Raw genomic sequence first — 981,972 nt, 5'->3', positions numbered from 1 at the left:
GGTCATCCCTGTACTGTGTCCGCAGTCTCTGGTCATCCCTGTACTGTGTCTGCAGTCTCTGGTCATCCCTGTACTGTGTCTGCAGTCTCTGGTCATCCCTGTACTGTGTCTGCAGTCTCTGGTCATCCCTGTACTGTCCGCAGTCTCTGGTCATCCCTGTACTGTGTCCGCAGTCTCTGGTCATCCCTGTACTGTGTCTGCAGTCTCTGGTCATCCCTGTACTGTGTCTGCAGTCTCTGGTCATCCCTGTACTGTGTCCGCAGTCTCTGGTCATCTCTGTACTGTCCGCAGTCTCTGGTCATCCCTGTACTGTTAATTAGTTTGCACTACTGTACGAGTTGTTTTTTCTAAACCAAAAGCTCGATATTCAGGTTTCATTGCAGTGTTGGCACTTTGCAAGAAATAAGTTGGTTTTGGGTTGCAGTTTGGGCACTCGGGCTCAAAAAGGTTCGCCATCACTGGCCTAGGGTGTTTGTACTACACATTACTACAATGGAAAGATTTGAATGGACCCTAAAGGAGCTGTCCATACAATATTGGTCCTAGTATGATATACTACCGAGTGATCCCAAGATGGCCACCTTGCTTCATCTGCCTCAACACAAATTTGATAGGAATTGTGAAGAATAAGAATACATATTTACTGGAATATCAGTTTTTTGTCTTGGCCTAGCCAACTCTCTATGCATGTTTCACAAATAGTCCAGGCTTATTAAAACTGGGCACTTTTTAAAGGGCCAGTGATATTTTAGTTGGAATGTGGTGGAACTGAGTCAGCCCATGACTTATAGGTTTTGCAATGCAGAGCGGACTAAAGCATAGCTTCTAATCTGTTCCTGGCATTGTCCCCTCTCTGCATGCTCCTGAACCACCTGTCAGATAAAATAAATAATTTCAGAAGCTAGAATGCATTCCCTATAACATAAATTTAAATCCAAAATGAGCGGAAAGCTCTTATAATGTCCACAGTGGGTATGGAGACTCAGAAGCTCAAGCTCAAATTTGTCACTAATAAAGTTCATGAGAGATCCTGGAAACTGTCAGGTGGTTTAACTCTAGCACCTATACTAATTAACCTGTTAAAAAAACAATGCATATACTTACCTGTTTTCAGCCTCTGGAGAGGCCACGTGATAAGGCTCCCCTGTGTCAGCCAGCAGCAGCTGCAAGGAAGAGGAGAGACCACCAACAATGGTTGCACCATAGAAGCTTATGGATGATGTCATCACTCCTGGCTTTCCCAGACATTGTTGGGCGCACTGTCCATTCCATTTCTTCTGCCACTAGCTAACACGGGATCACGTGACGTGACCAAAGTGGCTGAAAATAGGTACATTTATATATATACAGTTGTGTTCAAAATAATAGCAGTCAGACATCACTAACCTGATCAATCACTGTTTTTGGTAGAAATGATATTTCTACATGGCAAATAATTTACTAGCAGGTGTAGTAGAGTAATAGAAATCCAACAGACCCAACAGTCATGACATGCATGCTGCTGATTCTGTGTAATTGAATCACTAATTGAAAGGGGCATGTTCAAAATAATAGCAGTGTGGAGTTCTATTAGTGAGGTCATTCATTCTTTGAAAAATAGGTGGCAATTATTGCCCTTATTTAAGGAAGGAAGGCAGCAAATGTTGTACATGCTGGTTACAGTGCATTTCTCTCTGAAATTCTGAGGAAAATGGGTCGTTCCAGACATTGTTCAGAAGAACAGCGTACCTTGATTAAAAAGTTGATTGGAGAGGGGAAAACATATGAAGAAGTGCAGAAAATGATAGGCTGCTCAGCTAAAATGATCGCAAATGCTTTAAAATGGCAACCAAAACCTGAAAGATGTGGAAGAAAGCGAAAAACTACCATTCGAATGGATAGAAGAATAGCCAAAATGGCAAGGACTCAGCCAACAATCAGCTCCAGGAAGATCAAAGAAGGTCTAAAGTTACCTGTGAGTACTGTTTCAATTAGAAGACGCCTATGTGAAGCCAAGCTATCTGCAAGAAGCCCCCGCAAAGTCCCACTGTTGAAAAAAAGACGTGCTGAAGAGGTTACAATTTGCCAAAGAGCACATTGACTGGCCTAAAGAGAAATGGCGCAACATTTTGTGGACTGATGAAAGTAAGATTGTTCTTTTTGGGTCTAGTGGCCGGAGACAGTTTGTCAGACGACCCCTAAACACTGAATTCAAGCCACAGTACACTGTGAAGACAGTGAAGCATGGTTGTGCAAGCATCATGATATGGGGATGTTTCTCATACTACGGTGTTGGGCCTATTTATCGCATACCAGGGATCATGGATCAGTTTGAATACATCAGAATACTTGAAGAGGTTATGCTGAAGAGGAAATGCCCTTGAAATGGGTGTTCCAACAAGACAACGACCCCAAACACACCAGTAAACGTGCAACATCTTGATTTCAGACCAACAAGATTGACGTTATGGAGTGGCCAGCCCAATCCCCAGATCTTAATCCAATAGAAAACTTGTGGGGTGACATCAAAAATGCAGTTTCTGAGGCAAAACGAAGAAATAGTGAAGAACTGTGGAATGTAGTCCAATCATCCTGGGCTGGAATACCTGTAAATATAAATTAAGTGATTCAAAGGAAAGCAAAATCTTCAAACATTTTTCAGTTTATATAGTGAATGTTTGAGTTTGTAAAGAAGAATACAAACACTGCTATTTTTTTGAACAGTCTAATATTAACTTTTCTTCAATTTGTTTAGAGGAACAACACAAATTTGATATATTTTTCTTCATGTTTTGATTTGGAATAGAATGTGTAGTGTTCCCAATGCATTTGTGTGTATGGAAATAAAAGCTATTAGAAGGATTTTGAGCTTTATTCACTTTTTTTCAACACACTGCTATTATTTTGAACACAACTGTATTTATTACGCAGGTTAGTTGGCATAGGTTTTAGGAGGCAGAGGAGCATTTTTAAGACTAGATCGGCTTAAGCTGGAATTCTACTTTAAGACCAATCCCTGTCTCTCATTTACCAAGCTGTCTTTTTTTATGTCTTTCATAATAAGTGCCCTGTATGGCCACACAGCAACCAATTTCATTTACAGTGTTACACATTTGGATTTTCTTAATGTCATGTTCCACCACAAATTTTAATCTGAATAGTGTCGCTCAGTGTCAAGGCCCAGCTACCGAGAGGCCGCATATTTGCATACTATCGGCGCCAAGGAGTTAAAGAAGAGCTCCAGGCTCCCCCCAAAAAATTTCAAGTCAGCAGCTACAAATCCTTTTAATTTAAGGATACTTACCTGTCCAGGGATCCAGCAATGTGCTCACCGGAACCGATTTTCAATTGGCTTCAGGTGCATGGGCTGGCATCTTAAGTAAGGGAAACCGGCAGTGAAGCCTTGCTGCTTCACATCCAGTTTTCTACTGCACATGCGCTTTGTGAATGGGCCGCAGTCTTCTTGGACCTGTGAAATATCCCAGAACACTGCAGTGGAAGAAGGGGGGGCCAAACTTTTGGCTCAGTTTGCTGCGTCACATCTAACTGGAAGTGGTACCTGTCAAAAGAAGAGTGAAGTTCCGCTTTAATTAAGACATCTTGATAAAACTATCATGGATCACTCTGAAAGGCTAGGTTCACACTTATGCGGTTGGTGCATGCCACGTTTGAATGGGCACTGCAGCTCATTTTCTTGAATGGGGTGTTGTACCTGTGGGAAATGCAGGAAAAATGTCCCTGCACCTTTTTAACATTTTTAGATGCGTGGGGGTGCCATTAATATTTAACGGCACCCCAATGCATCTGCTAAAAAAGCAGTGCATTTTGTCTGCCGGTGTGGGAATGCATGAAATTTACATGTGTTCTTGCACTCACATATACCTGTATGTGAACCTAGGCTAAATACACGTTCAGTATACAAATACCTGTACCTTCCATACTCACTACTAAATTTTTCCAAGCATAGGAATCATATTCATTCCTACAGGCAGCAATACTGATGTTTACTTGACGGTATTGAACACAAAACCAAAAATGTAATATATTGCAGGTTACCAACCATTAGATGTAGTTGCTGCATTAGTTTTCTTTCTTTTTGGCCTTTTCCCCCTCTGTTTTCACCTGGTGATTTGGGCAGTAACACATGTCCTGCATTAGAGTGCCTGTACTCTGGATGAAGGAGAACAGGGACACCTTTGGACAGCAGCATTGTCATAGTTTTATAAAATGCAGCAACATCCACATATGTAGTACACTCAACATTACAGGTGATTTATCCTTCCAAAGCAAATGCACTTTTACACACTGGTACTGACTAGTATTCCAATGTTTCTCTTCTCCCTCAGTGAGTGAATGTGACCCCAGCACTGATGGAGTTGGGCAGGGAAGGGTCAAACAAGGATGCTGTGCAGGCAGCTGACATCCTCCTTATCAACTGATGATGTCATTGATTGTCTGGATGCCAGCGGCTAAAAAGTAGTAGTGGTGCACAATGCAAACCTGTGGTTTGTGTAACTAAAAGGCAGGCTTGTTCCACCTGCTGGTTTGTATACATGTTTTGGGCAGTTTTTAGACATTTTGCCAAGCCACTACTGAAGAAGCCTTAAGGCACCCTGGTTGAGAACGGCTGCACTAACCAACTGAAGCCAACTCCAGCTAATACTTTATAAACAGTTACAGCAAACTGTTTTTTCCATTTGGGATAAAGGTTTTACAAAATAAATCAAAGCTGGTTTGTCTCATCTCTGTACCTGATACATTCTGCTGCAGAGCTTGTGCTTTTGAAAAACAACAGACTTACTGGCCAAATCACCAGATGACAATTGAAGAAAGAAAGCCTAAGGAAAACTAATACAGCCATTACATCTAACAAATGGTAAGTTGCAATAGAATAAATGTTTGGTTTTGGGTTTATTACTACTTTAAGACTTGTCAAGGAACTTGAAAATATAAACATAAGATTTGTATAAACACCTAGAGTGAATGTACAGTAAACAATACACATGTTTAATGACAAACATCACCTATAATCTTTCCCCCATATTATGAATATAGCCAGAACTGTGCAGCAAGTCTGGAGGCACAAGTCTGTTTAAGCTGGATTTTGTGTACTAAAGCATATACAGTATGATTCTACAGTCAGGACATGGGTTGCTCAGACTCTCAATAACATTTCATTTTTTGAGTCCTGCACATGTGAATCGCTATTTCTTGTTGTTGCAGATGACCTCAGCAGCTGCAACTCTCTTTCTCCTGTCACAGCCACCGAGCTCATCTGTGTAGCGGAGAGCACAATGCGCATGTGTGGGGCTCGGAAGAAGAACAGCCCTCCCTCCTGTACTGCTAGCAGGCACTTGTTTTAACGCTGGTACATCCTAGATAACAGGACGGAGCTGTGGAAACCTTCACTATCTTAACCTTTCTCTTCTTTTTTCTGCAACAGATTGTCTCTATGACAAAATCTTAGCCCTGTCCTGCCCCAACCTGGCCACTTCTGTATACAACAGTTCACTGTCATCCACCCTGGACACATTGGCCCCCTCACTACACTCAGAATTAGGCCCCGACCGCTACAGCCCCGGCAGACAATACTAGATGCCTGATAAAACATAGTCGTGCTCTTGAGCGTTTATGGGGAGACTAAGACCCAGCAAGACTTCGACCAATATAAATCTGCCCTTCAAAAATACAATTCTTGTCTCCACACTGCCAAACAGACCTATTTTATCACTTTCATTAACACCCTCTCACGCAATCCCTGTCAGCTCTTTTCTACCTTTAACTCTCTACTTCGTCCTTCTTTACCTCCGTCCACTAACTCATTCACTGCCCAGGAGATCGCTAATTACTACAAAAATAAAATTAATACAATTTGTGACGAACTCTATTTATTTGGTCTCTGTAACTGTACTCTCTGTTGGTTTGAATCTTACCTATCTCTCCGCACGTTCAGTGTCACTTACAACTCTACTTCCTCCTCTCCTACTCCTCTTACTGTCGGGGTCCCCCAAGGTTCTGTCCTTGGACCTCTCCTATTCTTGATCTACACTTCTTCCTTGGGTCAGTTGATAGCTTCCCATGGTTTCCAATACCATTTCTATGCTGATGACACACAAATCTATTACTCTACTCTTCAGCTCAACCCATCATTTTCGTCACGTATCACCGATTTGCTAACAGACATATCAGACTGGATGTCACACCATTTCCTAAAACTCAATCTATCCAAAACTGAGCTCATAATATTTCCTCCCCCACGTGCCTCTTCCCCTGATTTCTTGGTCAGGATCAATAGCACCACTTTCAACCCATCCCTGCATGTCAGGGTGCTGGAGGTAACCCTGGATTCTGAACTATCCTTTCAGGTCCACATCCAATCCTTGTCCAAATCATGCCACCTCAACCTCCGCAACATCTCCAGAATATGCCCCTTTTTAACCAATGAAACCACAAAGCTCCTAAGTCATTCACTGGTTATCTCTCGCTCCAACTACGGTAACTCCCTCCTCATTGGCTATCCCCCCTCCATTCCATCATGAATGCTGCTGCCATACTGAACGGGTACCAACCGTTCAGTGTCTGCTACCCCTCTCTGCCAATCCCTCCACTGGCTTCCACTCGCCCCAAAGAATAAAATTCAAAATACTAACAACATCTTACAAAGCCATTCACAACTCTGCTCTCTGCTACATCACCAACCTGGTTTCAAAATATCAACAAAACCACTCTCTTCAATCTTCCCAAGACCTTCTGCTCTCTAGTTCCCATGTCACCTCCTCCCATGCTTGCCTCCAGGACGTCTCCCAAGCTTCTCCCATCCTATGGAACACCCTCTCTGGCTATCTCCTAATCTATGTAACTTGCTGTAGAACACACATTTGTGTCTGGCACTTTTTTGCTGGCTGATAGCTAAAAGAGTGGGAGATTTGAGTGGAGAGTGAAAAAGTTTTACTTTTATAGCTGGTGATAGCTGGTGCTTGTAGTTGTTTTGTTTTCTTCTTTGGGTCTTGCTAAACGCTTTTACTTTTTTAAATCACTTTTTCTGTCACTTTTTAAATAGCATTTTTTTTCCTTCCTTTCCTTGCCTTCCTTCAGTCTGCTAATTAAAGGGAGAGGTTAATTGGTCACAGGTGCTTCAGGTACTATATAATTTGCTTTAGAGCTCAATCTGAGCTTGTTCATCCTTGAGCTTGCCTGTATTTTGCTTTCTGGACCTTTGACTAAGTGGACCATTGATTAAGTGGAGTTAAAAAAACAGAGTTGAAAACAGGACTCTGCTAACCTGTAAGTGACAACTGATATTTCAGGGGTGGTAGCCCTGGATGTCACTGCTATCCCTAACAGGTGGGAGGGCAGCCATCTGGGAGGGGTGGTGAAGGTAGAGCAGGAAGGCCTAGATAGTTGGTGGTAGTAGGGGATTCTATAATCAGGACTGATAGAATAATTTGTCTCCAGGATGACCGCAACCAAATGGTTTGCTGTATCCCTGGTGCCAGGGTTTGGCATGTGGTGGACTGGGTTGATAAATTACTGGGAGGGGCTGGGCATGACCCAGCTGTCTTGGAACCAATGGCAGAATACATGGAAGGTGGAGGCTCCTTAAGAATCAATTTAAAGAACTAGAAACTCCAAGGTGATATTCTCTAAAATATTACCTGTGCCATGTGCAACTCAGGAAAGACAAGGGGAGATTAGAGAACTCCATGCATGGCTAAAGACCTGGTGTAAGAGGGAAGAATTTGAGTTTTTAGAGCACAGAGCTGACTTTTTATTGGGATGCAACCTGTACGCTTCTATATATGCTTCTGTCTACTGTATGCTAGAGATGGTTTGCACCTAAATGGAAGGGGGTCTGATGTGCTGGGGGAGAGGTTTATGGGGAGGCTGGAGGAGTATTTAAACTAGGATGGAGGGGGGAGGGATAATTAGATTATAATGGTGTATACAGATCAGACAGGGGTATAGGGAATAAGGAAAGATGAGGGGAGGGCTTTAGCAGATGATAAGAAGGTTCCCATGTTCCAAACAACCATTGGAATAAGTACCATTTGTATGAAAATAGAAAATATGAAAAATGCGTGTGCACAAAGTGTCAGTGAGTTAAAGTGTTTGTTCACCAATGCCAGAAGTCTGCCAAGCAAAATAGGTGAGTTGGAAGCTTTGGTGCATGAAGAAAACTATGATTTAATTGGTATTGCTGAATCTTGCCTTCATTCTTCACATGACTGGGCCATTAATATTCCTGGCTATGTTCTCTTTCAGAGAGACAGGGTAAAAAGGAAAGGTGGTGATGTCTGTCTCTATGTGAGAAGTGATCTCAGAGTGAGTGTGACAGGGGACCTAGTTGATGGAGATTGTGATGAGGCTGAAGCATCATGGGGGTGCTTACTACAAAGGCAATCATTGGAGTTTGTTATAGGCCTCCAAGTTTTAATGAGGAGGTGGAGACTCAGCTCCTTGCACAGATCGAAAGGGCTACAAGGGCTGGGACAGTGATAATAATGGATTTTAACTACCCAGAAATTGACTGGAGTAATGGTACTGCAGGAACAGTTAAAGGGAAAAAATTTATAAAGCTACTACAGGACAATTTTATGGTACATTTCATAGAGACCCCAACAAGGAATGATGCTCTGCTGGACCTGGTAATCTCAAACCATGCAGAGCTTATTACTAATGTCCATATAAAGAAAATCTGGGTAACAGTCACCATAACATGATTTCATTTATTGTTAGCTGTAAACAGCAAGCACATACGGGGGGAAAAAAACGGTAAATATTAAGAGAGCTAATTTTCCAAGGCTGAGAGCTTCTCTCCAAGACTTAGACTGGGAGGAAATATTGACATCGATGAACACAACACAGAAATGGGAGTTCTTCAAAAAGATTGGATGTGAACGCACTGCAAAATATATTCCCATGGGCAACAAGTTTAAAAGGCTAAACATCAAACCTATGTGGCTTATGGACAAAGTTAAAAAAGCTATAGATAATAAGAAAAGAACTTTTATTAAATATAAAAATAAAGGAACGCTATCATCATTTAACCATTACAAAGAATATAACAAAATATACAAAAGGAAATGAAGGCCACAATAATTTAAAATGAACGACAGATTGAAAAATATAGCAGGACCAACCCCAAAAAATTCTTCAAATATATTAATAGTAAAAAGGTCCGGTCTGAGCATGTAGGCCCTTTACAAAATAATTTAGAGTGGGTGACTGAGGACAAAGAGAAGGCAAATGTATTAAATACCTTCTTCAGCTCTGTACAAAGGAGCATGGGGGAGCTCTTGTCCATAATGGGCATGGTATTGACACAGCTCCAGATGATCAACATTGGCTCATAATTGATATGATCCAGAAATGTTTAGATAGAATAAAGGTGAATAAAGCACCGGACCGGATGGCATACACCCATGAGTCCTTAAAGAATTGAGCTCTGTCATTTCAAAGCCATTGTTTCTCATTTTTAAGCAACAGATAGCATGGATTCATGAAAGACAAAAGTTGTCAAACAAATATAATTTCTTTTTATGAAGAGGTGAGCAAAACCTTGGACAGAGAGGTGGCGGTGGATGTGATATACTTGGATTTTGCAAAAGCGTTTGACACAGTTCCCCACACACAGCTAATGTGTAAGGTAAAGTCTACAGGCTTGGAAAAATCCATATGTAAATATAGAAAAATGGCTAAAAGATCGTATTCAGAGAGTAGTGGTTAATGATTCATACTCTGAATGGTCTAGGGTTGTCAGTGGTGTACGCCAAGGTTCAGTGCCAAGCTGTGGTTTCTAAAGCGAGCAAAATCCTCTCCTGTATTAAAAGAGGTATAGACTCCAGAGAGAGATATCATATTACCCCGGTACAAATCATTAGTAACACCTCATCTGGAATATACAGTTCAATTTTGGGCACCAATTCACAAAAAGAACATTGGGGAACTGGAGAAAGTACAAAGAAGGGCAACCAAACTGATAAGAGGCATGGAGGAGCTCAGCTATGAGGAAAGATTAGAGGAACTGAATGTATTCTTTCTTGAGAAGAGGAGATTAAGGGGGAATATGATCAACATGTATAAATACATCAGTGGTTCATACAGGGAACTTAGTGTAGAGTTATTCACCCTGAGGTCATCACAGAGGACAAGAGGCACTCATTACGTATGGAGGAAAGTAAATGTAATCTCCAAACACGGAAAGGTTTCTTCACAGTGAGAGCTGTGAAAATGTGGAATAGACTCCCTCAAGAGTTGGTTCTGGCCAGCTCAGTGGATTGCTTTAAAACAGGCCTGGATTCTTCTTTGGATACAGAGGATATATATGGTTACTAACTTTTATAGGTAACGTTGATCTAGGTTATATCCGATTGCTTCTTGGGGGATCAGGAAGGAATATTTTGCCCTGCAGGAGCAAATTGGATCATGTTTTGCTTGGTTTTTTGCCTTCCTCTGGATCAATCGTGGGTGTAGGATTATAACTTTTTTCTTTTAATGGTTGAACTGGATGGACTTTTGTCTTTTTTCAGCTGGACTAACTATGTAACTCTCCACCTTTAGATGATCATTGAAAACCTTTCTCTTTAAAGAAGCCTATCATGCTTCTAACAAATAAACTGCCATTTATTTCCTCCATCAGCTCATCCCCCCACAGCTATTACCTTTTGTATCACTCAACCCTTCCTTCTAGATTGTAAGCTCTAACGAACATGGCCCTCTGTTTCCTCTTCTACCAAATTGTATTGCAACTGTAATGTCTACCTTCATTTTGTAAAGCGCTGCGCAAACTGTTGCCGTTATATAAATCCTGTATAATAATGATGATAAAAAAAATTCAGAAGTGTTTGGGGCAGGCTTCTCTCCATGCTCGAAAGGCCTACAGGTATGGAAGGAGTATAAATAGATATTTGTAAAATTGGTTCAGTTTACAATTATAGAATAGTGTTCATTGTTAGAAAAATTAAAAGTCCACAGTTACAAATACTGTAAAACAGACATTTACCAGCCCAGAAGTCCAGCATTTTAATTACCCGGGCCTATTTTTCCAGTCTTTGGGTCCCTGGCACTGCCATCTTGACTGTGAGAAGCTGGCTGTGACTTGTTGTTTCACAGCCGGCTTCCCACTGCGCATGGGTGAGATGTGCTGCACTTTCAGATTGGTCCTCTGCGGACCTGTGATGTGTCCTAGGAGGTTGTATACAGGGAAGGGGACCAACGACCGCTATTCTCGCCTAGCAAAGTGGGAGCAGATACCTATCAGAAAAAGGTACTCGCTCCCAGAAAAAAAATCCAATAATAGTATATGAGTGGGCAGGAGGATAAGCAGAACTTTCAGTTTTAAGTGAGGTTCTGCTTTAAAACAGTGGCCTTTAAAGCTGCAATTTCCTTGCTACTAAATCTTCCACGGTCAACTGTTAGTGGTATTATAACAAAATGGAAGCAAATGGGAACAACAGTAACTCAGCTACGAAGTAGTAGGCCATGTAAAATGACAGAGTGGGGTCAGCGCATGCTGACAGTCACCAACTGTCTGAAAAGTCAATAGTTAAAGACCTCCAAACTTCATGTGGCCTTCAGATTAGCACAACAGTGCGTAGAGAGCTTCATGGAATGAGTTTCCATGGCCGAGCAGCTGCATTACATCACCAAGTGCAGTGCAAAGTGTCGGATGCAGTGGTGTAAAGCACGCTGTCACTGGACTCTAGAGCAGTGGAGACATGTTCTCTGGAGTGATGAATCATGCTCCTCTGACTGGCGATCCGATGGACATGTCTGGGTTTTGCGGTTGCCAGGAGAATGGTACTTGCCTGACTGCATTGTACCAAGTGTAAAGTTAGGTGAAGGGGGGGTTATGGTGTGGGGTTGTTTTTCAGGGATTGGGCTTGGCCCCTTAGTTCCAGTGAAGGGAGTTCTTAAGGCATCAGCATAACAAGACATTTTGGACAATTTCATGCTGCCAACTTTGTGGGAGTAGTTCTGAGATGGCCCCTTCCAGTTGCAACATGACTGCGCACCAGTGCACAAAGCAAGGTCCATAAAGGCATGGATGAGGTTAAGTGTAGGAACTTGACTGGCCTGACCTCAACCCGGTAGAACACCTTTGGGATGAATTAAAGTGGAGACTGCAAGTCAGGCCTTCTCATCCGACATCAGTGCCTGACCTCACAAATGTGCTTCTGGAAGAATAGTCAAACATTCCCATAGACACACTCCTAAACCTTGTGGACAGCCTTCCCAGAAGAGGTGTTATAGCTGCAAAGCTTGGGCCAACTCAATATTGAACCCTATGGACTAAGACTGGGATGCCATTAAAGTTCATGTGCATGTACAGGCAGGCATCCCAATACTTCTGGCAATATATATATATATATATATACATACTGTGCTCAGCATAAAAGAGTACACCCCACAACAAGAACTACTACATCTAGTATTTTGTACGACCTCCATGATTTGTAAGGACAGCACCAAGTCTTCTAGTCATGGAATGAACAAGTTGGCAACATGTTGCAACATCTGTCTTTTTCCATTCTTCAAGAATGACCTCTTATAGGGCCTGGATGCTGGATGGAGAGTGATGCTCAACTTGTCTCTTCAAAATTCCCCATAGGTGTTCGATTGGGTTCAGATCAAGAGAAATACTTGGCCACTGAATCACTTTCACTCACTTCTTCAGAAAAAAGCCTTAGATGTGTGTTTTGGAGCATTGTCATTTTGGAATAGTGCATGACAACCAAGGGCACAGAGTGATGGTAGCATCTTCTCTTTTAATATAGAGCAGTACATCTGTGAATTTATGATACCATCAATGAAATGCAGCTCCCCGAAACCAACAGCACTCATGCATCCCCACAGAATCACACTGCCACCACCATATTTCACTGTAGGCACCATGCATTTTTCTTTGTACTCCTCACCTTTGCGATGCCATATGGTTTTGAAGCCATTGATTCTAAAAACATTGATCTTGCTCTTATCACTCCAAAGTAAAGAGTCCCAGTAGTCTTCTTCTTTTTCAGCATGGGTCCTGGCAAATTTTAGGCAGACTTTTTTTGTGCATGGGCTTTAGGAGAGGCTTCCTTCGTGGACAACATCCATGCATTCCTCTGCAGTGTACGCCATATTGTGTCACAGGAAACAATCACTCCAGTTTAGCTTTCTACTTCTTTAGCTAACTGCAGTGAACTTGCATGATTATTTCTTTCAACCCTTCTCATAAAAAGACTCTCCTGTCGAGGTGTTAACTTCCATTGATGGTCTGGATGTCTCTTTGAGATGGTTGAAGTTCTTTGTTAAATTTTTGCATCACTTTTGCTATAGTATACTGACTGGTAAGTGAAGCTTTGCTGATCTTCTTGTAGCCTTCACCTTTCCTGTGTAAGAAATTATTTTGTGACATTTCTCTTCCATGTGGTGCCATCGCTGACAGCATGAAATAGGAAGGGGTTTTCTTGGTTACGTAATCCCTTTTATAATCAACTGTCTGCTGGACACCTGTTAAATGAATAATTCGACTCACCTCTAGCTGAATTCTTGTTAATTAGGATTTTGTTGTCTAAAATTTAGCTTTGCTCCTAAGACTATGTGAGAGAGAGAGAGAGACGCACACCCCTATATAGCGCGCTCTCTCTCTCTCTCTCTCTCTCTCTCTCTCTAAATATATATATTTTTTTATTTTATTTTATTTATTTATTTTTTAATTGAAGAAAGCATGTTTGTTGTGTACACCTGTTTTCAAGCTACACAGTTCACTATTACCTAACAAAAATAAATTCTGACCTACTAAAACATTACACTATTAAACTGGCTGACTATTTAATTCAGTTCTTTTGGACCTGCAAGATATATATGAGGATAGTGCAGAAAAAACTGGAGAAACTGAACCAAACCTTACTAAGGGCAAAATACTGCTCCCATTTGCATGGGCTTCAACCCACAATCCTAATACATAATGGTTGGTTTTCTTTCAAACTGGCTCTACTGGGTATGTGAATTAATGTAATTAATGATGGGAAATAGTAAAATCCTTTAAGGCAAGCAACTAATCTGAATGTGGTCTTATGTTTTATGTAAATTGCTGCAGAAAAAATAAACAAAATAGAAAATAAATGTTATGCAAAAAGTAATAGCACTAAACAGGATAAGTAACAGTGAACATATCTGTAATAGTAAGGTATATAATACCTTGCAATATTTCTCTCTCTTAACAAATGAATGGTGTCTGCAACAACTGATCAAAGTCCTTTTTAAGGTCTGTTTGTGCAAAGGTATTCTTGAATTATTGTGAAATAAGCTGTCAGCTCTAGAACATCTGTTTACCAAACATTGGATATCCTGTGTTTTGGCATCAAACTGGATTGCAATGAGTTTGTTTGTGATCAAGTTAATGTTTCATCTAACTGGCTCTGTGATCAGGTGATACAACCTCGGGACAGAATGATTACCTTGTCTTTTGTAGAAAAGTACAAATATTTTAAACCTAACCATTGCATTTTAACTTGGGAGCACAGCTTACTGGTTGGAATCGAACTTTTGATGAAAAAATACATGGGTGGAGACAGTAAAAACAGCACCTAAAAATATTCAGCAATTTCAGCTGTATAGGTAGCTGAAGGTTTATTAAAATTTCCACTTTCTTTGTGAAAATCTATCTTGCCCCCACCTCCTGAAAATCCCTATTGGCCCTTAAGCCCTGGTTCACACTGAATGCGACTTTGAAATCACGCTACTTCGTTTGAAGTAGCGTGGTTTCAAAGCTACAGGTCAGTGCGATTTCAGGTGTGACGTCCCCGACATCTGTGTGACTTCATGCAAGTCATACCTGAAAATAGTGCAGAAACCATTTTCAAAATCAGTGCAACTTCGACTTTGTTTGAACGGTTCTATTGCCGAAATTAGGGTGCGATTTGTCGTGCGATTTGGAACTATCAAATGGCATGACAAGTCGCATCAGTGTGAATAACCAATAAATATATTCAGGAGATGGGAGGTGAGGCTAAGCTCAGTTCTCACAGAAAAAGTTTTGCATCCAACTTCAAGTAAATCTAAATCATTAAAATCTCATATAGGCGGTGTTACCATGTTAACATCATTCAAACATAGTTTCCAGTCTTTTCAAACCAGCAGTTTTCATTAAATTATAACTGGTGATTCTGCTGGAATGGTTCTGTTCAGGCCCTACCTGTTATATGGTGACAGCTGTCTCAAAATTGTTCTTGCCTGTCTCACGATCACATGAGCGTCTGGGGGAGACTACAGGCAGCCATGTTGACACACGGGGAGATTTACTAAAACTGGAGCACTCAGAAACTGGTGCATTTGTGCATGGTAGCCAATCAGCTTCTAAATTAAGCTTTGGCAATAAAACCTGGAAGCTGATTGGTTTCTATGCAGAACTGCACCAGATTTTGCAGTCTCCACTTTTAGTAAATGACCCCCACATTGTCTAGACACCAGGGGCGGACTGACAACTCATGGGGCCCCCGGGCAATAGGGGATCATGGGGCCCCTGTGTCCTTGCCCAAACTCAAAAACGCCTATGAAAAAGGTACCAGGGTCATCTCCTGGGGCCCACTACTGACCCCGGGCCCTCGGGCACTGCCTGAGTTTCCAAATGGTCAGTCTGCCCCTGCCAGACATGATACACCATTGTCACTATGAGGAAGCTGGTCCACAGCACTGATGTTCAGCTGATACTAGAGTGCATGCATGTAGACAGGAAGTGCCTGACAATGTTCATATTTACTAGCACACCAAGGATCATCAATGTCATCCCTAAAAAAAATTTTTATTGATGAATGATCATATCACAAAGAGAGGTGCAACGTTTCAGAGCCACGAAGGACCCCTTTGTCACATCATGCCTGATGAAGGGGTCCTGTGCGGCTCTGAAACGTTGTACCTCTCTTTTTGTGATGTGATTGTTCATCAATAAAAACAGTTATTCAGAAGACATTGATGATCCATGGTGCGCTGGAAAATATGAACGCTGACCTGTGATGTTTCCAGTTTCCAGCTGGATTTTGCTGAAGCACCCACTACTTCTGAGCCTGATCCAGGACTGTGTGCAATGGGAATATTAACATTAGATTAGGCAGGGGTGGACAGAGGCTGGAGGATTAAAGAAAGGGTGAAAACAGTGTTTTATAGAAAGTATGGCAATCGTCTATGATATACAATGTGGAATTCAGACAGTGCCAGAAACACTCATTATAATTGTGTTATTCCTGCGCACAGATGTTGGTGTCTACGCAAAAGTAAGTACCTATCAAAAATAGGTACATGAATCACATGGTGGGCATGGTTCTGAGGTCAGAATGTCCATACTCTACATTGTATCCTCAGTGAATGTTCAGCCTCGGGTCGCACAGAATCCCTAGTTGCTATTGCTTCAGCTGAACAGCATCATTGGTTGCAAAGCTGACAGTATCCTAGCAACATATCACACATCCCTGACCTCAATCAGCTGCTAGCTGGGAAATTCTAATCAAGGACCAGATATTGTCCTCGTCATATCTGGGTAATGACATCAGCCAACATTCTCAGCCCCTTTGTTTATTCACAGCTGTTGGTCAGGGAACCTTCCAGCTGGCACCTGAATGGGACCAGGATTTCATCATTGGTAACTAGGATGCAGGCGGATGTCAGAATCCTAGCAACCCATACGGCCTGAGCAGTAAGCTATCACATTCATGACAGCTTTCCAGCATATACATGCCCCACTCTGAGCACTGGCATCTCTGTACACCCACTTAAAGTTGGTTCTAAAGTGTTACTAAACCCACAACCTCCACCTGGAGGAAAAGAAATGTAATCTCCAAACATGGAAAGGTTTCTTGAGAGCTGTGAAAATGTGGAATAGACTCCCTCAAAAGTTGGTTCTGGCCAGCTCAGTGGATTGCTTTAAAAAAGGCCTGGATTCTTTCTTAGATACACAGAATATAACTGGATACTAACATTTATAGGTAAAGTTGATCCAGGGAATATCCGATTGCCTCTCGGGAGATCAGGAAGGAATTTCTTCCTCTGCAGGAGCAAATTGGATCATGCTTTGCTGGGTTTTTTTGCCTTCCTCTGGATCAACTGTAGGTATAGGATTATAACTTTTTTTTTAATGGTTGAACTGGATGGACTTTTGTCTTTTTTCAACAAGACTAACTTTGTAACTATGTAACAACAGTATGCAGTAAAGCATGCTTGTTTCTTACTGTGGAACGTAAGGGGTTAATCCTCTGCATTGTTTAAAAATGCTGTTTGATCCTGACTCCTCTGATCCTCCCCTTCTTCCAGTGTCTCTCTCTTGTCTCCTGATAAGACATATTATGTGGAGACACTGCAATGCTCAGTTTAGTGTGTATTGCTAGAGAGTTTTTTTCCTTCTTGGGAAATTGCATGTGAACAGCACAGGGCCAATCAGCATTCTTCAGACAGAGACCAGGGGTTCTGCATCCTCCTAGAGCAGAAATAATACTCTTCCTACAAGCTGTAACCAGTGCTCTGCTGAACACTGACAGAAGTCACAAGACTGCCATAACTGCTGATGAGAAAATGTATTTAGCCGTTTATATTTACTAAAATTCCATGTTGTGTGTACTGTGGGAGACCAGATATAGTGAATGCAGGGTCCTGGGTTTAGTAACACTAATTACCGCCAGCTTTCTAATATGAAAACTATTGATAATTCTTTTCAAATTTGTTGCATGAGTCTGTCACACATGTTGCAAGGCTTTCATGCATTAAGCATAGGCCATTTTAGAGGGACCATACCACCAGAGAAGTGTTGTAAATACTTTATTGAATCACCCACCATGCTAAATGTCACTAAATTTCAATCAGTTAGGACTTACATCAAGTTTGATGTGCACCTGGGCTCAGACTATGGAGACTGAAGCATTTACACATTCCCAACAAGTAGGAAAAGCCCTCCCTGACTTCTCAAGCTGTTTGCAGTATGAAGTAATTCATTCTCAAAGGTCAAAAAAATGTTTCTAACAGCTAGGAAGCACCTACTGTGTGATATGTTTGAAGGCTGACGGGCTTCTGAAATTCTATAGCAACAGAAATCATAGGGAAAAAAATCTGAGGTTTCAGTGCCTTTGTTGTGAACTTTGAAGATTAGTTTACATAAAATGTCTATAGATACAGAGATGAGTGGGGCTTGTTTTAAAATACTTTTCTCTTTTTTGGGAATATATAAATGCTTTTCTGTACATAATTTCAGCACTTTAAACTGACTAAATTTCTGGATCTCCTGAGCATTTTGACATGCAGTTTTTACTAAAAGCTAAACTGTAGGCAAACCGACACATACACAAATGAAATTCATATCAGAGAACTGTTTTCCCTGCCAAAGAATTTATATTTCTGTCCATTCAGTCCTGAGAATTGCACAGCTCTACCATACAGCACAGGTCTGTTTGTCAGGGTAGAAGACCCATTGTTCGTTGCAGTTCAATAACACTCTTCTATCACAGACTGTGACTGGACAATGAAAGGAGAAGCAGCACACAAAGGAGCTCACCTCTGTACCTCAGCTGTCTGCTCCTATCAGCATGATCCTTGTTAGCATGTGAGCAGGTCAGCACAGCTGACTGGCTCCTTGTGCTGTTTCTCTGTCTTTTTCTCTCTCAGTCTGAGCTCTGCTTTACAGAGGATTGCAATAGACCGATTTTACCAGGTAAAATGAAAGTGATTGTAAAGGCTTATTTTTTTTTTAAGAAAAAAAATAACAAACATGTCTATACTTACCTGCAGTGTGCAGTGGTTTTGCACAGAGCAGTCCTGATCCTCCTTTTCTGGGGTTCCCCATAGGCTTTCCTGGCCCCTCCCTCCTGTCAGATGCCCCCGCAGCAAGCAGCTTGCTATGGGGGCACCCGCTGCTCCGTGAGTCCATTCACACATGGCTCAGCCCCACCCCTTCTCTCTTCTCATTGGCTCACTGGCTGTGATTGACAGATGGACTGATACTGCTTGTATCAGTGGGAGGAAAAGTGCCTCAAGAGCCGGATAAAGGCAAGAAAAGGGCCACATCCGGCCCCTGGGCCGCAGTTTGAAGACCACTGCTTTAGATTAACAATTGAATAAAGCTTGCTTTATATGCAACACTGTTCTTTCACTTACCCAAAAATATCAAGCCTGCCAGCCTCTGCAAAGCTTCAAATCATCATTTTTTCCTAAACGCCTTGCTATTGTAATTATCTCAGCCTCCCTGCTCCCTAAATCCAGCTTTCAGAGCAGTGAATGCCAGTAAAGATATCACCTTCGCTGAGCAATTTGTCATTTGTCTCTTAACAGAAAGTATTTTTAGCCCAACTGTAAATCTCAAGTGCTTTTTTTTCCATTTTAAACTCCTCTATGACTGACACATGAGCTCTTTGTTAAAGCAGCTGCCAACATGTTCAGCAAGCAATGAATGTCAGTGGCTGCAGACACAGGAACAGATACTGCACACAGCCATTCATCCAGCTGCATCATTTTTACAGCATGCAGGATTATTTTTTGATATTGCAAAGAGATAATGAAACCTCGAATGTCTGCGACTATTCTGCCTGACCTTGAGAAGCAGCATGGAATATTTATGAGCTTTTATCCTAGTCCTGAAAACTGGATTCGGCAAGGATGCAGCTAGCCGGGACTGTCACAACATCTATAATCTAACGGTAATTACATGTGATTGCCATGCCCACCTCTGACATGGTGACATGAAGATTCAGCAGCAGAGGCGTAGCTAAGCTACATACGTATGACGTATGGAACCAAAGCACACGCCACTATGAATTTCCAGGACAATCCAAGGTTCTTGAGATTTGTCCATGGAATTCTTTGTCCCTGGAGATGCCCTTGATTTTCAATGATTAAAGTGGTACTAAACCCAAAACCAAAAATGTAATATATTGCAGCTTACAGGTATTAGATGTGGTGGCTGCATCAGTTTTCTTTTATTTGGCTTTTCCCTCTGTTTTCACCTGATGATCTGGCCAGCAGCACACCTCCTGTATTAGTGAGACACCACTCCGTATGAAGTCGCACAGGAGGCACAGCAGACAGCAGCATTGTCAGTCTGCGGGGAGGAGAGTGTTAAATGTATTAGCAGATTTAAACACAGTAACTAATTGAAGCCAAACTCCAGCTCAAATGATTTATTTATAAATGACTTACAGCAACAGAGGACAAGGGGGCACTCTTTACATCTGGAGGAAAAGAAATTTAATCTCCAAACGCGGAAAGGTTTCTTCACAGTAAGAGCTGTGAAAATGTGGAATAGACTAGTTGGTTCTGGCCAGCTCAGTGGATTGCTTTAAAAAGGCCTGCATTCTTTCTTAGATACACAGAATATAACTGGATACTAACATTTATAGGTAAAGTTGATCCAGGGAATATCCGATTGCCTCTCGGGGGATCAGAAAGGAATTTTTTTGGGATCATGCTTTGCTGGTTTTTTTTGCCTTCCTCTGGATCAACTGTGGGTGTAGGATTATAACTTTTTTTTATGGTTGAACTGGATGGACTTTTGTCTTTTTTCAGCCAGACTAACTATGCAACTATGTAACAGTTTTTTGTTTTTTTTTACTTTCGGTATAAATTTTTTACATGCATAAATAAAAGCTGATCATTTTAACCATTCCCTGTCCAGCCTATAGTAAAATGACAGGCGGGCGGGAGCTCTCCCGTTCTGGGTGGGCGTCATATGACATCCTCCTCAGATCACGCCTCACATGCATCCTGAGGGCCGCACTGCGGTGCGATCTGTTACTGACTGTACCCAACAAAAAAAAACACGTTTATCTTTTTCAAAATGTTCGGTCTTATTTTGTTTATTTAGCAAATAATAAAAAAGTTCAGTGGTGATTAAATACCACCAAAAAAAGCTATATTTGTGTTGGGGAAAAAATTATAAAACTTTCATATGGGTACAATGTTGCATGACCGCGTAATTGTCATTCAAAGTGTGACAGCGCTGAAAATTGGCCTGGGAAGGAAGAGTGTGAAAGTGTCCGGTATTGAAATAGTCACCCCTGCCAGTGGTAAATGGATTGTCTCATTCATGGGGCAGCACAGTGGCTAAATGGATAGCATTTCCGCCTGGCAGTACTAGGGTCATTGGTTTGAATCCCAACCACGGCACCACCTGCCTGGAGTTTGCATGTTCTCCCTATACCTGCGTGGGTTTTCTCCAGGTACTCCGGCTTCCTCCCACACTCCAAAGACATGCTGGTAGGTGAATTGGATCCTGTCTAAAATTGGCACTAGTATGTGTATGTATGAATGTGAGTTAGGGACCTTAGATTGTACGCTCCTTGAGGGTTAGGGACTGATGTGAATGTACAATATATATGAGAAGTGCTGTGTAAATTGACAGTGCTATATAAGTACCTGGAATAAATGTAATCTGATACATTCTGGTGCTTCTGAAAAACAACAGACTTGCTGGCTGGATCACCAGGTGAAAATAGAAGAAACAAAGCCCACAAAAGAAAACTAACACAGCCATCACAACTAACAATTGGTAAGCTGCAATATACAGTAATAAATGGTTGCTTTTGGGTTTAATACAGCTTTAAGAAACTGCAATAAACCTGTTTTCAGACCATTCATACTCTTTTGGCACTAATTTCAATAGCATGCATAATTTCTTTTTCTTTACTGAGGAAAATTGATTTTTCAGTTCCCTAAGGCATTACGGCATGGAACAGCATGTTATGGTATCGATTTTTTAAGTATTTTGATAGTAGAAGTCAATTCATAATGACTATTATATGGATTCTTGCTCTTTAAAACACTGCTAACTTCAGCCTGGCTATAAATGACATATGGTGAGATTTTATGCAAGGAGAGAAAGAAGATAGCTATCGAAAAACACAATGGGGGTGATTTACTAAAGACAAATAGGCTGAGCACTTTGTAAGTGCAGTTGCTCCAGAGCTTAGTAAATGAGATACAGGTCAGCTGACTTCCATCATCCAATCATGTGCAAGCAAAAATGTAATTTTATTTGCCTTGCAAGTGACTGAGTATTCTTTGCAAAGTGAAGCTTTACCTCATTTACTAAGCTCTGGAGCAACTGCCCTTGCAAAGTGCACAGTCTATTTGCCTTTAGTAAATCAACCCCATTGCCTGTTTAAAGGGCTACCCCACCAACTACTTTATCCTCACCTTTGCAGTGCTACCTTGCTGTACCTTTTAAAGTGTAATAGGTCAAAGAGAGCCCAAAATGTTTAATTCTTCAATTGGTTACAACAAGGAGAGGAAAGGACATCCAACGTATTACGGGGGGGGACAAATTTCCCCTTCATCAGGGCAGAGTGAAATGGCAGAATGTGTCATAGGTCAATGAGCATGCAAGACAAACATCCTTGAGAGTCCAAAATCTTTATTTGTTAAAACAAGAAAATGAAAAAGCCAGTTCATCTTAGTGAAGACAAACGTCCCATTTATCAGGGGTCTGGGTGAAATGGCAGAATGTAATACAATGATCCTAAACAGACAGATCTTCAGCAGAGGATATCAGAAATCAGTCAGCTCTGGTGTTTACAGTACAAATGGTTTCTTCCTCTGTGGCTACCACCAAAATGTCAGCCTGTATCAGAGCTCAGTGGAAGCAGTCACCTCATCCCCTCCATCATGTGCCAGTGTTCCGGCCTTAAGACGGAGCAACTGATTCATGTTAGGAGGCCCCATTCCCCTCCCCCCTCTTCCTTCCTTACCTTGAACCACTGGGTATTTTACAGTGCTGGCCATAGAAGAAGTGGTGGAGGATCCTTGAAGGGGTGATTATAAACTGGTCAGTTTGCCCTAAAGTGAAGGAACTGCACTGTATCTGAGCGCCACAAACCAAAAACATTATTTAATTCATTTCTAATATTCAAAGCAAACTATCCCATCCATATCTCCATGCTTTTGCTGGGAAATCACTTTGAAAAACACCTACTTAGAATTTTTGGCTGTGGCCATCTTGGGTAAGGGCGTATGATTAATGTAATGCAATTACTTCCTGGAATCCATCTACCCTTAGCTCAGGCATGCAGGCCAGAGGGTGTGCTGAGCTGAGAAAACCCCTCCTCCCCTCCTGAAGATTCCTGGGATGCATGACATCATTTGCCTAGGCATGGAAACCCAGACGTAACTGAGGAAATGGAAAAAAAAGTTTAAAATCTATTTACCAGTTTACTAACAGCATAAGGATTAAAAATAGTCAATGTTGAGTTAGAGAGAAAAAAATATAACCTGCAGAGTTATTATTATACAGGATTTATATAGCGCCAACAGTTTTCTCAGCACTTTACAATATAAAGGGGGACAATACAGCAACAATACAGATTGGAGCTTACAATCTAAGAGGGAGGGGCTGGTGGTACAAAAGGTAGTAACTGTGGGGAATGGACTGGTAGGAGGAATAGAAGATTCCGTTATTAGCTGAAGGTGGGATAGGTTTCCCTGAAGAGGTTTTCAGAGATCGCCTAAAAGTGGGCAGAGTAGGCGATAGTCAAATAGATTGGGGTAGAGAGTTCCAGAGGATGGAGGAGGCTCTGGAGATGAGCATGGGAGGAGGAGAAAAGTGAGCTAGAGAGCAGGAGGTCATGGTAGGAGTGAAGAGGATGGTTTGGGTGATATTCAGAGACAAGGTTGGTGATGTCATTTTGAGCAGAGCTATAATAGCTTTATATGTTATTGTTACTGTTTTGAATTGTATTAATTGGGCAATGGGAAGCCAGTGGAGGGATTGGCAGAGAGGGATGACAGATATGGAATGGTTAGTAAGGTGGATGAGTCTGGCAGCAGCATTCATGATAGACTGAAGAGGAGATAGTCTGCGATTAGGTAGGCCAATGAGGAGGGAGTTACAACAGTCAAGGTGAGAGATAACAAGGGAGTGGATAAGTTGCTTAGTGGTTTCAGAGGTTAAGAACGGGTATATCTTGGAGATGTTGCAGAGATGAAGTCTACAAGATTTGGACTGTGATTGGATTTGGGGCTGAAAGGACAGATGGGAGTCTAGGATTACATCTCGTACCCTGGCATGAGGGGAGGGACTGATGGTTGAGAAGTCAGGGGAGGGGGGCATGGGCTGGAGGGAATAGTATGAGCTCCATTTAGGAAAGATTTTGTTTGAGGAGGTGGAGTGACATCCATGCCGATATGTCACTTAGTAGGTTAGTAATGTGAGAAGAGACTGAAGGGGTGAAGTGAGGGGTAGAAAGATAGATTTGTGTACCATCAGCATAGAGATGGTACGTAACCATTAGCCGCCCGGCCAATGGCCGTTTGGCGGCTTCAAAAGTGTCTCTGCACTCCGGGTGCACGCCATTTGGCGTGCTCCCGCACATGCGCAGTTTGCGCTAATGCAGAGCGGCGCAGCAGTACGATCTGTCACCGGCCGTGCACCTCGGACACGGCCGATGACAGATCCGAGTACCGGCTCTCGTTGCTGGTACCATGTGACCTGCTGTGACCAATCACAGCAGGTCACATGACAGTTGTATACAATGGATGGCTTCATTCATGATGCCATCCATTGTATACTAGTGCCTAGCTGTGAATGGTCACAGCTAATCACATGCACATGTCATGTGATTAGCTGTGACCAAATCACAGCTAAGCACAAAAAAAAAAAAAAAAAAAAAGCTGAATGAATCGATTTCATTCAGGTAAATGCTTGCTTATAGCAAAGTAATTCTTTGCTATAAGCAAATTGTGTAAAAAAAAAAAATACTGATCACTTCCCCAAAGTAGTACAATGTTACTATGGTAACATTGTACTACTTTGGTCATAGTAAAATATGAAAAAAAAATCTTAAAAAAAATTAAAAAAAATGTAATAAAAAATTTAATATAATAAAAAAATTAAAAAAAAAAAAAAAAAAAAATATATATTTTTTTTTTTTCATACGGTCACCAGTCAGTGTCCCTGTTCACCGCCATGCCAGCTATATGATGACGCTGTACTGCACTGGTGACAGTATGTAAAAAAAAAAAATAGTGAAAATAATTTTTTTAATTGTTTCATTTTCCGAAAAATTATGACAAAAAATTACAACTTCAAAAAACTCGCCATGCCTCTTATGAAGTACGTCGGACTGTCTACTCTGCAAAAAGGGGTAATTTGGGGATATCTGTACTATTTTGACATTCTTGGACCTCAAGAAATTAGATTGGCTGTCAGTACTTCAGGATTGATCAATATTCAGATCTATACCATAGTTTGTGAACTCTATAACTTTCCTACAAACTAAAAAATACATCCTAATTTGGGTTATTTTCACCAAAGACATGTAGCAGAATACATCTCAGCCTAAATTTATGAAGAACAATTATTTATTTGTAAACTTTTATAACAGAAACAAAGAAAAATGTGTTTTTTTTTCAAAATTTTTGGTCTTTTTTTGTTAATTTAGCAAAAAATAAAAACCCCAGCGGTGATTAAATACCACCAAAAGAAAGCTCTAGTTGTGTGAAGAAAATGATAAAATTTTAGTTTGGGTACAATGTTGTATGACCGCGCAATTGTCATTCAAAGTGTGAGAGCGCTGAAACCTGAAAAATAGCCTGGGCAGGAAGGTGTAAAATTGCACGGTATTGAAACGGTTAAAGCCATGGGAGTTTATCAAGTGTCCAAGAGAGTATGTGTAGATGGAGAAGAGAAGGGGTCCAAGGACAGAACCTTGAGGGACCCCTACAGAAAGTAGAAGTGGAGAGGAGGAGACAGAGTTATAGGTAATGCTGAAGGAGCATTGCGATAGGTAGGAGGAGAACCAGGAGAGAGCAGAGTCTCGGAGGCCAAGAGAGTGGAGTTTTTTGAGGAGGAGAAGATCAACAGTATCAAAAGCCACAGACAGGTCAAGTAGTAAGAGTATGGAGTAGTGGCCATTGGTTTTAGCTGTTAGTAGATCATTGAGTTTGAGTAGGGCAGTTTCAGTGGAGTGGAGTGAGCAAAAGCCAGACTGTAAAGGGTCAAAAAGGTTGTTGTCAGTGAGGTAGAAGCTCAGGCAATTGTAGACTAAGCGTTCTAGGAGTTTAGAGGTAAATGGGAGCAGGGAGATGACTCTTAAGTTGTTCAGGTTGGTGGGGTCCATCAAGGGTTTTTTAAGTATTGGAGTGATCTGTGCATGCTTTAGAGGGGAGGGGAAGGCACCGTTAGAGAGGAAAAGATTGAAGATGTGAGTGAGGGAGCATAGGACAGAAGAAGAGGGTGACCGTAGTAGTTCAAAGGGGACAGGGGGCAGGTGGTGAGACAGGCTTCTGAGAAAACTTTAGTGACCTCTTCAGTAGTAGCAAGATCAAAAGAGGAAAGTGTTGAGGGAGGTTTAGAATAAGGTATGCTAAGTGGGATGGATGTCTGTGTAGCGGAGATGCCTCTACAAATTGCATCAATCTTGTTTTTGAAATGATTTGCAATCTCGTGAGCAGTGATTGAGTTACTGGGTGGAGGTGAAGGTGTAGAAAGTAGAGAGTTAAAAGTAGAGAAGAAACGATGAGGTCTGGATGACAAGGTAATAATAAGAGTTACAAAGCAGGCTTGTTTGGCAGCATGGAGGGAGGAACTGTATGTTAAGAAAGCAGATTTATATAGGGTGAATGGTTGGTGAGATTTGGTTTTACGCCACAATCACTCCAGTGCACGACTATGTCGCTTAAGATTTCTGGTGTCATCAGTTTGCCACGATTGTAATGGTCGGGACCTGATTCTTTGTGTAGTTAGAGGAGCAAGTGAGTCTAGTGTGGATGAAAGTGAACTGTTATAGACAGGAGTGGCCAGGTCAGGGCAGGACAGGGGAGAGATCAGTTGCAGAGTGGAAAAGAGAAGAGTTTAAGTTGTGAAGGTTTCTGCGGGTAATTGGAGGGATAAGTGTTTGAAGACGAAGACACTGTAAAGGTGATGAGATTGTGATCAGAGAGAGGAAAGGGGGTGTTTGTGAGGTTGTAGGGAGTGAAAAGATGGGAGAAAACAAGGTCTAATGTATTCCCATCAGAGTGAGTGGAGGACTGTATACATTGTGTTAAGGCAAAAGATGAAGTTAGGCTGAAGAGTTAGGATGTAGCCGGGTTGTTCACATTGATGGGGATGTTAAAATCTCCAAGAATGATATTGGGTAGTTCAAAGAAGAGAAAGTAGGGTAGCCAAGCAGAGAAGTCATCAAGAAAGTGCGACACCAGTCCAGGAGGCTGGTAGATCACTGTAATCTTTAGAGAAATGGGAGAAAACAGCTGAATTCAGTGAGTCTCGAAAGAAGAGGATGGAGAGGGAGGGTTATGGAGGACTTGAAAGGTGCTCAGTGGGAATATAAGCAAACCAACTCCACCTCCTTTCTGACCACTGGGTCTAGGTGAGTGGGTCCAGAGAAGGCCTCCATAGGAAAGTGCTGTGGAAGAGTTGGTTACATAAAGCATGTTATGTGCCTTTGTGAGTTCTTAATGAGATACAGTAATTCATGACAAAATAAGGCTTTACAGGTTGGTTCACTAAAGGCTAATGGGTTGTTCACTTAGCTTAGTGAATACTGTGAAAATTCACTTTGCAATCCAATCATCTGCATGGAAAAAAAGGTATTTTTGCTTGCACATAATTGAATGATAGAAGTCAGCAGAGTTTTATCTCATTCACTAAGCTAGGAGAAAATTGAACAGCCTATGACTTTAGCAAATCAAACAGTGTTAAACCCAAAAGCAAACATTTATTATATTGCAGCTTACCAGTTCTTAGATGTAACGGCTGAATTCATTTTTTATTTTTAGGCTTTCTTTCTTCTATTTTCATTAGGAGATCCAGCTAGTAATTCTGTTGTTGTTCCAAAGAACAAGCTATCCAGCAGAATGTGTCACTTAACAGGAATGAGACAAACCATTTGCCACTGACAGGGGTGCTTACAATGGTCAGCTTCTATTTATTCACGTAAAACCTTTATCCCAATAGGAAAAAAAAAAACCTGCGCTACATGAAACAGTGGCACAATCCTTATATAACAAAAAGCAAAGTGAAAAAATAAAATAGATATAGAAAATAAAATAGTTGAAAAAATTATTAATATTGAAATACAAAAATAAACAAATATATATATATATATAAAACAAAAAAGTATGAATCACACAAAAGCCATTCAAAAGTTCAATCAATAAAGTGTTCATTCAGTGAACCCTCCTTTGGATAACGGAAAATATGTGCATCTGTCATCAATTCCCGTGCAAAGACATCCTCCACCATATATCTGCTCACCTCACGCAGTGTGACCTCACATTATACAGTGTTATGGTCTAACTGCAATTTTGCTCCCATATGGACTCAGAAGATCAGCTTCCTGAATGAAGACTCCAAAGTAAGCTCCCTTCTGATAAGTGTCTTTGTATCAGCCGTATTCCTCATTAAAAAGAACTCAACATAGTGCTTTATCCTTTTAAACTTTTATTCATCAATTAAACATATGAAATACACTCACGTTCAGGAGGTGTATTTTGTGTATTTTGTATGATGAACATCCAGTGATGTACTGATTAAACACAAGATGGCAGTATCATCTCAGCAGCAGAGTCCTGTACATGCTCAAAACAGACACCATACGTATTGTAAGGCAAGGCAAAGCACAGGCCCACTTAATGAATTCTATTGCCTGCTGTAATGTCTTTCCAATAGCTGTTTACAGAGTACTACAACCACTGTCCCAATGAATGGTAACGGCGTGTTGTCATCTGCACACTCCTCTCCGATGCGTTTCGTCACTAGTCACGTGACTTTATCGTATCTTCTTGATAAAGTCACATGACTAGTGACGAAACGCGTTGGTGAGGAGTGTGCGGATTAGTGTTACTATGTGTAACACTATCCCCCCCTTCCCCGACTGACAATACTACTCTCTGCTGTGCCTCCTGTGCTTCATCATCCAGAGTGGGGTCACTCTAATACAGGAGTTGTGTTGCTGGCCAGATCATCAGGTGAAAACAGGGGAAAAAAGACTAAAAAAAAACTAATGCAGCCACCACATAAAATATAAGTAAGCTTCAATATATTACATTTTGGTTTGGGGTTTAAAGTGATTGTAAGTTTAAATTGTTTAAATAAAAAACATGCTATACTTGCCTGCTTTGTGCAATGGTATTGCACAGAGCAGCCCCAATACGCTTTTACTGTGGTTTCCCGTCAGGGTTCTTGGCTCCCTCTCCTCTCTGTGTATTTCCATAGGTAGTCACTTTCTATGAGGGCTCATGTGTGAGCTCATTCCCAAGCCAGGCTGTGTGCATCCATTGACATACACAGCATGGCTTGGCCCCACCTCCCACTCCTTCCTCCTCAAAGGATTTGATTAACAGCGGTAGGAGCCAATAGCTTTCGCTGCTGTCTCTGTCCTATGAATGCTGGGAGAGAAAGGGGAGAATACCACTACAGATGAAGTGAGGTACTGAAATTGACACAAGTACTGGGACATTTTTTTACAGTAAAGCTGGGAATTAATGAGGGCAAAAATACCTTGCCGTTACAACTGCTTTAATGTTCATTTCATGCAAAATAATAATAATGAAAAAGAAAACTAGTGTAAATTGAAAATTTTGAGCAGGAAACTAATATGAGGTAGAATAAAAAAAACAAGTTTACTTAGCACTTGGAACTTTGTTAAGTGATGTTTTAAATTCCTGTAGTAAATCTAGCTATCGCAAATAGTCCTGGAAATCATTTTGAAATGTGAACCATGGACAGCTCCTCAGTGACTGCACTTCCTATAATGCCTGGTACACTCCAGGAGAATTTTGGATGAATAATCGTCCATTTTTTCTTCTTTTTTGCATGCTAGTCTCATATCAAAAATAAATAGGTTACTATAGTTACGAAAATTATCATAAGACAGAATACAACTTTGTAAGTGATGTAATGTATTGTATTGTTTTGTTTCCAAGCATGTGTGGTCTAGGTCACTCAATTGTTTTTGTACAAATACTATACTTATTACATGAAAATCATAATTTTTCGTTCTTGTCCTGTCGGACATTTTTGCGTGAACTGTCATGATCGGCTTTCGAAAATTGTGTACTAATGATCAGATTATTGGGCGGTCATTCCAAAATCATTTTTTCCATCCGATTTCCTCATCATGTGTACTAGGCATAAGACACAATCTTGCAGTTGCAAAGAATCAGGTAATGCTGAGTGGGTCAGATCTCGACCCATAACAGACAGTTTTGGAAACATTGCCAACCTTGGGAGTGGTAATTGATGTAGGTATGCACTTTCCCCTCCTCCACCCACCTGACTGCAAATCTTGTTGCTATTGTACAGTGGACCCATGCCAACAAATGTCAATCTCTGCAACCAATTTAAAATGTATATATATATATATATATACACATACCATGGACTGTGTATTTGTATATATACACACTATGCTATATATATATATATATACAGTATATATGCTCAGGACTAACAATAATGTTTTTCAATGTAATAAGTTGACAATATGATTACAAGTATTATTTAAAAATATTTTTATTGCTTTTGTCAGATAAATCTAAATCTAAATTATGTGGATATTTAATATCTACTTTGGAGACAGAGGGCTTTATTGAAAAAAAATTGATAGAGGGGAGTTAGAGCAGTTGATGAGTTCATTAAAATAATCTGCATGGAATATACAGTATATTTCCCTGGGAACCCCACAGGTGGACATATAAAACCAGGGCTTTTTTTTCTGGCGGAATGTGCCAAAACTGTGTTCCAGCACCTCCATCAGGCAGAAGAACTTTATTTTTTTTACAGTCAGTTTTTACATAAACCAACACAGCTCCTATAGTGCTGTCTGCAGCCTTAAGAGAGTGTAAGGCGGAGTGATTTCAGCTGCACTACACCTCTCCCTGTTGCAGACTGGATGTTCCTTTTATGGAGCCAGTGGCAGTTGTGAGGAAGAGTTACCATGCGGTATCCTATCCTGTCCTGAGACTCTTGAATGTTCACTGCCTGAAGAGACTAAGTACATTGCTTTTGGTAATTAATTGTCAGTGTTGCTGCTGGAAGGACATTGGGGCTACATGGTTGGCCAGGGGCGGACTGACTATTTGGAAGCACGGGCTCTGTCCAAGGGCCCGGGGTCAGTAGGGGGCCCCATGAGATTTCCCTGGTACCTTTTCATAGGCTTTTTTGAGTTAGGGCAAGGACACAGGCCCTATGATCCCCTATTGCCCGGGGGCCCCATGAGTTGTCAGTCCGCCCCTGTGGCTGGCTATTAATGCTGCTGCCAGGATATGGGGGTGTCAGATGTTGCCTGAATATGGGTACTGTTTTGGATATGGGAATGTTGCTTGATAGATATTGGGGACTGTCTCTTGCTGTACATGGGGGTTTTCTCTTGCTAGATATGGAAGATGTCTATTGCTGGATATGGGGGTTGTCTCTTGCTGGATATTGGGACTGTCTCCTGCTGGATATGGTGACTGTCTTCTGCTGGATATGGGGAAGTCTCTTACTAGATATGGGGGATGTCTCTTACTAGATATGGGGGATGTCTCTTAAAAGATATGGGGGATGTCTCTTGCTGGATATAGGGACTGTCTCTACTGGATATGGGGACTTTCTCTTGCTGGACATTGGGACTTTCTTTTGCTAGATATGGGAACAGTCTCCTGTCTCTTGCTGGAATTGGGGGATGTCTCTTGCTAGATATGGGGTGTGTCTCTTGCTAGATATGAGACTATCTGGAAGTGCCTCTGAGCTTACTTTGGTAAGTGCTCTATATTTCTAATGTTTTGTACATTTTACTTCATTGCTTTTCTATTCCATACAAATAACCTTGTATATCCCCCCCAAAAAATTCTACTTGGTTCCCTGTTCTCTAATGGGGGTGGTGCTAGGTGGTGTGTAGGGGTGTAGACAAAGATGGTCCTAGAGGCGGCTCTAGGGGGTGGGTAGGGGCAGAGACAGGTGTGACCTAGAGGAGGGGGTGAGTTCCTGCACCTTTTCTCTGAGAAAAAAAACCCTATATAAAACACTAATTGAGCATTCATCACTGGCAGTTAATTCCTTGATCTTTAGTTCCTACGTTTCAATGACCGATTCTATTTTTTTTTATTGTTTCTTTCCTTTCTTAGGAAAGACTCTTTAATATATACTACCACCTAAACAATAGCCAGGTTTTGCATTGTCTCAGATGTTTTTGGTTATTTGGATAGCATGATCATTGTGCTTTATTCCCCTTGGCAAGGACACTGGTTATGGACTTCTCCTGCCCGGTTGGGATTTTGGGATCATAGTTATCATGGCTCATTCGCCTAAAATGTTCTATATGACAAGATTTCTAAGTTACTTTTAACATCTGCATTGTTTTATGCAAAATTTGGAAAATCCTTGAACAAAACACGTTTACAAAAATACACCAATACTGACCAATGTTTATTCATAATCAATTTAATCTGATTATGCTGCATTCCAAACTTAGTAATAAAAGCATTATTTGTCCGTTTTCTTGTGTTAATTGTCATACATTTTTCTTTTAACAACCTCCCTTTCCATTTTCTTAAACTCCTTTTTTGTTCTTTTTTATTGTAACCCTTAGCAACAAACTAATTTCTAATACATTATATTGTTTCCTAAATTTTGGTGCAATTATTTCTTATCCTTACTTTATTATTATATTATATATTATAATATTATTCCTTCTTATCTTTATTATATTATATCCTCATTATATACAAATTCCTGCTGACTTATTTATCTTTGAGGCTCCATGCACACATATGCAGCATTTTTTTAAGATAAAAAAAAAAAAACACTCCAAAAACTCTACAAAACCTTTTTTTCTGCTCCTAGATGCTGAAGCTCAAAAAATGCTAATAGCTTAAAGTAGCGTGCATAGACACATAGGATAACACTACTTAGCTTCTAGGAGCAGAAAGAAAATGCTGATACCAGCTTCTAGTCGCTTAAAAAATGCTAGTGTGCATGGAGCCTGAGACTGGATCCATCTATGGCAAATTTCTGTTGGTGATGTATTGAGAAAACATTTTTTAGCTATCCCTGTAATGCCCTCCCACATATAAGACCCAGTGGTGACAGACCTCCATAGAGTCGAAGTATTGGAGAGAGATTTAGAGAGTCAGAATGTTTCGGGAGGAGGACCCAGTTGCTCGTACAAGAAACAACTAATAAAGTACTGACCTGCTGGTATCTAGTCCCAGTGCACATTGCTAAGTACTTACCAGATTATCCTCCCACGTGCTTCAGAGGCTGTGTAGACATGGGAATGCATAAATAAATCTGATAGACATACCTGGTGGTCACCAAATTTTGGTCTAATATTTTTGTTATCTTGTCAACTCTTTTTCAGATCACGTTGTCACCTGACCCACTGGTAGCTCTTCTTAATAAACATCTGCCTGAGCTTACTTTTTATCAATTCAAGCTTTTGTTGTAGGTCACCATAACTGCCAAAGAAACCATTGCCAAGGCCTGGAAAACACCCACAATTTGTATGCTTGAGACTACAGACAGGGTTGCCCAGGCCATGGTACATGCGAAGATTGAAGCCACACTACAGGATAGAATTTCTAAATACACAAAAATATGGCAACCATGGATTACCCATTCCCTCTCACTTAACTTTGATGCATTGTTACTTGAGCATTAATCACTGCATTATCTATTTATTTTATTTATTTATTTTAGGTACTTATACAGCGCCATCAATTTACGCAGTGCTTTACATATATATTGTACATTCATATCAGTCACTAACCATCAAGGGGCGTACAATCTAAGGTCCCTAACTCACATTCATATACAAGGGCCACTTTAGACAGGATCCAATTAACCTACCAGCATGTCTTTGGAGTGTGGGAGGAAACCGGAGTACCCGGAGGAAACCCACACAGGCAGAGGGAGAACATGCAAACTCCAGGCAGGAGGTGCCGTGGCTGGGATTCGAACCAACAACTAGTACTGCCAGGCGGAAATGCTAACCATTTAGCATCCATAACCATTGCCACCCGACTGAGTTCTATGCTAGGAGACCTCTGGAACTCTCTATACACCCTCCCCCCTTCCCATTATCCTCTCCCTTTTCTTACCTACTTTTTTTCTCTGACTTGCCTATGTTATGTGACATGCTGAACCCCATACGATCATATATTGGAATCTCACATAGAACAGGTCTTAGTTGGGTTGCCGATTTAAGTGTATATCATCCGGAATGTATGTCATTGCAGTATTATTTTCTACATTCAAAATGTCACTCACTTTCTTACTTATGTGTACGTTTGTTGTGTAAATATAAAGCATTGAATTGTTTATTATAAATATTGAACAAGAGAAATCATTTTTGACATCCAAATATTAAAAAAATCACAAGTGTATGGCCAGCATAAATGGTCTTAACCAGACTTTCTCGAACCCTGGGTTCCTCCAGAGACTACTAGGGGTTCTTTGTGCAATGAGCAGATATGTTACCACTGACACTAATGATCTTTTTAGTTATCTGTAAGAGCGAGTCTTCCTACTGATCACTAATATAAGGGACATTCTTCCCATTGACCATCACAGTAATGTACAGAAAGTTGCAAAAATAGAGATTGTTAGCAAGGGATACTCCATGTATTAAAAGGTTGTGTAGGGTTGGTCTAGTCCACATGTGCCAAACACAAGGCCCGCAGGCCGAGTCCAGCCCACCAGGCCATTTCATGTGGCCCTTGCAACTCTCCTGCAGCTGTGGCACCCCCTCATCTCTGCCCCCACCTTGTCTAAGCAGTCAGCAGCAGAGAGGGGGACAGGACTCCTCCTACAGGTTCTGTGTCTCTCTGTGCAGCCGCAGCAGCCCCTTGTCTCCACCTACCCTGGTCTCAGCATTCAGTAGCCTCCATCAGCTGACTCCAGCCCTCCTCCGGTTCTCCAACAGACCATGTACGTTCTGCTTCCCAGCAGCAGCACAAGGTAAGAGGAGTGCATTGTGATGTAAGGGAGGGCTTTTGACATCTGACATAAGGGGAGGGGGGTGATCTCAACATCTAGTCTTACAGATACAATCAGCCCTTTGCTGCCCATGATGAAATTGAGTTTGACATCCCTGATCTAATCGGTCAATCAACACCCACTGTATGAGCTTGTGGAGGATTGTTCATTGCATTAATGCATAGAAGATTTCTATTAATATTTTGTGAAAACCAAAGTAATGAGTTCACTGTTACTGTGAACTTATTACTTTATTAGACATTGGACTTTTTTGACTACAGACTTTCTCTGTTTACAAAAGTAAGAATAGCATTATCTAGTCTATTAAGAAAAAAAAAAACAAAACAGAGGTGCCAAGGATACCTGCAGGAGCGCTCTATATGGGTGTCCAGTAATTATGTACAGCCAATGACAAAAGCTGCTTGTAAACACTTGCATGTGGCCATCTGTGCATACCCGATCTGACTGAGGTACGTTCCCAAATGAACATTATGCAAACACAAATTTACATTCGGTGAACTTTAGTATCTATGAAGTTGAGGGAGGAAGTGTTTCTGTGGGATATTATTATAATAACATTACGGTACTATAAGATATAATATTGCAGTGCTGGTGGTGAGGAATGTTAAAAAGTAGCTGGTGGTGAGATCCTTCTCTGTGGTTACTAGTGATTGAGATAATATCATACTGGTGTAGCACCATCCTAGTTTAGCCAGGGGGAGCTAGATCGCAATGGTTAGCCAGGAGCTGGTTAGCAGCTCAGGTGTGATAGTCAGAGAGGTCAGATTGTGGTCAGGGCTGAGAGACTCTACAGGCCAGCCCCTCTGGAATTTTCCCCTGCTCTGAGGCTTTTAGAGGAGGGCCTTGGAGGAAGTGGATAGATCTGAGGAGTGGTTGGTTGTACTCTTGTGGGACCTCAGCCAATCCCAAACAGAAGGCTTGGCAAGGGGCTGGGACTCCCTTAAAAGTGTAGGAGCAGGAGTGGGGGGAGTAAGGTGGAAGAAGGAGCAGAAAGATGTGAGGCTGAAGGAGGAAGGCTGCCAGGAGGCCTAGTGGGACGGGGCCTGCCTGTGAGCCTGGACCTGGAGAGGCGGAAAACTCTGAGCTCACTGGCCCCCTGAGCGAGGACCACCTGTATGGTAGGGAAGGAGCAGCCCAGCTGATAGGCCTGGTAGCAGCAGCCAACCCATAAGCTGTAAAGGAGAGGATCTGAGTGAGTACACCTGCACCCCCTGAGCGAATAGGGGAAGGAGTACTTTGGTGGGAAACTAGATTAGCCCCCTACTAGTGACTGTTCGCCTATTCAAAGGGACAGGAGCCAGATATCCTGCTCAGGAAAAGTCTCCAGATTGCTTGGTGAGGAGAAGTTTATCTGGGGTGGTACAACAAGGAGATGATGGCTAGCACTCCAAAAGAGACTGTGTTGCAGAAGAAGAAGCTTGTGAATAGTTACAGGACGTTTGTCCTCAGTTATCGGTTCCCTTGGGCATCTAATACCACCCTTACCCTATCCCAATTCTAAATCCCCTTAATAGATCACAAAACAAAAGCTCAAGGACTGGTTTCTGACTCTGAAGCAAGCTTGTGTGGAAAATACTGAATGTCTTGCTGCGCAGGACTGTAGGGGGATCCAAATCAACAGCAACCCCTAAGGGGGTATTGCTACACTGGAGGATTCTATGATAGTGCTGATGGTATGATACATTATTGTGGTTACCAGCAAAGGGGATAATATTATGGTACTGGTGGATTTTATGATTGTTCTGGTGTGGGAGAGGGGAGTATTAGTAATAATATAATGTTGCTGGTAATAGGGAATAATAATTATAGTGCTGAGGCATATTATAGAGTTAGTAAAAAATTAATAGTGTGCTGGAAAACAAAAATTTCCAGGGAACTTTAATGTGGTGCAGGGGGTAGGAGATATAATGGGAATGATTTTATGCTATTGGAGAATTGTATTATGATACAAGTATGGTGCAGGTGCTTCAAAGCATTACACCTGGAGTAAAACCAGCAAAAAGTGACACAAAAACATTTTTTTGCCAATCTTAATAGATGACATAGTACAGGTGCCCATCAGTTCTTCCTAGTGGCAGATCCTACTGTGTGGCAAGAGCATACTCATGCAATAAGAAAAAAAAAAGTGTCAAAGAGGGACACAATATGTGCCTTTGCACAAGGGGTATTCTGATGTCTACATCTTCCATTGGAAATGATACATGGTATCCAGGATGCCATTATCTTTTAGGGATATTGCACACTGACTTCTGTCCCCCAAAGAGTGCTTTGAAGCAGTAAAACCGATAATAAATAAGGACACTAAATGGTCTCAGAGGACCAGTTTGGGAAACATTTATGAAATAAGAAGAAATAATTTTACTGGATGTCTATATTTCACACCTTCTGCTGTTAATGTATTCATGTGCCTTGGAAGAAGTACAGTGATATAAAAATAATCTCATGTGTGTTCCATATGTTGATCTAATTTAGGAAGTAGGATGCAAAAACATTAGATCCCAGAGCAAGTCACATGCATGCACAGATTGGTATAAATATAGCTGCAGACATATTTTTATCCAGCATTGCTTGCTGTGAAGTACTTTGCTCAGATTTACTAATTGGGTTAGTCAGGGTTCCACATGTTGTTTGGGGTCATGTTAAAGGATCTCATAATAACCAAGAACACAATTAATTGCTGCTCTATCAATTCTTATGAATATATAGGAAGGTTTAGCAAAATTATGAAATCCTCACCATTAAGCTGAGCACATATGGAAATAAACCAAGTGGAAGACATGGTCATAGCTAGCCTGTAATTGACTCATCCCTTTCAGATCATGTAATCAAAGATGAAAGCTTCAGTGGCCAGAACAATCTTTGTTATTGGACTGTTACATGGGAGGGGCAGGATGTAATTCTGAGTTGAATTGGGTCTTAGTGCCAATCTGGGCAAAAGACAGCCAGGTATGCTGCCTGGGACTGAGTTCTAGAGGCTCAGTGCAGACATAGGAAATGCTATGAAGATTATCACAGGTGCTTACATGCACCAAAAACGTCCCACTCTTCAGGCCTGTTGACAGCACAACCAGATTTTAGAACCTGCCAGAAGTCAACATAGAGTTTATACTGTAGGGTGACAGGGAGGTGTCATGATGAGGCAAAATCTTGATGTGGCCAAACTGAAGTGTTTATATAAATTCCACCAAGTCAATGTGCCAGAAGGTAAGGATCATAGAGCTGTAAGCTCCAATGTTCCAGCTGTACTTGGATCCTGCCACAACAGTCCATGTACAGTATTCAGCTGAATGCAAAATAAAATACACAAATATAAAAGCAATTCAACTAATTGATATGTAAATTGAAAGAATATTAACATGCATAAAACACAATCTTACCTTCATTAGTGTGTAATATAGAAGCAAAAAAGGTCAATTATATACCTAGGAAGGTATTAACACTCATGGGGGTTTATTTACTAAAGCTGGAGAGTCCAAAATCAGACTCCCTTCTGCATAGAAACCAATCAGCTTCTAACCTCAGCTTGTTCAATGAAGCTTTCGCAATGAAACCTGGAAGCTGATTGGTTTCTATGCAGAAGGGAGTCTGATTTTGGACTCTCCAGCTTTAGTAAATAAACCCCATGGTGACAACATGGAAAGGGCATTACCTGTAAGAGTAACTTGTGTTTCCCAAACTCATGACAGCACACCTGAAAGATTTGATGGATAAATACCTTATGGGTGGGAAACTGAAGATTAAACTTTATGTCCAAACTCCACATCTAGTTCATAGTGCCAGATGAAACTTGACCACTTTGTGATTCCAAAGAGGAAGCTTCAGTTAGTGGGAAGGTCTTAAATGTGAGGCTGGTCTGATAAACCATCTAAACCAGTGGTTCTTAACCTTTTTGGAGGTACTGAACCCCACCAGTTTCATATGCGCATTCACCGAACCCTTCTTAATTGGAAAAATAAAATATGATTTTTAAAATTCAAAACATAGGTATATATTTATACATAGGTGCACAAAATGAACAAAACCATTAAGAACAAAGAACAAAACCATTAAAACATGATTTTCACACAAAAACAAAATAATGAATATTTACCGCAAATCAGTGTGACTTCTGCTGTTGTCTTTCAGAGGCCAGTTCAGAAATGCGCGGCATTACCTTGGCAAGTGCCACTCTCATGTCATTTTCGCAACAAAGTCTGTTCCTTTTCTTCGTCTTTATGTCCAGCATCCTCGAAAAGGATTGCTCGCAAAGATATATTGTAACAAACGGTATGAAAATTCATCCCCCATAGTAATTCATCCTCCATATAGTAATTCATCCCCCATATAGTAATTCATCCCCCATAGTAATTCATCCCCCATATAGTAATTCATCCCCCATAGTAATTCATCCCCAATATAGTAATTCATCCCCAATATAGTAATTCATCCCCCATATAGTAATTCATCCCTCATAGTAATTCATCCCTAATATAGTAATTCATCCCCCATATAGTAATTCAACCCCCATAGTAATTCATCCCCCATAGTAATTCATCCCCCATATAGTAATTCATCCCCCATATAGTAATTCATCCCCCATATAGTAATTCATCCCCCATAGTAATTCATCCCCCATATTGTAATTCATCCCCCATATAGTAATACATCCCCCATATAGTAATTCATCCCCCATAGTAATTCATCCCCCATATAGTAATTCATCCCCCATATTAATTCATCCCTTATATAGTAGTAGTAAGTAAGTAGCAAGTAGTAAGCCAAGTCCCCCCTGTGTCAATTCACTTACCTTTGCTCCGCGCGTTCCTCTCGCCGTATTCCCGCGCCGTTCCGGTCTTCAGGGCGGACTGTGAGAGGAGCCTAGCTCCTCTCACGTTCGTCACGCTGCCCCGCCTACACACATCCTGACAGCCAATCACTGGCTATCAGGATGTGAGTGGCAGCGAGACTGGCCAATCATTGCATTTGAGCGCGCTGCCCTGGCTGTTTTTTTTTTTGGATCACGCTGCAGAGTCCCTGCCACCCGAGAGGAGGGAGGGGAGCGGGCGCCCAGCACACAAGAGCCGCATTAAAGCGTGTAAAGAGCCGCATGTGGCTCGCGAGCCGCGGCTTGCTGACCACTGGGCTAAGCGATGTTGCGTGGCCACCTGCAGCCAATGATGGACAAGCGGGGCATGTCATCACGAATCATATGAGTCGGGTGTGGGTCTTCACCTCCGCCGAACCCGCGAGACTGACTCACCGAACCCCTGGGGTTCGATCGAACCCAGGTTAAGAACCACTGATCTAAACCATGGATGATCAGGCACAATTAAATTGAAGGAGGAGAAAAGTGCCAAAATCTGGACTTTCAATGTGCTTGGCTTCAGACCCTTGTCCAAACCTGCTTGAAAAAATCCAAAATCATAGAAAAATGTGGGGCACTCCTGTAGGAAAAATTTGAAAAAATACTGTATTGGAGAGACCTAATCTTTTGAGGATCTCCTGCTCAATACGAGTCTCTCTACTGTTGATTGCAGAACTGGTCTCTCAAACAGAAGGTCATGTCTGCACAAGAGACAAATTAGTTCTGCCACCAACAACCACTAAATTATTGTAAACCATGTTCTCCTGGGCCACAAAGAAGCTTTGACGATGACTTGTGCCTGCTCCTCCCAGATTTTCTTTAGGATCCTTGGGAGAATGGGCAGTGGGGTAAATATATATACAGTATGAGTGCAAAGTCCCAACTCTGACTGAGGGCATCCAACCCCTCTGGAAGGTCTCTCTTTTTGCACGAAAAGAACCTTGATAGAAGGACTTTCCCTCTTTTGACAAAAAGATCAATCTGGAGAGTCTACCAGTGATTTATGAGTTGTTAGAATACTTTGTATTTCATAGACACTATTCCACTTGATTCAAGTCCCTGCAGCTAAGAAAGTTGGCATAAAGTTTTCTTTTGCTCTTAGATGTACTATGTTTATGGGAAAAACATGCCCCTCCACCCAGGAATAGATCTTTTGACTTAGTTCCCATATTAAAGGGTTTCTTGTTCCCTCCTCCTGGTTCACAAAGGCTTTGGAGGAAAATATCTTGCAACATTTGGAGCAATTCCAGTGTCAAGCTCCCAAGACCAGGTTGTCTGGAATACATACTGTTCCATTGTGGCTCCCTATTCTTTTAGATTCACATCTGTTATGACAAAGATTGAGTTGAGGAGAAAGTGCATCAAGGAATTCTAAGGTACTGTCCCAAGCTTAAAGTCTGACTCTGAAGGGGTCTACTGTGGACCTGTTCTCAGGCTACTCCAGGAATACAAACTGTCATAAAGCCAAGGATAGACATGGCCTCTCTGGAAACCTGCTGTTTCTAGCTACATACAGAATTATTAAGGATAAGAACTAACCTCTTATTCTGGGGTATAAAGACATCTCTTGCTCCATATCCAGAAGTATGCCTTGGAAATTCTTGGAAGGGAGAAAGTTTAGACTTTTATCATTTGATAATCTGCCGTAACATACTTAGTAGGTTACATGCCTGGGTGATCATTTTTTTTTCAGACATACTGTTGATGGTGCTGCCAGGAATAGATTGATTTGCTATGTTTACTTTTAGAAGGGATGCATTTCTGTCATCATCTTTGTGAAAAGTCTGGGGGCTTGTGAAACCCCAAAGGGGATGATCTTCACCACCACATTGATATTACTCTTGACATAGATGCTGCCATTTTTCTGGGGTCCTTGGGTTGAACAAATAGCCTCAGTTGAGCAAATCCCCTCTGTTCTTTGTAAGTATATAGTGATCTGGTGCACCAAGTCCTGCCTCTCCTACATGATAGATTCTAGAGTCAAGCTGTGGGCAAAAAAGGCTGGTAGAATGGATTCCCAGATATACTTTAAATCTTTTGTAACTTTCTTCAAGAATGAAAGCACCGAGCACAAATCACCCTGTCCAGAAATTCCTGACAGTGTAGCTCTTTGCAGAAAAAAAAAAGAATTTCAATACTCTTTGGGCTGAAATCACTGCTTTCAGAAACACTGTGTGTAAAGTTACAGTAGGTACCACAAGGAGCATGAGGCAGCTGAAAAGAAAGAAGGTTGTGTTTGTTTATTACTTTTCCACTCATTCTTTAATGACATCTTCAGAACTTTGGCCCATATATAGTGATAAGTGGAATACTTGGGGGCTTTTAGAAAAGTCTTCACCACTGATGAGGACAAAGGGTGGAGTTGTAACCCCTACTTTTCAATCTTTGCACCATCGAATTTAAGCAAGCAACATTTGGCTGAAGATAACTGTCTCTAAACAAAAGATTTCTCACTTGAAGCAGAGGTGCCATTGTCAGCTAATCAAGTAGTAGGAGAAACCATGGCCTTCTCGGTCAACAGGGAAGAATGGCCATGGCTAATACCCCTCCCAGTTACTTTTTATTAGGGAACAGAAAATTAACAGTGTTTTCAAATATATGTATACCATCTAGAATCCAGCTAGTAGAGCTGGAGCTCCAGCTGAAGAGAGAAAGGAGAGGGTAAAACTGGGCCACAAAACAATAGAAAGTTGTGGTCAAAATGACCCTTTTCCAGACTATCTGCAAAAGATGGCAGAAGACTACCCATGCTGCCAGAGCCAGGCTTAAGGTGGCTGCTACATGAGGAGGCCATTTTTGCTGTCCCTCTTCCCCATAGCAAAGATGATTGCCTTGGGCGGAAGCAGTGCTGTGCATATGTGCATGTGCGCATGCACACATAGGCAGCCAGCTCAGTGAAATGCAGCCTGTTAGAAGTGTAGACTCAGCATCACTGAGTTAAAGTCTCTGACTGGCCACTGGGCTTGTCAAACAGGCAGGTGCAGTGGCTGCCAAAACTGTTCTTAGTGAGCCTGCACTACTAAAAGGCTCCATGTCACTAAATAGACTTGGCTACATCACCTGCTTGTGTAACAGGCACAATGGCTGGGCAGAGAGCTCAGTAACCTATGATTTTATCAGGCTCAGTGTTAATGAGCTGCACTGAAGACAGTGTACCCAGTATGGACATTCATCCTCACTGCCACCCCGTACACTGCTTTCATGAGTACTGTCTGGGGTGGCTGCCTCAATTGGCCTCGTAGACGGCCCAGTGCTTAAAGCAGTGTTAGTATTGAGGACACAGTTAAGCAATGCTGCTTGATGGCATGCTAATGGAACTAATAATTTAGGTGTTCTTTGTATTGTGTGTTAATATATAAATATTTAAGGTAGTTATTATAAACTGTTTTTAGGCACAGCTTTGCTTCCAGGCAAAACACTGGCAATCACTAGCAATATTTTTAATTCTATTTGTAGCGTATGGAAATTGCAGTTTTAGAGATTAAGTTCATTGTAAACAATGACACCCAGAGGTTATGAAAAGGTACTACAATATACACTATATTGCCAAAAGTATTGAGACACCCCTCCAAATCATTGGATTCAGGTGTTCCAATCACCCCCATGGCCTCAGGTATATAAAATCAAGCACCTAGGCATGCAGACTGCTTCTACAAACATTTGTGAAAGAATGAGTCACTCTCAGATTAGTGAATTCAACCGTGGTACCGTGATAGGTTGCCACCTGTGCAATAAGTCCATCCGTGACATTTCCTTGCAACTAAATATTCCACAGTCAACTGTTAGTGGTATTATAACAAAGTGGAAGCAACTGGGAACAACAGCAACTCAGCCACCAAGTGGTAGGCCACGTAACATGACAGAGCGGTGTCAGTGCATGCTGAAGCGCACAGTGCGCAGAAGTCGCCAACTGTCTGCAGAGTCAATAGCTAAAGATCTCCAAACTTTGTGTGACCTTCAGATTAGCACAACAACAGTGCATAGAGAACTTCATGGAATGGATTTCCATGGCCAAGCAGCTACTTCCAAGCCTTACATCACCAAGTGCAATGCAAAGCGTCAAATGCAGTGGTGTAAAGCATAACACCACTGAACTCTGGAGCAGTGGAGATGTGTTCTCTGGAGTGACCAATCACGTTTCTCTATCTGGTAATCTGATGGACATGTCTGGGTTTGACAGCTGCTAGGAGAATGGTACTTGCCTGACTGCATTGTGCCAAGTGTAGAGTTTGGTGGAGGGGGGATTACGATGTGGGGTTGTTTTTGGCCCCTTAGTTCCAGTGAAGGGAACTCTTAAGACATCAGCATACCAAGACATTTTGGACAATTTCATGCTCCCAACTTTGTGGGAACAGTTTGGGGATGGCCCCTTCCTGTTCCAACATGACTGCACACCAGTGCACAAAGCAAGGTCCATAAAGACATGGAGGAGCAAGTTTGGGGTGGAGGAACTTGACTGGCCTGCACAGAGTCCTGACCTCAACTCGATAGAACACCTTTGGGATGAATTAGAGAGGAGACTGCAGGCCAGGCCTTCTCCTCCAACATCAGTGCCTGACCTCACAAATGCGCTTCTGGAAGAATGGTCAAATATTCCCATAGACACACTTCTAAACCTTGTGGACAGCCTTCCCAGAAGAGCTGAAACTGTTATAGCTGCAAAGGGGGGGCCAACTCAATACTGAACCCTACTGACTAAGATTGGGCTGCCATTAAAGTTCATGTGTGTGTAAAGGTAGATGTCTCAATATGTTTGTCACTATAGTGTATATACAGTGTATATATATATCTTTACAAATAAACATTAAAGCAAATGTGTACGGAAGATGAATGGAGGCTGTCATTGCTGAAAATGTTAGTCATTTGGCCATCATTATGATCCAGTAGTTTCTGTATTTACGGAGTCACCAACCTGGAAAAAGGGAATAAGTATGCAAAAAAAGAGCTCTGACTGTCCTGATCTGAATTCTTGTTCTAAGTCAGTAACTGAGAAATTACAGAGGCAGCCAGGTAACTAGCATTGTCTGAAGGAGGCCAACAGCTGGGCAAGCTCTGCTTGCTTCTGTCAGTACAGATTTCCTCAAGGCCTGCATATGAGAAAGTATTTTAGAAAGATGTAATTAAAATGATTGTAAACCTTCACCTTAAGGTTCATGTGTGTGTACAGACAGGCGCCCCAATACTTCTGACAATACAGCAATACAGTGTACATTAGTTTCACATTTGCTGAATTCTACCTTGTATTAATCAAGAAAAATCAGGCAGGTGATTGTTTACTTTAGTGCCATCTTGTGGTGAAATAGATTACAGCTTAATTTAAAATTAGAGAGAATTAATCCTGTGCGAAGAGAATTATGAAGCCTGCTACTGAGGACATCTCCATTCTGAAATGAATAGTTGCCTGGCTGTCATGCTGATCTAATAGTCATCAGTTCCTGAGTCTTTAAGCAGATCAGGTATGCAAATAGGTTATGGCTATGCTTTGTCATTACTTGCATATTCTATGTCATTGACTCAGAAAATACTGAAGTCAGAGGATGGAGCACTTCCAGGCAGTTAGCATTTTTTGAAGGAGGTAAAGAATGACGGTCTTCTTATTTCTCGAACCCTAGGTTTAGTGCCCTGTTCCTCACCTTGCCCACTTTATTTTTTTTCAATACATCATGTTTACCTAACATTAAGCTTCTCATTGTCTTCAGTGAGTCTGTTTATATATATATATACACACACACACACACACACAGGTGAAACTCGAAAAATTAGAATATCGTGCAAAAGTTCATTTATTTCAGTAATGCAACTTAAAAGGTGAAACTAATATATGAGATAGACTCATTACATGCAAAGCAAGATAGTTCAAGCCGTGATTTGTCATAATTGTGATGATTATGGCTTACAGCTCATGAAAACCCCAAATCCACAATCTCAGAAAATTAGAATAATACATGCAATCAATAAATCAAGGATTGTACATAGAACAATATCGGACCTCTGAAAAGTATAAGCATGCAGATGTACTCAGTACTTGGTTTGGGCCCCTTTTGCAGCAATTACTGCCTCAATGCGGTGTGGCGTGGAAGCTATCAGCCTGTGGCACTGCTGAGGTGTTATGAAAGACCAGGATGCTTCAATAGCGGCCTTCAGCTCTTCTGCATTGTTCGGTCCCATGTCTCTCATCTTTCTCTTGGCAATGCCCCATTGATTCTCTATGGGGTTCAGGTCAGGCGAGTTTGTTGGCCAATCAAGCACAGTAATCCCACGGTCATTGAACCAGGTTTTGGTGCTTTTGGCAGTGTGGGCAGGTGCCAAGTCCTGCTGGAAAATGAAGTCAGCATCCCCATAAAGCTTGTCTGCGGAAGGAAGCATGAAGTACTCCAAAATCTTGTGGTAGACGGCTGTGTTGACCCTGGACTTAATGAAGCACAGTGGACCAACACCAGCAGATGACATGGCTCCCCAAATCAACACAGACTGTGGAAACTTCACACTGGACTTCAAGCATCTTGCAGTGTGTGCCTCTCCATTCTTCCTCCATACTCTGGGTCCTTGGTTTCCAAATGAGATGCAAAAGTTGCTCTCATCAGAAAAGAGGACTTTGGACCACTAAGTAACAGACCAGGTCTGTTTTTCTTTAGCCCAGGTAAGACGCTTCTGACGTTGTATGTTGTTCAGGAGCGGCTTGACAAGAGGAATACAACATTTGAAGCCCATGTCCAGGATCCGTCTATGTGTGGTGGCTCTTGATGCACTAACTCCAGCCTCAGTCCACTCCTTGTGAAAGTCCCCAACACTTTTGAATGGCCTTTTCCTGACAATCCTCTCCAGCCTGCGGTCATCCCTGCTGCTTGTGCGCCTTTTTCTTCCACACTTTACCCTTCCACATAACTTTCTATTAATGTGCTTTGATACAGAACTTTGGGAACATCCAACTTCTTTTGCAATTACCTTTTGAGTCTTTCCCTCCTCATGGAGGGTGTCAATGATGATTTTCTGCACAACTATCAGGTCAGCAGTCTTTCCCATAATTGTGATTCCTACTGAACCAGACTGAGAGACCATTTAAAGGCTCAGGATCCCTTTGCAGGTGTTATGGCTTAATTAGCTGATTAGAGTGGGACACTTTGAGCCGAGAATATTGCACCTTTTCACAATATTCTAATTTTTCGGAGATTGTGGATTTGGGGTTTTCATGAGCTGTAAGCCATAATCATCACAATTATGACAAATCACAGCTTGAACTATCTTGATTTGCATGTAAGGAGTCTATCTCATATATTAGTTTCACCTTTTAAGTTGCATTACTGAAATAAATGAACTTTTGCACGATATTCTAAATGTTAGAGTTTCACCTGTATGTATGTGTATGTATATGTATATATATATATATATATATATATATATATATATATATATACACACTGGTCTCTGCACCAGCCACACAATCTGCTATTACTATTTATTCTAACAATCAGCATTTCTGCTGCAGTAGTCCTTTCATTTTATGTCTATAGATCATTCATTTACCAGGACCTCCCCATTGGTATCTTCCAGTATAGGATCCTTATTCTGTGACACAGAGAATCCCAAAATAGCATACAAGAGTATGCATCAAGTCATTAGGAAGCATGGAGGGTGATTGGGGGGTATAAGGAATCTATTTATAAAAAAAGTTCACATAGCCAACTATCTAGTGAATCTGCATGTACATTTGTTCTGTGTGAATTAAGCAAAAACTTAATGAGATACAATGTAACAATGCTCAATAATTCAAGAGGGGATTACATGTAACCAGTGATTATATACATTTACTCGTTTCTCCTAGCATTGTCTAGAATTGTAACATTGTATCTCTTGTTACAAAGACGTATGTACAGGGGTTAGACAAAATAATGGAAACACTAAGTGATTTGCAGGTGTGAAAGTGACTACATGTTTCAAGTTGAAAGCGGAAGTGATGTAACATTCTTTTGCTTCCGTTGTGTGATGAGACGCCTAGCTAAAAGGTAGGAAGCCTCACTTTTGTCATTCACTGCAATCGCTGCTTGTAATACAGAGTCATGTCAGAGCTTACTGAGCTTCAAAGAGGGCAAATTGTTGGTGCCGCTTAGCTGGTGCCTCTGTGACTGAAGTTTCCAATTTATTCGCTGTGTCACAAGGTACAGTAACAAAGGTCATGACAGCATATACAGTTTCTGATGAGCATAAGTGCATTCGCAATACCAAACTGACCGAAAGAGACAAAAAGGACATTGCGCAGGATTGTGACTCGGAAAAAGAAAACAACTGCTGTAAAAGTGACTGCAGAGCTCAATCTCAGTCCCATGAGAAGATTCGTCCAGCGACAGACAGCAAGCAAGATGTTTTGTTATCTTTTTTTTTAAACGTTTCATAAGAAAAATGTAGTCTGCTATTTCTGACCTTACCTTTGGAGAAAGTAAACTGCATGGCTGTTGTGCTGATTCTATGACGTTAACACCATGAGTAACTAGCTTGTAAAGGTTATATAGTAAATTAGGACTTATGACATTGCTCTTACTTTCATTATTGTTCCAAGTATTGAAGAAAAACACAGGCAGCTAGCATTTTCAGAAGGAAGCCAGCAATGGCAGTAATAAACCTAAAATATAAATAAAATTATTAGCAAGTATTAAAAGATAGGTTCACCTTTTGTTACATGTTACACCCATATTCAGAGTGTAACATGCTATGATCAGACCTGGCCCCCGCAGAACCCTGATCCCCGTGGTGACAGCTAGAAGGTGATCTTCCCCTGCTAGCTGTCACCATTTAAAAACAATGCTTGGTGTACTGTGTGCTGATGAGAAAAGTTGCAGTGGCAGCATCCCTTTAGAAATAAAGAACCTTTAGGGCCAGTTCACGCTACAAAAATGCACTCTGGATACGTTTTTGTTTACAGTTCACACGCAGTTCTGGTGCAGTTTGCCATGTTCCAATATGGTTCTGTGCACAAAAAATGCAGCATGTTCTACTAATTTTTCTGCACCAGAAACTGACTGGAACTGACTGCACTGGTGTGAACCAGGGCCATTGGAATGCATGGAAAACACTGTGCATGCATCTTTGATGCATAAAAAAGCACATTGAACTGCATCTAGTGTGAACTAGCCCTTAGGGCTAGTTCATGCTGCATTTGTTCTGCACAGAACCATACTGGAACATGGCAAACTGCATCAAAAGTGCGTGTGATGTGAACTGTAAGCAAAAACATATCCAAACGCATTTTTGTAGTGTGAACTGGCCCTTAAGGAGTATCTCACCACAAATTAAATTTTTTTTTTAGTGCAGACTTCTTCACACAAGCAGGATATTATAATTCTGGGGGCATTCTGTATATCAACTGTAAACACCTCCTGGTTACCATCTTGCATTGAATTTTACAGAAATTTACAATGGCTGCAGTTTGAAAAGGAAATGTAATCTTAATAACATTCAATTACAATATAGTTTATGTCGCAATTGTATATGCCAGGGCTTGAAAAAGCCACTCACCAAATGCGAGGAGAAATTCTTTAGCGGTGAGCACAGATGATTGAGGGGCTGCGCTCCAAGCCTCATTGTGAAGCCGAGTTCCGGTTTCCTCGGCACCGCCAATGAGGGGACAGGTACAGGAGAGGTCAGCTCTCCTCCGCTGAGAGGAGACACCCTCTCCACCGCCGCAGGGGACTCGAGGAGTAAGTACTGTATACACGTCATATCACTATAATAGAGTACAGGGGAGCTGGGATATACATTACTGTGTACATGTCATATCACTATAATGGAGTACAGGGGAGGGGGGATATACATTACTGTGTACATGTCATATCACTATAATGGAGTACAGGGGAGGGGGGATATACATACTGTATACATGTCATATCACTATAATGGAGTACAGGGGAGGGGGGATATACATTACTGTGTACATGTCATATCACAATAATGGAGTACAGGGGAGCTGAGATATACATTACTGTGTACATGTCATATCACTATAATGGAGTACAGGGGAGGGGGGATATACATTACTGTGTACATGTCATATCACTATAATGGAGTACAGGGGAGGGGGGATATACATTACTGTGTACATGTCATATCACTATAATGGAGTACAGGGGAGCTGGGATATACATTATAGTGATATGACGTGTACACAGTAATGTATATCCCCCCTCCCCTGTACTCCATTATAGTGATATGACATGTACACAGTAATGTATATCCCCCCTCCCCTGTACTCCATTATAGTGATATGACATGTACACAGTAATGTATATCCCCCCTCCCCTGTACTCCATTATAGTGATATGACATGTACACAGTAATGTATATCCCCCCTCCCATGTACTCCATTATAGTGATATGACGTGTATACAGTAATGTATATCCCAGCTCCCCTGTACTCCATTATAGTGATATGACGTGTACACAGTAATGTATATCCCAGCTCCCCTGTACTCCATTACAGTGATATGACATGTATACAGTAATGTATATCCCAGCTCCCCTGTACTCCATTATAGTGATATGACGTGTACACAGTAACGGAGTACAGGGGAGCTGGGATATACATTACTGTATACACGTCATATCACTATAATGGAGTACAGGGGAGGGGGGATATACATTACTGTATACATGTCATATCACTATAATGGAGTACAGGGGAGCTGGGATATACATTACTGTGTACAGTTTTATATTTTGGACTCTTTATTCTAAAGAAAAATGTAATTTCATAAGCTTTAAGGAGGCGCGATTGGGGGCAGGACTGGAAGCAGGGTTGGGGGCGGACCTGGGCAAGGTTGGGTGGGGCAACTTGTGGAGTGTAAGGTTTGTGCCTGGCTAGTAGGTCTAGACTCAAAATGTTAAGCCCTGGTATATGCTATACAATTATTTTTAAATAGCTTTTTTTTTTTGTAAAACTGGAGCTACCTTTAAGTCACAGTCCAAAAAGTAAGAGAGAGTGTGAGTGTCAGACCCTTAGATCTGCATCAGTGACACAAAGTCACTTGATGACCAGAATGACCATCATACACCTAGCTTTAAACAATCCTCCGTACAGGTTCTTTAAAGTGACTCAGTAATATTGATGACATACACTTCGCATGTAAAGGAATAAAGTGAATAATTACCTCTTCTACTGCTGGCATCACTGAACACCAATCTGTTGTAAAGAAATCCTCTGCAGAAAGGTCTTCAAAAACTGCCACTTCCGGGAGTGTGGATTTGCAGTGTCCACCCCTGCCACTCAGTGGTTCCTTCCATGCCCTGCAATGATCAGCTGGAAACAACACTTGCAGGAGCATCAGTTTTCAAAAGTGGCCAGACAGCAGGAGTGGTAAGCATTCACTTTATTATTTTACAGAATCCGCTTATTTCAGCAACTTCATTAAGGTGACAATCACTCTAAGGGCAAAATTACAATATACAACTGTGTGGGTGTGTTATCACTGGGAGCAAATTATAGTTTCCTTTTAGGCAGATGAATGTGTGAATATTACATAAATTTGCTATAAGCGAATACAGGATATTTTTATTATCACAAATTGTTAATGAACCAACATGTAGTTAAATAGAATTCGGCACGCTACATGAATTATAAGTCAAAAACACAGTAGGGAGGCTATCAGGATAATACACAAACAGAAGAGCCTAGTGGGATACAATGGCTACTCTACCACAGTCTTTATGTGAGCAAGTTGTGTCACTAGGCATTGTACAATTGTAACAACTAATTGCATGTTTCTTTTGTAGGCTGCATATTTCAGATTTAAGCACCGGACAGCTACATATATTCATCTTTTGGTATGAATGAGGAATTCTTATACATATAAAGCCTGAAACGTGAGACAGCAAGGCATTGTTTACTGCACTATGACATAGTCGTTCTCTTGTTGGAGCATTTTACATGCTAAAGACCTGCTATTCCTTGTAATATGATGTCAATTAGTATTGTGCCTCTTACAATAGGCCTGTTATCTGAGAACTGAGCTTGCAATGCACCTGCATAAACACGACCAATCTCATATTGAAATCATGCAGAATCCTGATATACAGTATAACATAAGCTGCTAAATTTAATCAAAGTAGTTTTGTAATCATAGAGAAACACAAAGCTGCACATTACTTATCATGACATTTAACATCGTATTGGGCTATATTATATTTTCTATATTTATGTACATTCAGGCTTAGGTGCCAAATACCAATTACCTTTAACCCACTGACATTAGGGCAGCTTTATTTTAATCTCCTGAAGCGAGATAAAAAAAAAACAAAAAAAAAAAAAACCCGTTACTGTGTATGATCATGTTTAGATCAGTATGAGGAACGAACAAAAAAGTGTTTGCATTTGTGCACAGGAAGGATTATGGCAAAATGTTTGACATATTAAAAGAATATTGGAAGTCCCTTATAAAGGAAGCTCTTTATCATACAAAAGTGATGAGTAAAAATGATAGCACCCCTATTGTCACGTACCCATTCCCTAGCTCCCCCTCAATCTTTCCTATTGAACTTTTGCTAGTGTTTGTCTAGCTCATGTCTAATCCTCACTTATCTTACACTTGTAATATTCAGTTATATAACCTATTTGAATTTGACTACAGTGGCTCTGGGAATCTGAGTTACAATGACACTTTGGGGTTTATTTACTAAAGCTGGAGAGTCCAAAATCAGACTCCCTTCTGCATAGAAACCAATCAGCTTCTAACCTCAGCTTGTTCAATGAAGCTTTGGCAATGAAACCTGGAAGCTGATTGGTTTCTATGCAGAAGGGAGTCTGATTTTGGACTCTCCAGCTTTAGTAAATAAACCCCTTTTAGTCTACTGAATCCAACGGTTAGGATAAATTGAGTGATTATGATATGGAGCTGTAAATAAAGCCTACATGGAACAGAACTTCAATAGCAGTTTATTTTTATGATATTGTAATGACAATTGTAAAGGCGATGTGTTAAACTGAACATACACTTAAACTTTCAATAAAAAAATGATTGAAATGAAAAAAGTGACAGCCACCATCTACAGAGGAGGAGTTCTTAAAGTGTAACTCACTTTTGTCAAGGGGAAAAAAAAAAAAACAAAACCCTGAAGGATCAGTGTAGCTTCCAAGGAATTTAAACTCGGTAGCTCAGTAGTGGCATTATAGCTTTTATTCTGTTCTGAAGGTGGTTTGTTTTACCAAGTCTTTTCCAAACTATTTCCTGAATAGGAGCATGTAGATTATAACCACCTGGCACACACATTCAGTGTTTCACTGAGGAAAGCTGCGGTGTGTGCAAAGCTTTAGAATTAGGTCAAATACATCTTTCTGCCCAGGTTTCATTTTACATTCCTATTTAAAGTGTTACCAAACATGCCCTACCCATCCCTACTTAGAGAATCCACTGTAGGGTTCTGCCGGCTTCAGCCATTTGAATGCCAGCTCTGTTCAATACTAGGCATTTTGTATTGTGGACAGAATCGCTGACAAATTGACACTACACTTGTTCAGGTGTCATTCATCTTCAATAGCACCTATACAGGTGCGATTCTGCCACAATAAATTGCACTGCAATTGCAGAAAAGCAATCACACGAAAATTACACCCCTTGATATAGTGACTTGCTCAGTGGTTGTAGATTTACTAGGCACCACCCTGCAAGGACTGCATAACATTTGGACCTACACAGTGAGGGTGGAAGTGTGCCCTTTGACAGCTCATTCTTGGTGTGGTAACTGAATTATTTTATCCATAAATTGCATCAATAATATGGTAAGACATTTGAGGACTGAACAGAAAGCCCTTCCTGGGCAAAATGCAGGGCAAATTATTCAAGGCAATGTCTGTTTTTATCAACACTCCAAGTTGAGACATCTGCAGATTTGTGTAGGAAATTAGGAATGTTGATTTAATATACTACTAAGTATTGTGCGTTTGATGTTCTGTATAGAACAGGCACTAATGTGTGTTTTGTTTTAAAATACCTATGGAAAAAAAAAAAAAAATCTACATTTTAAGTGGATTGTGATGATTTTTGTTTCTGAGAGACCACTAACCTTTAATAGTCCACCATTTTGAATATCAAATTAAAATTCCAGGTTTAAAGTGGACTTCCATTCCTTGCTCCTAGCCGAACAGAGCAGTAAGGTAGCAAATGAAAGGCACATTGGCACTACTGAAGACAGGGAAGAAAAGTCTTCGTAGGGGACGGTCTCTTGAAAAAGTGGATTTTTGCATGCACCATAAAAATTTTCTTGGAATCCAGAGAGACAGAACTCATGTTATATTGGCACCTGCACTCGATTTTATGGCAAGTACAAAAACCCAATTTTATTTGGTGATTGAGGAGAGAGCGATTCTTACATTTTTTTGGAAGTACAAAACCAGTCCAACTGAAGGGTGAATACCACAACTGCTAACATGCCCAATGTAAAAGGAACTGCTAGTAGCTCAAAAGAGCTGCCCAAAAGGACCTTACACCAAAAACTAGCAACAGAAGCAGAAACATTTACCTAGTAGAGATTGTGGGAAAAGACAAGACGGGGGTGAAATGAATAAAAGGAACAAAAAAAAAAAAAATTCTATGGTGAGGTGGGATGCAGAAACTACCTTCGACAAGGACCTCAGCACCATTATCCCTATGCAAGGCAAAAAAAGGGTTCTTTACATAAAGCCTTGCACAAATATGGTAAAAATGGGCAGCACAATGGCTAAATGGTTAGCACTTCCACCTGGCAGTACTAGGGTCGTTTATTCGAATCCCAACCACGGTACCACCTGCCTGGAGTTTGCATGTTCTCCCTGTGTCTGCGCGTGTTTCCTCCAGGTACTTCGGTTTCCTCCCACACTCCAAAGACATACTGGTAGGTTAATTGGATCCTGTCTAAATTGGCCCTAATATGTGTATGGATGTAAGTTAGGGACCTTAGATTGTACGCCCCTTGAGGGTTAGGGAGTGATGTGACTGTATAATATATATATGTAAAGCGCTGCGTAAATTGATGGCACTATATAAGTACCTAAAATAAATAATAAAAACTTCAGCCAAAAAGAGCAGAGGACTCCCAACAGGCAAGAGATTTAAGAAGCAGTGGCAGGACGACTCCAGATATCAGCAGGTGCTCTACAACACTTATTCTAGGGAGGACAATGAGCTGCAGCCACCCTGCACAGGGGGGTGTCCCCAACCATGTCTACAATCAGACGAGTTGCAGCTACAGATTAAAAAAAGCAATGTACATAGGCTCAAGAGTAGGAAGCAAGGCCTTTGAGTACTCAAAAAAACTGACAGCTGTAGCAGGTGAAGGTCAGATGATCAGAGGTGACCAGTCACTGTAGATGGGCAGCATGAACAGATTGAAGTGTCATGTGGCTCTTGCAAGGAGAAGCAGCAAAAAGCATGGAGCTAAACACTTCAACCAATGGCCATCACCACTCCATCTCCCAGTGTTAAGCCATTTCAACACTAAACCAATTGTGCCCAGGCTGACCAGCCTATTTACAGCAAGCATAGAGACAACGCCAACAGCCCTGGACTTCACTCTACAGCCAACTTAAAGCAGTATTAAACCCCAAAAACAATTTAAATATATTGCAGCTTACCAGTCCGCAAAGTGGTTCTAAAGGCTCTTTTTATTACATTCATGCATTGTATGCATGAAGGTAAAACAAAATCTTCAGTGTGTAGCAGCACCCCCAAACATTAACCGAGCCCCATCCCGATCCAGCGAAGTCCACAAGAGCCTCAGTTCTCTGGGGACTCACTCCCGATTGGCTGAGGCAGCAGCCGGAGCCATTGTCTGCCACTGCTATCAGTCAGGAGAGGGAGGGACCAAGCCACAGCTGTGTGCAAATTAACATGCAGAGCTGTGACTCGGGAGCCCCCATAGCAAGAGGCTTGCTATGGGGCACCCAACAGGAGGGAGGGGCCAGGAATGGGGGGGGGGGAGGGGGGAGAACACAAAAAGTGCCAAACTACTGCACAAGGGATGCAAGTGACCTTTTTTATATATATACATATACCGTATTTGCCGGCGTATAAGACGACTTTTTGACCCTTGAAAATCTTCTCAAAAGTCGGGGGTCGTCTTATACGCCGGTACACATGTTTAGGGGGGCTGCGGCATTAAGTACAGGGGTTTGCAGGGGCTGATGTCTCTTACCTGGATCCAGTCCCACGACGATCCGGTCCAGGAAGCGCGGCGTCTCCTTCAGTTCGGCCACTGGATGTTCGTGCGGCTGCTCGGCTCCGCCTCCTCACCGGTGATTGGCCGCCAGAACTGTAGCTCAGGAAAGGCACACAGGCGGCCAATCACCGGCGAGGGGGCGGAGCCGAGCGGCCCCGCGAAAATTGAGTGCCGGAGCAGCAGGTAAGTGTTCTGTGTAGAGGTGCTGCTGCAACCACATATGCTGGCTGCAGCAGCACCATACGAGAACAGGGTCAGCAAGTCTCAGTGGGAGGAATAGTGCCCCATCATTGGTGTCACTGATACCAATGATGGGGCACTATTCCTCCCACTGACACCAACGATGGGGCACTATTCCTCCCCCCCACTGACACCAACGATGGGGCACTATTCCCCCCCCCCACTGACACCAACGATGGGGCACTATTCCCCCCCCCACTGACACCAACGATGGGGCACTATTCCACCCCCCACTGACACCAATGATGGGGCACTATTCCACCCCTCACTGACACCAATGATGGGGCACCATTCCACCCCTCACTGACACCAATGATGGGGCACCATTCCACCCCTCACTGACACCAATGATGGGACACCATTCCTCCCACTGACATCAATGATGGGGCACTATTCCTCCCACTGACACCAATGATGGGGCACCATTCCTGCCACTGATACCAATGATGGGGCACCTATTCCCCCCACTGATACCAATGATGGGGCACTATTCCTCCCACTGATACCAATGATGGGGCACTATTCCTGCCACTGATACCAATGATGGGGCACTATTCCTGCCACTGATACCAATGATGGGGCACTATTCCTCCCACTGACACCAATGATGGGGCACTATTCCTCCCACTGACATCAATGATGGGGCACTATTCCTCCCACTGACATCAATGATGGGGCACTATTCCTCCCACTGGTGTGCATTGGAAGAGGGGTAGTCTTATATGGCGAGTATAGCCCAAACACTACATTTTAGCAGGAAAAGTAGGGGGGTCGTCTTATACGCCGGCAAATACGGTACATATACACACACATATATATATATATATATATATATATATATATATATATATATATATATATATATATATATATATATATATATACACACACACACACACACACATATACATATATACACATACATACATACATATATATATACACACATACATACATACAAGTTTTTAGTATTACTTTAAAAATGGTGACTGCATCAGTTTTCTTTTTAGGCTTTCCCCATTCCGGCCTGGGTAGGAAGGGGGTATAAGTGCCCGGTAGGCAAGTGGTTGATATACACTCAAGAGGATTTTTTATTATTTATTTTTTGCAAAGACATGTAGCAGAATACATTTTGGCCTAAACTTAAGAAATTGGATTTTTTTTTATTCTATTTTTTTTTTTTTAATTTAAAAATAAAAAAACAAAACAAAAAACAAACACTTGTCACATTTTTTCAAAATTGTTGGCATTTCGTTTATAGCGCAAAACAAAAAAAAAAAAAAAAAAAAAAAAAAAAAAAAAAAAAGCACACAGGTGATCAAATACCACTGAAAGAAAGCTCTATTTGTGGGAAAAAAATGACAAATTTAATTTATGTACAGCGTTGCATGACCGCACAATTGTCTGTTAAAGTAATGCAACGCCGTATCACAAAATAATGGAAGGGGGGGGGGGGTGTAAATCCTCTGGAGGGCAAGTGGCTAAACACAAAAAAAGGACTGGAACTCCAGTTTAAGTGGAACCCAGTGCCCAAATGTCACTTCCAGACTAGCCCTGCAACACCCAATCCACTGGGTTCCAGATGCAGTGAAATCCAAGGCTTGGTGGACAACATGCAGAATTGCTGTTACATACAAATTGTTTTTAACCACTTGCCGCCCTGCCACTGCATATATACGTGTGCAGGGCGGCACTGGGGTGCAAAAGCACGTTTTAAAACGTGCTCCCGACGTTTACGCCTGCAGGGGGCGCGCGCTCCCGCCGACCCGCGGGTGACACCATTTGATCCCGGAAGGATCAATCATTCGATTTCAGCCAGTGATGTCTGGCTGAAATCAGATAATCGGTCCCTGTCCTATGTTGACATTTACACAGGACAGGATATGTCGTCATTCTTCTCTGCCTGGACACATTCTGTTCCAGACAGAGAAGAAGACATCCAAACAGTGAGTAAGACAGCACATACCCACAGTTAGAACACACCTAGGACACATTTAACCCCCTGATCGCCCCCCCAGTTAACCCCTTCACTGCCCTGTCACCAGTGTCACTGATCAGTGAACAGATTTTTACTGATCACTGTATCAGTGTCACTGGTGATTTCCGATAGTGTTAGCGCCCCTTCCAGATAGCGCCAGTTTGCCCGCTAGTACACCAGTAATCCCATTTAACCCCTTGATCGCCCCCCCCCCAGTTAACCCCTTCACTGCCTTGTCACCAGTGTCATTGATTACAGTGAACAGATTTTTACTGCTATTAGTGTCACTGGTGACTTCCGATAGTGTTAGCGCCCCTCCCAGATAGCGCCAGTTTGCCCGCTAATGCACGGGCTTTTTTTTACCAAAATCATGTAGCAGAATATATTTTGGCTTAAATTTATGACTAACTTTGAGTTTACGATATTTTTTTTATAGCTGAAAGTAGAAAATATTGTTTTTTTTTTAAATTTGTGATTTTGTTTATAGCGCAAAAAATAAAGCGCACAGGTGATAAAATACCATCAAAAGAAAGCTCTATTTGTGTGAAAAAAAAAGGCTGTAAATTTTGTTTGGGTACAGCATTGCATGACCGCGCAATTATCATTTGAATTAGTGCAGCGCCAAACAGCAAAAAAAGGTCTGGTCATTAAGGGGGGGTAAATCCTCAGGAGCTCAAGTGGTTAAAGACAGTTGTCTAGTAAGTGCTAATATTAAAGACTAGCTTATGCTCTTAGGTTATACTGCAACATACAGGAGGATTGGGCACTAAAAGGACAAAAACCGTCTCTCATGGGGGCTGGGACAATGCATGCTTACACAGTAGTTACCTCTCTGTGGCTGTCCAGTGGCAGACATACTGGCAGATGTGCTGTGCACATACCAAAGAGAAAGGCACACAAGGTCAAGCGTGCCACAATAGACCATGCATACTTGTTTGTTTTAGCAAGAGCTTCAGGGAACTGCAGCAGATTTAAATTGCCCTTTAAATTGAATTTTCCCAATGTCTCATTTAGATTTCCCCCTCATGTAGTGCTGTTGGCATGATTTAGAGCTTTATAGGGGCCACAAAAAGGAAAGAGTGAAGTCTTATGGAGCACCTGATTGTCTTCAACACTTGATCATAAAAAGTGAGCTTATCAGAAGGATGTGAGCTGAAAAAAACAAAACAAAAAAAAAACCCACCTGCACATATGTAGAATTATTGGTGAATAAAGAGCTTTATTAAATCATTACTTTGATTTTCTCATCTGTACACAGCTCTGGTGTCAATATTTACAAGTGTTAAAGACAAGGTTTACATGTAAGTACTGTAACCAACTGCAAAGACTGCAGCTGCAGGGAGGGAAAAAAAAAAAAAAAAAACACAGAAAAGACATACAAAATACATACACTGTATAAAAAAAAAAAAAAACAACAGCAGTGGTGATCCATAGCATTTTTAGAGTCCAGAATCAGTATCGCAAGGTTAATTCCTTATCTGGTTGGCAGGAAGGCTTGACTTATCCAGGTCATCAAAATATGGATGAAGTAAGGCTTTTCTAGCAGAAATTCTTTTTGCTGGATCATAGATGAGCATTTTCTGTCAAACAAAAAAAAAAGAAAAATAATAGACTAAGAGTGGTGCATTGTATATAAGCAAAAAAAAACCCCACACACACCACAAACAAAACCACCACATCTTAAAAACACACAAAAGAGGTAAAAGCACAAGGAAAGGAAGTCATCACACCAGTCAGTCACTAACAGTTTTGATTCAGTTTTTCTGCAAGGACTCCTGTGAGAATGCAGGAGGAAGGACACACACACACACAGTGGGGCAAAAAAGTATTTAGTCAGCCACCAATTGTGCAAGTTCTCCCACCTAAAAAGATGAGAGAGGCCTGTAATTGGCGTCATAGGTAGACCTCAACTATGAGAGACAAAATGAGAAAAAAAATTCAGACAATCACATTGGCTGATTTGGAAAGAATTTATTTGCAAATTATGGTGGAAAATAAGTATTTGGTCAATATCAAAAGTTCATCTCAATACTTTGTTATATATCCTTTGTTGGCAATGACAGAGGTCAGACGTTTCCTGTAAGTCTTCACAAGGTTGGCACACACTGTTGCTGGTATGTTGGCCCATCCTCCATGCAGATCTCCTCTAGAGCAGTGATGTTTTGGGGCTGTCGCTGGGCAACACGGACTTTCAACTCCCTCCAAAGGTTTTCTATGGGGGTGAGATCTGGAGACTGGCTAGGCCACTCCAGGACCTTGAAATGCTTCTTACGAAGCCACTTCTTCGTTGCCCAGGTGGTATGTTTGGGATCATTGTCATGTTGGAAGACCCAGCCACGTTTCATCTTCAATGCCCTTGCTGATGGAATGAGGTTTGCACTCAAAATCTCACCATACATGGCCCCATTCATTCTGTCCTGTACATGGATCAGTCGTCCTGGTCCCTTTGCGCAGGAACAGCCCCAAAGCATGATGTTGCCACCCCCATGCTTCACAGTAGGTATGGTGTTCTTTGGATGCAACTCAGCATTCTCTCTCCTCCAAACATGACGAGTTGTGTTTCTACCAAACAGTTCTATTTTGGTTTCATCTGACCATATGACATTCTCCCAATCCTCTTCTGGATCATCCAAATGCTCTCTAGCAAACTTCAGACGGGCCCGGACATGTACTGGCTTAAGCAAGGGGACATGTCTGGCATTGCAGGATCTGAGTCCCTGGCAGCGTAGTGTGTTACTGATGGTAGCCTTTGTTACGTTGGTCCCAGCTCTCTGCAAGTCATTCACTAGGTCCCCCCAGTGTGGTCCTGGGATTTTTGCTCACCGTTCTTGTGGTCATTTTGACCCCACGGGGTGAGATCTTGCGTGGAGCCCCAGATCGAGGGAGATTATCAGTGGTCTTGTATGTCTTCCATTTTCTAACTATTGCTCCCACAGTTGATTTGTTCACACCAAGCTGCTTGCCTATTGCAGATTCAGTCTTTCCAGCCTGGTGCAGGTCTATAATTTTGTTTCTGGTGTCCTTCGACAGCTCTTTGGTCTTCACCATAGTGGAGTTTGGAGTGTGACTGCTTGAGGTTGTGGACAGGTGTCTTTTATACTGATAACAAGTTCAAACAGGTGCCATTGATACAGGTAATGAGTGCAGGACAGAGGAGCCTCTTGAAGGTACAGGTCTGCGAGAGCCAGAAATCTTGCTTGTTTGTAGGTGACCAAATACTTATTTTCCACCATAATTTGCAAATAAATTCTTTCCAAATCAGCCAATGTGATTGTCTGGATTTTTTTTTCTCATTTTGTCTCTCATAGTTGAGGTCTACCTATGATGCCAATTACAGGCCTCCCATCTTTAAGTGGGAGAACTTGCACAATTGGTGGCTGACTAAATACTTTTTTGCCGCACTGTATATACACACACACACACACACACACACACACACACACACTTCAAGGTGATCTACAAAGCCAGAAAGTTCTTTTTAATGTAATTGGATGCTTAGTCAGCCCTAAAACGAGATGAGTAAATGATAAGCCTGTCTCCCTAAGCACTGATCACCTATGCATGGTTTTAAGAAAAGCGTGTCAACTTCCTGGTAAGGGACACTTCCAACTATGGATTAACACAAGTTTACTTGAATGGAGTAGGGAAGGCCTCAAAAGGTCTCAAGATTAAAATCAGACTCATTTCCACACTGAAATCTGTGTGTCAAGATAAACTCATTTAAAATGATCTCCAAGAGTGATAAAGGGCATCAGTGATATAAAGTCGGTACCTTAAAGAATTCTCAATTACTACACAGTACTACTACAGTAAAACATTTACAGGATACACCTGAAATATAAAGCTTTTAAGTTCCTCAGCCATATTGGAATATATATACCTAGGTCTAGATTTTGTAAAGAACAGTGGAAATGCTCAGTGTATATGAGGGGAATCACCTGAAATACTATTCATGCCTCATAGGACATTTTTGCTAACAATGCCTGGGGATAGAGAACTTTAAGACAAACGTTTACTATTGACTTTGCATTTGTTTTTAAAGACTTGAGGTTTATAATGTCCAGCTTCTAGAAATGGATTTTCACCAACAGACATGTATGTTCTGCTGATTATTAAGTGTCCCATTGGTCCCTTTATAGAACATTAACTTGAAACTGCTATCTGGTCAGACTGCATTGTCTTCAAGACATGCTCCTGCACATGAGAATATATTACTTACAGCAAGCAAGTCCAGGCCATCTTTATCAATGTTTTTCACATTAGCAGCCAAGTTGCCTCCTTTCCATTTTGGAAATGTATTCTTGTAATCTTGTAGTGATTCCACATCTGGCCAGACTTCATTGTTGGGTGTTCCTAAAGCTCTGTGGAAAAGTTGTGTTAACCAATGTATGCATTTACCTTTTAAAGTGATTAAACAGATACCTTTTCCAAAATGTACAGCAGTGGCTAAGAGTTAGAACACCCAATGTGATATTTTAGCAGTTAGCCTCCAGCTTCCCTGTGTGCCAATACAACAGCAAGTTTCTGTCACAATGTCCTGTTCCTTCGCACATTTGTGTTCCAGCTACTTCTATTATACATTACACAAAAACCTGGATGCTCAGTACTCCCTAGGAAGCTCAATGTCTTTCAGGTGCTTCTTGACAGTCATCAGGTTTCATCACCTTAAAGTGCTGTTATACCCAAACATGTAATATATGCAATTAGATGTGGTGGCTGCATTAGTTTTCTTTTCTTTGGCTTTTTCTCCTTGGTTTTCACCTGATCTGACCAGTAACACCTCCTGTATTAGGGTGCCCCCACTGTGGGTGAATGAACACGGAAACCTTTGAACAGGAGCATTGCAGTCTGAGGAAAGGGGAATGGTTAGATGTACTAGCAGATTTAAATACAAACTGAAGCCAAACTCAACCACACACTTTATAAGCACTTAAAGCAAACAGTTTTTTTCCCCTTTTGGGATAAAAGGTTTACATAAATAAAAGCTGATCATTGTAAGCACCCCTGCCAGAATGGTTGGCCTCCACTTTTGTAACTGATACAGTCTGCTGAGAGCTCATTCTTTTGAAAAAAAACAAACAATTTGACTTACTGGCTGGACCACCAGATGAAAAAAAAAAAAAATTGAATGCAGTCATCGCATCAAATAAATGAGAAACTGCAATATAAAAAACAGGCTTGATGATTTTTTGGGGTTTATTACCCCTTTAAAAACACCTTCATGCCCTGAATGCCTTCAGGTCGATATCACCTGTTTCAAATCCTAAAATTAAAATGTGTAGTTCACCAGAAGAGAATTATGGCATAAGCAATATGAAGACCCCAAAAATCACTTCTATAGGTAGTTGGATGCCACTCCTGACAAATGCCAGTTGCCTGGTTTAAAAGTATATGTAAACCATCAACTTGTAAAAACAAACCAAACCATTCCGTTTAAACTAGAAATGAAAGGCAAAAAACATACATACATTAGGGCCACTGATAAGGGGGTACCCCCGGCCCTCCTGTAGGGGGCCCGGCCCCATCAGTTGCAGGGGGGGGGCCCGGGCAGGTGACAAGCCCATTTGCAGCTGCTAAATTCCATGGTTAGCCTCCTGTCATTCTATCACACAGCGGCTCAGTGTTGTGAATGTTAGAGGTGCTCCTGCTCTGCTCCACAGGTTTGACACTTCCAAGTTTCCTTCTGTTTATATTTGATTGCAACTTTGTTTCTCTCCTCTCCCCCAGACTGCTGATCCCTGTTAACTGCTACAAACCTCTCTTTACACAACTTGACACCCCCCCCCCCCCCCCCTCATCTCCTGCTCCCTCTGCAAATCTATACATCACTGCTCAACTCTTTATTTAACTCTTTATTTACTGATCTAGTTAATGTGTCCAATTTCCTATCACCTACAGCTCAAATCTAGCATTATAAGATTCCTAGTTGTATCTCACCACTAGTCCGATTGCATTCACAATTCCTGGTCAGTTCTGTTCCCTTGTGTATAATAACCCTGAGGGCCAGTTCACGACATGCGTTTTAGTAGCGTTTTTTCCTGCATCCAAAATGCACCGAAAGTAGGGGATATGGTTGTCAATGTCATAGTTCACATCAGCTCTTGCAGTTCCAGTGCTTTCCGATTGCAGAAAAAAAATAAAAGACCAGGCTGCATTTTTTTCTGCACAGAACTGTACTGTAACATGGTAAAACCGCATCAAAAAACGCAATGGAATGCACATTTCCCTGAATAGAGGGGGAAAATGTACTGATAAAAGCCAAAAATGCATTAAAAAAAAAAAAAAAAAAAAAAAAAAATGCACCGAAACATGTAAAAACCGCACATGCAAAAATGCATCCGGAACACATCTAGACCGCGTTCCTATATTGTGAACTGGCCATTAGGAATTTGTTCACACCATTTGTGGTACAGAAAGGCATGCAAGAGCATGCATTTTCCTGCACAGCAAAGAAACGCAATGCCCTTTGCAGATGTGCCCAGGCACCATGAATACTTAATTGCACCTCCACACATTATTATTATACAGTATTTATAAAGCGCCAGTTTGCTCAGCACTGTAAATTACAATGGGAGACCGAACATGTGACAGTACAACACCACAATGCGATACACTAGGGGTTCGAGGGCCCTGCTCCTTGGAGCTTACAATCTAGGGAGGGAGGGGATAGTGGTACGGGAGGAAAAGCTGTGGGGGATGGAGTGGTAGGAAGAGTGGAGGAGGGCCGGAATTAGCACGGGTGGGGTAGGCTTCCCTGAAGAGATGGGTTTTCAGGGTGTGCCTAAAGGAGAAGAGAATAGGTGATAGTCTGATGGATTGGGGTAGGGAGTTCCAGAGTATGGGTGATGCCCTGGAGAAGTCCTGGGAGGCGGGTATGGGAGGAGGAGACTAAGGAACTAGAGAGAAGGAGGTCTTGTGAGGAGCAGAGTGTGCGTGCTGGGTGATACTTGGATATTAGGTCGGTGATGTAGTTTGGGGTAGTATGGTGGACAGCTTTGTACGTCAGTGTTAGGATTTTGAATTTGATCCGTTGGGCAATCGGAAGCCAGTGGAAGGATTGGCGGGGGGGGTGGCAGAAGCGGAGCGGTTGGTAAGGTGGATGAGTCTGGCTGCCATATTCAGGATCGACTGAAGCGGGGATAGCCTGTGGCGAGGCAGGCCAGTGAGGAGGGAGTTGCAGTAATCGAGTCGTGATACGATGAGGGAGTGGATGAGCTGCTTAGTGGTTTCTGGGGTTAGGAACGTGCATATTTTGGTGATGTTGCGGAGGTGGAGTCTGCATGAGTTTGTTAGTGAGTGGACTTGGGGCTGCAAGGATAGATTGGAGTCAAGAATGACACCAAGTACTCTGGCCTGCAGGGCAGGCCTGATGGTGGCATTGTTGGACGTGATGGAGAAGTCAGTGGGGGGTGGTGTGCGGGCTGGGGGGGGGGGGGTAAGATTAGGAGCTCGGTTTTGGAGAGGTTCAGTTTAAGGAAGTGGAGCGACATATTATCTGATATGTTGTTCAGTAGGCTTGTGATTTGGGTGGAGACTGAAGGGGTGAGGCGTGGGGTTGAGAGATAGAATTGTGTATCGGCATAGAGGTGGTAGTTGAAGCCGTGAGAGTGTATGAGTTGGCCAGGGGAGGAGGTGTAGATGGGGAAGAGAAGGGGCCCGAGGACAGAGCCTTGAGGGACCCCAACAGAGAGGGGGAGTGAGGGGGAGGTGGTAGCGTTATAGGGAACGCTGAAGGAGCGTTGTGATAGGTAGGGCGAGAGCCAGGAGAGAGCGGAATCTGAGGCCAAGGGATTGTAGTTTTTTTGAGCAGGAAGTGGTGGTCGACTGTCGAAAGCCGCGGACAGGTCGAGGAGTAGGAGCACTGAATAGTGGCCATTAGCTTTGGCGGTTAACAGGTCGTTGGCGAGTTTGAGTAAGGTGGTTTCGGTGGAGTGTAGGGGACGGAAGCTGCACTGTAGGGGACCGAGGAGGTTGTGGTCGTTGAAGTGGGAGCTTAGGCGATTGTAGACTAAGCACTCGAGGAGTTAAGATGTGAATGGCAGCAGGGAGATGGGTCTAAGGTAGTTCGGGTCAGTGGGGTCCAGGGAGGACTTTAAGTATGGGGATGATGTGCGCATGCTTCAGGAGGGGAGGGGAATGCATTAGAAGAGAGGGAAAGATTAAATATGTGGATGAGGGAGCGTAGGATGGAGGTGGAGGGAGGTCGAAGGAGTTGTGAGGGGACAGGGTCGAGGGGTCAAGTGGTGGGACGAGCTTCAGAGAAGACCTTGGTGACCTCCTCAATGGTAGTAAGGTCGAAGGAGTGGAGTGTTAAGGGGGCTTCAGTGTGAGGAATGTTAGCTAAGGTGGAGGTCTGAACAGTGGGGAGGCTGAGGGAGAGGGGTGATGAGGGGGATGCTGTGTGAGAGGGGATGGGTGGGGAGGAAGTTTGAGCAGCGGCGATATCCTTGTGAATTGCGTCAATCTTGTTTTTGAAGTGATTGGCAATCTGAAGGGCGGTGAGTGAGGTGCTAGGTGGAGGTGGGGGTGGAGAGAGTAGAGAGTTGAAGGTGGAGAAGAGCTGGCGAGGATTGGAGGAGAGGGTCTTGATGAGGGTCAGAAAGTAGGCTTGTTTGGCAGAGTGGAGGGAGGAGGTGTAGGTGTGGAAGGCAGATTTATAGCGGGTGAATGCTAGTTGGGATCTGGTTTTGCGCCATAGTCACTCCAGCGCACGACTGCGTCGTTTGAGAGTTTTGGTGTGATCAGTCTGCCAGGGCTGGAGCGGTCGGGTCTGATGTTTCGTGTGGTTAAAAGGCGCTAGCAAGTCAAGGGCGGTTGACAGTGAGTTGTTATAGGTAGTCATGGCCAGGTCAGGGCAGGACAGGGGAAGGATGCTGTTGTAAAGTTGATCAGCTGTAGAGTGGAGGGGGGCAGGGTTCAGGTTGCGGAGGTTACGGCCGGTAGTAGTAGGACATTTGGAGGGGTAGGCGTTAGAGGAAGAGGAGAGAGAAGGTAATAAGGTTGTGGTCAGAGAGAGGGAAGGGGGTGTTTGTAAGGTTGTGGGGAGCAGAGATGGGAGAAGACAAGGTCCAGGATATTCCCGGAATGGGTGGTGGACTGTATGCACTGTGCGAGTGCAAAAGAGGTGGTTAAGTGGAGGAGTTGGGATGTGGCCGGGTTGTCAATGTTGAAATCCCCAAAGGATGATGGTGGGTAGCTTGGAGGAGAGAAAGAAGGGTAGCCAGGCGGAAAAGTCATCAAGGAAGTGGGATATGGGTCCAGGAGGCCGGTAGATTACAGCAATCCTCAGGGTGGGTTGGGGAGAATAGTCGGATGCAGTGGGCCTCGAAAGGAGGAGAAGGATAGAGAGTGGGCGCTTGTCAGATATCACGGGGCCCCGTACAACCTAACAGCAGACTTACACACACAAAAATCTTTAAAAAAAAGGAAATCATGTCAGAACTTTTTTCACCTTTAATGTGACCTATAACATTGTACAACTCAATTGTCATGGTCCGCAGAGATCTTCCAAAGCATCAGAGGGATCTGATTGTTAAAAGGTATCAGTCAAGAGAAGGGTACAAAAGAATTTCCAAGGCATTAGATATACCATGCAACACAGTGAAGACAGTCATCAAGCGGAGAAGATATGGCGCAACAGTGACATTACCAAGATCTGGATGTCCCTCCAAAATTAATAAAGAAAACGGTTCTGGGAGGCTGCTAAAAGGCCTACAGCAACATTAAAGGAGCTGCAGGAATATCTGGTAAGTACTGGCTGTGTGGTACATGTGACAACAATCTCCCGTATTTTTCATATGAATGGGCTATGGGGTAGAGTGGCAAGATGAAAGCTTGTTCTTATGAAGAAAAACATCCAAGCCCGCCTAAAAATTTTGCAAAAAACAAAAACACATCTGAAGTCTCCTGAAAGCATGTGGGAAAATGTGTTATGGTCTGATGAAACAAAAAGTTGAACGTTTTAGCCATAATTCCAAAAGATATGTTTGGCACATTAAAAAAAAAAAAAAACCCACACACTGCACATCACCAAAAGAACACCATACACACAGTGAAGCATGGTGGTGGCAGTATCGTGCTTTGGGGCTGTTTCTCTTCAGCTGGAACTGGGGCCTTAGTCAAGGTAGAGGGAATTATGAACAGTTCCAAATACCAGTCAATATTGGCACAAAACCTTCAGGCTTCTGCTAGAAAGCTGAATATGAACTTCATCTTTCAGCATGACAACGACCCAAAGCACACATCCAAATCAAAGGAAAGGGTTCACCAGAAGATTCAAGTTTTGGAATAGCCCAGCCAGAGCCCAGACCTGAATCCAATAGAAAATCTGTGGGGTGATCTGAAGAGGGCTGTGCACAGGAGATGCCCTCGCAGAAATCTGACACATTTGGAGTGTTTTTTTGCAAGGAAGAGTGGGCAAATATTGCCAAGTCCAATTTAAGAGTGTGCACACTTATGCAACCATATTTTTAGTTTTTTTAGGTTTACTTCCCTCCACCTAAAATATTTCAGTTTGTTGTTCAACTGAGTTGTACAGTTTATAGGTTACATTAAAAAAAGGTGGAAAAAAGCTCTGAAAGGATTTGTCTGTCTCATTTTTTTACAATCACAGAAACCTGACATTTTAAACAGGTGTGTACACACACTTTTGTGAATGTATATCTTTTCATGTGACAACACTGAAGAAATGACACTTTGCTACAATGTAAAAGTAGTGAGTGTACAGCTTGTATAACATGTAAATTTGCTGTCCCCTCAAAATAACACAGCCAGGGGCGGACTGACCATTTGGAAACTCGGGCACTGCCCGAGGGCCCGGGGTCAGTAGGGGGCCCCATGAGATGCCCCTGGTACCTTTTTCATAGGCTTTTTGAGTTTGGGCAAGGACACAGGGGCCCCATGATCCCCTATTGCCCGGGGGCCCCACAAGTTGTCAGTCCGCCCCTGCACACAGCCATTAATGTCTAAACTGCATGCAACAAAAGGGAGTAAACCCCTAAGTGAAAACGTCCAAATTAGCCATTTTCCTTCCCCAGGGTCATGTGACTTGTTAGTGTTACAAGGTCTCAGGTGCGAACGGGAAGCAGGTGTGTTAAATTTGGTGTTATCACTCTCTCATACTGGTCACTGGAAGTTCAACATGGCACCTCATGGCAAAGAACTCTGAGGATCTGAAAAAAAGAATTGTTGCTCTACATAAAGATGGCCTAGACCATGAAACGGAGCTGCAGCACAGTGGCAAAGACCATACAGTGGTTTAACAGGACAGGTTCCACTCAGAACAGGCCTCGCCATGGTTGACCAAAGGAGCTGAGTGCACGTGCTCAGCGTCATATCCAGAGGTTGTCTTTGGGAAATAGACATACGAGTCCTGCCAGCACTGCTGCAATGGCTGAAGGGGTGGGGGCTCAGCCTGTCAGTGCTCAGACCATACGCCACACACTGCATCAAATTGATCTGCATGGCTGTCGCCCCAGAAGGAAGCCTCTTCTAAAGATGATGCACAAGAAAGCCTGCAAACAGTTTGCTGAAGACAAGCAGCCTAAGGACATGGGATTACTGGAACCATGTCCTGTGGTCTGATGACACCAAGATAAACGGATTTGGTTCAGATGGTGTCAAGTGTGTGTGACGTACAAGACAAGCGTGTCTTCAGAAAAGTAAAAAAATGTTCATATTAAATCGACCCACGATGTTTAAGCACAGTTGAAATTAATTATGTTTAACGAGGTGGTATTTGACACAGAGTGTTGTACATAAACAACGAGTAGAAGTCTCACTGTTATGTTGGAGGGGATGTGGAATTAAGGGTTCAATGGCACATGTATGAATTGGATTACATCTTGTCAAAACCCTTGTATTTTTGGATAATCCCACCATATAAGAGATATTGGGGACAACTGTACAGAAGGATCCGTAGGTGTGCGGTTTTTTTTTTTTAGGACAAAAGAATCATTGAAGCAATATATATATATATAAAAAAACAAAATACCCACAGTATTGTACCACCTAATCAGCACAGCTAAAAGATCATTCCAAAATTTTGGTGGTCACAGGAGCCCCCCCAACAATAAGGGACTGATCAGACAGGGTGGCATATATGCATATATATATATATATATATATATATATATATATATATATATATAAATAGGATGGAGGAACTATACCATATAGACAAAGGTAATATGACCAAATTTAGAAAGGATTGGGGAAGATGGTACGACTTCTAGGCATCTGGAAAATACTGTATATTGAAGTAATGGGAGGCCCAGGGACCCGATTTGATGTAGGAGAAGGGAATGATCTGTAAGGCAATAGCATGAATAAGGAGAATGGAAAAGAAAGGCTGGAGGGAAAGGGAGAATAGTAAGAAAAAGGAAGAGTTGGAAGTGATGAAGAGAAAGATCATAGGTATAGAATGGAACGTTGGAAAGAGAAGGGAAGAGCTATATGGACCAGGGTAAATTATTAGGGGGTTTTGGATGGGGGGTGGGAATGGGAAAGCAAAAGCTCTGGGGCATGGTTGTATAGGTTATTTTGATGTGCTTTTGTGAGGAAAAAAGTTATATGGAAATAAAAAAAAAAAAAAAAAAAAAGAAGACTGCGTCTTGCCTACAGTCAAGCATGGTGGTGGGAGTGTCATGCTCTGGGGCTGCATGAGTGCTGCCGGCACTGGGGAGCTACAGTTCATTGAGGGAACCATGAATGCCACCATGTACTGTGACATACTGAAGCATACATACAAAAGTGTGAGGAGTGTACTCCTCCTCCATACTGTAACTAGATTATTATATCTTTTCATGTGACAACACAGAAGAAATGACACTTAGTTACAACGTAAAAGCAGTGAGTGTACAGCTTGTATAACAGTGTAAATTTGCTGTCCCCTCAAAACAACAACACACGTCTAAAACGCTAGCTGCCATTGGCGGCTACAGCTGTCGATCACCGGGTCCTGGACGGAGGTTCCTCGCTGGCACCTGGCAATTGCCGAGGAACATTGACAGAGGAGAGGTCTGTACGTAAACAGTACAGATCTCACCCCCGCCAGCCCCAGCAATACAAAGCAGCGTGCTTACACAGTAAAAAAACACATAAAATAGTAAAACAGCACACAGTTAATACTTGTATGTAAACAATATAGATCTCTCCCCTGTCAACTCATGCACACTGCTTTGTATGGCTCTGCATAGTAGAGCCATACAAAGCAGTGTGCTTACACAGTGTAAATAGCGCACACAGTGAAACAGCACACAGTTAATCCTTTGATCGCCCCAGATGTTATCCCCCTTCCTGCCCAGGGACATTAGTACAGTGTCAGTGATTTTTATTATTTATAGCAAAAAGTCAAAAAAATAGTGGGGTTCTTTTTTCAAAATAGTCAGTATTCTTTTGTTTATAGCGCAAAAAATAAAAAAAAACACACAGGAGATCAAATACCACTGAAAGAAAGCTCCACTTGTGAGGAGAAAAAAACAAAACAACCAACTTCATTTGGGTGCAGCGTTGCATGATCACACAATTGTCAGTTAAAGTAATGCAGTGCCGTATTGCAAAAAAATGGCCTGTCAGGAAGGGGGTAAATCCTCTGTAGGGCAAGTGGTTAAATTATGAGAAAGATTTTACTTTGTTCCCAGAAGTAGTTTAATTCACCCTGCACTGCTATATGGCAATTGTCTGCGAGCAATATCCATCTGTAATATCGCCCATGCCATGTATGAATGCTAATTCACCCTGCACTGCTATATGGTAATCTATACTGCTTTTAAAATCCACCTCTAACAGAAGGGGATTCAAAACTATCAATGTTCTTATTGGTCATTCTTACGGCTTCAAAAATCTAACTCTGGTACATGTTACTGTGGTGTTTATTTTGCTCTTATTGTCTAACCCAAAATTGATGAGCTGATCCTAATCTTCACAACTCTGCCCTCCTGCTCTCTTGTAGTCCTCCTTTGGTGTGAGAAGTTTGCCCTGCTAGCCATGCTTCTGCTAAGCTTTCCTAACTGATTAATTGGCAACTCCCCCACCCAACTCAGTATAAAATGTAGGACTTCTTTAGGGGAGGCACAGCCAGGGGCAGCATTGGAAACGATCATGGATAAAGTATTGATCTTGGATTAAGTATTACATTTTGGCTCTGCACTTCAGCAAATGTACAATGAGAAACAACAGCAGACAACTTCAAATACTAATCAGACTACAGGTGACCCATTTCCCCATCCAGCTCTTTTCCAGTCTGCTTCATCTCCACTCTGTAACATGCACTCTACTCCTCCTCACTGTTGTGTCCCCTCTCTTCAAATTCTCTCTTTCACCCCTCTTCTCCACCTCACAGCTTATATATATATCACCCTCACTCCTTTCATCACCTTGTTACTGTACTCATCAATTCATGCAAATTCTGAACCCACACACTAATAAAACCTCCAGGACACTGGAACCTGTCCTTCCATACAAGTCATACTCCCATATTACCTTCTTCACCCTTCTGCTTCTCCTAACATCTGGAGACTTTTCCCCAATTCCTGGGACACCATCTTTTTCCTTTAATCAACACACCCGGCACCCCCTATCCTCTAACAGCAGCCGCAATCCACACAATCTAGTTACTATTCCTCTTCTTAGAACCAGCCTCCCCTTTTCCTGTGCCCTCTGGAATACCCACTGTCTGTAACAAATGCACCTCTGTCCATGACCTTTTTAATCACAAACTCCTTTAACTGGCTTGCAATTACAGAAACCTGGCTTCATGAATCTGACTCTCCCATGGTGATCTCCTCTGGACTCACTCCCAGGCCTAGTGGACGGAAAGGAGGTGGAGTAGGAATCATATCCCCTCAAAGCACTTTTCAGGTCCCCCATTCACCTCCCTCTCTGTCCCTCTCCTCATTTGAAGTTAACTGTATTTGTCTGTTCACTCCAGTTTAAGAATTGCTGTGATCTATTGGCCTCCTGGACTGGTATCAAGCTTCTTTGATGACGTCTCTGCCTGGCTGCCTTACTTTCTTCTGAAATTCCCACTATCATTCTTGGTGACTTCAACATCCCTGTTAATCTTAACACTCCTGCTACCTCTAAACTTCTGAGCCTAACCACTTCGTTTGACCTAAAAATGGACATATGCTTCTACTCACTCGAATGGTAACTGCCTTCACCTTGCATTCTCCTACCTATGCACTCCTTGCAACCTCACCAGCTTTCCTCTTCCTCTCTCTCACTCCCTTATGAGCTTCACTCTCTCCTTGTCTTCCAACTACCAAACAGTTACTCGTAGAAACCTTAGTTATCTTAACCCTTCTTATTACAGCAACAGATAGTCTCTGACAAAACTGCAGCCCTGTCCTGCCCCAACCTGGCCACTTTTGTATACAAAACAGTTCATGGTCATCCACCCTGGACACATTTGCCCCCTCACCACACACAGAATTAGGCCCAAACTGCTACAGCCCTGGAAAACAGACAATACCAGATGCCTCAAAAAACGTAGCCGTGCTCTTGAGCGTTTATGGTGTAAGACTAAGACCCAGCAAGACATCGATCAATATAAACCAGCCCTTCAAAAATACAATTCTTGTCTCCACACTGCCAAAACAGACCTGTTTTATCACTCTCATTAACAACCTCTCACGCAATCCCCGATAACTCTTTTCTACCTTTAACTCTCTACTTCGTCCTTCTCTACCTCCACCCACTTACTGCCCAGGAGATCGCTAAGCACTTCAAAAATAAGATTGATACAATTTGTGACGAGATCTTCACTGTACAGATATCTCCCTCAGCCTACACTCCTTGTCCACCTGCACAATCTATACTTCCCTTGTCAAACCCAGCTACTAGAGAGGAGGTTGGTAAACGGTTTTCTAAAGCCCACCTAAAACACCTGCCCCCTTTTCCCTTGCAAATACTACGGTCACCCTCTGGCTTTATCCTTCATTCTTTAACTCATATCTTCAATCTCTCCCCTTCTACTGGCATCTCCCTTAACTCTCTAAAACATGCGCTAGTCACCCCCATAGTTAAAAAAAAGCCTCACAGGATCCTGCCAATCTTTGCAACCCAAGACACATCTCCTTACTCCCTTTTGCCTCCAAACTCCTTGAATGTCTAGTCTACAACCAGCTGAGCTGCCACCTTATTGAAAATAACCTTCTCGATCCCCTTCAGTCAAGATTTCGCCCACAACACTCCACAGAAACTGTTCTCCTAAAACTCACAAAACGACTAACCGCTAAAACCAATGGTCACTATTCCATACTCTTGCACCTCTACGCTGCCTTTGACACAGTTGACCACCCCCTCCTCCTCAAAAAACTATTTACTTGGTCTCTGTGACTATACTCTCCGTTGGTTTGAATCTTACCTATCTCTCCGCACCTTCAGTGTCACAACTCTTTCTTCTCTCCTACTCCTCTTACTGTTGGGGTCCCCCAAGGTTCTGTCCTTGGACCTCTCCTATTCTCGATCTACACTTCTTCCTTGGGTCAGCTGATAGCTTTCCATGGTTTCCAATACCATTTCTATGCTGATGATACAAATCTCTCACTCCTCAGTTCACCCCATTAATTTCCTCACGTATCACCGATTTACTAACAGATATCAGACTGGATGTCACACCACTTCCTAAAAAACTCAATCTATCCAAAACTGAGCTCATAATATTTCCTTCCCCACGTGCCTCTTTCCCCGATTTCTCAGTCAGGATCAATAGCACCACTATCAACCCATCCCTGCATGTAAGGGTGCTAGGGGTAATTCTGGATTCTGAACTATCCTTTCAGGCCCACATCCAGTCCCTGTCCAAATCATGCCGCCTCAACCTCCGCAACATCTCCAGAATACACCCCTTTTTAACCAATGATACCACAAAGCTCCTAACTCACTCCCTGGTTATCTCTTGCCTCAACTACTGCAACTCCCTCCTCATTGGCTTACCTTTACATAGGCTATCCCCCCTCCAGTCCATCATGAATACTGCTGCCAGGCTCATCCACCTTACCAACCGTTCAGTGTCTGCTACCCCTCTCTGCCAATCCTTCCACTGGCTTCCACTCGCCCAATGAATAAAATTCAAAATACTAACAACTTACAAAGCCATCCACAACTCTGTCCCCAGCTACATCACCAACCTTGTCTCAAAATATCAACCAAACCGCTCTCTTCGATCCTCCCAAGACCTTCTGCTCTCTAGTTCAAGTGTCACCTCCTCCCATGCTCGCCTCCAGGACTTCTCCTGAGCTTCTCCCATCCTATGGAACTCCCTACCCCAATCTGTCTGGCTGTCTCCTAATCTATCCACTTTTAGACAATCCCTGAAAACCTCTTTAAAGAAGTCTATCCTGCTTCTACCTAGTAAACCGCCATTTATTTCCTCCATCAGCTCATCCCCCCCACAGCTATCACCTTTTGCATCACTCAAACCTTCCTCCTAGATTGTCAGCTCTAACGAGCAGGGCCCTCGGTTTCCTCTTGTACCAAATTGTATTGTAACTGTAATGCCTGCCTTCATTTTGTAAAGTGTTGCGCAGACTGTTGGCATTATATAAATCCTGTATAATAAATCACCAAAGTCTACCATTAAACTTAAATATTCAGGTGACTGATCTTTACTACTGTTATGATCCAAATTACCAAACACTGACTCCTTGCTTTTTATCCCAGTTACATACAATGCAACCAGCAATTCTCCAGCACACTTACTTGAATAGTTTTGAATACAAGGAATACTAAAAGGCAGATTAAATTAGATACACATACCTGAATATTCGGAAAAGCTGGTCTATCTCAGAATCTCCATGGAAGAGCGGTTTCTTCGTTGCAATTTCTGCGAATATTGTACCTATGCTCCACACATCAACTGGTGTAGAATATCTCACAGATCCCAAAAGGACCTCTGGTGCTCTGTACCACAAGGTCACCACCTACAGCAATGGTATACATTACAGTCCAGTTAGTCCTGTTATGATAAATAACTGTACAACACATTTGTTTTTAGAAATTTTAGATCAAGACCCCTCAAAAATACATTAGATGATTAAGGTGGTTGTTAAGGCAGGTGGTTTTTCACCTTACTGCATTCTATCTCCAATCATTTCCATAGAAGTCCTCAGTCTGACGTCCAGCATCATTTATTCCACTTCTGAGTCCAGGTCATCCTTGACCTACAGTCTTACTGGATAGTGAAAGCAGCACAAATGATGAGTTCATCTCACTCGGCTCTCTCATCACCATGCAACTCGTAAGCAGAAACAAAAAAAACTTAATGGTTGCCTAAACTGAATCTTCTTCAATCCAGCTCAGCTGTGTAGAGACCAGGGGCGGACTGACAACTCATGGGGCCCCTGGGCAATAGGGGGCCCCTGTGTCCTTGCCCAAACTTAAAAAAGCCTATGAAAAAAAAAAAAAAAAAAAAGTACCAGGGGCATCTCATAGGGCCCCCTAATGACCCCAGACAGTGCCCGAGTTTCCAAACGGTCAGTCCGCCCCTAGTAGAGACCCCCCCCCCCCCTCTGTTAAACTGAGGTACAAACTGGACACATTTAAAAGAAGTCTGAGAAATAAAAATAAACATACTCACCTATATGGCCGCATCATTGAGGCTGCAGCTGTCCCCTACTGCCTCAAAGACTGAGATCTGAGCGATCACGAGTCCTGATCTCTCAGCCCTCTATGACCAGAATTGCAACTATCAGTCACAGACTGCTGTACCCCTCCAGCACTCACTGAAGTGACAGGCTGTGGAAGGGGTGAGAGCAGCTGGCTCAGGCTCTAAGCAGCATTCTGAGAGGCGGAGCCAAAATGTCCATCAGGCATCTGGGTGGATCTCAGCATCAAAGTTCAGATCCTTCCAGACCAGGACCAACAATGATGGTTGAATCTGGGTCACAGGAGTATAGAAATAAAGTACACACCTGTGACTCAGAAGAGAAGTAAAAGCCAAAAAAGCTTTGGCCATACTTCTTTCAATGTTATTACCAGTTACAGTGCAGCATTCATTTTTCTGCAGTCTTAAGACTGGACAGATTCATGCAATGATGGTCAAGTGCTGCACTGTCTGGGAGCACCTTGAATCCTGGCCAGTGTGAGGATGCAACCACCAGGGGTCATTTGCACATCAGCAATGGCTCAAGTGGGTTGGATGCTGAGGGGTTTGTTTACTAAACGCAAGAGTGCAAAAATTAGGCTCACTTCTGCATAGAAACCAAGCAGCTTCTAACTTCAGCTTGTTGAATTAAGGTTCAGCAATAAAACCTTAAAGCCAATTGGTTTCTATGCAGAAGTGAGCCTGATTATTTACTAAAGCTTGAGAGTTCAAAAACTACCGATTGTCATACAAATCAGAAAAGTGGTGGCCAGGACTGGTAGTAGAGACTGCTAGAGAGGAAGTTAGCGATGCAGCCAGAGACTTTTGAAACTTACTCCAAAAAAGTTGAAACTGAGCTAGGTCTTAGTTTTATATTGAGACCCAATAATTTAAACACCAAGCATTGCAGAAAACTGTATTCATAATATGTTCAACATACCTCATGTGTGTAAACTCTGACTGGGATTCCAAATGCTCGGGCCAGCCCAAAGTCAGCTAGTTTTATGACACCTTTGCTGTCTATTAAAAGATTCTGAGGCTTTAGGTCCCGATGCAAAACTCTTCTGGCATGACAAAATATAATGCCCTGTACAATCTGATACAAGTAACTCTGTAGAAGGAAAAAAAAAAAAAAAAAAAAAAAAACACCATAACAGGAGGCATATTCCTGACCTAGCACAGAATATATTTTGTAACAATTATAAACAGATACATACCTTAACAAGCATAGTGTCCAAGTACTGACCACTAGGGATGGAGTCCAAATACTTTTTTAAATCCATGGAAAGAAACTCAAATATAAGATATAGTCTTGAATCCTGCATTAGAACATCTAGAAGGCTAGGGGTAAAAGGAAGAAAAAAATATTTACAATCACACTTTAGTACACTTATAAATGGATGCACACCAGTAATGCCATCTACAACCCCTTGTATAGTAAAATATTCCTCTCAAGAAAGCACTATATAATACAAAACAAAAAGTTTATTTCCCTGTTAAAAAGCTACTTTGTGTTGCTGACCTCTGGCTGCTGCATGTATTTTCATAGGCTCCCCCACAACAAGTCATGATTCCTGCACCCAGCTTGTATACGCTACAAAAAAATATATTTTGGCTAGAGTCAAGAACCTAACCTAAATAAAATGTTTACCAAGACGAGGAAGGGAGGGAGGGAGTTTCTATTGATGCACATCGTGCATGGAGATGCAGCTCTACAAGAAAAAAGGACCACCCTGAAACAAAACTGGGGGCAGCAATCATGACACCAGATTAAACAAACATAGGCAAGGAATAAAAGATAAATAAGCTGCAGTCTCAGCAAGTGGATTGATCAGCCACCTAAAGTGCTAAAAAAAAAAATAAAAAATCTGAAGGTTTACCATAATTTGAGTAGCATAACCAAAACTAAAAATTTTTTTTTTTTTTTTTTAAATGACAGTCTGGCTGCCATGCATTTTTAGTTAGGCATCATTACTTCTTGACAAAAACAAAAGTTCACTTGTTGCATGTTCTGGTCAGTAAAAGGAGCCTATGTTCATTTGCTCTAGTCATCTCATACCCCTAAATGCTGCTCTAAAATATAAATATAAAAATGCTACAATGTGCATGGACACAGACTAATACGGATCGAAGTTTAGAAGAAAAAAATGTTAAAAACCACCTTCTAAAACCAGCATTTTTCTCTGCACATATGCATGTAGCCTTATAGCGTTTTAATACGCCTGACCTTATTGTGATACAATTTCAGCTGTAATTGGAAGCAGCCCCTTACCATACAATATTGGGGTGTTGAAGTTCCTTAAGAAGAGAGATTTCTCTGATAGCTGTGCTTGGAACTCCTTCCTCTTCATTTTCCAAACGAATTTTCTTCATTGCAACAATCTGACCAGTTGCTTTGTGTCGCCCTTTATATACAACCCCATAAGTACCTAAAAAAAAAAAATGCTAACATTTACAACACTAAATAATTTACAAAGGAAACTACATGTTAACTTGAGGAGCAGCCAAAGTTCAGCATCTCAGGATTCAAACACAATATCCTGTAGACCAGCAATGGGCAATCTACGGCCCGGGGGCCGTATATGGCCCGGCGGACCTTTTAATCCGGCCCGCGGAGAACGTGAGGGGAGCTAGGCTCCTCTCACAGTCTGCCCTGAAGACCGGTGTAGCATGAAAATCTGTCTCCTATGAGGATCTGTCCCCCTCGACGTATCCGCGCATGTGCCGGAGATCGCCGATCGGCTGCTAATGCCTGAAACTGGCACATGCGCAGATATGTCGAGGGGGACAGATCCTCATAGGAGACAGATTTTCATGCTACACCGGAGAACACGGCGAGAGGAACGCGCGGAGCAAAGGTAAGTGAATTGACACAGGGGGGACTTGGGGACATAAGATGGGGGATGAATTACTATAGGGGGGATGAATTACTATGGGGGAATATTACTATACTTACTTGGATGACACATACACATCATTCATCTACTCTTGGTCCGGCCCCCGGGTCCAATATATGAACCCATTGCAGCCCTCAAGTCAAAAAGTTTGCCCACCCCTGCTGTAGACTGAAACAGGGCATACTGAAGGTTGACAAGTGTGCAAGGTAAGGCAGTTGACAGGGAAGCAATAGTTACAGCCTGTGTCTATAGACTTTGGGCTTGTGTCAACGGCATCAGTTTGAGAATCCACGCACACTGACATGTATTATAGTCATACAGCAATTGCAGTACAAACACCATTTTAATTTACAGGCTTGCAATTACATTCCAATGAAAAAAAAAAAAAAAAAAAAAAAAAAAAAAAAAAAGCACAACACGCAGCCTGCTGTATTAGTGAAAGCACTAGGCTCAGGGAAATACTTTTTCTTTTTGGATATGCAGTCATGCTGCATATAGTGTAACCTATTCCTCAAGAGTCTGGATAAAGCTTTTTTGGCCATATGTCTCTTGTCACAGGAGTGCACTTGCTTTCATTCTGTGACCCGTGATAACTGGCTATTGCCCCCAACCACCCCCCCCCCCCCCCCAGCCTTGTGCTTCAGTAAGCTTGAGGAGCTGAGCTGAGAGCAGTGACTAACAGTCATTTTTCAGCACTCCAGGCAGACAGAGAACTGGGCAATCAGTGGTCATGTGATCACTTCATTCTTGGTCTTGGAGCTGGCGTGGGACTCCTGCAGCATAGAGGTGAGCATGGGTTTGTTATTTTTAAACACATACTTTTCCTTTAAGCAGGTTTTGCATTCCCATAGACTTGTGAGGGCGTGAAAAACCTGCTCAGCCTGTCAGGGAGTCAGAATAAGTAAAGCCAAGAGGGGAAAACGTAACCGCCTCCCACCCGCCATATAAGGAAATGACGGGCGCAAGGTGGTTCTCTCGTTCTGGGAGGACATCATATGACATCCTCCCACTCTAACCACGCGTGCGCAGCTCCAGGGGCGCACTGTGTCCCTCGGAAACAGCGGATCACCCATCAACGGAAAGAGCCGAAGACGTCGGCTTTGTTATGTGATCAGCGGTGTCCAATCACAGCGGATTGCATATAAATAAGGAAATGCCAGTTATCGCCATTTCTCCCCTCACGAGATGTCACGCTGACAGCTCCAGAGGAGAGCCGGAGGCATTACTCAGAGGGGACATTTACACTGATGATCAGTGTGCCCTGATGATCAGTGTAGCCCCATTAATGCCAGCTGTCAGTGCTCATCAATGCCACATATCAGTGCCTACCAGTGCACATCAATGCCACATAAGTGCCCATCTGAGCTGACTTTCAGTGCCACCTAACAATGCAAGTCAGTGCCGCCCATCAGTGCCACCTACACTGTTCAACAGGTAAAAAGTTTTGGGCATAAAATTAGCTAATCTTACATAATTTTGGGGTGCTGACAATGAAAATGACCCTAAAAAATGTTGATTGGCTCTAGTTTCCATGATATATTCACCCATCTAATGACGTAAGCCATTCAAAATTATGATGCAACTTCAGCTGCATATTGCGCAATTGATACTGGTGACCAATAGAAAATTGCATGTATACTGAGATTATGCAATATTAGCCTTTAATTGCATCACTTCACTGCATAAAAGCTGCAGTATCTGTAGCTGATTGTAGTTCGACAGCGTCTTTACATTTCGTTTTATGCTTATATAGGCTACTCAGTAATGCCTCGAACTTGTGTGAATAAAGCAGATAATTTCTGCTATATCTGCGGTGAAATAACTTTTATCTCACAAAAAAGGAGGATAACAGGAATGATTAAGAAAGCCTACAACTTGTATTTTGGCTGCAAGATAGGAGACCAGGACAAGAGCTGGGCACCACATATATGCTGCAATTCTTGTGGGACGGCACTGGAGCAATGGTTGAATGGAAAAAAGGCATCTATGCCTTTCGCTGTGCCAATGATTTGGAGAGAGCCAACAGATCATGTTAGTAATTGTTACTTTTGTATGGTGCCTCCAATTGTAAAAGGGCTAAATAAGAAGAAAAAGTTATCTGTGCACTATCCAAATATTCCATCGGCAATACGTCCAGTTCCTCATGGAGAGGGGCTACCAATTCCTAAAGCACCAGAATCCTTCGTGGTCGAGTCAAGTGAGGAAGAACCTGAAGCGTGTAGTCACGTGCAGTTGTAAGAGATAGCCCTTTCCTCGAATACAAGAGAAAAGCCAAGAGAAGCAAAACCGACACAAACTGAAGACAAAACTAGTGAGAATCCTAAGTATTAAAATGATTCAACTTAGCTTATGGCTATAATTTTTCTTGGTAATCCTATGCAATATATTATGCCATTTAGGCTTTGTTATGTAGTCAATATCACTTGTTTTATATTTGTGGAAAGACATCTATCTATATAATTATTGTGCATTATGTAGTCATTACGCCTATAGTAGAAAACTTTCCGTTTACAGAAAAACTAGAGCCAATTGACAAATTTCATTGTTATATTTGAACTCAGAATGTGAAATTCATTAAGAAATGGATCCTTTTGTTTCCAAAACTGGCAAAAAATAAAAATTTGTTGAACAGTGCTATCAGTGAAGGAGAAAAATCACTTATTTACAAGATTTTATAACAGAAATTAAGAAATAAAATTTTTTCCCCAAAATTTTCAGTTGTGTTTGGTTTAGCAAAAAATAAAAAATCCAGGAGGTGATTAAATACCACCAAAAGAAAGCTGTCTCAAAAAAATTATAAAAAGTTCATATGGGTACAGTGTTGCATGACCACGCAATTGTCATTCAAAGTGTGATAGCGCTGAAAGCTGAAAATTGGCCTGGGCAGGAAGTGGGTATAAGTGCCCTGTAGGCAAGTGTTTAAAAAGTGTAACCGTTATACTCACTGTGGAACCTAAGGGTTTATTCCTCTGCAGTTTGTAAAAACTGTTTGAACCAGACTTATCTGATCCTTCCCTTCTTCCAGTGTCCCCCTCTTATCTCCTCATAAGACATTGTGTGGAGTCACTCTGCACATGATCAGTTTGGTGTGTATTGGTAAGGAGGGTTTTTATTTTTTAATCTTGGGAAAGTGCAGGTGACCAGCACTGTCCAGACAGAGGTTATACAATTCCCTCCTCTTCTATTTTTGGAACGTCTTTGAGGATGGTGGGGGTTGGTTTGGGAGAGAGCACCTGGTTTTGACAGGTACCTGCTCCCACTTCTGGTTGGTTTGCTGCAGCGATCCACCAGAATTTCTCTTCCCCACAGCAATCTTTTCAGACATGTCACAGGTCATCACAGATTGCAAGACCATTCACAAGATGCAGCATGAATCGATCCAATGCTGCAAGCTGTCTCCCACCAGCTCTAAGCCCCAGAACTAAGCAATCAGGCGACTGCTGATAACTCAGTTCTTGGTCTTCACTGAGCAGAGAGCGCTGACTTTGCTCTGCCTCTGCAATACTCACTGGAGCTTCAGGCAGGAGAGAGGGTGGGAGCGGCTGGCACGGGGCTCTTGGCAGCATGCTGAGAGGCTGAGCTAACTGCCTGTAAGGCATCTGAGTGGATTTAGATATTGTTGGGATCCCTCCAGAGTCTGGAGCGGGTCTGTGACATCAGCTTTAGCCTGCTGTTGGCCGATTATGGGTCATAGGAGAGCACAAGAGCACTCTTGTGACCCACATAAAAAGTATGTCCAAATAAGCTTTTAAGAGGAAATGCACAGTATAAGGAGAGCTGTCGCAGCATTTTACCACTGTGATAGCTCTAGGTTACCGGCTGTGTTAGGGATCAGTGTGGTGGGCAATTCAACACATCACACAGCTCCTTTGTTTTGTATGAGCTTTATTTGAAGTATACAAAACATACACTTTGACCGCAATGTTGAGCAGTGTGATGAGCTGCCCGATATTGCAGTGCAATTGTTGACAGTGCAATGTGAAAATGTAGTATGTCTGCATTTTAGCACTGCATGCTGCAGCACTAGGCTGCATTGCAGTGTGTTAGGGACACAAAAGAAACCAGCGTTTCCTGTGTGTCCCATGTGGTAAAACATCTGTCACCACACATAGTGGGAATTGGCCCTACAACTTCTCTTTTAAAAGCCTGCTGTAAAACAGAAAATAGCCCAATGCAAAGGGGTGATCAAACATTCAGGCTTATACATGTAAGCAGGGCAAAGCAAAATCTTCACTTTCATGGGGCCCCTCCAGCAGCAATTACTCCCAGCACCACCATTCAGCTGCCAGGAGTGAATATAAGTACCTAGTACTTATGGGTATGGTGGACATGTGACTCCCTTCCTTCCTCTCGACATCTGGCCAACCAGGCACCCAGTGCTTTCAGGGAGTCATCAGCCCTTTGTAAGTAATAAGTTGCAAACTAGAGACAGTGGATATTCACTCTTCACTTCAGGCAAGTCCTGAAGCAGGTGGATCACATCACTAAAAGTACCCCCCCCCCCCCCCCCCCAAGCCTGATTTAAGGAAAAAAAAAACCCCACACATGTCCTGGTGCCTTTATGCATTGCTTTATAACGGTTAGGAAGCTGGTTCCAATTACCACAGCTGGTGGTCCTGTCTGATGGAACAGCTTCTTTGGCAGCAAGTACTGTATATAACATTATGCACACTCTTTCTGGAAAGCAATACCAATGAATCCACTTGAAGCTCTTAATCATAAACAAGTTGTTGATATCGCAATTTAATGTTCCTCACTACCACGAAAGCCTGGCTTTCTAAACAAATATCGGTGTCTGAGGTTAAACCCCGATTCTATTAATGAGAAATTGACGGCTACACTTCAGGGCAACCTGCCTACATTTTGTCGTGTCTGGGAACCATGGATCTTAAATACCTCCCACAAGTCTTTGTCCGCCACCTACTGGAGTTGTGATGGCTCCTGCTTTTGCATATCCAGACTTTTAAATCTTGGAACCCCCTGGCTGGCTCCACCCACCACCATCCCCTGCCCTTTACACTTTCTTCTGACTGCTTCTCTCTAACTCCCTTGTTCTGAACTCCTGTGTCTGCAATAGATCGGGTTCTTACCAACCCTACTGATAATCTCCATGCGGTACACACCAGCTGCTTTTTTTTTTCTGCTGAAGTGTGCAAAGTCTGCTTTAGATATTAATAGTTCTCCCATGTCTTCACTGTACATACAGCTGCCCTGTAAACAAATACTCTGAACAATCTTTTTCTACTAAAAAGATAAAAACACTGAACAAAAACATACAAGTTTATATAAAAAAAAAAAAAAAAAATTTACCCTCTCCAATTTTTTCTATTTTTGCATACTCATCCATGTCTGTTGATCTCTGTAAATTCCTGGAAGAAAGAAAAAAAGGTTTTAGTATCTATGAACACTGCCTAAAGGACAGAGTTGTAAAGCAAGTGTTTGGCCCCATAAAATATAGAAACAAAAAGTATTGTTTTTCCTTGTTGGGGGTCTTTTACTTCGTGGTCATGTGACTGTACAGCCTTCCATATGTCCCTTATTCTCATTATGGGCTCAAATCACTAAAGCATATCGCATGCGCTATTTAGGTGATCTGACATTTTTCCCCAAATACCACATGCGAAGCTGAAAAGGTCAATTCACTATCACTTTATGCAGCATTTACCTTAAAAAGCAAATGCACTTGGTAAACACAGCATAAAACAGCGTTAGAGCGAAGTTTCGGTTGTTTTTGTGTTTATGAAAAGTCAGCAGCTACAAAAAAAAAAAAAATTGTAGCTGGTGACTTAATAAACACACACACTCACCTGTCCCGGGGTCCAGCGATGTTCTCACCTTCACGGTGTGTGGCTTTACAGCCTGGTGCCCACTACACATGCGTGAGTTGTGCCTCCTGATTGGTCCAGCAGTCTTCTGGGCCCTGTGAAAGTTCCTAGGAGACTGCAGGAGTAAGGAGGGGACCGAACGTCCGGATCACTTCGCTGCTGCAAACTGAGCTGGAGGTGGGAGCGGGTAACTGTCAAAACCACGTACCCGCTTCCCACACCACTCCAAAAGGTGCCAAATATGGCAGCGAGGGGGGTTGGCAAATAACGGAGCTTTCGCTATTGAGTGGAACTCCGCATTAAAGTTAATTCACTAAAGGAAATCAATGCATGCAGTAAATTAAGTGGTCTGGGTATGTGATCGTTAGTGTTACTATACCCATGACCCTGCATCGACTATATCTTGTCTTCCACAGTACACAGAACATGGAAATGCAATTATTTTAGTAAATAAACTGCTAAATATCTTTTCTCAGCAGTATATAGCAGACTTGTGACTTTATCGGTGTCCAGCTGAGCAGTAGGAGGTGGTCTCATTCTCCTCTGACTGTCCTATGAGGGTGCATGACCCCTGACCCTCTGTCAGGACAGCGTTGATTGGCCCTGTGCCAATCACATGCACCCCCGGCCCCCAAAAAAAATAAATCTAGCAATACACCCCAAACAGAGCATGTGCAGACTTATCACAGTAACAGAAGGGGAATATCAGAGAAGTCAGGATCAAACCACCTTTTTACACAATGCAGGTTAGGTTCCACAGTGAGTATAACAAGCATGCTTTACTGCACATAACACTGATTTCACTGTTGTGGGTTTAGTAAAACTTGAACCACTTGCCTACCGGGCACTTTTACCCCCTTTGTGCCCAGCCAATTTTCGGCTTTCAGTACTGTTACACTTTGAATGAAAATTGCACGAATGAAAATGGTCATTGGACACAGCTGATCACATTGTAAAAGGCTGCTGTGATTGGTCCTTTACCTAGTCACGTGATCAGATGTGTCCGTAGGACACAACGATCACTGACAGCACCGGGTGAGCACCGCATTCTGGGAAGATCTCATATATGACTCCGTCCCAGAACTGGACAACTGTGCTGTAGCTGTCATTTGGCTATAGCGCAGTTTTAAAGTGGTTAAAAAAAAAAAAAAAAATATTTTAGCTGGCTGCCAAGAAGCCAGCATCTGCCACATCAATAACAATCATGACTTATCTGTTGTCAGCAGGGTTCTCCACTGAAAGTAGAAAGTAAAAAAAAAAACAAACAAAAAAAAAAAAAACCACTTAGTGTGGGGTCCCCCCAAAAATCCATACTAGACCCTTAACTGAGCATGCAGCCCAGTAGACCAGGAAAAGGGAGACAGATGAGCAAGTTCCCCCCCCCACCATAGCAGACCACAGGCCTTCAATATGGGAGGTTGCACCATGTCCTCCTTCCATACAACCCTGGGTGGTGGTTGTGAGGGCCTGTGGGCTGGGGGGTGTATCAGAATCTGGAAGCCTCCTTTAACACCCAGATCCCTCCCCATGCTGTGGGCATATGGACTGGTATGGTTTAAGAGGGGGGCGCTCGCTCCTCTGTCCCTCCCTTTGCTGGCCTGCTCAGATAAGGACCTGGTATGGATTGGGAGGGGGGGGGGCTGTTTTTGTTTTTAAATGCCAGTTAACAAAAAAAAAAAAAAAAAAAAAAAGGAAAGAAAAGAGGTATTTTACTGCAGTTCTTAAAGTGGTAGATACCCATACACCCCCCTTCCCCACTAGGACATTATATCCAGACAACAGCACCATCAACTTGATTGAGGACAAAAAAATAAAAAATCTGTCCCTTTGACAGTAAACAATTGCCCTCTAAACTTTTTCATGAAATCAGTTTACTGTGGTTTTCCTGCCCACTTGTAACTTCCTCTATGAGATCCTGAACCTCTCCTCCTCCCCCTCACTTACATTTGAAACCACCAGTGCACAATATTTCTGATCATATGCACTCCTCTGCACACTACAGATACCATAGTCCATAAAATTCATGGAGGTCCGGTAACATTTTCTTTCTGCAGAGGTCCAAAACTCATTTTTCTTCTATTACTCAGGTCTTTCTCATCACAGCCCCCTTCATATTAATGTCCCCAGCACCCCGTACATCACAATTCCCTTTCACATCAGAGCCCCACAACATTATAACCCTGCTTCAATCACAGTCCCCTTTACAATCACAACCCCCCCCCACCCCCCGCCACATCACAGCCTCCCCTCTCCTGACATCACAGACACTTCATATCACAGCTCCCTCCACTCACATCAGAGTCCCCCATATCACAGCTCCCCCATATCACTTCACAGCCCCCCCCCATAGCTCCTCCATATCACAGCCCCCTCTACCCCATAATCTTCCCCATATGTTAACACATTGTGGAGGGCTGGAGGAATGGCGGGGTGGACTTTATGTACTCATCTGCCACCGCTGCTGTTGAAGTCACAGCAAGGAAGAGGGCAGGAAGAATGGAAGGAAGGACTCCTGAATGTACCGGCCTGCCGCTGCTGAACTCAGAGCAGGTGGGAAGATGTCAGGCATAGGTATCCACTGACGGCAAAAGCTGCCCAACTCTTCCTGGTAAAAAGCGAGTGACCCGCATGAAACGTTTGCTCCCCTTCCCCACTCCCCTGTAGACCTGCAGTGTTCCCTGCCCTCCTCCCTGCTCTGAGTTCAGAGACAACAAGCCGGTACATTCAGATGAGGAGTCCTTCCTTCCATTCCTACTGCCCTCTTCCCTGCTGAAATTAAACAGCAGCAGCAATGATGGCCGCGGCAGAAGAGTACATACAGGAGTCCACCCTGCCATTCCTCCCAATTTCTAACAGCTGCAGGAGGAGAGGAGTCCACACTCGGGCTGCTCAATGGTGTGGCTGTGGTCCAGACAGGACTGTCACTCGGTCCGTATTTGGACCGCGGTCCGCCATTTAATGATGCCTGTCATAGTCCATCCCATGAACAAGCAAGAGAGGGTGACTATGTCCCTGCAGTTGGACCATGGAGAATGAACATAGCCACCCTTTAAGAGGAAGCTGGAGAGAAAAAAAAAAAAAGGGAATTTGATGATTTAGAGGAGGCCAAGATGTTAGTGCCAAGAACAGTGACATCTCAGGGCTGGAGAGCTCCATTTTAAGGCCTCATGCACACTGGCATGACATTGCTCCGAATACACTGCCAGAAATAATGCCACTAAGGCCACATTTTTACACCCATATTGCGTTCAGATGCACGAGCACAAACTCATTCTATGGACTAGAATAGAAGGCCAGATACCCTTAGCAGCAGCATTTTTTCACCTGTGCATGAGATATAAAGGGAAGTGTGCCATAATGTATTAGTGTGCAGTGCATGAAGGCCTCATTATGGCCATAAACTATAAATACGCACCTATCATTATGGCCCTATTATATGTACATGTAAAGAGGTTCTTCACCTTGTTTCAAAAAATGAATGTGGAAGTAACGACCACTTTGTAAGTTGTACCTACAGGTAAGTCTATAATAAGGTAGTGAATATTTCCTAAATGTGCACTGTGTAGGAGATATTCACACCCCATGCAGCTGGTGATGGCACTGGGGCATACGAGAAGGCACAGCGTGGTGGACCTTCAGAGCTCTGTCCTGCAACTGAGGTCACACATGCGCAAGAGAGACGTCATCGCGGCTCCGGCCATACATACTGCAGGAGCTCATGAACCTGGAAGGAAAACCGGAAGAAAAATTGTACTGGAGAGCCGTGACAGCGCAGCGCTGGAGGGTTCTGTGTACAGAGAAGTCATAATGTATGTGGTGCGGGGCATACTAGTACATTAGGACCTAGACCTGTAGGGGCCCATTGGGTTTTGTTTTTTTCATGTGATTTACTACCGCTTTAAAAGCCAGCAGCTATAAATACTGTGGCTGCTGACTTTTAAGAAAAGGACACTTATATGTACTGGGTCTTCACCAGACTTCGGGTCCCCGGCAGGTTTACTGTGGGAAACCAGCTGCGATTCCATGCGCCTTCACAGCCAGCTTCTCACCGAGCTTTGAGAATGGTCCTGCAGCCTTCAGGATCTGTGATTTGCCCCAGAAGGTTGGGGGAACAAGTGAAAAAAAAGGAGGGGGGGGGGGGGGGGGGGGACAGGCAGAAACAAAAAAAAAAAAAAAAAGGAAGGGGACAGGCAGAAAAAAAAAAAAGGAAGGGGACATCTAGAACTTCTGGTGGATTCACTGTGGTGACTCCACCAGAAGTGGGTGCAGGTACCTGTCAAAACCAGGTAACCAAAGTGTCAAAAAAAATAGAAGGGGGGCATAAAGTAGAACTCTTTTAGGGTGAAGTTCCGCTTAAAGGCCTCATATACAAACGTGTAAAAAAATGCTCCAAATATGCTGCTGGAATAAAGTGCCTCGAACGCCGGGTATTTATTCCAGCCACTATGGGTGTTAATCACAATGGAAATCTGAATTTAGGTTGGAGGAATGTTTTTTTTATCCCACTGAATCTACAACGCCACAATACCAATACACACATTAGATCATCTAGAGATGCTGTACCAGACATCCTTGGCAATGACATGGTTTTAATGCCCGTGTGAATGAGGCCTATGGCATATTACTGCAGATGGCTAAGAGAAAAAAAAAAGGGAGGGGGAAGAGGAGAGGAAATAAGAGTTACTATTGCTTTAAGCTCCCCACTCATACAATGTGATTGTACAATCTCCTTCAGATCTAAGGACCACATAATACAAGGGTCAGCCAGATCACATACACATGGACTGGAGGATATATTAGGCAGCTCCTCGTATTAGAGTCATAAAGTGGATTATACGATGTATGGGCATTCTATAGGAGATTGTACAATCAGATTGGAAGGCAGACACATGGCTGGAGCAGAACTCCAGCTCCCAGCTGTCATACTACAGACATGGGTGTCGGACAGCATGCTGGGAGTTGTAGTTCATTTTACATTACAAGCCTTAGCCTGGTGACCTGATGGCTTCCTGATGACACTGGAATTGTCAGACAGAACAATGGCAGCCGATAGAGGGACACAGCCCGTGTGAATCAGGGAGCCCAAAAGACAGCCCACCCTGTGCACCCCAATCATCGCCCCCCCCACACAGCGCCATTACCAGAGAGCAGCTTCCTCCGCACAGCCGGCCACCCCGAGACTGAAGAGATTTCAAACCAGCCGCGCAAAGCCTGCCGGTCTCGCCCAATCACGGAAGTCAGTGGACATTCAAACCAGCCAACCAGCTGAGCGCGGCGATGACGGCGCCAAACGTGCTCCGAAGGGCGGGGGAGGAAAAGGCTGCGGGAGGGACACGTCCAGCGTTTGCGTTGTGGTTGTCGGTATGATGTTCTGTCAATAATACACGCGGGCGGTATGTTTAATAACCAAGGATCCCTGTGTGTAGGACAGACAACTGAGCCTCACAACACACATTAGCCTCACCATTCCCCCAAAGCTGGGCCCTGCTGTGTTGTGAGGCTCAGTTGTCTGTCCTACACACAGGAATCCATGGGAAGACATGCAGAAGACAGCACAGTCATGTTTTAGCTGTGTAAGGACTTATTCACACCAGAAACTGTGTTTACTGTGATTTTCTGCACGCACATTGACTTGCATTTGATGCACATTGTTATACATATTTGCTGTACCGCTTTCCTAACCGTGCATTCTGCTTTAGGTCATTCTCCTTTAGGTCTTCTTCTTCTTCGAGCTTTTATGTACACGGCCCTGCGGTATGGTACGTATTAATGCGTCTACATGCCTTCGCAGTACACAAAATGCAGCTTGCCCTATAGGTGTTCACTGACACATAATGGTGTGAGCTATGCTCATAGGAGAACATGGACTATCCATGCCAGGCATCTCCAAACTTTCTGAACTAACTTTACTGTCCTTCAGGCTTTAGGAGGCCAAACTGTGGCCATTCGGAGTAGAAAATATCGGTGGGAGGAAACAATTCTATCATTGGTGTCAGTGAGAGGAATAGTGCCCCGTTGTTGTTGTTGTCATTGAGAGGCATAGTGCCACATCGTTGGTGTCAGTGAGAGGAATAGTGCCCCATATTGGTGTCAGTGGTAGAAATAGTGCCTCGTTGTTTTTGTCATTCAGAGGCATAGTGCCCCACATTGGTGTCAGTGAGAGGAATAGTGCTCCACATTGGTGTCAGTAGGAGAAATAGTGCCACATCACTGGTGTCAGTGAGAGGAATAGAGCCCCACATTGGTGTCAGTAGGAGAAATAGTGCCCCATTGTTGTCATTCAGAGGCATAGTGCCACATCACTGGTGTCAGAGAGAGGAATAGTGCCCCATTGTTGTTGTCATTGAAGGGGATAGCACCCCATCATTGATGTCAGCGAGAGGAATAGAGCCCCATTGTTGTTTTCATTGAGAGGCATAGTGCCACATCATTGGTGTCAGTGAGAAGAATAGCGCCCCACATTGTTGTCAGTGAGAGGAATAGTGCCCCATTGTTGTTGTCATTGAGGGGGATAGTGCCCCATCATTGGTGTCAGTGAGAGGAATAGTGCCCCATTGTTGTCAGTGAGAGGCATAGTGCCCCATTGTTGGTGTCAGTGAGAGGAATAGTGCCCCATTGTTGTTGTCATTGAGAGGCATAGTCCCATATCATTGGTGTCAGTGAGAGGAATAGAGCCCCACATTGGTGTCCGTGAGAGGAATAGTGCCCCACTCTTGTTGTCATTGAGGGGGATAACACCCCATCATTGGTGTCAGTGAGAGGAATAGTGCCCCATGTTGGTGTCAGTGAGAGGAATGGTACCCCAATGTTGTCATTGAGAGGCAGTGCCACATCGTTGGGGTCAGTAAGAGAAATAGAGGCCCACATTGGTGTCAGTTAGAGGAAAAGTGCCTCGTTGTTGTCATTGAGAGGATTAGTGCCACATTGTTGGTGTCAGTGAGAGGAATAGTGCCCCATTGTTGCTTTCGTTGAGAGACATAGTCCCACATCGTTAGTGTCAGTGAGATGAATAGTGCCCCACGTTGGTGTCAGTGAAAGGAATAGTTCCCCATTGTTGTTGTCATTGAGAGGGCTAGTGCCACATTGTTGGTGTCAGTGAGAGGAATATAGCCCCACATTGGTGTCAGTGAGAGGAATAGATCCCCAAATTGGTGTCAGTGAGCAGAATAATACCCCATTTTTTGTCATTGAGAGGGCTAGTGCCACATCAAGCCCCCGTGACGTAGTTTGGAGGTTGTAATGCATTCAAAAATGCATCCAAGTGAATCTGGTGTGAATGTGCCTTGTTTTCAGAAATGCAAATTTTGTTTTTTCAGTGTTACATTGCATAGTAGCTCAAGACAAAGCCTGTTTCAGCTTCAGGGTATGTACACCCAGATGTATATAGGCATAAAATACACCTAGCGTGAAAAACTCTAGGGGTCCCCTGTCATAGAAGTGAATGGCTGTATGCCCCTGTACATTCACAGAAATACCTTGTGCCCAGGGCTGCTGTTAGGCTTCATGTACACGGGCAGCTGCTCAGCCAAAGCACCTAAACTCAACTGCATAAGACTGATGTGAATGTACAATATTCTGTATATGGAAAGCACTCCGGACATTGATGGCGCTATATAAGTACCTGTAATACATAAATACAACATGGATGGGGGAGTTTGCTTTGAATATTAAAATTAGTTGAATAGTGTTTTTGGTCTGTGGTGCTCAGATACAGTGTATGGCTGTTTTTACCACGTGCCCTCCAGAGGATTTACCCCCTTCTGACCAGGCCATTTTATGCGATACGGCACTGCGTTACTTTAACTGACAATTGCGCGGTCATGCAAAGCTGTAGATAAATGAAATTTATGTCCTTTTTTACCACAAATAGGGATTTCTTTCTATGGTATTTGATCACCTGTGCGTTGTCTATACCCACCAATAGACGTATCCTTTTTTTCTGCAGGCTTTTACCCAGCCCAATGATATCACTGGTCCTTCCTCTTCTTCCTCATGGGTGGGCCTTCCTTCCCACGTAATGGTGTGTGAGCAGCACTCAGTGTGAGAATACTGTGAGCCCAGGCTGTATGCCGAGGTACCTCTAGAGAGTGGCTACACTTTATGCTCTCTAGATGATCTTATAGGACAGAAGTTGTCAAACAAATCTGATTTATTTTTATGAGGAGGTGAGCAAAACATTGTATAGAGGGGTGGCGGTGGACGTGGTACACTTGGGCAGAGGGGTGGCGGTGGTACACTTGGGCAGAGGGGTGGCGGTGGTACACTTGGGCAGAGGGGTGGCGGTGGTACACTTGGGCAGAGGGGTGGCGGTGGTACACTTGGGCAGAGGGGTGGCGGTGGACGTGGTATACTGGGATTTTGCAAAAGCATTTGACACAGTTCCCCACACATGGCTAATGTGTAAGGTAAAGTCTACAGGCTTGGAAAAATCTGCATGTAAATGGATAGAAAATGGGCTAACAGACCGAATTCAGAGAGTAGTGGTTAATGATTCATACTCTGAATGGTGTAGGGTTGTCAGTGGTGTACCCCAAGGTTCAGTGTTGGGACCCTTACTTTTTAACCTCCCTGGCGGTAATCCCGAGTGTGGCTCAGGGTTAATTTTCTGTACCAAGAGCAGTAACCCCGAGCCACACTTGGGATCAGTGGTGTATTTTGGTTTTGTGCTGCCCTAGGCAAGACTAAAATCGGGCACCCCCGCATCTAAATTTGTCCCACCCCTTCCTTTTTAAGATCCACCCCTTCATCTGTAAACCCTTCCTATTTAGGCTCCACCTCTTCCTATTTGAGCTCCACCCACTGACAACGATGGGGCGCTATTCCTCCCACTGACATCAATGATGGGGCACTATTCCTCCTACTGACACCAATGATGGGGCACTATTACTTCCACACTGACACCAATGATGGGGCACTATTACTTCCACGCTGACACCAATGATGGGGCACTATTCCTCCCACTGACACCAGTAATGGGTCACTATTCCTCCCACTGACACCAATGTTGGGGCACTATTCCTCCAAATGATACAAATAATAGAATAAAATAATATACTGCTGCGCTGCTATAAATAGATAACATTACATACAGTGTGTTGTTCATTCCAAACATCTAATAAAATATTCACATATTATCAAACCAAAATGCACAAATGAATAATTGCAGAAAAAATACAAAGATAAGTGTTTAAAGGATACATTTACCTCTTAGACAAAAAAAAAAACTGCACATTTTTTTGGCAGGTTCACAAATGTGCATTTATTATTTTTGTTTGAAAGAGCCTGGAAAGCATTGCACCAGCGATCAGCAGATCTCTGGTGCCATGCAGGTCTCCTGTAGATCTGTCAGAATATCTGCGTGGCTGGCCCGTACGGGATGTATGACCACGCAGATATATTGACAGGAAGATTTAATGAACTACCACGGCGCTTCACAGCACCATGGTAGTTCATAGAACAATACAAGCCAACAGCCGCTAAGGCTGCTGGGACTTGGAGTTCATTCATTCACAAAAGTCCGTGAATTCCTCCCACTGACACCAACGATGGGGCACTATTCCTCCCACCGACGCCAACGGTGGGGCACTATTCCTCCCACCGACGCCAACGGTGGGGCACTATTCCTCCCACCGACGCCAACGGTGGGGCACTATTCCTCCCACCGACGCCAACGGTGGGGCACTATTCCTCCCACCGACGCCAACGGTGGGGCACTATTCCTCCCACCGACGCCAACGGTGGGGCACTATTCCTCCCACCGACGCCAACGATGGGGCACTATTCCTCCCACCGACGCCAACGATGGGGCACTATTCCTCCCACCGACGCCAACGATGGGGCACTATTCCTCCCACCGACGCCAAAAGGTGGGGCACTATTCCTCCCACCGACACCAAAGGTGGGGCACTATTCCTTCCACCGACACCAACGGTGGGGCACTATTCCTCCCACTGACAATGGTGGGGCATTATTCCTTCCACTGACAACAATGATGGGGCACTATTCCTCCCACTGACAACAATGGTAGGGCACTATTCCTCCCACTGACACCAACAGTGGGGAACTATTCCTCCCACTGACACCAACGGTGCCCCATTATTGGTGTCAGTGGGGGGAGGAATAGTGCCCCATCATTGGTGTCAGCAATAGTGCCCTGTCCTTGGTGTCAGTGGGGGGAGGAATAGTGCCCCGTCCTTGGTGTCAGTGGGGGGGGGAATAGTGTCCCAACATTGGTGTCAGTGGGAGGAATAGTACTCCATCATTGGTGTCAGTGGAGGAAGGAATAGTGTTCCATCGTTGGTGTCAGTGGGGGGAGGAATAGTGCCCCATCATTGGTGTCAGTAGGAGGAATAATGCCCCATCATTACTATCAGTGACACCAATGATGGAGCACTATTCCTCCCACTGACACCAATGACACTTAACTTGCTGACCTCTGCTCCAGCCTAGGTGCTTCTGCAGCCAGCATACCTGGTTGCAGCAGCACCATCTGCACAGCACATTTACCGGGCGGTCAGATGTCCTCCTTCATTCACTCCGGCTCCTCCCTCACTCGATGTTCGCGCTGCTGCTCGGCTCCGCCTCCTCACAGGTGATTGGCCGCCTGTGTGCCTTTCCTGAGCTACAGTTCTGGCGCCCAATCACCGGTGAAGAGGCGGAGCTTGCAGAGGTGTCATCCCGCCCACACATCGCATCCAGTCACCGTACCTGTGGACCTCTCTACCCCTCCTCCAGCAGCGCTTCCTGGACTGGATCATCGTGGGACTGGGACCAGAGCCAGGTAAGAGACAGCAGCCCCCTACCCGCCCCTGTACAAAATGTCCCTTCCATTGGAAGGGGGGGGTGGCGGCACCGCCCCCTTAAAAAGTGCCGCCCTAGGCAAACGCCTTGTTTGCCTTGCGGCAAATACGCCCCTGCTTGGGATTACACTGTAGTGTAATTTACCTTGTCTTGCGATCCCCTGTTTTCCTCCCACTGTGTCCTCCAGCCAATGGCGGCATCCGTCTTCTGGGTACCCTTCCCTGCGAGCGTCACAACGCATGGGGGCGGAACCGGCAGGAGATTCAAAAAAGTAAAAACATGACATACACACAATACATTGTAATCTGTTAGGATTACATTACTGTATCACACCATTTACATATGTTTTGTCCCTAGAGCTCTGTCCAGTACCCTGCCTGCACCTTTACCATTCTGCCTGGAAACTGGAGAACATCCATGGCATCCAAAAAGCATCCCTTTAAGTCAAAGGCAGTTTAGACCAGCTAGAGAACTGCGATAGTGAATTAGAATCACTTGCAGAATTGAACAATAGTGATTTGTGGGGAAATTCATCATCAGACACTGAAAGTGACAACAGCGACGATTCTGAGACTGAGCTCAGTGATGTGCGAACTTGGTGCTCTATTTCACATTTCAGTGTTTTTGGTTTTATTACATTATTGAAATAAATGTATTATATTATTTTTTATAATTATTTATATTATAATTTATGATTTAATGTTTCAAACTTCATCATACTCGGGAAGTTTACTAGACTCTTGTTTGGACAGATTTAAGTGAGTTATTCCTTAGAATTACAGGTCTACAATATAAAACAACAAATTTCCATGCAAAACAACATACCGCTTTGACAATCAGACCGCCAGGGAGGTTAATATATTTATAAATGATATAGGGTCTGGGATTAAAAATACAGTTTCAGTCTTTGCAGATGACACCAAGCTGTGCAGTGGAATAACGTCCTTACAGGATGTCTCCAATTTACAAGCCGACCTCAATGCACTGTTTCATTGGGCAACTACGTGGCAAATGAGGTTTAATGTTGATAAATGTAAGAATCTGCACTTGGGGACTAAGAATATGCATGCATCATACATACTGGGGGGCAGGGGCGGACTGACCATTTGGAAACTCGGGCACTGCCTGAGGGCCCGGGGTCAGTAGGGGGCCCCATGAGATGCCCCTGTTACCTTTTTCATAGGCTTTTTTTAGTTTTGGCAAGGATACAGGGGCCCCATGATCCCCTATTGCCCGGGGGCCCCATGAGTTGTCAGTCCACCCCTGCTAGGGGTGTACAACTGGGGGAATCAATGGTGGAGAAGGATCTGGGAGTTCTGGTAGATCACAAGCTTAATAATGGCATGCAATGCCAATCTGCGGTTTCTAAAGCGAGCAAAATCCTCTCGTATTAAAAGAGATATAGACTCCAGAGAGAGAGAGATATCATATTATCCCTGTGTAAATCATTAGTAAGACCTCATCTGGAATATGCAGTTCAGTTTTGGGCACCAATTCACAATAAGAACATTGGGGAACTGGAGAAAGTGCAGAGAAGGGCAACTAAACAGATACGAGGCATGGAGGAGCTCAGCTATGAGGAAAGATTAGAGGAACTGAATGTATTCTCTCTTGAGAAGAGGAGATTAAGGGGAGATATGATCAACATGTATAAATACATCAGTGGTTCATATAGTGAACTCGGTGTAGAGTTATTCACCCTGAGGTCATCACAGAGGACAAGGGGGCACTCTTTACGTCTGGAGGAAAAGAAATGTAATCTCCAAACACAGAAAGGTTTCTTCACAGCAAGAGCTGTGAAAATGTGGAATAGACTCCCTAAAGAGTTGGTTCTGGCCAGCTCAGTGGATTGCTTTAAAAAAAAAAAAAAAGGCCAGGATTCTTTCTTAGATACACAGAATATAACTAGATACTAACATTTATAGGTAAAGTTGATCCAGAGAATATCCGATTGCCTCTCGAAGGGATCAGGAAGGAATTTTTTCCCCATGCAGGAGCAGGGGCGGACTGACAACTCATGGGGCCCCCGGGCAATAGGGGATCATGGGGCCCCTGTGTCCTTGCCCAGACTCAAAAAAAACCTATGAAAAAGGTACCAGGGGCATCTCATGGGGCGCCCTACTGACCCCGGGCCCTCAGGCAGTGCCCGAGTTTCCAAATGGTCAGTCCGCCCCTGTGCAGGAGTAAATTGGATCATGCTTTGCTGCGTTTTTTTTTTTTTTTTGCTTTCTTCTGGATCAACTGTGGCTGTAGGATTATAAAAAAAATTTTTATGGTTGAACTAGATGGACTTTTGTCTTTTTTTAGCCAGACTAACTATGCAATTTACCCATTTGAGGACCATAGGCTTGTACCCCTTAGAGCAGGGCTTCTCAATTGGGATTCCGCCATTGCTGTGATTTGATATCCACCAAACTGTGGCTTCACTTTTCCCCATGCAGCTACTGCTAATAGTTCCAGTATAGGAGCACATCATCCACGGCTATGGATTTCCTGAGGCCTTGTTTACTCTTCTGGTTAGGGGGTGGTAAAAACATACAGTGGAGCCATGTTTTATTACTGCTCCCAACCACTCTCCCAAAGGCAAAGTTGCAAAGGCAGTGAACAGGGGCTTACACATGTGCTGCAAAAATTATTCCTGTCAAATACCCTTTAAAGATACAGTCAATTTTCACCACTAATATTTAACCATCTCATTATTTCACACATTAACCTGAGCACTAATGCAAAGAACCAATGCCGGTACCCCTACCTCTGAGGACCAGATGGAATCAGCTCATCTCTTAGTTTTGAGAGGTATTCTAAGTTCCATTACAGGTCACTAATGCAGAGTCTTTGCTCTGAAACTGTCTCTCATTTGGAGGGACTGTCACTCTTTTGAGAACAAATCCCCCTGACCCTCATGCAGTCCCCTTTTGTCCCCCTTTTTGGTCTGATGTGTATATCTCTATACAAAAAGTCATATTTTACTAGCAAAAGTGTAATACACTAAACTTGTTATCCAACCTCTATATTCCTGCATTTTTAAAAGCCAATATAAAAAAGGTACAAATAGATGTCAAAAGATGTTTGTTAACTCTACATCTTTTTCTTATACAACTCCAGTTTAAGTCAGGGGGTCCACAAGGTCTTTAAATGTTTTCAAGGGTCTCGAGAGTAAAAACAGTGTTAAATTTTTTCAGAGATGTGATATTTCTCTTTTAGCCCGGGTTCACACCAGCAGGAAACGCTGCAAATCCTGCACATTTCCCGCACCGCATTGCAATCACATTGCGTTCATGCAATCTGCTGCGGGTGTCATTGATAAATTAATGACACCCCGAAACAGATTGCAAAATGTGATGCGATTGCCATCCCATGGGTGAGGACACCCACGCGATGTGATTCAGTTGTGGATTATAAAAGGGTCCTGCACAAAATGTATGGCTCCTCCTCAACCCTGCCCACTGGTTCTAGAATCTTCTCTAAGATTCTAGAGAAAGGGGAGGTATCAGGCAACTGACCTTCAACGCCTCTCAGTCCTGACCTAAAATAACCCTCTTCTAGGGTTTCTAGCTGAAAAAAACCTAATCTAGCTCCCCCTAGCTACTTGGGAGGGTGCTACAATTATTATCCATTACCAAGTACTGGGTGACTACAAAGTTCTTCGATTAACCTTTAAATATCTGTGACTGTTCCTTTGCAAAAAAGAAAAGTACATTTTGGTGCAGTTGCATTTTTTTGTGTTGGACACATTGCTGATGTGTATTTCATTAATACTAATTTTATATCTCTGGCTTTTTGGATCCAGCTTAGGCTAATGTAAGTAATATATATATATATATATATATATATATATATATACACACACATACATATATACACATATACATACACACACACACACACACACCGTACCTGTGGGATCCCCATGAAAGCTGGAAATCACTGCAGTAGGCACCACTACTACACTCATCTCTATTGGTTTCAAGGTTCTGTGCTGAGTGGTTGCTCTGCTGCATTGTGAACACAGGGGGTCACTTGCTTAGCACTGGCGCCATTCTGGGAACACTTTATATTCTATCAGCAAAATATTTTCTAACTGGACAAGGTGAGGGGCAGAGCAGTGATGTCACAATCTCCTCCTCATCCAATCAGATTTCAGTAAGTTCATAGTTCCTGAGTTCAGTAAACACAAGTTCAGAGACCCAGAAGCTAGCAGCAATCACTGGTAGTGGTGCCTACTACAGTGTAGCTATGTAAAATATGTCATACCTGAAATTCAGCTTAAAATAATGAGTAAGTTCAGCTTACAATTAGGGGAGAGCAGAATGTCCACTCCAGAATCTCCAGGCACTATCTCACAGCTTCCCTAAGTTTGGTAAGCAGGAGAAGGTCACTTCCAAAGTCTAAGGCTTCATGTACACTAGCCTACTCTGACCGGTGGCCACTGGGAAACTCAAATCGCAGCAAAAAACGCGGTACTGCGGTTTCCCGGGTCGGCAGTCAAAATTTTCCTACCCTGAACACCATTCTTTTGCATTCAGGAAAGGGAAGTTTCCCTCACCTATAGGCGGCAGCTCTATGTATGTGTACGTGGACACATAAGCTTTTATGGAGTTGAGTTTAGGAGCTTTGGCAAAAAAATGCCAAAAGTTCCTAAACTCGAGTTTAGCAGCTGCTTGTGTAGATGAAGCCTTACTCTTGTTTGAAAATTACTGTTTCTTCAGGAATGGTTCCTTTTCTTTTTTGGAACAGATTCTACCAGTTAATTTTTAGCAACATTGTTACACTGAGTTTTCTTTTTCCCATGGTTGTAGTACATTCCTGTTACAATGCTTTCCCCTAGTGGCAAACTCGCAGCATATTGTTTCTTTTAGTATTTTAGAACTCAGTGGTTTAGGTTTTCCAGTTTTTATTATTATTTTATACATTAGAGTAATTCATAATACAGAGGAATTTTTTTACGTTAACGCAGTAATGAAAGTGAATTACCCTACTTAAATTTGCTGAAAAGCCTAACATTATTCTTCAAAACATTCCCTCCCCCCTCCTACCTATCCTTTTACCCCATCTAAAAAAGATCCCTGTACTTTTTTATTCATAATCTGGTCATATGATCCTGCAGCTCTGGCTCCCCTATGTAAGGAAACACTCAAACCACTGTGAATTCCAGGCCCTGTGATGTCACCCATAGTCTCCCATTGACCTGCCCTTGTCGGCGCTCCCTCCTCTCCCCTGCAGCAGCCACTCATTGATGCAGGGGAGCTGGAGCTGCAGGATCAAGTCCCTGGACCAGAGTGGATCACAAATAGGCAAGGACACAGATCTTTTTTGTTTTTTTTTTTACACAGGATAGGTAGGAAGAGTGGGGAGGGTTAGCATTTTTAAAAATAATTAGTATTAAGTTTTTCTAAACACTTTAAAGTATAACTAAAAGGCAAAACTTTTTTTTTTATTCGTTTTGAATAGAATGGAGATGGATTAGAATGCTTGTCAGTTTTTATTGCTATCTGTGCCCCTGTTAAGGAGATTCACCCTATTTGTCCTGGTCACCATTATCATTGAAAGTTAAAAAATCCCAAATTTTGGGATGTTCTCAGAAAACTAATAGTTGGTAAATCTCCCAATGGTGACTTTGGGGGTCCTGGGGGGCAAGGGATTCCCCTAATTTGCAGGGATTTCCTCTCTCTTCCTGTTTAGCTATGGGACAGGAAGTAAAGGAAAATCTCCAAAATAGGACACAGAAGGCAAAAAAAAAAAATCTGACAGGGATTATAACACTCCCTTGCTTTATCCAAAAGGAAACCAAAAGTTTTGCCTACAGTTCTACTTTAACCCCTTCACGCCGGTGCCTCCCGGCCCTTTAAGGGGTTTCTGATACCGGGAGGCGGGGTTTAGGGTCATGTTATTGCTGTGATTGGCTGTCATGGCAGTCGCATGATCGGAAAGATCCCGATCGGAAGGACAGATCGGGACCTTTCCGTGAGACGACAACACGTGCTGAGAGCACGCAGGGTGCCAAGAGGCCGCATATTTGCATACTCTCGGCATGAAGAGGTTATGCTGGTTTCACATGGTCCCATTAATGTCTATTAGGCCTCTTGTTTGTGCCACATATTCTGAAAGAGCACCAAAGATGTGTCATGCAGGAATGTTAGTGTGCTTTCAGAAAACAAGGCAAAAACTCATGACCCAATAGAACTTGATGAGACCTCAGCTAAAAAAACAAAAAAAAAAAAAAACAAAAAACAAAAAAACACCGCACAGGTAAAACGTTGGAAAACTGTGCATACACCCACACTGCTGCCAAAACACAGCACACCACTGTGAACCCAGCCCAATAGTGCATGGCCTTTTTTATAAAATTAAACAGGAACTGTGCATGCGTGGCCCAGCCAGGACACTTTTCATGAAAAGGCTGCGAGGCTCCAAGCAGACCACACAGTGAAGATCCAGGAGAATCTGAGACTGGTAATTGTAGGATTTTGTGGCTTACAATTTAACCACTTCAGCTCTTGTACCTGTATTCCCTTTCAGGACCAAAGCAATTTGCACTGTGGGCTTGTTTACTTGGCCACTGTAATTACTTATGACAACAAATACATACATTGTTTTATTCTTTTGGCAGTCTTGTTTTGAAAAACGTGTTTTATTATTTATGGAATTTATGGGCAAAAACATGTAAAATGTGAAAAAAGTGTATTTTTCTTTTTGACCAGTGTTTGCTTAAAAAAAGAAAAAAAAATTGTTTTACTGTAAATAGAAAGTATACATTTTAATCTATAAGCCAATAATTGCCGCAGTGGGGAGTGGAAAAGAGAGAGATGGATGTAAGATGCATTCTAAAAACTTTGTTGAAGTGTTTTGGGATGCATCTCTTATGTTGAAAATACTCAAGGCCCCTTGCACAGTTATAGCCTTGTAGCTTTTTTTAATTATTATTTTAAAGATCTGAACACAGGTGCATTGTTGTCTATAGGACAATGTACACAGCTGCATAAAACGCCATAAAACGTTATAAAACACTGGGGTGACTGTACTAAAGGCAAATAGACTGTGCACTTTGCAGATACAATTGTTCCAGAGCTTATTAAATGTGATGAAGCTCTGCTGACTTCCATCATCCAATTGTGTGCAAGGAAAAAAATGTGTTCTTTTTATTTTCCTTGCACGTGAAACTTCATCTCATTACTAAGCTGTCATGCAAGTGCACAGTCTATTTGCCTTTATTAAATCAATCCTATTATGTAGCACTACAATGCAGGAAGCTTGTCTATGCACTAAGCAAATATACATTTTACCATGTTCATATAATTACAACCTATACATTGACACATACTCATAAGATCTACATAAATCAAATCTCTTTAATGTGTATCTAAACAAAAGTATTGAACTATACTATGGCTTTAAAAAAATTATGTAATAAATAGCCAAACATGCACTTTCAAAGAAATTTCTTTGTTCACATCCTCACTGTACTTTATTTACAGCAAATATCACACATAGGCTATATAGAGCTAAAAACTAGCGGCAAAACAATAAAAATTCTGTGAAAACAAGTAATGTTAGGATAAGTAGCTTACACTTGAAAATGCTAGATCCATGTCATCTATGTCAGTGTTGGACTTCATTACCTTTTAAGTCTCAGAACAAACATGATATAAATTAGTGCCAGTAAAGTGTCAGAAAGTCTCAGCTGTAGCTGTTCCAAGTTAGTGACTCAGTCAAAGCATCAGCATGACAGCCAGGAAATATTCTAATAAACTAAAAAGGAGAAGTCAGCAATGGCAGCCTTCAATATTCATTCATGACAGTGTCCCTATAAATGTTAACAAAAAATAGGTCAGTGCAGATCAACTGAAATGCAACAAAATAAAATGGCCTAATTATTCCGAATTACTGGTCAGTGCATTGGGATTTAAAATTAACTGGGGAGGAGAGAAAGTCCCAAGGAAAACAATTAACTGCTGATATAAAGCCATACTACTTTTTTATTTTAATGATTATTATTAACAATACTCTTATCTAATTACTACGCTGGGCACACTGATGGAACTACGAATGGTAAGACTGCTATTGGATCATTTTTTTTTTTTTAACAAATATGAGGAGGTGATAATTGCTCATCAAGCATTTACATTTTACCATTTGTTTTAATTTTTATCTAAAGTGGACTTTAGTAACTTTTCAGGTCTGCATATGAAAAAAGGTTCACTTTAAAGATGAACTCTGGAATAGCTGTCAATTTACTTCATTCAAGTAGAAGGACAAGCTACAATAAACACATTTTAACCACTTGCCTACTGGGCACTTCTACCTCCTTCCTGCCCAGGCCAATTTTCAGCGCTGTCACACTTTGAATGACAATTGCGCGGTCATACAACATTGTACCCATATGAAATTTTTTGAATTTTTTTTTTGCATAAATAGAGATTTATTTTGGTGGCATTTAATCGCCACTGGGTGTTTTATTTTTTGCACTATAAACAAAAAAAACAGCAAAAAAAATGTGAAAAAGTTTTTCTTTGTTTCTATTATAGAATTTAGCAAACAGGTAATTTTTCTCCTTTACTGATGTGCGTTGATAAGGCTGCATGGATAGGCAGCATTGCTGGGCACTGATAGGCAGCACTGATGGGCACTGATGAGGTGGCACGGATAGGCAGCATTGATAGGCGGCAAATAATTAGCTGGCTCAGATGATGCTGCACTGAGGGGCGGCACTGATCATCAGTGCCCTGATGATCAATGTCAATGCCTTCGCTGACAATTGCTGGTTCTCGGCAGTACCTTCCTCACACTGCAACACCGTGAGGAAAGTGCAGCTGATAACCGGCAATTGTATTTACCCAGTGATCTGTTGTGTCATTGGACACAGCTGATCACATGGTAAAATGCTGCCATGATTGGCTATTTACTGTATGTCGTGATCAGCTGTGTCCGTAGGACACACCTCTGCTTCTTTTTGCTCTGCCTGGATTGTTTGCCCTTAATTGTCACCTTATATAAGCATATAAGCTCCTGCTTCCTGGCTCCCTATCTGTATCTCTGCCAGTCCCTACCTTGGATTCCTCTTTCTGACCCTTACTCGGATTACCAACTACTGAACTTCTGGAGCTTTGCTGTGATACATACACACCTGCTGCTGTATTTAAAGTGGTTCTAAAGTCAAAAGTATTTATTTTTTTTAACCCTAATGCATTAAAGCGGAACTTCACTTTCAGTCAACATGGACGATTTGTAACCCTTATGCTGCTAGCATTAGTAAATAGATAGGAAAATATAATCATATTTATTGTTTTAAATAGTTTTTACATTTCTTTAGTTAGTTCCTGGTTTCCATGCCTAGGCAAATGATGTCATACATCCCAGGAGTCTTCAGGAGGGGAGGGTTCTCAGCTCAGCCAATGCCTGAGCTAAGGGCATATGGATTCCAGAAAGTAAATGCTACATGAATCATCTACCCTTTTTCAAGATGGCCACAGCCAGAAATGCCAAGGGGTGTTTTTCAAAATGATTTCTCAGCAAAATAAAGCATTGACACATCTTAGATTGTAAGCTCCAAGGAGCAGGGTCCTCCTAACCCTCCTATATTGAACTGCATAGTTCAGGGGCGGACTAACAACTCATGGGGCCCCCGGGCAATAGGGGATCATGGGGCCTCTGTGTCCTTGCCCAAACTCAAAAAAGCCTATGAAAAAGGTACCAGGGGCATCTCATGGGGCCCTCTACTGACCCCTGGCCCTTGGGCAGTGCCCGAGTTCCCAAATGGTCAGTCCACCCCTGGTATAGTTGCTGTATTGTCTCCCTTTATATTGTAAAGCACTGAGCACTGGATGGATGGGGGAGTTTGCTTTAAATATTAAAAATTTATTAAATAGCATTTTTGTTTGTGGTGCTCAAATGCAGTGCAGTTCCACTTTAAGGTAAAAAAAAAAAAAGAAACAAAACAAAAACTCTTCATATCATTCCTGCCCCCTCCTCCTAAACACTTACCTACCTCCTTTCTTTATCCATTGCTGTACCCATCTGCAGAGGCACTGGTTCCTCTTCCTGCAATCACAGGAGGCTCTGAGAGCAGCGAGAGCCGTTGGCCCTTTCTGCTGTCAGCAAATCCTGAGAAGAGGGAGGGGCGTGGTCGAGCTATGCTGTGTGTGTCTATGGATGTACACAGAATGGCTTGGGAGTGCGCCTTTACAAGTGCCTCCTCAGCACACTGGTGTGGCACTTCCAAAGAGGAGGTAGGGGGCCACTCTGTGCAATACTATTGCACAGCGCTGGTAGGTCGAACATGTTTTTTTCATTTTAAAAAAATATGCATTTACAACCACTTTACATCAAGGTAAATGTAAATTTAAAAAAAATATTTAATACACAATGAGCTGCACACATTCTCAGCGTGGTGCTGGGAACAAAGAAATCCTACACATGCACAGAAGTTACATCATCCTGTGCTGACCAACCAAGACAGCCAAATATCTGGAGTCCAGAAGAACCCAGGGAGAAGATGGTGCCGGTCAGGGATTTCATAGATGCAAGATCATTGGTGCAGAGGTGAGTATTTGGGAGCTTTAGTTGCGCTTTACAGGCATCTCTACAGCATGTAATTTAAAAGATTGGTATCTTCCCATGTCACCCTCCAAATCATTATCCTCTTCCTGCTGAACTGTATTTTTAAAAATGTTTACTTGCTTTGTTAAATATGGCCAATGCCAGAGCCCATTTTGTCTTTTTTGACAACAGCTTGCCTATTAGCCTTAAAAATATCCAAAACTTAGTATCAAGAGTCACCGCTGACAATGACATAGACCTCAGTGGTGTTTGCTGCAAAGTTGGGGTTTCACAAAATTTCAAAAAGGATTTGATGAACTTGCCACAAAATAATCTCAGGCAGATTCACTCATCCCTATTTGTAATGGATGTAGGTATCAGTGGTCACAAACATACTGTACGATTCATCTTTTCTATATCAGTGGAAGCAATGTTTTGCATTCGGGATGAACTGAACACATCGACCAAAAATAAAAAAAATATATTATTGATCTGTATTATGATCATTTCTCCAGCCCACTCAGATACATGTTCAAGCAATCTGAAGCAAATAACAACATTTGGCCAATGCAGATTTGAAATCAATCAGATCTCCTTTTTACATTTTTTTGTTTATCAGTTCATTAATTTAAAATGATAATTTGATTGGTCTTATCAATACACGTATTGTCATGCATGCAGACAGAAAAATGCCACTTTTGGATGACTTTTTTATATTTTTTATAAACAATAAAATTGTGAGCTGGTGCCTGATAATGTTGTGCCTCCATCCCCTATTTTGCAGAGAAAAAAAATTGATAGACAATCTTCTTTACATAAAGCAATTCATAAAAAGGCAAGCTGATTTATTAACACTACCATATATCAGTATACAATCTGTATGATATTCACATATTACATGTATAAATTCCATTTTTAAAAGCATTTGACAAAACATAATGGGTACATCCTTTGGCTTGACGCGTTTCGTGATAACAATTTTACTTCCTCAGGAGAAGATGCCCAATATAAAGTCTGCAAGCTTAGAAAATGTTCACACAATCCCCTAAAAACAGGGGAAGGGTAGCGATTATGTAGTATTTATACATATAAATGTCCATTTATAGAACAATACTTACAAATCAGCTATATAAGCAGTATAATAACACCTCCAAATGAAATTGCTGCCAGCTGTCTGGCCCAGGAGTTGTGAGAAGAAAAAATATGGCACCCTAAGGGGAACACTGAGGAGCAGCACCTAAAAATACATGCATCCACCAGAACCAAGTGAGAAGACCTAAATGGCAGAAACAGAAAAGCCTGTGTGCAGAGAGTGCAAACAGGAAGAGGGTGAAGGAGCTGTAGCACTCTCCTAGTTACACTAGGTGGAGCTAGATCCCTAATGGTTAGAGAGGAGCTGAATAGCAGCTCAGGTGCAATAACCAGAGGGGTCACATTTGTGCCAGGGCTTAGAGACACCACAGCCCCTCTGGAAATTCCCCCTTTTAAAAGAGGGCCTTGGAAGCAGTGGGTGGATCAGAGGTGTGATAGGCTGCACCTTTGAGGGACCTTAACCAATCCCCAACAGAGGCTTGACAATGGGCTGGGCTCCCTAAAAAGGTGTTAGAGTCTTCTCAGTAGTAGGAGTTGGAGTGCGGTATTGGTTAAGGAGTGTGACTCAGGAAGATGTGAGGCTGGAGGAGGAAAGCTGCCAGGAGGCCTGCTGGGATAGGGCCTGCCTGTGAGCCTGGAGCTGGAAAGGAGGAAATCTGAGGACCACCTGTGTGGCAAGGAGAAAGCAGCCCAGCTGATAGGCCTGATAGCAGCACCAATTCCACAAGCTGCACATGAGAGGATCTGAGTGAGTACACCTGCCCCCCTGGGCAGATAGGGGAAGAAGCCCTTTGCTAGTGACTGTGAACCATATTTAAGGGAAAAGGAGCCAGAGCCTCTGCTCAGGAAGAAAACCTTCAGATTGTTGGGTGAAGAGGAGTCATCTAGAGTCTGGGGTAGTACAACTGGAGCTGCTGGCTCGCACTCCAACAGAGACTGTGTGTCAGAGAGAAGACCCTGTGAATAGTTCAGGAAGTTGTCCTCAGATTCTAGTTCCCTTGGGCATCATATACACCCCTATACCCTATCCAAAGTTTAATCCTCTCAATAAAACAACAAAACCAATGCTCAAGGCCTGATTTCTGTATAAAAGCTGTGTGGAAAATGCTAACTGACTGGCTGTGCCAGGACTATAGAGGGACCCAAATTCAATAGCAATCCTTAAGGGGGTACTGCTACAGAGGGTATATTGTGCTAATTAGTGAGTCTAGTGTCTATGTTCATGGACAAATAAAATATCTTTGTTATATAAACACCAGGACCCAAAAGGAGAAAAAATTAAAAGAGATAAGGAAGACAGAGAAAAACAGAAATATAGTGATTATTTACTAAAACTGGAGAGTGCAAAATCAGGCCCAACTCTCCATAGAAACCAATCAGCTTCCAGGTTTTATTATCAAAGCTTAATTGAACAAGCTGAGGTTAGAAGCTGATTGGCTACCATGTACAGCTGCAGCAGATTCTGAGTCCACCAGGTTTAGTAAATCTATCACATAGTGTCTAGCACCAGTGAACTTCCCTTTTCAATATAAGATTCAATTAAAACCAAGCTCCACCCAAAAAGGGAAGTTCTGCTTTAAGTCCCCAGCTCCCCATTCAGGATTGGCACCTTTGGGGAGCAGGTACCCGAATTGTACAGATACCCGCTCCCACTGTGTTCACCTAGGCGAATGGAAGTGGAAGTTGTCCTCACCCCTTCCCTCCCCGTAGGGACACGTGACAGGTTCCAGACGACTATGGGGCCATTCACAAAGTGCAGCGCTTCTCGCGCATGCACAGTGGGCACCCGGCTGTGAAGCCACAAGCTGTCACAGCCGGGTGCCCACACTGAAGATGCCGGCGCCAGGGAGAGAAGACGGCTGGTGAAACCAGCGGTGGTGAGGACACCCCTGGACTGAGGGACAGGTAAGTGACTGTATCTTAAAAGTCAGCAGCTACAGTTTTTGTAGCTGATGACTTTTTTTTTTGTTCAGGTGGAACTCTGCTTTAAATAACACAGACAGTATGTGTGTGTGTACACACACATTTATATATATATATATATACACACGCCTCAAAATTTAAGCTACTAGCCAGGACTTAAGAGTTAGGCTGGCCATACATTATACAATTATCTTCCACTTTTCTGCCCATTTTCTTTTAGATTTACCTTCAACTGTGCAGTGCAAGGGCCTGCCTAATTGGATACAACTGAAAGTGTTGTTTAGGTTTGTCCTCCTATTATATGGTTTTTGGTAAATCTAAACCAAAAATCTCCACATAATTGTATAATGTATGGCCAGGCTTACTCACTATCAGTTGCCCCACCCTCGTTAGTGTTACAAGGTTCCATGGGGAGCAGGTGTGTTAAATTTGTCGTTCTCACTCTCTCATACTGGTCACTGGAAGTTCAACATGGCACCTCATGGCAAAGAACGCTCTGAGGATCTGAAAAAAAGAATTGTTGCTCTACATAAAGATAGCCTAGGATATAAGAAGATTGCCAAGACCCTGAAACTGAGCTGCAGCACGGTGACCAAGACCATACAATAAGAATAGAGATCAAAAGTAGGAAAATGATATAAAAGATCAATGATTACCCAGTGTTGACATGTGCGGATAAGGGATCATCCCAAACTTCTCCAGGTCCCACAGGAAGAGAAACCATTTTCTATTTTTTGCCTTTCAGGGTCATAAAAAGCCACAAACCTGCATTTGGAGAGGAGCTTACTGGTATAATTTACTCACATACACACATAAACATGTATGAACACCTACTGATTCATTCTGGAGGCTGAAAATAGATGAATATTATAGCCAATAGAGATTATGTGCATGCGCCAACTTTTGGCAGAAAGATCAGTCGTACATAGAAGAATTTTAACATAACCGTGTACAGCAAGCCGTGGACCCCATTCACACTCGTGCAGCAAGTTCTTTCACACATTGGCCGCACAACATAGGGTAGCTTATTCATTTGAACGTGCTGCCCTATATCCAACAAACACATCAAAGTAGCTCCTGTACCTTTTTTTTCAGTGTGTGCTTTACTATGCAAGCATGCTGCTTTCTATTGCTCTGCTATGCAGAGCAATAGAAAGCCACATGCTGGTGCTGACAGGGGAGAGATCTGTATTATTTACATACAGACCTCTCCCCTGTCAGTGTTCCTCAGCGATCACCGGGTGCCGGCGGGGAATCTCCACCCGGGACCAGGGGATCAAAAGCTGTAGCCACCAATAGTGGCGCAGGTAGGGCACACGCATGCCACCTACATGGAAATGCAAAATCATGTATATATACACATGATTTTGTGCAGCCCTGTAGCAGTAAGCGATTAAAGAAAAAAAACAAATTTACCTTTAGTATCACTTTAGGGTGAATTAATTCTGCTTGTGAGTTATATCGCAGAGAAGCAAAGTGATTTAGAGCTCCGGCTGCACTGTGTTGCTAGCTAGCTAATAGGCTGTGTGGTTTGTACACTGCACGCCCCCTTTTTGTGTTTTGTTCCAGCTTTATTTGAAGTGTACAAAATGTACACTATATTCACTGCGCGATATTTCAGTGTAATTTGTCGCGGTGACGAAATGCAGCATGTCTGCGTTAGTGTGAATGGGCCACACAGCGGTGTATTTAGTTCATATGCTGCCCTAGGCAAAACACTAAAATCAGGCACCCCCCCCCCCCCCAACCTCACCACAGCCCATCACCGCAATCCCCTCCATCCAGCCGCCGCCCCCACTGACCAACACACATCCCCAACCCCCGTCGTGACTACCCGATTTATGCACTGACCTTAACATCTGGAATGAAAGAAGCAGCCGGCCATCCCCGCACCCTTTAGTGGCGCGCAGCCTCCTCGGATCTCATGGCACAGCAGACCGGGTCACCATTCCTGCCACTTGCGTCCCTTCTTGGGACGTCATTGCATGTAGTGTGAATTGGCCCTAAATAATAATCGCGCGTTTTGGTGTTTCTGGGAGCACGCACAGAAACGCACATTTCTGCGCACATTCGCAGAACGCAAAAAGGTGTGAACTGAGCTTTTTAGGGAAATACTCTGACTATTTTGTTGACATATTTCATCTTCCAGCTGCCTAAACACAAACATTTAGCTGGAATATTTGCACATGTTTTCTAAACAGCAAAAAAGGCAAATGCTGTGAGAATGTCTGGCAGAATAAAGTCCTTTACCGCCGGGAGGGGGGTGAATGGAAAGGGAAAGCAGCTGGGCTGGGTGTACACAGCGAGGAGTACCTGAACGCCTGCACACGCCCTCTCTATTGCCGTGCTGGAAGGTGGGGGCGCTGTAACTGCTGCAACAAAGTATCCAAGGAGGTGCGGGCAGGCCGGGCTCGCTGGGCTCACACAGCGGAGATCTCTGTGCCCTCTCTACACTCAGGGACGTAAATCTCCGTCCCAGCAGTGACACCGGGAAAGTTTCCAGCAGCCGGGGAGCAGCATGGCCTCGTCTCCTTCTGGAGGGAGCAGAGGGTGGAAGCAGGTGAGCTCTTTTATGACATGACTGCGGCTTGGCAGACTCCTGCTCATCAGATGATGACACCTGTTATTACTGCTGACTTTCTTCTCACACTCCAGCGATCTGGATTGGACTGCACAGCCTGGGATTGGCCATGTGATTGCAGGACTACAAGTCCCAGCATGGTCTGCTGGTGTTGGCATTGTGCAGGGCTGCCAGGCAGGTTTACTATTCAGTAATCACACTTCTTTCATGTCATTATATATATTCCTGATTATTAGTGAAACTTTGCATGTCTTAAGAGAGGATTTGGCTAATCTGATTTCTTATATCTGGTATCGCTGACAGTTCTGGTTCTAGTAGTAGAGATAGTCCTGATCCACAGGGCACAGGATACAGTGAGATCTGCTGATCATCAAATGCAGTGTACCCCAAATGCAGTGTACACCCATCAGTCATACCTTCATGACAGCTGACAGTTACAGCCTGGTACACACCATGAGAATATCGGATGAATGATCGGCCTCTTTGTTTGTTTGTTTTTTTGCATGCTAGTCTCTTATCGAAAACGAATAGGTTAGTGGAGTTAAGAAAATTCAATGAAGACAGAATACAACTTCCTGCCATGATGTATGTATTGTATTGTACTGGAAAGTATTCTTTTGTTTTCCAAGCATGTGTGGTCTTGGTCACTTTTTTACGGACAAATACTGTACTGATTAACTACTTTACTACCACTCTATAGCCGAATGATGGCTACAACGCAGCCGTCCAGTTCTCGGACAGCATCATAACCACGTCCTCTCAGAAATGCCCCCAGCGGCACCCACCCTGCGCTGTCTGTGAACTCTGTGTCCTTTGGACACAGCTGATCACATGACTTGGTAAAAGGCCAATCACAGCGGCCTTTTACCATATGATCAGCTCTGTCCAATCACAGCTGACCATCATGTAAATACACTTGCCAGTCATTGGCAGTAATTTCCTCATGCTGTGCCGGTAACTGTCAACTGTCATAGAAGATATCTGCACTGATTATCAGTGCCCTCATTATCAGTGCAGTCCAAAATGTGCCCATCAGTTCCCAAACAGTGCTGCCAATCTGTGCTGGTCAGTGCCCTTCAGTGCTACCTATCAGTTCCCATCATTGCCAACTATCAGTGCCCATCACTGCCACATATCAATGCCCACCAGTGCAGCCTATCATTGCCTATCCATGCCACCTCAGTGCCCATCAGTGCTGCCTATCAGTGCCCAACAGTGCTGCCTATCAGTGCAGCCTCATCAACACACATCAGTGAAGGGGAAAAATTACCTGTTTGCAAAATATTATAATAGAAACAAAGAAAACTTTTTTTTTTCTAATTTTGGTCATTTTTCATTTATAGTACAGACAATAACCCAGTGATGATTAAATACCACCAAAAGACCGTACTATTTGATTGAAAAAAAAATGGTAAAAATATCATATGGGTACAGTGTTGCATGACCGCACAATTGTCATTTAAAGTGTGACAGCACTGAAAATTGGCCTGGCAGGAAGGGGGTAAAAGTACCCAGTAGGCAAGTGGTTAAACAAAAATAGTTTTATCTCATGAAAAAAATGTCATGCTTGTCTCCGTAGATAACTTTGCATAAACTGTCATAATCCGCTCTCAAAAGCTGTGTACTAATGAGCAAATTATTGAAAGATTGCTCTGAAACTTTTTTTTTCGTCCTAGTTTGTTGTATATGGGACTGTATAGTAGCAGACTAGTAAGGGTGCCCATGCTGATACTGTCCACAGCCAAAAGTGCCTACACTTGAGCATCAGAACTGGACCATGGAGCAATGGAAGAAGGTGGCCTGGTGTGATGAAACACATTTTCTTTTGCAACATGTGGATGGTCAGGAACATGTGCATTGCTTACTTGTGGAAAGAATAGTACCAGGATGCAGTATGGGAAGAAAGCAAGTGGAAAAAAAAACAACAGCTCCTGCGCTCTATGGCTCAGAGCAAGGGTGGATAGATGGACATGGAACTTGAAGAAATTCACTACCAACGGTTGTGCGGCTCTAAACAAGGCTGGGGAAGCCCGAAAAATACTGTAAAGCGAAACAAAAAGTGCACCAACCTTGCGCATTACCTCAGTAAAATGTGATTTTATTGAATTTAAAAAATACTCACAAACAGAAGTATAACAAGCAGTCACGATCGCGGCGTCAGACCCCAGCCCTTCTCACCAAACTCGTGACCGAAGGACTAGCCGATCTAAAACCGCAATGTCACGTGCGTAACAATGCTGCACCCTGCACAACGATTTTCCAGCTAATTGGACCACAATCGATGTACTGGCAGCCTGAGCAATTGTTACTGGGTCAGGTTAATTACGCAATTAACCCTTCACACTGCCACCACCTCCTTTTTGTACAGAGAAAGAGGAAACTTGGCGATATCAGTTATAACACTATAATGGTTGAGGTAATCGTCTGTTTAACACGGTTATATAGCGGTTTAAACAAACACAGTAGTGTTCTCTTTAGAGGCAGGAATTCATAAATTGCAATAAAGTGCTATAGAAACAGTTCAACACTTTCAGAAGGAAAGATTTATTACTAAAAGGTCAAACGGGTGCAATAAAAATATTTACAGAAAAGATGTGACTAAGATATATATATATATATATATATATATATATATATATATATATATATATATATGTGTATATATATATAAAAATACAGAGACCTACAGCACAGCAAAGAGATATCAGAGAGAGGTGAAAGGGTTAAGGTACTTGCCAAAGTCCTGGGTTAGCCGATCCAAGTTTCAGAGCGAAAGGGCACGGGTCTCCCTAGGTGGTACTGATGTTAAAATGGGAGACGTCTTCAACTTAACTCTCTTAGGCCTGACAGCCAATTTTTGTAGTTCCCAAGCAGGGGGTATCTCTGAAGTCAAGGACCAATACCCCGTGTAGGGAGGGATCGTCTGGACGTGGACCTAAACTAGAGCCAAAATCTCTTATAGTTCATACTTTGGCTTATAACTTTCCATATGCATAAGTGACACTCCACCCACGGGTAGATTATTATGCAGACACGTCTGAGGATTGATTAGATATTAATTAGGAAATTATACACTGAACGGTTCACGAGATCTATTGTTCGGCTTTCCTATGTATTCAAGACAAGGCGAGTGACCCATCAAATTGTTTGTCTTCTCTTAGCCAATCTGACAATATGTCTGTTTTTTTATATAAGTCTCTCATATTCCAAGATATGAGACATAGGGGAAAAATGGATTTTTAAAAGTGTTAGCTGGTCCCGCCTTCCTTGGAATGTCTTGAACTCTGGGGAAAGCTTGCCTTATCTTATACGAGGTGTTACATTTTACAGGTTCTTCAGACAGCTAGGCCCCAGCTCCCTTGGGGACTTTATAGCTCCTAGCCCCCTGCTGGGCCCTGGCCTCCTGTGACACTCCTAACACACATACACACTGGCCAAATGTCGCTGTGACTCTCAGAGAGGAAAAGGGGGAAAGTACAAGGGGAGAAAATGGAGATTCTCAACAAAATGGAGGATTGCGGCAGTCTCTGGTGCGCACGTTTGCGACACAAGCGTGTAACGTCCTTAGCGAGACTCTAGGAGTCTGAGACCAGCGTGAGTCTTATCACGAGGGAAGATTCTCAAAGTCAGGCTGACGCATTTCTGAGCTCCGATGAAGAAGGGACTCCCTTCGAAACGCGTCAGCCTGACTTTGAGAATCTTCCCTCGTGATAAGACTTGCACTGGTCTCAGACTCCTTGAGTCTCGCTAAGGACTTTACACGCTTGTTATACTTCTCTGTTTGTGAGTATATTTTAAATTCAATAAAATCACATGTAATGCGCAAGGTTGGTGCGCATTCTTTTTTGTTTCACTTTACAGTATGGGAAGAAAGCAAGCCGGGGGGGGAATATATGATGCTTTGAGCAATGTTCTTCTTGGAAACCTTGGGTCCTGCCATTCACATGGAAGTTACTTGACACACACCACCTACGTAAATATTGGTGGTGACCAAGTACACCCCTTCATGGAAATGGTATTCTTTGATGGCAGTGGGCTTTTTCAGCAGGATAATGTACCACACTGCAAAAATGGTTCAAGAATGGTTTGAGAAACATCACAGTGAGTTTGAGGTGTTATCTTGGCCTCCAAATTCTCCAGATCTCAATCCATCAAGCATCTGTGGGATGTGCTGAAAAACAAGTCCAATCCTTGGAGGCCCCACCTCTCAACCTACAGGACTTAAAAGATCTTCTACTGATGGTTTTATGCTAGATACCACAGCATACCTTCAGAGTTCTAGGGGCATCCTTGATGAGTCAGGGCTGTTTTGATGGCACCTACTCAACATTAGGTGGATAGTCATAAAGGTAGGTGTATGTGGAGAAACTGATGAGGCGCTAAGATTTAAAGTGGTTGTAAACCTCAGACATGAAATCTGAACAAAGCATATCCTTCTATAGAGTGTACTTCAATCCAGAGCACTAAGCATCATTTCTGTCTGCTGCCTCTTGCCTCTGCTATCATTGTGAGTCACTTCTCATGAGTTTTCTTAACACCAAGAAAAAAATGGTGATCAGGAGGGCACAGCCTGTGATTATCAACCTCAGCTCTCTTCCTGTGAGCTGTGAAAAGGGGGGGGGGGGTCCCTTCCCTCTCCTCCCCTCCAATCAGCAATCAGAGCTTTCCTCACTGAATGTAACTTCAGTTCCCCAACCCCTGCTGAGAGAGCTGAGAGATCCTGTGTAAATTGTGCACTTTGAATGGATGTAGGGGACAGATGGCAGATAAACAGGCACAACTGATGTAGGATGATTTGTTTTATCTCTATGGAGCCAGTCACTTCACTGGGTATATGTATGGTTTACAACCACTTTAACCACTTGCCCTCCAGAGGATTTACCCCCCATCCTGACCAGGCCATTTTTTGCGATATGACAGTTACTTTAACTGACAATTGCGCAGTCATGCAACGCTGCACCCAAACGAAATTTATGTCTTTTTTTCCCACAAATGGAGCTTTCTTTTGGTGGTATTTGATCACCTCTGAGGTTTTTATTTTTTGCGCTATAAACAAAAAAAGACAGACAATTGTGAGAAAAAAACAATATTTTTTACTTTTTGCTATTAAACATGTCCAGTAAAAAAAAAAAATCAAATGTTGTCAAATTTAGGCCAAACTGTATTCTGCTCCAAGTCTTTGCTAAAAAAAAAATCCCAAAACATGTAAATTAGTTTACGTGAAAGTTATAGCATCTGCAAATGGCGGTATATATATCAGAATTTTTTTTTTTCATACTAGTGGCGATCAGTGACTTATAGTGGGACTGCGGTGGACATTCTGACACTGGGGGGGAAACTGACTGTCACTGACATCCTCAGTGACACTAATATAGTGATCAGTGCTAATAAAAAAGCACTGACACTACTAATGACACTGGGCAAGAAGGGGTGAATATCTGGGATGATCAAAGGGTTAACGGTGTGCTGTGAGTGCTTTACTGTGTAAGCACACTGCTTTGTATGGCTCTGCTATGCTAAATGGTTAGCACTTCCACCTGGCAGCACTAGGGTCGTTGGTTCAAATCCCAACCATAGCACTACCTGCCTGGAGCTTGCAAGTTCTCCCTATGGGTTTTCTCTGGGTACACCAGTTTCCTCCCAAACTCCAAAGAATTGCTGGTAGGTTAATTAGATCCTGTCTAAATTGGCCCTAGTACAGTGCATCCAGGAAGTATTCACAGCACTTAACTTTTGCCACATTTTGTTATGTTACAGCCTTATTCCAAAATGGATTAAATTTATTTTTTTCCTCAACATTCTACAAACAATACCCTATAATGACAATGTGAAATAAGTTTGTTTTGAAATGTTTGCAATTTATTACAAATAAAAAAATGAAAAAAAAAAAACACATGCACTTAAGTATTCTCAGCCTTTGCTCAATACTTTGTTGAAGCTTCTTTAGCACCAATTACAGCCTCAAGTCATTTTGAGTATGATGCTACAAGCTTGGTACACCTATTTTTGGGCAATTTCTCCCATTCTTCTTTGCAGTACCTGTCAAGCTCCATCAGGTTGGATAGGAAGCGTCAGTGCACATTTATTTTCAGATCTCTCCAGAGATGTTCAATTGGGTTTAAGTCTGGGCTCTAGCTGGGCCACTCCAGGACATTCACAGAGTTGGCCCATAGCCACTGGGGCTTAGGGTCCTTGTCCTGTTGAAAGATGAACTCTCACCCCAGTCTAAGGTCCAGAGCTCTCTGGAACAGGTTTTCATCAAGGATTTCTCTGTACATTGCTGCATTCATCTTTCCTTCGATCCTGACTAGTCTCCTAGTTCCTGCCGCTGAAAAACATCCCCACAGCATGATGCTGCCACCAACATGCTTCACTATAGGGATGGTATTGGCCAGGTGGTGAGCTGTGCCTGGTTTCCTCCAGACATGACGCTTGGCATTCAGGCAAAGAGTTCAATCTTTGACTCATCAGATCAGAGCGTTTTGTTTCTCATGGTCTGAGAGTCCCTCACATACCTTTTGGCAAACTCCAGGCGGGCTGCCATTTGCCTTTGACTGAGGAGTGGCTTCCGTCTGGCCACTCTACCATACAGGCCTGATTGGTGGAGTGCTGCAGAGATGGTTGTTCTTCTGAAAAGTTCTTCTCTCTCCACAGAGAAACGCTGGAGCTCTTTCAGAGTGACCATCGGGTGCTTGGTTACCTCCCTGGCTAAGGCCCTTCTCCCTCGATTGCTCATTTTAGCCAGGCAGCCCACTCTAGGAAGATTCCTGGTGGTTCCAAACTTCTTCCATTTACAGATGATGGAGGCCACTGTGCTCATTTGGACCTTCAATGTTGCAGAATTTTTTCTATACCCTTCCCCAGATCTGTACCTTGATACAGTCCTGTCTCAGAGGTGTATAGACAATTCCTTGTACGTCATTGCTTGGTTTGTGCTCTGACATGCACTGTTAACTATGGGACCTTATATAGACAGGTTTATGCCTTTCCTAATCATGTCCAATCAACTGAATTTCCCTCAGGTTAACTGCAATCAAGTTGTGGAAACATCTCAAGGATGATCAGTGGGAACAGGATGCACCAGAGCTCAATTTTGAGTGCCATGGCAAAGGCTGTGAATACTTATGTACATGTGTTTTTTTTTTTTTGTTTTTTTTTTAATAAATTGCAAAGATTTCGCATTGTCATTATGGGGTATTGTTTGTAGAATGTTGAGGAAAAAAATGAATTGAATCCATTTTGGAATAAGGCTGTAACAAAACAAAACGTGGCAAATGTTAAGCAATGTGAATACTTTCTGGATGCACTGTATGTGTATATATGAAATAGAGACCTTAGATGGTACACTCCTTGAGGGTTAGGGACTGATGTGAATGTACAATATATATGTAAAGTGCTGCTTAAATTGACAGCGCTATATAAGTACCTGAAATAAATAATGTTCCCTGCAATCCTATTAAAAACATCTAGGCACCATATCTGATGTTCCTCAAATGTTAATATAAAAATACAAAACACAGAAAAAAAGGAATAGACCACACAGAAAAAATAAGGATGCGTGAAAGAAATAAACAACATCATTCAGCTAGTAGAATCCAGGTGAATGAATCCTTCATTGCCCCTGAGCATTCATCCTAGGCAAGGAAAACACAGGCTAGTGCTGGCTAGGGTCAAAGAACCGCACAATAAGTATCAAAAGGCCACAGGTTGGGCACCAAGGGTTGTGATGCAACAAGTAATTTATGTATTGTACAAAAGTGTTCAGGGATGAGAAACATATACAAAGTATTCTATGTATACATAGTAACTTCAAAGTATTAGATACAAAACAGTATGAGTGAATGAAGATGTTCTTGACAGAGGGGTGTTAGTACCCCAAAATCTGGGGGTTTTGGGCACTAATTTTGTCCCACTGCCTTACTGATTTACTTTTTGGACCGCCAACGTTCTGTTTTAGTACTTTACTTTGTATTTGATGCATTCTTTGCTGCTGTTTTGTATCCCATGCTTCACTGTTACTATGTAAACATATAATACTTTGTATATGTTTATTATCCCTGACTACTTTTGTGTAATACATAATGTATTTGTTGTGTCTAATCTGTAGTGGGTGTGCTTACTTCATCTGTGACATAGACAAATTAAAGATTGGTTACTATGAACTGTGTGTGTGTTTGTGTAGATATCACATCTACTATAAAAACTAAGCTTCAAAGTATAGAAGGCATATGTTTTTACTTTTTTTTTATACAAGGTTTATTTACTTAGGGAAAACATGTCAACATTGCATGAAAGACAGAGTGAGAATTGGATAAAATGTCCCAAGATGTTTAGGCAAGATGCAACTTGAACATGTGAATGAAATATAGACTTGGGACCCAAGAGGTTAACTAGTACAATTGAGAGTAAACACACTTATAATGGTGGAAGTGTGATTTCCTTCCAGGAGTTCTGTGTTGAGAGCAGAGCTGTCATTGCCCATAGGTGCTAACCTATAATAACTCCATTAATAGTGGAACTGCTCATTACATCCAATCAGAATTCTTGTTTAAAGTGAGATTGTAAGCTTGAAAGAGCAGGGCCCCTGACCCCCTTGTGTATTGTTTTGTTACTGTATTGTCTCATGTTCTGTCCCCCACTATAATGTACAGCGCTGAGCAAACCTTTTAGGGCTATATAAATACTGTATAATAATAATAAACCCGCAGTTTGTATAGCACTTTTAGCAACTGTTTCAATCATATACTGAGTATGCAGCTCTTTATGTTTTAATCCTTACCTATATTCCAGTTTAAGCTGGTGCCATAACTGCTGCCCTAAGTTTCCTGTTTTGGGGTGGCTTGTTTCTCTTGCAGTATGGCTTTATGTCTTTCCTTTGAGGGCCAGAAGTTCAGGGAAGCAGCACTGATAGAGCAGGAGCCAGCAGCATTGAAAGTTGTAAACTGCAAGGCAGGGGGCTAGAATAGTTTACGGGGAATGTTTATTTTATTGTGTTCAATATGTTAGACTAAAAAACGCTGAGGGTTTAATACTACTTTAATAGTAGTGTTAAATCCTTAGTAAGGGTTTTTTTTTTTGTCAGCGGGAATGCGGGGGAATGCAGTTCCGGTACCTCCAGCACTGAATGTATGTAATGGCAAGGGGTTCTTGGGTGTTATGGAAGGTCTATTGATGCTGGATGTGGGGGGATCTATTGTCACTGGTGGGGATCCTATTTTGCTTGGGGGTATATTGTTGCTAGTGGAGGGATCTATTGATGCTGGGGGGGGTTAAGTTACTGGGGGTCAGTTGTTACTGAGAGGGATCTACTATTGTTACTGTCTGCTGGAGGGTGTATTAATGCTGGCGGCTGGAGATCTGTTGTTGCTGCAGGGGTCTAAGTTGCTGGGGTAGTATCTTGTTTTTTGGCTGTCTTGTTGCGGGGGGGGGGGGTCTGAAAGGGGTGGTACTAGGATGTGCGTAGGGGTGAAACCAAGAAATGGTGGTCAGAGGTGCATTAGGTGACAGATACAGCGGGAGAGTTAGAAGGGGGAATTCCTGCACCTATTCTCTGAGATCTGCATCATTTTGCAGAAACGCAGTACAGTCCATTTAACATGATTTCCTATGGGACATGCTCACATCTGCGTGCTTTCACCTGGTGCATTTTTTGGAAAGGGTCAGGGACTTTTTTGAACGCAAAAAGTTGCATTTTTGGTTCTATAGACTTCAATGAAACTGCTGCAGAAAAGCATGTATTGCATTTTGTTTTGGGGGGGGGTGTTTTTTATGCATTTTTGCGTTGCTTTTGATGCATTTTGCATTTTAAATCTGCCTAGCAACAAGAAAAATAAAATAAGGTGATCGAAAAAAACGCAGGTGCAAAAACACAAAACGTAATGCAGAAACGGCTCAAGCGCAACCTGCATAGGTGTAAACTTAGCCTTAGTACATGTTTAGTTTATGGGTTAGGTTGGGGCTGAACTCCAGCCAAAATGTATTGGAGTTTTTAGCTGCACTTATAATGCTTTAAAGTGTAACTAAAGGCAAAACATTTTTCTTTTTTAGGTTTGGACAAGAGTGAAGAGGGATTAGAACGCCTTTCAAGTTGTTATTGTTGTTGGTGCCCCCATTAGGGAGATTCACCTCTGTATTTGTCCTGTTTACCATTATCATTGAAAGTGACATTAGAACAGTAATAGAGGGGACATCTTCTAATGGGGACATTTTATTCTGGTGACAACCAGGGATTTCCTCACTTTAGAGGGATTTCCTCTCACTTCCTGTCTTGGCTATGGGACAGGAAATCAAAGGAAATGTGCCCAATGGGACATAGATGGCAAAAAATAGCCGACGGGGGTTATAACCCTCCCTTACTCTGTCCAAAATTTCAATAACCTTGATGTTTACTCATTTTCTCCACTATGATTTTAAAGGGGAACTCCACTCCTGACCACTAGTTGATTGTAATTGGCATACTCCAGCTGCAATTTCGTAAAACATTCTGTAACTGTAGACTTCTCTTGCCTCTGAAAGCCATAAACATGTGGAAGGATTGTAATAAAATCTATAAAGCAGTCCTGTTCCTCAGTGTGTCAGATCATAGTAGTTAATGAACACAGGCACAAACGCGGCACACCTACCACCTGGTTCAAATGATTGTAAAACTGGGCAGGTACTTAGGGGAAATGATTTTCTTTCTTTGAAATAGCAATCTGCCCGTTTGCATGTTATCAAACCTACCAGCCTCTGCAGCAGCGGCAGCATTGATATCGGGCCTGGTTCACACCAATGCAATTTGCTTTTAATCCTTTTTTGCAATGCTTTTTGCATTTCGGTTTGCGTTTTTACACATGCATTTTTGCCGCTTTTTTTTGTGTTTTGTAGGTTTTTTTTCACCTTTTTTTTTGTTTTTTGTTAAAGGGGAAATGTTCTTGTTGCTGGGCAGAATAAAAATACAAAATGCAGCAAAAAGCACTACATGCGTTTCAGCAGCATCTCTATTGTAGAAAGAATGCTGCTTTTTGCTTGTAAAAAAGCGCCTGACCCTTTCCAAAAATGCAGCTGCTCAAAAAAGCATAGGTGTGAATGTGTCCCATAGGAAACCATGTTAACCTCCCTAACAGTATTCCCAAGTGTAGCTCGGGGTAAAATGTCTGTACCAAAATCGGTAACCCCGAGCTACACTCGGGCTTACCATGCGGCGCTGCATAGGGAGTCCCTGCAGCGCTTACCTTGTCCTTGGCTCCCGCGATGTGTCCCCTGCAGCGTCCCCGGCCATCTCCTCGGGCGGATGCCGGCATCCGCCTCCTGTGTTCCGGTACCTGTGACGTCGGGACGTACGGGTGCCGCCGGCGGCGGGAAATTTGAAAATTTAAAAAAAAATTCATTTTTTTCAAAACGATTTTACATAGTAAAACATTGCTGTTTCAACCCATTTCACATACATTTTGTCCCTAGTGCTCTGTCCTGTCCCGTCTGCATTTTGATTGTTCTTTCTGCCTGGAAACGTAGAAAAGTCCATGGCGTCCAAAAAGTGTCCCTTTAGGTCAAAAGCGGGTTTAGATCAGCTAGAGAACAGCGATAGTAAATTAGAACCACTTGCAGAATTGAGTGATAATGATTTGTGGGGAAATTCGTCATAAGACACTGAAAACAATTTTGCGACTTTGCTCAGCGATGTGCGAACTTGGCGCTATATTTCAAATTTCGGTGTTTTTGGTTTGATTATAATATTGAATTAAATGTATGATTTAGAATCTTGTTCAGACAGATTTCATTGAGTTATTCCTAAAAATTACAGCCTACAATAAAAAAACTACATATTTCCATGCAAAATAATGGTACCGCTTTCAGCACCAAAAATATGAAATAATCATACCGCCAAGGAGGTTAAATAGACTATAGTGAGGTTCTGCAAAAAGCGCTAAAAAATGCATTGGTGTGAACCAGGCCTGTGAGTTCAGTAAAGAGATTGAAAGAGCTCAGGCATTGCATAATAACAGACAGAGTTGCACCTTTACATTTAATGGAATTTTTAAGGCAACCTTGGAGTGTATACAAAGAAACCAATTATTTAAAAAATCAACATTTTATTTGGACAAATTTCTTTTCTTTGACAAATCGGCAGCTATCAGGTAAACACTGCATATTAGCCAATATAAAATACAACAATTTTAAACCACTCATTCACTTCGCAAAATTGTGGTTGTTGCAATATTTATCCAGTGTTATCCTCCAAAGCTGATTTCCATCTTGCAACCTCAAGGTTTGACTGCAGATATATTCAGCCTGGGATCCAACGCATTTCGAATACATGAACACAAATTCTTCCTCAGGGAAAGCATACCACTATAACTATCACAAATAGTCAGAAGATGTGCAAAAACACACGTGCAAAAACGCAGAACGCATTGCAGAAATGGATGAAATGCAAACTGCATAGGTGTGAACCTAGCCTTAGAGCTAGCAGGGGCAGCTACAGGATCGGAATGATGCTTCACACGGAAATATGTATTTATTTGGTTTTTGAAGTATGTGTTTGCCTTTTTTAATGTAAAATTGAGAGTTACCTTTTTAATTTAACCTAGTTTTACCCAGTAGACTGCTCGCAAAGCCCCTCAACTCACTCCATTCACCATGGCCGCAACCATTAAAATCCTAATTTGTTGACAATTAGGCACTTGACAAAGGGGACAAAAAGCCAAACTCATCAAAAACACAGCAAAAACACAACGCAAAATGCAATGCAGCAACAGGTCAAACACAAACTGCATAGGTGTGAACCTAGCCTTAAGGTGCAAGATCTGCTTTATTGTGATGACGTTTCCATTAGATTTTAGAACTAAGATGGTCTTACCGAGTAAGGCTGTCTTTATGTATTTTCAGTAGTAAAGGGCCAAATGCTGACTTTGCATTTCTTGCTCCAGAAAATGAAAGTTAGAATTTGGTTGTTATAGGCAACACCTTTGCATTTTCCTAATATTCTAATTTTTTTTTTCTTTTCATAAGAGGCCCAGTGAGCCACACTGCTGAGTATGTTTTCCCAGACATGTAGTCCTGTCAGTTGCATTCGCAGTGTCCCGCCGTCAGGTCCTCTGTGTCGCTGTCAGGCTCAGATGTTCACATGTGTCCAGACGCTGGCTTGCTTTGTCTGGCATTCCAGTGCTCTGTGCCTTTGGGAAATGATTTAGCTGCCTCATTAGAGCATGAAATCTTCAGGAACAATAATAGGGTGAAATGTGTAAACTCCAACAAGTTTTGCACACTTGCATCTGAACTGTTCTTTAGTCTTGCTGTTATCTCTATGATATGATTATACAAGTAACTGTACAAGAATATGTAATAAAATGCAGACTTTGTAAACACTAGGTTATTCATTACTTAGAGGTATTTCTATTACCTGAGACCTGAATTAATTGTTTGCAAGATCAAGGAAACAATAATACTAGGAAGGCCTCTTTTCAAAGAATGTAAATTGTTCTTGTTGCAGCTTCAACACCAAGGACAGAGAAACCTTGTGCTTCAGTAACACGAGGTGCTGCACCATGCATGCATCGCTGTGCCATTCTTTTTGAATGACACCACAAAGGCATAATGAGGCCTTAGGTCTCTGTCACACGAGCTGCTGAGGAGTGGTAAAAACACGTGGTTGAGATGTAGCTTTTCAGTCCCTCAAATCCGTTTAAAACCTACCATAAAGCTGAAGGGGGCTATACACATACTGCATTCCAGCTTGTTGAATTGATAGGTGGTCTGTCAAACGCACACATTCAAGTCAGTGGGTCCGTGCAGCAACCACAAGCCGAATACTTGGCTAATGGTAGTGGCATATTAGTTCCATTGAGCCCTCTGAAAAGTGATCCACCGTGGGGCACTTTCCAGAGAATGACTAAGGGCTCATGTACATGGGGTGTTTGGAAAACACTTCTGAACGATGGAAACTGACTGCTGGAAAACAGGTTAAAGTCAGTTTAGCCGCGTTTATGCGCACTTATGCGTTTAGAAGCGTTTTTAAAAGATAACCTCAGGAGACCCAGAATGCACTGAAAAATAGTAGATAATTAACTATTTCAGACATTTTGAGAGTAATAGAGAGAGCAGAAGCAGAGAAAGCAGTATGTGGTGAGATTATCTGTCTTTTCTTGTTGTATTCACTATGGATCCCATCATGAGCATAATGCAGCATCTTCTACCATTTTTTCCTTCACGCAAAACCTGGAACTGACTGCACTGGTATACCGGGTCCATTTGAACACATGAAAAACGCTTTGCATGATGAAGAAAGGCTCTGGACAGCATCTGGATATGGAGCAGTTAAAAAACGCTTCTAAACGCAAACACTTATAAACGCGGTTAACCATGTTTACACACGTTTACAAGCATTTGGCATTTGAAACGCCGGTAAAATCTACTCCTGAACACAAGTTTGATGCGTTAAAAAAACGACTGTAATCTCAACTGCCTGTAAATGACTGTGTACATGGACACATAGGAAAACTTTAGGGAGAGTTCAGGGGCTGCTGAAAAAAACGCTGAACAGCTCCTGAATGTCAATTTAGCAGCTGCAGTGTACATGAACCCTTAATGTGAACTTAGTGTAAGGGGCCTAAAAGTGTATGTAAACCCTAACAATAAACTTCTCTTATTTTCTCCCATTTGATCTGCTAAATATACCATTTAAATTTTATTTTTAGTCTGCTTGTGCACAAGGATTGGTTATGTAGATGAGGGTGACCGTAAAAATGAGGGAAGGTCTATGTTCTTTGTAATCCATAACCAATGAAGTAGCCAGGGTTGACAACATGTGTTCATAAATTCAGAGCTGTGTTGTCATGTCAAAGAGGAAGGTAGGAGCACATTATATTTCTGGCATATCAACATCTACTTTTCCTTACTTGCAGCATGTAACCCTCAGGCAGCTTCATGCATCCCCAAGAGAGTATTTTTCTTGATAGAGCAACTAACTGCAGGCCAGTGCACCAGATTTAGCCCCAGTTCACATATAGGTGAAACTCGAAAAAATTAGAATATCATTGAAAAGTTAATTTATTTCAGTAATGCAACTTAAAAGGTGAAACTAATATATGAGAGACTCATTACATGCAAAGCAAGATAGTTCAAGCCGTGATTTGTCACAATTGTGATGATTATGGCTTACAGCTCATGCAAACCCCAAATCCACAATCTCAGAAAATTAGAATATTACATGCAATCAATAAAACAAGGATTGTACATAGAACAATATTGGACCTCTGAAAAGTATAAGCATGCATATGTACTCAGTACTTGGTTTGGGCCCCTTTTGCAGCAATTACTGCCTTAATGCGGCGTGGCATGGAAGCTATCAGCCTGTGGCACTGCTGAGGTGTTATGGAAGACCAGGATGCTTCAATAGCGGCCTTCAGCTTTTCTGCATTGTTTGGTTTCATGTCTCTCATCTTTCTCTTGGCAATTCCCCATAGATTCTCTATGGGGTTCAGGTCAGGCGAGTTTGCTGGCCAATCAATCACAGTAATCCCACGGTCATTGAACCAGGTTTTGGTGCTTTTGGCAGTGTGGGCAGGTGCCAAGTCCTGCTGGAAAATGAAGTCAGCATCCCCATAAAGCTCGTCTGCGGAAGGAAGCATGAAGTGCTCCAAAATCTCCTGGTAGACGGCTGTGTTGACCCTGGACTTAATGAAACACAGTGGACCAACACCAGCAGATAACATGGCTCCCCAAATCAACACAGACTGTGGAAACTTCACACTGGACTTCAAGCATCTTGCAGTGTGTGCCTCTCCATTCTTCCTCCATACTCTGGGTCCTTGGTTTCCAAATGAGATGCAAAAGTTGCTCTCATCAGAAAAGAGGATTTTGGACCACTGAACAACAGACCAGGTCTGTTTTTCTTTAGCCCAGGTAAGACGCTTCTGACATTGTTGGTTGTTCAGGAGCAGCTTGACAAGAGGAATACAACATTTTGAAGCCCATGTCCAGGATCCGTCTGTGTGTGGTGGCTCTTGATGCACTGACTCCAGCCTCAGTCCACTCCTTGTGAAGGTCCCCAACACTTTTGAATGGCCTTTTCCTGACAATTCTCTCCAGGCTGCAGTCATCCCTACTGCTTGTGCACCTTTTTCTTCCACACTTTTCCCTTCCACATAACTTTCTATTAATGTGCTTTGATACAGAACTTTGGGAACATCCAACTTCTTTTGCAATTACCTTTTGAGGCATTCCCTCCTTATGGAGGGTGTCAATGATGGTTTTCTGCACAACTGTCAGGTCAGCAGTCTTTCCCATGATTGTGATTCCTACTGAACCAGACTGAGAGACCATTTAAAGGCTCAGGAACCCTTTGCAGGTGTTATGGCTTAATTAGCTGATTATAGTGGGACACTTTGAGCCTAGAATATTGCACCTTTTCACAATATTCTAATTTTCTGGGATTGTGGATTTGGGGTTTTCATGAGCTGTAAGCCATAATCATCACAATTATGACAAATCACGACATGAACTATCTTGCTTTGCATGTAATGAGTCTATCTCATATATTAGTTTCACCTTTTAAGTTGCATTACTGAAATAAATGAACTTTTGCTTGATATTCTTGTTCCAAACCTTGACAGATTTGGCTGTAGGCGGATATAAACAGATGCATATTTGTTTACATCTGCCTGCCCATAGACTTGCATGGCACTTCCAATCAGGTGGGAAACTGTGTGAAAGGACTCTTAGGGCTTGTTTACACATGCTTCAATATGTCTCTAAAGCCTCCATTGAAGTCTATGACAGCTTGCTAACAACACCTGCAGCTTTTGAGAGGTTGCAGACATCACATCTGGTCTGCAGCCTGGAGCAGCAGGTAGGGAGCAGGGTCCAGACTGGAGAGGAGCAACTAGCAGACAGCACATGTGGTGTGCAACATGGGAACGCTGTAGCAGAAAGTGAGCACAGACTGGAGAGAGAGAGGACTGAGTGCTAGAGGTTCAGCAGAGCTAGCAGACCGGAACAGGAGAAACTAGTAATGCGTAGCGTGGGGGTAGTATAATAGGAGGTGAGTGGGGACCAGAGAGATAGGAGGATCAGCAAATCAGCAGAGCTGGGGGTTACTCCTTACTGGGGGATCTGCAAAGCTGGGGGTTACTATTGAGTGGGAGATCCGCAGAGCTGGGGGTTACTACTGAACAGGAGATCAGCAGAGCTGCTGGTTACTACTGAGCGGGGGATCAGCAAAGCTGGGGGTACAACTGAGTGGGCCATCGGCAGAGCTGGGGTTACTACTGAGCAGGGGTCCTGCTGAACGTGGATACTAATGAGCTGGGGATCTGGTGAACGAGGGTACCAGTGAGCTGGAGATCTGCTGAGTAGGGGACTACTGAGCTTGGCTTTTACTGGGCCTCTTTTGGCCCTCATGCACACTTAACGTTTTTACAGCTGTTGTTTTTGGCTTTTGACGTTTTTTTCTACAGCTAGTAAACCACCAGCATGTTATCCTATGTGTCCATGCACACATAGACTATAATAAATGTTTTTTGGCTGGAAAAAAAAAACAGGACTAGTGGGTTTCTGGAGGAGTTTTTTTTAGCTGTAAAAATGCTGCAAAGCGCCGCAAACTGGTGTTTTATTGGACTTTTTTTGACCAAATAAAAATTTGTTTAAAAAAACGCTAAAAAATGCAAACGCAGAAAAATGCAGCAAAACGCCACTAAATGCGGTAAAACTACGCTAAACACTAATGCAAAAACACTAAAAAAAGGTGCAAAACTCAAGTTTTTAACATGACTTTACACAGCTAACGTTACCAATGTTCTCAAAATGTCCAGTGTGCATGAGGACTTAAGACAAATTGAAAATCAACACACACAAAGTGCATTTGCCAAGCTTCATAAAGCTTCAAAAAAGCAACATTAAAGCATCAAAAACACATCAAAAAAGCATGTTGAAGTAGTAGGCGCTTTAATTTGTGTTAAAGTTGAAACAAGTGTAAGTGAGCCCTTACTGTGTCAGAATTAGCTGATTATACTGTTTACTCAAAAATGATCTGCTAAACCTCAATACTCTGTAACCAGTTCTCTTCTCTTTCTCTGTGGGATGTCCTTCTCTACCTGCCCTTCTCAGTGTTTGGCTGGAAAAAGGCCCTCCTAATGTTTTAAGCCAACACCATCTAACCCTTAGTAAAACCATAAGTCCTGGTACTGATGTTGATTTTTCAGGGGGATTCTAAATGTGTTCCATTTTGCATAACAGATTGCTTGAAAATCTCTGAGATGCACAGTATATGAATATATTTGTATCCCGATGACATACAGTTATGGCCAGAAATATTGGTACCCTGCATTTTTGCCAGATAATGCACCACTTTGCCCAGAAAATTGCTGTCATTACAACTGTGTAGTCATTCTCATGTTTATTTCTTTTGTTTGTATCAGTATGACACAAAAAAGTGGAGAAACAAAAAGCCAAAGCTGACACATTCCACACAAAACCCCAGAAATGGACTGGACAAAATTATTGGCACCCTTATTATTTGGTAGCACACCACTTGGAAAAAACAACTGAAATCAATCGTTTCCTGTAACAATCAATTCGTTTCTTGCACCTCTCTATTGGAATTTTGGACCACTCTTCTTTCGCCAACTGCTCCAGGTCTCCCAGATTGGAAGGGTTCCTTTTCCCAACTGCTGTTCTGAGATCTCTCCACAGGTGTTCTATGGGATTGAGATCTGGACTCATCGCTGGCCAGTGCAGCCCTCTCCAAAGCTCTGTCTTAAATAATTTCTGTGTGCTTTTTGACGCATGCTTTGGGTCATTGTCCTGCTGTAAGACCCATGACCTCTAACAGAGACCCAACATTCTGACACTGGGCCCTACATTGCACCCCTGAATTCTTTGGTAGTCTTCAGATTTCATAATGCCATGCACATGGTCCAGGCATCCGGTGCCTGAAGCAGCAAAGCAACCCCAAAACATCGGTGAACCTCCACCCTGTTTGACTGTAGGGGACTGTATTCTTTTCTCTAAAGGCATCATTTCTTTTTCTGAAAACAGTAGAATGATGGGCTTTGTAATTTTTTTTCGTCTGTCCACAGCACATTCTCCCAAAAGGATTTTGGCTTCCTCGGGTAAGTTTTGGCAAACTCCAATCTGTTTTTTTTATTTTTCTGTGTCAGCAGTGGGGTCTTCCTGGGTATCCCACCACAACGTCCCTTTTCATTAAGATGGTGACGTATAGTGTGAGCTTGCACAGTTGTACCCTGTATCTGAGGGTCAGCTTGAATTTGTCTGGAAGTTGATCAAGGTTCTTTGGTATCCGTTTATGAACCAGCAGTAAATGATCGCTGCTCAGTTCTCCAGAATTCTCGGAGAACACAGTTCTCCTGTGAATGCCTTTTATGAAGCAGTGTAGATCAGTTCTCCAAACGAAGGGAGAACGATCTACAAACGCTGGAAAATGGCTGCTTTTAATATAATCTCGCGAGATTACAGTAAAGGTTCAGTTTACTAAACAGAGGTAAATTATCGCTGCTTAGTTTGCGGTTCCTCCGATTCTCTAGCTCTGGGCTGGAGAATCTGGAGGGAGAACACAGATCTCCAGTGAAGGGCTGAACATGTTCTCCGCTGATCTCCTGAGTGTCATAAACTGTGAATGACCAGAGAATAGCTGTGATCCTCTGAATCGCAGCTATTCTCTGTGTCATAAACGGACCCCTTTTTCCACCATTCAAACAATCCTTCGTTGCAATGTTTGATCAAGTTTTTCTCTTTCATCCACATCCATGGAGATTAGTTACAGTGCAATGGGCTCTAAACTTCTTGACAATGTTGTGCGCATTAGAGACAGAAACATTAAGATCTGTTAATTGATACAGGCAAATTTAATTACATATTACAGGAGAATCAGAAACTTGGAATGCAATTATTTCTTACAATTTTTTGAGCAGATGCCAATACTTTTGTCCAGTCCATTTTTGGGGTTTTATGTGGAATATGTCAGATTTGGCTGTTTGTTTCTCCACATTTTTGTGTCATACCAATACGAACAAAAGAAATAAACATAGGATTGCCTAAACATTTGTAATTGCAACAATTTTCTGGGTGAAGTGGTGCCTTATCTGACAGAAATGCAGGGGTGCCAATTTTTTTGGCCATGACTGTATACTTGAAATAAACAACACTCTTGAAAGCTATTGATAAATATTTGTTGTAATAAAGAATTACATAATATGAAGTATAGAAAAGTGTGAGTGGACAGTTTGTTTCTGAACAATTGTGGTGACAGAAAGATGTTGGTATGTTTTTTATCAGTTATCTTTGTTTTACAAATAAAAGTTTAATACATCCCAGAACACTATGGCTCAGCTAAGGAGACACCACAGCAGATGCTGTTTACTTTGTGGTTCAGCCTGCCTGCTTGAAAGCTGGCATTAAAGTGGAATTCTGATCTTAACCCTAACTACTCTTAAAACTATCCTCTACCCACTCCTAACATCTGTACTTACTAAACTGTGTAACAAAGATCTGTATACTTACCTATTTTCAGCCAGCTCTGATCCGGTCACATGATCTCCTCTGTGTCTGCCAGAGGTGCTGCAGAGGATTTAAAAAATAAATAAATATGTGTGATGGTGTGCCCCAATCTACATCACCGATCTGGTATCCAAATACCACCCAAAACGTACTCTCCACTCCTCACAAGACCTCCTACTCTCTAGTTCCCTGGTCTCCTCCTCCCATGCCCGCCTCCAGGACTTCTCCAGGGCTTCCCCCATCCTTTGGAACTCCCTACCCCAATCCATCAGACTATCACCTACTCTCCTCACCTTTAGGCACACCCTGAAAACCTATCTCTTCAGGGAAGCCTACCCCGCCCTCAGCTAATTACTGAACTCCTCCACTCTTCCTACCACTTCTTCCCCACAGTTGTTTCCTCCTGTACCACTATCCCCTCCCTCCTAGATTGTAAGCTCCAAGGAGCAGGGCCCTCGAACCCCTTGTGTACTGAATCGTATTGTTACTGTACTGTCTCGTGTATTGTCTCCCATTATATTGTAAAGCCCTGAGCAAACTATTGGCGCTATATAAATCCTGTATAATAATAATAATAATAATATATAAACTCAATTCCAGGTATGGTTTTTTTTTTTTTGTTTTTTTTTTTTTTGCATGATTTCATCGGTCCAGATTAGACCAGTATAAGCATACATATCCCATACCTGGCCAATCCCCATGGAAGTAGAGAATCATTGTAGTAGTCACCGCTACTACAGTGATCCTTGTTGCTTATAGGTCCAGTGTTGAACGGCTGCCTTGCTGCATAGTAACCACAGGAGGAGGCATGTCCTCTGATTGGACAAGGTAGGGATTGTGATGTCACTGCCCCACCTCCCAACCTCATAATATCAGAGAATTCTTTGCATTTATCAGAAAAAAGCAAGGTTATCTCTGGATGGCACCTATGTCAAGTGGGCAACACACTGTGGTCGTAATGCAGCAGTACAGCCACTTGGCATGAGATCCGGAAGACACAGAGGATTACTGTAGTAGTGGTGAATGCTACAGTGATTCTCTGACTCCACAGGGATCCCACTGGTATGGAAAATGCATACTTCCATTGGTCCAAGCTGGAGAGGTTGAGAGGTGCAGTCTGAAAGAATGAGGTCACCAATCTACTGGGGAAGATACATTTCGTCTAATTTACTTTGCGGTCTAATGTGATATTTGCCTCACTGTTCATACTGGTCACATGTTGGAGCTATAATTACTGCCTGTACAAATATTGGTGCGAATACTGTGTATGTTTTTTGCACTGTTCTCTTTAATAACCATGAGCCCTTAAAGTGTTACTAAACCCACAACAGTAAAATCAGTCTGTATATGCAGTAAAGCATGCTTGTTATACTCACTGTGGAACCTAAGGGGTTAATACTCTGCACTGTGTCAAAAGACTGTTTGATCCTTTCTTCTCTGCCCCTCCTCTTGTTGAAATGACCACCTGATACTAAATCCATAGTTCCGTGCACATGCTCAGTTTGGTGTGTATTGCTAAAGAGGTTTTTTTTTTCTCTTGGGAGAGTGCATGTGATCAGCACAGGGCCAATCAGTACTGTCCAGACAGAGGGTCACGGGTTTCACATCCTCTTAGAGCAGAAAGAAAACTCCTACAAGCTTTAACCAGTGCTCTGCTGAAGTCACAAGACTACTGATGAGAAAAGGTATTTAGCAGTTTATATTTACTAAAATAATTGCATTTCCATGTTGTGTGTACTGTGGGAGACCAGATATAGTGAATTCAGGGTCCTGGGTTTAGTGTCACTTTAAATTCCATGGCTGCATAGATAGTATAGGTAGTTTTAGAGCCAAATTCTATATAAAATGCAAAAATTAATTCAGCTCTGTAACTATTATTACATGCGAGAAGTGTATGTAGCGGAGTCTGACTTGGCATCAACCTCTTGTAGTCTCTGTACAGCAGAGCTGGAGTGAGAAAAAGAAGCAGTACAATGAGCTAGCCAGTTCATATATGACCAGAAGCATGCTAATAGAAAGAGAAAGCAGAGTGACAGAGAGATGACCTTCTCACTGGGCTGCTTCTCCTTTCGCTGTCCAGTCACAGGCTGGGGCAGGTCCAGAATATTTTAGCAAAAGCTGATTTTGTTATTTTATTTTATAATGAACTATTCAGTTTTATTTTGGTATTTTTTGGCTGGAGATCTGCCCTAAAGCTGAAGTTTAGTGATTTTTTTTTTTTTTAAATAGCACCAGGGACAGTACTTACCATGATTAAAGAGTGTCTCATGTGCTGGTGCCTGCTGTGTTAGAGTGAAACATGATGTCCTCTGCCCCTGGATACCCCTGAAGAAGTGATCTTCTGGTGTTGCGGGGGTTATTATAAGCCACTGCACCTGTGACTGGCTCTCGTCAAGTGCCAAACGTGCCTGCCCTTTCCGCCCCATGCTCCATTCATACAAGCCATACTATTGGTTCCCACATTAAACAGCACTCTATAAATGGAGGACAGGCTGATAAATTAAAGGTCTTTGATGCGCTCCTGTCACAGGTCCAGCCACTGATATTAACCCCCACAGCACTGGAAGATCACCAATGTGAGGGTATCCGGGCCAGAGACTTCAGATTTCAGCCTAACGCAGGAGCCACCAGCACACAGGACACTCTTCATTCACGGTACGTAGCGTCCCTGGTGCTACTTTTTATTTCAACTTCAGCTTTAAGTGACAGTGAACTTAAGAGTGGTAAGTAGTATAGACCCCAATGCTGATTACACTGCAGAAGAGGTTTTGTTAAAGTGGAACTTTACCCATAACAACTTGATTCAAATATAATGTTCTTCAGCAAGAAACATACATTCCACATTAATAAGTATGCTACCAAAATTAGAGTGCCCTGTAAATTGCCTCCAGTATTGTTCTGTTTCTTTTTGCTGGAGGCTGCTATTTTGTTGAAGCTCAGAGTCCCTAAGCAGAAGTAAATCTTTAAGCTGTCAGCAGACAAATTCAGCACAGTGCCTAAAAATAGAGAGTAGCTGAGCATGTGCAGAGCATGGTGAGGCAGTGTATTACTGGATTTTAAATGGTATAGTCACTTTTTAATGTTATACATAGCTATACCTGCAAAAGGGACCATCCTGAAGTGATCTATTGGGACTTAATTTTCTGACTAAAGTTCTACTATAAAGCAGAGCTGCAGTAAAAATCTAAAAAAAATAAAAGTCAGCAGCTACAAAAACTGTAGCTGCTGACTTTTTAAAAAACAGATGTTCACCTGTCCCTCAATCCAGCAGTCTACTTACCGCAGCTGTTTTCACCAGGCATCCTCTCTCCCCTGCACCAGCATCTTAAGTGTGGGCACCAACAAGCTGTCACAGCTGAGTGCCCACTGCGCATGCGCAAGTAGTGCTGTGCCTTGTGAATGGTCCCGTAGTCTTCTGGGACTTGTTACATGTCCCAGAAGACTACGGGGAAAGAGGGAGAGAGGACAACTTCCGCTGGTGATCACAGCAGAAGTGGCAGCGGGTACATGTCAAAATCAGGTACCCACTCCCCCCTTCCCAAAGGTGCCAATCCTTAATGGTGAGCGGGGGACAAGACCTAATGCCCCGTACACATGATGAGAATATCGGACAAACGATCAGCCTTTTTTTTTCGTCTGCTAGTCTCACATCAAAAATGAAGAGGTTACTAAAGATACGAAAATTCTCCTCTGAAAGAAAAGAATTTGGAAAGTGTTGTCATGTTTTGCGTTATTTGTATTGTATTTTTAGACGACTACTGTACTGATTAAACGAAAATCGTACGATCTGGTATTGTACAAGAAAATTTTTTGCTCTTGTCCCTTCGGATATTGTCATACGAATTGTTGTGATCGGCTCTCAAAAGCTGTGTACTAACGATCCAATTATTGGACGATTGGTCCTCGTACGAAAATTTTCGTACGATTTTCTTATAGTGTGTACGAGGCATTAAAGTGGAAATTCCCCTTTTTGTGTGGAGCTCCACTTTAAGTAATAAGTACATAGGGCAGCTGTACTTCAGTACTTATCAGACTGGATATTTCTATCTCAACTTGAGCGAAAGTTGAGTTTGCCTTTTTGTGCCTGAAGACCCAGAAGCAGGCTTTTTCAGAGGACTAGAATTTTTAAATAAATATGAGAACATGCTGCAATTAGACAACAATCAAGGAAAAACACGGAAAGGTTGAAAGGTGCTTTCAAGTAAAAAAGAATGAAATTTGAGGAGAAAATGGGTTCGGTGAAGATTAGCAGTAATATACCATCTTACCACTTCTAGAATGTGAGAGTTGGATCTGAGATAATGGATAGCACTAGTGAGCACACTTCATACCATGATTCCTTCAGCCTTCGTGTATTTCCTGGCTGGTGTCCAAGACTGTGTTCATTGCTCCATTAACTGTTTGGTGTGCTCATTTATACATATAGACTTAGAAGGTTGACACTGTTACCACTCTTCAGAAATGGAAAAAAAGAACAAGGGCTTTGAAAACTGTACATTATATTTCTGCCTACCTCAGGGGTGGACAAGTTAATATGGCAGGGAGAGTCAGCGTAAAAAAAGGCTGTTGATAGTTCAGTTGGTAGAGGCGCCAATGTGATTGTTCAAAGAATAGTCACCAGTTGTCTGCTTTAGTAAAACATCCAATTACTTTATTTCACCTAATAAAACGTGTTTTGTGGCTTTAAATTACCATTTCCTCAGTTCAGTACACTCTACCTAGTGGTTAATGAAGAATTATTCCAAAGTGAAGCACAATACCAGCTGATACTAAACACCAATTTTATCACCTTGAACTGAGGAAGTGGAAATTTAAAGTCACACAACGCATTTTATTCAGTGAAATAAAGTAATTGGATGTTTTATGCTAACTCTTCCTACCAATTAATTCACCTACCTGAGAACCCTACAGAGCACCCAGGGTAGGAATGCCCAAAGCATAAAGAGTAACCACACTGACCCTGCGTGGAGACAGGTTTTCTCTACCTGAGCACTAGGAAGGCCGTGTGTTCCCCCCTTGCTGGGAGACCGCAGCCTCAACAGTTGTAAGTCTATTTTGACCTTTTTTTCCTTTCAGGCCCCTTTCACACGGATCAGGCCATCCATTGTTCTTTGTGGGGAGGTGGACGTAAACGGATATTATCTGTTCACAACCACCTGCATCAGAGCCACTAAAATTAGACAGATGGGGGATCCGTTCCCCATCCATCTAGCAGATAAAATTGAATGACAGATGGAAACAGACAGGCGGTCCGTTTACATCCAACTGTCCCATAGAGAATGGAAGGCTGTGTCCATGTCCACTCTGCACAAGCGAAGCCGACACAGACCTGTCATCTGCCTGCTCATTGGTAGCTAGAGGACAGATCTCCCGCTGAGCAGTCAGATCCGTTTGGCGGAATTTGCCCCCGCCTGAAAGGGACCTTATTATGAAATCATTTTATCCTTGTTTTTGAATGATCTACTGCACTGTAAGGGCTCTCCCTCCTCTTTCTTTTCTTTTTCAGTGAAAACTCTGAGCTTTACCAGAGACCCCCTGATCAGCTCCTCAAGATCCTTTGGTCTGTGATTTACCATCACACCTCAGACCCTAAATTAATATGGTATTCAGAGGCCGGTCTGTCCAATTGAAGCGCTAGCAATTTTTGACAAGTCATCTCCATTAACAACTAGAGAAATCTTAAAATTTAGGCTCCAGCTGTACTGTTTAAGGCACATTAGCTACCTGCATCCTGGGATTTGCCCAGCCCTGGCTTCCACAAGACTTCTATTCTGCTGATGATCTCTTTTTCTGAATGGAAGTCATTAAAACCCTTTTGTTGCAATTCTCCTCCCTACCTCTATGTGAGAGTACTGGCAGTCTAAAAGACCTTTCACGGAGCACCAGCGCAGACACATGGGAGCAATGACACAGGAGTACTATGTATGTCACTTCCCTTGGTGAATGGGAGTAGTGGGAGAACAAAGGGAAAGCATGAATAAGCAGCTCGATGGGGTCTGCACTAAAGTCAATCTGCCGCTTTGCCCTGCATTTGTCACCACTTCTTGTAGGTTCAGCAGTTCATATGATCAGAAACATTTAGTTGACCTCAAGAATCTTCTTGTTGTGAATGTTTGTTTGTCTCATGAGGATACTGTGAAGCAGGGGCGGACTGACAACTCATGGGGCCCCCGGGCAATAGGAGATCATGGGGACCCTGTGTCCTCGCCCACACCCAACAAAGCCTATGAAAAAGCCAATGAAAGGTACCAGGGGCATCTCACGGGGCCCCCTACTGACCCCGGGCCCTTGGGCAGTGCCCGAGTGTTCAAATAGTCAGTCCGCCCCTGCTTTGAAGTGACGTTATAGCAGTAATTGTCTGAATGATTACAGGCCATTTCCTATATGAATGTTGTTGTGTGTCGTTCCATTGAGGAATAAACTGAAGAATTAATTTCAATTTTCAATCTGATGTTTCGTAAAAGTATTAATAAAATTACATTATTTGCAGTGGAAACAATATGTAATGCTTGTACACATGTGCAAATTTGGAAAATATTAGTTGTGCAATGTATCTGCTTCTCCTTGTCCTCAGCACAATATATGACCGCAGTTACCATAAAATAAGATCTCTGGTCCTATGAAATGGAAAGAGCTTTCCTACTTCTGCATGGAAAAAAGGATAGAATGCTGTCATCACGGACTGGGAGTGATTCCTGATTCTTGTCGTAGTGCTTTCTCGTTAGTTTGTGTTCCATCAGCCTACACTTTTGTATGTTTGGGCTCTTCTTGGTTTGTGGCTTGGTTTGTGGCTCTTCCCTCTTCTTACCTGTACTAAGTATGAGCCATCCTAGAGGCTATGGAACTCAATTTGTGACTCCAGGCTCTCCTCGCCTGTGCTGGGTTCGATCCATCCCAGGGGATAAATAAGGCAATCTCCTGCCTGCACAGATTGCTGGTAAATTAAGCACTTTTTGTGCATCCATGTCTAAGCCCTTTATTTGTGGATGTTTTTATACACTGCATTGCCAGTTTCTGCCATTTGTATTCCTGCCTGTCTTACAAACATGCATACCTGGTTTAGTGACAGGTCTGAATATGTATTATATTATGATTACCTTTGACACGGTATCCTTCCTGCCTGGCAGCGAGTTCTGCATCTACCTATCAGATCTGTAACTTGACTCTTCTTCACCTAGTTCTGATAATGTATCTGTGTACCTGTATTTGTATTTTTCAAGTGTGTTGGTCTCCACTACCACCTTCAATCAGTACCTTTCTTAGTTCCTCTACTTTTTGCTTCCTCCCTTTTTGCTTCATATTATCCTTAAATGTTCGTATATATGTCCCTATGCACATTTCTTGTGTGTTCAGTATCTTGCTCTTGGTTATAGTCTTCTGTTCCTGAGTAGTTTGTATGTTTTTCTTTCACCTTCCAGTATAGACCCCAGTGCTGACTCATCAGATGGTAGTTTGTAAGTACTTAGGGCAGCTGAGTACTGGCAAACACATGAGGGAGATTTATTAAAACTGGAGCACTCCGAATCCAGTGTAGCTGTACATGGTAGCCAATCAGCTTTTTAATTTCATTGATGTTTATTAACTTTATTTTAGAAAAGAAGGAGTTACAAGCCAGTCCAGAAAATTATACATCCATTTTTCCACAAACTGCAACCCATCTGGACTAATACAAGCAATGCACAATATACAATATTCCAGGACAATTGTCAGTCAATGATAGCCAAAAGGGTCCCATTGGGACTTATAAATGTAAGGCCTTTAACAATAGGGTAAGAGAGAAAACTAAAACTAAAGTAAAACTTTTTTTGTCAGGCCTGGCGTCAGAGGCTACCACGACCTGTATGGAGAGTTGATCACCTTCAATGTTCAGCAAGCCATAAGGGGAGACACGCCAATCAGCTTTTAACTTCATCTTGTCCAATTAAGCTTTGACAATAAAACCTGGAAGTTGATTGGTTTCTATCCAGAGCTGTACCAAATTTTGCAGTATGAAGGTTTAGTAAATAACCCCAATTGATTTCAACAGAAAGCTTCTTTCTATGACTCTGTGCTAAGTTGTTAAGTGTACCACTTGCCCTAGTGTGTCTGTCCTGTTTCCCTTTCTTAGACCCCCCCATATTGTTTTCACCTTTTGCAGGATCTACAAACAGCTACTTCATGTACACTGACAGCTTCTACACTTGAAATTAGGAGATTTTGGCTTTTTTTTTACAAAGCTCCTAAACTCAACTCCAATGTGTCCAGGCTTTTAGCAGAGTTTAGGAAAGGTTAAACACCCCACTCCTGAACACTGAAGAATCTCATTCAGCATAGAAACGTTTTGTCCACCGGCCATGGGAAACGCGAAATGTGGCAAAAACACGCAGAAACGCGGTACTGCGTTTGCACGTTTTTGCCGCGTTTCGCATTTTCCTGCAGCCACGGTCAGGGTAGGCTAGTGTACATGTAGCCATAGGTGGTGATTATGCAGACATTATTTTCTGAAAGTTAAATGTGAAGTAAAAATTATTAGGCATAATAATTGAGCATTAATGTAGATCACATAAATTTCATTCAGATGTGAAAAAATATGTTTTTATATTTGGATTCAGGTCACCACTTCTGTGTTCCTATTTTTTCCAGCTCTCTTCTGTAGCAATCTCTTAATATTCATCCATTGCCAACCAAATGCATTCACTGTGAAATGAAACAAATTCCTCTGACCAAGGGTGCACAATAGAAGCAAAGGGCGTTAGAGCTTGGCAATACAACTTCTCTGACACCAGAGGCTGTAAATATAGTGAGATATTTATTTAAAGACACAATTACTGGTATTACACTGTTCCAAGAGAGAAATGTTTAGAAAAAAGAAGGCAGTACCTTTGGTCCAATATACATTTACATAGAAAGGATAAGGGGCTCATTTTAATATGGCAATGTAGGAAGGGCAGAAATGAAGCAAAGTTAGGGTTGCACACAAATGTGATGGTTTTCAACCTTTTTTATTGCACTTGTGACAAGTTATTTTCTGGTTGTCACCACATGGTCCTTCTTGGGGTATGTCTGTGGGTGGCTTCCTTCCATCGGATATGTTGACATTTATATCTTATAGGGAAGTGGTGTGAATGGGCACTTGGGACAAAATTATACAATGCCATTTAGGAGCAAAGACAGCAAAAACAAAGCTAAAAATAAACAACTTTATTCAGGCATGTGTTGATGGCATCAGTGTGATATATTGTTTGGGACGATTCTTAGAGTTCTTTGACAGGTGTATTTTGCCTGCAGGTGGATTTCATTCTCACCTGGGGTTTGCTTTCCAATAAATTTGTACGGAAGTGTAAAACCTGTCTTACATGAACAAAAAAACCCAGTCAACACAGGCCCAAGTTCCTATCTGGGAACGGCTTGATTTTCTGCTCATGTCAGCAGTTTATGCCAGATTTTTCAACCTTTTTACCACAGAGGAACCCTTAGAATTATTTTCAGGTCTCAAGGAACCCCTGCTTAAACCAATTTAAAGTCAGTTGGAAAATGCCCCCCATATTGGTGGCCAGTAGAAAGAATGCCCCCCTTATGGTAGTGGTCAGAATGGCCCTCCCTATACAGACGACTACAAATAGCGTTGGTGTCATGCAGGTGATTCTGCCAAACGACATTGGGCCCCCGGAACTATGCAGACACCATAGAATGGGAGATCAATCAGCCACGGCTCAAGGAACCCCTGCAGTGGCATATCCCCCATCAGTGCAATGCCGGTCTAATGCTGAGGGATGGGTCCCTCTTTCAGGGGGAAGAAGACTGTGATTGACCAATGCTAAGGCCAGTCCCAGTCCTGCTAGCCCCACCTACTGGAACCGGGGAAAGGAGAAGGAGAGCCCGTGCTGTGGATAGAAAGAACTTCAAACTAGAAAGAAGTCCCGGAGGTAGGCTGTGCAGGGGAGGACTGTGTGGCTGTACTATGGGATAGAAGGTCATTTACTCCTGACCTCTGATCTCTGCACCACTTACTGCTGAACTCTGTGCCACTTTACTGACCTCTGAGCTCTGCATCGCTTACTCCTGTCCCCTAAACTCTGCATTACATACTCCTGAACTCTGCCTCACTACTGACCTGTAAACTCTGCATTGCGCTCTCCTCATCTCTGAACTCTCGCCTACTATTGAACTCTGTGCTCTGCCTCATATACTACTGCCGTCTGCATCACTACTGACCTCTGTGTCACTTCCTACTGACCTCTCAGCTCTGCATCACTTACTCCTGACCCCTGAATTCTGAATCACTTCTGTTCCCTGATTTCTGTGTCATTTACTCCTGACCCCTGAACTCTGTGTCACTCCTGACCTCTGAATTCTGTGTCACTTACTCCAGACCTCTAAATTCTGTGTGACTTACTCCTGACCCCTGAACTCTGCATAACTTACTCCTGACCCCTGAACTCTGCATAACTTACTCCTGACCCCTAAACTCTGCATAACTTACTCCTGACCCCTGAACTCTGTGTCACTCCTGACCTCTGAATTCTGTGTCACTTACTCCAGACCTTTAAATTCTGTGTCACTTACTCCTGACCCCTGAACTCTGCATCACTTCTGTTCCTTGAAATCTGTGTCACTCCTGATCCCTGAACTCTGCATCACTTGCTCCTGACCCCTGAACTCTGCATCACTTACTCCTGACCCCTGAACTCTGCCTCACTTCTGTTCCTTGAAATCTGTGTCATTTACTCCTGACCCCTGAACTCTGTGTCACTCCAGACCTCTAAATTCTATGTCACTTACTCCTGACCCCTGAACTCTGCATCACTTACTCCTGAACTCTGCCTCACTACTGACCTGTAAACTCTACATCACGTACTCCTCATCTCTGAACTCTGGCTGGCTTACTATTTAACTCTGTGCTCTGCCTCATATACTACTGCCATTTGCGTCACTACTGACCTCTGCGTCAGTTACTACTGACCTCTGAGCTGTGCATTACTTACTCCTGAATTCTAAAGGTAGAAGATTTTTTACCTTCATGCAACCCCACCCCCGTCCCCTCCTCATTGGCTACACAGCAGCGGGACCCATTGGCTTCTGCTGCTGTCAATCACAGCCAGTGAGCCAATGAGGAGAGGGCGTGGTGGGGTTGAGCCACACACTGTGTGGTAATGGACAATGTCCATTCACAGGAGCAAGGCTCGGGAGCGAGCCTGCTCGAGTGCGCCGATAACAAAAGTCTTGCTTTTGGAGTTGCTCAGCTGGGGGAGGAGCCAGAACCCCTGGTGGGGGACCCAAAAAAAAGAGGATCGGGGCTGCTCTGTGCAAAACCATTGCAAAGTTCAGGTAAGTATAACATATTTGTTGTTTTTTTTTTATTATTTAAAACCTTTAGAATCACTTTAAGCCATAGCCAATATTCAGTAAAGTAAAAACCACACTCAATTTTAGTCGTTAAGCACTGCACAAGCCGCACTCTTGTTTTATTTTGAAACCCTGCCAGTCTCTGGAGGAATCCTAAGGTTCCACGGAACCCTGGTTGAGAATGGCTGGTCTAATCCATCTGTTTTTAGTTTTACCAAGCAAGAGGAATTTACAGTGCTAACAAAACAGTAAACACAAACGGTGGAATACCAGAGAAAACAATCATCTCTGTGTTCTGTAGTGACCTAGAAGCCAGTGGGAGGAACCACGGCGCCCAGCAGGGGATACGCTAACCAATACACCTGGAAGTGTCAAATGGCAGCAATGGGCTGTGCAAAAATGCAAAGATTAGAGTTACTATTCAATGGATAGGTAAGGGTTCTATGCTTCTTTTACAAGCTGACACTATTTACATTTTTTTGTATAGTAACATCAGGGGCACATTTATAAACATCTTATGCATGCTGTGAATTCCATTCTTAGCCCATCAAAGTGTTTTTTTTTCAGTTTAAGGTAGATTTCGGAGAGCTGAATCAGCTTCTGGCTATTTTGTCTTTTCTAGACGTTGGAGATCCCCTTTCTCCCCAACACCTCAAGGCATTGCAAGGGTTTTTACATACTAACTTTTCCAAACTTTTTTCATATATTTTACATGGTGGATGTGTTTTGCTAAGGCCATAGTGGGAATCCTACCTGGGAACACTCATCAAAATAGTTTGCCATGGAAATCCCCAGATGATTGAAGAAATTCATAAGTGAGAGTGCATCATTGTTCAGCTAAATCCTAAATGTCAAACCAAAACTCAGGCCAACATTTTTACCAAAACTCGGCTCAGTCAGTTCTTTCATTGCACAAATGTGCTTCTCTTTATTAGACTCCATCGATGCTTAAAACTGAACTCTGTTTATGAGATCTAGTGACGTGAACTGTTTCAGTGCCGTGTTACTCTGAGCCCAGGCTTTGTCATAGTGCTGCCCCAGGAGGTGAGTCCATGATGTGGATTTAGAGGAATTAGGATGAATGACACTGGCCATCTTTCATCCTAGAAGACTGCTGACATATATTGGTAGTAAAGTATTACTGTGGAAGGTATACCTGGATTGAAGGTAAGTATTGCAGAAAGGGCTGCTTTTTAATCATTCTGGTCTTGTGATTAAAAATGGAGTTCTACTCTAATTTACAATCTTTAATTTACATTATGGTGAATCCATCAGGGAAGCATGATGCTGACATTTGACTTTGTTGTTTCCGACCCCAGAAGCCAGCATATAATTCAGCTTGCCAGTTAATGCACAAAACTGAAATATCAGATGTGAATGGAATTAAACCAGCCATAGATGGATCGAATCTTGGATGGTTCATCAGGAACTGGTCAAGTTTCGATCCATCTATGGACAGGTTGATTGTACCCAAGTCGATCTATTGGTTGGTTTGGGTACAACCAGCCTTTTGGATTTTTAGCATGCGATTACTGCCCGCAGCTAAGATTGCAGCCACTAGCAGTAATCATTGTGTTATACTAGCCGGGAAGGCATCCCCCATCAACACTGACTGTGTTGATGGGGGAATTGAGTAATTTTCTTTTTTTCCAATCGTGGAAGGAAAGAAATCAATTAATCTATAGGCTTGCCTTTAGTATTGGAAGTCATTGGCCCCCTAAATAGAATGTCATTTTCACAAGATCAGTAGACTTAATTTCTACATTGCTGTTATACAAGGCAGCAATGAACCAAAAACGTAACAGCAGGAATTACATCATATCCTCTCCACACACTCTGCAGTAAAAGGAAACTACGGTTCCCATCAACCACAAGGAATTGTAGTGAATGTGCCAACACCAGTGGCTGGGGGAATAGAAGGCATAGCAGCCACTGGTCTTACAACCCAAGAATTAACGGTTTGATCAGAAAATGAAGAGGCTATTTCAGAGCAACCACTGAGAGAACCAGATGATGGACAACATATTCAGTGAAGGTAGGAAATCAGCAACAATGGCATGTAAAGAAGTTTTTGCCTGAAGTTCTGCTTTAAAGAACATAATTCCCTCTATTACTTTGCTCTTTTCTGCAAATCAATGAATCGCTGTGATCATTTTAGACAGAATCAAACTATTTGTAATCTAAAGTCTCTAAAGAATTTAAAGCAACCCTGTTAGGCATTTTAAACTTTTAAGAGAGCAAGCACTACAAATTATCTGTTTTTTACCTTTGTTAAACAGAAAAAAAAATAAATCTGTGTACCTGTAATTATAGGTACTAAAGACTGAGATTTTATTTGGTCATAGTTAACAAGAGACGAAAAAACATTCAGAGTATTAAACCTATGTAATATACACAAGAGAAAAATAATAGAATAACTGTGATAGTGAAGTCAGACAATCAAAATAATTACTGATAAGGCTCTGAAAGGATAAGTTCACCTTCGGGAACATGGTACATGTGCCACCCGTTTTTAAGGTGGAACATGTAATATGTTCCTGCTCCTGCAGCTCTATCCTCGATCCCCCATCCCTGTGACAGAGGGCTGGGGTTCCTCTCTACAGACCCGCTGGTCACAATTTGAAAAGAGCTTGGCCATGGGGGGTTCTGCAAATGAAAAGACTACAAGTACTGACAGCCTTTTTTGGCTGACAGCTTTTAGTTCTCTCAATGAGAAATGTGTTCTCAATTGAGAAATCAATTCTTGTAGTTCATTGATTCTTCCTGGACTGAAGTAACTGCCTCCCAGTATTGGAGGTACTGGCAGAGGGCTATACTGACCGTCTACAGGAGCCTGACATTGCACCTGTGATCTGCTGATCACAGGTGCAATGCTTTCCAGGCTCCTAAGAGGAAAGAAAATTGGAAACATACATTTTTTGTACCTGCAAAAATGTGCATTTATTGTTTTTTTTTTTTTTAAAGGTGAACTTTTACTTTACGTTTCAGATTAAACACTTTTGAAAAAGTGGTTTTGATTGTGCCTGCCTATTAAACAGGTAGTAGAAGAGAGTAATATAAAAAAAGGAGAAGGGTAATGGGTGCGCACAATATATTATATAAAAGGTCAAAAGTAGTTGGTAAAACAGGTTATAATGTCCTATTCCCTGATAAATAATAAAATGCTTGGTCTGTGCTCCTCCCACATGTGTCATGATCCAGAGACACTACAGCACATCTGTACACATCACCCATAAAACAAAGACTTTATCAAACTGCCTAAAAACAATAGAGTGCTTACTTATTTTGGACAAACTTCCTTTATCATACAAAAAACAATAGATAGAGGCTGTTACCTGGCCCATGCAGAGCATAATGACGGTTGGGTTTATTTACTAAACGCAAATAGGCTGCTTACTATGCAAGGTAATGTGGTAAAATTCCACTTTGCAAAGAATACCCTATTACGTGCAAGGAATTGGCAACCTGGGAGAGTGACAGTGCTCAGGCCTAGCCAATGGTCATGAAAATAAGCGTTGTTACAGGGGAAGATCATATGCTTCCTCATATCCAGAAGTGCCAAATATTGTGGGCAGCTGCAGAGATGGAAGGAATGGCAGGGAAGTGCTGTTAAGGTGAGTAAAGGAGGGTCAGAAGGAGGGCTGTTTGCAAAGACAACTTCACCTTGTTCTGCATGGGCAAGGTGACAGTGTCTCTTTAAAAACCAGTATAAATAATCAGTATGTGTCAGGTACCACATAAACGCTTCTGGTTTAAAATATTTAGTCAGGTGGAAAGCCCCAAGGTGGGCATTGTGTGTGTGTGTGTGTGTTTTTTTTGTCATAGTGGTGTTCATGATTTTATAATATTATTTATTTGTAGTTATATTGCAATTAAAGTGTTACTAAACCCAGGACCCTGCATTCACTATACCTGGTCTCTCACGGTACACAGAACATGGAAATGCAATTATTTTACTAAAAACAAACTGCTAAATGCCTTTTCTCATCAGCAGTATATAGCAGTCTTGTGACTTCTATCAGTGTCCAGCTGAGCACTGGTTAAAGCTTATAGGAGGAGTTTTCATTCTCCCCTGATTGTCCTATGAGACTGAATGACCCTTGACCCTCTCTCTGAACAGTGCTGATTGGCCCTCTGCTGATCACATGCACCCTCCCAAAGAAAAAAGTCTCTAGCCATACACACTAACCTGTGCATGTGCAGAGTGCCTCCTAGGCCTCTGTTCTATCAACAGATGGTTTGGGGACTATGGAAGAAAGGGAGGATCAGAGCAGATAGGATCAAACAGCCTTTTTTACACAATGTGGAGGATTAACCTCTTAGGTTCCCCAGTGAGCATAACTAGCATGCTTTACTGCATATACAGACTGATTTTACTGTTGTGGGTTTAGTAACACTTTAATGCTTGTTGATTATGCACCTTCTTTCTTTGCTACAGTTTTACAGTGCCTTATCCTCGATGTAAGGATTTGTTCTGGAAGTGTAGGGGTGGGGCCCACCAAATAACATTTTTTTGTATCCGTTTTTTAATGATTTCTGCATTGCTTATGACTATAAATGGTTGTCCAAAATAGTAGTAGGCACTGAGCTCTCTACAGTTACACCAACGTAATGGGGATGTAGTAGGTAAAAGTTGTTTGTAGACAGTTAGGTGCTATGCTCCATTTTTATTTTACAAAGATACAAAGGAAGTTCTGTGCAGATTGCAGGATGAGCTCGGGCAATGTGGGACAAGAGTCTGAAAACCGTCTTCGCTATCCTGCTGGGAATATGTGCGGCTGCATGTCAGAACACGCCTGAGCTTGTTACTGCTTAGAATAGGGGATGACCAGTCTTCTAGGGATAGTTGTATATGGGCTGGTTATCTAGAGTTGAGAACAGGGGCAGACTGACAACTCATGGGACCCCCGGGCAATAGGGGATCATGGGGCCCCTGTGTCCTTGCCCAAACTCAAAAAAGCCTATGAAAAAGGTGCCAGGGGCATCTCATGGGGCCCCCTACTGGCCACGGGCCCTCGGGCAGTGCCTGAGTTTCCAAATGGTCAGTTTACCCCTGGTTGAGAAGATATTTAACAGAAAAGAATTCAACAATAGCAAACTTGATAACATTTTGTGTGGAACATTGAAAGCTTAAGGACTGGTAAGCAGAATGTCTTTGAAAAATATGATATTGGAAGATGGTAGATGCAAAGTTACAGAGCTCACGCACACTGCACTTTTACATCTCCGGAACAGAAGTTCCAGAGATGTAGGCATTCTGGCAATGACCCGAAGCTAAATTTCGGTATTGCGTGATCAATTTTTGGAAATTCTCAGCAATACCTTTTAGGCATAGGGGGAGAAAATAGGACCATGCTATGAACTTTCAAAGATGATAGGACAAGTAGTTTTTTTGAAGGCTGGGATCCAGGCATTGCCAAAATTTGCCAACATTTAATCCCAGACTTGCCTCTCCACCTCTAGAGCATGTCCTGGCTAGAACAGTTTTTCATAGCAAGAAACAGGTTTTACTTCTTCCCCTGTTGTACCATTATCAGGTCTGTAAAAATTCTTGCATGCTGGGAGCTCAGTTCTTATTGACGTAGGCATATCTCCCAGAACTTCACCTCCCAAGAGCCCTTTCCCTACATACAGTATGTGGGTAGGCTCTTGGGAGTCTGGGAAAAGGAATCAATGAGCTGGCTGCGAGGAAATGAGGAATAAGGAGGAATATTTCTGCTGATAAATCTTCATCAACACAAAGCAATGATCTCTTGCTGTATTTATATGTGTGTGTGTGTAAGGGGGGGAGGGCAATACATAGTCATTTTTTGTGCTGACTAGAGCCTAACAAAATGAATAGCTTTTGCATTATTATGACTAAATATATACCTTTTAGTTTTTTTAAATTAATATTTAGAGAATTTCTTGCAGACTGACATACACGCCTTATTAATCCTTTTACTTCCAATATTACACAATATATAATTTTAAATACATTTAACATACCATACAATTATGTTTAAAGATTTCAATAGATCCAGGGCAAATTGCATTTAAGTGGATGTCTACTACTGTAAAGGTAATTGACCTACAATGAACAAGTACAATTAATCTGTAAATGATCTGATTGAAGTATGCTATCCATTACTCTAATTCCCTCACTATCATTGTTTTATTGAATAAGAGAATTCATCTTTACATGTCATAAAGATTATACCTCATGAGGGTATATAACATTTTGTAAGGAAACATCAAAGCTTAAGTACAGCTTAAATTGACAGTATTTGTTAGATTAATTTACAGGTTCTGATTGGTCAGCACCGTCAATGTGTCATCCCTGCAAGGAGAGGAGAGAAAGCCACGGGGATTTAAAATCCCCATACCTGTAAAACAGCTTTCTCTCCTCTCCTTGCAGGGATGACAGTACAGGCTAGATGGCTTCTGATTGGGCAGCACCGTCCATGTGACGGTGCAAACCAATCAAAAGCCCTCTAGCCTGTACTGTCATCCCTACATGGAGAGGAGAGGAAGCCACGGGGATTTAAAATCCCTATAGCTTTCTCTCCTCTCCTAAAGCTGAGAATCCGGAGCATCTGCCTCCATGGTATACATCCCCAATATGGGGCCTACAGCATATCAAACAACTTTTTATAATAACCTTGTGAGCTGCTATGGTTAGAATGATACTTATTTGTGAATCGCCCACACCATACAAACTCTCAAATAACTGTTCTATAATATTAATAATAATAATTAAATAAACAATTAGTGCCGTGCTTCACAAAAAAAAGTTGCCTTCTGTAGTGTGATTCAGTGAATGATATAATCAACAAAAAAGTCCCAATCTTTCATTAATATAAATTATAATCACAGAACGCAGTGTATTAGGATCACAGTCCACCTTGCTGTTATTATTAGCATTTCACCTCCAATTACTTATATCATTCCACCACTTTGTGCCAATGCTACTTAAAGTGACATGAACACCCTCCACCAGATGTGCTCCCACCTGGGATACATGACCGTCCACCTAAGTATGGTCACTAAGCGCTTGCATCCCCCATAGTGGACCTAATAGAACATTCCCAAACAGATGGACTTCAAAGATGTTCCTTAATATCTCCGTATGTTCCTTTGCAGGTATACACTCCATTCAATGGCTCCCCTCAGCCGCACATAGAGAAAGAAAAACCACCTAACATAGTTCTTTATCCTTTAAAACAATTTATTGCTTCTAAAAAATCTTCTAGATATACAATCACATTCCTGGAATTCCCAAAGCATAGCTATCGATATACCACCAACACTTTGACTCTGGACCATCTGGTCTCAGCTTCAGCAGCTGCAGAGTCCTGTTCAATTGCAGAGCACTTTGTATTATGTGAATCCATTCATGGAATACAGAGCCTTCGATGAATGGACAGAGGAGGGGAGGGACAGGCAGAGCTGTCGCTTTTTGAGAAAGCAGAGTTTCTCCTGTCAAAGCGTTGGGAGTATAGCAATAGCTGTACTTCCAGCACTCTATAAAACTTTCAGTTGTAGATAAGGTAAGTCCACACTTTTTAAGGGCCTATTATTATTATAGAGTATTTATATAGCGCCAAAGGGTTTGCTCAGCGCTGTACATTAGAATGGGGGACAAGACATGAGACAATCAGTAGCAAAACAATACACAATACACGAGGGTTAGAGGGCCCTGCCCTTTCGAGCTTACAGTCTAGGAATATTCACACAATCGCACAGTGGTAAAGTGTGTTAACACATTCATTCTGAATGACACCCCAATATATCTTCTCATTGCACTTGCGGTGCAGCACAGCACAAGTGGTGCCAATATCCTAACTTGCCTCGCTGTGTGCTGTTGTTCAAATGAATGTTTGCCTTATTACAGTGCATGTGAAGGTGTGTGCACAAATGCAGCGCAGCTGTGTCAAAATATCCTAAAGTTTGCCAATGCCTGTATAATTTAACCCCTTCCCGCAACTGCCACCGAGCCCTTTAGGATGTTCTTGATGCTGGGAGGCAGAGGCTAGCTTTCTGATCATATGCCTGCCATGATTGGCTGTCACAGCGGTCACATGATTGGAAAGCTCCTGATGGCAAGTAGACATCAGGAGCTTTCCATTACCCAATAGTAGCTGTGCCGGGAGTGCTCAGTGCATGCGCTCTCAGCACAGCATTGTTTGTTTAGGATGCATATATGCATTAAAGCCCACCCGCCAAAAGGTCACATATATGCATACGGCTTGCGGGAATAGATTAACGAGCATGTTTTTATCATTCCTGAAGGCAGAGCAAATAATGAGGCAGCCAAAGCAAAGGGTCGGGAATATAATTGGCGTGCATTATCAACACCGACAAAACCAGGAACATGAAATGCTGCAGTTGACATTTACCGTAACGCAACAAGATACTGACACTCTTTGCCTTTCTGTATACACACATGGATGCTTACGAAATATTGACACAAGTGGGGTTTTTTTTTTTTAGTTTTTTTTTTCAGTTTAACCAAAATGTTTAATTCTAATGTACTTCATGAATGTCATGGCGTGATAAAAACAAATTATGCCTCCTATAGCAGATGGGTGCAGAATTACCATTTATTTAATAACTACCACATGATTTTGGATTGTGTATGTGTAGTGGTGCTTCTGCTTCACCTTTCCTTAATGTGTAATGTCTTATCAGGTGTGGCATAATATGGGAAAACTTTTCAAGTTTATAATATACAGTGCCTCCCTTTTTTTTATTGTGTTTCTTTTCTGTGCAGCAAGCCTCATAAACCTTTCCTGTGAGGTCGAAAGTAGTAGATAGCTGGAAAATGCTATATAATATTGTGACGGAGGTAGGCAGGACAGAACACACAAGGCGGATAGCAAACAAACAAAACTTTATGGAGGTAAAATGACAGTCACTCAATAGGGGGGATTGCAAGGGGGGTGACCTCGCCACTAGGGGAATTGTAAGGAGAAGGCAAAAAGCACTTGTAGTACAGCCCCAGGGGCAAAGTTAAAGTCTCTGCAGCAGTTATAATTCTACAGTGAGGTAGAGGAGCAGTTCAAGAACAGTTCAGGCAAAACAGGGGGAGTAGGTACTCACGGATCCAACAGGGTGCCCGGTCTCCCAAGGAACAAGATAGTGTGACACAGGTACCTGCTGGAATCCAGAGTGTGCGTGTGGTCTCTCCCTCGGCTGGTCCTCAGGCAGCGTGGGTGTGTGGTCTCCCCCCGTGGCTGGGGTCTCAGGCAGGATGAACGTGCGATCTCCCCCTTGACTGGGGTCTCAGGCAGAGTTAGCGTGTGGTATTCCCCTTTGCTGGGACTCAGACAGGGCTAGCGTGTGGTCTCCCCCTTGCTGGGGCCTCAGGCAAGCTGGCGTGTGCGGTCTCCCCCCTTTGGCTGGGGATCTCAGGCAGGCTGGCGTGTGCGATCTTCCCCCTTTTTGGCTGGGGGTCTCAGGCAGGCTGGCGTGTGCGGTCTCCCCCCTTTGCTGGGGCTCAGGCAGGTTGGCGTGCGGTCTCCCCCCGTATCCTTGGGGGTTTTGGCAGAGTTCGCCACGAGGGTCCCGCCGCAGCCCCTCAGTGGCTGTGCAGCGGAGAAGAAGATCGGGGAGAGCCCAGCACCGGCCTCTTAAGCTGGTGCGGGATGCTTCCCGGTCGTCCTGGTCACCAGGGGCGGGTCGTGGGCGGCGTGCCTCATCGCTTGGCAACGAGGCATGCCCCCCTGGACACGTGTCGCGCTCTCGTGAGCGCGACCTTTGTCCAGCGGCATCCGCAAGCGCGGGAACTCGCCTGTGCTGCTTATGTCAGGACCAGGTGGCATCAGTCTGACGCCAGGGTCCGGAGCATCCCCGCAGGAGGCTCGCACCTCTCCGCGGAGAGGTGTGAACCTCGCTATCTTTTCCTCTCTGGCCTCGCCGGAGGAGGAGAAGATAGTGGCGGGGGTGACAGAAGCCGCCCCTCTTGTCCTGCGCGGCAGGACAAGAGGTGGAGGGGGGCCACTTAGCAGGGTAACAGGGAGGAAAGGCATTAACTGGATTTTGGGAACATAAAACAGGATGACAGTGAAGGAAGTACATTAATTGAATTTGGGAACATTTGGCAAGATGACAGTGGAGGAGGAAATTCATTGATTGATGTTGGGAACATTTGGTGCAAGAACGTAAGGAATTAATCAAGGATGTACTTCATCTGGGCACAAGGAATTAGGTATGGGATTAAGGGAGAAATTAATAATTGGGTCCTGGCAGAGCACCTATATTGTGACAAATATGTACAGACAAAAGATATACAATGTTTTTGTCTTTTTAGCTTGAATTCTTTCAGTTATCTTTTAAAGACGATTATACATTTTTTAAATGTTTTTGTTGTTTTAACTAGGTATTAGTGTAGCATAAAATGTGAAGCTCTATGATCAACATATTTAAATATACAAATGTGACACTTGCTCTTCAAAAATATACAAGTGTACAACATTGCACAACATTGTGTTATATGTTTGCCTTACCTTGTAATGATGGGCTCACATGTGGCTCCATTTTGTAGTGTCATGGCTGATCAATTCCCCTATGTCCATATATTCATTCACCTAGACTGTCCCTTTTCGCTAAAGGGGCAGGGAGCTCTTGTTCCAGGTTACTCAATGCCCAATCCATGACATGCCATTTTCTCTGTGTTGCATCACAAATGTTGGAGTGCTAATTTGATGAAAATACATCTCTTTGCTTCTCTCTTCATTGCTCTGCCTGCTTGTGTCTGTCAGATCTAATCACTATGCAGCTGTCACTATTCTAGCAAATCAAGGGATTGTGAGATAAATCATTTTTTCAAAGAAAGTGTCAGTTCTCAGACTACAGATAGAGGTTATGCATTAACCTGTGCAGTGCCATGCTGCATACTTCATGTTTGAACACAAACAGGAACTTCTGACAGTGGAATGTGAAGACTATCTATAGGCTATGTGTACCCATATGTCGTCTCAGAAGTGTGAGCGGCACATGCCCCTGGGGTGCACAGTGGCTTGATCTGCCTCTTAGGGCTTTTTTTCTCAGAAAATAGGTGCTGGAACTCAACCACGACCCCCAAAAACACCCCTCCCCCACACAAACACCCTCCAAACCTCATCAAATAGTGGGTGTGGTCACATTTCACTAGCAGTAGGAGGGCCTTAAAAGGGCACTAAATACCAGGAGTGCGGTACGTACAGAGTGCACAGTTCAGGGGGTTTACACACACACATTGCAGAATTCAGGGGTACGCTGTATGCAAAGCTCAGGGGTGCATTACATACATAATGCAGAGTTCAGGAGTACGCTACACACAAAGTGCAGAGTTCAGACTTCTTTCACAGCTGCTTACCCCTGCATCCCCCATCCACATCTAACTTTCATCCCTCTTCAGTTCTGACTTCTGCATGCATCCCCCCCAAATTTCCACTGCCCCATTTTCTCTCTCCCCGCCTTAAAAGCTCTACCATCTTCCACATGTCTTATTTTTGTTGCTGTATTACCCTGAAGGACCCAAACGCTTCTAGTACCTCCCTGCACACTATAGATGGCCCTGTCTCTCTCACTTGCAGGGAGATCATCCAGTGAGGGTGTTGGCATCCGCACTGCATTTTGGGCATCTGCATCTCCCTCGTCTCCATCCTGCATTCAGTGGGAACCACTCAGGAGATTAGAGCTTTGGGTACAGTGTTGCATGACTAAGTAATTGTCATTCAAAGTGTTACAACGGCTTAAGGATCTTTATGTTTATGCACTCTCTGCATTAAGGTAAAAATCCTTCTGTGCTGCAGGATCCTCTCCAGCCCCCATTCTCTTTACCTGAGCTCAGTCTCTATCCAGGGCTGTGCCCAAGGGCAGTGGCTCTCTCTGATCTCTCCCTCCTCACAGGGCAGACTGCTGTCAATCAAATTCTGTGATGAGGGAGCTGGGGTCTGTATCGTGCATCGCTGTCTGGGTCTATAGATGCAGACAGAGCAGCTCAGGATTGAGCTCAGAGGTGTGCCACAATATAAAGCGGCTTTCTGTGGTGGCACACTGAGAAGAGGGAGAGCCAAGGGCACTGGTGGGGAACTTGAGTATAGGAGGATTGGGGCCACTCTGTGCAATTCTAATCAGGTAAGTATAACATGCTTGTTATTTAAAAAAAAAATTGTTTACAGTCACTTTAATTAGATTGGTATCTGTTAAACTGCTTGGGGCTTTTGCTTGCTATCTGGTGATAAGAATGAATACTATAATAGTTAAAGTAGTACTTCAAAGCCCTGACTCATGATTATGCATTTGTTGTTGGTGATTAAATATGCCCATTGTTTCCATACGGGTTATTTGCAGTTTCACTGCGGATTACATTCAATCAAGAACATGCATTGCATCATTAAAATATTCAATATTTAGGTTTTCTTTTTCATATTCTGCATTTGCTATAAACCTCTACAATTTAGGTAGGGTGACAATGACTGGCTTAGTTTGTAGATTTACACTATGTGAATTGTTTTTTCAGCCAAAGTGAAACTGACAGATAAAGGATAAAAGAATGAACTGCTATAATGATTGGAATCTTAGCTGTTTGACCTTTCTGCACTTCAAACAATTACATAGGAATAGGCCTGTCCTCCACATCCTGATGCTTGGGTTGTCATTGGGTTACTCAGGCACCACCTGCTGCACTGCAGGTAGTGGAGTGGGTATACACGAGTCCCATTTCCGAAGTTCAGATTTGTTTTATGGGTCTCCAACAGTAGATAGCAGAGGTTGGCAGTGCCTCACCATTACTTTTCCTGATTTTTGCTTGGCACAGTGTTGTGTAGTTACAATTTCTGTCTTATCTCTCATCTTGCAGCACTAATCCCCCTGCTAACAAATTATCTTTAGCAGCTTGAAAAGTAATTTAAAGTGTTACTAAATCCACACCAGTAAAATCCGTCTGTAAATACAGTAAGGCTAGGTTCACACCTATGCAGTTTGCATTTGATTCGTTTCTGCATTGCGTTTTGTGTTTTTGCACATGCATTTTTGCCGCGTTTTGCTTTTTTAAAAAAAATTCTTGTTGCTAGGTAGATTTAAAACTCATCAAAAACGTGGCAAAAATTAGGCAAAAACTCGGCAAAATCGCACAACATGCTTTTCTGCAGCATTTCCATTGCAGTCTATAGAACCAAAAACGCAACTTTTTGTGTTTTAAAAAGGTCCTTGACCCTTTCCAAAAAACGCACCGAGTGAAAACGCAGAGATGTGAACCTGTCCCATAGGAAATCATGTTAAATGGACTGTAGTGCATTTCTGCAAAACACTGCAGAAAACACTTAGGTGTGAACCTAGGGTAAATCAAGCTTGTTATACTCCTAAGGGGTTGATCCTCATTATGTAAAAAAGGATGTTTGACCCTGCCTCTAATCTCTGATCCTCCTCTTCTTTGCTGTCCCTAGTCCATCTGCTGATAGTACAGAGCCCTAGGAGACATTCTGCACATGCTCAGTTTGGTGTGTATAGCAAAAGAGTTCTTTTTTTTGGGGGGGGGTGCATGTGTTTGGCACAGGACCAATCCTCACTCTCCAGACAGAGGGTCAGGGGGGCATGCAGCCTCATAGGACAGTCAGATGGGAATGAAAACTCCTACAAGATTAACCAATGCTCAGCTGGACACTGATACAAGTCACAAGACTGCTCTAACTGCTGATGAGAAAAGGTATTTAGCACTTTATATTTACTAAAATAATTGCATTTCCTTGTTCCGTGTACTGTGGGACACCAGATATAGTGGATGCAGGGTCCTGGGTTAAGTAACATTTTAATTAAATGGTTATGGTTTCAGCTATGCAAAAAAGCATACCAGCATATTGGCGGATGGAATTCCTGCCTCTCTGTTGTAATTGTTGCTTGGTGTGTTGCATATGTAGTAGCATTAACTATTGCTAATGAAGGCTTTCTTTTACTGTGAACTAATTTGCTGCTTACTGTATATTTCATCATTTCAACAGAGCACTACTTTTAGGAATACTGATACTACATAGTTTGGTGGAGGTTGGTGGATTGCTAATTAAAATTGACATCCCATTTTAATCTGATCTGTATGAACTGACTTTATACAGGGAAGACTATGACAGATGAATGTGCAGCATGATGACCAAACAGCTGGATATCATATAGACTGTGGATGCCAAGAAAGAGGAAGGAGTTGTCCCAATCAATGCCTCATTGTCTCCCTTTTGCTCTCATGTAAAGCTAATAATAATCTCTTGTAATCTGCTTCAGACAAATATTTCCATCTACATTAGGTTTCTCTAGGGATCAGAATAATGAAAATACGGCTTGTGTGTACAAAATTATCTTCTTCATTTGTAATTATGCTGCTCTCATGTTACACCTTATCATAAGCAAGGGCCGTTTATTTTTTAATTTTAATAAAACTGGAAAGCCTACACATGATGAGAATATCGGATGAAAAATACCACGTTTGGAGCAATCATTTGTACACAGCTTTCAAGAACCGATTATGACAGTTCATTCAAAATTATCCGCCGGACAAGCACGAAAATGTTTCTCGTACGATAACGGAACAAACGATAATTAGTTTAATCCATACAGTATTCATCCATAAAAAATTGAGTAGCCAAGACCGCGCATGCTTGGAAAAGAGAGAATACGTTACATGAGCGCGTAAAGTTGAAGTCTGTTTTATGAGAATTTTCATAACTCTAGTAATCTGTTCGTTTTCTATATGAAACTACCATGCAGCAAAAAAAAAAAAAAAATTATTCATCTAATATTTTGATCGTGTGTAGCAGGCTTTATACACTATATCACTAAACATTAGTTAAAGTACGTATACAGTACCTTTTATAAATGTTTTCATTTCTCCTGGAAAGATGTCCTAGCTATGTCATTTACATCATTACCTCTGCACTGTATATGTAGAGTTGTTTATGGTGTTATTGTTAGATTGTGTTCTACATTACCAGGATTCCCTTGATAAGGGCAAAGTCACTATTATATCTACTTGTTAATGCTGTTTGTACTCGATAGGGACCTGGCTTTAAAGGATAAGTTCACCTTTTTTAACATGTTAAATGTTACACCCATATTCAGGGTGTAACATGTTACAATTGTACCGGCCCCTCGAACCCCACCCCACCCTGATCCCCCCATTATGACAGTTAGCAGGGGATCTTCTCCCCCCACTAGCTGTCACAATTTTAAAAAACATGGTTCTTTTTGTGGTTCCTTTTGCAGCTGTCGGCTTGTAGTCCTCAATGAACTACCATGGCGCTGTTGTAATGCTTTCCAGGCTCCTAAATCAAAACATAGTAAATTATTATTATTTATTATTTTTAGTTAAAAGGTGAACTTATCCTTTAAGCTTGACCTCGCACCCGAAACCCCCCCCCCGCCCCCAAAGCACCTTGACCCCATATTGATGGCCGGTGGTTGTGGGGGGGTCTGTGGGCAGGGGGCTTATCGTAATTTGGAAACCCTCTTTAACAAGGGGGCCCCCAGATCCCGCCCCCCCCGTATGTGAAAAAGTGTGCTGAGCTGGCTCCTGGCTGTCTAACAGCTGCACCTTGATGACTGTTCTTAAATACTGTCATGACTTCACAAGTGGGTGGGGTTCACCCTGCCCCCTTGTGATGTCATCCTGTGCTGTGATTGGCCAAAGCATTGCACCTGACCTATGGTCAGGTGCATTGCTTTGACCAATCACAATGCTCTGTGAGGGTGCAGTGCATTGTGGAGCACAGTGGGCGAATGGCCTGCTGAACTCCCATACCGTTCATGTGTTCGGCAAACACACAAATGGTCTATTTTCGAGTCGAACTTAGGTTCGATTTGGACATAGAGCCCAACACTACTTTGAAGTGGTTTGCATACTAAAATAATTGCATTCCCATTTTCTGTGTACTGTGGGAGACCAGATATAGTGAATGCAGGGTCCTGGGTTTAGTAGCACTTTAAACCTGCCAAAAGAAATTCAACGTTCCCAACATGACGACTCCGAGCTGTCATTGGCAATATAAGCAAAGGGGCAAGGATAGTGGTGACATCACTGCTCAAATATGGCTATGACAATATTTGGTCAATATCATTCCGCGCAATGTGAGTGAAATGGCCAGTTGATGTCAGTGGTTGGTAAGGATGAGGCGGGTGCAAGCACCTACTGCTTCCTTAGCAACCATTGACAGCAGGAAGCTGCCATGTTTGTTCATGGCAAACACTCCACTCTTCCCTGATATGTATCAACTAAAATATAAAACTTTGGATTTAATTTTGGATTGAGCTCCTCCTAAAGTGTAAAGTGGTAACAAACCCTTGCAGAAGCTAACTGAGGTGACTAGCCTCAGGTGATACATGGCAATGAAGCAAATTCTCCCACATGAGCTGTACCTGTTTATCTGCTGTGCTTCCTCCTCCAGAGCCTTTCACAGTGCACAAATAATTTTTCAGCTTCTATGAGTAGGCAGGGGGCAGAGAGCTGAGTGTAATCTGACCCCCCTCTACTGAGGCTGTCAATCACCTTCTGTGTGCTGGGGGCAGTAGGCCTCCAGCAATATTCTCTCTGCAATCCCTCACAGTGCTGGGTAGCAATAAAAGCTCTAATTGTGTTTGGACTCTCCTATAGGAATGAATTGGGCCATGACTTGCATTAAAATGACACTAAAATGACAACCCAACTGGATGTTTTGTGGACAAGAGGCTGTGTGCTGCTCTCGCCATGACCACACAGTGAATGTCGTTGGACTGGGGATGAAGATACGGTTGTGTTCAAAAATAATAGCAGTGTGTTGAAAAAAAGTGAATTAAGCTCAAAATCCTTCTAATAGCTTTTATTTCCATACACACAAATGCATTGGGAACACTACACATTCTATTCCAAATCAAAACATGAAGAAAAATATATCAAATTTGTGTTGTTCCTCTAAAAAAATTGAAGAAAAGTGAATATTAGACTGTTTGTATTCTTCTTTACAAACTCAAACATTCACTATATAAACTGAAAAATGTTTGAAGATTTTGCTTTCCTTTGAATCACTTAATGAATATTTAGTTGTATAAGCCCTGTTTCTGAGAACTGCTGTACATCTGTGTTGCATGGAGTCAACCAACTTCTGGCACCTGTGATCAGGTATTCCAGCCCAGGATGATTGGACTACATTCCACAGTTCTTCTCTATTTCTTGGTTTTGCCTCAGAAACTGCATTTTTGATGTCACCCCACAAGTTTTCTATTGGATTAAGATCCGGGGATTGGGCTGGCCACTCCATATCGTCAATCTTGTTGGTCTGGAACCAAGATGTTGCACGTTTACTGGTGTGTTTGGGGTCGTTGTCTTGTCTTGTTGGAACACCCATTTCAAGGGCATTTCCTCTTCAGCATAAGGCAGCATGACCTCTTCAAGTATTCTGATGTATTCAAACTGATCCATGATCCCTGATATGCGATAAATAGGCCCAACTGCGTAGTATGAGAAACATCCCCATATCATGATGCTTGCGCAACCATGCTTCACTGTCTTCACAGTGTACTGTGGCTTGAATTCAGTGTTTGGGGGTCGTCTGACAAACTGTCTCCGGCCACTAGACCCAAAAAGAACAATCTTACTTTCATCAGTCCACAAAATGTTGCACCATTTCTCTTTAGGCCAGTCAATGTGCTCTTTGGCAATTTGTAACCTCTTCAGCACGTCTTTTTTTCAACAGTGGGACTTTGCGGGGGCTTCTTGCAGATAGCTTGGCTTCACATAGGCGTCTTCTAATTGTAACAGTCCTCACAGGGAACGTCACACCTTCTTTGATCTTCCTGGAGCTGATTGTTGGCTGAGTCCTTGCCATTTTGGCTATTCTTCTATCCATTCGAATGGTAGTTTTTCGCTTTCTTCCACATCTTTCAGGTTTTGGTTGCCATTTTAAAGCATTTGCAATCATTTTAGCTGAGAAGCCTATCATTTTCTGCACTTCTTTATATGTTTTCCCCTCTCCAATCAACTTTTTAATCAAGGTACGCTGTTCTTCTGAACAATGTCTGGAACGACCCATTTTCCTCAGAATTTCAGAGAGAAATGCACTGTAACCAGCATGTACAACATTTGCTGCCTTCCTTCCTTAAAAAGGGCAATAATTGCCACCTGTTTTTTAAAGAATGAATGCCCTCACTAATAGAACTCCACACTGCTATTATTTTGAACATGCCCCTTTCAATTAGTGATTCAATTACACAGAATCAGCAGCATGCATGCCATGACTGTTGGGTCTGTTGGATTTCTATTACTCTACTACACCTGCTAGTAAATTATTTGCCATGTAGAAATATAATTTCTACCAAAAACAGTGATTGATCCGGTTAGTGATGTCTGACTGCTATTATTTTGAACACAATTGTATGTTTCCTGCTGGGCTGCCCTCATGGGAGGGAAAAGAGAAAAGTAATTAAAGAGCAACTGTACCAAAAGTACAGTTGTCTTTTAAATTTTGATCATTCCTACAACATCATGCTGAGAGACCTGTGCTTGGGAAAATTCTTTACTATCACTGCACACCTCCTAGTGAGTCACTAGCCAAAAACAAGCCTAAAACAAGTGAAGTCAGAACTTCTCATCTGCATTCTTGTTCTAGGTCAGTGACTCAGAAAGTAATGAAGCCATTGGACTAACCTCATGTAAGTAACTTTATAAAGTGTAGAGGGAGTGCTATGCAACAATTCTTCAAAAGGTATGCAGTTTGCATCCCATGATTAGGGCAGGTGTCAACGCACTAAACTATAATTATATATATATATATATATATATATATATATATAAAAACACAGAAGAGGTGAATAAAGACACTGCTAAAAGCCTATCTCTATAAAAAAAACTAATAGCTTTTTCATTACAAAATTGGGAAATATATTAAAATTCACATCCACACCCAGCTCATAAATAAAAACTGACAATATTATCATTAAACCTTCCACTGCTACCTCACTTCCACATACCTAAGCATTCAATACGCACAATACCAAAAAAATAAATATTGACATAATCCTAAACAACAAGAAAGTGTTGTATTGGAAAAAGCCCAAATTGGGGACAAGTATCATAAAATAGGTGAGACTCTAGTCGCAGTTCTAGGAAAAGGTAGGAGGTATGCTATACATTTGGATCATCCTTGTACATGGAATTTTTACATTATTTAGCAGCTGCTAACTATATTATATATTAAAGACTACGGTATACATGAACTGACCTGGGCAGTACTGCAAAATAGCAAATAAAATAAAAGATGTATATCCTCGCTGACTATTAATGCAGAGCAGTTGGCACAAATGGGTAGTATAAAGAACTAATGATAACTGTGAAAAAAATGTGAAGTGCAGCACTAAACAATTAAAAAAATATTTTTAACATAATTGATAGTATACAGCGTAAAAAATAAATGTCCATGTAAATAAACAATATAAACCAAACTGAAAAAATTATTGAAAGTGTTTAAATTAATGTCCATCCACTACCACATAGAAGTGCTCTTGCTTGTAGAAAAAAGTGCTCTTGCTTGTAGAAAAAACAATTCCACTTTAAATATGCTGTCACCGTCTCCCAGTGGATTTCAAACTCACCAAAACTGTTGGCTGCCACTACAACAGCATAAACGCCCATATAATCAAGCAGGAACCCATGTGTCTTGATATGAAAATCGGCGAATGAGTGTCATTCTGTCTACCCGGGCTCAGCTGTCTGATGGCACTCTGCTACTCTTTGCACTGGCTCATTACCACTTGCAGCTGCTACAGCTTCTGGATCCCGCACAATGCCAGCACAGTGTTCACATCAGAACTTCCCCCATGTGGAAGGTGCTGATGTGAACACTGTGCTGGCGGTGTGCAGTATCCAGAAGTTGTAGCAGCTGTGAGTGGTGGTGAGCCAGTGCAAAGAGCAGCAGAATGCAATCAGAGAGCTGAGCCCGGGCAGACAGAATTACATTCATTCACCAATTTTTATATCAAGATCAGTGGTGTATTTAGGTTTTGTGCTGCCCTAGGCAAGACCAGAATTGTGCCCCCCCCCCCCCTATGAGAGAGCTAGAGAGTTCAATGAGTGTGTGTATATATGATGCTTGCGCTCTCTCTTCCCTCTCTCTCCCCCCCCTCTCTTCCCTTCTCTCTCTCCCTCTCTCCTCTCTCTTTTCCCTCTCTCCTCTCTCTTTTCCCTCTCTCTTCCCTCTTTCTCTCCCCTCTCCCCCTCTCTCTCTTCCCACCTCTCTCTCCCCCCTCTCTCTCCCCCCTCTCTCTCCCCCCTCTCTCTCTCCCCCCTCTCTCTCTTCCCCCCCCTCTCTTCCCCTCTCTATCCCCCCCCATTCTCTCTCTCTTCCCTCTCTTCTCTCTGTCTCTTCCCTCTCTCCTCGCTCTCTCTCTCTCTCTTCCCTATTCTCTCTCTCTCTCTCCCCCCCCTCTCTCCCCTCTCTTCTCTCTCTCTCTCTCTCTCTCTTCCCTCTCTCTTCTCTCTCTCTCTCCCCTCTCCTCTTTTTTTCTCTCTCTTTCCTCTCTCTCTTCCCCCTCTGACTATGTCCCTATTACTTCAATTAGGCTTGATATACACGCAACAAAACTGGCTATGCTAGGGTCCAGTGCATATTTGAAGAAAAGATTAAAGGATAAGTTCACCTTTGGGGACATGGTACATGGTCCACCCGTTTTTAGAGTGGAACATGCAACATGCTTCCAATGCTGCAGCCACTTCCTTCCCCCCCAACCCCCCCCCCCCCCATCCTGACAGAAGTAGAGGGAGAAGGTCCCTGTACTAGCTGTCACTTTTTAAAAACAGTGTGCACGTGCGGGGCTATGCCCACATGGCTTGTCCTTCATTCACACTGTTCTGTGAATGAATTAACTACAAGTCCCATCATGTTTAGTGGCTGTCAACTTATAGATCTCAATGAACTAAACTAAATCTTCCTGTCAGTATATTTGCTTGCCTGTACATCCCATAAAGGCAAGCAGATATACTGACAGGTCTGCAGGAGACCTGCATGGCACCAGCGATCTGCTGATTGCTGGGGCACTGCTTTACAAGCTCCTGCAACCAAAAATAATAATTTTTTTACCTAAAAAATGTGCATTTATTATTTTTGGTCAAAAGGTGAACTTATCCTTTAATGTGAAAAGGACACTCTGGCTGGATATAATATATGCCAGTCGCTGTAAACTATGCACCTTTTTTAGAAATCACAACTGCTAGTGGTCATCAATGTACACTGAGTGCACAATTATTAGGCAAGTGAGTATTTTGACCAAATCATCATTTTTATGCATATTGGATTGCAAGAGAAGTGTTGAAAAAAAAAGATGCAAAATAACTGCCAAATATTTGAGAAAAACCAAATGTGAAGTTACCCAGACCCATTATCCTCCAGTGCTGTCATATTGTAGAACTGCAACCTACCTGGAGTGCCCAGAAGTACAAGGTGTTCAGTGCTCAGAGACATGGCCAAGGTAAGGGAGGCTGAAACCCAACCACCACTGAACAAGACACATAAGTTGAAACATCAAGACTGGGCCAAGATTTTTAAAAGGTTTTATGCACTGATGAAATGAGAGTGACTCTTAACGAGCGACATGGATGGGCCCAGTAATGGGCACAGAGCTCCACTTCGACTCAGATGCCAGCAAGGTGGAGGTGGGGTACTGGTATGGACTGGTATTATCAAAAGATTAGCTAGTTGGACTTTTTCAGCTTGAAGATGGACTCAAACTCAACTCCCAAAGCAACTGCCAGTTTTAGGAGGACACTTTTTCTTCAAGCAGTGATACAGGAAAAAGTCTGCATCTTTCAAGAAGACCATGATATTTATGAAGGACAATGCTCCAGCGCATATATCGAAGAGTACTGCATAGCTAGCCAGTAAAGGACTTAAAGATGAAAGAATAATGACATGGCTCCCTTCCTCATCTGACCTAAGCCCTATTGAGAACTTGTGGGCCCTTCTTAAGTGTGATATTTACGGTGAAGGATAACAGTACACCTCTCTGAACAGTGTCCGGGAGGTTGTGGTTGCACAAAAACGATCGTAAATAGATCAAGAAACTGACAGACTACACAAATAGAAGGCTTATGACTGTTATTGAAAAGAAGGGTGGCTTTATTGGTCACTGATTTTTTTGAAATTTTTTTTTATATGTCAGAAATGTTTATTTTTAAATTTTGAGTTGTTTGTTTATTATTCTCACTTTAACAGATGAAAATAAACAAGTGATATGGGAACACTTTCATTTAGTTGCATAATAATTCTGCACACTAATAGTTGCCCAATAATTGTGCACACACAGATATTCTCCTAAGAAAACCAAAGCCTCACTTTTACTTTCTTAAATATTCAGGATTGAGGTTATTAACATTTTGGATTGACCTAGACTAGAGCACTGTGGTTGTTCAAAAATGAAATGAATCCTCAAAAATACAACTTGCTTAATAATTGTGCACACAGTGTATGTATGTGTGAACCATCACCTTGTAAAATAACCCAATTAGTTTAAAATAGAAATGAAAGGAAAACATTTGTGTATACTTATAAAAAAAATTCTAAAAACTTTTTTTTTTCATCAACACCAGGAATTTCACACAAAGGAAGCAATACAAAGAGAACAGGATATTTTTTCATACAAGTACATGGTACAACAGGAACATATCAGGAATATGAAATGTTGGGTTTAGATATTCTTTAAATAATTTTATGCAATTTGCCCACAATTTGAGCTTTTGCCAATATCTAGTATTGCTTATTTTTTTTTTTTAGAATAAAAGCTTGTCAGCACTCAGTGTATGCATAGTTACATAGGTTGAAACCCCCCACAAAACACATCTAGCTTAACCAATAGAGAAAAATAAATAAATAGAAAACTTCCATATACACACTCGAATGCCCACAGTTGATCCGAGAAAGGCAACCCCCCACCCCTACATGACACATTATCCTATTTGCTCTAGCGTGGAAAAATTCCTTCCTGATCCCTGAAGTGGCAATCACATATTCCCAGGATCAGCAGTCTCTGCTGTTAATAACTATAAGTAAATAATGGCAATATTTATTACTTTTTGGTATTGTGTGTATTCCACTTGGCTTGATTAGGTACACGAAGGCAGTTAGTGGCGGTAGGGTTTAATGACATTGTAATTTTATTATTATGGGATGTGTGTGTGTGAGTTATATTCAGAATTTTGTAATACAATAAAGCTAATAGTTTTCTATGGAGATTTGGTATTAGTGGTGTCTTTATTCATCTCTTTTGTTGTATATAATATTGTAGTAGAAGCATTTGTATTCCTCTTTGCACTGGTTTTCAGTGCTGACTTACAGTTCTGCATTAGCTGTTGGAATGAAAGTGTTAGAGAATGAGTGATCACATTAAAAGCTCTGGTGCTAGTTAGGCAGATATTTTGTCTCACAAATTTTTAACAGAATTTACACGTGTGAGCAGTCACAGTGGAACATCCCTACTGGCATAATTGTAGCCTCAGAGAATGAAAATCTGAGGGGTTGCTTTCCTGAAGACAAATAGACTGTGTACTTTGCAAGTACAGTTCCATTATTTTTTCCCTAGAGCTTAATGAATGCAGTGAAGCTTCACTTTGTAAAGAATACCCAACCAGGTTCAAGGAAAATAAAAAAACCCCAGCATTTTTGTTTGCACATGATTGGATGATGGAAATCAGCAGAACTTCCCCACATTTACTAAAGTCTGGGAAAAATGATTGCCACTGCACTTGCAAAATGCATAGTCTGTTTATCTTTAATTAACCCTTGGGACTCTTGTAAAGAAAGCATTCTGAGATGTCCTTACTTTAACTAATTGTCAACTGCGCTATAGCTGAATGACGGCTACAATGTGGTTGTTCAGTTCTGGTAGGGTGTCATATGATGTCCTCCCAGAACGCGCCCCTCCGCCTTCCCCCAGCAGCGTGCACCCGGCTATCTCCGTGATCACTGTGTCCTACGGACACAGCTGATCACGTGATGTGGTAAAAGGTCAATCACAGCTGCCTTTTACCACGTTATCAGCTGTGTCCAATGACACAGCAGATCACCAGATAAATACAGTTGCTGGTTATGGGCTGCATTTTCCTCACACTGTCGCAGTGTGAGGAAAATACTACCGATAACCGGCAATTGTCAGAGAACAGATCGGTACTAATGATCAGTCCCTCCCAGCAGTGCCACCCATCTGTGCCCAGCAGTACTACCCACCAATGCCCAGCAGTGCCCCCATCAGTGCTGCCCAGCAGTGCTGCCCATCAGTGCCGCCCATCAGTGCTGCCCATCAGTGCCCATCATTTCTGCATATCCGTGCCAGCTCATCAGTGCAGCCTATCACTGCAGCCTATCAGTGCCACCTCATCAGTGCAGCCTCATCAATGCACATCAATGAACGAGAAATATTACCTGTTTGCAAAATGTTATAATAGAAGCAAAGAAAAATATTTTTTTTTCCCAGATTTTGTGCTTTTTTTGTTTATAGCGCAAAAAATAAAACACCTAGTGGCAATTAAATACCACCAAAAGAACGCTCTATTTGTGAGAAAAAATTATAAAAATTTCATATGGATACAATGTTGCATGACCGTGCAATTGTCACTCAAAGTGCGACAGTGCTGAAAGCTGAAAATTGGCCTGGGCACGAAGGGGGTAAAAGTGCCCTGTAGGCAAGTGGTTAAGGTGACATTTGTTTACTATAAGGGTAATACATTTCACATCATTTCTATCAGCCATAATACTATCACATTAAAAATGCCATGCAGTAAAGTTCAGATACTTGTTTTCAATATGGCAAACTCAGGGATTTTTTTCTCAGAGAATAGATGCAGGAACTCCCCATCTTTTGAGTCACCCTTTGTCTCCGCCTTCTACCCACCTCCAAGCACCGTCCCTTGGTTCCACCTCCCAGTAACTCCCCCCCACCTTTTAGAAAATACAGAACCAAGTATTTTGTGGTGCTAAGTAATCTGTATGTAATGTGTTAATGATAACAAGAAAAGCAGTAAAATACAGTAGGTCCCCTGCAACCAGCAACAATTGATTCCCCACACAATAGACCCCCCAGCAACAATGGACCCCCCCCCACACAGCAAATTATCACCCCAATAAGTTAGCCCCCCAGCAGCAACAACAGATCTTCCAACAGCCAGCATCAATAGGCCCTCCAGCAGTCAGTAACAATAGACTCCTCCCTCAAGAAGAGATCCCTCTCTGCAAGAACTGACCTCCCAGCAACATAAGACCCCTCCCCCCGGCAAAAATAGACCCCTAAGCAAAAATAGATGCTCATCAGTGATAATCGATCCCTCAGCAGCCAGCAATAATAGACCCTCCAGCACACCCCAGCATCCCTTGTCTTTACATACATTCAGTGCTGGAGGTGCCGGAACTGCTTTCCCCCACGTTCCCACTGAAAAAAAGCCCTGGCCAAATTCATGGGGAAAAATGTGCACTGAAATCTCTGTGCCAAAGTCAAATAATCCAGTGGGTAGTGTTTGGTGACTATAATCGATAAACAAATATCCCTTAATTATTGTGCGGTGTTGTGTAATCATTTTCCTACGGAAGAATACTGATGTTTACCGTGGTATTTAAGTTTCAGCACTTATAAGCTTAGTAGCTTATATACTAAAAAGCTCTTTCTTCTAACAGTTGATAGTTGTCCTTACTAAGGTTGCTTTTTTACATAGCCATTCCGAACACACAGCTCACCATGAGTCAGGTTATGATTCCGCCTCTATGCCATATTAGTGGATGACTGTTGGCAGATCACTTCTCCAATGGTTGTTTGTAAAAGAATTAAAAGTCAAAAGCAAATGCTCCAAAGCATATGATATATAGGTACGTTCAGAACTTTGGACAACCCTAGTCAGTTGATATATCTGCAATTGAATTTAATTAACATTTAAATACAGAATTTAGTAGTTAAAAAAAAACTAAAAAACATTGTTTGAGCAAAGGTTTGGCCCCCTGCCAGTTATGTGCAAATACACTTTTTGTCAGAAGTCACAGGCTTCAGGTCCATTCTTTTTATTTTTCCTTCAGGGATCTTCTGCACTTTCTTACAGAATGCTTCTAGTTGGGAAAAATTATTTGGTTGTCTTGCACACTTTGCTGGATATTTTTAGCCCCAGATTTTAAATATTGCTGGAGTATTTTTACTTTAAATGTCATTTTAAAGCCATAATTTTAGTTATTTGAAGTTGTTCATTAATGATTTGAGATCTAATTTCTAAACTGAATGTGAGCTTCCAGGACATAGCTGCTATAGGCTGCCCCAAAACCTGAACGCATTACAGTTACATGGCAATGCTTGTAGGCAAGGTGTTTATTCATTCTTCAGACCCCTCTTCTTTTGGTGTTTGGTTTTAGTTGTTAAGACTTAAGATGGCAGTCATAAGTCCAGGCATGAAAATTTTCCAGTCATTCAATTGGCCAGGTATGCCTAAATATTTGTGTGTGGGGGGTGTTATTGGACATCCTTCTTGTTGGCTTATTTCACATTTAAATAAAAGCAATCAGCAAGGAAATCCAAGCCAGCCCATCATTTTTTCCCTAAAAAGTGCTTGGCTTGGGGATTTTTGGAAAGGTCCATACAGACATACAACCTTAACCCAATTCGGGCAAAGAAGGTAGAAGCAGCCTGGGAGCTTGCACTTTTAAAAATAGAATATTGGTATCTCAGTTCTGACTTCACAGGTTCATTTTATTCAAATTGGTGTTTATTTAAGAGGCAAAGGGTAAATACAAATACAAGTCAGGTCATTTGACGTGTATATGTACAAAACCATTGACTAGACAAATAGACAAAGAAAGTTGACAAAACCTTTAGCAAAATTGGAATAGAAGCATAGCAGGTTGTCAACATCATGGAAACAAAACACTATTATGTACCATCATGCTTTATGCCTCTATAGGTTTTATATTGAAAAGCAGAGTAGGAAAACAAAAAGGAAAGAAGAAGAGAGAGAGAGGAAAAAATGTGTGTGTGTGTGTGGGGGGGGGGGGTATAAGGGGTAGGAAGGTTGAGTCACAAGGGAGAGAAGGAAAGGCTAGCTAGGAGAATGTAGGACAGGGAAGGCTATTTGGCTAACACAAATTGCTGTTCTATTTACAGGTACATTTTAGCCCAATTGAACGTTTTTTTTTAATCTGTGCTATATCAGTGCATCACAACAAAAGGTGTAAAGTCTTACTGTGTGTTTTCTGTAAAAAACAGGTACTGCCTGAATAGAAAAACTACCTACACACCTAGAGCAGTCCAAAATGTCCCTGTCAAGTTAGAATTGTGAGCAGAGAACATGAGCTTTGCAATTTGATGATCAATAGGTCTGACTCAGCATGGAATGTGTCAGACCTATGCAGGGATACCACTGTTTCCACACAGAGAGCAAGATTCATTCTCTGCAGCATGCTGGCATGGGACAAACATTTCAACTCTGTTACTGCCATCCCCAAAAAATTGTTAGAAACAAATAAATTAAGGCTTTGCAAACTTTTTGTTTATTGCACCTGGAATGTATTTAGCTGTTTTAAACTGAAAGTATTATTGGACTTTAAAGCCTAAGTCCAGGTGAATATAAAATAATAAAAACAACAAACAAAAATTCCCAGCTCACTTACCAGCAAGAGTGCAACAAACCAAATTACCTTGTCTAACAGTTCCCATTAAAACAAGGGGATTAGTTTGCACACATTTGCAAATATATGCGTAAGCTGCAGAGGCCGCTTCACAGCACCCCAGTATTATCTGCAGTCCTAGCTGTATAAATTTTGAGAGTCTCCAAAGTTGGAGCACATATATATAATAATGGATAGACTGGGCATACCTGCCCTCTATTTGGTTCAGCAGGGACTAGTTGGATTTCAATCCATGTGTGGCCACTGTGGTTGAACAGAAGTTGATCTACCAATCAACTTCAGTTCACCCGCCCTGTTAGTATATTCTCATTCCATCAGCATCGGAGGCAATTGACTGGTGCACTGATCTGTGTATTCTGTCTCCCCACTGTTAGAAAAAAATAAAATGACACAGCGGGTAGGATTCCCCCGTACACATCAAATGTATGGATAAAGGAATCATTCAGTTTGTTCATTCAACCCTCTGATTGAACAAAAAAAATTGACCCATGTATGACCAGCCTAAGAGGGTAATTTCCCTTACTTTGCAGACATTTTCTCTTTTGCTATCAATACACAGCCAGATTTCCAGATTTAAAGTGGAGTTCCAGTCAGTTTTGTGTTTATTAAAAGTCAGCAGCTACAAAAACTGTAGCTGCTGTCTTTTAATAAACACACACTCACCTCTCCCAGGGTCCAGCAATGTGCTCACCCGCACTCTCCCTTCTCTGCCTCTTCTCTCCTCAGCGCTGCCATCACAACTGTGGGCACCAGGCTGTGACAGCTTGCAGCTTCACAGCCGGGGGCCCACTTTGCATTCTGATTGGTCAGGCAGTCTTCTGGGACCTGTGAAAGTTCCCAGGAGACTGCAGGAGGAAAGAGGGGGCCGAACTTCCGGCTCACTTCACCGCGGCGAACTAAGGCGGAAGTGGGAGCAGGTACCTCTCAAAACCAGGCACCTGCTCCCCCCAAAAGGTGCCAAATATGGCAGTGGAGGGGTGAGGAGGCAAACAAGCGGAGCTTCCACTTTTGAGTGGAACTCCACTTTAAAGAGGGTGGATGGAGGGAATTTCACTGGTGGCTTTTGTATTCATGTAGCCACAGCACCTGTGGTAACAGTGACTACATCTGATAGAATGCAGGCATTGTTCACACAATTACATTTATCACCCAGGTCAGTGGATTTGCAAATCAACTTTTGCCGACAGGGCCATCCATGGCTCAGAGTTCAGCAGGAACCAGACAAAATTTGATCCATCCATGGTACAGGTGTCAAACTGGTGGCCCTCCAGCTGTTGTCAAACTACAAGTCCCATGAGGCATTGCAAGATTGACAGTTACAAACATGACTCAGAAAGGTACAGGCATGATGGGACTTGTAGTTTCGCAACAACTGGAGGTCCCCCAGTTTGACACCCCTGATCTATGGGCAGTTTTACTTCCTGTTGCATCATCAAGTGACAGGGTTTTAATCCTTCCCTACTTTATCCAATACTAAAAAATGTCTTGCATATGCACGTCCTTTATGCGTCTGTTTAATTTCAAAGGGATAAAGGTATACTAAATTCTCTCCCTACATATGTGTAAGTATGACAGTGGTCTTTATCACTCTGAATACAAAAGTTAAACATCCAGTGCTTGTGCACAGTTCAGTGTTTTAGTGATCTTGGCAATGTTGCAATCATTATAACTGCACGTAAGTTATCTCTACACTGATATGTTATAACATGTCTTTTAACTTTTCCCTAAATTTCCTGAGAATGTGACAGACTATTGCTGAATTCCCTGAACTGGTTCCAGCATGAGATCTGTACTTTGTGTGACCGCTTGTCAGATCCTGATCCGAACGGTTCTGTGTGCTTGAAATGATGACTTTGTTAGCCAGCCTTGTGATTATTACTGGCACTGAACTGTGCAGGGAAATTCTAATAAATGTTCTAATTGGCATTCAGGAAGAATGGCATTAGAAAGCCAGGAGGACAGACACATATTAATTATCCTTTCCGAACTGTGTGACAAGTAGCTCTCCAAGGGCAACTTATTTATAGAAGGTGTTAAGTAATAACTGCTTTCTGTGACATCCAGCTGAGCTGCTATAAAATAATGTATTGTGGGTCACAAATATTCGGATGTGTGTGATAAATAACACCGTGCCATAACTATTCTCTCAGTGAGGTTATTTTAATCATCTAGGATTTTGTTGTGCTGGAAATATATTTGGTGTGAGTAGTAGAAGTCTAGGGCGATTAGTGTTTATTCTGTTCCTAATGGGGTGGAGCCGGATACCTATTTTATATCGTATATAAGATTATAATTGTGTTTTGTATAATGGTGAACCCAGACTCTTGTACACACATAAAGCAAGCCACAAAATCTGATCATGTAAAATGAAGATTTGGGTTTTCTCCCGTCTAATCACTTGTACTTTGCTCTGATGGACTGTACATTCTGTACCTGCATTTACGGTCAATGCAAAAGAAATATATAGACATATGGTAAAGTGCAATTCTGTGCAATTCTGCTTCTAAAAACTGGAGGGGTTTCTACAGAGGTGCATCAAAATGCCACGCAAAGAGTGTAATAGAGGCATGGCAGCGTCATAGTGTCATGTGACCATATATGGGGGTTTTATGTATTAATATATGTAAGCTATTGGCTTCTCCTGATGTCCACTATACAATACTCTGGTCCTTCTTATATCCAGTATACACTGTGCAGTCTTTCTGATGTCCATTACATAATGCAAAGATCCTTCTTATATCAAACATACAGTATAATATGTGTGCCTCCCCATATTATTATTATTATACAGAATTTATATAGTTCCGACAGTTTGCTCAGCGCTTTACATTATGGTGGGAGACTCTAGGAGGGAGGGGATAGTGGTACAAGAGGTAATAACTGTGCGGGATGGAGTGGTTGGAAGAGTAGAGGATTCCAGTGTTAGCTGAGAGCGGGGTAGGCTTCCCTGAAGAGATAGGTTTTCAGAGTGCGCAAGGTTTTCAAGTGAGCAGAGTAGGCAATAGTCTGATGGATTGGGGTAGGGAGTTCCAGAGGATGGGAGAAGTCCTGGAGACGAGCATGGGAGGAGGAGACAAGGGAGCTAGAGAGTAGGAGGTCTTGTGAGGAGCGGAGAGTACGGTTTGGGTGATATTTGGAGACAAGATCGGTGATGTAGTTTGGGGCAGTGTTATGAATATGTCCACAGTACAATATACAGGCTTTTATAGGTATCTAATAATACCATGTGCAGGCCTCTCTTTATGTTCATTTTACAATACCCAGGTCCTTCTAATGTCCAGTATATAATGTGCAGGCATCTCCTGATGCCCACTATACAATATCCAAGCCCTCTCTATATCTTGCATACAATGTGCAGGCATCTCCTGATGTCCTCTATACAATACCCACATCCTTCCTATATTTAGTATGCAATGTCCCGCCATCTTCTGATCTCCATTATACAATATCCAGGTCCTTTTTTATATCTGGAATAGAATATGCAGGCCTCCCTTGATGTGCTCTGCACAATACTCCAAGTCCTTCTTATATCTGTTATACAACGTGCAGGTCTTTCCTGATGTCCACTGTACAACATTCAGATCCTTCTTATATCCATTATACAATGTACAGGCCTCTCCTGATGTCTACTATACAATACCCAAATCCTTCTAATATTTAGTATACAATATGCAGGTCTCTCTTAATGCCTACTGTACAATATCTGAATCCTTCCCCTATCTAGTATACAATGTGCAGGCATCTCCTGATGTCCATTAGAAAAAAAAACCTCACATCCATCTAATATTTAGTATATGATGTGCAGGTCTCTCTTGACTCCCACTATGCAATATTCAAGTCGTTCCTCTATCCAGTGCACATTCTTCACATGTTTAGTATAAAATCTACAGCCATTTTCTGGTGTCCATTATACAATATCCAGGTCCTTCCTATATCCAGTGTAGAATGGGCAGGCCTCCCCTGTTGTGCTCTACATAAAACCCCAGGTCCTTCTTATGTCTGGTACACAAAATGCAGGCCTGTCTTGATGTCCAGTATACAATGCACAGGTCCTGCTTATATCAATTATTCAATGTGCAGTCCTCTTCTGATGTCCAGTATACAATATCCAGGTCCTTCTTATATCCATAATTCAATGTGCAGGCCTCTCCTGATGTCCTCTCTACAATATTGGGTCCTTCTTATATCCAGTATACAATATACAGGCCTCTCCTGATGTCCTGGATACAATGCATAGGTCCTTCTTTTATTTAGAATAAAGGATACAAATTCCTCTGCTGATGTTCATTTTACAATACACAGTTCATTCTTTTATCAGTTGTACAATGTGCAGGTCAATCCTGATGTTTGTGTAATAAAGCATTATCATTACCAGGTTTGTAAAACTCTTGCCGGGGTGGCTGCTGGGAGCTTACAGTGCCTTGAAAAAGTATTTACTACCAAAAACATAAATTTTGTTTTATTGGAATTTTATGTAATAGACTGACAGTGGCACATCATTTTCAAGTGGAGAGAAAATAATAAATGGCTTTCAAAATTGTTTACTAAGAAATATCTGAAAAGTGTGGCGTGCATTTGTATTCAGCCCCCTTTACTCTGATACCCCTAACTAAAATCTAGTGGAACCAATTGCCTTCAGAAATCACCTAATTATTAACCTGTGTGTAATTTAATCTCAGTATAAATACAGCTGTTCTGTGAAGTCCCCAAAGGTTTGTTAAAGAACAATAGTGAACAAACAGCATCATGAATGCCAATGAACACACCAAATAGGTCAAGGATAATGTTGTGGAGAAGTTTAAATCAGGGTTAGTTTATAAAAAAATATCCCAAACTTTGAACATCTCACGGAGCACTGTTCAATCCATCATGTGAAAATGGAAATAGTATAGCATAACTGCAAAACTACCAGGGACAGGGAAGCTGGTCAGAGTTGATGGGAAGATGGATGGAGCTAAATACAGGGCAATCTTAGAAGAAAACCTGTTAGAGTCTGCAAAAGATTTGAGACTGGGATGGAGGTTCACCTTCCAGCAGGACAACAACCCTAAACATACAGCCAGAGCTACGATGGAATGGTTTAGATCAAAGCATATTCATGTCTTAGAATGGCCCAGTCAAAGTCCAGACCTAAATTCAATTGAGAATCTGTGGTAAGACCTGAAAATTGCTGTTCACAGACGCTCTCCATCCAATCTGACAGAGCTTGAGCTATTTTGCAAAAAAGAATGGGCAAAAATTTAGCTCTCTAGATGTGAAAGCTGGTAGAGACATCCCCAATAAAGACTTGCAGCTGTAATTGCAGCAAAAGATGGTTCTACAAAGTATGGACTGGGGGGGGCCTGAATACAAATGCACTCCACGCTTTTCAGATATTTATTTGTAGAAAAGTTTTAAAACCATTTATCATTTTCCTTCCACTTCACAATTATGTGCCACTGTGTGTTGGTCTATCACATAAAATCCCAATAAAATACATTTATGTTTTTGGTTGTAACATGACAAAATGTGCAAAATTGCAAGGGGTATGAATACTTTTTCAAGGCACTGTAGTTTTAGTTGCTGTAGGCAGGATTCCCAGGACTACATCTCCCAGTAGCCTTATGTACAGTTGGTGAGCAGATTCTTGGTAGTCAAGGCAGCAGCATTTTCTTGCTAGCAAATAAATCAATGTATGCATGGAAAGAGGGGAATAGAGGGGTGAGGTATAGGGGGAGTTCTGCAGTCCAGCAGACAGGGCTGTCAATACTGGTCAGGATTCCAGTGCAGCAGAGGCATTGTGTTGTCAGTCCTACTGTGGCCAGGGCTTTCTCTGCATCACAGCTGCACGTATGCAAAGGGGCAGGGATATTTCTAACTTTTTAAGTCAATGATGTCCATGAGCATCCTTGCCCTTTGGTGTATGTGCAGCTGCAGGGTGGGGACTGTTTTGACATATAGTTGTGGGGCAGGGAATGCCCTTGTCGCAGTTGCTCTAGCTGCTCATGACATCATTATCTAATATGGCCATTGATCGGGCAATTGTAGGCAGGAGTGACAGCTGCCTTCCAGGTTCAATTTGAACCCAAGTTTAGACAAAACTCACTGCAGATGTACAGCTATGGGGCTCAAGGCATTGCTATTTTTTTAGGAATAATTCCCAACTAAAGACATATTTTTCAATGTACTGTGTCAATACAATTAAGTTTTCTAGACATTTCCTATAACATAGCAGCAAATCTGTGCTTTTGAGCTCAGGTCCAGTTTAACCCCTAGACGCCGAGCGCACGCAAATATGCGGCCTTTCTGCGTCTGGGACTTGATGCCAAGCAGCCACATATTTGCGTACCATTTGAAAATACATATGTGCTGAGAGCGTGCGCTGTGTGCACTCCCAGCACATATGTCCGTGACTCACGGAAAGGTCCCGAACTCCCCTTGCGATCGGGACCTTTTCCGATCATGTGACCGCCATGACAGTGAATCATGGTGGTCACATGACCTTAAAACCCCGCACTGCCTCCCGGATTCTGAAACTCTTAAAGGGCCAGAGGCGCCGGCACAAAGGGGTTAAGAAGTTTCAGATGGTGGCCTACATAGTTTTCTTAGAGCAAGCTTTCTTTAATACGTATCTGAATTCAAAAACAGAAATGTAATATATTGCAGCTTACCAGTTCTCATACACGTTTTCCATATTGCAGCTTTCTTTCCTTTCTCACTTGCTGCTTCTGCCAGTAAAACACTTCCTGCCCTAAGGTGACAATGCTTACTCACCTTGGAATATCAAGACACCAGTATTTGTAGTATGTAAAACTCTGAAGCTTTGACTGAGAAACAATTTAATAATGCTAGTGAAAGTAGTCTGCCAATTGATAGGAAGTGTTACTCAGATTTGTAATTGCTAAGTAATCACATTGCAGTCTGGTCTTTCAGGTAGAGTGGGATTAGGTAAAACCTGTCCTATAATTTGTTACTCACTTCACTCTCCTTTTATGATTTATGCTCAGCTATACCTTACCACACTTGATGAAGAAACTGGAGACAGGTATTACTGAACAAAAGACTTGATTACAAAGTACACAGGACCTGGGAGTGTATGCATGGAAGCTTGTTTGCAGAACTCTTCCAGAAATCGTTATATCCAGCTTTTAGAACAGCATATAATCCCATCCAGACAACGTCTTTTCAGGAAAGGCCTTGCATATTTCAGCAGGACAATGTTGAACCACGTACTGCATCTATGACAAGCATGCATCATAGTAAAAGAGTCTGGGTGCTTAACTGGCCTGCTTGCAGTCCAGACCGTTCACCAATTAAAATATTTGGCATATCTTGAAATTAAAAATATGTCAGAGAAGACCCGGGGCTGCTGAGCAGTTAAAACAAAAGAAAAGAGCGTAACCTATAAATAATCAGAAAGTGGGATAGAATGAAATGGAGCCCAATTGGGTCATAAAAGTGAGGAATTAGGCAATGTTCTGTCAAACAGTCAATGACAGATGTACAGCCGGCAAAACAAATGGAGTCCTATTCACTTATGGCAGCCTTTCAGTGAATTGAAGCTTTGGTCCAGAGGGATCTATGTAAGAGAAGAGAAGGGCACCTCTGAGTGTAAACTGTAAAACTTGATTTATTGCACATAAAGACAGCAAATTACAGGAGGATAGGTAAAAAAAGGCACTTCAATGTCCATCAATGGGAATCCACCATGGTTTGCAGTTCTAGCTGATGATCTGTCATCTGTTAGTGTCAGGCGGCTGGCAAGATGGAGGAGGTCTAGCACGGAGGCTTGGAACGCACCGTGGAGTGCAGTGTGTACGCGATGACATCACCAGGCGACACATTTCCTGAGCATGCGCTGTGAGATGGCAGTCCTAGCGCGCTCCTTTGTCAAGCTGATGGAATTGGGTGGGTTATGTCTTTCTGCCTGCAATTCCAGGAAAATGTGTCTGTTGAGCAGTTAGAATCCTATATCAGGCAAGAATGAGACAACATTCATATCCCAAAAATTTCAGCAACTGGTCTCCTCAGTTCCCAGAGTGTTGTTAAAAGAAGAGGGGATGCTATATCATAGTAAACCACAGGCCCTGTTCCAACTTTTTTGAGATGTGTTGCTGCAATCAATTTCAAAATGACCTTATTTTTTTCTTAAAATGGTACATTTTCTCAGTTTAAACATTTAATATGTTTTCAATTGTGAATAAAATTTGGGTTTATGAGATTTGCAAACTCATTGCATTCTGTTATGTAGATCTTACACAGCGTCCCAACTTTTTTGTAATTGGGGTTGTATTCTTAATGTAGACATTGGGAGTCTTAGACAGGAATCTCCAAACTTTCTAAACAAAGGGGCAGTTTACCGTCCTTCAGAGTTTAGGGGGGCCAGACTGTGTCCATTGAGAGTAGAAAAGGTCCCCACGTCTGTGGGAGAAAACAGTCGCCGATGTCAGTGGGAGGAATTGTGCCCCATCATTGGTGTCATTGGGCTCCATTGTTGGTGTCATCAGGAAGAATTGTGCCCCTTCATTGGTGTCAGCGGGGAAACTTATGCCCCATTGTTGGTATCAGTGGATGAAATAGTGCCCTAAGGGCTGGTTAAAAGCAAGCAAAGGGCCACAGTTTGGAGACCACTGGTCTAATAGACCCCAATGTTTCCCTTACCCTCAAAAGCATGTTACCAACCTGCCTACTCTGTGAAAGTGATCAGCGGCTATACAGCCAGCTGGATCACATTTAATTTACAGCTGGAAGCCAGCTAAAAAAAAACATACAAGCTCAGCTTGTGCTTAACCCTTTAGGCCCCATTCCCACTAAATGGCACCCCAAACACAGTGCTATTTGTTTTTTTCACATCATGCGGCAAAGCATACATGTAAACTCGTGCCTGGTTCAGCTTCTTTGCTGCAACAAACTCACATAGGGCAGCCCAATCAAGTGCATAGGCTCTTAGTTGCTTCCTTTTGGGCTATTACAGATACAGTTTAAATCTTGTTTTGTTTTATATATACACTATATTGCCAAACGTTTTAGAACACCCCTCCAAATCATTGGGTTCAGGTGTTCCAATCACCTCCATGGCCACAGGTGTATAAAATCAAGCACCTAGACATGCAGACTGCTTCTGCATTCATTTGTGAAAGAATGGGGTGCTCTCAGGAGCTCAGTGAATTCAAGCATTGTTTCCGCCTGTGCAATAAGTCCATCCGTGAAATTTCCTTGCTACTAAATATTCTACGGTCAGCTGTTAGTGGTATTATAACAAAGTGGAAGCAACTGAGAACAACAGCAACTCAGCCATGAAGTGGTAGGCCATGTAAAATGACAGAGTAGGTTCAGCGCATGGTGAAGAGCACAGTACGCAGAAGTTGCCAACTGTCTGCAGAGTCAGTAGCTAGAGATCTCCAAACTTCATGTGTCCTTCAGATTAGTGCAATAACAGTGCATAGAGAGCTTCATGGAATGGGTTTCCATGGCTGAGCAGCTGAATCCAAGCCTTACATCACCAAGTGCAATGCAAAGCATCAGATGCAGTGGTGTAAGGCACGCCGCCACTGGAGTCTAGAGCAGTGGAGACGTGTTCTCTGGAGTGACAAACCACGCTTCTCTGTCTGGCAATCCAATGGACGTGTCAGGAGAACGGTACTTGTCTGATTGCATTGTGCCAAGTGTAAAGTTTGGTGGTGGGGGGATTATGGTGTGGGCTTGTTTTTCAAGGGTTGGGTTTGGCCCCTTAGTTCCAGTGAAGGAGCCTTAAGGCGTCAGCATACCAAGACATTTTAGACTATTTCATGCTCCCAACTTTGTGGGAACAGTTTGGGGATGGCCCCTTCCTGTCCCAACATGACTGCGCACCAGTGCACAAAGCAGGGTCCAAAAAGACATGGATGAGCGAGTTTGGGGTAGAGGAACTTGACTGGCCTGCACAGAGTTCTGACCTCAACCCGATAGAACACCTTTGGAATGAATTAGAGAGGAGACTGTGAGCCAGGTGTTCTCGTCCGACATTCGTGCCTGACCTCACAAATGTACTTCTGGAAGAATGGTCAAACTTTCCCATAGACACACTTCTAAACTTTGTGGACAGCCTTTCCAGAAGAGTTGAAGCTGTTATAGCTGCAAAGGGTGGGCCAACTCAATATTGAACCCTACAGACTAAGCCTGGATGCCATTAAAGTTCATGTGTGTGTAAAGGCAGGCGTCCCAATACTTTTGTCAATGTAGTGTATGTTCAATAAGGGAAATAATATGCTTTAAATATAGCTCCAGCTCTTAAATTTAAATCTTAAGGCTCGAGCCACAGTAACTTGTCATTCCAGTGATCCTACTTCCATAAACAGGTGTATGTCTGACATCATCATAGTATACTCTTATTGTTTTTCTGCTACCGTGCAATCTGAGCTTATGGGAAATGACAATAAGTTATTGTACAGCATACACCACTCTTACTGGTCCCTGTCTAGATAAAGGAAAAATGCAGAAATGTAGTTTTAGCTGAGAGGACTAAAAATGTGCTGATGGTAATGTGTTGCGGGATTTTGTTGCACTCAGCAAAATTAAATAATAAGTGCATTAATGACTTAATTGTGCAGAGACTATTCAGGTAAACTACATTTCCACACAGCTTAATGATGTTTCAGGTCCCACACTTGGGTTAATTGTTTTCTGTGTATTTCAGATACAAAGTTTATGTGGTAAGAAGGAACAGAGATCAATGCTGTGCAGGAACACAGTGCAACCAATGAGACTTTATTAGTTTTATATCACTTTATAGCTAAAGACGTTTTGGTCTGATTATAGTATTCATTAAGGACTTTGCTGTGCTTTTTTTTTACCATTTTGGATATGTTGGAGAAGGGCTGGAATCTCTATCAAGTTTATCACTGTCTGCATCCTTGTTGGTTCTGCTGATCGGATGTATCTGTAGCAAAAGGTGAATTAAATACCTAGCAACTAATGACCTAAATTGGACTTTTAAAGTGGTTCTAAAGGCTAAAGGTTTTTTACCTTAATGGAATTGCGGCAATTACAGAAAAACCACCATTGTTGGCAATGCCCTGTTGCTAGGGTGTGGCCTGTGTTGGCTGTTCGCCCCCAGAATCACAGAAGTGAGCATTCTCCCTTGTTCAAAAAGAGTGCTTTCTATCCTCCTGGAGTGGCCAAACTCAAAATTGTTCCTTCAGGCTTTGAGGGAGCCGCAGATGGCCTACAGGTATAGCAATTACATGAGACCAGTGGTGGCGAACCTATGGTACGTTTGCCACAGCGGGCATGCAGAGCCCCCTCTGTTGGCACACGAGCCATGACTCATTAGCCACAACTCATCCGAGCTTTCGCATGGCCGGTCAGTGCACTGCCAAGGATGTATATATTGGACTGGCTGTGAGTTTTAATACACTCGTTTTTATTAAACAAGATTTTAGCTTGTGCTGGTGTTCACTGGAACGTTGCCCCCTTTTGCTGGTGGTCAGTGGAACTTTGCCCCCTTTTGCTGGTGGTCAGTGGATCTTTGCCCCATTGTGCTGGTGGTCAGTGGAACTTTGCCCCCTTTTGCTGGTGGTCAGTGGAACTTTGCCCCCTTGTGCTGGTGGTCAGTGGAACTTTGCCCCCTTGTGCTGGTGGTCAGTGGAACTTTGCCCCCTTTTGCTGGTGGTCAGTGGAACTTTGCCCCCTTTTGCTGGTGGTCAGTGGAACTTTGCCCCCTTGTGCTGGTGGTCATTGGAAGCTCTGTTATTGTGTTTTTCTTTTAAGACAAAAGATCTTAATGTATGGGTTGTTTTTTCTAAACTAAAACCTCAGTATTCAAGTTTAATTGTAGTGTTGGCAGTTTGCTCTCAATAAGTGGGTTTTGAGTTGCAATTTGGGCTCTCGGTCTCTAAAAAGTTCACCATCACTGCATTAGGCAATATTTTTCAAAACCGCACCATGTATTTTAACCTACTGGGGTCCCTTGACTATATAGTCCATTTCAATCAAAAGGTGAACCTAGCTTTTAAGTGCTAAGGTTTCCCCTACTCCAAACACAGAATTTGATATGTGCGTTTGTGTGCACATCACTAAATATTTTTTTCTGAAACTGTTTTGTTATTTTTAAATAACATGCAAGAATTATGGAAGCTGCCACTATTGTTATTATTATTATTATTATATCTCTTCTAGAGAAAATTCTATATGCCTGGCTTTCACACTGATTCTCTGGACTTGGGGCTCATGGAACAAGTATGATATTCCTGAGCTCTAAAGCTGTTCTGGGTCAATAATTTAATTTTTAAAGTCATTTAATATGCAGGGCAGCCAGGCAGCTTGCATTTTTATAAGGATAAGTTAGCAATAATAGCTTACATATATTTCTTTTAACTCAACTTTTACTAAAATATATGCACTTCCATGTTCTGTGTACTGAAGTAGACCAAATATAGTGAATACAGGGTCCTGGGTTTAGTAACACTTTAATGCATTTTCTGCATTAAGGTAAAAATACCTTCTGAAATGCAGCCCCCCGAGCTCCCTCTTATACTTACCTGAGCCCAATTTTGATCTAACGCTGTGCACGAGAGCAGCTGCTCTCTCAGATATCTCTCCTCGTAGGCTCAGAGACAGCAGTGAGAGCCATTGGCTCCTGCTGTTGTCAATCACAGCCAGTGGAGAGGGAGCTGGGGGCAGGGCTGAGCCGCACTCTGTGTGCCTATGGACACACAGAGCTGGCTTGCCAGTGAGCCAGTAGAGCGCTCCCATAGTAGGCAGCTTGTTTGGCAAAACCAAATCTAACATATTTGTTATTAAAAAAAAATAGGGGTTCACAGTCACTTTATGGGGCTTTATAAATAACACATCAGATGTTATATCTTTTTAAAAATATATTTTTTTTATGATGCAGGTAAAATGTTTAAAAATGAATAATTAAAAATACTGATACAGATTCCTATAATACACTAGTATTAAAAGAAGTAATTCATTGCTATTGCATATTGTATATTCTTTCCCAGTTAGTTGTTCTGAGTTCTCAACACATTTTGAAAACTTCTTCTGGAGAGACTAAGGAACATCATACATAAAAACAATACTAATGAAAGCACTTGTTTAAAACTCCTTAAAATGTACCATCACTGACTGAGCACTGCCATGTGTCCTAGTCTAGGTGGCATATCCAGGGGATATGGGTGAACATAAGGACAAAAAAATGTGTATATAGTTGTGCCTTACATGCTTTAAAGACATTTAAATGTTTCCTGGCATTTTAAAGTGGTATTAAATCCAAAACCAAAAATGTAACATATTGAAATTTACCAATCCTTTGATATGGAGGCTGCATTAATTTTCTTTTCATGCTTTTTTCCTCTGTTTTCACCTAGTGATGCAGCCAGTAACACACCTCCTGTACTAGAGTGCCTACACATTGTCAGCCTGGGAAAGGGGCATGTTAGATGCACTAGCAGATTTAAATACACTAATAAACTGAAGCCAAATGCCACTAACACTTTTTAAGCAGTTACAGAAACCGTTTTTTCTTTTGGGATATAGGTTTTACATAAATGAATAAAAGCTGACCATTGTAAGCACCCCTGTCAATGGTTTATACATCTGCAGGAAAGCTTGTTTTGTTAAGAAAAAAAAAAACTGTCTTACTGGCTGAAACACCTGGTAAAAAATAATGGAAAAGAAAATGAATGCAGCCGTCACACCTAAGAATTTGTAAGCTGTAATATAACAAATGTTTGCTTTTGGGTTTATTACCACTTCAAATAATTTGTTTGGGCCAGCTTAGAATAAATAGATTATTTGCGTGTCAGACCAGACTGGATGATAGTTAGGCTGTAAGTAGCTTGTGTTACATACAGTAAGTGGCACTGTGTTTTAGCTGTTTCAGTCACTTTCTCTTTGCTGCTGGATACAGAAAAAGTCGGCTGTACTACATCTCTGCCATTCAGGAGAAGTCTTGTATTTTTTCAATGAATACATGAACACAGATTGCCTGGGGTGGAGATGACAATCCACCCACCCCTTCATTTTGGCCACCGTTGGAAGCTTATTTTAAAATAATTGGAGCACCTTGATGTAATGCAGTTTTTTATGTCACACAGTATTTGCACACTTTTTTGGGGGGAATGCATACAATTTACATTTTTTTATTGCGGAAAAACACAATATATCACTCAATTTTTTGTAAGATATAAAAGATGATGTTATGGTGAGTAGATATCTAACATGTCATGCTTTAAAATTGCGTACGCTCGTGGAATGCCAACAAACTCTGATGCTTAAAAATCTCCAAGGGTGACACTTTAAACATTTTTAGAGGTTACCAGTTTAGAGTGACAGAGGTGGTCTAGCACTAGAATTATTGCTCTTGCTATAACGTTCCTGGCAATAGTTCACGTGTGGTGAGAACAGCGTTTACATATGTGCGCGTCCTATGTATGCGTTAACTTCTGCGCACGAGCACTGATGGACTGGGGTGCTTAAAATGTTTTTGTTTTATTTTTACACTTTCCCTTTTATTTATTTATTTGTATCACTTTTATTCCTATCACAAGAAATGTAAACATCACTTGTGATAGAAATAAGGCATGACAAGTCCTCTTTATGGAGACATCTTGGGTCTATAAGACCCTAGATCTCTCTTCTACTATGGAAAGCATGAGATGAAAAAAAATTTTGATCTTTGCTTTCCAGGGAAAAAAAGGCAGTGTTTGCATCTGCCAGAACTTCCGCTCCTGTTGCTTCCGGCCTCCCTGGACCATAGGGATGGCCAGGTACTGTCTGGTCTGCAGCCAGCTCTATGATAACCTGGCAGCACCACCAGTTTGGATCCTGGTCTCCCTGATAGCACAGGAAAGCCCGGAGAGGTGCCGGTGGGTGGCGGGAGGGGGGGGATGTCCTCTCCCACCACCTGCAAAAAGCAATCTAGTGGTTAATTAGCCACTAGGATGGCTTTTACATTTGAGGGAATCACTGGCTGAAAGTAAAGATACCAGGATGATGCCTGTAGCTGCAGGCATCATCCCAGTATATGCGCAAAAAGTCTAGGATGTCCACCCGTCTGGAAGTGGTAGGAGATTGTTTTACAGGCTCCCTAGAATGCATTGGGGGTAGAAAACATGGAGCCTTTAGTACTACTTTACAGAGGACCTTCAGTACCCGTAGTGCTGGCCTGCAACCCCCCCCCCCTCCCCAGCATCTCCATGTCTGTAAATCTGGCACATGTGCAGAGACCTATGGCCACATGTGGGTTTTTCTGCATACGCACCTGAGATCCAGGTCTTCCATGTCTGCGCCATCTTTTTTCAAGTTCACGGAAACTCCTGCATGTGCTGCAGACCTCTGCCAGGTCCCAAATCCCTGTGAGACGTCTGTGCATGCATGGAAGCTGGCATCATGCATTCATCGTCAGAGACACTGGAGAGCCAAATGTCATTCTCACCTAGGCCAGAAAATAGGAAGCCCTGTACTGCAGCACAAAAAAAGTAAGAAACAATTGCCCTTTAAAGTTGTTTGAATACTTCCAAAGCCAGTTTTGAAACACTGGTTTAAAATTACAACCTGAAGCAGTAAAATTCTTTATTCTGTAATGTGGAAAGTCAACTCACAAGATTTGTATTAGTTTCCATTTTTGCCTTATGCTTGAGGGTTAATAGTATTAAACTATAGCTGATAGAAAGGGAAAATGACTCTGAAGAGCTGGACTTGATCATTATCTCACCTAAGCTTTGTTGTCATCCCTGCACTGACAGAATGAAAATTCTACCCAGGGGAGAAGATTAGAGTTGTGAGTTCAATCTCACACTTCTGTAGGTGAAGGAAAGCAAAACAGAGAAAACCTCTACTGGCACTCCATGTAATCTTTGTTATTAATAGGTAACCTCCCAATTGAACCCCTATTGGCAGGAAATTGTGTGAGATGCAAGAAAGTATGAGGTTTATAAAAATGTAAGGAAAATATTTTTTGGTGACCTACAATAGGAGAAAAAGTTCCAGCGCCTAATCTGTGACAACACAGCATGACCGATGGTAGTGCCGAATAGGCTCCCCTGTCTAAAACCACACTAGATGCTGCAGCTTGATAACAGACATTTTAATCCGATATGATATAGGCCACAGCATTACAAGATAAAATGTTGAATATCACTCAAGTTCATAAGTAAGTTATACTTTAACATAAACATTAAATATTACCATCCAAATAACTTAACCAAACCCAATTTGGAAAGAACATAACCTGGAAAACAGGAGAAAATATGTTGACCTGGTATTACATTTTAGCCCCAGGCCCCTGATAATGCTGCCATCTAACTAGTGCAACCCAATTAACTGTACCTGCCAATAGCCCATTACTGAACCTGGCATGGTGGGTGCACCCATCAAACAAAGTGCTTGTGGGGGGTCCCTGCAACCTACCAAATCATATTCCACTAACTCTAGCGCCATAAGTATTTTGCAATGTCAGGAGCCTGCCATGATAGTAAATTCAAATTGATAATACAATTCAACCAACAACCAACCACACTAGCCCCTGTTTGGCTAGCTAACTGAAAACTTGTGCCCTGACTCCCAAACATCACACCTCTGGCAAGTATAAAATAAAACAAGCCCAGCACCCAAAGGGAGGGTAGGTGGGACTTCCAAAGAAGAGGAAATGGTTACTGCATCAGAGTTCTTGCAATCCTTACCTCCTTGAGCTCTGCCCCCCCACCTTCCCTGCTAACAGCCACCTATCCTAAGCTCCCTGCCTCTTAACTACCCCTACCACCAACCCCCATACAATTATTCAAAACACAATTTCCTGCTCAACTATGCCATTGTCCCACCCTTGTCAAGTCTCGCCCAAAAGTACAGGAAGATGCATCAACACCAAACAGTAGTACAAACTGTCACTCATGAAAGTCCAATTTGGCTAAACTTCAGTGTTTCAGAAAAATGTTTCTTTGCACAGTTTCTAGGGTCCTCAACCCTCTTAACGGTCATGGGCATGTGGGTGAATTAAACAAACTAGGAAGTTCATGTGGCCACGCCACCTTCTCAGTTTTGCTTTAGCTGCCAGTAGTGAGTTGGGGCAAAGCATGGCCTTCACTTGCCTCCAGACAACAAACATGCTACACAAGGGTAATGCATATATGGGAACTTTCTGCCCTGCCAAAGAGGAAGTAAAATTTTCCCAATGGGGACCACAGGCAGCAGTAAAACTTAGCATAGGTTCTAACCCTCTTCTACTCGTGGCACAGGTTCTAACCTTCTTCTTCCCGTGGTTGCAGGAAAGAAAATCACATTGTCTATGACCGACGTCAGGTTACTTCCACACTGATACGCAGCAAAAACGTCTCGTTTTAACACATTTGTGGTGCATTATTTACAGGACATGTGACACATTTTCCATTGATTTCGAAGGGGAGGTGTGTTTTTTACAACACCAAACCTGCACGAAAAATGGAACCAGCAGGATTTTAAAAAACGCACCGCACCCACAATGGATCAGTGTGAAGAGTTTCATAGGATTATGTGGTCACACATTTTTCAGCCCCATTTTTTAATGCATAAGCAAAAGAAAAACAGATCAATGTGCAAGCAGCACTAGCCTGCACTGTTTATCAGCAATGCCATCTGTTTAATAATGTAGTTGTCAGATAGAAATGAATTCAAATGAAAAAAATATATAATTTAACAATAATATTAAATTAATTAATAAATAGAAAAGGTGTGCATATATGTATCTTTAGGCACTCAGAATAGCAAATCACAAGTATTCGATTAGAGATGAGCGGATACCGTTGCTACTTGCTACTATTTTGGGGTTGATTTACTAAAGGCAAATAGACTGTGCAATTTACAAGAGCAGTTGCTCCACAGCTTAGCAAATGCAGAAAAGCTCTGCTGTCTTCCATCATCCAATCATTTGCAATCAAAAATGGTATTATTTTAATTTTCCTTGCATATGATTGGGTATTCTTTGCAAAGTGAAGCTTTGCCTCATTTACAAGGCTCTGGAACAACTGCACGTGCAATGTCTATTTGCCTTTAGTAAATCAACCCCTTTGTCTTGATGGGACATTCAATTGCTCATTTGTGGTTCATGGCCATTGATTCAGTCACACTTGTGAACTGCAGCTTAAATGTGTAGAAGTTAAATGGATTCATCATCTTATCACCCACTTGAAGATCAAGCCTTATATGGCACTTTTTTTTTACATGTACCAATCAGTATTTTTTGCTAGAATTTTTCTTAGAACCCCCAAACTTTATATAGAATAATTGGTGGGTGTTTCAATTCTTTTATCACATACAGTATTTGCTCAGCGGTTTTTCAAACAATTTTTTTTAAATGTACTTTTTTGAATTTTAATGCAAAAAATCACAATACGTAACTCAATTTTGGTAACATATAAAAGATGATGTTATGGCGAGTAAATAGACACAAAACATGTCATGCTTTAAAATTGAGAACGCCCATGCAACAACGTCAAACAATGAAAATTTTACTATCCAAAAGCCTTCACAGGTTATCATTTTAAATTTACAGAGGAGGTCTGGTGTTAGAATTACTGCCCATGATCTGACATTCATTGTAATACCTCACATGTGTGGGAGGATCGCTGCTTGTGTGCATGCGGGACTGACGTGTGCCTCACCCTTGTGTACGAGCACAGGGGGGACAAGGGCACTTTACACTTTTTTTTTCTTTGTAAAAACATTCCTTGTAACCGCAGTAGGCATGTAACAGGCCCTTCTTTGCCCTGAAAAGCATTTGATCTCACTAAGATCGATGTGATCAAATGCTTTTCATTTTTAAAAATGTCGGCGTTTTCTCAACAGCTGTGAGAAGAGTCAGGTAAGTGTTTAGGGATATGGGGGAGGGAAGTTGTGGGTAACATTATTGCCCCGTGAAACAAACCATTCAGTTTAAAACAGAAATGAAATGCAAAAAAATTGAGTATAAATATACTGTGAGAGTGAGTATTTAAATATAGCAGCACACTGATCTTCCCAGTGAATGGCTGTGCGGGGGGATGCTTGTCAGCACAAGTCTGATGGAGAGCAGGCAGGCTGAAAAGTGATGTTGGAGGGTTGTGCTCTCGTGCCTAGCATGGTCAGTTTGAACTAGGAAAGCAGGGGGTGTGGCAGGATCACCAGGTATTTAATGCAAAGGAAACAATACAAAGATAACAGGATACTTTTTAACACAAGTACATGGTACAACAGACACATATCAGGAATATAAAATGTTGGGGTAACATATTCTTTAATGCAGAAAATGTATTAGAGTGGTACTAAATTCCTTTGTGTCATTTTTACCTATAGGTAAGCTTATAATAAACCTTAAAGTGATACTAAACCCAGGACCAGGGGCGGACTGACAACTCATGGGGCCCCCGGGCAATAGGGGATCATGGGGCCCCTGTGTCCTTACCCAAACTCAAAAAAGCCTATGAAAAAGGTACCAGGGGCATCTCATGGGGCCCCATACTGACCCCGGGCCCTCGGTCAGTGCCCAAGTTTCCAAATGGTCAGTCCGCCCCTGCCCAGGACCCTGCATTGACTATATCTGGTCTCCTACAGTACACAGAACATGGAAGTGCAATTATTTTGGTAAATATCAACTGCTAAATACCTTTTCTCATCAGCAGTTAGAGCAGTCTTGTGACTTCTCTCAGTGTTCAACAGAGCACTGGTTAAAGTTTGTAGGAGGAGTTTTCATTCTGCTCTATGAAATTGGAGGAGCCCTGACCTCTATCTGGACAGCACTGATCAGCCCTGTGCTGATCACATATACTCTCCCAAGAAAGGGAGAGTTGCAATGGGGGACCATTTATTTATTTTATTTTATTTTTATGTTTTTGTAACCTTATTACCACTTTAAGGTAAAAACATTTAGACTGTAGAATCACTTTTAGTTGTAAGTTAAATCTTTCTATTTCCGGTTAGCCTAGATTATAAAATAGATCAGTGATACCATGTCATCATGGTAACTTGCTTGTCGTGATGAAGAGCAGTTGCTGGCTTAAACTGTTGCTACTTTGATGTAATCATGTAACGAATTTGTTTCTTTGATTAAAGAGGATTGTTGTGCTGCAACCTCTTGCGTTCTTATATGGAGGGATTACCGGACTGATCCCTGTTATGAGCACTACAATTTACATGGGCTTTCTACCCATTTTCTCATTATATGTGGGTGTATGTGTATATTTACAATTTTGTGGGTTTTTTTTTTTAGATTATAATAAAAAGTGTATTTTTGTAAATAAAATACATATTAAAATGATTTAGGTATGCAAATTAGTCATAAAGTTATTATTAGGTTGACCGACACATGCAGTGCTGGTAAATTTATTATGGCATCTAGGCATCAATGACATCCGGTCACAAATGGGTTAAAATGGAACTCTGGCCAAAAACCATTTTTGGCCATTTGCACTGTACAAATAAATGACATTTACTGAATATGCAATGTGCGGTTCCTGTTGCATTATTATTTTTGCCATGAGTTCAGTTTTGAGTAATACATTGTTTGAGCTGGTTTGATCATTTTACTTCCATTTCCTAGAGGACAGAGTTGTAGATTGCTGTGGATAGTATAAGACTGAATGTTCGATTAATTGTGTGGAATGTTTTCCATCTCTGCACATGTTCAGTCATTCCTCTGAAAATGGTATGTCTGTCTTCATTCTGACAGACCTTTCCCTCAGGCTATGGCGCCTCTGTCTCCCTGCATTGCCTCTCACATATTTGTAATACCTTCAATGGTAAAGGCTACATCAGGCACTCTTACACCTGATAAAAATGAATACATTTTGTGTTATAATTGTTTATCCAAAACCAAATACCCCAATTAGAAATCACCTTTAACCCCTAGCCTACAGGGCACTTATACCCCCTTCCTGCCCAGGCCAATTTCCAGCTTTCAGCGCTGTTGCACTTTGAATGATAATTGCGCGGTCAAACAACACTGCACCTATATGAAATTTTTATCATTTTTTTGTATTACAGATAGAGCTTTCTTTTGGTGGTATTTAATCACCTCTGTTTTTTTTTATTTTTTCTTAAACAAACCAAAAACCACTGAAAATTTTGAAAAAAAAAATGTATTTTCTTAGTTTTTGTTATAACATTTTGTAAATAAGTGATTTTTCTCCTTCACTGATGTGCGCTAATGAGGCTGCACTGATGGGCACTGATAGGCTGCACTGATGGACACTGATAGGTGGCACTGATGAGGAGGCACTGGTAGGTGACACTGATGGGCATTGACAGGCATCACTGATGAGCACTGAAAGGCATCACTGATACATGGCACTGATATATGGCACTGATAGGCAGCACTGACTGGCACTGTTAGGCGGCACTGACTGGCATTGTTAGGCAGGACACTGACTGGCACTGATAGGCGGCACTAACTGGCACTGATAGGTGGCACTGATTGGCAGCACTGATAGGTGGCACTGATTGGCATTGATAGGTGGCACTAATTGGCACTGATGGGTGACACTGAAAGGCAGCTCAGATGGGCACTGCTATGTGGCATTGTTGTGCACTGGTAGGCACTGATGTGGCACTGATGGGTGACTCTGAAAGGCAGCTCAGATGGGCACTGCTATGTGGCATTGTTGTGCACTGGTAGGCACTGATGTGGCACTGATGGGTGACTCTGAAAGGCAGCTCAGATGGGCACTGCTATGTGGCATTGTTGTGCACTGGTAGGCACTGATGTGGCACTGATGGGTGACTCTGAAAGGCAGCTCAGATGGGCACTGCTATGTGGCATTGTTGTGCACTGGTAGGCATTGATGTGGCACTGATGGGCACTGGCACGAGGCACTGATGAGCACTGACATAAGGCACTGATGGACACTAACAGGTGGCACTGCTGGGGCTCCACTGATCATCAGGGCACACTGATCATCAGTGCCCCGATGATCAGTGTACATATCCCCTCCGCGGAATGCCGATTACCGGCTCTTCTCTCCTCTCGAGCTGTCAGCGTGACAGCTTGAGAGGAGAGAAATGCCGATAACCGGCATTTCCCTGTTTACATGTGATCAGCTGTGATTGGACACAGCTGATCACATGACCGAGCCGACATCTTCGGCTCTTTCCGTGGTCGGTGATCCGCTGTGGCCGAGGGACACAGCGCACCGCCAATCGCTGCGCTGCGCGTTCCCTGAGCCACACATGCACAGTGAGAATGGGAGGACATCATATGACGTCCTCCCACAACGAGAGAACCACCTTGTGTCCGTCATATTACTATATGGTGGGCGGGAGGTGGTTAAACTCCAGTAAAACCGATTGTTTGCTATGGGCCATTTAACTTAAAGTAATCTGAAACACACTCTTTTTCATTTACAATATTCCATCTATTTCTGTATGTGGATGATGGCACTGCAATTATTATAATAATAATTAAAAAAAAACCATTTAAGTACCTTTTTCCTAATCGATATACAGCTGTCACATGACCCTGCTCTTTCCCAGCCTGTCTGTACGAAAACAGTGGCAGGAGGAACTGCTGCTGGTCACATGTTCGAAATAAAAAAAAAAATCAGCCTTTGGAATACAGAGTAAAAAAATAATTACTATCAATAAACTGTTTTAAATTGTTATACAAATATATATTTGAAATCAAATCTTTATTATTTTTGGCAATAAATAAGCAGATTTCTGCCAGTCACAGGCTGTGTCACTTCCCTCCTGCCTGTGTCTTGGAATAACAGGAAGGTGATGCCTCCATCAATCAAGATGGGGATACTGATGTAGGGGGCACTCTGATGGGGGCCAGTAGATATAAGGGGGGACTCTGATGGAGACATGTTATGTAAGGGGGCACTCTAATAGGGACATCTGATGTAAGGGGGCACTCTGATGGGGACACCTGACATAAGGGGGCACTCTGAAAGGGACCTTGATGTAAGGGGGCACTCTGATGTGAACCTGATGTAAAGGGGGTCATTGACGATGACTGCTGATATCAGAGGGCACATGTTTTGTTTAATAATTGCAGCCTAATGCATACTAGTGTTTCCTAGGTCGTGACACTGTGTGACAGAATGTTAGTGACTCACACACAATGCTGACATAATGTTCCCTGACTGTAAGAAGGCACTCTAATAGAGACAATATATGTAAGGGGGGACACTGATGGGGACAGTTGATGTAAGGGGGCACTCTAATGGGGACAGTTGATGTAAGGGGGCACTCTGATGGGGACACTGGGGTGGGCACTCTGACGGGGACACCTGATGTAAGGGGGCACTCTCAATGGGACATCTGATGTAAGGGAGCACTCTGGAGACATCTGATGTAAGGGAACACTCTGATGGGAACATCTGAGCTAAGAGACACCTGATGTAAGGGTGGCACTCTGAAGGGGACCTTGATGTAAGTGGGCACTCTGAAGTGAACCCAATGTAAAGGGGGTCTCTAATGAGAACTGCTGATATAAGGGGCACATGTTCTGTTTAATCACCGCAATCTATTGACAGCCTAATACATGGGTGTCAAACTAGCGGCCCTCCAGCTGTTGACAAACTACAAGTCCCATGAGGCATTGCAAGATTGACAGTTACAAGCATGACTTCCAAAGGCAGAGGGATGATGGGACTTGTAGTTTCACAACAGCTGTAGGGCCACCAGTTTGACACCCCTGGCCTAATACATACTAGTGTTTCCAATTTTGTGACACTGTGTGACTGTCTGTTAGTGACTCACACACAGTGTTGACATAATGTCCCCTGACTTCTTTTTTTACTGCACCCGTAGATCAGATCAGACTAAATCTGGCCCTGCTGCTCACCATGATACATCAAACAGGTACATGCAATGCTTTTTGTGGTGCAGTGTACCACAATTCCCAGTAGTGCGTTACCTTGTGTTGTGGTTTGCTGCAAGGTGTTTTGGGGTGTCATTTGGAATGAATGGCACACCAAATCGAGTTTTGAATGTACTTCCTCAATGCCGCAATGTGAACCTAGCCCCAATGGCTATAACTTTTGTAACTGATATATAGCAGTGCATAAGTGTGTTTGTCCAAAGTTGTCTCCTTTTATTGATTTATTTAAATATTGCATGCTGCACATACAGTAGTAATGAAATAGGAAGAGTTGCAATAGTGTTCAAAGTGTAGTGCAATGAGATTGGAGTTTACTGTATATACTGTATAAACAGCGAGGTAGTAGTATAGTGGGGGGAATAAATTCCGTATCACAGCAAGGCTATCCTACACTTGTCAAAAAAGGAAAAGTGCCATCCAAGTTGATACGATAACCGCATCTAAATAGTATCTCCGACTCACTTTGAATATAAGTGTGGATTATAAACCTAAATATACTAGAAAACAGAAAAAATGGCAGTTGACTAGTGCAAAACCACCTAAAAAAGTGGTTAATTGAAATCCTATGCGGAGTAATATATCACTACAAAAGTGGATGCAATATTGTATTTATTTGATCACATAGATCGTGAAATAGGTTGACATTGACAGGGTGAACATGTTGCAATCATATTAAAATCAAAGAATTAAAATAAAGAACCGTTAGATGTCTTCAAAAACGGCTGTATTGGCAAAAATGATCCATATGAGGCAATAGAGTTTCCTTTCTGTATTCATCTGCAGTAGAGTTCCATATTATATAGCCTGGTGAAGTCTTTTTCTTCTTTAACTGTTCCTTCATGAATAATGTTCATGATACTTGAACAAATATGAGCTGTTTGGTTGAAGTGCCAGAAAGAAGCTTTTACTGCACCAACGCCACAAAAAAGCCAGTTACAATATGCCTGACAAAACCTTGACACTCTTAACCAGGCCTTTTTGTGTCATTGATGCAGTAAAGGCTTCTTTCTGGCACCTCAACCATGCAGCTCATTTTTGTTCAAGTGGCATCATATTGTGCTCCTTCAAAACAACCACACTGTCTTTTTCCAGAGCAGCCTGTATTTTTCTTGTAGTTACCTATGGGTTTCCCTTTGTATCCCGAACAATTCTTTTGGCAGTTGTGGCTGCAATCTTTCTTGGTATATTCAAGGCTTTGGACATCTTTTTATGTCCTTTTCCATCTTTATAAAGTTCCATTACCTTGTTACGCAGGACTTTTGATAGTTCTTTTCTGATCCCCATGGCTCAGTATCTAGCCTAGCCAGTGCTTCCACGTAAGAGCTAACAAACTCATTGACTATTTATATACAGACACTAATGGCAATTTAAAAAGCCACAGATGTGGGACATTAACCTCTAATTGGCGTTGTAACCCGTGTATGTTACCTTGTGTGTCTGTACCAAGGCTAAACATTGCAGGGGATGTAAACTTTTGATCATGACCATTTGGGTGATTTCTGTTATCATTATGATTTAATAAGGAGCCAAAGAAGTATTTGATAATAAATGGCTTCATATGATCATCATCCTTCAATAAAAGAGCATTTTTTGGCACGATCAGTCATATTTTCAATATCAATGCCAAAATTTCACAACTTCTGCCAGGGTATGCAAACTTTTGAGCACAACTGTATGGGTTACAAATGGTCTGTAAACCTATTGCTAAGCAGCCTAGTTTGCATCTAATTATGTCTCTAATTTGCTTAATAAATGGCCCACACATTTGATTGACATTTGATAAATGTCCTGGAAGAGGCATGGCTGGAGAACTTTGGCTTCTACTTCATGGGCACCTATAGATTAATTACTGAGGATTTCATATGCATCATCATTTTTGTTTTTGGTATTTTTTTTTGTGGATTTATGAGCACAGAGTTTGGCATGGAAGTGAGTACATCCATATATCAAGACCATGGGGAGTGGCATATCAAATATGGTTATATATCATACATAGAAAATGGATTCAGTTCCTAAAAACCCTTTCTGTTCTAAGCATTCTCTGACTTCAAAAATCAACATGAAGATGGAAAAATGTTATTTTATTCTTTGCAATACTACCAACTCCCCCCAACCAATTTACCATCTTGCATCAAAACGTTTATGAAAGGAAGAGGTTTTGGTCACTTGTTGAAATCAGTGCAATTCCAGCCAGTTCTGTAGCTTGGAAAATTATAGGGCAGAGGCTGGAAGCTGTGAATATCACCAGCATGGATGTTTTCCAACACCTTTGTTTCTTCTTGCATCATGGTAGAATCTACAGGGAGTATGCGTCTCTGACTTGTTAGGACCTCTGTGTTATCCTGATGGCTAGCATGCTTTAATTTCAATTACATGGCTGATACTTATCAGAAGGTTTCTGTTTCACACATGAGAAAGAATGCTGGCTTGTGAAACCTCTCATTATTTAATGGTAGCCAAGCTTAACCTGTTCTGCAAATGGATTTGCTCTTTATCCAGAGCAGAGTGAGCATTAAAGCATATCAAATGTAATCTGTTAATGTTTTCTTTATGCTCTTATTTGAAGTTCCCAGTGGAAAGTCCCAGCCGTGCAGATAATGTTCCGGGAATATTTTTCTTACTTGACTTACATAATTTGATAATTTATTGTATCTATCAATCTTTGGAAGGGTAATTCCATGCAGTACAGAGAAACTGTTAAAGTAGGTATAAAGCCTAAAATGTTTAACCTTTTCATTGCATTCCTTGCATTTAAGGTAAAAACGTTTAAGCATCAGCATTGCCCCCTCACTCAACCCCCCCCCCCATATATTTTACTTACCTGATCCATCATTCAATCCAGCAAAGTGCCTGTTGTCCGCTTTACTCCAGGAGCCATTGGCTCCCACTGCTGTCAATCAAAGCCAGTGAGAGCAGGGTGCAGGGCTGAGTCCTTCTGTCTTTGTCTATAGATGCAGGCAGTGGGGCTCTGGAACAGAAAGGAAGAGCCAGGAGACCAAAGAGGAGGAGGTTTGGGACTGAACTATGCAATTCTATTGCTCAGAGTAGGTAAATATAAACCTGTTTGTTATTTAAAAAAAAATAATGTACAACCACTTTAAATATCTCACAGAGAAGGCATCCATCCAGAGAGCCCTACACTGCCCCACACTTGGCTGTAATGTACCTTGTTTCGTTTTATGCTGGGCAGAAATGATTCTTCTTAAGCTACAGATTGAAACATGCTATGGCTGCAGCTATAGAGGAATGGACATTATGATTTACTGTCCACAGGCATGAAGTGGAAACCACTGCGAATGTATGGGAAGTCTAAGGCTAGGTTCATACCTATGCAGTTTGCATTTGACTAATTTCTGCCGTGCTTTTTGCATTGCGTTTTGTGTTCTTACACAAGCATTTTGTGTTTTTATGTCCTTTTTTTAAACACAAAATGCATCAAAAAGCATACATGCGTTTCTGCAGCATCTCCATTGAAGTCTATTGAACCAAAACACACCATTTCGCTTTTAAAAAAGTCCCTGGCCCTTTCCAAAAATTGCATCAGTTGAAAACGCAGAGACTTCACCCATAGGAAATCATGTTAAATGGACTGTAGTGCGTTTCTGCATAACACAAAACACTTAGATGTGAACCTAATATTTGTCCATGGTCATAAGAACAGCTGTCCCCATTAGAAGATATCTTCTCTGCTATGGTCCTGGTGACAACTGTAATATTTTGGATTTTCCATCACTTTTGTCCAGGGAGGGTGGTCTAAATGTTCCTTACGCTAGCTTAAGCAACAGATACATTTTACAGATTACATTTTGTATTGTGGGTGGAAACTGGAGCACCAGGATAAACCCACACAAACACATTCTATACCAACATTGTCCTGGGTGGGATGGGAATTCACAACCCAGGGCTTCAAGACAGACATTCTAACCAGTTAATCTAATAGACACAGCCACTCTATGCATAATAACCCTTATCCTTTTAATGACCATTTTGAAGCTTTTGAGATAGGAGGGAGAAAATTGTTATTCTACCTGGATGTTAGAAGGCTATTTTATATACTGTTTATGTCATTATTGATGTACTTGAGTTTCTTTCTCACGAGTGTGTTCTTTTATGTGCTGTCTGCCTCACCCATCTCTCAATTCAAACTGTTTAAACATCCTACCACCCTTAACTGTCATCCTCCACACCTAGTCTTCAACTGCATGAGCTCACAACCCTTTTGATGAGAGAATGAAGTGCCTAAAGTTTTGCATTTCCTACTTCAGTTTGAATTTTAGTAACATTGTTTCACACCCAGGCAGTGTTTTTAACCACTTGACCACCAGAAGATTTACTCTCCTTCCAGACCAATTTTTTGCCCTATGGCACTACGTTACTTTAACTGACAATTGCGTGGTCATGCAACACAGTATATAAATAAAATGTATGTAATTTTTTTCCCAGAAATATAGCTTTCCTTTTGGTGGTATGTAATCACAGCTGCATTTTAAATTTTTTGCACTATAAGAAAAAGGGCGACAATTTTGGAAAAATAATTATATTTTTTGTTTTCTGCTATAAAACATACCCAATAAAAAAAAATTAAAAAATCAAATTTCTTCTAAAATTTAGGCTAATATGTATTCTGCTACATATTTTTTGCAATAAGTGTATATCGATTGGTTTGCGCAAACGTTATAGCATCTACAATCTATGGGATATATACTGGATTTTTTCTATATACTAGTAAGTGTGGAGATCAGCAACTTATAGCGGGACTGCGATGGTGGACATTTTTACACTGACACTTTGTGGGGACCAAAACTATGGACCAAAAATAATGACACTGGCTGGGAAGGGGTTAAACATCTAGGGCAATCAAAGGGTTAACTGTGTGCCTAGCTATGTGTTTCTGTACACTGTGTGCCTAGCTATGTGTTTCTGTACACTCTTACTAGGAGAAGTGATGGATTTTATTCCCTGCTCTGCACAGACACAAGATCCATCACTTTCCCCTGTCAGGATGGAGCTCTGCCTTCTTTACATAGGCAGAGCTCCATTCTGAGTCTCTTCTCGACGATCGGTGGGTGCTGGCGGACATCCATTAACTAGCACGTGCTGATCGGTTTCTGCTCAGTATTCACAACAAAAGCAGTCCATCAGCAGCGCACGTGCCTACCCTCCTAGGCGGGAGTGCACAATCACGTTTATATACACGGCACCACCTGCCTGGAGTTTGCACATTCTCCCTGTGCCTGCATGGATTTCCCTCACACACTCCAAAGACATGCTGGTAGGTTAATTGGATCCTGTCTAAATTGGCCCTAGTATGTGTATGTATGAATGTGAGTTAGGGACCTTAGTTTGTACGCACCTTGAGGGTTAGGGACTGATGTGACTGTACAATATATATGTAAAGAGCTATATATAATGACAGCATTATATAAGTACCTGTAATAAATAAATAAATATATGTGATTTTGCACAGGAGAGCCGCCCTGTAGCAGTATATCTGCTATGGGGCAGTCCTAAATTGGTTAAAGCCACTCCAACTCCGATGTCATTCAACCTGGAAGAGGGCCAGTGCTGAAGCTATTGTAAAGGCTTAGATTATAAAATTAAAATAATAAGAATGTTATACTTACTAGCTCTGTGCAATGGTTTTGCACAGAGCAGCCCTGATACTCTTTTTTTGGGGTCCACCGCCAGCATTCCTATCTCATCCTCCGTGACAACTGCTCTCATAGTAAGATGCTTTCTATGGGGGTACTCGTGTGTGCTCGCTCCCATGCCAGCTCTGTGTCCTTTGAAACACAGAGCACAGCTCGGCCCCTCGCCCCACTCCCTCCTCAGTGGCTGTGATTGACAGCAGTGGAAGGTGATGGCTCTTTCTGCTGTCTCTGAGCCAATGAGACCAGAGAGTGCCTCTGCTCTTGTGCACAGCACTGGATTGAGATTGGGCTCAGGTAAGTATAAGGATGGGTTGGGAAGGGAGCTGCATGCAGAAGGTTTATTACCTTAAGACATAGAATGCATTATGATAAAAAAACCCTTCTGCCTTTAGAACCATTTTAAGGGATGGGACCATGGTGAAGGTGAGTATTCCCACAAAAGCTGCATGGGTGTTGTTAACGTTCTATTGGCGCCAGCTACAGATTGCTAATGCAGTGCATTTTGCATGTGGTCTGAATTGCACAGGAATGCACAACTTGTTCCTGTGCGATTCATTTACCGGCACGGTGTGAACTGACCCTTAATCTGGAGTTGGAGAGAAGTCCCTGTGTACAGTGTGGGCCTTATAAAGCTCCACATCAAAGACTGATATGAAGACTACAAAGGTGCCTGCCCTCCAGCACTAACATTTTTTGGCCGGGACAGGTTGACTTTACCATAAGATCACACCGTGACTGCCAGGACTAGCATAAGGACACATAGGCACTGCGTGTTTAACCCTTGTGTGTCCAGTTGTAGCATTTTCAGGTGCCCAGGAGGCACAGGTGTAATGTTCAATGTACTGCCTGCAGCCTGTCAAAGTCTGTGACAGGCTGAAATATGCTGCGAGTGGACATGTTGTATTGAGTAGTACTTGCATTTAGGGCCCTGTGCATTCAGGGAGATATATGGTCCATACAAGCAAGTATCGCTCAGTACAGCCGCAGTGTTTTTCCGCCTGTCATAGACTTTGACAGACTGCAGGCAACAGTCGGAGTGCTGCACCTGTGCCTCCTGGATGCATGTAAATGCACTGGGGCTAAATGTCTAGTGTGCATATTGCCTCAATAAAGCTTTCAGCACTGAAATCACAGGATGGTAATAGAATGACATTTTGTTTCATATTTAAGTGACATTTTTCTCTTACAGAAAACACAACAATGATACAAGGAGACATAATGTGACTTGCACCTGCCTGTTCTGAGCCCTGTGTCAGCAGACATCGGGGGAATCGCAGCAGTAATGAATAGTATAATGGGAGATTGCCTCCCATTGACTGATTGCTTCATACCAGACAGAATCTTCTTTGTTCTTCTCATTCAAGATTTCACAAGTGAATGTAAAAGTATATTTATACAAGCATTTGGATTATTAGAATCATGGCAAAACAAAACAATTCTTTATTCTTCATGACAGAGTTATTTAAAGTAACCGTATAATATACACTATGTCGAGTTTTATGTATCAGGCAATTCCTTGAATTATGTAGACAATGGGCTAACTTTGTCCCACTATGAATGGCCTGATTGCACAACTCTGTGTCAGCACTGGTTTCACAAATGAATGAATTAAACAGGACGATGTTGAGCTGTATTTATCTTTTGCAGTGCCTCCAGGAGCACTACAGATAAATATTGGCATAGATAGTTTTATGTCTTTAAAGAAGAACTCCAGTCTAAGAGCTCATTCAGATGTGCAGCCACCGGGCAATAAAAGCAGGCAGTTGAACCACAGTTTTATCATCCCCCCCAGGTTGCCCACCTAAGCAAAAACATGCATCTGCTCAGGGCTGCATAAATGCTGGGGCAAAAAATTAAATCCCCTGTTAAATCATACACAACCAATTAAAGGTAATGTAGGGGCTGCTCCACAAATGCACACGGTTGTAGCATTTATTAGGCTTAAAACAGGTGGTGAGGAGGCAACATATCATCTTCCAGTCATCTGTCAGCCTCCATGGATCACTTTCCAGAAGAGCAACAAGGGCTACTGTACATGAGAACAAGCCTTAGAGATTTTCTTTTTTTTGACTTATACCTTGTCTGCTAGGTTGTCCTTAAAAAACATATTTGCATACCCAACAATTCCATTGGTGTCTGCTGTAATCAGTCACTCCATTGTGCATGCCAGGGTTTTTGCCACCATCTTTTCTTCTTATATCATTAGGGGGGCAGGCAGTTTTTCCCTGGTTCTTTCAACTAGCCTCCTATGACAAAGCACATGCACATTGTTGTGCATAATGCTTGGCACCCTGATGATGTGGTGCATGCGCATTATGGTGGATATTCTTGGTGCCCTGATGATGTGGTGCATGCGCATTGTGGTGGATATTGCTTGGTAACTTGATGATATGGTGCATGCGCATTGTGGTGGATATTGCTTGGTAACTTGATGATGTGGTGCATGCACATTGTGGTGGATATTGCTTGTCACCCTGATGCTGTGGTGCATGCGCATTGTGGTGGATATTGCTTGGTAACTTGATGATGTGGTGCATGCGCATTGTGGTGGATATTGCTTGTCACCCTGATGATGTTGTGCATGCACATTGTGGTGGATATTGCTTGTCACCCTGATGATGTTGTGCATGCACATTGTGGTGGATATTGCTTGGCGCCCTGATGATGTGGTGCATGTGCATTGTGGTGGTTATTGCTTGGCGCCCTGATGATGTGGTGCATGTGCATTGTGGTGGTCATTGCTTGGTGCCCTGATGCTGTGGTGCATGCGCATTGTGGTGGATATTGCTTGGTGCCCTGATGCTGTGGTGCATGCGCATTGTGGTGGATATTGCTTGGTGCCCTGATGATGTGGTGCATGTGCATTGTGGTGGATATTGCTTGGCACCTTGATGATGTGGTGCATGTGCATTGTGGTGGATATTGCTTGGTGCGCTGATGATATGGTGTATGCGCATTGTAGTGGAGATTGCTTGGCACCCTGATGATGTTGTGCATGCACATTGTGGTGGATATTGCTTGGCACCCTGATGATGTTGTGCATGCACATTGTGGTGGATATTGCTTGGTGCCCTGATGATGTGGTGTATGTGCATTGTGGTGGAGATTGCTTGGCACCCTGATGATGTTGTGCATGCACATTGTGGTGGATATTGCTTGGCACCCTGATGATGTTGTGCATGCACATTGTGGTGGATATTGCTTGGCACCCTGATGATGCAGCACATGTCCATTTTACTGAAAATTGCTTGGCGCATGTGCAGTATTGTGAGGTTTGCTCCAAAACCTTCTGGGATGCATGACATAATTATTCCAGGTGGTGTTGAGCCGAGATGGAAGTGTGGGGTCAGGGGGTGTGTGGGTGTTTTAATGTCTATGTACAACTATGTACTGAAGAAGGGGTGTGGGGTGTGAAGGAAAAATATGTGAAGTCACCAAAGAGGGTGAAGTTCTGCTTTACACTTATGTAAATATCAAGGTTATCGTACTGTACAAAAGTAGGCAATAATATAAGGATGAATGTTAACCCCCCATCACAGTAGTGCAGTGTAAAATATGGAGTCACGCTTATGCACATATTTTGCTCATGGTTGTACTCTTTGCTTAGGGCAGCCCATTCATTTCAAAGGACTGCCCTATGCGCAACTAACGTGGCAAAGGAGATCATGTACCTTTTTCAGTTTCAAGCATCTGTTTTTTTTTGGTCTTGCTTGGTGCATTTGGTGTGCCATCAACAAAGAATGGCACTGCAAGCATACCACGTGTTTGTCAAGTGTTTCCTGAACAGATGTAAAATTGCAGAATTGACGTTCTTCACTAGTGTGAATGTGGATTTAGTAGCTTTCTCCGGCTACTAAAACCTCTAGCGATTATTACTAACAGTAGTGATCAACTGCTACACTCTTAACGCAAAGAAGTGTCAGTTACACAACTGGGATTTTAGAAAATGTAAGAATGCATAATTGCACTGTGGTCTATTTGTTTGCTAAAGTGTAACTCCACTTTTTTGTTGAGAAAAAAAATATTCCCCTCTAGGTGATATATTTACATTGCGAAGATTTTAACAAACTTTGTTGCAGAGTCCTACCTTTTGGTATTCCAAGGAGATAGCTGTTTGTTTGTCTGTGTCCATGTGCAGAGTGAATCTGTATGGGAGTGGATTTATAGTTAGCTGCTGCACCTGCAGGGCCCTGAGGAAAATTGCAGTATCACACCAAAATCGATATTTTGTTGCAGAAGATACTCAAAATATGACTTGTATCTTAGTGCAGACTTCTGGGAAATCAATGAGCCAATCGCACAAGCAGGAAATTATATATCTGGGGGGGAGGGGGGGTGCTGTACACCATTTGTGTACAGAACATCTCCAGGTAGCCATATTGAATTGCATTTTACAGAAAAATACAGCTCTGCAGATTGCAAAGGAAAGGTAATTTCTACATCCAGTTACAATATGACTTGAGTTGCAATTGTGTATGCTATATTTTTTTTATTTGCTATTTTTTTCCCCACAGAAGTGGAGTTCCCCTTTAATAACTGCTGATTGTTTAGCTTACCCCACAGACAGCCATTTTTTAGCGAGTGCTACACTTAGTGATCAAGGACACGTGTGCATTGAGGTGTACTGAAATACAAAAAATACTGCATGTTCAATTTTAGATCTGCTGCGGTACATTAGACAGGCACTATAATGGCCAATGTATATGAGCCTGTAAGTGTATAAATAATGGATAAAACCCTTTTCATATTTTTATTGTCATCTGAGTTCCAGTAGGGAGTTTTTACTTATACTGTCCTATAGACATGAAAGGGGAGATTTACTAAAACTGATACACTCGGAATCAGGTGCAGTTGTACATGGTAGCCAATCAGCTTCTAACCTCAGTTTGTTCAATTAAGCTTTGACAATAAAACCTGGAAGCTGATTGGTTTCTTTACAGAGCTGCACCAGATTTTGCACTCTTCAGTTTCAGTAAATGACCCCCAAAGTGAGAAGATATTTCTCTTACACTGTTGTAAACAGGAGAAGTGTCCCCATTGAAGGTTTTTACTTATATTCCTGTCTCAGTGACAACTCAAAATTATTGATTCCCCCCCCCCCCATTTCCAGTCTGAGTGGCAATGGTCACCATGACAGAGAGCAAATGAATCTCCCTAACGGGGATAAAATAAGGGCTCATGTACACTGCAACTGATAAACTCACGTTTAGGAGCTGTTCAGTGTTTTTTTCAGCAGCCCCTGAACTCGCCCTAATGTTTTCCTATGTGTCCATATATGTCATTTACAGGCAGTTGAGTTTGCAGTCGTTTTTTTGAATGCAGAAAACTTGCGTTCAGCAGTAGATTTTATCAGCATTTCAAACGCTTGTAAACGCGGCTAAATGTGGCTAACCGCATTTCTGGGCGTTTGCGTTTGAAATTTTTTTTAACTCTTCCATATCCAGATGCTGTCCAGAGCTTTTTTTCATCATGAAAAATGCATGCAAAGCGTTTTCCCAGTACTCCAATTGACCTAGCACACCATAATTGGAGGTTTTGCATGGCAAAAAAAAATGTTAGACACTGATCCAATAATTTCTGCACAGAAATGAGCTGGAACACATCCAAACATTACTAAAAAAAAACTAATCTCAACAAATACTGCTCTCTCTGCTTCTGCTCTCTCTATTTCTCTCAAAATGTCTGAGATAGTTAATTCTTTACATTTTTTCAGTGCTTTCTGGGCATTTTGGAAGGTCTCCTGAGGTTATCTTAAAAAACTGCTTCTAAACGCAAGTGCGCATAAACGAGGTATGCAATCGTGGCTAAACAGACGTTTTTTAACCTATGTATTCCAGCAGTCAGTTTCCATCGTTCAGAAGTGTCCCGTGTACATGGAGCCTAAATATCTAACAGGGTCTTCAGAAAGGGATCAGTTGCAAACACATTGGCTATTCTATTTACTCTTAGGACAAATGCTGAAGAACAAATTGAACTGGACTCTTAACTACGTGTCTCGCACTCTACCAAACTTACTACTGTCAATCTGAGAATCTCTTGTGATCTTATAGAGCAGCGTCTTTACTAGGAAATAATATGTCAACAGATCTACAGTAAATACCAACCAAAATCCTGATCTGCGCAGCCACCAATATATCTTCATTTAACTAGTATTGCCTAGGGTCTGTGTTATACTAGTCATTATTCACTATGGACCACCATGATTATACCCCCTGAGCGTCCTAATGTTCACAACACTGATTTAGCCCTGGTTCACATATATACGGCCTTGCGGGCCGCGTTTTGCGCAGGCACGAGAGCCCATTCATTTGTATGGCAGAAGTGATAATCATTTAGCCACTGTGCTGTCCATTTAAATCACGATTTAAACCATGATTTAAGTCACTAGTGAAAAGGCTCGATATAAATCATAATTTTTAGCCCTGGTTCACATATATGCAGCTGTGTGGGCCGCGTTTTGCAGGGGCACAAGAGCCCATTCATTTGAATGGACTTCCGTGCCTCGTGACACGCGTAGAAGAAGTCCCTGCACTCCTTCTGAAAACGCAGCCCACACAGGAACCTCGGTTCCCAGTATGGTTGCGTATTCCAGTGCGGGCGGCGTGCCATTAGAACTAATGGCACCCGCCTGCAGTTCTGCATTCCTCTGTGCGGGTGGTGCGGCTGCATGGATTTTCGTGCGGATCCGCAGTGGCAACACCCACACATATGTGAACTTAGTCTTAAGGCTCATATATATTCTTGTGTAGTGCATTAACATGCATTGCATTGAAGCAGCCCCATAAAATCAAAGGGCTGCCAAAAGCACTAAAACGTCTTAAAATTGGGATGAGCAACAAAAGTTTTGTGTTCTACAACACTTGTGCATTTCCTTGCATTGGGGGTGCCGCAACTCATGTAGTGTGCAGGGGCGGACTGACCATTTGGAAACTCGGACAGTATACTGGATAACATACATAAAAACATACATTCTGGCTTGCAGTACTAGGGTCGTTGATTGAAATCCCAGCCATGACACCACCTGCGTGGAGTTTGCATGTTCTCCCTGTGCCTGCTTGGGTTTCCTCTGTGTACTCCAGTTTCCTCCTACACTCCAAAGATATGCTGGTAGGTTAACTGGCTCCTGTCTAAATTGGCCCTAGTATTTGCATGTATGAATGTAAGTTAAGGACCTTAGATTGTATGCCCCAGGGGCAGATTGAGCATTTGGAAACTCGGACACTGCCCAAGGGCCCGGGTTTCAGTAGGGGGCCCCATGAGATGCCCCTGGTACCTTTTTTATAGGCTTTTTTGAGTTTGGGCAAGGACATAGGGGCCCCATGATCCCCTATTGCCCGGGGGCCACATGAGTCGTCAGTCCGCCCCTGGTAGTGTGTGTTGCGGCACATTACGGTAATGCTCTCATTACCCACTGGAAGAATTTCCTCTCACTTTCTGTTTTGGCTATGGCACAAGAAGTGAAGGGACATTTCCCCAATGGGACACAGATGGCAAAAAGGGACAGGGGTTTTAACCTCCTTTACTCTATCCACAATGGAAAAAGGTGGCTTTAGTTCTACTTTAATTTGTCATCATTGCTCAACCTGGAAAGAAAAACTCCTGGAATTTACTTGCTATGGGCGACTCCTCCACGTTCTACACTCATTATGAAGATATTTTCAATGTGGAATAGACATTCATTGCTGATGTAAAAATACAACCCAATAATAGCAGATATACCACTGTTTTGTAGCATTTGGAAGATATAGAAAAGCCTGTAATAAAAAAGATGAAGTCTTACTGTTAAAACATATAATTTACCTAGCTTCCTAATTATGACATCTGCTCTGATATTCTCTCTTTATTGTGCAAATCAAACATTGGAACAATTTATTATGATTCTCCTAACCTCCACGTTTAGTACCCCAGTATACAATATGCTAAACCTGTCTTGGCCAGCAGATGGCAGTGTTGGCCCATGCCTTGGAGATAATTGGTTGACATGTAGAAAAGAACATAGGCCAGCATGCTCGGAATTATTGATTAGATGAGTCATGGTTTTTGAAGCAGTATTTTAAACTATAAATAACTTAGGTTGAAAAGGTGAGAACAAGAACCATGCCAACACAAAGACAAAACCTTTTGCAAGAAAAAGATCCACAGGCAAAATAATATCTGGGTTCTCAGCTTTTTATTGGGAGCTGTGGATTGTTCCTGTAGACAATAATGTGTAATACAATATATCTTGGAGCTTTATGGTGAGATAGCTGTAAAGTTTTGTATTGATCTGTTTACTTGTGCCTTACCATTGATTAGCGATGCAGCTCTTTGTTATTGACACACAAAGTTTCACGTTTGGCAAATGCATCAGACATGGATATGTGGGTAAATGCCAATGCAAAGGAGCATTGGTGTTTACTAGAATACAGCCATGTACAACCATTCGCTTGTATGGCAGGAATGCATGCAGCACCTGCAGCTCCCCGGACGTGGGAGAGCCAAGGAAAATTTATACTAGGCGTATAAAATGCCTATAAATCTCCATGTGCTTAAAACCTTTAAAGTGTTACTAAACCCACAACAGTAAATTCAGTCTGTATATGCAGTAAAGCATGCTTGTTATACTCACTGTGGAACCTAAGGGATTTATCCTCTGTATTGTGTAAAAAGGCTGTTTGATCCTGTCTTCTCTGCCCCTCCTCTTGTTCAAATGTCCATGCTGATAAGACAGACTGAACCCGTAGCCATTCTGCATATGCTCAGTTTTGTGTGTATTTCTAGAGAGGATTTTTTTTTTCTTGGGAGAGTGCATGTGATCAGCACAGGGCCAATCAGCACTGTCCATACAGAGGTCAGGGGTTTTGCATCCTCCTAGAGCAGAAATAAAACTCCTCCTATAAGCTTTAGCTAATGCTTGGCTGAACACTGATAGAAGCCACAAGACTGCTCTAACTTCTGATGAGAAAAGGTATTTAGCAGTTTATATTAACTAAAATAATTGCACTCCATGTTCTTTGTACTGTGGGGGACCAGATATAGTGAATGCAGGGTCCTGGGTTTAGTAGCACTTTAAGCTCTTTTCACATGAAAGGTCCAATCAGGTCTGCCTGTCAGGTTTTTTGGTGGACCCAATCAGACCCTCTGTTCACCCAATGGACCGGCATGTATAAACGGACCATTTACACCGGCCTACCTCCAATCTGCACCAGTCCACTAAAAAACAAAAAAACAAAATGAGATCCCTCCCCCCTCAGTCTAGGTGGATTGGATCAGAGGTCAGTTGGGTGTAAATGGACAGCAGAGTCCATTTACAGTCAACAGCCTATACAGCAGAACATGCTCTGTCTGCGTCCGCTCTGCACATGACCTACAGAGTCATAGGAGTCTATATAAAGAGAACATGATCAATCAGGTGTTCCTAGGGGATCATGATATAAAATTCACCATTGATCACAAATAGGTTGGAAGTTGGAGTCATTGTAGCTTAATGGATTACATTTACATGTTTTCAGCCCTGAAAATCCCATGTTGAGAACTCTTGCAACAAAAATGATTGTACTGCAAAAGAATAGATTTTTTTTAACTTTGATTGCATCACCTGGACCAGTTACAATCTTATCTCTGAGTTGTTTGGTCACAGTAATGTGATAAATGTCTATGTAACACTGAAGATAGTATTTCAGAACAAAAGACCTAATACCAACTGTGAAGCATGGTGCTGGAAATGTTATGGTTTGAGGTTGATTTGCTGCTTCAGGGTATGGGCAGCTTGCAGTCATTGAGTCAGCTAAACATTCTGCATCATATCAAAGTGTATTGGAGAGAATGTGGTGCCATCTGTCCTAAAGTTGAATTTGAACTGGAAATGAGTCTTTCCATGTGATTATGAGCCAAAGCATGCTAGCAGATCCTTCAAGGAATGGCTCAAAAAGAAGACAGAGAAGGGTTATGGACTGCCCTAGTCAAAGACCTGAATTAATTCCCATTGAAATTTTATAGGAAGATTTTGAAACAGTCAGTTAATGCAATGAACCCCACAACTGAAGGAATTCTGCATGGAAAAGTGGTCAAAAATGCCTTCAATGTCCTAGGCTGTAGCCAGTTTTACAAAATGCCGATGCTTCCACAGTACACGATTACATCTGTTGAAAATTTCTTTAAATTCTTAAATTTTATTTTTGTGTTCTTATTAAAATATATCATATTTATCTGTAGGCACTCTTTATATAAACTTTTGTTATTTGTCAGTTCAAATATGGTAAAGTCAGAAATTGTTCATTGGGTGTACTTATTTTTTCATATGACTGTATTTTCCCCTGACCAAACACCTACCTAGCCACATTCAGGGAAAAGTGATAGGGTCTCTTGTAAGAAACCCCTGTACCTCATCACCCATCATTGAGTCAACGATTTTTGTTCAGCCTCATTCACACAGATGGCTGAGGGGTGATAAAAAAAAGCAGTTAAGCCACCCCCGACTGCCTACCTAAAAAGTATAATGCAGCAGCTCAAGGTTATACACATGCCATAGAAAAAAATGATACTCCTTTGGACAGGACTACCACCAAACACAACACTTTCAAGTGATTGAGGTCACGCTGCAGGTGATCCACTACAGATGAGAATATTCTATGAGAATATAAATAAGATCACAACTGTGTGTGGCCAGCTTTAGGCCCCTTTCACACAACCAATCCAATCAGGTCTGTCTGTCAGTTTTACATCTCTATGGGCCAGCTGGTGTAAACAGACTTGTATCTGTTTACACTAGCCTACCTTCGATTTGGTCTTCTAAAAACAAATAAAAGAGGATCCATTCTCCTCCATGTTGGTGAATTTGATCGGAGGCAGTCAAGTAAACGTACAGCCTAGCCTGTTTACACCAGACTACCCATCAAGCAGAGGGGGCATGACCTGTCATCTGCTCTGCTCAGCAGGGGATCAGCAGACAGCTCCCTTTGTTGTTAGGGATGAGGGTGTCCTGGTGGACAGGCTTGTCCATACCTGGAACCAGACACCATTATGTTGGGTTGAAGTGTGGAGGGCTACCTCCTAAGGTTCTTCTGGGCTACACTAGGCACCTTGGAATACGGTCACTTCCCTGGCACATTTTACTTACTCGTGCCAGAACCATCAATGCCCTAGGACAAGGCAGAGGTCGCTTTCAGGGATAACTCAACCATAAGGCGGACCTCTAACCATATACATTAGATGACTGTACACCATGCACACTTGAACAATAAACTGTACTCTAGGTAACTCTTTTGTCCCTGTGTCAATGTACACCGCACAGTCTCTGTTGCATTTAGGATGGACACGCTGAGCCTATGCACAATCCATCTGTCCAGCGTATCCCTGTTACCTCACTACCAGTAACAGAATGGGGTCTTGTCAAGCAACTACTGTGGACTCCATGCATGATCTTCCTCTTCTGTACCTCTGCACAGGCTGAGTACCTCTGTGGCACTGATCTGCTCCTTTTGCTATGGAAGATGAACCGCTCACAGAGGGAGTGCCAACAACTCCCTCATTACCAGAGGCTGTCCCACCTATCACAAGCACACGCTTTATGACTCGCTGTTTGTTAATCCTTCATTACCCTTGGTAACCTTGCTGTCTTCAAACCTCATTGTGCTTTACTGACTTGCGCTGTAGTCTCTGTGTGGTGCCATTTCCTTGCATTGCAACTCTATAGTAACATCAGACCAGTCGAAGACAAAGTGTAACAGTCTTTTCGTAATGTCCCTAATCACTAACTCAGGCTTGTGGCTGCCCCAGTATACCTGCACAGGACGAGAGTCCATTCATGGCAGAGTCCATATTGGCAAATCTCCAGAACTGGCGTCTTCAGGGTGGACTACAGGTCCCAGCAATCCCCCTATATGGTGGATGTAACAGCAGGCAGGCTCTCTGAGGTGAAACTGCTCCCCCTTCTCTTTTCTCTGTAAGCAACTAGAGATTCCACATTGTTGCTTGTCTGTGTCTTTCCTTCCCATGCAGCAGACTGTGTATCTGGGCAGAGCACTCCCCCCTTTTTATTAACAGTACAGGGAGAGAGGCAGAGCTCAGGTAAAAGTGCAGGAAACAGGGTTAACTCTTTCCCTACCTGTTGGGGCAGCAGCTATCTCACTAACCTGCTTACACCCTGCTGAGCAAATCGGAATCTACCCCTTGTGAAAAGGGCCTGAATGTAGGGGATATTGCTAATTAGTCACAGTTATGGCAGCTTAGAATTATTTCATGTCACTGGTGCTGAGGACCCTACGCACAAAGCTCTAGAGCTGAACTACTATCACCATTACCAATTGGCTGCAGTGCTGATCAGTGTATTCTGATGGAGGAAGAGTCACACTGTCAGAATACGACACAGGGAGGAGTCCCCCACCAACTTTGAATATGTAGATAGGGGAATCGGTTCCATTTTTTTTCGTTCAGCCTGCTGGATGAACAAAAAAAAAAAATGGAACCATGTATGGCCAGCTTAACCTCTTGGCGCTGGCACCTCCCGTCCCTGTAAGAGTTTCAGAAGCCGGGAGGCAGGGCGGGGTTGTAGGGTCATGTGACCGCCGTGATTCGCCGTCACGGCAGTCACATTATCGGAAAAAGTCCCGATCGAAAGCTGAGATCGCGACCTTTCCGGGAGTCATGGACATATGTGCTGGGAGCGCGCAAGGCGCGTGCTCGAGCACATGTGTATTTTCTAATTGCACGCAAATATGCGGCCGCTCAGCGTCAAGGCCCAGATGCTGAGAGGCCGCATATTTGCATGCGATCGGCGTCAAGGGGTTAACATACCAGTAATTGTATTTACTGGTCCCTTAAGAAAACCTGTTCTACCAACAGGAATCTGACATAGCTGGTGTGACATGTTCCTCTAAAACGCAAGACTCCTTCAAAATCAGTCGGGGAGCTCCGATATCTCCACTGTGTTCTTTGACCTTCCTATAACCTCTATAACCTGTATGTTGTCACCAAGCTCTAAAGCCAGCATTTCATTTTTTTCACAGATATTTATGTAATCTGTAAATAATTCCTAAGCAAAATGCTTTGTTGGAGGAGCAGAAATTTCATAAAACGTCCTTGGACAAGCTCACATAGCTCCTACATGTCTCTTGCAGAGAGGGTCATATCACATCAAAAACAATAGGAAGAAAAAATGATGTATCACCATGGCAACAGTTATTGCTACTGAATCCTCCAGTGCTGTGTGGCTACTTCACAAAGAGGAGCAATGAATACGATGTCACTTCTCAATGATTGGTGGTTGCCATGGTAATAATACAGTTATTGTCATGGCCGATGATGTTGTTATTAAGGCTTTTTTTTTTTCTGCGAGTCATTTAACGCGCTTTCTCCTTGCTCGGTATGTTGAAACCGAACTTTTTCAATGCAGGTTTTAAAGGTATATTACCAGACCCAATATTTATTGTGTTTTTATATTTGTATGTCAGCCCCAGAGCAGCTGTATCATTTACATCACAGTCATTTCTGTGCATTGCTCGCAGTAAATTACAGCTCTGCTACACTTCTTTATATAAAAAAAGAAAAAAGTTACAAAAAGAGTCCGGTGTTATCACTTGTGTCTGGCCATTTGGGGAAATCTGGGGGAGTTTACCACAAGCAAAATCACAAAGTAAACGGTATTACCGAACTTTTTGTTTAAAGCAGGGTGGATTTGATTTAAATCAAGTGAATTTATTTTATTTTTTATTTATTTCAGGTACTTATATAGCTCTGTCAATTTACAGAGCGCTTTACATATATATTGTACATTCACATCAGTCCCTAACCCTCATGGAGCGTACAATCTAAGGTCCCTAACTCACATTCATACATACACATAGTAGGGCCAATTTAGACAGGATCCAATTAACCTACCAGCATGTCTTTGGAGCGTGGGAGGAAACCCATGCAGGCACAGGGAGAACATACAAACTCCAGGCAGGTGGTGCCGTGGCTGGGATTCGAACCAATGACCCTATTACTGCCAGGCGGAAGTGATAACCATTTAGCCACTGTGCTGCCCATTTAAATCACGATTTAAATCACGATTTAAACCACTAGTGAAAAGGCTCAATTTCAATTTTTAGCTTGGTTCACATATATGCGACCGTGTGGGCCGCGTTTTGCAGGGGCACAAGAGCCCATTCATTTGAATGGACTCCTGTGCCCCGTGACACGCAGGGAAGCAGTTCCTGCACTTCTGAAAACGCAGCCCGCACGGGAACCTCAGTTCCCAATACGGTTGCGTATTCCAGTGTGGGCAGCGTGCCATTAGAATTAATGGCTCGCACCCGCGGGTCCGCATTCCTCTGTGCGGGTGGTGCGGCTGCATGGATTTTCATGCGGATCCACAGTGGCACCAACCCGCACAGATGTGAACCAAGCCTTAAAGAGCAACTGTCATCTCTGTCCTGCAGCGACTCCTCCTCTGACCCACTGTTGACTCACTGACAGTCCCATTCACTTTAATGGGACAGCTGGTGATGTGGCAGTGACACAACAAGGTGAGGGACGTGGTGGCAGCAGGTGAGTGGATGCTGCTAATAGGCGCTGCCATGATGGATTAAAAATGACAGGTGCTCTTTAAATGTAAGGAATCCGACTCATTCTTGCTGGTAGTTAGAGTGTTTAATATTTTCAAACCAAATGAAGGTTTCTTTTTTAGAATAATAAGCTGTCAAGTTAGTAAAACAGCGATTTTAGGTTAATAGGTTAATCACACATAGCTGGAGATCTACTAAAATTCTTTTATTTCATGTTTTTTCTCATGGTTGCTGTGAAATTGTGTAAATGCATCATTGCATGTTATCTCAGCTTGGATTCATTGAATGAGTTTACCAAAAATGTAAATATTGCAGAATATACAGCCTCATGCTACACAACTAAGCTTCATTTCATGATAAATAAACTACATTTTTAATTTATCTTAAATAGAAAACTATCTTTACATAGATTTTTACTCCAAAAGCAGTTTATTCAAATAAATATGATAAAAAATAAAAAAAATCCGATTTTTGTTTTTTTTTTTTTTTTTTTTCAGAAAATCATCGATTTTTATCCACCCTGGTTTCAAATTTAACTCCGGGCAAAAACCTTTATTTAAAAATATTCTTCAATAGCCACAAAGGATATAAGTCCACTTTGTGTGCACCAAATGCCTTTGCAAAGTCAGATATTATCTTATAAATGTAGCAGTGACTTCATCGTTGTGTGTCGATATCCAGTGCAGAGAGCAGAGCTGTGGGAGGGGAACAACAGCTCCACCCACTCCAGGCTGCCTGCAAAAAAGTACAGAAGGGGGCGGAGACAAGACAAGTCACCCTGCACAAGGGGAGAGAGTATCAGTGATCAGTCTTTATTACAGGAAGATCCTGCACAGAGGCAAAGTTTTGCACTGGATTACTGTACAGATCTGGAAGAGATGTACAAAGCACACCAAGATTCAAGTGCATTCTCAAATGCCTCTTGTATTTAGACAATATTATACACTCACAGGCCAATTTATTTGGTATACCTTGCTAGTGCCAAGAAAATATCCCCCACACCACTACACCCCCAACAGCCTGGACTGCTGATGTTAAGGCAGGATGGATCCATGCTTTCATGTTTACGCCAAATTTTGACCCCACCATCTGAATGTCACAGCTGAAGCAGTCTGCTCATTCTCCTCTGGCCTCTGACATCAACAAGGCATTTTAGTCCACACAACTGCTGCTTACTAGATATTTTCTCTTTTTTGGACCATTCTCTGTAAACCCTAGAGATGGTTGTGTGTGAAAATCCCAGTAGATCAGCAGTTTTTGAAATACTCTGGCACCAACATCCATGTCACGTTCAAAATAATTTAAATCCCCTTTCTTCTCCATCTGATGCTCGGTTTGAACTTCAGCAAGCCGTCTTCACCATGTCTAGATGCCTAAATGCATTGAGTTGATACCGTATGATTGGTTGATTAGCAATTTGTGTTATCAAGCAGTTGAACAGGTGTACCTAATAAAGTGAATGATGAGTGTATATTGCAACTCAGTTTTAAAGTGGAAATAAACCCAAAAGCAAATATTTATTATTGTAGCTTACCAATTTGCAGATGTGGTGGCTGTATTAGTTTCCTTTTGAAGGCTTTCTTTCTTATATTTTATTCTGGTGATCCAGCCAACAGTCTGTTGTGTTTCAGAAGCACAAGTTCTCCAGCAGAATGTATCAGTTTACATGGATGAGACAGCCCATTTAACACCAGCAGGGGTGATTTAAAATGATCAGCTTTCATTTATTCATGTAAAGGAATTTATCCAAAAACAGAAATAAATGTTATTGGAACTGATTTTAAAATATGGGCTGGAGTTTGCAATTTGTTATTATATTTAAATTCACTAATACATTTAACACTCCCCTCCCACCAGACTGAGAATGTTGCTGTCTGCTGTGCCTCTGGTGCTCATACCTCCAGAGTTGTTTCTAATTACACAGAAAGTGTGTTACTGGACAGAGCACTAGGGGAAAACAGAGAAATGGTCAAAAGAACAGAAAACTGATGCAGCCACTACATCTAATGATTGGTAAACTGCAGTATATTACATTTTTGGTTTTAGGTTTAATACTTCTTTAAAGTTGACTTTTACTGTGCACAGAAAAGGAAGATATAGCCCTCACGTTGATGGTCAGTAGAGGCATGCCCCCTTACATTAGTGGTATGTAGAGATGTGCCTCCTTATATTAGTGGTCAGTGAAGATGTGTCCCTTATATTGTTGGTCAGTGGAGGTGTGCCCCTCAACATTGGTGGTCAGCGAAGATGTGTCCCTTATATTGTTGGTCAGTGGAGATGTGCCCCTTAACATTGGTGGTCAGCGAAGATGTGTCCCTTATATTGTTGGTCAGTGGAGATGTGCCCCTTAACATTGGTGGTCAGCGAAGATGTGTCCCTTATATTGTTGGTCAGTGGAGGTGTGCCCCTTAACACTGGTGGTCAGTGAAGATGTGTCCCTTATATTGTTGGTCAGTGGAGGTGTGCCCCTCAACATTGGTGGTCAGTGAAGATGTGTCCCTTATATTGTTGGTCAGTGGAGGTGTGCCCCTCAACATTGGTGGTCAGTGAAGATGTGTCCCTTTTACATTGGTGATCAATGTAGAAATGCCCTTGTACATTGGTGGTAAATGTAGACTTGTCCTTGTACATTGGTGGCCAGTAGAGACATAACCCATTTACATTGGTAGTCAATGCAGAAGTGCCTTACATTGGTGGTCATTGAAGGCATGCCCCCTTTATATTGGTGGCCAGCGGAGAATTACCCTGTATGTTGGTAGTCACTATAATGTTTTTCATTACATTGGTGATCAGTAGAGCTTTCTTAAACTGGTGGTCAGTGAGTGAAGGTGTCCTTACATTAGTAGCCAGAGGAGGCATGCCCCTGTATGTAGCACAGTCCTAGATAGGCTGCTAGGTAAATGTAGTGTTTGGCTTGCTCTGTAAACAGAGAGGCTTCAGTTATTTGCTCTACTCAGTTCTGGCGGATATGATTAATTTCCTCTGGCTCTGTTGAGGAACTTAACAGAGCTCAGTGCAAGAAATGCAAATCCTCAGGCTGGGCGTTTGCCTTACCCCAGCCAATCTCTGAGGAGGTGTACCCAGATGGTGGGTGGGAGGCAGGTAAATAACCGGAAGCCCAGAAATGTCTTCTCTTGTTTGGTTATTTCCCTGGAAGAGGGGAAAGGGGACCATGTGCTTCAGGAGGTTGCTAAGCTCTGAGGCCTCTTTGTACTGTCTGCTATACTGCTCATCGTTTCCTGGAACAAGCCCATGGCCTATCTTCTGGGATTCATGAGTAGAGCTTCATCTCCTGAGCTACAGTTTTATCTATGGATCCCAGCTGTGGATATAATAGACTGCTGCAGTAAGCTTAGTGTGCTCTCTTTATCCTGTGGTTGTCAGCTGTGGGAGTCTCAGACTGTTCCAGTCTACTATATGTCCTCCATAGTCCTAATATTATTCTGCTCTACAGCTGAGTGTGAAACAGTGTGCTGCTGTAGCTGATGGAGAGGGGCCTCTGCTGACTTTACCCTAATATTCTCCTGGTCAACAGCTGGGAGTGAAAATAGACTGAGCTAATATCCTCTAGGGACCTCAACAAAATTGTGCTTGACATTTTAGAGTAAACCCCTTTGTCCTCCCCAGTTACAAGTTTCTAGCAATAAATCAGAAAAAAATCAACCCCTAGACCAGTGATGGCAAACCTTTTTAGAGACCAAGTGTCCAAACTGCAACCCAAAACCCACTTATTTATCACAAAGTGCCAACACTGCAATTAAACCTGAATACTGAGGTTTTAGTTTAGAAAAAACAACGCATACAATAACATCTTTTGTCATAAAAGAAAATAACAGAGCTTCCACTGACCACCAGCACAAGGGGACAATGTTCCACTGACCACCAGCACAAAGGGGCAAAGTTCCACTGACCACCAGCACAAGGGGGCAAAGTTCCACTGACCACCAGCACAAGGGGGCAAAGTTCCACTGACCACCAGCACAAGGGGGCAAAGTTCCACTGACAGCCAGCACAAGGAGGCAATGTTCCACTGACCACCAGCACAAGGGGGCAAAGTGCCACTGACCACCAGCACAAGGGGGCAAAGTGCCACTGACCACCAGCACAAGGGGGCAAAGTGCCACTGACCACCAGCACAAGGGGGCAAAGTGACACTGACCACCAGCACAAAACAGTTCTCCTCGCCGGAGATCGTCAGAAATCACCAGGTGCTGGCAAATAATCACTGGCCGGGACCTGGTGATTGACAGCCATGGCCGCGAATGTTGGCGCGCGCCCCCTGCCCGGAAATGCAAAATTACGCACATATATGTGATTTTGCGCACCCCCGCCACCCTGTCTTTTTTTATAGCGCAAAAAATAAAAAAACACACGTAAATTTAATTTGGGTGCAGCATTGCATGACCGCGCAATTGTCAGTTAAAGTAACGTAGCGCTGTAACGCAGAAAATGGCCTGGAAGGGGGCTAAATCCTCTGGAGGGAAAGTGGTTAATAAAAACGAATGTATTAACCTCTTAGCGCCGATGCCTCCCGGCCCTTTAAGGCTACGTTCACACTAGCGTTATGTGCAGGTGGCAGAGAGGCATTTTGGAAGCGTTTTTACCGCTTCCCAAACGCCTCTGCCAATTCTGCACATTACAGCACATGGTGCTGTTCTAACAGGAGCGTTTGCGTCGTGTCGCATTGCGTCGTGGCAAAATGGACGCCTCTGGTCGAGTCAGGAGGCATTGAAGCCTCCTATTCTAGTCTATGGTGCCGCTCTGCAAACGTTCCGGCCGGCGTTTGCGGTGCGGTTGCGACGCGGTTGTGGGGCATTTGCGGAGCGGTAACACCATTCAAACTGCATTATAGGCGTTTGTGGGGTGTTTTTAACACTCGGCAAATGCCTAGCAACTGCCGCTAAACCGCGCATGCGGACGTTTGCGGAGCGTTTGCCGAGTGTTAAAAAACGCTCCGCAAACGCCGGACCAACGCTTGCCAAACGCTATAGGGGCGTTTGGCAAGCGTTAGTAAAATAGCCAAGTGTGAACGAGCCCTAAGAGTTTCAGAAGTCGGAAGGCAGGTGGGGTTTTAGGGTCATGTGACCGCCGTGATTCGACATCACAGCGGTCACATGATTGGAAAAGGTAACACATATGTATTTTCTAATTGCAAGGTCCAGACGCTGAGAGGCCGCATATTTGCGTGCGCTTGGCGTCAAGGGGTTAAAACTCACAGCCAGTCCAATATATATATATATCCTTGGCAGAGCACTGATCGGCCATGCAAAAGCTCACACAAGTCACGGCTTGTGACGTCATCGCCTGCTGCCGCTACTACTTTTTGAACATGCTCATGGCCCCTAGTTGCACTGTTATCCAATGCTCGGCTGCTGAGGTGATGCTGGGGCGGCTTGGCTCGTGTGCCGATGGAGAGGGCTCTGCTAGCCCGCTGCGGCACGTGTGCCATAGGTTCGCCACCACTGCCATTGACTATTCATTGAGTGACTTTTGCTGTATGCCTGGCTGCCTCTGCACTGTGTGGGGAAATAACCTGCTAACTACAGCGGCTCCTATGGGGATAGCGCTACATTGGTGGTCAGTGGAAACTCTCTCCTCTTTACATTGGTAGTTTGCGAGAACGCTCCCCTAACATTGGTGGTGAATGGGAGGAATTATGCTCCTTAGATTATAAATCAGTGAAAGAAGGGCCCTTTTGCTTTAGTGCTTAAAAGGAAAATAACTCTTACTACTACCCCGCTAAAAGGAATGGTGTCAGTGGTGAGAGATGAGAGTAGATGTGCCACTGGAACTGCAGGGTGACATTGATATTGAAACAATGCAGGGCACTGTCATGTAGGAGATCAGTCCACCCAGATGAGTCTCACTTATAAGTCTGATTTCCAGAAGAATCCCTAGTAACCTCTTGCAAAACCTGTGGGTCTATGTACAGTGTGTTAAGAAAGGCTAGAAAGCTGTTTTTTACCCAGTTACAGTCATAAAAACAATAAAGTTGATTCAACAGTTTTTGCATTCTTTATATTTCCATATGTCTAACTTCTGACAGCTTCTGTCATTTAAATATTTATATTACTTTGCTTTGTGTTTATTTTTAGTAACGGTTTGCCTGTCATATGCAAATTCAGTGTGCTGTTTACACAGCCTGCCAGCATTCCTGCCTTATCGTGGAAGTAATCCATAAAACACCATGGGTTTACTGCATCTATTACACAAAATGTTGGCAACAATTGTGGATTACTGCCTGCTTCTGTTCTGGAGGTATTACAAATACCTTTCAAAACTGGCCCTTGACATTTTTCAAAAAGGATGCCAAATTAAATAATCTGAAGGGAAAACTGTCTCCATGTTCATTGGGAGTGTAGTGTTCTTGACAAGGTTTTATAAATCTTTTGATTACCTAATTCCTCAGGAAGATGTACCTGTGAATATTACAGCTATGTGCAATCCATGTCAAGTCTATGGGACCAATCTGTGTTTTTAGGCCAAAAAGTAGAATTTACTGTGGTCTTCTATTGGTTAAATGTTCGGTGCACACATAAAACCAACATTAAGTAGAAAATCAGCAACTATGGCATATGTCAAATGGGTTGGGGTGTCTACCAGTACTTGTGATATACACAGCCATCAGTCATCTCTGTTTAATAAAATAACAGTTAATTGTGCTTTTCCATGTTAGTCCAAGTTGTACCCAGGGCTGGACTATTTCCAGGAGTGGAGTAACTAGTACATTTAAGAAATGTAAGCTGCTATCTATTTTTTTTTTTTTTGGGCCGTCCAACAGTTTGTCAGTGAAGGACCAGAGAAGTGGTCTAGAGATGAAAATGGAGACTCCTTTTGTTTTGGAAGCTCATGAATAAAGCCAGCCGTAGATGGATCGAATCTCAGCTGGTTCAACAAGGACCGGACAAGATTTGATCCATCTATGGTCAGGCTGGTTGTACTGAAGTCGATCCATTGATGAACCTCAGTAAAACCAGTCTGTTGGGGGTTTTTTTGCATGCGATCACTGCCAGTGGCTATAGCCATCAGCAGTGATTATTGTCTTCTGCCGGCAGGAAAGACTCCTCTCTGGCAGAATACAATAGCTCCACTGGAGGGATTCCCCCATCAATGCTGACTGTGTTGATGGGGGAATCAAGAAAATTGCATAATCTATGGACTGTTTAAAGATACATCAAATTTTGTCCAAATCCTGCTGGCTCAGCCAAAATTTAAGCAGTGTATGGCATGCCCTGTGTGACAAAAGTCAAATTTTTAATTAACTTTTATTGGAAGAAATTGGCGGAAAAGTGTTGGTTGAACAATGCCTGCACCAGTCATCTGCAGGCACTGTTCAGATATCCCCAAGAGGGTTTGGCCATCTGTGCTGTTAGCATGAATGCAGGAATCTGTTAGATTTCTTTTGTTCTCCCCACAAGCTGAAATCCTATGTGTATGGCAAGCCTAACTGTGATAAGATATAGGATATCTGAAAATGGGGAATTAGGGATTTGTGTTTTATAAAGTGTGTTTCTTGGAGGAAGGCTAATTGGGCTCTCAATCTCCATAGTTTCCTTGATCTTTTGTTCAGGAAGCTTTCGTTCCTTCACCTTCATCAAAACCATTTTGACCATAGCCATCTTTAAAGTGGTGTGTTAAGTGGTGATGGCCAGCAGTTGAGAGCATGGCAGTTGGAGAGCAGTGCATCAGGTAGTGATTTATGTGTATTGTTGGCTGTAAAGAAAGGTAGAAAAAAGAGAGAGAAAAGGGAGGGTGATGGAAGGAAGATGGGTCAGGTGGTATGAGAAGGTTGGTATAGCAAGAGGATGGGTTTGGAGTAAGGTAGTAAGGCGGAAGGAGAATAGGAGGGGGAAGATGGAGGAGCTAGTAGGTGTTAGGTCTGTGAAAGAAATCGTGTTTGGTCCTAGACTATGCAGGTCTTAAGTCAGCCATAGACGGTTTGAATTGAACAGTGTATGGGCAGAATGAATGTACCCAAGCTGATTGAACGATCAACTTGGGTACAACCAGCCTGCTGTATTTTACACTGTCGTGCACTGTCATATATAATGCTTACTTGCAGTGTTCAGAGCCCAGACACCACACAGCTTGCCTCAAAGGTTCAGTTAAAAAAAGGGCTAAACCATCTGATTTTCCATTTTAAATTATGTGGAAACTGCAGCAGGAATTCAAAAAATAAAATCCATTTTTGTCTTGTCACAATCTACCCTACAACATTTTTAGTTTGTGTGACATTGTTGATTTTCTATAAAGGGAGTATATTATGTTTTTATGGTCACTGCTAAAAAAAACACCATATTTCTTTTTTTTTTTGGTAAGTACATAAGAGATATTGCAATGAAATATTTGACTCCACTGAGAATGTGAAGCTCTAGGCTGTCTTTCATGTATCCTGGTTAGTTTTAGTTGCTTTTTGTAAAGTGTTTTTCTGCTTTTTCTGATTTGATGTCAGTTGCAATTTTGACATCCGTGCAGGTGCATGTCCCCAAACTGACACTATCTGTGTACACATGATTCCCCCCGTGTGAATGTGTAAATTTTAGGTTTGGCAATTTTTGAATATTTAATTGGTCCAGCTTAGACCAGTGTAGGTATGTACTATATACTCCAAACCTGTGGGATCTCTATAGAAGCTGGAAATCACTGTAGTTGGCACCATCACTACAGTCATCTCCAGTAGCTTCCAGCTCCCATTCCAAGCTTCTGCCCTGCTGCTTACTGAGCACACGGAGGGGCACAGGCACCATTCAGAAAACACTTTGCATTTTCTTAAATGATAAAACATGTCTGATTGGATGAGATGGAGATTGTGACATTACCACCCAGACTTTCCTTCTTCAAACAGAGAGTGTTTTGCCTTAACTGAAAAAATGAAAAGGGATCCCTGAATGGTGCCTACGCCAACTGGGCAACCTCCTGTGTTCACAATGGAGCAGGGTAGCCACTTGGCTAAGGACTAGTGGCGATCACTGTAGTAGCAGATCCTATTACAGTGATTTCCAGTTTCCAGGGTGATCCCACAGGTATGGCACAAACATACATACATTGGTCCAAAGTGGAAAAATTGCTTCCCCTAAACCTCAGCTTTAATTTGCAAGTTTGATTGGAATGTACCTTTTAAAGGACCGTTTCCATGACTGCACCCTTCAGTGCAGTATCTAATCATACATTTGAGCACATTTCCATCTTAAAATGTATAATTCTTTTTTTTTTTGTCAGTTGGCAAGAAAAACAGCAAGGGCACTGGAAATTGCCTATGTATTCTTAATTAGTATTTTATTTTCAGTGAAATTTTCCTGCTGTGCTCGGGTCAAGCCCTCCAGAGGATTGGTGTGTTAATGTCAACACGCACTTTCCACTTCACTCACTGCTTGTTCATTAATTAAAGTCTGTAGATGACCTATAAAAATAATACAAGGGTACGGGGCTGATTTTCAGTTTTAAAGCATATATATTTGTTTTTGGAAGATAGACATGAACACAGGATGTGAGGACACTGGGTATTAATATTCAGCATCAGCAGAGAAAAGAGAACATTGTTTTTCCAAATTAAAGTTACTCATTTTACATTTCTGACATTCCTGGCTGCTGCTTGTCTTGTCTGCTATTAGCATGAATCAGTTCTGACAAGTTTTCCTGACACCAAGAGAAAAATGATGTCAGAGGAGGGACCTCCAGCAGAGTGACAGCCTCAGCTCTGTTCCTGTGTGCTGTGTGGAGAAGGTTATGTCCCTGTCCTCCAATCAGCTCTTCTCACTGAGCTCTGCAGAGTGTAACTCTCCACCCCCTTTTTACTGACAGCTCGGACAAGATTTATAAATTCAGCACTTTGGATGTAGAGAAAGAAATATGGATAGACAGTTACAACTTATGTGGAAGGATTTGTTTCATCTCTGTGTATCACCTGAGGCCAGTCACTTCATTGGGTATATGTAAGGGTTTACAACCACCTTAATGCAAACCTGTGGTTTTCCCATGTAAGGGCAAAACTTTTTTTTGTTTGGGGAGGCATTGGAATTTAGGATTACAAATAAGGGAAAATCTAAAAGTGTAAGATACCACCAAAACAGGAATAGACGGGAAATCTCCCTACGGAGCTGTATTTATAACAAAAAAAATGCATAGTTATTCATCCTGAGATCTGTTTTGTGCAAATGGGGCAAAATCAAATGATATTAGGCTATTTTCTGTCCAGGCTGAATGTTATTCTGCATACATAATAGAGTGAATCAATCCGGAAAGTACTGTATTATGGCTACTAAGTGGCGCTAATGTTCATAGGAAATAGATACATTATTTACTTATAAATAACATTTGACCTGGAAAGAAAATAGCCTAATAGCCTTCTTTTTGCCCCCATTTGCACCACACAAAACAAATGTACATGCAGTTTCAAAGGATGAATAGCAGGAAAAAATGCTTGACACATGTAAACACATCTAAACGTGCATTACTGCTAGGCACATTTAATGCCTGAGCATTCATTTATTTTATTGACCAGAATAATCTATTATTCTGGCCAATGAAATGAACTAACACCCAAGCAATTGATGTACCTAAAGGGGCCTAAACACGTACCACGCGCTTACAAGCGTCAATCATTTTTTCTGCCAAAACTCTGCTGCTAGGAGGAAAGGTATCTAAAAGCGATCGCAAATCAACCAATCTGCATGAGGTCTTAGATTTACATTTTAGGACTCATGCAAACATGTGGTTTGGATTGCACAGCATAAAAACCTGCCATTTGTGTGTGCAATGGAGACATTTCTGTGTTTATATGCCCCAACCGCAGAAATTCTGTGTTTGTATTATAGGTCCCTGAAAGCACAAGGCCCTAGATACAAATAATGCTTGAAATGGCATCCATCACTCAATGCTTTACGAGCCAAATGACCCATGTGCACAAGCCCTTAAAGATTCATCAAATACAAACTGCAAACATGTAGCATACTACACATAAAGACAGTCATTGGTGACACACGAGACATCTGTGAAAAGGGTTTTCCAACTGTATCCTTGTATTTTTTGTAGGTCACCTGAAGGGCAATCGGTTTGCTTTAATGCCCAAGTAGCCTATACTCAGAGGAGAAATGAATATGTGCAGATGAATAGCTGTGAAAGGGGGCATTAAAGTGAGCCAGTTACTTTGGCTTAAAGCACAGGTGCACTTTAAAGTTGTTCTAAACCTCTACCATGAAATATGAACAAAGCACATCCCTCTATAGTGTGCACTTGTTTCAATCCAGGGCACTAAAAAGGGAATTTATTAAAACTGGTGCACTCAGAATCTGGTGCAGCTGTGCATGGTAGCATCAGCTTCTCACTTCAGCTTGTTCATTTAAAGTGTTACTAAACCCAGGACCCTGCATTCACTAACTATATCTGGTCTTCCACAGTACACATTACATGAAAATGTGATTATTTTAGTAATTGGCTAAAGCTTGTAGGAGTAGTTTTCATTCTCCTCTCACTGTCCTATGAGGCTGCATGACCCCTGACCCTCTGGCTGGACAGTGCTGATTGGCCCTGTGCTGATCACATGCACTCTCCCAAGAAAAAAAAACTCTGTAGCAATACACACCAACCTGAGCATGTTCAGCCTCCCCCCAAGGCTCTGTTCTATCAGCAGATGGATTGGGGAAAGCAGAAGGGGAGGATCAGAGAAGACAGGATCAAACATTTTTTTTACACAATGCAGAGGGTTAACCACTTAGGTTCCACAGCGAGTATAACAAGCATTCTTTACTGCATATACAGACTGATTTTACTGTTGTGGATTTAGTAACACTTTAAGCTTTGGCAATTAAATCTGGAAGCTGATTGGTTTCTATGTAGAGTTTCATCAGATTTTGCACCATTCCGTTTTAGTAAATAACCCCCAAGTGTAATTTCTCCCTGCTGCCTCCTTCCTCTGCTATCTGCATGAGTCACTTATGACAGGTTTTCCTGACACCAAGAAATAAAAGGTGGCAGGAGAGGGAGCGCCATCACAAAGCTTGTGATTGACAACCTCAGCTCTATTCCTGTGTGCTGTGTGAAGGGGAGAGTGTCCCTTTCCTCCAATCAGCTCTCAATGAGATCTGCAGAATGTAACTTCAGCTCTCCACCCATGCTTTCTAATAGCTCAGAAATGCTGCATAAATTATCCTCTGTAAAGAGATAGCTGCAGATAAACAGGTACAACATATATGGGAGGATTTGTTTAATCTCTGTGTATCACCTGAGACCAGTCACTTCACTGGGTATATGTAAGGATTTACAAGCACTTTAAGCCCAACCCCATTGTGTCCTTATGCAAGCGCTGGGCCTTTTAGGATAGATAACTTAGTGATATCAGTCACAAACCTGCCTGCAATTATTGCAGGACAGAAACTAGCAGTGAGGGAAGGAATCCTGTACATGATTGAAGCATGTTATCTGTCTCCACTTACAGCTTTTATATTGTCATCACAGCAGCTGATCAGTATTGGGGAGAAGAGAGAATTAAAGCTGTTGCATGGGGGGGGGGGTGATTGGTACAGCATATAATATATCATTTGTTACATATGTATCCTATGTAGAATATAGACAACTTAAAGTGAACCTGTCATAAATCTAATGCAATAGCTGCTACCTTCATGAACATTCAGAACCTAGTGCTGGTAAAATTACACAGATGTTGTCATTTACAATAAAAAGGGAACCTGTCATTAAGTTAAATACTTGTCTGTTGGAAGCTGTCATCGTCTGACTTGCAAGCTGTGTACTAGTTCCAAAACTGTGATGTCTCCTGTGGTGATACTGAACAGGTACTTTACTGCCTTACAATTAGCGTGCAGTTTGTGAGCCAAGCAGTGACAGTTCACATCACAAAGGTGATTAGCATGTCAACTGTTTTCCCTTTCAAAGATAAGTTCATTTTAAAACAAAGTGTATATAAGCCTGTTTCACGCGGGTGGCAAGGGGGCAGTAAAAATAGGCGATTGATCCACATTTTTAACACCTTCTGACTGCCAACTTCCAAATTAGCATGGAGGGCACCTGGGTGCATAGGCAATGCTGGGGCCACAAGGTTTTGCATCACAGTGCAGCAATTGTAATTTAACCATAACCAGCCAAGTCTGACAGGTGTCCCTGCCTGTCACACTTGCTTTTTAAAACGGCTCCCACTGCAACCACAAGCCAAATGCTTGGATGTGGATGCAGTATGGTATCTCCCATAAACAGGCATTAAGGGGGTGGTATGGCTTCCTGAATTCCTGCAAACCACATCTGAAAAGTGATCCACAGCAGAATATATTTCACAGTGCTGGTAAGGGGTGCCACCTGTGTACAATAGACTTACTTTGTTTTGCTCTTTTACATCCTAGTTATAACTATCTCCACTTTTTGTTTGTGTTCTGTGTCACAAGTCCTCTCTGAGCCGGTCACACCTGCACAGTAGCTTCCCATAGAATTCTAGAGAGCTGAGTCCTAGGTCTTGGGACACAACCCCATAGAGGTCTGAGAAGCTATTATGCAGGTGCAGCTAGCACACTAAAGGTGTTTGGCACAGGATGTAGCAAACAGTAGAGGCAGCAACTACTGGATCTAGGTAAGTATGCATCAGGGGAGAAGGGTGGGCCAGTATAGCTCAGGAAAGGGGGCAAAAGGAGAGAAGTACACTTATCCTTTAAAAAATTGCTAAAAAAATCATTATAGTTTCCCTTTAATGTTCATATTTTAGACCGATCTTTTTTATATATGCAATATATGCTTTTTATTAATAATTTTTTATTAAAAGACAAAGGATTCCCAGAGTACTCTTGATTAGCTAAAGAGCCAGAAAAGCTGAAGCTCCTCTTTTTTCGGCTATGAAATTGTGAGTGGAGTCACCCAACAATAAAAATGACATTCCTCTGAATCACTTTACTCATTTGTGTACATTTCAGTTTGAGATTTTTCTGAAAACACCAGGCTTTTTTTGTCTAACATGTCTTAAGAAACATGTATAAAACTCCATCTGCTGGCTTAATAGGAGAATAAAAAATATTATTTTATATTGGCATAAATAAATTCCTGAGAGCCATTAGCAAACTGTGTGTGTGTATGTATATGTATGTATGTATATATGTGTGTGTGTATATATATATATATATATATATATATATATATATAACAAATGTTTTCAGTGATTTCATGATTTTAGTGATTTTACATGGGAGGTGCGGAGCAGGGAGATAGTGGGACTTTTCCCTTTGCACTTTTTAATGTTCCGTTCATTATAAATTCTCAAGCAAATGTACATTTATCCTATAAGTTGTTATCGGGAGATGATCCACAAAACTTAAAAAAAAAAAAAAAAACCTCTTAGACTGCGTATTTGTTTTCATTAACAAACTCCAATTAGAATATAGCCAAAAGCGTGTCTGATAAGCTCCTTCTTCTAAGCAGAATGTATTAGTCTTCAGCTTCCTTCAGGCAGAAATCAGTTCTTGTCTAGTGCTTGCAAGCAAGATAAAATAGTATGAATTGAATTAACCTTGCTGGAGGAATAAAATGTATTTTGGTATTACAAGATTTTCCCGAACTCAACAGGCTGCTGTTCAGTGTAGACGGATCCAGTTGCAGGATCATTTGAATACTAAGTCATGGAGCTCTTATTGTGGAAAGGATTAAAAACAGATTTTGGCAGGCTACTGACCCTCTACTGTAAACAATCAGCGGGTGTTTTAAAGCTGTTAGAAACCAAGTGATACCAAAGTCTTTGTTCTGATCTTTGAGAATGAATTGTATCACATTACAAGCAGCTAGTTAAGACTATGTAAACAATGTTATGGCCATAGTCTGTGCACAGGTGCCCTATAACCCAATGACACCGCTGTCACACCTGAGCAGTATATACAGTATGTGCCCTGGTGTTTGTGCTGGAAGTGCGCTCCATAGCACAATCCCAGCATGGAAGCCAAGCTGTCACCAATCAGGAGCCAAGAAGCCCAGTTCCTGATCATGTTATCGCTGTGATAGCCTATTGTTGGCTATCACCGTGTTCACAAATTAAAACCTCCCCAGTGAGACATCCATGCCGGTGCTTTCGGGGCCATGGACCCACATAGATGTCACATTGGGAGCAGTGGCTGTGTCCTTGTGAATGTGGCCTAAATGTCTAGAATTTAGAAGAATTAAAGGTGCCATATACAGCTTAAAATGGACAAAATTTGAATTGTGGTTGCCCCTGTCAGCACCATTCGTTGCACCAAAAATTGATTTTTTTGTCAAATGAGCTGAGTGATAAATTGTTAGCCAAATAGTAATTGCTTCTAGTTAGATACAGCCACTGTTCCAGTACTTTGCCATAGGCTGGTGCTGGCTGTCAGTAGTTGGCAGGTGAGATTCATCCATCCATACTGTTTAGAGTTGATGGAAGAATCTGTTAGATTTTTTCATTCTTCCAGGAGGACTGATCAAAAACAAATCTATGCATGTATGGCCAACTTTAATCTTTACTACTGCCATTGGATTCCACCTGCAAGTACAGTAATTACTTTTCAGTATGGGATACTGAGACTTCTTAACCCGTGGTTCACATCTGTGCGTGTGGTGCCACTGCAGATCTGCACAAAATTCCACACAGCCGCACCTCCCGCACAGAGGAATGCAGACCCGCGAGCGAGTGCCATTAATTATAATGGCATGCCTCCCGCACTGAAATTTGCAACCGTACTGGGAACCGAGATTCACGTGCGGGCTGCGTTTTCCGAAGAAGTGTAGGGACTTATTCCCTGCATATCCCAGGGCATAAGAGTCCATTCAAATGAATGGACTCTCGTGCCCACGCAAAATGCGGCCCGCAGGAATGTGTAGATGTGAACCTAGCCTAAGACTCCAGCCAGAAAGGTCTAAAAACCAAAGTGATTGACATCTCAGAATTGGACTCTTCTAATTACTGAGATGAAGCATATGTGCGACTGAGCATTGCTTTAAAAATATCCATGTATAATTTCATAAGAGCACCCTATAAATAGGATTCTTATCTGCGCTTTATAACATTTTGGGTTACTCTCCATTCATATTATGAATGGATGGCTTTGAATACATTCCACTGAATTCCAAAGAGTGACTATGACATAAATACATCTGTCGTGATTAAACACATTATCTGAAATTTTAAGACAAAGCACAAAATGAAAAATATTTTAGTGTAGGTTCATTTTCACAGTTTCTTTCAGCTGAATTGCAGAACAGGAGAATATCAGTCATGTTCATGAGGAAGGTCTGCTCAATGTACTTTTGTGCATATGAAAAATAGCAAGTCCAAATAATTCAGAAAATAGAGCATTATTTTTTTTTACTTTATCAAATTTTTTCATGGGCTGATTTTCACACTCTGCTATTTGTTTTGTATATTCTTTACAGAGTGAATGCTAAATGGTATGGCAAACTTTACATAATTTACTGGTGCAGAGCCTCCTGTAGCCAGAGGTCACTAAAATGCTCCTTTAATATTGCTCATTTAAAATCCTTCCAAGGAGGAGAATATCTTAATTTCCTCCTGGCAGGATCATAGAAATCATGGGTGGAGCTTAGTTAAGGGTATTCTAGTTGGGTAGAAGCTGGCAGGTGGGAAGAGCAGCCAGGAATAGAGCCATCACCTAAGAAACTATTATTTTCAACAATACCCGTGGGATGGGCACCCTTGCTACTGGGCAAACTTAGGTATACCAAAATCTGAATAGAACTGCCAAATGTTTGACTGAGAAGGTGTTTTAATGGACCTTGGGAGAAACTTATTCAAATAACATAGAGTTGAACTGAGCTTCTGGCTGCTTTTTGTGTCTGAGGTGGATACTTAATAACCTTGGTGCTGTGAAGTGAACTGGTGCCCTGTTAAGCTCATGCTAGACTGCACTTTTCATGATGTACTCATGTGGAGAAGCAGGATCCCAGTGTAACCAACTGTGTGCCAACCTGGTCAGGCTAGGGGATGATGGTGGATGTGGAAATGAGAGTCTGTCCTGCAACCAGGGCCTGGAGCAAGAGATGTCCCCAGACTTGCCACCGAGGACCATTAGTGTGGTGAGTGTGCACATTAAGCACCCCATGTTTCAGACGTGCCATATGTACAGGCGTGCAGAAGGAATGGTGTACTAGAGGACTGTGAACTGGGAGAATGGTCGGTGCTAGACCTGAGCAAGCCATGATACAGGTAGGTCCTTGGAGGAGGAGAGGTGGGTGATTCAGTCACATTTTTTTCCCTACGAGGTAGGCCATCAGATCTTTCCTCAACCCTTCCCAATTGCTCAGCTTAGGAACCTCATGAGAAATGCGATAGCACAAATGCTCAGCTAATTTGTACACACATTCTAGGGACAATTAAGACAGAAGCCATTAACCCTACCAGAATGTCTTTGGAATGTGGAAGGCAACCAGAGTACTCAGAGAAAACCCATGCAAGCACAGGGAGAGCATGCTAACTCCATGTGGTTAGTATTCTGGCCAAGATTTAAAACTGGTTGCTGCAAGGTGTAAGGCAGGCCATACATGAGTAATTTTTTTCTTTCAACTGGTTCAACAAAGAAAAACTAACCCAATTCCCCCATTCCCATATTCGAGGTGGATCCTGCTGCTGAGCTTTTGTATTCTAAAGCTTCCCCACTATCAGAAGACATTGATCAGCGCTGCTGCAGAGCTGCTGCAGAGCTGATCGAGGGGGAAAACCCAACAGGGAGTTTTTTCAGATCTGTAGATCGACTTCTGAACAACCACAGTGCCCATGCATTGATCAGAATTTGGCCGGTCCCTGCTGAACCGGCCAAATTTCCATCCATGTATTGTCAGCTTAAGTGCTAACCACAAAGCTACTGTGTTGCCCAGTATGCTAATATTACTTTACGTGATTTTGTGGCAAAACAGTGAAAGTTTTAGCCTTGGTTCACATCACTGCGACATCAGGTGCGACATGAGATTTACAAATCATACCTGAAGTTCCATCTAATGTATTTCTATGGCACTGTCTTAGTCAGTGCAATTTGAAGTAGTTTCAAAAATAGTTCCTGCACTACTTTTTTTTAGTTTCATTGAAACTTGCATTGATTTCTGTTAATGAAGATGCAAGCCACAGTGAAATCTGAGGCACTGGTCTGCAGCTTTGTAATTGCACTACTTCAGGTGAAGTAGCACGATTTCAAAGTTGCATTCAGTGTGAACCAGGGCTTAGGGAAACACTTTAGTAAGCAATACATTTTTCATAAACATATTACTTTTAAAGCAGTTTTACAGTTTATATCTTTTTACTAAACAACTACATAGAACTATTTGCATCTGTTTCCAAGGGAACATTGCCTTAAAGGAAACCAGTACTGAAAAAAAACTACAGAGGCTGCCATTGCTGATTTCCTGTGGAAATACTAGATGCCTGGCTGCCTATGACTGCTTTCTAAGCCCCCGGTCACACTTCCGCGATTTCAGGTGCGATTTAGGAATTGAAATCATACCTGAAATCAGATCTAGTGAATGTGAGTGTCTTAACATACGCAATTTGTTGCAGCGCAATTTCAAAAGTAGTTCTTATATTACTTTTTCTGTAGTTTGTTGCAACTTCACATCGACTACAATAGAAATTGTAATTCAATACGCAATGGAAAAGGCAAGAAATCGTTGGGAAATCTTCCGAAAATGCGGCAAACAAATCTGGCGATTTTAAATCGCATCCAGTGTGACCGGGGGCTAAGGGCTGGTTCACACTGCCGTGATTTCAGGTACAATTTGGGAATTTAAATCGTACCTGAAATTGGATCTAATGAATGTGAATGTGAGTGTCTTAACATACGCGATTTGCTGCAGCTTGATTTCAAAAGTAGTTCTTGAATTACTTTTTCTACAGTTTGTTGCAATTTCACATAGACTAAAATAGAAATTGCACTGCAAAATGCAATGGAAAACGCAAGAAATTGTTTGGAAATCTTCACAAAACACGGCAAACAAAACGCACAATTTTAAATCGCATCTAGTATGACTGGGGGCTTAGTCATACTGACCTGCAGCAGATGTGCAGCTTGAGAAGCTAAAGGAAAGATTTCCTGACTGCATAGTTTTTCTGGCTCTGCAACTCAAATTATTGAAACCTTTGGATGATCAGGAATCTTGCATGTTCAGCAATGGTGAGTTACGTGTTTTTTCAGTACAGGTGTCCCTATAGTCAGCCTATTGATGTTTTTACTATATTCATCTCTCTTGCAAACCAGAATCCGTAGCCTTAGGCTGATCAGCCCCAGTTGGCTGCATTGGGCTAGTGCCTCAACAAAGGCAAATGTTTTAAACATGCACTGGGTAGAGGACTGTCACTTAAAGGACTGAACAGCAGATGCTGGAATGTACTACTGCAGGTAAGTAAATGAAAAAAAAACCCGAAAAGGTTGATGGGTAATTCCCACAGGTGGTCTCAATCTAAGAACAAAATAAATAAAGATTATCACAACTTGTACATTTGGAGGCTTGGTGCTGCCCGCTCTAACCATGTTGTCTTGGGCACTGACCAGAGGGTGCAATTATGATACATACAAGCTAGATAAGCAGTGAAATTTTCTTAAAACCCAACTGAAATTGTATTAATGGATATGCAGTCAGACAGGCCTTTTTTTTAAAATTAACTCTATTTTAAAAGACTTACCTGCACATTTCTATTAAAGGATTTGTACAGGGTGCCCATAAATGACTGTAAAACGGTAGGTACCAGTTCTATTGCTTTTAGTAATTAGCACTTAATAATAAAACTGGTCTGGCACACCTCCTCTCTTTTTCTGCAATACAAGTATGTGTTAGGACAAGTATGTGTGCTGAGGGGTGTGGAGGTTACTCTGCTCTTCCAGCACAAAGCACTGGAGTTGCAAGCTGACAGCAGCATTTTCACTGAGAGAAAACTGTTTTTCCAAGGCATTTTTAGCAAGAAAACAGTAAAAAATCATTACATGCTAAAGTTCAAGACCATAAAGACATAAACAGTTGTGAGCTTTCAATAGGTCTTTAAAGTTTTACTAAAATAAGTTTGCATATGCAGTAAAGCATGCTTGTTATACTCACTGTGGAACCTAAGGGGTTAATCTTCTTCACTGGGTAAAAAGGCTGTTTGATCCTGACTTCTCTGTTCTTCCCCTTCTTCCAGTGTCTCCCTCATATCTCCTGATAAGACATATTGTGTGGAGATGCGCTGTACATGCTCAGTTTGGTGTATATTGCTAGAGAAGTTTTTTTTTTCTTAGGAGAGTGCATGTGATCAGCACAGGGCCAATCAGAGCTGTCCAGACAGAGGTCAGGGGTTCTGCATCCTCCTAGAGCAGAATGAAAACTCCACCTACAAGCTTTATTGTGCTCTGCTGGACACTGATAGAAGTTACAAGACTGTTCTAATTGCTGATGAGAAAAAGTATTATACAGTTTATATTTTACTAGAATAATGGCATTTCCTTGTTGTGTGTACTGTGGGAGAGGAGATATAGTGAATGCACGGTCCTGGGTTTAGTAACACTGTAGTAACCACCATATATGAGAGATGAATTATGTCTGCAATAGCAAGCTTAACCTGTTGCTGCCCATGTAGCACATACACGTGGCCGCAAATGGATGGGCTTTAACACCCACACATCACATATATATATATATATATATATATATATATATATCGCTGGGTGCCTCATGTGTCTTTGCTAAAGAGCATGCTCCCAGCGTAGAGCTGTCAAATGATCAATAGCCAGCGGGATTGGTTCCTGATCATCTGACCACTGTGACAGGTAATCACATGGGTTACACAATCACCGATCCTTCCTGCCCATCAGGCATTCAAAATCTTTTACAGGTGCCCTGGGGAGGGCTAGAAGGGGTTAACCTTTTGGTAGCGGAAAATCATCTTCCAGCTGCCTAGCATGTATGAAATCGGTGCTGTGCTTATATCTTTGATGTGCTAAAGGTTAACAGAACGGATGGGCAGTGTACATTTGAGAAGAAGATTGGGGGAGGGCAGCAGGATCCAATATCAGGTTGGTTTATAGTGGATCAGGAGGTAGGGATGCCATTATGTCACCAGGATATCTCATCTGGGGAGGACATAAGCATTTTAAAAAATTATTTCTTAGAAACCATGGTCATTTTAAAAGCCATTAATGATAGTTTCTTTTTAAGGTGTCAATTTTTGGAGAGGGCACTAATATACTTAAAACAAAAAAGTGCTTTGTGTGAAAGAGCTACTAATGACATCCAGAAAGACACACTGCTGGAGATATCCCTTTTTCTCCAGTAATAGGAGGCAATGAGTTACAGATGCACAGAGCTGTTAGCTGTGCAGTAATTACATGTGTATTGCCAGAGCAGGTTATACAGTATGGTAAATATTGTAATATATACACTGGCTTGCTACAATTTAGCCTACACTCCTTTGCGCTTTTTTATTGTGATTAGAACTCTGCTCCCTATCCTTACCTACCCTGACATTTCTATAGAAGGAGGCTTCAAGATGCTAGTCTTCTTCTATGGGATTACATGAAGTCAAAAATTTAACTGGCCACTCTACTACCTTTTAACTCCTCTGATAGCCACCTAAAACGTAAAGGTTCACCTACTCATATGGTATCACCTTCTCTTCCAAAAATAAAAAGGTAAACTAGCACCCCTTGGTCCCTGCTGTGCTTGCCTCTGTGGGATTTGAAATCAATTCTCTTCTCTGCCTTCTTTCTGCAGGGCTTCCAGGATGGATCAGAGTGTTTTTCTGTGCTGGCACTGACTTATCAGAATCACTCTGATCTGTCCCAGTAGCCCTGCAAAAAGAATGGGGAAAGGAGCGGAGATTTCAGATCTCTGGACCACTACGCCGGCTACGTTGGCACTGATAACTCATCACCCACAGAGACAAGTACAGCAGGGAACAGAGGGGTGGGAAGGGTATAGGGTGTTGTTAGTTTACCTTTTCTTTTCTTTGAAAAGGTGACCTTACACTTTAAGCTGGCCATACATGGATCTAACTTCATCAGATTCCTTCTGGATAAGCCAACATTTATTCCCTGGGTGGCCTTTTCGGCACCACCTAGCTGATCTAAAGTCAATTTCGTAACTGAATTTGTCGAAAGCGGAAAATTCTAGGGTAAACAGTGTTGCAGCCAGTTGGATGCAGTACCTGTTCAGGTATTGTAATCGCTATCAGAATACAATAGCCAACAGGTACAATTCCTCCACACAAACTGTTTATTGTGGATGGGGAGATTGAGTGAACCCCACCAAAATGAACAAGAGAAATCTTATTACTAGCAGGGATTTTTTTCCAGAGAATATTTGCAGGTATTCCCCCCTTCAAAGTCATTCCTTGTCTCCACCCCCTACCCACCTCTGAGTACCATCTTTTGGTTCCACTACCTATCCACCTCCCAGTACCGCATCTTTTAGAGAATACAGAACCAAATAGTATTTTGTGGTGCTAAGTAACTTGTATAAAATTAGTTAATGATAACAAGAAAAGCAGTAAATAGATCCCCTGCAGCCAGGAACAATAGACCCAACAGCAACAATAGATCTACACAAACCCATCAACGCCCTCTAGTAACAATAGATCCCTACAACAAAATACCTCAACCCCAGCAACAATAGAACCCTGCCAGCAAAAATAGATCTCCCAGCAGCCAGCATCAATAGGCCCTCCAGCAGCTAGCAACAATAAATCCCTCCCTCAACAGTACTTCCCTCCAAGCAACAATTGACAGCCCCAGCAACATAAGACCCAACCAGTGACAACAGATGCCCCACCAGCAACAGGCACATATACTGTAGGCTCATTCACATGTTTCTACGCAGGCCAGTCTAGGAGTGTTGTTTTTGTTGTTTTTATTTTTTGGCAACTTGGATAAGGATGAGTGAATTAGGTGGGATGCTCTAAAAACAGAAACTATGTACAGTTGAGGACTTTAGATATTCTTTCAGATAAGCTATGATGAAGTCCATACTTGAAACAAAGAGTAGACTTTAGCTTTGATACAGCAGTAGTAGTAGTATCTAGAGCAGAGTCCCCTTAGGTAGAAGATTAAGTCTTCAGAACACCATCCCCCTTTAGATAGACCTGCTGCTGACTCCCTAGCACCAGAGGGGGTTAAGTAGCACATAGTCTTTAAGATCCTTTAGGGGTGTCTGTACGCACAAGGCCCAAGAGCAGATGGACACCTTTCTCCATGATAAAAGACCAGATTTTCAGTAGATGGCCCCCTCAGTCTGCTTTAGCAGAACCTGAGTCTCAGCATTCAGTCCTTCAGGTCACCCACCTGACGCCTACGGCAGTAGATCCAGCAGCATTGCCTGGGAGTGCAGCATGCCCTCTCCAGGCTGGAACAATCCTATGCAAGAAAGGCCCAGAACTCAGTGTGCTCTCCCAGAAGACCCAGAACTCACTGAATATATAGTTACCCAGGGTGCCTTCAGAGCCAGTCTCTCTGGGATAGGCTGGGGCTCCACACCTATTATCCAGAAACTTCTCAAGCTTCCTGGATGCGGAGAGAGCTATCAAGCTGGCAGCAGCTAATAGAACACATCAACACTGATTGAGTTATGTTTTTATCTAACAACTAAATTTACCTAAATACAAACTAAATCTGTCTGTCTAAACCTAGTATGTATAAATAAATATATATATATATATATATATATATATAATTATTATTATTATGCAGGATTTATATAGCGGCAACAGTTTGCGCAGTGCTTTACAAAATGAAGGTAGACATTACAGTTACAATACAATTTGGTACAAGAGGAAACAGAGGACCCTGCTCGTTAGAGCTTACAATCTAGGAGGAAGGGTTGAGTGATACAAAAGGTAATAGTTGTGGGGGGGGGGATGAGCTGATGGAGGAAATAAATGTCGGTTTACTAGGTAGAAGCAGGATAGATTTCTTTAAAGAGAAAGGTTTTCATTTGGGTCACATGCCTGATGAAGGGGTCCTGCGAGACTCCAAAATGTTGCCTTCCTGTAACTATGTTTTTGTTCATTAAAACTTTTGGACCCATGTTGGTGATCCTCGGCGTGCTGGTGACATTCTCCCTTTCTAATTTTGTTCAGTTCCAGCCGACGGTCGCTGCAGTACCCACTTATACACACAGCCATTTAACACGTGTGCTTTTGCATTGTACACTTGCATTATATTACTGATAGGTGGCGCAAAAGTTGTGGGCCAGTCCAGAGACCGTTAATCAAGATGGCAGATAACAGTGCATATATGGAACAATGTGTAGTGATGAAGTTTCTTGTGAACAAAGGTGTAAAACCCATAGATATCTCCAGAAGACTTCAAGCACAGTACGGGGATGAGACACTCAGTCGCAGTTAGACATTTGAATGGTGTAAACGTTTCAAAGATGGTCGTACGTCCGTCAGTGACAATCCCAGCTGTGGTGGTTCCCAGCCCACAGCAGTTATTCCTGTGAACATTCAGCGCATGGAATACCTGATCCTGGATAATTGACGCAAGAGACTAATCCTTCTGTGGGAACGGTAAACACAATGATGACAAAGTGAAGCAGGCCATCCTGGGAAGGTTCAGGTGTACTGACAAATTTTTCTATGCCAACATTTTCCAGGCATTAGTTAAACGCTGGAATAAGTGAATAAATGCAGCAGGGGAGTATGACGAAAAATAAATGCAGTTTCCACGCCTTGAAATTTGTTCCTTTATTACATAAGCGCAAAAGTCCCAGTTTTACTTGAACACCCCTCATATATACAGTGTTGGAAAAGCTGAGAATTACAAACAAGGCCTAGCTTAGTAAGCTGAATCCATACTACATATCTCCAGCTTGACTGTAGGCCTGAAGACTGCTTTGAATGAAATCAGCAATGGCAATGTCACAATGCTGATTCCTGAAGCTACAATACTTTCTATATTATGTAAATCTAGTTCAGTTAATATGCAGAGACCATTGTTCAAGATGAAGGTATCTTATACCAGCATTTTTAATGAACTGCTGATGAAAGCACTGTCCATAGAACTAAGCACTCTGAGGTGTTAGCAGTTGTTTATGTGAATGCATAAAATGCATTGTTGATATGTAGAATCTAAATAATGTTTGGAAATGTGTCTAACTGCATTTAAGGCAACGTTTTATAAATGATACATGAGATCCCAGGTCCCCAGATATCCCTGTACTAACTTCCTGTTGCCATAGGCAGTCATTAATATTCCAGGGAGGCCTGGTTGTCATGGCAAACCATGTAGTTGTAGAGGTGTTTCCATGGTGACTCTCCACCATTAGGTATCTTCAAGAGGAAGGAGATCCGTTTGTATAGCCGTGAAATGACATCTCCTAATATACATTCACCAAGGGATGTTTAAAAGACCTCAAATCATTATTTATACAACAGATATTAATCAACACCTAATTTTTGGTCTGAAGCTAAATATTTTTTTTGTAAACTATCAATGAGAATACCTACATTTTACACTTTTTTTTTTTTTGGTCACATTACCTGACTACAATGTAGAGAAGTGTGTGAATGTATGAAGAACACTATTATGAATACATATTTTGAATGAAGTACATTTCTCTTTGCTGTATTTGAGAAAAGAAAAAAATGAATGGCATCACAGGAATATTTCTTAAGAATATGCATTCTTGAAGGTCGTTCATGAAGAATGTGTGGATGTATTGAATTTGGGCTTAGAGAAGAATTCCAGGTGTAGATATTTCTGCGTTGTCACATTGATCCAGGTTGGGCCAATGTACAATATATTCCATATTTGTGAGATCCCTCTAGAAGCTGGAAATCATTATAGTAGACACCACTACTACAGTGGTCACCACAGTGTGGTTCCTCTGCCGAGCGACTGCCCTAAACAAAGAAGGCCACCCACTCAGCAGCCATTCAAAGATAGCTTTGCATTTTCTCAATGTGCTTTCTCTGATTGGACAGGGTGGAGAGGTGGATCAGTGATATCACACTCTCCACCTCAACCAATCAGAGAATGTTTTGCTTTCATTGAGAAATTTCAAAGCATTTACTGAATGGCGTCTTTGCGAAGTGGGCGTTCTCCTGTGTTCACAATGCAGCAAGAGCAGCCAGGACATGGAAACTAGTGGAGATTACTGTAGTAGCGGTGTTCCAAGCTGGATCAATGTAACTATGTAAAAAATATCCATCTCTGTGTTTCTTCTTTAAAGTGGTTGTAAACTCTCACATATACCTAGTGAAGTGACTGGTCTCAAGTGGTACACAGAGATGAAATAAATCCTCCTACATAAGTTGTTTATCTATTGTCATCTTTCCACTACATCCATTCAAAACGCAGAATTTACACAGGATCTCTCAGCTCTGAAAAGCAGGGAGCGGGGAGCTGAAGTTACATCAATGAGCAGAGCTCTGAGATAGTTGAAGGACAAGACCCCCCCCCTTTGCACAGCACACAGGAACAGAGCTGAGACTGTCAATCAGACTGTGCCCTCCCCTTGTTAAGAGTGCTTATACCATAGGGACACGGCAGGAGACAGAACACCTACTGCCCTGGATTGAGACAAGTACACAATATAGAGGGACATGCTTTGTTCATATTTCATGTTTGGGGTTTACAACCACTTTAAAGCGGAGCTCAAACCAAAAAGGGAAGTTCCGCTTTAAGGCCTTGACCCCGCTCTCTGTTAAGTATTGGCATCTTTGGGGAGCGGGAGGGGAGCGGGAGGGAAGCGGGTACCCGATTTTGACAGGTATCCCCCCCCCACTTCCACTGCGATCTTCTGGGCGATCAAAGTTGTCCCCCCCCCCCTTCCTCCCCGTACTCTTCTGGAACACGTGACAGGTCTCAGAACACTGCAGGACCTTTCACAAGGCGCAGCGCTACTTGCACATGCACAGCGGATACCTGGCTGTGAAGCCGCAAGCTGTCTCAGCCAGGTGCCCACAAGATACCAGCGCCAGGAAGAGAGGATGGCCGGTGATACCGGCTGAGGTGAGGACACCGCTGGATAGAGGGACAGGGGAATGTATGTTTTTTTTAAAAGTCAGCACCTAGTTTTTGTAGCTGCTGACTTTTATTATTTTACATTTTGACTGGAGCTCCACTTTAAATGGCAAAAATGTAATAGCTGGGAGGTATGTAAAATGTATTTTTTGGTAATTCTACTTATAGGTAACATAACTGGGTACAACTAGCAAGGTTTATAATGTTCACACCTTGTGTGCAGGTGCATAAGAACCTCTCTTGGGAGGCACAACATATGATTTTTGCAAATACATTTTTGAGTGATGGGTAAAATATATTGCAATTAATATTGCTCTGTTTTACATAGTGACCGCTGCTACATGTGCCTGGCCTCTGGCATTCAAAAAGTGGTAGTTCTCTATTAAAGTCAACTTGTTTTAGTATGCTGTCTAATAGTTGACAGTTCAGTGACAGGGGGCGGGGCTTAGAGTGGGGTGGTGGGACTTAATCTTGACTCGTAGAAAAGTCAAGGGCCTGTATACAGCCTCTGTTTATAATCCCAGTCCTCCTTATCCAAGAGCAGTATTAAACCAAGAACAAACATTTATTATATTGCAGCTTACCAATTCTTAGATGTGATGTCTGTATTAGTTTCCTTTTTTAGGCATTCTTTCTTCTATTTTCATCTGGTGACTCATCCAGCAACTCTGCTGTTTTTCAGATGTTCAAGCTCTCCAGCAGAATGTATGAGGTTACATGGATGAGACCATCCATTAACCATTGGCAGGGGTGTTTAAAATTATCAACTTTTATCTATTCATGCAAAACCTTTATCCCAGCAGGAAAAGGTTCCTCTAGAGCAGTGCTTCTCAAATAGTGGGGCGCGAGGCTCCGTCAAGGGGGGCGCGTCGCCGCCCCCCCCCCCCCCTTCCGACAGAAGGGACACTAAGTACAGGGGTGGGCAGAGGGCTGCTGTCTCTTACCTGGCTCCCATGATGATCCATCCAGGAAGCGCTGCTCCTTCTGTCACTCCGGCCACTCCCTCACTCCTGCCGCTCGGCTCCGCCTCCTCACCGGTGATTGGCCGCCAGAACTGTAGCGCAGGAAAGGTACACAGGCGGCCAATCACGGGCGAGGAGGCGGAGCCGAGCGGACCCGCGAAAATCGAGTGAGGGAAAAGCCGGTAAGTGTGCAGTGCAGAGGTGCTGCTGCAACCACATATGCTGGCTGCAGCAGCACCATACTGCAACAGGGGTCAGCAAGTGTCATTGGTGTCAGTGGGAGGAATAGTGCCGCATCATTGGTGTCACTGATACTAATGATGGGGCATTATTCCTCCCACTGACACCAACGATGGGGCACTATTCCTCCCACTGACACAAACGATGGGGCACTATTCCTCCCCCCCACTGACACCAACGATGGGGCACTATTCCTCTCCCCACTGACAGGGTACTATTCCTCCCACTTACACCAATGTTGGGACACTATTCCTCCCACTGACACCAATGTTGGGACACTATTCCTCCCACTGACACCAATGATGGGGCGCCAATGATTAGTGATCGGTTTGAATTCATTATTATTTATTGATTTTATGTATTTTTTCAGTATCATATGTTTTGACATGTCCAATCAAAAAATGTTTATAGTTTAATTAAGAATTTAATTTTTTTTGAATTTCTAATGCACTTTAAATCTTTTCTGCTACAGTTAATAAAGCTATTCTTTGTTGTAAATTGATCCAAATTTCTTTCTTTTTTTATTCTCTTATACGTTAATAAGGATACAGTGTTATGCAGAGGTGTACTTATAACAATTTTATAGACAAATGATACTATTTACAGTCGCGCGGGGGGCGCAAAATGTTTTCTTCTTCCTAGGGGGGGCATGACAGAAAATAATTGAGAAGCATTGCTCTAGAGTGATGTTTCACTAATACAGGAGGTGTGTTACTGGCCAGATCACTAGATGAAAACAGAAAAAGCCAAGAATATGGACAAACGCTCTTGTTTTGGAGGCTTTAAAGGCACAAGTAGACACAAATTGTAAAAAATATTACACACATTTTATTGTACAAAAATAGTTAACCACAGAGCAGAGAATAGGAGGTCAGATATTTTTACATCAATAATGAATCACATTTATTGCAATTTACAAACAGGGTTGAGACCATTAATAGTAGGACATAAAATAGGAATAATAGATGTCCTATTATTGATGGTATGAACCCTGTTTATAAATTGTACTAAATGTGGTTCATATTGATGTAAAAATATATGACTGCCTATTCTCTGCTCTGTGGTTTTAACTATTTTGTACAATACAATTTTTGTCTAATATTTTTTACAATTTGTGTCTACCTGTGCCTTTTAAAGTCCCAAAAACAAGAGGATTTGTTCCATATTCTATATTTCAGGGATGATGGCAATATCTAACACTTCACCAATATTTATGAGAAAAGAAGCCAAAGAAAAGAAAACTGGTGCAGTCATCACACCTAATGATTGGTAAGCTACAATATATTACCTTTTTGGTTTAACTTGGAAAAATGCAGGGGCCTGTATACAGCCTGCATCTATAACCCAGGGCCCCCCTTATCTTGATTTAGAGAAAAGTCAAGGGCATGTATGCATCCTGTTTCCATAATCCAGGGTATTCCTGGGGCACAAAAGCAAGAAAAGTGCAGGTACTTGCCTGCACATTACAATTAACGTAGTTTTATATAGCTTTGTTGACATGATTAATGAAAACCTGCCATAAGAGAAATAAAAAAGTTGCCATTGCTGATCTGTCACGTGTCTGTGGGGCTAATCCTTTGGTTTTAAAACAGAAGTTAAAATAACAAAGACTCCAAGCTTCACCCCTGGTCTGGATAATAAAAACTTGCAATGTCTTCCTTTATTTGGTAAGGTTAGTCTGATAGATTTCTTAATTCAAGGTGAGGTACTGGTTGCATCAGATGTTGCAAACCTATCTGGCCCACCTTTAGACTTCTGGAGTCTACAACAGCTACGACACTTCCTATTGTCTGTTTCCAAGCAGGGACAAATAAATTGCTTTCACAGCATATGAATCACTGTCAGGCAGGTAAGCCCTCTGGCAATACAACCTCAAATGTTTACACCCTTCTAGTGCAGCCAGATGGGGCATACACTCCAAGATGAGCTTAGTATTCAATTGACGACACAACAGCAAGAGAAAGTCTTAAATCTTGCACATAAATCCCCAATTGCTAATAGGTTCCAGAAGATGAGGTACAAGATCCTTACCAGTTGGTACATACAGTAGTACCTGCGCAACTACACAACATCTACCACCAATTTCCGAACACTTGTTAGAGGTGAGGTTATGCTTCATATATTTTGGCATTGTTGAAAGCTCCAGCCGTTTTGGGTTGAGGTACTCACAATGATTAAACATCTTACCTCTGTCGACTTATACCAGAGTCCCGCTGCTTGTTTGTTTCACCTGACTGGGAGACCAAGTCCTCACTAACCATTCATCTTTTTAATGTTGCGAAAGCATGTACACCTCTTTTGTGGAAGACATCCCTCCCACCCTCCAAGGCTCTGTGGTTTGCTAAGGTAGATGATCTCATGGCTTTAGAAGACCTTACCTATACACTGCACAACTCGGAGGAGAAAGTTAGGCCAACATGGAGGCTGTGCCGTTATTTTGCAACTACTGATGCCTACTTAAGAATCATGTCACAACACACCACTGCTCTGCATTGAATACATTTGCTCCTAGGTTCTTTAAACTTCAACACCCTACCTGTTTCTATGGTGTTCTCCATCTCCTTCCCCCTCCAGGGGATGTTCTTCTACAGTAGAGAGCACCTTGATTTTTTATATCTAGATTACTGGTTTCTCTTTTTTCCTTATAGTTTATTCTATTGCACCTTTTTACTTTTAGCTTTTACCTAGCTTACAGTTTAGTTTCAACCTTAGATTGTACGCCCCTTGAGGGTTAGGGACTGTTGTGAATGTACAATATATGTAAAGCGCTGTGTAAATTGATGGCACTGTATAAGTACCTGAAATAAATAAATAAGTGTAAACACCAATTCACATGCCCCTCAACTTGCACATAGCAGTCCACCAGCCAGTTTTCTTTCTACAGGGGTAAAGGGATTGGAATATCAATACTCCTTGCACTTTCCTCCTCTTTTTATTTACCTAATTGTTCAAGGTTTCTTGTACTGTTTCTATGATCAGTCTGGATAACAATTGATTTGTCACTTTGTATATACATTATATGGGAGACTACAGTGTAGTCTACAGTGACTACAGTGTAATCCTTGTATGTCTACCTGCTTACTTTGGTACTTCAGAGATTTCTTTGCAGTACATTTGTTGTGCTGCTAGATATCCTCAGTTTAATGAACAGCATAATACACCCCATTTCCTCTAAGCCCATGTCATCCTGGACCTGCGCACCTGGTGACTGGACAATGAAAGGAGAAGCAGCACAGTGATCAGCTCATCTCTCTGCCACTCTGCTGTCTCTTCCTATCAACATGCTTCTGGTCAGCATATGCGCTGATTGTCTCCTTGTACTACTTTTTCCCCTTACAATTCTGCCGTGCTGTACAAGTAGACTGCAAGTTGCTGATACCAAGTAAAAAATTAGGTACTTGCACTGCTTGCATTAAAAAAAATACATTTAATCATGTATTAATGGCTGCTTTAATTTTTTCTTTTATACCTGCTTAGAGTTGAGCTTTAACACTTTTTATGACACTGTCATGGTAGGCAGGACAAAAGATCTGATTTCACTTTATGCATGCTTGTACTGTAACTCAGAAAATTTTGAAGCCTGAGAGGCCCCACAAGAGCCAGGCAGCAAGCATTTTCAGAAGGAAAAATGGCTGCTGCAGTCTATATAACTCTCTTGTGATTGGCTGATCTTTTTAACACCTTGCAACTGTGCCCTACTATGATTAAAGTATATGTGAACCCTCACCTTGTAAAACAACCTATTCAGTTTAAAATAGAAATGAAAGGCAAAACACTTGTGTATAGATAAAAAAACATTATTATATCTGTGTTCTCATGCCTGGTGTGGTCAGTTTTTAATAGGGAAGCAAAGGGACTGGCAGGATCACCAGGGGTTTCACACAAAGGAAGCAATACAAAGAGAACAGGATACTTTTTCATACAAGTACATGGTACAGCAGGAACGTATCAGAAATAGGAAATGTTGGGTTTGCATATTCTTTAATTCCCAGTGATCCTTGTTTTCCTGTAACCCATTCTGAATTCTTCAGCATTTTCCCTCTTTTGAATCCTTTTTTGAACACGTGAAATGAAGAACATAAGTACAGGGGAGGTGAAAGTGGAAGAGTTTGCTTTAGAATGTTTGACAAGGAAATGACAGGTTCTGGTACACGTTCTCCGTGTCCTGCTTGTTTGAGAACTGACAAAGAGCTCTCAGCTTTCACAGAAGCGTCAGACGGAATGCTAACAGAAGATACACATTTCATTTACAGTGCATATTTATTGCTGTATTACAGCCATGTTGTATCCCTATATGGAAACAGTAGAGTGTGAACAGAAGACAGAACTCTCTTCCATAAGGAAGTGGAATCCAGGTTAAACAGATAACTAGAAGTATGTATGTATATATTCTTACTTGAATCTTAGTGTATTTTGTGCATTTCTTCCATTATTGTGCACTTGTCCCGCATTCATTTGTTTATTGCTTAACGTTCATTTCAAATTACACTCACCGGCCACTTTATTAGGTACACCTGTTCAATTGCTTGGTAACACAAATTGCTAATCAGCCAATCACAAGGCAGCAACTCAATGCATTTAGGCATCTAGACGTGGTGAAGACGACTTGCTGAAGTTCAAACTGAGCATCAGAATGGGGAAGAAATGAGATTTAAGTGACTGAACGTGGCATCGTTGTTGGTGAGAATTTAAAAAACTGCCAATCTTTTGGAATTTTCACGCACAAACTTCTCTAGGGCATGGGTGCTCAACCTGTGACCCTCCAGCTTTTGCGGAATTATAATTCCCATCATGCCTCTGGCTTTGGAAGTCATGCTTGTAACGGTCAGCCTTGCAATGCCTCATGGGTTGAGCACCTATGCTCTAGGGGTTACAGAGAATGGTCTGAAAAAGAGGAAATATCCAGTGAGCGGCAGTTGTGTGAACAAAAATGCCTTGCTGATGTCAAAGGTCAGAGGAGAATGGGCAGACTGGTTTGGAATGATAGAAAGGCAACAGTAACTCATGTCAATAGGAACCAAAATCTCTGAGGAATGTTTCCAACACCTCGATGAATCTATGCCACGGAGAATTAAGGCAGTTTAGGAGGGAAAAGGGGGTCCAACCCGGTACTAGCAAGGTGTACCTAATAAAGTGACCGTTGTACTTGCTATCTAAGGCCAACCCGTCTTAAGGTGACAACGGTGTTTTGCGATTTCACTGCTATGTGTCTATGTTTCAGAGGGACTTTGAAAAATAAAAACTTCTGTGGTAAAGTGTTTGTAAAGTTATTTATTTATTTTTTTTAAATAACAAACATGTTATATTTACCTGCTCTGGGCAGAACAAGAGCTCTGCCCAGAGCAGCCCCAAACTACCTTTTCTCAGGTCTCCCGCTGGAGCTACTGGCTTCTCCTATTCTTGGCCTGTCACCAAAGGAAGTCGCTTCCTATCGTGGCACACCTGTAGGCCCAATCCCAAGCCATGCTGCCTACCTTGGCCCCGCCCCCCTCATCACAGGATTTGAGTGAAAGCAGCGGGAGCCAATGGCTACCCCTGCTCTTAGCCTAGTCTATGAAAGTGGGGAGAAAAGAGAGATGGGTACAGTGCTGGATTGAGATCTGGCTCGGGTATGTATAAGGAGGGTGAGCGGGCGATACACATACTAAAACATTTACATGCAGGGAATCCATTAAAGGTAAACAATGTTTACGCTTTAAGCTCTGTTCACACCAATGCATTTTTTTGTGCTTTTTGCAGAAAAGTACTACAGTCCATTTAACATAGTTTCCTATGGGACACATTCACAGCTATGTTTTTTTGAGCTGCTGCATTTTTGGAAAGGGTCAGGGACTTTTTTAACTGCTTCCCAACCACGCTATAGCTGGAAGATGGCTACAGCGTGGTTGTCCAGTTCTGGGAGGGCATCATGGTTGTCCTCCCAGAACACGCCCCCTGCACACCCCCAGCTGCACGGACCTGGCGCTGTCGGACACAGCTGATCATGTGATGAGGTAAAAGGTCAATCACAGCAGCCTTTTACCACGTGATCAGCTGTGTCCAATGACACAGCAGATCACAAAGTAAATACAAATGCTGGTTATCAGTACCATTTGTCACAGCGTGAGGAAAGTACTGCCAATAACCGGCACATGTGACAGGGGAGATCTGCACTGATAATCAGGACACTGATTATCAGTTCCGCCAAGCAGTGCCACCATCAGTGCCCAGCAGTGCCACCAATAAGAGCCCAGCAGTGTCATCCATCAGTGCCCAGCAATGTCATCCGTCAGTGCCCAGCAGTATTGCCAGTCAGTGCCTCCAGTTGGTGCTATTAGTCAGTGCTGCCAGTCAGTGCCACCCATCAGTGCCGCCTGTCAGTGCCCATCATTGCTGCATATCAGTGCATCACCAGTGCAGCCTCATCAGTGCTACCTATCAGTGCAGCCTCATCAATGCACATCAGTGAAGGAGAAAAATTACCTGTTTGCAAAATTTTATAATAGATTCAAAGATCCAAACTTTTTGCTCTTTTTTTGCTTACATTGTAAAAAATAAAACACCCAGTGGTGACTAAATACTACCAAAAGAAAGCTATTTGTGTGAAACAAATGATACAAATTTCATATGGGTACAGTGTTGCATGACCGTGCAATTGTCATTCAAAGTGCGACAGCACTGAAAGCTGAAAATTGGCCTTGGCAGGAAGGGGATGAAAGTGCAAAAACACTGTAAAAATGCATCAAAAACATGTGTAGTTAAATGCAAAACACACTGCAAAAAGCACCGGAGAAAGAATCAAACGCAAAATGCATATATGTGAACCAAGCCTTATAACCACATTAATGCTAGTGACAGTCTGCATCATGTACTGTATGGAATTGTAGCTCTTGCTGGAGGCCCCTGTACAACCCATGTACTACTGTCTTCACGGCCATGCCATAGGATTTCCAATCTTTCTTCCTGCAGCTCTTTATTGACAGGCCCACCAGGAACAGGGGAGGAAGCACCACTGTGATTGGTTGCCAATGTGGTTGGGAAACTTTGTCCACGTCCCTAGGGAGGAGCAGGAGAATGGATCCAGAGAGAACTGCCAGGAGGGGGGAATAAAGACCAGCCACATATATCTTCAGTGTCTAGAAAAATAAATTAGAGCTTTCTCATGAGCTAGGAATGGATGAGTTAAAAAACATGTACACCAGCATTTCATAGTTCTGATATGTGCTTGCTCTACCATGTACTTGTATGAAAAAGTATCCTACTCTCTTTGTATAGCTTTCTTTGTCTCTGTGCTATCCTATTAAAAACTGACCACACTAGGTAAGAGAGCACAGTGTGGTCCGTTGTCTAGCTGTGCTGGGAGCTAGTCCAGTGATTAGACTGGTGCTGATATGCCCTTCCCCCTGCACAGCCATTTACTGGGAATATGTGCTGCTGTTTCCCCCTTATGCAGCTGAGAGCACAGGCTGATCACTTATAAAAAAGGGGAAAAGCTATTTATAATGTGTTTTTATATGTATACACAAATGTTTACAAGGTAAGGATTTACATATTCTCTAAAAAGCAGCTGCATGTTTGAATGAGGTGATTAAAAAGCTTATGGAGCCTAGGGGTGCTGATATCCAGAAAGTACCATGAAGGATGACTGATTGAATCAAACACATGGAAATTAGTAAATGAGAAGTGTAGTGGCAAATGCCTAATTGATAAGTGGATGGAATAGGGTGCACAGCAGAGTGTGAAGTGGTAGAAATAACCAACAACTAAAAATATGGCAAGTTTTCAAGGAGCATGTGTGACTCTGACTGTTAGCGGACAATCTGGTAGAACAAGGGAAAACATTCCAATGTAAAGGTGCAGCACAGTGAATTCTTGAAGGAGCCCCCGCACACTAAAGTGAGGGGCTCTTGACTGGCTAGAAGTATGGCAGCTCTAGTTGGGGGGTTTCTCCCTTAAGGTCTTAGTGTGTGGGGTATATTGGCACCTGTGGGCGGGAGCACATCCTCTTTGGACTTCAGCTTCCGCATGAGAAGCTCCCACCCTCCCTCCCAGTTACATTGTTGATTAAAAAAAAATTTAAATTAATTAACCTCTCTTGTATTCTCTGTCACAGCTTTATCAACTCTAGTTGTCGGAGTGTCACCTTGCCAGCTAAAAATGATCTGGCTAATAACTTAAATGGTTGGTGTGAAGACAGTGCCTGTCCTGAATTGATGGTTACATGGCGGCTAGGCTATGTTAACCTCTTGGTGCCGCCCGAATGCAAATGTGTGGCCTCCCGGCGTCTGGGCCTAGACGCTGAGCGGCCGCACATTTCTGTTCTATTAAAAAAAACATATGTGCTGAGAGCTTGAGCTCTGCTTGCTCCCAGCACACACGTTCGGTACTCACGGAAAGGTCCTGATCTCCTCTTTCGATCAGAACCTTTCCCGATTATGTGACCGCCTTGACAGCGAATCACGGTGGTCACATGACCCTAAAATCCTGCCCCGCCTCCCGGCTTCTGGAACCCTTAACCTCCCTGGCGGTATTCCCGAGTGTAGCTCGGGGTAAAGTTTCAGTACCAAAAGCGGTAACCCTGAGCTACACTCAGGCTTACCATGTGGCGTTGCACAGGGATTCCCTACAGCGCTTACCTTGTCCTTCGCTCCCGCGATGCGTCCCCTGCAATGTCCCTGGCCATCTCCTCTGGCCGATGCCGGCATCTGGCTTCCGTGTTCCGGTCCCTGTGACGTCGGGACGTACGGTCGCCGGAACCGGCGGCAAATTTGAAAATTAAAAAAAAAGACTTTTTTTAAAACGATTATTTCATAGCAAAACATTCCTGTATCAAAGCATTTCACATACATTTTGTCCCTACTGCTTTGTCCTGTGCCCTGCCTGCATTTTGACTGTTCTTTCTGCCTGGAAACTTATAAAAGTCCACGGCGTCCAAAAAGCATCCCTTTAGGTCAAAATCGGTTTTAGACCGGCTAGAGAACAGTGATAGTAAATTAGAACCACTTGCAGAATTGAGTGATGATTCATGGGGCAAATTCGTCATCAGACACTGAAAACGATTTTGCGACTTTGCTCAGTGATGTGCGAACTTGGCGCTATATTTCAAATTTCAGTGTTTTTGGTTTGATTATATTATTGAATTAAATTTATTATTATTATATTATTATTTTGTATGAGTATTTATATAATTATAATTTATGATTTCGTGTTTCAAGTTTTATCATATCCGGAATGTTTACTAGACTCTTGTTTGGACAGATTTCAGGGAGTTATTCCTAAATTACAGGCCTACAATAAAAAAAAATACATATTTCCATGCAAAAAAATGGTACCGCTTTTGGTACAAAATTCCTGACATAATCATAACGGCAGGGAGGTTAAAGGGCCTGGAGGCGCCAGCGCCGAGGTGTTAAAGTATTTGGTGCTCACAGTTTCGCTGTGACTGGCATGTTGATTTGCTGGAACCTTATGTTAATGGTGGAGTTATTATTGATAAATAAAGCTGTGGCCTTGCCTTTCCAATCTAATATCAGTTTCCATGTTTTACTGATTATGAAGGTGCAAGGTTATTGGTTAGGCGATAGTGTCTTTATGCCTATGCTTCTTAACAGTCATGTGTATAATTATGGAAGGTGCGAACAACTAGCAGCAGATCATTTGCAGGTATGGGATAGGGAAAAGGTACATGAGAAAGCAGATCCACACTGTAGGACTTTGCAGGTGTGGAGTAAAAGTTTAAATTTAAGGGGGAAAAGTATGTCAGAGACACTACAGAAGGATAAATCCAGCAGCTGGTAAGCTGCATTCTTGACTGACTGAATTGGTTCCAGTTTATTGCGTGGTTTACTCTGTAAAGAAGTGGTTAGCACTCCTGCCTTGCAGCAATGGGGAGTTCCAACCAGACCATTATCTGCATGTGCCCCCTCCCACACTCTAAAGATATTCTGGTAGGTAACTGACTGTGTCTAAATTAGCTCTAGTATGTTTAAGCATGCAGGTGAAATGGGAAACTAAAGCTGGCCAAACATGCATCGAAATTTGCCCAGTTCAGCAGGGACTGGCTAAACTTCAATACATGTATGGGCACCGTGGTTGTACAGAATTTGATATAATGATCGACTTCTGCACAACCACCATCTTGGGTTATCCTTGCTCAATTGGCACCGCAGGCTATAGCCAGCAGTGCCGATCAGTGTATTCTGATGGCAGACAAGTCCCCCACTGTCAGAACAATAGCTCAGCGGGAGGATTGCCCCATCTACATCAAGTGTGTCTTTGGGAGAATCAAGTTAGGTTTTTATTTTCAACCCGCTGGTTGAACAAAAAAATTGACTCATGCATGGGCTGCCTTAGACTGTCAGCTCTTTGAGGGAGGGATGATGTAAATGTACAATATGTAAAGTGCTGGATAAACTGTCATCACGCTAACACTCCTTTAAAATACTGTATAAGGTAAAATAGTCCAGAAGGGAAAAGATCAGTGCATATATTAATAGTTTATGAATTCCATGTTACAAACTGCTGTATTATGTAAACTGTGGTATGCATTACATTCCTCAGGCTGCAGTTACTCCTGGGAGAGGGATATATACTTTACAGGGTATACAGTATACAGAGCATACAGGGCAAAAGTATTCTGTCGCTGGCCATATACGATGCAATTTTCTTTCCTTCTACCACAGGTTGCAGGAAAGAAATCGCTCGAATCCCTCCCGCTGAGCTATTGTGTTCTCCCTGGGGGAGGCACAGGGGGAGCCGTCCCTGCTAGGAGAACACAATGAATATTGCTAGCAGCTATAGCTGCAGGCAATAATCATATGTAAATCCGACATGCTGGTTGTGCCCAAGTCATACAACAATCGGTTTGGGTACAATCAACCTGACCGTTGATGGTTTGAATCTCGGCCAGTCCCTGATGAACCAGCCAAGATTTGAACCATCTATGGCCGGCTTAAGAGTCCTCTCCACAAGTTTCCTGTTTTTTTTTATTAGCCAGTATAATCTCATCTGTCCACCTTTTTGATCATGGATACACTCTGCAACATGAGGCATGACTTCCCTAACTTTAGGACTAAGTTCACTCTACCCACTATTCCACAACCCAGCGAGATCCCAGCATTGATGGTCAGTTGCAACATTGTTAACCCCCCACTACCCTCTGTGTCAGCGGTGGCAGTGCTGTTAGCCCCCCCCCCCCCACATTGGTGATCTTAGCATGGTTATTGAACCCTACTCAGTGCTTATTTACTAAATCACATACTCCTGCACCTCTCTCTTCCTGATGACATTGGGCTGGGACTATACTTCTACTTTCTGGCAGAGATCTCTCTATGACAGGGTTTTTCAACCAGGGTTCAATGGTGGATAACCTCCAGGTTATCAGGGGTTCCTTAAGCAATGAGCAATTTCTACCACTCATATAAGTTCCCACTGACACCATTGAGCTTTTTAGCTATCTATAAGGGGGTAATTCTTCCCGATAACCACAAGTGTATGGAGCATTTTTCCCACTGACTATCGCACTAGAGAATCATGAGTTGTAGATATAGTCATTTTGTGAAGGGCTTCCCTGAGCCTGGAAAGTTATTTCAAGGGTTCCTCTGTGTTGAAAAGGTAAATAAAGACTGCTATATGAGTACCGTGTTTAAAGTGGACTTAACCCAGAGCATTATAGTGATTGATTGAGGTAAGTCTGATTCAGGTCTGTGGGACATTACTGCACAGATGTGGGCACTCTTCTCTAGAATTTACCATCCAAGATATAAACAATGTGGGAGACTACCACCATCGGAGGAGGGAAGTAAGCACATGGGTTCGGGAGGCAGCATAACACATTTTAGAGGGCCAGGATGTTTAGTGTAAGGTGGACTTGTCCTTTAATCCCTGTTCTTTGTAATGCAAAATAAACATACACCGCTCCATAGGGGATCAGTAAGAAGTCAGAAGACAATTGGAGTGTACTTCTTGAAGTCCATGCTCTATAACTTCCTCTCTTTTTGCTTCAAGCATGAACAATCACATTTAAATGTCAATGCAAGTTTCATTTATTTGCAGACTGTGAGATATTTCATGGTTCTGATATTTTTATATCAAGCTTTCTTTATATGTGAGATATGTTCCAGTATCACCAACATGTATGTTCCAGGATCCCAAGTTTCCAAATAGAATGGAAAATGGCAGACTGGTGCAATGCAGAAATCACCAGAGAAGTCCTAAATACATCAACCATGCAACAAAAATACTTTACCAACAGTTCTGCCATTTGTCAGTTTAAAGCGGTATTGGGCTCATCATACATTATACAATTTTCATGTACAATTTCCTTTAGATTTACCAAAACCATATAATATGAGGTCAAACCTAAACACTTTACATTTGTATGCAGTCAGGCAGGCCCATGTACTGCATAGTTGAAGATAAATCTAAAGGAAATTGAATAGGAAATTTTATAATGTATGGCCAGCTTTAAAACCCAAAAACAGACATTTATGATATTGCAGCTTACCATTTCTTAGATGTGATGGCTGCATTCATTTTCTTTTTTGGCTTTTCTTTCTTCTATTTTCCCTTTGTTATCCAACCAGTAAGTCTGTTGTTTTTCAAAGGAACAAGCTCTCCAACAGAATGTATCTGTTACAGAGCTGTGACAAACCATTTAATACTGGTGGGAGTGCTTAAAATGGTCAGACTTCATTTATTTATGTTAAACCTGTATCCGAAAAGGAAAAAAAACTGTTTGCTGTAACTGCTTATAAGATATAAGCTGCTGTTTGGCTTCAGTTGTTAGTGCATCTACATCTGGTAGTCCATCTAATATTCCCCTCCCTCCAGACTGTAAATGCTGCTATCCAAAGGTGCCCCTGTGCTCCTTCATTCAGAATGGGGGTGCTGTAATATGGCTGGTGTGTGACTGGCCAGATAACCAGGTGAAAACAGAAGGAAAAAAGCCTATTAAAAGAAAACTAATGCAGCCATCACATCTAATGATTAGTAAGCTGCAATATATTACATTTTTGGTTTTGGTAATACTACCGCTTTAATGTTGCCACAACAATGAGATGGCTGTTTAATTAGATATGACCTTCCTTAATCACTGAAAATGTTATCTCCAAAACCCTCACTCACACTAAAACCCAGTAAATGCAGTCTGATGAGTCCATTTGGAACAAGCAGTTCTATTGAGCTTTGTGGCGTTCTTTGTAGGTACATTATGATCAATAAAAGTTACTGCCCTAAGGTAATTTATTTTTTAAGAGATTTTGACATTTTTGTTCTTCAGAGCCACATTGCTAACTCTTGGCTGAAGCATGCACAGGCATTTAATTACTATACAGTTACTTAAATGAAGCATCTATTGAATATATGGTACGCAGTGCCAGAACAGCAATACAATGAAAGCAGAAATTTATACACCATGTTGGCTGTATCTGATACTGCAGCAGAGGAGTTGGGCAGGAGCAGTGTGGATCAATATTCATTTAAAAATTGCCAAAGGTTGATACTGAATATCTGAGGGGTCTACATGGTAAACCAGGTTCACAAAGAAACAAAATATATTAGGATAAAAGGAGTAAGAATAAATATTTAGCTAGATCAAATATGACTATTATTGTGATTTATATTTTTTCATTATCCTCGAAATTACCTGCAAATTTTTGTTTGCCTTCCCTTGTAGAACAAACTGCAGTCATTTTTAACACGCAAATGGAAAAGGCATAAAAATTTATTTGGACAACACGCAGAAACACTTTAAATTATTGACACTAGAGAATCCGTTCTCTTCCCCTGAACTGGTTGTAAAGATGCATACGGTATATGTTCACAAACATGATGCCCTTGATGTAAATTGCCCAATTGTGTTAATGTGGAAACACTTTGTAATTTTGTTTTGTATCATATAGTGCAGGGGTCTCCAATCTTACTAAACAAAGGGCCAGTTTACTGTCTTATAGACATTAGGAGGAACGGACTGTGGCTGGTGGGGGTAGAAAATGCCTCATCTTTGGTATTATGGGAGGAATAGTGACCCATTGTTGGTGTCAGTGGGAGGAATAGTGCCCCAACATTGTTATCAGTGGGAGGAATAGTTTCCCATTGTTGGTATTAGTGGAGGGAATAGTGCCCCATTGTTAGTGTCAGTGGGAGAAATAGTGCCCCATTGTTTGTGTCAGCGGGAGGAAGCGTGCCCCATAATTAGTGTCAATGGAAAGAATAGTGCCCCATCATTGGTTTTAATGCTAGGAATAGTGCCCCATCATTGGTATTAGTGGGAGAAATAGTGCCCCATTGTTGGTTTCAGTAAGAGAAATAGTGCCCCATAAATGGTTTTAGTGCTAGGAATAGTGCCCCATAATTGGGTTTAGTGCTAGGAATAGTGCCCCATCATTGGTAGTAGTGGGAGAAATAGTGCTCCATCATTGGTATGAGTGAGAGGAATAGTGTCCCATCATTGGTAGTAGTGGGAGAAATAGTGCCCCATTGTTGGTTTCAATAGGAGAAATAGTGCCCCATCATTGACTTTAGTGCTAGGAATAGTTCCCCATCATTGGTATTAGTGGGAGGAATAGTGCCCCATAATTGGATTCAGTGCTAGGAATAGTGCCCCATCATTGGTACAAGTGAGAGGGATAGTGCCCCATCATTGGTATTAGTGGGAGAAATAGTGCCCCATTGTTGGTTGCAGTAGGAGAAATAGTGCCCCATCATTGACTTTAGTGCTAGGAATAGTGCCCCATAATTGGGTTTAGTGCTAGGAATAGTGCCCCATCATTGGTATTAGTGGGAGGAATAGTGCTCCATTGTTGGTTTCAGTAGGAGGAATAGTGCCCCATCACTGGTGTCAGTGGGAAGAATAATGGCCTGCTGTTGGAGTCAGTAGATAGAATGGTGCCTGTCAGATTCCTTCAAATCTCCAAATTCCTTTTTTTTTTTTTTTTTGCTGCTGTTGTAATCTGGCTTCTTGTTGGTGGGTGGTTCTCCGTGGTCCCACTGTGTGTAGGAACATAGCGACATTCTCTTGCTTGCACGCAAGATGAACTAGGGACTATGGGATTTGTAGTGTGCATAGTGCAGTGCATATGACCGCAACATGCACTGCTTGTAACAAACAAACAGAAGTGAGAGGAAAAAGGAGAGGTTCAGGAGCCCAGAAAATTAAAAACATAGTAAATAAAATAATTCATGAAAGTTATATTACACAGACATTATTTCTGGACTAAAGATGATGTTTAGTGTCAGATAATTGTGCGTCAATTACAAGATTTCTTGCCTTCTCACAGATGTTTTTTTCTTTGGCATTTTAGGTTGATCGGAAGTCTTCCCCTCGCAGCCCAAGTAAGGTAAGACTTGTAAGAACTGTTTAGTAAACAAGATTTACTAATTTTTTGGGGGTTAATGAGTGTTTCCTGATAGCTGTTAGGTGCTTAGAAGGAGGTTCTGAGCCCAACCAGTGTCTAATGTACACACTCCATGGGTGTTGCAGTGTGGCAGTGGAAATGTTATCTGCAGTTTTCAGACCTAAGCTGCCCTATTGCTTTTTTGGCTTCTCCTGGCAAGAAATCAAGCTGCAGGCAGCAGACGTTCCATAAAAATGCTCTGTGTTGGATGTAGAGGACAATCACCAGACCATGGGCCAGCTAGGTTAGTTGGAAAAGTTTGCCCATCCTTAAACTAGAACAGTGCATGGAGATGGCTGTCAGCAATATCTGCTTGTTGAAACACATATGAAAGGCAGATTGGAGCGGAAGATCAGAATAGAGGGCTTGTCAATATTTTGCTGCTTTTGTATGACTAATTATAAAAACTTCCAGTGTTCAATCTCCATTGTATGGGTGTCACTCAAAGAAATCCTTTCCTTTGGGACTCAAATAATCTACAGCTCATGTGTGACTCATAGATGAGTGGGGTGAAGCTGCTCTAGTACTAGTCTGTAATTGCTGCTTACACACTGGGTCTTTCCTCTTGGCTGGAATCTGAGGATGGAGCGATGTTAATATGGCATTGGTAGTTTAGCTGTAATACTCCCTACACCAGTTAAAAATCCTTAAAATGAAAAACATGAAAATGGTCTGAGGCACATTGTGTCTAACCCACCCATCTACAGTGCCCACTTGTCTGCGGGCAGACGGCCAGCTTGGGAGATGCCAACACACAGGAGCGTGACCTTGTGATCAGGTGCTGTCCTACTGTCAGGGCTCCCAGGTATGACCAGAGATGTGTGACTGACGCAGGGAAACGCAGACTTCAGATATGGGATAAACAATATAATTTATTAACACTAACAATACAAACATAAACGCAGTGCAATACTAAACATAATACAGTGCAAACAAACCCAACCAACCACCCACAGATAACAGTACATACAAGCAAGCGTCGTCAGGCTGGCCGAGTCAATATCAATTGGGCAGGTAGGTACAGGGGGAGCAAGCGGAGAATGGTCGGGGTCACAGGCCAGGTTCAGCAGGTAGCAAGCAGCGTAGTACAGAGGGTCAGGCAGAGGGATGGTCAGGGTCACAAGCCAGGGATCAGAACAGGTAGCAAGCAGCGTAGTACAGAGGGTCAGGCAGAGGGATGGTCAGGGTCACAAGCCAGGGATCAGAACAGGTAGCAAAGGAACAGAAACAGGATGCAGGACAGATACAGGGCCCAGGACAAACACAACACCAAGGCCGAGTCTGTGGGTCTGGCCATCCCTTAAATACCCCAGCATAATCAGTTCCAGGTGTTAGCTGGCTGCAAAGTTGAGTCTCTGATTGCTGGGAGCACCCGCTGGCCAGCCCTGGTACTGCAGATCAAAAGGCAGGTGAGTCCCACCATTGCTGGCCAGTCCATTCCTGACAGTACCCCCCCCTCAAGGAGCGGCCTCAGGACGCTCCAAACAGTCCTAGCTGGGAAAAATGTTCCACCGCCCGGGTCTGGTAATTGGCGGGATATCAAAGACTGGCACACCTGGCAGGACTCCGGGCAGCGGTACACCAGGCAGAGGCACATCGGGCTGGACACCGGGCAGAGGCACATTGGGCTGGACTCCGGGCAGAAGCACATCGGGCAGAGGCACACCGGGCTGGACTCCGGGCAGAGGCACACCGGGCAGAGGCACATCGGGCAGAGGCACATCGGGCTGGACTCCGGGCAGAGGCACATCGGGCTGGACTCCGGGCAGAGGCACATCGGGCTGGACTCCGGGCAGAGGCACATCGGGCTGGACTCCGGGCAGAGGCACATCGGGCTGGACTCCGGGCAGAGGCACATCGGATTACCAGGCGAAGCAGCAGGCAGCGGGTCACCGGTCGGAGCAGCAGGCACCGGGCCCCCGGGCGGAGCAGCAGGCACCGGGCCCCCGGGCGGAGCAGCAGGCACCGGGCCCCCGGGCGGAGCAGCAGGCACCGGGCCCCCAGGTGGAGCGGCGGGCGCCGGGCCCCCAGGAGGGGCGACAGGCATCGGGCCCCCAGGAGGGGCGACAGGCATCGGGCCCCCAGGAGGGGCGACAGGCATCGGGCCCCCAGGCGGGGCGACAGGCATCGGGCCCCCAGGCGGGGCGACAGGCATCGGGCCCCCAGGTGGGGCGACCGGCATCGGGCCCCCAGGCGGAGCGGCGGGTGCCGGGCCCCCAGGAGGGGCGACAGGCATCGGGCCCCCAGGCGGGGCGACAGGCATCGGGACCCCAGGCGGGGCGACAGGCATCAGGCCCCCAGACGGGGCGACAGGCATCGGGCCCCCAGGTGGTGCGACAGGTCTCGGGCCCTCAGGCGGAGCGGCGGGCGCCGGACCCCCAGGTGGAGCGACAGGTCTCGGGCCCTCAGGCGGAGCGGCGGGCGCCGGACCCCCAGGTGGAGCGACAGGTCTCGGGCCCTCAGGCGGAGCGGCGGGTGCCGGACCCCCAGGCGGAGCGACAGGTCTCGGGCCCCCAGGCGGAGCGACAGGTCTCGGGGGCCTCAGGCGGAGCGGCGGGCGCCGGACCCCCAGGCGGAGCGACAGGTCTCGGGCCCCCAGGCGGAGCGACAGGTCTCGGGCCCTCAGGCGGAGCGGCGGGCGCCGGACCCCCAGATGGAGCGACAGGTCTTGGGCCCTCAGGCGGAGCGGCGGGCGCCGGATCCCCAGGTGGAGTGACAGGTCTCGGGCCCCCAGGCGGAGCGACAGGTCTCGGGCCCTCAGGCGGAGCGGCGGGCGCCGGACCCCCAGGTGGAGCGACAGGTCTCGGGCCCCCAGGCGGAGCGACAGGTCTCGGGCCCCCAGGCGGAGCGGCGGGCGCCGGACCCCCAGGTGGAGCGACAGGTCTCGGGCCCTCAAGCGGAGCGGCGGGCGCCGGACCCCCAGGTGGAGCGACAGGTCTCGGGCCCCCAGGCGGAGCGACAGGTCTCGGGCCCTCAGGCGGAGCGGCAGGCGCCGGACCCCCAGGTGGAGCGACAGGTCTCGGGCCCTCAGGCAGAGCGGCGGGCGCCGAGTCATCTGGCACGACAGTGGGCTCCGAGTCAACTGGCATGACCGCTGGCACTGGGTCAGACATTGGATCGTCTGGCTGGACAGCGGGCATCGGGTCACCCGGCATCAGGTCATTTGGCTCGACCGCGGGCACCGCATCATCTGGCAAGGCAGTGGGCTCCGAGTCAACTGGTATGACCGCGGGCACTGGGTCAGACATTGGATCGTCTGACTGGACAGCGGGCATCGGGTCACCAGGCATCAGGTCATTTGGCTCAACAGCGGGCACCGCGTCATCTGGCAAGGCAGTGGGCTCCGAATCAACAGGCACGACAGTGGGCACCGGGTCATCAGGTACCGGATTGTCTGGCTCGACAGCGGGCACTGGGTCACCAGGCATCAGGTCATTTGGCTTGCCAGCGGGCACCGCGTCATCTGGCAAGGCAGTGGGCACCGGGTCACCAGGCATTGGATCGTCTGGCTCGACAGCGGGCATCGGGTCACCAGGTATGACAGCGAGCACTGGGTCACCAGGCATCAGGTCATTTGGCTTGCCAGCGGGCACCGCGTCATCTGGCAAGGCAGTGGGCACCGAGTCACCAGGTACGACAGCGGGCTCTGAGTCAATTGGCACGACAGCGAGCACCGGATCATCTGGATCAACAGCGGGCATCGAGTCAACTGGCCTAATAGGATCATCAGGCTGGATCAGTTCATCATGCTGGGTAGAGGCATCAGGCTGAATGCCGGCGTCCGGCTGAGTAGAGGCTTCAGGCCGAGTAGAGGCTTCTGGCCGTGTAGAGGCTTCAGGCCGAGTAGAGGCTTCAGGCCGAGTAGAGGCTTCAGGCTGAACCACGGAAGGCAGGTTCACCAGTTTGGATACTGGCAGGATGGTATTGGTTGGAAAGAATTTTCGCTTTTTTCTGGTTTTAACTACTGGAGCACTGCAAGTAAACGCAGGTCTGCAAACGAATGGAGCAGCTGGAGACAGAGAAGAACTGGAGGATGGAACAGGAGAGGGAGCAGTTGCTACAGAGGGCTTTTTTACAGGGTTAAAGGCAGGATAGGTGCAGCGAGTGGGAACAGGGTACTGACATGCGGTAGATAGCCAAGTATACTGGGCTGTAACTGGAGGAGCTGTTGGGAATACAGGAGAAGAGTTAGAAGCAGGACTGGGTTTTTGTAAGCTGACTGAGGCTGGGTGCAACAAATCTGTCCATGTCTGCAGTAGGGGTTGAACAAAGCTGAGCTTACACAAAGCCTGTCTGGTCAATGACTGCACTGCGTTTATACAAACTCTTAGTGTCTGTGGTGAACATGTGGAATAACGCTCCAGAAAGTAACCCACATCATCCTCTAATAACCACACCAGGGACTCTACCTGGTCTGCACTAAATGGTGGCAAAAATTCATCCCTGCATTCGGGGGAACCAGATGAAACCAACTCTGCACAAACCTCAATCAAAGGCTGCACCTCAGAGAACTCTGTGCCCTGATCTACTAGAACATGAGCGAGCCGTATACATTCTAGCAGTTCATCCCGGGGATACTCCTTCAGAGTTTGATAAGCATACTCCCTGTCATCAAACACTAGCAGAGATAAATACTCAACCTCATCCAGATCCATCCTTCCCATCAACAAACCAAGATGGCTTCCCTGTGCAGCCACTTCTGGTCAGGATTGGCCTTGGTGTAATGTCAGGGCTCCCAGGTATGACCAGAGATGTGTGACTGACGCAGGGAAACGCAGACTTCAGATATGGGATAAACAATATAATTTATTAACACTAACAATACAAACATAAACGCAGTGCAATACTAAACATAATACAGTGCAAACAAACCCAACCAACCACCCACAGATAACAGTACATACAAGCAAGCGTCGTCAGGCAGGCCGAGTCAATATCAATTGGGCAGGTAGGTACAGGGGGAGCAAGCGGAGAATGGTCGGGGTCACAGGCCAGGTTCAGCAGGTAGCAAGCAGCGTAGTACAGAGGGTCAGGCAGAGGGATGGTCAGGGTCACAAGCCAGGGATCAGAACAGGTAGCAAGAAGCGTAGTACAGAGGGTCAGGCAGAGGGATGGTCAGGGTCACAAGCCAGGGATCAGAACAGGTAGCAAAGGAACAGAAACAGGATGCAGGACAGATACAGGGCCCAGGACAAACACAACACCAAGGCCGAGTCTGTGGGTTTGGCCATCCCTTAAATACCCCAGCATAATCAGTTCCAGGTGTTAGCTGGCTGCAAAGTTGAGTCTCTGATTGCTGGGAGCACCCGCTGGCCAGCCCTGGTACTGCAGATCAAAAGGCAGGTGAGTCCCACCATTGCTGGCCAGTCCATTCCTGACACCTACTAATGGTTAGCTGACAGCTAGCTAACAAAACTGATAGAAGCAGCATTGTGTTTCATTCCAAAACTGAATTTACTTCTGTGAACAGTCCTGTAAAACTTCAATAACATCACATAAACTAAAGTTACAATATGCTTGTAAACTTGCCTCTCACAAATGCCTACAGTGAACACATTTCTTACAAACAGGCTTACTACAAATCACATTGAATACATTGAAGTGCGATCTAGCTATGTATGTGACTTTAACAAACACGATGAAAGAACTTACAGGCATATGTGCATCAAAGGGAGAACGGAGAAGACCTTCACTGGTGGTCTTCTAGAAGCTGAAAAGACTGCAGTGGTTTATGGGATATCTTTATTCTTAACAAGCTTGAGACACGTCTTGTTCTTATTGAAGGGAGTAATAAACAGGTGCAGTTGCAGTGAACATCCAATAGATGGCTCCCTATTCAACACAATAATGATATACAGAACACTCCCTGCCTGGCATAAATATATACCATTACTGTATATCTTTGAATTACTGTAATGTTTAACTAGGTAACTCTCTATTCTGGAAAAGGACTACTAAATCTGAGACAAGTCAGAGGTATACTTTAGCAATCCCTGCTGAGCATAGTGCACCTTTGGTAAAATGACGGTGTCTGACTAAGAGGATGGCTATGTGATGTTTGGCTGGAATTACAAAAGGATGTTTCTCATTCTCGGCCATGTTTGCAATTTAGAGACGCCCACTTACTCTGATTATTCTGTTGTTATCCATTATTGGATTCAAACATGATTAAGCTTTAATCTGTGATTTTGTTCTTCCTTCAGTGAGACTTTATCTCTTCTAAAAACATCTCTTGTTGGACACATTTGATAATGGACTTTTTTGCTTGCAAGAAATCTGAAGGATGGCATAACTTTTTGCAACAATGCCATCCTTTACATATATCTTTCTGAGTTTTGCTGGAAAAGGATTTATTGATGTGAATAAGTGTTGCTATAATATGTAATGGATCCTCCTGCGCTGCTATGTCTACTGAGACTTGTGAAACAGCAGCTTACATCCAATCCTCACCTTTGGATGGAATAATAAAAACTGATATAATAGTGATGTAGCGCTGTAGTTGCTATTATGTCCCTTTTATAATATCAAGTAGTCGACTATACTTATAATTGTGACATTTAGAAGTGATGAGTGCAATATAAATTAAACCATATACATATCCAGGTGATCATTCCATCATTGCTGTGACACACAGTGATTCCCTATACAGGGATATGCATCACCTTAAACAGGTGATCTATATAAATAATGGTGATGTAACTGTCCACAATATCCGGTGTATAACTTGTGTCTCAACAACACACACAAACAATGTCAGACAACATGCTCCTGTGCAGGTGGTGAGTATTGCTCCTATATCTTCTAGATTGTAAGCTCGAAAGAGCAGGGCCCTCGATCCCCTCATGTTTTGCATTGTATTGGTATTGTTCTGTCACATGTTCTGTCCCCCTTTGTAATGTACAGCGCTGAGTGAACTATTGGCGCTTTATAAATACTGTATAATAATAATAATAATAATATGGCAGGCATGCCTGCTCACCTTCCCCCTGCGACCCACAGGGGCCAAAAAGCCTTGCGGATCACCCTGGATCCTACACGATCTCTCCAAGTATGGATTAACTCCACAAACTTCAATGAGCTTTTCCACCACCTTCCGCTGTTCCTCCTTGGTCAGGTAGCAGTATGAATACTCATATACATTCATGATGTTAGGGACTCATACAAAAGAAAAGCAGAAATCTTCCATAGTGCAATACTGCATGTAAAAGCTTTAATAGAAGAAAAACGCCAAGTATGCACTCACATTTAGCAGAAGTACAAATCGCCTGTGTCACCTCACATGGGTGTACTGAGATGGTGCTGGACCGGAAGTACACCTGATGAAACTATGAGGGGCGTGGCGTAACGCGTAAACGTGACGTGGTGACGTGTGACGTACTTCCGGTCCAGCGCCATCTTAGTACACCAGAGAGTCCTCAATACACCCATGTGAGGTGAGGTGACCATTACTGTCTGTGACCTTGAGATACTCTACAGCTGCTATCGCCACAGTAGAAGCATCAGAAAAGACACGTACTCCTCTTCGCACTGTAGATGTTAGTGATGCTGGCACATAGGGTCTGGGAATACTGAGATCTTCAAGATGAATCAAGTTTTCTGCCCATGTTCCACACTGAGTTTCTCTTTCTGGTGAGAGAGGGGAGTCCCAGTCACATTGACCTATTGAGAGCTCTCTAACTAAGGTTTTTTATTGATAGTGATCAGGGCTGCAAACCAGAGTGGGTCATAAAGACTGTTTACTGTGGCTATGGTACCTCTCCATGTGTAAAGCTTCATCTCTCTGGACATTTGAAAGGTAAAACTGTTTGTCTGGAGATTCCAACTTGCTCCTAAACTCCATTGAAGGGGCAGAGGATCGACACCTAGAATGAGGTCTTTTAACTCTTTAGCTCTGTCATTTGCAGGAAACTCTTTCATTACTGAGCTTCTACTGGATGCAACTTTGTATAGTTTAAGATTAAATCCTGCAAGCATCTCCGTAGCTCTCTACAGGAGACTGACCACTTCAGTAGGCACAGATGTAAGTCTGTCATCTCTGTAGAAACTTCTTAAGATGAACTGTTTTACATCTTCTCCATACTCACTCGCTTCCTGCTTAGCTATTTGTCTTAGACCATAAATGGCTATGGAAGGCGAAGGACTATTTCCAAAAACCATGTGCTTTCATCCTGAACTCTGTAATTTTTTTGTTCAAGTCATTATCTTGAAACCAAAGAAACATCAAGTAGTTGTGGTGATCTTCTGTAACCACAAAACAGTAAAACATTTGCTGCACATCAGTAGTAACTGAAACGTATAAGGACACCTCGCAGTGTATTTTTCAAATCAGTCCCACTAAGAAGTACATCATTCAATGATATGTCATCATACTGAGCACTAGTATCAAAAACTACTCTGATCTGCTCTATTGTTTGAGGGTGATAGACGCCAAAGAGTGGTAGGTACCAATCCTCTTCACCTGGTTTCAGTGATGGGACTGCATGGTCATGGTCAAAGATCTTTTGCATAAAGTTAACAAAATGTTCTTTCAGTTCAGGTGTTCTTGGAAAAGAGTACTGTAGAACAAGGAGTCTCTTCAGTGCTTGCTCCTTCTGGTTTGGTAGTCTAGGGCGTGGTGAGCGAAAAGTTAAGGTTGTTAAGGGTGCTACCCAGTGGTTTGCTTAGTCTACAAACATCTTCTTTTCAACTACATCAATGGACATAGCAGGTCTTTCATTATTTGGAGTTCTAGTGAACACATTGTCAGCTAAATTGTCCATACTATGAGCTGTGGTCCTTGAATGGCATAATGAGGGATTGCCTGGCTGTAGTTCGCAAGCATCAAAGGTTTCTTTTACTAGCATATAGCTGGTGCATGGGCTGAATAGAGAAGGGCACCCATTAGGCAGCACATTTGTCTTTAAGTTCATGTCTGCTGGTGTGTGAGCCCCACCTAAGCATATCTCTCCAACTATGACCCAACCTACAGTGTATATAAATTCTACACACCCCCTTTAAATGTCAGGTTTTTGTGATGTAAAAACAAGGAGACAAAGAAATAATTTCAGAACTTTTTCCACCTTTAATGTGGCCTATAAACTATACAACTCAATTGAAAAACAAACTGAAATATTTTAGGGGGGGGGGGAGCAAACCAAAAAACTAAAATAATAGGGTAGCATAAGTGTGCACACCCTTAAACTAATACTTTGTTGAAGCACCTTTTGATTGTATTACAGCACTCAGTCTTTTTGGGTATGAGTCTATCAGCATGGCACATCCTGACTTTGTATTCTGACAGCGAGACTCCTCAACTGTCAGAATACACTTGCAAGTGGCTGCAGCAGGCAGATTGACGAAGATCTTCCAATGGTCCCATTCAATAGAAGTCAATAATTAGATTGACTTCTGTCGAGCAGGAATGGCCATCGACGGATCAAAATTTATCTGGTCACTGCTGAACTGTTCATATTTCAATCCATTTATGGGCAGCTTAAGAAACACTCATATAAGTATTACAAACACGTGATTTGCCTAATAACAATAAAGAGAATGGGAGGAGGAGTGCTGGATAAAAGATAACATTGTGGTGGCTGGGGAACATATACTGTAGCAAAGAACCAAAGGAAGAAAAGTCATACAGAGAGCATCACAGATAGAGGGCTCCAGCACACGAGAGATTTAATATATATAGAAATCTGCAATACACAGTATACTGCAAATACTTTTTTTGCCATATACATAGTTGATGAGCCAGTTTTTAAACAGGGCATTAGGGACATCCAATTTAGTAAAGAGGTAATAAATTTCAAACATTGGCTTCCATTTGGCTAATGCTAGAAAAAAATTCCAGTTACAATAAGTCAGCAGATTCTAGAGGAAAGCTAGAAACTGCACTGTTGTAGCAATTCCAAGACATAAAACAATGGTTTAAGGAAAACAGGAATGATGTATTAAAGTAAATGTAGCTTAACATGGCACAGTGTCATCAATGCCTTAAAGAAATATATTTATGCTGTCATTCCTCTCACCTCATTGTGCAGACATTTAATTCTAATGCATTATTTTGAACATATTCTGCTGACCAGCTATTCCAGTCTCTAGAAGACCAGTAATTCCCTTACCCCACATATATTAAAAATCTGGAAGCTATCTATAGGGATCTAAGTGGGCCAGGGCCAAGGCCCTCAATCTCAAAACAATAGAGTGCAGTGCTTAAAAAGATGAAAAGTCAATAAGGTGATAATGTAGTATCTACAATGGTATACTGTAGATATACGAATTCCCACGGCCTCCACTCTGTCAGAATAACAGAAATGCACACTCACCGGAAACGCATGGGTTATGCGCATGTGTGATCATGCATCACAGGCAATGGGTACATCAGAAGCCAGGCAGCCAGGCATCTCCCTCACGGTGGGTCATCACAGACTCCTAAGACAGGTCCAGGGGGTCCCCTTAAGGTCAGCCAGGTGCTTCAGGAAAAAACCTCCTCTCAGGATGGCAAAGTGCTTTCTCTATGGGAGTGAAAGCTCCAGACAGGAGCCCCAGAAAACAGATGCCCAGAATAGTGTAGTATGTCCAATAAACGAATGTTTATTTATAAAAACAGCAGGGCAGTATGCATGTAGTACATCATGTGAAAGACAAATACAGCAGTACTGACCCCAGTAATGATGGCCGCCGGGCCTCCTCGTGGCTCCGGCGGTGGAATGACGTCACGCTCTGCACAGTTCCTCCTTGGGCCTTTCGTGCTAAAGGCACATCATCAGAGGGGAGACTGCTAACATCTGTGGCTTCTGACACTCATATGCACTTATTGACTGAAAATTACCTGCAGTATGAATAAAAAAATGATCCGTTACTGAAGGATAGAGAAGAGTTTTGGCTGCACAGGAGTATGATAAGGGATGGCTTATGAAGCAGAACCCTGGATAATTGTAACATGGATGTACAGTATATCAGTCTTCAAGACCCTCCCCACCCAAGTTTCTGCATCTTTCAGACCTGTCACAGGTCTCTATTACAATGGCAGTGCTAACAAATGAGTCTGCGAAGGAGCACAGATTTTCCAAGTGTATCTTTTTCAGGATTGTTTTTCTTTTCATTTGGTGATCCTGCCAATAACAAATATCTGTCTCTGGGTGGCTATGCTCACTCCTCCACTCTATTTATGGAGGGTGCTATGGTTGTCTGTCAGACAGGACTAAACATATGTCTGCAATTAGCATATAAGATTGAAAATACCATCTACACCTTTCAAAACCATCCACAACATTGCTCTGAACTATGTCACCAACCCCATCTCAATTTATCACTCAAATTGTCTTCTCCTCTTCTCCCTAAAACCCTTTCTCTCTAGCTCCCTCATTACTTCATCTCATGTCATGCTCGCCTGAAGGATTTCTCCAGAGGCTTCCCCATCCTCAGGAACTCCCTATACCAATCTATCCGGTTATCCACCACCCTGTCTGCCTTTCAGGGATCCCTAAAAACTAATTTATTCAGAGAAGCCTACCCTGCCTCCATCTACAAACTGTATGTCAACCATCTCCATCAGCTCTTTACCTTTGGTATGACCTCCCCCTCCCTTTTAGATTGTAAACACATGAGCAGAGCTTTCTGATCCCTCTCTATTGAACTTTATTGTAATTGTACTGTTTCCCTTTATATTGTAAAGCGCTGCGTAAACTGTTGTCGCTATATGAATCCTGTATAATTATAATAAAAAATAGTAGTTTACAGAAGAAAGATAAGATTGTTTTTGCTTTACAATAGTTCTAAATGCATTCTCTGCATTAAGGTAAAAAAAACTTTTTTGACTGCAGCTCCACCCCCCACCCCAGCCCCCCGTTTATACTCTTCTGAGCTTGATCTCTATCTAGTGCTGTGCACGAGAGCAGCGGCTCTCTCAGACTTCTCCCTCCTCATAGACTCAAAGACAGCAGTAAGAGCCTTTGGCTCCTGCTGCTGTCAATCACAGCCAATGAGGAGGGGGCGGGACCAGTCCATACTTTGTGTGTCTATGGAATGGTGTGGCTTGCTGTGGTGGGCACATGGCGGGGGGGAGGAGTCAGGAGCGCTGGCGGGAGACATGAGAAGAAGAGGATTGGGGCTGCTCAAAACCATTGCATAGAGCAGGTAAGCATTACATGTTTGTCAATATATAGGTTTACAGTCTCTTTAAGTGAAGCTCACAGGAAGAGACAAGGACACTTAATTCCAATATCAGCAGGTATTTTCTGTGCTTGCAGAAATTTTTTTAGCCTGAAAAATTGAAAAAGAAAAGCAGCCACCATATTTAGCGACTGGTAAGCTGCAATATATTAAATTATTGTTCTTGGGTTTAATTATTCTCTACATCTACAAAAGGAAGAGTTACGGTGCGAACATTGATCTCTGTGCTGCAAACTATAAGCACTGATCTCTATGCACTGAAAGATAATGTATCTTCAGTTCCCATCTTTTCAGTGTATTCTTTTTAAATGAAAAGTGCAATTTAATTTGCATGTTTTTTCACATTGGTGTATTACTTATCTACCCAGATAGCCTACAGCTAATCTGATCCAGGAAGTGACAAACTGTTTTATATTCTGTTAGAAAACATCAGTAAGAGGGATAAGTTAGATCGCCAAAGACTGATAACCGAGAAGCCCCTTTTCTATTAAACTGTACTAATTACTACATTTATAGAGATGCATTTCCTCCAATGCATACAAATTCACCCAGTTAGTTATACAACAGTAGAAAATTTGACATGACTATACGATGCGCCCATATTGTCTTATAAAGAGAAATGTACTGTATTGTGGTATAGTGACCAGTGTGGCAACAAGCAAAATGTGAATAAATCCCACTGGGACACGTGAAAATTAAAAATCAGTCAGCCAGATTGGATTATTAGTTGTTCACCCTTGATTGCCCTAATTGCAATTTTTGTACTGGGTTGGTTGCATTTTGTGCATACCATCCCTTTATCCTCAATTGTTCCCCAGAAAATTCAAAACATAGACTTCAGCTATGTGTTTGGTAGAAATTAGCTAGCATTACAACACTAAAGGAGTAGCAACAAATACAGGAAGACAAGGCAGGTTTTATTTTGCAAAAAAATTAGAGTGCATTATCTGAAACACAATAGCCACAAAAAGTGTTCAGTGACTGGACAGTATGTAAGCAGTTTGGTTAGGTCACAATATAATGATGAAGAGGAGGAGACGGGTTTTATCTTATCTTAAACGAAAATGATGATGAGCCAAACAGAGCTGAATAGGTAACTACTGCCAACATCCATGTAAATAATACAGAAAAATGCGACCAGAAGGTCAGGAAAGCCCCTTGGGACTTTGAGAGCAGAAAAGTATAAACCATACCATATATTAACTCCCCTGGTGGTATTCCCAAGTGTAGCTCAGGGTTAACTTTCAGTACTAGAAGCAGTAACCCCATGCTACACTTGGGATTACCTTGCAGCATTGCTCTGGTATCCCTCCAGAACTTACCTTGTCCTGCGCTCCCGCGATATCCCCCCTGCAGCGTCCCCAGCCATGTCCTCCGGCCGATGTCGGCATCCGTCTTCTGGGTTCCGTTCCCTGCGAGCGTTGCGACGTACGGGGGACAGAACCAGCGGGAAATTCAAAAATGTAAAAATTTGACATTCACTCAATACACTGAAATCCGATAGATAAAATCATTACTGTATCAAACCATTTCACATACATTTTGTCCCTAGTGCTTTGTCCTCTGCCCTGCCTGCACTTTTACCGTTCTTTCTGCCTGGAAACTGAGAAATGTCCATGGCGTCCAAAAAGTGTCCCTTTGCGTCAAAAGTGGTTTTAGACCAGCTAGAGAACAGCGATAGTAAATTAGAACCACTTGCAGAATTGAGTGATAATGATTTGTGGGGAAATTCGTCATCAGACACTGAAAACGATTTTGTGACTAAGCTCAGTGATGTGCGAACTTGGCGCTATATTTCAAATTTCAGTGTTTTTGGTTTGATTACATTATTGAATTAAATGTATTATTATTATATTATTTTTTATGATTATTTATTACAGGTATATTATAATTTATGATTTCGTGTTTCAAATTTTATCATAAACCGGGATGTTTACTAGACTCTTGTTCGGAAAGATTTCAGTGAGTTATTCCTAAGAATTACAGGCCTACAATAAAAAAACAACATATTTCCATTGAAAACAAGGTACCGTTTTGAGCACAGAAATACTGACATAATCATACCACCAAGGAGGTTAAAAGATCAATTGTCAATCTTTATTTGTAATAACAAGAAATGGCCAAATGGCCAGTAAAATAGAATAAAATAGTGTGATACACCAACTAAATAAACCAACATATACCCAAGTGGATTACAGATACACCAATGTAGATACATGTCTTGATTGGCAGTGGTGTATTCTTCCATACCTCCCAACATGTTTCAGAACGAACTTCCTTCCTCAGGAGAACATACTGGTATAGTGGTACTACAATACAATACTGTCATATCAATAATGTATATAGTAGAAATCAAATTATATGTTGCAGATTGTAAACAAATGTAAAAACAGCAGATCAATATATGCAAATGCCTTGATAAATAAGGAAACTTACAATTGCGTGTATCAATGAAGCTCATTTCAATGCAGACATCCATAGAAGAAAAGAAAAATAGTAAGATGTTGATACTGTGGTTGGAAAGCACACAGCAGAGGTCAGGCATATCTGCATTTACTCCAGTTTGATAGCATAGTTTTCTTTCTCTCAGGGACTTGGCAGCCATTTTGTTTTTTAATACTTATGTCTATCATTATTGTCAGGGCCATAGGCTTCCTGCCCTTTCACAGGGCAGGGGGAAGGACAAGCAGCAGCAAGTGGGGTGGGAGTCAACTGGGAAAATGGCAGGAAGCACAAAAATTTGATGAACAATTATATGGCCATAGACTGCCATCCCTTCCCCAAAGAGGAATTGTGCAAAAAAGAAATTGAAAGGCAGGTGGAGGTGATGAGTGTGAAGGTAGGCAAGCATTACTAATGTGTTTTGCTTACTCCTGCTCCTCCTCCACATCTTATCCCTCTTCCTTCACCAACCTCTCCCCCTTCACCTCCACCTGTGCCTTCTCCACCACTTTCACCGCTCCTGTTCCTTCTAATCCTGCAGAAACCTCAGTCATGATAGAGGAATTCCTTATTGACGGCTTTACTTAAAAAAGAAATCAGGGCAAAATTATTATTTTTGCCATAAAGTGGGGTAGTGCCCACACTGCATGGGTTAAATGCTTGTTTTTGTCTAGGGGCTCAGAAAACAAAGATATATTTTCCTAATCTGCTGATATTCTGAGCACAAGACCGGTCCCTGATGCTCCTGCCCCCCTGCACGCTAGGTCTTGTGAATGGGTGTTCCGGACATCATGACGCCCATAGACCGGCTCTGGATGTGAGGACGGCAGAAACAGTCCACTGCTGGACATGGGTGGTTTTCCAGAGGATCAGAGAAATGGATAAGTACAGGTTTTACATGAGCCCCTAGACAAAACAGCCCCACTGCATGGGAAAATACAATTTTTAACCGGAGTTCTGCTTTAACAAAATGCTCAGACATATGAAAGAGGCAGTCCTCCTCCTCAAGAGCACAGAGCAACCATGCACCTTTCTAGTGCTGCTCATGCACCCTTTCCTTTCCTTCTCCTTTTCCTCTCCTCTTTTACTGTGTTGGCTGTGTTTAGTGTTTTATGGGTTAAATGTATTTTTTACTCTGTGAGTTGCACTGCTTAGTTAATGTTTTGCAGCAGAAGTGGTGATGTTTGCTGGGTAAGGGTTAACTGCTGGCCAGATTTTCCTGGGCTTTTTGAAGAATACCTCCCTCTGCTGAAGTATCAGCTCTCTTGATTGGGTTGGGTTGGCTCATTGGCACCTAGAGGGTCCAAAAAAGCTGCTGCAATTGGCAGCTAACCACGCTCAATTTTCCATTGAAACTTTTCATGAATGCTGGGAGTAGTTAATGAGAGCCAGTGACTGATTCACCAGAACAGGAAAGAAAATCCAGGAAAACTTTGCTAAGTATCTTTTGTTTTAATCAAGTATGTCTTACTCTGTTATTGGGAATTTTGTGAAATCTTTTATGTTAAAGCTTTCGTTTAGGAAAAAAAAAGTTTTTTTTAAATCAAGACAAAGGACATAACTTATGCTGGGCATACAGTTGCAAGAAAAAGTATGTGAACCCCTTGGGATTACTTGGAGTTTTGCATGAATTGGGCATAAAATGTGCTCTGAACGGCATCTAAGTCACAACAATAGAAGAACACAGTCTGCTGAACATAATACTACACAAACATTAGATGTTGCCATGGTTTAATTGCACATAACATGTAAACATTCACAGTGCAGGGAGGAAAAAGTATGTGAGGCCCTAGCTTAATGACTTCTCCCAGAGCTAATTGGAGCCAGGAGTGAGCCAACCTTGACTCCAATCAGTGTGATGATATTGGATGTGTTGCTGACAGCTGTCCTGCCCTTCAAAAACACACACCTGTTTTGGGTTTACTGGTTTCAAGAAGCACTGTCTGATGTGAACCATGCCTCGCAGAAAAGAGCTCTCAGAAGACCTACAATCAAGAATTGTTGACTTGCAGGAAGCTTCTTTTTTTTTTTACTTTTTGTCCAAACTTAAAGAAATTGTGCCTTTTTGAAGAATGCTACCGTATTTTAAATTCTGTAACTTTACTGTCTGGAGTGACAGGGAATGTCACAGAAATGTCCTAAGGTCGAAATTGTCATAACAAATGTTGTGAATGGTGCGTGTTTCCATTAAAACACATGATGGCATCTTCTGTTTGTGTGTAAAGGGTTGACTGTGGTGTTAACTGCACCAGAAAGGTGTGCAAGGTGAGACTAGGAGTGCAATTGTCACATTCTGATGGCCATGGTGGGATTTGCTACCATCACACTGCCCACCTGGATTTATACTTCCCTTCAGCCACGATCCAGCAATCTTCACTGTGTTGCCCTAAGCCGCACAGCCTTTTCTTTGAAAATTGGACACTCCATACTGCACATGTGTGCTGCTGCCTCATTCCTTCCAATAGGAAAGCCTTACTCGTGGCAGCCTGAAGTGGTCTTTCAGAGTAAGGCTTTCCCATATGAATGAACATGGTGGTGCGGCACACATGCATTCATTAGATCAGGGCTGAAGGTAGGTATAAAAGCAGGTGGGGTTGATTTAAAATGACAAAAAAGGTAGGAAATCCTCAGCTGTTTATTTGTAGGAATTTGTAAAGTATTACATTTTTATTGAATTAGGATGAAAGTGACCTGTCGGTCTCATGCTATGGACTTGTGTATCTGTATCAAACTCTGTTACTATAAATAAATAAAAATAAAGACATATGTTCAAGCTTTCATGAAAATGTGGTTCATCCATTTCTATAAGCTGCTCTTCAGTAAAACTCCTAAGTGGGATATGAGCTGGGATAAAAGCAAGCTTCCTTGATCATCTCTTTGAACCATGTAATTGTACATAAGACCAGAGCTTTCCTGTGATTTCGATTGAATAATTCATGCATCATAATAAAACTGAGTGCTTTTGGTTTCCTGACCACCTTCCATTGATTTTCTTCACTGTGAAATGCACACAGGTAAAACTGAGAAATGTATACGTTAACTGAAATAGATGACTACATGACATAATATTATGTACAGATCTGTTATAATTCTCATTAAGGTACAGCAGTGATCATGAAAATCTATCAATGGAGTCTCCATTCAAGTATAAGACTGACACTGCATGCAAAGTACTAAGGGTCGATTTACTAAAACTGGAGAGTGCAAAATCTGGTGCAGCTCTGCATAGAAACCAATCAGCTTCCAGGTTTTGTTTTGTCAAAGCTTAATTGAACAAGCTGAAGTTAGAAACAGATTGGCTGCCATGTACAGCTGCATCAGATTTTATACTCTCCAGCGATATTAAATCAACTCCATAATGTTGCGGATCCCAAAATGCCCTATCTAAATTGCATCTCAAAGAGTCTTTATTGCATTGAACAGTGATGTGTGCCTAACAAATGGAGTGTGCTGATTTCAGGAGAGTGCACAGAGATGATCTCCAGTCAATTGCTGTTCTGCCACTATCCAAACATAGTCCTCAATAAGTTGTATGTTTTATGATTTTTGTTAGAAAGTGTGAGACTCATTTAATAAGCAGAGTGATGAACGTTATTAACTTTACTGACATACATAACCCTGCAGAAAGTAGTCTGGTCACCAAGGTTTCAATTATCTGATCATCAGAACCAAGAAAAACCATGTGGACAGTAGAATACCCTGACACACTCTCCTCTGGTAGAGATATAAGGGGCCAAGCAGACAAATATTACTCAGATTTTCATTGGGTTTAGATCTACTTCCAGATCAAAAGATCAGTGGAATGTTGATTTAAAGTTAATGATAGGTCCGCATTAAACTTCCCCATGTGCTTCAAGGCACTTAGTTGTGATTACCTTTATGATTCTGATATTTGGATATTCGGATTTTCTACAATCTCTATTTGCACTACCCACATCAATATGGGGAAATGTAGGGCCAGCTAAAAAAAAGTGTCAGGCTTCACACCACTATCATATGTGAAAGAACAAAAGAGGGCGCACCAGCCTTGAGCATTTCAGAATATGTAAACACAACGTTTCATAATCCTGATATGTGCCTGCTGTACCATATACTTGTATGAAACAGTTTCCTCTTCTCTTTGTATTGCTCCCTTTGTGTGAAATCCCTGGTGTTCCTGCCAGTCCCTCTGCTTTCCTAATACAAACTGACTATACTATGCACCATGCAGGAGAGCACCGCGTGGTCAGTTTTCTGATTGTGCTGGGAGCTAATCCAGTGCTGACAGCCCCCACATAGCACAGCCACTGTAAAGAAAGATCAGTGTGCTGCTGTTCCTCCTCCCTAAGCACCTTGTGCAGCTAAGCGCAAAAGATATGTGGGGGGGGGGGGGAGTTATTTTTAATTTATTATATATATATATATATATATATACACACAATATATCTCTATACACAACTGTTTTGCCTTTCATTTTTAATTTAAGCTGAATGGGTTGTTCTACAAGGTGAGGGTTTACATTCTTTAACTGAGACACCATTTATTACCAAATTTGAAAATAGGTAATATACTCACAAACGGTAACAAACAGGCTTATCAAAAATCTCCAGAATAAGACATACCAGTGTACAGACCTCCAGATGTACTGGGAAGATGTCACAAAGTCCTGTAGAAGCTAATGTGTTTCGAGGGTGCCCCTCTTCATCAAAGCTGAATGACCATGCCGCCACCACCAGTATAGCACTATAACGAAATTTATGACATTTAATATTGACCCTGAATATATAGCACCATAACATCCTATAGTGCTGTACAGTATTCTATACATTTAAAAGTAAAACACATAACACTAATCAAAAGGTATGAGGTCCCTGCTTATCAGAGTTTACAATGGAAAAACAAGGGTAATGTAAATATAAAGGTTCATTTTTTTTTTAAATTAGAAAACTGGTACTGTCTGCTCTTTCTTCCTCCTGGGTGCCCCCTCAGTAATCCAGGTGCTAAGGGGGCACCCGCGCTGGCATACTCACATGCCAGGCTGTGCGTGTCATAGACACACACAGCACCTCACAGGAATTTGACTGATGGCAGCAGTAGCTTCTAGTCTTGCTGCTATAAGTGTCTCCTGTGAGGCCAGGAAGTGAGAGGAGCAGTGCTACAGCTGGGTCAGTGCTGGATAGGTGTCTCAGTCAAGTAGGTGTTTAGGGATGGGGTTGGGTGGAATATATAGTGGGGAGGTTTTTTTTACCTTAATGCAGATAATGCAATAAGGTAAAAGAAAAAGAAAAAACATTTTCAGTTTAGAACCACTTAAACTGGATTTATTTTCAATTTTTTTTTTTGCCAGACTGCTCTGGTACTTAGTCATTGGTGTTAAGTATTTTTTGTTGTCTGTGGAAAAAATACTTGTAAGTATTTCAGAAGACTTCACACTTCTTATATTGCTAACTGGCACAGTAAAAACTAGGACATGCAGTACACAGACCAATTCCCATTGCGTCTACAAGGTCAGCAAAGCCTGAACTTTTCCCCTTGCATATTTCGCATGGCTGGAAGTGTGAATTACATGATACCTTCTAAACACATCACAGGGAATGTCTTCTAATTACCACTTTCCTTCTAGAGTTAAATTTGTCTTTCTTTTTTTAACCCTAATAGCAGGAAATGACACTGTCTCGGATTGTGGTCTGTCCTGTGTCACAGATTTTTAGTGGGGAACAAGTGCAGGTTGTTGTTTACGCTAATAATGGAATGTTCCGAGCTCTTTAGAAATGTATGCAGACCAAGAATGAGCTTATGGGCACTTTTAGGCTTTATACACATACATTTTTTACAGGGGTGTCTCTCTACTTTTTCATGTTTTCTTATAAGAGACAACAAAGAATGGGGTTAAAGATGTAGGGCAGAGAAGGGTGGCCTGTAGAACAAAAGTTTTCTATACATTCATGAATATCCTGACCCCACTGCTGTTGTGGTGAAAAACGGACAAGAGAGGTACAGGGGAAGTATTTAATCATTTGCTTTTGTGTGCCCTATTTCTTGATCAAGACAGAACTGGTGAAAAACTATTGATCTCTGAGCTAACCTTTTCTGTATGACACCTTTGACATTTCCCTCCAAAAATATGGTGGTGAAAAGGGGAATCTAAAAAAACATGCATACCAAAGCCTTGAATCCATCCTTCCATCTTCTGGTAAATGAAAATTTCAATAAAATGGTGCTTGTGATAATTGCTTAATCTGTCAGTTATTTTCCTCCACTTTTTTTCATAAGAGTTTTGTAAGTAGCAATGCTGGTGCACCAGCCTGAAATTTGCCTGGCCAAAGACTCAGTATGTCCTCTAGGATTCCAAGGAATTAGAATGTCTTTAGGATGTTCTGTTTTTTTGGGGGGGCCTCCACCCAACTAGATGTGCTTGGACCTTATCCATCTGGAGCATCCATTAAGAAGCCTAGTATGCCTCAACTGCCAATTTAAAGGAGTATCTTCAAATGTAGTAGAGCTAAAGGAAGACGTCATTAAATATAGGGGGATCAAGATGTAAATGAAACTTGATTTTTTTTTTTTTTTTTTTTGGAGAGATGCACTTTGAAGAACCTTTGCTAAACATTTTCTCTGCTTGCCCACCCTTAGCAGAAAAATTTACAACGCTTAGTATAATTTTTGCCTTTTACCTTAGTAGACCATTATATTGCTGTGTGGCCCAGTATCATTGAATAGGGAGTATACTTTGACTGTGTAATGAATTGGGTAGACATAGCATTTTGTGGGTATTTTTACAATAAATACATTTAAATGTGTATGTGAATATACAGTATCTTCACTCAATAGACTCAAAGATTAATGCTAACATTTTTGCATAAGATTTTATATGCAATTGCGTTAATAAAGTGAAGTATTTTTTTTTTTCACATGATTCATAGTTCGAAGAAGTGCTGTGATACATTTCTCAGACAGGAGTACCCCCTGAAGCTGTCAGACATACCCCTGAGATACACATAGTATTGACTCAGAACATGTGCCCTATTTTCTAATTGCAATGAAAGTAATTAGAATGATGTATTGTTCATTTTTGTTTATTCTTAACATATGTTTCAGTAGTAAAATTGCCTGATGTTGAAGAGCCACAGTAATATTTTGTGGGGTCTACTATATGTGGTTATTTCTCTACTTTTGTTGTTTAGTTGTTATGCCCCACCTCAAAAAAGTCATACTTTAAATACATTTAGCATTATTGGATCTCAAAGGAAAACTCAAGTTTAATTAAAATTTCAAGTAATGTGGTAATTTTATTTAATTGCTATGATCTTGCCATTTCCATAGCTTGCAGGCTATGATTTCTATGATTCTGCCAAAAAAACACAAAACCACAAAAGCTGTAGTCAGCTGTATATCAGTTTCCCAAAATGGTTCACTGGTTTTCTGAGATGTTTGCATAGAGCTTGAGGTAATATTACAGTTATTTCTTCCAGTGTGCTTAGGTTTAGTGCACTGGAAGTTTTGTTTTTGGTCAAATATCTAAGAGTATGATGGTATGTATTTCTAGAACAGATCATGTAAGGGCTTACTGGCCCACTTTTATTTAAAAAGTAAAAGTAAAGTAAAACATCAGGTTGCTCACACAGGGGATTGTCATCAACACAAGTAACAAAAAACCTAAGCAACTTGGCTCACTTTTTAGCCTCTCCGCTGCTCTGTTCACTGGTCCCTCATACCGTATCCCCAGCTCTCCTGGTTCTCTGAGTTCTTCTGGCTCACTTAGTCTACAGTTGCTGCATCCAGCTGCACAGGTCCACTCTGGCCTCTCAGTATGGGATCTTCTGGCACCAGGGGCTCTCATTCCACCAAAATTAACAGACTCCTTCACTCCCCTGGACATGTCTAGTCACCTCGACTTTCTCTGTCTCCCAGACTTGCTCAGCTGTCTGGACTCTCCTAACCCCGTTGGCAAGGAATCTATCCAACATGGAGTACTGTCTTCTGAGTATATCACCTCTTCTCTCCCCAAAACGGGAGCACACAACTCTTTCTGGACAGGGGCACACCTCCCTCCTGGCTGAAGCACTGAGCTATGGCCAGGCCTTGCGAATAACGAGTATGCACATCTGTACCCTCACACCCCCTGCAGTTCTCCATTAGGACCTGGACACAGGATTGAAGGTTTCATCCCACCCAAGGCGCTTTGAAGCCTTCAAGATCCAGACCCTGATCTAGGACTACAAAATCTGGAGAAAACTGAATGTCATGTTTTCTCCACTCAGTCACAACACTCTCTGCATCAGTGTGAATCCTGTGTTGATTTTCCATATATTCACCCAGTTGCAGAGTCTCTGTCACAGCTTGTAATGTATGTACATGACCTAAAGGGTAAACTATAATAAAACGTATGTTTCACTTTGACTGGTGTTTTTATAGATAAGGGAATTACCTTGGATCACTATCTGTAATCTTTAAGTGAATATTAGATCGCTATCTGTAATTTAGTTAACATTAAGAGAACTCCAGATCACTTTTATGAGTTTATGAACAAGCATGAATAGTTTACATCAAATGGCACTATCATGAGCCACTGAGGAATGACCTAGCTTACTTGTGTAATATGCCATGGAAAGATTTGTCACATGGACTGCACTGATGTGGCAATGTACTTCAGAGCTGTCTTTCTAATTAGAATGAACTACAAGACAACTGCAGTACAAAGTTGACGTCCAGGAAGAAACTTTGTAGCTGGCAAGGGAAAAAATATTCAAAGATCTAAATGACTAAAGTTTAAATAAGATATATATGTATCGGCAATAGAAGAGAGAAACAAGAGCAGGTAAAGAGAATCAGTTACCTTGAAATGGAATTTTCTTATTCAGTAGTGTCTGAATAATTATATAGCAGTGTTTTACATTTATAGCTACCCAGGTTTATGGTGGCAGTAAAAGTATCATATTGTTGGAATATGTTATCATGTAGTTAGATTTTGGTTAGGTTATTGGTCACAGGTTCAGGTATTTTTGTCTGTATTAGTATTTCCAACTTACTGGGTAGATCTGTGGGCAATTTCCAAAATATTTTTTTTGTATCTCAAGAGATTTCTAAGGTTTAAAGCGGCAGTAAACTCTTTGTTAAAAATAAAGGAAAGACAATATCATAATGTGCTAGTATGCATTGCATACTAGCACATTATGAAATACTTACCTGAAAACAAAGCCCTCCAGCGGTGAGCTGTTACCGCTGCTGAGGTTTCCATCTTCATCCGGTTCTTCTTCCAGGTTCACAGGCTGCAGCAGCTTGAATGGCCGAGCCTCAAGGACATCACTTGCGTGCATGCGTATGGGAATCTCGGCTGTGGCACACATCTCTAAAGGAACGGCATGGGTATGCCATTCCTCCTGAGCGCATGTGGCAGTTAAAGCACCAGCTGCCACTCGCTAAAATACCTCCTAAATGGTGCATGTTTAGGAGATATTAATTTTACCTACAGGTAAGCTTTCCAATAAGTGTACCTGTAGGTAAAAATAAGAAAGAGTTTACTACCACTTTAATGTGGTTCTAAAGCTTTAAGGTTTTTCACCCTACTGTGTTCTATGCATTAAAGTGAAAAACCTTCTTTGCTGCAGCTCCCCCCCAAGACCCCCTTTTTCATACCTGATCCCCTTCCGATCCAGTGATGTGCACTAGAGCAGCAGCTCTAGCTGCTGTCTCCTTCCTCATTGCAAAGATGCTGTGACATGGGGGAGGGGTTGAGCTGCCCACTCTTTGTCAATGGACACAGACAGGGTGGCTCAGGAGCGTGCCTGCATGGGTGCCCCATGGACGCACCCATCGGAGAGGAGGGGCCAGGAGCCCTGGTGGAGGACCCCATTAGAGGAGGATCAGGGCTGCAGGTAAGTATAGACATGTTTGTTATTTTAATTAAAACAAAAACAAAGGCTTAATATCACTTTAACTGTATGTAAAAAATAGGTATTTTAGGTTGAGTGTCAATATAAGTGCAGACTATGTCAGCCAAAGATGAGACTGGAAATCTTAGATAATGCAGGGCTGATAGCTAAAATCCAGGAAACCGGTTAATACACCATTGAAATATGTGATTACCTGCTGAAAATGTTGTATTTCTGACCATCCCTTTTGCAGTTCAGCAGCAGAGATAAGTCATTACCTACCTCCAGCTTGTGAGCAGACTGTGAAGTAGCATCAGTGGACTGATGAGGTCACTTTGCTTTGTTAACCTGTCAGCACATTCAGTGTCAGCATGTGTGCATTAAGGAAACCTGATTGGTCATGAGTGCTGCCTCTAAAGCAAGCCATAGATTAATTGATTTTCTTTCCTTCCACCTTGGGTGGAAAGAAGGAAAATCACTCAATTCTCCCATCAACAATGAATGCCTCCCACAGTGCTATTGTGCTCTGCCGATGGGGCGGGGGGGAGTGGGGAGCCTTCCCAGCCAGAAGAACCCAATAATTACTGCTAGGGGCTATAGCTGCAGGGAGTAATTGCATGCTAACAATCCAACAGGCTGGTTGTATCAAAGTCGATCGATGGATCGACTTGGATACAATCAGCCTGACCATAGATGGATTGAATCTCATATCTGCTGAACTGGCTGAGATCCGATTAATCTTTGGCAGGCTTAACTCTTCATTTGAAAACTTTGTTTGCTCAGTATTGTTAACCCTAAGATAATTTAGCACTAGAGCTGTCCACATGCATGCACTGATAGGTTAACAGTTTAGTGTTCAAGGTTACAGGTTTCCTTGGGGAATGAGTTAGATTTACAGTTGAAAGAAAAGATAGGGTTACATATTAAGAATAGGCTCTGTGTTCAAGGTTAAAGGGTTCATTTTATGTAGTTGGTTAACTGTTAAGGATTAGTTTTTTGAAGTTAATATTCAGTGTTAGCAGGTGGGTTAAAAGTTTAATGTCTAGGTTTTGTTGAGAGACAGGTAAATGCTGGGGCATTGAAACGTTTTAGGGATAGGTGACTGGGGTGCCACAAGCACTAGTAGTGAAATTCAGAATTGTTTTTAGCAGCTAAAGGCCATAGCCGAAAACTAATCTACCTCCAAACAGACCTCTGAAGATGGTCAGATTATGTTGGTATGTCAGACCATCCTCTGAAGCTTCTAGAGGCTGCACAAGGATGTTTCAGTCCACAAAGAAAAGCAAGTCATACAGAGGGCAGCTTTTGCGATTAGATTGCATAACCATTTTCCTCGTAAGTTTAGCTTCCTATCTACCCACTTCAGTTTTGCGAGGGGAAACCACGTTACAAAACATTTTTTTGTTTCCGACTCATCTATAACCCCCCCATTTCAGTGCCAACATTAGTCCTCATACACACTGGACGATTTTACAGCTGCTGTTTTTGGCTTTTGGCAGTTTTTCTACAGCCAGTAAACTCCCCACCATGTTATCCTATGTGTCCATGTACACATAAGCTTTAATCAGCATTTTTTGGCAGGGGTGTTTTTTGACTGTAAAAAAAAACAGAACTAGTGGGTTTCTAGAGGAGTTTCTTAGCTGTAACTTGGAAAAATGTGGTAAAATGCCGCAAACTGGAGTTTTGGGGCACTTCTTTTAGCAAATATTTAAATTTTTTTTGGTGTAAAAAAGCTAAAAGACGCAAACGCGGAAAAACGCAGCTAAATGCTAATACAAAAACACTGAAAAACATGTTTTTAACGCGACTTTACACAGCTAAGCACTACCAGCATTATTAAAATACCCAGTGTGCATGGAGACTTATACTGACAATCATTGTCAAATAAAATCTCAAGTAAAATTCTGTTTTTGGTGTGTCACCACTCTTTGGGAGTCCCTTGTTTGTTTGTTCTAAATTCTTTCCTTTTGCAGTTGCTTAGCAGAGATCGTAGAAAAGTGCATTGCTGGCTATCTGTCCTAAATAAAGTGGGAACAGTAGGGATTGGCAGAATTTTTATTTTGCCATTTTTCTTTTTTTATCTTATTGTCAGTCATCAAAGGATCTCTGTTACACTCATCTGCAATCTAAGTAATATATTGCATTATTGCATTAACCTCCCTGGCGGTATTCCCAAGTGTAGCTCAGGGTAAAGTTTGAGTACCACAAGCGGTAACCCTGAGCTACACTCGGGCTTACCATGCAGCGCTGCTCCGGGATCCCTCGATCACTTACCTTGTCCTGCGCTCCCGCGATGTCCCTCCTGCAGTGTCTTCGGCAATGTAATCTGGCGGATGCCGGCATCTGTCATCTGGGTTCCGTCCCCTGCGAGCGTCGGGACGTACGGGGACAGAACGGCGGGAAATTTGAAAATGACAAAAAGGGACATTCACTAAATTCACTAAAATCACATAGTAAAACATTACTGTATCAAACCATTTCACATACATTCTGTCCCTAGTGCTTTGTCCTGTGCCCTGCCTGCATTTTTACTGTTCTTTCTGCCTGGAAACTGAGAAACGTCCATGGTGTCCAAAAAGCGTCCCTTTAGGTCAAAAGCGGTGTTAAACCAGCTAGAGAACAGCGATAGTAAATTAGAACTACTTGCAGAATTGAGTGATAATGATTCGTGGGGTAATTCGTCATCAGACACTGAAAACGATTTTGCGACTTTGCTCAGTGATGTGCGAACTTGGCGCTATATTTCAAATTTCAGTGTTTTTGGTTTGATTATATTATTGAATTAAATTTATTATTAGTATATTATTATTTTTTATGATTATTTATTAAATTATAATTTATGATTTCGTGTTTCAAGTTTTATCCTACCCGGGATGTTTACTAGACTCTTGTTCGGACAGATTCCAGTGAGTTATTCCTAAAAATTACAGGCCTACAATAAAAAAAAAAAACATATTTCCGTGCAAAAAAATGTACCGCTTTGAGCACAGAAATATGGACATAATCATACCGCTAAGGAGGTTAAAAATCATTTATGATAATCTTACTTCATGTTTTGTCAGAATAATTATATGTATACATATACACTATATTGCCAAAAGTATTAGAACACCCCTGCAAATGAACCACTTGCCTACCGGGGCACTTATACCCCCTTATTTACCAGGCCAATTTTCAGCTTTCAGCGCTGCCGCACTTTGATTGACAATTGCGCGGTCATGCAACATTGTACCCGTATGAAATTTTGATCATTTTTTTCTCACAAATAGAGCTTTCTTTTGGTGGTATTTAATCGCCACTGGGCGCTTTACTTTTTGCGCTATAAATAAAAAATTGCAAAAAATTTGAAAAAAAAAAAGTTTCTTTGTTTCTATTATAAAATTTTTCAAACAGGTAATTTTTCTCCTTCACTGATGTGCGTTGATGAGGCAGCACTGATGTGCACTGATAGGCGGCACTGATGGGCACTGATAGGCAGCACTAAAGGGCACTGATAGACAGCACTAATGAGGTGTCACGGATAGGCGGCACTAATATGCAGCACTGATAGGCGGCACTGATAGGTGACACTGATGATGGGTACTGATAGACGGCACTGACTGGCATCACTGCTGGGCACTGACTGGCGGCACTGACTGGCACAACCGCTGGGCACTGACTGGTGGCACTGACTGGCAGCACTGCTGGGCTGCACTGGTGGGTGGCACTGGTGGGCAGCACTGGTGGGTGGGCACAGGTGGGTGGCACTGGTGGGCACAGGTGGGTGGGCACAGGTGGGTGGCACTGCTGGGCACAGGTAGGTTGCACTTCTGGGCACAGGTGTGTGACACTGCAGAGTGGCACAGGTGGGTGCACTGCTGGGCACAGGTGGGTGATCTGCTGGGCACAGGTGGGTGATCTGCTGGGCACAGGTGGGCGGAGCTAGTGGGCGCACTGCTGGGCATAGGTGGGCGGAACTTGCGGGTGGCACTGCTGGGCACCGATCATCAGGGCACTGATCATCAGTGCCCTGATGATCGGTGCTGATCCCCGCTCTGACAACTGCCGGTTCTCGGCAGTACCTTCCTCACGATCTGACAGCGTGAGGAAAGTGCAGCCGAGAACCGGCACTTGCATTTCCCTCTGATCAGCGTGTCATTGGACACCGCTGATCACGTGGTAAAAGGCCGCTGTGATTGGCCTTTTACCACATCACGTGATCAGCTATGTCCGTAGGACACAGCGATCATGGAGATCGCCGGGTGCACGCCCCCTGGGGCGCGCAGGAGAGTGCGTTCTGGGAGGACATCATATGACGTCCACTCAGAACTGGCCGGCCGCAGTGCAGCCGTCATTCGGCTATCTGCGGTCGGCAATAAGTTAATGGATTTAAGTGTTCCAATCACCTCCATGGCCATAGGTATATAAAATCAAGCACCTAGGCATGCAGACTTCTACAAACATTTGTGAAAGAATGGGTCACTCTTAGGAGCTCAGTGAATTCAAGCATGGTACCGTGATAGGTTTCCACCTCTGCAATAAGTCCATTTGTGAAATTTCCTTGCTACTAAATATTTCACAGTCAACTGTAGGTGGTATTATAACAAAGTGGAAGCAACTGGAAACAACAGCAACTCAGTCATGAAGTGGTAGACCACATAAAATGACAGAGTGCTGAAGCGCACAGTGTGCAAAAGTTGCCAACTATCTGCAGTCAATAACTAAAGACCTCCAAACTTCATGTGGCCTTCAGATTAGCACAACAGTGTGTAGAGAGCTTCATGGACTGGGTTTCCATGGCCGAGCAGCTGCATCCTAGCCTTACATCACCAAGTGCAATGCAAAGCGTTGGATGCAGTGGTGTAAAGCACTCTGCCACTGGACTCTAGAGCAAAGAAGATGTGTTCGCTGGAGTGAAGAATCATGCTTCTCTGTCAATCTGATGGGCGTGTCTGGGTTTGACAGTTGCCAGGAGAAAGGTACTTGTCTGACTGCATTATGCCAAGTGTAAAGTTTGGTGGAAGAGGGATTGTGGTGTGGGGTTGTTTTACAGGGGTTGGGCTTGGCCCCTTAGTTCCAGTGAAGGGAACTCTTAAGGTGTCATCATACCAAGACATTTTGGACAATTTCAGGCTCCCAACGTTGTGGGAAAAGTTTGGGAATGGCCCCTTCCTGTTTCAACATGACTGTGCACCAGTGCGTAAGGCAAGGTTCATAAAGACATGGATGAGTGAGTTTTGGATGGAGGAACTTGACTGGCCTGCACAGAGTCCTGACCTCAACCCGATAGAACACCTTTAGGATGAATTGGAGTGGAGACTGCGAGCCAGGCCTTCGTGTCCGACATCAGTGCCTGATCTCACAAATGCCTTCTGGAACAATGGTCAAATATTCCCATAGGCAAACTCCTAAACCTTGTGAACAGCCTTCCCAGATGAGTTGACGCTGTTATAGCTACAAGGGGTGGGCCAGCTCAATATTGAACCCTATGGACTAAGACTGGGATGCCATTAAAGTTCATGTGCGTGTAAAGACAGGCATTCCAATACGTTTGGCAATATAGTGTACATGTACATAACTTGTAAGCTGTTATGAGCAGGGTCCTCTTAACCCTTTTATTGTTTTGTAACTGTACTGTCTCATTTTATATTGTAAATCACTGCACAAACAGTTACAGTCATGGCCGAAATTGTTGGCACCCTTGATATTTCTCCAGGAAATCATGTATTTCTCACGAAACGTATTGCATTAACACATGTTTTGCTATACACATGTTTATTCCCTTTGTGTGTATTGGGACAAAACAAAAAAAGGGAGGAAAGAAAGCAAATTCGACATAATGTCACACAAACCTCCAAAAATGGGCTGGACAAAAGTATTGGCACCCTTTCACAACTGCGGATAAATAAGAATGTTACAAGCATGTGATGCTCCTGTAAACTCACCTGGGGCAAGTAACAGGTGTGGGCAATATAGAAATCACACCTGAAAGCAGATAAAAAGGAGAGACGTTCACTTAACCTTTGCATTGTGTGTCTGTCTGTGCCACACTAAGCATGGACAACAGAAAGAGGAGACGAGAACTGTCTGAGGACCTGAGAACCAAAATTGTGGCAAAATATCAACAATCTCAAGGTTACAAGTCCATCTCCAGAGAACTAGATTTGCCTTTGTCCACAGTGCGCAACATTATCAAGAAGTTTGCAACCCATGGCACTGTAGCTAATCTCCCTGGTCGTGGACGGATGAGGAAAATTGATGAAAGATTGCAACGCAGAATAGTCCGGATGGTGGATAAGCAGCCCCAAACATGTTCCAAAGACATTCAAGCTGTCCTGCAGGCTCAGGGAGCATCAGTGTCAGCGCGAACTATCCGTCGACATTTAAATGAAATGAAACGCTATGGCAGGAGACCCAGGAGGACCCCACTGCTGACACAGAGACATAAAAAAGCAAGACTACAGTTTGCCAAAATGTACTTGAGTAAGCCAAAAGCCTTCTGGGAAAACGTCTTGTGGACAGATGAGACCAAGATAGAGCTTTTCGGTAAAGCACATCATTCTACTGTTTACCGAAAACGGAATGAGGCCTACAAAGAACAAAACACAGTACCTACGGTAAAATATGGTGGAGGTTCAATGATGTTTTGGGGTTGTTTTGCTGCCTCTGGCACTGGGTGCCTTGACTGTGTGCAAGGCATCATGAAATCTGAGGATTACCAAAGGATTTTGGGTCGCACTGTAGGGCCCAGTGTCAGAAAGCTGGGTTTGCGTCCAAGATCCTGGGTCTTCCAGCAGGACAATGACCCCAAACATACGTCAAAAAGCACTCAGAAATGGATGGCAAAGAAGCGCTGGAGAGTTCTGAAGTGGCCAGCAATGAGCCCAGATCTAAATCCCATTGAACACCTGTGGAGAGATCTTAAAATTGCTGTTGGGAAAAGGTGTCCTTCCAATAAGAGAGACCTGGAGCTGTTTGCAAAGGAAGAGTGGTCCAAAATTCCGGGTGAGAGGTGTCAGAAGCTTATTGATGGTTATAGGAAGCGACTGATTTCAGTTATGTTTTCCAAAGGGTGTGCAACCAAATATTAAGTTAAGGGTGCCAATACTTTTGTCCAGCCCATTTTTGGGGTTTTGTGTGACATTATGTCATATTTGCTTTTCTGCCTCTGTTTTATATTTGTTCCAATACATACAAAGGGAATAAACATGTGTATAGCAAAACATGTGTTAATGCAATACCTTTTTTGTGTGAAATACTTGATTTTCAGGAAAAATATCAAGGGTGCCAACAATTTCGGCCATGACTGTATATAAATATTATATTATATAAATCCTGCATTATTATTATTTTTATTATTATTGTACCACTACCCCCTTAGGGGCCACTGAGTTTTGTTTGGGTCCCCCTATGCTGTGCCCAGCCAGGCAACACGCATTTACCACACTTGTACCCTCAGAGTCAGTAAACAGTCCAGAGCTGTTTTTTTTGTTTTTATTAAAGGGTTAACAACTTGAATGCAAGCTAGGGGTATATGGGATGTCCAAAGAACTGTAAAACTTGAGGAAAAACTTCTTAGAAACTATGTACAAAATTTTAATATATGTGAATTTTACGGTATCCCTTAAATAATTCAATACAATTGAATCTCCTAGATTGTAAGCTCGAAAGAGTAGGGCCCTATAACCCCTCGTGTGCTGTTTGTAGTTGCTGTAATGTTTCATGTATTGTCCCCCCCTCTATTGTACAGCGCTGAGCAAACCCTTTGGCGCTATATAAACTCAATGTAATGTAATGTAATGTAATACAATAAGGCTATAAACAGCATAAGGATACACTTTCCCCCAAAAAGTGTATAAACTGTGAATATAAATATGCTAACACCAATATTCCCAAAAGTATATATCACACAAATATATATATAAAAAAAGTCCAAAAATAGATAAGAAATAAAATATAATATTATAAAAATAAATATTATATTATAAAAAGTCACTCTGTGCCAACTTCAATCATCAATCTTCATATTCAGCCTTTCAATGGCTCAAAAAGAAACCTCAACATAAAAAGAAAAATCACATAGTGCATTATCTTAAGTAAAATATAGTTAAAACAAATGTGATAAACGCACATAGGGTCCCTATGATAACGTGCAATCGCACGAAACGTGTTAGGGGGTGCCTTATACCCTGTGATGTCACACCGCATGGCCCCTGTGGACGGCCGGTGGCCATTTTGGAATTCCCTGCTACCAGCTGCTCACTACACATGTGAGTAGTATTTTTCAGCTATTTGTCTATTTTTCTGTTGTGGATAATAAAGTACTACACTATCAGAATCTTCTGTTGTCTTGGCTCATTACTTCCGAGCCCCCCCCCCTCCTTCAAGGCTTATTGGGATGATCTGGTGGCCACATCATGATTGGTTAGACTCCCCCCGGTGGCGAGACGACTACACGCCCTCTGATATCTGGTGTCCCTGAGGTTGTGATGTTTGCCCAGCTGATGCAGGCCAGATGACCACTCTGTGATCCAGTTCCAGTTTTCAGTAGCCGGATGACCAGGAGTTGGTTAACACTCAAATGCGCATTACCATTGCGCTTTCTGGTTAGTGCAATCTACACTCATTTCTGTGGGAGGAATATGGTCACAGAAGTCACCTATTGTGTCACCTTTTTGTCCTGAAATTCTATATAGTATGCACCGCAAGAACACTCTTGTTGAAGATTTTTATTCACCATCATTATTATTCCTGGACTTTTTAGATAATTTCCAAGATCTATTTTAGTATTAAGTGGTGTTCACTTTACCAGTTATTACATGCACCGTATGACTATTTGCATGCATCATTGTATGCGCTGCATGGTTGTTTGATATATTTGAAAGTTGCCCTGGTCACCATGCTCAGCTTCTTGCCAGGGGATTGTCCAAGGTCCATCAAACATGCAGATTTGGGCCTACTCCCCTCCCTTTCCCCTGTTCCAGAAAGTTCTGCAGTTTCTGGAAAGGTGGGAGGGCTCTAGAAGCACTGCCTGTAGAGCCGCCCCATCCTGTACTGAGGTGAATTCCTGCCTCACTCCCAGGCTGACTCATCCCAGGCTGCTACTCAGCCTCTATCTAACAAAAATACTATCTAACTAACTAACTAACTAACTAACTAACCTGGAGGTCATTACATTTTATTATAACTGTCTTAATTGATGGACTGTTAATAAGAGTGAACATTGGTCCTTGTTTATGAAGGCTTTTAATAAATAAGAAGCCTATGCCTCCTTTTAATGTTTGCAGTGAAAGATCTACATAAATACTATCTGCTATGGAAAGCACACACAGTTGCAGTTTCATGATGCCAGCATAAACTATAAAAACCACAGAACAAGCATTTCTTTTGCTAATGGACCCTGTACACACACAATTTAATAGGAGACTGAAATTGCTGTTTGATCTACACAGACAGCAGTGAAATGGATTAGCATGGGGAAGCTGTGAGAGACGGTGTAGAACATTTCATTTCAAATTCCCTCAAAGAAACATGTACTGAAAGACGTATAAATGTAAGGGGCCATACAGAGTCTCCATAAAAACGTCCCCAGGACCCACAGCTGCTGCGTATAGCTTCCCATAGACAGCAATTAGAAAATGAGGCTGTACGCAGTTATGCGCTGGGGGTTGCGTAAAGCACTCACACACACAGACTTATGCCCCAAATGCAGATATTATGCTTTATGCAACCCCTGGGGCATAAAAATGTACAGCCGTATCTTTTAATTGTTGGCTATGGGCAGCTGTGGGTCCTGGGAAAGTTCTTGGGAAGTCTCTGGACAATGTATGGCCCCTGTGCAGCCATGTGTATAAGCCCTTATGATGTGAATCGGCTCTTAAAGCAGAGTTCCACTCACACTGTCAAAAAAATAAAAGTTAGCAGCTACAAAAACTGTAGCTGCTGATTTTTAAAAAACAGCCATTTACCTCTCCCTAGGTTCTGCGGTGTGTCCCCTGCAGCCCGCTTCACCGGCCAGCATCTTCAGTGTGGGCACCCAGCTGTGATAGCTTGTAGCTTCACAGCTGGGTACCCACTACGCATGCGTGAGTAGCGCTGCGTTTCATGAATGGTCCTGTAGTCTTCTGGGACCTGTCATGTGGAGGGAGGACACCTTCCTGACCGGAAGTGGGAGCGGGTACCTGTCAAATTCTGGTACCCACTCCCCCCCGCCCCCCTAAGGTGCCAATCCTTAATGGAGAGCAGGGGAGCAGTCCTTAAAGCGGAATTTCCCCTTTTGGTGGAGCTCTGCTTTGAGAATTAAATGTTTCACAATAATAAATATGCAAACAGTTTAAGGCTCCATGCACACTATAATTTTTTTTTAAGCTCCGAAAGCGCTGGGAAAAAAAAAGTTTTTACTAGAGTTTTAGTAGCGTTCAGAAGCGTTTATGAGCGTTAGCATTGTATTAGCTTTTTTACAGTACGTGTATAGGGAAAAAAAAACTAGAAAAAGCTGTTAGGAGCATTAAGTGTTTTTTTTTTTTTTGCTGGAAAAACGATTAAAAAAAAACTACAAAAACTATTTCTTTTCTGCTCCTAGATGCTGAAGCTCAAAAAATGCTAATAGCCTAAAGAATTGTGCATGGACACATAGGATAACACTATTTAGCTTCTAGAAGCAGAAAAAAATATGCTAATAGCTTATATGAGCTTACAAATCGCTAGTGTGCAGGGAGGCCGATGACCATAACCTGGGCACAGGTGCACTTTAAAGTCCTTAGTTTAGCATGACAGCCAGGCAGGTGGTGGTTTCAGAAGGAAAGGTCAATCATGGTAGCCTCTGCATGTTCTCACAGCAAGTTTCCTTTCTGCATCTACTGTTCTTTCCCAGGTGTACAGGAGTTGTATTTCACATAGTATTTAGTACTACCTCCAGTGCCGTTCATAAGCCCATTACACTTTAACCATTTCAATACCAGGCACATTTACCTCCTTCCTGCCCAGGCCAATTTTCAGCTTTGAGCGCTTTCACAGTTTGAATGACAATTGTACGGTCATGCAATGCTGTACCCTAACTACATTTTTATCATTTTGTTCACACAACTAGAGCTTTGTTTTGATGGTATTTAATAATAACTGTTTTTTTAATTTTTTGTTAAACTAAAAAAGACCAGCATTTTTGAAAAAAAAAAAAAAGTTTTTCTTTGTTTCCATTAAAATATTTTGCACAGTGGCTAAGTGGTTAGCACTTCCACCTGGCAGTACTAGGGTCGTTGGTTCAAATCCCAACCATGACACCACCTGCCTGGAGTCTGCATGTTCTCCCTGTGCCTGCGTGGGTTTCCTCCGGGTACTCTGGTTTCCTTCTACACTCTAAAGACATGCTGATAGGTTAATTGGCTATTGACAAAATTGGCCCTAGTATGTGTATGTATGAATGTAAATTAGGAACCTTAGATTGTATGCCCCTTGAGGGTTAGGGACTAATATGAATATACAATATATAAAGCGCAGTGTAAATTGATGGCGCTATATAAGTACCTATAATAAAAATAAATAAATAATTGTTCTTCATAAATTTAGGCCAAAATGTATTCTGCTACATTTCTTTGGTGAAAATAACCCAAATTAGTGTATATTTTTTAGTCTGTAGGAAAGTTATAGAGTCCACAAACTATGGGATGTATCTGAAAATTGATCAGTCCTGCTGTACTGATGGCCAAAAAATGTCAGGACAGTACAGATATCCCCCCAAATTACCCCTTTTTGGAAAGTAGACAGTCTGTGGTATTAGTAAGAGGCATGGCAAGTTTTTTATGTAATTTTTTGTCACAATTTTTTGGAAAATTAAGAAATTAAAAAAAAATCACCATTTTTTTTTTTACATACTGTCACCAGTGCAGTGCAGCGTCATCATATAACTGGTGTGGCGGTAATCAGGGGCACTGGTGACTGTGTGTAAAAAAGAAAAGAAAATTCTATTTTTTTTAATGTATTTGTTATTGCAGTTGCTTTCCTTTTTACAATTTTTTTTTATAAAACACTATGACCAGAGTAATATAATGTTACCATAGTAACTCTGGGGAAATGATCAATATTTTTTTTTTACACATTATAATTACCTATAGCAGTGAATTTCACTGCTATAGGCTAGTATTTAACTAAATAAAATCAATTCATTCAGTGTTTTTGTTTTGATTAGCTGTGATTGGCCACAGCTAATCACATGACACAGATGGGCTGTGACTGGCCCAGTCTGTGCCATGTGATTACTGTGACCAATCACAGCTAGCAACACAATTGTATACAATGGATGGCATGAAAGGAAGCCATCCATTGTTTGTTTACAATTGTCACGTGACCTACTGTCATTGATCACATGGTACCAACAATGGGCTGGTACACAGATTGGTCATGAGCTATTTCTGATGGACACAGCTGGTGACAGATCTCACCGCAGCATGGGCGTGCATGAGGCAGTGATCTGGGAGGATGTCATATGACGTCCACCCAGATCAATGAAATTCCTGCTTGGCCGTCATTTTGTTGTTAGCTGGGCGCAGGGGTGGACTGACAACTCATGGGGCCCCCGGGCAATAGGGGATCATGGGTCCCCTGTGTCCTTGCCCAAACTCAAAAAAGCCTATGAAAAAGGTACCAGGGGCATCTCATAGGGCCCCCTACTGACCCCGGGCCCTCGGGCAGTGCTTGAGTTTCCAAATGGTCAGTCTGCCCCTGGCTGGGCAGGAACTGGTTAAAGCATATGTAAACCCTCATCTTGTATAACAACCCATTCAGTTTAAAATTGAAATGATAGGCAAACATTTGTGTATACAAATTAAAAAAAATATAAATAGCTTTTTCTCCTTTTTTATAAGTGATCACATTTCCTCTGTTCTCAGCTGCATGCAGAGCTAGGGGAGGAGAAATAGTCTTATTGAATGGCTGTGCAAGAAAGGGGGCAGAAGTCTGATCTTTGGATTAGCTCCCAGAATAGACAGAAAACTGACCACACTGTGCTCTCATGCTTAGTGCGGTCAGTTTTTAACAGGAAAGCAGAGGGACTGGCAGAAACACCTGGTATTTCACACAAAGGAAGCAATACAAAGAGAACAGGGTACAGCAGGCACATATCAAGAATATGAACAGTTGGGTTTACATATTCTTTAAATCTGACCTCCAGGAAACATAAATTAAAGTATAAAAGCACCCATACTCACAAAGTGTTGTTTTTGTACCTAGCTTTATTGAGGAGATATTCAATCTCCCAATACTTGTCACATTATCACAGTCTTTCCAAAGAAAAACCTATCCCCAGACTGTGAGCAGAATCTGCCAGGCTTCCTATGTGTCTTCTGCAAACATAGCAAAGAATTACAGATGCCCAGATCAAGTTATAACTAGCACAGAAAAGGTGCACATAGGAGGGGGAAGTACACTGACTAATATAAACATTTCCAAAGAACACTGTCCAGCTACCCAACACAAAATACCATATTAAACAATACAAAAAATTTCAAAAACAGGTTTACTTGCTTTGTTGCACATTTGAAAATATGTACATATGTATAGCCACACACCTTTGTTGACCTTTTCACACAATGTGCATTGACAACACAAGACAAGGCAAAAAGCATTGTTCCCTATCAGGTCAATTTGCACCATCACTAATGATGTGTGCTGAAGGAAAAACTGTGGCATGCAGTACTTGTTTTCACCACAGAGTGGTGCTATGTAATTCATTGTATTGCACTGCACTGTAGCCAGTAAAACTTAAAGCGGAACTAAAGTTCTGCTTTTACATACAATGAGCATTCAGGCTTTTTATTGCAGAAGGGACACCCAATGTCTCTTCTGCAATAAGCTACACCTACCTGCCTGCTCACTGCAATCCCTGGAAGGTAAACTGAGCTGCGCATGCGAAGCTCAGTTTACAGCAGCCAGCCCAATCCATGCGTGCTGGAATAAGTATCTCTTGTTCATGCAATTAAGATTGCCAAAAACTAGCACACAGGCAAAGATGTTGGTGAGGGACCATTGGAAAAGTGATTATTGATCCCTTTAATTTCACTTTAATAAAATTTCACTTTTGTGCTAGCAAAAACAAGAAAAAAAATAAATAAACAGTGTGGTACACCTAAATCAGCCCATCAGCACTATTTCTACCTTCACACACCAGTGGCCTGGTGTGAAGGAGTTCTTAAAAAGATGTGTCTGCCTCCAAAGTATGCCTGCTCTCAATTCATTGCTATAATCCTCTAAACAGGTTATTTATAGTAATGGACCACATTACTATAAAGGGCTTAAAGTGGTTGAAAACCTCAGACATAAAATATGAACAAAGCATATCCCTCTATAGAGTGTACTTGTCTCAATCCAGAGTACTGAATGTCATTTTTGTCTGCTGCTTCTTTTCTCTGCTATCAGCAGAGGAAAAGTTTTCCTGACACAAAGAGAAAAATGGTGACTTGGGAGGACCAACACATGTGATAGACCAACACAAAATGGCACATAATTGTGAAGTGGAAAGAAAATGATAAATGGTATTCACATTTTATTTACAAATTAATATCTGAAAAGTGTGGTGTGTATTCAGCCCCATTCACTCTGACACCCCTAACTAAAATCTAGTGGAACCAATTGCCTTCAGAAGTCACCTAATTAGTAAATAGAGTCCACCTGTGTGTAAATTTACAAAGAAATATCTGAAAAGTGTGGCATGCATTTGTATTCAGCCCCTGTACTCTGATACCCCTAACTAAAATTTAGTGGAACTAATTGCCTTCAGAAGTCACCTAATTATTAAACTGTGTGTAATTTAATCTCAGTATAAATACAGCTGTTCTGTGAAGCCCTCAGAAGTTTGTTAGAGAACGTTAGTGAACAAACAGCATCACGAAGGCCAAGGAACACAACAGATAGGTCAGGGATAAAGTTGTGGAGATGTTTAAAGCAGGGTTGGGCTTTAAAAAAATATCCCAAGCTTTGAACATCTCACGGAGCACTGTTCAATCCATGATCTGAAAATGGAAAGAGTATGGCACAGCTGCAAACCTACCAAGACATGGCCGTCCACCTAAACTGACAGGCCGGGCAAGGAGAGCATTAATCAGAGAAGCAGCCAAGAGGCCCATGGTAACTCTGGAGGATCTGGAGATATCCACAGCTCAGATGAAAGAATCTGTCCACAGGACAACTATTAGTCGTGCACTCTACAAATCTGGCCTTTATGGAAGAGTGGCAAGAAGAAAGCCATTGTTGAAAGAAAGCCATAAGAAGTCCCCTTTGCAGAAGCCATGTGGAGGACACAGCAAACATGTGAAAGAAGGTGCTATGATCAGATGAGACCAAAATTGAACTTTTTGGCCTAAAAACAAAACGCTATGTGTGGCAGAAAACTAACACTGCACATCACCCTGAAAACACCATCCCCACCGTGAAACATGGTGGTGGCAGCGTCATATTTTGCGGATGCTTTTCTTGAGCAGGGACAGGGAAGCTGGTCAGAGTTGATGGGAAGATGCATGGAGTCAAATACAGGGCACTCTTAGAAGAAAACCTTTTAGAGTCTGCAAAAGACTTGAGACTGGGGTGGAGGTTCATATTCCAGCAGGACAACAACCCTAAACATAAGCCAGAGCTACAATGGAATGGTTTAGATAAAAGCATAATCATGTCTTAGAATGGCCCAGTCAAAGTCCAGACCTAAATTCAATCGAGAATGTGTCTCAAGACTTGAAAATTGCTGTTCACAGACGCTCTCCATCCAATCTGACAGAGCTTGAGCTATTTTGCAAAGAACAGTGGGAAAAAATGTCACTCTCTAGATGTGCAAAGCTGGTAGGGACATACCCCAAAATACCTGCAGCTGTAATTGCAGTGAAAGGTGGTTCTAAAAAATATTGAGTCAGGGGGGCTGAATACAAATGCACTCCACACTTTTCACATATTTATTTGTAAAAAATGTTAAAAACCATTTATCATTTTCCTTCCACTTCACAATTATGTGCCACTTTGTGTTGGTCTATCACATAAAATCCCAATAAAATACATTTACGTTTTTGGTTGTAACATGACAAAATGCAGATTTCAAAGTGTATGAATACTTTTTCAAAGCACTGTATGTAGGAGGATTATTTTCATTTCTGTGGCCAGTCCCTTCACCGGGTATATGTAACGGTTTACAACCACATTAAATCTCTCAGCATCCTTAACTTCTGAATAGTAGAGTGTGGTGGGGAAGAGCAGGGCTAAGCAAGGAAATGCTGGCCAAGGAGAGGTAGATTCTACCACAAGATTTTCTGGAGCTTGGCATCACCTAATTCAAATGGTGAATTTAGAACTGCCTAGTTTGAATCATAGAAACATAAGGGTTGGTGAGGTGACCAATAATACAGGACATACTGTATGATAAAAGCTAAGGTAACCGGTCTCCCAAGAGGAAATATGTGTCTGTATGCTTCCCAAAAGAAAAAGAAACAAATAAGATACATGCAGTGGCAAAACGAAGAGTACATGTGAAAAATATGAGAATGCAGTTAAAAAAGTGTAAGTTATCTTGAAATCATAGTAGTTCTTATAGTAGATCCCTTTGTAAATGAGCCCTCTATCATTCTATTGTAAAACTCCCTTCACAAAACTACACTCACTGTACTGTAATAGCTAGCTGCACTACACAGATCTCTTTTTGAAAAGCTAGTAACTAGTTTGCATTGCAGTAATACCATATGTAGTACGTCACAGGCAAAATAGGAGACGTGAGAATTGTTTCGCTACGGCTGAAGAGCCAGAGGAGCAGATTGTTGAATCATGTGCGTTAGATGCCAAGATAACTGGGCCCCGCTCCAGGCTTCCATTATGTGATCATTGAGTACAGCACCTACCGTGGGCGGGGAAATCGGCAAACTCTCAGCTCTGGAGCTTTACACAGACTTGGATCAGATAGAAAAATTACCATGCATTACAAAATGTAATAAGTTTGTTTTCTGTGGCATGCAATGCTAAAATGTTGCACAGACACGTTTTTACATTAGTTCTGTTACACACTTCATCCTGGTTTTCAGGGACAGCTGTAGTTTAAAAAGACTTCCACTGGCTAAACCCTCTCTTTTCCTGGAGCCCATAGTTGGGCTTTAAAGCTAATCTCTGGGCAGATATGAACTGCACAAATTAGTTCTATACTTTCATTAAATGATAAAGACGGCCAAAGCTTTTTTGGCTAAACTTCCCTTGTGGGTCACAGAAGTACACTTAGTCCTCCACTCCTGTGACCCAGATTTAGCTGAAAGCAAGCCAAAGCCCGCTGTTGGCTGATGTCACAAAGCTAGTTAAGACTCTGCAGGGATCCTGACAATGATGTAGGGATCCACCCAGATGCCTGACTGGCAGCTGGCTCAAACTCTCAGCATGCCGTCGAGAGCCTCAGCCAGCTGCTCCCACCCTCTCCACAGCCTGGTTCTCCAGTGCACAGCAGAACACAGAGCTAGTGACTGACAGTCAGCATTCTGTGCTCAGTAAAGACCAAGAAATTAGGTGGATCAGCAGTTGCAGCATTGGAGTGAGTATGTATGCACATAGGTGAGTATGTATGCTTCTCTTTTTTATATCCCACACTTCTCCTTTAAGTAGCTATTACATATATCATTAAATGCAAGTACTATATTTTGACTTGATTTCAGCTTCTTGCAATCTGCTGTACATCAAAGCAGGAGAGATAGTACTGGGAGCTAGTTGACTGTGCTGCAGTGCAAAAGTGCTGGAAAATAAAATTCTGATAGAAGGAGAGAGCAGAGTAAACAGAGGGTCACTTATTACTTTGCTGCTGTACCTATACTGACCAATCACAGGCTGGGGACAGAATGATGACTGTCTGTCGTAAAGCAGTGTAAAGTTGGGGCACCAACCTGACTCTATGGTGTGGCAGGGCTGTGGAAATCTCATGCATGGACAGAAATACAAATTCTTTTCAGGTGAAACTACTCCCAATTACGTATTTTAAAGGTATGTTGATCTGTTTACCTGATGTTTAAGCTTTAAAAATTTGTAATGGAAAGGGGCTCTATTTATTGGTATCTGCAATAAGAACTGATGGTGTTGCCCAGCAGTAGTTAGCCAAGTTAAAGCTGGCCTGGGAAATTTAAGACAAAAAAAGAGCATACCAGCCTTGTGTAAAATGTAAAAAAAAAAAACTTTATTTGCTTTCTCTATGCACAAAAGGTGTTTAAAATCAAAGCATATCAAACATGGTATTCATCTCAATACACCAAATACAGATAACCAGCCATAGGACTCCCTCAGCCACCCTTTGTAGTTGACTCACTGCACAGAATTAATGCATTTCAAGGACAAAACAAAACCCCTTTCACTCAGAGCTGAGTTTTTTGTCCTTGCCATGTGTCAGTTCCATGCATTATTGAGTTGAAGACAGAGGGTGGCTGAATGAGTCCTACGTTTGGCTGGTTTTAAGTACCTTTTGTGAGTATAAGAAGCATTAACAAATGAGGATAGTAAGACTGGTGTGCTCTCTTATTGTCTTATAGTGTAAGTTGAAGATTTTCTGGTCTAGAGAGAGCTGCAAGACCGGAGAAGATATCAATTTATATTCTAATTGGATTATTTAAAATGATTTAGACAACAGCTTAATAATGGGGTTGTACCTGCACTGGTGGATTCTACACACTTTTGACCTGGAAAACTATTCATGAAATTCATGAAAAAACCTGATTGGTTGTTATTGGGGCAGATACAAATAGATGTTATATCAGAGATTCATAAATGAAGGTCAATTTGTTTTGTGCATTGGGCACAGCTGTTTATTTATTGTTTACTCTAGATCATGATTTCTCAACTAGGGTTCCTCCAGAGGTTGCAAGGGGTTCCTTAAGCAATGAGCAATTTCCAACACTCAGATAAGTTCCAAATGACATCTACGGTCCTTTTAGCTATCTGTAAGGGGGTAATTCATCCCAATGACCAAAAGTCTAAGGATCATTCTTCCCATTGACCATCAAACTAATGTATCATGAGTCATAGATATAGAAATGTTTAGCAGGTGTTCCGTGACACAGGAAATTTACTTCAAAGGTTCCTCTGTGTTGAGAAACACAGATCTCTAGAGCAGTGATCTCCAAACTGTGGCCAGGGGCCAGATGTGGCCCTTTGCTTGCCTGTATCTGATCCTTGGAGCACTATTCCTCCAAATGACACCAATGATGGGCCACCATTATTCCCACTAATGCCATTGATCGGGCAGTATTCCTCCCACCAATACCAACAACAGCACTATTCCTCCAGCTAACACCAATGATGGAGCACCATTCCTCCCATTGACACCAACAATGGGGCACAATTCCTCTCGTTAAAACCAATGATGGGACATGGCTTAATCTCACTGGCTACAGTCTTCCCCCACTAAAGCCTGAAGGACAGTAAACTGGCCCTTTGCTTAGAAATTTTGGAGACCCCTGCTCTAGATAACGAGAGGAGCAAAAATGTTTGCACTTGTATTAGTCATTTTACCAGCCATAACTCTGCTATTTTGTACCGTGCTGGAAGTTTCAGGCAAACAGGTAGCAACTTTACTATGAGCAGAATAGATGTTTGCTTTTAGACAAGTCTGAAACGTGAGATATAAAGTGGAAGCATTAGCCCGAGTAGTCCTCCCTCCTGCCTTACGCACACACTTAGTGGTATATCCCACAGGGAAGCAGGGTTTCTCAGTTTTAAGTAATCTGTAACTGTTCTTCTTTAATGAGTCACCTTGACACATCATATGCCAGCAGACTTGCATTATGCATTAGTCACTCATCTCTTCCATTCTATGGATAGAAACCTTCATGAGTAGCATGACTTGTTTAGTGAAAGAGCTGCATGCAGCCCTCACAGGCCTTGCTTCAAGGTCTCTGGATTGATAAACCTTTTACACGTTCACTATGAATGTCTGTTCTCACCTTAACGTGCACTTTTTGTCTGCACACAAAAAAACTGCCGTTTTGGGAAATACTGGAAACCATTGTTCAGCCTTACCCTATCATTTTCCAGAAGATCAATAGTATTATCGGTGCTAATGTGTGGGAACCTGGAATCTATCTTAGCTTCCTCGGTTTACTGTTTTAATGTTGCCTGTGTTGCTGATTGGTGGAGATAACGCCTAAATGTCAGGCCCTGTGCACTTAAGCTATTTGAAGAGAAATTTGAATCTTCACCAGAAGCGATTCAATGCTCAGCACAAGCATTGAGCAGCTTCTGAAACATGCATTTTGAGCCCGATAGGATTCAATAAACACACATAACCTGCATTTGTAAGTTTTATTTTGCCAAGTAACTAGCTTTCAATTTGCTAAGAACTAATAAAAAATGTTCTAGCATGAATTATGTAGAAACACTCATGAAAAAGACAGAAAGATGACCATTGATGCTCAGCTCAAGTGTGAATGGAGCTCAAGTCTACAGAAAGTTCACCAAAAAAAATACAATGGGGTTATTTTACTAAAACTAGACAATACAAAATCTGTTGCAGCTCTGCATAAAAACCAGCTTCCAGTTTTTTTGTCAAAGCTTATTTGAACAAGCTGAAGTAAGAAGCTGATTGGCTACCATGCAGAGCTAACCAGATTTTGCATGCCCCAGTTTTAGTAAATCAACCCCAATGTATAGCAGGCCCACACTAATGCACGCTATCATCCAGAACTTCTTCCCCCCAAAGCTTCTAAGCAAATATTGACTTTCTAAAAGTTATTTGCATATTGCACTGTTCTACCCTCACCTATGTGACAGTGATTGAGCTTGGTGACAGGTCACTCATTGTGAGAGGCCAGAAACATGTGCATTATTAATGGAAGTCATAAGATTGGAGATTCAAAGGTCAACCAGTGCTGATGAAGTAGAAGCAGGTGTCTGAGTTGCCTGCTATATACCATTAGTGTCAGCTTTCTTTCTGAAAATCAACAACTGGTTTCCCTTTGGTGAAGTTGTCCTTTATTTCATTCCCATATCTCACTGAGTGCAGCCCAACCGATAATATATTTACCCTTCCAACCAAACCACAAGTTGCCATTTTTGCAAATAAAAGCTTAATCTGGTTCATCTTCATACTGCACATGCGTGTCATGGCTCCATTCTCTATATTACGGTTGGGCTCATGGTGCATTACAGGGGCCCTGTGGAGTGCAGCTGTCTGTACTACATGGAGAAATTAAATTTGAGGGGTATTATATAACACAACAGGGGCCACATGTTGCATACACCTCATTAATGTTTTTGGCCAGAGTTCAGCTTTAAACAGTACATCAAGGTCACATCACTGCCCCCAGCCTGTGAGAATCAGCAGAATAAGGAGTTAATCCATCTGCTCCCTCTTATCTACATGTTCCTCAATATCACATGTGCATGAAACACACCTGATTGGCTCCTAGTGATGCTACTCTTTCCCCCATTCTAAGTGCTGCGATGGAAGAGATTACAGAATCCAATTTACGTGTCTATACTAGCTGCACTAAGACACACTGAAGTGGTATTAAACCCAAAAGCAAACATTTATTATTTTGGAGTTTACCAATTATTAGATGTGATGTTTGCACTAGTTTTCTATTTTAGGCTTTTTTCTTTTATTTTCACCTGGTGAACCAGCCAGTAAGTCTGTTTTTTTTTCTTCAAAACAACAATCTGTCCTGTAGATGTAGCAATATGAGGGTTGAGATTACTACTGACAGGGGTGCTTACAATCAACAACTTTATTTATGTAAAACCTTTATTCCAAAAGAGAAAAAACTGCTGTAACTTTTTATAAAGTGTTAGATGGAGTTCAGCTTTAGTATCTTAGTGTAAATCTGCTAGTGCATCTTCATCTTCATCCAGAGTGGGGGCACTCTAATACAGGAGTTGTGTTACTGGCCGGATCATCAGGTGAAAACAGAGGGGAAAAAGCCTAAAAAAACTGAAAACTAACGCGGCAACCACATCTAATGATTACATTTTTGGGTTTAATAGCACTATATTTTGTAATGCATACATACCTACAGTACATACATTGGTGTTTTGTACCTGCCTGGAGTTCAGTTTTTACATTCCTGGGCAGCTGCATTCAAAAAGATTTAATCAGTACTTCTCTATGAGACCAGAGTCGCTTTATGGTTCCATTTCTTTTAACCTCCTTCCCTATGAACTACAGAGGACCAAACGTGGAACCAGGGACCATAACGTCCTGTGTTTTTTCCTGCTCCGATTCAGCACCATTAAAAAAAAGACGTCTCCTGCCAGACATAGGCTTTTAGTAAGTAGAACAGACCCTGAAGATGAAAGAAGAATAAATGTTGCAGCCACACAGTGTGTTCTCTGTGTAAGTTAAAAAACATAATTTGCAGGTTTGTCTGAAGTTTACATTTGACTGCTTTTTCAACAAAGTTTGCGTTATATGTACTGTTCTGTCTAGGCAAAATAAGGTCACCAAGAAAAGCTGTAAAACTATGCAAAGTTAATGTTTAATACAGTGGAAAGAATAAGACAGATTGCGCTGACACTCTTCTCATTAGGAGCTTGATGTAGAGTACCCAGTCACCAACATAAAAAGACTCCAGAGATGAAAGACGGTGAAGTTTTTTAAAACTGGCTGTCTTGCAATGTGGCGTGCCAGTCAACCTGTTTGCATAAGGTACAAAATTCAACCACCTAAAAATATTATGACACTACATCTCCTCCATTATTATGTAAAAAGCTGGAAAATTGCAGAATGACAACCAGAGCTGGCTTTGTTTCAAGAAACACAATAAAGCTGCATCACTCTTTACAAAAAAAAAAAAAAATTCATATAGAATAAGTTTCAGAAATAAAGAGGAATGCACACCACTTCACCACAACCAATCAGAATTCATCTTTCAATGAAATGGCTACGGTAAACTGGTCTAGTTGCTCTGGTGTACAGCCCTTTTGTACGTCATTCATCCTTGTTTGCCCTCCATATAAAAACCTGGCTGTTTTATATTGTTAAAACTGTCTTTAAGATATTGTAAGATATAGCCACTGTAAACTTTTGTTGCCAACAGTGTCCCATTTGGGGGGCAGGGTCCCGGTGGGGGGGGGGGTTCCGTCACTTCCTGTCTCATAGCCACAACAGGAACAGAGAGGAAATACGTCGAAAGGGAGGGATTCCCTGGTATCCCTGTCCCCATCGGAAGATTTCCCCTCTATCCCCCCCTCTGTTTCTGGCCACTCAGAATTTGGTATTTTCTTTCAAAATTAGATGATAATAGTCGTCAGGACAAATAGCAAGGGTGAATCTCCCAAAAAGCGAAACAGACAGCATTAAAAACCCATAATTGCTATACATTATAAGAGCATCAGGTGTCTAATCAAAAACCCAAAAAACTCGTAATACAGATAAAAGAATCAAACCATGTATTCAAAAAATGCTTTATTTGTACTTAGAAATCCCCTCAATTTTATTAAAACCAATTAAAGCCGAAGGAACAGCTAGGCCATATGACCCTGGATTTGGAGAATAACCACCTAATACAGTGCTACAGACAACAGAAAATAATAATGAATACATAGAAGAGACATTCTCATTCACATTAGAAATACCCAACAAAGAATACATCCAAATATGACTATATTGATGTTGGGAAAACACCTCACACTCCACCATATCTATCCATGGACACACAATACAGTATATGGTTTATACAGTGTATATCTATATATATATATTATGTGAAGCATATGTCCAGTATATATATCTCAATTAACACAAAAATAAGTGACTTAACACAATAGAAATGAATACCCAGCATTAAAGACCTGACAGATGTTCTATTCCCTCATCTAAAACTAAAAAAAGTTTTGCCTTCAGTTATATTTTGAATAGCCTTATATAGTATTTTTAGAATAGTTTATTTGGTGGTGCCTGGACTAAATTGTCATCTTTTAATGCATATGTTTAATGTTTCATATTTGATAGTATCATCATGTTCTATAGTGTTTTACTGTAGGGAACACAGTACACATAAATTATTAGTATGGAATTCAGCAGATAACTAAAGAATAAGGCCAAATCCGCTTAGGGTCATTACAAGTACTTACTTTTTTATGAATCTGATTCCTGCTGTTCTTTGCCACCATAACTTCTATAGTCATTCGTGCTTGTTGGGTCCCAAGCCCTACTTCATAGAAGCCATGGCTTCCATAAGCTTGGTTTGTGATGGCCTAAAAAAACCCTGAAATAGCTGTGTGCACTGTGTGCTGTTTGGAATAAATGGCCCTGTAATATCAGAAAATACAGTATTTGCAGTATACACCAGTGAATCAGGATGCACATTTAGCCATTTGGGCATAAAGGAATGGTTGGCATGGCTCTGCCCACTGACATAAAATGAGGAACAGTTCTCTTCTTTCTAGGATATATTATGGAATGAGACACATGAATACCTTCTGTTCAAAAAAGGGTCTGCTGTGCTACATGCTGATTTGATTTTTAAAGCTGAATTCCATAAATTCAGCTACTTTATAAAAAGTGCAGTCAAATTATGAGCTACTGTACGTCCAATGTGGTTCGTGCCTGTGATTCTACACTTGAAGGCCCCTTTCACACAGCTGTTCTGTCTATCTGTTTTTCACCCATCTGTTGACAGATGAAAAAGGGACTGCAGTGCATTCCTATGGGCAAACAGATGTAAACAGACATTGTCCATTTACATCAGTTTTTCTCCATTTCCGTTGTGGTTTGCTTTTTTAATCTGAACAATTCTGCAATTTTATTCCATTTAATAAACATGTAGGCAGGTGCAGTCTACTTTTTCCACTGTAGGTGGCTCTCGTCTGTAGTGGCACTGCAACTGGTTTCTCTATGGTTCCCTGGAGCAGCATTCCAGTTGGCTACACTGCATCCAGGTAACCCAGATGGCCATCTTGGGTCACACAGTCTTTTTAAGCCTCTGCCCCTCCCTGTTTTGGTGCAGATTTGCGAAGTGGCTAGTGTAGAAAGAGCATACCCATCTATCAGGGTCAGCACAAGCAGTATTGACAGCTTCTGGAGTAGTAGAACGGTCTGGATAAAAGCGCACAGATGTGTCCCAAAGGAAATAAGTGAATGGTATATGTCAACTGTGATTGGTGGGGAAAAAACTCACTGCTGCCATGGTAAAAACACATCGGTTTGTGAAAGTATGAACAGGAGCCAGGCGCTGTGTAGTTTTGTGATAAAAGTAATACACCTTATATGGAGGTGTGCCTTTAATAATTCATATGGTAAAAAAATAACCAGCCTGTGGCTTTAAGAAGCCAGGTTCCAAGATGGACGGCCCGTCCGCTCAGAGGGAAGCAGTGGAGAGTAGAATGCCTGTCAGTGCAGGGACCACGTGTATCCGACGTCCCAGCATCCCAGATTACGTCACCATGATGTGGAGAGACGGGGGGGAGGAACTCCTGCTGGAGCCGCAGCTTTAAAAGGAAGAGGCCGGTTGCCGGGACAACATGTTTCGCGCACATGCGCTTTATCAAGGACTTGATACTACACAGCGCCTGGCTCCTGTTCATACTTTCTGGAGTAGTAGGGAGAGCTTAGGGACTACATCTTTACTTCAGCAGCTCCCTTTTGAGCTGGACCGGCCAAGCTGCATTCCACTCCCCTTGGCAAGCAATGTCTTCAGTTCTGGGCTACCACAGCTGACTCTTCACTCCATTGACTGTAAGTTCCCCGTGTGGTTGTTGTACTATTTGCAAGTTCTTCAATACATCGGTTACTGCACTCTAGGTCTCTGTGTCTTTACTGTACCTACCCAATATACGGAAGCCGACAAAAAACGGATATAGATGTATGAAGAATGGATGTAAACAGAACAGAACAAAATGGAAGATGGATGTTAACTGATGTATACTGAATCTGTTTTTTTGGAATGAATAGATGACGCCATGTGAAAGGGACAAGAAAAAGGGGAAAAGAAGTTTGATATTATTTTTTTTTTGGAGTGACCTGACACCCGAGTACACTCCAATGGCCTCCCTTTTTTGCCATGTGAAAGGGGTCAAAGGAACTGAGACCAGAGCTTCCTGGAGCTCAACAAACCTGTCAGATGTAAATTAAAGAGTTAAGTCTAGGAGGTGTGAAAGGATACATTAGGGTAAAAAATAAACCTTCAGGCTTAAGCATTTTTTGGGTATGCAGCTACATTTCTATCTTTCCTCCTCCTCTTCCTCCTCCTCTTCTCTTATCTCTGTGTTCTTTTCTCTCCTTTCCCCTCTGTTGTAGGAACAGGGGTGGACAAGGGAGGTTCTTAGTGAGACAGGGAGATCAGCTATGCAGCATACTGCAGAAGGACCCGAAAGAACCCAAGGCTGACTTTCCAGAAAACAACTATTTTTTAACTGTATTTTTCCATGTGATTTCTTGCATAATATGTGTAGAGCTCATTGCGAATTTTGCTCAAATGTCAGTTCAGTTATCTCACTTTTGAAGAGGGTCTTAGATATGAGTCAGAGTTCGTATAATTATGTCGCTATCACACGAAATATGAGTGGCTGTATTTTTCATGATGGTAGTTGTTTTTATATTTAGAAACTTGGGCATTGCATAAAAGGCGGAGTGGACATGTTTGATACAGTGCCACGGTGCCATTAGTTGCTCTTGCTTCCAGAGTGAGAGGTATTCCTCCATGCTCACTTGTCACATGCTCTACTATACACAGAATAACAAGGCAGTATTCCAGCATGTCACTAGTAGGGGTTGCAGATACCAATAGCTGTTGCACACATTTTTGTTTTACATTGTTCAACTTTAGTAAAACTACTGTACAAGTATGCTTCCTTAAAATATGAGATGGGGACCTCAAATATTAGGAAAGTCAAAGCTTATCTAAACTCAAAAAAACAAAATATATTGCAGCTAACCAATCCATAGATATGAAGTTTGCGTTAGTTTTGTTTTTTCAAAATTTTTTGTGATGATTCTATTAACATACCTGCAGCCATAGGATGACCACACTCAGTTGCTCTTCTGTATTAGAACAGTGGAAACCAGATAGGACTAGGGAACCTTGCCCTCCTTCCATTGTCTGTAGCATAGAGGAGTGTAACCCTGAAGTCCTCAAAAAACAATGTAACTGATAACAAATACAAATAAATTTGTATAAATACAAATACATTTTAAATTGTTTATTAATCAAAGCACCTGTATGCCAAGGAAACTAATGGTTTTGTAATGCATGCAGTTATTCCACAGATAAGGCATTATGCGATTGCTTTTTATGACAATGTATGCAGCACCATGTTTCACTGAAATAGTTCATCTTAGCCAATCATCTGTTCCATTACAGATTAAGCTGATTTCAAGCATGATCAGACTCTCTCTCCTACTGCTTTCCTCCATGTACAATTGCTTGCTTGCTCAGGAGATAGATGTGAAATATTGTGTAAAAACCATTGGGTTACCATTGTGATTAGCAATGCATCTGTAATGTATCAGTTCTGTGTATAAAAAGTGAACACTTCTTTAAAATGTATCTGTATAGAATACAGTGACTGGGAAAGCTACACTGTGATTCATGGTAATTATTGGCACTGTTGGAGAAATCAGATTGTGAAATAACACCATGCATAAAATATTCAGTAGTTCATGAGCTGTTGACATTCTCAGACACCACCTGTTTAGTTTTTTTTTTTTTTTTTTTCAAAAAAGATTTTTTATTAGAAGAAAGCAGGCATAACAATACATATACAGACGTGAATCCAAAATCGGACATATTACTGTATGTCGCCTCCCGTGTCGCAGACAGGTCAAAGCATAACAGGCAATACAAAACATAACGTTGTAAAACATTTTGTCAACATAATATTACAATCTAGGAAATGTACCACAAATAAGAAATGAGTTAGGAGATATATTGTCTTTTGACCATTGAGCAGGATTTTCTGTCAGGGAAGTGTGAAGTGTGTGATACGAATATGAACAGCATCTATGGAAGCCTTAGATCCATTTCAAGTGTCCAAGAACTGGATGTATAAGTGTCATGGAGCGTAATACATCTGTTTGAGGTACAGCATTCTGTATTGGTTATGGTACGAAAATAAGAGTAGAACACAGGCGAGAGCTAAAGATCAGGTAGAAAGAGGGTTAGTTAGTAAGTAGAGTAACTTGGTGATAACGTAAGTATATAGAAAGGGATAAGGAAGAAAGAGAGAGAGAGAAAAAAAAAGGGGGGAGGGGAAGAGTTAGGGAGGGGAGGGAAGGGCTTATGGTATGGTAAAACGGAAAAAAGGAGTGTATTCTTGCAGGTAGGTGGCTTTCAACATGTGAAATGCGTCACAATAGAAATATCAGCTTATAGTTGAAGCCATGGTGCGAATCAAGACAGTCAACCGGGTAATATGCAGATACAAGTTCCAAGGGAGCAAGCCTTGGTGAAGGACAAAGGTATATCTAGGCATAGATCGAGAGGTATCTCAGAAAAGAGAACATTCCCCAGTGTCAGAATAGGTCTAGTCAATCATTGCTGCATTAGTAGGTGGTAGGTAGGGGTGGTTTTAAAATGCTTCCAAAAGGCCCAAGTTCCCCTGAATCTCTCGGGATGTTCATTGGCAACAGAGATCAGTTCCTCCATTTCCTCAATTCTATTGATCCTCGCAAACCATTCATGGATAGTGGGAATATTTGTCGAGCATTGTTTGGGACACATTGTTTTGCAGCGTTAACCATGTGTATGGCGAGTGATTTATGATATGTCCAGGATGGGAGTGGGGAGTGGTGCAGTAGAAATTGTGCAGGGGTGAGCTCCAGGTTATGCGTAGTTACTCGTGCAATTGTGGATTGAACTCTCCCCCAAAATGGCTGCAGCATAGGGCAGTCCCACCAAATGTGCATGAGTGTACCCTTAGCCAGGTGACATCTCCAACAAGAGTCCGAGACATTGGGATCAAACTGGTGAAGCAGGGCTGAGACTCTGTACCATCTAGACTATAGTTTAAAGTTCCTTTCCTGAGTGGAAACACATATGGAGCCTTTATGAATAAGTGCGTAGATATGATCCCAGTCTTCCGGCATTAGTTACCACCTGTTTAGTTATGTACCAGACATGTGGAAAATACCTGCTGGACTGCAAGCCAAGATTGCATCCCATTCAGATGTTCCATGTTTCAATACAAATGTCACAATGGCCCATGGACGGACATTTATCTGGTATTTTTTTATTCAATGATTTGATTAGGTTAGTTCTTGCTTGAACATAGCAATAAGGCAATCTGCTTTTTTTTAAAGGGGCTTTACAAGTAAATCTTGAACAGCTCCTGTAGGCAAATAAGGGGGAAAGTGACACTAAACAATATTCTTATTCTCCAGATATAAACTATATACAGTACTGTGCAAAAGTCTTAGCCAGGTGTGAAAAAATGCTGTAAATTAGGAATGCTTTCAGAAATAGAAGTGTTCTTAGTTTTTTTTTATCAATGTTGGAATACAATATTCATGTATTTTTGTACAACTACATCAATGTCATTGTTCAGTAGAGATATATTCTTCAACCAGTAGATGGCATTGGTTATAAGTTTGTGCATCTATAGTTAAACTCTATGTCTTTTCTCTATAATAAATTTCCTGTTTCCAGAGAAGCAGCAGATAAACACATGTGGACTGTGGACTGACTGTTCAGTAGGGCTATGTACAGATTCTCTAACAAACAAAATGTAAAGTAAATGACCAGAAGAGAAATCCATATCAAATCAATATTTGGTGTGACCATACTTTGCCTTCATAACAGCATCAATTCTTCAGTTCCTCTAGGTACACTTGCACACAGTTTTTGAAAGAACGCAGTAGGTAGGTTGTTCCAAACATTTTGAAGAACTAACCACAGATCTTCTGTGGATGTAGACTGCCTCAAATCCTTCTGTCTCTTCATGGAATCCCAGGCAGACTCAATGCTGTTGAGATCAGGGCTCTGTGGGGGCCAGACCATCACTTCCAGGACCCCTTGTTCTTTTTTACACTGAAGTTAGTTCTAAATGACATTTGCTGCATGTTTGGGGTCGTTTTCCTGCTGCAGAATAAATTTGGGCCCAATCACATTCCCTTATGGTATGGCATGATAATTAAGTATCTATCTGTATTTTTCAGCACTGAGGACATCATTGATCCCTACCAAATCTCCAACTCCATTTGCAGAAATGCAGCCCCAGACTTTCAAGGAACCTCCACCATGCTTCACTGTTCCCTGCAGACACTCAATATTGTACCACTCTCCAGCCCTTCACAAACTGATTTTTGCTACAGCCAAATATTTCAAAACTCATCAGTCCTGAGCACCTGCTGTCATTTTTCTGCACCCCAGTTCCTATGTTTTCATGCATAGGATGTGGAAACAAGGCTAAGTGACTCAGCTATGCACAAAAACATAGAAAAATGGGAGCATGTGTGCGAAGAACGCAGTGCCCGACCCTTGCGCTTCTCACCAACTAGTGACAAAGGACCAGACGATATCACACCACACTGTCACTTACGTAACAATGGAAGTCTCAGCTTTACCCTGCACAAAGATTTTCCAGCTCACTGGACCACAATCTAGGTGCCAGAAGTCTAAGAGCGATTGTTACTGGGTTAAGTTAATTAAGCCATTAACTCTTTAAGCTACCACCACTACCTTTTGACTGAGAAGGCGGAAACTCACAATATTAGCAACAACAAATTAGAAAAATAAACATCTGTACACACACTGTCATCACAGACAGGTATATTCAGAGATTTGTCATATACAGTAGCACTCTTCAAGAGACAGGGATTCTTTAGTTTGCATTAAATGCCTTAGGGACATTTTCAACATATTTCAAAATATGGTTTAATAATGAAAAGTTCAAACTGGTGCAAATAAAATATTTACAGAAAAAAAGGGGTTACAAAGAAATAAAGAGAGACTAAAGCAACAAAGAATTAAGAAGTATAGGTAAAGGACACACAGTGAGCGCTCTCAAAGAAACAGCAGCTGAACATCCAGGATAAACGCATGTAAAAATCCTCAGTAAAACATATATATATAAAAATGCAGCGCTGTAAATGATCAAATCATGCAAATCAACACAATAATAGTCCTGAAAAGGTGCTCAATAATTCCCAGTGCCAATGGAAAGAATGCAAACTAACCAGAAACGCATTTAAAATACGCATGTGTGTAAGAAATCCTGGAGATTCCCCTCTCTCCCTCTGGTCAGCTTAAAATTTACGGGCATCGATATTGTCACCCCACACTGGCGAGGAACATACAAAACCAGGGCTGTCTCTCAACTTGAGACCAAGTATATATATGAATTAGATACGTTCCATCCAGTTGGGCTTAATATCGAACTGGATGTGAACTGCTTTATTGATAATAGCTGAATTCCTTCTATGGTATAGTGTTTTTATTTATGATATTATTTTATCTTTGATACCTTTTTTGACCCTTTATTATGTGATTTTGATAAGCGTATGGTGATTCTTGCCTATGTAAGCATATATGAAAATTAAATTTGATACTTGTTGATGGGACCCACACCCCAGTATATATTAGGAGGTGTGAAAAAAGTTTTCATTCATATATAATTTTATATTATTGATTATGTATAGATATAGTTTATCATGATCATGTTTTATTTTAAAGATTGATCACCCCACCTTTAGTACACACAATATTGAAGGATGTTGATCATGTTTGCCAATTTACCAGGTGGCTACTTTCCCCTGTTTTTATATGTTTATCTCATGCAATTTTTCATGCATTTTTTTCATGCGTTTTTGAATAAATATGTTTTATAATTTTAGTACGATAAATCTTTTTTATATATAAAGGAGTTTTTTATATAATTTTCACTAATAAACGACTTGTATATATTTTTAATACGAAATTCGGATTTTAATTGATATTGCGTTTATTTTATGTTAAGCAGTGGCTTGACTGCGGACATTTGTGACATACGTTTTGATGCGGATGGTACCTGCATTTTTAAAATACCCTTGTCTATGGATGTGCATATTAAGTTGCTCAATTCCCCTCTCTTGAGCAACATAAACAGGGATTATGTCCAGACATTTCGTAGATTAATCACGTTTACAGCACTATATGCTGTAGCTTGATATACCCGATTTCAGGTGAGCATTTCAATATACTGCAGGAGATTTGCCATTGCCTATCATTATAATGTTGATTGCAATTTGCCCCTGGTAAAATGGCGCCACACATGTGCACTTCACAATCGCAGACACATGGGCTACGACAAAATGGCCACCGTAATGCACATGGGCCAGATACTATATAAATTAAACGGCGCTGCTGTCATGATGGTCCTTGCTCTACCTCAGAAGAAGTGCGTGCGCACGAAATGCGTCAGAGGGAGCCTGTGGACGTCGTTGACACTACGCCGCCGGTGCTATGTGGAGGCCCGGCGGCCACCAATAATTTTAAGAGGGTCAGTGGGCCACTTTCACTTGCCACCTGATTATATGTTTTACTTGTTTTTTTTTAAATAAATTGAAGTAATATACTACACTATGAGTATCTCTCTGTGTTCTATGTGAGGGGCCTTTCTCCCAACTTCACAGCCACAGAGTGATTTCAATCCCAGCCCTGGTTCCATTGAAGAGGAATATCCTATCCTGGGAGCTTCCTAACCTGCAGGATTTCGTTTTCCTACAAGAGGGCGTCGTCGTCATCCATTTCAGCACATATCCATTTTCTGACCAGAGGGAGAGAGGGGAATATCCAGGATTTCTTACACACATGCGTATTTTAAATGCGTTTCTGGTTAGTTTGCATTCTTTCCATTGGCACTGGGAATTATTGAGCACCTTTTCAGGACTATTATTGTGTTGATTTGCATGATTTGATCATTTACAGCGCTGCATTTTTATATATAAAAGAATTAAGAAGGAGTTGAAAATGAAGAATACTTGTAAAGTCCTTTGGTTTTAGCAGAGTCCAATTGATCAGCCAAAAATGGTTCAGTGGCTCTCTTATGTCCGGTTAAATGTTCCTTGGTTGGTGTTAAACTGAGAACTGTCAAATCTGCTTGCAATCTCTTTTTTATTTGACATCAAGGGGAGGTGTTGACAGAGACCATCCGACCAATTATCCAGTTTAAGGGGTGGATTTATGACCATGTCCCAAATACAGTTCTTATAAGTATTCATATTTCTGCTACCATTTACAGTGTGCTACCATGCAGAGTATTGTCCAGCGTAAAATGTTCTACAAAATGGATGTAGATATGACAGGTCTCAAGGATCTATTTCTCATTGGAGGGGTGTGGAGACCTACTCCACTCTGATACCTCCCAGCCAGGGGCGGACTGACAACTCAAGGGGCCCCCGGGCAATAGGGGATCATGGGGCCCCTGTGTCCTTGCCCAAACTCAAAAAAGCCTATGAAAAAGGTACCAGGGACATCGCATGGGGCCCCCTACTGACCCTGGCCCTCGGGCAGTGCCCAAGTTTCCAAATGGTCAGTCCGCCCCTGCTCCTAGCATAGGGGTTTGGGGTTCACAATGCTACCCAATAACTGATGAAGGTGAAAATGACTTTATTTTGGCCATACTGTCATAATTTCAGAAGTTATGAAACATGCTGAAGTTTTAGAGTCTTGGCTGATGCTCAGCCAATCAGAAATGTGTATTACACAGACTTCCGCTATGGTATTTATGACCCAGTGTCTGTTAGTTCTCCAGATTGCTCAAGCTTGCGAGGGTGACAGTTCTATTAGGGTTTTTAGACTGGAATGGTGGATTAGGCTAAGAGGCTTGAGAGGGCTTGTATGTGTCTTGGTCTGATAAGAAGGCTCTGGCATCAGTTAACAGTTGTGCATTACACCAGAGGCTTCCAGGAAGGATGAAGAGAAGGGAACCACTGCTGCTATTCACCAACTTGTGTTACAAACTGTCAAGACTGAAATCTGAACAACATGGCGTCCTTCCCTTTTCACACAGCTTTGTGAGGGCTCCGTACTAGTTACCATTACAATGTGCTCAGGAGTGATAAATCAAAATTTGAAATATTTTGCTGTAGCAAAAGGTAGTTTGTTTGTGAAGGGCTAGAGAGCGGTACAATAATGAGTTTCTGCTGGCAACAGTGAAGCATGGTGGAGGTTCCTTGCAAGTTTGGGGTTGCCTTTCTGCAAATAGAGTTGGAGATTTTGGCAGGATCAATGGTGTCCTCAATGCTGAGAGATACATGCAGATAAATATGCATCATTCAATACCATCAGGGAGGCGTGTGATTAGCCCCAAATATATTCTGCAGCTGGACAACGACAACTATTTTAAGTGTCAGGAAGAGCAAGGTGTCCTGGAAGTGATGGTGTGGCCCCCACAGAGCCCTGATCTCAACATCATCAAGTCTGTCTGGGATTACATGAAGAGACAAAAGGATTTGAGGCAGCCTACATCCACAGAAGATCTGTGGATTTGAAATCCCTGCGGCTTTCTCTCCTCTCCTTGCAGGGATGACAGTACGGGCTAGATGGCTTCTGGTTGGTCAGCACCGTGACGTTGCATGCAATTTGGACAGAAATCACACTGCATTCCTGTTCAAATTGCATGTTATTCTTTGCAGTGCGATTTGCGCCCATTCATTTTGTATGGATGCAAATCACACTGCAAAGTATTGGTTTCTGGTATTGGGAGAATTTTCACAAGTATGAGTACTTGGTATTGGTGCATCGCTAATGCTGATGATAAAATAAAAAAAGTGTATGCTGTGACCATAGAACTCCAACCACTTCAATACCAGGCACTTTCACCCCCTTCCTGCCCAGGTAAGCTTTTAGCGCTGTCACATTTTAAATGACAATTGCGTGGTCATGCAAAACTGTACCCAATTCAAATTTCTATAATTTTTTGAGAGAGATAGAACTTTCTTTTGGTGGTATTTAATCACCACAGGGTTTTTAATTTCTTGGCTAAACAAACAAAAAAAGTGAACATTTTGAAAGAAAAATTATTTTCTTCTGTTATAAAATTTTGCAAATGAGTAATTGTTTCTTCTTCACTGATGTGAGCTGATGAGGCTGCACTGATAAGCTGCACTGTTGGGGACTGATAAGGCAGCACTGATAACCTGCACTGATGGGCACCGATAACCTGCACTGATTTGGCACTGATTTTGCACTCTCCAGTAAATCAACCTCATTGTGTGTAACAAAATGTTGTGAGGCATTGGGGGTATTTACTAAAACTGGAGAGTGTAAAATCTGGTGCAGATCTGCATAGAATCCAATCAGCTTCCAGGTTTTATTGCCAAAGCTAAATTGATCGAGCTTAAGTTAGAAGCTGATTGGCTACCATGTACAACTGCACCAGATTTTGCATTCTTCAGTTTAAGTAAATTTTACTTTGTGTGTAACAGAGTGTTGTGAAGTATTGTGTGTAAGCCTGGGTTCACATATATGCTGTGCGGTAAATTGCATGTGATTCACACAGGAACCGCACCGCATTCCGGTGCAAATCACATGCAATTTGTGTGCGGTGTTATTGGACCTATACATTTTGTATGGCTCTAATCGCATTGCACCTGCACCAGAAAAATGTGCAGGACTCTTTTTTTGGTCCGCACTAGAATCAGATCGCATGGGTATTCACACCTATGTGATCCGATTCTGCAGATCGCACCGCATTTTGCGGACCACTTTCAGGGTGTTGTTAACTTAACATACACACCCTTAGCGGTTCGCATGAACGGGGTACGATTCTAATGCGGGGCGGAATTCACACTGAAAATGCTGTGAATTCCGCACTGCATCATTGTGAACCAGGGCTAAGGGAGTGCTATAAGGCACTGTGTGTAACAAAGTGTTGTGAGGAATTGTGTGTAGTGTAATGTTGGGAGGCATTTGGGTTGATTTACTAAAGCTGGAGAGGGCAAAATCTGGTACAGCTGTACATGGTAGCCAATTAGCCTCTAACGTCAGCTTGTTCAATTAAGCTTTGACAAAAAACTGGAAGGTAATTGGTTTCTGTGCAGAATGGCACCAGATTTTGTATTCTCCAGTTTTAGTAAATCAACCCCACTTTGTACAACAGACATGAGGCAGTGCTGGTAGTAGAGAGGCATGAGGCAATTTAGGTAAGTTTACCTTTGGGCACCCATGATGGAGAGGACACATGTGAGGTGCTGGACTTCATAATTAGTTCTCCTTCAAGAGTGCAAATCAAGGATTTCTCATGGAAATGGTTGCATAGTGTCCAACAAGTGAGCAAGGCTAAGCAATGTTGTCATGGCAATGAACAAATGCACCATAAATTCACAGCAACTAGAAAATGAATTCTTATTAGAATGTAATAGCTTTGCCATTAGCTGGTAGCTTACACTTGTCAAAAAGGATCGTGCTGCTTAGCTATGATGGAGCCTAACAATTTTATTTACAGTGTGGTCTGGTCTGTTTCAAGCTACCAAAAATGGCAGATTTATAAATCATCTTTCTTTGCTGTGATCCCTATACCCAGTTCCCTCAGATGGTCAACAGGTACCTGGGGGTTTCTGAAAATTCCCCCCAATGCAGTTTTTTTCAGACCACATACTTGGACTGGAGTCTTAGGCATTGCTGGAAAGGATTATTGTTGTACACCTTTTGGCAAGAGCCCACCTAATTTTATGTATTCATTTTGGATGGACATATGCTAAAGTGGGTCATTCTTCAGTACAATGAAAAGTGCAAAATGTGACTATTCTATAAATTCTATAAATTACAACCAAGAGCTAATCCTAGTGAGCATTTTGCTACTATTGATAAATAGGGTCAATCTATGGTTGTTGTCCTGCCAGTGAAGGCCTGGGGAGCCTTCCCCCCAACCTCCACCAAAATAGTTTTTCTGGTCTTGTCCTCCATAACCCTCTCTAGCTAATAGCCAGATAAATATAATAATGGATTATTGCATCTCTGGATAGCAGGCTGAATTCTTCATTAAGTTATGGCATACAGGAATTCTCTTTGTTCATGTTTTGCACCACATTCCCAATAATTTAAAAAAAATATTTTACTGTCCCAAACACTTACCTAAATCCATGGTCATGTGATTTGCAAGGCACTGAATCTTTCCCTTTTTGGACTGCAGAATCCGAGAGTTCTTTTATGTCATTTGCTTGTTCTATGAAACACTTGCTATTGGTTCCATTGGTTTGATTCTCACAGGGTTCTGAAGACTTCAGTGGGGGAATGGCGACATCACAATGGGGGGGAGGGGGGGACATGGACAGTACAGCAGTAGTGAATAATTGGTTTTCAGTCCTGGAAGATGTACCACAGAGAGTCATGTGATGGTTTACTCAAGAGAGTAAAAAAGGGCACCTGAAGACTCCAGTGGTGGAATGGTGACATCACAACAAGGGTTGACAGACTCAGACAATAGCAGTGGATAGTCTGTATTCACTGATGAAAGAGGTATCACAGATGGTCATGTGATAGTGGAAAATAAAAAACAGATTTTTTAATTTAATTTAATTTGTGAATGGGTAAAAGATGGGTTGGTTGGGGGTGCTTTAAATTTGTGCTCGTGTTAGTTCAGCTCAAGCCTATGAGTCTGCTTTGGCTGGCTGAAAACAGCACTTTCTCAATATAAAATTTGTTCTGTAATGATTTTGACTGACTTGCTAGAGTAAATCCCCTACTTATGAACGAGTTTTGTTCTGGGACTGTGTTTTTAAGTCCAAGTTGTTCATAAGTCCACCAAAGTTAGCGCTTGCAGACAATGGCTGCGAGCTCTGATCAATGTGTTCTGGTGTGGGGGGAGTTCCCCTGTCAAAACATGCAACAACAATGCTTGGTTGGGCGATCTGTCAGGTTTTTTTTTTTTTAACGAGACAAAAACTGACTGTGTATACCAGCCTTTCTCAACCTTTTCAACACAGAGGAGCCCTTGACATAACTTTCCGGTCTCAAGGAACCCCCTGCTAAAATTACTATATCTACAATTCATGATACATTAGTGTTATAGTTAAAGGTAAGAATGCTCCTTACACTTCTGGTTATTAGGAAGAATACAGATTGCTAAAAAGATCAATGGTGTTAGTGGGAACTTACCTGAGAGGCAAAAATTGCTCATTGCTCAAGGAACCCCTGACAACCTCTAGAGGAACACTGGTTGAGAAACTCTGGTGTATTCCCAGCTTTACATGATTGGACATGTGAACACACGTTTGAATGTTTGCAATTTGAACTTTCGTAATAAGGGAACTTATTGTACTCTATATAAAAATTGCCATCTTTATAATACGAAACAGCGTGTAAACAGCAAAACATATAAGCAATATTCAAATTAATATTACAAATATATATCAAAATTCATATATACTGATGATAGATCTTGTCTAAAAATGCATGCAGTGAGGAAAAGTCAATTATCATATTTTCACGCCTGGAAAAATAATTTTCTAGTAGGCTGAACGATTTCAACTAATTTATGCTGGCTTGCACTATACCTAAACACCTTTTTGGGTTGTTTGCATGTCTTTAAGTATCTTTAATTTAAAGAATGTCATAAGAAAACTTTATCATTGCATTTGAAAGAACCGTCTGAAGTCAGCAACCTTTTTGTTAGTACACATGGTACAGTGAGACTAATTAAGGACACCATCTGGTTTTATGAAGCACTCTCTTGCTGAATACATTGAAGCTTAGATGTCTTTAAAGTCTGGAGATTTTTTGGTCCATTTTCCACCATATGTATGGTCTCAATGTAAGTACTGTGTGTAGCGTGTTATTCAAACGTTTTAAAACAGACCTTGCAGTAAAATGCTAGGTCTGCTCAAACTTCCCGAGCTCCCTCACCCTTTACAAATTGCCCATTCTTATTAGGTCTAAAATGTAGAATTAAACCTACCTTACCTCCATTTTCTACATCACTGGTTATGATGTCTGCATCCTTCTAAGAAGAGTCCTGAGGAATGCAGAGCAGGCAAAATTGTGCAAGACCTTTCCACCCATTGCATCTTTTCATGAGATTTCAGCAGCTCTGTATTCATTCCCCTAGCAACTAGCCAGAAGGAGTGTGATGTTATCCTCACCTAGGTGCTGTGGGTGGAAGTTGGGGATGAGAGATGTATGCATCCTGTTTTTTTTTTTTTGCGTAAGCGCATTTTACACCTACTAGTGCTAGATGATTTGTGAAGGGGGAGGGGGCCTGGACAGTGTAAGTGGACCTGGCATTTCACTGCAAGTCTGCTTTAACTTGTAAGATGTAACATATTTTCAAAGTATTCATCTTGTGGTATGGCTGTAACAGTTATCCTAAATCTGGTTGCTTGATTGTCATATTTTTCATGTTTATTGGTTTTTCATGCCAATAATTCATTTATACTGTAAATATACTGTGCATATATATATTATTATTATTATACAGGAGTTATATAGCGCCAACAGTTTACTCAACACTTTACAATATAACGGAAAACAATACAGCAATAATGCAGTTCAATATATAAATATATATATATATATACAGTATATACACATTTAGGCATTGGATTGAATACTGTAACTGTCACCATCCTTTTCAAAGGATGGAAATATCAGTATGGAAATCCACCTGCTGTCTAATTTGCAACCTAAGCAGGAATGGTGTCGGATTGTGTGACACTCCCACAACTTTTATTGAGACTCTTTGTGAGTCAATTAACTACAGTCTGCATTTGTTTTACAGCTCACAGTATGTTCGGTCTGATCAGTGAGTTGTAGCTATAATAATAGGGAATAATTAATTAGATGTATTTTTTATGTGAAACTGGTTGCTCTTCTTCCTTTTTTTTTTTTTCTTTTTTTGCTGCTCAAATACTTTGCTCTATGGGAATATTTGCATTGGTATGCAGCAGAAAAATGCATTTGCACCATCAGGCTAATATCAATCTGACAAGTTGAAGAATATACACCAGTGGTCTCCAAACTGCAGCCCAGGGACCAGATGTATCCCTTTGCTTGCCCTTATCTGACCCTTGAGGCACTATTCCACCAACTGAGATGAATTATTGGGCACTATTTCACCAATTGACACCAATGATGGAACACCATTCCCCCTACTGGCACCATCAGTGGGACAGCTTTCATCTCACTGATACCAGCAATGGGGAACTATTCCTCCAATTAAAACCAATGATGGGGCACTAATACTGGGGCACAGTCCGAACCCCATAAAGCCTGAAGGACAGTAATCTTGCCCTTTGCTTTGGAGACCCCTGATATACACTGTGAGCCAGCCTGTCTCTTTTATATTGTGTAGTGCTGTCAATCTCACTCTCATCCAGTTCCTTAAGCTGTGGATGATTGTCCATAAAATTTATGGAGCTGCAAAGTTCTAGAGCCAATGCCACTTGACAAAGCCAGCAGCATGGCACCAAATATCTATGACTACCACTGCAAAGATTTTTTTTCTTCCTACTGACTACCAATGTAGGTGTAATTTTTCCCACTGCCCCCAGATTAATTGGTTCCAGTGAGGGTTTCACAAGACCTGAAAATTATTCTAGGGGCTCTATGGGTAAAAATATTGAGAAAGGCTGATCAGTAGTAGTAGCAGTAAAGAATTGTGGTGTCTCCCTCCCCAAGACTATTCAGTGTGACTGTATTTTAACGCAGTCCTACAAAATCCGAAAGCTCCAGTTACAAGACAGAAAGACTGCTTGCACGCTCTTTTTCTACTTCTTCTTTAGCCTCACAACCTTAAATTAACTTTGCCATGACTTTCAGACAAGGACTGTTATTTATGTTAGTGTACTGAATGAGCTGTGACTTAATTTGCTCATATATAACGCCAGGAAAAGTCTTTAAGAAGTTTTGTACTGGTGATTCTATTGGTATGCACAGTGGTATGAAGAGCACCATTGCTTTCAGACATCACATTGGACAAGAGGATATGAATGAATAAAGCCAAATGCAGTAGCCATGCCCTGAGATAATAGGAGATGATGTTAGGCTGTGAGAGAAGAATATTAAAAAGCCTTGATAAATTATATGAGCAAAGTGTGGAGAAACTCAGAAAGCTTTTTGTCCCATGGTAAGCACAGATGAACAATTAATTATGTATAACTGGCAGAAATTCTCTGTCACTGACTGCAGTCAGTGTAGCCTCTGCCAGCCTATTCATACCATTATAATGCCAGAGCATTAGGATTTCCTATTTAGATATCTTCTGCCTGGTTGAGGCTCCCATTAAATTGAAATGGAAAACCAGGACAATCCTGTCACACAAGTACTAGACCTCTCTCACCTCTTGCAAATTTTGATATTTAATGACTTCATTGAATTAATTGTTTTTCATTTTAACATTCTATGCTTTTCTTAAGGTCAGGATTTACTTGGTTAGAGTTAGCAGTAATCAAATAATAAGAGACTTGGGAGAGCAGTATATATACAGTGCATCCAGAAAGTATTCACAGCGTTTAACTTTCGCCACATTTTGTTATGTTACAGCCTTATTCCAAAATGGATTAAATTCATTTTTTCCCTCAACATTCCACAAACAATATTACAAAATGACAATGTGAAAGAAGTTAGTTTTGAAATCTTTGCAATTTATTAAACATAAAAAAAAAACATGTACATAAGTATTCACAGCCTTTGCTCAATACTTTGTTGAAGCTTCTTTAGCACCAATTACAGCCTCAAGTCGTTTTGAGTATGATGCTACAAGCTTGGCACACCTATTTTTGGACAATTTCTCCCATTCTTCTTTGCAGTACCTCTCAAGCTCCATCAGGTTGGATGGGTAGCGTTGGTGCATAGCCATTTTCAGATCTCTCCAGAGATGTTCAATTGGGTTCAAGTCTGGGCTGTGGCTGGGCCACTCCAAGATATTCACAGAGTTGGCCAGTAGCCACTCCTTTGCTACGTGGGCTGTGTGCTTAGCATTGCTGTCCTGTTGAAAGATGAACCGTTGCCCCAGTCTAAAGGTCTAGAGCGCTCTGGAACAGGTTTTCATCAAGGATGTCTTTGTATATTGCTGCATTCATCTTTTCTTTGATCCTGACTAGTTTCCCAGTTCCTGCCACTGAAAAACATCCCCACAGCATGATGCTGCCACCACCATGCTTCACTGTAGGCATGGTGTTGGCCAGGTGTTGAGCGGTGCCTGGTTTCCACCAGACATAATGCTTGGCATTCAGGCCAAAGAGTTAAATCTTTGTTTCATCAGACCAGAGGGTTTTTGTCACGTACCTGGTGGGGGAGCCTGACGTGGAGATGAGGGCGTCCTCTTACACCTCCTGCTCGGAGCCTCTGATAAAGCAAGCAGAAGGCACGAGAGCCAGGAATGGCACGAGTGCCTGGCAAGTCTGCGATGTCAGCCAACAGGGGGGCAGTCCGGATGACCAGGATGCAGGTGAGCAGAGGATGCAGGTCAGCCAGAGCAGCAGTTGGTAGGTTCTAGCAGGACCTCGGTAACTGCAGACAGAAGGTAGCTAGTGGTAGGCACAGGCTGGAGAAGAAGCAGAGTCAGACAAGCCGGGTCGGGATCTATCAGGTGGATGAGGTACAGGGAGCAGGCAAGCGGATAGTCGAAGTTCAGGCCAGAAGTTAGCAACCATAAGCAGATAGCAGGGGAACAGGCAGAGGCTTAGTCAAAGGGTAAGCTGGGTCAGTGCAGGCAGAGTTCAAGCGAAGTCAAGAGAGGTTAGGTTGGCAACAGGATCGGGGTACAACAGACAGCAGACTATGTAACGTGGTGGACCAGAAGGAAAGGCCTTCCAGTGCAGCAGTGGTTTAAATAGCCCGCTTGGCACCAGTCTGGTAGCAGGTGTGCATGCCGGTGTGTGCGCGCGTGTATGTGCAAAGCTGATAGGTAATTGGCATTGGCGCATATATGTGCACCTGAGCATTCTCTGTTTTCCCTGACAACGGCTGATAGGTAATTGGCATTGGCACATAGATGTACGCCTGGGCATTCTCTGTCTGCCCTGACAGTTTTGTTTTACATGGTCTGAGAGTCCCTCAGGTGCCTTTTGGCAAACTCCAGGCGGGCTACCATACATGCCTGATTGGTGGAGTGCTGCAGAGATGGTTGTTCTTCTGGAAAGTTCTTCTCTATCCACAGAGAAATGCTGGAGCTCTTTTAGAGTGACCATCGGGTGCTTGGTTACCTCCCTGCCTAAGGCCCTTCTCCCTTGATCGCTCACTTTGGCCGGGCGGCCTGCTCTAGGAAGATTCTTGGTGGTTCCAAACTTCTTCCATTTACGCATGATGGAGGCCACTGTGCTTATTGGGACCTTCAATGCTGCAGAAATTTTTCTGTACCCTTCCCCAGATCTGTGCCTTGATACAGTCCTGTCTTGGAGGTCTACGGACAATTCCTTGTACTTCATGGCTTGGTTTGTGCTCTGACATGCACTGTTAACTATGGGACCTTCTATAGACAGGTTTATGCCTTTCCTAATCATGTCCAGTCAACTAAATTTCCCTCAGGTGGACTCCAATCAAGTTGTGGAAACATCTCATGGATGATCAGTGGGAACAGGATGCACCAGAGCTCAATTTTGAGTGTCATGGCAAAGGCTGTGAAAACTTACGTACATGTGGGGTTTTTTTTTGTTTTTTATTTTTAATAAATTGCAAAAATTTCAAAACAAACTTCTTTCATATTGTCATTATGGGGTATTGTTTGTAGAATGTTGAGGGAAAAAATTAATTTAATCCATTTTGGACTAAGGCTGTAACATAACAAAATATGGCAAAAGTTATGCACACCATAACAAAGGGCTCTTGGTGTATTGTTCTCATGGAAGTCATTAGCTTATATTTTTTATAAACCATAGTTTTTTTACTTTCACATTATATAAGAACATAAAAAAACCAGTGGCAATACATGGAATGGTTAAAGTGGTTGGAAACCTGAGGTATGAAATATAAACAAAGCATATCCTTCTATACTGTGTACTAGCCTCTATCCATAACATCTAACTTCTGACAGTGTTTCCCAACTCCAAGAGATAATTGGTGATGGGGGAGGAGAGCTTCGGCACACAACCTGTGATTGACAGCCACAGCTGTGCATGTTCCCTTGTACTTTGATGGAGGGGATGTGTCCCTACACTCCAATTAGGGCTCAGAGCTCTCCTCATTGAACTCTGTAGTGTGAGACTTCAGATCTCCACACCGCCCCCCCCCCATTCTTCAGAGCTGAGAGATGCTGTGTAAAATGTGTTTATGAAGACTGTAAGGAGGATTTGTTTCATCTCCGTGTATCATCTGAGACCAGTCACATCACTGGGTATATGTAGAGGTTTTCAAATACTTTGTCATGTACAAGAACAAACAGTACTGAGAAGGTTACATGCTTCAGATGTCTTTCAGGCAGAATGTACTGTATTTCATAATAAAAATTATGGGGGTGATTCAATAAAGCATTTGCAATACCTTTCTGACTGTATCAGAAAGTACTGCGCCAAATTCATGAAAGTCATACAACAGTATTCATGCTATTTCCAAATTTAGGTAGATCTTATGTGCGACATTCTGGTGCTGTAGCTGTGACAAATTGATTAAGAAATATAATTGATACGAAAAGTGGCTGTAAATAAGACGTCTTCCATGTTGTGTTGCACATATACGTATTGTGTTGCAGACAAAATCCTGTCAGAGACCCTTCAGATACATTTTAATAGAATGGGAAAAAACTGAATGTTCTCAGGCTTATTTCTCCACTGATCGAACGTGTGAATTGGGAAAATACTGCATTATAGCCACTTGATGGAGCTGAGGAGCGTAATTGTTTCCTATAAAGTCAGCGCCATCTAGTGGCCATAATGTTATATTTTCCCCATTGACACTTTCAATCTGCAGAGAATATAGCCTGAGAACATTCAGTTTTGCCCCATGAGCACAGAACAAATTTACATGCAGTTTCAAAGGATAAAAGCTATGCAATTGTTTTATAAATACACCCCTGATTGATCCTGCCATGCACATGCTTCCTGTCTTAGGGTGACTACATTTACTCTACTATATCTATAGAGGAGTTGTCACCCTTGGAAAGGACTACAGTATACCTCTACTTTTCCCATTGTGAGAAGGGGTGATGGTCTGTGATTCCCTGAAGAGATCTGGTAAGAGCTGATAACACTGTTTAAGATTCAATTCAGTGCACAGGAAGTTACAAGGACACTGGATTTTTGTCAGAATCAAAAAGCATTTATATTTGCTTGCAGAAAATATATATGGCCTGAAAAGGAAGGAAGCCATCACATTTAAAGTGGTTGTAAAGGCTATTTAAAATAGAAAGGAAGTTATACTTACCTGCTCTGTGAAGGGGGGGGAGGGGGACAGGTATTGGAAGGTTTTTTTTACCTTGATGCAAAGAATACATTGAGATAAAAGAAAACCTTTTTGCATTTATATCCACTTTAAGGACTGGTGAGCTGCAATATATGTGTTTTTGGGTTTAAATATGTTTTAAAGTGCCCTAGTAGTTATTAGTACCAAACAGGATGATTTAAAGAGGGGGTTAAGAATGGTGTACACACAACATAGACACTTGTATCTACAAGTAAGCTTGTAATAAAGTTACCTGTAGGTACAAGGAATATCTCCTAAACGTGCACTGTTTAGGAGATATTCAGTGTTTCTGCAGCTAGGGACATCATCAGCACATGCACTCTGAAGGGATGATATACTAACTCATGCGATACATACTAACACATTTTAACATTACCTTACAAGTTATTTTGTTTTTTCTTTCTAACAGAGCAGTTTACTACCACTTTAAAGCCTAATCTAGAAATTTGTTTGTTAATGCTGTTTGCTTCTTAAGCCGGCCATAGATGAAGTGATTTTCTTTTCTGCAATCATGGGTTGCAGGAAAGAAAATCACTTGATTCCCCCATCAACACAGTCAGTGTTGATGGGGGAATCCATCCCGCAGAGCCATTGTATTCTCCCAACCCTGTTGGAAGAACACAGTGATTACTGATAATGGCTGTAATGACCGCTGGCAATAATCGCATGTATAATCAGACAGGCTGGTTGTACCAAAGTTGATCGACTGATTAACTTGGGTACATTCAGCCTACTGATACATTGTTCAAATCTTGGCCAGTTCAGCAGGGACAGGTTTGAACTGTCTATGGCTGGCTTTACTTATAAAAGATGATTACATATTTTTTCTTTTTTCAATATGTTTTATTTACAAATGAGCAAAGGTTACAAGGTTTGCTTTAACAATTTTACAAAGTGTATGTAGCAACAATACAGAGTAACAATAAAAACTAGTTGAAATGTAATATATAGTTAAGGGCAAAAGCAGCACTTGGACAGGGAGAGGGAGGGACAGAACTGGGATCCAATCATGTGTGCTGTATTTGACTGTGTTGACAAGAAGCATGCAGATTGGAGGAGTGAGCAGGAGGATGACATCATTAGTCTGCTGCTGCTCTTTCACTGTGCAGTCAGCAGGCTGGGGGTGGAGAGGGGCGGCTACTGTATCACTCATTGTAAGTCGTTCCCTTGGCTGTGCTGTATGGGGAGTCTGTTCACATCTGAGGACGGAATAAAAAGAAACATCACAAGACAAACAAAAGATTTCCCAGCAATACTTACCAGCCAGCTTGTGAAAAAAAAACAGTTTGGTCCTGTCTAACAGTTTGCATTAAAAACAGAGGGTTTTGTTTGCAAATACCTGCGTAAGCCACAGTCCCACGTCAAGGGTCCTCTGTATACGGTGGACCTAACTAAAATTTCCAAAGCCTCCATAGTAGGAGCACATGTATCAATGGATAGGTTAAGGGCAGGTGTGCCTGGAGGAGCCCATCCCTCTTTAAAGGCACAGGCACGCATGTGACACCCAGCTACACCAAAATGACAGCAAAAACATCCAGTGCATCCCTGCGTCCAACTTAGCCAACTACACAAAAAATGGCAACCGTCCCAGCCTATAACCTGCCTTAGCAGTAAGGTGCACATGGAAGGGCAATGCATTGCCCTTCCATGTGCACTTTACTGCTAAGGCTGGTTTTGTGTAGTTGGAATAAAAAGAAATACAAATCCTTTGGTGGGTAAAATTTCTCCAATATATATACATTTATCTGTTTGCTAAATATAGAATTGCTAGGAACATCAGATTAAGCCACACTGATGTGGACTGCTGGTATAAATTATACTGTTTGTCGCAGAATCAAAATGGTGCTTGTGCAGCTCTCAGTGCCTCCTCTTCAAGGCTTCATGTTGTGTTGTCCCATTCGGTGATTTTAATCCTACAAACTGTTGCTTGCACAAAACCTGCACAAGCAATGCCTTCAACTACATGGAATACAAAAGCAACTGTTGCATTACTGAGACTCTACTTGCAGGAGATGCAATAACTAGTCTGTTTGATGCAACCTAATTCTTTAGCATGCCCTAGTGTTAAACCCAGCCTGGGAGTGGCTTCAAAGCCAGGGTAACGTGAGTAGGTCCTTTCTGTCATGCCCTAATGCATTTAACACATGTGTCAGTATCAAGCCTCTCACGGCAATCCATGCAATATTATACATTCACTTTTCTCGTCCACAAGAAAGAGGGCAGATCTTCTAGCAAGCAAAGCTTCCGAGACTTGTCAGCAGTCTGCAGCTCATTCCTGTTCTGTGCTCGTCAATACCATTTAAAGGCTGGAAGCAGTGTAGTAAGAGCTTGGTTAGAAAAGTCTTATTCCCATCTACTCCAGGAATACAGTGTGCTTAAAGCCAGATTGGGTTAACCCTCATTTATTTAAAGTAATAATAGTCTTTTGTGTCAGGGAAACTCCCAGTTTTTTTCTTCCCTTTAAGCACAGGCGGTGAGCATGGGCAATCTCTGTCTGTGCAGCTGGAATTAAGACTCTCGAGCTGTCAGCTTGCAAGCAGTACTTGTCTGTGACACATCGGGAGCAGGAATTTTGGTTTCTGTGTTTTGAATCCACACGTTGGCTTTGGATGTTGGAATATATAGAATCAGCGGTCCCTTTCGCTACATCACATCAATAAAATGAGTGAGGAACCCAAGGAGAAAACCTCTAAGCCCGCTCACAGGAAAAAGAAAGGAAAAAAGGTAATGTGTCTCCATTGTTTCCTTTGTGTTTTTGTGTGTGATCGTTGTGATCAAGGCGTTCATGTTCTTTACTGATAGAGAATAAGTTGCTGTTAAAGGGGATGCTGGCTGTTTATGCTCTCTGCTGGGTGTGTTCTGGAGAGGAAAACATGGATTGTCCAGATTTTAAAGGCAGAAGAGGATAATCAGACACACCTTCTCATGTTATTGATAATTGATAGATGTGTCAAATTTGACCTCACATCTATAGAATGCCTACTATTGGTACAGCTATATTGCTTATCCTCATATTTTGTCTGGATAACTTTTGTATTGTGGTGTTATGGTAGGGCTGTAAGTCGCTACATATTGAGAAGATGCTAGGGCTGGGCACTTGAAGGTGTATCCAAATAACCTACACATCATCTACAGGGGACTGGTACCCTATTATGAAGAGATGAACACTATGCAAGCTGTTGACTATGTTAATGTTACCGTGTTTATTGTATTCCCTAGGTGGTATCTACAAGTCATTCAAAATGCTGTGATTTTAAGCAAACAGGTGCTCTGTTCCTATCAGGAGGTACAAAGAAAAACAAGCATAAAAGTATATGTAGCCCAGCAGTCATGGTTGTGATTCTGTGCTTGACAGCCATGGTAAACCAGACAATTAAGATAATCAGGGTGTGCTTATGCCGACAATCTGGTCCAAACTGTCACTTCTGTCGGGTTTTCGGAATGAAAGGGATGAAATGACAGGCTTGACAGAATAGTAGTCACACAGCACTACGCCACTTGCTATTTTAAGCACAATTTAGATACCGGGAAAATCTGAGATGGTAAATGACAGGGGATTCATTTAATATACAAAATATTGCACGGTAAACAGAGTGTGAATGGGTATGGACACCTGTTTTCTGTTAAAAGGGAATAGTTTGAGCATTGTTTCTTGTTGGATTTTGGTTGTGCCGTCTATTATGTAGGATTATAAAAAACTGGATAGTCATTTTCCAGAGTACTGCCATACTGTTTTTGTAGGATTAACTCCACCCTAGACACACCTCTTTTTATGACATCACCTCTTCTGCTGGTAATCTGAAGGTGTGCAGGGGATGGAGTCTATTTCGTGAATCAAGTCTAGTTTGTTATGAATAACATTTATGGGCTTTTATGTCTCGTCTGCATTTTATATATTATTTGGAATAAAATAATCATACCTGATTTTTTTTTCTGCCATTTTCAAAATAGTTGTAAATGGCATACACTCAGATAGATGGATAGATAATACGATAGGAGATAGATAGATAGATAGATAGATAGATAGATAGATAGATAGATAGGTAGATAAATATTGATTTACTAAAACTGGAGAGTGCAAAATCTGGAGCAGGTGCGCATGCTAGCCAATGAGCTTTTATCTTCTGCTTTTCCAATTAAGCTTTGACAATAAAACCTGGAAGCTGATTGGTTTCTATGCAGAGCAGCACCAGATTTTGCACTCTCCGGTTTTCGTAAATCAACCCCAGTGATGGATGGACAGACATGTCACATTAGAAGATTGGTGGATTCATGGTTTTTGGAATTTAGCTTATGGAATGATTACTTTTTCACCAGATTTCTTTATAAAAAATATATTTGACTCATTTTGTTGACATTTTACTCACTTAAAATGTGTTCTTTTGAAATGTGGTTGAAAATGAAAATTGAATTGTTTCCATTTTCATCTTCTCGGCAGCTATTATAAAGCAATTTCAGCACCAGTAATTGTATTATGGTTGTAGTATTTATACGATATTGTAAGCACAGAAAAGCTTTGTGATGTCATTGGTGTAGAAGGTCATGAAATTATTACTGCTATATACATAATTTCCTAGAGTTTTTTACTTTATTCATTTTTTCTTTGTAGTTTGCTTACTTTGTTCCTGCTAACATTTAATCATTGTTGGTGACTCCAGTAATCAAATGAAGACTAGTTAGTTAGAAGCAATTCATGGACACTCTCATGTAAAAGGTGTTTCTTATGTTTATAAAGAAGTAAAAAAAATCCCACTAGACATATTCCCTTATTTAAAAGTAATCTGGATTATTTGAAATCAAATTGTTCGATGCTGTAGAGTTGAATTACCTAACACATTCTCATAACTCTCAGAGACTCTGTTGGTGGAGTATATCATGCTTGAAGCAGATCTTCACTCATTAAAAAAAGTACCCCTCATTCCATTCCCCACAACCAGCTTTAACACATTTTCATTGTTTTTGGGGGCATCTCTTCTCCACTAGGTGAGAATGATGGCTACTGGGGCTATCCCTTTCCCCACTGCAGTCCCCTAGGATACTTCACACATCCCAGAAGGCTCCAAGACCTTTTGCTTTGCACATGCACAGCGGGGAGCCGGCTGTGAGGCATCAGGAAGTCACAGCCAACCCCCAAATCCAAAGTGCCTGTTAAGTGTCTGTTCCGTAAAAGTACTTTTAATTTTTTTTAAACCAGAATGAAGTTCCCCTCAAGTTCCTTGCTGTGGGAATTATAAGGGACTCCAATTTATTTTCCTTTTGATTTTTTAAAATATTCTGCAACAGAAGGTTGTGAAACATACAGGTAGGTGGGAACACCTAAAACTACCAAGACAGGAACAGAGTACAGAGATATGGCTGGCAGAGCTCACTTCTGGAATGTCCAAGATATAGAAGGAGCAAGGTGCTGACTTGGCACATACAACTCCATTTAAAACTACAATTTCATTTGTATACAATCTATTTTATTAACAAAGTAAATAAAAAAAACTTGAAGCAGCTGCCCGATACTTGGAAGACACAAATTCCAATGTTTTGAAAGGGGAAAAAGGAATACATCCCAAAATGTTTAGAGCATGCTACCAGTCTCTAGGACCGTGAAGAATTAGTGCACAAAAAATTGATGCAAAAAAATACCATTGTGATAATTTAGAGGTTGTATGTAATGTATGAATTGTATGGGTTTTGTTACTGAAATAGTACATTTATTTTTAAAAGACCTGAAATAGGCACACTGGAGGAGGAAAGAAGGATGGGGATTAAGAATCGAAAAGAGTGGCAGCTGGAAGCAGTGTGAGAATATAGAAGAATATAGAATAGAAAATAATGCATGTATCTTGGCCATAGAGGAATGTCTGCTTGTGGCTCGCAAGCAATTAGATTGGAAAGGTTCATGTTTAAACAGCACCAGCCCCACATTTACAGTAATAGACAAAGTAGAGGACATGGTGGGATCTGCTGCTTTATGCTCCTGCAGGTTAAACATGGCAGTGATAGTTACCTGTCCTGGTAAACTGCTAAAGAGTCAGAAAAATCATTACTTGAGAAAGTAAGTGATCAACGACAATGCACTATTTATGATATGAGTCCCGTTAAAGTACATGAGGTTTGAAAGACGCCCTCCTTAATTGCAAAAAGAACAGCAACCTGGGACATTTACCCCATCAACAACCCTCTTCTGAGGCCCAATTCTACTTCCAAGAAGTTTCAAAAAGTTGGAAATGTTTTAAGAGGATGTAGCAGGAGTTGGAATCACCCAAACATGGTGCATCTGTAAATAAAAGAATAAAATGGACCTAAATGCAAAAAGTAAAATTCCTGGCTTACACATGTGGTAATGTGAAGCCTGCCATGTATACAAACATGCTTGCTTCTAGGCATGTGTCGAAGTTCATCCCTATATTGTTTACTCTAACTTGGTTGCCAGTCGGTGAATTTTTTGGGGATAAGATTTTCTCATGAGTATTACTAATGGCGAGGCATAAGCATTAGTAACTAAAGTCCTTAAAGTAGCCATAAATCCTCATCCTTTTTAACAGTAGCAATTTATCAAAATATCATAAACAGTAGCAATTTAACAAAATATCATAAGCTATGTCTTCATAAACACTTTTTAAGTGACATCCACTTTTTTGCACTGTGCACCGAAATGTTCAGGTGGGGAGGAGCGCACTTATAATGTCACATTTTACAAATCTCAGGATTACATGTCCAATCAGTCTTTGCTCTTGTATTCAGAACATTTCTGGACACAATGAGCACATGGGCAAAAATGAGAAATAATTACTATTAAAAAAGGACTAATTGGATTTTTTAAAGTATTAGCCTATACATCACAAGTTTAGTGCAAGCAGTGGGTAAAATTAATTTCTAATGATCTTCTCTAGAGCAAACCTGTGCTTGGTCCATTCAGGGCAAAGCAACATAATTGCTGTAATCCGCTATGTCCAGCATATACTTAAAGCGGAGTTCTGCTCACCCTGTCAAAAAATAAAAGTCAGCAGCTACAAAAGCTGTAGCTGCTGACTTTTAAAAAACAGCCACTTACTTGTCCCTCAGTCCCACTGTGTGTCCCCTGCAGCCCGCTTCACCGGCCGTCCTGTATTGCTGGAGGCCGGCATCTTCAGTGTGGGCGCCCGGCTGTGACTGTTTGCAGCTTCACAGCAGGGCACCCACTGCGCATGCGCGAGTAGCGCTGTGCTTCATGAATGGTCCTGTATTCTTCTGGGACCTGTCACGTGTCCCAAAAGACTACAGGGAGGGAGGACACATTCCGTTTTTTACGATTGCCTAGGCGATCGGACCGGAATTGGGAGCGGGTATCTGTCAAATTCGGGTACCTGCCCCCTGCACCCCAAAGGTGCCAATCCTTAATGGGGAGCAGGGGAGCAGTCCTTAAAGCGGAACTTTCCCTTTTGGGTGGCGCTCCACTTTAAAGCTGAACTTTACTCATATCAAGGTTATAAAATATAATGTTCTTTAGCAAGGAGCATACATTCCACATTAATAATTATGCTGTGCTGTAAATTGCCTCCAGCATTGTTCCTGTTTCTTCTTGCTGAAAGCTGCCATTTTGCTGAAGCCCAGAGCCACTGAGCAGCAGTAAATCAGTCGGCTGTCAGCAAATCGGCCTCTACAAATTTGACACAGTGCCTAAAAACCTAGAGCAACTGAGCATGTGCAGAGCAGGGTGAGACAGTGTGTTACTACAGTAAAGGCTGTTACTTTAATTTTTTTTTTTATCATAGCTATACCTGCAAAAGGGACCATTTCTAGTGTAGTAGGAATAAAATGTATGTTCCTTTATTCAAAATATACTAAATGCACTCACACACTCTGATGATGCCACGTGGGCGTGGCATAACGTGTAAGGAAGGATTAGGTGAGTGACAGTGATTGATGTCGGATGCTGGTGGAGTGAACGCTGATGGACCTGTATTATTACTGCTATTTGCGTGATTTACTGCTGGCCAAATGTGAGTGCATTTAGTATATTTTGAATAAAGGACATACATTTTATCCTTACTACACTATGCTCAGTATTATTTGATTTGGAGCATCTAGATCTGTGGCTGGTATATTTATTTGGATCGGAAAGATGAACAAGTATAGCAGCTGGGGCTGAAGGTCTGCCGAATAAAGGCGCTATTAGACCTGTGTGGTCTGATATTGAGGTGATAGGCCACCTATGAGCACAGTGGTTTTGAGCACGAAGATTTAAATTCTGAGGACTTGGTGCATTTGGAGTTTTTTTCACATTCATTACGGTGAAGCACTTGAATTGCAGTGCATAAAATAGACTATCACGGATTTTCACTTTGGACTACGGATTTTCTATTATGTTATATTTTATTGCTTGGTTTTAGTTTTTTTCTTTAGTTCTTATTTATTTGCATATTTTTTATGTTTATTTCATATTATTCCCCACATTATGAGTATTTACACTTACTATTTATATATATATATACGAGTTATATGTAAGGGATTGAGAGAAGCTACAGATTTTATTGGTTTATATATTTATTTACTGGTTTGGAAACAGTTTGTGGAAGCAGCATCTGTGAGGAGTTATTGCATATTTATATTTTCACATATATCATTTTATATTTTTGCATTTGGGGTGGGCGTTGTTTATATTCTTTAAAATTGCCATAGGCAGCGCACTAGTTTACCTTTTATTGTTTTATTGTTCAAGTATACTTTATTGAAAAGTCAAAAATAACTATTGTTCATATTGTTGTAAGAGCTTGTTCACACTTGCTTTACTATCTTCAGAGAGCATTTGACAGAAAGTGAGGAAGCATTGTATCACCTCCTCATAGCCTGCTGTAACCTCTTGAACCCCTGCACTAGGGTGCTGCAACCATGTGCATTGCACCCAGGTAAAAGCCCAGCTCCACAGTGTAGTTTTACAGCCCCTCAACCTCAAGTGTGAATGAACCCTTACAATGCTGAAAAAAAGTGAAAATGAATGCTGTGGCCATAGTTCACCTTTAAACTCCTTCTTTTTCTTCCAGCGTCTTCTTATTGTTCCCTGGTCCCCTCATCTTCTGGTTCCATGGTACCCTTGTGGTTCCCTGGTCCTCATCCCCACCCCCTGGTCCCCACTCTATGTACTTACCTTCCATGATCCTGAGATGTCAGGGCTCACACAAGCAGCTTCACTGGTCCGGGGATTGTAAATCCCCTATGCTTTTTCCCCTTTTTGTCCAGCGCTACCAGGAAAGACCAGATGGATTCTGATTGGTCAGCATCTTCCATGTGATGGTGCAGACCAATTAGAATCCATGTGGTCCTTCCTGGCAGCACTGGATTGAGAGGAGAGAAATCTGCAGGGATTTAAAATTCCCAGATTGGGGAAATGGCTTGCAGGATCCCTGACAGCTCAGGATCATGGGGAGTAAATACATACAGTAGGGTCCAGGGGGTGGGAAGGAGGTCTGGTGTTAGGTCACCTTTCCAGTTTTTCTGCAATAGGTGAACTAACACTTTAAGTGGGTTTTCCATTCCCATAGACATGTACAGGAATGCAAAACTTGTTAAGTGAACAAAAGCCCATTGGCACAGGTCCTTACAATTGTTTTACTCAAGCAATCTGTATGCTGACCTTAGGCACAGTAAATCACAAGTATTTTCAACCACTTTTAATTAGTTTTGTTTTAAATTCAAAAACAATTAAGTAGATGAAGAGTTCTAGCCACTGACAGTGTTGATGATTTCCAAGTCTTGATAGATGACGGTAGCTTTCCTTGATCCATGCAGTTGTTTTTGTGCTTGAAAGCAAATTGAAAGTGGTTAACATTGCCATGTGTATGGGCAACATAAAATGAAATGATTTATTATTGATTCATGTACAGCTTAAGGCACATACCTGGCATATGCAAAGGCTAACATAACTAGTGTTGCGGATGTAAAGAGCATATCCACTGTTGCATTGGAAGTCACTAACTGATAGATGGAAGGAAATTTTATAGGTACCTTTATGATTTTGCCCATAATGGGCTAAGTAACAGGTTCACTTTAATGACAGACCCTTCTTCAGTTTATACTTACTTTTCCTTTGTTTGGCTGGTGGCGAGCTCCAGCCAAATGTAAGATAAAATGAATACAACACTACAAAATCTTCAACTCAGAGGTTTCCTCCACATTACGTTTTTGTGCCATTAGATGTTTTTAGTCTGATGGTCAGCATTGTTCAACTCACTCTCTCAGAGCCCAGGTCATTCTTGACCCGCCCTAGCCTGAGTGTCACAAGTTAGCCTGCAGATTTTTGTTTGTGTTCTTACCTCCTTGCTGCAGTGCTGTTCCTGATCTCTTCACATGTGTGTTTGTCTGTGCTCACCTATGGGCGTCGTGTGCTGTTCTCTGGGTTTTACTTCCTTCCCTGCCATCACTTCCTGGCCTGCCTCCTTGTTTGCCTCCCTATATAAGACATGCTCAGTCTAGGCCACTTTGCCTGAGCAACTTCCTAGTTATCGGAGCTCCTGTGTGTTGCTATTGCCTGTATCCTGCATTGACTACTTGTGTATTGACCCCGGATTCGTTCTCTGACTGTGCTTGTTTTCCACCTGTCCTGACATCGGCTAATCTATCGGATTTCCGTTTGTCTCCTCCCATTGTACTCTGCTCCTGTGAGCGGTCTCCTCATCCACAGCTGGGCGTACCTTAGACTCCGCGCCATGGGGAACCCCAAGTTGAGTATCTACAAGGGCTCATTACCACAGGTGCTGACACTGAGACTGGACAGTGAAGGAAGAAGCAGCACAGTGATCGCATAGCATGTGGCTTGGCCCTTAAAATTAAACTTTGCCCTGTATTGGACTGCACTTTGAAGCTTTCAATCACCTGAAATCAAACATTATTATTCACAAAGTATAGCCGCCTCGGTTTTCTAGTATGTAAAATGTAACACACCTGGCAGTCATATGGAAAATACGTAATGTGTATTTCACCTGGAAAAAGACGCATATTGTACAGAAAAAACATGGCACTCCCAGTGTTTGAAATCAAACAACATACAGTAACAGCAGTCTGCTCATTCCTTCTGAATGTAATGGAAGCACAGTAATTAAGGATGACAAGATTGACAGGGTCATGTTTAAGACTGAATCTCTTGTAAACAAAGTGCTAGTCTGTTGACTGTGCTGTATATCCCTAACATGTCCAAAGTAAGCATTTCCATCTAATGCATACCCAGTTCTCACTGATTGGTACTTGTCCAGTATTATAATATTTAATGCACATGCACCCATAACACGTTACATGCAGCTGTGAATTTCCTCAGGGCAAGATCATTTTGTTGGAATAAATACATAAAGTCTCTGGAATATGAGCTCTGTAATCCTGCTCTGGGCTTCAAGCGTTGCTGGCGATTTTGATAACCTTGTAAATACCCAATCAGATTTCATTTAAATCACTTCATTACTGCTGATGCAGATGTGTCCTGTTTTTGTTTTGTGTGTAAACATTTTTTCCTTTTAGTTTCTGAAAATAAATAATATAGAACCATAAAAATAAATAATTGGGTTCACACAAACTTGCAAGGTAAAATGCAGCGTTTTACAGGCTAGTGTTGGTGTTAACGTATTGCACTGCTTACTTCTTTTTTTTTCCCTTTTATTTACTTAATTTGAAGTGTCACATGGTGGCACTACATGTCACTGCACAGCAGTGTGGTTTGTTGTGATGCTGTACGGTGACATGTGGTTGTTCAGCGAGCTGCGGAACAATGCAGTTTTCTATGTGCCCTATAGGTGACTTGCATTTAGGGCCACTGTTAGAAATCACTAGGCCTCATACAGCCTACCTGATGGGGCCCCCAAGCCCCGCCCCTGACCCCACCCCAAACCTGCCCACCCACTGGGGCTGCTTTGTGTAAAATCATTACACAGAACAGGTAAGTATAATATGTTTGTTGTTTTAATTAAAAAAACAAACAAAAAACAAACCATTACAATCCCTTTAAGACACATCTTAGCTGTAAAGTAATTTTTTGTGGTTTTCTTCCCTAGACAAATATGATATTTCTCTGCTCCTGTAGTCTCCTGGGATGTATCCCCATCACATATCCCAGGAGACTGCAGGAACAGGGACACACAGCGTTGTATCATCAGGTGCTGGCTGCAAAAAAGCTGGCTACTGATGACGCAAAAGAGAAGATGGCAACGCAAGACCTGGCAAGTGGACAAGCCAGCAAAGGAAGGGGGAATGGCAAAGTGCTTCTTTAACCACTTCAGCCCCCAGGCCTTTTCTCCCTAAATCCCCTTGAGTAGCAGATTATAATTTTTTTTGGCAATGTGTTGGCTTCAAATATATCTTTTAGCATTAGCAGTCTTCCCAGCAATAGTACAGAATATGATGTTGTGTTGAGTAAATAGATACCAAACTTGTCAAGATTAAAAATTGTACATGCCTGTTAAATGTCGACAAAGTATGATACCTAAATTTGTCCATAGATGACGCTTTAAAAGCCTTCACAGGTTACCAGTTTAGATTTAGACAGGAGGTCTGGTGCTAGAATTATTTCTATTTTTATGGGGGGTTTTTTGTTCGGCTTTATTGCTATCACAGGTGATGAATAACATCCCTTGTGATAGATAAGGCAGTGCCAAGTCCTCTTTATGGAGAGATCTGGGGTCTATTAGACCCCTGACCCCTCTCCTGCCCTTTAAGGCAACTGATCATACACAGATCAGTTTGATTGGCTGCTTTTCTGGTCAGTACCAGCCAGGTAAACACAGAATTAAAACCAGAAGTGACATAATCCTTGTAGCTTCTGGCTTCATTCATTCACAGAGGGGAGGGAGAAATGGATGTTCCTCGCTCTACTCTATATGCTGCCAACTCAACCGTTTACAGCAGGAGAGCCCGGCAAACCAGGAACGGGCTGTGGGTGAGCAGAACAACAGTGATAAGTTTAGCTGCACAAAAATCATCAGGGCCATGGTATTTACTTTTCCCTCTGGAGGAGTATTTTAGGGCGGTAAAAATGCGCAGCTGAGCTGCACATTTTTACCATACCCCCAAACACAAGTGTAAATGAGGCCTAAAGCCCCTTTCATGCGATCAGTTTGTTTGTGTCTGCCTATCAGTTTCTCATGCGGATCCATACATACCCTCCATTCACCTCTATGTAGTGGCAGATGTAAACAGACTTGTGTCTGTTTACACCCGCCTACCTCCAATCTGATTGGGTCAGCTAAACAAAACAGAAGGGGATCTGTCCTCCTCCATCTAGGTGGATTGAATTGGAGGGCAGTCGGGTGTAAATGACCAGCAGGGTCCATTTACATTTGACCTCCCATAGAGCAGAGCATGCTCTGTCTGTGTCTGCCCCCATACAGTTTATGATGGTACACATCACAGAGCTCTGTATTGTGACAGGTGATCTTGTTGTTTTTTCATCCCCTGCTAAGCAGAGAAAAATACAAGATCCATTAATAAAATCAGCACATATTACGCACATTAACACCTGCTAGGCACACAACCCTTTGATTGTCCCAGATGTTAACCCTTCCTACCCATTAGTACCATGTCAGTGTATAGTATTATCACTGATCACTGTATTAGCATCACTGGTGATGTCAGTGGCAGTTAGTGCTCACAAAGTGTCACTTAGTATCAGATTGCCCGCTGCAATATCACAGTCCCAGTATAAGCCACTGATCACCGCCATTACTAGTATAAAAATAAATGAATGAATTAATAAAAATTCCAGTATGTATACCATAGTTTGTAGATGCTATAACTTTCACACAAACCAATCAACATACACGTATTGAGATTTTTGTTTTTACGGGACATGCAGCAGAATACATTTTGGCCAAAATTTATGAAGAAATGTGAATTTTAAATTTTTTGTTGAATATGTTTTATGGCAGAAAGTAAAAAATATTGTGTTTTTTTTTTTTTAAATTTCTGGTCTTTTTCTGTTTGCAAAAAAAAGAAACCTAGTGGTGATCAAATACCACCAAAATAAAGCTTTATTTGTGTAAAAAAATGTTATAAATTTTGTTTGCATACAGTGTTGCATGACCATGTAATTGCCAGTTAAAATAGCGCAGTGCTAAATTGCAAAAAATGGCCTGATAATGAAGGGAGTCTAATCTACTGGAGCTCAAGTGGCTACTCTGCATAAATAGAGCAGACATGGACCTGTCATCTGCCTGTTCTGCTCTTAACAGGGGGGATCAGCAGACACATCCCCTGCTGAGCAAAGTGGAGTTCATGCTGTGTGATAGGGGCTCCAAGGCAGGCCATAGATGATACGATGCAACCACGGATTGCAGGAAAGAAAATCGCTCGATTCCTCCATCAACACAATCAGTATGATGGGGAAATGATGGGGGAATTCGTTCTGTGGAGCTATTGTGTTTTCCCGTAACCATCCTTGTCAGGAGAGCACATTGATTACTGCTAGTGGCTATACTAGCTGCTAGCAATAATCGCATGTAAAATCCAACAGGCTGGTTAACAACAATTGACTTGGGTAAAATCAGCCTGCCCATACATGGTTCAAATCATGGCTGGTCTCTGCTGAACTGGCCAGCTTACATTTCACTGTCCTTCCTTCAATGATTGTCATCATTATCATCATGATAATCATACAGTACAAGTGCTGTGACTCAAAGCACTGTACTGTGTGAGTGTGACTGTCATCATGATGATAATGATGATCACATTTGGCTGCTCCCTAATACATAATTAAAAACAGGCCTAGAGAGATGTATGTGTGCAGTGTGCTGTAATGTCATGAGACACTGTACCTGTCCTATGACTTCTGCCAGAGGCTAGTGATCCCTCCCTGTCTCCACTGCTGGGCTGGCTGCTGAGTGGACATGTACACTGATCACTTCTAATTCCAGTGCTTCCAGTGCCCTTCTTCTGCATGATTCCTTCAGCACCTGCTTGCTGGAGGAGTCAGACAGTGTGCAAGGCAAGCCCAATCACTCTGCCAGAGAAGCATTTCATCACAGGATAGTGTAAAAGTCCACCCAAAAAAGAAAAAAAAAATCCCCGACGGCCGTGATCTATAGTCTTCTGGCTGCAGTCTCCAGAGGTGAACAGATGGAACCCCCCTCTGTCCAGCAGGTAGAATGATTGCCTGGGACTCTTGCGGGAAAAAGTATATTATATACACTGACTGATTATACATAGTGACATCCTACATGAAGTCAAAAGCTGCTGGTTGGGCCCCCCTGCTAGGTGACAGGTCCCAGGCCCCCTACAGGAGGTCCGGTGGTACCCCCTTATCAGCGGCCCTGCTTGCATTTATCCAGTGTGGAAAACGCAGGTCACCGCAGATAGTATAAACAAGCCTCAGAAGTACAGCTGTTCTATAAAAATATTTCCGTAGTTTCTAATTAGCATTTATTTAAATACATCATATTAACCATTTGGTCGCAGATTCTGAAGCTGGGAAGACTGCATGTGTTTCAGGCACCCATAATATTTTCTGTCTGCTTTAGCATCATCGGGAGTAAGTGGAGGGTGTACTTAGTCTTTGAATGCCTCTCCCAATGACAGTTAAAGTGTGTATAAAGGTAAGAGCTGCAAGGACTCCACAAACAGTAATGCTGGGTACATACGTAGAGTTTTTTTTTTCATTCAGCCCACTGAACTGAGAGGTTGCTGTACTAACTAAGCGATGTTAATGCAGTGATTTCCCCTACTGAGCTATTGTGTTCTGACAGGGGGACTGCCCCCTGCCAGAACACACTGATCAACGCTGGCAGCCATTGGCTACTGGGTACAATCAGCAGCCTACCCATACATAGATTCAAATTCAGCCGGTCCCTGCTCAACTGGCTGATTTTCTTTCTATGTATGGCCAGCTTAAGTTTGTTTTCACAAAAACAGAGGTCTTTTATTTTGTACTTATATTATCTTTCAGGTTTTGATGTAAATAAAGCTGGCCATGCAAGCATCACGTTTGATCCTATTCTTGCTGAATTGACCAAAATTCACTTCAGGGGAGGTCTTGTCAGTAATGAATCTGCAAAAGTTGATTTTTTTGTCAAAGGAGCCAGGTGAGAAAATGTCCTCTAATCAGAGACTGCAATAAATGCAATGTATGCACCATTCTGGTATTTTGACAGCCAGTGGAGTGGGAGATTTGTCTATCTGTGCTGTTTAACATGGATGGAAGAATTTGATTAATGACCTCGGTAGCTACAGGCATAGAGGAGTAATTTATTCTCAAATTTCAAAGCAGACATACTTAATGCATTTGTGTATATGATTATCTGCGCACAAATGTGTGAATAATTAAAGTTGCAAGCATGAAGTGGAAAAAAATCACTTGAATGTATTTAAAAGAGTAAATGCTGAGCTATCACCAATAATTTGTCTGTAAGTAATTAATAACCACTGTCTCTAATCTGGTGTTCTATGTGTTTTCAACAATCACCACTGTCTGTAATCTGGTGTTCTATGTCCCTTTTCCTATAAATTGTAGGAAAACTGCTGAGACTTGACCTGTATAATTTGTCTACCAATGTTGGGCCATTTGTTGAGAGGTTGTTTTGTCTCCCCAATGTTCAGGTCTTTGCATTCCTCTACACAGCACTACATATACTAAGTTACTTAGTTTGTGTTCGAATGTTGGGCTTTTGGATGTGCAAACTTCTGTATCATAATTTTCTGTGCTTGAAAGACGCAGGGATCTGATGCTTCAAGAGTTGTGTTTGTCAATGCTCCAGCTACATATGGAATGGCTATATTACTCAGCGTGTTCTGCTTCTCTCCTCTGTTAGATGGTCCTATGTTTTTTTTCTTGACCTTGTAGATGTTTTAGATTTTGACAACAATTCACAGCTTTAGTTGTATAAATCAAAGGATTAACACCTGTGAAGCCTCCCTGACACCAAGGGTGGGATTATGTAACTATAACAGGTTTCCTCAACTTCCACACTTCTCATCCTGTTCATAGACAATAACATCTGTCTTTAAATAGTGAAATGATTAGGGTGTCTGCAGGGGCGGACTGACAACCCATGGGCCCCCCGGGCAATAGCGGATCATGGGGCCCCTGTGTCCTTGCCCAAACTCAAAAAAGCCTATGAGAAAGGTACCAGGGGCATCTCATGGGGCCCCCTACTGACCCCGGGCCCTCGGGCAACGCCCGAGTTTCCAAATGGTCAGTCTGCCCCTGGGTGTCTGTGATATCCGTGTGGATAAAAATGCTGGGGCATTTTCCTGACACTTATTGAACTAAAGAAATGGCTTGGATACGCAATGAAATCAGCAACATTACAGAAAGTCCAGTTCAATGTGACTAATTTTTATCAGCTATACCATGTCCTGGATAAATGAAAACTTTCACAGACAGTTCGTATGATGGAAAGTCAGACTTTACTGGCTGCATACCTGCTCCAGGTTAGCTCTAGGTTGTAAAGCGAGGATAAGGTTGAAAGCCCTGGAGCCTGTAAACAAAGTCAGCTATGGCAGTCACCATATTTGGATCCCAGTTGGCTTCCTTTAAGCATGAGATGCTCTTGGATTCAAGGAAAATATTGAAAGTATAGTTCCATGAATGAAATCAAATTGTAAGGTAAATGTGGATCATGTTGTAAAGCTTTCTAGAATGTTTTTTTTTTATGAAGTCGCAATGAAATTGCCTTTACTTACCTGAGCTCCATTGATTCAGAGTCAATATATTCTCCCAGCTTTCTTTTAGGTTTGTGGTCTTCTGCCATCTTGATTGGCCAGCATAACTTTTGCACATGTGCATGGAAATTACGTCATCCTGGCACCCAGCATGTGCAGCTCAGTGTAGTTTGTAAAGCAGATTGTAAGATTAAACCCTGGTTCACTTCGGTGCGACTTCAGGTGTTACATGGGATTTACAAATCGCACCTGAAGTCTTAATCAGTGCAATTTGAAGTAGCGCAATTGCAAAAATAGTTCCTGCAGTACTTTTTTCCGATTTCACTATGACTTGCATTGACTTCTGTTAAATGAAGTTGAAACCGCAGTGAAATTGGAGGTACAAATCACACTGAACTGCATCTTTGAAATTTTTAAAGTCGCATTCAGTGTGAACCAGGGATTAAAGACTTTACTGCAAAAGGGACAAACGATCTCTTCAGTAATAGAAAAAAAAAAGCAAAGGGGCAGCTTGACAAAGGGGCGGTACTTGTTGCCTCAAAATGGGTAACCACACCCCTCACGCCTCCCATGTCACCCATTGGAAGTTCTCTGCATCTCCAGTCTGCCTCCAGCTCTTCATTGACGGCATGTCCCACACCGCCTGAGGAAGGGGCCAATCGCTCCACCTGTACCTGCTCTGACCATCGGACAGTACCAGCACTTTCACAAGCACAGTCCAGATGCTATTCCCAGATGCCTCCAGGCCTCGCTCTGCCGACTCAGCCACGACCCTGCCAAGCTCGGCAGTCCTCCAGTTTTATGCTTTTACCTTCTGAATAAATATTAGTGAAATTCTCAATATTATCTCTCTTGGATTTATAATACTACACTTAGGTGGTGGCACTTCCTGTGTTTTTTTTCTTTGCTACATATATGAGTGTGCATCCAATCCTCTCCCTGGAAGCTACAGTCATGCTATGGTGGAGATTTTAATGACCGATACAAACATCACATGATTCCAATTGTATAGGAATTTTGCTCTTTGATACTGTCATTAGACTCTACCATCCATATTGCCCATTTCCCCCCCCTGTCTACCTAGCACCATTTAATTGTTTTCTTTATATTAAAAAAAACTTTAATATGAAAAAATTATAAAAAATTGCGCTGCTCACAATTTTTTTGTTTTCAGACAGAAACAGTTCCACATTAGTGAAAAGTAAGATATCTTTGAGAATTACCTGCATATAAATGTATTTATGCAGTTGTTTTGTGGATTGTGTTTGGTAGAGTAATTATATGCATTTTGCAAAGTAAGACAAGGTTCCATTGGAAAAGTGCAGTAACTATGACAACTGATATCTCTTTGTTCTGACACTGTAAAGTGATGAAACGTGAGTACTGCAGATTATGGGATAGTGTTTTACTTTTCGCAACTTTAGGAAATAAGCCCGCATAACTGATCATGAAATGTCTATTTAGACTCAAGACAATAGTCCACCAGTGTTTTTAGTCTTCTTCCTGGTGCCCTTCTGCATTGCCTTGATCTCTGTGTATTTAGTGTCCTGACCCAAGGTACAAATTCAGCATATAAAGAGACCTTAGCTCCCCCTGATAAATGCATATATAAGTGCTCATTAACATTGCTCTTAAAATTGATGCAATGAATGCACTGTGTGTAAAGCAGGCCATTCATGCAGCAAATGTTTGTAAAATATCAGACCACCACAAAGGCACCTATTCACTATTGTGAACATAATTGCGTGCAAGAGATCTCCCCAGTATTGTATGGTGCCACTGTAAATTTCCTGAACTGTACACATAGATGCTATAAAGTGCAAGGCCACCTTGACATCTTAGGTGCCTCCAGTGCACACAGAACGAAGAATTGTTAGTATGTTGTGATGCTTGAGTCCAGTGGTAGAATAAAAAGCATTTGTACCCATTGCCCAGGAGCACAACATGAAGACTGTCTTGGGTGCCACTTGAAGACAGTTCTCATGTTCTATTAAACAGAAGACTCGGCTCATGGCATTACTGTTCACAACAGCATGTTGACTACTTCTCCTTTGTGTATTGTTACTCAAGGCTTTAATCTCTTACTATAGTGGAAAAAAGAAGGATTTGCTGGAATATTTGTGATCAGTCACCCCATTGTTCTTTTTCCACAGGGAAAATTCAATGATCCTGTCACTGTGGTCATATCGTTTCATTTTTGATGCATAAAGTATAAGAAAAAGTTGTAGCTTGGTAATCATTATGGCATTGAGCAGATTTCATAGTCATGTAGAAAATCTACCAGGCTTTGTCCAAATACATGAAGAAATTGTTGAACTATACAATCAATCATACAAAAATATCTTGTCGTTAAGGTAACCATAAAAGACAAAACAGCTGAAGCAGGAGACAATTTAATGTCTAGGGAGCATTAGCAGACGCTGCTGACGAAAGCTTGTCGGAAGAAGAAGTACAGGCTGGAAAACCTTGTCCAATGAAGATTGCTCGCCCCCCCTCTTCCCCGGTATTCCGATGCAAACTGTTGTACAGTGTGACAGTTCATGTCTAGGTTTTTGATTGTAATTAACATTTGGATAGTGCATTTGCTTGCTGCATCCCCGAGAGAGAGAGCTATTTACCATTAGTTTACATTTCATGTTTAGGGAAGCACTGAATTTCTAAGATACCTAAGCGTGTTCAGATTGTGCCTACATGTCCTTCTTCCTTGTAATGTCTATGGCAACTCTTTAGGCAAGTATACAATCTTGTTGTGAGACCAAAATTTGTTACAGGCAACTTAATGAGCTGGGAATCTTTGTTCAGTTTTCTTTTTTATTTGTGCGGAGAAGAGAAAATGAATAGAGATAAGCCAGTGCTTTGTGGTTTATTTCATAGGCAGTAATGAGTAGTTGGCTAACATGCACTGAATTGTTGATGTTCATGCCAGGATTATTTAAGGATCTGATTGGTTGCAAACTATCAGTTCACAAGTTTTAATATGGCTCCATTACCCAACATGCAAGCAGTGTCTGGCCTCTGCAACAAGCAGCAGATTTCTTCATTTTGTATGGGAAAAGATGACTCTATAGGTGTGATATAAACTCGCCGCCAGCAAGAAATTCCTCAGGCTTGACTACCCTAGACAGCAAAGGCTGAACATACTATTGGGCAGTTCTGGAGTCAAGCTTAAGACATGTACAAGAGTCATAAGGTGACCTGGAAGTAAAGCAAAAAAACCAATACAGAATAAAAACATGAGGTATTGAGTTACGGAACACATATGCTAATCTCTAGATAAAGGGTGTCAAACTGGTGGCCCTCCAGCTGTTTCAAAACTACAAGTCCCATCATGCCTCTGCCTTTGGGAGTCATGCTTGTAACTGTCAATCTTGCAATGCCTCATTGGACTTGTAGTTTGGCAACAGCTGGAGTTCCGCCAGTTTGACACCCCATGCCCTAGATAGTCAGCAAATCAGAAGGCGTACTTCTTTTCCCATGGTAAAACAACTCTTTAAACCTATATCAAAGAATATAAAGAAAGCAGTATATTGGCAACATAGGCTGCTCCATCATTACAATAAGACAATGTTTCACAGATTGAACACATGGTCTGTTTGATATGTTATGCTGTTGTTTTTTTGGTTATAATTATTTTTTTTATAATAATAAGAGATGGTTTACCAGAATAACAAATTCTTAGTGCTGACTGATTTTCACTAGCCCTGTCATTGATGTATTCATGTGAGCTTGACTAGAGTACCACAGGTGTCCACAAACCCTAGGAAATTTGTTACCACATATACCCCCCCAACTTACTCTAACAACAAATAACCAGTGACCCCAATGTGGAGAAAAATGTGGCCATATTGGTATTTATTAACAAATACCCAAACATAATATTCCTTAAAACAGAAGCAAATATAATAATCCAGTAATCATAATATAAGATTGCCGATCTTGGGAGGCACCAACAAATCAACATCAGGTTGTGTATATGCATTTGCTACTTAACAATCCCCAGCTGCACAACACTAGCTCAGGGACAAACTCACTTCTCCGCAGATACCTCCTTGTTATAACTTCCCACTTAATCCTCCACTATCAGAGGACGCCATACCTTAGATGGGTCCCTACCATGAACTGTTCTGAAAATGTTAACGCCTCCAAAGACCCCCAACAAAAGCTTGTGGTCCACAGTGAAAATGATCCAACACAGGGCAGGAGGATGGGAAGATTCTTTCACGTCTATTGCTCCAAGTGATTTGTCACCTTCAGATCTCCTCCTGTATACCCCTTTGCTTGGATCCATCTCCTCTCTACAAACTGGCCAATCAAGGTAGGTGACCACCCTCCCTGCACTGCCTAGTTTAACCCTGACTGTCCCTGTTTACCCTGTCCCCCTATTCATGCAGCCCTTTGCCTATTTTTTTTGCTTTGGGCCTATCTTTTGTGACACACTATGTAACGGAACTGGACCCCGACTGCACTAGGGTATTTACGTTAGACTCCCGCTTCCCTGTCCGAACACAGATCCATGGACACCACCGCTGGCCATACAAGACGAGACAGCACCAGACTTGAAGGAAACCAGGAGATAGACTGCCTTATTTTAGCACAGACAAAAGATATATACACAGGGCAGGGCAATACATTTAGTAACAAGAGACACACAGCAGACACCCCCACAAAGCCAATACACAAACACATACATCCCATAATAGTTTGCTGCAAGCAAGACACACAATAGAACAATGGGATGCACCACATGGCAGTAAACAATGAACAATCCCCACACCCCACCTATACATGTCTACGCAATATCACAACATTCCACCCTGTACCCCTAACAGGCACAGGGTGACTTACACATAAGAGGGATATGGGGAGCTGAGACAGGGGTCTCCCCACCCCTCCAAAGGGGGCTGTGTTCCATGGGCCCCCCACCCAAAGTGACTCCCGTCACACACTACATTGCCAATGCCATGTGTAGTACACCAATCAGCTAGGAATACTAGACATGTACATTGATATAGTTGCTCCATGCACAGTAACATCATTGTTACGCAGTGACATTATCCTTCCAGAGGCCCTGTCAAAGCCCTATCAAGGCCCCTAGCTACATTGTCTTTCTTCAGATAATTTAGTCAATTACTTCTGACAGAACATGAGGAAAAAGGTGTCTACAGGTACCTTGAGTTGCAACAGAAGCCCCAAAATCTGCTCAGTTATAGAAATAATTTAGCTATGAAATCAGAACTCTGACCTCAGTATTGGTCAGTAAAATTGCCCATCCAACTGGCAGATCAAAATTCAGGTTTCAGTAGAAGAGGGAAGGATAAACCTCAGATTTTTTTTTAGGTGATTTTGCAGTATGACTCAGAGATTATTTTGGGTTTCAGGGCTACTGGAATCCAACGCAAGGTGTACAGCAACATCTGTTCCATATAGAGCCTTTACATTTAATAGAGTTTTGTTTTTAATATTCTTAGTTAAATAAAAACAATATTTCACATGTCTTACACAATGGAAGCAATACAAGGAGAACGGGATACTTTTTCATACAAGTGCTTGGCACAGCAGGCATGTATCAGGAATATGAAATGTTGGCTTAACACATGCTTTAAGTAAAATTCACATTGTGCTTTTCCAAAGCTGAATATTCTGTGTATGGGTTTATTTGCTGCTTAATTTAAACCTCCTTGTTGGAACATGTGTAACCTTTCTATGAACTGGAAATGACATTTGTGCTCATTAGTCAGCACTACAGCATATTTGTGGTGAACCTAAAAACTTAATGCTGCTTTTCACTTGCCCACTAAAAGCCAGGAGGCTAAGCCTATAAACCAGTAATTAGTCATGACTTGGCAACTTGAGGCTGAATTGAGTTTGTTTATTGGACCACAGAGTCTGATGATATTATTATTGTTTAACATCATTCTATTACTAGCACATGTTTCTGCCTGAATTTATTATAAACCCTTTCTGTTCACCAAAATATTAAAAGGGAAACTGGCCACACATGACATCGTCATCGCAGATTTCAAAAGGAAAGTAATGGAATATGTACTTTTTTATTAATAGCAATGGGAACAGAGTTAAACTGTTGTATTTTAGGAAGGGTACTCAGTCTAGCAGTCGCCAATCTATGTGTGGGTAAGCTTTGATTGATGGTTTACTAATTAACAAAAACTTTGGGTCACTCACTGGAGGATTGATGGCTCCATGTTTTTAAGCTGCTGTCATCTTTTGCTTGACGATGCTGCTATTTTTGAAAATGGTGTTATTGCAGTTAATGTATTCTGGATTCATAGGGGGTTATTTACTAAAACTGAAAAGTGCAAAATCTGGTGCAATTCTGCACAGAAAACAATCAGCTTCTAGGTTTTACTGTCAAAAGTTAACTAAACAAGCTGAAGTTAGAAGCTGACCATGCACAGTTGCACTAGATTCTGAGTACATCAGGTTTAGTAAATCTCCGCCATGATGTTGACTGTACAAATATGGACATAAAGCTTTTTATGGAAAGCATGCCTAATTGCACATCATAGCTTTAAAAAGTACAGGTCAGGAATCCAATGGTTGTGTGTCCTGTTAGGTATTCTGTCCCTTTTTGTGAAGATGTATCAGCTCAATGTCAGGTTGTCAGGCTTCTTCAGAGGTTGCCCCAAATCAATTTTGAGACCTGCAGTTGTACACCCAAACAGTGACTGCATCTGATAGAATACAGTCACTGTTTGATAATATCAATGAAAACATTCTGCACTACATATAACAAAATGCACAATACCTAAACCATATATCTATACATAAAACAGTGATATCAAAAATAGAAACTAAGTGACTCAAAAAACTATTTTAAATAAAATGGATTAAATGTCCAAAAAATTAATTTGGTTAAAGGATATGATCATATCCCCTTGATAAAGTCACATGATCCGTGTCGATCACATCCCCTTGATAAAGCCACATGATCTGTGACGAAACGCATTGGGGAGAGCGTGCAGATGACGTGACAATGTTACCATTTATCGGAATAGTGGTAGTAGTCATCCACACATCGCTCCAGGATTGTCATACTTGCAGGCAATTGCAGTTACACATAGGGCCCATGCATTGCCTTGCAATATACTGTGTATAGTGACGTTTTGGAGCCTGGACTGTTTTTATGCTGTCGGGGATGATACTGCCATCTTGTGCCTAATTAGTACATTACTGGATGTTCCCCATACATGATGCAGATATGGACCTACGGAATGTGAGTGCATTTTCTATGTTTTAATGTGCAAATAAAAGTTTTAAAGGATAAAGCACTATTTTAAGATTTGTTTATGAGGAATACGGCTGAGCCTGATGTGGTTATCTGGAGGGAGCATCTTTTGGAGCTATCATTCAGCAATTTGATCTTCAGAGTCCATACAGTTGGGACCAAAAGTGCAGTTAGACCAAAACATTATATAATGTGAGGTCACACTTCTGCAGGTGAGCAGATATATGGTGGAGGGTTTTTTGCACTGGATTTCTGCGACAGATGGTCGTTATTTCAAGGAGGGGTCACAGGAGAATACTTAAAATTATTGGACTTTAACCAAATTCATTTTTTGGACAATTAATCCATTTTATTTAAAATATTTTTTTGGGTCAGTTAGTTTCTGTTTTTGACATCACTTGATTTATGTATAGCTATATGGTTTAGGTATTGTGCATTTTGTTATATGTAGCGCAACATATTTTCATTGATATTATTAATTACTTAGCCCACTGAGACATGGGTTGTGTGCACTAGCGGCTACAGTTTATTTCATACTTATTGATTTGTATTTACATTTGTATTCACCATAGTAAGCGCTTGAGGTTATTCACGATCACTGTTTGGCTGACAATTTTCCACCTGATGAATATGATTTTTTTAAATTTGTTGAGCTGGATAGTGCAAACAGATGCACCTATGGAATTATTTTTGGTGATTCATCAGGAATCGGTTGAAATTAGACTTGTGTATGGCCAGCTAAAGGGGTTTCTATACTTCACTAAGAATCCTTTGACCTTTGTAAAGTTTTTCTAAGTGCAGAAAACTGCTACAACCAGCATGTGACTTCTGCATGGACATGATCATGTCATTCACATGCCTTGTAATGTTTGCATTAGCCTTTTGATCTTCTGCCCAGATACTGCTTTTAATTGTATTTCTTATTGCAGGTTTATCTTTGTGTAATGCTTCTGTTGACTTCTCTTTCATAGGACGTTCTTGTCAAATTAGAAAAACATTCAGATGCTTTGGACAATTTCATATCTCTTTCTTTTACCAGTTTAAGAAAACCCCATACTGTACAGGGTGGACAATACCGTTGAGTTGGGAGCAAAGAAAATGCATTTAGTTGCATTTAGTTGTACCACTTACCCCTGGAGTGGCTGCTGTAAATAAACCAGGTCTCCCTTTTCTGTTCAAAGGCTGCCAGCCTTCAGAAGCACATCCACAAAATTCAGGCTCAGTCTAGGGGTGTCTGTAGACATTTTATTGCAGATCTCAAATATAGACAGGAAAGAGTGATGAGGGCACAGGATACTCAAAAACACATGCAGTTCTTGGAGGACAGATTCTCAAAGTCTTGTTTCAGCAGTATTGGGCCTTCCGGTAAAGCAGCCAGTTAAAGTAGAAATTATAGGCAAAACTTTTTTTATCATTTTGGATAAAGGAAGGGTTATAACCCCTGTCAGTTTATTTTTTGCTATCTGTGTCCCTTTGGGGAGATTTACCTTCACTTCCTGTCCCTTAGCCAAAGCAGGATGTGAGAGATAATCCCTACAAATTAAGGGAATTTCTTGGGGACGCCAAGGTCACCAGAATTAGGGTCCTCATTGGAAAAATTTCCCTTCTATTACTATTCTGGGAAAGCACAAAATTTGGGGTTTTCTTTACTTTTACTTTTGATTATAATGGTAAACAGGACAAATAGAGAGGGTGAATCTCTTTAACGGGGGCACAGACAGCAATAAAAACCTAATAGGTGTTTTAATCCATCTTCACTCTGTCCAAAACTGAAAAAAAACTTGTCTTTAGTTATACTTTAACCTCATACTTTATATGAGCAGTCACAGTCCTTACAGCAACCCTCAAAGCACCTGCACTCCTGCAGCCATAGGTGAAAGGTCCTACTAACAATGTCCAGAAGCAGCTCCCAACCAGCTCCCCTGCAACACTTTTTTTTGTGAAATGTTTCCTCTCCAGCCTAGCTTCAATAGGTAGCATCCTCCAACAATTTTCCTTGTGCTCCCTTCAGGCTCTCAGCCATAGCATCTGCTGAGGCCTAACAGCAGTAGCTGCTTATGGATCACAAACCAGCTGGCTCCCAGGGGGGAGAGCCCAGGAGAAAAAGCTTTGATCAGGCCCTCCTGAGCATTTATCTTCTCTCCAGCCTCACCTTCTGGGCATCCCTCCCAGATAAATATTCATTATCCAGTGACTGACCCTCCCACACTTTTTCTAGAAAATTTTCCAGAGGCAGGCAAAACCAATTAGCCATCAGGTTTACTGATAAACCTTATCAGACCTAACAAGCAAATTGCTGTTTAGCTGGCCATAGCAGGGCTGTATACTAAACTTAGCCAGCCCAGGGCAGGGGCAATACAACACAGTTAGCACATGTCAGATTTAAGTGCTGGGGACCCACAGACCATGGAGTCTTTCAGGCTAACACCTATATAGTTTACAAACAGGGAGACACAAGATGGTTTTTAGAGCAGTGACATTCAATGCTTTCTTCCAGCCAAGAGAAGTTAATTTGTTAGGGTTTACATATACTTTAAACAGCTACTGTGTTTTTCTGTTTGGATTGCATGATTCAGGGGTGCAATGGTATAACAGGCAACCTCCATGTATTTTGCATATGTATGTAACTGGAACTTCTGTATGTACAGTATCTTAAAGACATTATACAGGTCCTCTTTGCTGGCTACTAGGGTCAAGTTCCAGGAAATTTTATGTAACAATGTTTAAAGAGCCTGTAAATCTAGAATTCCATCTGGATGAAATAAGAACTTTGAATAATGGTTAAATAAGCACTATATGGGAAAAAAAGGTCTTGGCACTAACGTACTGTGAAAGGAGATTTATTATACTGCGCATAGCTGACTTCCTGCCTGATAATCCCATTTAAATATATTGCAATCAGTCTAATCAGAACTAAGCCTGAACTGGCTAATTATTTGCACACAGCTGCATTGATAACATAAATAAAATGAGTGTACCTATACTAGTATAGTATGTGTATATATGAATGAACTACCTGTATATGAAACATCTGTGTTTTAAATAAATAAATGATAAGAAGGTATAGAAGATTGGTATCTGATGAAGAAGTTTGCTGCCACTGTGAAATCTTTCAGCCATATGAGTATAAAATTACTCGGCCAAGATCGATGAATCCCGTGTTCTTACAGTGTTGTACTGTAAGAAAAAAAATAGTTCTTATGGAAAGCTTAGCTACAGGCAGGGGTGGTTTGACAACTCATGGGGCCCCCCGGGCAATAGGGGATCATGGGGCCCCTGTGTCCTTGCCCAAACCCAAAAAAGCCTATGAAAAAGGTACCAGGGGCATCTCATGGGGCCCCCTACTGACCCCCCCGGACAATAGGGGATCATGGGGCCCCTGTGTCCTTGCCCAAACTCAAAAAAGCCTATGAAAAAGGTACCAGGGGCATTTCATGGGGCCCCCTACTGACCCCGGGCCCTCGGGCAGTGCCCAAGTTTCCAGATGGTCAGTCCGCCCCTGGCTACAGGAGATCTTCAGTGGATTTTGAGGTAGCTGCTTTTTTTTGCTATTAGGTCATGTTTTTGGGGGTGGGGGGGCACAGGTTTGTTTGTAAACAAGCCTGTTATGTGTTACAGGATTATTGGTGATCTGAGTGCGAGGTATGACAAAGATGCAGCCTGCAGTATCTTTATTAAAGTGTTACTAAACCCAAAACAGTCAAATCAGTCTGTATATACAGTAAAGCATGCTTGTTGTACTCACTGTGGAACCTAAGGGATTAATGCTCTGCATTGTGTAAAAAGGCTGTTTGATCCTTTCTTCTCTGCCCCTCCTCTTGTTCAAATGACCACCTGATACAGACTGAATCCGTAGTCACATGCACATTCTCAGTTTGGCCTGTATTGCTAGAGAGGTTTTTTTTTTCTTGGGAGAGTGCATGTGATCAGCACAGGGCCAATCAGCACTGCCCAGACAGAGGGTCAAGGGTTTCACATCCTCCTAGAGCAGAAAGAAAACTCCTCCTACAAGCTTTAACCAGTGCTGTGCTGAAGTCACAAGACTGCTTTAACTTCTGATGAGAAAAGGTATTTAGCAGTTTATATTTACTAAAATAATTGCATTTACATGTTGTGTGTACTGTGGGAGACCAGATACAGTGAATGCAGGGTCCTGGGTTTAGGAACACCAAGAGCGAGAGGAGAGCAGAAAGCACATGTGCTCATTTGCTCATTCCAGGTTTATTGTGACAAACAGAAATGAATCACACTATACAGCTAATTACTTTCTTTATAGTGGCAGCACAGGCCACATGGAGAAGCACATCAATTTGTGTTAGAGAGTTCGCATTACTAACATATAGGATACTAAACAGAGAGAGTGAACGTCAGAACAAACACAGAACTGAACAAACAAAGCATTAACCAAGTGTGACCTGTATCAAGAAGAGAACAGAAAACTTATGTTGCTCACTTTCTCCAAGTTTACTGTGAGCTTGTTGGTTGTTAATCTTCTGCAGTTACACTACAAATCATTAGAGCTTCCTCTAGCGGCAGCCTAGTGAATGGCATTACTGGAAGGTTTATTTATTTATTTGCTATGTATACATTTTAAAAAAGGAAATATTCTGTAAAAGAGCAGTCACTATTGCTATCTATTACCTTTATTGGTAACAAAAAGTAACTCCTGTGCTCTGCTCATTGCTTCACATTGTTACCAAATGCTCAACTGCTACCTTTTTTACTATACCCTGTTCACAGACAGCACCTTCTTGGTAATAAGAGAGCTTTTATTGTATCTGGGGATGGCTTATAGACGTTTTAGACCCCAGTTTATGGAATTTGAGTCTTTACGCAAACCAGGATCCAAGTGGTTATCGAAGATGTTTCTCTCCCTAACAAAGGTAACAACAGGCACAATTTAGGCAGAATATTTTATCTTCTATAAGTTTACAATGGCTGGAAGGTATATACGTTACAGGTTGTATTTAGGTGTCCTTTTTATCATACAGCAGTAAATGACCGCTGCTCAGTTCTCTAGCATTCTCAGACAGTTCTCGTTTGAATGCCTGTTCATGAAGTGGTGTAGATTACTTCTCCTAATGCGGAGAGAAGTGATCTACAAACGCTTTGACCTCTAGAAAACGGCTGCTGTTACTGTAATCTCGTGAGATTACAGTAAGAGATTAGCGAAAACCACAGTTTACGAAGCAGCGGTGAATTATTGCTGCTTCATTTGCGGTCTCCCTGATTCTCCACCTCTGGGCTGGAGAATCTGGAGGGAGAATTTTCACACAGATCACCAGTGGAGGGCTGACATCGCTCCTTCATACACTGGCCATCTGTGTGCTGAGATGATCAGCGGAGAACGTGTTCTTCACTGATCATCTCTGTTTCCTAAACCACTAATGGTCTGAGATCAGCAATGACCCTCAGGATCGCCTCTGATCTCAGTTTCATAAAAGGACACCTTAATAAGGCCAAAACGGATGATGAAACCTATCAGAATGAACCTTACTGGTTTAACCACCATCTTACTAAGGTGTCCGTTTGTGAACCAGCGGTAATAGATCGCTGCTCAGTTCTCCGGCATTCTCGGAGAACACAGTTCTCCTGTGAATGCAGTTTATGAAGCAGTTCTCCGAACGAAGGGAGAACGGTCTCCAAACGCTGGAGAACGGTCTACAAACTCTGAAAAACGGCTCGTTTTACTATAATCTCTCGAGATTATAGTAAAAGATCAGTTTACTAAACAGAGGTAAACTATCTCTGCTTAGTTTTCGGTCCCTCTGATTCTCCAGCTCTGGGCTGGAGAATCTGGAGGGAGAACACAGATCTCCAGAGAAGGGCTGACATGATCTCCTGAGTGTCATAAACTGTGAATGACCAGAGAATAGCTGAGATCCGTTGAATCGCAGCTATTCTCTGTGTCATAAACGGACACCAAAGTCATGGATTGTTTCTTTCCACCTGAACATTTCGTATTATTCTTTCAATGCAAAAGCTTGCTGTTTTAAATGTAAACTCCAGTGATATCTACACAAAGCTGCAGGCTATAGTTCTGCTCGAAGTCAGAGGCATAATTCACTGTGTTATTACTTAATTTTCAGTTCCATTCATATGTGATTTAGGATGTAGAATTGTTCTGCTTCCCCCTTCATGCTAATTGGCAATGTAAGCTGATCATTAATTTCAGTTTGTGCTATGAGTAGGATTTGTCTCTTTTCTTATGCAGTGTGAGGATTTAAATATAGCAGTATGTGTAATCCATTTCTAGCAGCTTTGGTCTTGATAAGACTAGAGATTTTCTCTCCTTACAAGTTGTGCTTGATTCCTATCCTATTTCCTCATAATGTATATGAAAAACAGTACAATGTGGATTACATAGGCCATAGCCTCAGATCTACAGGCTATATGAGCTTTTTAATTTGTTAACTTCTTTCCTTTCATCCGGTGTCTAAAAGCAAATCGATATGCATAGTCCTTGCATGGAAGTGTTTTCCTGCTTGATTTTTTGAACAAGTGGAGACTCCATTAAAATCCAGAGTCATAATTGTAGGCAAAAGTGCACTTTGATTATATCATTCATATTCTGCTTCCCACGCATATATCCTTCTCAAATGTGAAAATTCAAATACACATATTAGGTCTGGGCAAATGTTCTGCAGCCCGGCCTCATTCTAGGTTTGAAATAGTGTTTGGCTCCATATACACTGGAACATTTATTCTACTGGCAGCAGAAAAACATTATGGGCTCGTTCACACTTGACTGTTTTACCAACGCTTGCCAAACGCGTTTGGCATGCGTTGGTCTGGCGATTGTGGAGCGTTTTTTAACGCTCGACAAAGTCTCTGCAAACGCCGCATGCGCAGTTTAGCGGCAGTTGCTAGGTGTTTGCCGAGCGTTAAAAATGCTCCGCAAACGCCTATAATGAAGTTTAAATGGTGTTACCGCTCTGCAAATGCCCTGCAACCCCGTCGCAACCGGACGGGCGTTTGCGGAGCGGCACCATAGACTTGAATAGGAGGCTTCAACGCCTCCTGACTCGACCAGAGGCGTCCGTTTGCAATGTGCTGCAATGTGCAGAATTGTCAGAGGCGTTTGGGAAGCGGTAAAAACGCTTCCCAAACGCCTCTCTGCACACAACGCTAGTGTGAACGTAGCCTAAATGTGTCAAAAAATGCATTTACCTGCATTTAGCGTTTGGACGTTTTATTCATTTTATTGGTCAGAGTACTTGCCATTGAAAAGAATAAACTCCGAAGCGCTAAACGCAGTTAGCACTTGGGTGCGTTTACACATGTTTTTGCAGCGTTTATTGGCTTTTGGCCAAAACGTTTTACTGAACACAATTCTTCTGCGTTCAGGAGAGGGAATTTTAACTGCGCCTAAACTCTGCTGCTGTTCCTGAGCTCTGATAAAAGCCTTTGTGTGCATGGACATATAGGCTTTTATTGAGTTGAGTTCAGAGGCTTTGGCAAAGAAACGCCCAAAGTTCTTAAACTCACATTTAGGAGCAGCAGTGTACATGAAGCCTTTATGTGCTCCAACATGCCTGGCAACTTCTGATGAATCTGTGTGCATGTGCCACCCAGCCATGAACTATATTTGAATAAAAGTTTTATTATTAGGCACACTTTGTAAAATGTAACTTTACCACTAGACAGGCAATATTATACCTCTGGTCATACTGGTGTGACTGATTGGAGCACGATTTGCATTACCTAGGCCTTATGGGCGTTTGACAACAAGCAGTTTTCAATTTATAGATGAGATTGTACTTGAACAAGGACAGTTTCCATGTTTGAAAATATCTTTTGTGACTAAATAACTGATAATCACATGTTGTCTCACTAGCTTGTCATTCTATCACTGTATTACCACTCTAAGTGGGCATGAGAACAATAACCCCCCTGTAACTAGATATATCTCTTTATCGGTTATGTCTTAACAAGGTATTTGAAGCATCAGTTTTGGTCTTTGAGAAATATTCACATGCTATTTGTTATAGGACAATTGTAGACAGAGCTTGGATCCATTTGTTTATTGTTGTTCCTAGAAAGCTTTGAGGAGAGAGAATTGTTCAAAATCAGACCTTGAATGAAAAAATCTGGGTAACCTAAGAAATTTGTGTTGCTGGGTTAGTTTATTGTCCATTTCTAGGGGAGTAAATCAGAGTTATAACATGTTGTTTTCAAGAAAAATGTAAAAGTATCAGTAGAGACTCATTTATGGTATGTGCCACGTCAGTAGGACTGTGAATGATATCAGTCAGTAGAGTAGTGGACGGTGTCAGTATGGCAGTGGACTTTGTCAGTATTGCAATGGACGTGGTCAATAGATCAGTGGATGGTGTCTTTATGGCAGTTTGGACTTTGTAATGCAGTGGACAGGGTAAGTAGTTTTTAATTTTTGTTATTTATTAATTTTTACCATTTTTTATTTTTTTGTTTTTTTACAATTTTATTCATTTATTTATTTTTAGGAATCTAGTAGGGGAACTTTGGTGGGATATCAGGTGTCTAAACATACCTCTGATGTTTCACCTTTGAGACAAAGAAAGGAGACTGAGGACACAGTCCTCAATCTCCACCACTGCAGCCTCAATGCACAGCATAAATTGACAGAAATAGCTCTGTACAGAGCTTCCCGGTCATTCATAAACTGAAGCATAGTAAACACAGTTTACTATGCTTCAGTTCTGAATGGACTCAGAAACAATCACTACTAATCACTCACTGTGTCCATTCAGAATAGGAAAGGGTCACTAAATATACCATTTCCCCACTCTTTATCCTGAAAGCATCCCTCACAGCAGCCAGTGGGAGAGGTGAGGGAGGAAGCACTGTGAGGGAGGAAAGTGGCCAGGGGAGCACACAGGGGCCCAGGGGCAGCAGGACCCGGATAAGAGGGGTGGTGGGGGCAGCATATAGAGAAACTGATCCCCTCCATTTTCCTCCTGGGGCTGCTGAATGCTGGTGAGAGGAAGTGGGGAAGCAGGCTTTCAACACCTGCAGGAGGAAAATAGAGGGCATCGGTTCCTCTAAATGCCACCCCTACTGCCCTCCTAACCAGTAGAACAAAATGTGACAGGGCAGCCCCATGGACCCCCGAAGCATGGGGCTGGGTGGTAATTGCAACCCCTATACTTATGCCTCTGGTGCAACCATTTAATTTTTTATTTTAATTTGCCCCTTATGACTTCTGCTGTTTGGAAACATGAGATGTTCTAACTAAGAGAGTTGCTTCCTGAACTACTACTGGTCTGTGAAAGTTCAGTTTATAGACTAGTAACTGACAGAAATATGAAATCTCTTCCTACAACTTTGGGGCTGTACAGAAGGTAGATGTGGCAGATAATCAATAATGTGTCGTATTAAAGCTGCCAATATACCAGCAAGTAGTAAAACACAAACACGTGGGGTGCTCAGAAATAGCGATAACATGGAAACAATCATGTAGGAATTGGCATTCTTATATTTTACCCAATGCAGGATTACCATCTAGGGAGCCTGTAAGCAAACAGTCTCTGACACCTAAAGTAATCATCTACATTAGGGTCAACTCTTTACATGGAACATTTTCCTGTTATACTGGTCCATACTTGGCTTAGAATAGTGTGACAATACATAGATACTGTAAACCTATACGAGACATTTATGCTCATGATGGCAAAAAATATGTGTCCAGGAACAAAACCTCTGCTTTTGGTGCCCAATAGTAAATCCAATCCTGCTTATACCTGTCAATGTTTTAAAAGGCTTACATTATTCTAAGCCAGGGGTGTCCAAACTTTTTTCAAAGAGGGCCAGATTGGATGAAGTGAACATGGTGGAGGGCCGAACATTTTTCCGAACATTCTTTGAACCATTACAATTAAATGCAAATAAATTATTTTATGCCAAGTTAATTGCAAACGACATACTTTTCATTTCATAACATTAAGATCAACTGACAGCTGAGTTTTCACAATGTATTGAAAATAAATTTTAAAAAAACTTACCTGCACTAATGTGAAGGGTGAAAAAGGTAGCTGGAGCTGAAGTCTCTGCTCGGCAGCCGGGAGGGGAAGAGAAACACACTTCACGCTGGAAGCCTGGCCCTGACGTCACCGCCCTCTGTCGCTCCCAGCGCGGCGCAATCACGCATACGCACTGCTCTCAAGCAGAAGACTGTCTGCCACAGAAGGGAGGGCCGTGCGACAGCCGAATTTACACAGACCAGGGAGAACGTGCCGCAGTCAGGCATGCGCACTGCCCTCTGCTCTCAAGCAGAAGACTGTCTGCCATAGAAGGGAGGGCCGTGGGAGGGCCACATTACACAGAGCAGGGAGGGCTGTTGGAGGGCCGTATTAAACCTACCCCCGGGCCGTAAATGGCCCGCGGGCCGGACTTTGGACATGCCTGTTCTAAGGCATAGAATGTGCACAAAATAACGTGGCTATTTATGATTACCATGATTTATAAAATGAGGAACTAGAATCTGTTTACTCTTAAATGTTCTTCTGTAATATAGCAGGAAGCTCTACAAACCCCATAGATCAGTCCCTAGTAGCATCCAGAAAAATGTCTAATATTGTGCTCCTGAAATGGATTTATAGTACAGTATCCATTTCCACTACACACGTCAGCCCTCTGGATAAGAGACACCCCCATATCATTAGCTTTTCTGTATCCAGTTTGTCTGTCTTCTACGCTTGTAACTTCCTCCCACTCCTTCCTGCAAGACTGCTCTCATTCTGAACTTCATACGTCCTAGTGTTCTGAGCTGTATACTATACAACTGAGTTTTACGGGAAAAAGTTTTCCAGGATCAAACATTTTATGTTATGAAGTCATAGCTCATTATTCTTTTATTGATGCCTGTTAACAGATTCTCCCCTTTTCAAGGACATGTGTCCTTTTATGTAGGTAATATAATCACCATGGGAATGTATATGTCTGCTCATTTTTTAAGTCTAGAGCCATTTAAAATGTGTAAAAACAAACACCAGTTGATAGTTTAAGGCCTCATGAACACTGAACATTATAAAAAAGGCAGTAACGTTAACTATAGAATGACATGTTAAAAACTGGAGTTTTGTCACAATTCTTATCATTTCTGCATTAGTGTTTTTTAGCGTTTTTCATTGTTTGTGTTCTTGCCGTGTTTTAGCAAAACTATACTCCCACAAAAGCTTGAGGCTCAAAACACATTGGATAACATGCTGGGGAGTTTACTGGCTGTAGAAAAGAATGCCTGACACCCACAATACCAGCTGTAAAAATACCCGGTGTGCATGAGGCCTGATACTCATGGGCCTTTATTAACATTGATTTATGCAAATAATACACAAACTATAAAGAATTTACAACCATTAAATAACCAAAACTGTATTTCAATTGCAAAATATAAGGCAACTTAGTCCATTGCCCAGCCCATCTTGAAGTGATACTAAATACGCAGTTTAATTTACTATTTTCTATTTCTGTATATGAATGATGGCACTGTAATTATTTTAATTAAAAAAAAAAAAAATCTAAGTACCTTTTTCTAATCGATATACAGTTGTCACATGACCCAGATCCTTCCCAGCTTGTCTGCAGGGAAACATAAGCAGGAGGAGTTTCTAGTCCTCTGCTGCTGGTCATATGTTCAAAATTAAAAATAAAAACAAAAAATAAACAGCCATTGGAATACAGAGTAAAAATAAATAATATCAATAAACTGTTTAAATTGTCATATATATATATATATATATATTCAAATCTTTATTTTTTGTGGAAATAACATGGTGTGGACGATTTCTGCCAGTCACAGGCTGTGTCACGTCCCTCCAGCTTGTGTCTTAGAATAAGAGGGAGGTGAAGCAACCATTGATCTACATATCTTGGCCCCATTGTGTTTAGCTGGTTAGTGAACATGGAGGAGTAGGGAGGGAGTGGGCTGTCATTTACCACTGTGTATACGCCCATGTGTGTGACTGTAGTCACATGGGATGCTCAGATGTGATAGGGAGGAAATACTCAGCATAGAAACTCGCTGAAAATTGAGCATGTGCAGAGTTGCCACTACAGTTGCAAAATCCCTAGCTGAATTGGGGACATGAACAGAAGGTGGAGATAAAGAGCAGCAGGATCAACCAGGTTTTTTGCAGAATACATAAAACAAATCTCATAGTGACTGAGTGAGTATGAACAGCATGTAATACAGCATTAATTTATAGGTTTTTTTTATGACGTGAGTTTAGTGACACTTTAAAGAGACACTTGGGAAGATTTATTAAAACTGGTGTACTCTGAATCTGGTGCAGCTGTGCATGGTAGCCAATCAGCTGCTAAATTAATTTTGTCCAATTTAGCTTTGACAACAAAACCTGGAAGCTATGCAGAGCTGCACTGGGTTTTACACTCTCTAGTTTTATTAAATAACCTCCATTGTCATTAGGCCATGCATTAACAAACAAAAACCTTTTCATAAGATTATATGTGAATTTAACATAGTTTTTCATGTTGTTTTACCTGTAAAGGCCCTCTTGTGTAGACATCCAAAAGCCCTGAGACTGCTGCTGGGTCACGCCATCTTGGATATGATATCAGCAGATTCAGAGCTGTCAGTAACACTTTATAGTATACCTTTTTTTTCTGTCCTGGTAGCTACATAAAAGTTTATTTATTAAGGGGAAGGCAAGGATCGAGGAGCTGGGCCAGCAAAAAGAGTAATTAGACATGTCCAGAGGAAGAGAGACCCATGGGAGTGGTTCCTAGATAGTGTAACGCCATTTTTGCTGAGAAGTCTAAAACAATGTTCCCCTGGTCAGTTGCATGCATTGCAAGGCTTTTAGCAAACTCATTTGCTACTGATTACACTGGAGCTTACAAGGGGGATTGCATTTACCGTCTAAATCATCTTTCTGCGTTGTAAAGCTACACATGATCAGTGCTGATGTTGTAATGGCAAAAATACTGCTGGAGACAGCCATGAGCCAATTACATGATCAGAAAATAACTTTATTGGGGGATCACTGAACACCAGCAGTGTATACAGCAACCCCCATATAAGTTAGCCTATTTTAAACATTTTATAATAGAAACTGAAATTTTAAGTTTGCCTTTAAAGAAAATATACAATATATGTTATATTATTTTTTGCTACATATGTGGAGTGACACTGTAATGGTGCATTTATAAGAATTTGTTGGCCTTAGCAGCCATGCATAATTGTATATAATCACAACATAACAGATAAATTTGTGCCCCATTAACTGCTTCCCATCCGCTCATTGCCTATAGATTGCAGATGGGAAGCAGCACCGATGTGGGCTACCGTACCTAAAAGTCATCCCGCATTGGAGGCTCCCGCACTGTTCACAGAGCATGCACCCAGGAGCCCAGTGATTCATGTGTCACCAGGACACAGCAGATCACATTACCGCTGTGCCTGGGTGGTCACATGGTATTGTACCATGTGATTGCTGTGTCCAATCCCAGCAATCAGATAGTAAACAATACCAAGTGAAAGTAAAGATCGGTTCTCTCTTCTCTCAGTCTAGAGCAGAGAGAAGTGATGCTGCAGCCTTTGAGTGCAGAGCAGCCTATCAGGCTGCTAGTACACTCACAAACTTCAGTTCCAGCCACCCTAGTGCCCCTAATCACTGCCCTAGTGTAGTCCGTAATAAATAATGCAACCAGCCCTCTCTCCTGACCTTGTGCTCACCACCATACACCATACCAATGTCCTAATCACCACCATACCAGCACCCTGATCACTGCCATACCCCATACCAGCGCCGTGATGACCCCCATATGCCATACCAGTGTGTGATCACCACCATATGCCATACCAGTGCCCTGATCACTACCATACATCATTCCAGCATCCTGATCACCACCATCACGCATACCAGTATTCTGATCACCCCATATGCCATAACAGCGTCCTGATCACCACCATACCCCATACCAGCTTTCTGATCACCCTATATGTCATACCAGTGTCTGGATCACCGCCATACACCATACCAATGTCTTGATCACTGCCATACCCCATACCAGCATTATGATCAATCCTGTATCCCATCACCATACCAATATCCTGATCATCACCATACCAGCATCCTGATCACTGCCACACCAGTGCCATGCGCTCATACCAGCGCCATGATCACCGCCATATGCCATACCATCATCTTAATCACCACCATATGCCATACCAGGGGCCTGATCACCACCATACCAGTGTTCTGATCACCCTATATGTCATACCAGTGTTCTGATCACTGCCATACCAGTGTGCTGATCACCACCATACCTCTTGCCAACACCCTTATCACCACTATACCTCATACCAAAGTCCTGATCACTGCCATATGTCATACCAGCATCTGGCATTTTATGATCTAAATTGATCAATTTTCAGATACATATCCCATAGTTTGTAGACTCTATAACTTTCACACAGACTAAATAATATATGCTGTTTTAATTTATTTTTACCCCCAAAATTTTGTGGAATACATGTTGACCAAAATTTATGAAGAACGATTGTTTATGTGTAAAATTGTATAACAAAAACTCAGCAAAAAAGTTTTTGTTTTTCAAACATTTCGGTATTTTTCGTTTATATAGCAAACAAATTGGCCTGCACCGGGAGGGAGTGAAGGTGACCAAACTTGAACTTGTTAATGGGTAGGCTAAAACACAATTTAAAGCAAACCTAGGCTTTGTCCATGCAGGAAATCAAAGACGGATTCTCCTGCGCTCTAGGACTCAGACAGGTGGCGAATAGATGGAACCAGGCCTGGAGGGATCGTCCACCAATGCATAAAGGGCTGTGCGGCTCCAAAACAAGGCTTGTCCATGCAGGGCAAATCAACAGGTTTAGGCTGATTTACTAAAGAACTGGATCGTCTCCACATAATAAATTGTGAGAATATTCACTTCAGTTATCTAAACATTTTCAGATGAAATAAGGAAACAGGGATTTTCTTTATTACATGATAGACTAATTGAAAAGGATAGCCACATAATTTATAGTGTGAAGATTTTTAACTCAATAGCAGGAGCGGACTGACAACTCATGGGGCCCCTGGGCAACAGGAAATCATGGGGCCCCTGTGTCCTCTCCCACACTCAAAAAAGACTATGAAAGGTACCAGGGGCATCTCATGGGGCCCCCTAATGACCCTGGGCCCTCGGGCAGTGCCCGAATGCCTAAATGGTTAGTCCGCCCCTGCTCAATAGCTAAATCAGCCTCAGTGGGGTTTATTTATTAAATGCAAATAGTCGGTTCTATTTTTATGGGAATTATCCCTTAGCTTAGTGAATGCGGTGAAAAATCACTATGCAAAGAATACCCAATCGCATGCAAGGAATATAAAACAAAAAACAACAAAAAACAATATTTTTGCTTGACCATGATTGAATGATGGAAGTTAACAGAATTTCACATCATTTACTAAGCTAAAGGGGACATTCTCTTGCAAAGTGAACAGCCTATTTGCAATTAGTAATGAGCCTGCTTGTCTCAAAGGGGAAACCCTGACAATATAGGAGTGAAGAAAATGGCAAGCATGTCTGGGTATGGAGGAGCTTATGCTTCGTGACTGACCCAATGCTATGACATAGGGGTGAGCAGACCGTCAGTTATGGATAGGTTCTGACTAGAGCTATACATGGACACCGTTCTTTACCTACAAACTAAAAAATCATCTTGCTGCTTTGTTTCTTGTGGATACAGCACAGTTTCACTTGGAAAATTCTTTGGCAAGGAAATAAATTCCACACACCACCACAGTGTTGGTCAGCTGATCTCCTGTATTTGTGAACCACAGAATAATTTCAGGTGAGAGAGTGATCTCCGTCCAGCATTCGCTCTTCAAAACCCTTCCCTCATGATAGGAGAAATGTGTGGATAAGGAAGATTTACAAAATAGCTTCCAGTAAAAAAAAAAAAAAAAAGTACGGCAGGTCATAGATTTGCTATTGTGTTGCCCCAGTGGGGGGGGGGGGGGGGCATGGGGAGCTGTCTCTGCCAGAAGAACAAAATGATTATTGCTAGTGGATATAGCTGTGGACAGTCGCACGCTAAAAGTCTAACGTGCTAATTGTACCAAAGTTGATCCATGGTCCCTGCTGAACCAGCTGCATTTTGATCCATCTATGGCCGGTTAAAGCAAATTTTGGTTAATTCCTGATAAATGAGTTGAAAGTCACTCTGTGGTTGGTCTTGTTGGCTGATTCCCACCTGAACTCCCACAAATGAAAGTTTGAAGGAGCTGGGCAGAACATTGCCAGCCATACAGCACCTGCATCCAATCACCTGCAGGCACTGGTTAAGTATGTTGACAGCTGACAGGGCCGACTGTCAGAATACAGCAGAGAATTGTCCATCCATGGTGTGTAGCATGAATGAATCTGTTCGATTTTTTTGAACAAAGATACCTATCCATTCACAAAAAGTGGAAAGTAATAGGAGTAACAACATTGTTTATTACCTAAGACAGTTTAAATGTATTTGTTGGCCCTCAACTTTTTCATGAACCTGCAATATAATTGCCAGCAAATATATATTAGTATATGTTATATGTATATGCTATCTTTTTCACTGAAAATCAATGCATTAAATATAAATGGGCTCTGGCCATTTTTTAAATATGGTTGAACAAATTCCCAAGAAACATCTGGTATGCTGTGTATTGTCTGTCCTTTGTGCAGCACTCATCAAGTGTATTAAATTCCCCAGAGAAGATTGCCTATTAGCACTTATTCTGACTTTAATAATATGCAATCTGGGACAATGTCCAAATCCAGTCCAAGTCCTAATGGAAGGGAGTGGCATGTTGGGCCTATTGCCTGACTGTATTTTTCTTCCCAGAAATGGTGCCATGCCGTTTGCTATTAAAGCAATCTGCAGTTAATTTGCTTCTTCCTCTATTATGCATAATATGCTGTCCAGTCTCTGTTGTTGGGTGCATGGTCTACCCAGATGACTGCAGCAGAGATGCCATAGTGATTGGTATTTATTTCCAAGACCTTAGGATATAAGTATTACATTGACTACAGTTCCAGAAACAATTTTTGAGACCTTACAATTACACTTAGTCTGCTTTTACCTATATGATGCAGTTTTTTTTTATAATCAAACCTCATTTAATGAACACAGCCTGTCTGTTGAATGACAAAAAACAAAAATAAAGGTATGGAGTTGTTCTGCCTCCAGCAAGGAAATTCAGCCTGTAGCATTAAATTTGGCCAATACATGGAGCCCGGAAAAAAATTACTGTTTTGCATAAACCAGAATTTATTTGTTTAATGAAAGCCCCCATCATCCTTCATTCTAAGGAAACCGGTGCATCCTGGGAGCTCAGAGTCCATTTTAGGAACTGAGGTACAGGAAATCAGCCACCATCCCTGAAACATATGTTGTGGACTGAACATACATCCCCTACAGGCAGAATCGCTGGTGAGCATGGACTTATTGCCATCTGCAGCCTAATTATATTATTGTGTTTTGTATGTTTCATACATTGATTGTATGTATATCTCATCTGTGTTTCTCAATAGTTTCACCAATCCCGTTTTGTTAAAAAAGCTTCAAGATTACATTCAGTTTGCTTTATTGCAGAGTAAGGTTTATCTGCATGTCAGGCATATTGATTCCCTTATTAATAGATACCACGTCCTCTAAGTAATTGTGCATAAACAAAATCCTGTCTGTCTGTTGAATGTTTACGGCTTTTACCCTAGCATTTGTATTGCACAATAGGCAGCCCCAATCATTAAATCTCTGTGGTTGCCAGTATCCTTATTTCCTGAATGGCCAAGAATGTTTCAGGTGGACAATTTTAATGGCCTTTTGCTTAACCCTGTCAATAGGTTTACAATCTTAACTAACAATTCACCAAATGATCATATTATTTGCTGCTATCAGACCACACAGATCCTATGCCAGTCTGACATGCTTGGTAAAGTCTAACCTACTGGCTTTTGCCTGGTGCTTGAGAAATTCAAAACCCATTAAGCTATTTGTATTGCAGTTTTCAGCAGGCTTTTTCACTTTAGGATTTAAGCACTATATGGTAATGTTATTTACAAAAACTCACAGAGCTATTTCTTTTATGAAACAGCATTTACTTTCATTCTTTGCAAATGAGGGCAACATTGAATGTTATTAGGCTATCTAGGTAGAATGTTATTAAATTATAAAAAATAGAGTGATTTGGTAAAATACTGTATTATGGTCACTAGATGGACATGACAATTAAAATAAATAGCTGCTTTGATCATACTATAAGACAAAATTCACACCTGAGTTGTTGCCCGACAGCATGTAGATGTGAGAAATCTATGCAGTAATTATTTGCAAATGATCAATGCTGGACGCAGACTGCATTGAGGGCTGATCACTCTCAGGTAATTGCGATTTTTCTGATTCACTTCATTCTGTATGAATGAATAACATTCCACCTGGAAAGAAAATAGACTAATAACTAATAGACTTTTGATTTTGCCCCCCTGTTCACACATAACAAATGTACATACAGTTTCAATGGACAAATAGCTAACTTTTTTTTTAAATACACCTTTTGTTTTAAATACACATTTTGTTTTAAATACACCTTTTGTTTTATCAAGAGCTTCATCAGAACAAAGAGAAGCAGTCATCAGTCACAAAATATATACAGTAAGGAACCAAATTGACAGAATTTTGCCACGTACATTTAAAGGTACAGCTGATCATGTTACATAGTCTAATCCAGGGGCGGACTGACAACTCATGGGGCCCCCGGGCAATAGGGGATCATGGGGCCCCTGTGTCCTTGCCCAAACTCAAAAAAGCCTATAAAAAGGTACCAGGGGCATCTCATGGGGCCCCCTACTGACCCCGGGCCCTTGGGCAGTGCCCGAGTTTCCAAATGGTCAGTCCGCCCCTGGTCTAATCACACATAACACTATGACATGCAAAATAATAAGAGAACTGTAATTAGCGTTAGTATAGAGATGATCATCCTGCCCTACCTTCCTACCCCAAGTGATGCCAAAAAAACAAAATGAAAACCAAATAAAGTGGCTGCAGACACCTAACTATATTCCAGAATAGTGAAAAAAACAATTCTAAGCTTGACAGAGTGCTGCGCTACTTAGGGAATGATGAGTGAAAAAATGAATAACATAGACTCAATATAAATATGTCCCTCAACCAAATGTGAACATAACATACATACTGATAAATGGTGCAAAAAATGTCAAGTGACTGTACCGGCCGCAAAAAATCAGCTATAAAGTGCTAGTGATACAAGTGAATAAATCAATTGCTGATGTATAAACAAATGACCAAATGATCAAAAAATTGATGAGTGACTCAATCCAAAAAGTGACCCAGTCTCAAAAAAATATATAAATATAAATAAAAATAAAACTGTTCCAAACAAATTCAGAAAAAACACAGTGAAACTTCAGTGCATGCCGTGACACATCCAGTGCTGCAAACATATATGAAAAAATTCTCCACCGGCTGGCGTGCGCGTGTAATCAGCGTTGGCATACATTGTCCGATAAAACAATATTTTAACTACATGCCGCCCAGCCACTGTACATATACGGCGGCAGGGCGGCACTCGCAGGCAAAACCACGTTTTAAAACGTGTGTTTTGTAAACAAATAGGGGGCGCGCGCGAGGCGCGCCGCCGCCCTATCTGTCCCGCGGATCACCGCCGCATATGTCAGTCGCCGGGTCACAGCCGCTCCTTTGAGGCTATGTCCCGGCGATCGGCGGCAAACAGTGACAGAGAGCACAGCTGCAGTTTGATCTGCAATTGCCATGGTCAGCACATGTGATCAGTTATGACACCAGCCATTTAATGACTTAACAGTTTGGTTGAGAGCACAAGCAACTGTGACAGTTATCGTTCACAGCATGCCTTGAAAGTAACTATTGTGGGGAACTGTTTAACTGATGAGTTTAGTTCCTCACATTCTTTGTTTTCATTTTAAATTTCCACCAATAAATGCCAGTTGAAGACTGGTTGTTTCCTTTAACAATCTCATTTTATATCTGAAGTGTTCTGATTCTGCATCAGTTCCATTAGGATGTTTCATATGAGGTCAGGGGAATGTTGTCATTATTGGCTAATGGTAGGCTTAATCTGCTGCTTTGATGTCTTGGCAGAAGTTTAAAGGGTTACTTTATTGTTACCCAGTGTTACTTTTTTTCTACAGTTCATCTTGTTGACTTATGATGTACTTTGCATTTTGAAATAACATGTAAAGTACATATAGTGTTTTATTCTCAGATTGACCTGTGATGTTCGATTATATAAATAAAACACTGCTGATACTCAAACCCAAAGGTGCTCTCACACACTCACATCTTTAAAGCTGGCCATATAGATTTCTGTATTTCAGCCAATGGGCTTATGAAGAGGTGCAGCATGGTCCTTGTATTGGGGAGATTGCCAAATACAGACACCCAGCGAAAGAACACCACTTGGGGAAAACCGTCACAGTTCAATTCACAGGCAGAAGTGCAGCAGTAAGAGATGCACTTACAGCATCTGTTTTAGAGGGTGAAGTGCGGCCTGGCCATTCCGGTCCCAAAGGGGGAGGCTTCTTTGAGGATAAAGGATCCCTAACCTGTTCCTCCTCGACAGGAACCTTTCCCTGCCACTAGTCACATTCCATGTCAGACGGGGTCTTTCTCCCTACTCTACCCACTCCGCAAAAGAGCACCAAAACCCAGGGTCAGGGATTCATAAAGACCCTGCTGACCCAAGATGGCCAGCAGAGGTCACATGGATGCAGCGTATACAACCGGAATGCTACTCCATGACCCAGGAAACCACAGAGAAACTAGGTTTCCCCTGACTTCTTCTCCAGGTTTTGGTAGCACTCATTTGAGCACCATTTACAGTGGAGTAAACGGACTGCATCTGCCTACAGACTGAACTGAAGAAATGTAACAGCATTTTTTGGATAAGTCTCCTACTGTTTACCATTGTATTCTGACAGACCATCTGATCTGATTGGATACAGGCACACAATTTTCAATTAAAGTTGTCCTGGGCGTTTATTCTCATGCTGATCCGGGTGTTGCCAACAAGGCCAACCACGGAACGAATTTCAGTTGATTCAACAGAAATTGTTCAAAATTTGATGCTTGTACAGGCAGCTGGCATCATGCAGCTCTAGCTGAAGTAAAGTACAATATGTTAGCACAGGTCAAGAAGGTGCGTGCAAAAATTGCCACCAACGTGATTTCCACAAAGCAAGATGCAAGTAAAGAAAAAATGTTTGTAGACATTTTTCTGTTACTTTTTAGATATTATTTTAGTTACTTTTAGACATATTGAATGTGTAAAAACAGATCAGCTTGATATACAGTGGGGATCGAAAGTTTGGGCACCCCAGCTAAAAATTTGTATTAATGTGCATAAGGAAGCCAAGGAAAGATGGAAAATCTCCAAAAGGCATCAAATTACAGATTAGACATTCTTATAATATGTCAACAAAAGTTAGATTTTATTTCCATCATTTACACTTTCAAAATAACAGAAAACAAAAAAATGGCGTCTGCAAAAGTTTGGGCACCCTGCAGAATTTATAGCATGCACTGCCCCCTTTGCAAAGCTGAGACCTGCCAGTGTCATGAATTGTTCTCAATCATCATCTGGGAAGACCAGGTGATGTCAAGCTCAAAGGTTTTAAATGCCCAGACTCATCTGACCTTGCCCCAACAATCAGCACCATGGGTTCTTCTAAGCAGTTGTCTAGAAAACTGAAACTGAAAATAGTTGACGCTCACAAAGCTGGAGAAGGCTATAAGAAGATAGCAAAGCGTTTTCAGATGTCAATATCCTCTGTTCGGAATGTAATTAAGAAATGTCAGTCATCAGGAACAGTGGAATTAAAGCAAGATCTGGAAGACCAAGAAAAATATCAGACAGAACAGCTCGCAAGATTGTGAGAAAAACAATTCAAAACCCACGTTTGACTGCACGATCCCTCCAGAAAGATCTGGCAGACACTGGAGTTGTGGTACACTATTCCACTATAAAGAGATACTTGTACAAATATGGTCTTCATGGAAGAGTCATCAGAAGAAAACCTCTTGTACGTCCCCACCACAAAAATCATCATTTGAACTTTGCAAATGAACATATAGACAAGCCTGATGTATTTTGGAAACAAGTTCTGTGGACCGATGAGGTTAAAATTGAACTTTTTGGCCGGAATGAGCAAAGGTACATTTGGAGAAAAAGGGGCACAGAATTTAACGAAAAGAACCTCTGTCCAACTGTTAAGCATGGGGTTGGATCAATCATGCTTTGGGGTTGTGTTGCAGCCAGTGGCACAGGGAACATCTCACGAGTAGAAGGAAAAATGGATTCAATAAAATTTCAGCAAATTTTGGATGGTAACTTGATGCCATCTGTGAAAAAGCTGAAGTTAAAGAGAAGATGGCTTCTACAAATGGATAATGATCCTAAACACACCTCGAAATCCACGGGGGATTACATCAAGAGGCGTAAACTGAAGGTTTTGCCATGGCCTTCACAATCTCCTGACCTCAACATAATTGAAAATCTATGGATAGACCTTAAAAGAGCAGTGCGTGACAGACAGCCCAGAAATCTCAAAGAACTGGAAAACCTTTGTAAGGAAGAATGGGCAAAGATACCTCAAACAAGAATTGAAAGACTCTTGGCTGGCTACAAAAAGCGTTTACAAGCTGTGATACTTGCCAAAGGGGGCAGTACAGGATATTAACTCTGCAGGGTGCCCAAACGTTTGCAGACATTTTTTTGTTTTCGGTTATTTTGAAAGTGTAAATGATGGAAATAAAATCTAACTTTTGTTGACATATTATAAGAATGTCTAATCTGTAATTTGATGGCTTTTGGAGATTTTTCCATCTTTCCTTGGCTTCTTTATGCACATTAATACAAATTTTTAGCTGGGGTGCCCAAACTTTTGATCCCCACTGTACATACATTATTTTATGATATTAAATTATTGTAACATATTTCTGTGCATAGTTTGCAACTGTATGTAAATATTGATCAACCATATTTGCTCAATATGTTGTATCTGCTTTCTGCTTTAAAGAGATACACAGTTGTTGTGCTTTACTGCTTTATCACATGTAAGTCTAGGACATTCCCTGCTAGGCAGATGTCTCAACAGTTGTTAAACAGTTAAGCTGGCCATGCATGGATCAAAAATCAGTTGGCTCTGTATGGCCGTTGCCAGTAGGCTGCAGCGCTGATCAGTGTATTCTGATGGCAGACGAGTCCTGCTATCAGAATACAATGACACAGCGGGGGTGGGGGGGATTGGATGGGGGAATTGGGTTCGTTTTTTTCAACCCACTGGCTGAACTATGCATAGCCAGCTTTATGCAGAGTCATTATTGAGGCTAATATACCCTGCCTCCATTAACTAGTCTACAAATCTCTACATTTAAAGCACAGATAGGTTCATATATATTTGAAAACAGGCACAATTTTCATTCTCTTGGCTCTGTATGCCACCAGGATAAATTAAAATGAAACAATCCAAATGAGTTTGAAATGCAGACTTTCAGCTTTAATTCAAGGGGTTGAACATAAATATCAAGAACAAATTTTAGGAACTGCAACCATTTTTATACACAGTTCCTCCATTTTCAGGGACTCAGATGTAATTGGACAAATGAATATAATCATAAATAAAATGTTAATGTTTAATATTTTGTTGAGAATCCTTTACTGGCAATGACTGCCTGAAGTCTGGAACCCATGGACATTACCAAAGACTGGGTTTCCTCTTTTCTGATGCTTTGCCAGGCTCTAACTGCAGCTGTTTTCAGTTGTTCTTTGTTTGTCGGTCTTTCTGCCTTTAGTTTTGCCTTCAGCAAGTGAAATGTATGCTCAATTGGGTTGAGATCAGGTGATTGACTCGGCCATTGCAGAATGTTCCACTTATTTTCCTTCACAAGCTCCTGGGTTGCTTTTGCAGTGTGTTTTGGATCATTGTCCATCTATACTGTGACGCTCCCTCCAATCAACTTTGCTGCATTAGTCTAAATCTGGGCTGACTGACAGTATATCTGTAAACACTGCAGAATGCATCTGGCTGCTTCTGTCTTCTGTCACATCATCAATAAACACCAATGACCCAGTACCACTGGATGCCATGCATGCCCATGCCATCACACTGCCTCCACCATATTTTACAGATGATGTTGTGTGCTTTGGATCATAGCTGTTCCAAGCCTTCTCCACACTTTTTTCTTCCCGTCATTCTGGTACAGATTTATCTTAGTTTCATCCGTCCAAAGAATGCTTTTCCAGAACTGGTCTGGCTTTTTTAGATGTTTTTTGGCAAAGTCTAATCTGGCTTTTCTATTCTTCAGGCTTATTGCACCTTGTGGTGAACCCTCTGTATTTGCTCTTGTGAAGTCTTCTCTTAATTGTACTTTGTCAATGATACGCCCACCTCCTGGAGAGTGTCCTTCACTTTTCTGGATGTTGTGAATGGGTTTTCTTTACCATAGAGAGCATCCTGTTGTCTTCTGTGGATGTCCATGCCTTTTTATGTTGCTGAGCTCACCAGTGCATTCTTCTTTCTTCAGAATGTACGAAACTGTTGATTTGGCCACTCCTAATGTTGCTGCTATCTCTCTGATGGATTTGTTTAGTTTTTGAAGCCTTACAATGGCCTGTTTCACTTGCATGGACAGCTCCTTTGAACACATGATGTAAGTTCACAGCAATAGATTCCAAATGCAAATACCACACTTAGAATCAATTCCAGACCTTTTACCTGCTTAATTGATGAAGAAATAACAAAGGAGTAGCCCACACCTGGCCATGAAACAGCTTTTGATTCAATTGTCCAATTACTTTTGCTCCCTTGAAAAAGGGGGATGGCTACTCTTAAGAGCTAATTGCTGTTATATAACTATAGCTTGAGCATGTTTTGGTAAATACCTGAAAAAAAACTAAAATTGTGCCTGTGTCCAAATATATATGGACCTAACTGTACATGTAAACCCAATGTCTAAAATATCATATATTGTATGAGCTGTAACATATTACTGTAATTTGAAAAATAGTTTTTAAGATTTTTAAATCTGCAGCTTTTATTAAAATACCTAGTGATCCTGCCAAGAAGTCATGAAGAAGCGGCTTGGCTGAAAAGCATTGACATTTGTGGCTATCATCTGTTACCCGCCAATAAACACAAGATTGCACAGTATACACTGCAGTGCCAGCTTTTCTTTGCTTATATGGATTCTGCCAAGAAGGTCTTTGTTTAGGCATATCCTGTTATAGGGTGACAACTCTCTGTCCCTCAATTATTCTCCTGCACTGTCACCCCTTCACATGGGCTTCTGATGGAAACTGCAAGGAGCTGTTTCAACACACGTACAGGCAGCCGTCTCTGGAGCAGGTGTATGGAGGTAGAAAGTGGCTGCAAAGAGTCTACAGTAGATCAGCAATGCAGATATGCGACACAGGATGAGAAATGGCAAAAACTGTATTTTATAAAAATAGAAAACAAAGGTAGTTGTTTGCAAAAGATGTGTACTCTTTTATAGGAACTTTAAATGTTTTCTTCCTCCCCTCTCCTGTAAACCAATCAATTATAGAAATGTTTTCACTCCAAAATACCTTTTTATACCAGCACTGCTATTGGTTCTGCTTGGAACATCCACACCCATAACAGCAGCTGCAGAGCTGCCAAAAAGCAGTTTGAGGTGAAAAAGTGAAGTTATCCAGGTCTGTAGAAGAGAAGGAGAGATCCCTGCTATTGTATAAAGGATATTTGACCTAATCCAATAAAGGTTCATCATTTCTGGTGAGTCTAAGCTGTCCAGAGGGTGTGCACAGGAATTATGCAGTTCTACTTTGGATGGAGCACCAGTGAATATCCAGTTTGGAGTGGAACACTTTATGAATTTTGAATCTTTTTGCTGTCCTCATTTTGAACATATTATTTGATTATGCATTTGTTGGTGGAGTACATTTGTATTTTATGGTTGGAGTGGACACTATCTTGCGTTTTATTATAGCCTAATTGCACTTTAATCAATTTCTTTTGGTACATTATGCACTGGAGCACTTTTTTTTGTAATATGACATTTGTGTTTTTATGAATTAACCATAGATATGGATATATATTGTTAAAAGCACTAGCACATATTGTTTTCACTTATAGATAATAGCGCTGCCTCATTTATGAATATACTATTCTAATGACCCTGATGACAACCACAGACTCCCTTTTTTGGCTATGGGACAGAAAGGGGTTTATTTACTAAAGCTGGAGAGTCCAAAATCAGACTCCCTTCTGCATAGAAACCAATCAGCTTCCAGGTTTCATTGCCAAAGCTTCATTGAACAAGCTGAGGTTAGAAGCTGATTGGTTTCTATGCAGAAGGGAGTCTGATTTTGGACTCTCCAGCTTTAGTAAATAAACCCCAAAGTGTCAATGGGACACAGATGTAAAATAAAAAACTGACAGAAGTTATTTTATCCAAAAAAAAACGTTTTGCCATAAGTTCTACTTAAATGACGAGCTCTCTCTTTGTCAGGCTAGATGTATATTATAGGTACGTTTTAAACATAGATTGTTTTAACCCAAACCACCAGCTCTACCCTTGCGTGTCATGTCACAGAGCAGTGGTGGGAAAGCTAAAGTGGTAGTAAACTCTTTTTTTTATACTTTTACCTACAGGTAAGCTTATAGTAAAGGTAGGTAAAATGAATATCTCCTAAACTTGCACCATTTAGGAGATATTCACTCTTTTTGAGAGCCGGCACATATGCGATGCAAACTAGCACATTATGACATTACCTTCCAGGGGATTTTCTTTTTTTTAGCTGCGGTTTACTACCGATTTAAGTAATACTGCCTGACAATCGCAGGTAAATCACGTTGGTTTATTCTAGAAAGTTAACATTAAGTTAGAAACATGATTCCAATTCTCTGTATCTTTCTTTACATAATTTTACCAAAATGATCTACTGCAGTTGATAAAGTGCTATACACCAACAGGACTGTCCTTCCTTCCAGAGCAACAGAAATGAGATTTGTTTAGGTATGATAGCATTAAGATGCTTTGCCTGACCTGGAAATCTTTATTCTATGTGCACTTCTTGAATGCCCTCTAGTGTTTGTATTACATTACTGTTTCTTCGGACATTCAGTCTTCTGTTTACATTCTTCGAGTTCATCTTCTTTGTAGCTTACACTTCAGACATGCTTTCCAAGGTACTAAGGTGAGTAGGGAGACATCTAGAATATACAATAAATGTTTTATATTAGTGTTCACTCTCAGCAACATTATCACACTAAAAATTTCTTAGAACAGAAGGTATTCACATGTCAAATTCTATCACATTACAAAAAATAAGAAGATTATTCCTCATTTCAGGATAAAGCCATGGAGATTATTCTTTCTGGTTCCTATCAGATAGATGTAGGTCCAGAACTGCTGGTGTATATTCCCTAATATTATAGAACTATTTATTCCAAACTGCATACAACTGTTTAAGGCAGGCATGTCCAAAGTCCGGCCCGCGGGCCATTTACGGCCCGGGGGTAGGTTTAATACGGCCCTCCAACAGCCCTCGCTGCTCTGTGTAATGTGGCCCTCCCTTCTATGGCAGACAGTCTTCTGCTTGAGAGCAGAGGGCAGTGCGCATGCCTGACTGCGGCGCGTTCTCCCTGGTCTGTGTAAATTCGGCTGTCGCACGGCCCTCCCTTCTGTGGCAGACAGTCTTCTGCTTGAGAGCAGTGCGTATGCGTGATTGCGCCGCGCTGGGAGCGACAGAGGGCGGTGACGTCAGGGCCGGGCTTCCAGCGTGAAGTGTGTTTCTCTTCCCCTCCCGGCTGCCGAGCAGAGACTTCAGCTCCAGCTACCTTTTTCACCCTTCACATTAGTGCAGGTAAGTTTTTTTAAAATTTATTTTCAATACATTGTGAAAACTCAGCTGTCAGTTGATCTTAATGTTATGAAATGAAAAGTACGGTATGTCGTTTGCAATTAACTTGGCATAAAATAATTTATTTGCATTTAATTGTAATGGTTCAAAGAATGTTCGGAAAAATGTTCGGCCCTCCACCATGTTCACTTCATCCAATCTGGCCCTCTTTGAAAAAAGTTTGGACACCCCTGGTTTAAGGCCTTTTGGCTATCATTAGTGCAGTATATGGAAATCATGGCTTCTATGAAGTAGGACATGGGATTGCACAGATAATGACCACTCAGCTCTGTTCTCAGACACTTGCAGCCTGAAGGAACATTTATAAATGGGGCTCCAGAAATAGAATTCCACCAATCCCCCTTTTTTTACAATAAGGCAGTAGTAAGGTGGTTTGGACTTTTGGTCCTTTATTTTCACCTGGTGATCCTGTGATCCTGCAAGTAAACTGTCTGTCCAAGAAGCGTCTTACAAAGCTCACTGTAGTGTGTGTGTGTGTGTGTGTACATGCGCAGCTCTTCTGCTTTGAACTACAAACACCTTGTCCACCCCTCATCTTCTACAACGTAGATGTGAGAATTTCTGTAGTTGACAGGCAACAGCTGGTAGCATTGTCTGCAATATCATTTCAGAGCTCAGAAAGTTTCAAGGTCATTGAAATTCTAGCAAGAGCAAAAGGTATTTTTATATATATTTGCATAAAACTAATACAGCCACCACATCTAAGGTTTGGTTAATATATTACATTTTTGTTCTTGGGTTTAGATATCCTTTAAATGTATTTTTTAGTGGCCTCTGATGTCTGTAGAGGAACATTCTAGATGTTCTTACTAGCACTCTGTGGGCTAAAGTACGCATATTACTTATATACTGTGTACATATACATAAAAAAGCTACTGGTTCTCATAGAATTAGATATCAGAAATGTAGTAGTTCAGGTCCTGCTCATTTTAGTTCTGATTTGGAGAACATTTGATGATTTGTGTGCAGCATGAGCCTAGGATCCAAGGGCTGCCCGGGGGCACAGGAACAGGTTTTACGGCTAACACAAGTACCTAAATGTTGTTCTTCTTAGACCTTTTTTAGTAAAGATCTGGCTGTGTGTGGCATGTTTGACCAAGATTCCAAAGACCAGCCCTTCAGACAGTATACATGACCTTTTACTCCTCCAAAGAGAGCTACAAGCCTGAAGCTATGGGCAACAATACTAAACCATTAAACATAGAAACACTTGCCTAATAATCCATGTTTCTGATCTAGGTCAGTAATATCTCCTCCAATGATCTGAAAAAAAACCTCTACTTCCTTCCTATGTGGGAAGAGAAGGCTGGTTGTGTAGTCCAATCTAATATGAGAGCTATTGTAGCTTAAAATGCTAAAAAAGTGCATGCTGGTTCAGATGAAAGGTGTCAGAACACACAGTGCATCACAGTTTGTTGTTCATGGGGCTGCATAGCTGCAGACCGGTCTGGGGGCCCATGCTAACCCAAAAGCGCCTACAGTGGGCACTAGAGCATTAGAACTTGACCATGGAGCAATGGAAGAAGGTGGCCTGATCTGATGAATTCAAGAATGATTTGTACATTGAAAGATTTTAACAAACTTTGTAGCAGATTCCTACCTTTTGTTTTTCTAAAGATAAAGCTTGAATTGAAGTTTTATCATTATCAGTTCATCACTTCATCCCTTTAAACATGATTTCCCTTTGGAAGTATCTCACCAAAATTAAAATTTTTGATGTAGGGGATGGTGACAATCTGATTTGTATCTTGCTCCTGCACACAGGAGGGCACAAACGCCTGCTGAATTATCAGAAGATTTATTTATACAGTAAACAAAGAACCAAATCAATACTCACAAAAGAGGAAGGTTTCAAGCATTGTATCGTATCGAATGCAGTGTGGCATCAATTGACTTGACTGATACGCTACAGTGTTGGCAAGCTGACATGTTTCAAGGACGTACCCCCTTCTTCAGAGCTTTGAAGAAGGGGGTATGTCCCCCAAAATGGATCAAAATTTGATACAATACAATGCTTGAAACTTTTGACTTTTTTGAGTATTGATTTGGCTTTTTGTTTATTATATAGATAAATCTTGTGGTAATGCTTTTTTACAGTTGTAAATTGGACTCCCCTATCTGTAGAGGCCTGCACCATCGAAACAATCTATTCAAAGAGTATAGAATCCATACAGCAACCTGATCCAGTGGCAGTCCACTGAGCTTGGGGGATGTTTGTAACTGATTTGTATCTTAGTGCAGACTTTTAAGAAAATTAGTAAGCCAATCACACAAGAAGAAAATGACATTTCTGGGGGTGTTCCACCCACCATCTGTGAATGCCTACAGGTAGTCATATTGCATTGCATTTTACAGAAAATTACAGCACTGCAGATTGAAAAGGAAGGTCATTTTTAATAACCATCAATTACAATATGACTTGAGTCTCAAATATATATGCTATAGTATTATTTTTTTATTTGCTATTTTTTTTCCCCACGGAAGTGGAGTTACCATTTAAAGTAGAGTTGTAGCCCAAACCTAACTAGTCTTAAAAGTGTCCAATCCTCTCTCCTAACACTTATGCTGACTAACTTGTGTGAAAAAAGATGTATATACTTACCTGTTTTCATCCCACTTCAGTCTGGTTATGTGATCCCCTGTGTCAGCCAGTGGAGGCTGGTGGGAGGAAAGAGTGCTCAAAAACAGCTGGGAACAGGGGTGGACTGACAATTCATGGGGCCCGGGCAATAGGGGATCATGAGGCCCCTGTGTCCTAGCCCAAACTAAAAAAAGCCTATGAAAAAGGTACCAGGGGCATCTCATGGGGCCCTCTACTGACCCCGGGCCCTCGGGCAGTGCTCGAGTTTCCAAATGGTCAGTCCGCCCCTGGCTGGGAATTCCAGGAGTGGTGACGTCGCCTATAGGCTCCTTTGTGCCAGCCATTGTCTGTGTTCTCTCCTCTCCCCTGCAGCCATGTTGGCTGACACAGAGAAGCCCAATCAAGGGACCAGACCAGGCTAAAATTAGGTTAGTATTTAGCAGTAGCTACGTTTAGGCTAAAATTCAACTTTAAATAACACAGATTGCAACACACCAGTATATTGTAGCATAGTCTTTGAAACCAGACCAAAAACAGAAGTAAATAATAGGTTACAATCAAATAATAATTATTTATTATTGTGTAATGTTGTTTGTACAGGAAGCCTGGCAAATAGAATCTTTTTAAATGGTTACAGCGGACATCAGCTGCTTTAATTTAATAGCTGTTTAAGTGAATGGTGGCAAACAATCAATAATTATAGTTTTATCACAGTGAATTAAAACATGGGATTTCTGATGATGGTGTATAAATGTATTCTTTTTAAAATCTCAGTACAATGAAGAAACAGTGGGCTTTATGAAAGCTAATATATGCTTTATTCATCCAGCAGGCTGCATGTGTAGGTTTCCAGCTGATGGCAGCACATAATAAACTAAGATGAAATAAAATGTACATTTTACATTTGTAAAAGATCAGAACCATAGTCGTCATTGTTGCTATACTTTATGGGCTCCATCTAGCACTATTTACATCTAAATCCCAGAGAAAAGCTACAATTCTTCCTGTGAAGGAAATTACTTTTTATGGACTCTGCATGTTTACCTGTTAGGTACATTTGGAGGAATAAAAAAGCAGCACAGTGGCTTTGTGGTTAGCACTTCTGCCTTGCAGCATTGGTGCCCCCAGTTCATATCCCGGCCAGGACACTATCTGCTTTGCATTTGCATGTTCTCCCTGTACTTGCATGGGTTTCCTCTGGGTACTCCGGTTTCCTCTCAAACTCCAAAGTCATGCTGGTAGGTTAATTAACTTCTGTCCAAACTGGCCCTAGTATGCATGCCTATAAGGTGGGGACTATACAGGGGTTAGACATAAAAATAGAAACACTACATGATTTGCAGGTTTGAAAGTGACGACATGTTTCGTGTTGAAACCAGACGTGATGTAACTTTCTTTTGCTTCCGCTGTGTGATGAGACACCTAGCTAACAGGTGGGAAGCCTTACTTTCGTCATTCACTGCGTGCGCTGCTAGTAATAAGATGTAATTTCAGAGCTTACTGAGCTTCAAAGTGGGCAAATTGTTGGGACCCACTTAGCTGAAGCCTCTGTGACTGAAGTTGCCAATTTATTTTCCGTGTCGCACAGTACAGTATCAAAGGTTATAACAGGTATGGCTTATACAGTTTCTGGGAAACCATCGTCTGATAAGCATTAGCGCAGTTGATATGGTCAACTCACTGAAAGAGACAAAAGGACATTGCGCAGGATTGTGACCCGGAATAAGAAAATAACTGCTGCAAAAGTGACTGCCACGACTCAAATAATTTGGCAACTTGAGTCACAGGGGCATCAGTTAAGCAGCACCAACAATTTGCCCTCTTTGAAGCTCAGTAAGCTCTGACATAACACATTGCTAGCAGCACATGCAGTGAATGACGAAAGCGAGGCTTCTGCCCTGCTAGCTAGGTGTCTCATCACACAGCAGAAGCAAAAGAGTGCATGTCACTTCTGCTTTCAATGCAAAACACGTCACTTTTTTTTGTCTAACCCCTGTACATTATAAGTTTCTTGAAGGCAGGGACTGATGTGAATGTAAAATATGTAAAGTGCTGCATAGATTTATGTAAAGTGAAAATGTGCAGGTGCCTTTTAAAGTGGAACTAAACTTTGAAAATAAAAAAAAAATGCTAGGCGGTAGGGATTTTTTGGAAGATGAGATATGTAAAGTCTCTTCCATCAAGACACTTCTTTCTCTTTTCCCCAGCATTTATTTTTTGTGCAGTTAATAGTCCTGGCTCATTCCTGCCATCTGTCAGATGCTGAGAATGGAGCTTGGGGTGACAAAACTCCTGTGCACATGCTTAGTACTTATAGTATCAGCGGTCACCAAGCGCATTGGGATACCTGAATGAAGCAGCTGAGAAGATGGTCTCTGTAGGGGGTGGAGCAGCAGCTAACAGCTTGCATCAGTTTGCACTGGAGGAGGACACTTGAAGGTAAGTTTGACAAAATGGGGAGATTTTCTAAAACCTGAGAGTGCAAAATCTGGTGCAGCTGTATATGGTAGTCTATCGGCTTCTAACTTCAGCTTGTTCAATTAAGCTTTGATGAAAAAAAAAGTGGAAGTTGATTGGTTTCTATGCAGAACTGCACCAGAGTTTGCACTCTCCAGTTTTAGGAAATCAACCAAAATATGTAGGTTTGAAGTTTGCTGTGCATACACACATTATGGCCAGAGCCCACCCAGCAGAGTGGACTTTAATTCTGCTTTAAACTCTCCCTTTCTCCCGAACTGTGTCATATTGGAGTAAGTACTGTTCTCCTTCTCCTTAGATTTTATACCACTCTCTCAATTTCTCTGCATAGAGATGGGGATAAGATCCTCTGGTCTTAATAGGTGAATCCTGCTAATACTGTGGACTTCCAACGATACAGCTGGAATGACTGTATGTGTCACTCCGGCATTAGGGACACCCTATATTGGCATCTTGCTGATGTGGGAATGAGAACAGCATGTGTAGCGCATGTGATTTCTATGGCCAGCACACAAAATTCAGCAGCTTTATCAGACAAACCAGAACCAATACCTCTGTAAATAACATTCAAAGAGATACATTTTGCCAGTTATCAGTTTTCATATTCTGGATCTAGTTCTGATTAAACATGTATAAAGGCTATACATTTTACTTGTAGTACATTTCAAATTCTTGACTATTCTAGATGTGTACTATCTGCTAACAGTTGTATTTATTTAGCTATGTTAAACCCTTGACTTCAGTGATTCACTAGTCACCTTGAACAAGCATCCTGCTTGTGAAGTTTGAACGCCTCATCTGTATGCTCACTCTGGGTGACTCAGAAAGTAATGAAGTCATTGGGTTTTAACAATACCAAATATTTTTCTAATGTGGCCCTTTTCAACTAGGGTTCCTCTTGGAGTTTTTAAGGGTTGCTTGAGAAGTGAGCTGTGGTGAATTGATCTCCCACCTGCCCTGGCCACCTCTGCCAGAGGGCAATTTTCCACTAATCTCCAATGTAAAGGCTCATGTCTAACGTAAGAGTACACCATAATTCTTTTTTTATTTCAAGATTATTACTGACAATTATTTTGTTGTATAGAGCAGGTGGTGGTAAAAAAATTATCTGCACCGAATTTCAAATATGCTAGGTAGGCCATATTCTTCTTTTATTTAAAACTTTCTACAACTTACTGATGATGCTGTACTATGAGCTTTCATCATTATTATTTGTTGAGTTTCCCCAAGGTTTGAAATTTACAGTATATCAAGGGTTCAACCAAGGTAAAGTGGTTGAGAAATACTGGTAATGGAAGATTGTTACAGTAGCTCATATTTTTAGGTAGTCTTCAGGAGCAACAAACTAATAATAATAAAAAAAAACATAATAGGTCATCATTAGTCCTGTTACCTGCTTTCTCCTATCGTAATGTTTAGCCATACTCATACATCATCATTTCTTCTGGTACAGGGTTGACTTTACTTGGACAGAGCTTTCACACTACATGGGAAAAAAGATTTGAGAGTACTTATTTCAGATGATTGGAAAATGAGCAAACCATGTGGCCCGGTAGTGGGAAGAGCAAATAGAATTCTAGGATGCACTAGAATTCTAGAATCACTAGAGGGGTCACCAGCTGGAGGAAGGAGGTCCTGATTCCTCTCTATAGATTTTAAGTTAGACCTCTTTTATACAATACTGTATCCATTTCTGGAGACTTCACTTGTAAAAAGATATTGATAAGATAGAGGAAGTTTGGGGACAGATAACAAAAATGGTGAAAGGTCTGAGGGATAAAACATATCAAGAGAGGAACTTAATATGTACAGTCCAGAGGATAGAAGAAAATTGGGAGACATGATTGAAACCTTTAAATACATCAAGAGGGGTGAATAAGATTCAGGAGACCAGTATTTTCAATATGAAGCCAAGATCAAGAACATGGGGACATGACTTAAAACAAGCAGAAGGAAAGTTCAAAGCCATAGAAAGTATTCTTGTACCAAAGGAGTAGCTGATGCTTGGAATAGACTTCCCGCAGAGGTAGTGAGTCAGTCAGGAGTAAGTGGATTCAAACATGCTTGGAACAAACATAAATCTATATTCAGACATACATACATAAATAAATAATTTTAAAAACATATATAAACTAAAAAAAAGGATTAGATGGATCACTTGGTCTTTTTAATGCCATCACTTTTCTATGTTTCTACATTAAACCCTGGTGGAGAGAGATCTTCATGTGGTCCCTCAAGTCACCAGAGTTCCAGGAGCTCAAATATCACTAGTCATGATCAAGCTTGCTGTAAGTAGTCTAAATTGAACATACTGTAATTGGTTTTTTTTTAACCTAAGCTGTAATTTTGGATAAAGTAGGCAAGTGTTAGAACTTCTTTGAGATTGTTGATGCTTCATCTGCATTGTGGAGATTTCCATTTACTGCCTGTCCCGGTCAAAGGGGATCAGAAGGACAGGAAGTGATAGGAAGCCTCTCCAGAACAATATCAGACAACAAAATCAGGTTTCTTTAGTAGGATACGAAGAAATTAGATCCCCATTCCCCTCAGTTATTTTCCTGGTTTCAAAGCTATAGAGCTAGTAAAATATGTAAAGAAAGCATTTATACATATGAATATGTGAATATGAGAAAGAAGATTTCAAACTGTAAAAAAAAAAAATAGGCATAATGTAAAAAAAAAAAAATCTCACAAACAATATTTCATTGAATAACAGAGTAGTTTCCTTTGCTCCCCTACACTTTAAAGTGTTACTAAACCCACAATAGTAAAATCAGTCTGTATATGCAGTAAAGCATACTTGTTATACTCACTGTGGAACCTAACGGGTTAATCACAGTGGCTTAATGGTTAGCACTTCTGTCTGGCAGTACTAAGGTTGCTGATTTGAATACCAACCACGGCACCACCTGCCTGGAGTTTGCATGTTCTCCCTGTGCCTGCGTGGGTTTCCTCCGGGTACTCCGACTTCCTCCCACACTCCAAAGACATGCTGGTAGGTTAATTGGCTCCTGTCTAAAATGGCCCTAGTATGTGTATGTATGAATGTGAGTTAGGGACCTTAGACTGTACGCCCCTTGAGGGTTAGGGACCGATGTGAATGTACAATATATGTATATAAAGCGCTGCGTAAATTGATGGCGCTATATAAGTACCTGAAATAAAAAAATAAATACATCCTCTGCATTGTTTAAAAAGGCTGTTTGATCCTTTCTTCTCTGCCCCTCCTCTTGTTGAAATGACCACCTGATACAGACTAAACCGGTGGTCACATGCCCATGCTCAGTTTGGTGTGTATTGCTAGAGAGGTTTTTTTTTTTCTTGGGAGGGTGCATGTGATCAGCACTGGACCAATCAAAACTGTCCAGACAGAGGGTCAGGACTTTCACATTCTCCTAGAGCAAAACGAAAACTCCTCCTACAAGCTTTAACTAGTGCTCAGCTGAAGTCACAAGACTGCTCTAACTGCTGATGAGAAAAGGTATTTATCAGTTTATATTTACTAAAATAGTTGCATTTCCATGTTCTGTGTACTGTGGCAGACCAGATATAGTGAGTGCAGGGTCCTGGGTTTAGTATCACTTCAAGACCAAACGCATGTAGAAACTTGACCATCACACATATGTATATAGCCAATAATATGCAGAAATTCCTTCAAATTGAGCTCAGGTTTTTTAGGGGTGCTGTCACTGCTGCGACATACAAAGACATTTTAGATCAATGGCCACATCCAACCTTATTTTGCCCCAGCATGACTGTGCACAAAGTGAGGTCCATAAATGTGTGGTCTGATGACTTTCATGTAGAGTCACTTCAACCCTATTGAGCACTTTTAAAATATATTGGAACAATGATTGTGAGCCAGTTCTTCTTATTCAGCAGCAATACCGGACATAAGATATGCTCTTTTGACTGAATGGGCATGAACTTTTGTGTAAAGCTTTATCAGAAGAGTGGATGTTGTTCTAGTCACAAATGGTGTTTCAGGGGAGATGTCCACAAACCTTTGACTTCATAGTGGATCAATGGGTTCTTAAAGAAAGTTCACCAAAGCTCAGTTAGTGAAAAAATGTGTTTTCACTGACAGCTTCAATCATCTGCATACATATTTTTCTATGACTAGAGTCGATTGTACAGTATGTAGTAAAGCACAGTTTTTACTCTTAATCACTTGGTCTTTTTAATCATTTAGTGCTCATGTTTCATTGTAATCCTCCACACTGATCGTATGCCCTCTGCCTGCGGAGATTTTTCCATCTAGTTCTAGTTACCCGGAACATTAAAAATGTATTTTATGCACTGCTTAACTCGGAGGGAAAAGTACCATCTACATAATTAAACGGAGAGCGTTTTGTATGAAAAATACTCTGCGTGAACTGATAACATTTTTCTTCTCACATTTTAATTCTTTTTTATTTATGCTAATTTAAGCTGGCTAGCAGGAGTGAATCCCTGAATGCTTGATTATTGAAACGGGCTGCAATATTGGCGCTGGAGCTGGGTGCAGTATTTCATTAATTGGAATTTTCATTTCTGTGCTTTCTCCAAGTGTTGGATTAAAATAGTTTAATGTTAACATAGAACTAAGGTCACAGACTACAGTATGCAAAGGTATAGATTCATTCTATAGTTCAGGACAACTGTTTTACATTACTAGCATAGTAAATATTAATGCAGCATACATAGCTGATGATTGGTAATATTCCTATTTATCAAAAAATACGGCTGATTACAGAAAATTAATCAAAGAAGGAGATAAATGCAGCACAGTTGTTTATTAATTTTACGACCTTCAAAAATAAAAATGCTTGCCCAAATATGGGTTTATTATGTTTGTTTGACTTAACTTTGTAGAACTTAACTTATCTGGGTTGGAGAAATACCTAAAGTAGAACTTAACTTATCTGAGCAACACAAACTGAAAAAGACTACTTAAAACATTTGTAATATTTACTGCAAACTTGCCCATCCATACCTCATTTTGTTGAGAAATAACTTTGAACCCCCCAACATATTTTGCTGCAACTATCTTGAGTAAGGGCAGATGATTCATGTATCATTTTTTTCCCCTAGAATCCAACTGCTCTTACTGTGATGATGCCGTAAAAAATTTTGTGCATGCTCAGTACAATATATGTGGACTGATAATATTTGCAAGGTTAGGCATGCATACACAAGGAGAAATCCCCTCCTCCCTTCCGCCAAGTAAAAGAAAAAAATGCCCATGAAGACTCCCGAGCTATATCACAGCATTTTTGCCTAGGCCAGAAATCAGGAAACAACTAAAGAAATGTATAGATTAAAGTTTAAAACAAGTGAATATAATATACTATTTGATCTATTTACTAGAACTAGCAAACAACAGTAAAAAAAACTGACAGAAGGACTAGAAAGGTCTGTAGAGAATAAAATGTAGCAGCATACCTGATGCATGTTTCCATGACCCTTTTTGTGTTAATCCTCTGTTTGTTGCATTCTTAGCTTTTACAGTGGAATATAACTCATTTCCACCTATAATGGTGGCTCTTTTGCCTTTCAGGGTCTTCCTGGAGGCACTCTGACATTCACATTCCCAGCTGGGTTTTTCTCAGTCTGCGGGTATCCATGCGCAATGTGGCAGGGGGGTCCCTCTTATTGATCCTACCCAGGTGCTGTATTTAGGACATGCTAGTACAGTGTGGTCAGGGTCGCTAGCTTTGTGCCTGCATGTGTTGTTCTAGAGATGCACATACACAGCGTTTCCAGGGTCCTTTTATAGTGCATAGGGCATGCATGCGCAATTTTATAAGTGGGCAAGGAATTGTGGGACATATAGTCCAAGATCATCATATCATAACAATTTCACAGTGCATGTTTTCTGACCAGAAGTGCAAGTGAAGTACAGCAGAGAGGGACACAGCCTGTAGATTTTCCAAAATGCAAATGTGTTCTTGTAGAAAATGCGGATAAATGTTTGTTTAGCTGTTGGATATGTTGAGCTAGAGTCAAAATGTATCTATTGTAGCAGATATAAGAAGCGCCACAGAAAATGCAAAATAAATCAAATAATATGCAGCACCTCTAACCAAAAAAGGTAAAATGGTGTACAAAACATGCAAGGATAAATAATAAAAATAAATGAATTCATAAATATAAACATAAGTCCAGCCACCATAACAGTGATAGTCCAATATCAACTTAATGTCAATCTTGAAAACAAACCCATGTGCAAATCCGACACCAGATGAAATTAATACACTCACCAGAGCTATATGCTGATTATATTATAAACCAGCATGATAGCATTTTGCTCTGGGAGCGATGATCTGCAGGAAATCCCAGTAGAGGAACAGGAACCAATAGTGATCCAATCAGCACATATGGAACAGCTAGGCAGCACATATGGAACAGCTAAGCAGCAAATGATCTTCCAATAACATGGGCAAAGCTCGAGGAATAAGAAGAGATATGATGGTGCAGTACGTTTAAAACCAGTAAAATTTTATTAATAAAGTATTGCACTCACACCAGCAATGACAGCCTCTAAAATGCCACATCCACAAGGGAAAAACCAAGGGACGAACCTCCTGCACTGCAATCAACACAGCCGACAGCTGGGAGGAACGTTCCAACGTCACATCCACTAGGCCAGCCCAACGCGTTTCATCACTTGACGTCTTCTATGTATCTATTACATATCTTACCTATTCTCAGTTCACTCCAGTCCGGTCACATGATTTCCCGTGTGTCACCCATTACCAGCTGCAGGAGAGAGCCCTCCAACAAACACTGGTAATGTCTGGGAGCGTGACATCACCCTTAGGCTTCAATGGTCCATCCAATGTCAGCGCTCCCTCCCTCCCTCCTCTCCCCTGCAGACACAGGAGTGGAATCACATGACTGGACCAGATAGGCCTGAAAATAGGTAAGTTTATGCATTTTTCTTACATGTTAGTTAGCATAGGTGTTAGGAGTGGGGAGGGGAAAGTTTTAAGAATGGTTAGGATTTGCCTGGAATTCCACTTTAAAGCAGAACTACACTGCATCTGAGCACCACAAACCAAAAATGCCATTTAATTCTTTTTTTTTTTTTTTTTTTTTAAGAATCAGGAGTGCTTTATTAAAGAAAGGCATTCCACATCACATTAGTACAGAAAAAAAACTGTTGACATGGTATAACAACCTTGGTATGAAGATCAACTCTAACTCCTCAGGAAGAAAGGGGGGGGGGGGTTAAGAGAAAAGAAAACAGGAGAGCACTAAGGAGAGGTATACATGGGAAGAATCAGTGAGAGCTAAAAGTGTATACACACACCGGCAGACTTTCCTATTGGGATATCCATGGCTGCCAAACCTTGTCATATTTCCAGGGGCAACCTCGATTGATATATGTCAGCTTGTACAGGGGCAGAGCAGTATTAATCATGGTTTCCCATGATGACATATCTGGGAATACAGTAGATGTCCATTTACAAAGAATCTCTTTCTTAACGTAAAATAAAAGATAAGAAATCAATAATTTACTATGATTGGGGCATTGATCATCATCATGAATCCCTAATACAGCCAGCTTCCGACCAAAACCCATTAACTCCAGGACACTCCCAAAACATATAAAAGTAAGAGCCTAAATGTATTTGGCATTAAGGACACTTTATTCATTTGTGTTATTCAAAGCAAACTCTTCCATCTATACATGTCTCCATGCTTTATTTTGCTGTGAAATCACATTGAAAAACACCGCTAGCATTTCTGGCCATACCATCTTGAGTAAGGACAGATGATTCATGTAGCATTTACTTCCTGGAATCCATCTGCCCTTAGCTCAGGCATGCAGGTAGGAGGGTGCCTAGGCCTGGAAACCAGAATGTAACTGAAGGATTGTATATATATATATATATAAAAAAAAAGATTAAACAAGTAATGAATTGTAAAAAAAAATGTTTAAGCCAGTATAAGTCCAATTCCAAAAAAGTTGGGTCTGAAATTTACATAAAAACAGAATACAATGATTTGCAAATTTCACAAACCCATATTTTATTCATAGAAAATAAAAAGCATATCAAATGTTTAAACCATTTTAGAAAATAAATAAGGTCATTTTGAAATTGATGGCAGCACATCTCAAAAAAGTTGGAACAGGGCAAGAAAAACTGGCAACAACCCCAATTCCAAAAAAGTTGGGACAGGACCATGTTTACCATGGTGTAACATCCCCTCTTCTTTTAACAACACTCTGTAAATGTCGGGGAACTGAGGACACCAGTTGCTGGAGTCTTGGGAGAGGAACGTTGTCCCATTCTTGTCTGAGCATATGCTGCTCTAAAACCTGGATATATCTTTCAGCATTGCTGGTGCCTTTCCAGATGTGTAAGCTGCCCTTTCGATATGTACTAATGCACCCCCTTACCATCAGAGATGCAGGCTTTTGAACTGAGTGCCGACAACAAGCTGGAAGGTCTTTCTCCTCTTTCATCGGGCACTGCACCCACGATTCTCAAAAAAGAATGTCAAATTTCGATCCATCTGACCACAGAACAGTTTTCCACTTTGCAAAAGACCATTTTAAATGAGCTTTGGCCCAGAGAAGATAGTGGCATTTCTGGATCTTGTTTAGATATGGCTTCTTCTTTGCATGATAGAGCTTTAACCTGCATTTTTGGATGGCATGGCGAACTGTATTCAGACAGTGGTTTTTGGAAGTATTCCTGAGCTCATGCAGTGATGTCCATCACAGAATGATGCCTGTTTTTACTGCAGTTCCGTCTGAGGTCCCAAAGATGATGGGCATCCAATATTGTGTTTTAGCCATAATCCATATTATCAGAATATTTTAATGGTACTACATACTTTAGATGATGATACATTTAAAGTCTTTTTCAATTTTACGTTGAGAAACATTATTCTGAAAATGTTCCACAATTTTCAGATGCAGTTTTTCATAGATTGGTGAACCTCTGTCCATCTTTACTTTTGAGGCACTCTGGGGTTGATTTACTAATGTCAAATAGGCTGTGCACTGCAAATGCACTGAAAGTGCAGCTGCTCTAGATCTGAGGGGAACATGCAAGGAAAATAAAAAAACTGCATTTTTGCTTGCAAATGATTGGATGAAAGAAATCAGCAGAGCTTCACCTCCTTTCAGAGCTTCCCCTCAGATCTAAAGCAACTGCACTTGCAGTGTACAGCCTATTTGCCTTTAGTAAATTATTATTATTATTATTATTATTACATCGAGTTTATATAGTGCCAAAGGGTTTGCTCAGGGCTGTATAATAGGGGGGACAATACATGGCACAGTACAACAAAAACAGACAGCGTACGAGGGGTAAGAGGGCCCTACTCTTTCAAGCTTACAATCTAGGAGTAAATCAACCTCTCTGACTCTCTAAGATGCTCTTTTTAGGTTTTTATACCAATCATGTTACTGACCTATTGCCAGTTAACCTAATCAGTTGCAAAATGTTCTTCCAGCTCTTCCTTGTTAGTAGCGCTTACTTTGCCAGCTTTTGTTGCCCTGTCCCAACTATTCTGAGATGTGTTGCTGCCATAAATGTAAAAATTACCTTATTTTTTTCTTAAAATGGTACATTTTCTCAGTCTAAACATTTGATATATTTTCTATTTTTTATTGTGAATAAAATATGGGGAGGGGGGTATGATATCCATGTATTATCCATGGAGATCTTACCCCCCTTATGTATTATACATGGAGATCATATCCCCCCTTATGTATTATACATGGAGATCATATCCCCCCTTATGTATTATACATGGAGATCATATCCCCCCTTATGTATTATACATGGAGATCATATCTCCCCTTATGTATTATACATGGAGATCCTATCCCCCCCTTATGTATTATACATGGAGATCATATCCCCCCTTATGTATTATACATGGAGATCATATCCCCCCTTATGTATTATACATGGAGATCCTATCCCCCCTTATGTATTATACATGGAGATCATATCCCCCCTTATGTATTATACATGGAGATCATATCCCCCCTTATGTATTATACATGGAGATCCTATCCCCCCTTATGTATTATACATGGTGATCATATCCCCCTTATGTATTATACATGGAGATCATATCCCCCCTTATGTATTATACATGGAGATCATATTCCCCCCTTATGTATTATACATAGAGATCATACCCCTCCCCCTTATGTATTATACATGGAGATCATACCCCCCCCCCCCCCTTATGTATTTGAAAATCATTGCATTCTGGTTTTATTTACACAGCATCCCATTTTTTGTTTGAATTGGAGTTGTATGTAATGACACCCTTTTACAGTATTTTATTTTAATAAACTAATGTTGGATGCTTGCTTTTTGTATTATTTGAAGGGCTACTATTTAATTGTACAGACCACCAGAGAGAAATGAGAAATGGTTTCATAACTATAAGAATTCTTCTGACTCCTCTCAGAATTCAAGATTTGCTATAGCTTCTTCCAGCCTTTTTGCCTCATGAGTACCATGAGTGCCATTATGGTAAATACTACCCTGGGCACGTCATTTGTGCAACAAGTGTTTTACTGTAGATGATCAAAAGTATGTTTAGTTGTTGTATCGAGGGTAGGTTGAAGCCCCAAATACTTTACATATTAAAAATTGGATAGTCTTTTCAGTCATGGAAGGATGAAAGATAGTAAAAAATGGAAGAAAAAACCCCAAAACTATCGTTCATAAAAAACCTTGCAAAACCATGCTTTTTGTAGTCAGACAATACATTGCACATTCTAAAACCAAAACCCTGTGATAGCTTTTTAGTTGCTGTTCCTGTCCAGAAAATTGACTTCTATAATAAGCAATCTCGAGACCTGCCATTGTACTTACAATCCGTTTTATCCATTTTAGGTCTTGCATGAATAATTCTTGTCTGTTATTTTGTCACGGTTAAGTGCTTTCTTCTCTCCATAAAACAGATGCATATAATAATATGGTAATCTTTTATAAAATATATGCAGATTTGAATTGACTGGGATGTTTCTCTTAGGGCCGAAACACACTATCGGGATTGGGAATTGTGTGCTTCAACACATTTCATTGACGTTAGTTTTGAATGGTACCCTAATGGAGCTCCTGTGCACATGTGTTGCAGCGCACAATAATGTACTACCATGCATTGTGATACGCTGCACTGGAAAGAGTGCTGCATGTACGCATTTTGCTTCATTCCTATGGCAGCAGTTGCTGTGTTGGTAGCCAATTCAAAATTAATAGGCTGTGTTCATGGAATGCACATTATCACATGGCACAATATGTATTCATGAAAAGCACAAGAACAACGAACTGTGGAAGGACCCATATTTTGTTTTTTTTTGTTTTTTTATTTTGCTGTGTAATTTGATATTTATGATAATCATATTATTGTATAATAAAGGTATTAATTCTAATGTATGGATCAAAAAGGTGAAATCTAGCAGTTGGTGGTTTTCCTTAGGATGTCCTCCTGTGTGATTCCACACAAGCACATTCCTAAATTATTCCTGAAAATCTGCTGCTGCTTGCAAATGGCCAGTAGAGTTTAGCCAAGGGGAAATTTAAGCGCCACAACTTGATAAATGCATACCTGACTACTAAGACTGAGTAACTATACCTTGTTTCCGGTGTCTTTGTAAACTTTATACAGTCAGTATGTGGTTCAGTTCACCATCATTGGCCAAAACTGAAATATCACTTTTTATATTTAAAACAGGTGTTGGGGGGCTTTACAAAATATTCATCATATGTGTCATGGCTTTATCCTGTTAAAGTGAATCTATAGCTCTTAGTTTTGTTTAAAGTAGAGAATTGGTAAACCTTTGTTCATTTTTGTTTCTTTGCTGGTTTTTTGGGGGAGATGGGGAGTTCTTTTTTCTATTACTCACCATTTCTATCCCAGTAACACTTGTCACTATTACAAAACAGAGAGCAACAGAGGGGACACAGACAGCTGTAAAAACCTGTATGGGCAGTGCCTCCTTAACAGCCTTATGGTTTCCTGGGCAAAATAATGCACTGGGGCCCCTACCAGGGAAATGATAAGCTGTGGCATGCATAGCATGTCATAGTGCATCGGATCGGGTGTGGGTGTTTAATCCTGTTTTTACAAATGTTAATTATTCTTTTACATTTTCTTTTTCTTTTTAAATTAATTTTAATTTATTATTATTTTTACATTATATTCACAATGCTGTTGGGAGTACTTTGGTGAGATATCAGGGGTCTAAACAGACCCCTAATGTCTCACTTTTCAGACAGAGAAAAGGACTGAGGACACATTCCCCAGTCCTTTTCTCTGTAGCCTAAGCTGCATCACAGATAAACGAACAGGAGGCAGGGGCTTCTGTCCATTCATAAACTTTGTAAACAGTTTCCTATGCATCAGTTGTGAATGAATACAGTGAGTGATTGGTATTGATCACTCACTGTGTTCACTTAAAAAAGTAAGTGGCCTGTATATGATATATATACTGGCCCCTTGCCCACTCTCCATCCTGAAGATCCCCCTGTGTGTTTGCAGCTGCTGCCGGCAGGGAAGGAAAGGAGAGAAGCTGGCAGCGAGAGAAATCTGGATCAGTGCAGTAAATAGAGGACTAAGTGATCTTTTGTGGTTCTCGCTGCAGCAGCTTGAGCAGGAAATGCCAGCTTTCAGTTGCTGCAGTGAGAGCCCCAAAAGATTGGATTGATCACTTGCTCTATCCACATGTGATCCCCCCTCTAGGAGGGGTGGACTGCAGGGTCCCCCCATGCACCTGGGGTCCATGCAATAAGACCACCCTTTGTAAGATTCCTTCTCCTCTCTATCCAAAAAGAACAGTAAATAGTGTTTCCTACTCATTGTGAGACAGGTCACCTGAAGCTGCTCCATTTTGCTGCCCGACGTCATGATGTAAAATGCAGAGCCAGTGGTCCTGCATTGTACGTAAAAATGCCTAAAGCCCAACCTAATCCTGGGAGGAGAGCGCTAGTTGCTGGGAGAGTGAGGAATAAGGTAATTAACCTTGAACATCATGCTGTAAACAAAACAAGCATTATCCCATGTAGTGGGAAGAGAGGGCAACGTTTTTCCAACCTAGAGTTCAGCTTTAAGCACAGATACATTTCAAAGATCTATGGTAAAAAGGTCAATTTTCCTGAAAGATTACATTAAAAAAATGACTGAATTATATATTTTAAATCGATTTAGTTGATGTTTGTGGTTCTTGAATTTGTATTTTCCCATGAGCATTGAATTGTTTTTCCTCCAGCATCTCTAAGAAGGCCGGGCTCACGTATCCTCCAGCCATCCCCAGGACTTTTATTTAATTTACTTTATTTGTGCGTGCAGAAAAGACAGCTCTGTTGTTCCTGGTCACTGTCAAGAGTTTCTAATTAGCAGTATGTATAGGAAGTTGTGTCACTCTTTGGGAACAAGATACGATGGGGTATAATAGGAATAACTTGAACCTAGTGGATGGCTCATCCGGTGCAGTGTTGACATTACTTACATAGATCCAATGCTTCCGCTGCTTTGGAATCAGAGCTGAGTGCTCCAGCACTTCCTAGAGATCATAGTGCAACAGGAATAGCTTACTCCAGATAAAACACATTCCTTCATCCGACTCATGTGTCAGGGTGGCCACAATGCTTGCAGAAAGCTAAAGTAGAGACTTATCGGAAGTGGGCTCTTGCCCACGCTAGGTCCTTTTTTGGCAATGCAAACCCCCCCCCCCAAAAAAAAACAACCAATTTATATTAGTATTTGTTGTCAAGTGAGAAGAGGGAATTCAGTATATCAAGGAGATAATAAAAATATTTTTATATTTGTGTAGTTCTGAGGTAACTCTACAAAGTACACTCACAAGCCACATTATTAAGCACACCTTTCTAGTACCGGGTTGGACCCACTTTTGCCTTCAGAGCTGCCTTAATTCTTCATGGGATAGATTTAACAAGAGATTTTTCTCCATATTGACATGAGTTACTGTTGCCTTTCTATCATCTGAAGCCAGTCAGCCCATTCTTCTCTGACGTCTGACATCAACAAGGCATTTCCGTCCACACAACTGCCACTCACTGGATATTTTCTCTTTTTTGGACCATTCTCTGTAAACCATAGGGATGGTTGTGTGTGAAAATCCCAGATCAGCAGTTTTTTAATTTCTCACCAACAACCATGCCGCATTCAAAGTCACTTAAATTCCCTTTCTTCCCCGTTCTGATGCTCGGTTTGAACTTCAGCAAGTGATCTTCACCATGTCAAGATGCATTGAGTTACTGCCATGTGATTTCTTGATTAGCAATTTATGTTACCAATCAATTGAAAAGGTGTACCTAATAAAGTGGCTGGTGAGTGTATATAAACTATTTACATCACTCACTGTCATTAAAAGAGATTATACCATAATATCCCTATCACCGTCAGATCAGCACATACACACTATGACCAGTCTGGCTTTGCAAAGAAACCCATGTTTTGCAAAGAAACCCATAAAAACACAGGGAGAACATGAATTATAGAAAGGAGGAGAAAAAGCGCCTCTAAGTGTAATATGTAGTAGCGCTTTTTCTCCTTCTTTATCCTCATCCAGAGCCTGCTACAGCCACAAGAGCTTGCCTGAGAGTTTTATGGATTAATTTCATTAGTCTTTTTGGACGTTATTTTATATGTCTCTTTTGGACTCCTATACCAATTTACATCTATTGTGTTTAGTGTCTATTGTTATCAAGTATTGGGGAATCTGTATGTGCTGATCTTTTCTTATTCTTATTTTAGAACATGAATTGTATCCTAGGGATCTGTTTTGGAAATATACTGCCTTAGGGCCATTAGACTTTATGGTTGAGATGAGCATTCCTGCAGCTATAAGTCAGTGCCGAACAAGTAATACAGATTTATTGCTACTATTAGAGAGAGAATATCATGAACAGTGAAGTGTTTCTACTGCTAAACTCTTGAGGGTAAAGTCTGAGAAACAAGTTTCCTGTCTTGAGCTGCCCTCCTTCTACAATAATGCAGCATATACTGTACGTAGACACCAAATACCCAAGGGTATCTACATGTAAGGTTGTATCCTGCAGGACATGACTTATTTTTTCAGTATTGAGGTTTAGAAAAGATTGGATGCATAAGTGATCACATACACTCTGTTCTCAGTTGCATAAGGAGCTAGGGGAGGAGAAACAGCAGTACACTTGTTTTCCCAGTGAATGGCTGTGCAGGGGGCAGCATGTCAGCACAGGTCTGACCACACTGTTAACTCATGCCTAGTGTGGTCAGTTTTTAATATGGGATTAAGAGGGACTGGCTGGTATTTCACACAAAGGAAGCAATACAATCAGAACAGGATACCTTTTCATAAAAGTACATGGTACAGCAGGCACATATCAGGAATATGAAATGCTGATCTTGCAGGTAAAAAAAATGTCCATTTATTATTTTTTCAGGAGCCTGCAGAGCATTGCAAACGCAGTGCAATGGCAGGCCCCTGCAGGCATTGGGGTTGATTTACTAAAGGCAACTGGATTGTGCACTCTGCAAGTGCAGTTGATCCAAAGCTTAATAAATGAGGTAAAGCTTCACTTTGCAAAGAATACCCAATCGCATGCAATGAAGATTATTACAAAGAAAGAGCATTTTTTCTTGCATTTAATTGGATGATGGGAGTCAGCAGAGCTTCTGCTCATTTACTAAGCTCTGGAGCAATTGTACCTGCAACTGCACTTTTCAAAGGGCACAGTCTATTTGCCTTTATTTAATAATCCCTATTGTGTACAGCTTTGGGTTTTCTGTTTGAAAGCTGTAGGAAGTATCAATGCACTATGAAAGTGCTCATCAGCGCCCTCATAGTTCATTGGGAACTACAAGCCCTCTACCGTGTTGGCCGATGGGACTTGTAGTTCATTCATTCACAGATTCCTTGGAATTAATGTTGTGGCTGTGAGGTTGGAGCCCTGCACAGCCACGCTGTTTTTAAAATGTGACAGCGGGTCTGGGAAGAGGAACCCCCACCCACTGTCATGTGGTGGTGGTGGGGGGCTTTGGCTGGAGGTGCTAGAGCATGTTAAACGTTACAAACTAAATACGGGTGTAAAATGCTCCAAAGGGTGAACTTACCCTTTATTTCTCTCCCTGACTATGGTGCTGAATGCTGCTCCATTGCTGAGGAGCTTTCTCTCAAAGTGTGCTGGGAATACGACACTTCTGGGAGTGACGATCTCCTGCATCCCCTGCAACACCCAGTGGTTCCTGGTGCCTGTATCCACGTCACTACAGACCACAATAGTAATGTGGAGGTCTTTGGGAGGTACCACTGAGTGCTGTGGGGTACACAGGTGATCAATACTCAGAATATGTTTCCTAACAGAGCCATGGGTTGCAGTAAAAAAAAATGTCTTAGCTAGACTTAAATTTTATTAAAAGAACAGTACATATATGTTACAGTTTGATGGGGCTTGTTAGGGAATGCTTGTATAATAATACACACTCTTACCAGTTGTGCTTATATTCCAAGGGCAGATCTGTGTCCTTGAAAAGCTTTCTTGCAATTTTGTATCTTTCAAGTGCACCAAAAATCCTTATTTTATGTATTTTAGATTTTAATGCCGTTGTTTCTGAATTCATTTGTGTATTTACTGCATTATTTATTGATGAGAATGATTTGAAGAACTGGACATTGGGGGCTAATTACTAAAACTGGAAATGGAAAATTTGGTGCAGCTCTGTATAGGAACCAATCAGCTTCCAGATTTTACTGCCAAAGTTTAATTGAACAAGCTGAAGTTAGATGTTGATTGGCTAACATGCACAGCTGTTCCAGAATCGGAGTCTCCTCCATTGAATTTCAGCAGCAGCTCTTCTTTTTAACACAGTAAACTGATTTTCAGTTAGACTGGAATTCATAGTAAACCTGTCTCAATATAAAGTGATATAGCTGTAGACCATGTAGGTGCTATACATACCATGCTTAAAACTGTTGATTTGCTGGGTATTTATTAAGTAGTTTTGGATATCACTGATATGTTATGGTGTCTACAGTCATTTAACAGTTTTTTAAATGTTTAAGGGCTTGTTCACAACTGCGACTGGGGGCGGTAAAAACTGTTTGTTTCATTATCCCAAATGATGCCATATTTATTAAAGTGTTACTAAATTCAGGACTCTGCATTCACTATATCTGGTCTCCTACAATACACAGAACATGGAAATACAAATATTTCAGTAAATATAAACTGCTAAATACCTTTCTCATCAGACGTTAGAGCAGTCTTGTGACTTCTATCAGTGTCCAGCCCAGCACTAGCTAAAGCTTGTAGGATGAGTTTTCTTTCTGCTCTAGGAGTTTGGAAATCCCCTGACCTCTGTCTGGAAAGTGCTGATTGGCCCCGTGCTGATCACATGCACTCTCCCAAGAAAAAAAAAACCTCTCTAGCAATATACACCAAACTGAGCATGTGCATGCCTACGGATCAGTCTGGAGATAAGTGGTGGTTGCTTGAAAAAGGGGAGGAACAGAGAAGAAAGGATTAAACAGCCTTTTTACACAATGCAGAGGATTAACCCCTTAGGTTTTACAGTGAGTATAACAAGCATGATTTACTGCATCTACAGACTGATTTTAATGTTGTGGGTTTAGTAACACTTTAATCCCTAGCCAAAACCAGTAGTTATTTATTTATTTTAATTCTCTAAAGTGGTGGTGGGGGAATCTCATCTTAAACAGCTGTCACTGGCACAAGTATCCCCATTGGAAGACTTCCCCTTACCTGCTTCTCAGATGACAATTGTCACATTTTTTCTTTTACTTTCTGTCCTGGTAATGGTGGTCTCCAGTATGAACAGAGATGCCCTTATGGGGGAGATTTACTAAAACTGGAGAGTGCAAAATCTGGTGCAGCTGTGCATGGTAGCTAATCAGTTTCTAACTTCAGGTTGTTCAATTAAGCTTTGACAGAATAACCTGGAAGCTGGTTGGTTTCTATGCAGAGCTGCAAAAGAATTTGCACTCTCCAGTTTTAGTAAATCTACACCTATGTTTTTTTTTTTACACTATCACCTCCACACTGCCTATCGTAGCCTGGAAAATGCTGCACAATTGTGCTGAAACCGTGTGCATTGATGCAGGAAGTATGTTTATTGGTGGTACTGTCTGTCAACCAGGAGATATCATTTTGTAGCATGTGTACAACCCCCTCCAGCCAGTGGCGTATTTACCACAAGGCAAACAAGGCATTTGCATAGGGCAGCAATTTTCAGGGTGGGCACCACCCGCCAGAAGAAGAGACACATGTGGCAGGGATGGAGACCTGGTGAGCATTCGCCATAGAATTTGAGGATGCTGCACGCTGCTGGAGGGTGTAAACTTCCCGCACAAGGAAGGAAGATACTGGGCTTGGCTCTGGGGTTGGCCGGCTGCTTTCTAGAGAGGTTAAGGTTAGTGCTCGACTAAATCTCTCTCTCTGTTGGTGGGACGTGCTTGGCAGAGAGTGGCAGCAGGGTCTCGGGGGGTTGTGGGGTTGGTGGAGAGTGGCAAGGGCTAGGGGGGGTCTTTGGTGTAGGTGTCGGGGGGGCATCCAATTTTAGTGTTGCCTAGGGCAGCACAAGAGCTAAACACACCACTGCCTCCAGCTACTGTGTCAGGTTAAGGGGGGTGGTCACAGGGGCAGCAAAATTGCAACTCAACTGCCAATTTTTTAAACTTTATATCTAACAGGTTTAGTATTAAACTGAGAAAAAGCCAAGTGTGAACCCATATGGAGTCATTTTCTGTATTATGTATAGGTGTTGCTTTGTGTGGCTTCAACATCAGCATTATTTTGTAGGTATAGAATGTAGAAAGACTGATTGCTGATTTGATGTCAGAACTGCTGAAGCAACAATTAAAACACTTGACCAGCTCTCTGCATTGTGAAAATAGGTAATCAGGTAATTTGTACAATGTGATGACTCAGTAAGAAGAGGAATCAGAACAATGAAAGTCGTGATTCACAATTGCCTTTTTGCATAAATCTTTTTAGAGGAGGTGAGTAATGTGTTTTGGATATTCGAGGTACTTGTAAAAAAATGTACAACCTATAACAAAAAAGTCATTATTAAAATAATTGCATTGCTTCTCTTCCTTTAAAGTGTGAGTCATTCATCTGGTAAGCTTGATTGTAAAGGGAAAATCCTTTATTTTCTTTAAAATAATAAACATGTTATACTTACCTGCTCTGTGTAATGGTTTTGCACAGAACAGCCCTAATCCTCCTCTTCTCAGGTTCCCTGCCAGTGCACCTAGCTCTTCCCCCTCCCCGCCGAGTACAGACCATAGCAAGCCGCTTGCTATGGGGGCACTCATACAGGCTCGCTCCCAAGTCTGAGGTGTGAACTGACGGTGATCTGAATCCGAACTTACTGAAATCAGTGGGAGCAGAATCTTAGAAATCAGTAAAGGCCATTTTCAGGCCAAAATGTTTCTTAAAGTGAAACTTTAGAAATGCAAAATTCCTTTAGGGCTCATTCACACCAGAAAGTAGTGCAGGAAACACACTTTCAATGTGCATTTTCTCCGCTGCATTAAAAACACTTTGGATACGTGATCTGCTGCAGGTGTCCGTGTATTCCTAACAACACCCCAAATGCAGATTGCAAACACAGTGTATTTGGCAGCACAGGATCGCATGATATCGCAGTACCATACAATCCAGTGCAGTGCGTTTTTGAAAAGTAGTGCATGCATTACTTTTGGTGCGATCCAAATGAATAGGCTAAAAATCACACCACACTGAATTGCACAAGAACACGGTCCATGTCAGATGTGAACTGGCCCTTGAATAAAATACTTGAGGGATTCCCTGAACCTGCCAGTGAAGTGGCTTATCTGTATGATGTATACCACAGCTAAACTGGCAAGAATATGCAAAGAAAAAAATGCTGTGTATATTGCTGGCAAATGCCAGTTTCCGCTTGCTTGTAAACAAATGGCTGGGAATTCTCTACATCTATGTAAGACAATGTAGATGTTAATAAAGGGGGACACTATGAAAAAAAAAATGTTGGGCCCCCCCCCCCCAAAAAAAAATATACTGAACCCATACTCTTGATGCGGGTCTGATAGGGATGTCAAGGGGGACCCCAAGCAAAAAAAAGCCAGGTGACAGCTATCTGAGCTAGGGTGGGATCAGGGGCGGACTGACAACTCATGGGGCCCCCAGGCAATTGGGGATCATGGGGCCCCAGTGTCCTTGCCCACACTCAAAACACACCCAAAAAAGCCTATAAAAGGTACCAGAGGCATTTTATGGGGCCCCCTACTGAGCCCAGGCCCTTGGGCAGTGCCTGAGTGCTCGAATGGTCAGTCCGCCCCTGGGTGGGATGCTTTGCTGGTTACTAGAAGCTGGTGGCTGAACAGGAAGCTGTCACATTTAGGTGTGATACCGCTACTAAATTTTTGGCTCGATCTAACACCCTATTTAGCTTGGCAGTTCGCTGAACATGCAAAACTCAGGAAAAAAAACATTTTATTCAGTCCAAACCCGAAGCTTATCAGACATTCTCTTGCCATTGTAGAGGCCAATGGGGAAATTACCAGGTGTGGTGAGACAAATTTGAAAGTCCTCAAAGTAATGTCTTATTACTACCAGAACCTGAAAAACCTTGAAAGCAGTCTACAGTAGGAAATGAGGAACAAGACAGGTAGATCATTTCCTTGTTTCTAAGAGTCTGGATTTAGTGCCATATTTTTTTTTCAATGATATTCCATATAATACTATGTTCAAGGCATCCCAAGGCAGATTAAAGGCTTCAATGAAATGAATTTGTTGCAGGTACTGTGCAAGTCTTTGAGCCAACATATTTTAAAAAAGATCTTGCATTCTGTATTCAAAAGGTTTATTTGACAAAACTGTTGAATGTGACTTTTTTCATTTTGGGAATGACTTCCCCTGCTTTTTGTCAGGCTTTAGGAATGATTTGCTTTTGCTGAACACAAGCCTCCAGTTTCTCCAGAATAATTTCACAATATCATTCTTCTATACACATTACGGAAAACCATAAGGGCCCGATGCTGATTCCGATCTTGTCTTCCTTACTATCTCTTTCTCCTCACTCAGCTTTGGAGGATTGATATCAAAGCAGAACTTCACCCAAAAGGGGAAGTTCTGCTTGTTTGCCTCCCCCTCCCTCCTCTTTGCCATTCTGCACTTATTGTTTTTTTTGGGGGGGAGCAGGTACCCAGATACCCAGTCCCACTTCTGCCCAGATCACCAAGGTGTTCCAAGTAGAGGTTCAGCCCCCCCCCTTTGCCCACAGCCTTCTGGGACACATCACGGTCCCAGAAGACTATGGGACCATTCACAAAGCAGTGCTTGTGCATTCGCAGCAGGAAGCCGGCTGTGTAGCCCCCTCCTACTATGAGGCCCCCTCCTCTTTAACAATTGGCACTTATTTTTTTGGGGGGAACAGGTTCTGACAGGTACCCAGTCCCACTTCCATCCAGATTGCCAAGGTGATCTGAGTGGAAGTAACCTTCCCCTTTGCCTGCAGCCTTCTGGGACACATCACAGGTCCCAGAAGACTGCGGGACCATTCACAAAGCACTGCGTGGCTCACACATGCGCAGTGGAAAGCTGGCTGTGAAGCCACAAGGCTTCACTGCCAGTTTCCCTTAGTTAAGATGCAGACGCCTGGACCCGAAGCCCATTGAAGATCAGCACTGGATTCTGGGACAGGTAAGTGTCCTTATATTATTAAAAGTCAGCAACTGCAGTAGTTGTAGCTGCTGACTTTTAATATTTTGGGGGCATACTGAAGCTCCTTTTTAAAGAAAATGTAAACCCAACATTTCATATTCCTGATACACGCCTGCTGTACCATGCACTTGTATGAAAAAGTATCCTGTCCTCTTTGTATTGCTTTCTTTGTGTGAAATCACTGGTGTTCCTGCCAGTCTGCTTTCCTATTAAAAGCTGAGCACACTAAGGACAAGAGCACAATATGGCCAGTTCTCTAGCTATGCTGGAGTTCAGCCTACTCTCCTTCTCCATTCACTGGGAAGACCAGTGTAATGCTGTTTCTCCTCCCCTAGCTCTCCAAGCTCCTTATGCAGCTAAGAACAGAGGATCACTTATTAAAAGGGTATTTATAATGTTTTTAAAACATATACCTTATGTTTTGCCTTTCATTTCTAATTTAAAATTAATAGATTCTTTTACAAAGTGAGGGTTGACATATACTTTAAATTGATGTTATGGGGGTGAAATTTGTGGAGAGTCAGCTAGAATATGTATTGGTTCATCTTTTCACGCATATTGTAAGTGTTAATTGTTCTGAGGTGTTTTTCAACTGTCACTTTTGACACTGAGTTCTCTTTGCTTAACAGCAGAGACAGCTTGGCCATACAACCGCTAAATAAATCAGTCCATAACTTAACATGGATTATCTCCACAACACCAAAATATGTCCTACATTCATTTGCATGGAACAAGTTGAAGGATACATTCTGTCCTTGCTCCCTGTATGTCCAACATGCCTAGTGTGATTAGGGAGGTGGGAAATGAGTTTTGTTTACGTGCCTTTGTCCTCATGGATCTTGGCTGTCAAAATCTTCATGTAGCATTTGCAAAACCTTCTATAACTTTGAGTACATGTAGAGTAATACTAATCCCACAACATTAAAATCATTATATATAAATTATAACCACTGTGGAACCTAAGGGGTTACATCTCCACATTGTGTAAAAAGGCTGTTTAATCCTGTCTTCTCTGATCCTCCTCTTTTTCTACTGTCTCCAATCTGCTGATAGTACAGAGCACTCTGCACATGCTCAGTTTAGTGTGTATGGCTATAGAGTTTTCTTTCTTTTTTTTTTTTTTGAGAAAGTGCATGTCATCTGCACAGGGCCAATCAGCACTGTCCAGACACAGGGTCAAGGGTTATGCAGCCTCATAGGACAGTCAGTGGAGAAAGAAAACTCCTCCTACAAGGTTTAACCAATGCTCAGCTGGACATTGATAGAAGCCACCAAACTGCTATATACTGCTATATACTGCTGATGAGAAAAGGTATTTACTAAAATAATTGCATTTCCATGTTTTGTGAACTGTGGGAGACCAGCTATAGTGAATGCAGGGCTCTGAGTTTGGTAACACTTTAAAAGCAGCCTAGGGAAAGTTGAGTTAACCTCTGCTAAGCTGTAAATGTATTTACAAAGATGAAGTGATATCGAAAAAGAGTTGATATCTGTGGTGGAATATAATGTTTTATACTTGATGGGTTAATTGTTTAGTTCGTTGTTTGGCTGTATCTTGCACTGTCTTTGTAGAATCCTGACTGTGATTTTAAAGACATGGATTCAGTTTTCACTGTATTCATATTCATCGATGTAGCTGTATTCAATGATATATATAAGACCACTCACATTGAGCACATGGCTCGTCACGCTGGAAAATGGAATCTGTTCTTTCTCTATCATTCCCTTAGAGCAGGGGTCTCCAAACTTTTTAAACAAAGGACCAGTTCATTGTAAGAGGAGCTGGACTATGGCCATTGGAAGTAGAAAATGTCCCAGCATCAGTGGGAGTAAACAATTTCCCATTTCTGGTGACATTGGGAGGAATTGTGCCCCATCGTTCGTGTCATTTGCAGGAATTATGCACAATTGTTTGTATCAGAGGATGAAATATTGCCCTGAGGGCCAGATAAAAGCAAGCAAAGGGCCACACTTAGCCCCGGGTCGCAGTTTAGAGATCACTGGCTTGAGAAGCATGGAACGGTTTCATCACAGAAAGCATTCTCCATGGGAATAGAAAGTTTAACCGCTTCCCGACTGCCCTATAGCAGATATACTGCTACAGGGGAGCACGGGTGTGCAAAATCACATGTATATGCGTGATTATGCATTTCCGGATAAGGAGCGCTTGTGCGCCCTACCTGCACCGCCATTTGCGCCCTCGGCTGTCAATCACCGGGTCCCAGACGGTGATTACTTGCTGGCACCCGGTGATTGCCGAGCATCTCCGACGGGGAGGAGAACTGTGTGTAAAGAATACAGTTCTCCTCCATGTCAGCTCATACACACTGCTTTGGATGGCTGTGCCAGGAGCGCCAATGGGAGAGGAGGAGGATCTAGGCAGCTCTGTGCAAAACCATTACACAGAGCAAGTAAGCATATACATGTTTGTTGCTTTAATGAAAAAAAAATTAGAAAGCTTTACAATCACTTTAAAGTGATATAGCCCAATTTTTTTTTTCAGATAGTAGGAAAGGCTTAAAACCCTGTTGGGTTGTTTTTTGATGTCTGTGTACCAATGACAGAACATCCCTTCATTTCCAGGCCCTAGGAATTCGAGGAAATCTCCCAGAGTGAGGAGAATTCCCTTCTTAGAGCCGAGTTCATACCATGCCTGCACAGGAACGCATCCAGTACGGGAAAAAGCACTGCATTTGCGACCTGCGTTTGGGGTGTCATTAACTTATTATTTACACCTACTGCAGATCACACATGGGCTGCATGCAGTGTGAATCGCACAGGAACACACAGCGATGTGCAGCCATGGTGTGGGCTGGCCTAGACAGTTGTTCCCTGAACAGGTGTCCCCATTAGAAGATTTCACTCAACACTTTTCATTGGCCCCATTGGAAGCCATATAACCTATTATCCATGTGTTTGTGATGTAGAAAAAAATGCACTGGACTACATGTTGTGTGAACTAGCTCTAAGCTCTTAAAAAATCTCTGGCAATGTGCAACTTTTTTTTGCAAAGTGAGCAGCCTATATACTTTTAGTAAATCACCCCCAAGGCATATTCCGATTGGTTACTGTAGGATAGGCAGTTTTCCCTTCAAGCGCCTAGATCGGGGCGTCAAACTCCATTTCATCGCAGGCTGTATCAATGCTGTATCAGCCTCAAAGGGCCGGTTGCATCTGTAAGACTAGATGTCCAGAGGACCCTACCCCCCATTACATCAGATGTCAAGAATCCCACACCCTCCCTAACATCACCCTTTGGGGGCAGAGCTGGAGATCAGAAAGTGCAGGGTCTGGAGGAGGACCAGAGGAGGAGTGGAGTCAGTTACCAGAGTCTGCTGAATACTGAGACCAGGGGAGGCAGACAGGGGGTGCTTGAGCTGTACTGAAAGGTGCAGGATTTGGCTGAGGAGTTCTATTCTCCTCTCTGCTGCCGATTGCTGAGACAAGGTGGGAGTGGTGGGGACAAGGGGGTACCTGCAGGAGAAGTGCAAGGGCCCTGTAAAATGGCCTGGAGGGCCAGATTCAGCCCGCGGGCCTTATGTTTGATACCTGTGGCCTAGAAGCATGAGGCCCAGTTTTTGTGTTTAGATCTAGGCTGTAAAATGGTTTTAGCTGTGGAAACAAGTGATTTTGTTCTATTTCACAATGGCATAAATCAGTTGCAGTCATCCTAAATTTCTACATCAAACCCAGATGAAGTGGTGAATTCCAGTGACTCAAAAGAAAGCCTGATTCCGTTTGTTTGCATAACGCATGTTTGAAGATTACTTGCATGTTTGCTGTCAGGCCGGATAGGATTGTGCGCGACACCAGTAAGCACACTGGGGTTTGCTGCTATTTGTGGCTCCTTTGAGATGTCAGTTGCCTAGGAGATTGCTGGCAGACTCCCAACAACAACCTGCACCCGGCTGGCCTACAAAGAGGGAGAGCTGCCATAGATCTCGCTGCAATCATTAGATATTTCCTGAAGGGATAACCACAGCAGACTCGGGAAGCTTACATATCCATCACATGCCCCATTGTCACATCTGTTGTGCCATCCCTTAAACAGTCTGAATGTTTATGTTCAATAAATAAATTCTTTCCCGTCTCTTATGTGTCACTCCATCAAATATCCAGCTCACCCCAAGGTTAAACACTCCCGTTTCCTTTGCCACATCAGACCTTGATCCTACTTTGTGTCCAAACCAATTAACAGCATGGTAAAGAGATTAGCCTTTTGTGATTAGCAAGCTCAAATTGTGTCCTTTTCTCTTTCCAGGTAAGTGACTGTGAACCGTCTCTTCTCGCTATCACTTTCTATGGTGCTATGTTGATGATGGCTATGTTAACGTTGAATTTTCTGATCCCCTGTGGATTTAAAACCTGAGAAATATGGTAAGTGAACATTGCCCATCTGCAGAGGACTGACCACGTCTGATAATGGTAGATTATTCTTTCCCAGGGAAGAGAAGCTTTATCTGGAATAAAATACCGGCCACTCTGCTAGATTGGGAGATATTGATTTTCTGTTGATGTATGTGTTTTCTTATGGCACAGGCCACTCTGGAAATATGCCCATGAAAACGTGTCAGCATTTTCTGTTAATATTTGATAATTGAGTATGATGAGCAGAAAGTTTATTGGTCTCAAGCTAAATGACTGTTGTAATCTCCGATGTGTTTACAGGGCCTATAGTAATGGGAAATACCACTGCTGACTAGCTGGATCACATTTCTCAGCTATATTGCTTGTGTTTGGCTTGGCATTTATTTGCAGATGTATAGCCTTATAAACCTCAGATAAACATTTGTAGACATATTCATTAAAAATAATTTTACAATTGCTGAAGTTGGTATTTCTTTGAGAATGATATACTTGCTGTTGTTAAAAATCGTGCTGAATTAGTGTGAATTGTTTTGTTACGAAGATTTTTTTTTGCCAGTAGTAACCAGTCTGTTTCCCTTTATCATGTATGCAGTTTCCAAAAATTAAACAGGAATTCTGATTGAAACTGCCTCTCACCATAGCCGATCCTAGTATGAATGTATACATGTCAAAGCCTCAGTCAGTGCCGCTCCTTGGGCCATGCCCCCGGGCACGTTTCATCCCACCTACTGGGGCTTAATTGCCCCTCTGATTAATACCCAATGGGTGGGGTGAAACATGTTCAGGGGCATGGCCCAAGGAGCGGCATTGACAGAGGCTTTCACATGTATATTCCACACTAGGATTGGCTATGGTGAGTGGCATTTTCATGCTTAAATGATCATTGCTCACTGGATGAAGTTTTTCTTAATCTGGCATCCCTACTATCCTGAGTGCCAACGGGGCCCTACACCTCAGCCTGGAGCGGCACCACCAAGTACTAATGTCCTTATAGGGATTCTGATTGGTTTCCTTGAGTTACAAAAAAAAATACATTAAAGTGTTAGCTCACCTTTACCCTGGGTTTACACACACGGTGCAAATATGATCAGTTTTCGAGTGCGATTCAATGGGCACTTGCAGTCCGATTCTGTCCGTTTTCATGTGCAAGTCACCAATGCATTTCTCATGCGATTTTCATAGAGCTGCCTCTCTCTCTCCAATACACAGCAAAATTGGATCACACTGCCCAGAACTCACACACCACCCTTTTTGCAAAATACTGTGCAGCTTAACCACATATATCTGAACGCTCCCATTAAGGAAAACATTTAATTTACATTGTCATCCAAAGTTAGACAGTCAACCCGCAGCCAAAAATGCATACATGTGAACCATGGCTTACAGAAAAAAAATAAAAAAGGTAAACTAACACTGTACACATCCCTGAGCTGTCATTGCCCATGCCGCCGGTGCAATGGTCTGGGGATTTGAATTCCCCCACTCTCCTCCCTCTTCTCTCTGCAGCACTTCACAGATAAATCAGTGTGATGCGCTTTGCCAGCGCTGAGCAATCAGAATCGCTTTGATCTGTCCAGGATGTTCTGTGGAGAGAAGAGCGGGAGATATGTACAGCAGGGAGGAGGGGAGGGTGTATGGTGCTAAAGTGGAACTAAACCCATCGTTTTACCAGTTTCAAAACAGGTACATTCCCGGCACATACTGGACATGCTGTCACATTTGCTTGTGTTCTCAACCAAACTGTTAAAGGGCTAGTGTCATAACTCATCACATCTGCAGCATCGTGGTGGTTGAAGATCGAACAGAAGCCAAGATGGCAGCTTCTTTGGCTAAAAACAATAGGAGGGTTTAGTTCCACTTTAAACTTTAAATACATTTTCATTTATAAAGTCTGAATTTCACTTTTGAGATACGTGTACCCAGTGACCAGTCAGTATCCAACTGGCATTTCTGCAGTGCAAAGTTACAACTGAAACCTTGATAGAGAATAGTAGATAGGAGCAGCAGGAAATGTTCTTCTTGGCACACCTTTTATATATACACCTCTACTTGTATATTGTTATGCAGAGAAATGAAGGCTTCATATTGCAGAGTCTTGTGATTAATTTGTTTTTCTATTATCATATTTGTTTCTAAATACATTGTTACAGTAATTCGTACCTACAGCTCCTACTACAAAGTAACACTTTCCACTCCTGGAATCACTCGCTCTACGCTGTAAAATACATTGAGGAGTGTGGCAACATTCATTTGGCTTTGTAATTACAGCACCTGAAATTTGAGTTTTGGCAGACACTGGCCTCTAATACAATGTATGGGGAATTTGTCAAAACTGGAGCAGCTGTGCATGGCAACCAGTCAGCTTTGATCTTTCATTTTCAAAGCTTAATTGAACAAGTGGAATCTAGAAGCTGATTTGATACCATGCACAACTGCTCCAGTTTCTGGCTGGTCCAGTTTTGATAAATTCCCCTCTTTATGTCTTGTTTATATTAGTTGAAAGAAAACCTATCACAAGACAGGGCCCAGAGGTTTAGTGAATTGAACTGTTAATTGATTGGCTATCATTCTAACCTTCTCACACCAATCCTTTGAGCCAAAGGCTTATATAAAAAAAATATACATAAGGACATCTGAATAAGATTTACCATGTGAGTACATTTCATGCCTACATATTTATTTAAAAAATGGAAATGGCAGCGTGGAAATTCCTCACTTAGTTGGCAAGGATGGTAGTGGCTTGTAAATGGAAAAAGTCCAATCCTATCAGACAAGGAGATCAGGTGCATTTTTGGGGGATCAGTGCATTTCCTACTTGGAATAATACAGAGCTGTCATGTGACCTGGCCTTGATGTTAGCCAATTGCACAAAATTGAACGTCTCCACTGTGCCAGACATGTAGCATGGATTAATGTTGTGTTTGCCAGAGTTACATTCCACATGACATTTCAGAATAAAATGATTTGCAATATGTTATATCCAATATATTATATATTTTTTTGCTTAATGAGATTTAGATATACACAGAATAAACCTGATTTAAATTTTCCATCTAATTTAATAAAAAAAGGAAAGGTAATCTACATCAGTTTATTATATATTTTATTCTCTTGTTATGTTTCTTTTTCTAATCTTGTAAATATGGCATAATTCATATGAGTATTTTGGATATTAATCTTCAGTCATCAGCTAGAACTCTCAGCACCTTCACATGCTTGTCAGATTAGCTGGTTTGCTGCAAAACTCCTGCTGTTTACAGCGCTCAGTAGTTCAAGCTCAAAGAAAGAGTGACTGATCCACTCCCCCTTCCTGTTTGTAATGCTTGCACTGTGTGCCTCAAAATTTCAATCAGGGAGAGCAAGTCTAAAAGTTAACAACTTTTGTTCCATTCTATGGTGTTATCTATTTAGAAAACATTTTAGTATTCAAAATAGTCTCTTCAAAATCTTCTACAAATAAAGTCTTCCAAAGTACCTCATCCAGGTGAAGTTCCTTCTTTGGTCCCGTGAAGTCCCCTCTGGCACAGACCATTTTTCTACTCCGTTCTCCCTGATGTTATGGAGTTGTCCTTCTACCCAGATCTTCATGCAGAACTCCATTTCTTGCCAACATCACTTCCTGTTTTACTATCCTCCATGAACCAGTCAACCAGTTAATTAGCCTTTGAAGATAGGAAGCCCAGCTCTGAGCTAAAATGTATTATTCCATGTTGTCACTGTATGCTATAAAAAGTCTCTAAAATAGCCAGGGCAACACAGGTGTTTTTAAGCTCAGGTGCATTATGAAGTTGGGTTGGGGTGCCATTCAAAATGAAATGGCACCACAGTGCACCAACACAAGTAGTGTGCATTACTGTTCAGTGTGTGGACAATTGGGCCTTTAGACAGATGTCATCAAAACAGGTGTTTCTATTGGAAATGTTACCCTGACCACTTGTTCCAATGACGGTCATTTCTGGTGACCAGATGTTTCTGAGCAATAAGATGCACTATTGTTAATAGTCTTTAAGAATTACAAGAGCAGTAACTAGATATGTATGTGTTTTTTGCTGCTTAGCAGCTATAAAGGCTGTTGCCAATTTTGGATTCTCATTACTGGAGCCTGTAAGCAGACACCTTGCCCCCAATCAACACCCATCTACCAGGATCTTTTCTATTCTAAAGAACAGCTGTTCTCAACTAGGGTTCCTCTCGAGGTTGGTAGGTACTGATTGAGCTCTCCTCTCATGGTAAGTAGAGAAGAAGAAGCGCCTCTAAGCGCATCAGACCACTTTAATACAGCATAAAAGTAGGAACACTCACATGTTAGTAGAGTAATACAGGCATGTTTAGTATATGGTGTTGAAACACCGTGTAGAACGGCTGTCACTGGTGCTTAATACATCCGCGTCTCACTGTAGGAGCGTGGTAGAAGGAGGGAGACAGATGTGGAGCCGGCCGGCATTCACGTACTCCTCAAGATGGCAGCTCGAACGCACGCTGGAGCGCAACGTTGGCATAGGCGTGATGACGTCAGTGACCAGAATGCAATGTGACGCGTTTCGGAGCATGCACTGGCCTCTAGTGGCAAAAGCACACTCCTTTGTCAAGCAGGGGGCCAGCCTATGCCAGGCTCCAGCGTGCGTTCCAGCCGCCATCTTGAGGAGTACGTGCATGCCGGCCAGCTCCACATCTGTCTCCCTCCTGCTACCACGCTCCTCCAGTGAGACGCGGACGTATTAGGCACCAGTGACAGCCGTTCTACATGGTGTTTCAACACCATATACTAAACATGCCTGTATTACTCTACTAACATGTGAGTGTTCCTACTTTCATGCTGTATTAAAGTGGTCTGCTGCACTTAGAGGCACTTCTTCTTCTCTCCTTACTACACAGAGTCTGCTACAGTACTGCATGAAGCTTGCCCTTAGTGCCATACGGACCCCCCCAATCCAAGTCACCCAGACTATCTCCACCAACTATTGGACTTTTCAGACTTGGTTCTAGTATTTGCGCTGATTATAATTCCTTTTTTTCTCCTCTCATGGTGCCTGGAAAGTTCTGGGTCAAATGCATTTGTTAGAACCAGCTGCATGACACCAGTGATCTTTTATGGCTGTCTGTAAGGGTGGTATTCTGATCACTACTATAGGGGGCTATAACAACTGATCAGAAGTGTAAGAGGTGTTTTTTCCACTAACCCTCAATGAATTATTTTAGCAGGGTTTCCCATGAGACCTGAACATAATTTCAAGGGTTTCTTTGGGATAAAAAGGTTGGGAAAGGCTGACATAGAGCATTCTGTTGTTTTACTGGTCCTAATCTGTCTAATTAAATGAAGATTTTATATGAGATGGCTGCCTTTTTGCTAATGATAGAAAAACAATTATGAAATGTAGCAGACATTGATACTGAGAAAATCAGTCTCTTTTCCTTTTGCACCTGTACAAGAAGGTCTACTGTGACCTATTGTAATCCCAGCCCAGGATGTTGCCAATCAGGGAGAGCAGATTATATTTTTTATATCCTGGGCTGTCTGATGAGATCTAGCAGAAGAATAGCAAAAGAAGGAGTCCTCAGGCTGAGTGATAGCATGAAAATCAGAATCCCACAGAAACTGGGAACTTTTACTTTTAACAATTAAGACATTAAAGGATAATTGCATAGATGTATAGGTTAAATATAAATCCAGATTGCATACTCAAAAATTGCCTCTATAAAACCTTTGGATTTTCCAGCGATCTTAATCATGTAATATTTATTTTGGTAAATTTCTGTGTCAAGATTGCCATGTTTTATTTATCATTCCAGTTTACATCCTCAGCTTAGCACCTGGAGCTTATATAGGTTTTGAACATTGGGTGTATTATGTGTCATCTTAAGCAGCGATCTATTTCCCTCTTTCCTTGCATAGAAGATGGATATTATTTGAAATACTTTACTTCCAATTACAGTCTGTGCGCAGTATACCAGCTGAGCCCACTGTATGACTTCAGCACTTTCAGCTGTGTCTAAGGAACCAAAAGAAATTTCACTCCAGGCTTCATTCTAAGAATTCTCCTTGTAAGCTCCAAGACTTCCCCTAGCTGAGCAGGCAGGCATTTTCAGCTGCTATTTTTAGTTGGCAAATAGCTTTATTTCATAGTGTCACTGTATGGATGATTTGAACAGACATGCACGATATTTTTTCATTCAGTATATTGTACGGTGGCATGAAAAAAGGTAATTGATATTTTTAAAAGAAATAGTTAAAATGAACAATAGTAGATTCTTAATATAATTTGATATTGGTGGGCTGGATTGTCTTAAATGATGAGTACATAAAGAAACCTCTATTCATTGAAAAACGCAACATAAATACACATTTAATAACATTTGCTATTAGTCATTTTCCCTAATTTAATGTGTTAGTAAGCCCACAACAGTAAAATTGGTCTGTATATGCAGTAAAGCATGCCTGTTATAATCACTGTGGAACCTAAGGGGTTAATCATCTGCATTGTGTAAAAAGGCTGTTTGATCCTGTCTTCTCCAATCCTCCCCTTCTTCTACTGTCCCCAGTCCATCTGCTGATAGTACAGAGCTCTAGGAGTCACACTACACATGCTCAGTTTGGTGTGTATTGCTAGAGAGGTTTTTATATTTTTGGGAGGGTGCATGTGATCAGCACAGGGCCAATTAGGGCTATCCAGACAGAGGGTCAGTGGTTATGCAGCGTCATAGGACAGTCAGAGCAGAATGGAAACTCCTCCTACAATATTTAATCAGTGCCCTGTTGGACACTGATAGAAGTCACAAGACTGCTATATACTGCTGATGAGGAAAGGTATTTGGCAGTTTATATACTAAAATAATTTCATTTCCATATTCTGTGTACTGTGGGAGACCAGATATAGTGAATGCAGGGTCCTGGGTTTAGTAACACTTTAGCAGACTGCTTCTTTTTAAAGCGGTTCTTCAGTCACCTGTGTAAAAATTAAAAGTCAGCAGCTACAAAATCTGTAGCTTCTGATTTTTAAAAAAACAGCCAAGCACAGAAAGGTTTCTTCACAGTGAGAGCTGTGAAATTGTGGAACAGACTCCTTCAAGAGTTGGTTCTGGCCAGCTCAGTGAATCACTTTAAAAAAGGCTTGGATTCTTTCTTGGATACACAGGATATAACTGGATACCAGGGGCGGACTGACAACTCATGGGCCCCCGGGCAATAGGGGATCATGGGGCCCCTGTGTCTGTGCCCAAACTCAAAAAAGCCTATGAAAAAGGTACCAGGGGCATCTCATTGGGCCCCCTACTGAACCCGGGCCCTCGGGCAGTGCCCGAGTTTCCAAATGGTCAGTCCGCCCCTGCTGGATACTAACATTTATAGGTAAAGTTGATCCAGGGATTATCCGATTGCCTGTCAGGGATCAGGAAGGAATTTTTTCCCCTGCAGAAGCAAATTGGATCATGCTTTGCTGGGTTTTTTTCCTTCCTCTGGATCAATTGTGGGTGTTGGTTTCTAATTTTTTTTTTTTTTTAATGGTTGAACTGGATGGAATTTTGTCTTTTTTCAGCCAGACTGACTATGTAACTATCAACCACTGACCTTCCTAGGGATTCAGCGCTGCCTGCACCCAAGCTGGTTTCTCTACCACTCTTCAGTCCTCGATGTCAGCACCCTACCTGTGGGTAGCCAGCTGTGATTTCTTGTGGCTTCACAGCTGGCTGCCCACTGCACACACACTAGCCTCGCTATACTTTTCGAATGGTCCCGTAGCCTTCTGGGACCTGTGATGTGTTGTCTGTACTTGCACTTGGATTGCCTAATCGATTGTGCGGAAGTGGGAGCAAGTAGCTGTCAAACCCAGGTACCTGCTTCTCCCCCCAAAAAATGTGCCATATATGACAGGTAGAGGGGGGAGGTGCAGGAACAGCAGAACTTCCCTTTTGGGTGAAGTTCAACTTTAAAGTTATTCTGTCACTCTCACCATTTAGGGTGAAATTTTAAATCTCATCCCTGGCCCAGTTATACTCACCTTCCTCACACTCCCTCATCGCTTGATTGCTCAGCAGTCCTAACCCTGTCCAAGGTTTATTTTATTTATTACGGGCATTTATACAGCTCCAAAAATGTACACAGTGCTTTACTGTACATTCACATAAGTCCCTGCCCTCAAATAGCTTACAGTCTAATGTCCCTAGCTCACATGCTCACACTTACTAAGAGAGCTAACTGGAGTAAGGACCCCTTTGCCGAAGGGACCTTTATTATGCATAGTGTTGTAGCATACACACGGCTGATGATCCTGCTTTCAATGTGAAAGTGTTTGGGCCTGCAATTGACCACTCAGGCCTGTGCACTGGATTCTAGAAGAAACTCATATCCTCTCCCATATCTGGAAGCATGAGCTATTTGTAACAACTGCTATTGAGGAATGGAGCAGGAAAGTGTAGCAGTGGTGAATGTAAGTGGGTCAGGGGTGGGCTAGTAAGACACTTTGGGGGAAATTTACTACAACTGTATCTGGTGCAACTATGCATGGAAGCCAGTCAGCTTCTAACTTCATCTTGTTCAAGTAGGCTGTGGAAGCTGATTGATTTCTATGCGGAATTGCACCAGATTTTGCACTCTTAAATTTTAGTAAATAACCCCCTTTGTGTTATTGTCCTGAGTGGGAAAGTGATAGTGTCTCTTTCAGTTCTAGTTCCAAAGTAATAGTTTCATATGCTTATTTCGTGTCAGTCAGCAAACATGCCATTGTCAATTGGAATTGTCTTTAGGTTTCAGTTCATGTGGTCTGATGGCTTGTAGTATGTAATGTGGTGCAGATTACCAATATATCTAGTACTGCACAGTGTTACCGAGCACCTTGTTTAACTAATGAAACATAACATATTGGAGTATATTGCTAACATTTACATGATCTAAAATGGCAAAATATACTTATACCTATACATTCTGGAAATTATAGAGCCTTAAAGGATAAGTTCACCTTTTGACAAAAAAAAATAATAAATGCAAATTTATTTTTTGTTGCAGGAGCCTGTAAGGCATTGCACCAACAATCAGCAGATTGCTGGTGCCATACAGGTCTCCTGCAAACCTGTCAGTATATCTGTTTGCCTGTAAAGGATGTACTGTCAAGCAGATATACTGACAGGAAGAATCAATAAACTACTATAGCGCTGACAGCGCCGTGGTAGTTTATTGAGAACTACAAGGCACTAACCACTAAGGCTGTCGGGACATGTAGTTTTCTCATTCACAGAGGACTGTGAATGAGTGAAGCGGATAGGCATGTGGAGCCCCACTCTGCCATGGTTTTTACAAATTTTGACAGCTAGCGAGAGGAGAGGATCCCCTGCTAGCTGTCAAATTCCATTGATATCATGTTACATGTTATACCCTGAATATGAGTGTAACATGTTATGAAAGGTGAAATTATTCTTTAAAGGCCCTGTTACTCTGCCCATTCAGGGCTGAATAGGCCTTTTTAAAGCCCACTGTATGCCCCACTTCCCAATTATACACACCTTCAACTTCACGAGTGGGCTAGGTCATAGGGTCTCTTTAGGATAATATTATATTCTATTTAAATAATAACTTCATTTCAATTTATCACCCAAATCATCCTCTTTCCTCCTACCAAGACCTCTTACTTTCTAATTCTCTTGTCACCTACTTCCATGCTCATGTACAGGACTTCTCCAGAGCCTCTTCCATCCTCTGGAACACTCTACCTCAACCTGTTCAGTTATTTCCTATTCTGTGTGCCTTTAGGTAGTTCCTGAAAACTCATATTATCAAAGGAAGCCTATTTCCTCTACCCAACAACTGACAGGTTGCTTTCTCGAACAACTCATCCCCAGGCAGTGCTACCTTTCCTGTGCCTTGCCCCTCCCTTTTATATTGTAAGTTCTCATGAGCAGGGCCCTCCTAACCCTTGAATTGTATTGTAACTGTACTGTTTTCCTTTGAAGTAATGGGCAAATTGTTGGTGCTATCTAAATTCATAAATTCTGTATAAGCTGTTTTTACACAACCGTACTTTATACATGTTTGCTTTAAAGATTAGCTTTTTCTGTAAATCAATTATGCTTCTTTCTTCTCACAAACTGTGCAGGTTATAGAACCAAACAGGGTATGGGGAACAGGCTATGTGTATACAGCTCTGATTTCAGATTTAATCAATGTCAACCCAATCAATGTTATAACTCAGCTGGTGATTAAAATATAATGAGACACCACAGCAGTCTACTGAGTCCTTTGTAAGGAACGTAGGACCGGAAACAAGACTGAAATATTCTGGCTGTAGTGATGACAGGAATGTGTGGGTTAATTTTGGTACCTTCTGACATGACATCCCAGCTGTATCTAGATATCTGCTTCCATTATTTCCTGGGCAAACTCTTAACATTGATTGCAATACCAACTGTATTCCCTTGTACGCGCTGTAAATGTGCTAGCAATTTCTCTTGATGTGAGTCTCACAGAACAGACTGTACTCAGAGCTTTTAAATCCATCTTGTTGTATTCCTGATTGCCTTTCAGGATACACATTAAGTCAGATGCACTTGCTAAACCATTATTCTTATATTGTCTAGCAGATGTGAAAGGCTGGTATCTTCTTGAAAATGTAATTTTATTGCTAGACAGAGTTGGTACATTAACTGACCTGACTGTAGGGGAAATATAATTTTTTGGAAAAGGGTGTCAAATGAGTAGTAGGTTGGAAGATTGGAATGCATCCCAGGTGGAGCACATGGTGTTATATGTGTGAGAGCACTGAGACTCTTCATCTGTTGCTGTGGGAAAAATGACAACCAAAGATTTCTACTTTGTCAGCCACAGCTCTCCTTGGCTCTTGTCCTTGTCCTTGTCCTTGTCCTCTCCATTCATAGAAAACTGAGGAGTCCTTACACTCTTCTTATGTGTGGGAGGCTTGTGAAGACTTTGTGAGTTAAGGTCATTGGAAGCTTCCCAACACATGTGAATACAAATAAAGCTCCAGATAAAGAAAAAGAGAACTCCCTAGGTGAAGAAATCATCACATTGTGTTTTGAGATCTAGGCATAGAATGGTATGCTTCATGTTTTAGGTCTTAGGTCAATTTTGGATCCCAAAAAACAGTTGCAGTTCATTTTACTATGCATGATCACCAAGTCCACAAATTCAGAGTTATGGCGATTGAACAGGAAACCACATAGGGATGGCAAAACGGATACCTATTTACTCAGACATGAAGCATTTTGGATATACATTTTAGACACCACCTATCTGAGAGGCCTCAACATAGCCTTTTTGTTTTCTCAATGACCGCTTGCCAGCACTCCCATATCTATTCTGTAGGGTTTTTTGTGGTTGGTTTTCTATGGACATGTTTTTTTCTGATTGTTCTACTGTGATGTGCTATATCATTCCATTTATTCTGTACCAGAGTCCTGTGTTATTATATTATGCTGCAACAGCCTTTCTCAACCTTTTCAACACAGAGGAACCCTTGAAATTATTTTCCAGTCTCAAGAAACCCCTGCTAAAAATTAATATATTTACAACTCAGATACGCATGGTGTGGTGATCAGTGGGAAGAATGCTTCTTATACTTGCGGACATTAGGGAGAATTACCCCCTTAGCAGCTTCTGGAAGAACCCTGGTTGAGAAATCCTGTGCTAGTGCTACAACATAAGATGGAGATGTTCAGAATCTATTTACTGAGATCATTATTATTTATCTTCTTGTGTGCAGCCTTTTTCATGATTCCTTATTAATTTTGTCTATGATATAATCAGGGGCGGACTGACCATTTGGAAACTCGAGCACTGCCCGAGGGCCCGGGGTCAGTAGGGGGCCCCATGAGATGCCCCTAGTACCTTTTTCATAGGCTTTTTTGAGTTTGGGCAAGGGCACAGGGGCCCCATGATCCCCTATTGCCTGGGGGCCCCATGAGTTGTCAGTCCACCCCTGGATATAATACATATGTATATACTTTGGTTTTGTTTACTTTTGGTCCCTTTTTCTCTTTTTAATCTCTACTGATTGCATGTCATATGTTCACTGTGTGAGAGGTACCCACACTGGAGTTTTCGTACGTGGCAGACGTTACAAATTTTTAGCAAACCTCATAGATGGTGTGATTTTGTGCAAATGTGTTTGCGGTATTCTACATATGACAATTTGGTGATGTGTTGGTTGGATTCCCTGTATTATTACCACTGATGGATGGACACTGAGCCACGTGGGGTTGCTAGGCAACAATGATGCCACTGCTGGCTTCTTGATTTACCTGCATGGCATTTCAGGGTTTTTAGGTACTCTTTCCACTGGTTTTTGGTTAAGTGTAGCATCAAGTAGTGTTTTTTTTGTGGGATTATGTCACTATGACATCACTAGGGGTGGGTATTTGGTTTGCATGTTCACCTATGTATACATACATGTTTCTTTGCATTGCAAGTTGTCACTTTGTTGCCTTGAAGAAGGGACTCTGTGTGGCCCTGAAATATTGGCATATTTGACTGATGCAACATTGTACCAATAAATGAGCGTATATGTTTGCAATGGAGCATTAGTGACGTCTTGCCATTTGAATGGGAAACACATCCTCTATTCCCTGATGCTGTCAAAAATGTATATAGCATGAGGTGGGTTGAGAAACCCTATTTGTTGCATGGAGTTGCTGGTAAATGGCTGAAAGATTCCAATACTGATTGCTGTACAACCGGAGCACAGACAGAAGTCAAGCATGAATCTATGCAATTGTCAAGGTGCATGTGTTATATAGCAGTTTAATGTTCATAGAGTAATTCTACGGAGAACTTCCACTTTAAAGGAGAAGTAGGGCCAAAGCTTTTTGTTCAGGCGTGCAGTTTGTTCTTCACTCATGTGAGCTGTTTTCATCCAACACAGGCTAAAGCCCCCTGTCAGCTGATGTTGTCCAGGTTCTAGAAAGATCCCAACTTTAAAATCAGGATTCACTCAAATGCCTGCAGCAGCAGCTGGCTCAGCCTGTTAGCAAGTCACTAAGGCTAGGTTCACATATGTGCAGGTGGATTCGCTGCGGATCCACACAAAAATCCGTGCAGCCGCACCACCCACACAGAAGAATGTGGGCCCGCGGGCGGGTGCCATTAATTCTAATGGCACGCCACCCGCACTGGAAATCGCAACTGTACTGGGAACTGAGGTTCGCATGTGGGCTGTGTTTTCAAAAGAAGTGCAGGGACTTCTTCCCTGCGTGTACCGTGGCACAAGAGTCCGTTCAAATGAATGGGCTCTTATGCCCGTGCAAAACGCGGCCCTCAGGAACGTGGATATGTGAACCAGGGGTAAGAGCCTGAGCCAGCCACTCCTGCCCCCTTCTCAGCCTGGCGCACCAGTGGGCAGAGCAGAAAGCCAGTGACTTACAGTCACCAGCTCTCTGCTCACTGAACACTGAAGGCTGAGGACCGAGTGATCAGCGGTCCTTGATCGCTCAGTTCTCAATCTTAGAAACAGCAGGGACAGATGCAGCATCGGACCCCTGCTGCATCCCCCTAGGTGAGTGTAATTTTTTTTTTTTTTAAGAACCTCTAATTTTAATTTTACCCTGTCTTTTTTGCATTCATACATTGCATTTACAACAGATAAAAGGATATGTGCAAGTCCAGCTCTGTGTTAAATCACATGCCACAAATAAACAACCCTTTATACATATTAAACCACATTAAAGCCTCATCCCTATAAACCATGTCCCAGGAAATGAACCAAGCAAAGGGGCTAAGCAGAACAGCAACGGAAATATTAAAGATAAAATATATTTCCCCCCACCCTCCGTACAAACTAATTCTCCTAAGTGTGTTCCATGCTGCGAGTAGATCGGATTAAAGGCATTCAGATATGCAGTTCCATCCAGTTCAAATACAAAATCCAAAAGGTTAGAAATTCTTTAATTCTAACATTGGGGACAGAGTGTATTTTTTCTGCTTTCAGTAACCATGGTGACGGCTGTGATTATGTTCTTGAGCGTTTGATGAATGTACACAAATGCTGCAGAATGGTCCTTTGAGCCTCTACTGCATGAAATTGACTGATAAGGATTCTGAGAAGCAGCCATGCTTATCTGTGTAACACATTTGTTTTTGTTATAAAGTCCAGATTTGCATCTCCATAATTATTGCTATTCTGCGGACAAAACAAAGGGATGTTTCCTACAGCAACTAGTTATTAATTGGTCTTATTTGACCTTGTGCATATTTTACACACATTTGTGTTCTCCTCATCTGAGATCTATAAGAAAATGTGATTTTTCACCATTGTTTGTTCTGTAAATGTATGTTTATCTGGAAGTAATGTTGACTCTGGTTCCCTATTTTGACAATCATGTTTCATACACAGCCATCTATATATCAGACAGGGTAATCTGGTTGGTGTAATAAGGTCACATGACAGTTTACATCTCTCAATCAAATCAAATAAAGCTGAAATGAGAGTTTGCCACTGCCGAGCTCCTAAAAATGCTACTTGCCTGGCTGCTGAAGACGTGGCTTCCATACTTTGAATAGTTGAAAAACAAACATGCAGGTCAGAAAATCACAGAAAAATCATAGGCTGTTATCTGCATACTTGGACCGGATCTATCTAATCTGGGGGTGCAGTAAAAAAAAGTCAGGGGGCATAATGTCAACACTGTGTGTGAGTCACTGACAGTCTATCACACAGTGACACGGCTTGGGAATCACTAGTATGTATTAGGCTGTCATTAGATTAGGATGATTAAACAGAACCTCTGCCCCCTTATATCAGATGTCCCCATCACAGTGCCCCCTTACATCAGAGTCCGCATCACTGTGCTCCCTTACATCAGTTGTCTCAAACACAGCACCCCCTTTCATATGATCAGTTATCCCCATCAGCATTCCCCCTTACACCAGGTGTCCCATCAAAGTGTTCCCTTACATATGATCAATTGTCCCCATCAGAATTCCCCCTTACACCAGGTGTCCCATCAAAGTGTTCCCTTACATATGATCAATTGTCCCCATCAGAATTCCCCCTTACACCAGGTGTCCCATCAAAGTGTTCCCTTACATATGATCAATTGTTCCCATCAGAATTCCCACTTACACCAGGTGTCCCATCAAAGTGTTCCCTTACATATGATCAGTTATCCCCATCAGAATTCCCCCTTACACCAGGTGTCCCATCAAAGTGTTCCCTTACATATGATCAATTGTTCCCATCAGAATTCCCCCTTACACCAGGTGTCCCATCAAAGTGTTCCCTTACATATGATCAGTTATCCTCATCAGAGTGCCCCCTTACATCAGATGTCCCCATCAAAGTGTTCTCTTAAATATGATCAGTTATCCCCATCAGAGTGCCCCCTTACATCGGGTGTCCCCATCAGAGTGCCCCCTTACATCAGGTGTCCCCATCAGAGTGTCCCCTTACATCAGGTGTCCCCATCAGAGTGCCCCCTTACATGGATTGTCCCCATCAGAGTGCCTCCTTACATCAGCTGTCTGTATCAGGCTGGCACATGGGTCAGTGGATGCACTCTCAGAAACCTGGGGGGGCAGCTAAAATCTGGGGGGGGGGCACTGCCACCCCTGCACTGCCCTAGATCCAGCCTTGCTGCATGCTTGTTTTTGCTTGAGTTATTCCAAGTACTAAAACAAGGGAGTCAACATGACAGCTAAGCAACTAGCATTTACAGAAGGAGAGGTTAGCAGCCTTTGTACTTCTGTTGTGACAGGTTTCCTTTAAAGCTCAAGTCTTCCAGCTAAGAAACAGGTCTTGAATGCTGCAGAACATTTCACCATGTAACATGATGCTGTTCCCTTCAGCGTTCTCCGATGAGCCAGTGGTAGGTGGTGACATACCCCCGGGCATGCCACAAAATAAATACTTGAAAAAGCAATGCATGCAGGGGCGGACTGACAACTCATGGGGCCCCCGGGCAATAGGGGATCATGGGGCCCCTGTGTCTTTGCCCAAACTCAAAAAAGCCTATGAAAAAGGTACCAGGGCCATCTCATGGGGCCCCCTACTGACCCAGGCCCTCGGCAGTGCCCGAGTTTCCAAATAGTCAGTCCGCCCCTGAATGCATGCCATCATAATCATTTCTATTAAACTGACCATATATATTTTAGTATAAAGTGTTCCCTTTAAAGCTGAACACCAGCCTTACCTTGAATCCTGTACTAAAAATTGCCTCTCTGATTTCATTGCACACTGTAAGCTTTTCATGGTGTGCATCAGAAGGTGCAGCAAGCCAGATAGAGCCTGGCTGGAAGACTTCCAGCATTGTCTAGCCCTTTCTTCTTCAGTCTGACTGTCCCTGGCCTACCTCTTTCATTAACTGGATTTCAGTTCTTTCAGTTATGGAGGCTGAGAATCATATGTGGTGTTACCTAGGGCATTCTGCATGCAAATGTAGCCTACCTAGGAACACCCACTCCTCTATCCACCAGGGGCGGACTGACTATTTGGAAACTCGGGCACTGCCGAGGGCCCGGGGTCAGTAGGGGGCCTCATGAGATGTCCCTGGTACCTTTTTCATAGGCTTTTTTGAGTTTTGGCAAGGACACAGGGGCCCCATGATCCCCTATTGCCTAGGGGGCCCCATGAGTTGTCAGTCCGCCCCTGCTATCCACCCATCATTTTCATAACTTCTGTCAAGATCCAGCCCACTGCTTGCTTCAGGGTTGAGGGCCTTGCTTCAAGGTAGAGGAGTACTGAAAAAGGGTGCTGTAATGTTTCAGGACGTTATGCACATCACTGTTCCGGCTCTTCCCACCACAATAATCTGTCTGCATTGCATAGAGAACACAGAGACCCAGTAGTGCAATCACTGAGTCTAAAATAAGATATTTAATGAAAACCAATTTTTTTTTAAAACATTTTCACTAGCATGTTGATGGAGGGGGATGAGGTAACAAGGGAAGGCAATATATAAGCAGATTAAACTTTAGCTTTAAAACATGACACTGAATAAAAAAACTACTTTCCAGTAAATAAAAGCCCTCATTTACTGACACAAAAATCTTATAATACGAGATCCTCATTACTTCTAACCTGATGATCTGTGAAGGTTTTATTTGCACATTGTCTCATTCTCTGTTTCAGATGATCATCATCCGCCCCAATAAAACATCAGAGTTGTTTGAGTGAGATCAGTGGCTGACGCTGACACCTGAGTCTAGACTGACAGTGACAAATGACAACAATAACTAATAAGTTGTCATTTTAAATGAGACTTGACATTGTTGCTGAATCAGTCTACCTAACATTGTCAGTCATTACTGTCACCTTCGATCATAAATCCAGTTTTTAAATTAGATGTGACTCTGGGTGTTACACCTGATCCCATTATTCCTGTTCAGTTTTCACCTAACTTCTATTTTTCTTCCATAAGAAATACATCTGTCAAATGAAGCCGACACCAGACTGCAGGCAAAACTGTTGTTGTTATGAGTGTGGTGCGATTTTATAAATCCCTGGGACACAATGTTGTATTGCTGGACTAGTGAAAAAAGCATCTACTGAAATCGTTATAAAGAGCTTTGCTGACATTTATGATGAATGAGCAACTGGAAGCAACTGGTAAAATAAATCAGTGAGCAGCTAAGTCAGTATACTCTGTTCACCTTTAAAAACATTTTCTGGGAGAGACATGGGAGCCACCAGTACTGAACCCCCTCTGAAAAAGCTAGTTTTTTGGTTGTTACATGGATTCCCCATCTTCAGTACCCTCTGGGTAGTTAACCAGAAACAAGTGCAAAGATCAGAACAGAAAAAGTAATGTCAGATCCCCTAATCTGTGTACTTTGTCTAGACATTGAAAGCCAAGGAGTCTGATTATTCCTAAAACTGGCCATACAATGAGCAAATTTTGGACAGTCCCTAACAAACCAGATAAAATTCAGTGGGTGGCCCTGATGACACCATTCTGTCCTACATCCTTCAACTGAAAAATGGAACGAGCTGGGTGGAAAACTGTTTGCTAAACAAGCGCTGTTCTGGCGTTTTGATGCAGCCGCTCTCAACCAGCGTTTCTCCAGTGATTGCTAGGGGTTCCTTGAGCTGTGGCTTATTGACCTCCAATTTGATAGTGCCTGCATAGTTCCAAAGCCAATGCCACATCCCAGTCAGTGGTACGACAACAAAGATCTCTTTGCTATTCATAAGGATGGTACTCTGACCACAATTTTAAAGGGGGGGGGGGGGGCAATATCCATACTGAACACCAATTAGGGGGAATTTTCCCACTGACCCCTGATAAAGTAATTTTAGCAAAGGTTTCCTGAGATCTGAAAATTATTTCAGAAATGTGTTTCAAAATTAAGTTTTCTTCTAGGGATAAAAGTTTGAGAAAGGCAGCTGGCCATGTACTAGGCAACAGATTAAGGGTTTGTGTTAATGCAGGGATATTCAATTCACATCGCCTGATGCACAGGACATGTATTTATGGGTGCCCGGCAGGCAGTTTTTGTTTATATTTAGCCAGGGCTGTCTTAATAGCATCATGGGCCCCTGGGCAAAATAATCCCCTGGGGCCCATACCAACCTGCCCCAGTTTACATACCTACTCTCAAGAATTAAAGTGTAAATAGTTTATAGAATTAAAAATATATTTTGAAGTACAATAATTTCAATGAAATCTATTTTAAACATATATCAAAGACAGGGGCGGACTGACCATTCGGGCTCTCGGGCACTGCCTGAGGGCCCCGAGTCAGTAGGGGGCCCCATGAGATGCCCCTGGTACCTTTTATAGCCGCTCACATTATTGATGATAATCTAGGCAGACAACCATGGAGGAAGCTGACCGGGAGCCCAGGATAAGGGAAGAGAACGGATGAGGAGGAGCTAATGATGAGTGACTAATCCTCAATCCTTGCCATATCTGGAACTGGGTCAGTCTGGGTACACACACAGCACATGCTGGGAATCCCGGTGGAAACCCAGTCATGTCGCCCCTTCCATCTCCTCAAGCTGTGCTGTCTGTGCCCCCAGTGAGGATGGCAGAGCCGGCTGTGTGCCCGGACAGGATGTGCAGGAAGCAGCTGAGAGGCAAGCAGCTGGGGGAAAGTGAGGAGGGGGAGGGACAGTCTCACTCCCCTTTCTCTGAACCCCCCTCTCTCCCCCCAACTCTCTCACCCCCCTCACCCCTCTCTATTTCACCCCCCTCTATCTCACCCCTGTCTCTCATTACCCTCTTTCACCCCCACCTCTACCCCCTCTTTCTTTCATCCCTCTTCTCTCTCTCTCACCCCCACCCCTCTCTCTCTCACACCCTCTTTCTCTCAACCTGCCACCCTCTCTCTCTTTCTCATGCCATCTTTCACCCCCCCTCCTCACCCCCAACCCTACCCCTACCTTCTTTCACCCCCCCTCTCTCTCTATCACCCCCACCTCTCTCACCCCCTCTTTATCTCACCCCCACCCCCTCTCTCACCCTCCTCACGGCCTCTCTTTCTCACCCCTTCTATTTTTTTACCCCCCCTTCTATCTCACCCCCTCTCTGTTACCCCCTCTTTCTCTCACCCACTTCTTTCTTTCACCTTCTTTCTCTCCTACCCCCACTTCACCTCTCTCTCTCTCACCCACCACCCTCTCTGTCACCCCCCCCCACTCCCTCTCTAATTAACCCTTCTCAATTTCACCCCTCTCTCACACTCTTACTCTCTCACCCCCACCCTCTTTCACCCCCAACCCACCTCACTCACCCTCTCTCTCACCCCCTCTCTCTTTCCCGCTCTCTCATTCTCTGTTCCTCACCCACCCTTTCTCTCACCTCCTGTCTCTTTTACCCCCCTTCTCTCTCCCCCCTCTCACTCCCCTCTATCTTATGCCCAGCAGCTTCTAAAGACGTCACACACTTCCATGCAGGCTATGCTGCGGTAGATATTTAAATGCCCCCTCTTTTCATCTGAGCTGCAATATGCAAATGATCAGGCCCATGGAGGTTCCTAAAGGCATGGTTAAGAAAATGTCAGGCACTTGAAAGGTTATCGGATGGCACGCATGCCACTTTTGAAGGTGTTCAGTGGCTTCACAGCAATGCCAATGAGCCAATATGCTGACAAGAATTGGGCATTGATGTGCTGATGGGCCCTTGTGTGCAGCTGTGCTTCAATTTGTGGAGGATGGCTTCCATGAACACATGTAATGTGGGCAGTGCAATATGTAGGTGGAGCTTTTTTGGGTTTGGTTTGAGTGTGGGCAAGGACACAGGGGCCTCATGATCCCATATTACCCGGGGGCCCCATAAGTTGTTAGTCCACCCCTGTCCCTATCAAAACCCCCTTACATCGGGGTCCTCATCAGTGCCTCCTTTACATTAGGATTTAACGTCAGAATCCCCATTACATCAGGGTCCCCATTAGAACCTTTTTTACATCAAGGTCCCCATTAAACCTTCCCATCCATCAGAGTCAGCCTTAGGGATATTTCCTTACAAAAAAATCTCCATTAGAGCCCTCTTAAATCAGAGTCCCCCTTTCATCAGGGACACTACAAAATCTCCCTTTGCATCAGGGTCCCCATCAGAGTTATCCTTACGTCAGTGGCAGGGGCAGACTGACCATTTGAGAACTCGGTCACTGCCCGAGGGCCCGGGGTCAGTAGGGGGTTCCATAAAATGCCCCTGGTATCTTTTTATAGGCTTTTTTTGGTGTGTTTTGAGTGTGGGCAAGGACACAGGGGCCCGATGATCCCCAATTGCCTGGGAGCCCCATGAGTTGTCAGTCTGCATCTGATCAAAGACCAATCAGCACAAGTAAGGGGGGAGGGAGGAAGAAGGGCACAGTACAGGGGAACTCATTAGGGCACAAAACTGGGATCAGGAGGGCACAGTACAGGTTCTGGTATGCTGCCCGGGCCAACCCAGGATAGCTTAGTAAAAAAAGTGACTGTCCTGGCAAATCCGGGACAGTTGGCAAGTATGATGTCATGCAAGATTATCATGGGGCCCTTATGCACCTGAAGCCCCTGGGCAGTGCCCAGATATGCCAATGCATTAAGACAGCCCTGCATTTAGCCTTGTTGTGGGCAAGCAGCAGGGTTTGCCAGGTGGAAGCATTTAGGTGTCTCCACTTTCACCCCTATTGCTTCCACACATGCCGAGAAAGTGCGCTTCCATGTGTGAGGGAATAAGGTTTTTTTCTTCTCATTGGGACTGGCGCCTAATTTACTCACTCAACAGACATGCTTCTGCTGAGCGTTAAGAGAGCCTGACACTCTCCTTTCTTGATGAGCACCCAATCGGTGCTTGTCACACTGCAAGGTCTCTCTGCTCCTTGCTAGTCCCCAGATGCAGTGCTGGAGACAGGCAGGGAGGTGAGTAGAAGATAAACAGTGCAATGCTAAAAGTATTAAAAGTTTAAGTTGCCATAAAGCCCCCTTCATTTTTCAAAGCCCCAACATTCCTAAAAGCACCTCAGATTTAAATACAGTTTTGGTTAAAATATTTTATTTTACCAGGACAAATAGATTGTCATGAGGGGCAAGTAAATTGGGAACCCGATTTAGTCCTTGGACAAGTGGCATTTTAAGAAATTTCCACACTCCTGTAATGTTTTTTTAAGCATAAGGAAGGTTTTATATTTCAATACAAGTCTGTGGTATGAAGTAATACTTCAAAATTTGAAATGTTTTACTCAAAACTGTGAAAAGAAAAGTGGAAACATACACTGATCAGCCATAACTATCATAACCCATCAATGCATGGACTCTGCTGTACATCTGGAGGTATGCTATGGTATTTGGCATCAGGCAGTCAGTAGCAGATCCTTTAACTCCTGTAAATTGTGAGGTGGGGCATCCAGGGATTAGATTTGTTTTTAAGCACATCCCACAGATGCCTGATTGTATTGAATTCCAGTGAATCAGTAGGACATGGCAGCACCTCAAACTTGTATTCCTCAAACCATTCTTGAAATCATCAGGCCAGGCTACCTTCTTCCATTGCTCTGTGGTGCAGTTTTGATGCTCACATGCCCAGTGTAGGTGCTTTTGGCTCTGAACACAGGTTAGCAAAGGGCACCCTGAAGGCTCTGTGGCTAGTCAACCCCGTATGCAACAAACTGCGATATACTATGTGTTATGACACCTTCTTATCAGAACCAGCTTTACGTTTTTCAGCAATGTGAACCTTCGCTCCCCACATACAGTACATCTACATCAATGAGCCTTGGCCTCCCATGACCCTGTTGATGGGTCACCAGTTTTCCTTACTTGGACCACTTTTGGTAGGTTCTGACCACTACAAACTGATAACATCCCACAAGAGCTGCAGTTTTTGAGCCGTTCTGACCCAGTCACCAAGCCATTATAATTTCACCCTTGTCAAAGTCACTCAAATCCTTACTCTTGTTCATTTTTTCTGCTTTCAACACATCAACTTTAGGGATGGCATGTTTACTTGCTGCCTAATATATGCTACCCACTGTCAGATACCATTGTAACAAGATAATTAATGTTATTCACTTTACCTGTCAGTGGTCATAAGGTTATGGCTTATCGGCGTGTTCTGCAACACATCCACCTCTGTAAGCTTCAGATGAATGTCACCTCTATGGAAAGAGAAAAGAAATGCTAAATAAATCCCTTGTCAGGTGTATGGAAAATTGGAATGCCTCCATTTTCTTCACTGCAGATGTACACAAGCTCAATGAAAGAAAGCTGAACTCCAGGCAGATATAAAACACTAAATATTGCAACTCTGTAATTCTTGAATACATGCTTCTTCTCCTTGTCCAGTCACAGGCTGAAGACCTGGAAATGTTACTCAAATTGGACCTTCCTTCACATTTTGGACATTACATAATCCTAACCCCCCCCTTTCTCTTTTGAATTTTATGGGGTAGCAAGTACCTTTCAGCAAGGACTTACTCCCACCTCCTCATTCCTTGCCTAGGCATGGATGACGTAGTCTCGGTCCACCACCCCTCACTAGTCACTAGTAGCACCCTGGGATACATGTTACGCATTCCAGGAGGCTTCTGGACAGTGTCCCCAAATCAGCAGATTTCGCACATGTGCAGTAGGGGCTAACTCTGAGTGATCAAGAAGTCGCAGCTGAATCCAAGATGGCAGCATGGGAACAAAAACAGTGGTAAAGATTTCAGGTTGTAGGAAGACAGTGCTGGACTTCTTGGGCTGATAAGTAAGTGCTCTTTTTTAAGTTCAGCAGCTACAGTACTTATGCTAACTTTTTTTTTCTAAAGGCTGGATAAAGTTCTTTCTTCACTGCAGCAGAAAAAAAAATAAGATCTTCTGACCTGCTAGATAGGGCTGTTCTTTGTAGCAGAGATAAGTAAATCTCGGAACTGGATAGACAGAAATACTAATCTTTTGACAGGTAAAATGTAATTCTTTTGTGTATTTAGCTTTTTGCCTGGTGTTCAATTTTCACCTTGAAATCAGGTGCTTTGGGGAGCTTGTATTGGTGAAATATAAAGGGTGAACATGACCTAGAAAACATACACTCACTGAAAATTTCTGTATCAGCTAGAGTTACCTAAAGACATCTTGTTTGAGTCACTGCAGAGTGGCATTCATCATCACACAGCAAGAATCAATGTTTCTGCAGGTTATATAAGATCTCAGAACTAAGAGGAGAGTTGGCAAATGTAGTACTTTAAGAGACCATGGTGATGTAGCCTTCATTGCTACGTTTCCTGTAGAATATGTCACTTCTTATTGAAGATATTGCATGCACAGTGTGGTAATCCCTGTTAGGGCGCAGGCTTCTCTCCAAACACTTTCCTGCTTCATTAGCCCGCATCAATATTTTTCATTCCTTACGGGAAAATGGCTGTTTGCTTGTTGTGACTTGTGTTTCCATAAATGTATTTAATGGACTGGGGATATGTTTTATGCTGTTGCAGATATTATGATTAGGTCATGGCATTTTTGTTCTAGCTCTCAAGCTCTGTACATTGCTCATTATCCCAGAAAATAGTATTTATTTACCATGCACTGTAGCTTTGCTACTTTATCATGTAGGAGAGTTTCAGTCAGGCTAACAGGTTTTGATTGTCACATCTTATGAAGCTTCAACTCATTGACCTTCCGGTCAGCTCTGGAGACTGCTGCTGTCCTTCACTAACATTCTCCTCTGTTCTCCCAAACTCTTTTTTTTTTTCTTGTTTTCTATATATTTATAGCCAGTGTGTTGCTGATGTCAAATGCTTTTTTAGTTCTAATAAGATCAGTCTTGATTTCATATGTAATAACATGAGGCTGAGGCTTAGTTAAATGTTAATGGTTTACCTAGGGTTGTGCCCATGGTCATTATAGGACAGTCCTTTTCCATTTTTAGCTGGATCAGGGTATGATCTAATAGCTATGTAGCATCCTCAGACACCCCAGAAGGGCCTGGAGCAAGAAGACAAAGGAAATGGGCAGAGCAGTGCTTGTGCAAGGTCATCCAGCTCCCAGGGCAAAGAAGCCAAACTATGCCCACCTTAATTATGTACAAGCTTAGGGGATGCTACCCCCAGCAGTCATCCACTTGTCAAAATGTCTTGTATCAGAATGGGCTCACTTATGCCTGCATCCCTAAAGTAAACTTCTGTACCCAGGGCAGTCGCCTCTCCTGCCTACCCCTTGTCTGGGTCCTGGGGCCGAGGGAACTCATGACAGGGAGAAGGGTGCCTGGCAATGGGAGGTTTGCTAGAAGATAGCAGAGAACAAAGAACTAGGGTCACCCTCCCTGCCTGTAAGGTGTAGTTCTGGTGGCTGGGGTCATTTTGAGCCTATCTGAAGGAGGAAGAAGGGGAGGGGTTATTTTCAGCTCAACCAGCGACTGAGGGAACCTGTCTATGGTTTGGTGTCACGTGGTGTTGTTGCAGTTGTTGGCGGTCTAGGACCGGTGTGCAGAAGGTGATTCTTCAGTAGGTTTCTGTTATTGTCCCCAAATAACAGATTGGGTTGCAGATGCTGTGCTCTGGTTGGCTCTTTTTGTGGTTTGTTCTCTCTTCTACCCTTCAAGGACCATCAAACTTTGTTGTTATTTATGTAAAGGGATGTTATTCATATGGAAGCTTTGTAATAAAAAAGCTTCTACAGCCATTAAATACATCTTGGTGTCCGCTAACGTTGTTGGAAATAGTGGTAATGATGACAGGCTCACTCTGAATTACCCTAATCAAGTTCTTTTGGTAGAATAAATCAAAACCGTAACTGTCTGCTGCCTGTAAACCCATGCCTTCACCTCTCACCTTCTTCACTAAAAGGGACACGCATGTAATTTAAACTAATCTCTTTATAACCAAAGCTGGCATAGCAGGTATGTTCTCATATCCAACCATTACCACATGTCCAGCTTTAATCATAGAAATATCTTTATTCTTCAGATATGACTCCTTTTGCTTTTCATACTACACAGAAAGTGTAAAGTATGCCAGTATGAGTCACTTTAGCATATATTTTCTTCTATAGATTAGGCAGCTATTATTTCAAACAGTGAAGGCGGCAGTTCATTCTTTTAATTCAGCCATGAGTCAGTCAGCCTGGTAAGTGTCAGCATGTTCAAAGCTCTAGCCATTGTGATAAAGGTATTATTTAGGCTGTAGCAGTAGTACAGAACAAATATGAAGATCAGGAATTTAAATCTAAACTAGGTGAGCTGTCTCTTCAAGTAAAATAAAGTGCAAAATGCAAATCGATAATTCATTATAAAGGTGAATAAATAAATAAATGCATAAATCGACATATAGCATAAATTCATTAAATCATAAGAAAATTTTGGCAAATGATACAACAATGTGCAAATAAAAAATGTGCACTATTTGTGATGTATATGTGGCCATTTGGAGAGTGGTGCTTGGCTGTCCAGTTCTGCCATGACTCTATATAACTGCCTTGTGAGGTGTCACTGGTATGTTGCCGTTCCCTGAAGATGTGTTTTCACATGAAACACATTGGGTGGAGCCTATCGATGGCGTCATCATGCACACCCGAAGTTGGATGGTGGTTCCATACACCACTGCTCCTCTACTTATTTGAGCTGTATAATGTTTGAACTGTAAACACAACAGAAGTGGGAGGAGTATATTGTGGAATCATGACCAATGAACAGCCTAGGTGACTTTCTGGTATTTAGCAGCTCAAGTTGATGTGTTATGGTGTGTGAGCAATGTTGTTTTGTGTTTTTGAATATTCAGAGCACATGGACCTATGTCAAATGAAATGCAAGATTAATCTGTAGTCTGATATAAGAGGAAAGCTGAATTTCTACAGGAACGTCATTAACCAATAAAATATTGGATAAAGTTATGTATACAATAATACAACAGAGATACGGGAAGTGTTTTAAAAATCTACTTGTCCAAGGGACTAAATTGAGGTCCCAATCTATTTGTCCCTCATTACAAACCACTTGTCATGATTAAAAAAAAAAATTTTTTTTTCCAGGATGGAAAATGTGAAGGGTTGATATTTTTTTTATTAGGCAGAGGTGCTTTTATGAATATCTGGTGCGGGAAACACTGCGAATCCTATGTGTTTTCTTCACCATTTTGCAATCGCATCGCGTTCATGTGATCTGGTGCGGGTGTCAATGATAAATTAATGACACCCCGAAACAATTGCAAAACACAATGTGATTGCCAGAAATTGCATCTCATGAACGATGGCACCCATGTGATGCGATTCAGGTGTGGATTTAAAAAGGGGTCCTGCACCTTTTTGGTGCGGATGCATTGTGATTTGAGCCATACAAAATGTATGGCTCAAATCGCACTGCACAGACATTTACATGTACTTCGCACAGGAATGCGGTGCGATTCTTGTGTGAATTACATGCGCTGTCCCACACCGCATAGTGTGAACCCAGGTTTAATGCTTTTTATTTTTTGATAGAAAATTTCTTAGCACCCCCAAACATTATATATATTTTTAACACAGTGGCTCTAGAGCAGTAGTCTCCAAACTGTGGCCCGGGGGCCAGATGTGTTCCTTTGCTTGCTTTTATCCAGGCCTTAGAGCACTTTACCTGCCACTAATGCAATACACTATTCTTCCCACTGACACCAAATAATTCCTGTTACTAACATCAACAACGGGGCAGTATTTCTCCCACTGACACCAACGATGGGTCACTATTCCTCCCACTGACACCAACAAAGGGGTATAATTCCTGTTACTAACATCAACAACAGGGCAGTATTTCTCCCTCTGACACCAATGATGGGGCACTATTCCTCCCACTGACACCAACAATGGGGTACTATTTCTCCCACTGACACCAACGATGGGGCACTATTCCTCCCACTGACACCAACAATGGGGTACTATTCCTCCCACTGACACCAACGTTGATGCACTATTCCTCCTCCTAATGCCAAAGATGTACTATTTAGTCTTACAGATGCCAGTACAATATCTACTCCCAATGGGCACAGTCTGGCCCCCCTGAGTAAACTGGCCCTTTGTTTAGAAAGTTTGGAGACCCCTGCCCTGGAGAATAAAATAGTGGGTGTTGCAATTTTTTATGTCACATGGTATTTGTGCAGCATTTTTCAAATGCAATTAAAAACAAATTTAAAAAAAATACACATTTTAATGCTAGTTAGGCAATTTGATTGCTTTTACAAGAGAGATTGCCATTGGCTCTAGGGCTAAATGTATGGAAAAAAAAAACATCTTGCACAGCTCCCAGAACTGCATGTCCTGGGCATTGGGCGATAGGAATTGCGCACATAATGGCTGCTGGAATAAGTGGTTATAAACTCTAGAACCTTCTTGTTTGATATAACTACATAAAGCAATTAAGTCTCTCTTTAATTGGCCATTAATTTACTCATTTATTTTACTTCATTGGAATATGTGATACTGAAATTGAGTGAAATATTAGCTAGAATACAGAATTCTAATTATAATGTATGATACATCACTGAGGACAGGTTCCAGGAAATGTGTCAGTTTGAATGCGGGGGTCTAACAAAACTGTGTGATGTTTTAATGACAGATCTGTCGATTTATGGTGATGGTATTCATTGGTTCTTTTGTCTTTTTTTTTTTAATAGAAAAGGATTTTGTATTCTATTTACAAGTTTGTATGACTGCATTGGATCCATTTGTTCAGTCTTTATTATTTTTTTTACAAGATCAGGATTTCGGCCTTCAGATTCTGCATGTTTGATCTAGTTTGCATGATGGCCATGAAAATTGCATTTTCATAAACAGGTTAGCTTTCACAGGCATCTATGAAAGTAGAATTTAAGACTATATCCTCATTTCCACCCATTTCTGTAGCTTTGGATCGCATATACAACTGCACTGTCAACCTCACTTGTTCTTCCTGGTAATATTAAATGTTATATAGCTGTAAAATTTACTCTTGTTGCTAGGTTACTGACTTTTGAGTTCTGAGCAGGCAAAGCTTCATTCAGGGTGAGGGATATCCTGAAAACCACACAATTTTAGGATGCTGAAATTTTGCCTTTTTTTATCTTTTAGGAGATGCAATGGATTGTCAAGGTTAAAGTGGTTGTAAACCCTCACATATTGCCAATAAAGTGACTGGCCTCATATGATACACGTAGTTGAAACAAAATATCTTACATAAGTTGTACCTGTTTATCCCAAGCAATCTTTCCCCTACATCAGGGGAGGGCAACTGTGGCCCTCCAGCTGTTGTAGAACTACAAGTGCCATGAGGCATTGCAAAACTGAGTTACAAGCATGACTCCCAAAGGCAGAGGCATGATGGAACTTGTAGTTCACCAACAGCTGGAGGACCACAGTTGCCCACCCCTGCCCTACATCCATTCAAATGGCAAACTTTACACAGGATCAGAGTCACACCCCCTTCATACAGCACACAAGAACAGAACTGAGGCTGTCAATCTGCTGGAGGTCCCTCCCCTGTCACCATTTTTTTCTTGGTGTCAAGAAAACTTGTCAGTAGTGACTCATGCTGATAGCAGAGGAATGAGGCAGCAGACAGCAGTGACACTTAGTGCTCTGGATTGAGACAAGTACACACAATAGAGGGATATACTTTGTTCATATTTCATGTCTGAGGTTTACAAGCGCTTTAAACAACCTTTTGCTATTATTAATTCAGCCTGCTTATTTAACAAATGATTACTTTGTAATAAATAATTTTATGAAATAACTATAAATCTGTGCACAGAATAACCCAAATTCCGGTGTGATGATGCTGTTACATGATAGCCAAACGCAGGTTTGTGGACTAGTGGCCAAAGCTGGTACTAAAGTCACTACGATGTGAGGAATTTAATCAGCCTAACCAGAATGAGCACACTCAGAGCTAGTGCAAGTATAAACTATTCTCATGATAATATGGCCGATATGTGTAGCTCTGTCCCTTTGCCCCTCACTATGTCATTTCCAGGGATGTGGTGATACTCCAGCTATACCAAATCTGTAATAATGAAGTTATGATTCCTATGTAAATCACTACAACATAGATAGTGTTGAGAAAATGATCCAATGATCCAGGTTGGTAAGGCTCCTGTGTGCATCTCCATCTTGCTACTGAAAAACAGGAGTAAAATAGTGGATGACCGCACTTCCAGTGAAATTCTGAATACTTTGTTATTCATATAAGTTCATAAGATGCTAAAAAGGCAGAGACGGCTGACACATTTCACGCCTAATTAGAAAGTGTATCTTAACCTTAGTGTACCTGTTTTTTTGGATTTTATACAAATAGAATATTTTGAACTGGAAATAAAGTTTGTAGCAGAGTAATTTCAACAAATATTTTGTATAATGAAGTCTTTTTCCTACTGTTGAGTATACTTTTTCCTACTGTTGGGGAGTATAGATCAAACGAAAAAAAGAAGAAAGACCATGGTGCCTTATCCTTTTAAAATTGAATGATTTATTGCTGCCAGATGCGGTGATGTACAGCAGTATGTGGCACTTAAATACAGGTCAGCAGTGGATGATATACTCTGCCTTTGCCTCTCTGTCTGCCCTGCTGGAATCGCCGAGCCTCGCCGATGCAACGTCGTGACGTCAGAGCCCCTCTCCTACGCGTTGCGTCACAGGGTCACGTGACTTCATCAGGGGAAAATTGATCTGGCAGCAATAAATCATTCAATTTTAAAAGGATAAGGCACCATGGTCTTTCTTCTTTTTTTCGTTTGATCTATACTCCCCACACTGAGGAAAGGAGGATATAAGGAAGAGGTGTCCCCAGGAGGGGAAATGGGAGATCCTTATAGATCTTAATAAACACTCATTCATAAGCAGCTTCCTATGGAGGAAGAGGAGAGTACAGGAGGATTCCTACAGATCTTTTTTGGAAACATTTAACACATGAGCACTATCCCACCAATCCCACCAATCCTGGAAGGATTAAAAGTTTATTTGCCTAAATTTATTTAGGCAAATATTAAGGTGAGCGCATACTGAGACCACACGGCACCTGGAGAGAGGGAATAAGGAGATCACCTGCACACTGCACATATTTGATAAAAGACTTTATTTATGAACTTTATTGATTGCATTTGCACATTTTTTAATGATTTTGCACATAATTTGATTAATCACATATGATATGTATTGGCACTGATAATGGTGATAATACATTTGTATTTGCACATTTGCACATCGATTTATGAATTTGCACATATATTGATTGATCGCATATGATACGAATTAGCATAGATTACGGTTTTGATTTATTTATATTCATTTTTTTCATATTTATTTGGTCACATTTTTATGTATGTATTAGCTTATGCATTTATAAGCGTGAGAGATTTTATGATTAAGGATTTAAAATAGGAGCGCGGCACTATAAATATATATATTTGGATTATTGGAACACAATTCAGTGGGTTTGTGTAAGTGCCAGCGAACCAAGCACACTATAAATAGATAATTGTTACTGAACACCTCATTCATAATAGCTCACAAGTATTCATTTTTTATATTATATGTTTTTTTCAGCTCCATGGATTTGCTCACCTGGTGAAATGTTGAATGCATTAATGATAAATAATATTTCCCAGGTGCTCTAATATAAGTAGGGCACTGGATGGTTAAACATTTGAGTGTTCATCTTCATCCACCAACACAGAATCCTAATAATAGATATTGAACATCTCAACTACTCTGTGCTTTAAACTTGAGGCTTGTCAGTGATGGAAAAACATTTTCCTTTCTTTGTAATTGCTTGTGCGTCATAACAAGATGGTTCTATAAACTACTGGAAGGAATACGCAGAATAAATCCTTGCGTGAAACAGCAAGAAGCTGAATAATACTAATGGAAAACTCCTTTTTTCTGCATTTAGAAAGCAATACAAAAGGGTGTCTCTACGAAAGTTGTAAACCTTTTAAAAGATATTTAAAATGTTTAATAAGTCATTCAGCCATTTTATACTTTTAATAGTAAACAAGGGGTTTAGTCACACACATTGGCAAATATGTGTATAAACCACAGTGGTCATGCCAAGTGTACTGAAGTCCTAACTCTATAATTTAGGAGTCTCCCAAGTAGGAGCACACATAGCGGTGAATAGACTGGGGTGCCTTAACATGGCCAATGCGGCTTACACATATATTTACAAATGTGTGTACTAAACCCCTTGTTTTTAACATGAACTGTTAAACATGGGAATTTTTGTTTGTTTTTGACATACGTTGCCCTTCCATGTGCTTCTTGATGCAAACACTAGTTATAGGTTGAGGTGGTTGTCATTTGTTTGTATAGTTGGGAAATTGGTATAGGGATGCAATGGATACCTTCAGCTGCCATTGTGTCCTAGCTGGGTGTCCCATGCCTCCCTGTACCTTTAAGGAGTGGGCTCATTTCAGCACATCTGTCCTTAATCTATCCTTTGCTTTACTGTATGTGCTCCTACTTGGGAGACTCTTAAATGATAGAGTTAGGACCACAGTACACTGGGCTGCCGTGATGTGAACCATGGTCACTGCGGCTTACACATATATTTGCAAATGTGTGCAGCTAAACCCCTTGTTTTTAACATGATCTGTTATACAGGGTCAATTTGGTTTGTTGCAGGCTAGTTGGTAAGTGAGCTAGAATTGTTTTTTGTTTTTGACTCACCTAATTATACCTTATCCAGTAACAGTGCTCTTGTTTGTAGGAAGTAAGTTCTCTTCCTTTGCATTTGGCAAGAGTTCAGTCCAGAAGTCACAGTATTAGGCCCCTAGTAAGGGAATCTACGTCCAGATGGATATATGGTTAACAAGTCTTCTAGAAACACCCACCTGCTCTTATACAAGACTTTTAGGGTTAAATGATTGATTTGGCCTACATGTTTACCTCAAAGGGTTATTTCACCTTTTCAGAAAAAAATTATAAGGTGAAGTAACACCCCACACCCTTGATGCCCCCAGTCCCTGCTGTACTTACCTCTGTTCCCACGCAGCTGGTGCAGCAGTCTGGGGATTTGAAATCACTCTCTTCTCTGTGCAGGGCTTCCGAGGTGGATCAGAGCGATTTTAATTGGTCAGCTCCAGCACAGAGCATCGCAAAAAATAAGAACTTTCTGGAATAAGTATGTATGTCACATAATTGTAGGCCCTCTTAGGTGTCTGCACCTACTGTAAGTTGTTTATAATAAAATACTGACTTCATAGTGGGGGCATAGACCCACCCTCAGCTTGCATATAACAGTTCATAATAATCCTTTCAAGATGCCAGGGCCTTACCATGTGATGGCCAGTGGATTGACATGTTTTTTCAAATTTAGAACTGCTCCCCTGAATTAGACAGCTGGCAGGTGTGCAGGAAAGAGTCACTTGGATCGTAGGATGGCTTCATGATTTTCAAGCAGGTAAAAAATTGCACTCAAACCTAAATAGAACATTTTGCCTTAGAAGCAGGAACCCTGGAGCACACAGTTTAAAGTCAAAACATTCTTGTCATTATAAATATTATATTACACAACTGAAAAGTTTTGGGCAAGAAGAGTTAGTCAGAGACTTGTGCATACTTCTCGCAGTAGGCTGTGTGTTTATTGCCAAATATACCGTATTCCAAGGACAATTGTAGACTAAATGGTTTCTGAGCAAAAGGAATTGGAACTGGAACTGGAATCCTCTAACCTTGACATTGACCATTTCTGTTAACAGAACTAGCAGACCCAGAAGCATTCCTACATTGACAAAACCAGAGCCATAGCTGTATTGTGAGAACCACAATTAATGCTATGTAGCTATAGCAATAATACTATGTTTTAAGAGCCAGGACTTCATCATATGCTAGATTCAGAGAGATGCCGTGCCCCAAGACCCTAAATAAAACCTTGCCTTGCATAATTATAAAGTACTGTTATGTCTAATGATAAGATATCTTGAAATGTTTCTTGATTACATTTAAGTTGTGAGTGCAGCTTGTATAAAATTGCATCTCCAGCAAAGTTAATTAAAGATGCACAATATTCATAACTGTAAAATGAACCTGTGACCAGCCTATGGATCAAGTATTTACATATTCTTAAAGTGTCAAAATGTAAAATCATACAGTATTCATTTTCACGTTGTTTTATTTATTATTTCTAGCCTACTCTTATTTATCTGAATGATCTTGAAGTCTATAATCTTACTTTGTGAAGATCCACACACATTTACTTCCTTGAATTCTGTGAAACGTATTTGCTATGCCTTGCTGATAAGGCACTGATATGTCACAGAATTCACAGAGAGGTAAACAGGTTGACCACACTTCGAATGATATGGAAATTTAACCAAACATATTGAAGTCTTCCAGTTAAAACACATACAAACACCACAGCTCCAAACCAGCTCCGTACTTTGTTTCATGCAAAGTACATGTACTGAAACGCGTTAAATGCTATTCCCTAGTTTGGAGCTGTGGTGTTTGTATTTTTTTTAATTATCATTTGGAGTGTGGTCAACCTGCCTACCGTCTTCTCCAGAGTTTCACAATCATGGATCGGTTCAGCACCAGTTTGTGGAGGGGCTGATTGACTGTGTGCTCACCTGGGGCGATGTTTATCCTATTACACAGACTTCACAGACCCTGCTTTTTGAACTACAGAGGTGCTGACAGGAGGAGTTACAGGGGGCAGAGTCTGTCCAGGAATTATTATTATTATTATTATTATTATTATACAGTATTTATATAGCGCCAAACGGTTTGCTCAGCGCTGTACAATAGCGAGGGGAACAGAACATGAGACAATACAGTAACAATACAATACACGAGGGGTTCAAGGGCCCTGCTCTTTCGAGCTTACAATCTAGGAGAGAGGGGATAGTGTACAGGAGGAAGTGGCTGTGGGGGATGGAGTGGTAGCAGGAGTGGAGGAGATCGGCTGTTAGGTGAGGGTGGGGTAGGCTTCCCTGAAGAGATGGGTTTCAGGGTGCGCCTGAAAGTGAGGAGGGTAGGTGACAGTCTGATGGATTGGAGTAGGGAGTTCCAGAGGATGGGGGAAGTCCTGGAGAAGTCCTGCAGTCGGGCGTGGGATGAGGAGACCAGGGAGCTAGAGAATAGGAGGTCCTGTGAGGAGCGAAGGGCACGGGTAGGGTGGTATTTGGGTATCAGGTCAGTTAGGTAGTTTGGGGCGGCGTTGTGAGTGGCTGGGCAATCGGGAGCCAGTGAAGGGATTGGCAGAGGGGGGTGGCAGATGTGGAGCGGTTGGTGAGGTGGATGAGTCTCGCTGCTGAGTTCAGGATAGCTGGAGTGGGGATAGCGTTTGTTTGGATAGGCCAGTGAGAAGGGAGTTGCAGTAGTCCAGGCGTGAGATGATGAGGGAGTGTACGAGTTGTTTAGTAATGTCCGGGGTGAGGAAGGTGCGTATCTTGGAGATGTTGCGGAGGTGGAGCCTGCATGACTTTGATAGTGATTGGACATGAGGTTGGAAGGAAAGGTTTGAGTCCAGGGTGACACCCAGGACTTTGGCGTGTGGGGTGGAATTGATGGTGGCGTTGCTAGTCGTGATGGAGAGGATGTGGGGGGGGGGCGGCGCGGGCTGGGGGGCAGACCAGGAGCTCAGTTTTGGACAGGTTTAACTTGAGGAAATGGAGCGACATCCAGTCTGATATGTCGTTCAGGAGGTGGCCGATGCGGGCTAGAGTGAGGGGGTGAGGTGGGGGGTGGAGGGGTAAATTTGTGTGTCGTCGGCATAGAGGTGAAGCCATGGGAGTGTATCAGTTTGCCAAGGGAGGAGGTGTAGATGGAGAAGAGGAGGGGTCTGAGGACAGAGCCTTGGGGGATTCCAACAGAGAGGGGGAGGGAGGGGGAGGTGGCAGCGTTATAGGTGACGCTGAAGGAGCGTTGGGATAGGTAGGAGGAGAACCAGGAGAGAGCAGCGTCCCTGATGCCAAAGGAGTGCAGCTTGGTAAGGAGGAGGGGGTGGTCGACTGTGTCGAAGGCCGCGGAGAGGTCGAGGAGCAGGAGGACGGAGTAGTGGCCATTAGCTATGGCGGTTAGCAGGTCGTTAGTGATTTTAAGTAGGGCGGTTTTGGTGGAGTGTAGGGGACGGAAGCCAGACTGTAGAGGATCAAGGAGGTTGTAATCAGTGAGGTGGGCGCTTAGGCAATTGTAGGCTGCTTGCAGATAGCTAGGTACCATGGGATAGGTAATCCTTAGAAGCTGAATGGAAACCAATTAATTTACACGTATTGGGATTTTTTTCAGCAAAGTCATGTAGCAGAATACATTTTGGCCTAAACTTATGATGATACTTGATTTTTTTATTTTTTTACTGGACATGTTTAATAGCAAAAAGTCAAAAATATAGTTTTTTTCTCAAAATTGTCGGCCTTTTTTTTTTTTTGATAAAAAAATTTAAAAAACCGCACAGGTGATCAATATTTGTGGGAAAAATAATGTAAATTTCATTTGGGTGCAGCATTGCATGACCGCGCAATTGTTAGCTAAAGTAGAGCCATAACGTAAAAAATGGCCTGGTCAGGAAGGGGGGTAAATCCTCTGGAGGGCAAGTGGTTATATCCTATACATCATTTGACCTTACTACCATCGAGGAAGTCTCCAAGATCCTCTCTGATGCCCGCCTCACCACCTGCCCCCTTGACCCTATCCCCTCACAACTCCTACGACCTCCCTCCATCCTACGCTCCCTCACCCACATCTTTAATCTCTCCCTCTCCTCCGGCACTTTCCCCTCCCCTCTGAAACATGCACACATCACCCCCATACTTAAAAAGCCCTCCCTGGACCCCAATGACCCGAACAACCTCAGACACATCTCCCTGCTCCCATTTACATCCAAACTCCTCGAGCGTCTAGTCTACACCCGCCTAAGCTCTCACCTCAACGACAACAACCTCCTCGATCCCCTACAGTCCGGCTTCCGTCCCCTACACTCCACCGAAACTGCCTTAAACTTAAACTCTCCAACGACCTGCTAACCGCCAAAGCTAATGGCCACAATTCAGTGCTCCTACTCCTTGACCTCTCTGCGGCCTTCGACACAGTCGACCACCCCCTCCTCCTCAAAAAACTACACTCCCTTGGCCTCAGAGATTCTGCTCTCTCCTGGCTCTCATCCTACATGTCACAATGCTCTTTCAGCATTACCTATAATGCTACCACCTCCCCCTCACTCCCCCTCTCTGTTGGGGTCCCTCAAGGCTCCGTCCTTGGGCCCCTTCTCTTCTCCATCTACACCTCCTCCCTTGGCCAACTCATACACTCTCACGGCTTCAACTACCACGACGACACACAAATCTATCTCTCAACGCCCCACCTCACCACCTCAGTCTCCGCCCGAATCACACACCTACTGAGCAACATATCAGACTGGATGTCGCTCCACTTCCTTAAACTGAGCCTCTCCAAAACTGAGTTTCTTGTCTTCCCCCCAGCCCGCACACCACCCCCCATTGACTTCTCCATCACATCCAACAACGCCACCATCAAACCCGCCCCGCAGGCCAGAGTACTTGGTGTCATTCTGGACTCCAACCTATCCTTCCAGCCCCAAGTCCAATCTTTAACAAGCTTGTGCAGACTCCACCTCCGCAACATCGCCAAAATACGCACGTTCCTAACCCCAGAAACCACTAAACAGCTCATCCACTCCCTCATCATATCACGACTCGATTACTGTAACTCCCTCCTTACTGGCCTGCCTCGCCACTGGCTATCCCCACTTCAGTCGATCCTGAATACGGCTGCCAGGCTCATTCATCTTTCCAACTGCTCCGTTTCTGCCACCCCCCTCTGCCAATCCCTCCACTGGCTTCTGATTGCGCAACGGATCAAATTCAAAATCCTAACACTGACGTACAAAGCTGTCCACCATACTGCCCCGAACTACATCACTGACCTAATATCAATGTACCGCCCAGCACGCACACTCCGCTCCTCACAAGACCTCCTTCTCTCTAGTTCCCTGGTCTCCTCCTCCCATGCCCGCCTCCAGGACTTCTCCAGGGTGTCACCCATCCTCTGGAACTCCCTGCCCCAACCCATCAGATTATCACCTACTCTCCTCTCATTTAGGCGCACTCTGAAAACCCACCTCTTCAGGGAAGCCTACCGCACCCCATGCTAACTTGACCGACCTCCTCCACTCTTCCTACCACTCCATCCCCCACAGCTATCTCCTCCTGTGCCACCATCCCCTCCCTCCTAGATTGTAAGCTTGAAAGAGCAGGGCCCTCAATCCCCTCATGTTTTGCATTGTATTGGTATTGTTCTGTCACATGTTCTGTCCCCCTTTGTAATGTACAGCGCTGAGTTAACTATTGGCGCTTTATAAATACTGTATTATAATAATAATAATAATATATAAGGACTTATTGGGCTGACATAAATTCTTGTCATTCAAATACAGTCCATAATTAAATTGCAGCCAAACTTTGCAGTGGAGTAAACTCGCAGTACAGAGTGTGAGTGCACCCTAGGAAAGGTCAGAATTTGCACATCACTGCAGGTTTTGCAGGCCGTCAGGGTCCTGAAAAACTTTGAATTTATGTGATGTGGTCCATGTCTTTACTGTCCCAACCATTGCATGTTTCTTAAACACAGGAATGGAAGTTGCAAAGTATAGAATCTTGTGACAAAGCTCAATCCTTGTTGGCAGCATATGCGAGGATCTTAGAATACTATACTTTGAATTAAAAATACTATAAATCGAGTGGACTTTTTATCCCCTTGAATATTAGCAATCCAATGGCTGATTTCACCTCTTGCTGTTTATATGTCATTGACTTCGAAATGTGTTATAAAATGGTAAAATCTTATAGAAACTACAGAGCTAAGGGCTTGCAGCAAATCCTTTGTCGTAGTCCTGGCTGTTGACACTGTACTTGGCGAAGTGAAATGTGCAATTGATGTTGTCCATGACAAAACTGCCTATAGTGAAAACCTGTCAAGTTTTACAGTGTGACAAGAGACATTTTTGAAGCCATGTCACTTCCCCTAAACATCTTTGTATGCCAACAGGCAAAGTTACGCAGGCAGTCTCTTAGCAAGGTGCACCGTGGAAACCAAAAACTGCGAATGTCATTGCGGGAAGCCCCGTGTCGCAAAGAACATGATGTTGTGTATAGTGATACTGTGTAAAGCTGTGTACAGACGCTGCATTCTAACCGCTTCCAAAACAGGCAGTAATCTGATCTCCGCACCATGCAGCCTGTGAGGGATTCAGCACGCTGGGTATCCTGTCAAAGATATGCTTGGTTTAACTGTATAAATGTGATCAAAAGTTACCGATGGGTTGGCGTGGAAATGAGAAGAAGATTGCAATTGGAGTGCTGGCACCTAGGGGACAAGCACATGAGGACATGGGCAGACCAGGCCCACTTTTGTCCTCTGCAGTGCAAGGCCCAGTATGCCAGCCTTTCTCAACTGTCTTACCATAGGTTCACACCTAAGCATTTTTCAGAAACGCAATACAGTCCATTTAACATGATTTCCTATGGGACATGTTCACATCTCCGTGTTTTCATGCGCTGCATTTTTTGGGAAGGGTCAAGGAATATTTTCAATGCAAAAAGTTGCAGTTTTGGTTCTAGAGATTTTTTATATTATATAGGAGGATTCAATGGAATTGCTGCTGAAAAGCATGTATTGTGTTTTTGCTGCATTTTTTATGCATTTTTGCCACATTTTTGATGTGTGTTTGATGCATTTTGCATCTTAAATCTGCCCAGCAACAAGAAAAAAAACGCGAAACATGTTGAAAACGCAGGTGCAAAAATGCAAAAAGTGACACAAAATGCAATGCAGAAATGGCTCCAACGCAACATACATAGGTGTGAATCTAGCCTAAAAGTGGTTGGAAACTTCAGAGATGAAATGTGAACAAAGTATATCCCTGTATAGTGTGCATTGTCTCAATTAAGAGCACTAAGTGTCATTTCTATCTGCATGACAAGTTTTCCTGACACCAGAGAAAAATGGTGACAGGGGAAAAACTTCTATTGACAGTCTCAGCACTGTTCCTGTGTGCTGTATGGGGGCTCTCAGAGCTCATCTCACTGACTCATCTCTCTGCCAATTTTTTTCTGAACTCTTAGACAGGTTTTATAAATTCTGCAATTTCAAGAGATGTAGAGAAGACTGCAGATAAATAGGTACATATTATGTAGGAGGATTTGTCTCATCTCTGTATATCACCTGAGGCCAGTCACTTCACTGGGTACATGTAAGGGTTTACAACCACTTTAACAATAGGGATCCTTGGAAAGATGTGTCAGGTCACAGGCAACCCTTGCTAATAATTACTGTATCTATAGCTGAAGGTATCTTAGCATGAACAGTAAGTTGAAATAATAAAAAAAATGAAATAATAAGGAATGAAGCATACTCTGCATATTTGATATTAGCTCTGTATGACCGTTATTTTCAGTTTTAATAATGGAATTAAAAAAAAAAACTAAAAAGAATAAAGGCCACAAAATAAGTGCAACAGTGAAAATTATAGTGTTCCCTTACAGTGGTGGTCATTCTTACATAGGTGGTCAGTGAAATGCTCCTTTACATTGGTGGATAGTAGAGAAGGGCCCCCTTAGATTGATGGAGACTGTGAGAAGTTCCACTTTGCAATGGTAATCAGTGGGAGATGTTCCCATTACACTGAGAAGTCAGAGTACTCAGTAGGAAGAAAGTCCCTTATGTTAGGTGGCACTGCTTGGTGTCGTAATCATATGACTTCTGTGCACATTGTCTAGACTGACGTCATTGTGACTTAGGCAGTCAAGCGGCCGAAGAGTTTGAACCCAGAAAGAAGACCAAGAGAAGATGGAAGCTCCAGTGACAACTGAGAACGCTGACACCAAAACACTGGTGGGGATCGTTTGACATAAAACTCCTGGGGGCTGTTATTTTTGAATTTTTAAAAATACAGGGTTTAAAGAGGAAAGATGCTGCTGAGTGTGTCAGCGTGCTGTTTTTTATGACATATATAGAAAAAGAAAGAATGTAGCACCTTTAAATGTCAATTCCTGCAAGACAGTAACAGTTTAATCGCTGTTTGTTTATTAGTTCAGTCAGCATAAATATTAGCTCTGTGTCTGATATTACATTTCAAATTAAATTCGCTTCCATATGTTTACACAGCACACCATACGGCTGATCACGTTTTTGGAAAATAGTTCAGTTTAAAAATAGGACACTGCTGTGTATCAGTATATTTGAACATGAACAATCGAATAATTAATTTTCAGAAAAATCCTTTTACAAAACCTTTAACCATTTCTTTCCATTTCTGTATGTAAATTATGAGATTGACAGACCAGTACATTTAAACTGTATCTATTGCAGGAGGTGGTGCTTGGGTCCTGGGAGTAGGGCCAGGACAAGGGGTGGGCAAGGGGGGCAGCTGCCCAGAGTGCAGCAGTAGGGGCAGGTGCCCCCTCACCACACGCAAGCTCCATATCATTCACTAGCAACCGGCAGGCTGCAGCTTCCTGTGTGCTGTGACAGCTACTGCTGTCATACTTTGCTCTAACCTACCATCTCTCCACCCCACAGATGACACAAAAACACCCCATCCTTGTGCAGCTACCATTCGGGCATAAGAAATCAAGTAATTGGCCATGCATGGGCAGTGTACACTCCATGCCAACCGTAGACAGCTGGAGAAAGGGGCAAACAATGGGCACAAGGCAGTACACCCATTGTACAGCACGCATTAGAAGGGGAACGCAGTTCTGCATCCTTTCCTTGGGTGCTGGACGAACCTGTTATGGTACTGCCTGGGAGGGGAGTTCCCTTCTTCTCCCCCTACTGTACATTATCCACCTTTTCCCTCATTTTTTTCCCCTTTTCTTCCCTTCTTTCTTTGGCTTCTTCAATTCTCCTACTCTTCTACAGACGTACAGGAACATGAGTTTCTATGATATTATTCATATATAGCTATAATTCTCTGTGTTTTCTACCCTCCTCCCTTTTTAAAATTGAATGGCATTGATGTTGTCTAATCCAGGCAAACTTTACAGGATAAATAAAAGAAATCTGCACTATGTCAAATGCAAATAGCCTGTGCTGGCAATGTTACTGACCAGTACAATAGTTGGCGTCTCTGGGTGGTGGGGCTCCTCCTTAAGGTGCAGAATTCTTTTATTTCTCCTGTAATTGATTACACTTTATTACATGTATGTACTAAGTTTTTATACATCCACATTACATTTTTCAATAAATACTTGATCATACTACACTGTGAGACCCCCCCCTTTCTCTGGCTCTACTATGAGCACCTAACCCCCAGGACCCATGTTCCATCTGATTTGGAGGATGGAATATATTCATTATGACCAGACCAATCTAAAGACCCTGGAGAGGGACCTCTGATTGACATCTTCCATAACGCCCATGCTATCAGAGGTGAACAACGTCTAGAACAGACCAGGTTCCACTTGATGGGAGTCCCCCACGCCGGATTACATCATTTAATGCGCATTACATTAATGCTTCTGGTGAGTTTGCAATCTCACTAATCTTTCGCACACCTCCAGACATTTTTTATTTCCTGGCCTTTTATTTCATTTCCTGGCTGATCATCCACTCCCAGATTTTATGTAAATCACTCACTGGAATCTCATCATCTGAAGAGACACTTCCATATCATTTATTTATCCAATAGGACTTTTATATTGTTCATACAATATAGTTTATCAATATACTATTCTGCAGATGATCACCTGCGACACTTATTCTGCCTTAATATGTTCATTTTATGTGCTGCACTACTGTATGTTTATTTGATTTCTTAGAGAGGATTTGTAGTTCCTTTTTTTGTGCATTTGCTGCTACCATAGTTAGCGCTCGCTGATGTCATTTGTTTTTACGTTTTTGAAAAATAGTGGCTACCTTTACTAACCTCAAAATAATATTCTATAAAATATTAATGCGGAGCTCAATAAATGATTTTCAAAAATATATATAAACACATGAAAAGTCCAAATAATTCAGTCCTTTTTGTGATCACCACGTAAAGTTACTTCATAATCATAATCATATTCCAATGATCACCACGTGAATATTAGTGAAACAATCTGAAGTTGTGCCATGGTCCTCTCTCAGGTATGCACTCACCAGACATATTTGCCTTCCATTCTCATGGTTGGCATTTTGCACATTTGGGTATATAATTCTCTAAGGAAAAGATCCTTTTTTAAGACACAGAATGGATTCCTCTAATGATGGCTCAGACTCTCCAAGATAGTAGTAACTCTTTCTGATAATCCCAACAAACATCACATAGAAAATAAAAAATAGAGACCCAACATGGTGCAGTATCACTTAAAACCTTTTATTCTCTGCCCGAGAATACTACTTACAAGAAGTCAGAAAAAATAATGGCCAAAGATGCAAGTGTATCGGTATATCAGAGAGGGAAGACCGCACAATGCTCTCACCACTGCCAGTCCTCGCTCTTGGACAATCCTGCGTCACTTTCGGTTCTGATGTTCGTCACTTCCAGTCGCCGCTCAACCAATCACTGATACGTTTCGTCCCTTCCGGACTTAATCATAGGGAGTCACTAACCTATCTAATCTATCTAAAAAAATGTATGCTCCTCAGTAGTGTGATGCTTTGGGCAGTGTTCTGCTGGGAAACCTTGGTTTTGCCATTTATATGGGTGATACTTTGACACACACCACCTACCTAAACATTGTTGCTGAGCAAGTGCACCTCTTCATGAAAACTATATTCCCTGATGGCAGTGGCATCTTTCAGCAAGATAATGTACCCTGCCACACTGCAAAAATAGTTTAAAGTGGTTGTAAAGGATCAAGGTTTTTTTTTCGTTTCTATTTTATGAACTGATAATATTTAAACTTTTTTTTTGCTTTGTTCATTAACCGCTTGCCGCCCTGCCACTGTGTATATACGTGTGTAGGGCGGCAGTGGAGCGCAAAACCATGTTTAAAAACGGGTTCCGCGTTCCCGACACTTTCGCCGGCAGGGGGCGCACGCGCTCCCGCCGACCCGCGGGTGACACGATTTGATCCAGGAGGGATCAATCATTAGATTTCAGCCAGTGATTTCTGGCTGAAATCGCCATGATCGGTCCCTGTCCTATCCTGTCCTGTGTTGACATACACACAGGGCAGGATATGATGTCATTCTTCTCTGCCTGGACACATTCCGTTCCAGACAGAGAAGAAGACATCCAAAAAGTGAGTACACAAGCACTACACTACAGTTAGAACACTCTAGGACACATTTAACCCTCTGATCGCCCCCCCCAGTTAACCCTTCACTGCCCTGTCACCAGTGTCACTGATCAGTGAAGCGATTTTTACTGATCAGTGTCGCTGGCGACTTCCGATAGAGTTAGCGCCCCTCCCAGATAGCGCCAGATTGCCCGCCAGTACACCAGTAATCCTGTTTAACCCCTTGATTGCCCCCCCTCCAGTTAACCCCTTCACTGCCCTGTCACCAGTGTCACTGATCAGTGAACCAATTTTTACTGATCACTGCATCAGTGTCGCTGGCGACTTCCGATAGAGTTAGCGCCCCTCCCAGATAGCGCCAGTTTGCCCGCCAGTACACCAGTAATCCCGTTTAACCCCTTGATCGCCCCCCCCCCAGTTAACCCCTGCACTGCCCTGTCACCAGTGTCACTGATCAGTGAACCAATTTTTACTGATCACTGTATCAGTGTCGCTGGCGACTTCCGATAGAGTTAGCGCCCCTCCCAGATAGCGCCAGATTGCCCGCCAGTACACCAGTAATCCCGTTTAACCCCTTGATCGCCCCCCCCCTCCAGTTAAACCCTTCACTGCCCTGTCACCCAGTATCACTGATCAGTGAACCAATTTTTACTGATCACTGTATCAGTGTCGCTGGCGACTTCCGATAGAGTTAGCGCCCCTCCCAGATAGCGCCAGTTTGCCCGGCAGTACACCAGTAATCCCGTTTAACCCCTTGATCGCCCCCCCCCAGTTAACCCCTGCACTGCCCTGTCACAAGTGTCACTGATCAGTGAACCAATTTTTACTGATCACTGTATCAGTGTCGCTGGCGACTTCCGATAGAGTTAGCGCCCCTCCCAGATAGCGCCAGTTTGCCCGCCAGTACACCAGTAATCCCGTTTAACCCCTTGATCGCCCCCCCCAGTTAACCCCTTCACTGCCCTGTCACCAGTGTCACTGATCAGTGAACCAATTTTTACTGATCACTGTATCAGTGTCGCTGGCGACTTCCGATAGTGTTAGTGCCCCTCCCAGATAGGGCCAGTTTGCCCGCCAGTACACCAGTAATCCCGTTTAACCCCTTGATCGCCCCCCCCCCCCAGTTAACCCCTTCACTGCCCTGTCACCAGTGTCACTGATCAGTGAACCAATTTTTACTGATCACTGTATCAGTGTCGCTGGCGACTTCCAATAGTGTTAGCGCCCCTCCCAGATAGCGCCAGACTGCCCGCCAGTACACCAGTAATCCCGTTTAACCCCTTGATCGCCCCCCCCCCCCAGTTAACCCCTTCACTGCCCTGTCACCAGTGTCACTGATCAGTGAACCAATTTTTATTGATCACTGTATCAGTGTCGCTGGCGACTTCCGATAGAGTTAGCGCCCCTCCCAGATAGCGCCAGTTTGCCTGCCAGTACACCAGTAATCCCGTTTAACCCCTTGATCGCCCCCCCAGTTAACCCCTTCACTGCCCTGTCACCAGTGTCACTGATCAGTGAACCATTTTTTACTGATCACTGTATCAGTGTCGCTGGCGACTTCCGATAGTGTTAACGCCCCTCCCAGATAGCGCCAGTTTGCCCGCTAGTGCACCAGAAATCCCATTTAACCCCTTGATCACCCCCCCCCAGTTAACCCCTTCACTGCCCTGTCACCAGTGTCATTGATTACAGTGAACAGATTTTTACTGATCACTGTATTAGTGTCACTGGTGACTTCTGATAGTGTTAGCGCCCCTCCTAGATAGCGCCAGTTTGCCCGCTAATGCACGGGATTTTTTTTTACCAAAAGCATGTAGCAGAATACATTTTGGCTTAAATTTATGACTAACTTTGAGTTTACGATATATTTTTTATAGCTGAAAGTAGAAATATTGTTTTTTTTCAAAATTTTTGTGGTTTTTTTGTTTATAGAGCAAAAAATAAAAAGCGCACAGGTGATCAAATACCACCAAAAGAAAGCTCTATTTGTGTGAAAAAAGGACGTAATTTTCGTTTGGGGGCAGCATTGCATGACCGTGCAATTATTTGAATTAGTGCAGCGCCAAACAGCAAAAAAAGGCCTGGTCATTAAGGGGGGTAAATCCTCTGGGGCTCAAGTGGTTAATATTTTTACACCTTTAACATATATTTACAAATTTCACATTTTAAAAAGCGCAAAATTGAAAAAACCCACTTGATTTCATTTGTGAATAATTTTGCAATGCTTTGTACCAGAATCATAATTTTAGTGTCATTTTAAACAGAAGAATTACAGAATAAAATGCACACTTTTTATGTGCAGTAACGTTATTTATTTTTAAACTAGCATTGCTCAAAAAAAGAAAAGGCATGTTTTGTTATATTTAATTGTTTTAGGATTGTAAAAAAAAAATTATTGTTGCAAGGCAATATTCACGAAAAGAAAGCCTTGTTTGTCCTTAAAGTGGTTGTAAAGGCTGAAGGTTTTTTACCTTCCCGCATCCTATGCATGAAAATAAAACACCTTCTGTGTGCATGCAGTGCTCCCAGCCCCCTAAATACTTACCTGAGCCTCACTGCAATTCAGCGATGTGAATGACAGCTTCGGCTGCTCCGATTCTCTGCCTCCTCTTTTGCCATTGGCTCCTGCTGCTGTCAATCACAACCAGTCAGCCAATGAGGAGAGAGAGGGGGTGGGGTCCAGCTGCGGCTCTGAACAATACACACAAAAGCAAAAAAAAAATTAAATATTATTAGTTAATAAAATAGAAACTAAAAAAGATCAGCAGGAAAATAACAATTGAATGGAGAAGGAGAATAAGGAGTTAATTAGTGCTGATTGGAGTAAACTAAGGATTAATAAGGGGTTAAACAGAGGACCATTTAATAAAAAAAAAACAAAAAAATTTTTTTTTTTAAACTTGTCAGGTTGCTTTAATTGACTTCATCTGCAGATGGAAGTTCAGCCTTTTGATCTGTAGATGAATACACAGATACAAAATGAAACATTGTTTCTTTTGAGCAATGTTGTTGATAAACATTGCCAGACTGCTTTAGTTTGACAGCTCCAGCTGTCAGAACTTTGTCTGTGTACTGGTAATGCCACTTTGATTAATCAGAGCTAAACTGCCCAGTACTGGGACAGAGGAGGTCCTGGCAGCAGGGCAGAAGGACTGGACATATTACTAAAACCCTATGTACAATGATGATATTTTTTTTTGGGTGTGTCTAACACGTCCGCAGTCTGCAAATGCTTAAATGAGTTTATCCTATTTTAACAATTGGGATTAGACCCAGACCCAAAAGAAGGAAAAAAAAGAAGTTCCTTGTTAGAGGTTTACATACTGTACACTTGTGACAAAACCTCCCCTCTGACAAGAGATCTGCAGTGGATTGCTTTTCAGAAGCTTTTGACAGGAAATTAGATCTGCCACCAGCGCCAGGACAAGGAGCGGGCCGAAACCGGGGGCTGCCCTGGGCACAATGGTTTACTGTAGGGATGGGGGTACCTTCCTTCTGTTATAAGGCTGATAGGAGAGTGCAGTTTAGCTTGTTTACCTTGGGCCCTGGATGCCCTTGTCCTGGCACTGAATGTCCTGTTTTACCCCTGCAAAGGCCGCATCACCAAACCACAACTGTGTGCATTGCAGGGTGGTTTCAGCACTCAGTTCACTTCAATGGGGCATGTTCAACGCAATATGAGGTATCATTTTTGCAGCACCTGCGCTGTGTGTGTCACCCTGTCTGGCTACCTTAAGGAGGAGCGCCAAATAAGCTCAACTGTCTATTTTTACTGCACCCTGACTGCAAGTGTAAATGAGCCTTATCCGAGGGAATGAAGGGGTTTTTAGGTTTTTTTTTTAAATTTTACCCTCCTGATCCAGACAAAATAACCAATTTTTAGGGTGAGGTGGTCCAAAAAGGAACCAAAATACAATAAACAACACTGTTGCTTTCTTAAAACGGAAGATATTTACACATTCTGTTCAGTAGAAGTTATTTCATTCATAACTTGTAAAGAAAACTACTAAGCAACTTATTCACTCCCTTGTTATCTCTCGCCTTGGCTATAACTCCTTCCCCATTGGCCTACCTAATCGCAGGCTATCCCCTGTTCTGTCTATCATGAATGCTGCTGCCAGACTCATCCACCTTACTAGCCAATCCATTTCTGCCAATCCCTCCATTGGCTTCCCATTGCCCAACACATAAAATTCAAAGCATCTGCCCGGAATTATCACCAATCTTGTCTCCAAATATCACTCAAACCATCCTCTCTGCTCCTCCCACGACCTCCTGCTCTCTAGCTCCCTTGTCTCCTCCTCCCATGCTTGTCTCCATGACTTCTCCAGAGCCTCCCCCATTCTCTGGAACTCTCTACCCCAATATATCCGACTATCTCCTACTCTACCCACTTTTAGGCGATCTCGGAAAAATTCTCTCTTCAGGGAAGCCTATCCTGCTAATAACTGAATCTTCTATTCCTCCTATCAGTTCATCCCCCACAGTTATTACCTTTTCTGCCACCAGCCTCTCCCTCTTAGATTGTAAGCACCCAGGAGCAGGGCCCTCCTAACCCTCTTGTATTGAACTGTATCGTTGCTGTATTGTCTCTCTTTATATTGTAAAGCGCTGAGCAAACTGTTGGCGCTATATAAATCCTGTATAATAATAATAATAATAATAAATGGATTACTGGGCTTGAAACAAGTATATGGTAGTTGAAAAATGATCCATTTTTTAAAGCTGTATCTATACTAGAAGACAACGCTGTACTTTGTGAGTTGTGTAGCTTGAGATTCAGTAGAATAACAGAGTCCTCTAGTGGCAGAAACAGTTTTGTCTTCTTTTTTTATTCTATATTGTTATATTATGTAGATATTTAGCAGGGGATGCTGTCTTTGTTTTATTAAAGTGCTGTTAAAGGCAAAATAAAAAATTAAATATATGATGCAGTCTGACACGAGCATTAACAAAGCAGTCTTTGATTTTCTGAGTCACTCTTGCATTTTTTATTTTACCTGTTAATCCTTCTGTTTGTTTAAATTTGTCTGTTCATTCTAGCAAAAGTTGCATTTAGAGGGTAGAATCCATTTAACACTGACAGGGGTGCTTACAGTGGTCAGCTTTTATTAATTTAGTTAAAACTTTTATCCCAAAAGGAACAAAAAATGTTTCTGTAACTGCTTAATAAGTGTTAGCTGAAGTTAGGCTTTAAAGTAGTATTATACCCAAAAGCAAACATTTATTATATTGCATCTTGCCAATTCTTAGATGTGATGGTTGCATTAGATTTTGGGGGGTTTTTTCTTTCTTTTTTTGTATTTTCACCATTCAGCCAGTACTTCTGCTTCTTTTCAGAAGTCCAAGCTCTCCAGCAGAATATATAAGTTTACATGGATAAGACCATCTATTTACCACTGGCAGGTGTAATTAAAATGATCAGCTTTTCTTTATTCATGTAGAACCTTTATCCCAAAAGGAAAAAAAAACAGTTTTAACCACTTAGAAAGTGTAAGCTGGAGTTTGACTTCAATTTGTTATTGCATTCAAATCTACTAATACATTGTAATACTCCCACCCCCCAGACTGAAAATGCTGCTGTCTGCTGTGTCCTAGCATATTTCTCCACAGTGGTGTCTTACTAATACTGGAGGTGTGTTAACTGGCCATATTTCCAGGTGAAAACAGAAGGTAAAAGCATAAAAAGAAAAAACTGATGCAGGCCCACATCTAATGATAATAGTAGGCTGCAATACAATACATTTTTGGTTTTGGGTTTAATACTGCTTTCATTTTAGTCCATCTAACACTACCCTCTCCAGACAACTCTGCTGCCCAAGTGTGACTCCATTGCTTCTTCATAGATAGAGGAGCTAGTCTAAGACAGGAAATAAGTTATTGACCAGATCACAAGTTGAAAATAAAGAAAATTACCCTAATAAAAAACAAAACAAATGCAGTCTCCACATTTAAGGATTGGCAAACTGCAATTTATAAAATTTTTGCTTGTGGGTTTATGCAGCTTTAATGAAAAATGCTCAGCTGACCTCATCCTTAGCTAATAATCAGCTTGTGGTTTGGGTCGGCTTAGAACTGCTTCATCCCTTCACATAGGGCAGCATGTCCTCAGAAAGCACTGCCTTGGTTTAATGGCCTGTTATCTTGTACCTCCAAACATCTTCATTTGATAATCGTTTCAATTTGATCATTCTGAGCCTGGTCTATAATGCCCTACACTTGACCTGAACCACTTTTATTTTCCTCAATGATTTCTGATGACCAAAACCATGTACGTTTTCTACCAGACAGGGACAGATGGGAGGTATGTCCTACAGTTTTTTTTTTATTAACCCCCCACAATTTCCCAGCTTTTTTGTTAATGTTCTAATAGTATAGTGCTCATTACAAGTGGGAAGAATGCTGTGCTGAAGGACTGCCTGCAGAGAGTTCGGAAATACACAAGCATTACACATGTCTACTGAACAGCAGTAGTTTAATGCTTATCTTGAGTCTTTCTCATTTTTCAGAGAATGTCCTAAAATCCATCACTTTTCTAGAAACAGCCTCCTTCAAAAACATACATTGTATTAAAAATAATATATATATATATATATATATATATATATATATATAGCGCATTTGCATGGGGATTTAATACATGGTACTATTCTTAGCAGTATATTTGCAGAAATTTGCAGTTCATTAACAAGGTCTACAAAGGGCCTGTTCTAGTTGTTTGTTTTTTCCAAAGGTGTTTTCCATTTAATTCAATTATATTACATGAAAACAGGTCGATGTGTATGAATACGCATTTGTGTGCAGAAACGCATGTCACTGCACTTTCACATGCACTATGATGTTTGTTCCCATTCAGTGCAAAATGCATTATCACATGCATTTAAAATGCAAAATGTATTGATGTTCACTTTGATGCATTTTTATTGATTTCAATAGAAAAAGCATCTGCCAAAAACAAGGGTAAATGGGCCTGAAATTCAGAAGTAATCTCCTCCCCCCTCTCCCAAATTATCAAAACTATAATTTATCTACAAATACACTAAAGTCAGCAGACATAAACATACCTTACAAAATTCCTGCTAAATATAAAAGATAAAACTGTATTGATTTAATAAATAAAGCACTCTGTGAATGTGGTCTTGAGGCTCATTCACATGGTTTCTGTGTACTGTACAGTGTGAATCAGCAGTTTGTTTATGTGGCAGCAGTTGTGTGCAGACAGCCTATGTTATGGGCACACTTCAGCTGTATGAACACAGCCAGAGGCCCTAATTTGACAGGTATGTGGGTGCAGGTGTGAGGCCCCAAGCACAGACAGTGTGCATTCATCCCCGGTTCACATATATGTGGCCGTGCGGGCCAAGCCCGTGACATGCAGGGAAGAAGTCCCTGCACTTCTTTGGAAAACGCAGCCTGCACGGGAACCCTGGTTCCCAATATATGTGCGATTTCCAGTGCGGGCGGCGTGCCATTAGGTCCGCATTTCTCTGTGCGGGTGGTGCGGCTGCATGGATTTTCGTGCGGATCCACAGCGGCACCACCTGCACAGATGTAAACCTATGGTCATGGCTACTCACCTGCTTCTGCACACCTGTCAAATTAGAGCTTGAAGCTGTGTTTGTACAGCCGCTGCATTTCCACATAGTAACAGGTGGCATAAATAAACCATGGATTCACACTGTAGGAGCCAGAGAATCTATGTGAATGAGCCCTTAAAGTGATTCTAAAGGCTTAAATTAAAAAAAAAAAAAACACAAATATGTCTATACTTACCTGCTCAGTGCAGTGGTGTTGCACAGAGCAGCACAGATCCTCCTCTTCTCAGGTCCCCCATTGGCATTCCTGGCCCCTCCTCCCTGTTGGGTGCCCCACAGCAAGCACTTCACTATGGGTCACTCGAGCATGTGCACTCCCCAGCTGCTGCTCCGTGTGTCCATTCACACAAGGAGCAGCAGTTCAGCTTTCTCTTCTCACTGGCTGTGATTGACAGCAGCGGGAGCAAATGGCTCCTGCTGCTGTCTCAGCCAATGAGGAGAGGGAGTCCAGGGATAGCCAAGACTCCAGTGCACATCGCTGGATCGAGAGGGGGATTAGGTGAGTATTAGGGGCTGCTGGGGGGGGGGGGATGCTGCAAACAGAAGGTTTTGCATAGAATGCATGAAGGTAAAAAACCTTGAGCCTTTACAACCACTTAAATTCACTCTCTGTACAGAGAGGCCTCCTGTTCATCCACAAACTGAAGCATAGTGAACACCGTTTACTATGCTTCAGTTATGTGAATGAACACAGTAAGTGTTTGGTATATGACATATTTACCAGCTCCCCACTCTCCATCTTGAATCAATCCTCCCATGAGCTGTGGGGGAAGGAGCCCACAGGGAGGCAGGGCAGCAGGGGAAATCAAATCATGGACAGGGAGGGTGGTTGGTGCAGCGGGGGGGGGGGGGGAGTGGGGGCAGTTACTGTATCTGATCCCCCTGGGTCTCTTTCCCTGCAGCAGCTGAAACCTCAGGGATGGGAGAGGAGGAGAAGCCATTTTTTCGGGTGCTGCAAGGAGAGCCACACAGGGGAATCGGTTCCAGTAATTGTCCATTCACCGCATTGATCACCCTCTCTGTCCAAGATCTAATTCACCCTGCTTGTCAGCTGCCCGATCCCTCCTTATTAATTGATGGGGTCCAATTAGAACATCTGTCAGGATTGTATGCTGCTTGCATCCCTGTAAGAGGAATTGCCCCTCTATTTGTGTCTTATCCAAAATTGGAAACAGAGTTTTGTATGGAGCTGGGTTTTAAATGTTAACCATTTAAACCTTTAAAATGAAAGGTACTGTCTAGGAGCTGATTCACATAAACATAGAAAATGCTGCATTCAAATGCATACAGCGTATAGTTTTGTATGCACTAAGGAAGTCTATGGGCCCATACACACAGCTGTGTCTTGCAGTGTCAATTTATGCTATGTTTGGCAGCATACATAAAGTAGGGCACAGCTGCATCCAGAGCTGTATATTCAGCCATAGTTAATGATGTACATATGTAAACATTTGTGCAACATTTACAGGCATACCAGCAGCGCTATTGGTCACTGGCGCTGCTCAGGACCAATAAGTATACAGTATTCCAACAAAGTGTAAATTCACTGTGCTGATCACACATTATTGATTTTACATATCGGCCAAATAAAAGAGGCATTCATTCTTTGGGCATGATCCTGGAGAGGCTCATTGTATGTATGACATATAGGCCTCAGCTTTCCATCAGGTCCACTCTGATGGCTTAGCCAAACAAATTCTACCCATGCACAAGCAACCAATCCCACCAGCTGTCAGAGCACACCTGGTGGTACACATTGGGGTGGGGAAAGGGGTGGGAGGTGCAGAGACAAAATGGTTTTAGAGTGTTGCACCTCCCCATCAAGTCTGCTCTGATGGCTGGTAGGAGGAGTCATTTCTGCCTTTGTAGAAATTGAGTGGCTAAGATACACTCTACACATTCAGAAATTGATCCTCCCCTCAGCTATCATAGTAGATGTTATGGGGAAATGTGGAGGGGGCAGAGCCAGAATGGTTTTAGAGTGTTGTGTTTCCCCATCAGGTCCAATCTGATGGCCGGTGGGTGGAGCCATTTTTGCTTTTCTAGCATATGATTGGCCAAGCCAAGCAAATTTTACAAAAACAGAAATGGCTGCTGCCACCAGCTGTCAGAGTGGACCAGATGGGGATCACAACACTCTAAAACCATTCTGGCTCTGCCCTCCTCCCCCCACATCCCATCAGTTGCATCTGACAGACAGAGCTCAGCTTTTACATGTGTACAGCACACAGCGCATACAAAAATCACATATAAGCATGATCCTTTGTGGAAAACCAGTATGTGATGCGAATAAGCCCCACGAGTGGGCACCAGGAGCTACCTTCTCTTCCCTTTATTTTTTTAACATGAATAGCCTTCTCTAAGCAAATTTCTAATTTAGTTTCTGTGCTAAACCCTCCAGTAATTCCATGTTCAGTGGGCTCTATTTTTGAAGACAAGACTTAGCCCATAATTAAGGGGGGTTTCACACCTAGTAAGCAAGCAAAACTAAATCAGGTAGGAACACAGAGTTTTCTGGTCAGAAAATAAAATAAAAAGCACATTGTGGTGATGGGCAGAACAATTTATTTTGGTAACTAGTGCCCTTGCTGTCACTTGCAGCTTTGTGGCACAATAAAAAATAACAAAATTTAGTGTGTTTTTGGATATGAGCAGCTCACGTATAACGTCTTCATTAACGCCTACAGTGAATATTGCAGTTCTCAATACTGATTCTATGGACAAATTCCACTTATTGATTTTACAAACTTCTGTAGATGGAAAATTGCAGCAATGGTGTAATTTTATAGAACTCCCTGGAAGAGTGACAAGTCTTGGAAAAAAAAGTAAAGTGGTAATATACAATTTAGCCACTAGATGGCACCCTATTTGTATCATATAACATTGACACAACAACTAGTGATTGATTTGCTGTGTTTAATTGCTGTGTCTGTTTATATATCCTACATATCAGGCATTTGCATGGCATCGTTGATCACAAGGAACAGTCCTACAGTTAAAAAAATGCCTAAATGGAAATGTCTTGTTTTTGATTAATTCTTAATCAGTAATACAATTCAGTTCAGTATCAGTGTCCCTGTATGCAGAATAAACATGTCTTATGCTGTTTAAATATGACGCAAATCAAATGTTTGATTCACCATCCTGTTCTGGAAAATGTTAAGGCAAAGGGTAATGGAAATTTGAAAAAAATATCTGAAAAAATATTTACAGAACCAAGACTTTATTTACCAAATAATTCAACTTTTGTAGAACTTGTGTATTTCTGCGGAGAGCCAGATCCCTGTCAAGTCACTACATAGTAAGTGGAGTTGAAAAAAGACATATGGTCAACAATAAAATAAATAAATTTAAAAAATGCAAAACTTTGAGTTGATCAAGAGAAAGCAAAACTTTTAAACTAAATTCCTTATGAATCGTGGTTCAATTGCTCCAACAGGGAAAAAAATATTTCCTGATCCCCAGAAGCATAAGTGGATAATTCCCAAATTATGTTAAATTGGAATTGTGTAGACACTTAGGTGTCCAGTTATAAAGCGGTGGAGGGCCCTTACTGCAGCCAGACTGCTGCTTTAAAAAAAAACACATACCCAGCATATTTGACACTCTGGGGTTTATTTACTAAAGCTGGAGAGTCCAAAATCAGACTCCCTTCTGCATAGAAACCAATCAGCTTCCAGGGTTCATTGCCAAAGCTTCATTGAACAAGCTGAGGTTAGAAGCTGATTGGTTTCTATGCAGAAGGGAGTCTGATTTTGGACTCTCCAGCTTTAGTAAATAAACCCCTCTGGTTCAGGGGCAGACTGACCATTCGAGCACTCGGGCACTGCCCGAGGGCCCGGGGTCAGTAGGGGGCCCTATAAAATGCCCTTGGTACCTTTTATAGGCTTTTTTGTGTGTGTTTTGAGTGTGGGCAAGGATACAGGGGCCCCATGATCCCCAATTGCCCGGGGGCCCCATGAGTTGTCAGTCCGCCCCTGATCTGGGTAAATTATTTGTTAACAATCCCCCACCATGTTCCACTATACAGCAAAACTATTTTCATTAATATTAAATTAAGAGAAAAAAAAACAGTGATGGTTTGTACATACCAGAAAAAAAGACAGTGGTGGTTTGTAAATATAATGACATTGGTAAAAGAAAAAAGTAAGACTATTAGGATGGTAACAATATGCTATATAGAATTCAAGGGTTTAGTAAATGGTGCAGAAAGTGTTCCTTTTAAAAACCTATGGATAATATTCACTTGCTTTAAAGCTGAAGTTTAGCTAAAGAAAACAAAATCCTAGAGCTTTAGTCACATCCCTTACCTGTAATGAAGTATATCCCACGTGGTGTAGGAATCTGGATCCTGGAGAGCTATTCCCTGTCATTGATGCCTGTCCTCTTCCTGTTTCTGAACTTCTTCCACTGAAATGGTTAACAATGTTGGGTCTTCAGGCAGAATAGCAGTAGAGATGGTCTGATGGGGACACCACTTTCCTCCTCTTCTAATGAGAAAAGTTATTTCATTGACTGTAACATGATCAATGAAAAGGGGGGGGGGGTCTGTTTAGTCACAGAATTCCCTCTCCCTCCATGCATGTACTTACCAGATCTCAGAGCAGCATCCAGCAGAGTGAAGGGAAGTTCTCCTAGGCTTCCCCTCTGCTGTGTCATGTGGCATATTGGAGCTAAGGAGGAGTCTAGGGAATATTACATGCAGCAACTTTATCTGCCAGACAAGTCACTACCATAAGGGTGCTCCTGCAGATCTGTTGGCAAAGACACACCACATGCCTGGAATGTTCAAGGTGGATGGGAGGGGGTGGTGGAGTTGTAGAGACCTTCCAACCTGGACTATCTGGTGGAGAGTGGATAGTGGCATTGGAAGTCTGTTATAATTGGAGGCCCTAGTTTTCTGACAGCGTACCTGCAGTATACACAGGAGCTGCTACAGAGTACCACTCTATCGCTCACTCACTTGAGAGAGAGCGCTCAGTCCTATTTAATGTCCAAGTTTTGGTAGATATTGCTGAAAGTGGCAAGTCCTTACCCAGAGATAGACCCGTCCTATAATAACAAGCCTTCTGACTGGGCCTCAGGGACACATTAGACTGAGTCTATGAGCTCAGCCTGGGTCAGGTGAGGAACAAGTCACTTCTGTGCACACCTTAGCTAGATGGTTAACAAGGTCATCTCAGATGGCAGGCCGCATAACCAGAAAGTTTATCCATATGATAGGGTAATGCCTTTATCTCTAACAGGGTAATGCCTCAACATGGCGGGCAATTTAACCATAATCCATCCATATGGCAGACTTCTTAACCTTGCAGAGTCTAACAGGGATATGTCTCCTTATGGCAGGCTCTTTATCCAGCCAGTGTCTCCACATGACAGGCTTTCTAACTGCAGTGTCTTCACAAGGCAGGCTCTCTCTCACTAGGCAATGTCTCCACATGGCAGGCTCTTTAACCATGCAGTCTTTTCACAAGGCAAGCTCTCTAACCAGGCAGTGCTGTCCCATTGCAGGCTCTCTAACCAGGCAATGTCTTCACACAGGCTCTCTAACCAGGCAGTTCTTTCACATTACAGGCTCTCTAACCAGGCTGTTCCTTCACATTGCAGGCTCTCTAACCAGGCAGTTCCTTCACATTGCAGGCTCTCTAACCAGGCAGTTCCTTCACATTACAGGCTCTCTAACCTGGCAGTTCCTTCACATTACAGGCTCTCTAACCAGGCAGTTCCTTCACATTGCAGGCTCTCTAACCAGGCAGTTCCATAACATTGCAGGCTCTCTAACCAGGCAGTTCCTTCACATTACAGGCTCTCTAACCTGGCAGTTCCTTCACATTACAGGCTCTCTAACCAGGCAGTTCCTTTACATTGCAGGCTCGCTAACCAGGCAGTTCCTTTACATTGCAGGCTCTCTAACCAGGTAGTTCCTTAACATTGCAGGTTCTCTAATCAGGTAGTGTCTTCACAGGGCAAGCTATCTAACCAGGCAATGTCTTCACATGGCGGGCTCTCTAACCAGGCAGTTCCATAACATTGCAGGCTCTCTAACCAGGCAGTTCCTTCACATTGCAGGCTCTCTAACCAGGCAGTTCCTTCACATTGCAGGCTCTCTAACCAGGCAGTTCCTTCACATTGCAGGCTCCCTAACCAGGCAGTTCTTTAACATTGCAGGCGCTCTAATCAGGCAGTGTCTTCACATGGCAAGCTATCTAACCAGGCAATGTCTTCACATGGCAGGCTCTCTAACCAGGCAGTTCCTTCACATTGCAGGCTCTCTAATCAGGCAGAGTCTTCACATGGCAAGCTATCTAACTAGGCAGTCTCTCTACATTTTAGGCACACTACCCAAGCAGTGTTTCCACATGGCAGGCTCCCTAACCAGGCAGTCTCTCCACATGATAGGCTTTCTACTGGGCAATTTTTTGGGAAATTATTTATTCCAGATATGCCAAAAATTTAAAACCCTAAACTGGTCACAAGATAGACAGAGTACAGATTGTGTCACAATAAAAAAAAGTCTACAAGCAGTCCTTCCCTAGAAAGGAGAACCAAAAGTACTTTGTAAACAAATTTGTAAAGAAGCAACGTTCCAGGTAATTTCGGGATATAGAAAAGTAGAATCACCAAACACAGACATGGCTATGAATTGCATCATGTTTCTGTTGTGACCACTCTTAAGAGACCTTGAGGTCTCTATCAATGAGGTCAATATCATTTCATATCAGGGACAGAGCAGTTTTTAATGTAACAGTGCCTCTAAAGTAAATAGTCTAAAATCAAGTGTATTATCTGTTCTTATCAGCATCCAGCAGGGGTACACTGTCCTCATTCTGGCATTTTAGCAGGAATGGCTGGCTCTAAGGTATCTCTACTGGTATGATGGTGGTCTTGAGGGACCTTTGACATGGGAAAAAAAACAAAATTAGGCACCCACTGGGTAAGGTGAAGGTTTGGCATTTCCCTGGTGTGAAAGATTCGGAGGGGAACCCATTGCCTCCTGATTTGAGCAGTACTACCTGGTCTGGCTAAGGGCTGGGAAGGCAGAGAGCCTGCAATGTCAAGCACCTCCTGGGAGTGGCTAGCGTATTTTTTGTTTAAGAAAACAGAACAAAATTACACAAATAGGTGTAAGACTGCAGAATAGTATGACATGAGGATGGCATAATAATAGACAGTATAATGCTGTGTACAAGTCATGTAAGAGAGAGGAAAAATCTCACAACTCCACCAGACTATTACTGCACATCACCTTATTGGCTAGGTATTTTGGCCAAAAGCTGGGCAATTTTTGTTACCAGACCGCAAGGCCCAGCTATTGTATAGCATTTTGGCAATTATTTCTTTTCTTTCTCTGTGTGTCACTTCCCTTTTTTTATTTGTGTTTTCACTCATCAGGATGGTAGGGTGCAGGTCTGTGAGCCTGCCCTGAAGTCTAGGATGAGGATGAGTGGCCCTTAAGTTCCTACCACTCCTGCCTGGAGGTCTCTCTACAGGAGTGCCCCTAACCTAGCACTCATTGGCTGGCTTTGGCTATACATGAAAACAGAGATCCGCCAGGTTGGGTGGACCAGAGTCTTGCCCCATCAGGGGTCTTGCACTCCATGGGGTTCAGGGAGGTCCTTCCTTTTTATGAAGGGACCAGTGGCCCATCCTGGCATGTTTTCACATGCTCTTTTCTGGTTCATTTGGTGTTCAGTTTTATGCATACTACATCACAGGCTCAGAAAAAACAGCATAACAATCTTCTGTGGTAGTTTCAGAGTGGAATATGTTTAATTGGTTCTGCGTTCGTATATTTTGGTCAAAAACACGAATGTATTATACAGTACAGGTGAAGGCTAATACAGTACCATACACTTTTTGATTATTGTTAACTGATGTACATGTTAATGTTTTTCCATTAGTTTTGGATGAATGGCGAAGGATAAGATTACTATCACTTCTGTTCATTAAATGGGGACATGAAACAGTGATAAAAACCCCACAAAAGTTTTGTTTACTTTTAATATGACTAGCAATTAAAATAATTGAATTAATTCATACAGTATACTGTTTTGGGCAGTCTTTTCTGGGGTAGTAGTTTTAAATGGCTGGGGTGCACCGGTTATGTACTCTTAGTGAAAAAAAGTATGTCATCTGGAATATTGTTGATATATCATGTTTTATTCTGTAAGATTGGCTATGGATGGTGTTCTTTCCCTCTCTATTGTGTGGGTAGGCAGTTATAACTTATAGGTTCAATGACCACTCCTCTGCGCTCACAAGTTTACGACATTTATTATTGCACCAAAACTACTGATCAAAAAGTGAGCCACAGTGTTTCCCTATAAAAGCTTCCATGATCTCAGTAAACCCCCCCGGCGTTCTGTCTGTCATACATGGAAACCATTTCCCAGCTTTATTGTCCATCTGTGACATAATATTCTGTTACCACTAGATGGTGTTCACTTCTGCTTATAAAGAGCAGTTCAACTGTTTACACAGGTTTTCAGCGGAACATGAAAAGAATTGTGTTTTTAGATGCTCTGAGCATTTTCTGACAAAGGTGTTTATAAGGGGATTATTTTGCTGAAGTTATTTTTATGAGTGTTTACTGGAGAATAAAACTTTTATTGATCTTTAAGGCACACTCTAGGTCACAGCTTCTCAACAAGGGTTCTGTGGAACCCTGGGGTTCTTCCAGAGCTACCAGTAGATTGCGGCCAGGTGACTTGTAGATCGCGGTCTGGGCTTGCTAACCTGCGATCTCAGAGCATCAAACAGAGTGCAATGCAGAGGGACTACTGGTAAAGTTGGAGCTGTAGTAGGGAGTAAGAGCTGCATAAGCCAATGCCTCCTCTGTAGTGCTGGATCCTGTCCCATGCAGAGTGATACCAACTGCAGTCCACCTCTTATCCCGGGTAGAGGTCTCCAGAGTGGTGTCAGCAGCAGGAAAGAAAAAATCTTCAGGTTAGTGTGAAGCAATACACTGGACATAAAAATATAGGGCTGTTTTCACACTGATGTGCTGCGGTTCACCCACATTGTGGCTGCAGTGCAATGTAACCGCAGCTTTCCTGCAGGTTTGCTGCGCTTAGCCATAGTAGTCTTTAAGTCCTGAGGGTTTGGTGCACTTTCTGATATGGCATCAAAACTTCTGAGTGCAGGAGTTTTGGTGCGCTTTCAGAAAGTGCACCACACCTGCAGGACATATTAGAAGTCTATGGAAAAGCACAGCTAACCCAGGAAAGCAGCCTTATAGGGGGTTCAGAACAGTAAAGGTTCATTTACACTTTCAGTTTGGGGGGGTCATAAGACCTAGTTAAAGATGTGTTTTTACCACCCCTGCCCCAACCGCACAGCCTTTAGCTGCAGTGCCCTTGGGTGTACACACCCAGGGGCGGACTGAGCATTTGAGCACTCGGGCACTGCCCGAGGGCCTGGGGTCAGTAGGGGGCCCCATGAAATGCCCCTGGTAACTTTTATAGGCTTTTTTGGGTGTGCTTTGACTGTGGGCAAGCACACAGGGGCCCCATGATCCCCTATTGCCCGGGGGCCCCATGAGTTGTCAGTCTGCCCCTGTACACACCCTGTCATAGTTGGTGGGTGTAGCACATGCCAAGCATGACCCACGCAAGTGAATGAGGCCACTCTGGAAGTGCCCTGTAAACTTGTGCAGTACAACAAACAAGGGGTTAAAACAACCAGTGCTGTGTTGCTTTCTCACCACCTGCTTTAACCCCTTGGACCCCTTGCAGAATGGCCCCATTTACTTTTTTTTTTAAAATCAGATCTTTTTTTATTAATTGAAGTATGGATCCATGTACACATATAATCATACAACCACAATCTCTAAGTGTGGCGTTAGTATCAACAAGTTACATTTACGTTATTATATAAAAGAGGTACAAAGTCATGGATACCGAATATATAACCATAGATTCCAGACCACAACATTTTCTAGATCCTTTTTTTTTTTGAAAAATAGAAAAAAAACAGATTTCAAAATAGACTGGGAAAAAACAGAAGGAAATTAAAAGAACACGAGTTATAAAACCAAAATAATTTTTAACAATTTAACAAAAACCAGTCTTCTTCTGAACTGAACTCTGAGAGTCAAACCTCCTTAGCTCATCCACGTGCAATATAGTAGATAAAGAGTCTAATCCAACGTTTGCCAAAAGTAGAGTTTTACCGTATGTGGCCCCATTTACTTGAATGGGTCATGATTGGCAGGCGGTAGCACCCACCAACAGTAACACTGGGTTTAATTCCTGCTGAGGCATGTGTACTTGCTTTTCAGCTGAAGCAGGTAGGGATTGATGGCGGTAAAACCGTGATTCAGCCGCAGGGTTTAACACCCCCCCCCAAGTTTATGTCGAAACAAGCTCTAAGCGTGCCACTGCCAAATCCAACTAAGGGCTCATTCACAAGTGCAGAAGGCACTGCTGCTCCTATGGAAAGCAAACTGTGTCCTCTGAAAACCCAGAGGTTGCACTGCCGAGCAATGCAGGCAATTGCGACATGGTATTATAGAAAGTAGAGATTTAAATCATGTATGAGGAGGAGACACCGAGTGACACTGTGCACATGTTGTTCAGGTAGATATCTACCGCTTTAATAATATAGGGCTTTTTTTACACTGATGCGCTGCAGTTCACCCACACCCCGGGTGCAGTGCAGTGTACCTGCAGCTTTCCTGCAGGTTTTCTGCTCAAGGAACCCATAGCAACTTCAGGGGGATCTCTAGGGTTCCACCAAACCCTGGTTAAGAAAGGGTGCATTAGGGCCTAGATTAGCCACTAAAGGACACATTGATAATACATTGAATGTTTATCCATAATTAACGTTGAAAACATCATACATACCTTTTAAAGCAGTCTGAGTACACCTGATTTTAGCACAGTTGTATAGCTTCCTGAATAGCAGTGTAGCACCCTCCTGGGTTAGGTAACTTTAGTTCTGGCTCACTGTAATCAGTATAGATACATGTGAATATTTAGGTCTGTTCTGTGTTTCACAACCTGCAGGTTTGACTGCTCCCCCTGCACTCCAGCACTTTCTGGGTCATTCTGGTACAAAGGTATGAGGCAAGGCAAATAGGCAGCATTAATATGTGTACTGTCTCAGCCAATCCCTGTGGAAGACTGCACAGATGGCTGCTAGAAAAGTGTATAAATAGTCTGAGACCTGGAACAGAAGTGTCTTGTCCTTGAGGAGGAGATCACAGCCTAGGGGTGTGTGGGGGGGGAACTTTTCTGAAAATTACTGAAGCTGACTGAGGAACTTTTCATCTGAGGATCTAGTGTGGTATCACTGGGAAAAAGTTTCTGGAAGATATTGGAAGGTGGCAACCAATTGTCCAAGGACATTAACGAGTACAGACTGGTGTGAGAGATAATAGACTGTGTGCTGGTGCTATGGAGTCAGCTGTGTTCAAAGTGGACATGGTGTTTGGTGTCCTGAAGAGCTCCGTCTATCTAATTCCTAGTGAAAGACTCTGCACAGATCTCTAAGAGGCACATTAATATCCTCAGATTGCTACTACAAAGCTCAGTCCATCATTTACTTGTGCAAGGACTTGGCTTATAGCTCTAAAGAAGAAAGTTTAGTGTTCTCAAATTGCTACTAAAGGTAATTGGAGTATCCCACAGGTACACTACTCCTATCCAAGTTCTACAATAAATAATAAGAAAAACACACCCCTAGACTGTTCATTGAGCCAAATGAGTGACTGTGACTGTGTCCTGGCTGTGGGGCAATTCCAGGAAAAGACCTAACCCTAGGGGACATATAATACTGCAGGTTCCTACAGGGGTACCGCTACAGTAGGTTACTTTTTTTCTGTTGTGGACAGTTCTACTTTAACTGCAAAAAAAACAAATGACCATACTATGTTTCACTGTGAGATACAGTATGTATGTTTTCCCATGCCTAGACTTGTGGAAACTAAACGAGGATGGGTTGAAATTGAATTTCAAGAATACTTAGTCAGATCTGGTATGATCTTTAAAATCAACCTTTGAAAGTGTAATAATGCAATGGTTTTTGGTAAGCTGCTCTTGGACCAAAAAAAAAAAGACAAATAGCACTTCAGACAAAAGGTGTGATTTTTAGATGAAAGACAGCCAAACCAACATTTAAAGTTCAAATACAAAGTCAGTTTATTATTCAGTAGAAGTTTATAAGTAATCCAATGTGCTTCAGGGGTTACAGTGACTACTCCTTCATTAGAACAGTGCGGTGATAGAGAAAGTAAAATGCAGACAAACAGTATGTGATGGAGTACTCTTGTTAAAAAGCAGTGGTCACTCCAGGGGCGGACTGACAACTCATGGGGCCCCCGGGCAATAGGGGATCATGGGGTCCCTGTGTCCACGCCCACACTCAAATCACACCCAAAAAAGCCTATAAAAGGTACCACGGGCACTTCATGGGGCCCGCTACTGACCCCGGGTCCTCGAGCAGTGCTCAAATGGTCAGTCCGCCACTGGGTCACTCTAACTTCTGGTTTGCCAGTGGTAGACAGAGGGTAGTCCATCATCTCGTGTTCAAATTCTCCTTTCTCTAGCAACAGGAAGTCCAGATGAAGAGGGAATCCTTCTAAACCCAAAATTTATTGGCTTACTCAAAAGCTGATTTTGAATAATAAAAGGATTGCTTGTTATATAACCCTGAGCTGATAAAATATAATGGCACGTTCTGCAGTTCTGTAGCCTATCTAGTACCTTTGTAGCACTGACAAGTGTACTTTAATGCCTGGCGCCCAGGTTAAAGCAGTGGTAAACCATCAGGGCCGGACTGACCATTTGGAAACTCAGGCACTGCCCGAGGTCAGTAGGGGGCCCCATGAGATGCCCCTGGTACTTTTTTCATAGGCTTTTTTGAGTTTTGCGCAAGGACACAGGGGCCCCATGATCCCCTATTGCCCGGGGCCCCATGAGTTGTCAGTCCACCCCTGTAAACCATATAAATAAAAAGAAAAAAAAAACCTGCAAGGTAAAGGTATAATGTGCTAGAGCTTACCTTGAAACCTAGCCCTCCAGCGGAGCGCTGTCATGGCTCCCCATGTCTTCCATCTTCACCCGGTCTTTTTTTTTATTATTATACAGGATTTATATAGCGCCAACAGTTTGCGCAGCACTTTACAAAATGAAGGTAGACATTACAGTTACAATACAATTTACAAGAAGAAACAGAGGGCCTGCTCAGTAGAGCTTACAATCTAGGAGGAAGGGTTGAGTGACACAAAAGGTAATAGCTGTGGGTGGATGAGTTGATGGAGGATATAAAAGGTAGTTTGCTACTTAGAAGAAAGATAGGCTTACTTAACCACTTGGTAACCGCACTATAGCCAAATGATGGCTACAGCGCGGTTACCCACTTCTGGGAGGGCATCATATGACGTCCTCCCAGAATGTGCCCACCCTCACGCCCCCAGGGGCATGCACCCGGTGATCTCCATGATCGCTGTGTCCTATGGACACAGGTGAAACCAGTGATGAGGTAAAAGGCCAATCACTGCGGCCTTTTACCACGTGATCAGCTGTGTCCAATGACACAGCAGATCATGGAGTAAATATAGTTGCCAGTTATTGGCAGCACTTTCCTCATGTTGTCACAGCATGAGGAAAGTACTGCCGAATCGGTAGCTGTCAGAGGAGATTGGCACTGATCATCAGGGCACTTATGCCCTGCAGTGCTGCCCACCAGTGCCAACCATCATTGCCCAGCAGTGCCTCCCAGCAGTGCCACCCATCAGTGCCTCCTATCAGTGCCTCCAGTCAGTGCCATCAGGAGCAGGGCCCTCCTAACCCTCTTGTATTGTTGCTGTATTGTCTCCCTTCATATTGCAAAGCGCTGAGCAAACTGTTGGTGCTATATAAATCCTATATAATAATAATAATCAGTCAGTGCCAGTAGTCAGGGCTGTCAGTCAGTGCCTTCAGTCAGTGTCACCCATCAGTGCCACTTATTAGTGCAGCACAGGGGTGGACTGACCATTCGAGCACTCGGGCACTGCCCGAGGGCCTGGGGTCAGTAGGGGGCCCCATGAAATGTACCTGGTACCTTTTTTATAGTCTTTTTTGAGTGTGGGCAAGGACACAGGGGCCCCATGATCCCCTATTGCCCGAGGGCCTCATGAGTTGTCAGTCCAACCCTGGTGCAGCATCATCAGTGCCTTCTCATCAATGCCCACCAGTGCCGCCTCATCAGTATCGCCTCATCTGTGCAGCCTATAAGTGCTGCCTATCTGTGCCACCTCATCAGTGCCCATCAGTGCTGCCTATCAGTTCAGCCTTATCAACGCACATCAGTGAAGGAGAAAAATTACCTGTTTGAAAACTTTTATAATAGAAACAAAGAAAAACTTTTTTTTTTTCAACTTTTTGCAATTTTTTTGTTCCTAGTGCAAAAAATAAAACACACAGTGGCAATTAAAGACCACCAAAAGAAAGCTCTATTTGTGTGAAGATAAAATCCTAAAAATTTAATATGGATACAATGTTGCATGACTGCGCAATTGTCAATCAAAATGCGACAACGCTGAAAGCTGAAAATTGGCTTGAGCATGAAGGGGTTATAAGTGCCCGGTAAGCAAAGTGGTTTTTAAAGAAAGAGGTTTTCAGAGATCATCTAAAGGTGGATAGATCGCGAGCTGTACCTGGCTGACTGGCCGAGCTGTGATGACATCACTCCCATGCATGTGCGGGATTCCCGGCCACAGCACAGCGCTCTGAAGGAATGGAACAGGTATGCCGTTCCTTCAGAGCTCATACACTGAATATCAAAATGGGCTAATATCTCCTAAACTGTTCACATTTAGGAAATATTAATTTTACCTGCAGGCAAGTTTTATTATAAGCTTACCTGTAGGTAAAGTTAATAAACAAGACTTTACTATCACTGTAAGTTTTTGTTTGTTCAACCCAGCAGACTGAATGAAAAAAAAACTGAGGAGCTTGCAAGGAAGTCACTGTAATAACTATGCAATGTTAGCAATTGCCCTGCTGTGCTATTGTGTTCTGACAGCGGGACTGCCTCCCCATCCCAGCCAGAACACATCAGTCAGCGCTCGCAGTCATTGGCCGAGAGTGCTGATTCAAGGCTGATCGACTTCTGGTTATTCAGCATGCTTGTTCGACAAAAGCTGGTCATGAGATCGGCTTCTGTTGGTCAAGAACCTGTACACATGGGCCGAATGTCAGCTGGTTTCTACTGTACCAGCTGATTTTGGATGATATTGGGCCTGTGTGTATGGGGCTTAAAGCTGAATGGATGGGAACAGATTCCTCCATCCACCACTGAGACACTATTCTGACAGCGAGAATCTCTGTCTGCAGCCACTGATTGACAAAAGTTTTCCAACATTGCAGTTTGACACAAGTTAATCGAATAATTGACTTCTATCAAACACGGACGCCCACACATGCATTAAAATGTATTCGGGTTCCTGCTGAAACAGCCATATTTCGATCCAACTATGGCCAGCCTAAGTATGAATTGCTCGCGAAAGCAAGACAAGTTTTCTTTTAAACGTAAAGCTGAAAGACCACTACATTATTGATTAAACTGAAAGTGCCCATCGTTGTACAGAAATTGATGTCTTCTGAACCATTTGCTTTATATAAATTGCCATTAGAGGCCACAAAAGGCAACAAGATGACAGATGGACATTTTTCCTCAAAAGGGTTAATGAGCTGTGTGTTGGAGAATATCACCTCCCTCTTTACCATTGGTATTCAATGCCTTCTGTCCTCATAATCTCCTGAAAGCCTTTTACATATTTAGCTATGAATACTAATCAAACTTCCTTTGCACAAACCAGTATATGAAAATCATGTGATTTGTGTATAGTAGTTGTTTGCGTTTTACTCTAAGCCAGATCCGGAGTCTGTTTGCAGTGTGACAAGCTTTTGCTGGACCAACTACATTATCTGAACGACATTCAAACATATAACATTGCTTTCAGTCTGTACCTTCTTTCCTTAGACACATCACTTAAACATCATTCTAATGCCTTTTAGGAAATTTGTGGGGTGCTACCCAGAGCTGGATTAACAGTTAGGCAACATGAAAACATGCCTAAAATAACAAGGGAAGGGGGCCATAGAGTTTTTTCCTTAGCTGTCATTGCACTTTAAAATAATTTCAAACTTTTTTCACTTTCAGGACTTATTAAGTCTGAATGTTTGATGGGACCGAGGGGGGTACCGATGTTAGGTTATATTGGAGCATCATTTGCCCTCATTCCAGCCATGGTGCCATCATACTAATCATTTCATGTGTATAAGAGTTGTTTCACTATTTCATTTACTTTGTTGCTTTACAGAAATCTTTAAAGTAAAGGCTGGTAGAGACATTCTGAAGTCTAGTGTCCACAGTTGTTTGCATTACTGGCGAAGTATCCATGGAAGGGTCTGTGTACAGGCATTAATTTGGACCAGCCCCCTCCAGGGCATTGCCCTCACCTCACTAATAGACATCTGTGTTTAATTTCATTACGATTCATTTTTCGGATGAAAATTTCATTTTCGTAGAGTCGAATGTACACGAATCTCTTAATGGACATTCACTCACTGGCCAGTTTATTAGGTACATCTTGCTAGTACCAAGTTGGACCCCCTTTTGCCTTCAGAACTGCTTTAATTCCTCATGACATAGAGTCAATAAGATGCTGGAAACATTCCTCAGAGATTTTGGTCCATATTGACACGATAACATCGCTCAGATGCTGCAGATTTGTCGGCTGCACATCCATGATGTGAATCTCCTGTTTCTCCACATCCCAAAGGTGCTCTATTGGATTGAGTTCTGGTGACTGTAGAGGCCATTGGAGTACAGTGAACTCATTGTCATGTTCGAGAAACCAGTTTGAGATGAATTGAACTTTGTGGCATGGTGCATTATCCTGCTGGAAGTAGCTTTCAGAACATGGGTACTCTGGCACCCGGTGTTGTCTTCTGCTGCTGTAGCCCATCTGCTTCAAGGTTCGGCATGTGCATTCAAAGATTGTATTCTGATCCCTTGGTTGTAACGAGTGGTTAATTGAGATAATGTTGCCTTTCTATCATCTCAAACTAGTCTGCCCATTTTCCTCTGACAACAAGGCATTTTTGTCCACACAATTGCAGATCACTGGATATTTTCTCTTTTTCAGACCATTCTCTGTAAGCTCTAGAGATGGTTTTGCATGAAAATCCCAGTAGATCAGCAGTTTTTGAAATACTCAGACCAACCCGTCTGGCACCAACAACCATGCCATGTTCAAAGTCACTTAAATGGACTTCAGAAAGTTGTCTTCACCACATCTAGATGCCTAAATGCATTTAGTTGCTGCCATGTGATTGGCTGATGGCCAGTGAGTGTAGTAACAAATGTTAACAAATCCAAAAAAAGTTAGAACAAAATTAACTAATGCATTTGTTTCATTTGAATGACATGATGCAATAGTTGTTTAGGTCCATGGGGCAAAGAATTACATTTTTTAATTCAGATAATGAATGGATAGCTCGGATAACGAATGGATCCAAATTTTGTTCCATTCATTAATTCAGATGCACAAGGTTCCAATCAATATTGTCCAATCTGCTCATGCCATTTCTCTTGTTGGGTTGGACTAGCATCCGAAAATATTGAATCCTTCCGATCCAAATCCGTCTGATTCGATAATATGTCACATATAAAATATATAGCAATCCTCCAGAAAAACTGCAGACTTTTTCTACTCCAACTGGACCAATGAACATATGGAACAAATACAAAAAATATGAAATGAATTCCAAAAATGAATTGGTTCAACATAACGAATATGACAAACTAGTATTCTTAAATGAAGAAATGCAAATGAAATGAAAACTTCTGGTGTGCACATGTCTACTCACTGTCCTCTTGTAAGCCCGTTTGGTCATATAGGTAAATGACACATTACCAAATATAGCGGATGTGTAGGAATGTATCGACTATCCTATACCTTCTGAGTGTAGTTCTGCCATCCAGAACATTTGCTCGGTGCACTCTACTCCCTGTGCTCTGACCTACTGGGGGAAAAAAAGATTAGTTACTGTGAGAGGCACAGACATTTTCTTCTTCAAACTTTGTTTCTACTTCATGTCTGGTTTTCTGCCTCCAGCCAAACAGGCCACTTTCAGAGCCTCATGCCATGTAAATTATTTTACAAAGTGTTTTGCTTCCCTTGCTGTTGGCACAGTAGTGTTTATTCCCTTCTGATGTCTGCAGGCAGCACTGCAGCATAATCCTAAGCGTGGCATTCCTGTTTTGCAGATGAACTGTTTTGTGGCTTTGTTGTTACAAGTAGATCAATGTAGTTATTTTGTGAGCTACGGACTTCCTGTGTTTGTATATTGGGACACCTTGGTTGCCTATGGACAATTATGTCTATGGCCTGTTACAGAGACTCAGCCTTTCATTGAACATCTGGCTGACCAAGGAGTTGCTGTTCTCTGTATGTGAGAATTATGTATCAAACGGAAGCTTTGCACCCACCCTTCTATCCACCCTGTAAGGGACCACCCGACAGCACCTGTCTCAGTCCCCTGATAGAGCCTCTCCAGAGTGCGGAGTCTAAGTTCCGGAGCACTTGTTCACCAGGGCCCCTGATGGTGGGGATGGACTTGGAGCGCTCCGGGACCAGGTCGCAGCTGCCGGATATCCCTATCAGTGGTAGAGGAGTCTGCCGGAGGCTCCTGCAGGGTGAGAGTCTGATGTGAGGGGACCCGGGGATCCCTGAGGGATGGATGGATGGATGGAGGAATGAGCAAGGGCAGAGTCAAACAAACCGTGTTGGTAGCCGGGGGGTCGGTGCGGTACAAAACAGTAGGCAAAGAATGGTCGGGTCACACGCTGGGTCAATAACAGGAGATCAAATCTAAAGGGGAGCATCCAGGAGCAGAGTCAGGCAAGCCAAGGGGTCAGGACAGGAGAAGGCAGCTAGGTCAGACAATCCGGATCAAAGTACTCACAACACAGGTAACAGGATATACAGAGAGACCATTCGGCAACAAGTAACAGTACTGGGCGCTTTAAATATCGCGCCCCGCGCTGTCATTGGTGCCAATCGCGCATTCACGCCCCCCAGTGCGCATGCGTGAACTCCGTCGTCGCGGTGGACTGAGTCCTAGCACCCGAATCCCCGTATGAGACGGTCTACTGCGCATGTGTCGGGACCAGCACCGCGGCGATCTCTGACACACCCAATCCCTGTATTGGCCATGAGAGGAGCATGCAAGGGGCACGCACATGCAAGGGGCATTGCCTTCTCCTTGGCTGGGAGTTCTCCCCTGTGTCCACACCCCGATCGAAGCCTGCTCATTGACAGCTCCCACACTGCTCCATCAGCACCCGCCCGTGCTAGCATGTCCTACCTGGCACGATCTGAACCAAGCAGGTCAAAGCCTATGTACACACCAGGAATGGAATAGTCCCCACAGCCAAGCACATAAGTATTGGAGGTGTCCTGCTTATGGATACTGGGGTTGATTTACTACAGGCACATAGGCTGTTCGCATTGCAAGGGAAGTTGCACTTTGCTAGGGAATTTTCTCCAGAGATTAGAAAATTAGGTAAAGCTGTTGCCTTCTATCATCTGTAAGCAAAAATACTTTTTTTATTTTCCTTGCATCTGAATGGGTATGTTCACTGAGCTAAGGGAAAATTATCTTGCAAACTAAAAATTCCCTTTGCAAAGTAAACAGCCTTAAGTAAATCAACCCCACTGACTCTAACTTTTCCTAGAGGATCCTAATACAGATTTCTGGGACAGAAGGGATGTAATCCAGCTATAATGTTCTGCAACTGTCCCAGTGTTTCTCCCAGTCAAACAAACCCAGAACAACACAAGAGATCATCTATATATGTGTGAGGCTCTGCCATGGTGTGAGAATAGGAAAGGGAGGTAGGGATGACACAGGATTCTCACATTTGCAGAATGGGAAGCTCCAGCGTGTTTATTCTGTTGTAGGTTTTCTCTGGGTTTTGTAATCTAGGATATGGGACCTGGAGTTTGAAGGTTCCAAAGTGTTTTGGGTGGGACGAAAACTTCTGTCCTGTGTCCGGACTTTGCTGGATGCCTGCAGTCTGTGTGAGAGCACAGGTGTGCAGGGTCATTATAAGCCAGGTCTGAGCCCCAGTTCACACTATAACCCACAAGTAAATCGCACAGGAATTACAACGCATTGCTGTGCAATTCACATGTGATTCAGTGAGGTGTGATTTGAGCCCATTCCTTTTTGAATGGGCTTAAACTGCACTGTTTTACATTAAAGAAGTGCAGGCACCTTTTTTGGAGCTGCACCGCAACCGCATTACATGTTTGTTTTGTATCATGCGATCCAGTGCGGGCAAACTATGCTGCATTTTTTATGCGTTTGGGGTGTTTTTAACTTTGCACTGATACCCGCAGCAGATTAAAAACACAGTGCGATTGCAAAGCGGTGTGGGGAACGCACAAGGATAGCTGTGTTCCCCTCACCGCATATGTGTGAACCTAGGCTGAGTGTAACTCAGTGCAGTTTCTTCTATAGGGAGCAAAGCCTTTGTGTGAGGATGGAGGCATGCACCAGCTAGGAGAGGTAACCTGCTTGGGAGACAAGACTTCATGTTGGAGTGATTCCCATACTCGTAGGACTATGAGAGTTGGGACAGCTAAGTGGGCTGGCAGAGGACCGAGAGAGCTGAGGCAACTATATAGTCCAGGAGGGGGATCTGTAAGTTTCTAGAGAAAGAGAGCCTGGGAGAACCTTATCCAGAGACCAGGAGTGGGCCCATGCAGTGAGACACTGCAAGTATAGGCTGAGTGAGCCTGAAGAGTCTACGGCACAGGTGTCAAACTGGCAGCCCTCCAGCTGTTGCCAAACTACAAGTCCCATGAGGCATTGCAAGATTGACAGTTACAAGCATGACTCCCAAAGGTAGAAGCATGATTGGGCTTGTAGTTTGGCAACAGCTGGAGGGCCGCCAGTTTGACATCTGTGCTCGTAGACTCTTCAGGCTTTTTGCAGTAGCTACAGAATTGCTTTCTCTAATGTATTTTGTTTTCTTGGTAAGAATAAATAAACTCCAGGCAATGAAGCGCTTGTGTCGCAATTATCCAGGCATCTGTAGCTCAGTTGCTGGGTGACTAACCAGTTTCAAGCTAGCTAGGGTTTCCCCAACTTTCACTAGGGCTGCTATTAAAAACCAGGGGTCCTGAACCGCCTGCCACTGCACTGTCCTCCTGCATTTGGCTGGATTGACATTTCACTGGACCCCAGAGGCATTGCTAGGATTGTGAAAGACCTGGTGCACCCCTTGGGCATGCAGAGGAGAGGAGGAAGGTGTATCAGTGTGTGGGCATGGACAAATTGTGCTAACTCTAGAAGGATATATATAAATAAAAGTGCAGCGCTAAGTGATAAATCTGAAAATTGTCCACTGTAAGTCCAGTTCATATAAACGTGCCAGGTGACAAATGGAAATCCACAAGGAAGTAGCAGAAATGCGCACTCACCAGAAGGCGGATATATATAAGCAGTATATATCAAAAGCTCATGGATCCTCAGTCAAGAAGAAACAGGTCTGGTCACTGTGGATTGGCCTTTCCTTTCCTCAAGGGTGCAGAGAAAAATTCTTCCTCCTCTTAGGTGGATGCTTGGATTCCTAATAAGGACTCTGAAAAGAGGTACTCCTCCAAGGGAGTCAGGAAAGGATGCCCATAGTGTAGTATGTTTAGAATAAACAGCTTTATTAAAGACAGTAATACCAGATTCAAACGGCAAGTGTCATCCAGATGTGATAGTAAAACTAACCCTAACAGTTAGAATGATGGCCGCCGGGCCTCCACATGGCTCCGGCGGCATAGCGTCTCGACGTCCAGGCTCCTCCTTACGCGTTACGTGCGCACGCACATCTTCAGAGGTATGGAACTCTAGAAGGGGCATAGGTAAATAAAACTTGAGTCTACCCACTGTAGAAACAGTACCTTCCCCCCTCCTCCAACCTTATCCTGCCTAACCTGTATAAAAAAGATCTGTGTATGTACCTATTTTCAAGCCACTCTGGTCACATGATCCTGCAGCTCTATATATGTGAGCACCCAGCCATTGTCGGCACTGCTGGATCATGGGATGTGGATTAAAAATAGGTAAGTACAGAGATCTTTTTATACAGGTTTGGCAGGATAGGTATGAGGAGGGGGGATTGAACATTTAAGAATAGTTATAGCCAGGCTTTTCTTCCACTTTAAATAAGAGCTTCATTAAATCATTTGGGTGACTACTTAGTGACTATCCCTTTTTTGGTCCATACATAGACTTTGATCTGGCTGGCACAGATAGAATTCTTCTTGGGTGCTGGATTAGCCATGCTGGCACAGGTGGGTGTTGATGGAGAAGTGTAGGAGGTGTCTATGGGTGGGCTAAAAGCATGTTGTACTTGATATTTTGCCAATTATGGAGAGGAAAGGATGTCTGCTGCCAGGGCTGGGCCACTTGTGAATGCTCAGAAGCCTGCAGCTAAAGCCAGCTGTAGATGGTTTCAATCTCAGCCAATTCAGCAAAGACTGGCTGAGATTTGATCAATCTATGGGCAGGCTGGTTGTACTGAAGTTGATACATCGATCAGATTTTTTCATGTGATCACTGCTGGCGGCTATACAGTAGCTGCCAGCAGTGATTCTTCTGTTCTGCTGGCAAGCAAGCCTCCCTGCTGCGTGAGGGATTCTATGTTGATGGGGGAATCAAGCAGTTTTCTTCCACCTGATGTGGAATGAAAAAAAATTGCATAGTCTACAGTCTTCTTTACTCAGGTTCTAAAGAGACATGCATGGCATTGGATCGAGCACAAAGAATCAGTAGGCCCATAGGCAGCCTTTGCCAGGCCCAGTACAGGAGAAATTCCTGTATCCCCCTCCCAGCAGCCCTTGCTCCAGTAGTCATTCTTGGCATCTAATGCAGCTTCCAATGACCATGACACTAGCAATTTGTAGTGTTGCATAGAAAAGTATCATAGGCAGATAGAGAAGCAACTCTGTAACAGCTGCAAATTGGCAGAGTTTGTATTTGTTACATTTCTCCTACAAAGTTGCTGGTATGACAGGACCCTTAGCACTTCTCTTGTTTGGAACAAATACATTGCAGTCAGTGGAAGGTCTGTGTTAGAGCATTTCAAGTGATTTGTGACTTAAAGTGATACTTTGTGATATTATTTGTTTCCAAAAATACACATCCTCTAATTAATGGCCTTGTAAGTTTCCTTCTTGTAAGACCCGCCGTAAGTTTCCAAACCTCTCCTTTCCCTCTCACTACCATTTGTTTAGTACAAGCAGTACATGTTAGTTGCAGTCATGTACACTACAAATTCCAAAGTCCATAGTACATCTCAAGAGTTAGAAAGAGGGTGGCTATGTTCTAACATACAGTGGGACAATGGAGCACAAACATAGCCACCCTCAGACAGGAAGGCAGATCACAGCAGCAAAAAAGGAGATTTGGAGGAGGCTGTGAGCTATTAGAGGTACTTTTCTGAGTTAATGAATACTTGGTTTTCTTTAACACCAGAACTTAGTGTAATTTGGATAGACTTTTTACAACGCTTGAAGCTATCTGCAGTTATTTCCACCTTCAGCTTCGTTGTGGTATCCAATGCAGCTTCTAATGATCAATGTACACCAGGGAATTTTATTTGCAAAAAAAAAAAAAAAAAACACTGTAGCCTGCCACAACAAATCTGTAGCCACCTACAGCAACAGATGTAGTCAGCTACAAATCACTAGAGAGAACAGGCAGAGAGATTTTTAGCTGCTAATGTGAGCAGACCTGTGGAGAAACGTTATTTTCTGGCACCAACAACTTCATTCTTCTGGTTATTTCCCGTATCTATTAAAGTACCTGGTGATATTGGACATATCGCTGACAGAAACCAATTAAGAGTCTGCAAACTGCATCCACAAATGCATTTTCTGTATTCATTTATCCTTTCCTCTTTCTTCTACTTGTAAATAATATCCCAAGATATGTTTACAAAAAATCAAAATTTTAAGAATATCTAAACCCTAAAACAAAAACTTAATATATTGCAGCCCATCAATCCTTAGATGTGTTGGCTGCATTTGGTTTCCTTTTTTAATGATTCAGTAAGTTTTCATAAATTTTTAAATAACATAGCACATAGCTTCTGTGTATTGGCAGCAGTATGAGCGACTTCCTGTCTGCTGCCAGAATGAAAGAGTTACGCTGAGTACTTCTCTGCCATTCTTGGGCCCCTTTCACATGGGGTGGACCAGTCAGAGGATCCGTTTGCCCACTGGGGGATCTCCACTGAGCAAGCGGATGACAGGTCCATGTCCGCTCCATTTATGCAGAGCAGACACGGACACAACTCACTGTCCTTTATGGGCTTTCAGATGGAAACCCATTTCCATTCAACTGTCAATCGATCGGCCAGACAGATGGGGAACAGATCCCCTTCCATCTGTTTTTAATGGACAGTACTGGATGCAGGCGGGTGTAAACAGACACATGTCCATTTACACCCACCGCTCCATAGAGAGCAATGGAGCATTTGAACGGGTCCATTTGAAAAATGGATAGGTGGACCCGATCGGTCGGAAAGAGGCCTTATCGGCCAAGGTGGAGAGGTGGGTGGAGTTATGATTTCAACTATGGCAAATCAGAGAAAGCCTTGTATTCATTGATTAAAATACAAGGCTTCTCCTGAATGGCAGAGAATCACTTGGGTGACTCTCTCTAATTTGTAGCAGACTATAAGTTGCCCATGCTGCAGGAACACTTACTATATGTAGCTAACACCACATCATTGAGTAATGGGAATAGTTTGTTTGGGCCAGTTTCCAACTGTTTCAATAAGATTCTTTTTAAGGTGGGCTCAAACAAAGTTTTAGTTCTCAGTCTATATTTTGACTAAAGAAAATCTAGTTTTATTTCTTTTTAAAAAGAGATAAAAAGAGTTATGTGTTTCTGTAAGACTCTCGCTTGATGTACAGTTATTGTGTGGTTACAAGGACTGCAACATACAGTCATGGCCGAAATTGTTGGCACCCTTGATATTTCTCCAGGAAATCATGTATTTCTCACGAAACGTATTGCATTAACACATGTTTTGCTATACACATGTTTATTCCCTTTGTGTGTATTGGGACAAAACAAAAAAAGGGAGGAAAGAAAGCAAATTCGACATAATGTCACACAAACCTCCAAAAATGGGCTGGACAAAAGTATTGGCACCCTTTCACAACTGCGGATAAATAAGAATGTTACAAGCATGTGATGCTCCTGTAAACTCACCTGGGGCAAGTAACAGGTGTGGGCAATATAGAAATCACACCTGAAAGCAGATAAAAAGGAGAGACGTTCACTTAACCTTTGCATTGTGTGTCTGTCTGTGCCACACTAAGCATGGACAACAGAAAGAGGAGACGAGAACTGTCTGAGGACCTGAGAACCAAAATTGTGGCAAAATATCAACAATCTCAAGGTTACAAGTCCATCTCCAGAGAACTAGATTTGCCTTTGTCCACAGTGCGCAACATTATCAAGAAGTTTGCAACCCATGGCACTGTAGCTAATCTCCCTGGTCGTGGACGTATGAGGAAAATTGATGAAAGATTGCAACGCAGAATAGTCCGGATGGTGGATAAGCAGCCCCAAACATGTTCCAAAGACATTCAAGCTGTCCTGCAGGCTCAGGGAGCATCAGTGTCAGCGCGAACTATCCGTCGACATTTAAATGAAATGAAACGCTATGGCAGGAGACCCAGGAGGACCCCACTGCTGACACAGAGACATAAAAAAGCAAGACTACAGTTTGCCAAAATGTACTTGAGTAAGCCAAAAGCCTTCTGGGAAAACGTCTTGTGGACAGATGAGACCAAGATAGAGCTTTTCGGTAAAGCACATCATTCTACTGTTTACCGAAAACGGAATGAGGCCTACAAAGAACAAAACACAGTACCTACGGTAAAATATGGTGGAGGTTCAATGATGTTTTGGGGTTGTTTTGCTGCCTCTGGCACTGGGTGCCTTGACTGTGTGCAAGGCATCATGAAATCTGAGGATTACCAAAGGATTTTGGGTCGCACTGTAGGGCCCAGTGTCAGAAAGCTGGGTTTGCGTCCAAGATCCTGGGTCTTCCAGCAGGACAATGACCCCAAACATACGTCAAAAAGCACTCAGAAATGGATGGCAAAGAAGCGCTGGAGAGTTCTGAAGTGGCCAGCAATGAGCCCAGATCTAAATCCCATTGAACACCTGTGGAGAGATCTTAAAATTGCTGTTGGGAAAAGGTGTCCTTCCAATAAGAGAGACCTGGAGCTGTTTGCAAAGGAAGAGTGGTCCAAAATTCCGGGTGAGAGGTGTCAGAAGCTTATTGATGGTTATAGGAAGCGACTGATTTCAGTTATGTTTTCCAAAGGGTGTGCAACCAAATATTAAGTTAAGGGTGCCAATACTTTTGTCCAGCCCATTTTTGGGGTTTTGTGTGACATTATGTCATATTTGCTTTTCTGCCTCTGTTTTATATTTGTTCCAATACATACAAAGGGAATAAACATGTGTATAGCAAAACATGTGTTAATGCAATACCTTTTTTGTGTGAAATACTTGATTTTCAGGAAAAATATCAAGGGTGCCAACAATTTCGGCCATGACTGTATACAATGAGCAGGCTCAGACATTATTTATCACGCACATCTAGGCCATGGCAAATATTCAGGGCAGTGTAGCCATGGGTATTTCTCACCACGCTGTGCACACTGCTTCTATATCTCTGCATCAAATTATCCCTTCTGTAGTTGGAATATGGAAGTTGGTGTTTGCATGCTACACTAAACTGTTAAGAAGTAAACAAGCTCTTAGAGAGTTGGAGAGTAACAATGTTACCCCGTCTGTTGCAAACACCAAAAAGCAAGCTAAGGAGGTTTTAGGGAATTGAAAACCCTTTAAATGACTGCAATGAATTGTAGGCCCCTGCCATTCTAGTCACGTTCATCAAACCTTCTTAGGCTCCATTAGCCATGATTCTGCTTGTCCATTGTGAGTCAGTGAATCCTGATATCTCCATAACAGAAACTGATAAATAATTACTTTCCAGTAAGCATCATCAATGTGTTGTGTTTTGATCTGCTGGAATTAATGGATAGGTGACAGTGATATAATTGCACCAATTGACACAAAAGCTTATTGTCCGTACTAAGCAATAAAATAGGTTGGAAATGAACAGAAAGTGCAGTTACGTGATATATCTGTATGTGTCACACTGCCTTATAATGTACTGTGAAAATCTGATTTGTGTTTTAATGCATGATCAAATTCCATATGGTTGTGCGTATGCTTTGTAAAAATGCCAGCCATGTCAAATATTATACTGCATACAGAAATGTGGCAATTGATGAACATGACACCATTATCAAATAAGGGAATATTATTTGGAGTGGCATTGTCCTTGGGCACTTTGCCTTTTTGATTGTATTACAGTGCTGACAATTACTTTGCTGTGGACAGCTTTTTGACTTTAAAGAGCTCTGCTAAATACTTTATTCATTGAGTAAAATGGTTTTTCAACATGGCTTTATTTTCATTTTACAAATCGAATTGTTAAAGAACATTTAGGTGAGTGTCAATGGTGTTCTGTGTATGGCCAGTCTTCTTGCTTAATGTGTCACAAATGAGTAGGTCTGAATCTTAACTATATAAATAAATATTCATGCTTTTAAAAGCTTGCAATGTTTTGGAAGAATAGTTCATTGATTAAATGTATTGATTATAACAGTTTGGAATTTTCAGACAATATGCATCTTGTAAGAATATACAATAAAGTTTGTTAATTAAATAATTTGTTAATCCAATGTTCACGGAAGCCGCATGATCTGTGCACAACATCTCCAAAGACCCAGTTATTCCTCCATTTGGTGCTGCCATTTTATCATCACAGCCTGTATGGCAGGCACGTCTGCCCTTCTTGTAACAAATCTGTGTATCTGCAGTAGGTATACATCAGTGACCAGGCAAACTCGTTACAGATGGTGCTGAGGACTTAGCTGTTGACTTTTGATAAAAAAAATCAGAATTTGCATATCTGGAAAAATGCTACTTATCTTGGCTGGATTTACACTAAATGCATTGCATTTAGGTTTTACTTTTCTTTAAAGAAGAATTCCAGGCTAAACTTAACTAGTCTTCAAAATGCTCCCCCCACCCATAATACCTATGCTGACTAACCTGTGTAAAAAGGATGTATATGCTTACCTATTTTCAGTTTGCTTCAGTCCAGTCACGTGCCCTTGCACCCCATTGACCGGCAGTGGCAGCTGCAGGGGAGAAGAGGGATTGCCGACAATGGATGGACCATAGGAACCTCTTCAATGCTTCAGGCTTTATCAGCCATTGTCAAGTGCTTTCCCTTCTCCCCTGCAGCTTCAACTGGTTAAAACTTGTTAGGTGTAGCCTGGAATTCTACTTTAACGTGTTGCCGCATGCTTCGATATATGGTATCACATTTCAGCATATTCCATTTTCACTCAGCTCACTCCAGAGACTGGACCTAATGGAAACAATGGAGTTTGGCTTCTCATTGCATGGTGCGCCCTTTATGTTTTGAGGAAACAAGGAGTGCTCTTGAAACAGCTGATGGAGTGGATTATGAATGTACCACTATTTAGGAAGTAGAAAAGTTAAATGAAACACTAAACTCTGGTTTAAATCAACAAAATGTGTGTTTTGTCGGTAGGATGTGTGTTCAGAGGCCAGTGCGTAGCCCCTGAAGATGTCCTCTAGTGACAAAAATGCGTTGTGTGAAGCCTTAGTGACACCATTACACATGCCGATGGACAACCTTTGGCTGATACATGCTGTATTTTATCTTCCCCCTTTGAGTATCTTGTAAAACTTGTATAACAGTATTGCACTACTAGTCTGTCCTCCTCCTCTTGTGGCGCATACATGATGATTTGAGAAGATGTGATGTATGTGATTTGGATGTAGTGAGACAATATTTAACATGAATGTATTTTATTTATTTTTTTTCATTGTTATTTATTTGGAGATCATGTATTAGGTTTTGGCACAATTTGATATTTTACTGCACTTTTGCTGATACACATATTATTAATATTATTATAATACAGGATTTATATAGTGCCAACAGTTTGCACAGCGCTTTACAATATAAAGGGAGACAGTACAACTACAATACATTTCAGTACAAAAGGAATAGGAGGGCCCTGCTCGTAGAACCTACAATCTAAAGAAAGGGGGAGGTGGTACAAAAGGTGATAGGTGCAGAGGATGATCTGATGGAAGTAGCTCAAGTACAGTTCTTAGGTGAAGGTGGGGTAGGCTGCCCTGAATAAGTGAGTTTTCAAAGATTGCCTAAAGGCAGACAGGGTGGGGGCTGACCAGACATACTGGGCTAGGGAGTTCCAGAGGATGGGAGAGACTTTGGAGAAGTCCTGGAGGCGAGCATGGGAGGAGGTGATGAGGGAGCTAGAGGGCAAGATGTCTTGGGAGGAGCAGAGCGGGCAATTTGGATGATATCTGTGGATGAGTTTGGTGATGTAGCTAGGGGCAGTGTTGTGGATAACTTTTTATGTTGCTGTTAGTATTTTTAATTTTGCACATTGGGTTAGTGGAAGCCAGTGAAAGGATTGGCAGAGAGGGGCAGCAGTCTCTGATTGGTTGGAAAGGTGTAGCAGCATTCATAATAGACTGAAGAGGGGATAGCCTGTGTAACAGTAGACCAGTGAGGAGGGAGTTGCAGTAAATAAAGGCGAAATATAACCGAAACATGGATAAGTTGTTTTGTGATGTCATTGGTCAGAAAGAGGTGGATTCTGGAAATTTTGCGTCGGTTGAGGCAGCAGGATTTAGCCAGTGAATGGATGTAGGGCCCAAAGGAGAGGTCAGAGTCTAGGATTACACCTCGCACCCTGGCATGAGGGGAAGGACCAATGGTTGTGCTGTTGATCTTAATGGTAAAGCCATGGGGGATTGGAGAGGAGGCAATATTTCAAGCTTGGTTTTGGAAAGATTGAGTTTAAGGGAGTGGTGTGACAGCCATACTGATATGTCCCTTGGTAGATTTGTGCTACGTGAGAAGATTTAGGAGGTGAGCTGGGGAGTGGAGAGATAGATCTGGGTGTCATCAGCATAGAGGTGGTATTGGTAGCCATAGGAGGTTATCAATTGGCCCAGGGAGGAGGTGTAGAGAGAGAAAAGGCAGAGCCCAAGGACAGAGCCTTGGGGTACTCCAACGGGAAGAGGAGCGGAGGAGTTGTTGTTGTATATGATGCTGAAAGTGGGCTGAGAAAGGTAAGAGGAGAACCAGGAGAGAGCACGGAGGCCAATCGGGTGCAGTTTACTGAGGAGGAGGAGTGGGTGGTCGACTGTGTCAAAGGCAGCAGAGAGGTCTAGGAGTATGAGTATGGACTAATGGCCATTGGTTTTAGCAGTCAGTAGGTCGTTAGTGAGTTTTAGTAGGGCAGTTTCAATGGAATGTTGTGGACGAAAGCCAGACTGTAGAGGATTGAAAAGGTTGTTGTCAGTGAGGTAACAATTCATACAGTTGTGAACAAGGCGCTCGAGAATTTGGAGGCAAACGGAAGCAGGGAGATGGGTCTTAAGCTACTCAAACAGGTGGGGTCCAGCAAGGGTTTTTTAAGTATTGGGGTAACCAATGCATGTTTGAGCGGGGAGGCAAAGGTGCCTGTGGAGAGTGAGCGGTTGAAGATGTGGGTTAGAGAATTTACGATAGAGCAGGAAGGAGGTTGCAATAATCGTGAGGGGACAGGGTCCAGGGGGCAGGTGGTAAAGTGAGCCTTGGTAAGGAGTTCGGTAACTTCCAGTAACAGGGTCGAAGGAGAAGAGTAATGAGTGTGGTGTTGGGCCTGGTATGTTGGTTGGAGGAGGAAGCTTGACACTGGAGATCTCATTATTTAAATTGCTGTATTATGAAATCATCAGGCTGCTGTTTTATAGTGCCCCACTGTTTGTTTAGGCTTTTGAAACACCCTCCTTTCATGGCCACACACCTGCCTGTTTTCAGATCAGACTCCCTGAGCTTCCCCCTTCCACAAACCACACCCAGGTTTTGCAAGTTCTTTACATAAAGCCTACTGTGTTAGTAGGAAGTAGATCAGCACACAGCAGAGGATCTAGTTCACTTGCTAGTTTGTTTTGTAGGGTGTTAGCCAGGCATGAAAAGCTATAGTATAGAGAAGATGCAGGGCAGTATTTGTGAAAGTATCTTTCTGTGTCTGCCCTGATGCTCCCCATGGTCAGCAAGTGTTGTGATCAAGGCCTCAAGCACACTGACAATCATTTTTAACTTCCCTAGAAGCCAGCAGTGTTGTGCATTAATTAATGCCCGAACACTTGACACGTGTAAATGCATGTAAACACAGTGTTTACAAGTGTCAAGCATTTTGGGCAAAAAAATGCTTGACACTTGTAAACACTGTGTTTACATGCATTTACACGTGTCAAGTGTTCGGGCATTAATTAATTTAATTGGCCAGAATCAATAAGTTATTCTGGCCTTTGAAATAAATTAACGTTCAAGCGATAAACGCACCTAGAGTTAGGTGTGTTTAGACATGTCAAGGGTTTTTTTCAGCCAAAACATTGCTGCACATAGGATAGCATGCTGGGGGGTTTAGAGGCAGTAAAAAAAACACCTGATGCCCCTAGGAGCAGCTGTAAAAGCATCCAGTGTGCATGAGGCCTATTGCAGGAAGCAGATTAGCACTTTTAGCTAATTGCCAATCTACTTAGAGTGTTTGTTTGAGGAAGATCTAGACAACCTACACAGTCTAGACACAAGGTACAAGGGTGGCATGCAGCCAAGGGCCCTACTCCCACTGGATTTACATGGAGTGGCATTCAAAGTGTACAATAAAATAGGCTGTCATTCTTCATTTACCTCTCCTGATGCTCATGGTGTATCTGCTGACTGGTCCTACCCAATTCTTCCCAATATATTACCAGCCCCCCACTCGCTGATCAGCTAGTTTTGGAAACATCACAGGTGTCCTAGTTGCCAAGGAATCGCTAATGATGTTCCCTGTCCTTTTGGACCCCTATGAAGTTGTTCAGCTTGTATGGGCAGTATGTCCACCCCAACACACATACTCATTTTCTATCTACCTCTGACATATACACATATCATAAAAGACTTTAAAAGATGTTTGTCATTGTGTTATGATATTATGATGGATATCTTGCCCCACAACCCTCTCTACCCCCAAACTACAAAACTAGCCAAATCCTCCAGGCCCACTAGCTGTCAAAAATTAATGATAGTCCAAATATCTAACCAAAATGGGAGGCTGGAGGAACATCAAGTGTGACTTGTTAAAAAAGTAAAGGCTTGACATGGATCATGACAAATGAACGCCTGTCAGCGTTCCTACATGACAAACTGTCCTTCTTTAAACTTGGGACCCATGGATCAGATACTTTACAGATTCCTCATGACTTGGATAGCATACTCATACCTGGACCTAGGAGGGCGCAGATTTTCTTCTCTTTTCCTTTCTTCCTTCTTAGTTTTTCTTTTCTTTTTTTTTTAGTCCTTCCCTTTATTAGAGGGTGATTCTTTTTTTTCTTTTTTTTTTTTAAATCACTGCATGAGGCACACTGACTTTGTCTCGTTGTAGGCAACAGGTGATATTGAAGGTTTGTCCAAGAGGCCGATCTGTTGCACACAGATTGGCATTTTTTTAAGCTCCTGAAAGCTGTTATTAGCATTTTTTTACTACTCCTAGACGCTAAATAGTGTTATCCTATGTGTCCATGCTCACTACTTTAGAATATTAGCATTTTAGCTGCAGTGTCTAGGAACAGAAAAAAAATGTTTTTGTAGAAATTGTTGAAGTGTATTTCCCGCAGAAAAAAAATGTTAAACACCGCTAAACGCTACTAAAATGCCCCTCACAGCTTTTTTTCTAGCTTTTTTTCCTCTACATGTACTGTAAAAATGCTAATGCTCCTAAACACTACTAAAATGCTACTAAAAACGCTATTACCAGCATTTTTTATCCAGGGTTTTGAGCTTAAAAAAAACGCTAGTGTGCATGGAGCCTTATTGGTAAACATAAACCTACTAAGTCCATAATCACCCCTACAAACAGGTTGCCATTACAGCCAAGCCACTGTTGTCACAAGCTTGATAGTTCCAGTGCTTCTATGAAGAATCTACAAATAGACATATGATTCTGTATTTCTGTACTCTACCAGCAGCCAGTGGGGGACTTCTTGGCATGGGACCCAAAGAGATGTAAAGACCAGCTGGGATTTGGAACTCTGCCCCTGTGCGTCGTAGAATTTGTGACTTTTTTTGGGCGGAGTAGCTCTTATTAATATTCTCTAACTATTATCCAAAGCTCTCCTTATTATAATCTTTCAGAATACAAAAAAAAGCTTGGAGGGAGAGATCCTTTTAGAATACAGATAAGAAATAAGAAGTAGTTCTTCTACAAAGCAGACTATACACTGACAGCTATCCTTTATCTCATAAGCAGCATTGTGTGTGAAAACCAGAGCAGCATCTCATATTCTGAGCTGTATTTGTAATTTCCAGGAACAAAGAGTTCTGTTCTGCTGAGCATTTAATATACAGTCATTTTATGACTTTTCTTGACAGAAGATAAAATCTCTTGCCCAAGGTCACAGTGAGACTTGCAATACCATGCAGTCCCGCTTCTCAGAGTAAAAGAAAGTCTCATTTATATGATGGAAACTGCTATATGAAAATGTTCATATCTAAAGGCCAAAGCATTTGTATCTTAACATGTTTGTAAAAATTAATCATGATCTTTATAGTCAAATTTTTGGTTATAACGCGATTTGATTTTAGATCTTTTGTGGTAACTGAGACCCTTAATAACTCGAGTTTCCTCAAAGCTAGGCCTGATAGGCAAACCAATCCTCAGAGGAGTGCAAGATTAAGCAGGCTTTTCTGCCTTTACATAATCAGGCTGGAGGCTCAGACCATGATGAATGGGATAGCAGATTTTGAGGCAACTGTGCCCTAAGGAAGCTGTAGATCCAAGCTGTGTTTTAATGTGCCATTATGTTCTGTAGTCCTATCATGAACTATCCCCTAGGGCAGTGGTAGGCAATCTCAGATCTCCAGCTGTGGTGAAACTACAAATCCCATCATGCATCTGCCTCTGGGAGTCATGTTTGTGGCGATCACAGTCTTGAAATGTCTCATGGGACTTGTAGTTCCACAACATATGGAGCGTTATGCCTACAGCTGCCCTAGGGCATTTAGAGAGAATAGGAATGTTATGAAAATGTATGAAAGAAAGCAAGAATATGGAAGTCATAACAAGTCAAAAAAGTCAAGAACGTTTTATAGATGGCAATGAGGATTATATACTGTAAATGTCTGTGAATCCAAGGCTGGAGATTAAATACAAGAGATATGGAAGAATGGGAGTATGACCTGTAGGAATCCAGGACCCTCCATGGGCTGTAGTGCTATAGTGTAACTATTATGTTCAAAAAAGCACTGGCTACTGCTCACTTCATATCCACTTCCCGCTGCCTGCGGACAGGCAGGTGATGAGGTGTGTGGGTTCACATTCTACCCTGACATAGACAAACTAAGGTTAAAGGGGGCCCTGGTATAAGAAAAATCATATATAGAGAGAAAGAAAAAGGGGAGAGTGGGAGAGAAAAAGAATCCAATCAGGGACATTATTATAGAAAAGTAAATATGTGTGTATGTGTGAAAAGAAAAAAAAAGTCAGTGTTAAAAAACTTGCAGATGGGTGGCTGTGCCCGTTTAATGTAAATTTTGCCTCATCCCCACCTGGTCAGCCTTGGTGCTCTATACAGCCTCCCATAGATATGAATGACTATGTGTGGCTGTAATCTGGGTTTACGGTGGTGCAATCATAAACATGAGTATAGTATAAAGCAAATGCAAAAAATAGCATATTTTCTATTTTTTGTATGTGCCCATATGCTATGCTCATAATGTACTAGTGTTCATCACATAGCGTGCAGAGTGTTACTGCGTATGTGTGGGTGACGTCATCCACTATTGTCTATGTGAATATTTCCTAATCGGTATACATTTAGGAGATATTCCTTGTACCTACAGGTAAGCCTGATGGTAAGCTTACCTGAAGGTACAAGTTAAAAAATAGAATTTACTACCACTTTAAGTTCAAAAACAAAAATGTAATATATTGTAACTTAGATGTGGCAGCTGCATTAGTTTTATTGTTTTTGGATTTTTATTTATTCTCACCTGCTGATCCTGCTAGTAAGTCTGTTATTTTTCAGTGTCCCTTACAAGACCAAGCTATCCAGCAAAAATGGTAGTTAGCTTTTATTCATTTATTTAAAATCTTTATCCCAAAAGGAAAAAAAAACAGTTGCTGTAACTGCTGAAAAGTGATTTTAATTTGTTAGGTGTAGCCATCTAGATCTGATAATGCATCGGAAGCTGTACATAGATGACCCATTTTTTTTCGATCAGCCAGCGGCCTGATTAAAAAACAAACCAAAGGATTGCTCTAGGGATACACCAATACTCTTTTTTTTTTTTTTTATCAGTGAGTACAAGTACCGATACTTTCGGTCAAGTACTTGATGATACATTGTGGTACAATTTGCATCAAAATAAAATGTATGGATGCAAATTGCACCGCAAAGAATAGCATGTGATTTGAACAGGAATATGGTGTGATTCCTGTCCAAATCGCATGCGGTTTCCCCACAGCTCTTGTGTGAACCCAGAGGCGGTACAGAAAGCCTCCCTGCACCAAACCCATGCTGTTACAGAAGGATTTGAAATCCCTGCAGCTTTCTCTCCTCTCAGTTCAGGGATGACAGTACAAGCTAGAAGGCTTTTCATTGGTCAGCACCGTCACAGTGCTGACAGATCAGAAGCCATCTAGCCCATATTGTTATCCCTGCAAGGAGAGTAGAGAAAGTTGCTTCACAGGTCTGGGGACTTGAAATTCTGTGACTGTGCTGACCAGTCAGAAGCTCTTTGACCCGCACTGGCATCCCTGCACTGAGAGGAGAAAAAGCCGCATGGATTTCAAATCCCCAGCTTTTCCTTCTGTGACAGCATGGGATGAGTGCAGAGAAGTTTCCTGCACCGTCCCTGTGTGAACTCAGACTATGACAAGCTTGAGTTCACACAGGAGCAGTGGGGAAAACCACATGTGATTTGGACAGGAATCACATGCTATTCTTACATACATTTTGTATTGATACAAATCGCACCACAAAGTTTTGGTTTCAGGTATCTGGAGCATTTTCACGAGTATGAGTACTCATGAAAATACTCAGTTTCTGCATCGGTGCATCCCTAGATTCCTCCATACACACAAACAAGGTGGATAGAGGAATCCTCCCCACTGCATTATTGTATTCTGACAGTGAGACTCCTCTGCGGCTGTAGCTGCTGATTGACAAAACTTTTCAAACATTCCAATCTTCAGACGCCGAGCCAATGATTGACTTCTGTTGAACAGGGGCAGTCATATATAGGGGCGGACTGACAACTCATAGGGCCCACAGGAAATAGGGGATTATGGGGCCCCTGTGTCCTTGCCCACACTCAAAAAAGCCTATAAAAAAAATACCAGGGGCATTTCATGGGGCCCCCTACTGACCCCGGGCCTTCGGGCAGTGCCCGAGTGCTCAAATGGTCAGTCCGCCCCTGGACATACATGAATCGAAACTCATGTGGGCCCTGCTGACCTGGCCAAATTTAAGTCCATCTATGGCCAGCTTAACATTACCCTCTTCATCGCTCCTACATCCAGATTAGAAACATCCAAAGACAGGAAGTGTATTACTGGCTGGATCACCAGATGAAATTAAAAGGAAAAAGCCTATGAAAAAGAACACTAATGCAGAAAATTCTATGGATTGGTAATCTGCAGTATACTGTATTACGTTTATAGTTTTGGGTTTGCCATCACTTTAAAGGGTGTGCTGGATTGATATTATATAAGTATGCTGTATGTAATCCATGTCTGAGTGTGGTTTTTGTGCATGTGGCTGTCAGTTCAGTAAGGAAGGGGGGAAGATGTGTCCAGTGTGGAGCAATGTGGTTGTTACAATCAGCTTGTAGAGTGCAGGATTTGGCCTACTAAGACAGATGAATGTGGCTCTCCGGGTACAGGCATATCTGTATTTATATGGAGTGATGTACACACTAGCTGGTCTAAAGCAGGGAACATATTTACAGGGAAGGACACATTCTGTGTAACAATGTTTACTGTATTATATAAGCACATATTAGGTTCGTTTACTAAGGCTGCTTTCACACTGATCTGCCGCAAAAACGCATAGGCGTTTTTACCGCGCTTTTGCTGTGCTTTCTGAGCATTTTTAAAGGACACATGACTTAAAAACTACACCAAAAACGCTTCCTTGAGGCATTTTTGAGGTGCTTTTCAGGCGTTTTTTTATTGATTTCAATGGGAAGAGGCGTTTTTTGACCTTTTTTTTTTACTCGCCAAACATGCCCCAAAGATGCTGCAAGCAGGAGTTTTTACACCGCACCACAAGCACAACGCCTCAGTGTGAAAACATACATAGATTACATTAACATACACAGGGAAGAAATTTTCTTGAACTTTTCAGGTGCTTTTTTTTAACGCAAAAACGCTTCAAAAATTCCTCTGTGTGAAAGTAGCCTAAAGAGGTTGGGAAACATCACCCAAATGTGTGTGGAAATGTTTCCTTTAGTTTCACAGTCATGTAAACAAAGAAACACCCGTTCATGTGCAAATGCTTTTTCCATGGTTGGATAATTGATAATTTTTTGTATCGGTTGTATGCTGAATATAGAGCAATTTGTTATATAACAGGTATAAGATCACAATATGTCATATTATTATTATTATACAGGATTTATATAGTGCCAACAGTTTGCGCAGCACTTTACAATATAAAGGGAGACAGTACAATTACAATACATTTCAGTACAGAAGGAATGTGAAGGCCCTGCTCGTGGAGCTTACAATCTAAATGTCATATACATTGATACGTGGATTGGATAATTGTGTTACTGTTTATACTCTGTGTCCTTATGTTTGCCATGTGACACATTGCATACATGTATGTATACCATTTAAATGTCACGTGATGTGGCACAATACACAGAATAAGCATAGTCCACCCCGTGCACATTTGCTCTGCTCTATACCAATTTACATTATAGAACTAGGTTATCTGTTGCAGAAACAAGACCATTGGGACAAGTTTTAGAGTGGTCAGCCATCAGGCATCTGTCTAACCCAGGGTAGGCAACCTGTTGATCATGGACAGGTGACGGGTAGACAGGGGCGGACTGACAACTCATGGGGCCCCGGGCAATAGGGGATCATGGGGCCCCTGTGTCCTTGCCCAAACTCAAAAAACCTATGAAAAAGGTACCAGGGGCATCTCATGGGGCCCCCTACTGACCCCGGGCCCTCGGGCAATGCCCGAGTTTCCAAATGGTCAGTCCACCCCTGCGGGTAGATCACATTGCTTACTTTTTGACCCCTGAAACCTCGACAGGAGTGGGGTGACATTTACTGGAACCAATCGCCGGTCTTTTCCTCCTGCAGCAGCTGAAAGCCTGCCTCTCCTCCTCTCCCTCCCATGGGCAATCTGCTGAAACAGGAGGAAAATGTAGGTGATAGGTTCCAGTAAATGCCATCACTCCTGTCCAGATTCCCCTCCCTTCTGCTGCCCGGTCCACAACACCCCCCCCCAGTGTTGCCAGCTTCCATTCTCTCCTCTCCCACCAGCAGCTGTGGGGGAACTTCAAGATGGAGAACAGTGGAAAGGGCAGCAAATATGTAATTTACTGGCCCCTTATTTTTATGAATGAGCATGGTGAGTTATTAGTACCAATCACTCACTATGTTCATAACTGAAACATAGTAAACTGTGTGAATATACAGGGAGACAGGGCAGAGCTCTTCCTGTTCATTCATTCTGTGCAGCTAAGGCTGCAGAGATGGAGATTGAGGACTGAGTTCCCAATCTCCCTTTCTCTGACTCAAGAGTGAGACATCAGGGGTCTGTTTAGATGCTGGGTATTTCACCAAAGCCCCCCCCCCCAACAGGGCTGCTAAAAAAATTGTAGAAAATTCATAAAAACCTACTGACACCATCCACTGTCCTACTGGCACCAACCTCTGCCCTACTGACAAAGTCTACTGCTCTACTGATTGACACTGTCCACTTCCCTACTAACACCAGAGGTTGCCTACCCCTTGTCTAACCTACACAAGAGACATCTCATACCTATGGGTACCTGTGCTATGCTTACCTAGGTTTCCTGTTGGCTAGGTTTGCACACAGGTCACACAGAAGGGGAAAGATGGGGGGAAAAAGAACAGCTTCTTTCTAGCCGCTGACACTCACAACATCCACAGTAACTACTCCACTCGCTATGCCCATTGTAGCTGGTGGCTGTGCTCAGCTGGCAGAGGAGATCAGAGAAGGCAGAGGGTTGAATGGCAGAGCTGCAGATGTTCCAAATGACTGCTTTCAGGGAAGTTGGGGGCTATGCGGGCTCAGTCTGTCACACCCGTCCTCCTTCGAAACTGTCATTCAGAACTCCCTCTCCTTTTGTTCATTGTGCCTAGGTCGGATGGCTTACCCCTCTCCTGCCACTGCTATCCGATCACTCTGCTATCCAACCACTGTGCTTAGCAACCCCTGCACAGATTTGAATGGGGCCAAGTGTGATTTGCACTGGTTTCTATGGGGGTTAACAAGTTTTTTCATCTCCTGGCAAGACTTCTTCTTTATTGTAAACAGTTAGAGATTGACTGTGGCATCAAGAAAAAATGTGACTATTTCCAATAGGATACAATGTGCAAAAAGTCTGTAGAGATTTAGAGTGTATGTTTAACCAAAACATTTTGTTGTTGGACAGAGTAGGGAAAGGTTAAATCCCTTGTCAGGTATTATATCCTCTTTATTTGTTCAGGTGATTATTTGTTAAAGTGATCATCATCATCATCAGAACATAAAATGATGGGAAATCCAAAAATGTACAGATGACACCAAAGAACAGATGAGAAACTTCTAGAGGGGACATCTTGCCAGTGACAACTGTTTAAGGGGGGCATTCCAATCACTGTTGTATCTTCAAGACAGCAAGTAAACAGAAATTTTCCTAACAGGACCCAGGCGAAAAAAATAAAATGACAGATGTTTTACCCTTTCCATACTCTATTTAAAACTTAAAAAAAAAGTTTTGGCTATATACTTTATTCAAGCCAAACATTTATTAAATGCTATTTACATAATTTATGACCATCTTTCTGATTTGCCAATAAAATGTAGTTGCATTGTAGCTTCAGATTTGTTCACACAGTAGTGACACTCCGTTCAAGAGTTTGACCTTGTACACACTTGCTCAAAATACTGACACTGAAGCATTAATGCGTGTTGTATGCCGCATTTGACGCGCATTAAAGATGTGTAAAACTGCACCCCAGACACCTATTATTTTTTTTTGAGTTGTTGTGAACAAGGCCTAATGCACGCACATACGCTGTAATCGTGTGCCTGCATGTATATGTCACGTTACCATAGATTTGAGATGCTTCAGCTCCTTCCAAATGCCACAAGAAGTTTCATCTTTGAAGCGCAACAGCGCAATGCGACACAAATGCTTCATGTTTTGATAATGTGAACAGTTCATATCATCAATTGCAGACTGCTTTACTAAGTGTTTGAGGAGCATTAAAAATGCACCTCAAGCTCCTGCTTTTTACGCCAGTGTGAACAGGGCCTAAGAGTCATTAAGTAAAAACAAGCACTAATTATTTATTTTAAAGCAAGTATTAAAGTTTAGGAATATTGCTCCCTGTAAAAAAAAAAAAAATCAAGAATGAAGATTGGCAACTAGGGTAACAGGACAGGAAAGTATTAACCACTTGCCCACAGCGTTATAGCCGAAAGACAGCTACAGCGCGGTCGTCTAGTTTTGAGAAGGAGTGCTCTGTGAGCATTGTGTGCTTTGTGTCCGGCTGATCACAGATCAAGGAAAAGGGCCAATCACAGAGGCCCTTTACCATGTGATCAGCTATGTCCAATCACAGCTGATCACATGTAAACAACTGCTGGTTATAGGCATCTCCTTTCCTTGCGTACTGAGGAAAGGAAAGCCGATAAGCAGAAATCCTGTGACAGCACACATTTACACTGATCTCCAATGCCCTGATTATCAGTGCAACCCCATCATTGCCAGTCAGTGCAGCTTATTAATGTCCATCAGTGCAGCCTCATCAGTGCCCATCAGAGCCGTCTCATCGGTGCAGTCTATCAGAGCCATCTGATCAGCGTAAATTACTTATTTGCAAAATGTTATAACAGTGAGAAAAACATTTTATCTTTTCTTAGTTTTCGGTCTTTTTTCATTTGAGTAGCAAAACTTTAAAAACCCAGCAAACCCCACCAAAAGAAAGCTCTGTCTTAAAAAATGTCATATGGATACAGAGTTGCATGACCGCACCATTGTCATTCAAAGTGTGACAGAGCTGAAAGCTAAAAATTGACTTGGGCAGGAAAGGGGTGAAAGTGTCCAGTATTGAAGTGGTTCTGTGGTCACAGCATATACTTTCATTTTATAACATCAGCGTTGTAATAACTATGTAAACAATAGACATTTTTGACAATCTAACATAAGCTGACTTGAAAAATCTCATACTGTGAGTTCTGCCTGTCTGCTGGTCATCTCTTTTAACAACTTCTGGATTCCCTGCATGCATTTCAGCTTCTCCTCTGCTGATTACTTTCAATTACCAAGGACTACATATCCCATGGTACATTGCTGCCTGCAAGCAGTGATTCCCGTAGTGACTCTGCCTCCCGAAACTTCAGTAGGCAGGCTCTGTGAAATGTGGGACACAGCAGTGCCCACCCACAGGACATTGTGAATATGTGTTGCAGAATTCCAGCAAGTAAATGCTTGGGGGACTTCACAAGTTAAGTTTACAAACTTCATGGAGTAGGCTAAAAAGTATTGAAATATAAAGAGAAACTAATAGAATTGTTTTACAGTCTGATACTAGATATGCCTTACTGTCCTTTACAGGGAGGTTTCTACCTGCCTTTGTGTGCTTGGAACTTCAAGACTGTACCCTAGAGGAGCACTGAGTAAGCACCTAATAGTGATATGTGTGCCCTAAAGTTTAAGCATCCTCCTCTGTCCACAATAACTGTCACTCCTGGGTACAGATGGGCATGTGACTTCCCCTCTGTGATCATACTGGGGTTTGTCAGCCAAGCACTGTCACATGACAGGGGGGAGCGGCATAAAGTGTCATTTCAGTGTTGGCTGCGAAGGAGGAAGGAGTGGCAAGCGATTATTTGTAAGATCAATAGGGGGGGTCTTGGGGCCCTTTGCAAAGACTCTTATTGACTGCAATTTTCAAATCTCATTGGAACTGAAAATAACTGACACTTTATAGGCGCTTTGAGGCTCTTTATCCTGATATGTTAGGTCAGTGAAATGAGTCTTAAGCTCCATGCACCCTGGATGTTTTGATAACGCTGGTAACGTTAGCTGTGTAAAGTCATGTTACAAATGTACGTTTTTTAGCCTTTTCCCGCGTTTGCGTTTTTAGCGAGTTTGTTTTACTAAAAACAACATTTTTTTGGTCAAAAAGAGTACAAAAACACTGGTTTGTGGTGTTTTACCACGTTTTGCTGCATTTTTCAGCTTTTGAGCATCTAGAAACCCACTAGTCCTGGGTTGTTTTCCCAGCCAAAAAAACGTCCCTGCCAAAAATCGTTGATTACAGTCTATGTGTGCATGAACACATACGATAACATATTGGGGGGGGGGGGTTTACTAGCTGTAGGAAAAAATGTCAAAAGCCAAAAACAGCGGCTGTAAAAACGTCCAGTGTGCATGAGGACTAAGCAACTCATTCACTCCCTTATTATTATGTCACGACTTGACTACTGTAACTCCCTCCTCATCGGCTTAACTCACCGCAGGCTATCCCCACTTCAGTCTATCTTGAATGCTGCGGCCAGACTCATCCACCTTACTAACCGCTCCGTACCTGCCACCCCTCTCTGCCAATCCCTCCACTGGCTTCCAATTGCCCAAGGGATAAAATTCAAAATACTAACATTGACGTATAAAGCTGTTCATAGTACTGCCCCAAACTACATCACCAATCTGGTATCCAAATACCACCCAAAACGCACTCTCGGCTCCTCACAAGACCTCCTACTCTCTAGTTCCCTGGTCTTCTCCTCCCATGCTCATCTCCAGGACTTCTCCAGGGCTTCCCCCATCCTCTGGAACTCCCTACCCAATCCATCAGACTATCACCTACTCTGCCCACATTTAGGCACACTCTGAAAACCTATCTCTTCAGGGAAGCCTACCCCGCCCTCAGATAATTACTGAACTCCTCCACTCTTCCTACCACTCCATCCCCCACAGCTATTTCCTCCTGTACCACTATCCCCTCCCTCCTAGATTGTAAGCTCCAAGGAGCAGGGCCCTCGAACCCCTTGTGTATTGAATCGTATTGTTACTGTACTGTCTCATGTACTGTCTCCCATTATAATGTACAGCGCTGAGCAAACTGTTGGCGCAATATAAATCCTGTATAATAATAATAAATGTGTGTTTACTGTAGAAGGTGAGTGGCAGTCCTTGCATGTGCTCATGTAAATCATAGCTGAACTATGGAGGTTAGCTACTAAAGCTAGTGCAAAATCTGGTGCAGCTCTGCATAGAAACCAATCTGCTTCCAGGTTTTATTTTCAGAGCTTAACCAAATAAGCTGAAGTTAGATCTGATTGGCTACCATGAACAGCTGCACCAGATTCTGAGTGCACCAGTTTAGTAGATCTACCCCAATGTATTGGACCTCATACATTTCTAGCAACATGTTAGTTTGTACACATACTGCATACTAAAAAATTTTTTTTCGTGTGTGGCGTATAAATTATTTAGGAATACAAAATTTTATTACCATTTTACAAAACAAACCATAATATTTTTCAAAGCCTTTATAAACATTTATATTTACTTTTTGTAGCATTTTGTTTAGCTTTTTCCTTCTTGTTATTTAACTTGTTTTCGCATATTGCCTGACCTAGTTGGTGCTTACCAGTTGGTAAAATCAATTTTTCATCTGGATTAGAAGCATTTAGATAAACCAGTTACTGCTACATGCATATTAGGAGGTTTTATTGGTCTAGTGTTACGTATACGCCGACATCTGGATCAACCAAGCAGAGATTAACTAGGCTCAGGGATGACATGATGGTATGCCCAATCTTGATGAAAAGTGGAATGGTTTGAGCTCTGTTGATTGTGTTTCTCGTAAATACGAAAAATAACAAAAAAAAAAGATCAGGCCTATTCTGTGAAAACTGGAGCAGTAGTTTAAAAGCAACGTGCCATTATTACTACTACTATATTGTTAATATAACTAGATTTGTCTTTAAATATGTTTATATAATTATTGAAATTTATTGCGTTTTTTTTTTTTTTGTATTTTAACTTCTGTGTACCTTCCATTAATAGCTGCTGCTACTGCTATTTTAGCTCACATGATGAATATTCAAAAGCTGCAGATACCATAGGTAAATAGATATTGAGGTGATGGAAGAAGATCTCAGTGCAACTCATTAAATCATAGGCATCAAAGAGTGCTTGAAGAAAAAAAAAAGAAAAGTTTTTTTTAATTTGTTTTTTTTTCTGTGTTTTTTTACAGCACGCTATGCTTTAGGACTGATTTCACACTACTACAAAACCATTTTTAGTTTCAATACACGATCACTGGAATATCAAATACAATTTTAAAAAAATGTATTATTTTTATTTCTTGTATGTCATGTCATATAATGTATGTTATGTCATGTATTATTTTTAATTATTTTATTGAACATGAATGCTCCTATTATATATATATATATATATATATATATACATATATATATATATATATATATATATTTTTTTTTTTTGCAGTGCATGCTTGCATTTATGAAAAAAGAGCTTAATTCCACCACCATTTATGAATGTGTTTTCATTCCAAAGTGAGGCAGCGTGCTATGCACATACTGTGTTAATAAAAACCTCCTCTCACATTGTGCTCTGCATAATGCAGCTTGGGGGCTGTGTGGCAAAATGATTTTTTTTCCCCTTCTGTTTTATTTATTTATTTTGCCTTCCTCATCAGCAGCAACAGCAGCTATTTTCAAAGTGGGAGCCTGCACTGTATCTTGGGTTCAGAGACTTCTGCAAAGGACACGTTCTGGTCTTATGCTGATGACACCGTGCTTGTTTCAGCTGCCCCCAGCGCCTGGGCTGGCAGGCAGATTGCAAAGCTGTGTGTTTGCATGTGCAGCTCCACATGACTGTTTTTCTGCATAGAAGCATCATTAGGAGCAATCCCCCTTTACTGGGATCACTTAGACACTTCCAGCTGGTGGCAAGGGGATAGTGCCGTCAAGCAGCACACACTGCTTCAGCTGTCTTTTTTTTCCTCCCTCTCTCTCTCTCTCTCTCTCTCATTGTACTGATACATAACAATGACAGGGAAGGCTTCAGGTACTGGAAGGTGATGGAAGAGATGTAAGCACTGGATCTGTACATGGTTCTCCTCCTCATCCTGAGCCTGCGTACTGGCTTCCCTGCTGTATCACTCCATTTATTGGAGTCCTCACTGTGAATCTGGATAGAAGGTGCACTAGGGTATACTACCTTCTTCAAGGGTGCTTTTCATGGGATATTCTCTCTCACAATGGCTCATGCAGCATCCCAGTTAAAGAAGAACCGGGATCTGGAAATTAATGCAGAGGAGGAAGCTAAGGAGAAAAGAAGGCACAGGAAGCGCTCTAGGGATCGAAAGAAAAAGGTATCCCTTTCTGCCTATGACAAGTGGAATGCTGTATGTTTGTTTTACAGGTGCACAAACAGGCTTAGGCTGATCTGAAACCCTGGACCACATTTCTCTGGTACTGACTGCTGCAGTAATGGTGCAGGGGGTGTTTGTCCTCTGTATACGTCAGTCTTCTTCATGGGATATACAATTTTGTTCCCACTTCTTTGGCTAACTGCTTCAGCTTCCATGTTTATTTGTGAAAATTACCCAACATGCTTTTCAGGGAAAAAAAAATGTTTACTATGATATAGATATATATATTTACATGTATGCTCCATATAGTGTGTGAATATATATATATATATATATATATATATATATATATATCCTGTTTGGTCTTTAGTTTTCATTTCAGGTCGTGTGACCTAAATACCTCTTATTTTAATATTTGTGATATCCAATATTTTTCTGCCACAAATGTTCCATTATTCATTCAATTCAGTGCTTTTTACATTCAACATTTTCTTCCTGCCTTTTTCTTTGCTTATAACGCATGCACAGCCAGGGACAAAGGGCAATTAAAATGCATGTTCCTATGGAGAATTAGGTATATCCAGTGTCCACTGAGCCTCTGCCCTCCAGTTTCGTAGATAAGGCCCAGAAGAGTTTTCACTCTCATCAGTCGCAATTAATAAATATTGACCAAAGGGCCGAAGACTAAGCAAAGGAGCTTGCCGCTATAGGTTTTTTTTTTCTTTTTTTTTGGCCTTCTGTTTTTTATGATCCTTTGTGATATTCCCTAAAGGACAGATAATCCTAATTTCCTGTGGGCATTGATGCATGAGCTCGTTCAGTGACATGTAGATTTGCTGCAGTAAAGAAGAATCCTCCTTGGCATATCACATAAAGCACCAAACTGCTTGTCAGTCTTTTGTTTACACTGTTAGTCCCTTATATCCCTCATAAGAAACAATTACCTATTGTTATCAATGACATAATGAAGAAGTGGCAGTAGGTGTTGACAGTGGATATTGCATACAGTGCATACACTTTTGAAGTTAACCGGCATGCTTTGTTATAACAGTATGTTAAAGGCCAAACAGCTGTATTGCTGTAATTGACATGATCAGGTATCACTGGTGGGTGATTGTGGCGGATCATTGTGTATTCACAGCGTTCCATGTGTATAATCCGGATGTTGACCATATCAAAAATTCACAGTGGGAATAACACAGCAGCTGAGAGAGTACATTGGTTCTTACAATAGAATTGACTTAAACTGCACATATATTGCTTGATTGATCTGTGATTGTGTCTTATTACCCTGGAATGCTTACGAAACGCATACTGTACACGTGTTGGTCTTGGATGCAGAGTAACAATGAGCTTCAGCAATCAAATTTTGGACAGCTCCTAGTAATGTGATTGAATGTCTGCCAAATTGATGAGTAGTGTTTTTAATTTTTTTATTTTATTTTTATATGGTAGTGTAGATCACTGAATTGGTGTTTAGCAACGTTATGTAGCAGGCAGACAATGTGCATTTGTAAAATGTTTGCTATTATAAACGTATTATCCATGCTAGAGGTATCTTTGCAGTAAATGTTGATTTGGCTGTTTTAGTGACATTCTTTTATATGCACATTTTACGTACTTGGACATAGTGAAAAATGATGGAAGCACAGGCTTTTGGAGACAGAGCGGAGATCAAAACTGGCTGTTTCTATTCTCTAGGAATGTTTTCTATTACCATAAGACCACCTCCTCAATCTTGAGGGGGAGTGAGACTTGAAAGGGTATACATTGTCCTGTGTATTGCCTTTGTCCTTTGAAAAGAGCTTAAATCATGTGTGCCTATGTCAGGCCTACAAACAAAGCACAATAAAAAATTGAGCCTTCACTGTCTACATATGTGCAGAATGAACAACATACATTTTCTAGATAACAATATTTCAGTTGATGGTTTGGTTATTACTGAAGTCGTGTTTATATTTTGTATAATGACCTGAGAAATGTTGGGCAGAAGAGCGATGGTATGCAATAACGCACAGTATCCAATCGGTTTTCAACATCCGTCAGTGTGAAGCAGTCTGAAATGAAGGCATTAAAAATGAATTCCAGTTGGTTTGTATAGGCTTCTCATCTTTGCGCATTGTCCTTTGCATTGTTATATAAGCCTTTCTCTTGTTAGATGTGAAAACTTCATTTAGGATGCATTGGTAAGGTATTGCATTCTAAGTGCTTCAACTGAGATACATTAACAAAGTGTATGCCAAAGGATGTATTTAAACCCCGGAGTGCAAATATATAATGTAAGAGCTCATTTCATCCACACTTAGGGTATAGTAAAATGAAGGGTGTGGTTTGTTTTAGAGAACACAGATCAGCACTTTCTGGTCCCAGCAGTACATTTAGTAAGGTGTCTACTTTTCCTGTTCCATATACTAAGGGTAATTAGTCTTCTATTGTCATCCAGTCTTTCCATTGACTTACATTAGATTGCATGACCATGCTTTTTCAATATCTGGTGTTATTTTCATTGCTTTTAGGCTACCGGGCCTGCTATGGTCATAAGATGCAATTCATGTGATGTTAATATGTTGTTTGAATTGTACTTTTATAGCTATAGGGCTTTCTAACAAATTTTACATTGCCATTAAACGTTTACATTAGAGAAGAGTGCACCTCTTTCTCCATAATGTAAGGACTCTTTGCATCCTCTAGTATCTAATAAGAAGATGACAGTGTTCTGTGTACTTCCTATATATCAAGAATTCACTTTCAAACTTTACTATCCGAGTGACATGGGGTGGTGGTAATGTTATAGTAGTTGGCAAAGCAGACTGGAACATAGGAATGTTGAATGGCTAAGCTCTTGATTTGTCCCCTTATGGTGTCCTAACAGATAGAAGTTCTAGATGTATGTTCATGTACAATACCAGAAAATATGTAGTCTTTTGTAGGTTTTCCACAGGTGTTGTTTCCCTTTAAATACAGCACTATCCATATTATATAATGTTGTCATTATGCTCTAGCTTGTGGATGTGCATTTGAAATTTTCTTCCCTGACGACTCTTGAAATGCTGCCAGTCGGTGTATAGGTTTGCCAAGGTATGTAACAATACATCTTTGGAGTTGTTTTCCGTCTGCCCAGGGTAATGCAATGTTGGTCATCCAGAGGGGGAAGCATATTTTAAGTAATGCTTTCCTGATTTCACTCTGAACGACCAGTTGTTAGTACACATGTATACTGGCTATCTGACTACCTCAGGGCCCTCCAGGGTGTACATTCTTTAGCATAGGTTCCCAACAAGTGTTATGTGTACTACACGTGTATTGCTGATATGTCCAGTTGTTACTTCTGTATCTTCTGTTGTAACAAGTGTAATATGAGTAACCCGGAATCACCAACCAGCCGTTTGTAAATTAAAACAGTCTTTACTGTTCTTTCAAAATCAGGAAAATAAAACTGATTTCTTCAGCAAAGCAAAAACAAAAAAACCCATAGTTCTGGTATATTGAAAACAATATTATGGTTTACAGCCAGTATACCAGTCCCACACCTGGGATAAGGTTCCCATCAGCTTCAGAGTACAGGAACTACGCAAACAGTCTCAGTTGCAAGACAGTCCACACTTTCTCACAGCTGTAAACTACTCCATTCCACCTTACCCACAGGTTCTGACTCCTTCCTTCTCCTTTTAAAGCCTCCCCTGCAGACGGATCAGCCTTTCAGGACCAAAGTCTCAGTAATCAGGGTTGGAAGCTCTTTCCTACCCAAAGTCTCTCCGAGCCTCTGAATTATGTGTCCAAAATAAGGACTTACTAATCAGCCCTCTCCTCTCCAACCAGACTACCCTAGAACCCCTCACGTGGGTGAGAACCCCTGAATGCTCAAAAACATCTCATCCCCCCCTTAAAAAGACCACAACCCAAACAATGGGGAAAGAATCATCAGCTTTTATTAAGCGCTGATAGTGGCGTGAAACACGTTAGATTGAGTGCTATGTTCCCTCTTTTGTATACTGTGGAGTATTTATTTCCATATGTCCAAATAAAGAAGATTTTATTGGATGTGTGGCCGACCGGATCTTTCTTCCCTACCATGATGTCTGCTACAAACAGGGCCAGCACCTGCTAGTGTGCAGTGGAGGTGATACAGGTGGAGACCAGCCTTGAGCTGTGATTACTCTTCATTCAGTGGGGAAATATACAGTGCATCCAGGAAGTATTCACAGCGCTTAACTTTTGTTATGTTACAGCCTTATTCCAAAATGGATTAAATTAATCTTTTCCTCAAGATTCTACAAACAATACTCCATAATGACAACGTGAAAGAAATTAGTTTTGAAATCTTTGCAATTTATTAAAAATAAAAATGAAAAAAAAACCACTTGCACATAAGTATTCACAGCCTTTGCCATGACACTCAAAATTGAGCTCTGGTGCTTCCTGTTCCCACTGATCATCCTTGAGATGTTTCCGCAACTTGATTGAAATTCAGTTGATTGGATATGATTAGGAAAGGTATAAACCTGTCTATAGAAGGTCCCACAGTTAACAGTGCATGTCAGAGCACAAACCAAGCCATGAAGTCCAAGGATATGTCCATAGACCTCCGAGACAGGATTGTATCAACTCACAGATCTGGGGATGGGTACAGAAAATTTTCTGCAGCATTGAAGATCCCAATGAGCACAGTGGTCTCCATCATCCATAAATATAAGAAGTTTGGAACCACCAGGAATCTTCCTAGAGCGGGACGCCCAGTCAAAATGAGCAATCAAGGGAGAAGGGCCTTTGCCAGGGAGGTAACCAAGCACCCAATGGTCACTTTGAAAGAGCTCAGTGTTTCTCTGTGGAGAGAGGAGAACCTTCCGAAAAACAACCATCTCTGCAGCACTCCACCAATCAGGCCTGCATGGTAGAGTGGCCAGACGGAAGCCACGCCTCAGTAAAAGGCAAATGGCAGCCTGTCTGGAGTTTGCCAAAAGGCACCTGAGGGACTCTCAGACCATAAGAAACAAACTCTCTGGTCTGATGAAACAAAGATTGAACTCTTTGGCCTGAATGCCAAGCGTCATGTCTGGAGGAAACCAGGCACCGCTCACCACCTGGCCAATACCATCCCTACAGTGAAACATGTTGGTGGCAGCATCATGCTGTGGGGATGTTTTTCAACGGCAGGAACTGGGAGACTAGTCAGGATCGAAGGAAAGATGAATGCAGCAATGTACAGAGACATCCTTAATGAAAACCTGTTCCAGAGAGCTCTGGACCTTAGACTGGGGCGATGGTTCATCTTTTAACAGGACAAGGAATCTAAGCACACAGGCCACATAACAAAGGAGTGGCTACAGACCAACTCTGTGAATGTCCTGGAGTGGCCCAGCCAGAGCCCAGACTTGAATGCGATTGAACATCTCTGGAGAGATCTGAAAATGGCTATGCTCCCCATCCAACCTGATGGAGCTTAAGAGGTAATGCAAAGAAGAATGGGAGAAATTGCTCAAAAATAGGTGTACCAAGCTTGTAGCATCATACTCAAAATGACTTGAGGCTGTAATTGGTGCTAAAGGTGCTTCAACAAAGTATTGAGCAAAAGCTGTGAATACTTACATACATGTGTTTTTTTTTTTTGTTTTTATCTTTAATAAATTGCAAAGATTTCAAAATGAACTTCTCTCACGTTGTCATTATGGGGTATTGTTTCTTGAGGAAAAAAATGAATTTAATCCATTTTGGAATAAGGCTGTAACATAAAATGTGGCAAAAGTTAAGCTCTGTGAGTACTTTCTGGATGCACTGCACCTGCCTTCCAGGAACCATCCCTGGCATTCTATACACAAGCTAGAGTTTTTATTAGATGGTAAAGATTTTGTATAAGTAAGTTGCTTTGAAAAAGCATATGTACATCATTAAAGCTGGAAAAGGTGTTCTGCAATATCCGTCATAACCAGGCACTGTAGTTAGACGTATTTCTATACACTTAGGGACTACTGTAGGAAACACTGTTCAAAGGAAATCTAATGATCCATTCTCAGTGGGCTGCTAGTTACTTCCTTTGTTTGTGTGGGTATTGCATTTAATTATTTGAGTTCTGTTTTGTCCAGGACTGTGTTCTATGCTTGCCCTAACATTTGTAGCCATTGTCATCTCTTTTAAACCTCCTTTGACTCTTGTGCAGCGAGGTACCCAAACATGAGGAAAAAGGGGATTGTTTATATGCTCTGGTCAGAAATTTGTACAATTTTTTCTGTTGTGTGATCAGTCCATATACTCTATATTGTGGCAGTGCGGTATCCAGCCACGGTCGAAATCCAGTTTATAACCCGGGATTCTCAACCAGACAGGTTGAGGGGCTCCAGAGGGTTTATTTGATGCAGAGGAAACTGGCTTTTTAGTTTCCTCATTTATTAGTAAAGTCTGTTTTGGGATCTGGAGATTTCTAAGTGATCTGGGAGGGATGAAATCTCCAATCCTGGGTCCATTTTTTCTGAACCCCCAGCACACTAATGGTACAGGTGTGTGCAGGGCTTTAAATAATGCAAGAATATTTTGGAAAGAGTCTGCAAGAGACGGACATAAGCCTGAAGTGGAAGGTCAGAGGAAAATTGTATGTACAAGCCAGGAGGCTGAATATTTGTTTGATGGTGGATACCCCTATGTGGGAAGCTTTATGGAGCTTTTTCTTTAAATAAAAGTGGGCTAAAACGGCCCTTAAAAAGAAAGCGAGTTGCTGTGTGCTTTAAAAAAGCTGTACCATTTTGATGCGAGTTCCCACAATATGAATACACTGACCAATGTTATTATTTTACGTAAACATTAAAGCAGAACCCCTGGCAATTGTCTAGATACATTGCTGTAATACAAATATGTGTACTGTTGACCTGCCAGTTTAGCCAACCATTCCTATGGCATGCACACCTCTGCTGGTCAGTAAGGTCATTCTGCTACATCTGGTTTATTAACACTGTCCTAGTCTGTGAATTAATAAACATACATTAGTTTCCTGATGGAATGAGCATGCATATTTTGTATGTTATATTTTGTACAGCAGCTTTACTATTTCTGATATCAATAGTACATCTTACATAGGAAATCACACAGGGCAAAATATCTGCTTTTAACAGAGCTATAGATAATTATTAGAGATGAGCGAATCGAAGCATCCGAAGTGGAATTCGAGTCGAATATCGGAAAAATTTCGATTCGTGCCGAATCCGAAAAACAGCCTAATTCGGACGCGCGAATCGAAATTTTTCCGAAAATGGCGGCTGACATGTGCGGCGACGGAGCGGGGATGTCGGGGAAGGCGCGCAGACAAGGCGCGCTGCCCCATAATGCATTCCTCAACGACATGTGATCGCATCAGCCAATCAGCAGCCAGCCAGCCAGCACTGTGTAATGGTCGAGGTATATATAGCGGCCATTTTGGAAATCTTCATTTGCCTGCAGTCATTGAACAGAGGCAGACCGCTCTGTACTAGGGACAGGGACAGAGTTAGGGCCACAGAAACGAGAATTGGGGACAGAGAGAAGTTACTTAGGGACAGAGAACCATTACTCAGGGACACAGACTTGTTAATGAGGGCCACAGAATCGTTATTTAGGGACAAAGAAACGCTAGTTAGGGCCACAGAATTCATACTCAGGGACAGACAGAATTGTTACTCAGTGCCAGAGAATTGTTACTTAGGGCCACAGAAACGTTATTAGGGCCACAGAATTTTTACTCAGGGACAGACAGAATTGTTACTGAGTGCCAGAGAATTGTTACTCAGGGACAGACAGAATTGTTACTGAGTGCCAGAGAATTCTTAGGGCCACAGAATTCATTCTCAGGGACAGACAGAATTGTTACTCAGGGACAGACAGAATTGTTACTGAGTGCCAGAGAATTGTTACTCAGGGACAGACAGAATTGTTACTGAGTGCCAGAGAATTGTTACTCAGGGACAGACAGAATTGTTACTGAGTGCCAGAGAATTGTTACTCAGGGACAGACAGAATTGTTACTGAGTGCCAGAGAATTGTTACTCAGGGACAGACAGAATTGTTACTGAGTGCCAGAGAATTGTTACTCGCACAGACACAAAATTGTTACTTGCACAGACACAGAATTGTTACTCGCACAGACACAGAATTGTTACTCAGGGCCACAGAATTCATACTCAGGGATAGACAGAATTGTTACTGAGTGCCAGAGAATTGTTACTCAGGGACAGACAGAATTGTTACTGAGTGCCAGAGAATTGTTACTCAGGGACAGACAGAATTGTTACTGAGTGCCAGAGAATTGTTACTCGCACAGACACAAAATTGTTACTTGCACAGACACAGAATTGTTACTCGCACAGACACAGAATTGTTACTCAGGGCCACAGAATTCATACTCAGGGACAGACAGAATTGTTACTGAGTGCCAGAGAATTGTTACTCAGGGACAGACAGAATTGTTACTGAGTGCCAGAGAATTGTTACTCAGGGACAGACAGAATTGTTACTGAGTGCCAGAGAATTGTTACTCGCACAGACACAAAATTGTTACTTGCACAGACACAGAATTGTTACTCGCACAGACACAGAATTGTTACTCAGGGCCACAGAATTCATACTCAGGGATAGACAGAATTGTTACTGAGTGCCAGAGAATTGTTACTCAGGGACAGACAGAATTGTTACTGAGTGCCAGAGAATTGTTACTCAGGGACAGACAGAATTGTTACTGAGTGCCAGAGAATTGTTACTCGCACAGACACAAAATTGTTACTTGCACAGACACAGAATTGTTACTCGCACAGACACAGAATTGTTACTCAGGGCCACAGAATTCATACTCAGGGACAGACAGAATTGTTACTGAGTGCCAGAGAATTGTTACTTAGGGACAGACAGAATTGTTACTGAGTGCCAGAGAATTGTTACTCAGGGACAGACAGAATTGTTACTGAGTGCCAGAGAATTGTTACTCGCACAGACACAAAATTGTTACTTGCACAGACACAGAATTGTTACTCGCACAGACACAGAATTGTTACTCAGGGCCACAGAATTCATACTCAGGGACAGACAGAATTGTTACTGAGTGCCAGAGAATTGTTACTCAGGGACAGACAGAATTGTTACTGAGTGCCAGAGAATTGTTACTCAGGGACAGACAGAATTGTTACTGAGTGCCAGAGAATTGTTACTCGCACAGACACAAAATTGTTACTTGCACAGACACAGAATTGTTACTCGCACAGACACAGAATTGTTACTCAGGGCCACAGAATTCATACTCAGGGACAGACAGAATTGTTACTGAGTGCCAGAGAATTGTTACTCAGGGACAGACAGAATTGTTACTGAGTGCCAGAGAATTGTTACTCAGGGACAGACAGAATTGTTACTGAGTGCCAGAGAATTGTTACTCAGGGACAGACAGAATTGTTACTGAGTGCCAGAGAATTGTTACTCAGGGACAGACAGAATTGTTACTGAGTGCCAGAGAATTGTTACTCGCACAGACACAAAATTGTTACTTGCACAGACACAGAATTGTTACTCGCACAGACACAGAATTGTTACTCAGGGCCACAGAATTCATACTCAGGGACAGACAGAATTGTTACTGAGTGCCAGAGAATTGTTACTCAGGGACAGACAGAATTGTTACTGAGTGCCAGAGAATTGTTACTCAGGGACAGACAGAATTGTTACTGAGTGCCAGAGAATTGTTACTCGCACAGACACAAAATTGTTACTTGCACAGACACAGAATTGTTGCTCGCACAGACACAGAATTGTTACTGAGTGCCAGAGAATTGTTACTCAGGGACAGACAGAATTGTTACTGAGTGCCAGAGAATTGTTACTCAGGGACAGACAGAATTGTTACTGAGTGCCAGAGAATTGTTACTCAGGGACAGACAGAATTGTTACTGAGTGCCAGAGAATTGTTACTCGCACAGACACAAAATTGTTACTTGCACAGACACAGAATTGTTACTCGCACAGACACAGAATTGTTACTCAGGGCCACAGAATTCATACTCAGGGACAGACAGAATTGTTACTGAGTGCCAGAGAATTGTTACTCAGGGACAGACAGAATTGTTACTGAGTGCCAGAGAATTGTTACTCGCACAGACACAAAATTGTTACTTGCACAGACACAGAATTGTTACTCGCACAGACACAGAATTGTTACTCAGGGCCACAGAATTCATACTCAGGGACAGACAGAATTGTTACTGAGTGCCAGAGAATTGTTACTCAGGGACAGACAGAATTGTTACTGAGTGCCAGAGAATTGTTACTCAGGGACAGACAGAATTGTTACTGAGTGCCAGAGAATTGTTACTCGCACAGACACAAAATTGTTACTTGCACAGACACAGAATTGTTACTCGCACAGACACAGAATTGTTACTCGCACAGACACAGAATTGTTACTCAGGGCCACAGAATTCATACTCAGGGACAGACAGAATTGTTACTGAGTGCCAGAGAATTGTTACTCAGGGACACCTAATCGTTGAATTAAATAGTATGTCAGACAACATGCAGAGGAGTGGCAGAGGAGGCAATGTTTTAGGAGCGAGCAGACGTGGCAGCAGAGGAAGGGGTCGAGGCAGCAGTATTCGCAGCCAGAGGCCAGTGCTCCCGGTGTCATCCAGCGGTCGTGTCTCCACCGACAACCCTGCCGTCATTGATTGGTTGGCTCGGTCGTCTTCCTCTTCCCAGGTCACCTCTGACACCTACAGCCAACGGTCGGTGGGTACGTCAGACACAACCGTTAGTTGGCATGGCCCGGGAGCAAGCCCACTGAAATCACGTGTCCTCTACCTGCCCCTGTCCTTTGCTGTTCCCTCACCAAGCGAAGTATCGCATGCTGTGGGCTCAGCCCCACTGTACAGTGAGGAAGAGCTAACAGAGGGCGGTCAGGAACGGGGGGAGACATCGGCCTTTTCAGCAGCCAAGCGAACAAGTACTGGCGAGGAGAGTGGCTCGGTAGCCGGTCTAGAGACAGGTCTGTCTCCTGACCCAGACGCAGCCGAGGGGGCTAGTAGTGAGGCGGAGACCCTACTTGATGATGAGGAGGTTGATCGCACTTGGCAGCCTCGTCGTCATCAGGCAATTTCTTCCGCATCATCAGGAGAAGAGGGTGGCAGCTTGGCAGCGAGCAAAACAGTCGGTGGGTTGCCCAGGAGACAGCAGCAGGGTCGCATCAGTGTCAGTGGAGCCAAACGTCCACGGAGTAGAGCACCAGCTCCACTGCAGCCTACCACCACGGCCAGTAGTGGTGCCGGTGCGCACGGAGGAAGTAGCAGTCAGCCAGTGAAGAGTAGCGGGGGCAAAGTTTCCTACTCGGTGGTGTGGCAATTTTTCCTCAAGCCGCCCGAGGAAGTAAACGTAGCCGTATGTCGACTATGTGGCCAGAAATGCAAGCGTGGCCAGGGGGCCCATGTTGGGACTACAGCGTTGCGTCAGCATATGCAGCGTCACCATTCGGTGGCCTGGGAAAACCGTGATAAACATACGGCGGTTCTGCCTGCCCCAGCCCCCGCTCCATCACCCGCTCCGTTACTTGCTCCATCACCCGACGTCGTCAATCGCCCTCTATCAGCCAGTCAAGGCTCCAACACCTCTGCTGAGGGGAGTTGTCGCTCGTTGGCATCTTCCGCTCGTTCAGATGCTCCTTCTCCTGCTACTCCTCTTCTCGGATTCCGTCAACAGTCTTTCTTGGAATCCGTATCCAAGAGACAACAGTTTGCGAGCACGCACCCGACGGTGCAAAAGCTGAACGTCCTCCTGTCCAAGTTGCTGGTGCTGCAGTCCCTCCCTTTCCAACTGGTGGACTCAGCACCTTTCCGAGAAATGATGGCTTGTGCCGCGCCGCGGTGGAGAGTGCCAAGCCGTCATTTCTTTGCCCAAAAGGCAGTGCCAGCCCTGCATTCACATGTAGAAGAGATGGTGGGCCAGTCTTTGAGCATGTCGGTCTCTGCCAAAGTGCACGGCAGCGCCGACGTGTGGAGCTGTAACTACGGTCAGGGACAGTACATGTCATTTACGGCCCACTGGGTGAACGTGGTGCCGGCACAGCCGCACCAGCAACTTGGACAGGTCACGACGCTTTTGCCTCCACGTTTGCACGTCCTTGGTCCAGCAAGCATGTCCGCCTCTACCACCTCTTTTTCCGCCGTGTCCTCAGCCGCCACCCCCGTGCCAAGTCCCATTACCCGACCGGCATATCACATGTGCAGGGCGCAACGGTGTCACGCTGTGCTGCACCTGGTATGCCTTGGCGAACGTAGTCACACAGGGGAGGAACTGCTGAGTGTAATGAACAGAGAAATCGACAGATGGCTGTCTCCGCGCAAACTAAAAATCGGAACCATGTTGACTGACAACGGAAAGAACATGGTGTCTGCTCTGCGTCAAGGAAGGTTGTGCCATGCGCCATGCATGGCTCACGTGTTCAATCTGGTTGTCAAGCGGTTCCTAAAATCCACCATCCCACTGCAAGACATCCTTAAAATGTCACGTAAACTGTGCATGCATTTCAGCCATTCCTACACCGCAAAGAACACCCTCATTGAGCTGCAGCGGCAGAACGGAATTCCACAGCATCGCCTGATCTGCGACGTTGCAACAAGGTGGAATTCAACCCTACACATGTTAGACCGCCTTTACGAGCAGCGAAAGGCCATCACCGATTTCCTGATGTTACAAGCGGATAAAGGTACTCCCCTGTGTAACTTAGATGTCAGCCATTGGCAGCTCATGCGTGACACCTGCCGCTTGCTCAGGCCCTTTGAGGAGGCCACGCTATTCGTGAGTCGGCAGGACTATGGGATGAACGACGTCATTCCTCTGTTGCACGTCCTGGAACAAATGCTGTTAACAATGGCTGGTCAGGGTGCGGTAGACGTGGCGCACAGATCTCAACGCCACATGACCCCTGTGGGGGCAGGACAGGAAGAAGAGGAGGAGGTAGAGGAGGACATTTGTGCTCAGGAATTATTGAGTGAAATGGGTGGTTTTTCCACTCAGCGGACAGGAGTGGAGGAGCAGGAGCATCTGGTAGAGGAGGAGGAGGAGGAGACAGAGGACCCAGACGCACCGTGGCAGTATGCTGTGGAGATGGAGGCAGGGAGTCCCTCGCATTCCTTGGCACAAATGGCCCATAGCATGCTCGGTTGCTTGCGTAGCGACAGCCGAATAATAACCATCAGACAGAGGGATGACTTTTGGCTGTCCACCTTGTTGGACCCTCGCTACCGGTCCAAAATGGTGGCCTTTTTCACACCTGCTGAGAGGGAGGCCAAAATTACGTACTATAAAAACCACCTATGTAGTCAGTTGGTCTCTGCCTTTGTGCGCCAACGTCCATCCTCAGACACTGTGGGCCCTGTGCGCTCGCGTTCCGCTGGCATGGCAGCAGGGGAGGGGTGGGGTGGTAGGAGCAGTGGCAGCTCCACCAGCAGCGGCTGCCTCAGTCTGCAGTCGATGATGAGTAGCTTTCTTCACCAGCGCAGTGAGGAAACTACTAACCAGCCGCAGCAGCAGCAGCAGCATCAGGTGGACCTGGAGCAGGAGCTCAAACAACAGGCTTGGGCCTACTTGGACAGCACCCTGCCAACCGAGGTAGACAATCCCCTTGACTACTGGGCAACGAAACTTGACCTTTGGCCCCAACTAGCTGAATTTGCCCTTGAAAGGCTGTCATGCCCGGCCAGTAGCGTGGCATCGGAGCGCGTGTTTAGTGCGGCAGGAGGTATTGTAACTCCGCGGAGGACACGACTGTCCACCCAAAGTGTGGAGAGACTCACGTTTGTGAAAATGAATCAGGCGTGGATTAGTCTGGATTTCAAACCACCAGTTCCTGACACAACTGACTAAATCCGCCATGAATCATGCCTCAAACATGTGCCACTTTCAGGTCTCCTCACACACTGCTGGTGTGTTACATTTTTTGACATAGGGTGCAGGCAGATTACGGGCCTCACATAGCTGCTGCCAGGCCCCTAATCTGCCATGGGCCCCTATATACCGCCTCCTCATGCTGCTGCCAAGTCCAGAGTCTCTCATGGGTCCCTGTACGGCCTCCCATTGCTGCTGTCTCCATCGCCACACTCTGCTGCCATGTGCCACTTTCAGGTCTCTTCACACTGCTGGTGTGTTAAATTTTTTGACATAGGGTGCAGGCAGATTACGGGCCTCACATAGCTGCTGCCAGGCCCCTAATCTGCCATGGGCCCCTATATACCGCCTCCTCATGCTGCTGCCAAGTCCAGAGTCTGTCATGGGTCCCTGTATGGCCTCCCATTGCTGCTGTCTCCATCGCCACACTCTGCCATGTGCCACTTTCAGGTCTCCTCACACACTGCTGGTGTGTTACATTTTTTGACATAGGGTGCAGGCAGATTACGGGCCTCACATAGCTGCTGCCAGGCCCCTAATCTGCCATGGGCCCCTATATACCGCCTCCTCATGCTGCTGCCAAGTCCAGAGTCTCTCATGGGTCCCTGTACGGCCTCCCATTGCTGCTGTCTCCATCGCCACACTCTGCTGCCATGTGCCACTTTCAGGTCTCTTCACACTGCTGGTGTGTTAAATTTTTTGACATAGGGTGCAGGCAGATTACGGGCCTCACATAGCTGCTGCCAGGCCCCTAATCTGCCATGGGCCCCTATATACCGCCTCCTCATGCTGCTGCCAAGTCCAGAGTCTGTCATGGGTCCCTGTATGGCCTCCCATTGCTGCTGTCTCCATCGCCACACTCTGCTGCCATGTGCCACTTTCAGGTCTCTTCACACTGCTGGTGTGTTAAATTTTTTGACATAGGGTGCAGGCAGATTACGGGCCTCACATAGCTGCTGCCAGGCCCCTAATCTGCCATGGGCCCCTATATACCGCCTCCTCATGCTGCTGCCAAGTCCAGAGTCTCTCATGGGTCCCTGTACGGCCTCCCATTGCTGCTGTCTCCATCGCCACACTCTGCTGCCATGTGCCACTTTCAGGTCTCTTCACACTGCTGGTGTGTTAAATTTTTTGACATAGGGTGCAGGCAGATTACGGGCCTCACATAGCTGCTGCCAGGCCCCTAATCTGCCATGGGCCCCTATATACCGCCTCCTCATGCTGCTGCCAAGTCCAGAGTCTGTCATGGGTCCCTGTATGGCCTCCCATTGCTGCTGTCTCCATCGCCACACTCTGCTGCCATGTGCCACTTTCAGGTCTCTTCACACTGCTGGTGTGTTAAATTTTTTGACATAGGGTGCAGGCAGATTACGGGCCTCACATAGCTGCTGCCAGGCCCCTAATCTGCCATGGGCCCCTATATACCGCCTCCTCATGCTGCTGCCAAGTCTAGAGTCTGTCATGGGTCCCTGTACGGCCTCCCATTGCTGCTGTCTCCATCGCCACACTCTGCTGCCATGTGCCACTTTCAGGTCTCCTCACACTGCTGGTGTGTAGAATTTTTTGACATAGGGTGCTGGCAGATTATGGGCCTCCTATAGCTGCTGCCAGGCCCCTAATCTGCCATAGGCCCCTATATACCGCCTCCTCATGCTGCTGCCAGGTCCAGAGTCTCTCATGGGTCCCTGTACGGCCTCCCATTGCTGCTGTCTCCATCGCCACACTCTGCCATGTGCCACTTTCAGGTCTCCTCACACACTGCTGGTGTGTTACATTTTTTGACATAGGGTGCAGGCAGATTACGGGCCTCACATAGCTGCTGCCAGGCCCCTAATCTGCCATGGGCCCCTATATACCGCCTCCTCATGCTGCTGCCAAGTCCAGAGTCTCTCATGGGTCCCTGTACGGCCTCCCATTGCTGCTGTCTCCATCGCCACACTCTGCTGCCATGTGCCACTTTCAGGTCTCTTCACACTGCTGGTGTGTTAAATTTTTTGACATAGGGTGCAGGCAGATTACGGGCCTCACATAGCTGCTGCCAGGCCCCTAATCTGCCATGGGCCCCTATATACCGCCTCCTCATGCTGCTGCCAAGTCCAGAGTCTGTCATGGGTCCCTGTATGGCCTCCCATTGCTGCTGTCTCCATCGCCACACTCTGCCATGTGCCACTTTCAGGTCTCCTCACACACTGCTGGTGTGTTACATTTTTTGACATAGGGTGCAGGCAGATTACGGGCCTCACATAGCTGCTGCCAGGCCCCTAATCTGCCATGGGCCCCTATATACCGCCTCCTCATGCTGCTGCCAAGTCCAGAGTCTCTCATGGGTCCCTGTACGGCCTCCCATTGCTGCTGTCTCCATCGCCACACTCTGCTGCCATGTGCCACTTTCAGGTCTCTTCACACTGCTGGTGTGTTAAATTTTTTGACATAGGGTGCAGGCAGATTACGGGCCTCACATAGCTGCTGCCAGGCCCCTAATCTGCCATGGGCCCCTATATACCGCCTCCTCATGCTGCTGCCAAGTCCAGAGTCTGTCATGGGTCCCTGTATGGCCTCCCATTGCTGCTGTCTCCATCGCCACACTCTGCTGCCATGTGCCACTTTCAGGTCTCTTCACACTGCTGGTGTGTTAAATTTTTTGACATAGGGTGCAGGCAGATTACGGGCCTCACATAGCTGCTGCCAGGCCCCTAATCTGCCATGGGCCCCTATATACCGCCTCCTCATGCTGCTGCCAAGTCCAGAGTCTCTCATGGGTCCCTGTACGGCCTCCCATTGCTGCTGTCTCCATCGCCACACTCTGCTGCCATGTGCCACTTTCAGGTCTCTTCACACTGCTGGTGTGTTAAATTTTTTGACATAGGGTGCAGGCAGATTACGGGCCTCACATAGCTGCTGCCAGGCCCCTAATCTGCCATGGGCCCCTATATACCGCCTCCTCATGCTGCTGCCAAGTCCAGAGTCTGTCATGGGTCCCTGTATGGCCTCCCATTGCTGCTGTCTCCATCGCCACACTCTGCTGCCATGTGCCACTTTCAGGTCTCTTCACACTGCTGGTGTGTTAAATTTTTTGACATAGGGTGCAGGCAGATTACGGGCCTCACATAGCTGCTGCCAGGCCCCTAATCTGCCATGGGCCCCTATATACCGCCTCCTCATGCTGCTGCCAAGTCCAGAGTCTCTCATGGGTCCCTGTACGGCCTCCCATTGCTGCTGTCTCCATCGCCACACTCTGCTGCCATGTGCCACTTTCAGGTCTCTTCACACTGCTGGTGTGTTAAATTTTTTGACATAGGGTGCAGGCAGATTACGGGCCTCACATAGCTGCTGCCAGGCCCCTAATCTGCCATGGGCCCCTATATACCGCCTCCTCATGCTGCTGCCAAGTCCAGAGTCTGTCATGGGTCCCTGTATGGCCTCCCATTGCTGCTGTCTCCATCGCCACACTCTGCTGCCATGTGCCACTTTCAGGTCTCTTCACACTGCTGGTGTGTTAAATTTTTTGACATAGGGTGCAGGCAGATTACGGGCCTCACATAGCTGCTGCCAGGCCCCTAATCTGCCATGGGCCCCTATATACCGCCTCCTCATGCTGCTGCCAAGTCTAGAGTCTGTCATGGGTCCCTGTACGGCCTCCCATTGCTGCTGTCTCCATCGCCACACTCTGCTGCCATGTGCCACTTTCAGGTCTCCTCACACTGCTGGTGTGTAGAATTTTTTGACATAGGGTGCTGGCAGATTATGGGCCTCCTATAGCTGCTGCCAGGCCCCTAATCTGCCATAGGCCCCTATATACCGCCTCCTCATGCTGCTGCCAGGTCCAGAGTCTCTCATGGGTCCCTGTACGGCCTCCCATTGCTGCTGTCTCCATCGCCACACTCTGCCATGTGCCACTTTCAGGTCTCCTCACACACTGCTGGTGTGTTACATTTTTTGACATAGGGTGCAGGCAGATTACGGGCCTCACATAGCTGCTGCCAGGCCCCTAATCTGCCATGGGCCCCTATATACCGCCTCCTCATGCTGCTGCCAAGTCCAGAGTCTCTCATGGGTCCCTGTACGGCCTCCCATTGCTGCTGTCTCCATCGCCACACTCTGCTGCCATGTGCCACTTTCAGGTCTCTTCACACTGCTGGTGTGTTAAATTTTTTGACATAGGGTGCAGGCAGATTACGGGCCTCACATAGCTGCTGCCAGGCCCCTAATCTGCCATGGGCCCCTATATACCGCCTCCTCATGCTGCTGCCAAGTCTAGAGTCTGTCATGGGTCCCTGTACGGCCTCCCATTGCTGCTGTCTCCATCGCCACACTCTGCTGCCATGTGCCACTTTCAGGTCTCCTCACACTGCTGGTGTGTAGAATTTTTTGACATAGGGTGCTGGCAGATTATGGGCCTCCTATAGCTGCTGCCAGGCCCCTAATCTGCCATAGGCCCCTATATACCGCCTCCTCATGCTGCTGCCAGGTCCAGAGTCTCTCATGGGTCCCTGTACGGCCTCCCATTGCTGCTGTCTCCATCGCCACACTCTGCCATGTGCCACTTTCAGGTCTCCTCACACACTGCTGGTGTGTTACATTTTTTGACATAGGGTGCAGGCAGATTACGGGCCTCACATAGCTGCTGCCAGGCCCCTAATCTGCCATGGGCCCCTATATACCGCCTCCTCATGCTGCTGCCAAGTCCAGAGTCTCTCATGGGTCCCTGTACGGCCTCCCATTGCTGCTGTCTCCATCGCCACACTCTGCTGCCATGTGCCACTTTCAGGTCTCTTCACACTGCTGGTGTGTTAAATTTTTTGACATAGGGTGCAGGCAGATTACGGGCCTCACATAGCTGCTGCCAGGCCCCTAATCTGCCATGGGCCCCTATATACCGCCTCCTCATGCTGCTGCCAAGTCCAGAGTCTGTCATGGGTCCCTGTATGGCCTCCCATTGCTGCTGTCTCCATCGCCACACTCTGCTGCCATGTGCCACTTTCAGGTCTCTTCACACTGCTGGTGTGTTAAATTTTTTGACATAGGGTGCAGGCAGATTACGGGCCTCACATAGCTGCTGCCAGGCCCCTAATCTGCCATGGGCCCCTATATACCGCCTCCTCATGCTGCTGCCAAGTCCAGAGTCTCTCATGGGTCCCTGTACGGCCTCCCATTGCTGCTGTCTCCATCGCCACACTCTGCTGCCATGTGCCACTTTCAGGTCTCTTCACACTGCTGGTGTGTTAAATTTTTTGACATAGGGTGCAGGCAGATTACGGGCCTCACATAGCTGCTGCCAGGCCCCTAATCTGCCATGGGCCCCTATATACCGCCTCCTCATGCTGCTGCCAAGTCCAGAGTCTGTCATGGGTCCCTGTATGGCCTCCCATTGCTGCTGTCTCCATCGCCACACTCTGCTGCCATGTGCCACTTTCAGGTCTCTTCACACTGCTGGTGTGTTAAATTTTTTGACATAGGGTGCAGGCAGATTACGGGCCTCACATAGCTCCTGCCAGGCCCCTAATCTGCCATGGGCCCCTATATACCGCCTCCTCATGCTGCTGCCAAGTCTAGAGTCTGTCATGGGTCCCTGTACGGCCTCCCATTGCTGCTGTCTCCATCGCCACACTCTGCTGCCATGTGCCACTTTCAGGTCTCCTCACACTGCTGGTGTGTAGAATTTTTTGACATAGGGTGCTGGCAGATTATGGGCCTCCTATAGCTGCTGCCAGGCCCCTAATCTGCCATAGGCCCCTATATACCGCCTCCTCATGCTGCTGCCAGGTCCAGAGTCTCTCATGGGTCCCTGTACGGCCTCCCATTGCTGCTGTCTCCATCGCCACACTCTGCCATGTGCCACTTTCAGGTCTCCTCACACACTGCTGGTGTGTAGAATTTTTTGACATAGGGTGCTGGCAGATTATGGGCCTCCTATAGCTGCTGCCAGGCCCCTAATCTGCCATAGGCCCCTATATACCGCTTCCTCATGCTGCTGCCAGGTCCAGAGTCTCTCATGGGTCCCTGTACGGCCTCCCATTGCTGCTGTCTCCATCGCCACACTCTGCCATGTGCCACTTTCAGGTCTCCTCACACACTGCTGGTGTGTTACATTTTTTGACATAGGGTGCAGGCAGATTACGGGCCTCACATAGCTGCTGCCAGGCCCCTAATCTGCCATGGGCCCCTATATACCGCCTCCTCATGCTGCTGCCAAGTCCAGAGTCTGTCATGGGTCCCTGTATGGCCTCCCATTGCTGCTGTCTCCATCGCCACACTCTGCTGCCATGTGCCACTTTCAGGTCTCTTCACACTGCTGGTGTGTTAAATTTTTTGACATAGGGTGCAGGCAGATTACGGGCCTCACATAGCTGCTGCCAGGCCCCTAATCTGCCATGGGCCCCTATATACCGCCTCCTCATGCTGCTGCCAAGTCCAGAGTCTCTCATGGGTCCCTGTACGGCCTCCCATTGCTGCTGTCTCCATCGCCACACTCTGCTGCCATGTGCCACTTTCAGGTCTCTTCACACTGCTGGTGTGTTAAATTTTTTGACATAGGGTGCAGGCAGATTACGGGCCTCACATAGCTGCTGCCAGACATGTAATCTGCCATGGGCCCCCGTACCGACTCCTCATGCTGTGACGTTGCAACAAGGTGGAATTCAACCCTACATATGTTAGACCGCCTTTACGAACAGCTAAAGGCCATCACAGATTTCCTGATGTTAAAAGCGGATAAAGGTACTCCCTGTGTAACTTAGATGTCAGCCATTGGCAGCTCATGTGTGACACCTGCGCTTGCTCAGGCCCTTTGAGGAGGCCACGCTATTCGTGAGTCGGCAGGACTATGGGATGAATGAGGTCAAATCGGCCATGGGCCCCCGTACCGCCTGTTCACGCTGATGCTGGTCCCACAGTGTGACCTGGGTCCCTGTACGGCCTTCCATTGCTTCCACTCTGCCATGTGCCACTTTGAAATCTCCTCACACTCCTGCGGTTGTCCATTTTGTCATAGGTTGCTGGCAGATTACAGGCCTTCCATAGGTGCCACCAAGCCCCATATCGGCCATGGGCCCCCGTACCGCCTGGTCACGCTGCTGCTGGGCCCATAGTGTGACCTGGGTCCCTGTACCGCCTCCCATTGCTCCCACTCTGCCATGTGCCACTTTCAGGTCTCCTCACACACTGCTGGTGTGTTACATTTTTTGACATAGGGTGCAGGCAGATTACGGGCCTCACATAGCTGCTGCCAGGCCCCTAATCTGCCATGGGCCCCTATATACCGCCTCCTCATGCTGCTGCCAAGTCCAGAGTCTGTCATGGGTCCCTGTATGGCCTCCCATTGCTGCTGTCTCCATCGCCACACTCTGCTGCCATGTGCCACTTTCAGGTCTCTTCACACTGCTGGTGTGTTAAATTTTTTGACATAGGGTGCAGGCAGATTACGGGCCTCACATAGCTGCTGCCAGGCCCCTAATCTGCCATGGGCCCCTATATACCGCCTCCTCATGCTGCTGCCAAGTCCAGAGTCTCTCATGGGTCCCTGTACGGCCTCCCATTGCTGCTGTCTCCATCGCCACACTCTGCTGCCATGTGCCACTTTCAGGTCTCTTCACACTGCTGGTGTGTTAAATTTTTTGACATAGGGTGCAGGCAGATTACGGGCCTCACATAGCTGCTGCCAGACATGTAATCTGCCATGGGCCCCCGTACCGACTCCTCATGCTGTGACGTTGCAACAAGGTGGAATTCAACCCTACATATGTTAGACCGCCTTTACGAACAGCTAAAGGCCATCACAGATTTCCTGATGTTAAAAGCGGATAAAGGTACTCCCTGTGTAACTTAGATGTCAGCCATTGGCAGCTCATGTGTGACACCTGCGCTTGCTCAGGCCCTTTGAGGAGGCCACGCTATTCGTGAGTCGGCAGGACTATGGGATGAATGAGGTCAAATCGGCCATGGGCCCCCGTACCGCCTGTTCACGCTGATGCTGGTCCCACAGTGTGACCTGGGTCCCTGTACGGCCTTCCATTGCTTCCACTCTGCCATGTGCCACTTTGAAATCTCCTCACACTCCTGCGGTTGTCCATTTTGTCATAGGTTGCTGGCAGATTACAGGCCTTCCATAGGTGCCACCAAGCCCCATATCGGCCATGGGCCCCCGTACCGCCTGGTCACGCTGCTGCTGGGCCCATAGTGTGACCTGGGTCCCTGTACCGCCTCCCATTGCTCCCACTCTGCCATGTGCCACTTTCAGGTCTCCTCACGCTCCTGCTGGTTTCCATTTTGTCATAGGTTGCTGTATGGCCTCCCATTGCTGCTGCCTCCACCGCCACACTGTGGCTCCAAACACTGGTTTTGGCCCCGTGACTGGCCAAAGGAGTGAAGTGTGCAGTGATTCTAAGATCGACGGCACTCATCTGCATGTCATACTGACAGACAGTATTATTTCTCTTCCCCAGCAGACTCCAAGGGCATTTAAATTAAAGGTACAGTGTTCTGCACTAATATTAAGTCTCTCTGAAGCCTAGAAACACCCTTTTTTAAGTTAAATTCACAGCGAATTTATTCGACTCGAATCGAATATTGTCCACGAATTCGCCGAATCAGTCGAATCGAATTTTTCATTTCTTCGCTCATCTCTAATAATTATATACCTCTCATTGATGTAACAATGCATGAGAGCTCATTGATCTTATAGTAAACAAAAAAACGCAGCTGATGAAAACGTAAAGTGAACCCATGGTCTGGATATGGACATTCAAGTATTTATACATTCTTAAAAAACAGTAAATAAGCTTTAAAACAAGCTGTTACTCCACTAGCTATCTTTCGGAAACTTTATAGACCAATTTGCGTTTATGTATGGCAAGGCAATCAACCTATATGTTCTTAAAAGATTTGACTGACCAGTTATTTGTGTGGAAGGAAGGGTTACCCAGATATGAAATACTTATTACATAATGGCAGCTTTGGATCAAGTGAGATACAGGTTTAATGGCCCCAACGACAAACGCTGGTGTCTGTTAGAAACAAAGGCAGTACCAGACGCAGCATACCTTTATACCTTATTTCTTCTGCTATACTTAGACATCATCCCTTGATTCCTTACACTACAACACAGGTGAAGGTACAGTATATACATGGGAACAACATACACAAGCTAACATGAGGTGGAAGACATAATATCCCTTCCAGTGCCTATTACAATATTTGAATTTCTTATTTCAAAGCTTAACCTTTCCCCATAGTTGGAAAAAGGTATTACTTGATTAGACGACATACAGGTGAAAAAAAAAACACTAGTCCCATTTTAATATTTAGTCTCACACTCTGTGCTGATCAGTAAGGAATACTTCACATATCTCAGATTGTCTCACTATGTACAACACTATAGGCACACTGTTTATTTTACTGTCTCTTTACAGTTTAAAGAGATTTTCTTTTAATTGTCACCACTTTTGTGGGAGGATGAATTTAACAACATTTCTACATAGACCCAATGGATGCAAGCTATTAGTAGCAATATAATATGTTCTAAATTACTAGGAGAAATATTACGCTGATATTATACCCCTTGCATTTTAGCAAAATTATCGCATTCAGGTAACAATCTATGTTGGAGGGGTGGTTTTAAGCGGGCATCCTACATCAGGGGCGGACTGACAACTCATGGGGTCCCCAGGCAATAGGGGATCATGGGGCCCCTGTGTCCTTGCCCAAACTCAAAAAAGCCTATGAAAAAGGTACCAGAGGCATCTCATGGGGCCCCCTACTGACTCCAGGCCCTCAGGCAGTGCCTGAGTTTCCAAATGGTCAGCCCGCCCCTCTCCTACATCACAATATTTGGCAGTGTAAACCCTTCAAAAGATATTGAAATGCAGTATTTCAGTCATTCTTAAGTTCCACTGGTAATTTTGTAACTCCCTCTGTAGAGTTTGCACTCCTAAACATTGACATAGTTAGGATTCTCTCAGTCTTTGAACCTTTCTCCGTGAATATACATTTTAAAGTCAGACTTTATATAACAAAGAGATGGAAGGGAAACATAGTTCCAAACCTGACAGACATCATCATGAAAGGGAGATAAAAACTGTGTCTATGTAAGAATGATAGCTCATACTTTAGACCTTAGGGCTAATTTCCATAGGGAATGGGATTTTTGGTTGTTGTACCCTCAATGTCATGTATTCCCATTATTAGCTTGATACCTTAAAGATTTTTTAATGTACACTTTTCAGCAATTTTCAAGTTCATGTACCTCCTTGGGTGGTTATTGGTTAATTTTTTTTTGTATGTTTAATTCCTTGGTATATACATTTTTGACAAAACTAAGGTGTTAACATTGGAAACCATTGTATAATTCACAACCAATTATTTTGTAACTCTCACTGTTTGTCAAAAAGGCTCTGCATCAATATATTTCCTTCATTTTTGTAATTGAAAAAAAGACCCACTGGCCTCTGTAGCTGAAGGATCTACCTCAATGTTCCCAGCAAAAGCACTAAAGTTGAAGTTGTTTAAAGGGGACATTCAGGCAAAACCTCAATAACCCTAAACCTACTCCCCACCCCATTCTAAGCCTAATCTATCTTACCCTGTAAGGAAAAGATTGCTATACTTACCTGTCCTGAAGCTGCTCTGGTGCAGTTCCCAGCGGCTGCTTCTGTGTAGAGAGAGAAATCCGACAATGGCTGGTAAATGAAGAGGAGATGACATCACCCATAGACTTACTATGGGGCATCTGTTGTTGGCTGCTGACAGCTCAACCTGCGACTGGACCAGAGCAGCTTCAGAATAAGTAAGTATAGCATTCTCTTCTTTACAATGTTAGATAGATTAGGCTTAGAATGGGGTCAGGAGTCAGTTTAGTGTTAGTGAGGTTTTGGCTGACCATCCACTTTGTGTTTCCCTCTACGTTGCTCAGCTCACCTTATTTTTCCACCTAGCATTGGCTTGACAACTTTTCATCCATGAAATGCTGATGTAGAACAGGTGCTGTGGGAAAGGGAGCAGAGTGAAGTGATCTGCTTAGAGAGCTGACTTAAACAATTTCAGCTAATGCTTCTGCTGTAAATTTTGGGGATGATTAGCTCCACGGTGCATGCAGCTACAAATGTCTGTAATGACATGCTTTTACTGTTAAGTATGTGCAAATACTTGAAAGTTCATTACCTGGCCAAAGGCACACTTTAAATGAGATATTCCATCAGGTCTGTATTTATATTACTGCATTAGTAACAATGAGACATATTAACAGACGGCTACTGCTGACTCTGAATACAGGTATGGTTTCCCGGCCTGTGTGTACACTGTGATTTTCTTTCATCTAATTACTTTCATGCTGATCTGCAGACATCACTGTGAGCAGGACTATTTCCACAAATAGTGGTGCCTAACGCAGTATATGGAGAGTGGGCCTTAATGCAATGTTTATGCTTCACTACATTCTCTGGTGTCAGATGACTTATTGTGCTAGCCTTGGTGTCATCAGTGTCGGTTTGCTATGCCTAAAAATATGCACAACCAGAAATTAGCATCTAAAAATGTATATTGCTAACCGTGGGGTTATTAAGTGTATAATGTCTAGTGCATAAATCAGTCTTCTATCTTTTGATATCAAGTTATGATGCTCATATGTCAGTATATGCATAATTGTTGCACTTGCCATATATTCAGGGAAATTTGTAAAGGGTGCTGTAGGCACACCTTGAAATTCCGTTGGGGCGCAGTTCCATAAGTGTCGGTGCTTTTGCCGAACTCATGCATCTGTCATAGTAAGATACTGCACAAGACTTTGTGTCTGCGCTGGGGAAGGAGTGCCCATATTGGACACGCCTCCCCTTAGTGCACTCACTCCCGCCCTCCTTCCCCAAACGCTGCACCCATCACACTGACAGGCACATGGCCGAAGAGTTTTGTCCTATTGGTGGCTTGATGGGGAACTGAAAGACTAGTTCCCTATGAGCTCCACTCCACTTTTGGATTGACAACACACAGGAGTGGGTGGACCTTTAGCTGCTATTTAGTCCAATGGCAGCTTTCCAACCTGCCCACTGCTGTGCATTGTCAATCTCTCTTAGTTCCCCATCAGGTTCTGCCTACTCAGTGGCAAGTCATTTCCCAAATATAGGCATTGCCTATAGTTGGCTAATCACATCAGCAGTATCCCCAACCCTTTTGTTTACATTTAGCTTTCAGCCCTGCGGGGATAGAGAACTGTGCTGGGAAGCTGTCACATACATGACAGGTCTTAATTACCGTAAACTGGCTCCACCTCTTCACATTTTAACCTCCTTTGGTATATATACCTGGTCCCTGGAGCACAGAAATCCTCTTCTTTGCTCTTTTAACATCATCACAGGTGCTGAAGTAGTCTTCTCAGTGTGGAAATCGGGAGGAGAGACCCAAGAGGGCACACTATGTCACTTTCTACTGACACAGGGCACCTTGGAGTGCCATGCTAGCTGTACACCCCAAGTGGTATAGACAGTAATATGCATTCAGTCACAAGGCCTGGAGGTACAGCTGGGCCTGTCCTGTAACTGATTAGCAGTGAGAAAGGGGGTTGTCAACAGTGACACAACTTACACATGCTTTTCTATAGCCCTAGTGGCTACAGGAGCTGGATAGGGTGACAACATTGCAGTGGCCGAACTGCAAGAGAGTCAGAGGTGTAATCCTGTCAAAGGAAGTACTTCTCCCTGATAGGTTCACCATGCATTTATTACAGAAATTGAGTATTAAAAATATTCAGTTGGATTGTGTGCATGTATGAAATGCTTTAAACTTCAAGCTCAAGTCATTCTCTCCTCCCGCAGTGGAGCACTGATAAAAATCAAGAATCTGTATACCTCCCTTTGTTACAAGCGTCTTCAACCAGGTCTAATGACATCATAGGCCATCTTTGCCCTTTTCTTAAACTGGGGATGGACAGATCCTAAATGCTGCACAGAGAAGCACTATGTAATCACTCTGTGCAGCATGTTCCCTGAGTCTGGATGGGTGGAACCTTGATGCCCTGGGCTCACAGAAAGTGAACTGAATGGAGCAGGGCTTTACAGCTGCAGGGTCTGCTTTAATATTTTTTTTTTATAGTTCCACTTTAATAAAAGGAATATGTAGCCACAGAGTTTGAACCTTTAAAAACAAATTAGCAGCGCAGAACACATATTTCTGTTGTTGCCCAGTACAGTAACCAAGCCACATATTTAAATGGGCAAATAATGTGGTTAAAAAAGAGTTCCACTCCTTTTTTTTCCCCTCTAGTTTTAATATTTAGGTATAGAACTTACCCCCAAAAGAGCCGCTGATGTATGGGACCCCTGATTCTGGATGACAACGATCCTTCTGGCAATGCCAAACCCTCTGATATGCCAAGGCTAGAAAAGGGTGATTTATTTGTGCTAGGTACCTAACAAGGAAACAATAACAAACAGCAACATCAGTAAACAAAAATGAAATAAACTAATCTATACAATGCAACAAATCATGAGAGGACCAAATATTTCTGTACCTAAGCCCTAAATATAGGGGGTCCTAACTAAAGGCAGTAATACAAGCTAGAAGGTCCTTGAGCCACTCCAAACCCTCCTACTGGCCAGTGTGGTATAAAACTCTGGGGCCTAGACTCCTGCTTTGGAGCTCTCAGATCTATTTGTATCCCACAGTTAAGGGGGTTAGTCCCCAAACAAGTTAGGGTGGCACTGTCCTTTTCAGAAGAGATTTAGAAGGTTCTGGCCAGTGGCCTCTCAGCACTATGCAGTCTGTTAAGAAGCCTCCTCTATGCTCTCTGATGACCGGAACATGTGGCGATGGTGCCAACTCTGGTATCGGCAATCTCTCACAAATCCAGTAATGTTTCTATCCTCCAATTCAACTCACTGGATCTCTTCGACAGCCTCTGTGTGAATGCAACAACACAGTCTCACTCTGACACCATGGCAGACTCTTGCAACAGCAGCGTTTCCAACTCCGCGGTACCTTCCAAGAGTCAGCTTGGGAGCCTGCAAGAACCCTAGCTTATCCTTTCTGTAGCACACCATCCTCCTGGGACTTATAGTCCCATGCAGTTCTTCACCTAATAGAGGCCCACTCCTGGGGATTAGATCCCCCACAGTTCCAAGGGGCTGCCAGCAGTCTTTCAGAGTTCCCAGGCTGCCCTGCAGCCAATCACAGTTTCCTCTGTATACTATACATTGGGACAGGCTCTCGTCTAGTGGCCCACCCTGGCTGCAACTGCAGCCCTATCACAGTAACTTTGTCCTCTGTTTTTCTTGTTTCATTTCCCCCTCATATATAATCAGTAGCTTCTTGTTTAATAACTCAGCATATTAGGATATCCTTGTACAGGTGCCAGACTGGAGTCTACCTCTCCCGGGAACAGACACTCCTTCATTCACATGTGGCCAGGAAGAGGTAACAGATGCTGTCTGAAGTGTCACAGCCCAGTTTAAGGCTAGGTTCACACCTATGCAATTTACATTTGATCCGTTTCTGCAGTGCGTTTTGCTGTGGATTTGTGTTTTTGCACATGTGTTCTTGACGCGTATATGCCGCATTGTTGATGTGTTTTGCGTTTTTTTTTCCTTGTTGCTAGGCAGAATCACAAAGGTGGCAAAATGCATCAAAAACGCACTACATGTTTTTCTGCAGTGTTTCCATTGAAGTCTATAGAACCAAAAATGCAACAAAGTTTGCTGAGCGCTGTACATTATAGTGGGGGACAGTACATGAGACAACACAGTAACAATGCAATACACAAGGGGTTCGAGGGCCCTGCTCCTTGGAGCTTACAATCTAGGATTGTGCAGTCATAGTGCCAGAATCCAAAAGCGTCACACCTAAAAATTAACTGAATTTATTGCATGTTCTGGAAAAAGAGAACTGTCACAAGGCTTTCTAAAATTTGATGCAGAACACAAGAAAAGTTTAACAAATGCTTTATTGAATTACCCCCAATTTTTCCTGTGGTGACTAGCCCTGGCCTACAAATTCCAGCTGCTTGTAATTAGTAAGTGGGATCACCTATCTTAGTGACTATAGTCAATAGCAAATAGTTGGGCACAGGAGGCAGGAAGGGGAAGGGAGACCAAGCCAGCAGCCATGGAAGATAGCTACTGTCTCCTTGTCAGAGCACGGCAGTTTTCTGGGACCTAGGACACACTGCAACACATAAAAAATCATATGCATGTCAACTACACTATGTAATTTTCAGTCATGTATGGTCATATTGATCTAAAATAACTTCACAATAAAGTTACATTGTTGTTATACTAGGCTCTTTTACATACTTGGGAATATCAGTAGGAACCCTTTTGTATGGTTTTGTAACGTTTTCTGTTCTTTCGCAGCATTATTTTGAAAATCATGTCATTCCATGTGTTAATTTGAACACACTAAAAGATCTCTGCAAACAGTACTGCACCGATATTTAGACCTGTCATATTTTACTTTAGCTGCTTGGGCTTTCATTATCGCCTGATGGGCTTTGGGAAGGTTCTTTTCATATTCTAATGACACATGCCAATAAGGAGGCACAAGGAGGCAGCAATCTGTAACAATGAGCGTTGAATTGATCTTCTACCAGTGCATTCAATTAAAACATGGTCCAGCTGATGCCCAGAATCTCTTGCACAGAAATCTCAGGTCAAAGGAAATTAACCTCTGTCTGACAGTCTATTGGACAGGAAATTTATATGCAGGCGCTATACACAGATAAATGTTTATATGTAATTTTTATAGTATTGAGGCCATCAAAGACACAGAAGTGGCCACACAAAGGCCTTTGTTGCTTTTCCTGCACACAGCAGACTCTAGTTTGCTACATGCAGTGTAGGGACACATATGGATCCCAGAGTAGCCTTACTTGCCTTTTTTGGAAATCGTCCTCCACAATTGCATGATTCAACAGCAGAGCTGTCTTCATTAAACACAACTATGTATGGGCCTAGTGGGGCACTTGTATAGGAACGTAACATTTGTTTTCTCCAATAGAAATTACCAAAAATATGTAATTATTCATAAGGGCATACTATAATTTGCAGGGCCTTGTAGAAAATTACACCTCCTGTCTTTGACCTATGTGTTGCACCTAGCACTTTGTGACCTTAATATTTGGCAGGTTTATCCTTGGTGATCTGTGGTCTGTATTGCCCCCAAGTTATACTGCTGGTCTGCGTTGACCTATGCATCCCTCTGTTTTCATCTCTTTCATATTGATGGTAAGTGGAAAGACCCTGTTAATAAATGTTCCATTTTATTGGTGGTCAATGACTTTCACTTATTGCCATATTGGTGTCCTAATGTGAAGGCAGGCTGGCAATAGTGCTAACAAAGTAGCTCTTTAGCAGTGCTGTCTAAACTTTCTAATAAGGTCAAATCAAAGAAGGCTTCCATGAATCTCCTCTAGATATCTCCTGGAACCACACTACACTTAATCCAGGGCAAAGTAGTCTACTCTTTTCCAGTTGGTCCAGCTAGATGGCAGGATGGGAACTGATGAGTAAACACATCAAAAATCAGTTCTCCAAACCTGGATTCCAATTAAAGACTGATGAAGAATATCAGTGCTTTGACTTAGGCACTTGTTGGCCAGTTTCTAACAAGATAATCCAAAATACTTGGCACATGGCAGGATCAAGGTGCAAAAACCTTTATTAAGGTACTGGGTGAAAATACATGTTTGCAGACCCACATTGCTAAGGTCAGCTTTGACTAGGTCTGCATACATAATTTTTAACCCAGTACCTTAATAACGTTTTTTATGCATTGAGATCCTGCCATGTGCTGACTATTTTGGATTATAACAGATGAGTAAAGTAACAATACCATCATACAGAAATTAAAATTAAATTTTAAATACTATGTTTGAGACATCTACTTGAAGAGATGTCTTTCCTTATACAGATTATTCAGCTACGGATTGTCTCATAAAGCCCAATGCAGCTTGAATGTTATGCTTTTCCAATGCTTTACAGCTGCTCACATTATGTGCTTGGTCCTCTTCCTCTCCTGATGTTTTTCCTTGGTAGATGGTACAGTCCTGGAGATGCGAAGAGCAGTGCCAGCATAATGACATGGGCATCTTGTACAAGGAAAGGCTTCTCTACATAAGGAACAAATATTGAACAATATTTTGATCAGCTAATTTACTGCATATAATGCTACATTCACATTTGTGTGACTTGTCATGTGACTTTGGACACATAAAGTTGCATGACAAGTCGCAGCCCATGTATTTCAATGGAAGCTGTTCAAATCTATGAGACTTAAAATCGTAGCAACTTTACAAAGGTTTAGCAACTTTCATGCAACTTGAGTGCCATGGACTGAAATGTAAACTCTCAAAAGTTGCATGAAAGTCACGTCTTAATGTGATCATTGCAATAGTTGTGCAACAGTCAAAGCCAAAGTTGCAACCAAGTTGCACCCACTTTGCAAAGTGCCCAGTCTATTTGCCTTTAGTAAATCAACCTCATTGTCTTTGCTACCAAACACAACAACTCTAACAGCATAGTCCCACTGTTTTTTAAAGAGATACCACCTCAGATCCATGCGGAGAAAGTTCGTGAATTGAGACTTCTATGTACTGTTCATGTCCCTCATGAGCAAGTGGGCTTTACTCAAAGTTATGCTTTAGAGATTTTATTTTATTATACATGTAGAATTCTCCCCTAATTTTTTTTGCTTCAGCTACGCTTTTGTGAGAGAATCTGAAATAACTTTCAAGACATCTAAGCATGCAGCCAGGAGTGACCTTGGTTGCCAGGCAGCCAATTGACATGTGGTCTAACCTTATCTCCTAACAATACAAAAGTAATTTTCCACTATAGAATAAACTGAGAATACTTTCTACCATCACTGTGTGTGTGAATTGTCCCTGTGTACACAGCATTGCATATATTTCAGATATATTTTTTTATTTTTTTATACATCAGACAGCTAATAACATCAACACTCAGTATGATGAGAAGTTGATATAAAATCCCGTGTTTTTAAAAAATGATGAAACCTGCTGATCTGGACCTTCCATTAACCAGTTGTTTTTTTTGTACTGAAAACTCACTCTAGAGATAAACAAAAAAGTGATTAGTTTACGTGATCAGTGATCACTGTACTAGCAGTGTCATGAGTTGATTTTAGTGATATATCCCCATGGGCCAGGTTTAGGCCTCGTGTACCCTGCTGGTCCTAGACGTGAGTTTAGGAGTTTTGGGCATTTTTTTTTGCCAAAGCCCCTGAACTCAACTCAAAACAGCCTATGTGTCCATGTACACAAAGGCTTTTACTGGAGTTTAGGGGCAGTTAAACATTTCTCTTCTGAACGCAGAATAATCACGTTCGGGGGAGGAATGTTTTGACACAAAAAAGCTGAACATGGCAAGAACACGTGTAAACGCAGCTAAACGCTAGCCACATTTAGCGCTTGGGCATTTATCCCTGTCAATGGAAAATACTCTGGCCAATCAAATAAATAAACATCCAAGCGCTAAACGCAGCTAAACATGGTACCGCATTTACACACGTCTTTGCCGCTTTTAGTGTTTTTCTGCTGCCAGGAGAGTATAACGACTGGGTGAGTCATTTGTACATGAGGTCTTACCAGGCTTCGTCCATGTCTGTGACTGTGCTGGCACACTTCTGTATATCAAAAATAAATAATTATTGTTAATTTGACTTTCTACCTTTGCCTGAAATGTGATAAAAAGACAATAAAAGGACAGCCTTCAACTCCCTTCAAATTTTGTCACCCTAGGCTAGGACTCAAATTATCCTGGTGTCACTTGACCTTACATGATCCTTTGAATATTCGTATAAGGAATCCAACAGGGAGAGGGTGACAACTGCAGTGAACGCTCCTTCCTTCATACCCCTAAAATGCAATAATAATATTGTAATATATCCCCACAGGATGTCTACAAATACAGTGTTCAGGCAGATGGGACACCTGGGTTTTCTATAGCCATGAGAATGTTAGTGATGATGAGGTAGAGAGATGTGGTAAATAAAGAACTGAGACACAAGGGGTTAGTGAGAACAAGACCGCAGGCAAAGCTGGCTTTAAATTGGACTTCATACAGTGCAATTTCTTTGAAGTCATCTTCAAAGCACAGATATAGTAAGGCGCTGATGCTGATTTCACAAGAAGACAAGTTTTCCCTTTGAAATTATGTGCACAAGGATACAGCATATTTTACAAATACAAATATTTTTGTTCCTGTGATATAGAAATTATATATATTTTAAGAGTGTTATAAATGCTGTATAATTAATGCATCATTTAAAGAAATGTAAATGTGGCCAGGATGTGGCTTCAGTAAAACAAAAATGTATCTTTTTTTTATGTCTTCCATCCATCAAGCAGCTACTAACCACTTCATGGCCTTCAGGGAAGGGATAATAATTAGCTTACTATCTCAATTATTAAAGATGATTTTACATTTTAAGAATATTTTTAATGTTTTTTAATTTGTATTATTTTTATATTGTATGAAGCATATATGTGTATGTTAGGTGCTAATTATAAGAAAATTAGGGTTGCACTAATATATCTGCAGCCAAAACATGAGCTGAAAATAGTGTTATTGGCATTTTGGCAAGTTACGTCTCATTGACTTTCCTGAAAAAACACCCCCTAGTGACTTCAATGCAAGATCTTGTCTCATAGACTTTCATGCAAAGTTGCATCCCCATTGACTTCAATGTAAAAACGCCGCCTAGTGACTTTAATTCAAGATCTTGTCTCGTAGACTTTCATGCAAAGTTGCGTCCCCATTGACTTCAATGCAGAAAACGCCGCCTAGTAACTTTAATGCAAAATCGTGCCTCATATATATTCATACAAAAACGCCCCCTAGCGACTTCAAAACAAAATTGCTTCTCATAGACATTCATGAAAACTTGCGCCCCCATTGACAACAATGCAAAAAATACCCCCTAGTGACTTCAATTCGCGTCTCATTTGATTCGATTTTCATGCAAAGTCATATCCCCATTGACGTGCAAAATCATGTCCCCAATTACTTCAATGAAAAAATGTCCACTAGTGACTTCAATGCAAATCATAGACTTTCATGCAAAGTTGTGCCCCATAAACTTTTTTTTCTCACAAACTTCCAACTGATGACACTGCATAATCTCACTAGAAAGGGCATTTTCTTTCTTCAACCAGACAGCTTCTATACAAAGTATTTATCTCCTTGGAAATGTTCATATTTATTGTCACAAAACACCAAATAACAAGTATTTTCTTTCAAAAGTGATACTCCAAGTATCAAAGTAAAAAAAAATCTTCAAATTTCCAAGGGGTTGAATACTTATTGCAGGAACTGTATTGTAGTGCAAATGAACTAATGGCATAGATGCTTAACGCAGTATTAAACTCTAAACCAAAAATGTAATATATTGCAGCTTACCGTAAACTCTAATGTAAAAACCCCCCCTAGTGACTTCAGTGCAGAATCGCCAGCCATATTAATTAAATTAAAAAAAAAATTCAAAACTGTCTATTTCGGTTTCAGTTTTCAGCCAAGTGCATCCTGAATTTTCAGTTTTGGCACCAGAATTTTTTTTTTGGTGCACCACTAATGAAATGTTGTGGGGTCCTTATATCAGGGTCCAAATTAGTTTTTTTCTTTCCCCGGTGCTTTTGCAAATAAATATCTTTTAAATCATTAAACGATGTCTATTGCTTTAGTAATGCTATATTTCTGTTAAGAAAAAAGTATTCCCCACCTTTATCAGGAATATTCACAGCTGTTCATAACATGAGGGAAGGTTTTTTTTAATACCAGGGAGATATCTACAAATTAGAGGGAAATGTAGGAAAATATAAATGGGTCCCCTCTGCTTTTGTAGCACTAGGCCCCTTGCATACCCGTTAACAGGCAAGTTACCACTGGTCCCCAGTGGCCTTATTTATATTCTCTCACCATTGTTAATCTTTTATGGCCTATGCAATCCTCTCCTATCACCCGTTTAATATTGCTAGTCAGTGAAAGGCTTCCTTTAATAAAATTTCCTTTAATAATGTCTTCAATAAAAATCTGCCTTTATATTGGTAGTCAGTTAGTCAAAAGACCCAAAGTCTGCTTTAGATTGTCAGGCAGTAAAAACACTATCCTAAAACCTTCTTTTCATTGGTGGTTATTGTCAAGGTCCTCCTAAGGTCTCCTTTATGTTGGTGGCCAGTCAGTGGAAAGACTCTCTCAAAGCTTCCTTTTTATAGGTGACAAGTCAGTGGATAGGGCCTCATAAGGCAGGATATTGGTGGTTTCTGGTACTTATCTTGAGGTGTGGTAGCAAACTGGCAGCCGTGATGCTAGCAGAGCTGACCACAGAGTTTTAGATCTCTAAATGTTCTGCTCACATAAACCAGAACTATGCTGGCTTGGGCAGATACACAAAAAGATAGTCCATTCTTCGCTAGCTTGAAGAGTAACTCCACTTGTGTTGATAAAAAAACATTCCCCTCTGGGCAATCAATGTACATTGCAAGGATTTTAACAAATTTTGTTGCAGATTCCTACCTTTTGTTATTCTGAAGAAATAGCTGTTTGTCTGTGTCCATGTGCTGAGTGAATCTGTATGGGAGTGGATTTATAATTATCAATCAGCTGCTGCACTAGCATGGCTCTAATCAGAAAAATGGCAGGGTCTACATCCCATTGAGTGTATGTCACCAAAAGTTTCATTTGTGTTGCAGGGGATGCCAAAATCTGACTTATATCTTGTGCAGACTTCTGGGAAAATCAGTAAGTCAATCACAAAAGCAGGAAGTGACATTTCTGGGGGGGCATTCTGTACACCTTCTGTGTACAGAATGCCTCCAGGTAGCCACGTCACATTGCAATTTACAGAAAATTACAGCACTGCAGTTTGAAAGGGAAAGGCCATTTTTATTAACTTCAATTACAAGATTATTTGTGTCACAATGGTATAGGCCAGGGGCATCAAACTGCAGCCCTCCAGCTGTTGCAGAACTACAAGTCCCATGAGGCATTGCAAGGCTGATGGTTACAAGCATGACTCTCAAAGGCAGATGAGGCTTGTAGTTCCGCAACAGCTGGAGGGCTGCAGTTTGACACCTATTATTATTATTATTTTTTTTTTAATTTGCTATTTTGTCCCCATGAAAGTGTTACCTTTTAATGCCAGAAATATAAACAATCAATGGTAAGTAGGGGCCAGATGAAACAAGCAGAAGGAAGATGTATTTTTAATCACTGTGTGGCACCTCTTACAAGATTACACTTCCACTCCTGAGCACCATAATGGCTACACAGGTCGCTTTAGTGGTAGTTGTGCTACAGATTTTTATTTCATTTTACAGCAGCATAAAAAAGATTGTAACACTGCCTTGTTATTCTTAGCTGGCAAGGAGATATTCTACAATAGAGTAAAAGTTATGGCCACCAAAACAGGATGTCATTTTAAATGATTCTTTAGGCAGCACTGGAAATGGACATCTAATTAAGTGTTCTTGCATGGCAAGACCACTTACTGTTATCTCACATATATATTCTTATTATTATAGCCAAAATTACCACCCTAACTCCTCCCACAGTTTTTACACTACAGTAATATACCAAAACGTGCGGATTGTTCCCGATTGGTGTGCTATTACTTTGTGGAACGTTTCGCCGAATGGTTAACGAAATATTGGCTTTTTGTGGTGAAATTGGTCTCATAGGAATGAATGGCGGAATGTTCAAAACTAGACTGGGAGCTGACAAAAGCTAGAGTGTGAGCTGAAAATCAGGACATGTTTTCTAAACTGCCATCACTCCCTCATTTTCAAGCCCACCTACACAAATCTTATATCAAAACGTTCAGCTATCCCTGCTGCCACCAAAAATGTCCACAGCTAAGCCATAGTCCTGATAGTTTTCACAATATGACAATTTGTTTGCAACTCGCACCCCCCATTGACATTAATTGCAACTGCACTCTAGCCACCTCAAATTTGAAGGGCAATTTCTAAACTGCGGCTGTGCCTTCATTTTTAATATTTCAGAGACATACTATGCATCACAATGTAGGTCTGGGTCTTGTGATTCTCACAATATAAAGCTCTTCGGTGTAGGATTTATAATTTTTAAACTACAACCGTTTGAAGATGGCAACCGCCAGTGAAGTGAGCAAGTTGGATCAGTTTGTTTTTAACCGCTCTTCTCTGCCCTTGCTGTAGAGTGAGTTGCCATAGGAACCCACTCCACCCAGTTACTCCGCCCACTCCAGTTGTAGACTACTGGTTGAGGCAAGAACACTTCACACAATTTCCCCAGAAATTCTAGCTTTTCTAGTTAAGTCTGCTTTCCAACTCCAGCTGGTGAATGGATGACATTGCCACTGATGCGTTTTGGGGAACTGTTCCCCTTCCTCAGAGCTCTGGGTACTACGATAGGTGCCTCTGCCATTTCTGAGCAGAGAAGTGTCAAGTTTACATGTTTTGCTTTAGCTTGTGCTAAAGCTATGCATGGGCTGTTTTTTATTTATAGCTTTGCCAACATACCGGAAAATGTGACAAATAATGTAACATAAAATGCATAAAGGTTTTATGTGCTTTCCATTGTCTGTTAATAAAGACAGTACTGTGTAGCCTAAACCACAGTAACTTTTTTTTAATCTGACCAAGCCAAAATGGAACATTGACCTCATATCTTATCTTTTAACTGAAGAATTCCACTGCACTAGATTGAATTTCAATTCAGGGCAATGTAGTGAACCCATACTTGGTCCAGTGGCTTGTTTTGTGGAGAACATGCAGGGCTGTGTTATAGCATACCTTATAAATTGTCAGACTGGTCACAGGATTATAAAGCAGGCAACTGCAGGAGTCATGCATGTATAGTTTATTTCCAGAGATCTCTAGGAGCACCACAATCTATGGTGCTTTATTACGCAAATTGTGACCAGATGTTGTGAGACCGTCTCCCACTACATGTGTAGCACTACCCCCTTAGGGGCCACTGGATTTAAATTGGGTTCTGCTATGCTCTGCACTGCCAGGCAACACGCATTTATCACACTTTGAACACTGGAGTCAGTAAACAGTCCTTGGGCTTGGTTTTGCGATTTTGAGGGGTTAAATTTGGATAGGGTCTAGGGGTATATGGGATGCCTGAGGAACTGCAAATTTGAGGACAACTCATTAGCAACTATGTACAAAGATTCAGATTAGCAATAGTCTTTTCTTGAAGAGTACCAAAGCTCTTTGGTGTACCTCCTCAGACCCCGGATGATTCCTCCTCTTCACCCAACTGCCTGGGGGTATCCCTGGGCAAGGGGGCCCAAGAGCTTTTAATTTAGAACAGTCCCAGATGAGAAACTAGTTGGGTCTTACACCTGACTGTCCTCTTCCCTTATCTGGCCCAGGGGGTGTAAATGTACTCACACTGTCCTCTCCTGTTAGCTTAATGGGTTGGTGGATGCCTTCAGGCCTTACGCTGGGCTGGCTTCTTCCCTGCTATACAGGGTGTTCTCTCCAGGAGACGTTGAGGCAGTGGAGATCCTATTCTCCAGTGACCTGCCTGTAGGTAGGCTCCCCTCCCGGGGGCCTCCCTTCAAGGCTCCACACTCCAGCCTTCCTCACTCCATCTTCCATCTGACACTGCACACCTCCCCCCAGGCTCTGCCACATTTGATGGTTGCCCTGGTCACTGTGCCCAGCCTTCTGACAGGGGATTGTCCAAATTCCCCCAAACATGCAGATCTGGGCCTCCTCCACCCCTTTTCCAGAAAGCTCTCAGATTTCTGGAAAGGTGGAATGGCTCCCGAAACCCTGACCTGTTAGAGCCTCCTAGCCTGTCATGGGGCAGCCTCACTCCCCAGGTGGGCTCATCCCCAGGCTGCTACTCAGCCTCTAACTAACAAAAAATCCTACCTAGCTAAGCTACAGTGTGTTACATATGTTTCACCTCCCTTTTGGCTAATAATTGTGATAGACAGTCTCATGCTCTTCTAAAAAGTTGTTTAGAAGACACAGGGGTTGATTTATTAAAGGCAAATAGACTGTGCACTTTGAAAAGTGCACAGTCTATTTGCCTTTAGTAAATCAACCCCATAGTCTGGCTTTAGGGCCATTTGATATTGTAATATATTTATAGATACCAAAGAAAGGCATTAGAACAAGGCAACATAGAGCACCATACCCCTAAATTTAAACCACAAAAACCCACACTGAGACAATTGTGAAGAATGTCATTGCTGCATGGGCGGATGGACAACTCATGGGGCCCCAGGGCAATAGGGGATCATGGGGCCTCTGTGTCCTTGCCCAAACTCAAAAAAGCCTATGAAAAAGGTACCAGGGGCATCTCACGGGGCCCCCTACTGACCCCGGGCCCTCGGGCAGTGCCTGAGTTTCCAAATGGTCAGTCCGCCCCTGCATTGCTGACTTCTGCATGAAATCCTAGTTGCTCTGCTGAATAGACTTCTGAATAGACTTCTGTCTTTACTCCAATCTTTCTACTTTACACACTTGTTTCAGGTCAGAGACCTCTAAAGTATTGAAACCACTGGATCCAAATAACAGCCAGGCAACCTATATTTTCAGAAGATCAGCATCGGAAGGCCTATATTTCTCTTATGACCAGTTTCATTTAATTAAGTCATTTTTTACGAGCCACCTGAGCACAAGTCAGCTTTGTCTGAGCGGTCAGGGTGATGGCAGCCTTTGGCAATTCTGTGCAATGTTGTTAAATTTCTAAACAATTTGTAAAGCATGCTGTTATATTGATTGGAAGTGATATTGTAACCAAACTAGACACTAGCATAGAGTGACGTCATACACTGCTTTTGTGAGAACACTTCTTCAGAGTGCTGACATGGCTTTTGGGTGTTTTATAGAAGTAACCTTTAGGTAGAATGGACTTAGAGCAGAGCCCTGCCATTGATTCACTTACCAAGGTCAGCTTTGCTTTCTCTACATCTCTTCTAATTGGTTCTGCATAATGAGAAGGAATTCAGACGGTAGATTAACCAATGAATGTGGTGTTCGGATGTGAACTCTTAATCAGATTGTTGGTGAGCTCACTACTATAAGAAATTCTCAGCATACTCATCACCCATTATATTTTATTCTCTGACTATTAGGGTTGCAGTATCCCAAATCTGACCAGCAGCATAGGATACTGTTTTCATGAAGGCCTGTTTATGAAGTTTAGGAAAAAGATTTTTCCTATTTTTTGTTCCCTAGTTTGAAAACAATTTATTTTAAGATTCATAGGATGATCATCAAAAGTGTTTGCTAGAAGCACAGTGTAAGGCCCCATTGATGTACTTTTTGGCATTCTTTGGGTATGTGTGAAAGCGTTTTGACAGTGTTTCAGGTTTAACGCACATTCAGTGAGCTTTTGCATGTTTTTCTTTTTTTAAAAAACATTTTTATTGAGAAAAGAAGCATTGTAATAACATGAACAGATTACATTCTGAGCATGTAGTGTACAAACCAATGCCAGTGTCCCCTGTCGGGGTAAAGATTATACATAGTTTCAACGCATAACAATGCAGAAAACAATGATAAGAGAAAAACAAAAAAACAGAAAAGAAAAAGGGGTGAACTGTTATCAATTGCGTACATGAATTAGCAAATCACCATATTTTCCCTTCAGATACAATTGTGTACGGAGCAAAGGAATCCTAGCACATTCCGTCGTGCATATTTTTCATGTGTTCCCAAGTATATTGGGGTCAATACACAAGACTCTGCCACAAAAAAGAGTTCAGGTACTTTTACTTCAGGTATATCAAGCTACACTATGCTCAGGTGTGAATGGGCACCACTGAATATAATGGAAATTCTAGTGTTGAGTGTTGAAGCACTTCTGGTGAAGCTTCAAATTGCTCAGGTGTGAATGTGGCCTTAAAGCAGTATCAGCCCTGGTTTACACTGAAGTGACTTGTCGTGCAATTTGACCCTATGATCGGTAGTGGAACTCTTCTAGTCAGTGCAACTCTGACAAAGTTTGAGTCACACCGATTTGAAAAGTAGTTCCTGCACTACTTTTGCCAATTTCTGGTGTGACTTGTATCGACATCTGTGATGAAGTTGCACAGATGTCTTCCATGTTGCACCTGAAGTTGTACTGACATCCGACATTGAAATTGTGTGACTTCAAGTGAAGTTGCACAATTTCAAAGTTGGATCCAGTGTCAAGCCAGGCTTAAACTTGTAGCTTACCAATCCTTAAATATTGTGGCTGCATTAGTTTCTTTTTTTAGGCTTTTTTTTTTCCTGCTGATTTGTCCAGTAGCACTTATCCTGTCTTAGGGTGGCTTCTCTATCTATAGAGGAGCTCCTGTGTCACCCTGGGACAGCAGCATTGTCTGAAGAGGGTAATGTTCTGTTTCAGTCCTCATGCACACTGGATGTTTTTACAGCTGCTGTTTTTGGCTTTTGACCTTTTTTTCTACAGCCAGTAAACCCCCCAACACGTTGTCCTATGTGTTCATGTACACATAGATTGTAGTCAACGTTTTTTCATAGGGGCGTTTTTTGGCTGAAATAATAGTGGGTTTCTAGAGGAGTTTTTTTAGCTGTAAAAACGCTCTAACACTGAAAAATGTGGTAAATCGTGGCAAACCAGCGTTTTTGGACTTTTTTGACCAAAAAAGAAAATGTTTTGTTTTGGTCCAAAAAAACTCTAAAAGTCGCTAAAAAATGCAAACGCGAAAAAACATAGCTAAACGCTAATACAAAAACGCTAAAAAACACTGAAAAAAAAAACGAAAAACACAAACACAGAAAAACGTGGGATAATGCTCAAAAAAGCTGAAAAACTCACTTTTTTAACGTGACTTTACACAGCTAACCTTACCAGCTTTATTAAAACGTCCAGTATGCATGGAGCCTCATGGTTTTGGGGTGGTGGTGCGGGCTTTGCAACAAGGCAGTGAAAAGGTGACATAATGTCTCCTTCCTGCCTGTCAAACTCCCTCTGAAAATGATCCACTGCAGTTTGCTGTTCATAGAGCGAACGCTAATGTAAACTGTAAGGCCTTATGCACACAGGTTTCTGAAAATCATTTTGAATTTTGCAGAATAAAATGCATCTAATGTGGCTCTAATTATAGGATCCCAGTTTCTAATTTTAAGATTCCGGTTTTTAGTTTTGTTTTTTGAAAAAATCCTGTTCAGATAAATGTGACCTATTGGGGGTTATTTACTAAAACTGGAGAGTGAAGAATATGGTGCAGCTCTGCATAGAAACCAATCCGCTTCCAGGTTTTATTGCCACAACCTAATTGAAAAAGTTGGGGTTGGAAGCTGATTGGCTACCATGCATAGCTGCACCAGATTTTGAGTGCACCATTTTTAGTAAATCTCTCCCGTTGGGTTTATGTTTATGCTATTTTATAGGATTGGCTCATTATTGTCTGAGAACAAAGATGGGGAGTGGCTTCTTTCTTCATTGGTTTGTATGTCTTTATAATGTGTCCAAGCATTGTCAGTTCATGTGTTCCCTGGCCCCTGATGACATCAATTCTGACTAAATGCGTTGGGTGGAGCATGCAATGTGACGTCATTGCAAGCGCACAATGAGTGGTGTGAGTGTCATTATGTATATGCCTTTTACTGCTTTTTTTGTAAATATATTTTGAATCACTAAACCTGGATTGTTTTTACTGTATTATGCTATGTGGGGCTATTTTTTATATGGTCATATTATACACTAATGTCGTAGAGCCTATGTGAGGAGCAGAGGATTTGCTGGTAGAGTCCACTGATATACACACTTTAACCCAAAGTTGTTTTGTGGAAGCGCATTAGTTCTCCAAAGATTAAGAGGCCTCATATTCTGGTAAGAGGCTTAATATATGGGGTTGGTGGTGGAAGAGAATGTCACCTGGCTGCATCATATGCACTTTTTGCAAAAGCAGTGAATTAAAGACTTTTTTCACCATTTCATTTATGATTATTTGTAATTGTTTACATAAAAACTTTTTCGCACTAGTCACTTTATTGCACTATTTTGCATATTTGATGTGATCAGCATAATATCTGCATTAAAGTGTTACTAAACCCACAACAGTAAATCAGTCTGTATATGCAGTAAAGCATGCTTGTTATACTCACTGTGGAACCTAAGCGGTTAATCCTCTCCATTGTTTAAAAAAAGGCCGTTTGATCCTGTCTTCTTTGCTCCTCGTCTTGTTCAAATGTCCACCTCTTATCTCCTGATAAGACAGACTGAACCTGTAGCTATTCTGCACAAGCTCAGTCTAGTGTGTATAGCTAGAGAAGTTGTTTTTTTCTTGGGAGAGTGCATGTGATCAGCACAGGGCCAGTCAGCACTGTACAGACAGAGGTCAGGGGTTCTGCATCCTCCTAGAGCAGATAGAAAACTCCTCCTACAAGCTTTAACCAGTGCTCAGCTGGACACTGATAGAAGTCACCAGACTGCTCTAACTGCTGATGAGAAAAGGTATTTAGCAGTTTATATTTACTAAAATAATTGCATTTCCATGTTGTGTGTACTGTGGGAGACCAGATATAGTGAATGCAGGGTCCTGGGTTTAGTAACACTTTAAATTTGTGTTTGGAATTGTGCATTTAGAGTGGCAGTGCAGAATATTTCTATATGTAATACTGTTTATTATCTGTTTGTGGATATTTGTGGATGCTGCTGTAATTTTTCGCTATGTATATACTGTATTTGTGTTGAATATTGTTTACACCAAGAGCAGAGTTTTTATGTTTTTTCATGCTGTATCTATGGAAGAGTAGTGTTCCCCGAGGACAGGACTACAGAACACCACCATAACATAGAGAGAGGTGTTTTGCAATCCACAGAGATTATCAGGAGCAGGTTCACATGTGGGCCACAATTTGCACAGACACAAGATCCCATTAATTTGAACGGACTCTTATGCCCCGGGACCCACAGGGTCCCTGCACTACTTGGGAAATTGCAGTCCGCATGGGAACCGAGATTCCCAGTATGGTTGCGATTTCCAGTGTGGGCGGCGTGCCATTAGAATTAATTGGACCCGCCTGCTAGTCCCACATTCTTCAGTGTGGATAGTGCGGCTATAAGTATTTGTGAGGATCCGCAGCGGCACCACCTACCCAGATGTGAACCGAGGGTACCTGTTTATGGTCAGCAGAAGCAGAGCACACAGGAAGTTGTCAGCTCAGATTGTTGACATGATCAACAGGAGTTTTTTGTTCTATTTAACAGACCATCATGAAGCAAATAAGAGAAGTTCATTTGGAGAATTTACATGCACTTTAATTATACAGATGCAGAGTATAGGAACTTCCTTTTTACACACTGCATAGAAAGAGCATGTTAAATCTTGAAGCAACATTCAATCATGAGTTCTACTTCCCAGTACTGGTAGAAGGAAGAAAGAGCCTTCTTCAAGCAGAATTCATGAATATGTTACATGCAGCAGATGTATGGAGCTGCCATGTGTGTGTACTGGGAGTAACCTGTGTGATGTTTGTTACAGCTCAGAAGAGAGTATGAACACTTGGGAATTCCAATATGGAAAAAAAATATATTTTAAAATATTCTCCCCAAATATGTTGACATAAATTTGAAATACTACAATTTTGGCCATATTCAATATATTTCAAAATATATATTAAAAAAATATATAAATATAAAATATATATATATATATATATATATATATATATATACATATACACTGTATGTTAAAATGTGTTTTTATTACAAAATCAATGAAAAATATTTTTAAAAATACATTTCAAATATACTGTATGTCTTTAAAAATACTTTTGTGGAATGCATTTACAAATACATGTAAAAATATGTTAAAATGACCTTTTTTATGTTAAAAAAATCTGAAGAATATATTTAAAAATTGTATATTTTTTTAAATATTTGTCATAAAAACACATTTCAACATGTAATACATATATATATATATATTTTTTTTCTCATAAAAACACATTTCAACATGTAATATATATTTACATGTATTTGTAAATGTATTCCAAAAATGTAGATTTGTATTTTTAAACACATACGGTATATTTGAAATGTATTTTTAAAAATATTTTTCATTGATTTTGTAATAAAAACACATTTTAACATACAGTGTATATGTATGTATGTAATTATGTATGTATATGTATATATATATATATATATATATATATATATATATATACTGTATATATATATATTTTTTTTTTTTTTTTTTTTTAACATATATTTTGAAATATATTGAATGTGGCCAGAATTGTAGCATTTCAAATATATGTCAATATATTTGGGAAGAATATTTGAAAAATATATTTCAAATATATTTTTCTTCCTTGTGGGTTGGCCAGTGTGTAGTGGGGGGTTTTGTGACAAGAACTGAAGCGCTGGGAAATTCACGCTAAGATTATTACAGTCATGGCCGAAATTGTTGGCACCCTTGATATTTTTCCTGAAAATCAAGTATTTCACACAAAAAAGGTATTGCATTAACACATGTTTTGCTATACACATGTTTATTCCCTTTGTATGTATTGGAACAAATATAAAACAGAGGCAGAAAAGCAAATATGACATAATGTCACACAAAACCCCAAAAATGGGCTGGACAAAAGTATTGGCACCCTTAACTTAATATTTGGTTGCACACCCTTTGGAAAACATAACTGAAATCAGTCGCTTCCTATAACCATCAATAAGCTTCTGACACCTCTCACCCGGAATTTTGGACCACTCTTCCTTTGCAAACAGCTCCAGGTCTCTCTTATTGGAAGGACACCTTTTCCCAACAGCAATTTTAAGATCTCTCCACAGGTGTTCAATGGGATTTAGATCTGGGCTCATTGCTGGCCACTTCAGAACTCTCCAGCGCTTCTTTGCCATCCATTTCTGAGTGCTTTTTGACGTATGTTTGGGGTCATTGTCCTGCTGGAAGACCCAGGATCTTGGACGCAAACCCAGCTTTCTGACACTGGGCCCTACAGTGCGACCCAAAATCCTTTGGTAATCCTCAGATTTCATGATGCCTTGCACACAGTCAAGGCACCCAGTGCCAGAGGCAGCAAAACAACCCCAAAACATCATTGAACCTCCACCATATTTTACCGTAGGTACTGTGTTTTGTTCTTTGTAGGCCTCATTCCGTTTTCGGTAAACAGTAGAATGATGTGCTTTACCGAAAAGCTCTATCTTGGTCTCATCTGTCCACAAGACGTTTTCCCAGAAGGCTTTTGGCTTACTCAAGTACATTTTGGCAAACTGTAGTCTTGCTTTTTTATGTCTCTGTGTCAGCAGTGGGGTCCTCCTGGGTCTCCTGCCATAGCGTTTCATTTCATTTAAATGTCGACGGATAGTTCGCGCTGACACTGATGCTCCCTGAGCCTGCAGGACAGCTTGAATGTCTTTGGAACATGTTTGGGGCTGCTTATCCACCATCCGGACTATTCTGCGTTGCAATCTTTCATCAATTTTCCTCATCCGTCCACGACCAGGGAGATTAGCTACAGTGCCATGGGTTGCAAACTTCTTGATAATGTTGCGCACTGTGGACAAAGGCAAATCTAGTTCTCTGGAGATGGACTTGTAACCTTGAGATTGTTGATATTTTGCCACAATTTTGGTTCTCAGGTCCTCAGACAGTTCTCGTCTCCTCTTTCTGTTGTCCATGCTTAGTGTGGCACAGACAGACACACAATGCAAAGGTTAAGTGAACGTCTCTCCTTTTTATCTGCTTTCAGGTGTGATTTCTATATTGCCCACACCTGTTACTTGCCCCAGGTGAGTTTACAGGAGCATCACATGCTTGTAACATTCTTATTTATCCGCAGTTGTGAAAGGGTGCCAATACTTTTGTCCAGCCCATTTTTGGAGGTTTGTGTGACATTATGTCGAATTTGCTTTCTTTCCTCCCTTTTTTTGTTTTGTCCCAATACACACAAAGGGAATAAACATGTGTATAGCAAAACATGTGTTAATGCAATACGTTTCGTGAGAAATACATGATTTCCTGGAGAAATATCAAGGGTGCCAACAATTTCGGCCATGACTGTATTATGGGATTAATTAATTATTTGTCAATTTCTACTGCTGAGGTGAAGACTTACAATTATTACTGCTTCACGATATAGTAGAGTTGTTATTTCCTCTCCATTCAGCAGGTGCTATTTCTATTTCAGGGAGGCTCCTTTCCCTTAAGTGTCCTACGGAGCCACCATTTCATGCACCTTCCTGGGATCTGGCTACCTGCACCAACATGCATAGCCAGCCCAAGAGGTCAACATACAGAAGACACTTCTCTGCTCCTCCTCCATTGATGGCAGTTTTCAAGGCTCTGTCAGCACGTGTGTGTAATCTGGACGGCCTGTTTGTGTCAGAGCAGGTAGCATTCCCATGTAGGAAATCTTATGAATGCAGGGATATACATGAGCGCTAAAGATTATGTGCGCTATGAGGCTAAAGTAACAGGTTTGCTGGATAGTAGGCACCCACCACTGCTTGTACTTTCTTTCCTCTTGCTCTACCGCCATCCCGTTTTCCGTAACGAAGCTGCAAGTAAAGCTGGTACTTCCAGGTTTAGGGAAACTTATGACACCCCCACATCTCCCTCAGTGCATCCCTGGGTACCTGTATGGTCATTTGCTAGGCTGTCACATGAGAGCAATGGAGGGAATTTTGTGCTGTGTAAGCTCCAGCCCAGGACTGAACTTTTAGTGATTTACAGGATGCTATGACAGACAAATAGGATAGAAGTGAGGCAATTGGAAGGTAAGTCCAATGCATAAAGCCTGCCATAAATTGATCGGGTCTCAGTACAACCAGCCTGTTGGATTTTTTTCACGTGATCACTGCTGGCAGCTTAGCCGCCAGCAGTGATCATTGTGTATATAGCCACCAACAGTGATCATATAATAGTGCTGCAGGAGAGATTCCCCGATCAACAGTTTTCTTCCTTTCCACCTTTAGAAAAAGCAGAAGAAAAATGTGTGACCATGTATTTCTATGGAACTTTTCACACTGATCTGTTGTGGGTCTGGTGCAAGTTTGGTGCAGTAAAAAAAACAGCAAAAATGCACCTCCCCATTGAAATCAATAGAAAATGCAGCAAAAATGCATAAAAAAGCATGAAAAATTCACCTGCATTGCGTTTTTGGTGCTTTTTTTGTTGTATCCTATAAAAAACACAATGCAAATGCTGTAAGAATGCGGCACAAAATGCATATGCATATGTGTTTTTGCAAGGAATCAGTGTGAAAGTAGCCTCAGGGTGCCTTCTTTTTTAATTGCAATTAAAAGCAATGATTACTCTGATATCAGTGCATTATCTACATTGTAAAATGCCAGGAAGTGTGCCTAGATCCTATAATTACTGCGGAAGACAAGAGATTTTTGCTTGCTGTTGGAAGAAAAAGGTTTGACCTCCAATATGGATTACTTTCATGTATGAACGTTTTTTTAAAAAAACGAATATAAAGAGTTACCTGCATTTATAAAAAATACATAGCATATTGGCCCAGTCATTTATTGTTTTTCTACTCAGATCAAGAGATCAAGCCTCCTGTAACTGTCTCAATTTCCACCACTCTCCTTCTTTATGTATTGGCTGATCAGTACAACTCGTTCCCTATGCAATTTATCACCTGCCTACGCCTACTTCGTGCATGTGCCCTTTGCTTTTCCCAGTTATAAAATGCTCAGTGCATTGAAGGAAAATATGTAGCATTTAGCCTGTCTGCCGGCATTTTTTATATTCTTGCTACATGGCTGCTGAATACAATCTGTTTCATGGTCCCAACAGAGCTGGAAATGTGGGGCAGCTGTGATAATTCTACAGCCGCTGGTGAGAAATCGTCCTTTCCCCTAATCTGCAATCCAAGCATAATTAGTGCAGTAGTAAGTTGAGTGGCTCTGAATATATGGTCCTAAGGGGTGTAACCTATGTGACACTGTTAAGGATTTTAGATATGTAAGATGCTGTACGTTGTGTCATATCTATTTAAATCTAGAATGTGGTCTGTTACTTGATGGTCATACAAGGGTTAAGGAGCACTGCGGACGTCAGTATGGTGCGTTGAAGTGCTGTCTTCTCTCTCCTATTCTTCAGTGCCTCTGCAGTACAACTGAGCATTACTTGTGTGTTACATAAACATGCATCGTGCTGGATACATCTGCAGTGCTCACTCCTGGCCACGTGCTATACTACAGATACAGTATATAAGGGATGATTCCAATATTTTCTGTTCATAATATAAAACTGCAATCACTGCCAGCTTACATGTAAATGATTATATTGGTTCCATTTACAGTAATCAAAGAATCTGGCCCAGCTAAATGCTTTATCTTGAAATGTCTACATTTTCTGGCGTGTAATGGTTAAAGTGACCCTAACCTCTTTCATCATAAGTATGGAAGCCATTGAATTAGTATGACATAAGAGATCTTAGCTGACAAAGTATTTCTATCATTGCAGTTGTTCCATTTAGGGAAAAGTGAGAGTGTCTGTGAAAGTCCCCAACCCAAGGACCTGTTGATTTTCACCTTATCAGCGATTTCCCTATGCTCTACCTTATGATACAGAATACATGGTGCTTCCGGGTATGGGGGAACCTGTCACCTAGTGGCCAATTGCCAAGCCAGAGCACGTTCACATGACTGGGTGGGGTGATGTCTCCATACCCTCTAGGCTCTGAGACTAGTCAGCACCAGGTATTTAAGTGCTGGCTGTGATGCAGGCAGAAGAAGCAAGGGGATTATCAGAAAGGTGGGTATTGGGTGGTGGTCTTTCACAGACATTATATAAACACAGAAAAAAAATGTGCGCTTAATGCAAAAAAGAGGTAATTCAGCAACCTATATTCCAGACACAAATTAATTACAAAAATAACTAATCCTAAAGTACGCTCAACCAATATCTCTGTAGTGATCAATACAAAATTATCTGTGTGAATAAAAAAGGTTAACTCATGTTAAACTATAATTAACAACGTGCATCAAATAAATGGTGAAATAATAGTCCCATAACATATAATTCACTTATGCATAACAAAGAAGTAAACTTCAAAGAGAAATATATGAAAGCCCAAATGTGAAATTTTGAAAATGATGAAAATTCACGTGTAAGAATCCCAAACTAGCTCACAGACAAGTGTGCCAGTTCCCGTCCCAAACAGAAATGCTCTCCAAATGATAAGGGATCAACAGCGCAGAAATTATCCAGTTGGGGGGCCACCACTGAGTATACCACTGACTCCACCACCTCCACGGTCTTTCACTGGTTATCCAAAGCCAGCACCTCAAAGTAATAATGGGTAGGAGATCAAAGGACCATAGAGTAGTATGCTAAAACTTCATGATTTATTAAAAGTAGATATACTCACAAAAGTTAGAGTATCACAGGCAAAACACACCACACCACGGATCAGCAGTGGGTGTGCAACATCATATGCAACTGGCCTCACCCTACACACATTTTGTCTGGTGCAAAGGATGTCTTCAGGGGATAAATCAGGGGCTAATCTTTATCTCCTGAACAGGGGCGACTGACCATTTGAGCACTCAGGAACTGCCCGAGGGCCCGGGGTTAGTAGGGAGCCCCATGAAATGCCCCTGAGACCTTTTATAGGCTTTTTTTGGGTGTGCTTTGAGTGTGGGCAAGGACGCAGGGGCCCCATGATCCCCTATTGCCAGTGGGCCCCATCAGTTGTCAGTCCGCCCCACTCCTGAAGACGTCTATTGCACCAGATGAAACACATGTAGGGTGAGGCCAGTGGCATATGATGTAGTACACCTGCAATTTAACCCTGGTGTGGTGTGTTTTGCCTGTGTTACACTAACGTTTGTGAGTATATCTACAGTTGTGCACAAAAATTTGCAAATCCTGGCAGAAATCGTGAAAATTTTGGATTTATATTGAAAATATGACTCATCGTGCCATTTATTTAAAGATAGTGAATATATGAAGCCATGTATGATCACATAGTTGTTTGACTCCTTTTTAAATCATAATTATAACAGAAATCTCCCAAAGAGCCCTGACCAAAAGTTTACACATCCTGGAATGTTTAGCCTTGGTACAGACGCAGAAGTCTACAGTCACAACTGCCAGAAGAATTGTTCAGGATAGAAAGAAAAACCCACAGGTAATCTCAGAAGAAACACAGGCTGCTCTGGAAAGAGATGGTGTGGTTGTTTCAAGGAGCACAATACGACAATACTTGAACAAAAATGAGCTGCATGATTGAGCTGACAGAAAGAAGCATTTACTGCGCCAATGCCACAAAAAAAGCTTGGTTACAATATGCCTGACAACACCTTGACATGCCTCCCTGGCTTTTTTGTTGCATTGGCACAGTAAAGATTCTTTCTGGCAACTCGACCATGCAGTTTATTTTTGTTCAAGTATCATCATATTGTGCTCCTTGAAATTACCACACTCTTTTTCCAGAGCACACTGTATTTCTTTTGAGGTTACCTTTTGGGGTTATTTTTGTATCCCAAACAATTCTTCTGGTAGTTGTGGCTGCAATTTTTCTTGGTCTACCTGACCTTGGCTTAGCATCAAGGGATCCCTGAACTTTCCACTTCTTAATAAGTGATTGAACAGTACTGACTGGAACATTCAAGGCTTTGGATATCTTTTTATATTTTTTTTATCTTTATAAAGTTCCATTGCCTTGTTTCACAGGTCTTCTGACAGCTCTTTTCGGCTCCCCATGGCTCAGTATCTAGCTTGCTCAGTGCATCCATGTGAGAGCTAACAAACTCATTGACTATTTATGTACAGACACTAACTGAAGTTTCAAAAGCCACAGATGTGGGAAATTAACCTTTATTGAAATTTTAACCTGAGTTACACCTTGTGTGTCTTTTGATCAGGGCCATTTGGGTGATTTATTTTAACATTATGATTTAAAAAGCAGTCAAACAATTATGTGATAATAAATGGCTTCATATGATTACTATCCCTAAATAACAGGCAGTTTTTTGGCATGATCAGTCATATTTTCAATATCAATGGCAAAATTTCACAATTTCTTCCAGGGTTTACAAATGTTTAAGCACAACTGTGTTGACCTTTATTAAATCATGTGGTTTTAGCATACTACTCTATGGTCCTTTATTCTTTCTTCTCATTATTACTTTGAGGCGTTGGCTTTGGATAACCAGTGAAGGACCGTGGAGGTGGTGGAGTCAGTGGTATACTCAGTGGTGGCCGCCCCATTTGATGATTTCTGCACTGTTGATCTCTTATCATTTGAGATCATTACTGTTTGGGATGGGAACTGGCACACTTGTCTGTGAGGTGGTTTAGGATTCTTACACGTGGACTTTCATCACTTTCAGAATTTAATCTTTAGACTTTTGTATATTTCACTTTGAAATTTACTTCTTTGTTATGCGTAGGTGAATTGAATGTTTTGGGACTGTTATTTCACCATTTATTTGATGCACATTGTTAATCATGGTTTAATTTGAGTTAACTTTATTCGCAAACATATTTTTGTATTGATCACCACAAAGATATTGGTTTTGCACACTTTTTAGATTATTTACTTTCATAGACATTGTCATTTTGCCCTGAATGGGCAGTGACAATATCCCTTTAACTCATGAGCTGACCTTCTTATCTTCTTTCCAAAATTAAATACTTTTTTGGGGGGAACTACTTTTAAAAAGTAATCTGTTACAAAACAAACAAGCGTCCTCAGAAAACCAATGGAAGTTGCCAATCCCCTTTTCAAGTGCCACATGCTTCCCATAATGAAGCTGTACAGGTTCAGCTTTAACTTTGTGACATACTCCATTTAAATCAGCAAGAATTTACACTGGCTTTGACCATCGTAGGTATTATCGGGAATCCACACAATCTTCTGACTATAGTGAATATGTCTAAATCTGCCAAAATTGATCCATGAAATAACCTTGCATTTTCCTGGCATAGCATCATTGTTTATTCAGCCAGTTTGCAAATATTTAGAACATAATTTAATGTGAGCAGCTGCCTGACTTCTAAATATGTATGCCAAAAATACCGCTGCATTTACATTTTAGACATCTTTGACTGTAATTGTTTCAGAAGGTAAACTTCTGGTGTGCTCCTTAAACCTCCATTTGCAAGGGTCCAATTAGACCTAAACCCACTGAACACGTACAATAAATCCTGCTTGAAAGTACACATGCACAATGTGCCTTGGGTTAGGAAGGCAGGAGATGCTGTAATGAAACAAGCCTCAAATATGAGCTATTCAGATGATGCTGTCAGCTAGAAGTCGCATGCCAGCACAAGTAGAAAAAATGCCCCACTTTTCCCAGGAAAAATGCTAATTCATCAACAAGTATATGCTGGAAAAAAAAACATACTGATAGCAAAAACAGAGCAGCACCAGCACAAGAAACACATTTCACTTTTCAATAGTTGTTTAAAGAAGTACTCTGGAAAAGGAAAATTTCCATTAAAAAAAACACATTTTTTATGTTTTTTACTCATAGGGTTGTTTCAGTATAACCCAATTACACCCATATGATCTGTCTCATTTTTCCAAAGCTGGGCAGGCTGATAATATGTAGATCATCTGATCTAATCCTGAAACCTTAAATAATTTGTCTGTAGCTATCCATTCTGACACTACTATTGTTGAGGAAAAAATAATCGTCTCCATAGGCTCGAGTCATAAAGCTTTAACAAGAATAAGTAAGTCTTATTTGCTGTTAAGTATCCTTATCCTGGTGTGTTATGGCTTGCTCACACCAGCCCTGTTGGGCAGCAATGCTCAACACATTCAAACGCAAAGACGAGGCTAAAAGCCTTGCTTTGTATGGTGCCTGTCCTCACCAGTGTGCTCCATTGGTTTGCATTGCAATAAAATGTGAATTTTACAGCAATTCGGTTCATTAACAATGAGTAGCAATGTTACTCAACTCATTGACGTGCATAGGGTTGAAAGAAGTGATTGTGATCTCTGTTTTCCTACACATGCACAAATGTACCATGCTGTCATTCTAGGTCAAACCATGTATGTGAATAATCTTGTATTCGCTCCCTTCCTTCCCTATCTTTTTTCTTCTTTCTGACGTGTTAAACATGCAGTTTTACATGGTGCAATTACACACGTGCAACAGTGTACACACAGCCTGACAGCGTTTGACTCAGGCTGAACTCAGCTTGTATTTAAAATTAAGGGGCAAAGTTGGCCTTTCAAGATAATCTAGACATCAAACTGCCGAATGCACATACACTATAACCCTAGGTTCACACATAAGCGTTTTCTGCAGCGTTTTGCAGAAACGCAATACAGTCCATTTAACATGATTTCCTATGGGACAGGTTCACATCTCCGCATTTTTACCCGATATGTTTTTGGACAGGGTCAGGGACTTTTTTTGAAGTTGCTTTTTTGTTTCTATAGACTTCAAGGGAAAAGCTGCAGAAAAGCATGTATTGCATTTTTGCTTCGGTTTTGCTGTGGTTTTAATGCGTTTTGCATTTTAAATCTGCCTAGCAACAAGAAAATTTTTCAAAAATGCAGCAAAAACGCAAGTGCAAAAACACAAAATACAATGCAGAAACGGCTCAATCGCAACCTTCCTAGGTGTGAACCTAGCTTAAGAGCAGGACACAAGGTATACATATATTGTCAGGTTTCCCTCTGTAACATAACAGCACAGTACATCCAGAAGGAGATTTTTTGTTTCTTATTGCAAACTATCACCTTTACCATGCAGGTAGGACTGAAGAGAGGATCTGCTTCTTGTTTTATAGCGCTCACCTTCCACAGCACCTCTGGATACAATGTACCTGTTACTAAAATCAGTATTAAAAATGCTTTTTTTGCCATTGTAATTGTCAGTGTTTTGTGATTTTAGTGTTACATTTTGTAGCCTCCTCAACTATCTGGCTTATTATGAAAAAAAAAAATGTATATCAGGGAATATTGAGGTGTGGAAAATCAATACACCGAACATCCAGATGTAGCGCTACTCCTATAGGAGCTGCTGAATGATGCTTGTCATTGTAAACTCCTCAACCCTTTTGACACTGTAGGTTAAGTGGGAGTTAGTGCCCCATTGTTAATGTCAGTGGAAGGAATAGTGTCCCTTCACTGGTATCAGTGGGAGGAAGAGTGCCCCAGTGTTAGTGTCAGTGGGAGGTCTGGTGTCCCATCGTTGGTGTCTGTGGAAGGAATATTGTGCCATCGTTGGTGTCAATGGAAGCAATGGTGTCTCATAGTTGCCTCATAGTTGATGTCAATTGGAAAAATTTTGTCCATGTCAGTAGGAAGAATTGTGTCCCAAGGGCCAGATAAAGGAAAGCAAAGGGCTACATCTGGCTACAGGCTGCCGTTTGGAGACCAATTGTTTATAACATATAGTTTATCATCTGGTCATGCATCCTTGAAAGAGCGGACTGTGCTGTACGTTGTATGGAATGATGAGATGAAAGTTCAGGTAATCATGGTTATAGATTATGTTGCTCATCGATAGATCTGTATAATGGAACCTGCTTTTTATACAATACAGAGTACAATTTTGGAAAGATAGATTAGTAATAAAGTAGAATTGTTATCTGTATATCTGATGTTTGGTGTATTGATTTTCTACTGCTCAATATCCCGTTATACATTATTTTTTATCACAAGCCAGATAGTTGGAGGGTAATGATGTTACAAAACACAACACAATAAAATATCACAAAACCATGATTAAAAATGTAACTATGCAAAAATATCCATACCTGGAATTCAGCTTTATTAAATAGGGCAGTACAAAGGGCTAACACAAAGGCAGTAAAAAAAAAAAATCAATAGCTGCCTCCCGCTGAATAAGGCCAATACTTAATAGCGGGTTTCCCTTGGTTATAGCTTTAATAAGGTTTTCTCATGATAGCCCTCTAACGCCTAGCCTAGCAGTTTCTAGTGTACCTTGTAATCTGGGCCAAACCTCAGCTGTGGCTAGCACTTGCTACCATTGTAACCAATGGAGTTTGTCAGGAACAATTCACCAGTTTTGTTGGCAGAGCCTTCGAGACCACTTTTAGGGTATTCTTTGCTGTACAATAGCAATCTTTCTGGTATTACTGCTAGAATGTATAGTACTCATGATGTAACCTATGTGTTCATCTATATTACTACTGAACACCTGATTTACCATGATGGTCTACCTTACTCCTGATGTCTACTTTGTTCTTTGTTAAACAAATAAACAATTTGAAAATCAGTATCTGTCAGAATAAGGATTGCTGATTGGTTCTTAGACATATTCCTGTTTGCCGTATTTTTAAAATTGTGAGGCTGATCATCTCATAAAATATGAGTGCAGACATACAACTCTCCAGTTGTACAGTAGAGGAGACTTTCTTTTATTGGGTAGTTTTCCTGCTTATGGTAAATGTGTATTTGTATAGCAAAGCTTTTTCTGTAACCTACAGTGTAAACATGGGTTACCAATTGCAGTTCATTTTCTATTTCAGCTGTCAAATAAATGGCAAAGCAGTGATTACTGTAACCACCTAACAATGCTGTAATTGATAACTTGATTAGCTCAGATCACATGCTTTAATCAGCCCATATCATTATTATTATCATTATTACTGCAGCCTCAGCAGAGGAGAGGGAATACCTTCTGTAGATGATCCCTGTATTTTGGTTGGCTCCTAAACATAAAAATCACTTAATCTGTTCAGAAGGAAAATTGTTTCGTTATCATGGCAACTGCAGAAAGCACTCGGCACACTCCTCATTGTGCCTGATGTCTGTGGGGGAAGGGAACGGGGCAGGCTGTCAAAATTACTAAATTAATGTAAAACCCTTAAGTGCTAAGAGGGTTGTGAGGCATAGCTGGCACCAAGATGATTTATTACTATTGTTTGAATTTTATGTAGCCATAGTCACAGATTTGAATTCAGCATACACATTTTTACTTTTTTCTTCCAAGCGCATAAGCAGATAAAAAGCAACATTGAATCTGATTTAGGATATATTGGGTTTGAATTATAAAGCAAACAGCAGTTGCTATTAACAGTTTTTGCTGTGTGTCGAAATTTGGGATGAATATTGTTGATAAGACAACAGCCGATGGCAGTCCATTGTTCTTATCATTAACAATGAATAAATATATGAATGCACAGCTATGTTTGGACACATCAGTCCATTATTATTACTAATAAATGTAGACCTTTTTTTCCAGTAAAACAAATGTAGACTTTGCTTTCCAAAACTGTAATATTAATTTTAAACATTATAGTCCAAGCCACAAATCTGTACAGATCAGACCTACCAAAACTCGCCTCCAATACAGAAAAGGCCCCCAACAGTGCTGTACAAATTGTACCCATGTATTCATATTTCTTTTTTCTGTGTGCTGGTGAATAATGTAATGTACAGATAAAAATTAATTTAACCAGATATCTCCCATTTGAAAAGTTAGAAATTTAAGAACAGCATTGTGATGTGTTCTAGCTATGGGGAAAGATGATAATTGTTCACAAATCACTCATATAAAAAACAGCCAACATGTTTCGGTGGCAACTCCCCCAGTTCATTAGGGCTCAGAACAAAGGAATAAGGAGTGTTGTTGCCCATGAAATACATTGGATGTTTTTTATGATGTTTGATTGTGAACAAGTAAGATTGTCCTGGACTCTTTTACCTTATGGTTTACGTTTAAGGAAAATCATCTTAAATGCTATAGGTGATAAATGACTAATGAGCAAATGTAATTAGGCAATTAATGTGTGCCTCCAGGTAAGAGATTTGTAAGTCTGACTCAATGGAATATGGAGGCAGTACTTTTCAGTGATGATTTTATGCATCCTCCATCTTTATGTAGTGTTGCTGTTACATGAAAATGTCAGTCACTCATGTATGAATATCTATTAGGTATGTACATGATGTTCTCTCAGTTTTACCATCCGATTAAAAAACCCCTTAGTTTGCGTATAAAGATTGCTTTAGCTCATTTGCAATTGAAAAACATTGTCTAGGAGTACTCTTGCCATAATACAGAAAACTGCTAGACCTTAAAATTGAAAAGAATATATATATATATATATATATATATATATATATATATATAATGTTTTCCTTTACTTTATTGTAAAACCAGATGCATGTTAAAAATGAACAATCAACACTGTGGACAGCAAAGGACACTATTGCATCTTACCATTCGTCTTTACATTTCTAGTTAATATCTACCTAAAATAAAAAATTGCATGTAGTTTGACTTATTTATGCTACCTTTGTATCCAAAAAAAAAACATTTGCAGGGAAATTAAAGATCTTGCAAATATTGAGAGGCAATCACATTTGTTTTGTCAAAAATTAATGAATCAAGCCAGGTGTTTTGGTTGTTTAAAACTTAAATCCACATGAGAACATGCACCACAGTAAGGAATGATAATGCAGTTTTCCTAATAAAAATATCCTGTAAACTATTCTAATGATATCCCTTCAAACAAATTACGGATATTCCTGCTGTTCTATTGCATCTACATCAGGGCGTGCAGTTATTAGAAATCCACCAGTTTAAAGAGAACATGACCTATCATTTAAAAACCAAATACAGCTGCAGTGGCCAGGATAGGCTTTGGTTGTTGCCAATAGACTGACAGGTGGCGGAGCTTGGTGTCAGCTTGGTCAAAAGTCAAAGTCTTGTGTACAGTATGTCCCTAGCATACAAGGGACCTTCATAAGGACAGACTTTAAAAACTCTTACCTGCAGGCCTTACGAAGTGCTTAAACATCAGCAGTAATGTTTTGTTTGTTACTTTTTTGACCATGGAAGGTTCACATTATGGGGCCAGAGAACAGGTGATTCTGTTGAGAATGACAGCAATGGCTTTTTAAGTGAAGTGCTTTCTGCATTATATAGAGAGGTTTGCCAGCCTATCTCCTGGGATTTGTCTGTTTATGCCTCTTCAACTCCATCCTTGTATCATAAGGTTAAGTATTAAATGTTAAAGCAGAAATTTACTGAATTAGTTAAAACACATATATGTGTAGACCTACAATTACAATTTTCACCAGAACAAAAAGAATATGTTTTTACTAGCATAAAAACCTCAATCTGTACAAAATACAAGGAATCCGAATATGAAGAATGACAGAATGCCACAAATGGTCCATCGAATGAGCATATCAGAATCTCTGAGGGCATGCTAGAGATGTGCCCAGGCCAACAGAAATATCCTACATACCTTCTGGTCCTGTGCCACACACAGTTTTGGGATGAGGTCCACAAAATTTACAGACTTTACAATTCCTGCTAACAATTCTGTGCTGGGAAAAAAATCTACAAAAAAGATCCATCATCCACTTGATAAACACAGGCATGAGCTGCATACCAGAACTGTGGAAGCAATCAGGCACCCCCTATTACATTGTGGATATCCAAAAACAGTTGAGTCAAATTGAGAATATTATCTCCTCAGATGGAGGAACCCACAAAAAAATTTGGATAACATGGTTCTATTGGAATGAATTCTCCTCTACTTCAGAATATAGAACCCTCCTATGCAATGACAAAACCTACTTAATACTACAAAAACTTCTGGGAGGTTGCATACCAGGTGTTATTTGGTGCTTTGTAGTGATTTTCCTTTATTTGTAGTTCAATAAAACCTTTGCTTCTTTTAGTCAGTCACTATTATTATCACTATTAAAATTATCAGAGCTCTATCAGCTTAATTCAGGGACAGACAAACTAGAAAAAAAAAAAAAATATATATATATATATACACATATACATATATATATTCCTAGGGGAGCGGCTTCTGGTCCTTCTCTGCACTTTGTCTTCCCTGTTGTTCTCTACCCACTATTGATAACTTACCCCAACCCATCCTTACCCTTCAACACCTTACCCTCTTTCCCAATACTCTACAAAATGGTGTATTATAACTTAACATGTAAAGAAACCATTTATGGTCTCTTTAAAGTGCATCCATGTACCCATTTATACTTACCTTCACAGTGTTCTACCTCTTAAAGAATTCTGGGGAGAAAAAAATCCCATGCAGTGGGGCTGTGCCCACACTGCATGGGTTAACTGCTGGTTTTTGTCTAGGGGTGAGGAGAGTGGAGATATACTTGCTTAAGCCACCGATTCCCTGTGCATAAGACTGGTCCATGCCACTCCTGCCCCCCGCAGTCTAGCTGTCTTGTGCAGTGGACTGTTCCTGATGTCATCATGCCCATAGCTAGTCCGCTGCTGTTTTCCAGAGGATAATAGGATTGGGTGAGTATAGCCTTTCTGTGCAACCCTGGACAAAATAAGCAGTCAACCCATGCAGTGCGGGCACAGTCCCACTTTATGGGGTAAAAAAAAATTCCCAGAGTTTTGCTTTAATCATTCTCCATGGCAGCTTCTGGTGTCAGAACTTACAGGGAGGGATGAAGTTACCCTCTGTGACATGGTTGGTCTGGAGGTTGGCAGCTATATTGAGCACTGCATCATTAGTTGGCGGTCTTATGCTCCCTCATATCCAGAAGGACTAGATGTTTTGTAGCAACTGAAGCTGAGAAATAAGTGGTGGGGGAGGCCTGGAATGGTAAGTGTGTTAGAGGGTGTGCTTTTAGAGCCCTGTCATTTTGCCCTGAATTGGTAAGGTGATTGGATCAATTTAATTGCTTCTCAAGGAGAATCAAAGAACTGAAAAATTGGGAAGATTTTTAGAAAGGATTAAAAGGACTTACCTAACATGGTAAGCAGATGGACATTTGTAATGTTCATTTCAGTATAGCTAATTAATTTAAATTGCCTCCTATAGTCAAACTCTCTGAGATTAGTTTTTGTTACTGCAAATATTTTATAAAACCCAGATTTATTTCTCATAATATGTCTATACAGTTGCTCTCTTACAGCATTATCTTGTAGAATGGATATTCTGGATGATTTAGGAGTCATTTAGAGGCTTAAAGCTAAACATGACAGAATAAGAGGTTTATTGAAAGGTCTCAGTGATGGAATCCACAGTAGTATGTGAGATGGCCTTAATTAACAGGACAGAGTGAAATATATAAGGGTTTGTTGGTGTTTTTAATTGTAAATCTGTGCTTGCAACAATTTATATATCTTTTCAAAGATATATTTGATGTTGGCTGGTCCATTAGCTAGTCTGGTGAATAAAAGTCCAACTCCAGCCAAAACATTTCTTTTGTTTAGAACATTGTTTTATTTCTCCACTGGAGAGATTTGTCTTCTCTTTTTGTGGGGTCACTAGACAGAAGGTAAGGAAAATTTCTCCAGTGAGCCTTCAGACAACAGTCAGACCAGTTTTCAGTTGGGAAAATTAGAACCCCTACCTTTTTTTTTTAATGATGTCTTTGCCTTTTGGAGAATATATACTCTCTCTTCCTTTGTGGTCACCTACCTGCTCTATCCAAGATGAAGAGTTTAGAAGACAAGCATTAACGATTTTAGATATTGTCTATGGATCATCACCTCTGAAGGAACTCTTGAAGGGCTGAGCTGGGAAATTTAATTCCTGATTGCTCCAAAGATAAGCTTGTTAAATCAGTTGCCTGGCTACCATCCTGACCCGCTACCTCTTTCTTAGTCTATGATCCAGATCAAGAGCAAGTATAAAATGCAAACTGGGGTAAGTGACTAAAAGGAGTTGATACTAGTGGTTGTTCAAGGTAAATTTTCACTGAGCTTAGTAAATAAGGTGCAGCTATATGCACTTCAATCAACGAATCATGTCTTAGCAAAAATCCTGTACTTTTTAATTTGCCTTACACTTGACTGGAAATTGAACGTTATCATATGCTTCATTTGCTAACATTACTTTGCCTGTGAGCATTTACTTTGCTATGTGAGCAGCTTGTATTCCTTTAGTAAATCAACCCCATGGCATTAAAACCAGAGACAGCCATAATATCAGTCCAACAAACCTGAGAGAACATCAAAGCTGTTCGGAGATCATTCTATCATCGCAGATCCAAAATAGTGCAACATGAAGTTTTTAAACTGTAATAATCACATTAATGGGATCATTCCATAACAGCTAAGTGGTGCTTCCAGGATTTTATGGACTGATAGGAAGAAATACCCATAACATCTAATCATTTTTATTGGTAGTATAATAATTTCACATTATATGGATACAGAATACAGCAGATGAATCATGATGTCCTAGGGTCCTATAGAGTGGCATGGCATGTACAGCTTACTTGGGGCCCTGTCCACTGGATTTCTCTGGCAGATGGACAGAGATTTGCTTGAAGATACAAACACTTCTTGTGGAGTAATCAAACTTATCATTGGATAGATAACTTTAGACAGGAATTTTGCTTAGTTGTTATATTAGGGTAGCCTGCATAAGCAAGTGATGCGTCTCTATGCAGGTGTTTGTCTAGTTTTGAAAGTGAAACTACAGCAAAAAAATATTTTGTGCAACTTCGATTTTAAGATTTGGATAGAAGGATTTGGATTTCTGTTTGTTTTATATGCAGTACCCTCTGGTGTGCTACTAGAATAGTGTAGTGAATTATAGGTAAAATCATTGTGTATAACTCATAATAATTGTATAGTAATTGTATGAGTCTGTGATTGAGGTCGGGTTATTGCAGGTCAGCTAAATTACTCAACAGATTGTGGATCTATTGCCTCCAACTGATTCTGGAAGACTATAGAACCTTCTAAAAGTCGGTAAGCAGAAAGGGGTGGAGACCTAATCTGCATTTTCATGGGGGTCTGGCCAATCCCAGGTTTGGAGGCCCTAGTAGAGTAGAGTGGTGGAATGACCCATATATATGGGAGAGTCAGGCTGACGTAGGAGTCGGGTGGAAGATGGAGTTCTGTTGGTGCCTGGGAGGGGTCCCCTAGGTCTAGGGGGTGCTGGCCTCCAGGCTGGGGTTGGGCTGGCTCGGGAGGATATATTCAGCAGTAAGGAATGAATGGGATTGAGACCTGGAACAGCTGTGAGCCAAGAGGACAGTGGGAGTACAGCAACAAGCTTTCTAAGGACAGCGCTGGGCTCAATCCTCCTGAGAAGCAGTAAAAGGGGGTTTCTAGATTCCAATAAGCCCCCTGCCCGCAGACCCCCACAACCACAGCCCAGCTCACCCCCCTTTCCTGACCTGCCAGGCTGCATGCTCGGATAAGGGTCTGGTATGGGTTTAGGGGGGACCCCCACACCAATTTTTTTATTTTTGGTGTGGGGCTCCCCCTCAAAATCCATACCAGACATGAAGGGCTTGGTATGGATGGAGGGGGGACCCCACGCCATTTTTTTATTATTTTATAATTGCCGACAATTACATTCAGCTGTCAGTGGGAGCCCCGCTGACAGCTGAAACATTAATTTTCTCTACTAAAATACTGCATGACTTGAATAAATAACTCATGTGGTATTTTAGTAGCCTTTTCAAGTGGATTCAAATGTTTTTTTTTTTTTCAATGCTATGCGGTATCCTACCACATACTCGGATGCGGTAAGATACCGCTTAGTGAATTGTGCCCTGGATATGGACCAACCAAAAAAGCATCTAAACGCAAACGCGCATAAACGTGGTTAACCACGTTTACACACATTTACAAGCGTTTGGCATTCGAAACGCCGGTAAAATCTACTCCTGAACGCAATTTTGTTGCATTCAAGAAAATGACTGTAAACTCAACTGCCTGTAAACTACTGTAAACGACTATGTGTACATGGACACATAGGAAAACATAAAGAAGAGTTCAGGTGCTGATGAAAAAAATGCTCAACAGCCCCTGAACATCAGTTTAGCTGCTGTAGTGTACATGAGCCCTTATTCTATAACATTACATGAGAGCAGATCCTACTATAGTCACAAAGTGATCTACTAAATGTATATGTCAGTGCAGGGGCAGACTGACAACTTATGGGGCCCCTGGGCAATAGGCGATCATGGGGCCCCTGTGTCCTTGCCCAAACTCAAAAAAGCCTATGACAAAGTACCAGGGGCATCTCATGGGGCCCCCTATTGACCCCAGGCCCTCGGGCAGTGCCCGAGTTTCCAAATGGTTGGTCCGCCCCTGTGTCAGTGTGTTGTGTCTAATGCCAGTAGCTCTGTCATTTTGGATGGATTGCTGACAAATATGTTAGCTCATTACTGACCAACAGAATGTTACAGGAACGGAAGTCTATGACCAATGAGTGTATTTCAGAAATATTTTATGTGGTGACTTAAAGAATGATGGAACCTGTGGAATGAAACAGAAGGTTGATCAATAACGACTTCAGGGTAACAGTTATGGCTTGTGTACTGTAGAGCTTATGACAATAAGGGAAAGTTACAATGAAATGCTTGAAATTAATATAAAAACTGTCATATAATGTGATGATAAATTAAAGAAAGAACTCTGGATTCAGAAAATAGTCAATTTATTAGTTTTAGGCCCATGTTGTTGGGCAGCACAGTGGCTAAATGGTTAGCACTTCCGCCTGGCAGTACTAGGGTCGCTGGTTCGAATCCCAACCCCGGCACCACCTGCCTGGAGTTTGCATGTTCTCCCTGAGACTGCATGGGTTTCCCCGGGTACTCTGGTTTCCTCCCACACTCCAAAGACATGCTGGTAGGTGAATTGGCTCCTGTCTAAATTGACCCTAGTATGTGTATGTATGAATGTGAGTTAGGGACTTTAGATTGTACGCTCCTTGAGGGTTAGAGGCTGATGTGAATGTACAATATATATGTAAAGCGCTGCGTAAATTGACAGCGCTATATAAGTACCTGAAATAAATAAATAAATGTTGTAAATACATGCAAATATGTTGTGGTAAAATGTTGTGTGCAAGAAAACCCAGGTTTGCACAGGTAATGTTTGCATTTCTCTGAACCGCAAATAATGAAGCTCTGAGAATGGTGATGTTTGAATTTCTTTTTATCTGTCAGAGACACTGAAGCAGTATGGGCTTGCTCACATGTGTGATAACCCTAGCCTCCCTTCTGAAAAGTGATCTGCAATGGAATGCTTTTCTGAGGTTTTTGGCGATGAGGAAGAGATATGACACCTCCTCGCTGCCTGATTTAACCATGTAAATGCCTTGCAACCGCACCCCAGTTGCATGCATGGTGCAGCCCCATAGACTTGCATCGGTTGCATTCAGTGGCAGTAACAACCACCAAACTGGTGTGATGAGATGCTTTCCAAATTTAAAAAAGGCGCTGTTTACATCTGGGAAGCTGAAAGTGCCAAAAATGCTCATTGCTTCTAGTTTCCTATACCATAGAGCTCTTTGGAGACCTTCTGGTTCTCAACAAGCTCTGTGGTAAGCCAGCTTTCATTCCAGGCTCACTGGTGAGACGGTAGAACCTGGAGTGGCACCGGGGGCAGTGGGTGGGGGGAGACCCTTCCCGCCACCTGTAAAATCCATCCAGCCGCTAGGATGGCTTTTACATAAAAGCCAGCCGTTGTCTGATAAAAACAATACCAGGATGTTGCTTGTAGCTGCAGGCATCATCCCGGTATAACCACTTAAAGTCAAATGATGTATATGTATGTGATTTGGCATTAAGTAGGTAGGTAAGTAGAAAGATGAAAAGTGAAAACATCCCTATAACAAGCAGAGAGTCTTTATAGATTCACAAACCATTTGTGATCTAATGTTATCTTAAACCTGAACTCCGGGCACAAAAACTTCATTTAAAAACATTCCTCAATCATCACAAAGGATATAAATCCACTTTATACCAAATGCTTTTGCAGCAAGGACCTCACCTTCATGCTGGTTAGGCACCATCCTAGTTAGGCTGCTAGGTTAAGTTTAGTTTTTGGCTGCTCTTTGGTCAGTGAAGCAGCAATTGTTTTTGGTCTACAAAAGCAAAATAGGGTGCACTATCTTCGTGCATTACTGTGGTGAAACACAAATTTATTTAAAAGCATAAACATGCATACTCAAAAACCAAAGCGGGATAAAAACAGAGAAGAAGAGTCCTTAATGACGGTCCAAAGTGATGGTAGACCCTTGGTTAGGAAGGCTAACGCATTTCGGGAGAGCTCTGAAGAAGGGAGTATGTCTCCCAAAACACGTTAGCCTACCTCACCAAGGGTCTACCGTCACTTTGGACCATCATTACGGACTCTTCTTCTGTTTTTATCCCCCTTTGGTTTGTGAGTATGTATGTTTATGCTTTTAAATATATTCATGTTTCACCACGGTAATGCACGAAAAGAGTGCTCCCCGTTTTGCTTTTGTTCACCAGTATCAAGATTTCCCGATCTTCTAAGGGCTGCATCTCAACGAATGACAGTTATCCAAGTCTGCATGAAGATTTGAGTGCTGGTTTTGTTTGTTTATTTGAATTGTTTTTGGCCTGTCTAGGGTTTCCTGAGCTCAAAGTTTCCATAGTAAAGGGCAAGGACATGCAAATAGTGCGAATAATTATTGTGCCCCATCCAATCCCTGGAAGGAGGCAGACAGAAGGTGGATGGGGAGGTGATAAATGTTTAGTAGGCCTTGTCAAGAGTGTTCTTTGCTGTCAAGGGAGGGTTCTGGGTCTCTTGGGGCTGCTACCAATGGATGCAGCATTACTAAGACAAGGAACTGCAGTCTGGGCCTCAGCAGCTGCAGGAGAGGATTGGCAATTGATGTTTGCTGGAGGCCACTGGACTGAAGTCCTGGTCTGGAGAAGGATCTTTTATGTTCCTCACTGAGGATCTACCTGTGGATGCTGGGTAGAAGACAGCTCCTGGGACACTGTGATTAAAGACCTTGCTGGGTACTAGTAATTGTGCAAGTGCCAGAAATGGCTATATGGATTGCTGTTGTAGGGTCCTAGATATACTGGCTATTCCCTATTACCTCCAGAGAAGCTGCTATGGAAGTTTAGAGAGAAGTTTGACTGTTTATCATTGTTACTGAATGTTTTGGAGTATCCTTTGATCCTAAACCCCTCTCCTGTTAAAGTACTACGGCAATAAATACTAAAAAGCCATCCCCTCAACTAAATAGTCGGTGTATGTGAGACTGTGCATGTGATTGGTGGCAGAGAGCAGAGCTGTAGGCGGGGCCAACAGGCTCCACCCACTACAGTCTGGCTTCAGAAAATGACAGGAGGGGGTGGGTACAAGACCAGTTACCCTGCACAAGAGAGAGCAGCAGTGACTGGTCTTTTTTACAGGAAATTCCTGTTCAGAGGCAAAGTTTTACACTAGATTACTGCACAGATCTAGTAAGAATACATATGAGGAATGTATTTAGACAATATCTGCTTATTCTGGAGTTCAGCTTAAAGGCTTTTATGGCAAATTTTTATAAATACGATAAATTAAAAACTTGTGCATACTGCCTATAAAAGTGCTACAGGGTCTGGTACGGATTGGTGGGGGAACCCACACATGTTTTTAAAGAACATTTTTTAAAATAATTAAACATTTTATAATGCAGACATTCTTTTGTTTACATTCATCTGTCAGCAGGGAATCCCTCTGACAGCTGATGAGTCATCAGTTGTTATGGACGTGGCAGCCAACCACTGCTTAACAACCATGTTCTGCCTCTGCAAAGTCCTGACAAAACTGTTGGATTGAAAACATTCAGATGCGACTTTCATGCGGCTTTATATGTCAAAAGTCACATGTTAGGGTTAAGGGCTAGGTTCACATGTTAGGGTTAAAGGCTAGGGATAGGGATAAATGTTAGGGTTAAGGGTCAGGGTTAGGGTTAAGGGTTAGGGCTTAGGGCTAGGGTTAGGGATAAATGTCAGGATTAAATGTTAGGGTCAATTGTTAGGGTTAGGGTTAAATGTTAGGGCTAAGGGCTAGGGATAAATGTCAGGATTAAATGTTAGTGTTAAGGGTCAGGGTTAGCATTCTAATCCTAACATTTAATGCTATCCATAACATTTAACTTGTTAGTGACTTAGGGTAAAACAAATCTCAATGCCTGAACACAATTTTGCAATGTTGACATGTGTTAGTAAAATCATCACAAATACTTTGTGCACCCAGGTAGATTATACCTTGGGTTTTTTTTCAGGACAAATTGAGCTTTCTTTTGATGCTAAATTGAAACTGATATCTTCTGATTTTTTTTTATTATGAAAGGAACACTGGCCCAAAATAGTAAAAAAAAAAAGTTTGCTTGTTTTTTTAAGTTAGCTGTATATTTCATGCTACTACCTTAACCTACCAGCAAAGAACAGCCCAAAATAAATTCTTCTGCTCCTGATGATTGCAGAGATACCCCATATATGTTATTTGTTGTTTGTAACCGTAGTAAGGCCCAGAAACAATAGTGTGCATTTTGCTTTTTAATTCTGCCTAAAACACACTGACACTGATAATAATTTCAAAAATGCTGCCCAAAATAAAAAAAAAAATTCTGTCCAAAATGTACTAATCATGGCCTATGGCCCTGACCTTTGACCCTAACACTAACCCTGGCGCTGATTTAGATCTAACCTCGATATAGGTATTTTTATATATTATTATTATTATTATTATTATTATATTATTATTATTTTTACTTTTTCTCTGCAATGAGAGAGTGATGCAATTGGAGAGTGCAAAATCTGGTGCAGCTCTGCATAGAAACAATCAGCTTCCAAGTTTTATTATCAAAGCTTAAGTAAACAAGCTGACGTTAGAAACCTATTGATTGCCATGCACAGCTCCACTGGATTCTGAGTGTTCCAGTAAATCTTCCCCATAGTGTTGGCAAAGTTGTGGGTTTGGTGTTTGGTGATCACTGAACAATAATGTCCAGTTTGGTGTGTGCATCTGTTGGGAATTGGGTTCTCTAATAATCCTGAAAAAAGAATGTGCCTGTCTGGTTGCTATGAATTACAATTCTGCAGTTATTACAATAATACAATTCTTCATTGTATGAAGGTCATTTTTTAAAACTTGTGATTAAACAGTATATGTTATGCCTGTCCACTTTAATGAGCAAATGCAGAAAAACACAGCAGATGAATGCCAAGCTCTTCTAACAGGTAATTGTAGGTTCCTTGTACATAAATGTCAGTGTGACTTCTGGGGCATAGCCTGCTTCCCATATACCTTTGTAATTTGATGTTTGATGGTCTGTACAGAACGACCCTGATACTACATAGGTCAGCTTTGCAACTCTTATCAGTGGTCACAAAACTTGTGATTGTAAACTCCAGATATGAAATATGAACAAAGCATATCCCTCTATAGTGTGTACCTGTCTCACTCCAGAGCACTAAGTGTCATTGATGTCTGCTGCCGTGTTCCTCTACTTTAAGAATGAGTCACTTCTGACAAGTTTTCCTGACAACAGGAGAACAAATGGTGATGGGGAGGGACTTCAGCAGATTGACAGCGTCAGCTCTGTTCCTGTGGGCTGTGTTAAGGGGGAGGGTTTCTTACCTCCAATCAGCTCTCAGAACTCTCCTCACTAATGTAACTTCAGCTCCCAGCCCCCTGTTTTTCAGAGCAGAGAGATCCTGTGTAAATTCTGCACTTTGAATAGATGCAGGGGGAAGATGCTAGATAAACAAGTACAACGTATGTAGGAGAATTTGTTTCATCTGTGTCTCACCTGATGCCAGTCACTTCTCTGTGTATATATGAGGGTTTACAACGACTTTAAGCACTGTATCGTTTGCATTAACTGCCATTGATGTGCATTTTCAAAAGCTGATAAATTGAAGGTTAACAGCCATAATGCATTATGCAGGGTTTTCATTTATTTCAAACCTACCGCAAGCAGTGCACTGGTGTGAACAGGTCGTATTAAGACCAGTGGATTTTCTGTTGTCCATGAATATTTGCTGTTTTGCAATATGTGTAAAATTGTGTGGCACTGCATTCATTGTGGATGAGACCTAATATACATCAGTTTTTGTGTCCCTGAAAGAGAGCTGCAGTACTGACTTGTGTTGTCTGCACCTAACAATATCTGTTCGCCATGGAATGGGGGTCACCCAGGCTGCACTCAGAAACTAGTTGTCAAGATGCCTTTCTGATGACAAGCTTTGATACTGGAGGATAAGGGTTGTTATACATATAACTACTTAGCTATATGAGAATTTTAAAAAATGGTTTTGTGTCTTCTCAGTAGAATGGGGGTTAATGGGAAAGGCAAGGAAGATGGAGTCAGAAATCTGCAGTACACATGATTCCATTGTTAGTTTGCTATGTACTTATAAATATTGTAGGGGAACATATTTTTCTGCAGTGCAGGAGAAAGGATAAGGTCCACAGTATTCCTTCTAGAACAGTTTCATTTACACGTCTCGATTTAGGCTTGTTTTGTAGACTGTTTCCTGTTAAAATATTTTTTTGCTTTTTAAATGGTGTTTAATTTGTGTTTATTGTCATACAAAACATATGCATTTTTATTATGTAGTTCTTTTAGTTTGTTTTATAAACTCAGATGTTATGTTTTTGATTTTGTGTAACAGTCAGAAGAGATTTTTTTTGGTTTCTGCTCTGGTGAAAAAGGTAAAGCAATCTAGTGTCCAGCATATTCTGTATGTGTTAAAGCAGTATTAAACCCAAAATAAAAAATGTATTATATTGCAGTTTAGCAATCCTTAGATGCAGTGGCTGTATTCATTTTCTTTTTTCGTTTTTCCCTCTGTTTTTACCTGGTGATCTGGCCAATAACACACCTCCTGTATTAGAATCCCCCCAATCTGGATGAAGGAGCACAGGGCACCTTTGAACAGCAGCATCGTTAATCTAGAGCAGTGGTTCTTAACCTTGTTGGAGGTACTGACCCCCACCAGTTTCATATGCGCATTCACCGAACCCTTCTTAATTGGAAAAATAAAATATGATTTTTCAAATTCAAAACATAGGTATATATTTATACATAGGTGCACAAAATGAACAAAACCATTAAGAACAAAACCATTAAAACATGATTTTCACACAAAAACAAAAACATAATAATGAATATTTACTGCACGAATCATATGAGTCGGGTGTGGGTCTTCACCTCCGCCGAATCCGCGAGACTGACTCACCGAACCCCTGGGGTTCGATCGAACCCAGGTTAAGAACCACTGATCTAGAGGGACACGGAGTGTTAGATGGACTAGCAGATTTAGGTACACTAGCAAATTAAAATGAAAGGGAGAAAAATGGGGGGGGCAAAGAGAAAGAGGGTAATCAATAAAGGGTGGTAGATACCGATAGACAATAGTGTTCACAAGAAAACAGATATTCAGAACTGGGGTTAGGGTATTCCTTCAAAATTAATGAATAAAATGAAAAATATGAGGTTGTTTTAATCCCCTCCCAGTGACCGTTTGCAGATATGTGGCCTAACTGAAGTGGGCCTTTATCTGTGGGGCCGCCTATCTGCATACCTGTCTGTGCTGAGAGTGCATAACACAGTGCGCTCCCAGCACGGAGAATGGGCTTGTATCGGGAGCCCCGGGACTCGTACTAATGATCAGGACCTGGGACTCCCAGTTCTAGGTCACCCGATTGTTGTGATAGCCTCTGATTGGCCTGTGGTCAATCACTGTGCAGCTCGCTAATGTGTTTACTTTCCCTTTTGAATGGAGAGAAAAATATGTGGTATCATTCTGTCCTTGCAGGATGTGAAGTTGTAATTAAACAAAAGTGTGTAAAAAGAAAGAAAAAAATCAAGATCAAGGTTTGATCTAGGTCAGTGCCAGGATTACTGTTAGCATCAAGGTAAGGGTCAAAGGTCAATGTCAGGGCCAAAGGTTGGGTTCAGGATCAGTATATTTCTTACATTTTTGAATTTTTTGTATTTCTGGGCCCTACTATAGGGTACAAACAACAAATAACACACATAGGTGGTATTGCTGTGATTGTCATGAGCAGGAGAATTTATTTTTGGTTTTTCTTGGGTGGTAAATTATGATAATAGCAAGAAATACACAGCTAAATGAAAAAAATTTTTTTTTTACTATTTTAGGACAATTTTCCTTTCATAATGAAAAAAAAAACAGGAGTTATCCATTACCATTTACCTCCCAAAGAAGGTAGTTGCAATGATATGTATGGTTTTACTAAAACATGTCAAAGTTAAAAAATTGTTTTCAGGCATTAACATTTGTTTTACCCTCAGTCACTAAGGTGTTAAGATTAACAGATGGATAAGAAACCCTAAGAGGAAGATAATGACCAAGGACATATACCCATCAGTATCTAAGTATAGGAGGTGATTAGGGAAAAAAAAAAAGGGGGGGCAGGGAGATGGGTGAAAGTGGAGCAAGTTTACTGTGTGTATTAAAAATTGGAAAATATTGGAATCACTAAAGGCTTGGCAACAGATCCATGTAGTGTGGGTTTTTTCATGGTCTCTGTTATCCTCTGCTATCAGGGTCTCCATTGCCATGATGTCATTGAGTATTTGGGCTCATTCCAGAATATGTGGGGAGAGGTAGATTTCTTGTGGCGAGAGATGTCTAAGAGGACAGACAAGAATCATCTCATATTAGTTGCCCATTATCTGACCATGCAGGGCAACATCTAACATAATGGCATTCATGAGATGTCTGCCAGATGAAATACCCCACCATATTTTAAAGGTATTAACAGATATTTTTTGTCAAAAGAATCTGTCTCTCCAGAAGCAAACCCATTGGGAAGAAGGAGGTAGAAGATGATTCGGCAGACCACATTGCTTTTTTATTTTGCTGAGGGGTACAAGATTTGTATGTTTTGGACCAGGTTGTAGCTCCTTGTCTGTTGTCTTTGGATACAAGCTGTTTCTGGATGTAAGTCCTGCATTGAGGTTCAGCATTTTGAAATACCAACATGCTCTTTTTCTTGAGATGGGGTCATGGGGTTCCTTATCCATCTCTTAAAATTTTTGAGGCTGTGCAGCAACTATCCTGTTAAGTGTCCCTATTGTTAAATTATAGCTTCCATGTAATGTAAGTTATACTGTATGTTTCCCATTTTTATGTAAGTTGTTTTTTTTTTTCCTTTGGCCCATATATCATGAAAGTTTTACAGTTTAGCTAAAAGTTTGTTTCTTTTTTGCATGGTAACTTTGCAAGTTTAACATTTTTCTATATACAGATTAATTTTAGCTACAACGAAGGATCTGTTTTTTACTGCATTCACTCGGTCTCCATCATTAGCAACTACTGGCATTAAGCTCTTAGCCTTCTAGAGAGTCTTACCGAATCTGTTTTTGACCGTGGCTTGAAGTAAGGTGGAAGTAGCAACAGATACATTTTCTATGCTCATGCTTGTTAAGTGTAATGGTAATACATACAGGAATTTATTACCTCAGAGATCTCTGCCCTCCGGCTGATAATGCCTTTATCTCATACAGTATGTCTCGTAATGAAATCACCATCTTTGATCCCAAAACCAGGGAATATGTCCTTTTATTGATGGTAGCATTACTAAATAAAAGTTCCTTGGCTGCCTTATGTTAATATACATACTGGCTGGGATTCTGTGTGACCATTGACCAAATATTCATTAATAAGGATTTGCATAGCTGGATGACATGATTGACATAACTTTACATCAGAGGACGTTTGATTAGCTTTTTCTTGATGCGGATGTTTTATTTAATTTTTACATTTTGGAGATGCGGCTCTTGTTCTTGGGACAATAGGGACAAGGTACCTAGCAAGGGAGGGGCAGACTTTCCTGCTTCCATTTCCAACAGATCATTTCAATGGGGGAGATATGTAGCCTGGTCTGGTTCAGGGTGGTGAGGTGCTCATTGCTTTTCCTGTACTAACCACCCATAAAGTGCTTTTATGAATGTTTGAGGTGACCTCATGCTCTCTTTGTTTTTTTTTGTGTTGAAATGTGTACTCTCCCTTTAAGACATGGGATCCCCCTAAGCATTCATAAAAGATGCTTATCCATCATAAAAGATGTTCATCCAGGCACGCATCCTGCATGGACAGGAAAGGAATGGCAGAATGTGTGTGTAATCCCTCCTCTGCTTGTCCCTCCTGAACCAGGCCAAGCAACATACCTTTAACATTGGGAGTGTACATTACAAAGAAGGGCTGGGCGGCAGGGGCGTATTTACCACAAGGCAAACAAGGCATTTGCCTTGGGTGGCATTTTTTAGGGGGGCAGCATTGCCCCCTAGAAGAAGGGACATATTCTGCAGGTGGGATCCGAGAGAGGCTGCGGGCTGCTTGATGGTGTATGCAGAGCCTGATTGTCATTTTTGGGGATGTCTAGAGCTGGGAAGGTGAGTGTCTTTCTCTCTGTCGCCTGGTGGGGCGGGAGTGAGTGTTAGTGGAAGGCTCTCTCGGGTGAGGTGGGGGGCTGGAGTTGGTCGGTGTCAGGCTCTCTCCACTTGGGAGGGCTTCTGATTTTTGTGTTGCCTAGGGCAGCACAAAACCTAAATACACCACTGGTGGGCGGTAAAGCATCCCCCCTATTTTAAAGCACGTTGTCCCCAGTGTTAAGGGAAGCCCTCAGATATCCACCTCCACCCCTGGTGAATGAGTATGGGATTAATAGTATTCCTCATTAAAGCTGTAGTAAACCGCAGGTAAGAAAAAAATCCCCTGCAAGGAAATGTCATAATGTGCAGCATGCTGTCAGCACTGCAGAGGCTTCCATGTTCCCCTGTCTTCCTGCCGGTTTTGCAAGCTCCCGCTGTCTGACTGGCCGAGACACGATGACATCACTCCCACACATACGCGCAGGAGTCCCGGGCCACAGCACAGTACTCTGAAGGAACAGCACGAGTATGCCGCATGCACTGGCTCTAAAAAAAAGAGCTAATATCTCCTAAACCAGGGGTAGGCAACCTGTGGCTCTCTAGCTGTTGTGGAACTACAATTCCCATGAGACATTGCAGCATTACAAAACTGACAGTTACAGCTATGACATGCAGAGGCATGATGGAACTTGTAGTCCTGCAACAGCTGAAGAGCCGCAGGTTGCCTACCCCTGTCCTAAACCATGCACCATTTAGGAGATATTAATTTTACCTACAGGTAAGCTTTATTATAAGCTTCCCTGTAGGTAAAAGTTTTAAAAAGTCTACTATCACTTTAACGAAAAAAATGTAAAGTGCAAACGAAAGCATCAACACTCCATAAAAAGTATTTTATTAACCCCTTAGTGATGTTTCCCATGAGACCTTTAAGGGATTCTGAAACATGGAAGTATGGGAAAGATGGGAGGTAGAGTTCATGTTTATGTGACCACTGTGATTGGCTTTTACCATTAATGATATCACTCAGCAATCTCTGGTTGGTCTGTATACAAACACTAGCAGACTGAAGATCTGTCATTTTGTGATGTTACCGCTACCAACATAAACTGACAGACGTCTGGTTGAAGTTTGTTCACAAACATCAGTGGGGAGTTCAGACAGGCATACAGGCTGGGTTCATGTTGAACGGAACTGAAAGCTCAACCCTACTCAGAAGCTGACAGATTATCTATAAAAAGTACTAAGTGGTTATCTCACATAGACCTATTTATACATCTTTAAAGTGGTTCTAAAGTCTGAATGTTTTCTACCATCATGCATTATATGCATAAGGTGAAAAACCTCCAGTGTGCAGCTCCCTCCTCAACCACTCCCCATACTTACCCGAGCCCCATCTTGATCCAGTGATATGCATAAGAGAAGCAGCTCTACCATGATGCTCTCTCCTCATTGGATGAGACACAGCAGTAGGAACCATTGTCAATCACAACCAGTGAGGAGGGAGCAGGGGGCGGGACTGAGCCAGGCTCTGTGTGCCCCATAGACACACAGAAGTGGCTCAGGAGCGAGCATGCAGGAGTGCCCCCAGAGCAAACTGCTTACTATGGGGGCAGTCTGCAAGAAAAAGGGGCCAGAAACACCCATGGAGGACCCAAGAAAAAGAGGATTGGAGCTGCACTGTACAAGCATGCAGGAGTGCCCCCAGAGCAAACCACTTTCTATGGGGGCATTCTTCAAGAAGAAGGGACCAGAAGTGCCCATGGAGGACCCAAGAAAAAGAGGATTGGAGCTGCACTATACAAGCATGCAGGAGTGGCCCCAGAGCAAACCACTTGCTATGGGGGCACTCTTCAAGAAGAAGGGACCAGAAGCGCCCATGGAGGACCCAAGAAGAAGAGGATCGGAGCTGCTCTTTACAAAACCACTGCACAGAGAAGGTAAGTATGATTTGTTTATTATTTTAAAATAAAATAAAAAACAACCACTTTAAATTGTACTATGTGCTCATCAGATCAGTGCAAAGAGAACTAAAACTGTTCAAAGCACGTTGATTCTAGCAGCCAATCAGATTTCTGCTTGCTCAGATCAGATCAGTGAAAGACAAATCTATTGTGCTTGCTGTTGGTTACTTTATGTCGCATATGGCTTTTTCTCTCACTGAATAAGCTTGCTTGTTTGCTACGGCTGACTAGCAGCAACACTGCAGAGACGATTACCTGTGTTCTTCAAATGTGTCTTATATACTGTATTTACAATGTCAGGAATTTCATGTAAATTTCCAAATATGCCATAATGGCCAGTCTTATGCCCCAGATCATCTTTTCCCGTAAGGCACCTGAGTCCTGAAATGTGTGGGACATTCAGCTTATATGACCGTGAATTCAGTGCTGGAGGCTCCATGACATTGACGATACTGCAATGACTTCATTCTTACTGCATGTAGACTGCAGGGCAAGCAATGCTTTAACCATGAATGATCTGTCATATGTTCATGTCAAAATGGTTTACACATGATTAGTACATTGAAACATATTGCTAATAATAAGAATCTGTGCACATGTAGCAAATAAGACACTTTAAAATCCATCCTGTAAATCAGGTCAGTGGTGCTCCATCCTTCGGATCGTTCTTGACCGTGGTGCAGCATGTGACGCCAGTGATGCAGATAATTCTATATTTGGCAGTTCTATGTCAGAGCAACTCGCACAAACTCACCAGATGTACTTGCTGGATACATGCCACTAGTGCATCTGGGGATGTATTTGGTTGATATTGATTTACTAAGGAGCTCCTGTTTAAATTTTGGGGACGACAAAGCACCTTGCCAACTGCAGACAGCTTGCGTATGCATTTAAATGTTTGTACGTCTAGTCATGTAATTCTCATGAGTGGCTTTTTTTTAACCACTTGACAACCGCATCACTTAGATGTGCGATGGCAAGGCAGCTTTCCTACTCTGGATCATGTACCTAGCACATGATCCAGCTCTTCCAGGTAGGGGGTGCGCACATTTGCGCCCGCCGCCACGGGTGTGCTGTGATTATAAACAACACAAGCCAATCAGCAGGTCCCTGGCCAATGATTGATGACCAGGACCCACTGATCAGCAAGGCAAGCAAGGATACAGGGCAGAGTGCTGTCAATATAAACAATAGTGCTCTGTCATGTCAACGGGGATGTGCCGATTTTTGTACCGATTTTTATTTCCCTGCAAACCAGAGAATAAAAACTGTCTCATCCCCTAGTAAAAGCACCTCACAGTAAAGACACAAAGCACTGTTATACATACACTTAAGCCTTTGATCGCCCATAGATGTTAACCTTCCCAACCAGTGTCATTAGTACAGTGTCAGTGTATATTATTAGCATTGATCACTGCCATACTAGTAGTACTAGTTATGTCACTGATCGCTGCCATACTGGTATAAAAATAAATTAATTAAAAATTCCAGTATATATCTCATAGTTTGTAGACGCTATAACTTTCGCACAAACCAATCAATATACACTTATTGAGATTTTTTTACCAAAAATATATAGCAGAATACATTTTCACCTAGATTTATGAAGAAATTTGATTTTTTTAAAGTGGAGTTCCAGCCATGTTTGTGTTTATTAAAAGTCAGCAGCTACAAAAACTGTAGCTGCTGGTTTTTAATAAACACACACTCACCTGTCCCAGGGTCCAGCGACATGCTCTCCTGCACTGTCTTTTCTCTCCCTCTTTTCTGGCTGGCTCCAGCATCTCAACTATGGGCATCAGGCTGTAACAGCTTGTGGCTTCACAGTCGGGTGCCCACTGCGCATGCGCGATTCATGCTGCACATTCAGATTGGTCCGGCAGTCTTCTGCGACCTGTGAAGATTCCCAGGAGGCTGCGGGAGGAAAGAGGGGGGCTGAACTTCTGGCTCAGTTCACTGCCGTGAAGTGGGAGCGGGTATCAGTCAAAACCAGGTATTCACCCCCCCCCCAAAAAGTGTTAAATATGGCAGTGGAGGGGGGAGGAGGCAAACACTCCGCAGATCCGATCCATCCTGCGGGGATCGTTGGCTTGCTTTACAACTTACCTTTTCGTGGAGCGGGTACAGTGTCACCCCGTGTGGTAGGTGTCACCCAGTGTGGTGCGCAGCCCCCGCATCTGCCTAGGGACGCCACTGGTCCTCTGCAATAAGATGACTGCTTCCCACAGAAAAGGGTTCCCCTGTTTAGCTGCTGGCAGGGGCTGGCTTTTCTACCCAGGCTGTGGTTGTTTAAAAAAATGCAAATGTTAAAGCATTGAACATCTTTTGTTTTATGCACATGGAATGTATTTAGCTAATATTAACTGAAGGTTCTGCTGAAACAGAAGTCTGAATGCTGAGCAGTATACCTTGCATTGAGCAGTGGCATAGCTCATTGGGAAACAAAAAAATCTAGGTATCAAAGAATGGCAGCTTCCACCAGAAGCTTCACATTTTTTATGTTCTGCTCCATGATAGAATCCTTTTAAATGATCTTCTCCATTTAAATTTGGATAACCCCCTTTTTAAAACCCAGGAATGTTTCAAGCCTTTGCAGAGAGTAATGTGAAATGGGGAGTATTCATGCACAGTTGTCCTTTTGTGTGCTCTAATCATTCTTTCACAGTTCAGTGGTTCTGGTGATACAATCACAGTTAATGCTCTCATAAAACATTGATTCACATGATGAGCTAAATTAAAGAGAATCCAAAAAACAACTGCAGCAGCAAATTGCAAGCCAAAAAATCGGCAGAACATCAACTCACTAGTTTCTTCTTTCGCCTTGGAGAGAAATATTTTATTTTTCCATGGGCTTTAATGCTTTTATCAATCTATAAGAACATATTTTAAATTGTGTTTGCCTAGTTGGCAAGGTAGTAACCTAGATGTCATTTGATGTCCTTGATATCCGGGCACATTCTTGTGTTTTGATGTTTGGTTTCTGGAAATGTCTTTCGTATTTACTTTTGACCAACATAATGTGATCCTTCCTTTTTATATTAGGTTAATTTTTTTATTTCTGTGGGCTAGGAACCACCAATGCCGGCATCATCACTAAAAGATGTACAGCCACCTTTAAAATGTTTACGCCATTCAAATGTCTTACTGCAGCTGAGAATCTTATCACCATACTGTGCTTGAAGTCTTCTGTAGATATCCGCAGGTTTTACGCCTTAATTCACAAGAAACTTCCTCACCACATGCTGTTCCATGCACGCACTAACACTGTTGTCTGCCATCTTGATTAACAGTCTCTGGACTGTCCGCGACATGTGTGCCACATATCAGTAATAGGACACACTTGCCACTTACTCCTGAGTATAGTACCACCACACTAGCATCCCTTTTTATACCTGTAAAATTAAAAGTCCAGGTTTGACTTGAACGCCCCTCGTACATCATTACAGATGGCTCTGACACTCGAACAGTCAACAGGGTTTTTTTCTCTTCTACAATCTAGTTTACCCCTCTTTCATTGTCCCTCATGAGGACCTAAGACCAGGTTCCTTGAAGCATTTGCAGCGACCCACCTTTTGTTTGTGTGGAGAAAGAGGTATTCTCCACATGTACATTTGGAAGGTTGCATGTACCATGAAAAACACAGCACACTCTATACTCCTGCGCTGGGGATGGACTCAGCAGAGGCTATAGTAACAGTTCAGATATCCTGGAATATGCACTTCTTGCTGCCCTCAACGGACCTGGGTAGTCCAAAGTCACTGAATACAAAAGAAAGCATAAAGAGGGCGCTCCGGCCTACTGCATTATTGTAAAGAATATTTATTAAAAGGATAAAAAGTAGGTATCATACTTACAATGGACATATAAAACAAAGGCACTTCACAATATACAGTGGTGTCCAATTCATATAGCATATAAGTCCAAAACAATGGAACCCTGGACTTCCAACTGGATAATGTCTTTCGAGGACTTAGCCTCTTCCTCAGAGCCAAAATTGGTGCGCCCTCTTTTTGCTTTCTTTTGTATTCAGTGACTTTGCATGTACCATGAAACTTGGTAAGTTGCAGCCTCTCCCACTATAAAATCTTTTCTTCCATACATTCATCATTTTAAATACTACAAGAAATACTATCTACATACTGTGTTTTAAGGGCTCTCCCACCTTTCTTCTAATTTTTCCAGTGAACCCCTTGGAGCTCTCTCCCTTCTTGTCTTTGTTCACCTACACCCTACACCCTTTGTTCACCCTACAAGGATTGTATGCTGGGTTTATCTCTGAGGGCACTATCTGTGTTTGTATTTTTTCCCCCCACAAATATCCTACAAGATTAGTCATCTTTCCCACAGAAATGGGCTTATAATGTATACAGTATGTGTCAGTGTGATCAAGGCATTGCTTTGTAAGCTTATTTAGGGACTGTGGTTCTATTTTAATATCTGTGAAATTGTGTTAGCACTGTATAAATTAAATGCATGCTATACAATTTAGAGGACTGTTATTTGTTACATATTAGCATAGCCATTTAGACTATCTTTGCTTTCTACAGCTTAACCTGGCCTTAGAGTACATGGTTTTCATGAATGGTAATCTTACACTGTATAAGTTACAATAACAAATTCTATGTGCGATGACAAAAGTCCTTCGTGTTCATAAACATAGGAGTTTAAATTGAAATTCTTTTTATGACCTGTTGGACTTGCATCCCAAGTGATCCAAATAAGGAGGGCTGATGTTTGATAAGTCGGAATATGCCCATTTCTGAGCCAGCAACACAAATGTCTAAGTATTCAATAGAGAAGATGGGACTTTCAGGGTGCATGAACATGAATACTAAACATATTAAAAAGTTGTATCATTTTTATTTCGTATTTTTGTAAAAACACAAGAAAGGAAAAAATACAGAAACAAAAAAACTATTTCAGTACTAAGGGTAAAACTGAGATTCAAACTTGGTTAGGTAATTGTAGTTACTCCCTACATGTTTCGCCCTCATGGGTTTTTTTGGGGGATTTTTTGAAGGAATTTAAACCGCCGAGGCAGTCTAAAGGTATATACAATATTTGCAATTTTAAGGGATGTGGTGCAATAATCATATCTGGTCGCCCACTCGCAACTTCACTGTTATTACAAATGTCTAAGTGTCCAATTCAAGTAACATGTCATTAATTAGATTAAAAAAAAAGAAATGTAATGTTCTTTCCTTGCTTCACTACAATGTGTTTTTTTTTTGCTGAGTAACTTTTTTAAGGGTCTCCTTTTCCATGTGCATTACAGCTGTTCTATTCCTAACAGATCATTTGACATTAATATCAGTTGCTATGACAATAACGGATGAACCAGCTGACTTATAGGAAACTACAATAAAATGCAGGGCTAGCAAAAAAAATTTGGATGTGCAATGTGCGGCTTGAGGTGCTTTGCGTTTAATAGTAGAATGTTCTTTTTAATTCTTGTTTTTGGATATGGGTGTGATAACTTCTTGGTACAGGCTGCAGTACTACGTCATACAGTCTACCCACACATGCATTCTGTGTAATGTCCTGCTTGTAACCATACTGATGCTAATACATCTGAATTTGTAATGGTCAGACGAATGAAAGCGGATGTGGAACATTGCTGTTGTCCTACAGTATTCAGTATAGGCAATGTGCTGTGTTTCTCTGTACAGTGCTGCATATCTGCGATCTGCAGCTTTTATGCGTGCATCTTATGTCTATTTTTGGTGTCCCGGGTAAAGGTTACAGGAATGACATGCAGTGATTTAAACCATGTTCCCTTACATTAAAAGCAGTGACATTAGAAGAGAGACAAGGCACACTACAGATCTTCTACTCCACATTTTCTGCATTGCAGAAGTTAACTCTTCGCTGACACAGTATGTACTGTGCTTCTAGTAGACGACAGAGCTAACGTGCTCTCTTAAATTAACATACTGACAACTCGCATTTGTCAATTCTAACGACCTATTTCTGAGTAATAATTGCATACTTAAATAATTAAAGGGGTGTTCCGAATTGCTGAAGGAATATACCGCTGTGTCTAACAGCATGGAGTAGTGATATGGAGATAGGATTGCCTATGCGACCCCCACCACCACGCATTATCCACTCTTTCACAATGGCGTGGAAAGCAATAGAAGATAAGGAACTGCAGAAGCTGCTATTTTAGACCCCGGGTGTTTTCCCTTCACCTGCGGCACTAAAACTGCTATTCTGATTGTAGGACTGATCAGTAAAACCCATTCTAGGGCCCTGCAAATGGTAGCACAATGTGCAGTGTCATCATTTCTCTTTATTTAAATTGTATTTCCATTTTTGCAGCCAAATAGGGGAAACACTTTCACATGGGCGTTCCATATGTCCGTTTTTCATCTGTCTGTTTATGGATGAAAAACGGCCACCCATGTATTTCTATGGACTAGTGAATGTAAACGGATGACTGTTTACATCTGTTAATGTCTGCATCTGTTAACAGCCATTTTTTTTAATGGAAGAAAACCCTATTTTTCTTCCGTAAAAAAAAATGGAATGGATGGAAAACGGATGTAAACAGACTAAAAACAGGTGTAAATGGACAAAAAATGGATTAAATTGGATGTAAACGTATGAAAATGGATGTAAACGCACACAAACTAAAGTAAACAGACGAAAAAGGATGTAAATGTATGAAAAACTGATGTAAATTGATGAAAAACAGATGTAAACTGTTGAAAAACTGATGAAAAAGTTATGTGAACTGATGGCAAAACTGATGTGAACTGATCCATTTTTTCTTGAAAAAAAACACGACTGAACTGATAAAAAAAAACAGAACGCCCGTGTGAAAGGGGCCTAACTTTATATTTTTATATTTGTTACCTCTATTTGTTACAAATTATAGTGCAGCTTCTTTGAGCTGGGAGGAAAGGGCGGGCATAGTCGGGCACTCTTGATGAGAGCCTGTGACAGCCTTTTAGGCTAGCTTCTCACTGTAGAGGGTGGTTATGGGTGCGGGAATCGCAGCATTTCCCTCACCCGCAGCCAAAACGCATTGATCTGTAGAGAGGCACGGAGCTGACATTCATTCTTAATGGCACCCCATGCATCTCAACCCGCAGCGCATTTGCAGGATGGATATCCCTCCAGTTGCATTTTGAAAATGGTGCAGATACCCTTTTTTTGCAGAAATGCAGGCACAGTAGCTCATTCATATGAATGCCATGCCCATGCAAACACAGATTGCAAACCTGCTCACGTATGAACCTAGCCTTAGTTCTATTATCCCCCTTCACTCCCAGCCTCTGTTTAACCACTTGACCTCTGGAAGGTTTTACCACCCTCATGATCAGGGCATTTTGTGCTGTATAGCACTGTACTATTTCAACTTGTAATTGTGCGTTCATGCAACGCTGTACCCAAATAAAATATTAATTTAATTATTTATATAATTTTTATCACACAAATAAAGATTTCTTTTGGTGGTATTTAAGTACCCCTGTTTTTTTTTATTTTGTATTATATAAACAAAGAGAGACTGAAATTGTTGGGAAAAAACTAATATTTTCTATTTTCTGTTATAAAACATATCCAATACAAAAATCTGACAATCAATAAATTTAGGCCAAAATGTATTTTGCTACATGTCTTTTGTAAAAAGAAAAAATCCCTATAAGTGTATATTAATTGGTTTGTGTGAAATTTATAGCATCTCCAAACTATGGTATAGATACTGGAATTTACGCAGCTATGACGCTATATTGGTAATGGCTGTGATCAATGTCTTATAGTAGGACTGTGATAGTGTGGCCAGCAATCTGGCACTAGCTGACACTGGCTGGGATGTACACTAACTGACACCAATAGTGACACTAATACAGTGATCAGTACTAATGCTGTACACTGTCACTGTACTAATGACACTGACTGAGAAGGGGTTAACATCTCTGGACAATCAAAGGGTTAACTGTTTTCCTAACAGTGTTTATTGTGTGCAGGTTAAAAGCCTAGTCAGTTTACTTTTTTCTGTCTGTGCCTGATTGGGGAGAGTTCCCTTTACTTCCCAGAGACACAACAGAGTAATGGGAGCAGATCTCTAAAAACAGAGTTGAATTCCCCTCCTTGACATTTGTCACTAGAACAAATATCATCATTGGAAGATTTCCTATTTGTTCCAGTTCCATTGATTGTAAAGTTTTACATTTTTCATCTCTTTCTGTCTCAGTGACAATGGTCAACAGGACAATTAGAGAGGACGGATATTCCCAGTGCAGACATAGATGGCAATAAAAACCTGACAGGGATTCTAGTTTTTCTTTACTCAATTAAAAACTTAAAAACAAGTCTATTCATATACTTTATGTATACACTCACCATCCACTTTATTAGGTACACCTGTTCTATTGCTTGGTAACACAAATTGCTAAACAGCCAATCACATGGCAGCAGCTCAATGCATTTAGGCATCTAAACGTGGTAAAGACAACTTGCTAAAGTTCAAACCGAGCATCAGAATGGGGAAGAAAGGGGATTTGGGTAATGTGAACATGGCATGGTTGTTGGTACCAGATAGGCTGCTCTGAGTGTTTCAAAAACTGCTGATCTACTGGAAGTTTCACACACAACCATCTCTATGGAAATCGAGACTCATCAGACCAGGTAACGTTTTTTCCAATCTTCTACTGTCCAATTTCTAATTTTGGTAAGCCTGTGCAAATTGTAGCCTCTGTTTTCTGTTTTTAGCTGACAGGAGTGGCACCTGGTATGGTCTTCTGCTGCTGTATCCCATCTTCTTCAATGTTCGACAGATTGTAAGCTCTAATGAGCAGGGCCCTCGGTTTCCTCTTATACCAAATTGTATTGTGACTGTAATGTCTGCCTTCATTTTGTAAAGTGATGCGCAAATTGTTGGCGCTATATAAATCCTGTATAATAATAATATAATAATGTTGTGCATTCAGAGATGGTATTCTGCATATCTTTGTAACGAGTGGTCATTTAAGTTACTGTTGCCTTTGTATCATCTTGAACCAGTCTTCCCATTCTCATCTGACCTCTGACATCAACAACGCATTTCCATCCACACAACTGCCGCTCACTAGATATTTTCTCTTTTTTGGATCATTCTCTGTAAACCCTAGAGATGGTTGTGTGTGAAAATCCCAGTAGATCAGCAGTTTTTTAAATACTCAGACCAGCCCTTCCGGCACCAATAACCATGCCATGTTCACAGTCACTTAAATCCCCTTTCTTCCCCATTCTGATGCTCAGTTTTAACTTCAGCAAGTCAATTTCACCACGTCTAGATGCCTAAATGCATTGAGTTGCTGCCATGTGATTGGCTGATTAGCAATTTGTGTTACAAAGCAATTGAACAGGTGTACCTAAAAAAAAAGTGGTCAGTGAGTGTATATTTGTAGCCAGACAGGCAATAACAAATTTTTTTTAAACAAATGTCAAATATGGCTGCCTTTATATGCACAATGTATATACAGTAATTAGAAAACCATGCAGGAAATACTGCTTGTAGGATTCTAGATGTACAGAGCACTGTAAAGACTTGTATATATAAATAGCCTGAGCTTTCTGCAAAGTAATGGATTCTATGGCATAACCTACAGACACAACCTATTACAGCTGGTATGTACTGTACATGCATCCCACATACCTTTCAGCACTGTGTGATGCAGACCTTACTCTGCTCTTCAGGGACTGAGATTTGGGGCAAATGGCTAAGTCTGGGAAACTTTCAGATAGGCCCAGGAATAATTCCCCAGATAATGCAAAGAGAAAGCAGAAGCTGGGTAGCTTACAGACAAGGCACCTCTATAGTGTAGTCCGTTTTATAGCCTAAAATGATATGGAAATACTAATTCATACAATGGGCAAACATGTTTGTTTAGTTTGGGATAGAGTGGGGAAGGGTTAGAACTTCTGTCAGGTTTTTACTGCCCTCTGTGTTCCCTCAATGGGGAAGGAAAAAAAGGTTAGTGATGTGGGAGAAGCAAAGCTTAATGAATCAATGCCTCAGAAATTTATCAGCACGCTGGTGGGCAATGACAGAAGCCCGAAACAAGAGAAAATGACATACACACAAACGCAGAAGCTAAACTCCTGGGATAAAATCAAAGGAAAATAAGGTGCCTGTCAATTCCCATACAGGAAGAATGTTGAAACTCTATGCTAACCACTTAAGCCCCAGGAGATTTTACCCCCTTCATGACCAGCTAATTTTTTGCTATATGGCACTGCGCTAATTTAATTGGTAATTGCGCGATCATGTAGTGCTGTAACAAATTAAATTTATATAATTTTTTTTCTCGGATCTAGAGCTTTCTTTTGTTTGGTATTGGTTTTGTTGTTTTTTTTTTTAATTTATTGCAATATAAACAAAAAAAGACTAAAAATTTTGAAAATAATTTTTTTACTTTCTGTCATAAAACATATCCAACAAATCAAATTTCTTCATACATTTTGGCCAAAATGTATTCTGCTACATGTACATGTCTTTGATGAAACAAAATCCCAACAAGTGTATATTGATTGGTTTGCGTGAAAGTTATAGCGTCTACAAACGATGGTATATATACTGGAATTTTTATTTATGTATATATAACTTACTTATAACAGGACTGCGATAGTGTGGTGGGCAATCTGACACTAACTGATGCTGGGGAGGAACTGACAAACTGCCACTGACATCACCAGTGACACTAATACAGTAATCAGAGATGATAATATACACTGTCACCGTGCTAATGACATTCACTGGGAAGGGGTTAACATCAAGGGTGATCAAAGGGTTTAATGTGTGCCTACCAATGTGTAATGTATGTATTATGTGCTGCTTTTACTAAGCGATCTCTTTGTTTCCCATCCTTGCTTTGCAGGGATAAGAAAAAATTAGATCAATCCCTCTGTACAGAGCCCTGTGTTGAATGTCAACACAGCTCTGGGCTGGTATTGTACACAGCCGATCAGCAGGTCCCAGCCATGAATCACTGGCCAAGATTATTTGACAGATACGCACTGTGTACAACCACAGCAAGCAGTGGGGCGTACATACACGCGCCCTAAACCCAGGATCATCCTGCATCAGTGGGGCATACATACACGTCCCCTAAACCCGGGATCAGGCTACAGCAGTGGGGCGTACATACACGCGCCCTAAACCCGGGATCAGGCTGCATCAGTGGGGCATACATACACGTGCCCTAAACCCGGGATCAGGCTACAGCAGTGGGGCGTACATACACGCGCCCTAAACCCAGGATCAGGCTGCATCAGTGGGGCATACATACACGTGCCCTAAACCCGGGATCAGGCTACAGCAGTGGGGCGTACATACACGCGCCCTAAACCCGGGATCAGGCTGCAGCTGTGGGGCATACATACACGTGCCCTAAACCCGGGATCAGGCTGCATCAGTGGGGCGTACATACACGTGCCCTAAACCCGGGATCAGGCTGCAGCAGTGGGGCGTACATACACGTGCCCTAAACCCGGGATCAGGCTGCAGCTGTGGGGCATACATACACGTGCCCTAAACCCAGGATCAGGCTACAGCAGTGGGGCGTACATACACGCGCCCTAAAGCCGGGATCAGGCTGCATCAGTGGGGCGTACATACACGTGCCCTAAACCCGGGATCAGGCTGCATCAGTGGGGCGTACATACACGTGCCCTAAACCCGGGATCAGGCTGCAGCAGTGGGGCGTACATACACGTGCCCTAAACCCGGGATCAGGCTACAGCAGTGGGGCGTACATACACGTGCCCTAAACCCGGGATCAGGCTGCATCAGTGGGGCGTACATACACGTGCCCTAAACCTGGGATCAGGCTGCATCAGTAAGGCGTACATACACGTGCCCTAAACCCAGGATCAGGCTACAGCAGTAAGGCGTACATACACGCGCCCTAAACCCGGGATCAGGCTTTAACATACCACCAGTACGTTGTTTTACCTGCATGGGCAGCCTGTCCACAGCACATTGCACAAGTGGTTAAATAGGGATATAGCAGAAAAGGCAGTGTTCCAGTGGATGCAGAAATGAGTAGATTTTAGATATGTGTGTCTTAACAGTTCTATAGACCATCTCTCCGAGCGCCATGTCTAGAATCTTTTGCGTTGTATTTTCTGAACATATGTTTTACAAGTTAGGTTGCCAAGTCTTTTCTCAACACCCCCCTCCCATTTGTAAAGGCTTGGCACTGGCATGCAGCATGTAATAACAAATATGCATAGCCACTCTGTACACACATTCTTTGAACCAATTTAGCAGTTACCAAGTAACCTACCAGTATGTCTTTGGAGTGTGATTGGAAGCTATAGCACCCAGTGGAAACTCCCAAAAACACATGGAGAACATGCAAATTCCCTGCAGATAGGGTCCCCAGTGCTGCAAGACATGTGTGTTAGCCACTGTGCTGCCCGTATTGTAAGCATAAGGAGGTAATTGAATTCATCTATAGTAAATTAGAATATTCATGTGGAGGTGCTTCTGTTACAACTAAAAAAACAAATGAATGGTCTGACTTGTCTGTACTAATGTGAGTCGTACCTGGCTTGCCACTTGTTCTCTGGTATGCCACTCACATTGTGCCTGTTTTCCATAATATTCCGGGCAGTTTGTTACATGAACCGCTTCCACGCCACCCTATAGCAGAAATACTGCTACAGGGCGACATGGCTGCACCAAATCATGTATATATACGTGATTTTTCATTTCCATATAGGGTGCGCGCGGCTGTCAATCACCGGGTCCTTGCCGGTGATTACTCGCCGGTGCCTGGTGATTTCCGACGATCTCCGACTGGGAGGAGAACTGTTTTGTTTACTAACAGTTCTCCTTCCTGTCAGCTCGGGCACACTGCTTTGGATGGCTGTGCACAGCAAAGCCATCCAAAGCAGTGTGCTTACAGTGAAGCACACTGACACGGCCCCCTATGTAAAACACCCCCAGCACACATAAGATCGCCCCTCATGTTAAACCCTTCCTGCCCAGTGCCATTAGTACAGTGTCAGTGCTTTTTTTTTAGTGTCACTGGAGATGTCAGTGACACCAAGTCAGTTCCCCCCAGTGCCAGAATGCCCATCGCAGTCCCGCTATATGTTGCTGATCGCCGCCATTACTAGTAAAAATTTTTTTTTTAAAATTCCAGTATCTATAACACCATTTATAAACGCTAAAACGTTCACATAAACCAATTAATTTACACGTATTGGGATTTTTTTTAAGCAAAGACATGTAGCAGAATACATTTTGGCCTAAATTTATGATGAAATTTGATTTTTTAAATTTTATTACTGGACATGTTTAATAACAAAAAGTCCAAAACATTGTTTTTTTCTCAAAATTATATAAACCACACAGGCGACCAAATGCCACCAAAAGAAAGCTCAATTCTTTGGGAAAAAAAGGACATAAATTTCATTTGGGTGCAGCGTTGCATGACTGTTCAATTGTCCGTTAAAGTAACGCAGCAACTAAAAAAATGGCCTGGTCAGGGAGGGGGGGGGGGGGAATCCTCTGGAGGGCAAGTGATTAAAGCAACTCTGTCACTTACAATAAATTGGCCCAAGAAAAGAACTATAAACTTACCTCCCCCACTGCCTGCACTGCCTATTGCTGCCTGATGCAGAGAGATTGTCCATGAAGCCTGTACAGAAACCAATGCACTCCGTGGTTCCTCTCACCAAGCCCAAATGCACTACAGGACACAGGGGAGGATTTCTCTTCATTACAATAGCAGTGCCACCAGTGGTAAATGGAAGTATTTAGTTTTTTCTTTTGCAGGGACATAATTTGGGTCAATTTTATTATAGCAACAGCATCAGTTTCACACTGGATGCCGGGAAGGGGGGGGGGATGTGTGTAAAACGGGTGGCTGAGCCACAATTGTATCGAATTTTAACATTGCAGTCTGACAAGGCTGTCCTCATGCTGCAGTAATTTGAAAGTGGTTGTAAAGGTAAAACTCTTACATACAGCTCCCCCCCGCAGCCCCTCTAAATACTTACCTGAGCCCAATCTCGGTCCAGCGCTGTGCATGTCTGCAGCAGCTCTTCTCCCCTCTCCTGGCTCCTGCTGCTGTTAGTCAAAATCAGTAAGCAGGGAGTGGGAGATGGGGCCAAGTCGGGCTATGTTTCTGAATAGATGCAAACAACCCAGCTTGGGAACAAGCCCACACGAGTGCCCACCATAGGAAGCAGCTTCTTATAGTGGGCACTCAGCAGGAGGGAGGAGCCAGCAGCACCGTGTCCTGAGAAGAGGAGGTTCAGTCCTGCTCTGTGCAAAACAATTACACAGAGCAGGCAAGTATGAAATGATAATATTAGTTTAATGAAAAAAAAACAGCTTACAATCACTTTAACTTGGGTTGCAGAGTTTGACAGATGGCATTACCTGTCAAAGTCACCCATTGAGATCAATGGCTCACCACAACTGTGAGCCAAATACTTGGCTCGTAGTTTTGTCATGGTTCCGAAAAGTGAGATAGCCATTCAGTAATTTTTTCAGTAAAAAAAAAAAAAAAAGAGAACAGGCATCAGGAGGGGTCATTAGCGCTTCCTAAATGCCTGCCATCCACAGCTATAGCACCCTCTGAAAAGCAATCTGCTGTCTGAGAGAGCCCTTTGGGTGTAATGAATTTAGATAGTTTCCATTATGCCTTGACAGGGTAAACAATATTGTTTCATGGGTCACAAGAGGCTACACTGAGATATAAAGAGTCTTCCAACAGAGGATCTGTCACTTTCTGAAATACTTAATTCATTAATCAGTCTGAAGTTTTCCAATATACTTTATTTGGCAAGTATGATTATTTTTAGAGCTACTTTTTTCCAAAAGATCAGTTGGCATGATTTACGGCTGACCTAGCACTGGGATGGTGTGATATATCTGTGTAGTGAATTAAGATTTAAAACAGTGAAATCTATATACCCAAAGACCCTGCTCTGAATTTTACAGATGAATAAATCAGGTATATAATGAGGTTGTATTCTCAGTGAACTGTAGAGCAGGTCCTCTCCATGCGTTTCATTAATTTTATGTTCATGTCTCTTAGCTCAGGGAAGTCTTTTTTCTGTGGTGTCCGAGGCAATTAGCTGATTTAAGAACAGCCCTAGGAAGACTCAAACCCCCTCCACTTATATTTTATTGAACTCACAGTTCCTGCTATTAAGAGTAGAGATGAGCGAAGAAATGAAAAATTCGATTCGACTGATTCGGCGAATTCGTGGACAATATTCGATTCGAGTCGAATAAATTCGCTGTGAATTTAACTTAAAAAAGGGTGTTTCTAGGCTTCAGAGAGACTTAATATTAGTGCAGAACACTGTACCTTTAATTTAAATGCCCTTGGAGTCTGCTGGGGAAGAGAAATAATACTGTCTGTCAGTATGACATGCAGATGAGTGCCGTCGATCTTAGAATCACTGCACACTTCACTCCTTTGGCCAGTCACGGGGCCAAAACCAGTGTTTGGAGCCACAGTGTGGCGGTGGAGGCAGCAGCAATGGGAGGCCATACAGCAACCTATGACAAAATGGAAACCAGCAGGAGCGTGAGGAGACCTGAAAGTGGCACATGGCAGAGTGGGAGCAATGGGAGGCGGTACAGGGACCCAGGTCACACTATGGGCCCAGCAGCAGCGTGACCAGGCGGTACGGGGGCCCATGGCCGATATGGGGCTTGGTGGCACCTATGGAAGGCCTGTAATCTGCCAGCAACCTATGACAAAATGGACAACCGCAGGAGTGTGAGGAGATTTCAAAGTGGCACATGGCAGAGTGGAAGCAATGGAAGGCCGTACAGGGACCCAGGTCACACTGTGGGACCAGCATCAGCGTGAACAGGCGGTACGGGGGCCCATGGCCGATTTGACCTCATTCATCCCATAGTCCTGCCGACTCACGAATAGCGTGGCCTCCTCAAAGGGCCTGAGCAAGCGCAGGTGTCACACATGAGCTGCCAATGGCTGACATCTAAGTTACACAGGGAGTACCTTTATCCGCTTTTAACATCAGGAAATCTGTGATGGCCTTTAGCTGTTCGTAAAGGCGGTCTAACATATGTAGGGTTGAATTCCACCTTGTTGCAACGTCACAGCATGAGGAGTCGGTACGGGGGCCCATGGCAGATTACATGTCTGGCAGCAGCTATGTGAGGCCCGTAATCTGCCTGCACCCTATGTCAAAAAATTTAACACACCAGCAGTGTGAAGAGACCTGAAAGTGGCACATGGCAGCAGAGTGTGGCGATGGAGACAGCAGCAATGGGAGGCCGTACAGGGACCCATGAGAGACTCTAGACTTGGCAGCAGCATGAGGAGGCGGTATATAGGGGCCCATGGCAGATTAGGGGCCTGGCAGCAGCTATGTGAGGCCCGTAATCTGCCTGCACCCTATGTCAAAAAATTTAACACACCAGCAGTGTGAAGAGACCTGAAAGTGGCACATGGCAGCAGAGTGTGGCGATGGAGACAGCAGCAATGGGAGGCCATACAGGGACCCATGACAGACTCTGGACTTGGCAGCAGCATGAGGAGGCGGTATATAGGGGCCCATGGCAGATTAGGGGCCTGGCAGCAGCTATGTGAGGCCCGTAATCTGCCTGCACCCTATGTCAAAAAATTTAACACACCAGCAGTGTGAAGAGACCTGAAAGTGGCACATGGCAGCAGAGTGTGGCGATGGAGACAGCAGCAATGGGAGGCCGTACAGGGACCCATGAGAGACTCTAGACTTGGCAGCAGCATGAGGAGGCGGTATATAGGGGCCCATGGCAGATTAGGGGCCTGGCAGCAGCTATGTGAGGCCCGTAATCTGCCTGCACCCTATGTCAAAAAATGTAACACACCAGCAGTGTGTGAGGAGACCTGAAAGTGGCACATGGCAGAGTGTGGCGATGGAGACAGCAGCAATGGGAGGCCGTACAGGGACCCATGAGAGACTCTGGACCTGGCAGCAGCATGAGGAAGCGGTATATAGGGGCCTATGGCAGATTAGGGGCCTGGCAGCAGCTATAGGAGGCCCATAATCTGCCAGCACCCTATGTCAAAAAATTCTACACACCAGCAGTGTGTGAGGAGACCTGAAAGTGGCACATGGCAGAGTGTGGCGATGGAGACAGCAGCAATGGGAGGCCGTACAGGGACCCATGAGAGACTCTGGACCTGGCAGCAGCATGAGGAGGCGGTATATAGGGGCCTATGGCAGATTAGGGGCCTGGCAGCAGCTATAGGAGGCCCATAATCTGCCAGCACCCTATGTCAAAAAATTCTACACACCAGCAGTGTGAGGAGACCTGAAAGTGGCACATGGCAGCAGAGTGTGGCGATGGAGACAGCAGCAATGGGAGGCCGTACAGGGACCCATGACAGACTCTAGACTTGGCAGCAGCATGAGGAGGCGGTATATAGGGGCCCATGGCAGATTAGGAGCCTGGCAGCAGCTATGTGAGGCCCGTAATCTGCCTGCACCCTATGTCAAAAAATTTAACACACCAGCAGTGTGAAGAGACCTGAAAGTGGCACATGGCAGCAGAGTGTGGCGATGGAGACAGCAGCAATGGGAGGCCATACAGGGACCCATGACAGACTCTGGACTTGGCAGCAGCATGAGGAGGCGGTATATAGGGGCCCATGGCAGATTAGGGGCCTGGCAGCAGCTATGTGAGGCCCGTAATCTGCCTGCACCCTATGTCAAAAAATTTAACACACCAGCAGTGTGAAGAGACCTGAAAGTGGCACATGGCAGCAGAGTGTGGCGATGGAGACAGCAGCAATGGGAGGCCGTACAGGGACCCATGAGAGACTCTAGACTTGGCAGCAGCATGAGGAGGCGGTATATAGGGGCCCATGGCAGATTAGGGGCCTGGCAGCAGCTATGTGAGGCCCGTAATCTGCCTGCACCCTATGTCAAAAAATTTAACACACCAGCAGTGTGAAGAGACCTGAAAGTGGCACATGGCAGCAGAGTGTGGCGATGGAGACAGCAGCAATGGGAGGCCGTACAGGGACCCATGAGAGACTCTGGACTTGGCAGCAGCATGAGGAGGCGGTATATAGGGGCCCATGGCAGATTAGGGGCCTGGCAGCAGCTATGTGAGGCCCGTAATCTGCCTGCACCCTATGTCAAAAAATTTAACACACCAGCAGTGTGAAGAGACCTGAAAGTGGCACATGGCAGCAGAGTGTGGCGATGGAGACAGCAGCAATGGGAGGCCGTACAGGGACCCATGAGAGACTCTAGACTTGGCAGCAGCATGAGGAGGCGGTATATAGGGGCCCATGGCAGATTAGGGGCCTGGCAGCAGCTATGTGAGGCCCGTAATCTGCCTGCACCCTATGTCAAAAAATGTAACACACCAGCAGTGTGTGAGGAGACCTGAAAGTGGCACATGGCAGAGTGTGGCGATGGAGACAGCAGCAATGGGAGGCCGTACAGGGACCCATGAGAGACTCTGGACCTGGCAGCAGCATGAGGAAGCGGTATATAGGGGCCTATGGCAGATTAGGGGCCTGGCAGCAGCTATAGGAGGCCCATAATCTGCCAGCACCCTATGTCAAAAAATTCTACACACCAGCAGTGTGTGAGGAGACCTGAAAGTGGCACATGGCAGAGTGTGGCGATGGAGACAGCAGCAATGGGAGGCCGTACAGGGACCCATGAGAGACTCTGGACCTGGCAGCAGCATGAGGAGGCGGTATATAGGGGCCTATGGCAGATTAGGGGCCTGGCAGCAGCTATAGGAGGCCCATAATCTGCCAGCACCCTATGTCAAAAAATTCTACACACCAGCAGTGTGAGGAGACCTGAAAGTGGCACATGGCAGCAGAGTGTGGCGATGGAGACAGCAGCAATGGGAGGCCGTACAGGGACCCATGACAGACTCTAGACTTGGCAGCAGCATGAGGAGGCGGTATATAGGGGCCCATGGCAGATTAGGGGCCTGGCAGCAGCTATGTGAGGCCCGTAATCTGCCTGCACCCTATGTCAAAAAATTTAACACACCAGCAGTGTGAAGAGACCTGAAAGTGGCACATGGCAGCAGAGTGTGGCGATGGAGACAGCAGCAATGGGAGGCCATACAGGGACCCATGACAGACTCTGGACTTGGCAGCAGCATGAGGAGGCGGTATATAGGGGCCCATGGCAGATTAGGGGCCTGGCAGCAGCTATGTGAGGCCCGTAATCTGCCTGCACCCTATGTCAAAAAATTTAACACACCAGCAGTGTGAAGAGACCTGAAAGTGGCACATGGCAGCAGAGTGTGGCGATGGAGACAGCAGCAATGGGAGGCCGTACAGGGACCCATGAGAGACTCTGGACTTGGCAGCAGCATGAGGAGGCGGTATATAGGGGCCCATGGCAGATTAGGGGCCTGGCAGCAGCTATGTGAGGCCCGTAATCTGCCTGCACCCTATGTCAAAAAATGTAACACACCAGCAGTGTGTGAGGAGACCTGAAAGTGGCACATGGCAGAGTGTGGCGATGGAGACAGCAGCAATGGGAGGCCGTACAGGGACCCATGAGAGACTCTGGACCTGGCAGCAGCATGAGGAAGCGGTATATAGGGGCCTATGGCAGATTAGGGGCCTGGCAGCAGCTATAGGAGGCCCATAATCTGCCAGCACCCTATGTCAAAAAATTCTACACACCAGCAGTGTGTGAGGAGACCTGAAAGTGGCACATGGCAGAGTGTGGCGATGGAGACAGCAGCAATGGGAGGCCGTACAGGGACCCATGAGAGACTCTGGACCTGGCAGCAGCATGAGGAGGCGGTATATAGGGGCCTATGGCAGATTAGGGGCCTGGCAGCAGCTATAGGAGGCCCATAATCTGCCAGCACCCTATGTCAAAAAATTCTACACACCAGCAGTGTGAGGAGACCTGAAAGTGGCACATGGCAGCAGAGTGTGGCGATGGAGACAGCAGCAATGGGAGGCCGTACAGGGACCCATGACAGACTCTAGACTTGGCAGCAGCATGAGGAGGCGGTATATAGGGGCCCATGGCAGATTAGGGGCCTGGCAGCAGCTATGTGAGGCCCGTAATTTGCCTGCACCCTATGTCAAAAAATTTAACACACCAGCAGTGTGAAGAGACCTGAAAGTGGCACATGGCAGCAGAGTGTGGCGATGGAGACAGCAGCAATGGGAGGCCATACAGGGACCCATGACAGACTCTGGACTTGGCAGCAGCATGAGGAGGCGGTATATAGGGGCCCATGGCAGATTAGGGGCCTGGCAGCAGCTATGTGAGGCCCGTAATCTGCCTGCACCCTATGTCAAAAAATTTAACACACCAGCAGTGTGAAGAGACCTGAAAGTGGCACATGGCAGCAGAGTGTGGCGATGGAGACAGCAGCAATGGGAGGCCGTACAGGGACCCATGAGAGACTCTAGACTTGGCAGCAGCATGAGGAGGCGGTATATAGGGGCCCATGGCAGATTAGGGGCCTGGCAGCAGCTATGTGAGGCCCGTAATCTGCCTGCACCCTATGTCAAAAAATGTAACACACCAGCAGTGTGTGAGGAGACCTGAAAGTGGCACATGGCAGAGTGTGGCGATGGAGACAGCAGCAATGGGAGGCCGTACAGGGACCCATGAGAGACTCTGGACCTGGCAGCAGCATGAGGAAGCGGTATATAGGGGCCTATGGCAGATTAGGGGCCTGGCAGCAGCTATAGGAGGCCCATAATCTGCCAGCACCCTATGTCAAAAAATTCTACACACCAGCAGTGTGAGGAGACCTGAAAGTGGCACATGGCAGCAGAGTGTGGCGATGGAGACAGCAGCAATGGGAGGCCGTACAGGGACCCATGACAGACTCTAGACTTGGCAGCAGCATGAGGAGGCGGTATATAGGGGCCCATGGCAGATTAGGGGCCTGGCAGCAGCTATGTGAGGCCCGTAATCTGCCTGCACCCTATGTCAAAAAATTTAACACACCAGCAGTGTGAAGAGACCTGAAAGTGGCACATGGCAGCAGAGTGTGGCGATGGAGACAGCAGCAATGGGAGGCCGTACAGGGACCCATGAGAGACTCTGGACTTGGCAGCAGCATGAGGAGGCGGTATATAGGGGCCCATGGCAGATTAGGGGCCTGGCAGCAGCTATGTGAGGCCCGTAATCTGCCTGCACCCTATGTCAAAAAATTTAACACACCAGCAGTGTGAAGAGACCTGAAAGTGGCACATGGCAGCAGAGTGTGGCGATGGAGACAGCAGCAATGGGAGGCCGTACAGGGACCCATGAGAGACTCTAGACTTGGCAGCAGCATGAGGAGGCGGTATATAGGGGCCCATGGCAGATTAGGGGCCTGGCAGCAGCTATGTGAGGCCCGTAATCTGCCTGCACCCTATGTCAAAAAATGTAACACACCAGCAGTGTGTGAGGAGACCTGAAAGTGGCACATGGCAGAGTGTGGCGATGGAGACAGCAGCAATGGGAGGCCGTACAGGGACCCATGAGAGACTCTGGACCTGGCAGCAGCATGAGGAAGCGGTATATAGGGGCCTATGGCAGATTAGGGGCCTGGCAGCAGCTATAGGAGGCCCATAATCTGCCAGCACCCTATGTCAAAAAATTCTACACACCAGCAGTGTGTGAGGAGACCTGAAAGTGGCACATGGCAGAGTGTGGCGATGGAGACAGCAGCAATGGGAGGCCGTACAGGGACCCATGAGAGACTCTGGACCTGGCAGCAGCATGAGGAGGCGGTATATAGGGGCCTATGGCAGATTAGGGGCCTGGCAGCAGCTATAGGAGGCCCATAATCTGCCAGCACCCTATGTCAAAAAATTCTACACACCAGCAGTGTGAGGAGACCTGAAAGTGGCACATGGCAGCAGAGTGTGGCGATGGAGACAGCAGCAATGGGAGGCCGTACAGGGACCCATGACAGACTCTAGACTTGGCAGCAGCATGAGGAGGCGGTATATAGGGGCCCATGGCAGATTAGGGGCCTGGCAGCAGCTATGTGAGGCCCGTAATCTGCCTGCACCCTATGTCAAAAAATTTAACACACCAGCAGTGTGAAGAGACCTGAAAGTGGCACATGGCAGCAGAGTGTGGCGATGGAGACAGCAGCAATGGGAGGCCATACAGGGACCCATGACAGACTCTGGACTTGGCAGCAGCATGAGGAGGCGGTATATAGGGGCCCATGGCAGATTAGGGGCCTGGCAGCAGCTATGTGAGGCCCGTAATCTGCCTGCACCCTATGTCAAAAAATTTAACACACCAGCAGTGTGAAGAGACCTGAAAGTGGCACATGGCAGCAGAGTGTGGCGATGGAGACAGCAGCAATGGGAGGCCGTACAGGGACCCATGAGAGACTCTAGACTTGGCAGCAGCATGAGGAGGCGGTATATAGGGGCCCATGGCAGATTAGGGGCCTGGCAGCAGCTATGTGAGGCCCGTAATCTGCCTGCACCCTATGTCAAAAAATTTAACACACCAGCAGTGTGAAGAGACCTGAAAGTGGCACATGGCAGCAGAGTGTGGCGATGGAGACAGCAGCAATGGGAGGCCGTACAGGGACCCATGAGAGACTCTGGACTTGGCAGCAGCATGAGGAGGCGGTATATAGGGGCCCATGGCAGATTAGGGGCCTGGCAGCAGCTATGTGAGGCCCGTAATCTGCCTGCACCCTATGTCAAAAAATTTAACACACCAGCAGTGTGAAGAGACCTGAAAGTGGCACATGGCAGCAGAGTGTGGCGATGGAGACAGCAGCAATGGGAGGCCGTACAGGGACCCATGAGAGACTCTAGACTTGGCAGCAGCATGAGGAGGCGGTATATAGGGGCCCATGGCAGATTAGGGGCCTGGCAGCAGCTATGTGAGGCCCGTAATCTGCCTGCACCCTATGTCAAAAAATGTAACACACCAGCAGTGTGTGAGGAGACCTGAAAGTGGCACATGGCAGAGTGTGGCGATGGAGACAGCAGCAATGGGAGGCCGTACAGGGACCCATGAGAGACTCTGGACCTGGCAGCAGCATGAGGAAGCGGTATATAGGGGCCCATGGCAGATTAGGGGCCTGGCAGCAGCTATGTGAGGCCCGTAATCTGCCTGCACCCTATGTCAAAAAATTTAACACACCAGCAGTGTGAAGAGACCTGAAAGTGGCACATGGCAGCAGAGTGTGGCGATGGAGACAGCAGCAATGGGAGGCCATACAGGGACCCATGACAGACTCTGGACTTGGCAGCAGCATGAGGAGGCGGTATATAGGGGCCTATGGCAGATTAGGGGCCTGGCAGCAGCTATAGGAGGCCCGTAATCTGCCAGCACCCTATGTCAAAAAATTAAACACACCAGCAGTGTGAGGAGACCTGAAAGTGGCACATGTTTGAGGCATGATTCATGGCGGATTTAGTCAGTTGTGTCAGGAACTGGTGGTTTGAAATCCAGACTAATCCACGCCTGATTCATTTTCACAAACGTGAGTCTCTCCACACTTTGGGTGGACAGTCGTGTCCTCCGCGGAGTTACAATACCTCCTGCCGCACTAAACACGCGCTCCGATGCCACGCTACTGGCCGGGCATGACAGCCTTTCAAGGGCAAATTCAGCTAGTTGGGGCCAAAGGTCAAGTTTCGTTGCCCAGTAGTCAAGGGGATTGTCTACCTCGGTTGGCAGGGTGCTGTCCAAGTAGGCCCAAGCCTGTTGTTTGAGCTCCTGCTCCAGGTCCACCTGATGCTGCTGCTGCTGCTGCGGCTGGTTAGTAGTTTCCTCACTGCGCTGGTGAAGAAAGCTACTCATCATCGACTGCAGACTGAGGCAGCCGCTGCTGGTGGAGCTGCCACTGCTCCTACCACCCCACCCCTCCCCTGCTGCCATGCCAGCGGAACGCGAGCGCACAGGGCCCACAGTGTCTGAGGATGGACGTTGGCGCACAAAGGCAGAGACCAACTGACTACATAGGTGGTTTTTATAGTACGTAATTTTGGCCTCCCTCTCAGCAGGTGTGAAAAAGGCCACCATTTTGGACCGGTAGCGAGGGTCCAACAAGGTGGACAGCCAAAAGTCATCCCTCTGTCTGATGGTTATTATTCGGCTGTCGCTACGCAAGCAACCGAGCATGCTATGGGCCATTTGTGCCAAGGAATGCGAGGGACTCCCTGCCTCCATCTCCACAGCATACTGCCACGGTGCGTCTGGGTCCTCTGTCTCCTCCTCCTCCTCTACCAGATGCTCCTGCTCCTCCACTCCTGTCCGCTGAGTGGAAAAACCACCCATTTCACTCAATAATTCCTGAGCACAAATGTCCTCCTCTACCTCCTCCTCTTCTTCCTGTCCTGCCCCCACAGGGGTCATGTGGCGTTGAGATCTGTGCGCCACGTCTACCGCACCCTGACCAGCCATTGTTAACAGCATTTGTTCCAGGACGTGCAACAGAGGAATGACGTCGTTCATCCCATAGTCCTGCCGACTCACGAATAGCGTGGCCTCCTCAAAGGGCCTGAGCAAGCGGCAGGTGTCACGCATGAGCTGCCAATGGCTGACATCTAAGTTACACAGGGGAGTACCTTTATCCGCTTGTAACATCAGGAAATCGGTGATGGCCTTTCGCTGCTCGTAAAGGCGGTCTAACATGTGTAGGGTTGAATTCCACCTTGTTGCAACGTCGCAGATCAGGCGATGCTGTGGAATTCCGTTCTGCCGCTGCAGCTCAATGAGGGTGTTCTTTGCGGTGTAGGAATGGCTGAAATGCATGCACAGTTTACGTGACATTTTAAGGATGTCTTGCAGTGGGATGGTGGATTTTAGGAACCGCTTGACAACCAGATTGAACACGTGAGCCATGCATGGCGCATGGCACAACCTTCCTTGACGCAGAGCAGACACCATGTTCTTTCCGTTGTCAGTCAACATGGTTCCGATTTTTAGTTTGCGCGGAGACAGCCATCTGTCGATTTCTCTGTTCATTACACTCAGCAGTTCCTCCCCTGTGTGACTACGTTCGCCAAGGCATACCAGGTGCAGCACAGCGTGACACCGTTGCGCCCTGCACATGTGATATGCCGGTCGGGTAATGGGACTTGGCACGGGGGTGGCGGCTGAGGACACGGCGGAAAAAGAGGTGGTAGAGGCGGACATGCTTGCTGGACCAAGGACGTGCAAACGTGGAGGCAAAAGCGTCATGACCTGTCCAAGTTGCTGGTGCGGCTGTGCCGGCACCACGTTCACCCAGTGGGCCGTAAATGACATGTACTGTCCCTGACCGTAGTTACAGCTCCACACGTCGGCGCTGCCGTGCACTTTGGCAGAGACCGACATGCTCAAAGACTGGCCCACCATCTCTTCTACATGTGAATGCAGGGCTGGCACTGCCTTTTGGGCAAAGAAATGACGGCTTGGCACTCTCCACCGCGGCGCGGCACAAGCCATCATTTCTCGGAAAGGTGCTGAGTCCACCAGTTGGAAAGGGAGGGACTGCAGCACCAGCAACTTGGACAGGAGGACGTTCAGCTTTTGCACCGTCGGGTGCGTGCTCGCAAACTGTTGTCTCTTGGATACGGATTCCAAGAAAGACTGTTGACGGAATCCGAGAAGAGGAGTAGCAGGAGAAGGAGCATCTGAACGAGCGGAAGATGCCAATGAGCGACAACTCCCCTCAGCAGAGGTGTTGGAGCCTTGACTGGCTGATAGAGGGCGATTGACGACGTCGGGTGACGGAGCAAGTAACGGAGCGGGTGATGGAGCGGGGGCTGGGGCAGGCAGAACCGCCGTATGTTTATCACGGTTTTCCCAGGCCACCGAATGGTGACGCTGCATATGCTGACGCAACGCTGTAGTCCCAACATGGGCCCCCTGGCCACGCTTGCATTTCTGGCCACATAGTCGACATACGGCTACGTTTACTTCCTCGGGCGGCTTGAGGAAAAATTGCCACACCACCGAGTAGGAAACTTTGCCCCCGCTACTCTTCACTGGCTGACTGCTACTTCCTCCGTGCGCAACGGCACCACTACTGGCCGTGGTGGTAGGCTGCAGTGGAGCTGGTGCTCTACTCCGTGGACGTTTGGCTCCACTGACACTGATGCGACCCTGCTGCTGTCTCCTGGGCAACCCACCGACTGTTTTGCTCGCTGCCAAGCTGCCACCCTCTTCTCCTGATGATGCGGAAGAAATTGCCTGATGACGACGAGGCTGCCAAGTGCGATCAACCTCCTCATCATCAAGTAGGGTCTCCGCCTCACTACTAGCCCCCTCGGCTGCGTCTGGGTCAGGAGACAGACCTGTCTCTAGACCGGCTACCGAGCCACTCTCCTCGCCAGTACTTGTTCGCTTGGCTGCTGAAAAGGCCGATGTCTCCCCCCGTTCCTGACCGCCCTCTGTTAGCTCTTCCTCACTGTACAGTGGGGCTGAGCCCACAGCATGCGATACTTCGCTTGGTGAGGGAACAGCAAAGGACAGGGGCAGGTAGAGGACACGTGATTTCAGTGGGCTTGGTCCCGGGCCATGCCAACTAACGGTTGTGTCTGACGTACCCACCGACCGTTGGCTGTAGGTGTCAGAGGTGACCTGGGAAGAGGAAGACGACCGAGCCAACCAATCAATGACGGCAGGGTTGTCGGTGGAGACACGACCGCTGGATGACACCGGGAGCACTGGCCTCTGGCTGCGAATACTGCTGCCTCGACCCCTTCCTCTGCTGCCACGTCTGCTCGCTCCTAAAACATTGCCTCCTCTGCCACTCCTCTGCATGTTGTCTGACATACTATTTAATTCAACGATTAGGTGTCCCTGAGTAACAATTCTCTGGCACTCAGTAACAATTCTGTCTGTCCCTGAGTATGAATTCTGTGGCCCTGAGTAACAATTATGTGTCTGTGCGAGTAACAATTCTGTGTCTGTGCGAGTAACAATTCTGTGTCTGTGCAAGTAACAATTTTGTGTCTGTGCGAGTAACAATTCTCTGGCACTCAGTAACAATTCTGTCTGTCCCTGAGTAACAATTCTCTGGCACTCAGTAACAATTCTGTCTGTCCCTGAGTATGAATTCTGTGGCCCTGAGTAACAATTCTGTGTCTGTGCGAGTAACAATTCTGTGTCTGTGCAAGTAACAATTTTGTGTCTGTGCGAGTAACAATTCTATGGCACTCAGTAACAATTCTGTCTGTCCCTGAGTAACAATTCTCTGGCACTCAGTAACAATTCTGTCTGTCCCTGAGTATGAATTCTGTGGCCCTGAGTAACAATTCTGTGTCTGTGCGAGTAACAATTCTGTGTCTGTGCAAGTAACAATTTTGTGTCTGTGCGAGTAACAAATCTCTGGCACTCAGTAACAATTCTGTCTGTCCCTGAGTAACAATTCTCTGGCACTCAGTAACAATTCTGTCTGTCCCTGAGTAACAATTCTCTGGCACTCAGTAACAATTCTGTCTGTCCCTGAGTATGAATTCTGTGGCCCTGAGTAACAATTCTGTGTCTGTGCGAGTAACAATTCTGTGTCTGTGCAAGTAACAATTTTGTGTCTGTGCGAGTAACAATTCTCTGGCACTCAGTAACAATTCTGTCTGTCCCTGAGTAACAATTCTCTGGCACTCAGTAACAATTCTGTCTGTCCCTGAGTAACAATTCTCTGGCACTCAGTAACAATTCTGTCTATCCCTGAGTATGAATTCTGTGGCCCTGAGTAACAATTCTGTGTCTGTGCGAGTAACAATTCTGTGTCTGTGCAAGTAACAATTTTGTGTCTGTGCGAGTAACAATTCTCTGGCACTCAGTAACAATTCTGTCTGTCCCTGAGTAACAATTCTCTGGCACTCAGTAACAATTCTGTCTGTCCCTGAGTATGAATTCTGTGGCCCTGAGTAACAATTCTGTGTCTGTGCGAGTAACAATTCTGTGTCTGTGCAAGTAACAATTTTGTGTCTGTGCGAGTAACAATTCTCTGGCACTCAGTAACAATTCTGTCTGTCCCTGAGTAACAATTCTCTGGCACTCAGTAACAATTCTGTCTGTCCCTGAGTAACAATTCTCTGGCACTCAGTAACAATTCTGTCTATCCCTGAGTATGAATTCTGTGGCCCTGAGTAACAATTCTGTGTCTGTGCGAGTAACAATTCTGTGTCTGTGCAAGTAACAATTTTGTGTCTGTGCGAGTAACAATTCTCTGGCACTCAGTAACAATTCTGTCTGTCCCTGAGTAACAATTCTCTGGCACTCAGTAACAATTCTGTCTGTCCCTGAGTAACAATTCTCTGGCACTCAGTAACAATTCTGTCTATCCCTGAGTATGAATTCTGTGGCCCTGAGTAACAATTCTGTGTCTGTGCGAGTAACAATTCTGTGTCTGTGCAAGTAACAATTTTGTGTCTGTGCGAGTAACAATTCTCTGGCACTCAGTAACAATTCTGTCTGTCCCTGAGTAACAATTCTCTGGCACTCAGTAACAATTCTGTCTGTCCCTGAGTAACAATTCTCTGGCACTCAGTAACAATTCTGTCTGTCCCTGAGTAACAATTCTCTGGCACTCAGTAACAATTCTGTCTGTCCCTGAGTAACAATTCTCTGGCACTCAGTAACAATTCTGTCTGTCCCTGAGTATGAATTCTGTGGCCCTGAGTAACAATTCTGTGTCTGTGCGAGTAACAATTCTGTGTCTGTGCAAGTAACAATTTTGTGTCTGTGCGAGTAACAAATCTCTGGCACTCAGTAACAATTCTGTCTGTCCCTGAGTAACAATTCTCTGGCACTCAGTAACAATTCTGTCTGTCCCTGAGTAACAATTCTCTGGCACTCAGTAACAATTCTGTCTGTCCCTGAGTATGAATTCTGTGGCCCTGAGTAACAATTCTGTGTCTGTGCGAGTAACAATTCTGTGTCTGTGCAAGTAACAATTTTGTGTCTGTGCGAGTAACAATTCTCTGGCACTCAGTAACAATTCTGTCTGTCCCTGAGTAACAATTCTCTGGCACTCAGTAACAATTCTGTCTGTCCCTGAGTAACAATTCTCTGGCACTCAGTAACAATTCTGTCTATCCCTGAGTATGAATTCTGTGGCCCTGAGTAACAATTCTGTGTCTGTGCGAGTAACAATTCTGTGTCTGTGCAAGTAACAATTTTGTGTCTGTGCGAGTAACAATTCTCTGGCACTCAGTAACAATTCTGTCTGTCCCTGAGTAACAATTCTCTGGCACTCAGTAACAATTCTGTCTGTCCCTGAGTAACAATTCTCTGGCACTCAGTAACAATTCTGTCTGTCCCTGAGTAACAATTCTCTGGCACTCAGTAACAATTCTGTCTGTTCCTGAGTAACAATTCTCTGGCACTCAGTAACAATTCTGTCTGTCCCTGAGTATGAATTCTGTGGCCCTGAGTAACAATTCTGTGTCTGTGCGAGTAACAATTCTGTGTCTGTGCAAGTAACAATTTTGTGTCTGTGCGAGTAACAATTCTCTGGCACTCAGTAACAATTCTGTCTGTCCCTGAGTAACAATTCTCTGGCACTCAGTAACAATTCTGTCTGTCCCTGAGTAACAATTCTCTGGCACTCAGTAACAATTCTGTCTATCCCTGAGTATGAATTCTGTGGCCCTGAGTAACAATTCTGTGTCTGTGCGAGTAACAATTCTGTGTCTGTGCAAGTAACAATTTTGTGTCTGTGCGAGTAACAATTCTCTGGCACTCAGTAACAATTCTGTCTGTCCCTGAGTAACAATTCTCTGGCACTCAGTAACAATTCTGTCTGTCCCTGAGTAACAATTCTCTGGCACTCAGTAACAATTCTGTCTGTCCCTGAGTAACAATTCTCTGGCACTCAGTAACAATTCTGTCTGTCCCTGAGTAACAATTCTCTGGCACTCAGTAACAATTCTGTCTGTCCCTGAGTAACATTTCTCTGGCACTCAGTAACAATTCTGTCTGTCCCTGAGTAACAATTCTCTGGCACTCAGTAACAATTCTGTCTGTCCCTGAGTAACAATTCTGTCTGTCCCTGAGAATGAATTCTGTGGCCCTAAGAATTCTCTGGCACTCAGTAACAATTCTGTCTGTCCCTGAGTAACAATTCTCTGGCACTCAGTAACAATTCTGTCTGTCCCTGAGTAAAAATTCTGTGGCCCTAATAACGTTTCTGTGGCCCTAAGTAACAATTCTCTGGCACTGAGTAACAATTCTGTCTGTCCCTGAGTATGAATTCTGTGGCCCTAACTAGCGTTTCTTTGTCCCTAAATAACGATTCTGTGGCCCTCATTAACAAGTCTGTGTCCCTGAGTAATGGTTCTCTGTCCCTAAGTAACTTCTCTCTGTCCCCAATTCTCGTTTCTGTGGCCCTAACTCTGTCCCTGTCCCTAGTACAGAGCGGTCTGCCTCTGTTCAATGACTGCAGGCAAATGAAGATTTCCAAAATGGCCGCTATATATACCTCGACCATTACACAGTGCTGGCTGGCTGGCTGCTGATTGGCTGATGCGATCACATGTCGTTGAGGAATGCATTATGGGGCAGCGCGCCTTGTCTGCGCGCCTTCCCCGACATCCCCGCTCCGTCGCCGCACATGTCAGCCGCCATTTTCGGAAAAATTTCGATTCGCGCGTCCGAATTAGGCTGTTTTTCGGATTCGGCACGAATCGAAATTTTTCCGATATTCGACTCGAATTCCACTTCGGATACTTCGATTCGCTCATCTCTAATTAAGAGAGCTGGGTGTATTTCTCAGGAGCCTATAAGCACAAATATCTTCAGTTTCCTAAACCAATTCAGCAAAGAACTATGGCACAAACCATACACTATATGTGAAACCAACACAAACCACAACCAGAAATAAAAAAGTTAAAGCCAGGCAATAACCAATGACCAAATGAACAAATCACCAATTTATAAAATGCCAAAATTGCATTCTATTTAATAACTTGCTGCCCAGGCCAATTTTGACAAATCTCACATTTATGTAAAAATCTACTTTTTTTTGGCTAGAAAATTACTTAGAACCCCAAACATTATATATTTTCAGAAAGCAGAGGCCCTGAAGAATAAAATGGCTGTTGTTGCAATTTTTGTGAGGCGCAATATTTTCACAGCAATTTACATTGACTGAAAATGTTAATTAAAAAATATGCATTTTAGTGCTCACAAACACAGTATAGGAGGGGAGTTCAACTCAAAACCAGCACTTTTGCATAATAAAATAACAAATTTTGGAGTGGAAATTGCATTTATTTTTCGACATACTCCCCTGCTACATATATACACTTATCCCAAAGTTTAACTAATGCCTGGAAAGCTTCAGCATAGAAGCATTTGTCAGTACGCCTGAACCATCCTAGGACAGCCTGCTTTGTCAATGATTGTGTTCACTATTCCCACAGAAAGATTTGTGCAATTTCACGACAGGTTATGCGTCAGTTATCCAGGATTAGGTGTTGCACGTGCTGAATGTTCACAGGAATGTCTGCTGTGGACTGGAAACCACCAGGGCCGGGATTGTCACTGATGGACATACGGCTATCTTAGGTTTACACAATTCAAATGTCTTACTGCAAGCTAAGCATCTCCTCACCATACTGTGCTTGAAGTCTTCTGTAGATATCCACAGGTTTTCCACCTTCGTTCACAAGAAACTTCATCACCACACAATGTTCCATGCACCCACAAACGCTGTTGTCTGCCATCTTTATTAACAGTCTTGGGACTGGCCCATGTCGCTGCCTATCAGTAATAGGACACCCTTGCTACTGCATGTAGTACCACCATGCTAGCATCCCTTTTTATATTTGTAAAATTAAAAGTCATGGTTTGACTTGAACTCCCTTCGTAATACACAATGTTTGGGTAAAATATAAAATGAATTTGTGGCAAATAAATAGATACCAAACATGTCAAGATTTGAAACTTCACACTCCCATGAAATGGCAACAAACTACAGTACCTAAAAATCTCCACAGGAGACGCTTTAATAGCCTTTACAGGTTACCAGTTTAGAGTTAAATTATTGTTCTCACTCTGTCGTTCATTGTGCTTTCTAACATGTGTAGTGCAATCACAGTTTTCATATTCTTGGGGGACCTATGTGCACATTAGCATTTGAGTTAAATTTTATAAAATGTTATCAATTCTTTTATTTACATTTTTTACACTTTCTCTTTAAATGTTTAAATTCAATTCTATTTCTATTACAAGGGATGAACAATATCCCTTGTAATAGCTGGGCAGTGACAGGTCCTCCTTATTGAGAGATCGGAGGTCTATTAGACCCCTGACCTCTCCTTCCCAGCCAAGGCTGCCCCTCTGTTCAGTGACGACCAGTAAAAAGTAAACCGGAAGTTACATAATATATATCACTTCTGTCTTCATACGTCAGAGAGGAAAGGGAGGAATGGATGTTTCTCCTTCTTCTCTGTTCTCAACCTACCTGACCACTTGCAGCAGTCCTGAGCCATCCGATGGGATGGGATCATCTGGGAATGGCAGCTGCGGAAGGGGCTTCCTTCTGTAGCAATGATTCTGGTATAGCCATTGATAGACAGGAAATCAATAGCAAATAGACAAACAGTGATAAACACAGACTATGATAGATGAATACAGACTGTCCGGCACTGATGCACAGATAGAACTATGACTTCTTCATTAAAATCGGACTCATGGTGCAACAAGCCATGTATGTCAATAAGATTTTTGTTGACTTTCAGAGTTCAAACATAACACCTTTCGTTAGTTGCAAAATGCTCTTTTCCTAAACTTCTGGACTGTCTTTCTAGTTTTAACTGATGACATTTAAAGGTATTGTATGCTTTCAAATGTTTTAGCTGTTTTAAAGAGTATGTAAACCCAACATTTCATATTCCTGATATGTGCCTGCTATACCATGTACTTGTATGAAAAAGTATGCAATAGATATAAATGGCGCTGGAGAAAGGAGAAGGTGTGTACTATCCCAATACACAAAGTTAAAAAAGTCTATATGCATTAAAGTCCATAATAGCTCATGGCTTTCAAAGCAGAAAGTGGCAGCAACCCCATAGAGTGAAGCAAACTCTGTTCATCTGGAAAAGGAATACAAGAGGGCGCCAACTAAGTGCAGCATTAAAACATAAGTGTATTAAAAAGCTTCACATGCTGGCCCTGCTACTTCCAGTCTGGATTTCCCATGGTCTTTGAGCACAGAGATGAGCAGAAACATCAATCCAGTCGGAGAACCTGACTTGTGCCCACCATCAGACCGCAGATAAACCAGACATGCCTGCCTTTCTCCTTTTACATATGAGTTGTCCATTGGCTTTTTAATAAACTTGTGTTTTTAACCCTGCACTTAGTTGGCGCCCCCTTGTGTTCCTTTACTTACATGAAAAAGTATCCTGTTCTGTTTGTACTGCTTCCTTTGTTTGAAATCCCTGGTGCTCCTGCCAGTCCCTCTGCTTTCCTATTAAAAACTGACCATGCCAGGCAGGAGAACACACTGTGGTTAGTTCTCTAACTGTGCTGGGAACCCTACCTGCTCTCCTCCAATGATCAGACTTGTCCTCTCAGACCCCTCCCCGCCCCCCCCCCCCCCCACAGCCTTTCACTGGGAAGTTCAGTGTACTGCTGTTTCTTCTCCCCAAGCTCTTATACAGCTGAGAACAGAGGAAATGTGATCACTTATAAAAAAAGGGAAAAAAAGTGTTTATATTTTTTTTTTCATATCTATATATTCAAATGTTTTGCGTTTCATTTCTATTTTTAAGTAAATAGGTTGTTTTACAAGGTGAGGGTTTACATATACTTTAACTAGGTATTAGTGTCATTATACTCCCTGTGCTGTGCAGTATGCCTTACCTTGTAATGATGGGCTCACATGTCGTAGCTGCAGATTATAGTGCCATGGCTCATTGATTCCCCTATGCCAATGTATTCATTCACCTAGCTTGCCCCTGTTTACTAAAGGGTCAAGACAATTTCCTGTTCTGGGTTGCACAGCTTCTAACGCATGCATTGCCATCTGCTCTTTCTCATCACAAATGTGAGGGTGCACATATAATAAACAAAAAATATCTTCAGCAACATGAGTGATCTGTCTGTGAATGCTCTGCCTGCGCGTTGCTTTCAGATCTAATTACTGGGTAGCTGTCACTTGCACCAGCACTTGACTGAGAGAACCAGGGATTGTGGCATATGTAGTTTCTTCATAGTAAAATGCAGTTCTCATGCTACAGACATGTAGGTCATGCTTTCACCAGTCCAGTGCCATGCCTCATGTTTGAACACAAATAGAAATTGCTGACAAAGGAATTTGAAGATTTACTCAACTAATGGCTGTGCATAAAGGGCAACAATTGACAAAAATTAAACTACATGATGAATGTACACCTTATGCAGGTGAAAATCAGGCCTTTAAGCCAAACCTTCCCAAGCGTTCATTGACTAAGCACAGGGAACCTAGATAAAATGATTCATTGGTAAGTTGTCACCACTAATCTTACCACAATATTCTTGTTTTCTTGAAAGTTCAGAGATGTCCTTCTAATGGTCTTTTCTCGGTGTGTTTGGCTATGAGGCCTCAGTCATTCTTGCCACTTGGGTTTTTGCCCTGTAAACGCAGGAGACGTTTTTCTGGGATATTTTGCTTTGTTTTGCATCTACAAGCTAAATTTAATGTTTACAGGTGTTCAGATGCATTCACCGTATCTAATCTGACCCTGGACACACAGAATTGTTTTGTTTTTTAATCTTACCACAATATTCTTCTTTTCTTGAAAGTTCAGAGATGTCCTTCTAATGGTCTTTTCTCAGTGTGTTTAGCTATGAGGCCTCATTCACGCTTGCCGCTTGCGTTCTTGCCCTGTAAACACAGGAGAAGTTTTTCTGGGACTGTTTGCTTTGTTTTTCATTTACAAGCTAAATTTAATGTTTACAAGCGTTCAGATGCATTCACCGTATCTAATCTGACCTTGGACACACAGAATAGTTTTTTTTTTCTAAACACAGCAAAACGTTGGTAAATGCACAGCGTGAAAGTATAAACTTTGTTTTGAGCATATTTGTGCATTTTTGGCCCCATGACTATCCAGAGAAGCTTGGCATGCTTTCTCAAGTTTTTAGTGCATTTTTAGCCCCATGACTGTCCATAGAAGCTTGATATGCTTTCTCGAGTTTTTAGTGCATTTTTGTACCTGAAGTCCTGCTTTGGAATTGCTCTCCATCCCTTGCCCATCTCAGAAAACTAAGGTTGATACATGTGCAAAAATGCTTGTAAAACACATGGAAAAAAAGTGCTTCAAAATCACCAGGAATACTTTCTGCTCTGGTGTGAATGCAAGCTCAGGGATAACAGCACCTACTTCTAAATAATAATATTGAAACTTTATTTATTTAAATTGATATTACACCTTTGTTTTTTTTAATAAAATAACAAACATGTCTATATTTACCTGCCCTGTGCAATGCTTTCTTACAGAGCATCCCCGATCTTTTTCTTCTGGGGTCCCCCACCGGCACTCCTGGCCTCTCCTTTTTAGTTGGCTCCCCCATGGAAAGCGGCTTTCTGTGCGGGCTCACTCCTGAGCCGCCCTGTCTGTGTCCATTGATGGGTCCATTGATGCCGTCATGGAACGCTGTACCCAAATGAAATGTGTATCATTTTATTCACACAAATAGAGCTTTCTTTTGGTGGTATTTGATTGCCACTGGGTTTTTTAATCTTTTATTATATAAACTGTAACGGATCCGGACCTTGACTGCACTAGGGTATTTTCGTTAGACTCCCGCTTCCCTGTCTGAACACAGATCCACGGACACCACCCAAAGTAAAGTCAGGTAGACTGCTTTATTTTAACATAGACACAAGATATATACACAGGGCGGGGCAATACATTTAGTAACAAGAGACACAGCAGACACCTCCCACCAAGCCAATACACATAAACACATACATCCCATAATAGTTTGCTCACAAGCAAGACACAATAGAACAATGGCATCACCTGGCTGTAAAAAATGAACAACCCCCGCAATCCACCTATACATGTCTACACAATATTAGGACAGATCACCCTGTACCCCTAACAGGCACAGGGTGACTTACACATAATAGGGATATGGGGAGCTGAGACAGGGGTCTCCCCACCTCTCCAAAAGGGGCTGTGTTCCATGGGCCCCCCACCCAAAGTGACACTAATACAGTGATAATACTATACACTGTCAAGATACTAATGACACTGGCTGGGAAATGGTTAACGTCATGGATAATCAAGGGGTTAAGTGTGTGCCTAACAAGTGTTGTACCATATGTGCTGAATTTTACTAAAAATCTATTTGTTCCTTCTCCCTGCTTTTCAGAGAGAAGAAACACACAGATCATTCCTCTGTACAGAGCTCTGTGTGTTTGTCAACACAGGGTTCTAGGCTGTGATTGGACACAGCCGATTGGCAGGTCTCAGCCATGATTCATTGGCTGTAACCTTCTGACAAAATCAGCGGGAGTTGACAAAGGGAGGGGGAGGGGGGGTACGCCCTGAACCTGGAAGAAGGTGCCAACATACAAGTACGTGACAGTGCCTGTTCGCATAAAATTACTGCTGGCAGACAGTCGGTAAGTGGTTAAAAGATGTATTTTTCATAGGTGGGTCATCAGTAGGTAAGTGTAGTGTGTTGCTTATTTATCTGATCGTATGTTCTCTTCTTCTCTGTCAGTCAAGGAGTCCTTCATCCAATAATAAAAAACTTTTTTTATTTAGCACTTTTAAAGTTAGTTTCTCAAAGCTTTTTACAAAGACAAGAAACAATAACACAAGAAATACACAGGGGAAAACAAAGGCGAAAAAAGGGACAATTGTGTGAAAGCTTGTCTAAAGAAAAACATTTTTAAATGTGATTTGAATGAATTTAGAGAAGATGACTTGATGACTCTGATGTTCTTTGGAAGTGAAGTAGAGTTTTGGGGCATAGCAGGAGAAGGCTCTGTCTTCCATTGAGTGTAGGTGAGCAGGGGGACACACAGACGACCAGAATTTGAGGAGCAGAGGTTACAAGGGGGGGGAGCAAGTTTATAAAAGTTCAGACAGATAATGGTGTGCCAAGCCATGAAGAGCCCTATAGGCAAGCAAGAAGATCAGAGAGACTACAGAGTAGGATGCCACCGCTGAAGGCATGTACAGTGTATTGGTGGGAGATGTAATCTGTCGTGTTCACATGTATTTTTTTCGGTTTTACACCTGTTGTGTTAATTCTGTGCCCATGTTACAAAAAGTATATGGAGGAACTAACTGTTGTATGTTGTTCCTGGCAACCAATTACCTTCTTTCTTTTATTGTTCAGTGTTAATGAGAAAATATGAGCAAGCAGCTGATTGGCTGTTATAGTCCACATATTTTGAATCATGGCACCATCTGTGTTTTCTCTGCTGCATCTGTGATGAATGGTACCTCAGTGATAAATCCAGACAATCCATAATCAGGGTTCAGTGTGATATTCTACCAAGTAAGAATATTATGCAGTTTCATTAATCTTACTAGGTACATCCAGATTAGCATTTCAGAAGATTATTTTACATGCTAATAGTGTATTTAGCTAATCCAATAAAGATATTAGACAGACATTAATTTTACTATCTTTTATGGGATTTAATATGAATGAATTATAGAAAAAAGGATTTGCTGAAACTCTGCATGTAAAGAAGTCTTTAAAGCAATATTCAACGTTCTTAGTAATTTAAGGAAAAAATGTATTTTCCATATGGTTTCTATAGTAATAGATTCCCCATATATACTGTGGCAGTGCAGTGCCTTGACACAGTGTAAGTAGAGGTTATGACCCAAGATTCTCATCCAGGAAGGTTGAGGGGCTCCAGGGAGTTTGCTTAATGTGAAATCTGTTTTGGGACCTGCAAACCAAGAGATTTCATTGTGATCTGGAGGAAAAGATATTTCCAGTTTAATTTTGTGTTACTGGTTAAACCCCCTTGCAAGGGAAACCCATGGATTTTTGTTTCTAGAAATGTGTTTGAACTTTCTTATAAGGGTGCCAACAAGTCCTTAAATGACATTATCTGGTGTGGACTGTACTCATTGGCGCACACTGCATTTGAGCTAGGCAACCCCAAACCTTTATATATATATATATATATATATATATATATATATTTATATATATTTATATCCTATACACATGCTCAGGAAGATGGCCCTTCTACGTAAAAATAGGCATTTATTTTATTATGTTAGTAAATCGTTTTTTTCATCGGTATTCATTTGAGGGCACATGACACTAGGGCCCACTCACACTAGGCACAGTTGCCTTGTACTTTGCCCAAGAACAATTTTCCCCATTCCCCCCATGGCCTGCACTTACAGTGTGCCAAGTCCGAGCATGTCACCACTTTTGTCATAGACCAAAGTGACCCCATGTGCAAGTCCAAGCTCAAGTCCATGCCCAAGCCCATCTCTTCAAGTGGGCCAGGACACTGTAGACTAGGCGTCTTCAAACTTTATAAACAAAGGGTCAAGTTTTTTTGACCTTCAGGCTTTATGGGGGTTGGACTGTGGCCAGTGGGAGTGGAAATTTTCTTGACATCAGTGGGAGTAAACGTCACATTTGGTATTAGGTGGAGGAATAGTGCTCCATCGTTTGTATCATTCGGAGTAATATTGCCCCATTGTTGGTGTCAATGGGAGAAATGGTACCCCATTGTTGGTGTCAGCTGACAGAATACTGTCTTGTACCAGTGGGAGGAATAGTGCCGCAAATGCCAGATAAATGGCAAGCAAAGGGCCGTAGTTTGGAGACCACTGCTGTAGACTAAACTGTGCCTGGCCACAGTACAGAGTGATCACACTAGTTAAACCTACTGGACTTTGAGGGTCAAACTTGTTTGTGCATGGTATGAAACACCTAGTGTGAGTACTCCATTCAGAACTTTTCATGGGGTTCTTACAACCTAGCTGATTCTTACATTTTCTCATTAACGACTTGGCTACTGTATCACATGTGCTCTACTTCAGGCCATCAGGTAAGTTGTAGTAGAAATGGCAGCAGGTGCCAGTAGAGGACTTGCAGATATCTTCCTGAATGTTGTTTCTGGGTAAATGTCTTTTCTTCTGTGGCCATCTTAAATATAGCTACGGGAAACAGTTGGTATGGCACACAGAGCACAGACCTCTTACGTTTAGGAGTTGAACCTATGGAATGAATCATCCAGACTTCAATGTTATTTGGCAGATAATAAGTGTAGACAGAGTGTATTACTCAGCTGGTATACTGGTGTGGCCAGTGTCTACAAAAATGTAGTACTAGAAATTCACTAACACATGTTCCTGATCTGTGATACATGTGTTGGATATAAAATACGTATATTAATGTTATAGGCTGCCAACTCACCAGGAAGGACATTTGCTTTGCGAAATAGGTTATTCTCAACCTGTTTAAAACTCTAGCAAATACATTTTATGAAAAACAGATCTGAATAAATGTTTTTAGTTCTAAAGCTTAAGCATGAAAGGTTATATGAACATCATTTATATACTGGGTATAGTGTAAATAAGTGTTTACATATCAATGGAACACTTGAATGAATTACATCTGGAGTTACTTGGTGGAAACAGCAAGTATAGAGAATGCTATTTTTTTTTACAGTTTGTTGTTATATATTAAGTGAACAGATAAATAAAGGTCTCCTAACAGAATTTAGAAACACTTTTAGATAACAAGCTGTCATGTGTAAAATTCTCTATTCAGTAAGATTTTATAAGTAAAGGCACAGCTGTTTCTGGCTTAGAGACTCCATGTGAGTTTATATTACAGAAGAGAGTAGGCCACATTATTCTCTATATGTTCCATTTGGGCCCAGTCACAGTTGTGACACGACAATGAAACAGATTTAAATTTTGCTTTTGACCTAAACAGTCATATGTTGCTGATTTGTTATTCACACCTCAGTTGTTCTTTCCAGTCCTTTAGTAAATTTTTACAATAATTTAATTTATTTAATATGCTTATATAGCCTGTTGTATAATAGTACCTGTACAATGTTCTCGGAGTCTTTGCTGCATCCATGGCTTTACATGGCTTTCATCCTTGGGTTCATTTCTCCCAGTAAACTGACTGATGTCTAACAGGACTGATAAGCAAAATGACAAAAGCCTGAGCCCTTCCAAGCAAGTGTCGGGACGTAGCCAGCTGATTCCGCTGCTATTTTTGGTATTCTACATATCATGGTTACATATACAGAGAATGATTGGAGCTTACAAATATGGTAAGCCAGCCAGGAATTCTCATGCAGTGTGATGAGAGTAGTGGTTGAGTGTTGGGGAGTGTATAGTTGAGACTCTGGGACGTCACCTGCAATTGTAGCCTGTGCCTTTTCGGAATTACGTGTTGTGGTGTTTTTTTTTTTTCCCTTCTGGGATGCAGAGTCTACGCTATTAATCTATCATATTATCAAGTTTCATTGTAAGCCAGAGAAAATGGCGGTGGAAGAAGGAGAGAGCGTTTTTGAGCAAGTAAGGTTGCCTCCACCTTTTCCATAGATTTCTGTCTGAGCAACGCAATGGCTTGTATGATTTCCTTTATTTTTAACTTAACTCGTCAGCAAGGAACAGATGTAAATGTTTACACGCAGCTGCACAGGACGCTGGAATTTGCCCTTGCCTTCAGGTTAAATGTGATCACTGAGTACACATTTGAATGTACTCATTTACTCTTGATAGACGAGACAGATATATTATGATTCCTTCATTTTAAATGTAGAAACTAAATGTAAATATTGTATTAACTGATTGCTAATGCTTTGATTTTCTTAATGTTTGAAGGTTTTTGTGTCTGATTTCTTTGTTGGTTTCCAGCAAAATGGAAAGCTGTATTGAGATTTTTTAAGATAATTAAGTAATTTTGCAAGCCATTTTATTTATGCTAATGTTCACGCAATGCAAGCTGAATTATAATTTTTAACCTTTGTGTAGTGTTTGCTAGATGCTCGGTTTATTTATTTATTTGTTTGTTTATTTAATTTTTTTATTTGGTTGTATGCAAAGAAGTTTTTTTTCTTTTTTTTTTATACTTGTGTTTTATATATGAAGGTACGTACAAATGAATGTGCCATTGTGGCCTCTAGGTGACATTCAGCATGCAAGTGACAACAGCTAGAGCATTCGTTATTCTTTTCAAATTATGTTTGTGTGAGCAGTAAATGTGCCTAAGGTTAGGAATCAGACCACCCCAAAATGTAGTTACATCTGTGGTACCAAATACATAGAGATATTACGGTTAATATTGAAACTGATATGACCAGATTTAGGATTTCAAATAGCTGCAGTCAGATGGTGACCATATTGATCTATAATTGTGTGTAAACAGCTTGAGGGTTCTTCTAGGTGTCAGAACCAGTGTGTTTATCCAAAGCCTGTTTTGCCATCCTGTGACCTGTCATTAGTAGAGTACGGTCTGTTGTATCCAGGTGCTATCACAAAAACAGCTACTGATTATGGAGAACTTACAGGAATTTATTATTTAGTAACAAAAAAAACAGCCTTGCATTGTGACTGTGGATCACACAGATGCATGTCTTTCACAAACCTTCAAGGATACACACACATTAATGTGTAACTGCTGCTGCACATTTGCTGCTCATTGACCTCGAGATCTCTTTTCGAAGGGGAGGGAGGTTGCATTTCACCTTGTGACTGCACACAGATTATGTTTGCTATAATTAATTAGATATGTTTGCAGATGTGGAGTAGTGCGTCGCTTCATGATGAACGTTTTGCAGGGTGACCGCACCGACACTGTACGTATGCAAGTTTTCCCTAAAGCAAACTGTGTTCTTAATGACTGAGTTTAGGTGGGCAATCTGTGCTCCTCCAAAAAAAGCCATTTTTAAAGAGATGGTTTGCCAAAGATTGTTTATTTTCATTCAGCATTTATTACTGCAGTGGTTACCTAAGGGTCCTTTCAGCCGAGCAGCGTCTGTTCTGATCCTCAGAGGATCTGTGAGCAACTCCCTTGCTGAATCGAAGCAGAATGGAACAGATGTTACTTTTGTGCCATCCATGTCCGTTTGGGTTTTACCTCCAGCCACCGAACCCACATTAGGTCTATGGCAGGCAGATGCAAAAGAACATGCATCTGTTTACATCCTCCTTTTACCTCCAATCCGTCACATTTAGATCTGAACAAAATGGAAAGACACAAACCTTTTCAGTTTTTTCAGACCTAACTGGATTCAGAGGTTGTTCAATGTAAACAAGTGGACAGGTGGATCTGATCGGAATTCTCATCTGAAAATAGCCTTAACCACTTGCCCTCCAGAGGATTTACCCCCCTTCCTGACCAGGCCATTTTTTGCGAAACGGTGCTGTGTTACTTTAACTGACAATTGCGTGGTCATCCAAATGAAATTTACGTCCTTTTTTCCCCACAAATAGAGATTTCTTTTTATGGTATTTGATCACCTGTGCATATTTTTTTTTTTGCGCTATAAAAAAAAAGTCTGATAATTTTGAGAAAAAAACAATATTTTTGACTTTTTGCTATTAAACATGTCCATTAAAAAAAAATTTAAAAATCAAATTTCATCCTAAATTTAGGCCAAAATGTATTTTGATACCTGTCTTTGCTAAAAAAAAAAAAATCATAATACTTGTAAATTAATTGGTTTACATGAAAGTTATTGCGTTTACAAATGGCGGTATAAATACTGGAATTTTGTGGGGTTTTTTTGCTAGTAATGGCAGCGATCAGCAACTTATAGCAGGGCTGCGGCAGGTATTCTGACACTGGGGAGAACTGACTTGGTGTCACTTACATCCCCAGTGACACCAATACAGTGATCAGTGCTATAAAAAAAGCACTGACTCTGTGTTAATGGCACTGGGCAGGAAAGAGTTAACATACGGGGCGATCAGAGGGTTAACTGTGTGCTGTGTGTGTTTTATTAAGTGTGCTGTGTTTCACAAAGCAGTGTGCAGGAGCTGTCAGGAGAGAGATCTGTGTTGTTTATACACAAGGCTCTCCCCTGTCGGAGATACTTGGCGATCAGAGCCATACAAAGCAGTGTGCAGGAGATGACAGGGGGAAAGATCTGTGTTGTTTATACACAAGTCTCTCCCCGTCAGAGTTACTCGGCGATCACCAGGTACCGGCGAGAAATCACCGGCCGGGACCTGGTGATTGACAGCTAAGGCCACAAATGACAGGGCAGAACTGTGTGTGTATGTGTGATTTTGTGCACCTGTGCCACCCTGTAGCAGAATTTCTACTATACGGCGGTGTGGAAGCGGTTAAAGTGAACTTTTCTATTTCCTGTGCGTGTATCTGTAGTGGTACTTTTCTAACACACATCTCTTCCCAAAACATGCAGCTGAAACAGAATGAAGCTATCAAGTTTTGTATTGAATTCAATTATAATAAAGTATCTAATATAATTTAGGCCTCTTTCACACTGGCTGTCCAATTGGGTCCGCCTGTCAGTTTTTCAGGCAGACCCAATTGGACCATCCATAGCTCTCTATGGAGCAGCGGGTGTCAGCGCACATGCTATACGATAAAAATAGATGGAATCGGTTCCATTCCCCATCTATCTGGCAGATCAGATCGGATGATGGGTGGAAATGGACAGGCGGTCCTTTTGCATTGGACCGCCCCATAGAAAACAGCCTCTACAATGTCTACACTTGGGAGATTAGACCCTCTCTATTTGTCCTGGTGACCATTGTCACAAGACAGAAAGTGAGGGGAAATCCAAAATTTTTGTGTTGTCATAAGAACAAGAGGTGAAGGGAAATCGTCTAATGGGAACAAATGTTCTGGTGACAACCGAACAGCACAGTGGCTAAATGGTTAGCACTTCCGCCTGGCAGTACTAGAGTCATTGGTTCGAATACCAGCCATGGCACCACCTGCCTGGAGTTTGCATGCTCTCCCAGTGCCTGCGTGGGTTTCCTCCAGGTACTCCGGTTTCCACTCCAAAGACATGCTGGTAGGTTAATTGGCTCCTGTCTAAATTGGCCCTAGTATGTATATGTATGAATCTGAGTTAGGGACCTTAGATTGTACACCCCTTAAGGGTTAGGGACTGATGTGAATGTACAATATATATGTGTAAAGTGCTGTGTAAATTTACGGCACTATATAAGTACCTGTAATAAATAATAACTGTCTGAGACAGGAATTTCCCTCACTTTGTAAAGATTTCCTCTCACTTCCAGTTGCATCTTTGTAACTTTGGCACAGACAGGAAAAACATGAAGTGACACTGATTATAACCCTACCTTAATCTATCCAAAATTGAAAAAATGGTCATACACAGGTTTAACAACTGAGCCATCATATGTATGTCTAACCATTACCTTTGACTGCTGGCATATGCAAAGAACAGTGACACAAGACTATCACATAATGGGAAGCGATATCTTCGATGTGTAGGCTTGCATAATTAAAAGCTTGTCTCTACCTTCTCTATGTTGTGCTTGAAGCAATATGGTGGCTCTCAATGAGGGGAACAACAGGGTCTCTAAGGACAGACTGGAGTAGATTTCATATTCCCCATATATTTCTGTAATCATTGTCAAAAAAATGGGTTGCTTTCAGCTCTGTTCATACTAGTGCAAATTCGGATGTGACTTGAGTCGCACAGAATCACATGGCAATGGAATTCACATTGTTTCAATGGTGTCCATTCACATAAATGCAAGTCAGCATAGCACAATTTTGGAAAAGGTTTCTGTGCTACTTTGTTGCAATTTCAGCACAATTATGGCCCCAAAAATATACAAACCACTTCAAAGTAGCATCCAAATCCAAATTGCACTACATAATCTCACTGAAAGTCAGATCAAAATCAGATTGCAGCAGTGTGAATTTAGCCTTCAGATTAATTTTAATGATGCTCACATTTTACCAGCTTTTCCTACCATATTTTTTATTGAATTAAATATTGAGATTGGTTAGTTAGCCACTAGAGGGTTCCCTGGGTGGCTCCTTACTTTGTCTTTCTTAAATGCAGAGATACATTTTAGCCACACAGGGAGTGCATTGTTTTCAGTGTGTCGGAATTGAATAATTTCAAAAACATATGTTTGTTTCTGTTGCGCCATATCCAACTCTCTACGATTCTGTGAGCTAGCCCTCTGGGAATTATGTCTGATAGACTTGGGAGCTTTTTTCCAAGGCACAATGTTTTTTTACAAGATACGTTTCCAGGTCTTTCCCTAACCCATCCCAACATCCCAGGTCTGGAATCCACATGCAGAACATATTAACTTGTGTGCATATCCAGTTCGTACAAAAGTACAAGGGCCGATTTAGGCAGAAACCAATGAATCTACCGGCATTTCTTTGGAGTATAGGGGAAAACCAGAGTAATCAGAGGAAACCCAAGCACAGGGAGAGCATGCAAACGCAATGTTGAGAATTAAGCCAAGGTCCCCATTGCTGTAGGAGATGAGTGCTAACTGCTAAGCAACTTTGGATAGGAGATCCCATGTTTGCTAAAAAGATGCAACAAATAGCCCCCTATGGAGTAAGCTACATATACAGTATAGCATTCACTAGTTGGGAGTTGCGATTAGTCATGTATGGTCGCACATACCTAGTCATGTCTAATCATGTATGATTAATTACTGCAAAATGTTACTGCATGCTAATTGTGTAGCTTACTCTATAGGGAACTATCTTTTTAGCAATCAGCTGCTGTTCCTAGCTTTGTTGGCTAGAAAATTTTGTAGCACAGCTGAGTTCTGAATAAGTAAGGGTTTTATTTTAGTTATTTGTCATTTGGTTTGACTTGATGGACATGTATCTTTTTCTAACCTTACTATGTAACGTCTGTTGAAGTCTTGTTGTGAAATATTCTGAAATGTCAAGTTCTCTTGACCTCTATGTATATTGCATATACAGTAATAAAGAGATAATGTGGGGTCCCAGAGTATCATTTTACATCAGGGTTCGGAGTAGTTTTTTCATGCATGTGCTTCTACTGTATTATTATTATTATGCCGTATATCCTGATTTTATCTATTAGGCCATTTTTACTGCAGTAAGTTGATTTGGAGCTTTTGTTAAATATTAAGAACCAACAGAGCTCTGCATCATTTCTTGTGTATCCAAATGTGTTTAGCTGATCTCATAATCCTACATATTTCTTTTTTTTATTGTAATATTCCTGCCTCAATCATTCTCTGTCATTCTTCCTATACAGAGTGGAAATACCAGAAGAAAAATAAATGAATCACTGCTTGAATGGTATACATATCATCTTTTGGAAATACCAGCAGTATTTGCATTATAATTTTGATGACAGAGAAACTGGAATGGAAGCTGATCTAATACTGTGGGATTTATGTGTCTCTATACTTACCCTCCACTTCTGTCATAAACTGGCTGTACATGGTTCAAATTTTGTCCAATTCACTCTGAGTCAGCTGAAATTTGAGATGTGGGTGGCCCAGTCTATCTATACCATTCTGCTCAGTGATATTTGACTGAAAAATTGAAGGAGCCCGGTGGAATATTGTTGACCAAACAGTGATCCTGTCAGATGTACCATAGCCAGCATTGCAGATACCTCCATCCATTCTCTGGTGGATGGAGGAATCTATTCCTGAATGAAGGACTTTCTTTTGCTCAGCCCACAGGCTGAACAAGAGAAACCTAGCTGTGTATGACTAGCAATAGGCCTTGTTGATCAGTCAGGACAGGCATTGACTCTAGTACCATGGAGTGTATTGATCTTACTGTCAGTTATTGTGCTCTGCACATTGCTGAGTGTAAAGTACTCTGTTGAATGAACTGACAGTCATTCCCTAATTTGTTTATTCTGGCACTGTTCGACAGTTCACATGCTAGGGGTGCAATATGAGTAAGGGGTCTTGTTTGGGTAAGGAAAATGGCTGGTTAGGGTTTAGTAGACTTGCCAATGGTAAAGGAAAGGGGCCAAAAGTTGACACCAGTGCAGGTATCGAGGGTTGACACTTGTGTAGGTGAAAGGGGGGAGGTGGCAAGGTCTAGAGACACCTCTGAGTTTTTTATAATTAAATTCTACTTCTATAATATTTGTTTCATGCTAAATATTCCATAAATTAGAACTCTAGAACTCTTCTTAGTTCTAGATAGTTTAGAATCTCTGACAGTATTTTATTGCTGCCTGTATGGCTTATTGCTGGAATTACTTTTCACTTTCTAATGAATAATTGGATCAAAACATAAAGTGAATGTCTGCAACAGGGACTGGCTATATTATTGTAGAATGGGGAAAAGCTCAGAAACTCTGGCAGGTTTTTGTTGTGGTCTGTGTCCATGCTGAGATTACTTACTTCCTGTTGTGTCACTTGGACAGAAAATTCAATATTTGTAACATCCTTCTGATCCAGATTTCAGTCAAAGCTTCATAGAGGTTCTAAGTGTCTCCAAAAGTGGGTGGAATTTCATTTTAAATACTAAAGGGTCTGTTTTTTAGGGAACCAAAGGTCTGGTTTGGCATAGATTTGCAGTATAGATACAAATTTATGAAGCATATTTGCTCTCAAGATTTATCAGTGTATTTGGCACACCAATAGATTACAGCCCAGTTCTAGATCTTTGCTGGCTTTAGTGGTAAATACTGGCATCTGCAACACTAAAAGGCTGTAGATAATCCTTACTCTCTGCAGAGCTAAATGAAAATTTTTTTTAGAAACCATTCTTCTTTAATATAAAATGCACTGTTTGTGATTGTGATCCGTAGAAAATTAAATAGGTAATATATAGCTATGAGAAGTGTCCGGGTAATTACTAAAATTAAACTTTTCTTAATACCTTGTTTTATATATATATATATATATATATATATATATATATATATATATATTAATTATCGGTAGCAGATGGCCCAGCTCTGATAAATTGATAAATAATTTTAGTGTTTTTCTCTGTAACCACAGTGGTCCTTAGCCACATAGAGTAGAATTGAAATCATTATTCAGCCACCGCGGTGGATTTAGGAGTGTGCTGACCCTGTGCAAGTGTGATTATACAACAATAGGATGGTATTTACTGTGCTGTCCGGCGAGTTTGTTAGTATTCGTTTGGGTCCTGTCTACCAATGGTTTTATCTGTGGTTTGTCAGCTTCAATGGGCTAAACTATGGAAAAGAACATCACTCTGTGGGTACTGTATCTTCCTGTTTTAAAATATTGAGTATTAATAGAGTATACCTTACGTTTTGGCACTTTACATGCTTGTTTCGATTAATGTGTTTGTGAAAGAATATTGATTCTTCTGAGCTGTATAGGGTCATCTAGATTTTGTATGTCTGTTTTTAAGATGCAGCGCTGTGAAGTGTGTTTGGCTTTTAAGGAACTTGGTAGCAGTTACATTTTTACTCAGTCCTGGAAAATAAACTATTGCATTGCAGGAATCGTTATTTAACTTGTTTTAAAAGGTTGGGCCTCAAGTGACATTGAAATTTTTGGTGGAACTGAGTCATAATAGGGAGCCCAGTCTCGGAGTATCTAAGACTTCTAAAAACTCAGATGCTGAATCAACCCACCAGATTCCAATCAAATATTAAGGCATGTTGACCCATTAAAGCAAGTCTCCCCCATATGAAACTAGAGTGCGGGGAGCACACCAAAGGTAATTGTGTTAATGCATTTAATTAAATGACAGTCCCTGTGACAGAAATCTGCTTTGTGTTTGAATTCAGTATGGCCACTCACAGTTTTGTACTACTGATGCTGACAGGCTAGGTGAAAACAGTAGTTTATGTGAAAAGTGAACTGCTGCATATCTACTTGAACACTCATTTCTTGGTGGCAATTTCTCTATGGACGTGATTGGTCACTTAATCTCATATACTCTTCAGTATACAGCATCTTGCACGCTGGCTAGAAAGTACTACAGTTTTCTTTTCATCTGTTCATCAAAGTATGTGAATATGGTAATGTTCAGGGTAAAGCATGTGACATTGCTCAGACTTTTACCAGGGAGGTCACTTGCAGTGCTTGTGATGACTGTAACTTCATTGGTGCAGTGCCCCAAATGTATATTGCAGTTGCATGATATAAATGGCAGATCAATGAGTCAGGAACACAGTGGTAAATAAAGTTAAACACTGCCTCTTCCCATGTTTTCTACTTCCCTTTTTTACTTTGGAGTGGAATTAAATTTGATCTTTTCAGCTGACCACCCATCACCCTCCCTACTGCCCCAGTTGAAGCAATGAAGGATCCTTTTGTTTTCAAAGTCTTCTGCTCTTTGTCTGCCACTGGTCTTAGCTTCAATGTATTCACCATTTTAATTGTTTTGTTAATGTTATATCTTGTAACCAGCTTGATATCAGTTTGCAGCCTTGGTTGGGTTGTGGCAGCAGACACTGAATATGTCATGTTTGTATATTAGGACTATTATGTGTGTCTGCCCAGCATCACCACACACCATGCTATTACACTGCTTGTGTTCTGGAATTTAAGTGATTAGCTATCAGAAGTTAATTCTACCAAATAATATCCAGACTTCTATACATGGGAGGTACAAAAAGAGGGATTGTACTCCTGGCTAATCTCGTATCTGCAAATGCTGCCTTTCAGTAAAGCGGTAGGAGGTTCTCCAGGGTACATGTATGTAATGCTAGAATGCTTGAGCTGCCAGCAATACATACATAACCCTTTCATGATAAAAATGCATTATGTCTGGGTGTCTCTAGTCTCAGTGCTGTCATTCACCAAGAACAAGCATGGAGATCAGGAAAGTCAGTTTGAATTCCAAATAGTTCAGAATTCCTAACTTGCATAGTTACATAGTTAGTCTGGCTGAAAAAAGACAAAAGTCCATCCAGTTCAATCATTTAATATGTGTTCCAAGTCAGTCGCTAAGCCATCAAGTCATTGGGTCATCATGATAACTAGGGAATTCACTTTTTCAGAGCGGAGGTGATCAAAAGCAACCTCCATAATCCCATACATATATACTTTTAGCCTTTCTCAACCATTTTGCTTTTGAGGGATCCTTTGAAAGCATTTTAAAATTTTGGGATTGTTAAATTGACTTCTGTCTAGTGGGAATGGCCATACATGGATAAAACTGGCCGAATTTCAATATATCTGTGGCCAGCTTTACTTTTTATTGATGAAAAACTCACTCTGTATTGTTGTTCAGTGCAAACATTTAACTTTGCATAGGTTCTTGGATCACAACCCTAACTTTGCATTGGTGGTCAGGGAAAAAAAAATATCTTTGCACTAGTGTTCAGGTCCAGCTCTACACTGGCTAGTGGTTTATCTGATAAGGCTGGCTAAGGCTGTGGATTTGAAAGACAGGAGACTAGTTAATGAGAAATAATCCACCCTGTACTGTTGTTCCCCCTGCCCTGGTCCAGACAGGAGAGGGGCCCCCACTGTGCACATGCTACGTGCCACATGGGCTAGCTGAGATGGAAATGCAACATGGGTATGGACTCTGGGCAGAATTATTATTATTATTATTATACAGGATTTATATAGCACCAACGGTTTGCTCAGCGCTTTACATTATGGTGGGAGACAATACAGTAACAATACAGTTCAGTACAAGAGGGATTTGAGGGCCCTGCTCCTTGGAGCTTGCAATCTAAGAGGGAGGGGTGGTTGGAAGAGTAGAGGATTCCAGAATTAGCAGAGGGTGGGATAGGCTTCACTGAAGAGATAGGTTTTCAGTGATCGCCTAAAGGCAAGTAGAGTAGGTGATAGTCTGATAGATTGGGGTAGGGAGTTCCAGAGGATGGGTGAAGTCTTGGAGACGAGCATGGGAGGAGGAGATAAGGGAGCTAGAGAGTAAGAGGTCTTGCGAGGAGCGGAGTGTACGGTTTGGGTGATATTTAGAGATAAGATCGGTTATGTAAATTGGGGCAGTGTTGTGGATGGCTTTATATGTCATTGTTAGAGTTTTGAATTTTATCCGTTGGGCAACTGGGAGCCAGTGGAGGGATTGGCAGAGAGGGGTGGCGGATACAGAACGGTTAGTGAGGTGGATGAGTCTGGCAGCAGCGTTCATGATAGACTGGAGGGGGGATAGCCTGTGATGAGGTAGGCCAATGAGGAAGGAGTTACAGTAGTCGAAGCGTGATATTTATTTTCTGGGTAATGTCACACTAAGCGTCCAGTCACCCAGTATCTGTAAGGGAGCAAAGGAGGCACTGTTAAGCAGATATAAATCCGGTGCAAAGGTGGTGGAATCCCTGGGGACCTCTCCAGAAACAACAGTTGAGAAGCCCTGCTTTAAACCCTTAACTCCAGTTTTGTTTGCATGTATGAAGGATTTAAGGAGTAATTGAAACTTTTCATGCGCCATGCTACCTTAATATTGTGTTCCTTGATTAATTCTTTTGCCGGCTATACACGGGTATAATTTTGTTCTAAATTTAGCATTTTAAGAACTTTGGGTAATGGGATCAAATCAACGTTAGACTTTGACCACAGTGACAAGAAAATTTGAAGGAGCAGGACAGAAATTTAAAACATATAAGTAAAATGAACAAATTTCTAGCAGCGAATGTGGTTTTTGTTCAGGAAATTACATTGATTCCAAAATCAAATGTTAAAAGAAAATACAATTTTGAAGCACTTTTGAATGACCTTTGTCCAGTCATTGAATGTTCAAAGAATTTTTGGAGAGACATTTGAAAATCTACTAGTGTATAGCCAGTTTACGTCTACTGGGTTGAAAAAGGAGCTGGAGAGCACTGATTTCCAAGGTCATATAGCAGGTTAAGTGAATGTTCTTTTTGTCTTGTAACCAGAGATATCACTAGCACATCTTTATCATTAGTCACACTGGTATTGTAATTAGTGAACAAAAAAAAGAATACACTGTCATCATTGCATTAGTTACATAAACCAGTATCCCTGCTTTCACTTGCTGTCTGCAGTGACTGTATGGGTGGAACAAACATTCAGCAGCAAATGATCTCCAACACAGCTATCTAACAATTTTCATTTCTGCCTGTTATCTATAATCATATTACAGGGATGGTGTTATAGAATTGGCAATTATTAGCAAAAAACATTGTTTTGGACCTTTATCACATACATAGTTAAAGCTTGAGAAAAATAAAAAAATCCCCTTGGAAGGCAATGACATAATGTGCTAGTATGCATCGCATAGTAGGATATTATGCAGGAATTACCTTAAAACAAAGCCCTCCAGTGTCCCCGCTGCAGAGGCTTCCATCTTCGCCCGGTCTTCCTTCCGGATTCGCGAGTTCCAGCCGTCTGACTGGTCAAGCCGTGATGACGTCACTCCCGTGCTTTCGCATGGGAGTTTCTGGACAGGCACAGTGCTCTGAAGGAATGGCACAGGTATGCGGTTCCATCAGAGCGCATGCAACAGCTGACAAGAAGAGTGAATATTCATTTAGCTACAGATAAGCTTTATTGTAAGTTTACCTGTAGGTAAAAGATACAAAAGGGGGTTTACTTCCACTTTAATCAACCCACGTACAGACCACCTCCCTGCAGCTAGGATATCTGATTGTATATTAGACAAGGATAGAAGATGTGATTGTGGGCAAGTAGTGTGGTACACATCAAACAGTTGCTGTCATAACATAAGGTGCTTACCCACCTATAGGCAGCTTCATTAGTAAATTGTGCACACGATCAGAAAATTGTACGAAAAATCCCACTTTCGAATGGATGGTACGATAATCTGATTGTTAGTACACAGCTTTCGTCCGAAATTATGGGACAAGCACGAAAATATTTCTCCTATGATGCCAGATTGTACGATTTTCATTTAATCTGTACAGATTTCATCCAAAAATACTATACAAATACAATACATTACATCACTTTTGAATTTTTATTCTGTTCTACAAGAATTTTCTTAACTTTAGTAACCTCTTCACTTTCGATGTGAGACTAGCATGCAAAAAAAATGGACGAACATTTGTCTGATATTCTTATCATGTGTATGGGGCTTTAGCTAGGTCTAATTAGTATCTTGCAGCTCTTTCATTGTCCTTATCTGCAGGCTGTGGGTGAGTAGGTGACACCACTGTATTTATTAAAGAGGAACTTCACTTCCCCGTAAATTATTTTTCATTCCCTGCTTAGACAGCCCATAAGTCAGCGAGTTGAATGTAAAAAAACAAATGTCTCCATTTACCCTATTCACACTTTTGAAATAGAAGGGGGAATCCTCTCTGCTGAGCTGTTGTATTCAGACAGCGGAGAGGCATCCTTGCTTTCAGAATACAATGATCAACACTGCTGGCTATAGCTGGCAACTCTGATCAAGTGGGAAAAAATGACAGGGCGGTTGTACAGAATTTAATCCGTAGATTTACTTCTGTACAACTTGTCTGCTCATACATGGATCGAATTCAACCGGTCCCTGCTGAACTAGTTGAATTTCGATTCATGTACTGCTGGATTTTCCTTGTTTGTTGGGTTGTCCTCAAAAAACATACACACTCATCAAATCTACAGTTCTATGGTGGAATCCTCTGCCTACTGTAAGCACCCTGATGGCATGCCATGGTGTGCAGAGTGCCTGGTGCATATGCACTGTGATACACTGTAGGTTGTTACACAGCCTTCTGGGATGCATGACATGAATATTCTAGGAGGCTTTGGGTGGGAAGGGGGATGTTATGCTCACCTAGTTGGAAAAGATAGAGGCAAGGGATACATTTCATGAAACAAAAAGTAAAAAAGAAAATAGGAGTGAAGGTCCTCTTTAACTATAATAGAGTAGTGGCTTCAGCCTCCTGGCTGTAGTATTTCATAGGGGTGTATGATTCACAAAAGTTACCAGAAAAAATTACAAATCCTTTCACAGATTAGACAGCTCACATATTTCAGTTTCAAATTTGTTCACCCAGAGTTTAGCTTTCAGTGGAATAAATGGTGTTTGTGTTTATATTGAGTATATTCAGGATTTAAAAAAATTCAAAGTATTTTTATTCAGGTAAATCTAAAATCCCCTTCACACTTTGCATAGTGGGAATGCTCGTTCACCCTCACTTTTTTTTGCGTGGTTTTTCACGGGTCACACATAGGGCAGCCCAGTCACTTGAATACACTGTTCTACTTGCGACAAACATGCCAAAGAAGCTGCTGCATCTTTTTGGGTGTGGAGAGTTACACCTTTTTTCAGTGCAACTTTTGATGCATTTTTAGCACGTATTGCCACGTGAAAAAACAAGTGTTTGCTATCCGCATTTGGGAGCTGTTACAAATGAATGGTACCCAAACCCATGGCGCATGTTATGCCATGATTTTACCCTGATTTGGAATCACGGGCAGAATCGCGCGATTCCAGATATGCAAAGTGTGAAGGGGCCTTAAATATATGAATATATACCTTTTGCAGCTAGAGGTAGCATCCTAGAGGTATTATTTGCAGCTCTTCACCAAGCTGACTTTACTGCTATGTCATGAATATCCTGAATATTCTCTGAAATTTGATTTCATGCCATCCTAGTCTGTTACCACCATACCCAGCTTAATGAGTCAGAGAATGGAAACAACACATCCCTCCCTTAGCTTCTTCCAGAGCCTATTGATCTGTTTCTAAACTGGTAAAGATGGTATTATACAAGGCATGTTGTGGTCAAACCGGGACTTTTAATTTTACAGGTATAAAAAGGGATCCTAATGTGGTGGTACTACACGCAGTAGTTAAGTGGCAAGTGTGTCCTATTACTGATAGGCGGCGCACATGTCACGGGCCAGTCCAGATGGCAGACAACAGTGTAAGTGCGTGCATGATGAAGAGTTTTGTGAATAAAGGTGTAAAACCCGCGGATATCTACAGAAGAGTTCAAGCACAGAGACGCTCAGCAGCAGTATGACATTTGAATGGTGCAAACATTTCAAAGATGCCATACGTCCATCAGTAACGATCCCGGCCGTGGTGGTTCCCAGCTCACAGCAGTCATTCCTGTGAATGTTCGCATGGAATGCCTGATCCAGGATAATCGACACATGACCTGTTGTGAAATTTCACAAGAGACAAATCTTTCTGTGGGAATGGTGAACACAATGATGACCAAGTGAAGCAGACTGGCCTAGGATGGTTCAGGCCTAGGATGGTTCAAGCATACTGACTGATAATTTTATGTCAAAGCTTTCCAGGCATTAGTTAAACTCTGGGTAAAGTGTATAAAGGGAGCAGGGGAGTATGCTGAAAAATAAATGCAGTTTTCACTGCTTGAAAGTTGTTCTTTTATTATATAAACTCAAAAATCCCGGTTTGACTTAAACGCCCCTTGTAAACAAACAAATAAATAAATAAATAACAGTGACCAAAGAACATTATGGTTTCCCTTTAGGCTAGGTTCACACTTATGCAGGTGGTTGCAGGTACAGAACAGCATGTAAATCTCACCTGTTTCCCCACCTGCAGCCAAACTGAGCTACTCTTTTGCACTCGTTCTTAATGGCACTCCTATGCATCTAAAAGCACAGCGCGTTTTTATTAGCGGGAATTCGAATGATGGAAAAGCATCATGCAATTTCCCTGCTTGTGTTTTAAAAAAAAGGTGCAGGAACCTTTTTTCCTGTGTGAAAGGCATGCACAGCAGCACATTCAAATAAATAAGCTGTGATGCCTATGCAAACATGGCTCGCATTGCTGCTTGGGTGTGAACCTAGCCTTAGACATCCAGTTAAAACGTTTGTTGTAGTTATGAATACAGTAGAGAAGTAGTTTAAAGGAGAAGTATAGCCAAAGCTTTTTTGGCTATATGCTTTCCATGGATCGCAGGAGCATAGTTTGTTCTGTACCTCTGTGACCTGTTTTCAGCCAACAGCGGGCTAAAGCCCGCTGCTGGCTGACATCGCAGAGCCAGTCCTGGCTCTGAAAAGATCCCAACCACATATTGGGGATCCAACCAGAAGCCTGGACCACCTCCTGGCTCAGCCTCTCAGTGATCTGCAGAGCAGAGAGCCAGAAAATGACAGTCATGACTCTCCTCTCAGAGCGGAGAGAAGAACTGAGAGCTCAGTGGTGTTTGATCACTCAGTTCTTGATGCAGAGCCGGCAGGGGACAGATGCATCATCCGGTCAATCCTGCACATCCATCTAGGTGAGAATAATGGGGGGGAGGTTTAGTTTTTTTTTTTTATAAGCTGATACTTTTGTTTTAAACTCTTTGTCAGGCTTTTATTGCTGTTTGTTTCTCTGTAGGGGAGACGCATCACTTTTTGTCTGGGTGACTGTCATTTCCAGGAGAGGAAGTGAAGAAAATGTTTCCAATGCGGAAAAACACAAAGCAGTGAAAATCTAACAGATATTTTAGCCCTTCCCAACTTTTATTAAAAACAAAAATGTGGCTGGAAGTCTTTAACGTATAAGTTGAACTGTCAATATACTTCACAAGCTTTAGCAAAATAAATGTCATATCTATGAACATATCTATGAACATAGCTATGAATAAAATGTAAATTTCCACATTGTATTTCAATTATTTTTTAGCTTACTCCTAACAATCTGAATGTCCTTGAGGTTTGTAAACCTATTTTGTGACGATCCACACATATTTTACTTCCTTGAATTCTGTACCATGTATTCACTATGCCCAGTGAGTAGGCACTGCTGTGTCACACAGTTCACAGAGCCTGCCTTCTGAACTACAGAGATGCTGAGAGGAGGAGTTTCAGGAGGTGGAGTTACTACAGCGATCACTGCTTGCAGTCAGCAAGGTACCATGGGATATATAGTCCTTAGCAATCACAGCATGAAATTAGATTTTTTTTAAGTAAGCTTATATTAGATTGTCAAAATCACTATTGTTTGTATTGCTATTACAGTGCCACAGGGTGAAGTAAGCATTAATGACCCTTTTAACCATTGCTCTACTTGTAACCTTGGGAACAATGCATACTACTCATGTAAGGAGCAATAAGAGAATTGCAAAGAAAATACTGTATATTGTTATGGAAAATGGAGGCAAAAGACATGGAGTGTGCTAATTGTAATGTGCCATTTTTATGTTTTCTATCAACTTATTCTGTACCTCATTTTGATTTCTCTGTCTTCAATTGATAACCCTGGGAAGTGGTATAAAACTAAAAATTAGCTACCGTGTACAATTCACTGTAATAAGCAGAGACTGAAACTGCAATTTCAGTGAAAGGTATTGAAAAATGTTTCTAGAGAAACTATAATTTTGTGTTGATATGCCGTGATTTCCTTGGACCTACAAAGTACTGTATAGTACTGAAGATTTGTGATTGGATGTGTGGCAGGTGCACAAAATGAATGATATTGCAACATACATACATGTTGCAGCACTGCAGAGCAGGACAGCCTAGGATCCATGTCGGCTTTTTATTTTTTCCCCTGTTGCAATTTTTTCTTCACTTCCTGTCTGGTAAAACTGATGTCATTATGACAGGGTGAGAAAATCTCTCTAATGTAGCCCTAGATAGCAGTAAAGCATTGACATGACCAAATATCTGGCCAAGCTGTGCCACGCCAAAGACGACACAGTAAACTCATCACTTTGACAGCCCTTGTCTTCTACCCTTTCTTTGATTCAGCACTGGAGCCTCCCTGTCAGAATCTTTGGCATTCAAAACTCCCAGCAGTGTCAGATGCCTCTATTTCCTGTGGCAAGCTGGGGTTCCTTCTACCGCCCCCTACATCCTTGCTGAGTCCTGTAGTAACATAGGAATGGATTATATAGATTAGAATCACAGTGCATGGTAGGGGACACAGGCATCTGACATTCCTGGCAAACACAGAAGAGTCTGAAGGACACTTGCAAAGGAGGGGAAGGAGACACAGGGAGCTGAAGAAGTGACTATACATTTTCTTTTTTCTCAGGGAACTGCTTTTGCCAGATGTCTGCTAGGAGTAAGGTTTTCACAGCCACAAGTCAATAGTCAAGCCTGGCTTGAAAGCTTGGAGAAGCTTGTTTATACACTGTGAAAAGAAGGCTTCAGGAAGTATACCCACCCTACATGTGAATTTAGTCATTTCTATTTGCAGTGATCTCCACAGAAATCAAATTCAGGTGAAATTATTGGAATTATATAATGATTATCCTGATGATTTTGAAGTTATCCCACACATTCTACCAATAAATCAGTACTGTTGGACTGTACGCTGCTTTTACTGATTTACAGTGGCTTTGATGGAACTTTTCTTGCTTAATATAAACTTTATGTAATGTAGCACCCTTATAGTATAGAGTAGGCTGCTAGGCAAATTTAGTTCAGCTCCACTGTAATGAGAGTAGTAGTTAGTTACTCAGTGCTCTTCAGTGTTTTACAGGCTGCTGCTATGTTGCTCACCCCTGTCTTCCTGATGATTCTAGAAACGTAGTAGGAGGGAGGACAGACATTTCCTGGGGAGTTGTGCCCAGAAGGTAGGGAAAGAGCCTATATATAGTCTGAAGCCTGAATAGCAAAGGGCAAGTTCTGCTGGAGGGGACTCCTGTGCAGGGGTTCTGTTCCTTGGGGCAGAAGTCTAAAAGAAAGTGAGCCTGACAACACAGAGGTTTCAGCTGGGAATAGCTGGGGGTGCTATTTGAAAGTCCTAGTTCAAGGATCCAGTTGGGTCATGAAGTTGTGGGAGAGAACCCAAGCTGTCCGGTGGCCATGTGAGTCTACATCTCTCTCTCTCTGGGAAGAGCCAGGAGGCAACCAATGATCCTGTGGCAAAGTGATTACAAGACCCTAGTGCTGCAAAGTGTGACAGTGTGTAGCTTTAATCCCTGAAAAGAGTACAGGTCACATCAGCTTAGCAGTCTAGTGGGACATTTCTTAGATTCAACTGCAGCCAGAAGTTTATGCAGTGCAGCCAGAAGTCGAAGAGTCCTCATGTTGTACAGTTTTACAGTTCTGGGGGTATTCCATGCTCCTTATTCCTATCCAAGTTCATAATTCGCCAATAAAAACACAAAAAGAAAGACTGATCTTTTGAGCCACCAGAAGAATGTGGAAAATACTGTGTTGCCTGGCTGTGTGTGTTCTGAGGGGGGAAATAGGACCAAACTTACCAGTCGCTCTTTAGGGGTGCACTATATTCATTTTAGCCATCTATTATTATTTGAGAGTAATATGTTCCAAATTGGATATCCCATATCTTCGTATGCCTCCTGGTGTGGAAAGTACCACTATTTGTTCACTACTCTTTAGGAGACGATGACAAGAAAGAGCAGTGTAAACAATGAAACATTGCTGGATTCAGACAGCCAGTGTTCATAGTCCTTCCCAGCAAGTTTCTAAAGCTGGAAGTTTCTCCTGCAAGACAGATACCATGTAGGTTTTTACGCGGGCCAAGTAAAGGGCAGCACACAGGACTCCTAAGATCAAGTAACGCAAGTGCATAATACAGGCCATTCCTAAACCATCTACAATAAACATTGATTCTTGACAGTGGAGATGGTCTGTGCCTGGGTTTAGAAGCCACTATACGGACTTTCCTTTGGAATCTAAATCCTCTTAATCCTCTTACTTTTCATATGTTCCCGCTTGCTGGTTTAACTTACAAGTAATTATCTGCTGGTTGTTCTTCTGCTCCACAAAAAAAAAAACGCTATCTTTTTGTAATCATGTTCACATTTGGAAGGTCCTTTTTCCTGAGCAACAGAAAGAGATTTGTAAAATAATAATAATGATAAATGTTAATTACTATTTTTCTATAAATATGGAATCTTTCGTAAAGCACTTAAGGATTTAGTTGGCAGTTCACATGAGCTTGAAGAATGAAGAGGACTGGATTAGCCAAGGCTACACTTGGCCATGTTGGTTCATTTTATAATGCAAAGAGGATGCTGAAATACCCACAAAGCTAAAGTGGAACAAATTGCCTTAGTTAAGCTGCTGTATCATTCTAGCAACCTTGATAAATGGTTCTTGTGTGTTTGCACAAATAAATGATCATTTGTATCTTGGATTATTTTACTTGTAATGGTATGAAATAGTTTTGAATGGATATAATTGTTTTAGCATGGTACAGTCATAATTAGTTAAGTAAACTTTGTAACAGACTTGCATGCGTTTGGACCCTAGAGCATTTGAACAGGATGTAAACTAGAATTTATGTGCACTGATTCATTTTTCCACAGTGCATGCATTTTTTATTTCACATTTGCATGTCATTAAACAAGCTTTTCTGTGAGGTTAAAAAGTAAAATAAAAAGATAGGAAGGTAAGATGTTGACGTAGAAGAACTGGTTTTTTATTTCCATGTGAAACATCTGATCCATCAGTTTGCAAATCCAAAGAAAGCAGGATCTGAAAAGAAATAGATCTAATAAAAACATTGGGATTGATTTACTAAAGGCAAATAGGATGTTCACTTTGCAAGCAAATTTTTCTTTAGCTTAGTGAATGTAGGGTAGTTGTGCTGACTTCTGTCATCCAATTACATGCAATTAAATCACTGCTTTTTTTTTATTTTTCTTGCAGGTGACTGGGTTTTTCTTTGCAAAGTGAATTTTCACCACATTCACTAAGCTAAGGGAAAATTTCCATGCAAAACGCAAATTCATTTGGAAAGCTAACAGCCTTTTTTTTTATAGTATATTAACCAGATTGTGTTAGCAACACTGCTTTTAAAAATGAAAACAGATTGCAATCTAGACTGTAAAATGCAACACATGCGGGGCACACAGAATCTGGTGCAGCTGTTCATAGTAACCAATCAGCTTCTAGGTTTTATTGTCAAAACGTTAAAAACTGATTGGTTACTATGCATAGCTGCACCAGATTCTGTGTGTTTCAGTTTCCAAATCTACATCATTTTTTTTTCTGAAACAAAACTTTTTATTGTAACACAGTTCTAGTCCACAGTTGCCTCAGGCGTAAAGCAAGTCAAATTTTGAAAAAGAATGCAATTTTCACCAAATAAGGTGTTTGTGCCAAGTAGTATACAAGATTGTTGAATAGGAAATTGTGATTCTAGATTGGCTGTATTATTAAGGGGGGAGTGTAGCAAACGTGCACTCAGAGATGGACGTGGTCCTCCATTTTGTTAAGAATCTTCCATTTTGTACCATCTCTCACTCCCAAAGCAGGCTTCCTCCTCCAATCTGAGAAACAGAAAAAGGGCGCACCGACCTAGTGCATTATCGTTTAAAATAATTTATTAAAGAAACAAAAATAGGTATCATACTCACAATGGACATAATACCACAGGCATGTCAAACTGAACAAGGTGTATGATCCAAACAACATCTGAGTCCATACGATGGAACCCTGGATGACCAACTGGCTAACGCGTTTCGAGGACACAACCTCTTCCTCAGAGCCAACACTACAGGAGTCTGCACGTCTCTTTATATAAGTTACTAAATGGTAACAAAAGGGCTGTATCAGAACCACCCACAGGCGGAGCCTCCTCCAATCATCCCCCCTCCCTTGCTGTTGAGTGACATGTGGTTGGTGTGTGTTTGCAGAGATCACAGGCAACAAACTCAGTGGGAGGGTGTCCTGACTATAAAACCTGACTAGCTCAATGCCCCTCTGTCTAAGAAACTCTTGCTTGGAGAGGGATCATAAAAGCGTAAACCGAGTCCCTTACTGAGTTCAAAGACATTCCAGATAAGTCATAAACTAGATACCACATTCAACATCCATTTGATTTCATATCTTGGATTTTGAAAGACTTACACAAACATAGAGCACATATTCGGATGGCTCACTTTAATACAAATTGTTTGATATATTATATCCCCTAGCTGAGATCAACAGGAGAGCAGAAAATAATATCTCCTTAACCATCCCAACAGGTATGTCATATTTCATATGTAGACATTCAGCAGACGATTCTGCGTATTAATCTACCCGTGAGTGGAATTTTACATGTACCTAGGAAAAGTTATTGACCAAGGTATAATTTCGGAGGGCTTTGGTCATAGCCTGAGGTCTCCACCTACAACTCCCTCCCCAAATGAGGTGATTGGTTCTCTGCTTCAGTGAGACACCCTGCTTAGTTCCTAGATAAAAGCTGCGATGCTTGAAGTTAAGCTATGCTGAGCTGTGTGTGTGAGAGTTGAAGAATCTCCTGTTTTAACATCAAAAGTGACAGTTGGAGATAAATCCTTTGCCATGAAACCTGATCTGCTTAACCCAGGACATGTGGCAAGTACTTTAACCCTCTAACTTCTCTCTGTTATCTCTTTGCTGTGCTATTCATCTCTCTATATTTATAAATATTGGCTAAATCTTTTTCTGTAAATATTTTTATTGCACCCTTTTGACCTATTAGTAATAAATCTTACTTTCTGAAAGTGTTGAACTGTTTCTAACGCCTTTAACGCAAACTATGAATTCCTGCCTCTAAAGAGCGCTACTGTGTATGTGTTTTAAACTTCGGTATATCTCTGCCTGCGGTGACAGTGGTATACCGACGATTATTCAAACATCATAGTGTTATTGCTAATATTGCCGAGTTTCCTCTTTCTCTGTACAAAAAGGAGGTAGTGGCAGTGTGAAGGGTTAATTGCGTAATTAACCTGACCCAGTAACAATCACTCTCAGGCGGCCGGTACATCGATTGTAGTCCATTAGCTGGAAAATGTTTGTGCAGGGTGCAGCTGGGCATGGCATTGTTACGCACGTGACAGCGGGTTTTAGATTGGCTAGTCCTTTGGTCACGAGTTTGGTGAGAAGGGCTGGGGTCTGATGCCGCGATCGTCACAGGGAGTATTTAGGAATATTTGGAACAGCACTTTGCTGTTTTCACAAGTTAATTTGTGCAATGGAATTTAAAAGGCAGAAAGTTCTAATCCAAGAACAATAGATCTTGGTCAAGCTATCCTATTGTGAAACCTGCTCACCCTGAATCCATTGTTGCAGCGCAGTTTGACAGCAGAACACCTTTGACACACCTTAGATTGTTCTAAAGTCTTCATTTCTCTATTTCTCATTTGCTTTCCTGCACCCCTCTGCCTTCTTCCTCTCCTTTTCTTTTTTTCCTTACCCAAGGTAACTTTTATATTACCCTCATTTATGTACACATATTCTGCAGAGCTCATGTGCTTGATTTGCAATTATTGATGTTTAGGTATTCTCCATAGTGCTGTGCCTAACGTATGTCTAAAGCCAACACATTTTCTATTTTAAACAGAATGGGGAAGTGCAGAACAGCTTTTCAAGGTTTTATTCATGCCTGTGTTCCCATTGGGGAGATTAAAACTCCCCATTTGTCCTGGCATTTGTAAGCTGGAAAGAAAGTAATGGGAAATTAATTTTTACTAGAACATTAATAGAGGGAAAATCTTCCATTTGGTACACCTGCTCTGATGTCTAAGACAAGTCATAGATGATGCAGTTTTCTTTCCTTCAACCCCAGATGGAAATAGCAAAAATCGCTTGACTTCCCCATCAACACATTCAGTGTTGACCTGGGAATCCCTCCTGCAGCTCTATTGTGTTCTGCTTGCAGGGAGCCTTCCCTGCGGGCAGAACACAATGATCACCGCTGGTCACTATAGCCATCAGCAGTAATTGCAGGCAAAAAATCTGACAGGCAGGTCAATTCATGATCGACTTCAGTACAACCAGCCCCTACAGATGGATCCAATCTTGGCTGGTCCCTGCTGAACTGGCCAAAATTTGATCCATCTATGGCTAGCTTAAGATTTTCCCTAGATTTGAGAGATTTGCTTTACTTTCTCTTGTAACCTGCGACAGGAAGTAAAGGGCAATCTGCCAGATAAGACATATCAAAAAAAAAAACAGAAACCAAAAAAGACAGGTGTTTTGACCATTGCTCATCTAAAAAGGGTTTGGGATTTGGATATACTTTAAAGTATATGAATTTTATTGCATAGTTACATTGGTCCAGGTTTGACCAATGTAAATATGCATACCACATAAATGAGCAATGCCTGTTACTACAAAACAAAACATATGCCGCGCTCATACAAAGTGAAAAAATAATCAATATTGAATAGTGTTAAATAAGGTCCAATATTAAACACATGTCCATATAAAGATAAGAAAATCCATATCAACCAGTGTGCAGTCCTTTTTAAAAGATAGTGCTCTTCAAATTTCACATGTGAAACACCCAGTGCTCCTTCCACCAAAGAACATCCATGCGCTTACCAAAATGTATGTGACTCTCAATGCCTTGAGAAGTCAAAGTACGTTCTGTGAGCAGATAGTTTGATTCAAAACCTCAATGAACGGATATTCAGCACTACTGATACTGACCGATTAGTACTTACAAAAACATAAAAATAGGAGCAACAAGCTCTCATAGTGTGAATCCATATCATAATATTTATTTAAAATATTGTTTAAAAACAAGCACTACAGTGATAGCAGAAGTCGGCAAGCAACTGCCTTTGGGTTGAGGGTTGCTTGCTTGGCACTGCTGCCATTCACAGAATGCCTTGTATTTTATTCAATGAATACAAGGTGTTTTTGGAAACAAAGTGGAAAGCAGGTTAATGACATCAAGATCTCTGCCTCGTCCAATCAGAGAACACCTTGTATTCAAGGCAAAAATACAAGGCGTTGTGTGAATGGCAGCAGTGCTAAGTGAGCAACTCCCAGTGGTTAGTATGCAAAAGATCAGTCACTTGTCACTGGACCTTGAAGACTGCAGATATCACTGTAGTAGAAGTGAATACTAAAGTGATTTACAGCTTCCACAGGGATTGCTCAGGTAGGAGGTATGCATACATATTGGTCCAAGCTAGACCAATGTAAATATGCAATAAAATTCATAACCAATCTTCAGCTTTAAAGAATAACAGCTTGTGCAGACCTGAGTGGTAGGGGAAACCCTTGATTATGCTGCTGCCTTTATACGAATTATTGACCTAATCTTTGGGTTCCTATGGATCCTAATGATATAAGCTTAAAGGATAAGTTCACCTTATGGTAAAAAATAATAAATGCACATTTTTTTTTGCAGGTAAAAAACTGCATTTATTATTTTTTGCTGCAGAAGCCTGTAAAGCATTGCACCAGTGATCAGCAGATCACTGGTGCCATACATGTCTCCTGCAGATCTGTCAGTATATCTGCTTGCCCATACAGAATGCTCCACAGCGCTGTGGTAGTTCAGTGAGAAGTACAAAAACCGACCAGGTTTTTTTTAATTTTACAGCTGGGGGTGGGTGATCCATCCGCTAGCTGTTAGTGGGGGATCAGCAGGGAACTGGGGCTTGTGTTTTCATAACATATTACGATACATCCTGAATATGAACTTATCTTTTAAAGTTGTCTGCAGTTTTATTTTTATTGAAACATTAATACAAATTTCATTGAAAAAATGATTTGCTTATAATTTGTTCAAAATACTTGCAGTCAGTTTAGAATGTGTTTCAGATGCATTCATGTTGTGTGGAAGACTAAAAACAATACAATGGGGGTGAATTTACTAGAGGCAAATAGACAGTGCACGTTGTAAGTACAGTTGCACTTATTTTCCTTAGTAAATGTGGTACAAAGCTTCATTTTGTAAAGAATAACCAAGCAGGTGCAAGGAAAAAAACTATATTTTTGCTTGCACTTGACTGGATGATGGAAATCGTTTGAATTTCACACCATTAGTGGGCTGCAGTATCATCCAATTTTCGTGCAGCCAACAAATTTATATGATCGGGCATGTTGTAAATCGTGCGAGAAATATAATCGAAAAAGAAACGAACATGAGCTGTGACCTGGAAAGAAAAGAAGATAACCAGTCAACAAAATTCTTTTCTGTAGCAACATGAGGTGAAATTGAAGACTTGGGTGGTCAAATTTAGAAATGAATAGTGGCACCACTGGATTACAAAACTCAAAATTTCTGATTTTCTAAAGAAAATTTGTTCAGAATGTTACCCATGTATGGCCTGCATTAGTCATCTTCCCAAAATAAAAGACACACCTTATGCAGGCCATACATGGGTTGAATTCTGAATAATTATTATTTTGAAAATCGTAACTAAGAATGTTTGTTCGAATTTTGCACCATTAGTGGGTTGAAGCATCATTGGATTTTCATACAGCCATCAAATTTCAGTGATTGGGCATGTTGTAAATTTTGTTGAAAAACTAGCAAATTTCTAATCAGTGATAGGAGAATCGTTTGAGAAATATAATTGAAAAAGAAATGATCATGAGCTGTGACCTGGAAAGAAAAGATTCCCAGCCACAAAAATTCTTTTTTCTAGCAACATGAGGTGAAATTGAAAGCTTGGTTGGTTGAATTTCGAAATCAATGGTGGTACCATCAGATTGCAAACTGCACAAAGCTTTCAATTGTCTAAAGAAAATTTGGTCAGAATTCAACCCATGTATGGCCGGTTATAGACAGTACAACACAAATTATGTATGAGGCGTGGCAGGCTAGCTCAGATCACCTGATAGATTGAGAAAGGGAAGCATTACTGTTTGCACTGTGATATATATATCTTGCTTTTTGCCTTCCTTGGTCCTCCCTTCCCTCCTGGTCTAAATGCTAATGAAAATTTTAAATACAACCATTCCTTTTTCTGTCCTTACCTGCTATTAGACTCAGTGGTGTAGTAATCATACGGTTGATTTACTAAGGCAATATAAATAAGCAATAGTACAGGCAAATAGACTGTTGACTTTCAAGGGTAGTTGCACTTTGCAAGGGAATGTGCCCCAGAGCTTAGTGTATGAGGCAAAGCTTAAATGACTTTGATCGCCCAATCCTTTACACGCAAAATTGCTTTTTTTCCTTGCCCGTGTTTGAGTACTCTTCAGCATGAAACTTCGCTACATTCACTAAGCTCTGGGGCAAATTCCCTTGCAAAGCTGAGCAGCCTATTTGCCTTTAGTAAATCAGCCTCTATGTCTGTGTGTTTCTGTATGTAATGCAGGTAGAGCATGGCTGGTGGTAACGGCCAGCAGGGTGCTGTTGTAGCTTCTTGTAGACATCTCAGTACACCTCTTAAGAGGCCCCCAGCCCTGATGCCAGCAGTGAGCTGGCTCTTGGGAGAAGTAGGCAAATATCCATATGCCTTGATAGGTAGATATACGTCTGGATGAGTTGGCAGTCCTTGGCAGGCTGCACTTGCATGTAGACTGCTCTAGGTAACAACCATTTATGCTGCTAATCTTCCATGATTGGAAATAAATGAAAGGGGCAGCCCAGGGATGGTAAGGCTGGGAAGAAAGGGGTTGCTGGACTTCTCCAGCCAGTAAATGAAGCAGGTTCTGTCTGAATCGAGGCAGCTTCTAATGTACACTATGAGAAGCTCACAGTGTGCAGTAAAATCAGAATAAGCAATTTTAGTACAGGAGAGGAGCCGGTACAACAGTGCAAGACTGAGGGTTAGCCTGGAATTCAGCCTTATTATAAACAAGGGATATCAACAGTAATTGTTCCTAAAATATGTCATGATTTGATATTTTCTGAAAAATTGTATGTTAGTGCAAATAAAGTATCACAGACAATACTCAATAGTTTCTGAATCAATATTCTATTTATTAGTGCATTGTATGCTGATCGCTTTGTCCATTAATTGTTTTTGTTGTAAGGAGAACCTCTAGCAGCTTCTGTCTGTGCTGAGTAAGAAAATGCATTGGCCTGTGTCCCGAAACAGGATGCGGGCAATGCTGAACACTTGTTTTTGGAACAATTGCCTTATTTAGATGGCGTGAACTTGTGTTACCTCAAAGCGTGACGTCTGTTCGGGCATAGTTGATGTTTACAAAAACAGCTTTGTGAGGGGCAGCAGCTATACCATGTAAAATATAACCCTGTCTATTACACAGCAGGCATAGCCTAGATATTAGTTGAAATAGCTAACGTCAGTCCTTTATGATGGCGTGGGAGGAAGTGTGGAGCCTAGTGTAAGAGTGAGATTCCATGTCATTATCACTTGGGATAATACTATTTGGCAGAAATGTATTTCATGGCAGCAAGGCACAAAGAAGTGTAGTTATTATTTTGGATGAATCTTCAGAATCGAAAGGTACTAGCTAACACATACAGGCAATTTGTGTTCAGTTGTGAAATTAAGCTGTGTTTAATTGCTTTATTTTAAAACAGTAATATCTACTCTGATCTGCCATGTGGGAGAATCTTATTTTCCATTGTTTACAGTAGACTAGTGTTGCTTAACGCTAGACTTCAGGCACCTCCACCAGGTCATATGTTGAAGATTTACTTCAAGCTTAGATAATGCAATTTTCTTTTCTGTAAACTGTGGTTGCAGGAAAGAAAATCCTTCAATTTCCCCATCAATATAATCAATGTTAATGGGGGAATCCCCGGCTATAGCTCCTGGCAATAATCGCATGAAAAATCCAACAGGCTGGACCGGCAGAGATTCGAACCATCTATGGCCGGCTTTAGTGGACACAGCTGTGATTAATAGATCCTGTGATTCTGCTTAGCCATTCCCTGTCAGCATTGATAAAGAGGAACATTACCTAACTATGGGAAAACTAAAAGTCAACAGCTATAAGTACTGTAGTACTGTACTTACCAGTCCAGCATGATCTTTCTTGTACCCCATTGTTCACAAGGTTTCTTCTTCTTTCAGGCTACATGTGCAAGATCACAGAGATTGGTCTGAAGTCTCCAGGGATGTGTCATGTGTATCCCAGGAGGCTGTGGGCTGAGGACTGAGGACTACATCATCCTTGCCTAGGCGAGGAATTTGGACTTGACTCCCAGCACCTAAAAAAAGTACTTTCTTCCCTCCCTCCACAAAAAAAAATACCTGAAAATGTGTAATATTCATAATTTATTTGAGTGAATGCCTGCTTTAAAGTGGAAATTTAGTCAGAAAATGAAGTCCTGCTAGATAGCTTCATGATGGTCTCTTTTACATGGATGGCTATGCAAAATATTTAAAATAAATGACTATTGGTTAAAAGAAAAGTACCTATACTGTTTAAAATCCAGTAATACACTGTCACACCTTGCTCTGCACATGCTCAGTTGCTTTGTGATAAAATTCATCTGGTCTGCTGACAGCCTAACGATTTACTGCTTCTCAAGGACTCTAGGTTTAGCAAAATGGAGGCCTCCGATAAGAACAAACAGGGACAGGCAATTTACAGCACACACACATTTTTTGTAGCATAATTATTACTGTGGAATGTATGTTCCTTGCTAAAGGACATTATTTTTTATCAAGTTGTTGTGGGTAAAATTCTGCTTTAATTTTAGTGAGGAGCTCCATTGCTGCCTTGCTGGTGGCATTAAATGAATACAAGCACTCAGACTATGCCATCCCCACAACTAAAAGCAAAGATTGCCTATGGCCTTTACCAATCACTTTCAGTGATTCTGAAATGTTGAACTAGGTTTGCCAAGGCTATATGACACAATGTTCTCATTATTTTAATTGTCCTGGTGGCAGGAAGAGGAGATGGCGACGCCGAACTCCTGTCCTGCCATTATAACTAGACATGTGCTTGCTGGAAATTTTTGTTTTGTTTCAGATGCATTTGTTCATTGGGGAATTTTGTTTCTTCATATTTGTTTTGTTGACCCAGTTTGTTTTCAGAATTTGTTTTGTATCCTCAGCATTCGTTTCGTATATTTGTTTCTCCACATGGATTCAAAATATTTTTGAAGATTGCTATATTTTTGATATATTATCAAATTGGACAGATTCCAGTCGAAAGAATTCAATACTTTCAGATGCTTGTCCAACCCACCAAGAGAGATGGCATGAACTGATTGGACAATATCGACTGGCATCATGTTCATCCAAATTAACAAATGGAACAGAATTTGGATCCATTTGTTATCCAAATCCGAATGATCAAACAAATTTGAAAATTTAATTCATTTTCATATAGGCCCGAACTACTATTGCATCATGTGATGCCATCCGAATGAAACAAATGCATTCATTCATTTCATTATAATATTTTGTCGGATTTGTTAACATTCTCCATGTCCTTTCAGAGATTCATATACATCCAAATCTCTGAAAATCAAATTGTTGTCCGAAAAATGAATTGAAACAAAACACATATGTCTAATTATAACAGCCACTCTGGTGGCGGCTGGCACACGTGGAAGGAAACCATGGCATGACCTGTTAAAGTTGGAATTCTTATAATTCCTTCAAGAAACTCGTGTAGACTATCTTATAGGAACATAGCTACCGATTTTGACTGTATAAAAATAAAAAATAAAATTAAGTGATTACACAAAACAGGAAAACAATTTGATCACACAGATACTTATTACATTAAAAAAAAGGAGACAGCTTCTCTAAGAGTAGACTTCTGATAAAATGTAATACTATAGGTTAAGGCAACTCATATGAAAGTGACTTGTTAAACGCTTATCAAAAGCCAGGGAATCTAGTCCATCATATGGCACGGTGAACGCTGCAATGAATTGGTGCCTATGTTGGAGCATGCATGAGGTCCGCAACTGACTTGCAAGCTCCTTTGTCAGGCTTGATAAAGAAGTGTGCATGTCCATTGCAAACCTCATGCATGATCCGAAACGTGTTGCAGCCCACTGGTGACCTCATGACACTGACGCTTGCGGTCCATGGTGGGTTCCATCTAGTTTCCAGCGACAGAGGCGCCGACCAGCACTCTCAGCGCATGCCGGACATAGGCACCAATTCATTGCAGCTATCACCACGCAATATGTTGGACCAGATTCCCTGGTTTTTGATGAGCTTTTAACAAGTCACTTCCATGTGAGTTGCCTTAACCTATATTATCAAATTTTATCAGAAGTCTGCCCTTAGAGGCATTGTCTTCTTTTCTTTTTTTTATGTGCATATCCAGAGGCAGCGTCTGCTCTCTTAGTGGATGGACTTTGTACCTAACACATTTTGGCTTACACTATTATAATCCAGAACTTTTGCCTCTCACTCAATGTGCCTATAATAGAATTGTTTTTGTACACATGCTTTTTATACTGTACATGTACATACAAAATCCATGTGTAATAACAGTTAAGACCCATTTAGAGTAGGTCTCATGTGGTCCATATGTCTTTTGTGTGTACTAGCAACAGGGTTTATATAATATATATTTTTAAATATAAATTCTGACTAATCTTTTAGGGATTCAAGAAAAGTCATGGGAAATTGAAAGTATATAGTTTGGGGAGGGGTGCACTTTGAATTAAGATGGTAGGAATCTTCTATTTATTTAAGGAAATTGATGATGGGATAGTTACTTTGATATTTTGTTGTGATTAACTTCTATGGTGCCTGAAATTCTCAAAGGGAGGATGCGCTAACTCTTCCTTGACTTCTACAGGCCTATATTGCTCACAGAAATAGCCTGTAGTGACTGGTAAATTATTTTTACTTATTACAGAAATATTTATTAGGCAGCTGCCTTGGCTCTGGTAGTAACTCAAGGCCACTCCCTTGATGGACTAAATTTAGATACTTGCAGGAGCACTGAGTGTTTGATCCAGATTTAGAACTCATTGGGAGACACAATTAATGTGCAGGAAGGGGAACTGGTGGAATGACAAAATTCAGGGGTCTGATATGACAATTGTCATCCACCCAACAAGTTCATGCAGTTGTGCATATACAGTACGTAGCAACTGCAGACCATAATCTCCAGAGTTATCACTAAGGGCCAATTCACACTGACTTAGCTAAAATGTATGAAAAATAGATGTACATTTCCATCCATTGTAGTTGCGTGGTGATGTCCGTTGACATACATTTTGACATCAGTTGACATACATTTTAGCGCACATTAAAGCGTACTGCATTTTCACAGAATATCCTGTGCATTGCATTGACATCCACTAACATCCATTGCGTTGCGCTAAAATTCATACATGTTGCAGGTTAACACAGCTTTATGGTGTGAAAATGTCACATTGGAAATGATTGTTTTTCAGATGTCATTCCATTGATCTGCGTTTTACAGCTGTGCTAAAATGCAAATTATCGCACTGGTGTGAATTGTCCCATAATGTATATTACATCAAAATTAGATAATTTATAGATGGGAACCAAAACAGTGACATCCCATGATGAACTCAACTAAGTCCTTGCTTCATAAGATTAGGATACCTAAATTCACTTGTTCCTTGCTTGTTGCAGATCAGTGGCTTAAAAATTGTGGAAGTCAGAGACAGCCAGGTTAGCGATCCCACTTATGATTATCATTGAAGGTGAAAGTAAAAGAAAATCCCACATTTTGGGTTGTCCCCAGAAAAGTAATAGAGGGGAAATATTTGAATGGGAACATGAGTTCTGGTGGCCTGGGGGTCCCAAAGGAATTCCCATAATTTGCAAGGATTTCCTCTCACTTCTTGTTTTGGCTATGGGACAGAAAGTGAAGGTAATTCTCCACAATGGGACACAGATGGCAAAAAAAACCCATCTGACAGGGGTTATAACCCTGTTCTATCCAAAATGAAAAAAAAGGTTTTGTCTATAGTTCTACTTTAATTGCCGTATCTTAAAGTAGTTGTAAACCCACACAGGGATGAAACAAATATTAAATATTTGTACAGCTTGTCTGAGCTTTCAGAAAGCAGGCAGTGGGGAGCTGAAGTTCCACTCAGTGAGGAGAGCTGTTTGGAGGGAAGGGACACAGCCCTTCAAACAGCACACAGGAACAGAGCCGAGAATGTCAATCACAGGCTGTGTGCTGGAACTCCCTTCTCTGTTACCTTTTTACCTCTTGGTGACTCATGCAGATAGAAGGGGAAGGAGGCAACAGACAGAAATGACACTTATTGCTGTGGATTGAGACACATGTTAGAGATTTACAACCATTTTAACTGTTGCCAGTAAGTACTGTGTCAGAGGGTTGTCTTGTTACAGTCAAATGACCAGTGCCAGTATTCTAAGACAAGAGCTGCCGTGAATTTCAGTAAACCAATCCCATAGACCGCGAGTAACATTTCTGGGAGAGTTTTGTATAACAACAGAGTACAGAATGCCCCATACAAGAAAGCCATTGAGTTTTTAATTTTAAATAAATATAACTGACAGCAGATTGGAATATGTAATTTTATGAACACTAAATTACAAAAAAAGGCTTGCATGGCATTTGCATGTATCATATTAACTAAGAATCTTCACATACAGTTGGTTTAATCAATTTAAGTATTTGTTGAAGCCACTTGGATGCAGAACTGTGGGCATTGTGTAAAAAGTAGTGTTGTAAAGTAGAATATTATTGTTTGCTTTGGGCAACACCAAACGTCTATTTAGACTACTCATGATTTGGAAACCGTAAGGCCATATGCATGGGTCTCATTTGACCTTGTCCAAAGTTGAGTCTTAGTTAAGTTTGTTGTTTGGATCTGTATTAATGAATATCCCATTTCATAACATGTAATTTTTTTTTATACACTGCTCTTTGTTTTCTGTTGCTGTAATCATGTACAGTAGATTACACCGAGTGCTACTTGTCTACAGAGACCAGTCAAGTAATTGTTCTCATTTATTTTAATTTTTCAGCCAGTATGTTTGGATGAAGTTTCCAGTGCTAATTACAGTTGCAAGAAAAAGTATGTGAACCCCTTGGGATTACGTGGAGTTTTGCATGAATTGGGCATAAAATGTGCTCTGAACGTCATCTAAGTCACAACAATAAAAGAACACAGTCTGCTGAACATAATACTACACAAACATTAGATGTTGCCATGGTTTAATTGCACATAACATGTAAACATTCACAGTGCAGGGAGGAAAAAGTATGTGAACCTTTGGACTTAATAACTGGTTGACCCTCCTTTGGCAGCAATAACCTCAACCAAACGTTTCCTGTAGTCGCAGATCAGACCTGCACAACGATCTGGAGTCATTTTGGGCCACTCCTCTTCACAAAACTGTTTCAGTGTAGCAATATTCTTGGGATGTCTGGTGTGAATCGCTCTCTTAAGGTCATGCCACAGCATTTCAATCGGGTTGAGGTCAGGACTCTGACTGGGCCACTCCAGAAGGCGTATTCTGTGCTGTTGCAGCCATTGTTTTGTTGAATTACTTGTATGCTTTGGGTCATTGTCCTGTTGCATCACCCATCCTCTGCGGAGCTTCAGTTGGCAGACAGATGGTCGTACGTTTTCCTGCAAAATGTCTTGATAAACTCTGGAATTAATTTTCCCATCAATGACAACAATCCGTCCAGGCCCTGAGGCAGCAAAGCAGCCCCAAACCATGATGTTCCCTCCGCCATGTTTCACAGTGGGGATGAGGTTTTGATGTTGGTGTGCTGGGCCTTTTTTTCTCCACACATATGTTGTGTGTTCTTCCCAAACAACTCAATCTTGGTTTCATCTGTCCACAGTATATTCTGCCAGTAGTGCTGTGGAACATCCAGGTGCTCTTTTGCAAACTTCAAACGTGCTGCAATCTTCTTTTTGGACAGCAATGGCTTCCTCCGTGGTGTCCTCCCATGTACTCCATTCTTGTTTAATGTTTTCCTGATTGTAGATGTGTCAACAAAAATGTTAGCATGTGCCAGAGATTTCTGTAGGTCTTTAGCTGACACTCTGGGATTCTTCTTTACCTCATGCAGCATTCTGCACTGTGCTCTTGCAGTCATTTTTACAGGACGACCACGCCTAGGGAGAGTAGCAACAGTGCTAAACTTTCTCCATTTGTAGACAGTCTGTCTTACCATGGACACATGAACATCAAGGCTCAAGGAGATACTTTTGTAACCCTTTCCAGCTTCATGCAAGTCAACAATGCTTGACTGTAGGTCTTCTGAGAGCTCTTTTCTGCGAGGCATGGTTCACATCAGACAGTGCTTCTTGAAACCAGTAAACCCAAAACAGGTGTGTGTTTTTTAAGGGCAGGACAGCTGTCAGCAACACATCCAATATCATCCCACTGATTGGAGTCAAGGTTGGCTCACTCCTGGCTCCAATTAGCTCTGGGAGAAGTCATTAAGCTAGGGCCTCACATACTTTTTCCTCCCTGCACTGTGAATGTTTACATGTTATGTGCAATTAAACCATGGCAACGTCTAATGTTTGTGTAGTATTATGTTCAGCAGACTGTGTTCTTCTATTGTTGTGACTTAGATGATGTTCAGAGCACATTTTATGCCCAATTCATGCAAAACTCCACGTAATCCCAAGGGGTTCACATACTTTTTCTTGCAACTGTACATCTAGTTTGAGTTTATGTAAATTCAGGAAAAGCATCAAAACGGTTTTATTAATTTTGAACAGGGGTGTATTGGAGTACTCTTTTCTATAATGGTAAGGAACATCTCTTTTACAGATCAGGAAGTTGGGAGGTGTGTTTTATGCCTTAAAACTATTGTTTTTTTAGTTTAATGTTGCCGATACATGACAATGTTTACATTTTCTGTAATTGGAAATATCAGTTTGAAATTTTATGGTACATTCATACATTATATGTAGGCTAATATTATATGGATTACTGAAATCTGGGGGCGCTTGTGCTATTTTTTTCTTATCACATTTCCTCTTTAGGGTACTCTCAGACATGAGATGCAAGTTGACCATTGTAGCCATTTTCACCTTATTCAGGTGATGATCTTAATGGTGCCCATACACTAGATGAAAAATCATTCAAAAATCTGTCATTTGGACAGTTCATTCATTTTTCGTCCAGTTTATGGGCACAAATTGAAGATAGGTAGTTACGTTTTTGAGCCAAAAAAATTGAAGGAAACGTTTAGAACACTTCTGCTGAATGGATGATAAATTGAAAAGTTAATGTGTTTCCCATTGGTAAAAAAATAATTGTGCATATGTGACAAAACATATGAAAAACTGATTCATTTATGTCCATTGAATGGTTTATTGTTCGAAAATCGGTCATTACATGATGGTGATATCGCTTTCTCTCACGACCACGTGTTCGTTTTTCTGAAATGAGGTTGAACGATTTTTCAAATAGTGTATGGCTAGCATAAGTCTGTGTGGTTATACTTGGTAATATACTTGTACTTGAAGGCAGCTGGATCGTATTTCTGTATCTGATCACCTACAGCATCTATGGGTTTCCTCAATAAGAAGCTCTAAGATGAGACAATAAAGAGCTGGTGTTTAAATGCCTGGAGATTGCAGTTGTAGATTACAGATATGCAGATATTTTAGTTGGATATCATTTCTGCTGTTGGATAAACACGGTTCTTCGGTTTCCATGCCACACTTTATCTGCAAATGTAATTGTATTATAAACCTGAAAAGCCAAATAATTCAATGGTGTCATTTACTCTACATGTACTACAGATGTAAATCTTGAGGTACCCATAGGTATGCCATGAGCATTACTCATTCCAGCTGTGGAGGTGGTCATCTTATGTCTATGGCACCTGCAGACATTGCTTGTTTAACAATCTTTTGGACAAATCATCATATTAGAACTGTTTATTCTCATAGATATGCCCCTCCTAGATTGTAAGCTCTAATGAGCAGGGCCCTCTGTTTCCTCTTGTACCAAATTGTAATGTAACTGTAATGTCTACCTTCATTTTGTAAAGCGCTGAGCAAACTGCTGGCACTGTATAATTCCTGTATAATAATATAATATTAATAATATACCATCACAAGAGCTATCTTCTTGCACCTTCCACCTCTCCACTCTACACATACTGTAAATGTGAACTCCCAGTATACGTTGGCAGTACAGTCTTTATGTCTAGTACACACGATGAGAATATCAAACAAAAAAAAAGTTTTTGAAGCTATCATATTATTATTATTATTATTATTATTATACAGTATTTATAAAGTGCCAACAGTTTGCTCAGCGCTGTACATTACAAATGATAATCTGATCGTTAGCACACAACGTTCAAGAGCCAATCACAACAATTCATGTGAAATTATCAACATAAACAAGCACTAAAATGTTTCCTGTAAGATGACAGAACAAAGATTTTCATTTAATCAGTACAGTATCCTTCCATAAAACATTGAGTGACCAAGACTGCGCATGCTCAGAAACGAAATAATACATTACAATACAATGCATTTCATCGTCACAGGAAGTTGTATTCTGTTTTATGAGAATTTTCTGAACTCTAGTAATCTATTTGTTTTCAATATGAGACTAGCTACATAAAAAAACTGAAGATTATTCTTCCAATATTCTCATCAAGTGTACTAGGCATTAGACAGTTATACTTGAGGGTAGCTGGACTGCCCTTGCACATATGAACACCTCAATTTATGTGTGAACCCTTAGGCAGATGCATTGATCAGACTAGAACAGGGGTGCTCAACCTGTGGCCCGCAAGCCTTCTAATGTGGCCCTCGGCCTCAAACTAAGGAAGTGCACTTCTATTATATCTAGTGGGTTTGGTGCACTTTCTGAAAGCGCATGAAAACTCAAATCAGAAAGTACACCACACCCGCAAGATAGATTAGAAGTCTATGACAAAGCACAGCTAACCTGAAGGAAAGCTGCAGGTGCACTGCGTTGCACCCATGGTGCTGGTAAACCGCAATGCATCAGTGTGAAAACAGCCTTATAGGGTGCTCAGGACAGTAAATACTTGTTTACATTTGCAGCTTGAAGGTGGGGAGTGGTAAAAACCCCGTCCCCCAACCACTGTTGTAGCATTAGGGCTTGCAATGGTGTCCAAGGGGCCTCCCTTTCACATTCTGTTTTACACTTGGACAGAAGGGGTGGCATATACAGGAACCAATCCTGCAACCACTGAAAGGCGACTTCTTCTCCACTCTCTCTCCCTCCAGCATTCAGCAGCTGCACGAGAAAAATGTTCATTATGCTTTTCAAAATAAAAAAAAACGAAATTTTATTTTATTGTAGCCTGCAACCAGTTGCCAAATCACTTAAGTGGCCCTCACTCTTCAAAAGGTAGAGCACCCCTGGACTAGAACAACCTCAGTTCTCAAGTACCCTCAACAGGCCATATGATGGGAATTTCCCTTTGATAAAATAGCTTTCATACCAAGCCATTGACATTGATTTAAATCACCTGTGTATGTTGAAGGTAATTTTGAAAACATGATCTGTTGAGAGTACTTCAAGACTGAGTTTGAGAACCATTGGACTAGAAGATAACATTTATTGTGTGAAGTCTATTTCTGTTCCTAGAAGCACTGTATAACCTGCTCTCTGGCTGTTTTCTCTTGCAATAATAAATTCCTCAGTCAGCTCCAGATTGCTTGCCACATTGAGAGTGGTTAATTATCATAGATCCAATGTGGTTTCAAAGTAAAATACACTACACAGGCTGTTACAATTGTCCTAGATTTCAGAAACTCCCCCGATGATTGTTGTGACATTGAATATCACTTTGCAGCACACTCCTCTATATAACCAATGTCCGGTGTATATACAGAGTAGTTTATTGCAGTGGATGGATTGAAAGACATAATGATTAGTAAAAAATCTCTGGTATTCTGTGCAATACTTCTATTTGAGCCTGCAGCAGTGTCAGAGAGACATTAAAAACGAATAAAGAAGCATCTGTAGACTGTGTAGAGAATTTAGTGACAGATACACAAACCAGTATTATGTGAGTACCAACATAGCGGATTTTGCATATACTTCTTCATTTGTTCAATGTTATTTCCAGACTGAAGGTCAAAATTAGATATAATAGAATGAACACTGAGACTATTTCAGATAATTGTGCGCGCTGTTAAAGGTTACTCCACCTTTATGCACATCTTTTGCTACATTGACATTTTAAGCCGGGTCAGTAACATACTTTTGTGAATGGTTTTTTACCATTTGTTGTTTTGTTCTATTGTGCTTGTACAGTCTTAATATTTCCATTGTGCTCATTCAGGAGGGTTAACGTTTTGCTTGTTTAACCGTGAAAAAAATTGTGACACTGTATTAAATATAAGAAGTTTTAGACCTCTGTGACATCAAGCAGCATTCAAACATTTATTGAAGGATACGAGGTCAGTCTACTAAAAACTGATATTTTAGTTTTTGGTTGATGCTACAAAGTTGATTAATCTGATAGCTTCTTATAACTCTTGGGGACTGTATTGGTGAGATCTTCTTGACTTCTTCGGGCTGCACATAATGGGTAATTTAAAAGGGGTTCTAGAACAGGGTCTCCAAACTCTGACTGAGGACAACATTCAGACCGCTACAAGATTTTATCCCACCCCAGCTAGGGTCAATGGCATATCCTCACAGATTAGGTCAGCAGAAGTAGCCTATGGTCTCTGGTTCTGATGTAAGGGGGAATATGATAAAAATGGGAACTCTGATGGGGATCCTGATGTAAGGGGGGGCCTTGAATAGGGACCCTTATGTAAGTGGTAACTCTGATGTTAGGGGGATTCTGATATGGACCCTGAAGTAAGTAGGACTCTGATGAGAACCCTGATGTAAGGGAAGGAGGGTTCTGATGTAAGGGCAGACTTCAAAGGGGATTTTTTTGGCCTGCAAATATTTGTAAAACATACAGTGTGACCCTTGTGCTGAAAGGCTTGAAGACCCTTGTTCCAAGCACACACATTTGGACAGGAATATCAAAAACTCCCGAGTGGACTAGAAAAAATTTGGGAATTTTGTCAATGGTTGTCTTGATTGAAGTTCACATAACATAGTAAAACCCAGAGACTAACTTGGCTCACTGGGATCCACCTATACCTAAAATATAATTATAAATGGACTGACTATACTTTTAGTGAAGTGATCCATTAAATGATCCCCCATCACTGCCCAAAGTCTCATACTCAAGAGTCCATGATCCTGTCAATTCTTTGGTATGAAGCCCTCTAGGAGCCACTGTAAATTCTCCCATCCAGGCTGTCTCTACTAATATGCATGCATTCTCTGAAGAGGATATCTATCATGTGTCCCAGTTTTGGAAAGCCTCTCCATAGGAATAGACATTTTTTTTATAAAGGAGAAGCTGCCCAGCTAGGAACCACACAATGAGGACCCCGTAGTAGCTAAGATAGGTGAGTATAAATATTTCAGGGATTAGGGGGAGTCAGTTCAAGGATAACTGTACTAGAAATGCAGTTATATTTTAGGGTTCATGTTAATGAATGTTATATTAAAACACTGAATTTCCCATTGAAATGTGTACAGCTGTGTGTGAATGGAAAATGCAGTGTTTGATCGAAAAAAGGCTTTGCCTACAGTACAAATGCACCTCAAGAGGTGCACCCAAAGAAATACAGCACAAGGGCAATGGAAGTCAAACACAGCCTCTGAACAGCCATGTGTACTTTCCAGCTAAAGTGGAACTAAAGTTAAAACATTCATTTTACCTTAATTCATGTCCTGCATTAAGGTAAAAGACATGTCAGCATTTGCCGTGTGCAGCCCCCTCACCCCCGCCCACACACACTACCAAAACAAAACTTACCCAAGTCCTATATTGATCCAGCACTGTGCCCAGCTGCATCTGGTCTCTCCTCTCTCCCTGCTCTCACAGGATTTGCTGAGGAAGGGAAGCTATAGCTGCCGTCAGTCAAATCCTGAGAGCGGGGGGCAGGGACATACCGCACCGTGTGTGTCTATGGATGCACACAGCCTGGCTCTGGAGCAAGCCCGGACGACTTCATATGGGGGCAGACACAGAAGAGAAGAGGAGGAGCAGAAAGCATCAGCAGGAGATCCCAGAAGAGAAGGAAGGGGGCTGCTCTGTGCAGAGTTGTAGAGTTGCACAGAGCAGGAAGTATAACATGTTTATTAATTTAATTTTAAAAAATTGCCTTTACTACCGCTTTAAAGTCTATTCAGTTTTTCTGACTTGCGTTTAAGTGCTTTCCAGACTTACATTAAATTAATTTTGGGATGATGAATGCTATTTTACTACCCTACCTTACATTATATGCTATATTGCAAAGGTGAACCTTTTTAATTATTATCTTATTTATTTATTGTTTCATTATTCTAGCCAGTGAAGTCAGGGCTGACTTTAGGCTGAAATATTGAGCTACAGCTACCAATCAAGCTGATTGATTGTTTTTGCTTTTAATCAAATTTTTCGATGTTTATATACTGAAGACTGGTATTTGTTTGATTGAAGCACATGACATTTTTTAAAAACAATGTGGGTTTTTTTATACATGCCCTGTTAATTGATGAAATATTTGCTTCTTGTTTTACAGCAATCTGACACAAGTGCAAGTTACTTGAGAGCTGCCCGGGCTGGTAATCTAGAAAAGGCCCTTGATTATTTGAAAAATGGAGTGGACATCAATGTTTGCAATCAGGTAAATATTTCTTATTTAAATAGAAAATACTGAGCTCTTGTACACATTATAAGGTTGATTTACTATAGGTAAATAGGCTGTTCACTTTGCGAGGAAATTTTCCATTTGCTTAGTGTATGTGGTGAAAATTGCAAAGAATACCTAATCACGTGCAAGGAATATAAAACAAAAACAACATTTTTGCTTGCACACTATGAGTTCCATCTCATTTACTTAGCTAACAGAAGAGTCCCTTGTAAGGTGAAGAGTCTCTTGTAAATAGAACAGCCTATTTGCCTTTAGTAAATCAACCCCCTATATATCACTAGGAAATGTTGAAAAACTGTACCAATAAATAAATAATTTGCGCTAGTAAATGTGTATAAATATATAAAATGTATATAAAGAAATCATCAAATCATAAGTCCAGAAAAAAATATATATATGCCAATACCACAAAAAAATATAAAAAAACTTTTAAGTGCAAAAAACTTTTGTGCAAAAAAAGTGTCTAAATATGAAAAATTTCACCAAAAAACCTTGATAATATAATGGCAGATCATCCATAAATATATCTTCAGAAACGGAAACTCTGCAACACACCGATCATCATCGATCGAAATAACAGGATGAAAAACTTTATAGTTAATCGAAAATCCACTTCTCCAATAGATAAAGGACCACCTTCAAACGTATCCATGGGGGGAAATGCCAAGCACTCGAGAGAAACAGAAAGACTTCATGGTGCAATATTATAAAAACCAATTCCTTTATTAGGTACTCATTGCACTTACTCAAGAGGTGTCCCAGCCGACACCAGCATCAACAGCATAACAGCAATCACATAAACGAGCCTGGCTACTCAGCACATGCGCAGTAGCTGGCAGCCAAAAACGTAATGACGTCACATCAATCAAGCTCCGCCCTACGCGTTTCGTCATCGACGTCCTCACGGAGCGGATACAATTCGCTCCGTGAGGACGTCGATGACGAAACGCGTAGGGCGGAGCTTGATTGATGTGACGTCATTACGTTTTTGGCTGCCAGCTACTGCGCATGTGCTGAGTAGCCAGGCTCGTTTATGTGATTGCTGTTATGCTGTTGATGCTGGTGTCGGCTGGGACACCTCTTGAGTAAGTGCAATGAGTACCTAATAAAGGAATTGGTTTTTATAATATTGCACCATGAAGTCTTTCTGTTTCTCTCGAGTGCTTGGCATTTCCCCCCATGGATACGTTTGAAGGTGGTCCTTTATCTATTGGAGAAGTGGATTTTCGATTAACTATAAAGTTTTTCATCCTGTTATTTCGATCGATGATGATCGGTGTGTTGCAGAGTTTCCGTTTCTGAAGATATATTTATGGATGATCTGCCATTATATTATCAAGGTTTTTTGGTGAAATTTTTCATATTTAGACACTTCTTTTGCACAAAAGTTTTTTGCACTTAAAAGTTTTTTTATATTTTTTTGTGGTATTGGCATATATATATTTTTTTCTGGACTTATGATTTGATGATTTCTTTATATACATTTATATATTTATACACATTTACTAGCGCAAATTATTTATTTATTGGTACACTTTATATATGGTGATTTTTTGCAGCTGGTACACTATTAGTAAGTTATATAATTTTGACCATAGGCGCTATTATTAATTTTTCTTACCTCTAATGTTGAAAAACTCACTGAAATACGGGCTTGTGTTGATGTTATTTGAGCTTAGTAATATCAGATTGTTCAGAATTTATTGACAGGTACACCCCAATACGTGTAAATGAATTGGTTTACGTGAAAGTTATAGCGTTTTCAAATGGCGGGAAAGATACTGGGATTTTAATTTTTTTTTTATACTAATAATGGCGGCGATCAGCGACTTATGGCGGCGATCAGTGACTTATGGCGGCAATCAGCGACTTATGACGGGACTGCGGTGGATATTCTGACACTGGGGGGAACTGACTTGGGGTCATTGACATCCCCAGTGACACCAATACAGGGATCAGTGCAAAAAAAAAACCACTGACACTGTACTAATGGCACTAGGGAGGAAGGGGTTAACTTTCTTATTCAGTGAAAGGATTAACTTTATGAGGGGAGTGTTTTACTAGGGGGTGGGGGTGTGTACTGCACGGAACACCGCTGATCGGGAGAGATAAACTCTTCTCTCCTGATCAGCCTGTCAGGAGCTGTCAGGGAACTGACAGAGAACAAAGCTACTGCAGCCCTGCTCTCTGTCAGTGATTGCCGCTAATCGCCGGGACACAGCCGATCGTTATCGGCGACTGACATCCGCGGCTGTGATCGGCGGGACAGGTAGGGCGGTTGTGCGCCTCGCGCGCGCCCCCTACCTGTTTTGAAAACACACGTTTTAAAACGTGGTTTTGCCCAGCCGTGCCGCCCTGCCACCGTATTTCTACAGTGGCTGGGCGGCATGTGGTTAAAGTGGTAGTAAACTCCCTTTGTTGTTTTTTGCCTACATTTATGCCCATAATAAGGCTTACCTATAGGTACAGTAAATATTCCCTCAACGCCAACAACACATGCCAACTGCACTCTCAGTGGACTTAAGAGAGCTGTGCCACGGCCATGACGTCATTGTGGCTCGGCCATTCAACAGACCACATCTTAGGAACCTGAAAGGAAGACCGCGTGAAGACGGATTATCTGTCAGTGGTGACATCGCACCACTGGTGGGATCCGTTTCTTAGGCAAGTCTGTCACAATGTGCTAGTATGTGGTGCATACTAGCACATTATGATATGAGCCTGCTGGGGAACCATTTTTTTGTTTGTTTTTTAAAGTGATTTTCTTCCGCTTTATACTTGCAATAAAATGGGTGCACCTTCAGTGCTAGAATGTTTTTATATAGACACGTCTACTTTCTGTTTGTTTTTTGTTTTTTCTTTATGAATACCAGACAAAAACACAAATGACTGATCTGAATATGTCATTTGCCCTGTTGATATTCAGTTTAAATTTTTGAAAGAGAGTTGACTTGTTGTTTCATCAATATTTCAGGTTTTGGTAGCTGCTGGAGACCTGAAATTTTCCTATATCTCTTGGGGACTTATTATGTTGCCTTGTTATTCATTTGGAGTGGTAGGGAGGTAAAATCCCCCTCACCAGGGCACAAAATCTTCAAAACCACCTCCACTCTACTAGAAAAAAAAGTTCTTATTCATTAAAGGACAGAGTGTAAATTCTGAAACAAGAAGGTTATACTGCTGTCTACAGGAGATTGCAGGCAGCTGTATAAACCTCTTATCTCGAAATTAACCCTGTGTCCCTTAATGAACTCTAAGAAAAGAATGTTATGTTAAGTACAATAATCCTGTTATTTCCGTGTTCTGGTTGGGTGGATCTCCTCTCATTTCCTGTTCTTTCTGACACCCTACAAATACATAAGAAATGACAAGAAACCAGAAAAATGTTGACAGAGGTTCCAACCACTATCCACACTCTATCCAAAATTGAAACAAGTCAGAACAAAAATAGGGCTTTGATCCATTTAAAAATCAGATGTTGTTGGATGTGGATTTAAACAGATGTAAACAGATAGTCATCCCTTTACATCTGTTTTTTTCCGTAGAGATTTGTTGATGTCCATTTTTTATCCATCAACAACATTGGATAAACAGTACTCCCCTGTGAAAGGGGCCTATTTGTCACTTTCAGCTAGCAGGTGTTGTGTTAGAGGGTGTGGACTAGTTTTCTGCAGTGATTTAATAGCAGGTCTACACTGTTCTTTCAAGATTATTCACAACACACAGCTGAATGTGACAACCTCCCCTCCTAGTGCAAGAAGACCCAAAAGGGGTTTTATTTAGAAGCAATCAACAAGTAAACAAAGTTGTGGGCTTTCTCATTAGAAAACATAAGTGGAGATATATTAAAACTGGTGCAGGTGACTGCTCCACAGAATCAGCATTTATATCCCTTTGTTCCTGCTGTTGGCCTATCCTAGTACTTCCAGTACAAGGGTGGATTGGGATACTTGGACTTCCTACACTCTTCTTTACATGTTGTTAACCACTTGCCCTCCAGAGGATTTACCACCCTTCCTGACCAAGACATTTTTTGCATTATGACGCTGCGTAACTTTAACTGACAATCGTGCGGTCATGCAACACTGCACCCAAATGAAATTTACGGCTTTTTTATGCCCACAAATAGAGCGTTTTTTAGTGGTATTTGATTGCCTGTGCGGTTTTTATTTTTTGCGCTATAAAAAAAAAGACCAACAATTTTTGGAAAAAAGCAATATTTTTTACTTTTTGCTATTAAACATGTGCAGAAAAAAATTTTAAAAATCAAATTTCATCATAACTTTAGGCCAAAATTTATTGTGCTACATGTCCTTGCTAAAAAAAAAATCCCAATACGTGTAAATTAATTGGTTAACGTGAAAGTTTAAAAATGGCTATATATATTCTGGGATTTTTTTAAATTGTTTTGTTTCGACTAGTAATGGCGGCAATCAGCAACTTATAGCAGGACTGTAGGACTGCGGTGGGCGTCCTGACACTGGGGGGAGCTGACCTGGTTTCACTGACATCCCCAGTGACACAATACAGAGATAAGTGCTAATACTCTCTCTGCTAGGGTCCCCCAAGGCTCTGTCCTCGGGTCCCTTCTCTTCTCCATCTACACCTCCTCCCTCGGCAAACTGATACACTCCCACGGATTCAACTATCACCTCTACGCTGATGACACGCACCTCTCCACCCCTCACCTTACCCCTTCAGTCTCCGCCCATATCGCCCACCTACTGAATAACATATCAGACTGGATGTCTCTCCATTTCCTCAAATTGAACCTTTCCAAAACCGAGCTCCTAATTTTCCCCCCAGCCCGCGCACCCCCCCATCCTCTCCATCACGACCAACAAAGCCACCATCAGTCCCACCCCGCAAGCCAAAGTCCTAGGTGTCACTCTAGACTCAAACCTGTCCTTCCAACCCCATGTCCAATCGTGGCAAACTCATGCAGGCTCCACCTCCGCAACATCTCCAAAATACGTACGTTCCTTACCCCAGACACAGCTAAACAACTCGTTCACTCCCTCATTATCTCACGTCTGGACTACTGCAACTCCCTCCTCACCGGCCTACCCCAACACAGGCTATCCCCGCTTCAGTCTATCCTGAACTCAGCGGCCATACTCATCTACCTTACCAACCGCTCCACTTCTGCCACCCCCCTCTGTCATTCCTTCCACTGGCTTCCGATTGCCCAACACATTAAATTCAAAATACTAACACTGACGTACAAAGCCATCCATAATGCTGCCCCAAACTACCTCACCGACCTGATACCCAAATACCACCCAACCCGTACTCTTTGCTCCTCACAAGACCTCCTACTTTCTAGCTCCCTGGTCTCCTCCTCCCACGCCCAACTGCAGGACTTCTCCAGAACTTCCCCCATCCTCTGGAACTCACTACCCCAATCCATCAGACACCTACCCTCCTCACCTTTAGGCGCACCCTGAAAAACCCATCTCTTCAGGGAAGCCTACCCCACCCTCACTTAACAGCCGATCTCCTCCACTCCTCCTACCACTCCATCCCCCACAGCCACTTCCTCCTGTACCACTATCCCCTCCCTCCTAGATTGTAAGCTCAAAAGAGCAGGGCCCTCAAACCCCTCATGTTTTGAATTGTATTGTTGTTGTTCTGTCACATGTATTGTTTTGTTAATGTATTGTCTCATGTTCTGTCCCCCACTATAATGTACAGTGCTGAGCAAACCTTCTGGCGCTATATAAATACTGTATAATAATAATAATAATAATACAAAGCACTGACACTGTGCTATTGGCACTGGACAGGAAGAGGTTAACATGTGGGGCAATCAAAGGGTTAACAGTGTGCTGTTTTACTGTGTACTGGGTGTTTGTGTGCTTCACGGTGTAGCAGTTTGCAGGAGCTGACAAGGGAGAGAACTGTATTGTTTATTTACAGTTCTCTCCCTCCGTCAGTAATGCTCCTCAATCACCAGGTGCTGGCGAGTAATCAACGGCCGGGACCCGGTGATTGACAGCCGAGGCCACGAATAGCGGTGCGGTTAGGGCGTGCGCGTGGCTTGTGTGTGCCCCCGGCTTGTGTGTGCCCCCTACCCGGAAATGCAAAATCATGCATATATACGTGATTCTGTGCACCCGTATAGTAGTACTGCTGTAGGGTGGACGGGAAGCCGGTAACATATAATAGATGTATGTCATTTCTGTGTCTCGTCTGCACTGTGGGATCTATTTGCATGGCCATCAGCTTTATCATTACCTATTCGCATGTTAATTTTCAATAAAAACATTGAAACAGAAAATTGGTGCAGCTGTGCATGGTAGCCAATCAGCTTCTAAAGTCAGCTTGTTCAATTAAGCTTTGGAAATAAAACCTGGAAGCTGATTGGTTCTTATGCACCAGATTTTGCACTCTTCAGTTTTAGTAAATAAACCCCACAGTGTGTTCTGCAACTTAAAGACACCTCTGCTGTATTCTGGTTTATTTTAAGCATGGATGTAATTCTTATGACTTGTGTTTATTATTTGTAGAATGGGCTGAATGCTCTCCATCTTGCTTCTAAAGAAGGGCATGTTGAAATAGTTTCGGAACTCATTCAACGAGGCGCTGATGTCGACGCATCTACAAAGGTTTGTGTCTATCCCTTATATTTCATAGTATATACCACATTCTTACATTAATAGGAAATACATGAATCATTACATACTATTAGTGACTGTGGTGGCCCAAAATGTTCCACAGCAGAGTATAACTAAAAGGTAACTGGGCAAAACAAGGACTATGGGGTTAGATCACTAAAGGCAAATAGTTTGTGCACTTTACAAGCGCAGTTACTCCAGAGCATAATAAATGAGGAGAAGGTCTGTTGACTTCCATCATCCAATCATATGCCACCAAAAATGCTGCTTTTTTTTTTTCTTTTTCTTGCATGTGATTGGATATTTTTGCAATTGAAGCTTCGCCTTAGTCACTAAGCTCTGGAGCAAATGTACTTTCAAAGTGCACAGTCTATTTGCCTTTATTAAATCAACCTCTATGTGTGAACACCCCCCCCACTCCAAATAACAGGGAAATAATAGCTATTTAGCAGATACATTATAGTTTACACACCCATAGACCAACAGCTAGCAATATTTTGCATTGCTACCCACAAAAGGTAATCGGGCTTCTTGTGAAAACTACTTCCCTCCCCTGAAGAGCCAGATATGTTGTAAAGCTTACATATTGTGCCCTGCCACTGGGACCACCTTCAGGAGACTCCATCATGAGCAAATTAAAAGGGCTTCTATGCTGCTGACTTTTTTTTGAGAATGTTTGCTCCCTGACTATCATGCTGATGCTTTGACGTTAATGCTTTTTGAGTCTATGACCAAGAACAAGTATGGAAATAAGGAATTCTGTCACTTTTCTGATGCTCATTTACAACGCTTTTGTTCCGATCTATACTTCAAAAGTATTAAAGCCAGCCACCGCAAAGAAACTAGCATTTTCAAAAGCTGACCTGCAGTGGCAGCCCCACACATTTATCATGACATGAGTCATTTTAAAACACAAATAACTTGGAAGCTCCTTGTATTTAAAACTAATACGTAAACCCCTTCTTGCCTAAGGGTAAAACAAATTTTAATGGCTAAGCACAATTTTGCAACTTTGGCATGTGTTAGTAAAACCATACATACAGTTGTAAGAAAAAGTATGTGAACCCCTTGGGATTACGTTGACTTTGCATGAATTGGGCATAAAATGTGCTCTGAACGTCATCTAAGTCACAACAATAGAAGACCACAGTCTGCTGAACATAATACTACACAAACAATAGATGTTGCCATGGTTTAATTGCACAAAACATGTAAACATTCACAGTACAGGGAGGAAAAAGTATGTGAGGCCCTAGCTTAATGACTTCTCCTAGAGCTAATTGGAGCCAGGAGTGAGCCAACCTTGACTCCAATCAGTGTGATGATATTGCATGTGTTGCTGACAGCTGTCCTGCCCTTAAAAAACACACACCTGTTTTGGGTTTACTGGTTTCAAGAAGCACTGTCTGATGTGAACCATGCCTCACAGAAAAGAGCTCTCAGAAGACCTACGATCAAGAATTGTTGACTTGCATGAAGCTGGAAAGGGTTACAAAAGTATCTCCAAAAGCCTTGATGTTCATGTGTCCACGGTAAGACAGACTGTCTACAAATGGAGAAAGTTTAGCACTGTTGCTACTCTCCCTAGGCGTGGTCGTCCTGTAAAAATGACTGCAAGAGCACAGTGCAGAATGCTGCATGAGGTAAAGAAGAATCCCAGAGTGTCAGCTAAAGACCTACAGAAATCTCTGGCACATGCTAACATATTTGTTGACACATCTACAATAAGGAAAACATTGAACAAGAATGGAGTACATGGGAGGACACCACAGAGGAAGCCATTGCTGCCTAAAAATAATATGGGAGCACGTTTGAAGTTTGCAAAAGAGCACCTGGATGTTCCACAGCACTACTGGCAAAATATACTGTGGACAGATGAAACCAAGATTGAGTTGTTTGGGAAGAACACACAACACTATGTGTGGAGAAAAAAAGGCACAGCACACCAACATCAAAACCTCACCCCCACTGTAAAACTTGGCGGAGGGAGCATCATGGTTTGGGGCTGCTTTGCTGTCTCAGGGCCTGGACGGATTGTTGTTATTGATGGGAAAATGAATTCCAGAGTTTATCAAGACATTTTGCAGGAAAACGTACGACCATCTGTCCGCCAACTGAAGCTCCGCAGAGGATGTGTGATGCAACAGGACAATGACCCAAAGCATACAAGTAATTCAACAAAACAATGGCTGCAACAGCACAGAATACGTCTTCTGGAGTAGCCCAGTCAGAGTCCTGACCTCAACCCGATTGAAATGCTGTGGCATGACCTTAAGAGAGCGATTCACACCAGACATCCCAAGAATATTGCTACACTGAAACAGTTTTGTGAAGAGGAGTGGTCCAAAATTACTCCAGATCGTTGTGCAGGTCTGATCTGCAACTACAGGAAACGTTTGGTTGAGGTTATTGCTGCCAAAGGAGGGTCAACCAGTTATTAAGTCCAAAGGTTCACATACTTTTTCCTCCCTGCACTGTGAATGTTTACATGTTATGTGCAATTAAACCATGGCAACATCTAATGTTTGTGTAGTATTATGTTCAGCAGACTGTGTTCTTCTATTGTTGTGACTTTTATGCCCAATTTTATGCCCAATTCATGCAAAACTCCACGTAATCTCAAGGGGTTCACATACTTTTTCTTGCAACTGTACCATCACAACTACTTTGTGCATCCAGGTGGATTATACCTTGTTCTTTACAGGACAAATTTCATTTGGTGGTAAATGGTAATGGATATCTCCTGATTTTATTTTTTTATTATCAAAGGAAATCTGGCCCAAAATAGTAAATAAGAATTTTTTTTTTATTTAGCTGTATATTTCTTGCTACTTTAATAAACTACCATCAAAGAACAACCCAAAATAAATTTTCCTTCTCCTGACAATCGCATTGATACCACATATGTGTACGTTAGTTATTATTTGTAGCTGTATTAAAGCCTAGATACAATCATGCACATTTTGCTTTTTTTTTTGTTTATCCTACCTAAAACTAACTGACACTGATACTAATTAAAAAAAAAAAATTAAATCCTGCCCCAAAAAAATACTGAGGCTGATCTTTGACCCTGACCTTGACCCAAACAATATCCCTGGCACTGACCCAGATTTTTTTTACATTTTTTTATTATTTTTTACACGCTGTTGTTTTTTTCTCTCTGAAAGGAGAGAGATACAATGTACTGATGACTGATCACTATGATAGGTGATCAGTGGCTAACACAGTAATCAGGTGACCCAGAATCGGGAGTTCTTTGTCCCGATCGTTAGAACAGGACGCAGGACCCTCGGTAAGACACTGTGCTGGGAGCTCGTCGTGCAGCACGCTTCCAGCACATGGACAGATATGCAAATATGCGGCCCCATGGAAAAAAGCCAAGTCCAGTGGGGACTTTGCGTATGCTTAGTGGGAAGGGTTTAAAGTGCAACTGAAGGCAAAACTTTTCTCTTAGTTTTGGATCGAATAGAGAGGGGTTAGAACATCTGTTGAGTTTTCTTTTGCTGTCTGTGCCCTCATTTAGGAGATTCACCCTCCCTATTTCTCCTGGTTACCTGGCTCACCGAAAGTGAAATAAAATCTCACGTTTTCAGTGATCACTATAACAGGAACACTATAACAGAAATAGAGGGGAAAGGGACACTAGTTTTGGTGACTACCGGCGATTTCCCTCACTTTGAAGGGATTTCTTCTAACTTCCTGTTGTTGCTATGAGATAGGAAGTGAAAGGAAATCTCCCCATAGGGACACAGATGGTGAAAAAAAACAAAATGCAAAAGGTTTTGCCTTTAGTTCTACTTTAAGCTTCTTGCTGAGGCGGCACACAATAATGTGTACAAGGTTTTACCAAGTTTTGTAATTATGCAGTTCACAGAGGAAAAATATTTGCTGACTTGGTAATCAGAAAAATTAGAGATTTGTTAGGGTTAACAAAGATTCATGCTTGCAGAAAGGTTGACTGTGGGAATCATGTAGGCTGCAATTTCTAACCTCCACTCCTGAAAATGTTAGTTTTCTGACGCTCTTGCTGAGCTAATGGCTTTACTGCTTTGTGAGTTACTGACTAAGAACATGTAGATGTATCAAATGCCCTGGCTTTACTTCACTTGCATTATGCTTGTTCCAGGTCAGGTACGTAGACTTTTTTCAAGCCAAAAATAGACAAGCAGATAATATTTTCAGAAGGTGGTCAACAGTGTCAGCATCACTATTGCTCTCAAACAAAGGTGCATCATTTCACTTTAGGACACAATAGGCCAAAGATGCAAGCTATTCTAGTGCATGACCTATCATGGTTCCATTACTAACAAGTCTGTTGGTTGAAATATATATTCATTGACTTAAACCCAAAAACCCACAATTATAGTGAAAAGATCAAAACCCAAAGAGATTACCCAAAAAATAAAAAATATCAAATATATATAAAAGAACAAAAATAAATAAAGTCCCAATATGCAAAGTGTCCAAATAATGTGTCCAAACAAAGATCAATTTCTTGATAGGAAGACGCTTCCTACTCCACTGAAGAAGATGCAAATCAATCACAGGTGCTCTTCAAATACCTCAAAAAACAAAATCTCAACATAGTATATTACCTTTTAAATCCCAGAACTAAAGTGCCACACGTGTATCATGCAAAAAAAAACACTCCAGTGTCACAGCACTCATGTGAGAGAAAAAAAAAAAATTAAAATTTTAAATATCACTGCAAACTATATATAAAGTGCATAATTACCCTAAAACAAACAAATTCCAGTTTGTAATCAACCACATATGTACAGAGTGTCCTTAGATTGGTATCCTCTTGTTCCTCAGGACCTCACAAACAGACCAGGAATCAGTATGTGAATTATAATCATATATAAAATTTATTGTAGCCACTTACATATAAAAACGATAAGATCAGCAAGACAGCATCCAACTCCTCATGCCCAGTATGCGATCCCCTTTCCGTGTGTAGAGGGTCTCCCGATCACCAGGTAATTCCCCCTTGCTACTCCTATCCAGCACTATCACTTTGTAGCTCTGGGGGACACCTGAAGTGCACCGTTACTCTCCAGACCTCCAACACACAGGGATTCCAGAATCCAAAATGGCTGCCGCAGCACTTCCGGGAACGTCACGTGCCCTGGACGCGTTTCGTCTCTTCTGGACTTTGTCAACAAGGATACGGACATAAGGTTCCAGTTCTTTAAGTACCCACTCCTAACCTGGCGGAAATACCTCAGCGGCCATCTTACAAAGTGGAAAATTGAGATGAATGACTACCACAGCTGATATACCATGCTAGATAGTCATCCCCACCCCATAGCTCTCATCCCTAAGTTAACCTCAAGCCATACTTCAGTCCCAAGGATAATTAAACCACCTGCAGCCATTTTGGAAACTGAAAGAACAATTTTAAATAACCATAAGGTCGGGGGTAACACCACCCCTTCACCATTGATTACAAAAATCTACAAATAATAAAATCATTCACAAAAATTATAAAATATTAAAGAATATAAGAAGTACATGCTAAAAAATCTAAATAAAAATAAAAATAAAATAAAATGAAAATAAAAAAATAAAAAAAAAATCAAAAAATTAAAAGAAATTTATTAAAAAAAAAAAAAAAATTAAATTAAAATTACAAATCAGAAATAAAACAATTTAAATCCAAATCAATATTAAGACCCCTAGGTTTCAAGGTATTAAGTTTAAAGATCCAAAAAGTTTCATTACGGGATATTTCCTGTACTTTATTACATCCCCTCCAATGAGTATTAAGAATATCAATACCACAAAAACTCAGAACACTAGGATCCGAATTGTGAAAATCACGGAAATGCTTTGAAACACTATGTTCCTTCCTTCCTTTTTTTATGTTCCCCACATGTTCTTTAAGTCGAATTTTAAGATCTCTTTTCGTTCTACCCACGTATTGGATTTTACAGGGACATTCCAACAAGTAGGTGACATACTTCATATTGCATGTTATAAACTTCTTGATCATAAACTCCTCCCCCGTAACTGTAGATTTAAACGTGGAGATCTTTTTCACTTTAATACCAGTCGTTTTACATATCCTACACTTCCTACATGGGAAGAAACCTGTTAATCCAAACATCCGTGATTTTCTAGGGGGGGAGATAATCCCTTTTACTAATAGGCCCCTCAAGTTATCACTTTTTCTATATATAAACGAAGGTTTCTCAGGTAGCGTCTTGGCTAGAATATCATCTTTGTGTAACATCGGCCAATATTTTCCAATGACATTCTCCACTTCCCTATACTGGCAACTAAATTTGGAGATAAAAGCATATTCCATTGAACTTTTCCCCTTCCTCCTTTTTTTCTTAATATTTCTCTTCTCCTTCCCATCTCCTAAATACTTTCTACTTACTGCATATCTCATCTTCTCTAGAGAATCCTGATCATACCCTTTAGCAACAAAACGAAAGATCTTAAAAAAGTTAATTAACACTGCCAGAGAAAATCTCATTCTCAATGAAAAAGAAGCAAAATTTCTAGTTCCATCATATTGTTGTATTCCATTTATGTATTTTCTTCCTAAGATACATAAAAGTATCACCAATCCCCCAGGTAGACCCATTATTAATGGGATAGGTTCGGTACATTCTAGAATAGGACAATATGTTGACTTCTATTTGCAACCCATTGTAAAACAAATGCCCTCATACCTGAAAGACAGTCAGGATGTAATAAATTTATTGGAAGGAATGAAAGTAACTAAAGATACAATATTATCCACTATTGATGTTAATTCCCTGTATACCAATATAAAGCATGAAGATGGCCTTAAGGCCATAAAATGGGGTTTACAGAACCATTCGGAGCTCCATAGAAAACAGCGTAAACTCATTATACAGCTTCTAGATTTTAGTATGAGTAATAATTACTTTTGGTATAAGGGGGAATTTTACATCCAACAAAAGGGCGTGGCAATGGGTGCCAAATTCGCTCCCAGCTTGGCCAATATTTTTTTTGGCCAAGTGGGAGGAGTCTGAGATTTTTGGCAAAAATTGGATGGGTCTAAAAGTCTGGAGGCGCTATATTGATGACATCTTGATAGTGTGGGAAGGAGATAAATCTGACTTTGAGATCTTTTTGGAAAATATTTATAATAACAAATTGGGATTGAGTTTCACCACTAGTAGTAGTACGGAATGGGCCAATTTTTTGGATTTACATGTTTTCAAGTATGAGAATAGATTATGCTTCAAAACGTTCTTTAAGGATACCGACAAGAATGGATTTATCCCGACTAGTAGTTGTCACCATCCTTTGTGGATTCAAGGGATTCCTAAGGGCTAATTTATTCGTATTATGAGAAACTGCACAAGATTGGAAGACTATATTGTACAGTCAGAATATATTTAGGAACGTTTTGTTGCTAAAGGGTATGATCAGGATTCTCTAGAGAAGATGAGATATGCAGTAAGTAGAAAGTATTTAGGAGATGGGAAGGAGAAGAAAAATATTAAGAAAAAAAGGAGGGAGGGGAAAAGTTCAATGGAATATGCTTTTATCTCCAAATTTAGTTTCCAGTATAGGGAAGTGGAGAATGTCATTGGAAAATATTGGCCGATGTTACACAAAGATGATATTCTAGCCAAGACGCTACCTGAGAAACCTTCGTTTATATATAGAAAAAGTGATAACTTGAGGGGCCTATTAGTAAAAGGGATTATCTCCCCCCCTAGAAAATCACGGATGTTTGGATTAACAGGTTTCTTCCCATGTAGGAAGTGTAGGATATGTAAAACGACTGGTATTAAAGTGAAAAAGATCTCCACGTTTAAATCTACAGTTACGGGGGAGGAGTTTATGATCAAGAAGTTTATAACATGCAATATGAAGTATGTCACCTACTTGTTGGAATGTCCCTGTAAAATCCAATACGTGGGTAGAACGAAAAGAGATCTTAAAATTCGACTTAAAGAACATGTGGGGAACATAAAAAAAGGAAGGAAGGAACATAGTGTTTCAAAGCATTTCCGTGATTTTCACAATTCGGATCCTAGTGTTCTGAGTTTTTGTGGTATTGATATTCTTGATACTCATTGGAGGGGATGTAATAAAGTACAGGAAATATCCCGTAATGAAACTTTTTGGATCTTTAAACTTAATACCTTGAAACCTAGGGGTCTTAATATTGATTTGGATTTAAATTGTTTTATTTCTGATTTGTAATTTTAATTTAATTTTTTTTTTTTTAATAAATTTTTTAATTTTTTTTATTTTTTTTTTATTTTTTATTTTCATTTTATTTTATTTTTATTTTAATTTAGATTTTTTAGCATGTACTTCTTATATTCTTTAATATTTTATAATTTTTGTGAATGATTTTATTATTTGTAGATTTTTGTAATCAATGGTGAAGGGGTGGTGTTACCCCCGACCTTATGGTTATTTAAAATTGTTCTTTCAGTTTCCAAAATGGCTGCAGGTGGTTTAATTATCCTTGGGACTGAAGTATGGCTTGAGGTTAACTTAGGGATGAGAGCTATGGGGTGGGGATGACTATCTAGCATGGTATATCAGCTGTGGTAGTCATTCATCTCAATTTTCCACTTTGTAAGATGGCCGCTGAGGTATTTCCGCCAGGTTAGGAGTGGGTACTTAAAGAACTGGAACCTTATGTCCGTATCCTTGTTGACAAAGTCCAGAAGAGACGAAACGCGTCCAGGGCACGTGACGTTCCCGGAAGTGCTGCGGCAGCCATTTTGGATTCTGGAATCCCTGTGTGTTGGAGGTCTGGAGAGTAACGGTGCACTTCAGGTGTCCCCCAGAGCTACAAAGTGATAGTGCTGGATAGGAGTAGCAAGGGGGAATTACCTGGTGATCGGGAGACCCTCTACACACGGAAAGGGGATCGTATACTGGGGATGAGGAGTTTGATGCTGTCTTGCTGATCTTATCGTTTTTATATGTAAGTGGCTACAATAAATTTTATATATGATTATAATTCACATACTGATTCCTGGTCTGTTTGTGAGGTCCTGAGGAACAAGAGGATACCAATCTAAGGACACTCTGTACATATGTGGTTGATTACAAACTGGAATTTGTTTGTTTTAGGGTAATTATGCACTTTATATATAGTTTGCAGTGATATTTAAAATTTTAATTTTTTTTTTTTTTCTCTCTCTCATGAGTGCTGTGACACTGGAGTGTTTTTTTTGCATGATACACGTGTGGCACTTTAGTTCTGGGATTTAAAAGGTAATATACTATGTTGAGATTTTGTTTTTTGAGGTATTTGAAGAGCACCTGTGATTGATTTGCATCTTCTTCAGTGGAGTAGGAAGCGTCTTCCTATCAAGAAATTGATCTTTGTTTGGACACATTATTTGGACACTTTGCATATTGGGACTTTATTTATTTTTGTTCTTTTATATATATTTGATATTTTTTATTTTTTGGGTAATCTCTTTGGGTTTTGATCATTTCACTATAATTGTGGGTTTTTGGGTTTAAGTCAATGAATATATATTTTATTAGTACTTCAGGGGAAGGATATTGATATGACTTTAAGGGATTCTTGAGGATTTTATATATATATGTGTGCTGATTTATATGTATTAAGTCTGTTGGTTGGCCTACTTTAGTGGTGGGACCAGGGGCGGACTGACAACTCATGGGGCCCCCGGGCAATAGGGGATCATGGGGCCCCTGTGCCCTTGCCCAAACTCAAAACAGCCTATGAAAAAGGTACCAAGGGCATCTCATGGGGCCCCCTACTGACCCCGGGCCCTCGGGCAGTGCCCGAGTTTCCAAATGGTCAGTCCGCCCCTGGGTGGGACCATAGCAACTACATTAGGCAAATTTTCTGATATGTCTACCACCTTTCTGCTATGGTACTTGTTTAATAATATAGCGGGGGTTATTTACTAAAACTGTTGCAGCTGTGCATGGCCAATCAGCTTCTAACTTCAGCTTGTTCAATTAAGCTTTGGCATAAAAAACGTGGAAGCTGATTGGTTTCTATGTACCAGGATTTCTATTGCATCAGATTTTGCACTCTCTCCAGTTTTAGTAAATAACCCCTATAGTTCTGCAAAGTTGCAGGACTCGGAGTATCTGGATGGTAGGGTTTCAGTTTCTGTAGTGATTGGGACCAATATAACTAGCTGTCACTCATGTTACCTTTGCTGTTCGTAGATGTGTAGATTCTTCAGTGTCTATACCAGGGGCGGACTGACAACTCATGGGGCCCCCGGGCAATAGGGGTTCATGGGGCCCCTGTGTCCTTGCCCAAACTCAGAAAAGCTTATGAAAAAAGTACCAGGGGCATCTCATGGGGCCCCCTACTGACCCCGGGCCCTCGGGCAGTGCCTGAGTTTCCAAATGGTCAATCCGCCCCTGGTCTATACCTTACTAAGAGTAGAATAGTCAGTGTTAGTTGTGACCTGCACTAATGATACATGTGGAGCTTTGTAGTTGTTGGAGAGCAAGCAGTCTTGTGAATACTGTAAGACCTATTACAATTTATGTAGACTTGTTTCTTTTAAGAAATTATTTTGAAGATTTATGAAGGATGGAAGTTTGATGTGTCCTTTATGACAATTTCTTTTTTTCTTGGTCTTATGATAAAGAAAATGGACTTTATCGGTAATAACAAATGCATTTTGTGTTTTCTTTTGCAGAAAGGCAACACTGCTCTTCACATAGCATCCTTAGCAGGACAAGCAGAAGTAGTGAAAGTTTTGGTAACAAATGGCGCTAATGTTAATGCACAGTCTCAGGTAAATATAGTATAAATCTGCCCTTATATGCACAAATGTGTAAACTAATCATAGGTTTAAACATCAAAACAAGTTCTTAAAGCCCAACTCCAGCTAAAACTATGTAACTAAAGCCACATACTGTGGTAGAATTATTGTTGGTAGAGAGGTTACAATTCCACTCCGAACCTGTAAGTGGAAGGGGATTAAGCCCTGGTTCACACTACTGCGACTTCAAGTGCAACATGCATGTACAAAGTGCACCTGAAGTCGCATCTAATGTATTTCTTTGGCACTATCTTAATAGGTGCAATTTCCAGGAGTACGATTTGAAAAAATAGTTCCAACATTACTTTTCAGTGTGATTTAACTCTCATAGACTATAAGGCACTGGAATCGCACCCGTGTCTATATCAACACTACTTTGAAGTAGGTCTTTGAATGGGACCAAGCACCACTTTGATATCGCAAACAGTGTGAACCGGGGCTAAAACTCAAATCTAGCCAAACAATGCCCAATGAAGTGACACTCTTATACTTAATACATGTCTAACTTATATTATCAGAATCTAAAAGCATACTTTGATAAGACAGTCTTGTTAAATAATGTAAGATTATAATTAGAAGCTGGCATTCTATAAAATAAACAATAAAGATGATTCATGTCAGCATTTTTATTGCATTGAAGCAAATTGCAGAGGGGACATTGGTGTCAGAATTGGACTTCCAAGCATTTAGTGTGTGAGCTATATATGTAAATATTCATTTTCAGTCTCACTTGTCTGGTCTATTCTACTACCTCGATTGATATAGATTTGTTATTTGAAGTCATTCTACTCCCCTTCTTAACTGATAGTTTTTGTGATTGAAGTTCTGATTATTGCATGCTGTGTAGAAGGGGCCATGCACAGAAACAAGCAGTAAAACGCTGCTACAATGACAGATTCATGCAGCTGAGCCTGGCATGGCAAGTTATGCACAGATGAATTCTGAGCTTGTACCTATGTATCTTCTGTATAGTTGTGCAAACTGCATTGTTACATGGCCAGAATAGATAATGAGAAGAGTGTACAGTCTGCCTGATTTCTCTTTCTGGTTTTCTAGTAAAAGGTATAAAAAGCCAAGTTTTTTTTTTCTTAAACAAAGAATAGTGTTGAACAACACAAACCAATGCATACAGTGGGGGTCGAAAGTTTGGGCACCCCAGCTACAAATTTGTATTAATGTGCATAAAGAAGCCAAGGAAAGATGGAAAAATCTCCAAAAGGCATCAACTTACAGATTAGACATTCTTATAATATGTCAACAAAAGTTAGATTTTATTTCCATCATTTACACTTTCAAAATAACAGAAAACAAAAAAATGGCGTCTGCAAAAGTTTGGGCACCCTGCAGAATTTATAGCATGCACTGCCCCCTTTGCAAAGCTGAGACCTGCCAGTGTCATGGATTGTTCTCAATCATGGTCTGGGAAGACCAGGTTATGTCAATCTCAAAGGTTTTAAATGCCCAGACTCATCTGACCTTGCCCCAACAATCAGCACCATGGGTTCTTCTAAGCAGTTGTCTAGAAAACTGAAACTGAAAATAGTTGACGCTCACAAAGCTGGAGAAGGCTATAAGAAGATAGCAAAGCGTTTTCAGATGTCAATATCCTCTGTTCGGAATGTAATTAAGAAATGGCAGTCATCAGGAAGAGTGGAAGTTAAAGCAAGATCTAGAAGACCAAGAAAAATATCAGACAGAACAGCTCACAGGATTGTGAGAAAAACAATTCAAAACCCACGTTTGACTGCACGATCCCTCCAGAAAGATCTGGCAGACACTGGAGTTGTGGTACACTATTCCACTATAAAGAGATACTTGTACAAATATGGTCTTCATGGAAGAGTCATCAGAAGAAAACCTCTTCTACGTCCTCACCACAAAAATCATAGTTTGAACTTTGCAAATGAACATATAGACAAGCCTGATGCATTTTGGAAACAAGTTCTGTGGACCGATGAGGTTAAAATTTAACTTTTCGGCCGGAATGAGCAAAGGTACGTTTGGAGAAGAAGGGGCACAGAATTTAATGAAAAGAACCTCTGTCCAACTGTTAAGCATGGGGTTGGATCAATCATGCTTTGGGGTTGTGTTACAGCCAGTGGCACAGGGAACATCTCACGAGTAGAAGGAAAAATGGATCCAATAAAATTTCAGCAAATTTTGGATGGTAACTTGATGCCATCTGTGAAAAAGCTGAAGTTAAAGAGAGGATGGCTTCTACAAATGGATAATGATCCTAAACACACCTCGAAATCCACGGGGGATTACATCAAGAGGCGTAAACTGAAGGTTTTGCCATGGCCTTCACAATCTCCTGACCTCAACATAATTGAAAATCTATGGATAGACCTTAAAAGAGCAGTGCGTGACAGACAGCCCAGAAATCTCAAAGAACTGGAAGACTTTTGTAAGGAAGAATGGGCAAAGATACCTCAAACAAGAATTGAAAGACTCTTGGCTGGCTACAAAAAGCGTTTACAAGCTGTGATACTTGCCAAAGGGGGCAGTACAAGATATTAACTCTGCAGGGTGCCCAAACGTTTGCAGATGCCATTTTTTTGTTTTCTGTTATTGTGAAAGTGTAAATGATGGAAATAAAATCTAACTTTTGTTGACATATTATAAGAATGTCTAATCTGTAATTTGATGCCTTTTGGAGATTTTTCCATCTTTCCTTGGCTTCTTTATGCACATTAATACAAATTTTTAGCTGAGGTGCCCAAACTTTCGATCCCCACTGTATATCACCACGACCAACTGCACAATGACTTTTGGGCCTCATGCACACAGGACAATTATTTAACTCTCCTAAAAACCAGCAGTGTTTTTGCAGAAAAAATGCCTGACACTTGTACAAGTGTCTAAAGCTTTTACAAGCTTTTAGGAGCTTTTACAGGTGTTAAGCTCTTGGGCATTAATTCATTTCATTGGCCAGAATAAAAAATGTATTCTAACCATGGAAATGAGCTAATGCTCAAGTGCTAAATGTGCCTAGCATTTAGGCGCGTTTAGCAGCTTTTAGTAGCATCAAGTGTTTTTTCTGCCCAAACGCTGCTGCTGGACACACTGGCATTTTTTTTCTGCCTCTAAAAGCCCCTGTCATTAAAAGCTTCTAAAGGTCTATGTATGCATGGACACATAGGATAACATGGAGGGGCATTTGGAAGCAGTAAAAAATAAATGCCTGATGCTCCTAAAAGTGGCTGCAAAAATGCTCTGTGTATATGAGATGTAAATGCTACTGTAAAAGTGTGCATGTTGTCCATAGGAACTACTCAGATTTTACCTGACATTTTGTAGTGCATCCTGGTTGTTGCTTTGGATATCACCTCTGTCTTTTAGGGCTCCTTTTGATGGTTCTCTCAAAGACTATTCAAGCCCTACTTGCATTGGGTTGCCCTCAGCCAGGTGCGGACTTGCAACTTTTGGCCCAGGGGGCAAGTACATCCAAGGGGACCATGATGCAGAGACTCAGACCCCCTCCCTCTCTCCCTCTTCCTTGCCTCCTCCTGACCCCCATCCCAGGCTGAAGAGCTGCTCCAGTATTTTCTGCTCACGGGGTGGGGCGAGCTGGACAGAGCCTTCTGCACCGACCCAAAACTGGCTGTCAGTTCCCAAACTGGCTGGCAGAAGGCAGCTGTGGGGCTGCAGGTTGGAGCCATGGTGGCTCAATCTGGGCTGACCAGGGGAGGAGATCCTCCAGTGGGGCATGCAGTCAGCCTCTACTGGGACAGAGAGTACACCATCCATGCCAGGGGAAGGGGGGTGACCAGCACTCTGTTTTCGTCCTCATCCCACACTCTGTAGGACACCAGCAGGGACCTTTTACTCCACTTCATCAGGAAGTATTTAGGCATGTCTGCGGTGAAAGCAGTGCAGCCTTTTTATGGGGTATCAGAGTGGCCCAGGGGGCAGTTTCCGCTCAGTCTGCTCCTGCCCTTGGCATGTCTTAAGCAGCACCCCTTAACGTATGCTAAAAAGGCCATTGATTCCCAGGAGCATCAGTTTTTCCATATGCACAGATAATCACGCTGTTTTTCCAAGTACAAAACATCTATAGAGGAACATGTCTTAAGTTAACCATACTCATTACAATCTAACTCAACTATCCAATCAACTTGGATGTAATCAGGCAGGCCATTGCACAACATAGTTATTGATAGATCTAAAAGAGCTTGTTCAGTCAGATTGTAACGTGTTTGCCAAGCTTAAACATTTAGAGGTGTTACGCTGAGGCTGGTAAAACACCCTGAACACTGCTTGATTCAGGTTATGCAGGGCATACATGGGTTGAATTCCGAACAAATTTTCTTTAGAAAATCAGAAACTTTGTGCATTTTGTAATCTGATGGTGCCACCATTGATCACGAGATTCGACCAGCTAAGCCTTTCATTTCACCTCATGTTGCTACAGAAAATAATTTTCGTGGTCAACACTTTTTTTCTATTTCCAGGTCACAGCTCACGCTCATTTTTTTTTCAGTTACTTTTCTCGCACAATTCTCTCATCATGGATTAGAAATTAGTTTGTTTTCCCAAAAAGTTTCAACATGCCCGATCTCTCAAATTCGATGGTCACTCGGGCATTGCTGAGGCCCACTAATGGTGCAAAATTCGAACGCAAAGTCTCAGAAAATGTTTTCGAAAGAAAACTCTTTTGGAATTCGACCCATGTATGGCCGGCTTTAGATATTAAAAATGTACATCTAACATGTAACAAGAATTAGAGACATTTTAGTACAGTTGGTCAGTTTTGAAAACGAGGAACATAGTCTTAACATCTCAGTTTTACAGAAGATTAGTGAAAAATGAAGCAAGGCATGGAAGAAACTGGTAGTTAGCAGGAGCAGAATTAAAATGGGTGATGGCTGAAGTCTATGTAATAGATGGCAGCATATGAAAGCAAAGCATCAGTGGGTGTTTTATACTCTCACATATCAGTACAAAGCTGCTTCTCTGGCACCCCCCTGTGTTTCAGCATCCTTTCCCTAATTATGAAGACACATCTTGCTTTCCAAAAGACTATCCAAAAATACTGCCTTTGAAATGCTTAGGTAACAATTGCATCTTTACTCTGCAAAAAAAGAGGGTTTTTTATATAATGTAACGTGATCTGCAGTGGTAGCTGTCCGTGAACACAGAGCATGTTGGGAAAAGGGGTGAAGATGCCTTTTATTTGCACCTATTCTTGACCAGATAAGGTAACTTCTTGGCCCAGTAGCATTACTTTAGATATAATTTGCTGATAATTAAAAAGTAAACCTAAAGAGTTATAAAACGTGTGCAAATGAATGGGCTAAACCAAGTCCACTACAAGCTGCCATGTGTTTACATGGTTTAATGTTTTCCAATCATAAGGCCATGTTCACATCTCACAGTTTAGGTTTGCAGGTAGAATTGTTGCGATTATGCTTGGGATCCCAAATCACATGGCAATCACAGTACAACACGTTGCACGCATTTGGGTGCCATTAACCTTCAATGGATAATGCAATGCAATTCTTGACAGAATCAAGCGGCATGCCTTTACAAAGCATGTGAAGCTTGTCAAAAGGAGCAGGAGCTTCTTTTCAGGTTACAGGCACGTATGGAGCAGCCCCTTCAAGCAAATCGGCTGCCCTATATGACACACAGAATCACTAGTCAAAATCGCATAGCAGGAACACTCATTCCCGCTATGCGATAATGTGAACGGGGGAATTCTGCTCATGATCCCAAATGGCCTTATGGTCTACTCATGCAGTATCTAGGAGCAAGCAGGGAAAAGCATTCACATCCTGATCTCCTAAGAATCATTAGAATTCAACCAAACATACTGTAAATGGTATGTGCTCAGGATCTGAACCCATTGAAGATTCACAGATAAAGATGTATACATCTGTCCAGAAAAGACATGACCTAGCAATAGTATGAATCCACTACTTACACACATTCTAGTGTGCACTCTGAGCGCATGTGGGGCGGATTTTTAGATATTCCAGTTTTTCTATCCAGCTTTCCCTGGATGCTGCTGCATTCATAACACCTTTATAATTACGGCTGATGAGGATTAAGGGTTCTTCAGGGGTGCCTTAGCAAAAATCCCCAAAATTGTCCCAATAGCCTAAAAATTGAGCACAGGCCAGTGGATGGATCAAGCCTGCCTTTTGTTACACAAAGCCACAGATTTTGATTGTGCTGCATTACAACACTGGGCACCGTCAGTGCTGAAACAGCAGATGACATCAGTTGATAAGGAGGATGTCAGGTGTCTACATAGCATTCTGACAGATTGCTGAATCAACAGTAGCAATGTTGATGCAGGCATTCCTCCTTCTGAGACATTGTATTCTGACAGGGGGACTACCCAAAAAGCCAGAACACACTGATCAGCGCTCACAGTCATTGGTTGCAAGCGTTGATTGGATGCTAGTTTTCCAGCATGCCCGCTTGATAAGAGCCGGTTGTTAGACCGACTTCTGACAGACAGGCTGCTGTACACATGGGCTGAATGCCAGCCAGTTTCTGTTGAACTGACCAATACCGGCCAGTATTTGGCCTGTGTGCACCAGCCTTTAAGGGATACTACAGGGCAATTTTTTATTGATACGGAATATTGGATGTGTATGAGACAGAATAAATACTCTATGCTGGTTTTGTCAAGCCTTATTGAATACTCACATTTTGGATCTAGCTTGCTGACATAGATGCATGTTTTTTATGCTTTAAATATAGAATGCCTATAAAGGAGACCTACAGAGAGGAAAGGCTGCCCCTGATGATCTCTCCTTCTGAAAATTTTAGTTTTGCTGTCATGTCAATCCTCTTGCTTAAATAATTTGTCACTGATCTCTGGAACAAATATGCATATATGGACTTCTCATTTCTCTTTGATGTTTCTGATTTGCATACTAGTTCATGTGACTCAAAACACTGAAGCCAGAGGGCTGGAGTAACTGCCAGGGAACTAGTGTTTTCAGAATGTTAACAATAATAACAACTATAGTCCTTTCTTTCCTAGGCAATGTCTGCTTTTATGACAAAAAATCTAGTATATAATGGTTCATAACAACCATATTCTGTAGATTTCGGCTTTATTGGATTATAGTAGCTAGAATGATGAAGGATGGCTTTAGTTGGCTGCACTTTGCACATTGCTATTTGCATTACTTAGAAAATTATGCTTCTGTCACCTGGTTTTCACTTGTTAATGTATATAATAATATATAGAAGCACATATCTCTTTTAAACTGCTCATGTATGTATTGTCTCCACTTTCAGAATGGCTTTACGCCACTATATATGGCTGCACAGGAGAACCACTTAGAGGTTGTGAAGTTTTTGCTGGACAATGGGGCAAGTCAGAGTCTTGCTACAGAGGTGAGTTACAATTATTATTGGAGAAAGTCACAAACATTCGATGGACGATCCATGAATACATGATTGTGCAGGTTTGCATGCAGTCAAAACATTATAGCTGTGCAAAAAAGTGTTTGCCATATTGTTGTGACTGAGTTGACAACTTTTGATAAAGTGAGGAGTGCGGAAACCGCTAGTATTGGCTCACTGTTGCTTACTACTGTCTGTGGGCAAAAATCATCTCCAACAATGATAGCTAACCTGTTACCATTATATATTATGTTGGGTGAAAGGTGATTATAGCAATACCAAGCTCTCTGGGATAGAATACGAATTGTTCGCTCTCAAGTCAGAGTTATTGCACAGCAAATTATAGCGAGTTCATTGTGCACAAATCTTAAAGTGGACCCAATTTTAAAAAGTTAAGATTTGCTATGTTGTAGTTAACATTTAAAAATGTGTAAGCAGTACTCAGAAAAATGTGAGGTTGATTTACTAAAGGCAAATAGACTGCGCACTCTGCAAAGTGCAGTTGCACTCTGCAATTACAAGTGCTCCAGCTTAGTAAATGAGGTAAAGCTTCACTTTGCAAAGAATACTGAATCACATGCAAGGAAAATAAACAGTGTTTTTGCTTGCTCATGATTAAATGATGGAAGTAGAGCTTCAGCTCATTCACCAAGCTCCAGGGAAACATGCCTTGCAAAGTGAACAGTCTACTGTATTTGCCTTTAGTAAAAATATTAGCAGGCAGCCTACAGGTAATACTGGTAAATGTAATTGGTCCCCTGCATGCCTTTTGTGAGTGCAACTTCCACAGTACAGTACATCTTTAATGCAGCAAACCCTGTACTTACAGTATTAATGGTTAGGTTCTCTTAGGATTTCTTGTATGGTTTTAGGAGGATTTTAAATCCAGGACTTTGTTTCTTGTTATATTAACAGGATGGCTTTACACCTCTGGCAGTCGCTTTACAGCAGGGCCATGACCAAGTGGTGTCTCTACTTCTGGAAAATGACACAAAAGGAAAGGTTCGCCTTCCAGCACTCCACATCGCTGCCAGGAAAGATGACACAAAAGCTGCCGCTCTTCTCCTGCAAAATGACCACAATGCCGATGTGGAATCCAAGGTTTGTGAATGGGACATGGATTTAGCAAGGCATATACTTAAATGCATTGCAAACCTTTCTTCAATTCTAAATGTCTCTGCCTTTGCTTCAACCCCCCATATACAGTTTTTTTTATCCTTTTTTTGAGCACATTTTTTTTTTCTTTTTGCCATTTAAAGTTTGTTTTATCTACCTCTAAGCTGAGCATGCGCCAGTAAAACTAGCTCATATGAATGTATGCACTGCTATGATGCAATAATTTTCTAACAGAGAACACATATACAGCACAGGGTAGCTTCACATAAGACTTCTACTGAATTATATAGAAAAACAAATCTAGAGTGGTCTCCCTCTTCTTTCCTTTTTTTTTTCCTATTATGTTATTGTGCACATATACAGTGGGGATCGAAAGTTTGGGCACCCCAGCTAAAAATTTGTATTAATGTGCATAAAGAAGCCAAGGAAAGATGGAACAATCTCCAAAAGGCATCAAATTACAGATTAGACATTCTTATAATATGTCAACAAAAGTTAGATTTTATTTCCATCATTTACACTTTCAAAATAACAGAAAACAAAAAAATGGCGTCTGCAAACGTTTGGGCACCCTGCAGAGTTAATATCTTGTACTGCCCCCTTTGGCAAGTATCACAGCTTGTAAACGCTTTTTGTAGCCAGCCAAGAGTCTTTCAATTCTTGTTTGAGGTATCCTTGCCCATTCTTCTTTACAAAAGTCTTCCAGTTCTTTGAGATTTCTGGGCTGTCTGTTACGCACTGCTCTTTTAAGGTCTATCCATAGATTTTCAATTATGTTGAGGTCAGGAGATTGTGAAGGCCATAGCAAAACCTTCAGTTTACCCATCTTGATGTAATCCCCCGTGGATTTCAAGGTGTGTTTAGGATCATTATCCATTTGTAGAAGCCATCCTCTCTTTAACTTCAGCTTTTTCACAGATGGCATCAAGTTACCATCCAAAATTTGCTGAAATTTTATTGAATCCATTTTTCCTTCTACTCGTGAGATGTTCCCTGTGCCACTGGCTGCAACACAACCCCAAAGCATGATTGATCCAACCCCATGCTTAACAGTTGGACAGAGGTTCTTTTTATTAAATTCTGTGCCCCTTCTTCTCCAAACGTACCTTTGCTCATTCCGGCCAAAAAGTTCAATTTTAACCTCATCGGTCCACAGAACTTGTTTCCAAAATGCATCAGGCTTGTCTATATGTTCATTTGCAAAGTTCAAACTATGATTTTTGTGGTGGGGACGTAGAAGAGGTTTTCTTCTGATGACTCTTCCATGAAGACCATATTTGTACAAGTATCTCTTTATAGTGGAATAGTGTACCACAACTCCAGTGTTTGACAGATCTTTCTGGAGGGATCGTGCAGTCAAACGTGGGTTTTGAATTGTTTTTCTCACAATCCTGCGAGCTGTTCTGTCTGATATTTTTCTTGGTCTTCCAGATCTTGCTTTAACTTCCACTGTTCCTGATGACTGCCATTTCTTAATTACATTCCGAACAGAGGATATTGACATCTGAAAACGCTTTGCTATCTTCTTATAGCCTTCTCCAGCTTTGTGAGCGTCAACTATTTTCAGTTTCAGTTTTCTAGACAACTGCTTAGAAGAACCCATGGTGCTGATTGTTGGGGCAAGGTCAGATGAGTCTGGGCATTTAAAACCTTTGAGATTGACATAACCTGGTCTTCTCAGACCATGATTGAGAACAATCCATGACACTGGCAGGTCTCAGCTTTGCAAAGGGGGCAGTGCATGCTATAAATTCTGCAGGGTGCCCAAACTTTTGCAGACGCCATTTTTTTGTTTTCTGTTATTTTGAAAGTGTAAATGATGGAAATAAAATCTAACTTTTGTTGACATATTATAAGAATGTCTAATCTGTAATTTGATGCCTTTTTGGAGATTTTTCCATCTTTCCTTGGCTTCTTTATGCACATTAATACAAATTTTTATCTGGGGTGCCCAAACTTTCGATCCCCACTGTACATGCACCCATGTAGGCCATGAAAATGCATATCTTTATAAAAAGGATCTTGGGGGTTTATTTAAATGTTCCTACAACTCCATTTAGCTTTTGCAGTTATGTTAATGTTATTTAAAGGGTCAAGACCTATCAATCCTTTGCTTAAATTGCAACCTAAATGAAAATAGAAATTTATCTAATCTTATCTAGCACTGTATAGCGCTCATTATTGATGCTATACTAAAGTCTTTGAAAGTGTTCCAATTGTAAAATGTATGAAGAATGACTTCAATTATCCAATCATTTGAAAAACAGATTCTGTTTCTTTATTTCATTTGCGTATGATTGGAAAATTGAAGGGAATATTTACACAATTTATTGTGTGAATTTTCTTAAATCCTTTTGTAAATCAGGCTCTTTATGTGGAATATATAGTATATGCTTTTCATGTGCCCATGCTGAATTTTAGTATATGCGGTTCAGGACTATATTTAGAAATCCTCTATATTACTCAGCCTAGAAATCCTTCATTTTTCTTTATTTTTTGTATTGCCAGACTTAGATTTCGTCTGAAGTGCCACCACATGGAAAATGATTATTAGGGTCTGTAAATTCCAGTGTAACAGTTTGTTGCATATGCTGTTGCATTTCAGTGATATTGTTTAGTAAATCAAATGCTGGAAATGCAGAGAAAAGGCTAAGAAAGGAGGTTTGTGGAAAGAGAGACCTGAGTTATTGCACTAAATGGTTTCAGCAAAGGCTCTACTAATTTCCTTAAAGTATTTCTAAAGTTTTTTTTTTTTTTTTTTTAGATGGAGTAGGGAGTGGTTCTTTTGCCATCTTATGTCCCACCATTAAAATTATTTCCCTTCACTTTCTCTCATGTAGACACCACAGGAAGTCAAAGGAAATCTCTCCAAAGTGACATAAATCCAAACTTAGGCAGTTGTCACCAGAGCAAGTATTCCCATCAGAAGATTACCCTTCTATTCTTGTTCGGGTGACAACTGTAAAATTCAGAATTTTCCCTCACCTTCAATCCAAATGACTATGGCCACAGAATAGAGAGTGATTCTCCTTAGCAGGGACACGGATAGCAATACAACCCTTCACCACTCTATCCAAACTAAAAGAAAAAGCTCTGCCTTTAGGTACAGTTTAAAAATTCTCTAAACATTACTGAAAATACCATCCAGATAGGATAATACAGTGCAACAATCATGTTATTTTTCTCCATAGCATTGATGCATAAGAGCAAGCTGGTGCATGGCTAGATTAGTAAAAGTGTAAAGTCCCAAAGCCAAATACATCTGAGAGCGAAATATCTTGGACTCACGTATTCCCAGGTCAGGATTTCTGAACTGTTGAGACTTAAGTCTCACATTCTACATCACTTTAGGTCCCACATTTTGATGAGTAAGTCATTGGCTCTACAAACAGTACAGTTTCAAAAGCTATTCTGCTTACATTGCTCTGTACATTGCCGTATAATTATTTTTCAGAATTGGCTCACAGCATTGTGCACCAGCAATGTAGTTCATTAGGGGCTGGCTGTCAGCCATGTTGCTAAAGCTTTATACACGGTTTACCAATAAACTAACTACTGTCTTTGGTATTGGCCTGTATATGCTATCATATATTACTAAATATATTGCAGATTTCTAAGTTCTTTATATGTCTTTAGATGAAAGTTTATATGATCAGAGTTATTTCTGCTGCTCTTAGAAGCTGCTTAGCTTACCTGGGTGCTCTGCAAAGAGTTGGATGCAAAGATTAGACTCAAGTAACTTAGATTTTTTTATACACAGACAAAAGTAGCATTGGCATGCTTGATGTAACATGTATTTGGAAAAACATATGAAAGAGCTCCTCTGGTAAACCTTTTTAAAGTAGAAACCTGCTTTAAAAGTCTAGCACACTCATAAAAGAATTGTGACCCATAACTCATGATGGGCCAGAAAAACCCAGTAACATTTCTTGTTGTGGTCACATTTTTTGTACATTGTTCACAGCAATAGTTGGCCCCAGGCTATATAAATGACAAGCTCTAGATACCTGTAGATGTGAGATCTATGAATACAGGGGTTTATTTACTAAAGCTGGTTCACTCACAATATTGTGCACTTCTGCAAACCAATCAGCTTCCAGGTTCTATTGCTAAAGATTAATTGAACAAGCTGAGGTTAGAAGCTGATTGGCTACTATGCACAGTTGCACCAGATTCTGAATGAACCAGCTTTAGTAAATAAACCCCACTGTGACCTCTGCAGATAACCATAGACTAAACAATCTTAGGGAAGGTGTTGGTGGTGTGCTAGTCATCCAAAATGGAGTTTTCTGGATGTTCGCTAGTTTTCCCCCAATATAATGCTGACACAAGGGGTATACTGTATCTGCTCAGTGCACAAACATTCAAATCCAACTAACGCAGGTGTGCATTATATTAATATTATTATACAGGTCTTGTATAGTGCCAACAATTTGCACAGCACTTTACAAAACTAAAATGGGGTACTCACTACAAGATCACTAGAAAAACAAGGAACGATTCAGACTTTTTAAATGAAAAGTTTTCGAAGGGACAAAGTCCAGATTGTTTTCTCATACGTGAACAGAAGTAATGATTTTTGTTTAATGTGTAATGTTTTCATATGACTTTTGTACAAGAAAAATTTGATACAAAAGACTGAACATGATCATAAGAGAACAACAAATATAAGCCTTTGTTGTTTGAGAATTTTCATACAAATAGTACCATCCTCAGTTTGGACTTGCTATGCAACATCAAGGAAAACCGGATGATCGTTCATCCAATTTTCTTATAGTGTGTACTGGGCATAAGGTAGACAGTACAGTTACAATCCAATCTAATACAGGGGGTTCAGGTGGCTCTTCCCGTGAAAGCTTATAATCCGTTAGATCATTCTACCGAATGATTTCTATTAATCTTCCTAATGTGATCCCATGTGTACAGCTCTCCCTACTTCATTTTGAAAAAAGCAGGCATACTCATATATTTCCACTTGGTGTGTTTGGCTCAGAAAAATCTGCCCTTCTCTTTTGCTATTGGCCAGACTCGATGTCATGTATTTGACACTAATAGACTGCAGTTACTGATCTGACTGTAGACTCTCCTCCTCCATTCTGTGTGACTTCACTATTGCTCTTGTTTGCTCGCATGATTGACAGGCAAGAAGGCAAACAGTGATTTTAAAGATCCTACTGATGAATAAAAACACACAGCGCCAAGAGCAGCATTAACCCTTACTAGTCTGCCAAGAATAGATTCCCGACTAGCCTGTAAAGCCTTGATTGGCATGTTAGTAACACATTTCCTGTTTTTGTCCATTTAGCATTCAGTGGTTTTTTTTTCCATTTTATTTTATTTATTCATTGTTTTCAAGGTATTGCTAATAATTTACTCACTCAATGTATTGCAATATGTATATTTGTCTAGGTAGTATAATTTCACACTACAGTGTTTGCCACTGAGTAATTGAATCTGTTTTATGTAAACTGCATGATACAGCATGCAGAATCACTTGCTAATACTGTGTAATATTGAATCCTCGGACTCTGAACTCCCCTTCTGTGCCTGCCTTGTGGTCATCCTATGTCCCATAAATGATCATAATCCTTTGTCATCCATGTCATCAGTGGTGGACTAACCATTCATTCTTTTCCCCCCTCTTTGCTTCCCAATGTGTAAACGTAGATGGTGGTGAATAGGACAACAGAGGTATATATATATACACACAGTCACTTGCTCATATCTTAGCACTGCTGCTGCATTCTCTTTCTCTTTTCTTGTGTTGCCTCCTATGTAGTTATTGTTTTGCTTTAGAACTCGAGGTAGCATGTGCAATAAGAGGCGATCATGTACATGGGCTGTCTGCGGCTGAGCACTGTAAAGGAGCAGCAAAATTGACAGCATGTCACATAATGTCTGCAATGTTCCTGTAGATGTTTGATCAGCATTTGTTCAAAGCGGCAGACAGTCCTGACACACTGCTTCCTAGAATGGTTCCTCTTAGGCTTCTCTGCATGACACTTGCACTCACCTGGTGTCAGCAAACTGGTGACCAGAACCTGGATCCTGCAAACCTTCAGTGATGAGGCCTTTAATAGCTAGCATGGCTAAAGTTTCTGCTATTTACAGATTGCCTTTAGTTCAGCTGTTTGAGAAATGGATTGAAGGCTCACTGCATGAATTTTGCAAAGTTATTGATTCAATAAAGGTCCATATTTTAGCTATAGTTCACTTAACCATAGATCAGATGAAAGTAATTGGGTTTGCATCAGAACTAAGTCATAATATTTTTTTAATCTACTATACAAGATAATAAGCTCATCTCATACAGTACATGAGCCCATCTCTAGGACTTCCAAGCCTTCTATAGAATAATATATGCTTTGTTGCAAACTGGCTCAATGAAAGTATAACTAAAGTGAAAACTTCTTTTTAGCTATGGATAGAGTGGAGATGGATTAGAACACTTGTCAGGTTTTATTGCTATCTATGCCCCCCATTAAGGAGAGTCACCCTCTCTATTTGTTTTGTTTACTGTTATCATAGAAAGTGAAAGTAAAAGAAAATCCCACATTTTGGGTTGTCCCCAGAACAGTTATAGAGGGGAAATCTTCCAATGGGGACACTAGTTCTGGTGGCCTGGGGGTCCCCAAGGAATTCCCTTAATTTGCAGGGTGATCCTCTACCGCCAGAATACACTGATCAGTGCTGCAGGCTATTGCCTGCAGCCACTCCTTATGCTGTCACAGCTGACAAGTATGGAGGAGCATGTGACCTTATCCCATCTGCCAGTGCTTAGGTCTAGCAGCCAATTGCTAGGCCTGAGTATTGTCACATTACAGAGGGAATGACGGCACTGCTTCTCCTAACACTGAAGTTTTTATAGCTGGCTACAACAGAGAAAGGAATGGCTATGTGCTGGCAAAAAGAGTATCAGTGGGGTGGGATGTGACCTTAGCAAAGACACTGTTAGGTGGGGGGCCTTGGAAAAGACTTTGTCCGGTGGCCTTCAATAGGCAACCTAACCATGTCTCTTTAAAGGAAACCTGTACTGGGTGCAATGTGGAGACTACCAGTGCCAACTTTCTTCTAAAAAATACTGGCTTTCACATAGACCCAGAACAAGTCAGAATAAACATCTTAGTCTAGGGCTACCTAAATAATTAAAACTCTTTGCTGCTGAGATTTTAGCACAGTTATCCCCCAAAGTTACTTTTTGTCCTTGTTGGGAGGAAGTCTTTTTGTTGGCTTCTCTGTAGGAATGAATGGAATTTCTGTGTGCTCAAAAGTTTGCATACCCTTGGAGAATTGGTACAGTGGGTAACATTTTTAAAATACATTTATTTTATTTTCTATGGGATTCATATCCAACTGTAGGTAATAACAGAATGGCACAACCATAAAACAAAACATGGCAACAAGTAAACAAATGATTGTTCAAAAGTCTGCATCCCCTTAGTTCTTAATACTGTGTATTGTCCCCTTTAGTATCAATGACGGCTTGCAGTATTTTGTAATAGTTGTCTATGAGGCCCTACATTTTTGCAGGTGGTATAGCTACCTATTCATCTTGGCAAAATGCCTCCAGGTCATGTAAAGTCTTTGGTCATCTTGCATGAACCGTTTGAGTGGCTTGGTGATATTAAGGTCAGGAGACTGTGATATTAAGGTCAGGAAACTGTGATGGCCACTCCAGAACCTTCACTGTTTTCTGCTATAACCACTGCTGGGTCAACTTGGTCTTGTGCCTTTGGTCATTTTCATGCTGAAAAGTCCAAGAGTGTACCTATGCACAGCTTTCTTGCAGAAGAATGCAAATTTTCTGCCAGTATTTTCTGAAAACATGGTGCATTCATATTGCCATCAATTTTCACAAGATTCCCCATGTCTTTAGAGCTCATCCCCCCAAACCATCAATGAGCCACCACCATGCTTCACAGTGGGGATGGTATTCTTGTTGCTATAGGTCTTGTTAACCCCTCTCCAAACATAGTGCTTGTGGTTGTGGCCATAAAGCTCTATTTTGGTCTCATCACTTAAATATCAATACCAAAATAATACAATTTCTGCCACGTTATGCAAATTTTTGAGCACAACTGAATGTGGAAGAAAAAGGGCAGCTCTGTCACTCACAGTTGCCACATAGTAATTGTTGCTGTGAAAGAGAGAGATGTAATTTTACATGCAGTGTAGGGCCCCTATTTATTTCTAGAACATCAACACCGTAAACAACACGCTGGACCATTTAGCGTACCACAGCAAATAGATGTGGGTATATGTGTGTGGTGCGATACATTGGCAAAATTGATTTTTGGTTCACTCAGGGCTCATGGGAAGTAAATAGACTGCTCCAATACAACACAAGACAGGATGCACAGGTAAGTGTAAATGAGTCCTAAAATATTCAGAAATAAGAAAGCTTCAAATCAATTTGTTTATTTGTGGCTTGCTAAGAACAGATACATCTTTTTGAGGTAAAAGGTAAAAGCTAAAGGTTAGATATATTGTCTGTAAAAGCATAACATTTTACAGCACACGTAACTTAAATTCAGAGGATATTATTCTGAACATGAATGCACATACAATCCAAGTGTGCTGTGTTTAGTAGAAATATATATATATAGGCATATACTGTCCTGATATGTTCAAGGGGGTCTTCTGCTTTAAACAGTAGCCCCCCTATTAAAACACTGAAGAACCCCTGCATCCTGAATGGCACTAAAAACTAAATAGAAATGTCTGTATGATGGCACTGATCCTTCAGTTAAAAAAAGGAAATGTTTAACTGTGTGCCTCCGTTTTTCATCTTAGTCACAAGGGACATTGCAGTAGGTTCAAAGACAGACAGGCGTGTCATTGCCTGCCTTTCTAACCGAAAAATGTCTCTCTGATTATGTGCAACTTTCCTTCACAAGGGCATGTAAATGACATAATTTGCATGCGTCTAAAGCAGTTATTTGTTTGTTTTTGGTATACAGGGGAGTACTTCTTTAGAAATTGATTCCCCCCACCACCACCATGCTCTGTATAGCAGGTATATGCATATTTGGTACAATAAACTATTAATCTGGAGATGATGATGAATACATTCACAGAAATAAAATATTATTTCCTAACTATTAATACATAGAAACAAAGAAACAGATATTTGTTTTCTATAACATTGTCAGAATCTAAACAGAAGCCTATAAAATAATCCTATATAAATATACTTCTTACAAATCCACCATAACCATGAACCCCAAAAAAGTGTCATTTCCCAATGCATGTGTGGTTACAGGATCACTCACTTTTTTGCATTAAAAAATGGATGATGCTTCACAGACTGACTGCATTTTCAGCATGATGGAAACCTTGGCAATAATAATAATATGCATTTGGTGCTCAATGAGTGTCACTGCTGATATGTTTTCACCTAAAGTATCCAATTATTGCAAGCAAAGCTCAAATGTGCTAATTTTTACATTTACTTGTGAAAATTGGCGTGTGTACTGTATGTTAAGAGCTTGATTTTGATTGGTTTTTGTTGGTTAAGCTAAAATGGTTGATCGTAAGAAGGGTTGCCATTGGAAATGTGAGATTTGCAGTGGATCGAAGTCTTTATTGTCTATGGAAAGATTGTTCAAATAACCCTTTATGCCACTGATGGATCTTCTACAAGCTTTAAAAAAAAAAAAACATGAAGACTCAAATGCTAAAGCATGCTGAGAATGTCCTGTTTAGTACAACAGGCAGCATGTAATATAACCTCAGGATCTGAGCATAATTCTGCAGGGAGAGATAAAGCTACATACATGAGTAGGGAGGGGGGATATTGTGATCAGCTAGTATGGTAAATTTTGTATGCGGGAGTTAACTGAAGAGCCATAACAAGCTAGAAAATGACTTGTATGGAAAATACATACTCATTCTAGTTTTGCTTGCCAGCAAATGGTTGGTTATATATTTGGCCCTTGTGTTAGACCTTACTTAAAGGGTAACTTCATATTTGTGAAAAAAAAAAATACTACAGCATATACAATTGCGACACAAGTCATATTGTAATTGAATGTTATTAATAATGACCTTACCTTTTCAATCTGCAGCACTGTAATTTTCTGTAAAAAGCAATGCAATATGGCTGCCTGAGGCGTTCTGTACACAGATGGTATACAGAATGCCCTCCTTCCCCCAGATATGTCATTTCCTGCTTGTGTGATTGGTTTACTGATTTTTCCAGAAGTCTGCACTAAGATACAAGTCAAATTTTTAGCATCATCTGCAACAAAAATGTCATTTTTTGGAAATTTATGTCAAATCCTGCCAATTTCCTCATTAAAGCCCTCCAGGTGCAGCAATTGATAGATAATTAAGAAGTCACTCCCGTACAGATTCACTCTACACATGGACACAGACAGACAAACAGTTATTTTTTCAGCATAACAAAAGGTAGAAATCTGCAACAAAGTTTGTTAAAATCCTTGCAATGTACATTGATATTTTTTCTCAACAAAAGCGGAGTTACTCTTTAAGAAAGAATAGCCAATTATTACAACTTGTCAGGCTACATTCTGTAAGAAGGTCAAAGTAAAAGTCAGGAATGTCCGTTAGATAATGATAAAGACTTGTGTGTATGTGAATACTTTATTATTTTTGGAATGTGAATGCGTTTTGCTTGTGATGCTGTTTTCTTTAATTCCATTAGTACCATAATATTCATAATCATGACCTTTGTTTTGTTTGGTCTTTCCAGAGTGGCTTTACTCCCCTACACATAGCCGCGCATTACGGGAATATTAACGTGGCCACCCTACTATTAAGCCGGGGTGCAGCTGTGGACTTCACTGCCAGAGTAAGTCACCACTCAGTTTACCTTACTACATGTTTGTTAATATAGTGACTGTAAGACTGTTACCTGTAGATAAATGGGGGTATCCGGGTGCTTTGATGGGTAAATCTCACTGAAAACAAAAGGTTATAATATCTGCATATCATTGCTCTAACTAGTTTTTCTCCCAGACTCAAGGACAGAGAGTACCAGTGCATACATCAGGAAATAATCATTGACTGGAAACAATAACAAATGTTTCCCATATTTTCATTATCACTCCCACAGGAGTGCATAGTGCCCATACAATGCTTTTTTTTATCACAAACTAATATGTGGATTCACTAATCAAGAATGTGTAATGTACAATAACCCAAAACAACCAATCAGAGTACAGCTAGCCATAGATTTTATCAAATGTTGTTAAGTTCAAATTTTCAAATTGAAGGAACCATGTGGAAGATTGTTGTTTAAACAGTGGCTGCATCCAATCAAATACAGCCGCTGTTCAGGGATTCTATCTTCGTCTGTTAGAATGCAATAGCCACAGCCGGAGATTCATCCCCCTGCACTGTATAGTGTGGATCAAGGAATCTGTTAGATTTTTTTTTTTCGTTCAGCCTGCAGAGCCTATGTGTGTATGGCCAAGCTTTGGTTTTAGAGTTGCATGCTGGCACAAATAACAGGTCACTTTGGCAAAATAAGTAGCCCACAGCAGCCAATCCATAGTGGGGCAATGCCACTCACATACGAATAGGTCTATGTAGATTGTAATGGCACCATTCAAGTTTCAAATATGCAGCAGATACATCTATATATAACATCCAGGTTTCCAGGAAAGAGACCTCGGTACCTGTACATGTTCTTACGTAGTCTTTAATGCATCTTTCCTGTGCACATGTACTATTTTCAATTTACAAAGTACTAGATCAAATCAATACAGAATATTAAATTGCTGTTTAAACATTCCCTATTTCCACCATGACTGATAAATGTGGAGATGAAAGGACCATGCTGGACATTTAAATAGTGGTATTGATCACCAGACAAAGGCATGTCTGTTTAATGCTTTAGAAGCATTACTAGTGATTGACAGGAGTGAAGCTTTTACATTAAGGGCTCTTTGCTGACCGATGAAGATTGTCATTGTTTTTTTTAAGTAAAAACATGTTATCTCTGGAAACTGCTATTTACTTAATTCCTCTTTTGCAGTCAAATTTGAGAAAACCCCACAATATGTTTTCTATGTGTTTCCATTCACACACCATAACTAAAAAAACATTTCTTTCCGCTGAGATATTTCTCAGGAGAAGGTCCTGATGGCTGACTGCAAGCCTTTCTGAACAATGTCAGGGGCAGTCTGTCGCAATGCAAAGGCTAAGGACAGGCAGAGTTTCTTCTCTTTAAATCGGAACTACGCTCAACTCGGCTGCAGCGATGAGGCATCCCTGAGCTCCCCGCCTCGCCACTGACATCTTCGGGTAGCTGTCTTCCGGGTCTCAATCACCAGCCGTGGTAATTGGCTGGTGATGTGAGTGGGTTGTCACTCCCACGCATGCGCGGGAGTTCAGTCAGATTTGGCATTGCTGAATTTGTACAATGTGCTGCGTGTGTCGCACTGTAAGGGCAGACAGGCAAGTAAATAACTTTAATTCAGAAGAGAGAAAGCATGTCTCTTCTGCATTAAAATTCCTGCCTGTTTGCCCATCTTTAATTCTGGCCTCAGGTTCCACTTTAACATATGAACATGACTAAATCTAAACCCTTTGTTAGGACAGACAGTGTTCAAATGTAGTTTACACCTAATAATGAGATCTGCCAGCACAGAACAGACAGGGTTAATTATGACAAAACAGCTCCCTGGCCCCAATAAATAAAGAGAACCAAGTATGAATTCTCAGTGCTGGAGTTATCAGAAAAGAGCATTTAAAACAGTAAGCAGCAGTTTGTACATTTTTTTAAGTTATGCTATGTGAATAGGCAACATGTAACAAATATGAAATAGGTGTTATGCCAATTTGGCTGCAAAGTTGGAATTACATTTTATTGGAGCCATAAGTGGCTCGATTTTTCTTTTTCAGCCTGTGAGGGACGACCAATTTGTTTAGTGCAGGGTCTCCAAACTTTTGAAACAAAGGGCCAGTTTACTGCCCTTCAAATATTGGGGGACCAGACTGTGGCCAGTGGGAGTAGAAAATGCCCTTGCATCATTGGAAGCAGATAATGCCTTAGGCTTGATGGTCTGTGGAAGTAAAAAAAAATACATTAGTGGTGTCAATGGGAGGAATAGTGCCTCATAATTGGTGTCAGAAGGAGGAATAGTGCCCCATAATTGGTGTTTGTTGGAGAATTATTTCCCCATCTCTGGTGTGAGAGGAACAGTGCCCCATCTTTGGTGTCAGTGGAAGGAATAGTGCCCCAAGGGCCAGATAAAAGCAAGCAAAGGGTCACATCCGGTCACAGTTTGGAGATCCCTGGTTTAGTGGATGGACAAATCTCTTCTAATAGTATATAGTCACTGTTTGGCCAGTGATTTTCTACCCTGCTCAATTGATTTTAAATACATTTTTGTTGAGCTGGGTTGTGCTTGCAGGACCACCTACAGCTCGATTTTGAGCCCTCTATGGAGCCTTTAGGTATCAGATTGTCATTAAGATTCAGAGTTAGGTCTCCTGACCTGTGCATGTGTTCTGCATGAGCAAAATCCATTGGATCAACTTAAGAACCAGTAAACTTGAGTTTTCAGATGTCGTTAATGGCTGCTTACCCATTTCCCAGCACAGGTTACTTTGAACAGTTGTTAATCTGACTTTGGTTTGCTGGGATCTGCAGAAGTTAACAACCATGCAACACTTCTGTTATATAAGACTTAGTTCCCCCATAGTCCATGCTGATAGTTACAAACCCACATTCACTTGTAAATGGGCAGGCACATCCTTTGTTCTTGGAGGGCTCTGTCCATAATCACCCATGTAATGTAGAAGAGACCTTAATACCTTGGAGCTCTATCATCCAATAGCTGGAGCCACAGAGATGGGCAGATTATGGACTTTGAGCAGTAGCTTCCTTTGGTACTGTTTTTAAATAACCCCCATCAGTAACACAGAAGGCAATGAACACATTTTTAATAGAAGGCCAGAACAGGGGATGGCCAGAACCTTTTCAGCTTTAGATTTCTGTGTGTATCAGTTTTGTAGATTTTTCCTCACTTTTCTTAGGGGTTGTGTTGTCACCAATACACGAAGTGAAATCTCTCCAAAAATGCCGCAAAAAGAAATAAAAACCTTTCAGATGATCTAAACATGCCCAACTCTGTCTAAAACTAAGAAAAGTAAACGGTTTAAGCTTGAGTTACACTTTAACACTGCCATGCCACTTAAATAGTACTCATACCATACCCAGACTGTAAATTTTGGTCACTTTGGTGAGCAGTGTGGAAAAAGCATGTTACTGGCTTGGACTGTACTTTCAGTTGATACAACCAATATGCTTTCTACAGATTATTATTATTATTATACACGATTTATATAGCACAAACAGTTTGCTTAGCACTTTAGAAAGTAAGGGAGACAGTACCAGTACAATACAATTCAATACTCATGAGAGCTTACAATCAAAAGGGAGGGGCAAGTGATACAAAATGCATTAACTGTGAGGGACTGGCTGACGGTGAATTTAAAGGGACGTTTTTAGGTGAAGCCTTGATAGGCTTCCGTGAAGAGATTAATCTTCAAGGACAGAGTAGGGGATAGCTGGACTGATTGGGGTAAGGAGTTCCAGAAGACGGGAGAGACTCTGGAAAAGTCCTGGAGGTGAGCATGGAAAGATGTTGATAAGGGAGCTAGAAAACAGGAGGCTGTGGGAGGAGCAGAGAGAATGGCTGAGAATTATTTTTTTTTCTTTTGAGATGAGGTAGGTGATATAGCTTTAGGAAGAGTTGGGGGTGTCTTTTTATATTGTCAGTATTTTGAGCTTTATACATTGGGCGAGTGAAAGCATTTGGAGGGAACTGCAGAGGGGGCGATGGTTGTCAAGCTGTTGGTAGGGTGAATAAAACTACAGATAATTAGCAAATTCTATAATAAAAAGCCATATATTCCTTCAGACTTGAATTACGTTTGGCATGAGATTTTACAATAGTTTTTTATTTTTCGTACATTGACTTGCTGTTGCTTCTGTAGATATTTTTATCTGGCTGTGTCTTTTCTTTCCTTTCCTTTGTATATGTGTGGATGTCTGAGTTAGTGCAGCACATTTCTAAATTATTACGGTTCAGTGATTCCTGTCACTTGGTGGCTGCCTCAATTATTTTGACTGACTGATATATATTTACAGCACAGCGTCTTAGGAATTCCTGATTATGAGCCGAAAAACACTTTTTAATGTAAGCCATGCTACACCACAAACCATTTTCTTAAAGGAACCCTGATCATTATCGTTTGTATAGTCACCTGCAGCTGACAAAGAGGTACATTTTGGAATCTTGAATATTATGCCACTGTGAAGATAGTGACAGTCTGTTGAGTGGCAATCCAAGAGATACTTGAAGAGGTCCTACATTCTGTTTAAAATTCTTTGAAAAGAAAATCGTTTCCCTACCTATTGTGGTTGGCAGAATGTCCTATGTTGTATAAATCTGGCTTCTTAATTCATATGGAGGTCTGGAGCTGTTTGCTTTACAGTCACTCTAACGTGAAAGAGTCACTAAGGAAGTCCCTGCGCAATGTATAATAATATATGAGTAGTATCTTAATGGCTGGATTTGGCACCCATCTTTTTAAAACTTTTCAACAGAAGCTAATGATCTTGACATCACATCATTTTGTTAAGTTGCAATGTGAAGTAGCATTCCTGATACCAGTATTCACTAGAATCCTCAACAACAATCTAGTGAGGCCTTCCCAGAGCCAGCACCAGAGCTGACCAGATAAGGAATATTGTAAATCGTTTGGGTGGTTACCATGTAAAACTGGAAATGCTATATGTAGAATAAGTAGAGGGGGGAGGGATAATACAGTTTGGGAAAGCTTTGTAGCAGGAGAGGACTGTAAAATCCTGACCTGGTGGGCGATCACAACCAACTAGCTCATTAATGGTAGGGACAGATTTGCGTTGGTTAAAGAAAGTGTACCCTGCAAAGTTTTCCACAGTGCTTCACTTATTGGTGGGTATGGTGAAAAGTTTATCCACTTTGGCCCACTCCAGTGTACAGTGTAAAAAGACCATTGAATAATTGTACTGGTGGCTACCCTTTATGGTTTAAAGCAGTGCTGAATTACATATTAATACAAAATGTAGGTTGACTCTTCAGAACACAACCATGATGCCTAAGCAAGTGCTTGTTAACTTAATCCTGCTTTACTGTGGATTTTAAAGTGAACTCATGTTATACTCTTGTTTTTGTACAGAATGACATAACTCCCTTACATGTGGCTTCCAAGAGAGGTAATGGCAATATGGTGAAACTTCTGCTTGATCGAGGAGCTAAAATTGATGCTAAAACAAGAGTGAGTTGACATTTTATATATTCTGAGATAGATTAGAGGTTGGAACCATTGAATACAGTGGAATTTATTGTTTATTTATCTTGATCAGATTTCTCATTTTCTGTCTTTGGGGATGACAGGGGTATGTGCAAGCCTCTCAACTGTTCATATGTTATCTTAATTAGTTTGCCAGAGAATAGATAATGTGGATACATAAGAAATCTTACACTTCCATGCAAAAACTTATTGGGAGAAGACACTAAATGGACCATGAATGCAATCAAAAGAGAAGCGTTGCATGTCCTTTTCTTTTGCCTGAGTTCTTTATCTGTTGTTTTTATTATGTGTGCTATCCACTGTATGTGATCAAGGATTTTCCATCTCTAAGATTTTATTTATGTTTTATTCTCTGAAGTGCATGGTAAGCAATATGTAATACACATAAGTCAAATACACCTTATGCTTATCTGTTAAGTATATCTAAAGCGAAAATGTTTTAATAGTTTTGGTTAGATTGGTACAAAGTTAAAACCTCTGTTTTGGTTTTTACAGCTTTCCAGGGCTCTGTTAAGAGAAAATTATCTTCACTTCCTGTCCTGGTGACAACGTATATTTACTATATACTGTCTATATAACTAGACAGGAAATGAGAGACAATCTGCAACAAGGGCACATACAGCAATACACATCTGACAAGGACTGTAGCCTTCCCCTATTCTACTAAACAAAATATTTTTTTTCTGTCTGTGTTGCCATTGGAGAGTGATTCTCACTTCCTATCTGGTTAAATATTGTCAGCAGGACAGGACGTAAGGGGAAGCCTTTTTAACGGAGCCTTGGTGAGCAGTAAAAAACAGACTGGATTCTAATCTGTCTCCACTCTTTCCAAAGCTAGAGAATTTTTTTTTTGGTTTGACATACACCTAAATTAACAACAGTTGTATTACTATATATATCACAACCATGAGCACATTCTGCATTACATTACATGGAATTGTGTGACCATTTACATCAGTCACTTCCCCAGTGATGTTATTAATATTCTTATTATTATGCAGGATTTATATAGCCCAACAGTTTTCACAGTACTTTACAATGTAAAGAGAGAAAGTACAGTTGCAATGCAATAAAATACAAGAGAGTTAAGAGGGCCCTGCTCAAAGGAGCTTACAATCTATTAAGATGGATCAAGTGGTACAAAAGGTAATAACTTTGGGAGATGAGCTGATAGAAAAGTTAAAAGTTCAGTTCTTAGTTGGAGGCAGCATAGGCTTCTCTGAAGACATGTGTTTTCAGGGATTACCTAAAGGTGGCCAGAGCAGGGGATAGCCGGACAGATTAAAATAGAGAGTTCCAAATAATGGGAAAGGCTCTGGAAAAGTCTTGGAGATGAGCATGGAAGGAGGAGACAAGATGGTTTGGGTGATATTTGGAGACAAGATTGGAGATGTAGTGTGGGGCAGAGCTGTGAATAGCTTTGTATGTTGTTAGTATTTTGAATGTAATTCTCTGGGCATTCAGAAGCCAGTGGAGGAATTGGCAGAGAAGGTGGCAGACACTGAGCAGTTGGTAAGATAGATGAGTTTGGCAGCAGCATTCATGATAGACTGAAGAGGGAATAGCCTACGAAGAGATAGGCCTAGAGTTGCAATCATCAAGGTATAAGATAACAAGGGAATGAATAAGTAGTAGTAGTTTGATGGTTTCATTAGTTAAAAAGAGGTGACGTTTTAGGATGTTAGGCAAAATCTACAAGCTTTTGACAGCGATTTGCCGAAAAAACAGGTCAGAGCGTAGGATTACAGTGAGTACTCTGGCGTAAAGGGAGGGACTAAGAGTTTTATTACTGATTTTTATGGAAAAGTCAGAGAGGAGGGCATGAGCGGCGAGGTTAATTGCAAACTCGGTTTTAGAAAGATTTATTTTGAGAAAGTGGTGCAACATGTTGATATGTCAGTTAGGCTGGTAATACGAGAGAAGCTGAAGAAGTGAAGTGAGAAGTAGAGAGATAGATTTGGGTGTCATCAGCACAGAGATGCTATTAAAAGCTATGGGAGGTTATCAACTGACCAAAAGAGGAGATAGAGAAGAGAAGGTGGAGACCTCTACAGAAAGTGAAAATGTAAAGAAGGAGACAGTTGTATGCAGGGGCGGACTGACAACTCATGGGGCCCCCGGGTAATAGGGGATCATGGGGCCCCTGTGTCCTTGCCCAAACTCAAAAAAGCCTATGAAAAAGGTACCAGGGGTATCTCATGGGGCCCCCTACTGACCCCGGGCCCTCGGGCAGTGCCCGAGTTTCCAAATGGTCAGTCCTCCCCTGGTTGTATGTAACACTGAAGGAATGCTGTGACAGATAGGAGGAAAACCAGAGAAAAATCAGATTCATGGAGGCCAAGGGTGTGGATTTTATTGTTTAATATATACTTCCCCTGGCATAGTCTTTCAATCGTTTATGAGTTGTTTCCACACTGCACTACCCTGCATGGTAAATGCTGTGTGTGTGGTGATATGTGTTTTTCTACACTGAATTAACACAAGTCATTGATAGGACACATAGGAAACAATTGTTTTACTGTGATCCGTTTACACCATAACACTGCTGTGATACATGGTGTATTGTGTACAAAAAAGGCAGGTCTGCATTTTACTGCATTGCACTGGATGGCACCATATGTCACCACAAAGCAGTACACTGTCACTGTGTGACACCAAGTAAAAAAAAAAAAAACAATCAGTAGCCTATAGGGTGAATGGGCCCTCTTGCACATCACACCAAGTGCACTACAACACACTGAAAATGCAAGGCAGTAAAGTGCATTTTCATCCATTGGTATGCATTTTAATGTTAATTAACATTTTAGAATTTTTTTCCAATAATTTCAAGTTCCTCAGAGAGCTGAAAATAAAAAAAACTTTTTCACTTCAATTGTGTTTTGTTGATGTGTGGTAATGTGCATTGCGGTAAGATGCACACATGTTGCATTTCGATGCAACGCACTGCATGGCACATGAACACAAACTTGTGGAGTGAATGAGGCACATAGAAAACCATTGTTTTCTAGGTACCCTTGCAGCGCCCTATTTTTATCCAGTGCAGAAAATGCAGGACTCCAGACATGAACGAGCCCTTAAAGCAAACGACAGGTGTGTGTCTCTGACAGGAGAACATGAAACATTAGCAAGCATGAAGGCCTGTTCTCTGCAACCCACATAATAATCGTTAGGTCAGACTTGAATGGCAGCAGTACTTGCTGAATCGAGACCAGCTGGAACCTGTTAAAAATAAGTCTTTCTCATTCCCTGCCAGCTCGCTTTGGGAAATCCTGTACTGTACATTCGGGCCAGTGCAGAAAAAACTATGGCACTTAGCAACACTACTCTGAGCAGAAAAACTACATGAAAGGTCTGTTTATCAAAAGCGGCTTCAGATATCATACATTTTAATGAGTGCGTCTGGAAGGCAGAAACATCTTTTGACTGAGATGCTGAATGTGCATTTAGCTTATAACTCACGCATCATGTCTTACGTAACGCTGATACTGCAGTATTGATTTTCTGGAGAGCAGCCAGTCCTTTGCTTTCTGAATTATACATAAATGGACCAGGAGGTGAGATATGCCATGTGAGATCGGACCTATTTCCTGATGTCGAGCAGCATGTTCGCAGCTCATGTATGTTGGCTGTGGGAAATCTGTTTAAAAGGCCAGTACAAATAGTACAAATTAAACACACGTTGAAATCAAATCTCTAAACAGTTGAAGTGGATATACAGTATGTCTACCGCTTTAACTGCCAAAGGATTTGTAATTTTGTACAGCCAGTGTTGTGGTACACGCATTTTCATTGCAGCTAGACAGGCGAAACACAGATATTGGTTAATCAATTCATCTTCCTGATTCAGCAGTCAAGCTTCTTATGTCATCTCCCATCCTTCAATTTCCCTATTGGATAGAAAACTAGTGTCATCATATTTGCCCCCTGAGCAGGGGGCTTATCTAGTAAGCAGTAAATCTGACCCACCAAGCAGGAATCCTAAAGGCTAAAGCTGGCCACACGCTAACAGATTTTTATGTGAAATGTTTTTCCTTTTAAATGTTTTATTCATTCTATTTTCTAATTTTCTTAGTGTGGTCAAATCAACATTTTCTCCAAAAAATTTATTTCTAAAAGTTATTGCATTTAATGTTTGGTTCCAAAGCCTTAAACTGGTTGTAAACCCTTCCATATGCTCAGTGAAGTGACTGGCCTCAGGTAATACACAGAGATGAAACAAATCTTCCTACATAAATTGTACCTATCTATCTGTAGTCTTCTCTTTTCTATGTCCGCTCAAAGTGCTAAATTTATTAAGCTTGTCTAAAACAAATTTTAAAAAAGGGGGTGGAGAGCTGAACTTACTTTGCAGAGCTCAGTGAGGAGAGCTCTGAGAGCTGATTGGAGGGAAAGGACACACCCCCCTCACACAGCACACAAGAACAGAGCTGAGGCTGTCAATCTGATGGAGGTCCCTCTGCTGTCACCAGTTTTCTCCTGGTGTTAGGAAAACTTGTCCAGAGTGATTCATGCAGATATCAGAGGACTGGGGCAACAGACAGAAAAGGTACTTAATTGCTCTTAATTGAGACAAGTGCACACTATAGAGGGATATGCTTTGGTCATATTTCATGTCTGAGGTTTACAACCACTTTAATTTTTGTTACCTTAATGTTATCTATGCATTAACCTCTTCCCTACCGCGCTATAGCCGAGAGACGGCTACAGCACAGTTGTCTAGTTCTGGGACGATGTCCATGGACGTCATTCCAGAACATGCCCCCTTGCGCGCCCCCAGTGGCATCAGTGATCGCTGTGTCCTATAGACACAGGTGATCACGTGATATGGTAAACGGCCAATTACAGCGGCCTTTTACCACATGATCAGCTGTGTCCAATGACACAGCAGATCACAAGTAAATACAGTTGCCGGTTATCGGCTGCACTTTCCTCTCCCTGTAAAAGCATGAGGAAAGTACTGCCCATAACCGACAATTTTCAGAGAAGTGATCGGCACTGATCATCAGGGCACTGATCATCAGTGCCCTGATGATCAGTGCCCAGAAGTTCTGCCCACCTGTGCCATCCACCTGTGCCCATCATTGCCACCCACCTGTACCCATCAGTGCCTCCTACCTGTGTGCCCATCAGTGCTACACACCTGTACCCTGCAGTGCCACCCACCTGTGCCCTGCAGTGCCAAGCAGTGCCACCCATCAGTGCTGCCTATCAGTGCAGCCTCATTAACGCACATCAGTGAAGGAGAATAATTACCTGTTTGCAAAATTTTATAATAGAAACAAAGATAAACTTTTTTTTTCAAATTTTGTTTGTAGCGCAAAAAATAAAACCCCCAGTGGCAATTAAATACCACCAAAAGAAAGCTCTATTTGTGTGAAAACAATGATAAAAATTTCATCTGGGTACAGTGTTGCATGACCATGCAATTATTCAATATGCAACAGCGCTGAAAGCTGAAAATTGGCCTGGGCAGGAAGGGGGTATAAGTGCCCTGTAGGCAAGTGGTTATGTTGCAGAGGACCCCCCTCAGCTTCCCCTTATACTTACCTTATATACCTCTCGATCTAGAGCTGTGCACAAGAGCAGCGGCTCTCCCATCTCTGTCCCTTCTGGGCAGATTGATAGCAGATCCTGTCAATCAAATCCTATGACGATTAGGTGGGACAAAGCTACACTGTCTGTGTCAATAGATGCAGATAGGGTGGCTCGGAATTGAGCACACACACGAGTGCCCCAATAGCAAGCAGCCAGGAGAGCTGGCAAGGGACCAGAGAAAAGGATGGTCAGGGCTGCTCCATGCAAGACCATTGCATAGAAGCGGGTAACTATCAGAGGAATGTTTGTTATTTTAATTTAATAAATGGAAGCTTTAATATCCCTTTAAAAGCAAGCAAAGTATTAAAGTACTGTGAACGACATTTGGCAGGTCATCAAAGGTACTATGAATGTTTTGTAGGAACGTTCATTTGAAAATCTACTAGTGGATGGCCAGCTTAACTCCAGCTTTAACACCATGTTGCATTATAGTGTAACATGTAACATGGTGCGATGCGGACTCCCACCCATAAAAAGGCCCTCCCTCTGATAGTGTTCTACGGCTCTTCCCCCCTGCAGGAGCTGTTACATTTGAAATCAGCTTGAATCCACCCACACAGCCATGTGAATGAATAAACTACAAGTTCCATCTGCTACCGCCGCAAATGGACTTGTAGTTCTCAGTGGAACATGAGTGCAGGGATTACCTCCCTTGTTGTCCACTGACATTTTCTCCAGCTCTCCAACTGGAAGTTCATACCTTGGCACTGACATGGAGCTGGAGGAGTAGTCTGTAGGAGCCTGGCATTGCACCTGTGATATACTGATCGCTGTTGCGATGCTTTGCAGATCCATCTCCAAAATAATAATAAGTGCACACATTTGAATTTTTTTGCAAATATATGCACATTTTTTATTATTGATTTTTTTTTTTGCAAATGTGGACTTAGCCTTTAAAAGTGAACTTCAGGCAAACCCCTATTTTTATCTTTCGCAGTTAAGTAACATCCTCAGGCCTTGTCCCTCCCCCAGCCTGTCACTAAACAGTGAAAGGGGAACTAGCAAAGTGATGAGCTCATCTCTCTCTGCTTCCTTCTGCTATCGGTATACAGTATGTCCCTTCTTAGTACATGAGCACTGTGGCACAACTTACTGGCTCCTTGCGCTGCTTCTTCCTCTCCCAGTCTGTGCTCTGCTGTACTGGGACTGTAAGAGGCTGTTACTAAGTAAGTTCAGGTATATACACTGCCTGTGTTTAAAGGATTTGTTCACCTTTACAGAAAAATAATACATGCATATATTTTTGCATAAAAATGTGCATTTATTATTTTTTCCTGCAGCAGCCTGGATAGCATTGCACCTGTGTATGGGCTTCTGCAGACATGCCCCCTGGCTTTCAGCTTGTACCTCTGTATAGGCTTTCTGTTTGAAAGCCAGAGGACATGTCAGTGGACTACAAGAGCACTCACCAGCACCCCTAAAGCCCATAGAAACTACAAGTCCATCTGCTGTGGTGGCAGACGGTAATTGTAGTTTATTAATTCATGGGAATCTGTGAAGAAATGACACAACTGTGTGGACAGAGCCCTGCACAGCTGCACTGTTTGTAAAAAGGTGACAGTGGGTGAGGGGAGAAGAACCTGTGCCTGCTGTCACAGGGAGGGGAGGATTGAGTGGAGAGTGGGCATGGTAGAATATGCATAGAACTTGCAACATGTTCCAAATGTGAACTTATGTATTAACTGCTTCCCGTCCTTCCTATAGCAGGAAATACTGCTACAGGGTGGCACAGGTGCACAAAATCATGTGTATATATATATATATATATATATGTATATATGTGTGTGTGTGTGTAATTTTGCATTTCTGGGTAGGGGGCGCACGCCCTACTCGTGCCGCCATTCGCGACTGCTGCTGTCAATCAGCGGGTCCCAGACCGTGATTACTCACCGGCGCCCTATGATTGCCAAAGATTTCTGACAGGGTGGAGAGCTGTAAACAAAACAGTTCTCCTCTCTGTCAGCTTGTGCACACTGCTTTTCATGGCCATGCACAGCACAGCCATACAAAGCAGTGTGCTTACAGTGAAGCAGAAACACAGGGCCCCATAGCAAAACACACCCAGCACACAGTTAACCCTTTGATCACCCCTCATGTTAACCCCTTCCTGCCTAGTGCCATTAGTACAGTGTCAGTGTTTTCTTTTAGCACTGATCACTGTATTGGTGTCACTGGGGATGTCAGTGACACCATGTCAGCTCCCCCCAGTGTCAGAATACCCGCCGCAGTCCCGCATAAGTCGCAGATCGCCGCCATTACTAGTAAACAAATTTAAAAAATCCCAGTATCTATACTGCCATTTGTAAACGCTATAACTTAAACGTAACCGTAACCAATTAGTTTACATGTATTGGGATTTTTTTTTAGCAAAGACATGTATCAGAATACACTTTGGCCTAAATGTATGATGAAATTTGATTCTTTTCTATTTTTTTACTGGACATGTTTAATAGCAAAAAGTCAAAAGCGTTTTTTTTTCTCAAAATTGTCGGTCTTTTCTCTTAATAGCACAAAAAATACAAACAAACACACAGGCAATCAAATATCACCAAAAGAAAGCTCTATTTGTGGAAAAAAAAATATGTAAATTTAATTTGGGTGCAGTGTTGCATGACCACGCAATTGTCAGCTAAAGTAACGCAGCGCCGTAATGCAAAAAATAGCCTGGTCAGGAAGGGGGGTAAATCCTCTGGAAGGCAAGTGGTTAATAAAGCATTTATTTATTTATTATTATTTATTTCAGGTACTTATATAACACCATCAATTTACGCAGCGCTTTACATATATATTGTACATTCACATCAGTCCCTAACCCTCAAGGGGCGTACAATCTAAGGTCCCAAACTCACATTCATACATACACATACTAGGGCCAATTTAGAGAGGAGCCAATTCACCTACCAGCATGTCTATGGAGTGTGCGAGGAAACTGGAGTACCCGGAGGAAACCCACGCAGACACAGGGAGAACATGCAAACTCCAGGCAGGTGGTGCCGTGGTTGGGATTCAAACCAACGACCCTAGTACTGCCAGGCGGAAGTGCTAACCATCTAGCCACTGTGCTGCCCATAATTTATTGATATATTAATGAACAGAGAGCTTCGTTAATTTGTGTCTTTAATATCTGAATCTGGAGTTCAGCTTCAAATCAGGAAGTAGGAGAGCGATTAGTTGTCACTGTTTGTATCATAGAAGTGGCTGGTCACAATTACATATCTTTGTCAGTAGAGGCAGTAAACTTGCAAAAGGATTTAAAAGTGTGATACCAATGCCATTCCTAGACGCGGACTGAAAAATTCCATTATCAGTACACAACTGTCAGGTGGAGTGTTGATGTTTGTTATGAACCTCTTTTCTGTTCCTAATGTCAGGCCACTGTGAGTGACAACACATGGCCTGCTGTGTCATTCACTGAATATGGTCTGTAAAAACACGTGGCAAAAAAAATCCCCCCCCCCCTCAAATGGGAGCATGCTGCAACTGCCCCATAACCGCATGTAATGGTTGCGGCACATGATTGCAAGGCGGTGGTGCAGGGTTTTAGATGTTAAAACAAGTGGTGAGGAAGTAGCATAATACCTCCTCCCCACCTGTAAAACACCCTTTAAAAAGCACTCCACCATGGATAACTCTTCAGAGCAGGGGTGGATTGACAACTCATGGGCCCCCCGGGCAATAGGAGATCATGGGGCCCCTGTGTCCTCGCCCACACTCAAACCACATCCAAAAAAGCCTATGAAAGGTACCAGGGGCATCTTATGGGGTCCCGTACTAACCCCGGGCCCTCGGGTAGTGCCCGAGTTCCCAAATGGTCAGTCCGCCCCTGCTTCAGAGGGTGTTGCCAGTGTAAACGAGCCTACAGGAGATGGGCTGTAAATAAAAAAAAAAGTGGTTAGCAGCAACATAATCCCAGTTATTTTCAGTACAAAAGCCCTTGCAAAACATTCATATCTTTAAAGTGTAACATAAAGAGAACATCAAACCTGTTTAACAGCATAGACATTTGCTGGATGCAAGTCATTTATGATGCGGAGTTGTCTGCACACTACCTCTCAGCATCCGCGGGTTCAGGCTTTTTGCCCATTAGTCAACTTAGCCCAGAGTGTTTTCTTTTCCAGATGTTAACCATTTAAATTTATTAAAAATATGTCCGCCATGAGGCTCCTTGTAGCACTCTTACTGTAGTAATGGGAACATGCTACAACGCTGGGAGGTTATAACCACTGACTGGAGACTTAACAAGGTTCATCACCAGAGGGTGACATTAGTCAGAAGCTGTCCTAATAAATATATGTACAAGATGAAACTGCTCTCTGTCGAGATTAAGGAAAAAAGATGGCAGAGCTTGTTAGAATATATATCATGCTTTGAAATGCACCCTCTTTGTAACTATACCAGATTACCACACCAAGCCTTTCATAACAGTAAAATATTATTTTACCTCCATATTAATATATATTACATAATAAAACATTATTATTAAATAATTGGTCGGACATTGGATATCGAGATTGTAAACCTTTGAGTATAATTGCCTGATGACAACATTTCCTGAAGGAGAAAATCAGGTTTAAATACAAAGCAAGGATTTAAGGAAAAAGAACTCCAAAAAATTAAACACAAGCCCTCCTCTAATACAGTGTATATATATATATATATATATATATATACAGTGCTCAGCATAAATGAGTACACCCCAACAGATTTGTCAGAAAACCTTTACTTTCCTTTCAGAATCAACATTTTATATGGGATACTATGCTGTACTAAAAGATACTTCCACAAATGCAGGCCATTGAGATTTCAAACAAGATTTGTTCATTTGCACACACAAAAAAGTTTATTTCCTAACAAATTAATTCAAGACCATGTTGCAAAAATGAATACACCCCAATGAAAGTCTTAGGAGCAAAGCAAGTTTAGACAACAAAATCCTAATTAACAAGAATTCAACTACAGGTGAGTCTAATTTTTCAATAAACAGGTATCCAGCAGACAGTTAATTATAAAAGGGCGTTACTTAACAAAGAAAACCCCTTCCCATTTCAAGCTGTCAGCAATGATACTACATAGAAGAGAAATGTCACAAGGCCTGAGAAAGAAAATAATTTCTCTACACAAGAAAGGTGAAGGCTACAAGAAGATCAGCAAACCTTTACTGATCAGTCAAAATACTGTAGTAAAAATGACACAAAAATTTAACAAAGATGGGACTGCAACCATCTCACAGATACGTCCAGGCCATCCACAGAAGTTAACACCTCGACAGGAGTGTCTTCTGATGAGAAGGGTTGAAGAAAATCACCATGCAAGTTAATTGCAGTTAGCTAAAGAAGCAGAAAGCCAAACTGGTAAGATTGCTTCCCATGACACAATACGGCGTACACTGCAGAGGAATCGCATGCATGGGTGTCGTCCATGAAGGAAGCCTCTCCTAAAGCCCATGCACAAAAAAGCACACCTAGAATTTACCGGGGCCCATAATGCAAAAGAAGACTACTGGGACTCTGTACTCTGGAGTGATGAAACCAAGATAAATGTTTTTGGAACTGATGACTTCAAACCTGTATGGCATCGCAATGGTGAGGAGTGTAAAGAACATGCATGGTGCCTACAGTGAAACATGGTGGTGGCAATGTCCTTCTGTGGTGCTGCAATGTCCTTCTGTGGTGCTGCATGAGTGCTGCTGGTGTCGGGGAACTGCATTTCATTGATAGTATCATGAATTTGCAGATGTACTGCTCTATATTGAAAGAGAAGATGCTACATCACTCCGTGTCCTTGGTTGTCATGCAGTTTTCCAACTTGACAATGATCCAAAACACACATCTAAGGCCACTGTTGCATTTCTGAAGAAGAACAGGGTGAAAGTGATTCAGTGGCCAAGTATGTCTCCTGATCCGAACCCAATCAAAAACCTATGGGGAATTCTGAAGAGATAAGTTGAGCATTACTCTCCATCCATCATCCAGGCTCTATAAGAGGTCGTTCTTGAAGAATAGAAAAAGACAGATGTTGCAATATGTCACCAACTTGTTCATTCCATGCCTAGAAGACTTGGTGCTATCCTTACAAATCATGGAGGTCATACAAAATACTATATGTAGTAGTTTTTGTTGTGGAGTGTATTCATTTTTGCATCAACAAATTTAGGTAAAACTGAAGATTTTGTAATCTTAGTTATATTATTAACCTTTCTTTCATGTAATACACTAAACAAATGTGCTATAAAACTCAACATTTTGGAAGTTGTTCTTGTGTACATTGAGATATAGATTAAAATCTTAATTTCCAAAAGGGGTGTATTCATTTATGCTGAGCACTGTATATATATATATATCTTGTAACATATTGTATTACCATTTTTGTCCTCATGTATACCACACCACAGCTGTAAACCTTTTGAGAATTTTTCTTTCACGCCATTTTGAGCCCTAAAATCAGATATTTTTATACCTTCATGGTTTGCTAGTGATCCTGCAGGAGATGCTTCATAGGCAGAGCTTTTCTTCTTGAGTTGCAGCGCCACCCAGTGTACAGACAGCTGCTGTTACACTATTTTCAGTAGGTACAGTGATCAAGGCCTTTTACATTTTACCACTTCTGAGTACTATGCTTCTTTTTTTAAATTGACATACATGGAAGGTATTTTGGACTTTATCTTTTATGTGGGTAAACTGAAATACTACTTTATGCCTTTGCCTAATATACATAGTGCAAGAAGGTGATAGATGTTTGCGGCTTCCAAGGGATGTTTAAGTAACACCTGTCTGAATTAATAAGAATAACCAAGAGAACAAGGCAGGATGTTCTGGCTAACTACTGGGCCTGCTTAGAAAAAGATCAATAATATATATGTATATATATATGTATGTATATATATATATATATATATATATATATATATATATAAAAGCCATATTTCATTTATTTAGATGGGAACAGACTTTGGAGAGGGACACTTCTGATTATGAAGGTGGCAAGGGGGTCAATTCACTAAGAGATAAATACCATATTAATTTTTTATTTAAAATAATTAATGTGGTATTTATTTCAAAAGTAGTCAGTTTACTAAAAACCGAGCGTTATCTACTGAATGTTGTAAATATTTCTGTTTCAGAAATATTATGAGATGGAAAGCCTGGGCTCACACTGATGCGGTGCGGAATTTGCACTAGTTTCTGTGCAAATTCCGCACCGCATCATAATCGCACCCCATTCATGCGAACCACTGCGGGTGTGCATGTTAACAACCCCCTGAAATTGGTCTGCAAAACGCTGTGCAATGTGCAGAATCAGATCGCATGGGTGAGAATACCCATGCGTTCCGATTCTAGTCTGGACAAAAAAAGGGTCCTGCACCTTGTTTGATGTGGATGTGGTGCGATTTGAGCCACACAAAATGTATGGTGCAAATCGCACCATACAGAATTCACATGTGGTTTGCACAGAAATGCGGTACAGTTCCTGTGTGAATCTCATGCGATATGCCGCAGCGCAGAAGTGTGAACCCAGGCTTAAAAACATTTTAGCATGCTTTCCTTCACAGAACGATCTTCCTGTGGTGAAATGTTGCAATTTATTTTCATTCCTGAGCTCAGGGAAGAACATTTCCACACTGATACATTGTATACTTTTCATTAAAGTAACACTAAACAAAATCCTTATTGTTGCAATATCCAAAATAATCCATACATAGTCACTACTTAAAGTGGAGCTCCATTCCCCCCCCCCCCCCCATAAAAAAACTAAAAGCCAGCAGCTAAAAATACTGTAGTTGCTGACTCTTACTATAAAGACACTTACCTGTCCAGGGATCCAGCGATGTCCTCAGCTGACTCTTTCATCAGCTCCGGGTGAAGGAATCGACATCTTGAGTAAGGGAAAGTGGCAGTGAAGCCTTCCAGTTTCATAGCCTGGTTCCTATTGTGCATGCTGGAGCCGCACCGCACTGTGTGATTGGTCAGAAAGTCTGCTAGGTCCTGTGTGTATCCCAGAAGGCTGCGGGGGGGGGGGGGGGAGACGGGGCTGAAAGATTGCTGTAGGTCAAAGGTACCCCCCCCCAAAAAAAAAGTGCCAAATGTAGCAGTGGGGAGGGAAGGAGGCAAACAAGTGCAACAACCCCTTTCTCACTTTCTTGCTTTCTCACCACCTGCTTTAACCCCTTGAACCTCACAGAAGCATGCAGCTATGTGACACTTGCAGAGTGGCCCCATTTACTTGAATGGGTCTCGTCTGACAGCACCCACCAAAAGCAACAGGGGGTTTAATTCCTGCTGCGGAATGTGCACACCTTTTGGCTGCTGCTTCAGCAGCTAAAGGGGGTAGGGATTGGTGGTAGTAAAACTGTGACTCAACACCAGGGTTTTACCACCCCCCCCCCACTTTACATGTGAACAAGCCCTAAGAGTGCCGCTGCCAGATGTAACTAAGGGCTCATTCACAAGTGCATTAGGCAGTGCTGCTCCTCTGCAAAGTGATCCAAGTGGGTTTGACAACTGGTGAGGAGACGATGTGTTGTCTCCTCACCACCTGATTTAAACCCATGATTGTCATGTAATGCACGTGCTTGTGACAAGATAGTACAGCAATTAGTGGTTTAAATCAGTTGTGAGGGGGCTACACTGTGCCCGGTGATCTTTGATTTCTCCCATGTTGTTCCGGTAGATCTCCACCTCTTTAAGGTTGCCTATTCCTGGTCTAGTGGATGTCTTCTTGATGTTTATTGCTTGAAGAACTTTAAAAAGAAGAGGGGTTAGGACATGGGATACTCCAAAATGCTTGTACAGTAATAGGGGGACACTATTCCCTAGGCTCATGCACATGGATTCTGTACGGGACACAGGAGAATGGCCAGTACTCCTGTGTACCTCTGGCACTTACATCCCAAAGCACACAGTCACCAGATATCATAATCACTACTCACAAGTCCACAGGACAGCTGCACACCTTCCAGCTTCCTCCAATCCTTCTCCAGACCAGATTCCCTATGGCAGGGGTGTCAAACTGGCGGCCCTCTAGCTGTTGCAAAACTACAAGTCCTATCATGCCTCTGCCTTTGGGAGTCATGCTTGTAACTGTCAATCTTCCAATGCCTCATGGGACACCCTTATGGTAAAGTCTCACAGCTAGTTCCTCTAAAGATTACTTCAGGCTCTCAGCTGTGCTACATCTGAGGCCTCAAAATCAGCTACACAGTCCGTAGACTGCCTCAAGGGGCAGCAGCCCCAGAGGTGGTGAAAAAGAACAATCTCTCCAGCACTCCAGACCATATATCCCCTCTCCAGCCACCTTGTGGACACTCCTTCCAGGGATTGGCGAGGGCATGATAAATACTCAGTCTCTCCCAACCCCAAATTCTGGAAACGTCTTCCAAAGGTAGGAGAGAGCAGACAAACTCTCAGCCTGTGAAACCCTGAGCAGTCCAGAGCTAGCAATCACTGCTCCCTTGACTACAAAAGGAGCCATCCTATGCTAGGAGGGTGCTACAGCTATAAAATCAGGCTAGCTTATTTTAGTCTCAATATGCATCCAGTGTGTATAGTGCAAGTGCTATTATAGTATTTCTGTTGCTTATTTATGTATTCCAGTATGTTGAATGGGTAAACAGTAAGAATATTGCGTAACACACATTAATGCTTTCTAACTCCGTCATCCTTGTTTTGTGAAAGTTGCTTGAAGTGAATACTCTGGAGATAACACGCATCAGTTGGCACACTGGAAGATGGTTTGCCAGCTTCAAGGTCAGATAAGAATACACATAGCTAAAACTACTCAAGGGATTTAGTGCAGATGAAAAAACGTTCTGATCAATTCAAACTTCTTCAGTACCTAAACTCTTTCTGCTTTTCTAGGATGGTCTGACACCTCTTCATTGTGGAGCAAGGAGCGGCCATGAACAAGTTGTGGAAATGCTACTGGACAGAGGAGCTCCTATTCTTTCCAAAACCAAGGTTTGTACAACTATTATCCACAAAACAGAAGCAGAAATACAAATCTAAATGATGATGCTCTTGTGTACGCATGCCATCCTCCTTTCAGCAGGCATGCTATATAATTATTAAGAAATCATTTTAGATTAGAACATAGAGATAGAGTGCTGTCTGCTTTTTCTTCAGACCTTCAGTTGAATTGTAAATGCCACCAGCCAAAACCATGCAGAGAAAAAGGCGGAAGGGGGTGGCTGTATGCTCTGGCAGACAGTTGTTTGACTTCTCTCAGTAGCCCCTGCATACTTTGCCACCTTGGATCTGCTGTTGAATTTAAGTTTTCAGGGCAGACCAGCAATAATAAAGGTAAATCAAAAGGAATCTTGCCAGATAGGCCAATTAAGTACAATATACTTAGTAAATCCTGCCCTGGTTGTCTGATAGCTTGGAAGGATGCCATCCAAACATTCCAGACAAGATAAAGGGCTCCATTGACTAAGCTATAACACACGTGTCAGTTGCAAATTTGAACATTCTTTTCAGCCATGTGACCGTATTTCTATCTTTCATCAGCTGTCATTGCTGAAAATAGCAGTTGTTATGACAGATAGCAGCTGTTGCATCTTCATAATTTAAACCTAATTGTGGAAATTTTGGGACAATCGGAGTCATCTGGTGTCAGCGAACTTTGCCTTTAAACACCTGACAGATTTTATGTCCAAACATATCCATACATCTAATGTAAAATAAGTGCATTGTACAAGTTTATGTTTGTTTTATAATTTTATATCAATTAAACAATGTTGGCATTAACCACCATGTGAAATATAGTCTAGAGTGACACAAAACCAAAAGTTAGAGTATTCAGTATGCTGAGGAACATATGATATAAAAAAAATGTAGAGCCCAGAATTTGGAAAATCATATAACAAATTATAGCATGAAAATGTTAACATATGAGATTGGGTAAACCCCAACACAGCCTTGTTTGCATTTGTCATTTTTGGAGTAAGGTGTACATGGGTGGCTGGAAAATACTCAAGCTCCACCTGCACTTGGCTCTGTGTGGCACAGAATGAACAGATGCAGTAGTGGCCCTCCTGACTGCAGTTTTCAGGTTTTAGAAGCTTTGATAAGGGCAGTATAAATTGTCAGCATAGGTTGATTCCTTTGAATTATTTCTGCTTAAATGCTGTGAGTGGGAGTGTAGGTGTAGCACAGCCAGGTGCCATTTCACCTAATCAGTCTCTTGTTACCCAGATCCAAATAAATTCTAATATACTGACTTGATAAACAAACTAAAGAATAAACCACTTTGCTTAGAAAATAGAGATAAAAGCAATGGTCCTCACCTATGGAAAGTAGAACAAATAAACTTGTTGAGAGCAATTAACCAGATTTCTGCATTTTTAAGCTGGCTGCTATAAGCAGCTTGTCCCCTTTTGCTTTGCTTTACTTCAGTTATATACATGGGACTTGGTTACACAAAACCAAATGGAGTTGTCACAAAGGAATTTAAGAAGTATGTTTCCCAGGCAGGGAATTACAAGTAGTGAAGAATGTCAGCATTATAAGAAATCTGTCATAGGAATATGGGAGATGGCTTTGTTGACTTGTTTTTGAAGGTGCATGCTTTGGGACTGTCATTCTTCTCTTTCTTTCACTACAATGTGAGTCACTGACTAGAAACAAGCATTTATAAATCAAGTGTTTAGACATTGCATACACTTTCTTATTCAGTGTTAAAGGGTGAGGATGACAACCCCCAACAACACCTTCAAAAACAAATCCACAATATTTCTATAATACAAATGAATGTGGGTAGGGGGTTGTACACAAACTAAAGTTTACAAAAAACTTATAGCTATGTTGTCAGTCCTAGGACTATCCAACTTCTATAGATATAGGTTAAAACCTTATTTGTATTTCTGCCAACATAGAATGTCCTAACTGGATAACCCAATTTTTCAAAAAGTAGAAGATCTGAACACCACAAAGAAAAATAACTGAAAATGTTATTATAATACAACCTTTAAAAAAAAAGGGAGAAAATGCTTAAAACAGTTAAAAATTACCATCCTTTGAGGGTGCAATGGACCATCCAGCACACTGTACACCTTTGTCTGTCTGTATACAGGTACAGCTTAAAGCTCTTTAAAATTGTAGAATTCCCCATTTCTAAGATCGGTGATATATCCTCAAAACAGAAGCATCAAAGATGTGTTCATAAGTCATCCGGTCTAACAGCAAAATTCACATATGCACAGTAACAGAGTCTTGGAAAAGTGCAGCTGCCAGGAAACTACGGGAGTGGTAAGCCCACCATCATAACCACAGAGTTGTATTCCCTATTAGCACCATAGAACTATTTGGATGTGGATTTCTTAATATGATCCTGGCTTCTGCTTTGGGGATACATCACCAATACTTGAACTGGGCATTTATGTGTGTATATATGATAGAAAAAAACCTCCTATCACTGGGGCCCTATCACTATAGCTGCTGACACTATCCTCTTACCAATGTGAGTCAATAAATAATATATATAAACAGTGCAGCGCTAAACATAAAATAAATGCATAAACATATATATAAATAAATAATATAAATCAGTGCAAACAACCCCCCAATGTGCAAAGGGGTAAACCTCCTATAAAGTGCAACACGTGTATTCCCTGCGGGAATAATAAAAGTGCCAAAGTGATAGGCAAAACTCAATATATCTAAAATCGCTCAAATGTGATATATGCAAACGCACAATATAAAATGTCCATATACGGTTATCCAAACACAATATTCATGCAGGTGATGCTAGGTGTTCACACTGTGCAAATCCTTAGGTGTCTAAAGTGGTCCCTCACCTCCTTAAATCGACCCTACAGGGTCAGCTTGCTTAGGATGTAAACCCCTCTGATAGGTAACAGGATCCTCTCCAGAGTCCTCCAATCCTTACATGTACCCCTCAGTCAGCAACCTCCTGTCCGGATCATATACAAATAAAGAGCTTCCATGGTGTAAAACCGCAATTTATTTGAATAAAACAATATAGAAAGTGCCCACTCACATGTATATTCTCCTTTCACATGGCTCTATACCTCATGCTACAAATGCATTGCATGGGTATTAATACAGGGATTTCAAATATGGTCCCCACGCCGGAAGTGACGTCACCGCGCAGCCGGAAATGCTCCTCGCGTACCAACGCGTTGCGTCACGCTAGACACGTGACTTCCTCAGGGTAAACCTGGATCACCGTATATGGACATTTTATATTGTGCGTTTGCATATATCACATTTGAGTGATATTAGATATATTGAGTTTTGCATATCACTTTGGCACTTTTATTATTCCCACAGGGAATACACGTGTTGCACTTTATAGGAGGTTTACCCCTTTGCACATTGGGGGGTTGTTTGCACTAATTTATATTATTTATTTATATATATGTTTATGCATTTATTTTATGTTTAGCGCTGCACTGTTTATATACAGTATATATATATTATATATATATATATATATATATATATATTATGTGTGTATATATTTTACAATGTTGTACATCTGAACGTGACTATGTAGGACATCTATACAGCTCTCAGCTTTTGAATTTATCCATTGTCCATGCACTGCAGAGGTCTTTTTTTGAGCCATCACCAGTCTATATAATTTGATAGAAACAAGCGCAGATGTGCAAATATTATCAGTGATGTGTGGATTGAAAGTTTCCCTCTCATCTCTATTCTTCTAATATAGATATACCTTTAGATGTCATAATAAAGATACATGTTTAGATGTCATTATGTGAGTGACTTTGACTTGAGAGCTGTAGTCCCCATTGAGCAGTTTTTTTTTTTGCTAGCATCCTGTAATGAGGAGTCTGGCTACATATTTGGCTGCCCTGCATGAACCTATGCTTACACTTACTATGGGACTATAGCAGATAACTTCCAACCTTATGGCAGCAGTTCTTTTGGGCTGGATTAATGTTTTTTTTGTTGGCTCATAAATATCAATAGAGGGCTGCCTGGTAATGCCCACACAAATCAGTAGATATTTGTCCTTATATGTCTGGTGACTGTCTTTGTTCTTTTTACAATATATTTGAGGCCCAGGAGACACTGGAGAAGATTTACTAAAACTAGAGGGTGCAAAATCTGGTTTAGCTCTGCATAAAAAGCAATCAGCTTCCAGATTTTATTGTCAAAGGTTAATTGAACAAGCTGAAGTTAAAAGCTGATTGGCTACCGTGCACCGCTGCATCAGATTCTGAGTGCCCCAGTGTTAATAAATCTCCCCCACTGTGTTATTCTATGGATGTAAACCAATTGCCATTATATAAACAGTGGAACATCTCCTATGAGATCCAAAATATTTTGATGGAGAAACTCTTTTTTTGATGTTTTTTAAATTATTTATCTGAATTACATTTGTCAATAACTACTGTGGTTGCTTTAGAAATAAATCTGGAAGGAATTCTACAAGTTGAAAAAAAATTTAAGCTGCTCTTGAATACAAGCAAAAATTGAAATTGAAGTGCCACACTACTGCTAAGAGGCCCAGATACAACTTTATTCCAATAAAAGTCAGGGGGCAATCCAATCCTGACTTTAACTGGAATAAAGTTGTATCTGGGCCTCTTAGCAGTGGTGTGGCGCTTCATTTTCAATTTTTGTTACATTACACCACAAACCAAGGAGACCATGGTGATCCTCTTGGGTGTAGAAGCTGCCAGGCTGAGAACCAGATAATTTGCATCAACATCAGTACTTTTACATACAGTAGCAATACCAGTGATACAAAACAAGGATTAAAAAAAAGAAGTACTGAAAAAAAAGTGAACACAAACTCTCTTTTAATGTCTTTCATATATATTGTAACATATTGGGGGTTGATTTACTAAAACTGGAGAGTGAAAAATCTGGTGCAGAGCTGCAAAGAAACCAATCAGCTTTCAGTTTTTTTTTTTTTGTTAAAGCTTATTTGAACAAGCTGAAGTTAGAAATTGATTGGCTACCGTGTACAGCTGTACCAGATTTTGCACTCTTCAGTTTTAGTAAATCAATACCTATGGGTCAATGCTATTTCTCCACTTTTCTCAACTTGAATACGGGCAGACATACTGTATGTTTACAATATACAAGAAGGTCTATTGTACCCTAAGGGGATGATCATTTGTATTAAAAAAAATTGTATTATTGATTTATTATTTGATTTGTTTTTTGAAGATGTTTTTGTTTATATTTTTGGTGCTCATATATTCTACTTTTTGAATAATAAGGTCATCCAGTCAGATTGTCCCTTTTATAAGGCAATAATAAGGTTTTGATAATGTCATATGTATATCCTGACAGATTGCTTCTTAATTATTTATCGAAGGGAAAAGAATTATAAAAGCTAATACAGTACTGATAATACATATTTTTTTAACTATGCAGATTATTTCAGTGTGGTTTGTAATTATGCAGTAGTTTATTGTTAATTGATAAAGTGATCATATTTTTATTATTCACACATTCAAGCCATTTAAAAAGCTTTTTGTACTCTGTTGAAGACCTGCTCATGCATGGCAGCCCTAAGGCTAACATTTCATTCATTTAAACGTCCATGTTGGAAAGTCCTTCCAGTTTAATCTCTGCCTACATAAGTGGAAAGGAATGTATGCTGTGTTAGCTGCATTTTATGTCTGTAGATAATTTACTCTATCTCAACCTTGTATTTCCTCAACATTCCATGGCCATATATATATTGATAATGCCTGAAGTTACAATACGTTCTGTATCTGATGTGATAGGATCCAGGCCTGTGTTATATATGCCCTGAAAAAGGAATCGCTGCTGGAGTGTGTCATTATCTCATGTGACCGTATGCCTTGCAGGTTGTCCAAGACAAATGTTTAAATATTTGCAGATTCCTGTTAACCCAGTACAAACTGGTTTTTAATAGGGAAGCATGACATCTAATTTGGAAAACCAGTTGAGCCTGAACTGTGCTGTAGAACGATCACACTATTTAACCCGCACCTGTATCCTAAGGTGCTGACGGACTGAGATTTTGTATATGTTAGCTGAGAAAAACTGTGTATGTAAAACTGCCAGTGGACACTGGGATGTCATTATTCAGAAATAACTAACCAGAGGAATCTCATGGTACCCAACATGGCATCTACTATTCATAGTCTGACAGATAGTAATGGGAAGAGGTGGGTTGCAGGTACTTATCTGCTGAGCTAATTAGAATTATCTACTACTGACACTGGACTCCCACGTTTCAACAGTTTGATTGGCCATGCTTCATATATAGGAATAATGTAATAGGAATGTGACAAAAAGTTGAGCAGTTAAAGAAAGTCTGTCAGGACAGAATGAAGGAAGCTACCATTGCTGACTTGCTTTTGACAATACATGCTTCCGAGTTGATATCCTTATTTTAAAGTCACTTTTTAGTTATTCATTGAGTTACAATTAGCATGTGCAAATGCAATCTTGAGAATTTAATATGCACATGCTTATTACAGGTCACTTGACTCACTATGTATTGAAAAAAAAAAAGAGAGACCTTGAATTTTGTACCCTCAAAAGAAATTTAGCTGTGGTGGCAGCCATATTTTTATCACGGCTGACCAAGTTATAAGCCAGAGAGCTGGAAATGTTCTCCAGTCAAATATTTCAGTCAATTATAAAACTTGTCATTTTGGGTTCTGATTAAATTGTTAAAATTAACTTTTTTTAAGAAAAGAGATGGCAAAAAGAATGAGGCTGTACATCACTATCACTTGTCTGTATTTACCGTCACCATACTTCCCTGCCACCCTGATTTACTTCTGGAGCCCCTGAAAATTATTATTATTATTATACAGGATTTATATAGCGCCAATAGTTTGCTCAGCGCTTTACAATATAAAGGGAGACAATACAGTAATGATACAGTTCAATACAAGAGGGTTAGGAGGGCCTGCTCCTTGGAGCTGAATCCTATGCAAATAACTTTTCAAGTGTCAATATGGTCGCAGAACTAATCGCACCCCACACATGATAGATCTTGGTTCTGGTGATAGATCATTCAGACATTGAGAACTGCATTATAGCAAGCAGGGGAAGTATACATGTGTGCTCTTTCCTTGAGGTGTGGTTTTTCAACAGGGTGATTGAGATGGTAGCGGGGACAGCTGAGACAATAGGATCAGATTTCCTACACTGTCTGCTTTATAGCCTCAGATTTACTCTGCAATTCTTTTTCTTAAAACGGGTTTATTTTAAAGTACGCAAATATTAACACTACTAAATCATATATACAGTAATTTAAAGAAATTTAAAAATCTGTTTTGATATTGGCTGTCTGCAGTCCCCTGTACAGCAGGACTACAAGACATCTCTAATTTAATCACAGCTCTATTGCTTTGCATGGTACTGTCAGTCTAATGCCTAGTACACACGATCAGAAAATCAGACAAAAAATACCGCTTTCAAAGCGATTGTCCATAGTACTCAACTTTTGAGAGCCAATCATGACAGTACAGCCTTGTACACATGATGAGAATATCGAACAAATTATCATTTTGCATGCTAGTCTGATATTGAAAATAAATAGGTTACTAAAGTTATAAAAATTCTCGTAAGACAAAATACAACTTTGGAAGTGATATAATGTATTGTATTATATTGTAATGTATCCTTTTGTTTCTGAGCATGCGTGGTCTTAGTCTTCCGATTCTTTCATACAAATACTGTACTGATCAAACGAAAATCATTCTGTTCTCTTACAAGAAACATTTTCGTGCTTGTCCCTTCAGATAATCTTGCATGAACTGTCGTGATCGGCTCTCAAGCGCTGTGTACTAAATATCAGATTATCGTACGATCACTTCGAAAGTGCTATTTTTTGTCTGATTTTCTGATTGTGTGTATTAGGCATTCATGCAAAATTATCTGAAGGGATAAACACGAAATGTTTTCTCGTATGATACCAGAACTAGCAATTTTCGATTTATCAGTACAGTATTCATCTGAAAAAAAAATAGGAAGACCAAGACCACGCATGCTCAGAAATGAAAGAATACATTACAATAAAATTCAATACATTAGATCACTTACAAAATTGTATTCTGTCGTATGAGAATTTTTGTAACTCTAGTAACCTTCATTTTTGATATGAGACTAGCATGCAAAAATAAACCAGACGATCATTCGTCTGATATTCTCATCATGTGTACCAGGCTTAACACTCAACAGTCAAACATGTTCAGGGGAAGTCTGCTATTCCTTTTTTTGTTTAACCTCAGACAGATGTTAGTCCATGCTTAGCTGCATTGTAATCTGACAGGAGGTCCAGATCCTGGCTATGTGGTCTAGTAAGGTTGCCTAGATCACCTTTTTCTGATCAGAATAAATACAAAACAATTCACATATACTGTAGGCTTTTAACTGTGCCTAAAGCTACTCCCATGGAGGCCAGCTTTAACAATGTTATAACTTTATATTATGTTTTGTTGAATATTTTTTGGTGAATAATATTTTGTTTGGGAGAGACTTACAAGGGGAAAAAATAGTTTTCAATTGTCAAATGTGAGTGTGTGTGTTAATGGCACAGCATTGTGGGAAACCTGAAACCTGTCAGTCTGAGCTACTACTGACTCTACCTGTTTGTTTACAGAATGGTCTGTCCCCACTGCACATGGCAACCCAAGGAGATCATTTGAACTGCGTTCAGCTGCTGCTCCTACATAATGTGCCTGTGGATGATGTCACCAATGACTATTTAACTGCTCTGCATGTCGCCGCCCACTGTGGACATTACAAAGTCGCTAAAGTCCTGCTGGATAAGAAAGCCAACCCAAACGCCAAAGCACTGGTATGAGCCAAATTTTATTATTTCTGCTTGCTATTATTACTTTTGTAACATTGTTATTCTGAGGACAAACTACAACAGGCAAAAGCAAAAAGTGTATGTGTGTGTATATATATATATATAGGAAAATGCATATACATATATTGAACCACACTGGAAATTCCTGCTTTGTAAGTCCCACTGAGTATACCTGCTGCCTGTGTATATGTGTGTGTTATATATATATATATATATATATATAGATAGATAGATAGATAGATAGATATAATACCTTTGTATCTATAGTAATTCATGTATGTATATGTATATATTCATGAATGTATATATGATACACAATGTCACACTGTAGGGGGAAGCAATATGGATATTCATTTACCTTCTGATAATAACATTACAATGATGGATGGAACTTTGGGTTGAACAGCATGTGACTTGTTGTGCATAACAATACGGGCTTTAGGAAGCCCATTCACCGAAATACGGGAATGGCAGGACAATAAATCGAGCCTTGTTTTTTTTAACTCACAGCATCAATATCGTGCATATATCTTGGTTCACTTAAACCTCTTTTAAAATTTGTTTCAGATATAAAAAAATTTTCTAAGTGTAATGTGGTACTTCTAAACAGCAGGTAAAGTGATTTGGCCACTATTACCTATGCCCATTCAAAGCCAGCACTGAATCTAGGAACAGGACTATTTCTAATGCATACATTTCATTAAAGTACCTTGTATTTTGGAGTAATATGACTTGTATGTCCATGACTGGGGTGAGATTCCACTGGGATACTGGAGGACATAAGTCAGTTAGTCCAGGTGCGAGGAAGAAATGGGGGCATTATGCTAGGCAATACTTTGATTCAACGAGTAGGGATTTTAGAATTGTACACTCTTACACCGAGCTTGTACTTACTTGTCCACCTTGACTATTGTTGTTTGTTTTTATGTAGAAAAAAACATGGGTTGAACATAAACGTTGACTTCCTAAATGGTGCAATTTTTGGAAAAAGCATCATCCTTTTATTATACTTCTTTATTTCAGGTTCTTATATAGCATGGTCAATTTATACAGCACTTTACATATATATATTATACATTCACATGGGTCCCTAACCCGGAAGGGGAGTACAATCTAAGGTCCCTAACTTACATTCATACGTGCACATACTAGGGCCAATTTCGACAGGATCCAATTAACCTACCAGCATGTCTTTGGAGAGTCGGTGGAAACCAAAGTACCCAGAGGAAACTCACACAGGCACAGGGAGAGCATGCAAACACCACACAGGTGGTGCCGTGGCTGGGATTCGAACCAACAACCCTCATACTTTCAGGTGGAAGTGTTAACCATTTAGCCACTCTGCTGCCTGTAAAGGTCATGGATCTTCTGCTTTACTTGTACCATACCCTACACAATCTGATTGTACAATCTCTAAATTATGTCTATTAGATTTACCAAAACTGTGTAATAGGAGAATGTACCTAACCAGCCCATTTGCTTTGTATCAAATCACAAAGGCTTTTGCATTATATTACAGTTGATGGTAGATCTATATATAATGAGATTGTATGGTGTATGGTTACCTTTACTGATAGTTATAAATCTTCTGTGTTCTGTGGATGAACGTTAACCTCTAACCTCTTATTACCCATGTCATGCTGTACTTTATCCATTCAAATAAGATGGAATTTCCATACAGTGCTAATTAGTTCAGATATAATGGCTGATTTAAATCAAGCACTCTAGCAGTAAGGAAGCATGCTGGGAACTGCAGTGGACAGTTATGTGAAATATCAGTTTTGAAATGATATGGCTTTTAAAATATGAAATAACTTGCTTTGCTGCGATCTACAAACTTTAAAGTAATATTCTGAAACCGGCTTGTGTTTTGATGTTGCTTAAGTTAGAAAAAACATAATTATCCTAACATTTTTCAAATTTGTTGAAGTTGATTTGTCCCGTCATTCTGAGATTTTCTTCCCTCAGTTCATGCACGTCTCTTGTCACTTTGTGATTTGTTTGTGATTTATTATTTAAGCCTGTCTGCTGTGATTTCTTTTTAACTATGAGATATTACAGTAGATCCTGTACTTTCCTAGTTATATGGCTTTTCATGTCATGGGAAGGAAGTCTGACTTATCCACTGTAAAGTAAAATCTCTGCATTGGGTTAAATAAGACTGTCATTCTGTATATTTCATGTTAGAATCCTAATGCCCTGTCACACCATGTGATAGAAGCAGGGGCGGACTGACCATTTGGAAACTCGGGCACTGCCCGAGGGCCCGGGGTCAGTAGGAGGACCCATGAGATGCCCCTGGTACCTTTTTCATAGGCTTTTTTGAGTTTGGGCAAGGACACAGGGGCCCCATGATCCCCTATTGCCCGGGGGCCCCATGAGTTGTCAGTCTGCCCCTGGGTAGAAGCTAAAGTGTTTATTACTAAAACTGGAGCTTGCAAAATCTGGTGCAGCTGTGCATGGTAGCCAATCAGCTTCCAGGTTTTATTGTCAAAGCTTAACTGAACAAGCTGAAGTTAAAAGCTGATTGGCTGCTATGCACAGCTGCACTAGATTCTGAGTGCTCCAGTTTTGGTATATCTTCCCCAAAGTTTTGTGGCAGCTTCATATGCTAGCCAGCCCCAGACCCCTGTTATAGTGGAGGTATAGTGGTTTTGCACATGCCTTCTTTATTATAGTAAGGACTAAACATCAAAATGTAAAATAAATATATTCTTCCATGTTTTAGAGTTGACCAAATATGAGATATTACATATTAATATTTTGTTAGCTGGTCATTTGGGCTGCTACTTTTAACATTTTCGTCTCTTCTTACTTTCTGTTGAAAAAAGAGCCATGACGCATCTGTCAGCTAGGTAGAAGGTTTCAGTCCAAGACAAGGGGGTTGTTTTCTTTGCAAGGGGATTTTCACTTAGCTTAGGGAATGTGGTAAAAATGTGCTTTGCAAAGAATACCCAATCACATGCAAGGAATATAAAATTACTTCCGGACTACAAACTGTAGATGTCAAGCTACCCGGAGGGCCAGCTGGGCTGGATCACATACATGTATGTGACCGAGCATTTCCAGGTAGGGGGCACGCTCTGCCCTACCTTTGCTGTCATTCGCTACAGCACAAGCCGATCAACAGGTCCCAGCCAATGATGTATGATCGGGACCCACTGATCGGCTGAGCACATGGCAGAAGAGAGCCCAATGTTGATAAACAACATAGGGCACTCTACAAGTACAGCAATGTGGCTGTTTTTTGTTTTTTTGTTTTTTGCACGGAGTAAAAAACGGTCACATCCATTAGTAAAAGCAGCAAATATTTCACAGTTTACACTTTGTTAGGCACACAGTTAATCCTTTGAGTTCCCCTAGATGTTGGCCCCTTCCCAGCCAGTGTCAATACTGTAATAGTGTAGAGTATTAGCACTGATCCCTGTATTAGTGAAGTAGTTAGATTGTCTGCTGCACAGTCCCACTATAAGTCAATGATCACCGCCATCACTAGTAAAAAAAACAAATTCCAGTATACATACCATTGTTTGTAGACGCTATAACTTTTGCGCAAACTAATTGATATACGCTTATTGGGATTTTATTTTACCAAAGACATATAGCAGAATACATTTTGTCCTAAATTTATGAAGAAATTCGACTTAAAATGTTTGTATTGGATATGTTTATAGCAGAAACAAAAAAAATTGTTTTCTTTAAATTTTCGATCATTTTCTGCTTAAATAATAAAAAATGTATAAACCCAGTGGTCATGAAATGCCACCAAAAGAAAGCTTTATTTGTGTGGAAAAGTTTATATAAATGTAATTTGGGTACAGTATTGCATGACCACGCAATTGCCAGTTAAATTAGCGCAGTGCTAAATAGCAAAAAATTGCATGGTTATGACCAGAAGGGGGGGGGGGGTGTTGGGGTAAAATCTTCCATAGCTTAAGTGGATAATAACTGTATTTTTGCTTGCAATTGATTGGATGGAAGTCAGCAGTGCTTCACCTCATTCAATAAGCTAAAGGAAAATTCCCTCTCAGAGTGAACAACCTATTTGCCTTTAGTAATTAATCCCCAGAGTGTCTGAAAGGAAGAAGCTTCTGCTGTGCTGTCTTTTAATAAAACCCTTAGGATCGGCTGTCAAGGATGCATCTGTAATAAATGTTAATTTGTAAAATGAAGATTGTGCATTTAAAAGGATTCGATGGTATCATCGCTGATTCTGTTGGCCGGTTGCCTAACACCTTTAGTGATGGCAAAGTGAGTATGAATTTCAAGGAGTTCACCTATTGTCAGAGTTTAGGTTAAGGTTAGGCTCCAGTTTTAGAGAATTCTAAAGAAAATACCTGAAACCAGTTTCTTGTTACTGAAAATGACTACACTGTATTTGTCTTCGGAAAACAGGATTTTAGTAAATGGTTTCATCCAGATCAGTATCCATTTTGCTCAGTTTTGTGATGGTTGTCGTTACCATATGGGTGCCCAGTCGCCTGTGGAATGCTGTAAAATCTAGCTGTTTGCTTTTTAGAATAGAATCTTGAACATAGATACAGAAACCTCATTGGTAGTTATAGGGAACACTGTTTCTTTATTTTTTTTCCAAATACCCATCTTTCTTTCAAATGCCAGTGGCATTGTGTAATGGATATTTATGTTTTACATGTGTGGGAAAATCATTTCTTTTCTTCTATTTTTAATTTACAGCCAATTAAAAATGAAGTAAACTTTCCTTATAATTTGCAAGTGTCACCCCCCCTCCACACAATGTCATCCAACAACCTGTCATCTTGTTTTATTAGTTTCCTTTCCTTTTGTAGCTTGTTAAAATACCAGTAAATGATAGATTGGCTTTTGGAAGATCCAGAAGTTCCTTATCAGCAGGTTGCCTCGTGGTTCTTTTCATGTCAAATCAACCCAACGAAGCTTGGATATTGAATAAAAGAGACACATTGCACTTATTAGACCTTAGCGTTTCTTACTGACAGTGTGAACCAAAGAAAATTACTCTTCCATTGTGTCCTTTCTGTGACTTTGCTGGGAGAGTCATTTTATTTTCTCTTGTATTTTGTGGTCCAGTCAAACTTTAAAATACCCATGGCACTTAGTACATTAAAACATACCTATTACACAACATTGCAAAGCTTACCAATAATGTGGTATGTTGAGTGAAAACTGAACTACAATGTACAGGTATGTAGAGTTGTAAGTACCAGTGTTAAATAATGATGGGCTGAGTTATCATAGATAATTAAAACCATTTAGGAAATGTGGCATGTAGCTATGCTTGTTCAGTCTTTAATTTGTTGTTAAGCAGGTATTTACTGTTTGTTAGTTGCCTTTTAAAACTGCATTCAATTGTCATCAATTTTTCTTATCAAGTCTGGATTTACCAGTAAACACAATAGGCTTGTGCCTATAGGCAGCAAAGGGAAAGCAGATTTTGCCTGTGCAGTTACTGGCTATTCATATTTTCCTGTCGTTGGTAGCAATGCAATACCCTCCTATAGACCTATTTACACATTCTCATAATATATAGGATAGGACAAGTAAACCAAGTTCTATTCAAAAGAGGTGATCCTAGCAGAGGAGAGCTGATTTAGGTGCCAAAGGTTATTTGCCTGCAAATTGAGTCTTCATGTTGCCTACTACAGTTGCAAGAAAAAGTATGTGAACCCCTTGGGATTACGTGGAGTTTTGCATGAATTGGGCATAAAATGTGCTCTGAACGTCATCTAAGTCACAACAATAGAAGAACACAGTCTGCTGAACATAATACTACACAAACATTAGATGTTGCCATGGTTTAATTGCACATAACATGTAAACATTCACAGTGCAGGGAGGAAAAAGTATGTGAGGCCCTAGCTTAATGACTTCTCCCAGAGCTAATTGGAGCCAGGAGTGAGCCAACCTTGACTCCAATCAGTGTGATGATATTGGATGTGTTGCTGACAGCTGTCCTGCCCTTCAAAAACACACACTTGTTTTGGGTTTACTGGTTTCAAGAAGCACTGTCTGATGTGAACCACGCCTCGCAGAAAAGAGCTCTCAGAAGACCTACGATCAAGAATTGTTGACTTGCATGAAGCTGGAAAGGGTTACAAAAATATCTCCAAAAGCCTTGATGTTCATGTGTCCATGGTAAGACAGACTGTCTACAAATGGAGAAAGTTTAGCACTGTTGCTACTCTCCCTAGGCGTGGTCATCCTGTAAAAATGACTGCAAGAGCACAGCGCAGAATGCTGCATGAGGTAAAGAAGAATCCCAGAGTGTCAGCTAAAGATCTACAGAAATCTCTGGCACATGCTAACATTTTTGTTGACACATCTACAATAAGGAAAACATTAAACAAGAATGGAGTACATGGGAGGACACCTTGGAGGAAGCCATTGCTGTCCAAAAAGAATATTGCAGCACGTTTGAAGTTTGCAAAAGAGCATTTGGATGTTCCACAGCACTACTGGCAAAATATACTGTGGACAGATGAAACCAAGATTGAGTTGTTTGGGAAGAACACACAACACTATGTGTGGAGAAAAAAAGGCACAGCACACCAACATCAAAACCTCATCCCCACTGTAAAACATGGTTTATCAAGACATTTTGCAGGAAAACCTACGACCATCTGTCCGCCAACTGAAGCTCCGCAGAGGATGGGTGATGCAACAGGACAATGACCCAAAGCATACAAGTAATTCAACCAAACAATGGCTGCAAGAGCACAGAATACGCCTTCTGGAGTGGCCCTGTCAGAGTCCTGACCTCAACCCGATTGAAATGCTGTGGCATGACCTTAAGAGAGCAATTCACACCAGACATCCCAAGAATATTGCTACACTGAAACAGTTTTGTGAAGAGGAGTGGTCCAAAATTACTCGTTGTGCAGGTCTGATCTGCAACTACAGGAAACGTTTGGTTGAGGTTATTGCTGCCAAGGGAGGGTCAACCAGTTATTAAGTCCAAAGGTTCACATCTTTTTCCTCCCTGCACTGTGAATGTTTACATGTTATGTGCAATTAAACCATGGCAACATCTAATGTTTGTGTAGTATTATGTTCAGCAGACTGTGTTCTTCTATTGTTGTGACTTAGATGACGTTCAAGAGCACATTTTATGCCCAATTCATGCAAAACTCCACGTAATCCCAAGGGGTTCACATACTTTTTTTCTTGCAACTGTATAATATTTTGGTGGTTTGTTCATTAGCTTAAATCAGACTTTCTTAACCTTTCCAGCACAGAAGAACCCTTGAAATAATTTTCTGGTCTCAGGGAACCCCTGCTAAAATTGATAATATCAACAGCCCATGATACATTAGTGTGATGGTCAGTTGGAAGAATGCTCCTTACACTTGTGGTCATTGGAAAGAGTTACCCCCATACAGATCAGTGGCATCAGTGGGAACTTATCTTAGAGACAAAAATTGCTAATTACTCATGGAACCCCTAGCAACCTCTAGAGGAACCCTAGTTGAGAAACCCTGGCTTAAAGCTTTGCTGCCTAAAATCATGCATGGGTTTTTAATATTCCAAACAAGGCATATGAACATCCTCATGATAAATATGCAAAAATAGTTTTTTTCCACACCCATTCTACTGCATTTGAATAAATGATCACAATGGGTACTCTTCCATGCAGCTATAACAGTTAGCAAACAAAGCCTCCTATAGTGATATGAATAACTCTGATGGTTAGGCCTACTGCAGCTGAAGAGCAAAGGCAAACCCATACTACCAAACTGGTAAGTAAACTGTGAGGCAAGGGTCAGGGTTGCTGGACAGTGGTAGATAATAATGCTGAGAGATACAGTACAGTATACACAGGTTTTGTTTAGCAGCATGTGCTCAGGAAAGAATAGGACAACATTCCTCTCCCAAAACCCTAGCAACTGGTCTCAGTTCCCAGATGTTTACAGGGTGTTGTTAAGAGAAGAGGGGATGCTACACCATAGTAAGCATGGCCCTGTCCCAACTTTTTTGGAATTGGGGTTGTTCTTTGCCCTATCCCAACGTTTGAGATGTGTTGCTGCCATCAATTTCAAAATTACCAAAATGTTTGTTTTAAAAATAACAAGCATGTTATATTCACCTGCTCTGTGCAATGGTGTTGCAAACCTTGATCCCCCTCTTCTCAGGTCCTCCCCCCTGCTGAGTGCCCCCAAAGCAAGCTGCTTGCTATGGGGGTACTTGTGCATGCTTGCTCCCAAGCTGCTTCTGTGTGTCTCCAAGACACACAAAGCGTTGCTTGGCCCCGGTCCTGCCCACGCTCCCTCCTCACTGGCTGTGTCTCACCCAAGAGACACTCAGCTCTTATGCACATCACTGGATTGAGATCAGGCTCAGGTAAGTATTGAGGGGGCAAAAGGGAGCTGCAAACTGAAGGTTTTTTACCTTCATGCATAGAATGCACAAAGGTAAAAAACCTTCAGCCTTTAGGACAACTTGAATCCAATGGCCATGGATTGTTTATGGAAGTTGTAAAGGTTTGTGAAAAACTATTCTAATATCTGTCCCACACATATAATGTCATTTTAACATCACTACCCTGCCGATTTGACAACAATTCACACCTTCAGCCACGTGACTCTAACGATTAGCACCTGCCCCAGAACTTTTGCAACCATATGATTGGATTATGTAATTACAACAGGATGGTGTAGCAAATTTTCACACCTCCCATGGTGTTTTAGACAGTCAGCATCTGCCATTGTAAATGGATTAGGGTGACTGAGTTACAGGTGTGGATATAAATGCTGAGGAATCTTCCTGACACTCAGTAGAGGTGAAGAAGCTGTTTGGATAAGGAGTCTTCAAGGGAAAAACAGTCTACTTGAATGTAACTAACTACTACAATGGAAATTAAAATAGACCATTGATATTCGTGGTATTTCCAGACCTTTGAGTGGGTTAACCTAACTAGATAGGTATTCATATACAGCTTTTCATTGAAAAATATATAATTCTACCCAGGGCCAGTGCTTCCACTTGGCAAACTAGGTGGCCGCCTAGGGAGCACTGCCACATAGGGGTGCCTGGGTGCAGCTCAGGCCAGCACTCTCTCTGTGAGGGTAACCGCCATGTCATGAATGAACCTTCAGCTGAGAGGAGGGGCAGCAGAGGGAAGGAAGAAAGGACAGAGGAAGATGCCGGGTGTTTGGGGCCAGTGTAGCAGCTGAGCTGCTGCTCCTTCCAGTGTTTTTCTCCAACTCAGTCCTTACTGCAAGCCAGCTGGTGGCTGCTGATCATTGTGGAGTTCCAGCCCCTCTCTTCCCATTCATCTGAGAAGGTGGAGCTGCGCCTGCAGAGGAAGGTAAAGTTTGACTCTAAAGTCTCATGTCTGTGTGAGTGTGACCCAGTCGGTCAGACATCCATCACATGTGCAATGTGTCGGTGAGTGATGACACCCCACAGCCTGCTCTTCTAGATCCTGCTGATCTGTGTTGGTGGTGGTGTGTTTTGTCGGATCAGTCACTGTATGGGATCGCTCAATTCAGCGGCCTGCTTTCACAGCGTTTTATCCCCCTCCATTGCTTGGAGAATTCCAGTCGGAGATCTGTCAAAGTGTGGATCCATCATCCTCCACTCACTGCAACTGTCACTCTGCCACTGCCAGCCACAGATACAGTCCATTCGTGACACTGATTTTGTTTTTAATATTGGTGTTGATGGCATCTGATGGCACTTATTTTTGCAAATTAAATGTAATTTAGCAGTTTCATGTTTTGTTGATTTAATATTTTCTACTGTTTAAAAATGTTTTTATTTTTAATTTTTTTTTGGGGGGGGGAGGTACGCACGTATCTTGTCTTGCCTAGGGCGCAAAATAGTCCAGTACCGGCCCTCATTCTACCCAGCTGCTCCTATAGTACACACATCCCTGTCATTCTGCACATTAGGGGGACATTTCTATGCCACCACAAAGTTTGTCACCTGCTTGAGAATTGGCTTGTGAAAGAGGATCTGGCTGCTGCAGAAGTCCTATTGTCTCTCTTCTAGTAAGCGGTTTAAACATGTCCCCCATTCAGCTTCCAGTTCCTGTTTGATGGCAACACTGTGCAATACAGCAAAGTGCGACTGCTGTGCAGTTTAAAAAATATTTTTTTCCATTCAATACATTTGTATTAATTTTCAAGATTAGGTTTGACTAAATTAATGATACAATTAGAAAATAATATCAATGCTTACATAAGTCAATGTTACAATGAGAAATAGCACAACAAAGCATTATGCAATCAAAATAGCAGTGGACTGGGGCAAAAAAAAACCCAGAAAATAGTATAGTAAAATAATATCTGGGTAGAAGGTGTGCCTCACGTTCAGGGAAGCACAGAAAAAGAAAAAAAAGGGGTATGATATGCAACTGAAAACTGAGGACATGAATAGATTTTTCATGACTGTAACTAAAGTGTGGTGTTTTTGTATTTTTTGGATGTCTGCTTTAAGAGCATGGACATGTTCACCATACAGAGGGGCATTACACAGCTACACTCTTTATAATGATGCATTTGAAATAAAAAATGCCTTGTGTCATAAAAGGTTAACATTTGGAAACACTAGCAAAGCAGTAACAATTGTACTGTATCGTGTCTGGGAATAGCGCCAAGGTGATAGATATATTTTGTAGCTAATGAGATTTTGGTTTCACTTGTTGCTGATTTATTGTGGCTGGGAACAACATCGAAGCAGCTTCAAGTGCGTCCACATTCATCTTCAGGCCGTCTCCCTTCTAGCTCAGTGCAGTACTCTTTACCTTAGTCATGTAACCAGGTGCTATGACTGGGATTAGCAAAGCTAAGAATATTTTATTCAGGTACTAAGAATAGCTGAAGGATTGCCTTTCCCTAAACCAGGCACATACCTAAGGGGAATGGAGGGTTTGTTTTTCACTTTTGACTGATGCCAGATGGAAGTTCTGCTTCTCTGACTTGTTGTCTTAGCAAGCAATCAAAGGAAGCGTGCAAGTGAGAGAGGTCAGCTTACTCATCATTCTGGCATGCTTGGCATCCTTGGTTTCATGTATTTTTTAATAATAAAGTATATCTAAATCCAAAACCTTTTTTTTGTATTTTACATGGAGTAGAGGAAGGTTAAAGCCTTTGTCATTTTTCCCATATGTGTTTCATTATTGAGCATTCCCCTTACTTCCTGTCCTCTAGACCCAACAGGAAGTGAGGCATGTCCCCGATTATTTATTTCAGGTACTTATATAGCGCCATCAATTTATGCAGCACTTTACATGTATATTGTACATTTACATCAGTCCCTAACCCTCAAGGGGCATGCAATTTAAGGTCCCTAACTCACATTCATACATACACATACTAGGGACAATTTAGACAGGATCCAATTCAGCTACCAGCATGTCTTTGGAGTGTAGGAGGAAACTGGAGTACCCAGAGGAAACCCACACATTAGACAGTTGTCACGAGAAAAAGTGCCTCCATTGGAAGATTTCTCCTCTATTCTGAAAGGCTCATTAGACATCTTATCCCCATCCCAGTCTGAGCTCTGCTGTATAGGGAATTGGAAAAGGCTGATACATTGTCAAATTCAGGTAGTTACACTGTTTGCATTTAAAATTATATTAAATGCAAGTTAAAAAAAAAACATGTCATTCTTACCTGCTTTGTGCAGTGGTTTTGAACAGAACAGCCCATTCCTCCTCCTCTTCTCAGGTCTCCCATTGACGCTTCTGGCTCCTCCCTCTTGCCAAGTGCCCCCACAGCAAAGCTGGTTTGCTCCTGAGCTTCTGCTCTGCATGTCCATTCACACACAGAGGCTCCACCTCTCTCTCTCCTCATTGGCTCACTGCCTGTAATTGAGAGCAGTAGGAGCCAATGGCTTCCACTGCTGTCTCAGCCAATGAAGATGGAGAGTCCCCAGAGGGTTGAGGTATCCAGAAATTATTCACAGCTCTTAACGTTTGCCACATTTTGTTATGTTACAGCCTTATTCCAAGATGGATTCAATTTATTTTTTCCCTCAACATTCTACAAACAATACATCATAGGGAAAGAAGTTTGTTTTGAAATCTTTGCAATTTATTACACATTTAGAATTAATAAAACCACATGTACATAAGTATTAACAGCCTTTGCTCAATACTTTGTTGAAGCATCTTTAGCACCAATTACAGCTTCAAGTCATTTTGAGTATGATGCTACAAGCTTGGCACACCTATTTTGGGCAATTTCTCCCATTCTTCTTTGCAGTACCTCTCAATCTCCATCAGGTTGGATAGGAAGCGTCAGTGCACAGCTATTTTCAGATCTCTCCAGAGATGTTCAATCGGGTTCAGGGGTGGACTGACCATTTGGAAACTCGGGCACTGCCCGTGGGCCCGGGGTCAGTAGGGGGCCCCATGAGTTGTCCCTGGTACCTTTCTCATAGGCTTTTTTGAGTTTGAGAAAGGGCACAGGGGCCCCATGATCCCCTATTGCCCAGGGACCCCATGAGTTGTCAGTTCACCACTGATCAGGTTCAAGACTGAGCTCTGCCTGGGCCATTCCAGGACATTCACAGAGTTGGCCCGTAGCCACTGCTTTGTTATGTGGGCTGTGTGCTTAGGGTCGTTGTCCTATTGAAAGATAAACCGTCACCACAGTCTAAGGTCCAGAGCGCTCTGGAACAGGTTTTCATCAAGGATGTCTCTGTACATTGCTGCATTCATCTTTCCTTCAATCCTGACTAGACTCCTGGTTCATGTCGCTGAAAAACATCCCCACAGCATGATGCTGCCACCAACATGCTTCACTGTAGGGGTGGTATTGGTCAGGTGGTGAGCGATGCCTGGTTTCCTCCAGACATGATGCTTGGCATTCAGGTCGGAGAGTTCAATATTTGTTTTATCAGACCAAAGAGTTTTGTTTCTCATGGTCTGAGTCCCTCAGGTACCTTTTGGCAAACTCCAGGCGGGCTACTATTTGCCTTTTACTGAGGAGTGGCTTCCGTCTGGCCACTCTACCATACAGGCCTGATTGGTGGAGTGTTGCAGAGATGGTTGTTCTTCTGAAAGGTTCTCCTCTCTCCACAGAGAAATATTGGAGCTCTTTCAGAGTGACCATTGGGTGCTTGGTTACCTCCCTGGCTCCAATCAAGTTGTGGAAACATCTCAAGGATGATCAGTGGGAACAGGATGCACCAGAGCTCAATTTTGAGTGTCATGGCAAAGGCTGTGAATACTTATGTACATGTGTTTTTTTTGTTTTTTATTTTTAATAAATTGCAAAGATTTCAAAAGGAACTTCTTTTATATTGTCATTATGGGGTATTGTTCGTAGAATGTTGAGGGAAAAAAATGAATTCAATCCATTTTGAAATAAAGCTGTAATATAACAAAATGTGGCAAACGTTATGAGCTGTGAATACTTTCTGGATGCACTGTGTATATACTATATTGCCAAATGTATTGGGATACCCCTCCAAATCATTGGATTCAGGTGTTCCAATCACCTCCATGGCCACAGTTGTATAAAACCAAGCACCTAAATATGCAGACTGCTTCTACAAACATTTGTGAATGAATGGGTCACTTTCAGGAGCTCAATGAATTTAAGCGTGGTACCGTGATAGATTGCCACCTGTGCAATAAGTCCATCCGTGAAATTTCCTTGCTACTAAATATTCCATGGTCAACTGTTAGTGTGATGGGTGCGGCGTCTGACCCCAGCCCTTCTCACCAACTTGTGACCGAAGGACCAGCCAATCTAAGACCGCGCTGCCACTTGCGTAACAATGCCACTCTCAGCTGCGCCCTGCACAAAGAATTTCCAGCTCGCTGGACCACAATCTATGTGCCAGCAGCCTGAGAGCAATTGTTACTGGGTCAGGTTAATTACGCAATTAACCCTTCACACTGCCACCACCACCTTTTTACAGAGAAGGAGGAAACTCCCAAATCTTAGCAGTAACACTATGATGTTTGAATAAGCATCTGTATACACACTGCCACCGCAGACAGATGTATGCAGAGGGTTAAAACACACGGTAGCACTCTTCAGAGACAGGGATTCTTAGTTTGCATTAAAGAGCAAAATGGCGCAATAAAAAATATTTACAGAAAAGATGTAGCCAATATCTATATATATAAATAGAAAGAAGTTTAAGAAGGTAGGATACTTGCAGAAGTCCTTGGTTTAAGCAGAGTTTAAGTGTCCTGAACAAAAGGGTAACTTTTCACCCAAAGTTGGTTCCTGATGTTAAAAGGGAGAATCTCTTCCTCTTCTTCTCCAGGCCTGACAGCCTGTTTTCTAGTGTCCCAGCAGGGGGTGTCTACTGAAGCCAAGGGCCAATCACCTCATTTGGGGAGGGGTGTTAGGCGGAGACCCAGGCTGTGACCCAAAGTCCTCCCAAGTTTATACCATGGTCAATAACCTTCCATAGGTGCATGCAGCAGCCTAGCCACTGGCAGGTTAATATGCAGACCCATATTCTGAACGTCCAGACATCAAATATGACATATCCGGCTGTGATGGATAAAAAGATATCACTTTCTACTCTCTGGTAGACGTTACCTAGGGGTGTAAGGTATCAGGTGACTTGTATTAAAATGACCTGTCTGAATATATGCTTTGTTTTATTGTACCTTGTTCCTGTCAGGATTTATGAATTTGTATGAAAACGTGATTTAAGTGGGATGTAGTTTTACTGCCACTCTGGAATGCTTTCATGTGCAGTGACTGACTGATTTATAGCTTTACGACCAGGTCAAGGCAAGAGTCTGACTGACATCATGGGACCAGCTAATTGGGTTTACAACCATGAAGCGTATCCAGCCGTGCCTGATGCACTTGTGACCCCAGCATACACACACAACACATGCCATTCAAAAAGGGAGGGGGAAGACTGAACGGAGTGAGAATGACATTTGCAGAGTATGATACAAGATGGTAGATCTTTAACAAAACGGTTGTCTGCGTCCAGTCGCCACAGTTAGTGTTATTATTACAATATGGTAGCAACTGGAAACAACAGCAACTCAGCCATGAAGTGTTAGGCCATGTAAAATGACAGAGCAGGGTCAGCGCATGCTGAAGTGCACAGTGCGCAGAAGTTGCCAACTGTCTGCAGAGTCAATAGCTAAAGATAGCAGGCCTGACTGCATTGTGCCAAGTGTAAAGTTTGATGGAGGGGGGGTTATGGTGTGGGGCTGTTTTTCAGGGGTTGGGCTTGGTTCCTTAGTTCCAGTAAAGGGATTTCTTTAGAAGTCAGCATAACAAGACATTTTAGACAATTTCATGCTCCCAACTTTGTGGGAATAGTTTGGGAATGGCCCCTTCCTGGTCCAACATGACTGCGTCCCAGTGCACAAAGCAATGCAATGAATGCAGGGGTTCAGTAGTGATGCAAAGGTTCAAGAGTAGGTGAGGCAGAGGTCAGTAGTAGTAGATGACGCAAAGCTGTGGGGTCAGCAGTAAGTGACACACACACACACAAATATATATATAAATGAAAAAAAGAAAGATCAAGGGGGACAGGGATTGGAAAATAAGTGACATATGACAAAAAAGTCATTTTAAAGTGTCAGAAAGACAAACGTCCAATAGACAAAATTGTGGCAGAGGTTTACCACCTGTACTCTGCACCCAAATATAAAATGGCCAGTGTGGTAAGAGACAGGTAGCTAACTACATCAACAAAGTTCCCAGAAGCTCAACAGTAATTCTACAAACTGTCACCTGATTGTGGTTTTCTCAATCACAGTAAAGTCCCTTCTTGCTGAAATTGGTAGTGGCAACCAAGTAAGTCATCTTCCTCCAGATAGTGGGCAGGGCTAGCAGGACTGTGATTGGCTTTAGCAGTGGCCAATCACAGTCCTCCTGAAAACAGGGACCGCCCCCTAGCAAAACTGCACCCAATCTTTTCCCCATCACAAGAGCTGGATGGATCTCTGCTGCAGCTGCGAGTGATGATCACAGCTGCAGCAAAGATAGAGAATCAAACAATGTTTCCCATCTTGTGCAATGTGTGGGGTAGAGGGCCTATCCTCAGTGCAGCATGGGGAATTCTGAGATCTGAATGCATTAGTGCAGCAGAAGCAGAGTCTCACTGACACTTCCCAGCACTGCTCTGCTGATGGGGAGAGAGTCACGTGCCGGCAAAAGAGGCTTTGCTTGCCACTTGTGGCTCCCATGCCGGGGGTTGCCTGCCCCTACATTAAGATAAAAACGTCTTGCATTTACAACCACTTTAATAATTACCCATTTCCCTTTAATCATTCAGTAGGTTGGCAAAAGTGTCTTTAAAACACAATAAGCTATTAGAGAGTTATTAGAGAACTGCAACACATGTCTTACTTATAGTAAATGCTGATGTACCGTATATTGGTGACCATAGTCCTGGATTGCATTGAACCACTTTGCAAAGGTCAGTGGAAAGCACACATCCATCACACCAATTTATCAGTGCAGTTCAATGGTGTGCAGCTTTACAATTGTCTCCTTTTTTTGCTGAGCTTAGAGAATTCATACCCTTGAAATGCTGAAGAGGGTCAGTATATGGCAGAAGCAAAACGTGTTGTTCCATTTCAGAGATATATCTGCAATACAAAAGGAAATATATTGTATCTTTCTAGTTGCAAAACTGTTGATGTGAGTCCAAAAATGCCCCTTTAATTTTCTTGCAATATACACAAGTCTTTAGCACTTTGGACTACCTATGACACCATGGATTACCTTCTGATAACATTCAGAGTGAATGAAAATTGCCCACAGCCAGGGGCGGACTGACCATTTGGAAACTCGGGCACTGCCTGAGGGCCCGGGTTCAGTAGGGGGCCCCATGAGATGCCCCTGGTACCTTTTTCATAGGCTTTTTTGAGTTTGGGCAAGGACACAGGGGCCCCATGATCCCCTATTGCCCGGGGGCCCCATGAATTGTCACTCCGCCCCTGCCCACAGCTACCTGTCCAATTTAATTCTACTTATCAGAAATAGTAAAAAATGTATGCTGATTGGCTGGTATACACCTAGACATTTTGGGGGAGAGTAGGATTTTGAAAGGTAGATTCCAACCTTGTGCTTCATGAAAATATACTGACAGGATTAATTTAATATTTGAGGCATTTTAGCCTCTTGCAGTCCCTGTACAGCAGGGATGTCAAACTCCATTTCATTGTGGGCCATATCAGCATTATGGTTGCCCTCAAAGGGCTGGTTGCATCTGTAAGACTAGATGTTCAGAGCACCCCACCCCCCATTACATCTGATGTCAAGAATCCCCCACCCTCCTTAACATCACAGAGCACCCCCTTTGGGGGGGCAGAGCTGGAAAGCATAAAGTGTAGGTTCTGGAGGAGGACCAAAGTAGGAGTGGAGTCAGTTACCAAAGTCTGCTGAATGCTGAGACCAGGGAAGGCAGAGATGAGGGGGTGCTGCAGTTGCACTGAAAGGACCGCAGGCCTTCTGTTTGACACCTATGCTGTACAGCAAAGCTCAGACTGAGAGAAGTATCCAATCAGTTGCTGCAGTGCTCATGTACTAACAGGAGACATACTTCTATGAGACAGCAGAGTGACAGAAAGATGAACACATCAGTTTATACCGGTACCTTCTTTCAGCGGACAAATGCTTGAATTGCACTGTATATCTAGGAAATTAGTTATTTTTGTCCCCATTTATACATAATTCAAAAAGATAGTAATAGTGTAACCAGGGGCGGACTGACAACTCATGGGGCCCCCGGGCAATAGGGGATCATGGGGCCCCTGTGTCCTCGCCCACACTCAAACCACACCCAAAAAAGCCTATGAAAGGTACCAGGGGCATCTCATGGGGCCCCCTACTGACCCCGGGCCCTCAGGCAGTGCCCGAGTTCTCGAATGGTCAGTCCGTCCCTGAGTGTAACTTTTATGATACCACAAGTGTCTAATATTATTATTATAATACAGGATTTATATAGTGCCAACAGTTTACGCAATGCTTTATAACATAAGGGCAGACAGTACAATTCCAATACAAATGAATATAGGGGGAATTAGAGGGCCCTGCTTGTTAGAGCTTACAATCTAAGACAAAGAGTCTGTTTATTTATCCATAACCATATATACAAACGAAACCAGCGCTCAAGTCTTCATGCAGACTAGGATAAATTTAAATGCCAAATGTTGAGGTGCAGCCCTTAGAAGATCGGGAAATCTTGGTATTAGTAAACAAAAGCAAAACAGGGCGCACTCTCATCGTACTTACCGTGGTGAAACACAAATTTATTTAAAATCATAAAATTGCATACTCACAAACCAAAGGGGGATAAAAACAGAGAAGAAGAGTCCATAATATCAGTCCAAAGTGATGATAAACCCTTGGTGGGGTAAGCTAACGTGTTTCGCTAATGTCCTGTTCTGCTTTTGTTATCTCTAACCATACATAAAATCATATAAAACATCACATCAAAACCCAAAACCAAACAAAATTTATGATTATTTTATTACAGGTACTTATATAGCGTCATCAATTTACGCAGCGCTTTACATATATATTGTACATTCACATCAGTCCCTAACCTTCAAGGATCATACAATATAAGGTCCCTACCTCACAGTCATACATACACATACTAGGGCCAATTTAGAAAGGAGTCAATTAACCAGCATGTCTTTGGAGTGAGGGAGGAAATTGGAGTACCCGGAGGAAACCCACACAGGCTCAGGAAAAACATGCAAACTCCAGGCAGGTGCCATGGTTGGGATTCGAACCAACAACCCTAGTGCTGCCAGTTGGAAGTGCTAACCATTTAGCTACTGTTCTGCCTTCAACAACAAACAAGCATATATCCCTAATCTAGATATACTGTCAGAGCTGCTGTTAGAAACCACGGAGTCCCCTACATCTAACCTTACGGGGCCCCTCAAAAAAAAACAAAAACCACAGTTTACTATTCTTCAGTTATGTTTGGTACCGATCACTCTTTGTGTTCATTCAGGGGCTGGTAAATGTGATATATTTACCGGATCCTTCCCCTACTCTCTATCCTGAAGGATTCTATTGTGTGCTTGCAGCTGCCAGTGGGACATAAAGAAGGGAAGCCGGCAGCACTGTGGGGGTGGGGGCATACAAGGGGATCTGGGCAGCAGGGGGAACATATGGTGCATAGGGAGGGCGATGGGTACGGTGGAGGGGCAATTACTGGAACCGATCCCCTGTATAGATCTCTCTGCAGCAGCTGAAAGCCAGCTGGAGTGAGAGGAGAAGAAGCCAGCTTTCAGCTGCCGCTAAGAACACCCTACAGGGGATTGGTTGCAGTAATTGCCCCCGCTGTGCCGATCACCCTCATTGTCCACATCCAATCCAATAATTGCCCCCCCTTCCCCCCCGCCGTGATGATCACCCTCCCTGCCCACATCCAATTCACCCATTTGCCTGGGTCCTGTACATGAGGACTGGTGGTACCCCCTTATCCACAGCCCTCTATAATGTATGTAGTGGTGATAAGTAGATGATGTGATGGTAGCTCTTTATCATACTTTTATTTAACATGTTGCACAGAACAACATGCCCGCATCATCAGGAATAAAAGGAAACTAATATTTCTCCAAAGTATCTAGATCAGTATACTATCTCTTTAACCTTTTTTATAAATGATATGGAGTTTATGATTTAAAGCAGTGTTTCTCAACCGTTTTTCAGGCAAGACACCCTTTAAAATTATGGCCAGTCCCGAGGCACCCTTTAAAATTATGAACAGTCTTGAGGCTCCCCATTCTAAAATGGGGTGCCTCAAGTCTGTTCATTATTTTAAAAGGGCACCCCATTCTAAAATGTGAAAAACTATTCTAATAGTTTTATATAATGCAGCAACATTCACACATGTAGGACACCCAACATTACAGGTGATTTATCCTTCCAAAGCAAATACACTTTTGCACACTGGTACTGACTAGTATTCCAATGTTTCTCTTCTCCCTCAGTTTTTCTCCATCACTGAGCTAATGTGACCCCAACGCTGATGGAGAGGGGCAGGGGAGGGTCAAACTGGGATGCTGTGCAGGCAACCAACATCCTCCTTATCAACTGATGATGTCATTAGTTGTCAGGACGCAGGTGGCTAGAAGGTCATAATGGTGCACAATGGAAACCTGTGGCTTTGTGTAACTAAAAGGCAGGCTTGTTCCACCCTCTGGCTTGCATAAAAGTTTTGGACAATTTTTAGACATTTTGCCAAGGCACTCCTAAGAAACCTTCAGGCACCCCAGGGTGCCAAGACACCCTGGTTGAAAAAGGCTGATTTAAAGTATAATTTTGATGCCGTCAGATGACATGAGGATACCTCCAACTTACACATAGACCTGAATGTGCTGAGAGATTGTGCAACTATGTGGCAAATGAGGTTTAATGTTGATCCATTTTTTCTGTTGGTCAACTAGATGGACTTTTAGCCATTTTTACAATTTTACTAACTATGCACCAAATAAATATTACACAGTACTTCTGTTTCCACTGGTCAGGCACAGGTTGGGGAGGGGAAAATCTGTAAGTGTAAATTAAATGCAACAGAGAAAAAACAGGTCTTCTGCCCTGTCAGACAGGACTGGGCTGTTGGACAAAGCTCTGCAAATCTCAGAACTTGATGGACAAAAATACAAATCCTTTGGTAGGTAAAAGAACTCCCATATATGCATTTACTGGTTTGCCTGAAGATCATCTTTAAAATGTGTGTGTTTGTGACTGTTGTGATACTCGGCAATAGTACACACATTTCCACGGTTCATGTTCATACTCTCACACGTATGTATATCTACTAGAATATGCAGTGGACTTCCACAGAAAATGGTCAATGGGGAATGCAATACCAGTAAAAAATGATATTGGTTTTCAGCTGTCCATCACTGTCATTAGACAATTATAAACCATTCTTTATTAGGCCTCTTGCACACGGTACTGATGTTTGAGCATCTGCTTTTTTGAATGTAATGTCAGGCATTTGTTTGTGTGTATTTGTGCGCATATGTGCGTTTGCAGATTTGCGCACAGAATATATTCTTAGAGAAAATTCATTAATATGTATGCTCATTAGCACATATTTCCTAGATTGTAAGCTCCAAGGATCAGGCCCTCCTATCCCTCTTGTATTGAACTGTATTGTTGCTGTATTGTCTCCCGTTATATTGTACAGCGCAGAGCAAACTGTTAGCATTATATAAATCCTGTATAATAATAATAACATTTGATCGCATTCGCAGGTATTTGCACTAAGGCTAAATTACTGACCAAAATGCAGATTTTCCTTTTTTTTTTTTCTTTTTTTACTGAAGAATTCATGGCGCTTCTTTACGCACCTGTGTGCAAAGGCACATTGTAAATAATGGGCTACATTTTACCTCATTAAAAATAATGCTTTGCTGAGCTTTTTCAAGCTGCAGTGTGCAAGAGGCCTTACACCCCGATCACATCAAACCCTACTTTGAAATCGTGTGACTTACAGTGAAGTCGCAACAATTTCAAAGTCAGACGACATGCCGATTTCAGGTGCGATTTGCAAGACTTCTGATACAGATGTCTATGCAAATTGCACCAAAAGTAGTACATGTAGAAATCAGTGCGGCTCCGACCAAGTCAGAACCGCACCGATATGACTGTTCTAATTGCAGACAATAGGCTGCGATTTGGCATGCAATTTGCAAGTCGCATGGCATGCAAATCGCATGCCAATTCGCATCCAGTGTGACCGAGGTCTTAGAGTGGTTGTAAACCTCAGGTATGAAATATGAACAAAGCATATGCTTTTATCGTGTGCCCTTGTCTCAATCAAGAGAACTTAGAGTCATTTTGGGTAGCACAGTGGCTAAATGGTTAGCACTTCCGCCTGGCAGTACTAGGGTTGTTGGTTGGAATCCCAACCACAGCACCACCTGCCTGGAGTTTGCATGTTCTCCCTGTGCTTGTGTGGGTTTCCTCCAAGTAATTCAGTTTCCTCCCACATTCCAAAGACATGCTGGTAGGTTAATTGGTTCCTGTTTAAATCTGCTTTAGTATGTGTATGAATGTGAGTAAGGAACCTTAGATTGTACGGTCCTTGAGGGTTAGGGACTGATATGAATGTATTATATATGTGTATATATATATATACACATATACACACGCATGTAAAGCGCTGTGTAAATTGACAATGTTATACAGGTACCTGTAATACATAAAACAAAAATAAAATACATTTCTCTCTGCTGCTTCGTTCCTCTGCTATCAGCATGAATCACTTCTGAAAGTTTTCCGGACACCAAGAGAAAAATGGTGACAGCGGAGGGACCTCCAGCTTATTGACAGCCTCAGCTCTATTCCTGTGTGCTGTGTGGAGGGGTGTGTGTCCCATCCTTTAACTCTCAGAACTCTCTTCACTGAGCTTTACAGAGTGTAATTTCAGTTCTCTGTCCTTTTTTTTCTGAACTCTCAGACAAGCTTTATAATTCAGTAAGTTGAATGAATGTAGAGAGGTGAACACTTTAGATAGACAGGTACAACGTCTGCAGGAGGAATCGTTTCATCTCTGTGTATCACCTGAGGCCCTTCACTAGGTATATGTAAGGGTTTACAACCACTTTAAATATAACGAGTTGTCTTTATACCTGTAATGTCAGTCTGTAAATTGAGTTGAATTCTGACTGGGTGCTAAGATCTCAGCCACATAGAACAACCATTGTTTGCGGTCAAACCTACCTGTAGGCATGCACTGACAGGAGGGAACAGTGAGGCTCTGTCCATTATTCTACAGAGCCAAATTATGAAATTATCAAATATGGCTACTTCCATTTATATGTATACTTACAAACTATATATAGTAGATCGTTTTACAATATTACCACATGTTGATGAGATATATACAGTTGTGCTCAAAAGTTTGCATACCCTGGCAGAAATTGTGAAATTTTGGCATTGATATTGATAATATGACTGATCATGCCAAAAAATGCTCTTTTATTGAAGGATGATGATCATATGAAGCCATTTATCATTAAATAGTTGTTTGGTTCCTTATTAAATCATAATGATAACAGAAATCACCCAAATGGCACGGATCAAAAGTTTACATACCCTGGAATGTTTGGCCTTGGTACAGACACACAAGGTGACACACACGGGTTAAAATGCCAATTAGAGGTTAATGTCCCACATCTGTGGCTTTTTAAATTGCAATTAGTGTCAGTGTATAAATAGTCAATGAGTTTGTTAGCTCTTACATGGAAGCACTGACTAGGCTAGATACTGAGCCATGGGGATCAGAAAAGAACTATCAAAAATCATGCGTAACAAGGTAATGGAACTTTATAAAAATGGAAACGGACATAAAAAGATGTCCAAAGCCTTGAATATGCCAATCAGTACTGTTAAATCACCTATTAAGAAGTGGAAAGTTCGGGGATCTCTTGATACCAAGCCAAGGTCAGGTAGACCAAGAAAGATTGCAGCCATAACTGACAGAAGAATTTTTCAGGAAACCCATAGGTAACCACAAGAAAAATACAGGCTGCTCTTGAAAAAAATAGTGTGGTTTTGAAGGAGCACAATATGATGACACTTGAACAAAAATTAGCTGCATAGTCGAGGTGCCAGAAAGAAGCCTTTACTGCATCAATGACACAAAAAGGCCTGGTTAGGCATGTTAAGGTGTTGTCAGGCATATTGTAACCGGCTTTTTTGTGGCATTGGTGCATCAAAAGCTTCTTTCTGGCACCTCAACCAAATAGCTCATTTTTGTTTAAGTATCACCATATTGTACTCCTTAAAAACAACCACACCGTCTTTTTCCAGAGCAACCTGTATTTCTTTTGAGGTTGCCTGTGGGGTTTTTCTTTGAATTCCGGACAATTCTTCTGTCAGTTATGGCTGCAATCTTTCTTGGTCTACCTGACCTTGGCTTGGTATCGAGATTCCCGAACTTTCCACTTCTTAATAGGTGATTTAACAGTACTGATTGGCATATTCAAGGCTTTTATGTCCTTTTCCATCTTTATAAAGTTCCATTACCTTGTTACGCATGACTTTTGATAGTTCTTTTCTGATCCCCATGGCTCAGTATCTAGCCTAGCCAGTGCTTCCACGTAAGTGCTAACAAACTCATTGACTATTTATACACTGACACTAATTGCAATTTAAAAAGCCACAGATGTGGGACATTAACCTCTAATTGGCATTTTAACCCACGTGTGTCACCTTGTGTGTCTGTACCAAGGCCAAACATTCCAGGGTATGTAAACTTTTGATCATGGCCATTTGGGTGATTTCTGTTATCATTGTGATTTAAAAAGTAGCCAAACAACTATTTGATAATAAATGGCTTCATAGGATCACCATCCTTCAATGGAAAGAGCATTTTTTGGCATGATCAGTCATATTTTCAATATCAATGCCAAAATTTTACAGTTTCTGCCAGGGTATGCAAACTTTTGAGCACAACTGTATGTATATTCTTTGTGTAACATGTATAAAACATTAAAAAGACTATAGTTTCCTATGTGTGGTTATCACCCCAATGGGAACCTCTTATTATCCCAGGATCAGAAACAATTAGAGATGTGCATGTCTGAAAACATGTGTTTCATTTTGTATTAATTTGTTAAGTTCATAATTTTGTTTCGTCATATCTGTTATGTTAGAATGATTTTTTTTCGGAATTTGTGTTGCATGTTTTGATTTGTTTCATATATTCATTATTTTCAAATCAGTTCAAAATTCTAATTCAAAATTCAAATTTCAGTTGATGGCTTTAATCATTCTATTTTATTCTCTTTTATTCAGTTCTAATCTGTTCTATTTTTTTATTTTCTATGCTTTTTTTTCTGTTCTATTCTATTCTTTTATATTTTTTTCTATTTTATTTTTTCTATTATATTTTCTATTATATTCTATTCTTATCTTATCTATTCTATTCTTTTCCCTTATTTTCTATTCTATTTTATTCTATGCTCTTCTCTTCTTTTCTATTCTACTCTATTCTTTTCTATTCCAATAATTTTCTATTCTATTTTATTCTATTTTTTTCTATTCTGTTCTATAGTTTATTATTTTCTATTCTGTTGTTTTATTCTATTCTTGTATTTTCTATTCTATTCTATAAAGCAACCTGCGTAGGAATAATCACCTTATTTCACTTTTATACTTTACTGTATTTATAGCAATATGTTTCCATTTCGAATTCAAATTCATTTTTTACATTCAAATTTACTTTCAAATTCAGATAATTAATTTCATTATAATTTATTTTGGATTCATTGTTACTATTGTGATTCAGAAATACGGAAACATCCGAATCTCCAAATAAGGAAAATTTTGTCCAATCTTCAATTCATAACAAAACGAATCGCACATGTCTAGAAAGAATAATAAAGCAGTTCTTGCAAAAATAAACGTTGTGCAGACACCCCTTTAGGCTAGGTTCACACCTATGCAGTTTGCATTTGCTCCTTGTCTGCAGTCCTTTTTGCAGTGTGATTTTCATTTTTGCACATGCATTTTTGATGCGTTTGGGTTTTTTCTTGTTGCTAGGCATATTAAAATGCAAAACGCATCAAATATGCAGCAAAAACGCACTACATGCTTTTCTGCAGCATCTCCATTGAAGTCTATAGAACCAAAAATGCAACGTTTTGCGTTTAAAAAAAACTCCCTGACCCTTTCCAAAAAACGCACCAGGTGAAAAAGCGGAGATTTGAACATGTCCCATAGGAAATCATGTTAGATGGACTGTAGTGCGTTTCTACAAAATGCTGCACAAAACGCATAGGTGTGAACCTAGACTTAGGTAGGGCTCTCATTTCTCATATCTGTGCTGTCAAGATGTATTCAATTTATTGGTCGTTTAGAGAATATTTAGCAAACTCTATCTATCTGTTTATATACATGTATTTATTTTAGACACCCCTAGGCAGTGGAATAGCTCTTACAGTCTGTTGTGGATTTCTCGCCTAATCCTTCACTATGGTGCACCATTCCCTCTGACAAATAAAATCACCATCTGTTGTACTTACAGTTCCCTGAGCAGCTTCTATTTATTTCTCTTTCTCTCTTTTTTAATATATTTCTCTATATAACAACGTATTTATATAAGCTTTACTAAAACAATGTCACTATTTGACAGGTCATGGCTTTTACTTGTACTATTGTAGTCATTGCATTCAAGGTTGGATACTTGGAAAAAGAAGTTTAAGCATTGTATGGTGAAATCGTAGTTAAATCATGCTTATGTTTTTTTAATACAGAATGGCTTCACACCACTTCACATTGCCTGCAAGAAGAACCGGACTAAAGTAATGGAGCTTCTTCTGAAGCATGGGGCGTCTATTCAGGCTGTTACAGAGGTAAATGACAATATTGCTGTAGGTAGTAGTGGTTTATACTGGGAGACATAGAACTAAGAAAATTTTGTCCACTTAGGAAGAGAACAGAATCTAAAACATAAAATACTGTAGCTCCAAGGAGCAGGGCCCTCCTCTCCCTCTTGTATTGAACTGTATTGTTGCTGTATTGTCTCCCATTATATTGTAAAGCGCTGAGCAAACTGTTGGCGCTATATAAATCCTGTAGAATAATAATAATAACATTAAATATGCCGTATATTATATTTTCTATTTATCTATGGATGTAGCACCCCTATGTTTCAATGCAAATTTTTTAGGTCATGAAAACTATCATTTTTTTTAAGTACAAGACATGGGACAGCTATAATTTGATTTATGTTTCCACTTCCAGTTTGTAATTTGATTTTCTAGACACCATTGGCATAATTTATTTATATTAACAAAAGAAGAAGGTGGAGATATAGCCCATAGATACCTTTTTATGTCTAGATGTCATGCTGGTTAAGAAGTAAACTTTGCTGTCATGGCTTCACAGTTCTGGATCGTAGCTGTAGATTGCCTTTTGGAATATATAGAGAATTTACAGGTAGCTGACAAGCAATTTGACTGAAAGGCCAAGGTTATTTCAGTGGAATTACTCTTCAGTAAAAATGTTCAGTATTCAGTAGTAACCAATTTCAGCTTTAGGTTAATTAGAATGGTCAGAGCAATGTGTGTTTTTTTTACTAACCGCTATGTGGTATTGAATATTGCACAATGGGGGAGATTTACTAAAGCTCTATTCACACTAGTGCGACTTTACATGCGACTCTGGACCAGGGGCGGACTGACAAATCATGGGGCCCCCCGGTCAATAGGGGATCATGGGGCCCCTCTGTCCTTGTCCAAACTCAAAAAAGCCTATGATAAAAGTACCAGGGGCATCTCATGGGGCCCCCTAATGACCCTGGGCCCTCGGGCAGTGCCCGAGTTTCCAAATGGTCAGTCCGCCCCTGCTCTGGACACATAGGGGTTTATTTACTAAAGCTGAAGAGTGCAAAATCAGACTCCCTTCTGCATAGAAACCAATCAGCTTCTAACCTCAGCTTGTTCAATGAAGCTTTGGCAATGAAACCTGGAAGCTGATTGGTTTCTATGCAGAAGTGAGTCTGATTTTGCACTCTCCAGCTTTAGTAAATAAACCCCATAAAGTCGCTTGAGAAGTCGCTGCCCATTTATTTCAATGGCACCCATTCTAATCTACATAACAAAATTTGCAGAGACTTTAAAAAAGGTTCCTGCTCTACTTTGAGGTGACTTTCTTGCAACTTGAGTGCCATAGAGTGTAAAGTTGCATGAAAGTCACATCAAAGTTGCACTGGAAAAAGCACGACTTTGAAATTGCACTAGTGTGAACCAATTCTAAAACTGGTGCACTCAGAATCTGGGGCAGCTGTAGCCAATCGGCTTCTAACTTCGCCTTGTTCAATAAAACATTGACAATAAAACCTGGAAGCTGATTTGTTTCTATGCAGAGCTACACCAGATTTTGCACCATGCAGTTTTAGTAAATAACCCCCAATGTGTCTTATCTTAATAATAAAGACCAAGATGAAGTTACTTTGATTTTGAAAAAAAGTCGATTCCCAACTACTCTATATTTGTGTAATTGTGTGTTTTGTCTCATCCATAGTCTGGACTGACACCGATCCACGTTGCTGCCTTCATGGGACATGTCAATATTGTTTCCCAATTAACGCATCATGGAGCTTCACCTAACACGACTAACGTGGTGAGTGTTTGTATTTTCCACATCAACTCTTTAAGTAGATATGTAAAGAAACCGGCATTGCTTATCTCCTTCTGAAAATGGCAACTGTCTGGCTGTTTTGTTGTATTCTGTGTCTCAGAACAAACATCCAGCAACTGAAATTAAAGTGAGATCTGAACTGCTGATCTACATACTTGCTCTGGGTCCAAGACTCAAAAAATTGAGCCATTTGAAGCATTATGACAGCCAGGAGACACTTGCAATGTATTTGTGCTGATATCAGTTTAGGACACACACGTGAGTGGGAATGAATATAGAGTTCAGATTGTTTAGAGCTGATTCACACATGTGCAGTGCGGATTGAAGCTCAGGTCTCACAGCTAATTGATACAGAAGTTGTTCATGGCAGGTTTACATCAGGTTCAGGGCAGGATTAGCTCAGGATCTTGTCTTGTTCACACCTATGCAGTATAGAAACAGTTACCATAGAAGTCAATAGCATGTAATCCACACCTGAACCCGACCGCACTGCTCAGAAATCGTTCTTAAATATTGGCAAATATCGGAACCCCCAAAAATAAAAGATTGGATGGACAGCATGGAGTATATATAAAGAATGGAAGAATTGTATCATATAGATGAGGATAAAATGGAAGATCTGGGAGGGATGGCATAATTTAAAAAAAACGAAGATTTTTAGAAGTGGCTGGAGTATAAGGGAAAAAAGAAAACAAACTAGAATCTGGAAATAAAAGGAAGGATAGAGGATAAAGAAAGAGAGAGGAAATAGTGAGAGAGATTAATAAAAGAAGAACAAGAAGTAAAGGGCAGGACCAAGAAGATATGAGGAGGGCGGTGAGTCAGGGGGAGGGGGTGGGAGGGTAAACATGGGGAGAGGGATGGAAATTATATATGTTTTTTTACACGGTATGTTACTGGTTTAATATGGATTTGTATAATAAAAATGTAATCAAGATATAATTTTAAAAAAAAAGAAATCGTACAGGACTCTTTTTAAAACCGCAGTGAATCCGCACTGCCAGTGCACTGGACATATGTGAACAGGCACCATAGGAAGCAATGGTTTTTCACATGTCATGCGGATTGGATGCGGTTCACACCACATCCAATCCACATATATGTGAACCGGTACGTATTCAGACATGCTCAGACAAGAGAACAGATGTAGTCACCCATTAGCAAGTTACTCTAGATATTGCTACTAATGATAAAAATAACAAGATTGCATTCTATAATTGGTTAATTTGCACCAAAGAAAAGTCATTCAACTTTGTGATTTGGAACTTAATGAAAGGTCATATCTTCTTGTATGACTACATTTACTACCCCCTTTTCCATGACTTGTTGGTTATAGTACTAGCACGTGCAATGTAAGGTGACTTAACTGAGTGGTATGCATCTCTGTCTCAGGCAGCACCAATCTTTAGTTTAACGTTGACAATATTTGTGTATCAGAATTTAGTTTTTTAATCATAAACATTGATCTTTAAGAAAAATAAGTCTAGTGTGTTTATATTTACCCCATTCTTGCCATACTGTTAAGGCACTGCAGACTTTTACATCCTAAGGGAGCTGTGGATATAAATACCCAGGAATGGTTAGACCAGAAGTGATGAGATTGAGATTCAGGTTAGCGTAATTGGAACAAAAATTTAAAATGTCCTAATTTTGTAATTTGACATGGTGGATGTCGAAAAGTCTAAATTATTTTTCATTGCAGCGTGGTACTTCTTTTCATAGATAAATTCCCTGGAAACGAGAATTATGAACATTTTTAGGTCAGCTTTTCTTGGCTGCAGGGATTCAAAATTGCTTTAGTATGGTGACGCAGAAAGGCACAAGAATTTCACAATGATATATTTTAAGCAAATTAAAATAAAAATTTGATGTAGAATATTGATTTTATTCATTTATTTATTTTAGTAAGCTGTTTCACTGATGAGTCCTGTGCATTTGTTGTAATATTAGATCTGAGGATCTCAAGAATAAATGACTTTCTGCTTTTGCTGCAGCTGTTTGTCCGGGATATTTGTTTTTGGTCTGGTGACTTAATAAATAGCAGTCTGGGAACTGATTTCTACTAGTGATTGCGGTCAGTTTCCGGGCTTTAGTAAAAAGTCAATTTTGTAGGTGGGAGAAATTCACTTCTGTTTATAAATCCAGACCTAAGTCTTTGACATCTGTTTCTCTCCTTAAAGGGAAAATATAGTGTATTTTCAGTGAGTGCATATTTTTTATACTCCCAAAAAAAAAGGTGATAAAGCTGGCTCAAAGTATGACTCTCCAAAACTCTGCCTCCTACTTTCTTTAAAAAATTCATACCGGACTTAATACAATAAAAAGACAACTATAACATTTTGAACAAGAACAAGCATAAAAAAAAATCACCACCTGCTCCTGGGCTTATACACTGCTTTTATTATAAATTCTGAAAGCTGAAACTGTTATATCTAAAAATAAATCGTGTCCAAAATGGGTCAGATCAGTTGAATACAGTTGGGATCTCATCTTCAGTTCATTCATATATCTTGTAGATAATATTCCACTGTGATAACTGAAATCCAAATAAACAAAGTCAAGGCATGCTTTTATGCATAGGAGGAGTGCTTATAAAACATTGGTTCAGTATGCATTATGTTGAGTTTCCTCATTACACCAAAAATTCTGAAGGACCCTCTGCACACTTGTATATACCCTTTCCAGCAGACTTTGCAATAAAGAATAGGGATATTTAGCTCACACATATTGCAATATATGTTTAAGCTGGCCAACTGCGGCAAAGTAATCCCTCTATGGCCAGTCCTACTCTGCTCTGCCTACGCAAATGCTACTGTGGACACAATGCCAATATAGGGGAAAAGACAAAGTGGGGGATAGCTCACTACAGCAAGCACTCGACTCCACATACGATAGGTAGAGAGGATGGTCTGTAATAAATGTAATCTATGCCTGTTTCCAGTTGTATCAGTGCTGTGGGAATGAGAGTCCATGTAACAACCTCTCCTTAGACATGCATGGCATCTGGCATACTGGCCAGAACAATGTAATAACACAGGACTGGCTCTGCATCTGGAAACAAGTCTGTATTCACTGCTTGCCATGCATAGTGTAATGATATAAAATCCCCACATAAATAGCATAATGACAATATAAGGCATAACCTCCAAGTGTAGTGTCAAACGTCATCCATCTTAAAGTGGAACTTTAGTCAGAAAATTAAGTCCTGCTGGATCACTTTAGGCTGGCCCCTTTTGCAGGTATAGCTATGTAAAACAATAAAAATAAGTGCCTATAGTGTTTAACCTCACATGGAATCATACGTCATGCCTTCTTGATCACTTCTAAAGAAGAGATTTTTGTTGATCTTGAAACACGTCAAGTGCTAACCATGCATGATCCATGATTAGATTTGCAATACCATCTCTGATGACACCGCCGCAATATGTATTGTAGCTTTATATTTATTTTTGAAGATTGTAAAAATAAAATGTCATACTGTTTTTATAAAAAATCTCTTTTGAATTGTTGAAATTTATCATCCAAGTAAATTGTGCCGTTAAAGTCCCACCAATAAAGAGGATTTTTCCTCCCCTTACATTACAATCTTTGTGCAGTAAATTTAAGATTTACCAAGACTTTAATATGAGAAACTACTTAAACGATTCAATCAATCTGTATCCAACCGGGTACGTTATTATTACATAATTGCTGGTAGATCTAGAAAAGCTTGTACAGTCAGATGGTATTGTGTGTAGTGAGTTTAACACAGCTTGATAACATTACTTACATCTGGCTGATCTCATTTACATGTATATATTAAGCATATTGGAAAGACTATACACTTCCTTTAAACTGCCTTCTGATAAATGGTAACCAGGATTAAAATTGGGTTTACATGTTTCTTCCTAATTGCTCTACTAACATGTCATCCGCAAAGCTGTTACATAGCTGCCATACAGTTTTACTTCCCTTGCATTTGCTAGACTATTTCTAGCTATAAACAGCATAGTAGCATTATAACACAGTGAACAGTACATACTGTCATAAATGATTATGTATATCAATTATGAAATAAAAGAATTGTGTGCAGTTACTGAAGCAAGCAGATTCATTGCGGTTATCATTTTTGTACTGAATGTTAGAAATTGAAAAGAATGTAATTATAGTAGGCAATAAAGACATTTACTGCTCAGGCACTTGATACATACGGCCCATTGTGATATGTGACAGTGGATAATCTGTATATTTTTAAATGTTGCAGAGAGGAGAGACTGCACTGCATATGGCCGCCAGAGCTGGTCAATCAGAAGTTGTCCGATATCTTTTGCAAAATGGAGCTCAAGTAGAAGCTAAAGCGAAGGTATGTCAGAAAACAGGGATGATTGTTCCCAGCATGAGTTTTGTGCGGCTTAGAATATGTATTTGGGACTAAAGGAAACCACTTACTATACCAGAATACATTATTCATGACTGACCCAAGCACAATTACTGTTTCCAACAATCGCTTTTTCATTTAATTTGATGTATAGTAACCTCATTTGTTCTCTGATTCCTGCCTACTTCACTTTTTTTTATGTTGTAGTCTTGCCGCCAGTCAATACACAGTGCAGAGGGTATTTATGTAAGGAAACTGTTTAACCTCTTTTTTATGTTAAACATTCTTCCATGTTTGCCCACTTTTTATAGTGCCATATTGTCACATTGGGGTTTGCAAAATCAGGCTCACTTCTGCATAGAAGCCAATCAGTTGAGGTTAGAAGCTGATTGGTTTATTTGTAGAGGTGAGCCTGATTTTGAACTCTCCAGCTTTAGTAAATAAACCCCAGTGTGTCCTTGACCTGACATCACTAGGTGTCTGCAATATGTTGTTCCTGCAAGCTCAATGAGGAACAATACAAGGTGGTGTGTAAGAAGGTGCACATGCCGCTGGTGCTGTGTTGATATGTGGATGGGATGGTACACTGCAGTGTCACTCCTGCCAGAAGGAGCAGGAGCCTCGATAGCTGCTGGAGGCAGAATTCAGCTTTCTTTTTCCTACAATAGAAGCCTGTTGTGGACAGAAGAGGGCAGGCACCGAGACTGCGAATATACCTCAGTGCCACAACACTGTGGAGGGAGGGCAGACTGCACTTTTTCTGATCTCCCCTTGTCACATGACATATCACATGATCAGAGAGAGGAAGAAGGAGAAGCTACCTTAATTTCCTATGGATACCACTTAGAGAAGGAGGTCTAAACTGAGTTTGTACGCAAATGGTGGGGGTTCAATCAGCCCCTTAAGCCAACCATAGATGATTCAAATCTTGGCCGGTTCAGCAGGGACCGGCCAAGATTTGAACCATCTATTGGCAGGCTGATTGTACCAAATTTGATTGTTCTATGACTTTAGTACAACCGGCCTGTCAGATTTTCAATGCAATTTTTGCTAGTGGCTATAGCCGCTAACAATAATCACTGTGTTCTTTTGGCAGGGGCGGCTTCCCGCGCCCCCCAACAGGGAGAACAGAATTGTTCCACAGAAAGGATTACCTCATAACACTGACTCTGTTGATGGGGGAATCAAGCAATTTTCTTTCCTACAACCTTTTGCCTTATGGCTCCTATATTAAATACATTTTGTGGCAGTGCGCTGTACACTCCCTCATCTTCTTCCCCGCTCATCCTGATCTACGAAGCAGCCTGAAAATTATGTTTCATTAGAGAAACAATTCATTTAAATGGATAATCTATTTGTTCATATTAAAACTATTTAAGGGAGTTTTTTGTTCATTATAGGGACGATAATAATTTGAGCCTGTTAGAAATTTCTTTAGAACTAGGGCTGATTTTTTCATTCTCAGTATCTACAGGTACAATATTAGCTTGCTAATGTCAGGTTTGGAACCTGGAAGCAATTAGCAGGGTGCCAAGATAACAAGGCAGCACACTGGAACACAATGCTACTGATAGGAAATAGGTATGGTAGTCATGACTTACTTTCCTGGTAACAGCTTAATCTAAAGCCGGCCATACATGGATTGAAATTCAAATAAACAAAACCAGCGCTGAAATCTTCATGCAGACTAGGATAACTGTAACTGTAATTCGTTGAGTGCGCCCTTAGAAAATCTGGAAATCTTGATACTGGTGAACAAAAGCAAAACAGGGTGCACTCTCTTCTGAAGAAGGGAGTGTGTCTCCTGAAACCTGTTAGCCTACCTCACCAAGGGTCTACCATTACTTTGGACCATCATTATGGACTCTTCTTCTCTGTTTTTACCCCCCTTTGGTTTGTAAGTATGCATTTTTATGCTTTTAAATAAATTTGTGTTTCACCACGGTAATGCACAAAGATAGTGCGCCCTGTCTTGCGTTTGTTTACCAGTATGGATTGAAATTCAGCTGCTTCAGAAGTGGCTGGCTGAGATTCGATCTGTGTATGGGCAGGCTGATTGCACCCAAATCGATTGACTTGGGTACAACCAGCCTGTCTGATTTTTTGACATTCGATTACTGCCGGTGGCTATAACCACTAGCAGTAACCATTGTGTTCTACTTACTGGGAAGGTTCCCTGCCCCCCCTTTCTGTCGTGGAAGGAAAGAAAATGAGTAATTGAGTAATCTATGGGCTGCTTTAGGGACTTTCCCACAGAATACTGTGAGGCAGTACCTTAAGGAGGTGCACTACCTTGTTTGTGGAACCAACTGAGAAAAGAATTGTCTAAAACAATTTGTATTTCCCTTTAGTAACAAGTCAGATTTGTTCCTTTTTTTCAGTTTTAACAGATACTATAATTGGTTGTATAGGGACGTACACTTTCCAGTATGATTTTATCCTGATGTATATGTTTTCCTTTGACCCAGTAAAATAGTATAATCATTTTGTCCTTTCACTAAGTATTTGCTACAGTTTGTGAATGTTCAACTATCTGCCATTCTTCATCTCTGTGTTCAGGATGATCAGACACCTCTGCACATATCAGCTCGACTGGGAAAAGCAGACATAGTTCAGCAATTACTCAAGCAAGGAGCATGTCCAGATGCATCAACAACATCTGGCTATACTCCACTGCACCTGGCTTCAAGAGAGGGACATGATGATGTGGCTTCTGTTCTACTGGACCATGGGGCATTATATTCCATAGTCACAAAGGTCAGTTACTGCTACTTGAATTGTGTTCTTTGGGATGTATATTTTCACGACTCAAATCACTGTGGAAACTGGCAATATAACAGCTATCTGTGAGCAAGAGACATACATTTAGTACCCTATCCTAAAACTGTTAAGTGATTTCAGTTACCCTGTATCTTTTCTACACCTCTTCTAAAGGTTCACACTAAAATATTAGATTGTTGTCTGATCTTTAATGTCAAATTAGGGAGCATTTGCAGGTCTGTAAATTCCCATGATGTCTACTGTTTTAGCTTTCTTGGAGAAATTTCACTGCCAGTCACTATTATCGCACAAGCAGAGCTCTCTATCCCTACCCAAATAGCACTCTCAAATTTGTCTGATGTGAACTGGCATGTTTATGCAATATTTGTTCATAAAACACTTTTTACTCGTTTACATTTTTACTTATTTACATATTCCTAACAAGCAGCAAATGTGCTTTAAAACAAGCTCTAAATGTGTCTGCTGCTTCAGGCACTGTGGAGCAGTTAATACTTAAAGTGCATTGCAGAAACAATGAAAGTCATTCAAGTCAGCTCTGCTTCCCCTCCCAGAATTTACTGTATACTAGAGATTAGAAAGATGATGAGTCACTGCTAATGGGCAAGCATGGTGAGCTGAAAAAGCTTTGAAAATAACTTCAACTTTAACTACTCCTGCTTAGAATTTAAGAGTAAATTGCTCCACAGTGTCTGCAGTTACTTGTTTTAAAACCCATTTGTACTGCTTGCTTTACTTGGTAAAGCGGAACATCACTCACCTTTACTATGTCATTGCATTTTACTCTTAGTCTCCGCTTTTGGTAAATATTGTATAGGTGGGGATACTTTTTCCTGCAAAACAAAGCTGAAGCTTCTGCTGTTCTTGCCTAGGTCAGAATAATGTCCCCTTTGTCCTCCTGAGATACCCATATCCCGGGAGGCTTTTGGGCTACTATACATAGAACACAGAAAGCCCAGTGGAGCGCAATAACAAGGGGGGGGGGGGGGCAGATGCTATGACCCAGGAGACCAGAAGAGACAGGCCGGCCTCCTGAAGACATCAAAAAGATCAAAATGTCATTTTGAGAAAATCATGTGGTAGTTTTTGGTAAATTACAGCAGGACAATGTTGGATTTGCTAGGTGGGTGAGTATACAGTTGCAAGAAAAAGTATGTGAACCCCTTGGGATTACATGGAGTTTTGCATGAATTGGGCTTAAAATGTGCTCTGAATGTCATCTAAGTCACAACAATAGAATAACACAGTCTGCTGAACATAATACTACACAAACATTAGATGTTGCCATGGTTTAATTGCACATAACATGTAAACATTCACAGTGCAGAGAGGAAAAAGTATGTGAACCTTTGGACTTAATAACTGGTTGACCCTCCTTTGGCAGCAATAACCTCAACCAAACGTTTCCTGTAGTTGCAGATCAGACCTGCACAATGATCTGGAGTAATTTTGGACCACTCCTCTTCACAAAACTGTTTCAGTGTAGCAATATTCTTGGGATGTCTGGTGTGAATCGCTCTCTTAAGGTCATACATAGCATTTCAATCGGGTTGAGGTCAGGACTCTGACTGGGCCACTCCAGAAGGCGTATTCTGTGCTGTTGCAGCCATTGTTTTGTTGAATTACTTGTATGCTTTGGGTCATTGTCCTGTTGCATCACCCATCCTCTGTGGAGCTTCAGTTGGCAGACAGATGGTCGTACGTTTTCCTGCAAAATGTCTTGATAAACTCTGGAATTCATTTTCCCATCAATGACAACAATCCGTCCAGGCCCTGAGGAAGCAAAGCATCCCCAAACCATGATGCTCCCTCCGCCATGTTTTACAGTGGGGATGAGGTTTTGATGTTGGTGTGCTGTGCCTTTTTTTCTCCACACATAGTGTTGTGTGTTCTTCCCAAACAACTCAATCTTGGTTTCATCTGTCCACAGTATATTTTGCCAGTAGTGCTGTGGAACATCCAGGTGCTCTTTTGCAAACTTCAAACGTGCTGCAATATTCTTTTTGGACAGCAATGGCTTCCTCCGTGGTGTCCTCCCATGTACTCCATTCTTGTTTAATGTTTTCCTTATTGTAGATGTATCAACAAAAATGTTAGCATGTGCCAGAGATTTCTGTAGGTCTTTAGCTGACACTCTGGGATTCTTCTTTACCTCATGCAGCATTCTGCGCTGTGCTTTTGCAGTAATTTTTACAGGACGACCACGCCTAGGGAGAGTAGCAACAGTGCTAAACGTTCTCCATTTGTAGACAGTCTGTCTTACCATGGACACATGAACATCAAGGCTTTTGGAGATACTTTTGTAACCCTTTCCAGCTTCATGCAAGTCAACAATTCTTGATCGTAGGTCTTCTGAGAGCTCTTTTCTGCGAGGCATGGTTCACATCAGACAGTGCTTCTTGAAACCAGTAAACCCAAAACAGGTGTGTGTTTTTTAAGGGCAGGACTGCTGTCAGCAACACATCCAATATCATCACACTGATTGGAGTCAAGGTTGGCTCACTCCTGGTTTCAATTAGCTCTGGGAGAAGTCATTAAGCTAGGGCCTCACATACTTTTTCCTCCCTGCACTGTGAATGTTTACATGTTATGTGCAATTAAACCATGGCAACATCTAATGTTTGTGTAGTATTATGTTCAGCAGACGGTGTTCTTCTATTGTTGTGACTTAGATGACGTTCAGTGCACATTTTATGCCCAACTCATGCAAAACTCCACGTAATCCCAAGGGGTTCACATATTTTTCTTGCAACTGTACTGTTTCAGCTCAGCCCAGTGGTCAATGTAACAGGGGGTTAAGATCAATATTAGTCCTGGGGGGGGGGCAAGATCCTCTTCAAGGTTCTATATTAAATGTGTCATAGTTCTGCCCAACTGCTGTGCCTGCTAGCAAGGTCTCAGTCTCCTTTTGTTGAATTTGTTATTGCACATATTGCACAGTATGAAAAATGCAGCTGGAGGAGTAAGATGTTCGTTCATGGCTTTATAATGGCACAGGCATAGATTTTGGCAGAGAGCTCCATGCACATGGTACCTGTATTACAAATGAACTTGCATCCACTGCTGCAATTTTCACTCTTTTCATGTTACAAAAATGACAGCAGATGGAGCTGATAGGGCTTTGGCTGGATGCACAGTGGCTCTGGCATTATCTTGGCAGGTGGAGCTGTGAACTGGCATCTTTGATTCATATAGGTAACCAGTGGATGAATCAGCCCACAAACATGTATTCATGTCTGAAATATCAGTTTTTACTGGCCTGACTCTTTTATGGAAAAACAAATTATGGATGAATAAAAATGTCACATAGTGAGCAAACATGCAAACCGGTTTAACCACTGGTAAAACTCATATTTACAGAAAGGATTTACTCCCCTACATGTTGCTGCAAAATATGGGAAGCTTGAAGTTGCCAAACTGCTGTTACAGAAAAGTGCATCTCCAGATGCTGCAGGAAAGGTGGGTACAGACCTATGTCATCACTGACTTCATCCTCTAAAAATAGCTGTTACCAAGCTCAAACAGCAGGTGGCAGTATTATGTCTAAGATTTCCACCAGTGCTCTTATGACACTTGTGCTAACCATACACTAGCCGAAAAATCGCTCAAACCTGTTTCCGAATAGCAAACACTCGGTCGTAAGAGCAGATAATAGTGGCATCATGTAATGACCGAATTTCAAACGATAAATTGTTCAATGTACATACATGAATCACTTTTTTGTTTGCTTTGTCACATATGTGCAGTACGAACTGTTAGATTTTTTAATGTGCAAATAACACACTAAGCTTTATTTATTTATTTCAGGTACTTATATAGCGCCGTCAATTTACGCAGTGCTTTACATATATATTGTACATTCACATCAGTCCCTAACCCACAAAGGGCGTACAGTCTAAGGTCCCTAACTCACATTCATACATACACATACTACAGACAATTTAGACAGGAGCCAATTAACCTACCAGCATGTCTTTGGAATGTAGGAGGAAACCGGAGTACCCGGAGGAAACTCACGCAGGCACAGGGAGAACATGCAAACTCTAAGCAGGTGGTGCCGTGGCTGGGATTCGAACCAACGACCCTAGTACTGCCAGGCGGAAGTGCTAACCATTTAGCCACTGTGCTGCCCCACTTTCAATTTATTGTTCGTTCGGAAAAAGTTTTCCAATCTGCTCCTCTGATTTTTATGTTCCGAAAAGTCAAAAACGATTTTCTTTTTGTGCATCAACTGGACAAAAAAAGAACGAACAGCCCAAATGACAGATTTTTGGATACATTTTCATCTAGTGTATGGGAATCATTAAGCTGTCCCTTCACAAAAAGATGACATCTTTTCAAGGAAAGAGTTGTATCCCTCAAAAATCAGTTGCACAAAATATCAGTAAGATTAATTAACAATACAGTAGTTTCCTTTGGAAAATAAATGTACGGAAAATAACCAAATGGATATTTTGTTTGTGTTGAGCAATCATTTCTTATTGAAAGGGTGTTTGAAATGATCAAATGTGTGATTGATTAATCACTTATTATCATGGGCGGGATTAAATCCAAGCAGACTAAAGATTCATTCAGCAAATGAAGAGTTGAAGAATGTATGTAAACCCTCCTCATATACTTGTCCTTTCCCTTTTCTTTCTGCCAGTGTAGTATTTAAGTAAAGTCTGCCCATGTTGTGCCCTAGTGCAGAGGTTCAGCAGATGGAGATCTACCATTTGTTTCTTTATCTTAAAGGGATTATATTGCTAGCAAAGCCATGACATGGATTTTAGGAACACCATGGTTTAGTAAGAGAAACAGCACAGCCGTAGCTGGATACTTTAAGGGCTCATGTACACTGCAGCTGATAAACTCACGTTTAGGAGCTTTTCAGCGTTTTTTTTCAGCAGCCCCTGAACTCACCCTAATGTTTTCCTATGTGTCCATGTACACATCTTTGTTTACAGTCATTTCCAGGCATTTGAGTTTACAGTTGTTTTTTTTTTAATGCAGAAAACCTGCGTTCAGTAGTCGATTTTATCACATTTTGGAAAATCACATTTATAAGCGTTTGCAGTCGAAATTTTTTTTTTAACTCTTCCAGTTCCCGATGTTGACCAGAGCCTTTTTTCATCATGAAAATTGCATGCAAAGCATTTTCAAGGTACTCAAATGGACAAAACACTGAACACAGAATGTTCCTACCAAGCTTGTCACACATTGTAATGACCAACTCACACCTCAGACCTCTCCCACCCTTGGAAACAAAAGATATGTTAATGACCATTCACACCTCAAATTCCTCATGAAGACCCCCTGCCAGGTGGCCTTAATGACCACCAGACACTTTTTCCACCCTTGGAAACAAATAAATGAGCAACTCACACCTAAGATTATCTCAACACATACTGCTGTCTCTGCTTCTACTCTCTGTATTTCTCTGAAACAGTCTGAAATGGTTAATAATTTACCACTTTTCAGTGCATTCTGGGCATTTTGGAGGTTCTCCTGTGGTTATCTTTAAAAAACGCTTCTAAACGCAAACGTGCATAAACGCATTATGCAAATGCGGCTAAACGGACATTTTTTAACCTATGTTTTCCAGCAGTCAGTTTCCATTGTTCAGAAGTGTCCTGTGTACATGGGGCCTAACTCTTCTTGGCAGAGGTACACATATATGTGGCCTCTCTGTGGGCGGCCTTTATCGCTGAGAGGCCACATATATGCGGCCCTATGTAAACACTTTTCTGTGCTGAGAGCTTGCTCCCTGCATGCTCCCAACACAGTTACTGGCAGAGACCTGAAAGCTCCCAATGCATACTTGCAATCCGGAGCTTTCTGATAATATGACCACAGTGACAGCCAATCACAGCAGTCACATAACCCAAATGGCTTCTACAGCAGGAAGGGGTTAAGTCTCTGTTTGTTTGAGACGTTAGACACAGGAATATGAAAAGTGATAAGTGACTGTAATAAGTTATCCCTGTGTATGAATGTTTACACTAGTTTGAGCTACTGAAGTCTGTGAACAACATTTTTTTTTTAACAGAAAGGCTCACACCCTGTAAATAAATGGAAATGTGCCTAAAGAAGCAAATCTGTGCTTTGCAAAATTAGAGCGAATCAACAGGTTTCCTAAAGGCAGTTTTTTAAAAATGTTGTATAGACTGTAGAGCAGCGGTTCTCAACCTGGGGGTCGCGACCCCTTTGGGGGTCGAACGACGCTTCCACAGGGGTCGCCTAAGACCATCGGAAAACACATATTTCCGATGGTCTTAGGAACCGAGACACCGCTCCTCGCCGCCACCGCCGTCTCCAGGTGTGGGCGGGATGACATGCCGCCCCTGTCATCTGGACACACCTCGAGATCAATCCTCGCCTGTGATTGGCCGCCGACACTGTAGCTCAGGAGAGGCACACAGGCGGCCAATCACCGGCAAGGAGGTGGAGCTTGGAGAGGAGGAGCCGAGCGGCACCGCGAAGATCGAGCGAGTGAAGAGGAGGAGAGCGGCCGGAGAAGGAAGACATCTGACAGGTAAGTGTCGGTACCATGGGAGAGGGAGGGAGCGAGCGAGCCCAGGCTGGAGCAGGGGTCTGCAAGGTAAGTATCATTGGTGTCAGTGGGAATAGTGCCCCATCATTGGTGTCACTAATACCAATGATGGGGCACTATTCCTCCCACTGACACCAATGATGGGGCACTATTCCTCCCACTGACACCAACGATGGGGCACTATTCCTCCCCCAAATGACACCAACAATGGGGCACTATTCCTCCCCCACTGACACCAAGGATGGGGCACGATTCCTCCCCCCACTGACACCAACGATGGGGCACAATTCCTCCCCCCACTGACACCAAGGATGGGGCACTATTCCTCCCCCCACTGACACCAAGGATGGGGCACTATTCCTCCCCCCACTGACACCAAGGATGGGGCACTATTCCTCCCCCCACTGACACCAAGGATGGGGCACTATTCCTCCCCCCACTGACACCAAGGATGGGGCACTATTCCTCCCCCCACTGACACCAAGGATGGGGCACTATTCCTCCTCCCACTGACACCAAGGATGGGGCACTATTCCTCCCCCCGCTGACACCTATGATGGGGCACTATTCCCCCCACTGACACCTATGATGGGGCACTATTCCCCCCACTGACACCAATGATGGGGCACTATTCCCCCCACTGACACCTATGATGGGGCACTATTCCTCCCCCCACTGACACCAATGATGGGGCACTATTCCTCCCACTGACAGCAATGATGGGGCACTTTTCCTCCCACTGATACCAATGATGGGGCACTATTCCTCCCACTGATACCAAGGATGAGGCACTATTCCTCCCACTGACACCGATGATGGGGCACTATTCCTCCCACTGACACCGATGATGGGGCACTATTCCTCCCACTGATACCGATGAAGGGGCACTATTCCTCCCACTGATACCGATGATGGGGCACTATTCCTCCCACTGACACCGATGATGGGGCACTATTCCTCCCACTGATACCGATGACGGGGCACTATTCCTCACACTGATACCGATGACGAGGCACTATTCCTCCCACTGACACCGATGACGAGGCACTATTCCTCCCACTGACACCAATGACAGGGCACTATTCCTCCCACTGATACCAATGACGGGGCACTATTCCTCCCACTGGTACCAATGACGGGGCACTATTCCTCCCACTGATACCAATGACGGGGCACTATTCCTCCCACTGATACCAATGACGGGGCACTATTCCTCCTCCCACTGATACCAATGACGGGGCACTATTCCTCCCACTGACACCAATGACGGGGCACTATTCCTCCCACTGATACCAATGATGGGGCACTATTCCTCCCACTGACACCAATGACGGGGCACTATTCCTCCCACTGATACCAATGATGGGGCACTATTCCTCCCACTGATACCAATGATGGGGCACTATTCCTCCCACTGACACCAATGATGGGGCACTATTCCTCCCCCCACTGACACCAATGATGGGGCACTATTCCTCCTCCCACTGACACCTATGATGGGGCACTATTCCTCCTCCCACTGACACCTATGATGGGGCACTATTCCTCCCACTGATACCGATGATGGGACACTATTCCTCCCACTGATACCGATGATGAGGCACTATTCCTCCCACTGACACCGATGATGGGGCACTATTCCTCCCACTGACACCGATGATGGGGCACTATTCCTCCCACTGACACCGATGATGGGGCACTATTCCTCCCACTGACACCAATGATGGGGCACTATTCCTCCCACTGACACCAATGACGGGGCACGATTCCTCCCACTGACACCAATGAAGGGGGCACTATTCCTCCCACTGACACCAATGACGGGGCACTATTCCTCCCACTGATACCAATGATGGGGCACTATTCCTCCCAATGACACCAATGACGTGGCACTATTCCTCCTACTGCAAAATTACAGTTATGAAGTAGCATCGAAAATAATTTTATGGTTGGGGGTCACCACAACATGAGGAACTGTATTAAGGGGTCGCGGCGCTAGAAAGGTTGAGAACCACTGCTGTAGAGGGATTAGAACACCGGTTTTTATTGCTGTCCATACCCCTGTGAAGGAGGTTCACCCTTTCTATTTCTCATGTTTGCAGTTATTACCAAAAATGAAAGAAAACCCTAAATTTTGGGTTGTCCCCAAAACAGTAATAAAGGGTAAAACTTCTAATGGGGGCATTAGTTTTGATGACCCTGGAGAAAACCAGGGATTCCTTCACTTTGGAGGGATTTCATCTTACTTCCTGATGTGGCTATAAGAGAAGAAGTGAAGGGAAATATCCCCAATGAGACATAGATGGCATAAAAACTGACAGAGATTATAACCCTTCTCTACAAAAAGAAAAAAATGTGTTGCTTTTAGATACACTTTAAAGTGGTTCTAAAGCCTCAAGTTTTTTTTTACCTTAATGCATTTTATGCATTAGGTAAAAAACCTTCTGTCACAGACTTGCACCCTCACCCCTCTTATACTTATCTGAGCCCCATCGTGATCCAGCGCAGTGCATGAGAGCTGAGGCTCTCCTTGCTTTGTCCCTCCTCACTGGGCAGCTCCTTTCAGTCAACTCTGGTGACTCTCAATGGAAGCAATTGGGAGCAAGCCTTCACGAGTGCCCCCATGGAAATCGGCTTTCTAGTGGGGGCACCAGCAAGAGAGGGGGAGCCAGGAGTACCAGTGGGGGGACCCGAGAAGACAAGGATAAGAGCAGGTAAGTATAGACACTTTTTTAAAAGAAAAATTATTTTACAACCACTTTAACTCAACCATCCCCAGTAACACATACGTTATGTACCTTAACTTTTACTCCCATCAGCTAATTGGAGCTGCGGGGGTAGGAAAGGAAGCCAAGTATATGCATCTGAGGAGATCTGCATTAAAGTGTACTTGTTGATTTGTCCTGCTTGGTCAAAACATTGATTCACATTAAGGGCTAGTTCACATTAAATGCAGTCCAGTGTGTTTTTTTATTCTGCATCAAAAATGCATGCACAGTGTTTTCCATGTATTCCAATGGCTCTAGTTCACACTAGTGCAGTCAATTCCAGTCAGTTTCCAGTACAGAAAAAAAAGTAGAACATGCTGCATTTATTCTGCATAGAACCATACTGGAATATAGCAAACTGCATCAAAATGGCACCAGAATGGTGTGTGGTGTGAACTGTAAGCAAAAATGTATCTGGAATGCATTGGAGTGCATTTTTGTGGTGTGAACTGGCCCTAAGGGTTTGTTCACACCATGGTGCACGCGTTCTGCAAGGGCACAACAAAATCACATCATATGCAATATGTATAAAACTCATTGAAGCGCACATGAAAACTGATGTAAACTGATGTCTCTGCAAGTGAAATCTGTGCGTCAGTTTCCATCAGTTTTTCTACATGAATGGTGTGAATGAGGCCTAAAGCTCCATCTCCTTGCTCAGAAAATAAGTGCAACATATCACCATGCAGTATTTCCTATTCTACTGAATATACACTTCTTTATTTTGTATAAGTGTTGGGTCCTGTGCAGGCGCAGACATTTTTGCTCTCATTGAAAGTAGTGTGAGTGACAATAATAAAACAAATTAGGGTGAAGAAGGCAGGTTACATGCTTTAGAGCGGATTCAAAAACATGTAAAAAGTGTTCATGTTACAAGCCATCTATAGTTTCTTACCCAGTAAATAGTGTGACAGTGCATCATTTCTAGTTTTACTCTGTTATTGTAACTAACAAGCAGACATGGCTGCTAAGATCCATCACAGAACTTATATTATGTCACAGCATTAGAGATAACAGTTACAATGTTATAACAATGGTTGTTTCTGCATGTGTTTTTAGACCGGTCTAACACCACTGCATGTTGCGGCACACTATGATAACCAGAAAGTGGCATTGCTATTGTTGGATAAAGGAGCATCCCCTCATGGAGCTGCAAAGGTAAATAACTCAAAATGTCATAATGTTTATATGCAATAAAATCATGTTCCACCATCTAATGATCCTAGTAATGTAGAATGAATGGTACAGGATTAACTCCTTGTGTTTTATGTTAAATAAATACTACAGCAAGATGTACAGCATATACACTCCCCGGCCACTTTACTAGGTACACCTTGCTAGTACCGGGTTGGACCCCCTTTTTCCTTCAGAAGTGCCTTAATTCTTCCTGACATAGATTCAACAAGGTGATGGAAACATTCCTCAGAGATTTGGTCCATATTGACATGAGTTACTGTTGCCTTTCTATTTTCTTGAACCAATCTTCCCATTCTCCTCTGACCTCTGACATCAACAAGGCATTTCCGTTCACACAACTGCAGCTTGATGGATATTTTCTCTTTTTTGACCATTCTCTGTAAACCGTAGAGTTGGTTGTACATGAAAATCCTATCAGATCAGCAGTTTTTGAAATACTCAGACCAACCTGTCTGGCACCAACAACCATGCTACATTCAAAGTCATTAAATCCCCTTTCTTCCCCCATTCTGATGCTCGGTTTTAACTTCGGCAAGTCATCTTCACCATGACTAGTTGCCTAAATGCATTGAATTTCTGCTATGTTACTGGATGATTAGCAATCTTTATTAATAAGCAATTGTACAGGTGTACCTAATAAAGTGGCCAGTGAGTATATTTGCATTTTACCATTCCTCATGTATAGACAAAACTGTTCTTGGCATCCATTGAAACAAATGCATCCTGAGGGTTGTGTGTGAGGGTTGTGAAGTCATCATTTTATTTCTATTTGTTCAAATGTTGAACCTATTTAGAAATTGTCAGTGTCTCTGCCTGGTGCATATCTTCACCCATGGCTATACATAAGGTATATATCTGGGGCCACATTCAAAAGGACCTTGCAAACCAGAGGATTGCAGGTACCAGGGTTCATCTATGAGATCACTAATAAATATTGAATCCCATCTTCATGAATATTCCTTCTGTTAGAATGCTTATATATTAAGTTTGGATAACTGAAAGAAAATCTGTGGCTTTCCCATGCAGCTTTATTGGTGGCTCCGCCTGCGACACTCAATCTTACATTTGCTCCCCATGGTCCTACTCACCTGAAGAGAAGTAAGAGAAATACCAGTACTTCCAGGCATTGGAAGCCTCTTATTTACTTCCACTCCTTCCACATGACAATACTGGTCTGTGCTAATTGCCTCCACAGGCACTCAGTGTTGTCATGTGGGGTGGCTAAGGCGTTCCCAACCATGTGTAAGCCTCAGGTCAATGACAACATGCATCATTTCAGTGAATATTAGTTTGTTAGCCAGATGACCTATATATACACAGGTTCAGGGACTAGCCAAGATTCGAACCATGTATGGGCATGCTAAATGTACCCAAGTTGATTGATCGATCAATTTGGGTACAACCAGCCTGTTGGATTTTACATGTGATTATTGCTAACGGCTACTATATCCGATAGATGTAATCAATGTGTTCACAATGGTTCAGCAGAAGGGTTTCCCCCATCAACACTGACTATGTTGACTGTGTGCAAGCCGCAGGTTGTAGGAAAGAAAAAAGTCCCATCTATAGCCAGCTTACATAATTATATTTTTCTCTGTGCTGGTACCTTACATTGGAGGCTTGCCCATTTGGAATCCTGAGACATTTAATTGGTTCTTTGTTAGCAGATGGAATGGGTCATTATGATAAGAGTCTCTACGGATTTTTCATTGTCAGTTATACTGTGACTGATACAATTGAGTTACTATCAATGATAATTTTTTATTTGCAATAACATAATTTTCAAGGAGCAGGGCCCTCCTATCCCTCTTGTATTGAGCTGTATTGTCTCCCTTTATATTGTAAAGCGCTGAGCAAACTGTTGACGCTATATAAATCCTGTATAATGATAATTTTTAGGACAAGCTTTCAGGGTATGTCCCCTTCCTCAAGGTCCAAGCAATACATTCTTGGACCTTGAAGAAGGGGACATACCCCAAAAGCTTGCCCTGACAATTGTGTGTAGTGCAAATAAAAAAGTTTCAAAGACTGTACTCAATTGTTTCTGTCGCCAATGCACTAATACAACTACAATCACCTCAAGCAAGTGTGACTGATGAATTTGGAATGTATCTGGCATCAGGCATTCTTAAAATGTGGTCTGTTAGTTGGAGCATGCTAATCTGATACCCTCTGAGGTGGAGAGTCCACTCTGACCTTTAAATGGAAGATACAAGTGGATAGTGTATTTAACAAGGTTTTGTCTGTGAATTTGTGTAAGTGTGTGTATATATATACATACTCACTCATACACACATATAGTGCTGATTACATAAGAGACAACCAGGACTCTATTACAGCGCACAGCAATCAGTTGATTTTGGATGTCTACTGTGCTTTGAATTAATAAGGGTAATGCAATTTTCATGTTTTGATCAAACAGCTACTAAAGTTAGCACTTAAGGCCCCTGCTGCTTAACAATTATACTGAGTGATGTGATTTATGTTCAGTTTTGTGAATGCAGACATTGGTAACCATTTTGCAACTGCTTTCTCTATCTCTTGTCATTCAAGTCTTTAAAATCCAGATCTGAGGCAACTTTTAAGGTCACCCAGTCTACAAAATCCCTTCTCTGTTTACACCCTTTGATACAATTGCTCCTTTGATTCAAAAGTGTTTTTGAACCGTGAAATGAATTTAGAATGTCCAAAGGAATTAAATGCAAAATTAAGAAAACAGACTCATGTTACCTAGTTTTCTTAGGTAGCATTGAACCTAAGATCCCAATGCTGCAAATGGAGAGTACTGAGTACTTTTGTTGTAGGTTTACAGTTCACATACAGCAATCTAGCACAGGTAGCTTATTAAAGGATTAACATTATATATAAAGTTTACTGGATTTTCTATCAGCAGGTACTTGGCAGAATGATTGATAAACTATATATGTTTGCTTACATGCTCAATAATTATCCTTGTATGTATGTCATTCTTTTAGAATGGGTACACACCTCTACACATTGCTGCAAAGAAAAACCAGATGGAAATAGCCACCACGTTGCTGGAGTATGGGGCAGATGCCAATGCAATGACCAAGCAAGGAATTGCTCCCATTCATCTTGCTGCCCAAGAAGGCCATGTGGACATGGTGTCTTTGCTGCTCACAAGAAATTCTAATGTCAATGTTAGCAACAAGGTACCATCTATACTCTTCAAAATTTGTTGGTAATGTAGCATTTCCATGTGAAGCCAATTTCAACTCCATCCACTGTAAATTGCTTGCTGTTGCCAGGTGCACCAGGTCACCACCATATTGTATGGGCTCCCTTAAGACAAATAAGGGAGAATCTGGTAGTTAGTAAGAACACTGTAAAAAAAAATAAAGTATGGATTCAGTTGTATGAAGCTCCCAGCTCACAAAACATGGTTCCTGTTGACAGTCTGCACATAAATGGAAGGTGCACTGGCTAGCCAGGGAAAGTACAGCAGCAGCTCAGTCAGTAAACCTAGCCTAAGAGATGAAGTGACAACAAGCAAAGTAACGCATGCCGTAGGTTATTCGATTTTCTTTCCTTCCATCATGGGTGGAAGGAAAGAAATTGCTCGATTCCTCCATGAACACAGTCGGTGTTGATGGGGGAATGCCTCCTGCAGTGCCATTGTTTCTGCATGCTTGAGTGGCACAGGGAGCTTTCCTGGGCAGGAGAATACAATGACTACTGCTAGCAGCTATAGCCATGGGCAATAATCACATGCTAAAAATCCAACTTGCTGATTTTACCCAAGTTGATAGATGGATCGGCTTGGGTACAATCAGCCTGCCCATAGATAGACTGAATCTCCCTGCTGAACTGGTCGAGATCTGGTCCATCTGTAGCCAACTTAAAGCAGTAGTAAATACTGCTTGCTCACTTACCTACAGGTTAGTTCGTAATAAAACTTACCTATACATACAAGGAATATCTCCTATACATGCATAGAAACATGGAAAGGTGACGGAAGAAAAAGGCTGAGTGGTTCATCGAGTCTGCCCTTTTTTTTGTGTGTGTGTGCTTTTTTTTTGGAGGGGGGGGGGTGTTTTTGTTTTTTTTTTTTTTGTTTTTTTGGGGTGGTGGGTTGTTAACTTTTTGTCTGAGTATAGATCTATGCTTGTCTCAAGCATGTTTGAAGCTATTTACTGGTGACTGGCTCACTACCTCTGCTGGAAGTTTATTCTAAGCATTAACATCAGTAAAAAAGTACTTTCTAAGATTAGTTTTGAACTTTCCTCCAGTTAGTTTGACATCATGTCCCCGTGTTCTTGATTTGCAGTTGATAGTGGAATCACATCGCTTCATTGTCTGTTCAGTATCAAATTTGGAAAATAAAAAAAAGGTTGGAAGGCAGAGTTTTATTATGTATAAATTAGAAAATAATGATCTTTTTTATTCTTTAGAACTGCATTTCAGGAAGTTGTATTTGCATGTATCAGTTACTTCCCCCAGGCACTTGCAGTCTATTTTATGTTACCAGGTGTCCAAGTTTAGTTAAACACTTATAATTTTATCAGTATGTCTTTGAGCTATGGTTAAGAAAGCCATGGGGAGGGAGAGAGAACATACAGACCCCACACAGATAGCACCACATTTGGACTCAGAATCAAGGCTCCCTATCGTTTTGAGATAGCAATGCTAGAAACTGTGCTCTTGGCTTCCTAAAATGCCTCCTATCCCTATATACGCAGCTGTGACAGCCAAAGTGAATAACAGAACATTTAGCTGAGTAAATCCGTGGCCCAGTCATTGCATCAAGCAGGGACGTCTACTTTGTATTCATCTTTCGACCCTGAACCAAAACTCTTGCACTGTTGTTGGCAAAGAAATGTTACAAAAAAAGAACATACATCAGATATTCTAAAAGTGGAACTCCACTCTCTCAATCAACATTGACTATTTTTAATCCTTATGCTGCTAGCATTATTAAATAGATGGGAAAGTATCATATTTACTTGTTTTACACTTTTTGTTTTACATTTCTTCACTTACTTCCTGTTTTCCATGCCTAGGCAAATGATGCTATACATCCCAGGAGTTTTCAAGAGGGGATGGTGGGTTCTCAGCTCAGCCAATGCATCAGCTAAGGGCAGATGGATTCCAGGAAGTAAATGCTACATGAATCATCTGCACTTACTCAAGATGGCCACTGCCAGAAATGCTAGGGGGTGTTTTTCAAATTAATTCTCAGTAAAATAAAGCATGGAGTCATGAATGGATGGATGAGTTTGATTTGAATATTAACAATGAATTAAATGGCATTTTTGCTTTGTAGTGCTCAGATGCAGTGCAGTTTCACTTGAAACCTTTTTACAGACAATATATATATACGGTATTTATGTGAGAAGAAATTTCCCTAAAGGGGGCACGGGGTAAAACCCTGAGAGAGGAGCTAACCAAACCTCCCAAACAGAAGTCTCTTACATTGTTTATTGCTACAGCAAATCCCTAAATAATAAACATGTGAACGGTCTTTTCTTCCAGAGGATTTGTAATTCTGTTCTGACATTTTTGCAGTGCATACACCTCTGCCATACAGCACAGCCAGGAGGGTGGCACTACATTGATGTTGGAGTTGAAAAATACAGTGGTGTCCCTGCCCTAGCCACAGCCTGCTAATTGGACAATACAGTATTGGAGCAGTAGCTCACTGGTAACTTATCGGTTGTGCCTACTCTGCTCTGTGCGTTCAGCAGAGACACCTAATGTTATCCCTTCTCACAATGTGAGTGGAAAGGGTTACATGAGGCTAATATTACAATTTTAGTACTTATGCTAGCTGCATGCAAAAAAACATAACTGCCCGATACAACTGCATTAAATAGTGGTTCATATCTCTTTGGAGTTAATTATCATTTTTACTGGGGGTTGTGAGCACAGACGCATAATATTAGTGGTGGTGGCTATATGGTTTATCAATCAGCTCCCTTCTTGATGAAACGAAAACAGTGATTTTATCATATTTGATGTACTTTTTAAATACATATTGTGTACTGATATTATGTTATTTTGTGAATTGTAGAGCGGCCTCACACCTCTTCACTTGGCAGCACAAGAGGACAGAGTGGGAGTAGCCCAGGTTCTCACCAATAATGGAGCAGGCAATGACTGTACAACAAAGGTAATCTATCTTCTTTTACCTGTTATAGACATTACTATAACATCTTATACTATAAAACATGGTAAATTAGGTTCAAAATATTTTCATGGACAAAGTCAGACAGACGTTGTATAGACTCATTTGGGCTTATACAGTAAGTCAGTTTGTTAGGGCCTTAGAAATATCTGGTCTATAAAGAATCTGGTAAAAGACATTTTGGTAAACCATGATGCTTGCATACATCTCTTTTGATCTTTAAGGTCCATCCCATTTGGTGAGTGAGCCTTTCTGAAGGTAGTGGTAGATAAGTTGGATCACATTTCATGTGGATCTCAAAACACATATGGTGCTTTGGATAACTTAATATTAAGATTTAAGGAATATGCCCCTCACATAGCATAGATAGTTTTTTTAGTAATTTCCAGAGTTGGCCTTTAAAGGATAAGTTCACCTTTGGAACATGTTACCCGTTACATGTTTTTAGGGTGGAACATGTAACATGTTCCCATAGCCGCAGCCACGCCCCTCCCTCTGACAGATAGTACAAGGAAAAGTTTATCCGTACTATCTGCCAGATTTGAAAACAGCGCACCGCCCACACGACCACATCACTCATTCACAGTGTTCTGTGAATGAGTGCCTACAAGTCCCAACAGCCTTAGTGGCTGTGGAGTGATGTGGTAGTTCATTGAAGCTTCCTTTCAGTATATGTTCTTGGGCCTACATCCTGTATGGCAAGCAGATATTCTGACAGGTCTGCAGGAGACCTGCATGGCATCAGTGATCTACGGAGCGCTGGTGCAATGCTTTGTAGGCTCCTTTGGACAAAAATAATAAATGCACATTTTTGTACCTGCAAAAAAATGTGCATTTAATATTTTTGTCCAAAAAGTGAACTTAACCTTTAAATTATAAAGGTCAGATGCACATTTTCCCCTTTATCTAGGAAAAAAAATCTAGATTAGACTATCCAATTATTTCACAAAGGGTCTGTCTTCCATCATTCTAACTCATTTCCCATTAATACTAACAATTTGGGAAGGACATAAGCCTAAAATAAGTAGAGAGAGGTTAAGCAGGCGATGTCATTGTGCTGGTTCATGGTATCTTCCCTAAATGTAGGGATGAGCCCAGGGTATGCTGCTAGTAGAGCTCAAGGGTGACAGAGTTTTTGATGGTGGGACTTAAAATAGATGACAGTCTTTCTAAACATGCATGCTGTTTATAATAGTGTTTAGTACACTTATGTAATCTAAGCACAAGTATAGGTTTTCAATTTTTTTTCTTTATAAAGCAGTATTTCACTATTGGATATTTTATTTTAAAATCCTTCCCACATTGAGAGAATTCATGGAGATAAGGTTGAATTGATGGAAAAGAGATCATTTAGCCCTGGTTCACACTGATGTGAATCTGATGCAGTTCTAATGCATTCCAGAATGTATAGATTTGCATGTCAAGGGAGATAACATAGCTTTCTATGAAGGTCTTTCACACCTTCAAAACGCAATGCAATTTCCAAAAGGCTCCTGTGTGTGTTTGGTATGATACAGTGCATTTTTTGAGCCCCATAAACTTGAATGGAAACAGCAGTGAAAATGCGTAGGTGATCAAATGCAATGCCATTTCAGTGCAAGATGCACCTATTTCTAATGTCACAAAATTAGCCAGAACAGAAATTGCAGCTGTGTAAAATTGCATCAGAATTGCACAACTGCTCCTGAAATTACACTTGAAATCGTACAGAGATCGCACCAGATCAGTGTGAACCAGAGATAATGAAAAAATTAGGTATTCCACAGAGATTTTTTCCTATTAGATATATGGAGATAATGATGAAAAAGTGCCTCTGACCTTTATCAATTGTGGTCCATCCAGGGGCGGACTGAGCATTTGGAAACTCGGGCACTGCCTGAGGGCCCGGGGTCAGTAGGGGGCCCCATGAGATGCCCCTGGTACCTTTTTCATAGGCTTTTTTGAGTTTGGGCAAGGACACAGGGGCCCCATGATCCCCTATTGCCTGGGGACCCCATGAGTTGTCAGTCCGCCCCTGGGTCCACCCTACCTGGTGGGTGAACTTTTTTAAAGGTGGTGGTGAATAACACATTTGGAACAAATTTGATGTGGATTTCAGAACACATGCAGCACTGTTAATAACTGGAACATGCTTAAAGGTGGTGGTTCCATTTCCAAATACTTTTTTATGTGGTGAATGAAACAGAGTTGCAAGGAAAGAATGTGAACTTTTAACATTGTATTTATTATTTCTAGCATATATTCAAACTGTTGCAATGGTTGTGTATGTGGATATAAAACATATATTTAATCACAGCTGTTTTTCACATTATAAGGGCTTATAAAATAGTTTGATTTGTTGGACAGCATGGTGATAGGGAATTTATTATTACAGGCTGAAGTGTTTCCTCCCCTTAGCTGCCCCTGCCCTTAGCTGCCCCTGTTCAGCAAGCTTTAGGGTACCTAGCAGCATTGCTATGTCTTTGTTAAAATGTACACATTTAAAAATGTCCTTCTGCTAAATTATGTGGATTATGGGGGAAGCTTTCTGGATAGAAAATTGTTTAGAGATCAGCCTTAAAGTGTTACTAAACCCAGGACTCTGCATTAACTATATCTGGTCTCCCACAGCACACAGAACTTGAAGATGCAATTATTTTAGTAAATATAAACTGCTAAATACCTTTTCTCATCAGCAGTTAGTCTTGTGAAATCTATCAGCCCCATGGGAGGGATTCCGTGGTTGCAGGAAAGAAATTTGCTCCATCTATTGGCTGATTTTAGTAACTCACTAGTTGTTTTTACTTGTTTCCTGGAATTGCTGTTTGAAGCTTATAGTACCTAAAAGTAAAGCAGCATGAAGATAAAAAATATTATTAGTAGGGACTATTAAGCAAGGCAATGCAAAGTGGCAGTAATGATGCACAAGGTAAGCAAAATCATTAATGTTGTTAGTTCACTTTGCAATGCCTTACTGAGTGTGTATATAAGGCCAACATTTTGCCTAACACCATAGAATTAAAATGAAATGCTGGCAGAATGTAAAGGCAATAAAAATGAAACAGTCGTTTGTGAAGCTTGCAAACCACCCCTGCTACCATCTTTATAGTACACAGAGTTGTTGAGGTGCCAAAAGACAAAGGGGCCAGATGCAGAATCAATATGCATCCTTTGTAAATGGAGCATGTTAAGTCTAAATCTTAGGTGAGAAATAAAAAAGGTGGAAGGTAGAGTATAACATGGTAATGGAACATCAAGAATAACAAACATAACATATTATTTATAAGACACATGATGCTGATTCATAAGGAACACTCAATAGGAGCAAAAAAACAATATGCATTTTAAGTTAGCATTAAATGTAATATTTACAATACAAAATGATCAGCAGAAACCTGTCGCCCTCAAGTGTTAACCATTTATCTTTTCTGTATGTATTTCAGATGGGATATACTCCTTTGCATGTGGCAAGCCATTACGGGAACATTAAAATGGTCAATTTCTTGTTGCAACATGGTGCTAAAGTGAATGCCAAAACCAAAGTGAGTTGTGCATATATTTGCAGAAAATAATGCGTGTATATGAGCTTTCCATGGTGGGCTGTAGGACCATAATCCTACTTATCCTGGGTCTACAACCTATGATTTTTTTTTTTTAAAATTTTGGATAGGTTGGGGAATGTTGGGTTTTAATCGTCTATGTATCTGCTGTTATTTTTATGTCACAGTGACAATATGTCATCCAGAACAGGAAGTGAGAGGATATCTATCCAGTTCTGCTGAGAGCAGAATAAAACCTGAACGATATTATCACCCTTTCCCCAAAACCAAAACATGGCTATAGTTCTAGTTAAGTCGCACCCAGGGGCAGACTGACCATTTGGAAACTTGGGCACTGCCCGAGGGCCCGGGGTCAGTAGGGGGCCCCATGAGATGCCCCTGGTACCTTTTTCATAGGCTTTTTTGAGTTTGGGCAAGGACACAGGGGCCCCATGATCCCCTATTGCCCGGGGGCCCCATGAGTTGTCAGTCCGCCCCTGGTTGCACCACTGCTCTACTGTTAGCATTGGCCTCCTTTCATCTTCCTGAGGAAGAGGAGCATTTATGAAAAATGTGTAGACTAACTAAGATCCTGTTGTCCAGTGCATTAGAAGGCATCAACAGACACCAGAAACCAGCGCTCAAATCTTCATGCTACACAGAGAACATGGAATCTAGCACTTGCTGAGGTGCCGCCCTTGATAGATCAAGGAACCAGGGAAAAAAGAATAAAACAGGGTGCACTCTTCTCATGCATTACCGTGATAAATAGGAAATTTATTGTAAAATTATAAATGCATACTCACAAACCATAAAGGTCATTAAAACAGAGACAGGGAGCCAAAGATGATAATGCTTGGATGAAAAGTCTAATGCATTTCGGGAGTCAAACTCCCTTCCTCAGAGCAGCCTGCTCTGAGGAAGGGAGTTTGACTCCCGAAATGCATTAGCACTTTTCATCCAAGGACGTCTGCTGTCCGCAATTGTCATCTTTGGCTCCTTGTCTATGTTTTAAAGAACTTTTTGGTTTATGAGTATGCATTTGTAGTTAATAAATTTCCTATTTATCATGCTAATGCAAGAGGAGAGTGCGCCCTGTTTTATTCTTTTTTTGCATTAAAAGGCATACTTATGAATGTAAAAAAAAACAAAGGCTGACTGTAAATAACCCACTCATCATAAACTGACATGTATAGGACTGGGACGTCCAATATGAGGCTATATTTGTAGCTATAATTTTTATGAATTTATAATGGTGTTTTTTATGATATGATGAACAATATAAAATGTTTGCATTTTTATACAACAAATTAGTAATTCTTAGGTACCTTGAAAGTTCTCCTAGCATTCATCCTTTTTATTGCCCTACACCTTTTAGACCTCATGTACACAGAGCTTAGAAAATGCTGTATGTACAGGCATTCAGCTTTTTTTCAGCCTGTAAAAAGCACCTCTATGTTAGTTTATGTGGTCATGCACACACAGGCTTTTACAGGAGTATTTGAAGAGTATTTTATTGTTTAACAGCATTACTAAATATTTTATATCTTGATTGCCCTTTGTTATTCCTATATACATTATATACATTGAAAATAATCAATATTTTTCAAAAATTCTTCTGATAATTATGTGTTTCTTCTTTTTAGAATGGGTATACAGCTCTACACCAGGCTGCTCAGCAGGGACATACCCATATCATTAACGTGTTGCTCCAGCATGGTGCTTCACCCAATGAAGTCACTGTAGTAAGTGGATAAACAGTTTCCAATTACCCACAAACCAACATCCAATGTATTTATATACAGTATAATGTCACATTTTGTCTCAGAATCAAAAACAATTGTAAAAAAAAGGTCTTCTGATTGCAAGGAGCACATTTTATAAAGTAGTAAATGTGGCCTATACCAAATGTTCACTGGTGGTGAATCAATTACTGTCATTCAAAACACATGCACAAGGAAGATTCACCTGCAGTGAATGGTCCTTGATTTGTCAGAGTCCCCCCAATATACCTCCAGGATTCCAGACTTTTTTCCAGTTGCAGGTTAGAGTGTAAACGTTAACCACTGCTACTATAGACTTATTTATTTATTTATTTCAGGTACTTATATAGCGCCGTCAAGTCACGCAGCGCTTTAAATATATATTGTACATTCACATCAGTCACTAACCCTCAAGGGGCATACAATCTAAGGTCCCTAACTCACATTCATACATACACATACTAGGGACAATTTAGACAGGAGCCAATACACCTATCAGCATGTCTTTTAGAGTGTGGGAGGAAACCGGAATACCCGGAGGAAACCCACGCAGGCACAGGGAGAACATGCAAACTCCAGGCAGGTGGTGCCGTGGTTGGGATTCGAACCAACAACCCTAGTAATGCCAGGCAGAAGTGCTAACCATTTAGCTACTGTGCTGACTTCTGATACATCCTTCTTTTGAGCTAGATTGAATTCGGAAAGCAAGTCCCATCCAATGATTTGTGGCCAGGCCTGCTGGTCTTCTGTGTAAAATTACAGCCCAGAACCTCTGTGTTGAAAATCAACACAGGGCTCTGTACAGAGGGAACAATCTCTCTGTTTCTCATCCCTGCAAAGGAACAAATAGATATTATAGTAAAAACAGCAGTTAACCTCTTCATTACCCTAGATGTTAACCTCTTCCCAGCCCAGAGCATAGTTCCCCCTAGCGTCAGTTAGTGTTAGATTGCTCGCCACACTATCGCAGCCCCATTATAAATCACTGATCACCACCATTAGTATTAAAAAAAAAATATATATATATATATATATATATATATGCGCACACACCATAGTCAACCAAAGACATGTATTCAAGAAGGAATTGAAGAAATTTGATTTTTTTCATTTGTTATTGGATATGTTTTACAGCAGAAAATTAAAATATTGTTTTTTTTCCCATTTATATCGCAAAATGCGGTATTTGGTGATCAAATACCACCAAAATAAAGTTCTATTTGTGTGAAAATGTGGGTACAGCATTGCATGACTGCTCAATTGCCAGTTATAGTAGTACAAAGCTGTATAGCAAAAAATGGCCTGGTCATGAAGGGGGTAAAATCTTCTGGAGCTCAAGTGGTTAGAGGAAACTTACATGAGCAAAGCACCTTCTCTTTTATCTCTCATCATCTCAATTAAAAGAAGACTTTTGCACAGTGGCAGTAGAATGTTTGTATCATGACTTACTGCATTTTACTGTTCTATATGTAAAATCCAATAAAGTACGTGTTAGTTTTGTTTTATACTGCCCACACACCTTTGTTTTTTCTACTAAAGACATAATATTCTTATTGTTTTCATTGGCCTTCTGGGGCCAATGCAGATATTTTAGATAAAACATGCAGTACATACAGGATATTGTCTGTCAATCCTGACATCCTCAAGTATGGGTGATAGCCAAATGTATGTCATCAGAGCAGATCCCGCAATGGGAAAGTCATTGTGTAATATTGGTATGATGCTGGTAGGGAAGTGAGACAGGAAAGTCTGCTGTAATGTTGCACATACAGAAGGCTACACCTCTGCCCATACTTACATTATTATATATCTTTTTTGTCTGCTAATTATATAAACCTGGTTGTGGCTTCTTTCCTACTTTATCTTTCCTTTTCAATAGAATGGCAACACTGCTCTGGCTATAGCTCGTAGGCTGGGTTATATTTCAGTGGTCGATACGCTGAAAGTGGTGACGGAGGAGACCCTGACTACAGTTGTGAGTAAACTCATATAATTATGTCTCTAGGATAAACTATATGATTGATATATATTTGTTGAAAAAGTTGCTGATAGGCTAGACATAGATTGGTAAATTTGTTCTAAGAACACTGGATGGGAGATCTCTACCTAACAACATTTAGGTGTCCGTTTATGAACCAGCGATAAATGATCGCTGCTCAGTTCTCCAGTATTCTCGGAGAATGCAGTTCTCCTGTGAATGCCTTTCATGAAGCAGTTCTCCGAATGAAGGGAGAACGGCCTCCAAACGCTGGAGAACGGTCTACAAATGGTGGAAAACGGCTGATTTTACTATAATCAGTTTACTAAACAGAGGTAAATTATCTCTGCTTAGTTTGCGGTTCCTCCGATTCTCCAGCTCTGGGCTGGAGAATCTGGAGGGAGAACACAGATCTCCAGTGAAGGGCTGAACATGTTCTCCGCTGATCTCCTAAGTGTCATAAACTGTGAATGACCAGAGAATAGCTGCAATCCTCTGAATCACAGCTATTCTCTGTGTCATAAACGGACACCTTAGTTAGAATTAAACCTAATGAATTTGTATCTTATGTCAAAACATAACCACATTTACTATGGATCTTAACGTGATTGTAAATGTTCATAAAAACATGTCATACTTACCTGCTCTGTGCAATGGTTTTGCACAGAGTAGGTCTGATCCTCCTAGTCTATGGTCTTCTGCTGGCACTCCTGGCTTCTCCCCCTACTAAGTGCCCCCCATAGCAAAAGCAGCTTGCTATGGTGGGGGCACTTGTGCATACTTGTTCCTGAGCTGGCTCTGTGTGTCCATAGACCCCCACTCCTGCCTCACAGGCTGTGATTGACAGCAGTGGGAGCCAATGGCTTCCCTTGCTATGTCTGAGCCAATGAGGAGGGAGATAGCTGAGAGAACCACTGCTCTTGTGCATATCATTGGATTGAGCTTGGCCACAGGTATGTATGAGGGGGGCTGAGGGGGGATGCATACTGGGAATGTATTAAGGTAAAAAAAATCTTCAACCTTTAGAAACACTTTAATATAATTATTCCTGTTTACATGTTTTAAATAAATTGACAGCAAGGAAGTTACTCCATGCCTGCTAGGGCTGTTGTAACACATTAAGAGATCCAGACTTGCATAGGCCGACTAAAGATCTCCCATGCATATGTTAAATATAGCAAAGAATAAATGGAAGAAAATTAAGATATGCTGCAGTACACGTTACAAAAAATGGGACAAGGCATAGACATCTTGCTTCAAGCATACCCACTCCATCACAGCCCTCATCAATGTGCTTCTGCTCCTTTACTGTCAACCCAGGAGATTTGGGGTAATATTCTTGATCGAACTTTGCTGCTGCCTCAGTGGAGGCTAAGGCTGGCCATACATTATAAAATCTTCTTGTACAATTTTCCTTTAGATTTACCAAAACCATATAATATGAGGTTAAACCTAAACACTTTCAATTTGTATGCAATCAGGCAGGCCCTTGCACTTGCACTACATAGCTGAAGGTAAATCTAAAGGAAATTGAATAAGAAGATTGTCTAATGTGAGGCCAGCTTAAGTATCGGGCTGTGCAGTCTGGCAGGCATACAAACTGCCTGAGAGCCGTACAAATCCACTGGCATAAAACCGTTTCTGTATGGGCTATAACTGTGTCTATAACTACTTGCCTGGATTTTTGCATTGTATGCAGATGCCCTTCTCAATCACTGTTAGAAACCAGTAATGAAGGTTAGGACAAAAGGCAGAGGTTTCCCCTTTGCTGAACTTTACCAAGATTGCCAAGAAGAGCCAAACTGTGTTGCTTTAGGTTACAATCTGATTTTAGTAAGGTTATATACAGTACATAACCTATGCATTAACCTCTACAAATAAAAAAAAGTAATGCAAGCCTTGAAGTGACAAATGGGGTGTATCGATGTCAGGCTCAGAAAGGGCTTAGAACACATATGCTCTGAGTTAGCATCAGAACTCCACTGACACAATGGGGAGTTGTTTATTTTTTATTTTTGGCAGCCCGGCGAGTATGCACACAACATGTGAATCTGCTGCATTGTTACAGTTCTGCTGTCATATTTGGCTTGTAATACGCCCCAGTCCAACATGGGAAGTTATGTTTTCTCTTGCTTTATTCTTTAACAGATGGTGACTGAAAAACATAAAATGAATGTTCCAGAAACAATGAACGAGGTTTTGGACATGTCGGATGATGAAGGTATGGATGTAACGTCTATCCTTCCTTTTATCTGTGTCATCACCAGTCCCGCCTTGAAAGTCAGTTATGTTAAATGAAAAAGTGTCTGTACTATCTGCTAGGGTGGTTTTACATGGGCGTGAAGATCCCCAGATTGCCTGCTGAGCTACACTGACTTCAGACAGCCATTGGTGATGGTCAGTGTATCATTATTCATCCCTGTGATTATCAGGTTACTGTACAGTGCATATTAGTGAGCCGGAAGTACATAAGACTGCATTTTTGGTCTGCAGATGCTTGGACCATTACTGACCTTTGATATGCCCTGCAGTTACCTCCATAATGATGAACAATTATGCGTGGCTGCCTGACAAAGTAAGTGCAGCTTAGCAGCATGCAGATATCTGATCTTTGGATCCATGAAATGTCATGCTAAAGCTAGCCATAGATATTACAACCTGGATCACACAATCCCACTTAGATTTACCAACAACTTTTGAGTGTGAAGGCCTACCTTAAACAAACTGAATAGACTGTTTAGATAAAGCTTCACATGACACAGTTGTTGACAAGTCTTAAACTGGCTTTGTCAGCACCACTGATTGAAAAAAATGATTGAAAAATCGAAGGAACGGGAGGAAAATTGTCAACTGACTAACACCTGCATCCAATGCAGGCACTGTTTGGTTTTTCTGGCAGCTGGTGGAATACAAAAGCCATAGCAGGAGGTTCTTCCATCTGTGCCATTTAGCATAGCTGGAGGAATTTGTTAGATTTTCTGTTTTGTTTTGCCCACAAGTTGAATGAAAGACGTATATGAGTGTATGGCCTGCTCAACAGAGATTGTACAGCCAAAACCATGTGTCCTTTTTTTGCTCATCTGTTATCAAAGCTTATGATAGTGATGTGTGCACCCAGCAAAAAATGGCAAATTGTGTTTTAGATAATTTGTATAATCTGATATAGTCCATGTATTATTATTATCATTGTTATTGATGACATGTAGGCACACTTGTCCTACCCAAGCATTATATTTTTGTCTCCTGTTCGTACAGTTCGTAGAGCCAATATACCTGAAATTCTCAGCGATGCTGAGTATTTATCAGAAGGGGATGAAGGTATTTATAATGGTGGCAGATATAACAAACACCAATAATATGGGGCTCTAACAACTACAACAGCTACTTCATCCTCTCATATGTCTGGGGTCTACATCATTGAGATCCACCTGCCAAAATTAGCATCTCTCGCCTTATCAGCATCCACCATGAAGACACGCAAGAAGTTCTCAGTACTCTGACTACTTGCTGCCATTTTGTTTTCTTTAAGGGCTCGTTCACACCAGCCACTGCATTACAACGCTGCATTACACAGACATCTCATAAAGTTCAATTGCCTTGCAGTGTGCTGCGCTGAAAAAAGTACTGAATGCAATACTTTTTCAACGCACTGTCCAAAGTTCTCACTACAGACAGACACGCAGTGTGAATTGGACAGAGCTGTTCCTTTATGATGTACCTTTTATTTATTGACTATTTGTGAGTACAATACTTATTATATACATTCATTAAACATATTTTAAGGTAATGCACTAGGCCAGTGCACCCTCTGTTTGTTTTTCTCTATTCAGTACTTTAGGACTCCCCCAGTCCTTTGAGGGCAGCAAGGCGTGCATATGAATTTCGTTATGTGGTCCTATTGACATTGAGTCCATCCCCAAGAGCAGGAGTAACTGGTTTTCTACTTCTACACAGCTATCCAACACAGTCCTACAGCAAGTTGTGTGGACCTAGACTTAGAAAATGCTGCGTTTATCTCTTATTTATCCTTTTTTTGGCACCTAAGTGCTTCTGGTCCTCTCCAATCTATTTTAACCACTTCCGGTCTACCTACATGGCATCAGCTGTACATCATTGTTCTGGATTAGTTTTCTGATGGTAACTACAGGCACATCCATTTGTGGTCACGTATTACAGAGTGACAATGCAGGAGCACAACAGGAAATCTTTGACGTTCATGGCAGGATAAACATTTTTTTTTAATAAAAGCTGCAGATTGAAATTTTTTTTCAATGAAAGCTGCAGATTGAAAACGTTTTGTGTCACTGAGTCAGAGTAATCATGGAGATCAGGAAATTAAGAAGTGCTGATCTGCATAAGGTAATGGAACAACAGCCAGACAGCAAGCAACTGTAAAACAAGAAGACACCAATGGAAAATCTCTATATTTGCCCTTTAAATACTTTGTCTCCAATGTTTTTAATGCTAGGTACACATGGGGAGTTTTTTTTTTGTTCAACCTATTGGACTGAATGAAAAAAATGGAGAGGTCGCTGTACTAACCAGGGGCGGACTGACCATTCGAGCACTCGGGCACTGCCCGAGGGCCGGGGTAAGTAGGGGGCCCCATGAAATGCCTCTGGTACCTTTTTTTAGGCTTTTTTGAGTGTGGACAAGGACACAGAGGCCCCATGATCTTCTATTGACCAGAGGCCCCATGAGTTGTCAGCCCGCCCCTGGTACTAACTAAGCAATGTTAGTGCAGCGATCTTCCCCGCTTAGCTATTGTGTTCTGACAGGGAACTGCTCTTCCCACGAGAACAAACTGATCAGCACTCACAGAAGAAGCGTTTTGACAAAGCAAAGCTTCTGTGTGAAACGCGTTAGCCCTCTTTCCCCTGCTTGTACATCTGTGTGCTCTTTTTGATATTATTATTTTTTTGGATCCTGTATTGGGAGTCCAGCTATCTGGACTCTTTTCCTCTCTTACTAATAGCCATTGGCTGCAACTGCTGATTGGATGCAGGTTTTCCAGCACCATTCAATAAAAGCCGGTCATTAGACTGGCTTCTGTTGGACAGGCTGCTGTACACACTGACAGAATGCTGGCATAAATAAACTGTCCAACTATTTAGGATGCAGTAAAGTTAATTCCCTCTTTTTTTATATATATACTGTATTAGGGTCTGTGCCTTATATTCTCACCGTCAGGTGCATGCAAGGATTTAATGCTGTTTGCTGCAGATGTTGGTTATTCTAAAATCCCCGGATTAGTGAATGAAAAAAACAGCATGTGACTAAAATGCAGCTAAATCAAAACGAAAATCAAACCTCAGGATCTGTCCTTGCCATATTTATTTAAATGCTCAGTGCTTTTAAGTTATTAAAAAATGTAGCTGGTTTGTATTGTTTGAGCTCCATATTACAGACTTAACGTTTTCTACTAATTACATGGTGTGTTTTGTTTTTAATCAACTGAATTAATTCCAGTTTTCTGATTGTAACCACGCTAATCCTAATGTCTGATGTGACTGAGCTTTTGGTAATGTTTATTAATGTGAAGTGAAGAATGATGCATTAAAAGTTTAAATAAAACCTTGGAAAAGTGCAAAAAAAAAACTTACTTTGCTTTGGTTTATATACATATAATAGGAAGAACTAATTCTATTCATTGAGACAAATGTTTTGGCACAGAAGGATTATTTTTGGAAATAGTTTTTGAAAAGCGTGCATACAAACATATTTCCCTTAATACCTTGGTAAAAAGCGACTGATTACACTTTTGGTCAATGTACAAATTAGTAGGACTTTGGGGTCAGAGGCCAGTGTTATTATGAGATGCAAGTCAGACTAGGACACACCATATGGAGCAGAGTGAGAGGACTTTAATCCTTCATATGGATTAACTTCTTTTGCTGTAGCAAGTGGCATGTGTCCTGGGCTGACTTCATTCCGACTTCCACTAAACTTTAATGAAATTGTCATTACTTTAAGTGACTCCAACTTGAAAGTGATTCCAACTCTATATACAGTCTCTAGCTATTGTGTGTTTGTGTATATATATATATATATATATATTATTTTTTTTTAGAAAAACAATAACATGAACACTTTCAGCCATTGAATAAGAACATGCACGACTTCACTTTCACTGGCTGCATATTTGTTGCAAGTAAATAACTCAGGATGCATGCAAAACAGAGACAGCTAGGGAGCAGGGGCGGACTGACCATTTGGAAACTCGGGCACTGCCCAAGGGCCCAGGGTCAGTAGGGGGCCACATGAGATGCCCCTGGTACCTTTTTCATAGGCTTTTTTGAGTTTGGCAAGGACACAGGGGCCCCATGATCCCCTATTGCCCGGGGACCCCATGATTTTTCAGTCCACCCCTGCTAGGGAGATAACATTTTCACAAGGCTTTTGGCCATAGGGTATATCCTACATATTTTCTCTCAGTACAGGTTTCTGCTTAGAATAAAGCTGGCCATAGACAGCTCTATTTTCAGCTGATTCCTGCTGAATCAACCAAAATCAGAGCTGCGGTTGGCCATACAAGCACACCCCGGCCCAACAAGTCATTTAAAACGTTGAGGAGCCAGGTGGAAAACACTGGAACAGCAATAGACATTAACTCCAGTGGTAGCAGAAAAACGCTAAAAACATGTGTAAATGCAGTACCTCATTTAGTGCTTGAATGTCTATCTCATTGGCCAGAGTACTTGCCACTGAATAAATGCCCAAGCGCTAAATGTGGCTTGCACTTAGGCGCATTTTCATGCGTTTTTGCCATGTTTGGCGTTTTCTGGCCAAAATGTTCCTCTCCTGAATACGATTAATTTGCGTTCAGGAGAGGGACATTGAACTGCTCCTAAACTCTGATAAAAGCATATGTGTACATGGACACATAAGCTTTTGTTGAGTTTAGGGGCTTTGGCAAAGAAATGCCAAAAGCTCCTAAACTCACATTTAGGACCAGCAGTGTACATGAGGCCGAATAGTCCGTAGAGTGGCTGCAACCTATCAGATGTAGTCACTGTTCGGGCAGTGGAGATCCTTCCATCCATGTTGCTAGCGTGGATGGGTGAATTGATTTTACACTTGTTCAATCTGTGGGCTGAATAAGAGAAAGTCAAGCCATGTATGGATACCTTTAACCAACATGAATCGGAAATGTTCCTGCATATTGAAAAATATGAACATGTAATAATGAGCATTCTCATGTTTGCTCATGCTTGCTTGATTTCTAAATCCTACATTTCCTGATTATCCCAAGCAATGATTGGATTCTCGGTGCTTTATGTGGACATTTCAAAAAATATCACAATGTAAACACTGTGGTCAGTATCTGTGGACTCCAAAGTTTATTGGCCACCTTCTATAAAACTTTGTTTTCTAACAGTATAGAAGGTTTGAAGGTTATTTGCCATAAATATCACAGAAGATATCATATAATGAGTTCACAGAAACATTAAAATGTGTAACACTTATCACAAAAACTTTCCAAGAAGGGAATTATCCTATGAATGAACATGAAATGTCACATAAAAAGTATATTTTTTGAAAGGAAGAAATTGCAGAACTCCAGGTCTTTGTCTGTATTTTGAGGCACTTGGCTCTCTAGTAAAAGTTCTATTAGTATGTGCTCAGCTATCATCTAATTACTGTGTAATGACCACAACCAATTGAAAAGAAAGCTGAGGTCCACATTCTGACAATAGCATACTGAAAGGAAATGTATTGGTATTTACTGTTGGGATTGGATTGTTTATTGTTGATATAAAGACAATGGGTAGAAAGAAAGTTTAACCAAATGTCTGATTAGCTGCAGGCAACCCTTTCATAAATACAAACCCGTGGATAAGGCAGGCTTTCTTGTTTATGCCTATACAAAGGGCAAAGGAGCTGAGGGGGGCTCTTATCTTAGAAGGAAACTGTAGTAATAGAAACACTTTTTCTAAAATTTTTCATTACCTGCTATCCCCAGAAAAACAGGCAACTTCTGGTTCAGTGTACCCAGTCTAGATAATAAAGATCAGAAGACTGTCATTTCATATGGTCAGGTAAAAGTGGACATACATTCAGCGATTTTTGATGGATTTTGGTACAAGCGATTGCAAACAAGCGATTAACCACCATTTACAATTCTGAGCAATTCAGCACGCATGGTATTCTGCTTTATGCAATCAAATGAAAATATTGTTTAAAAATGTGATTTATCAGTTATAAATGGCAACAATTTAAAACAGCTATTGATTTGAATTACAATTTGTTCTCTGACACACATGCAGAGATTTGATTGACAAAATTCTGTCCCAGCCAGTCAACTTGCCAGGTTTGGAATCAGTCGCGAGCTCATTAAATTGGCAGAATGGAGGGTCTTCGCTTTGCAGTTTTATTCAATCAGTTTAGTTGCATTGGATTGGATTGTGAGTGGCTGCCTTTAAGCGACATGCTTGTATGGGGAATTCTAACAGGCTTGCCTCCTCACTGATAATGGCAGTATTTCATTTATCTTAAGGCTCCGTTCGAATATAGTTCTGAATTGCAAATTTCAAAATGCACAGGTAAAATGTCAAATCGTGCATCAGTGTGTTCAGGTGCCATTCATTCCAAAGGCACCTAAAAACACGGTTCTGCTGCAATTAATTTACAGAACTTCTTTTGAGTGACACTCGTCACGTGAATTGGTTTGCGCAATTAAATCACAATTTGTCACAGGACAATTGTGGCAGAATCGCCCCATATTTTTAGGTGCTATTGAAATGAATGGCACCTGAACAAGCTGATGTTCGACTTGACATTTAACAGAGTGTTTTAAAATTGCAGGTAGAATCACAATTCCAAAAGCCTATATGTAAACAGAGCCAATAAATTGCACTACCAGGGTGACTTCTGGGCAGCTCAATAGTAGCTGTAGTTGAATCCATACTATACATCAATTAATAATAAAAGAAGAGAGAAATCGGTGCAGTGCTAGGATAAAAGGTACCATAAACTAAGTGCTCAATATAAATGCCCTAAGGGTATAGGCAAATGCAAAAGGAAACAGAAAATGCAAGGTAGAATACAGTCCACTATTCAGTGCACAAAAGTCCAAATTCCCATATCAATTGCTGTGAGGGATATGTTGCAATTCAGAGGTAGGGGTCCTTAAAACAGATAGATTGCGCACTCACCAGAAGTGCGTATAAAATACGCATGTAGAGAGATATATGTTCTTCAAAACATCTCGGTCAATAGGGTTCTGGTCAGATCGCACTCTATATTCTCCTCCGTCTCACCGTGTTCAATAAATCCCAGGGTTCGGTACAGGCGTCAAAAATCCCCTTAGTTCATCCAGGCACTGTGGAAGGTGGTGCTCTCAGAGAGAGCCCAATAAGGGACGCCACATAGTGTAGTAGAGTATGAACAGGTTTATTTCTCAAATCAGATAAAAAAGGATGCTACTGACCATGAATGTAGTTGGCCACAGATGGTGGCTAGATGTCCATGTGCTGTAGCCCTCTGATGCGTTTCGTGCGATGCACGTTCTCAAAGGGTGTAGGGCTTACGCTCGGTAAGCCCTACACCCTTTGAGAACGTGCTATCTGTTTTAAGGACCCCTACCTCTGAATTGCAACATATCCCTCACAGCAATTGATATGGGAATTTGGACTTTTGTGCACTGAATAGTGGACTGTATTCTACCTTGCATTTTCTGTTTCCTTTTGCCTTAGGGCATTTATATTGAGCACTTAGTTTATGGTACCTTTTATCCTAGCGCTGCACCGATTTCTCTCTTCTTTTATTATTCATTGAAAGGTTTGTTGGTTACCTTTTTTTGGTGTTCTAGCAGCTCATATAGACATATTTGGGGTAGCGCTCGCTTTACATTTTTTACTTTTATACATCAATTAAGCCTTGTACATATGATGAGAATGTCAGACAAATGATTGTCAGTTTATTTTTTGCATGCTAATCTCTTATCAAAAATGAAGAGGTTACTAAAGTTATGAAAACTCTCATACATCATAATACAGCTTTGGAAGTGATGCCATGTATTGTATTGTATTGTAATGTATTCTTTTGATTCCGAGCATGCACGTGATTACTTTTTTTTGGATAATTTCATATGAACTGTTGTGATCAGCTCTCAAAAGCTGTGTACTAATGATCAGATTTATCAGACGATCGCTCTGAAAGCAGTATTTTCCGTTCGATTTTCTCATCCTGTATACTAGGATTTACACAGGTTCAGAATGGAATCCAATTGTTGTTCAGAGACACCTTGTACCAGGATATAAAAGCTCATTGAGGAGCCCAGCAGGTAATCAGGAAACCCTGTATGGAGCAGAGGCTGGGGGAAAGTGGCTCCAGGCAAAGAGCTAATACACAAGAGTATTTTTTGTAATAGATTATTCTATAGACAACAAAGAAACTAATTGTATGTTAATTAGAACCAGAAAGGCTTCTGTTACCTGGAATGCTATGCTAACCACAATAAAGGACTATGTGCAGAACTGAGAAAAACTACAGTCCACCCAAAAATGTTATTTCCAATGCTGGAGTGTTTTCGTTGACACAGTTATGCCTTATGATTTTAACTTTCTTTGACTCTTTGAGTTATGTCATATATCTTGATTTCCCTATTCTACACACCGCTACTAATTTCAAGGTGTTCTCATTCTTGCAGAAGTACTTCATTTTATGTTATGAAGAATACAATCAGGGGAGAGGGACGACTCTTTCCTGAAGCTGGAGGAGTAATGCTAACCATACACAGCTTGAATTTTGGCTGATTGCTGCTGAATCGGCCAAAATAAAAGCCTTGGGGTTGGAAAATTGTTGGCCAAACAGTGGTTTGCATCCAACCAGATGCAGCCACTGTTCAGGTATTGTGACAGCTGTGGATGTTGGTGGCTGCTTGAATGCAATCGTCAGCAGCAAAGATTACTCCATCTCTGCTATTAGCATGGCAGAAGGAATCGGGTGATTTCTCTTCTTCAGCCCCAGTTGAACTGTGCATGGACAGTCTTAAAGCTTTATGGTGAGTAGGAGCAATTGGGAATTTGGGTGAAGAGGTTTTTTTTATACTTGAGTTCCCAAGAAATGATAAACTAAGTGATGTTTCAGTTTATTAAACACTACCTAAAACTGATATATCGCTTTTGGATACACAGGCCTTTTAATGTTTGAGCAGGATGCTTCACCATTCTGCTGTCAAACGATTCCCCACTTTTTTTGTAGTAGTCTGTGTGCTTCTTCTGCATCCTCCCATAAAAATATATACACAGAGGGGATTATTTACTAAATATGGTGCACAATTTGGTGCAACTCTGCTTACAAAGCTTACAGGTTTTATTGTCTAAGGCTAATTGAAGTTAGAAGCGAATTGGCTGCCATGCACAGCTGCACCAGATTCTGAGTGCTCCAGTTTTAGTAAATATTGCCCAGTATGTTTTGTTCTTCTGACAAGGAGAATGTTAGAGAGTTCTGTCAGAATCTTTTTAAAATATGCTTTCAGCTGCTTGGTGCTGCTACTTAGGATAGATCTCCCCTATAAATAGCAGTGACACACAAGTCTCTATTTCATCCCAAGGCTTTGTTCAGATGGATGTTGACACTTGTGTTCTGTGCAGGCCGCATTTTTTCATAGACCAATTCCTGGGAATTCCTCGTAGCCACCAAGAGCATGTTCCGATCTCTGTAATTCAGAAGCATGATAAGAAAAGGGCTTGAAGGGGAGCCTAGAATCGGTGGGGTAGAGGGGTCAAATGGGCCTGCATAACCACAACCGTAGATGGGAGATCATGGAGGACTAGCAGCATGGTAAGGGACTTCTCAGTTAACTCTGCAGATTTGGAGCCTTCAGCCCGCTCAGAAATGCCCACCACCTGGAGGTTGTTGTGATGGAGCCCGTTCCCCATGTCCACGGTTCTCCCCTGAAGTACCTTTACTTGCCTCTGCAAAGTCCACAGCTCCCTGAAGTCAGTCTGGACTATGTCTTCCACCTGAAAAATGTGGAATTCAGCCTCAGGCAGTGGGTAGCGATATTTATTCATATAATGTCTGATGAGACTGATATTGGCGGACATGGAGTCAATCTTGGTGATCAGCCCTTCTTTACAGGAGGTGATGGCCATCAGTAAGTACTCTGCAGATGGCCCAGTATCTTCTGCAGATGACCCAGTGTCCCCCATGGCTGTAGGAGATGTCTTTGTGCTCATCAACAATGCAGTTTGAGCAGACCCTGTGGCCAAGATGGCCGCAAAAGGGAAAGAGCGGAAGGACCTGCTGAAGGCTGGCTGTTTCAGCTAGCTAGGCAACATGGTGAGATGAGATTGCATGCACACCAGATTGACAGCAGGTAGAGAAAGGTCCGCAGGTGGATGAGGAGTCAAACCACTGCTTCAGGATAACTGAAAGGATTAGAAGTAGAGCCCAGACCAAATACTAGTTTTTAATACCAGAATCTGTTCAAGTAGTATTAGAGTACAAAGCAGAAGAATAAACATTCTAGCACTAGACAGTGCTGCCTTCTTATAAATTATATTATCATTTGTAGACCTTTTCAGTTGCTCCTGTATGAGAGGAATGTGTCTTCTCACTGAAAGGTCCTTCTGCTGTGTCTGTGTTAAATGGGGAACAATGACACTGACCAAGCATCAGGGAATGCAGGTCACATTGCACTCTCAGCTCCTTTTTAGACAAGTTAATTTATCGCTTGGTGAAGCTGGCACTAGAGAACATTTAATTTTGTGCATTACATGCAAGGAAACTGCAGAACTATTAGTGCGGTGCTGGTTGAATAGGATAACACTACCAAGAGAATGAAAATATCAATTGTTAAATGCTGACCATATGTTCCTTACATTTATTTATTGCTGCAAAGAAAGACATCTATGAAGTCCAGCCTGGGTGACAACCATGGTTTCACAGATACGCTACAAGAATGAGCGTAGCCACCCAGGGGCAGGAGTTGTGTTATTCTCAGGATTACTAGGTGAATAATAAAGTTACATAGTTAGTCTGGCTGAAAAAAGACAAATGTTCATCCAGCTCAACCATTAAAAAAAAACAAGTTATAGTCCTATACCCACAGTTGATCCAAAGGAAGGCAAATAAACCAGGGGAAAAAATTCCTTCTTGATCCTGAGAGCCATTCGGATATTTCCTGGATCAACTTTACCTATAAATATTAGTATCCAGTTATATTATGTGTATCTAGGCCTTTTTAAATCAGTCCACTGAGCTGGCCAGAACAAACTCTTGAGGGAGTCTATTCCACATTTTCACAGCCCTTACTGTGAAGAAACCTTTCTGTATTTGGGATTAAATCTCTTTTCCTCCAGACGTAAAGAGTGCCCCCTTGTCCTCTGTGATGACATCAGGGTGAATAACTCTACACCGAGTTCACTATATGAACCACTGATGTATTTATACATGTTGATCATATCCCCCCTTAATCTCCTCTTCTCAAGAGAGAATAAATTCAGTTCCTCTAATTTTTCCTCATAGCTGAGCTCCTCTATGCCTCTTATCAGTTTGGTTGTCCTTCTCTGTACTTTCCCCAGTTCCCCAATATTCTTTTTGTGAATTGGTGCCCAAAACTGAACTGCATATTCCAGATGAGGTCTTACTAATGATTTGTACAGGGGTAATATGATATCTCTCTCTCTGGAGTCTATACCTCTTTTAATACAAGATTTTGCTCGCTTTAGAAACCGCAGCTTGGCATTGCATGCCATTATTAAGCTTGTGATCTACCAGAACCCCCAGATCCTTCTCCACCATTGATTCCCCCAGTTGTACTCCCCCTAGTATGTATGATGCATGCATATTCTTAGCCCCCAAGTGCAGAACTTTACGTTTATCATCATTAAACCTAATTTCCCAAATATTTGCCCAATTAAACATTGCATTGAGGTCGGCTTGTAAGAGACATCCTGTAAGGATGTTATTCCACTGCACAGCTTGGTGTCATCTGCAAAGACTGAAACAGTATTTTTAATCCCAGACCCTATATCATTTATAAATATATTAAAAAGTAAGGGTCCCAACACTGAACCTTGGAGTACACCACTGACAACCCCAGACCATTCAGAGTATGAATCATTAACCACTACTCTCTGAATTCGGTCTTTTACATACTGATTTTTCCAAGCCTGTAGACTTTACCTTGCAAAGTAATGCCGCCAACACATCTAAGGGCTGGTAGCTGCAATATATTACAATTTTGGTTTTGGGTTTAGATTAACTAGCAGGGATGACCAGCAACCTGGATCTGCTGATGCTGCTGGCTTGTCAGAGGAGGGAATAGATGGGTTGTGTGATGTCTGATCGACCATCACTGAGGACATCTCAGTCACAAATCTCTCCCTCCCTCTACCCAGGAAGAACTATGTCATCAGAAGTGTAAATATTTAACAAGTACATTAGTGAAATGAAAACCTAAACTTCAGGATGCACTTGGCTGAAAACTGAAATGGGCTGTTTTTAAATTTTAAAAAAAATGCATTAATGTGGCTAGCAATTTTGCATTGAAGTCACAAGGGAACGTTTTTGTATTGAAGTCAATGGGGACGCGATTGTGCATAAAGTCTATGGGACACAATTTTGCATTAAAGTCACTAGGGGGCGCTTTGGACTTGAAGTCAACGGGGATGCAACTTTGCATCAAAGTCTATGAAACACAACTTTGCATGTATCAACACCATTTTTTCTGTCGGCAAAATGCCGATAACACTATTTTTGACCGATATGTTTTGGCCGCCGATATATTGGTTCTCTGTCATCACATTACAGTCCTGTTCACACATCAACAAGCATTAAAATACATGAAAATGCTCAAAACATGGATGTGCATTGCCTTCCATTTATGTGCATTTTTATGTGCATTGACACTTTTTTATGTGCATTAATTTGCTATGGATCCTTGTAGGTGACAAAATAATAAAAAGCTTTTTTCTTTTCTCAATAGATTTGCATTGTGTTACAATGCACACATATAGTATTTTAGCGCATGACGCTAGCATTATGGTGTGAACAGGACACATAGAAAATAATTGTGGTGACCTGCGTCCATCCAGTGCAGTAAAACGCTGTATGTGTGAACAGGGCCTTGATGGTCACTTGTAGGCCTTGGGCACACTGGATGTTTCTCTATCTCTTCTTCACGTCTTTCCTCCTGGCAGCAGCATGTTGCCATTAAAAAAACACTCTTGATAATTGTAAGTGTTTAACACACTTAGCTGCGTCAAGCTTTTAAGTGTTAATTAATTTTATTGGCCAGAATAATTTATTTTGGCCAATGAATGAATGCTAAACGCATCTAGTGTTAACGTGCACTTTGATGCGTGTCAAGTGTATATGTGTCAAGTGTTTTTTTCTGCCAAAATGACGCTGCCCCTGGATGCACTGACTGTGGGATGCCCAGTGTGCATGGGGCTGTGGCAGTCATGACATTTGAGTTTTGTATCAGAAAGGGGCCTTTTCTATCAATCCTACCATGTGGTGGAGCCTGAAGACCTGGACTGCCCACCCCCTTCTCTTCATCAGTGCTGTACTCCTCCGGACCCTCCATCTCCCCTCTACTCCCCAATACTGACATTTCCCATACTGTGCACCATTTCTCCCTGCATTGCACCCCATGACCCTCCACAGACTGCAATAAAAATGGACAGAGGTTCTAATCCCTCACTACTCTATCCAAAACTAAAAAAGTATTGCCTTTAGCATAGTTTGTCCACATGAACAGGATGCTGCAATATTGTTCCATGTTCCTCCTGATCTTGGTTGTAGATTTGTAGGATAATTGTATCCCATGAAGAGATGTCTCCCCTTGTGTCAGTACTCCAGTTGGCAGACAGAATGAATGGTACGGCTAGTAAACACAGCTGTAAATTTTTTCCCAAAATATTCACATGACTTTCACTCAGGATTCACATTGTTTTATAACTGAATCCACTAAGAAACATCTTGGGCAAAAATTGTGTGAATCTTGTGTGATAACATTTATAAATAGACCCCTATTTGAGGGAAACTCTCTTTACAGCGCCCCAGACAGCAGAAAAACCTGACAGATGTTCTAACCTCCCCAAGTCTATAAAAAAATTAGTATAGATACTTTAAGGCTCCATTTACATTAGCGCCTCTCTATAGTCATGCGATTTCCAGTGCGATTTTGGAGCGACTTGTGGTGCAAATTTGATCCGACTTTACATTCACTGGACTAAAGTTGCATCAAAAGTCATCCCAAAGTAGTGCAGGAAACACTTTCAAGTCACTGCACGGATTTGAATGGCACTAACAAACAAACAAAGAGTGGGACCCCAAAAGTTACATAGTAAGTCGCACAAGTGTGAATGGACTCTAAAAGCTAGGTTCACCTTTAAAAAGAATAATAAATGCACATATTTTGTAGGAAAATGTGCATTTTTGTTGTTTGTTTTTTACAGCAGTCTGTAAAGCACTGCTCCCAATCAATGGATCATGGGTGCAATGTCAGGCTCCTGCAGACACCTCCTATAGCTCTCTGCCTGTTCCGCCTGTCAGATGAAGGGCTGGAGGAAGATTCAATGGATGACAAATGTGCTGATTAGTCCATTGAGAACTAGTCTATCTATTGTGGCAGACAGGACTGTCACAGGAGAGAGGGGGGCATTCGCATCATTTCTGGGGTCCTCCTCTTCTGCGTTTGCCCCCATAGCAAGCACCTATGTTTTTGTGTATTACCTTCTGCAAAATCTCATGCTTGGTTTGGACATTGATCATCAGTATAATTAATGTTTGGCTAAATCTTATATAGATTGATCACTTGACCCACGTTTTTACATGCATTGCCAGTTTTTGCAGCAGATGAATTTACTGTTTCATTTTTTGGAACAGAAAGTCAATAGAAATCTTGATATGTGGGAGTGTCAGAAATGAATGCATGGGTATATCACTTTAAAATCTGAACCACAAAAGTTCGATATCCCTATTATTACAGATGTCAGCATGCTGTGACTGCAGAGACGCTGTATCTTTAAGGCTCAGATTACCAGAAAAAAAAAAATCCACACCCCCTGGCTGATCCCTATTTACATACAAATACTTCAAGGGCTCACATTTACACCATTCACTGTGTGCAGAGTTTTGCCAAAGTTTGTAATCCAATCAGAAGAGGCATTCAATGGATGTCTGCGGAGCGATTTGTCACCAGGATCATATTCTACACTTCAGATGACTGCTGTTGTCTCTTTTTTTTTCCTCCTGGGTTGTTTGCGTTGCTGTATTTTTGTAGCACACCGTTTAAAGGGACTTTTGTCTTGGAGGATTATACCTAACAGAGCTGCTGGGCACTTTAAAATGTCTGGACTATGTTGGTTGTCACATGGAAAAGTTAACATGACCCCGTGGAATTAGCTATTTTTTTTTCCCCGTGCTCTTTTGGATTAATTTTAATTCACTTCTTAAGGACTACAAGGAATTTCTGGATCGCCTTTATTTTTATCTTCGCTTTAAGCTCCAATGGCTCTCATAACAAGTAAGGTTTTGTATGCTTTGCTTTTCACATCTTTGTCACTGCAAAAGGCAGAGAGCAAATTTAAAAAAAAAATCCCTCTGGCTTTTAAACCTGTTTCTTAAAATAAAAATGGGAGAGGCGGAAAGATGATCTATTCTTTATGAGTGGACTTCTGTACGTGCTAGCATGCTGTGTATTTTTAGATGGGTTCTGGCCAGTTAAACACACAATCCTTCTGTGGCTTCCTGGATGGAAACTGTGGCTTTCAGTGAATTATCCCTATAAAAGAGAATGGAGAGAAGGAGATTGCATTGATTACAAGTCTCTATAGAAAGGTAATGACTAGTTGTAAAGAGAGAGAGGCTGTAGTGCTCTGAACTTTGCTTTACCCACTAGCCTGCAATGGAAAAAACAATTAGGAGTGAAGTAGAGATAAAGGTTCTGGAACCTGTGTCACTGCTGGAATGCAGCTGCTGTAACCTGAGGTGCAAGTGTATGCGACTAACTCTTTGTGGCCTGTGTTCACCTGAAAAGAAATGGAAATCATGTTGTCCCTTTTGTTAGGGACACTGTGTATTATAGTCATTTTCATGTGTTAATGAAGAATACTTCCTATGCACAGTTTATATGGGATGCAAACAGGGGCGGACTGACCATTTGGAAACTCGGGCACTGTCCGAGGGCCCCGGCTCAGTAGGGGGCCCCATGAGATGCCCCTGGTACCTTTTTCATAGGCTTTTTTGAGTTTGGGCAAGGACACAGGGGCCCCATGATCCCCTATTGCCCAGGGGCCCCATGAGTTGTCAGTCCGCCCCTGGATGCAAACTTTGCTAGCATTGGTCATCTCAGATGTGAACTCACTTGCCGGGAAAGACCATGGTGTCAGGAGTAGAGGTTGCCATGCATGCTGGAAAATATCTACAGCACTTTCTTCAGCATAACAGAATACAGGCCTGGACTGATAATGGCAGCTGTGGCCTTTCCCAGAGTTACTGGTATGTGCTACTCGTGGTTTAGTATAAGCCTTGCAGTCTGTTCATTCTCAAACACTATGCTAAATTGTAACTCCAACTTTTTAATTGCTTTCCAGTTTTTATTCCTGTCTATTGACCTGTTTACATGATAAGAAAATTGTATGAAAATTTTCATACGTGGAACGATCAGCAGATTATCTGATTGTTAGTATAGTGCAGTGGTCTCCAAACTGCAGCCTGGTGGCCAGATGCGGCCCTTTGCTTGCATTTATCTGGCCTTTGGGGCACTATTCATCCCACCAAAATGAGACACTATTTTGTCCACTGACACCAGCAATGGGCATAATTCCTGCCACTGACATCAGCAATGGGCAACTATTCCTCCTACTGACACCAACAATGGGGCACTAATTCCTCCCTCTAATGCCAAAGATCATTATTATTTTAGGTACTTATATAGCTCTGTCAATTTATGCAGCGCTTTACATATATATTGTACATTCATATCAATCCCTAACCCTCAAGGGGTGTACAATCTAAAGTCCCTAAGGATGGCCATACATTATACAATTTTCTGGAGATTATTGGTTTAGATTTACCAAAAACCATATAATAGGAGGTCAAACCTAACAACACTTTCAATTGTATCCAATTAGGCAGGCTCTTGCACTACATAGTTGAAGGTAAATCTAAAGGAAATTGGACAGATATTTGTAAGAAAATTGTAGTGTATGGCCAGCTTTACTCACATTCATGCATACACATACTAGGGCCAATTTAGACAGGAGCCAATTAGCCTACCAGCATGTCTTTTGTAGTGTTGAAACTCCAGGCAGGAGGAGCCCTGGTTGGGATTCGAACCATTGACCCTAGTACTTGCCAGGCAGAAGTGCTAACCATGTAGCCACTGTGCTGCCCAAAGATGGAGTACTGTTTACTCCCACTGATGCCAGGAAAATTTCTATTGCTGTTGGCCACAGCCCTGCCCCACAAAAGTCTGAAAGACAGTAAACTGGCCCTTTGTTTAGAAAGTTTGGAGACCCCTGATATAGTGCTTTCAACAGCCGATTACGTCTTTTCGGATGACAAAAACCGATGGTGCAAGCTAGAAAATGTTTATTCTATGTGAACACAACGTCTGATTTTCATTTAATGTCTACAGTAATCATGCAGAAATAATCAAATAGAAAAAAATGTGCATTATCAGAAGCATAGAACAACCCTACACTTCCTCTTCTACTACGCTAGTACATAGCTACATTGGCCTACGTTTGCCTTTGTCAGCCGAGAATTTTATTACAAGTCCGTACCATTCTGACTACATCATGCCATGCACTTTTGTTGAAAATTGGTTGTCCAATGTTCTCATAGTGTGTACCAGGCTTAAGACTCCATTGCATTGAGTTTCCCTTACTTGCTGTCTGCTTCCATACAATAAATGGGGTAGCAGTGGTCACTGGGTCAGGAAGGCACAAGCAGCAGAAGTTCTAACCTTTCCTTGCTCTGTTGGACCCCTTCTTGCAGGCATAATGCATGTATACTGTTGTAGGGTGAGCACTATTGCTCAGCTGCCGCTCATATGGGTCTAGGCAGCTCCAAGGTTCTGTGCTCAGAGCGCAATCTGATAGCTCCTGGTCTCTGTTTGCGATTGGGAGCCAGAAACACAGGCTCCTGATCATGTGACCCCTGTGACAGCCAATCACAGTCATCACAAATGAGAAGCCACTCAGCTTCCTGGTGTTAACACCAGCTTAAAGAGCTGTCAGTAATTGGCAACGAGGGGTTAAAAATATATTTTTGTATTTCTTCATTAGACAGATTTCCCATTACTTTTGTCCTGTCAAAAAGTGAATATAAATAAACTTGACAGAGGATCTAACTCTTTATTTTTTATAGAAAACAAAAATGTTTTGGCCAAATGAGTTGTTAAAATTGACTAATATCTGGTTGATAATATGCTAAAGAAATGATTGAGATGTTACTATAGAAATATTGTTGTTCAATGTACCTTAGGCTGCTTTCACACTGATCCGAAAAACACGACCATTAAATCCTATGGAACTCTTCATCTCATCAGTGGCTGGTCCATTGCATCTCTCAGGGTCCTGCAAGCTGCATTTTTGGTACATGTTTGGTGCGGTAAAAAGAATTAAACATGCATCTCCCTATTGAAATGAATGGAAAATGCCGCAAAATCCCTGCCGGCACCCGGAAATCGCGGAGTATCAGTGACAGGGGAGAGGTCTGTATGTAAACAATACAGATCTCTCCTCTGACAGCTCCAGCACGTTGCTTTGCATTGCTCTGCATAGCAGAACAATACAAAGCAGCTTGCTTACACAGTAGAACACACACAGTTATCCCTTTGATCGCCCCAGATGTTAACCCCTTCCTGCCAAGTGCCATTAGTACAGTATCAGCACTGATCACTGTATTGGTGTTACTGGGGATGTCAGTGACAGTCAGTCCCCCCCCCCCCCCCAATATGTCAGTCCAGCTATACATCGCTGATCGCAGGCATTACTAGTTATGCAAAAAAAAATTCCAGTATATATACTGCCATTTGTAAACGCCGTAACTTTCACGTAAACCAATTAATTTACACGTATTGGGATTTTTTTTAGCAAAGACATGTAGTACATTTTGGCCTAAATTTATGACGAAATTTGATTTTTGCTGTTTTTTTACTGGATGTTTTATAGCAAAAAGTCAAAAATATAGGTTTTTTTTTCAAAATTGTTAGTCTTTTTTTTGGTTATAGCACAAAAATAATAAATGCACAGGTGATCAAATGCCACCGAAAGAAAGTTCCATTTGTGAGAAAAAAAAGAAATAGATTTAATTTGGGTGCAGCGTTGCATGACCACACAATTGTCAGTTAAAGTAACACAGCGCTGTATCACAAACAATGGCCTGGTCAGGAAGGAGGTTAAATCCTCTGGAGGGCAAGTGGCTAATGTGGTTGTAAACCTTTCCATATACTCAGTGAAGTGACTGGCCTCAGTGATACACAGAGATGAAACAAATCCTCCTACATAAGTTGTACCAGCTTATCTGCAGTCTTCTCTTCTCTACATTCGTTGAAAGTACTGAATTTATAAAGCTTGTCTAAGAAGTCAGAAAACTTGAGGCGGAGAGGTGAAGTTACACTCTGCAGAGTTCCCCCCCCCCCCATACAACTCACAGGAACAGAGCTGTTTTTCTCTTGGTGTCAGGAAAACTTATCAGAAGTGTTTCATGCTGATAGCAGAGGAGCGAAGCACCAGAGAGAAATGACACTCAATGCTCCTAATTGAGACACATACACACTATAGAGGGTTATGCTTTGTTCATATTTCATGGTTGAGTAGGGTTGCCACTCATCCCTTTAAAACCAAACACATTAATTACACAGGTTCAGTGGCTGATTAAGGTGGTAATAAAGCTCACTCAATGCCTTATCTGCATTAAATTAGCCTCAGAACCTGTGTAAATAATATGTGTTTGGTTTTAAAGGGATGAGGTGGCAACCCTATGTTTGAGGTTTAGAACCACTTTTATTGTCACAAAGTGACACTTCATTCAACATGGTGTGATGACATGTGATGCAGTGTATAAAAGTGCAGCATCTCTGATTTGTTTTCTCAATCCATCAGAACCCGCCTGAACATAGCATTAGACTGTGACTAGGACGTTTGTTTTCTGTGCGCCCTTACATTGGATCACCAGCTCAACAGACCCGGTGTGAATGATCCTCCAAGGCTTCTATATTCAAAGACATGTGGTTAAATAATATTTGCAGCTGGGAAGAATATTGCAACCATCTGACATTATAAAAAGCCAGAACAATCACAGCAAATGTCTGCTTTGAACTGCTCTTAGTAATTTGCCATACATTATTTATTTATTATTTATTATTATTATTAGTACAGTGCTTTACATATATTGTACATTCACATCGGTCCCTAACCCTCAAGGGGCGTACAATCTAAGGTCCCTAACTTACATTCATACATACACATACTAGAGCCAATGTAGACAGGATCCAATTAACCTACCAGCATGTCTTTGAAGTGTGGGAGGAAACCGGAGTACCCAGAGGAAACCCACGCAGGCCTAGGGAGAACATGCAAGCTCCAGGCATGTGGTGTTGTGGTTGGGATTATGTGCTTAGATCTTAATAAAGATGGTTATTTAAGAAAATCCTAACATGATCTGTCCACATTGAGGTTGTTTTTGCAGCCAGCACAGGAATTGTGGTGAAAACGGAAAAACTAGTCTATAGCCCATAGAGCAATGACTTTTTCTCTTTCTCTCTCATAGTTGTTTTGCTATATTGTACTTGCTTAGCAGAATTATATAGCTGACACATACATGAAAACAAATTGTTAGCAGCAGAAAGTGAAAGTTTCCAACCCAGCTGATTTACTACTTCTGCAATGGGGTTATCAGCAGTTCACACAAATCATGCAGACATAATGATATTTCCTAACCATTGTGATCAGATGAAACCCATGCTTGCATTATGGTCAGCTTAAATATAACTACTTATAGTTGATGTTGTTGTTTGGGCTTATGTTCCTTCATATTCGTAATAGTTGTCATGCCCAGAAAGACCAGGCCCACATGACTTAAAGTCTTACTAAACCCACAACAGTAAAATCAGTCTGTATATGCAGCAATACATGCATGATATACTCACTGTGGAACCTAAGGGGTTAATCCTTCACATTGTGTAAAAAGGCTGTTTGATCCTGTCTTCTCTGATCCTTCCCTTCTTCTACTGTCCCCAATCCATCTACTGATGGTACAGAGCTCTAGGAGGCACTCTGCACATGCTTAGTTTGGTGTATGTAATCAGAATGGGGCCAATCAGCACTGTCCAGACAGGGGGTCGGGGGTTAGGCAGCCTCATAGGACAGTCAGAGCAGAATAAGAACTTCATCCAGTGCTTGGCCGGACAATGATAGAAGTCTCAAGACTTCTATACGGCTGATGAGAAAAGGTATTTGTCAGTTTATATTTACTAAAATAATTGCATTTCGATGTTCTGTGTACTGTGGGAGACCAGATATAGTGAATGCACGGTCCTGGCTTTAATTCTGTCCTGGGTTTCTGTGGCTCACTCTAAGGCCCCTTTCATATGAGCGCACCAATGGGGTCCACCTGTCTATTTTTCAAGCGGACCTGATCCATCCATCCATAGACTTCTATGGACCGGCGGGTGTCAGCAAACAATAGTCCGTTGACACCTGCTGGCATCCAATCTAATCCTGTACACCATAAACAGACAGATGGGGATCTGTTCCCCATCCGTCAGCTGGATCAGATAGGATGACAATTGGGTGCAAATGGACAGGCGGTCCATTTCCATCCGACCGTCCCATTGAAATCAGCAGGCAGTGTCTGTGTCCACTCTGCAGCAGAGAGATCCCCTGCCGAGCAGACAGATCACACTGATGGATCTGTCCTGTCTGAAAGGGGCCTTAAAGTGGTTATAATTATACAAAAGAATTTATACTTTCCTACTCTGTGCAGTGGTATTGCACAGAGCTGCCCCTTACTCCTTCTTCTGATGTCCCCCACCAGGGCTGTCTGCTCCTCCTCTTCTGCGTGTGCCCCCATAGCAAGCCATGTGGTTAGGGGGCCCGCATCCGGGTGCACTTCCAAGCTAGGATGTGTGTGTCAATAGACACAAACAACACGGCTCTGCCCCACTTCCTATTCCCTCCTCACAGGATGTAACTGACAGTAGCAGGAGCCAGTGGCTCCCACTGCTTTCATTGAAGCATGTGAGAGCAGGGAGAGAAGAGCTCCAGACAGGCACAGCGCAGGGTCAATGTAGGACTCAGGTGAATGTTTAGGGAGGGGAGGAGCAGCTGGTGGATGTTTTTTTACCTTAATGAAGAGAATGCATTAAGGTTAAAAAAAATGTTTGGCTTTAGAACTACTTTAAAGCGGAGTTCCACTCAACCTATCAAAAAATAAAAGTCAGCAGCTACAAAAACTGTAGCTGCTGACTTTTAAAAAACAGCCACTTACCTGTCCCTCGGTCCCACAGTGTGTCCCCCGCAGCCCGTTTCACCAGCCGTCTTGTATTCCAGGAGGCCGGCATCTTCAGTGTGGGCACATTCGCGAGTAGCACTGCGCTTCATGAATGGTCTCCTGTAGTCTTCTGGGACCTGTCATGTGTCCCAGAAGACTACAGGGAGGGAGGAAGGGAGGACACCTTCCACTTCCGGTCGCCTAGGCAATCGGACCGGAAGTGGGAGCAGGGACCTGTCAAATTTGGGTACCCGCTCCCCCCCCCCGCGCTCCCCAGCAGTCTTTAAAGCAAAACTTCCCCTTTTGGGTGGAGCTCCACTTTAAGGGCTTTTGCCAGAAATAATAAATGCACTCATATTTGCAGGAAAAATATGTTTATATTATTATAGGAGCCTGCAAAGCATTGCAACTGTAATCAGTGGGTTGTGCAGTGCACAGGTTCCTGCAGCTGCTGATGCATCCTGAGGTGCAGACCTTTGGTTAGAAGTGATTACCATACTTGTGTTCCATTGAAAACTACAAGTCCCTCTGCCACAGTAGTATATTCATCCATAGATCTCAGATTTGTTCATAACCAGGTATAGCCAGATCCGACTCATCCAGATGTGGAGATGAACAAAATATTTAGACATTTTAAATGAATTTCTGCAATACTAATACTGTTTAACCTAGCAGGTCATGTTGGGGATTCTTTGCCCAAATCTCCAAAAAAAAGGAAGCAAATTTAATTTAACATCCCGGACAAGTTTTCCTCATACACTATATAATGTGACTGTAGCTGTCGTCCTAAATTGTATTCATATCTAAAGGCTGAGTTGACATCCAGACCAGTAGATAAGAACATTTAATGTGTAACTAAAGCCTAAACTTTTTTCCACTAGCTTTAGATCTCTCAAATTTTTTTTTTAACGGAGAGAGAGAGGACATTCCCCTCACTTTTGTATCAATGACAATGTTGTCACTAGGAAAGGAAGTAAGGAAAAAATCTCCAGCAGGGACAGAAAATTGATGGAGGCGCCAATACTTCCCCATACTTCTGGAAAAATGTTTGTAATGATGTTGTCTCTCTCTGTTGTTTTTTATATTCCCCTCACTTTCTGTCCCAGTAACAACTCTGTCACCAAGAAAAGAAGCGGGGTGAAATCCCTCAAGGAAGAATAATAAAAACCTGACAAAGGTTGTAGCAATGTCTCACTCAATCCACCAAAAAAGTAATTCCTTAAAGGTTGGGCCTAGTTGTGTTATGTAGGGGCAGTCTTTTCTTTACAAGAAGGCATCTGTTCTTTGTTGCATGGACTTTAATTGAAATGTTTATGTGAGGCATGATAGTGTTGTAAGTTATGACTTCCTCTTATTGGAAAACAAGATAACATTTAGTTTGAAGATTGACTGGTGCGTTGTGTTGAATGGCCTGGCCTGCACCGACCTTCCCTGTTCGGCTGAAACACGTTGTGGGTTTATTTCCAATATGTTTGACCCTTATGAATTTGTATGCTTAAAAGTATCTAAATATTATGTGCACCCATGTGTGTGTATATATATATATATATATAGATAGATAGATAGATAGATAGATAGATAGATAGATATAGATACTGTATATATATATATATAGATCCCTACTAATTGGACAGTAAAATGTATAATATGAAACCCTGTTTTTTGGCATACCTGGAGCATTGTGATTATTATAGACAAATAAGCCTGGCCTACAGCTGTTCTTCATGCCTTTTCATATTGTGTAAGTACGTCATAACAAAAGAGTATTATCCAAATGTTAAATGTACAGTGTCTTATATAATAAATAAAGTAAACATTCATTGCAACTTAGTGCATATTGGGGTTGATTTACAAAAATTGGAGAGTGCAAAATCTGGTGCAGGTCTGCATAGAAACCAATCAGCTTCCATTTTTTTTTGTCAAAGCTTAATTGAACAAGCTGAAGTTAGATGCTGATTGACTACCATACACAGCTGCACCAGATCTTGCACTCTCCAGTTTTAGTAAATCAACACAATTGTATATGAGCTGGGAAATAATAACAGTAATGCAGATGTTATGATTGGAAGGTACAAACGTTCATAGGGTTTGATTATTGCTCCTACAGTTTGTTGAGATCCAAGAGGACAAATAGCCTTCAGAGTAAATTAGGTGGATTTAGAAGTTTTAACACATTTAAACATGCTGAAAATCATAGGAAAATGGAGGAATATATCATACATCATAAAAGCTGTCCATATTAGTAGCCTGAAAGGATCCTTATTTTGGGGATAGAGGTTGTGAGACCAGAGGAGGAGTTACAATCACAGTGTATAAAATGTCAAGATAAGACTCCAAGTGGATTTATGAGATGGACACAATCACCATTAAAAGGATAAATACTGATATTGATTATTTTTAACAAGAGAATAGATGCAGAAGCTTTATAGTGACATTGTGATTGTTTTTATATTTTTTTAAATTAATAAATTATTGTTCATGAAATTTAAGAATCAGTTTGATTATTCAAGGGTTAAGGGTGGAGTATCCTTCATATGCAAAGGTAGAATGCATGCCTGCACAGCTATCCTTGTGAAAGACAGAAATTTCTTGTCAAAATGCATCAGGCGTGATTCTGTGCTCCAAACACCCAAGTGATGTCAATCCTTGGAATTGTCAGCTTAGGTGCACCACCCAGACACAAATACCAGGCCGGGCAGAGGCACCCTCTCCTTTATGCAACAGTAAATTAGGTATCTAGTGCATTTGTACAAATGGATATTTTTGTCTGTAAATTTTAGTACATATTTTTAATGTCTGTGATAGAGAGTTGTTTAGCCTTGTGGATTTACAGTTTATATCCTTTAACTAAGTGGACTGTTATTAGTAGCTCTTGGATATCCTAATAAAGACAAGAGACTAAGTCACATAGTTACCTTACTATATGTGCTTTATATATGGTATTAGAAACTTTTAAGCTACAGTGCATTTGATTGTATTTCTATTGGTTCTAGTGAAACCTATAGCAACAATAACATTTACTGTGTAATCTATCAGGGTTTCATCACTGGTAACGGTGGCACACAATTATTGCCATGTAAAGCAACACTCCTGCTAGTATCTTCTCTTTTACACATAACGTATTCTTGTTTTACTGGTCATGACATGACTTAGAATATTGTAACAATTTGTAAATAAGAGATTACTGTGGTTTTTATGACGATGGAAAAGAAGAGTAACCGATAACTGTAAAAGGAGAAGCCGTCGCAGTGTGTATGCTGAGACAGTGTCTTTGCCTACAGACTTTTCTGCCTATTTGTAATATGTGACATTGTGCTAAAGCCCATCTCCAGGCAATAGAAAGTTATTCCATGCAGTGGGACCCGCACTGCACAGATTAACTGCTCCTTTTTGTCTAGGGAGGAGAAAGGAGATACTTATCCAATCTTCCAATCCTCCTAGCACAAGTCTGGTCCAACACCCCTGTACTCCAGCAGTCTTGAGTTGTGGACTGTTCCTGATGTCATCAAGCCCAGAGAAGGCTCCATAGCCCAGGAACAGTCCATCGCTGGACTGTGGGACAGCGCAGTTTTCTGATGGAACAAAGTATAAGCTTTCTCCTCTCCCAAGACAAAGCGAGCAGTTGGCCCGAGCAGTGCGGTTAAAGTCCAACTGCATGAGAAAACTTTTTTTTTTTTGCCTAGAGTTGAGCTTTAAATTAGGAGAGTCATGGCATAAAATCTATAAAGCTGGGTATACACAAGTTTGAATGAAAATTAATACAAAAATTCTTAGGAAAATGTATACAAAAATTTTCAGTACTTTCTAATGTCATTGGAAAGATTTTGTTTGCTTTTAATATTCGCTTTTGCAATGACAAATGACTGATTGACAACCACATATACTGTTAAAAATTTGTACATTTGAGAAAAAATTTCCATCCTGCTCCTTTGAATTTTCTCATCACTCTGGTTGTCAATTCGATCCAACTAATGATTGGAAAAACAAACGATCTTACATTGTTCTTAACAAAAAATGTGGTAGGAAATTCAGCTAGTGTATACCTTGCTTTAGCCAGTATACGTTAGTTTTGTGTTTACAGTAGTTTTACAAAGCTACACCTATGTATGAAAGCTTAGTTCCCACACAGATGAGAGTTCCTCATTTTGTGACCTTCCATAGACGAGACCTTTCCAAGGTAATAGTTTAACCAGCAGCTGTCACCGAGAGCAGGAAGTTTTGCAGCCTGTCTGCAATCTACATGAGCCAAACTAATCGACTGAGCATTATGTTTAGAAACCTAAGTAAACATGACATTATTGATGTAATATGACAGACAGTGCTAATAATGTGCTGGTGTAATGATTCCAGCACACAAGATCAAAAATGAACAACTAACTACTGTAGTTTTCTGTTAAAGTGTTTCTTTTGTATACAACGTATTATATTTTATACATCTTGTTTCTTATTAAAATAACACCTGACCGTACATGGATCGAAATTCAGCAGGGGCCATGTATGGGCAAGGCTGATTGTACCCAACTCAATCCATTGATCGACTTCGGTAAAACCAGCCTGTCAGATTTTTCTGTATGCGATTACTGCCAATGGATCTATTTGCTAGCAGTAATCATTGTACTCTGCATGCTGGGAAGGTTCCCTATGCCCCCTCCCCATCAGCAGAATACAATAGCACTGTGTGAAGGATTCCCCCATCAACACTGATTGTGTTGATGGGGGAATCAAGTAATTTTCTTTCCTTCTATCTGTGGACTACTACTCTAGTACTCTCCTCTCCTTTGAAATTAACCTGGATACATAGAAGAGCGGAGCTTGTAGCTATATGGAACTCTCTTCAGTGCTAGCAATGGGCCGAACACCCCTGCTGTTCAGTTCGCGGTTGAACATTTGAACCTAATGAAAGTTCGACTGCGAAATTTGAACAGAGGGACAATTCACTAAGCAGTTTCTTACCACATCTGAATATACAGAAAGATACTGCACGGCTGCTAAAATACTGCATGAGCTATACTATTAAGTATTTTAGTAGTGAAAACATTCTTTCATGTTTCAGCTGTCAGCGGGTTTCCCTGATGACAGCTAAATGTAAAAAGGATTGCTGGCATTGCCCAGTAATTAAAAAAAAATATATATATGTGGGGGTTCCCCCCCCCCTTCATACCAAGCCCTCCGGTTCTGGTATGGGTTTTGAGGGGAACCCCCATGCCAAATTTGTTTACAAAATGGTATGAGGGTTCCCCCGCAACATTCATACCAGACCCTTATCTGAGCATGCAGCTCGGCAGGTCAAGAAGGGGGGGGGTGAATGAGCCCCCCCTCCCCCAAGCCATACCAGGCCACATGCCCTCAACATGGAGGGGGTGTGTTGGGGCAGGGGGGGACAAGGGACTCTTCCTCACAACCTTGGCCAGTGGTTGTAGGGGTCTGCAGGTAGGGGGCTTATCGGAATCTGGAAGCCCCCTTTAACAAAAAATTACAGTAGACAGTCTTTGAGAAGTCCGTTATTAAAAACAAAAAAAAATGTCCCCCGAAGTAGATCCAACATCAATCATGATGCCCGCCGATCGGAAAGAACAAAAAAACCCACTCCGCTCTCAACGATGGATCCTGCCGTCTGACAGCTGCGCTGGGATGACTGTTCTTAAATACTGTGATGATGTCACAAGGGGGCGGGGTCAACCCTGCCCCCGTGTGATGTCATCATGTGTTGTGATTGGCCAAAGCATTGCACCTGACATGTGGTCAGGTGCTTTACTTTGACCGATCACAATGCACTGTTAGGGCGCAGTGCATTGTGGGGCGCCGCCGAATGCCCTTACCATTTGTGTGTTTGGCGAATGGCAAATGTTCGAGTTTAACATATGTTTGACTAGAATATCATGCCCAGCAGTATTCAATGCACTAAAAATATCTGAGCTTGACGATAGTTGAACTTCTCTGGATTCCTGACCAGATTAATGCATGAGATGGAGAAAGGATGTTAAGATTGATGGATAATCTGACTGATAGGACCAGCACATTTTTGTGCATTATTACAAGTGTGCATCTACTGAGGACACATGTGAATGCGGGGTGTAGATACTCCTGACAAGGGTTTATACTTGGGTAACAGTGAGCGTTGGGGGGAAAAAAACCCTTCGTACTGGGACAGTTGGTTGCAGGAATTACAAGCCACAGACTGAACAACTGCTATACATTCTAGCAGTCATAATTTGAATCAAGTTTGTCTATGAAATTAAAAAAAGGGTTATCTGAAGGGCTGCATTATGTATTGTTGACCTCTGCCCTAGGCAACACAAAAATTGTCTGCCCCCACGGACACTGACCAACGCCCCCCCCCCCTTTCCCCCTCCCATGGAGAGAGCCTGACATTGACCAACATTACCCTTGCCCCCCCCATCTGGGAGAGCCTTCCACTACCCCCCCTTCCCGTTGATAGAGAGAAAGACATCCATCTTCACAGCTCCGGACATCCCCGGGAAAGTCAGGCTCTACATACACCATCAAGCAGCCCGCAGCCTCTCTCGGATCCCACCTGGTTTCCATGGCACACGTGTCCCTTCTTCCATCCCTTCTTCTGGGGAGAGGTGCTGCCCCCCTGAAAAATGCTGCCCTAGGCAAGTGCCTTGTTTGCCTTGTGGTAAATACACCCCTGCTCAGATCCCTTGTTCCCACACTGAGGAGTGCAAACTTGGTCATTGTCATTCTCAAATGAAAGAATGGGAAATCTCCAAGACATCCTTGATCTCACATTTAAAACTTTCACTGATTCTCTCTATTCGCTAACATAAAAATGTGGCCACTGGTAGCAGGTTAAATACACTTGTAATTTTTATTTTTTGGAATATGTTTTGTATAACAAGAGATAATGGAGCAATGTTGAGCACTTGTATTTATCTAGCATCTGGTGAAGGTAAAGCTCAGTTTACAGTGAAGCATGATTTCTTAGCTTATTTATTCAAAGGTGTACCTGACCAACTGGCTAAACCTCAATAGAGAACCTCAGCCAAAAATGTTGGGAACTATTGCTCTAAGGATTATTAACACTGTAAAGTGCACAGCAAGGCAGGCTGCAGTATCACACATTGCTTGGCATTATGATATGCCTTTTCCTGCAGTGCTGAATAAACTTGAATAGAACCACGCAGGACAACAAATGGATATGTATCATACGTGACCCTGGAGTGCCTTGGCAAAATGCCTAAAAATTGCCCAAAAATTGTATACAAGCCAGTGGGTGGAAAACCTGAAAAATGGGCAGGCAGACCTGATTGGAACCTCTATTCTCCTTTATGGAGTGATGGGTGTAAAGGGACATGTGTCTGTTTACACCCACCGACATCCAGTCCAATCTGATCTGCCAAAAATGTGACGGATGGGAATCCATTCTGTTGGATGGGATGGGATGGCAGTTGGATGAAAATGGACAGGCAGTCCATTTCCATCTGACTGCCTATAGAGGACAGTGGGCTGTGTCTGTGTCCGCTCTGCAGCAGTCATTGCTTGCTCAGCGGGGATCAACAGAGGGATCCCCTGCTGAGCAAGGAGATCCACTGATGGGTCCACCCCGTGTGAAAAGGGCCTAACCTACCTTTTTGTTACACAAAGCCACAGGTTTTCATTGTGCACCATTACAGCCTTTTAGCTGCCAGCATCCTAACAACCAATGAAACTGAGAAAGAGAAACATTGGAATACTAGTCAGTACCAGTGTGCCAATGTGTGCTTGCTTTGGAAGAATAAATGCCCTCTAAGTTTGGGCATCCTATGTGTGTGGATGTTGCTGCATTATGTAAAACTATTAGTTTATTTTTGTACATTTTAGAATGGGGTGCCTCATGATTGTGCATAATTTTAAAGGGTCCTTTCACATGGGTGTGCTTTCACATGGGTGTGTCTTTCAAAAAGAATTTAGCATTTTTGACGCATCTTCTTTTGGTGCGTTTTCTGACCTCCAGCATGTACCTGTGAAAACTGGAAATGTGATTTAAAAATTGCACCAAAAACACAGTGGGTGTGTTTTTTATGCATTTTCCACTTATTTCAATGGAGAGGTACGTTTTTGATGAGCTTTTTAACTTCTTGCCAACCGCGCTATAGATGGCTAGAGCGCGGTTGTCCAGTTCTGGGAGGGCGCCATATGACATCCTCCCAGAACACACCCTCCCACACGCCCCCAGCGGCACACACCTGGCGATCTCCGAGATTGTTCTGTCCTACGACACAGCTGATCATATGACTAGGTAAAAGGCCAATCACAGTGGCCTTTTACCACATGATGAGCTGTGTCCAATGACACAGCAGATCACGGAGTAAATACAGTTGCCAGTTATCCGGCAATCGTCATAGAACTGATTGGCACTGAGGATCAGTGCCTACCAGTGCCACCCACCAGTGCCCAGCAGTGCCACCCATCAGTGACCCCTATCAGTGCTGCCCAGCAGTTGCGCCCATCAGTGCCACCAGTCAGTGCCCAGCAGTGTCGCCAGTCAGTGCCGTCCATCAGTGCTGCCTATCAGTGCCACCTATCTGTGCCCAGCAGTGCTGCATATCAGTGCAGCATCATCAGTGCCACCTCATCAGTGCAGCCTATCAGTGCCCATCGGTGCTGCCTACCCCTGCCACCTCATCAGTGCCCATCAGTGCTGCCTATCAGTGCAGCCTCATCAACGCACATTAGTGAAGGAGAAAAATTACCTGTTTGCACAATTTTATAATAGAAACAAAGAAAAACTTTTTTCTTTTCAAATATTTTGCTCTTTTTTTCATTTATAGTGCACAAAATAAAACACCGCAGTGGCAATTAAAAACCACCAAAAGAAATCTCTATTTGTGTGAAAAAATTATAAAAATTTCATATGGGTACAGTGTTGCATGACTGTGCAATTGTCATTCAAAGTGCAACAGAGCTGAAAACTGGCCTGGGCACGAAGGGGGTAAAAGTGCCTGGTAGGCAAGTGGTTAAACATTTACTAAAATTTCAGCCCGCAGGACTTTTAAAAATGCCCTGCACCCCGCAGATCACTAGTGTGAAGAGTTCCATAGGATTTAAAGGGATATGTTTTAAATGCAATTTTGTCCTGCGTTTTAAACTCCAAAAGCACGTAAGTGTGAAGGGGCCCTAAAGATTTAGCCTGATTTATAATGGCTAAAACATTCCAAAATATATCTGATGATTGTTATTCTTGAATATTTTATTCAATTAAAAATCACCCATTTCTCTGGACTGCTGTCCTATATTTGTGGGTAGTTTATGTACACTTTTACTGATCCTTGGATATAGTCACGTAGTCTTTTTCAATGGTATACCCATGAATGCCATGAACTCAATAAGGCAAATTACTGAGCACTGCCAGTGCAGTTGTTCTAGATCTGAGGGGAAGCTCTTCTGATTTCTATCAGCTAATCATGTGCAAGTAAAAATTCAGTTTTTTTTCCCCTTGCATGTGATTGAGTATTGTTTGCCAAGTGAAGCTTTACCTCATTTACTAAGCCCTGGGACAACTGCACTTGCAGTCAGGCCCGTGGATAAGGGTACCACCAGTCCTCCTGTACGGGGCCCAGGCCAGCAGAGGGGCCCAGGCAGTTGGGTGAATCAGATGTGGGCAGGGAGGGTGATTGGCACGATGAGGGTACAATTACTGGAACCGATCCCCTGTATAGCTCTCTCTGCAGCAGTTGTAAGCTGCCTTCAGCTGCTGCAGAGAGAGCCATACATGGGATTGGTTCTAGTAATTGCCCCCCTGCTGCACCCATCACCTTCCCTGTGCACCATATGTTTTCCCATGCTGCTCAGGCCCCCTGTGTGCCCCCACCCCCGCAGTGCTGCCAACTATCCTACCCTCCTTCCTACCAGCAGCTGCAAGCACATAATAGGATCCTTCAGGATGGAGAGTGGGGGAAGGGTCCTGTAAATATGTCACATTTTACAAGCCCCTTTCTTTCCTGGATGAACACAATGAGTGATCGGTACCAATCACTCACTGTGTTCATTCATAACTGAAGCCTAGTAAACTCTGGGTTTTTTTTTTTTGGGGAGGGGGGGCCTGTCCAGTTGGCTGTATTGGTCCCTGTGGTTTCTAACAGCAGCCCTGCTTGCAGTGCACAGTAAATTCGCCTGTAGTTAATCAACTCCAATGTATTTATTTATATATTGCTAACATTTTATTTTCCACTTTTATTGTCAGATTTAAGAAAACCCCACTAATATTATTATTATTATACAGTATTTATAAAGCGCCAATAGTTTGCTCAGCGCTGTATAGGCATCATAGGTGTTATGTTATTTGCACAGCATACGATCAAATATTTTTGTAGATTATTTCTCTCCTATTAGAAGTTTCGGAGGAGAAGGCGTAATGGCTGATTGTAAGCATTTCTGGGGAGTCTCACAGTAGTTCTATCTGAGGAATCACTAAGCTATCTCTCATTAATATAAAACGCAGTTGCCCAATTTATGTATGTTTTACCCTTTGTTAGGGCAAACAAACATGAAACAGTTGTAAAATGGTTTATAGCAACATGTTTTATACAGACACACAATATCTAGAAAATAAAAAGAGGTTGCCATTAACATTTGCAATTTTATGTGATATACTAACGGAGAAAAATCTATTGATATCTGTGTTCGGATGCTTGGTGTACATATTGTCATCACTGCATGGAAAAAGGCCTGAGGCTGGTATGTCATTGACGTGTTGTCAGAAACCTTACTGAGAGGGATTCCTCACATCATCATTTAAATACAGTTGGTTCTTTATTTTTCTCAGGTGAAGATGCAATGACAGGCGACACTGACAAGTACCTTGGACCACAAGATCTGAAAGAACTGGGGGACGATTCTTTACCCCAAGAAGGGTATATGGGCTTCAGTTTAGGAGCCAGATCGGCCAGGTAAGGCTCTTCTGTCTATGAATGTCATAACCCATATTATACCATTGTGATACATTTTATCATCTTTTTTTGATTTTACATTCTTGCAAGACTCCAAGTTCATAAACAATAAAAATATATGTGTGCAAAACTGACTTTTTCTATTTGTTCTGGACATCTATCATGTCTGTTTATAGATCTGTATATATATATATATATATTTTTTTTTTTTTTATTTTTTTTTTTAAAGTGTAATTAGGGTTGATGTATTGGATTAATTGTGTTAGTTTTCAGTGGTAGGCATGCATATGATTGTAAACAATTAGATTGTATTTCTGAATGGTGAAAGCTAAATTTTTGTTACAAACGGTGTTAGTTTAGTTGTTTTTTTTATTATGTCATTATAACGAAGTCCAAATTTGGTACATGGTAAATGCTAGCATCTGCTGTTGTGCACTGAATTATATTCAAGCTGTAAGGTTTGTTTATAGGATGACCACTTGAATAGGAATAGTCCTGGCGAGTTTTTCTATATAAACCTATATAAAATAATAATAATAAGATATATACGTAGATGCTTGCAGTCAGTGTTGTAGCTAAAACAGTTGGGACCCACATTCATACTGCCTGGCTCTCCCTTTTATCGTACCTTTACCATTTTACTGCTCTCCGTTATTGAAGTAGTAAAGGCTTTATTAGCTTTAGTAAATTTTTTTTTTTAATAATTCTTTAATTTAGTTTTCAAGAAATTACAGCATACAGAAAGGCATAAGGTGCTTTTGTTTCAGAGAGCTGAGTTTCTGAAATATCGACAAGATACAAAGCAAAGATGTTCAAACACGGATTGTCTTGGCTTAACAACAGTGTCATAGTATAAAAGTACATAGTGATGTAGTAGAATAGTAAATGTTTGAATCGTGCAGCGTGTCAGCTATTCTTGCAGAAGATTCTCCAATGCAGAGCTTCATAGGCAAGCTGCTGATGACAACAACAGAATGCTGCTACTCGGTGCTTCCCCTGTGTTTGGTAATATGAGATATGATGTTACATGCTCATGTGCAAGAAGTATGTGTTGCACCATTACTGATGTCAGCAGCTTCCCAGTGCAACAGTGCATTTAGGTGTTCCATACCTGCCTTTTTGTATGTTTAACCATTGTAAGGATACCTAAACACCTATGTTCTTCCAAAAATGGGTATTCTCACGCACTTGTGCATGGATATTGTATATGCTTTTTAAATTCACCTTGGCGTGCTTGCAGTGCATATCCATTGCATATTATGTGCAATTTTAAGTGCATTTTATATGCACTGTGTTTAAGGGGAAATTATGTTAATACCTTTATGCAGTTATTTCCTTCCTTTTACCTTATTTTCTGATAAAGTGCCTTGCACACATGAGTTTAACACGTTACCATTCATTTCTGTGTAATGGACTTTAAACACCAATAACTCCATTTTTGGAGACCACTGTGCCCTAAAACCTGAAAATGGCTCCATTCAAAAGAATGATACATAACTCATCACACTCATTTTAAACATACCTTAAAACACATAGGGTGTAGATGCACCCTAATAATGTGATAACAGAGCGGCCAGGAACCAGGCTGAGCAGTAGCATGCAAATCAAGTGATGATTAACCCCTCTTCCTCCACCCTCCTGCTCATCTCACTTCCTTCAAATGCTCTATACATTAGAGTTCCTTGCACACTGGCTTAAAAAAATGCTGCTCCTAGAAGAGTTTAGTGTTTTGCCTGTAGAATCAGTTAAGGGTAACCTACATGTCCATACACTTTAGGTAGTCTAGAGGCATTTTTTAAGCTCAGCATTTGGAGGCTGTTTAGCATTTTGGACAGCGTTTTTCTGGCAGAAAGAAAAGCTGCATGCTGCTAAACACTAATATAAAAAAAGCTCAAAATTAGCATTTTTTTCTGCCAAGAGCACTGGCGTTTTTTTAAGCGAGTGTGCATGAAGCCTAAAAGAGGACACAATATGCTTACATGCCTTGCAGAAAATGCTACTTCAAAATCCATGGCAAGCTATGTGCAAAGCTTTAGATATTGGTCATAGGATCTCTGCCAGGATCAGAGTTCAAGCAGAGCTGCCAGTTGGTCCCTTATTTGATATCATATAACCATGAAGCCTAGCCATTTGATCACATGACCAATCACTGTGGAAGCACAAACCAGAGCTTTCTAAATGACAGATCATTATTGTGGGGCTTCCTTTAACATCTAGAAAATAAATGGAGTAGGTCCGCAGGAGGGCTTTCCTTGATGTGTTATTTCTCTGTAGGTCCTCTTTATGAGGCTTCTTTTTCATGTTACCAGTTTTGCTTCTTTTCCATTGAAGGAGCCTCTGGACAATGGAAAAACCTCCTTTGATGTGAATGTCTATCTGTACTTACAGGCTGCTTGGACAGCTACTGGCAAGGAAGATATCTACTATATGTATCGTTGGCTGGAAAAAGTTAGCTGAAACTGATAGATTTGTAAGCACTGTATCAGTGGGTATGATTATAGTCCAGAATAATGAGCCTTTTGACCTCTGTGTACTGTATTGTGTCATCATTTTAGAGAGCCATACTAATACCAGTGTCTGGTCAAAACTGAGATCGGCACAGGCTTCCTTAGTTTTTAAATAAATAAGTAAACTTTCCAATTATACTGAATTATTGTTATAATAAAAGATTTGTAAAGTGCCATTAATTTTCATGACACTTTACAAAATTAAGGGAGACAGTATAATTACAATACTATTCAAGACAAGAGGGTTAAAAAAGCTTACAATATGTAGGGAGGGGCAGGTGATACAAAAGTTAGTACCTGTGAGGGATGAACTTGATGGAGAAAGTAAAAGTTCAGCTTTTAGGTGGAGGCAAGATAGGCTTCCTTAAAGAAAAGAGTTTTCAAGGATCGGAGACAGTGTAGGAGACAACCAAACAGATTGGGGTAGGGAGTTCAAGAAGCGAGAAAAGAGAGAGGCTCTGGAGAAGTTTTGGAAGTGAACATTGAAGGAGGTGAAGAGGGGGCTACAAAGCAGGAGGTCTTGGGGATTATATGGGTGACATTTTGAGACAAGGTTGGTGATCTAGCTTGGGTCCGAGTTATGAATGGCGTTGTATGATGATGTTAGGTATTTGAATTTCATTCACTGAGTGAGTGGCAGCCAATGGAGGGATTGGCAAAGAGATGTAAGATGTTTTAATGGACCAGTAGTTGACTAATTGCATTTTGGATACACTGTCTTCTTGTCTGTGACAATTAAAACATCTTCACTGATGCTCTGTTATTAGTGTAATCCCACAATCCTTGTGTAATCCTATATATCATATACTTAGACATACACTATTATGTTCCTATGAAAATGAAGGCAAGGATCAGTTAATGAGCATCACAAACATGAGCCCTGATCTCATAGCTTCGATATGACATAAGTATGGATTGGAGAAGTCATGTGATCTGCAGTTACAGGTTCACAAAAGTACATTAAGCTCACTTCAGCATTGTGGTACTTTCTGTGACTATTCATTGTCTTCATGCCTAAAATCAATTTGTAAATTAAAGTGAACCTTTCAGTAACTTTTCAGGTCTGTGTAGATAAATGCTTAACCTGTCATAAACTACAGCAACAGTATCATTTTTAAATAATCTCTCCCTTTTTACCATTAAAATCCATGTCTTAGCTCCAGGCAACTAACTTTGCCTAGGCTGGAATTATATCATGAGTCTGCTGCAGGCGGGAGGAAGCATTTCCTTTGTCTCCTCTTCCCCAGTGATCAGACTGAAACATTGTAACTTCGAATGCCACAAGGTGAGAGGCTGAACTGATTTATGACAGACGTTAGTGAACACAGCCAACAATTGCACAGCTACCAGGATTTACATTATTATGTCCGCTCTGAGCCAGCATTTCAATCCTGGTAGAAGTTGACCCTAGAATCTAGATGATGACAGAACAAAGATGGCACTGTACTTCTGGAGGAAAAAGCAGATGAAGTCAGGGGAAAAACTGTGACCCTTGTGAGAGGTAATACATCTGTTATGCCAGCCATAGAGGCTTAGAATCTCAGCCAGTTGAGCAGGAACTGGATGAGATTTGAACCATGTATGGGCAGGCTGAATATACCCAAGATGATTGATCTATCAATTTGGTGGATTTTGCATGTGATTATCGCTAGAGGCTGGTATAACTGTTAGCTATAATCACTGTCTTCTCCCAGCGGGGATGGCTTTCCCTGCTGAGAAAACACAATGGCTCATCAGGAGGGATTCCCCTGTCAACACTCTCTGTGGTTACAGGAAAGAAATTTGCTCTGTGTATGGCCTACCTAAGTGTTATACTTAAAGATTACTTAGTCTGTATGGCCTTAACATGAAATAATATATCTGATGCTGTGTCCATTTTTATTTTAGAATGGAAACATACCTGAAAATACTTTGCTGAACTTTTTTTCTGACCATCTCAAAATGCTGCTAGGCACCACGAGGTCTACTATTACTTCTCTGATCCTGAAAAGCCTCCTCTGTGCCAAGTTTGAGATTGCTTTCACTGTGCGACAGAAACCTTGACTTTTTGGCTTGAAGCATCAACCACGTCTGCCCCCTGCCCAGTTTAGAGTGCCTTATTGGCAAATGACTGTATTTAAGTAGAGACATTTAATCAAAAACTAAATATCATTTGGGGTGGGGCAATCCTTTAAAGTTCAGTGACTGAATGCTTGCAGTTTTAGTCATGCAACTGAAAATAACCGGTGTAGGTTGATCCTACCCTTCACCAATGCACAGAAGTGCTCGATGACGAGATCTCCATAAATGAAGGCTGCATTCTCAGCACTGAGTCAGACAACTGCCTACACTTGATCATTTTTAAGAAAGGTTGGCTTGCATTTATTTTCCATAAAGGCCATATGAAACCTTGAGCACACAAGCATTTGTAATGTTATTTTTGTGATGACAAATCTGCCATTCTGTCAGTACTTCAAGATTGCAAGGCTTCAGTCCCCCAGGATTCTGAGAAATAGCAAAGCACCCCATGCATACATAGAAAATGCATAAAAGATACAGAAGTAGACCAGAAATTCTATAATAAAATGACATTCACTTCTTTTTCCATTTTAGTGTTAATTTTCTGTGTGTTTAGTTTTTACTATAGAAACCTAGATCCATACCAACTAGTTTGGCAGGCAGAGGGACAGAGTCTTACAGGATAATATAGCTCATGATTTTGCATGGCTCTGGAGGAACCCAACGCCCATCAATTTATCAGGATATTACACTTTACATGTGGAATTCAGGCCTGTTAAGACTCTGTGGGCTGAGATATTGCTGTCTGTACTCTCTGGAGTTTTGCGAATACTCACACAGCCTCACATTCTCTGTGAAGCTTATTCAAAGCCTGAAACAAACAAGGCAGTGTGTTTCTGGAGATTAATGTCTGTATTTTGGATTACGGTGCAGTTTGTTTTCTATCCGGCAAATGTTCAGCTAATAAAACTTTTTAGTTGTAGCTCCTCAGCAGTTTTAAAAGTGGCCATTTTGTGTAAAAATTTATCTTATTGTGATTGGTAAAGAACACTCATATTGTAAAACAGATCAGTTCCAAGTCAATAGCAGCAATGTATTGCTAATTCCACTTCCTTTTGTTCCTTCCACCTGCCGGGCAAATGTATAAACAACTACCTGTGCCTCCATCTGCCTACCTGTGTTCTTGGGGTGAGGGACCCCCTCAAATGTGACTGGCTGTGCAGACATTGGGCACTGCTTTGTGGCACCCAGAGGACATTGTCACATGTGCCTCATAGATGGCTGTGTGTTTTTTTTCCAGGGAACCAGTAGCAGCAGTGTCAAGGTTTGAGCCGGTATCTTATTGTACCAGTTGTACACCAGCTTTGTTCATTTGGCTATTTAGTTACATGTTGATACATGTGTACTTTAAGGCCCCATGCACACAGGGTGTTGGCTTACCTCTCCTAAACACCTATCCTCTTGTCAGCTGCATGTTTGCAGCAAAAACGATTGACATATGTAAACGCATTTAGGTGCGTCAAGTGTCTGGGTGTTAATTAATTTATTTGGCCAGATTTCTGGCCATTGAAATGAATTAACACTCAAGTGCTTGAAGTGCCTAGTGTTAAAGTGATATTAAAGGCTGATTTTTAAAAAAATAATAAATGTTATACTTACCTGCTCTATGCAGTGGTTTTGCACAGAGCAACCCTGATCCTCCTCTTCTTGGGTCCCCCAGCCGGCGCTCCTGGCTCCTCCCTCCTGCCAAATGCATCTTGCTGTGAGGGCACCTGAGCAGACTCACTCCCGAGCTGCTGCTCTGTCCGTCCATTCAGACACATGAGACGGCTTGTCCCCACCCCTGCTCTCTCCTAATTGACTCACTGGCTGTGATTGACAGTAATGGAAGCGAATGGCTCCTGCTGCTGTCACAGACAATGAGAAGGAAGAGCCACATCGAGAGGGGGCTCAGGTGAATATTGGGAGGGGGGGGGGGCTGCTGCAAACATAAAGTTTTTTTTGCCTTAATGCATAGAGTGCATAAAAAAACCTTGAGCTTTTACAACCACTTTAATATACTTTTACACAGAAATACACGAGATGCCCCTAAATGTAATGTGTGAGCATGAGCCCTGAATTTTAAAATTACTTCTCTAGCAGTTTTGTATGTTACATAATTTTTTAAACTAGAGTTTTTTTTTTTAGTGGTCATATGACATCAAACAGTGGTCACATGTATTTGTATGATGCAACCTTTATTGATTCTCAGATAGACATGGAATAAATTTGGAAGATTTTCTACATGCCTTATTTTCTTAGCAGATACAAATGGTTCCATTATGTTAGGTGTACCAATCCATCCTCCAATACGTGCCAACCAAATGTGTCTGCTGTGATCTGCCTGAAGTGCTCATGTATCTTGATCAAACCCCACTTCTGCCAAAATCATCAGGATTGGGAGGTGATCATCTTGCTGCATGGAGATATATATATATATGTATATATATATTCTTTTAAATTGGAGGCCTTATTTGAATATGTTATTTACAGTTTACAGATCTGAAATTATTAAACTGTATACTTTTACAGACCTTTTAGCTTATAACCCTAAAGCCCAATTCTTTGATCTGTTAGGAACTTAATCAGTTGGGCAGTGCATACCAAATCATTTCCAAATATACGTATTCATATTTTAGCTTCTATTTTGGTGTTCTTTTGCTTATCAAATCATAGTCTACATGTTATATGCATAAATTGTAGTAATTTTTCCTCAACAAAATATAAAAATGTTTATATTTGTTTACAAACAAATAAAAATTAACTTGTGTATAACATGTAGATATAATTGAACAGTTTGATCATTTCTACGTTTACATTTACTGCGTCTGATTTTTTTTTTTTTTTTATTCTTACTTTTTTTTCCTCGGTCATAATAAATTACTTTAAACTAGTCCTAAAGTCAGGTAAGAAAGCATGTAATCCATTCGACATGTTGCTTTTTAACGTTTGCTCATTTTCATTCATATTGTGCTGTGGTGTGATATTTATTTTCTCTATTTCCATTGTCAGAATATTGTTTTGTTATGCTTTTTATGTTTCAATGAAGTTTTCATACCATTTGGCACAAGTGGGTTAAAGCAGCCTTTCCTATTTGCCCCAGAAACCCTGCTATTATCAGCTGTTTGGTAACCATCACCAATGCACCAGACAGTTATTTTGTGTAGATCCAGCCTTCATGTGACACCAAGCATATTCCTTACAGAAACTGTTTCTTAGGGATGACAAAGAGGCTAGAAGCTATGAAGATATAGCACCTGACAAGCGCTGCTCAAATTGTATTTGGGACTTTAAAGCCTCACTGCAACTTCAGTTTAAATCAGCTAAATACTTCCGAGGAGCATCCAAACAAAAGGTGTTCAATGATCTTTCGCCTTCATTTAAAGCAAACAAAGCCTGAGTAGAAAAGCCTGTTTTCTGCCAGTAGCTGTAGAATGGGATCTATGTGCTCTGTGTAGAGGTGTAAAATTTTTAGGAAATTTTCAAGCCATGGGAAAAAATGTTTTTTGGGGGTTTTTTCGGAAAAAATAGGAATTTTTGAAAGAATTTTAAAAAATCAGCATGGCGTAGTTTTACAAATTGAAAGTCTTTTTGTGACACATGAAATGCAGTGTTTATAAATGTATTATGTGTAAAATAAAAGTAAAGCTTATTTAGTAAATAAACTAAACTTGGTTTTTAAAATTTGTGATAATCCTGAATCAGCAGAAAGAGTGTTTCTCGAGTGATAGCTGTGGAAGGAAAAGCTACATGCACTTTCATCCTGGTCTTTATCATTTATTCCAAGTATTTTTAATGTCTCTAGGGCACTCCTGGCATTCAGGGATGTGTTTTGTCATCCTTGTAGCATTTGCAGAAGAATATTTCTTCTCACAATATTTGCGAATTGCAGCTTTGCTCTCAGCAGAAATTGCAGTGGAAATGTGTACAAACTCTAGATGTTGATCTCACCATTTTACTGAGAGGAGGAAAAGAAAAACCTATTTACTGACGAGACTATAGGTATACTTATACTGTGATGGTGGAGAACGTTCATAGAAATCTTTTAAAGGTTATAAAAATCAACTAATTTGTCAGACAAATGTACCCTCTTACTTTTCAATTAAGGCCTAAGAGGAGGACAGAAACTATCGCCTACTGTAGCCCAACAATCACCCAACTGTAGGAGGTACAAGATGGAACCCACAAGCAAACTGTACCAGATATTTTCCCCTGCAGTGCCTCCTATTGGCAAAAATGCATATTTCATATGTTTGAGAACTGCATTAAAAAGTGTAGTGTTACATGAATTGTATTCCAGGATTTGCTTGTCTTCAGCTGAGAGAACGTGCGATAATTTAAGACTTTACAGAATTTCCCAGAAATCTTTCATTAAGATCTTCATGTTACATAGTTTGAATATTATGTCATAGATATATTATTTATCATTGTAAAAAAACAAATTCCACACTCCTTTTTTACCAGTTTTTCCAGAAAAAAAATGGAAAAAAAAAAACATTTTTTTCTCCAACTTTTCCATTTTTTTTTTTTGAAGGCCTTCCTATCTCTAGCTATGCGTGTACACAATAATCTCTCTGAAACACCTCCTTCTGAGTCAGATGTACATCTCTGAAAAACCCTTGGTCCATGCTGATTGGGAAACTCTGGCTTTTAATGACATTGTGTCTGGTTTCTGTAAAGAAATTATTGCTTATTCACAGAGAGCAAGGGTCCCACTTTGTAGTATGCTGGCAGGGCGCAGACCTTTCTACTCTGACTGTGGCTGCTTTAGAAAGCAAACAAGCTGTAAGACATGAAACACCTTTTGCTTTGATGCACCTGGAATGTACTGTATTTAGCTGATGTAAACTGAAGGTTTAATTGGGCTTTCAGTTCTACCCCAGGGTAATCTTAATAAATATTTATATCCACAATGTGGATGTATAATTTGATACAACTGGAAGGTGCGGGTCAAGATTCTCTATAAAGACATGTTACATTGCTCCCCAATGCTTTGCCAAGCTAAACCCAAAAAACTGCTGTTGGGCAGGCTTGCGCCTTAAATTTCCACCCTCAGGCTCAGCATCAATGTGTCCAAGACACACCTACCCAGTAAAGTCCTAAACAGCTCTCTTCACTCATGGCATTTTACTAGATACAAGATTTGATTGGGGTTTTCATTCTTATTGCTTGTTGTCCCTAAAAGATCCAACCAATGCTCAACAGATGATATCCTTCATCTAACCAACCAGAATGCTTAATACTGACAGGCTTCCATTTCTTGTTACATGTGTTCTTCCTGGGCTCTGCCACTGAAATATTCATACATATCATTGTTAATTAGCTCTATTAAACAATGTAATTGTGCTGTTAACTTCATGTGTTCAAACTGCCTTAATGCCATTATTTTGCCACTGCTCTGATGAATTAACTTTGAACTGCATGTAGTCTTTTTGACTGGAGTGAGGGTGTCTTAGTGGATGTTTGATTTGAACTGGATTCGGTTTGTGTTTTAGTTATAGGTTTTGGTTTGGGTTTTGCCTTTCATGTACCTTCCAGGGTTCAATCTGAAATCAAACTGCAATGCAAAGTTGAATGACATGAGCTTGAATACAGCTATATCCATGTTTTCCTTTATAAGGTTCACCGAAGGATAATGATTATCTCTTACATTTCTAATAGAAAAAAAATATTTAAGCTCTTTCCTACTTGCGCTTTTTCAGAGCTCACCATTTCTGTGTGTCAGTGATCAAATTCATTTTTTTTTATCATATTCCATTTTGCCCTGGAAGCTGCATTCATTCTTCCTTTGTGTTTTGTTTTTCTTCATCCATTTCATTGTCATCTGCGTGTACTGTGGTATATTGTAAATGCAACAACAGCCTCCGCTCCTTCAGTTCGGATAGGTCCTACACACTGAACAGGAGCTCCTTTGCTCGGGACAGTATGATGATCGAAGAACTCCTTGCACCTTCAAAAGAACAGGTATTTATCCCATTTTTATATTGAATACTGATATGAACGTTGTATTGATGATGACATCTGCAGTAAGTTTATTTCTCAAACAAGATGGTTAGTTGGGGTAATTTTTGTAAAACAATACTGCCATTTTACAATTTAGTTGTATTATAATAAACTAAAAAGGAAGCATTTATCCACAGTACTAATGTATACAAATGTAATACACACAGCCCAATCATCTCTGAGCCTTACCTTCTTATTTGCAATTATAAACATGTGCTTACTGCTTTCTTTATCATGAAGACCTCAGCATACACTAGCAGACAATGCCTACTAGACCCTTCACTTCATTCTTTTTATTCCCCTGCTTCAGGGATGTTGTGTAACAATAAAATCCTTTATACCAAGTTAGATTTTCTCAGTCAGATGCAAAAGGTGACAGGTGAAGCATGAAGCTAAATACATCCATAGATAAAAGTATTAGGTATTCTTCACTTTTAAAGTCAATGAAGTTTGTAACGTGAATGTTCACTAAACCTAGTAAGTAAGATGAAGCTGTATTCACAAAGCATACCCAGTCATGTGCAAGGAAAAATTTGTATATTTTCATCATGTGATTGGGTGAGTGAAGTGAACACAGCTCACATTATTTATTAAGCACAACGAATATTCATTTTGCAAAGTGAACTTTCACTTTGATAAGTGAAGTTTTTACACCTGTAGTTAGTTAACTCCACTATCATTGGCTAATAAAGATTAGGCTGTGCTTTTAAAGGGTCTATGCTGACAAGACATGTCAGGTTTGAGTAAATGCCAAGGCTTTGGAATCACCCTCCATCATTCTTCAGCAACTTCCCAGTGGTGGGAGATTGGTACCATAATTCCCAACTTGTGTCACAAATCACAGTTATATTGAAGTTGTCTCATTGTTTCCTTTGCATTCCACATTTATTAATTTAATTTACAAAGCAGATGAAGATACCATTGGGGATGCTGTTGACATTGATATTGGTGTCAGGACTGTGGGTGGTACCCAGGCTGGCTCGCATGTTGCTCTGCGAGCAGTTGGGCTACCCCCAGATTACACACGTTCCAGGGCCCACCCAACCTGTACTTTTTTGTGTGTGGATGGTGACCAGGGACCGAACTGCACCAACAACACTTCTCTCATCCACTTCCCAGGCATGTGCTGTAGAGAAGCACTTCTTTACATATTCACACAGAGGCCAGTGTCACGGACTCTAACGGTAGCTCTATAGGTCCACAGTTTGGGGTTCCATAGGGCGCGGGGTCTAAGCCTCAGTGTGCTTGTTCACCAGAGCCCCTGATGGTGGGGATGGACTTGGAGCAGGCTGAGACCAGGTCGCGGCCCCCAGGTACGCCCAGCTGCGGTAGAGGAAACCGCTAGTGTCACGTACCTTAGTAGTGAGCCTGATGTAAAGAGGCAGAGCAGACCAGAGCAGGATGTGGATGGATCCGTGCAGGATGGATGGATGCGGATGCACCGTGAGGCAAGTACCGGAGTCAGGTGAGCCGGGTTTGGTATCCGAGGAGGCAGAGCAGACCAGTGCAACAGGCAGAAGGATAGTCGGGTCACAGGCCAGGTTCAGCAACAGGAGGTCCAAAAATGATCAGGAGCAGGCAGAAGAATATCCAGAGGCAAGCCAGGGGTCAGGACAGGAGAAGGTCAATGGTAGTCAGGAGCAGGCTGGGTTCGGCAACAGAAAACAACTCAGATTCAGGAATCTCAGGCAAGGGAATTAGACCATACGGCAATTTGGATCCTGCAGTGGCCTGTTTAAATAGCCTGCCTGGCGCCATCATTAGTGACAGGCACGCCCCCGTGAGCGCCAGTGTGCATGCGCGGATGCAAGTGCCGCCGTGCAGGCCTTGGTCCTAGTGCCCACACGCCTGTATGCATTGTCGGGGGTCCCGCGCATGCGCACATTCGTGCCCAGCGGCGATCTTCCCTGACAGCCAGATCTTGCAATAACTTTCTTTACTGATTAAAACAGTAAATGACAGAACAGTCCATATATTGGCCAGTCAATAAGCTTAACTAAATAGTGGCATAGGTAGCATGGAAGTACGCCCCCCCCCCAAAAAGGTGCCAGTGGTGGCAACAGAGGGGGGGAGGAGGCAAATAAACAGAGTTTCCACTTTTGGGTGGAACTCTGCTTTAAATCTCCATCTGCCTACAGGACTGCCAAGGTTAATGTGGGTTGGCTGACCAGAGCACAGAGTTTAATTTTGAGTAAAATTAGCTTGTAATAATTGGAAAAAAAAAGTGATTAATTACTGGGGGTGAAATAAAAATGTTATAGAAGATCTCTAGTTCTCTAATGATATATATTAAATTTTTTTTGGGCAACTTAATTGCTTCAAGCCCAAACAACATAATTGGTATATGCTCTTGCTGGATGGGAAAGTATACAGTCCTGTGAATGACCTTCTATTAATCCATCATTAGGCGCACATGCTTCTTATTTCATAAACAACCCTCAGCTGTTCTTCTGAAGACGTGTGCCAAGGAGACTGGAAGCAAAGTGTTATTCAGTAATGGGGAAGTGCAAACTTCAGCAGCAACTGGTTCATAGTGGCCCAGGTTGATTAAGATCGGAAATTCAAAAGATGAGAAAACTCACGATTGCTTGTAAATATACTCCAATGTAAAGGACTCCCATTTAATCCATCTATGATCATTAAAAATTGCTAATATGTATTTTGAATAGCTGAATCTGTACAAGCCTCTTGTAGTAATCCGCTGCACATCAGACTAGGAAGGGGTTGCACTGTACTGTGTATTGCACGGTCCTTCTTAACTCTTCTTGAACAGAGCTGCAGATCTAACAAATAGCGAGTATTGATTGGAGGAGAGATCACAGAGATAACCTCATTGCTCCTGTTTTTTTGCTTTTTAATCAGTCATCCTTGAGCTGTATTTTGTTAAAAGCAGTGAAGATTAGTAAAGGCCAGGCTCCTGTATACAGTAATGTCTTATGGGGTGCCTAAATTAGAAAACTGGTAAACAGCATAGGAAATTAAGCCCTTTGTTTGGCATGTTAAAAAAATAGGGGTCCTGCTTGAAATCCAGTGCTGTCCTCCATCCTGTGCACTCTGCATTCTTGCCAGCCCTGCTCAGGTTACCTCTGTGAACTGCAGAATACCTCCTTCCTATGTTAAGGAGATGTAATTGGGGGGGGGGGGGGGGCACTGTAATCCTATCACACGTTCTATCCTAGGGTGGCAGTTCTGCCTCTACATGTATACCATATAGTGAAAGAGTGTTGCCACCTTAGGACAGTAATTGTGCTAATCACCAGCTGAAGTTAAAGAATAAAGCCTGAAAAAGGAAAACAAATGCAGCCACCACATCAAAGTGCTGGTAAGCTGCAAAATATTCAATTTTTGTTCTTGGGTTTAGATACATTGTAAATAATGTGTAGCAGTGTGTCATCTCAGAGAAACAAGGCTGGGAAAAGTATAATGGAACGCTGAAGCCTATGGATGGCCAAGACCCAATGTTGCAATGATCAATTAAATGCCTTTTAAGGGAAATGTCCAGTGTTTTTATGGTTGATAACAACACTTTGCATTTCCTTAATTTTCTATGTTTCTACTTGACTGGACAGTGGATCACACTGTCATCAATATCAAGAGTACTGAAAACAAATCTGTCCCCATTATACAACTCAATGACATAATCATTAGAAATGAGAGCACTTTTTAATTACAGTATTCGGAAGCCATCTGCTTAACTTCAGGACACTGTCTAACAGTCCTGCTACAAACAACTGTTAGGTGAATAAATAATACATTTATTAATGAAAAGAGAAAGCTCTTGGCAGGAAAACATCCTTGGGTGCACCTGGGCTAAAGGTAATTGTGAGCCTCTTCCACAGGATTATCCGTGTTATATGAGTCTGTATAGTAAACACATTCAAGTTTCCATCATGTTGATCTAGCCAACAAAGGACTATGTGTTGTGCAAAAAATTAAGATAGCAGAGAAAATGGGGCGACGTTGTGTTGTACCCCATTGTAAGCTGGAATCCAAGCTGTTTCCATTCCAGCGCTGTTCAAATTGAAACAACTACTGATGATTGTGCTACTTGATAAAGAAATGTATGCGTAGCTAAAGCTGGCCATAAATGGATGGAATCTCAGCCGGTTCAGCCGAGACTGATCCATCTATGGGCAGTGTGGTTGTACTGAAGTCAATCCATCCATCGATCAACTTCAGTACAACCAGCCTGTCAGATATTTTGCATGTGATTACTGCCTGTGCCTATAGCCACCAATAGTGATCATTGTGTTCTGCCAACAGGGAAGGCTCCCCATTAGCAGAACACTATAGCACTGTGGGAGAGTTCCCACATAAACACTGATTGTGTTTATGGGGGAATCAACTGATTTCCTAGGTTGCAGGAAAAAAATTGCATCATATATAGCTTGCTTAAGAGTATACCTCTTTCCTGGTACAACCAAAATAATCTTTTCTTACAGACAGAGATTTAGTATGTGGATACAAGAAAAATAAAATTGTCGAATCAGGATATTGCTGGCACCTTAAAATAAAGGAGCCGGGGGTGCTACTATGCTTCCACCTTTAATCTAACCCTTATAGCAGTGGTGGTCAACTTTCTTCCTATAGACTACTATATGAAGACTGCTGCTATTACAGTCCCTTTTACAAATCAAGCTTCCAAATTTGTGTTCCCTACAGCCCTCCTAAAAATGAGATCCATAATAAGATAAGAGGATAAAATAAAATATAAAAGGAAAGAAAGAAAGAAAGAAAGAAAAAACAGATATTTAGTTATTGGAATTCAGTCTAAGGATTATATTTTCTTAATTGGCCTGAGTAAGCATCTAGTTAAAGTCATAAAGGATCCAACTGTCCCTGATTTCGAGGGACTGTCTCTGATTTGGAACAAAGTCCCTCTGTTTCTCTTTCCTTCTCATTTGTCCCTCATTTTGGTCTGATCTATATAGTGGTATAAAAAAAAAGATTATTTATCTTTCAAAAAGTGTTTCCAAGTGCTAAACCTTTCAATCGATTTTTAAAATGGCTGCATTTGTAAATTTCAAAAGCCAATATAAAGCCAATATAAAGGAAAAAAACCCTTGTGGGTTTAACTAATCTTCTTTTTGTATAATTCGTCTTTAAGGGGGCGTGGCAGGAAAATGTCCTATGTCTACATACTTTTGCTAATCGGTGTCCCTTGTTCCTATCTCAAAAAGTTGGGAGTTATGTTAAAGTATTTGCAAAACTCTAACATAAAAAATTAAGAAAGGACATCCCTCTATAGTGTATACTTGTCTCTATCCATAGCATGGAGTGTCATTTCTCTCTGAACCTGGATCCCTCTGCTCTCTGCATAAGTCACTGATAATACTTTATGCCAACACCATAAAGGGGGGGGGTTCCTTCCATCCACTCAGCTCTCCGATTACAGGGAACTGTCGCTCTGCGGTGTGTGTGTGTGTGGGGGGGCATCAAATCCCTGTCCCTATATCTGCTGCTGAGAAAAATCCTTTGATCTGGGTGTTTTAGGAGACTGTAGATAAACAGGTACAACGTATGTAGGAGGATTTGTTGAATTTCGGTGTATCACCTAAGGCTAGTCACTTAAAGTGGTTCTAAAGGCTCAAGAATTTTTACCTTCCTGCATTCTATGCAGAAAGGTAAAAAAAAACCTTCTTTGTGCAGCAGCCCCCCCCTCCAGCTCCTCCCTTAATATTTACCTGAGCCCCTATGGATCCAGCAATGTATACAGGAGCAGTTTCTCTCCCAGAACTATTCCTCCTCATTAGCAAAGAAAGCAGCTCACTGACTGTCAATCACAGTCAGTGAGCCAATAGTGATAGAGCAGGGACAAGGCAGAGTCACATTCTGTGTGTGAAGGGACATGCATAATAACAGCTTGGGAGTTAGCCTGCTTGGGTGACCCCATAGCTAACTGCTTGCTTTGGGGGCAAGGGGGAGGGGAACCCCACCAGGAGACCTGAGAAGAAGAGAATCAGAGCTGCTGCTGCTTTGTGCAAAACCATTGCACAGGGCAGATAAGTATGACATTTTTTGCCTTTAATATCACTTTAAGTGTGTATATGTAATGGTTTACAACTACTTTAAGTGAAACACAGAACACTCTCTGTAGTGGTTCTGAGGGCCACAAATAGGTGCCAAATGACTCCATGTGGCCACTGGGCCACAGGTTGGCCACCATGGCCTTATAGGGTACAAACACTGCTTTCAGCTTTGCTTATTTTCTGTTTTAAATTGACTCTGTATAATATGCAATGATACAATTATACAGTGTGTGTGTGCATGTGTGTATACACGTTTATCCTTGCGGGAATGGGAATTTCCTACTCATTCAGAATTCAGTCTTCATATGCACATGCCTTAAATTCTTCAAGTAAATACTCTGAGCAAGATAAGTTGTCTTCATTCTTTGTATATACAAGAGAGCAGCTTTTATACAATTAGGTTTTAATTGTACAAAATCTCAGCTTAAAATATCTAAACTCGGCTGAATGACCAGTAAACTGAACTAGATGCCAATTCTCAGTCATTCATTGCCGGGCAAGGGCAGTGCATAGAGATGTCTGCTGGCAAAGTCTGTATATTGTAATGCACATGTCTATAAAGGCTGAGGGGAAAGATCAGAAAAAATTAACAATTTGTTGCTTGTGTCCCAGACCCCTTGTGTGGGTATTTTTTACAATTTACTGTCTAATTCTCAGGTTTAACAGACACAATCCTATTGCAGTCTGTCATAACTTCAAGCTGGTTAAATTAAGAACTATTTATAACAGAGGGCAAGTTGATCTATGAAATGGCAAAACATATGGCCCTGGTGTAAACTGCCTTTTTATATTTACTGATGTTAGTCCTAAAAACAGATATTTCAGTTTTAATGCAATTGTTTGTAACATTGGTCTCAACTGCCACTATTACTAATTATACATGAGCTTGGACAATGACTGCATGTAATTGTTTGTGTGTGTAGTTATTGTATGACATCTTTAGGAAATTTTCAGAAGATCCACTTATTTTGGTCGAATATCACATACCTGGATCTTTCAAAATGCGGCCACATGGAAGAATGCTGGTAACTGTATCTATAGTATTTTTAGTGTGAGAATGAAAAAAGACTTCTCTTTGAAATAATTTTTTTTTCTCGTAAAGCAATAGGGAAAACTTTAAGTAAAAGTTCACTTTGGCAGTGCTGAGATTAGTCTTTAAGCTATTTGTGTATTATTTTAATAAATAAATTATATTAGTCCTGGTTTTTAAGTGTCTTTAAACCTGTCTGTTGCAGCATCTTTCATTTACAAGAGAATTTGACTCAGACTCCCTTAGACACTACAGCTGGGCTGCGGACACATTGGACAATGTCAATCTCGTCTCAAGTCCTGTGCATTCTGGGTAAGTTGCAAAAAAGAAAATGTTGTCTGATCATGCTTGCCAGCCATAGATATATAACAGCAGATGGGAGCAGTCCAAATGTCATGGACACTGCCCTTACTTTTATTTTGGGTGATCTACAGGAATTGCAAATGAACTTAAACAGAAGAGGTAAATATGGTCTGTAACAAGTACTAGCACCTAAAACAAAATCATTAGAGTAAATGTTTAAAAATTACAGGTAAAGTAGAGCAGGACCACTGCTAATTAGTTTACAGATGAGCCATATTGTGTGAGAATAGTTTTAATTAAAATGTGTGCTCCAGTTTTTGGGTACCTGTATGGTCTATATGAGGAGAGAAAAAAAACATGGGAAGCACCACTACCTAAGTGTAGATTAATAGATCAATGGAGATAAGATTAGGAAATGTATTCACATTTATTATGAAAATAAAAGCATAAAACATCCACATGGAGAACTGACAAGCTCTGCAGTTCTTTAATCTACACTAAGGTGGTGCTTTTTCTCTTACTAAAGACCTAGAGCGTATATCCAATCCTCTATAAGGGAGCTGTAGCTTTGCTATAGTGGATTTTGAGAGACTCTTATATTAATCATATGGACTGAACTTTATAGGACTTTGTTTATGGGATTTTTTTTAGCCATTTATACCCCCAACCTGCCATACCAGCTTACCTAGTGCCATACTACTGCTACTCCTTTGGTCTGTATAAGGACTCTGCTATATGGGATATTTCTTGATAACATTGCTGGACTTTGTGAATGCTGGCTTATATCCAGGATTGTGTGACTATTTCAACTGAATGTGAGATACTCCTTGGGTTGCAGGGACCTGCCATAAGTGCAAGTAATTGCTGCATTGCTGGATCATTTAGGATTATTGTGGGCCCCTACAACTAGTTATACCCTCCTGTCAGCTGTAGGAAACTAGTAATGATTCTCTGTCACCTAGCAGTTAAATTACATAACCTCTTGTATAGTACAGCCTTAAAGGAAACCTGCCAATAGTGAGATATGTAGTCTGCCACTGCTGGCTATGTACTAATAATGTTAGTTGTCTAGATATCATGCTGACCTTCTGGTGTCAATGCTTTGTATCACTAGCCAGGGAAAAACATAAAGCTCAGAAGCTCTGACTTTCTCCACATACTTGCAAGTATTGAAGCAATTGGGTCAGAATAGCCATCCAAAGCCATGTAACAAACCTTCTGACAGGTTCCCTAATAAAGAACTTGAACATTTCGTAGAGTGTAAAGTCATAATATCAATAAATAGGCAATTACAGATTAGGATCAAACTTCCTGCTATTCTACAGAATAAGTAATGGGACTCCACAATTGTTATCCCTTTTATGATGTAAATGATTCTTCAAATGTAATTTATTGCTTTCATTTGCATTAATTGATGTATTATTACATTTAATGTTAATTAAATTTTAGCAATTTAATGAAAAGCAATGCCCATGGCTATATTTAGTTTTTTTTCATTCTGTGAGAATAAATTGTCTACAGTTGTTAACAGGCTGTGTTTAGATTTCCTCTGGAACAGTACAGTAGGTCACATTAGTTTATGCCAAAAAACTGTGCTGACCAAGGGCAGTCATTCTAAGCAACCAATATGAATTCTGTTTTCTGAAATCAGAATAGTAAAAGTTGTTATGATTGGTTTCTAGGGGTTATTACATGTTTCACCTTCACATTACTGAAGCCATATAGTGTTAGCTGACATAAGTACTAAGTAACAATGCAGAAGATAATGTCAGTGTTGCCTATGGGATCCAGCTAGACGTCAACATACTTATCTAGAATCCACTCTCATTGTAGGGCCTCATGCACAAAGGACATCAAAAACTCTGCTTTTACAGGTGTTTGACTTTTTTTTTCTTCCTCTAAACCACTCTCATACATCATACACACATAGGCATTTACAGGCAGGAGCGTTTAGAGGCAGAAAAAAAACCTTCACTTACGCATTCAGAAGAGGAGGTTTGGGTGGACGAAATGCGCATTAACGTTAGACACATTTAGGCACTTTAATAAATGAATACTCTGGTCATTAGAATGCATTAATGCAAAGCTTGTGAACATGCATAAAGTGCATACACACGCATGCAAAACATGGCTTAAGGCTAGGTTCACACTTATGTGGGTAATTGCGGGTGCAGGAATCGCACTTGTTCCCACAACCGCAACCACCCTCAGGAAAAACGTGCTGTTCTTTACAGACGTGAAGTTGCCATTCATTCCTAATGGCACCCCCATGCATATAAAAATGCAACATGTTTGTGTGTGTGGAAACTGCCAGGATTTCCCTGCCACAGTTTTTTTAAAAATGGTGAAGGAACCTTTTTCCTGCATGAAGCGCAGGCACAGCAGCCCATTCAAATAATGGGCTGCCGTGCCCGTGGAAACGTGGCTTGCAGAGCCAAATAGTGTGAACCTAGCCTTTGGCAAGTTTTTTAAGCTGTGTTTTCCTCCCCTGGAGCAAGGACATCTAGGAAGAAAATCGTCCTGTGTGCATGAGGCCTTATGAGCGGGTAGAGGCCATGCTGGAGGTCAGAAATATTTTTTTCTAATTTCCACAACAATCATTAAGTTGAAAGGATAACTATATGTTGTCCTGATTTGTTTGTGCTAAGCTTTTATGGAGCCGAGTTGCATTTCTTTCCTTTGTAGTTATATAGTCTGATGTGCCTTTTGCTTGCTTTATGCTGTATTATATGATTTGTGTTTTGCTTTTTTATATTATTTTGCAGCTATTATTCTACACTTCCAGTGTATGATGCAAGGTGATAATAAGGATCTGTATGTGGATTTGCTTGCTGCATTTTTACTAACTGTACTAACTTATTTTTGTTATTTCTGGCTAGGTACCCCACTATATTTCTATCTTTATTAATACCAGTAACTTAGTAATATGTTATACAAGCATGTGGATAGACAGACACACATTTAACATACTGTATATGTAAAGTCAGTCGCTAAAATCTTATAGGCTTCAATGTGTTAAAAGAGAAGTGCGGGATTTTAAAAAAACAAACATTTATACACACCTATGTGGATTGGATCGATGCTGCATCTGTCCTCTGCCACCTCAACACCGAGAACTGAGCAATCAAAGACAGCTGATTGCTCAGTGTTTGGTCTTCTGTGAGCAGAGAGCTAGTGACTGTCAGTCATCACTCTCTGCTCTGCCCTTCCAGTGCTCACTGTGCCGGGAGCGGCTGGCTAAGGCTTTCAGGGGCTCACTGAGAGGCTGGTCCAGGTATCTAGGTGGATCCCAAAATTAAAGACGGGATGTCTCCATAGTCTAGACCGGCTGACTGACATCAATCATCGTGGGCTTTAGCCCGCTATTGTCTGAATATGGGTCACAGAGGTGCAGAATGAAGTGCACAACTGTGATCCCCAGGAGAAGTAAGGCCAAAAGATCTTTGGACCTACTCCTCTTTAACTTAATGCTAAATGTTTACATTTGCTGCTTTCATTAGAATAATACCTGGGAATCCAATAATGGCAGCCCTGGTTCATTTACTTCATGTCACATGTTAACAATAATCAGTCCCTCTCTCAAGTTGCTCTCCTGTATTAAAACCTTGTCGCCCAATAAAGATTCCAAGCAGCCATGCTGTTGCACATTGAACAAGCGTGTTCCATCGTTATCACCATAAAAAAACCTGCCCTGAGAAATGATACACAGTAAATGCATGTAGACAGGAAGTGACTGCAAAAAGGCCGCAAGAGAATATTGGTGCTGATGTGAACCAAAGGATGAAATTGGGTGAAAACAATATTTTAATTTAGCAGAAATTGCAATTTATGAAACACAGTGCTGTAACAAAACAAATGTCATTCTTTCAGGGTTTCCTCTTCCCCTCTTGATAGTTCTAGGGGGGGGGGGTTGACAACTAATTTGATGTGCAAGAATATCAAAGATTATTAGGCTAAGGAAATGATCAGTGTCTATAAATAACAAAGTTTCAAAGTAAATTATTGCATGTCATATATACCATCACTTGACATGTCCAGACAAAATTAACAGTTTTGCTTTTATTTATTATTATTTCACGTACTTCTATAGCGCCATCAATTTTACGCAGTGCTTTACATACATATATATTGTACATTCACATCAGTTCCTAACCCTCAAGGGGCGTACAATCTAAGGTCCCTAACTTACATTCATACATACACATACTAGGGCCAATTTAGACAGGATCCAATTAACCAACCAGCATGTCTTTGGAGTGTGGGAGGAAACCAGAGTACCCAGAGGAAACCCACGCAGGCACAGGGAGAACATGCAAACTCCAGGCAGGTGGTGCCGTGGTTGGGATTCGAACCAAAGACCCTAGCACTGCCAGGCGGAAGTGCTAACCACTTAGCCACTGTGCTGCCCATATGGCCTTTAAAGTATATGTTTAGCCAAAGTGTTTTTTTTCTTAGCTTTTTGATAAAGCAATGAAGGGTTAGTTGTCAGGTTTTTACTACAATACAACATCTGTTTATTCCCACATCCTGCCTTGCTGACAACATTTCTGTAGACAGGAACTAATGAGGGAAACTCTTCAACACAGGCAGAAATAAAAACATTTTACTTCAGTAGAGTACGGAAATGCTAGAACCCTTGTCAGGTTTCTATTTCTGTCTATGTCCCCATTCCATATTTCCTTCCCATCAGCAGGGCAGGAAGTAAGGGTAAATCCTTCTAATGGGGTCCTGGATAGCAGTAAAAGCCCAACAGTAGTCCTAATCGCCTCGCCTTTTTTTGCTTGATTTACATATTAAGTTCAAAAAGTAGTGCACTATCAATAGTACCTTATATTTAATTTAAGGAAATTGTGATTTGTGCACACAGAGAGAGTTGTGTAGAACCTATAGTTCTATTCAGGTAATAAAACAAAGCCTAAAGCTACATCTTTTCTAGTTTAATTTAGCTGTCACAATGAGATGCAGTAGAGATGTTTTGTTTGCTAGAGCACAGAAAGGTTTTAGGTGCTCAGGCTTCACATAACACAATGCGTGGGAAACCTGAGGATAGCCTATAACCTGTCAGATTACTCTGCCCCTCATTTCATAAACCAGTTCAAATCAAAGGCACTTTGTGTGGCTGAGACAGACATTGCTTGTTTGAGTTCATGCTCAGTAGCTGTTGCCAGCAGATTTCTCTCTTAATTGTGTGATAGATGGAAAACTGATGTTGTAATTAAGAAGAAGCAAAGTATATGTTCAGGTTGGAGGACTTGCCAAGCTTTAGTCAGTAGGAAAACATCTGAAACATAGACACTGTTCTCCAAGTTCCCTGGTCTTTTGTCAGAAACCTGAAATACCCGTTGTCAGAGTACTGGAAAAGATGGTTGATGTAACAGTTATTAAAACAACTTTATTTGCCCTTTATAGTTGACTAGTGTTGTTTGTTTAGAGGGGTGACACCAAGGCCATAGTTATCAGCATATAAAATACAGCCATGAAGTGGTGCCATGCAGATTTATAACCCTCTTTGTTTGTGTAAAATATTCAAAAAGTTTGAAAAAGAAATGTGGGATTTCACAGTCACATTCTGACAGTCACTGACACTCTGGTCTGCCGTTCCAGTGCTCACTGAAGTGCTGGGCTGTGCATAGAGCAGTAGTGGTTCAGTACACTTAAGAGGCTGAGCCAGCTGCCAGTCAGGAATCTGGGTGGATCCCGACATTAAAGTTGGAGCTGCTTCAGAGCCTGGACCGGCTCATTAAAGGCAGCTGACAGCAGTCTTTAGCCTGTTGGCTGAATACAGGTTACAGGAGTGCAGAACTAAGTGCACTTCTGTGACCCACAGGAGAGCAGAACTTTGGCCCTACTTCTCCTTTAAAGTAATTGATATTCATGATACTTTGCTTTCGAGAAAGGATCCACTTTGGATTGCATAAAAGTTTTAATAGTTGTGATTTACCAGTCAAAAGATGAAGTTGAATAGTGTATGATAGCATATGATCATTAAAGCATACTGTATATTTTAACAAATTAGAATTATAAAGTGATGTCAGTAATTGGTCGCATTCAACTGAACATGTTCTGTAATGATGTAAATGTTTCTTGCCTTATCCAAGCCACTTCAGTTCTAACAAATGTCAGGAACATATGTCACCTTTTTATCCACACAAGTCACACAGATACCTTCATCCAAACACCATGGAATTTATCAAGCCAGATGTTGACTGTCTAAGAACAGGATGGGAGGTGTGAAAGTTGTGGAACTACCCTGTTCTATTAGATAATACCATCCTTGGTGTCAGGAAGGTTGTACAGGTGTTAATCATTAGAGTCACATGGCTGAGGGAGTGCTTTTTTCTCAAACTTCCAGGGTAGAATTGGTAAAATGCTGTAATATTTGGAAGACAGATGGTGTACATGGCTCCCAACCCTGTTCAGGGATGGTTGTTCTAAATTGACGTAAATTGCCTATTTTGCGTCTTTTGTGAAACAGTTTTTAAGTGCACCTTACTGTCCATCTGTAACCCTGCAATTTAACATCAAATGCAGTCATGCAGATCAAAGTATTAACACCTCCTGGCATTAAGGATGGAATTATCTATTTAGAACTGTGTGGTGCTGCAACTTTTACACCTCCCATTCTGTTCTTCTACAATCAACATCTGTCTTAGATCAAGTTGTCTGTACTACCTGTGTGGATATAAATGTATAATACTAAAGAACGGACCTCCTGCGCTAGAAATGGGGCCCTATCGTTAAAGCTGCTGACACTTAACCTCCTACCAAAGTGAGTAAATGAACAATAAATAATACAAAGTGCACTTTGTATTATTTATTGATATCAATGTATAGGTTTCTGAGACTCATTAGAACTGAAAAAGTTGCTTGGATAAGCTACGAATCATCTTCATTACAGAACAGGTCCAACTGAATGAGATTAACTACTACTAGCTACACCATGACCCGGTACAAATGAGAACCTTCATAGACGTATAAAGCGATGACTATATTTAAAAAATGTTAGTGTATAAAAATAAAAAACTTTTTTGGGATAGAGTGGTAAGGGGATAGAACCCCGGTCAGATTTTTATTACTGTTGACACCTTAATAAAGTGTTTTGAAAAAAAAAACTCCAATAAGAGCATTTTATTAGAACGGTGTGCTGCCATTTTTCTGGATTTGGTCTTTATAACTGAATGTGTCATCACTGGGGAGATTCAGTAACTAATTGTTCTGATGACCACTGTCACTAAGTCAAAAAGAGAAGAAAAAGCTAAAATATGAGTTGTCACCAGAACAGAAATACATGAAACTTTTACAAGGGGTCACCTGTTCTTGTTACCACTGTCCGCTTGTGGTTTCTACAGAACCATATGTGAAGTGTAGTCTCTTGAATGAGACACAGATGGCAGTAGAAATACCTGACAGGGGTTTGACAGTTGAAAGGGAATGGTATAGGACAGACTTGGTATAGGGCAGACTTTCTCAACCTTTTTTAACATGGAAGAACCCTTAATATAACTTTCCAATGTTAGGGGACCCCTGCTAATAATTGCTATATCAACAGTTCATCATACATTAGTGTGATGGTCACTAGGAAGAATGATCCTTATATTTGTGGTCATTGGGAGACCCCACCTCCTCCTTTAAAGATAGATAAAAAGATCATTGTTGTAGTGGTTACTTGATTGAAAGACAGAAATTGTTAATTGTTTAAAGGATATGTTCACCTTTGGAACATTATGAACTTATCATTTAAGCAACCCCAGTGAACCTGTGAAGGAATCCTGGTCAAGAAAGGTTGGTATAGGGTATATGGTGGGTAAAAGGCATTGTTTATAGTAAAGAGGTAGAACCTATGATAATAGTAGTTAATAAGTATAGAAATAAGAAAAAAACATCACAATTATTAATTATAATCAAACAGTAAAATTAAATTTTTCTTATACAACTGCAATAGTCAGTGAATGGGGACAGATAGTAAATGAGTATGTCTTTTTGTACTGCTTCTGCCATAGTATAAAAAATCCTTCCAGTACTCTCAGCAAGCACAGATGGACACAGCATGCTAACGTCTTCAAAAAGCAATTTGCTGTGGGAAATTGTGTCATTTTCCTTTGGTCTTTCTTTTGTTGTGGCACCAAGGTATGTCTTTGGACTCATCACAGAAAGAAAGGAGCAAGCAGTATAAGTATGGATTTGAGCATTAGTGGTGTACCATGGGACACATCAAATACATACTGAATAAGTCAGGAATATTGTTAAAGGCCTGGTCCCCATAGCAGTACACAACTTGACATTTAGTACTGTATTTTAAATTCAGAAAAGCAAAAATTATTATATTCAGTTAAGGCATATGGCATTGTTTATAGGCATGGTTTAGTTTTCTATTAATTATACACTTTTTTGAGATGGAATCTTTGGATAGCTACCCCTAGTTATTTAGGTGATGTCTATTGTATTGTCTTGTTTTTTACTATCATATTTCATGTGTTGTCTGATTGGTGCCCTGAATGAGCCCTCATACATGTGATATCAGACTTTTATTAAGTCACTCTAAGTCCCGATGTGCACTGGAAAGCTCCTGAAATGCGTTGGCTGCTCCTGTGACTCTTACCTTGTAAAATAAAAATCAGCTGGAACTATTAAACATCATTCGTGTTCTCACTATTTGACTGTCTTTTTGCACCTCTAATTGCATGGAATTTAAATTAAAAATGTTTACAATCTGTAATGATTCATATGCATTTGAATGTTTTTATCTAATGTTTTTATTTGCTTTACTATTGGAAAATGTTTGTGAGGGAAATTAGACATTTACTCCGGTATGTTTGTTATGCATGCTGTTCTTTGTCAGTTGTTCCCAACCTTCTTTAAAATAAACCTAACACTCAAAATTCTCTGTCTTGTAGTTTTTTGGTTAGCTTTATGGTGGATGCACGTGGAGGTTCTATGAGGGGGAGTCGACACAATGGAATGAGAATTGTCATACCGCCTAGAAAATGCACTGCGCCCACTCGCATCACCTGCCGTCTGGTCAAAAGGCACAAACTAGCAACTCCTCCACCAATGGTAGAAGGAGAAGGACTAGCAAGTCGGCTAGTTGAAATGGGCCCATCAGGAGCTCAGTTTTTGGGGTAAGTCCTTATAGCCAAAATCCTTGAATGTTAATACCATGTTTTTGATTGTGAACATTCTGAGAAATACTTTTTCATTTAATATTTCAACTAATATCTGAAATAAATCTGCACATGATTTTTTCCGAGTGACATCCAAATGTACAACCTGGCACAGATAGATAATGATTAAATAGAACAGCAATAGGCATTTAACATTCTTAAGCTTTCAAGAGTAATGTAGTATTTTTGTGACACCTGCAATTTCAACTTTATTTGGCAAGTGAGCCTTAGAATATTTGATCATTGCAGTATACTAAGTATTTTAGGTTAAACAATCTAGAAAATGCTTCAGCACAACCAAATTTCAGTACTGGTATTTGAATGAAATAGTTTTTAAGGCAAATGAGCTTCCTTGTATTTAGACTTTGTTCATACCTTGCAACTTTATAATAAATTGAAAACTTTGGACTGCCCCTTGGAACCATTTTTTTCTGTTCAAATAGTTTTTCAGATTTTCAAGAAGTTTCAACAATAAGGGATGGGATTTACACAGTAAAAGGATAACAGCATAGCACTGACTGAAATATCACGTGCATTGACAGAACAGTAGACCTCGGAGCCTTTTTTAATTGTTTTCATGCCTGGACATAGTGAAAGCAACTATTTTTTGTTGTCAGCTGAACAGTGACAGTGGCACGTAATGAGACTTTCTTTTTATTCAACAATATGGTAGCATCCACTAAATATACTATTACAGCAATCTAGTTGAGGTAACACCGTAGTGTTTAAATGCATGATCTGAAAATTTTAAAAAATAAAACAAATTTATATATATATATATATATATATATATATATATATGTGTATTTTCTTTTTAAAAGTATCTATGATCACAGGAAATATTTTGCCCAACTCTTTCACAGATAGCAAAGGATGTAAGTGGGAGACTCCGTGGAAATGTAAAAGAAATAGTTTCCCCCATCTGCAGTCAGTTTTTCTGTAAATAACCCATTTAATTCTATAGACCAATATGTCCCAGTGCAGATGCACTGTCTGCAAAGTATGAAGGGCTTACAATTCTTAGCAGTAGGCTGTCAGCAGAAATCTCTAACCTTTCTAAAATGATTCTAATAGCTGCTGAAAGAAAAAAAAACATAAATGTTGGGGTGAATGTCTGTATTTCTCTTTTCCATTGGGGATATTTCCACTGTGACCCACTACAACTGTGACACATATTGTTTTCACAGTGCAAATTAAACATATAAGAATCATAGTGACTGATAGTGTTAAATGGAGTGACTGTTTATGTAATGCCCTTGTATTAACATGCTCCTCTACTATATATCTGCAGTGTACTTCCCCATTTGCATTTTACTTTGGTTCCTCTCCTATTCTGCCACAGTTAGAACAAGCAATACAAATGTGCAAGCAGGGAACGTATTGGGAAGCAAGCATGCATTGATGCAATAGCAGCAAAACAGAGGTTACTGCCTTATCTGCTAGACTTATCTTTTGGAGACTCCAGTGATGAGGTGTTCCCACCAGAATTCTCAGTTCCATGTAATTTATGAGCTCATGATAGCAGATTCTTCCCCAGTGTAGTTTTCATATTATGTATTTTACAATTTGGAATTAAGCTGTGAGAAAGTAAAACCCTTGTAACAGCTTTGCTGAATGGAGTGAAGAAACAACTACTGTAGGAAACCTCTCTCCTGGACTCTGAGAGATTTAAAGAAGGTGTCAAGTGGTTGCAACCATCAGTGACTAGTGGTAGCTGAAATACTACTTCTGGTTGAAGGTTTAATTAAATAGGTTTGTAGCATTACTCTTTGTAACCCCATCCTTTGTTGTTTCATTTAACTTTTCTTTTACAGACAACATGTGCAAGATATGAACTAAGCCTCAAAACCTAGAATGCTGCTTTTTAAAACGTCGCATTACAACCCTTTTTAAAGGCCACAGTATCACCTTTTGAGGCGATTCTTTGTGTCTGTAATGCAAGTGTCAATACTCTGCCTTTCTAGTGGTTGCACATATTCTATTAAAGCATACAGCTATGCTTTAGACCATTCTCTTAATGGATGTCCCTTATAATGCATGCAGAATTTTTGTTTATTTTTCAAAGCAGGCACCAGACAACTGGTGTAGAACCGGAAGTCAATGTCTGGAGTTGCCATCCAATCCTAATACTCCCCTTCTTATTTCTCTTCCTGCTGCATGGATCTTATTCAGTAAACTGCATCTTCCTACCAATTCCCCCCCTTTAAATGAGGGAGAAAGCTTGATTAGCCGAATCCTGCAGCTTGGGCCTCAAGGGACAAAATTTATAGGGTAGGATGCTGCACTGTTAAAATGAAAACTAAGGATACAATTTTGTCTAAGGGTTTTATTTTTTGCATTATTATTTTTACATCCATTCCTTATTTTATGTTGTCATGGCATTCGGTGCTTTTATGTTGTTGAAAGGATAGTGGCTTGTCTTTACTACTGCTGACTTTATTGTGCTTTTCTAGGCATGTTAATCTCACAGCTAACAATATTTTAAGTTGCCCTTTTCGGCTGCTGGATTTTTATTTCTATTATTTATGTTTATGCTGCATCAAACACATTGTAATTTTGGGAGACAGCATTTTTTTTATTTTGTTCAAGAGAAGGTATTTTCAATTAACTAAAAATCTTACAAAGATATATTGTCCCTAATACTATTTATAATATTTTGCTATTGGTGTAAAATTCAATGGAATTGGTAAACACTCATTTTTCCAATTAACCCAATATTATCATTTTTAGGAGCTTTACAAAAATAAACGTATTTAAAATTAAAGCAGTATTGTGTGTGTATAGGATGGGGGAGCATTTTTTTCCTACAGTTAGCTTAATTTCCTATGTAGTAACTCCATTAAAGACTATTGAAAACTGATAACTGTACTGTCCCTGATTCTGATGCTATGCAGGTTATATACCAAGTAATACATTTCTTTAATGCAGCTTCACTGAGATATCCATTGTAAAACCCACTCAACTCCACATAGCCAACTTTTCTTTGAAAATCTATACAATCCTCCATAGTGCTACCCATCCACACACTGCTGAATTTCCATTCACTGCAACAGAAAACCTGTAAGCTTTATTAGCCACATAGTCTTTCCATTTAAGTGGTTAGACAACGAGCAGAAAATGTGTGCAGGTAGCATTATGCAGGACTGGATGCATTTTTGAAGAGAGACTGTGCACTGCAATCCAAGCTCAGAGAGGCTACACCACAGGTAAAGTGTAATATATGTTCATCTTGTAGGGGTTAGCAGTGATTAGGACACTTGCAAGTATACTTACCATTTAATTTGTCTAAAGCAGCCTTTTTCTCAACCTTTTAACCCCAGAGGAACCCATTAAATAATATTCAGATCTCAGGGAACCCTTCCAAAAACCAATTCATTGGTGGTCAGTGGGAAAATGCGTTTTACATTTGTGGCTAATGTGGAGAATGTCCCACTACAGTGGTGGTCAGATGTCACTTTTACACATAGCTAAAAAGATCATTGGTGTCACTCAGCTGGCTCTGCCAAGTGGCATTGACTATTGACCTATGCAAGCACCATCAAATCAATCAGCCTCAGCTCAAGGAACCCCTAACAACCTCTAGAGGAACACTAGGGTTCCACAGAACTCTGGCTGAGAATGGCTGGTCTAAATGGAGGGCAAGCAAAACAGCGGCATCTTGCATAGCATCATATATATTAATAGTAACATTTTCTGGGCAGCTATGGAAACCTTTACAAACAGTAGGGTAATATTTCCCTACTTTTTGGCAGACGTGAAAATCATATGCATCAAGCCACAAGCATCCAGAATTCATGGATATTTTAATGATTAGATGACAAACAATCAAATGGAATTGACCCAGACTTTGTACTGTCAACTTTATACATTCAATAAACTAGACAACGTATATTGTTGAAACGTAGCACAGACTGTAAACTAGGTAATGAGTGAAGAGTGACATTGTGATTATGATGGTATGATACTATTGTGGGTGTAATTATTTTAAGAGCTGTGAACTAGAAATAGGGTAAAGTAGAGCAGACAGTGAGGCTTTAACTCAACAGAGAAATTCAATAAAACATTATATAGCCTATACATTACACAAGCATAGATAATGCTGAGCAAGGGAACTTTTTGAAATGATTGCCCTTTTAGTGTACATGTGTTTTATGGGTTTTCCACAGAGGATTTAATGGTTATATTAGCTTTTCCATAGTTACTCAAGAACCTGTTTTTATTATGTTATTTGCCTGAAAACTGGCTAATTCACCTTAGACTTTGACCTTGTACTTAAGGTCAAGGCACTCTGCAGGACCTCGGGTATTCTTTTCCTTTATAGCAGGGGCTACCATGCTCCCAAAACATTGGACAAATTCACTAAAAGATCCTACAGAGGGGGTAGGAACAGTTACTTTATATCTTTATATCTATTTTGTGTGATTTTAGTGTTACTTTAAAACCTTGGTGGCATATAGTAGGAGGGGAGTTAAGGCTTTGCAGCAGAAGAGTTTTTGCACATTTATGTCATGTCAGCTGACCAAATTTGACTATCACAATGCAACAGTACAGGACATTGTTGTTTAAGAAGTGTTCTAAACTCATTCTGAGGTGGCCTGCGTTTAAATATGGTTCCTATGCCCTAATTCTTTAGTACCCTGTTTCCCCGAAAATAAGACCTACCTCAAAAATAAGACCTAGTACTATTTTTGGGAATTGCATAAGTATAAGACCTACCCGAAAATAAGACCTAGTTGTGATCAGGGCTTTTTTCCAGCTGGAACGTGGCGGAACGCCGTTCCACCACCTCCAGCACTGGCCCTGTGCACACCAATAGCTACTGTCTCTTATAAATACAGAAACGCTGCTTTTGTGTTTGCAAGTGACAGTCCCTCGTGTAAGTGACAGCATCATCTGCTCCCACAGAGCCTTCCTACCTCTGTACTCACTGTGGGACAGGGAAGGAACAAATATCTGTGGGCGCAGTGTATTTAGGGGGGCAGGGCATCTCACCCTGCAACCTAATGCATGGAAGCTGATGCCCCAGGGGTGATCACTGGCCAGTGGGGATGAAGTAGGCGGTGAGTGAGTGCGCTTGGTGCACTGTGTGGGAAGATAGGACCCGAAACGGGAGTTACTACAGAGAGGGATCGGCTGCTGACAGTTGTGTTTTGCAAAGCTAGCTAACCATATGAGGGCAGTGGAGGGGGAGTGGGGGGATGTGCAAAGGTGAGCTGCAGTCGGGTGTTGCAGAGGTAAATTGACAGGTGAGTTTCAGACAGGGTGCATAGGTGAGCTGCAGCTGGGGGGTTCAGAGGTGGGCTGATTTGCAACCCACCTCTGCACCCCCTGGTCACAGCTCAGCACTGCACCCCCTGGCCACAGCTTGCCTCTGCACCCCCCAGCCAAAGCTCACCTCTGCATCCCCAGTCCACAACTCACCCCTGCACCCTGATGTGGGCTCATCTCTGCACCTTTTCTGAAACTCACCTGTCAATTCACCTCTGCAACAACTAACTGCAGCTCACAACTGTTATCAGTTGGCCCTTTCTATAGTAACCCTCATCCACAACTGCCTGCAGCTCACCTCTGCACCCCCTGTCCACACCTGTACATTAAAAAAATAAGACCTATCCAGAAAATAAGACCTAGTGTGTTTTTTTAAGCCAAAAAATATATAAGACAGTGTCTTATAGGTACTTGTGTTCTAGGGTGGGCAGATGTTGGAGTTAAATACAGTGGACAGTTCGCACCTCAGATTTAAACACAGTTATGCCAGTTATGTTCAGAACTGAAAACAGTTTTCTTTTGAAGGGCCAGAAGTTAATTTACCGCATTTCAAGACAGCCTGGGTAGGGTGAGGGCTAATATTTACAGGTTGGAGGTTCACATACTTTTTATTGAGCTATGGCTTTGTTAAATTGCCTTAATTTATGATTTTGGACATGAAGATCAGATTACATTTTGCAAACTGTTAATTCTAAATTTCCGAAATGTCCCCAAGGGTTTACAAACATTTTCTCACAACTCTATAGCTGCATTAGGAATCCGTGAATACCTAATTGTCAGCAATGTAAATTATACTTTTAGCTATCTATAGTATATTAGTTGCATACTGCATATGTGCCACAGTGTTTACAGATTATTGAATGTAGTCTGAGCTATGTTCAGAGACATATTCAGACTGTAGGTGAAAATAGCTCATTCCTCACCTATTTACATGCAGAGTAAACCTTAACAAACATTCATCAATCTTCTTTAATTTTTGAATTCTGTAAGCTAATGAAAGGTGAAACATAGGGGATACCCTGTTCAGCATCATTACTTTTCCACTCCCTTACTAATAAACCTGCATAGAGGTACTGTATATAACATGCTTACATTTTATAATCTAATTAATAATCCTATAATAAAGTTCACCTGAGTTTCAAACTACAGCAAGACTTTTGCAACAGGTACAAAAATTAGTAACGTTTTATCTCTTCTTGATAGGGCACAGCACATACAGATTAAGACACAATGGGGTCATTAGCAAGTTGGTATCTTTGCCTTTCCACAATCCTTTTGATTTACATAGACGAGAACTTGGAACAGGCACAGTGAAAGCCCCATTTGCATTGTCTGCACTGTTAAAGCCCCTCACCATCAGCTACTAACTATATCCAACTGCATCCTCCAGTCAAAGTGACACATCTTTGACTAATAATACTATGTGAAATACTGCAGGAGTATGAAGGTTTTTAGATGGGCCTCCTGAACATTTCCTGGGGCCTAGACTTTTGCTTAGGTTGCATTATGGATGGTTTGGCTCTAGGAAAAACTGGTCATCATACAGGGTCCCAGGATGAAAAGAAGACCCATCAGATGTGGAGAGGGTCATCCTTTCCACTTTTGATCTTATGTGCCCATCTGTTAAGGGAACAGAACCAGTACAGCTGTTTATCTATTTAAGAGCAGTGGCATGGAAGTTGATCAATAAGTTTGGGAATTTATAAATTAAATAATGTCAGGAATGCTGGTGATGCCAGTGAAAACACTTCTGAAGCAAATGGTAGTTGAACAGTAGAACGTAGGATGAAACAGAGCTAACTTTTGTAGCTGGAAAACAAGTCTACCATAATTGTAGAACCCCATTAAGTTCCTAATGGAGAAAAGTTACTGCCAGGTTATTTTATGGCGACAAGGCAAATGTGGATAAACAATGGAGTAACATCAAAGAGGGACCCATAATTTTTTGTTTGGCATCCTTCTGCTTCTGTCTGGCTATCTCTTCAAATTATGGCTCGACAATATGATATTAGTATTTCTTACTTTGTCTTCCCATGGAGTGCTATATTTAGAATGTATCTAAATAAATGCTTCTCTCTGTAATGTCTTACTATCAACCATGGTGCATTTCCTTCTATGTAAATTTCTTACAGCATACAACATTAGGTGCTGTTTCATAGATTTATCCTAAAATCCTCTTAGACCTGGCATAGCTTTAAGCATGTTTTACTTTCATACTTACTGGTAATACAAAATGTAGGGAAAAATTAAGATAATGAAATGACAATGAAATACCTTCTCTGTGAACAGTCTTGTTCTACACCATGCACACTGATTATGTGATCTCTGACAATAAGCAGACAGTATCTGACCTATTAACCTGCAAAGATTGTATCGACATCACCATTGCCCTGTATCCATTTCTTTGGCTGAATCTGTCAAGTCTACGCTGTTTGTATGTCTAAAGGATTGTAATGTCAAGATTTCATGATTTACTGTAAACAGTTTAATTCTGTGAGTATTACATAGGAAATGACTAAAACGGAGTTTGCAGATGTGGTCCACAAGATGATATACTTTTTCCTTCTACAAATCTCCTCTTTCGGACCTGAAAACTGCCATAAAGATGTTGTACATTTTTTTTGCTCTGCAAAGCTTGAATAACGTATGTACAACCTCTGTAGGAAAATATAGATACTGTCTATTAACAAGACAAAAAGCTGCACAATCAGACTTTATATTTTTATGGTAATGTAGTTATTAAAATTGGTAAATGAATTAAAACAGTGGTGAGTTGCTAGAACCAACTGGATCTGTCCTATTTGAAATTTGATTTGTCATTCTATTTTGGTGGATTATGCAGCTTTTGTAATTGTTTGATTAAATGTCATTTATGTTTGGCTTTTAACGTATTTGGTGTCACAAAACGTACAATAGAATGCCTGTTGGTGCTCTAGTTTGAAAGCATGTATTTTGTTTCTGTGCAGACCTGTGATAGTAGAAATTCCCCATTTTGGATCAATGAGAAGTAAGGAGAGAGAATTGATTGTACTGAGAAGTGAGAATGGAGAGGCATGGAAAGAGCATCAATATGACTGCAAGCTGGAGGAGCTGACTGAGTTACTCAATGGCATGGATGAAGGTAAGTCTACATATGATGCTGCCGTATGCCTGATCATGTGGCTAGTAGAGATATGTTTGGTGTATTCACATAATATTTAAGCCCAGTACACATATAAATGCCTTCAGTGTGTATCAAAACAAAAGATATTCAATGTAAAACTGTTATTTTTGTTTCTTAAGCAGCCACTTCCTGAATAGAAAAGCATGTCCCCTGCCAGCATACTGCAGTGAAAACCTTACTTTCTGTGAGGAAGCAGTCGCCCCATTGCAGAGGTCTGACACACCCCTCCTACTGAATCAGACCTATAGCTCAATGAAGAGCAAAGCTCATTGTCCTATCTGATTTGAGAATACTCATAGGTAAAGTTGATCCAGGGAGTATCTGATTGCCTCTCGGGGGATCAGGAAGGAATTTTTCTCCCTACAGGAGCAAATTGGATCGTGCTTTGCTGAGATTTTTTTTTCTCATGATCAACTATGGGTATAGGATTATAACTTTTTTTTTCTTTTTAATGGATGGACTTTTGTCAGCCAGACTAACTATGTAAAGCTCAGACAGCTACTGGAAGGGCACAGGCTTTTCTACTCAGGATGTGACTGCTTTCTAAAGGAAACAAATTGTAAGACATGGTTTACTGTAGTCAGATAACTGAAAAGTGATCAAGTGACCTGCAGTGGTTTACTTTCCAGAGTGCTGCTAAGCCACCTCCTAAATGCCTGTTTTTTGTTCTTTTTTTTTAATTTTTTTTTGACCGATTATAATGAGGCTAATGTGCCAAAATTGTGGGCCAAATGGCCGGACTGACTTTAATGGATGAATTTGACAGGTGGTGCTGCCTGTCAACTCAGTATGTCTCGTTAAATTTGCCCCAGCCTTGCATGTGAACACCTCCTTCAGCCGAGGGGGGGGGGGGTGCCTGCCCATGCCACAGCCCCAGATTTTACCTTGATTTTAATGTATCTGGGATGTATTGAATTCAATAGAGCTTTAAGAGTTACAAAGTGTCTCTGTCAGTCAGTAGATGCACTAAATACCCAGTGTTCATGTGGCCTTAAGCTGCAATAGATGTTAATATCCAAATGAGCAAACCAGAAACTTCTAGGAAATAGTAGTTTTGTGGCTGTCATGGTGATCCAAATGCTTCAATGATATATGAGTCACCGATCTGGAACAAATATGTGGATTAGGAACTCTGACTTTACTCTGACTTTTCTGGTCAGCGTGCTTGTTCTGCATCAGTGTCTCAGAAAGTAATAAAATCCAGTGACAGCCAGGCAACTTCCTTTATCAGAAATTATTACATTATTTTTGTGCACACACTATAATCTCCAATTTTATGTAAAATATAAAAGATGAGATTGTGTCAATAAAATAGATAACAAATATGCAAAGCCAGTGATGGCCAAAATGTTTAGAGGCACATAGAAGTGATTGGGTGGCTCTAAAGCCACTCAAATCACTTCTACATTAAAAAGCACAGTCTGCTTTTTAATTTTAACACATGATAACCCTTCATTGTCTTCTTGGCATTACAAGGGTAAAATCACACAGACAAAGCATATAACTTGATTTAATGTATTGTGTTCAGTCTCTGTTCAGTGCTGCTTCCTGATCCATATTCTGAAAAGGCACCGACTAGTTCTGTTTTCTACCCCTTAAGGAGAAGTTCACCTGTTAACAAACAATAATAAATGCACATTTTTTTGCAGGTAAAAAAATGTGCATTTAATATTTTATGTTTTAGAAGCCTAGAAAGTATTGCACCAGCGATCAGCAGATCGCTGGTAGCATGCAGGCCTCCTGCAGACTGTCAGTGTAATCTGTCTGCATGTACAGCACATCGCATAGGCAGACAGTTTTAAACTGACAGGATCAATTAACTACCACAGCACTCAACAGCGATATGGTAGTTCATTGAATACTACAAGCCAACAGGCGCAAAGGCTGTTGGGACTTGTAGTTTCCCGTTCACATAACTCAGTTAATGAATTACATGGTCAGGTGGAGTCCGGCTTGGCTGCTTTTTTTTTAAATTGTGACTGCTAGCAGGGGGAGAAGATCCCTCACTAGCTGTCACAATGGAGAGGGGGCAGTTGTACAGTAACATATTACACCCTAAATATGACTAAAATGATCTTATAAAGCTGAACTCTGAGCAAACCATAAATACACTGATAAAATACATCTGTTGGAGCTGTTTTACTTGCCAAGCAATTTGTATTATTGTGCATCCACAGTACAGCCAGGGGGATAACACCACTTAATTAATGAATACAGTAGTATCCTCTGTCTTCCCCCCAGCAATCTGATTGAACAGTGAAGGAGCAGCAGTAGACTGATGAGATCATGCCTTTGGTCTCTCTGCTCCCATGTCCTATCAGCATGTTCCTTATCTACATATTTACTTATAGCACACCTGACTGGCTAGTATTACTGCCCCTCCCTCTCCCAGCAGCTGTACAGGCATTTGCAAGAGACTGATATCAAATTAAATTCAAGTACTTGCACTAGCATTTAAAGAAATACCATTTATATATGATGTATTCATGAATACAAAGCTGCATTAAATACATATTTTATATCTGTCTGGATTTCATTGTTAGTCCACTAGATTGCAAACTTGTCAAGGCAAGGCTCTCACCTCTATGAAATTGCATTGTTTATCTGCGTTGTGTCAAAATCAAATGCATTATAAGTTGGTGAAGTACAGTTACTGGAATCTTTAAATGCATACATTTGTGTAAATAATTATTAATGGGCACCATGTTTAAGGTTTATTAGAACATATTACATTCATAGACAGTAAGTGGTGGTCATATAATGGGAGATGGTCCCAGTGCTTACATATTCTGTATGTGTGAAATTGGGTCTCATTTGTGTGTACAGTATATGCAATCGCCTGAGCGGCCTATGGAGTGATAAGGATGGTAGGACATTACAGCTGTGCTGGGTCATGCTGGATACATAATGTTGCTGATATTCTAGGTGGTTTTTGTTATGGACAATACTCTTGTAAATCTATGCTCATTGAAATACATAAAGAGCAGTAATTACAAGTCCTCTGTATGGATCATTTTCATGCAGTGCAGATGGTAGATAGACACACAGACATACTCTGATTACTCTTACTCTGACACTAAAGCAGCCTTTCTGAACCTTTTTACCCCAGTTAAATCTTTGTAATTTTTTTTCAGGTCTTGAGGAACCCCTGTTAAAACCAAGTCATTAGGGGTCAGTGGAAAAAATGTACATTACATTGATAACTAGTAGGAAGAAAGCACCCCTTACAGTGGTGATGAAAATGCCCCCCCCCTTACCCTTATGGACAGATTAAAAGATTTTTTATGTCATGCAGTTCTGCCAGAGGATGTTGGCCCTAGAACTATTCAGGCACTATACAATGAGAGGTTAAATAGCCACAGCTCAAGGAATCCCTAGCAACCTTTGGAGAAAAAGGGTGAAGAAAAAATGCTCCGCTACATCAAAAAAATGCAAAATACCTATGAATCAAATATTGTGAAAAATAAGAAATAAATTCCAAAAACCAAAAATCACCCAAACCAAAACAAAGAATAAAAATTGAATCCACCAAAAAAAAAAAAGTCATAATAAACTGAAGTCCAATCAAAATAGTGTTCTTATGTAAACCCCCCTGTGGATAATGAAATTATGTGCAACTGTCACAAATTTCAGTGAGAAAACATCCTATACCATATATCTGCTCACCTCACGCAGTGTGACCTCACATTGTACAATATTACAGTCTAAGTGTACTTTTGGTCCCAATTGGACTCAAAAGATCAACTTGTTAAATGAGGTCTCCAAAGTATGCTTCCTCCTTATAAACATCTTGGTGTCATCCGTAATCCTCATTAACCCCCCCTGGTGGTATTCCCGAGTGTAGCTCGGGTTAACTTTCAGTACCAGAAGCAGTAACCCCAAGCTACACTCGGGATTACACTGCAGCGTTGCTCTGGAATCCCTCCAGCACTTACCTTGTCCTGTGGTCCCACGATGTCCCCCCTGCAGCGTCCCTGGCCATGTCCTCCGGCTGATGCCGGCATCCGTCTTCTGGGTTCCGTTCCCTGTGAGCATTGGGACATACGGGACGTTCAGGGGACAGAACTGGCGGGAAATTAAAAAAATTTAAAATTTGACATTTACTCAACACACTAAAATCTGATAATATTACATTACTGTATCAAACCATTTCACATACATTTTGTCCCGAGTGCTTTGCCCTGTGCCCTGCCTGCATTTTTACTGTTCTTTCTGCCTGGAAACTGAGAAGAGTCCATGGCGTCCAAAAAGCGTCCCTTTAGGTCAAAATCGGTTTTAGACCAGCTAGAGAACAGCGATCGTAAATTAGAACCACTTGCAGAATTGAGTGATAATGATTCGTAGGGAAATTCGTCATCAGACACTGAAAATGATTTTGCGACTAAGCTCAGTGATATGCGAACTATCTGTTTCAAATTTCAGTGTTTTTGGTTTTATTACATTATTGAATTAAATCTATTATTATTATTATTTGTTATGATTATTTATTATATTATAATTTATGATTTCATGTTTCACATTTTATCATACCCGGGATGTTTACTAGACCCTTGTTTGGACAGATTTCAGTGAGTTATTCCTAAGAATTACAGGCCTACAATAAAAAAACAACATATTTCCATTGAAAACAATGTACCGCTTTGAGCACAGAAATACTGACATAATCAGACTGCTAGGGAGGTTATAAAAAACTCAACATAGTGCTTTATCCTTTTAAACTTTTATTTAGCAATAAAACATAGGAAATGCACTCACGTTCTGGAGGTGCATATCTGCACCACCTATGATGAACATTCGGCAATATATCGATTAAGCACAAGATGGCAGTATCATCTGAACAGCAGAGTCCTGTGTGAGCTCAGAAACCATCACTATACAGTAGTATAGGTTGTAGTATTTGTGAAACCGCTCCAGGAACGTCATTTTAGCAGGCAATTGCATTTACAGAGAAGGGCCCGTGCTTTGCCTTGCAATACATTCTTTATGGTGACAGGTTTCTGAGCTCACACAGGACTCTGCTGTTCAGATGGTACTGCCATCTTGTGCTTAATCGATATATTGCCGGATGTTCATCATAGGTGGTGCAGATATGCACCTCCAGAACATGAGTGCATTTCCTATGTTTTATTGCTGAATAAAAGTTTAAAAGGATAAAGCACTATGTTGAGTTCTTTTTAAAGAGAATTACGGATGACACCAAGACATTTATAAGGAGGAAGCATACTTTGGAGACCTCATTGTAACATTGTACAATGTGAGGTCACACTGCGTGAGGTGAGCAGATATATGGTGGAAGATGTTTTCTCACTGAAATTTGTGACAGCTGCACATATTTTCATTATTCACAGGAGGGTTTACATAAGAACACCATTCTGATTGGACTTGAGCTTATTATGACTTTTGTTTTTGGTTGATTCAATTATTATTCTTTGTTTTGGTTTGGGTGATTTTTGATTTTCAGAATTTTATTTCTTATTTTTCACAATATTTGATTCATGTATTGGTATTGTGGATTTTTTTGATGTAACACAGCATTTTATCTTCACCTTTATTCTTATTATTTGCCCCACTGAGACATGGGTTGTGTGCACTAGCGGCTACAGTATTTATATTTATATATATGTGTATTTTTTGTCCTTTATTCACCATAGTTATGCGCTTGAGTTATTTAATGTATCTTGGTGTTTTAACCTCTGGAGAAAACCCAAGAGTTACACAGAACCCTGGATGAGAATGGCTGCTCTAGAGAGAGAGAAATTACTAGTTGTAATTACCTACACATAGCGTTAGCTCCCAGGCCTAGGCAGTTCATAGTTGTTCCTTTTAATTTTACTTATGTATAATGATCAGAGCCCCACTTTAAGGTTAGTGAAACCTTCTCCATTGCTAAAATCTTTTTTCATGTTAAACACAAAACATTCATTTCTGTTAGGATCACCTACACAAAAAAGAAAAAATTGTGCGTGTGAGTGTATACAGTGGATATAAAAAGTCTACACACCCCTGTTAAAATGTCAGGTTTCTGTGATGTAAAAAAATGAGACAAAGATAAATCATTTCAGAACTTTTTCCACCTTTAATGTAACCTATAAACTGTACAACTCAGTTGAACAACAAACTGAAATCTTTTAGTTGGAGTGACGGAAAAATAAAAAACTAAAATAATATGGTTGCATAAGTGTGCACACCCTTAAACTAATACTTTGTTGAAGTACCTTTTGATTTTATTCCAGCACTCAGTCTTTTTGGGTATGAGTCTATCAGCATGGAACATCTTGACTTGCCAATATTTGCCTACTCTTCCTTGCAAAAACACTCCAAATGTGTTAGATTGCGAGGGCATCTCCTGTACACAACCCTCTTCAGATCACCCCACAGATTTTTGATCGGATTGAGGTCTGGGCCATTCCAAAACTTTAATTTTCTTCTGGTGAAGCCATTCCTTTGTTGATTTAGATGTATGCTTTGGGTCGCCGTCATGCTGAGAGATGAAGTTCCTCTTCATGTTCAGCTTTCTAGCAGAAGCCTGAAGGTTTTGTGCCAATATTGACTGGTATTTGGAACTGTTCATAATTCCCTCTACCTTGAATAAGGCCACAGTTCCAGCTGAAGAAAATCAGCCCTAAAGCATGATGTTGCCACCACCATGCTTCACTGTGGGTATGGTGTTCTTTTGGTGATGTGCAGTGTTGTTTTTGTGCCAAATATATCTTTTAGAATTATGGCCAAAAAATTCAACCTTGGTTTCATCAGACCATAACACATTTTCCCACATGCTTTTGGGAGACTTCAGGTGTGTTTTTGCAAAATTTAGCCCGGCTTGGATGTTTTTCTTCGTAAGAAAAGGCTTCCATCTTGCCACTCTACCCCATAGCCCAGACATATGAAGAATACGGGAGATTGTTGTCACATGTACCACACAGCCAGTACTTGCCAAATATTTCTGCAGCTCCTTTAATGTTGCTGTAGTCCTCTTGGCAGCCTCCCAAACCAGTTTTATTCTCATCTTTTCATCAATTTTGAAGGGACGTCTAGTTCTTGGTAATGTCACTGTTGCGCCATATTTTTTCAACTTGATGATGACTGTCTTCACTGTGTTCCATGGTATATCTAATGCCTTGGAAATTGGATGCAACTAAGAAAATGTCCGGAAAGACCTACTAGAACAGCTGAACTTTATTTGGGGTTAATCAGAGGTACTTTAAATGATGGTTGGTGTGTACTGACTCCTATTTACCATGATTTTGAATGTGATTGCTTAATTCTAAATACAGCTACATCCTCAGCTATAAGAGGGTATGCACACTTATGCAACCTCATTATTTTAGTTTATGTTTACTCCCCTCCCTAAAAAGATTTCAGTTTATTCTTCAATTGAGTTGTACAGTTTATAGGTCACATTAAAGGTGGAAAAACTTCTGAAATGATTTATCTTTGTCTAATTTTTTTTACATCACAGAAACCTGACATTTTGACAGAGGTGTGCAGACTTTTTATATCCACTATGTATATATATATTATGTATATATATATATATATATATATATATATATCATGTAAATGCAAATGTTTCTGTACCCATTGTTATCTGTTATTATTTTCCTCATGTAATTCTTTGCAAATGACAGATGGCTATGGTTGCATGTCTCTGTGTAAACACTTTCTGTCTCCCATTTCCTGAGCAAAGCCTGCCTTCAGGGTCTGCTCTCAGTGGGAACAATGGAAGCCGATGAGACGCCAATGCACCTGCCTTCCCTATTCATTGTATGGGGACAGCTGTAGTCTTTATCTATATTGTGAAAATAGAAAAAGGTAAACCTACAACAATCCAGTCCTAAATGGCAGAGAAGTAGATTGTAGCTGGTAGAAGCTGATCCTGCAGCCATTGTCTTCACTGGTGTTTTAACTTTGTAAGATTTCATCTTAGACACAGTCTTTTAAATAAACAGAATTTGGTGTATTTTGAAACCCAACTATAAAGCCGGCCATAGATGGACCAAATTTCGGCCAGTTCAGCAGGGACCTGCTGAGATTCTGTTCAGCTGTGGGCAGGCTGGTTGTACTGAAGTCCATCCATTGATCAACTTCAGTAAAACCAGCCTGTCTGATTTTTTGCATACAGTTACTGCCAGAGAAAATCAAGCTGATTAGGGAATCAATCGTTTTTTTATTTATTTTTTAATGCAACCCATAGTTGCGGGAAAGAAAATTGCATAATCTTTGGCTTGCCTTACTTCTTCAGGTGTGTAAGAGGGAACCCTTAGTCTCTAATTTATTTTTTTGTTATATAGGGCCACCAGAGGCCCTATACAGGGCTAAATAGGGTAGAAAAATATTTCCGGTTTCCATGAGCCGCTCCCTCACTGGCTGGATGAGTGTGAGGTCACTCTCTTACTAGTGACTTCCATTCTGCTTTGTTTCTGTTAGCGAAGAAGTGGAGCCTTGTCCATCTGGCCAGGAAGGGAGCAACACATGGAAGCAGGTCATTATCTTCTCTGCAGTTTTTAGTAATTCTGATATGATCCTGAATGATAGCTGCATAAGGCTGATTCCACGCATGCAACTGTTATGTCACCAGAACACTGACATGGGAGACATGAAACGGCATTTTCAATTAGAGAGAGACATATTTAAAGCACAACTCCAGCCAAGAACATCAAGATAGACATTAATAGCCCATTTAAAGATAAAATAATAAACCAGATTTTGTTGCAATATTCATCCTTACTCCAAAGATTTTCCCCACATTACTTTTGTTCTTCCACTAGATGTCTTCAGTGTGATGGCAAACATAATTTAAGCCACTTTCTCTGAGCCCAGTTTCTGAATCCCCTAGCCAGTGACTGAACAGTGAATAGAAAAGCAACACAGTGTTTGTGTCAACTCTCTGTCACCCTTTTTTTCTCTTCCTATGCTTCTTGTCTGCACATGAAATGATTGGCTCCTTGTACTGCTTCTTCCTATCACACTCTATACAGAGGCTGCAAGAGTCTGTTACCAGGCAGAAATTGTGTTTAAGTTTTAGATCTTAATAAATACAGTTGTGTTCAAAATAATAGCAGTCAGACATCACTAACCTGATCAATCACTGTTTTTGGTAGAAATGATATTTCTACATGGCAAATAACTTACTAGCAGGTGTAGTAGAGTAATAGAAATCCAACAGACCCAACAGTCATGACATGCATGCTGCTGATTCTGTGTAATTGATTCACTAATTGAAATGGGCTTGTTCAAAATAATAGCAGTGTGGAGTTCTATTAGTGAGGTCATTCATTCTTTGAAAAACAGGTGGCAATTATTGCCCTTATTTAAGGAAGGAAGGCAGCAAATGTTGTACATGCTGGTTACAGTGCATTTCTCTCTGAAATTCTGAGGAAAATGGGTCATTCCAGACATTGTTCAGAAGAACAGCGTACCTTTATTAAAAAGTTGATTGGAGAGGGGAAAACATATAAAGAAGTGCAGAAAATGATAGGCTGCTCAGCTAAAATGATCGCAAATGCTTTAAAATGGCAACCAAAACCTGAAAGACGTGGAAGAAAGCGAAAAACTACCATTCAAATGGATAGAAGAATAGCCAAAATGGCGCGGACTCAGCCAACAATCAGCTCCAGGAAGATCAAAGGTCTAAAGTTACCTGTGAGTACTGTTACAATTAGAAGATTCCTATGTGAAGCCAAGCTATCTGCAAGAAGCCCCCGCAAAGTCCCACTTTTAAAAAAAAGACATGTGCTGAAGAGGTTACAATTTGCCAAAGAGCACATTGACTGGCCTAAAGAGAAATGGCGCAACATTTTGTGGACTGATGAAAGTAAGATTGTTCTTTTTGGGTCTAGTGGCCAGAAACAGTTTGTCAGACGACCCCCAAACACTGAATTCAAGCCACAGTACACTGTGAAGACAGTGAAGCATGGTTGCACAAGCATCATGATATGGGGATGTTTCTTATACTACGGTGTTGGGCCTATTTATCACATACCAGGGATCATGGATCAGTTTTAATACTTTAAGAGGTCATGCTGCCTTATGCTGAAGAGGAAATGCCCTTGAAATGGGTGTTCCAACAAGACAACGACCCAAAACACACCAGTAAACGTGCAACATTTTGGTTCCAGACCAACAAGATTGACGTTATGGAGTGGCCAGCCCAATCCCCAGATCTTAATCCAATAGAAAACTTGTGGGATGACATCAAAAATGCAGTTTCTGAGGCAAAACCAAGAAATAGAGAAGAACTGTGGAATGTAGTCCAATCATCCTGGGCTGGAATACCTGTTCACAGGTGCCAGAGGTTGGTTGACTCCATGCAACACAGATGTACAGCAGTTCTCAGAAACAGTGCTTATACAACTAAATATTAATTAAGTGATTCAAAGGAAAGCAAAATCTTCAAACATTTTTCAGTTTATATAGTGAATGTTTGAGTTTGTAAAGAAGAATACAAACACTGCTATTTTTTTGAACAGTCTAATATTCACTTTTCTTCAATTTTTTTAGAGGAACAACACAAATTGTATATATTTTTCTTCATGTTTTGATTTGGAATAGAATGTGTAGTGTTCCCAATGCATTTGTGTGTATGGAAATAAAAGCTATTAGAATGATTTTGAGCTTTAGTCACTTTTTTCAACACACTGCTATTATTTTGAACACAACTGTATATACTATAATACAAGATCAATACATTTTCTGGAATTATTGGTCTTAAAGTATCCTGCATCTTTTCAAACACTCTATCACTACACTGTAAATGACACAGCAAGGGCTGGATTTAGCCTGATCTGATATGTGGGTGCAGTAACAAATTCAGGGGGCATAATCTTAACATTGTATGTGAGTTACTAACAGTCATTCATACAGTGTGACAGAGATGCAGGGAACTAGTATCCCCTGTTCACTTCTGTATATCTGGTGTCCCTACCAGAGTACTCCTTTACATCAGAGCCCCACCAGAGTGACCTTTTACATCAGTGTCCCCATCACAGTGCCCCCTTACATGGATTATTCCCTTTATAGTTCCCTATTATATCAGTTCTCCTCATCTGTGTGGCCCCTTACTTGAACTGTGTGCATCAAAGTGCCCCATCAATTACCCCCATCAGAGTGCCACTTTACATCAACTGTCCTCATCAGAGTGCCCTCTTACATCAGATGTCCCCATCAGAATGCCCTCTTATATCAAATGTCCCCATCAGAGTGCCCTCTTATATCAAATGTCCCCATCAGAATGCCCCCTTATATCAAATGTCCCCATTAGAGTGCCCCCTTACAAACCCCCCCCCCGCCCCATCAGACTGGCTCATGGTTCAGTGGATGTACTCTGAGAGACATCAGGGGACACAACTAAAATCTGGACGGCACCTCGCTAGGTCCGGCCCTTTTCACAGCTATGAAAAATATATTTAATGTTTATTACATAAAACATGTTCGGTGTTTAAAATTCAGGCTAAACCAGACCAGCAAAAAAGTACGGTAAATATTATCTAACAACTTAAAGTACTGTATTTTGGAGTCAACTTCTTTGGTCCTCTGCCTTAGGCACAGGCTCACAAGTGTCTTACAGCACATAACATTCTGAATATACAATAATATAAGTACATAAATCCAGTTATAGTACGGAAATGTGATTGCTGAATAAAAGAAAGAGATTTTCTATCGCTCATCTGTATACCGTGTGTACCAATCCAAGAAATTAGGTCAACAGGGAATAAAAGCAACTCAGATAGTTGTATCAGGTCATAAAATGTGATAGCTAGAAAGTATATTTTCTTTTGTCAACTGTTTAGCACAGTTGTGAGCATAGGTATTGTATTGTTGTCATTATTAACTATTGGTAGAAAGAAGTCTAGATTGTTTTATTGCAATTTCTAAGTATTGAGAGCCTAGATATTACAACTCTACACAGAAAATATAATTTCTCTAACTTCCAAATCTATACAATTTATCACACATGCCGTTCTTGCCTCTCCACTGCTATTCAGATTATTCTGTTCTACTTTACATTGTTAAATATGTCATGAACTTGCAATCCTTGTATAAATGATGATGTTATGGTTCCACCTTGTGGATATATTTGTGTATAGCATTTTTAATAGTAAAGTATTGAATTCCTTCATACAAAGATGGCTCCTTCTTATCCTAACAGCATGCTATATAGGTATTGGGCACCAAGCATGGGTGTCTGCCCCTACTTAATCTAAGTCATTTTAAACAATTCCTACAACCAAAAAATAATTCTTTTAGAAAGCCTGTTACCATGTGCTTTGGTTTGTAACCAGTTCTAATATGGGTCAAGCCAGATTGAGTGTCATGTTACTTTAATGGTTTACGCTTTATACAAATTCAGGATCTTGGCCTGTTTCACAAACTGACAAAACTTTCTGTTGGCTAGGCATGCATTCTTTGCAAACACTTCTCTTATCATGTTAGACATGAACCTAATTAGTTACAAACGTTTTACTTTTCAGAACTGGACAGTGCAGAAGAACTGGAGAAAAAGAGAATATGCAGAATTGTTACAAAGGATTTCCCTCAATACTTTGCTGTTGTGTCTCGGATAAAGCAAGAAAGTAACCAGATTGGACCAGAAGGTGGAGTTCTGAAGAGCACAACAGTCCCACGTGTTCAGGCATCCTTCCCAGAGGGGGCTTTGACTAAAAGAATTCGAGTAGGCCTTCAGGTAAATTGAAAATGTGTATGCAGTTTTGTGCATCATTTACCTATAATTTTGAAGAAGAAATATTTTCTACAGGCCTAGGATGTGGAGGAACTACAGAGAGTTTTGTAGTAGCATTGGAAAGTATATTTTGGTGGATGAGTTATGTAAAGGTTCATTGGAACCTTAAATGATTTTTACATTTTTTACAGGCATACTTACAGTGCATTCCCATGAGATTTCCATATTTTAGGATCCCAGAATAATGCTAAAACTAAGAATATGTCTTATAGCCAGTAGGGTTGAAGACCACGGTTGTAGACTTAAAGTGGTACTAAACCCAGGACCCTGCATTCACTATATTTGGTCTCCCACGGTACACAGAACATGGAAATGCAACTGGTTAATCTTGTAGGAAGAGTTTTCATTTTACTCTAACTGTCCTGTGAGACTGCATAACCCCTGACCCTCTGTTTGGACAGTGCTGATTGGCCCTGTGTTGATGACAGGCACCCTGCCAAAGAAAAAAAAAAAAACACTCTCTAGCAATGCACGCTAAGCTGAGCATGTGCAGAGTGACTCTTAGAGCTCTGTACTATTAGCAGAAGGATTGGGGACAGTCAAAGAAGGGGAAGATCAGAGAACACAGTATCAGACAGATCAGACAGCCTTTTTACATAATGCAGAGTATTAATCCCTTAGGTTCCACTGTGGGTATAACAAGCAAGCTTTAATGTATATACAGACTGATTTGACTGTTTTAGGTTTAGTAACAATTTAAGATTAGCATAGTGCATCACAATTAACTTCACAGACCTAAGATTGTAGACTTAGCTTTATGACAATAGAAGATAAATACTTTGGATTTATTCTCTGTGTTGCATTGTAACGTAATGTTGATATTTGAATATACTGCTACATTAGTATGCAGGATATGTTTTTTTCTTCTTGGCCACATATAATGGGTTCAGCTACCGAATACATTCCATAACACTTAGAACAAATGACATTTGAGTTGATGGAAAAATCTGAAACAATAGCTGTTTTATTGTTGAGTCATTAGATAATACTAGGTAGCTACAATTAATAGAATTATGTTCTATAGAGCTCATTAATTATTCAAAACATTATTACATCACAGGCACAGCCGGTACCCGATGAACTTGTCAAGAAAGTGATTGGAAACAAAGCAACATTCAGCCCCATTGTCACAGTTGAACCCAGAAGACGAAAATTCCACAAGCCAATAACCATGACAATTCCGGTGCCACCACCATCTGGTGAAGGTGTAAGCAATGGCTATAAAGGAGACACCACCCCAAGTTTGAGGCTACTGTGCAGTATTACGGGTGGGTTTTTAAAATCTCCATCATTTTACAAACAAATTCAAGGACACTGAACACTTCTGTTCTCAAACATCCATTATTTAGAGCTGAGATTTCAGTCACCACTTTTATCGACCTCCTAGAAGTTGGAATCTAAGTGTTCTCAGTTGATAGGTGTACAGGCACATGAATTCTTTTTGTTTTTAAAGCATGTTCTATAGAGCTCCAATTTTGATGGCTGGTAAGCACACCCAATTGAAACATCAGCATCCTTCATAAAGCTGAGTGTATGGGCAAAGACATAGGGGTTTACTAAAGGCAAATAGGCTGTTCACTTTGCAAGAGAATTTCACCTTAGCTTAGTGAATGAGGTAAGGTTCTCCTGACTTTCACTATCTAGTCACGTGCAAGCAAGAACACTGGGTTTGATTTACTAAAACTGGAGAGTGCAAAATCTGGTGCAGCTCTGCATAGAAACCAACCAGTTTCCATTTTTTTTTCGTCAGGGCTTAATTGAACAAGCTGAAGTTAGAAGCTGATTAGTTTTAGTAACTTATCCCCAATGTGTTTTATTCTTGTACACAATTGGGTATTTTTTGTAAAGTGATTTTTCATCACATTTTCTAAGCTAAGGGAAAATTCTCTTGCAAAGTGAACAGCCTATTTGCACTTAAATCAGCTCCATAATGTTGCATGGTGTCTAGTCATATCTTAGATAACCTTTTTGCATAACAGATTCTCATGCTTTTAAATTTGACAAATTTTGGACAATCCTTTAGTTAAAAATTATTCTAAGAGTAAAAATCATGTGAGGTGACATGAAACGAAAGTGGATTTGAGGTCTAAAATGAAATAATGTATCTTTTCATGGGAGGACTCATACCATAGCCAATAATTCACTGTTTTGTACACAAATGGATTGGCTGGACAGATTAAGGGAAGAAAGCTTTCTGACCTCGATCTCCCAAGATACATCTCCACAGTGAAGGTAGCTTGTGCCCAAGAAGTGCTGGAGATCCATTTCTTTCATATTTATCTTCAAAATGTAAGTTTTTAAAACACCTTTATCAGGATCACTAGTGAAGCTATGCAATCTACACAGAGAGGCCATTTTTAGTGAAAATAACTTTTATCATGATTGTTTGCAATGCAGTTTATACTATGCCTCCAATGATAATTATGTGCATTCACTCTGGTTGTCTTCTACAGGTGGGACATCTCCAGCTCAGTGGGAGGATATTACAGGGACTACGCCTTTAACCTTTGTCAATGACTGCGTCTCTTTTACAACCAATGTATCTGCCAGGTAAGTTGTATACTGTACATTAGGTGGCATTTACAGAAATTGAAGCATAAAATATGGATTGCCTATAATAAGATTTATTTTATATCTTGTGCTGAAACAGTGACAGATTCGGTTTGGTATATTGTAATTTCCTCCAGTTTGTAAGTCAGTTTGTGGTGTTAGCTTGATTTCCTCTGTAAATACCAGTTATAGGATACCTGTACAGTTAGCGTATTTTCTTTTAGGTAACAAACACATACAAACACGCACGCATGCACACACGCACACACACACCCCTTCTTCAATGTCTTATACTCATCTATCCTACCTTCTTAGAGATTTGTGAAGTGTGGTTAGCTGGAAGCCACAAGGCCACCCCTGGTGAATTTCCCTGGGCAGGCTGACTTTTGCAGGGGTGGCTGTGTGCCTCTGCACAGCACTGATCTCCAAGGAGTGAGGAAAAATGATAACTGTTCCAAAAATGCAAGTTTTTCTTCATTAAATTTAAATGTAAAGTCATTATAAATAATATAGGTGTGAGAGATGATTCATGCTTTGCCAGGTGTAGACACTAGCCTGGATCCCTTATCCATCTTTTGTGGCAGTGTGAAAAATTGAGAAGGTATTGGGCTGAAGTAGTAGGAAGTCTTAATGATCTCCTAGAGCTCAACCTATCAGTTGACCCACTCATCTGCTTGCTAGGATATATTGATTCATCCTCAATTGACCAAAATTTAGTGCTTAGCATTTCCTAAGTGTTAATCAAAGCTTGTTGACTAATTGTGCTTAAGTGGATTTCGCCTCGACTGCCCTCTCTTTCTGAATGGATAATGGATCTGAACAAATTTATTTCTTATGAAAAGCACTCTTACTACCTTAGGAATTCTGTGCGGATATTTTCAATACAGACCTGGTGGATAGAGCTTATGTGCCCTACTCTTCTCTAAGTCTCCAAGTGCCTTTATCGGTCTTCTTGCACTTGGCAATGTCTAGGCAACTGTTATATCTAATGTAACTGGAAATTTTTGGTGGACATTATTTGTTTATTTTGTCATTGTGATGGATGCTTCTTTTTTCTTTTTGTTTAATGTCTGTTCTGCCCTGTGAAGTGTGCTGTTTCTATGTTCTTCACTATATAACAAAAATTCTTTCAAAATAAATCTAAAAAAAAAAAAAAGTCAGTGCAAAATGTTTCTTGTATTAATCTTCTTGTATTCATTTAATACATTCAAGCTGGACTCTGGTCAAACAGCAAAATAGACCTTGGGGGAGATTTACTAAAACTGAATAGTCTAAAATCTGATGCAGCTCTGCATAGAAACCAATCAGCTTCAAGGTTTTATTATCAAAGCTTAAATGAGTGCACCAGTTTTATTAAATAATCCCCCCCCTTCTTGTATATATATGCTTACTGTTTTATCTGCAGTTTTTTTCAGGCATTCTTGTAATTCGCACACCTCCACCACGTTGCACAGCCATAAAGTAACACATCTATTTCCTCTTTCAGCAGTACCACTGCGTATGTCACTTCTTTGCCTCCAGCCAGCTTGCTACACATTGAATTATATATCAGCTGTGTCCTAAGATCAGGGAAAGACAAAAATCTGTAAAGGTTATGTCACACAAGCAATCCTGTCGCTGGCAGCAACTTGCAAGCCACAGGATCACTAAGAGAGCTTTTTTTTACAAATAGCTCCATCGATGCTCCATTACTAGTGAGCTAAATTGTGCGGAACAACACCAGCTAGGGTAAGTGGCTGGTGCACCTAATCTAGCGTTGGAGACAAATTGTACAGAAGTGCCACTGTGCCACCAGCCTACGGAACAACCAGGGTGAACTTCTTGCTATGCATTGTGACAGAGATGTGTGGATTACAAGATTATCTAGTCAGAATTGCATGTAATTATGCAGATAAAGCGCTCTCTCTTTGAAAAGTAAAAACAAAAAGGATTTACATGTTTGGTTGTTTTTTATATCATCTTGACTTGTGGGCAGACCTTTTGTGTGTTCATGGGTCCAAGGTCCTCCACAAACAAATGTGTAAAGCCATAAAGCCAACTTGCCTGCAGCAGTATCAAGCTTACTGGCCTTCATCAGTTATAGATATGGTATCTGACAAAGGCATGAGGGCCATTTATATAATGAATATTATGGCATACTGGTTTACTAGTAAAGAAAGATTTTTTTGTTCTTGTTGAATGTAAATGTTGAATATATCTTTGTGGTTTTTTTTTTCCTGTAGATTTTGGCTTGGTGACTGCCATCAAATCCCCGAAACTGTAAGCCTAGCAACGCAGCTTTACAGGGAGTTAATATGTGTTCCTTATATGGCCAAGTTTGTTGTTTTTGCTAAAATGAATGATCCTGTAGAAGCCCGCCTGCGCTGCTTCTGTATGACTGATGACAAAGTGGACAAAACACTGGAACAGCAGGAAAACTTTGAAGAAGTTGCTAGGAGTAAAGACATTGAGGTACATTCTCAGATCTCCATGGTTAGATGGTTAACTGTATGATCTGATTTAGTCAAAAAGTGTTTCAGACTTTGGTAAATCAATACAAGTGCTTGGGTTGCATTAAGGAGAGAGTAACTGAGCTAGATTGATTTCCCCACCTTATCACTATTCATAATGTATGTATATAATACCCTCTCCCGCCATCTTGGGCACAGACTTGTACTTTTGCTTTTTTACAGTTTTTGTAGGAAAGATTGTTTATCAACTGCAACAAAGTGAAACTTTGTGATTATTTTCTTTTCGGGAAAAACCCATTGTTATTTTTCTACATCCTTACCCTTTCAAGATGCAGGCATTCTGGCCTTTAGAATTTATGGAAAAATGAACAGTGTGTGAAAAAAATGTCATGCTTTTTTGGTGTTTTCTCATCCACATAGGTTCTAGAAGGAAAAACAATCCATGTCGACTGCTACGGAAATCTAGCGCCACTAACTAAAGGAGGACAACAACTTATATTTAATTTCTATGCTTTCAAAGAAAATAGACTACCGTTTTCTGTAAAGGTGAAGCAAATCTACCTTGTATTTCACTGCTTTAGTGTATACCTTATAGTTGCTTACTGTTTACAGCAGAACTCATTCTGCTCAAGTTCTAAGAAACTGCTTAACTTGCAGTGGTCAGCTTAAGTGGACATTTCTTTTGCTTCAAAGGGAATATATAGTATATTTTTATTGAAATCATATTTTGAGTTATTATTGCATTTAAGTCAATATAATGTAACTTTCACATTTGTAGGAGCTTGGTTTTCCATATCTCTGTCATAGCAACTAGAATAAGCAAAACTTTGTTGCAATGGTTGAGATATCTGCCAGACAGGTAGTACATTGCACTCAATGAGTTGGCTGACCAATAAACTTGCATTTTGAGCAGGGCCCCTAAAGCACGGCCATTGTAAAGCACTGCAAGGGAGGAGGCAGAGCAACCTGAATATGTGTCAATTAAACAAGACTGACCCCAAGAATATATATATACTGTGTGTATATATATATATATATATATAAAAGCACAATGTTTTTACACATTGATAATTGTATTCCATCAAACAATATACAATGTGTATATCTAAAAAGGATCATTACGGATACTATAAATTTCCTTACACTTTTCCTAATTCCTTTGGCGTCAATAAACAATGCACAAGTGTGCAACAAGACTAGCTTTCACCATAGGCTACTTTTATTGTGTCATTTCCGAATAGGGCAGGACACTGTGACTCAGAAACCTGTATGCTGTATTTTTTTTTATAATAGACAAATATGCATGTTAATACATGTTCATTTCACAGGTATTCCCCACACGTACCTCATAAATAAATCTGAAGTGATAAAACGGGGAACAATTTTCCTCCCATCCTTTAATCTTACACCCTAGGCATTTTTAGAATGCCACACCTTTTTTTTAGATTTTATAAATTATTTGTACACATTGCTAAATAGACTAGTTTCATACTTAAAATGAACTTTTTATTTGCCCAATTAGTGCAAGCTGAACAGTCTGTTTAGCTAACCTCTCTTACCCATCAGCATTTGCTCACCACTCTTGCTCCCTTGCTGATCCATTTAGTTGCTGGAATTTGGGAAAGAAAGCCTAATGCTCCAAATGGACTTATCAGAGTTCACACAGAGCTATGTACTCCTGCTGGACCCCATCCTTTAAAGGACAACTTTGCCTGTGCTGAAGTTGCCATGTAAATAATTCCTCACACAGTAACATACTTATCTTCAGCCCTGATTCAAGAGTGTTTGTTGTGGCCCTGGCCAACACTGCACAGCCTTGGCAAAGAAAACCTCCATTGGTTCCTCTTTACACTGCACATGCGCACAGTGGCCTATTTATTCCTATGGGAAAGCTGTATTCATTGTGACCTCCAGCAGTCCTATGGAGTACGATTATTATGTTGGAATAAATAGGGTTGTGATGTGCATACACAGTGTGAACAGGAGGCAGCTGGAGGATTTCTTTGTGAAGCCTGTGAAGCCCCAAACAGACATGCAGTGAACATTTGTGGATTGGGGTTGAAGTTAATAAGTTACCAAGTGAGCCACATTCAAGGGTATGGGGGAAACTAATTATATGCCAATTTCACTAAAGGTGAAGTTATCCGTATTAATAACAGGATTGTGAAAATTTAATTTTTTTCAATATGATAGCACCTATGGGGGTTTTCCAAGATAAACTAAAATTGTACCGAAAGTAGAGAGGGGTCTGTGTAGCAACGAAGAATACCCTCTCTTACCCCAATAGCTCTGTGTATGTTCTGTTACATCTTATAGATCAGACCTGTAAACAAAATTAAGTTGTAGCTGGTCTAGAATCTCAGATTTATCTTTAAGGAAAGTAGAAACTTGCCTACCTATCTATCTTTTACTATTGTAGGTACGTCCTATGGCTTGCATATTCCTTCTGTCATAATATTACACACATCTATTTTCACAGATAGCAGAAAAGATGGCTTGCTTTTCTTTTGCTTACTATAAATGAAATAGTTATAATGCTTTTAAATTGTTTGAATCAATTGAACCCTTTCATTTGATATTTCTTCATTTCAAACTCCATTTGCAGGTGAGAGACCCCAGCCAAGAACCTTGTGGTCGCTTGTCCTTTTTGAAAGAGCCAAAGACAACAAAAGGCCTGCCACAGACTGCTGTCTGCAACCTCAACATCACTCTTCCAACACAGAAGAAGGTAACCAAGCATTTTTTAAGTAACTCTTTAGAATAATACTTTGTGCTTCAGTCCTAATGCTGGACATGCTTGGGCAGACTGTAAACAGTTTCTACCCAGAGGGGGTAGGAGTAACTTACTCCCCTTGTATAAATTGTGGCAGTGCAGTTTTTAGTATTGTAGATTTTTTCCTAATCCTCAACCCAGATTAATTAAAACATAACATTAATTTAACCCCATATATCAGACCCTCAAAGTAATCTTTAATGGTTAGTTCACCTTTATGACATCCCTAAGCATTACAGTGTCATCAGTACAATAAATATGCAGTCCTCCATTTGGTAAAATAATGCTTACTTTTAAAGCTGCTGATTCCATTCCATCTCTGTCCGACAGATGGAAGGACGTACCAATTGTTGTATGGGTGGCCCCCAACAAATCATAAAATAGCACACAGCTTCATTACCTACTCAGGAATGGGCAGTCTGCTCTCTCCTGCAGCTCAGAATTCTCTGAGAGTGACAGCTCATGAGTGGGTATTGAGCAAGGCCAAGGGATCTTTGTGAGTTGCCTAGAACTCAGGATACAACATATTAGAAAATGACCTATTTATACATTTTGTATCTGCCAAATATGTCCTGAAGAGTGATGTTACTCTCTTTACTTGTCAGAAGAACCTTATATTAAGAGTAACTATCCAAAACTGATATTTCTGCTGTGGATCGGAGCTTGCCAGCTCCTTATATCTCTCATTGACTCCATGACATCCCCTCCCTCAAGGATATATTGAAGGGGTCACTCTGTTGTAGTGAACTCCCCATTTTTTGCCTATTCTGCATTTTGAAGAGTTCGGTGTATCAGTGCTGCACCATCAGTTAATGGCTTTGTATTGGCAACAGCTTTAAGCAGAACCATGCATTTTGGTAGAGATATCTCACCACTGGTGCCACAAGAGATTTTATAGAGCAACTGTACACTAGAACCTGTGCCCAAAAAGAGGCTGAAATTGGGCAAAGGACTAGTAGCAAATATTACCTCTTTTAGCTGATCTTCCCCCATTACTAACTTACCATAAGATAGCACACCAGGAAAAGGATACTTATTTTTAAAAGAGTGACATTTATTTTCAATTCAGTCCAATTAGATTTGAAAATTATAGTCACATGGTTCAAAATAACAATATAACTATACTTCACTATACTTATTAAGTAATTACAAGTAATTCTTCTTTATTATAAGTAATTATACTTATTTTTGTGTTAAAGCTTTGTAAATCATGCCCTATGTGTCTGGGTGGAGGCAGCCATCTTGGTAGAGGCATAAGGCACACGGTCATAGCCTTCAGCAAGGAGAACAGTGAGCAGCACAGTAGTGACATCACAAAATCTCACTCTAAATCTCCTGAAACTAGAAGTTGGTTTAGATTCCACATGGTGGGCACATCTCCATGAGGTTACAATACTGGAGTGCCTAGGAATATTTATATACCAGGGAGCGTACTGCCATTAGCCAGAATAATATAATTAGAGACAAAATGCACATTTTCAGAGTATTGCTTAGGCACAATTAACACTGATAGATGTTCCCTATTACACAGCAAATCTTCACTTTCTGCATTCATTTACACTTTAACAAACTAGTACAGGAGATTTCTACAACAATTCTATCACCTGTATTCAGATCCATTTGAAACCATTGACTTTTGCAAGCTGTAAAAAAACAATTTTTTCTAGTCAACCCTAATTGTGTCGAAAGCCATTGCACCTTTGTATAATACTTTACTTTGATGGGTCATTTCACTTTTTGTATAGACCAAAGGAATATATAATATATATCTGTTGTTTCCAATGTGGTGTCATGATGTCATGACTGTGATTTCTGTTAAAGTGGATTACTTAGTTCAGAACGTGAGTTTGTATTCTTCAGATAAATCTGTTTGTTCCTTGACATTTGGTTCTTAATTTACTTGTCCACTTATTTTTCTTGTGTCAGTGTTTGCTGTTTATGTGCTTGCGCTGCTGCCTGCCTCTCCCTTTCAATGTCCTAATATTTCTTTCCCTGCTGCCCACTATAATTTACCTTATCTCTGCAATGCATATTGGATCCAAAAGGAAACAGAGTCAGACCAAGATGATGAGGTAAAATCATGCACTTTGTTCTATTTTAATCAACCGTAGATATGGTTATAGTGTCAGCCATGTCAGTAATGACTCATATGAAATGCCCAGGCTTCATAATAGATATATGCATGCTATCAAGGTTTATGATTCCAGTGTGCTTAATGCACATATAGTAAGTCAAAGCTGAGCTATGCGGCCTGTGTATTTTGTATGCGTCTAGACAAAAAAGGTTGATGGTCCCTTTATAGGTAATTTAGTATCCTGTTAAGAAGCTATTCCATTACAATACATGTTTTCATTCCTGTGTTTCTACCCATCTTCTTTCCTAACTTGTCTTTTCCTCTACCCTACTATTCTATCTTTTCATTTTCTTTCTTAGCTTCACTTTTACTTTTCTCTGCCTTATTAATCTTTCCATTCCTCTTCTCCCGCATTTCCATCTCTCTCCTGTATCCTGATTTACATTTTTCTCCTGTCTCCTGATTTCCATTTTTCTTGCTGCTTTTCATTTCTATTCCTCTTCTTTCTTCTCGTTTACATTCCTCTCCTCACTTTTCTATTAATTCCCTCTATTCTCATTCCCATTCCTATTCTCGCTTTCTTTTTTTATTCCTCTCCTCTCTCCTCTGTTACATTCCTCTCCTTTCTTCTTGTTTACAATCTTATTTTCTCTTCTCATTTCCATTGCTCTCCTCTCTTCACATTTCCATGCCTCTCCTCTCTATTGTTTCCATTCCTCTTTATTTTCTTGTTTACATTCTTCTCTTCACTTTGCCTCCCCTCTAGTCTCATTTCCATTCCTCTTCTCTCTTCTTTTTTACATTACTGTCATCTCTTCTTCTTTACATTCTTCTCCTCTCTTCTTGTTTAAACACCTTTTCTGGTTTACATTACTTTCCTCTCTTCTCATATACATTTTTGTCTACTCGTTTACATTACTCTCCTTGCTTCTCATTTAAATTACTCTCTTCATTTCTCATTTTACATTTCTTTCCTCTCTGTGTGTTTACATTATCCTTCTCCCTTTTTGTTTCTTCTTGTTTCCATTTCTCTTCTCTTTTGTTTTCTTCATTCCTCTCATTTCTTCTCATCTCCATTCATGTTCTCACTTGAGATTTCAATCCTCTTTTTTCCTATAGTTTCCATTGCTTTCCTTGCCTCTCATCTCGTTCCTTACCTATTATCATCTCCCTGATTTCCACTCCATGATTTCTTTTCTCTTCTCTTGTTTCCTTCCCTTGACTATGTTTTGTTTTCTCCTCCCTTTTTGTCTCTTCCTCTGACATTTAATTTCCTCTTGCCTTGTTTCCTTACCCTCTTCTCTCATTTTCACTTTTTCCATCACTGCTTTCTTATCCTCTCCTCTCCCTTATCCTGTCCATTTTTTTCTGTCTTTATCATGTCCTTGAGTTTTCTATGCTCACTTCTGCTTATATTTTCACCTTTTCTTTCATACGCCTTTCTCTTCTTCTCTGTCCTTCCTTCTCTTCCTTTCCCCATGTTGATCTTCTCTCCTTTTGTTTCCTTTCATCCCCTCTATTATCTTTTTCTCTCTTCCCATCATTTTTCATTTACTCTTCTTCTTCTTCCTTTCTTTTTTATGACCGTCTGTCCTCTTGCTTGTGTTCTTCTTTCCCATTGTCTCCTTTCCTTGTTTAATTTTCTCTTCTTTAATCTTGTTTTCTTTTATCTTTACTCTTTCATTTTACTTATCTCCTCTACCATCAATTCTTTCGATTGTTCTTATTTCCTTTTATCTCCTCTCACCTAATTACCTTCCTCTCCTCGTGTTCTTTTCTTTTCTTTTGTAGACTAGCCTTTGGCACACTTGCATTATTCGCTTACACCTGCTTCCCAACTGAACATGTTTTTAAGCACCTGTCCTTTGTTATTTAGCATGTGTCCTTTTTCCAGAACTAGGAAACACATTTTTTTATGTTGGTCTCTTTTCTTAGCAGGCCGTTAATAATCTTATGCCAGTTAATCAACATATTGCAAAGGTCAAAGTAACAAAAAAAAAAATCTTTCCCTGCAGTGTCAAAATTGTACCGTTATTTTAAAATTCTTTATAGTAGTGCAATAAAAAGACTCCTAAACATCCAAAGTGTAGCTCACACTGAAGAGATTTATTATTTAAGGGTGAGGCAACTAATAAGTGATATTTTAGTTACAAGTGGGTAAAAAGTGTAACACTTGCAGACACTCCAGTGATCTTCCTAGGACTCCAAGATGGATGGGAATAGTTCCAGAAACTATGGTTCTTGGCTCAGTTCACCTTCCTTGACATTTCTGGTTTCCATGTTCACCTTGGGATGTTGCTACACCTTTCTTTTCATTCTATACCATTCCATACTATAAAATATCAAAAATATAGAACAGGAAAAGCTGGATCCTCTTGCAAAGGCTGCAGCTTTTACGCATACCTGGGATCTCTCATCATCAGAGTCATCAAATAAGATATAAGAAATAATTTGGTTTATTACCCTAGTACCAATAAAAATCTGAAATATCACTTTTTGTGTGGACCCTTTAAGATAATAAATACAGTTTTAGTTTTATAGTTCTAGCAACAGCTTGCATCTAACAAATAGTTTGTTGTTAGCATAACCAAGTAGTTTTTTTTTTCATTCCAAAATTTTTAATGCATACTTTTGTCTTAAACGCTAAACAATAACACAGTAGAGAAACCCATGTATTGTACTGTGTTGTGTTGTTTGTTCTATGTGATCTGTGTAATTTGTATATTTTGTTTAATTTAATGTATGTGTAATTTAATAAATAAGAATTATTTGGGATTATTAGTATTCATACCAATGGCTGAATAATTAGTAAACTGATGTTATAATTTTATATTATCTTTATATTTATTTTTTATTTGCTCCCTAGATGGAGAAAGTGGACCGTCGTCAGAATTTTGTGTCTTTAGCTTTGCGTAAGCGATACAGCTATTTGACTGAGCCTGGAATGAGTGAGTTTAATAACCTTCTAACAATACTAATTACTCTAAAAGAAGAGTTTACTTTTTGACATCAGATCATATTTTCAGACACTTTAAAAAAACTCACAATAATATAAAGTTCTAGATATTTTAGGAGCCTTACTTTTCAGTTTCCGTGCATTTGGCTGGTGTAAATAATAATATATGAATGAATATTAACTAGTGCCAGGAAGTTTTGTAGTTTGGCATTGCAGTTCCACACTTATGACCTCAAATAAAAAAGGCCATTAGTATGGAAGCTGGAAAGAAAATAAAGAAATGTGAAATACAAGTCATTAGATGTCACCTAAATGGTAAAGAAGAATAGCATACTTTTTTATATGTTACACATCATGTTAAGACACAATCTAGGAATGCCATAAAACAATTCAAGTAATGTAAGGATATGGGATATGGGATGTGGAAATAGTATACTCATTATGGAATGCCAAACTAACCTACCTCATATGCCAGGTATGAGCAAAAGTATTTGGTTAACATGATAGCTGCTGCACTAGGCTATTAGGTTATTGGTAAACAAAAGAAAACCTGCCTGACGCAAAATAATAGTCAATGTTGATATAGCATTTACTTGCAGTTCCATGAAATGTAATTTATGAAGATGAGGCCCAGATACTACTTTAAAATAAACCTGATTTTTGGCCATGCAGAGGAAAGCACCAGGTATACTTTAACACAGTCCACCACAGCAGCATATACTTACTTTTCCTCTGGTCAGCTACCGGGAGCAAAAAATAACTTTTCCAAGCTATGAATTATCACAGTTCTAGCTTATAAAGGGCTACGAACTCCCTGTGTGTCAGTTCTGATTGGTTCAGTGATGCCATGTGGGGTGAGTCACATTCTTCTACATACCCTTAAAGCGGAGTTCCACCTGAAAAAAAAAGTCAGCAGCTACAAAAACTGTAGCTGCTGACTTTTAAAATACAGACACTTACCTGTTCCTCGGTCCAGCGGTGTCCTAACCACCATTGGTTTCACTGGCCGTCTTCTCTCCCTGGCGCCAGCATCTTCAGTGTGGGCACCAGGCTATGACAGCTTGCGGCTTCACAGCTGGGTGCCCACTGCACATATGCGGGAAGCGCTGTGCTTTGAGAATGGCCCCGTAGTCTTCTGGGACCTGTCACGTGTCCCAGAAGACTACGAGGAGGGAGGGAGAGAGAACAACTTCCGCTTCTGATTGCCTAGGCGATCACAGTGGAAGTGGGAACAGGTACCTGTCAAATTTGGGTACCCGCTCCCCAGAGGTGCCAATCCTTAATGGGGAGTGGGGGACAAAGGCTTAAAATGGAACTTCCCCTTTTGGGTGGAGCTCTGCTTTAAGTTCTGGGCATTTCCTTGCTCCAGGCTCTGAACAGGACATCATGGAAGCACATCAAAGTTAAGTGTATGATGGGCAGAGAGAGCTGGTTAATGTAAACTTGTTGCTTTGCCTTGATTGGGAAAAGCACAGGTTTGCTTTAAAGAGGTAACCTGTTCAAGTTGGCAGACATCTTTGGACACTTGTCCAATACCCATAAGTTTGCGTTTATTTTTTGTATCATGACTGTACACTATACATTTTTAGCTCATACATATATACAGCTGGAAAGTAACTGTCAGGCCGAAATGACCTTATGAGGAACTTCCACGCTTCTCACTCAAATTGCTAGCCATATTTGTATTTAAATAAAAATTCCGGGTATGGATATTTTTACATAGTTACCTTGGTCCAGCTTGCATCAATGTACCTATGCATATATAATACCTGTGGAATCCCCCTAGAAACTGTAAATCACTGTGGTAGGCCCCACCACTACAGTGATCTCCACTAGCTTCTGGGCCCCATGGCAAATGGCTGCCCTGCTGTGTTGTAAACATAGGAGGTTGCCTGCTCAGCATGGGCACCATTCAGAGAATGCTTTGCATGTTCTCAGTTAATGCAAGGCATTCTTTGATTGGACAAGGTGGAGAGTGTGAGTCTTCGTTTAATAATTAGTCAAAACTGGACCAAAGTAAAAATGTAGAAATATCCTTACCTGGAATTCCTCTTTAATTTACACTTACAAACTAGTTCTGTACACAAGATTTACATGCAATATTTGCTGACTAGTTGTAGAAATGTGTCTTAGCTTAACAATTTCTGTAGTGTCCAAAAGCTCATTATTGTCTTCCTGCTTTGGTCAGTTTTATGGCATTCTGTCAAAAATGTTAATCTAACACAAGAAACTGATGTCATGATATTATGCTAAAGGTAAACTCTTCTTTTAAAAAACATGATATAGTAAGCAATGGTTTTCCAAGACCAGTCTTATTTAAGGCCATCAGTGTAACGTTACTTTGTTGTCATACATTATACTGAGGTCCGGTTGGGAGGGAAGTTCTTTGCATGAAGCCACATAATGGCTGTTGAGTGACTGGCTTTGGAAAATATTTGTATAATGTGCATTTTAAAGATATAATCTCATAACCCATCGCTTGTTCCAAAATAACATTCCGTGCACGCTTAAATCCACATTTTTTTTAAGTTAACCTTGCTTGACCATTTTCTCAATGATCACACATCTCACCTGTCATCAAAACACAGATGCTTCCAATCCATTCCATGTTATGTTTAATTTGGTTTTATCAGAATTATAAAATGAAGAAATGCATGAAAAATGCAAGAGAAACTACAATGTTATCAGAATTGTTCTGAAAAAAAATGGATCTTATTGGCTTTGTGATTGTGCAACTTATTTCTAAATTTTGCATGAGAGAGAGATATATTTGAAGGTTTCCCCACATTTTGCACTGTACTTGCCTGTCATATACATGAATCTGGAGTGTGCATGAAAGATTCTGACAAAAGACCAAAGTTAACAAATGTTTGTAGTTGATATTGTTTTCAGTTGACAGTAGGGTGTGTGTCAGTTTTGTACAACCAGAGAAAGCGCAAAAGACAATACTAATTCCAAACACTAACTCGACACAATTATACTGTATTTTGCAGGGGAATACAGCTTGTTTTATAATTAAACGGCACATCAGAAAGTCAATAGGAAGCTTGAGTAGCAGTGTGTGTTTGTAGTCCATTTTTATGTGTTGTCTTTTCTGTCTTTCATTGTTTTTTCTGCTTCACGTCTTTTCCTTTGTTGCTTATATCCTTTGCTCATTTTACATCCATGCGGTCCCAGACATTTTTTATTTGAGCCCATTCAGTTTCACCATAACCATCATTTTGACTCATATAAACAGTTGTACTTGCTTTTTGAAATTATATAATCGTTACTGACCAATTTTTTTCTCTGGTCTCTCTGTTTTTCCAATCATTTTTTCGTTAATTTTGCTTTTAATTTTGATTTACTCATGAAAGAACCAGTTGAACGGAGCACAGGAACAACAAGACCTGTCCCTGCCACTTATGCTTACAAGCCAGGCTTTCCAACAAGACCGTATCAGTCATGGACAACTGCTCCAATTACAGTCCCTGGGCAGACCAAATCAGGCTTTACATCTCTGTCAAGCTCCTCCTCTAATACACCATCAGCATCCCCATTAAAATCAATTTGGTCTGTCTCCTCTGCTTCTCCAATAAAATCCACGCTAGGAGCTTCTACTACATCTTCTGTTAAATCTGTTAGCGATGTAGCATCACCAATAAGATCATTTCGGACAATCGCTTCTCCGATAAAAACTGTTGTGTCTCAGCCTCCATATACAATTCAAGGCTCTACAGGGTCACCAATTAGGGTTTCTTCAATAGCAGAGGCTGCTGCTTTCAAAGGATTGTCTTCCACCTCAGTTTTCACTTCCAGAACTTCTCCAGTGACCACTGCTGGGTCTCTTTTAGAAAGATCATCCATCACAATGACACCTCCAGCCTCCCCTAAATCAAACATCAATATGTATTCTTCAACTTTACCATTTAAATCAATCATTACTTCTGCAGGGTCACTTTCATCTTCAGCTTTAAAATCCGTGGTTTCTCCTGCCGTCTCTACTACTTCTAAAGTGAATATTACGTCTACTCTTTCTTCACCATTAAAGATTGGGAATGGTCCAAGTGAGGTTGGATTAATGAATGGGTCTGCCTCACCTTTAAAGTATCCACTTTGTTCAAATTACATCAATGGCTCAGCTGTAAATTTGCAAGACAAAATATCAGCTGTTACAAAATCAGCAACTGCTTCAGTTAGCACAACAATTGAGACAGCTGAAAAAAGCTACTCCATTCCCACTACTTCGCAAATGTCATATTCACCTCTCAAGTCTTTCTCATCAACCGCTTCAGCTTTTCAAACCATAAGAACTCCCCCTACTGGTGCAGTGTACACATCTTTTAGGTCTACTTTGTCCTCTACTACCTCATCTGTTACATCGTCAACCTTTACTGTACCAGTATATTCTGTAGTAAATGTTTTATCAGAACCAACCTTAAAAAAATTGACAGAGTCTGCATCATTGACTAAATCCACTGCTACTCTGTTATCACCATCAAAAAATGCATCAGCAGAGACAACCAGTCAGTTTAGTCGAATTTCTTCACCCCTTAAAACATCCTTATTTTTGTCTCCTGCTGCCCTCAAGTTATCTGCTACCTCTCCATTGTCTTCGAGTCAGGAAATCTTAAAAGACGTTGCTGATATGAAAGAAGACTTAATAAGAATGACGGCAATTTTACAGACTGATACTTCTGAGGATAAACCATACCACTCAGAATTAACTAAGGAAGTTAGAATTGAAGATGAAGAGCCATTTAAAATTGTAGAGAAAGTAAAAGAGGACCTGGTCAAAGTCAGTGAAATTTTGAAAAAAGATGTGTTTTTGGAAAAAATGGCGTCTGTTTGTGGTCAGGGGCAATCACCAGAAGATGACTGGGTAGAATTTAGTAGGGAGGAACTTGAAGAAGCTAGAGAGCGTGCCAGCACCACCCCATTTTACTCAACAGACAAGGTGGAGTTAAAATCTAGAACTTTATCTGAAAAAGACTATAATTTAACAAAGGTCATTGATTACTTGACAAATGACATTGGTGGTAACACATTTTCAAATCTGAAATACAGATATGACGATGGGAAAAAAGAAGGAGAGGAGAAGCAAAAAAGAGTGTTGAAACCAGGTATAGCACTACAGGACCATAAACTAAAAATGCCCCCATCATCAATGAGATCTTCGGCTTCAGAAAAAGAGTTGTGTAAAATTGCAGACTCTGTCTTTGGAACAGACATGATTTTGGAGTCACCAGATGATTTTTCGCAACATGAGCAGGATAAAAGTCCTTTGTCTGATAGTGGATTTGAAACAAGAAGTGAAAAAACACCATCTGCCCCTCAGAGTGCTGAAAGCACTGGTCCTAAGCCACTTTTTCAGGATGTACCCATCCCACCAGTGATTACTGAAACAAGAACTGAAGTTGTGCATGTTATAAGAAGCTACGAGCCTTCAAGTGGGGAGGTTATAGAATCTGAAAAGGGGGAAACTTCACAAATAAAACCAGATAAATCTTTTATGGAACTAGAACAAAGTTCACCTGGATCCATAAAAGTCAAAAGTAAGGGATTTCAGCTTAAATCTGGAATTGATGAGGAGGACCACACAGGGGTTTTAGGAAAAGGAGTAAGAGTAAAAGAAGAAACTCATATCACAACAACTACAAGAATGGTTTACCATCAACCTCCTTCTTCTGAAAAAGCAGAAAGGATAGAGGAAACTATGTCTGTCCATGATATAATGAAAGCTTTCCAGTCGGGCCGAGATCCATCTAAAGAGCTGGCAGGTCTGTTTGAACACAAAACTTCAGTAACTTCGGATGTTCAGAAGTGTACAGAAAGCCCACAACAACTTGCTGAAAGAGACACCAAAATGAAACCAAAACTGGAGCGCATAATTGAGGTCCATATTGAAAAAGGTAACCAGGCTGAACCTACAGAAGTCATTATTAGAGAAACAAAAAAACATCCAGAGAAGGAGATGTATGTTTATCAAAGGGACTTAAGTCAGGGAGACCTAAACAACAAAGATATAGTAACAGAAAGAAGTAAAATGTTTCCATACTCAGATGAACAAGGGCAGGCTGAAGAAGAGGAGCTAACAGCAGAAGAGTCCTTGCCATCTTATTTAGAGTCTTCAAGAGTAAATACCCCAGTATCTCAAGAAGAAGACAGCCGCCCAAGTTCAGCTCAGCTTATCTCTGATGACTCATACAAAACACTAAAGTTATTAAGTCAGCATTCAGTAGAATATCATGATGATGAATTATCAGAACTAAGAGGGGAGTCATACCGCTTTGCTGAAAAAATGCTCCTTTCTGAAAAACTAGATGACGCAGAGGAATCAGACCATGCTCTACTTCTTGGGTCGGACTTCCATCGTACTGAAAAGCACTGCAGAGAGCGTGAAAGAGTGATCCCAACTCCTAAAAAGGAAATTCTTTCAAAAATATACAAAGATGTAACTGAAAATGGTATAGGTAAAATGTCCACTGATGACTCTCGTGATAAAGTGACAGTGTTGCATTATGCTGGAGATCCCAAAAGTCCCAAACATGCAATGTGGATGCGATTTACTGAGGATAGGCTAGATAGGGGTAGAGAGAAGTTGTTATATGAAGACAGAGTAGACAGGACTGTCAAAGAGGCAGAAGAAAAATTGACTGAAGTATCCCAGTTTTTTCGGGACAAAACTGAAAAACTGAATGATGAGCTTCAGTCACCAGAGAAGACAACTCGCAGAAAGAACAGTAAGGAGGTAGCTTCAGGTCGCAGTTCTATAAACAGTAGTCCTGAAAAAATTAAATATACTGAAATGAGAACATCCAGTGATGACTGGACAAAAACCCCCCAGTTTATGACTGATGGAAAGTGTGTCACCTTGGCTGACGACCGAAAAGCTACAAGTTTGCCTTGCAGTCCAGAAAAGAGGGCTTTTGACCACAAGGCAGAGAGTCAACGATCAGGTTCACAATCTGGCTTCCAACTAACACAATCAAAGCTCAGCTCTATTAAACTAAAATTTGAGCAAAGTATAAATCTCAAAAACAAGGACAGTTCACAGGAAGAAAAAAAGCGTGAATCTCCATCAAAAATTCCTGTGAAGAAAACACAGGACAGTCGACTTCCATTTTTCCAGTTCACCACAAAGGATAAACAAAAAACAATTGATGAAATGAATGGAGAGTTACCTTTGCTCAAAGATTCTATTACAGAAGCCATTAATGAAGAATGTTCCAAATTCAAAGAAAGGATTAAAAATAGTGCTGGATTTTTAGATCAGAAACCTGATAAATTGATTGGAGGACTAAAAGACCAATACCTTCCACAATCAACAAACACCACAACTGGCCATACTGTTTCTCCGGACAAGAAAGTTTACAGAACATGGGAAATGTCTGGTAGTACTAATCAGAAAACACAAAAGGAAAAGCTGAAACATGTGATCATACAGGACAAAGATTCAGAATTGGATGGAGCTCATCTTCCAGCCCAACAAACTGTTAAAGAACAAACACCATCCAGGAATGGATCTTCCACAAAAGAAATAAAGGAGAATTATGTTAAATCTCCTTCTAAAAAACTTTTATACACTGAACTTGCTCGTAAGGATATAGGATATACCAATGAAGAAAAAGTTGAGAGCAGGAAAGAAGGGACAGGTTCTCATATGTCTAGAATTAGTGAAGAGAAGAAAGGAGGATTAAGTAGTTTTGATAATATTAGCAGCCAATCAAAAATTGATAGAGAACGTACTAAAGCACCAATATCACCAGTAACTAAGCAGAATAAACCTGATATTCTTCATTCTGCTTTCATTACAGATGAAAGCAATAGACGCAGTAGTAGTGGCCTGCCAGGCAAAGCACAAGATTACCTTGGGTTTTCACCTTATAATGAAGATACTGAGCTCTCCCCTGTTAAATCCCCTGATTCTTTAGAGATTAGTCCTAGCAAAGACAGATTAGCTGGCTTGCATGAATCTGTAACATCTGAGGACATAAATTCAACAGCTAATGCAGAGGTGTTAAAGGAGATAAAAACACTACCAGTTTATGTTAGTATTGTACAGGTAGGAAAACAGTATGAGAAAGAGGTGCAACAGGGAAGTGTTAAAAAAGTAGTTAGCCAGGAGAGTAGGACAGTTCAGGAAACAAGAGGTACACTTTTTTCTATTAAACCACAGAAACAGCCCCCATCTCCTCAGGGAAGCCCTGAAGATGATACCCTAGAACAAGTGTCCTTTATAGATAGCTCAGGAAAAAGTCCTTTAACTCCAGAGACACCTAGTTCAGAAGAAGTCAGTTATGAATTTAATTCCAAAACGCCTGACTCCTTAATGCCATATATACCAGGAAAACCAAGTCCAATACCTGAAGTCTCTGAAGAATCAGAGGAGGAAGAAGTAGTCCAATTACCATCTATTAAACAAAACATCCCAGATGCCCTAAATCATGACATAGCAAAACCAATTACTCTTAGCAAGGACTCAAATAAAAGAACAAAGGACAATAGAGTGGCATATATTGAATTCCCTCCTCCGCCACCTCTAGATTCTGAAAACAGTGATTCAAGCAAAAAAAATGTAGAAAATTCAACAGATAGTGAAATGGAACTTACTGAAGTTAATTTACAAGATGATCAGGACAAGTTTCTTTCAGCTGAACCAGTAATTAGAGTGCAACCACCATCTCCTGTCCCCCCTGAATTTGATGCAACTGATTCAAGTGATGATGAATCTGTCCTCCAACCTGTCGCAATTAAAAAGTATACCTTTAAAATGAAAGATGAAGTAAAAGAATGTACAAAGATAAATGGTTCTGGGAAGCCCTGTCCTCTAAAACAGTCTAACGAAACAGATATGGGCTTAGGTTCCCCATCAAATGACCTAGAGCAAAATGGTAATGGCAATGACCAGTCTGTTACTGAGTGTTCTATAGCAACCACTGCGGAATTCTCACATGATACTGATGCAACCGAGATTGATTCTCTTGATGGTTATGATCTGCAAGATGAAGATGATGGGCTGACAGAGAGTGAGTCAAAACTTGGGCCAGCACAGGATGTTGAAGTAAAAAAGGAGCCGTGGGCTAAAGAGAGTGTTCTGAAACATAGTGATCGCAGCTTTAGCCAAAGCAAACTTGAAGTTATAGAAGAAGAAAAGGGAGTAACTGAGGAGTACAAGCCATGCAGAAAGATATCCGATGGTGAAAAAAACACCGATCAAAGTGACAAGAAGCAAGGAGCTCTGTTCTATTCCATGGAAGGAAGGCATCCAGATAGACCAGTGTTTCCAGACACATACTTTAGTTACAAGGTGGATGAAGAGTTTGCAACACCTTTTAAAACAGTAGCTACAAAGAGCCTTGATTTTGATCCTTGGTCCAGTAAAGCAGGAGATGATGATGTGTTTGAAGCAAAATCCAAAGATGAAGAACCCAAGCCTTTTAGTCTAGCTGTAGAAGATCGCTCTCAAGCAACCACACCAGACACAACTCCTGCCAGAACTCCTACAGATGAAAGTACACCAACTAGTGAGCCCAATCCCTTCCCATTTCATGAAGGGAAGATGTTTGAGATGACTCGCAGTGGTGCTATTGACATGAGCAAGAGGGATTTTGTTGAAGAAAGACTCCAATTTTTCCAGATTGGTGAGCATAATTCTGAAGGGAAGTCAGGGGACAAGGGGGAAGGGGACAAAATTACTTCCATCACACCTCCACAGTCAGGGGACATCTTGATAGATCCCATCCTAGAAAAACAAGTAGAGACATCTACAGTTGAACATTCTACCATCATCCAGGGAAATGGAGATTGTCTTGATGCAACAAATGGTAATAATTCATTGGAGAAATCAGCAGCTACTACTAATTGTAAAGTTGATCCTAAATTGCGCACACCTATAAAGATGGGCATATCTGCCTCAACAATGACCACGAAGAAAGATGGCACTGGAGAAGTGGCAGATAAAACAGAGGCTGTGCCAGATTCTCATTTACTAGATAATGATAAGTCTATTTTGACAAACATATCAACCAGCGAGACAATCATTAGTCACATAGAAATACATGATTTTCAGACAGAAAACTATAACAATAACAACAACTTGGATTCATTAGCTTTAAATGTAAACAATAATGCAATTAATTTGGTATTAAGTAAAGACTGTGAATCCAAGTCTGAGGACAAAGGTAGCAAAACGAAGGGCAGTGTTAATAAAGAACAGGGTACAGCCAGTCTAGATATGGATAGGGAAAAGAAAAGAACCCAAAAAAGTCAACAGAAACTGACAGATCCAACAGGTAGTAAACCAAAATCTAAACTGCCAGTTAAAGCCATATCAGTTAAGCCAGTAACTAACCAGTCCAGCAATACAAACACTTCATTCAGTAAAAGAACAGTCCTTATTAAGAATGAGAAAGACACAAGACAGGAACACATATCCAGTATAGATGGTAGGTTTTCTAAGATCCCCATAAAGAACATAAGTAAAGTAAATACCACAATACAGAAAAAAGCTACACCGAAACCTAAGCAGAAACAAGTAGAGAAGGAGGCAACTAAACCGACTCCTTCAAAGCTACCAGTAAAGGTAAGATCTTTGCCTTCTGCCACTTCAGCAGCCAAAGTAAAGAATCATGAGTTCAGTGAGGTTTGTAAACACTCTATTGAATATTTTAAGGGAATTAGTGGTGAGACATTAAAGCTTGTGGACCGCCTTTCTGATGAAGAGAAAAAGATGCAGCCTGACCTCTCTGATGATGAAGACAGTACATCGAGAAATACATCATTATCTGAAGCCACCCAAGTCTCCCAGCCTTCAGTAACATCGAGGTCTGCTAAAGACATGAAAGCAGACGCAACATCTTTAAAATCAAAGATTGAAAAGACCGACAGTGAGAGAAGGAGCAGTAGAAGGACTGGTGAGAATAAAGGCAGTCAGGTTTCTGGAGCTTTAATAGCTCACATCGTGGAAATCCAGCCTAGTTTGTAAACCTCTCGACTTGTTGACCTTAGTGCATGACCTGTCGTGATTGCTTGTGGAGTGACCTCTGTTAGTTTCCATTCTTCCATTGTCATCTGTGTTTGTTGTCAACACTATTCGTTTTGTGTGTCTAGAAAACATACACTAGTTATCTAGAGAAGCATGCCAAAACATTCAGAGAAATTACACTACCCATGATTGTAAACATGTTTCTAGCCTGTACATAGACAACACCATCCAACACTTGTACTCACCTTTTGTACACTCAACTAGCATGTCTACTTACCATTCAGTAACTGTGCTCACTTACTTAAACTGTAGTCATCTCACATACAAAAGTACAATCTGTAATAGTCAATTTTATTTTGAAAATCACTAATCTCACACACTTTTTAATTTCGTAGAATAGATCCACAACTCTGCCATTCATGTGTGACACAACAAAATGTTATTATAATTGTACCTTTGTGAATTTCAGGTCCTCAAAGTCCATGCGAACGTACTGACATAAGGATGGCCATAGTTGCTGATCATTTAGGACTTAGTTGGACAGGTAATTAAAAATGGTTTCATAACATTTTAAAATCATCCGTATTAAAAAGTGAACAGTATAATGATATAATTTCCTTTATGGGGTAAAGCCAACTACTGTATTGTGTAATACAAACTGCATTCATTGATTATGTTGAATAACATTACAGGAATTAAAAATGACTAAACCTACACATTGGTCACCACCAAACAAAAAATAAACAATAAAAACATTTTTTTCCCAAGCTGCATCTATCCCCACTCAATAGTGTGAATATATCAATAATACAATTATAGCTGCTCTAGGTGAACCTACTAATAATTATTATATATGCAAAAATACATATCCAGACAATTTTATTTATATACTGTATATAAAATCACAAATATACATATTAGTCCTCAATATATAAGAATTTAAGGAAGTTTCTGCTTGAAGCATGGAGCATGGACTTTTTATGGACTCCGTTCTATTTTTGAGTATATATTGAGCACTAATATGTATATTTGTGAATATATATTATTCTGTACATGTATTTTTTGCTTATATAATTATTATCATTAATAGGTTCACCTAGCGCATCTAGAATTGTATTATTAACTTTACAGGAATGTTTAGGCTTCATGCACACTGTTTTTTTATGAGCTAAAAAAAATGCTAGAAAAAAAGCTGGATGACAAACGCTGATAATAGAAATAAAATTGTAGTAGCGTTTTAGTAGCATTTAGAAGTCTTTAAGAGTGTTAGCATTTTTTTAGTGTTATAGTACATGTAGGGGGAAAAAAAGCTAGAAAAAAAGCTGTTAGGGGCATTTTAGTAGTGTTTAGGAGTGCTTAAGAGCATTCAGCATTTTTTTCTGCCAGAAAAATGCTCCCCCACATTTTTTTTTCTGCTCCTAAACAATGAAGCTTAAAAAATGCTCTTAGGCTAAAATAGTATGCATGGACACATAGGATAATGCTATTTATCTTCTAAGAGCAGAAAAAATAATAACAGCTTCTAGGAGCTTACAAAAATGCTAGTGTGTATGGAGCTTTAATCAGTAGGCTTTCATTCCCTGAAAAACTTGGAGAGTATTCTTCCTACCATATGTGGACTCTTGTTGGGTTTGAGAAACATGAACATTTTATTTATTACCAGTGTAGCATATTGGCCAATGTCACAGAGATGTAAATGTACTATAACGTTTCACTGTAGCAAGTCATTTACACATAGCGTTTTCATCTAAGTGACAATGCTATGAAAAATGCAAGGTTTGCATATAGGTAACTTTGTACCTTATCTTCTACAAGGTGGGGTTAATGTCCATAGTAACAATATCATGCTTTTTTGTTCAGTTTGGAAATGAGAATGAGCATCTGATATAGACTACAATTTTTTTTTCATTCTTTTTTCTTCATCACCACTATCGAGGGATGGATTTATACTTCCTGCTCCCTTTTTTTCCACTTTGAAATGGAGGTCTGTAATAGCTCAGTGGAAAGAGATAAATAAGTAAAAGAAAAGAACTGGGAACAACCAATTCCTAATTTAGGGGATCTCATCAGATATTTTGATACGTGCTGTCACTCAGTCATATATGAATTATTTTATTCAGGAATTCTGTCCTTATCTTACTTAAACTGGCCTATTTCGGTCTTTAAATCATTTAGTGATGTGAAAAACGTAGTATCTGCTGGCATCTGTTATCAATGACTATCGATTCTACAGGCGTGAGACAGATTTTTAAGAATTGGACAGATTCATATGTAAATTCTTTTGTCAACTGCTCTCAAATAGCAGTGTGACAGAATAAAACCTGCCTTGATCACTTTTTCATTGTTTCTCTTTCAGTGAAAATCTGTCTCCTGTCCAGTGGTATATATGTCACAGTTGGCTATCCAGGTTTATAGGCACAAGGGACGCAAATACACATAAAAACTAATTTGTTTTATAATGTTTCTTGGTGAGCTATTCTTTTCTGACCTCAACAAAAAGTTTCTATAATGTTTTTACAGGCAGAATGAATGGAAAAGCTTAGTGGACATTTGAAACATCTGTTCTTTAATGTGTTTTATTTAAACATTTTTACATTTCAGAACTTGCGAGAGAATTGAATTTTTCAGTCGATGAAATTAATCAGATTCGTGTTGAAAATCCTAATTCTTTGACCACACAAAGCTTTATGCTGTTAAAGAAGTGGGTTATAAGAGAAGGCAAGAATGCAACAAGTAAGTACTCTGTCCTTGTATGTATAAATGTATGTGGTGGATAACAGAATAATCTTATAGGCATTTTAATGCAGTGTTCAATTAATACTCGTAATTCCTTGTTGGATGGCAACCGTTGTTTACAAGATTCTGATTTAGCCCTGGTTCACACTGGTTCCTGCTTTGAAATCTTGCAAATTCACTTGAAGTTGTACAATTTCAAATTTGCATGTTAGTGCAACTTCAGGTGTGGCTTGGCAGACATCTGTGTGACTCCATGCACAGTCGCACCTGAAATTGCAAAAAATATTACAGGAACTACTTTCACAATTGGTGCAACTCTGACGGAGGCGGAGTTGAAGCAATATTAACTGTTCCATTGCTTACAATTGGGTGTGACCTGTCATACGACTTTAAATTGTCAAAACGCATGACAAGTCGCACCGGTGTGAACCAGGGTTTACCTGCCAGAGTGACAGCATCATTCTGTCATAATCTATACTACACAATATTTGGCTTCCAGACGATTCTGTCCTCACTGATACCCATGTCCCCCCCACTGTGGGAATCTCTGAAATAAACTTGCTGAAGATTCTTCAGTGGTATCTTGATTCAGCCCTTACATTATTACAGGAGACAGTACTAGCGTAGGTATATAGAAAGTGCAGTGCTAAAATAAGTGAATGATATTATAGTGAAAATAAAGTGCAAAGTCAATCTGACATATAACGGAAAAAAAAAATTAAAATTGATTAACGGAACAGTCAAGTGCAGCATATAAAAATCAAATATAAAAAATGTTTAATAAATCATTCACTAAATGTGAAACAGTAAAGTGCAGCATAAAAGTGAGAATATATAAAGTCCATAAAATATCAGTGGAGTAAGAGCTAGAAATTGTCCGTAAGGATATAAGTACGGCAATCACGGTGAAATATTGTGAAGTGTTCTAATAGGAAATCCACCACCTCTGTCAGATGTACACTCACCAGACAGCTACTGCTAAACAGCATGTAAGCACATCTCATCTGGGTACTGGTAACAGCAATGAAGCCTCTGCAAGGGATGCTCAGCCAAGGGCAAAAGTGGACCTTCTCCTATGAGGAATAGCTCACCACAGGAGCCAAAAGTAGCATATAGTGTAGTATTTTATTAAATAATGAATAAAAGACAATCCACGTGGAAACAAGTAAGAATGAAGTTAAAATGGAGTACCAAGATGGCTGCCGTTCCGCCCTTCGGCAACGGCGGCGTGACATCGGCAAGTGATATTTATAAGTACTAGCTTAGGGAACTGGCAGAAGGAACCACAGATCAGTGAGGGATCAGGAATGTAAAATATCCAGATTCCTTAGTAAGCGTATCTGTAGAAGATAGTGGAATTCAGCTACGGGAGGACTTTTTTAATGAACTTTTTTATTAATAAAGCATTTTACTTTGTATCAATATATTAATAGTTGCTTCCAGTACTGCAGTCAAGTGTAATCCTCAAATTATTATAGGAACAAAGTGGCTAGTCTTCACACTACTATTGAGTACAATAGTAATGACTGTTGCCTATTTATGAAATATAAAAACTGATTAACAATGTGTTAGGCTACGTTCACACTAGCCTTGTGTGCAGGCGGCAGAGAGGCATTTGGGAAGCGTTTTTAGCGCTTCCCAAACGCCTCTGCCAATTCTGCACATTACAGCACATGGTGCTGTTCTAACGGGAGCGTTCGCGTCGCGTTGCGTCGCGGCAAAACGGACGCCTCTGGTCGAGTCAGGAGGCTTTGAAGCCTCCTATTCTCGTCTATGGTGCCGCTCCGCAAACACCTGGCCGGCGTTTGCGGTGCGGTTGTGAAGTGGTTGCGGGGCGTTTGCGGAGTGGTAACACCTCTCAAACTGTATTATAGGCGTTTGTGGGGCGTTATTGTCAAATGCCTAGCAACCTCCACTAAACCGCGCATGCGGCGTTTGCGGAGCGTTTGCCGAGCGTTAAAAAACGCTCCGCAAACGCCGGACCAACGCTTGCCAAATGCTATAGGGGCATTTGGCAAGCGTTGGTAAAACAGCCAAGTGTGAACGAGCCCTTAAATAGTGAATCTATCAATTTTATAAAACTGACCGATGCGATAGATCCACTTGTTTTTAACAGGGAATAAATAATCCAGCAAAAGCAGAGATTACAATCCAATAAAATTGATTTTGCAGCAAGAGTTTTGTATAAAGGCTAAGTTTACCTTTTTTTCTAAATTCCAGCTTCCCTATGTACCAGCATACCATTCATTTGCTTATGTTGTAGAAATGATGTCCTAGGACAGGCATTACTTCAGCTTCCAGTTTGTTCCATAGAAAAGTTGTCGACTACTTCTTGCTACCCGTACCTTTGGTTGGAAAAACTCATGAAGTACTTGACCAGCTGACCTCATGAACACTCCCCCTGCACCAGCTATCCCCCTCAAGGAGATTGCTACCACCCACCTTTGTACTCACAAACAATCATACAATGTCAGTGTACACCATTATAACACAGCCAGGGTCTTCTTCATTTGTACCTTACCTTCTTCTTGCATAACTCGTCCATTTGGCATGTGCAGGAGCGATATCATAACAGCCTATGTGGAGCAGAACTGTAGTACTGAAAACAGGAGAAGTGTGTTCCTGGAAGTCTGTAAAGCTCACTGTACACTAAGCAATCTCCTTTAGACCTACCATCCACTATGTAGTGCTAAGGTCTGCCTGACTGGATACAGAGTGATTGGATGGATAGGTGTGACCTCCTTTATATACAGTGTTCAGAAAAATTAAAGGAAAACTTTTTAGGCAGAGTATAGCATCATGTCAATTAAACTCCTTTCACTTGTAACATTTTATTTTTGAATAAATGTAATTTACCGAATGAAAACCACATACACTGTTAGAAAAATATTTGAGAATAATTTTCCATCCTGCTGCTTCAAATTTGTGTGTCACTGTGGTAAAAAACGAATGTTGGTTTGACCCCACTGAAAATTAAAAGAACAAACAAATGTTCTTAACATGAAAAGTTTTGTTTGAAACCTACTAGTGTATACCCAGTTTAAGTCACTAAGGACTCCCTGAAGTGACTTATCTACAAATATCTATTCAATATAATGGGATAAATAGTGAAAGGCAAGTTTGTAAAAATACAACATTCAAATTTAACACTGCAATAATAAGTCAAAACTTGTACTGACAGAAAATACTCTGCATTTGGCCTTTATCGAAAATGCATCTAGAAAAGTGGCAGAGAGCATTGTACTCACATCACAATTCAATATGCATGTAATGAATGAAAGATGTATCACTATATATTGTATATTTTTTGTATTGTCTGTATCTCATCTACTTTATACACAAAACTAACGTGTGTATGTTTTGTTTTAAGCTGATTCCTTAACTAATGTCCTGACGAAGATCAACCGAATAGACATAGTGACGTTGTTGGAGGGCCCAATATTTGACTATGGAAACATTAGTGGAACAAGAAGTTTTTCAGATGACAGCAATGTGTTCAATGACCCCGCTGTTGATGGTAATTATATAGACTGTACAGTATGGTAAAAATGAAAGAATAGGGTTGTGAACGGAACCCACTACTGTTAAAAAAAAATCTTTATTCATAAATTTAAATACTGTATTTATTTATTTATCTGTCTAGTCCATTGGAGGGAAAGTTCACTGACAACGAATGTTAAGTTAGTAATCCTATTTTAACTAACCTTTGGAGTCCTTCATAGGAGGTTATGCAAGAAGTAGATTACCTGTCCTTTCTTCTGCTTAGGAAATGATGAGGTGAAGAAAAACTTAAGTTAGACACTAAAAACCCATCAGTTTGTTTTCTGGATTTTGGGAGGAAACTTAGGCAAATAGTGGAAAAGCTACACAGATGTGGAGAGAAGATACAAACTTGTGAGCAGATACCCTAGAGAAAGTAAAATCCAGTCCCTCAGTGGTATGGCTAATGTGCTAAGAGTTTAGCCAGTATACTGCCTAGGCATATTTGTACATTGCTTTACGGATACATTTCTAATGAAATTGGCAACTGGATGCTTGGAGAGATTAGAAATTAAATGAAATCACTTCATTTTCCTGTGTTATTTAACATGTTTTAAAATGAAGTTATAAAGGGTCTTATCAGTGCTGCTGTAATTTCTGTCCTTTTAGCCAAGTCATTGCTCTCATTAAGGTGACACTAAACTCTGGTTTCAAAAAAACAAAATCTGTTCAAGTATGTATTCTTAACTCAAAAAATACGTATTGCTGCCACTCTCCTCCAAATGTCCAAATTCCTTTTTTTAATTTTGCTGCTGTGTTCTGACTTTTTGTTAAAGGGTGGTTATATTTGTTCTCCTTGGTCCTATTCTATGTAGGAACATAGCCTCCCTCTCTTGCTCGCGCCTGAAATGGACTATGGGATTTGTAGTGTGCATAGGGCAATGCACATGACCACGACTAACATGCACTCTTTAAAACAAACGAAAATGAGTGGGAGGAGGAGAGGTTTGGGAGCTTACAGAGGACATTAGGAGGCAGAAAAACACAGGAAGAAATGATTTAATGAAAAACAGATTACTGGACTATTAAGTATTGGATGTGTATGGATTCGTTTTTCAGAATAAAGATATTGTTTAGTGTCACTTTAAAACATATGTTTACATATCTAATTGCACATAAGCTTTGCTTACATAGTCATAGTCATTAAGATGTGAATGCTCTATTTTCCTTTCCTCAATTTTTATCCATTAAGTTCTTCTACGTTACGTTTTATTTTGTTTTGGCTTAAGGGGCATTGCCAGGACAAGGTCACTCAGGGCAAAGAAGCCAAAGTGAGCCCCTCTTCCCCTTCAATATGTGTGAGCTTAGGGGATGCTAGGGGAAAGCAGTGGTCCACTTGCCAAAATGCCTTGTATCAGAATGAGCTCACTGGTGCCCCCAGCCATACAGTAAATCGTTGCTCGCAGGTCAGCCGCCCCTCCTGCCCTCCGCTTGGCTTGGCCCTGTTACGGGTTTACCACATTCTAGCAACAATTTGCCTTTTGACCAGGACTCAAAAACTGTCAGCTATAATACTGTATATGGCCTCTCAGACTTTGTATTATCCACATTAAATGCCTCAGTTGTATCTCTTGTTTATGCTTGTAGGCATTTTGTGAATTCCTGTGATAGCCCTAATGGGGCACACAAATTCTATAATGAACTTTGAAGGCTGGTTTATTTTAAGGGAAAAGCAAAGTTACTACTTATGCTCAGATGTGGCAAGGTACTCTTGCTTTACTTTTTGAGAATTTAAAAAGAGAATCCTGGTAGTGTTTTTAAATATTCCGAAACTGCTCCCATCCTTCTCTTGCTTCCACTCTCCACCATGCTAGAGTAACCACTCTCTGCATAGTAATGCTAGTGGTTTCATCACGCTCTGACATTGCCTTTACATTCTGTTGTGGGAAGGGAATCATTTACAGAACTACTTCAAAGTAAATCCTTTACTTCAAAATACAAATTGATGTCATTTTGTATTTGCAGTCTGTTAAATGTGAAGATTTCAAATTTTGTCATTTTACTGCTTTTTCCAATAACATGCATGTGAAATGCACTGCTTCCTTTGCAGGCTTATATGTTTTCCTTAGCTAACCTGCTTCTCAGTCTGCCTCTGCACTCTTGTATGACTGGGTACTCTTTTGTTCCCGTTTCTCCTCTGAATGTTATACGCCTCATCAAGACCAGACTTTGGCTTCTATACTCTCGATCTAAAGCAATCCGCTGATTCAGCTGTTATGAAAAATATGTCTTTTGTCAATCAAAAAATGTCTTTCTGAAGCATGAATTTCAGCGTGATTTATGGAAATACCTAATTCACAGGAATATAGTTGAAAGTTGTGATTTACTTTGGGTGAAATTGAATAAACTGATAAAACAATGCTATTTGCAACCCACATTAGTCTATAGTAACAGAACCAAAATAATTATACATTTTTATACAGTTATACATTTTGCAATTGCATGATTAGTGATTACCCAGTAGGGGCATCTGTGAAAAAATTGGTCATCCAAAACAAAAAAGCCTTATGGACTTCTCATTTGGGAACAAACTGCACATAATTTAGAGTTAAAATAAGCCCTTGTATACAAAGGTTATCGGTTTTCCCCAGTATGTGAACAAAGTAGTTAATAGTTTTTAGTCTAGCATTACCTTGATTTCATATGAGATAGCTCTAAGTGTAGCATATGTAGGATTTTGCTTTTTTGTTAACTCCTTCCCGCCGGTCGCAAGCATATACGTGGCCTCTCAGCAGATGGGCCTTAACGCGGAGGGGCCACAAATATGTGTACTCAAAAAAAAAAATAGAACTGTGCCAATAGCATGCACTCCTGGCACAGTTACCCGGGCTACCAGTAGGCTCCCGATTTCTACTTGCGATTGGGAGCTTTCTGGTTATAAAACCACTGTAGCAGCGAATCACAGCGGTCACTTGATCACAAGCCCCGCCTCCTGGCATTTAAACCCCTTAAAGGCTGGAAGACCCTGGCACTAAGGGTTTAAGCAGATGTGACTAGAATTTTTGCAGCCCACAAGACCTCTCAGGGGGGTTGATTTACTTAAGGCATGGGTTCAGGTAGTGTGGGAATAGAATTTTCACCTAGCTTAGTGAATAAGTTGCAGCTATGCTGAGTTTCATTATCCAATCATGTGAAAGCAAACAATATATATATTTTTTAATTTTCCTTGCACATGTTTGGGTATTCTTTGCAAGGTGAATTTTCACCACATTTACTAGGCTAAGTGAAAATGTCCTTGCAAAGTTAAAATTCCCTTGCAAAAGTGAACAGCCTATTTGCCTTTGGTAAATCAACTCCTTATTATCTCCCCAATACTCATACACACACAAGCAATGACAGACTTTTCAAATGAGCCTTTTGGGTCTACTGTTGTTGCCACCTCTAATGGCAATTCTGATACTAGAGCTGAAATTAGATCTCAGTGAAACCACACTAATTACTTTTGGTTCTGGACATTTAAAATATAATAATATAATTTGAATAAACATCTAAAAGAATCACTACTTTTCTTACAGAAAGGACATATCCTATAAATGGCAAAGCCAAGTCACAGTTTTGATTTCCAGTTCCAGCTCCATAGCAATGCAAGATCTTAATTCTTAGAGACCTTCTTTCCCAGTGAACTTTTCTCTTTTGGATCATCAGTATGCAAGCAGCTAGCATCCATTTTGCAACCACTAAATAACATTTCCTTATCACTGTAATTCTGTGTCTGTGTTTCATGGCTCACTTTGTGTTTTTTTTTTCTTTTCTCTTCGGTCAGTGCTTCTGATCTTACCCATGACTGCGAACTCTCTTCACTCTCCAAGATCACCCTACTCATCACATTCTACTCATCCGCTTGTCCTTTCTGTGCCTGAAATATTCTTATAGATGGCCCATATTTAGCTACCCACTCCTGTAGATTATGTAATGATGTAGAGTTTCCAGGGACACTGGTACCCCTAAAGTCAACATCAAATTTCCATGAAAATTTAAATGGAAAAATAAAACAAAATCTTAATCAAAATATATTTTAAACTTCCCATTTTACTAATAGCTTAATATCAAAATGTTAACTTCATTTCATTTCATGTCTCATTGCAATGTATTTCTGCTCATTTCACGTATTCATTTGATCTTAACGCTCTTCTTTATGTTATTGTTTATGATTTCTTTATATGCGTGGTTTCATAATCCATTCCATTCAGTTGAAGTGTACTGTTTTCCTCAGGTTTCCCAACCATCCAAGTGGAACTGGAAACTCCCACTGGCTTGCGTTATGTGCCTCCCACCCCCCTACACCAAGATGATTTCTTTAGTGATAACTCTAGCATAGAGTCCCCCCTTAGAACTCCTAGTAGACTGAGTGACATGTTAGTAAATCCACAGGGCAATGGAGACATTTTAGCTGCTCCACCCGTGGTGGCTGCAGAGGACACGTCACTAGATGATGGCAGATTTGACTATTTAATTCACAGTCCTGGTGCTTCTTATGAAATGGCCATTCATCGGGTGAAATTTGAAGATGTAAAATTGCACGATGAACCCCTAAGTGAGGGTAGCTACATTGAAGTTGAAAAGGCTGCTCAAAGAGGAGAGGAATCTGAGGAGCATGAGAGAGATGCATCTGGTCCTGAGGAGGAGATGACCGAAGAAAGGCTTAAATTACTATTTAAGCAACTTCATCTTGAAGAGGTGGAGTCAGAGGAGATGACTGAAGAGAAGGTGCAGGCTATCCTCAGGAATGTTCAACAAGCAGAACAAGAACTTTCTTCAATTGCAGGTTGGCACACAGAAACAGTGAGCACCCAGGCAGAACATACAGAGCGGAAAATCAGCAGCGAACTGTTGGAAAGATTGGATGACAGGTATGCAATGTGCCTTGCACCAGAAAAGAATCATTTTATGTATGCATATGCTGTAGTTCTAAGAGCCATACATCTAGAACTTCATTAAATATTTTTTGTTCAGTGCCACATTTCTAACAGGTTTCAGAGGATAAGACAGTTAAGCAATTAACTTAAATCACCTGTTACCTATCTTGCTCAATATGCTTTTCTTGGCTATTGAATTTTTCATTTCACTAAGAAATGGTCATCTCTACCTTGTGACAATGTACCTTGTGAAGCACTGTTTCTACCCAAACAGCTGGAACCTTGTAATAATAAAATATATTATTTTTGCATACTTTCATAGCAGCCCAATGCTGAGAGGGCCTTCTAGGGTGATTGAGCAGCCAGAATCTCTATTGTAGTCTCTCTTGCGTCATAGTCTTTGCACAAGGTCCATGTTCCAGGAGGGGGTGAGACAACTAGTTGCTAGCTTATGATTGGCTGCCAGTCTGAATCAATCAATAATCAAGTGCAGTAGACTTCCTCCACCCCCCTCCCCACACCCTCTCATAGACGGGATTCAGCACTAAACTTTGTAGCTTGATAGGATTATAAAAAGTCAACTGCATTGAAGAGATCTGTCAGTAGTAAGTGGTTTTTAGGGTCCATGCACACTGGGCTTTAAAAAAGCTGCTTCTACATGAGTTTTGCATTTTGCCTGTAGAAGCAGCTTAATGTTATCCTATGTATCCATGCACTTTAGGACACTTAGAGGCATATTTTAAGCCCAGCATTTAGAGACAGAAAAGAGGAGTTTATTGGCAGAACAAAACGCTAAACGTGCCTAAATGCATGTACGAAAATGCTCTATATGAGTTTTTTTTTCTGCCAAGGGAACTGGCAGAGTTCATGGACCCTTAATGATATTAAACTGGTCATACAGTCGATGAGGATCAGTGGCAGAAGCTTGGGGTTGACTAATTGTATTTGCAAAAGACAACACAATCCTAACTGATAGCAACCAAGCAGATTTAGACCTGCAAGACCTGGAAAGTAAAGCCTAGCACACACGATCAGAAAATCATGTGAAAAATATTGTTTTCAAAGCAATCGTTTGATAATCTGACTGTTAGTACACAGCTTTCGTCTGAAATTATTCAAAAGGACAAGCACAAAAAGTTTTCTCATATGATACCAGATCGGTTAATTTTCCTTTAATTAGTACAGGTTTCATCTGGAAATACAATACAAATACATTAATCAATGATTTATAAAAGCAGCGCAAAAAAAAAAAATGATTATATATAAAAAACACTAGCAGAGTGAAAATATTTAAATCATTTGACATAAGTCTATCAACTGAAAAATGAAAATTGTGATGAAGTGCATGGTCCTTATTGATCCACCCGAAATCACCACGTGAACAACATAACAATTGATTGAGTAAAGTGCACTCAGATATCACCACGTGCTGCAGAAGAAAACCTCCCCCAGTTCAGTGGCACTCATCAGATGTTGTGGCCCATCAAAACCTGATAGCGCTTCTGGTGAGTGTCAGCGTAGTACAGATCATCAATCAGCAAGCCCTTCATCAATTAGAGACTGATATGATGGCGGAACATCCTCCAAACTATTACACTCTGTAATGAAGGAAAGATGTAAAAGGAAACTCATAACGTGAATCCATTAAAAACTATTTATTGGGTAGAAAGTATTGCACTCATATGAAATAAATGAAAGCATGCCAAAATATCCACAATAACCATTAAGGGTATCTGTATATCACATGAAGCGAGCCGTACGACGTATTCTGTAATGAGGCATCCACCTTACATCCCCTGCCGGAGATGACATATCGCTCACGTGCAGCGAGGAGGATCGGGTGAGATGCTCACTTCTCATAAGCACCATTGCCTATCAGGTTTGGATGGGCCACGATATCTGGTGAGTGCTACTGAATTGGGGGAGGTTTTCCTGTGGAGCACGCGGTGATATCTGAGTGCACTTTACTCAATCAATTATCGTCATGTTGTTCACGTGGTGACTTTGCACTTCACCACAATTTTCATTTTTCAGTTGATGAACTTATGTCAAATGATTTAAATATTTGTGTACATTTACAGTGTTATACTTTGTGTCATATTTTCACTCTGCTAGTGATTTTTATATATAATATTTTTTTTTGCACTGCTTTTATTCATCATTGGTTCATGAGGTGACTATTGCATTATTCACTATTAGGGCAGCTGCATACTTACACATTCTATGCACTCATTTATTAACTTAGGTGAGTTATTTATTATGTATTTTTTAAGGTGTTAGATGTTTTTTTTATATATATTTTTACATCTCATTTACGCAGTGAATATACGGTTTAAATACAAATGCATTACAATACAACACCACTTACAAATTTTTATTCTGTCGTACAAGAATATTCTCAATCTCTTAATTTTCAATATGAGACTAACATGCAAAAAAATGGACGATCATTCGTCTGATATTCTCATCATGTGTATGGGGCTTAAAAGTTGAAAAATAAATCCTTTTCATTACTTTAAGTGGTCTGAATAACTGGTTTTATAAAGTACACCAAAAAGATGTTAGTTTGCATGTGGGTCTGATAGCTCAGAAGGGCAATTCCGAATGTATCATTTTGGATGGGAAGATTTACTTTTTCTTTTTTTTTTGTCCCTGCATTGCCAAATGACTATAATTTTGTTCTTCATGTTGTAGCCATGAGACAATTACCTCATACCTCAAAGGAGAAGTAGGAAGGCTGGAATCTACTGTCAGTCCTTCTGAGTCACTAACAGAAGGTAAGACCAGTTCCAGCACGCTCGAGACGAACCCAGTGAAAGCAAATGACAAACAGAAACCAAAATCACTCCAAGGAACAAATGGAAGAGGAGAGCAGAAGGTGGTAATAGGAGAGCATAGGAGCTCATTACCTGTTAGTGCTAAAAGGACTGGCTTGGAAGAAGGCAGATCTAGGCCCCACACCCATGCAGACGAGGGAGCATCTGCAGAAAAGGTACAGTTATGACAGAATGTTTGAGATTGCTAATATTTATACACACGAGAAATATTTAATCTGTATTTGTCAAAATTGAATGAGTTGGCAGCTTTATCTGCTTGGGGAACTCATATCTACATCTTGCTATGACTGGATTAAAGTTACAAAGGAACATCAACTTGAATGAAAGAACAATCCCACCCAACAGTAACCAGTTTCATGTTGTGAATTTATTTAATAAAGCCCATATCATGTTGGTAACTACCCAAACAGTTCCTGAGAAGAGCTCAATGCACTGCATGTCATTTGCTGAAATTTATCCCACATGTTGGTTCAAAAAGAATGTGATGGACATAGATTCCAAATAAGCAATGTTACTGGGATGGGCAGGGCCGACCCCTAAGAACATACATTTAGCAGTCTTTAAGGTCAATAAAATGTATTCTTGTCTCAGCTGGAAACACATACCTAGCAGCAAAGCTTCAAAACTACAGGTATTGTTAGAAATTGCCAATTGGTGATGTTTGGTGTTTATATAATACTACAAAACTCTACAACTACCTATAGACATAAAAAAATAGTGTAAAAGAAGTAAGTGGTTTTTGAGGGTCATTCATGGAAAAGATGACTGTACACATTACAATCTGATTGCACATCTTTAGCTCTACAAACAACTAGGTAGTGCAAAGACCTGCCAGGTTGTTTACAAATTGAATAGATTGTTTTGGTAAGTTATTGTGTTATCTGTACAGCCTAGTTCTCACTAGTGTGATTTCAGATGAGACTTGAGTTGCACAGAATCGAATGACAAGGGAAATTACATTGTTTTCAATGGTGCCTTTCACATCAATGCAACTCAGCATGTAGCAATTTTGGAAAAGGTTCCCGTACTACTTTGGTGTGATTCTAGTGTGATTTTGGTCCCATAGAATATACAAACCTCATCAAAGTAGCACTACATAATCACACTGAAAGTCAAATCAAAATCGTATCATAGCAGTGTGAACCTAGCCTAAAGGAGACTGTACAGAGCAGGGGCGGACTGACAACTCATGGGGCCCCTGTGTCCTTGCCCAAACTCAAAAAAGCCTATGAAAAAGGTACCAGGGGCATCTCATGGGTTCCCCCTACTGACCCAGGGTGCTCGGGCAGTGCTCGAGTTTCCAAATGGTCAGTCTGCCCCTGGTACAGAGATAGTATAACCAGATTGTAATCTGTATGGCTAGCTTTCAAAAGCATGAGAAAAATGAATAATCAAATGAACAGTTGTTTTGCATATCCATGTTTCCAATTTTTTACATAGAGGCATCAGTTTAAAGTTATCATTATTTGTTAAACCTGCCCTCCTGAAACTTTTCCAAGCAGTGAATCACTGTAAATATTTCTTTGGTATCTGCTCACCTGAGTCAGTTTAAGCACAGTCAAAACACAGTCTTAAGCCCTGATGGAAAGGGAGTATATTTGGCCTCTGAAATGTGTTGGATGTATTTTGCTATTAATTAATTTTATCATGAAATTACATTGTACACTTGGGCATTTTTCCATTCTCATTGGATTGTATTAATGTGGATTCTCAGCTCTGGGTGCTTTTCCTGTCCCTGTTGGATGTCCCTATTTTATGGAGTGCTGCCAAACCAGAGTCAGTGTGCCCAGTGACCATTTCTGTGACCCTTAGAAAATCTGAATCCAGCTCCCCTTTTGTTCCTTTGTTTCTTTCTTCACAGAAGCACACAGTATGTGGAAGGGGAAGTCACCAGGCACTTCCCAAAAGTGAGCGACCAGTGAGTGACCAATTGCCAGGTCTAAACACTGTTGGATAGGGGACATGTGCCCAAGTATAAACACTGGTTTTTAGGAAGTTAGCATTTGCATAGGTAATTCTACATGCTGTGGTGGTAATTTGAACCTGAAATTAAACAATAATATCTGGTCACATGGTATCTATTATCTCAAGAAGGGGAGCTTAGTTTAGTAAGTTTTCTTAAACTGCGGGGTTTAATTAATTCATTAATTACCATTAGGTCCTTTTGAGAGAAATGTTTGTTTGAACACCATTAAACTTGCTACACGATATAAAGAACAACCGTATATGAATTCATAATATACAGGTTTACTGCAGACATTAGGCCATTTCTTAAAACCTGTTGCCAAGGTAGCTGCAGCAGCCAGAAACAAGATTATGGCAAGTTTGAACTGTGTGGGCTTACCTGGTCCAGTTACATTATTTGTGAAATGCTTTTCCTCCTTCTAGTTCACAGAAATTTAGGACATCTTACATGGATCACATATTTGACATTTCATTTCAGCAACAGATAATTAATTTCTGTGTATAAACAGCCAAAACAAAAATGTCATGTTTAAGTTTTCTTCCAGTAAAGGCTGTTCACTTTTGACTTTGCAAGTCAGCAAACCATACAGTTTGACCAGGAGTGATCTGACCTATGTATATCATTTATTAGTATGAATAGAATTATAAAGTCAATTGCTTCAAATATAAACCTGCAATTTTCTTAATTGACTTCTCTCGGTATTAAAGATTTTTAAATATTTTTTCATTTAACCAGGTAAATATGAATTATTACATTTGAAATGTTTACATTTACTACCAATAGCCAAACCCGGCTTCTCCTTTTTAAATTGCTGTTTGCCTGGCTTTAATGCTGATCCAGCAACTTCAGTATTTGAGTCAATGACCCTTAGCAATTATGCAGTTTAGCCATTCTGGCTTAACTTGCTACATGCTTGTTCCAGAGCTCAGAACAAATAAAAAGCAAACGTAGCCATGCAGCTAGCCTTTTCAGAAGGATCAATGCCAGCCTACATATTCTTTCTACACAAGTAGTGTCATAGAATGGACATACTTTGCTCCACTATGCTAGCAGAGGCTGTAATGCTTTAAATGAGATTTAAACAATTTTTAACAATGTTCATGTGTAGCATATTACTTTTAATACAAGGTAAAAGCCAGCTTTAAAGCTTTTGTTCCAGTCTGCAGCATAATGGCGGTTTTCACAGGAGCCTTTTGTTCCACCTTGACATGCAGACAGCCACAGAACTACACTTCCCATGAGTGCTGGTGTTAGAGAGATGATCAGAGGGATACCGTGCCTTTGTAGCTAACATCAGTACATGGCTCTGTAGTCTAGCTGTGGACTTTACATTGAGGACTGACAATGCTGCTTACGCTTTCAGCCCATGCAATGAAGTTAGGTACAGCTGCATTGGAATACCAGGTATCTTTTAATACTAGTAGCAGGGACAAAAACTCTGCCTTTTCGACCACACTTACTGTATCCTATTGGACTAATCAAGTCTTCTAGAAAGCAGACAGCCAACGCTCAGTGCCATGACTGCACCCTGTAGCATTTATTTCAGTGATAAAGATTTTATACAGGTATTTGAAAAAATACATATGGAGTATATGGGTATATACAGAATAGCAGAATTGAAGCAAAGCAGATGCCATGAATGAACCCCTGTTGTCTATTTCTACTTATTCCACTGCTATGTTTCTGTTCTAAGCTGACAACTTCCTAGACAAGCTTTATCCACAGCTCTTACAGCACATTTTACACAGCAAATCTAGACCTAGACCATCCATTCTCAACCAGGATTTTGTGGAACCCTCAAGTTCCTCCAGAGGTAGCTAGTGGTTCCTTGAGCTGTGGCTAACTGACTTCCCATCTGATGGTGCCTGCATAGACCAGGAGCCAAAGCCAGCAGCATGACCCCAATGATCTTTTTACCTGCCTGTAAGGGTTGCATACTTTCTACTTGCCACCAATGTAAGAGACATTTTTCCATTGACCCATACTCTGAGTGACCACCTTTTCCATGGCAATGGAAAGTTTCCTGGTCATTTTTGGGAGAAAGGTTGTGTGGCTCTCAATCTTCACTATGAGTGGGGCCTCATAGTGAAGATTGTTGGATCAGGATTAAAGTGGTTGAAAACCCTTACATAGATCCAGTAAAGCAACTAGCCTCAGTATTTTTGTACAAGCAGGGGGGCGGGGCCATCCCCCTAGATTCTGAGGTTTTGGCTTTACCAATTGACTCATGCAGATACCGTAGCAGAGGGAAGAGAGAACAGATAGGAACTATGCCAGTTGCTTTGGCTTGAGGCATGTGCACACTATAGAGGGATATGCGTTGTTCATTTTCCATTTCAGAGGTTTACAATCACTTAACATTTTTCACCAAATGGGCAGCACTTCGGAGTGTAGGAGTTACTAGAGGACAACTGTAGAAAGGTACAGCTGTCTTTCAAAGTAAATCTGTCACAAACCTGAGCAACTGATTTTGAGCTACTATAATTTATCTTAGATTAAAACTTTATATAAACACAATCAGGAGATCCAGAGATAAAGGCAACTACATTTCCAAATCATTGGTTTTCTTATGCTTGACACCACCCCTTCCTGCCTCCATATTAGTAGGTTAGGCAGCCTATCACATTAGAGGACAGAAATTTGTATATATTCATTTGCCTATACCTCTCAATCTACTGATCATTCTGATCTAAAGATTTAACTGAAAGAAACATCTGCTTAAACATGTCATTATATGCCCAACTTTTTTAACATGTTAATTTAAAAGCCTCCATCTATCCTGACAAAATGTGTTGGAACACTGGATATTAACCCAAGTTCCTGATATCTTCTATCTCTCTGAGGCTTTCTTGCCAAGATCTCTTGCCAGAACCTCTGGCGTGCCCAGAAAGACCCCTTTGGTTGACCGAGGCAGCCATAAAAAATATTCTATTCCCTTTTATGAATGAACACAGTAGTAATACATTTGCAAGATCAAATCTACTTATAAGTACATTTGCTGTAACTGGGTCATGCTGGAGGATTTGATACCACTGCTGTAATGGTGCAGCTCTTCATAGGCAGGTGAGATTGATGGCAGGGGGAAGTTTCTGGGGGCTCCTAAGAATGTGCGAGCCCCGTGGACTTTTATAGACCCGCCTCCACCAAGTGCTGACCATGTATAGATGACACAGTAGAGCTTCAGGAAAAACCTGACTTTTTGAGTTTATACAGGAAACCAAAAAGTGTTTAAATATAACTGTGCAGGCTTGCTTTTTTATCCCCCTGGGATGGGAGACTGTGTGATATGGGCAGGCAGATGACAGGCCATGTTTGTCAAGCTTCAGGTGACCTCTTGTCTCAGCACCTACCATTTCTTTTTAGCTAGTAAGAAAAACAATCCATAGTTAGGGTGCTGGTGATGTTAAGCACATACAGTATCTTAGGATCTTCTATGAAACATCAAAGTAACCACGTCCTTCCTGTGTCATAGATAAAAATATTTCTTTTTCCTTTAAGTCTGCTGGTAAAACATGCCTAAAATGCATTTATCAGGATTCTAGTGACAGTGAATGTGAGAGTGAGTCAAGCTCAGATGAGGAACGAAGGATCACTACGAAAATTACTCGACGGAGATTGATATATAAGGTACCAAGTATGTCTGACTACCAGTGCAGATCCCAGCATGGATTTTTGTTTTTGCCTTGGACGTTTGCTTTTTTCCTAAAATACCGTATAATATGTATTTATATATGTAAATACATAAGTTTTCTATATTTAAATAACTTCAGAAGTAGACATTTATAAGCTACTTTAAACAATGTAAACAGCCATGGTGCTTTGTAACCCAAAGTACGCAATCCGATACCAGCTTTCAGCTACTGCCAGGTCATAGATCACTGAAAGCGGATATGAGACTGGTTGCTTTAGGCTATCACACTAGGGCTGTTTGCATGTTCCCTAGTAAGTCTGCACTAAGCCATTGAATAATGTAATGGCTTGAGGATATGCTTTCCCACCTCCCAAAGCAGTGTTATTTTGCTTTGTGCTGACTTTGAAGGTAATAGCCTTTTTAGTGAAGACACATGATCATTTAATATATATGTGAATCTGCATTTTCAGTTCTTGCTTAGTACACAAAATCAGTCTATCGCAAATGACAGGCAAAGGAAATGCTTTTAGTCTACCATTTGTGTCAATGAGAATGCTGATAACATAACTAGCACGTTCACGTAGCATGGCTAAGCTTAACTGACCCCTTAATGTTTTTCAGCAGTTATATATATGATTATGGCCAACATTCAGAGTTACCTGATGAGTGGCACTTATCCTTGTCTTGTTTTAGTCCACTAGTGTTTGCTGTGAATACCATGCAGACCAATAACCTCTTTATACAGATACTCTGTATGCTTGTATCACTTCCTTTTATCTATTCAGTTTTTGTAACAAGGGTATTTTATCTCCTATGGTTTCAGGTTTATAAGCCATAATCTAGTGTTGTGTACGTAAAAGAAAAAAGGAACGAGTTCAATCAAAATGTCTATTATAATACTAATCTGCAAACTGTTGGTTCTGTTTATAAACTTTTATTTCACCTAAATCCATTTGTCATATTTCATGAAAATAGTAGAGAATTAGTGGAAGAAACTGTCACTGGGTTCCTCTTACATTTTCAGTTTACAGCTGTTTAAAAACAGCACCTGAAAGCAATCAGATTTAGTGTAATTGCAGCAAATGGCTATTTTTATCTGAAATATACTGATAGGAAGAATGACAGTCAGCAAACATGAAGGGTCTATAACCCTCCCTTACTCTATCCAAAATGAAAAAAACGTTTTGACTTTAGTTTTGACTACTCTAAAATTCTCCACATTGCTGTTTAACAAACCAAATTTCAGGGGCGACTAGCAGTACAGGCTCATCAGTTTCCTTTGTAGATTCACAGGTGACATAAATATTTGCATTTCAAGAGCTTGTTCAGACTAAGTCCATTCCATTTCAGACACCTCACAGTCAGTTTGGCCAGGCTTTAATTTGAAGGTGCATACTGTTTCCTAGCCTTGTCAATGGTCCAGCACAGGCAGTATGCTGCCACTTAAAAAACATGCTGCATATTCAATTAGGCATTCACATGGGGACAGGATTGAAATAATTGCAGTTGTGTGTCTACCTGAATGGTGGAAAGACTGCACTTTTACATGTTTGTTTCCCTATATATGGAAAACCATGTGGCTATGCATAAGAAATAAATAAAATGCTGTATTTCCTTGTTTTGTCACCTCCATGTTGGTGGAAGGATACTGTTAACTGTGTATTTTTTTTCCTCTTGGTACAGACACTGGAGATAATTTACTGCAGTGCAGATCTGCATCACTTATTTCTTAATTACTACTTTGTAGTTTGATTATATGTTAAACAGCACAAAGTATATCATAAAAACATGTTGGGTTTTTTTTGAGTAAGAGATGTAACAATATGGAGTGACAACTTACCATTTAGAGGTCAATGTTGCATATAAAAAATGCTATGTACAGAGACTGGAGGAACAAAGACCACACACACACAGCCAATTGAGCAAAAATGTCCATAGTGATTCGTATCTGCAAGGAGATTGTTTTCTAGAAGAAAAAGATTTATTATTACAGTAGGTGGTATGGATCCGCAGCAAAATATGTATCTGAATTTAGCAGTTCTTCTGTAATCACACAGGATATTCATAAAAATCATGCTTTCAATGGACAATGGAAGAATATCCCATCTGAAACAAGCGAAAAAGTTGTGGTCTGAAACATTGTTTAAGGCACCCGTGTAGGTGCAAATTACTGTCAGAAAAGGCTTCTTGCCGATAATGAAAACTTGAATAGGTTTCCACTGTTATTCCATCTAATAATTATATGCTTTTGATACTTATTAGAATGGAATAGAAGATGCAGTGATTTGCAATAGGTTTGTGTGCACTTTGTTGTAGACTGAGCATTCCCTTTTCTGAGCAGTAGGGGTACTGGGTGTCCCCCTCCTCTACCTTTAGGTGTATAAACATCGTAAAACAAACCTATTGCACTGTTTAGATGAGCCATTCTCAACTAGGGTTCCTCCATAGGTTGTGAGGGGCTCCTTGAACTGATTGACCTCCCATTTAATGGTTATTGACCCAACATTTGATGGTGCCTGCACAGTTCTGGGGCCAACACCACATGGCAGAGTTCGCTGCATGACACCAGTGAAGTTATTAGCTGTTTGTAAGGGTGGCATTCTGGCCACCACTTTACACACTGATATCAGCACTTACAAGCAAGCATCAAAAGGTACTTGTACTCTTATTTATCCCTAGATCACTCCCAGGTTCCACTGGCAGATGATGCACCAGATATGGAGATTGTGGGGCTCACCAGAGGTCCAACGTTGGCACCTTCTATGTGTGCTTGGGTTCATAAGATCAAGGGTCATGCAGATAAAGATTTGGCGGGTGGGGGGGACAAGCAGGAAACGACATTTTTGTAAGCTCTGTCAGGAATAAAAGAATTGTGTAATTATGCTATAACAGTGAGCACTCCCAGAGATATGTACAATTTTCACTTGTACATGTACGATATATTGTTATAGCGATATATATCCATTTTTTTAAATTGGCTGTGCTGCCAGTTTAACCCTTTCTTGCCTTGGCATGCTGCCCTACAGCGTGTTTATTTTCCTATCCTGCATGCCCGGCGTGCCATGTATAGGTCTTAAAATGAACAATTGATGTAATGCTCTGACGCTCTTTAGGGGGATGAAGTAAAAAACATTCCTGGTGAATCTGTTACGGAAGAACAGTATACAGATGAAGAAGGCAACATCATCACAAAAAAAGTAAATGATCTTTATTTTCTGCTGCTGTGATTTCCCAAAATCCTGTGTGTCCATTGGTATATTCCCATGCTTGACAACTGATGCAGTGCAGTGTTTTCGTGTATCTTTCACGAAGTCCATATAGGAAACATAGTGAATATTCCTGCTTCTCACAGGTGACACGGAAAGTCGTGAGACGGGTTATGGTTCCACAAGAGAAAAAAGTTGGTGGAACTGTAACAGTTGGGGCAAGTAATTTACCTTGTTGTGGTGGTGTATGCTGTGTGCCTTACTATTTTAGTTTTTTTTTTATTACAGTTTTGTGTGTATCGGGTTTGTTTTAACTGAGTCCTCGTTGCTTGAGGTGTTTACTACAGTGGTGTACTTCTTTGTAGTGCATGACTGGATGCAATGAGCAAAGGCCAAAAGAGTTCTCATTACCACATCATTTGACTAAACTACTAGTTCCCTTCTACCTTTAGCTTAATTTTAATACACATTGATTGATTGATTTACTGGAGATGTGGAACGTGTTCACTTTGAAAGTGAATGTGATGAAGCTAAGTGAAAATTCACTTTGCAAAGAATACCCAATTGTTCAAGGAAAATAAAAACAAAAAACGGCAGGATATTTGTTAGCACATGATTGGAATTGTTCAAGTAAAGACAGCTTTACCAAACTAAGTGAATTTTCACTTCGCAAAATGAACATGCTTTGCTGCTTTTGAAAATCAATCCCAATGTGCTATAATGGGTAATAATAGTATAGTATGGTGTATTCTCATTGCGGAGCACTATGAGATGCTTTATGAATTGAATGGTGTCAGTGGTCCATTGTGGGTACTGGGTAAGTATTGGAAGCAAAAGTATAAGTAGGTGTTAAAGGGAAGTCAAGGCAACCTTTTTTTACTCTGTAGCAATTCCTACCACTAATCTGTGGGCCTTAGCTTTTCCATTATTGTTCTGCAGCCATCTTTGTAATATATGAAACAATAAATCTCAGTCTGGATCTGAGTGACAGCACCATGAGTTTGAAGTCCCACCAGTGCACACTGGACATGGGGCCATCTAGAAACATTAGCATCTCTCCTTCTGATCATAAAGGCTAACCAACAGCACAGTACTTCTCTATGTCATGTCTGCAGAAATTTCCTCACCATATAATTACATTATATTTTACCAACTAGATCTATTCTCAACCCAGGTTCTGTTGTACCCTATGGTTACTTCAGAGACTGCTAGAGCTTCTTTGAGCTGTAGCTGATTGACCTCCCAATTGAAGGTACCTGCATAGTTCCAGGGCCAATGCACCTGTCAACCCCAGCAGCATGATGCCAATGATGGTTTTAGCAGGCTGTGAGTGTAGCATTCTGACCACCACTGTAAGGGTTGCATTCTTTCTTTTGACCACAAATGTAAGCGACATTTTTCCAATTGACTTCTGATAAATTGGTTTTAGTAAAGGTACCCCAAAACCTGGAAATTATTTGGGGTGTTTATTTGGAGTAAAAAGTTGTGAAAGGTTGAACTAGAACCTTTGCCATACCTCCACCTAGAGTGCAATTTTTGAAATAGGAAATAGGACAGCAGAATCATCTGATCTAATTTTAGAAATTAAATGTAAAGGGCTTTTAAAGCCCTATAGGGTTAGTGAGGGTGGTGGGGCCTTACTGAAATATGTTTTTATGCTGTTGCCTTGGCTTCTTCTTTAAAACTAGAATTTACATATTAAAAGAGGCTATATTTATCCAACCCCCCTTTGAACCTCTTGATAAAAAAGATAAAAAGTGCCGCATCCTACAAAATGCAGGGTTATATGCTGTCATTCACTGCGTTGGAGACACTTCCCCCTTGTAGATGTGGATGACAGGGCTACAGATAAAAGTATCAAAGGGACCCCTGCTGTTTAAATCATTTTATATCTTCATACTCAAAAACTATACATGACAAAACTGTATCAGATAAATCATTCTGAAAAGAGCAACGCAAGAGATTGTTGTGGTATATGTAGGTGGATTTGCTTTCTGGCATAACTCTGCCCAGGACCATCCAGTAGTATTGTATACTGTAGTGCCATACATTGTGTTATGCTGTGTTGTGGTTTATCTCTGTTTTTCTCTTTTATTGTTATTCTACAAACCTGCACAAACTGGTCAGGATGTAATTTGACCATGTCAGCTGTTTGTGTCACCATCCTATGTCTAGAGTATTATTGCAGGTTTTTTAAAATCGTAAAAAAAGCGGAATTCCAGTCAAACTGCTAAACACAAAGCTGAAATACATATATTTGAACCGTTTAACCTGCAGAGAAAAAAATTCTGTTTGGCCACTCTTGCAGTTCACACAATGACATAACAACACATGCATCCCCGAAAATCACACTTGACGGCGAATAAGCATCAGCACACTCGTGCTTTACCCCTCTCCTAAACTTCCCCCAGCCCCTAAATAACCCAGTACACTATAAATTCTAATGCACTGTGCAATGGAATGGTACCTAACTGGCTCACAGTGCAGAATCTCACACTTTTTTTTTTTTTTTTTTGGTGTGCTGGGGGAAATAAATATAAATATTTTTTCGGGTAATTATTTCAGTAATATTTAAAACACCTGTAATAATTTCTGAGTTAATCCATAGTTGGACAAAAACATTTTTATATTTGCCTAGAGTTCTGTATTAAATGTTGCAGGAATGACCTCTGTTACTTTATGTATAATAATTGTTTTCATTGCAGAGTGAAGCCTATAAAGTGAAAACCAAGAAGGAAGTCCGACATGTTGAGAAGAAAAGTTTTTCATAATACCACAGTGCTTAAGGTTAGTTTTGTATAAACGTTGTTATCAGGTTATACACACTGATGGTCCTGATTGTCATCCTGCGAATGTGGGTGTTACTTGGGGAAGGCTTATGGTAGATCAGAGACCTAGCCCAGTTTCATCATATTTGCACTGATGAGTTACTTTTTTCAGCAAAAGGAAAACTGAAGTGTGAAAACAGAGATTGTCTCATTTAAAGGAAACTTGTACTTGAGAACCTATTCAGACTGCCACAGATGAAAAAGGCTGATTGCCTGGTTATTCTGCTAAGGAATTTAATAATCTGAATCACTGACCTGAAAAAAGTACGCTGATTAAGATTTCTGACTTTAACTACCTTCATACTTGTCCTGGGTCAATAACTCTGAGGCCCCTTTCACAATGGCGGTCCAAAAGGGTCCACCTGTCAGTTTTCAGGTGAACTTGATCGAGCCATCCGTAGCTCTTTATGGAGTGGCAGGTGTCAGCGGACATGTGTCCACTGACACCCGCCGGCATCCAGTCAGATCCTGTATGCTAAAAACATTTGGATAGGGATCTGTTTGCCATTCACCTGGTGGGTCAGATGACAGTCAGAGGGATAATGGACAGGCAGTCTGTTTCCATCCAACCGCCCCTTAGAGAACAGTGGGCCATGTCTATATCCATTCTGCCTAGTGGAGCGGACACAGATCTTTCATCCGCCTGCTCAGCTTGAGTCAGCAGAGACATCCCCTGCTGAGCAGGCAGATCCACTTGATGGAGTCTGCCCTGTCTGAAAGGGGCCTGAGAACTGACACCAGAGATGGCCAGACAACTAGCATGTTCAAAAGGAGGTTCACAATGGCAGTGATTTTATTTCTCTCAGTTCAGTTTTTCTTTTTAACAGGGAGCAGAAAAAAAACATTTTTCCTCTTTCATTCTAGGGAGGACACAGTTCTGCTTTAGATTATCTCTTAATGGGTATATCACCGCCTGCAGGAGTTAGTGCTGATCTAAATCAAAGCTGTGTCCTCCGCGAATTGTAGAGAAATGGGTTTTACAATGAGTACAAAAAATCCTGTTTTTTTTTTCTGAAAAACTGACCTAAAATAGATATACAGATTGGGAACGTTTGAGAAACGTAAAAAAAATCTGCTTTGTATACTTGTTGCAGATCACTGACTCAAAGGGGGAGATTTACTAAAATTGGAGTGTGCTTCATTGAAAAAGCTGAAGTTAGAAGCTGATTGGCTACCATGCATAGCTGAACCAAATCCTGAGTGCTCCAGTTTAATAACTCTTCCCCAAAGTGTTAAAGCCAGAGAATCAGTATGACGGCAGGCAGGTTTCTTTAAGGGCCCATTTACACCCCTGCATATATTAAATGGAAACTAAACTCATAAATTTAATGGATTAAAAACTGGTAAATTCCCAGCAAGTTAGGAATGCTGTCACATTTGCTTGTGCTCTTAACCAAACTATCAAACCATCAAATGGCTGGTGTCATAGTGTAACTGATCACGTGTTGCACCATAGCAGTTGCAGATCAAACAGAGGTCAAGATGGCAGCTTCCTTGACTAAAAAGGATAGGAGGGTTTTGTTCCACTTTACTCGCCTTTATTTTGCTTAAGTTGGTAGTTTCATGAAGATTAACTGGGTGATTTATTTGTACACTTATGAAGTATGACAAAGGTTCACTATACCATTAAGAAGTTTTAGGATAGCTATTAGGACAGTAAAGAAAAAAAAATGCACACATATCTCTCTCTCTCTTTATATATATATAAAATATCTTTCTTTCTTTCAATATCAGCACACTTTATTGTGATTAACCTTTGACACTTTGTTATATTTTTTGGAGGATCATAATTGATTAACTACACACTTTTCATTGTATATTGTGAATTTAATGTTAATTTGGAACTTATATGTATCAGGTTTTCTGTATTGTTTCATAGTGGTGTGCTATATGAAAGATGACACCCTTAGAGTGGTTCTAAAGGCTTAAGGTATACAATGCATGAAAGTAAAAAACCTTCAGTGCAGTGACACCCCGCCTCCCCCCACTCATTTGAATACTAACCTGAGGCCGATCTCGGTCCAGCGATGTGCACAGGAGACTTGGCTTTCCTGGGTCTCTCCCTCCTCATTGGCTGAGACACAGTGCCATTGGCTCTCACTACTGTAAATCACAACCTGTGAGGAGGGAGCGGGGGTGGGGTCAAGTCCTGGTGTCCTGTGCCTTATGGACACAGAGTGGGACTCAATGACGAGCAAGTACTAATGCCCCCATAGCAAGCAGCTTGCTATGGGGTCATTGCTCAGGGAAGAGGAGCCAGAATCACCGGCAGGGGACCCAAGAAGGGGAGGATTGGGCTACTCTGTGAAAAGCAACTGCACTGAGCAGGTAAGTATAACATATTTTTTTTTTTTTTTTTTAAAAACAAGACTTTAGTATCACTTGAACTTCATATTTGTGGTCTTTTTGGAGTAAATAAGCACGACACCTCAGGGTCACCAGTTATTAGTTGGTAGTTGTTTTTTTCATCAGTGCAGAGGGGGTAGATTTTTAAAACATTTTTGAGACTGATAAAGCTTTCTTTTTGTGGTATTTAAAGTGATTCTATAGGCTTAAATTTTTTTCACAAAAATAACAAACATGATTGTCTATACTTACCTGCAGTGTGCAGTGGTTTTGCACAGAGCAGCCTGGATCCTCCTCTTCTCTTCTGTCCCCCGCCGTTGCTCCTGACCCCTTCCTCCTGTCAGGTGCCCCCACAGCAAACAGCTTGCTATGCACGCTCCCCAGCCACTGCTGGCCGCACCCCCTATCTCTTCTCATTGGCTCACTGCCTGTGATTGGCAGCAGTGGGAGCCATAGAATGCATGAAGGTAAAAAACCTTGAGCTTTTACAAACACTTTAACAAAAATTAAAAAAAAACATTGATGATTAAACAAATGAAAAAAGACCAAACATTTTGAAAAAAAACCCTTTTTTTTGTTTCTGTGATAAAATTTTGCAAATAAGGAATTTGTCTACTTCACTGATGGGCAGTGGTGAGGCTGCACTGATGGGCATGGATGAGCACTGATGGGGCAGCACTGATAGACTGCACTGATGGACATTAATAATCTGCCCTGATGGGGCTGCATTGATCATCAGGGCACGGATTATCAGTGTAAATGTATCCTGACAGGATTGCCGGTTATCTGCTCTCCTTTTCTCAGTGACAGCGCATAAGGAAAGGAAATGCCAATAACCGGCAAGTTTATTTACATGGGATCAGCTGGGATTGGACTCGACTGATCACATGGTAAAGGGTCACTGTGATTTGCCGTTTACCTTGATCTGTGATCAGCTGTGTTCAAAGGACACAGTGTTCACAGAAGCCACCCGATGCGCACCCCATGGGGCACGTGGGAGGCACTCTCTGGAAGGATGTCTGTGGATGCCCTCCCAAAACAAGACAGCCAGTTTGCAGCTGTCTTTAGCTATGATGTGGTAATGAGGTGATTAAAGTATATCTGCCGCCAAAATATTTGAGTTTTTGTATGTGCGCCATATGAGAGTGTCCTAACCCATCCTGTCTTCAGCAATTGATGGGAAACTTCTCCAATAGGGTCACAGTCAGCAAAAAAAAAACCAGAAAAAAACTTTAGGCTTTAACCCTCCTCCTGTTATTTAGGGTACTAATATAAGTTAAACTAAAATGTTGCTATTTTATTTTTTTCCTTAGGATCAATGGTTACTGCCAGTATTCTGAAGACACTTTCAGAAGAACAGAAATTTTAGTGAAAATCACTGAAAAAAGTGTGTGTTTGCTGCTTCCACACATTAACCGCATGGGTTTTTTTAATGCGAGAAACCTTTATTTTAGCATGAGCCAATTAAACAGAGCATGGGAAAATCACCTTTCATTCAGATGGGGTCAAGGAGTGTGCAGTTTACAATGCAGTGTATATATAAGACACCATGCTGGTCTGGTCATCAATCCAAGCATCGGGAGATCCCTGCAACACTATCCTAGAAGATGACATTGGTTGGACTTGTGGAAGACATATAATAATCACTAAATAAGCAACAGTTCGCCTTATTTTATCTGAGCCCTAAAAGTTGGGGTCTAAAAATGCTCTTTTCTTTTATAAATCATCAATTGCTGTAAATAAGTGACACTTGTATAAAATTCTAACAAGACTACAGTTCATGTTAATAACGCATCGATTGGATGTCGCTCACATATTCATAAATCCAGATAGACATCTAGTATGACTTCACAGATGGGTCGGTATACTGGGTGCGTCTTCACAAAATCTTGTATATTATCAATTAAAATGTTTGTATATGGAAAAAAAAAAAAACACAAAGCCAAGCAGATTTTACACAATTTCTTTAATTCTGCTGCAAACGTAAATAGTACACAGGAAAAAAAAACGGGAATGTTGGCAGTCCCGGGTCATTTAATATTTTGGTGCATGTATCTCTCTCACCTTGATTTGAATTCAGGTTTTTATTTTCAGCTTTTCAAAGGTTACACAAAACATGAACCAAACAACAATATAGCTCTTCTTCACACAAAGCCCTTTATTTAATCTTGTCGCTGTTGCCAATATACTTTCATGAACTTTGAAGAGAAAAAAAATAATATATTCTACAGTTGTGCATAGTGATAAGCACCAACTGTATTGCTTTTACGAGGGTTAGGCTTATGGCTTAAGAGGTGACTCTGTGCTTGGGCAAAGCACAACCAACTGAAAAGGAGCAATTAGATCTTAGGCAAGCAGCACGATGTAAAGTCCTTACTGTATTGTGTACTGGCTATAAGATGTAGACTCTTTTCAGTCAAGCCGATCATCTGTATTCATTCTAGCAGTGTAATATTAGGTTGTTAATGCTGCTGTGTTTTAAAGGGCATTTTTATTTGGGTTTTGGTGAAATCTTTTTATTTGTTGATTCTCTTCATATGGAAACAGCATTCATTGATAATAGCTCTAATAACAATGTATGAAATCAAAACACTGGATGATCTAGTTGATTATTTAAAACAAAAAAATAAATTGTGTTTAAAACTGCTTTGCGTTATTATTATTATTTTTTTTTAGAGTAGGGAAAAGTGACTGATTGTCAACATGAAAATATCTATTATAAAGTCAGCTGGATAGCCCTCTCTTCCCCATTACTGGTGCTTACCTTCTCTTCATATCCTTGTGCTTCTGTTTGTCTGCTAAAATCCCCAACAAAATCCCTGTCTAAATTCCACTTGTTCTAAGTCACATGACAGCACTTGGAGCTGGCAATTGGCCACCCAGTGTTGAATTGTAGGAGGCAGGAAAGAAAATCTTCTGTTTATTAATACCTGGAAGTACTGGGTATGTGTCAAGGGGTGGCAGGAAGTATAGAAGAAAAAGCGGCAGACAATTCAGTGAACATATTACATGCCCTGAATGAGCAAAGTACAAATTTGTTTTAGGCCTCATGCACAATGTGTATACAAAATGCTGCTTATACAGGCATTTGGTGTTTTTATTTCAGAATGTAGAAGAAACTCGGCGTTTACAGACATATTTGTAGAGAAGTGTTAACAGATTGAAAAAAAAATATCACAGGTGTATTTTTGAGAGGAGCTTTCAGGCATAAAAAAAAATTGATGTCTAAACGTGCATAAACATGCCTAAATATTGTGTTTAGGCAAGTCAGACATTTGTAAATGTAAATTTTTTCTAGTGTTTTAGGGGAAAAAAGCTTAAAAAAAGTAAACATGCCTAAACGTGTGTACAATACGCTCCATAGGAGCATTTTTTATGCTGCTTTTTTTGCCATCAGTTCTAACATTTGTTTTGCTGCCTAGTATCCATGGACCCTTAAAAACAATTTGAGGCAAAGCACAACATCCAGCCATAACTACGCACACACTAGCTTTGTATGCACTGTTTTGGTTGTACTTCTTGTAATTTTGGATTGCAGGGCTGTTTGTTTTTGACATAATTCTCAACAAACTGGTTAATTTGTGCAGTAAAATTGCAGAGCTTGCATCCTCTACAGTCGCCTGGAAGAAAATGTAGGCCCGTTGACCACTATTATTTCTTTAGGCTATCTCAGAATTTACATGATGTCCCACCAGTACTGACATTGGAGATTATGGCTCACTATATCAGGAAACCCGAAGTTGTTGTAGAGAGCAGGAACTCCCTGGGAGAGATTTACTAAAACTGGAGCACTCAGAATCTGGTGTAGCTATGCACCAGATTTTTCATGTTCCAATTTTAGTAAATCCCCCCCCCCCCCAGATTTTTCTTTTTCCTGTTTTCAGTTTCATAGGAGAGAGGTAAGTAACACTGATGCAATGAGAGGAGCAAAAGGGGACCTGTCACATATTCAGAACAATCAATATTCATCTTTCACTCTTTGGGAAATAGATTATATAGCAGTCTACAGCTCCAATTTTGCTCTAGGGTTTATTTCATTAAAGGTGTACATTTATACTCTTTTCTTATTAGCTAAGCTCCTTTTTTGCCTTAATAATATATATAAATAAAAATATCTATTAATGTTTTGCAGTGTCTGGTCAGAGCTTCTGGCTTGCACTGAGATTTACCTAGAGCTCTTTCCAAAGGGCCTTCAGCACAGTGCGACTAGAACCTGTTTATTCCCACAAGGAGGCTTTGATGTATTGGATTTTCTGTCTGAATTCCTTCAGCGTCTGTCAAAGCCTCCCATGAGTATGTGCAGGTATGACCCACACAGAGTTCAGCTCAACACCCTGTGTACAGAGAAGAGTTACTCTAACAGTAAATGATAATTACTGCTTAGATGATAACCCAAGTGTAAGAATTCATGACACAAAAGCCAAGCCTTCCAATTCTGTCCGTGGTTCTGAAAGGGCTACAGAATTTTTGAAATAGGAATACTTTTGCCCTAATGTAGGAAAGTGCTAGGTGATTTTTACAGACACAAAATTGGCATGCCATACAATAATTCATGTCAGAGGTCCTGTATGGCAGCCTGTGTTTGCCAAGGTGAAACTATACTCCTAAGCACAAAATAAAGTGGTGACGTTAAAGTGACACTAAACTGGTTTAAAGGAAAAACATTCTATTGCAGAAAAAAAATGTAAAGGTGAATTAACACTGGACACCATCCCCACCCCCTGGTTCCTGCTGAACTTACCTCCAGGGTTGCTGAGCTATCAGCATCCCCAGTGCTGGTCCAGGAGTTCGGGAATTTAAAATCCCACACTTCTCCATGCAACTGGACAGAGCAGATTGATTCACTGTGATGGCGCTGACCAATCAGAAATGATAAGCACTGCGCAAAGAAGAGGGAGAAGAGAGAGGGTTTCAAATCCCAGGTCCATTGGACTGGCCGGGGAAGGGGGGGGTGCTGACAGCTCAGCAACCTCAGAAGTACAGCAGGGACTAGGGGGCTGGGGAAGTTGTCTGCTGTTAGTTCACCTTTACGTTTTTTCTGTAAAGATGAAAGATGAACTAACACTTTAACCCTCCAAAAAATTATTTCCAATACTCTGTCTCCTTCAAATTGCTGTTTGATTTGCCTTGATTTGACTTCCTGATAGAAGGTGGCTATGTTCATACTCAGTGGTCCTACTAATAGTAGGAATGTAGCCGCCCTTTCTTGCTGGCTCCCGAGATTGTGTAATTTGTAGTGTGCATAGAGCAGCGCACATGAACACAATTAACGTGCACTGCTCATTCCAAACAAAGAGAAGGGAAAAGGAGAGAATCAGGAGCTCATGGAGGACATTACAAAGAGACTGAAAAACATAGTAAGAAGCGATTTCATTGAAATTAAATTGCAGACCAAACAGTGGATGCATATTGATTTTTGAAGAATAAGGGGTTGGTTTACTGAAGGCAAGTAGACTGTGTAGTCTCTCCAGAGTTTAGTAAATTATGTGAAGCTTCACTTTGCAAAGAATACCCAATTACATGCAAGGAAAATAACAAAAAAATAGCATTTTTGCTTGCACAAGATTGGATGATGGAAGTCAGCAGAGCTTCATCTCATTTACTAAGCTCTGGAGCAACTGCACTTGCAAAGTGCTCAGCCTATTTGTCTTCAGTAAATCAACACCTATAACTGTGCTGCTGCCCTGTCACTTCACTCACTGATCAGGTCCATTCTGAAGCCTCCCAAATCCAGATTATTACCTTTCCCATTCATTTCCAAAGTAGGCATTTCCATAAGCAGCATTTTAAATTGTAGTTGATGTGTGACAAGTCATGATTAAAAAAGGAAGATATTTTTCTTTTTTTGTTTAAGACAGCTTAGGTTTTCACCTATGTTCAGTGATGCCAAAATGGATTTAACTCACTGTCTAAAAGATAGCGGTCACCAAGATTGGAAACAAAAGAAAATTTCTCCCATGGGGACCCTTACAATAGTTAAAATGTTTTTTTTGGGTTTTTTTAGCAAAGCAGAGAAGAATTTATCGCTATCTGCAAGTTTACTGACAAGTTTCCTCTTATTTTTTCTTCTTCAGGAAATGAGGACCCAAACAGCCATATAGACTTGTAAGGGGTTCTATTTGTCCTGCTTCCAATCAAAAACATAAATAACATTTTTTTTTTCTGCAATCACACTCTACAGCAGGGCTGTCAAACTAGCGGCCCTCCAGCTGTTGCAAACAAAGTCCCATCATGCCTCTACCTTTGGGAGTCATGCTTGTAACTGTCAATCTTGCAATACCTCATGAGACTTGTAGTATGGCAACAGTTGGAGGGCTGCCAGTTTGACACCCGTGATTTACAGTGTATGTTCAGCAAAAATGTTTTGTTTTTGTATTTTGATAGATTGGGAATGGATTAAAATCTCTGTCAGGTATTACTACTATTCAGAGCTCCAGTCAGACAGATTTCCACCCAGGACACTAAAGGCCCATTCACACTTTTTTGTTCTTGTGTGTTGGGATGGAAATGTAAAGTTACAGACCACAAAATGTAATGCGTTGTGTATTTCTAATGCTGTGCACCACAGTACACAGTAGTGTATTACCGTGTGTTAGAGTTGCGTTTCCTTGGTGCATTGGGGTGCCATTTAAAATAAACAATACCCATAAGATCTACCCAGGGACTTTGGACAAATGCTGGCGATGTCTGATGGTGGAAGGCACATTCTTCCATGTCTGGTGGGACTGTCCCCTCTTTGCTGAGTTTTGGACCATAGTCCATGACATTATTTTGTGAGTGACAGGGACTGCCGTGGATTTCTCCCTGGCACAGTTATCTACTATGCCAAGCAACCTTTACAGCAATACAAAAGATCTCTACAATTACACATGGTCAATGCGGCACTCTTGTTTATCTCTCTACATTAGAGAGACACTAAGCCACTGGCTTACCTGCTTGGAACGGTTGGAGGAGATGGAGAAGCTCATTTTTACATCTCAGGGCAGGATCTCGGCCTTCACCAAAACGTGGGCTTGCTGGCTACATTTTAAAGCTTCAGATGACTACAAAGACCTTGTGTCCTGATCACATTGTTTCACTTTTCTGGTCAATGGAGGCGTACTACTCTGGAAGGAGTATGGTATACTGTCATGGTGGGATTCCTGATCACACACTTGGCACCACCCCATGAGAGCCCACTAAATTATTCAACTGCTGTTTTTATAATGTGGGAGAGAGGGAAGATGCCCCCCCTTTTTTAATTTTTTTTTCTCAAGGAACGGCCTGGTCCAGGCTTCGGTTGCTAACTGTACTTCCTTTGGTCCCTCCTCCCTACCCTAACCTGCCCTCTTCCTCCCATCCCCTTTTAGGTTGTCCTTAGTTGTCAGCCAGTTATGTGAGGTAGATTATGGACTTGGTCCAATTGTTGCTCACTGCTCTGATTATGGTCTACTGACAGCTCTGTGTTTTGTTCTGTTTTTTTTTCTTCTCTTTCTTCTTATCACTGTTGTAATATTTGGAATGTTAAAAAGTTACATTATTCAATAAAAATTATTATGGTAAAAAAAACACAGTACCACAATGAGATAACGCATGTGCACCAACTTGAATTGCAGTAGCAAAAGTGAGTCTCGAGTAGAGCTGGGAAGGGCTAGAAAAATTGGGGAAAAACAGGGTTTTTTCCAAAGCCGTTTTTTCTGAAAAAATAAAAAAAAGGAGTGTGGAATATGTTCTTTTACAATGATAAATAATATATTTATGACATGGTATTCAAACTGCTGTATATAACATGAAGACCTTAATGAAAGATTTCTTAGACTTTCTGTAAAGTCTGAAATTATTGCTAGTTCTCTCAGCTGAAGACAAGGAAATCCTGGAATACAATTCAAGTAACACTGTACTTCTCAATGCAGTTCTCAAACAAGAGAAACATGCATTTCTGCCACTAGGGGGCACTGCAGGGATAGTCTCCAGTTTAGTTTGCTTGTGGGCACCATCTTGTACCTCCTACAGTTGGGAGATTGATGGGATACAGTAGATGATAGTTTCTGTCCTCTCAAGCCCTCATTGACAGGTAACAGGGCAAATTTGGTAAATTTAGTTTATTTTTAAAGCTTTTAAATGATTCTTAATAATGTTCTCCACCATCACAGAATAGGGTTTACCTATAGCCTGCTCAGTAAATAGTTTTATCTTTTCCTCCTCTCAATAAAATGACAATGCCAACATCTGGAGTTTAGAAACATTTCCACTGTGCAATTTTTGTTGAGAGCAAAGCTGCAATTTGTAAATATTATGAGAAAACTATTCTTTTCCAAATGCTACAAGGATGACAGAAGATGTCCTTGCATACATGAGGTGCCCTAAAGACATAAAAAAATACTTTGTGGAATGAAATGATGAGGACCATAATGAAAATCCAAGTAGCTTTTCCCTCTGGTGTTCTTATTTCAGAAACACTCTGCTGCTTCTGGATCATCAAATAGTGTCCCTTCACCAGCAGCATCTTCAAATAAGAAAGTGTTGCAAACCATGGCCTCACAAGAATGCACAATACCCTAATTTATAGATAAAATGACACCTGAAAATCAAGAGAACCTTGATCAAGCTCATGCATGAGCAATATATGCTTCTGGATTAACATTGTCATTAACTGCAAATGCAAATTTTAAAAAACAAGTTTAGTTTATTTACTGAATAAGCTGTATTTTTATTTAAAGCCAAACACTTCAATATACACTGCATTTCACATTCCCAGTGTAACAAAATGACATTCAATTTGTAAAGCAACTCCACGCTGATTTATTTTTTAAATTTTTCTGAGAATTTCCATTTAAAAAACAAAAAAACAAAAAAAAAACAGGGAAAAAAATGTTTTATTCTCATGGCTTAAAAATGTCTGGACATTTTACATCTCTAGTCTCAAGAGAATTCTAACTAGGCTAACTAATTCTAACTAACTCTAACTAGAGCTCTGGATAGCAGTAAAAGCTGGCATGGGTTCTAATCCTTTTATACTCAATTCAAAATAAAAAAAAGAAAAACTTTTGACTGGGCAGGCATTTTATTAGACAATTATATGAGCTAATTTAAAATGATTTAAAACCTTTGAGTGATTACATAAGTTAACTAAAAGTGTTTTTTAATAAATTGGTCTAATAATCCACATAATGTAATTATAGATGTTTTTAAGGTCATCAATGCTATAATGTCAGGCAGATTTTTTTTCCAGTTTTAGTCACACTAGTTAGTTACACTAGTGCAGATGCCTCAGTTTTATTGTTGTGGATTCACAGTAAATAGAATAGGAAAGAGAAAACACAAAAGAACTGAACAAAGAGAACACAGGCAATGAAATGAGCAAAATTCCCGGTGTTGGAGTGTCCCTAAGATAACCCATATAGCTCATTGTATATTGATGACCAGTGTCTATGACAACAGGTTTCAAAGCCAAGAGACAAACGAAGGTCACATGTTGTTCTAGAATATCCCTTAGAGAGATACCTGAGTCAAAAGTACCATCATAACCAAATATAATAGAATAATGCAACCAAAAGATACTGGATATTTGTTTTTAGAATACAGGGTTGTTCTGTGGTAACAAATATATACAGTTGTGCTCAAAAGTTAGCATACCCTGGCATAAATTGTGAAATTATGGCATTGATATTGAAAATATGACTGATCATGCCAAAAAATGCTTTTTCCATTGAAGAATGATGATCATATGAAGCCATTTATTATCAAATAGTTGTTTGGCTCCTTTTTAAATCATAATGATAACAGAAATCACCCAAATGGCCATGATCAAAAGTTTCCATACCCTGGAATGTTTGGCCTTGGTACAGACACACAAGGTGACACATACGGGTTAAAATGCCAATTAGAGGTTAATGTCCCACATCTGTGGCTTTTTAACCTCCTTGGCGGTATTCCCGAGTGTAGCTCGGGGTAACATTTCAGTACCACAAACGGTAACCCCGAGCTACACTCGGGAATACCATGCGGCACTGCTCCGGCATTTGTTCTTCGCCTACCTTACCCTGCGCTCCCGCGATGTGTCCCCTGCAGCGTCCCCGACCATCTCCTCCGGCCGATGCCGGCATCTGGCTTCTGTGTCCTGTCCCTGTGACGTCGGGACGTACGGGCGCCGCTGGCGGCGGGAAATTTTAAAATTTTAAAAAATGTCTTTTTTTTTTTTTTTACATTTTACATAGTAAAACATTGCTGTCTCAACCAATTTCACATACATCTTGTCCCTAATGCTTTGTCCTGCGCCCTGCCTGGAAACTGAGAAATGTCCATGGCATCCAAAAAGTGTTCCTTTAGGTCAAAAGCGGTTGAGATCAGCTAGGAGAGCAGCGATAGTAAATCAGAACCACTTGCAGAATTGAGTGATAATGATTTGTGGGGAAATTCGTCATCAGACACTCAAAACGATTTTGAGACTTTGCTCAGCAATGTGCTAACTTGGAGCTATATTTCACATTTCAGTGTTTTTGGTTTGATTATATTATTGAACTAAATGTATTATTATTATATTATTATTTTTTATGATTATTTATTAAATTATAATTTATGATTACGTGTTTCAAATTTTATCCTACCCGGGATGTTTACTAGACTCTTGTTCGGATAGATTTCAGTGAGTTATTCCTAAGAATTACAGGCCTACAATAAAAAAACTACATATTTCCATGCAAAAAAATGGTACCACTTTCAGCACCAAAAATCGGAAAGAATCATACCGCCAAGGAGGTTAAACTGCAATTAGTGTCAGTGTATAAATAGTCAATGAGTTTGTTAGCTCTTACGTGGAAACACTGATTAGGCTAGATACTGAGCCATGAGGATCAGAAAAGAACTGTCAAAAGTCCTGCGTAACAAGGTAATGGAACTTTATAAAGATGGAAAAGGACATAAAAAGATGCCTATTGGCATTGGGCTTGTGGTGTCGGGGGTTAGAAGGGAGAAGTCTGACACAACAGAGAGTCATTCTTCTGCTCTCCTGCTTGGACATCATAGAGCCAAATGTATGTAGAGGAGTTCAACCTACTTTGAGGTTGCCATTTAAGTGTTTGCCTCTGCTCTTGGGGTTATTAATGGTTGGAATCCCCTGAAAGCAGCCTGAGTGTAAAAGTGAGCTATATTGCTTTTGGTCACAGTATTTGCTGTTCTCTTGATTAACCTAACGTATACCTGTTGTTAATGTTTATTACTTTCCATAGATATCTTAGAGTAAAGCTGATCTCTGTGGTTTATTATAAAGTGTGTGCTTTTCATTGGTCCTTGAACTTACACTATTGCCAGGTGTGTCAGTTGGGACTGAGACAGTTCTTGGGGTTGAGAGTGGCGGAGTGAACAAACTTAAGCAGCCCATTCGGGGGTATCGCTACATTTACAGTGGGGCAAAAAAGTATTTAGTCAGCCACCAATTGTGCAAGTTCTCCCACTTAAAAAGATGAGAGAGGCCTGTAATTGACATCATAGGTAGACCTCATCTATGAGAGACAAAATGAGAAAAAAAATCCAGACAATCACATTGGCTGATTTGGAAAGAATTTATTTGCAAATTATGGTGGAAAATAAGTATTTGGTCAATATCAAAAGTTCATCTCAATACTTTGTTATATATCCTTTGTTGGCAATGACAGAGGTCAAACGTTTCCTGTAAGTCTTCACAAGGTTGGCACACACTGTTGCTGGTATGTTGGCCCATTCCTCCATGCAGATCTCCTCTAGAGCAGTGATGTTTTGGGGCTGTCGCTGGGCAACACAGACTTTCAACTCCCTCCAAAGGTTTTCTATGGGGTTGAGATCTGGAGACTGGCTAGGCCACTCCAGGACCTTGAAATGCTTCTTACGAAGCCACTCCTTTGTTGCCTGGGCGGTATGTTTGGGATCATTGTCATGCTGGAAGACCCAGTCACGTTTCATCTTCAATGCCCTTGCTGATGGAAGGAGGTTTGCACTCAAAATCTCACGATACATGGCCCCATTCATTCTGTCCTGTACATGGATCAGTCGTCCTGGTCCCTTTGCGGAGAAACAGCCCCAAAGCATGATGTTGCCACCCCCATGCTTCACAGTAGGTATGGTGTTCTTTGGATGCAACTCAGCATTCTCTCTCCTCCAAACACGACGAGTTGTGTTTCTACCAAACAGTTCTATTTTGGTTTCATCTGACCATATGACATTCTCCCAATCCTCTTCTGGATCATCCAAATGCTCTCTAGCAAACTTCAGACGGGCCCGGACATGTACTGGCTTAAGCAGGGGTACACGCCTGGCACTGCAGGATCTGAGTCCCTGGCGGCGTAGTGTGTTACTGATGGTAGCCTTTGTTACGTTGGTCCCAGCTCTCTGCAGGTCATTCACTAGGTCCCCCCGTGTGGTCCTGGGATTTTTGCTCACCGTTCTTGTGATCATTTTGACCCCACGGGGTGAGATCTTGCGTGGAGCCCCAGATCGAGGGAGATTATCAGTGGTTTTGTATGTCTTCGATTTTTCTTATTGCTCCCACAGTTGATGTGTTCACACCAAGCTGCTTGCCTATTGCAGATTCAGTCTTCCCAGCCTGGTACAGGTCTACAATTTTGTTTCTGGTGTCTTTTGACAGCTCTTTGGTCTTCACCATAGTGGAGTTTGGAGTGTGACTGTTTGAGGTTGTGGACAGGTGTCTTTTATATTGATAACAAGTTCAAACAGGTGCCATTGATACAGGTAATGAGTGCAGGACAGAGGAGCCTCTTAAAGAAGAAGGTACAGGTCTGTGAGAGCCAGAAATATTGCTTGTTTGTAGGTGACCAAATACTTATTTTCCACCATAATTTGCAAATAAATTCTTTCCAAATCAGCCAATGTGATTGTCTGGATTTTTTTTCTCATTTTGTCTCTCATAGTTTAGGTCTACCTATGATGCCAATTACAGGCCTCTCACATCTTTTTAAGTGGGAGAACTTGCACAATTGGTGGCTGACTAAATACTTTTTTGCCCCACTGTATATTTGTTACTATATCCATTTGGATTTTCGTATACATCTGAATCTCCGAAAATCAAATTTTTTAACACAAATCGATTATTTAAAAAATGAAATGCAAATGTCTAGATCTCGAACATTTCAGAGATCACCCTTAAAGTGACACTAAACAATAACCTTTTTCTCCAGACATAATCCATAGACATCCACTACTTAATGGCCCAGTAGTCTTTTTCTATGAAATCTTTTCTTATTGTGTTTTTCTGACTCCTTGTAATGTCCATCACAAGCTCACAAATCTCTCCTTTTCCCCTTCACTTTTGTTTGTTTGGAACAGTAGTGAATGTTAGTTGTGGTAATGTGCTCTATGCACACTACACATCCCATAGTCTAAAGTCTATGGCGGCCCATCTGGGGAGCCAAGAGAGGATGGCTATGTTCCTTCATACAGTGGGACCTTGGAGAACTAATATACCCTCAGGTTACAGCAGCAAAACAGAATTCTTCAATGAATGAATGCATTCAAAACCAAATGAAATGAAAATTTCCAATGTGCACAAGTCTATCGAGATCCCCCCCACAGCTGCATTGCTTTTGAAAAGTCCAATTGTCTAAGACTAGGATCCTGTATCCCATAATGTACAAGAAAATAGAATTTTTGATGTACCTGTAAAATCATTGACTTGGAGTACAATACAGGACACAGGTCCCTCTACTTTGTTTTAGTATTCACTTCTTATTGATTGCTACAAAACTGAGGCTTGCTGGGATTGGAAGGAGTTAGGCTAGGGCTGTCCTTACAACTTTGTTTGGCAATGTCCGGTCACCTGAAAGTAGCTGTATAAACCAATTGACTAAGACTAAGATCCTGTGTCCTCTAATGTACTCCAAGAAAAGGATTTTACAGCTAAGTAAACAATCCTATTTGTGGCAATAGACACACTTTAACAGTGCTGGATCTAAAACCTGGGGTCAGACAATGAAACATCTGCTCATTCCTAAAGCCACCAGAACTTGCCGCAATATTCTGTGTAACTCAACTAATATTTTGTAGTAGCATAGTTAGGGTTAGTGACATAGCTACAGAGGTCAGGGTCCCAGTGCATAGTCCGTAATGCCTCTCCTCCTTCAGTGTGGACCAGGCTACTCACTCTGAATTTTGCCCTGAAAAATGTAGTTCCAGCACAGTACCTTAGTGAGCCAGTGTTGTCGAAAAAGCTTTGGTCCCTTTCACACTTGTATGGTGGGTTGCAGTACCACATACAAACTAATGTGCATTATGTCACACATTAATGTACACAGTGTTCAGGCAGCCTATTCATATCAAATGGGCTGCCAATGCAGCACAACGCATAAAAATTTAGCCCTCCTTTTTTAAGGCAGCTCACCACAATGCATGGTGTTCATTGTTAATCTCAATGCAGTAGCTTTGAGTTGCATTATTGCACACTGTTGTAATACTCAATTTACCACACAATACCACAATTCATACGTGTGAAACCATACTTGTAGAATAGAATGCAGAAGTGCTTTCCTATATGTCCCTTTCATTTGGTCATATAATCTCCGATGACCAAGCATGGTAAAGCATCACTATGCAGCTTTTGCAGTGAAGACAGATTTGACTGCACGTATTTGCTGTGGAAAGAGTAAAAGATTTTGCAGGGTAATATGAGGAGGCAGTGACCAACCTATCCCCACCCCACACCACTGAATACCACCCACCTCCCCCCCCCCCAACCTTTACAAATATCGGATTGATTAGTGGCTTTTTCGACATAGAATTGAATTGGGGAGATTAAACGCAAGTGATAGGTGTGTTTGCAATGAGTTGCACCAGTCCAAAACTGTATTTTAGGGCATGGTAGCCCACTTTTATAAAAAAAATGGAAAGTTCACATGCACATCAGTTGCCCACAAAGGGGTGTCTTCCACAGCAATATGCATAATCGAAAATACCGAGCCACCTGGATCACTTGTTGGCAGAACTGCTGCTCCTCTTACCAGTCTCCCTGACAGTGTTGTCCAGCTGTCTTGGATCATTTGGCTCTCTAGACTTTAGTCACAGCGCCTTGATGTATGGTCCACCACTGGCCTATGGAATGGAGCTCTCCTGACACCCCAATAGGAGCGGACCTGACTCCTGGAGTGAGATTTGCTGTCTCCTGGCTGACCCATTTGTGAGATTCTCCGTCCCTTGGCTTCTGGCTGGGGCACTCTGACCCCCTCGGTGAGATCATTTGTCTCTTGGCTTCTGGCTGTGACACCTCAGAGAGACCCTCTGTCTTGTGGCTTCTAGCTGGGGCCCTCTGAGCCCTGGGTGAGACCTTTGCAGTCTCCAAACTGGAAGCTGGGCTTTCCTCAGACCTGAGTATATAATTACCATGTAAAATAAAAAAGTGCAGCTCTAAAATAGTAAGAATCCAAATAATAGTAATAAAAGCTATAAGAACAACATGACATAAGGTATTTCCAAGTACAAACAAACTCTGGTATAAGTGATACCAGATAAAGTGCAATTAAATATATAGGTAAATTAAAGTGTCAAAGGTGGTAGTATGTATATCAGGTGACCAGGGGCAATCTGACCATTCGAGCACTCGGGCACTGCCCGAGGGCCTGGGGTCAGTAGGGGGCCCCATGAAAGGCCCCTGGTACCTTTTATAAGCTTTTTGGGTGTGCTTTGAGTGTAGGCAAGGAAACGGGCCCCATGATCCCCTATTGCCCGGGGGCCCCATGAGTTGTCAGTCCGCCCCTGCAGGTGACAGTGACTAGTGACTAGTTTGCGCGCGCATCTTGCATCTATATAAGGACACATACTGACGTCCGGCTACCATGGCATCACCCCTTATGAGGACATATTTGCATACGAAACGCGTCAAGGAGGAGCCTTTGTACACCGTGATGTCACGCCGTCGGATCACGGAGGCCCCGTGGCCATCTTTAAACACCAGCTGTAATTAAATCCACCCAGGACCCCAGGTGATCCATCCGGACCAGAGGAGGGAAGCCTATGACCAGACCCTATTGCAGTATACCCGTTAAAGGGGCCCTCTGTCTGACATCTCTAACATCCAAATCCATAGAGGAGGGGATCTCGTACCAGGCTGTACCTTAAAGGGGACCTCCGTTTCTGGCTTATTTGATCAATGCGCACTAATACTGCGCTTCTGGTGAGTGGGCAATCTTTCCATTTGTCGCATGTCTCCGGAGTACTACTGGTTCACACCGGGATATAGAAGTTTATCATCCGTTAATAACCATTGGGGACTGTCACTGTCACCTGATATACATACTACCACCTTTGGCACTTTAATTTAGCTATATATTTAATTGCACTTTATCTGGACGATCGTATCACTTATACTAGAGTTTGTTTGTACTTATAGAAATACCTCATGTCATGTTGTTCTTATAGCTTTTATTACTATTATTTTGATTCTTACTGTTTTAGCGCTGCACTTTTTTATTTTACATTGAGAAGGTTTGTGGTTCCTTTTTGGTGCACTAGCTGCTACTGTAAGCGCTGGCTAAATTCTTATTGTTCTTATATAATGACCCTGCATACCTGTGTACTCAGCCAGGCTGCAGATGTCTAGCAAAACCCGGACACAGGATTGAATGTTTCGATCCAGAACTGCAGAATCTGGAGAAAGCCAAATACACACCTTTCTCTTCCCAGAAGCACTAGTCTGAAATGTCACATTAACCTTAAATGCTAATTCTGTGTCACGTTTTCCAATGTTCTCACAGTGACAGGGCCTCTCACTGTCATAATAGATTTTCTAACTAAATAGAGTGCAGTTGGGAGCACTTCTTGAAGACAGAGACTCTTCTTATCTCTTCCTAAATCTAGCCTTGTTCATGCCCAGTCATCACAGATGACACTCATATCATGCTGGAAACAAGCAGTAAAATGACCACCCTATACAGAAGGTCTTCTAAGTTTTTTTTCTTTAAACCCAGTAACTGATTAAGCAGAAGCTATAAAACAACATCAACCAATTGCATTTTGGATGCATTATGTCCCATTAGATTTCCATGCTTTCATATCCACATGCTGTGTGGATATGAAATCCGATTTCATCTTTTCTTTTCATTGTTTGTTACAAGAATATTAAAGCCTACAATTATGTTGTCAAGCTTTGTCTCCTCATGTAATTATATCTAATGCCACGGTTGCTTTCTATAGGTTTTACAACAGTATTATGAGCTGGGCTTATTCTTGGTTTGCTTACCATAATAATCATTTTAAATGTATTTTTAAATTCCATATGATCTATAAAGCCAGACTGGTGTCATTCCACTCGCTTGCAATAAATTCAATAATCGAACAGAACACCCACTGTAAGTAAATAATAAAAATGTCTAATTTGTCTCTAATGCCATGGATTAAGGCAATACTTAAATACCCTCTTATTATGTTGATTATTACAATTATGCAAGCAGACACTGCTGTCCAGAAGGCATTGCTGCTCTTGTACTGCCATTATATGGGGCTGACAAAACAGCTGGTGGTCTGCTTTTATTAGATCAACAATTACAAAAAGAATCCTTTGATCTGAGAAGCTCTGTTTAAAAGGGAGCTGCTGTGTGTTTACAAGTATTTATTTTGTTATTATATTTAATGGTTTTCATCATTTTACTTGCTCACTGAGTCCTGTTTTCATTATTATATTTTATATCCAGATACAACAGGTATATAACACATATTTATCCAACTCATAGCCATTCGCAATGCTGTCTAATATGCACAAGCAGACATATCCATCTATTAAGTGATTGTTTTCTGCTACTGGAAGCCACTCAACACGCTTGCCAGTAATGGATTTCAGACTATCCCATAATGGCTGCCTCAATTTACCTCTTTGAGAGTGGGATGCCTACAGAAATGAAACATGTATCAACCTGTAGAGCACATGACAATAGAGAGAGGAATGTTCTGTAACATAGTTTTGGAAGAAGGAGATTGGTGAAACCAGTTATTGGAAGACGGTAGATGAGAGAGATTTTAGGGACACATGCTGCTGGAACCTTAAAGCGGAGTTCCATTCATCCTGTCTAAAAGTCAGCAGCTACAAAAACTGCAGCTGCTGACTTTTAAAAAACAGCCACTTACCTGTCCCTAGGTCCCGCGGTGTGTCTCCCCCAGCTCGTTTCACCGGCCATCCTGTGTTCCAGGTACCGGCATCTTCAGTGTGCGCACCCGGCTGTGACAGCTTGTGGCTTCAGAGCCGAACACCCACTGCACATGTACAAGTAGCGCTGCGCTTCATGAATGGTCCTGTAGTCTTCTGGGACCTGTCACGTGTCCCACAAGACTACAGTGAGGGAGAGAGGACACCTTCCGCTTCCGGTCGCCTAGGTGATCGGACCGGAAGTGAGAGCGTGTACCTGTCAAATTCGAGTACCCACTCCCCCCGCCACCCAAAGGTGCCAATCCTTAATGGGGAGTGGTGGAGCAGTCCTTAAAGCGGAACTTCCCCTTTTGGGTGGAGCTCCGTGTGACGGGCGCGGCGTCAGACCCAGTCCTTCTCTCCAACTTGTGACCGAAGGACTAGCCAATCTAAAACTGCACTGCCACTGGCGTAACAATGCCACTCTCAGCTGCCCCCACACAGAGGTTTTCCAGCTCACTGGACCACAATCTATGTGCCAGCCGCCTGAGAGCGATTGTTACTGGATCAGGCTAATTATGCAATTAACCCTTCACACTGCCACTGCCACCTTTTTTTTTACAGAGAAGGAGGAAACTCACCAATCTTAGCAGTAGCACTATGATGTTTGAATAAGCGTCTGTATACACACGGTCACCGCAGACAGATGTATGCAGAAGTTTAAAACACACAGTAGCATTCTTCAGAGACAGGGATTCTTAGTTTGCATTAAAGAGCTTTAGGAACAGTTCAACACTTTTCAGAAAATAGGATTTACTACTAAAAAGGTCAAAATGGTGCAATAAAAATATTTACAGAAAAAGATGTAGCCAATATATATATATAGATACAGAGAGCAATACTACAACAGAGAGATAACATAAAGAAGTTTAGAGAGGTAGAATACTTGCTTTAAGAAGATTCAAATGTCCTGAACAAAAGGGTACTGTTTCTACCAAAGTTGGTTCCTGATGTTAAAAGGGAGAATCTCTTCATCTTACTTCTCCAGGCCTGACAGCCTATTTTCTAGTCCCCCAGCAGGGGGTGTCTACTGAAGCCAAGGGCCAATCGCCTCACTTGGGGAGGGTGTTTAGGCGGAGACCCCGGCTGTGACCCAAATCCCTCAAAGTTTATACACACGGTCAATAACCTTCCATAGGTACATGTAGCATCCTATCCACTGGTAGAATAATATGCAGAATCATCTGCTGAACGTCCAGACACCAGATATGACATATCTGCCTGTGACGGTTAAAGAGATGTCGCTTTCTGCTCTCGGGTAGACATTATCTAGGGATGTAAGGTATCAGGTGACTTGCATTAAACTGATCTATCTGAATATATGCTTTGTTTTATTGTACCTGTTTCCTGCCGGGAGTTATGAAATTTAATGAAAAAGTGGTTCCAAGTGGGATGCATGTTTTACTGCTATTTCGGAATGCTTTTCAAGTCCAGTGACTGACGGGTTTATAGCTTTACGATCCGGCCAGAGCAAGAGTCTGGCAGACCTCATGGAACTAGCTAATTGGGTTTACAACCATGAAGTATATCCAGCTGTGCCCAGTGCACTCCTGAACTCAGCACACACACAGACCACATGCCATTCAACAAAATGGGAGCGGGACTGGTTTGGAGTGAGAATGACACAAGATGGTGGATCTTTAGCAAAATGGATGTCCGCGTCCATATCTGTATGTATGATTGCTACACTCCACTTTAAAGTATATGTAAACTCTAACAATAAATTTATCTTATTTGTTTCCTTTTTGTCTGTTAAATATACAATTGAAAGTGTTTTAGTATATCTGTTCAACAAGTGCAAAATATAAATAGCTCTTTATCAAGACAGAAACAATGTGAGCTGCTAAATTCCTCTTCTCTCTGGTTCTGAAGTTAGCATTGTTTCTTGTGAGCATTGTTTCCTGGTATCTCCGTAGACTACAAAACACCTCCCCCTATTATGGAGGAGAGAGAGAGCTGTTATGTAGCCCTAACAGTTGTATGTATTCCTAACACACTCCCTTTCCTAGGGTGACAAGGTTGTTCAGTATGGTTGTCACCCTAGAACAGAAAGTGTGGTAATGGCAGGATTACCAAGTTAAAATAAAGGGAATAAATGTAAAAAAGAAAACTAATGCAGCCACCAAATCTAAGGACTGGTAAGCTGCAACACTATCATATTTTGTTCTTTGGTTGAAATACGTATTAAGTTGGATTTATGTTTGTTCAGTGCCTAGAGGACAGCACGAAGAAGCGGGAGTTGCCAACACCAGTTTCTTATGTCCAAGAAGACTAGAGAGCTGGTTGGTGCAGTGTAAGTGCCACATAGTCTTTGCAAAGAAGTTCCTTGTGCTACAGCAACTGTCCCTTTGATTTGACTTCTGTAATACAATATTGCCATATCTTCAGCTATTTATTCATCTCACTAATGTGAATGACTACATTGCATAGTGGATGAAGATTTGTTGTACAATTGTACAGTGGTGACTAATGGACAATTGAACTGACTGAGAAAATATCTTCCTCCAAGACATATCATCTTAAAGGGGCCACACAACTGTTTATTTTTTTCTGTATGTAGCAGCTTCAAGAGAGAGTACATCAATGAATACTTTGTTACTCTGGAAAGGAAATAATTATTGCACAGTTCTCCTGGGCCCCAGCGCAGACGTGTCAGCTCACCTACAGACAAGTTTTTCCAAATTGGGAAAAATGAACCGCGGTATTACATTCAATGATACTGAAATGTCAATTCTGTGACTCCAATTTTAATCATTAAATTGGTTGCCCTGTTTGTACTAACCATTTTATTCCTATTTTCGCTACTGAATAAAGTTGCATATTATTTGCAGTTTTATGTAGTCTAACACACTCTCTTTCCTAGGGTGACAATGTTGTTCAGTATGGTTGTCACCCAAGGACAGGAAGTGTGGTAATGTCACAGGATTTCAAGGGTGTCATCTGACTCGAGTAGGAGCTGTACAAATTTACCCATTAAAGCCAACACTTATGGATGCACTATACATTGTAATTTGGGGTGCCCAGGTCACCAACCAGCCACTTGAAAAATAAACAGTCTGTATTGTTACTTCAAAATCAGGCAAAGAGCGAAGTAAACACAAATAATCCATAATTCTGGTATATTGAAAATAATACAACAGCTCACTGCCAGTATACCAGTCCCTCATCGGGGATTAAGGTTTCCATCTACTACAGGTACAGGAAAGGTTATAGGAGCTCAACAATGTCTCAGTCGCAAGACAGTCCACGCTTTCTCACACAGCCATTCACTGCCCCACTCCACCTCACAGACTGTTGCTTACTCCTTCCTAGTCTTTTTCAGGCCTCCCCTACAGGTAGGTTAACCCTTTCAGGAACAAAGTCTCTGTAAACAGAGTTGGATGCTCTTTCTCACCCAACGTCTTTCCGAGCCTCCGAAATCTGGATCCCATGTAGGGTCTTACAAATCTTGGGCAAACTGTAAGTCAGTCAAACCAGAACCCCTCAGCCTGGGTGAGAACCCATCAGTACTCTATAACTGTATTGAAACCATTGAAACCGCCCCTCTTAAAGGGATCATAAACCAAACAGTGGGGACACATACTGTTTATATATACTATGTGTGTATATATATATATATATATATAGTACTGCCTGCTGTTGTAAAATCAGCACTCCTCTCCTGCATATACTACCCACTGTCATATTTTTAGCATTCCTTTCATGCACATAATACCCTCAGCACTCCTCTCCTGCACATATTACCAGCTGACATACCCTCAGAACTCCTCTCCTGCACACACTACCAGCTGGCATACCCTCAGCACTCCTCTCCTGCACACATTACCAGCTGGCATACCCTCAGCACTCCTCTCCTGCACACATTACCAGCTGGCATACCCTCAGCACTCCTCTCCTGCACATACTACCAGCTGGCATACCCTCAGCACTCCTCTCCTGCACATACTACCAGCTGTCATACCCTCAGAACTCCTCTCCTGCACATACTACCAGCTGGCATACCCTCAGAACTCCTCTCCTGCACATACTACCAACTGGCATTCCCTCAGCACTCCTCTCCTGCACATACTACCAGCTGGCATACCCTCAGCACTCCTCTCCTGCACACATTACCAGCTGGCATACCCTCAGCACTCCTCTCCTGCACATACTACCAGCTGGCATACCCTCAGAACTCCTCTCCTGCACATATTACCAGCTGACATACCCTCAGAACTCCTCTCCTGCACACACTACCAGCTGGCATACCCTCAGCACTCCTCTCCTGCACACATTACCAGCTGGCATACCCTCAGCACTCCTCTCCTGCACATACTACCAGCTGGCATACCCTCAGCACTACTCTCCTGCACATACTACCAGCTGGAATACCCTCAGCACTCCTCTCCTGCACATACTACCAGCTGGAATACCCTCAGCACTCCTCTCCTGCACATACTACCAGCTGGCATTCCCTCAGCACTCCTCTCCTGCACATACTACCAGCTGGCATACCCTCAGCAATCCTCTCCTGCACATACTACCAGCTGGCATTCCCTCAGCACTCCTCTCCTGCACATACTGCCAGCTAGCATTCCCTCAGCACTCATCACCTGCACATACTACCAGCTGGCATTCCCTCAGCACTCCTCTCCTGCACATACTACCAGCTGGAATACCCTCAGCACTCCTCTCCTGCACATACTACCAGCTGGCATACCCTCAGCACTCCTCTCCTGCACATACTACCAGCTGGCATACCCTCAGAACTCCTCTCCTGCACATACTACCAGCTGGCATTCCCTCAGCACTCCTCTCCTGCACATACTACCAGCTGGCATTCCCTCAGCACTCCTCTCCTGCACATACTACCAGCTGGAATACCCTCAGCACTCCTCTCCTGCACATACTACCAGCTGGCATTCCCTCAGCACTCCTCTCCTGCACATACTACCAGCTGGAATACCCTCAGCACTCCTCTCCTGCACATACTACCAGCTGGCATACCCTCAGCACTCCTCTCCTGCACACACTGCCAGCTGGCATACCCTCAGCACTCCTCTCCTGCACACATTACCAGCTGGCATACCCTCAGCACTCCTCTCCTGCACATACTACCAGCTGGCATACCCTCAGCACTCCTCTCCTGCACATACTACCAGCTGGCATACCCTCAGCACTCCTCTCCTGCACATACTACCAGCTGTCATACCCTCAGCACTCCTCTCCTGCACATACTACCAGCTGTCATACCCTCAGCACTCCTCTCCTGCACATACTACCAGCTGGCATACCCTCAGAACTCCTCTCCTGCACATACTACCAGCTGGCATTCCCTCAGCACTCCTCTCCTGCACATACTACCAGCTGGCATACCCTCAGCACTCCTCTCCTGCACATACTACCAGCTGGCATACCCTCAGCACTCCTCTCCTGCACATACTACCAGCTGTCATACCCTCAGCACTCCTCTCCTGCACATACTACCAGCTGTCATACCCCCAGCACTCCTCTCCTGCACATACTACCAGCTGGCATACCCTCAGAACTCCTCTCCTGCACATACTACCAGCTGGAATACCCTCAGCACTCCTCTCCTGCACATACTACCAGCTGGAATACCCTCAGCACTCCTCTCCTGCACATACTACCAGCTGTCATACCCTCAGCACTCCTCTCCTGCACATAATACCAGCTGTCATACCCTCAGCACTGCTCTCCTGCACATACTACCAGCTGTCATACCCTCAGCACTCCTCTCCTGCACATACTACCAGCTGGCATACCCTCAGAACTCCTCTCCTGCACATATTACCAGCTGACATACCCTCAGAACTCCTCTCCTGCACACACTACCAGCTGGCATACCCTCAGCACTCCTCTCCTGCACACATTACCAGCTGGCATACCCTCAGCACTCCTCTCCTGCACACACTACCAGCTGGCATACCCTCAGCACTACTCTCCTGCACATACTACCAGCTGTCATACCCTCAGCACTCCTCTCCTGCACATACTACCAGCTGTCATACCCTCAGCACTCCTCTCCTGCACATACTACCAGCTGGAATACCCTCAGCACTCCTCTCCTGCACATACTACCAGCTGGCATACCCTCAGAACTCCTCTCCTGCACATATTACCAGCTGGCATTCCCTCAGCACTCCTCTCCTGCACATACTACCAGCTGGCATACCCTCAGCACTCCTCTCCTGCACATACTACCAGCTGGAATACCCTCAGCACTCCTCTCCTGCACATACTACCAGCTGTCATTCCCTCAGCACTCCTCTCCTGCACATACTGCCAGCTAGCATTCCCTCAGCACTCATCACCTGCACATACTACCAGCTGGCATTCCCTCAGCACTCTTCTCCTGCACATACTACCAGCTGGCATTCCCTCAGCACTCCTCTCCTGCACATACTACCAGCTGGAATACCCTCAGCACTCCTCTCCTGCACATACTACCAGCTGGAATACCCTCAGCACTCCTCTCCTGCACATACTACCAGCTGGCATACCCTCAGAACTCCTCTCCTGCACATACTGCCAGCTGGCATACCCTCAGCACTCCTCTCCTGCACACATTACCAGCTGGCATACCCTCAGCACTCCTCTCCTGCACATACTACCAGCTGGCATACCCTCAGAACTCCTCTCCTGCACATACTACCAGCTGGCATTCCCTCAGCACTCCTCTCCTGCACATACTACCAGCTGGAATACCCTCAGCACTCCTCTCCTGCACATACTACCAGCTGGCATACCCTCAGAACTCCTCTCCTGCACATATTACCAGCTGGCATTCCCTCAGCACTCCTCTCCTGCACATACTACCAGCTGGCATACCCTCAGCACTCCTCTCCTGCACATACTGCCAGCTGGCATTCCCTCAGCACTCCTCTCCTGCACATACTGCCAGCTGGCATTCCCTCAGCACTCCTCTCCTGCACATACTGCCAGCTAGCATTCCCTCAGCACTCATCACCTGCACATACTACCAGCTGGCAATTCCCTCAGCACTCTTCTCCTGCACATACTACCAGCTGGCATTCCCTCAGCACTCCTCTCCTGCACATACTACCAGCTGGAATAACCTCAGCACTCCTCTCCTGCACATACTACCAGCTGGCATACCCTCAGCACTCCTCTCCTGCACATACTACCAGCTGGAATACCCTCAGCACTCCTCTCCTGCACATACTACCAGCTGGAATACCCTCAGCACTCCTCTCCTGCACATACTACCAGCTGGAATACCCTCAGCACTCCTCTCCTGCACATACTACCAGCTGGCATACCCTCAGCAATCCTCTCCTGCACATACTACCAGCTGGCATTCCCTCAGCACTCCTCTCCTGCACATACTGCCAGCTAGCATTCCCTCAGCACTCATCACCTGCACATACTACCAGCTGGCATTCCCTCAGCACTCCTCTCCTGCACATACTACCAGCTGGAATACCCTCAGCACTCCTCTCCTGCACATACTACCAGCTGGCATACCCTCAGCACTCCTCTCCTGCACATACTACCAGCTGGCATTCCCTCAGAACTCCTCTCCTGCACATACTACCAGCTGGCATTCCCTCAGCACTCCTCTCCTGCACATACTACCAGCTGGCATTCCCTCAGCACTCCTCTCCTGCACATACTGCCAGCTAGCATTCCCTCAGCACTCTTCACCTGCACATACTACCAGCTGGCATTCCCTCAGCACTCCTCTCCTGCACATACTACCAGCTGGCATTCCCTCAGCACTCCTCTCCTGCACATACTACCAGCTGGAATACCCTCAGCACTCCTCTCCTGCACATACTACCAGCTGGCATACCCTCAGCACTCCTCTCCTGCACATACTACCAGCTGGAATACCCTCAGCACTCCTCTCCTGCACATACTACCAGCTGGCATACCCTCAGCAATCCTCTCCTGCACATACTACCAGCTGGCATACCCTCAGAACTCCTCTCCTGCACATACTACCAGCTGGCATACCCTCAGCACTCCTCTCCTGCACATACTACCAGCTGGCATACCCTCAGCACTCCTCTCCTGCACACATTACCAGCTGGCATACCCTGAGCACTCCTTCCTCTCCTGCACATACTACCAGCTGGCATACCCTCAGCACTCCTCTCCTGCACATACTACCAGCTGGCATACCCTCAGCACTCCTCTCCTGCACACATTACCAGCTGGCATACCCTCAGCACTCCTTCCTCTCCTGCACACACTACCAGCTGGCATACCCTCAGTACTCCTCTCCTGCACATACTCCCTGCTGTCTTACCCTTAGCACTCCTTTCCTGCATATACTACTCACTCTCTTTCCCTCTACACTCCTCTTCTACACATACTATGCACTATACCAGGGGTGGACTGACCATTTGGAAACTCGGGCACTGCCCAAGGGCCCGGGGTCAGTAGGGGGCCCCATGAGATGCCCCTGGTACATTTTTCATAGGTTTTTTTGAGTTTGGGCAAGGACACAGGAGTAGCATTATCCCCCTTTGCCCCGGGGCCCCATGAGTTGTCAGTCCGCCCCTGCACTATATTTTATTATGTTTCACCCTAGGTTTGCACCTAAGCGTTTTCTTCAGAGTTTTGCAGAAACGCAGTACAGTTCATTCACACCTGTGCGTTTTCACCCTGTGTGTTTTTTGCAAAGGGTCAGGGACTTTTTTGAATACAAAAAGTTGTGTTTTTGTTTCTATAGACTTCAATGGAAATGCTGCAGAAAAGTATGTATTGCATTTTTGCCGCGTTCTTAATGCATTTTGTATTTTAAATCTGCCTAGCAACAAGAAAAATTTAAAAAAATGCACAAAAAAAACCCCGCAAAATGCATAAAAAAACGAGGCAAAAACACAAGTGCAAAAACGCAAAACGCAATGCAGAAACAGCTCAAACACAACCTGTATAGGTGTGATCCTAACCTTAATCCTTTTTTTAACAACTAAAGTTGTCCATACACTGAGTGCAGTTTGATTTTTGGGTGGCCCTGTTGGCACCCTCCTGCATGACATCCTTTGATTAAGCACTCTATGAAGTCGGGCTGAAAATTTTCACTCGAACAGAGACTGCATCTGTTTAAGTATTCTGACAGCTGCCAGGGCTGGCTGGCAGACTACAATAGCTGGAACTGCAGATTTGTCCATCTGCACTGCAAAGCAAAGATAAAGAAATTTGTTCAGTTTTTTTTCCAGCCTAAACTCTATCACTGTATGGCCAACATAAGTCTGATTATGGAGGCAGCAATGAAAAGCAAATTTATAAGAATGTCAGCATTGGTTAGGCTATTAATCACAATTCTCACAATTTATTAAAGGGATGACAGCACTGTATTTTAGGGATAATACATTTATTGGATAGGATCTAATACATGTTTTTTAATTCACCTCTCATAAAATGCAGGACTTTATTAATAAACCATCTTGTCTTCACAACCAGATTTATTTTCAGGAAAGAAATGATAAATGCCAAACTGCAGACATTTGTCTTGGCTGAATAAGTTTCTGCTTGAACAATGATCACCTTGGAAGGGAAACGGGCAATAAAATACTGTTCAGCAATCATCTTTACAGCAGTGAATGTTCACAAAGGTTAGATTTTCACCTCAGTCATATTTACTAAAAGGGGTTCACCACCTTCGCAAAACAGATTGCTGCTGTGTTTTTATGTTTTTGTATGTTAGGGAAGGGTTAGACCCTCCCCCCTGCCAGTTTTGTTTTTCTTTTTTGCAGTCTTTGTGCTCATTGGAGAGATCCACCTTCACTATTTATCCTGGTAACCTCTCTTTTCGGGACATAGAGTGAGTCGAATTCCAAAATCTAATACATTTTAGTGGACCAGTTTTCACGGACAACTGTGAGATTTCTCTTCAATTTGAGGTTCTTTCTGTTTACTTGTAGTTGGGCCTCCAGGGCAGAAAGTGAAAAGGAATGTCCCCAATAGGTACACAGACAATAATTAAAAACTGTCAGAGGTTCCAAATGTTTCTGTTCAATATAAAAAACAAAGTTTTGGCATATATATAGCAGCTCATGTATTTTATTTCAATATACAACCTATAGGTACCTTTCCAAAAACCATGAGATTGCATAAGTAAAGAATCCATGTAGCTATATTGATGTAGCAAATAAAAATAAAAATATGATTCTGTGCTACTCAAAAAATGTGACCTAGAATTAGTAGTTAACCTCCTCGGCGGTATGATTCTTTCTGATTTTTTGTGCTGAAAGCGGTACCATTTTTTTGCATGGAAATATGTAGTTTTTTATTCTAGGCTGTAATTTTTAGGAATAACTCACTGAAATCTGTACGAACAAGAGTCTAGTAAACATTCCGGATATGATAAAACTTGTAACACGAAATCATAAATTATAATTTAATAAATAATCATAAAAAATAATAATAGAATAATAATAAATTTAATTCAATAATATAATCAAACCAAAAACACTGAAATTTGAAATACAGAGGCAAATTCACACATCGCTGAGCAAAGTCGCAAAATCGTTTTCAGTGTCTGATGACGAATTTCCCCACAAATCATTATCACTCAATTCTGCAAGTGGTTCTGATTTACTATCGCTGTTCTAAAACCGCTTTTGACGTAAAGGGACGCTTTTTGAACGCCATGGACTTTTCTAAGTTTCCAGGCAGAAAGAACAGTCAAAATGCAGGCAGGGCGCAGGACAAAGCAGTAGGGACAAAATATATGTGAAATGCATTGAAACAGCAATGACAGCAAAAATGACATTTTTAAAAAATTTCAAATTTGCCGCCGGTTCCGGCGCCTGTATGTCCCGGATGCCAGCATCGGCCGGAGGAGATGGCCGGGGACGCTGCAGGGGACACATTGCGGGAGCGAAGGACAAGGTAAGTGCCGCAGGGACCCCCTGAGCAACGCCGCATGGTAAGCCCAAGTGTAGCTTGGGGTTACCGCTCTTGGTATTGAAATTTTACGCCACACTACACTCGGGAAAACCGCTAAGGAGGTTAATCATAGCGACAGATAAATAATCACATAAACATAATAAACCTACAGTGATATAAATGAATAAACAACCACTAAAATTGTGCACAAAGTGACTAACCAATAAAATAATCAAAAATATTGCATAATAAAATAATGAAATCAACAAATCAGTGAAATTATGAAAATGACTGCAAATTGCTTCATAGTGACAATTAACTTAAATGTGCCATTAAAATCAACTGAACCCTCAAAGTGAAATCACATAAATGGTAAAAAAAAAGTCCCAATAACTGTAATGACAAAATATTCAATATTATGTGAATCCACCAGGGAACACCGCTTGTGCTCCTCTACCAGCTAGCATGCGCGCTCACCTCCAAATCCAACTTATATGGACCATACTTGAAAGAACAAATCACAAGGGACTTCCCATAGAGTAATATGTTCTTGAAATTTATTAAAAGATAATCAAAGAATACTTCTCACATAAAAATCCAGGTCCACAGACCCATACAAGTATGTGTAAATTCAAAATAACAGAGATGGGTGTATCAAGATGGCAGCTGCCATCCAAAACCAGAAATGGCATCACCACGCTTCCGTCCGATGCATTGCATCACAAATCACATGACTTCCTCAGTAATTATTTTTGTGTATTGATGTAGCACTACCTCCATAAGGGTCGCTCAGTGTTGTTTGTCCACAGTGGTTGCCCTGACCTTGCAAGCCTCCCTACACCTCTGACACTCTGAGTTCAGATATATTTCAGCAATAGAGAATAATAATGCAAGAGACATAATTCTTTGCTATCACCTCCATATTAGGGTTTGTTTAAAATATTAGACCAATGGAATAATAGGATTAGTATACAGAACCCCAATTAAAGCATGAAAGCAGAAACACTAATATTATTATTATTATTATTATAATACAGGATTTATATAGTGCCAACGGTTTACTCAGCGCTTTACATTATAGTGGGAGACAATACAGTAACAATACAGTTCAATACAAGAGGGATTTGAGGGCCCTGCTCCTTGGAGCTTACAGTCTAGGAGGGAGGGGTTAATGGTACAATAGGTAATAACTGTGGGGGATGGAGTGGTTGGAAGAGTAGAGGATTCCAGTATTAGCAGAGGGCGGGATAGGCTTCCCTGAAGAGAGAGGTTTTCAGTGATCGCCTAAAAGTAAGTAGAGTAGGCGTTAGTCTGATAGATTGGGGTAGGAAGTTCCAGAGGATGGGGGACGCTCTGGAGAAGTCCTGGAGATGTGCATGGGAGGAGGAGATAAGGGAATTAGAGAGTAGGAGGTCTTGCGAGGAACGGAGAGTACGGTTTGGGTGATATTTAGAGACAAGATCAGTTATGTAATTTGGGGCATTGTTGTGGATGGCTTTATATGTCATTGTTAGTGTTTTGAATTTTATCCGTTGGGCAACTGGGAGCCAGTGGAGGGATTGGCAGAGAGGGGTGGCAGATACAGAACGGTTAGTAAGGTGGATGAGTCTGGCAGCAGCATTCATGATAGACTGAAGAGGGGATAGACTACGATGAGGTAGGCCAGTGAGGAGGGAGTTACAATAGTTGAGGTGTGATATGACAAGGGAGTGAATAAGTTGCTTAGTGGTTTCTGAGGTTAGGAACGGTCGTATCTTGGAGATGTTGTTGAGGTGAAGTCTACATGATTTTGTCAGCGATTGGATCTGGGGCTGGAAGGACAGATGGAAGTCTAGGATTACACCTAGTACCCTGGCATGAGGGGAGGGACTGATGATTGTGTTATCGATATTTATGGTGAAGTCAGTGGAGGTGGCATGGGCTGGGGGGAAGACTAAGAGCTCAGTTTTCGAAAGATTGAGTTTGAGGAAGTGGAGTGACATCCAAGCTGATATGTCACTTAGTAGACTAGTGATGCCATTGGAGACTGAAGGGGTGAGGTGAGGGGTAGACAGATAGATTTGTGTGTCATCAGCATAGAGATGGTAATTGAAGCCATGGGAGTTTACCAAGGTAGGAGGCGTAGATGGAGAAGAGAAGGGGTTCAAGGACAGAACCAATACAACAGAAACAGTCAATTAGTAATGTTTAACAGATTATACAGTTATGTGGAGTAAGCTTCAGCCATTTAAATGCAACATTGGCAGTAAAAGGGGTAAGAGAAGGCTTGTTGGCTTGTCAGCTCCCTCTAGGCCACTAACTTTACAAGGGGTATGCAGGAAATCCTATATAAATAAATACTCATGTATTGATATATGTAGGTATCCTTGTTTGAGTAACAATGGCCTTAGAAAGGAAGAAGTCCCTTTAACTAGAAACTGCAGCTTGAGTCCTATGATGGTAAAAGTTCTTCATATGGTGGTATCTGCTGTCTTCTACTAGCAATGGTAGGGCCCATGAATATTATTGAATGTTGATAATTCCATGAAGTTAAACAGATAAGCTGTGGTACTACTTAAAGCAAAGGTCTCCTGGTAACGGAGGTGTAAAGACCAATCCCGTTGATAGTACAGACCCCTAGGAACAAAGAGTTCTTGCTCAGGCTCTTGAATGTCTGCAGAGATGTGTAGAGTAACTGCCTGTTAGCCTGTCAGCACAGCAAACAGCGATGGTTGCGCGGTGCTGGAAGCTGGCAGTCCCGGTGCAGAGAAGAACCAATGCAATTCCGGAGTGGTGATCGGCATCCCAGCAATGCAGATCTGCTGCTTACAATCCCCCGGCCTCAGACCCACAGCCTCACTTTGGAAGAGAATGTCAGCTCCAAGTCCCACTCCAAAAGAGCCACTTGCAGTAGTATATATCTGCTTTCCCAGAATCCTTCTGGTTCACCAGCTCTCTGGTATGTGTAGTTCAGTCAGCGCTCAGGAATACAGTATGCATTGCCTATAGGACTACAAGGTCCCAAGATCCTCTGCTGCCCAGGAGAATTGGCTCTACTAACAGGAAGTGATATAGCTGTTCCAGTACTGGGTACTAGGGGGAAAAAGCTCAACGTAGTCCCACCTGTAAGTATCCCTAAGCTGCATAGTGACATAACCGGTACTTGGGGACATCGAGGAGTATCTAGCAGAGGTCCACTGTTAGTTTACAGGGGTTAGCTCATTTAAAATTCCATGACAGAGTGAAAGTGAGTGCCAGTATAGGCTTCACCAGTGCTGTACAGTGATTTTAACTGGCAGTTCAAAGAGCAGGCAACAGTGACGTTAATTTGAACTGAAGGTTCTGACAAACATTGTCACACTCTCTGTGTTATACAAACAACGGTTGCTGGTTTACAGAATTGTGTACAGTTTTATGTATGCAAACCTCTTAGAAATACACCTACAAATGTGTATTTTGCTATTTGTCAGAAGTTGTCCTTCAAATTGGCAAGATTCCAAGTGCTGTATAGCACTAAAAGTCTAATCAGCTGAGGACTGTGGAACACAGAAGAAGCTTAATTTGTCTGGATTGTCAGCTGAGTGAGGGTTGGTGAGTAATTGTCATGTTGAAGAATGTTGAGAATGTGTCAGTTAATCTACTTATCAATACTTCATTGGCCATAAAGTTATCAATCCCAGAAGGTGGATGTCCTCAAGGACTTAGTTATGATGATCTGTTTTGCAGCTATAGATATTTCGTCTGTATTTAGTATTTAGTAAAACGCTTTACCTTCTCTGTCTAAGACGGAAGTCCATGGCTCTCTGTGATCTATGCAGGCTGCAAGGGGGCCTGTGATTGGTCAGATGTTGGTGCCAAGCTGTTCAAATCCCCGCCTGACTTCTTCTTGGATAGAACAGCTACTTACCTGTTGTAGATGGAACCCTAGGCTATATTGTGTCACACTCCTGACCATAGGCCTGCTCATAAAATATTTGGCCATAGGAGTTAAGATATGATAAGAACATTTTTAGCCATAGGAGTTAATGTATGATAATAAAAGAATGTCCACACACAAATGCATTCTCTGCACTTTACTGTAACGTTGTAAGGTTTCTGTGACATCTAACATTGCAAAAACCTTCTAGCAGAATTCTTCAGCATGGTATGCCATACATAGGATTAGACATTCTGCAGTTGTCATTAGGTGTTGAATAGCAGCACATAATTTTGTAAGCCATGTTCCATTAGCACCTTGTTTCCTTGGGAGCACCACAGAGTGGAGACCACTTCCCCCACATATACTAAGCGCAGTCAGTTTCTTTCACCGAGTATAAGCAAGATGTCTTCGCAGGTGAAATAGTACTCACATCAGAGGATTCTGGCCTGCTCTAAAAGGTCATTTGCACCCTGCTCATGATCCACAGCTGACTGTACAAGAGTCTGGGCATCTACAGCTGTTTCTGAGCTGAGTTCTGAACCACCTAGCCTGGGGTTTTAGCCCTGTTAGGGGCCGTTGGACAGTAGCCAACTATGTGTGGATAGCTCTGGGACATTTAGCTCCCATGTCCTATCTTCTAGAGCAGGGATATCAAACTGGTGGCCCTCCAGCTGTTGCAGAACTACAAGTCCCATGACGCATTGCAAGGCTGACAGTTATAAGCATGACTCCCACAGGCAGAGGCATGATGGGACTTGTAGATCCACAACAGCTTGAGGGCCACTAGTTTGATACCCCTGTTCTACAGGAAGTTTTTTTCTAAAAGGGCCCTAACACCTAATTTCTACTTTCCCTATACCATACTATATTTGGAATGCAGCCAGCTAGTGGCAAGCAAGTTAACTGCACCTGTTAATAAGCCTTGGTATTAATTGTAACCAATTACCTCTGACCAAAATGTAATAATTTTCTTGCAGGACAAGGAAACATAAAACAGAGTTTGAGTTGATGAGCCCGACTTCATTACACTTATTTGTTGCCCTTCTTAAACTGTAGATTAGTCTTAGGTGAATAGCTGTTTACATTAATAGTAGAGAAATTGTTTAAAGGAGTATAGCACCTCTCCAGATAGTCAGGGGGAGCTAGAGTTTAATTTGTTTTTAGTAAGGAGGGCTGAGTAACAACCCAGGTGTAATAGTTAGTTGGATTAAATTGAAGTCAGGGCTGAGTTGAGAGGCTCTGCAGGTCAATTACCTCATACCTCCCCTTCTCTAGAGATCTTGGAAAAGATTCTAGAAGAAGTGGTCAGGAGTGAGGAGGGGCTGGCCTGCACACTTAGGGGACCTTGGCCAATCTCCAAGCAGGAGGCTTGGCACGAGGTTGTCCTTAAATGTAAAAGAGCCTGCTCAGCAACAGGGAAGTTTGGGTGGAAGATGAAGTGAGAGGCTGGAGAGCAGGAGCCTGGGAGGGGGCCCATATGGGAAGGAGCTCACCTACAGACAGAAGAGCTGGAAGGGAGGAAAGCTCAGGACCTCCTTGGCCTCCAGAGCAAGTACCATCTGTGTAGCAGGGAGGGAGTGGCACAGCGGAAGGCCTGAGAGCAGCCACCAACCCATAAGCTTACAGACAGAGGACTGGGTGAGTAGATCTACACCCCATGGGCCAGAAAGGGGAAGGCGCACTCTAGTGGGAAACTGGTACTGTCTTATATTTAAAGTAACAGACAGTGAATCCCCTGCCGAGGGATTCCTTCAGACAACTGAATAGATGAGTATCAGGGGTCTGGGGTGGTACACCAGGAGATGTTGTCTAGCTCTTCAAGAAGAGAATTTTTGCTGTTGAAGAGACTTGTACATACACTATATTGCCAAAAGTATTGGGATACCCCTCCACATCATTGAATTAAGGTGTTCCAATCACCTCCATGGCCACAGGTGTATAAAAATCAAGCACCTAGGATGCAGACTGTTTCTACAAACATTTGAAGAATCGGTCACTCTCAGGAGCTCAGTGAATTCAAGCGTGGTACTGTGATATTTTGCCACCTGTGCAATAAGAAATTTCCTTGCTACCATTCCATGGTCAATTGTTAGTGGTATTATAACAAAGTGGAAGCAAGCTGGAACAACAGCAACTCAGCCACAAAGTGGTAGGCCACGTAAAATGACAAAATGTGGTTAGCGCATGTTGAAGTGCACAGTGCGCAGAAGTTGCCAACTGTCTGCAGAATCAAAAGCTAAAGACCTCCAAACTTCGTTTGACCTTCAGATTAGCACAACAGTCCATAGAGAGCTTCATGGAATGGATTTCCATGGCCAAGCAGCTGCATCCAAGCCTTACATCACCAAGTGCAATGCCAAGCTTTGGATGCAGTGGTGTAAAGCATGCCACCACTGGACTCTAGAGCAGTGGAGATGTGTTCTCTGGAGTGACAAATCACACTTCTCTATCTGGCAATCTGAATAACATTTCTGGGTTTGGTGGTTGCCAGAAGAACGGTATTTGCCTGCCTGTATTGTGCCAAGTGTAAAGTTTGATGGAGGGAGGATTATGGTGTGGGGCTGTTTTTCAGGGGTTGAAGTTGGGCTTGTCCCCTTAGTTCCAGTGAAGGGAACTCTTTTGGCATCAGCATACCAAGACATTTTGGACAATTTCATGCTCCCAACTTTGTGGGAACAGTTTGGCGATGGCCCAATCCTGTTACAACATGACTACGCAGCAGTGCACAAAGCAAGGTCCATAAAGACATAGATGTCCTGACCTCAACCCAATAGAACACCTTTCGGATGAATAAGAGTGGCGACTGCGAGCCAGACCTTCTCCTCTGACATCAGTGCCTAACCGCACAAGTGTGCTTCTGGAAGAATGGTCAAACATTCCCATAGATATATTCCTAAACCTTGTGGAGAGCCTTCCCAGAAGAGCTGAAGCGGTTATAGCTGCAAAGGGTGGGCCAACTCAATATTGAACCCTACAGACTTAGACTGGGATGCCATTAAAGTTCATGTGTGTGTAAAGGCAGGCATCCCAATACCTTTGGCAATGTAGTGTAGTTCCAGGAACATTGTCCTCAGTTGCTGTTCCCTTGTGCAACCCCATATATCCCTTCCCCTATCCAAGTTCAAATCCCCTAATAAAAAAAATAGCTCAAGGACTGGTTACTGTCTCCTGGATGCAAGTCTATATGGAAAATGCTTGTTGCCTGGCTGTGCAGGACTGTAGGGGGACCCAAAATCTGTAGCGACTCCTAAGGGGGTAGAGCAACAGGAGAATTCCATGTTTTGTAAATATAAATAAATCCACATTTATTGCAAAAAGCAAATATGTGCATTATATTTTGTATTGGAACCTTCAAAGTATTACAATTGTGATCAGTGGACCTCTGATGCAATGGTCTGGCTTCTGAAGACTCTTCCTTCAAGTGTCAGTTAGTAAGCTGGAGGAAGCATCAATGGACTACAAGTGCAGTAACATCACTACACTTGTGTTCTATTGAGAACTGCAGTCCCTCTACTGCGGTGACCTATGGGACTTGTAGTTTTCCATTCACAACTCTACTAGCCTGAATGATGTAGCTGTGTGGTCAGAGCCATGCACAAATTCACAGAATTCTGTAAGTGTGTGCTTGTGTGTGTGTGCGGGGTGTAAACTGAGGGGTGAGGGCTACGTTTCATGTTACACTCTAAATATGGATGTCACATGAAATATGATCTGAAATGTGGAGTTATCTTTTAAACATAAACTTTTAAAGGGGATTAAAGAAGAAAGAAAATCTTTGTCTGCAATAATGTGTGGTGACCAGGTTTCTTAGTTGAAGACAAGGCTTTTTTCCAATGGGAACTCAGGGGAACGTAGTTCCGGTACGTCCAGCACTGAATGAATGTAATAGCAAGGGATGCTGGGGTGTGCTAGAGGATCTATTGTTGCTGGCTGATGGGGGGTCTATTGTCACTGAAGGGGGTATATTTGTGTGTAGTGGTCTGTTGTTGCTGGTGGGGGATCTATTGTTGATGGGGGCCAATTGTTGCTGGAAGGGATATACTGTTGAGGGTGGGTTTTATTGTATATTCTTGCTGGCTCCTGGAGAGTCTGTTAATGCTGGCTGCTGGGAGATCTGTTGTATCTGTTGGGTTTCTATTGTTGCATGGGTGTCATTTTGTTTTGGGGGTCCATTGTTGCTGGAGGAATCTGTTATTGCTTGCTTGAATAAATTGCAAAGATTTCAAAATGAACTTCTTTCATGTTGTCATTATGGGGTATTGTTTGTAGAATGTTGAGGAAAAAAATGAATTGAATCCATTTTGGAATAAGGCTGTAACATAACAAAATGTAGCAAAAGTTAAGCGCTGTGAATACTTCCTGGATGCACTGTAGTAGGAGGAAATGAGAGCTGTTCTGGATGTTGCAACAAATGTATTCCTATGGAGACTACTGCAGAACTGTAAATACAACTTTTTTGCTTCAGTAAAGTGCATATGGTTAAAATATAACATCTGGTCTGATTTACTTGAACAGAGACAGTGTGCTTTTACAGAGTATTGGTGAACTGGGGAATAAAGTGTACAACTATAAGTTGACCCTTATGGTTACAAAGCTAGAAGCATTAAGGATGAGGAGCCAGCTCAGGAAAGGGAATGGTGATGGCCAGTAAAACAGTTTTTGTAGGTAGGGGTAGCCTGGAATTTGGCATACCCTACTGAGTGGCTGGTTTCCTATCCTAGGGTCCACTGTGGAAGGGAATCCTCACAGGAACTGGGTCTGGAACCGTGGTGTGTGAGGTCTTGCAATATAAGTGCGGTGGGTACCCTCTTTGGCTTATAGTTGAACATTGTCAAATATACAGTGTGTGAAGATCTGGTTGAGAGACTCAATGCCATATCTCTCAAAATGTCTCTGTAGTTGATGTCAGGACAGGTGTCACTGGCAAGTGTAAAGGACGTTATCCTTCTGAATGCAGGGCCCCAATGAAGCACTTTTGCCTCCAACCATGAGCTGGCAATGAACCTACATGTGTTGTAGTACAAATCAAAATGGAGTGCTAACAGAGTGATCAAAAAATTGCTGTAAAAAAGGCAAATAGTTGAAATACATCAATGTTGAAAGCTATGGTTGTCAACTAGGCTGGATGTCAGACATGATTTTCAGTACTTGCTGAAAATGTTCTTAGACTGGAAAAAGGAACCTAATGTATCTATAAAGTGTAAGGACTGGTAAACTACAATATTTTACTTTTTTAGTTCTTCGGTTTAGCTGTTCTTTAATGGTTGCTGGCAAAATATATCTTTAGTGGGTTGTTTGGACTTAATTCATTGCCATCTTAGTGGATCAACTTTGCTCAAAGGTTATGTTTGTTGGACTTTAATACCAGTTGTTTTGCTGCTTGGTTAGTTAGGCAAATTACTTACTTTACTTACTTTACATTCAGACTGTGAGGACCTGCACTTTTTCTGGCAATAGGAAGGTCCTTCCAACTTTCTTACTTTGTATCTATAGCCAAAACATTTTTAGTTGGATAGTGTAGGGGAGGATTAGAACTCCTGTTAGGTTTCACTGCAGTCTAACACTCCGTTGGAGAGATTCCTTTACCTCTGACTTTTAAAAATGTTGTTCCCAGTATGGAAAGTGAGGAGAATCCCTCTAACAGCAACAGAGAGGAATACAATTTTTTTAGGTCAAGCAGGGTAATGCTTGAACCTTACTGTTGTCTGTCTTCCTATTGCAGATTTTCACCCTCTTCCTATCTGGTTAAAGGTTGTCCCAGCACAAAAATCTCAAAAATGGAGCCCAAGGTAGCAATAAAACTTGAAAGGGGTTCTAACCTTTCCCCACTCTTTCCAAAACTAAAATAGAAGTTTTGAATATAGATACGCTTTATGATGGGTTAAACTTGGCTGTGAGGTCAAAGGTCTTTATAAGTGTAGCCTTGGTCTGAGATGCTAGCAGAGAGGAGCGGCTAAAGTTTCATTGTGTCTGCTGCTGCTCTTGTTCATGTTCATAGAGGGATTTTATTCACAAATACATCTGTGGAGAGGATTCTGTGCCTGATAAGCAACAGAGACTATTCACAGGCACATATGTAAGAAGAGACTACTATTATAAAACTGTGTACAGACAATGTTAAAATGTTATTAAACCCACAACAGTCAAATCTGTCTGTATATTCAGTAAAGCATGCTTGTTATACTCACTGTGGAACCTTAGGGGTTAATTGTGTAAAAGATGTTTCTGATCCTCCCCTTCTACTGTTAGAAAAGAGGCTTGGAGGCAAGTTGCACATGCACAATTTGGTGTGTATTCCTAGAGAGTTTTTTTCTTTTGGGAGAGTGCATGTGATTGGCACAGGACCAATCAGCACTGCCCAGAGACAAAGTGTATCATAGGGGAGAATGAAAACTCCTCCTACAAGCTTTAACCAGTGCTCTGCTGGACACTGATAGAAGTCTCAAGACTGTTGTAACTGCTGATGAGAAAAGCTATTTAGCAGTTTATATTAACTAAAATAATTGCATTTCCATGCTGTGTGTACTGTGGTAGACCAGATATAGTGAATGCAGGGTCCTGGGTTTAGTAACACTTTAAGCCCACCCTCTACCTATCTGAGATGAAGGAGCAAAAAGCTAAAAGGTCAATATGCCCCAGATTTATTACTCCCTAAGCCAAAGTTTAAAAGAAACTGTGTCCACAGACCGAAGGTCCTAAAAAGTGCTGGTACTTTCTGATACAGCTTTGGTGGAAACCTACTATAGCCCACTTCCTGACACATCTTGGTGGGATGCCATAAAATTTACATAAAACAGGTGCGCATGTCCCTTTAAACCAGTAGTGTAAATGAAAATACAACTACCCCTACAATTCATCCCCCAAAAAATCCAAGTGTAAAAAGATGTGATAACCATAATGATACAAAATAAATAAATACCACAAAGTCCACAGTTCAATAGTTTCTCAACAAAGGGAGCTCAAATGTGCTTTGGCTGCAACACAGCGGAGAACTCCACTGTCTGGCTCAAAAAATTATGTCTCTCCAGGGTAATCTGGATATGTCACTCCGTTTTAAATGTCACCCTCAGCCGCACACAGCATAGCCATCATACGATAGAAAACAGGAGAAGCCTCATGGTGCAGTAAAATTTAAATCTAGTTTAATAAAAGGATATCTTACATACAAGACAATGTAACAAGTGGAATGCAAACTCCAAAGCACGGCCACAGGACCCATTGGTGTACATGATGATGTCACAGAAACAGATCCTCCCAATGTGTTTTCCCTGAACAGGCATCATCAGATGATCACCTGATGATGTCTGTTTAGGGGAAATGTATTGGCTGGCTATACACCAATTTACTTTTGATCAATTCCTGCTGAATCATCTGAAATTGTTGGTCTTGTTGGCATCATCCGGCTTAGCAAAAGTCCATATCAAAATCAAACAGCCAGATGGAAAATTATTGGCTGAAAAGTGATTCCATCCAATTTGGCAAATGAGGTTTAATGTTGATAAATTTACGGTTATGCACTTGGGGGCTAAGAATATGCATGCATCATACATACTGGGGGGGTACAACTGGGGGAATCAATGGTGGTGAAGTATCTGGGGGTTCTGGTAGATCACAAGTAGAGATGAGCGAATCGAACTTGGCGAAGTGGAATTCGTTTCGAATATTAGGAAAAATTCGATTCGCACCGAATCCGAAAATTAGCAAACTTCGGATGCACGAATCGAATTTTTCCCGATCGGCCGATTTTCATCCCTTCTACAGCCGGCAAAAAGTGTCCCTGCAGAGAGCTCCGCTATTTCTGACAGTTCTCTGACAGTTCCTTCACATTTACAGCGGTTGAAACATTGTATCTATTTGTTTCCATTTAGGATACAGATGTTTTTATTCGGAAACAAATAGATACAATGTTTCAACTTTATTAGATATGTGTATCACCTAACCCCAAAATCCCCTCAAAAAGTCACGCCTTCTCCCCAGAAAGCAACACAATATTACAACCTTTTTGAAATTATATAAACAAATTCAAACAGATGAATATAATCATAAATTACAAAAATTAGAAAAAATCATAAAATTCAAAAATACAAAAATAAAAGTAATTAAAAAAAGTCCAGCATAAAGTGTCCCAAAATGTCCCAATGTAAACACAAATAGTGTCAAACAGAAATGGTGTCCCAAAATTGTCCAAATCTCCAAATTTTATCCAGTCAGAAGAAATTCCCTTTCATCCCGCAATACCTCGAAAAAAACAAATTCAGAAATCTAGTGCATTACCTTTATAAATAATATATATATATATTCTCTTCGTGCAAAAACAAAAACCAAAAACACAAAAAAGTGTGCAAACACTATATATGTGTATTTTTCCGTGCACATGTGAATGAACTGTGACCACTCAGTGAACACTGCAACAGTGTGTATCCACCAGCACCAATAGTATTGGACACTATTACCCTCTGTATCCTTATACCAACATCCACATGAGATCTTCTGAATGCTCCAATGAAATTATTCCAAGGTCCTCAAAAAGACAAGAAGGGTCTCAAGTCTCAAGTATCCATTTATGATACAGATGTTTTTATTTGGAAACAGATACAATGTTTCAACTGCTGTAAATGTGAAGGAACTGTCAGAGAACTGTCAGAAATAGCGGAGCTCTCTGCAGATACACTTTTTGCTGTACTGGAATTCTTCTTCATCCTCATCCTTCTTCATCCTCATCCTTCTTCTTCTTCTTCTTCATCCTCATCCTTCTTCTTCTTCATCCTCATCCTTCTTCATCCTCATCCTTCTTCTTTATCCTCATCCTTCTTCTTCTTCTTCATCCTCATCCTTCTTCTTCTTCTTCTTCTTCCTCATCCTTCTTCTTCTTCTCCATCCTCATCCTTCTTCTTCTGCTTCTTCATCCTCATCCTTCTTCTTCTTCTTCTTCATCCTCATCCTTCTTCTTCTTCTTCTTCTTCTTCTTCATCCTCATCCTTCTTCTTCTTCTCTTCTTCATCCTCATCCTTCTTCTTCTTCCTCTTCTTCTTCTTCTTCATCCTCATCCTTCTTCTTCTTTTTCTTCTTCATCCTCATCCTTCTTCTTCTTCCTCATCCTTCTTCTTCTTCTTCTTCTTCTTCTTCTTCTTCATCCTCATCCTTCTTCTTCTTCTTCTTCTTCATCATCCTCATCCTTCTTCTTCTTCTTCATCCTCATCCTTCTTCTTCTTCTCTTCTTCATCCTCATCCTTCTTCTTCTTCCTCATCCTTCTTCTTCTTCCTCTTCTTCTTCTTCTTCATCCTCATCCTTCTTCTTCTTTTTCTTCTTCATCCTCATCCTTCTTCTTCTTCCTCATCCTTCTTCTTCTTCTTCTTCTTCTTCATCCTCATCCTTCTTCTTCTTCTTCTTCTTCTTCATCCTCATCCTTCTTCTTCTTCTTCATCATCCTCATCCTTCTTCTTCTTCTTCTTCTTCTTCATCCTCATCCTTCTTCTTCTTCATCCTCATCCTTCTTCTTCTTCTTCTTCTTCTTCATCATCCTCATCCTTCGTCTTCCTCTTCTTCATCCTCATCCTTCTTCTTCTTCTTTTTCTTCATCCTCATCCTTCTTCTTCTTCTTCTTCATCCTCATCCTTCTTCTTCTTCTTCTTCTTCTTCATCCTCATCCTTCTTCTTCTTCATCCTCATCCTTCTTCTTCTTCTTCTTCATCCTCATCCTTCTTCTTCTTCTTCATCCTCATCCTTCTTCTTCTTCTTCTTCATCTTCATCCTCATCCTTCTTCATCCTCATCCTCCTTCTTTTTCTTCTTCTTCTTCATCCTCATCCTCCTTCTTCTTCTTCCTCATCCTTCTTCTTCTTCATCTTCATCCTCATCCTTCTTCATCCTCATCCTCCTTCTTCTTCTTCTTCTTCATCTTCTTCTTCATCTTCTTCGTCGTGCCCCGTGACTGCCCAAATGAGTGAAGTGTGCGGTGATTCTAAGATCAACGGCACTCATCTGCATGTCATACTGACTGACAGTATTATTTCTCTTCCCCAGCAGACTCCAAGGGCATTTAAATTAAAGGTACAGTGTTCTGCACTAATATAAAGGCTCTCTGAAGCCTAGAAACCCTTTTAATAAGTTAAATTCGCAGCGAATAAATTTGCATCGAATCGAATTTATTCCGCAAATTCGGCGAATCAGCCGAATCGAATTTTTGAATAATTCGCTCATCTCTAATCTCAAGCTTAATAATGGCATGCAATGCCAAGCTGCGGTTTCTAAAGCGAGCAAAATCCTCTCTTGTATTAAAAAGAGGTATAGACTCCAGAGAGAGAGATATCATGTTACCCCTGTACAAATCATTAGTAAGACCTCATCTGGAATATGCAGTTCAGTTTTGGGCACCAATTCACAAAAAGAACATTGGGGAACTGGAGAAGGGCAACCAAACTGATAAGAGGCATGGAGGAGATCAGCTATGAGGAAAGATTAGAGGAACTGAATTTATTCTCTCTTGAGAAGAGGAAATTAAGGGGGGATATGATCAACATGTATAAATACATCAGTGGTTCATATAGTGAACTCGGTGTAGAGTTATTCACCCTGATGTCATCACAGAGGACAAGGGGGGGAAGAAAAGAAATGGAATCTCCAAACACGGAAAGGATTCTTCACAGCGAGAGCTGTGAAAATGTGGAATAGACTCCCTCAAGAGTTAGTTCTGGCCAGCTCAGTGGATTGCATTAAAAAAGGCCTGGATTCTTTCTTGGATACACATAATATAACTGGATACTAACATTTATAGGTAAAGTTGATCCAGGGAATATCCGATTGCCTCTCGGGGGATCAGGAAGGAATTTTTTCCCTGCAGGAGCAAATTGGATCATGCTTTGCTGGGTTTTTTTTCCTTCCTCTGGATCAACTGTGGGTATAGGATTAAAAGCTTTTTTTTTTTTTTTTTTTTTAATGGTTGAACTGGATGGATGTTTGTCTTTTTTCAGCCAGACTAACTATGTAACTATAAGTAACTGTATGTCTATTCAGACTGCAATGATTGTGATTGCAGCCAAATTGCAAAACTCAAATTTATTATAGAGTTGTCCCCTGCAGTAATTATATTCTGCCAATTTATGCCCTGAGTCTCATCATCATTCAATCTGGAAGATCAAAAATCGTGGGTGGTATAGAAGATGCCGCAACCAGTTATTTCCTGTAGTTACAATCACAATTATACTTAAGCACTTGGGCTTTTAAGGGACCAGGTATCATTCAAATGACAACCACAAAGCAAATATTATTTTATTTTTTTCCATAATATAAAAAATTATATTATTATTATTGTGAGGAATCTGATCTCAGCTATTTGTTATTTGGGGGGAGTAGATCTGTTGAGTGCCTTGTGTGTGCTGGGACAAGGTTATCTAGCATTCAAGGTGATGGTGGCAAACTGCACCCCCCCCAAAACAAAAATTAGCACTAATCAACACTCTCATGCCCTAAGCATACTATCCCTCTGCAAGCCCAAAATCTACCCAACCAAAAATGCAAAAATGCCTCATCCTCACAGTCCAAGTCCTCCTCCAAGCACAAGACTTTGCCACCTAATCTCAACTTCCAGCTCAAATCCTCCCCATTTTCCTACAAATCTTCCATGCCCCAAAAATTCAACCCCCCCCCCAATTTCTCCTTCCTAGCACAAATTCTCTCCCCAATCCCCCCCCCCCCCAGTACAAATCCCCTCAAATTTCCACTCCTAGTTTAATTCCTCTCCCCAAATCTCCCCTCCTAGTACAAATACACCACGTTAACCCCCTTCACAGCACAAATCCTCCCCCAAATCCCCCCGTATCTACCCTCCTAGTACAAATCCCCCCCCAAATCACCCCTACTAGTACAAGTCCCCCCTCAGCCCCCCTTCCTAGTATAATTCCCCCCCAAAAAATCACCCCTATTAGTAAAAATCATCTCCACCCCCCCTCCTAGTACAATTCCCCCCCAAATCCCCACACTTTCCAGCACAAATCCCCCCAATTTCCCCCCTCCTAGCAATAATCCTCCCCAATTTCTCTCTTCTAGCATTAATCCCCCCCCCCCTAATTTCCCCCTCCGAATACTAATCCTCCGCAATTCTCCCCTCCTAGCACTAATCCCACCCACCAATTCCCCCCTCCTAACACAAATCCTTTCCAATCCTGCCTTCTAACACATCCCTCCCAATTATCCTTCCCAGCACAAACAGCCCCCCACCACCCCTCCTTCACAAGCTCCCCCTCACTTAATCTTACATGTGGGAACTACAGGAGTAGTGAGGAGATACAGGCTCTCTGTGATCTCCCTCCTCCTTTCATAACAGCGATCCTCCATACAGAAGGCTACACAGGATCGTTCTTAGATCCAATGGTACACCGCTTGATTACCCAACCTCATCTCCTTCAAAGACTGCTCAACTCCTGTAAATGTGGGTAGGGTGCGGGTAATCAAACTGTGTACTGCCGGATCTAAGAGCAATCCTGTATAACCTTCTGTATGGAGGATCGCTGTTATGACAGGAGGAGGAAGATCACAGAGAAGCCTGCACCTCCTCTCTGCTCTCTCCATTCTGCCGCTGTCACTGCTCCTGTCTGGACTGTTAACATGTACATGGGGGGGGGGCACCTGGCTTGGGGGGGGAACAACTGAAATCTGGGAAGCACAGTCCAACCCAGCAACCCCCCTGAGATCCAGCCATGATCCAGGAGATGCCTCTATACAGACAATGCAAGTTTAATTGCCAGTAGTTCTCAGTTCCCGACATCATAGTTGACTTCAGCAGGAGAAACATTTTTAGATAAAAATGCTACTGGGTGAATTCTACCTGTTTTGGTTACCTTTGAGACAGCACTCCACCAGACCCTACTTCAGATACATCAACTTCAACAATATGCTGAGGTCTGGGTTTGGATGCTGATGGATTGGAGCCAGGGGTGGACTGACAACTCATGGGGCCCCGGGCAATAGGGGATCATGGGGCCCCTGTGTCCTTGCCCAAACTCAAAAAAGCCTATGAAAAAGGTACCAGGGGCATCTCATGGGGCCCCCTACTGACCTCGGGCCCTCGGGCAGAGCCCGAGTTTCCATATGGTCAGTCCGCCCCTGATTGGAGCCTTGCTAAACATTTCCTTCAGATGCTGGAAAGCTGACACTGCTTTAGAGGACCAAACTTTACAATTTACCCCCTTCTTGGTTATAGCAGTAAGAGTTGCAGCAATACAAGTAAACCCTAGCCTTAGATAAAACATCTGTAGTATTTGGCAAATCACAGAAATCTTTGAAGACCTCTCAAGGTGTTCAGTTGTAACTACGGCAGAAGAGCAGCAAGTTTTGTGGGTTCATTTGAAAGCCTTCATGGCTTATAATGTAACCCAGAAAAGGTATGTGGCTCTGATGAAAGCTACATTTTTTTACTTTGTTGTAGAGGGATTCTATTGTAGCCAATGTGGTACTTGTTTCACATGTGTTCCAGGTGAGTCTTAAAAAAGATTAAGTAGTCATCCAGGTAGATTATCACAAACTTGTTTCTGAAGTCATGAAAGATATCATCCATGAAACACTGGAAGGCAAAGTCCAAATGGCATAACTAGATACTCATATTGTCCATTGGGAGTGTTGAATGCTGTCACCTTCTCCTATACGAATCAGGTTATAGGCCCCTCGCAAGTCCAGCTTAGTAAAAATAATGGTTCCTTTGAGAACACCAAATAGTTCTAGGCGAAGGGGCAGAAAATAAGAATCCCTTACAATGATTTTGTTTAATCCACAATAATCTATACATGGACAGAGACCCCATGTTTCTTTTCAACAAAGAATAAACCTGCCCCTACTGGGGAAGAAGAGTGACAGATAAAGCCTGTTTCCAAGTTGTCCTGAATATGCTCTTCCACAGACTTTTGTTTAGACTGTGACAATGAATATGTCTTTCCCTTCGGAAGAGGCGATCCAGGGATCAGGTTAATTACAGTCAAAAGAGTGACGTGGGGGTAAAACTGCTGCTTTTTTCTTGCAAAATACATTGGCAAAGTTGTGGTATTCTTGAGGCAAGGTTGGAGGTATAGTCAAAGAAGCCAATAGACTGTGAGTCTTTTGGGATGATATATACAGTCCTACTGATGATACGACCCCCAGGAGGTTATATCTTTAAAGGATACGCAAATAGACACCCCCATAAGGGCAGCAATCATAGTACATATACACATAGAAAGTTCTTTAACCACTTGCCAACCACAAATAGCTAAATGACAGCTTCACTGCAGCTGGCCAGTTCTGGGAGGGCATCATCTTATGTCCTCCCAGAACACACTCTCCTGCTCCGGGGGCGCGCACCCAGCAATCTCCGTGATGTGGTAAAAGGCCAATCACAGTGGTCTTTTACCACGTGATCAGCCGTGTCCAATGACTCACTGATCACCGGGAAATACAATTGCCGGTTATCGCTGTACACAAAGTACTGCCGAGAACCAGCAGTTGTCAGAGGAGAGAATGGCACCGATCATCAGTGCCCTGATGATTGGTGCCCAGTAGTGCCACACACCAATGCAGCCCACAAGTGCCCAGCAGTGCTGCCTACAAGTGCCTAGCAGTGCCACACAGCTGTGCCCATCAGTGCCACACACCTGTGCCCATCAGTGCCCACCAGTGCCACTCACCAGTGCCCACCAGTGCCACTCACCAGTGCCCCTCAGTGCCGCCCATCAGTGCCACCAGTCAGTGTCATCAGTCAGTGCTGACTATCAGTGCTCATCATCAGTGCCACCTCATCAATGCCAGCTCATCAGTGCCGCCTATCAGTGCTCATCAGTGCCACCTCATCAGTGCCCATCAGTGCATCATTGAAGGAGAAAAATTATCTGTTTGCAAAATTTTATAAGAAAAACAAAGAAAAACTTTTTTTTTGTTTTATTTTGTTTATAGCGCAAAAAATAAAACACCCAGTGGTGAGTAAATACCACCAAAAGAAAGCTCTATTTGTGCGAAAATAAATGATAAAAATGTCATATGGGTAGAATGTTGCATGACCGCGCAATTGTCATTCAAAGTACGACAGCCCTGAAAGCTGAAAACTGACCTGGTCAGGAAGGGGGTAGAAGTGCTCGGTAGGCAAGTGGTTAAAAGGGATACATACTTTATTCCATAAAAATCCTTATAAAAGATACATGTTTTTTAAGGAACATTAACTCTGACAATGCTACAAATTACTTCCTTCAGAGCATGAAAGGAACTCCCAAAGAAAGGGAGACTACTCCACATATATTTTAAAAAAAGACATTGACTTTGACAATACTACAAAATACTTTCTTTGCAACATGAAAAAAACTCCCAAAAGAAGGGAGACTACCCCGACGCGTTTTGATCATTCCATTTTTGATCTTCTTCAGGGACATAGACACGGAAGGAATTTCAAAATAGACATACAAGATTAAATGATAATATACACATAAATAATAAGTAAATAACATTGAAGTGATTGCCATAATTATACTTACAAAAGGATTGAACAAGCATTAATCAGAGCAATTATACGTAATATCCAGGATGGGACTACATATTCCAAGGCCTCAATGGCATGGACCAACCAGAAGAGCAAGAGTGGTCAGATTTACATCCTATGGCAGTGTGGATGAGTGTCTCATTGTCCACAAGCCTGTATCATGCCAGCAATGTCTTACGACTGACTGCCGGTTTGCGACAGCTGCGGCTAAGGGAACATGTTACATGTTCCACCCTAAAAATGGGTGGAACATGTAACATGTTCCAAAGGTGAACGTATCCTTTAATAACCCAGTCAAAAGAAGGGCTGTGTTCTTCCAACCACGGAAACCCAAGAATGACAGGCAGGAACAGCGAGTCAATCAGGGATAGGATAATAGCTTCCTTGTGGAGTGCTCCAACCTGAGTTATGATTGTAGTGATCTCGAATTCCACTGTAACTTTTTCTAATGGTTGTTCATTCAGAGTGGTGATGCTCAAGGGTCTTGGTTTAAAAACAAAAGGAATATTGTTTTTCTTAGCAAAAGTGTGATCTAAGAATATACCATCTGCTCCAGAATCCACAGCCAATCCAAAGCCTCACAGGATATAGAATTTGAGGCTAAATGGAAAGTTGCAGGTACCGTGGTCTTAGTTTTGGAGGAAGAATTTGTAAGATCTAACCCTGCTCCTCCAACATGGGTTAGATCCTCCCTTTTACCGGACAGGAAGGGCAAGTGGATAACATATTTCCTTTTAGTCTACAATACAGGCGTAGGCCCAATGAGCGTCTCCTTTGCCTCTCTGCCTCTGTCAGGAGGAGACAGCTAAGTTAAATAAACTCGCCGAGGTAGCTTGTGAGTCCATAACTTCTCCTGACACCTTTCTTGCTTTCTTGGTACTTGACATCCAGACAGACACACAGCTCTATGAACTTTTCAAGGTCATCATGAAGATCTTTATACACCAGTTCATCTTTGATGCGATCTGCAAGACCTCTGCGAAAAGCTGCGTGAAGAGCACCAGCATCCCACTGAGTCTCAGCAGCCAGTGTACAAAAGTCAATAGCATATTGTGCTGAAACCCTGCCTAGTTTGTCAAAAACAGTCTGAAGAGAAGACAAGAACTTATAGGCATCCTGCAGTAGAGGATTGTTGAATTCCAGATAAGGAGAGACCCATCCCAAGGCTTTCCCCTTTAACAAAGAAATTAGAAAAGTCACTTTGGCTGAAGAAGTGCTGAATGTCTCAGGGATACTACGGAAATGCAAACGGAAAATGTTCAAAAAGCCTCTGCAGTCTTCAGTATCACCTCCAAATATTTCAGGCAAAGGAAGTTTGGGAGGCACTGAAGAGACGGCTTGGATTGGAGCAGGAGTCCGGACTGGTTCAGAGGAAGCCGGCAGCAAGTATTTAATCATAGCAGTAAGTTCTTTCAGCTTAGTGTCCAAAGAGGAAGGATGCTTCTTATAAGCACCAATCAACTGTCCTTGATGTGAGATAGGCCTAACTACCTCAGCTGGGTCCACTTGTTATGTAAGGTACCTGATGTAAGATAGATTCTGAAGTGGAGCTTAGGTTGAGGGTTGAGAAGTCAACATAGTCAGACATGCTGGGTCAGCAACAAATCTTTGCAGAAAGGCACAAAATTAGAATCCAGAAGAATGGTCAAAAGCAGGCAGGGGTCATGCACAGTGTGGCAGAGGAACGCAGAATCGTCAGGCGAAAGCGTGGTCAAGAAATCAGGCAGAAGTCCATAATCCAGTAGTTCAGCAGTTCACACAGGAAAGCACACATCCTGGGAATAAGTCCATAGAAACGGGAACAAAGCAGAGAAATTCCAGGTATTTAAAGGTTGAGCTGATTGCAGATTGACCAAAGCTGGAAGGCACATGGAGCTAAGGTGTCCAAGGGGCAGAAGTACTAAGCAAAGTACATGTTTCAGAGATTTAGATCTTCGTGAGTGAATAGAGCTGCAGTACCAGGACCAGAACCAGAAGGATCCAGGTTCAAAACCACACAGACACATGACATAAACAAATGACTTCCTTACAAACAGGGAGGAGAAGAGGGTCACCAATGAGCGCTATGTGTTTTGCATCCAAAGAGGCTTCATCAGGAGTATTACATATCATCAGTGACCCTCTTCTCCTCCATCTGTACTAAGAATTCATGTATTTACAGAGTGATAGAGTTTACAGAATTGGTTATCTTAACATACAATTTTGATAAGCTTGTAGGGGGCTGGATGGTTTTTTTTTGTAGACCTATATCAATGATTATCAGAATTTTTTCCCCCTTTTTAATAGATGTTTTATGAGCAATTTTTTATATTATGGAAAAAATTTAATTATGTATGTTGATATGTGATTGACATGTGTTTGATACCTGGCACCTTAAAAGCCCAGGTGCTTAAAATTGAACTGTACTGCATCTGAGCACCACAAACAAAAAATGCTATTTAATTCATATTTAATATTCAAAGCAAACTCCACCATACATCCATTCATGTCTCCATGCTTTATTTTCCTGAGAAATAATTTTGAAAAACACCCCCTGGCATGTCTGGCCGTGGCCATCTTGAGTAAGGGCAGATGATTCATGTAGCATTGTAGCATTTACTTCCTGGAATCCATCTGCCCTTAGCTCAGGCATATGCTGAGATGAGAACCCTCCATCCGCTCTTGAAGACTGCTGGAATGTATGAAATCATTTGTCTAGGTATGGAAACCAGGAAGCAAAAAAAACAAACAAAAAACAAGTAAATATGATACATTTTCCTTTCTATTTAATAATGCTAGCAGCATAAGAACTAAAAATAGTCAATGTCTGAGCCTGTAGCTTGGCTTTTAGTGCTCTCTCCAAAACAAAAATATTTTTCAGCTAAAGGTGGGCTTTAAGCAGAAAGTACAACATGCCTATTTCTTCCCCCACTCCCACATGGAAGAAAAATATATTGGAAATATATTTAAAAAAACTCTTCCCAAGTATATTGACATTTATTTGAAATACTACAATTTGTCCATAGTCACTATATTTCAATATATATATATATATATATATATATATATATATATATATATATATACACTGCATGTTGAAATTAGTTTTTTATATATTACAAAATATATGAAAAATATTTTTTATATATATCTTTTTTAAATATATTCTTCAGATGTTTTTTAACATATAAAAAAGTCTTTTTAACATATATTTTTACATATATTTGTAAATGCATTCCAAAAATGTAGATTAAATGTATTTGTAAAGACATACAGTATATTTGAAATTGTATTTTTAAAAATATTTTTCATATATTTTGTAATATATAAAATGTATTTAGGAAGAATATTTTTAAATTATTTATTTTAAATATATTTTTCTTCCATGTGGGCTTATAAACTATAAACCATACTTACTATGTGCCAGACAGCAGAAGTGTAAATAATCCTGACTTTCTGATGCCATACAGCTAAACCCTGTAATTTGTAGCCGGTTAAGTGGGCACAACTGTGGACGAGTTTTATATTGCAGAATGGAAGTTACTGGCAAGACTTTGCCACCCTTAACAAAAAGCTTAAGCGAAATCCAAAACCCTTCAGTCCTTTGTTAGGGGTTTTATTTTTAGTTCACTTATAGCAATAACTACATATAAGCAAAGTAGTCCTTATAATTATATGACACAGCAAACGGCCTACACAGGAAAAAAGTTAATGTTTACCCTTGTGATTGCATCATTCAAATGTAACTAAATGGCATGTCCCCAAATAAATCATATGGCATCTGTTCATAAAACCCATTTCACATTGTGCTGAAGGAATTTTGTTTAAATATTTTTTTTTAACCTGTTTAGCTTTCAGGTTGATCATTTACTTATGAGAAAAGAGAAGGAGTATGAAAACAATGTGCACAGGGTGTAAATAGCTACGCTTTCCCAGTCTGACCGTTGCCTGTTATTGCTCCTGTTAATGTTGGGTTGATCCAGCTCTGACTCAGCAGTATTAGTCAGAAACAAGTTGGTGGGGTCAGCTGAATAACAGATTTTCCGGCATCAGGAAAAGCCGCAGAGTTATTCAGCTATCACAGCTATCAAAGGTTAAGTATGAGTGAAGATCCAGGAAAGCTTTGCTGGAATTAAATTCTGTGCAATATAGAAGGGAGCCAAATACTACAATAGAGAACAGCATAAAATAACTCCTTTAACCAGACCTGCATTAAGACAAAAGGGACCCGGGGCAAAGGTCATGCAAAGTAGTATTAAGCCCTGAAAGTTAAACTGCCCTTTACATTAGGCTCCACTCAGATAGTGTAAAATACATTTATTTTTTGTTCTCTATCCTTACATTTTGATATGTTTTTTTTCTCTCAGGAGTACACCCTGTGCACAGACGCAGGACCACTGGTGCTGTGCTTGGCTGGTGCTTTGAATTTAAACTGTACTGTGCATGTGCTGGTCAGGCACAGTGCTGGATCAGCCTACTATTCACATGTGAGCAGCATAACTCATCTTAGTCCCAAATCCCCCCTGCCCACCTTAGCTTGCAAATGTCCATCTCTTACATCTGATATATAGATTTGTCTTTGTGGTCTTATGTTCCATCCACACTGTGTCTCTGTGGTCTTATGTTCCATCCACACTGTGTCTCTGTGGTCCTACGTTCCATCCACACTGTGTCTCTCTGGTCTTATGTTCCATCCACACTTTGTCTCTGTAGTCTTATGTTCCATCCACACTGTGTCTTTGTGGTCTTATGTTCCATCCACACTGTCTCTTTGTGGTCTTATGTTCCACCCGCATTGTCTTTGTGGTCTTATGTTCCATCCACACTGTGTCTCTGTGGTCTTCTGTTCCATCCACACTGTGTCTCTGTGGTCCTATGTTCCATGCACACTGTGTCTCTGTGGTCCTATGTTCCATGCACACTGTGTCTCTGTGGTCTTATGTTCCATCCACACTGTGTCTCTGTGGTCCTACGTTTCATCCACACTGTGTCTCTCTGGTCTTATGTTCCATCCACACTTTGTCTCTGTAGTTTTATGTTCCATCCACACTGTGTCTTTGTGGTCTTATGTTCCATCCACACTGTCTCTTTGTGGTCTTATGTTCCACCCGCATTGTCTTTGTGGTCTTATGTTCCATCAACACTGTGTCTCTGTGGTTCTTTGCTCCATCCACACTGTGTCTCTGTGGTCTTATGTTTCATCAACATGGTGTCTCTGTGGTCTTTTGTTCCATCCATACTGTGTCTCTGTGGTCTTATGTTGCATGCACACTGTGTTTCTGTGGTATTACATTCCATTCACACTATGTCTCTGTGTGGAGTCATACCATTTTGGTAGAAGAGCAGGGATTTGCATCCTCATGTCAGCGCTTCCCCTATGGACTGGTAAGGGAATATTCAAGAAGCAGCAGGAGAGGTGCAGAACACAAAGAGCCACAGGATGAATGAAGCAGAAGTAGGTAGATCCTTGTCTGCAAGTCCATCTCCAATAAGAGAAGTGAGTAGCACTATAGTGAGAACACCAAAAGTTAGATTTTTCAAGGTACCACTTAGACACAATATTTCTAGATGTTCACTGTAATATGGCAAATTTTCACCTTTTGAGTTGCGGTCAACTTTGTTACATGGTTTGTTTAAAGTAAATATGTGCTTTGTCCATGAAGGGCAAAGCAACAGGTTCATTCTAATGCCCCCGCCCCAGAGGATAGGGTGGGTTTCCTTTTGGTTTTGTCCAACAACAGAGAGCAAGATGAAATCTGTAATGGAAAAGGAGGAACAGTGGAGTTACCAATCCCAAATAATGAGTCCAGAGTCATGCCAGGGTAATGCAGTCTAATTTTAAAAGGTTTACAACTTCCACCTATAGAGCCAATAAATGTATTATGAAAATTCAACATTAAAAAAACACTCACTATTCACAAACAACAAAATAATATTATGATAGAT

General features: G+C 41.4%; 2 protein-coding genes and 1 long non-coding RNA gene across 37 annotated transcripts; 1 reads left to right on the top strand and 2 right to left on the bottom strand.

The window, feature by feature from the left end:
• Positions 1 to 59,348: 59,348 nt before the first annotated feature.
• CDK1 (cyclin dependent kinase 1) lies at positions 59,349 to 90,690 on the bottom strand. Its single transcript, XM_089683198.1, has 8 exons — positions 90,599 to 90,690; positions 84,943 to 85,001; positions 79,008 to 79,164; positions 77,953 to 78,076; positions 77,676 to 77,846; positions 75,910 to 76,073; positions 62,369 to 62,510; positions 59,349 to 59,729 (listed from the first exon to the last, which is right to left on the bottom strand). Exons 2-8 carry the CDS (start codon positions 84,977 to 84,979, stop codon positions 59,616 to 59,618), a joined length of 909 nt encoding a protein of 302 aa, XP_089539324.1. The 5' UTR covers positions 84,980 to 85,001; positions 90,599 to 90,690; the 3' UTR covers positions 59,349 to 59,615.
• Positions 90,691 to 112,221: 21,531 nt separating this feature from the next.
• On the top strand, positions 112,222 to 930,303 carry ANK3 (ankyrin 3). Of its 30 annotated transcripts, XM_089683172.1 has the most exons (52): positions 112,222 to 112,368; positions 259,217 to 259,252; positions 666,516 to 666,620; positions 673,157 to 673,255; positions 683,917 to 684,015; positions 691,303 to 691,401; positions 692,326 to 692,511; positions 698,194 to 698,217; positions 700,833 to 700,886; positions 703,241 to 703,339; positions 708,724 to 708,822; positions 724,308 to 724,406; positions 733,036 to 733,233; positions 759,425 to 759,523; positions 761,196 to 761,294; positions 765,556 to 765,654; positions 768,229 to 768,426; positions 771,808 to 771,906; positions 778,807 to 778,905; positions 781,920 to 782,117; positions 784,976 to 785,074; positions 788,512 to 788,610; positions 790,254 to 790,352; positions 792,250 to 792,345; positions 794,497 to 794,569; positions 795,604 to 795,666; positions 827,579 to 827,702; positions 838,108 to 838,210; positions 845,514 to 845,620; positions 848,377 to 848,409; positions 854,506 to 854,730; positions 856,945 to 857,043; positions 863,007 to 863,161; positions 875,674 to 875,885; positions 877,003 to 877,210; positions 878,396 to 878,492; positions 880,715 to 880,943; positions 881,363 to 881,488; positions 883,548 to 883,670; positions 885,761 to 885,787; positions 888,656 to 888,737; positions 892,102 to 899,640; positions 900,181 to 900,255; positions 902,313 to 902,444; positions 905,818 to 905,964; positions 910,753 to 910,837; positions 913,538 to 913,835; positions 919,145 to 919,273; positions 922,391 to 922,474; positions 922,630 to 922,701; positions 925,189 to 925,270; positions 928,971 to 930,303. In XM_089683172.1, exons 1-51 carry the CDS (start codon positions 112,327 to 112,329, stop codon positions 925,252 to 925,254), a joined length of 13,236 nt encoding a protein of 4,411 aa, XP_089539298.1. In that variant the 5' UTR covers positions 112,222 to 112,326; the 3' UTR covers positions 925,255 to 925,270; positions 928,971 to 930,303. The 30 variants fall into 30 exon arrangements, with proteins under 30 accessions (XP_089539298.1, XP_089539300.1, XP_089539306.1 ...); XM_089683174.1 differs by lacking the exons at positions 112,222 to 112,368; positions 259,217 to 259,252 and adding an exon at positions 331,130 to 331,694; XM_089683168.1 differs by lacking the exons at positions 112,222 to 112,368; positions 259,217 to 259,252 and adding an exon at positions 509,269 to 509,865 and having other exon boundaries at positions 838,123 to 838,210.
• Positions 380,692 to 625,798, bottom strand: LOC149457739 (uncharacterized). Of its 6 annotated transcripts, none has more exons than XR_016313568.1 (6): positions 625,642 to 625,798; positions 620,363 to 620,469; positions 620,111 to 620,217; positions 537,018 to 537,136; positions 435,328 to 435,408; positions 380,692 to 381,060 (listed from the first exon to the last, which is right to left on the bottom strand). It is a non-coding gene; the product is annotated as an uncharacterized LOC149457739 (long non-coding RNA). The 6 variants fall into 6 exon arrangements; XR_016313569.1 differs by lacking the exons at positions 380,692 to 381,060; positions 435,328 to 435,408 and adding exons at positions 467,235 to 467,297; positions 468,314 to 468,493; XR_016313571.1 differs by lacking the exons at positions 380,692 to 381,060; positions 435,328 to 435,408 and adding exons at positions 467,235 to 467,297; positions 468,314 to 468,490.
• Positions 930,304 to 981,972: the final 51,669 nt, after the last annotated feature.

This window comes from Staurois parvus, unplaced genomic scaffold, assembly GCF_062004578.1.
Source record: "Staurois parvus isolate SC_StPar_1 unplaced genomic scaffold, SC_StPar_1.0 ptg000303l, whole genome shotgun sequence".
Lineage (NCBI taxonomy): Eukaryota > Metazoa > Chordata > Amphibia > Anura > Ranidae > Staurois > Staurois parvus.
This window is presented reverse-complemented; position numbering and strand designations above follow the sequence as displayed.

Excerpts from the sequence above, each read along its gene's own strand:
- ANK3 (XM_089683166.1), top strand. The coding sequence starts at position 509,752 with ATGGCTCATGCAGCATCCCAGTTAAAGAAGAACCGGGATCTGGAAATT. Across the intron at positions 788,611-790,253 it reads AAGTGAATGCCAAAACCAAA|AATGGGTATACAGCTCTACA; the intron begins GTGAGTTGTGCA and ends TCTTCTTTTTAG. Across the intron at positions 792,346-794,496 it reads AGGAGACCCTGACTACAGTT|ATGGTGACTGAAAAACATAA; the intron begins GTGAGTAAACTC and ends ATTCTTTAACAG.
- CDK1 (XM_089683198.1), bottom strand. The coding sequence starts at position 84,979 with ATGGATGAGTATGCAAAAATAGAAAAAATTGGAGAGG. Across the intron at positions 79,165-84,942 it reads AATAGAAAAAATTGGAGAGG|GTACTTATGGGGTTGTATAT; the intron begins GTAAATTTTTTT and ends TTTTTTTTTTAG. Across the intron at positions 78,077-79,007 it reads CAACACCCCAATATTGTATG|CCTTCTAGATGTTCTAATGC; the intron begins GTAAGGGGCTGC and ends TTTTACCCCTAG.